Below are 953,794 nucleotides of genomic sequence, written 5' to 3' on the forward strand. Positions count from 1 at the left end.
GCACCTTAAAAAGTAAACTTGTGCCCTGGTTGGTGTGGCTCAGTAGATTGAGCACCTGCCTGTGAACCAAAGGATCACTGGTTTGATTCCCAGTCAGGGCACATGCCTGGGTTGTGGACCAAGTTCCCCAGTAGGGGGCATGCGAGAGGCAACCACACATTGATGTTTCTCTCTCCCCCTCTCTAAAAATAAAATCCTTTTTTTAAAAAGTAAATTAGCAAACTCATTATTTAAAAGAACCGTAAAACAACTACTGAGCACCACGGAAAAACAATTTATGTTCAAGTGGGTTGTATCATCTGAAATGGGAAAATAAAAACAGCTACTTATATTTTTCATTTTGTTACAAAGTAATGGATTTATTTTGTGCTCTTGAAATCTCTTTCTTGGGCCTAGGTCATTGTTTCCTTAATAAACAAGGGAATTGTCACAGATGAGGATGACAGGCTGGGCTTTGTTCTGAGCATGATGCACAGTCCTCATGTGGGAAATGTTAGGACTTGGTGCCCTAAAGTTCAGAAAGAAGGGAGAGATCACTCACAACAGTTTAATGTAGTTGTTTAAAAGAGTATATGGGGGATAATTGGTAATGAAAAAATACAGTAAGAAATACAAAAAATTAAAAGTTGGTGTTTATATTACTGGTGAGTCCTAAAAGTTACACATTTATTAACAATAGTTAGGAATAAAAAAGACCCTCAAAAGCCCGAGAAAGAGTATTTAATCTCTCCAAAGCCTACTGCAGTGTGTGACAAGCTTTTTTAAAGTACTTATTTTCCATCTGCTCAGCTTTATCTGCAGTAAGTTCCAATAGTTGAATCTTTGGAAATAAAAGCTCATCCCCTAGGAATGATGCATAATTCCATGGCCAAAAAGCAGTTTTCTCTGACAGTCCAGTGATGTGACCTGAGTTTTAAGATGGATCCAATTTCCTTTTTTTCGTGTCCTGGTTCTTCCTAGAGGAATCACAGTTGCCTGTGAAAGAAAAAGCTATTAACATACAGCTGCCTTGGTTTTAAAGTCAGCTCACAGCTAGTAATTTCTGAATTATATTAGATAACAAGCCAAATTTAAACTAAAAACCTAAACCTGGAAATTTTTATAAGGAAGATATCCCTCTGTTAAGTTGTCTAGATCAAGTTTCACTAATAATCACAATAGCCCACTTTTCACTGGAAAACTTCTGATGTTGTCACACTAGAGCAGCGGTGTTAAACCCTTTCACGGGGTATGGGGAGGCACATCGGCTTCAAGGTTGCCTTCAAGGGGCCAAAATAATTTTTAGGACTATAAATGTAACTACTCCTTAACAGTTAAGGAGGAGAAATTACGTTCGCCTCCCCACACCACTGCCCTAGAGCTTCCCACTGCCATCAAGGGCTCAAGTCAGGATGTCAAAGGACAAGTTCCGGCTCTCACACCAATTCTATTTTTTAAATATATTTTATTGATCATGCTATTAGAGTTGTCCCATTTTTTTCTCTACTTTATCCCCTTTTGCATCCCCCCAACCTAGTTCATGTCCATAGGTTGTACAGGTAAGTTCTTTGTCCTCTACATTTCCTATACTATTCTTAACCTCCCCTTGGCTATTTTCTACCTGCCATTTATGCTTCTTATTCCCTGTACCTTTCCCCCTATTCTGCCCCCTCCCCGTCCCCACTGATAACCCTTCATGTGATCTCCATTTCTGTGATTCTGTTCCTGTTCTAGTTGCTTGCTCATCTTTTGTTTATAGGTTCAGTTGTTGATAGTTTTGAGTTTGTTACACTTCCATTACTCTGTCATGATTTTATCCTTTTTAAATAGAATGTTATTCTTTAAAATTCATAGGTTTAAGCCCAGGTTCTCCCTTCAATTTTTGTTCCTAAAACACTGCTACCTGTTATGTTAATGTTGGGAGTTTGGAAGTGCCAAAGTTCAGATTTTGCATGTGGATACTGGTGGCAAAGGCTTTGTGGGGTCCTGTTCTGGGTCACCATCTGGTTGTTCAGGACTGGTATGGCAGCAGTCTGGTGGGGTTCTGGTCTAGACAGGGGCTTGACAACACTGTCCCCTGCATCTGGAGCCATAGCCCATATTTCAAAACTGTCTGCAAGGACAGAGAGCACAGGAAAATGTAGCATCAGCAAACGAAGTATTCTCACATAAAGCACTGCAAAGAACAGGTCATAAGAAATCCCATGCCACGACAGCCCTACGATAGTTTTTAGAATTTTTGTCCCCAACTCCTAAAAGTACATCGATGCTCCTCTTAGGAAAACAGGAACTGAATGATGGCTACTGCTATCAGTCCATTCTGGGTCCTCTTTTTTCTAAAACTATGGGACTATAAAACAGGATTTTTATGCTTCTTGTAGAATGCATTTGTAACTACCAGAGGTATCCAGCACAGTAACTTACAAGCACTTCACAGGTATTTCCTGATTAATATTTAGCATTCCTTTAGCCCCTACTGACCTTCAGGGAAGTCGCTCTCCATGAGTGATTCTGCACCCTCCACTTTGGAAGTGGCATGCTTCAAAGGAGGCGCTGGTGGCTCTGCTACAGTTCACACAGAGAGAGACCATAGAACTCAGAGGGAGCAGGTTCAGAAATGCAAAGCTGTCTAGTGTTACACTGGTTCACAGCCTGCCAACAGCAGAACTTGAGATTCCTGCATTCTAGTCCTACTTGTTAAAAAAAAAAACCTTTTCCTTCCTACCAAACTGGGGGGAAACAGTTTATTTCTCCTTTAGCGGCAAAAACAGAAGGTTCTTAGAACACTTCTTAAAGCTATAACCCTTGTTCCAATAAAATCTTTAACAGAAATCCAATGTAGAAAAAAACAACAGAAACAGTGACTGGTCATGTGGGTGGGGAGAGGCCTGGGGGACTCTCCACCCTCAATCTCCCACCACCCCAGACTTCAGCAGTGGTTTGGAAGCTACCATATTTTGCCTTGTATAATGCACACTTCTAGCACAAATTTTTGAGGGAAAAATAAGGATGCGCATTCATTATACACATGGCTAGTACTTAAAATACCTTGTATGTGTTCTTGTGTTTTGTAATTATTACATAAAATTTCTTGTACCATAGTATCTTCAAAAATAAGTGTTAAAATTCCTTTATAATACAAAAAAACAAGTATCTAAATATAAATGAATAAAATTTTGAATTGAAAGATTTTTTCCCCTGGAACTTTGGGCCAAAAACATAGGTGCGCATTATATATGGGAACACATTATACACAGCAAAATACAGTAAATATCTAGAATAATTTTTAAACGAAGAACATCCCCACCACAATACATGGGAACCCCCCATATCAATTTCAGCCTCAGTGCTGAGGGGACTATTAATGAAATCAAGTCCTCTATGAACTTTTCAAAATTCTTACGAAGAAGCTGGGCAAAAATCCAATTAGTCTGGGATTAGCCCTTCCTGTTTCTACTCTGGGAAAGACCAAAAATAACTTCTATGTGCAGCTCCCACTGAATGTGGACTCTGAAATACACTAAAGCTCATACATACATAATTGCCAGGGCCTCCATTACCCTTATAAGCAAATCTGCCTTATAGTCAGACAGCTCAGAAAGGCTCTGTGATGCAGACAGAGACGGCCAAAGAAAATGCAGCATAAGTTCTGTACCGTGAAATTTCTAGTTCCAGGTTTTGTCAAGGCCCATCTCCTTGGTGTTTTTAGAAATGGGGAAATACATGGCAGGATTTTACTCTCTTAATTTTTTTGGATTCATCTATCCCATGTGTAACTTGAGGGAAGGCCTACTGAGCTCTAACTTGGACCAAACCACACTGGGCAGAGGATCGGGACTCGGTTGACAAGCAGTCCCCAGGTGGAATACACCTCCCTAGAGCCTCTGCCCCCGTCCTTCTCACACACCCTGATTCTTCTTTTCAATGGATGGAGCAGATCGTTGAACTTGCTGCTGTTTCTCCATTTGTTCCCGGAACTGCTGCTGCAACTGCTTTTGCCGGAGCTTCCGCTGGTAGGTGGCATCCCTCCTCATAGTCGGAAGAGTGACAGGTGGGAATGAGTTCCTGAGTTAGGATAAACAACACCCATTTCCTGAGAGACCACACAAACAAACGTGCTGGCTCTGAGGGCAGAGAAGGCAGAAGAGGAAAATGGGGAACTTAACCTCATACCGGGAGCTACTGTCTCTGTCTCCCTGTATCACAATGCAGGGATCATCTGAGTGGCTATGTCGGCAAGGGGAGGTCATCTCCAGTGGTTTTGGGGGCCCCACAGCCATGTTCTGTTGGCAGCTGATGTATCTTGCTTGTTCCACAGATGGTTTGAAATCTTGTCTCTTTGCATTAGTTAAATCCACTTCAAGAGGTAACTAACAAGGGAAGAGAGGGCGGTGGGTACTTCTTCCAACTGCTCCTCCCCTCCCCCTGCCTTAAAGATCTGGAGTTCTGGAAAACAGCATTGGACAATCTTTTATCCATCATGTCTTCCAGGTCCTGAGAAACTGAAACAAAAGATCCAACACTTCAAGTAATACTTTTAATTAAATGAGGAGCAAAACAATTTTACTTCATTAATGAAATTTTGATTTAAAATTCTTAGTTTTGATTTAGAGTAAATGGTCTGTAAAATCTAATTTAAGTCTTTCCTTGGCAACTGAATCTGTTTGGTGCTGTCTATTTTTTACCTCTTTCTTTTTCTTCTTTTCAGTGGAAATTATCACACAGTAGTTGTGGCAGCCTACACCTTACCTTCTCTGCCATTTCTGCCAGAAATTCCACCTACAGATACAACTCATCACAGGAAAAACCCCAGGTGTGCTGTGGCACAATTAAGTTTTCTTCGAATGACAGGAAGAAGAAAACCTGGAAAGCAATGGTATGGGCTGTGACCCAAGACTGGAGGGAAGCTTCCTCTTAGAGCTGTTCCTACACCCACAGGATGGGAGAAGTAAGATCGGGGGCCTCACGGCCCACGGCAGATTGTTTTACTAACAAGCCATGAGCACTACAGAAAGTGAGAGCTTTCTCACTTGGAAGAACTTCTCTCTTACTTGATAATATGGATGCTGGTACAATAACTGAAAACGAGGGATAGAGTTGACTACCTTTTGATAGAAATAACTTGAAAATGAAATTCCTTATCTACAACAGAAAGTAAATGCATAGGTCAGGAATCAATGGCTTGTGCTACAGCATGGATGGAGGACCTTTTGCTCAGGAAAACAGCCAGTCACAGAAGGACAAAAACGTGTGGTTTGATTTGTATGAGGTGCACAGAGTGGCCAACATCAGACAGAAAGTGGGCTGGTAGTTGCCAGGGGCTGCAGGATTAGTGGAGTGAGCAGCTATTATTTAGCGATAGTCTTCCATCTTATAAGAAGAGTTATAGAGATAAATGGTAGTAATGTTTGTACAACGTAATGAATGTCTATATTACTACTGAACTGTACACCTTTAAATGGTTAAGATGGTAAATTCTGTTATGTATATTTTACCATAATAAAAAAATTGGAAAAATAAGAAATGAGCTTTGAAAAAAAAAGACTGACAATGCTAAGTGCCACTGAGGATACGGAGCCACTGAAACTAATACACTGCGATGTGCCGGTGCAACTCAGTATGCCGCATTGGATAACTTTAACTGGGAGACTCTACTGAAACTGTGTGCCTACCCTCAGACCCGACCCGATCATTCCATAGATAAATATGTGTGTGTGTGCACCAAAAGGCGCATACAAGAATGCTAATAGCAGCTCCATTCAAAAACAAAAGCTACAAAATCTCAAAGGTGGATTAAAATCAGAAAGGGAAAGAAATTATGGGACACCCATGCAATAGAAATGTACACAGCAATGAAAAAGCTATAAGCAATATGAATGGATCTCATAAACATGTTGAATGAAAGCCAGACACAAAACTGTTTGATTCCAAAAAGTACAAAATAATCAAAACTAATTTTTGTTAAAAGTAGTTTTCCTGGGTAGTAATGAAAGGAAGGGTTGGCAGTGACTGCAGGGGACACAGCACACTTCTGGGATTCTGGCAATGCTTTTTCAGCTTGGGTGCTGAGTACACATATGTGCCCAGTTTGAGAATTTGTCGAGCTGAACCTTCTATGACGTGCACTTGTCTACATCTATGTACTTTCTAATACTGCAATTTTTATAGTGCTTACATCGTACAATTCCATTTACACAAAATTCAAAAACAGGAAAAATAATCTATGAAGCTAGAAGTCAGAGAGAAGTTAGGACAGCAGTCACATTTGAAAAGAGAAACTCAAGGTAGGGAATGCGAGGGGAAAGGGGACCTGGGCTTTTGGTAACGTTTGTTTCTCTACTGGGGACGCAAATGGGTTCACGTCTAAAAATTTATTAGGCTGTGCCGTTATGATTTATGCAGTTTTCTGTGTGTGTGTTTTGCATCATTTAAGAAATTCATTAAAAAAAATAAGAGTAGAAAAGAAATAGCGAGTGACGTCAGCAACATGGAAGACAAGGAAGCCTCCAGGCCCTCCTTTCCCTACAGACACTGAGGTAGGTAACAACAGTGCACGCCTCCGTGAGAGCTCCAGTGCCCGGCTGAGAGGCCACAGCACCAAGACAACCTTCCAGAGCTCCCAGACAAGAAGATACTAAAGATGTTCATCACCACCAAACCAGAGTTACAAGAAATGCTAAAGAGACATCTGTAAGAAGACAATAAAATAGCAAAAATATGAGTAATAAAATGGCAATAACTACATAAATGTAAATGGATTAAATGCTCCAATCAAAAGGCATAGGTTGGCTGGATGGATAAGAAAACAAGACCCCTACATATGCTGCCTACGTGAGAATCACTTCAGATCCAAAAACACAACATACTAAAAGTAAAGGGATGGAAAAAGGTATTCCACCCAAATAGAAACAAAAGCTGGACTAGCAATACTTATATAAAACAAAACAGACTATAAAACAAAGGCTGATGTTGAATGGGCTGGTCCCATACCCACATGTGATGGATAAAAATTCGGGAGGGATATCTCGGGATCAAGGAGTCCCAGTCCACACCAGTCAGCCCAGCCCAAGGTTCCAGTGCCAGGAAGATGAGCCCCCACAACTTCTAATGGCAAAAACCGGCAGGGAGTGAGTTGTTGGAAGAAACTGCTGGAGCTCCAAGCAGTATCTCTTAAAGAACCTGCACACGGACTCACCTACTCAGACTCTCTCCCTCTGAGCTCTGGCACCAGGGTAGCAGTTTGAAAGGCACCAATGGCATGCAGGGAGGAACTGAAGTGTCTGCCTTCAAGGTGAGCAGAGGCCATTGTCCCTTTTCTAAACCATGACCCCACAGAGCTAGTAAGCTGGTGCCATATCGGAGACTGCATCAACCTGGCCAACAACATTTGACTGAACTGGAGATCCCCCAGGGAGCTGCTTTTCCACATGAATGGCTGGTCTTGGTTCCTACTTCACAACTTCCTAAATCATCTCAAACAAGCAACAGCTGGCCTCAGTGAGTCTCAGGCCACACACTGCAGCAGCCAGCCTATAGTTTCACAGCCTGGCTTCACCTGAAATGAGGTGTATATATATCTACAATGGAATGTTATTTACCATAATTAAGAAGGAAATCTTGCCATCTGTGATAACATGAAGAGGCCTTGAGGGTATTATGCTAAATAAGTCAGACAAAAACAAATACCAATCTCACTTATTTATGAAATTTTTTAAAAAAGAGAAAAAAACACAGAGCTCATAGATAAAAAGAACAGATCAGTGGTTGCCAGAGGTAAAAGGTAGGCAAAAATGGATGAAGTGAATCAAAAGGTACAAATTTCCAGTTATAAAATAAATAAAGTACAGTATGGTGACCATAGTTAATAATTCTGTAGTGTATATTTGAAATTTGCTAAAAGACTAAATCTTAAATATTATCATAAGAACACAACTGTAGCCCCAGCTGGTGTAGCTCAGTGGATTGAGCACAGGCCTGCCAACCACAGGATCTCAATTCGATTCCCAGTCAGGGCACACGCCTGGGTTGCAGGCCAGTTCCCAGCAGGGGACTCAAGAGAGGCAACCATACACTGATATTTCTCTCCTTCTCTCCTTCCCTTCCCCTCTAAAGATAAATAAATTTTTTTAAATCTTAAAAAAAAACAATTAAAAAAACTTGGAAAAAAGAAAACTGTAACTAATGATAGTAGATGGTAACTAGACTTACTACGGTGACCATTTTGCAATATAAGCAAATATTGAATCACTATATTGTATACCTGAAACTAGTATGTTATATGGCAATTACTTCTTAATTTTTTTAAGTAAAAAACAAAGAGAAGCCATGAAAGACAATAACAAAGAATATAAACCCTGGCTGGTGTAGCTCAGTGGACTGAGCACAGGCCTGCGAACCACAAGATCGTGGTTGATTCCCAGTCAGGGCACATGCCTGGGTTGCAGGCTGGTTCCCTGTAGGCCAGTTCCCAGCAGGGACGCATGAAAGGCAACCATACACTGATGTTTCTCTCCCTCTCTCCTTCCCTTCCCCTCTAAAGATAAATAAATAAAATCTTAAAAATAAATAAAAATATGAGTTTCTCCAGTAAAGGTAAATACATCAACAGATATAGTAACCTATATTATTTTCATTTTGGTACATAGAATTTAAATTTAAAAGATTAAAATATATTATGAATATAGAATATAATTTCAAAACCATGAAAACTTTTATGATTATAAATCTATGTTAGTGGACACACAATATATAAAAATGTAATATGTAACATAAGTAACATGAAGTGGGATGGGAGGGGGGAAGTTGTAAAGGACTAGAGTTTTTGTATGCAATTTTAAGTTATTGGCTTAGAATAAAATGCTATAACTTTAAAATGTTTTACAATAGTAACCATGAAGAAAATATCTGTAGAATATACACCTATATACAAAAGGTAATGAGGAGGGAAAATCTAATCACGTCACTACCAAAAAATACACAAAAACACAAAGGAAGGTGGTAAGAGAAGGAGGGACAAAAAAGCAACAAGATACAGAAAACCATTAACAAAATGACCATAGCAATGGTATGATACTGCCATAAAGACAGACATATAGACCAATGGAAAAGAATATAGGACCCAGAAGTAAACCCGTGCACATAGAATCAAATGATCTTCAATAAGCATGCCAAGAGCACTCAATAGGGAAAGGAGAATCTCTTCAACAAATGGTGCTGGGTAAAGTGCAAATCCACATGGAAAAGAATGACCTGTATCTTACATCACATACAAAAAAACTTCTACTTCTTCCTGTCAACAACCTGAGCTCTGAAGATGGTTTGCTATTCATTTGACCCAGAAACCCCCTCAAAATCATGCAAATCAATATAGTCAAATCTTCATGTTCACTTTAATAAGACTCATGAAACTGCCCAGGCCATCATGGGTGTGCCTATCAGAAAAACCACCAAGTATCTGAAAGATGACACTTTAAAGAAGCAGTGTGTCTCATTCCATGATACACTGGTGAAGACAGTAGGTGAACTCAGGCCAAACAATGGAGCTGGATGCAGAGTTGGTGGCCCAAAAAGACTGCTGAATTTTTGCTGCACATGGTTACAAATGCAGAGAGCAATGCTGAGTTTAGGTTTAAATGTAGATATGCTGGCCATTGAGCACATCCAGGTGAACGAAGCTGCCAAGATGTGGCACAGAGCTCGTGTACACATTGAGATGATCCTACTGAAAAAGGAGCAGACTGTTCCTAAACCGGAGGAGGAGGTTGCTCAGAAGAAAATGATATCCCAGAAGAAACTGAAGAGACAAAAACATATGGCCCTGGAGTAAATTCAGCATAAAATAAATGCTAATAAGATTAAAATAAATAAATTCAAGATAGATTAAAGACTTAAAACTTAAGACCCCAAAATCTAAAACTCATTTAAAAAACAGGGGAAAACTTCATATTGAATTTGACATCAAAACACAGGCAACAAAAAGCAAAAAATATACAAATGGGACTACATCAAACCTGAAAACTTCAAGGGTAACCTATGGAATGGGAAAAAATTTGCAATCACATCTCTAATAAGGGGTTAATATCCAAATTATAAAATAAAGAACTTGTACAACTCAACAACAAAAAAATCAAATAGCCCATTTAAAAATTGGCAAGGGACTTGAACAGACATGTCTCCAATGATGACATACAAATGGCCAATAAATGTTTGAAAAAATGTTCAATATCATTAATCATTGGAGAAACGAAAATCAAAACCACCATAAGATATCACCTCATACCCATTAATAAGGCTTCGATCAAAACATAAATAAATAAATAAATAAATAAATAAATAAATAAATAGAAAATAATAAGTGAGGATGTAAAGAAATGGAAGCCCTGTCACACTTACTTGAACTGCAAAATGGTACAGCTATTATAGAAAACAGTATGGAATTTCCTCAAAAAATATAACTATGAAATGAATGAGCAACCCGTCTTCTGGATACATATCCAAAGGAATTGAGAGCAGGGCCTTGAAGAGGTATTTGCACACCCACGTTCATAGCAGCACTATTCACAACAGTGAAGATAGAAGCAACCCCAAAATAGGATACTATATGCATACAATGGAATATTATTCAGCCTTTAAAAGGAAGGAAATTCTGACATGCTACAACATGGATGAAACTTGAGGTCATTATGCTAAGTGAAATAAGGCAGTCACAAAAGGACAAAAGCTGTGTTTCCACTTATATGAGCATCTAAAGTAGTCAAATTCCTAGGAACAGACAGCAGAATGGTGGTTATTGATGATGGAAGAAGGGGGAGTTGTTTTCTGGGTACAGAGCATCAGTATTACAAGATAAAAGAATTCTAGAGATCTGTTTCACTACTGAACTGCACACTTAAAAATGGTTAAAATAGTAAATTTTGTTACATGTTTCTTACAACAATAAAATAAGAAAACACTATGACTAACACCTGTTATAAACATAGATGCAAAAATCCCTAATGAAGTATTAGCAAACTGGGTATGTACAATAATGTATAAAAAAGACTTTTACAAAGCCCTGACCAGTGTGGCTCAGTTGGTCAGGCATCATCCTGCAAAACAAAAGGTTGCTGGTTCGATTCCTGGTCAGGACACAGGCCTGGGTTATGGGTTTGGTCCCCAGTTGGGATGCATATGAGAGACAACCAATCAATGTTTCTCTCTTACATCGATGTTTTTCTCCCTGTCTTTCTCCCTCCCTAAATAATAATAATAATAAGAAGAAGAATAAAATCTTTTAAAACAAACAAAAGAAAATATTTTTAAAAGGAAATTAATGGAGTTTTGACAGATGCCAAATGACACATCTCTATTAGGAGCCCCATGAGAAGAACCCTCAAGTACAAGAGGGGGCGTGCTGCTTGGGTGGCAGCCCTGCAGGGACCCCAGAGAACACCAGGGGCAGCAGCCGCCCTGTGCCAGGCAACAGGAATGCTCCAGACCCCGTTCTCCAAGGCAAAGGCTCTGGTCATGGGACAGGCATTGACAGAAACAGGGAGGTCTAAACCTGAAAGACACCAGAATTAAGGGAAAGCAAGAAAGATGAACAGGGGATCCAGGTTCTGAGTATTTCTAAGAAATGACAGTGGCACTGACGAGGGCTGAGGGATACGTGCTCCATGAAGGGTTCACGGCCCATTCCCAGCCACAGCTCTCTCTGTATGAGAGGGATGTGACACAAGTTCTCCGGGCTCGTTTTTTTCAGCTGTGAAATAAGGTGATGCGTTCCTGCAAGCTCTGATAATTAAAGAAGTCTGAAGTACATACTGCAGACCCTTTAAGCAGCTGAGTCTTCACTCCTCTTCAATCCCAAATACTCGGCCCATGACACAAGGGAATTAGATCTTTACTGCGATACATTCCATTCATTCATTTCTAACATACCTGGCGTGGAAGCTTATTTAGTGACCTCAGATAGTCTTTGTCCAGAATACAATTTCCAAGTGCATTGCCAAAGCTTCTAAGGATAAGGAAAAAAAAACAGGAATGAGGATTGCTATATGTGAGCATCAGAGAACAGAGCTACATCTCTGTGCATGCTGCTTCCCAATGGCAGCAGCAGAATGGGCCCTCATATGCCTTCAACACTGTTTACTGAGCACCTGCCACTGCCTGCATGGGATTAGGTTGTCAGAATAAGGGGTGGGCATAACAGTCACAAATCACTGTCCTCAACAAGAGGCAATGAATATGAAAAGACTAAAAAAAATTCACAAAACCCCATTTTACATCCTGATGTGGACCGCAAATTTCAGAGCAGAGATTTTTTTTCCCTGAGGACTACTCCAATTCCCCAATAATAGTGAGCCACACACAATTAGGGGCACAGTCCTCCAAGACTGAAGTTCTTTACTTGGTATACACATACTCCTTTAACACCGTAGCACTGCAAATTTTTGGTGCACATTTACACATGTATTTTTCTGGTGACCCAATTCACCTCAAATCTCAAAGGTATCTATGACCCAAAGAGGTTAAAAACCCTGCTCTATGTAATTAAGTTAACTAAGTGACATATGCAAAATGAAGAGGTATTTAGGTGTGTTAAAGAGAATGAAGAAGCTATCTGTGTACCCGTGTGGAAAGTCTCCAAATACATTACCAAGTAGAAGAGAAAAAAGTGTAAAATCAAATACAGAACAGAGAACATAGTATTCTGCCACTTATTCCCAAAAGGGGACACCAAAGCACAAAGTAGCATGGGGAAAATACAAGAGAATAAGTAGAAAAGCAGGGCAGGCTTAAGTATTTTGATTTTTGAACAATGTGAATACATTACCTTTTGAAAGAAACCAAAACTGCTTTGAAACCAGCACTGAAATGCAGCAGAGTCGACTCTGACCCCTTGTGCGTACCTCAGTGCTCGCTTCAGCCCATCTGTGACTGCCTCCTTCCTGGCCTTCTCCAAAGACAAGGCTTTTGACTTGAGGCCCTCACTCACACCATAGCCCACATCTTCATGATATGAACCATCCTGGATGTAGAAAAGGAGTTCAAAGTCTAACATGAAAGGCTGCAGCTGTGCCTTTGGCTCTACAGCTCTTCTTTTCCTCTAACGGTGGTGCACAGAGTCAGAGAATCAATCTCCAGTACTATTCCCCAGACCTGATCTGCTTGGAAATGCGGCTGTGGTCAAGACAATTCTCCTCTCCCAGTTCCTCTTTTACATAAAAAACACATATATCCAACCTACCCCGCATCTCACTCAGGTATCTTTTATACCCAAAGGTATAAAAACCCTGGGACACCAAATTGAAGAAAAATTGTAAGTACTGTATTTAACAGACTGTAATGATTGGACAGAAAAATCCTTTCGCAAGTCATGTGGTACCTACTTTTTGACTTTTGCCAGCAATGAAGGTGGAGCTGATCAAGCTGTTTGCACCTAGAGAACTGAATGTAGTTCCCAGTGACTGTACACTATAATTTTGGAATATAACTCAGAAAACATTCAAAGAAATGAATGACACTATAATAAAAACTCTTTCTACTCCTAGTTTATTTACGTGAATAAAATTTTTCAGTATTGCTCATAAAAATAAAGTCAGAATAGAATTAATGCTGAATGTTCTGTCTAGGAATAATATTAAACTATGGATATATAAACTAAACAAAAAGAAAAAAACAGCATCATTCATCTCATTAAGAAATGCATTTCCCATAAAATTTAATTTTATTAAGTATAAAAATTTTGATGAAGTTCTGTTTCTCTTCCACATTAACTCAATTGAGTGGTCAATTGTGTGTTAATAATACTTGTAACATTAAGTCAATCCAGAAGAAATTTTTTATTATTTAGAGCCTCAGGTTCCTGGAAATTTACCAAAAAAAATAATTTTTACACACACACACACACACAAAGGCAGAGAAGTATGATCAAGTTATTAATAAAAAAAACTTCAATTATAAATATATATGACATTAGGATAAAAGCTAGTGGAGAAACAGAACGAAACTATGAGTTCAAGAAGAAACAATGTCAAATTTCTTATGATGAAAGAACAGCTTGCTTATATATTTTTTAAATGGATGACAGTATTTAATCCTCTATGATATTTAGAATCATTTGGTACATTATAAAAAGATTTAACAGATTTATTTCAAAATGTCAAATTTCACAATGTGCCTAAAATTATACTCTTGCAACTATTTATATTTATGGTGAAAACTTTTAAGTGTCAACTTAAAAATGTACAGAGAACAGTTTTCCAAAATCCTTTTAGGGGCCACATGGGAAAGAATGTTTGACTCCCAGCATCCTGAGAAGACTGGCTGGGACCCAGCTCTGGGGCCCATTCTCTGGCTGGGTGTGCCACAGCCCAGAGACTCCCCTACCTGCTCACTCATTCTCACCACCCTCCTGATTCTTGGAGGCAGCACGTTTATTCACCCTCACCTTCAACTGGACTCTCACAAATGCACAGACTCCCACGTAGAACTTGCCGTTGTTTGAATCAACAAAATCTAGGAGTGAGAAAGAAAACCAGTAGGAGAAGATACTGATCCCTGTGCTTCACCCATATTCTTCCTGCTGGAAGTCAAATACACCTACTCGACATCCTCACCCACAAAGTACTCTTATCAGAAATTAGACAATGCCAAGTAAGGGAGATGAAGAAGTCACCACTGCCAGGAAGCATACTCACCAACATTCTGCTGTGTGATGGAATGGGCCCAGCCATTGTACCCAAACATCTCATTGGCCAGATTAATTACCCGGTGACCCTCAATGTAACACACCTGAAAAAAATTTTTTTAAAGAAAAGCTTGTTAAAATTTCTTGCCATACTGACATGTATATCAAAATTTACTTAATTTACTCCTTACCAGCTTTTTTGGCAAAATTGCCTTTACGTATTCCAGTAAAGATTCTCAGTGAACTTATTTCAAAGACCCTTCCTGAAGGAGCCAGTTAGAATGAATGTTCTGCCAGGAGGGGTTAAAATCAAGAGTAAAGACACCTACTTGCCTAACAGTTTCCAAAGCTCAATTTCCAAAAAGGTACACATCTCAGGTTAATGTGTATTACAGAGGGCTAAAAACATACACAACAGTTAAAATTAGAAACAAATGGCAAGAGACATATTTTTAAAGGATTTCATAAAAATCCTATGATGGCAGGTATGTAAGTCTCAAGATAATCCTTGGGTCACTTGAGATGACAATAAAGGCCAGAAGCCATACCCTCCCAAAGACACTAGGAAACACTGGGTAACAATGAACAAGAGACTTTCTGAATCCATGAGGACCCAGAAAGGGAGTCGGCAAGATCATCTGAAAAGTCAGCCACATGGGTGCCCACTGTTTAGGTGCATAAACACTCCTACCTTCTGGCCTCCTCCAGCCATACGGGTACTTATGTATTCTGGGCCGAGCCTCTGCCTCAGAGCATTCTGGATGGACTGATACTCTTCTGCTGTGTATTGGTACTACAATACAGAAAGAAAATGTAATTGACATTTCCAATATTCTTTTTTAAATATATGTTATTGATTATGCCATTACAGTTGTCCCATTTCCCCCCTTCATTCCCCTCCACCACGCACACCCCCTCCCACCCACATTCCCCCCCTTTAGTTCATAAGTTCTTTAGCTTCTACATTTCCCACACTACTCTTGTCCTCCCCCTATTTTCTCTCCACAGTCTATGCTACTTATTCTCTGTAACTTCTCCCCTGCTATCTTCCTCCCACTCCCCTGTTGCTAACCCTCCATGTGATCTTCATTTCTATGGCTCTGCTCCTCATCTAGCTGTCTGCTTAGTTTGCTTTTGTTTTAGGTGTGGTTGTTAATAACTGTGAGTTTGCTGTCCTTCCACTGTTCATATTTTTATCTTCTTTTTCTTAGATAAGTCCCTTTAACATTTCATATAATAAGGACTTGGTGATAATGAACTCCTTTAACTCGACCTTATCGGAGAAGCACTTTGTTGTAGACCGCTCTGCCTAGTTTTAGGATTTGCATCTCTACCCCTTGTAGCTAAGGGTAAGAGACGACCTCTGGAATGCCAGCCACAGGAGACAAAGCCTGTCTCTGGTAGCAAACGCTGCCTCAGTTTCCTCTCCCTGCCCTCAGAGTTTGGTCGGAAGTCAGTGCCGGGTAAGACTGCTCACAGCGGGGGGGCCAACCTAAGCCAGACCTGATCACCTGGGAGGCCTTCATGGAAGGACCTGGGGGAGCTGCAACAAAGAGCAATGGACTCTCGCCCCCCAGCTTTGTCAAAGCCCGAGTCCCCATGTTCTCTGGGAGAATTGCTTCCTGGCTCTAATCCCCTTAAGCCTGAATACCTGATGGGGAGAGGTGCAGCTCCTTGCCTGGCCAGAGCATGTCCTGGGGAAAAATCTGGCACCACAAAGACTTGCTGATAAACCTGTGAAATCTGCTCTGCTAAGAGTGCTTTCATTCATATGATAAGGGTCCAAGAGGAAATGAGTATGTCTCCCAAAGTTTCTGTAACTCTATTCCTGACAGACACTGACTCTGAAGCCCTCAGATCTCTTTGTAATGTTATCTACTGTTTGATCCTTGCTGCCTTGTATTCCTGTGTATTACAACCCAATAAAGGGCTTATGAAAGAGGGTGCTCGGGGCCTTTTTCTCCTCGGAGAAACTGGCCACGGCCCACTCCTCCATTCCCAAACAGATCTCATCTTGTCTCAGCTATATTTACTCATTCATGCGTGTCCATGGCACCAGGGGGGACCCTCTCGAAAGAAGTCTCTCCCACAGCACTTTATCTGCCCTTCCATTCTAAATGAAAGCTTTGCTGGATAGAGAAATCTTGGATGTAGGTCCTTGCCTTTCATCACTTGGAATATTTCCTTCCAGTCCCTTCTTGCCTGTAAGGTCTCTTTTGAGAAATCAGCTGACAGTCTGATGGGAACTCCTTTGTAGGTGACTGTCCCCTTATGTCTAGAATTCTCTCCTTCATTTTAATCTTGGGTAATGTAATTATGATGTGCCTTGGTGTGTTCCTTCTTGGGTTCAACTTCTTTGGGACTCTCTGAGCTTCCTGGATTTCCTGGAAGTCTATTTCCTTTGCCAGCTAGGGGAAGTTCTTCTTTACTATTTGTTCAAATAAGTTTTCCACTTGTTTCTCTTCCTCTTCCCCTTCTGGTACTCTTATAATTCAGATATTGGAGCGTTTAAAGATGTCCTGGAGGTTCCTAAGCCTGTCCTCACTTTTTTGAATTCTTGTTTCTTCATTCTTTTCTCTTTGGTCATTCTTTTCTTCCTTCTGGTCCACTCCATTGATTTGAGTCCCAGTTTTCTTTCCATTACTATTGGTTCCCTGTGCATTTTGCTTTATTTTACTTAGTGTAGCCTTCATTTTTTCATCTAATTTGCGACCAAAATCAACCAGTTCTGTGAGCATCCTGATCACCAGTGTTTTGAACTGTGCACCTGATAGGTTGGCTATCTCTTGGTAGCTTAAAAGTATTGGCTCTGGGGCTTTGACTTTTTCTTCCGTTTGAGCCATAATTTTTTGGTCAGGTCACACCTGTTACACATGAGGGGTGGAGCCTTAGGTGTTCACCAGGGTGGGGCAACCCAGTTGCTGGGTTGTGAGGTTATGTGTGGGAGTGGGGTCAGAGAGGGAACAGTGGTGCTTGTTCCACTCTCTGCTGGATTTCAGTCACTTCCCCCACTTTCCACAAGCAAACTGCGCCCTTCTGGTGCTGGTACCCGTGTGGAAGGGCTTGTATATGTTCTAGGACCCTGTGGGTCTCTCCAGTGAAATCTCTTCTGAGGCTGGGAGTTTCTCCCGGCACCTCAACCCCCACAAGTTTTTTCAATCGATGCTTTTAGGCTTTATTTCCCATTGCAGGGGCCCTGAGTTGGGTGGTCTGTCTCACTGCCCAGTTTTGTCTGGTTTATCTGCAAATGTGTGACCGTGGTCAGCCAGCCTCCCTGCATGCCTCACCAGGTCTGTGCAGTTCCTCCCTGTGCCTGGGGTCTGCCAACTACCACTTTTTCCCTCTGCAACCCCTCTCCACAGGTCGCCGACTCCGCCCCTCTTACCAGTCTGGAAGAATGGCTCATTGTTGGACTTTGGTACAGTTCAATTTTCTGTCAGTTCTAGTTGTGTTTTTGTTTCTAAATCTTTGTTGTCCTTAAATTTGGTTGTGTGAGGAGGCACAATGTACCACCTACAACTTCAACTTGGCTGGAAGTCCCCCCAATATTCTTTGTCAGTAAGTCTTCAATTTTTCAGACTACTCCACACACTCTTACACACTTAAAAAGAATCACAGACCCTAAGAGCTGTTGTTTATGTGGGCTTTACCTACCAAAGTGAGGAATTCAAACCGACACACATTCCACCAGCGACCAGGGCAATACCACTACATGCTATGCAGTCTCTGGAAAACTCCACCATTCACTCATGAGAGAATGAGAGTGAAAACAAGCAAGCACTATTTTAGCATTATTATGAAAAAAATTTTAACCTTTTGGACTTTGAAAAGATCTCATGGATCTCCAGGGGTCACTGAACCACATTTTGAGAACCACTGCCTTAAATGTTACTACCATCCCTACAAAATTTTCTCAAGCCAGAATTGGGAAACTAAAAAGTTTCCCACTTCCAAGTCTGCATATGGCATTTATGCAGGCAAAGGAGTGGAAGACAGAAAACTGACAGGGAGTCTGCCTTCCACTGTCTTCTCCAAAGTTGTACACCTCTTCTCCCATTGAACAACCTCCCGTCCCACACTGATAAATATACTACAACATGTTTGGGTTTCTGTCCCCTGGGTGGTTTCCCCCTTTTCCCCATTTAGGTGAAACAATACTTACAAACAGATCTCTGGTAAAGAATGTGACTGGACAAAGCAAGAATGTCTTTTACATGCACAGATATGGCTACATAGAATGCCACCAGAAACTCTGGATGCCTCTAATAGAGAACTGGGTGAAAGGTGGGCAGGAGTGATAGGGAAATAGTAAAACTGTTCATGTATAGTCTTTCTTTCATTTTGAATGTTATATCATATGAATATGTAATCTACCCAAAAACTAAGTAAGATTTAAAGCTAAATGTAATCTGCAATACTATTAGTTTTTTGATGCTAAAGTTCCAAAATGCCCTGAGAATTCATCAAAGGCTCCAGAATACCATATTTTTTGGACCATGTGACGCACCTAAGTTTTGGAAGAGGAAAATAGAAAAAAAATTTTTGAAGCAAAAAATGTGATAAAATATTTAATAACATAAACAACATGATATTTCACCAATGTAAATGTAAACAGAACTCAACAGCAGTATTAACAACCATTATTCCTCCCAAATTGGGAGGGGGGTTGTGTCTTATAGTCCAAAAATATGGTAATACATATAAAGGAAAAACTAATAACAATAAATAGCTTATGCATATGTATATGATGGTATCTACTAATTGCTTCCTCATAGCTTTTTATTTAACCTCATTCTTCTCAGGTGTAAAAAACTCAGTTACCTGTCCAAAGCATAACACACAGCTGCTACTGGCAGGAGGAAAGCTGTCGTGGCCTCCAAGAATTCCTTCCTTGGTCCCAGACATGTGGATTCTGGTTGACTTCTATATAAACAAAAGATTAAAAAAATATCTCAAAGAATGCTGAAGGCAAGATCCCCTACTACAAATCAGAGAAAACATCTACATGCAGTATCCTACAAGTCAGTTCGACATACTGCGCCAATCGAGGACTAAGTTCCTCAGTGCTTGCCTACAATCTCACACCCCTGAAAACCCTCCAGGGGCTGCTTCTACTTTTCTGCTAAGTTTCTTTTTGCTAGGGTGGTAGTGCTCTTAAGGGTTAATTTTTTAATAATGAGAATGCATGATAAATATGCATTACAATTATAGTGTTTATAAACAAAAAAGCCAAAATTACAAACACACCATAACGGAGAGCAATCAACTTATTACTACCTACTACATGTGTAACATGACCCAGGCCTCTGTGGGGTCAACAAAACCATGTAAACCACACTAACTGAACTGTGTGCCAGGAGCTCACAATCTAGCTGGTGGGAGAAGACTAACAGAAATAAAACAATTAAAGAGCAGGAGAAAGTAACACAGAAGACCCCTTACACTCAGGAATTAGCCCAGTTTGGTCCCTCGCAGCTTCAGCTTCACCTTGAACTTGTTAGAAATGTGAGACCTCAGGCCCCACAGTAGACCTACAGAGCCAGAAGGCAGATGTGAGGCCCAGGAATTAGTGCTTTGCCAAGCCTACCAGGTAATTCTGAGGTGAGCTCAAGTTTGCAAGCCAGTGCATTAGACAGAGGCAGTGCAAACTTACAGTCCAGGAGAAAACAGAACTGCCCTCAGAAAACGCAACTGCAGCTGGCTGCCACTTGCCTGACTACGACTACAACTGTCTCAAATCAGATTCGAAGTTCACGCCTCCGAAAACTTAAACGTTATAAATCTTCAGATTCACTAATAGAACTACACATCTATGAATGTCAAAAAGTTATCCTTCTCCACACGGCATTATAATGTGATGATTAAGAGCTCAAGTTCTGAATGTCCATTTCAGTTCTATCACCCACTAGGTGCTTGACCAAGGGAAAAAATCACATAGTCTCTCTAAATGATGTTTTCTCATGTAGAAAATAGAGATAATAACAGTACAGTAAACATTCATTTAATCTTTATTTACTGCCTGGCACACATGAAGTACTAAAATGTCAGTTATTGCTAAATTCACGTTAATTTTCTTATGTACGTTCTGAGTAAAATGCAGGAAACTAAATGATCATAAAACATTACGTTTCAGCTAAGAACGATAAATTCATTTATAATATAGCACTAAAAAGTAGATTAGTGGCGTAAGCTAGGTCAGTTGATAATTAGGATTTAAAATTGATACATGAATAACGGAATAAGGATATTATTTGGAATGTGATGAACTGGAAAGGACAGAGCAGTCAGGTAAAGGACGCGGCACGCCTGCGTCTGCGCACACAGAAACCTCCTTTCACAAAACAAAGCTTACAGCACTATCTGATTTTCAAACATGTGCATGTATTATTTTAACAAAAACAAATACAAAACTGTAAATACCTACTCCATAAAGCAGGAGTCAACAAACTTTTTCTGTAAAAGGCCAAACAGTAAATATTTCAGGTACTGCAAGCTCTCTGGTCTCTGCCACAGCTATTCAACTTTGGGAGTTTAACATGAAAGGAGCAGTATGTAAATGAACAATATGTAAATGAAGGGGCACAGTTGTGTCTCCATACAATTTTATTACAAAAAGAGGTGGCAGACCTGACCCACAAGCCACAGTGTGCCAACTCTCGCTTATAAAGCATGCACTGATCGTTAGAGTCAGATGTGGCTCAATACGCAGCTCCATCAGATAAGTTACTTAAATTGGGTAATTACTTACCCTCTCTGTGCCCAAGTTTCCTCATTAGTAAAAGGGAATATTAAGATCAACTGCGTAAATTTACCATATTAAATAATTGTTGTGGTAATAGCAGCATCCAAGACTCATCATTGGATGCTAACAGTTGTGGGGGAACAGGATATTCACAAAGTCTCAAAGGAGCACCTGTCAAACAGAAGGGTATATGCAATGAACGGACTTAATGCCACTGAATTACATACTTTAAAATGGTTAAATTAATTTTATGTTGTGTATATTTTACTCTATCAAAAAAGGGGGGAATTGATTAACAATAAAGATTTGTATCTCACTCCATACACAATCTAAGGTAATCTGGTGGCCTTGTCCCTCTCATAGCTGTGTCATATAGCACATGTGATCTCCAAAGTCATCACGGCAGGGGTAGAGAGAGCTGGAGTCACACCAGGTCATAGCTGCCTTAGGCCAGAAGTGGACAGAACTTGTCACATGGCCCCAATGCAATTGCAATGGAGGCTGGGAAATGCAAGAAAGCATTTGAATATTTGGTGAGTACTGTCTCCGTCACATCCTTTTTCTCCCACTCCAATATTGGCCCCGAGAAGGTGGGGGATTCCTCCTGATTTATACCGGCACCCCCAGTGACTAGCACAGTACTTTACCTATATTAAGGGGTCAGAGACCTAAGTGTCTGGTTAGTAATTAAATTAATAAATGAAGGAATTAATGAAATATTGGGTTGGCCCAAAAGTCCATAGAGTTTTTTCAATAAAAGACACATTTTTCATTTTTATCAATAACTTTATTGATTTGGACATTTTTAGTATGTCAGCTACCTCCCACGTGGTGTGATGTTAATTCTCAATTAACGTCTCAATTTGGTCACTGTCAACTTCAACTGGTCTACCCAACCGTGGGGCACTGTCCAGAGAGAAATCTCCAACATGAAACTTTACAAACCACTTTTAACACATTCAATCAGTCACAGCACCTCCTCCATACACCGCACAATCTTGTTTTGCATTTCAGTTGTGTTTTTACCTTTTTTGAAATAATAAAGCATAATATGCTGAAAATATGTGTACATTCTTTTGTCTTCAAAATGGCTACACAAAAATTCACCAATTTTGATCTTTTTTAATGCATGCTGATATGACAGCTGTCACACTACAATCTAACAAAATTGTTCTGAATGAAGTTAAAGATAATTATGCACTACTACAGCCATGTTATGGGGAAAAACAAACTTTTGGCCAACACAATACATAGTGCAGGATATACAGACAAAGTATGTTTTTTAATTCTTTTTCTGAATTGCCTAGAATTTTTTTATTCTTGTTTATTCTAATTCTTTAGAAACTAATTTTATAAGGCAATAATTACACTTCTTACATTTTTTTTAAAAGATTTTATTTATTTATTTTTTAGAGAGGGGAAGGGAAAGAGAAAGAGAGGGAGGGACATATCAATGTATGGTTACCTTCCATGCACCCCCTAATGGGGACCTGGCCTGCAACCCAGGTATGTGCCTGGGATTCCTGACTGGGAATCAAGCCAGCGACCCTTCAATTTGCAGGATGGCACTCAACCACTGAGCCACACCAGCCATGGAAACACTTCTTATATTTAAAAAGCAACTTGTTGCTATTTTTCCAAATAATATCATAAAAGATTTAACCTTTTGTTGAAAAAAAGGACAACTCTAATCTCTGCCCATAAAATAAAATGTGGAATCACTCTTTTTCCCAGTTTCTACTGTAAAAAAATGTTTACTGCTCTGCCTTCCTTTCTAAACTACTCACAACTATTTTCCTATTGTAAAATTAAAAAATATTTTTATAGAAAGTTTTAATTATATATCAAAAAATATGGGTGGAAGTAAAATTTGGTTGGATCCCTACCAGCAAGAGATGGCTGTTGTTTTTTCTATAAGTGATTGTATTTGTGTATGTGTTTTATGTGTATGTAAGTGTGTATTTTTAAACAAAAGTAGAATCCAAATGTATCAAGCACATTTTATGCAGCAGCATTGCAAGTCTACTGAGTGTTGCCTGTCTGAGGTCCCTGATTACTTTTTTTCATCCCAGGTGATTAGGCAGACCAAATATGCATGGGTTCTAACCAACTACACAAAGGTACAGCCCAATGGTCTCGTACATCTTGCTCACATTAGATGCCTCTCACCTTCCTGTGGGACCCACCTGATGCCCACAAATGTACCATCTGAGAGTTCTGGGGAGTAAATGTACCATGGAGCAAAGCTTTCACCAATGAGAGACAGAAGCTGAGGGGCAAATCTTCTCCTTCCTTTGGGTAGATTGTCCTGGGATGCAGTGCTTTACACATCCTCCTAGGAGACAGTATTAGGAAATCAAGCAATGAGTTGTATACTTGTTACTAGGGGTGGCCAGCTTGGAAATGTACCCTGGAACTGATTTAATCTTCCATCTCTCAGTTTCCCTTTCCCTCACTTCTGCTTCCTGGAATTGCACTTCCTGAAACCCTAATGGCATATAAGTTTTTGCCTTAAGCTCCAGGTATTGGGGAACCCAGGTAGAACACACACTATGAATGCTCTGCCTATTATCCCTTTAGCTCCTACCACAGTAGGGCACCCTGGCCTAACTTCCGTGCCAACGTCTGCATCTCTTTAACTAATGGCATCCTTTGGCATTCAGGGCCCATTTTGCACCTGTTAATGGTACATTGGAAGCTCCAGACAATTGATGTCCTTGGGAGTAGCCTCAAACAATGACTGACAGGAGTTGGTATCTAAAGAGCCAATATTTCTTACCATTTCTGTGAGATAACATGGAACATGAGTTCTACACTGGCTCCAGTGTTCTCCAGTGAAATTAGGTTTGGTTGCCCACCAGTGGTAAATGGCTTGACAACATAACTTTGTTGAATAACTTTTCTTTCCCATCTCGCTTCTCCTCTCCTCTATCACTATGTCCTGGGCTTATCTCCCAAATAACCTACTTGTACTTGAAGAAATAATGTGGGAGGTGGAGGGGTGAGTGGCAAAAGATATTTTACAAGAGGAATCTAGCAGATAACCACATTGATCAAGTAATTAAGCATAGTATCACCAATAATAATCAAACCATATGCTTTCTGAAGGGTGCACTGAGAAGGTAACAACATCACTAGGTAGTATTCTAACTGAGCTAATCATGACTCTGGTCATGAGGAAATAATCAGCCAAGTTCAAATCTACAAGGCATGGACTCTTCAAAAATGCCCATGTCTCAAAAACAAAACAAAGTAAAACAGAAAGTCTAGTAAAGTCTTCTGGCTTAAAGGAGACTAAAGAGACATGACAACTAAAACGCACTGTGTGACCCCTGACAGGACTTTACACATCAGAAAAAAGCTATAAAGGACAGTATTGGGACAACTGGGCAGTCTGATGATAGAGTACATATTACATACTGATCTTTTATCACTGTTATAACTTACTGAATTGTGATAATTATACCATAATTATGTAGGAGATACATGATAAAATATTAGAGTAAGTTGGTGTGTTCTCTCAACTTTCGTATCATTCGACTAAAAAAATGTGTGTATGTGCGTGCACAGGCTAAGAGAGGAAGAGAAAAAGATAAAGCAAAGTAACAAACTTATGAATCTAGATGAAAATATGCAATTATTCACCACATAACTTTCCTGACATCTTCAAATTCTTCAAAATAAAATGTTAGGAAAGTCTTCCTGAATGTCAAGGTTGTAGCAGCTACATAAATCCAAATATCCCAATACATCCTCCAAAAACTATACAGACCAACAAGAAAACTACTAAAATCATAAATATCTTGTATCTTCTAACATAATTAGAAGACTGAAAACACTACAAGCTTCAACTAGCCTGGAAGTAAAAAAAAGTAACCATCAATTTCTGGTGGAGATATTTCTCAAACTCTCATCCCAACTTTTTACATTACAAAGAGCAAGGTGGGCCCCAGGTGGGAAGGGAACTGCTTAAAAGAGAGAGAATGATGGAGAGCCTAAGTGGAATTAAAATCACTGCTGGAGAAAGAAATCCCCCCTGAAGTATGAAGATACTGACAAAGACCTCTGGTAGCCCGGAGTGGTCTATAACTCAATGAGGCAGTCTTAGAAAGTCAATGTTTCTGTAGAGAAGGGGGTTAAAGGAAGGTGTGAATCCCTCTGAAACTGTTCTGTGAATGGAAAAGGAGGGGAAATCAGAATCCTATGTAAGGATTTACAAGAGAAAATTCAAAGTCAAAGGAGATGCCACCATCTCCCCCCCCCCCTGCAAAAGCCCCTAACTCACTACACTTACAAAGCAACAGGAACTGCTCTCAAACCAGGAATTTCATAAATCATCCCAACTGTCAATCCTGTTGACAGAGCGAAAAAATTAGAGATAAAAAAAGAGTCAGTGAACTTGAAGACTGAAAACAATGAAACAGCTCCAGGGTTCTGTGGGATAAAATCAAAACAGTTAATACGCACATAAATGAGGTCCCAAAAGAAGAGATTAAAGAGAATGGGAAAAAATATTTTAAAAAATCATGGCTTGGAATTTCCCAAGTTGGAGACAGGCATAAATGAAGTTCAGCAAACCTCAAAGCAGGATAAACATAAAGAAAACCACACCTAAACACATCATAGTCAAACAGCTAAAAACCAAAAAATAAAGAGAATATCTTGAAAGCAGTAGGAGAAAAATGGCATATTATGAACAGAGTAACAATACAAATAATGGCTCTACTGACAACAGTTTTAAAAGAACACTTAGGAGTACATTTTTCAAAAGAAATGTAAGACCGCTACACTGAAAGCAAACCAGTACTAACAGAAAGAAGACCTATATAAAAAGGGAGATGTTCCATGCTCATATATTTGAAGACTTAATACCGTTTAGATGTTAATTTCCCAAATTAATCTAAAGATTCCATGCAACCCCAATCATAAGCCTATTGGTATTTTTTGGAGCAACTGATAAGATGACTCTGATACTTACGTGGAAAATACAAGGGATCTAAAGTATCCAAAGCAAACTTCAAAAACAACAACAAAATTGTTGACCTACACTACGTGATTTCAAGACTTACGATAACACCACAGTAATTACTGGGTAGGCCAAAAAGTCTTTTTACTTTCCTCCATAAAATAAAAGATACAGCACTTTTCATTTTCACCAATAAATAACCTTACTGATTTGGATATTTTGATTATGTCAGCTACCTCCCACTATTGGCTTCTAGAGGGCAATAGAGGCCAGGAGTGTTGCTAAACATCTCCCAATGCATATGACAGCCCCACAGTAAAGAATTACTTAGCCAAAATGTCAATAGTACCAAGAAACTTCACAAAACACTTTTGACACATTCAGAGAAAAATGGTACATTAAAAATCAGTCATAGCACCTTCTCCATACACTGCACAAATCTTTTTTTGCATTTCAGTTGCATTTTTACCTTTCTTGAAGTAATAAAGTATGATACACCGAAAATGTTACATATATTCTTCCATCTTCGGTATTAAAATGGCTTCACCAATTTGATAAATTTTTTAAGTGCTGATATGACAGCTGTCACAATACGATCCAACAAAATTGTTTAGAATAAAGTTAAAGACAACTAAGCACTACTAAAGTCATCATAGAGAAAAAGCTACATGGACTTTTTGGCCAATCCAATTCAATACTATGGTACTGATAAGGATTGATCAGTAGAACAGAAAAGGGAGTCCACAGCCCTGGCTGGCCATCATCCAATATTCCAAGGTTGCAGTTCGATCCCCAGTCACAGCACATACAAGAAACAACTAATGAATGCATAATAAACAAAATAACAAAATGAATGTTTCTCTCTCCTCCCCACCAAAACAAATTTTTTTTAAAATAAAAGAGAGTCCAGAAATCAACTGCTATTTATACAGTCACCTGAATGTTAAGGGTACCAATGCAATACAATGGCTTTTTTTAACCTCACCCAAGGACATGTTTATTGATTTTAGAGGAAGAAGAAAGGAGGGGGAGAGAGAGAAAGGGAGAGAAACACCAAGGTGAGAGAGAAACATCGATTGGTTGCCTACCACATGCATCCAACCAGGGACCAAACCCACAACCTAGGTATGTGCCCTGACCGGAACTGAACCCATGACCTTTTGGGATGACACTCCTACCAACTGAGCTGCCTGGCTAGGGCACAATGGAATTTTCAATAAATAATGCTGGAACAACAATCTGTGTGGAGAAAAATTTTAATTAAAAAAAAAAGCTTAAATAAATAAATTAAATTAAAAGATTAAATAAATTAAATTGATCAATAAAAAGATTAAATAAATAAAATTAAATTTAAAGATTAAATAAATAACTAAAAAGATTAAATAAATTAATTAAATAAAATCTTTAAGAGATTTTATTTATTTATCTTTAGAGGGGAAGGGAAGGAGAGAAGGAGAGAAACATCAATGTATGGTTGCTTCTCGTGTGTCCCCTGCTGGGAACTGGCCTGCAACCCAGGCATGTGCCCTGACTGGGGATCGAACTGCGATCCTCTGGTTCACAGGTCCACACTCAATCCACTGAGCTACACCAGCCAGGGCAAAATTTAATATTTTTCACAAAATATTTTCACACTATTTACAAAAACTGAAGATGGATCAGAGGCCTATAGATAAAAGCTAAACCTAGAAAATACTGAGAAGAAAATAAAGAAGTATGTGTTCATAACCTGTTAGTGGCCAAGACTTCTTAAATAGTACTCAGAAAGCAGTAACTTCATAGTTAAAAATACAAATATGACTTCATCAAAACATAAAACTTTTCTTACTAAAAAATGCTATGAAAGTAATTAGGCAACCACAACAGACAATATCCAGGATATACAAAGAACTCCTACAACTCAATAATAAAATTGGGCAAAAGATCTAAATAGGCATTTCACAAAGGAATATACACAAATGTCAGCAAGTGCAGGAAAAAGTGCTCGATGTCATTCTAATCAACGACTAAAACTAAAACCATAGTGATATACTGCTCTCTAGCCACCAGAATAGCTAAAAACAAAGCCTGACAACGCCCAAAGTTGGCAAGGATGTGAAGAAATTAGAACTCGCACAAATGGTTGGCGGGCAACAGGATGATAAAACTACTGAGCTGCAAACATATACTACCCTTCATGAAAAGGGGGAATAACTCGAAGATGGAGCCAGAGACCAGCGGGTGAATGCAGGTCACAGACAACTGGTCGCGGGCCTAGAAACCAATGATACCTTAGATATCAACCCTTTGTCAGGTAGGTTTCAGCGCTTGCCCATTCATTTTCTTAGAGTTGTCTTTGATAAAAGTTGTAAATTTTGAAGTAATCCCATTTATCTTTTTATTTTAAGTGGTTATTGTTCTCTGAGTCTTGGCTAAGAAATCTTTTGCATACTCCCAAGTCAAAAGGATATTCTTCTATATATTCTAGAAGCCTTACAGCTTCATGATTTTGGAAATAAATCATGATCTGATCACTTCTTAAGAAATTAAATATGCATCTGCCATGTAACCCAAGAATTCTTCTGATAGGTATTTTCCCCAAGAAATAAAAACATATGACCAAAAAGACATGTAGGAGAAAAAAAATGAAGACTTGGAGGGGTAAGGGAAAAGAACTTGAATTAGGGTAGTGGCTATGAGCATGGAATAGATGAATTCAAGAAATATTAAAAAGATAAACAAGACTGGGAAATATTTTTATTCTTATCCACTTCCTTATACCTAAAAGCATTTCTAATTACATATGTAAGGAGGAAGAGGGCATGAGGCATATAAGTAAGTTTTCCTATTTTATCTGACTTCTTTTCTCTTCATCAAATACAGGAGAGGGCATAACCATAAAGGGTAATAGAAGCCACCTTCAAAAGCTTGGAACTTCAGTTTGTAAACCATGGAAAACAATGGAAATTTTAAGCTGAGAATAATATTATATTTATGCCTCAGAAAGCTCCCTGTCAACAGTGAATAATTGAGGGAGAGATCAGTTAGGAGTCTATGTTACAACAGTCCAGACAAAGACAAAGGCTCAAAGATCATGGAAATAGAGAGAAAGGATAACCTCTGAATATGTATTACAGGAGGCAGAACCGACAAGATTCAGTGATGGATGAGGATCAACAGCAGGCTTGGATATCGAGGGGTTTTCCCTTTTATTTTCATTTATACACATGCTGCTATATTTTTTTGTGATACAAAAAATGTTTTTACTCTAACAAGAGTAGAAAAAAATGTTTTTTAAGTAAAAAGAAGGAACTATATGTCAAAATGTCACCTCCTAACTACACTCTAAATAGAATCCATCCTGTGTTCCCAGAGCATTTTAGACATAGGTAAAATCTCTATCACACATAATCCTAATTCAATCATTTGAGAACAGAGAGGACATATACTAACTACTGAATCTCTAGCACTTAACATAGTCCCTAGCTGACACATAGTATGAAGAACATTTTAGCTTTATTTTAGTTTTTCTCCACTTCAAATCTGCCAGTATGGTATTAAAAATGAATACCTGAAGTGGAAAAAATGTTAAAAGGCACAGAGATTTAAAAATATTCACACTAGGCTTTCTGCCTTGAATATTTAAATTGGTTACACAGTCAATTTTCATTATTCACAGTAGTTATGTTCCATGAATGCTGAATTATCAAATATTGAACCATTCCTCCTAGGAGAAATACGGGGTTAGTTTCCTACAAGTCTCTAGACACAACATTTCACCAACCAGTCAATACATAACCTGGTTTTATGTGTGTTTCTGTTTACTGGCACATTATTTAATATATATTATTGATTCACTAACATGGAATTCTCTGCTGAACAAAGCTTATCTAAAAGAAACTTGTCTTTGCAAGGCATATCACAGCCTTCTTGCACATAAGCAAAAGATAGCATTTCAGCAATATGACTGGAGTCCTTTCTATACAGTGAAATCACTAACAAAAAGCACGAAGTAGGAAAGAAAAAAAACCCTGCCATTAAATATACCTTCAACAAGGACTCTCATTTCCAGTATGAGAGTTGAAACAAGAAGGCAGAGCATCTCCTGGTTTAACCTCAACTGCAAACAGGCACATTGGGTAACTCAAATTACTCAGCACTGTGCACATACACAAAAGTGCCCTGAGTACCAATTTGGAGTTTCAAAGAAATCTTAGCAAATAAATTCATAAAGATCAACTGTGGGCTTTTTTTTTTAATACTCACTAGAGGACCTGCCTATTGATTTTAGAGAAAGGGGAAGGGACAGAGAGAAACATTGATGGGCCACCTGTCGCAAACCCGCGGACTGGGGACCAGACCCCACCCCAGGCATCTGCCTAGACTGGGAATTGAATCTGAAACCTTCTGGTTTACTGGAGGACACTCAAACCAATTGAGCCACAGCAGTCCAGGTCCCAGTGTGTGTGTGTGTGTGGGGGGGGGGGTGTTCAAGATAAAAACACTCTCCACAGCTATCTCAGTTGTATTTTCATACACACTCACCTCCAACCACACCTAGTTCACACACGACATGCCATGCATATATTACACAGCAGCATCTCTGATGAGAACTTCTTGCAGTTACCACTACAACTAATGGTCTAATCAGCTGAACTGAGATAAGTTTAAAAAGACAAACTTTTCCTGGCTGGTGTAGCTCAGTGAATTGAACAGGGGCCTGCGAACTAAGGGATCAATCGCGGTTCGATTCCTAGTCAGGGCACATGCCTGGGTTGCAGGCCAGTTCCCAGCAGGGGATGCATGAGAGGCAGCCATATATTGGTATTTCTCTCCCTCCCTCCTTCCCTTCCCCTCTAAAGATAAAAAAAAAAAAAAAAAAAAAAGACAAACTTTCCTAATCTGAGGTCACTGAATCACTTGACCCAATCCCAGAATTAAGTTTAGTTTTAAAATGTTTGTACCTCAGACTAGGAGTTCTGTGAAAGAATATACCTTAAAAGGGCTAGGAAAGCAAAAAATGAAGAAAAAACCCAAAATGCCCATAAACTGATGGAGAAACAAAATGTGGTATATCCCTACAACTGATTATTGTATTACTCAGTCATAAAAAAAGTGAATTACTGACACATGCTACAACCCTCGAAAACATTAAGCTCCGTGACATAAACCAGACACAAAGGTCAAATACCATATGAGTCCACTTATGTTAAATATCTAGAACTGACAAATTCATAGAGAAAAAGATTAGTGGGGCTGGGGGCAAGGGGAAATTAGAAGTACCTGCTAATGAGTTCCCGGTTTCTCTTCAGGATGACAAGGATGGTCTGGAATTATATAATGGTGGTTGTACAACCATGTGAATATACTAAAAGCCACTGAATCGCACACTTTAAAAGGATACATTTAATTGCATATGAATCGTATCTCAAGTTTTAAAAAACTGATCTAAAAGGATGAGTACGCGGCCAAACTGTCAAATTCCTTTTCAGTGGGTAATTCCAAAGCACTGCCCCTCCTGCCAGCTCCGTTCAGCTGACACAAACTTCAGCACCCTTCACTCCTGTCAACGAGCAGCCTTCAGCGGCGTCGCGCCCGCACAGGGACCGACATAGTGGGCTGGCCTTGTCCTGTGGTGGGCGCCTGGGGTTTGTACTACAGCTGTTGGTGCAAGTTTCCTGCACCTTTGCCTCTCCTAAACAAACTATCAGGAAGCCGAGACCCTGAACCCCTCCTCTACTTGACCTCAGGCCTCTGGACTCAGGTCACTATGCTGGGATCCGCAGGACGAGCTCTACTCTCACTCCGGTACCCCACTCCTAACCCCAGACGCCCCAGATCCACAGTCCCCAACCGGAACCACCCCAGTGGGCCGTCCTCCCTCCTCACTTACGTGCACGCGGGGAGCTCGACCTGGGTAGACGCGAGAGAAAGGGAGTTTACTTACAGCCGCGCAGAGGCGACTGGGAAAGAAGTGCAAGGGCACTCTGGGAAGAAGTTCCAACGGGAAAGCGAGTCCGAGCAGGGGCAGAAAGAGCAGGGGAAAGTTATAAATCACATCCGAGGTGAACAGCCACAAAGCAATCTGTCAAAAGCCGGTAAAGCAAGCTGGGAGCTGGTGCTGACCACTAGGTTTGAGTCATCGCTCCCTCGGCGGGCAGCCCCCTACCGCCCCCCCTCGTTCTGCGGCACCCAGATCTCCGCTGACCTTGGGGTGGGGCGCTTTCAGTGAGCATGCGCTAAAGCCTCTTAGAGCCCACTCAGCGTGGACCCTACCTCTGGCCACTCAACTTACTTCTTTCCTTTAACATCTCTAGAGAGCCAAAGAAGCCACACCAAGGCTCTCTCGTGCTTCTATTCTAGGCCCTTCCTCACTTTACTCTTCCCAGCTTCAAAATCACCTGGACTCATGTTGTAAAAATCTTTCCTGCATGAAGTCAAGAACCCACATACTACCAGCCAACCCTAAGAAAGCCTGCTCCAGGCTGGTCCGCTTTCTGATAACACATTGATATAATTTTCTCTGATATTTAGTGTAGTAGACAATATTCTCACTACTAGCAGTATGAATATAAACTGATACTACTAGTAGGAATATAAACTGATATAACTTTTCAGGAATGCAATCTGGCAATATATACTAAAAATATAGAGAATTCCAGTCAGAATGACAACATAAGTAAATATACTCATATCCTCCCACAACCACATCAAAATTAAACTAAATTACAGAACAACCATTATTCAGAAATGCCTGAAACCTAGTTGAATGTAAGTCCTACAAAAAAGGGATTTAAAGAAGAAGCCACATCAAGACAGGTAGGAGGAGTAGAGACACAGAATGGGCTGGTCATATACCCACGTGTGGCAGATATAAATTGGGGAGGATATCTCCACTGTGGAGATCCCCCCTGAGGACTCAGAGGTCCCAGCCCAGGGTTCCAATCAGACAGAAAGTCCCCCTAATTTGCAACTGTAAAAAACAGCAGAAATTATGACTGAGCTGGAGGACCTCTTGAGTCCCAAGATTCCTCTTTTTTTTTAAATATTTTATTTATTTATTTTTTCGAGAGAGGGGAAGGGAAGGAGAAAGAGTGGGAGAGAAATATCAATGTATGGTTGCCTCTCATGCACTCCCTGCTGGGAACTGGCCTGCAACCCAGGGATGTGCCCTGACTGGGAATCGAACCGCGATACTCTGGTTCGCAGGCCCGCACTCAATCCACTGAGCTATGCCAGCCACGGCCCAAGATTCCTCTTTTTTAAAAAAAATTTTATTGATTATGCCATTACAGTTGTTCTATTCCCCCCCTTCATTCCCCTCCACCCTGCACCCCCCACCCCCACCGTTCCCCCCCTTTAGTTTATGAGCATGTGTCATAAGTTCTTTAGAATCTATATTTCTCATACTATTCTTGCTCCCCCCCCCTCCAAGATTCCTCTTAAAGGGCTCAAAAACAGACTTATTCTGACTCTCCTCCTCTGAGATCCAGCAATGGGATAGTAACTCAAAATGCACCAGGGCTAGAGCTGGAGATGCAGCTTTCTGCCTGACAGAAGTACTGGTAGAGGCCATATTTCTTTTCTGAGCCCTCCCCCAACAAAGATGGCAGGCTAGTGCCCTATCTGAGTCTCCAACAACCTGACTAATACCATTTGCCCAATATTGGTGATTTCCAGAGACCCCGCCCCACCAACTTGCAGGCCCACCCAAGCTGCTTCTAGTGGCTTTTCCATACAAATGGCCTATCTTGGTTCATACTTCAGACTTTCCTAAAATCTCTCAAACAAACAGCATCTGGCCTTGGCATGCCCATACCTCTCACTAAGTGGCCCCAGCATCCTGCCTTGGTTTGCAACTTGGCCTCAACTGGGTAACTCCAAGACAGGTAGCAGCCATTTGCAGATGTCTTTGTAGTGTATACCAGGTGGCCTCAGGCAGAACACAGGTGGTGGATGATGTTGGTCTACACCTCCTGGGAGGCTCCAGAGCCAGAATACCTGGAAGATACTTCAGATCACATCAAAACACCACCCAACCCCCACGATAAGCAACCTGCTCAAGCTGTGTACTCAGCAGGAGTCAAAGTGCTGCTAAAGTTAGTCCTACTCTGTGGGGTAGGACTCTACACAGCTGATCCTCCACACTGGTCAGTGGTTGCAGCCAGTGCTTACAGCAAATTGGACTGGGGGTAAATCCCTCCCATTGATACGCCAATAGCAATCAGGGCACAACTACAGGAGGATGTACACAGCCCACACCAGGTAATGGGGGACAAGTACCTAGAATGCCCAGCTTGGGTGAACAGAGAGGCTGTGCCACTGGACCTTACAGGATACCTACATTATGTCACTCTACCAAGCCCAGGAGACATAGCAGATCTATCTATTACACAGAATCAAACAGGAAGGCTTCCAAATGAGGAGACAAAGGAACATGTCACAAATGAACAGAACAAAACTCCAAAAAAGAAATAAACAAAATGGAGAGAAGTAATCTACTAGATGCAGAGTTGAAAACAGTGACTATAAGGATGCTTAATGAACTTTGTGAGAACTTAAACACAATAAAAAATAATCAGTCAAAAATAAAGAAGATGAGAATCAATTCAGCAATTTGGAATGTAAGGATGCAAAAAAGCAACCAGTCAAGAGAGCAATTGAAAAAATTTAAAAAATGAGGATAGTATAAAAAGCCTCTGGGACAGCTTCAAGCATTGCAACATTTGCATCAAATGGGGTGACAAAAAGAGAAGAGAGATAGTGAGAAGCTGAAAACCTATTTGAGAAAATAATAATAGAAAAATTCCCTAACTTGATAAAGGAAATAGACATACTAGTCCAGGAAACACAGAAAGTCTAAAACAAGATGAACCCAAAGAGGACCACACCAAGACACATCATAATTAAAGGGCAAAAGGTTGACCTGGCTGGGTAACTCAATTGGTTAGAGCGTCATCACAATGCATCAAGGTTGTGGGTTTGATGACTGATCAGGGCACATACAGAAATCAACCAATGGATGTGTAGGTGGGTAGGACAACAAATTGATATTTCTCCATACAAACACACTCTCTTTCTCTTTCTCTAAAATCAATCAATAAAAATATTTTTAAAATAAAAATTAGAAAAATTTAGGAAAATGAAGAAATTTAAAGACAAAGAGAAAATTTTAAAAATAGCAAAAGAAAAGCAGGTAGAAGCTTTTCTAACCATGAAGCTCTCATAGCATCATCAGCTAATGTCTCAACAGAAAATTTGCAAGTCAGAAGAATTTGCAAGAAATATTCAAAGAGATGAAAAGCAAAGACCTACAACCAAGATTACTCTACCCTACAGAATTACCATTTAGAATTGAAGGACATATAAGGACTTGCCAGAAAAGTCCTGGCAAGGAAAAAGCTAAAAGAGTTCAGTAGCCGCCAAACAGTATTATGTGGTTTTTTATACATATTTCTAGTATGACATGGAAAAGTGCTTAAGACCATGTTCCATGAAAAAAGCATGGTCTAAAACTATGTAAATAAAACCACTTCCCTACATCCATTACAGTGGCTACAATTTAATAAACAGAAAATACCAAGTCTTGGTGAGGAGGTAGAAAAATTGGAACCCTTATACATTGCTGGTAGGAATGTAAAATGGTGCAAACAGTATGGTGGTCTTTAAAAAAAAACAATTATCCTATGACCCTACTAATTAAATACACACACACACACACACACACACACACACACACATATATAGTCTGTCCTGAAAAGGTCCAGCCATTGTCAATATAATGAGAATAACAGTTTGTGTGACATAGATGTAACCTGGCAGCCAAGAAGAGTGGACTGGACTGTGCATGCATGAAGAATGATGACTTCACTGAACTAGTCAGCAGGGGCTGTAGATGTCATCAAGAGAGCTTGTATACTGTGTGGCCATTGCATTCAAAATGACTGAGTGAATAGAGCAACAAATCTACATCAAATTTTGTGTTGAGCTTTAACATTCTTCCACAGAAACTATTTGTATGTTTCAGAAGGCTGCAACTATGGGCAGCTGGTGATTGGCAACTTCATCATGATGATGCACCTGCTCATGCATCTCCTCTCAGGCACAGTTTGTTGACAAAACATCAAATCACCCATGTGACTCAGCCCCCACAGGCCAGATTTGGTGCCTTGTGTCTTTTGTCTTTTTCCAACACAAAAACCACCTTTGAAAGGGAAAAAAATTCAGACTGTTGATGAGATTCAGGAAAATATGATGGGGCAGCTGATGGCGATAACAACAAAGAATTTTGCAGAGTGTTTTAAACCAGTGGAACATTAGGAGAAACGTGTGAGGTATCAAGATGCCTACTTTGAAGGAGACTGAGGCATCATTGCCCCGTGTACAATGTTTCTTGTATCTTCTTCAGTAAATGTTTCCATTTTTTGTATTACATGGCTGGATACCTTCTGGACAGACCTCATAAAATATATATGTAAAAGAATTGGGGCCAAGATGAAGGTGTAGGTGGAAATACTGTGCCTCCTCACACAACCAAGTTTAAAGACAACAAAGTTTTAGTAACAAAAACCCAGCCAAAACACAGAAAAATGAATTGTACGGAAGTCCAACAACAACAAACCATTCAGCCAGACCAGTAAGAGGGGCAGAGTCAGCCGCTGGCAGAGCGGGGTAGCACAGGAAAAAGTGGCCAGACCAACCCAAGCGCACAGGTGGTAGTTGGTAGATCCCAGGTGTGGGGTGGCAACAGGCAGACCCAGTGGGGGCGCAAGGCAGCTGGCTGATTGAGGCCACACATTCACATTCAGATAAACCAGGCGAAGGAGTGAGCAGTAAGACAGACTGCGCAGGCTAGAACCCCAGCAATGAGAATTAAAGCCTAAAAGCACCAATTGGAGAAACTTTTGGGGTCGAGGTGCTGGGAGAAGCTCCCAGGCTCACAGAGAGTTTGTTGGAGGGACCCACAGAGTCCTGGAGGGTGCACAGGCCCACACACCTGGGAGCTGGCACCAGGGAGGCCCAGTTTGTTTGTGGGAAGCAGCAGAGGAGACCGAAATTCGAGAGAGAGCAGAACAAACACCATTGCTCCTCTCCAACCCTGCCCCCACATACAGTATCACAACCCAGCAACTGGGTTGTCACACCCTCATGAACACCTAAGGCTCCATCCCTCATATGTAACAGGCACAAACAGACAAAACATTATGGCTCAAGAAGAGCTCAAAGCCCCAGAGCCTATAATTCTAAGTGACCAAGAAATAGCCAACCTATCAGATGCACAGTTCAAAACACTGGTGATCAGGATGCTCCCAGAACTCATTGATTTTAGTCACAAATTAGAGGAACAAATGAAGGCTAAGCTAATTGAAATGAAGAGAAATGCACAGGAAACCAATAGTGATGGGAAGGAAACTGGGACTCAAATCAAGGGAGTGGACCAGAAGGAAGGAAAAAATGACCAAACAGAAAAGGATGAAGAAACAAAAATTCAAAAAAATGAGAAGCTTAGGAACCTCCAGGACATCTTTAAACGCTCCAACATCTGAATTATAGGGGTACCAGAAGGGGAAGAGGAAGAGCAACCAGTGGAAAACTTATTTGAACAAATAATAAAGGAGAACTTCCCCAATCTGACAAAGGCAATAGACTTCCAGGAAATCCAGGAAGCTCAGAGAGTCCCAAAGAAGTTGGACCCAAGAAGGAACACACCGAGGCACATCATCATTACATTAGCCAAGATTAAAATGAAGGAGAGAATCCTAGAAGCAACAAGCGATAAGGGGACAGTCACCTACGAAGGAGTGCCCATAAGACTATCAGCTGATTATTTCTCAAAAGAGATCTTACAGGAATGCATTAAAAAGATCATACACCATGATTATGTGGGATTTATTCTGGGAATAAAATGTTGGTAAAACATTTGCAAATCAATAAATGTGATTCACCGCATAAATAAAATGAAGAATAAAAATCACATGAACATATCAATAGATGCAGAAAAAGCTTGTGGTAAAATCCAGCATCTAGTTATGATCAAAACTGTTAGCAAAGTTGGAATAGAAGGAACATACTTACAGATAATAAAGGCCATATATGACAAACCCACTGCCAGCATCGTACTCAATGGGTAAAAACTATGAGCATTCGACTTAAGATTGGGAACAAGACAGGGATGCCTGCTTTCACCTCTGCTATTCAGCATAGTATTAGAAGTCCTAGCCACAGTATTCAGACAGAAAGAATAAATAAAAGGCATTCGAATTTGAAACGAACTAGTAAAACTGTCTTTGTTTGCAGATGACATGATACTGTATATAGAGAGCCCCCAATTCCACCAAGAAACTATTAGAACTAATAAATGAATTCAGCAAAGCAGCAAAATACAAATTAATATCCAGAAATCAGCTACATTTTTATATGTCAACAATGAACTAACAGAAAGGGAAAATAAGAAAACAATGTCACTCACAATTGTTTCAAAAATAATAAAACACCTAGGAGTAAATCTAACCAAACATGTAAAACACCTGTTAATGGAAAATTATAAGAAACTGAAGAAAAAAATTTAAGAAGATAAAAATAAGTGGAAACACATACTGTGTTCGTGGAGGAAGATTGAACATCATTAAAATGTCCATACTACCCAGGTCATTAGGACTTCTGCCAAGATGGAGGCATAGGTGGAGACACTGTGCTTCCTCACACAACCAAGTTTAGAGACAACTAAATATTAGCAACAGAAAACACAGCCAGAACACAGAAAATTGAACTTTTCGGAAGTCTGATAACAAATTCTTCAGCCTGACTGGTAAGAGGGGTGAAACCAGCAGTTGGTGGAGCTGGGCAGCACAGGAAAAGTCGGTCAGACGGACTCAGGCTCGCGGAATCCAGGCGCAGGGTTGGACCTGGTGGGCAACTCAGCGAGCGACCGCGGGGAAACAGTGAGGGAGCAGGGCTGTGGGTTGACTGTGGTCGCGCATCCATGGGTGGATAGACAAGCGAGGGAGTGGGCGATTGGAGAGGAGCCAGCAGGCCCCAGTGGCAAGCGGCAGCGGAGGGTGTTGCCATTTCTCCACTCTGATCCCGCCTCCACATACAGTGTCATAACCCAGCGACCTAAGTGGTCTTGCCTTGGTGAACCACCTAAGGCTCTGCTCCTCACCCAGCAGAGAGAAACAGCAGAGGGGGCCGCCATTTCCCTGCTCTGACCACGCCCCCACATATAGCGTCAAACCCAGTGACCTGGGAGTCCAAGGCTCCGCTCCTCATACTTAACAGGTGCGAACAGACCAAAAATGGCTCAAGAAGATCTCAAAGCCCCAGAGCCTATAAATCTCAGCAATGAAGAAATAGCAAAACTCTCAGATGCACAGTTTAAAACACTGGTGATCAGGATCCTCACAGAACTGGTTGATTACAGCCACAAATTAGAGAAACATATGAAGGCAAAACTAATTGAAATGAATGGAATTGCACAGGAAACCAATAGCGATGAAAAGGAAACTGGGACTCAAATCAATGGAGTGGACCAGAAGAAAGCAAATAATGGCCAAACAGAAAACAGTCAAGAAGCAAGAATTCAAAAAAATGAGGAGAGTCTTAGGAACCTCCAGGACATCTTTAAACTCTCCAACATCCAAATTATAGGGGTACCAGAAGGGGGAAAGGAACAGCCACCAGTGGAAAACTTATTTGAACAAATAATAAAGGAGAATTTCCCCACTCTGGCAAAGGAAATAGACTTCCAGGAAATCCAGGAAGCTCAGAGAGTACCAAAGAAGTTGGACCTAAGAAAGAACACACCAAGGCACATCATCATTACATCAGCCAAGATTAAAATGAAGGAGAGAATCCTAGAAGCAGCGAGAGATAAGGGGACAGTCACCTACAAAGGAGTTCCCATCAGACTGTCAGCGGATTTCTCAAAAAAGACCTTCCAGGCAAGAAGGGGCTGGAAAGAGGCATTCCAAGTCATGAAATCCAAAGACCTACAACCAAGATTGCTCTATCCAGCAAAAGTTTCATTTAGAATGGAAGGACAGATAAGGTGCTTCTCAGATAAGATCAAATTCAAGGAGTTCATCATCACCAAGCCCTTATTATATGAAATGTTAAAGGGACTTATCTAAGAAAAAGAAGTTAAAAAAACTTCTTTTCACTTCATGAACAGTGAAAGGACAGCAAACTCACAGTTATTAACAACCACACCTAAAACAAAAACAAACTAAAAGGACAGCTAGATCAGGAGTGGAAACATAGAAATGAAGATCTCAAGGAGGGTTAGCAACAGGGGAGTGGGAGGAGGAGAAGGGGAGAGAAGGTACAGAAAATAAGTAGCATAGACAGTAGATAGAAAATAGATGGGGGGCAAGAATAGTATCTGAAATATAGAATCTAAAGAACTTGAGACACATGGTCATAAACTAAAGGGGGGTAATGCTGGGGACGGGTGGGTAGGATGGAGGGGAATGAAGGGGGGAATAGAACAACTGTAATGGCATAATCAATAAAAAAATAAATTAAAAAAACAAAAAAATGTCCATATTACTCAAAGCAATTTATAGATTCAATGCAAATCCTATCAAAATTCCAATGGTGTATTTCATAGAACTAGAACAAATATTTCAAAAATGTATATGAAATCACAAAAGGCCCTGCATAGCAATGATGATCCTGAGAAAGAAGAATAAAGTTTGAGGAATCACAGTACCTAATGTGAAACTATAAATCCATAGTAATCAAAATTCATAGTAATCAGCATGATAATGGCATAAAAGGAGACATTTAGATAAATGGAACAGAATAGAGGGCCCAGAAATAAACCCACACCTTTATAGTCAATTAAATATTTGACAGAGGAAGCAAGTACCTACAATAGACTAAAGATAGTTTGTTCAATAAATGGTGTTAGGAAAATTGGACAGACACATGCATAAAAATAAAACTAGACCACCTTCTTACACCACACACAAGAATACAAAATGAATCGAAGACTTAAATGTTAGACCTGAAATCATTAAAATCCTAGAAGAAAACATAGGTAGGAAAATTTCAGACATTGCTCATAGCAATTTTTTATGGGCCATATCCTCCCAAGCAAGGGAAACAAAAGAAAAAAATAAGCAAATGCAATTACATCAAACTGAAAAGATTTTCACTTTGCACAGCAAAGGAATTCATCAACAAAATAAAATGATTATGTACAGAATAGGAGAACATATTTGCTGATACATCTGATAAGGAGTTAATATCTAAAATTTAAAAGTACGTAAAAAACTCAACACCAAAAAACCCTAAACTACCCAATTTTAAAAAATGGGCAAAGGATCTGAGTAGACACCTCCAAAGAGGACATACTGGTGGCCAATAGACATATGAAAAGATGCTCAACATCATTAAGCATCAGAGAAATCCAATTTAAAACCACAATGAGATACCATCTCACACCTGTCAGAATGGCTATCATCAATACGTCAATAAACAACATGTGCTGGTGAGGATGTGGAGAAAGGAGAACCCTTTTGCACTGTTAGTGGGAATGCAGATTGGTGCAGCCAGTGTGGAAAGCAATATGGAGATACCTCAAAAAATTTAAAATGATTTGCCTTTGATCCAGTGATTCAACTTCTGGAAATATATATGCAGGAACCCATAAACTAATTTAAAAAAACATAAACACCTTATGTTCATTGCAGTGTTATTTACACTTGCCAAGATATGAAAGTAGCCCAAGTGTCCATCAACAGATGACTGAATAACAAGTATTGAACATTTACACAATGGAATACTACTTGGCCATGAAAAAGGAAAATTTACTCTTTGCAACTGTATGGATGAACCTGCAGAACATTATGCTCAGTGAAATAAGCCAGTTAGAGGAAGACAAATACCATAAGATTTCACTCCCATGCGGAATCTAATGAACAAACTGAGCTAACAAGGAACATGAGGACAGACTTATAAATGGAGAGCAGGATGACAACAGCTAAGTGGCGGGAGGTTAGAGGGTGGAGGGATTGAGCAAAAAGGAAAAAGAACTCATGGACATGGACAACAGTATGGCAATTACTGAGGGGAGGGGATATAAGAGGGCTAAAACATAATGGAAAAAATCCAATGAAGATTTAATATAAAAATAAAAATGCTTGATGAACTAAAAAAATGGCAAATACTATACACATAACATTCTCAGTTAAGAAGATATTGTATTTTGTTCATGAATAGAACAGTATGTTTTAAGAAAAGAGAAAATTTATTAGCTAAAGAAAGCTCTTAAAAATTAATAATATAGCGAGCCCTGGTGGTGTAGCTCAGTGGATTGAGCGCGGGCCTGCGAACCAGACAATTGCAGTTCAATTCCCAGTCAGGGCACATGCCTGGGTTGCAGGTCAGTTCCCTGCAGGTCAGTTCCCAGCAGGGGATGCACGAAAGGCAACGATACATTGATGTTTCTCTCCCTCTCTCCTTTCCTTCCCCCTCTAAAAGGTAAATAAATAAAATCTTTAAAAAAATTAAAAATATAGCTAGCATAAAAATTTCACTATGAGGTTGGGAGATAACTTTAAGGAAACTCTCAGAAAGTTGGTTGCAAAGATGTATAATAAAAGAGAACCAATAAGAAAATTAAAGCATGAATCAACGAAGTTCAATATCTGACATAGGCGTTTCAGAAAAAGAGGATAAGAAGACAGTAGGAGGAAGTTAACAAGGAGGAAAACACACACACACACTTTCAGAACTGAAAGACATCTTTATATTAAATGTTCCCACACCGGAGCTAAGAATGATGAATTTAAATACAGCTACACTGAAAAATTTTGGATTATAAGAGGTAGAATAAATACCTTAAATGAAAACCAAAAAAAGTATCATTACATACAAAATACCAGGTAACATCAGAAGTATTAGGAATCAGAATGGCATTGGACTTCTCCACTGTAGCAATAGAAGCCAAAGACACTAAAGCAATGGGTCAAATTTTTAGGGAAAATAACTTCTAACCTAGAATTCAATACCAAAACTTTCAATAAAGTGAGAAAAAAGTGAAGATGTTTTAATTTATTTTTTAAAGTAAAGATATTTTTAGAAATACATGTCCTCAAAAGAAATTTAACTTGTCACTTACCTTTTCTTAGACATTTAGAGAAGACTGTCTCCATCAAAATGTAAAAGGAAACTCCGAAAGAAGAGGGCACATGATTCAGAAACAGGATCCAACAAAGAAAAAAAGGCCATGAAAGTCCTGAGATGATAAGAAGCCAAAATCTCAGAAAGGCAGCTGTGCAGCAGGCTGGAGAACCACCAGTCCAGAGTGGATAAGAAGAGGAGGAGCACCAGATAAAATATGTATGGGGTCGGGGAGGGGGTACTGATAGATTCTGTGGCCTTTTTGGACATGTGGGAAAAGTGTATGGAGAAGAATTAATGAGTCCTTCCCAATAAAATAATAGATACATTAGTGAGGAAAAGGGACGTCTCTCGTTAGTGGACCAACCGAGGAAATGCTAAAGTTGGAAAATCATCATTTGGCAACCAGCATAGTAATGACTGAATTAGACAATCATTATCAATGGAAACTAAATCTAAAGGGAAATTTCGACGATGAGGAGAATATTTGCGTGACCTTAAATTGTCTCCCTGTAAACTTATAAGCAAAGAAGGGGAAAACACTTGTAATACAGTGGAGAAGCTGGACAAACCTTGACTAGGTAAACACTGCCAGTGATGAATAGCAGGACACTGTATCTCCAAACATGACACCCTGAGAAGGGCGCAGCATAACCCAACAGAGAATGCATAACCCAGAAAACACAACATGAGGAGTATTTGGTTATTTGTTTAAAGCATGCATTAGGGGCAGGGGTGGAAGGTGTTGCATTCTTCAAAATGTCAATGTCAGAAAAGATAAAGGCTGTGAAAATATCCCAGAATAAAAGAGGCTGAAGAGATATGATAACCAAATCTAATGCCTGACCTTAGACTCGGTCCCAGGCTGGAGGGGAAACGTTATAAAGGACATTTGTTTACTCAGTTGATAACACTGGACTATGGGTGGTGAATTAAATAAAATTATTTTAAAATTTTTTAAATCAATGTAAATTTATGAATTTATAAAGCTGATAACTGTGGTTATGTTACAGAAAATCTTGTCCTTAGGAAATATACACTGAAGCATTTAGGGGTTAAAAAGAGCCATAAATATGTAACTTACCTTTAAATTATAGATAGGTAGATGACAGACAGGCAGGTAGGTAGATAGAACAAATGATAAAGCTGATGGAGTAAAATGCTAACTATAAAGCACATCCAGGTAAAGGGTGTACAGCTATTACTTGTGCTATTTTCATTTTTGCAACTTTTTGTAAGTTTCAAATTATTTCCAAATAAAAAGTTTTAAAATACTATATATGCAATATGATACTAATTTTGTATCATATGTATAAGGTATGTGTTCATTTTAAAAAAAACAAAAAAGAAGCATCCGATTTTTCTGGGTGATTGGATATAGGTGATTTTATTTTTGCTGTAAACTTACACATTTCTGCATCTCCTCTCATAATAAGCAGGTATTGTTTTGTATAATCAGGAAAAATATAGGATTAAATGGCAGCTGAGACATTGTTTTTCTCCTAGTAGGTGCCCTCAATACCACCTACATCATTCCAGAGCAGACTGACATCCTGATACCATGTTGCCTCACAATAATCAAATTAGGCATATTTAAACATCTGGTGCTTATTAAACAGCTTCTAAGACAGTCCAGGATTTAATAATTGCCACATCCTCTTCCAACCATGTCATCTGACAAGGTCCGGGCATGGAGGATTCAAGTTCAAGGAATTCGTCTCCCCAGAAGAGAATGTGGCATCTAAAAATGGGTTAACAATTGGCTATTTTATTTTAATTATTTTACTCTTGCTACTGAATATAGACATTGTACTGTGCTTACTTATTCCTGTGAAAATCACCCAAGAAGAAGGGACAGTTCAGGGGAAAACATTAGTATTCCCCACGGAACTGCCTGAAAGGATGGAAAAATCCCCACAGATTCCCCTCTCCCTTTTATACAGGGGTGTATGCCAGCCAGGGTAATAGAATTGTTAACCATAAGGGAAAACATGTCAAGTTGTATAAATTACCCTGGTTTGAGCAACTTAAAGTGATCAGGACATCCATGGTGTACCAGAAATAAGAAAAACAAGTTAGATGTTTGTTTGGGTGATCAAAAGGTGGTGGGATTGTTAGACACCTGTATTTCGGGTTCATTGATTTGCATAATTCCTATAAAGTTGTACAAAATAATTTCTTGACCAGAGAACCAAGTTCCCTCTAATGAAATAGTCCCTGGATGTTTAAAAGTTGTTGGAGTAACAACCCCTCCTTTACCTTGAATAAGAATATATATCAATTAGACAGGCAAAGAAATTAAAAAAGGGCTGGTTAACTATTACAAGCTAAACACATAGAAACAATTACTAAAGAGTCAGAGTTTATAGTACACAGAGAAACATTTTAGACAGAAAAGGATAGATAGCTAAGTTAGACATCACAAAGGCCTTATAATAAATTTCCTATTACCTCTACTCAATCTAGTGTATCCTTTTGCCCCATGACAAATTCTGAGAAGTTTTAATATTTCAATATTAAATATACAATAAGATATTCAAATTCTGTACATACAGCTATTTTTAATTATCTGATTTATGGCTCTCCTTGTCAAGATAATCTTTGTTTATTATAACTGAATCTCTGGGAACTTTCGTATTTTTCCTGGTTACCTTTGTATTGATTTTTTCTTCTTAACTGATCATGCTATACTGCAAATGTTAATCACTACCTAAAATAAAAACATAAAAACCTGCTTGTACTTGCAATAAATGGAACTGAGCTTCACTGTCCTTTGAAGCGTGTTGTCGTCTGTTACCAATCGCCAACGCCTTACCCACCTTTGGGAATCCCTGGACCCTGCTGCGGCTGGACCGCAGCAAATAATTATACTTTATCCTAAACATATGTCTTTGACATGGAGACAGGACAGGTTTAGTCATAACAGGGACATTGTTTCCAGAATCTTAGAGCACACCCCTGTGAATAGGACAAGTTCTACCCCTTGCAGTAGGACTGATGGTTTAATGAACTGCCTTCAAGCACAGAATAGACCAGCCATACTGAAAATCAGTCTTTCCTACCTGGTTGGTCACCCCCCAGTAATGAAGAATGAATTTTTATGCTTTTAGGGCCAGAAGACAGGGATGTGGAGAAGCAGGGCAGCAATCTAAAATACTTTCAGAGCTCACTGATCCTTCATTTCTGTAGCCCACTGGTATCCAAAGGAGATTCCCTTCATCCTACCTCCCTTCCCCCCACTGCTTGATGCAACTGAAGTTATGACAGGAGTGAACTTAATGCTTGGAATAAGACAAGTGACATTTTAATAGATGGTGGCCTAACTATTTTTTGTTGGAAAGCAGGAGCTGACATACTAGGAGAAGATTAGTATATAGGTGTGGTCTCAGCCAAAGTAGTACACCCAATTAGCCTTTAATTTTTTATACATTCTCCTGCCTGTGTCTTAATGAGGAAACAAGAAGCTTTGAGAGCACAAAGTAGCAGTTGTCAAGTGGAAATCTCTATGTTGCATTCTTTCGATGATTATCATTCCACAAAGCCCACTGTGGGCGGAGTATCCAAACAAGTGGTTCTGAGACGGAACCAGACAGGATCAGAACTACCCTGCTTCAATGCAAAACATCTTTTCCCAACTAATCTACTCCCTGGGAAAAGTTATTTAGCTGGATTTGAGGCAGTGGCATGCAAAGAAGTTTGGAGAAGCATTGGCTCTCTTCCTGTTGCTGCAGAATCAGTCACCGTTGAGAATGAAATGAGTCTTTTACAAACAATTTAACTTGAAGGTGGTGGAACTCCAGCTAGGCAGCAAGGTGGCAGAACAGAAATGTGGGTCAGCACAAGAACTCTGAGAGTAAGAGAGAGAGAGAGAGAGAGAGAGAGAGAGGCCAGTGCTGCCACCATAACCCTGATGCTTTTCTTTCCAGACTCTTTTCATTTACATTCAGTTTAATCGAGAAGAGTTCAGAGAGTCTGGTTGTACAAGAACTTACTGTATTCTCATTTGCTTTCCTCTATCCCAATTGCACTGATTCCTAACTTCCAAGGCTATCTTTCACCTTGGAGAAAGAATCCCCTAGGTTTCCTTTTGCAGTCCTCTTAACCTTACCACTTATGACACCCTACTAGAAGCTAGATTTAGAGAGTGCAATTATTGAAATTAATAATGACTAAATATGTAAAAATATAACAACAACAGTACTTACATGGCACTAACTTGCTGCTGGCCCTGTTACAAGCAGTTTGCATGTATTAACCTATTTAATTCTTACAGTCTTTATGATAATCTCCTGAGGTAACAAATGAGATACCAGATTTACTAAAAGTGTTGTCAAGTTTAAGACTTACCATTATTTTATTTACCATCAAGAAAGAAAAAAATTTCCTACCAACAGTAAATACTTGTTCCTTAATCTGAAATTTATACCCCACTGCTCTGTTTCCTGGTCTTTTTGCATATACAAAAACATTTCATTTTAGTGTCAATTTATGTTGTAATCTTCTGGAAGATATTTTAATAGGAAGTCAAACTCAACACATGTGGTATACTAAGATTCATACATCTAATTTCAAGTATGAATAAATGAACTGAAAATTATGTCATAACAGCCATCTGGCTGACAATAACTGTTATAAGCATCCAGATTTCAGAAATGTTAAAATAATTGTATCTTAGCATCAGAGAAATTATGCCTATTTTGCCGATACAGAAACTGTGGCACAGAGAGATTTAGTGTTTTTGCCAAAAATCACCCAGGTAGGTAGTAGCTTAGCCAGGCTTTGAGCTCAGGTGGTCTGGCTTCAGAGCTAATGCTTTTTGCTACTGAGAGACTTAAAGAGGTGAATAAGATTTGATCTTGTTCATCTACAAACTGTTTCATTTCGTCTGGTAGAAACCAATCAGGATAGGAAACCTCACATCACAAGTCAACGAATGTATTTTTGGACAACTCTAATTGTAAAAAAGTGCTTCTATATCAAAATTTCGTACTTCTTAATCTGTCATTTGGGACCACACAGGGCAAATTAAATATGTCTTTCATATGACAGTGTTTTAGTTTCCCAAATAATGAGGGAACTCATTGTATTATGGCCATTCAACAAGCATTTATTGAACACTTACTACATGGAAAACTCTATACATGGAACTACAGAGAATCCAAAGAGAATGAAATACAGTACCTCCTCTTAAGGAAAGTACAATATAGTAAGGAAATACACGTATACAGAAATAACTACAACACATACTAAAAGTAAATGATGAGAAGTCCAGAAAATTGAATTTGGGTGAATGAAAATGTTACTTCTAAAGAGTCAGCAGAAAGACTTCGTGGAGAAAAAGCAACAACTAAAACTGGAATTTAATATCTATCTGTCGAGACCAGTATCAGAACTTATGCTGTAGAACTATAGATACTAGACCTAATGTAATAATCCAGAAATGTTATTTTGAAATTTACTGAGTTCTTTTAAATTACTTTTTCTGTATAAGTTTAGTCATTGGATTTTTTCTTTTGTTTTTATAACTGTGTATAACCGCTTCTTCTCTGACACATGCCTCCGTGCAACACCATTGAAGTAAGCTTAAAGAGGATGTCACTTAATAGTTTTAAAAATCTTAGAAACAGAATCCTTTTAATTTTTTAGAATCTTCATCCAAGGATACATTTATTGATTACCTGACCAGGAATCAAACCTGTGACCTTTAGGTTTACAGGACAATGCTCCAATGAACACCAGCCAGGGCTAGATACTTTTTAAAAAATGAAATTGTATATGTGACCCAAATAAAGAAATGCAATGGTTTTGTTTTAGTGAAATTGGGGCAGGAACTTGGAGCCTTGCCTTGTTGGCCTTGAAGCACCTCTGCAGAACAATGCGAATCACTCCCCACTCCCTATTTGATGGTTACATTTAACTGGAAAATAGTCAGGCAGTCCATGTTTGAACATTAAGATCTCTGTCTTATAAGTTCCAAAGGGGTAGATCTAAGATATAGAAGTTCCAACAGCAATGCTTTTGGCCAAGGTGTTTGGGAAATCTCTACAAATTTTGCCAATTGAATCTTTTAAAAAAGATTTTATTTACTTATTTTAGAAAGACAAGAAGGGAGGGAGAGAAACACCGATATTGAAAGAAACATCAATTGGTTGCCTCTCACACATGCCCCAACCAGGGGCCAGCCATAACCCAGGCAAGTGCCTTGACCAGGAAATCCAACTGGCGACCTTTCCCTTTGCTGGATGATCGCTCAATCAACTGAGCCACATCGGTCAGGGCATGAGTCTTAATAATGACATTAGTGCATCCCACTAAACCTAAAGATTGAGGGCAGAGGGAAAGTATTGTAAAACCAGCCTAACAACACAGACTTATTCCATTATTTGACCAGTAAAATGGGTTTCCCACCACTATGGGGTCTGAGAGAGGTTCCCCAATAGGGATAAATTTTTCCAAAAGGACTTTAGCTATAGAAGAGGCAGTAGTCTGTGTTCGAGGGAAAGCTTTAGTTAATGAGAAAACATGGCTAAAACATATTTATATCCAGGAGACAGGGGAAGCTGCATGAAATCTGTTTGCCAGCTTTTAAATGGTCTGTGTGGCCATGTAAAATGTCTGGAAGCAATGTGAACAGGATTCCCTGAGTTGTACTTTGGACAAATGGGACATGTGAAGCACACATTTTTTTCTGACCTTATTAGTATCTCCCCACCAACACTGATTCACAAATGCTATCATTTTTGACAGTGACAAATGAATGATTTAATACATGCACAGTAGTTAGGAGGGGAATTTTAGAGTCTCCAGTAGAACTGGGGTATTGTTTGATCTGAACCAGAATTTTCTTTTTTCTTTTTTTTAAATCAAATCAATAATCATTGGATTTCAAATCCTGTTTTTTCTTCTCTGAGGCCTTCTCCATCTAAGCTGTCATTTGGGAAAATATCTCTTTGGACAATGACAGAAGCTTGACAGCTCTCGGTTCCTTTAAGGGTAGGTTTCCTTAAGAGTATGTCAGCAAGATGACACACTTCAGCAAGGTGACACAGTCTTAAGTCCCAGAGGCTCAAGTTTAGGATTCTTTAGGATCTTAATAATAGCTAAAGCAGCAGGTGAATGTATACTATGCAATAATTCCTGAACACATGGCACATTTTCAATTTTATTTCTTCTGGAAGTAAGGAAGCCACATTGCTTTCACAACATTCCAAAATCATGAGTTACTACAAAAGCACATCAACTATCAAAATAAATGTTGGCAGTTTTTCCCTTGGCTAGAGCACAGGCCCTAGTAGCACATGACATTCAGTTTGTTGGGCCTTAATAGCCAATGGCAAAGATGCTGCTTCAGTTATACTGAAGAGTGTTGATATTGCATATCCAGCACAATATTTACCATTTGTCACCTTTCAAATACAAACCATCAGTGAACCATGAAAAGCTGCTGTCATTCATAGGAATTTCTGGCAGAGTATCATAAGGGGTCAGGAGTTGATCCATCAGAGTTAAACAGTCACAAGGGGCTTTATTGGTAATGGAGAGAAGAGCAGTAGGGTTAAGGTTATTTCAACATGAAAGAGTTATGTGAGGAGCAGTTAATAAAAGGATTTCAGCTCTGGCTGGTATGGCTCAGTGAAATGAATGTTATCTTGCAAACCAAAGGGCTGCTGATTCAATTCCCAGTCAGGGCACATGCCTGGGTTGTGGGCCAGGTCCCCAGTAGGGAGTGTGCAAGAAGTAACTGACTGATGTATCTCTGTCTCTTTATCCCTCCCTTCCCCTCTCTCTAAAAATAAATAGAAAATTCTATAAAAAATATTCATAGGTGAGGGGGTGGCTGACTGAAAATTCTTGAGTGTGAGAATTCAGGACTTCTACTGCAAGGGGATCCCACAGTGATTTCCCTGGTGGCCTCAACCAAAGAGGCAGTGGTATCCCCATGCCACCGATGCCAGTTGCCGGCCATAACACACTATGAGTCAACTATGGTCCACATGCTTGGGGGTGAGTACCCTTCCTTTTTATGTGCAATAAAGAAAAAGGGAATCTGATGGTTAGGATGTCCCAGGACAGGTGAGTTCATTAAATCCTCTTTTTAGTTTTTAAAGGCTGTGTCATCCTGTTCTTCCCATAAAATTGGATGAGAGTTGTTTCTCTTAAGTAAAACATACAGAGGTTTGGCCACAAGAGTGATATTTAGGGTCCAGCTTTGGCAATAACCAACCAGCCTGAGAGAACCTCACAGCTAACACTTTGGGTTTTGGTAAACTTAGGACACCATAAAGCCTACTTGAGTCTAGTTGCAGCCCGTGTTCTGCTACCAGATGCCCTAAATATCTAACCTGGGTTTGGGCAAACTACAATTTTTCTTTGGCCATTTTATGCCCTTTAAAGGATAAGAGCAAGTGGATGCCGTCTTTTTTGTAAGGAGACTTCGGAGAAAGAGCAAAGAAGCAAGTGGTTAACATATTGCAACAAAGTAGAACCCCTAGGGACTTTTTTTGCAAATTTATATTTTAGGGGAATATTTATTTATTTGTTTGTTTGTTTTTTGTTTATGTTAATCCTTGCCTGAGGATACATTAGTTGATTTTAGAGAGAAAGGGAGGGAGGGAGAGAGAGTGAGAGAGGGACATCAGTTGGTTGCTTCCTGTATATACCCTGACCAGGGACCAAACCCACAACCTAGGTACGTGCACTGACTGGGAATTGAACTCACAACATTTTGGTGCACTGGACGATGCTCCAACCAACTGAGCCACACTAGCCATGGCACCCCTAGGGTACTTTATATCCCCTAGGTCAGCCTTCTTAATTTGTGAGAAATAAGGATTCTCAGTAAAACATGAGGCATCACTATCCTGGTGCATTGTTTTCCTTTCCAAGTGAAGGCAAAAATGTATTGGCAATCTTCATCGACGGGAATGCTAAAGAATGCACAACATGAATCAGTTACAGTAAAGGATTTATGTTTGGTTGGGATGGATGAGGGTTAGGCACAATAGAGTGTCAAGGGATAACAATGTTGTTGTTGTTTTTAAGATTTTACTTATTTATCTTTAGAGGGGAAGGGAAGGAGAGAGGGAGAGAAACATCAATGTATGGTTGCCTTTCGTGTGTTCCCTGCTGGGAACTGACCTGCAGGGAACCGGCCTGCAACCCAGGCATGTGCCCTGACTGGGAATCGAACCGCGATTGTTTGGTTCGCAGGCCCGCGCTCAATCCACTGAGCTACACCAGCCAGGGCTGGGATAACAATGTTGTTTACTGCTCAGAAGTCCTGCACAAACCTCCACCCTCAAACCCTTGGGTTTTCTCACAGGTAAACTAGAGTATTACAGGGACTGGTGCCAGGGAAAGTGAGTCCCTGAGTTTTATAATCTTCTATTACTGATTGATTGATTCTGAAAAGGGGTTTTGAGTGCTCTATTTGAGTCTTGTTAGGAGGTGCACTGTGGATTCTGCCAATATCAGTTGAAGATTTCAGCCATAAAGAGGATGGTAGTTGATCCAATAGGAACAGATGATCAGTGCTCCCATATTTAGTTATAGCGCCATCAAGAAATGGAGCAAATAAAAGATGTCCAATGGTCATTTAATTTACTTGATTGGCTATTTTGTTGGCTACGGTCAAATTCTATAATTATTTTCCACTTTTGAAAGAAAGAAATCCTGGCATGATACTTTTATAAGAAGTGAAAAATGAATAGGGGCAGAGGAGCTAAGGAGAGAGGGTGTGTAAATCTCAAAGGGCCCAAACAAAAAGGGATGGGTTTAGAGACCAGCACCTGTTGAGGTTTGTTAGAGGTTTCCCACTATCTGAACTGTTTTAGTACTCAGAGGTAGGAGCTGACTTACAGTAAGGGCGTTGAGCACCAAGAGTGTGGCTCCCTTGTCAATAAAGACAGAGAGATTCATTCATTCTCAGTCTGGAGCGTGCTTTCTCCCAGCCAGTTAAGGTGGAGGACAGGGAAGAGCCCCTGTGGTTCCCGGGAGCCCTGTCGTTGGGAGTTAGGATGACGGAAAGGCTGGCCAGAAAGCTGAAGGCACCTGAAGTGCTTAAATTTGTGACTATCTCATTTACAATGTCCTGGTTTTTTGCAGTAATAGCAGAAAGTAGGAGGTTTTTTATTTTATATAGGTTTATATTTTATTTTATATATTCATTTGCTGGAGTTTAAAATTAGGAGTTTAAGCATTTTATTAAAATTTTAGGTGACTCATCTAGGGTGTGAGCAAGTTGATTTGCCAAATTAACCAAATCTATAGAGGGCATTGTTTCCCAGTCCATCCTGGTCCTTTTAATTAAAAGAGAAAGGTTTTGGTTCAGCCTGTTAATAAACATAGAGTTAAAAGCTGCTGAGATGAAATCAGCATCTGAAAAAAAGCGCAGAATATTCTTTGAAAACAATCTGAAGTCAATTATAATCATCATGAATAGATTCATCAGACTTTTATGAGCAAGGCTGGATTTTGTTACAATCGAAAGACTGTGGGAAAAGCTACTATAACTGTTTGATGGAGGTCTCCAGGGAGTCTTCTAGCATTTTGTTCAAAGTTAGGGGTTTGTTTTTCTGAACCCCTTTCAGGAGGATTGCATCACAGAAATTTGTTTACAATGTTTGGCTTGACCCTCAACAAACATGTGGACTAACTGATACAAATCTGAGAAACCAGTTTGGGGGTCCTCATTCACTTTAGAAGATGTGGGGTTTATTAGGATCCTCAGTAGCTTAATTTTAAAGGGGCAGGTACTAGTATAGGTTCAAAGGAGGAAGAAAATGGCTCTGGAGACAAAAAGCAGGGGCGCAGGACCATGAGGCTTGAGGAGCCATTCTGTCTTGCTTTCATTGTTTTTTTTTTTTTTGCCTCAGCTAATCTTAAATTTTTATTTTGCAAAGAGACAATTTTAGAGTCCTTATTACAATTGGAGACTCAAAATACCAATTGAAATAGATATTCCATTCAGTTTTACCAATTTCAGAGTTTTGGTTTTCCAATTCAATTTTTAAAAAAGTAAATTTGGGAATTCCAAAAACTTACATAATGGCCATTGGTATTCAAATTACTTTTGGTTAAATTGATCCATTTAGTTAAAAATGTGCATAAGGACTTCCTATCAAGAAAGAAGGTAGGTAAACATGTTTTGCCTCCTCACACAAGCACACAAAGAATTACAACTAGACCTCAAAATAAATAACATCCAGAACTGTCAGAAAATCTATCTGTATGAAAGTCCAAAAACCAAGGATTTAAAGAAGACACATCACCCAGATGGTGAGGAGGGGTGGAGATGCAGAGATGGGTAGAGAGGCACAGAGACATGGTATTGTTGGGGGAAATTGATAGCCATTTTAAGACACAACACAGTGACTGGAGAGTGATTTGTTTTTTCAGCCCAGTGGCTTGTTTTGGCCCAAAGAGGCCAAAAGCCTCTTTTGGCGTCTCTGGACTATTTATCGTCTACATGTCAGAGATAACGCTCTGCTCCTTCTGCTTCTGTAAGCCACCTCCTGCTTCTGCGTCAGAAGTAAGTGTCCGAAGGACCGGCCTCCCCCCTTCCCCCTGCCCCTGATCTATAAAATAACTGCTTTCCCTTTGTTCAGTGCCCAGAATTTGGAAACTGACTCCTCTGGGCCCGAGTGCGTAAAACAAACTTCCACTCCATACACCCGAAAGCAGCTGAGTTGTTTTCAGTAACATTTGGTTCCCTGACCGGGAATCCACACCCCACACTCACGCGAGGAGGCCTTTTTGCCTCCAGTGAGAGGGCAACGGGGGAGTGAGCCAGAGGGAGCCCAGGGCCGAAGGGAAGAGCGCGCTCTGGTGATTTCGGGTCCCGGACACCCCGGGCTCTGTGGAAGTCATCCTCCAGACCACTCTTCAACCCGGGCAGGTGGGGTGCGGACTGGAACTATCTGAATCTGAGAAGGTGCCCATCGGTAAGTGCCCCGGGGACCAGAGCCCGAGACCAGCCCACCCCTTGGTGTGGAAGGAGAGACTGATCACCTCTCAGGCAGGCAATTAGCCGTAAGTCCTCTGGAGGCCAACTGGCTATCTGGAAGGGGACAGGTATCCCCACCTGAGCAGTCCTATTCGGGCGGGACTGTATGAATTCTTGGATGTTTGTCTGTGTGTTTGTAGGAGTGAATGTGTTTGTGGCTCCACCGGTGAAAAACCTACGGAGCAAGAGTGACCCCCCCCACCGCTGGAGGGACGGGAGGCGGCAGAGGCCCATATGGCTCCCTGCACCTGGTCCTGCTAAGCGGGTGGCCAGGAAGACAAGCAGGGCTACGTCAGCTGAGCCCCCTTGATTGAGTCAGGAGCCAGGAGAGAGCTGTGAAGACCTCCTGGGCCCCTGCTGAGGGCCCAGCAGTGGGTCCTTTAGGAAACCGAATACCTCCCAGGAGCAAGGAGCCACCAGATTGACTAAGCAGAGGAACCAAGAGTAAAAAGAATGATAGATAAATCTAGATAAGTAGAAATATGTATAAAGGATGTGAAAGTTTTAAACCTGGAGTAAAGGAAACCTTAACTACTCATTTTCTGGTTTTGTGGGAAAAGAACAAATTTCTCACAGGTGGTTCTGTTTCTAATCAGAAACCTGTATTGTAAGACCTAGGAAAGGTCACCTGTAGCCGGTTGGGGAGAATGCCTTTGCCAGCCTGAGACAAAGCAGCGTGCCTCTGCCGAGAGACCAGGCCTGAAGGAGCACGTCTCTTCGAGGCACCAGCGGGCACATTGGTGCAGGAGAGTGCCTCTACCTGTGTGTTGTTTTGGAACTCTGTGTTTAGGATTTTGCTCTGTATCTGCTCTGAAAAGGAAAGAGAAGAAGCCCACTGGCAGGTGACAAAGACCAGGGTTACAGGCGCCTACAGTCCTCAGCCTAATTAGCTTAGACCCAGACCAGACTGCCCCAGGGCTTCAGAGGCTCTCCCACTCCCCTCAGAGGGGGCCTGGCCAGAGATCCGGAGTTGTTCACCAGGAGGGAGACTGACCCAGTGTTGCTGCAGTGTGTGGGTGGCCTCCTTTCAGCTACACTGGCCCAGGATGGGTGCTGGGAGGGCCCTTGCCAGCTGTTCGAGCTGCTGGCTGGGACAGGGTGCCAGGTGTCCTTGAAGAAGGGGCACAGGTTGGGGCAGGGTGGGCACACTGCGTGCTGACCCCAGAGCTCGGGAAGGGTGGAGCACGTGGACCAGACTCTGGGGAAGCTCTGGCTGGGTTCCACCGGGAGGCTGGACTGCCTTGGACTGATGTGCTGCCACTGGCGCTGCTTGGGGTTGGGAGTGCCCCTAGCCCTTTGGGCTGTGCCCCATGTGCGTTGGTCTTTGGGGGGCCTCCTCCCATCCTCAGAGTGGATGGGGGGACCCCAGACAGCAGGAACTTCCCCGGTGACGTCTTCTGGAGAGGTGAGGCCCACTATGGCTTCTCCCATCCTGCAAGTGGGAGAAGTCTCCACCACAAATTCACAGCCTCTGTGAGTAGGCTCTGCTCACCTGCTGCACCAGTGGCCTCGGGACCTCCTTGACCTCCTTCGCTCTAGAGACTGAAGCCAGAGCCTCAGAGCTGCCATTTTGGGTAAAATGGATGAGCCATGTGAATGCCCCACTATGAGGGACAGAGCATTCATGGGCATCACCATCTTAGAACTGGCTAAGGCTTCTTTTCAGATTATGAGCTGCATGCTGCTGCTGTGTGGACACTGCAGCAGTCAGGTTCTCTGTGTAACTGGTTCATATAGGAATAGCTCTAGTTTTGAAGGTCATGAACTGAGGTCCAAGGCTGACTACCTGATTTATAGGGTGTTTGCAAGGTCTAAGCTTCAGAAAGGTGAAAAATGTCCCTGCGAATCTAGGGACTTTTAGTAGAAGATGCCTATAGTGCTAGGGACTTTTAGCTGCCAGATACTGAGTTTAAGTACAGTCCTTCCCAGTGTGGGAAAGGAACAGGGATTAAAAGTGAATTGTGGATAAATCTGGACAGGTAAAAAGGCTATAGAAGGTTTGTGAATATTGCAGAAAGTCTGTGGGAAGCTATAAAAATAAATGTAGATGTGAAAGTTTTGGAAAGAAATTATGTGGTGTTAGTAATAGAAGGTGTAAGGCATGGAGATGCATCTTAATAGGTATTAGAAGGAGATTTTCCTTCAAGCTTTGTGTTTTTCTCCCTACCTGATCCCTCCAGAATTTGGCATTCTGCAGGAATAAATGATGACATAAGGTTTCTTTGCATAAAACCAATAAGACCAGTCATTAATAGTGGTTTTGTTAACCAGGACTTTGACTGGAATGTCACACCTGAAGGAGGCATGTATGGGTTCTGATCATTACCAGAAAGCTCAGAGGAACTGGGATTGACCTGTGAAGCTAACGAAAGCCCATGAGAAAAGCCTGGTACTTTGGTTGGTTGTGCAGTTCCAGCCAGCCTTTCCAGGGAAGGAACGAAGGTTGCTTTCCTGAAAGATGGCTAAAAAGGAACCTGTAGGCACAATAGAGGCTCAAAGATTTGAGTGAAACAACTGGTACAGGCGAAGCCAGATGGCAGATGTGTGGCTCTGCTTTTGTGCCCTGAGGGGCGAACTGAGAAGTCAATCTGAAGGTTCCCTGTGTCAGTTCCAGCAAAGTAGACTTAGGGATCATAAGTGATCCAGGCTGCTCTTGGTGTGTTTATGCAAATTAACAGTCAAAATCAAAAGCAGGACCCAAAGCAGTCCCTGTAATAACAGTGAGGGTGATCTTAAGGAGAAAAATTGTAGTTTGAGGAAAAATCACTATATTCAGTATTGGAAATCAGAATGGCGCAGCTAACTGTCTTAAAAGTTTATTTTCATTTAAGAGTTGAAACCAGGTTTGTAATGTCACCGAAGATGTACAATTTACAGGTGCAAAGGACCTGTCAAATTGCCACTGTTAAATGTCATTACAGGAAGGACCTTGCAATGGAATGTCATCCCAAAAGACAGTCTCATAGGCATAGAGACTGGTTTGGGGATCATTGTGTGAATTAACCTGTGTGTTCTTCTGTTTTCATAGGGTGTATGCCCATGACCTGCCTATGCCTATAGATGATTAGTTACAACATAGGCCTCACTTAAAGAGCCCATCTTCGTCATCGCCCCCCTGAGATTCAACGGTTTGATTGAACTAAGTAGTTAGGTTGATAAAGGGTTGGGGCGGTCTTTGGGCTTCACTTTAGAACTGATTTTCCCTTTTCTGCCTTGATAGCTTGGACAGAAAGGGCTCAGAAATCTGAAAGGAGGGAAATCCTAATGTATTCCCCTCAGCCCGAATAAAGTATAGTGGGCCACAAGAGTCTTGGATGGGTGTAGCATACCTCGTACACCTTCCTCCAGATAGGCCATTCTTTACTGAAGTCCCTGCCTTTGTCATTTAATAGTTATAATTTAATTGTGCTTCCAATGTCTTGCCTAATCTGTCACCTTCAGAATGTGACCTGACCAGAAGGCCAATGGTCCAGTAATGCCAGCCTTTGGACACCAAGCCTGCGACTTCCTGGTGACAGCCAACTGACCAGGTCCCTGTAAAGTCCTTCCTCTTGTAGGAAGAACTCCCTCCATGCTGAACCCCTCCTCTTTCAGGGTACCCCTGGCCCAAGGGTAGGTGAAACGATGTCCATGTCTAGCCGGAAGTAGTTACAAGAAAATGAGACCTTCGTCCATTGTCCTTTATATGATTCCAAAAGGACAAAAAAAATCTCAGAACCCCTCCCTAATAGTAAATCACAGGAGGAGAAAAATAATCAGGAAAGAAACCTCACTAATGTTCTGAATCCAGGGAAAGGGGGAGACCTGTATGTTCCTAGGTGAGAAATGTTACTACTATGTAAATCAGTCAGAGATCATAGCAAAGAAAGTTAAAGAAATCAGAGAGAATATAAATCACTGCACCAAAGAAACAGAAAGTTAGAATTAGAGAACTAGGGAATAAACCCTCAAGCCTGGCTCCAGTGGTTGCTCCCTTTCTTGGGACGCCTAATCATCATTTTCTTAGGCCTGAGTTTTGGCCCCTGTGTACTACCGGCCATAGTCCAGAGTCTAGAGGCCACAGTGACTCACAGAACAACTGCCAAGATCCTGTCCCTCCAGAGACATCATTATCAGAAGATACCCCAAGATTTATAGGCCAGCCTTATAGTGATGCTAGACCAGCTAACAGAGCTGTCAAGCATCAAAGAGGGGAATGTTGGGGGAAATTGATAGCCATTTTAAGACACAACACAGTGACTGGAGAGTGATTTGTTTTTGCAGCCCAGTGGCTTGTTTGGCCCAAAGAGGCCAAAAGCCTCTTTTGGCATCTCTGGACTATTTATCACCTACATGCCAGAGATAACGCACTGCTCCTTCTGCTTCTGTAAGCCACCTCCTGCTTCTGCGTCAGAAGTAAGTGTCCGAAGGACCGGCCTCCCCCCTTCCCCCTGCCCCTGATCTATAAAATAACTGCTTTCCCTTTGTTCAGTGCCTAGAATTTGGAAACTGACTCCTCTGGGCCCGAGTGCGTAAAACAAACTTCCACTCCATACACCTGAAAGCGGCTGAGTTGTTTTCTGTAACATTATGGTGCTGAGAGACCATGGCAGAGGAGCAGGCAGTCCAGCATTCATGTGTGGTGGACAAAAATTGGGAGGAATACCTTGTGAACAAGCAATTCCAGCCCCAGGTCCAGAATTCCAGCTCTGGGAAGATAAATCCCCATAAATTCTAGGTGTAGAAACCAGTGGGGGTTGGGGCAGAGGAAGAAACTGCCAGATTTTCAGAAGACTTAAAGGGCTCGCACAGACTTAAAACATACACAGACCCACTCTGTCAGGGATTCAGCACCAGGGCAATAGTTGGAAGGGCACCAGTGGAACAGGGTGAGTGTCAGGCAAACCTCCAGAAGCTAGGCAGTGACATTGTCCCCTCTCTGAGTCCTCTCCCAACACAGAGCCACAAAGTGGTGAAGCAGGTTGCTCCACTCTGGTGATTACCTAAGGCTCCATCCCATACAATTTACAGGTGCCTTTTCTACAATAGGCCATGCTACTAAGAAAGGGAATCAAAACAGCTCTAATACTTAGAAACAAACACAGGGAGGCTGTTAAATTGAGGAGAATATGACCCAAATGAAAGAGGAGAACAAAACCCCAGAAAAAAGAACTAAACAAAATGGAGATAACCAACCTATCATATACAGAGTTCAAAACATTGGTAATGAGGATGTTTAAAGAACTCACTAAATTGTCAACCAAAAAAAAAGATCTAGGAAGAAATGAAGTTTACACTAAATCATATAGAGAAAAATCTACAGGGGAACCAACAGTGGAAGGGATGAAACCAAGCTTCAAGTCAACAGTTTGGAACAGAAAGAAGCACTAAGCATTCAACCAGAACAGCAAGAAGAAAAAAGAATTAAAAAAAAAAAACACAAGTATAGGATAAGGAGCCTCTTGTATATCTCCAAACATACCAACATCCAAATCATGGGGATACCAGAAGGAAAAAAGGAAGAGCAAGAAATTGAAAAGTTATTTGAAAAAATAATGAAAGAAAGCTTGCCCAATTTGGCAAAGGAAATAGACATACAAGTCCAGGAAGCACAGAGAGTCCCAGACAGGTTGGATCCAAAGAGGACCACACCAAGACACATCATAATTAAAATGCCAAAGGTTAAAGATTAGAGAATCTTAAAAGTATCAAGAGAAGCAGAGAGAGTTACCTACAAAGGAGTTCCCATAAGACTATCAGTTGATTTCTCAAAAGAAACCTTGCAGGCAAGAAGGGACTAGTGAGAAGTATTCGAAGTGATATCAAGCAAGGACTTACATCCAAGATTACTCTATCCAGCATATTATTTAGGATGGAAGGTCAGATAAAGTGATTCCCAGGTAAGGTAAAGGTAAAGGGGTTCATCACCACCAAGCCAATATTACATGAAAGTTAAAGGGACTTATTTAAGAAAAAGAAGATAAAAACTATGAACATTAAAATGCCAATAAATACATATCTATCAACAACCGAATCTAAAAAAACAAACTAAGCAAAGAAGAAGAATCCTAGATATGGAGATCTTTTGAAGGGGAAAGTGGAGAATTGGTGAAAAGGTACAGGGAATAAGTAGCATAAATGGTAGGAACAGAACAGGCAGGGGGCTCTTAAGAATAGTATAGAAAATGGAGAAGCCAAAGAACTTAAGTGCACAAATCATGGACATGAACTAAGGGCAGGGGGATTGCTGGAGGAAATGGGGGTACCAGGGAGAGGGTAAAAATGGGGGAAAATTGTGACAACTGTAATAGCATAATCAATAAATATATTTAAAAGATAAAAAATAAAAAGGGAGCAGATGGGCAGTACTAGGTAGTTAAAATATGCAAAATATTAAACTGTGATAAAATGAAAATAAAGAAATGTGCATAAGAGGGACTGCACTTTTTAAACATAAAATCTGCTGGGGTTTCTGTGGGGAGGGGGAGTGCCTTCAAAGCATTTAGACAATCGATTTTCTTTTTTTCACAAATGTCTAAACAGATTGGAGGCCAGATACCAGCACAATTCTATTGAGAATATCCTGGTCCATAAGGAGGCAGGCTGAAGTGCCAACTGATTATTCAGAGACTAACGGGGCCTTGACCACCAAAGGACAAAGCCTTACACTGGATTCCCAGTAGAGCCCAGAGAGCTACAAAGAGAGGGGAAACTCAGATCCAGAAGAGAACTTATTTTTAATATCAGGATTGGGCAACGAAGCAGTGAGCTCTTTTTCCTCTGTGGTACCTCAGCCTCTTTGGTTACTGGCCTCAAAGCTGTTGGGAGTCTTCCTTGGTTTCCCATATGAGCCACTAAATAATGTTGACCATAAACAAACAGCCAGATATTCTCTAGCAAAGTGGGTTTATTTGGGAACAATAAGGAATTGCAATTTGCGACATGTGGTCTAATTGTGAACCACACACAAGTCCAAAGACACAAAGGAGAGGACCTTTCTTTTATGGACTGTTCTCTAAGACTGAAACAGGGCATGAGAGCTCTCCCTTCTGGCTTCCTGACTTTGTTTTGAATGAGGTTTCTGTTTATTAATTTTTATAATAGATTGTTATAATATTTGCATCAGTCAGTTATAGAATATGTATAAATAAAGTTATTATTATTATGGTGGTATATTATGTTGAAATAAGAAGACTCAAATTTTAGTCTTGCCTCTGCCAATTATTGTCCATCTTCCAAACTTGAAATGTTATTTTTTCACTTTAAAAAATAGAAATAGCCTTGGCTGGTGTGGCTCAGTGGATTATGTACTGGCTTTCAAACCAAAAGCTTTGATTCCAAGTGGGGCACTTGCTTGGGTTGCAGGCCAGGCCCCCCAATAAGGGGGGTGCCAGAGGCAACCACACATTGATGTTTCTCTCCCTTTCTTTCTCCCTCCCTTTCTCTCTCTCTAAAAATTAAAAAAGAAAGAAAGAAAGCAACAGAGAAACTCAGATTAAGAGATAGTCTACAAAATAACTGGCCTGTTCATCCAAAATGTCAAGATAATGAAAAAATAGCCAGAGGAACTGTTTCAGATTGAAGACAAAAGAGACATGAAGAATGAATGCAGTTTGTGATTTAGAATTTTCTTTTTCTATAAATGATAGTATTAGAAAATTTGTCAAAATTTGAATAGTATATGTAAATTAGCTAATAGTATTATACTGATGTTAATTTCCTGATTTTGAAATTATGTGTTAGTTATATAAAAGAATGTACTTAGTTTATATATATATACATACACAAACACACACACACACACACACACACACACACACACATATATATATATATATATGTATTTACAAGTAAGGGCTACAACTTAATTTTTTATTTATTTATGAACTTTTAGAGAAAGGGAGAGAAAAAGAGACAGAGAGAGCCATCAGTTTATTGTTCCAGTTATTTACGCATTTATTGGTTGATTCTTGTATATGCCTTGATCAGGGATTGAACCCACAACCACAGTATATCCAGATGATGCTTTAACCAACTGAGCTACACAACCAGGGCAACTACAGCTTTAAAATAATTCAGAGAAAAATATTTTAAACCAACATACAGATAGCTATAAAGCAAATGTGACAAAATGTTAATAGCCGAAGAGTCTGAGTGTAGTGTATATGGAACTTCTTTGTATTATTGACAACTTTTCTACAGGACTGAAATTATGTTAAAGTGATGTGATTTTTGACCCACAGACATGGACAATGGTGTGGGGATTGACTGTGGGAATGGGGGGCACTGAATGAAGGGGGTCAAAGGAAGAAAAATTGGGACAATTTTAATAGCATAAACAACAAAATATTTAAATTTAAAAAATAAAATGAAACGCTTTTAAAGTGGAAATCATACCTGTTTATTCACTTCACAAAATTTTGGGAAGAGCAAATAAAATCCTGTGAGTGAAAGAGCTTTGTAAACTAAATCTTTCCACAAATTTAAAACATAATTATTACTAATGGAAAGAGCTTTATAAACTATAGGGCCCTCTGAAATATAAAATAATTATTTTTACATCCTTTTTTTCATTTCAACAAGTGAGACAGTTTAGTTCTATAGCCATTAACTTATTTTTTCTCCCCTGAGAGAAGGCTTTTTTACAGTCAAAAAGGATTGCCTTTTGGTTTCATTGTTTTAGGAGGGTCAGTGATCAATAGTAACTTTATTACCTCATTTATTACATAAAATCTATATTCTATAAAATTGCCTCTTGTTCTCTATTTATTCCCTGAGACTAAATAACCTCCAAGTCCCTTTCCAAAACTGGAATTTCATGATTTAACGAAAGCAATTCAGAAAAAGCTACATAGTATCTCTGTATCGTCTATGGCTGACCCATGATGATGTCTTCTTTGACAACATTGTTAAAAATGATTAAAGAAGACAATCCAGGTGATAACAAGCTTCAACCCTTCGTGAAGCCAACAATGTACATTCCCAAGGGCAGAGAGAACTGTAAAATGGGGGAAGTCAGGAAGATTTTATGTAAAAAATAAGGCACAAGGAAGAGAAAAGTAGAAAATGAATAAGAAACAAGGAAATAAGTATACAGCCCTGAGTTGGCTTGGTGCTCGTGGACTGGCTGACCAGATACACTGAGTTTATGGTCAAGAGAAGCATTTACAGGGACACAAAAATTATCTCAGTTTTGGTTTGTTGACATGGCGCCCAAGGAGAGCAACACCATCTTAGGTGGGCAAGTTAATTTCAATACCATGTGCTAATTGACTGAACTATAAATTAATTGAGCTAATTAGCACAACACTATGTGCTAATTAGCACTATGTGCCTGACACACAGTAGAGTGCTCAATAATAATTTTTATTATTTTATTTTATTTTTGTTTTTTCTTTATTTTTGTCAATAATATTTGTTGAATAAATGAACCCTGCAATAAATTCAGGACTTCTGCAAATTTGCTCTAGCCCCTTTTTCTCCCTATTTCTGATGTGTTTCTTCTTTTGCCTGCCATTAAATTATAAGAGCCATTTTTACAGGTCAAAAATGGTTGAATATCAGCAATTTCTTATATTTGAATCAATAGTTGAGCTAATGTACTATGTATATTAGGAGGTGCTCCTTATTTATTTATTCTGGCACTAAAATCTATGTAGTGTTAGATTGTTCAGGCTGCTTGTTTCGCTTTCCCTCTGAATGACTACCATTTGGCCCTATTCCAACTCATTAATACCTTTACCAGAAAGTGGGCAAAAAACTACAACCTATTCTGCTATAGCAGTTCTGGTAAAACATAAGGTAGATTAGACTGACATTACTGCTTTCAATGTAATCTTGGAATTCCTGTAGATTTTAATTATTCATGAAATATCAGTTTGTTTTGTCACCAAGTAAAATCAGTGGTTGGTTGCCCTGATCTGGTAGCTCAGTTGGTTAGACTGGCACCCCCATATGCCAAGGTTGTGGGTTCAATCCTGATCAGGGCACATACAAGAATCAACCAATGAATATATAAATAAGTGGAACAAAAATTGATGTTTGCAAAAAAATTATGCCCTGGCTGTTGTGGCTCAGAGGATTGAGTGCCAGCCAGCAAACCACTGGTTAGATTCCCAGTAAGGCACATGCCTAGGTTGCAGGCCAGGTCCCCAGTAGGCAGAGCAGGAGATGCAACCACACATTGATGTTTCTCTCCTTTTTCTCCCATTCTCCCCCTCTCTAGAAATAAATAAATGAATAAACACCTTTTTAAAAATTAAAAAATTTAAATCAGAAGTTGGTTGTATGCAATTGTTCTTAAGCTAACCAAAGTTCAGAGAAAATAATTTACATATCAGTGGCAGAAATAAAAACTGAGGCACCATTGTTTAAGTTCTGAAAGAAATCTGCAAGAATCTGGGCTCTAGGCCTAGTATCATTTCGATCTTTCTTGTTGACAAATTTCTTATCTATATAAGACTTTCACTGTGTTGTACAGTAATTTATTTTTTTACTTGCATGCATCCTCCTTTAGACTGTGAATTCCTGAGCATGTGATCCACCCATAAATGCCTACGGGAGGAAGGGGTGGAATGTAGGGGTGGAGGGGGAAGGAGAATAAATGACAATGTAAGTATTTTTATCTTTTAGTCTAAAATATTAAAGACAGACTTCATAAAGTATCCCTTTAATGCCTTAGTTTTTGTGTTTCGTTTAAAAGAATGAACTTTTAAAAGCACAATCCAGAAAAGCAAAAATAAATAATTGGGACCACATTAAACTAAAAGGCTTTTGCATAGCAAAATAAATTTTTTTTTAAATGAAAAGGCAACCAATGGAATGGGAGAAAATAGCTGAGCACCACCATATGTTTGATAAGGGCTAAATATCCAAAATTATAAAGAAATCATACAACTCAGCAGAAAAATGAAAATCTGGTTTAAAAAATGGGGAGAGGAACTGAATAGATATTTTTCAAAAGAAGACACAGATGGCCAACAGGTACATGAGAAGATGTTCAACATCACCAGCTATCAGGGAAATGCAAGCCAAAACCAGAATTTAATATCACCTCACACCTATTAGAATGGCTATTAAACCCCATGTTCAGGTTCACTAATACCCAGCTTCTAAGTGTAGGTGGCACACATAGTCCTTTGCTCAGGCATAGTATGCAGGCCCCACCAAGTCTAGCCTTGGCCTTGCGCTGGTGCTTCTAGCTGAAGCATCTAGTCAGTTGTGCTCACAGATCACAAAGCCCTTGGCAACTAGTAAGTAAAGGACGAATTGAGGAGACATGAGAGAGAGTACGTAGCAGTGTCATGGCAACAAGCTAATGAAAACAGACAAATTTCAACTGAAAAAAGTGTGTTTTAGAACTGCCCTGCCAGAAAAAAAAAACTTAATGATTTCCATGATGAACAAATAGGACAGTTGCAGGAGATGATGCAAGAAGCCACTAAACCCAATAGGCAATTTAGTATGACTAAGTCTAGGAAACCAAAACTTTAGCCTATACGATAAAGCTGATAAAGCAGTTAAAATTTAGAACCCCTTACATTAACTAGCACTGGTTTTTTAAATATATTTGTTTAGCTTTCAGGCTTTGAGAATGCCTGGTATTAGTAAAAAAATATATATATATTTATGTATGTATTTATTTGGGGATGTTATGAATGCTCTCTGCAACATGTAGGTCAGGATCACTGGTAGATGGAACTTCACATTGTTGAGGTAACAGTGCTTGCTGGGTGAAATTTGATTTGGGGACTAAACAAGGAAGAACAGCTTTAAAATGGAGAAAGCTGTCAAATTTTGCCAAAATGTTTAATATGTAAATTTGTCTTTAATGTTATTCTTATTCAAGCATTAGCCACATGGTTTTATCTTCAGATACAGATGGAACATTTTAACAACATTATTATTTAAATACATTGTCATCCTGAAAGTTTCATAATTTCTACTTTAATATATATATGTGATTACTCTTTTAAATGTCTCTTCTCTATGAGCCATTGTTTATTTAGAATAAAAGATTAAAAGAAGCTTTCAGAACTTCTGGCCAAGATGGAGGCATAGGTGGAAACACTGTGCCTCCTTGCACTACCAAGTTTAAAGACAACGAAATTTTAGTGACAAAAAATGCACAAACACAAAAATAACCAAAACACACAAAAAATTGAACTGTACAGAAGTCTGACAACAACAAACCATTCAGCCACACTGGTAAGAGAGGCGGAGCCAGCAGCTGGCGGAGCGGGATCACCCCGGAAAAATAGGCCAGACCAACCCAGGCGAGCAGGTGGCGATTGGCAGATCCCAGGCGTGGGGCGGCAATGGGCCGACCCAGTGAGGGTGTGGGGTGGCCGGCTGACCACGGTCACACATTCACACTCAGATAAACCAAGCAAAGGAGCAAGCAATGAGACAGACCGAGCAGGCCCCAGACTTGCAGGAAGCAGCAGAGGGGACTGCTATTACCCCTCTCCGACCCCGTCCCCACATGCAGTGTCACAACCCAGCAACCTGGGTTGCCCTGCCCTGGTGAACACCTAAGGCTCCATCCCTCACTACATAACAGGCACAAACAGACCAAAACATTATGGCTCAAGAACAGCTCAAAGCCCCAGAGCCAGTAATTCTAAGAGATGAAGAAATAGCCAACCTATCAGATGCACAGTTCAAAACACTGGTGATCAGGATGATCACAGAACTGGTTGATTTTAGTCACAAATTCAAGGAACAACTGAAAGCTAAACTAATTGAAATGAAGGGAAATGCACAGGAAACCAATAGCGATGAAAAGGAAACTGGGACTCAAATCAATGTAGTGGACCAGAAGAAAGCAAATAATGGCCAAACAGAAAAGAGTGAAGAAGCAAGAATTCAAAAAAATGAGGACAAGCTTGGGAAACTCCAGAACATCTTTAAATGTTCCAAGATCCAAATTATTGGGGTACCAGAAGGGAAACAGGAAGAGCAACAAGTGGAAAACTTATTTGAACAAACAATAAAGAGGAACTTCCCCAATCTGGCAAAGAAAATAGACTTCCAGGAAATCCAGGAAGCTCAGAGAGTCCCAAAGAAGTTGGACCCATGAAGGAACACACCAAGGCACATCATAATTATATTAGCCAAGATTAAAATGAGGGAGAGAATCCTAGAAGCAACAAAAGATAAGGGGACAGTCGCCTACAAAGGACTTCCTATCAAACTGTCAGCAGATTTCTCAAAAGAGACCTTCAGGCAAGAAGGGACTGAAAAGAAGTATTCCAAGTCATGAAATCCAAAGACCTACATCCAAGATTGCTCTATCCAGCAAAGCTTTCATTTAGAATGGAAGGGCAAATAAAGTGCTTCTCAGATAAGGTCAAATTCAAGGAGTTCATCATCACCAAGCCCTTATTATATGAAATGTTAAAGGAACTTATCTAAGAAAAAGAAGATAAAAAATAGGAACAGTGAAAGGACAGCAAACTCACAGTTATTAACAACCACACCTAAAACAAAAGCAAACTAAGAGGACAGCTAGATCAGGAGTGGAACCATAGAAATGAAGATCACATGGAGGGTTAGCAACAGAGGAGTGTGGGAAGAAGAAGGGGGGAAAAGGTACAGAAAATAAGTAGCATAGATGGTAGGTAGAAAATAGATAGGGGGAGGGCAAGAATAGTAGGGGAAATATAGAATCTAAAGAACTTGAGACACGTGGTCATAAACTAAAGGGGGAGAATGGTGGGGGAGGGGGTGTGCAGGGTGGAAGAGAATGAAGGGGGGAATAGAACAACTGTAATGGCATAATCAATGAAATATATTTTTAAAAATATTTTAAAAAATTAAAAAAAACACTGGTGATCAGGATGCTCACAGCACTGGTTGATTTTAGCCACAAATTAGAGGAACATATGAAGGCTAAACTAATTGTAGATGACTGTCCCCTTATCTCTTGCTGCTTCTAGGATTCTCTCCTTCATTTTAATCTTGGCTAATGTAATGATGATGTGCCTTGGTATGTTCCTTCATGGGTCCAACTTCTTTGGGACTCTCTGAGTTTCCTGGATTTCCTGGAAGTCTATTTCCTTTGCCAGAATGGGGAAGTTCTCCTTCATTATTTGTTCAAATAGGGTTTCCACTTGTGGCTGTTCCTCTTCCCCTTCTGGTACCCTATAATTCAGATGTTGGAGCGTTTAAAGATATGCTGGAAGTTCCTTAGCCTCTCCTCATTTTTTTGAATTTTTGTTTCTTCTTATTTTTCTGTTTGGTCATTTTTTTCTTCCTTCTGGTCCACTTGATTGATTTTAGCTCCAGTTTCCTTCCCATCACTATTGGTTTCCTGTGCATTTCCCTTCATTTCAAAGAACTTCCCATCAGACTGTCAGCTGATTACTCAAGAGACCTTACAGGCCAGAAGGGGCTGGGAAGAAGTATACTAAGTCATGAATGTCAAGGACCTACATCCAAGATTGCTTTATCCAGCAAAGCTTTCATTTAGAATGGAAGGGCAGATAAAGTGCTTCTCAGATAAGACCAAATTCAAGGAGTTCATCATCACCAAGCCCTTATTATATGAAATGTTAAAGGGACTTATCTAAGAAAAAGAAGATAAAAAATAGGAACAGTGAAAGGACAGCAAACTCACAGTTATTAACAACCACACCTCAAACAAAAGCAGACTAACAGAACAGCTAGATCAGGAGTGGAATCATAGAAATGAAGATCACATGGAGGGTTAGTAACAGGGGAGTGGGAGAAGGAGAAGGGGGGAGAAGGTACAGAGAATAAGTAGCATAGACGGTGGGTAGAAAATAGGGGGGAGGGCAAGAATAGTAGGGGAAATATAGAATCTAAAGAACTTGAGACGTGTGGTCATAAACTAAAGGGGAGGGAATGGTGGGGGAGGTGTGTGCAGGGTGGAGGGGAATGAAGGGGAGAAATAGAACAAATGTAATGATATAATCAATAAAATGTATTTTAAAATATAAATAAAAAATAAAGTATTAATTTCAATGAGTTTTGACAAATTGTGTACAATGATGTAACCACCACTACAATCAAAATACAGAAAATTACTCTCACAAGAAAATGTGCAAGTGTCATGCCCTTTGCAGGAGTCACTCCCAAAAGTTCCATCCTCCAATGCAGTGTTTTTGTAGGCTCATTTTTTATTTAACTTGAATAAATATGTAGGGATGTATTGGCTACTTTGAAGGGTAACTTTATAAGAAACTGCCTAACTATTTTTTCAGAGTGGCTGTACTATTTTGTTTTCCTACTAACAGTGTATGGAAGTCACTCCTGTTACATGTCCTCTCAAATGCTGGGTGTTTTCTATTGTTTTAGGCTTGGCCATTTGTAATTATGTACATGTTTGTATCTTATGATTTTTAACTTGTCTTTCCCTAATGGTCAGTGATGGGGACCACCTTTTCCTGTGACTATTTGCCACCCATATATACTCTGCAGTGAAGTATCTGTAAAGTTATTTGTCCATTAAAAAAGTAAGATTGTCTGATTTATGAGACAGTTATTATTATTGAGTTATGAGAAGTCTTTATATATTCTGGATAATATATCCTTGATCAGTTGTTTTATAAATATTTTCCCCTAGACTGGGGTTTGCCTTTTATTTTTTAACAGTGTCTTTTAAAGAACAATAGTTTTTAATTTTGATGAATTCTAACATCTTTTAAAAAATATTCTGTGCTTTTTGTTTCTGAAATCTTCAGCTAACTGAATATAGAAAGATTTGCTCCAATGTTTTCTTACTCTTCTAGACCTATATTTAAACCTGAGTTTCTTTTCAAAGTATTTGTTTATATAGTGTGAGTAAATGTCAAGCTTCTTTTTTTTTTTTGCATATAGATATTTGGTTGATCTAATACAATGTATTGAATAGATTATCCTTTCCCCATTCAATTGCCTGGCACCTTTGTCAAAAAAAAAAAGGAAAGCAAAGCAATTAACCAAATACATTAGAATGTGTATCTGAACTTTCTATTTTATTTTATTGATCTATATGCTTATCTTTTTAAAAAATATATTTTATTGATTATGCTATTACAGTTGTTCCATTTTCCCCCTTCACTCCCCTCCACCTTGCACACCCCCTCCCATCCACATTCCCCCCTTTAGTTCATGTCCATGGGTTGTACCTGTAAGTTCTTCGGCTCCTACATTTCCTATACTATTCTTAACCTCCCCCTGTCTATTTTCTGCCTACCATCTATGCTACTTATTTTCTGTACCTTTTCCCCTTCTCTCTTCCTCTCATTCCCCTGTTGCTAACTCTCCATGTGATCTCCATTTCTGTGGTTCTGTTCCTGTTCTAGTTGTTTGCTTTCGTTTTTGTTTTAGATCTTGTTGTTTTTTAAAAATATATATTTTATTGATTATGCCATTACAGTTGTCCTATTTCCCTCCCCTTAATTCCCCTCCACCCTGCACACACCTCCCCCACCATTCTGCCCCTTTAGTTTATGCCCACGTGTCTCAAGTTCTTTAGATTTTATATTCCCCATACTATTCTTGCCCTCCTCACTGTCTATTTTCTACCTATTGTCTATGCTACTTATTCTCTGTACCTTCTCCCCCCTTCCCCTCCTCCCACTCCCCTCTTGCTAACCCTCCATGAGATCTTCATTTCTATGATTCCACTCCTGATCTAGCTGTCCTCTTAGTTTTCTTTTGTTTTAGGTGTGGTTGTTAATAACTGTGAGTTTGCTGTCCTTTCACTGTTCCTATTTTTTAATCTTCTTTTTCAAAGATAAGTCCCTTTAACATTTCATATAATAAGGGCTTGGTGATGATGAACTCCTTGAATTTGACCTTATCTGAGAAGCACTTTATTTGCCCTTCCATTCTAAATGAAAGCTTTGCTGGATAGAGCAATCTTGGATATAGGTCCTTGCCTTTCATGACTAGGAATACCTCTTTCCAGCCCCTTCTTGCCTGTAAGGTCTCTTTTGAGAAATCTGCTGACAGTCTGATGGGAACTCCTTTGTAGGTGACTGTCTTCTTTTCTCTTGCTGCTTCTAAGATTCCTTATCTTTAGTCTTCGGTAATGTAATGATGATGTGCCTTGGTGTGTTTCTTCTTGGGTCCAACTTCTTTGGGACTCTCTGAGATTCCTAGACTTCCTGGAAGTCTATTTGCTTCGCCAGATTGGGGAAGTTCTCCTTTATCATTTATTTAAATAAGTTTTCCACTTGTCACTCTTCCTGTTCCCCTTCTGGTACCCCTATAATTTGGATGTTGGAACGTTTAAAGATGTCCTGAATGGTCCTAAACCTCTCCTCATTTTTTAAAATTCTTGTTTCTTCATACTTTTCTGTTTGGTCATTTTTTTCTTCCTTCTGGTCCACTCCCTTGATTTCAGTCCCAGTTTCCTTCCCATCACTATTGGTTTCCTGTGCATTTCCCTTCATTTCAATTAGTTTAGCCTTCATTTGTTCTTCTAATTTGTGACTAAAATCAATTAGTTATGTGAGCAGCCTGATCATCAGTGTTTTGAACTGTGCATCTGATAGGTTGGCTATTTCTTGGTCACTTAGAATTATTGGCTCTGGGGATTCGAGTTCTTCTTGAGCCATAATTCATTTGTTTGTGCCTGTTATGTGTGAGGGGCAGAGCCCTAGGTGTTCCCCAGGGCAGGGCATTTTAGTTGCTGGTTTGTGACGCTGTATGTGGGGGCAGGGTCAAAGAGGGGCAATTGCGGTCCCCTCTGCTGCTTCCCGCTGCTGTGGCCTGCGTGGTTCATCCCACTGCTCACTCCTTTGCCTGGTTTATCTGCACACGAATGTGTGACTGTAGTCAGCCTGCAGCCTTGGGCCCTCACTAAGTCTGTCCTTTGCAACCCCACGCCTGGGATCTGCCAACCACCTGCCCGCCTGGGTCGGTCCGGCTGCTTTTACCTGTCTGACCCCGCTCCACCAGCTGCTGACTCTGCCAGCTGCTGACTCCGCCTCTCTTACCGGTCTGGCTGAATGGTTCATTGTTGTTGGACTTTCGTATAGTTCAATTTTTTGTGTTTTGGTTGCATCTTTGTTACTAAAACTTTGTTGTCTTTAAACTTGGTTGTGCGAGGAGTCACAGAGTTTCCACCTATGCCTCCATCTTGGGTGGAAGTCCCTGGTTGTTAATAATTGTGAGTTTGCTGTCATTTTACGGGTCATATTTTTTATCTTCTTTTTCTTAGATAAATCCCTTTAACAGTTTATATAATAAGGGCTTGGTGACTATATGCTTATCTTTATAGCACTGCCACACTGTCTTGATTATGGTAACTTTATAGTAAGTACTGAAATAGTTTATGTTTTTTTTTTAAATTGTTTTGTTTACAGCCCTGACTGATGTGTCTCAGTGGACTGGACATTGTCCTGCAGACCAAAAATCACCAGTTCAATTCCTGGTCAGGGCACATGCCTGGATGGCAGACTAGGTCCCTGGTTTTGAAGAGTGTGAGAGGAAACTGACTGATGTTCCCCCCCCCTTCCCCTCTTTCTAAAAAATAAATAAAAATCGTTTAAAAATGGTTTGGCCTATTTTTCAACCTCTTTCCTTTTCAAAATTATTTTGTCTATTTTTAAATATATTTTTTACTTATTATGCTATTACAGTTGTCTCAAATTTTCCCCCTTTGCCCCCTTCCACCCAGCTCCTCACATTCCCTCCTATAATCCCCCTGTTTTAGTTCATGTCCATGGTCATGCATATAAGTTCTTTAGCTTCTCCATTTCCTATACTGTTCTTAACATGCCCCTATCTATTCTCTTCCTTCCAATTTGTACTTCTTATTTCCTGAATCTTTTCCCCCATTCTCCCCCTTCTCCTTTCCAACTGATAGCCATCCAAATGATTTCCATATCTATGATTCTGTTTCTGTTCTCCTTGTTTGCTTAGTTTGTTTTTTAGATTCAACTGTTGATAGTTGTGAATTTCTTACCATTTTGATGTTCATAGTTTTGATCTTCTTTTTCTTAAATAAGTCCCTTTAACAGTTTATATAGTAAGGGTTTGGTGATGATGAACTCCTTTAGCTTTACTTTGTCTGGGAAGCACTTTATCTGCCCTCCCATTCTAAATGTTAGTGCTACAAAACCCATCAATGCTGTTTGGGAACAGCTGTGGGGTTAAATTGCCTGCCGCCAAGAAGCATGACTCCCAAAGCAAGAATTTTGTGAAAAAAGGAAAGAGCTGTTTATTTAAAGAGTTTACAGATTTAAAATAGTGGCAGGATTCTGCCATTAAGTCCCACTCCGTTTAACACACCCCAAAACACATAGTTCTGCTGCCCTTTACTAAACCAGGCCAGTTTCAGAATATGCCATTCAGAGGTACTATCTTTCAGAAAAGCAGAAGTCTGCAGCTTAGCATTCCCCGTCACAGTTCAGCTTCAAGCATCTCTCATGAATCCGGGTGGCCAGGCAAGTTCCTTGCTTCTCTGTCAGCCCTGCCGCCATCTTCTCCAGTCAGGCCTCCTCTCACTACTCACCTTGTGACTCTGTCCCGAACTTTCAGACCTCCCACTGGACCTCCTCTCTCAATCCAGACCTTGTGGCCCACTCTCTTCTTTCTTTTAGCCCACCCTAATTTAAATGCTTAGCTCGGAACTTCCTGTGTGACCTCTTATCTAGTCCTTCCTATGGTGTGTTGGTATGCACCATTTCTGTCAGCTCCCCAGTATCTTTTACCTTCTTTTGGCCACCGTCTGTAGTCAGGGCAAAAATTCCCAGTAACACAGGAGCATCTGAGTTGCACATTGCACCTCACCTCTTGTGCACATGCAGTATGAGCATCTTCTCCACCCCTGGCTATATTAGAAGCCACTGAACATTCTCACAGTCACATACACAATTTGCCCTAGGTGACAACCTTCTTCCTTTCAGGAGGGCACAGTTATTAACTTGCCATTGATATGCAATGTATCTTAAACACCATACTATCCACTCTTCCCTTTCCACATCAAGGACTGGGGAGGGGGGGTTACACTCTGCACACCATTATAATAGCTTTGCTGGGTAGAGCAATCTTGGATGTACATCCTTGTTTTTCATCACTTTGAATACTTCTTGCCAGTCCCTTCTAGCCTGCAAAGTTTCTTTTGAAAAAATCAGCTGACAGTCTTATGGGAACTCCTTTGTAGATAACTCTCTGCTTTTCTCTAGCTGCTTTTAAGATTCTCTCTTTATCTATAATCTTTGGCATTTTAATTATGATGTGTCTTCGCAGGGTCCTTTTTGCATCCATCTTGTTTAAGACCCTCCTGGACTTGTATGTCTGTTTCCTTCACCAAATTAGGGAAGGTCTCTTTCATTATTTTTTCAAATAGGTTTTCAATTTCTTGATCTCTCTCTTCTCCTTCCAGCACCCCTACCAATACTTGTTATTTCTTGTCTTTTTAATACTCGCCATTCTAACAAGCATGAAGTGATACTTCACTGGGTTTTTCTTTGCATTTCTCTGATGATTAGTGATACTGAACATTTTTTCATGTACCTTTTGTTTATTTGTATGTCTTCTTTGGGAAAATGTCTATTCAGATCCTCTGCCCATTTTTAAACCATTGTTCTTTTTTTTTTCTATTGAGTTGTATGAATTCTTTATATATTTTGGATACTGATCCTTTATCAGATGTATTATATTTTCTACCATTTGATAGGTTGCCTTTCTGGGAAGGTTTTTAAATACAAATTGAATTTCTTTTAGCAATACAGGAATATTTGTTTTATCTATGTTATTCATGAGTGACTTTTTTGTTTTTGTTTTTAATTTATTTATTATTTTATATTGATTATGCCATTACAGTTGTTCTATTCCCTCCTTCATTCTCCTCCACCCTACCCCCGTCCCCACCATTACCCCTTTAGTTTATGAACATGTGTTCTTCTTTAGATTCTATATTTCCCATATTATTCTTGCCCCCCATCTATTTTCTATCTACCATCTATGCTGCTTATTTTCTGTACCTTCTCCCCCCTTCTCCTCCTCCCACTCCCCTGTTGCTAACCCTCCATGTAATCTTCATTTCTATGTTTCCACTCTTGATCTAACTGTCCTTTTAGTTTGCTTTTGTTTCAGGTGTGGTTGTTAATAACTGTGAGTTTGCTGTCCTTTCACTGTTCCTATTTTTTATCTTCCTTTTCTTAGATAAGTCCTTTTAACATTTCATATAATAAGGGCTTGGTGATGATGAACTCCTTGAATTTGATCTTATCTGAGAAGCACTTTATCTGTCCTTCTATTCTAAGTGAAAGTTTTGCTGGATAGAGTAATCTTGGTTGTAGGTCTTTGGATTTCATGACTTGGAATACTTCTATCCAGCCCCTTCTTGCCTGTAAGGTCTCTTGAGAAATCCACTGACAGTCTGATGGGAACTCCTTTGTAGGTGACTGTCCCCTTATCTTTTGTTGCTTCTAGGATTCTCTCTTTCATCTTAGTCTTGGGTAATGTAATGATGATGTGCCTTGGTGTGTTCCTTCATGGGTCCAACTTCTTTGGGACTCTCTGAGCTTCCTGGATTTCCTGGAAGTCTATTTCGTTTGCCAGATTGGGGAAATTCTCCTTTATTATTTGTTCAAATAAGTTTTCCACTGGTAGGTGTTCCTTTCCCCCTTCTGGTACCCCTATAATTCGGATGTTGGAGCGTTTAAAGATGTCCTGGAGGTTCCTAAGCTTCTCCTCATCTTTTTGAATTTTTGTTTCTTCATCCTTTTCTGTTTGGTCATTTTTTTCTTCCTTCTGGTCCACTTTCTTGATTTGAGTCCCAGTTTCCTTTCCATTACCATTGGTTTCCTGTGCATTTCTCTTCATTTCAATTAGCTTAGCCTTCATTTGTTCCTCTAATTTGTGACTAAAATCAAGGAGTTCTGGGAGCATCCTGATCACCAGTGCTTTGAACTGTGCATCTGAGAGTTTTGCTATTTCTTCATTGCTTAGATTTATAGGCTCTGGGGCTTTGAGATCTTCTTGAGCCATTTTTGGTCTGTTCGCACCCGTTAAGTATGAGGAGTGGAGCCTTGGACTCCCAGGTCACTGGGTTTTGATGCTGTATGTGGGGGCGTGGTCAGAGCGGGGAAATGGCAGCGCCCTCTGCAGCCTCTCGGGGCTAGGGCCTGCTGGGTCCCGTCTAATCACCCACTCCCTCGCTGGTCGATCTGTGCACGGATGCACAACCACAGTCGAATCTCGGCCCTGCTCCCTCGCTGGTTCCCCGTGGTAGCTCGCTGAGTTGCTCACTATGTCCACCCATTGCAACCCTGCGCCTGGGATCCGCGCACCTGAGTCTGTCTGATAGAATTTTCCTGTGTAACCTGCTCTGCCAGCTGCTGGCTTTGCCCCTCTTACCAGTCAGGCTGAAGAATTTGTTGTTATCAGACTTCTGAAAAGTTCAATTTTCTGTGTTCTGGCTGTGTTTTCTATTGCTAACATTTAGTGGTCTCTAAACTTGGTTGTGTGAGATAGCACGGCATCTCCACCTATGCCTCCATCTTGGCGGAAGTTCTTCCTGAGTGATTTTTGGTGGTTTGCCTTCCAAGAAAATTTTTCCACTTTATCTGAACTGTTGGATTTACATAAAGTTGTTCATAGCATTCCATAATCATAACCATCTTTTTAATGGTTGTAGTAATGTCTTCTTTTATTTCTGAATTTGGTAACTTTTCTTTTTTTTTGTTGATTAATCTAGCTGTAGGTTTGTAAATTTTAGTGATTTTTTTTTCAAGGAATCAGCTCAAGATTTTTATTAATTACTATAATTATTTTTCCATTTTAAACATTTTATTAATTTTTGCTATTATCTTTATTATCCCTCTCTTCTCCTTACTTTAGTTTTCATTTATTTTTCTTTTTTTCTGATGCCTTTAATGGAAGCTAGGTCTCTGATTCTTCCTTCTTTTCTTTTTTTAACATTTTTTAATTGTTGTTCAAGTACAGTTTTCTGCCTTTCCCCCCACCTCTTCCCACCACTCCAGTGCTTCCTACCTCCCTCCCGTTTCTACCCCCCCCCTTATTATTGTCCATGTGTCCTTTATAATTGTTCCTGCAAACCCTTCACCCTTTTCCCCTATAATCCCCTTTCTTCTCTCCTCTGGTCACTGTCAGCCTGTTCTCAATTTCAGTGTCTTTGGTTATATTTTACTTGCTTGCTTGTTTTGTTGATTAGGTTCCTAACCTAAGGTGACTAGGTGAGTAGGTGACCTTTGTTAAATGTGAGATCACATGGTATTTGTCTTTCACCGCCTGGCTTATTTCACTCAGCATAATGCTCTCCAGTTCCATCCAAGCTGTTGCAAAGGGTAGTAGCTCCCTCTTTCTTTCTGCTGCATAGAATTGCATTGTGTAAATGTAAAATCGTTTTTTGATCAATTCATTTACTAATGGGTACTTAGGTTGCTTCCAGCACTTGACTATTGTAAATTGTGCTTCTATGAACACTGGGGTGCATAGGTTCTTTTGGATTGATGTTTCAGGGTTCTTAGAATATAATCCAAGAAGTGGAATTGCTGGGTCAAAAGGCAGTTCTCTTTTTAGTTTTTTGAGAAAATTCCATACTGTTTTCCATAGTGGTTGCACCAGTCTGCAATCCTACCAACAGGGAACTAAGGTTCCCTTTTCCCCACAATCTCTCCAACACTTGTTGTTTGTTGCTGTTTATGATGGCCATTCTCAATGGTGTGAGGCGGTATCTCATTGTGGTTTTAATTTGCATCTCTCTGATAGCTAGTTATGCTGAGCACCTTTTCATATGTCTCTGGACCCTCCGTATGTCCTTGGAGAAGTGTCTATTTAAGTCCTTTGCCCATTTTTTAATTGGGTTGCTTGTCTTCTTAGAGTGGAGTTGTGTGAGTTCTTTATATATTTTGCAGATCAAATCCTCATCTTAGGTATAATTGGCAAATATGATTTCCCATACAGTTGGTTCTATTTTTATTTTAATGCTGTTTTCTTTAATGCTGTGCAGAAACTTTTTATTTTGATGAGATCCCATTTGTTTATTCTTTCATGTCCCTTGCTCTAGAGGACTTATCAGTGAAAATATTGCTGCGTGAAATATCTGAGATTTTCCTGCCAATGTTCTCCTTTAGGACTTTAATTGTGTCATGACTTATATTTAAATCTTTTATCCACCATGAATTTATTTTTGTGTGCGGTGTAAGTTTGTGCTTGAGTTTCATTTTTTTACATATAGCTGTCCAGCTCTCCCAACATCATTTGTTGAAGAAGCTATTTTTACTCCATTTTATGCTGCTGCCCCCTTTGTTGAATATTAATTGACTGCAGAGACTCGGGTTTATTTCTGCGCTCTCTGTTCTGTTCTCTTAGTCTATGTGTCTGTTCTTATGCCAGTATCAGGCTGTTTTTGATATTTTTGATATCAAAAATACAGTCTGATATCAGGTATTGTGGTCCCTCCTACTGTACTCTTCTTTCTCAGAATTGCTGCAGCTGTTTGGGGCCATTTATGGTTCCATATGAATTTTTGAAGTGTTTGTTTTATATCAATGAAATATGCCATTGGTACTTTAATAGATATTGCATGGAATCTATAAATTGCTTGGGTAGTATGGACATTTTGATGATGTTAATTCTTCTGATTAATCAATATGGTATATGTTTCCATTTAATGTCTTCCTTAATTTCTTTCTTAAGTGTTGTATAGTTTTCTGAGTACAGGTTTTTTGCCTCCTTGGTTAGGTTTATTCCTAGGTATTTTTTTCTTCCTTCTTTTGTGATATAAGCATTTGGAGCTATACATTCCCTTTTAAAAATTGCTTTAAATTTTGATATATAATTTTTAGGATATATATATATATTTAAATTTATGTAACTACTAATGAATATAATATATCTTTTTTTTTTGCTAAGCAGTACTTTTTTGAGAGAGAGAGAGAGAGAAAGAGAGGACCAGTGAGAGCAAGAAACATCCATAGATCACCTCCCTGATGTTCCTTCCACCACTGAAGACTGAACCCACAACCCAGGTATGTGCTCCAACTAGAGAACATACCTGCAAACTTTTGGTGTATAGGATGACACTGTAACCAATTAATCCCCCCAGCCAGGGCACTAAGCACTACATCTATAAAATTGTTGCTGTTGCTGTTGCTGTTTGTTGTGGGTTGACTTGTGTCCCGTATAAAGCTGTGCTGGAGCTCTAATCCCAAGTAGTTGATAATGTCACCTTAATAGGAAATAAGGTCTTTGAAGATGTAATCAAACTAAGATGAGGTCATACAAAATTAAGGGTGGATTCTAATCCAATATAATTGGTATCCTTATAAGAAAACAGATGGGGACACAGACAGACAGAGAGGGAAGACAGTCATGTGAAGTCAAAGGCAGAAATTAGTTATAATATCACAAGCCAAAGGACACCTGTTACTACCAGAAGCTGGAAGAGGCTTCTCTCAGAGGCTTTGGGAGAGTGGCCCTGTCAATGCCTTGATTTTGGACTTCTAGTCTCCAGATGGTGAGAAAATAAATCTCTGTTATTTTAAACCATCTAGTTTGTGGAAATTTGTTGTGGTGGTCTAGGAAATTAATACACTTACATCTAATCTATTGTACCTACCTGCCACTGAATTTTCCATGGTGTAGCGCTACAACATTTAGCTTATTTACTTTCCCCACCATGGACATTGGGATTTCTTCCAACTTACCATCATCACAAATAAAGACTATATTGAACATATTCACACATGTTTCTATGTGTACTTGTGTGAGAACTTCTATGGAATATACATACAGGAGTGAAATTGTTGGGTCATGGATACATACTTTAATTGCCAAGTAATGACAGATTGTGCTCCACAATAGCTGCAGTGCATGAAAGTTCATTTATTTTTATATTTTCCTCAACACTTAACATTATGTAGCTTTCTGATTTGAGGCAGTCTAAATGGGTGTAAAAAATACCTTAGGTCTTCTGGTTAAGATGACAGTATAGGTAAATGTAGTACTTGGAATCTCCTACAACCACATCAAAAATTTTAAGTAAACTACAGAATACCATCGTTTAGAATTGCCTGAAATCTAGCTGAACAGAACTCCTATAAGTAAGGAGATACAGAAGCCATGTTGAGACTGGTGGGCATGGGGGAGTATGGAGAGAGATGGCCCCACAAGCCATGAATGGCAGTTAAAAATTGAGAATGATATCTCAACTTCAGTGTTTCCTCCGAGAAGCTAGTGGTCTCAGCCCCATACCAAGCCAACCAGCTCAAATATTCAGTGCCAGAAAAAGAAGAGCTCATAACTTCTGGCTGTAAAAACCAGAAGGGACTCTGGCTAAGTGAGATGGAGGACTTCTGAAGTCCCAGGTGTTCCTCTTGAAGGGACTTGCCTGGACCCACTTGCTCTGAGCTCTGGTGCTGAGGCAGTAGCTTGAAAGGCACCAGTGATATTTGGGGAAAAACTGAATTGTCAAGCATTAGAGTGGGGCTGGAGGAAAAGCTTTCTTTCAGAAAAAAAGTGCTGGCAGAAGCCATTGTCCCTTTGCTAAGCCCTTCCCCAACACAGCTAACAGGTGGACACCTGAGTTTCCATCAATGTAGCACTGTTCAGCTCACCTTGGTGATCCCTAAGACCTTGTTTTACCCAACTTGCAGGCTCACCCAAGCCCTTTACAGTGGCTTTTATATACTATATCTTGGCTCATGGTACTGACTTTCTTAAAAATCTCTTAAACAGTAGCATCTGGCCTCAGCATATCATGTACCTCTTGCTAAGTGGTCCCAGGCCTGGCACTAGTGGCAGCCAGCTTTGCTTCCCAGCTTGGCCTCTTCCAGACATCTCCAAGCACAGCACAAGTAGCAGCCATCTGCAGGTTGCTTTGTAGCTAATACAGGGTGGTCCGGGGCAGGGCACAGTGGGTAACTGAACTTGGCTTGCACCTCCTGGGAGGTTTTAGAGCCAGTGCACCGGAGTACAGCTTCAGACCACACTGAAGCACTACCTAATCACCTTCACAAGCAATGCACTCAAGAGGTGAACTTGGTGGGTTCCTAAGCCCTGCTCCATGGAAGTCAACCCTGCATAGCACATCTTCCACAGCGGTTGTGGCCAGTCCTCACAGCTGATTGGTTTGAGGGTAAATCTCTCCCACTGATGTGCCAACAGCAATTAAGTCTCAACTACAATATGAGGATGCAGACACCCACATAAGAGCAAATGGGGCACATCTGGATCACCCAGCCCGAGTGATGGGAAAGGCTATACCTCTGTGCCCTATAGGACACCTACTACATTAGACCACTCTACTAAAACCAGGAGATATAGCAGCTCTACCTAATACATAGAAACAAATATAGGGAGGCAGCCAAAATAAAACAAAGAAACTCATGCCAAATGAAAGAATAGAACAAAACTCCAGAAAAAGAACCTAAAGAAATGGAGACAACCAGTCTACCAGACATAGAGCTCTAAACACTTGTTATAAGGATGCTCTAGGAGAAGAGTAGAGGAACTTAGTGAGAACTTTAACAAAGAGATAGGAAACATAAAAATGTAAATAGAAAACATAAAAAGAACAATTCAGAAATAAATAACACTCACTGAAATGAAGAACTCATTACTGGAAATTGACACTACAGCAGATGAAGCAGAGGATCAAATGAACAATTTAGAAGATAAGGGAGAAAAAATACCCAATCAGAGCAACAAAAAGAAAAAAGAATTTAAAAAATGAGCATAGTATTATAAGCACCTTCTGGGACAACTTCGAGTGTACCAACATCCTGGAGGTATTGAAGGAGATGAAAGAACAAGGAATTGAAGACCTATTTGAAAAAATAATGATGGAAAACTTCACTAATTTGGTGAAGAAAACAGACAAACAACTTTAGGAAGCACAGAGAGTCCTATAAAAGATGAATACCAAGGCACATCATAATTAAAATGCAAAACATTAAAGACAAAGATAGAAGCTTAAAAATAGTTAGTTACCTACAAGAGAGTTCCCATTAGACTGTCAGCTGAGTTTTCAATGGAAACATTTCAAGCCAGAAAGGATTGACATGAAATATTCAGAGTGATGAAAAGCAAGGACCTACAACTTTACCCAGCAAAGTTATCACTTAGAATTGAAGGACATGTAAAGAGCTTCCCAGACAAGAAAAAGCTAAAGGAGTTCATCACCAACAATCCAGTATTACAAGAAATGTTAAAAGGGTATTTTTAAGAAAAGAAACAGAAAAATGATAAAAATATGAGTATTAAATGGCAATAATATATATCTACTAAAATTACTTTAAGGCAAATGGATTAAATGTTCTCATCAAAAGCACATGGTGGCTGAATGTTTAACAAAACAAGACCCTTACATATGCTGGCTATAAGAGACTCACTTTAGATGGAAAGACATACACAGGCTGAAAAGCTGAAGAATTAAAGAAGATATTTAATCCAAATGGAAATAAAAAAAAAAAAGCTAAGGTAGCAAGACTTAGACAAAATAGACTTTAAAACAAAGGCTGTAACAAGAAATAAAAAAGGATCCAGCAATTCCACTTCTGGTTATGTACCCGAAGAACCCAAAACACTAAATCAGAAGGACATATACTGCATTATTTGCAATAATAGCCAATATATGGAAGCAACCTAAGTGTTTCTCAATAAATGAATGGATAAAGAAGAAGTAGTGAATATACACAATGGAATGTGACTCAGCCATTAAAAAGAATGAAATCTTGCCATCTGTAACAACATTGATAGACTTAAAGGGCATTGTGCTGAGTGAAATAAGTCACATGAAGACAGAAAAATGCCACATGATTTCACTTATATGTGGAATCTAAAAAACAGAATAGGCACTAGCTGAGTAGCTCAGTTGGTTGGAGCAGCAGTCCCCAACCTTTTTTGTACCAGGGACAAGTTTTGTGAAAGACAATTTTTCCATGGACGGGGTGGGAGGCAGGGAGAGACAGGAGGCAGAGCTCAGGCTATAGTGCAAATTAAGCTTTTCTTGCTCCCCTGCCACTCACCTCCTGCTCTGAGGCCTGGTTCATAACAGGCCACAGACCCATACCAGTCCTTAGCCTGGGGGTTGGGGACCCCTGGGTTAGAGCATTGTTCCAATACACCAAGGTTGTGGGTAAAATCCCCACTCCGGGCACATACAAGAATCAACTAATGAATGCATAAATAAGTGGAACAACAAATCAGTGCTTCTCTCTTTCTTTCCTTCCCCCTTCTTCTTCTCTCTAATTTTCTCTCTCTTCCTTCCTCTCTCTAATTTTAAAATCATATACAAAACAACATAAACAAATACACAGAACAAAAATAGACTGATAGATACAGAGAACATTTTGGTGGTTGCCAGATGAATGAAAGATTAGGGGGATCAGTGAAAAAGAGGAAGGGTTTAGGAAGTATAAATTGGGCCCTGGCTGGTGTAGTTCAGTGGATTGCATGCCAGCCTGTGAACCAAAGGGTCACTGGTTTGATTCCACCAGGTCTCTTGTAGGGGGTGCATGAGAGGCAACCATACATTGGTGTTTCTCTCTTCTTTTTTCCTCCCTTCCTTATCTAAAAATAAATATATAAAATCTTTTAAAAAAGAGGTACAAATTGGCAGTTACATATTAGTTACAGGAAAGTATAGTACAGCATAGGGAATATAGTCAATTACATTGTGATAACTATATATGGTATCAGATGGGTACAAGATTTATCAGGATGATCACTTACTAAGTTATATAATGTCTAATCATGGGGTTGCACACCTGAAACTAATATAATATTGTACATCAACTGAAATTTAAAATTAGAGATATTTAAAAAATTTCAAAACCAGCAACAGCAGAAATTGGTAGTAAAACAGAGGGAAAATAGTCAACAATATTGTGATACTATGTGTGGTGCCAGGCAGGGTGCTGGAAATATCAGGGGAGGACACTTTGTACAGTATTTAATTGTCTAATCACTGTGCTGTACACCTGACTCCAGCACAGAATAATATTAAAAGTAAACTTAGAAAATGTGAAGAGAAATACCTCATTGTTTAAAATTACATTTCTGATCATGATTTTAAGCATTTCTTCTTGTGTATGGTAAGTTTTTTGCTTTTTTATTATTTTAATTGGTTGTTCATATTATTCTTGCATAGATATATTTTTCTATGTGGTCATTCACTTTTTGTTGTTGTTGATTTGCAGGTATCATTTGGATTCTAGATGTTAATCTTTGCACATTTTGACTTTAAATATCTTTTCTTATTCTGTTAGCTGCATATTAACTTTGTTCATGGTGCCATTTCTTGAATAGAAATCCTTACTTTTCATGTAATAACATTTGTAGGTATTCCTTTTTCTTTTTTGATAGCATTAAAAAATTCTTCCCTGGCTATGGGTCACAAAAATATTATCTTATATCTTCCATTAAAATTCTAAATTAAATCCTGTTAGTGTAATTTTTCATATTTAGGTCTTTAATCTACAATTTTCCTCAAATGTGTCAGCAATGAGAGAGTTATGAGGGATGTGACTGAAGCATTCAAGATTTGAAACTTCTTTTCACTTCCGCCAAGATGGAGGTGTAGGTGGGAACTCTGCGTCCTCCCACAACCAAATCTAAAAACAACAAAGTTTTAACAATAAATGCAACCAAACCACACAGAAATTCGAAAACGGAGTCCAAAAATAGTGAACTACTCAGCTAAAACGGTAAGAGGGGCGAAGCTAGCAGCGGAGCTGGTCCAGCAAAAAAGATCCCCTGGGTGGTGCACAGGAAGCCGAAGGTGTGGATTCAAGACATGGGCTAGCTATGGGCGGAACCCAGGGAAGAGGTGCGGCTGGCTGTCTACAGTTGGTGGCACATTTGCATGCAGATAAACCAGTGAAGACACGAGCATTGAGACAGATCGTGCAGGCCCTGGCACCTGGTGCAGGGCCTCGGGTCACACATTTGCACTCAGATAAGCAGGCAGGGGCAAGCGGTGAGGTGGACTGGGCGAGCAGAGAGGACTGCCATTGCTCCCTCTCTGACCCCGCCCCCACATACAACATCACAAACCAGCGACCTGGGTGGCCCCTGCCCTGGTGAACGCCCAAGGCGCCTCTCCTCATACTTAAAAGGCACAAACAGATCAAAACATGACTCAAGAACAACTCAGAGCCCCAGAGCCAATAAATCTAAGAGATGAAGAAATAGCCAAACTTTCAGATGCACAGTTCAAAACACTGGTGATCAGGATGCTCACAGAACTCGTTGATTTTAGTCACAAATTAGAGGAACATATGAAGGCTAAACTAATTAAAATGAATGGTAATGCACAGGAAAACAATAGTAATGGAAAGGAAACTGGGAATCAAATCAAGGGAGCAGACCAGAAGGAAGGAAAAAAATGACCAAACAGAAAAATATGAAGAAACCAGGATTCAAAAAAGTGAGGACAGGCTGAGAAATCTCCAGGACATCTTTAAACGCTCCAACATCCGAATTATAGGGGTACCAGAAAGGGAAGAGTAACAGTTACAAGTGGAAACCTTATCTGAACACTAATAAAGGAGAACTTCCCCATTCTGGCAAAGGAAATAGACTTCCATGAAATCCAGGAAGCTCAGAGAATCCCAAATAAGTTGGACCCAAGAAGGAGCACACCAAGGCACATCATCATTACATTAGCCAAGATTAAAATGAAGGAGAGAATCCTAGAAGCAGCAAGAGATAAGGGGACAGTCACCTACAAAGGACTTCCCATCAGACTGTCAGTGGATTTCTCAAAAGAGACCTTACAGGCAAGAAGGGGCTGGAAAGAAGCATTCCAAGTCATGAAAGCCAAAGACCTACAACCAAGATTGCTCTATCCAGCAAAGTTTTCATTTAGAATGGAAGGACAGATAAAGTGCTCCTCAGATAAGATCAAATTCAAGGAGTTCATCATCACCAAGCCCTTATTATATGAAATGTTAAAGGGACTTATCTAAGAAAAGGAAGATAAAAAACAGGAACAGTGAAAGGACAGCAAACTCACAGTTATTAACAAACACACCTAAAACAAAAGCAAACTAAAAGGACAGTTAGATAAAGAGTGGAAACATAGAAATGAAGATTACATGGAGGGTTAGCAAAAGGAAAGTGGGAGAAGGAGAAGGGGGGAGAAGGTACAGAAAATAAGTAGCATAGACAGTAGATAGAAAATAGGGGGAGGGCAAGAATAGTATGGGAAATATAAAATCTAAAGAACTTGAGACATGTGTTCATGAACTAAAGGGGGGAATGGTGGGGGAAGGGTGTGCAGGGTGGAGGGAAATGGGGGGGACAAATGTAAAGGCATAGTCAATAAAATAAAAAATTTTTTAAAAAAGATTTGAAACTTCTTTTTTAAAATTTTCATTATTTTTCAAGTATAGCTTTCTGTTTATTTCTCCCAGCCCAGCCGACCCCTCCCCCATGCACCCCACCTCCCTACCATTTTCATCCCCCTTAGTTATTGTCCCTGTGTCCTTTATACTTGTTCCTCTAAATCCCTCCCATTTTTCTCCTTAAATTCTCTCCCCTCTCCCCTCTGGTCGCTGTCCCCCTGTTCTCTATTTCAGTGTATTTGTTTTTATTTTGCTTGCTTGTCTGTTTTGTTGTTTAGCTTCCTGTTAAAGGTGAGATCATATGGTATTTGTCTTTCATCCCCTGGCTTATTTAACTTAGCATAATGCTTTCCAGTTCCATCCATGTTTTTGCAAAGGGTAATAGCTCCTTCCTTCTCTCTGCTGCATAGAATTCCATTGTGTATATGTACCACAATTTTTTGATCCATTCATTTACTGATGGACACCTAGGTTGCTTCCAGCTCTTGGCTATTGTAAATTGTGCTGGTATGAACATTGGGGTGCATAGGTTCTTTGAAATTGATGTTTTGGGGTTCTTAGGATATAATCCTAGCAGTGGAATTGCTGGATCAAAAGGCAGGTTGATTTTTATTTTTCTGAGAAAATTCTATACTGTTTTCCATAATGGTTGTACCAGTCTGCAATCCCACCAACAGTGAACTAAGGTCCCGTTTTCCCCACAACCTCTCCAGCATTTGTTGTTGGTTGCTTTGTTTATGATAGCCATTCTGACTGGTGTAAAGTAGTATCTCACTGTGGTTTTAATTTCCATCTCTCTGATTGCTAGTGATATTGAGCATTTCTTCATGTGTCTCTGGATCTTCTGTATGTCCTCCTTGGGGAAGTGTCTGTTCAAGTCCTTTTCCCATTTTTTAATTGGGTTGGTTGTCTTCTTAGAGTGGAGTCATGTAAGTTCTTTGTATATTTTGGAGATTAAACCTTTGTCTGAGGTATCATTGGCAAATATGTTTTCCCATAAGTTGGTTGTCTTTTTAATTTAATACCATTTTCTTTAGCCACGCAGAAGCTTTTTATTTTGATGAGATCTCATTTGTTTATTCTTTCCTTTATATTCCTTGCTCTAGGGGACATATCAGTAAAAATGTTGCTACGTAAAATATCTGAGATTTTCCTGCCAATGTTCTCCTCTAGGATTTTAATGGTGTCACGGCTTATATTTAAGTCTTTTATCCACCTTGAATCTATTTTGGTGTATGGTGTAAGTTGGTGCTCAAGTTTCATTTTTTTGCACGTAGCTGTCCAGTTCTCCCAACACCATTTGTTGAAGAGGCTATCTTTACTCCATTTTATGTTATTGCCCCCTTTGTTGAATACTAATTGACTGTAGAGAGTTGGGTTTATTTCTGGGCTCTCTGTTTGGTTCCATTGGTCTATATGCCTGTTTTTATGCCAGTGCCAGGCCGTTTTGATTACAGTGGCCTTGTAATACAGTTTAATATCAGGGATTGTGATTCCTCCTACTTTGTTCTTCTTTCTCAAAATAGCATCTGCTATTCAGGCTTGTTTATGATTCCATATAAATTTTTGAAGTGTTTGTTCTATGTCTGTGAAATATGTCATTGGTACTTTAATTAGGTATTGCATTGAATCTGTAAATTGCTTTGGGTAGTATGGACATTTTGATGATGTTAATTCTTCCAATCCATGAACTAGGTATATATTTCCATTTGTTTGTGTCTTCCTTGATTTCTTTCTTCAGTGCTGTGTAGTTTTCTGCATACAGGTCTTTTACCTCCTTAGTTAGGTTTATTCCCAGATAGTTTATTTTTGTTTTTGCTATATTGAATGGGATTTTTTCCTTGATTTCTGCTTCTGCTGATTCATTGTTGATATTCAAAAATGCCTTTGATTTCTGGATATTGACTTTGTAACCCTCTGTTTTGCCAAATTCATTAATTAGTTCGAGCAGTTTTTTGGTAGAGCCTATAGGATTTTTCATGTACACTATCATGTCATCTGCGAACAGTGACAGTTTTGTTTCCTCCTTTCCTATTTGGATGCCTTTTATTTCCTTTTCTTGCCTGATCACTGTGGCTAAAACTTCCAATACTATATTGAATAGAAGTGGTGAAAGTGGACATCCTTGTCTTGTTCCTGATCTTAGTGGAAAAGCTTTTAGTTTTTGCTCATTGAGTATGATATTGGCTGTAGGTCTCTCATATATGGCCTTTATTATATTGAGGAATGCTCCCTCTATTCCCACTTTGTTGAGTGTTTTTATCATAAATGGGTGTTGTACCTTATCAAAAGCTTTTTCCGCGTCTATTGATATGACCATGTGGTGTTTGTCTTTGCTTTTGTTCATATGATGTATTACATTTACTGATTTGTGAATATTAAACCATCCTTGCATCCCTGGGATGAATCCCATTTGGTCATGATGTATTATCTTTTTGATATATTGTTGGGTGTGATTTGCCAATACTTTGTTGAGGATTTTAGCGTCTATGTTCATCATAGCGTCAAACTTCATATTGGCTGAAGTTTTCTTTCTTTGTTATGTCTCTATCTGGTTTTGGAATTAGGATGATGCTGGCTTCATAAAAAGAAATTGGGAGTTTTCCATCCTTCTGGATTTTTTGGAATAGTCTGTGGAGAATTAGGGGTTAGCTCTTCCTTAAATGCTTTGTAGAATTCTCTTGTGAAACCATCTGATCCAGGGCTTTTGTGTGATGGGAGTTTTTTTTTTATTACTGCTTCAATTTCTTTTGCTGTTATTGGTGTGTTCAGATTTTCTGCATCTTTTTCATTGAATTTTGGAAGATTATATTTTTCTAGAAATGTGTCCATTTCCCCTAGGTTTTCAAATTTCTTGGCATACAGTTCTTCATAGTAATTTCTTACAATCTCTTCTCTTTCTGTGGTATCAGTTGTAATCTCTCCTCTTTCATTTCTGATTGTGTTTATTTGTGTCCTCTCTGTTCTTTTCTTGACAAGCCTACTTAGAGGCTTGTCTATTTTGTTTATGTTCTCAAATAACCAACTCCTGGATTCATTGATCTTTAGAATTGTGCTTTTAGTCTCTGTCATTTAATTCTGCTCTGATCTTGGTTATTTCCTTCCTTCTGCTTGCTCTGGGCTGTCTTTGTTGTTGTTCCTCGAGTTCTTGCAGGTGTAGGGTTATATTGTTTGTTTGAAATGTTTCTATCTTCTTTAGGTAGGCCTGTATTGCTATAAACTTCCTTCTCAGGACTGCCTTGGCTGTGTCCCATAAGTTTTGGGTTGTTGTGAGATCATTTTCATTTGTTTCCAGAAACGTTTTGATTTCTTCCCTAATTTCATTCTTGACCCATTCATTGTTTAATAGCATACCATTCAGTCTCCATGATTTTGGGTGCTTTGGGTTTTTTCCTTTGGGGTTGGTTTCCAGTTTCAGTCCCTGGTGGTCAGAGAAGATGCTTGGTATGATTTCAATTTTCTTGAATTTTTTGAGGCTCATTTTGTGTCCTATCATGTGGTCTATCTTTGAAAATGTTCCATGTGCATTTGAAAAGAATGTGTATTTAGCTTCTTTGGGATGATGGGCTCTATATATATCAGTTAAGTCCATTTCATCTAGGGTATTGTTTAATGCCACATTATCTTTGTTCATATTTTGTTTGGAAGATCTGTCCGTTTTTGATAGTGGGGTGTTAAAATCCCCTACTATAATTGTGTTGCTGTCAATATCTTTCTTGAAGTCCTCTGATATATTTGGGTGCCCCTATGTTTGGCGCATATATATTTACAATGTTAATGTCTTCTTGGTGGATTCTTCCTTTGAGTATAATGAAGTGACCTTCTGGGTCTCTCTTTATGGCCCCTTTTTTGAATTCTATTTAGTCTGATATGAGAATTGCTACCCCAGATTTTTTTTTCTTGTCAGTTTGCTTGGAAGATCTGTTTCCAGCCTTTCACTTTTAGTCTGTGATGGTCTTTTGTCCTGAGGTGGGTCTCTTGTAGGCAGCATATGTGTGGGTCATGATGTCTTATCCATTCAGCTATTCTGTGTCTTTTGATTGGAGCATTTAATTCATTTACATTTAAGGTTATAATTGATAGGTACTTATTCACTGCCATTTTCGTACCTGTGTTCCTCTCTGTTTCCCTCTTTTCCTTCCTTTCCTTAAAGCAGTCCTTTTAGTATTTCTTGTAGAGCTGGTTTGGTGGAGGCATATTCTTTTAGACTTCTTTTGTCTTGGAAGCTCTTTATTTGGCCTTCTATCTTGATTGAGAGCCTTGCTGGGTAAAGTAGCCTTGATTGCAGGCCTCTGGTTCTCATTACTTGGAATATTTCTTGCCATTGTCTTCTTGCTTGGAGTGTTTCCATTGAGAAGTCAGTAGCTAAGCTTATTGGGGCTCCCTTGTATGTTACTTCTTTTTTCTCCCTTGCTGCCTTTAAGATTCTCTCTTTGTCTTGGAATTTTGCCATTTTAATGATGATGGGTCTTGAAGTGGGCCTCCATGAGTTCCTCTTGATTGGAATTCTCTGTGATTCCTGGATTTGTATGACTTTTTCTCTCATCAAATTAGGGAAATTTTCTCCAATTACTCTTTCAAATACATTTTCTATCCCTTGTTCTTCTTCTCCTTCTGGTATTCCTATTATTCCAATATTATTACGTTTCATATTGTCTTGCATTTCTCTTAATCCCTCTTTATTCTTTCTGAGCCTCTTTTCATTTTCTGGCTCTTTCTGTGAGATGCTTTCTACTTTGTCCTCCAACTTGCTAATCCTATCCACCACCTCATCTATTCACCTTTTGAAACTTTCTACTGTGTTCTTCAGTTCGGAAATTGTATTCTTCATTTCCTCTTGTCCCTTGCTGATAGTTTCTATTTCCTTTTTCATGTTGATGTAGTTTGCAGTGAGATCATTGTAGCTCCCCTGTAGTTTCTGGTAGCTCATTGTGAGCTCTCTGAACTTCGTAATAACCAGTGCTTTGAATTCAATATCTGATAGTTGATTAGCCTCTATTTCATCTAACATTCTTTCTGAAGTTTCTGCTTTTTCTTTCATTTGGGGATTGTTTCTTTGTCTTCCCATTGTTTGAGATTCTTCTTGTTAGTCTCAGCTTCTAAAATTGATCTGTTCTGACTCCCTGGGTTTATGGTGTGAACTTCTGTGGTATAATACCTGTGAATTTCAGTGGTGCAGACTCCTTCAGGTATCTTGATGTTCTCTATCTCCACCTACTCTCATGCTGGTCCTTGCACTAGTCCCCGCACTGGTCACCTACTACTTCTGAGTGTCCCAGCTCCCATAGCTGATTCCCCAGTGCCCATGCCCATCGCTATGGCAGTGGCGCAGGCCAAGATTTGAAACTTCTTAATTCTGTGATCAGTGAGGAAAAGGGATTCTTTTTCCTAGATCCAGTTTGAAAAATTGTGGAGAAAAGTTCTGATTGACTGGCTTGAGTCATGTGCTCATTATTATGTCCTTACAGCAAGATGCTTACCAAGTGCCAGGGAGACAAAGCATTTGTCAAATAGAGGTGATATGAAAAATATACTTATTAATTAGATTTTAAAGTTAAAAGTTTAAGGGTTTATATGTGGAAATACTTATACCCTGTTGGAGAAACCGGATAATTCTGCATTACAGGAATGACATTTTCAGTACGCTGAAATATGAGGAAAATTAGACATGTAAGAAATTCCATGTGTGGTGATTTCTAAGTAGAGGAAAAAGCATAAATGAAAATGCAGGAGCAAGAAATTAGTACTGTGTCCAAATTGGACAAAAGTGCCAAATTTGGCTGAACCAAAGGTTTTCAAGATCAGTCAAGATTGGGCACATTCAGGTGGTATGGCCTTAGATTGGCTGAACCATAGGATACAAAAATATTTATTGGGTTCTGACTCTGAAAATGTATTTGTAGAAGACACAGTTATTGCCTGCTCAATGACTATTGAGCATGCAATAGTCACCGAGCCAAGATTACCCCAATTCTTCCTCTTTGCTACTAGAATTCTGATTTGGGGTGGCAATGTACTCTTTAGGGGTTGGATCTTGATTGATCTAAGTCTGTTGTGGCAATTTAATGCTCCTTGGCCTGATAATTCACTTTCCCAGATTCCCTTGAATGAGAGATGGCCACATCATTCAGTCCTGGCTACCAAAATGCAAGTGAACATTTCCTGGGAACTTTTCTGTCTATGTACTTCTGTTTGGCACTGCAGCAGCCATATTTTGTCTGAATGGGAAAGGACAAGAAAATTTCAAGGGCCAACTCAAAGTTTTGATTTCATTAGAACTGTGTTTGGCTTTAGGGGCCCAGTCACAGAGGCCTCAGCCCTTGGGACAACCCTACGTTTTGTTTAATATTCACTGTTACTGTCCTGAAGTTATTAATAATTCTTAACAAGACACCTTGCATTATCATTTTGCACCAGGTTTCACAAATTACAGAGTGAGTTCTAATTACAACTTGACAGAGAATATTCTAGAATCTCCTATTTCCAAACCTTTTTTTTTTTTTAACAATAAATGCCTTTCTAGATGAGCACACTGTTCACTGGACTTTGTAGCTAAACATATTCTGGGCAGTATTTAAACTTGAGGCAAGATTCACCTATAACAATGTTTCTTATAAAATCACTATTGTCTCACATCAGAGAGAAAAAGACAAAGATTATGTAATAGTCATGAATTTTGTATTTAAGCAGCTTTACAACTTAAGCATTTTGCTTTAAGCCTCTAAATCTTTTTCTTAAAATGGAAATAAATTATATCTACTAGTCAGAATTGCAGGAGGACTAAATGAGTTAAATATGTAAAACACGCAGCTTAATACTGATACTTAATAGATGTTCTAGTCATGTTTATAGCATTTGTTCTCAATTCTACACCTTGCAGTAAGTCCACCTGGTAAAAAGAGAGAAGCCTAAAAATTCAATGCAGTCAAAAGTCCTTATTTAGATAAACTACCTTCAGAGCTCAGTAAAAAAAATAATAAAGTAACAAACTTTTCAGAGGTTAAAAGTAGATAACATTGTTTCAACTGAAAAGTGAAAAGCATCGGAAGAAAATACAGTTTTTACCTATTAAGAATTCCATTTTGGCATAGACATTGGTAAAAATAGGCTCTATCCATATTCATTTTTATTTGCTTATAAGATTTTTTTGAAGAAGGAAACATCTATTTTGTTCATGAGTTTCCTTTTAGGCAATGCTCAGTAAGGCAACTTAATCTTTGCTCCCTGAGGCATCACTGGCTTGACTGGAAGCTGCAGGATCTGCTTTTCCAGATAGCTCACTCACAAGGCTGGTAAGTAAATGCTGACTTTCAGCTCAGATTTCAGCTGTGAATAGGGTCTGGGGGCCTAAATTCCTCTCCATATGGTCTTTCTACAGACTACTTGGGATTTCTTATGGCATATGACTGAGCTCTAAGACTAAACATTCCAGAAGAGTGGAAAGAAGTACTGCCTTTCATAACCTAGTTTTAGAAGCCACTCAACATCTATCTTAGCCATAAACCCTCCCAGATTCAGAGAGCTCACCTCTCAGGGAAGACTGGCAAAGTCACAGTATAAGAAGAATGTGCAAAATGAAAAATATTGTGTCAGCCAGTTTTGGAAAATACTAACTGTCACAGAATACTAGCGATTAGGGCCAAGATCTTAAGCAGTTGCCAAATCTGTTAGGTACTCCATACTTAATGCAGGCTGGAATTGGCAGTAGGGTCTGAGTTATGTGGAACTGAGGTGACGATTCAGAGGTCCGTTTATTTTACATAAGATGGAGTTGGGTGGGGTGTTTCAGTGATAGGACAGTCTGGTTTTAGGATGTTAGGTGGCATTTTCCTCAAGTATCACTATAGTAGTATTAGTAATGTGGCCAGGTGCCAAATCTAACAATAAAATTCTGATTCTTTGAATTTATTCATGACCCCCAGGGGGTGAGTATTCGTTTGGTTTCCTGTCCTTGTCTGCTGCATGATAGCAGCTGTACTGCTTATCAAGTCACTATCACTTTGTTCACCAGAGAAAGATTCATGCAGGCATATGATTTAATCCTTTCACAGAGAAATTCTGAACAGGTCAATGGAATGGAATAGGGAGCCCAGAAATAAACCCAAGTCTCTATGGTCAGTTAATATTTGACACAGTGGGCACAAGCTTACAATGGAGTAAAAAATAGTCTCTTCAATTAATGGTTTTGGGAGAACTGGACTGGTACATGCAAAAAAATGAAACTAGAACACCAATGTATACCATGCACCAGAACAAACTCAAAATAGATAAAAGACTTAAATATAAGTTGTGATACCATTAAGATCCTAGTGGAAAATACGGGCAGTACAGTTTCAGATATCCCACATAGCAATATTTTTGCTGATATACCTCCTAGGGCAAGGGAAATAAAGGAAAAAATAGACAAATGGGACTACATCAAATTAAAAAGTTTCTGCATGGCTAAAGAAACCATCATCAAAATGAAAAGGGAACCAACTATAGGGAAGAAGATATTTGCCAATGATACACAGGATAAAGGTTTAATCTCCAAAACATATAAAGAACTCATATTATGATACCAGGAAGACAAACAAATCCAATTAAAAAGTGGGCAAAAAACTTGAATAGACACTTCTCCAGGGGGACAACAAACATCCCATAAACATATGAAAAGATGCTCAACATTACTAGCCATCAGAGAGATGCATATTAAAACCACAATGAGATATCACCTCACACCCCTCAGAATGGCTATTATTAATAAATCAACAAATAAAAAGTGCTGCTGAGGATGTGGAGAAAAGGGAACCCCAGTGCACTGTTGATGGGAATGCAGATTGATATAGCTACTGTGGAAAACAGTATGGGATTTCCTCAAAAAACAAAAAATGAAACTGCCTTTTTACCCAGTGATTCCACTGCTGGGAATACACCCTAAGAATACTGAAACACCAATTCAAAAGAACTTATGCATCCCAATGTTAATAGCAGTGCTATTTACAGTAGCTAAGTGCTGGAAACAGCCCAAGTATCCATCAGTAAATGAGTGGGTTAAAAAAACTGTGGTATGTCTACACAGTGGAATACTACAAAGCAGAAAGAAAGAAGAAACTCCTACCTTTTGTGACAGTGTGGATGGAACTGGAGAATATTACACTGAGTAAAATAAGCCAGTCAGTGAAAGACAAATACCATAAGATCTCACTTATAAGAGGAAATTAGTGAACAGAATAAACTAAAGAGCAAAATAGAACCAGAGACAGGAAAATATGGAACAGACTAACAGTGACCAGAGGGTAGAGGGGAAGGGGACAGTGGAGGGGAGTAGTTAAAGAACACGTATAAATGACCCAGGGGCATGGACAGTGGTGTGGGGGTTGACTGTGGGAGTGGGGGAAAGAGGGCAAGAGGGGTAAATTAGAATAACTGTAAAGAATAACAATAAAAAGCATAAGCAAACAAAAAATAAATATGTTAACATCATTCACTCAACAGCATGCTAAGTGTTTAATATGCATTTTCTTACTTAATTTTCAAAGCTACTGTTATGATTACTATTTCATAGTTAAAGAAAGTGCATTTTAGAGAGGTGAGGTAATTGGCAAACTTAGAGAGTATCAGAGTAGAAACTGAAACCCAAGTTTGATTCCAGTAACTTTAAACTTTGCTATGCTACCCTATTATATTTAAATGTACAACTGTATTTATATAAACCATTTATTAGGACCTATAATGACTTAGAATTCTTCTAGGCACCATGAACAAAGAAGATAAAGTCTATGCTGTCATGGGACTTACTTCTAGTGGGAAAAGAATGATAATAATATATTGAGCAAAGTACTAAGATGACATTAAATGAGGGTGATATATGATGATTACTTAATGTCAAAATCTGAGTAACAAGAAGACAAACATGGCTAAGTTTGGCAGAAAAGTGATGCTGTCTGGGAACAGCAAATAAAAGGTCTAGAGGCAAGAAGGAATTTGGGGAATGAGCCAAAGGGAGATTAATACAAGATGTAGGAAGAGAGGGTAGAGAGGTCAGATCATATCAACTTTATAATCAGGGTAAAGATTATGGGTTTTATTTTAAGCATTATAGGAAGCCCTGCAAAAATTTTATGTAGGTAAATGATCTGATGTGGGTAAAAACATCACTCCAGTTATTGTGCAGAGAATGGATTATAGGGGAATAAGTGGGAATATAGGGTGACCTGTTTGGAGTTGATAGATAGTGGCTTAGTGAAGTTGGAAAAAAGATAACAATACAGGAAATACATCCATAGAGAATATATATGACTTGACCACAGTTTGGATAATGGAGATATAATAAAGAAAGGAATCAAAGTTATTATGTGGTTCTTGGCTTGAGTAGATAATGGTGCAATTTACTGAAATAGGGGAGAGAGAGGTAGGCACAGATTTGGAGAAAATTATGAGTTTTATTTTGGTATGCAATATCTGTTTAGACATCCAAGTGAAAATGCCAACTTAATATGCTAATAGAGAGCTAGGAGAGAGGTCAGAGCTAGAAATATACATGTAGGTATCATTGGTATATAGATAATATTTAAAGCCATGGAAGTAAACATAATAATGTAAAAATAAAGTATATGTAAAGAGGAGAAGGAACCTTAAGACTGAATCCTGAGCCCTCTAACATGAAGCAAGACAGAGCAGAAAGAATAAGCAAATAAAATGGAAAGAGAATGGCTAATGAGGCAAGAAAGAAAGCAAAGAAAGTATTTATTATTAACTGATTTGTGTTGGCCCAAAATTCATATGTTGACCCTTTAACCTCCAGTACCTCAAAATGTGACTAATTGGTTATAAGGCCTTGGAAGAGGTGATTAAGTTAAACAGAGGCTATTAGGATGGGCCCCAGTCCAATCTGCCTGGTATCACCAGAAGAGGATACTGAGAAACACAGCAGAGGCATAGGTGGTACACATGTAGAGAGAAAGCTGCCATCTGCAAGCCGAGGAGAAAAGCCTCCGGAGAAACCAACCCTGCCCACACCCTGGTTTAGAACTTCTAGCTTCCATGCTGGTGATAAAATAAATTTCTGTTATTTAAGTCACCCAGTCTGTGGTTTTTGTTATGGCAGCCCCAGCAAAGCAATACGGTATTTTATTCCAGAAGTAAATAGAAGAAATTGTTTCAAGCAGGAGGGAACGTTCAATTGTGTAAGACACTGACAAGAAGTGGGATAATATAAGGATGGAAAAATGATCGAAAAGATATCTTGAAGAGATATACAACCAAGATGGAGGTGGAGGTAGATACACTTTGCTTCCTTGCACAATCAAAAGAAGGACAAAAACAAAAAATGACCAAAACTGCCAGAAACTTGAAAGGTATGGAAGTCCAAAAACCAAGGAGTTTAAGGGGAAACATTCATTCAGACAGGTAGGAGGGGTGGAGACAGTCAGCTGGGTGGGGCAGAGAGGACAGCAAGGTGGTGGTTGGAGGACCAGAACAGGCAAGGAAGCAGCTGGTGCCCAGTCTGTCCCACATTTGCATGTGCATAATCAGGAAGAACAACTGGGAAGTGACACAGACCATGCAAACCAGGGTTCCAGAGTGAGGAAATAAAGCCTCAAAACCTCTGGCTGTACAAATCTGTGGGAGTTGCAGTGGTGGGAGAAACTCTCTGCTTCACAGGAGAGTTCATTAGAGAGACCCACAGGGTCCTAGAATGTACACAAACCTGGCCACCCAGGAATCAGCACCAGAAGGGCCCAATTTGCCTGTGGGCAGTGGTGGAAGTGAGTGAAAGTTGGTGGAGAGCTGAGCAAGAGCATTGTTCCCTCTCTGACCCTTCCTCTACATACAGTGCCACAACACAGGGTTACCCCACTCTGACCAATAATTAAGGCTCTGCCTCTTCCAATGTAACAGCTGCCTCAGACAAAAAAAAAAGGCCCAAATGAAAGAAGAAATCAAAGCTCCAAAGTAGAACTAAGTGATGAAAAGATAGGCAACCTATCCAATGCAGCGTTCAAAACACTGGGAATAAGGATGCTCACAGAAATTGTTTAGTGTGGTTGAAAAAGAGGAAAAAGTGAAGGTTATGCAAAGTGAAATAAAGAAAACTATACAAGGAAATAACAGTGAGGGGAAGGAAACTGGGACTCAAATCAATGGTTTGGGCCAGAAGGAAGAAGTAAACATTCAACTAGGACAGAATGAAGAAACAAGAATTCAAACAAACGAGGAGAGGTTTGGGAACCTCTGAGACAACTTTAAACGTTTCAACATTCAAATCAAATCATAGGAGTGCCAGAAGGAGAAGAGGAAGAAATCGAAAACTTACTTGAAAATAATGAAGGAGAACTTCCCTAGCCTGACAAAGGAAATAGACTTCCAGAAAGTCCAGAAAGTGAGAGTCCCAAAGAAGCTGGACCCAAGGAAGTACACACTAAGGCACATCATAATTACATTACCCAAGGTAAAAGATAAGGAGTGAAACTTAAAAGCAGCAAGAGGAAAGGAGACAGTAGGTTATTTCTCAAAAGGAACTTTACAGGGAAGAAGGGGCTAGAAATAAGTATTCACAGTCATGAAAGGCAAGGACCTATATCCAAAATTACTCTACCCAGCAAAGCTATCATTTAGAATGGAAGGACAGATAAAGTTCTTCCCAGATAAGGTCAAGTTCAAGGAGTTCATCATTACCCAGCTCTTATTATATGAAGTGTTAAAGGGACTTATCTGAGAAAAAGAAGATGATCAAAACCTTCAACAGAAAATGATAATGAACTCAAAATTATCAACAACTGAACTAGAAACAAAACAGAAACTAAGCAAACAACTAGAATAGGAACAGAATCACAGAAATAGAGATCACATTGAGAGTTATCAGTGGGGAAGGGGATGGAGAGAGTATGGGGGAAAAGGTATAGGTGTAGATACCTTTTAGAAATAAGAAGTGTAAATGGTAGGTACAAAATGGATAGGGGGAGGTTAAGAATAGTATAGAAATTGGAGAAGCCAAATAACTTATTTGTATGACCCATGGACATAAACTAAGGCATGCGAATTTTGGTGGGAGTGGGTTGCAAGGCAGAGGGGAACAAAGTGGGGGGATGGGACAACTGTAATAGCATAATCAAATATATTAAAAAATAAAAATAAAATACAGTGGGGCAGCTGATGACAATTGGGAGAATTGTGTGAGGTTCCAAGGTGCCTATTTTGAAGGGGACTGAGACGCCATTGTCCCATGTACCATGTTTCTTGTATTTTGTATCTTCTTCAATAAATGTCTCTATTTTTTGGTATTACATGGCTGGATACTTTCTGGACAGACCTCATATATATTCTTTTGCACTTATATGTTCTATAAGTCACTCCGTATCAGTCTATAGCAATCTTCTTCATTCTTTTTATAGTTTCATTTCTTTATTGTATTGCACTATTTTATATTTCTCTATAGTATTGCACTATTTTACTTTTTTTTCAAGAGGATATTAAATTATATATTGATTACACATGATAATGGATGATACACAAGCTTCATTTCCGTGTATAATTTTATGTGGTACCATAATTTAATTTAGATATTGCATAGGGTGTGCCAACGATTATTGATAACCAAATAAACTCCATGACTCTGCTTGGGTGACCCCTTACAACCTGCTTGGGCACAGTTACATATCAATTCAACTACACCAAGGTTTCTGAAGACAATGGCTTACGTGCCCCAGCAGGTTGTAAATAAATTCAAATAGAACCTGGCATCCATCCGAAGAATTCTAACTTCATATTGTTGGGGTAATTTACCAAGATGGCTTCATAGTAGATTAACTTTACACAGCACATTTAAAAAAAAAAGACATATTTATTCCATTTTATGATCAGACTATTACATTTAGCAATCAACAACATGGCTGCAAAAAAAAAAACTACATTAAAACCCTTTGTTGGAAAGCCTTGCACTTTCCACAGAACAAAAGCAAAAATAATCTGTTATGTAATTAGTCACAAATACAGTTCTTGAATTTTTTGCCCATTCACATGAGTATTGTCTAAAACATGTCTTCTCTGTAGCAGCTAGGCCCTGCCACCACTGTGCTTGCCTGAGTTCACAAATCTGTTGCAACCTGTAGCTTCCCTGTCACTTCTCTGGCTCCTCTCCCCTGCTAAGGCTTGTTTCTTGGCAGTAATGAAAACCTTCTGCACTGCCATAGCTGCTGCTGCTGGAACCACGGTAGACATCTTGGTTTCATGGCTTGGCAAAGTACTGGGCTCAACAACCACAGGGGCCAGAGCTTCTTCTCCAAAATGTCCTCCTTTTATTCGTCCAAAATTTGAAGTTTGATTCTTGTAACTGCCAACATCACTGTAGCTTCTACCACCTCCAAAACTGCTGCCATCATTACCAAAGCCATTATAGCCATCCCTACTGCCTGCACATCTACCCCCACTACTGCCATCACCAAAGCCACCTCAACTGCTAAAGATTCCTCCATGACCAAAGTTGTCATTCCACGAAAACCACCTCCACAACTGCCTCTGAAGTTTCTGGAACCACTTTGATCTCTTTGGCTGGATGAAGCACTAGACATCTCTTGCTTAGATGGGGCTTTCCCTACTTCACAGTTGTAGTCAATCACAGTATAGTATTTCTGCATGGCAATCTTGTCTACACGGTCCTGGTCATCAAAGGTTACAAAAGCACAGCCTCTCTTTTGTCATTGCCTCGGTTAGTCATGATTTCAATCACTTCAATTTCTCCATACTGTTCAAAACAATCTCTTAGGTGATGCTCTCCACTGTCTTTTTTAATACCACCAACAAAAATCGTTTTTATGGTTGCGGGTTCCGGGTCTTGGAGAATCTTCTCTTGAGACGGCCTTCTTTGGTTCCACAACTCTCCCACCCACCTTGCGCGGCCTTGCATTTACAGCTGCACCCACCTCCTCCACAGTGGCATATATGACAAATCCAAAGCCTCTGGAGTGCTTGGTGTTTGGCTCTCTCATCACCACACAGTCCGTGATTGTTCCCCATTGTTCAAAATGGCTCCTCAGACTCTCATCTGTTATTTCAGAGCTCAAACCTATGATAATGAGCTTCTGTACCTGTCCTGATTCTTTGGGAGTCTCTGACTTAGACATGATGACTGTAGGAGAAGAGAAATCAACACTTTCTCAGCAGCATCCACTGGCCAAAAAAGGGTATTGCATTATTTTATATTCCAAGAATTTCATCAGCAACAAATGTATGAGAGTGACTTCTCACTATCTCACCAACCATGTGTTATCAAGCTTTTCAATTTTTGCCAGGGGATAATGAGAGATGATATTTCATTGTATTTTTAATTTATACTTATTTTATCTTAATTGAAGTTGAGCATCTTTGTCATATGTTTATGGGTCATTACATATCTTTTTCTCTGGTCATCTTCTAAAAAATTACTCTCTATAACCAGGGTGTAGTACATGCTTGATTTTTGTATATTTATCTCGTATCTAGATACATCACTAAACAATTTCATTAAGTTTAATGTTTAGTGTATCAATTCTTTTGTGTAGAAAAAATACCCCTACAGATAATAATTACATTTTTCATGAACAATAACATTTTGTCTCTTCCTTTTTGATCCTTATAAATTTCTTTTCCTATATTAGTTTTCTTGTTAGGACAATGATAACATGTTAAATGGAAAAACTAATAATAACATTGTCTTGTTCCTCATTTATTTAATTATTTTGGTTTAAACAACAAAACTTTACTTTCTCAAAGCTCTAGAGGCTACAAGTCCAAGACTGAAGTGTCCACAGGATTAGTTTCTTTTGAGGCTTCTTTCCTTGGCTTGCAGATGTCTATCTTCTTGTTGCTTCTTTATGTAGTTGTCCTTCTGCAGCACACACTTGTTCCTGATTTTGAAAAGAATGTTTTAAGGCTTTTAATGATTTTATACTAAAGATAGTGTTTTCTATAGGCATGTTAATAATAGCTTTTTATTAAATTAAAGCTCTCCTCTGTAATTATTTTGCTAAAACTTTTAAAATCATAAATGGGAATTGAATTTTATAAACATTTTTTGTCTTTTGATATGTTTTCTTTAATATGTTAATGTGATGAATTAGAATGATTAATTTTCTAATATTAAATCATATTTGTATACAAATATGGGTAAACCCAACTTAGTTATAATAAACTCTTTAAAATACATTGTTATATTTGTTTTTTTTTGCTAACTATATGTTTACACATTTCTTTGTGAGTATAGTTGCTCTATAATTTAATATTCTTACTGTTCTTGTCTGGCTTTGGCATCAATATTCATTAACTTTACTACATGAGGTGGAGTGGGACCATTTTCTCTTTTATTATGTATATATATATACACATATATATAAATGTATATATATATATTTTTTTCTGTAAATTCTCTGGAAGAGTTGGAATATGTTTGCAATTAATTGTTTCCTGAATATTTTGTAGAACTGATCTGTAAAACACTGGATTTTATTAACAGGAAGAGTTTTTAATACCAAATTTCTTCATTATAGGAACAGTTTTATCATTTCTTCTTTGATAGATTTTGGGTAGTTACAAATAATGCATATTTATTTATTTATTTTAAAATATTTTATTTATTTATTTTTAGAGAAAGGAGAGGGAGGGGAGAAAGAAAGGGAGAGAAACATTAATGTGTGGTTGCCTCTTGTGTGTTCTCTACTGGGGACCTGGCCTACAACTCAGGCATGTGCCCCCACTGGAAATCGAACCTGAGACCTTTTGGTTTGCAGGCTGGTACTCAATCCACTGAGCCACATCAGCTGGGGTAAACAAACTATGTATATTTGGATATCCCCACGCTGGCTAATTTTTTTAATCACAAACTTTTTGTCTTTTAGAACTTTTTTAAGAATTATTTTTCTTCTAAATATCTTTATATTTTCTTTTAATGAAGATCAATTGGTGATAAATGCTGTATGTTTGTTTATTTGAAAATGTCTTTACAATGTAGTCGTGAGGTGCTGCCTTGCCTTTACCCCTGCTCAAAACAGAACTGTTTCCTTTCTGGCCCTGCTAGTTATGGTGCTGTAGCCAGCAGGGTTGCAGGGTCTCATACACAGTTTAAAAAAAGAAAAGTTGTTACTTTTTCCTTGATCTTATAAAATAGGGTTTCTAGATACACAATTCTAAGATGACAGTTATTTTCTTTCAGCACTTGAAGGTATTATTTTAATGTCTTGTGGCTTCTGTCATGTGTTAAAAAGTCTGCTCTTAGTCTAATTACTGTTCCTTTGTAAATAAGCTGATTATTTATCTGATGCTATGAGTTGAATTGTATCCTTCAAGAAGATATATTAAAGCCTTAACTCCCAGTACCTAAGAATGTGACCTTATTTTGAAATAGTGTGATTACAGATATTGGTCAAGATAAGGTCATACTGCAGAATATAGGCTTTTATTCTTACAATGTTCTCACTTTTTATTTTTATCATTGACACCATTACAGATGTCTCCCATTTCTCCCCTTTGCCGCCCTCCACCCAGTCCCCCCACCCCCAGCCTTCACCACATTGTTGTCTGTGTCCATGGGCTACCCGTACCAGAATATCTTAGTCCAATATGACTGGTATCTTTATAAGAAGAGGAAAAGAGACACAGAGACACAGACACACAAAGTGATAATGAAACCAGAGACTAAATTGCTGCCCATTGTAAGCCAAGGAATGACAAGCATTGCTAGCAAATCACAGAGCAAGAGGCAAGGAAGAATTCTTCAGTACTGATCAGAGAGGGAACAGAGCCCTGCTGACACCTTGATACTGGACTGCTAGCCTCCAGAACTGTGAGACGTATTTTTCTGTTATTTTAAGCCACCCATTTCGTGGCACCTTGTTACAGCAGCCCTAGGAAACTAATATACAACTGATTTTAAGATGTATTGTCAAAAAATACGTGTTGTTGTTTATGTTCTCAATTTCATCTCCATGTATCTAGGTTGAATTTCTTTTTACTTACCCTGCCCAGTATTCTTAATGATTCCTGATCTGTGAATTTATACCTTTCATTGTTTGGGTAAATTCCTCACCCATTATATGAATATGTTTATTTTCATTTTCTCAATTCTCCTTCTGTGACTCTCAATAGATTTAAATTAGGAAATTACCTTTTCTGTCTGCCATCTAACTTTCTTCATCTCTATGTCTTTCTGTGCCGCATTCCAGGTAGTTTCTTCAGCTGCATCTTCCACTTCATTTGTTCTTGAGATGCATTCTAAAGTGTTTATTATGTTTTAAACTTTAGTAATTCTTTAGAATTTTGTGGCAGAGATTGTAAAGTGTCTCTCAATAGCCATTTCCTCCTTATTATAGTAATAGAACTTCCTAATCTTAACTGGGTACATGACCATCCACGATAATGAAATTTCCAATTTTTCCTTGAGCAAGGATTGACCATGAACTAAGCTTTTACCATGGGATATAAGCTGAAGTAGTATGCACAATTTTTAGAAAGTTTTCTTAAAGATAATGGCATGTTTTTTCCTTCCCTTTTTTCTTCTCTTTATCTATTCATTGAGAAGAGTATATTTTCCCACACCATTATGTTGGACCTGGCCCTGTGGCTTCCTTTAGTTTGTGCAATGCAAGCACACAGGACATATGATACATATGAGTGAGGCTTCAAATGAATATTTGTGGCTTAGACTTGTTTGCTTGCCTTCCACCATGAGGAAAATATAACCCAGGTGACTCCTGGCCCTTTAGTCCAGGTCCTTGAATGTGAGACATGTAGAACTGACTTGAATTTGACTTGTACCTAGAGCATAGCCACAGCAGCTGACTGCCAGTTCTTTCAGCTGTCGATTTCCAGCTCAGTGGGAAATAAATATTTGTTTTTTATAAGCCAGAATCTTGGAGGACAATTCCTTTATTTTTTTGCAAGACAGAAATCTATTTAAAATTATATTTTGGGGGTAATTTATTCATGATTAGTTTCCACAGTCATAATATTCACATCTACATTTTTATGTTTTTTGTGTGTGGACATGTTTTAAATTCTTTTGGGTATACACCTAGGAGTGAGGAGGGTAGTGGGTTTTCCTACACTACCAAGGAGCAATTTTCCAGACACCAGCTGGGTGTCCTAAATTCAAATCAGTTCTGGCACTCTATCTGGAGATGGCCTCAGATACCACAGGTCCTATAACACTGCACTCTCTGCCTCCAGATGCCATTTTCAAGTACAGGTTGTTACTGGTGCTTCTGACCAACTGGCTACCACCTGGAAGCTCCAGTGATTCTCCTCCAACTCAGGATGCCAATCACAACTTCAGGATGTTACCTGTATTCCTGAACAACTGGCTATGAGTCAGAGGTTTTCATTACCCTCCACTTGGGTCCAATTATTTTGCTAGAGTGGTTTAGAGAACACAGAGAAACAGTTTACTTACTAGATTACTGGTTTTTTAAGAAGGAAAGCCAAATGGAAGAGATGCATAGAGCAAAGAATGGGAAAAGGGTGCAGGTCTTCCACAACCTCTGTAGGCTCACCACTTTCCCCACACCTTCACGTATTCACCAACTTGAAACCTTTTGGAACCTTACCTTTTTGGAAAAGAGCATGGAATTTTGAAGGACCACAATTCAGTCAAAAACCTGTCTTTGAAGTACAAAAGATTAAGAAAATTTTAATTGTAAAATATATATAAAATCTACCATTAAACAATTTTAAGTGTACAGTTGTATGGAGTTAAGTATGTCAACAATGATCTGCAATTATCACCACCATCATCTCCAGAAGTTTCTCATCTTCCCAAATTCATAGAAACAGAAAGTAGAAGGGAAGTTGCCAGGAGTGAAGAGTGGGAGAGTGGAGAAGGAGGGGAATATGGGTTAATGTTAGGGTACAGAGTTAACATTCATTTAAGTTATAAACTATACCTTAACTATAGCAAGATTATAATTAATCAATAGGTTGAATCTAAAATGTGAATTCCAGAAAGCAGCATTTTCTAAGTTTTCTTTCACTGTAATTAACTATTCAAGTCAAATTCTCCCTTTTCCAGATTTCTCTTCCAGAACTCCTATCCTTTCATTCCAATCTAGCCTAGGACTTGGGAGTTCCTGAATTAGATGTAGTGACTCCTATATGTGATCAGATATTGTATTTCCTATCTCATTTTGTTTGAGCACATCTTCAAGAAACTTTTTTTTTTAAGTGAGGATACGTTTATTGATTTGAGGGGTGGAGGACAGGGTGGAGAGAGAGACAGAGAGAGAGAGAGAGAGAGATATAAGAGAGAAATATGGATTAGTTGCCTTTTGGTCACCCCCTGACTGGGGATGGAACTCATAAACTGTGCTCTGACTGAGACTGAACCCTTAACCTTTTGGTACATGGGACAACGGCTCCAACCAACTGAGCTACCTGGCCAGGGCTCAAGTAACTCTTTTAAAAAAGAGTATGTGGAAGTTTAACTTCATGAGCTTCTGCATATCTGAAAATATTTTCATTCTGCTTTTACTTAATAATACTTTAGCAGAAAGAGTTTTTAAATTAACTTTTTTTCTAAGAATTTGAAGTTCAAGAAATATTTCCCTCAGAAACTTGAAGGCCTTTGTCTATTATCTTCTTATATCTAGTGCAGCTGGTGAGAATTCTAATGCCAGCTCGGTCACTTTTTTCCCTTTTTTTAAAAATTTAGTATCTTCTCTTTATCTTTAGTTATACTACTTCCCAGGGTTGGGTGTTTTTCTTCTTCCCTATTTGTGCTTTGTACTAGTGAACGCTTTCAGCTCTGGGAAATTTTCTTCCATTATTTTTGAGATAATTTTCCACCTTTTATTTACTTTGTTTTCTTTCTCTTGTAGTATTAGGCCTGTTGGGTTGACTATCTCTATTTTCTTTTTCTTTAATTTTTAATTTTTATTATGATGCAATTTTATTGCATATCCAAATGTTTTTCAGATACATGTTCAAAGAAAATTAGAAAATAGATCTGGGGAATTAATTTTTGTCTATAGCCACCTAAATTTATATGCATGAGAAATTATGACTTATGCTGTTTTATTCTCATCTAGAACACAGAGCTCCGGTGAGGTAAGGAACTTTATTACCAATACAATATTCTTGCACAGAGTAACAGACACTACATTCTGTGCAACTCAACCTTCAGTTGTTAGAGTGCTGCGAACTAGTGTTGGTTTTCTCGATCCAGAGTAAGGCTTTGATAATGAAGATTTTATTATATTTAATTTTTAATATATATATTGGGTAAGTTAGGCTTTGATATTTGAGCGGGTCATGGTTTCTGTTAACTGACATGAGTACTTTATAAAGAGTTTTGTTGTAAATTCTGATACTTTCTCTCACAATTTGTGAATTTCTATTTTCTTTAAAATATAGAAATTAAATGTACTGTATACATTTGTTTGTTTTCCCCCTTCCCATCAAGTTGGAGACTTCCCTTAACTATCTAATAATCCTTAGTTGTTTGTTCATACTAAGATGAGGTAGTTGGAATGCTGATTAGGAATGTTGTGAACTTAAAGAGGATTCTGCCATCTTTTACAAGTTCACTCCAGATTGCATAGGCAGGAAATGGGCTATTGTGCCTACCAGAATGAAGAATGCTTTACTCTTAGTCATAAATGCTCTAATAACTGCCCAAGTTCCTCCCCAGAGATTGCGAGAACTATTGATTTTTAGCTTGGGATAAATGCCTAGTTATTGTGCTATTCCACATACAGACCTTTATTTAGTTTTCCTGTGTTTCAGCCCTGCTTCTCACTCTTGCTCTCTTGTGTCTCTAAATTCAGTCTCTCTAAATCACTTCTGGCAGATGGGTCCCTTTCTTGGCTGCAGCAACCTGTGCACCTATAACACAGTATGGTTTCCTCCATTTGTTTAGTTAGACTGCATTTACTTTTAGTGTACAAAATTTAAAAAAGATAGGGCTCCCTTCCCATTGTTTATTTTGTATGGGTTTGCATGACTTTTTTATTGCTTTATAAGTATTTTAATGGGGTCTCAGGAAGAAGAGGCAATGAATTTATGTGCTCAGTCAGCTTTAATAAACAAATTCTAAATGTTGGTTTAAAAAAATATCAGGGGCAGAGTAGGAAATAAGAAAAAACAACAAGTGTAATGACAGAAACAAGACACAAAAACAACAAAATTCTCAGCCTGTGATAGACAATATTCCTGTGTTTATATAACTTAGTGTTTAGCATCTTAACTCTCCAGATCTACACATTTTTAGGGATATGATGGATCTCAAGACGTCTAGTTCACACCCCATTTTACAGTGAAGAAGAGTAGGACCCAGAAGTAGAGTGATTTTCCAAAGTAACATAAGTAGAGTGCCAAAATGGAAACTAGAAAGCTATTCAGCTCTTTCGAAAAACAGTCAAATGATTACTTTTCCTGGGTAAATAGCCAGATTTCCAAGAAAATGAAATGTTTTAGGATTCTTATTTGGCAGTCTTATCAATTGGTAGACATATGCTGAATGTACTGAAGGTGGCGACTATACAGTAAGATGGGGAACTGCAAAAAGGATCATGGGAAGAAACAATTAGAGAGCAGGATGAACCAGAATTTGGTGAATGATTGAATGTAAGTACTGAGGAGAGACGGGAAAATGTTCGGGCTTTATGAGGTGTAAACTGGTTAGTTGTAGTGGTGGAGAGTGAGTAGGGGTAAAATGATTGTACTTTCAAGGGCATTTCCAATTCTTTTAATAAACACTAGAAGGTTGGGAATAAATATTGTTCACATCGCTCTTACGTTCTTGGTTTAGAGATAGCTTACCCACATCTTTAAATTAGTGGGTGCAGTTATCCTCTTTGCAAGGCTCCAGCAAATGAAACCGGATTGCGGTGCAGTACAGGAACACTGGGTTGCCTAAAATACCAATTGTCCGGCAGACAAGCCTTGCGGTTGTGAGGACAAAGAAAGACAACGTAGCACACAATACCTAGCACATCGGAAGGACTGCACGTGGACATTAATCTCTGCCCACGCTCTTCCCTTGCGTCAGAACCACTACAGGAAAATGACCTACACAGGCGACGGTCTCCTGCGACACTTAAGATTTTTCCCCAAGGCCAAGTCTCAGATCATATTACTATTTTAGGAGGCACATTTCGTGAAAGCTAAGGGTGGGGGAAAATCCAATTTCCCTAGGACACAAGATGCCCACTGAGGTCCTGAGAGAGCAGGTGGGAACGCACCATTACCACTTCGAGCTACTCCCTATATTGGCACCGGTTCCGGAGTTGTGTAACGAGCCCCACCGAGGCGGGGGTGGGGCGACTGTAAGGTTTGGGACCGATTCTGCCGGTTGGTCCACTTACTACGGCAAGCAGAAGGAGACAAACTCCGCCTTTCCTAGCTCCCACCTACCGCCGCTTTTCCGAGCCGGCTCGGGCTCTGCGCTCCCTCAGCCGCAGGGTCGACGTATGTGGGTGTGTACGTGTGGACGTCCAGCGCCTGTGACTCAGCTTCAGTGCTGAGCCACCGCCGGAGTCTGAGTCACCTTCGCTTCCTGGGCTTAACCCGCCTCTCCCTGGAAGCGGTCGGAGGCCTGCAAGCTACGGGAACGCGCTCACGGAAAACGCGGGGAAGCGTGGTGGACTTGCAGGGGGAAGGCGGAGCTCCGGACGTCAGGAGTATCGAAGCCTTGGGGCGGGGCTAGGTGTCTCGCGCAGGGGGCGGGTCTCAGTGACGTCGCGGGCCCCGGGCTGTGCTGTGGCTGTGGCTGTGGCTTTGGTGGCGGTGGTGGCGGTGGCGACGGCGGCGGCGGGGGCGGCGGTAACAGCAACAGCAACCCTGAGCAGGGTGAGACGGCCGCGGTGGCGGCAGCTGGGAAGTCGGGCGGAACCTAGAGCTTCCAGTCTGTCGCTGGCCCTTTTTTGCCTTTTCGTACCCTGCTTCTTCCACACGGCCCTGGCTAGGGCAGGGCAGCGCGACCCCGGGGAGGGGCGGAGCTGTAGGTGAGGCTTCAGGACCTCCTCCCCTTCTTGTCCCTGCCCTGGCCGCGGGGAGGGGGTGGGGAAGTCCAGGGAGGGGCGACCCCACCCTCAATCGATCTCTACCAGTCTCTACCCACCCCAGCCCACCAACTGGCTCCACCCAACCGAGCTCCGCGTTTGGGCGGGAGCGGAGGCTATAGATTTGGGTAACCCGGGGCGAGCGGTGGTAGGTGGGAGATGCTCTGGTCACTTGGAGAAGCGATGGTGAAAGGTTAATGAGAAATGATGTTATGGACGAGGTCGGGGCGAGGTGGTGGCGAGATGGAGAAATTGGGAAGCCATGCATAGGCTGGGGTGCGGGCCAGGGTTTGGGTGGTTGAGGTAGAATTTTGAAGATGATGAGGATTCTTTTTTATTTTTTTACTTCTGGGAAATGGTAAGATAGATGAATGGTTGTATTTAAAAAGGAAGATGGGCTGTAATGTTGCCTTTGAGGCAGTTGGAGAAACTACTGCACTAGGTCTCACATTTCTACTTTAGGGTTTTGGTTATTTTTCTTCCTGACGGGATGAGAAGAGAATTCTCGGCTTTTGCCTCAGTGAGTGAATTATGAGCGTGGGTGGGTTTGAAGTTTTGCACCCTTCAAGAACTTCATTCAGGTAGCAATGTTAGGGAAATAGGTCTCATTACACTTTTGGTTACCTTCCAGTCTTTTTTTGTTGTCGAAAAGATCTCTTTCACTACATTTACAAGCTCTGTCTTGGCCCCTTAAGAGAAGGCCTGAGAATCAGGTGGTTGCTTTGGAAGACACTTTTCTGAGTAATAGTTGCAGTTGATTGTCAAGGTTGACTGCTTCGGATAGATAAAATGAACAACTTCAACAGTCTTGTTGTATATGAACAATGCTGAAATGCTTTAAAGCCCAACTGTCCTTAACAGCTTTTTAAAAAATAGACCAAACAATTTTGACATTTATTCATTTTTGTTCAACACTATTATTGTTATTTCTCAATTGTAGATTTCTCTGTCAAATACTTTAAAAATGAAGCGAAATAGTTTTTTTTTTCTCTCCAGTAGACCCCTCAATTTCTGAGAAATGTTCTTCTAGTCAAGTGCTTTAAAGTGCTCTTTAATAACATTTTGGGGGCATGTTCCTGTCACTTTATAGGGAGATAATACTAAAAGTAAACAGTATTCAGTGTTCTTCACATCAGTGTTTCACAATTTAGCACATTAAATCAGAATCTTCTTTTCTGCATTTCTGCTCCTTGTGAGATTACAGTATTCACCAGTCTTACCTACCAGTGTTCTAAGCTGTTTCTTGTCAAGAAACAGGTCCTGTGATGGACATGTATTATGTAATGGATGGAAGTAGCCATGACTCTCAATAATTCATTAATGGAGGAAGAGAAACCATCACGAGATAGAAATTAGGCAGTGACTTTCCCAAGGCTTACTCAATTTATTTGGGAACATAGCCAGGGAAGTGCTTGCAGATCCTTGCCTTTTTTAACATGCCTACTTAATGAGCAGACTGTTATCTTCTGGTAAATACATCTGCTTGAAGAGACTTATAAGAAACAGATGATACAATAGCTATGAGAGAAAGGGCGTGGTCCAATTGTAATTATAAATAAAAAATTTAATTAACCTCTATTCAGATAGATCAAATTATAAGTTGGTATAATGAATAGTTTTGATTTTGGATTAGTTACTTAGGAGGAAAATTTTAAATTCACATGTTTAGTGTTTGGTTTTATATTATACTTTGATTTAATTAGGTACATATGGGAACAAATGTGAAGATTCCAGGTGAAACTATGTGTATTGCTAAATGACACTTGCATGGCTGACAGTAGGATGTGATTCTTCTCCTTGTGGGAATGAAATCAAATGATTTGGGGACAGTGTAAAGGTAGAAGTTATCTGTTTCTCTTTAGAATTTCTTATGCCTAAAAAAAACCCCTACATTTTTAAAAATTGAATTTATTGGGGTGACATTGGTTAATGACATTATGTTGGTTTAAGATATATTATTCTATAATACATTATCTGTGTATTGTGTGTTCACTGCCCCAAGTCAAGTCTCTTTCCATCACCATTTATTCCTGCTTTATCCTCTTCTATCTCCCCCCAGCCCCCTTTTCCCTTTGGAATCACCATACTGTGGTCTGTGTCTTTGAGGGTTTTCTTCCTTTTGTGTGTCTGTGCTTAATCATATCACCTTTTCTTTTTTTAAAAACTTACTGTCCAATGTCTTTTACTCCCATCCCAGCCCCCCCCCCCCCCCCCCATATCACCTTTTTCACCCAGCCCCCGAACCCCCTTCCCCTCTGGAAGTTGTCAGTCTGTTCTCTATGAGTCTTTTGTCTGTTTTGTTAGTTTATTTTGTTTATTAGATTGCACATATGAATGAAATCACATAGTATTTGTCTTCCTCTGACTGGCTCTTATTTCACTTAGCAAAATACTCTCCAGGTCATTCCAGGCTGTCGCAAAGGGTAAGATTGCCCCCCTTTTTACAGCCTAGTTATATTCCATTGTGTAAGTGGACCACAGCTTTTTTATCCGTTCATCTACTGATGGGCACTTGGTCTGCTTTCAAATCTTGACTATTGTAAATAATGCAGCAGTGAACACAGGGGTGCATATACATTTTGAATTAGTAAAAACTCTACAATTTATTTTTTCAAGAAATGTCACTTGCTGGTTATTATTGTGATATCCTTTTGAGTCTGCTTAATTGTTTTTTTTTCCATTACTAAAGTCAGACAAGTATATCAGTCTGTTAATTCAACAATAATACTGGAAACAAACAAACAAATAAAAAAAACCAGTGAAGGTTGTAAGAGCAACAACTGCTTTTTTTCTACATCATGTTTATGCTTTTAGAAGTAGTACAAGACCTGTTAGATGTGCATTTTACACATACTGTATCAAAAACATTGATGAAGATGGATTGAGCGTGTGCCTGCGAACCAGAGTATCGCAGTTCGATTCCCAGTCAGGGCATATGCCTGGGTTGAAGGCCAGTTCCCAACAGGGGACACATGAGAGGCAACCATACATTGATATTTCTCTCCCTCTCTCCTTCCCTTCCCCTCTAAAGATAAATAAATAAATAAATCTTTAAAAAAAAACATTGATGAAGAAAGACCAGGGAGTGATGTATTTTGGTTAATCAAATAATAATTAGTACATGAATGAACAATTTTCAGAGAAATATAATGTAAACAAGTAAACAAAATACAGGCTATATGCAATGTATTTTATTTCTGTGGCCCTTCATTATGCCTTCAACATGTCTTGGTGCACTGTTTCATTCATTTATTCATGTAACAGTTATTGAGTATGGTTCTGAGCACCACACTCAATACGGTTTTTAGCTTTTGGGGATATAGTAGTGAATAAAGGTGACAAAAATCCCTGCCTTCATGGAATTTACTCTCGACATATTTTCTGGGGAAATGAGGAAGAACCCAGCAAAGGAGATTGATAGGAGGCATTGAGTTAGGAAAACCAGGGGAGTGCGATGTCCTAGAAGTAAAGGGAAGGAACTTTTCAAAGAGGGAAAGATCAATTGTGTCATTGTTTAAATGTATGTCGGTATTGATTAAGAGACCGTGCTGCTTGATTGTAGTGTCTAATACCAGAGAAATGACTAAATGCTTACTAGTGTGAGATGAGACAAATATCCCCAGATTAATTTATATATTATTCTTTATTCTTTTTGGAACAAAAGAGGCAGCCTGGGAGTACCTTCTTTTACTGCACTAAGCAGAGAAGAGACTTTGTCGTTATCAGTCTTATGTATACTTTTTAAAAAAATAGGTAGTACATGTACCAAATCAGAAGGTATACATAATTACACAGGGAAAAGTAAGTCCTATCCCATCCAATTATTCCTGAAGGTAATCACTGTTTCCAATTTATTGTTTTTCCTAACCATTGAAACTTTGTGTAATAATGTGGCATTTAGCTATTTTTAAATTGCATAAATATAACAAGTATTTTTATCTTTTAAAAAGATAAAAATACTTATTACATTTGTTTTTTGCAATCTTAATGTTTTTCCCATAATTTAAGTTTAGCTGCAGACTTTTTGTTTCATAACTTTGTCTTATAGCTTTATTGAGAGATAATTCACACGACTTGCAATTCACCCATTTAAAGGGTACAGTTCAATTTTGTTTGCAGCCATCCTGACAAACAGTTTTGGAAAGTTTATATCACTCCCAAAACAAACCCCAAACCCATGAGCAATCACCCCCTACCTTTGGTTTTTAAGAATTAGTTTGCTTATTATGTGGGAAAAATGTTTGTAAAATACTGTTACCAGCTAATTGGCAGTAAAGCCACTTAGTTCATATTTTAACATTCTGTGATTGAATAGAAGCATAGATTTGTGTAAAAGTCGAATTAGATAATGTTTTGTTTGAGTCAATACTTGTGAAATTATTTTTAAAATTATCATATATGTATGTATGTATATATATACATATATATAAATAGAGAGAGAGACAGACAGAGGGGGGAAGAGAGGGAGAGGAAGAGAGAGAGACAGTGTGAGCATGAGTGAGGCCATGTTCAAGTTTGTTGTTGTTCTTACCTATGCATTCATTGGTTGATTCTTGTATGTGCCCTGACCAGGGATCAGACCCACAACCTTGGTGTATTGGGATGACCCTCTAACCAACTGAGTTGCTTGACCAGGATCCTGGTGAATTGATTTGATTATCTTAGTGTCTTGTTCCATTTTTCCTTCATTTATCAAATGTTTATTGAGTATTGTTTGTGTTCTAAGTCCTGGGCCAGACCAGATGGATTCCATGATAAATAAGCGACAGGCTCCCTTATTCTTAAGGAGTTTCATATTAGTGTGAGAAGAGGAAAAGTTAGCAGGAGATTGTGGTATTCATTTGGTGACATACTGGGTTTCTACATCAGCTCATAGAATGGATCTCTAAACTGGATGGTGGGAAGATGTAAGATGGGATCTTAAGATTAAGTAGGATTTGGTTAAATGAAAAGCGTGCAAGCAGAGGGAATGGCATGTGCAGAGCCCTAAGCCAAGAAAGCTACAGGGCAAGTTAGGGGATCTGAAAGCAGTTTGAAATGTCAGGTGCCAATGTGAGGTGTTGGTATCACGTCTTGTAGTTAAAAGTATGTTGTCTAAAAAGGGCAAAATAATTACATTATTAATTTGCTTAAACTGTCTATGGGTAGCTGTCACTTCCTAGCTTTTAATTTTGAGTGAGTTACTTATTCAAAGTGAGTTAATTTAAAGTGAGTTACTTTAATTTTGAGTGATTTACTTTTGGGGGTACATGAGTTACTTTTCATGCACACCCCCCCCCCCCCAACAAGCTAGGGGGCTAGATGAAAGGGGTAAAGGAATTCACCCTCCCACCTGATAACCTTCAGTTTGTTCTCGAGTTTATTTGTTTTGTTTGTTCATTTTTGTTTTTTAGATTTCACATATAAGTGAAGTCAACTCTGTTTTTCTCTGTCTGGCTTATTTCACTTATCATAATAAGCTCTAGGTCCATCCATGTTATTACAAATGCTAAGATTTCATTTTTTATGACTGAGTAGTATTCCATTTTGTATATGCACCACATCTTTTTCTAATTGTCGATGGACACTTAAGTTGCTTCCATATCTTGGCTATCATAAATAAAGATGCAGTGAACAAAGGGGTTCATTAATATCTTTCTGAATTATTGTTTTAAATTTCAAGAGGTGTGATTGCTGGATCATTTGGTAGTTCTATTTTTTATTTTTTTTGAGTAGCCTCTGTACTGTTTTTGGTGGTGTCTGTACAAATTTGCAGTCCCACCAGCAGTGCACATTTGCTCCACATCCTTACCAACACTTGTTTTTTGTTATTTATTGGTGATAGCTGTTTGTACCTCATGGTGGTTTTAATTTGCATTTCTCTGGTGATTAGTAACATGGAACATTTTTTCATGTTTTTTGGTTATTTGTATTTCCTCTTTGGAGAAGTAGTAATACAGATTCGTCTGCCCATCTTTAAATCAGATTCTCTTGTTAGCTTTAAGTTGAATGAGTTCCTTATATGTTTTGGATATTAATCTCTTATTGGATGTATCCCTGGTAAATATCTTCTCTCATTCAGTAGGTTGTCTTTTCATTTTGTTGATGGTTTCCTTTGCTGTGCAAAACCTTTTTAGTTTGATGTAGTCCCGTTTATTTACTTATTTTTCTTTTTCCCTTGCTGGAGGAGACATATCCAAAAAATATTACTGAGAGCAATGTCAGAGAGTTTACCACCTATGTTTTCTTCTAGGAGTTTTATGATTTAGAGTCTTACATTTAAGTCTTTAATCCATTTTGAGTTTATTCTTGTATATGGTGTAAAAAAGTGGTCTAGTTTCATTTTTTTGCCTGTATCTGTTCAGTTTTCTCAACACCATTTATTGAATAGACTTTACCCCATTTATTGTATAGTCAATACTCCATTGTATATTCTTGCTTTCTTTGTCATAGGTTAATTGACTCTTATTTTTGGGCTCTTCATTCTGTTTCATTGATATATGTGTCTGTTTTTATTCTTGTACCATGCTGTTTTGATTACTGTAGCCTTGTATAGTTTGTATCAGGTAGCATACTATCACCAACTTTTTTCTTCTTTCTCAAGATCGCTGTGGCTATTTGGGTTCTTTAGTGATTCTGTATAAATTTTAGGATTATTTGTTCTAGTTCTGTGAAAAATGCGTTGGTATTTTGATAGAGATTGCCTTTAAATCTAAGATTGCTTTGGGTAGTGAGGACATTTTAAGGATGTTGATTCTTCCTATTTGTGAGCATGGAATATGCTTCCATTTATTTGTATCTTAATTTTTTTTCTTCATTGTACTTGAAAAATTTTTTCAATACAGGACTTTTACCTTCTTGGTTAAATTCATTTTTGGATGCAATTGTAAATGGGATTGTTTTCTTAGTTTATCTTTTTCATAGTTTATTATTGGTGAATTAAAGTGCTACCAATTTTGAATATTTTTTGGTGGACTCTGTAGGGTCCTTTATGCATAGTATCATGTCATCTGCAAATGACAGATTTACTTCTTTAAAAAAACTTTTGAACTCTCTTTAAAAAAATTTTTTTTATTGCCTGATTGCTGTGGCTAGAAGCTCCACTACTGTGTTGAATAGAATTGGTGAAAGTAGTCTTTCTTGTCTTGTCTCTATTAAGACTTTTAGCTTTTCATTGTCGAGTATGATGATGTTAGTTGTGAGTTTGTCATAATGGCCTTTGCTATGTTGAGGTATGTTTTCTCTGTTTCCATTTTACTGAGAGTTTTGATCATAAATGGATGTTGGATTTTGTTAAATGCTTTTTCTGCATCTATTGATATAGTCATATAATTTCTATCCTTTTATTTATGTGGTGTGTCATGTTGATTGATTTGAGGCTATTAAATTGATTTGCAAGATATTAACTTTACATCCCAGGGATAAATTCCAGTTGATCATGTTGTATGATCCTTTTAATGTATTGCTGAATTAGGTTTGCTAATGTTTTTTTGAGGATTTTTTGCATCTATGTTCATCAGGGATATTGGCCCATGTTTTTCTTATTTTGTAATGTCTTTGGTTTTGGAATCAGGGTAATGCTGTCCTTGCAAAATAAGTTTGGGAGCATTCTTTCTTGAACTTTTTGGATTAGTTTGAGAAGTATAGGTATTAGTTCTTCTTTGAATGTTTGGTAGAATTTATCTGTGAGCCATCTGGTCTAGGACTTTCGTTTGTTGGGAGTTTGATTAATGATTGATTTCCTTGGTAGTTACTAATCTGTTCATATTTTCTGTTTTGAAGATTGTATGATTCTAGGAATTTATCCTTTTTATCCTGGTTGTTCAATATGTTTGCATATAGTTGTAATATTTTTTTATAATCTTTTGTATTTCTGTGGTGTCAGTTGTTCTCTTTCATTTTCAATTTTATTGTTTTGCGTCTTTTTTTTTTTCTTGATTGGTCTGGGTAAAGGTTTATCAATTTTGTTTATTGTATTAAGAACCAGCTCAGCTCTTGTTTTCATTGATCTTTTGTCGTGTTTTCTTGGATCCTGTTAATTTCTGCACTGATCTTTATTATTTCCTTCCTTCTCTTCACTTTGGGCTTTGTAATTATTAATTATTATTTTTTTAGTTTTGGCTTCAGGATTTTATTTTAAAGGTTGTACAAGGCCAGATTATTAAGCTGTTTTATTAAATCAGGAGATCAGGAAATTTATTAAATGCATGACATAAAAGAGAAAATGGAGGAAATTGAAATGACAAAAGTAAACACATTTTCTGTTTTGTACAACTATCCAGTAGTAACAGAACCATTCAGTTAACTATTAATTAACTAGTTAAACATGCAAAGTAACCATTTAGATTTATCTGTGTACATGAAACACATTTATGAATGTGATTTCTAGGCCATTTGGTAAATTAAAATACTTGTGTTTCTCACCATATGTTTTTTTAATGAAACATTACATTAATTAAAAGTATAGAATTTCAGGCACTTAAATTAAGGCATGGGTCACCTTAGAAAAATACCACTAAAGACTGATATTTCATATTTGGATATGTTTCCTTTTGAGTGTGCTTTTAGTGTGTCTGATTCTTTTAACCTCAATTACTTGGATGGCATGAGGTGGAGTGAAAATGGGTAGCTTGTTCACAAATACAAATCTTCTCCTGAGATATCCTGAGAAATCTCCTGAGATGTCACTCAGGTACATGTTCAGGACTGTGCTTAGCATGATCTTAGTCACCAAGTTCTGCTTGCAGATTATAAACTGCTAATTGAACTGTTATATCAAAGGGACAGTCTAATTTTCCACTGAGAATATCTTGTTTTAATTAATTGAAGAACAAATAATACTGAGTTAGCTCTTCATGAGATAATTTGGTTCTGAGGAATAAAACTTAACTTGAAAATGCAGACAATAGGGTGAACCAGTTTTTATGTGCTTTTTAATACTCTTTGGATTTTATTTATTTTTAGAGGAAAAGGGAAGGAGGAAGAGAGGGAGAGACACTTTCGTATAAGAAACATTGATCAGTTGCCTCTTGTTAGGTGCCCTGACCCGGGACTGAGCCCACAACCTAGGCATGTGCCCTGACTGGGAATCAAGCTGGCAGCCTTTTGCTTCGGGGGATGATGCCTAACCAACTGGTGAGCCACACCACACAGGGCCATTTTGATACTATTTGTGCCATCCAGCCAATGTGCTACTTGTGCCAGATCCATAAATCTCAGTCCAGATTGTCACTTTCAATAAGGTCCAAGTGGTACATAATCTGATCAAACAGCTCTTAATGTTTGACTTTTTTCAGCAAGTCCACACCAACGTCAGTACCATCCTGAAGGGACATCCAACACATGATGATGGACTTAGAATCTCCAGCTGCAGGAATGTGTGTAGCAATTCATTGAGCTCCTTGCAGTCATTTCTTTTCAGCATTTTATGTAGTGACCGATGCCTGAGTGTTCTGTGGAAGAAGCTCAGCATGTCTGTTATTGGGCTGGGATGACCATCCTTTGTGACCAGAGGGGAGAGGTCCCAAGCAAGACTGAAAAGGGGTGGCTGCTTCAGAGATGCCAGGAAATGGCAGCCTTAGTTGTGAACTCACCCTGTACTCATCCCCTGGAAGACTGGCCTTTGTTTATTTTTCTTTTTCTGATAGTTCCTTTTGGTGTAAGGTTACATTGTGGATTTGAGGTTTTTTTGTTTGTTTATTTTTCAAGATGGGTTGTACAGCTATGAATTTCCCTCTTAGAACTGATTTGGCTGTGTCCAGTAGTAATTTTATTTCATTTGTCTTAAAGTATCTTTTGATGTTTTCCTTGATCTGATTGTTGATCCATTCATTTTTAGTGGCATATGTAACCTCTGTGTGTTTATATGTTTCTCAGTTTTCTTCTTGTAATTGATTTTTAATTTCATAATATTGTGATTGGAGAAGATGCTTGGTATGATCTCATTATTCTTAAAATTTTTTTTTTGGCATAGAAAAAGATTATTGAAGTGTCAAGTAGAAAGAGAATGTAATTTATTAATAGTACTATAGTATAGTGATTAATTATATTCATTAAATTTAAAGTAAGTAGAATAAAAAATCTGCAGCTGTTTTATGAATACTATATGCAAATGATAATTTTTCCCCTGCTTCTCTGGGTTTATTTTTATTTTTTTAAATATATTTTATTGATTACGCCATTATAGTTCTATTTCCCCCCTTCATTCCCCTCCACCCTGCACACCCCTCCCCCACCATTCCCCCCTATTAGTTTATGACCATGTGTCTCAAGTTCTTTAGATTCTATATTTCCCCTACTATTCTTGCCCTCCCCCTATCTATTTTCTACCGACTGTCTATGCTACTTATTTTCTGTACCTTCTCCCCCCTTCTCCTTCTCCCACTCCCCTGTTGCTAACCCTCCATGTGATCTTCATTTCTATAGTTCTGCTCCTGATCTAGCTGTTCTCTTAGTTTGCTTTTGTTTTAGGTGTGGTTGTTACTAACTGTGAGTTTGCTGTCCTTTCGCTGTTCATCTTTTTTATCTTCTTTTTCTTAGATAAGTCCCTTTAACATTTCATATAATAAGGGCTTGGTGATGATGAACTCCTTGAATTTGGTCTTATCCGAGAAGCACTTTATCTGTCCTTCCATTCTAAATGAAAACTTTGCTGGGTAGAGTAATCTTGGTTGTAGGTCTTTGAATTTCATGACTTGGAATACCTCTTTCCAGCCCCTTCTTGCCTGTAAGGTCTCTTTTGAGAAATCAGCTGAGAGTCTGATGGGAACTCCTTTGTAGGTGACTGTCCCCTTATCTCTTGCTGCTTCTAGGATTCTCTCCTTCATTTTAATCTTGGCTAATGTAATGATGATGTGCCTTGGTGTGTTCCTTCTTGGGTCCAACTTCTTTGGGACTCTCTGAGCTTCCTGGATTTCCTGGAAGTCTATTTCCTTTGCCAGAATGGGGAAGTTCTCCTTTATTATTTGTTCAAATAAGGTTTCTACTTGTGGCTGTTCCTCTCCCCCTTCTGGTACCCCTATAATTTGGATATTGGAATGTTTAAAGATGTCCTGGAGGTTCCTAAGCCTCTTCATTTTTTTGAATTCTTGTTTCTTCATCCTTTTCTGTTTGGTCATTTTTTTCCTCTTTCTGTTCTAGTCCTTTGATTTGAGACCCAGTTTCCTTTCCATTACTATTGGTTTCCTTTGCATTTCCATTGATTTCAATTAGTTTAGCCTTCATATGTTCCTCTAATTCGTGACTATAAGCAACCAGTTCTGTGAGCATCCTGATCACCAGTGTTTTGAACTGTGCATCTGAAAGTTTGGCTATTTCTTGGTCACTTAGATTTATTGGCTCTGGGGCTCTGAGTTGTTCTTGAGCCATGTTTTGATCTGTTTGTGCCTGTTACATACCTACGAGGAGGTGTTCACCAGGGCGGGGCCATCCAGGTCGCTGGTTTGTGACTCTGTATGTGGGGGTGGGGTCAGAGAGGGACAATGGTGGTCCCCTCTGCCACTTTCCGCCACTGGGACCTGCACGGTCTGTCTCACTGCTTCGCTCCTTCACCGGTTTATCTGCGCTCGAATGTGTGACTGTGTTCAGTCCTCAGTGAGTCCACTGCCCTGCGCCCTTAGTGGGTCCGCCCGCTACTCCACACCTGAGATCCGCCTATGGCTGCTGGTGCGCCTGGGTTGCGTGCCAGGGTCGGTCCGGTGGATCTTTCCTTCTCGACCCTGCTCTGCTGCTGGCTCTGCCCCTCTTACTGCTTTGGCTGAAGGGTTCGTTGTTATTAGACTTTCATGTAGTTCAGTTTTCTGTGGTTTGGCTGCGTTTTTGTTGCTACAACTTTGTTGTTTTTAAACTTGGTTGTGTGAGAAGGTACAGTGCTTCCACCTGTGCCTCCATCTTGGCAGAAGTCCTCATTATTCTTAAATTTAATGAGATTTGTTTTGTGGCCTAATATGTGGTCTGTTCTGGAAAACATTTGATATGTTCTTGAAAAGAATGTGTATTCTGCTGCTCTGGGGTGAAATATTCTAAAAGTATCAGTTTGATCCATCTGGACTAAGGTGTCATTTAAGGCTGCTTTTATCCTTATTGATTTTCTCTCTGGATGATCTATCCATTGATGTCATTGGGGTGTTACTATGACTGATACTGTCATTCTTTCCCTTTATGTGTGTCAAAATTGGTTTTATATATTTAGGTGCTTCTACCTTAGGTATGTAAATGTTTATAAGGGTAATATCCTTTTGTTGGATTCCTCTGTTTATAATTATGTAATGTCCTTCATTGTCTCTTTTTATAGGCTTTTTTAAGGTCTGTTTTGTCTGCTATAAGTATTGCTACCTTAGGTTTTTCCCCCCATTTCCACTTGTACTAACTAGTTTTCTCCATCTCATTACTTTTAGTCTGTGTTTTTGTTTTGATTTAACAAAACAGTGTGCCTCTTGCAGGCAGCATAGGTCCTGTTTTCTTTTTTTTTTTAATTTTTTTTATTGATTATGCCATTATATTTGCTCTATTCCCCCCTCCATTCCCCTCCACCCTGCATACCCCTCCCCCCCCTTCCCCCTTTAGTTCATGCACACGTGTCTCAAATTCTTTAGATTCTGTATTTCCCCTACTATTCTTGCCCTCCCCCTATCTATTTTCTATCTACTGTCTATGCTACTTATTTTCTGTACCTTCTCCCCCCTTCTCCTCCTCCCACTCCCCTGTTGCTAACCCTTCATGTGATCTTCATTTCTATGGTTCTGCTCCTGATCTAGCTGTCCTCTTAGTTTGCTTTTGTTTTAGGTGTGGTTGTTACTAACTGTGAGTTTGCTGTCCTTTCACTGTTCATCTTTTTTATCTTCTTTTTCTTAGGTAAGTCCCTTTAAGATTTCATATAATAAGGGCTTGGTGATGATGAACTCCTTGAATTTGGTCTTATCCGAGAAGCACTTTATCTGTCCTTCCATTCTAAATGAAAACTTTGCTGGGTAGAGTAATCTTGGTTGTAGGTCTTTGAATTTCATGACTTGGAATACCTCTTTCCAGCCCCTTCTTGCCTGTAAGGTCTCTTTTGAGAAATCAGCTGACAGTCTGATGGGAAGTCCTTTGTAGGTGACTGTCCCCTTATCTCTTGCTGCTTCTAGGATTCTCTCCTTCATTTTAATCTTGGCTAATGTAATGATGATGTGCCTTGGTGTGTTCCTTCTTGGGTCCAACTTCTTTGGGACTCTCTGAGCTTCCTGGATTTCCTGGAAGTCTGTTTCCTTTGCCAGATTGGGGAAATTCTCCTTTATTATTTGTGCAAATAAGTTTTCCACTGGTGGCTGTGCCTTTCCCCCTTCTGGTACCCTTATAATTCGGATGTTGGAACGTTTAAAGATGTCCTGGAGGTTCCTAAGCTTCCCCTCATTTTTCTGAATTCTTATTTTTTCATTCTTTTCTGTTTGATCATTTTTTTCTTCCTTCTGGTCCATTCCCTTGGTTTGAGTCCCAATTTTCTTTCCATTACTATTGGTTTCCTTTGTATTACCATTCATTTCAATTAGTTTAGCTTCCATATGTTTCTCTAATTTGTGACTAAAATCAACCAGTTCTGTAAGGATCCTGATAACCAGTGTTTTGAACTGTGCATCTGAAAGACTGGCTATTTCTTCATCACTTAGATCTATTGGTTCTGGGGCTCTGAGTTGTCCTAGAGCCATTTTTGGTCTATTTGTGCTGTTAAGTAAGCGGAGCCAAGCCTTAGTTGTTTACCGGGATGGGGCAACCCAGGTCGCTGGTTTGTGACGCTGTGTGTGGGGGCGTGGTCAGAGAAGGAGCTATGGCGGTCCTCTCGGCAAGCCCAGGCCGTCCAGTCACAGCACTCGCCCCGATCTTGTTTATCCGATCGGAATTGTGCCAGCCTGCTGCCCCGCGCCGGCTTCCCTTCTCACTGGTTTCTCCGCACGCAGATGCGCGACCAACCGAGACAGCCCACGAGCCTCTTCCCTGTGCGCTCCCGTAGCTAGCTCGCGATCAGCGCCTTCGGCTGCTTGCGCTCCACGCACCACCGGGAATTTTTTCTTGCTAACCTGCTCCGCTGCTGGTTTCGCTTCTCTTACTGGTTTAGCTGAGCATTTAGATGTCTTTGGACTCCGTATTGTCGATTTTCCGTGTGTCTTGGTTGTGATTGTTGTTAAAAGTAGTTGTTCTTAGATTTGGTTGTGCACAGAGGCCAGGTGGTTCCTCCACCTACGTCTCCATCTTGGTGGAAGTCCTCAGGTACTGTTTTCTTATTCTTCAGCCACCTTTGTCTTTTGATTGATACATTTAATCTATTTACATTTAAAGTAATTATTGATACTTATGTACTTGCCATTTTATCATTCATAACTTAACATTTTTTTCCTTAGTTTTTAAGAAGTCCTTTTACTATTTCTTACAATACTGGTGTGGTGGTAATGAACTCCTTTAGCCTTTTTTTTTTGTCTGGAATGGTCATTACCTTTCCCTTGATTGTAAATGATAGCTTTGCTGTGTAGAGTGATCATGGTTGTAGCTTTTTTTTATCACTTTGAATATTTTGTGCCAGTGCCTTCTAGTGTGCTAAGTTTTTGTTGAGAAATCAGTTGATGAACTTATGGGAGCTCCCTTGTAGGTAACTGACTGCTTTTCTCTTGCTGCTTTAAACATTTTCTCTTTGTTTGGCATATTAATTATGTGTCTTGGTGTGGGCCTCTCTGGGTTCATCATGTTTGGGACTTTATACTTACTTAACTTGTATGTCTATTTCCTTAGCCAGATTAAGAAAGTTTTCCATCATTATTATTCAGATAGGTTCTCTATTCCTTGCTCTCTCTCTTCATCTGGTACGCCTGTGATATGACTGTTGGTGTGCTTGTTTTTGTCCCATAAGTCCCTTAAACTATCCCAATTTTTTTGGATTCCTTTTTCTTTCATTCTGATTGTGTTCTGCTACCTTGTCTTTGAATTGATGATTTGATTCTCAGCTTCCTCTAATTTGTTGTTGATTCTTTCTAATGTATCCTTAATTAAATTCTTCTTTTGTGACTTTTTTATGGTTTCTATATCCTTTTCTGTTTCCTGTTTCTTTGTTAAAGTTCTTAGTGAGTTTATCTATTGTTTCCCTAAGTTTGTTGAGCATCCTTATAAACAGTGTTTTGAACTCTATATCTGGTAGATTGCTTGCCTCCTTTTTTTTTTCCACTTCAAATTTTGTCCTGTTCTTTTATTTGTGACATGTTTCTTTGTCTCCATTTTGGCTGCTTCTTTGGGTTTGTTTCTGTTTATTAGGTAGATCTGCCATATCTTCCAGTGTTGGCCTTATGTAGTAGGTGTCTGTGGGGCCCAGTAGCTCAGTATCACTGTTCACCTGAGTCAGGTGTTCCAGGAGTATCTCTTCTGTGGGTTATGTGTGTCCTTCTGTAGTGGTTGAGCCTTGGCTTCTTTTGGCATGTTGTGGATGAGACGGAGCCAGATTGACTGGCTGTAAGTACTGAACATGACTACAGAGGACAAACTGCTATGTGGGGCTGACTGCATGGAGTGGGATGTGCTTCAGTAGTGCTTTGGTGCTGAGACCACTCTTTGGTGTTGTTTGTGGAGCTAATGAGATGGTTGCTCTGTTTCAGTCTGAAGCTGCCCACTGGGTATCTTGGTTCTTGGGCCTTTTAGTAGGGGCTCTTGTGCAGGCCCGGGTCATCCACACCTGCGTCCAGCCCAGGACCACCCAATAGGAGCTACAAAGTGATCTGTGGTTGGAGCTGTCTGGGTTGGGGTTGGAGGTGCCTGGGAGAGGCTATGCTGTGAACTGAGACCCATTTGGAAAATTTTGACTTTTAAGAACAAAAGAAACAGATTTCCTTTCATTTTTTTGCTACTATTATATACACCCATACACATGTATACATTTAACATACTCATGGGAGTGGATATACATTTAATATACTCATGACTTTGAGTATGTACATTTAACATACTCATGGCTTTCTGTAATATTTACAAAGTCATGAATATGGTAAATGTATATTCACTTTTATTTACCGTATTATAAACATTTTTATCAGACATTGGTTGTAAATATATTTTTTAGTAGGTGCCATGTTAAGTCATAAAGATTTCGCTTAAACATTTCTCAGTTGAATTTTACTAATGAAGCTGCTATATCATAATTCATAATGTAGCTGGTTTTCTCTGCATTTTGCATCATTTAAGTATATTGGTTTCCTGTTTATGAAATTATTGGATTAAAAAAATGTTTTTAAGACCCTTAACCATTTAAAAACTTTGTTTTCTGTTGCTGTTTTCCTTTGCTGTTACTACCTCAAGGAAAAAACAAACACTTTGAATTCTAATGCTTTTATTAAGGAGGTAAGTAAAACAGTGTGTACCTATAGTTTTTCACTGAAAATTTTAATATTTAGAAAATGTTTCATACCTTGAAAAAGAATTGTATAATTACTACCTGGTTACCTACCACTTAGCTTAAGAAAATATTTTACAGTTAAAAACTTATGTAGCTCTGCCTGATTATAGATGTCTTTATAATGTGTGGATGTTTTGTCTTATCTAAAAATACCTAATCCAAGATCTTTTGGGCCAGAATTCAGAATTTTCAATTTGAATAAGTTGATATGCGGCATATCTGTGTATTACCTCACTGTCCGAGCAGGTTGGAGAGGACGCCTCCCTACTCCTTCATCAAACGCATTGGTGTTGATGTGTCAGTTCAGGGATGGTTTTGCCACCAAATAGGTTACAAAAGTTTTTGGATTTTCAGAGGATTTTGAAGTTCAGATTTGTGGATATTGACTTGTGAACATGTGCACCTTTTCACAGTGTTTGTTCATACCATTTAATGAGTCTGTTAGGATTTGTTGAACTTTGTGTTGCATAATATATGAGACTTGGGTTTAAAAGGAAAGATAATATGGCTACAATCCAAACAATTTTTAATGTTTTTGGATTTTAAGAAATCAGGATATTAGTGAGGATTGGAATCATTGGGGAAGGCTATACAACCTAAAACTTGGCTCTTTCAAAGTAAGTGGCACAGATTGCCCATGTAAGTGAACAGCTATGATTAATAAATAACCTTGTATTTGCTTCTGAATGTCTGCTTGACAAGATATTTGTCATGCTGAGAACTCATCCTGAGACCTTACAATTGACTTAATCAACTGATTGTGTTTTTTTTAATAATTCTTACCAATGTTAATAATGGCACTGAAAAAACTACAGTCATGTTAATTGTGTTTTTTTTTTTAAATAATTCTTACCAATTAACATGACTGTAGTTTTTTCAGTGCCATTGCTGCTTCTAGCGGAGGTGCTCTTTTTGGTGGGTGTGCCTTCAAAATAGTGCTGCCTTAGGCACATGGTTCTGTACTTTTACGTCTCTAGGAGAATCAGATTAAGGTCATACAACCTGAATGCCTGGTGTTGGAAACCTGATATGCTACATTCTGAGGGTGGAAGCAGAGATACCTGTGCTCTTTAATTTGTAGGTTCTCCACGCCTCCACCCCCCACCCCTTCCCCTGCCCCAATCTCCTGCTACTCACAGAGAGTTTATCAGCCTGGAGCCTAGCCCAGTAATTACCATAGAATAGTGTGAATGGTTGAGGTTGTTATTTAAGCCTTTTGTTTTGTGTGTGTGTGTGTGTGTGTGTGTGTGTGTATGTGTGTGTAAATATAAAAGTAAAATCTACAAAGAAAGAAAAGTGTACATGTTGGTGGGGCGGAAAATGGAGGCAACTGTGGTTAAACAACATTAAAAAATGTTTGGAAAAAAGTGTACATGCAAGGGAAATACTGTCCTCATCTGACCTTTCAGAAATAGCTCATTATCTAAGTAATTTCTATGTATAGACAAACATACATAGTGTATACTTTTGTATACTGATAGGATTGTATTATATAGTTCTTTAACTTGCCTCTGCCCCACCCTTCACAATATATCATAGATTTCTTCATCAAGGTTGTCAGTATAGACAATTTACTCAAGGATTTTTTTTTAACAGTAGTATTTTATTCCATGGTTTGGAGATACCATTATTTAATCATTTCTTGTCGGTGAACATTTAAGTTTTTCTTTCTCTTTTTTGCTGGGAGAAATAATACAATAATTGAACATCGTTGCACATATAAACTCGAACATGTGAAATATGTCTTACAGAGAATAATTTTAAAAGTGAGACTTCTAGGTCAGAGGTATGCACATTTAATATTTATTTGATTGATTCTGTCAAATTGTCCTTGAATGGGATTTAAATTTTTTGGTCTGTTGTTAATCTTTTCATAGAATTCCTAAGGTAGCAGCATATTTCTTGCCCCTGGTGGCATTTATAACCCTTTAGTAAAATGGACAGATATTTTAAAATGCTGAAGTATAGTATTTTAAAATAGTCAACTCATTTTCTGATAGTAAATGCTGATTAGTGATTCGTATAATCCATCACAACATATTGCACTGGTGATTTTGAGATTTAGGTCAGAATCTCACATATAATGCTTTAAATACCTAATGGCTGATATATTTTCTGATTCAATGTATAAATATGTCATAGCACATCCACGTTTGCCTATCTAATTGTAATTTATTTGAAGTAGCATACTGTGTTGCCATTAAAGGATTTTCTACTTTCATTTGGTTTATGAATATTTGGTGTTCCACTGGAGACTTGGGTTGTGGAAAGCTATTGTTATCCTTCTAATCTGTGAGGAAGGAGGGGGAGACTGCTGTTTGCAGTTGCATGTTATGCTTGTAGCTGAAAGGTTTTTTTAGGCTGCGCTGAGGAAGAAATGCCAATCAGCCACAAAGTTAGGCAGTAAAGAGCTTTATTGGAGTTTGTGCACCTGGGCGAAGTTCTCCCGTCCGCAAAGTGGGGCCAAAGAAATCCCACCCAAGTAGGGAATATGGTGGGGTTTTATTTTGGTTGGCTCTCTTCGTGGGAGCTGGGGATTTTTGAACAAAGCGGCGATATATAATTGGTGGTTCTCCTTGGCCTCAGGTTGCTATGTGGATACCTGTTTTGGCAAAGCCTGCCTTTTTGGCTCTCTGGTTTGACGTCAGCTGTCTTTTCCGGGTTGTAGTTCAGCCGCCATTTTGTTCTACCCCGCCCATCCTGACAGTAGCTATTTGTGGGAAGAGTGAGAATTAACAGGCTAACATGTAATCATTTTATGTGTAAGTATTTTTAGTTTTAGGCCCCTGGGTATACTCCAGGATCCTGAGTGGGTGTATATGGGTGTGGGGGTGAGGTCAAGCCGGCTGGTGTTCTAGCTCAGTATAGATATTGAGACCAAATGCTGTTCTTGTAGGGAAAAATGATTCTGGAATTTTTTAATATTTTTCTTTTAATGGTTTTTCTGACCTAGCTGACAAACTTTGTGTGTGGATATGTAGTAGTGGCCAGTTCAGAACTTGGTTTTGTTGTCGTTTTATTTTAAGACCTCATGGAGATTTGTAATGAACATGGGAAGAAGGATTTAGATGTTAAAAACCCTAGATCACAAAGAATTGACCTCCACAGCTATGCCTCTTCCACCTTCCATGTTTTTTTGTTTTGTTTCAGAAGCATTTCCTGCTTCCTTTTGGAGACTTTGAGGTGGGTTATTTTGTTACTGCCTTTTTATGGCCGTCTATATGTTCTTGTTAAGGGATAGAATAGTACTTTTCCTGTTTGCAGTTAAAATTGAAGTTTTCCAGAAGAAACTTTATTAAAGAACTAAGGGAGGAAAACCCAGTATCTCACTTCCTCCAACATATATAGAAGGCTTTTAAGAATAAGAAATGGGTTATTAAAAGCAATAAATGTTTTGTGCTGGCTGGTGTAGCTCAGTGGATTGAGCACGGGCCTGCAAACCAAAGGGCTGTGGTTGGATTCTCAGTCAGGGCACATGCCTGGGTTGCAGGCTAGGTCCCCATTGTGGGGCCTGCAAGAGGCAACCACACAGTGATGTTTCTCTCCCTCTCTCCTTCCCTTACCCTCTAGAAATAAATAAATACATCTTAAAAAAATAAAAAAAAATAAAAATCTTATCTACAAAAAACCACATAAATCTTTATTAGAAAAATTATAAAATAAGAAGAACAGGATACTACTTTCTTATTCTAACCTTTAGTTGACATTTGCTGGACTGATAGCGCTTATAGGATATGTAGATTTATTTCCTCTACTAAATCTATCACAGATTGATGCTGGAGAATGGATGCTATATAGTGATATATAATGTCTAAAGTTGATTGTCCTTGATGATTTCCTTGGTGGCCTGATCTTTTTTCTTTTCTTCCCCTTCCTTCCACAGATGTTCTTCTATCTATAAACATATTGTGATTGAGTGCATGCTGTGTGGCACATGTGGTAATGAGGGCTGTGGATGAGATACACTGATCAACGAGGGGTGTGTTTCTGTGTATAACAATCCTATTTTATTTTAATTTTTAAAAGATTTTATATATTTATGTTTAGAGAAAGAGGAAGGGAGGGAGAGACAGAGGGAGATCAAACATTGATGTACATGCCCCCAACTGGGGACCTGACCCACAGCCCAGGCATGTGCTCTGACTGGGAATCAAACTAGTGACCTTCTGTTTTCAGGCTGGCGCTCAACCCACTGAACCACACCAGCCAGGGCCAACAATCCTATTTTAATAGAGTTTATAGTATACTAAGAAATACAGACAAAACATGTAAAGAAAGTAATTATAAGTTGTAATAAATCTTAGGAAGCAAACAGAATTATGTTCTCTATAGTTCCAGTTACTACCTGGTTCTGCAGTGAGTAATATTTATATTATCACCATATCGTAAATTATTTACTGGCTTTCTACTTATAGAATTTTTTGTAGACACAGAAAAGGATATAGTTATAAATAAAAAAATAAATGTTACACACCTTGACAATATGAAAGTAATGGCGTATGTTGTTAATGGGATGTAGCTGAGTATATTGAATCCTAGATTCCTCATCTTATACTGAGGTGGAGATTTACAACTTGGAATTTGATAGAGAAGAAAAAGAAACAGAAGTTACATTTCTTAAAATTATAAAGTGAGTCATTAGAAAAATTAAAAATAAACTGAAACCCAACACAAGTTGGGGCGAAAGGGGTTATGACCAAAATTCCTTACCTGTTGTGGGGAGTGACTCAAGAAATGTATTTAAAGATTTAGATAGCAAAAATATAGATATTAATTCCTTTATTTCACAAGGCCTGCAGGCTGAATTCGGCCCTCCACCTGTTTTTTCTGACTGGGCACCTTGTTTCTACCTGGTGGCAGGGAGCTCCTTGCCCCCAGTTAAGGAGTACTTACATTCATACAGCCCTAAAATTACATTTGGCCCTTTGAAGGCAACAGCAAGGCTGATGTGGCCCCCGGTGAAAATGAATTTGACACCCCTGCTTTATTTTATATATAGGGGTGGACAAAGGTAGGTTTACAGTTGTGAGTATATGAAATGGTTTATTCTTGTATTACTTATTAATTGTTATATTATTTATGTGTATTACAACTGTAAACCTAGTTTTGCCCACCCCTGTATATTCACTGACCACCTTCTGTGTGCAGGCCCCATTCTGGGTGCTGAGGTAGAGCAGTGAACAGAAAAGGGAAAATTTGTTCTCCTCATGGAGCATTCATTCCCATGAAGGAGACTGACAATAAACAAAACAGAGTTGTGTAACAGATTGCATGTTACGTGGTAATAAGTGCTGTGAAGCAAAAGTTAAATAATTTAGAGTTATGGAGATAATAGAATCAAAATAGTTATCTTTAATGAAGAGGACTGAGGGGATAGACTTTTTATTTTTTGAGTTTTTATTTCTACATACATGTATTACTTAGTAGTAATATATAATGTCACAGGTTAAGTATGTTAATACCATATGGAAACAAAATGGACACCAAATATATTTGGTTCCAAAGTTTTTGAAGACTATTATTTAAATGAAAAACCATAACATCAAGACCACAATAATATAACATTTCACATTCACCAGAATGGATATAATAAAAATATGGATAGTAACAAGTGTTGATGAGGGTGTGAAGAAATTAGAAACCCTTGAACCTAATGATAATGAGAATGTAAAATATTGCAGTTATTTTGGAAAACAGTTTGACATTTCCTTAAAAAGTTCAACAATTTTTATATGCCCACACAGTTGCACTCTTAGTTATATACCTAATAGAATTGCAAATATACGTCCACACAAAAACTTGTTCTTTGTATTGGGTTAGCCAAAAAGTTCATTCCCGATTTTCCATACCATGTTTCTAGTAGTGCTTACGGGTCTTTAACTTCATTCAAAAAATTTTACTTAGAGTGTATTGTGACAGCTGTCATATCTGCATGCATTAAAAAAACCATCAAAATTGGTGAATTTTTGTGTAGCCACTTTAATATTGAAGATGAACATACTTAACATTTTTGGCATATTATGCTTCATTATTTCAAGAAAGGTAAAAGGGCAATTGAAACACAAAAAGTGATTGTGCAGTGTGTATGGAGAAGGTTCTGTGACTGATCGAACATGTCAAAAGTGGTTCGCAAACTTTCATGCTGGTGATTTCTCGCCAGATGATGCTCCATGGACGTTGGGTAGGCAGATGAAGTTGATAGCGATCAACTTGAGACATTAATTAAGCACAGTCAATATTATACCACATAGGAGATAGCTGACATACATACTCAAAATATCCAAGTCAGTGTTAAATTATTTACACCAGCCTGGTTATATTAATTGCTTTGATGTTTGGGTTCCACATAAGTTAAGTGAAAAAACCTTCTTGATTGCATTTCTGTATGTGATTCTCTACTTAAACATATGGAAAATGTTCCATTTTTAAAACAAATTGTGATGGGCAGTGAAAAGTGGATACTTTACAATAATGTGGAAAGGAAGAGATCGTGGGGCATGTGAAATGAATCACCACCAACCACACCAAAGGCAGTCTTCATCCAAAGAAGGTGATGTGTATATGGTGGGATTGGAAGGGAGTCCTCTAATATGAGCTCCTTCTGGAAAACCAAATGATTAGTTCCAACTGAAAGCAGCACTTCACAAAAAGCATCCAGAATTAGTCAACAGAAAATGTGTAATCATTCATCAGGATAATGCAAGACCACATGTTTCTTTAATGACCAGGCAAAAACTGTTACAGCTTGGTGGGGAAGTTCCGATTCATCTGCTGTATTCACCAGATATTGCACCTTTGGATTTTAATTTGTTTTAGTCTTTACAAAATTCTCTTAATGGAAAAAATTTCAGTTTACTGGAAGACTGCAGAAGGCACCTGGAATTGTTCTTTGCGCAAAAAGATAAAAAGTTGTGGGAAGGTGGAATTATGAAGTTGCCTAAAGATGGCACAATGTAGTGGAACAAAACTGTTAATATGGGGCCCTGGGTTGTGCGGACTGTCTTGCTGCCCATTTTTGCTTGGTTTATCTGCACTCCAATGTCTGTCTGAGGTCAGCCATTCGCCTCGGACATATGTTGTTCACTAAAGTTACTGGTGAAAATGAAAAAAGTGTTTTTTATATTTACTTAAAAACCAAATAAACTCTTTGGCCAACCCAATAGTAGTAATTCAGAACTGCTACAACTCAAATGTCCATCAGCTAATCAATAGGTGAACAAAATGTAGAACAAAATGTATTTTGTCCCATACAACAAAATATCATTCAGCCATGAAACAGTGAACTACTGATACATGACACAAAATGAATGAACCTTGAAAATGTTATGGTGAGTGAGAGAGACCAGACATAGAAAGGCTTATGTTGGATGGTTGGTTCTGTTTACATGAAATGTACAGAGTAAGTAGATCTATGGAGACAGAAAGTCGGAAGGTAAATGATTGCTAGGGCCTGGCCAGTGAGACATAGGGAGTGACTGCATATGGGTTCATAGGATTTCTTTTTGCCATGATGAAAGTATTCTGGGAGGACTTCCGGCCAAGATGGAGGCATAGGTGGGAATACTCTGACTCCTCGCACAACCAGATTTAAGGACAACAGAGATTTAGAAAGAAAAACACAACCAGAACAGACAGAAAATTGAACTGTAAGGAAGCCTGACACTGAACCATTTATCCAGACCAGTAAGAGGGGCAGAGTCGGCGGCTGGGGGAGAGGGATTGCGGCAGGAAAAACCAGTGGTTGGCAGACCCAGGCACACAGGTGGTGCGTGCAACAAACAGACCCAGTGAGGCATGCAAGGCGACTGGCTGACCTTGGACAGATATTGGTGTGCAGATAAACCAGGCAAAAATGGGCAGTAAGACAGTCTGTACAACCCAGGGCCCCAGCTATGGGAAATAAAGCCTAAAAGCACTGATTGAAAACACTTGGGGGGGTTGAGGTGATGGGAGAGAACCCTCATATGAGAGTTCTTTGGAGAGTCCCACAGGGTCCTAGAACATACACAAATCCACCCACCTGGGAACCAGCACCAGAAGGGCAAAATTTGCTCGTGGGAAGCGGCAGAGGGGACTGAAATCTGAGAGAGAGTGGAGCAAGGACCATTGTTCCCTCTCTGACCCCTACCCACGTACGGTGTCACAACCCAGCAACTGGGTTGCCCCGCCCTGGCGAACTCCGAAGACTCCGCCCCTCATGTGTAACAGGTGTGACCTGACCAAGAAATTATGGCTCAAACAGAAGAACAAATGAAAGCCCCAGAGCCAATACTTTTAAGCGACCAAGAGATAGCCATCGTATCAGATGCACAGTTAAAAACACTGATGATCAGGATGCTCGCAGAACTTGTTGATTTTGGTTGCAAATTAGATGAAAAAATGAAGGCTACACTAAGTGAAATGAAGGAAAATGTACAGGGATCCAGTAGTGATGGAAAGAAAACTGGGACTCAAATCAAGGGAGTGGACCAGAAGGAAGAAAGAAACAACCAAACAAAAGAATGAAGAAACAAGAATTCAAAAAAAATGAGGAGAGGCTTAGGAACCTCCAGAACATCTTTAAACATTCCAACATCCAATTATAGGGTTACCAGAAGAAGAAGAGGAAGAGCAACAAGTGGCAAAGTTATCTGAACAAATAATAAAGGAGAACTTCCCCAATCTGGCAAAGGAAACAGACTTCCAGGAAGTCCAGGAAGCTCAGAGAGTCCCAAAGAAGGTGGACACAAGAAGGAACTCACCAAAGCACATCATCATTACATTAGCCAAGATTAAAATGAAGGAGAGAATCCTAGAAGCAGCAAGAGATAAGGGGACAGTCACCTACAAAGGAGTTCCCATCAGACTGTCAGCTGATTACTCAAAAGAGACCTTACAGGCAAGAAGGGGCTGGAAAGAGGTATTCCAAGTCATGAAATCCAAAGACCTACAACCAAGATTGCTCTATCCAGCAAAGCTTTAATTTAGAATGGAAGGACAGATAAGGTGCTTCTCAGATAAGGTCAGGTTTCAGGAGTTCATCATCACCAAGCCCTTATTATATGAAATGTTAAAGGGACTTATCTAAGAAAAAGAAGATAAAAAAGATGATCAGTGAAAGGATAGCAAACTCATAGTTATTAAGAACCATACCTAAAACAAAAGCAAGCTAAGAGGACAGGAGTGGAATCATAGAAATGGAGATCACATGGAAGGTTAGCAACAGGGGAGTGGGAGGAAGATAAGGGGGGAGAAAGTACAGAAAATAAATAGCATAGATGGTGGAGAGAAAATAGGGGGAGGGCAAGAGTAGTGTGGAAAATGTAGAAGCTAAAGAACTAATGATGCATGGACATGAACTAAAGGGGGGGGAATATCGGTGGGAGGGGGTGTGAGGGTGGAGGGGGATGAAGAGGGGGAAATGAGACAACTGTAATGGCATAATCAATAAAAGATATTAAAAGAAGTATTTTGCAATTAGATAGTGGTGTGTGTGGTTGCACAGCATTGTGAGTATACTAAAAATCACTGAATTGTATGTTTTAAAATGGTTTATTTTATTGTGTGTGAATTATGTCAGTTAAAAATGCTGGAACAGGGCCCTGGCTGGTGTAGCTCAGTGGACTGAGCATGGGCCTGCAAACCACACGATCGCGGTTTGATTCCTGGTCAGGGCACATGCCTGGGTTGCAGGCCAGATCCCAGCGATGCACCAGAGGCAACCATATATTGATATTTCTCTCCCTCTCCCTTTCCCTTCCCCTCTAAAGATAAATAAATAAAATCTTTTTAAAAAATGTTGGAACAAAAATGAAAAGGCATACAAAGTATATTGACTGTCTGTGGGGCATAGAGGGAGAAAAACAGGAGGTATTAGAATATGAGGCTTTGATCAAATAAAAATTGACCCTTTGGCCTCTAGACTGTCTAATATGTTCCTACCCTCAATTTGATAATGTTTATCAAAATAACTGATCTAATTGATGAAGATATGTGTCATATCCCTTAAAATATGTTTGGTTGGGAAAATAAACATTAAGAATCATTAATAGATGGGAAAGAGGTAAGACTTTAGGCAAGAAAGCTCTTTAGGAGGTTAAATTACATTGTGATAGTACTGGCTGACTAGACAGGATGAGGTCGTAGCTGGGGGGAGCTGAGAGAAGTATATTAGAAAGATAATAATTGATGGTACACATTGGCTGATTAGTTAATGGGAGTTGAATAGAGGAGTGAAAAAGGAGGGGTCAAAATGAATTCTATCAAACTAGGGAACATGGGAGAAGAGAGGCATGTTTTAGGGAAAATATGCTTTTCGGTAGAACTTTTGAGTTGTCTGTGGGAAATCTTGGCAGATATGTACAGTGAGTAAGTCGATTGTGTAAGTCTGCAGCCCAAGGGAGAAGCCAGAGTTGGGAATATTGATTAAGAAAACCTAAACTAAAATATGTACCTACCTAAAGTAGCTAATAATTGAAAACAGTTGAAACAATGGCTGTGGATGAGATTGCCCAGGGAAAGTAAAATAGGAGACAAAGTGTTTGAAGACAGAGTTCTGAGATAATACACCAGTGTTTTAAAGGTAGGCAGAGGAGGAGGAGTCAGTAAAATGTATGAAAAAGGATTGTCTTGGAGAGACAGTAGGGAAACCAGAAAAGCAGTGATGGAGAGACCCAAGATAGAAGTGGCCAGCAGGCCAGATACAGTGGAAGTAAAGAGAACCCATTGAATTTGGCTGTAAGGAAATCTGGCTTTATTCTAGAAGTGGTAGTGGAAATTTAGTATCCAGAGCCTTATCTTAGGGCAGTGTACCCTTTCTGTTTTATATCTTTACACCACCTATCCTCAGATCGTTTTATTTTGTCCTGATTATAAAAACTGTGTGTGTTCCTAGAAGAATGGTTGATTTGGAGAGACACTGAGGTCACCAGAAACCTTACTACCCAGAGATGTATACTCTACCATAACCTAAATAAAACAAAAACAAGAACAAAAGAACCTGCAGGTGGGATCTGTGTTTGTAACTTTTTCTTTTTCTCTTTGGTTTGATAATAGATCTCAAACATCTTTCTCTATAATTAAGTCTAGAGCCACATCATCATTTATAGTGAGACTGTAATTCTCTAGGTCTTCTGTGACAAAATACTAAAAACCTGTTAACAGAAAACAAACAGAAATTCATTTTCTTACAGTTCTGGGGGAGAATCAGTGTAGGCAGGGCCTTGCTCCCTCTGAAGGCTCTAGAGAGGATCCCTCGTTGCCTCTTCTTGGCTTCGGGTGGGTCCCAGCAACCAGTAGTACAGCTTGGCTTGGCTGCATCACCTGATTTCTGCCTGTCTTTACATGGTCTTCCTCATGTGTGAGTCTGTAACTGCATCTCTAGCTGTATTCTCTCATAGAAAGACACTAGTCATTAACTTTAGAACCTATCATAGTCCAGTATGAACTCAACTTGGTTATATCTCCAAAGACCCTATTTTAAAATAAGGTGATGTAAGTCTGTACACATGAATTTTTGGGGAACCCTATTCAACTCATTACAGATCATAACCCATTTTATAGTTGTGTCTTAATTTATGTAGCTGATGCCTCATTGCTTGACATTTAGATTGTAATTTTTCATTGTTAGGAACATAATGGGGGCAAGGATTAATGCTCATAGTAGAATCTACATGATCCAGTGGGGTACTTTTTGGTACTCTCTTGCCCCAGTGAACACATGAGATGAATATAATTTTCAAGGGCTTAGGACCCATAGGAATGGAAGTTGGGTTGCCATTGGATAAGCCACTAAGATCTGCTGAGGTGAAAACAGGATGAATGCAATTTGGAAGAGTAGAGGAGGGAGGACAGAGTGCTATTTATGCTTCTCAGAAAAACAGCAGCTGTAGTTTGTTCCAGTAAAGCTTCCTCTGATTCCTGTTGAGAGCAGAGACCTCTGAGAATCATGGAGAAGCTGCTTCCTGTCCTCATGTGAAGTAATTATGGAATGCAAGAATGACTCCAGTGGCTGTGAAAATGTAGTGTTCAGATAATTGCCTTACTTTCTTCACTATTGCCTTTGCATTTTTGTTAAAAATGAGTAGTCTAAATAAGTGTGGATCCATAATTACTTTTTAAGTTACAAAAGTAATTCATATTAAAACCTCAGTACCGAAAAGAAAAATGTAAAAACTTCCCCACAGATTCTTGTGTTCTTCTTTTTATAAATTTTAAAAGGTATCTCATATATCTTGTATTTCTTTTCTTACCAGTACATACAGACTCCCTTATTTTCTTAATAGCTGCACATTGTTCCCATACTTGTATAGGTTATTATCAGAGTCTTGTTATTTCAAAGTATTCTGCAGTTTATTCTTATTTAGTTTTTCCATTTTTGTGAAAATATGTGTAATATAAATTCCTAGAAGTGTAATGACTGACACTTACTGAAAAGCTGTCAAGAACCAGACATTTTATACTTATTTACTGGTTTTATCTTTTTAGCTATCCTTCAAAAAGGATATATGTCTGTTTCATAGATGAAAATACTGGGGCTCTGAAATAGTTACTTGTTGAAGGCAATCAATTAAATAGTGGGGCTGAACCTGTCCAAGCCTTTCTTAACTTGTCACTATGTGACTGAGTCTCAGGAGCACAGTAAGAATTATTTTGCAGGGCGCTTGTTAGGATGAAATGTATTTAAGGTTTATTCATTGCCCTTACATTACTGCACAGTTTTATACTTACTCCGTAGAAAAGATTTCAGGTCACATTTTATCCACATCCACAAGTTTCGTACTTGTGGACAGTGTTACTAATATGCCTTAATACAATGTGCAGCCTTGTTAAGGAAGATAATATAAAAAACTACTATGTCCATGTATTCTGAGCACTGTTGCTTTGTGATTTAGAATTATATTTTTAACTTTTGACATTCCACTTCATTTGGGAAAGTTAAAAAATGATTTTATTGTTTAAAAAATAAACCCAGTCTCTTTATATGTTGATTATCTTGTACATCTGAAAAAAACTTTGCTTATAGGTATTTATTATCAAAATGGAATTAATTTTCATTTTCTTGACTTTCTGAGAAAAATCTGTGCCTTCTCTATATTGGAAAACTCCCAGTGTTTTGAGACTGTTAGGCTGTTTTTGAGTTAAGAATGTTTCTTTGGTGAAAATAGAAAAGCCCCCAAATTATAATTTTTAATGGGAACTTGGAAATATGAATTAATGGTAGAACTGTGTTTCTCACAAGCACCAAATTTAAGATAAACAACATTTCTGGTAATGTTCATGTTGGAGTTTAGGAAATTTTTGTAAACATAAATCTGGGCAAACTTGTGGAGATTTAAATGCTGTGCTGGTATATTTTACTGTTTTTAAAGACTCAAAATATAGAATAAGAAAACTAATTTTAAGTACTTGATATGTCTGTGGCTATGATATTAACTTGACAGATTGTTTCATAGAGGCTTTCACCACGAGAGTAGATTGGTACCCATAGGTGTATTTTCTGCACTATAATTGCTCTTTTGTGTGAATTTGAACTTTTTTCTCAGAAGATGAGAGGCATTAGTCTTTTCTTGTTGAGCTTATACTATCTTCTTGGAATTAAGATTTAGCTACAGAATTTCTTTTTTTATTCATTTAAGAACAGGTTTATTTAATTTATTTTTTTAAAATATATTTTATTGATTATGTTATCACAGTTGCCCCAAATTTTTCTCCTTTATCCTCCTCCACCCAATACCCCCCATTCCCTCTGGCAATCCCCCCACTTAGTTCATGTCCATGGGTCATGTATATAAGTTCTTTGGCTACTCCATTTTCTATACTGTCCTTTTTTTAAAAAAAAATGTTGTTGAGTGACAGTTTTCTGCATTTCCCCCCACCACTCCCCACCACCCCAGCCAAGCCCGCCCTCCTCCCTTGCTTCCACCCCCACTTGGTTTCCTCCATGTGTCCTTTACAGTAATTCTGAAAACTCTTCCCCCCATTTATCCCTCCCAGCCTTTCCTCTGGTTATTGTTAGATTGTTTTTAATTTCAGTGTCTTTGGTTATATTTTGTTTCCTTTTTTCTTTTATTGATTAAGTTCCAGTTAAAGGTGAGCTTGTATAGTATTTGTCTGTCACTGCCTGGCTTTCACTTAGCATAATTATCTCCAGATCCATCCATGCTGTTGCAAAGGGTAGGAGCTCCTTCTTTCTTTCTGCTGTGGAGTATTCCATTGTGAGAACAGTTAGAGCTCCTTCTTTCTTTCTGCTGTGGAGTATTCCATTGTGAGAACAGTTAATTTTTTTAAAAATTGAAATCTTGACCATTCAGTAAGTTTCTCTGTGATTTTCAGGGCATAATATAACAGTTAAAAGATACATAGCACTACATATAGAGAAGGAGGTTGTCAATTCATGGAATTTGTTTACAGTTAAAATAAAACTTATTAAAACAAGGGAAATGATAAAAGGCTTTCATTATATTTGTTTTGCATTGCATTTAGTAGCACTTCCGATAAACACATTTCAAGATTACTACCACCATCTAAATGTATATATAATAAGCTATCTTTAATGATTTTTACTTGGATTTAGGTTAACTTGTAGATTCAGCAGACATTTATTGCATACTTGATGTGTATTGGGCACTCTGCTGGGTTTTGCAGGTGAGAAATTCCTTTGCCTTTAAAGAAATTATTAAGCAAAACATAGTAAGTACATTATTTTAAAAGATCTTGGTTCCCTAAGAGGGGCACTTAAATTAGTCTGAGGGATTTAAGGGTTTGTGTGGGATTGGGACTATTAAACGTAGTTTGGAAGAATAAGTAGTAAGTAGTTGATGGGGAAGAATAAATAGTAAGTAGTTGATGGGGAAGAATAAGTAGTAAGTAGTTGATGGGGAAGGTCATGGAAGCAAGAGAGCATATTTTAGTAAATTTTAGGTACTTGATCATAGCTGTCATATGCTGAGGAGAGTTTTTCAGAAGTCACCTGCCTAAAGAGAGATAGACAGAGTCCAGATCATGAAAAATCTTATATGCACAGCTAAGGAATAGAGATTTTTATTTTGGGAAGCCATCTAAGGGCATGTTGGTGTGTGTGAGATTGTCATATTTAAATTTTAGTGCAACGGTTCTTAAACATTTTTGTTTCAGCATCCTTTTACATTCTTAAAAATTAATGAGGACCCTAAATAACTTCATGTATCCTATATCTATTACTATTTACTGTATTAGAAAGTAAAGCTGAGAAAATTTTAATACATAACAGTACACAAGCACACATTCAATTAGCTACCAGTGGGATGATACCACATGTCCTACTGTATGTATCTCTGGAAAAAGACAAGTAATTTTGTAGTATTATGAAAATAGTATCACTCTCATGGATATCTAGAAAGGGTCTTAAGAGATTCCTGGAGGTTCCTGACTCACTTGGAGAATCTTTATATTACAGAATGATTCTGGTTGAGAATTGTTTAGAACCTGTAAAAAAGAAACACATTTTAAATTGTGATTCAGTATGCACATGTGTTTGCATATGCACACCTGGAATGAAACACTGTAGGAAACAGCACTGTATTAATTACCTGTTGTATAAAAAAAGTTACCTCAAAATTTACTGGATTAAAAAAAACAGTTTTGATGAAGAACGTAGCTGAGTGATTCTGGCTCAAGGTATTTCATGAGGTTGCAGTCAAGCTGTCAGATGAGTCTGCAGTCATCTGGGTGATTGATTGGGGTTGGAGGACACTTTTCTAAGCTGTCTTGCATGGCTCTTGGCCTGAGGCTTCAGTTCCTCATTGTGTGGATCACTCTGTAAGGCACCTTAAATGTCCTTACAATATGGCAGCCAAGTCCTCCAAGCAAATGATCCAAGAGAGTGACCAAGATGAAGCCCCACTGTCTTTTGTGAGGTAGTGTTGGAAATGATATATCATCAGAAGCTAATGGCTAAGTCTAGTCCATATTCAAAGAGAGAGGAATTTTGCTTCCCCTCTTAAGGGAGTATCAAAGAATTAATGGAGATACCTTAAAACTACCATGAATACTTGTCAAGAGAGTGAGTCCTCCATGCTCTCTTCTTTCCTGCGTGCTTTGCAGGGTATGCTAAGACTGCAAGGCCCTGACTGCTTTCAACCTGGGCTGTTCTCAGGGTTGCGTTTGCAGCAAACCACCTTGGTGGATGAGGTAATGTCTCCCATTGGGTGAGACAGGCTTACTTACTGCTTATTGTAAAATTGGTGGATATCCTAAGCTCATTGTTCCTCAACTGTGGTGAAAAACCACTCCATATATAGCACCTACCTGGGTCACTCTATGTCACCTTGTGGGACCTGGGAGTAATAGGGAGCCAATGCAGACTTGATGGTTTTACTGCTTGCTGTGCTATGGGTAATAAAGTTCTTTATCTCTGAGCCAAGAGCCTTGTGTTCTGTTTCATAGGCAGAGGGAGAAGGTTTGACACAACTACCACAACAGATAGTAAAGGACTAACAAAATATTGGATAGAAAGCTGAGGATCTTTAGGACTCTGGGGGCGACATAGTGGGCTCAAACTGAACAGCTGTGTGATTTCCTCCAGTAGCGATCAGGGTTTGAGGTGCATTGTCAGCAAAGGTGTGTGTGTGTGTGTGTGTGTGTGTGTGTGTGTTTTGGGGGGATTAATCACGGGCAAGGGAGTTTGGAATGTGAAATTATTTTTCAAACTTTTGTGATAAAATTTATATATAGTAAACTGAATATATTTTAAGTATGTAGTTCGATGAGCCAGTGTAAAAATATGGAACATTTTCATCACCCCAAAAGTTTCCTCCTACTCCTTTAAGATTCACTGTTCCCCCTTGTCTCCATCCCCAGTTTCAAACTGATTTGCTGTCATAATAGATTAGATCTAGAATTTTATTCAGTGAAATCATACAGAATAACTTTCATCTTTTTGGGGTCAAAATTCTTTGTTGTCATCTGTTCAAAGTGGAAGAATTATTTTGTGGTTGCGTTTCTGGAATATCTTAAAAGAAATTTTTTTTTTAAACACTATCTTCCCTGAAGATCATGAGATTAAAGAGCCAGTTTGAGGGCTTTAAACAGAGCTAGTAAATTTTCTCCTCTTGTTGTATAAGTGAATATAGTTCCGATAATGACAAAGATTCTACATGCAAGTGCCATTTTAGATCTGCAGTTGACTTGATCATTAGAATGCCCCTGCTAGTATTGAAAACTTGGTGTGAATTTTTGTTATTGATTCTTAGTCTATTCAGAGTGATTTAGGTACTTGACTACATGAAAATAGAGTTCTTCACAAAGCACACTTGGGAATTTTTAAATTGAATGTGGCAGCTTAAAATTATGGTATGGTGGCTGAGACTGAATTATTACTCCTTAATTTGTTGGTTTCATTTATTTTTTCTTCTTTTGTACACCACCTTTTAAAAGTATCCTTAAAAAATTCAATTATAGTTGACATTCAATATTATATTAACTTCAGGTGTACAGTATAGTGGTTAGACATTTATATAACTTACTAAGTGATTCCCAGCTTTCTCTGTAATAGAAGATAAATGTGATGGTTTGAGCTTTACACCTGGGAAACATGATATGTGCCCTAAAATTTAGGTTTAGAACTAGATTAGCAGGACACCCTGCCTTGAAACTGAGGAAACAACCCTCAATATCTGACGGACATTTGAAATGTTAACATCAGCACATGGTGGTGGTTAAGCATGGTAGTAAATAGCCTCCAGGGCTCTGGAATTAGGTTCCCTAATTCAAATCTTGACCCTATACTTTAGAGTTACGTGCCTTTTCATAAGTCACTTAATATAGGCTTTACTTTCTTCATCTGTAAAATGGTCATAATAACAGTACCTGTATTATAGGGGGCTTATAAATAGTAAATTAAATCTTACAGAATTCTTAACACAGTGCCTGGCATATGGTAAACACTCACTAAATAAATGTTAGCTTTTGTTATTATTCCACAGATTCTAGATAACAAATGGCTTTTACTTTAAGCAATATTTAGATTACTTATGGAAAAAAAAGCTTTGCATCTCTCTTTGATCTTGAAATAGAATTCACTCAAACAGTAATATGTAGATTATTATTACTTGTCACCTACCTTACAGTCCAGATTTACCATGCAAAGGAATTTTTACTTCATGAGCTAGGTTAGCCCTGGAAAGGAATTTAGTAACATTACTAACATTAGAATGTTGCAGTTTCTGAACTTGGTATAATTTTGCTGTTTCTAATGAAACCTTAAAAGTTCGGGTTCTATTTCCTGTTCTGCTTATTGTTACCCCAGTGCTGTCTTTACTGAATCACTTATGTATTAGTTTGGCCAAGAAGTCAGTTTAGTTTTTTCTATAAAATAAAGGCACATTTTTCATTTTCACTAGTACTCTATTGATTTAGATATTTTGAGTATGTCAGCCACCTACTGTGTGGCATAGCGTTGATCGTTCTCAATTAATGTCTTGATTTGATCACTATCAACTTCAACTTAAACAACCATGGAGCATCACCAGTGAGAAATCTCCAGCATGAAATTTGGCAAACCACCTTTGACATGTTCAATCAGTCACAGCACCTTCCTTATTCACTGCACAAATCTTTTTTTGTTTCAGTTGCATTTTTAACCTTCTTTGAAATGATAAAGCATAATATGCCAAAAGTGTTGAATATTTTCTCCCATCTTCAATACTAAAATGGCTGTGTAAAAATTCTCCAATTTTGATGTTTCATTTAAACACATGCTGATATGATGTGACAGCTGTCACAATACAGTCTAACAAAATAGTTTTGAATGAAGTTGAAGAAGACAACTAAGTGCTACTAGGGCCCTCTTATGGAAAAAAACCAAATGAACTTTTTGGCCAACATAGTAGAATTGAGACTGCCATTGTATTTATACAAGTATTTCTGAAGATCTTTAATCGTCACCTGAGGTGGGGTTGGAGAGGGACAGAGAGAATGTCAGTGTGAGAAAAACATGGGTCAGTTGCCTCTCGTATGTGCCCCTACTGGGGATTGAATCTATAGCCTAGATATGTGCTCTAACTGAAAATTGAACCCTCAACCTTTTGGTGTATGGGACCAACTGAACTACCTGGCCAGAGCAGACCCTTTAAAATCTAATTAGGGTATATAGACCATGTAATTTACTTGGATAGCATTTTCACTAAAGGACTACTTATAAGATCAATTCTGCACAACGGTGCATTTTTGGAAAGTATTATTTAATATGCAGAGATCTTATTATTTGACCTAAGTCATTTCTTTGATAGAATGATAGCAGAAATCACAGAGGTCTAGTTTAGATCTGTATTGATTTATGTTTGAGAGATACGTGGCAAATAGGATAGCTGTGATACATATTTTAAAATTTGTTTTAATTATACTTGTAGAATGCAAATATATTTTCCTTTCTTAAAAATTGAAGCATTATTGTAGTATCAGTATGAAGATTTATAAGTAAAGCCAAGGCCTCCACAAACATTCCCCCTTCCCCTCAACTTCCCCTTATAAGTTTCCCTCCCTTCTAATTACCTGTTTCAAATTTGTCATTTCTCATATAGGAATTTTTTCTTTTTTAAAAAAGATTTTATTTATTTATTTTTGGACAGGGGAAGGGAAGGAGAAAGAGAGGGAGAGAAATATCAATATGTGGTTACCTCTCACGTGCCCTGTACTAGGGACCTGGCCCACAACCTAGGCATGTTCCCTGACTGGGAATTGAACCAGCAACCCTTTGGTTCACATGTTGGCACTCAATCCACTGAGCCACACCAGCCAGGGCAAAGTTTTGTAATTTTTTTTTTTAAAAAATGCTTACGTATTATTGTTAGATTTATATGGAAGTGTTTTTATGGTTATTGTGAATGGAGTTTTTAAAAATTGTATTTTCTAATGTTATTGTTGATATACAGGAAAGTGTTACTACTTACATGTTGATCTTGTGTCTAACAAATTTATTATTAGTTCTAATAATTTTTCATTTGATAGTCTTGGGTTTTCCAGGTGGAAAGTCAGGTATTCATACAGTTTTATCTTTTCCTTGTCAATCACTTTTTCTTTTTCTTGCAGGGTATGATTTCAGTATTCAGTTTTGGACATGTGAAATATTTTTAGAATGATGTTTTCTATGAAATAAGTTGTACTGTACACAGATTTTGAATGTATGAGTAAATAAAGGGTAGAATGGAGATCTTCCTCAATGGGGATAATAAAAAGATTTTTGGAAAAGAAATGGTTATTACTGGAGGATTTACTGTGTGATCTTTTCATTACAGATATGGTGTAAGATATTTCTTCAAGACTGGACAGCTGAGGACCTGTTATTTCTGATTAGCCTTAAGCAGACTTACAGCCACAGAGAAACCTCACGGAGTTCCATACCTTTCCTGGGACCTAAATTCATCTTGTAACCATGTATGGAAGTGCTCGCTCAGTTGGGAAGGTGGAACCAAGCAACCAGAGCCCTGGGCGTTCACCTAGGCTTCCACGTTCCCCTCGCTTGGGTCATCGTCGAACCAATAGTACAGGAGGGAGTTCTGGAAGCAGTGTGGGAGGTGGCAGTGGGAAAACCCTTTCAATGGAGAATATCCAATCCTTAAATGCCGCCTATGCCACATCTGGCCCAATGTACCTAAGTGACCATGAAAATGTGGGTTCAGAAACACCTAAAAGCACCATGACACTTGGCCGTTCTGGGGGACGTCTGCCTTATGGTGTTAGGATGACTGCTATGGGCAGTAGTCCCAATATAGCTAGCAGTGGGGTTGCTAGTGACACCATAGCATTTGGAGAGCATCATCTTCCTCCTGTGAGTATGGCATCTACTGTTCCTCATTCTCTTCGTCAGGCAAGAGATAACACAATCATGGATCTGCAGACACAGCTAAAGGAAGTATTAAGGGAAAACGATCTCTTGCGGAAAGATGTGGAAGTAAAGGAGAGCAAATTAAGTTCTTCAATGAATAGTATCAAGACCTTCTGGAGCCCAGAGTTGAAGAAAGAACGAGCTCTCAGAAAAGATGAAGCTTCCAAAATCACTATTTGGAAGGAACACTATAGAGTTGTGCAGGAGGAAAACCAGGTTAGTTTTACATGTATGTTTACCTTTACTGTCTGAATTCATATATGTAAGCGAATAGAGCCATTCTTTTTTCTTAGGTTTTTCCCTTCTTGGTTCAGTTTTCTTCCTGTTGATTATTTAATTTAAAATGTTCTGTCCTCTGTTTCTTGGTCTTTTTCAGATTTGGTCTGTGCTTGATTTTTTTTGTTGTTGTTGTCATCTCTTCTTGACAACAATGAGGAGCTGTTCTTTCTGTGGACATTCATGATAGTTCGACTTCAGGATGCTTATGTAACTTTTTTCTTTTTAGTTATTTTAACAAACTTAAGGTGGAGGAAAGGCAACTTGGTGTGATTAATTGCTTTTGGAAAATAAGTGAGATAATTAAGCATTACAGTCTTGGGCTTTGCAGTTCAAGAGCTAAGTGCTGTCTTGTTAGATATAAGAAACACTCATTTGTTATTTTTCTGCCCTCTTCCAGGTTATAATTGATGTTTTGGCCATAGACATGTTACATGGAGTAACATATAAGTACAAAGTTGTGGACAAATCATATTCAAGCTGCAGCAATTAAAATCTTAATTATGCCTTATGTTTAAAATACTTTTAGATCTTTTCTCAAACTTGTAAATTTGAATTATTTGCCATTTAAAAATCTCCTATATTATTAAGGGAGAATTTTAAAGTTGCTACCTCATTGTTGGTATTAGACTTTGTTTTGGAGTTAGATTAATAAAAGTTATGGAGAAAGTAATAAACTTGGATTTGTGCAGTGTTCATGAATGATGCCAAGAAGTAAAGAAGGAATTACAAATGATGTCTTCTGTCTCTGATGAAGTAAATCTAATTTAACATTACTGTTGATTGTTTTGCTATTCTATTACTAATACTCAGCTCAGGCATTCAGATCTACTGGTTTGGTTTCTGGAAGAAGATAGCGAGTTAGATTGTTTTGTGTGTTAAAGCCCCACACTTACTTTCAGGTCAGTGCCTCTCATCTTTTTTCCTCTAATATTACACTTCAGGGCTGTGAACAGGCTCCTATACATAATGATTATTATCTGTGACAGTGACATTCAGTAGAAGGAATGTGTGTATGGTAAAAAGGTGTTTAAAATCTTAGGTATGTTTAGTTATAAAAATCCACCCAGGTGATTTTGGTGTCTCCTCACCTTGAGAATCATTGATGCTCAAGATAAAACACTCATATGACAACAGAATGGAGAAATACCCTTTCTTTAGTTAAATTTAAGTGGCAGACAGTGAAGTACAATATGAAAAGTTTATCATTTTAAAATATAAAATAATGGTACATTCTGAAAGTTCTTCTAGTTTGGTGTTGAGTTATAAACTTTGAGAGAGGAGTGATGAGTTTGCTTAATTTAGTCTTGTACAGTATCAGTGTAGCTTAGGTCTTAGAAACTGGGGTGGATATTAGGTTCTTTTAGAGACTGGTAAATTTGGAGCACGTACTGGTGTTTTATCAGTGCTCAAATATGAGGTACTTTATTTAGACAATGAAGCATTGTAGTGCATCATACTTGAGTATTGTCCAATCTCAAACGTATCATTAACATAAAAATCACAATTTATTTCCATTGACCCAAAAAGTGGCTGGGCTGAAACGTGTAAATATTGTATAAAAATTATACATGAGTACTTTTCCTTTAAAAGTTCTACCTTTTAGGAATAGATTACGTGTGTGTATAAATGTAAATATAATGTGTATACATGTGTATATATGCATGTGTATAAATATATCTCTATTTATAAATAAATAATTAAAAGTATATTTGCTAGAAGTTGAATTGAGTTTACTGGTTTTATCACTGAATTAGCTAGCCACCAATGTACCTTTCTGATGATACTGAAAATATGTCTATCACTAAAGAGAGCTTTAATTATGAAGCAACTTGGAAATGTCCATTTTAACAAGGAGAAAATTTTTGGCATACTTCTCTATTTTCAGAAAATTAAGCCAGCTAATTAATACCTACACTTTAAAAGCTGTGTGGGTAAAAAGCAATGGCAATTTCCTTCCTAATTATCAAGTCACATTCAAAGATGAAACATTCAAATCTTCTGAAAAGACTGTACTAGGGATTCAGCACTTCAGCCTAGTGGAAGTGAAGCAGCCCTCGGACTATGATGCCAAAAAAAACCCATATGTGCTGAAGGAGGGTGAGCACTGCCTTATCTAAATTCCTCCCCTTGCCCTAATTAAACACTAGGGCTGGCAGGAATATATTCTTCCTGCATCCACTATAATTATCACACAATCCTAAAATTGTATATCTTTGGTCCAAAAAACGAAGGGTGCAATTCTAACATAAAGTGAAATACTGCAATGAGACATAGAGAATTGAGAATGCTAATTAATAGATTATAGTGAGCTAGCAGTGGACCTCATTAAACTCTGCATTCATTATACCCTCCATGGCCCTCAAAATCAGACATTTTTCACTTTACAAAGAAGATAGGTTTAGTAGAATTTATAATAAACAAATTTTCCCATTTCAGTTTGAGACTGGGGTTTTAGATGCATTCTCAGTGTTCTGCTTGGACAACAGAGGTCTTGGTCTGGAATCCTGTCAAATGTCAAACCACATTTTTGAGAATTGCCTAATGAGCAGAGTTCATTATTATGGAGTTCTTTTAGATGACTGGGTTTTTTAAAAAAAGATTTTATTTATTTATTTTTAGAGAGAGGGGAAGGGAAAGAGAAAGAGGAGGGGAGAAATATCAATGTGTGGTTGCCTCTTGCACGCCCCCTACTGGGCCCACAACCCAGGCATGTGCCCTGACTGGGAACCAAACTGGCAACCCTTTGGTTTGCAGGCGCACACTCAGTCCACTGAGCTACACACAAGCCAGGGCAAGATGAGTGTTTCTAAAATAAATACCAACTGTTTTTATGTTTCATACTGTTTTTGTTACTGAATTTTCAAATATCAATGGTTGGGGAGATGGCACAATATATATTTTAACAGAAAAGGCCTTTTCTCTTTTTTAAAATTGACTGTGGGGAGGGCTTTTAGTATGTTTGCTTGATGAAGAATAAAAATCTAGCTATGAGCTTGCTTGAATGGCAAAGCTAATAAGGCTTTGGATGATTTATATTTTTTATTATAAGCAATATCTAGCAAGATACTGTCATACTTATATTACTATTATTATGCCTTATAATATTTCTATATGTTGAGTTTAGTTGGAAGCTTATTTTAAAAATAGGTATTTTAAAGGGCTTTCATTGGAATTCCATGTAGTCATAATACATTCTGTTTAATATTATAGTGTGGCAAATGAGTTTAATGTTTTGTGTATTTTTTTGTTTTTGGAGTCTGATTTTATTCAGGATTCAGGTTTTTTGATTCTGGTTTTCTTTATTTAAGGATCAAGAGAACTTCAGAGTCAGAAATACAGAAAGATAAACTGATCCTGTGTGAATCTTTGTTTTATTATTTGTTCTCACTATTTGGACACGGGTGACTATTAATATTTTTATAATTTTAGGTTGTACCTAAATTTGTCACATGATAAAAGCCATTATTTGAATTTAAACTTTTTCATGAGGTTGCTAATTGTGCTGTTGTCATTGAAAATCTGGTCTTAAAATCTGGGGTCTATGTGTTGGACTATTTGTTTACCTTTTCTGTTTGATAATTCTGATTTAACATAGAAATGCATTATGAATGGTTATTCAGAGTATTGTGGATAAATCAGTAGCCTAGTTTATTTTCCAGATAGTTTTGATAATTTTTGGAATTCCACGACCTGAGAAAATTAAATCAGATGTAAAGTACATATATGTATTTTGGGGGGAGTTAACAATCACTTTCAGAAGCAAAATTTGTTCATGTGTGACTTACAGAACTTTAAGCTACCTGCCCATTGGATCCTGTCATGTACGAGGCTGTAGAAGTGGTTTTGGAAAACGACTTCTGGTAGAGTTGGTAAGCTTGCTTATTTGAAACGTAGTGGAGTACTGTGAAAAGTGATTCAGTGAATTTAATTGAAAATGTGCAAATATCTGAGAAGGCTTATTTGTGAGGAAATAAGACTTTTCCAGAGGAGTGCAATCTTTTTTTTTTCTTTTGCCTCTACTGTCTTCTTGTATTTCACAGTGCAATCTAGTGTGTGACTTCATACCAGTGAAGTGGAATTGTTTTTAGGGATTTGCTAATTTACAGAAGCTTTGCAGGTAGCAGCTTAATTAAATATTCTTGGAAACCTATTATTCATTCTCTTGGGCAAAAGAAACCAGAATATTAACTTAGTTCTTAGTTACACTGATGTTGGTCAAGGGCAGTCATAGTTCCATTTTACTTTTTAAAATCATACCGCTTTGGAATTTGACATGTTCCCTAACATGTCATGTGCTTTATATACCCAGAAGAGTATTTGAGGGGACTAGAAACTATGCTTTATAACAAATGGTTGAGGGAAGTAAAGAAGACAAAATGTGTGACATTTTAGTTATACTTGGTATATTTGATGGGCAACCATGTAGAAGGAAGTTTTTTGTCTCTTTCTTTTTGGTATTTTCTTTGGCAGGCTGACACTGGAAAAATAAATGCAAATATTAGGGGTTTAGGTTTTTGCTGCATGGAGGAGTGTATTTTCTTACAAAACCATATCTATTTGATGGAAGAGTCAGTTCACAAAATAATCATTTTTTGTGAACTGACCACTACTGTGTGGTCAGTTACTGGGAGGCCAGATTGCTTCTGACAACTGTGTGAATGCTCTGAGTCTCTCAGTTCTTCAGAGTTTCTGAAATGACAAGGGGTAAAGTGGTACTTCATAGAGAACCATTTACAATTTCTCACTATCCTTCCCAATCCTTTTTATCTCTCCATCCTTTGCTTTCTCTCTGCCTCTTTTCCTTTGTGAAACATTATTAAAATATAATTCAATTGATCCTTTAACAGTATGTAATATTTTTTCTAAAGATTTAAGTAATTAATTTTTTAGAGAGAGAAAAAGGGGAGGGAGAAGGAGAGAGAGAGAGACATTGATTGGTTGTCTCTCCTGTGCACAACTCAGGTGTGTGCCCTGACTGGGAATCAAACTGGCAACCTTTCTGTTGGAGCTCAGTCTACTGATCCACATGAGACAGGGCATAATATTTTTATTAATATGACTTATTTAAAGAAGAATTTTGAATGACAACAATAGGTACTGTTTAGGAGCAGTTTATATTGCTGCAAGCAGAGTAGGTTGAATGAAGGAAGGCAAGAAAAGCAAATGATTTTGTTGTAGAAGGTCTGCATTAATTTGGGTAATAGGAATGGAGAAGAAGGTACACATGCATGAGGTGTTTTCAAAGAAATATATGGATATGGACTATGATGGTGAGAGAGAAGACTGCAATGAACCATGAAGAAATGTTTTTACCATTGATGAAAACTGGATAGAGATTAGAAAATAGATTTAGATTTAGAGTAAGAAATGGTGAATTTAGTTTTAATGATTTGAGTAGAAAATTTTCCTAAGCTTTTTGAAATAAGAGACTAATGACTGTGACCTTATGTACATATACAGGGATGTTAACATATATATTCTTTTTTGTATTTTTATAAGAATTTTATCCTTTTTTCATTTTAAAAATCTATTTTATTAATTATGTTATTATAGTTGTGCCATTTTTCCCCCTTCACTCCCCTCCACCCTATAGGACCCTTCCCACCCACATTCCCCCCCTTTAGTTCATGTCCATGTATCATAAGTTCCTTAGCTTCTACATTTCCTTCTATTCTTGTCTTCCCCCTGTCTATTTTCTACCTACCGTCTGTGCTACTTATTCTCTGTACCTTATTCCCCTTCTCCTCCTCCCACTCCCCTGTTGCTAACCCTCCATGTGATCTCCATTTCTGTGGCTCCACTTAGTTTGCTTTTGTTTTAGGTGTGGTTGTTAATAACTGTGAGTTTGCAGTCATTTTACTATATATGTTCTTGTCTTTTTCTTAGGTAAGTCCCTTGAACATTTCATAAAATAAGGGTTTGGTGATGATCAACTCCTTTAACTGGACCTTATCTGAGAAGCACTTTATCTGTCCTTCCATTCTAAATGAAAGGTTTGCTAAATAGAGCAATCTTGGATGTAGGTCTTTGGATTTCATGACTTGGAATACTTCTTTCCAGCCCCTTCTTGCTTGTAAGGTCTCTCTTGAGAAATCAGCTGACAGTCTGATGGGAAGTCCTTTGTAGGTGACTGTCCCCTTATCTCTTGCTGCTTCTGGGATTCTCTCCTTCATTTTAATCTTGGCTAATGTAATGATGATGTGCCTTGGTGTGTTCCTCCTTGGGTCCACCTTCCTTGGGACTCTCTGAGCTTCCTGGACTCCCTGGAAGTCTGTTTCCTTTGCCAGATTGGGAAAGTTCTCCTTTATTATTTGCCCAAATAACTTTTCCACTTGTTGCTCTTCCTCTTCTTCTTCTGGTACCCCTATAATTCAGATGTTGGAGCATTTAAAGATGTCCTGGAGGTTCCTAAGCTTCTCATTTTTTTGAATTCTTATTTCTTCCTTCTTTTCTGTTGGGTTGTTTCTTTCTTTCTTCTGGTCCACTCCATTGATTTGAGTCCCAGTTTTCTTCTCATCACTCTTGGTTCCCTGTGCATTTTCCTTCATTTCACTTAGTGTAGCCTTCATTTTTTCATCTAATTTGCGACCCAAATCAACCAGTTCTGTGAGCATCCTGATCACTAGTGCTTTGAACTGTGCATGTGGTACGTTGGCTATCTGTTCGTCACTTAGTTGTATTTGCTGTGGAACTTTGATCTATTGTTCCATTTGGGCTAATTTTTTATTTGTTGTGCCTGTTATGTGTGAGGGGCGGAGCCTTAGGTGTTCACCAGGGCGGGTCAGCCCAGTTCCTGGATTGTGAAGCTATGTGTGGGGGTGGGGTCAGAGAGGGAACAGTGGTGCTTGTTCTGTTCTCTGCTGGATTGTGGTACCTCTGCAGAGGGCCCTCTGCCACTTCCCATAAGCAAATTGGGCCCTTCTGGTGCTGGTTCCCCAGTGGGTGGGCTTGTGTACATTCTAGGACCTTGTGGGTCTCTCTAATGAACTCTCCTGTGAGGCTGGGAGTCTCTCCCGACATCTCAATCCCCACAAGTTTTTTCAATCGGTGCTTTTAGGCTTTATTTCCCGTCTCTGGGGCCCTGGGTTGTGGTCTGTCTCACTGCCTGTGTTTTGCCTAGTTTATCTGCATGTGAATGTGTGTCCATGGTCAGCCAACTGCCTTGTGCACCTCACTGGGTTTGCTTGTTTCCTCCCTGCGCCCTGGTGCCAACCACCACCTTTTCCTGCTGTTTTCTTCTCTGCCAGCCACCAACTCTGCCCCTCTTACTGGTCTGGATGAATGATTTGTGGTTGTTGAATTCAGTACAGTTCAGTTTTCTGTCTGTTTTGGTTGTGTTTTTTCTAAATCTTTGTTGTCTTTAAATTTGGTTGTGGGAGGTGATACAGTGTTTCCACCTATGACTCCATCTTGGCTGGAAGTCCAGAAATATTATAAGTTATTGTTTTTGAGGTGTCAGGTTTGTTTTCTTAATTTTGGAGAAAAATCCAGCCTTATGACTGAGATTGAATAATTGTAGGTTGTCAGTTAAATCTTTTTGATCAAAATGGTGTTCATTGAGACAGCCACAATATTTCCATGTATAGCAAAAGTATTTTCTGCCTCTTTGGAAATACTAGTTGAGCAGAGAAAGACCTGAATGTTGCAACTATTTGAGTAAAATGTTCCAGGTAGAAGAGGCAGTTCTAAAGGAGTTTTATGACCCGATAAGAGATTACCACTAGAGTCTTGACTAGATTATTCTTTAGATAATGCCCTTCTTCTTTTATCTGTTTATTTATGTAATAAAATATCATGGTGTGTGCCATTAATAAGGCTTTGCTTCTTTGCCATGGTTTAGGAAGTTACACTAATTCTTTAGTAATACTAAGTAATGGGAAAAGACTAGATAAACTTCATTGGCCAAAATTCTGCCCAGGCTATGTTAAATAATAGGGAAACCTTCTAGAAAGCCAAAAGAGTACTTCTTTAAAGTTTTGGAGTGAGTTTATCCATGCACATTGAATAAAAACGCTCCTTTGAGATCTGTTGTTAATGTTTTTTGGTTGTGTGTTCTCAGATATTTTGTCATTAGAGATGCCACCTCTTTTTCTGGCAAGCCATAAAGTTGTTCATGTATTTTTAAATACTAGTTTTAATGTTTAATATTTAATATTTACTAATTGATTTAACAAATATCGAGCACCTACTTTGCACTATTATATTTCTTTTTCTGGTGAATTGTCCTAACTAGAAATAAAGCTGAAAGCAGTGTGAAAACTTCAGGAGGTGGTAACTTGCTTTCTTGAGTGTTTGGATTCCTAAAATAATATTGAAATTCAAGTGACTTAGTGATTTAGAGAATATATTTAAAGAATATATATATTTTCTCCTGGATTTTGATGGATATGAGGACAATATTCTGGAAATACATAATAAGCCTTAGTAGAAACATCAGTGAAAGAAAGAACTAGTTGAAATGGTCAAAAGAGCACTGTTTCTTTGTTGATGCTTATTTGTTTGTTTATTTTGTTGATAGTATAAATTTCTTTGTCCTTGGAGAGGTTCCGAGGGGTGGGCTATTTTGGCCAGTAGTTACAGTTGGCTAACTAGTAACTGTTTTTTTATTGAGTATTTTGTGGTGAGGTTTCCACTTTGTATCATCAGGTACCTAGTTCTTAGTGTGAAGAAATTAAAAAAGGATAAGGACTTATTAATCAATTTTGGTTGTAATTATGTCCTTGCTAATGTTCAATTTTGTTCTTACTCTTTCTGGGAGCTGTTTAATACAGCCACATTCATAACCCTAAATAAAGGAGGATCTAAATTTCTCAAGAATCACTGCATACATTAAAAATTATCTTGTGTGACATCTGGCCAAGATGGAGGCATAGGTGGAAACATTGTGCCTCCTCACACAACCAAGTTTAAAGACAACAAAGTTTTAGTAACAAAAACGCAATCAAAACACAGAAAATTGAACTGTATGGAAGTCCGACAACAATGAACCATTCAGCCAGACCAGTAAGAGGGGCAGAGACAGTGGCTGGTGGAGTGGGGTTGTGCAGGAAAAATCGACTGGACCACCCAGGAGCGCAGATCCCAGGCATGGGGAGTCAATGGGCAGACCTAGTTAGGGTGCAAGGTGGCTGGCTGAATGTGGTCACACATTCGCACGCAGATAAACCAAGTGAAGGAGCGAGCAGTGAGACAGTCTGCTCAGGCTAGGGCTCCAGTGTTGGAAAAACTTCCTGGGTCGAGATGCCAGGAGAAGCTCCCAGGTTCACAGAGAGTTTGTTGGAGAGACCCACAGGGTCCTGGAGGGTGCACAGGCCCACACACCTGGGAGCTGGCACCAGGGGGGCCCGGTTTGTTTGCGGGAAGCAGCAGAGGAGACCAAAATTCGAGAGAGAGCATAACAAACGCCATTGCCCATCTCTGACCCCACTCCCACGTACAGCATCACAACCCAGCAACTGGGTCGTCACACTCTCGTGAACATCTAAGGCTCCACCCCTCATATGTAACAGGCACTAACAGACCAAAACATTATGGCTCAAGAACAGCTCAAAGTCCCAGAGCTAATAATTCTAAGCGACCAAGAGATAGCCAGACTATCAGATGCACAGTTCAAAACACTGGTGATCAGGATGCTTACAGAACTGGTTGATTTTAGTCACAAATTAGAGGAACAAATGAAGGCTAAACTAATTGAAATGAAGGGAATTGCACAGGAAACCAATAGTGATGGAAAGGAAACTGGGACTCAAATCAAGGGAGTGGACCAGAAGGAAGGAAGAAACAACCAAACAGGAAAGCATGAAGAAACGAGAATTTTAAAAAATGAGGAAAGGCTTGGGAACCTCCAGGACATCTTTAAATGTTCCAACATCCGAATTATATGGGTACCAGAAGGGGAAGAGGAAGAGCAACCAGTGGAGAACTTATTTGAACAAATAATAAAGGAGAACTTCCCCAATCTGGCAAAGGAAATAAGACTTCCAGGAAATCCAGAAAGCTCAGAGAGTCCCAAAAAAGTTGGACCCAAGAAAGAACACACCAAGGCACATCATAATTACATTATAAGGCAAGAAGGGGTTGGAAAGAAGTATTCCAAGTCATGAAATCCAGAGACCTACTACCAAGATTACTCTATCCAGCAAAGCTTTCATACAGAATAGAAGGGCTGATAAAGTGCTTCTCGGATAAAGTCAAGTTCAAGTAGTTAGTTCATCATCACCAAATCCTTATTATATGAAATGTTAAAGGGACTTATCTAAGAAAAAGGATAAAAAATATGAATAGCGAAAGGACAGCAAACTCACAGTTATTAAGAACCACACCTAAAACAAAAGCAAACTAAGAGGACAGCTAGATCAGGAGTAGAACCATAGAAATGAAGATCACATGGAGGGTTAGCAACAGGGGAGTTGGAGGAGGAGAAGCGGAGAGAAGGTACAGAGAACAAGTAGCATAGACGGTAGGTAGAAAATAGGGGACGGGGGAAGAATAGTATGGCAAATGTAGAATCTAAAGGACTTGTTACACCTGGACATAAACGAAAGGGGGGAAGGGTGGGGGAGGGGTGTGCAGGGTGGAGGGACATGAAGGGGGGGAAATAGGACAACTGTAATGGCATAATCAAAAAATATATTTAAAAATTATCTTGTGAGAGGTGCTTGAATATTATATTTTGTTGCCCTGAAAAAGCAGAGAGTAAATTATCAAGAATTTCTTGACCATGGGAGTCTGTGTAATTGTTGCTTAACTATTAGTAAGCATCACAAAATTCTAAAAGAGACCACTCAGTTTTAGAGACTAAGAATATTGGCAGACAATTTATATTAAAGCATTCCCATGGAAAATGTATGTAACTTTTTTATTACATAATTTGTGCTTGAGGAATACAGTATCTCCTTTCCCCAAGCTTCAAATAAGAAGCTGTTTTTTAAAATCTTATTCAAAGAACATACAAACTCATTGATTTTAGAGAGAGGGGAAGAGGGTGGAGAGAAACATCTACATGAGAGAGAAACATTGGTTGGCCGCCTCACATTGCTCTGACCAGGAACTGAATCTGCAACCCAGGCATGTACTCTCACCAGGAATAGAGCCTATAGCCTTTCAGTTTATGGGATGATGTTCTAACCAACTGAGCCACACTGGCCAGAGTGGAAGTTGTTTTTGAGTGTTGAGGCCATGATACCTGTTGCCTTCTGCTGAAATTGCATTATATATGCTTAAGCATATCAGTTTGTATGTTTCATTTTGATTATATGCTTAAGCACATTAGTTTGTATGTTTCATTTTTTTAATTTATGGTCAAATACAGAAGTCATGCATTTTTATTTTCTGGTACTGCCAGCATAAGGTATGATGAGAGATTGTTGGTTTTGTTACACATTTTTTTTGTTTTTCTGAAGCAGGTATTTGGACAAGTTAACCTCTTAATTTTTCCCTCATGCTGCAAAATTTTCTGATGAAGAAACTTAGTCCTTATTTTAAAAAGTGTAACCGAAGGAAATATTTTTTCAGATAAAATTTCTTTATTGTTTATATTGGGTTTTTCATGTTTTGTGAAAAATCTAGGATGAGATATGTGTTGTAATACAGGTATTTTCATTGTCAAAAATATAAATAATGGTATATTACAGTTTTCCTGTTTGGGTTAAATAGTTTAGGACAGGTATTTTATACAGGGTCCAGCAGAAGTGAGGCCTGTAAGGCCTGCTTGAGTGTGCTTGGTAGGGTAACAGTATGGGTTAATATTGTTACTATATTAAAACTATATAAATTAAACTATATAAATTAAACTATAATATTTAAACTATAATAATTTATAGTTTTAATTTGAACATTTTACCTGAAATGTCATATGGTATGCTTCAGTGTGATATTGTTACAGAATTATATGCTTATGATTTTGTAATAATTTTTTTGTAATAAAAAAGGGGGCATTATTTGTGCTAGACCCTGTATATTTTTTCCTTTTTCTTAGTATTATTTCTTGGTTGTTGGATTGAGATGATGATACTAAAATGAAAGCAAAACTGCTTTGATTAGTCATTCACACATAAATATTTATTTAAGCATAATACAACTTTTTTTTTTACATGGATCACATTGTGTTTACATTATAAACCTACAGGATTCATCTGTTTTATAGAAAATAATTTTGGGGAGCTAAGCATAAACTGTTATGTAGGATTTAAAAATCTGAGAAATGGGAAGGATGTATACAGAAAGTGTTCTTAGTTTTGGTTATTTTTGAAAGATTTGATAACTTGAATAATCAGTAATTTATTCTTGCCACATGGCTCTTCTTCTCTTTTTCATACATACTTAGGCATAGGAACTTAGAATAGGTGCCAGATTCTTAGTGTTACCTGTAGACAGTCTGTCCACATGCCTGTGAGTCTTCCCCACCTGGCCAAGATGATGGCATGGGAAGGTTCTTAGATTGAGAGGCAGAAAGCTAGAAGGATCAATGGGTAGCCCTGGCTGATGTAGCTCAGTGGATTGAGCGCGGGCCTGCGAACCAGACAATCGAGGTTCGATTCCCAGTCAGGACACATACCGGGGTTGCAGGCCGGTTCTCTGCAGGCCAGTACCCAGCAGGGGACGCATGAAAGGCAACCATACATTGATGTTTCTCTCCCTCTCTCCTTCCCTTCCCCTCTAAAGATAAATAAATAAAATCTTAAAAAAAAAAAATCAATGGGTAAAGCCCAAGTGTGCATAAAGCTAGCAAGATAATTGGATAGGAAAAGCACTTCCTCTCCTTTCGGTACCAGACTGAAGGTGGAACAAGGGGAAGGCTGGCACATGTCATGGAAGTCAAAATGGCATAGGGGAAGGGAGGTGCTAGATCAGAGAGGCCTGTTATTCTAGCCTGGGAGAAGAAGGGATTGGTTGGAGGTGGCCTCAATTAAAGTGTGGAAAAGTTTGGGAAGTTGATTGGTCACTTTGAGAAAGCACTAGCCCATTCCACATGCAAGCTAATATAATCCCAGAGGAACAAAGAAAACAGTTTCGGCTCTTGCTGTGGGTTAAGACCTGTACTCACACAGTGCACTTGCCTGTTTTCTTCATGGGCCACATGGTCCAAGGCCTCCAGGAGGGAGTCTTTATGTCTTTCTTGCCCATGGGGTGATGTTCTGGCCTGTGCATTTGCATACTCTCCCAATAGTATGTGACCTTGTAGCCGTAGCAGCCGCATTGCCCATGACTGTGTGGGCTCCACACGCTGGCTTCAGGAGGGAGCCTGAAATGACCAGCCACTGGGAACGAGCTAAACTACCTGTGTGGGGACTGTGACCATTTAGCAGCTGCCTGCGGGATGCAAAGAACTGTACTTTAACTTGGAGCAGGGACTCCGGTGACCGGCTTATGTCTTGGTCATCAGGAGGACCATTGGACCTTTTCCATGGCAGAAAGAAGAGATAAGCTTTGAGAAGGGAGTCCACCATTCTTCCAGATAATGCAGCAGCTGAATAAATCCTCTTTCCTTTTGCACCAGCTTCTGCCTCATGAGTTGGGCTTTTGTGGTGATAGGTAGCTGAGCCTCTGTTTTCTTGTTCAGGTATATTCAGAGAGAAGCATACTTTAATGAGTGTTTCCAGTCTTTCCTGTCATATAAATTCATGGGTTATGTTTCTTGTTTCTCTATAAGATGAGATATGAAGCAGGTAAAAGGGGATCTTAAATGGTAAATGGGTAAATTCCTGAGTTTCCCTTGGTATTTCTGAAGATAGGTACTTATTTTCAAGATGTAGTATATTGTTCCTCAGTTGTTGGAAAGTTGTGGTAACATTTGCTGCCACAATGACTTGGAAGCAGAAAGCATTTCTTGGATTTAGGGAGAGAAGGCCTAGGGTTGCTAGATACCCTGCAATGCTTAGGGAAGCCCTTCATATTTGAAAGTTCTCCCTCATTCCTTTTGATTTTCAAATGTCTTTCCAGGGGTTTGTGTAGGTGACGTCTGTTCATAATGACTTGAGCCTAGATCCTAACTACATAAATGTACATAATTACATTACCATCTCTTCAGTGGCTACAATATACACTAAATTTTTTAGCAGTGGGGTACTGTGTAAGATGATACAAGATTGTACCTTGATGTGTTTGAATGTTACCTAGTGTTTTAATCATTTTAGAAAACTACCCTAATAGCAGCATTGCATTGTTGGACAGTGTGCCACCTATTCTGCCTCTCCTCGTGTGGACATGAGTCTTGGTATAGCTATCTGCAGCATTTACATTACTAACATACATTTTATTTTATAACAATTTTTTTTCATAGAACATTATATTAATTTTTAAATTAAATTTATTGGGGTGACATTGGTTAATGATATCATGTGGGTTTCAAGTGTATGTTTGTATGATATGTTATCTGTATATTGCATTATGTGCCCACCACCCAAAGTCATGTCATCTTCCGTCAACCATATATTTGGCCCCCTCTACTCTTTTTTTTTAAATTTATTTTAATTGTTGTTCAGGTACAGTTTTCTGTCTTTTACTCCCATCCCAGCCCACCCCCCCAGTGTTCCCCACCTCCTTCCCATTTCTAACCCCCTTAGTTTTTGTCCATGTGTCCTTTATACTTGTTCCTGTAAGCCCTTCCCCTTTTCCCCTGAAATTCCCTCCCTTCTCCCTTCTGTTCACTGTCAGCCCGTTCTCTATTTCAGTGTGTTTGGTTATATTTTGCTTGCTTGTTTGTTTAGGTTCCTATTAAAGGTGAGATAATATGGTATTTGTCTTTCACTGCCTGGCTTATTTCACTCAGCATAATGCTTTCCAGTTCCATCCATGCTGTCACAAAGAGTAGGAGCTCCTTTCTTTCTGCTGCATAGATTTCCATTGTGTATATGTACCATAGATTTTGATCCATTCATTTACTGATGGGCACCTAGGTTGCTTCCAACACTTGGCTATTGTAAATTGGGTTGCTGTGATTATTGGGGTGCATAGGTTCTTTTGGTTTGGTGTTTCAGAGTTCTTAGGATATAATCCTAGCAGTGGAATTGCTGGGTCAAAAGGCAGATCTATTTTTAGTTTTCTGAGAAAATTCTGTACTGTTTTCCATAATGGTTGTACCAGTCTGCAGTCCCACAAACAGTTAACTAGTGTCCCGTTTTCCCCACAACCTCTCCAACACTTGTTTGTTGCTTTGTTTATGATGGCCATTCTGACTGGTGTGAAGTGGTATCTCATTGTGGTTTTGATTTGCATCTCTCTGACAGCTAGCAATATTGAGCATCTTTTCATGTGTCTCTGGATCCTCTGTATGTCCTCCTTGGAGAAGTCTGTTCAAGTCCTTTGCCCACTTTTTAATTGGGTTGTCCCCTTTATTCCCCTTCTCTCTGGTAACCACCATACTGTTCTATGTGTCTGAGTTTGTTTTATATCCTCCATGTGAGTGAACTCACGTGGTTCTTAGCTTTTTCTGACTGACTTATTTTACTTAGCATAATATTTTCAAGGTTCATCCATATTGTCGCAAATGGCACTATTTCCTCTTTTATTTCTTACAGCTGTGTGGTATTCCATAATATATGTATGTGGAGTCTCCCCCCCAAAAATGGAATAATCTTCTGGAGTGTGGACTCCTTGTAGTACAGGCTTCCCCTCCTAGTCGTTGTTGTGAGAGGCTGAGTTTGGCTTCAGTAAATTTTTTGAAGAGTCTTTCAGTGCATTTGCCCATTTGATGATGGGTGATTTACAAGCATACCTGCCCACACGGTGCTGAGTGTTTGACCAAAAACAGCATGACCCCTGTGCCCCACCCTCCCTGTTCATCTGATCTTACCCTGAGTGATGTTTTTTTTTGTTTCTCTGGATGAAAAAAGTCCTCAAAGGGAAATATTTTCCTGATGTGGAAGAGCTGAAACAAACAAACAAAAATGGCAGAAGCAGTAGGATCAGAACTGACAAGTTCAAAAACTGTTTTGAACAGTGGAAAAAAAGTCTTGGTAGTTATATTGCATCAATGGAGAGTACTTTGAAGGTGACTGAAGTTTAAACATTTAAGAGTAAATAATACAGTTTTTTATGAATAAGTTCCATATTTTGGGTTCCCCCTTGTATCGTATGTTTAGTTACCACATCTTCTGTATCAGTCCTTTATGGAAAGACATTTTGTTTGTCTCCATGTTTTGGCCACCATGAATAATGCTGCAGTGAACATAGGGTGCATATATGTTTGCAGTGACACATTTTTTAGTTTTTTTCAGGTAGATACCCAGAAGAGGGATTGCTGGGTCATATGGTAACTCTGTTTTAATTTTTTGAGGAACCATCATACTGTTTTCCATAGTGGCTGTACCAGTTTACATTCCTACCAGCAGTCAATGAAGGTTCTTTTTTCTCCACAGTCTCTCCAACTTTTGTTATTACCTGTTGTGTTGACAATAGCAATTCTGACAGGTGTGAGGTGGTATCTCATTGTACTTTTTTTTTTAAACTTTTTTATTGATTATGCCATTACATTTGTTCTATTCCCCCCTCCATTCCCCTCCACCCTGCATACCCCTCCCCCACCATTTCCCCCTTTAGTTCATGACCATGTGTCTCAAGTTCTTTAGATTCTGTATTTCCCCTACTATTCTTACCCTCCCCCCTATCTATTTTCTATTTACTGTCTATGCTACTTATTGTCTGTACCTTCTCCCCCCTTCTCCTCCTCCCACTCCCCTGTTGCTAACCCTCCATGAGATCTTCATTTCTATGGTTCCTCTCCTGATCTAGCTGTCCTCTTAGTTTGCTTTTGTTTTAGGTGTGGTTCTTAATAACTGTGAGTTTGCTGTCCTTTCACTGTTCATCTTTTTTATCTTCTTTTTCTTAGATAAGTCCCTTTAACATTTCATATAATAAGGGCTTGGTGATGATGAACTTCTTGAATTTGGTCTTCTCTGAGAAGCACTTTATCTGTCCTTCCATTCTAAATGAAAGCTTTGCTGGATAGAGCAATCTTGGTTGTAGGTCTTTGGTTTTCATGACTTGGAATAACTCTTTCCAGCCCCTTCTTGCCTGTTAGGTCTCTTTTGAGAAATCAGCTGACAGTCTGATGGGAAGTCCTTTGTAGGTGACTGTCCCCTTATCTCTTGCTGCTTCTAGGATTCTCTCCTTCATTTGAATCTTGGCTAATGTAATGATGATGTGCCTTGGTGTGTTTCTTTTTGGGTCCAACTTCTTTGGGACTCTCTCAGCTTCCTGGAAGCTGAAATGGACTTCCTGGAAGTCTATTTCCTCTGCCAGAATGGGGAAGTTCTCTTTTATTATTTGTTCAAATAAGGTTTCCACTCGTGACTCTTCCCCTTCTGGTACCCCTATAATTCGAATGTTGGAACGTTTAAAGATGTCCTGGAGGTTCTTAAGCTTCTCCTCATTTTTTTGAATTCTTGTTTCTTCATTCTTTTCTGTTTGATCATTTTTTTCTTCCTTCTGGTCCACTCCATTGATTTGAGTCCCAATCTCCTTTCCATTACTATTGGTTTCCTTTGCATTACCATTCATTTCAATTAGTTTAGCTTCCATATGTTTCTCTAATTTGTGACTAAAATCAACCAGTTCTGTGAGCATCCTGATCACCAGTGTTTTGAACTGTGCATCTGAAAGATTGGCTATTTCTTCATCGCTTAGATCGATCGGTTCTGGGGCTCTGAGTTGTTCTTGAGTCATTTTTGGTCTGTTCGTGCCGTTAAGTAAGTGGAGCAAGCCTTAGTTGTTTACCAGGACAGGGCCACCCAGGTTGCTGGTTTGTGACGCTGTGTGTGGGGGCGGGGTCAGAGAGGGAGCAATGGTGGTCCTCTTCACTAGCCCAGTCTGTCCAGTCACACCATTCGCCCCGGGCCTGTTTATCCGATCGGAATTGTGCGAGCCTGCTGCCCTGCGCCGGCTCCCCTCTTCACTGGTTTATCTGCACGCAGATGCGCAACCGACCGCAGACAGCCAGCTGCGCCTCTTCCCTGTGTGCACCCGTAGCTAGCCCGCGATCTGCGCTTTCGGCTGCTTGCGCACCACCCATTGGGGGATTTTTTTTTTTGCCAACCCGCTCCGCTGCTGGCTTCGCTCCTCTTACCGGTTTAGCTGAGCATTTGTTGTCTTTGGACTCCGTATTGTCGATTTTCTGTGTGGCTTGGTTGTATTTTTTGTTGTTAAAAATAGTTGTTCTTAGATTTGGTTGTGCACGGAAGCAAGGTGGTTCCACCTACACCTCCATCTTGGGGGAAGTCCTCAGAACTTAGACACTCAGCGAGGCTCAGAAGCCACCGCCCGACCACAGACTCATTGTACTTTTTTTTTTTGCATTTCTCTAATAGCTAGTGAAGTTGAATATCTTTTCATATATTTGTTGGCCATTTGTATGTTTCCTGAAGGTCGCCTATGGTTGGATTTTGTTTTTGATGCAGTCTGATACTCTGTTTCTATTTATTGGTGATTTCAGTCCAAGTACATTTAGGGTAATTATTGATGTATGAGGATTTCTTGGAGCCACTTTGTCTTTTGTTTTCTTGAGCTCTCTGCCTCCATTGGTTCTTTTTCTTTGTGTTTATGTCTGTTGTTTTTGTTTGGTCATATTCCATACTTTCCTCTGTTTTCTCTTTTTTAAGCTATGTATCTCAATTTGTATTTTTTTTTGTGTGTGTGGTTACCATTAGGTTTATGAAAAGAAAGTTTCATGTATAAAATAGTACTTTTTCTTTTGTATGTATTTGATCTTTGTATGTATTTGTGAATTCACAAATTCACAACTTTACCCCTAGCCCTTTTATGTTTGTATTGTCACAACTTATCCTTGTTTTTGCTGTAACTTTGTTGGTGTTATTACTTGTAGCTTTGTAATCTTTAATTTTTTGTTTTAGGTAGAATAACCCCCTTGAGTATTTCCTGCAGTGGAGGTCTGCTGGTGATAAATTCCCTCAGCTTCTGTATGTCTGGAAATGTCTTATTTCTCCTTCATAGTTAAAGAATAACTACTGGCTATATTCTTCTTGCCTGATAATTTCTCTTTTTTAGTATTTTGAATATTTGGTTCCACTCTCTCCTGGCTTGTGGAGTTTCTGCTGAGAAGTCTGACAATAACCTGGATTTTCCTTTGTATGTACTCTCTTCTTTTCCCTGATCACCTTGAGAATTCTTTCTTTGTCATTCATTTTTGACAATTTAATACAATGTGCCATGGAGAAAGCCTCTTTGGATTAAGGTAACTAGGTGTTTGCTTGTTGGATTCAAGGATCTAGCTCTTCCCATAGGTTTGGGAAGTTTTTATTAACTATTTCAATAGGGTATGTGTTCCCTTTTCTCTCTCTTCTTCTGGGGTGCTTATTATTCTTACATTGCTTCTGACGGAGTCAGATATTCTCATAGGGTACTTTTTTTATGCTCAAGTCTCTTTCTTCTTCCCTCTGCACCCTTTCTAGATTTCCGTCTTTTGGGTAAAGTGTCATTTTGTTTCTTGATTTGTTTTCTCAGTGCATTAAATTGCCTGTAATATATTTTTACATCTTGTTGAGTATTTACAGAGACTTCCGCCAAGATTGAGGCGTAAGTGGAAACACCGTGCCTTCTCACACAACCAAGTTTAAAAACAACAAAGTTTTAGCAACAAAAATGCAGCCAAACCACAGAAAATTGAACTATACTGAAGTCCAACAACAACGAACTGTTCAGCCAGACCAGTAAGAGGGACAGAGCCAGCAGCGGAGCAGAGTTGGGCAGGAAAGATCCACCAGACCAACCCAGGAGTGTGGTGTGACCCAGGTGCGCAGGCAGCTGTGGGCGGATCCCAGGTGTGGAGTAGCAATGGGCAGACCCACTGAGGGCGCAAGGCAGTAGGCTGAATACGGTCACACATTTGCGCACAGATAACCAGGTGAAGGAGCTAGCAGTGAGACAGATGTCAAAGGGCCCAGCAGCAGGAAGCAGTAGAGGGGACCTCCAGTGTCCCAAAATGACCCTGCCCCCATATACAGCATCACAACCCAGCAACTGGGTCGCCCTGCCCTGGTGAACACCTAAGGCTCCTCTCCTCATACATAACAGGTGTGAACAGACCAAAACATGGCTCAAGAACTCAGAGCCCCAAAGCTGGTAAATCTAAGTGAACAAGAAATTGCCAACCTATCAGATGCACAGTTCGAAACACTGGTGATCAGGATGCTCACAGAACTCATTGATTTTAGTCACAAATTAGAGGAACAAATGAAGGCTAAACTAAGTGAAATGAAGGGAAATGCACAGGAAATCAATAGTGATGGAAAGGAAACTGAGACTCAAAGGAGTGGACCAGAAGGAAGAAAAAAATGACCAAACAGAAAAGGATGAAGAAACAAGAGTTCAAAAAAATGAGGAGGCTAAGGAACCTCCAGGACATCTTTAAAAGCTCCAACATCCGAATTATAGGGGTACCAGAAGGGGAACAGGAAAAGCCACAGGAGGAAAACTTATTGAACAAATAATGAAGGAGAACTTCCCCAATCTGGCAAAGGAAATAGACTTCCAGGAAATCCAGGAAGCTCAGAGAGTCCCAAAGAAGTTGGACCCAAGAAGGAACACACCAAGGCACATCATCATTACATTAGCCAAGATTAAAATGGAGAGAATCCCAGAAGCAGCAAGAGATAAGGGACAGTCACCTACAAAGGACTTCCCATCAGACTGTCAGCTGATTTCTCAAGAGAGACCTTACAAGCAAGAAGGGGCTGGAAAGAAGTATTCCAAGTCATGAAATCCAAAGACCTACAACCAAGATTGCTCTATCCAGCAAAGTTTTCATTTAGAATGGAAGGACAGATAAAGTGCTTCTCAGATAAGGTCCAGTTAAAGGAGTTGATCATCACCAAACCCTTATTTTATGAAATGTTCAAGGGACTTACCTAAGAAAAAGGCAAGAACATATATAGTAAAATGACTGCAAACTCACAATTATTAAAAACCACACCTAAAACAAAAACAAAACAAACTAAGCAAATAATTAGAACAGGAACAGAACCACAGAAATGGAGATCACATGGAGGGTTAGCAACAGGGGAGTAGGAAGAGGAGAAAGAAGGAGAAGGTACAGAAAATAAGTAGCATAGACAGTAGATGGAAAATAGATAGGGGGGAGGGCAAGAATAGTAGGCAAAATATAGAATCTAAAGAACTTGAGACACATGGTCATAAACGAAAGGGGGGAATGGTGAGGGAGGTGGTATTCAGGGTGGAGGGGAATAAAGGGAGGGAATAGAACAACTATAATGGCATAATCAGTAAAGTATATAATAAAAAAAGTGTTTACAGAACTGAAATCTTGAATTCTTTGTCACTTGGATCACATATTTACATGTCATTAAGTTTGTTTTCCGAAGATTTTTCATTTTCTTTCTGATATGGTTTGCCATCTTGATTATTTATGGTTCAGTCAAATCTTGGTTCTGAAATATCTCCCATCTTGATCAGTTCAGTTCTTGACCAGGTTGTTCATTGAAAAAATGTCTTGGTTGTTGAACAAATCTTTGGTTCTCAACCTGTATACTTGTTCTGCTGATACAGTCAGACCTCAGTTCTTGAATGTCTCCCGTCTTGAACAATTTGGTTCTTAAACAGCCTTCTGGAAGAAATTAATTTTGAGAACTGAGGTTCTGTATTTGATGGATTCCTTCTCTGTCTAGGCAGCTAAGTATGAGTGGCATTTCTCTAACAGATTAATATGAAGAGGTCTTCCTCTTACTTTCCAGTGCTGTTCTTTGCAGCTAGACACTGCTGTCAGTATAGCCATGATGCATTGGGGCAGAGTGTGCCGTGGGAACTGGCTAGCATTTTTGTTGTTTTGCCCTTCTGTTAATGGCAAACTTGGACTTCTGCACCCCCAACCGCATGATTGGTCATAGGGTGCTTCCTTTGCTCAAGGAAAAAAGTGATTCTCTAGTACTAGTTCTTCTCTAGTTTGCAGATAATATGCTCTGCAATCCTACAATAAAGGTGAATGGAAGCAAGCTCTGGGAGGCTTTTGGGCAGCAAGGCTCCATGACTTTGTTTCTCTGTCTGAAATGCTGACCACTGGACAACTGCAGTGACATGTCTGTACTGTGTCCTTGCTCAGGTCTCTGGACTCAGCTATAGCTTGTACTGCTGAGTCCTACAGGAATGCCCATCGAATCTCTTTGCTACTCCTGGCTGAGGGAGTGCCGGCCACAACCTGATTCTTCCTCTAGTTGTGCTGAGGACTGCTGTGGACTCCAGGCTGCAGGACTGCATTGTGGTTTATCTCAACTCTCCTCCATTCTCACCTCCCCCTTTTGCTCCCCTCTTGCTCACCTTTAGTTGTTTCAGTGCTCCAATTTCTCAAGCCTGTTTGTGCATTGAGCAAAGGAATCCTTAATTGAGTTACATTTTGTTAAAGTTTCAAATTATTGAATTTTCAAGGGGAAGAGACCAAGGTGACCTCTCAGGCTGCCATTCCTCCCTGATTTTTGTGATTGCACGTGAGGGTGGGATTAATATATAACAATTTCAGGATAGTAAAGGGCACATTTAAAATATTTTTATAAAAGGGAAGGGGTGGCATTGGGTCTGAGGAGCTTAAGAATGACTTGTGTAATGACTGGGACACTGAATTTTATAAACGGAGACTTGCATTCTCATTTTGATCCTGGTTCTGCCGATCAGTACTAGGTACAGAGCCATGGACACACTGCTTAGTCTTTTTGTACTCAGTTTTCTCATCGGTAAAGGCCCAGAGAGTTGGACAAGGTAGTCTCTAGAGATTGTTATAAAATTATCTGATTTTTTTGTCAGTTATCCTAATGGAATTCTCTGAGTCTCTTCAGCTTGATTTTAAGGACCTAATTCGACTGATTCATATTAACTAAGTTAGGTGCTCCTGGGAATTAGAAATACTTGACTAGTGATGTTCTCTCCAAGGTAGGTAGCAAAAATCAGTGCTTGCATATAAAAAGCAAAGAGCCTTCATGTGAGTGACATCAAGTGTCAAATGGAGAAAATGCTTTTGTGGTGGTTATGATAATTAATTGAAATTAAAAAAGATATTATGTATAAAATGATGCACAAGACTAGACTACAAGATATTCATAAATGTTAATTGAATTAGAATCAAGTCATATATTTTATAAACAAATAATACTATGTAACATTCTTTTAAGTGTGAAGTGTACTTTATAATCTGCGATAAGAGTGGAAATAGTAGCATGGCACCTATACAGTATTTCTAGAAAGAAGGTCACAATGAATAATAAACTTCATTTGGTTAACTAATCACTACCAGAGTAGCCTAACATTCCTGAAGGAATTACCAGATACTTTGAGTAGGGAAATTAGCTCTCAGGATTTTCCATTACAGTCTTATCCATTATTAACAATTTTATTTCTATAGTGACTCATTAATGAATTAAGGAGTGCTTCCTTTGAATATTTCTAGAAATAATGTTTTTACTGCTCTGCCTTCTTTCTGTGGTAAAGAGTTTCTGCCTGGTCATTTGGGCCCAAAATTCTCCAGAAATATTTTAAATTATGTGCCTTGTATGAAGAAGATTTAACCTTCACAAGAATATCAATTTCATGGGATCCAAAGACTTCTGGGAAGGAGTTGACATTAGGTTAAGAGAAAGGACAGAGAAGACATATAGGTGATCAATTGGGCAGATAGTAAAGATAATTTGATTAGTTTAAATGATAATCTATGTTGGCATATGTAAATTAAACATAGGGAAGTACTTTACTTCTCTTGTTTTGATTATATGTAAAGCTTTGCATTTGTGAGTCCCAGAGTTGGATTTCACACACCAGTAAAATAAAAAATGAACAGCAGCAGCAAGCTACCATTAACCTTGCAAAAAAAAAAAAATGGTGGGTGGGAAATGATATGGGATTGTCAAATACAGTTAAAAAGAGATAATGACCCTGTATTTTCACTGCCGTTTTATTAAAGAAAGCAAATTTGAAAAGAAATCCTCACCTGAGGATATATTTATTGCTTTTAGAGAGAGGAAGAGGGGAAGAGAGAGAGACAGACATCAGTGTGGGAGAGAAACATTCATCAGTTGCTTCCTCTATGTGCCTTGACCAGGGACAGAACCCACAACCTAGGCATATGCCTTGACCCGGGATCAAACCACAACCTTTTGGTATATGGGACGATATGCCTGCCAACTGAGCCATTGGCAAGGGGTAGGAAAAAACATTTTAACACCAAAAAGGAGTTAGAATTGCATAATCTCAGAGTATAGGATAGTTCTTCTTAAGAAAATATATAGCTTTTAATGTTACAGTGACAATGTTATTGAGGATTGGTGGAAACTTGTTTATGGACTGGTATTTAAGAAGCCTTGGTTTATAACAGGGATCATCATATTTGGCATGTGGGCCTAATCCTCCTCCCTATAGGATTTGTACATCCCCTATGAGCTAAGAATAGTTTTTACATTTTTAAATGATTGAAAAATCAAAAGAATAATAATATTTTTTGCCATATGAAAATTAAATGAAATCCAAACTTCAGTGTCTAAAAGCTTTTTGGAATACAGCCATGCTTACTTATTTATGTGTAGCTATTTTCTCACAATGACAGGACAGCTGAGTAGTTTTGACATTCTAAACCTGAAAAATGTAATATGAGGGGAGACCCCAAAAAACCTTCTAAATTATCTTTTAGAGGGTAGGCCCTTTGTAGCCCAGGCTTCCCCTGCTAGGTGAGTATTCCAGGAACTTACCTGTATTGGTGTACCAATTGGCATTGTGAGAGGCTGCTTTTGGCTTCGGTGAATTCTTTTGAAGGCTCTTGCAGGGAATTTGCCCATTTCCTCATGGATGATTATGAGTGCACCTGCCCGCACCATGCTGAATGTTCAGCAGTTTTTGACCAAAAAACCTGGCATGACCCCGGTGCCCCACCCTCCCTATTCAGCTCGTATCCCCATGAGTGACTTTTTTTGTTTGTTTCCCCAATGAAAAAAGTCCTCAAAGGGAAATGTTTTGCTGATGTGGAGGAGCTGGAAAAAAAATGGCAGAAGCACTAGAAGGCCTAAAATTGGTAAGGTCAAACCTGTCTTGAGCAGTGGGGAAAAAAAATGTTTTGATAGATGTATCGCACAAATGGAGAGTACTTTGAAGGTGACTGAAGTTTAAACATGTAAGAGTAGATAACAACTTTTAATAAATAAATTCTGGGTTTTTTTGCCCCCCCCATATTTGGCCCTTTACACAGAAAGTTTGCTGACATCTAGTTTAGACAACAGAATAACTAGTAATAACTAACAGACTACAACAACTATTACTTACTAAGGAGCAAGCCCTGTATATGTGCTCTGCCTATATTATTAATCATCATCATAATCCTATGAGGTAGATACTGTTATTTTTATTTTACTAATATGGTCACACAGCTGCTAAATGGCAGAAGCGGGATTCAAGCTGAATGTGTTCCATTGTCTTTGCTCCTTCTTCCTTTACTGGGCTATCAGAAGAAGCAAAGAGAACACTTCAGGACGCTGAATATGTTCTTCACATTTACCTTAATTATTTAAGGAAAGGAGGGAATTAATCTTATTCTGTAGTTGCTCAAAATGTTATGATTGACTAATTGAATAAAAAAGTGAACATTAATTACTTCATGGTGTTTGAACTTTGTTGTTCGACTCAGTGGATTTCTCCAAGAGGTTTGTTGATTGAGATGATCTCTTTATTGTTGTCTTACTTATTGAACTTTTGAGCAAGTAAATAGGTCTTTTCTGTACTCTATATTCACTTTATTTTGTTCTTCTTCATCATCATAAATATTTATTATGATGTTCCTAGGAGTGAAGTGTGCAGGCATAGTTTAATTACTTAAAAATTCTAATTTTTAAGAAAATTTCATGGCCATTCTTTTTAAGAATAAACATGGCTTTGTATGCCAAAGAATATTAAATTACCAGGAGTTGGATATTTAGATGAACTTATTCTAGAAGAAGTTAATATTTTTCTTACAGAGAATAAGGCTTTGAGGGGAGGAAGTAAGGTTACAAAAACTGCTTAAATGAAGGAAGGAATGTTAGCAAATAAGTAACAACTAGAATTATGGTGATTCTGATTTCACAAATAATGTGTTTAAAAACATCTTTTATACATTTTAATGACAATATAAAATGCTGATTTAAATAAATTGAGATCTGGTAGCTACACCTTTTTTTGGATTAAACATCATCTGTATTTTGAGATTAAAAAATGTTTAAATATGTCAAAAAAATAAACATGCAAGAATAAATTCACTTAGTTTTGCTATCCTGTGATGCCTAGAAACCTACTATGTCTGCAACTGGTTTAATAGATTTAAGACCATACATACAGAAGATAGGACTGGCACTAATGATTCTTTTTTTTGCCCAATGATTTTACCTTAGTAAAGGTGGAGTCCTGAAGAATGAACTACGGTGTGTTCCAGGGGTGAAGGTAGTGGTGAGGGTGGTTGGAGGGGGTTTAGGGGAAGGAGATAGGGCAGTGGTAAAGGTTTTTTTTTTTTTTACTCGTGGTTCACTTTTACCTTCATGTTTTGATGTTGCTTTTTTGTGGGGAGAGGATGTTCATAGGCTAGGAATATAATGCAGGCAAAACTGCCAGTGTTTTCTATACTAGCGGGAATTACATTTGTTCAAGTGTTGACCTGCTTCTCAATTTTTGTATGTGTGTCATTTCTGTTTGATGTGCTATTGTTGCTCTTCCTAATAGTGAGATAGAGTTTCCAGTGTTGGTCGAATTACAGTGTTGGTAGTTTCTTTTTTCTTTTACCCATTCCATTCATAATTTGACACTTACGATTTTGAAAACCATTTCTTATCATGAGATTTAGCTGGAATTAAAACCTGAAACTTGGCTCTGCTCAGATTGAGGTGGCATATTGTAGTTTTTGACAGCTACTGCCACTTTTTCTTGTGACAGATGGCTTCCCCTTCTGGTTGTAATTCACTGCTGCTTTTTTCCAAAGAATGAATACCCTGTGTTCCCCATTTTGGCTGTGATTGTCTTCTGCCCACTCAGTTGGTCTCAGAGGAACTTGAAATTGGATGTACTTGCTGCTGGCATTTATGGCAGGAAGTGGATACAACTGTGACTCTCTTTGCCAGGTGTTCTTTTATTAGAAGAATTGCAGCTTCCTAAATGTAACATTATTTCTTTGTCATATCAAGAGTAAATTTTATTACTTTTTTTAGAGTATGTTTTTCACTCGATGTTGTATAGTATGTATATTTTCATGACATATTTATTACAAATGAGGTTTTTAAATCTGAATTTTACATACTCAAAGATTAGATTGTAGTCTCTTTGCCCAAGATACTGAATGAGTAGATCTAGTTTTACTGAGTGTGATTGTGAACTGGATTTGTGTCACAGAGGCTCCAAAAACAATTGAAATTGTCATGTATGGTATTGAACTTATATTTGAATATGCTTTGTGATACATGTAAATAGACAATAATATCTGTCCATGTTAACTTTCTTGCTCAGTATCTCTCTTGTCTGTTGGTGGATACAAATGATATTATCTTAAATTGTGATAGTCTAAATATGAGCCAGTTTAGTTTTTTCTTATATTTCCCTTGTATTTTACTGTATTATAATTTTATTTAATTTTATTTTTTGAGCCAATTTAATTCTATGAAAATTCTGTTCAGATTTGGAGTTCCAGTGTTTGGCTTAAAAAAAAGGCTGCCAGGTCAGATGAAACAAATATAGGGTATTTCTTGACAAAAATACTTAAGATAAACATAAACAAATACTTGTATATTGCCTTTGTTAGTATTGGAACTTGGAATTTTTGTCCTTAAAAGTCACTGTTCTGTGAAACTTTCCTGTATTTGGCCTAATGAGTCGAGTGCAGTATTGCTCACACATGGCAGACAGTCTCTAAATCTGTCTTGGTAGTCTTTCTAGCTGAAAAACCAGCTCGTGGTTTTAACCTTGCCTGCATGTTGGCATCACTTAAGAAAAAAAATCAAAGATGCCTTGCCTCACCTTTACCCCCAGAGATTCTTATTTAATTTGGGTTAGAGCATGACCTCCACGTGGGGATTTTTTTTTAAGCTCCCTAGATAATGCTGATGTGTACTCAAGGTTGAGAACCACTGGCTACTATAATGGTATGTGAAGTGAAATTTATTTCAGTATTCTGCCTAGTGAGGTGATATGTGAACATCTGAAAACAATTTACAATTGGGATGGATAGAGATCGGTTATCATTGGAATTGGAGAGTACAGATCTAGCCTGAGGATGATTAGATTGCACCAGTGTTTTGTGACATTTTTACAGATTTGGCTTCACGGGGTAGCTGGAAGGGTGAATGAGCATGGAGCAGGAGGTCATATTGAATGGCAATATTCCAGGCCTGTTGTTAAGGAGGATGAGAGGGTGAAAAGAAGGAGCAAAATTAGAATGAGCTCTGGCTTCTGGAAGACTTGCAATAAAGGGATGGAATGGGAGGTCAGGATGGGATCTAAGTCTTGAAACAGACATTGTACTTCTTCCTTACCCTGCAGATGTGGCTGGAGCTCATCCTTCTGGAAGACCAGGAAGTGGTAGTGGTGAAATGAATGGAATGAGGTGTTTGCTTTTTGCGTTTAAGCTTGTTCTCTGCCAAGTAGTAGAAGGCTCCAGTATCTCTTACTAGAGCATTTTTCAAGCTTAAGGGAGTAAGAATTGCCTGGGAGCACTTGTTAAAAATGTAAATTTGGGGCCCCACTCCCAAAGTTTGTGGTTTAGGATTGCTGGGGTAAGACTCAGGCATCTATTTTTAATAAGCACATGGGTCAAGGTTAATCAAACTGTTTTGCTTGTTTACCGTCTTTGCAGTGTTTGCCCTGTCCTTTGTAGTATTCTTTAGTCTATTTTTTAAAAGAATTGACTTCTGAAAAATGGAAGTTTTAAAAAAAAATTATTTAATTATTGTTCAAGTACAGTTTTCTGTTTTTTACTCCCATCCCAGCCCACCCCCTGCAATGCTCCCCACCTCCCTCCCATTTCCACCCCCCCTTAGTTGTTGTCCATGTGTCCTTTATACCAGTTCCTGTAAGAATCTTGTTTTAAAATGAAACTCTTTAGTGTCTTAAATGGAAAACATATTAAAATAAATAATTATAAAAGTAAATACATAGCTGCTTAAAAAAGGTCATAAATGTATGTATCACTGAATATTATCTTGAATACCATTTTGAGAAATATGCCATTTGTGATTCTCATACAAGTAGTTTTCTCATTATACTTGGAAATATATGCAAATATATGCAAGTAGAGACAAATATGCAAATAGAGACAATAACTTTCATTTAGATTGAGTGGATTTACAGTTTTGGTTGCACACTAGAATTTTATGAAGAACTTTCAAAGATACTTTTGGCTATTTCCCATCCCTAAGAAAACCTGATTTTATTGGTATTTGATAGGACCTGGGTGTCAGTATTTTTAAAACTTTCCCAGATAGTGTAATCATAACGTATATTTTTGGGGTGAGAATATAGAGATTTTAAAAAGTACGATGTAGGACTTCCACCAAGATGGAGGCGTAGGTGGAAACACTTTGCGTCCTCACACAACCAAATCTAAAAACAACAAAGTTTTAACAACAATAAATGCAACCAAACCACACAGAAAATCGAACAATACGGAGTCTGAAAACAATGACCTGCTCAGCTAAACCGGTGAGGAGCAAAGCCAGCAGTGGAGCAGGTCGGGCAAAAAAGATCCCCTGACCCGGGCGGGGCACAGGCAGCTGAGGACACGGATCCCAGGTGCAGGCTAGCTGTGGGCGGACACAGGGAAGAGGCGCGGCTGTCTGTCTGCGGCGGTCGTGCACTTGCACGCAGATAAACCAGTGAAGAGATGAGCATTGAGACAGGTTGCACAGGCCCTGGCGGCGCAGGGTGGCGGGCTCGCACATTTGTGCTCAGATAAACAGGCAGGGGCAAGCAGTGAGGCAGACTGGGCAAGCAGAGAGGACCGCCATTGCTCCCTCTCTGACCCCGCCCCCACATACAACGTCACAAACCAGCTCCCTGAGTGGCCCCACCCTGGTGAACGCCTAAGGCTCCTCTCCTCATGCGTAACAGGCGCAAACAGATCAAAACATGGCTCAAGAACAACTCAGAGCCCCAGAGCCAATAAATCTAAGAGATGAAGAAATAGCCAAACTTTCAGATGCACAGTTCAAAACACTGATGATCAGGATGCTCACAGAACTCATTGATTTTAGTCACAAATTAGAGGAACATATGAAGGCTAATAAACTAAGTGAAATGAATGGTAATGCCAAGGAAACCAATAGTAATGGAAAGGAAACTGGGTCTCAAATCAAGGGAGCAGACCAGAAGGAAGGAAAAAGTGACCAAACAGAATAGGATGAAGAAACAAGAATTCAAAAAAATAAGGAGAGGCTTAGGAACCTCCAGGACATCTTTAAATGTTCCAACATCTGAATTATAGAGGTACCAGAAGGGGAAGAGGAACAGCCACCAGTGGAAAACTTATTTGAACAAATAATAAAGGAGAACTTCCCCAATCTGGCAAAGGAAATAGACTTCCAGGAAATCCAGGAAGCCCAGAGAGTTCCAAAGAAGTTGGACCCAAGGAGGAACACACCAAGGCACATCATAATCACATTAGCCAAGATTAAAATGGAGAGAATCTTAGAAGCAGCAAGAGATGAGGGAACAGTCACCTACAAAGGAGTTCCCATCAGATTGTCAGCAGATTTCTCAAAAGAGACCTTACAGGCAAGAAGGGGCTGGAAAGAAGTATTCCAAGTCATGAAAGCCAAAGACCTACATCCAAGATTGATCTATCCAGCAAAGCTTTCATTTAGAATGGAAGGGCAGATAAAGTGCTTTTCAGATAAGGTCAAATTCAAGGAGTTCATCATCACCAAGCCCTTATTATATGAAATCTTAAAGGGACTTATCTAAGAAAAAGAAGATAAAAAAGATGAACAGTGAAAGGACAGCAAACTCAGTTATTAAGAACCACACCTAAAACAAAAGCAAACTAAGAGGACAGGTAGATCAGGAGTGAACCATAGAAATGAAGATCACATGGAGGGTTAGCAACAGGGGAGTGGGAGGAGGAGAAGGGGGGAGAAGGTACAGAGAATAAGTAGTATAGACAGTAGATAGAAAATAGATAGGGGGAGGGTAAGAATAGTAGGGGAAATATAGAATCTAAAGAACTTGAGATACGTGTTCAGGAACTAAAGGGGGGAATGGTGGGGGAGGTGTGTGCAGAGTGGAGGGGAACAGAGGGGGGAAATAGAACAAATGTAATGGCATAATCGATAAAATAAAAAATATATAAAAAATACGATATAAACAGACTGAGACACATAAATTCATGAGTGCTAAATGAATTTTCTGGGTGGAATTAGAGATAAGGAACAGTGGCCACCTAGGAGTATAGCAGGATGGAGTGAAAGGAAGCACCAAGGCTTTTTTATTTATTCTGATTTTCTCCTCTGCCTCAGCTTGCTTCTCTGTTTCCTGTTCTTGGTGAATGGTAAGATATTTATTTAGTCAGATGGTCCTCAAACTTAAGTGTGCATCATAATTATGTGGAAGGTTTGTTAAAACCAAATTGCAGGGCCCGCCTTCAGGGTTTCTGATTGAGTAGGTGTGGGGTGGGGCCCAAGAATTTGTATTTCTAACAATTTCCCAGGTGGTGTTTATGCTGCTGTCCAGGCATCACACTTGAAGAAACACTAATCTAGTCAACCAGGCTAGAAACCTAGAACATTAGACTTAGATTTATTTTCTTTCCATATATCCAGAACACTTTAAAAATAATGAAACAACCACAAACCCATGTATCCATTACTCTGAATTAGCAAATGTTTATGGTGTGTGGACAAACATTCATTACGAATTAACATTTCCATTTTGGTTATGGTAGGCTGCAATATCTTAATTCACACTTTGGAGTACAGGGATGGAAATATGACAGCTTTCTGGTCTTGAGATTAGTGCTTTTTAGGTTAAACTGCTGTAATCTTGAAAAGGCAATCATGGTGTTTTAGCTTGTTTGATTAGTCTTTTAGGCAACAAAGTGAAATAAGAGCAAACAATACAATCTAGATTTTATGCTCAATCTGAGAAGAATGATAAGTATTACATATTTTTTACAAATGAAATTATCAGATGCATTCATTTTATCCTGTTTTTCTATTTAAATAGTTTATTTGAATAGTTCACAGAATTAATAAGCTAAATTTACTGTGTGTCTAGAAACGTGTGAGGAGACAGATGAGCTCTGTGTATGGTGGTATGAAAGTTGGACAGTGTTGTGAGAGATGTAGGAGCTCACAACCTGAGGTGGTAACTGTACCATTTGTTCAGTCATGAAATAGCTTTTTCTCTCTGAATGTAACTAACTGACATATGGGTCGAGAGGAAAAAAGTATTGATGGTATTATTCATCCAACAAACACTGAAGTTATAATTAGTGCTGTCGATTTCATTCTGGAACAGTTAAGGTAGTTTTGATTAGTCTTGCCTAGCTTTTGGTCATGCATGAAATATCTGGTTCAATAGCTGATAGAGATCTCCCCAGCCATGTTTGTTTTGTGAATTAGAAGTGATGCTGTTTTTATGTTCTTCTGAAGGGCATTATTAATCACCTCTATGTGTCTTTTCATTTTGAAGTTAATTTAGGATTCCTTGAACTTGCTAGCTTCTGTGATTTTTCTTTACCATTCTTTGAAGTGAGGATTTGTACATGACTTTGGAAAGTATGAACTTACTGTCTGGTGAAAATTCTTATATAACTTCACTTCCCTTCCAACCCATTCATCCATTCTTCATGTCACATTTCTTATAAATATCCTGCTGATACACTTCTTTGTTTCTACTTTTCTAGGCACTTTTCCTGTTTGCTTTTCTTTTTGTTCCACTTGTTAGAGCTCTTTATCTTCACTTATAAAGTAGACCTTAGGAAAATAATCCTTTGTATATTTCTTTGAACAGGGAGGTCAGCTTTGTATTTGCAACTCATATATTAAGTATATGTAGGGAGTAGAAGACAGGTGAAGTTAGAGACCTTGCAAATTATTGAGGTGTTTGCTTCAGTTTTCATACAGTCTGGGAATTTTGTCTCTTCTCTTTGGAAATTACCACTTTTTTTCTTCCTTGAAAATGGAAGTGTGGTCTCTAAGTACCTTGATGTTTTAGGTATTTGCTCATCTTTAAAATGTTTGCAATAATTAGGACTAGCATGTCAAAGAACACTAGCTATGTTATCTCTAGTGTATTAGTCTTCTAGAGTCAGAAAAAATATATAGCTTATTATTACGTTTAACACAGTACCCCATATTCATGGATAAGAATCTCAGAATTCACAGAGAGAATATTACTTTAAATGTATATTATAAAAATTATGTATTCAAAATTTGAACTATCAAAATTCTCAATCCATGAGGATTAGCCAAATTTTGAAATCTAAGGTCAGTCAGTAACTGACTTCCTACTTTGTGGAGTACTGCTCTAAAGCCAAATGATTTTCCAGGACATGGGCACATGGATGATGAACAATTGGAATTGTTTAGAACTGCAAATTGCCAGCTCTTTAAGATAATTGTTTCTAACTGTCATTTGTGTGCCAGTAGGGTCATGGCTCCATTCCTCTTTTTTAAAAGTTCACTGAATTTGAACCTTGCCTGTTTGTATATTTACCAGAACTTAGTGCTGTTGAATTTCAGCATTTAGGCAAAGTGGGTGGCAGTGTTAGTTGTTTTTTTGTAGTAGGTCATTATGTATGATCTGGGGTGGAATGCTTTGTGAATATCTGTATGGTTTCTTAATGAGAGGATGAGACTAAAAGGATCTTTGTTTTTTGCAGATTCTGTATTTTAACATAGCATTGTCTAACTAGCCTATCAATAAATATTTATTGAGTGCCTACTAGAATGTCCAGTAGTATACTGTGTGCTTTGAGGTTTTTTTTTTTTTTTTTTTTTTAGAAAAGGGGAGGGGGAGAAAGAGATTATGACATACATCTGAGGAGTTTAAAACCGTGTTATTGTGGCCCTGGCCGGTATGTTTCTGTTGGTTGGAGCATTGTCCCGAAAATCAGAAGGTTGCTGGTTTAATTCTTGGTCAGGGCATATACCTGGGTAATAGGTTTGGTCATTGGTTGGGGTGTGAATGAGAGGCATCTGATCGATGTTTCTCTCCCTCTCTCTATCCTTCCTTTCCCTCTCTCTAAAATCAATAAGCATGTCCTTGGTTGAGGATACAAAAACAAAGAAATCATGTTATCATGAAATATATATTGCAAGAGGGATTCATAAAGGTGAATTTTTGATGAGGCAAAATTCTACATACTTTGGCATAGACTAGCTTCAAGATCATGAGTAAGATGTGTCCTCACTGAGGTGCAACTGGTTCATATAACTGGGATATTATTTAATGTTAAGGATTTCATTAAATTTGGTATTTTGTATGTATTGTAGATTAAAAAATCAGTATATCTTAAATTATGTGTATTTCCTACAATTTCAGGATTTAGAAAATTATTAAAATGGAAAGATATTCATCATATATTAGGGGAATGTTGTATCTGTGGTATATGTACTATGATCAGTTTTTTGGAAGTAGTGTAGAGTCATAATGTTAAAGTGCAAACTATGTATTTAGAATGCTGGGTGGTTCTATCACTTGTTATCCAAGTGACCTAGGGCAATTTACTATTCTCTGTGTTTTGGTTTTCTTATTTATAAAATAAAAATAATAATAGGACATGCATCATGATGGGGATGCGAGGATATTATGATTAAAATACATAGAATGTTTACTCCAGAATGGCTACCACCAATAAATAACAAACAATAGGTGAGGATGTGGAAAAAGGGAACCCTAGGTGTACTCACTGTTGGTTGGAATGTAGACTGGTGTAGCCACTGTAGAAAACAGTATCTTTTTTTCTTCAAAAAATTAAAAATGGACCTGCCTTTTGACTCAGCCATTCCACTTTTGAGAATATATCCTAAGAATCCTGAAACACCAATTCAAAAAAAATATATGCACTCCTATGTTTACAGCAGCATTATTTGCAATAGCCAAGATCTGGAAATAGTCTAAGTGTCTATCAGTAGATAAGTGCATAAAGAAGCTGTGGTGCATTTATACAATGGAATACTATGCAGCAGTGAAAAAGAAGGAAACTTTTGCAGTGATATAGATGGACCTGGAGACTATTCAGCTAAGTGAAATAAACCAGTCAAGGAAACACAAATACCATATGATCTCACTTAATGTGAAATCTAATGAACAAAATAAAGGAACAGGCGAAATAGAATCAGAGGCATAGACACATGGAATAGACTGACAGTCATCAGGGCAGGGGGGAGAGGAGAGGAAACTGGATGAAAGAAGGTAAAGGGATTAGCCAAAGAACATATATGCATGTCCCGTAGACATGGACAACAGTGTGGGGATTGCCTGAGGGAGTGGGGGGGTCATCAGGTGGAAGGGAGACAGGGGGAAAAATTAGGACAGGGACTGGCATGTGGTAAGCACTGATTATATGTTAGCTACTATTTTTATTTTTATTGTAATCTTTTTTCATAGGTGAATTTCAATACGGAAAAAAATGTTTTGAAGGCTATCCACCAAAATACTTTCAATGATTTTCTCAGATGAGTAGGATTATAGATTTCTTTATCTTTGTTTTTCTGCAATTTCTTTTTTTCCCGTATATATAGTAAAGGATAATGAAGGATAAAGCTTAGTCTAAACATTACAATTTATTACATGGAAAAAGCTAGAATTAGTTGCTAATAAATTAGTAAGTATATATATTTTAATTTTATTATCTTTAGAGGGGAAGGGAAGGGGAGAGGGAGAGAAATATCAATGTATGGTTGCTCCTTGCGTGTCCCCTACTGGGAACTGGCCTGCAACCCAGGCATGTGACCTGAGTGGGAATCGAGCCGTGATCTTTTGGTTTACAGGCCTGCACTCAATTCACTAAGCTATACCAGCCAGGCCTAAATTAGTAAATATTTGATTGAAATTTAATGGGCTACGAATGTGTGATTTTTCTTTAGATTTGTATAGTAAATGTGGTAGAAATACAGAGCAGAAAAGAACTAAAGGTTGTCTTGTTCAACTCTCCATCCACCTTCACATTATCCCTGACAGATGTAATATCAACATTAAATTTGCAGTGACTGGTTGTTTACCCTGTTTTAAGGTAATTTATTCCATTAAAAAATGGTAGCTATCTAAGTGTTAGGAAATTTTCTTAGATTTAACCAAACCTGCCTCTGTGTAACTACTTGATATTTATTCTAGATATTCATTGTGGAGCTAGGTAAAATAAATTGAATGCTTCTTTCAGAATAATGATGTAATAGAAAATGGAGTTTTTCAAATGGATATTTAGTAGTTCATGGTATTACTGGTAGGGCCAGAGAATTAGGCGTAAGGCTTAGTTTCTACAATATTCTGCACTATGCTGATGAGGAAACCTCCACTGTTGCCATTGCTTCACTGGACCCTAGAGAAAATATTTCAGTGGAATCTTTGATGCTGTTTATGAGCTAAGAGTTAACCTTGTAATCACTAGGAAACTGCTGCTGTTTCCATCTCTGGGACTGGAGTCATCCATCTGTCGCCATCTGCACCCATAAAAATGGAAATAGAGCCTCTTTTTACTAAATTCTATATGTCTCATATGCATATGTCCTGTAAATTTGAGTTTCTACTCTTACCCTGGGAAAACAGGACTCATAACAAGGGGATTTCTTTTTAAAATTTTTTAAAATTTATTTTAATTGTTGTTCAAGTATAGTTTTGTATCTTTGACTCCCATCCCAGCCCCCCAGCCCCCCCCCCGCCGCAGTGCTCCCCACCTCCCTCCCATTTCCATAGTTTTTGTCCATGTGTCCTTTATACTTGTTCCTGTAAGCCCTTCCCCTTTTCCCCTGAAATCCCCCCCCCCCCCTTTCTGGTCACTGTCAGCCTGTTCTCTGTTTCAGTGTCTTTGGTTATATTTTGCTTGCTTGTTTGTTTTGTTGTTTAGGTTCCTGTTAAAGGTGAGATAATATGGTATTTGTCTTTCAGTGCCTGGCTTATTTCACTCAGCATAATGCTTTCCAGTCCATCTGTGCTGTCACAAAGGGTAGGAGCTCCTTCTTTCTTTCTGCTGCATAGAATTCCATTGTGTATATGTACCATAGATTTTGATCCATTCATTTACTGATGGGCACCTAGGTTGCTTCCAGCTCTTGGCTATTGTAAATTGTGCTGGTATGAACATTGGGGTGCATAGGTTCTTTTGGATTGGTGTTTTGGGGTTCTTAGGATATAATCCTAGCAGTGGAATTGCTGGGTCAAAAGGCAGATCCATTTTTAGTTTTCTGAGAAAATTCTGTACTGTTTTCCATAATGGTTGTACCAGTCTGCAGTCCCACCAACAGTGCACTAGGGTCCCCTTTTCTCTACAACCTCTCCAACACTTGTTGTTTGTTGCTTTGTTTATGATGGCCATTCTGACTGGTGTAAAGTGGTATCTCATTGTGGTTTTGATTTGCATCTCTCTGACAGCTAGCATTATTAAGCATCTTTTCGTGTGTCTCTGGATCCTCTGTATGTCCTCCTTGGAGGAGTGTCTGTTCAAGTCCTTTGCCCACTTTTTAATTGGGTTGGTTGTCTTCTTAGAGTGGAGTCATGTAAGTTCTTTGTATATTTTGGAGATTAAACCCTTGTCTGCGGTATCATTGGCAAATATGTTTTCCCATACAGTTGGTTCTCTTTTTGTTACTGTTTTCTTTAGCCATGCAGAAGCTTTTTTTACTGTTTTCTTTAGCCATGCACAAGCTTTTTATTTTGATGAGGTCCCATTTGTGTATTCTTTCCTTTATGTCCCTTGCTCTAGGGGACATATCAACAGGGGGATTTCTTACACGTAGGAAGATTGAGTACTAGCCTGTGAAAAGAGGTTCAACATTACTAGTTATTAGGGAAATGCTGATCAAAGTCACAATTGAGATATTACCTCACACCCACTAGAATGGCTATAATAGTGAAAATAAAAAAGGAAATAACAAATGTTAGCAAGGATGTAGAGAAATTGGAACCCTTGTACATGGCTGGTGAGGATGTAAAATGGTTCAGCTGCTGGGGAAAACAGATTTGCAATTCCTCAGAAAGATACATGTAGAAATACCATATGATCCCGAATTCTTAGGTGTGTATCCAAAAGAATTGAAAACCAGGTCTCAAACTAGTCCATGTATATACATGTTTAGACCAGCATAATTCACAATAAGGAAAAGGTGGAGATAGTCCAGATGTCCATCAGTGGATGAGTGGATAAACAAAATGTGGTCTGTATATAAAACAGAATATTATTCAGACATGAAAAGGAGCAAAATTCTGACACATACTGTGATGTGAGTGTACCTCCAAAATATTATATTTAATTAAAGAAGCCGCAAGAAAAAAAGGTCACATATTTCATAGTTCCACTGATAGGAAATAGCTGTAATAGATAATCCACAGAAATAGAACACCAGTCACTGGTTGCTAGTGGCTGTGGGGAAGGAAAAGTGGGGAGAAAATGCTTAATGGGTAAGGATTTTTAATTGGAGTGATGGAAATATTTTGGTACTAGGAAAAGGTGGTGATTGTACAACTTTGTGAATGTATTAAACCTCACTGAATTGTATTTTAAAATGGTTAATTTTGGTTGCCCCCTCCCAAGAACACAAAAAATGTACACCTGTACTTAGAGTAGTTCCTCCTGAAAGACAACCAAGGGCCAATTGAACAGCTTCTGCATAAACAAAGAGAAAGATCACATGGAAATAATTGGGTTGGCCAAAAAGTCTCTGTGGTTTTTTTCCATAAAATAAAAGATGTTTTTCATTTCCAGCAATAACTTTATTGATTTGGATATTTTGAGTATGTTGGTTATCTCCCACGTGGTAGAATGTTGATTGTTCTCAATTAATGTCTCGATTTGATTGCTATCAACTTGATCTTCAATGACCATGGAGTATTGTCAGTGAGAAATCTCCAGCATGAAACTTCACAAATTACTTTTGACACATTCCATAAGTCACCACACCTTCTCCACACAGAGCACAAATATTTGTGTTTCAGTTGCATTTGTACCTTTCTTGAAATAATAAAGCATAATATGCCAAAAGTGTCATTTACTTCCATCCTCAGTATTAAAATAACCGCACAAAAATCACCAATTTTGATAAGCTTTTAAAAAATGCATGCTGATATGACAGCTGTCACAGTACAGTCTAACAAAATTGTTTCAAATGAAGTTAAAGACAAGTAAGCACTACTAGCACCATCGTATGGAAAAAACCAAATGAACTTTTTGGCCAACCCAGTAGTTGGGACACCACAAGAGCTGAGGGAAACTCCAGTACTGGAGGAACCAGCAACTGCCATTATTTGCATTTTTCCTGCACTTGGTGCTCTGTCCAACTTTGCCAGGTTGCTGTAGTGCTTCCTCACCCAGCACTTCTGGAGCTAGTGGCAGCAGGAAGAGGAGGGTGCCACAGAACTAGTACACGTGGCCCCTCCTCCTGGAGATTGATTAGGTGGGTATACCAGAGTGCAGCTGTGTATACCCTACTGCATGTGTGCATGTGGGGCCCCACCACCTGGAGAGAGTGAACTAGCAAAGCACTCCGGTAGCCACATGCTGGGCTTCTCCATCCAGAGAAAGTGCAGAGATAGTGGGGTTCTGCTGTGTGGCATGTGGGGCTGTCCTGCAAAGTGCAAAACTAGTAAGGTGAAGTCTCACAAGCATGTAGAGCTGCTTCACCAAGAAAGTGCAGAACTAACAAAGTGCTGTCATGTGTGCACACAGGGCTGCCCTGTGTAAATCAAGTGCGGAACTAGTAGGGTGCAGCTCTGCCCAGACCTGGCTCAGGCAATAGACAATTAAAGCAACACACAACACTGAGCCTACATCAGGCAACCCTGCCCAGATCAGAAGGGCAAGGAAGTGTGTACACGTCAGGCTGCCCTGCCCTAACTCTGTTCTGGACATAGACAACCAGAATAATAAGGAGTTGTTGCATGTGTGTGTACTCAGCTGTCCTGCCTGGAACTTACTTCTTACAGTCTGGTGGCACATCAGGCACTCTATGTGGCCTCTCCAAATACAACAGGCCTGCCCAAATCATCCTGTACATGCAGTTTACACAGAGGCTACTTCTTAAAGCTTGGGAGAGAGCTATTTCATCTTACTGGAAAAATACAAAGTCAAACAAAATTGGGCACAGAGTGATATGGCCCAAATGAATGAACAAGAAAAACCTCCAGAGAAAAACTCTAATGAAATGGAAAGAAGTAATTTGCCTGATAAAGAATTCACGGAAATGGTCATAAAGATGACCGACAAACTGGAGAGTAGAATGGAGGAGTTCAAAGCGTACTTCAACAAAGAGAAAACATAATAAAGAACGAATCATAGATGAAGAATACAATAACTGAAATAAAAATTACACCAGATGGAATTGACATAATATTAGTTAGTTAATATAGCCCAGGTCAGGTTGCTTAGTTGGTTGGGGCCTTGTCCCATAGACCAAAGAGTTGTGAGTTTGATTCATGTTCAGGGCATATATCCTGGGTTGTGGGTTTGATCCCCAGTTGGGGTGTTTACAGGAGGCAACCAATCGATGTGTTGATGTCTCTCTTCCTCTCCTTTCCTCCCTCTCTTGCCCTTTCTCCCTCACCCTCCCTTTTCCTCTCTCTAAAAAATCAATAAAATATCCTGCAGTGAAGATTAAAAAAAAAAAAAGGATTAGTTAATGCAGAAGAACAGATTAGTGACCTGAAAGACAGAACTGTGGAAATCACCCAATCAGAACAAGAAGATGAAAACAAAATTTTAAAAAATGAGGATAGTATAAATGACTGCTGAGACAACATCAAGTGCACTGGCCTCCACTTTATAGGGATTTGGGAGGGAGAAGAAAGAAAGGGGCAGAAAGTACATTTGAAGAAATAATGACCGAGAACTTTTTTAATCTGGGGAAGAAAGCTGTAATTTCTCCCATTTTTTGTTTAGAAAGCCTTTCTTGATCTGAGTATAATAATGTCTATATTTTCTTTTTTTAATTTTCTAATTAATTTGAATTTCATAGTTCTTTAACCCCCTGGAATTTATTTTGTAATTTTGTGTGAGGAAAATAGATTTTGATGTTTTCCTAATAATTGGGAAGGTTAACACTGTGTGATGCATGGCCAGTTTGTTGCCTTTTGATTTGTGATACCTTTTCCTTTTACACTAGTATGTGCCTGATTATTGTGAGATCTGTTCTATTGGTCTGTTTTCCAGCATGACATTCACTTATTTATTACAGGTTTATAATTCATGTTATATGGCTTGTTACACCTTGAAAATAATTTCCTTCAAAACATACATATATTTATATAGGGTATGGCAGAAGTAAGGCCTGCTTTGAGTGTGGTTGGTAGGGTAATGCTATGGGTATAATAATTTATGGTTTTAATTTGAAATTACCTAAAATGTCATATGGTGTGCTTGAGTGTGATATTGTTATGTTACAGAATTACATGCTTATGATTTTGTAATAAAAGACTTTGACACAAAGGGGTGTTATTTGTGCCGGGCCCTGCATATTTGCCATTCTCAACTCTGCTGCCAGATATTCTTACCCCACTCTTTTTATGTGCTAGCTGCTTTAGGTCTCATCCTAAACGTTACTTTCTTAGCCTTCCTTAGGCACCTTATCTAAAGAAGGACAATCTGCTCCCAATCTGCCACATTATCCTATTTCTTCAACAGCATTAATCATAGTTAGTAAGGAACCTGCTTGACACTTTACCTGTCTCTGCCATTGAAGTATCAGTTCCATGAGGATAACTTCTTTTCCTTGCTTGCTGTTTCATCTCTAACACCTGACATGTAGTAAGCACTCAATATTTTTTAATTTATTCAATAAATTCCATATAAACTTTAGAAACATTATCTAACTCAATCACATTCAGTTTTTTTTTTGTCAAACGTACAAATTATTTTGAAACTATTTGAAGTATGGTGTATTTCTATACTGATTAAAATCGGATACTAAGCTTCTGTTACTCTTGCAGTTTGGTCTTTATTGATAGTTCTTACTATCTTTGTCTTTGAGGATAAAGGGTTAATAGCATAGTTGGTGTCATATTGCTGTTGAAACTCTGTAGGCTTATTATAATCAACGATTTTTTTGTTTCCTGAATATTGCAGCTGTTTGAACAGTGAAGAAAAGTTAAGCTACCTTAAACTCACATAGAGCTTTCTTTTGCATGAAAAATAACATTGGTTAACATGCTCAGATTACTTGTAGTTTTGATATGTTTGTGTAAAGGAAAATGCTAAGTAGAGCAAAAAACCTCACCAGCCCTTTTCACTGAAGTTAGTACCTTTAAAACTTTCTTTTAATGTCCTTTTTCTTATGCCATTGTTTATATTGTTTATATAATTGCTTTTAGATTGTTTAGATTGTTCATATATTTATATAATTACTTTTCATGTCAACATTGTGTCTGGACCTCTTTTTGGTAATCATCTTATAAATTCTTTTTTAAATATATTTTATTGATTATGCTATTCTAGTTGTCCCATTTCCCTCCCTTCATTCCCCTCCACCCTGCATACCCTCTCCCACCCACATTCCCTGCTTTAGTTCATGTCCATGTGTCATAAGTTCTTTAGCTTCTACACATTTCCCATACTATTCTTGCCCTCCCCCTGTCTACTTTCTACCTACCATCTGTGCTACTTATTCCCTGTACTTTCTTCCCCTCTCTTCTCCTCCCACTCCCCTGTTGCTAACCCTCCATGTGCTCTTTATTTCTGTAGTTCTATTCTTGTTCTAGTTGTTTGCTTAGTATGTTTTTGTTTTAGGTGTGGTTGTTAATAATTGTGAGTTTGCTATCATTTTACTATACATGTTTTTTGTCTTTTTATTAGATAAATCCTTTGAACATTTCATAAAATAAGGGCTTGGTGATGATGAACTCCTTGAACTTGACCTTATCTGGGAGGCACTTTATCTGCCCTTCCATTCTAAATGAAAACTTTGCTGGTTAGAGCAATCTTGGATGTAGGTCCTTGCCTTTCATGACTTGGAATACTTCTTTCCAGCCCCTTCTTGCCTGTAAGGTCTCTCTTGAGAAATCCACTGACAGTCTTATGGGCACTCCTTTGTAGGTGACTGTCCCCTTATCTCTTGCTGCTTCTAGGATTCTCTCCCTCATTTTTATCTTGGGTAATGTAATTATGATGTGCCTTGGTGTGTTCCTCCTGGGTTCCATCTTCTTTGGGACTTTGAGCTTCCTGGACTTCTGGAAGTCTATTTCCTTTGCCAGACTGGGGAAGTTCTTTTTTATTATTTGTACACTTGTTTCTCTCCCTCTTCCCCTTCTGGTACCCCTATAATTGTAACGTTTGGAATGTTTAAAGATGTCTTGGAGGTTCCTAAGCCTCTCCTCATTTTTTAAAATTCTTATTTCTTTATTCTTTTCTGTTTGGTTGTTTCTTCCTTCTGGCCCACTCCATTGATTTGAGTCCCAGTTTCCTTTCCATCACTATTGGTTCCCTGTGCATTTTCCTTCCTTTCACTTAGTGTAGCCTTCATTTTTTATCCAATTTGAGACCAAAATCAACCAGTTCTGTGAGCATCCTGATCACCAGTGCTTTGAATTGTGCATGTGGTAGGTCGGCTATCTCTTTGTCACTTAGTTGTATTTACTGTGGAGCTTTGATCTGTTCTTCCATTTGGGCTTTTTTTTCCTAATTTTTTTGGCTTGTTGCACCTGTTATGCATGAGGGGCAGAGCCTTAGGTGTTCACCAGGGTGGGGCAACCCGGTTGTTGGGTTGTGAAGCTGTATGTGGGGGCAGGGTCAGAGAGGGAACAATGGCCCCTGCTCTGCTCTGTGTCGGATTTCAGTCTCTTCCACCACTCCCCCCAAGTAAACTGGGCCCTCCTGGTACTGATTCCCATGTGGATGGGTTTGTGTATGTTCTGGGACCTTGTGGGTCTCTCCAACCAACTTTCCTGTGAGGCTAGGAGTCTCCCCCACAAGTATTTTCATTCGGTGTTTTGAGGCTTTATTTCCTGGTGCTGGGACCCTGGGTTGCATGGTCTCTCTGGCTCCCCAGTTTTTCCTGGTTTATCCGATTTCCATACAGTTCAATTTTCTGTCAGTTCTGGTTGTTATTTTGTTTCTAAATTGTTGTTGTCCTTATTTTGGTTGTGCCAGGAGGCACAATGTGACTACCTACACCTCCATCTTGGCCAGAAGTCCTCTCATAAATTTTTTAATCCGGTCTGTTGAACAGTTGATACTCTGGTGCAGCTGCAAATCTCAGGGGCACTGAGTGCGGAACTCTGTGGCATAGACATCCTATTACTTTGTCTTAAAATGGGACAGAGGTTTTATAGAACCTTGCAAATTTTGAGTCCCAGACACTGGCTCTCCTTTTTATTTAGAACACAATCATATATGTATTCTTATGAATACATATATGTATTCATACTTTTTAACTACAACTTTGGCATTTACACTCAAGTAATATTAAATCATTCTCTAAAATAATAGCATTTGCTAGTAGTAAGAATTTCCAATGACAGATCAGTCAGCAGAGACAGATTTTATTTTTTTAAAGGCTTTAGTTGTATTTTTCCTTTTATGCATTTTAAAATTGTATGCTTTTTTCCCTGGGCAGCTGGCTCAGTTGGTTGGAGCATTGTCCCATACACCAAAAGGTTGCAAGTTCGATCCCTGGTCAGGGTACATATATAGGTTGCGGGTTCAATCCTCAGTCCCAGTGTGAATGGGAGGCAACTGATTAGTGTTTCTCTTTCACATTGATGTCTCTGTCCCTCCCCCTCATCTCTCTTTCATTATTTCTAAAATCAATAAGCATATCCTCAGGTGAGAATTTAAAAAAAATTAAATCGTGTGCTTTTGCATTGCTCTTGGAATTCTTATGACATAGTGTATGAAAAAAATTTTAAGCACTTAATGAGAGATGACAGTGGATCAATAATTGCCCTTGTTTTAAGTGCTCAGATAGTGATAAAGAATGTACCAAAGGAAATAACTTCTGAATGGTTGATTGGTTTACTTGTGTTTATACTGGCAACTAAGAAAATACTATGTTGATGAGTGGCTTTCAGTTTTCTATGTGGTGGAATATCATACGGTGATTCCATTATAAGTGTGTGTGTATATTTTAAGCATTTATAAGTAACGTGGTCATGTGTTATGTCTCTGGCATCTACTTTTCTCTTCTACTTTTTTGAAGAAGAATTCCATTTTTCAGTAAACAGCTAATTAATTTATAATCATTCTAATTAAGTAATTTTCATAAATTGTAAAGTTTCTGTTGGGGATTATGTTATTATATAGGCTGTTTTGTTTTTATTTGTACATACTTTACTTTGGTGAAGAATTATAAACTATAATCCAGATGAATGGAAGGGACTGTTGAGATGTTGTAGTCAATGGTTTTTGGAAAGTCTTTTAAAGCTGCAGGCCCCTTTTTTCAAACAAGTATTTTGATAAATAAACAGAACTTATTTTAAGAAGCAAAGTAAAGAAGACAGCTGTTGGGATGGAGACAGGAATGGGGAGTTCAGATCCCCCAGTGTTGCTCTGTCAGGCATTCCTAGAAGATGCTCTTCAGAACCCCAGGCTTCACCTGGAAGGTCACCAACTGCACCATTTGATTTTACAAACAATAACAACATTAACTACTATTTATTGATAACTTATAAGATGATATGTGCCCTGTCTTTATATTATTGATAATTATTATAATAACCCTGCAGGTTATAATAATGTTCATAGTAATGCTCATAGTAATATGAACATTAATATGGACTAATAAATTATTAATATGGACTAATAAATTAAGGCTCAGAGTATTTTAAAGTCCTCTTGATGGAAACAGGAATTGAACCCTGAGGCAAATCTTACTCAGTTTGTATTCTCCACTTAATCTAGAGAAAGGGTTCTATTACTTCTTTTAGTTTGTGATAATGTGTTTTCCTATTTCTACTCACTCTCCCAGCTGCTCTTCCTTGACTGCTTTGCCAGCCTCTCATACTGTATATCTATTTAATGGGGGATTGGTCCTATGACTGTCTCCTTTTAATGTATTTGCTTTTCCTAGGGAGGGTCATTTACTATTGTGGCTTCAATTACTATCTGTGTATCAAAGCCTCCACATTTATATATTTAGCTCATATCATTTTTCCAAACTCCAGACTCACATACCTTACTTGAAACCTTTTCTGAATATCTCGAAGACACTTGAAAATCAACTGATGAGCTTATCTCATTTCTGGTTGTTTCTTATTTTTTTCTCATTTCTTTTTACGGCACTACCACTGGTCCAGGATGTTCAAATCAGAAAGTCTAGAATCTTCCTTGATTTCCTCACTTGCTCATTTCTCACCATGCCAGTCCAATCCTGTTAATTTTTTTCCTCTAAGTTTTTCTCTAAGCCATTCATTTCCCCATACCTACTGCTACTATTAGAGTCTGGTCTTTATCATTGGTAGCTTAGATTATTGCACCAGCTTTCCAGTTTTCTCTAGTCTTTCTCTTTCTCCCTCATTTGAAGGCCACATTGCAACCAGTTTTAGTTTTTTTTTTTTTTTTTATCCTTGTATCATCTTCCATAACAGTTTCTTTTTTTTTTTTTATTTTAAATTTTATTTATTTACTTTTCAAGTACATTTTTTTTTCTCTTCCCCCCCCCCCCCCCCCCGGTCTCCCCCCTCCCTCCCATTCCCCCCCCCCCCAGTCCTCATCTCTGTGTCTTTCATACTTGTTCCTCAAAATCCCTCCCCCTTTTTCCCCTTAAGTTCCCTTCCCTCTCCCCTCTGGTCGCTGCCCACTTGTTCTCTATTTCAGTGTCTTTGTTTTTATTCTGTTTGCTTGTTTGTTTTATTCTTTAGCTTCCTGTCAAAGGTGAGATCATATGGTATTTGTCCTTCAATGCCTGGCCTATTTCACTCAGCATAATGCTTTCCAGTTCCATCCATGTTGTTGCAAAAGGTAGTAGTTCCTTCTTTCTCTCTGCTGCATAAAATTCCATGGTGTATATGTACCACAATTTTTGGATCCATTCATTTACTGACGGGCACCTAGGTTGCTTCCAACTCTTGGCTATTGTAAATTGTGCTGCTATGAACATTGTGGTGCATAGGTTCTTTGAAATTGATGTTTTAGGATTCTTGGGGTATAATCCTAGCAGTGGAATTGCTGGGTCAAAAGGCAGGTCAATTTTTATTTTTCTGAGAAAATTCCATACTGTTTTCCATAATGGTTGTACCAGTCTACAATCCCACCAACAGTGAACTAAGGTCCCCTTTTCCCCACACCCTCTCCAACATTTGTTGTTTGTTGCTTTGTCTATTATAGCCATCCTGACTGGTGTAAAGTGGTATCTCATTGTGGTTTTAATTTGCATCTCTCTGATAGCTAACGATATTGAGCATCTCTTCATGTGTCTCTGGATATTCTGTATGTCCTCTTTAGAGAAGTGTCTGTTCAAGTCCTTTTCCCATTTTTTAATTGGGTTCGATGTCTTCCTAGAGTGGAGTCGTGTAAGTTCTTTGTATATTTTGGAGATTAAACCTTTGTCTGAGGTATCATTGGCAAATATGTTTTCCCATACAGTTGGTTGTCTTTTTAATTTAATACTGTTTTCTTTAGCCATGCAGAAGCTTTTTATTTTGATAAGATCCCATTTGTTTATTCTTTCCTTTATATTCCTTGCTCTAGGGCACATATCCGTAAAAATGTTGCCGCGTGGAATATCTGAGATTTTCTTGCCAATGTTCTCCTCTAGGACTTTAATGGTGTCATGGCTTATATGTAAGTCTTTTATCCACCTTGAATTTATTTTGGTGTATGGTGTAAGTTGGTGCTCAAGTTTCATTTTTTTGCACGTAGCTGTCCAGTTCTCCCAACACCATTTGCTGAAGAGGCTATCCTTACTCCATTTTATGTTACTGCCCCCTTTGTCGAATATTAATTGACTGTAGAGGGTTGGGTTGATTTCTGGGCTCTCTGTTCTGTTCCATTGGTCTATGTGCCTGTTTTTATGCCAGTACCAGGCTGTTTTGATTACAGTGGCCTTGTAATACAGTTTGATGTCAGGTATTGTGATCCCTCCTACTTTGTTCTTCTTTCTCAAAAGAGCAGCTGCTATTCGGGCTCGTTTATGATTCCATATAAATTTTTGAAGTGTTTGTTCTATGTCCGTGAAATACGCCATTGGTACTTTAATAGGTATTGCATTGAATCTGTATATTGCTTTGGGTAGTATGGACATTTTGATGATGTTAATTCTTCCAATCCATGAACACGGTATATGTTTCCATTTGTTTGTGTCTTCCTTGATTTCTTTCTTCAGTGCTGTGTAGTTTTCTGCATACAGGTCTTTTACCTCCTTGGTTAGGTTTATTCCCAGATATTTTATTTTTCTTTTTGCTATATCGAATGGGATTTTTTCCTTGATTTCTGCTTCTGCTGATTCATTGTTTGTATACAAAAATGCCTTTGATTTCTGGATATTGACTTTGTATCCTGCTGTTTTGCCAAATTCATTAATTAGTTTGAGCAGTTTTTGGGTAGAGTCTATAGGATTTTCCATGTACACTATCATGTCATCTGCAAACAGTGACAATTTTGTTTCCTCCTTTCCTATTTGGATGCCTTTTATTTCCTTTTCCTTCCTGATCACTGTGGTCAAAACTTCTAATACTATATTGAATAGGAGTGGTGAAAGTGGACATCCTTGTCTTGTTCCTGATCTTAGTGGAAAAGCTTTTAGTTTTTGTCCATTGAGTATGATATTGGCTGTAGGTTTCTCATAAATGGCCTTTATTATATTGAGGAATGTTCCCTCTATTCCCATTTTGCTGAGTGTTTTTATCATAAATGGGTGTTGTACCTTATCGAAAGCTTTTTCTGCGTCTATTGATATGATCATGTGGTTTTTGTCTTTGCTTTTGTTTATGTGATGAATTACATTTACTGTTTTGCGAATGTTGAACCATCCTTGCATCCCTGGGATGAATCCCACTTGGTCAGGGTGTATAATCTTTTGGATATATTGTTGGATGCGATTTGCTAATATTTTGTTGAGGATTTTAGCGTCTATGTTAATCAGCCATATTGGCCTGAAGTTTTCTTTCTTTGTTGTATCTCTATCTGGTTTTGGAATTAGGATGATGCTGGCTTCATAAAAGGAGTTAGGGAGTTTTCCATCCTTTTGGATTTTTTGGAATAGTCTGTGAAGAATGGGGGTTAGCTCTTCCTTAAATGCTTTGTAGAATTCTCCTGTGAATCCATCTGGTCCAGGGCTTTTGTGTGATGGGAGTTTTTTGATTACTGCTTCAATTTCTTTTGCTGTTATTGGTCTATTCAGGTGTTCTACTTCTTTTTCATTGAGTTTTGGGAGATTATATTTTTCTAGAAATGTGTCCATTTCCCCCTAGGTTCTCAAATTTCTTGGCATACAGTTCTTCATAGTAATTTCTTACAATCCTCTCTATTTCTGTGGTATCAGTTGTAATCTCTCCTCTTTCATTTCTGATTGTGTTTATTTGTGTCCGTTCCCTTCTTTTCTTGATGAGCCTACTTAAAGGCTTGTCTATTTTGTTTATTTTTTCAAAGAACCAACTCCTGGATTCATTGATCTTTAGAATTGTACTTTTAGTCTCTATGTCATTTAGTTCTGCTCTGATCTTAGTTATTTCCTTCCTTCTACTTGCTTTGGGCTGTTTTTGTTGTTGTTCCTCGAGTTCTTGCAGGCGTAGAGTAAGTTCATTTGTTTGAAATGTTTCTGTTTTCTTTAGGTAGGCCTGTATTGCTATAAACTTCCCTCTCAGGACTGCCTTGGCTGTATCCCATAAGTTTTGGGTTGTTGTGAGATCATTTTCATTTGTTTCCAGAAACTTTTTGATTTCTTCCCTAATTTCATTCTTGACCCATTCATTGTTTAATAGCATACCGTTCAGTCTCCATGATTTTGGGTGTTTTGGGTTTTTTCCTTTGGGGTTGGTTTCCAGTTTCAGTCCCTTATGGTCAGAGAAAATGCTTGGTATGATTTCAATTTTCCTGAATTTTTTGAGGCTCGTTTTGTGCCCTATCATGTGATCTATCTTTGAGAATGTCCCATGTGCATTTGAAAAGAATGTGTATTTAGCTTCTTTGGGGTGAAGAGCTCTGTATATATCAGTTAGGTCCATTTCATCAAGGGTGTTGTTTAATGCCGCAATGTCTTTGTTGATATTTTGTTTGGAAGATCTGTCCATTTTTGATAGTGGGGTGTTAAAATCCCCCACTATAATTGTGTTGCTGTCTATATCTTTCTTGAATTCCTCTAAGATTTTCCTTATATATTTTGGTGCTCCTATGTTGGGTGCATATATATTTATGATGTTAATGTCTTCTTGGTGGATTCTTCCCTTGAGTATTATGAAGTGACCTTCTGGGTCACTCTTTATGGCTTTTTTTTTTGAAGTCTATTTTGTCTGATATGAGAATTGCTACCCCAGCTTTTTTTCTTGTCCATTTGCTTGGAAAATTTGTTTCCAGCCTTTGATTTTTAGTCTGTGATGGTCTTTTGTCCTGAGGTGGGTCTCTTGTAGGCAGCATATGTGTGGGTCATGCTTTCTTATCCATGGAGCTATTCTGTGTCTTTTGATTGGAGCATTTAATCCATTTACATTTAAGGTTATTATTGATAGGTACTTATTCATTGCCATTTTTGTACCTGTGTTCCTCTCTGTCTGTCTCTTTTCCTTCCTTTCCTTAAAGCAGACCTTTTAGTATTTCTTGTAGAGCTGGCTTGGTGGCAGCAAATTCTTTTAGACTTCTTTTGTCTTGGAAGCTCTTTATTTGGCCTTCTATCTTGATTGAGAGCCTTGCTGGGTAAAGTAGCCTTGGTTGTAGGCCTCTGTTTCTCATTACTTGGAATATTTCTTGCCAATCTCTTCTTGCTTGGAGTGTTTCCATTGAGAAGTCAGTGGCTAACCTTATTGGGATGCCCTTGTATGTTATTTCTTTTTTCTCCCTTGCTGCCTTTAAGATTCTCTCTTTGTCTTGGAAGTTTGCCATTTTAATGATGATGTGTCTTGAAGTGGGCCTCTTTGGGTTCCTCTTGAATGGGACTCTGTGAGATTCCTGGATTTGTGTGACTTTTTCTTTTGTCAAATTAGGGAAATTTTCTCTCTTTATTCTTTCAAATATGTTTTCTATCCCTTGTTCTTCTTCTTTTCCTTCTGGTATTCCTATTATTCGGATATTATTACGTTTCATATTGTCTTGCATTTCTCTTAATCTCTCTTCATTCTTTCTGAGCCTCTTTTCCCTTTCCTGTTCTTTCTGTGAGATGCTTTCTACTTTGTCCTCCAATTCACTAATCCGATCTTCTGTTTCATCCACCCTATTTTTAATGCTTTCCACTGTGTTTTTTAATTCAGAAATTGTATTCTTCATTTCCTCTTGGCCCTTGCTAATAATTTCCATTTCCTTTTGCATGTTGATATAGTTCACAGTGAGATCATTGTAACTTCCCTGTAGTTTCTGGTAGCTGATTGTGAGCTCTTTGAACTTCCTGATCACCAGTGCTTTGAATTCAGTATCTGATAGTTGACTTGCCTCTGTTTCATCTAACATTCTTTCTGAGGATTCCTCCTTTCCTTTCATTTGGGGATTGTTTCTTTGTCTTCCCATTGTTTGTGAGACTCTTCTTGTTAGCCTCAGCTTCTTAGATTAATCTGTTTTGACACCCTGGGTTTATGGTATGAACTTTTGTGGTGGAATGCCTGTGAATTTCAATGGTGCAGCCTCTTTTGGTTATCCTGTTGTTCTCTGCTTCCACCTACTCAAATATGCAGCAACTTGTGGCTTCTCTCCTACAACAATGTGCAATTTGTCTCTCTGGCTCTACTATTGGGAGGCCTCTTCTATGGGTCCAGCTCTGGTCTTTTTATATTTTCAAGTTGATTGTGACTCTTGTGGGTAAAAGAAAGAAATGATAAGGAAAGAAATAAAAGGAAGAAAGAAAAAAATGGTAGGGAAATGGAAGAAAGAGCAATAAGTTTAGAAAAGAAAAGAAAATGAAATAAAACAGAAAATCCGGGAAAAGAGGACAAAAGTATGGAAAGATGAAACAGTAATAAAGTTTTAAAGAAATAACAGATTACTTTAAAAAAGCAAAAAGATAAAGAAAAGGAATGGAGAAGGAAGAAAGGTAAATAAAAAAAAGAATAAAAATAAAATAAAGTAAAAAAAAACAAGAAACAAAAAATGCACCAAAATAATCTCTCAACAACAACCTCAAAAAAAAAGGAATGTCACTTGTTGGCTTCAAACTAGCCGAACCGGTTTTTCTGGTTGCAGTTGGCTGAGGCGACCCAGCCAACTGGGTCGTTGTGTTTTTTTCAGCCAGCCCCTCTCAGGATCCAGACACTTGGCGTCTCTCCCCCAGCTCCCTACAATGGGGAACTAGGACTTTCTCACAGCGCTCCCCACCCAGGGGTTACTGCCATAGTCTGGTTTGCTGTGTTTGGAGGCACCTGCACCGGCCTAGTTGCCTGGTTCCCTCGGGATTGAGCACAGGCCTGCCCCCGTTCAGTTGGGAGGCCCCAGACCCTCTGCCCAGTCCTGGGCTCGCTGCCAAACTTGGTGTGAAGCAGACCAGGCTGTCGTGTCTACTGGATTCAGAGCCCCAGGCTGTACCTCTGAGTTCTCCTGGGCTGGCAACCACAGAGTCTTTGGTTGGGGCCCTTTGTCCTCCGCACCCTCTCTGTAAACTCTATCAAACAAGTCTCTCCTGGCCCCCCACCTTGCTTGGCCAGAAAGGGAGGGGGGTTGAGGGTCTCAGCTCTTTTCCCAGGACCCCTCAGCGTCCCGGGCTTCCAGATAGTCTGAGGGGGAGTAGACTGGAAGCCGGGAGCCGATCTGAGGACTGGGCGCAGACCTAGAAACTCTGTGTGCTCGTCATGGCACGCTGCGTGGTGTGTATCCCTTCTGCTCCTGTGTTTGTCTGGGTCCCCTGGCCAACCTCTGGCAAAAAAACAAACAAACAAACAAACAAAAAAAAACCCCTAGGGATGTAGCAGCACCCCGCCGGGTGCTGGTCCCAGAACTGTGTGGAGGCTGAAATCTCCTCTGCTCCCCTCTCGTTGGGTCTCTTGGCCGGTCTGGGCCCAAAAATCCTAGGGAGGGAGCTTTCTGGGCGCTGAACGTTGGCTTAGGCGCCCTCAGGCACTTGCCCAGACACACTGCGTGTGGAGCGACTAGATCTCCAAGTTGCGCGCAGGCTGCAGTTTCTTCCACACCTCTTTGCCTGGGCCCCTCAGCCTGCCTGGCAGGAAAATTCCAGGGAGGGAGTCGTCCGGGCGCTGAACGCTGTCCCAGGCGCCTTTAGGCACTCTCCCAGACACAGTTCCCACCAGGCGCTGAACCTCCGAGCTATGCAGAGACTGAAATCACCTCTGCTCCCCTCTGGTTGGGCCACTTGGCATGTCCCCGGCTCAAAAATCCTAGGGAGGGAGCTTTCTGGGGGCTGAACGTTGGCCTAGGCGCCCTCAGGCACTTGCCCAGACCCACTGCGTGTGGAGCGACTAGATCCCCAACTTGCGCGCAGGCTGAAATTTCTTCCACACCTCTTTGCCTGGGCCACTCGGCCTGCCTGGCAGAAAAATTCCAGGGAGGGAGCCGTCCGGGCGCTGAACGCTGTCCCAGGCGCCTTTAGGCACTCTCCCAGACACAGTTCCCACCAGGCGCTGAACCTCTGAGCTATGCACAGACTGAAATCACCTCTGCTCCCCTCTGGTTGGGCCACTTGGCAGGTCCCCAGCTCAAAAATCCTAGGGAGGGAGCTTTCTGGGGGCTGAACGTTGGCCTAGGCGCCCTCAGGCATTTGCCCAGACCCACTGCGTGTGGGGCGACTAGATCCCCAACTTGCGCGCAGGCTGAAATTTCTTCCACACCTCTGTGCCTGGGCCACTCGGCCTGCCCGGCAGAAAAATGCCAGGGAGGGAGCCGTCCGGGCGCTGAACGCTGTCCCAGGCGCCTTTAGGCACTCTCCCAGACACAGTTCCCACCAGGCGCTGAACCTCCGAGCTATGCACAGACTGAAATCACCTCTGCTCCCCTTTGGTTGGGCCGCTTGGCAGGTCCCCGGCCCAAAAATCCTAGGGAGGGGAGCTTTTCGGGCACTGAACGTTGGCCTAGGCGCCCTCAGGAACTTGCCCAGCCCCACTGCGTGTGGAGCGACTAGATCCCCAACTTGCGCGCAGGCTGAAATTTCTTCCACACCTCTGTGCCTGGGCCACTCGGCCTGCCCGGCAGAAGAATCCCAGGGAGGGAGCCCTCCGGTCGCTGAAGGCTGTCCCAGGAGCCGTTGGGCTCTCGCCACAGGGCGCTGGTTCCCCTACCCTGCACCGGCTGTTTCTCCCTGCTCCGTCCCAGAGACTGCTGTACCGCTGCTGTCTCCCTACCTTCTGGTTCCTCCGTGACCGATGAGGTTTCTGGTCTCTTATTTTCATATATGCTTGGCATCTGCTGGCTTGCTGGCCTCACCTCCTCCGATCGGATGGATTTCTGTCTCTTTTGTACTAGGAACTGGTCTCTGCTCCGTCCTAGTCCACCGCCATCTTTTTCCGAATTCCAGTTTTAGTTTTTAAAAACACACATGTGGTGTTTGATCCCACATGCGATATTTGAATCCTGGCTCCACCACTCAGTTATGTGATGGTGGGCAAGCTGCTAAGTCTCTCCAAACCTTACTTTCCTCATCTGTAAAAAGGTTATAATAATTCTTACCTCATGACTGTTGTAAGAATCTGATGAGGTAATATATGCTTGGCAAGTGGCAAGCACTTGGTAAATATTAGTGATGGTGGTAGTGATGGTAGTACTCCTCCCAAAAATTTACAGTGGCTTCCTGTTGCCCTTAATGTTCCTTCAAACTCTTGCCACATTTTCTTAAAGTCCTTTGTGCTTTAGTGTTCTTAATTCTTCAAACATACAATGCTCCCTCCTTCTTCAGGGTCTTCACGTAAGTGTCCTCTCTTCATAGTGTAATATACCCCAATGCGAGCAACAAATGTCGGAAGCCTTCAGGAGTTTATGATGGAACTTTATTGGCCAAAGTTTCAAAGTTTTACCTGCGCAGGGGCAAACTCTCAGGGTGTCTCCGGAGACATGGTGCCAAAATGGCTGCAGATGAGAGTTGCGCCTGGCGCTTACAGCCTGGGGTTTTTATTGGGGTGAGCAAGCAAGCAAATACAGAAGCAGACGTAGCTGTTAGCAATTGGCTATCCCGAGAGAACACACATGGCTATGTTCTCTGCTTGCAACCATGGATACTTTTCTGCAAGGACAAGGTCATGCACAAGGCGGTTTATCTTGTTCAGCACTCTTTGTACTTTCTGTACTTTTCTATCTCCCTTGCTGAGACAGTCTGGTGCCTGCCTCATCCTCCCTGCTAATTTTATCTAATTCCGGCCTAACCTAACAATAGGAAAGTGTCTTTAAATGGTTAACAGAAGTAAACACGTTCCTCAAATCTCATTCAGCCCTCACACCACTTTCTTAGATGAACTGTCTTTAAACCTCCCAAAGTGGGTTAGATCTTTCTGTTATGTGTTTACTTACTATCTTGTAGTTGTAGCTTTTATCCTTATTTGCAATTATAATTGTTGCGTATGTGTGTGCCTTTGTTAATGAGTATTTTATGTACTCTTGTTTATCTTACCTACCCTTATGTGGACGCAGACCATGTTCATTATGCCTACCTATACCATGGTGTCTCTAGCAAGAAGTATAATGCTTGAAAAATAATAGTTACTAAAATATTTTTATCATCACTGAGGGTTTATACATTAGTATTTTTCTTTGTTCTTCAATGTTTGGTTAAATAAATAGTTTCATTTAAAATGCAAGTTTTTCCTATACCTTGGGGATCAAAGAACTTGTAAAAACTGTTAGGAAAAAGATTTATAGAGGCATCTATCCAAGTTCATATATTTAGTTTAAAAATATTTTAAACATTAGTAACTGAACCAGGTATCCCTGCATGACTCTTATTTTTCAAATACCTAATATAAAAGGAAACCTATTTATTTATTTGTTTGTTTTGCAATAAATATGAAAGACTCAAAGGGAAAACTGTCAAAACTGTTGATTATTGTTGTTTTCAAATCTTCAGGGTCTGTATCTCTAAAATAGTTTTACAGGAATCTTCGAGATCAAAATTTTGGTATTAAGATGAAAGTAGTTGCTTTTGGGGGGACCCCCAGGGAAAGATGTCATTTTAGGGTGTAGGGTGAGAGGAGGAGAGAAATTAAAATTCTTCCCAATCTTTTCTGTTTTTTTCTGTCATTCCTTCTTTCAGAGAGAGAAGCTTCTATGGTTAGAATTTTTTCTTTCAAACAAAAATTCTCAAGCCTCAGAATTAAGATAGGGCTCTGCCAAAGCAGCATCACAATTAACAGCTTTCTTTTAAAATACTCTGGCTTTATTCCTTAGTGATGGAATTGAATACAGAATCATTTGGCTTTTTTTTAAAAAATTTTATTTAGTTATTTTTCAAGTACAGTTTTTTGTCTATTTTTCCCATCCCAGCCTCCCCCGCCCCTTGCTCCCCACCTCCCTCCCATTTCCACCCCCCCTTAGTTCTCGTCCCTGTGTCCTTCCTATTTGTTCCTCCAAATCCCTCCCCCTTTTTCCCCTTAACTTCCTTTCCTTTTCCCCTCTGGTCACTATCCCCTTGTTCTCTATTTCAGTGTCTTTGCTTTTTTTTTTTTTCTGCTTGCTTGTTTGTTTTGTTGTTTAGCTTCCTGTTAAAGGTGAGATCATATGGGATATGTCTTTCAGCACCTGGTCTATTTCACTCAGCATAATGCTTTCCAGTTCCATCCATGTTGTTGCAAAAGGTAGTAGCTCCTTCTTTCTCTCTGCAGCATAGAATTCCATTGTGTATATGTACCACAATTTTTGGATCCATTCATTTACTGATGGGCACCTAGGTTGCTTCCAACTCTTGGCTATTGTAAATTGTGCTGGTATGAACATTGTGGTGCATAGGTTCTTTGATATTGATGTTTTAGGATTCTTCGGATATAATCCTAGCAGTGGAATTGCTGGGTCAAAAGGCAGGTCGATTTTTATTTTTCTGAGAAAATTCCATACTGTTTTCCATAATGGTTGTACCAGTCTGCAGTGAACTAAGGACAGTGAACTAAGGACCAACAGTGAACTAAGGACCCCTTTTCCCCACAACCTCTCCAACATTTGTTGTTGTTGCTTTGTTTATTATAGCCATCCTGACTGGTGTAAAGTGGTATCTCATTGTGGTTTTAATTTGCATCTCTCTGATAGCTAACGATATTGAGCATCTCTTCATGTGTCTCTGGATCCTCTGTATGTCCTCCTTGGAGAAGTGTTCGTTCAAGTCCTTTTCCCATTTTTTAATTGGGTTGGGTGTCTTCTTAGAGTGGAGTCGTGTAAGTTCTTTGTATATTTTGGAGATTAAACCTTTGTCTGAGGTATCATTGGCAAATATGTTTTCCCATACAGTTGGTTGTCTTGCTAATTTAATACTGTTTTCTTTAGCCGTGCAGAAGTTTTTTATTTTGATAAGATCCCATTTGTTTATTCTTTCCTTTACATTCCTTGCTCTAGGGGACATATCAGTAAAGAAGTTGCTGCGTGAAATATCTGAGATTTTCTTGCCAATGTTCTCCTCTAGGACTTTAATGGTGTCACGGCTTACATTTAAGTCTTTTATCCACCTTGAGTTTATTTTGGTGTATGGTGTAAGTCTGTGCTCAAGTTTCATTTTTTTGCACGTAGCTGTCCAGTTCTCCCAACACTATTTGTTGAAGAGGCTATCTTTACACCATTTTATGTTACTGCCCCCTTTGTCGAATATTAATTGACTGTAGAGGGTTGGGTTTATTTCTGGGCTCTCTGTTCTGTTCCATTGGTCTATGTGCCTGTTTTTATACCAGTACCAGGCTGTTTTGATTATAGTGGCCTTGTAATACAGTTTGATATCAGGTATTGTGATTCCCCCCTACTTTGTTCTTCTTTCTCAAAAGAGCAGCTGCTATTCGGGCTCGTTTGTAGTTCCATATAAATTTTCAAAGTGTTTGTTCTATGTCCGTGAAATATGCCATTGGTACTTTAATAGGTATTGCATTGAATCTGTATATTGCTTTGGGTAGTATGGACATTTTGATGATGTTAATTCTTCCGATCCATGAACAAAGTATATGTTTCCATTTGTTTGTGTCTTCCTTGATTTCGTTCTTCAGGGCTGTGTAGTTTTCTGCATACAGGTTTTTTACCTCCTTAGTTAGGTTTATTCCCAGATACTTTATTTTTCTTTTTGCTATATCAAATGGGATTTTTTTCTTTATTTCTGCTTCTGCTGATTCACTGTTGGTATACAAAAATGCCTTTGATTTCTGGATATTGACTTTGTAACCAGCTGTTTTGCCAAACTCATTAATTAGTTTGAGCAGTTTTTGGGTAGAGTCTATAGGATTTTCCATGCACACTATCATGTCATCTGCAAACAGCGACAGTTTTGCTTCCTCCTTTCCTATTTGGATGCCTTTTTATTTCCTTTTCTTGCCTGATCGCTGTGGCTAAAACTTCCAATACTATATTGAATAGAAGTGGTGAAAGTGGACAACCTTGTCTTGTTCCTGATCTTAGTGGAAAAGCTTTTCGTTTTTTCCCATTGAGTATGATATTGGCTGTAGGTCTCTCATATATGGCCTTTATTATTTTGAGAAATGCTCCCTGTATTCCCACTTTGCTGAGTGTTTTTATCATAAATGGGTGTTGTACCTTATCGAAAGCTTTTTCCGCATCTATTGATATGATCATGTGATTTTTCTCTTTGCTTTTGTTTATGTGATGTATTACATTTACTGATTTGCGAATATTGAACCATCCTTGCATCCCTGGGATGAATCCCACTTGGTCATGGTGTATGATCTTTTTGATATATTGTTGGATGCGATTTGCCAATATATTGTTGAGGATTTTAGCATCTATGTTCATCAGCGATATTGGCCTGAAGTTTTCTTTCTTTGTTGTGTCTCTATCTGGTTTTGGAATTAGGATGATGCTGGCTTCATAAAAAGAATTTGGGAGTTTTCCATCCTTCTGGATTTTTTGAAATAGTCTGTGGAGAATAGGGGTTAGCTCTTCCTTAAATGCTTTGTAGAATTCTCCTGTGAACCCATCTGGTCCGTGGCTTTTGTGTGATGGGAGTTTTTTGATTACTGCTTCAATTTCTTTTGCTGTTATTGGTGTATTTAGATTTTCTCCTTTTTCAATGAGTTTTGGGAGATTATATTTTTCTAGAAATGTGTCCATTTCCCCTAGGTTTTCAAATTTCTTGGCATACAGTTCTTCATAGTAATTTCTTACAATCCCTTCTATTTCTGTGGTATCAGTTGTAATCTCTCCTCTTTCATTTCTGATTGTGTTTATTTGTGTCCTCTCTCTTCTTTTCTTGATGAGCCTTCTTAAAGGCTTGTCTGTTTTGTTTATCTTCTCAAAGAACCAACTCCTGGAGTCATTGATCCTGAAAATTGTGCTTTTAGTTTCTATGTCATTTAATTCTGCTCTAATTAATCTTGGTTATTTCCTTCCTTCTGCTTGCTCTGGGCTGTCTTTGTTGTTGTTCCTTGAGTTCTTGCAGGCATAGGATTAGGTTGTTTGTTGGAAATGTTTATATCTTCTTTAGGTAGGCCTGTATTGCTATGAACTTCCCTCTCAGGACTGCCTTCGCTGTGTCCCATAAGTTTTGGGTTGTTGTGAGATCATTTTCATTTGTTTCCAGAAACTTTTTGATTTCTTCCCTAATTTCATTCTTGACCCATTCGTTGTTTAATAGCATACCATTCAGTCTCCATGATTTCAGGTGCTTTGGGTTTTTTTCTTTGGGGTTGGTTTCTAATTTCAGTCCCTTGTGGTCAGAGAAGATGCTTGGTATGATTTCAATTTTCTTGAATTTGTTGAGGCTTGTTTTGTGTCCTATCATGTGGTCTATCTTTGAAAATGTTCCATGTGCATTTGAAAAGAATGTGTATTTAGCTTCTTTGGGATGAAGGGCTCTATATATATCAGTTAAGTCCATTTCATCTAGGGTGTTGTTTAATGCCACAATATCTTTGTTGATAATTTGGAAGATCTGTCCATTTTTGATAGTGGGGTGTTCAAATCCCCTACTATAATTGTGTTGCTGTCAATATGTTTCTTGAAGTCCTCTAAGATTTTCTTGATATTTTTGGGTGCCCCTATGTGTGGTGCATATATGTTTACAATGTTAATGTCTTCTTGGTGGATTCTTCCCTTGAGTATAATGAAGTGACCTTCTGGGTCTCTCTTTATAGCCTTTTTTCTTAAGTCTATTTTGTCTGATATGAGAATTGCTACCCCAGATTTTTTTCTTGTCCATTTGCTTGGAAAACTTGTTTCCAGCCTTTCACTTTTAGTTTGTGTTGGTCTTTAGTCCTGAGGTGGGTCTCTTGTAGGTAGCATATGTGTGGGTCATGCTTTCTTATCCATGGAGCTATTCTGTGTCTTTTGATTGGAGCATTTAATCCATTTACATTTAAGGTTATTATTGATAGGTACTTATTCATTGCCATTTTTGTACCTGTGTTCCTCTCTGTCTCCCTCTTATCCTTCTTTCCCTCAAAGCAGTCCTTTTAGTATTTCTTGTAGAGCTGGTTTGGTGGAGGCATATTCTTTTAGACTTCTTTTGTCTTGGAAGCTCTTTATTTGGCCATCTATCTTGATTGAGAGCCTTGCTGGGTAAAGTAGCCTTGGTTGTAGGCCTCTGGTTCTCATTACTTGGAATATTTCTTGCCATTGTCTTCTTGCTTGGAGTGTTTCCATTGAGAAGTCAGTAGCTAACCTTATTGGGGCTCCCTTGTATGTTATTCCTTTTTTGTCCCTTGCTGCCTTGAAGATTCTCTCTTTGTCTTGGAATTTTGCCATTTTGATGATGATGTGTCTCGAAGTGGGCCTCCTTGGGTTCCTCTTGGTTGGGACTCTGTGTGATTACTGGATTTGTGACACTTTTTCTCTTATCAAATTAGGGAAATTTTCTCTCATTACTCATTCAAATATGTTTTCTATCCCTTGTTCTTCTTCTTCTCCTTCTGGTATTCCTATTATTCGGATATTATTACGTTTCATATTGTCTTGTCTTGCATTTCTCTTAATCCCTCTTCATTCTTTCTGAGCCTCTTTTCATTTTCTTGCTCTTTCTGTGAGATGCTTTCTACCTTGTCCTCCAACTCACTAATCCTATCCTCTGCTTCATCTATCCTACTTTGGAAACCTCTAGTGTGTACTTCAATTTGGAAATTGTGTTCTTCATTTCCTCTTGTCTCTTGCTGATAATTTCCATTTCCTTTTTGATGTTGCTGTAGTTTGCAGAGAGATCATATAGTTCCCCTGTAGTTTCTGGGAGTTCACTGTGAGCTCTTTGAACTTTGTAATAACCAGTGCTTTGAATTCACTGTCTGATAGTTGATCAGCCTCTATTTCATCTAACATTCTTTCTGAAGTTTCTGGTTTTTCTTTCATTTGGGGATTGTTTCTTTGTCTTCCCATTGTTTGAGACTCCTCTTGTTAGTCTCTGCTTCTAAAATTGATCTGTTCTGAAACCCTGGTTTTATGGTGTAAACTTCTGTGGTATGATCCTTGTGAAGTTCAGTGGTGCAGACTCCTTGAAGTTTCTTGATGTTCTTCCTTTCCACCTACACTCACGCTGGTCCTCGCATTGGTCCCTGCGTTGGTCGCCTACCACTGCTGAATGTCCCGGCTCTAGTAGCCGCCTCCTCAAGCACCCAGGCCCGTTACTACGGCAGCGGCACAGAGGCTGGGAATGTCCCGGCTCCCGTATCTGGCTCTCTCTGCCGCCCAGGGCCATCACAGGGGTTTGGAGTGTCCCGGTTTCCATACCTGACTCCCCGGCGTCCAGTCCCGTCGCTAAGGCAGCGACACAGGATCTGAGAACTTCCCGGCTCCCGTAGGTGGCTCCTCTGCTGCGTCACCTTTTTTTTTTTTTTTTAAAAGCAAGTTAATCCATTACTACTAAAAGATCTTCTTAGGAAAATGGTTATATGAATGGAAAATACTTTATGATTAAGGGTTTTATAGGTAGGAAAATTCCATGTTAGATATCTGACTCCTTTTATCATCTATATTATGTACCTTTTTCTGTATCAAATTGAAAAAGGTAAATTTAAATAACTGCTAAGGTTCAAGACAAACTGCATTACCTAGTAGTTCCATTTCTTTGTCACTGCACAGGGAGATGGATGTACATGTGTTTTTTATTGTATAATAGTGAAAACGTGGAAAAACAGGTAATTGCTCTTTAGTAGGTGAATAGATAAATTGGTATTTACTTATAAAATGGAATATAAGTACACAATCCATTTCTCCAAAATACTTAGGGCAGATATATTTTGGAATTTAGATTTTTTTTTTCAGATTTTGTAAAGATAATTGAGTATATATGTACTGTACACTGTGTAACACTTCCACTAAGGTGTGGGCAATACTGAGTAATCAAATATATTACTACACATATAATATATGTGTAGTAAAGTTTAGATATTCATATTAACTTGGATAAATAGATGGTAAATAGCCTCATAGCCACTGAGTCAAATTTTTCCATTAAATAAGTTAAGGAAAAAATTTAGAGTTTTTTTGATTTTAGAATTTGGATAAGATTTTGTGAACCTGTGTTATGCAGTTTATAAAATGAATGAACTAGAACTAGTTGTATCATTGTGTATAAATCTCCAATACATTGAACTATAATTGACATGTAATATTATATTAATTACAAGTATACAACATAATGATTCAGTATTTGTGTACATTACAAAATGATCACCACAATAAGTCTAGTTAAAATCTTTCACCATACATAGGTACAAAAAGGCTTTTTCCCCTCCTTGTGATGAGAATTTATAAGGTCTAATCCCTTAGCAGCTTTCAAATATTATTTGAAATACAGGATTATTATTTTATTTATTTATGTTTAAATTCTCATCTGAGAATATGTCATTGACTTAGAGAGAGAGGAAGGTTGGGGGAGAGAGAAAGAGAAACGTCATGTGAGAGAAACATGGATCAGTTGCCTCCTATATGCACTAGTTTTGTGAAAAATGCCATTGGCATTTTGATAAGGAGTTAATTAAATCTTTAGATTTATTTTTGTAGTATGGTCATTTTAACACTTACCTCTTTTAATCCACGAAACATGATATTTCATTTTTTTGTATCTTCAATTTCTTTCTTCATTGTCCTATGGTTTTCTGAGTACAGATCTTTTACCTCATTGGTTAATGTTTTTCTTGGTGTTTTTAGTTTTTTCGATGCAATTGTAAATGGGATTTCTTTCTCTGATTGTTACTGGTGTATAAAAATTCAGCTGATTGTTGGATATTTGGTATCCTGCTACTTTACTGAATTTATTTATTCTTACAGGTTTTTTTTTTTTTCTGGAGTCTTTAGGGTTATCTAGATACAGTATTATATCATTTGCAAATAATGTCAGTTTTACTTTTTCTTTTTCAATTTGGCTGCCTTTTACTTCTTTTTCCTGTCTGATTGCTGTGTCTAGGACTTTCAGTACTATATTGAATAATACTGGTGGGAATGGGCAACCTTGTCTTGTTTGTGGTCTTAAAGAAAAAGCTAGAGGACTTCCGCCAAGATGGAGGTTTAGCTGGATGTGCCCTGCCTCCTCACACAACCAAGTTTAGGGACAACTAAATATTAGCATCAGAAAACACAACCAGAACACGGAAAACTGAACTTTTCGGAAGTCCGCTAACAACAGATTCTTCAGCCCGACCGGTAAGGGGCGAAACCGGCGTCGGGTGAGGACTTACAAAGGAGGGCTTGGTCGGACCCGGGCGCGGAATCCAGACTCACGAATCCAGTCGCGTGGGTTCCAAACCCAGGATTGGACCTAGTGAGCGACCGAGCAGCCCGCCGGGTGAGCGACTACAGAGGACACAGTGGGGAGGCGGTGGCAGCGAGTTGACTGTGGTTGCCTGGTTGCGCGCGAGTGAGGGAGTGAGCGGTTGGACCCGCCCGGCGGCGGCGGCAGCCCGCCATTTCCCCGCTCTGACCACACCCCCACATACAGTGTCACAACCCAGCGACCTGGGACTCCAAGGCGCCGCTTTTCCCACTTAAAGGGCCAGAACAGACCAAAAATGTCGCAGGCAGAACTCAAAGCCCCAGAGATAAATCTAAATGACGAAGAAATAGCAAAACTCTCAGACGCACAGTTTAAAACACTGGTCATCACCTTCCTCACAGATCTGGTGGATTATAGCCACAAATTAGAGAAACATATGAAGGCTAAATTAAGGGAAATGAATGGAATTCCACAGGAAACCCATAGAGATGAAAAGGAAACTGGGACTCAAATCAATGAAGTGGACCAGGAGGAAGAAAAAAATGATCAAACAGAAAGGAATGAAGAAATAAGAATTCAGAAAAATGAGGGGAAGCTTAGGAACCTCCAGGACATCTTTAAACGCTCCAATATCCGAATTATAGGGGTACCAGAAGGGGGAAAGACACAACCACCAGTGGAAAAACTATTTGAACAAATAATAAAAGAAAATCTCCCCAATCTGGCAAAGGAAATAGACTTCCAAGAAATCCAAGAAGCCCAGAGAGTACCAAAAAAGTTGGACTCAAGAAGAAACACACCAAGGCATATCATAATTACATTAGCCAAAATTAAAATGAAGGAAAGAATCCTGGAAGCAGCAAGAGCTAAGGGGACAATCACCTACAAAGGAGTCCCCATCAGGCTGTCAGCAGATTTCTCAAAAGAGACCTTACAGGCAAGAAGGGGCTGGAAAGAAATATTCCAAGTCATGAAATCTAAAGACCTACAACCAAGATTGCTCTACCCAGCAAAACTTTCATTTAGAACAGAAGGACAGATAAGGTGCTTCTCAGATAAGACCAAATTCAAGGAGTTCATCATCACCAAGCCCTTATTATATGAAATGTTAAAGGGACTTATCTAAGAAAAAGAAGTTAAAGAAACATGAACAGTGAAAGGACAACAAACTCACAGTTATTAACAACCACACCTAAAACGAAAGCAAACTAAGAGGACAGCTAGAGCAGGAGTGGAAACATAGAAATGAAGATCTCAAGGAGGGTTAGCAACAGGGGAGTGGGAGGAGGAGATGGGGGGAGAAGGTACGGAAAACAAGTAGCATAGACAGTAGATAGAAAATAGATGGGGGGGCGAGAATAGTATGGGAAATATAGAACCTAAAGGACTTGAGACACATGGACATAAACTAAAGGGGGGTAATGGGGTTGGGGGGGCAGGGTGGAGGGGAATGAAGGGGGGAATAGAACAACTGTAACAGCATAATCAATTCAAAAAAATTAATTAAAAAAAAAAGAAAAAGCTAAAGTTGTTCATCATCGCCACACCCTTATTATATGAAATGTTAAAGGGACTTATGTAAGAAAAAGAAGATAAAAACTATTGTCAATAAAAAGATGGCAATAAATACAGATTTATCAACAATTGAATCTGAAAAACAAACTAAGCAAACAAGAAGAACAGAGACAGAATCATGGATATAGAGAGTATTTTGATGGTAGCCAGATGGGAGGAGGATGTGGGGGAGTGGATGAAGAGGTGTGGGGATTAAGAAGTACAAATAGGTAATTACAGAATAGCCATGGGGATGTAAAGTATGATATAGGAAATGGAATAGGCAAAGAACCTGAATGCATGACCCATGGACATGAACAGTGTTGTGGGAATTGTCTGAGGGAGTGGAGGGTGCTGGGTGCAAGGGAGCAAAGGGGAAGAAATCAGGACAACTGTAATAGCATAATCTTGACAAACAATTAAAATATAATTAAAAGAAGGAAAAGGAAGACATTTCTGCCTTTTACTGTTGACTGTGATGTTAATTGTGAGTTTATCATATATGGCTTTTATGAAATATTGTTCCCTTCACCATATTCACTTTTTTCCTTCCTCTATCCTGAGAGTTATTTAAAATAACAAATCCATGTTGAATTCTTTCAAGTGTTGCTTCTGCATCTATTGATATGAGCCTATCTCCTTTTGTGTATGTGTTTTATTACATAATGTTTTTATAGCTATTGAACCAACCTAGCATCCCAGGAATAAATCCCACTTGTCCATGATGAATGATTCTTTTGTTAAATACTCACCCAAGGATATGTTTATTGATTTTTAGGGAGACAAGGTGTATGTGTAGGAGAGTTGTAGAGGATGGGAGGGAGGGAGATAGATGAAGAATGATGTAAGAGAGAAACCTCAATATGGTTACCTTCTGTATATACCCTGATCAAAGATCGAACCCGTAACCTTTTGGTGTACAGGATGATGCTTCAACCCACTGAGCCATCCAGCCAGGCAAATGATGTTTTTAATTGGTTGCTGAATTTGGTTTTCTGATACTTTGTTGAAAATGTCTTTTCTGTGTTTGCTGGTGATTTTGGTTTATAATTTTCTCTTTTTCTTTGGTAATGTCTTTGTTGTGTTTTGGTATCAGGGTAATGCTGGCCTTATGAATTTGGGAGTACATATATCACCCTCATCAATATTTTGAATAGTTTGAGAAGTATTGGTATTAATTCTATTTTGAGTGTTAGGGAAAATTCACCTGTGAAGCCATCTCATCTAAGACTTTTGTTTTTTGGGAGGTTTTTGAATATTGGTTCTATTTCATTAGTAGTTTTTGGTCTACTTAAATTTTCCGTTTTTTTCCTGATTCAGTCTTGGAAGATTGTATGTTTCTAAAACTTTATTCATTTTTTCCCCCGGTCTAAAATGTCAGAATATAATTATTGCTTGTAGCATATTTTAAAAATTGAGTTTCTGTGCTTTTGGTTATTCCTTCTCCTTCATTTCTGATTTTATTTATTTGTGTCCTTTCTTTTTTTCTTGATTAGTCTGGTTAAAGTTTTATCAGTTTTGTTTATCTTCTTTCAAAGAACCAGCTCTTGGTTTCATCGGTCTCTTCTTTACTTTTTTAGACTCTAGTATGTTTATTTGCCCTCTCATGTTTATTATTTTTTCCTTCTACTCATGTTAGATTTTGTTCTCTTTCTAGTTCAGTTGCAGGGTTAGATTGAGATTTTTCTTGTTTCATGAGTTTGTCCTCCATTGCTGTGAATTTTCCTCCTAGAACTGCTTCGGCTGTGTCTCATAGTTTTTGGCTCATTGTGTTTTCATTTTTTTTCTCTTTTACCAAAATATTCTCAGCATTTTCTGTTTTTTAAAATATATTTTATTGATCATGCCATAACAGTTGTCCCATTTCCCCCTTCATTCCCCTCTATCCTACACACCCCTCCCCCACATCCCCCCTTTAGTTCATGTCCATGTGTCAAAAGTTCTTTAGCTTCTACATCTCCCATACTGTTCTTGCCCTCCCCCTGTCTATTTTCTACCTACCATCTAAGCTACTTATTCTCTATACCTTCTCCTCCTTCTCTTCCTCCCACACCCCTGTTGCTAATTCTCCATGTGATCTCCATTTCTGTGGCTCCACTCCTGATCTAGCTGTCTGCTTAGTTTGCTTTTGTTTTAGGTGTGGTTGTTAATAACTGTGAATTTGCTGTCCTTTCACTGTTCATCTTTTTAATTTTCTTTTTCTTAGATAAGTCCCTTTAACATTTAATATAGTAAGGGCTTAGTGATGATGAACTCCTGGAACTTGACCTTATCTGAGAAGCACTTTATCTGCCCTTTCATTTTAAATGAAAGCTTTGCTAAATAGAGCAATCTTGGATGTAGGTCCTTGCCTTTCATGACTTGGAACACTTCTTTCCAGCCCCTTCTCAGAAATCATCTGAGAGTTTGATGGGAAATCCTTTGTAGGTGACTGTCTCCTTATCTCTTGCTGCTTCTAGAATTCTCTCCTTCATTTTTATCTTGGGTAATGTGATTATGATGTGCCTTGGTGTGTTCCTCCTGGGTTCCACCTTCTTTGGGACTCTCTGAGCTTCCTGGACTTCCTGGAAGTCTGTTTCCTTTGTCAAATTGGGGAAGTTCTCCTTTATTATTCGTTCAAATAACTTTTCCATTTGTTGCTCTTCCTCTTCCCCTTCTGGTACCCCTATAATTCAGATGTTGGAACATTTAAAGATGTCCTGGAGGTTCCTAAGCCTCTCCTCATTTTTTAAAATTCTTATTTCTTTATTCTTTTCTGTTTGGTTGTTTTTTCCTTCTGCTCCACTCCATTGATTTGAGTCCCAGTTTTCTTTCCATCACTATTGGTTCCCTGTGCATTTCCCTTCATTTCACTTAGTGTAGCCTTCATTTTTACATCTAATTTGCGACCAAAATTAACCAGTTCTGTGAGCATCCTCCTGATCACCAGTGCTTTGAATTGTGTTCCTGATAGGTTGGCTATCTCTTGGTCACTTAATAGTATTGGCTCTTGGGCTTTGAGCTCTTCTTCTGCTTGAGCCATAATGTTTTGGTCTGTTTGCACCTGTTAGGTATGAGGGGACGAGGCTTAGGTGCTCACCAGGGCAGGTGTACCCAAGTGGCTGGGTTGTGACTGTGGGCGGGGTTGGAGAGGGAGTAATGGCATTTGTTCTGCTCTCTCTCAGATTTTGGTCCCTTCTGCTGCTTCCCACAAGCAAATTGGGCCCTTCTGGTGCTGGTTCCCAGGTGTGTGGGCTTGTGTACGTTCTAGGATGCTGTGGGTCTCCCCAATGAACTCTCCTGTGAGGCTGGGAGCCTCTTCCAGCACCTCAACCCCTGAAAGTTTGTCCAGTTGGTGCTTTCAGGCTTTATTTCCCATTGCTGGGACCCTGGGTTGCACAGTCTATCTCACCACCCTTTATTTTTTGCCTGTTTTATCTGCATGGGAATGTGTGTCTGCAGTCAGCCAGCTGCCTTGTACACCTCACTGTGTTTGCTGGTTTCCTCCTTGAGCCTGGGTCGCCAACCACTGCCTCTTCCTGCTGTTTTCCCATCTCTGCTGGCTGCCGACTCCACCCCTCTTACTGGCCTGGGTGAATGGTTCGTTGTTGTTGGACTTCCGTACAGTTTAATTTTCTGTCTGTTCTGGTTTTGTTTTTGTTTCTAAATTTTTGTTGTCCTTAAATTTGGTTGTGCGAGGAGGTACAGTGTTTCCACTTACGTGCCTCCATCTTGGCTGGAAATTCTGATTTTTGTTTTTCCCAAGGTACCTTTTAATTTTTTTCACTGTTAATCCATTCATTGTTCAGTAACATGTTATGTAGCTTCCATATTTTTGTGTGTTTTTCAGTTATCTTGTAATTAATTTCTAGTTTTTTACCTTTGTTTTTGGAGAAGTTGCTTGATATAACTTCATATTTCTTAGATTTATTGAAACTTTGTGACCTAACATGTGGTTTATTTTGTAAAATGTTCCATGTTTACTTGAAGAGAATATACATTTTTCTGCTTTTTTGTGAAATGTCCTAAAAGCATCAATTGAGGTCATCTCGTCCAGTGTCTTATTTAAAGCCACTCTTTTCTTGTTTATTTTTTATGTGGATGGTTTTATTAATTAGTTTTCAGCAGGGTGTTAAAAATCCCTTGTTGTTAATCTGTCCCTTAATGTTTGTCAATATTTGCTTTTCATATTTAGGTGCTTCTACATTAGGTGCATGGATGTTTGCAAGGGTTATATTTTCTTATTAGTTTGATTCCTTTCATTATGAAATGTGCTTTTTGTCTTTTTATAGTTTTTGTTTTAAAGTCTGTCTTATACTTTATATAAATATTGGTTTCTCAGCATTTTTTGAATTTCCATTTCCATAAAATATCCTTTTTCTATCCCTACTTTGAGATTGTGTCAATTTTGAGCTGCAGTAGGTCTCTGGTAGGCAGCGTGTAAATGGATCATGTTTTCTTATCCATTTGTCTACTGTATGTCTTTGATTCGAAGCATTTCATCCATTTACATTCATTGTAATTACTGATAGGTAGGTAGTTGTTGCCATTTTTTGTGTGACTGTTTTTATAGTTCTTCTTTGTTTCTTGTTTACATTCTTTTGCTCTTTTCTCTTGTATGTTGATGACTTTTTATACTTTGGTGTTTGGATTTCTTTTTCTTTATGACTTGTTGGTTGGATTTCTTTCTCTTCTTGTGTATCTCTGATAGATTCTTCAGTTTCTGGTTATCATGTGTTTCATATATACCAAACTGTGTTTATAGTAGTCAGTTTTAAGTTTGTGGTCACTGAAGTTCAATACTTTCTTAATTCACTACAGTTTTTACTCACTCCCTGCATGTTTATGTTTTTGTCTCTTTTTACTTCTTTTGTGTGTTTGTTCATATTTCATACTTTATTGTTGTAATCACACATGATCCTCCTACTTTTGCATTTTAATGTTTGTACTAGCAATATAGTTGGTCGATCCACTGCTTTTACTAAGTGTTTGCCTTGGTTAGTGAAAATCCTTTTTTCCCCTATATCTTTCAAGTCATAATTTTGACTTTTTCTTCTTAAAGAATTGTTTTTAACATTAAAAAAAAATACTGGTTTAGTGGTGATGAACTTCATTAGCTTTATTTTTGCTAGCCTTGCTGGGTAAAGCAATCTTGTTTTTAAGTCTTTGCTTTTCATCACTTAGAGTATTTTATGCTAATCTGTTCTAGCTCGTAAAGTTTGAGACATCAGTTGCTAGTCTTTTTGGAGCTTCTCTGTATGTAACCAAACTGCTTTTCTCTTGCAGCTTTTTCTCGCTTTGGCATTTTAATTATGATATGTCTTAGTTGGGGCCTCTTTTCTATGCTTCCTGGACTTGTACATTCCTGTGCCAGTTTGGCGAAGTTCTGAGTCATTATGTCTTCAAATAGTTTTTCAGTCCCTTGCTATCTCTCTCCTTGTTCTGATATCTTTATAATGTGAATATTGGTATGCTTGATATCATCTTAGGGGTCCCTTAAACTATACTCATTTTTAGTTGGTGGTTTTTTACAGCCTTGTCTTCCAAATTGCTGATTCAGTGCTGTGCTTCATCTAATCTGCCCTTTATTCCTTCTTGTGTATTTTTCTTTTCAGATACTGTATTCTTCATTCTGACTCGTTCTTTATGATTTTTATGTATTTTTAAAAAATATTTATTTATCTTTAGAGGGGAAGGGAAGGAGAGAGGGAGAGAAACATCAACGTATGGTTGCCTTTCGTGCATCCCCTGCTGGGAACTGGCCTGCAACCCAGGCATGTGCCCTGACTGGGAATCGAACCACAATCGTGGTTTGCAGGCCCAGGCTCAATCCACTGAGCTACACCAGCCAGGGCTGATTTTTATGTATTTTTATATGTTTATTGTTTGTTGATATTCTTACTGAGTTCATCTATTTTTTCGTTAGTTCATTAAGCATTCTTATAATCATTCTTTTGAATTCTGTATCTGGTAGAGTGCTTGCCTCCATTTTGTTTAGTTCTTTTTCTTGAGTTTTGTCTAGTTCTTTCATTTGGGATATTTCTCATTTTTTTCTCACTCCCTGTTTTTGTTTTTATTTATTTGGTAGATCTGCTTTCTCTTGTTCTTGGCAGAGGTGCCGTGTGTATAAGGTGTCCTGTGGGACCAAATGGTGCATTCTCCCTCATCACCTAAGTTGGGCCCTTCATGGGATTTCCTCTTGTGGGTCGTGTGTGCCTTCCTGTTGTAGTTGAGCCTCGATTGCTGTCGGAACGTCTGTAGGTGTGTTGACCTTCAAACTAACTGGCTATGGGAGCTGGTCATGACTCTAACAGACAGGCTGTTGTTTGGGGCCTGACCCCTCAGAGTGGGAGTCACTTTAGTGGGGCTAGCCAAGTTCATACTTTGGAAGCATTGTTCGTAGAACTGATCGTGTGGTTCCCTGGTGTGGTCTGAAACTGGCCACTGGTGTGTTGTCTCTAGAGACTGTTGGGAGGTGGTTTGGTGCAGGCCCAGGCTAGGTGCTGCTTGTACCTGGCTTGAGGCCTCTTGGTAGGAGCTACAGAGTGATAGTGGCAGATTACCACTTTTTCTGGGTTTGAGGCACCTGGGAGAGGCTCTGTTGTGAACAGAGGCTGGATGCCACTTTTTGTGGAATTGGCCTAGGTGGGTACCACAATATGAGCTGAGGCCAGCTCTCCCTTTTGTGCCAGGTTATAGCTACTTAGTTGGACCTATATTTAACCCCAAGATGGCTGCTGCTTATGCCAGGATTGGTGACACCCGATGGGAGTTACAGTATTAGCTGAGACTGGTTGCCCTTTCTTTTCTGCCTGGAGTTGCTTGTTAGGAGCTATAAGGCATGCTGAGGCTGCCCACTGCTTGTTTAGGACTTGTGAACCTCAGAAATTTTTGGAAAGGTGTGAAGTATAATCTAAATCAGGTTGCTTCTGTGGAGGAGCCTAGAGGGTCATGCTCAGTGGGTGAGTTGGTTGGGCTGGGATCTCAGGAATCACCACAGTGAGGGTAAATGGTATTAGCCAGGTTAATGGAGAGCACAGATTTGATGCCTGTGCTGATGCCTCAGCTGATAGGATGGTAGTTCCACAGAGGAATAGTAGCATCTGCCAGCATTTCCTTCCCCAGAGGAAGTTGTTCCAACCCCTGCCCCTCTGGTCCTTGTCCTGAAGTTAGTTAGTCAATTTAGTTTCTCCTCATGTGTTCCTGGTGTTTCCTGAGCTGCTGCTCTAGCACTGGAGCTCAGAGCAAGCGAACTTATGAGCTGTAGGTCTGTACGTGGGTTTTTAGAGATTTGCCTCAGTTTCCAGCTGTCGCCTTTCCTTCAAGGATACAATTCACACTGGTTTTTCCAGCCAGCCAGCCAGCCAGATGTTATGGGAACTTCTCTTCCTGACACTGATAACCAAGGTTGGGGAGTCCAGTGCGCTCCTCCTGGGGATCCCCTGCAGCCGAGATATCCCTGTGATTCCTAACGACCTCGCAGTAGATGTGGGACCTGCCCATTCAGCATCTCCGCCCCTCCTACCAGTTTCATTGTGTCTTCTTTACATCCTTAGTTATATAGGTATTCTTCTGTTCAGCTAGTCTTCAGCTGGTTCTCAAGAGCGGTGGTTCTGTAGTTCAGTTGTAATTTTGATGTGGTCAGGTAAGTAGGTGAGCACAGCATTACTTACTACCCTACCACCTTGACTGGGAGCCTCTACATTTTATTTTTATAACAAAGTACATTACTAAAAATATGTCTTGAACAAAGATGTGAATGATTTCGGTCTGTCGATTCTGTTTTACTGATGTTGTTTGTACAATATATGTTTTATGCTATTTTCTCCCTCAGAATTATTTATGCAAATAATTTTGTTGAACTTCATGTTAATTAAATTTTTTTCTGGTTATAGTGTATGTGAAAGCATCTTAAATAATAGCTCTGTACATGAACGCTTCTCTGTAAGACTGTCAGGCCATGATCTTTTTGTGCTTTTTCTGAGTATCAGACTTTCTTACTTCTGTCTCTCTGGAGGAAAGGAGTGGGTAGAAAAAGAAATTCTATAGCTTCTGATAAGCTGTAGGTACACAGTGAGTTCAGTGCTTTACACAGACATTAACCTCTGTCACTGGGTCTTACATGGTGAGCTGCAGCTGATGTAGCAGTGGCTGCCTTCACATAGCCAAGCTTCTCACCTCCAGCGTGTGTGTTCATTCAGCAGAATTCACTTCCAATAATGGCATTGCCGATATTAGCTGTTAACTCTTTCATTGCTGCTTGGTTTCACCTACCTGTTTTTTCTTTTCTCTTTTTTTTAATCCTCACCTGAGGACATGCTTATTGATTTTAGAGAAAGGTAGAAGGAGGGAGGGAGAGAGAGACAGAGAGAGAGAGAAACAGAAATAAACATTGAGGCATGTGGTCTGACTGGGAATTGAATGTGCGACCTTTCGGTTTCGAGGGCAGTGCTCCAACCAACTGAATCACACTAACCAGGGCCACTTGTCTTTTCTTTACCCTTTTTCTTGTTGTTCTCTGTATCTCAGTGACTAAATTTGGGAAATTGTTTAACCTCATTTATCTCTGTTGCAGGTGTTTGAAGCTTTTAGATTGTACAGAATTAGGAAAGAAGTGAGGTTGATACTTAAAATGTTGCTGGAATGAACAGAATTTTTATGGTTCATTGTAGTTCTGCAGTGGCCCTGTTAGTGCTGAGCATTCTCAAGTTTTAAACATTGCAGAAATGTTATAGGATTCCTTTACTAGTTGATTTTATTTTACGATATTTAAAAAACTTATTTTGATGTTATTTTTAACAGAATGAATTTTTTCAATCTTGACATTATCTAGTGTGATACTTTTACTATTGTAATTTCTCACTGGTATACTATCTTTTCTTTTGTACTTTTCTTTCTGTACCAATTCTTTCTTGCTCTTTCAGTTTGGGGAATCAGAATAGGCTTTCTAGAGGAAATAATGCTGATCTAAGAACGAAAGCACAAACCTTGGCTGGTGTGACTCAGTGGATTCGAGTGCTGGCCTGCAGACTGAAAGGTCACTGGTTCAGTTTCCAGTCTGAGCGTGCCTGGGTTGCAGGCCAGGTGCCCAGTTGAGGGTGTGCTAGAGGCAACCAACCAATCTATGTATCTCACATCGATGTTTCTGTCCCTCTCTTTCTCCCTTCCTTCCTGTCTCTCTAAAATAAATAAGTAAAATCTTGGAAAAAATAATGAAAGGACAAGGAGGATTTAGCTAGGCATGAAAGAAAGAGAGGGAGAAGGCAGAAGAGATTGCATAAGAAGAGGTTAAGGGGTAAATCAATAGTATGTGGGATTTGGGTAACTAAGAGCTATTTGGGATCTCTAGAACTTGTGTTAAAGGATCATATTGTTACTTGAGTTGTTGATTATTTCGATGAGCCCAGGTAGACTGTATTATAACCTTACAGTTGCCCCATTTTTACAGCCTTTTTTTTTTTTTTTTTAGTTCTTTAAATTTCATTCTGGATTGTGTTAGGCTAAGGATAGAAATTCCTATTTTTCTTAAACTCAGTTAACAGAGAGTAGCTGCTAGAATTCTAGTGTAATTTCTTGTTCATTTTCTTGACTCCAGTGTCTTTTTTTTCCTCAGAGGAGAATAAGCTTAAAGTTCTGGTGTGCTTGTTTCTTGCATTGTAGTGTGTGGCTCTTGCTGTTGTTTCAGTTTGTCTGAGAACTGGGTTTTGGCATAATATTTGAGAGCTTACAGTGTGTTTAGCTGTGTAGAAAATTAATCCTTGTCATCAACTGAAAGATAACTGGACTAGTGATCAGAAGAAAGGAATATACCTTAGAGACTCTTCCTCTGTCTCAGCCTCTGGCATTCAGACTCATTACTTACCAAGTTTCTTCTAAAGTGATAGAAATTAGAACAGTTTCTTTTTTTTTTTTTTAACTTTTTTTATTGATTATGCCATTACATTTGCTCTATTCCCCCCTCCATTCCCCTCCACCCTGCATACCCCTCCCCCACCATTTCCCCCTTTAGTTCATGAACACGTGTCTCAAATTCCTTAGATTCTGTATTTCCCCTACTATTCTTACCCTCCCCCCATCTATTTTCTATCTACTGTCTATGCTACTTATTTTCTGTACCTTCTCCCCCCTTCCCCTCCTCCCACTCCCCTGTTGCTAACCCTCCATGAGATCTTCATTTCTATGGTTCTGCTCCTGATCTAGCTGTCCTCTTAGTTTGCTTTTGTTTTAGGTGTGGTTCTTAATAACTGTGAGTTTGCTGTCCTTTCACTGTTCATCTTTTTTATCTTCTTTTTCTTAGATAAGTCCCTTTAACATTTCATATAATAAGGGCCTGGTGATGATGAACTCCTTGAATTTGGTCTTATCCGAGAAGTACTTTATCTGTCCTTCCATTCTAAATGAAAGTTTTGCTGGGTAGAGCAATCTTGGTTGTAGTTCTTTGGTTTTCATGACTTGGAATATCTCTTTCCAGCCCCTTCTTGCCTGAAAGGTCTCTTTTGAGAAATCAGCTGACAGTCTGATGGGAACTCCTTTGTAGGTGACTGTCCCCTTAGCTCTTGCTGCTTCTAGGATTCTCTCCTTCATTTTAATCTTGGCTAATGTAATGATGATGTGCCTTGGTGTGTTCCTTCTTGAGTCCAACTTCTTTGGGACTCTCTGAGCTGCCTGGATTTCTTGGAAGTTTATTTCCTTTGCCATCTTGGGGAAATTCTCCTTTATTATTTGTTCAAATAAGTGTTCCAGTTGTGGTTGTGCCTTTCCCCCTTCTGGTACCCCTATAATTCGGATGTTGGAACGTTTAAAGATGTCCTGGAGGTTCCTAAGCTTCTCCTCATTTTTCTGAATTCTTATTTCTTCATTCCTTTCTGTTTGATCATTTTTTTCTTCCTTCTGGTCCACTCCCTTGATTTGAGTCCCAATTTTCTTTCCATTACTATTGGCATCCTTTGTATCACCATTTATTTCAATTAGTTTAGCTTCCATATGTTTCTCTAATTTGTGACTAAAATCCACCAGTTCTGTAAGGATCCTGATAACCAGTGTTTTGAACTGTGCATCTGAAAGACTGGCTATTTCTTCATCACTTAGGTCTATCGGTTCTGGGGCTCTGAGTTGTCCTAGAGCCATTTTTGGTCTATTCGTGCTGTTAAGTGAGCAGAGCGAAGCCTTAGTTGTTTACCAGGACGGGGAGACCCAGGTCGCTGGTTTGTGACGCTGTGTCTGGGGGCGTGGTCAGAGAGGGAGCAATGGCGGTCCTCTCCGCTAGCCCAGCGCATCCAGTAACTCCACACGCGTGGGGCTTGTTTATCTGATCGGAATTGTGCGAGCCTGCTGCCCCGCGCAGGCTTCCCTTCTCACTGGTTTCTCCGCACGTAGATGCACGCGACCGACGGACCGACCCGCTGTGGGCTCCGGCAGCCAGCTCGCTCGCGATCACTGCCCCGGGAATTTTTTCTTGCTAACCTGCTCCGCTGCTGGCCTTGCTCCTCGTACCGGTCCAGCTGAGTATCTAGTTGTCCTTTGGACTCCGTATTGTCGATTTTCCGTGTGGCTTGGTTGTGACTGCTGTTAAAAATAGTTGTTCTTAGATTTGGTTGTGCACAGAGGTGAGGTGTTTCCTCCACCTATGTCTCCATCTTGGCGGAAGTCCTAGAACAGTTTCTTTTCATAGTAAACAGTCATGAGTCTAGCTCATGGGTTCTAAATTTTATTTTAATATATTTTATGTATAATAAATGCTTAATGTATGTCACATTTCTTTTTTTGAATATTGTTCTTAATTTATAATTTATAATAGGGTATAATGTAGGTGAGTGTGAATGTTTATAATTGTTGCATTTTACCAATTTGTAAACTTTATTTTTAGATAGGAGCTCTTATTGGTTTTTTTTTTAAAGATTTTATTTATTTATTTATTTTGAGAGAGAGGAAGGGAGGGAGAAAGTGAGGGAAACACCAGATTCTCACATGCCCCAACTGGGGGCCTGGCCTGCAACACAGGAATGTACCCTGACTGGAAATCAAACCTGCAGCGTTTCAGTTTGCAGGCTGACACTCAGTCCACTGAACCACACCAGCCTGGGCTGTCCTATTCTTTTTGTGTGCTTTGTGTAGTACTGGAAAGTATGAAAGATTCTTGTTGATTGTTAATTATCTGAAAATACCTCTATTTACTTTAGATCAAACAAAAATAAACTTAGAATTTATAATTAACATTTGTATTATGTATTTTGGCCAGTTTAAGTTTAAGATGGAACTAATTGTGTTAGCTGGTAAAGAAGTAATTGTTATAGAATAGAGTAATTCACTGTGTTACAGGGGAAAAAACTTTCTTCTTTTATAGGGAGTTGGTTTACATCTATTATCTAGTAGCCATTTACTTTCAAAATAATTTCTCAAAATTTGTTTTTTGTCAATCTTCTATAAAAAATTTAAATATTAACTGTATCAAGCACTGTGCTGTTCCTCAGAGTACAAAGGTTACATTCCCAAGTTTTAGAAAGTTTTTATTGAAGATGCATACCAAGATATAAATTGCATATTAGTCTGTTAAGTGCTATTCTTAGGGATACATTACTGTTTCAGCACAGGATAGAGCATCAGATCATCTGTGGAAACTGGAAGCTTGACTCAGAAGGCTTTAGTAAGAACTACTATGAGTTCTTTTGCATCTTGAATTAAAAAAGTGTGTATATACATATTTCAGAAAAAAATTATTCTTAATTTAACACGGTCATTGTAACAAATCATGCATTTGCACAAATCGTGCACATCTCTGTGATACATTGTTTGTAATGATGACCAGTTTTATGTATCTATGACATTCTTTTTCTCTAACTAAAATTTTTAGAATTCAGGATAAATTGGATCAAGACATTGTTTTGTTCCAAGAAACTAATGATAGTTTATTTGTTGGAAGTTGTGCCTCATAAGAGCCTCTGATATTTATTTAAAATATATGAAGAGTTGTTGTGATCTTGTTGTATTTATAGATGTATTACTTTTCAAGTATAAGTGATAGTTTCTATCAGATATTTAAGAATTTTCAGTACTGTTCACATTATTTCATCAATCTATAGTTTAGTATAATAACTACACAATTGTTGGAGTAAATTTTAAACACTTTTCCAGTCTTTCCAGATCAAGCTGAGTGTTAGAGTAGAAGGTTGACTAGTGTGTGTCAGTGTAGGTTTTAAAATGTGAGAAGCATGAGATTACTTTGGAGAGTGTCAAGAGCAGAATTTCCAAATAGAAATTCTCCTAATATCTTGCAGCTGAAATCTTTCCACTAAATTCAATACATGTTTTATTTTTGCTAATCATTGTAAATGTCTGTGACATGTGCAGATGTGCCCATTTTTATCTTCTCTTTGAACATGCTAGAGAAAGAATAGTGTGGCTCCTATCCTCCTCCTTTCTTTTCCCAAGGATTTGGCAGTACTTTTATAAAGTAAATCTAGTTTGAATGTAGCCTAGGGCAGGAATCTTTTTTCTTAGTTTAATGGAGAAAATTGCTGTGTAGCCTTCTTAGGGTACCAGTTAACATCATTTTAATTCTGTACCTTAGTAAAATGGGTATGAGTGGATCTGAAGAAGTTAGACACTTTGGGAGTTGCATTTTTTAAAAGGTTTTACTTATTTATTTTTAGAGAGAAGGGAAGGGAGGGAGAAAGAGGGAAATATCAATGTGTGGGTGCTTCTCACGAGCCCCCTCCTGGGGATCTGGCCTGCAACCCAGGCATGTGGCCTGACTGGGAATCAAAGTGGCAACCCGTTGGTCTGCAGTCCAGTACTCAATCTACTGAGCCACACCAGCCAGGGCGGTAGTTGCGTTTTTTCTTCACCAAAATAGTAATTGCCCTAGTAGACTTAGTCATAAATGCTTTAAGTGTATGTGAGACTGTTAGCTGTCGTCAGTGATTTATCCTGACTTGGGTGAAGTGGTGACGAAGATCCAAAAAAGGAGGATTAGTTGTACCTAGAAATCAGTTTCACTGTTGAATTTAACTTCTGATAATTTACTTTGGGGTAAATTAATGTCAGGATTTATGTGGATTTTTTGAACTCCAAAGACAAAGAAGGAAATTAAGGTTGATTATAGGTTTCAGAGAATTAGCATTTTGCCATGTGATTTTATTAAGGATTTTGAACTGCCAGCAGCTGTTAAGAGTCTTTAAAATATGATGCTGATAGTTAAATGCATTTTAAATATCATTGTTTTAAAAAATTATCAATTTTAATTCATGAATTAATTTTAAATTTATTCTTGGTGAGAAAAAAGTAGTGATTTTCAAGAATTTGAATACTATCTGAATTGAAAGTTTACTACATATAAAAATCAAAACCAGAAATATAAATGAAAAGGTTAATATTGTTGCATTAATTTTTTTTCTATTTAAAAGCCAGCATAAACTATGCTAAAAGATAATAACAGACTTGGAAATATATTTGTAACATACACAGCAGGCAAAATGTTATGTAAGCTCTTAAAATGGATTGGGAAAATGGTTAAATGTCCCAATAACAAAATGGGCAAATAATAAGAACAACCAAGTCACAAAGGAAGAAACACAAAAGTGCCAGTAGATGTGAATAAGTATTCATCCTTACTTGCAATCTAAGAAATGTCAGAAAGCGAAGGAAGGCAAGCAAGAAAGAAAATACCTGAAGTTGTCAAAGGTACAGGGAAATGGCCACTCCCAGACATTGTTTGGTGGAAGTAAATGTACAGACCCCTTTTTGGTATAATTTGTGAGATGTATCAAAATTATAGCTGCATACCCTATAATCCAGTGGTTCTACCTATGAAAATTGATTCATAATTATGAAATTTATAACTATGAAATTATTTAATAATTATATGGAATTCTTTGGAGGCATTTTATCCCTTTTTTGTTGTAAAATACACCTTATATTTACATGTCATCTTCAATTCCCCATCTTAAACATCTTTCAAGCATACACTTAGCTCAGTGGCATAAACTCCATTTATATTTTTGTGCATCTATCACCACCATCCAATTGTAGAACTCTTTTTATCCTGTAAAACTGAATCTCCCTATAAATTAAACAATAACTCCCCATTTGCAGCCCCCGGCCATTACTCTCCCACTTTCTGTCTCTATAAACTTGATGTAGATAAATCGTACAAGAGGAACCATATTTGTCTTGTGACTGCCTTATTTCATTTAGTATATCCTCAGGGTTCATCCATGTTGTAGCATATCTCAGAATTTCATTCCTTTTTAAAGATTAGGTAGGAGGAAAGTTAGGAAGTGACTGCTAATAGGTACTGAATTTCTCTTAGGAGTGATGAAAAGTGTTCTGGAATTAGATAGTAGGGATTGATGTACAACTTTTAATATGCTGAAAACCACAGGTGAAAAAACAGATCAACTGTATGATATATGAATTATATCGCATTAAAGCTGTTTTAAAAAAAATTCAATCTCAGTCATACCTCAGTTAAAAAATTTTAAGAGGAATAGAATACATGTAATATAGTCTTCTTAAAATTTGTCCTTCAACCATTCTAGTTTTTTAAATAAAATCATTAATTATAATTATTTCTAATGTAACTTTCTAGAAATATTTTTATTTCACAGTAGAGCTTAGATTCAAAACAACTTATAAGTTATTTAGATCCCTGTAAGGCTAGTGTCATCATCAATAAAGTTGAAATAATAGTATATGTATCATAATGAGGATTAAAGGAATTAACACATAAAAAGTGCTTGCCACAGTTTGGCCAAGAAACTACTCATTAAATGCTAGTAGTTATTAAGGTGTAAATTTATTGGTAAAATAAATTTACACATTTTGTTATTTGAAAACTTTTGTGTGTGATGTTTTTGTATTCCTGTGGATTTCCCATGTCTTTTCTCTCCCCTCCCCTCAGTTCTTTGTATTAATACCTATTATTTTGACCAGTATCTTTATTTTGTCAAGGCTTATACAAAGTGAGGAGCTACCTTGTTTCATTTTGGGGATAAACACAAGTTAAAGTACTGATATTTTACAGATTATCTCAGTCATGTTTTAAAAGACAGTGTGAAACAAAATAACATGAATCCCGATTGGCTAAATTCAGGGTTCTGAGAACCCTGGTAGTTACTTTGGGGATCCCCAATGTGCTCTGTTTTTGATGCTTGAGGAGGAAAGCTGATTTGGGATTTTCTTTCTTTGTCTTGCTTCTAGCACATGCAAATGACAATCCAGGCTCTCCAGGATGAATTACGGATCCAAAGGGACCTGAACCAGCTGTTTCAGCAAGATAGTAGCAGTAGGACTGGGGAACCTTGTGTGGCAGAACTGACAGAAGAGAACTTCCAGAGGCTACATATGGAACATGAAAGACAGGCCAAAGAGCTGTTCCTTCTTCGGAAGACTCTGGAGGAAATGGAATTGCGTATTGAGACTCAGAAGCAAACCCTGAATGCCCGAGATGAATCTATTAAGAAACTTTTGGAGATGTTGCAGAGCAAAGGACTTTCTGCTAAGGCTACTGAGGAAGACCATGAGCGAACAAGACGACTGGCAGAGGCAGAGATGCATGTCCACCACCTAGAAAGTCTTTTGGAGCAGAAGGAAAAAGAGAACAGCATGTTGAGAGAGGTGAGTGACCATTTTTTTCAGTTGTTATAACTTACTGTCTTGTTATCTGTGATTAGTCAGCATCTTGGCCTAGATAAATTTATATACTCTACTGAGCTAGTGGAAGGGACTTTTTCTTTGGTACGTAAGTGCTTTGCTGATTTCTGTTCTGATTTGCTCTCTTGTATGAGATGACATTGACTGGTATATGTATACTGGCTTCATGGCTTTCTGGGTCCTTTTTTCCCTTCCTGGTTTCTATAGACTCATTTTGTTGCTAGAGGGGCACAGAAGTTTCTTTACTTGTTACTCATCTTTTGATGTGTTCAGAGATGCACACAACAAAACCAGAAGCAGAGTAGCTAACTATTTCTCAATTTTAAAATATTAATAAAAGAAAAGAAGTGGTAACTTCACTTTAGGTGTGTTATAAAGCCCTTGACAGCAGTAACGAATGCTTGCCTTGTGTTTTCATGGAAGTTGCCTTGCTGCAAAATATATGTGATAAAAATCATTTGCTGCCATGGAGGTACAGTGAGAAGGAATGCTGTATAGGCACAGTATCATTTATCTTTTTAGAGAGTAAGCTCAGACTTCAGCTGACCATTGTGACTGTTGATATTTTTTTACTTTTCTAGATAATGCTTCATTTTAAAAAGGCATAAATGAAGAATTCACCTTACATTGAATTTAAAAAGTTGGTAGCTATAATTCTCTATACGTGGTCAGAGACTTCAGATAACTTTCAGATTTAGATAGGGAAGAAAACAACTTAGAATTGTATTAGTCCAGTGTGGGTGCTTCCTTTTTAAATGAAATTTGAGAAAGGAGGTTGAAAAAAGGGAGTATTCCTCAAATGGCAAAATAACAACTTTAAAATAATACTTCTAAATACAGTGTGCTCCATAATTTTTCCTTTTGCAAAAAAAAGTCTGAAATATTTACTGTGAAAATATTTTTATTTTTGAAAGAGAAATTCACTGTTTCATAAAAACCATTTTTTACACAGTAAATTTATTGTAGTATATGACAGTAAAATTAGAAAACAGGTGCACAAAAACTTAAACCAAGGTATTATTACCTACCGATAACTGTGTTTTCTTTTTGTGTATATTTCCAGACATCTTTATTGTATATACATTCTTTCATTAATTCTATATATTTTTAATTTCTTTTCCTTAAAAAAATTGAAAACTAATTATCAGTATTATCTGATACAACTGTCTGTGATGATAGAAATGTGTGTTGGCTCTTCCCAGTGTGGCAGCCACCAGCCTCACGTGACTGTTTAGCAGTTATAATGTGGCTGGTGTGACTGAGGAGCTGACTTTTAAATTTTATTTAAATGTAAATAATTTAACACTAAATTTAATTAGTCAAATTTAAGTTTAAGTATTTACATGCTGTTAGTGGCTACTGTATTCGTGCAGCTATGCATAATGTAATGTTACCTGTTTTTCTTGATAGTTTATCTTGACCGTCTGTCTTCCTTTGTTAGTACATTAGAGTTTTATAAATTCAGTGTGTAATGTTCCAGTGCATTTATTTGAATATCTTACTGTTAAAAATTTAGATTACTTTTAATTTTTCAGCATTATAAAACAGTGTTGTACTGATCCCTGGACATCATTTTTTAAGGATAAATTCCTGTAAATAAATTCGCTCAAAGAGTGTATATAGTTTTGAAACTTTGAGTAATCTTGTTTTGCAGAGTGATGGAGCAGTTTCTTCTCCCAAGCATATACTATACTGTTAGGATTAATCTTTAGCAATGTATATGTTATGCTCTTCAAATTACCACATCATTATTGCTCTGAACTTCTGTGTTGTAGGCTTATTCTGAGTTTCTTTCAGTGTACTTTAAAACTGAAAGAAACTTTATATTTTAATGAAGTAACTCAGAGTCTGGTCTTAGAACCTTGTTAGAGAAATTATAATAATCTCAAATAGTATGCAACATGAAAACTAAACCAGTATCATAATGGACTTTGAACGTTACATTTTTACTGCTTCTCTTCTGAATATTTCAACCTGTGCCCATTTATTTTTGAGTTTTGGGGTTAATAAATAGTGAATAGTTAAGTATTGTGAAAAGCCACTGTGTTATTCTGGCAGAGAATGATTAGTAATGTAGTAAATTTGAAAAAAGTGATAGAAAAGCCATAAATTTAAGACTGATTTCAAATAACAGGCTCTACAAATAGCAAGTGCCACTTATGTATGTAATGTGGAAAGAAATCCAGGCCTTGTCAATCATACCAATGTGCAGTTTTAGTTGCCATTAATAAAACAGCATCATCTTGTAGGAAATAGTCATAGAAATTAAAAATACTTAAAAGCAAGTAGATGATTGCTTCAGAAACAAATGTTGAGAAAGCTTGTTCTCCTTCCCATTTCTGTTACCATTAAGATTTAACTCAAATTTCAGTTTTCTGTGAAGTCTTGCTTGTGCAGCTTTATATACGTACATAGATGAACCAATCATGTTATAGTATATTCACATATATGTTTCTTCATTGTTCACATAATTTTTTGCATTAAAAGTTTTTGTATTTTAATCTTCATAATGCCAGTGTCTAAAAATACACAGTAGGTACTCAAGAAATATTAGTTGAATAAGTTGAAATACAGGCAAAGAATTTTAAATCTGCACCTTACAGAAAGGGTAGCCTGTCTAGTTTTCTTCCCCCTGGATATTAAAACCTCATGAAAGATAGAAAACAAACTAAATCCCCAACCAGTTTTGTTTATGAGTTTAGGTATAGAAATTACAAATAAAATATTAGCAGATGGAGTCAGCATTGTGATAAAATGATACTACTGTGATCAAAAGGAGTTTATTCTGGGAATGCCAGAATGGCTCAATATTGAAAAGACATACACACAATTAAGAAAAGAGAACCTTATGACATTTGATGACTGTCTCAAAGACTTTTAGACAGAGGTTGCAGACATTTTGATTATAAACTGAACCAGTGAACTAAAAATATGAACTAAATAATAGCTTTACAGCATTATCTAATAAATATAATAAATACTTATTATAAACACAGAACCAGCATCATGCATACTGTGACATACTAGACATGCCCATTAAAGTTAGGAAGAAGACAAAGATGGTTGTATTGTAGCATCCACCAATGCGAGCAACAAATGGCCGGAAGCTTTCAGGAGTTTAAGATGGAACTTTATTGGCCAAAGCTCTACCTGCGCAGGGGCGAACTCTCGGGGTGTCCGGAGAAACGGTGCCCAGAAAGGGCTACAAATGAGAGTCGCGCCTGGCGCTTACAGCCTAGGGTTTTTATTGGGGTGAGCAAACAAGCAAATACAGAAGCAGACGTAGCTGTTAGCAATTGGCTATCCCGAGAGAACGAGAGAACGCACATGGCTATGTTCTCTGCTTGCAACAATGGATACTTTTCTGCAAAGACAAGGTCATGCACAAGGCGGTTTATCTTGTTCAGCACTCTTTGTACTTTTTGTACTTTCTATCTTCCTTGCTGAGACAGTCTGGAGCCTGCCTCGGGTTCCTCTTGGCTACTTTTATCTAATTCTAGGCCTAACAGTATTCATCAGTATTTAACATTATTCTGGAAGTGTTAAACAGTGCAATTAGAATAAGGAAATGGAGTAAATGATATCAGTAATGGTAACAGAAAGGATAAACTTTTTTTGAGGTATAGATAGGAACATTAATGTAAAGATGCCACTTTTCCCCAAGTCTATAAATTCAATGTAACCCCAATGGGAGTGTTCCTGAAACATGATGTGGCAGTTTATTTGTAAGAATGACAACGCAGGAACACTTGGTTAAGCAGATCATGATACTGCATAATATATTTTAAACCCAGTGAAACTGGCACAACAATAGGTAGATCAACGAAACAACAGAATCGAGAAATAATATAGTTTTAAGTATATGATGAATGTCTTGGGATACTGGCCATCCATTTGGAAAACAGGTACATAGTTATATTAATTAAATTTATTTAGTTACAGTAAATTCCAGGTGAAATAAAGAGCTACTTTTAAGAAATAAAAGCAGTGGAAGAAAATGTAAGTAAAAAACTTAAAAATTTTTTTTTTAGATTTTTAAATTTATTTATCTTTAGAGGGGAAGGGAAGGAGAGAAGGAGAGAAATATCAGTGTATGGTTGCCTCTCCTGAGTCCCCTGCTGGGAACTGGTCTGCAACCCAGGCATGTGCCCTGACTGGGAATTGAACCGCAATCGTGTGGTTCACAGGCCCACACTCAATCCACTGAGCTACACCAGCCAGGGCAGTAAAAAACTTTTAATATAATCTTCAGATAGGAAAGACTCTTGTATTGCCATAGCAAGAACCTTAAAGAATTAAATTTGTCTGTTAGAAAATACAATTAACAGGCCATGGCTGGTGTGCCTCAGTGGATTCAGTGCTGGACTGTGAACCAAAGGGTCGCTGGTTCCATTCCCAGTCAGGGCACGTGCCTGGGTTGCAGGCCAGCTCCCCAGTTGTGAGTGCACGAGAGGGAACCACGCATTGACGTTTCTCTCCTTCTCTTTCTCCCTTTACCCTCTGTCTAAAATAAATAAATAAGATCTTTAAAAAATAATATACAGTTAGCAAAATTTGAAATGATAATTTAAGGTAAAGCTTGGTAACAGGTGACTAGACTGATACATAGAGATTGTTCCCAAAGCAGTAAGTTACCACAGGCATTTGGTACCACCTTTTCTTTTTCATTTATTCAAAAAATGTCTGTTCTTTAAATATACAATATATTTAATCTTGGGATAGGGACTGTGTATACATTTTTCACACCAGAACACTTGGTCTGTGCTCTTTTAGAACTTAAAAGTTTAAAAGGAGACAGTAAACTGATAATCAGAAATTTGATGTGAGACAGTAAACTGATAATCATGAGATAAAATAAATGAATTGAGTAGAATCTAATTATTTTGGGGAAGGAGATTTCTGTAAACAGGGTGAGCATCTTTGGGGAGGTGCCCTTTAAAGGGAGATCTGAAAAAAGATGAGGAGACAGTCTTGCTGAGTTTTAGGATAAAATCATTTCATGAACAACAGTTAGTAATTTCAAAGGTGTGATGGGAAATTGTTTTGAACAAACAGAAAGGAGGCTAAAAATTTATTGCATAAGGGGAAGGCTGGCATAAGATGAGAGGTTGAAGAGGTAGCCAGGGCCAGATTCATTCATCCCATTCATCATATATTTATTGGGCACTAACCATGTGCAAAGCACTAGGGAAATAGCAGTGAATAAAAGAAAATTCATGCCCTCTAGGACACAGAGCACTTGTCTTCATGATACTTGCAGATGATGCAACAATTTTATTCAAAATGCAAGAGAAAACTATCCCAGTGTTTAATCAAAATAGTGATAACATCTAGTTTGGCTTTTGAAATTTACTCTGGTTGTGTTGAGAATAAAGGGGAAAGGGATAGTCAAGTAAATAAGGAACTCGAGTGAAAAACTTCGATAGCTCTAATCTAGGTTAGGTGAATGGTGACTTGGAATGACTGTTGTACATTATATCACTAGTGTATCATGAAAGGTAAAAAGAATTCAATGAGTTGGCAATGCCAGAATATCATAGGTTTTACTTATTGGGTCATTGTCCATCTTTTAAAAATCTGTATTTCATCACTTCTAAGACTCTCTAAGTTTCTCTCATTTTAACAATATGACATTGAACCCTTGGTGGCATTTTACAGTCTTTGTGAACAAGGTAGCAGTCCTCCTAAATTTGATGGCCTCTACATTCAAAACATAGTCATGCTGTTCATTTTGTTATCACTTTAGGTGATGGTGTGAGCATCATGATATTTATTGTTGACTTTAATTTGTTTTCGAGTATGTCTTCAGAATATTACACTGAATCAACATTTACTTTTCATTTTTTAAAGTTTATTTAATTATTGTTCAAATACACTTTTCTGTCTTTGACTCCCGTCCCAGCCCACGCCCCAGTGTTCTCCACCCTCCTCCCATTTCCAACCCCCTTAGTTTTTGTTCGTGTGTCCTTTATACTTGTTCCTGTAAATGCTTCCCCCTTTCCCCTGAAATTCCCTACCCTCTGATCACTGTCAGCCTGTTCTCTATTTCAGTGTCTTTGGTTGTATTTTGCTTGCTTGTTTTGTTGTTTAGGTTCCTGTTAAAGGTGAGATAATATGGTATTTGTCTTTCACTGCCTGGCTTATTTCACTCAGCATAATGCTTTCCAGTTCCATCCATGCTGTCACAAAGGGTAGGAGCTCCTTCTTTCTGCTGCATAGAATTCCATTGTGTATATGTACCATAGATTTTGATCCATTCATTTACTGATGGGCACCTAGGTTGCTTCCAGCTCTTGGCTATTGTAAATTGTGCTGGTATGAACATTGGGGTGCATAGGTTCTTTTGGATTGGTGTTTTGGGGTTCTTAGGATATAATCCTAGCAGTGGAATTGCTGGGTCAAAAGGCAGATCCATTTTTAGTTTTCTGAGAAAATTCTGTACTGTTTTCCATAATGGTTGTACCAGTCTGCAGTCCCACCAACAGTGCACTAGGGTCCCCTTTTCTCCACAACCTCTCCAACACTTGTTGTTTGTTGCTTTGTTTATGATGGCCATTCTGACTGGTGTGAAGGGGTATCTCATTGTGGTTTTGATTTGCATCTCTCTGACAGCTAGCGTTATTAAGCATCTTTTCGTGTGTCTCTGGATCCTCTGTATGTCCTCCTTGGAGAAGTGTCTGTTCAAGTCCTTTGCCCACTTTTTAATTGGGTTGCTTGTCTTCTTAGAGTAGAGTCATGTAAGTTCTTTGTATATTTTGAAGATTAAACCTTAGTCTGAGGTATCATTGGCAAATATGTTTTCCCATACAGTTGGTTCTCTTTTTGTTTTAATACTGTTTTCTTTAGCCATGGAGAAGCTTTTAATTTTGATGAGATCCCATTTGTTTATTCTTTCCTTTATATTCCTTGCTCTAGGGGACATACCAGTAAAAATGTTGTTGTGTGAAATATCTGAGATTTTCCTGCCAATGTTCTGCTCTAGGACTTTAATGGTTTCAAGGCTTATATATAAGTCTTTTATCCACCTTGAATTTACTTTGGTGTATGGTGTAAGTTGGTGCTCAAGTTTCATTTTTTTGCACGTAGCTGTCCAGTTCTCCCAACACTATTTATTGAAGAGCTGTTTTTACTACATTTTGTATTACTGCCTTCTTTGTCAAATATTAATTGACTGTAGAGACTTGGGTTTATTTCTGGGCTCTCTGTTCTGATCCATTGGTCTATGTGCCCATTTTTATGCCAGTACCAGACTGTTTTGATTACAGTGGCCTTGTAGAGTTTGGTGTCAGGTATTGTGATCCTTCCTGCTTTGCTCTTCTTTCTCAAAATTGCAACTTCTATTCGGAGTCATTTATGGTTCCATATAAATTTTTAAAATATATTTTATTGATTATGCCACTATAGTTGTACCATTTCCCCCCATTCTCCTTCACCCTGCACACCTCCTCCTACCCACCTTCCCCCCCTTTAGTTCATGTCCATGTATCATAAGTTCTTCAGCTTCTACATTTCCTACACTACTCTTGCCCTCCCCCTATTTTCTTCCCACCGTCTATGCTACTTATTCTCTGTACCTTCTCCCCCGCTCGCCTCCTCCTCTGTTGCTAACCTTCCATATGATCTCCATTTCTGTGGCTCTGCTCCTGTTTTAGGTGTCTGCTTAGTTTGCTTTTGTTTTAGGTGTGGCTGTTAATAACTGTGAGTTTGCTGTCCTTTCACTGTTCATATTTTTTATCCTCTTTTTCTTAAATAAGTCCCTTTAACACTTCATATAATAAGGGCTTGGTGATGAGGAACTCCTGGAACTTGACCTTATCTGAGAAGCACTTTATCTGCCCTGCCATTTTAAGTGAAAACTTTGCTAAATAGAGCAATCTTGGATGTAGGTCCTTGCCTTTCATGACTTGGAATACTTCTTTCCAGCCCCTTCTTGCCTACTCTAAGGTGTCTTTTGAGAAATCTGCTAACAGTCTGATGGGAACTCCTTTGTTAGGTGACTGTCCCCTTATCTCTTGCTGCTTCTAGGATTCTCTTCTTCATTTTAATCTTGGGTAATGTAATTATGATGTGCCTTGGTGTGTTCCTCCTTAGGACCACCTTCTTTGGGACTCTCTGAGCTTCCTGGATTTCCTGGATTTCAGTCCTCTCTTTCATTTCCCACAAGCTGGCACCTTTTCAGTCAGTGCTTTTAGGCTTTATTTCTTATTGCTGGGATCCTGGGTTGTGAGGTCTGTCTTGCTGCCTGTTTTTGCCTAGTTTATCTGCAAGCGAATGGGTGACTGCGGTCAGTCCCTGCCCTCCTGCACTCCCAGGTCTGGCTGCCACTGCCTTTTCCTGCTGTGGTCCCTCTCAGCTGGCCACTTACTCTGTTCCTCCAACCAGTCTGTTTAAATGGTTGTCAGACTTTTGTACAGTTCAATTTTCTGTCTGTTCTGGTTGTGTTATTGTTTCTAAATCTTTATTGTCCTTAATTTTGGTTGTGTGAGGAGGCACAGTATTTCCATCTACACCTCCATCTTGGCTGGAAGCCCATATCAATTTTTGAAGTTTTTGTTCTATGTCTGTGAAATATGCCATTGGTACTTTAATAGGTATTACATTGAATCTGTAAATTGCTTTGGGTATTATGGACATTTCGATGATGTTAATTTTTCCATGAACATGGTATGTTTCCATTTGTTTGTGTCTCCCTTGATTTTTTTTTCTTCAGTGTTGTGTAGTTTTCTGCATACAGGTCTTTTACCTTGTTGGTTAGGTTTATTGCTAGGTATTTTATTTTTCTTTTTGCTACATCAAATGGGATTTTTTCTTATTTTCACCTTCTGCTGTTTCATTGTTGGTATACTAAAACACCTTTGATTTCTGGATATTGACTTTGTATCCCACTGTTCTGCCAAATTCATTTATTAGGTCAAGCAGTTTTTGGTGGAGTCTATAGGATTTTCCATATATACTACCATGTCATTGGCAAACAGTGACAGTTTTGTTTCCCTTTCCTATTTGGATGCATTTTATTTCCTTTTCTTGTCTGATTGCTTTAGCTAAAACTTCCAATACTATATTGAATAGAAGCAGTGAAACTGAACAGCCTTATCTAGTTCCTGATCTTAGTGGAAAAGCTTTTAGTTTTTGCCCATTGAGTATGATGTTGGCTGTAGTTCTCTCATATATGGCCTTTATTATGTTGAGGAATGCTCCCTCTATTTCCACTTTGCTGAGTGTTTTATCATAAATGGGTGCTGTACCTTATCAAATGCTTTTTCCGCATCTATTGATATGATCATGTGATTTTTGTCTTCACTTTTGTTTATGTGATGTATTACATTTACTGATGTGTGATATTGAATCATCCTTGCATCCCTGGGATGAATCCCACTTGGTCATGGTGTGTAATCTTTTAAATGTAGTGTTGGATGTGGTTTGCCAATATTTTGTTGAGGATTTTAGCGTCTATGTTCATCAGCGATATTGGCCTGAAGTTTTCTTTCTTTGTTGTGTCTTTATCTGGTTTGGGGATTAGGATGATGCTGGCTTCATAAAAAGAGTTTAGGAGTCTTCCGTCATTTTGAGGAATAGTCTGTGAAGGATAGGGGTTAGCTCTTCCTTAGTATTTTGTAGAATGCTCCTGGAAAGCATCTGGTCCAGGGCTTTTGTGTGTTGAGAGTTTTTTAATTATTGCTTCAGTTTTAAGTTTTATCTCCTCTTATTGGTCTGTTGAGGCTTTCTGCTTCTTCTTTTTGAGTTTTGGAAGATTATATTTTTCTAGAAATTTGTCTATTTCACCTAGGTTTTGAAATTTTTTTGGCATACAGTTCTTCATAGTAATTTCTTACACTCCTTTGTATATTTGTGGTGTCAGTTGTAATCTTTCCTCTTCCAGTTCTGATTGTATTTACTTGGGTCCTCTCTCTTCTTTTCTTGATGACCCTACTTAAAGCCTTGTTGATTTTGTTTATCTTTTCAGAAAACCAGGTTCAGATTTATTGATCCTTAGAACTGTGCTTTTAGTCTCTATGTCATTTACTTCTGCTCTGATCTTGGTTATTTCCTTCCTTCTACTTGCTCTGGGCTGTCTTTGTTGTTGTTCCTCAAGTTCTTGTAGGCATAGGGTTAGATTGTTTGTTTGAAATGTTTCTGTCTTTTTTAGGTAGGCCTGTATTGCTATGAACTTCCTCTCAGGACTGCCTTCACTGTGTTCCATAAGTTTTGGGTTGTTGTGAGATCATTTTCATTTGTTTCCAGAAATGTTTTGATTTCTTCCCTAATTTCATTCTTGACCCATTCGTTGTTTAATAGCATACCATTCAGTCTCCATGTTTTTGGGTGCTTTGGGTTTTTTTCTTTGGGGTCGGTTTCTAATTTCAATCCCTTGTGGTCAGAGAAGATGCTTGGTATGATTTCAATTTTCTTGAATTTTTTGAGGCTCGTTTTGTGTCCTATCATGTGGTCTATCTTTGAACATGTTCCATGTGCGTTTGAAAAGAATGTGTATTTAGCTTCTTTGGGATGAAGGGCTCTATATATATCAGTTAAGTCCATTTCATCTAGGGTGTTGTTTAATGCCACAATATCTTTGTTGATAATTTGTTTGGAAGATCTGCCCATTTTTGATAGTGGGGTGTTAAAATTCCCAACTATAATTGTGTTGCTGTCAATATCTTTCTTGAAGTACTGTAAGATTTTCTTTATGTATTTGGGTGCTCCTATGTTGGGTGCATATATATTTATGATGTTAATGTCTTCTTGGTGGATTCTTCCCTTGAGTATTATGAAGTGACCTTCTGGGTCTCTCTTTATGGCCATTTTTATTTGAAGTCTATTTTGTCTGATATGAGAATTGCTACCCCGGCTTTTTTTTCTTGTATGTGTGCTTGGAAAATTTGTTTCCAGACTTTCACTTTTAGTCTGTGATGGTGTTTTGTCCTGAGATGGGTCTCTTGTAGGCAGCATATGTGTGGGTCATGCTTTCTTATCCATGCAGCTATTCTGTGTCTTTTGATTGGAGCATGTAATCCATTTACGTTTAAGGTTATTATTGATAGGTACTTATTCATTGCCATTTTCGTACCTGTGTTCCTCTTTGTCTCTGTCTTTTCCTTCCTTCCCTTAAAGCAGTCCTTTTAGTATTTCTTGTAGAGCTGGTTTGGTGGAAGCATATTTAAGTCTTCTTTTGTCTTGGAAGCACTTCATTTGGCCTTCTGTCTTGATTGAGAGCCTTGCTGGGTAAAGTAGCCTTGATTGCAGGCCTCTGGTTCTCATTACTTGGAATATTTCTTGCCATTGTCTTCTTGCTTGGAGTGTTTCCATTGAGAAGTCAGTAGCTAAGCTTATTGGGGCTTTCTTGTATGTTACTTCCTTTTTCTTTCTTGCTGCCTTTAAGATTCTCTCTTTGTCTTGGAATTTTGCCATTTTAATGATGATGGGTCTTGAAGTGGGCCTCCATGAGTTCCTCTTGATTGGGACTCTCTGTGATTCCTGGATTTGTGTGACTTTTTCTGTCATCAAAGCAGGAAAATTTTCATTATTACTCTTTCAAATAGGTTTTCTATCCCTTATTCTTCTTCTTTTCTTTGTGGTATTCCTGTTATTCGGATATTATTATGTTTCATATTGTCTTGCATTTCTCTTAATCCCTCTTCATTCTTTCTGAGCCTCTTTTCATTTTCTTTCTCTTTCTTGGAGTTTTTTTTCTATTTCGTCCTCCAACTCGCTGATCAGAGCTTCTGGTTTATCAATCCTGCTTTTTATTTCTTCTGCTGTGTTCTTCAGTTCAGAAGTAGTATTCTTTATTTCCTCTTGTCCCTTGCTGATAGTTTCTATTTCCTTTTTCATGTTGATATAGTTTGCAGTGAGTTAATTGTAGTTTCCCTCTAGTTTCTGGTAGCTCATTGTGAACTCATTGAACTTCCTGATAACCAGTGCTTTGAATTCAGTATCTAATAGCTGACTTGCCTCTATTTCATCTAACATTCTTTCTGGGGCATCCTCCTTTCCTTTTTTGGGGGGATTGTTTCTTTGTCTTTTCATTGTTTGTGAGACTCTTCTTGTTAGCTTCAGCTTCTTAAATTGATTTGTCGTGGCTCCCTGGGTTTATGGTGTGAAGGTCTGTGGTATAATACCTGTGAGCTTTGGTGGTATAGTCTCCTTGATCTCCTCGGCTCACTGGTCTTGGGCTGTCCTTTAAGTTGGCTCTGTGTTTGTCTTTGGGTTTTGGTTGTTTTGGTGTCTTTCTTTTGTTGGTCCTTCCCACCAGCTGGTTAACCGATGGTCCCTCTGTCCACCACCTGTTGTAATTTGTTGTGGTGGTGAGGGTAGGTTGTATTGAAGCTAGTTCTTCCATGTGTACAAAGTTTTGAGGATTCCCTTTTGCTCTTGTTCATTTGTTTGGAGAAACTGGGTAGTTTCTCCACTCTTTAGTTGTATTTCCAGATAGGTCCTGGATTGAGGTTTGTGTGGTTTCCACTCCCTCCTTCATCTTTTTGTGTTGTTATCTGTTGGTGGTTTCTGTGTTGTTGCGTTTCTTCTTCCAGTGAGTATTTTGGTGTTCACCACTTCCACCTACTCTTTTTTTGTGATCAGTTTGAGGGGAAGGCAAAATGGTTTAAGAAAGCAGGAGAGTATTCTGTGATATTTACAGTAGCATCCGGCAGAGAAGCCCTAGGAGATCCTTTGGCTATGTATAGTGTTAACCGTGATCTTCAACCTTCAACCCATTTAGCCACTTTTAAAAAAGGAACGAAAGAAGATGAGACTCTTGTTGGGGAGGGAAGGATTGTGAGTTGGATCTCGAAAGCAGTGAGGTTGTGGGAGGTCAGATTCTGAGGTAAAGTGAGAGTAAAGGATCGTAAATAGTTGTAGTGTGTGAGAGAATAGAATTAACCAGTATAGTAATAGAGTTCAGAAAAATGTGAAGTGAAGATGTGGGAGGGGTGTTGTGATGTATTTACAATTGTATGGAACAGCTAGTATTTACTATAATATTAGAGCAACAATCATATGACAGACTCTATGTGATCATATAACAAGAATAGGGAGTACAGGACCTTGAGTAGTGTGCTGAAGGAACACAAGTGACGTGAAGGGCAGTAAATTAGCAATACACTGTGGAAGAGAGAACAGGGGAAACCTGTCAAATGATACAATATAACCAGCCAAGGCAAAGAAGAGTGTACAGAAAGAAGAGTAATACAAAAATACTATTAAAATAAAGATGTAAGAGTAGTGAAAAATAATATGAATATACAGTAATTTGTAGTTTCTTTGCAATAGCAAAGTGAAATTCATCTCACTGTCTGAACTGTTGGGATGTCCCCTCTTTGGATCCAACTCTGGTCCTTTTAGAGTTCCAAGTTTTTTGTCTCACTTGCGGGTAAAAAAAAGGCAGGAGGAGGGAGGAAGAAATCAAATTGGAAGGAAAGGAAGAAGGAAAGAGAGGAAAAAGGTATTGAAAGATAAAACAATAATAAAAGTTAAAAAAAAAACACACCTCTTGTTGGTTTCAAACTGGACAAACTGGTTTTTCTTGTCTTGGTGGCTGCCGCAGGCTGACAGGGGATTGGTGTGGTGTTTGTCCCTTCCTGATGTGTGCTCAGGCAGTCTTGCAAGCACCCTCCCAAGAGCTGGCCTGGCGTCTCTCCTGGGCACCTTACGTGGGGGGATCCAGTTCTTCAGAGTTCTCTTCCCTGGTATTATTGCTGTGGGCTGGGGTCCGGGCGCGCATGCTTGGCCAGGCTGCCTTGGTCAGGCTGCTTCGGTCTCCTGGGTTTGGGGGTGAACCCTTCTTAGTCCTATGGGGGAACATAGGGCCTTCTATGTAACTTCTGGATTGATTCCCGGCGGTAGGGAGTAGGCTCAGCGGCTGTTGCAGGAGAATCCCATGAACAGTTTTACTTTTTGAGAAATTCCTGCTACTCAAGTCTGCTGTTTAGTGTAGCCCAATTCTTCAGCCAGACCGGTGACTATAGGGTCAGTGTGCGTCACTGCGAGGCTCTCAGCTCTCTCAAGCTGGGAACCACAGACTCTGTGGGTGATCATGGCCCTTGTGTTTTGCCTCTTTGTCCTTATTCCCCTTTCTGTAACTTCAAGCAACTAGGCCTCTCCTGGTGCTGTTCAAATCCTGCTTGGCTGGGGAGAAAGGGAGTAGTTGACCCATCTCTCTCCCAGGGACTTGCCCCGCTCCCAAAGAGTATGTGGTAGACCCAGCACCAGAGGGGGTGCCGGGCCTCAGGCTACAGCCACCCTTGTCCCTGCACTGGTCCCTGGGACCTTATTGGTCTGCAGCACTCTCCTTGCCGTCTGTTTTTTCAGTGTCTGCTACAGTTTTTGGTCTCTTATTTTCCTATATGCTGGGGTACTGTTGGCTGTTTGCTCTGTTCCTCTGTAGATCCGCCAGGTTTTTTTCCCTCATGTAGGGGGAAGTGGAATCTGCTCCCTCCTACTCCATTGCCATCTTCCAAGATGCTGAATCAACATTGAAAGAAAAAGTTATTGGTATGGAGAAAATCATAACAAATAATTCAAAATGACACGTGATTTAACTATGGCTAAATAAGTAAAAAAGAACTCTTACAATCAGTATAAAATATAAATTCTGAATAATAAACCTTTGTGTCCCTATTTATTTAGAGGCATTTCCTCCTTTTCTTTCTAGCACATAGAACAATGGGTATGTTTTAAAATCAATGGCATCTCAGATTTGATGAACTATGGTAACATTAAAATGACATTTATATCCAGTAACATTTATGATTAGTTTGTTCTTTTGTGTATGAACATGATTCTGTAGATAAGAGGTGAATACCCCAGAAATCAAATAAGAAAAAAGTAAATTAAGTATTCTTTTTTTGTACTGAAATTACATTATGTGACTACTTATTGTTAGATTTTACATTACTTACTATAGTACCTTTTTTTTGATTGATAGAAGAATGAAGACATCTATTGGACAAATATTGAATTACAGGCAAGACTTGGTTAGTGCTTGGTGCTTGTGCATATAGAGTTTTAACAAGTTTTGGAGGTGATTTTGTTATACACCACAGTCTGAGACTAGAATTTTTGGCAGGACATCACCTAAGTAGGCTATGGAATTTTTGGATCTACATTTCATATGCATATCAAGTATTGTGTATAGGCCAAAAAGTAATTTATTTCAGACCTACATGTGCTCCTATTTTGAAAAATATAGGTACTATATGATGAATACAGTATGATTTTGCTTTAAAATATTATTACACTCATGCTAGTTCTTTGTCTCTAGATATTTTGGTCAACGAATCTTGCTAACACAACCGCTGTCATGTTAGGGTTCACAGAAATGTTTGAGGTTAAAAGTCTTTACTATTCGACTGGATTCAAGGTGAGGATTCCTGAATCTTAACTAGCATGTCTGATGAATGCCTGTCCATATCATTAGCATTTGTAAAATATAACTAGAGGAGAGGGAAGGGAAAAAGTTAATAGGGATATGTATAGAAAAAAAATAGAAATGATGAAGAATAGGAAGAATTAGAAAAGAAAAAGGAGTTCCCTAATTAGTTTGCTTTTTTGTAGTGATTTTGGAAAAGGAGTATTTTACTTATTCATATTGTTTGTCCTCTCATGTTTTTGTAATTTATTCCTCATTTCCATTTTGACAGAAGATATGCTTTCTCAGATGAATGCCATTAGAGATGGTAAAAAGCTAAAGGACAGTGCTGTCTCACCTTGGCTAAAGTACAGAAAAAATAGTGAGGATTCTTTTTGTTTACCTTTCCCTTTTTCTTTATTTCTGTCTTCTCTTTGTTGTGAGTTTAGTAACCTAGAACTTGGAGGACTGAATCTATGAAAGGACTTCAAGAGCAGTCGGGAGCTTCTACCCTTGAACCCAGGGTTTTAGAGGCTGATACCTGAAACTTAAAGAAAAGACATTTCAGACATAAGTAGGACTTCTTAATCACAAATAATCCTTTCTCTCAGTAGTGTAAGTAAAACTTGACTTATTTTTTAAAAGAAATTACTAAAGAACATGAAATAGAAAATTTTGTTTCTAACTCTAGATAAGTCATTATTCTTTAGTAAGTTAGTGAGAGGAAATGAACACATTTTCTACTGTCTGCCACAGTTGACAGTGTAACAAGAGCCAGATAATTTTACCTGTACTTTAAACTTATTTGAATGAAAATTTTCAGGCCAAAAGGAATGAAATGAAGTGAGCAAATAGCATATTCTACTTCTTGCATTTGTTTGAATAGTACATTCATTTCTATTTCCAGAGTGTTTTCTCTTTATTAATAGTTCATGATTCAGAGGCTTGATGTGCTCATTGGGAAAGGGGAGTTTTATCAGCTCATTGACTGCAAGATGTGTTCATAATAATCTTTAATGTGTAGGCCTCTGAATGGAAATTTGTTATGAGCAATAGGTTTTAAAATGTCTTAATAGGAAAGCTTTATGCCTACATAGTTCAAAATGCATCCTAGTCCCTTAGCATAGGAGGATTTTTTTATTCAAATGGTTTCTGTTTTCTTTATCTTTTGCTTACATGCTTACTAGGGTTTAGAATGAAATTTTAATAATTTTACCTTAGTGCATTTGGAAATTTACCTAATTTTGAACTAGATAATGGGATAGAGGTCAAATTAAATTAGTTCAGTATCTGGGTGAGTTCTGACCAAGACAGAGGCATAGGTAGAAACCCTCACTTCCTCGAACAACCAAAAGGAGGATAACAACTAATCCACAAACTAATAAACAACCAGAAGTGCCAGAAAATCAAAGTGCATGGAACTCTGACAACTAAAGAATTAAAGAAACGGTCAACCAGACCAACCAGATCAGTAGTAGGGAGATGGGGAGCCAGGTGGGTGGAAAGAATCCATGGCAAGGTGGTAGACCATGCTGATGGGGCTGGTTGAACAGGAAACTAAGACTCAGAGGTGGTAGTGCACTACAGCCGGGGTTGCCACAGTGGGAGAAACCCCCAGTCTTACTTGAGAGTTTGTTGGAAAGTGGGGCTAGAGTGAAGCAAGTGAGCCACATTGTTCCCTCTCCCTCCCCCCCCACTTGCAGCACAACAACGAAGCAAGAGGGTTGCCTCACCCTGGTGAGTACCTAAGGCCCCACACCCTTCCAACTTAATAGGTGTGCCGAGACACAGAAATATGGCCCAAATGAAAGAACAGAGCAAAACTCCAGAAAAAGAGCTAAGTGATGAGGAGATAGCCAGCCTATTAGATGCAGAGTTCAAAGCCCTGGTAATCAAAATGCTCATAGAACTGATTGAGCTTGGTCACAAAATGAAAGAACAAATGAAGGCTACCCAAAGTAAAATAAAAAAAATATATACAGGGGAGCAAACAGTGAAAGCAGGGAAACCGGGATGCAAATCAACAATTTGGATCAAAAGGGAAAAATAAATACTCAACTGGAACAGAGTGAAGAAACAAGAATTTGAAAAAATGAGGAGCTGTTTGGGAACCTCTGGGGCAACTTTAAACATTCCAATACCTGAATTATAGTGGTGCCAAAAGGAGAAGAACAAGAGCAAGAAATTGAAAACTTATTTGAACAAATAATGAGGGAAAACTTCTACAATCTGGCAAAGGAAATTGACTTCCAGGAAGCCCAGAGAGCCCCAAAGAAGGTGGACCCAAGGAGGAACACACTAAAGCACATCATCATTAAATTACCAGGATTAAAGATTAAGAGAGAATCTTAAAAGCAGCCAGAGAAAAGGACACAGTTACCTCCAAAGACATTCCCATAAGACTCTCAGCTGATTTCTCAAAAGAAACCTTGCAGGCAAGAAGGGGCTGGAAAGAAGTATTCCAAGTGAAGAAAGACAGGGACCTACATCTAAGATTACTCTCTCCAGCAAAGCTATCATTTAGAATGGAAGGGCAGATAAAGTGCATTCTAGATAAAGGTCAAGTTAAAGGAGTTCATCATTACCAAGCCTTTACTGTATGAAATGTTAAAGGGAATTATCTAAGAAATTGAAGAAGATCAAAACTATGAACAGTAAAATTACAACAAACTTACAACTATCAACAACTGAACCCTAAAAGAACAACAAAAAACCCCAACAAAGACAAATACTGAAGAAACAACTAGAACAGGAGCAGAATCAGAGAAATGGAGATCCTGTGGAGGGTTTTTAGTGGGGAGGGAGAGGGGAAGAATGGGGGTGAAAGGTACCAGGAATAAGAAGCATAATTGATAGGCATAAAGTAGATGGGGAGAGGTAAAGAATGGTATAGGAAACAGAGAAGTCAAAGAACTTATATGTACAACCCATGGACATGAACTAAGGTGGGGAATGCTGGAGGGTTGGGGAGTACAGGGCAGAGGGAGGATAAAGGGGGAAAATTGGGAAAACTGTAATAGCATAATTAGTAAAATATACTTAAAAATTAGTTCAGTATCTGAATTATGAGGTATTTCAAATAAATGCAGTTTTAATATTTTTCAGGTGGATACAGAAATACCAAATGAAAAATGCAAACTGTAGGTTACAAGATTTTATTAATAAAGATTATTTGTAATTAGCAGTATTCATTTTAGTTTATACATTTCAAAGTTTTATACTCATCTCTTGAACAAATATAATTGAATATCTACTGTGTACCCAGTTGATTACCTTGTTTGCAGTGTGGAGAATTGAGTAAATGTAGACAGACTAGAGGCTGGGAGGAAGCTGATGAGTTATTTGTTTTTACTCAAGTGAGAGATTATTGTGGCCTGAACTAATGTATTCAGATTTTTGTCATGGATTAATGTGTTCTGGAGTTTACTGTCTTCCTTAGTGAAGTGTTTTGTCTTGTAAGAGTTCATGTAATTGTGAATAAACTTGATCCTGTGAGGCTGGTATTTTCTCCTGCCACCTCAACCCCCATAGTTTTTTTTAGTCAGAGGTTTTGAGGCTTTATTTCCCTGCATTGGAACCCTGGGTTGCATGGTCTGTCTTGTTCCCCAGTTGTTCCTTCCACTCCAACAGCCGCTGCTTTGGTCTCCAGCTGCCACCTTGCCCTGAGTTCTCTCCACCCTGGCTACCCATCTCCGCCCTTTCTATTGGTCTGGATGTTTCTTTTTTAACTCCTTGGTTGTCAGACTTGCATGCAGTTTGATTTTCTGGCAGTTCTGGTTGTGCTTCTGTGTTTAAATTTGTTGTTGTCTTTCTTTTGGTTGTGTGTGGTTACAGAGTTTATTTACCTACACCTCCATCTTGGCTGGAAGTCCCAATTGTGTTGATTTTTTAGGGAGTCAGAAGTAAATGGGAAACTGACTGAAGCATTTAAAGGAAACCAGTACCATAATTTGTTGATGCTCTATCAAGATTACCACAGTGCTGTCTTGAAAATGGACAAAGGAATTGGAAGAAAAGTAACTAGAGGCTATTGTGGTTATCTAGTCTTAAACTAGACTAGAAGTGGAGTGAAATGGATAAATTCTGGAAATATTTCGAACATAGAACAGTTAGGACCTGCTTTTGATTTGCTAGTGGGAAATGAAGATCTGGGAGGAATAAAAAAAGACACTGGTGTTTGGCTTGAGCCACTGGGAGGCAGTGCTATATTTAACCAGATGAGGAAGTCTCATCTTTCATAAGACTTACCAAATTCAAAGAGGTGATGATCAAGAGGTGGGTTTTAGTTATGATAAAATATGTTTGAATTCCCTATTAGATATATAATGAGAAATGGCAAAAGAGCTGTAAGATATATGAGTCTTGAAATCACAGCAGAAGGCAGGCCTAGAAATTTATTAGTAACTTAATTGAATTTTAAACAATGTAGTAGATTAGAGAGTTTAAATGAAATGGAAGAACGGGTTTAGGACTGATTCAGTGGTCATTATAGTACTTAGAGGTCTAAGTTAGAAGCAAGAGCTTGCTAAAGAAACAGAAGGAACAACTAGAAAGATCGAAAAAGAGTGTGGTGTCTTAATAGTCAAGAGAAAACCTGTATGTAGAAGGGAGTGGTCCACCTCTTTGAATGACTCAGAGTTCTAGGAAGATGAGGGCAGAGAAGTGTCCATTGGGTTTGGTAACCTGGACTTCATTGTTGAATTTTGATGAGTTGTTTGAGTGGAGAGATGGTGAAAGATGCCAGGTTAATAAAGGGGTCTTGTATGTCTGAAGTATTTTACAGTTAGAACAGAAGAGCAAATGGGCAGTGAAGAAAAAGCTGGTGTAGACCAGCAGTCTGAAGGATGGGATATTTGTACACTCAAATATACTGGGGTATTTGACATGTCAGGACAATTCCAGATTCTCAGTTTCCATTTTTCCTCACAAGTTGCACTTTAGGTGGCTGAGAACATGCCTTTGAATTCTTTTTTCTCTTTCCCTTTTACAGTTGAACTTTGTCCACTCTAACTCCTACTCAGTCTTCAGCTCTTAATTATTCCTTAGGGAACTTATCAGGATCTCTAAAATTGATCAATATCTATCATGTTTTTCTCTTATGGGCATTTTTCTTCATAGCACTTTATATAATATGTAAAGTAATATGCTACTAGAAAATGATAAATGCTAAGAAAAAAGTAGAACTTGGTCAGGGAGATTGGAAGTATGTGTTAGAGGTGAATTCCAATTTCAAACAATAAGAATAGGCGTCTTTGAGAGTTTGACTTTTGAGCAGACTTAAATAGTTAAGGGAAGAAGAGAATCAAGCAGAGGAAACAATGAATGTGAAGGCTTTAAGTTGGGAACAGACTGTCATATTGAGGAAAAGCAAGGAGGCCTGTATGTCTGGAAACCAAGGGGAAGAGAATAGTAAGAGTTGAAGCCAGGCAAGTGACGGGGACAGGTCTCCTAGGCCTCCTAGGCCAGCATAAAGATGTGACTTTTGCTGAGTGAAGTGAGGAGCTTTTGACAGTGTCAAGCATGTTTGACTTCCGTTTCAGAAATACTCTAGCTGTTCCTATTGTGCACTGGGAAGTCAACTTTGGGAGACTGTTGCTGTAATCCAGGCCAGAGATTATGGTGACTCAGATTATTATGTCAGTGAGGTAGTAAGTTGTGAGTTTCTGGAGACATTTTAAAAGTAGGAAAAACAGGATTTCCTGATGGCTTGGATGCAGGTGTAAGAAAAAGGAGACTTCTAAGTTTTTGGCCTAAACAACTAGGTAGACACATACCATTAATCATGATGGGACAGATGGAGCAGGTTTAAAGGGGAGAGATTAGTAGCTCAGTTTTAGATGTATTAACAATGTGATATATATTAGATATACACATGAAGATACTAAGGAGGCAATGGATTTTAGCAGGAGGTGAATCTTGAGAGTTATTATTAAGTGGGCAGTGTTGAAAGTTATGAGACTGGATAAGAATACCAAGGGAATTAGTAAATTGAAGAGGACTAAGGATTGATGCCTGGGGTACTCATAAGGAGTTAGGCAGAAAAGGTATCAGTAACATAGGAGGAAAAAACTAGTATCATGTCTTGGAAGCCAATGGAAGAGAGTATAATAAGGAAGAGGGATTGAGTGACTGTCACATGCTGCTCATAGATCAAGTAAGGTGAAGAGTGGGGATGAATCATAGCCTTTAGCAATGTGGAAGTCATTGGTGATTCTAATGAGTTATTATGTGATTATTTGATTAAAATTTATTTTTTCATGGTAGACTAAAATTTTATGATAAAAGAGATCAACTTTGTTATTTCTCACTATTTATCTCCCAAATTTGGCATAGTTCCTGATATGAACAAATGAATGAATATGTAGGTCCCAGAATCCCTAGGTGGGCTATAGAACTGGGTCAGAAGTTATATAGGTAAATACAGTGCCTCACCTCAGTCATGTTCTTTTATTGGTTTGGTGAGGAGAGTGCTGCTGTTGGTAAAGGGCACAGGCATAGTGGGTTGTTCCTTTGATATCACTGACACTGCTCACAACCCCTGGAACTTCTGCCATTCCTGAGTCTGGAAGCTTGAGGTAACTGCTGCCTCTGCTACTCATTGCTGGAATTGTCTCTAAATGTTCATGTTACTGTTTCTTTATGTTTTAAGATTCTGATTCAAAGTAAGTGATGTGTGTGTCTGATTGGGGTGATCAGGTAGGTCATGTGTTTGAACTTTAACTGCGAGAAAGGTTGGGAAAACAAGTATGTGGGAGGTAGACTCTGCCTTAAAATGTGGGGTCTCAAATATAGAATGGAGGTCAAATATCACACGGCAGGAGTGTGATAGATGTCTGTTCACTGTAGGGCTAGAGAGTAGATTTGCAGGTTATCCTTAGAAGGGTTGGATCTGTGGGATTCGGGGAAAAGGCTGCCTTGGAGGGTTGCATGTGTAGGTTGTTCACTGAATAAGAGCTACCTGCTGGTGGATAAGTGGGGCTCAAAATTTAATACATGTGTCATGGTGAGGTTGCATCTACCCCAGAGGTGGTACTTTTCTCTGATTCACATTAAGTTACTCTATGGGCTAGTGGAGGCTCTGAGTTGGGGCTGTAGGATTGAAAAGAATTCCAAGGAAATGTGAGTCTGTGGATAGGATAGGGAAAGGAGCAGAGACTATGTGTTTAGAGCTAGGATAATTCTGTAATGGAAGCCAGTCCAATTTTTTGGTTTGTTTTTAGATTAATTTTTTAAATTTTTATTGTTGTTCAAGTACAGTTTTCTGTCTTTTACTCCCATCTCAGCCCACCCCAAGCCCTCCCTACCGCCTTCCCATTTCCACCCCCAGCTAGTTTTTGTCCATGTGTCCTTTATACTTGTTCCTATAAACCCTTCCCCTTTTTTCTGCCAGTCCAAAGTTTTAAAGATGTTCTATTCTTAAATCCCAATATGGTAAAAAAACAAAAAGAAAAGAAGAGAAAAAGTCACCTCCTAGATGGATTTCTGAGAGAATGTGGACTATTAGATTTAGAAACAAGAAGGTCCTTTATTTGATATTGTAAAGGATGTGGTCTAGTAGAGTGCTGAAGATGGAAACCAACTGATAATTTATTCATTTATTTATTCATTACTTCATCCAACAAAAGAGAATGGATGTGGAGGAGAAATAGTTTAAAAAATATATATTTTATTTATTTATATTTAGAGAGAGGGGAAGGGAAGGAGAAAGAGAGGGAGAGAAACATCAATGTGTGGTTGCCTCTCATGTGGCTCCCACTGGGGACCTGGCCCAAAACCCAGGCATGTGCCCTGAGTGGGAATCGAACCAGCAACTCTTTGGTTTGCAGCCCGCAATCAATCCCCTGAGCCACACCAGCCAGGGTGAGAAATGGTTTTTAATGATGGCTTACATGTCTGACAGTGTCTGAGGAATACAAAAGACAGTTTTTACCTTGAAAGCGTCCACAGTCTGGTATGTTAGAGAAGATTATTTCCAATATAGTGTAGTAAGTGTTAAAGGATAGCTGTGTAGCATTCTGTATGAGAAATAAGAGGACAGGAGTAGGAAGGGGTTAAAAGATTCCTTCTTTACCTAATTCTTGAAAATTTGGTAGCCATTCTTGTTCATTCATTTGACATTCATTTTTTATTTTTATTAATTTATTTTTTAAAAAGATTTTATTTATTTATCTTTAGAGAGGAAGGGAAGGAGAGAAGGAGAGAAACATCAATGTGTGGTTGCCTCTTGTGAGTCCCCTGCCGGGAACTGGCCTGCAACCCAGGCATGTGCCCTGACTGGGAATTGAACTGCGATCATGTGGTTCGCAGGCCCATACTCAATCCACTGAGCTGTGCCAGCCAGGGCTTGACATTCATTTTGTAAATATCTGTTAAGCACTTAACCAATGTGCCAGCTACTATTGTAGGCCCTTTGGATTCATCAGTGAATGAAAGAAAGAAAGATACTGTCCCTCATGGAGCTTACATTCTTAGGGAAATAGAAAATAAATAGAACACATAACAAGTAAACAATACAAACTATGATAGAGGATATGTGCTATAGGAAAAAAAGTAGAGTAAGCTAAAAGGGAAAGGACATATGGGTTCTTCTGTCAGTTTTAAGTTTTAAAATAGGATAGGTTACATTGAGAACACTAAACATTAATTTTTTAATGGAAAATTTCAAAAAAGTGAGAATAGTACAATGAATCTCAATATAGTTATTACTCAGATAAACTAGTTATCAAAATTTTGCCATACTTCTTCATGTATCCCTTTTCTCTTTTCCTTCTTTTCTTCACCAAAGATTTTAAAGCAAATTCTTGACATACTCTAATTTACCTCTACAGTCTTTAGTATGCATCTCTAAAATATATGAACATTTTCTTGTATAATCACAATGTGATTATCACAACTAATAAACCTGATAACATGGAAGAGGTATTTGAGCCAAGACTTGAAGGAGAAGAGAGCTTAGGCAACAAAAACAGCTGGTTAAAGGCCCCAAGGAACTGGAGAATGCCTAGCATATTTGAGGAATAGCAAGGAGTCTGGCGTGGTTGAAGCATAGTGACCGAGGGAAGAGTGGTAAGAGGTGGGGTCCTGTAGGAAGGACTGTAGCTCTACTTTGAGCCAGATGGGGAGGTTTGACAGGGTTTTGAGCAAAGGAGTGGCAAGATCCACTCCCTTGTTTATGTTTGAAAGGGGCACTCTGAGTGCTGTCTTGAGAATAGACTGCAGGGAAGCAAGATAAAGAGTCCGGAGCTTGATTAGGAGGAGATTGTTGGATTAAAAGGTGTATTTTTGTTTGTGGCTTACTCTGTGGGGTAGCAGTGGAGACGTCAAGAAGTGCTTGGATTTTAGACATGTTTTGAAGGTAAGGTTAACTGGATTTCCTCACTGGCTGTGGCTTGGTAGAGAAAGGAAAGCATTGAGAAGACTCATTGACTTTTGACCTGAGTAACTGGAAGGACGGAGCAGGTTTATGGAGCACCACTGGAGTTTAGTCTTGGGCATGTAGAGTGTGAGGTGTTTGTTAAACATACAAGTGGGATATATGGGGTCCAGCAGAAGTCAGGCCTGTGTGAGTGTGGTTGGTAGAGTAATAATACGGGTGTAATGATTTATAGTTTTAATTTAAACATTGCACCTAAAATGTCATATGGGGTGCTCAAGTGTGATATTGTGATGTTACAGAATAACAAAGGGGTGTTATTTGTGCCAGACCCTGTATGTAAGGCTTCAGCTAAGAAGAGAGTTAGCAAAAAGGGTGGTGTGTATTAATAGTGATCTGTGCCTTAGTATCAGCAGCCAAATGGGACATGTGTATGTTCAGAAATTGTTGGTGTTTAAACTGTTGACTGCTTATAAGTTAGAACTTTTGTCAGTTCATTATGACTACTCTTTCAGGAAGAGGTAATTCAGTGAACTTTTCAGTTCTGTTTTCTGTTTCTCTCAAACCGTTCTTCCTGGTCAGGCAAGAATGAATTAATTAGATGAAAGGTATAATTAAAGTATTATACATTTCTTTTTATTATGGTTAAGCACTTTCAGCTGGAAAGTATTCATTTGTGTATTCTTTGGGGTCACTAGCTTCTGTCCCAGGCTACTTTGGAAGTACTGACTAACTCAGAGACATTTTCAAAATAGGACAAGAAAAATAGCCCAAGGTGTTCTGGTAATTTCAGGTGATGTTTGGAGAATCTAATTGTGATATTTCTACCATCACCCCCTTTCTTACAAAAGCTAGCTCACTAAAATTTGGATTGAAAAATATCCATGTTTTTCTGACATTTTTCAAACTTGAACTATTTCAGAAACTTGTTCAGCAGTCTTACCTTCTTTTTCTTTCCACTTGTAGCTCCACTAACTGAAGGCAGATTTTCATCATAGGTAGCCAGGTGGTTGCTGCCCTGGTGGTGCGTGCTTTGCAAAGGATGTTGTCAACATGAGAGCTCTCCTAAGTAGCTTTGTGCAGTGCAGATGGATTGTGACTGCTTTTCTTTATCTCTTTTAAAAGGGAATATTTCTAATTCCCTTTTTTGGATTATTTGGAGTTGGTTATATTCCTTGTATCTCTTGGAGTCATGTGGAGATTGACATGCAAACCTGGAGATGTCCTATAATTTTAAGTGTTGTAGTAGCTGGGGTCTGTGTGACTAATTGCAAATGACTAGGTGTTCACACTGGGGCCTTCTTATGCTTTCTGAGCCTGAATGTAGTCTGTGGCATACCTGTTTCACAGAGAAAGGTCAGGGAAACAGAGAGGGATTGGGGTGTCTCAGAAGACTGGGATGATCATCTTTTGTACACATTTATTCCTTCTCCTCCCACCTGTCTTTTTAAATGAGAGTGGAAAAGAGGGCACTTACTCTTTTTTTTTGTTGTTGTTCTCTTGTATAGGAGATGCATCGGAGATTTGAGAATGCCCCTGATTCTGCCAAGACAAAAGCTCTGCAAACTGTTATTGAAATGAAGGTAAGAATCTAATAATCTTGTGAATCAATACACATGTAAATGATTATACACTGTCCTGTGGGAGTTTTAGGAAGTGGTATATAATAATATTTTACTCATTTTGTAAATTAAAAAGACTTAATGAAAATGGTACTTTAAAAGAACTTCAGTCTCAGTTCCTTTTAATTGTAGCGCATAACTCATGTTGGACCAAAGGGTTGTCCAACAATTTCTTTAAGTCAGCTGTCTTCAGATCTTTTGATCTCAGGAACCCTTTATAATCTTAAGACGACATGCTCATTTCCTTGACTTTAAAGAAAATGTCTGCTAAATATGAAGTCTGAGTATAAACATAGTCATCTGTTAGACGTTCTTTCTAGTAAAAATTGTGTTTCGTGAAAAAAGTACCCAATTTAGCTCGCAACTCAAAGAAAGCACACAAGTGCTGTTTCTGGGAATAGTCATCATACTTCTTGCAGCAGAAGTGCCTAGCTCTTCCCATTTTATCACGAAGAATATCAAAAAGAACTGTGCTCAAGGGTTGAGATTTATTAAAAGTAATGAAGTGATCTAGGGTATTAAGTTAAGCAGCCTAAAATTTTATGCAGTTTATATATTTTTTATTTATTGATTTTAGAGAAGGGAAGGGGGAGGGGGATAGAGATAGATAGGGGGGAGAGAGATGGCGATTTGCTGTTCCACTCGTTTGTGCATTCATTGGTTGATTGTTGTATGTGCCCTAAGCACAGATTGAACCTGCAACCTTGTTGTATTCGCATGACTCTCTTAACCGACTGAGCTACCCAACCAGGATCAAGTTAAGCAGTCTTAAAAATTTTTCTTTGTTCTTCTTTTTTTCTGTGGTGTTGCTGCCTGTTGTTCTGAGGCACTAGTGGTTTTGCCCAGCATTGTTTTTATACCTTGAGTGGAAATGTTAACACAATAGAAAAGGCAAATAAAGTCATAGTGTTGAGTTGGGCAAAACGTTTGTTTTTCTTTTCCTTTTTTTCTGTAAGATAGCTCTAGTACTAGTTAGCTGTCTTTAACTTCATTTGAAAGAATTCTGTTAAGATTGTACTGTGATAGCTGTCATATCAGCATGCATTAAAAATAAAACATCACAGTTGGTGAATTTTGGTATAACCATTTTAATACTGAAGATGGAAGGAAATAAGCAAGGTTTTGGCATATGCTTATTATTTCAAGAAAGGTAAAAATGCAACTGAAATGCAAAAAAAAAGATTTATGCAGTATATGGAGAAGGTTCTGTGACTGATTGAATGTGTCAAAAGTGGTTTGTAAAGTTTCTCATTGGACGATGCTCTGCCATCGGGCAGACTGGTTGAAGTTGATAGCGACCAAATCGAGACATTAATTGAGAACAATCAGTGTTTACCACACGGGAGATAGCCGGCCGACATGCTCAAAATATCCAAATCAATAGTTATTGGTGAAAATGAAAAACATCTTTTATTTTATGGAAAAAGCTATACGGACTTTTTGGCCAACCCAGTATTATTAAGAAGATAGTTTTGACTATGCAGACTTATTGAAAGGGTCTGGGGGGACACCCTCAGGTTTCCATGGCCATACCTTGAAAACTTCTGCTTTCAGTTAATGAGTAGTTAGAAATCTTTAGGCTACATAGTATGGCAATTGGTGGTGAAGAGCTTGCCTTCTGAGTTATATTCCCTGGATTCAAAATCTGGCTTTATTTGATCACATGAATGACACAGAGCAAGTTACTTAACCTTTCTCCACCTCAATTTCTTTATCAATAAATGGTGATAATAATAGTACCTATCCCATAGGTTGTTGTGAGGTTTAATTAATTAAAAGAGTAAAACACTTTGGAGACAAGTTGGCCCATAGTAAACATTCAATCAATGTTTACTGCTGTTGCTATCATTTTTATTATTAACATGTTCTTTCTTAACAAAGCTAAAAACTTATTACCTATACGGACACCTCTCTTTCTCTGTCTTTCTCCTTCTTCATATCTCTTCAAAATTTGACACCGTGTTTTGCATTGTGGACCTTCATTTAATATTTTTTGATATCACAAGAATTTTTAGTTTTTGATATATAAATAGATCCTTCTCAAGTACAGTTGTAAGAACTGTTTTCTTAATTAGCATGATTTCCTCTTAAAACTTAGTTATATTGTATACATCTTTATTCTCAGTGGGGAAGGATTTACCAATTCTAAATTAGTAGATTCTGGATTCTTTGTGGTTAGACAATTAGTGGTCTTGTAAGGAAGCTTTGGAAAGGTTTAATTCAGTGTTCACATTTCCCGCCAGTTTATTTATGCATGTTTCTTTCTGATCCCTATTAAAGCCTCAGACTAAAACACATGAATGTACCTACATTCACATAATTATTTTACTCATCTTTTGACAAAATGGGGAAGTGTAATGGTATAATTGGTAGTGGATCTATTTTAAGTTCTGTCAACCTTTAGCCATTCTCCTAAGAAGCAAGAGATTCTGAGATTCTGGTGGCTCAGTGGGTTCAGGTAGGTCCTATGCTGAAACCACAAGTGAAGTAGTTAAGTTGCTGAGTGTGTGGCATGAGCTGGAGAGAACTCGGAAGATCTAGAGTAATCTTCAAAGGATATGGGAAAGAAAATTAATTGACAGCCAATAAAGGAGCCCAGAAATCATCTTCGAGGTGATGTAATTTTTCTCCTCCTTCCTCCCCCTTTTTTCTTTTTCTGCTTACCCCCCTCCTCTTCCCTTCTTCTGCCTTCTTTTCCCCTTTCACTTTTTCCTCTTTGCCCCTCTTTCCTCTCATGCTTCTTCATCCCTTTTTTTCTCTATTATTTTCTTTTTCCTTTAGCAGTGGAGGAGCCCAAGAGAATTACTGTATGGCTCTAGGGTTAGAGTTCTACTGGGTAGATAGAGCAGAATTACTGGGATGTTACTGGGATGCAAATGAACTGAGAGTGATGGTGAAAGAGTCGTTTGGATGATCAGCCCTGGAATATAGCCCAGATAGGAAGGAGGAGAATTTTTTAAAAAATGTTATTTATTTTTAGAGAGGAAGGGAAGGAGAGAAGGAGAGAAATATCAGTGTATGGTTGCCTCTGGTGAGTCCCCTGCAGGGAACTGGCCTGCAACCCAGACATGTATCCTGACTGGGAATCAAACCTTGATACTCTGGTTCGCAGGCCCGCACTCAATCCACTGAGCTACACCAGCCAGGGCGGAAGGAGAAGAATTTAGAATGGTTTGAACACTGTCAAAGTTAGGGAAGTGGAGATCTCTGTGAGGTTAACGACCTGCAGATAGTGAGAGTCACAGTGTGATAGCCTGGAAGAGAGTCCTGTGTAACGAGAATCCAGAGTGCAGTCCTGTGACCTAGGTAGCTAAAATGGATTGAGGGGGCTGTCGCTGGAATTAAACACATCAAAGAATTCAGACATTGAAATCCTAGCATGGGGGCCAGAGGCATTTGAAGGGAAGATTGGTGTGAAAGTGAAGTAGCAAAGCCTTCTTAAAATGGGCAGAAGTGACTTGGAAGTCCCTTGATGGCAGCAGTGAGGAAGGTAGAGTAGAAATGAGCTTTAAATATGAGCTTTCAGTCAAAGGTAATAGCACTGAGCAACCAGGTATGCCCACACTTTTCCCTTTTTCCTTCATGGTGCTGGGGGATTAGTAACCTTCACCAGAAATAATTTGAGGACAGCATATGTTTTGGGAAAGCCATGTATTACTTGGAATAGGGAGACAACTTTTGAAAAAAAGTTGAGGAATTGGAAATTTAATAAGGAACAGGATTTCAGTAAGCTTAGTAAGATTGGTTGATTAATGATGGAAGACGCAGGGCTGGGAAAGTACAGAGCAGTAATATGATAAAGAATTTATTGCCTTAAGTAGTACACATTCAAGGAGTAAGAAATCTCATCAGAACAACCACCCTCAAATAAGCCAGCCTGAGTACTGGTTGAGTTGGGGCTGGAACTAGCTGAGCATATCAGGCATTCATTTTCTGGCCTGATTTCAGAAAATAGCCTGGCAGGTTCTTTTTCTGGGCAGTCTCTGCCTGCCTCGTGGCTTTGAGAGCTGCAGTCATGGTGCCTTTTGGGGGAGAAGCTTTTATGGTATACAACTTGGTAGTGGTGGTGCTCATTTGGTCAAGAGCTGCCACTCTACTCTATCTGTGTTGGGGTTAGGGGAGATGATGGAATAGTGTTACTTGGCAAGCTCCTTGTAGGGGCTTTATTGAGGTAGAATCTGCCTGTGATGTGCAGAGCTGGAGTTCTTAGCTGAAGGCTGTTTGCCTTGTGTGGAGCACAGATACACTCCCTTGTTTTGTGGGCTGCCTTTCATTGCCACCCAGGCTAATGTCAGAGGTGAACCCCATTTCACTCTTTTTCATCTGTGGGTTAACCACATGCAAATCACATGCAAATAAAATATGCCTAGTATTTCAGTCATTCTGGAGGGACTATGTCCTGATGTCTCCAGGAAGATTTATAGTCATTTCAAAAGTGAATTGTCAGATAGTGCAATTGAAGTAGTTGTCTGAGGCTGCTGATTTTAAATGAGCAAGTAAAAGTCCTGGTTTAGGTTTAGAATGTCTGTGATTGTACTGATTAATACATTTAATTTTGAACCAAATGTAAGTTTACTTTGAATAGATTTGTAAAAGAAAGTTTTTGTTGTGATTATTTTAAAAGGTAATATAATGCAAGACAGAGGAGTGCATGCTCCTCCTTTCCTCCCTGAACCTAAACATAGCTAGTCGTAGTTGTTTCATGACATAAATCCTTTAACTTTTATCTGCATGCTTTAAGAATTACGATGGCAAGGAAAGTTAGTCCAGCATTCCTAGAGCTAAAGTGCAACAGGAAGTCATTCTCGAAATTACCTTCTAAAGGAACAGTTTCTCTAAAATGCCAAATGAAATAAAAACTATAGTTAATTGATTACCTTTAAGTTCCTTATTTCTTAGGTGAACAGGCATATGCAGCTGTTGATATAAGTGTATCTGTTCTATATAGTTTTTCTGTAGCTGATGGTATCTAAAGGGATCTTCCTGTCACTGATGACATCTAAAGTAATGACTAGATATTACCACAAACAAAACCAAGGAATTGAAGGATGTTCTTCTACTAGCAGATATTTGGTGCTGGTTATGACTTACAAGGACATTGGTTTTTTAAAAACATTATTATGATAAACTGTAACTGTTAATGTGATCATTTATCCCTTTGTTTTTCTGCAGTGGGATGTTATAAAATCTTAATTATTATAAATATAATTATATACTTTATTGTATAAATCTTTGAAACCCTCTAACACATTTGTATCCCCTCCTTTGTGAGCAGAAATAAACCTTTATGGAGTCACAGGTAAAATGATAAGATATATCTAGAAAAGTTTTTACCGTTAATATTACCAAAATTGTCACGAGATATTTATTGGCCATAAAGGACGAGAAATCTTTAGCCAGTTTTCTGTTGCTTTTACTTCTTTAGTTAATTCTCAACTTTAATCGAAAGGGTACAGATAGAAGAAATAGAGGAAAAATCATATTACTGATAGGAGTTGTCCTCCTTTCACCTGAATTACCATAAAGGATATATTTTAGAAGCAAGGTATCAATAGCTAGACAGCAGTTTTCCTGCATATTTATTTTTATTAAATTTAACATCTTTAAAACTGGGTTGTTTAACTTCTCTGATTTTTTTGTGATTACTTTAACATCTAAATCTTCCATTGTCTTCAGGATTCAAAAATTTCCTCTATGGAACGTGGGCTCCGAGACTTGGAGGAGGAAATTCAGATGCTGAAATCTAATGGGGTTTTGAGTACTGAAGAACGGGAGGAAGAGATGAAGCAAATGGAGGTCTATCGGAGTCATTCTAAATTTATGAAAAATAAGGTATGCTGTGTGATACTATAAATTTAAAAAGGCGATGATGAACTTCACACTGTGTTATCAGACTTCAGGGAAGAATACTTCTAAAATAATTCTTTCAAGTGAGACATCTAATTCTGTACCTCTTTTAAAAATTTTATTGATTTTAGAGAGGGATAAAAGGGAGAGAAATAGAAACACACATTGATTTATTGTTCCATTTACTTATGCATTCATTGGTTGATTTTTGTATGTGTCCTGATGAGGGATCAAATCCACAACCTTGGCATATGGGGGCGATGCTCTAACCATCTGAGCTACCCAGCCTGGGCCTACTTCTCTACCTTTCGTGAAGTATTTTAAAAATCAAAACCCTCAGAGGGTGAACCCAGCCCCCCTCATATTTTTGTTTTCAGAAATGGCTTACATAAAATCATGTTTTTTTCTTCAAGTATAGTTCCATAAAGGAAAGCCCTTTGCTCTCTCTCGGAGAAGATCCATGTGTATTGGGTTTATTGTTCCCCTTGAGTGCTTGAAGTATATATAAAGTAAGTTGGGTGTCACTGAGACACATCAGTCACAATATTTTTTTCTTATATCTAAAGCCATTTGAGGCAAATTGGAAGATTTATATTTCTCTATTATTTTAAGAATGTTATCAATGACTGCTCCCAATTTCATGTTAATTTGAAACTTACAGATTCACATATCCAACTTACTGTTAGTTTCGAGTTTTAGCCCTACTCAAGAACAAATATACTAGAATGTAAGCTCTGCTTCCCATTTGCTGATGAGCACATTCAAGTTCATTTAAAAAAACTTGCAAAAATAGAGAAACCATCTAGGGTCCTTTGAAGAGGGAAACAGATTTGATTGTGTTATATGTAATTGTTATTTACAGTTACTGCTCTGACTCAAAAGCAGATAATAAGACTGAAGTTGACACCTAAGTAAAAAAGAATAACAATGTCGTGACAGGTAGAGCAACTGAAGGAGGAACTAAGTTCGAAAGAGGCTCAAGGGGAGGAGCTGAAAAAGAGAGCAGCTGGTCTTCAGGCTGAGGTCTTTGCCGTAAGATTTACCTTTTTGTGTGCAGTGACGCTGCAGTGGGACCCTGCTAGCTCTGGCTTCTGGGTGGCTTATACTTTCATTTTCTATGGTTGGCAGCTTTGCCCAGTACTGGCACTAACCAGCCTACTCTGCTCTTTAACCAACTCCTGTTCAGCAATTTGAACCATATGTCACTTGTGTGCAGTGAGCCCTCACGTGTTCTGAAAGCCCTATACCTGGTTCTTTATTGTTGCTGTTTTCACTGTACGGATGGTACTTCAAAGCTTATTTTTCCTCAACTTCTTTCCTATTACTAGAGACTTGTTGGTTTATAAGAATAGTAGGGTCTTTTTCTTCTTAGGTATATACAGATGTTCTAGGTCTATCACCTAGAATTCATTTGAATTGAAATTGTTGAATAAAGTGCTTTATCTTCATGTGAAGACATCATCTTTAGGTTGCCACTTGGTGATTTTGCAACAAATGTGACTTTCTTTATAACAGATGTATTGAAAGTGATTAACTTATTTATACTTATCTAGTAAATCAGAATTTGCATGAAACTTATTAAAAGTCTCTAAACCTAGTTCATTCTTTTTTCTAAGGAATTTAAAATTTATTACAAAATATAATAGTGAAATAGCTAACACTTGAGCACTTATAAGATTGTATAATGCACTAACACAGGTCTATTATCAACCCCAATTTATAGATGAGGAAACTGAGGTAACAGAATGGTGCTTAGGAAGTACAGCTATAAGAGTCAGAGTAATCTGGTTGCAGAACCTGTGCTCGTAAGCTCTTCACTCTACTGCTCTATAGGCTGTGTGCACACCTGGCACACAAGTGTCAGAAAAAAACTGCTATTCTTAAAATAATTGTGGGATAAGACTGGAATGCAGCATTAAAAAATACCATATGCTAATTTGGTGTGTTTGCTATTTATGGACCACTTTACACATAGAGAAAGGAAACATTTTGTCTGAAAGAGTCTTAATTTGGTTTGTGATAACTGTGTGTTATCTAGAGGAAAAGTTAATCCATAACTCCTCTTTTTTATTCTCAGCAACTACTAATTTTTTGTGTGTATCAAACAACAGGTAAAACATATTCCATACATTATTTAATCTCTGAGCAACACGGTGGGACTGGTTTACTCTCTCTCTATTACTGATTAGAAAACCAAGGCTTAGAGAGGTAAAATAATTACTAAAAGACACACTCATCTTCATGTGTAAGTGACTGCAAAGTCTTGTATTCCTAACTTTTAAGCAGAATTTGTGTTTCCAAACTTTGCTTTTCATTTAGAATATTTTCTCAGTTTTTATGGTCATTGTAACATTATTGGAAGATTAATAATGCAGATGATAGGGAACTGAGATTTGTTTATTTGATTCTAGAGAGAAACATCAATCAGTTGCCCTCTGTACATCCCCCAGCTAAACCCAAACCTTGCTAGGCGTGTTCCCTGACTGGAATCGAACCCATGACCTTTTTGTGTACAGGACAATGCTCCAACCAACTGAGCCACACTGGCCACGGCAAAAACTGACATTTTAAGTTTATTTTTGATCCCATGATGATAAATTTGAGTAATCTTTAAGCTATACATAGTCGTTTAGCTGAGGAATTGTGAACACTTTGAACATTCCTCCTGAGCATTCATACAAGTACATTTTTGGTGCATTGTATGTGTTAGGGCTAGGATAATACTAATGTTTGACGTTTGTTGGTAAAGGAATGTCATGAGAGACACTATACCATTATAGGATGTGCTAACCCCTGCTGCATATCTATATAACAGGATGAAAATAGTTGCCATTTATAATTACCTTCTACTGATGTACTTAGTATCCTCAGCTGCTTTGCATGCAACAGATACACAGATATTTGTTGATTGGATAATTATAACTGTAAATGGAGATTTTATACATATGAGAAAAAGGCTTGTCTTCTTGCTAGAAGACAAGTTTTATTAGAAATTTATTTTTAGGGTTTTTAAAAAGTCTAATTTTAATTAAAATTTATATTTTCTCATGGAAAATTATTCTGGAAGGCTTTGTCCATTATATTTAAGGTTATTGCAATAAAATACTTTATATACATTCTATTAAAAATAAAAATACTTTTTGTTTTATCAGTGATACTGAAATTACTGGCTTCTTATCATATTTACACTTCAAATAATTACTCTTTCAGTTTACAGTTACCTTGCTAGGCATAACGTAAAAGTAGATCTGACTTCTGTGAATTTTACATTTAGAATAAAAGATTTTTTACAAAGTTCTTAGAAAGGTAAAGGAGATGTTAGAAATAAATGTTTTCTAAGTTCAGGTGAGAAATTTATAGGAGAATGAATGGTACCTGCTGACATATGGATTGCTCTGTGAAATCACTTGTGCAGATTCCTACAGAATGAGCTTCATGCAGCCTCTATTTAGGTCATCACCACTTCGTTGGAATGGCATGTTGTAGGCGATACAACTTTGTAAGTGGAATGAATCTTTTTTTAGGTCAGTACTCCAACCTCATCAAAGTTATGTTTTTAAAAAGCACATATGTATAATGTCTTATTATACAAAGTAGCTTTTACAATAAGGATATTATGTAAACTTTTGTTTGAGATAGAAAAAGACTTATGAAAAAATAAAATACATCAGTGGCAGCTTTTGAATTTAAATTTAGATAGCAATACTAGGACCTTTCTTTTTTCCTTCCGAATTACATCTACACTAATCCTGCTTTATTCTCTGAAGACGTCTTGACTTCACAAAATGAAAACTGTTTTATCAGAGCAGCGTTGTTCATATGTCTACTGCTATCTAGTAGTCATCTGTTTGGAGATTTTCTCCTTCCATTCTTCTTCTGAGGGATTTCAAAAAAATGTTTAGGAGATACAATAAATGCAAAGTGGAAATTTTCTTATTAGTCAAAGAAGCTTTATGGATTTTTTGGTGAGGGGTGGTTTTCTAAGATTAGATTGTATAAACAGATTAATGCTGCTTTTAGTTTCATATTTTATGATTTAGATCTGTCAGAGATCCAGATCAGAGGTGGTTGTTTCATTTCTTTTTTCCTTACAGAGTCTATTTTCTTACGTAGATTGGTCAGGTGAAGCAGGAGCTCTCCAGAAAGGACACAGAACTGCTAGCTCTGCAGACAAAGCTAGAAACCCTCACGAACCAGTTCTCAGACAGCAAGCAGCATGTCGAAGTCCTGAAGGAGTCCTTGACCGCTAAGGAGCAAAGGGCTGCCATCCTGCAGACCGAGGTAAAAATGGCTCTGGGATTCGCAGGTTCCTTGGCACCGTTTCCTATGTGGTACCTGTGCTGTGTCTGTTATGCTTAGGTTTGGGAGATAAGAATAATCTTACTGATTTTTTAAGCCATGTGATCTGTTATTATAGTTTTTGGACCTAACAAATTAAAACTGTTGCAGTATATATGTTTTTAATACTTTGAACTTCCATTAACTCTGTACTTCTAAGTGTATTTTAAATTAACACTATGAAATGAAAACATGGTGGTAAAAAAGAAATCTAAATGAAGTTTTATTCTCACCCATGATAAATCTTTTGATCATGAAAGACAGTGAGTTTAGTTACCTCATGTTTTGATCATTATATGTTCTGAATTTTTGGTATGATAAATAGCTTTTTATGTAGGCACACTATAGAATCTTGAAATGTTCTAGATAGAGCTCATTTTGAACTATAGATTATTAGACAATGTACCTTCATATCCTATTTGAAAAGAAAGTATTTTTAGAAATTTTAGATTATCTGGTCTGTCAGCTCTGATTTTAAGTAGGAATACTCTAAGAATTTCTAGACAGATGAGAGTATCTTAATTTGCTGTGAGAAGGCATTGATAATGCTGTTTGGGTTTACTGTATTAAATGATGTACATATTTTTTTAAAGATCTCAGTATTTCACTGACGTTGGGGTAGATAAGTAGTCCTGCTTTATAGAAGAAAAAATAAAGCATACAGTGTGGCTTAGCTTTTCCTTTTCCTTTGAGGAACTGGATCTAGGTAAGTAAGGGCATAGTTTGAAGGAAAAGAAAATGGGTAGTAAAAAGAATGCATGAAAACATCATAGAAACCCAGAAGATCAGAATTTTCAAGTGAGGAGGAATGTGAAAATGACCAAGACCACTTCATGTAATGTTTTTGTTCCATTTGGAATTTTGTTGAAAATGAGAGATTTGGATAACTTATTTGTAATTTTCCTTACAACTTAAAATTCTTTTCCATTTTACCATGTTTTATTTTGTTATATCAACTCCATTCTCCCTCAGAGGGATATTTTGGGTATAATTAAGACTCACAGTCAATAAGAATCATAGTTACTGAGTTTGAACTTTAGCCTTACCACTTACTACCCAGGTAGGTGCACAGTTTGGGGTGTGTTACTTAACTTCATTGTGTCTCACTTTACAAACTTGTAAGATAAGCACCTACCTCACTGAGGTTGTTGTTAGGATTAAACTAGTTTATTCATATCTAGGACCTGGCACAAGCAGTGAGGTCTGTGTGTGTTAGTTATTGTCATCATGATAATTTAAAAAAATTAATATTTATTGTATTTTTCCTCATTACCATTTACTCCCTTGTACTCTTCTCCCCCCAGCAGTCACCACTGTTGTTATGTCCATGAGTCCTTTTGTGGTAAAATCAGCTAATCTATAAACTTTTAAAAAATATATGGAACTGGAAAGCATTATGCTGAGTGAAATAAGCCAGTGTTGAAAGACCAATACCATATGATCTCACCTTTAACAGGAAGCTAAACAACAAAACAAACAAGCAAGCAAAATAAAAACAAAGACACTGAAATAGAGAACAGGGGGACAGGGACCAGAGGGGAGGGAATTTAAGGGGAAAAAAGGGGAGGGATTTAGAGGAACAAGTATAAAGGACACAGGGACAATAACTAAGGGGGGTGGAAATGGGAAGGAGGTGGGGAGCACGGGCGGGGTGGGCTGGGATGGGAGAAATAGACAGAAAACTGTACTTGAAAAATAATTAAATAAAAAAATTAAAAAAGAAAAAATAAATATATAAAGTTTTAAAACATTCAGGAACATTGTTGGTTTTCTTTCTATTAGCATAATGAAAAGGCCTGCTCTTTTGTATTTTTATCAAACTAAGTTTAGGTTTATTTAGGTAATTTCAAATATAAAATTATCTGGAAAATATTACCTTTGATGTTATGAATTTATGGCTTTATAAGTTTTTCCCTTCAGTAACTGGTGTGCATGCAGTACTTGAAAAGGGTCAGAAGAGGGTGCTAGTGTTTTACACATGAGCCTACTTTCAAGTTTGCTGCTGTGATAGTTTTAGATGGAAGCTGCAGGTAGGCAAACCAGAGAACCAGGCAGTTAATGATAGTGCAAACATTTTAAAAGCTTGTCACATTCTAATAAATGACTTTTTCCTCTTGGCAATCCATCTTTCTCTTTGTGTCCCTCTCAAATAATGTTTTTATTAACTAGGTGTCACATAGATGGGCTTATGATTAGTCTCTTGTACTATAGAGAATAAAGACTACTTGTGGTCATTCTTGAATTATTTTTATATTTGTTTTTAGCCATTGTGAGTGTAACTGAATTTCAGTGATTACCTCATAAATTATTGAGACAACTCAAATATATCTGTCTAATCTTAAAATATAATACTATATATACTAACTTCCCTTTGAATTTGAGATGATTATATAAATGTAATGTACCTAATTATTAGCATTTACTTTTTTCCCTTAAGTGACACTTGACAGGAGTCATTTTTTTGCAAAGCGGCTTTTTTATGTTAGAGTCCATAAAAGGTAGTTTGAATCAACTCCGATAATTCCCATGTATTTCTGTAATTTGATATTAATTGATTTTGTCTTTCTCTCTGCAGCTATGCTAGACTTTGATCTAACTCTCAACTTACATATGAAAAAGAATGTGGACCAAGGAGATTTTTAAAATTTTAAAATTATTTAAGGAAAGAGGGTTTTTAGAAAAGACCTAATTTTCTTTTTTTATTTTTTAGAATATATTTTATTGATTATGCTGTTATAGTTGTCCCATTTCCCCCCTTCATTCCCTTCTACCCTGCACACCCTCTCCCACCCACATTCCCCCCTTTAGTTCATGTCCATGTGTCATAAGTTCTTTAGCTTCTACATTTCCCATATTATTCTTACCCTCCCCCTGTCTATTTTCTACCTGCCATCTATGCTACTTATTCTCTGTACATTTTTCCTCCTCTCTCCTCCTCCCACTACCCTGTTGCTACCCCTCCATGTGATCTCCATTTCCATGGTTCTGTTCCTGTTCTAGTTGTTTGCTTAGCCTATTTTGTTTTGTTTTAGATGTGGTTGTTAAGAATTGTGAGTTTGCTGTCATTTTACTATACATGTTTTTTTATCTTCTTTTTCTTAGATAAGTCCCTCAAACATTTCATAAAATAAGGGCTTGGTGATGATGAACTCCTTTAACTTGACCTTATCTGGGAAGCACTTTATCTGCCCTTCCATTCTAAATGAAAGTTTTGCTGGATAGAGCAATCTTGGTTGTAGGTCTTTGGATTTCATGACTTGGAATACTTCTTTCCAGCCCTTTCTTGCCTGTAAGGTCTCTTGAGAAATCAGCTGACAGTCTGATGGGAACTCCTTTGTAGGTGACTGTTTCTTTTTCTCTTGCTGCTGGGATTCTCTCCTTCATTTTAATCTTGGCTATAATGTAATTATGATATTCCTTGGCTTGGAATTGTGTCCTTTCCTGAACACCTCTTTAAATCTGTTGACCTGCACAGAGGTGGTAAGAACTTAGGAACATAGTGGTAAAAAGCATTGGCCATGAGTCAGACTTGGCTTGTAACACAACGTTCTATATTTATTAGTTACGTGACCTTGGATGAGTTATTTGACCTCTTTAATACTCCATTTTCTTATCTTTAAATATGGTAATAGTAATACTAACTGCCTAAAGTTAATGTGGCTAGAATAGATCTATAATTGTGTGGGTCTCATCTGAATTTGGAGGGAAATATTAAATATCAATGGGTTAAAATTAGATACCTTAGAGTTTACAAGTAATTTTATTTTATTTGACCTCTCTTGTTTAATATGTAGAGTATTGGAATAGGTTAGGCAAGACATTTGTCTTACTTTGCAGTTGAGAATTACATAAATTGTTTAATTAGCACATTACTTTTGAACAACACTTGGGGCTAATCTCCCTAGTAACCTAGGGATTTTCAACATTGGTTATAATGTTTTCTGGTATTTTTCTATTTTATGCCCACTTTCTTGTTCCTAAATTTTTTATTTTATTGGGGGGATAGTACTTAATATAATTATATAGGTTTCAGGTGTACAGTTCTCTAATAAGTTACCTGTATATTGTGTGTTTACCACCCAAAGTCAAATCTCCTTTCATTGCCATTTATCCCTTTACCCTCTTCTACCTGCCACCAACCCCTTTCTCTCTGGTAATCTTCATACTGTTGTTAGTGTCTATGAAGTGGGTTTTTTTTTCATTATTTTATTTTTCTTAACCCCTTTACTTTTTTCACCCAGCCCCCCAAACCCTCTCTCCTGTAACAGCTGTCAGTCTGTTTTCTGTATCTGTGAATCTGTTTTTATTTTGTTAGTTTATTTTGTTCATCAGATTCCACATATAAGTGAAATCATGTGCCATCTTTCTCTGACTGGCTTATTTCACTAAGCATAATACTCTCCAGGTCCATCCATGCTGTCGGAGGTAAGAGTTTCATCTTTTTTTTTTTTTAAACAACCAAGTGGCGTTCCACTATGTAAATATACCATGGCTTTTTTATCTACCTGTCTACTGATGGGCACTTGGCGTGCGCCCAAACCTTGTCTATTGTAAATAATGCTGCAATGAACATAGGGATGCATATTTTCTTTTGAATTAGTATTTCGAGTTTTTTTGGTTATGTTCCCAGAAGTGGAATTGCTGGGTCCTGTGGCAGTTCAATTTTAATTTTTTGAGGATACTCCATACTGTTTTCCACAGTGGCTGCACCAATTTGCATTACCACCAACAGTGCACAAGGGTTCTGTTTTCTCCACATCTTCGCCAGTACTGTTTTTTTATTGGTAATAACTCTTCTGACAGGTGTGAGGTGATATCTCCTTCTGGTTTTTTTTTTTTTTTTTAATATTTTATTTATTTAATTTATTTATCTTTAGAGGGGGAAGGGAAGGAGAGAGGGAGAGAAACATCAATGTATGGTTGCCTTTCATGTGTCCCCTGCTGGGAACTGGCCTGCAGGGAACTGGCCTGCAACCCAGGCATGTGCCCTGACTGGGAATCGAACTGCGATTGTCTGGTTCGCAGGCCTGCGCTCAATCCACTGAGCTACACCAGCCAGGGCTCCTTCTGGTTTTAATTTGCGTCTCTCCAATGATTAGTGACATTGAGCATACTTTCACATGTCTGTCGGCACTTTGTATGTCTTCTTTGGAGAAGTGTCTATTTAGGTACTTCACCTATATTTTAGTTGGATTGTTTGTTGTTTTGGTGTTGAGGTTTTACAAATTTTGGATATTAACCCCTTATCAGATGTATCTTGGCAAATATGTTCTTTCAGGCAGTGGGTAGTCTTTCAATTTTGTTGATGGTTTCTTTTGTTGTGTGAAAACGTTTTAGTATGATGTAGTACCGTTTGTTTATTTTTTCTTGTGTTTCCTTTGTCAGAGGAGTTAGATCAGGAAAAACATATTGCTAAGAGGAATATCTGAGATTTTACTACCTATATATTCTTCTAGAATTTTTATGGTATTGAGCCTTACATTTTTAAAAAAATATTTTATTTATTTATTTTTTAAAGAGAAGGGAAAGGAAGGAGAAAGAGAGGGAGACAAACATCAATTTGTGGTTGCCCCTCATGTGCCCCCAACTGGGGACCTGTCCTGCAACCCAGACATGTACCCTGACTGGGAATTGAACCAGCAACTGTTTGGTTTGCAGGCTGGCACTCAATCCACTGAGCTATACCAGCCAGGGCTTGAGTCTTACATTTAAGTTCCTAATCTATTTTGAGTTTATTCTTGTGTATAAGAAGCTTGTCTAATCTCACATTTTTGCACATAACTGTCCAATTTTCTCAACCTCATTTATGTTCTTGCCTCCTTGGTCAAATATTAATTGATTGTATAGGCGAGGGTTTATTCCTGGGCTATCTGTTCTATTCCATTGTCTGTATATGTCTGTTCTTATGCCAGTGTCACGCTGTTTTGGTTACTATAGCTTTGTGGTATAGTTTGATATCAGTTAGTATGATTTGTCCAACTATGTTTTTTCCCCTCAAGATTGTTATGGCTATTGAGGGTCTTTTGTGATTCTATATAGATTTTTGGAATATTTGTTCTACTTCTGTGAAATACACTGTTGATATCCTCATAGGAATTGCACTGAATCTATAGATTGACTTGGGTAGTATGGGTATTTTAATGATGTTAATTCTTCCTGTCCACGAACATGGTATATGCTTCCATTTGTTTGTATCTCCTTCATTGTCTCATAATTTACTGAGTAAGTAAGTAAGTTGCATTTTACTTTCTTGGTTAAATTTATTCGTAGGTATTTTTCTTAATATGAAATTGTTACTGGGATTGTTTTCTTAGTTTCCCTTTCTGATAGATCATTATTGTATACAAAAATGCAACTGATTTCTGGATATTTGTTTTGCATCCTATGTTTTGCTGAATTCATTTGTCAGTGTAGTTTTTTTGGTGGATTTTTAGGGTTCTCTTATACAGTGTCATATCACCTGCAAATAATGACAGTTTTATTTCTTCCTTTTCAATTTGGTTGTCTTTTATTTCTTCTTCTTGTCTGATTTTGGTGGCTGGAACTTCCAGCCCTCTGTTGACTAGGAGTGGTGAAAGCAGACATCCCTCTTGTTGACAATCTTAAGGCAAATGTATTTAGTTTTTGCCCATTGAGTATGATGTTGGTTGTGGGTTTGTCATATGTGGCCTTTATTACATTGAGGTATGTTTCCACTATTCCCGCTTGGATGAAAGTTTTTACAATAAATAGGTGCTGGGTTTTATCGAATGCATTTTCTGCATCTATTTATATGATAACATGATTTTTTTCATTCATTTTGTTTATGTGGTGTATCACATTTATGGATCGTGGATACTGTACCAATGCAGCATCTGCAGAATAAACTCAGTTGGTCACGGTGTGTGATCTTTTAATGTATTGCCTGATTCAGTTTGCTAATATTTTGATGATGATTTTAGCATTTATGTTCATCAGGGGCATTCGCCTGTAACTTTCTTTTCTTGTAGTGTCTTTATCTGGTTTTGGAATTAGGATAATGTTGGCCTCATAAAATGAGCTTGAGAATCTTCCCTCCCCTTGAATTTTTTGGAATAGTTTGAGAATAGGTGTTAGTTCTTCTTTGGATGTTGCGTAAAATTCACCTGTGAAAGCATTCTTTTAGGACCTTTGTTTGTTGGGAGTTTTTTCATTACTGCTTCAATTTCATTAGCTGTATTCCATCAATTAAGATTTACTGATTTATCCCAATTCACTTTTGGAAAATTGTATGTTTCTAGGAATTTAGCCATTTCATCCAGATTATTTAATTTGTTGGCATATAGTTGTTTGTAATATTTTCTTACAACCCTTGGTATTTTGTTGGCGTCAGCTCTCTTTCATTTCTGATTTACATATTTGGGTCCTCTCTTTTTTCTTGATGCCTCTGGTTAAAAGTTTGTCAATTTTGTCTTTTTATACAACCAGCTCTTGGTTTTATTGATCTTTTGTATTTTTTTAAAGATATGTTTTGTTTATTTCTGCTATGATCTTTATTATCTCCTTTTCTACTGACTTTAGGCTTCGTTATTTTCTTTTTAGTTTTTCTACATATGAAGTTAGAATGTTTATTGATATTTTTGTTGTTTCTTGAGGTAGGCATTGTAATGCTATGAATTTTCCTCTTCAGACTGCTTTCATTGTGTCCCACTAATTTTGGGTGTTGGGTGTTGGGTGTTGTGTTTCTTTTGTTTCAAGGTATCATTTGACGTCTTTCTTCATCTCATTGTTAAATCATTTATTGTTTAGTAACATGTCTTTAGCTTCCATGTATTTGGGTGTTTTTCAGTTTTTTTTCTTGTGTTTGACTTCTGGTATCACACTATTATGGTCAAGAAAGATGCTTGATATGATTTCAGTATTCTTAAATTTATTGAGACTTATTTTGTATCCTAAAATGGTGATCTATCCTAGAAAATGTTCCATGTGCACTTGAAAAGAATGTGTATTTTGCTTTAGGGGGGAAAATGCTCTTTGGTGATCTACTGTGTCATTTAAGGGTGATGTTTCCTTGTTGATTTCTTGTCTGGAAGATCTATTTATTGATGTTAATGGGGGGTTAAAATCCCCTACTTTGACTTTATTACTGTCAGTCTCTTTCTTATGAGCATCAAAATTTACTATATATATTTGGGTGTTCCTGTTTTCATTGCATATTAACAAGGGTTTTATCCTCTTATTGGACTGATCCCTTTAGCATTGTATAATATCCTACTTTATCTCTTTTAAAATATATTTTATTGATTATGCTATTACAATTGTCCCATTTTTATCCTCTTTACTCCTCTTTGCCCTGTATCCCTTTACCACCAATATTCCATCCCCTCCCTTAGTTCATGCTCATGGGTCGTACATATAAGTTCTTTGACTTCTCCATTTCCTGTATTATTTATAACCACCTCCTGTCTATTTTGTACCTATCATTTATGCTTCTTATTCCCTGTATCTTTTTCCCCATTCTTCTCCCACCCCCAATGATAACCCTCCATGTGATCTCCATTTCTGTAATTCTGTTCCTGTTGTAGTTATTTGCTTAGTTTGTGTTTCTGTTTTTGTTTTAGTTTTAAGTTCAGTTGTTGATAGTAGTGAATTTGTTGTCATTTTACTATTTATAATTTTGATCATTTTCTTTTTCTTAGATAAGTCCCTTTAACATTTCATATAATAAGGGCTTAGTGATGATGAACTCCTTGAACTTGACCTTATCTGGGAAGCACTTTATCTGCCCTCCCATTCTAAGTGAGAGCTTTGCTGGATAGATTAATCTTGGATGTAGGTCCTTTCCTTTCACGACTTTGAATATTTCTCTCCAGCCCCTTCTTGCCTGGAAGGTTTCTTTTGAGAAATCTGCTGATAGTTTTATGGGAACTCCTTTGTAGATTAACCGTCTCCTTTTCTCTTGCTGCTTTTAAGATTCCTTAATTTTAATCTTGGGTAATGTAATGATGACGTGCCTTGGTGTGTGCTTCCTTTTGTCCAACTTCTATGGGATTCTCTTAGCTTCCTGGACTTCTTGGAAGTCCATTTCTTTGGCCATATTGGGGAGGTTCTTCTCCATTATTGTTTCAAACAAGTTTTAATTTTTTACTCTTCCTTTTCTTCTTCTGGCACCCCTGTGATTCAGATGTTGGAACATTTAAAGTTGTCCCAGAGGTTTCTAAGCCTCTCCTCATTTTTTTTCGAATTCTTGTTTTTTTCTTTTGTTCTGGTTGAGTTTTTTTTCTTCCTTCTGCTCCAAATTGTTGATTTGAGTTGTGGTTTCCTTCCTGTCACTGTTGGTTCTCTGTACATTTTTCTTTATTTTACTTTACATAGCCTTCGCTTTTTCCTCTATTTTGTGACCATACTCACCCAGTTCTGTGAGCATCCTGATTACCAGTGTTTTGAACTCTGTGTTTGATAGGTTGGCTATGTCTTTATTACTTACTTGTATTTTTTCTAGAGCATTGATCTGTTTTTTCATTCGGGCCATAGTTTTTTTTGTCTCAGTGCATCTATTATGTTGTAAGGGGTGAAAAGCCTTGGATGTTCACTAGGGTTGGGCAACCCACGTTCTGTGTTATGGTGTAGCATGTGGGGGAGAGGTCCAAGAAGGAACAGTCCCATTTGCTCAGTTCTCATCCACCTTTCAGTTACTTCCCCCGCTACCCACAAGCAAATTGGGCACTTCTAGTGCTGATTCCCAGGTGGGTGGGTTTGTGTACATTCTAGGATGCTGTGGGTCTGTCCAATGAACTCTCCTGTGAGGCAGGAGATTTCTCCTCCTCAATCCCCACAGGTGTTTTTAGTCAGAAGTTTTGAGATTTTATTTCTCTTCACTGGAACCCTGGGTTGCGCAGTTTGTCTTGCTCCCCAGGTTTTCCTTTCAGTTTGTTTGCACACAAATGCGAAACTACCTGGTCTTCCAGCTGCTGCCAGGAGTACCCCTGTTGCCCATCTTCACTCTGCCTACCCGTCTGGATGAATGTTTCTCTTGAACTCCTTGGTTGTCAGAATTCCATACAGTTTGATTTTCTAGAAGTTTTTGGCTATTTTTTTATTTTTAAATTTGTTTTTGTCCCTGTTTTAATTGTGCAAGGAAGCAAAGTGTATCTACCTACACTTCTGTCTTGGCTGGAACTCCCTTTTTTATATCTTGTCATGGCTTTTGTTTTGAAGTCTGTTTTGTCTGTTGTAAGTATTGCTACCCCAGATTCTATTTTTTTATGAAAGATCATTTTTCATTTCTTTATTTTTAGTCTGTGTGTATCATTTGTTCTGAGGTGGGTTACTTTTAGACAGCATGTATATAGGTCTTGTTTTCCTATTCATTCACTTACCTTCTGTCTTTTCATTAGAGCCTTTAAGCCATTTATTTTTAAAGTAATTATTTGTAGGTACACATTTATTGGCATTTTGTTCTTTATAACTATGTTTCTGGATTTTTTTTTCTCTTTAAAGGAGACCCTTTAACATTTCTTGTAGTACAAGTAAAAATAAATTACAAGTTGGTGGTAACAAACTACTCTAACTTTCTCTTGCTCAGGAAACTCTATTTGACCTTCAGTTTTAAATGATAAACTTGCTGGGAAAGTAGTCTTAGTTGTAGATCTTTGCTTTTCACCACTTGACTATTTTGTGGCTCTCCTTTCTGGCCTGCAATGTATCTTTTGAGAAATTATCTTATTGTATTATGGGAGCTCCCTTGTAGGTAAGTCACTGTCTTGCTCTTGCTGCTTCTAAGATTCACTGTTTGTCTTTAAACGTTGCCATTTTAATTATGATGTATCTTTTTGTGGGCCTCTTTGGGTTCATTTTGTGTGGGACTCTGTGAGCTTTCTGGGCTTGTGTGTCTTTGTACTCCACCAGGTTAAAGTTTTCAGCCATTATTTCTTCATATAGGTTCTCAATCCCTTGCTCTCTCTTGTGGTATACTGGCACTACAGATGTTGTTACAGTTCACGCTTTCCAAAGGTTTCTTAAACCACCCTCATTTTTAATTAATTAATTAACTAATTAATTAATTAATTTTTTGCTGTGCTGACTGGGTATTTTCTGGTACCTTGTCTTCCAAATTGCTGATTCAGTTCTCCACTTCTTTTAGCTTCATTCATAGTGCTTTATTCCTTTCAGTGTATTCTTTGTTTCAGGTATTATATTCTTGAATTCCTGACAGGTTCTTTTTTTTGGTTTCTCATGCATTCTATCTCTTTGTTCAAGTTCTCATTTAGTTCCTTCATCATCTTTATCATCACTTTTTTTGAGATCCGTATGTTGTATATTGTTTGCCTTCATTTCATTTAGCTGTTTGTGGTGATTTCTCAGGTATGTCATTTGGCACATATTTGTCTCCCCATTTTGACTGCCTGTTTGTGTTTGTTTCTGTGTAAATAGGTAGATCTGCTATGACTCCCTGTGTTGGTAGGATGTCCTTTGTTAGTAGGCGTCCTGTGGAATCCAGTGGAGCAATCTCTTTAATCACCTGAGCTGGATATTCCCAGGAATGATGGGTTATATGGGGCCTCCTGTTGTAATTTATTCTTCATTGCTATTGGCCTGTTTGTGTGTGTGGTTATCCCTCAGGCTAGTTGGCTGTGAGGATAAGCCCCTACCACAGTGTAGGAGCTACTATGAAGGTGCTGACCACACAAAGTGAAATTTGCCTCAGCATGGTCTAGCTTGCTGAGATCTCCCTTTGGATATGCAACTTGTGAAACTAGTTGGATTCTGCTGTGATGTTCTAAAGCTAGTTACTGAGTGTGTTGGTTCTGGGGCCTCTTGGGTGGGCCTTTGGTTCAGAACAATGTTGGATGCCTCCTGTGACTGGCCCTGGGCAACCTGTTTGGAGCTATGAAGTGATGTACAGTTTGTGGCTACCTCTTCCTGGCCTGGCAGTCTCTTCAGCTCTTTCCCCAGGGTTGCATACCCGAGTCTCTGGTCATATGACTCTATTCTGCTGCAACCGTCCTCCACTGGAGCCCAGGGTTGGTGGCTGTGAACAATATTTTGTGTGTTGGCCCTTTAAGAGTGTATGTGTGTCTCTGGCAGATTTTTGTCTCTTCCTGGAAGACTGAATTCCAATGATTTTTATAGACAATTATGTGGACACCTCTTTCCAGTTCTGGTGCTCTGGGTTGGAGAGCATGGTATGGGGGTTTGTATACTTTTACCTTTTTAGCTCCTCAGGGGGAACCTTTCTAGCTGAGATATCCCTCTAGATCTCAGCCACTCCCTGTAGGAAAAGGCCAGCACTTTTGGTACTCTGCCCTTCCTACCAATCTCAATGTGGCTTTTGTTCTAAATCCTTTGTTATAAGACTTTCATATGTTGCATTTTCATTTTTTAAAGCTTTTATTTATTTTTAGAGGGGAAGGGAAGGAGAAAGAGAAGGAGAGAAACAATGTGTGGTAGGGGGACCTGGCCCACAACCCAGGCATGTGCCGTGATTGGGAATTGAACTGGCAACCTTTTGGTTTGCAGGCTGGCACTGAATCTACTGAGCCACACCAGCCAGGGCGCATTTTCATTTTTCTTCATATATTTTTTGATACCTCATTTTTTCATTTACCTGATAGTTCTTCAGTAGCATGTTGTTTAATCTCCACATGTATATGGTTTTCCCATCTTTCTTCTTGTAGTTAACTTCTAGTTTCATACCATTGCGGTTGGAAGATACAGTTCATATGATTTCAACCTTAGTATCATTGTGACTGGTTTTTTGCTCCATTATATAGTCTGTCCATGAGAATATTCCATGTGTACTTGAGAAGAATGTATATTCTCTCATTTTGGGATGGAAAACGGAAGTTCTGAAAATACTGATCAAGTCCACTTGTTCCAAAATGTCACTTAAGGTCAGGTTTTCCTTACTGACTGTGTGTCTGGACACTCAGTTACCCTACTGTAATTGCATTTTCGTCGTTTTCTCCCTTTATGTCTGTTAGTAATTGCTGTATATATTTTGGTTGCTCCCAAATTGGGTGCAAATTATATTGATAAGTATTATGTCTTCTTGATGAATTGTTCCCTTTATCACTATAAAATGTTCATTTTTGTCTCCTGTTTCTTTTTTAAAATCTTGAATCCTATTTTTTGATATAAATACTGCTATACCTCCTTTTTTTCCTGGATGCCATTTATTGCAGTATCATCTTCAACCCATTCACTTTGAGTCTGTATTTGTCTTTGGAGCTGAGTCTTCCACAGCAGGCAGCATCTGACTGGGACTTGTTTCTTTGATGAGTTCAGTCCATTTTCATTTAGGGTGATTATTGGTATATGAGGACTTACTGCATCTGTTTTGTCTTTTGTTTTCTGGTTGTTATGTATCTCCATCATTTCTTTTTCCTTGTGATTCTGCCTACTATTTTAGTTGGCACTTTTGTATGATTTCTCCCCTCCATTTCTCCCTTTTATGTTTATTATCTCAACTCTGGATTTTTTGTTTTATGGTTACCATTAAGTTGGCTTATAATGCCAACATATGTCTCATGCATACAATAATCCTTTTCTTGATTGCCTCTTATGTTCCTTCATCCATACCTTTTAGTTGTTTTCCTCCTCCCTTTTATGATTTTATAATCACAAATTATCCCTTACTATATTATGCATTTGTTTCCAATGTGGTATAGGTATAGTTAATGCCCTATTTCTCCCCTTAAACTTTGTGGTAATTGAATGTTTAATAACCAATTCTGAAGTAGATATGCGGTTTTGTGCTGTTGTCTGTTAATTATCTGACTCAAAGTTTTATATACTTTTACCTTTTTGTTTTTTTGTAGAACAGTTCCTTTCAATATTTCTTCTAGTGCAGGTCTTTTGGTGGCAAAGTTGGTCAACTTTCATTTGTCTGGGAGAGCCTTTATTTATTCTTCATATCCAAATGATAATTTTGCTGGATATAATATCCACAGCTATTTGGTCCTCTTTAAGTATTTTGAATATTTTCCTCTACTCTCTTCTGCCTTTTAATGTTTCTCCTGAGAAATCCGATACTGTAATGTTTTTATTTTTGCGTGTAGGTTACAGTCTTCCCCTCCTTCCACTGGCTGCTTCAAGAATTCTTTCTTTGCCATTAACTTTTTTTTTTTTTAATTTATCTTTAGAGGGGAAGGGAAGGAGAGAGGGAGAGAAATATCAATGTATGGTTGCTTCTGGTGCACCCCCTGCTGGGAACTGGCCCCTGCTGGGAACTGGCCTGCAACCCACAAATGTGCCCTGACTGGGAATCGAACCGCCATCGTCTGGTTCGTAGTTCTGCACTCAATCCACTGAGCTACACCAGCCAGGTGTCATTAACTTTTGACAGTTTAAATAAAATCCATCTTGGAGATGATCCTTTTGCATTGATACAGTTAGGTATTCTGTTAGCTTCCTCTGGTCTAAAGTCCATTTTTTTTCCCTTTAGGCTTATAAAATTTCCATTGATTATTTCTTCAAGTAAGCTATCTGTTTCTCTTTTCTGTCTGGTAGATATGTTACCTTACGTTCCTTTTTCTAATGTAGTCAGATAATTCTTATAGAGTGTTTTCATGTTTTCACTTTTTAACTCTTAATTTTCTTCTTTCTGCTGGCTCATTTCTAGTTTTGTGTACTTGAGTTCACTGATTCTCTCTCTACCTGGGCTACTGTGTTTCTGGTGCTGTCTAAATGCATTCCTTGTCTCATTTATTGAGTTCTGTAGCTCCAGAATTTCTGTTTTTGTTTTTATACTTTTAGTCTCTGATAAAGTACTTCTTTGTTCATTAATTTTACTCCTGTTTTGAGCTGCATTTCTGAGTTTCCTTATATATTGTTGAGATTCCTTATAACTGCAGCCTTGAATTCTGGCATTTAAGTCACAGTCTTCCAAGGTGTTGAGTTTGGTTTCTGGAGAGTTTTTTTCCTGTACTTGTAGTTAACTTGGTTGTTCATAGTAATTTGATGGATTGATTTTTTGTTTTCACATTTGAGGTAGTGATCTCTTTTCTTGGGTAGATAATTGTTTTGTTCTGGACAATTGATAGGTAGGGTACTTTCTTTTGTTTTCCAGTAGATGGTGCAATAGTGCAGGTATTTGTTTTCTTTTACCTGTACTATTTGTGCCTCTGGGATTGCAGTGGACCTGAGAGCTATGATGAAGGAAACTGCCTTACCTGTGGACGTACTCTCTGTGACCAGTTACCCTTTGTTATGGAGCACACTCCAGTGGTGGGGAGTATATGGTGGGCTGTGGAGAACTGGTTTTGTTAGCTCCTAGAGCTATCCTTTTCTGCTTGTTTTTGGCCTTTCCTGGCTCTTTTAGGGTATGTGGGGTATGTGTGGGGGACAAGAGGCAGGATAGGTGGGCATCCTGCAGTTTCAATTTCTGTCAGTAATGGTTGTGATCTCTATAGGTTTCTTTAAAGGTTCCCAGCCAACTCTACCCAGTTCTGCCAGAATGGGCAAGAGGGAACTGGGATGCCCTTTCTGTGAGAGAAGCTGCTCTGCCTCTCTTATGCTCCAGGCTGTAGGGTTGGGACTGTTGCCCAATTTTTCCACTTCCCTGCCCTCTGAAGCTGCACCAAGCTGCATTCATGGCCACCATCCTTGTTCTTATTCTCCCTCCACTGTTCTGCCTTCCCTACTCATTCCAATACCCTTATCTTTAGATGTTCTGATAACATTGATCTTTCAGGCCTGTTTGTGTGTTGAGCAGGGTATCCTTTATTGAACTATAGTTGTCTGACTTGTAAATTTAAGGGGCAAAATGATGGTCTTTCTTCCTCTACACTGATGCTGGAAATGTCTTTATTTATTTATATATGTATTTAAATCATTATTTTGATTGCATTTTACATTAGTCATTATTTTGTATTAGTTTCAGGTGTATAGCACAGTGGATAGACATTCATGTGGGCTATGAAGTGTTCTCTTGGATAATTCAAGTGCCCACCTGGTACCATACGTAGTTGACACAATATTGTTGACTATTCCCTGTGCTTTATTACATTCCTATGACTATTTTGTAACTACAAATTAGTATTTCTTAATCTCTTTACCTTTTTTATCCCATAAGATAAAATGAAAGCAAATAAGCAAATTAGTAGACTGGGAAAAAAGCAACAGAATTAAATCCAGAGAAACAGTAAGTAGTTTGTATTAAGTCAGAAATCAACAGAGGATCAAAGCAAAGCAAACCAAACTAAACCATAAGTTAGTTACTTTAAAACATTGGTCAGATAGGAATATGTCCTGCAGAATGATAAAGGAGAAATAACTAGTAGTACTAGAGTTTAAGAATAATAGAAGACAATTATAAATAATTATTTTCTAATAGCTGAAAAGTTAGGAATAAACACACTCTTGGGAAATATGACAAAGTAGGTTCAAGAGATAGTAGAAAACATGAATAACAATCATTGTAGATTTTTAAATGGTAATCAGCGTCAATCCTAACTCCCTCTCAAATTTGAAGGCCACATGTATTTCCAGAAGTTTATGAAACATTAAAAAATTGATAATCAATTTTTTAAATTTAAGTTATTCCAAAAGTAGAAAATGCAAAAATTCCAAGACTGTACAAAGGGATATGAAGAAAAACAGATAGAGAGATATAGGTGGTATAATTTAGTACTGTAAGAACATCGCTTCTCCCTAAGTTAATATAATTCATTCTTCTTTTTTTAAATTCCAGTGAAAATACCCTTTTTTTAGAATTCATTTTATATTTTAAATTTTATATGCATAAGTCACAAAAAGATACATGATTCCACTCATATGAGATACCTAGAAAAGTTAAATTCACAGAGATAGAAGTAGGATTGTGGTTGCTTTGGGTCGGAGGAGGGGAGAATGGACTATTTAATGGTTCAGAGTTATGTTTTTGCAAGATGGAAAGAGTTTTGGAGATTGGTTGTACAACAACATGAATGTACTTAGCACCACTGAACTATACACTTACAAATGATTAAGGTGGCAGATTTTATGTTATGTTTTTCTTACAATTAAAATTTTTAAAAATTTTATGGACAAATAACATTACAGTGAAGAAAAAGAAAAGTGGTAAACCTGCTGTGTTAGTTCTGACAGTATACCACAGAATGAGAAACTTAACCAAATACAACACTAAACTGCAGGACAATGTGGTGCTGGCATAACAAAGAGAGGAAAGACCAGTGAAGTCTCATAAGCTTGTGAGACTTGAGCAAGTGTTAGAAAACTGATATACTCTACAGAGAATAAAGTTGGCCACCCACCTCATACCAGATAAAAAAATGAACTCCAGATTGATTAAAGACCCCAATATGAGGAGGAACTGTACAAGTAACCAACAAACGTGTTACATCTTAGGTAGGACATTCTTAAGTTGACTCCCTCAAATTTAAGTAATTCTATTCAAGAAAGAAACAACATTGAAAAATTTAACAAATAGGTGACTGGTTGGGAGAAAATATTTTCAGTACCTCTGAAAATATCAAAGGTTGAGACATAGAATTAAAACAGGAAGCTTGGAAATTAGTAAGGAAAAGATAGAGACTGTAGGGAGGGAGGAGAGTATTTGAATAGGCAATTAAAGGACAAGGAAACCTAAGTAGTTAACAGATACAGCACAAGATCCTTGATCTTTTTTTTTAAATTTTTTTATTGATTATGCTGTTACAGTTGTTCTATTCCCCCTTTATTTCCCTCCACCCTACCCCTCATCCCCACCATTACCCCCCCTTTAGTTTATGACCATGTGTCTCAAGTCCTTTAGATTCTATATTTCCCATGCTATTCTTGCCCCCCCCCCCCATCTATTTTCTATCTACTGTCTATGCTACTTATTTTCTGTACCTTCTCCCCGCTTCTCCTCCTCCCACTCCCCTGTTGCTAACCCTCCTTGAGATCTTCATTTCTATGTTTCCACTCCTGATCTAGCTGTCCTTTTAGTTTGCTTTTGTTTTAGGTGTGGTTGTTAATAACTGTGAGTTTGTTGTCCTTTCACTGTTCATGTTTCTTTAACTTCTTTTTCTTAGATAAGTCCCTTTAGCATTTCATATAATAAGGGCTTGGTGATGATGAACTCCTTGAATTTGATCTTATCTGAGGAGCACTTTATCTGTCCTTCCATTCTAAATGAAAGTTTTGCTGGATAGAGCAATCTTGGTTGTAGGTCTTTGGATTTCATGACTTGGAATACCTCTTTCCAGCCCCTGCTTGCCTGTAAGGTCTCTTTTGAGAAATCCGCTGACAGTCTGATGGGGACTCCTATATAGGTGACTGTCCCCTTAGCTCTTGCTGCTTCTAGGATTCTCTCCTTCATTTTAATTTTGGCTAATGTAATGATGATGTGCCTTGGTGTGTTTCTTCTTGGGTCCAACTTCTTTGGGACTCTCTGAGCTTCCTGGATTTCCTGGAAGTCTATTTCGTTTGCCAGATTGGGGAAATTCTCCTTTATTATTTGTTCAAATAAGTTTTCCACTGGTGGCTGTTCCTTTCCCCCTTCTGGTACCCCTATAATTCGGATGTTGGAGCGTTTAAAGATGTCCCGGAGGTTCCTAAGACTCTCCTCATTTCTTTGAATTCTTGCTTCTTCATTCTTTTCTGTTTGGCCATTATTTGCTTTCTTCTGGTCCACTCCATTGATTTGAGTCCCAGTTTCCTTTTCATTGCTATTGGTGTCCTGTGCAATTCCATTCATTTCAATTAGTTTCGCCTTCATATATTTGTCTAATTTGTCGGTATAATCTACCAGTTCTGTGAGGATCCTGATCACCAATGTTTTAAACTGTGCGTCTGTGAGTTTTGCTATTTCTTCATTGCTTAGATCTATTGGCTCTGGGGCTCTGAGATCCTCCTGCGCCATTCTTGGTCTGTTCGGGCCCTTTAAGTGTGAGAAGCGGCGCCTTGGATTCCCAGGTCACTGGGTTGTGACGCTGTATGTGGGGGCGTGGCCAGAGTGGGGAAATGGCGACCCCCTCTGCTGCTTCTCACAGCTGGGTGCTCACAGCCTTAGGTGGTTCACCTGGGCCAGGCCACTCAGAGTTGCTGGGTTATGACGCTGTATGTGGAGGTGGGGTCAGAGCAGGGAAATGGCGGCGCCCTCCAGTGCCGCTGGCCGTGGGGACCTGCCGGCCTGGTCCAACCGCCCACTCCCTCGCCTGTCCACCCGCACACAAATGCACGACCTCAGTCAACACGCAGTCCCGCTGTCCCGCTGTCTCCCCCGCGGTCGCTGGCCTGGTCGCTCGCTCGGTCGCTCACTAGGTCCGACCCTGCGCCTGGATTCTGTGGGCCTGAGTCCGTCTGGCCGAGTCCTCCTGTGCAACCCTGCTCCGCCAGCTGCTGGTTTCGCCCCTTACCGGTCAGGCTGAAGAATTTGTTGTTAAGGGACTTCCGAAAAGTTCAATTTTCCATGTTCTGGCTGTGTTTTCTGTTGCTAATATTTAGTTTTCTCTAATCTTGGTTGTGTGAGAAGGCACGGCACATCCACCTATGCCTCCATCTTGGCGGAAGTCCTCAAGATCCTTGATCTTACTAGTAAACAGAAAAATGTAAATCTCAAAGACAATGAAATAGTACATTCCATACATCAAAGTGAAATGATATGTATTACTTGTAACGGTTTGGGCTAACAGGAACATAGATGACATAGGTGGTCTCAGTAATAGCACTTCTGAATATATTCCCCAGAGAAAATTTTCGATTTGTTTACATGAGGGCATATATAAGGATATTCATTACAGAACAGGAATTGAAGGCAATCAAAGTGCTTATTACCAGAGAGATTAGAAAAGTAAAATATAGTAGATATATACCATGGAGTACTATGTGAAAGTCAAAATCAATGATCTAGAAATATTCATAGGACCAGGGAGATATATATGTATGTATGCGTGTGTGTGTGTGTGTGTGTGTGTGTGTAGTAAGGAACAGAAGGAGATATATAACATTTATATAAATAACGTGTATAAAATACACGTTTATAAGATACATGCATATTCAGGAATATATTAAAGACATCAGAGTGGCTGTGTATTGAAGGCAGAATAGATATTGTACATGAATGAAAAAAATAAAACAATAGTAGACCTTTGTCTGGACCAATGATAGTTTTAATTGAATTGAGGGATGAGAGTAATTTAGTTCTCCAAGTTGATAAAAGTTGGAAAGCAGTAATTCTTACTGTATAACTACTGTGAGGGTAAGCTGGATCTGGTCTATTATCACATTGATCTCAGAATTGATTTGGCTGATAACTGTGACAAAGCAGGTATTTTTGTTTTTTCTGCTTTCTAACACTGAGTTGAGCATCTGTCAACAAGGATACTATACTAGAATTGTTCTGAGCTGTTATTATTCTTGGTAACCAGGGAGCTTGGATCTCAGTGGTGATGTGTGGATAGCAGATAGACCTTGGCTGTAAATGGGGTAGAAGTTTGAAACTGAGGTGCTTGCATAAATCAAGGACTCCTAAGAAAGGGTCGATGAGAAAAAAGTTCTTCTGCCCATATTAGTCGACAGTATGAGAAACTGCCTCACCTAGCCTTTGAGTTGGAGAAAAAAGTTGTTAAGCAGGTTTGAGTTTGAATATACATAGCTGCTCTTAGGGCACATACTTTGAGCTTAGTCCAAATAGATTTCATAGATAAAATCATTTCACAGATTTCTTAGTTGCCTATAAAATTTAATGTATCCTGAACCAATATCAAAATAACTGTTCATAACATGACACTGTTCATAGAGAACTCTAAGGATTACACCAACACCCCCACCTCCCCCTAAAAAACCCAACTACTGGAACTGATAAATTCAGAAGTAGCAAAATACAAAATAAATATCCAGAAATCAGTTGCATTCTTTTGGTTCACAAGCCAGTGCTCAATCCCATGAGCCACACCAGCCAGGGATTCAGTTACATTCTTATACACCAATAATGAACTACCAGAAAGAGAAACCAAGAAAGCAATAAAAAACACCCACAACCTTAGGAATAAATTTAATTAAGGATGTAAAAGACCTGTACTCAGAAAATTATGACATTGAAGAAAGATACTGAAGAAGATAACAGATAAGTGGAGGCATATACCATGTTTATAGATAGGGCAAATTAACATAATTAAAGTGTCCATTTACCCAAAGCAATTTATAGATTCAACTCAATTTCAATCAAAATACCAATAGCATATTTTAGAGAACTAGAACAAATAATTCAAAAATTTATATGGAATTACAAAAGACTGAATAGACACAGCAACCTTGAGAAAGAAAAACAAAGTCGGAGGAGTCATGCTACCTGGTATCAAACTATACTACAAGGCTACAGTAGTCAAAACAGCATGGTACTGGCATAAAAACAGACTCATACATCCATGGAACAGAAGAGAGCCCAGATGTAAACCCTTGCCTATGTAGTCAGTTAATATTTGACAAAGGAAACAAAAACATGCAATGGGGTAAAAATAGTCTGTTCAATAAATTGTATTTGGAAAATTGGACAGAACATGAAAAAAGTGAAACTGAATCACCTTAATACAATATATACAAGAATAAACTGAAAATGGATTAGAGAAAACATAGGTATAAAATCTCTTGTATTTCTCTTAGCAATATTTTTGTCTGTTATATCTCCTCTGGCAAGGAAACACAAGAAAAATAAACAAATGGGACTATATCAAACAAAAATTTTCACACAGAAAAAGAAACCATCTACAGAATGGAAAAGACAACCCACTGAATGAGAGAACATATTTGCTAGTGATACATCTGATAAAGGGTTAATACCCAAAATTTGTAAAGAATACAAAAAAATGAATACCATACAACAGACAGTCCAATGAAAAATATGCAAAGGACCAGACTTCTAGTCACTATGGTGGTATAGGCAGACATGGATTGCCTCTCCACACAACCACACCAAAATTACAACTAAAATATAGAACATCCGTCACTCAAAACTGTCAGAAATCTAGTTGAATGGAATGTGTCAACTACGAAATAAGATAACACATCCATCCAGACTGGTAGGAGGGGCGCAGACACAGAGCAGGCTAGTCCCACACCCACATTTGTTGGATAAAAATTCAGGAGGGATATCTCGGGAGTGAGGCTCCCCACCAGGCCTCCTAGCCCAGGGTTCCCGTACCAGGAAGATAAGTCCCCATAACTTCTGGCTGCAAAACCCAGCAGGGATTGAGTTGTTGGAAGAAAGTGCTGGAGCGCCAAGCAGTTCCTCTTAAAGAACCCAAATGTGCACTCACTTAATCACACTCACTCCCTCTGAGCTCCAGCACTGGGATAGCAGCTTGAAAGACACCAGTAGTATCCAGGGAGAACCTGAAGTGTCTGCCATCAAGGTGAGCAGAGGCCATTGACCCTTATCTAAACCCTCTCCACACACACCCATAGAGCCAGCAGGCTGGTGCCATATCTGAGACTCTGTCAACTTGGCTAACACTGTTTGACCTGCCTTGGAGACCCACCAGAGACTCTGCCCCACCCAACTTTGGTCCCACCCAAGCTGCTTTACTATATGAATGGGTGGGCTTGGCTCCTGCTTCAAAACTTCCTAAATCCTATCAAACATGCAACAGCTGGCCTCAGTGAGTTCCAGGTCTAGCAGTAGTATCAGCCTGTCGACATTCATAGCTTGGCTTCATCTGGGAATCTCCAAGCCCAGCACAAGGAGCAGCCATCTCAGATTGCTTTATAGTTCAGGAAGGGTGCCACAGGCAAAACATAGGTGGAAGCTCACTTTTACCTGTACTACTTGGGAAACCCCAGGGCCAGCACACCTAGTGGACAGCTACAGACCACCACCCTGCCCTTGCACAGCTGACCCTCCATGGTCAGTCCTTGCAGCTGACTGGCCTGGGTAAATCTCTCCCATTGACCTGCCAACAGCAACCAAGACTCAATTACAAGAGGAGGGTGTACTTGGCCCACATGGAGGGTGTACCTCAAGTACCCAACTTGAGGGATAGAGGAAGCAGAGCCTTTGGAACCTACATACAGAACACCTACTTACTACATTAGACCACACTACAAAGATGGGCAGTCATAGCAGCTTAACGTAATACATAGAAACAAACACAGGAAGGCTGCCAAATTGAAAAGACAAAGAAATATGGCCCAAAGGAAAGAACAGATAAAAAAAAAAAACAGAGAAAGAACTAAACAAAATGGAGATAAGCAATCTGTCAGATGCAGAGTTCAAAACACTGTTATAAGGATGCTCAGGGAACTTAGCACTTCAACAGCATAAAACATTCCTTTCAGAAAAGAAGGATATCCTAATTGAAATAACAATTTACAGGGAAACAACAGTAGAGTGGGTGAAGCTGAGAATGAAATCAATGATCTGGAACATAAACAAAAGCAAAAAACCAATCAGAACAACAAGAAAAAAAAAACAAAATGAGGGTAGTATTAGTAGCTTCTGGGTCAACTTCAAGAGGTCTATTATTTCCAGCATAGGGGTGCCAGAAAGAGAAGAGAAAGAACAAGAAATTGGAAACCTATTTCAAAAAATAGTGAAAGAAAACTTCCCTAATTGGGTGAATGAAATAGACATGCAAGTCCAGGAAGTATAGAGAGTCCCAAACAAGATGGATGCAAAGAGGCCCATTCCAAGACATCAGAATTAAAATGCAAAAGATTGAAGATAAAAAGAAACTCTAAAGCAGCAAGAGAAAAGCTGTTAGTTACCCACAGGGGAGTTCCTATAAGACTGTTAGCTCACTTCTGAAAAGAAACTTTTCAGGCTAGAAGGGTTTGGCAAGAAATAGTCAAAGTCGTGAAAAGTGGAGACTTAGTGCCAAGATTACCGTACCTATCAAAGCTCTCATTTAGAATGGAAGGGCAGATAAAGAGCTTCCCAGATAAGGTCAAGTTAAAGGAGTTCATCATCACCATGCCCTTATTATGTAAAATGTTAAAGAGACTTATTTAAGAAAAAGATCAAAACTATAAACAGTAAAATGGCAAAAAAAAGATGTATTTATCAATAGTTGAATCTCAAAAACAGCCTGAGAAAACAAGAACAGAGACAGAATCATGGAAATGGAGTTTTTGATGGTTGCCAGTTAGTAGGGGGCTTGGGAGGGTGAGGGGATTAAGAAGTACAAATAGGGCCCTGGACAGTGTGGCTCAGTGGATTGAGTGCCAGTCTGGGAACCAAAGGGTTGCCAGTTTGATTCCCAGTCAGGGAACATGCCTGGGTTGCAGGCTAGGTCCCCAGTAGGGGGAGTTGGAGAGGCAACCACACATTGATCTTTCTTTCCCTCTCTTCCCCTTTCTCTCTAAAAATAAGTAAAATCTTTTTTTAAAAAAGAATTGTTGATTTAAAAAGGAGTACAAATAGGTAGTTACAGAATAGCCGTGGGGGTGTATAGTACAGTATAGGAAATGAAGTAGCCAAAGTACTTAATACACATGACCCATGGACATGTACAAAGTGAGGCGATTGCCTGAAGGAGTGGGAGAGTGCTGGGTGGAGGTGGGCGAAGGGGGAAATATCAGGACAACTATAATAGCATAATCAATACAATACAATTAAAAAAACTACAAAGAACCTCCTGTGTTTTGCCGTGTATATGTTTTTTGCCCAAATTTTTTGAGGAAAAAATAAGGATGTGCATTATATATGGGTAGTACTAATTCCATATCTATATAAATGTTTTTAATTCTTTCATTTGTGTTTATGTTTTAATATAGTTCTAGAAAGCAATAATGTTATCTGTATGCAAAATGATACCCTGGAGTATTATAAGTGGTTTTATTTCTAACATTAAGTAAATAAAAAATTGGATTAAACCTTTAAAACAAAAGATTTTTTTCCTGAAAATTTGGCCCCAAATCCTGCATATTATAGGCAGGAGTGCATTTTACATAGCAAAATATGGTAAATAGATACTTCTCCAAAGAGGACATACTAATGCCAACAGGCACATGAGAATATGGCTCATGTCACTAATCATCAGAGAGATGCAAATTAAAACCTCAGTGAAATATCATGTCCTATCTGTCAGAATGATTATCATTAATAGATCTTATTGGCAAAGATGTAGAGAAAAGGGAACCCTTGTGCACTGTTGGTGATGCAAATTGGTGCAGCCACTGTGGAAAACAGTATGGAGTTTCCTCAAAAAATTAAAATTGACCGCCATGACCCAGCGATTCCACTTCTCGGAATAGAACCAAAGAAACTCAGAACACTAATTCAAAAGAATATATGCATCCCTATGTTTATTGCAACATTATTTATAATAGCCAAGGTTTGGACACATTCCAAGGTCCCATCAGTAGCCGAGTAGATAAAAAAAGCCATGGTACATTTACACAGAGGAATGCTACTTGTTTGTAAAAAAGGAGGACCTCTTACCTTTTGGGGCAACATAGATGGTCCTTGAGAGTATTATGCTTAGTGAAATAGGACAATCAGAGAAAGCCAGCACATGATTTCACTTACATGTAGAATCTGATGAACAAAATAAAGTAACAAAATAGAAACAGATACAGAAAACAGAATGATAGCTGTTACAGGAGAGAGGGTTTTCGGGACTGGGTGGAAAAGGTGAAGGGATTTAGCAAAAAAATGAAAGAAAACAGTATGGTGAATACCAGAGGGAAAGGAGAATAGTGGGAGATAGAGAGTAAAGAGATAAATATTGATGAAAGGTGACTTTGGATGGTAAACACACAATACAACATATGGATATTATATTGTACAATTAGACACCCGAAACCTGTATAATATCTCTAGTGTCACCCCAATAAATTATATAAAAATTAAGAAGGAGATTCAAAACAAATAGATTAGACCATAAGGAACATTGTGTAATGAATTAAAGTGTAAGTTAAATGACTTAAATGAAGGATTGACTAATAATAAGCATGGGAGCTCTCTCCATAATGGATGAGCAGTTATAACTTACTGGGATATTGCTTCAGGACTGAGAGTAAAGGCTCATGCAGTATAGTCAAGGTAGCACTCACTGGTTAGTGTGTTTTAATCTTGGCTTTGTCACTTGTTATATAAGCTCATACTTTTTAACTTTCCGTTTTCTCAACTGTGAGAAGAATAATAGCATTACCTCACAGACTGTTGTGAGAATTAAATGGCTTCTTGTATATGTACACATTATACTCAGTAAATACTATTATTAAATATATGAAGGAAAGATTGAAAACATGGACAAAGAGCAAAACACTATAAATAATAGTAGGCAGGTTGTAAAAGAGCAAAACAGGATTTTAGACCTGAAATATATAACTAAAATGAAAATTAACTGTATTAGTTAAATGGAAAGTTAGGAAGAGCTGAAGGATGATTAGTGAATTGGAAGACAGCTCTAATGAGATATTATTCAGAGAGCAATGGGACAGATAAAAAGATTGAGTTTATTGAAGAGAAGTCTGTGGAAATAGAAGTCTGACTTACTGTACATTGATGGGAGTTTGAAAAAGAGAGGATAGAGGGAATGGGAGGCAATTTTAAAAGAGGTACTTCCTGAGGATATTTCTGACTTGATGATAGGAAGGGGCATTCAGGTAAGGAGCAAACACTTTTTGAGCAGGAAAATATCTATACCTGTGTACATTCCTAATGCAACCGTAGGTAAACTGATCTGAAAAGCTGCCAGAAAGAAAAGTTTACTAATAAATGTTACTAATAACATTTAGGACAGCAGCAAGCTTTTCAACAACAGGAGCAAGAATATGGTAGAGTAAAATCTTCCAAGTTTAATGGAAAACATTGGCAACTCATAATTCTGTACCCAGCTAAACTGTCATTCTTCACTAGATATAAAATAAAGACATTTTTTCAGACTAACAAAAACTGAGAGTTTTCTAATCATGGGTCCACATGTAAAGAACTGATAAAAGAACAAAAATTGTATCTAGAAGGAAGGAATGAAATGCAGGAAAGAATAGCTGAAAAAGCACATTCATAAGACGAATAAAAGAAAATAACCATATATTGATATAATAGTTTGGCAGAGGCCTAACGGCAATGGTAATATTAACCCTCAACTCTGAGATCAAATGAAGTTTTATCCAATAAAAGTGAAGACTTTTGGAAAAAGATCATAAAAGGAGAATCTTAACACTTGCTGCTACTTGTTGGTGTAATGCTGCTAGATGATACAGCAGGTGAAATTTCACATCCAGACAATTTTCGTCTTTCCCATCAAGAGGAACCTCATGGGACTGAGTAGGGTGGGATGTATATTTCAAGAGTGGAAAAATGAAAATCAAGCCTGAAATGTGTAAAAAGATACTATAAGAAAGCATCAATGAATGCTGGGAAGATGGCGATAGAGTAGGACGGAGCGGATTCTAGCTCCCGTACTCGTGGGTGAAAATCCTGGCAGATCTATAGAGAAACAGCACAATAAACCATTGGTTACCCAGCATTTATGAAATTAAAAGACCAGAGATTGTGACTGACACTGAAACACCGGACACAGCAGAGTCAGCTATGGGAGCTGGGACACACCAGCCCCGGTGCCACTGCCATAGCAACAGGCCTGGGAGCCGGACACTCCAAGCCCCTGTGACAGGCCTGGGCGCCAGAGGAGTCAGCTATAGGAGCTGGGACACTGGAGGACCCTGTGCTGATGCCATAGAGACGGGCCTGGGCACCGGGGAGTCAGCTACAGGAGCCGGGACACTCAGTAATGGTAGGTGACCAGCGAGGGGACCAGCCTGAGAGTAGGAGGGGACAGAGAACATCAAGATACCTGAAGGAGTCTGCACCACTGAACTTCGCAGGTATCATACCACAGAAGCTCACACCATAAACCCAGGGAGTCAGAACAGATCAGTTTTAGAAGCTGAGACTAACAAGAAGAGTCTCAAACAATGGGAAGACAAAGAAACAGTCCCCAAATTAAAGAAAAAGCAGAAACTTCAGAAAGAATGTTAGATGAAATAGAGGCTAATCAACTATCAGATATTGAATTCAAAGCACTGGTTATTACAAAGTTCAAAGAGCTCACAATGAGCTACTAGGAACTACAGGAGAGCTACAGTGAACTCACTGCAAACTACATCAACATGAAAAAGGAAATAGAAACTATCAGCAATGGACAAGAGGAAATGAAGAATACAATTTCCGAATTGAAGAACACAGTAGAAAGTTTCAAAAGTAGAATAGATGAGGCGGTGGATAGGATTAGCGAGTTGGAGGACAAAGTAGAAAGCATCTCACAGAAAGGGCCAGAAAATGAAAAGAGGCTCAGAAAGAATAAAGAGGGATTAAGAGAAATGCAAGACAATATGAAACGTAATAATATTGGAATAATAGGAATACCAGAAGGAGAAGAAGAATAAGGGATAGAAAACCTATTTGAAAGAGTAATGAGAGAAAATTTCCCTAATTTGATGAGAGAAAAAGTCACACAAATCCAGGAATCACAGAGAGTCCCAATCAAGAGGAACCCAAGGAGGCCCACTTCAAGACACATCATCATTTAAATGGCAAAATTCCAAGACAAAGAGAGAATCTTCAAGGCAGCAAGGGAGAAAAAAGAAGTAACATACAAGGGAGCCCCAATAAGCTTAGCTACTGACTTCTCAATGGAAACACTCCAAGCAAGAAGAGAATGGCAAGAAATATTCCAAGTAATGAGAACCAGAGGCCTACAACCAAGGCTACTTTACCCAGCAAGGCTCTCAATCAAGATAAAAGGCCAAATAAAGAGCTTCCAAGACAAAAGAAGTCTAAAAGAACATGCCTCCACCAAACCAGCTGTACAAGAAATACTGAAAGGACTGCTTTAAGGAAAGGAAGGAAAAGAGACAGACAGGAACACAGGTACAAAAATGGCAATGAATAAGTACCTGTCAATCATAACCTTAAACGTAAATGGATTAAGTGCTCTAATCAAAAGACACAGAATAGCTGAATGGATAAGACATCATGACCCACACATATGCAGCCTACAAGAGACCCACCTCAGGACAAAAGACCATTACAGACTAAAAGTGAAAGGCTGGAAACAAATATTCCAAGCAAATGGACAAGAAAAAAAAAAAAACTGGGGTAGCAATTCTCATATCGGAGAAAATAGACATCAAAAAAAAAGGGCCATAAAGAGAGAGACCCAGAAGGTCACTTCATAATACTCAAGGGAAGAATCCACCAAGAAGACATTAACATCATAAATATATATGCACCCAACACAGGAGCACCCAAATATATTAAGAAAATCTTAGAGGACTTCAAGAAAGATACTGACAGCAACCCAGTTATAGTAGGGGATTTTAACACCCCACTATCAAAAATGGACAGATCTTCCAAACAAAATGTGAACAAAGATATTGCAGCATTAAACAACACCCTTGATGAAATGGACTTAACTGATATATATAGAGCCCATCATCCCAAAGAAGCTAAATACACATTTTTTTAAATGCACATGGAACATTTTCAAAAACAGACCACATGATAGGACACAAAACGAGCCTCAAAAAATTCAAGAAAATTGAAATCATACCAGGCATCTTCTCTGACCACAAGGGCAAATACAATCTGCCAAAACTCAGTGAAAAAGAAGCAGAAAATCTAAATACACCAATAACAGCAAAAGAAATTGAAGCAGTAATCAAAAAACTCCCATCACACAAAAGCCCTGGACCAGATGATTTCACAGGAGAATTCTACAAAGCATTTAAGGAAGAGCTAACCCCTATTCTCCACAGACTATTCCAAAAAATCCAGAAGGATGGAAAACTCCCAAATTCTTTTTATGAAGCCAGCATCATCCTAGTTCCAAAACCAGAAAGAGACACAAGAAAGAAAGAAAACTTCAGGCCAATATGAAGTTTGACGCTATGATGAACATAGATGCTAAAATCCTCAACAAAATATTGGCAAATCGCACCCAACAATATATCAAAAAGATCATACATTATGACCAAATGGGATTCATCTCAGGGATGCAGGGATGGTTCAATATTTTGCAAATCAGTAAATGTAATACATCATATAAACAAAAGCAAAGACAAACACCACATGATCATATCAATAGACGTGGAAAAAGCTTTTGATAAGGTACAACACCCATTTATGATAAAAACACTCAGGAAAGTGGGAATAGAGGGAGCATTTCTCAATATAATAAAGGCCATATGTGAGAGACCTACAGCCAATATCATACTCAATGGGCAAAAACTAAAAGCTTTTCCACTAAGATTAGGAACAAGACAAGGATGTCCACTTTCACCACTTCTATTCAATATAGTATTGGAAGTTTTAGCCATAACGATCAGGCAATAAAAGGAAATAAAATGCATCCAAATAGGAAAGAAGGAAGCAAAACTGTCACTGTTTGCAGATGACATGATAGTGTATATGGAAAATTCTATAGACTCTACCCAAAAACTGCTTGAACTAATTAATGAATTTGGCAAAACAGCGGGTTGCTAAGTCAATATCTGGAAACTAAAGGCATTTTTGTATACCAACAATGAATCAGCAGAAGCAGAAATGAAGGTAAAAATCCCATTCAATATAGCAAAAACAAAAATAAACTATCTGGGAATAAACCTAACTAAGGAGGTAAAAGACCTGTATGCAGAAAACTACACAGCCCTGAAGAAAAAAATCAAGGAAGACACAAACAAATGGAAACATATACCTTGTTCATGGATTGGAAGAATTAACATCATCAAAATGTCCATACTACCCAAAGCAATTTACAGATTCAGTGCAATACTCATTAAAGTACCAGTAGCATATTTCACAGACATAGAACAAACTGTTCAAAAATTTATATGGAATCATAAACAAGCCCAAATAGCAGCTGCTATTTTGAGAAAGAAGAACAAAGGAGGAATCACAGTCCCTGATATTAAACTGTATTACAAGGCCACTGTAATGAAAACAGCCTGGTACTGGCATAAAAACAGGCACATAGACCAGTGGAACCGAACAGAGATCCCAGAAATCTACCCAACTCTCTACAGTCAATTAATATTCGACAAAGGGGGCAGTAACATAAAATGGAGTAAAGATAGCCTGCTCTTCAGAGAACTGGACAGCTACGTGCAAAAAAATGAAACTTGAGCACCAACTTACACCATACACCAAAATAAATTCAAGGTGGATAAAAGACTTAAATATAAGCTGTGACACCATTAAAGTCCTAGAGGAGAACATCGGCAAGAAAATCTTGGATATTTCATGCAGCAACATTTTTACTGGTATGTCCCCTAGAGCAAGGAATGTAAAGGAAAGAATAAACAAATGGGATCTCATCTAAATAAAAAGTTTCTGTGTGGCTAAAGAAAACAGTATTAAATTAAAAAGACAACCAACTTATGGGAAAACATTTGCCAATGATATCTCAGACAAAGGTTTAATCTCCAAAATATACAAAGAACTTACATGACTCCACTCTAAGAAGACAACCAACCCAAATAAAAAATGGGAAAAGGACTTGAACAGACACTTCTCCAAGGAGGACATACAGAAGATCCAGAGACACATGAAGAAATTCTCAATATCACTAGCAATCAGAGAGATGCAAATTAAAACCCCAATGAGATACCACTTTACACCAGTCAGAATGGCTATCATGAACAAAGCAACCAACAACAAATGTTGGAGAGTTTGTGGGGAAAAGGGGACCTTAGTTCACTGTTGGTGGGATTGCAGACTGGTACAACCATTATGGAAAACAATATAGAATTTTCTCAGAAAAATAAAAAATCAACCTACCTTTTGATCCACCAATTCCACTGCTAGGATTATATCCGAAGAATCCTAAAACATCAATTTCAAAGAGCCTATGCACCCCAGTGTTCACAGCAGCACAATTTACAATAGCCAAGAGCTGGAAGCAACCTAGGTGCCCGTCAGTAAATGAATGGATTAAAAAATTGTGGTACATATACACAATGGAATTCTATGCAGCAGAGAGAAAGAAGGAGCTACTACTACCCTTTGCAAGAACATGGATGGAACTGGAAAGCATTATGCTGAATGAAATAGGCCAGGTGTTGAAAGACAAATACCATATGATCTCATTTTTAACAGGAAGCTAAACAACAAAACAAACAAGCAGAATAAAAACAAAGACACTGAAATAGAGAAGAAGGGGACAGTGACCAGAGGGGAGAGGGAAGGGAATTTAAGGGGAGAAAAGGGAGGGATTTGGAGGAACAAATAGGAAGGACATAGAGATGAGTACTAAGGGGGGTGGAAATGGGAGGGAGGTGGGGAGCATGGGGTGGGGAGGCTGGGATGGGAGAAATAAAAAACTGTACTTGAAAAATAACTAAATAAAATAAAAAAAATAAAAGCAAAGATTGGAGCTCTAAAAAAAAAAAAGAAAGAAAGCATCCAAAGGATCTACAACCTTGCTTCAAAAAGTGTTGTTTAAACACCAGGAGTATTGGCTCATCTAAGAGCTTGTTAGAAACACAAAATCTTGAGCTACTTTAGATGTATTGAATCAGATTTCATGGTTTTTTTTATTTTGGATTAAATTTGTTTTTTATTACAAGATTACTACCTATTTTATTATGTGCCCAGATTTTGTATTTTAATATAAGTCTTTTCAGTTTGAGAAGTGCTATGAATTTTTTTGTCTTTTTGGCTAGGACAGCTAAATGCCAGGTGCAAGTGAAGTCACTATTCAGTTATTGATCATCATTGAGTAATCATGAAGGTAAGAGAGATTTTTGAATCTGGCTTTGAGGAAATGCTATTTTGATTTTCAAAAAAAAGTTAAGAAAGGGTATTCCGACATCTCTGTACAATGAAAATTTTTAAAGTTAATTTTTAGAATGGAATATTGAAGGACCTTGCAGTGTTGATTACTAAAAATCACCATTAAAACTAGATTATCTCAGACTCATTTTATATTCTTTTTTGGAAGGAAGTCTGGAAGACCAGGAATATATGGCAGATATGGTAGATCTGTACCTTTGAAGGTGTTGGCAAGGCAATACAGATGAGGTGAGGAAATGTAAACTGGGCAAGGTGATAATTAGGTTTCTTCATAACTATTAAATGTCTTTTCTGAAAAGATAGTGTCTAATGATGTATGTTAACCAACATGTAAGTTTTTGGTAGTATTTCTTATCTCTCTAACCTTGATACTTGTGAAATATTTCTGTTAATGAATTGAAGAAAACATGGGGGGGAAGAGTACATAATGCACATGTTAATAAGAAATTCAGCATTCCAAAAGATCTATAAAGAACAAAGTAGTGGGCTTAATCAAGCAGAATAAAATTTAAAAGGATGACTTTGCTTTTCTTTGCCTTTCTTCATCAAAGAGCTAGCAAAAACCAAAATGAAACAAAATGATAAAGACCAAAACAAGCAAATCAATGCCCTGGCTGGTTTGGCTCTGTTGGTTGGAATGTTGTCTCATAGATTCAAAGGCTGTGGGTTGGATTCCTGGCCAGGGCACACACCCAGGTTGCAGGTCCCATTTCCAGTTGGGGTGCCTATAAGAGGCAATGAGTTGTTGTTTCTCTTCCTCTATTCTTGCCCTCCCTTCCTCTCTGTCTCTTTGTCTCTGTCTCTCTCTCTCTTTGAAAAAAGAGATGCCAAAAATAATTTAGTTAAAAAAAAAAAGCATAACTAAAGTCGACTTAAATAATCCTAGTAGCTGTCGCCCTCCCCTCCCAAAATTCCACAAAACTTTATCTAATCTTAGGTTGTACTAGAAGTGTCTAGAAATAAAGACGAGCTGATTAGAGCACATCTAAAATATTGAGTTCTGGGTACAATGGTTTAAGAGACATTAGCATATTTAAGCATGTTTAGACTCAAAGCATCTGACACCATGCCATGTCAAGGAACACTTGAATGTTAGCTTGGAAAAGAAATACTCTTTGGAGTTCATGATGATCTGTATGTATCTAAATGGTTGTTAAGTGGAAGAGAATGTGGCCTGTGGGGTCAAACTTGGGCCAATGGATAAAACTACAGAAGTGCTTTTTTTTACACTTCAAGAAAAGAGGTAGCTTTTTTACTATAACCATTAAAAGCAGAGTGTGGGCATAGTCTAGAGAAGAACAATGGAACTGATTTTTATTGGAAATGTTAAAATACTTGAGAAGCCTCCTTAAAAAGGAATATTGTATGAAGAGATTCAGGTTTTAGATGAGAGATTGAATCAGATGACCTTAAAAGTCCTTTCAGTGCAGAAATTTTCTGTGATTCTCAGGGTTTTCACATGGAGGGGACTTTAAGGCTTAGTTGATACTAATTCTAATACCAGAAGGAGGAACTATTACTGATGTGTTGGCTTAGAGAGGGCAAGATAGAACTGGATTGGCTGGCTGCTTCATTGGATTTGTAGAGACCAAGAGTATTGACATTTCCACTGGGGATGCATAGCTTATTACAGAATATACTTTGTGTAGCCAATTTGTATCTTTGTTTGCTAGAAACTTTTAAGGGAAAGTGGGTAGAGATGATGTTGATGTTGGTTTTTTAGAATATTTAAATTTGCAGCTTTTTGGGAAACAAAGTATAATTAAACTGTGTACTGTGAAATGGTCTTTTTGATATTTTTCTGAGCTTTTCAGTTTTTTGTCATGTATGTGGCTTCAAACAGAGCTTAATGTAGTTTGTTGAAATAGCCTTTTAAAAAGTTTTTTTGTTGTTGTTTTTTTAAAAATAAATACCCACAAGTAGAATTGCTGGGTTATATGGTATATCTATATTTAACTTTTTGAGGAATCTCCACATTGTTTTCCACAGGGGCCAAACCAGTTTGTATTCACACCAACAGTGCACAAAAGGCCCCCTTTTTCACATCCTTCCCAACACTTGTTATTTGTTGACTTTCTAATAATAGCTGTTCTGACTTGTTTGAGGTGGTATCATTGTGGTTTTGACTTATATTTCTCTGTTGGTTAGTGATGTTGAGCATCCTTTCATTTGTTGGCCGTCTGTTAATATATGTCTTCTTTGGAGAAATGTTTCCATATATCTATTAGAACATTATATACAGTAGCCAAGATATGGAAGCAACCTAGGTGCCCATTGATAGATGAGAGGATAAAGAAGGTATAAAAAATACATATATATTTATATACATGTGTATGTGTGCATATATAAATATGTATGTACACACATGCACATATGCTGTGGAATATTACAAAACAGTGAAAAGGAATGAAATCTTGCCAGTTGTGACATGGATGACTCCAGAGGGTATTATGCTAAGTGAAATAAGTTAGATAGAGAATAACATATGATTTCACTTATATGTGGAATCTACAACAGACAATACAAAACAAAAGCAGACTCACAGAAACAGAGACCAAAGGACTGATTACCAGAAGCAATGAAGAAATGGGTGAAAAAGGGAAGGGGAATACAGTTACTAACATTGTGATAAATTTACATGGTAACAGACGATTACTGGAATTAGTGGGGTGATGACCTTGTAAGGGATAAGAATGTTGCATTAATATATTGTACATCCAGAACTAGTATAACCAATACAAGGTTGTATACCGACTGTACTTAAATAAAAAAAGTAAATGAAAAGAAGCTTGCTTGTATATGTTGTTAACCCCGTGGCCCAATGTCCTTTATTCAGCCTCCTTTCTAGATGGAAACAGTGGGAAATGTGGTGGTTGGAAAGTATGCTTAGTGATCTTGGGCAAGTCATTTTGTCTGGGATTTGATTTCCTCATTTTTTAAATTTGGAGTTTAGATGACTTTTTAAAATTTTATGAAATATTGGCAAATATAGGAAAAATGCAGGAAATAACATAGTAGATACCACTCAGATTTATTTAGATTAATGGTTGAACATATTAGGTGATTTTTTTTTTAGCAAGAGATTTTTTATTCTTTTATTTATTTTTAGAGGGGAAGGGAAGGAGAGAAGGAGAGAAATATCAATGTATGGTTGCCTGTCGTGCGTCCCCTGCTGGGAACTGGCCTGCAACCCAGGCATGTGCCCTGACTGGTTTAAAGATACTTTAAAATAAAGTTTCTTATTCTAAACTATATAGTCAATGGAAGATTTGGTTTAAGAAGAAAGTTTTGTTAAGACTCTCAGGTTTTCAAAACTGGTTGGGCTAGGAGTAAAGATTTGGAAGCTGTCATGGAGGTGGTGGTTAAAGCATTAGGATTGAATTGGTTTCTTCAGAGGAAGTTGTATGAGGTGAGATGTGAAGAGGGGAAACACAGAGGGTCCAGTGAAGAAAACTGAAAAGTTGTGGTCAGTAAATTAAGAAGGGAGTGAATCATATTGAAAAGCCATGAGAGGAATTATAGGAAACAAGCCACTATTTTTATGCAATAATTACTGTGTTTAGATACATCTCTTTATTGATATAAAAAAAACAGAAGGTTCAGATAGGTCGAGATGATTGTTTTATTATCAGAAGCAAGAGACCAAAACAGCAGGGTAGACACTTTTCTATTTATGTCTATTGACAATCTTGTAGAGAAAAAAATCTGTTTTTGTTGAAGTTGGCATAACCTAGTTGCCACAGACCTTGATGTTTGGCAAGCTGGGTGAATGCTGTTCCTCCAGTTCAGTTGATTGAATAAACAAGGTCTTATATTCCTCCTGCCAGGGATGGTGTTAGGGTGATGACTGTGTGTCCTGCTAGTCTCTGAAGTGCTTTCTTGAGTATAATTTTTTGCGGTTTGCAAAATACGGACCTTACACAAAATTATACTATGAATTTTAGTTCACTCCAAACCAAAAAATCAGTTTAGAATTCAGAGCAATTAATCTAGTGGTAGTTAAGTGGTTTTTGTGGTTGTTCTATCTCAGATCTCTAGACCAGTACATTTAAATTATGTATTTCATGAAAAGCAACTGAGGGAAATTTAAAGACTTTTGTTATCTGGCACTTAGAAAGGATCATTGTAGAACTCAGTGGTAATCATGTAATCCATCTTTACATTGCATTGGATTTTAATTCTTGCCCTGAGGTTTTCAGTGCTACATTCAGGCACCCAAACTGGAACTTTCTTGTGTAACGTCTCTTGGATTCACTGGGTTTGACTTATTGTCTGTTATTTGTCAGTAAAACACAGTTTTTATATCACTGCAAAATAATCTTTTGTTTCCTTGTGTCTGAGGAAAACTTTAAGTAGACAGTTGTCTTGACACATGTTAAGTTGACAGTTTGTATAGTATTCTTGGATAGCTTTCATTAGCAGTTTGTAATTTTCAACAGATAGATTACATGCATGTTTTGTTAGGTTTATACCTAAGTACTTACCTTTTTGGGAGTGATGGCAAATGGTCATAAGTTTTGAAGACTGAAGTTTTATATACGGTCATGTCTAATTTTGGCCAGTTCACAATATGTCTACATTTTACTTATTTATTTTATTTTTTCAATTACAGTTTGTATTCAGTATTACTTTGTATTAGTTTCAGCATAGTGTACAGCATAGTGATTAGACAGTCAGATATTTACAAAATGGTTCCCTTGATATTTCAAGTACTCACATGGCATTGTACATGGTTATTACAGTATTATCGACTGTACTTCCTATGCTGTCATGGGAACTTTACATTCTCATGACTATTTTGTAATGATCAATCTGTACTTCTTAACCTCTTTACCTTTTCTACCCAGTTCCCAAACCCCTCTCCCTTCTGGCAACCAGCAGTCTGATTTCTGTTACATGAAATAATAAACACTGAAATGGTAGCATTATGTGCAGAAGTTTCAAATGTTAACATAGTTGGATTTATTTTTTCTTTATGATGTATCTCTTTTGTGACTTAAACAAATCCTTTCATGCCTCAATATTCTAAAAGTATTTTCGCGTATTTCCTTTTAGAAATTTTAAAGATTTGCCTTGCTTATATAAATCTTTAATTCACCCAGAATTTATTCCTGTGTATCATAAGAGTTAGGGCTTTTCACCCTACTCTTACAATGGGTAGCCAGTTCTCTAAAAACAATTTATGAATACTCTATCCATTTTTCACTGATTATAGTGTCATCTCTGTTTCATATATGTGTGGATCTGTAGCTGAGTTCTGTTGCAGAGGTCTAGTGCCTTATTCCTGTACTAGTACTATGCTTTCTAATTTTGCATTGAAAAAAACCTCACAAATGTATTGACATAAAATAAACTGCATATATTTGAAATGTACAACTTAGTAAGTTTTGACATACACATCTGTAAAATCGATACCACAATCAAGATAATATTATCCATAAAGTTTTCTTGTACATCTTTGTGATCCTTTCTCCTGCCCCTCCTTGATATTCTTCATTACTCCTCTCTCCTTCCTCACTCCCATGTAACCCTTTATCTACTTTCTATTACTACAGTTACTTTGTGTTTTCTAGAATTTTATATATGTGAAATCAGACACTGTGTAATTTTTGTCTAGCTCCAAGGGAGGAGTGTAATTCAGACTTAGTGATTAGGATAGTAGAATTTGTAGACAGACCATTTAATCTTAAATTCCTCATCTGTCACTTATTTATGGCTCTGAGATCTTGGGCCTGATATCCTCTCTCAGTCCTAGTTTCCCAGATAGCCATAGGAGAGTGAAATGTTCCACAGGAAGAATACTTGAGGATAGAATCTGTGAGGATTTTTAATATACTCTGTATACAGTTGGCAAGCATACGAGTGCATGACCATAAACAGGAGGGTTCAGAAGTCAGAGGGTAGAATGAAAATGGTTTAATACAGGACTTCCGCCAAGATGGAGGCATAGGTGGAGACGCCGTGCTTTCTCACACAACCAAGTTTAGAGACAACAAAATATTAGCAACAGAAAACATAGCCAGAACACAGAAAAGTGAACTTTTCAGAAGTCTGATAACAACAAATTCTTCAGCCTGACCGGTAAGAGGGTTGAAGCCAGCAGCTGGTGGAGCGGGGTTGCACAGAAAAACTCGGTCAGACGGACTCAGGCGCATGTATCTCAGGTGTGGGGTTGCAATGGGCAGACCCAGTGAGCGACCCAGTGAGCGATCGGCGGACCCAGCGAGGGTGCAGGGCAGCGGGTTGACTGTGGTCTTGCATTCGTGCGCAGATAGACCAGCGAGGGAGTGGGCGGTGAGACGGGTCGAGCAGGCCACAACAGCGAGAGGTAGAAGAGGTGGCTGCCATTTCCCCCGCTCTGACCCCGCCCCCACATACGGCATCACAAACCAGAGACCTGGGAAGCCCCACCCTGGTGAACACCTAAGGCTCTGCTCCTCATACTTAACGGGTGTGAACAGACCAAAAATGGCTCAAGAAGATCTCAAAGCCCCAAAGTCCATAAACCTAAGTGACGAAGAAATAGCAAAACTAGTTCAAGACACTGGTGATCGGGATGCTCACAGAACTGGTTGATTTTAGTCACAAATTAGAGGAACATATGAAGGCTAAACTAATTGAAATGAAGGGAATTGCACAGGAAACCAATAGTGATGGGAAGGAAACTGGGACTCAAATCAAGGGAGTGAACCAGAAGGAAGAAAAAAATGGCCAAACAGGGAAATATGAAGAAACAAGAATTCAAAAAAGTGAGGAGAGGCTTAGGAACCTCCAGAACATCTTTAAATGCTCCAACATCCAAATTACAGGGGTACCAGAAGGGGGAAAGGAACAGCCACCAGTGGAAAACTTATTTGAACAAATAATAAAGGAGAATTTCCCCAGTCTGGCAAAGAAAATAGACTTCCAGGAAATCCAGGAAGCTCAGAGAGTCCCAAAGAAGTTGGACCCAAGAAGGAACACACCAAGGCACATCATCATTACATTAGCCAAGATTAAAATGAAGGAGAGAATCCTAGAAGCAGCAAGAGCTAAGGGGACAGTCACCTACAAAGGAGTTCCCATCAGACTGTCAGCAGATTTCTCAAAAGAGACCTTACAGGCCAGAAGGGGCTGGAAAGAGGTATTCCAAGTCATGACATCCAAAGACCTACAACCAAGATTACTTTATCCAGCAAAGTTTTCATTTAGAATGGAAGGACAGATAAAATGCTTCTCAGATAAGATCAAATTCTAGGAGTTCATCATCACCAAGCCCTTATTATATGAAATGTTAAAGGGATTTATCTAAGAAAAAGAAGATAAAAAAGATAAACAGTGAAAGGACAGCAAATTCACAGATATTAACAACCACAACTAAAACAAAAGCAAACTAAGAGGACAGCTAGATCAGGAGCAGAAACATAGAACTTAAGATCTCATGGAGGGTTAGCAACAGGGGAGTGGGAGAAGGAGAAGGAGGGAGAAGGTACAGAAAATAAGTAGCATAGACAGTAGATAGAAAATAGATGGGGGGCAAGAATAGTATGGGAAATATAGAATCTAAAGGACTTGAGACACATGGTCATAAACTAAAGGGGGGAATGGTGGGGGCAGGTTGTGCAGGGTGGAGGGGAATGAACGGGGAATTGGACAACTGTAATGGCATAATCAATAAAATAAAAAAGTTTTAATACACAAGTAAATATTTGTAACATAAATATGACTAAAGAGAGGAGATGATATGAGGCTGTGTTTGAAAGGATAGCTCAGTCTGGGAGAAAAACAAGTGAGACCAGAATAGAGATGTATAATGAAAAAGGTAGGGGTGATAGGTCAGAGGTTACTTGTGGACAGAGAGTAGATTTAGTGAACATGGAAGGAAGGAAAGAATTGTTTCAAAAATAAGGTTATCAGAGTTTGAGAGTTCTTAGGTGGAGCTTTTCAGAACATAATATGGTTAAACATGTATCATTTATTAAAGTGGAGTGATATTAGAGGTGAAAGAGTGTTTAGTGATAGGACTGGTGAAGATTTATAAGTGAGACCTAAAGTTACTGCTTCCCCAATTTCTGGCTTGATGGCTGGCATTTAAGTGGTTGGTAGAAATACGGTTTAACAGAGTGAAAGCCGGTTAATTTACATATTGTCTTTTCCAGCATAGTTGAATATGATTTGTATGTACATAACAACTACAGCAGTCTCAAATGAGACTAGTCACCTAGGAGCTTTTCTGTAATACTGAGCAATCAGGACCATCGTACACACAGTATTTGTTCTTAAATACCTTATAGTTTAGTTACAATAATACATCTTTCTTGAGAGTTTTGCTGTACTCTAAATGTGAGTCATTACCCATATTACCTGTTTTAATTTTGTTGGTTAATCCATACTCAGACACTAACAATAATGTAGGACAAGTTCAAGATTAAATATCTTTTATAGAAACATGCTAGATATCTTAGGTTTGCACCGTCAGTTTGGAAGCCACCAGCTACATGCATTTATTGATTACTCGAAATACGGCTAGTCCAAACTGAGATATGATGTACAGAATGCGCTGGGCTTTGAAGATTGAGTGTGAAACAAAGAATGTGAAGTAGCTCATTATTAGTTTTTTATATGGACTACATATTTGAAATGACAACATTGTAGATAGGTTAGTTTAAATAAAATATATTATTAAAATTAATTTTGCCCGTTCCTTTTTTCCTTGCTAATGTAGCTGTTATCACAGAATATTTAAGATTTCAAATGTGGTTTTCATCTATGAGTCATATTCCCGTTAAACAGTACTTTCTTAATGTGAAAGAAATCTACCACCCTTTTTACTGTAATCAAAGTGTAACTACTCACTGAATTATAAATTCTTAGTGGAAAAGCAAAAAATGGAAAATAAAAAGTTTTGATATATGAGTATGCTTAATGAAATTTGCTGTGGGTAGATTTAAAAATAAGTTCTATCATTAGATATCTAGTTGTTTTATAGTTATGCCCAACAGAAACTGTTAAACTTTCAGAATAAAGGGAACTGGATACCAGACTTCAGCTGACTAGTCTTGTGATCTGAAAGTAGACCTTTGCTTTGCCTTGTACAGATATCTGAGTGCATTATGGGATTGTCCTAAAGCATGTCTTATAGCTAGGTTGTATTATCTGATACAGCAAGTGTCATACTTGGGGTTGCTTATTTTTTCTTTGAAATATTAGGTTTTATGAAGCAGTGTAGTATCACTTGGGAACTTTGAAATTAGAAACAGTAATTTTTGAGCCCCACCCCTGCTGAATCAGAACCATTACCTGTCCTAGGACAGGCAATCTGTTTAAACTGTCCCAGTGATTCTTATGCACATAAAGTTTGAGAAACTTAGTGTTAGATTGTGTTTCTTTTATAGCAATAGGAAAACTCGGCAGCTTTTAACAGTTCTCCATTTTGTCTTTTTGATTCAGATGTATTTATCCTGCCATCATCTGATGGTAATTTAACTTCTGTAAATTTTATTTTTTTATACGAGCACTAACAAAATTTTAGGGTTAATTTCTAAATAGCGATAATTATTTTTGGAATACTATTTTATTAGTTCTAATGAAACTGTTCTAAAAGTATCATTTAGGCAACTATGCACATATATTTGAAGGGAATTCCATTTATCATTTGTAAAAATCTTACATTCTTAGGTGGATGCTCTTAGATTGCGTTTGGAAGAGAAGGAAACCATGCTGAATAAGAAGACAAAACAAATCCAGGATATGGCTGAGGAGAAGGGAACACAAGCTGGTGAGATACATGACCTCAAGGACATGCTGGATGTGAAGGAGCGGAAGGTGAACGTTCTTCAGAAGAAGGTAAGCACAGGGGTTCTCTGTTCATCTGGCATACATCTTATACATGTATTACTGAGTTATACATATAAGTGTTGTCAAAATGTCTTTCCATTTCTCTGTTTATATTTTTGTGGTCAGTACTTGCAACTGCTACTGCAGTAGGTAAATGCTTAAAACTGCTCTGCATATTCAGGGTTTTAAATTATTAAGTAAATGCCATTCCTATCTTCACTAGTATTTTGCATGAAATACTGAAAAGTATTTCTTATTTCTGAAAAGTGCCTTGTAAATTGCCAATGTGTTTACATTGAGACATTCTTCTGCTTCTGTATTGGAACTGTAGTGACATGCATTAGTATTGTACATGGACTTGGAATGGTTACAACTTATCTACATGATTAATAACACTATGGTTTTGAATGTAAAACATGCTATTATAATTAATATATAGTATACATGTATCAAGGAAAGGAAGAATTTTTTTTTACCTTAGTCATTATTGGAAAGAGGCTAATTTTTAAATAAATAAGAAAAGTACCAATTATTTTTCCTTTTTTAGCTTAATTAACTGATGCCCTTGAGGTAATAGTTATAGTAGACACTGGTAGTTATTATTCATCTACATTGAGATGATATGATACATTAGAAATATTTGACATTGTCCTAGTTTATTTTTAACTTCTAACAATAGCCAAAGAATAAAACTTTTTTCTAAACCTCAAGATCAGCTTTTCTTTTATATACAGAGGACCATGTTCTATATTTGTCCTATTTTATATTAGTTTGGTTTCCATTTACTTTCTATAAGTAAACATAAAAATTTAATCACTCTAAGTATCAGTTCAATATATCTCATTAGTTGATGCTGGTTTGTTTTAAATTTCTATGCATGTGTGTATATCTTGCCAATTTTCTCCCAGCTGCTTACTTTTGCTTACCTATTTTTTATATATTCTTCCAGAAACAGTCTAACTGTACACAGAAATATTCTTTTTCATGTTTACCTGTTTTTGCTTTTTTCCAGAAATATTTTATGCATAATTTGTATAGAGCAAAAATATTTCTTTTAGCACACATGTTACCATACCTTATTGCCTGTTCCTTTCCTTTTTTTCTGTTAATATATTTTGGAATTCCTTCCAAGGGTTTCCCCACTGTTGCTGACAGCACCGTATCGCTGTGCTATAATGTGTTTAACAAGGTTTCTACCAGGGATATTTAGTTTTTGCTTAAAATTTCTACTTTTACCTAAAGTGATGCTGCATTTAAAAAGTATTGTACATATTTAGTGAAGACATGTGGAGTATATTTATAGGTAAATTGCTTGAAGTAGAATTCTTGGATGAAAGGACATGCATTTGTAATGTTGGTGGATTTGCCAACTAACAAATATGTGTTAGAACCCAAAAGCTGTTTGGAAGTGATACATATCTTATTTTTAACTAGGTAAACATTAAAAAAAATTTTATTTATTTATCTTTAGAGGGGAAGGGAAGGAGAAAGGAAGAGAAACATCAACGTATGGTTGCCTTTCGTGCGTCCCCTGCTGGGAACTGGCCTGCAACCCAGGCATGTGCCCTGACTGGGAATCGAGCCACGATTGTCTGGTTCACAGGCCCGTGCTCAATCTGCTGAGCTACACCAGCCAGGGCTAAAAGTTTTTAAATGTGACTGTCGGTTAGTAATTAGAATTAAAACTTATTATCCTGAAATAATCAGTGTCCAAAAATAGAATGGCAGTGCTTATAGTAGCCACTTTATTTCTGTAATTTTGTGTAGTCCATCCATTGGTTTGGCAGTGTCTTTAGATATTGATTGATCTATCTCAAGTCAGAGGCTAAATTTTATGCTATGACATATAATAAGAATTATATTTTACATGTGGCTCAGTAGACACATTCATCTGTATCCTCATGTAGTATAGATCTTTAGAGGATATAGTTGAACCTTTCATGAAGTATACTTTAACTTTAGGAAAGTACTCAACTGTTTTTTACCATTTCTTAAATGAATAAAAACAATGCTAGCCCTGACTTGTTAAATAATTTCAGTACTCAGTAATGAAACACTTTCTCCATCTTGGCATCCTATCCCCCATGCTTCTCTGTTCCTATTACCAAAACAAAAAGAAACTCAAAACAAACTTCAGACATAATTTGTACAAATTTGTTTAGCTTTTAGAAAGTGATATCTTCATAGTTTGACACAAGGTTGGTCTTTACTTCAGTGCAGCTTGTCCCATTACAACACTTTCCCTGTATTAGATGGCCATAAGCATTAAAGCATTGTTTTAAATTAACTTTTTGATGTATTGTTTATTAAGGTGAAATTCACATGTAACAGTAAATCATTTTAAAGTATACCTTTCAGAAGCATTCAGTGTACTGCTGCCACTTCTATCTAGTTTCAATACTTTTTATTTTTAAAATGAATTAAAAAAAATTAAAAATTGCAGTCGATATTCAGTATTATATTAGTCTCAGGAATACAACATAATGGTTAGGCATTTATGTAACTGATGAGGTGATTCCCCCAGTAAGTCTGGTGCCCACCTGACACCACACACAGTTATCACAATATTACTGACTATATCCTCTGTTCTGTACTTTACTTCCCTGTGACTACTTTGTAACTGCCAGTTTGTACTTCTCAATCCTTTTACCTTTTCACTCACTCCCTACTCACTCCTCCATCTGACAACCACCAGTTTGTTCTCTGTATCTATTGGTCTGTTTTGTTTATTTTGTTTTTTAGATTCCACATACAAGTGAAATCACATGGTATTTTTTCTTTTTCTCTGTGACTTATTTCACTAAGTATAATTCTCTCTAGGTCCATCCATGTTGTCACAAATGGTAAGATTTCATCGTTTTTAATGGCTGAGAATAATACTCCATTGTATGTGTACCTCATCTTCTTGATCTAAGTATCTATTGATGGACACTTAGGTTATATCCATATCTTGGCTATTGTAAATAGTGGGGTGCATGTATCTTTTTGAATTAGTGTCTTGGATTTCTTTGGATAAATACTGGAAAGTAGGATTGCTGGTTCATATGGTAGTTCTGTTTTTGAATTTTTTTATGAACCTGCATACTGTTTTCCATAGTGGCAGTATCAATTTGCAGTCCCACTAGTAATGAGTGAAGGTTCCCTTTTCCCATATCTTTGCCAGGACTTGTTCGTTGATTTATTGATGATAGTCATTCTGACAAGTGTGAGGAGGTACCTCACTGTGGTTTTCACTTGCATGTCTTGGATCATTAGTGAAGTTGAGCATCTTTTCATATGTCTGTTGACCATCTGTACATTCTCTTTGGAGCAGTGTCTATTTAGATCCTCTGCCCATTTTAAAATTGGATTTCTTGTGTTTTTGATGTTGTATATATTTTTATAGATTTTGTATATTCTTATCAAACGTATAATATGCGAATATGTTCTCCCATTCAGTAGGCTGTCTTTTTGTTTCGTCGATGGTTTCCTTTTCTGTGCAAAAACTTGTAAGTATGATAGAGTCCCAGGTATTTACTTTTTTTTATTTACTGCGCCTGAGGAGATATATCAGAAAAAACACTGCTAAGAGAGAAATGTCAGAGATTTTATCATCTCTGTTTTCTTGTAGGAGTTTTATGGTTTTAAGTCTTAAGTCTTTAATCTTAACCCACTTTGAGTTCATTGCTGTACTGTGTGGGCAAACATATGTTTATTTATAGTTGTGAGTAGGAGAGATTATTCTTGTATCATTTATTAATTTGTATTTTTTCATATGAAACCTACAAACCTATTTTGCCAATACCTGTATATGGTGTATATCTGGTGGTATATATACACTATGGTGTATATAGTTTCATTTTTTTTGTACATATCTTATCTATTTTTTCCCAGCACCATTTATTGAACAGACTTTTTTCTTAAATACAAAATTTTTAAATTTCTTACTTTTAGAGAGAGGGGAAGGGAGGGAGGAAGAGAGGGAGATAAATATCCATATGTGGTTGCTGCTTATGTGGCCCCCACTAGGGATCTGGCCTGCAACCCAGGCATGTGCCCTGACTGGGAATCAAACCAGTGACCCTTTGGTTCGCAACCTGCACTCAATCCACTGAGCTACACCAGCCAGGGCTATTGAATAGACTTTTACCCCATTGTATATTCTTGCCTCCTTTGTCAAATAATTGACCATATAAGTGTGGGTTTATTTCTGGGATATTTATTCTGTTGCATTGATCTCTGTGCCTTTTTATGCCAGTATTATGCTGTTTTGATACTATACTTTGTAGTGTAGTTTGACATCAGGTGGTGTGATAATTTTACCTTTATTCTTCTCCCTCAAGGTTCCTTTGGCTTTGGGGATATTTTTGTGATTCTGTATAAATTTGAAGATTTTTTTCCTAGTTCTGTGAAAGATGCCATTGGTATTTTAATAGGGATTTCACTGAATCTATATATTACTTTAGGTAGTAAGGACATTTTAAGAATATTGATTCTTTCTGTCTATGAGCATGGTGTATACTTTTCATCACTTTGAACACATCCTGTCAGTCACTTCTGGCCTGCAAAATTTGTGTTGAGAAATTATCTGACAGTCTTATGGAAACTCCTTTGTGGGTAAATATCTTTCTTTTGCTGCTTTTTATATTCCCTCTTTGTCTTTAACTTTTGGCATTTTAAATATGCTGTGTCTTAGTGTGGGTTTCTTTGGCTTTATTTTATTCAGTTTTCTCTGTGTTTCCTGGATTCTTACATGTTTATTTCTTTCACCAGATTAGGGAAACTTTCAGTCATTATATCTTCAAATAGGTGTTTAGTCCCTCACTCTCTCTCCTTGTTCTGATTCCCCTATGATGTGAATGTTGGTGTGTTAGATGTTGTCCCATAGGTCCTTTAAACCTGTCCTCAGTTTTTTTTAGGGGGATTCTTGTTTTGTATTTACTATTACAAATGGGTGTTTTCTGCTACTTTGTCTTTTTAATTGCCCATTTGATCCTCTGCTTTCTCTAGTCTGCTGCTGTTTCCATCTAATGTATTCTTCATTTTGGTTATTGTATTCTTTATTTTTGACTGGTTTCTTTTTTGGTTTCTATTTCTATATAAGTACTCACTGAGTTCATCTGATTTTTTCCCAAGTTCACTGAGCATCCTTATAAACAGTGTTTCAACCTTTGTAAATGTAAGATTGCTTGCCTCCATTTTGTTTAGTTCTTTTCCTGGAGTTTTGTTCTGTTCTTTCATTTGGGACATGTTTCTTTGTCCCTCCATTTTGGCTTCTTCCCCGTGTTTGCTTCTATTAAGTAGATTTGCCGTATCTCCCAGTGTTGGCAAGAGTGGCCTTGTGGTTCATTTGTCCTGGTCACCTGAGCCGGGTTCTCCAGGGTTGTCTCTTTCATGGGTTGTGTCTGCTTTCCTGTTGTAGCTGAGCCTTGGTTGCTGTTGGCACATCAGTAAAGGGGATTGATCTGGCTCTTAGGAGTGGCCATGATGACAGTGGACATGTTGTATGGAGTGAGATTCACTGCAGTAGGTCTGGTGCCTGCTGAGTTCATTCATCTTTCGGCTTTCTCATTTGGAGCTAATTGAGTGGTGCTCTAGTTTCGTCTGAAGTCTCTCACTGAGCATGTTGGTTCTGGGATCGCTGGGGATGGGCTTTGGTGTAGGTTAGCTGCTGCCTATCCCCAGCCCACGGCCACCTGGAAAGAGCTACAAAGTGATGTGTATTTGGCAGCTGCCTGTGCTCGGCTTGGAAACTTGTGGGAGATACTGTGCTGTGAACTGAGGCCAGTTGACATTAGTGCCTGGCATAGGGCTGCTTAGCAAGAGGTGCTTAGGAAGTGCACACCATAGCCAGCTGCTGCTTGTATGATGTTTTAAGAAAGTCCACAGTGTGGGCTGAGGCCAACCACTTGTGTAGAAGAGCCACTGAAAGAGATTTGGGCAAGGCCAAAAGAGATTGGGGTGGGCTGGAGTTTCAGGGAATCACCAGGGTGGGGCAAGGGTGGTGTTAGCCATGTTAACATAGATTCAGATTTGGCACCAGCCTGTGACTGCTGGTTGTAGTCAGTCTGTATGTGGGGCAGAGCTCAGCAAAGGAACAGACTCTCTGTTTTGTGTTACTTATAGCTGTAAACCTACTTATGTCCATCCTCACCCCTCTCCGTGTAGCACAGACAATTCAGTTCCTCCCAATATGTTCCTGGTACTTTCTGAGTGGCTGTTTCTTTCCTTGATCCCAGGGTGAGTGTGTATGTATGTGAAGAAGTCTGTCTTCTGGTCCTTTAAGAGGATGCCTGGGTCTATAGCAGCCCTCCTTCTCACTCAGACACAATTTCGACTAATTTTTATAGGCAGGTATTGTGGGAACTCTTCCCATACTGGTAGTCAGGTCTGGGGTACCCCCTGTGGGGCTGGGACCCCTCACTCCTCAGGGGGTAACTCCTTAGCCAGGACATCCTTTCTAATTCTTAAATGCCACATGTGGGTGTGGGATCAGCTTGTTTTGTGTCTTCGCCCCTTCTACCAGTCTCAACATGACTTCTTTTTTATATCCTCAGTTAATAGTTCTGTTCAGCTAGTCTTCAGGTGGTTCTCAAGGTGGTTGTTCTGTGATTTAGTTGTAATTTTGGTGTTGTCGTGGGAGAAGGCATGCACAGTGTTTACTCCACCATCTTTTTAAAAACTATTTATATATTTTTAGAAAGAAGGGGAGGGAGGGAGAATGAGAAAGAGAGCAACATAGATGTGAGAGAGGAACGTCAAAGGGTTACCTCGCATATGTGCCCTGAGTGGGGACTGAGCCAGCAGCCCAGGTGTGTGCCCTGACTGGGGATTGAATTGATGACTTTGCTTTGTGGGACGATGCTCAGTCAACTGAGGCACACAGGCAAGGGCTGTACTCTGCCATTGTCACCAGAAGTTGGTGTTAAAGCTTTTTGACACTAGAATATCATACAAATGTTGTGTTATTCCTTGGCCTCTATCTTTTGCAGGAGGCAGTGGAAGGCCTGTATGTTTGCTCTTTCTAGTTACACTACACTGCTTCGCTGATTTGTCATTTCACATGCTCTGATTTGTCTTCATATAGTTATTAAACAAGTATAACACTGCTGCTTTCCAAACTGGTGTAGGTTATTACTGATTTTCTTTAGATATTTATCTCTGTGCCTGTCATTTTTAGTTTTTAGAGCTTTTATAGGCTGTCCACGTATTTCGTCATATAAACTACTGTACTGAAATGAGCAGAATCAACATTTCTGATGTAGTTTTTGGATCATTGTTTGGGGATTAAATAGAAGTAGCCTATATTTTTAGATTCACATAAAATAAAAGGAACAGTGATTTTTAGAGACAGTTTATGGTTCTCAAAAGAGCTCTAATTATGTACATCATGGCTTTCTTTTCTTGAGCTGCAGATATACTCTTGCTCCAGGATACTATTAGTAAACTTGATTTTCATGTGGTTGGCAAACAAGGGGAGGTGGTTGAGTGTGGTGCCTCTTATGGAGCCTGGGGTTATGGGAGTAGTGTGAGCTGTGGTGCAGTGGGCTGTGGTGATACAACGGTGGTTCTAGGAGGCCATGCAGAAGATGAGGTGCAACATGGACAGGATGGAGAAGACAAACACATGTGGAGCGGTTAGTGTGGAAGATTTGGCAGAAGAGCAGCAGGGTGGACATGCAGATGAAGACGGCCCAGATGATGATGACCATGGAGGACACATTTCTGATGTTTATTGTACTACCCGGCATGGGTGATGGCTCAGTAATTGTTCAGAGCAGTGATGCAGTGATGCAGTTTGAGGGCCATGCAGCACATAGATGTCAGAACACAGTCAGATGTCACATAGTATTTGGCCATATTTCTAGTTGTGGATACCGCTGGTGTACATGATGCTGATGGATGTGACCAAGATGAAACTCAAGATGTTGGTTATGGCCAGGTAGGCAATGAGATAATTGGCTGGAGTGTGGAACTTCTTGGTAAGGAAGATGATGGTAGGCACAAAGGCATTGAGGAAGACCATGGTCAGTGTGGTTATTCAAAGAACCCCTGCAAGAGAGATCTTGAGGTTCCGTATCACAAGCTTCTGGGGTTCTGAGCATTCAGGATCTGTTGGAGGCCTCCAGATAGAGGCCTTCCACTGACTGGTTTGATGGGGGAATTCTAGGTGGTTTTGCTTATTACCACACTCATAGCTACTTCTTTCATAGTTGTCTTTCCGAAAGAGTGCGGTCACCTTCCATTTCACACTGGTGGGGGGCATATATATCATATGAACAGACAGTGAAAAGATGCTCTGACTTGACTAGGTAAAGAGCATCAAGAAGACTGTCAGGAAGGTTTTCCTTAAATCGGATGAATTGTGAGATTTGTCAGTATTCTGGAATGCTGATAGGTACATGCTGAATTTGTTTGATAGTTATCAGGTTGTCACAGCCATGTGAACAAAGCTCTGCAAATTCTTGCTTTTGACATTTTGGCTCTTTCCAAAGCTTGAGACTCTTATTTTTTGATGATATATTCAGAATTGCCCCATTCCATTCTAAGATGAATCTGGATTTCAGGTTGCCTTCTGTGTGCTTCTAATACTAGAGTACCTGTTGATTCAGAGAAGCATTTCAGTCAACAGCTCACACTGTTTCCCAGATTAATCTCAACACGTAGGTAGGTGTTTATTTTGGTTCCTTTCCACTGTTTTTTTTTTTTAATCTCAAAAAGATAAACATTTCAGTTACCAAGCCTTGAAGAATACCTGAGCTTGGATACGTGATCCAAAATACGGATCAGTGTGTTTACCAAGAGCAGCACTTGTTCACAAGTCCCTTCCCTGGCCAAGCTAGTGGCTGTGGTGTTGGGCTTATACCCTTCGGGATCCTGCTTCTTACCTCCAGTTTCTGTCCAACCTCAACTAGGACTCCCAGCCAAACTCCCCTGGGATCTTCCCTCTCCTGTACCTTTGAGGTCTGCCATATTGCTTTGCTATTAAATTAATAGATTTTATTTGTACAACAGTTTTCAAGTTTTAGAGAAATGGAACACAAAGTACAGACAGTTCTCATATATCATATTTTGCTGTGCATAATGTGCTCCCATGTTTTAGTAGTACCCATGTATAATGCACATCCTTGTTTTTCCCTAAAAAAAAATTAGGGCAAAAAGTGTGCATTATTCACAGCAAAATATGGCAATCTCTCCTTTCTGACCACAGTTTTCTCTATTATGTATTATTAACATCTTGTGTTGTTGTGGTACGTTTGTTAAAATTAATGAACCAATATTGATACATAATTACTTTTTTAAATAAGTATACACTTTTAAAAATGTCTTATTTATTTACTTTGAGAGAGAGAGGAAGGGAGGGAGAAAAAAGAGGGGGAGAAACATTAATCTGTGAGACATATATTGATCGGTTTGCCTCTCATATGCCACCAAGTGGGAACCTGGCCTGCAACCCAGGTATGTGCCCTGACTAGGAATCGAACTGGCAACCTTTCAGTTAGTTCACAGAGTAGCACTCAGTCAACTGAGGCACACCAGCCAGGGCTTGATACATTATTTTTAAAACCCATAGTTTACATTATGTTTCAGCCTTTATGCTGTATATTCTGTGGTTTTGCTGAATGTACAAAGTAGGGCATAAGTAAGTGAATAGTTGTGCATTCATGAAACAGAGTTTATTCTTACAGTATTATTTATTAATTATTGTATTATTTTTCATACAATCCATTGTAAAGGTACCTTTGCCCCACCCTGCATAATGACATGGGTCCACCATTACAGTACAGTTTTACTGGATTGAAATCTGTGCTCTACCTATTCATGTTTCCCTACTCCTGGCTTTCACTTATCTTTTTACTGTCTCTATAGTTCTGCTTTTACTAGAATGTCATGTGGTTGGAATTATATAGTAGTGTATCTGTTTTAAGACTTGCTTCTTTTACTTACTATGTACATTTAAAATTCTTCCATTTTATTTTGTGGCTTGATAGCTCCCTTTTTATCTCTGAATAATATTTCAGAAATATTTCATTGTCTGGATGTACCATGGTTTGTTTATATAATTAACTGAAGAAAGGCATCTTGTTTTTTCCAGTTTTTATTTATTATGAATGAAGCTGCTGTACATGTTCACCTGCAGGATTTTGTGTGGACATAAGCTTTCCATTCCTTTGTAACACAGCAGCTGGATATATGTTTAGCTTGTAAGAAACTGTCGCTATATTGCTTCTTAACTGGGGAATTTGAAACACTTAGCTTTGCGAAACATGTTATACAACTTGAGTTTTGGCTTGCTTTCAAACCTTGTGTTATTCCTGCTGTAGACTGTTGCTATAACTTTGCTACTGACTTTCTATGTGCCAACAGTTATTTTTAGGAGAAAAAAGAATCCTCAATTTTCTTTGGGGGAGAGAGTTGTTTTCACTATTCTAAAAGTTTGGTCTTTATATTAGTTTCTGAAATATTTCTTCTAGTTCTGTGAAAAATGTCATTGGAATGTTGATTGGAATTGCGTTGAATCAATAGATTGCTTTGGCCTGTGATTGCTTCAGCCTGTATGAACATTTTAATGATGTTAATTCTTCCTGTCCATGAACACAGTATGTGCTTCCATTTATTTGTATCTTTTTCAGTTTCTCTCTTTGGTGTCTTATAATTTTCCGAGTACAGCTCCTTTACATCCTTGGTTAGGTTTATTCCTAGGTATTTTATTCTTTTTGAAGCAATCGTGAAAGGAATTGTTTTCTTAATTTTCCTTTCTGTCAGTTCATTATTGGCATATAAAAATGTAACTGATTTTTCATTATTTATTTTGTATCCTGCTACTTTACTGAATTCATTGATCAGTTCTAGTAGTTTCTTGGTATAATCTTTGGGGTTCTCTATGTAGTGTCATGTCATCTACAAATAAAGACAGTTTTACTTTTTCCTTTCCACTTTGGATGCCTTTAACATTGTCTCATTGTCTGATTGCCATGGCTAGGACTCCAGTACTATGAAGAACAAGAGAGGTGATAACAGACATACCTGTCTTCTTCCTGGTCTTGAGAGAAAAGCTTATAGTTTTTGCCCATTGAGTATGATGCTGGCAGTGGGTTTCTTGTAAACGGCCTTTGTTATGTGTGGGTGTTGTGCCTCTATTCCCACTTTGCTGGGAATTTTATCACAAATGGGTCCTAGATTTTATCAAATGCTTTTTCTCCATGTATTAATATGATCATGTGGTTTTTAGTCTTTTTTGTTTATGTGATGAATCATATTTATTGACTTGTGAATGCTGTACCAGTGTTGTGTTCCTAGAATAAATCCCACTTGATCATAGTATGTGATCTTTTTGGTGCATTGCTGTATTTGGTTTGCTAATATTTTGTTGAAGATTTTAGCATCTATATTCATCAGGAATATTGGCCTATATTTTTATTTCTTTGTACTGTCTCTCTGGTTTTGGAATTAGTATAATGCTGGCCTTGTAAAATGAGCTTGGGAGCCCTCCCTCTTCTTGAATTTTATGAAATAGTTTGAGAAGGATAGGTGTTTGTTCCCTTTGAGTGTTTGTTAAAATTTATCTGTGAAGCCATGTTCCATGGCTTTTGTTTGTTGAAAGTTTTATTTTATTACTGCTTCAATTTCACTAGGTGTAATCTCTGTTCAGATTCTCATATTCTTCTTAATTTAGTTTTGAAAGATTGTATGTTTCTATGTTTAACCTTTGTTTAAATTTTTTATTTTTTAAATTATATTTTATGGATTATGCTATTATAGTTGTCCCAATTTTTTCTTCTTTAACTCCTCCACTGAGCATACCACACTCCCGAGGGACATCTGCACACTGTTGTTCATGCCCATGGGTCATGCATATAAATTCTTCGGTGATTCTTATTTCCTATATCATACTTCACATCCCCATGGCTATTCTGTAACTACATATCAGTACTTCTTTTAAAAAATATTTTAATTAATTTATTTTTAAATAGAGGGGAAGGGAAGGACAAAGAAAGAGAGGGAAACATCAATGTGTGGTTGTCTCTTTTGTGCCCCCTGTTGGGGGCATGACCCGCCCACAACCCAGGCGTGTGCCCTGACTGGAAGTCGAACCAGCAACGCTTTGTTTTTCAGGTCATTGCTGAATCCACTGAGCCACACCAGCCAGGGCTATTTGTACTTCTTAATCCCCTTGCCTCTTCACCCACTCCCTCACACATCTTCCAATCTGGCAACCATCAAAATGCTCTCCATATCTATGATTCTGTCTCTGTTCTTCTTGTTTGCTTAGTTTGTTTATTGAGATTCAGTTGTTGATAGATATGCATTTATTGCCTTTTATTGTTCTTAGTTTTGATCTTCTTTCTCTTAAATAAGTCCCTTTAACATTTCATGTTTTAAAATACATTTATTGATTATGCTACTGCAGTTGCCCCATTTCCCTTCTTTATTCTCCTCTACCCTACATACTGTCTCCCACTCGCATTCCCCCCTTCTCCTTAGTTCATGTCCATGGGTCATACATATAAGTTCTTTGGCTTCTACATTTCCTATACTATTCTTATCCTCCCCCTGTCTACCATTTATGCTACTTATTCCCTGTACCTTTTTGCCTTTCTCCCCTTCCCCCACTGATAACCCTCCAGGTGATCTCCATTTCTGTGATTCTGTTCTTGTTCTAGTTCTCTGCTTAATTTGTTTTTGATTTTTAGGTTCAGTTGTTGATAGTTGTGAGTTTGTTGTCATTTTACTGTTCATAGTTTTGATCTTTTCTTAGGTAAGTCTCTTTAACATTTCATATAATAAGGGCTTGATGATGATGAACTCCTTTAACTTGACCTTATCTGGGAAGCACTTGATCTGCCCTTCCATTCTAAATTATAGCTTTGCTGGATAGAGTCATCTTGGATGTAGGTCCTTGCCTTTCATGACTTTGAATACTTCTTTCCAGCCCTTTCTTGCCTGCAAGATTTCTTTTGAGAAATCAGCTGATAGTCTTATGGAAACTCCTTTGTAGGTTAACTCTCTGCCTTTTCTCTTGCTGCTTTTAAGATTCTCTCCTTATCTTTAATCTTTGGCAGTTTAATTCTGAGGTGCCTCAGTGCATTCCTCCTTGGGTCCAAATTCTTTGGGACTCTCTGAGCTTCCTGGATTTCCTGGAAGTCTACTGCCTTTGCCAGTTTGGGGAAGTTCTCCTTCATTATTTGTTCAAATAAGTTTCCAATTTCTTGCTGTTTCTCTTCTTCTTCTGGCACTGCTATGATTTGGATGTTGGAATGTTTAAAGTTGTCCTGGAGGTTCCTAAGCCTGTCCTCATATTTTTCAATTTCTATTTCTTCATTCTGTTCTGGTTGAATGTTCATTTTTTCCTTGTGCTCCAAATTATTGATTTGAGTCTAGGTTTCCTCCCCCTTCACTGTTGGTTCCCTGTATATTTTCCTTTGCTTAGCCTTCACCTCTTCCTTTATTTTGTGACCATACTCAGCCATTTCTGTGAGCATCCTGATTACCAGTGTTTTGAACTCTGCATCTGATAGGTTGGTTATCTCTTCATCATTTAGTAGTTTTTCTGGAGTTTTGATCTGTTCTTTCACTTGGGCCATATTTCTTCATCTTGGTGCACCTGTTATGTTGTAAGGGGCAGTGCCTTACGTATTTGCCAGGGTAGGGCAACCTATTTCACTGCGTTGTGACACTGTATGTGGGGGAGGGATCTGAGAGGGAACAGTGCCACTTGCTCGGCTCTTGGCCTACTTTCAGTCACTTCTCTTGCTACCTACAAGCAAACTGGGCTCTTCTGGTGCTGACTCCTGGGTGGGTGGTTTGTGTACATTCTTGGACCCTGTGGGTCTCTCCTACAACTCTCCTGTGAGGCCTGGAGTTTCTCCCACTGACACAACTCCCAGAGGATTTTACAGCCAGTGGTTTTGAGGCTTTCTTTTCCCACTCTGGAACCCTGGGTTGCTTGGTCTGTTTTGTTTCCCACTTACTCTTCCTGGTTTATCTGCAAGCAAATGTGGGACCACCAGCCACCTCCTCACCTGCGTGTTCCTCCAGCCAGTTCCTTGCCACACCTCCTCTCCATCCCAGTTGCCTGTTTCTGCCCCTCCTATCAGTCTGGATGAATGTTTCTTCCTTAACTGCTTGGTTGTCGGACTTCCATACAGGTTTGGTTTTCTGGCAGTTCTGGTTGTTTTTGGTTTTTAAATTTGTTCTTCTTTTATTGGTTGTGGGAGGAGGCAAAGTGTATTTACCCATGCCTCTATCTTGCCCAGTAGTCCTATCTCATTGTTTTTATTGTATTGTTTTTCCATTACCATTTATCCCCCTAATACCCTCTTCCCTCCCACAGTTACCACACTGTTGTCCATGTCCATGAGTCTTGTTTTTTGCTGAATCCCTCCACCCCAAACTCCTGTTCCCTTATAGGTGTCAGCCTGCTGTCCATCTTTAAGTCAGTCTGTCTTTGTTTTGCTTGTTAGTTCAGTTTCCTCATTAAATTCCACATATGAGTGAGATCATATGGTATAAGTCTTTCTCTGACAGGTTTATTTCACTTGGCATAATGTTCTTTAAGTCCATATATGCTGTTGCAATGGGTAAAATTTCTTCTTTACAGTTAAGTAGTATTCCATTTAGTAAATGTCCCATAGTTGTTTTATCCACTCATCTACTAATGGGCACTTGGGCTTCTTCCATATCTTGGTGATTATAAATAATGCTGCAGTGAACATAGGGGTGCATGTATTCTTTCAAATTAGTGTTTTGGGTTCCTTCATATATACTTGCAGAAGTGGGATTGGTGGGTCAAAGGGCAGACCCATTTTGCTTTGCACTGTGGCTGTACCACTCTGCATCCCACCAGCAGTGCAAAAGGACTACTGTTTCACCACATCCTGACCAGCATTTGTTGGTTATTGATTTATTGATGATAGTCATTCTAAAAGGTGTGGGGTGATACCTCATTGTGGTTTTTTTTTTTTAAAAAAATTCATTGTAGTTTTAATTTGGATTTCCGTGATGATTAGTGACATTGTCATTGTTTTTTATTGTCTGCATGCTTTTCAGTGTCATAGTTGTACCATAATTTGATTAACTAATGTCCTATAATTTTTAAATAAAATTAGATGTTTATACATTTTATTTTGTTTGTATTTGTTATAATGGCACAGCAAATAATATAAATACATTTTATTCATGATTTGATATTGTGTGCATCTAAAAAAATTGATAGATGGCAAGATGACAAATTGTTCTCCAAAGAGTGTTTTTCATCAAACATTTGTAACTGAACCTTTTAAAATTTCTACTGATATGTAAATAATGGCCACATGTAAAAATATAAAACTGAATCATTATACCAATATATACATTTTAAAAAACAATTTTTAGGTGTAATGGAGAAAGAAACTTTAAAAAGAACAGAGGCAAATGCGTGAATTATTTCATAATGTTTGCATGTATAAGTACTGTCAGAGCATGACCTAAAATTGAGAGGACACAGAGGAAAGGACTCCTCAGTTTGACACATAAATTCTAAAAGAAGTTCCCTAAAATAAATTAAAAAGGAAACGACAAGGAAGAAAATATATTTGTGAAACACAAGGAAAGAGAGGCAATATCTCTTACTAGGGAAAGAACTATAAATCAATAAGGAAAAAATAAACCATCTAATAGAAAAATGTGAAAAACACATGAATTATATAGTTTCCAAAATGAAGAAAATCCTATGAAAAGATGCTCAATATACACTCAAATTTAAACAAACAATAAGCAAGAAATTAGATAATTTTTCATTATTTACCAGGTCAATGAAAGAGAAATACTGTATGATTTCACTCATGTGGAATCTAATGAACAAACTGAATTAACAAGGAAAATAGTAACAGACTCATAGATAGAGAGCAGGATGACAGCTTTTGGTGAGGTAGTTAGGGGGTGGAGGAATTGAGCAAAAAGGAAAAAGGGCTCATGGGCATGGACAACAGTGTGTGATTGTTGGGGGAAGGGAGGTATAAGGGGACTAAATGGTAATGGAAGAAAATACAATAAATAGAAAAACAATTTCAAATATAGTTGAAATTTCTTGGCATATCTTTTCTTGATAATATTCCCCTCTATTCTGTTTATGCATACCCCATACTTCAGGAGGATGTATATTTTTATTCTTTTACAACCTATGTATGTATTAATAAAATATATAAAATCAGAGGATTACACATGGCAAATAAACATGAGAAGTAGATTACCTTCACTGTAATCAGGAGAATGTAAAATAAGACCAGATTAAGAATCATTTTATACCTATCACTTCATGCTATGTTGGCAGAAAGTAAAAACTCTGACAATATTAAGTGTTGCTAAATATGGCAGCTGGATTTCTCACTCAGTGTTATGGGTTTTTTTAATTGATATAACTACTTTGGAAAGCACTTAACCTTATTAAATTAAAAGTAAGTATACCCAGATCCATATACCACTGATGAACTCCGGTACACGTGTAGTAATGCTCATAGTAACCTTGTTTGCATTCAAAACAAAAGTAAACAAAAACTGAGGAAACACTGTGCAAATGTTCTTAACAGAAAAATGAATTAAGTAAATTGTGGTGTAGTCACACAATGAAACATTATTATTTTTTTATTTTCATTTTTTCCCTTTACCATTTATCCTCCCATACCCACCTACACTCACCTCCCTCCTTGCCACAATCACCGCACTGTTGTCCATGACCATGAATTCTTTTTCTTTTTAGCTCAATCCTTCTACTTCCCAATCCCCAGCCCCAACCTTTCATCCTGTTCTCTATGAGTCTGTCTCTATTTTGGGTATTAGTTTGTTTTGTTAACTAAATTGTACATTTGAGTGAAATCATATAGTATTTGTCTTTCTCTGACTGGCTTATTTCACTTAGCATAACATTCTCCAGGTTGATCATGCTGTTACAAAGAGTAAATTTTTCCTTTTTTAGGGCCGAGTAGTATTCCATTGTATAAATGAACCTTAGCTGTTTTATCCACTCATCTACTGATAGACACTTCCAAATCTTGGTGATTGTAAATAATGCTGTGATGAACATAGGGATGGATATGTTTTTTTTGAATTTGTGTTTCAGGTTTGTTTGGATGAATTCACAGAAATGGAATAGCTGGGTCATAGGCGGTTTCATTTTTAATTTTTTGTTATCTGCATACTGCTTTCTTTCCACAGTGGCTACACCAATCTGCATTCTCACCAACAGTGCAGCAGGGTTCCCCTTTCTCCACATCCTCGCTAGCACTCGTTGTTTATTGATTTATTGCCATTTTGAGAGGTGTGAGGTGATATCTCATTGTACTTTTAAGTTGCATTTCTGTGATGATTAGTGATGTTGAGCATCTTTTTATATGTCTATTGGCCATCTGTATGTCCTGTTTGGAGAAGTGTCTATTAGGTCCTTTGTCTATTTTTTTAGCTGGATTGTTTGTTGTTTTGGTGTTGAGTTATTCGAGTTCTCTATAAATTTTAGATATTAACTCCTTATCCTTTGTATCGGTAAATTTGTTCTCCCATTCAGTATGTTGTGTTTTTATTTCATTGATGTTTTCTTTGCTGTGCAAACGCTTTTTAGTTTAATGTAGTCCCACTTGTTTATTTTTTTCTTTTGTTTCTCCTGCCTGAGGAGATAAAGGAGAAAAAATACTGCTATAAGAAATATCCAAGATTTTACTGCCTATGTTTTTCTAGGATTTTTATGGTTTTGAGTTAACATTTAAGTGTTTAACCCATTTTGAGTTTATTCTTGTGTGTGTCATAAGAAGGTGGCATGAGAACAGTTTCATTTTTTTCCATGTATCTGTTTGATTTTCCCATCATCATTTATTGGATAAGCTATCTTTAGTCCAATGTATGTTTTTGTGTCATCTGTCAAATATTACATATTATTTTTTTGTTTTAAGGCAAGGGAATATGTAGGATAGAGATTCAACAGTCATTTCTTTTGGAGGTAGGGAAGGCAGAAAGATGAGATAAGGAGGAATATATATATATATAAATTTTAAAGTGGTTTAGGTAATGTTCATATTCTTTAGATAGGGAATGTGTTCATATGTTTAATTTATTATACTTTACAACATATATAAATATAGACATTAACTATTATGTAATATATAATATATAATAGTATGTAATATAATAAATATTATTATATTATTTAAAGTAACTGGAGACAGAGTAACTTGTTACATTTGCATGGCTGGTGCATGGGTGTTTATTATATACTTTATATGTTTCCTTTTGCTTAAATATTAATAATGAAAATGCTTAGGAAAAAACCTCCCTGTTCATACCTATCTATCTTTATTGAAAAAGAATTGTTCTTAGAAATAATTTTATAATCCTGAAATTAGAACCACTTTTTCCTAGTTTATATGTACATTTTAAAACAATGTCTGATACTGATATAGAGTCTGATTTGATGAAGTCTAACTATTTATTCTTCTTATAAAGAATAAATCCTTATTCTGGATTTATTTAGCTTATGGTCAAATATGTCTAACTATGAGACATAAATGACTTGGAAAGTTTTGACCCTCTTTTCTTGAACCAGAATTTAGCTACTTACAGTATTTGCTGATTGAGATGAACTGGGCCGTACTGAACAACCACAGTCCTCCTGCAGGATGGCCTTCAGATATTGGAAATTTGCTATTTGACAGCCCTCAAACCTTATTTTTCTAGGGCAAGAATTTCCTCTTCTTTCATTGTTTTTATTGGTCCCGATTAATTTTTCTAATGGGAAATATTTGTCTAAATTCATTTTTTCTCCATACTTTAGTCCATTTGGAATTTTGGACTTAATTGCAAAGAGATGATTAGGATGTTATTAATGTTCTGTTCTTGGTGGTAGCTGAAATGTTACATTGGTCAACTCACTGAAACTCACTAATTTTCAGTTTCTTCATCTGTAGACAGGATATAGTAGTCATCTCAGTTTTTAAAAAAATAATATGTATGAAAGCATGTTGGAACCTGTAAAGTGTTGCATATGCCAGCTAATAATATTGTTAATTCTTTTTAAAAAATATTTTATTTATTCATTTTTAGAGAGAGGGGAAGGGAAGGAGAAAGAGTGGGAAAGAAACATCAATGTGTGGTTGCCTCTCATGTGTCCCCCACTGGGGACCCGGCCTGCAACCCCAGTATGTGCCCTGACTGGGAGTTGAACTGGCCACCCTTTGCTTCACGGGCCCGCACTCAATCCACTGAGCTACACCAGCCAGGGCTAATATTGTTTATTCTTATTAAATTTTATGTAAGCCAGTTACCCTAATTGTTGAGGATCTTGTTAAATCTTGATTTGATTATATAGTCTGTCTATCTCCTTCAGTTTTATGCCTTCCATCCATTTATGAGCATGTTCTTTATACTTTTATGTAAGTGATACAATGTTGAACAGGCCCAGAAAAGACTTTCGTGGTGTATTATAAAAAGTCACTATCAAATGGATATATATGTATTTATCAAAGTAATTTTAAAAACTCTTTTTGTTGGCTGTAGATTTTTTTTGTAAGCCCAGTTTGTCTAGCCTTTTTATAAATCTGAAATTCTCTCTGTTCTTCATCCAGGCCCTTACAAATATGTCAGTTGCCCTGACCAATATGGCTTATTTGGTTGGAGCATCATCCCATAATCTGAGAGGTAGCAGGTTCAACCCCCCAGTCATGGTGCCTGTGGGAGGCAGCTGATCGATGTTTCTCTCTCTGTCTCTCTCTCTATCTCCCCATCCTCTTTCCCCTCCCTCCTTCTCTCCATCCCTCCATCCCTCCCTCTCCTCTCTTCTCCTTCCCTCCCTCCCTCCCTCCCTCTCTGTCCCTTCCCCTCTCTCTCTAAAAAAAAAAAAAAGAAAAAAATACGCTTCCGTTACGGCATTAATAAAAATCGAGTCAATTGGAATGGTCACTCCATATAATTCTTTCTTACAGTGATGACAGGATTATGAGGCCCTTTGATATACTCACCTATCTTTGGCTGTTTCAGGACCACCACCACCTCATGTTTGCCTAGCTTTCTAAGCAATGCATATATTTGTGACACTGGACTATTACTCTCTCTTTATCCTTTTTCCCTTTCCTGTGTACATTTATCATTGTATATTAAAAATTATGTTCTTGTGGGCTTCCCAGTCTTCCTGAATTGTCTTCATTCATGCATTCAACATAGTACCTCTTGCTGTATACGAGGCACTGTGCTAAATCCAAAGACAAATACTATATGGTTTCTGTTCTCAGATTCTCAGAGACGTGGGAATTAAAGATGTTATGATGCAAATGCTATACTGTGAGGCACAAAGCAAGAAGTTTTAGGTTTGACCTTGACTGAAAAGAGTCTAAGTCTTAGGAACTGAATCCTGCAAATGAATAAAAATGTGCTAGGCAGATGGGGAAGGGGTGGTATGACATCCCAAGTCGAGAGAGCAATGTGAATGAAAATGTGTAGGGTTCCTTTTCAGAGTGACATGCATTGGAATTTCACTTTTGTTCTTCAAACATTTTGTAATACAGGTTTTTGGAAATTTCTAGTAGAGCTCTGTCTATGAATACCTTTTCTTTCTCATTATGAACTCTCATGTGGTCACTGGGAAAATCTTTCCTAGTGTTACATATTGATAAAAGATTTCAGCAAATATACTCATTTTTATTGTCCTTTAGATTTGTTTAGGAAACTAATAAATAGATTTCAACATTTCTTTCCTGTTGTCCTAAAGATTTTAAAAAATTAATAGCTTGAGATTTACCTACAGTAGGATATTGAAATACAACTTTTGTGGCAGAATTTCAGATATTCCTGGAGAGATGTCTTAATTCTGCACAGTACGTCACCTACTTTGCTTCTTGATTCAGACATATGAGGAAGAGGGCTATGGTAGCTCTGCTTTCAACCTTTTTTTTTTTTTGGCAGCTGCGTAATATTTTAATGTTTAATGAGAAATACCAGGAAATAGTATATGGCTTTGGCATTACTTCCAGTATATTATATATGCATTTTTTAAAACATTATTTTCTGAGAACAGTAGCAGCTGGGAATATGGCTAGATTGTGAGTCACATACCCTGGACTACTTTTGGTTCTGTCTGGGCACCATTTCCCTCCCATACTCTCCTAGGTTTCTATGTAGTGTATGTATTTTTATGTCAGAGAAAAAACCAGGACAATAGCAGATGGCCAAACATGCTGTATAATGGGGATTAGCATTGGGCTCCCTCCTTCCCAGGCTTCTAACCCTAAGGTTTAAAATAGTCTTTGTGTTAATAGTAAATTTCTTATTTTTATAGTAAATCATTGACCTAGAAAATGTAATTGAGCATTTAGATCTGAGCTGCATTAAAAATCTGTGTTAAAATTGTACAGCTTCTTGATTGATTATAAATTATAATGTAGCTTGGAGTTTAATTTGTTGAAGCAGATGTTACCATCACTCTCTTTTGTATTATTTCCTTCAGTACTTCTATAACTTCTGTTTATTTTACCTTGCTTGCTTCAGTTTCCTGGGGTTTGGTATTTAAAGTTTAGATTTAATAGTAGCAGAAAGAGGTCCATGCATAGAATTAGGTGGGCTTTATCAGGGGGAGTACTGGGAGGTTCCTAGATTGGTTTTTACAGTGTCCTCTGTTATTTTGTTTTAGGTAGGAAGTCAGAAAGAGTAGGTTCTTTACATATTCTATTTGTTTTCTATGGAGTCTTGGCTAAGGCAGTGTTAGTTTCTTTCTTTCTTTCATATCATAAAATGAAAGGGAGAATATGTTTTATCATTAGATAAAATTTTACTAATTTATTCAGAGAAAATTAATATTTTGTTTTTAAAATGTTGCTCCTCTTTTCATAAGGATTAATTGAATTGCTTTCTAAAACCTATTATTTTTTAAGTCACAACCCAGTGTTGAAGAAGGTAAGAGAAGACCACTCGGGTCCCAATCAAATTTGGAAACTTAATGTACTTAGATATTAGAATTTTCCCTTTTATTTCTATGGAGAATGTACGTAACTTATTTCTTAAAATATCATTTTATTTTAAAAAGTACATAATGAGTGAAATCTGATGGATGATGATATTTCTACTGGGGAATATACTCTATATAGATTTATTTTGCTTCATATAATTTTCTTACCTTCTTTTTCTCAAGTAAACATTAAGGAGGTGTGAGGTTGGCCAAAAAGTCATATGGGCTTTTTTTTATTCCATAAAATAAAATACATTTTTCATTTCACCAATAATTTTTTTGATTTGGATAGTTTGAATATGTCACCTATCTCCTGCCTTTGACTTTTAGTGGAAAGAGGCCAGGGGTGCTGCTAAACATCTCCCAGTACATAAGACAGCCCCACAGCAAAGAATTATTTGGCCAAAATGTAAGTAGTACTAAGAAACTTTGCAAACCACTTTTGACACATTTGATCAGTCACAGCACCTTCTCCATATACTTATACAAATCTTTTTTTGCATTTCAGTTCCATTTTTACCTTTCTTGAAATAATAAAGCATAATATGCCAAAATTGTTGAGTATTTTTTTCATTTTTAATATTAAAATGGCTATACAAAAATTCACCAATTTTGATTTTTTAAAAATGCATGCTGATAAGACTGACAGCTGTCACAATACAGTCTAACAAAATTGTTTCTAATGAAGTTAAAGACAACTAAGCTCCATCATATGGAAAAAACGTAATGGACTTTTTGGCCAACCCAACAGATAGTTGAACTTTCAAAGTCGAAGTTAACTTCTAGTTTGTTAATAGATAACTCTTTTTAAATGAAGCTGATCTTATACAAATGACAGTTTTATGATGACTGAAAAATTATGCCCTGAAAAAGGGAAGATCTCAGTTTACTATGCTATAAATTACCTTTAATTTATTTATTTTAAAATATTTTTAATTTGGGGGGGTACATTGGTTAATAACCTTATATAAGTTTCAGGCGTATAATCTTATTTTGCTCAGTTATTTGTGAGTCAGGAATTCAGGAAGGGCTCTCTTGGGTGCTTTGTTCCTGATCCTGTGGTGACACCTGTGGGTGTCTGTGGTTGGATAATCCACTACTAAGATGGCTTCTTCACATGCACACATTCTGCCCAGGTACTCCTGGCCTCTGGTTATATGGCTACATGGCATCTTTTGCCTTGGAGCTTCCGTGCATGCCCTGGGCATCTCACAGCATGGTGAGACTAGTCACACTTCTTATGTGGCACCTGACTTCTACAGTCATAGGTGATAGAAGCAGAAGCTGCCTGGTCAGTTAAGGGTTATGCTAAGAACCAGTTTGGAAGTGGCAGAGGATTCCTTTTGCTGTATTCTGTTGGTCATAATAGTCACAGGACTTCCCTTGATTTAGGGAAGTAAAGAAATAGACTCCACTTCTTAATGGAGAAGTGTCAGTGCCATATTGAAGAAGAGCACGCCGGGTGGGAGATTATTGTGGTCATTTTTGCACAATATATGCTTCCATTGAATAAAATGTTGGATAAAGAGTTGAGAATATGAGGGTGAGATTTTTTATGTGTGTGTGTGATGTGGTGATAAGGCTCTTACTCTTTTTTCTTATTCTAGTTGTCTTGAGATGTTGCAGTCTTACTAGAACAAAAAGGAATTTTTCTCTTTCCACATTCAGTTCAGTGTTTAATCTATTATTCATAGGACTTCTGTATCATTCATTGTTCCCAACAGAAGTCACCTTAAACCACAGGGAATTCTGAACAGTTTACAGTTGTTTTACCTGATTCAGAAATTATCACATGGTATGAAAATAATTTATAGGAAAAGGGTACAGAGGAATAAGGTGTATGGAAAAGATGGACTGACAGCAGAAGGTGAATTTATGTCTCATACTTATTTTGGAAATTAACCTTATGTGAGAAGAACAATTGAAAACTTTTGCATATTACTGACGTAACATGGAAGAGACTGACATCTAGAAAATAACCAGACTGAATATGTGCATAGATGATACATTGAATGTAAAAGAATGTCCAAATTTGTTAAAAACAGACACAGTTGGCTAAATTGGTTTACGTTATTTGGAGAATAAAGTAGGATAAATTGTAAGCTTAAGTAGTTTCACACTTAATTGATATTGTGGAACTTTGACTTTTAGGCTAGCACTAAGTGATTAATTAGGATATTTTTTTCTTAGGAGATATAATTCTTCACACACCAAAAAATTTACTATTTTAAACTGTGTAATTCAGTGATTTTTTTTTTGTATAGTTATGAGGCTGTCAGTCATTGGCACTATCTAATTGCAGAACATTTTCATGATCCCCAAAAGAAAATTATACCCATTAACAATCACAACCCCTTAGCCTCTGGCAGCCACTAACAACTTTTTCTCTCTCTGGAGTTTCCTGTTCTGGATGTTGCAGATAAATGTAATCATACAATATGTGCTTTTTGTGTCTGGCTTCTTTGTCATAATGTTCTCAGGATTCATTCGTGTTGTAGAAGTATCAGTATTTTACTCCTTTTCGTGGCTAATATTCCATTGTAATGAACATACCAAATTTTGAATCTATTTATCAGTTTAGAGAAATTTGGGTTGTTGCTAGTTTTTAGATATTATAATAATGATTCTATGAATATTTATTCACAGGTTTATATAAATGTATCTTTTTGTTTCTCTTGGGAATATATCTAGGAATGGAATTGGTGTTAATTCATGTTTAACTTTATGAGTAACTTCCAAAGTACTTGTAAAGTGGCTTCACAACACAATTTTACATTCCCGTTTGTTATTTTTCTTTTTTTTAAATATATTTTATTGATTATGTCATTACACTTGTCCTATTCCCCCCTTCTTTCCCCTTCACCCTGCACACCCCCTCCCCCACCATTCCCCCCCTTTCATTTATGTCCATGTGTCACAAGTTCTTTAGCTTCTATATTTCCCCTACTATTCTTGCCCTCCCTCCTGTCTATTCTCTACCTACCATCTATGCTACTTATTCTCTGTACTTTCTCCCCTCCCCCATTCCCCTGTTGCTAACCCTCCATGTGATCTCCATTTCTATGGTTCCACTCCTGATCTAGCTGTCTTCTTAGTTTGCTTTTGTTTTAGATATGGTTGTTAATAACTGTGAGTTTGCTGTCCTTTCACTGTTCATCTTTTTTATCTTCTTTTTCTTAGATAAATCCCTTTAACATTTCATATAATAAGGGCCTGGTGATGATGAACTCCATTAACTTGACCTTATCTGAGTAGCACTTTATCTGCCCTTTCATTCTAAATGAAAGCTTTGCTGGATAGAGCAATCTTGGTTGTAGGTCTTTGGATTTCATGACTTGGAATACTTCTTTCCAGCCCCTTCTTGCCTGTAAGGTCTCTTTTGAGAAATCAGCTGACAGTCTGATGGGGACTCCTTTGTAGGTGACTGTCCCCTTATCTCTTGCTGCTTCTAGGATTCTCTCCTTCATTTTAATCTTGGCTAATGTGATTATGATGTGCCTTGGTGTGTTCCTCCTTGGGTCCAACTTCTTTGGGACTCTCTGAGCTTCGTGAACTTCCTGGAAGTCTATTTCCTTTGTCAGATTGGGGAAGTTCTCCTTTATTATTTGTTCAAATAAGTTTTCCATTTGTTGCTCTTCCTCTTCCCCTTCTGGTAGCCCTATAATTCGGATGTTGGAGCATTTAAAGATGTCCTGGAGGTTCCTAAGCCTCTTCTCATTTTTTTGAATTCTTGTTTCTTCATCCTTTTCTGTTTGGTCATTTTTTCCTTCCTTCTGGTCTGCTCCCTTGATTTGAGACCCAGTTTCCTTTCCATTACTATTGGTTTCCTTGGCAGTACCATTCATTTCAATTAGTTTAGCTTTCATATGTTCCTCTAATTTGTGACTAAAATCAACGAGTTCTGGGAGCATCCTGATCCACCAGTGTTTTGAACTGTGCATCTGAAAGTTTGGCTATTTCTTGGTCACTTAGATTTATTGGCTCTGGGGCTCTGAGTTGTTCTTGAGCCATGTTTTGATCTGTTTGTGCCTGTTATGTATGAGGAAAGGCGCCTTAGGTGTTCACCAGGGCGGGGCCACCCAGGTCCCTGGTTTGTGATGCTGTAGGTGGGGGCGGGGTCAGAGAGGGAGCAGTGGTGGTCCTCTCTGCTTGCCTGTTCTGCCTCACCACTCGCCCCCGCCTGTTTATCTGAGTGCAAATGTGAGAGCCCGCAGCTGGGGCCTGCTCAACCTGTCTCAGTGCTTCACTCTTCATTGGTTTATCTGTGCACAAATGCTGTGTGACCGACAGCAGACAGCCAGCCGCTAGCCTGCACCTGGGATCCACGCCCTCGGCTGCCTGTGCACCCCCTGGGTTGGGGGATCTTATTTGCTTGACCCGCTCTGCTGCTGGCTTTGCCCCTCTCACCAGTTTATTGTTTTGGGGGTCCATGTTGTTCAATTTTCTGTGTGGTTTGGTTGCATTTATTGCTGTTAAAACTATTGTTTTTAGATTTGGTTGTGCAAGGATGCAAAGTGTTTCCACCTATGCCTCCATCTTGGCAGAAGTCCTGTCAAAGTGTTTTCTTTCTTAGATACTAATAATGGAGGAGAAAGAAGGGTATTATTTTTACTATGCATTTAGGGGTTATTTGTATATTATGTGAGCCCATAAAACAAATCTCTGTTTTCTTGTATATAAAACTTGATTCTATGAAATTTCATTTTAAATAATGGTCTGTACTGCTCTTTCTTGCTAAGAAATTCTCAGCAACTGGAATGATTTGCATAGCTGGTTAAACACATAAATACCAGGGCATTGCGTTATGTATGTATATGAAGTATGCACTAGGCTTTTGAGTGGCAAAATTCTCTAGTAGTTGTGAGATCTCAACCTGAGTAATGATACATTTGATATTCCATTAGCTGTGTCTGATTAAACTGAAGGAAAACTAATGCTTTTCATTTACGATGGTCTTTTCTCTAATGATAGGCTTTGGACTTTTATTAACATTGGAACAAACTGGAACCCATTTTAGGCTTATTAGTGGTTCACCTGTATTCATGGCACTGTATTCTAAATTAGCCAAATATTTTTGATTTGCTTATCTGTTGTTCTTTTTCCAATTCCATTTGCTCTAGGCAGGGACTTTTTTTTCCCTTCCTCTGTAGAATGAAGCAGGCCTTTAAAAAGCTTATACAAAATTAACATAAGAAATTATCTGAAGGTTGGATCTGGGTTTTTTTTTTTCTTGTTCCTTTTCTGGCAGGAGTTAATGTATACGCCTAACTACAGTTATAAAAGTCTAAGTTTGTATGTTATTCTTTTCCTGACTAGTTAACCAATATTTATTATAGATGTGATGTGTGCCAGATATGAAAATAAAAAACTGGGGTGAATGGGAAGGATCCAGTCTACTTGTGGAGACATGTATAAAACAGATAATTAGACTATGCTTAGGAATTTGTGTTACAATGCACAGATAGATGTGAGAGGGGAGGTAAATATGAATGTGAGTGTATAGATAGCTGAGAGAATGGGGATGAATGTGCCTGTGGATGTGGATCTATGTAAGTGTGATGGAATATAGGGGGATGAGAGCAAGCAAGTATTCCCAAAAGAGGTAACATTTTTGTTGCTTGTCAAAAGCTATATAGTTTAAACCTGCTAGTTCTAGTATTAGCTTGAGAAGAATATGATTACATCCTCCATTTTTGTTGAAAATGAAGTAAACCTGCTTCATTTTTCTATATGGAACTTATGGCCATCTCACATACTACCTTCATTTCACTAATTATTCACTGTCTACAGTGTTAAGATGTAAGCTCTTTGAGGGTGGGGATTTTTGTCTGTGGTGATTATTTTTATATCTTCAATACCTAGAAAAATGATGTATAGCTGGAGCTTAAGTATATATTGAATGAATGAAGTTTGCATGTTCTAAAATAATTGCCTTATTTATTATATTTTCTTTAGTTTACTAAGTATATCTCACCTTGGCTGTGTGGCTCAGTAGACTGGGTGCTGTTGTGCAAACCAAAGGGTCACTGTTCGATTCCCAGTCAGGGCACATGCCTGGGTTGCAGGCCAGGTCCCTGGTAGGGGGCACACGAGAAGCAGCCACACATTGATGTTTCTCTCCTTCTCTTTCTTCCTCCCTTCCCCTCTGCCAATCAATCAATCAATCAATCAATAAAATAAAAAATATAAAATATATAAAAAATAAAATAAATAAAAATAAAAAAATTAAAAAATAAAAAAACCTTTTTAAAAAGAAGGATATCTCGCCCTGTCTGGTGTGGCTCAGTGAATTGAGTGCTGGCCTGTGAACCAAAGGGTTGCCCGATTCCCAGTCGGAGCACATGCCTGGGTTGTGGGCCAGGTCCCTAGTAGTGGGCACACAAGTAAAAACCACACATTGATGTTTTTCTCCTTCTCTTTATCCCTTTTTCCTCTCTCTTAAAAAAAAAAAGAACATGTTTTGCCCACCCAGTATGGCTCGGTTGAGTGAGTGTCTTCCCGAAAACCAAAAAGTCAGTGGTTTAATTCCTGGTCAGGGCAGAAGTCTAGATTGCAGGTTTGATCCTAAGTTGGGGTGTATTGGAGAAGCAACAGGTTGATGTTTCTTTCTCACATCAACATTTCTTTCCCTCTCACCCTCCCATCCCCTCTCCCTAAAATAAAATATTTTTTAAAAAAAGAATGTCTACAACACCTTTATATCTTTGCTTTGTACTTTTCATTATGTGTGTTTGAGTCTTCCTAGTTATAAGATGCTATTTCCACAATTTTCCTCAAACCCATTCCCTCTTTTCCATCTCTCTCAGTTCATTTTATCTCCAAACTCTCTTACCAGAATTGATACAGTCTCCTAATTGTTTGCCATGTCTTTATGCAAGACCTGTTAAATTTCTTTATAGCTAGTGGAAATATCTATATGAAATACAGAACTGACTAGGTCATTTCTTTGCTTAAAAAATTCCTAATCCATCTGTCTAGAATAGAATTTTCACTCTTTAGGATGCTCACAGCCCCACCCAGAGCTTGCATTTAGCTACACATGTGAGGTTCTCTTACCATTTTATAACATAATAAAAATGGACCTATTCATTTTGCTTTGTATCGTTAATGTCTGGCATGTAATAGAGAATTCAAAATATACTTTTTTCAGTAAATGAATGCATGTAAATGTGTATGAAGGAAGGAATAACTACAATGAGAAATTTCATAAAAAATGCTTGTTGCCCTGGTCGGTGTGGTTCAGATGGTTGGAGCGTCATCTCATAACCAAAAGGTTGCAGGTTTGATTCCTGGTCAAGGCACATAACTTGGTTTGGGTTTGATCTCGGTCCAGGGATAAACAGTCCCCAGCCTGTGCACATACAGGAGGCAACCAGTCGATAATTGTCTCTAGCATTGATGTTTTTCTCTCTTCCTTCATCTCTCTCTAAAAGCAATGAGAAAATGTCCTCAGGTGAGGATTAAGAAAAAATAAAGAAAATCCTTGCTGTTTAGATTAAAAATTATATAAAATTTTAAATACTAATATTAAGAAGACTTTTTCCTTTATATAGCTGATTTGTTTTTCTTACTGTTTAGCTGTATTTATTTAATTTTTTTCTTCCTTAATTGTATATGCACATTCAGATCGAAAATCTTCAAGAGCAACTTAGAGATAAGGAAAAGCAGATGAGCAGCTTGAAAGAACGAGTCAAATCCTTGCAGGCTGATACTACCAACACGGACACTGCCTTGACAACTTTGGAGGAGGCCCTGGCAGAAAAAGTGAGTGAGTGGTCCAGACTGTTCATAGACTTATTTCTTCTGCTTTTTCATTAATCTAATACTTTTTCTAGTGATGAGACTTGGATATAGAAGACAGCAAAAATCTTTTTGGGCAAAAAGGGAAAAGAGCTTCCTGTGTTATTGCTGACACATACAATATAAAAGAAAATTGATTTAATTATTCCCAATTTAAGTATATGTTGCTAGGTGAGATGGATTCTGCACTAGAGGGCAGTGGCTGACGTTTCTAGAATTATCCACATGTCCCCCATTTATGCTTTTATGAAGAAAAAGAATATTTTTATTTATATGGTCAACTAGAATTAGGGGATGTGGGAATATCAGACAGTGACCATTAGTAAACAATATACAATTAGTTCTCCTTTACCATGTTGTATTCGTACTGAATATATTTGTAGGTTTTAATTATTAATACAATAAATGTACTTGCTGCTTTTCCGGTGTTGGCCTTGTTGCTGTATTTTGACTTTATGAGCAAACTGAAGTTTAAGGAATCAAGGCTTGGTTACTGAATGAATGTATTCACAAATAATACCCAGAAATATACTTAAATTACATAACTTTCAAACTTCCTGTGTGTCTGTTGACAAAAAACTTTAATGGTTTTACTTTTCTTTACATTTGTTATGTTTTAAACTCAACAAATCATAATCTCCCCAACAACTCCACTGTTCTTTTGGTATCTGAATTGTGAGTTGTTTCCATTGCCTGTAGACAACATGTAAATTATCTATTAACAAATATTTGTTACTTATTGTCATTAGAGTGTGCATGTGTGTGTGTGTGTGTTTGTTTGATTACTTGGGAGTTGAATAAATTGGATTATTCCAAAAGAATACATACTTCAGGGATTTCTAATACTAGTTGAGATTTTGTGAAAAGAAACTTGAGGGAAACAAAATAACAAAGCTGGATCTTAGTTATAGCAAGATAGGTAGGAAGGATGAATTCTTTAAACCATTGACAACTTATCACTGTCTTTTGAATGGAGGATGAAAGTGTGAAATTTTATGAGCTAAAAGATGAATTGTAGTCATATGGTACAAGTATAAAAGGAATTTCCTCATTTATTGATGTGCTCTTTCACCAGGAACGGACAATTGAACGCTTAAAGGAGCAGCGGGACAAAGATGAGCGAGACAAGCAAGAGGAAATTGATAACTACAAAAAAGACCTTAAAGACTTAAAAGAAAAAGTCAGCCTATTGCAAGGCGACCTCTCAGAGAAAGAGGTTAAGACACTAAAATGGAATTTTTTGGTTTGCTTAGTCAGTGCATTGTGTACATCTACATAGTGTTGGTGTTTATATAATGCCTATCAAAAGTATTTTCTTAATATTCTTATAGAAGGCCTTTTGGGAAGAACTTTAGGTGTGTTTAAGGAAACTTTTCAGGGACATAGAGCAGATCTTTTGTTTATTTTTTAATTTCTGAGATAAAAAGGAAATCTCTATTTCCACCTCCCAGGTTCTTGTTTTAAAAATATATATTTTATTGATTATGCTGTTACAGTTGTCTGATTCTCCCCTTTTCACTCCACCCTGCATACCCCCTCCCACCCACATTCCCCCCCTTTAGTTCATGTCAATGGGTTGTACTTGTAAGTTCCTTAGCTTCTACATTTCCCCTACTATTCTTGCCCTCTGCCCTATCTATTTTCTACCTACCATCAATGCTACTTATTCTCTGTACCTTCTCGCCCCTTCTTCTCCTCCCATTTCCCTGTTGTTAACCCTCCATGTGTTCTCCATTTCTCTGGTTCTGTTCCTGTTCTAGCTGTTTGCTTAGTTTGCTTTTGTTTTAGGTGTGGTTGTTAATAACTGTGAGTTTGCTGTCATTTAACTGTACATGTTTTTTATCTTCTTTTTCTTAGATAAAATAAGTCCCTTTAACATTTCATATAATAAGGGCTTGGTGGTGATGAACTCCTTGAATTTGATCTTGTCTGAGAAGCACTTTATCTGCCCTTCCATTCTAAATGAAAGCTTTGCTGGATAGAGTAATTTTGGTTGTAGGTCTTTGGATTTTCTGACTTGGAATGCTTCTTTCCAGCCCTTTCTTGCCTGTAAGGTCTCTTTTGAGAAGTCCACTGACAGTCTGATGAGAACTCCTTTGTAGGTAACTCTCTCCTTTTGTCTTGCTTCTAGGATTCTCTCCTTCATTTTAATCTTGGCTAATGTAATTATGATGTGCCTTGGTGTATTACTCCTTGGGTCGAACTTCTTTGGGACTCTCTGAGCTTTCTGGACTTCCTGGAAGTCTATTTTCTTTGCCAAATTGGGCAAGTTCTCCTTTATTATTTGCTGAAATAACTTTTCCACTTGTTGTTCTTCCTGTTCTTCTTCTGGTACCCCTGTAATTCAGATGTTGGAACACCTAAAGTTGTCCTGTAGGTTCTTAAGCCTCTCCTCATTTTTAAAAATTCTTATTTCTTTATTCTTTTCTGTTTGGTTGTTTCTTCCTTCTGGTCCACTCCATTGATTTGAGTCCCAGTTTTCTTTCCATCACTATTGGGTCCCTGTACATTTTCCTTTATTTCACTTAGCACAGCCTTTGTTTTTTCATCTAATTTGCAACCAAATTCAACCAATTCTGTGGTCATCCTGATCACCAGTGTTTTGAACTGTGCATCTGGTAAGTTGGCTCTCTCTTTGTTGCTTAATTATATTTTTTCTGGAGCTTTGATCTGGTCTTTTGTTTGGGCCTTATTTTTTGTCTTGATGCACCTGTTACATAGTGAGGGGTGGAGACTTAGGTATTCACCAGGGTGGGGCAACCAGTTGAAGGGTTGTGATGATGTATGTGGGGACGGGGTCTGAGAGGGAACAGTGGCGCTTGTTCTACTCTCTTTCAATCTCAGTCCCTTCCTCTGCTTCCTCCATGCAAACTGGGCCTTTCTGGTGCTGATTCCCAGGTGGGTGGGTTCATGTACATTCTAGGACTCTGTGGGTCTCTCCAACAAACTGTCCTGTGAAAACTCCCAGCGCCTCAATCCCCACAGGTGTTTTCAGTGGGTGTTTTGAAGCTTTATTTCCCAGTGCTGGGACCCCGGGTTGCATGGTCTGTCTCGCTCCCCAGTTTCACCTGATTTATCTGCACTCAAATGTGGGACCATCCGGTCCACCAGCTGCCTTGCGTGCTGTGCCTCTCTACAGCCCACTGCCTTACTGGGTCAACCTGGGGCTGCTTTGTGTGCCTAGGGTCCGCCAGCCACCGCTTTGCCGCTTTGCTGCTTTGCTGAGACCCTTCCCTGCCAGCTGCCAGACTCTACCCCTCCTACCGGCCTTAATGAGTGTGTCTTCTTTAACTCCTTGGTTGTCAGACTTATATACAGTACGATTTTCTCTCAGTACTGGTTTTTTGTTTTTAAATTGTTGTTGTCCTTATTTTGGTTGTGTGAGGAGGCACAGTGTGTCTACCTATGCCTCTGTGTTGGCTGGAAGTCCAGTTTTTTATGTTTTACCTTCTTTCAGTGTGTTATAAATTGAGTTTCTTACTTGTTAATGACATTTTAAAAGATCCTAAAATAACTGAAGAAAATAACTGAAGCCCAGTTACATTTGGAGAAGTGTTGTACTAATGGTAAGAAAGATGATAGATGAAAGGAATATGCAAAAGAAGAGCAGTTTATTTGCAGCATCTCTTAAAGTGCATCTTACTTCTGGCAGAGAAATCTTAAATGTTGACTAATTAAGTGACTTAATCTACTTTGATCTTGCTTTGGGGGAATCCTGTTAATGTGACCTATATAACAAAAATGGCCAAGGCCTTGCATCAGATAGTAATGTATGAGGATTTTTTTTCTAATGTCTTTAAGAAAATTTATGGGCACTGAAGTTTCTAGTAGAATTTTTCTTCTAAAAGGAACTAGTATTTGATAGTATTTAAATCAGTATAAGTACTGAGGCTGACTATTTATATTGACAAAGTTTGATCTACTGCCCATTTATTTTATGGGAATGGTTGTGTATTGACTGAACTCATTAAATCATTATTCAATTGGTATTTCTTGGGAATTCATTTTACTTTAGTTAGGACTTGAATGCTAAAGTTAACATTGTTTTATATTTCATGTCCTTGAAATAGAAATATGTCTATGATAATGGAAAGAAACTACAGGGTATTAGGAAACTAATTTTAAAAATTTAAATCTCCATTTTGTTTATAGTTAGTATTCTGGATATGTTGCTTCTTTTAGGCTTCACTGTTGGATCTGAAAGAACATGCTTCTTCCCTGGCTTCCTCAGGACTGAAAAAAGATTCCCGGTTGAAGACACTAGAGATTGCTTTCGAGCAGAAGAAGGAGGAATGTCTGAAAATGGAATCACAGTTGAAAAAGGTTAAAGAAAATTTTTCTCTTTTCTTGCTTTGCTTTAAGTAAGATTATAGTAAAAAACTCTACAATATGTATAATATGATAATCCCCTAAAATTCAAAATACCTTTCTTTACCTTTATTAATTCTCTTAGAATTCTTATTCTAGTTTTGTTTATTTTACTCCTGAGGATCCCCAAACTCTTAGAAAATTGACAGTTCAGAAGAAGATTAAAGTAGGCAGCTCCCTTGTGGGTGAAATGTAACACCACAATGTGATAATCTCAATTATCTGATATTTTTTCTTCCATTAGCACCAGGCTTTTAAGAAGGAGATAATTTAACATGATAGTGCCTTGCATTGGTGAATATTTGCCTCTCTAATATTTATTTGGCACTGTATCATTTTCAAAGCACTTTCATATTTATTACCTGTGAGCTATGAAGTTTCTAAGAACTGAGACTTTTGAACAGTTATGGTAGCTGCGTCCAGTTCATATGATTACTAATGAAAAAAGGGCACCACCTACTATTCAGACTTCAAGTTTTGTTCTCTTTTCATATATTGGGTATGTTCAGTATAGTACTCTAATAATGAATTGTCATATGGAGCATACCAAAAGTAAAATCATATTCTTAAGCTAAGGAAAGGAAGAAAATCAGTATCTTAAAGTTACTTTTGAGTGAATTACTTTTTGTGAGATCAAGGACTCTCTGGTTATAATCAGTTCAGATTTGGTAGTTGGGTTTTCTTTTCCCCACTAAAAAGGTGTGAAGGTGAATTTTTATGTAATACCTGAATATGGAAGATAAATCTGTAAGATATAGTTAGGATTAATAAAACTGAGCAGTAAATATCATGAATAATGTTTTATTAACATTAGAAACTTTCCTCTTTATGACAATCACACATTTTCTGATTCTTTATTTTTCATCTCTTTTTATATGATGATGCTATAGCTGGCCATTTATATGGTCTTTTGTATTTTAGGCTTAATAATTAGGTTCAGGAAAAAAATAAAGTTCTCTTTGGGTATAAGTTGATGGCTTTCCCCAACTTTGATATTACCTGTTTTTCTACTCATGACCATTTTTCTCTATATCAGAGATTTTCAACTGGCGTGCTGTGGAGGGCAAACTGGTGTGCACAAGAATTTTTAAAATATGCAATACCTGACTCTTTTCTCTTAGATTTTCAAATTAAAAAAATGACAACAGCCAATACAACAATACCCATCCAATGTAAATGAATCAAAATTATACCTATTTTTTGTCAGATTGGCAAAATATGTAATGTATTTTTTGATATGCTGCAGAATTTTAGTAATTAGTTTACTAAACTAATTAGTTTTTTACTAACTAGTTTTTCATCTCATGTACCATGAGATGAAAAAGGTTGAAAAGTGTTGCTCTGTATCTATGAACTTTTTTTTGTTGTGGAATTTTTTTAGATTACACATGTAAGTGATACTGTATGGTATTTGTCTCTCTTTGTCTGATTTATTTCACTTACCATAATGCCTTCAATGTCTAGCCATGTTGTCACAGATGGCAAGATTTAATTCTTTTTTATGGCCAGGTAATATTCCGATGTGTGCACATGTGTGTATTTATACCACATTTTCTTTATTCATTTATCCATCATTAGGTTCTTGAGAGCATTTTTTAGGATCTATTCTCTTAGAAAATTTCAAGTATGCAATATAGTATTATTAACTATAGTCACTAATCTGCACATTAGGTCACCAGAACTTATTGATCTTATAACTGAAAGTTTGTACCCTTTAATGAACATCTTCCTTTTTTCCCCATCCCCTGTCAATTACCATTCTACACTGCTGCTGTCAGTTCAGTCTTTTAGATTTCAAGTATCAGTCAGATGATACAGTATTTGTCTTTCTGTGTCTGTCTTATTTTATTTAGCGTAATATCCTCTGGGTTCATCCATGTTGTTACAAATGGCAGAATTTTCCTCATTTTTTTATAGCTGAGTAATATTTTGCTCCATTCCAACCCCATCCTAGCCCCAACTGTCCTCACTTCAGGCAGCCATGAACTTGTTCTCTGTATGTAAGTGTGGTTTTGTTTTTGTTTATTTGCTTGTTTTATTTTTTTGGATTCTGCGTAGCAATGAAATCATTCAGTATTTGTCTTTTTCTCTTACTTATTTCACTTAGCATAATATTCCAGGTCCATTCTTATTGTTGCAAATAGCAAGGTTTTATTCTTTTTTATGGCTGAGTAGTATTCCTGTGTATGTGTATGCCTTTTCTTCTTTATCTTTTTGTCCACTGATGGACACATAGATTGTTTTCATGTGAACACTTGGCTATTGTGAATAATGCTGCAGGGAACATAGACTTGCATATTATATATTTGAATTACTGTGTTTGTTTTCTTTAGTTGGATACCAACAAGTGGAATTTCTAGATCATATGATGGCTCCGTCTTTAATTTCTTGAGGCATGTTTTAAACAGTGGCTGTACCAGTTTAAATTCCCACCAGCAGTACATAGGGATACCTTTTTCTTTTCCTCCTTGCCACCACTTGTTATTTGTCTTTTTGATCATGACTGTTATGATGGGTGTGAGCTGTTATGTCATTGTGGATTTGATTTATATTTCCCTGATGATTTAATGATATTGAGCATCTTTTTACATGTCTGTTGACCATCTGTATGTCTTCTCTGGTGAAAGGTCTATTTAGATCTTCTACCCATTTTTGAGTTAGATATATTTTTGTAATCGAGTTGTACACATTTTTTTACTATTTTGGACTTTACTCCTTATTAGATATAGGATTTGAAAATATCCCATTCAGTAGTTTGCCTTTCATTTTGTTGATCTTTCTCGTTGGTATGCAGAAGTGCTTTAGTTTGATGTACTCCCACTTGTTTATTTTTGCTTTTGTTGTTGACCTTGGAATCAGATCCAAAAAAAAATCACTAATACTGATGTCAAGGAGTTTACTACTTATGTTTTCTTCTAGCAGTTTCATAGTTTCAGATATTGCATTTGAATCTTTAATCCATTTAGAGTTAATTTTTAATGTGGTGTAAGAGAGTGGTCTAATTTAATTTGTTTTCATGTAACAATTCAGTTACATGATATGTAACTGAACAATATCAGTAAATGATATTGTTCAATATCATTTATTGAAGAGACTGTCCTTTGCCCCTGGTATAGCCTTGGTTTCTTTGTTGTATAGTAATTGGTCATATATGGTTAATTTCTGGGTTATTATGTTCCATTGATCTGTGAACAACTAGGAATAAAATTGAAGAAATGCAACAACATTGCCAATATCAATGATAACTGAGCAAATACTAATAAAAGTAGAATGAGAATAAGGATATTATAAGAAAGAGAGAAAGAACATGAGGTAACTAGTGGAAAGAAAGATGGTTTGGAGAGAATGGAGGGGTATGGAATAGAAATAAGGTGTAGAAAGGGAAAACAGAACAAAATCTAAAACAAAAATAAAGAAAAAGATGAAGGCAAAATTGAGTAAGTGAAGGGAAGAGTAAAATATGAAATTTGAAATAAAACTAAAATAAAAATAATTTAAAAATATTCAAATAAAATAAAAATAGTGAACTAATAGGAATAAAGATGAAGACGAAGAAACAATGTTAAAAACTTATGCAGGAGAAAAAATAATGCAAATAATGAAAAAGAACAAGGTGGTATCTGTCTCAGCAGAGTCTAATGTTTGTTTGCCTACTTTCTTCTCCTCCTGGATCTGTGGTGGTATTGTCAGCTGGTGTCCCAGTCTAGCTTTGGGAAGCCTATTTGAGGCTACAGGCAATCTGCAGTCTGTGTCTGTCTCTTTTAGGTTTGGCTGGTCCTTGCTGTTCTGTTTAGCTGTCTTTTTATCATCACAAGGCCCAGGGGTGGTTCATCTACAGTCTGACAGCTCTGCATGCACCACATCCACCTGCCCTCTAGAAGGGGCTTCTAGAGGCCCCTCAGGAGGGTGTAATTCCAGGTTCTCTCCTGGGAGGCACTATTTAGTCTTAAGGGAAAGTAGTGGGTGTGTTCTCCTGCCCCTGTATTACATGTCATGGTCTGTTCCAGATTATTGCCAATAATGTATAGATGTTACTGAGCAGAGGTCCAAGGGGGGGCAATATTTGGCCCACCCAGGGATGCAAAAAAAACCAAAAAACTGTTAAAGAACAGATACACTGGGGCCCCCAGACTCCAGAGGATGGTATACTAATACTGTCCGGACCCCCTTACTGGGCCCAGTCATCTGTCGCCAGTTGGAAAGACATCTCTCAATGCCAGAGATTTGTGAAAAGGAAACAAAATGTTTATTTAATGCTATTCAGACCTAATGCCTTCATTAAAATATCAAAGTCTATTAGGGTATATACCTATATATACACACACACACACACACACAGCACTCCTTTCTCCCCCTGTCCTAACTCCAGGACAGCTGTGTCACCGTCCAGGCAGGATCTCCAGTTAATCCGAAGTCATGCGGCACCTTCTCATGGTCCACTGGCAAGAGTTCTTTGTACCCATTTTTCCAGTCAAAGTCTCTCCTGCTCTTCAGGCCATGCAGCCAAAGGGAGCACCCCAAAGCCACGTGGGCCTCTTCTACCAAAGCTGCAGGGGTCCGCACTCCACCAAAAGCGCGTGTCTTTCTTCTTCACCTGGCTGCAGGGGTCCCCACTCTGTTAAAACCCCGTGCTTCTCCCTTTCACCTGGGGAGAGGGGATCCTAACTCTGCCCGAAACCTCATGGCTGTCTCTCCAATGGCTGCCATGTCTGGGTTTAAATCCCCACACCAATCTTCCTCTGTACCCCTATTTCCGACTCCTCCCATGATCAGTTACACCTGCCAGTATTTCTGTATTACTACAAGTTTACTGGGCTACCATCGTTAGTCCAGGCAGGTATGGCCCCATGTCCTAGAGCTAATCTTCTCCAAGCTCCCACGCAGGTGCTGTAATTCCAGGGACCTGCCCCCAGTTACATCTTGGGGGGGAGTGACTTCATCCCCCTGGCTCCAAGCCTGGCCACACCATTTAACATATCCAAGTGACCTGCCAAAGGCTATAGATATGTTAAATGACCAGGCCATGGATTAGCCACAAGGCTGTGGCTATACAAAACAGCCCTGCATGTTCCTGCTCCATGTGTCCCTTCCCTCAACTCACACCGTGGGGGAAGGGGTGAGGACATCTTATATGTCTCTGGAATATTTCTATACACCTTGAGTTCTGGACACCATTTCACATCTTTTTTTTTTTGCCACCCCCCCCCCCCCCCCCCCCCCCGGTTATACCCTGTATCATAGTTTCTGATGAATTAGCTGTTTCATGTGAGGGGCCAATCTGTATAAGTGGATCAGCTCTTTCCTGCTTGGTGATGATGGCAGCTCTGTGTGAGAGCCAAGGCTGGGCAGGCCCCTGAATACCTCTTGCTGTGCCAATTTCTAATCTCTCTGCTATGCTGTTTTCAGTGGAATGGGGGGGGGGCCCAAGGAGGAGCCAGCATAGCATCTGATAAAAGTTCATTAAGTGCTTTTTTGGAGGTTCTCTTTCTTTCCCCTGTGGATATGTGCCTGACATGGGGCTCTTGAGCCTGGCTTTATTGTTCTGTGGAGTTTGCAGTCCTGCAGGTGGGGGTTGGGTATACCTTCCCCTTCCCAGAGATTTGTACTCTGAGGTGTGAATGGCCTTGCCTGGCTGCAAAGAATATCAGGCACTGGGCTCTTGCCTGTCCAGCCCTAGCTCACTTCTCTTGCAGGAGGCCCACACCCAAACCCTCCATTTTGCACGCAGCCCCTGAATGCCAGCCATGGTTGGTGGGGCCCCACAGTCCCTTTGCTGTGCAGCCTTCTACTCTTCCTGGTTAGCTGGACTCAGTGGCCATGAACTGCACATTCAATCTGACGTCTGCTGGTAGTGTAGTTGCACACACATGGAATCCCTGCCCAGCCATACTTCAGCTCCCCTCTTTAAAAAAGTCCCTATGTAGCTCCCCCAGGGTAGTGCAGAGCCACTGCCTGGCTATACATGCACTCTACCTCTCCGAAAGGCAAAAAGTCTCTTGGTCCAGGCTGTCTGCAGCCTGCCAGTACCTCCAATCATTTTAGGAGATAGAATTTTTCTCTTGAACTCTCCCTGTTGGTGCGCACCTGCAGCTATGGATGTGACGCTCGCTGTGTGTGTACAGCCTGGGTCGCCCAGACTCTGCATGTCTTCCCAAGTCTCTCCTTATTAGGATAGGGGGTTCCCTGTGCAGGACCTTGGTCCATTATTCTGGGAGGGGTGGGAGCTCCTAAGCTGCCTTTTCTCTCTGTTCTGTCCTCTGCTCTGGCGCCTCATAAAAGGTATTTCCCCTTCAACTTATAAAATCTCTTACTGGACTGTGCAAAGCATCCTCTGTACACCTTGGCTTCAAAAATTAATATCAGCTAAGATTCTGTTGATTGTTCAGGTTACTTATGGGAAGATCAGTTGAAAATCTATGCTGGTGGGTTCAGCTTTCATCTACTTGACTGCCATCTTCTAACTCTGGTCTTTGAGTGAGTCAACTGGAAACTGCAGGGAACCCAGGAGGTTGTGCCATTTCCGTCCCCCTCATCTCCCCAGGCATACTGTTCAAAGGCTCATACATCCTCTTGCTGTTTCTGTTCTAGGAGGGGCAGCCTGCAATACAAGGGATGTGTGGGTGTGGGTGTGTGGGAGGTTTTCCAGGGCTACTATCTAGTTATCTCCACCCTATAAACACCCTTTCAGGGTGCTGAGCCCACCCTCTCAGCTGAGCACCACCCTGGGAGGCTTGCCTCAAGTTGCCACTGCTAAGTGTACAGCTGGCTGCTGCTGCTGCAGGAGGAGGAGGTGGAAAGACACTGGAGGCAGTTCTTGGTCTAGAGCATTGCCAAGACTGCTTATAGTAGTTTGAAATCAGGGAGCAGGATAACCTCTGGCTTTGTTCTTTTTTCTCAAGGTAATTTTGCTTATTTGGGAACTTTTAAGCAAAAGTCCCATACAAATCTTTGTGTGGTCCCATACAAATCTTAAGAGTTATCCTAGTTCTATTAAAAATGCCAGTGGAATTTTGATAGGGATTGCTTTGAATCTGTAGTTATTTTGGGCAGTATCAGTATTTTAACAATATTAATTCTTATAATCAGTGAGCATGGAACATCTTTATGTTTATTTTTATCTTTAGATTTCAGCATCAGTATCTTTTATCTTCAGTGTTTAGGTCTTTCATCTTCTTTGTTAAATTTATTCCTAGGTGTTTTATTCTTTTTCTTTTAAGATTTTATTTTTATTTATTTTTAGAGAGAGGGGAAGGGAAAGAGAATGAGAGAGAGAGAGAGAAACATCAGTGCGTGATGATTGCCTCTCATGTGCCCCCCATTGGGGACCTGGCCTGCAACCCAGGCATGTGTCTTGACCGGGAATTGAACTGGCAACCCTTTGGTTCATAGGCTGGCACTCAATCCACTGACCCATACCAGCTAGGGCAGGTTTTATTCTTTTTGATACGATTGTAAATGGAATTCATTTCTTAATTCCTCTTTCTGGTAGTTTATCATTTGTTTGCAGTAATGGAACAATTTTTTTATATGAATTTTGTATCATGCAATTTTACTGAATTTACTTCAATTTGTGGGTGGCAACTTTATAATTTTCTATGTATAATATCACGTCATCTACAAATAGTGACAATTTGACTTTTTCTGTTCCAGTTTGGATACCTTTGACTTTTTTTTCTTTCCTAATTGCTGTGGTGAGGACTTCTAATACTGTGTTGAATAAGACTGGTAAGAGGGGTGTTCTTGTATTATTCATGATCTAAGAGGAAAAGTATTCAGCTTTTCACCACTGAGTATGATATTAGCTGTTGATTTGTCCTATTTGGCCTTCATTTATTCAAGGTACATTTTGTTTATACCCTCTTTGTTGAGAGTTTTTATCATAAATGGGTGTTGAATTTTGTGAAATAGTTTTTCTGTATCTGTGACTTTTATCTTTCTTTTTGTTAATGTGGTGTATCACACTGATTGATATGTGGATGTTGAATCATCCTCATTTCTCTGGAATAATCCTAGTTGGTCATGGTGAATGATCCTTTTAATTTATCATTGAATTTTATTGGCTAATGTTTTGTAGAGAATTTTTGTATCTATGTTAATCAGAATTATTTGTATTTTAGTTTTATGGTGTTCTTGTCTGGTTTTGATATCAGGGTAATGCTAGCCTTGTGAAATGAGATTGGTAGCATTCCTTCTCCTTCAGTTTTTTGGAAGAGTTTGAGAAACATGGGTACTTAATCTTCGAATGTTTGATAGATTCACCAGTGAAGCTTTCTGGGCCTGTACTTTTGTTTGTGACTACCGATCCAGTCTCCTTCTTAGTAAGCAGTCTATTCAGATTTTCTATTTCTTCAGTTCAGTTTTAGAAAATTGTAAGTTTATAAGAATTTATTCATTTCTTCTTATCTGATTTGTTGGTGAATAATTTTATATAGTGGTCTCATATGATCCTTTGTATTTCTGTAGTATCAGTTGTAGTTTCTCTTATTTTTGATTTTCATTATGTGAGTGCTCTCTTTTTTTTCTTGGTAAGTCTAGGTAAAGGCTTGTCCATTTTGTTTATTTTTTCAAAGAACCAGCTCTTAGTTTTATTGATGTTTTCTATTGTTTTTTTAGTTTTTATTTCATTCATTTCTGATCTGATCTTTATTTTCTTCCTTCTACTAACTTTGGGTATGTTTGTTCTTTTTTTCTAGTTCTTTGAGATGTAAAGGTAGATTTTTGTCTATATAATATTTAAGCAGAGAAAAACTTTGTAAATTGAAGACTAGCTGTTAGATATCTGATAATACCTTATTGAAATTGATATCTATACATACATACATACATACATACATACATACATACATACATGGTTTGTCCACTGTATGCATATCTGATAGAATTTGAATCGATATAATGTTGTATTGAAATTGATATCACCATATTGGAATTGATATATACATATACCTTTCTCTCTCCGTGGTTTGCTCTTGTATGTATATCTGATAGAATTTGAACACTTGTTTTATAGGCATATGAGGCAACATTGGAAGCCAGAGCTAGTCCAGAGATGAGTGACCGAATACAACAATTGGAGAGAGAGATTGCCAGGTACAAAGATGAATCTAGCAAGGCCCAGGCAGAAGTTGACCGCCTCTTGGAAATTTTGAAGGAGGTGGAAAATGAGAAAAATGACAAAGATAAGAAGATTGCTGAGTTGGAAAGGTAAGGAAAGGAAAGCTGACCGGGTTTCATTATGTTCGAAAGCTAAAGTATGGTTTTAAAACTATGTACTTTTGGGGCATGCTTTTCAGTGTGTCTGCCTCTGTGAATTCAGGTTCCTGAATGCTCAATGTTACTTTTTTATCTTTTTTTTTTTCTAAGTCAGTGTAGATTCACTGCTGCAGTCTTTAAAAGGCAGCACAGAATGGAAATAAATTGAAAAGCTATGGACTTCAACCTTATTGGTTAGAGAGAAAGTAGTCATTCAGAAATTAATTTTTTTATTCCAAATCAAAAGAACACAAATAACCACTTGCTCTTTTATTATTTATCTACCTAAGGAGCAAATGAGCCTCAAGTTCAAAGAGTTAATATTTTTTTATTGGTTTAGACCTTTTTTTGTAGAGCTGATGCTCCTTTGGGCTATGCATTTTTAAATTTTTAGAACTTGAATTACAGAAAAGCAGATTATTACGCCAGTGCATAGGCCAAATTTAGAAGAGGGAGGACATTTTGAGGACAATTTAGGAGACTTGGATATGCTATTTGTGGAGCTCCAACTTCAGATTTGTAAAAATGAGCTGTGTTTGAACAAATCCAGCCACACATCCAGATGTCAGTGTTTTGAATAGCTCTCTTGGAATTTCTTTTGTTTAATTTTCTTATTAGAATATACTGTACTAAAGATTACGCATGTGTCTCTTGACCTCTTCTTTTATACCTGCCATATAGTTAGCATAAATTCAGAAGTGGGTAGAAATAGTTCTTCCAGTAGGGCTTCATTCATCACCCATATTTTTCTGAATAGTCAGACTGACAGTGACAATGAAATCACTAATCTGTGTGGCTTCTTGGAGCTTGATTCTTAGGGATATTTTTATTTGTATTTTCCCAAAGGTTGGGAAGTATTAGACTACTTCCATAAATTGTTTATTAAGTTTTAAACTTTTGGGTTACTGATAGACTTGATATTTTCTCCTAGAAATTATTATTTCTCTTGTTCTATATCAATAGAATTTTGATTTTCAAGAAATGAAAAAGCAAAGTCTAATCCTACAATCGTTTTTCACTGTTCTGAAAGTGTGAATAACATGGTCTAATAACCCATTCACTTGTTTTCTCTTATCTTGATATTAAATTTATTTATATTTTCTGGTTATGCTAAAACAAATGGATAAATTCTTCATGTCAAAATTAATGATTACAAGAGTCTCATGGTTACATTATGTGCATTTTTTGTCTTCCTTCATGTTTGCACTGCATCTCCTGTGCATGTGTGTGCATGCACACACATCCTTTACATGCTCTGATGGATTCATGCCTGTCTTTACTGTTGTGTCAGCCTGAAATATGTAGCAATACTGCATAGATTTTAAAATATGTTACTCTTGATGGATTAGTGAATTCCCACTAAATATATTTCAGTATTTCAGAAAAGAAATTCCTTGATAAAGTTTTAATCTTTGGTTTCATTTCTTGAGTTGGAAATCTGTGTGGAAATTATTCTTGCTTTACAAACATTTCAATTCATTTTGGACCCAGTACTGCCTTTGGTAGACAGATATGATTTGAATAAGAGTAAGAAATAGGATTAAATCTGTATTTGATATCCAAATAGCTTTTATTAGCTATGTATTTCCCACATTTTGAGAGTTATAAATGATCTACTTTTTCATAGAATGTACCACACATTTGATAAATCACTGGACATGCAAGGTTATAATTTTATTTTAGGATTTCACACAAAGTTTCTTGGCTACCTGGAAAAGAAATAGGCCTTAAACTCAGTTTTTGCTTACTGGCTTTGTAATTTGTTGCTGAGCAATGTAGTTTAAGATAGGAGTAAATAGTCAAGGGTGGCTGGGGTTATACAATGCCTTTTGTTCCCAGATTTATTACTGAGGTACATGGGTGTGGGTGCTGTGTTTGTCATTGTTTGCTTCTTGTGTTGTCATTGTGCTGTTTTCTGTGTGTGGGTATCTGGTGGCTCAGTGATTTATAATTTGAGTTTCTTTATCTTTGTTTTGATTTGCCTTATCATGATCGTATTCCTTTGGAGTTTTGGTATCTACATGTTTATATGTGTGTTCCCTTGTGTTCATACTGTTTCTCAGAAAGCCAGTCTCCTTCAGTTGGTACCTTCCATACCAGGTTTCTGTCCCTTCACTGTCTGGGGGTTTGTTTGGGACTTCCCGGGAAAGTGAGTGTTCTGTAAGGCTACAGTGCTATACTAACTGAATCACTGCTGCTGCTCTTGCTACTGCTGGGGCTTGCTGGAGATTTTGCTTGATCAGAGTTGAAGAACAGCTGGTTGTGTGTCAAGTTTAACTGTACTTCTTAGGTACATTATTTGTGGATCAAGAGTGTATTTGTCTGGTAAGAGTCTGATACTGTCAGTTATCATTTTCTTAGTCTTTTTTTCTAGCCCATGCTTTTGTGGTTCTTCTTACACTGGAATGCCCTTTTCAGTTCTCTTAGCTGATGCAACTGTATGCTGCATCATAATTCAAGTAGAATTAATTACTGAAGGGTGTTTAGCAACCTTCTAGTGCAAAAATAAAGGCAGACTGTTATAATTATTGAACTAAGGAAAATTCTTACTATTCTTTTAAAATTCTGCAGTATGTCTTATGTAAGGATACCCTATATTAAAAGGTTTAGATTACATCATGAAAACTTCTCAGACCTATTTGCAATCTTGTGAAAAATGAATTGTCCCTTACATTGCTTTCATAGTAGTTCCCATCAGAAGATGACTTAATGATCTACCACTGTCTTGACATACTGCAGCTTTAAAAAGAGGATTTTTAAGTCTACCCATACATCTACAAATGTAAAATATTTTCCCAATTAAATCCAACAATTACTCTTTCTAAATTCATATTCTATACTGGGATGTATATCAGCTGAATTTCAACTCAACAGCACCAAGAAGAGTTGTGCACATACATGTGTGCATGTAAACATGAATGTCATATACACATATATATTTATTACAGAGAATTATACAGTAGTGTATATGAATGTATATTTATACATACACACATATATAAAGAGATTTGTTACAAGTAGTTGTCTTGCATTATCGTTGGGGGTGGCTAAGTAAGTATGAACTCTGTATGGTAAGCTGTCCAGAAGAGAAAATCTGTAGTGGGATAGAACTCCCATGGGCATGGGCCAAAATTGTGGTCTGCAGGCAGAATTTTTTCTGTCCTGGGAGAATGTTTTAGTTATGTTCATTTTGATTATCTGGTATAATCTTTACTTAAATGGAGTATAGGCTTTAATTATATCTGCAAAATACCGTTACATCTAGATTAGTGTTTGTTTGAGTAACGGCACTGTAGCGGAGACTTTGACACTTCAAGAAAGTCATCACCTGGTAGTTCTGGGGAGTCTTTATAGATCATTTTAAGGGAAGAAAACCAAAAAAACTAGAACTTGGCATGTCCTCATATAAATGGGTCAGTTTGGATTAGCTTCAGGAACCCTGAATGTAGTAGAAAATTTCTCTTGTAAAGTGAGTGTTTAGAAGGTTTTCAAAATGATTCATAATGAGCGGGCTTTTCTTTGAAAAATGTTTAATATATTTAGTAATGTACTAAAATTCTGATAGAATTATGGTATTAGCATCTTTTCAGACTCCTAAAAGAATTGTTCTTTGTCTACTTTTTCACTTATGCTGTTCCTTTTAGCTAAATACTTGTGTCATAGCTGTACTGGGAGAATTATCCTCTATGCAGTGTTGTGTTTTGCTTCATAATACAGAAAAATTAATTGTTTGTAGCAGAAACCTTCAATTTACTCTTAATATGAGGGTCATTTAGATAAGCTTCAATTTATTCAGAAATTTTTATATGTAGAAATTTGATTTTCATGTAATTTAGCTATCAAGCATTGTCTTTGGCATATTAAAGTTAGGAATTTTTATTGATCTAAAGAATAATAAAAATGCAAAAAATAAAAAATAATAAAATAGGGATAATAATAAAAAAGAATAATAGAATCTATTGTATAACCTAATAATTAATAAAAAGTGTGGATTTATTGTGTTTCCCAAATTGTAGGAATACAAACACTGGGATTTTAATGGATATAGGTTTCATTTTGGGCTACTGTAAAATTTAGCAGGGGGATTAATAAATGAGCAGAAAGGACATACTTTCTTTTAAACCTTTAATCTTTGAAAGCCCTGAAGTTCTCTTTAATCCTTTTTTTGGGGGGCGGGGCACTTGGTTACTCTCTTTTTAAATGTGCATCTCCAAAAATACCACTGTTGATAAAATTTATAGTTATCAAGCTCTTGAAAATAATACCCAATCTTTGAGTTTAGTTTTTCTTCCCATAACCAGTAAAAATGAAAACATCATTGTGACCAATTGAGATTGGTCTCTTTTTTACTTTGAACATGTATTCTACACTGTTTTCTATGTGCCAAAGAGTCTTGGATTTTTATAGGCAGGAATCTGTAAGCATCACAACATATGAAGTACACCCAGGTGGTATGTCAGCAGACCTGCATTCTTATCCTGGATCTACTGCTCAGTGTGATCATGAGGAAGTTAAAATTTTAATTTGTTTTTCATCTTTTTATCTTCTATAATGAGGGTGATAAATCCTGTTTGATTATTCTCATGATTGTAAAAACTCATTTTAAGTACTGAAACATTACAAAAAATTAATGTACAAATTAAAATGGTGCTAATGTTCATGAAATACACTTAAGGTAAAATTTAGATCCTAGAGACAGTCTGGATGGTACTGGCCATTAAAAATCTAAGTGGAGGATAGTACTAATTTCAATGAGATTGATTAATTTTTAAAAAGGTAAACTTCCTGTTATTAAAAAATAATAATCATCCTCAGAGTTTTCAAGCTGTGTAGGAATATTAAGCATGGCTACTTTGTTCTTTTACTGCTGAGCAGTATTGCAAATGAATTGATGTTTATAGAGCCTTATGTTTTTCTTCCTCATTGCTTTTAGATTGCATCGTTTGAGGTAGATATTGGTAGATTTGAATGAGAAATACTATTTGTAATTGGGAAAAATATTTTTAGTTTTCACATTTGAGAAAATTATATCAGATTCTTCCAAACAAGTTAGAATCCTGTAATTCTCATCACAGATGACAAACACAAGGCTCACAGGCTGAATCCGGCCCTCCACTTTGTTTTATATGGCCCAGCACCTTGTTTCTAACTGGTGACAGCACGGAGCTCTAGCTTAACTGTTAAGGAGGAGTTTCATTTAGGACTGATGGCCATAGAGACCTAAAATTACATTAGGCTCTTTAAAGGCAACTGCGAGGCTGATGTGACCCCTGGTGAAAATGAGTTTGATACGCCTGTTGAATCTACAGAATAACCAAAGTTGTCAGTGTTTTTATGCCTTTGTTCATGGATAACTTGGATCTGATAAATGGAGCCGTGTGGGCAAAGGAGTAGTTAGGTGTAAGGTGCATATGCGTACAACCAAAGTTGTAAAATCATAGTTAATTACTTAAATGGAATGGGGAGCATTAACCTTCTGTTCTTTTCCTTTGTGTTTAAGAAATAAATTTTTCCCTGTCCTGGGAAGGGTAAATTTTAGATAAGTTTTTTTCTTTAGAACCTTACATTAAGGTACAGCGATATATAATCTACTGTAAAAATACATTTATTGAGAGTTGAAAACCTGAAATTACTAATTTTTAGTAATCTGTGACCTCTTCCCTTTCTCTAATCTTGTGCTTTATGATTTTTCTGTCTATGAATAATACTATTTTTGAATATTGTCCTTATTAATTCTTTCTAACTTTTTCTTTCACATTTTCTTCCTGGATGTGCTGTTTTCTTCAGTCTCACCTCAAGGTCAGTATGACTGTACTAAAATAAAGACATACGATAGACCATTGTATACTAACACTATTTTGATCTGAAATGATAGAACTTATTCCAGGAAAGCAATGTAGAGATCTAGTTATGAGTGCATAAAGGTCAGCAGTTTTAGATTTACCAAAAGAGTGGACTCAGAGTTCTTTGTCTCAAAAGACAGGATGAGTGGTCAGAAGCAAGAATCAGACCAGCCAGATTTTGACTGAGAGAAATGAAGATGAAAGGAACCACCAGGGGAATGAGGAGGGGAAAATATTGTTTTAATTTAATTAAAATTTCATCAGAGACATTCTGGCTAATAGCATATTAATTAGCAGGGTGAATTGCAGCATGAATGATGGAGGGAAAGTTGCCACAGTATGAATTTATATACTTAAAAATTATTTCACATGCACAAATCCACAATACACCTTTAAATTTCGGGTTTGTTTTGTGATTCTGCTGATGGTAGAACTAATAATGGTAACAAAACCATCCACCACTACTGCTGTTTGTATGTGTCAGAGGCACCATGGTAGAAGCTTTACATCTTCATTATAGTAAGTAAATTAGAAAATAAGGGTGGCAGAAAATAATTGGAAACCCTCATTTTAAAAGTTACTCATTTTGCATGAGTCATAGGAATATAAATTGAGGTATGAGAATTTCTGAGAGGGTTCATAAAATGATATTAATACCATATCATTTTATGTAACAGCTCTTTTCTAGTAATAATAACACCATATGTATTATTTATGAAAACACCCATCTCTTCACTTACTGCTGCTTATGAGTTACACAGGCCAGATTATGTTGATGAGGAACTGTGATTAGGGATCATGATTTCTCTAGGGTCAACCAACTAGTAAGTGATAGTACTTGGATTTGAAGCTATGTCTTCTCATTTCAACCTCAAAGTTCTTTATGTTTTATGCATGGTGGCCTATGAATTAAAGTATGAGTTATGAAACCCCAGAGTGCTTGAATTTTCTTAGGTAGATTTCTGATCTGTAAAACTGTGCTAATTATCTAATCTAACGGGTTGTTGTGAACATGGAATGAGTTAATACAGGGAGCACTTAGAGCAGTGACTGGAACAAGGAAAGCAGTCAGTAAATGCATCTATTAAAGTTAGTTGTTTTTGCCTTTTTCATGGAGCCCTATTTGATCCAGAATATCCTAACATGGTGTGGAACATTTCAGCTTCTTTAAAACACTGTACTGACTTTATTGATTCACACCAATAGTAATAAAGAGTGCAAAGTAGAATCCCAGTGCAAAGTTGTGTATGTTTAGAAAATGAAAAAAGACTCCTTTCTTCTATATTGGTATTTTAAGACTCTACTTAGCTTTTTAAATACCAAAATTTTTGTTGTAAGTAGAAAGACAAAGATGAGGCTTTTTTGAAATAAAGATCTTCCCATTTCTACTCTGATATTTCTTCTCAATATTTAAATCAGAGACTTAAACAGTATTGTTTTCATTGTTCAGTTACAGTTGTCCTGACTTTTCTCCATTGAACAATACACCTGCCCTGACTCCGCCCCACTTCCAGTCAGTCCTGCCCCCCTCCCCCGCCTTGGTCTGTGCCCATGAGTCCTCTATTTGTGTTCCTTTGCCTTGCCCTTCCCCTTTGAATTGGTGATTCAGGATTCTTAGGATGTAGTCCCAGCAGTAGGATCACCAGATTGAAAGGCAGTTCCAACTTTGGTGTTTTGAGGAAATGTCATACTGTTTTCTGTTTTGGCTGTACCAGTCTGCATTCCCACCAATAGTGCACTAGAGTTCTCTTTTCTCCACAACCTCAATAGCACTCATAGTTTGTTGATTTATTAATGATGGCCATACTGACCAGTATGAAGTGGTATCTCATGTAGATTTTCATTTGCATCTCTCTGATGGCTAGTGATGTTGAGCATTTTCTCATGTGACTTTGGGCCCTTTGTATGTCCTCCTTGGAGAAGTGTCTGTTCATGTCCCTTGCCCATTTTTAAGTGGCTAAGCAGTATTTCTGAAAAAGTTTTTTAAAAATAAACAATTTGTGTGGGATGGAAGTATTTAAAAAAATAAATAAGTAATGCCCTTTGCATAATTACTTACACTAATCTAATTCATGAAGGAGATTTTCCAGTCAGACTTACACTCTTTTTTCTTCTCTTAGGCATGACCTTTCTGCTTTACCAAGTAAATGGAGCTGTAGGGTATCAGCAGTCTTGAAATTTCTATCTCCAGTCATCTTTACCTTCCTTTTGTTTCAGTGGAACTAATGTTCCAGTTGTTTTCCAGGGCTATATCATCCTAATTCTTTTTATCCCTTCCTTCTTACTAGTTTTCAGAAACTTGCTCTGTAAATTAAATCCTTTGTTTCTTTATCTCCTTATGTCTGTTCCTTTCCACTGACTCTCCCAAACATAAAACATACCCTCCTTACCTCGATCCTTTAAAAAAAAAAAAAAGTAAAGAATTCTTCCCAGTATCTTTTTTTGGGGGGTGGGGGGGGGGGGGGGGGGGGTTCAATCCACTACAGTATCTTTTACTTTTTACTTTTTTTTCTATTTATTTGAACAGTTTTTGGAAGAAGCATTTATTTTCACTGCCTCCACATTCACACTTTCCATTTAATTTTCCAAACCAATGTAGTTTGGATTCTTCTTTCATTCATGTGCTAACATAGCTTTAGTGATGTATTAGGTACCAAATTTATTGACCTTGCTTGTCTTGGTTAAACTGACCTTTCTGGGGTATTAAATATTATTAACTATATCAACTCCTGCTAGAAACTGTTATTTTGTGGTTGATGTGACATTGTTTCCTGCTACATCTCTTAGTAGCTCATTGACATTTTAAGTCTATTTTGCTTTTCTTCTTTTATGTGTTTCTTAACTCTTGGTGTTTCTCATGGCCTTTATAAAACTCCTTTCATCTACATTATTTGTCACCTGACTTGTTACCACCAATGACTCAGTTTTATTTTGTTTTGGTTAAACTTATGTGGAACTCCTATTTCAAATAAACTATTTATTGCAGAAGAAACCTTAGTATTTTCAGTAAAAATAGCAAGTACTAATACTGTACTTTAAAAGTAATTTTTCCATATTTCACTCAAAATATTTTCTCTACACATTACGGTAAAACAGTATGGGTACTACTTAAGTAATTCAAAATGTGAAAACAATTCAGCTTTGCTAGGAAAATATCACGAAAGCTTTTGCCTTGTGTTTGGGAACTTTCATTTCTAACTTTGCTTCGAGTAGACTCATTTTTACGGGGAAGTTTTATTGCTTTTTCCCATTATTGTCTTTCGCATGACAGATTTTTAAAATTTTTTAATTTTTAAACACTTTTTATTGTTCAAGTACTGTTGTCTCCATTTTCACCCTACCATGCCCCCCTGCTCCACCCATCCCCACCTCCTACCCTTAAACCTACTGCCTTTGTCTTTGCCCATGTGTCCTTTATACATGTTCCTTGATGACCCTTCCCTTCCCCTATTATCCCACTTCCCCCTCCCCTCTAGTCACTGTCAGTTTGTTCTTTATTTCAGTGTCTCTGGTTATTTCAATGTCTCTGTTATTTTTCTTGCTTGTTTGTTTTCTTGATTAGGTCCCACTTATAGGTGAGATTGTATGATATTCTCTTTCACCACCTGGCTTATTTCACTTAACATAATGCTTTTCAGTTCCATCCATGCTGTCATTAAGGGAAGGAGCCCCTTTCTTTCTGCTGCATAGTATTCCATTGTATAAATGTCCCACAGTTTTTTGATCCACTCATTTACTGATGGGCACTAAGGTTGCTTCCAGCAATTAGCTATTGTAAATTGTGCTATGAACATTGGGATGCATAGCTTCTTTTGAATTCATGTTTTAGTGTTCTTGGGGTATAGTCTCAGCACTGGTATTACTGGGTCAAGAGGCAGTTCCATTTTTAGTTTTTTGAGGAAATTCCATAATGTTTTCCACAGTGGCTGTACCAGTCTGCATTCCCACCATCGGTGTACTAGGATTCCCTTTTCTCTACAATTTCTCCAACACTTGATGTTGATTTGTTTATGATGGTCATTCTGACTGGTGTGAAGCGGTATCTCATTATGTTTTTAATTTGTATCATGTTGTGACCTTCAGCATCTTTTCATATGTCTCTGGTCCCTTTGTATGTCCTCCTTGGAGAAGTGTCTGCTCAGGTCCTTTGCCCTTTTTTTAATTGGGTTGTTTGTCTTCCTGGAGTGGAGTCATGTAAGTTCTTTATATATTTTGGAGATCAAACCCTCATTTGAGGTATCATTGGCAAATATGTTTTCTCATACAGTTAGTTCTCTTTTCATTTTAATTCTGTTTTCTTTAGCTGTGCAGAAGCTTTTTATTTTGATGAGATCCCATTAGTTTATTCTTTCCTTTATGTCCCTTGCTCTAGGGGACTTATCAGTGAAAAAAATGCTGCATGGAATATCTGAGATTTTCCTGCCAATGTGCTCCTCTAGAACTTTTATGGTGTCATGACTTATATTTAAGTCTTTTATCCACCTTGATTTTATTTTCTATGTGGTGTAAGCTTGTAATTGGGTTTCCTTTTTCTGCATGTAGCTGTCCAGCTCTCCCAACATCATTTGTTGAAGAGGCTATTTTTACTCCATTTTATGCTGCTGCCCCCTTTGTTGAATATTAATTGACTATAGAGACTTGGGTTTATTTCTGGGCTCTTTGTTCTTTCCCTTGGTCTATGTGTCTGTTCTTATGCCAGTACCAGGCTATTTTGATTACAGTGGCCTTGTAATACAGTTTGGTGTCAGGTAGTGTGATCCCTCCTACTGTGCTCTTCTTTCTCAAAATTGCAGTTGCTTGGGGTCATTTATGGTTCCATATAAATTTTTGAAGTGTTTGTTCTATGTCTGTGAAATATGCCATTGATACTTTAATAGGTATTGCGTTGAATCTATAAATTGCTTTGGGTAGTATGGACATTTTGATGATGAACACAGTACATGCTCCATTCGTTTGTGTCTTTCTTAATTTCTTTCTTCAGTGTTATGTTGTTTTTTCTGAGTATAGGTCTTTCACCTCCTTGGTAAGGTTTATTCCTAGGTACTTTATTTTTCTTGTTGCTATAGCAAATGGGATTTTTTTCCTGATTTCTTTTTCTGATCTTTTGTTGTTGTTGTATAAAAGTGCCTTTGATTTCTGAATATTGACTTTGAACCCTGCTGTTTTACCAAACCTGCTTATTAGGTCAAGTAACTTTTTGGTGACGTCTGTAGGGTTTTCTATGTACACTATCATGTTATCTGCATACAATGACAGTTTTATTTCTTCCTTTCCCATTTGGATGCCTTTTATTTCTCTTTCTTGTCTGATTGCTATAGCTAGGACTTTCGATAGTATGTTGAATAGAAGTAGTGAAAGCAATACCTTTGTCTTGTTCCTGATCTCAGAGGGAAATCTTTTAGTTTTTGCCCATTGAGTATGATGTTGGTTGTAGGTCTCTCATATATGGCCTTTATCATGTTGAGGAATGCTCCCTCTACTCCCACTTTGCTGAGTGTTTTTGTTGTAAATGCATCCTATACTTTGTCAAATGCTTTTCCCCCATCTGTTAATATGATCATGTGATTTTTATCTTTCCTTTTGTTTATGTAATGTATTATGTTTACTGATTTGAAAATGTTGTAGCATCCTTGCATCCCTGGGATGAATCCCCCTTGGTAAAGGCATGTGACCCTTTTAATGTATTACTGGATATATTTTGTTGAGGATTTTAGCATCTATGTTCATCTGCAATATTGGTCATAATTTTCTTTCTTTGTTGTGTCTTTATCTGGTTTGGGAATTAGAATGATGTCAGCTTCATAAGAAGAGTTTTGGAGTCTTCCATCATTTTGGATTTTTTGGAATAGTCTGAGAAGGATTGGGGTTAGCCCTGTCTTAAATGCTTTGTAAAAATCTCCTATGAAACTGTCTGGTCAAGGGCTATTGTGTGCTGGGAGTGTTTTTTATTACTGCTTCAACTTCATCTGCTGTTATTGCTCTGTTCAGGCATTATACTTCTTCATTCAGTTTTCGGAGATTACGTTTTTCTAGAAATTGGGCTGGTTTTCAAATTTCTTGGCATATAGTTGTTAGTGATAATTTCCTTTTTTAAATTAATGTATTTTATTGATTATGCCATTACAGTTGTCCCATTTCCCCCTTCATTCCCCTCGCCCCTGCACACCCCTCCTGCCTTTAGTTTATGTCCATGTGTCACAAATTCTTTAGATTCTATATTTCCTATACTATTCTTAACCTCCTCCTGTCTATCTTCTACCTTCCATTTATGCTACTTATTTGCTGTACCATTTCCCCCTCTCTCACTCTGCCACTCCCCTGTTGCTAACCCTCCATGTGATCTCCATTTCTGTGATTCCGTTCCTGTTCCAGTTGTTTGCTCAGTTAATTTTTGTTTTAGGTGTGGTTGTTAATAACTGTGAGTTTGTTGTCATTTTCTGTTCATAGTTTTGATTTTTTTTTCTTAGATAAGTCTCTTGAACATTTCATGTAATAAGGGTTTGGTGATGATGAACTCCTTTAACTTGACTGTATCTGAGAAGCCCTTCCATTCTAAATGAAAGCTTTGCTGGATAGATCAATCTTGGGTGTAGGTCCTTGCCTTTCATGACTTAGAATACTTCTCTCCAGCCCCTTCTTGCCTGTAAGGTCTCTTTTGAGAAATCAGCTGACAGTCTGATGGGAAGTCCTTTGTAGGTAACTGTCTCCTTTTGTCTTGCTGATTTTAAGATTCTCTCTTTCTCTTTAATCTTTGGTAATGTAATTATGATGGGTCTTGGTGTGTTTCTTCTTGGATCCAACTTCTTTGGGACTATCTGAGCTTCCTGGATTTCCTGGAAGTCTATTTTCTTTGCCAGAATGGGGAAGTTCTCCTTTATTATTTGTTCAAATAATTTTTCCACTTGTTGCTCTTCCTCTTCTCCTTCTGGTATCCCTATAATTCAGACATTGGAACATTTAAAATTGTCCTGGAGGTTCCTAAGCCTCTCCTCATTCTTTTGAATTCTTGTTTCTTCATTCTGTTTTGTTAGAATGTGTATTTCTTCCTTCTGGTCTACACCGTTGATTTGAGTCCTGGTTTCCTTCCCATCACTCTTGGTTCCCTGTATATTTTCCTTTATTTCACTTAATATAGCCTTCATTTTTTCATCTAATTTGTGGCCAAATTCAACCAGTTCTGTGAGCATCCTGACATCTGATAGGTTGGCTACCTCTTTGTTGCTTAGTTGCATTTTTTCTGGAGCTTTGATCTGTTCTTTCATTTGGACCATTTTTTTTCTCTGCATGCTTGTTAGTAGTATGTGGTGGAGCGTTAGGTGTTCACCAGGGCAAGGCAACCCATGTCGTTGTGTTAATGGTGCAGTATGTGGGGGAGAGGTCTGAGAGGGAACACTGGCACTTGCTCTGCTCTCTGACTGTTTTCAGTCATTTTTCCCACTACTCATAATCAAATTGGACCCTTCTAGTGCTGATTCTCGAATAGGTGGGCTTATCTATGTTCTAGGACCCTGTGGGTCTCTCCAATGACCTTTCCTGTGAGGCTGGGAGTTTTTCCCTTCTTTGCCTCAACCCCCACAGGTGCTTTCAATCAGAGGTTTGAGGCTTTACTTCCCCACACTGGAACCCTGGGTTGCACAGTCTGTCTGTCTTCCCAGTTGTTCTTCCCAGTTTATGTGCACAAGAATATGGGACTGCCAGGTTCGCAGTCCACTGCCTCCCTGGGTCTGCCACCACTGCCTTGCCTGCCAGTCACTCCCTTGCTAGGAGTCCTCTCTACCCAGCTGCTGGTCCCCACCCCTCCTACCAGTCTGGATGAATGTTTCTTCTTCACCTCCTTGGTTGTCATACTTCCATACAGTATGATTTTCTGTCAGTTCTGGTTGTTTTTGTCTTTCAATTTATTTGTTGTCCTTCTTTTGGTTGTAAACACAGTGTGTTTACCTATTCCTCCATGTTGACTGAAAGTCCTATTAGTAGCAATTTCTTATAATCCTTTGTATTTCTGTGGTATCAGTTGTAATCGCTCCTCTTTCATTTCTGATTTTGTTTATTTGGGTCCTCTCTCTTTTTATTTTGATGAGTCTGCTTAAAGGCTTGTCAATTTTGTTTATCTTTTCAGTGAACCAGCTCCTGGATTTATTGGTCCTTTGGATTGTTGTTTTAGTCTCTATGTCATTTAATTCTGCTCTGATCTTGGTTTTTTCTTTCTTCTCACTTTGGGCTTTTCTTGTTTTTGTTCCTCCAGTTCTTGTAAATGGACTTAGCTTGTTTATTTGATATGTTTCTGCCTTTTTTAGGTAAGCCTAAAAAGGTTCATCCAGACCTATGAACTTCCCTCTCAAGACTACCTTTGCTCTGTCTCATAAGTTTTATACTGTTGTGATTTCATTTTCATTTTTTCCAAAACATTTTTATTTCTTCCTTGATCTCATTATTAACCCACTAATTTTTTAATAGCATGGTATTCAATCTTTATGAATTTGAGTCTTTTTGAGTTTTTTGCTTGAGATTGGTTTCTTGTTTCATTCCCTTGTGGTCTAAGAAAATGTTTGATATATTTCAGTTTTCTTGAATTTGTCCAAGTTGGTTTTGTGTCCTATCATTTGGTCTTATCTTTGAAAATGTTCCATGTGCATTTTAAAAGAATGTGTACTTTGCTTCTTTGGGGTGAAAGGTACTGTATATATCTGTTAAGTCCATTTGATCTAGAACATTTTTTCAATGCCACAATATCTTATTCATAATTTTTTTGAAGATTTATCCAGTTTTCATGGTGGGGTGTTAAAATCCCCTGGTATTAGTGTCTATATCTTTATCAAAGTCCTCCAAAACTTTTCTTCTATATTTGGGTGAGTCCTCTATTGGGTGCATATATATTTATAATGTTTATGTCTTCTCGATGGATTCTTGCCTTATTATAAAATGTCCTTTAGTGTCTCTTTTTATGGTCCTTATTTTGAAGTCTGTTTTGTCTGATATGAGTATTGCTACCTCAGCTTTTTTTTCCTGGCCCTTTGCTTGGGAAATTTGTTTCCAGCCCCTCACTTTTAGTCTGTGTAAGTCTTTTGTCCTAAGGTGGGTCTCTTGCAGGCAGCATATGTGTGGGTCATGTTTTTTTATCCATTCAGCTACCCTGTGTGTTTTGATTTGAGCATTTAATCCAGTAACATTTAAGGTTATTATTGATAGGTACTTATTCATTGCCATTTTTACCTTTTTTACCTGTGTTCATCTCTTTCTCACTCTGTACCTTTAGCTTCTTAAAGCAGTCCCTTTAGCATATCTTGCCATGCTGGTTTGTTAGTGGTGTATTCTTTTAAACTTCTTTTGTATAGGAAACTATTTCACCTTCCATTTTATTTATTTTTTAATTCTTTTAAATTATTTTTCAAGTACAGTTTTCTTTCTATTTTCTCCCATCCCAGCCCAACACCTTCCATTTTAAATGGGAGCCTTGCTGGTTAGAGCAGTCTTTTAAATTTTTTTATCTTTATTGATTATGCCATTACAGTTGTTCTATTCCCCCCTTCATTCCCCTCCACCCTACCCCCCATCCCCACCATTACCCCCCCTTTAGTTTATGACCATGTGTCTCAAGTTCTTTACGTTCTATATTTCCCATGTTATTCTTGCCCCCCCATCTATTTCCTGTCTACCATCTATGCTACTTATTTTCTGTACCTTCTCCCCCCTTCTCCTCCTCCCACTCCCCTGTTGCTAACCCTCCTTGAGATCTTCATTTCTATGTTTCCACTCCTGATCTAGCTGTCCTTTTAGTTTGCTTTTGTTTTAGGTGTGGTTGTTAATAACTGTGAGTTTGCTGTCCTTTCACTGTTCATGTTTTTTTTAACTTCTTTTTCTTAGATAAGTCCCTTTAGCATTTCATATAATAAGGGCTTGGTGATGATGAACTCCCTGAATTTGATCTTATCTGAGAAGCACTTTATCTATCCTTCCATTCTAAATGAAAGTTTTGCTGGATAGAGCAGTCTTGGTTGTAGGTCTTTAAATTTCATGATTTGGAATACCTCTTTCCAGCCCCTTCTTGCCTGTAAGGTCTCTTTTGAGAAATCTGCTGACAGTGTGATGGGAACTCCTTTGTAGGTGACTGTCCCCCTTATCTCTTGCTGCTTCTAGGATTCTCTCCTTCATTTTAATTTTGGCTAATGTAATGATGATGTGCCTGGGTGTGTTTCTTCTTGGGTCCAAATTCTTTGGGACTCTCTGAGCTTCCTGGATTTCCTGGAAGTCTATTTCCTTTGCCAGATTGGGGAAATTCTCCTTTATTATTTGTTCAAATAAGTTTTCCACTGGTGGCTGTTCCTTTCCCCCTCTGGTACCCCTATAATTGGGATGTTGGAACATTTAAAGATGTCCTGGAGGTTCCTAAGCTTCCCCTCATTTTTTGAATTCTTGCTTCTTGACTCTTTTCTGTTTGGCCATTATTTGCTTTCTTCTGGTCCACTCCATTGATTTGAGTCCCAGTTTCCTTTTCATTGCTATTGGTTTCCTGTGCAATTCCATTCATTTCAATTAGTTTTGCCTTCATATGTTTCTCTAATTTGTGGCTATAATCAACCAGTTCTGTGAGGATCCTGATCACCAGTGTTTTAAACTGCGCGTCTGAGAGTTGTGCCATTTCTTCATTCTTAGATTTATAGGCTCTGGGGCTTTGAGATCTTCTTGAGCTATTTTTGTTCTGTTCATGCCCGTTAAGTACGAGGAGGGGAGCCTTGGACTCCCAGGTCGCTGGGTTGTGACGCTGTATGTGGAGGTGGGGTCAGAGCGGGGAAATGGCGGCGCCCTCTGCTGCCGCTCGCCACTGAGGCCTACTGGGTCCCATCCAATCGCCCACTCCCTCGCTTGTCTATCCATGCACGGATGCGAGACCACAGTCAACCCACAGCCCTGCTCCCTTGCTGTTTCCCCGCGGTCGCTCGCTGAGTTGCTTACTAGGTCCAATCCTGCGCCTGTGTTCCGAGCTCCTGAGTCCATCTGACTGAGTTTTCCTGTGCTACCCCACTCCTCCAGCTGCTGGTTTCACCCCTCTTACCGGTCAGGCTGAAGAATTTGTTATCAGACTTCCGAAAAGTTCAATTTTTCGTGTTCTGGCTGTGTTTTCTGTTGCTAATATTTAGTTGTCTCTAAACTTGGTTGTGAGAGAAGGCACCGCGTATCCAGCTGTGCCTCCATCTTGGCGGAAGTCTAGAGTAGTCTTGATTGCAGGCCTTTGCTTTCCATTATTTGGGATATTTCTTGCCGTTCACTTCTGGCTTCTAGTATTTCTGTTGAGAAATCAGCTGGTAGCCTTATCTGAGCTCCCTTCTATATTACTATCTGTGTCTCCCTTGCCCCTTTTAAGATTCTTTGGTTTAAAATTTGGCATTTTAAGCCCTGGCTGGTGTAGCTCAGTGGATTGAGCACGGGCCTGCGAACCAAAAGATCGCTGTTCGATTCCCCATCTAGGCACATGCCTGGGTTGCAGGCCAGTTTCCAGCAGGGTCCAGTTCCCAGCAGGGGATGCACCAGAAGCAGCCATACATTGATATTTCTCTCCTTCTCTCCTTCCCTTCCCTTCTAAAGATAAATAGATTTAAAAAATTAAAAATAAAATTTGGCATTTTAATTATGGTGTGTACTTGAGTAGGCTTCTTTGGATTCATCTTGATTTGGACCCTCTGTTTCTGAACTTGTGTGGCTTTTCCCCTCTCCAGGTTAGGGAATTTTTCTGTCATTATTTTTTCAAACAGGTTTTCTATCCCTTAGTTCTTTTCTTTTCCTTCCAGTATTCATATGATGAGACTGTTATGTTTCATGTTGTCCTGAAGTTTTCTTAAACTATCCTCATACTTTTTGAGTCTTTTTCATTTTGTTGCTATACCTGTGTATTTCATTCTACCTGTCTTTCAGCTCACTATCGTCCTCTGCTTCATCAGCTTGCTTGTGATTCCTCAAGTGTATTTTTATTGTAGGTATTTTATTCTTTATTTATTCCTGGTTCTTGCTTATAGCTTTTATTTCCTCTTTCATGCTGTTGCAGTTCCCACTCAGTTCCTTGCAGTTGTCACTGTGTCCCTGGAGCATCCTTATAACCATTCTTTTGAATTCTGTGTCTGGTAGATTGCTTGCCTCACTTTCATTCAGTTCTTTTACTGGAGATTCTTTCACTCCTTTCGATCAGCAGTTCTTCCTTTGTCTCCCCATTTTAGATGACTTTCTGATTGTTTCTGCATCTCCGGATACTCTGCTTTGCCTGCTTGTCCTCATGTTGTAGACTTCATGGCAGGAGGTGTGGGGACTCAATGGTGCTGTCTCTTTGAACTTTTTATCTGGATGCTCTGGGCTTGCCCTTTCATTCGTTTGTGTGCACTTTTTTGTTGTACTTGGGCTTTGCTTGTTGGTGGCTTCTTTGTTAGTGGGTTCTCCCCTTCAGTGGGCTTAGTGGTAGTCATATCTCTCACCTTGTCTTATACACTGTTGTGCAGGTGTTGGTTAACAAAACAGTATTACCAGACAACCAAACCTACACCAGCAAAACATCCCATCTACCACATCAGCAATATCAATTGCAATTGAACAGAGGTTAATAAAGGTGAAGAGAGATTATGAATTTATAAGATATGACAGAGGTAATATGAGGTGATTAAAGAGGGGAGAATGTTACTGAGTAGGAAGAGGGAGGAGAATTAATAAGAGTAGGGATTGAACCAAGGCAAAGAAATGGAGAGAACAAACTTTAAGACGTAAGTAAAACACAGAGGGATGCTGGGAACAATAAGTTAAGAAAAGGGAAGGATATACTACTAGGTTTGAAGTAAAATTAGAAAGATACTGGTCCAGCAGGGGCGAAATTACAGAAGAACCACAGCAGAGTCTATAGCAATGATAGCTGAGTGAAGTTTAATGAAAGTGGATCAGGAATAAGAATATTGTACAAAGAGATAAGTGAATGAGATGTCCACTGTAAAGAAAAATGATTTTGAGAGGATGGGGTAATAAGCAAACTAATAAGTGTAAGGCGTAAAGCCCAAGTTGAGAGGGGGGAAGCCAAGTGAAATAAAATTCCTCCCTGGACTGATCAGGGACGGGGGGGAGGCAAAATGGAGTAAGACAAGTGGAGAGTACTCTATGGGGTTTAAAGTACAAAGAAATAGTGAAAAGAGAGGAGTTCCATTAGAGAAGTACAACAATAACTGTGGTATTTCACCCAACTAACCGCTGTGTATAAAAGGGGGAAAGGAATTAAGACTCTTAAAAGAGGGGAAAAAGAATGTGAGCTGATTTAAGAGAGAACAGCTCTTATGCAAGGTTAGATAGAGGAGAAATAGTGAGAGTGAGGGATAGGAACATCATGTAGCATTAACAAAAATAAAATTTACAACAGTAATAAAGCTCAGGAAGATGGCAAAATGGATTAAAGCCAGGGTAGGGTGCTCTGTGGGATATCTGAATATAAAGAATAAAAAGTAAAAGATCAAGAGTAGTGTGTTATTTGTAATACGAGTGATGTGAAAGAAGAAAAATTAAGATGCAGTATGAAAGGGAGATAAAAAATAAAAAAAACAAAACTAAAAAAGAAGAAAGAGAAATAAAAACAACATGCAAGTTGTGATGAAGAACAAGGTGAAATTTGTGTCAGCTTTTGGTGTTCACCTTCTGACCTTTTTCTGGATCTGTCTGTGGTTTTTGCTCAGCTCCAGGTCCCTGGTGGGTGCCCATATTTTGGCAACACAGTCTGTATCTCCTTCCTGTGTCTCTAGTGGGTGCTTCTGTTAAGGTTGATAGGGTGAGGTCTCTGTGCCTTGCCTGGGTGGCACTTTCAGTCTTCTAGAAAAATTGTGTGTGTGTTCACCCTGCCCCCAAACCTCCCATCTTAGTCTGTCCCAGTTTATTTCCAATAATGTATAGGTTTAAATAGCTGTCTTGTTTCACCAGTGGGAGTGGGGGAGCAGGGGACAATCTGTAAGATTTGGTGTAAGATTGTCAGCTCTCTTCTTGTGTTTGGTGTAGTCTGCAGCTCTGTGTGTGAGCCAAGTCTGGGCAGTGTCCTAAATCCCCCTTGCTGTACCCTTTCTTAACTTCCTGTTTTGATGCCTCAGTGAAATAGGACCCTAGAACTCAGTGTACTTTGTCTCCCTGCTGGCAGTTCAAAATGGGACGCTTAAGCATTAGCCTTGCTGTCTTACTCTTGAAGAAGAAGAAGATGATGATGATGATGATGAAGAAAAGCCCCTGCTGGTTATTAAGCCTGCCAGGTTGGTTTTGCAGATCTCCCAGGCTCCTGTAGGCAGTAAAGGGTTGGTTCAGTTTTCTCTTTCTGGTGGTTCCATCAAGGAAGGGGATTCAGTCTGTGCTACAATAATCACAGGTGCATAGTTTCCAGCCCACCGCCCTCAGAGCACTGTGCACCCTCACTCTCTGCTCTGTGCAGTTGTGCTGGGCTAACACCTATAAACTACATCGTTTTGCACCCTTTTGATCAATCTGCATGAGGTACAATGAATGGGAGCAAATCATGCCCACAATCCTTCTTCCTTATTGCCTGGGCAGCTGTGCACACGAGGTCCCTGCACAGCACACCCACTTCCCCTTTTGAGAAAAGTCTCTGGGCCCCACTGTCACTCTGAGCTACTGACCAGTTTTCCACACACTCCAACTCTCTTGCAAGTCAAGAGTCTATCTCAGTCATGGCCAGTCACTGCCTACCTCTTTTCCCAGCTCCAGGAGCTGCCAGAATTTCCTCCACTCTCTGGCACAGTCCTGGCTGGTGACTGCTGTTCTAGCTTGGGTGTGCCACTAGCTGTGTGCGTGTTTGCTGTGTGTGTGTATCCCCGTCCCCTGTCCCTATGACTTTACACATTCGAGTTGCTCCTGGTGTAGATCTACGATTTCCCCGCCCTAGAAGTGGAGGGAGCTACTGCATTGCTATCACTGACCCAGCTTTTCTCAGATGCTGCTTATGTGTGGTTTCTGGGTCCATGCCCAGGAACTTTTCCTGGCTGTTTATAAAACCTCCTTACAGCCTGTTTCAAAGTGTCCTCTGCACACTTTGGCTTCCAAACATCAAATCAGCTAAGATTCTGTTGGCTGTTCAGTTTGTTTTTCAGAAGATCAGCTAAATGTCCCAGTTGGGTGCATGAGCAAGTGGGCTCAGCTCCCACTTGCTCACCATCTACTTCATCAGTTCCCACTACTTAACCATCTTCTCCCCAAAACAACTTTTTATAGAATGTGTCATGAGAGGAAAACTTACCACAGGCTGTCATTACCTAATTTAAAGGAGGTTAATTAAATATAAACTGTACTAGCTTGTCTGTTCTCATTATTGGTTCAGTTTATTGATGCAACTTTAGGACACAAATTGATTCTTCTCTTCATTACTGTAAAATGTATCTTATTGTTTGACACCACCCCCAGTGTGATTCCCCTTTGGTTTGTTTTTAAATTATGGAAATCTAATTATGTCACTTCCTTACAAAAGTCTTAGACACTTAGGATAAACTATAGCTTTCTTGCTTATGAGCATGATACAATTACTCAGCTTTGTATACCTTTGGCTTCCTTTATCTCTATGCTGCTCCTCCAAATTTAAGCTATAGTCGTATCAAATGTGGTGTTTCTCCAACATGACACATTTTCCTTTTCATCGGGGCTTTATTCATACTGTTGTCTCTGTCTGATCTCTGTCTGATAACCTGGACTAATCCCATAGAAAAGTTCATATATCATTTTTCAGAAAACATTTTCCTAATCATCACCACCACCCCTATACCCACTCTAGGTTAACTCTCTTTCCTATAGATTCTCAAAGCACTTAATATGCACTGTATTTGATTGGACGCCTGGAAGGTATTTGAGAGCAGGAACTATTTTTATTCATGGATTTATATTCTTAGTGTTTGATATGTGATGGTGACTTTAACCAAGTATTTGTCTATTTAATGAATAATGAAAATATAAAAACCTAGGAGACTCTGAAAGCTTAGACAAATGTAGATCCTCCTGCATTCTAGAGCCCCTTTTTTTCTGGGCAGTGCCTTAAACTTACTTTTAATTCATTGGTAATCCTGATTCTATCCTTTAGTGACATTTGTCTTCATTACCTGTAACTTAGCATGTGGTCTAGATTTCTGGTAACCCTATGGCCTTGAGGTAATTTTTTCTAGATGTAAAATTATTCCCTGACTCTTTCTGCCTAAAATCTTAGACTTCTTTTCTGCCTGTCCACATAAAGTTAAAACAAAGTCACAGTATCTTACATTTATTATCTAATAGTTTACAACACACTTTCACTTTTACCATGTAACGTAAATGAAGAGACAAATTCTATGAAAGAACTAAAGGCTTATTTTGTGACATTCATCATTTCAAGTGAAGAGAAAGCTTTTTAAAAAATGAAGTGCACAAAAATGCTACTAACTTTAGAGTTCAGTTGAAAAAAATAAAATGAATCAATATGAGAATGCCAAGATGTGCTGTTCTTTTGGAGAAAGGAAAAAACACTAAAGGATGAAATTTCTTAAGAACAAAGTTTTTACATAAGGTAAGAACTCTATAAAGCTATAGGTTTTCACCTTTAATTTCACTTGTATGTATTTTATAAGCCATCTTCATTCAGATGTTTACTGTCAGAGATCCTGATAAACAGTTTTTGTTCATAATTACTGTAGCAGAGAAGTTAAAGTGTTTTGTAGTTACAGGCAGACCTGGGCTTGGGTACTAGTTAAACAGGGTTAAATGGGTTAATTAGGTTTACTGTGATTTTTGGCTAATTACTAACTTTTATTGAAGATTTGGTCTTTTCATCTATAAAGTGGAGTTAATAAAACCTTATTAAAGTTTTTTGAATAAAATGACAAATGAAATAATGTAATTATAAACATTAAGGTGCTTGGTATATGATGAGTAACTTACAAAAGTTATTGTAGTGTTTTACCTACTATAGTGCTAGATTTAGATTTAAATATTCAACACAGAACATTCACTAACACACATGCACACACTCACACCACACCTTGCTTCACCCCCTGACCTAAAAAGTGGTAAAAGAAGCATATTCCATGATTCCCTGGAGGTTATTGTATGGGAAGTTTAGAGTTTCAAATTTCTATATTAAATTGTAATAAATAAATGTGGGTGGTGGTGGTGGAGATTGAGTGTTACTAACCTCTTACAATGTGCCAAATCCTGTGCTAAGCATTTTCTAGACATTATCTTCCTTATTCCTCATAATAACTCTGTGAGAGATGGACATTATTTCTATATCGCAAATTGAAAAGATTTTTCAAAACCCTGATTTTTAAAGAAGCTGATTATTACATAGGTAATGAATGGTGAGTTAGTATTTGATCCAGAGTTCTCTAATTCTTAAAACCTTTGGTTTTAACCTCTCCATCATTATATTTTCATTAAAGGTCTTCTTGTCCCTGGGTAATTGTGAACATGTTTTGAGACTTACAAGTTTACCATGCAGATGTTGTTTTGTATTTTCATTTCAGTTATTGGGTTGGCCAGAAAGTTTGTTTTTTTCTGTAAGCTAATTTTTAGCAGCATTTAGTTATCTTTAACTTCATTCAAAACAATTTTGTTAGGCTGTTATAAAAGCTGTCATATCTTGGTTGTAGGTCTTTGGATTTCATGACTTGGAATACCTCTTTCCAGCCCCTTCTTGCCTGTAAGGTCTCTTTTGAGAAATCAGCTGACAGTCTGATAGGAACTCCTTTGTAGGTGACTGTCCCCTTATCTCTTGCTGCTTCTAGGATTCTCTCCTTCATTTTAATCTTGGCTAATGTAATTATGATGTACCTTGGTGTGTTTCTTCCAAAGACCTACAACCAAGATTGCTCTATCCAGCAAAACTTTCATTTAGAATGGAAGGACAGATAAAGTGCTTCTCAGATAAGATCAAATTCAAGGAGTTCATCATCACCAAGCCCTTATTATATGAAATGTTAAAGGGACTTATCTAAGAAAAAGAAGTTAAAAAAACATGAACAGTGAAAGGACAGCAAACTCACAGTTATTAACCACCACACCTAAAACAAAAGCAAACTAAAAGGACAGCTAGATCAGGAGTGGAAACATAGAAATGAAGATCTCAGGGAGGGTTAGCAACAGGGGAGTGGGAGGAGGAGAAGAGGGGAGAAGGTACAGAAAATAAGTAGCATAGACAGTAGATAGAAAATAGATGGGGGGCAAGAATAGCATGGGAAATATAGAATCTAAAGAACTTGAGACACATGGTCATAAACTAAAGGGGGGGTAATGGTGGGGATGGGGGGTAGGGTGGAGGGGAATGAAGGGGGGAATAGAACAACTGTAATGGCATAATCAATAAAAAAATAAATTAAAAAAGCTGTCATATCTACATTCATTAAAAATACCAAAATTTGGTGGACTTTTGTGTAATCAGTTTAATATTGAAGATGGAAGAAAATAAGCAACATTTTTGGTATATTATACTTTATTATTTCAAGAAAGGTAAAAATTCAGCTGAAAAATACAAAAAAAAAGACTGTGTGGTGTATGGAGAAGGTGCTGTGACTGATCGAATGTGTCAGAAGTGGTTTGCAAAGTTTCATGCTGGAGATTCTCATTGGGCGATGCTCCATGGTTGGGGTAGACCAGGTGAAATTGATAACAATCAAATTGAGACATTAATTGAGAACAATCAACATTCTACCCTGCAGGAGATAGCTGATGTACTAAAAATATCCAAATCAATAAATTTATTGGTAAAAATGAAAAACGTATCTTCTCTTTTACAGAAAAAACTAATCTGACTTTTTGCCCAACCCAAATGCAGTCAAACCATTATTTAAGTACATATTTTGGACCATCTGGGTCAGTAACACCAAGTTGCATATGTAGCTTCATCACCCACTTTTATGGTCATCGTCTTGATGTCCTTGAGTTGTTACTGCTGTACTTGTTTTGGGCTCATGAGAAAAGAACGTTGTGGACTCAGTAAGTAATGTTGCTTTTATTTCAAGCAAAGTTTAAATGATGTGATAGTGCACTGTATGAAACAAAGTTATTTTTAGCAATTGGATAAAGAAAAGTTTGGGGACAAATTAGTCTTCTTATGACTTAAACAAATTTGGACCATATTAGTAAGTACTGTGAGTACATGTGAGCAGTGATTTAACTGTGTAGTAAGTTAATGTTGATAATTTGAATTTCATTGTGATTTTAGCTTGCCTTACATTTAATTTGTAAATCCTAGATTTAATATTTGTATATTTTAAAGTATTATAAATTTATGAACAGGAAGTCTAGAAAATATTTTTCTTTACAATTATACTATAATATACTACACTACAGTTCAGATACAGACCCTTCAGTCATAGGGATAAAGCAGTTCTGCTTAGGAAAATGCTGAAAATCTTTGCTAGAATGCTGCCATTTGAGCTTCAGCTTGAAGAATGAGTACTTGTATGCTAGGCAGAAAAGGGGCAAGGGCAAGGGTAAAGACATTAAGACACCTGAAAAGACAAAACAACAAAAACAACTTAGTGTACAGGAGTAATAGAAATATAGGTGATTATAAGGGTCTTTGGTGCTTATTAAGGGAATTTGATATTATTATGTAGTCAGTATGACTAACAAAAACAAAAAACAGAATATAAACTTAAAATTTGTCTGCATACTGAATTTTTATGAATTAAAGTATGTTTTACATACTATCACAATTTGTTTAAGGGCCCCTTGGAAGTTCATTGTCAATGTTTTTGTAATGAAAATAAACTGCCCTGTACATTTTTAGTTTTATAAGTTAAAATTTTGATATTTTTGCCCTTTTTTCCTCTAGGCCCATCCTTTATTAATGAAATCAGAAATTAAAAATTTTATTCTTTTCTTACATTTCAGTGGAATGCTTTAGTGATTATCTTCTGTCCAATTGATTTAATGATTTTCAGTGTATTTTAACCAGAATCTATAAGAAAACTACTTATAAAGTTTTCTGATTACTAACATTTATTATATCATAAAAAAGCTGTTACCATTATTCGCTTAATATATGTTTATTATTAACACTTTTGTAAATGCCTTGGTTCCCACATTAGCTTTTATCTCTTACCTCTGTTGTGCATGTTATAGAGAACTGTCTGAGATAAATTAGTTATTAAACTGAGTCCTGGGAAATCACCAGGTGAAAAAATATGGAGGATGCACTTTGCATATACAGTTTGATACACTGTGCAGTATGATTGAACTGTAGTATTCAGAACATTCACTGTAAAAATAACTTGAGAGCGGGGAATGTAAATGGACTAATGTCCACAAGAGCACTTTTCAGACTGAAAGGGAGAAAAGATAGCAGTAAATAAGAAATCTTATTATCTGTTTCATTTTCCTAGTCATGCTAGAACATACCTTTTGCTAGGTCATGGGGCCAGCCATCTCCGTAGGTCTGACTTCCACAAAGTAGGGCTGAACTCTTGCCTGATTTTCTGAGGCCTTAGGCTTATAAATAGAAAGATATGAAAGGGAGAAAAAAATTAAATGAAGTTGGAGTGTTGGGGAAGAAGAATAAAGTTTAAAAGGTAGGAAAAAATTGGTGGGGCATGAGGGTGTGTGTGTGTGTGTGTACCAAAATTTATATATATTTTAGAACCAAAATTTTACTCAAAAGTCAGGCTATATTTTCTGTTTTAGGCAGTGATAGAAATTAAGCTAATGCATACAAGAAATGGATGCTCTCCATAAAAATGCTTGGTGCTTTCTTTTATCATTATGAATAAATCAGGGAGAAATCCAGAGTGAGCAGCATAGAGTAGCAACATCCTCTCCAACTTTAAAATAAAAAAAAATAAGCCCTGGCTGGTGTGGCTCAGTGGATTGAGCGCCGGCCTAAGAACCAAAGGGTCATGGGTTTGATTCCCAGTCAGGGCACATACCTGGGTTGTGGGCCAGTTCCCCAGTTGGGGCTGCACAAAAGGCAACCACACATTGATGTTTCCCTCTGTCTCTCCTTCCCTTCCCCTCTACTAAAAATAAATAAATCTTTTTAAAAATAAAATAAAATAATTGACAGTATATTTATTCTGGCCCAGTAGGTCCAAAAAGGCGTCAGCATTGTGAGACAGGGATTTTCTCTGGCTCCTTGTTTCTCTCCCACATACTCATATTTTATGGTGCAATATAGTCATAGCATCGTGACATATCCTTGGTCTTTTTTTTTTTAACTTTATAAATGGATTTTGAATATATCAGTGGTGCTGGATTCTTTACACAATTTGGAAAATGTGGCAATGAATGTTGTAGTAACACCAAGTCCACAAGTTATACCAAGGATGCCTTTTCCTTAATTATCCTTCTCCTTTATTTTCAAAAATTTGCTGTCTCCTGGTTCATTCATCAGTGTGCCTTAAGATTTCCATCCTCCATCTTTAAAATTTTTTTATTGACATGATATCCCATTTTAGCTGGTGCTCCATTTCTCCCTTCTCAGCAAATCTTGTTAAGAGAATTAATTGTAATTGCTATCTGCACTTCCTCACCTTTCTTCAGGTTCATCAAAGCAGGAAGCTATTTTTATCTATTTTTAAAATCTCCTTTCATCACTTCCCTGAAACTGCGTTTGTCAAGGTTATCAGTAATATATGTGTATATATATAAAGACACACACACATACATGTGCACACATTGACAGGTCCAGAAATCATTGTTCCCACCTTACTGTACCCAGTTGCAGTCTACACACTCTCTCCCTTGAAACACTGTTTTCATTTTACATCTCTGACAGCAGATTCCTCTTGTTTCCCCCCATCTTTTCACTTTGCATTTTTCCTCTTTTATCATTTCTGGTTCCACCATACTTTCCTAGATTCCTGAAGGGCTCCATTCTCAGCCATATTCTCTTTTTTACAAGTAACTTCTCAGAATGCCTTCAAGTCTCATAACTTTCCATATCAACCATATCTTGATTAGTCCTAAATTAATTTATTTACCACACAGCAGTTAGGACCTCTGGAATAATATACTAATTAAATTTATGACGTATATAACTATGCTCAGAACAGATTTCTTGATTATCCCTTTCAAGACTTCTTCACTAGTATTCCTCAGTTCAGTTAATGGGGAATAAATTACCAACTAATGCTTGATTATTCTCTCCTTCCAATTCCCACATTAAGTCAATCACCAAGTCCTGTCACGTCTCACAGATAGGTCTGAAATTTTCTCCACCTGCTTCAGTGAACCATTAACTCCTGCTCAAACCACCCCAGGAGCTTTCTAACTGGTATTCTGGCTTCTGTATCATGTTCCTCTGCTAGTCTCTTCGCTGTAGCAGCTTGACTGAACTCTTAAACCTTAAAGCAGACGCTGTCACACCTAGCTTAAAACTTTGGTGTATTCTCCCTTATTGTGGTTAATAAGGCTCTGTATCATCTGACTTCTTGCCACCTCTGCAACCCCACCACCTGCTGCTCCCTCTTCACCATACCAAGTTTCTTATTAGGTCAGCCAAGTTCTTTCACAACATGTGCACTTGTGTTCTGTCTCCTCTCCCCATCTATACATGGCTCACTTTCACGTCCTTCACGGCAGTTTATCAGTGAGGCCTTCCCTGGCCACTGCACCTAAACCATGTCACATCACAGTCTCCATTACACTGCCTGTTTTACTTTTTCTATAGCACATGTCACTGTGCAATGAGATGCTTGTTTGTGTTATTGTCCTTCCCGTTTTGAAAATAAGTTCTACAAGGGCAGTGAGATTCTTTCTTAAAACGGTGTGGCCCTTGGTTGGCTCAGTATATGTTTGCTGAAAAATAAGTGAAAACCAACTCTTTTCTGAAAAATTTGACAATTGAGTTGAAAATGCATACTGGTTTTTCAATTATAAACAAGTATATTGCTTTGCCTCAGTTAATAACTTGAATTTTTATTAGGTTACTTATTTCTATTAGTGTTCATAGGCTATTCCTTTGTACTTTGTGATACCAAGCAATTGCTTCCTAAAGCAAAAAGACCTCAGGAACTTGAAAATCTGTATAGCAGGGGTTAGCAAACTACAGCTCACCTGCACTTTATTTTTATAGAACGTGCAAGTTAAAAGTGGTTTTTACATTTTAAAATGGTTGGAAGAAAACAATATGTGACATAAATGGAACATACAGTTCCAAAGTGTAAAAATATCTACTATCTGGCCCTTTACAAAAATGTTTGCCAAGTCTTGCTGGAGGGTCTGGCCCTTCATTACCTGTTTAACAACATTACTAGTCCACTGTTTCTCTGTCTACTTTACTCCCACTGGCCACTCACACTCTTACCCCAGGAGCTTTGCTTCTCTTATTTCCTCTGTGGAACCCTCTTCATGCACAGCTGTGGCTTCCTCTCTTCTTTCACAGGCTTTCTTAAATGTTGCACTAACAGCATGGCTTTTCGTGGGCACTTCATTTAAAACCATTCTTATCCTCCATCCCCACACTCCCTCCTATCTCTTCCCTCTCGTATTTTTTCCCATTCAACTTACTAGTAGCTGACATTCTGTATATTTTACTTTTCTATATATTTCCTGTGGGCTGTTATCAGTAAGCACTGAGATTTTTGTCTTTTGTTCACTGCCATCTTCCCAGAGATAATATCTAGCACATACAAGCTTTCATGAAATATTTGTTGAATTAATGGTAATAGAGTTATTCTGAAAACTAACATTAAAAAAGCTTTCTGTTAAGACACTTCAATAAACTGAGTAACTGCTATGAGACAGGCTTTATTAACATTCGTGGAGATATGCAAAATAAGGTCCTTGCCCTAGAGATCAGTGTGGTAGTGAGAACAAACATGGAAATAAATGAAATTAAATGTAAGATGGGACTAGTTATCATGCTGTTTGTTCCCTTGCTAATTAAAATATGCTGAATTGATCATTTAAAATATTTTTTTGGAGAAGTTAAAAGTGCTTATATAAAACCCTACATTGTTAGTGATTTTGCATTCTACATTGATGTCTCTGTCTTTTATTTATTATTATTATGGCTTATTTTCTTTAGATTGGTAGGGATGTATTTTCATAAAAATAAAATCCTTTTTTAAAGCACCTTTGAAATAATCCAAAAACATTTTAATTAGGCATGATACATAAAGCTATTTTTTTGTTTTTATATTCATTGCTTTTTAGGCAGGTATCATAGGAAACAGGGAAACAGATATAATATGAAATTCTTATTTTTAAGCCCAGTTAGGTATTTAGATAGTATTATGAAATTTTTATATCTTAAATTTTATATTAACTGAATGTGAATGGAGTTAGTTACTCTTGGGATGGTAGAAGGAGAGGTAGAGACTGTGTGTTTACAGTGTGTTTATATATAACATTTTAATGTAATAAAGATGTTTATATGTGAATATAACCTATAATACTTCAGCAATGTAATTTGACCTCTTGATAAATGTATTTCAGCTGTCTAGCTTAAACTTCTGTTCTCCAAGTCAAATTTGATTTTTACTATGTTTTTTTAAAAATTGGACTATAGTAGCACTGTACTGTTTCTTAAATTTGTGTGGAAAATTTTTATGGTAGGGTTATAATAGTGTTAAAGATCTCTGTTTTTGACAAAGCAAAACAGCCAGGAGAAATGAAGTCTCTAACAAAAATATTGATAGTTTCTAGATAGAGTGGGAATACATTTTGAAGAAGGAAGAGTAATTTCTTTCCCAATTAATAATTGTCTTAGGTGTTTGAGAGATAAGGAATGCATTCATTTTTCAGTGTTTGTATGAGTTTGGAATAGACATATTTTGGCAAATTTGTCAGTAGAGGAGATATACTTAGTTTCCTTTTTTTGAATAATATATTTTATTGATTATGCCATTACACTTGTCCCATTCCCCCCCTTCATTTCCCTCCACCCTGAACACCCCCTTCCATCCACACTCCCCCTCTTTAGTTCATGTCTATGTGCCATAGTTCTTTAGCTTCTACATTTCCCACACTTCTCTTGCCCTCCCCCTGTCTATTTTCTCCCCACTGTCTATGCTACTTATTCTCTGTACCTTCTCCCTGCCTCTCCTGCTCCCATTCCCCTGTTGCTAACCCTCCATGTGATCTCCATTTATGTGGCTCTGCTCCTGTTTTAGCTCTCTGCTTAGTTTGATTTTGTTTTAGGTGTTAATAACTGTGAGTTTGCTGTCCTTTCACTGTTCATATTTTGGATCTTCTTTTTCTTAGATAATGCCCTTTAACATTTCATATAATAAGGGCTTGGTGAAGATGAACTCCTTTAACTTGACCTTATCTGAGAAGCACTTTATCTGCCCTTCTATTCTAAATGAAAGCTTTGCTGGATAGATCAATCTTGGACATAGGTCCTTACCTTTCCTGACTTGGAATACTTCTTTACAGCCCCTTCTTGCCTGTAAGGTGTCTTTTGAGAAATCTGCTGACAGTCTGATGGGAACTCCTTTGTAGGTGACTGTCTCCTTAGCTCTTGCTGCTTCTAGGATTCTCTCCTTCATTTTAATCTTGGCTAATATAATTATGATGTGCCTTGGTGTGTTCCTTCTTGGGTCCACCTTCTTTGGGACTCTCTGAGCTTCCTGGACTTCCTGGAAGTGTATTTCCTTTGCCAGATTGGGGAAGTTCTTCTTTATTATTTGTTCAAGTAAGTTTTCCACTTGTTGCTCTTCCCCTTCCCCTTCTGGTACCCCTATAATTCAGATGCTGGAACATTAAAAGATGTCCTGGAGTTTCTTAAACCTCTCCTCATTCTTTTGAATTGTTGTTCCTTCATTCTTTTCTGTTGGGTTGTTTCTTCCTTCTGGTCCACTCCATTGATTTGAGTCCCAGTCTTCTTTCCATCACTATTGGTTTCCTGTGTATTTTCCTTCATTTCTCTTAGTGTAGCCTTCATTTTTTCATCTAATTTGCAACCAAAATCCGCCAGTTCTGTGAGCATCCTGATTACCAGTGTTTTGAACTGGTAGCCAACTTATCAGATGCACAGTTCAAAGCACTGGTAATCAATCTCTTAGTTGTTTAAAAGTATTGGCTCTGTGGCTTTGATTTGTTCTTCTGTTTGAGCCATAATTTTTTGGTCAGGTTGTACCTGTTATGTATAAGGGGCAGAGTCTTAGGTGTTCACCCAGGCAGGGCAACCCAGTTGCTGAGTTGTGATGCAGTATGTGGGGGTGGGGTCAGAGAGGCAGCAGTGGTGCTTGTTCTGCACTCTCTAGGATTTCATTCCCTTCTGCCGCTTCCCAAAAGCAACTTGGGCCCTTCTGATGCTGGTTCTCGGGTGGGCGGGTTTGTGTATGTTCTAGGAGCCTGTGGGTCTCCCCAATGAATTCTCCTGTGAGGCTGGGAGTCTCTCCCAGCACCTTTTCAATCGGTGCTTTTCGGCTTTATTTCCCATTGCTGGGGCCCTGAGTTTTGCGGTCTGTCTTGCTGCCCATTTTTGCCTGGTTTATCTGCGCTCGAATGTGTGACTGCGGTCAGTGAACTACCTTGCATGCCTCGCTGGGTTTGTTTGTTTCCTCCCAGCACTCGGGGTCTGCTAGTCCTGTGTTGCCTGCCTCCCAGGTCTGCCAACCACTGCCTTTTCCTGCCATGGTCCTTCTCTGCAGCCCAGACTGCCTTACAGTTCAGTTTTCTGTCTGTTCTGCTTGTGGTTTTATTTCTAAATCTTTGTTGTCCTTAATTTTGGTTGTGCGAGGAGGGTCAGTGTTTCCACCTGTGCCTCCATCTTGGCCAGAAGTCCGTAGTTTCTTTTTTATGCATTTGTTTAACAGATTTTTTAAAACATTTTTTTAACATTGTTCAAGTACAGTTGTCTCTTTTTTTCTCCCCACCTAATGAGTGTTTATACACTGTGAGGAACTATGATAGGAATTGTGAACTATGAAAATGTATCAAACATAGTCTTTAAACTCTAGGAAGGCATTTGTATAGGTGTATGAAGATATGAACATGGATCACTGCAATACAGGGAACAAATTAACAGGTTATAAGATACATTTAGTTAAAATGACATGGGAGTTTTTGGGGGCAGGAGAGAGTCAGTAGTAGTTATGGCCTAAATTTGAGTTTGGATTTTAAGAAACAGAGGCAGAGGCAACAATACAGTAAACAGGGTCAGGGCCTTCCTGGCATAGCCTGTGTAGTAGACCGTAGACCACTGCTTCTTAAACTTTAGTGTGCATTTATAATATATCACCTGGAACTGTTGTTAAAATGCACATTCTGATTTAGTAGATCTGATATGAGCCTGAGAAGTCTATGTTTGTAACAAACCCCCCAGCGATGCTGATGAGGTGAGTTCATAGATCACACTTTGAATAGCAAGATGGTGGATCATGTTTTATAAAACTTCTTGTGGCAGAGACCAATAGAAAGTAAACTGTTTACTTCCTCATATTTGCTTTCCTTTCTTCTTACACCTAATTTATTCATATCTTTGTAGAAAGTTAAATCTATTCATTATCTCACTGTTTATTATCATTGTTAAGAACTCATAAACAATCTGATTTAAAGTATTTATTTGTGAATCTCTTTCATTTCTTTTCTTCCTACTTAAAGAATAATAAAAGATGTATTAAGTTTTTGTTAATTTAATTCAAATAAATTAATTCAGGTACAACACAGTCTGAGAGAGTGAAAAAAAACTATACTATTAAATCCTTCTTTTTCTGGTAGTACTTCAAGGTATAGATTTAATAACATGTATGGGTTTTCTTGTTAACTCAGATTTAAATTCAGTTACATATTGATGTATTTGTAAGTGAAGAGAAGGAAACTCCATGTTTCACAGATTCTAGTGTCACGGAGTATTTATTCCTGCTTGTGGATTCAAGAAACATCCCCCATTTTATTAACATGTTTTGATGCTGTTGCCTTTTGTGCCCTTTCCCTGAGAAGCAGCATGGAAAAGGGTGTTACTGAGGCACGAATGCTGTGCATGCATCCACTCCAGTTTAGCTGTGAGTTCAGGGCCACACGTGCACTCATGTTCTCACCTGCACACACCCAGGGCTGGAAGGTGGGGAAGAAAGCCAGCAGAAAGGGATTGTAATCCTCTCACAATTTTCAATACTTTTCTTGGTTCCCAATTTTGATAAAATCTTTTTTTTTCCTATTTAATTATGTCTGTGGAATAAAATATGGAACTTATAGCCACAAAACTAAATTAAAGAAAGGAAATTGAAAATATGAATAGAAAATGGAACATTAAAAACCAAGACATGTATAAATAAGGGAAACTCAAATGTGTCTTACTGAGTTTCTATCTAGTCTGATTTAGGTGAAGACCAATTTTGAGATACAACCATATTACATTAAAAAAACTTTAAAATATTTGAAGAACATTTTATATCTATTGTAGAAAATTTAGAAACTGCAAAAAAAGAAAAATTAAAATACTAATTTTTTATTTTTATATTTTATAATTTTTTGATTATGCATACTAAGACATACAAGGTGATGCAAAGCAGGTTTACAGTTGTGAGTACACAAAACACAGACTTTATTCTTGTATTAAGTGTTAATTAAATTGTATTATTTTCCATAGGAACAACTGGAAATCTACTTTTGCTCCATCCTGTATATGTGTAGGACCATGCTCTGTATTTAGTTCGATATTCTATATTTTTTACTTAGCATGTTATGTTTTCTTTGGATTTGAAGGAGCTAAGCATTAAAATTGTATGCCCAATATTATGAAGGTCAAAATTTAAAAAAATTTAAAAACACTCACAAGTGGGCTGCTGGTTGAGATAGGATGGGAGCAATAGATTTTTTGTTCTTTCCTGAAACACAATTAAATATATCCTGACCTAGTTCTATGAGTTGGGAGCAAAAAGTCGAACTCATTCTCAAATATAACTATGATAAAGAGTGCTGAAGAACAAAATTGACTTTGACTGGATCAAACATTTAGCCTGTAACATCTGCCTTGTTCCAAAAACTACTCAAATGTTTTAAACTAGGTTTCTTATTTCATGTGTCCTGTTGCTGCAAATGACGAGGCTCTGCCGCGGGTATCAGCAGAGCCAGCACTGTCTGGGATAGGTCACAGGTGCAAGGTGGAAAGAATTCGTATGGCTTTAGAATTTTTTTTCTCCATTAAAACAGTAAAATTTTTGCATGTTATAAACCAGTGTTAAGGGGAATTTAATTTTGAAAAAGTGCAGTTTGATTCATGAAAACATAATTTTTTCTTGAATTTTTCAATGCAAAGATCTGTCTTTTTTCTACTAGTTGACATGATTGATATCCGATTAATAAAATTAGAAATATTAGCGCAGAAAATTATGCAGTGAGAAGATTCAAATATAGACATTAGTTTCATCTTTATTTCTTCCAGTGACAACTGTTTTTATTATATTTTCTGTGGTTGAACCTTTCAGTAGACATATTCAAGATGCCAGAAAGTAAAGATCTGGAGCAGGTTTTGAATAATGTATTAACTCTATTTCTATCAGAGAATGACTTTATCTTACCATCTATGTCATTAACTTATACTATTTAATTTTGAATGACTTCTCAATTAAAATTCTACACTGTAGAAGTATTTAGAAATGATTAAAAAACATTTTTTGAGGACACATAAACAAGAACTAAGAGGTGTGGAAATGGGAGGGAGGTGGGGAGCACTGTGTGGGTGGGCTGGGATGGGGGTAAAAGACAGAAGACTGTACTTGGACAACAATTAAAATAATTTAAATATTAAGAAAACAAAACAAAACATTTTTTGTCCCATAGAATCATATCCAAATTATACAAAAGAAAATGTTTGTAAAAGCATATAAAGAGGATTTCATAGTTTTGTTTTTGATAGTATTATTAATTATATTCTCTATGAAACCTTCATTACATAGAACAATAAAAATACTAGATTTTTCATTAATTTTATAAATGTATTATTTAGTTGGAAGGCATTTTTATAGAGGTAAATATCATGCAAAAGACAACATAGGTTTATCTTATGATTAGAAAATCTCCAAAGTCTGTCAATAAATGTATCACTCATTTACAACTAAAATAATAGCAACTTTTGGCAGACAAGGAATATATAAAAAGTTTTCAAAGAAAAAACTACAGCAAATGTTATAGTCAGTGGTGAAATGTAAAATAATTTTCTTTAGAATCAGGAGAAAGACAAAGATACCCATTGATACCCACTGTCACTAATTATTTTCGTCATGGTTCTGGAACTTCTAGCAAGTTCAATAAGACAAGAAAAAACAAAGTACAAAGATTTTTCAAGTATTTACACAGAAAACCCAAAAGAATCCATAGGAAAATTATTAGAATTACCAGGAGCATTTGCCAGTTTGCCAGATACAGAAATCAACTGCATGTCTACCTGCCGTGTAATTTTAAAATGTTATTGAAATAATGTTTTCAGGAGAAGTTCATTAGTGCAGAGAGCCTAGAGATCAAAAGTTGAAGGAAGGGTGAGCATAACACACAGAAGAAGAGACCAGGCTGTCAGTGCCTTCATTCTGATGACTCACTGATGAATAACCACTAAGGAGGCAATATGCCGTACACAACACCATGATTTAGTGTTTTGACCTCAAATGTTGAAACGGAACCTGTTAAAGACAGCTTTCACTATCTAAAAAAGAAAAAAGTATATGGAACAAATAACACCACAAAGAAGCAAACAGACAGTCCAAAATGTGAGTCATTTTACAGAACTCATATTCTTTAGCAAGATTGTGGCATTTAAAACACAGGGTAGGGGAGGAGGTGAGAAACTTTTCTTTAGATTAATAGAGACTTACAGGATTTAACAAACTAAAGGTTATCAATTGTGTTTCAAATCTTTTGGATTTTTGGTTCAAACAAGCAAGTGTTAAAACTTTTTTTAAGACAACTGGGGAAATTTGAATGTGGACTGGGTATTAGATGATAACAAGGAATTACATATTGTTAATTTTGTTACTATTTACATTGTTGAAAAGTCCTTTTTAAAGAATGCTTACTTTGTATAAGGAATCATATACAGTGACAAGGTATCTAGAATTTAAAATGACGACAAAACATACAAGGTACCTATGGATAAAATAAATGCCAGTCTCTTATTGATTGAATCTTAACTCTTTGTTGAAAGTCTTTTAAGGAGAACCAAGTAACTGGAGAAATACATGGTGTTAATGAATTGAAAGAGTTAAGAGCATGACAATGTTAGTTTTTTCCCAAATTGATAAATAGATTTGGTACAATTTCAATCAAAACCCCAAAAGGCTGCTGTTGGGTTTTGGTTACTGTGGTTGGTGGGTTGGTTGGTTGGCATAGTGGAACTTGACAAGTGGGCTCTGAAATTTGTAGGAGAAGTATTAAAGGCCAAGAATAGTTAAGACAGCCTTGTAACAGAAGAAGGTAGGCAGGTTTGCCTTATAGGTATTGAGAGTTCTTATAAAGGTATAGTAATTGAGGTAGTATAGATTTGGTGCAAAATGTACAAAGATGCCAGAGTAGACAGCCATGTGACAGGCACATGTGTGTAGAAACTTTATATACAACTGAAGTAGCAATGCATTAAATAATCCTGGACAATTAGTTACCAATGTAAAAAATGAAATTTTATTCTTTCCTCAAACCATACCCCCAAAATGAAATTATATCTCTTCCTCATACCACATACAACCTAAGTTTCAAGTGGATTAAGGACTTCAGTGTGAAAGACTAAGTTACAGACTTTTCAGGCAATATCTTTATGAACTTGGAATGGGGAAGATTTTCTTAAAAACTCACAAAATTTCAAACCATAGAGAAGATTGGTATGCTTGAAGCAATTTAAAATTAAGATTTTATAAATGAAAACATACCATAAAGCAGGGGTTTCCATCGTTTTGGCGTCTCCGGGCCACACTGGAAGAAGAGTTGTCTTGGGCCATCCATTAAATACATTGCAACACATAATCACACACAAAAACACCCTCTTAATGTTTTAAGTAAATTTATGATTTGGTGTTAGGTTGCATTCATAGCCATTCTGAGCTGCAGGTTGGACCCCCCTGAACAATCAAATAAATAATTAATAGATTAGAAGGAAATATTTGTATAACATATAACAGATGAAGGATTGTGATACCTATAAAGTCATTAAGATACTAATTGAAAAATGGACAAAGCACATAATAGCTATTTCATAGAAGTGGAAACAGGAATAGTCAAATACTGTATGAAAAGATGTTCAGCCTCAGAAGCTAGGAACATGCATTTCAGCACTATATGACATATCATTTATATATATATATCTACCAGATGGTTAAAATTTAGAAAGTCTGATAGAACCAAGTGTTAGTGAATATGTAGAAGTATACAGGTACTGTTTTGTACTACTAGTGTAAGTATAAATTAATAAAACTACTTGGAAAATAATTAGTAAACCTGAAGGTATACCTACAACACAACGTAGCAATTCAGTTTGTAAGCCTATACCTTGGAGAATCTCTAGCACAGGTAATAGCAGAATGTACCTTGCAGCATTGCTTGTAATAATAAAAAACTAAACAACCCAATTGTTGTTTAGACCTCACATGAAAAAGAAACCAAGCCCGATATTGATGTTGGCAATATGGAAATGGTTTCCTGATATCAATGCTATGAAATGGTAGAATGGCTGATAAGAAAGGTTTTGTAATACAACTCTTACTGTATCACAGACTTGAGAATGTGTTAAGACAATTGACATATATCATTTTATGCTGCATTAAAAATGGAGTGGATAAAAAACTACACTAATTAACCAGTATGAGTCTCAAAACATATATTGAAAAGAAAAATAGTTTATTAATAAACTTTATATATAAATTTCAAAAAATGTAAAATAAAGGATTCTTATGTGTAACAAAACTATAGTAAAACCAAGGGTACTATAAACACAAAGTTTTCAGGATATATTCTTAGCTTAGTATGAAGGCAGTCATATAGGATAGGGAGCTTCAGAAGTAGGTACAATGTTCTGATACTTTTTGAAAGTGAAAGATTTAATAATAGTAAAATAAGAGTTGTATCCCATTTCTTAATAAGCCATTCTACTATTTCATGGCATTGCTATCAGGAGACTATTTGCATATGGCCAACATCAGTCTCTGGCTTGGTCTCTTTTTCATGTCATTTCAATCTCTCTTATGCTCTCCTTTTAGAATTTCATTGTGCTGCATAAAGTACTTGCTGAAATGCGTTTTCCTGAAACAGCATTATTAACATTTGCTACTGTTGGTAGGAGAGCTCTTGAAAGGGATGGAACCACTTTGTAGCCAGAACTCTTTGCTGGTTTTCAGCTGTTCCTTTGTGATAGTGGTTTAAAACTAAATGAACATTTTTTTCTGTGCACATATATGAATAGCTTGATTTTTCTCCCCACTTATCAACAGGCAAGTGAAAGACCAGACTAAGAAGGTAGCAAATCTAAAGCACAAGGAGCAAGTGGAAAAGAAGAAGAGTGCACAGATGCTAGAGGAGGCTCGGCGAAGGGAGGACAGTCTCAATGATAGCTCTGCACAGCTCCAGGTAAGAACACAGGAGAATGCAAGGATTGGGTGAAGAGACTTGATCCTGATTGCCTGTTGTTTTCCCTTCATCTTTATTCTCCTCTATTTTCTTTTTCTAATCCTGTTTACTGCCTTCCTCTCAGACCAACTGTTTAGTAATAAAGGCATGGCTTTAAATAGAAAAGGCAAGTTTTATTCCACAGCTTTGTGAGGACACCTCAGCATAGGAGAAAGTTCATCTTGCTTCAAGTTGATCAGACTTAATTGGTAAGTTCCATGTCAGTGGATACTGTTGAGCTTTAGAGTGGTCACTGTAACTATTTGACACTTTTCTTTGTTAAAGTGCATTGCTAGTCTTGGGTTGTGTTTGTATTTTAACTTCCTTCTTTATTTCATTCTTCCTTTTCCCTTTTTTCCCCACCTTCCTCTTTCATTTTCCTTTCTTTTTTATTTTTTCCCTTTTAAAAATTCATTTTAGAGAGCATATTTCACAGTCATGCTAGACTTTTCTACTTCAATGGAGTGACGAATGATGAGTGAACCTAATTATTTACAGATTGAGTTAAACCAGGTTCAATAGCAATAGTAGGAGTTAAGTGTGAATTAGTGTTAGGTTAGGATCAGAGTTAGGTTAGGTGACTATATATGTGCCAATTATGTGCCCAGTTTTTGAAACTAGGCCCTGGGCATTGATTGTTTCTGACCCTCACATTGATCCAGTGTGGCCACAATTTTGTGCACATCATACAGATCAGGAAATAGACTCAGAGACATTGAATTACTTAACATAAACACAAACAGCTTTCTAAGTCACTCTGTCATGATTCTGAGATTCCCAGGATCTGAAGCCTGTCAGAAAAAAGGTTTAAGTTTTAAGAGAAGAATATTATAAACTTGCTAGAAACCTTTGAAACTTCTGCTGAGACTGCTAATCCACTGCCAGATTTCTTTTCTCTCATTATAACTTCTAATTGAGTGATAGAGTATTTATGTCACAGTGCATAATTAATTGGGAGATCTTTCCTGGAGAGATTTGGAGGCACTATCTAGTATGTAGAAGACATTTTTAGGCTATCAACATATTCATTTTAGAAATGAAAATCCCACTTAGTGCCTGTTTTGATTTCATTTTATATGACATGTACTGATTATAAAATACGTACTCCTTATAGAAACACTATAAATTTCCTCAAATGCACTGACTTGTGAAAAAAAGCAGCATACCAATTTCCCTCACCCTTTGCCAACAATAATTGCCACTGTCAATTTTCTCTCCTTTCTTTCTTTGTGTAAGTGTGTCAGAACTGATGACTGCAGAATATTTAATGTTTCTTTGAACTTATGTTTCTCTGATTATCAGTGAAGCCAAGTATTTGTTTCATGTCTTCAATTTTTATTTGTTTATTAAGTAATTCAAGTCTTACCTCTCACATGGTGGCTATTTCTTTCATGAATTGTTTTGCTCAGTTTCACCCTTTCTGAGAACATATGAATATTTACCTATAAATCTTTTAAAATTGTTCTAAGCTTCTTTCCTACTTTTACATTTTTAAAGATTTTATTTATGGACTATTAGAAAGAGGGGAAGGATGGGAGACAGAGAGAGAGAGAAACATCCATGTGTGGACGCCTCTCACGGGCCCCAGCTGGGGACCTGGTTCGCAGGCCTGCATTCACTGCTCTGAGCCACACCAGCCAGGGCTTTTACTTTTTAATTTAAAACATTTTAGGGTATTTTGTGTAGTGACAGTCTTAGCTTTTCTTCATTGCTAACAATTGCACTAGACTGTAGGGAATTGTTTCATTACTCAGAAGTTTGAATTGTCTTCTGTATAATATATGAAAATGTTTAATAATTAGTCTGTTACTAGGGTTTCACCTCATCCTCCCTTCTTGAACTTGATCACATTGTTATTTTAATTGTAAAAAATATTCATTTTATGATAAGCTCTTCTTTGTTTTAAACATTTTTATTTATTTATTTATAGAGATAGGGGAAGGGAAGGAGAAAGAGTGGGAGAGAAACATCAATGTGTGGTTGCCTCTCATGTGCCCCCTGTTAGGAACTGGCCTGCAACCCAGGCAAGTGCCCTGACTGGGAATGGAACCAGCGACCCTTTGCTTCACAGGCCCATGCTCAATCCACTGAGCTACACCAACCAGGGCTTTTTTTTTTTTTTTTATAAGCTCTTCATTATGTTTGCCCTTTAACTGTTTCATTTGTCTTACCCTGCTCCCCAACTCCCTCCAGTTTAATATTTTCTAATACCAGTTTGTTTCTATAAACCAGAAGGTGCCCTTTTAATCTTCTATCATTTGGTATGATAACAACAAAAGTGCTTTCATATACAGTCTTTTATTTTCTTCTATTATAATCTAAGAGATAAGTAATCATATTTATGTATTACATATAGAGAAAACTAATTTAGAATGAATGAGTGACTTTTTCAAGGTGATTCAGTATGTGATAGATACTAAGGATCAAAGCAATGAAAAATGGTAGCTGATGGCCATATGCAAGACATATGATATAATTCATTGAAGTGTAATGAAAAGAGCACTGTACTACAAATAGGATGCTTTGGGTCTGATCTCAGTTCTTTTACTAACTATGCTCTGCTACTTACTTCTCAAATGGCTTCTTGCAAATGACAACCCAGTGGTAGATAGTGAGTATCCCTAGCATCTAGATTGTGACCTCTAAATACAATTCTACACTAAAGATGCTAACAGTTTTTTTTTTTAATTTAATTATTTTTCAAGTACACTTCTCTGTCTTCTACGCGCATCCCAGCCCACCCCCACCATGGCTAGCAATTCTCAGAGAAATACCTAATAGTACAATTCATGAGGGAATGGAAATATAGAAAACCAATTCATTGAGGATTTGTATTTTTAAAAGTTCTGATTTTTTTATTCGTGTTTTAAATTTCTGAATATACAATTGGGTCCATCTATTGATGTTTTCAGAAATAGGAGAAGTAAAAAGAAGGAATTATTTTAGTATTTTAATGTTTCCAGTGTGGCATAATAATACTAGAATTAAAATACATTCTTATGTTAAAAAATTATTTATACTTAACATTTTGAACTTTGAAGAGTAGTGAATATTTAATCTTTATCAGATGCAACCAAAGGTTAATTCTGCTTATGTTGACAAACACATAGTGTGTTTGTCAAGGTAAAAACTTTGTTTAACTTTAAAGGTTCATTTTCACCTTTTGATACTCAATGACTTCCGCTTAATGCTATTAAGTTCATTCCTGGGTTCACTCTGGTAGAAGTTACTGTTCACCACTAAGTAGTAGTACTGGTTTTTTATTTACTTTCTTTATTATGAAAAATAAGATATGTTTTAAAAAGTATATAACCTGGGGTGGTGACCACACAATTCATTATACAGCTGATGTATTATAGAATTGTGTACCTGAAACCTATATAATTTTAAATTTATATATATTTTATTGTTCAATTACATTGTCTGCATTTACCCCCAAAATACTCCCCCCACAGCCAGCCATCCCCACCTCCCTCCTTTGCTTACATCCCTTCTTGGTTTTGTCCATGTGTCTTTTATAGTTGTGCCTGAAAATACTTCTCCCCTTCCCCCCATTATTTATCCCCTCCTACCTCCCTTTTGGATATTGTCAGTTTATTCTTAATTTCAATATCTCTGCTTATATTTTGCTTACTTGTTGGTTTTGTTGATTAGGTTCCAGTTAAAAGTAAGATCGTATGGTATTTGTTTTTCACTGCCTGGCTTATTTCATTTAGCATAATTCTCTCAGGTTCCATCCATGTTGTCACAAAGGGTCGGAGCTCCTTCTTTCTCTCTGCTGCATAGAATTCCATTGTGTAAATGAACCATAGTTTTTTAAAAAATTTATTTAATTATTGTTCAAGTACAGTTTTCTGTTTTTTACTCCCCTCCCACCCCCTCCAGTGCTCCCCACCTCCCTCCCATTTCCACCCCCCTTACTTGTCCATCTGTCCTTTATACTAGTTCCTGTAAATCCTTCCCCTTTTTCCCTTGAAATTCCCTCCCCTCTCCCCTCTGGTCACTGTCCTCTCTGTTCTCTATTTCAGTGGCTTTGCTTTTATTTTGCTTGCTTGTTTGTTTCATTGTTTAGCTTCCTGTTAAAAGGTGAGATCATATGGTATTTGTCTTTCAACACCTGGCTTATTTCACTCAGCATAATACTTTCCAGTTCCATCCATGCTGTTGCAAAGGGTAGGAGCTCCTCCTCCCTCCCTCCCTCCCTCCCTTCCTCCCTCCCTCCCTTCCTTCCTTTTTTCCATTGTGTATATGTACCATAATTTTTTGATCCATTCATTTACTGATGGGCACCTAGGTTGCTTCCAGCTCTTGGCTATTGTAAATTGTGCTGCTATGAACTTTGGGGTGCATAGGTTCTTCTGCATTGGTGTTTTAGGGTTCTTAGGATATAAATCGTATCCCAGCAGTGGAATTGCTGGATCAAAAGGCAGGTCCATTTTTAGTTTTTTTTAGAAAATTCCACACTGTTTTCCACAGTAGTTGTACCAGTCTGCAATCCCACCAGCAGTGAACTAGGGTCCCCTTTTCCCCACAACCTCTCCAACACTTGTTGTTTGTTGCTTTGTTTATGATAGCCATTCTGACCTGTGTGAAGTAGTATCTCATTGTGGTTTTAATTTGCATCTCTCTGATAGCTAGTGATATTGAGCATCTTTTCATGTGTCCCTGGATCTTCTGTATGTCCTCCTTGGAGAAATGTCTGTTCAAGCCCTTTGCTCACTTTTTAATTGGGTTGCTTGTCTTCAGAAGAGTGGAGTCATGTAAGTTCTTTGTATATTTTGGAGATTAAACCCTTGTCTGAGGTATCATTGGCAAATATGTTTTCCCATACAGTTGGATCTCTTATTATTTTAATACTGTGCAAAAGCTTTTAATTTTGATGAGATCCCATTTGTTTATTCTTTCCTTTATGTCCCTTGCTCTAGGGGACATATCAGTAAAAAAGTTACTGCGTGAAATATCTGAGATTTTCTTGCCAATGTTCTCCTCTAGGACTTTAATGGTGTCGCGGCTTATATTTAAGTCTTTTATTCACCTTGAATTTATTTTGGTGTATGGTGTAAGTTGGTGCTCAAGTTTCATGTTTTTGCACGTAGCTGTCCAGTTGTCCCAACACCATTTGTTAAAGAGGCTATCTTTACTCCATTTTATGGTACTGCCCCCTTTGTCGAATATTAATTGACTGTAGAGAGGTGGGTTGATTTCTGGGCTCTCTGTTCTGTTCCATTGGTCTGTGTGCCTGTTTTTATGCCAGTACCAGGCTGTTTTGATTACAGTGGCCTTGTAATACAGTTTGGTATCAGGTACTGTGATTCCTCCTACTTTGTTCTTCTTTCTCAAAATTGTGGCTGCTATTCTGGGTCATTTATGGTTCCATATAAGTTTTTGAAGTGTTTGTTTTATGTCTGTGAAGTATGTCATTGGTACTCTAATAGGTATTGCATTGAATCTGTAAATCGCTTTGGGTAGTATGGACATTTTGATGATGTTAATTCTTCCAATCCATGAACATGGTATATGTTTCCATTTGTTTGTGTCTTCCTTGATTTCTTTCTTCAGTGTTATATAGTTTTCTGCATATAGGTGTTTTATGTCCTTGGTTAGGTTTATTCCTAGATATTTTATTTTTCTTCTTGCTATATCGAATGGGATTTTTTTCTTGATTTCTGCTTCTGCTGTTTCATTGTTGCTATACAAAACTGCATTGATTTCTGGATATTGACTTTGTAATCTGCTGTTTTGCCAAATTCATTTATTAGGTTGAGCAGTTTTTTGGTAGAGTCTGTAGGATTTTCCATGTACACTATCATGTCATCTGCAAACAGTAACAGTTTTGCTTCCTCCTTTCCTATTTGGATGCCTCTTATTTCCTTTTCTTGTCTGATTGCTCTGGCTAAAACTTCCAATACTATGTTGAATAGAAGTGGTGAAAGTGGACATCCTTGTCTTGTTCCTGATCTTAGTGGAAAAGATTTTAGTTTTTGCCCATTGAGTATGATGTTGGCTGTAGGTCTCTCATATATGGCCTTTATTATATTGAGGAATGCTCCCTCTATTCCCACTTTGCTGAGTGCTTTTATCATAAATGGGTGTTGTACCTTATCAAAAGCTTTTTCTGCATCTATTGATATGACCATGTGATGTTTGTCTTTGCTTTTGTGTATATGATGTATTAAATTTACTGATTTGCGAATAGTGAACCATCCTTGCATCCCTGAGATGAATCCCACTTGGTCGTGGTGAATGATCTTTTTAGTTTATTGTTGGATGCGGTTTGCCAACATTTTGTTGAAGATTTTAGCGTCTGTGTTCATCAGCGATATTGGCCTGAAGTTTTCTTTCTTTGTTGTATCTTTATCTTGTTTGGGGATTCGATGATGCTGACTTCATAAAAAGAGTTTGGGATTCTTCCATCATTTTGGATTTTTTGGAATAGCCTGTGAAGAATAGAAGTTAGCTCTTCCTTAAATGCTGTGCAGAATTCTCCTGTGAAACTATCTGGTCCAAGCTTTTGTTCATTGGGAGATTTTTTATTACTGCTTCAATTTCATTTGCTGTTATTGGTCCATTGAGGCTTTCTGCTTCTTCGTTGAATTTTGGAAGATTATATTTTTCTAGAAATTTGTCCATTTCACCTAAGTTTTCAAATTTCTTGGCATACAGTTCTTCATTATAATTTCTTACAATCCTTTGTATTTCTGTGGGGGTCAGCTGTAATCTCTCCTCTTTCATTGCTGATTGTGTTTATTTGGGTTGTCTTTCTTCTTTTCTTGATGAGCCTGCTTAAAGGCTTGTCTATTTTATCTTTTCAAGAAACAGCTCCTCATTGATTTTTAGAATTGTGCTTTTAGTCTCAATGTCATTGAATTCTGCTCTGATCTTGGTTATTTCCTTCCTTCTCCTTGCTCTGGGCTTGCTTTATTGTTGTTCCTCAAGTTCTTGCAGGCGTAGGGTTAGGTTGTTTGTTTGAAATGTTTCTGTCTTTCTTAGGTAGGTGTGTATTGGTATGAACTTCCCTCTCAGGACTGCCTCTGCTGTGTCCCATAAGTTTTGGGTTATTGTGTGCTCATTTTCATTTGTTTCCAGAAACTTTTTAATTTCTTCCCTAATTTCATTCTTGACCCATTCATTGTTTAATAGCATTCTATTCAATCTCCATGATTTTGAATGTTTTGGGTCTTTTCTCTTGGGGTTAGTTTCCAGTTTCAGTCCCTTGTGGTTGTAGAAAATGCTCAGGATGATTTCAGTTTTCTTGAATTTGTTGAGGCTCATTTTGTGTCCTATCACGTGGTCTATCTTTGAAAATGTTCCATCTGCATTTGAAAAGAATGTGTATTTAGCTTCTTTGGGATGAAGGCCTCTATATATATCAGTTAAGTCCATTTCATCTAGGACGTTGTTCAATTCCACAATATCTTTGTTGTTTTTTTGTTTGGAAGATCTGTCCATTTTCGACAGTGGGATGTTAAAATTTCCAACTATAATTGTGTTGCTGTCAATATCTTTCTTGAAGTCCTCTAAAATTTTCTTTATATATTTGGGTACTCCTACGTTGGGTGCATATTTTATTTACAATGTTTATCTCCTCTTAGTGAATTCTTCCCTCGAGTATTATGAAGTGACCTTCTGGGTCTCTTTTTATGGCCCTTTTTTTGAAGTCTGTTTTGTCTGATATGAGAATTGCTACCCTGGCTTTTTTTTTCCTGGACATTTGCTTAGAAAATTTGTTTCCAGCCCCTCACTTTTAGTCTGTGTAAGTCTTTAGTCCTGAGGTGGGTCTCTTGTAGGCAGCAAATGTGTGGGTCATGCTTTCTTATTCATTCAGATATTTTATGTGTTTTGATTGGAGCATTTCATCTATTTACGTTTCAGGTTATTATTGATAGGTACTTATTCATTGTCATTTTTATACCTGTGCTTCTCATTGTCTCTCTCTTTTTCTTCCTTTCCTTAAAGCAGACCTTTTAGTATTTCTTGCAGAGCTGGTTTCGTGGAGGTGTATTCTTTTAGACTTCTTTTGTCTTGAAAGCTCTTTATTTGGCCTTCTATCTTGATTGAGAGCCTTGCTGGGTAAAGTAGCCTTGGTTGCAGACCTCTGGTTCTCATTACTTGGAATATTTCTTGCCATTCTCTTCTTCCTTGGAGTGTTTCCATTGAGAAGTTGGTTGCTAACCTTATTGGGGTTTTCTTATAGGTTACTTCTTTTTTCTCCCTCGCTGCCTTTAAGATTCTCTCTTTGTCTTGAAATTTTCCATTTTAATGAAGATGTGTCTTGAAGTGGGCCTCTGGGTTCCTCTTGATTGGGACTCTCTGTGTTTCCTGCATTTCTGCGACTTTTTCCTCATCAAATTAGGGAAATTTTCCATCATTACTTTTTCAAATAGATTTTCTATTTGTTGCTCTTCTTCTTCTCCTTCTGGTATTGCTATTATTTGGAAATTATTACATTTCGTATTGTTTTGCACTTCTCTTGATCCCACTTTGTTCTTTTTTTTTTTATTAAGATTTTATTCATTTATCTTTACAGGTTAAGGGAAGGAGGGAGGGAGAGAAATATCAATGTATGTTTGCCTTATATGTGTCCCCTACTGGGAACTGGCCTGCAACCCAGGCATGTGCCCTGACTGGGAAAGGAACTGCGATTTCTTAGTTCACAGGCCCATGCTCAATCCACTGAGCTATGCTAGTCAGGGTCCTCTTTGTACTTTCTGAGCCTCTATTCCTTTTCTTGTTCTTCCTGTGCATTTTTTCTACTTTGTTCTCCAGCTCCCTCTTCTGATCTTCTGTTTCATTGATCCTGTTTTTGGTACGTTCTAGTGTGTTCTTTTTCAAAAATTTTTTATTTTATTGATTATGCCATTACATTTGTTCTATTTCCCCCCTCCATTCCCCTCCATCCTACCCCCCTCCTACCCCACCATTCCCCCACCTTTAGTTCATGAACAAGTGTCTCAAGTTCTTTAGATTCTATATTTCCCCTACTATTCTTACCCTCCCCCTATCTATTTTCTATCTACTATCTGTGCTACTTATTTTCTGTACATTCTCCCCCTTCTCCTCCTCCCACTCCCCTGTTCCTAACCCTCCATGTGATCTTCATTTCTTTGGTTCACTCCTGATCTAGCTGTCCTCTGATCTTGCTTTTGTTTTAGGTGTGGTTGTTAATAACTATGGGTTTGCTCTCCTTTCACTGTTCATATTTTTTATCTTCTTTTTCTTAGATAATGCCCTGTAACATTTCATATAATAAGGGCTTGGTGATGATGAACTCCTTGAATTTGATCTTATCTGAGAAGCACTTTATCTGTCCTTCCATTCTAAATGAAAGCTTTGCTGGATAGAGCCATCTTGGTTGTAGGTCTTTGGATTTCATGACTTGGAATGCTTCTTTCCAGCCCCTTCTTGCCTGGAAGGTGTCTTTTGAGAAATCCTCTGACAGTCTGATGGGAACTCCTTTGTAGGTGACCGTCCCCTTAGCTCTTGCTGCTTCTAGGATTCTCTCCTTCATTTTAATCTTGGCTAATGTAATGATGATGTGCCTTGGTGTGTTCCTTCTTGGGTCCAACTTCTTTGGGACTCTCTGAGCTTTCTGGACTTCCTAGAAGTCTATTTCCTTTTCCAGATTGGGGAAATTCTCCTTTATTATTTGTTCAAATAAGTTTTCCACTTGTGGCTGTTCCTCTTCCCCTTCTGGTACCCGTATAATTCGGACGTTGGAGCATTTAAAGATTTCCTGGAGGTTCCTAAGCCTCCCCTCATGTTTTTGAGTTCTTGTTTCTTCATTTTTTTCTGTTTGGTCATTTTTTCCTTCTTTCTTGTCTGCTCCCTTGATTTGAGTTCCAGTTTCCTTCCCATTATTATTGGTTTCCTGTGCATTTCCATTCATTTCAATTAGTGTAGCCTTCATATATTCCTCTAATTTGTGACTAAAATCAACCAGTTCTGTGACGATCCTGATCACCAGTGTTTTGAACTGTGCATCTGAAAGTTTGACTATTTCTTGGTTTCTTAGATTCATAGGCTCTGGGGCTCTGAGTTGTTCTTGACCCATGTTTTGTTCTGATCTGTCCGAGTCTGTTAGGAATGAGGAGAAGTGCCTTAGATGTTTACCAGGGCGGGGCCACCCAGGTCACTGGTTTTGATACTGTACGTGGGGGTGGGGTCAGAGAAGGAGCAATGGCGGTCCTCTCCGCTCGCCCAGTCCGCCTCACCACGCACCCCCGCCTGCTTATCCAAGCAGAAATGTGCAAGTCTGCTGCCCTGCACCAGCTGCTGGGGCCTGCGCGATCTGTCTCAATGCTCTCCTCTTCACTGGTTTATCTGCGTGCAAATGCCTGACTGACTGCAGATAGCCAGCCGCGCATCTTCCCTGGTTTCTGCGTGTAGCTATCCTGCATATGGGATCCTCACCCTCTGCTTCCTGTGCATTGCCCAGGTCGGGGGATCTTTTTTTGCCTGAGCTGCTCCGCTGATGGCTTCGCCCCTCTCACCGGTTTAGCTGAATGGGTCCTTGTTTTCGCACTCTGTATTCAATTTTCTGTGTGGTTTGGTTGTGCTTATTGTTGTTAAAACTTTGTTGTTTTTATATTTGGTTGTGCGAGGATGCAAATTGTTTCCACCTACACCTCCATCTTGGAGGAAGTCCTCCCCTTCTACAGTGTTCTTCAGCTCCGAAATTGTATTCTTCATTTCCTCTTGTCTCTTACTGATAGTTTCATGTTGATATAGTTTACAGTGAGTTCATTGTAGTTCTCCTATAGTTTCTGGTAGCTCATTGTGATCTCATTGAACTTTGGGATAAGCAGTGCTTTGAATTCAGTATATGATAGCCGACTTGCCTCTATTTCATCTAGCATTCTTTCTTAGGCTTCCTTCTTTCTTTTCATTGAGGGGTTATTTCTTTGTTTGTGATATCGTCTTGTTAGCTTCAACTTCTTAAATTGATTTCTTCTGGCTTCCTGGATTTATAGTGTGCACTTCTGTGGTATAATACTTGTGAGATTCAGTGGTGTAGTCTCCATGATGTCCCCAAATTGCTGGTCTTGGGCTGTCCTTAACATTGGCTCTGAGTTTATCCTTGGGTTTTTGTTGTTTCTGGATCTCTTTTTTTGTGGGTTCTTCCCACCAGCTGGTGAACTGATGGTCCCTCTGTCCCCTACCTGTTTTAATTTGCTGTGCTGGTGAGGGCAGGTTGTGATGAAGCTAGTTCTTCTGCATATTCAGTGTTTTGAAGATTCTGTTTTGCTCTTGTTCAGTTGTTTGCCCTGGGAAGTTTCTCCGCTGTTGAGTTGTATTTCCAGGTAGGTCTTGGGTTGAAGTTTGTGTATTTTCTACCTGCTCCTTCACCTTCCTCTGTTGTTATCTGTTGGTGGTTCCTTTGTTGTTGGGTTTCCTCTTCCTTTGGGTATCCTGGTGTTCACTGCTTCCACCTATTCGTTCTGTGTGTGTGTGTCTGTGATCAGTTTAAGGGGAAGGAAAACTGGTTTATGACAGCAGGAGAGTATTCTATGATACTTACAGTAGCAGCCAGTAGAGAAGAGATAGTCGCTCCCCCAACTATGTACAGCGACAACCGTATTCTTCAACCCACCTAGCCACTTTTCAGAACGGGTGGAAGGAAGATAAGGCTCTTGTTGGGGAGGGAAGGCTTGTGATTTGGATCCAGAAAGGAGGGAGGTTGAGGGAGGTCAGATTCTGAGGTAAGGTGAGAATAAGGGATGGTAAATAGGTGTAGTGTGAGAGAGAACAGAGTCAACCACTGCAGTATTACAGTTCATGCAACAATGTAGTAGGCTAAGATCTGGGGGGCAGGGGGGTGTTGTATAGTATTTACAACAGCATGCAACAGCTATTATTCACAATAATATTAGAGCAACAATCATACGACAGAATCTATGATATAGCAAGATTAGGGAGTATTGGAGTTTCAATAGTTTACTAACTGGGCAAGGGGAAGTAAAGGACAGTAAATTAGCAGTACACTGTGGTTGAGGGGACAGGGGAAACCTGTCAGGTGATGCAATATATCCAGCCAAGGTAAGGAAGACTATACAGAAAGAGGAGGACTACAGAGATACTATTAAAATAAAAGATGTAATAATAATGAAAAAATTCAAATATGCAGTAACTTGTAGTTTTTCTGTTATAGCAAAGTGAATTTTGTCTCCCCGTCTCAACTGTTGGGATGCCCCCTCTTTGAGTCCAACTCTGGTCTTTTCTCCGTTCCAAGTATTTTGTCTCACTTGGAGGGGAGAGGGTCGAAAAGAAAGAAAAAAAGGCAGCAGAAGGGAGGAAAAAGTGGTAGGTTTGGAAAGAAAGGAAGAAGGAATAAAAGAAGAAAGAAGAAGAGAGAGGGTAAAAGTATTGAAAGATAAAACAATAATAAAGTTAAAAATAAAAGATTATTAAAAACAAACAAACAAAAAAAACCTCTTGTTGGTTTCCAGCTGGTCAAGCCTTTTCTTCTGGTCACACTAGCTGCAGCAGTCTGAGGGTTGATTAGTGCTGCCTTTCTCCCTTCCTGGTGAACTCAGCTGGTCTCACGATTTCTCTCCCAAGATCCTCTCCTCGGCGCCCCACTGAGAGCAGACTTTCCCCAGGATTTACAGTCCTGGCCTGGAGTGTGGATGTGTGTTCCGGTCAGTCTTCTCTTGTCCCGCAGGCCTGGACATGAACCCTTCCCAGTGCTGTGTGGGAACCCAAAGGCTACTCTCAATTCTTCCAAGCTAGCAACCACAGAGTCCACGTGTGATCAGTGCTCTCTGATTTGCTTCTTCATACCCACTCCTCTCTCTGACAGTCCAAGGATACAGATCTCTCCTGTTGATTTTCAAACTGTGCCTGGCTGGGTAGGGAGGGAGCGAGGGAGCTGATGACCGGCTCTCTGCCAGGGGCCTTGCAGCCAGCCCTTGGCTCCCAGCTCCCAGAGTGTGTGGCAGACCCAGCAGACGTAGCCCAGGCCTGGTGCAACTGGGGACGCAGGGGTGACTCTCAATTCTCCCAAGCCGGTGTTTACAGACTCCGTGTGTTATCAAAGCTCTCTGTTTTGCTTCTTCATATCCACTTCTCTCCCTGATACTCCAAGGAAACAGATCTCTCTTGGCATTTTTCACACCGCGCCTGCCTCAGTAGGGAGGGAGCTGGTGACTGGCTCTCTCCCAAGGTCCTTGAGGCAGTTCTTGGCTCCCAGAGAGTAAGGCAGACTAGCCCTGGCCGTGGCGTGGCCTGGGCCCTGGCACGGCCCAGCAGAGGGCCTGTGGCCTCTGCACCATTACCTCCGACCTTATTGACTTGCAGTCATTTCTCCTCACTGTCTGGTCATTCAGAGTCTGCTTCAATTTCTGGAGTCCTACCTTCCTATATGCTGGGTCCCTTTTGGCTGTCCACTGCACTCCTCCGCAGATCAGCCCGTTTTTTCTCCGTTGCCTGGGAAGAAGTGAAATTCTTTGTTTTATTCCATTGGCATCTTCCCCCAAAGTCTCTGTACCATAGTTTTTTGATCTATTCATTTACTGATGGGCACCTAGGTTGTTTCCAACAGTTGGCTATTGTAAATTGTAAATTGCTGCTATGAACATTGGGCTGCATAGATTCTGCATTGCTGTTTCAGGGTTCTTAGGATATAATCCCAGCAGTGGAATTGCTGGGTCAAAAGGCAAATTTATTTTTAATTTTCTGAGGAAATTCCATGCCGTTTTCCACAGTGGCTGTACCAGTCTGCATTCCCATCAACAGTACACTAGGGTTCCCTTTTCCCCACATCCCCTCCAACGCTTGTTTGTTGATTTGTTTATGATGGCCATCCTCACCAGGGTGAATTGGTATCTCATTGGCATTTGAATTTGCATCTCTCTGATGGCTAGTGATTCTGAGCATCTTTTCATATGTCCCTGGGCCCTCTGTTTGTCCTCTTTGGAGAAGTGTCTGTTCAAGTCTTTTGCCCATTTTTTAATTGGGTTGTCTTTCTGGAGTGGAGTTGTATGAGTTATTTATACACTTCAGAGATCAACCCTTGTCCAAGATATCATTGGCAAATATGTTTTCACAATGTGAAATGTATGGCAGAAGCCATACATTTCAGAGATCAACCCTTGCCCAAGATATCATTGGCCAATATGTTTTCACATGTAGTTGTTTCTCATTTCACTTTAATGCTGTTTTTTTTTTTAGCCGTGCAGAAGCTTTTTAATTTGATGAGGTCCCATTTGTTTATTCTTTCCTTTATGTCTTTTGCTCTAGGGGACATATTGGTTCAAATAATGCTGCGTGGAATATCTTGAGATTTTCCTGCCTATGTTCTCCTCTAGGATTTTTGTGGTGTCACAACTTATATTTAAGTGTTTTATTCACTTTGAGTTTATTTTTGTGTGTCGTGTATGTTGGTGGTCAAGTTTCACTGTTTTGGCATGTAGCTGGGCAGCTCTCCCAACACCGTTTATTGAAGAGGCTATTTGTGCTCCATTTTATGCTGCCTCCTCCTTCATCAAATATTAATTGATCATAGAGACTTGGGTTTATTTCTGGGCCCTCTGTTCTGTTTTACTGATCTATGTCTCTGTTGTTGTGCCAGTAGCAGGCTGTTTTGATTACAGTGGCCTTGTAATACAGTTTGATATTAGGTATTGTGATCTCTTCTACTTTGTTTTCAAAGATGTTGCAGCTATTTGGGGTCATTTGTGGTTCCACATAATGTTTTGAAATGTCTGTTCTATCTGTGAAATATATCATCAGTACTTGAATAGGTATTGCGTTGAATCTGTAAATTGCTTTGGGTAGTATGGACATTTTGATGATGTTAATTCTTCCAATTCATGAGCATTGAAACCCATATAATTTTATTAACCAATGTTACCTCATTAAATTCAATTAAAATATAAAAATTATATAATTCAATGTTACTAATATATATATATAATTAATAATATATAGAGATAATCTCAAGGATATTAATGGCTTCCAGAAATCATACAGATATATTACTTCCCACAAATTATTTTCTTAATTTCTTCAGAGGAAATCATTATACTGACTCTTATTGTTCTTAGCTTTTTTTATGAACTCTGTATGTATCAGAAAGTATAGGTTAGTTTTGCATATATTTGTTTTATATAAATAGAGTCACTGTGCTCATTCTTTTGTGACATCTTTTGTTCAACATCACTGTGACAGGGGTCCCTGGTTTGTAGGCCACAGGCAATACGGGTCCAGGCCTGTTAGGAACTGGGCTGCACAGGCAGGAGGTGAGCTTGAATTTAATGTGCTTGAATCATCCCAACACCATCTCCCAACTCCGTCCTGTGGAAAAGTTGTCTTCCACAAAACTGTTTCCTGGTGCCAAAAGTTAGAGACTACGTCATGTGAGATTTATTCATGACAGTTGTTTTTAGCATTTGTCCTTTCTGTACTGTGTGGTTTATTTATACTTCAAAATTCTCTATTTTATCTTGAAAATACTCTGAAAAGACAACTGCTTCCTTCCAATTTTTCCAGGTTTTGAATATTTTAGATGGAACTAAAAGTATTCCTTTTTTGCAGAAAGTGAGTTTGGAAATAAATTACTTTGCTTTTTGTTCTTGGCTCAACACATTAAAAGTATTCTGAAGAATTAAACTCCTTATACATAAAATGAAAATGATATCCCTTGATGGAAGGATTCTAGTGCTCCCACAAATTTGAAACACCGCTTTTGTTTATCCTGGCCTTAACTATGACTGTCCTTTCTAAAGGTACCACATTGCCACTCAACTATATCCTGTTTGTATCTTGGTGTTTTGGATATTACTGTGATTTGTATTAATTAGGGTCAACTGTTTCGGTTTTGGGAGCCTCTTGACACTCTTAAAAATTATTATATTTCTAAAAGTGATTTTTTGTGTAGGTTATAATTATTATATACATATGTAGTTACTTAGTGACCCAGCTGTCCAATATTTAGATCAGTGTGTCCAACCTTTTGGCATCTCTGTGCCTCATTGGAAGAAGAGATGTCTTGAGCTACAAATTATATACACAAACACCAGTTAAAAATGAGGAGCAAAAGAAAGGTCCGTGCATGAATTTCATGATATCTGCCACCACAGATAAGCAAAACAGTCCTCACATAACCCTAATTATGCAATGGCCCTTCCGATAATCTTTTAAAATCATCGAGCATGTCCCAAATTTGTGATCACAAATATAGAAAATGTACATATCTAATTAACAACATGTCATTGATTTAAATTTTTTTTTATTTTAAAAGTAAAAGAAAATAACATAAAATAAGTGGGATGTTTGATATTGTATTTGAGAAACTAGTGCATTCAATATCTGGTTTGATAGCAGTAGTTGCAATTATCAGGGAGTTCTCAAAGTGCTTATCAGATATTTTGATTCTAATTTTACTCTTAATGTGTTTCATTCTTGAAAATAGCTGCTCACAAATTTAGGTGCTGCCAAATAGTGGTGACATGCATAAGGTAGGATTGTGAAGCAAGGGATATTTGTCTCTGGGAAGATAGGACCTATAAAAGTGCAGTAAAGAGACACCATCAAAGTTCTCTTTAAGTTGAATGTCAGATTGCAGCTCTGTGCATTCCATTTGAAAATTGGCAGGTACCATTTATGTCAACTGAAAATAGAGTTGCAAATAAAGCAAAATAGTGATTTTTGTCCCAGAAATGTTGAAATGTTTTCAAATTTTTATATCAAATCAAAAGTCTGCATATTTTTTGCTGTTCACAGGACTGTTTAGCCAACGTGTTGTAAAGCATAAAATTGTTTGCCTTAATTTGAGCTTGCAAAAATTTCGTTTTCATTTGGAATGCTGTTATGGTTTGAAACATGATATTGATAAGTTTGTTTTCACCTTGAAGATGCATGTGTGACTCATTGAAATGAGTGGTTAAATCCACTAAAAATGCTAAATCTGTTAGCCAGTTTTCATCATCAAGTTCTGGCCCAAATTTGTTTTTTGATACCATAAATAGCTAAATAACATCTTACAAATCATAAAATCTTTTCAACATTTGGCCTTGACTTAGTCATCTTCCTTCCAAAAAGTAAATGATGTCGCCATAGTCAGCACCTGTACTGTTAAGGAATTCTTGAAACTGGCGATGATTCAGTCCCTTGCATCTTATGAAGTTCACAGTCTTGATGATGAGTTGCATGATATTATTTATCTTTAAATCTTTTGTGTATAAATTTTCTTGATGTACTGTGCAGTGGTAATTCATCTCTCCTACCTCTCATTACTGTGGCACCATCAATAACTATACCTATGTGTTGACAGTGGACAGAAAAAATCTCTTCAACGTATTTTGTATTGCCTCACATAAATCTCTTGATTTACTTGTGTCTTCTAATGGTACTAAAGAAGCCTTTTCTTCAGTGAAATTATATGTGTTATCAATACCTCTAATAAAAATGACAAGTTGAGCCACATCTGTTGCATGAGTGCTATCATCGATCGCCAAAGCTGTATAAAATTTAAAATTAGCAGCTTTACTTTCCAAACTTCTTTGATTGATTTTCCAGTTTGTTCAGTTCATCTGGCTATAGTTTGTGAGACAAACTGATTTTAGAAATATTCCCCCCCTTTTTTTTTCAGGGCAAATTATATCTGCCACATTTTCTATACATTGCTTAATAAACTCACCATTAGTAAATATTTTTTTGCTATTAAATATGCTACCACATAATTTGCTTTTACAATAGAATCCACCTGAGTTACAACTTTTTGAAAAACTTTTTGTTGAGAAGACAGACTTTTTTGAGTTCTGCTGTTTTTTCCTTATGACACAGTCCTTCATGCACATTGAACTTGGTAGTATGTTTTTGCATATAATGCCTTTTCCAGTTATAGTCTTTGAAAACTTTCACAAACTCCTTACAAATTAAGCAGAGTGCCTTACTATTTGCCTCAACAAAAACTAGTCATTTGTCCACTTTTCATTGAACAATCTTCCTTCATCCACAATTTCTCATTTTGGGGGCATTCTTTTTTCCTTTGAGACGTTGTAGAAGCCATGCTGGGATTAAAAAGTAATATATAGAGGGTCTTTATTTACTTTTATTATGAAAATTAATTGACAAGAAAATAGAAATCAAGGTTTGGGTCCTTCCACAGCCCTGTCAGCTGCCTATGCTGGGTAAGGCAGAGGGCCGGTTGTAAAGATGATGTGTGAGGCGCCACCCAGAGGTGGAAATATCTTTAATAATCAGATAAGAATGCTTACCTGACTTGTTAATAATATTCAACACCTAATGTTTCAATGGTAGATTGAAATATTACTGATAATCACTGCCTTGCTAAGTCACCACAAGGACATATAATGTCCAATGGTGTCAATTCTACTGTCTGCACTTGAACAATAACACACTGGAAGCTGCACACCACAGTAAAACTGAAGCCATGCATGCGTACAAATACGAGAGCATATGTATGTTTATTTTATGTGACATTATGACATGTAATTACAAAAAATATTAATGTTTTAAGTAAATTTACAATTTGTGTTGGACTGCATTTGTAGCCATCGTGGGCTGCATGCTGCCAGTGGGTTGCAGGTTGGACACTCCTGATCTGTGTGTGTCTGACATATATGCACAGGGATTTTTTCAGTGTTGTTGGTAATTGCAAAATATTGGAGACAATCTCATTGTCCACAGGTAGGAGGGTGCCTGAATCCACTATGGTACATCTACACATTGAAGACTTGACAGCTTTAAAAACATGTTTTGATCCAGTTACACTTTACTAATGAATAAATTGAAACAGTACAAGATAGAATGATTTTATTAGAAGTTACATAGATTTTTTTTTATAAAGACTGAAGATTAAAGTCCAACTATCTTGAAATATAAGTTAGTGTCTTTTGTTTGTGGAATAGTGTTTTTTTCCTGTTTCACTTTAATGATAAATCATCACTGTGTGATTTGCTTCAAGAGTTGCCATATAAAAAAGCAAGCTTCCCTTGAAGGTATTGTTTGCAAGTTTTGTTGCAATTTTAAAAATTCAAACAAAGCCCATGTAGCTGCAGACATGATTCACCAGTCTTATTTGAGGCTCATTTGTTGTATGGCCTTAGTTCAAAAAACAAAACTGTGGTTTCCCTGGAACTATCTGCTTCCATTTTTACAAGCATCTCCTCTTTCAGCTCACATGTATTTGGGCATCCATATACTACTTTACTACAGGCTTTGAAAAAGAAATTCAGGTTGCCATCTGCTGAGCCTTAGAAATTCTGGCCCTGCTTTTTGCACTTGTCCTACCTTTGTAGACCACACTGCAGTTTCTGGGCACACTTCTGTCATTGTCCTTCAGTTGGCCCACCAGAGCTGCTGTACCAACCACTGTTTTCAGGCCAATGACAGTGCATTCTAGGCCTTAGTGATTGATGATCCTCTTTTTTTCCTCTTTATTGAATTTATTGGGGTGACACTGGTTAACCAAATTATACAGGTTTCAGGTGCAGTATTCTAAAACACATCATCTATATACCAAGTCAAGTCTCTATTTATCCTCCCTATACCTTCCCCCCTCCCTCCCCCAATCACCATATGGCAGCTTTTAAAAAGAATGGGGAATATCTCTAATAAGCTGATATAAAGTGATTTCCAGGACATTCTGTCAAGTTGTTGGAAAAAATGCACAAAAGATACAGCATGCTACTCTTGATATAAGAAAGTACAGGCATATCTGATCATATTTTCAAAAGAAAACAGGAAGGATAGACTAGAAACTAAAGAGACCATTTATCCATGGGAGTGGTTGGGAAAAGAGTGGGGAAAAGGGGAACCAGAATTTCATTTCTGTATACTTTTCTCCAGTAAAATAAACCAAGATCTCTCAAAAAAGGGGTTGATTTCAGGGCTGGGAAAATACATGGCGACCCTAGCTTGACAACCTTGAGGTTTATGAAAGTAGAAATGTGCTCAACAAAAGGCTCTCTCACAAGATCTTTGGATCTTACGTCTTCTTAGGTATATACATGATTATTTTAAGACTTGATCATACAATGTTTTTTTAAAAAATACATTTTATTGATTATGCCATTACAGTTGTCCTATTCCCCCCTTCATTCTCCTCCACCCTGCACACCCCTCCCCCACCAGTTCCCCCCTTTTGTTTATGTCCATGTGTCACAAGTTCTTTAGATTCTGTATTTCCCCTACTATTCTTGCCTTCCCCCCGTCTATTTTCTACTTACCATCTATGATACTTATTTTCTGTACCTTCTCCTCCTCCCACTTCCTTGTTGCTAACCCTCCATGTGATCTCCATTTCTATGGTTCCACTCCTGATCTAGCTGTCCTCTTAGTTTGCTTTTGTTTTAGGTGTGGTTCTTAATAATTGTGAGTTTGCTGTCCTTTCACTGTTCATCTTTTTTATCTTTTTCTTAGATAAGTCCCTTTAATATTTCATATAATAAGGGCTTGGTGATGATGAACTCCTTGAATTTGACCTTATCTGAGTAGCACTTTATCTGTCCTTCCATTCTAAATGAAAGCTTTGCTGGATAGAATGATCTTGGATGTAGGTCTTTGGATTTCATGACTTGGAATACTTCTTTCCAGCCCTTTCGTGCCTGTAAGGTCTCTTTTGAGAAATCTGCTGACAGTCTGATGGGAACTCCTTTGTAGGTGACTGTCCCCTTAGCTCTTGCTGCTTCTAGGATTCTCTCCTTCATTTTAATTTTGGCTAATGTAATTATGATGTGCCTTGGTGTGTTCCTTCTTGGGTCCAACTTCTTTGGGACTCTCTGAGCTTTCTGGACTTCCTAGAAGTCTATTTCCTTTTCCAGATTGGGGAAATTCTCCTTTATTATTTGTTCAAATAAGTTTTCCACTTGTGGCTGTTCCTCTTCCCCTTCTGGTACCCCTATAATGTGGATGTTGGGATGTTTAAAGATGTCCTGGAGGTTCCTAAGCCTCTCCTCGTTTTTTTGAATTCTTGTTTCTTCATTTTTTTCTGTTTGGTCATTTTTTTCTTCCTTTTGTTCCACTCCCTTGATTTGAGTCCCAGTTTCCTTTTAAAGTGTTTCTAGCATGGTCCATATATAATCAGATTGAAATTATTTATGGTTCCAGTTGCTATTCATTCATAGGACCTGAACAATAAAAATAATGAGGCACATACTGGTAATTATCATGATATATTCTTTTACTATTATATTGCCTTATCTAAACTGCATTTAGTTTTGCCAAACTTTGTTTTCCTAACTCAGGAATTTAACAATGAAATCTTAACATTTGCAACAGCATGGGTAGACCTAGAGGGTATTATCCTAAGTGAAACAAGTCAGTCAGAGAAAGACAAATAGCATATGATTCCACCTGTATGCAGAGTCTAACAGACTCATAGATTCAGAGAACAGACTAATGGTTGCCTGAGGGGAGTTTGGAGATTGGGTGAAAAAGGTGAAGGAATCATGAGGGCATATTGGTAGCTAAAAATAGTCATGGGGATGTAAAGTACAGCGTAGGGAATGTGGTCGATAATATTGTAATAATTATGTATGGTGCCAGGTGGGTGCTGGAAATATTGGGGGGAACACTTTGTAAAGTAGATGTTGGTCTAGTCACTATGCTGTATACCTGAAACTAATACAAAATAATATTGAATGTAAACTGTAATTGAAAAATAAAATTAAAAAAACAAAGCTCTGTATAGTTAAATTCAATTTTGATTCTGTAAGGATATGGAGACAAATTAGAAATGTGTTTTCCCCCTCTGTGAACATTAGATATGCTCATTAGAACCTTGTTTTGTGTGGATACATCAAAAAATGTGTTATAGTGCAATTGAGAGAATAATTGTTGTATGAGGAATGGAAATTTGGTAAATCCCAGCAACAAGAGCCTCCCAAATAAACATTACTCATATATGGAATCATAATCATAGCTGATTTGACTTACGCTGATTTGGGGATTAGAAAATCTCTGAGCGCCTTCTTATGTAACTAATGTTCAGATCAAATGTTCTTTCCTTTGTGAAGCCTGCCTAAATCTTCATATTTGGAATTAATCACACCCTCTGTTGTAAATTTCATTAGAATTTATTTCTGTGTTGATTTCGAGCTTTATTTTATTTTTGTATTAGTTAGTAATGATTTTGTCTGTTGTTTTCCCCATATACTAGGTTTGGGAACCATGTCTTGTTACTTTGTACATAGTTGGTTCTCTATAAAAAAATTCTTACTGGTGTCAGTTGCATCAATAGATGTCAAGGATCTCTTAGTCTGGCCCTTGGAGTCTTCCGTTTTCCAAGTCCTTTAAGTACAGTTGACCCTTGAATAACCTTGAAGTTAGGGCAATTGACACCCCTGCTCACAGTTGAAAATCCTCATAAAACTTCTGACTCTCCAAATATTTACCTACTAATAGCCTACTGTTTGTTCACTGGAAGCCTTAACAATAACATAAACAGCAATTAACATTTTATATATTACATGTATTCTTACAATAAAGTAGGCTACAAAAAAAGAAAATGTTATTATGAAAATAAAAAGTAATAAAATACCTTTGCAGTACTATATTTATTGACATGTAACTTTACACTTTTTGATACAAGATGAATTGTCTATCTGTGCCTTCATGACATACTAAACTTTCTTAGTCTTTTTTAGTTATTTTTAGAAGTTTTTCAAATTGTCACAAATCTCCAAAAATTATCCAATATATTTATTTTTAAAAATCCACAGGTAAGTGGACCCATGCAGTTTAAACCTGTGCTGTTCAAGGGTCAACTGTGTTTCTAATCTCATTTTTAGATGAGATACTCAACTAGCATTGTTACTCTATTCTGGGCAATCTGCTAGGAGTGGTGTTCCTTAAATACAGTTTATTTGTTTCCTAATTAACTTATGCTCTTTTACTTATGCAAAATCTTATTGCTGTAGATTTCCAGTTTCATTGCTTAAAATTAACATTTGTTGATGAGCTCTACCCTGTATTGTTATTGTTTTATCCATTGTTCTTCAGCCTCTATGTTTAATTGTACTTTATTGTTTTGTAACTGCTCCTGTGTGATTTAATAATAATTCTTTTCCCTTTTCAACAAGTTTATATTGGCCTTAGGTTAATTAAGGGCTATTTTTAAATTTTCATTTTTGCTTTTCTTAAACAATGTTTTGCCAAGGTAGCTGTTCATTAAGTATAACTATAATTAGCTAGTTTTATTTTTATTATTGTAAATAATAAAAATAAAATTTAGAAAAAACTTTGTATAATGATATTACATTTAACATCCTAATATTCTCTAAAATTTCATAGGTTACCCTTTAAGGGCCTTGCATATTTTAACAAAGGAAATGTCCTCTTCTCTCAGTTGAGAATGTTTACCTTATATATTTTTATTCTTTAAGCAATAGCACTCACTTTATCTTTTAACAAAACTATAAGTTTTAGTCATGTGGTAACAAGGCAAGATAGACTGGACTGGAAAAGGGGGTCATATTCATAGTGGTTTGGTGCTTTGTATTAATTTGTAACAAAAATAAGTATCTGAATACAATCTTAAGAGAGGATACTGTCAGAGAGATTAGTGGGACTGCTGAAAGAACACTGTGGCTCTTAAAGTCAGCTCTCCTTAGACCAATGATATTATAAATAAAATTCAAAGAAAGTGAAAATAATTGACATAGAAATAGGGGAAGCAACTATATATATAGGAATATTCTCTGACATGCAGGATTAGTGAAACATTGGTGGTTTTCTTCATAATTTGATTTGATTTACTCTACCTACAAAAAAAATTTTTTTTGTTAAACTTTTTTTCCCTTTCTGAAATGAAGACTTCGTATCCTTGATTTTCACATTGGTCATGGAGACAATTATTTAAGAAAACCTTTATAGAAATAGTGTGTGATGAGTAACATGCTTGATACCTCTAATATATTAGTGTTCTTATTTTTGTAAAAAAAATTTTGGTTTCTTCTTAGCAGACCTTCTCCTTATTTAAAGTTTCAGTCCTATATAACTTCTCCCTTTTTAATTATTTATTTTTCTTGGCAAAACAGGACTCTTTCTATCTAGAATATGGGTCTGGTTGGATTTTTATGTTGTTCTCAACAAGGTATTAAATAGAGTTGGGATTACACTAGACAAGTGTACATACAAATCAGTGTCTCAATTTATAACCCTGTGGGTAGTTGCTAAAACTAACTTGAAAGTTGTTTTTCTGCACGCAAAGCACCTGCTCAAATTGGTGGCATGTATTGCAACTTTTTTAAGCTTTTAACTCAAACTGCACTATTTTTTACCATTTAGAAAAAGAGCAAAACAAGTTTTAAAATTACTTTAAAAAATTCTGCAGTGTTTGAAATGTACATTAGATACTTTTCTTTTTGGCTAAAATTTAGTTCCATGTGAGAGCCAATTAAATTTACTGAAAGAATGTTTATTGATAGTACTAATGTATAGCCTGCTCAGCCATTTCCTAGTGTTAAGTTTAGCTCTATTCTATGGGAACTTTTGGCCACATTCTTTGAGCTTATTACAAGATTGCTTACCATAAAATGATTAATGGTTAAAGTTATATTTGACAGTAACATTCTGTGTTCTGTAAGTAGTGTTCTCACTGTAGTGAAATAAAATTGTTTAATCCTTTTCTTTGTCTTACTGTGGAAACTCCCTTGCATTTGGAAAGTGAAGTGTCTCCAGTAGGAATCTTTTTATTTTTAAGAGAAAACAGAAGTAGGCATATATATAGCCCCTTTGCCAAGACCTCAATGCAAGAGTTAACTGTTTGTGGACCCTATCAGTTGTTTGTTATTATAAATAAAGGATTGTCTTTGGGATTTTTGGCAAAGACTGAAAATGTACACTTGTTCTTTTTTATAAGCACACCTATCCAAGGAGACATGCCATATGTGAGGTAAATGCTGTGTCCGTGCCTAAGTTTCCGATACCCACTGTCAGGATTTTTAAGATGAGAATCTGGCTAATATATATGGGATTCTTATAAAAGTTATTAATGTGTACATATATCACATACCTATATAACATATAGGTATGTTTCTATTTCTTTAATGAAATGCATCTGCTTTTTTTGGCTCTGATATTTAACAATTGAGGTTATATCAGAATTCTTCTGTAATTGGGGGAGATATTTGAAGAACTTTAAAAAAAAGGGGGAGAAAACATTTTAATCCAAAGCATTTCCTTAAAATAAAAAGTACTTGGTATGTAACCAAATTCTGTCTCTGTGTTAGGCTAGCTTTCTTTTCTTAAAATTGACTACATCAATGCATCTGGCTTCAATCCTCCCCCCACCCCCAAACATTTGAGCAGTTGGTAATTGAGTTCTGACAAGTCAAATGATTTTAATGAAATCTTCTGCATGTATATGTATACTTGGGGGTTGGAGAAGAGGGAGGAAGAATAAACAGCTGGGTTGAGGGTAATAAAGAATGCTGTCTCTTTACGTTAAAGATAATGGATAGCAGTTAACATCAATAACTTTTAGAACATGTTAAAGTCTCTCTGGTAAGTGTTGTTTACTCCAAAGGAAGCAACTCTTAAAATTAACCCAAATAAATGACCTACCTAACCATGGCCCAGTCAGAGTTGGGGAAGGGATGAGTGAATGTTGGAAGCTGTTATCATGGGTAATCTATGGAAATCTTCAGTGACCTCCTTTCTGCTGCTGAAAAAGGGGAATGCTGAATAAGAGCTCATGTTATCAAGTGATTTATTTTTATGTTACTGAATTATTGAGTCTTTTTTGTTTTTTACTTTAAGGGAGGTATTTGAAGAGAAAAGATTCATTTTTAATTGCTGGGGTTTTTTTTATTAAGGTTTTACTTATTTATTTTTAGACAGAGGAGATGGGAGAGAGAGAGGGAAAGAAGCATAAATGTGGTTTCTTCTTTCACACCCCCTACTAGGGACCTGGCCCACAACACAGGCATGTGCCATTACTGGGAATCAAACCTATGATCCTTTGGTTGGCAGGCCAGCAGTCAATCCACTGAGCCACACCAGCCAGGGCTAATTGCTGGGGTTTTTTGTTTTTGTTTTTGTTTTTTGTCTTTGCTTTCCTTATTAAATGTCAGATTTGAAGGAAAGGCAGTAGAGACCCAAGTCTTAACAGCTGCAGTGTATATAGCTAAATGTTCACAGAGCTGATGTTAAGAAGGGACGTTTAGAGTAATGTTTTAGGGGAATAGTATTATGAGATTTGCTAAAGGGTCCAGTCTTCTTGTTCACTTGCCTGAGTGATGTCATAGTTACAGCTGTCACAGCTTTTGCCTTGATCTTACTTGAATATAGAAATCTTCATATTTAAGAACATGAGGACTTCTCTCATTGCTTCCAAGTTACTCTCTCTCCCTCTCTGCAATCCCTCCACTAGTCACACAAACCTCCTGTTGAATCCCTATACTCGGTGAATGAAGTGGTCTCATTTGACCTCAGTTAATAAGTATAGTTGGCATAAGTAGGCTTTAGTACCTAATTTGGTAGTAGGAAAACTAGTCTGTGTTAGTTTGATGAATACAAACATAATTTATAGCAGTTGAAGTATAATTCTTAAGATACTGCTTTTAAATGACATAATTAATGGATGATTTTGATTAATGAACTATGTAGAATAGTAAAGCATATTTCTTTACTGTCTCCAGACAGTTATTAGGTGAGTTTTCTGTGGCACACAGAACATATCTAAATTTGGAGTTACCTGAACTGGTTAAACAGAGTGAAATATCCAAGTTACAGCAGATGAATGAAGTTGAAGTCTCTTTCTCTACTTAGTCTTTTCCCTTCAGGCTGCCAATTTAACACTTTTCTTCCAAATACATGTGTGCTAGAAAATTGACTAACTCAAAAGAGTCCAAATAATTCTTTTCTTTATAATTTTGTATTACTGATTTTTTGCTAAATTTTGTGACTCTTCCTCTCTCCCTCCTTAATAGTAGAATTAATTATGAAAATTCCTTAAGGAACAGGAATCTAAAGAGTCTTTAGTCATTTAGGTGGATAAGGCTATGAATATTTCATTCTCATCTTAAAAAATGTGTTGATTCCCAAAAGAAGGAAATTTCACTAAAATGTGAGAACTAAACTTATTAATAAACCTCTATTGCATAACTTTTAAAACATTTGCTGAATATGTTTTTAATTGAATTTTGATTGATTGGCATATCATTGAGCATTCTTAGTATTGATCTATTGATGAATTAAATTGGATTATTGTGACTTTTACCATAATCACGAGAAAAGATCTGTAAGTAGAATTCAATCCAATTGCAGATTTATTCTGAATAATTCCTGAGAGAACACATATTTTGATGAATGCATGTTCAGTGATATGCTGGTCCATACTTCACTTTTGCAAAGTCTCCTTAATATCTGCAGTTTACAATTTTAGGTGTGTTTGCTTTCCATCATAATATAGCATCATTGGGTTCCGTTGTAGTATAATTTGGGGACAAAAGCTGTGTCTTTGTAGTAAAGGCCCTGGTATCCTAAAAGACATTTTTCTTGCAAAAGCAGTTTTGATAATCACAGTCTTCATTTTTCATTGCTTCATTGGTAATCCAGTGTCACTGTACTGGAGTTACACACTTGGGTATTTTGATAACCATCTCCGAAGATGGCCCCAAATCATCTTTGCCTCCTGGTATTCATCCCTTGTGCAGTCCTCTCGAACATAGTGTCAGGATTAGTCTGTGTGAACAATAGAAAATGTCCAAAGTAATGGTATTTGACTTCTGAGGCTAGACCATAAAAGATATTGATGCTTCTGCCTTGCTCTTTCGGATCACTTGCTCTGAGGAAAGCCAGGTGACATGTCATAATGATAGTCAAGCAGCCCTGCAGAGAGGAACAGAAGCTCCTTGCCAAGAGTTATCATCAACTTGCCAGTCATGTAAGTGGAAGCAGAGGACTGAATTCTGGCTGGCATCCTGACTCTAACCCCCTGAGAGACGCTAGAACCAGAGCTGTTTGGCTGAGCTGTCTGTGAGGTCCTGAATCACAGAAACTGTGAGATAGAAAATATTCACTGTTGTTTTAAGCTGCTAAGTTTTGAGGTAACATGTTATATAATAATGAACAACTAATACAGGCACTTTATGTGCTAAGTATTAAAGTAATTTGCCATATGCCTGAATATTTTTTCCATTAAATCCACATTTTCGTTTTCTCTGTTGGCAGAAGAGTAAGTGCTCTTGAATTTGTTTTATTAATGTTATCACCACAGTGATGTTCAATGCTGAGAATTGTTAGAGCTTTTGGCAGTTTTTACCATAAGGATTCTTACCTGTGTAACTTGTTTATGTGCTAGAAGGCTGTGAGCTGAGAAAAGTTATGAATTTACATAAAACATGATATGCTGTATACATTTCATATGTAAAAACTATACTTGGTATAGCCACATTGCCCAACAGAAATATGATGTCAGCACATACATAATTTTGAATTTTCTAATAGCTTCATTAAAAAAACCGAAAGGGAAACAAATGACATTAATAATGTATTTTTAATACAGTATATCTAAAATAGTACCATTTTGATGTATAATTAATGTGAAGATTATTAATGAAATATTTTACATTCTTTTTAGTTGGTACTAAGTCTTCAGAATTTAGTATGTATTTATAGCACCCCTCAACTTGTTTTTTCCGTTATATTACCTAAAATATATTTTATGTATTTTTTTGCATTTTTTAAATTGTTGTTCAAGTACAGTAGTTCCTACTTTCTCACCACCACTTTCCCCTGCTCCACCCACCTCCCACCCTCAGTCCTACCCATCTTCAGCTTTGTCCACAGGTGTCCATAAATTATTTTATACGTGTTTCTTGATGACCCTTACCCTACACGTAACTAGTGGCCATCATGTTCAACAGCACAAATAATTTAGCTGAAGTTTAAAAGACCATATTTCAAGTTAGCAGCAATCAATAATGCATATAAACAATGGAAATGACTTTCTCAAACTTAAGTGGGATGTGTCATACCTTAGCTTTAATCTGTATGTGCATTTGTTTCCAGTAAGTCATCTTCTGTTTTCTGAATGCCTCAGGGCCTTCAAACCTGTGGAATGCTCTAGGGATAGAAGGGATTAGGGTTATCAGAGGTTCTGTATAGATTTCTCCAGGTTTCCTGGCTCATAATGGCATGACTACTTCATTAACTTGAAGAATGCTGAATATGGACTTTCTGAAAGAAAAAGTATAGTTGAGACTGTGCAGCACTAATTCAGGACCTTTAGGCTATTCCTGGTGTAGGAGCACTTCCCAGGGATTTCAGCATGTCCCTGTACTTCCTCAAGCCTGGACCTGAAAGCAGAAGTAAACCAAATCTGTTGTCTGTCACGATATCTGAAGTCCAGTAATTTGCCAACTGACATTTTCTTGGCTCACACATATTCAGAGAAGTTGGTGATAACTGCCATTTCTTACTCAGACATTGAACAGATTAGAGATTTTTCTTTTCCTTCCATCCAAAATACACCATTAAATAGAGGAGTAGTATAGATAAACAATTTTGTTACTAGAAATTCATGTAAAACTCTGTCACTAAAATGTACCCACTACTGTTTTTGTAGGTATGACTTTAAAAAGGGGGGATGTTGAACTATTTGCAGAGAAAAGGGGACAGGAAACAATTTCAAAAGCTCTTGGCTTGATCCTGTGTCTCAAACATCTGCTGTGGGGATACTTAAACCTTAGGTATCTTCAGAATCTTCAAAATAAGAATCTGCAATGTATTGTCCTTTTACAAAATATTATTTAGAGTATTCCGTAGTTACCTAATGACTGGGAAGGAATTTCTTATCATATTGACTCATGCAAATCAGTGGCATGAGGAAATTTTGAATTAAAAACTGGAGCACAACTCATACGTTTTTTTTTAAACCTTTATATATTTTTTGCTGATAGCTGTCTTGAGATTATATTTACCCAGTGTACTTTTCTCTTTTCACAGTAAGTAACCGGTGTGTTTAGAGTGTCAGCATCTGAAATAGTCACCACATACATGACTGTTTCTAGAAGTTCTTTATATTCTCATTAATTTATTTGCAGTGTTTTAACATATTTTTAAATCTGATTTTCATTTTCTCAGAACAGTATATATTTATATCATGTAAAAAGTGAAGTATACTACACATTTTATATAGTCCCTGACTCATTCCTATCTAACTTTGATTCCTGCTCTCTTAAGACACCCTTTCTATCATGTTTTAATTTCTTCTGCTGTTTACTGCCACGTTTCCAAGTCACATTTTTATATTGCGGTTTTATTATTTTTCTTATATGGTATTAGTTATCTATTAACTTATTATGAATTATGAGAGATTAGCTTTTTTACACAAACCACCACACACATTTCTCTCTTCCAGTATTTGTGATATAGTAATATCAAGTTTTATGTAACTGTGTCTAAGGCACATGGTACATTATGATTATATTTCTTTTATTGTACTTTTAGTTTTTCCTGGTGGTAATAATTGCTTTGGGTTTTTTGTTACTAGTATACATATCACTGCTTTATTTCTAATTTCGTTTCTCAAACCGTAACATTCCTCCTGGCATTGTTATTGCTGTAAAACACATGGTCCCTTATTAATTAACCCAAGTAATCTGTATATCCACTTTTTTTTTTGGAAAAATCTTTCCTTGAGTTTCTGTTCTCTGCTCTAAGCTTTACTTCTTCTCTAGACTTATTGGCACCCTTAGGAGTCACTTTGCCCTCACTCCTAGCAGGCCCCTTTTCCTGGTTCCCTCGTCTTCCTCTTTCTAGGTTAGCTCTCCAGTGATAGCACGCATCCCTAGTAGCTTTCCGAGTTTGTAATGTGGTATACATGTTTTTAGACTTTGCATTATATCCTCACACTTGATTGATAATTTGGATATAGAATTCTAGATCAGAACTCATTTTTCTCTCAGCGTTTTGAAGGCATTACTTCGAATGTCCTCTAACTTTCTATGTTGCCCTTAAAAATTCTAGTGCCTTCCAAATTTTTATTCTTTATGAATGATCAATTTTGGTCTTTCTAAGACTTTTTAAGATCTTTTCTCTAGTATCCTAAACTAAAAAAAAAAAAAAAAGAGTGTATATAATCTAAATCCAGCAAAATGCATTTAATCTTCATGAAAGCATGAGGACAAGAAAGAATAATTATAAATATGACCTAGAAGTGTATTTAGGGTTCCAGTATTTGTAGAACTAAAAGGTTTTGCTGATTTCTGTCATTTGTCGATATTTTATTAAGTGAAATAGATTCAAGGTGTAGTTTAGTACAAAGGAAACTTACTTGGTTTACCTTAGTAGATATCTACTAAGATTCTAAAATAAAACTTGAGCCAAATTTTACTCCTTAGATGGCTTAAGTAGTCATGTCCTTTGTCGATGACAGTGATAAGAGTATATGCTATCCTCTTTCTCTTGTTTTTTTTTTTAAATATATTTTATCGATTATGCCATTACAGTTCTTCTATTTCCCCCCTTCATTCCCCTCCACCCTGCACACCCCCTCCTCCACCATTCCCCCATTTAGTCTATGACCACACGTCTCAAGTTCTTTAGATTCTGTATTTCCCCTACTATTCTTGCCCTCCCCCTATCTATTTTCTACCTACTGTCTATGCTACTTATTCTCTGTACCTTCTCCCCCCTCTCCCTTGTTGCTAACCCTCCATGCGATCTTCATTTCTATGGTTCTCTCCTGATCTAGCTGTCCTCTTAGTTTGCTTTTGTTTTAGGTGTGGTTCTTAATAATTGTGAGTTTGCTGTCCTTTCACTGTTCATATTTTTTATTTTCTTTTCTTAGATAAGTCCCTTTAACATTTCATATAATAAGGACTTGGTGATGATGAACTCCTTGAATTTGACCTTATCTGAGTAGCACTTTATCTGCCCTTTCATTCTAAATTAAAGCTTTGCTGGATAGAGCAATCTTGGTTGTAGGCCTTTGGATTTCATGACTTGGAATACCTCTTTCCAGCCCCTTGTTGCCTGAAAGGTCTCTTTTGAGAAATCAGCTGACAGTCTGATGGGAACTCCTTTGTAGGTGACTGTCCCCTTATCTCTTGCTGCTTCTAGGATTCTCTCCTTCATTTTAATCTTGGCTAATGTAATGATGATGTGCCTTGGTGTGTTCCTTCTTGGGTCCATCTTCTTTGGGAGTCTCTGAGCTTCCTGGATTTCCTAAAAGTCTATTGCCTTAGCCAGATTGGGGAAGTTCTCTTTTATTATTTGTTCAAATAAGTTTTCCACTTGTGGCTGTTCCTCTTCCCCTTCTGGTACCCCTATAATTTGGATGTTGGAACATTTAAAGATGTCCTGGAGGTTCCTAAGCCTCTCCTCACTTTTTTGAATTCTTGTTTCTTCATCCTTTTCTGTTTGGTCATTTTTTCTTCCTTCTGGTCCACTCCCTTGATTTGAGTTCCAGTTTCCTTCCCATTACTATTGGTTTCCTGTGCATTTCCCTTCATTTCAATTAGTTTAGCCTTCATATGTTTCTCTAATTTGTGACTAAAATCAACCAGTTTTGTGAGCATCCTGATCACCAGTGTTTTGAATTGTGCATCTGAAAGTTTGGCTATTGCTTGGTTGTTTAGAGTTATCGTCTCTGGGGCTTTGAGTTCTTCTTGAGCCATAACGTTTTGGTCTGTTCGCGCCTGTTACTCACGTATGAGGAGTGGAGCCTTAGGTGTGCACCAGGGCGGGGACACCCAGGTTGCTGGGCTGTGAAGCTGTATGCGGGGGCGGGCTCAAAGGAGGGCATTGATGGTCCCCTCTGCTGCTTCTGCTGGGGCCTGCGCCGCGGTCTGTCTCACTGCTCCTTCCTTCACCTGATTTATCTGCTCATGAATGTGTGACGGCAGTCAACCATCAGTGGGTCCTCCGCCATGTGCCCTCAGTGTGTCCATCTGCTGCTACTCCACACCTGGGATCCTCTCACAGCTGCCTGTGTGTGTGGGTCACATGCCTGGGTTGCTCTGGTGGATCTTTCCTGCCAGACCCTGCTCTGCTGCTGGCTTCGCCCCTGTTACCCGTCTGACTGAAAGGTTTGTTGTTGTCAGACTTCCATATAATTCACTGTTCTGTGGTTTGGCTGCATTTTTGTTGCTAAAACTTTGTTGTTTTTAAACTTGGATGTGCGAGAAGGCACAATGTTTCCACCTACGCCTCCATCTTGGTGGAAGTCCTCCTCTTTCTCTTGTTACTGCCCTGATTTAATACGGTTTCCTTAGCAGATGATTTCATATATAGTTGTACATTGAGATGTTGTTATGCAACTTGTAATATCATAAATATTATTTAACAGTCTTCTTCTTTTTACTTCATTTGTGATTTTACTTGTCTTTTGTTCTTCATCTTTATTGTAGAGAAAGATTTTGAACCAGGCTCTGTCATTAACTCCAGAAAACTTTTCTTAAGAAAATGCTATCTGAGTAAATGCCTACTGAACTCATTTGGTAGACTAATTTGTATTGAGGAAACTTTCACTATGAAAACCTACACGAATCATCTGAATTATGACAAATTACTAATCATCCTCTCTCTAAAAAAATGTTTTACTGTTGAAGTCACACGGCTTTTTTGGGGGGGCCCATGGAGAAGTGCAAGTAAACCCATTTACTTGAATGGTTCCTGGGAATTTATTGGGAATAATTGGGTTGGCTTTAGCTGAGCAGGACTTTGACTCAAGCTTCATTTAGTAACCACTCTTGCTTGGAATAGCTTTTTCAGGTTAGGATAACAGAATCCTCTCAGGAGATCTTGAAAAGTAAGTTTGAGAGTGAAGGATATAATAGACTGAACAAAGACATAATATTGAGTCATTCATAAGTTGCTAATAGGAAACATTAATGAGTTTTTTTGCATATAATGATTGTAATTCAGAATTTCATGTTACTATTGTACAAATATATTATTTATGAGAGGAATTGAGAAGACCGAATGGACTGATAACATTGCATTCATCTCTTTCCCCCTGATTCTTCCGTTTCATTTCATTTTCTCTGAATCAGTAGAAAGTACTTTGGGCTTAGTTTTTACTGAGCCCAAAGTACTCAGTAACTTTGTGTCATTACTTTGTGTCTCTTTCTCTGTTTGGCATCATTTTAGAAACCCTCACTGTATTCCGTGGTCCATGGCAAGCAAATTGGAAGCATTAAGATTTCAACATAGAGCATTTTCTGATACATCTGAACTTCTCTACATAAAGCAGAACCTTACTTATGGGACTAAGTCGGAATATTTTATGACATCATCTCTGAGAAGAATGAAAACTTAAAAAAAATGAATATAACATATATCTCTGAAATGTGATTATTTTTTCAAAATATTTTAAGTTGAGACAAATTAGAGCAAAAGAATTATTAGCTTTTTATTAGGGAACATGAAATATAGATGCAGTTTCTTCAAAGCAGAAAGAAAAATCTGACATTTCAAAATCAGACAGGTTTCAAGTTCTGGATTTCTGAAGATAAAGTTGTCAGTCAAAAAGGGCTTTCTTATACCTTGTACTTAGAAAAGTGAACTACAGTATAATTAAATGAGAATTGCATAGATAAAACACAAACTCCTTTAATATATTGCTGATGCGAGCATTCTGAAAGTTTGAGGGTGGTTTAGCAAATCTTGTTCTTTTGATTCATATGTTAAGATAACACTTTATTCTTAATCTTCTGCTTCTATAAGAATCTAAAGAGGAAATGCTTATAATAACCTCATGAATTACCTGAAAACTGCTTAATTTATCTTTCTTATTCTAAGATCTCCTATCTTACATGATCTTTTAAAGTCCTGTAAGATTTTGCTTGTGTTTCTGATAGAAATCCATAATTCTCCAAAGTTTACTTTTTAAACTTAAGTATCAGTCAGTAAGTTTTGATTGGCTAACTAAATTGCCTATCCTTAGCCCGACCGGTCATTTATATCAATTTTTTCTTTCAGTTTTCTCATATAAGATTAAGAGAAAACTTTACTTTCTTGAATTCATTAGGAAAAACTCCTTTTTCATTTCTCTTTTTCTAAATTAGTTTGCCAGTGATTGTCTGTATGAAGAATATAATCTGAAGGTCATGCTATTTACTTAACTTTTCATCTTGGCCTAACTTTTCAGGGAAAAAGAATGCTTTGGCATTGAGTCTTATTAGTTAGGCTTCATCAGAGCTGGCTTTAAGCCAGTTTAGAGAGTCATTCAAAAATAGTTTTGTGTTTCTAAATAATGAAGCCTTTGCTACCTTTGCTGCCTAGCACAAACAATTTTATTCACTATGTTATGAAGAAAAATCCATCACGTGTTTCTCTTGCTTAATAACCCTTTGCTCTTAATAATGTACTTAATCAACCTCTTTTATGTCTTTCTTCCATTGTTACATTTTTTCCTCTGTGATGATATTTTTTTGGCCTACATTTACTTCTGAGAGGAAGAACATTTAATAATGAAATAACACTTGTTGAAAAATAGCCTCTCCTTGGGTTAACTAATTAATCTACTTCACCAAGTCTTCCATCGTTTTCCAGGACAGTCTCCGTAAGAAGGATGACAGAATTGAAGAGCTGGAAGAAGCACTAAGAGAGAGTGTACAGATAACTGCAGAGCGAGAAATGGTGCTAGCACAAGAGGAATCAGCCAGGATCAATGCTGAAAAACAGGTCTGCGATTTTATAGTTACTGGCAATGCAGCTGGTTAAACGAAAGGTAAAACCCCAGCAGTGTAGTCTAGGGAAATGATACATATATTTAAAGGGTTCCAAAAATACTCATCAAGTGTAAGTACTTAAACTTAATAAGAATTGAAATATAACTACATAAGAAGTGATTTCGTGTTACTGCAGAAGTCTCCGCATTAATAATTTGGGACTGATTTCAGATATATTGTTGTAGTATATGCTTATATGTCTGATGAGATGAAATGGAACTTGTCTGTTAGTTACAAGACTGGGCACAAACCTGCTTTTAATTTGAACGGTAAAACACAAACATTTCTGAGTTAAAGATGTGAATTTTAAATAGCCAGTAGTTTATCTATTTTATACCCCGGCTTGTTCAAAAGAGCAGTTAAAGTTACCCCAAGTGAAGCTTAATAACAAGTATAAAAGACCATAGATATGGTGATGCCTGAGAGTCCCAGATCAGCATGTCTTTTGAAGTATCTTATTAAAGAGTTCTTTTGCTGTTTTCTTTATAATTTTCTGCATTGTTTTAGGGATTCATATTCTTGTTTTTAACTTTTTACTAGGAAGGATAATTAGAGATGGGAGATGTGATTGGGAGAAACAGTTTTACCAGTGAAGACTATAATCTCAGGTTTCATTATGAGAATGTGATTGGAGGCTTTGAGCCTGCCTCATACACAGACTCATGGCAATTAATTTTTCAGTGATTATTTATTTTCCCTTTCTTTGTTGAAGGAATATAAACATTAAATGGGTAAAAAAGAGTTCATTGAGAAAGTAACATGAATTTGGGGGGAAATCTCTTTGGTCAGACCACTAGTACCTTTGTGAGTTAAGGTAGTTGCATAGTAAGGAAGAAGGATACATTTCAAAGCAGATGTATCGGAGTATGTACCACAGGGAACTCTTCATGCTCTGCTAGATATACAGATGTAGTTTTTGTACTGTTGAGTACAGAAAGAAAGACAGACTGATATTAGCAAAGCTAAAGGAAAATTGATCTTTTCACAGAATGACTGTCTTTCAGTGCCATGCCTCAGTCCACTTTCTTTTTTTAATATTTCCTAACATACAGTGGAGTAGAGGTTGGGTAGTGGAGTGCTTCAGAGACGGCACGGTGGCAGCTATTGTTCCAGAGTGAGGAGGGATCTTCTTTTAGCTTGATTTTACCTTTTTTACACACTTTCTTAATTTTCAAAATGCAATCCACTTTTTTCTTCCTGTAAAGATTTCTTTCTGCTTTGGGAATCATTACTTAGTTACAAGTCTCACATATCAGATAACCTGTAGAAATTTTGGCAATTAATAATAGATCATGTCATTATGGACCATCGACTACTACTACTGGTTATAATTTTTAATCAGTTTTTTTACCAGTTTTAATTAATATAAAATCTGAGCAGAAAATACAGAGTTCCTATACACTCCTTTCTCCATCTCAGTTTTCCCTGTTATTAACATCTTGCATTGGTGTGATACATTAAAATTGATGAACCAAAATGATACATTGTTAACTAGTCCATAGTTTACATTTTGGTTCACTCTTCAAGTTACACAGTTCTGTCGGTGTTACCAAATGTATGATGGCATGTATCCACTGTTACAATATCATACAGAATAGTTGCACTGCCCTAAAACTCACTGGTGCTCCACCTAATCATCCCTCCCCCATCTCCACAGTCTGTGCTCTTTTCCTATTTCTGTAGTTTTGCCTTTTCCACAGTGTCATACGGTTGGAATCACATAGTATGTAGGCTTTTCAGACTAGGTTTTTTCATCCAGCCTCTGCATTTGAGGTTCTTCCATGTCTGTTTGTGGCCTGAGAGCTCATTTTTCCTTGGAAATATATTCCACTGTATGAACATGCCACAATTTGCTTGTTTCCTTACCTGTTGGAGAAAGTCTTGACTGTTTCCAACATTAGGCAATAGCTTCTATAAACATTAATGTTCTTTAGTATAGGCATAAATTTGTAAGTCATTTAGATAAATACCTTGGAGTCTAGTTGCTGGATTGTATGGTAAGACTATACTTAGCTTTGTAAGAACTATGAAACTATCTTCCAAAGTTGCTTTGTGTAATTTACTTTTAATTGCATGTTTTTTTCTTTTTATCTTTCCTGTTTATCTTTTTGCACCACTCTGCTACTCACTGCCTCTCTGAAGCCCTTGAGTGAAATATTGCATGAGACCAATCATTTGGGCTTTAAGTGCTTTTTAAGGTATGAAGAAACCATTTTTATGTTTATACTTCTTGGGTTGCATGTACTATATTCATTGTCCCCCTGCTCTCATCTTCTTTTCTTATTTTTGTCTTTTTGTGTCCTCTAACCCCACTGTTTAACTGAATGCATCACATATTCCTTTGGAATATCTTAAATGGGGCAAAGCTTTTTTTGGCTAGGGATATTATTCTTGTTATCTTTCTCAGGTCCAAAATATATCTGTCTCTTGTCTAATATAGCCCCTATGAAGAAATTACTACCTCTAGTAGGAGGAGAAGATCTTCATCTTTTGATTTCTCAAAGTGCAAGGTAAAATTGTTTGTGAACCAAATCCCTTATTAAAGTACAGAACCTTTTAAAGTTTGAGCAGGGAAAAACTCTCAGAGGAAAACATTTCTTGATGCCTTTCCTACATTCTTTATAGGATCCTCTTAGAGTTTCTTTGTTCCTCCTATATGCTGCTCTGTAGTGAGCCCATGCCCCAAATTGGAAGTTGTCTAATGATCCAGTGAAGGAAGATGTCTTCTAAACTGTGTTGGCCAATGGAGAGATAAAAGGGAATAATCCTAAGAGGAAACCCCAGGGTTCCTTTCCACATGATTTTCTCATTTTTTAAAAGTTTTAAAAATTTTATTGATTATGCCATTACATTTGTTCTATTCCCCCTCTAAATTCCTCTCCACCCTGCACCCCCCTCCCCCACCATTCCCCCCTTTGAGACCACATGTCTCAAGTTCTTTAGATTCTATATTTCCCATACTATTCTTGCCCTCCCCCTATCTATTTATGAGAGTTCATTTTCTTAAAATGAATATAGAGTAAAATTTCTTCTCTGTTACTATTTTCAATTACTTGGAGGTAAGAGAGCAGTATCCTTAATAACTTGGATTTATTTTTATAGTAAAGATGTTTTTGAATATTTTGAGTAAAATGTAGCCTTTCAATACAATTAACATTTCCATGTGAGTTTAGATTTTTATTTTAGAAGCTCATTTTAGTAGTTATACTCATTTTCTTCAAATTGCTGTTTTGACATTATTTGGCTTATATGTTATGTGTAAATCCTTGATCTAGAAGATCATAAGGTGCCCCAGCTGGTATGGCTCAGTGGATTCAGCACCATCTTGCTAACCGAACGGTCGCTGCTTTGATTCCCAGTCAGGGAACATGCCTGGGTTGCAGGCCAGGTGGGGTCATGAGAGGCAACCACACATTGATGATTCTCTCCCTCTCTTCATCACTTCCCTTCCCCTCGCTCTAAAAATAAATCTTTTAAAAAGAAAACAAGATCATAAGATTTTGCTGATGATTTGCTAGATAATAGTAGATTAATGAGCATGTTTTAAGGAGTTCATCTTTTTTATTCGGGTTTTTAAACTTTATTTGCGCATTAAAAAATTGTGTATTCCAATAATTAAAATTATTTAAAGAGGACTTCCGCCAAGATGGAGGCATAGGTGGAGACGCCATGCTTCCTCACACAACCAAGTTTAGAGACAACTAAATAATAGCAACAGAAAGCACAGCCAGAACACAGAAAATTGAACTTTTCGGAAGTCTGATAACAACAAATTCTTCAGCCTGACCGGTAAGAGGGGTGAAACCAGCAGCTGGAGGAGTGGGGTTGAACAGGAAAACTCGGTCAGACGAACTCAGGCACGCAGAATCCAGGCACAGGGTTGGACCTGGTGAGTCACTCAGCGAGCGACCTCGGGGAAACAGCAAGGGAGCAGGGCTGCGGGTTGACTGTGGTCTCGCATCTGTGCATGGATAGACAAGCAAGGGAGTGGGCGATTGGATGGGACCCAGCAGGCCCCAGTGGTGAGCGGCAGCAGAGGGCGCCGCCATTTCCCCGCTCTGACCCCGCTCCTCATACTTGAGCGCAAACAGACCAAAAATGGCTCAAGAAGATCTCAAAGCCCCAGAGCCTATAAATCTAAGCAATGAAGAAATAGCACAACTCTCAGACGCAGTTTAAAACACTGGTGGTGATCAGGATCCTCACAGAACTGGTTGATTATAGCCACAAATTAGACAAACATATGAAGGCAAAACTAATTGAAATGAATGGAATTGCACAGGAAACCAATAGCGATGAAAAGGAAACTGGGACTCAAATCAATGGAGTGGACCAGAAGAAAGCAAATAATGGCCAAACAGAAAAGAGTGAAGAAGCAAGAGTTCAAGAAAATGAGGAGAGTCTTAGGAACCTCCAGGACATCTTTAAAAGCTCCAACATCTGAATTATAGGGGTACCAGAAGGGGGAAAGGAACAGCCACCAGTGGAAAACTTATTTGAACAAATAATAAAGGAGAACTTCCCCAATCTGGCAAAGGAGGTGGGCTTCCAGGAGGTCCAGGAAGCTCAGAGAGTCCCAAAGAAGTTGGACCCAGGAAGAGACGCACCAAGGCACATCATCATTACATTAGCCAAGATTAAAATGAAGGAGAGAATCTTAAAAGCAGCAAGAGCTAAGGAGACAGTCACCTACAAAGGAGTCCCCATCAGACTGTCAGCTGATTTCTCAAAAGAGACCTTAAAGGCAAGAAGGGGCTGGAAAGAGGTATTCCAAGTCATGAAATCCAAAGACCCACTACCAAGATTGCTCTATCCAGCAAAACTTTCATTTAGAATGGAAGGACAGATAAAGTGCTTCTCAGATAAGATCAAATTCAAGGAGTTCATCATCACCAAGCCCTTATTATATGAAATGTTAAAGGGACTTACCTAAGAAAAAGAAGTTAAAAAAAAAACATGAACAGTGAAAGGACAACAAACTCACAGTTATTAACAACCACACCTAAAACAAAAGCAAACTAAGAGGACAGCTAGATCAGGAGCGGAAACATAGAAATGAAGATTTCAAGAGGGTTAGCAACAGGGGAGTGGGAGGAGGACAGGGGGGGAGAAGGTACAGAAAATAAGTAGCATAGATGGTAGGTAGAAAATAGATGGGGGGGCAAAAATAGTGTGGGAAATGTAGAATCTAGAGAACTTGAGACACATGGTCATAAACTAAAGGGGGGGTAATGGCGGGGACGGGGGGTAGGGTGGAGGGGAATGAAGGCGGGAATAGAACAACTGTAATGGCATAATCAATAAAAAATAAATTTAAAAAAAATAAATAAATAATTTAAAGAAAAGAAATGTCACTCTAGATTAAACTGCATTTTGCAGCCTGCAGGACATCTTGGACCAACTTGGATTTTACTCTAGATATCACTGTCATCCCACCCAGCTTCCTTTAACATTCAAGTGTTTCCCTTCCCTGCCAGCCAGACTGGCAGATGCAAGAGCAGGAATGGCCTTCACTGTCAGTAGGTCTCAAATCTGTGGTATGAAAATGGGCAACACAGTCATCTAAATTTGATCCAACATCTCTGTACCTTACAGTTAAATAGCTAAAAGAAGTAAAATGAGAGGGACTTCTGCCAAGATGAAGGTGTAGGTGGAAACACTGTGCCTTCTTGCACAACGGAGTTTAAAACCAACAAAGTTTTAGCAACAAAAATGCATCCAAACCACAGAAAATTGAACTATACAGAGGTCTGACAACAATGAACCTTTCAGCAGACCAGTAATAGGGGCGAAGCCAGTAGCGGAGTGGGGTTGGGTAGGAAAGGTCCACCGCACCCAGGAGAGCAGGCAGCTGTGGGTGGATCCCGGGTGTGGAGTAGCAGCGGGCGGACACACTGAGGGCGCAAGGCGGCAGGCTGACCGTGGTCACACATTCGCGCACACATAAACCGGCGAAGGAGTGAGCAGTGAGATGGACCTCCCAGGCCCCAGCAGGGGGAAGCAGCAGAGGGGACTGCTATGGCCCCCCTCTGACCCCGCCCCCACTTACAGCTTCACAACCCAGCAACCTGGGTGGCCCCACCCTGGTCAATACCTAAGGCTCTGCTCCTCATATGTAAGTAACAGGTGCGAACAGACCAAAACATGGCTCAAGAAGAACTCAAAGCCCCAGAGCCCATAAGTCTAAGCGACCAAGAAATGGCCAAACTTTCTGATACACAGTTCAAGACACTGGTGATCAGGATGCTCACAGAAACTGGTTGATTTTAGTCACAAATTAGAGGAACATATGAAAGCTAAACTAATTGAAATGAAGGGAAATGCACAGGAAACCAATAGTGATGGGAAGGAAACTGGGACTCAAATCGAGGGAGGGGACCAGAAGGAAGAAAACAAACAGAAAATAATGAAGAAACAAGAATTCAAAACAATGAGGAGAGTCCTAGGAACCTCCAGGACATCTTTAAACGTTCCAACATCCAAATTATAGGGGTGCCAGCAGGGGAAGAGGAACAGCCACAAGTGGAAAACTTATTTGAACAAATAATAAAGGAGAACTTCCCCAATCTGGCAAAGAAAATAGACTTCCAGGAAGCTCAGACAGTCCCAAAGAAGATGGACCCAAGAAGGAACACACCAAGACACATCATAATTACATTAGCTAAGATTAAAATGAAGGAGAGAATCCTAGAAGCAGCAAGAGCTAAGGGGACAGTCACCTACAAAGGAGTTCCCATCAGACTGTCAGCTGATTTCTCAAAAGAGACCTTACAGGCAAGAAGGGGCTGGAAAGAAGTATTCCAAGTCATGAAATCTAAAGATCTACAACCAAGATTGCTCTATTCAGCAAAGCTTTCATTCAGAATGGAAGGGCAGATAAAGTGCTTCTCAGATAAGATCAAGTTCAAGGAGTTCATCATCACCAAGCCCTTATTATATGAAATGTTAAAGGGACTTATCTAAGAAGAAAAAGATAAAAAATATGAACAGTGAAAGGACAGCAAACTCACAGTTATTAACAACCACACCTAAAACAAAAGCAAACTAAGAGGACAGCTAGATCAGGAGGGAACCATAGAAATGGTTCCTCACATGGAGGGTTAGCAACAGGGGAGTGGGAGGAGGAGAAGGGGGGAAAAGGTACAGAAAATAAGTAGCATAGACAGTAGGTAGAAAATAGGGGGGAGGGCAAGAACAGTATGGGAAATGCAGAATCTAAAGAACTTGAGACGTGTGGTCATAAACTAATGGGGGGGAATGGTGGAGGAGGGGTGTGCAGGGTAGAGGGGAATGAAGGGGGGAAATAGAACAACTGTAATGGCATAATCAATAAAATATATAAAAAAAAGAAGTAAAATAAAATAAGAAGGCAGTGCCTGTGGAAGTTACAGTGCATGCTGGTGACATGCACCTCAGTATTATTTGCCTGCTTGCTTTTCCTACTCAAGTTATTTCCTTTGAAGGCAATGGCTTTTTCTCCTGTGTTTCTATCTTCATTTTGACTTAATCAAATTTCTTAATCTGGATTGTCAGATGTGGTTGCATTGGAAGCGGAGCTGGACACATGAGCAGTGGAGTTCAGTCTACACAGTGGCTGCTACCAAGTGTCTCATTTTTTTATTCTTAAAGCTTTATTAAGAAAAAAATCTCTATTTTTTTGGCTGCAAATCTCCCTAGTCACTTACACAGCAGTTATCACCATGATACCCAAGTACTTTTCCAATAGAAGTTACCTTTGCTGAAGCAGCACTAGTGATGATGTGTGGTAATGGAATTATAGTTTCACTCCCCAGTCTTCCCCAGTGCCTTCTTACTTTTAGCTGTTCCCATAGTGGGCAATTAATTCTTTGCTTTTATAAACATAATCCTGTACTAATCTGAATATTTATGTTTTTTTCCCTCATTTTTAATTAAGCGGCAGTAGTGCTCAAAATAAAATAGTGATACTTACGTAACCTTTCAGTAAATATTGAATACCTTGCTACACTAAGCACTGGAAATAAAAAGGTAATAGATATGGCCTCTTCCTCAAAAAGCTCATAGTTTATTAGGAAAGACTGAAGAATGAAACTTTAATTATGGTTCAGTTTGTAAGGACCATGGTAGTGATCTGAATAGAGAGCTTTGAGGACAGAAGGAAGGGCAACCTAATCTAGGTTGGAGAGGCCAGTAAGTTTCCTTGGAAGAGATGGCTAATGCATGAGATTAGCCTTAAAAGGAAAGAGTTAGACAAAGAAGAGATAAAGGATATTCAGTGTATTACATGTAAAGGGACCAGCATAGGTAAAAGCTGGAAACATCTAGGGAGCTTTAACTAGTGATTCAAGCTACATTTCAGGACAGAAATGAATGGCAAGATCCATGGGAGGGAGTGAGGGTTAGAGGAAGGGAGAGGGGAGTATGTGCAATCAGATCATGATGAAGCATGTTTAGTCTTATCTTACAAGGTAAGTCCTCACTTACTGTCATCAATAGGTTCTGTGACTTTAAGTGAAATAGCATATAATGAAACCACTTTTACCTTAGGCTAATTGATATAACAAGAGTTAAGTTCCTGTGGCATCTCATCAGTGTTATAATGAAATGGCATTGAATGAAACAGCATTACTCAAGGACCTGCTGTACTCTGTAATTTTGGTTTTATATTTAAGGCAATGGATAACTATTGAAGCATTTTAGGCAGAGAATAGTTTATTCTCATGTTTATTCATGAGTTTGCTTGCCAATTCATTCCTTCAGCAGATCTTTATTGAGTATCCAGCGGCATTGTGGTTGTCCAGGGTAATATATCATGAAGAACAAAGCAGCTGTTTTCTCTTCTAAGTTAGTTTACAGTCCTTGGGGGAACACAGATACTAACCTGACAAATCACATTTAATTACAAGTCATCACAAAGTGCTAGTAATGATAAGAACAGGTTTTCTGCAACAGACAGTAATTTGGTAGAGGCTGGCAAAGTTAGAATATTTTCAACTGAGTACTCAGAGAGGGTCCTCTGAGAAAGTAAGTTGGCCTGAGTCCTGAAGGATGACTGCCATGTGGAGAATGGAGAGGAGCCAGCACTTGTGACTGCAGAAAGGTGGGAACAACTTGGGCATGTGTGAGAACACCCAATGCATGAGTGATGGGCAGAAACAGTGCAAAGTATCAGGGCCTTATGTAAGGGATGGCAAGAAGTTGGTGTTTTCTAGAGTATTGAAAGCTGTTAAAAAGGGTATGATATCTTTCATTCGTGGTTTTAAAAGATAATTCTGGCTGCTAGTTGGAAAATGGATTCAACAGGGCTTACAGTAAAAGCAAAGGTCCGATGCATTTATTAGAGTATTATAGGCCAGAAGTCCAGACTGAGGTACACACACACCTAGAAATGCACATTTTCCCACAGGTATGTGCACTCAACTCCACAGCTTCTAAACATACTTCTCCCTCAAAGTGATTGCCTAAGAAGACACCTATGATGTGCAGATTCTCCATTATCATTCCCATTTCATAGTCATGCATCCCTCCCTCACTTACCATAGGCACATGTCTCTGGAATCTTAATTTCTGTATTCCTCTGGGAGGAAAAGAACCCTCTGGGACAATCACTGGGATAAAGGGAAACACAAGTCAAAGAGAAAAAGGAAAATGTAAGACTTAATCATTAAAGAATAGTTTCTTCTTTTGTGTTAATCCTCACTGGAGGATATGTTTTTCTTGGTTTTTAGAGAGAGGAAGGGGGAGAGAAAGAAACAGAAACAGAAACAGAGATGGAAACATCAGTGTGAGAGAAACGTTGGTCAGTTGCCTCTCATATTTGCCCTGACTGGGAACCAAACCAGCAGCCTCTTTGGTATACAGGAGGGCACTCCAACCAACTGAACCACCTGGCCATGGATAGTTTGTTCTTAGAGTTTTTAAATATGTAATAATAGATATCAAGTCACCATAGTATTTATATTTAATTGGACAAGTTCTCTTAAAAAAAAAGAATGATTCTTTATTTTTAAAAACAATTTTACTTCTTTTTTTGGTGTTGTCAATTTATTTTATTGTTGTTCAAGTACACTTTTCTGCCCTTTCCCTCGACCCCAGCCCAACCCCCAGCCCTCCCTACCTTCCTCCTATTTCCATCCCCCCCCCCCCCCTGTTATTGTCCATGTGTCTTTGTAATTGTTCCTGCAAACCCTTCACCCTTTTCCCCTGGAATTCCCTCCCCTCTCCCCTCTGGTCACTGTCAGTCTGTTCTCTGTTTCAGTGTCTTTGGTTATATTTTGCTTGCTTGTTTGTTTTGTTGATTAGGTTCCTGTTAAAGGCAAGATCCCATGGTATTTGTCTTTCACTGCCTGGCTTATTTCGCTTAGCATAATGCTTTCCAGTTCCATCCATGCTGTCTCGAAGGGTAGGAGCTCCTCCTTTCTTTCTGCTGCATAGAATTCCATTGTGTAAATGTACCATAGTTTTTTGATCCATTCATTTACTGATGGGCACCTAGGTTGCTTCCATCTCTTGGCTATTGTAAATTGTGCTGCTATGAACATTGGGGTGCATAGGTTCTTTTGGATTGGTGTTTCAGGGTTCTTAGGATAGAGTCCCAGCAGTGGACTTGCCGGGTCAAAAGGTAGATTCATTTTTTAGTTTTCTGAGGAAATTCCATACTGTTTTTCCATAGTGGTTGCACCAGACTGCATTCCCACCAGCAGTACACCAGGGTTCCCTTTTTTCCACGTCCTCTCCAACACTTGTTGTATGTTGCTTTGTTTATGATAATTTGTTTTTAAAAATAGTTTTTTATTGATGTTCAATTACAGTTGTCCTCGTTTTCCCCCATTAGTCTCTCCTGCCTTACCCATCCCCACCTTCCACATTAAATTCTCCCCCTGCCCTGTTGTCATTGTACATCTTGTTAAAAATACCTTGAAATTATGTATAGTATGTTTTGATCCTTATGACTGGAGGAAATCCTTGTCCTCTCCCCTTGCCCAGCCTAGAATTTGTAGTATCTGCACCAACCCAGAATGCTGCAGCCACCTGATAGGTTGGTTAGAGGGCATTGTTCTTGTCACCTGGTTATTTGTTTTCTGTGAGTCTGTCTTAGGTCATTGTAGAATTTTAGCCTGTTCATTATGTTTTCCTCATTAAAAAAATAGTTTGGGTAGCTTTAGTAAATGGTTAGAAATGTGTGCTGTGAAATTGAATCCTTAAGATATTTTTGTTTTACAAAGTCACGTAGTCTATGTTTCCTTTAGGAAAGAAAGTAGGAAGGGAAGGAGAGAGAAAAAAAACACTTTTTTAGCATTATTTAAAACAAAATTTCTATTAGACCTTATTCCTAGAAGTCAGAAGACACAGAAACTTTAGGATTAAAAATTTTAAGTATTTGATCCTGATGATCTTACATATGAATTGGAAAAATCTGTTTGAATATCCACAACTTTTTTCTCTTAAACACACAGATGTGTGTGCACACATATTTCCTGTGTGCTGAAACTTAGGTCTAACAGTGATTATTTCAGTAGCAGTGTGCTTGGTATCTAAACACCACTCCCTATTAAAGAATTTGAATTCCAAACTCAAAATACTGTTTTCCTTTTGACACCAAGTTAATTCCATGAATGTACATTTTTCTTTGCAAGTGCTTAGTGGTTACTTAAAACCTCTGTAGTCTTTATAGCAGCACTGGCCAGTTGAACTTTGAGACAGTGGAAATGTATAATGTATCTTTCATCCAATATGATAGCCCCTAGCCACATGTTTCTGTGAAATACTTAAAACATGGTCAGAGAACCTGAAGAACTGGGTTTTTATATTTACTTAATTTTGCTTAAATTTAAACAGCCATAGCTGGCTAGTAGTTACTCTTGTATCAAACAGTTGACTTCTGTAGTGTGTCAGATGGATAGATTCCTACATATGGACACACAGACCTAACAGCTGCTGTTCAGTTTTTCTTATGGGCCTTATAGAGTTGCACTGAAATATACAAGTACAAGCACTTTCTGATTAGTTGGCCCATTTTTTATTTTCGTTTTCAGAAAAACATCTGTGGTCTAAAAATATGTTTGTCAAAAGTAATTTTCTCTTTCAGAAATAATGGTGAGCCCTGGCTGGTGTAGCTCAGTGGATTGAATGCGGGCTGTGAACCAAAGGATCGTGGTTCGATTCCCATTTGGGGCACATGCCTGGGTTGCAGGCCAGTTCCTAGCAGGGAACGCACAAGAGGCAACCACACATTGATATTTCTCTCCCTCTCTCCTTCCCTTCCCCTGTAAAGATAAATAAATAAAAGTCTTTAAAAAAAAAGAAATAATGGTGAAAGATTAGGTTAGTAAAGGATTTAAGTCACTTTCAAGAGATGTCATAATTGTGTGTTCTATTTGTTGCCTATTCATATAATACTATTCACTTAAGTGATAAGGTTATGAGTGATAGGATTAGTGTAGGAAAAAAGGAGAAAGGTGGTTATATTATAGAAGTGAGGAGGAGACATTTGCCCATCATGAGAATATGTCATCCCAACATTGATGTTAATCCCTTCAGAGGTAATCATTTATTCAGTTTACTGTATTCCTCAATTATTTATTCAGTTTGTTTATTGAGAGCCTACTATGTGTGAGAAACTGAATACGGTAGTGACTGAAATAAATATGATCCCTTTCCTTATGGTGTTTATATGTTAGGGAGATTAATCAGGTGATGACAGATATGAACATACTCTTTAAAATTATGACACATGCAAAAAAACGTATAGTGTTTTATAAAAGTATACCAAGGGGACCTTATTTAGAATGAATGGTCTAGAGAGGTGTTGCTAAGACATTGATATTTACACTGGGATGTGAAAAGCGTATAGTAACTAGTGAGATTAAGAATGGCAAAGAGTTTACTTTAGCTATTAGGGGAACCATATGTGCGGATACCTAAAGGTCCTGGTGTACCCAAGGGAACCGCCAAAAAAACAAGTTAGTGGAGACTACTGTTGGTAGACGAGTGAGTAAGTAAATGAGTGAAAGAGCAGATGGTGTGACATGAAACTGTAGAGGTAGGCAGAACACAGATTATATGGGATGGTCACTTTAATGATTTTAGGTTTTATGTTAATCATAATGGTTAGCCTTTAAATTATTTTAAGAGGAGCAATAAAAATCCATTTTATGTTTTTAAAAGATTATTTTGGCAGCTGTATGAAGAATAGTAGGAGAACAAAGGTCGATAGGGAGAACTTGTTAGGAAGATACTGCGTTACTCAGAGCACAGTAGGGTATTGGCAGTGGAGATGGAGAGATTGATTTAGAGACAGATTCAACAAGAATTGCTGATGGATTGCATGTGGAAGATAAGGGAAAGAGTTGTGTAAGGCTAACCGGACCTAAGTGTAATGTTTTTATTGAACTGGGGGACTCACTGAAGGAGAAGGAGTTTAAGGTAAGGATTTAGCTTTGTACATAGTAAATTTGAGATGCCATTGTCCTCTTTCTCATGAAGACATGTTACAGGCAGTTGTATATATGGATTTAGCTCAGAAGAGTGCTCTGAGCTAAAAAATATTATATAAACTTGGGCGATAACATATGTTGGCTTTAACTTTATGCTAGCCCTTCACAATATGCAGGCTTCTTCCAGTTACTATCAAGTGCACATAACTAGAGAAGGGTACCTGTCTACTCTCTGTATTTCTGCAAGCTAAGCTGTCAGTGGCTCCATAACTAGCTTCTTACTAAAAAATGTGACTCATAAGAAGCACATAGCATCTTACTCTTAATACAATTACAAGATTTGAGATACTGACATTTATTGATTACCAATTAACTACCAGTCACCATGGTAACTACTTTCTTAATTAATACAATAGTATTACTTAGTCATTTAAACAATGAATTCTTAGATACAGTTTAAATTTTCCTGGACAGAAAAAAGCATAAGGTCTCTTGGGTCCTCTTCCAGAAGAATGAAGAAAGGTTTGCATTTTTTAAAAACTGCATGTTCCCTCTCTATGAAACAATGTCTTCAGCTTTACCCTCTCCTCTTGTTTGGATAAATTCTACTTTTGTTTTCAAAAAACCCTCTCTGAACTTCCAAGTCTGAGTATTATGTCTCTCCATGTTTTCATCAGCACCCTATACTATTTGTTTTACAGCACTTTGTTAATTCTTACTTAACTGTTTGTTGCTTGGACTGTCTCAGTCTTCTCCAATAGAATGAAAGCTCCTTGAGGGCAGGGGCTATGTCTTGTGTACTGTTATATTCTTAATACCTACCATCGCAACTGGTATGTAGTCACACTCAGTAAAAGTTTATTGAGTGAATGAATGAAATTTTATTCTGAATACGTCCCTGAATTTTCGTACCATTTAATAATAGCAGTATCACTTTGTTTACTAAACAGTTTAAGGTTTAATGGCAATTTTATGATTTTTTATAGTAGTTACCAAAAATATTTGCATTGTTACATGTTTTTAATCTTTGTTACAAATCCTTTCTGTAGGATTTGATGAAGTACTTTATCCTACCAGAAAAACTCAAAGATTTCAGAATTGTAGATTTAAAGCATTAGAATAGATATTATTTATTCACAAGTAATTTTTCTTAGAGCTTGATTTTAAGCATGGTAGCCAGAATAGAGAAAGAAAACTTTGAAATCATCATTATTTTTACCTATCCTTTAGCGGGTAACAAAAGACTCATTGTGTCTGATAGGGTAAACATGCTACACTCTAGCCCTGCTCTCGTTGATCTTTGTGGCTAGTGGGAGCTGGCTGAGAGTTGTATGTAGCATCTGGTCTTCAACTCTGAAATAACAGTAACCTGTGGTCATAAGAACGTGTAAAAATTCAAAAAATTCAATAAAACAAGGTATAAAGTGTGATTAAATTAGTTTAAAAGTCCTCGTCATTTTACTTTATTTCCTTCCAATGGGACTAATACTTCTCTGATCATCATTGACAAATCTGACATTAGGTTTTTCAACATGTCTCATCTTTCCCTGCCTTAAAAATGTGTTTATAATATTATCATAACTCTTTCCTTGCTATAATGGGCTACATTTATAGTTTTTCTTTACTTACCTTTAAAAGTATTAAGCTGAATTCTGTGTCATTAGTGATGCAGATTTCTGAGGTGAGTATATGTGTAATCTAAAAATATTACAAATACCAACATGTTTCTCCAAACTGTGTGGAATCATTCAGTCTTATAAAAAAGCCCAATTGTAAGTTAGCAATATAAACTCTGCTTTTAAGTATTTACTGGTTTCTGCAGAAGACATCTGTTTTGTCAGTGCAAAGATTGAAGCTACAGTTGTTTAAAGATATTTTATTTTTAAAAAATAAGTTATTATAAAACATCTTGTTGACAAACATATGGAGAGTACTTTTTAATGATCCAATGATCTGAGGAGATGTAACAGTTAAATTCACAATCATTTTCTCTTTGCCATTGTGTGATCGGTTCAGTATTTAAATGAAGCTCCGTTAAGAGAAACCTAGTAAGTTTTCTTATAGACTCTCGCTGTAACATCAGTGAATTTGAATCTCCTTTGTTATGGTGACTGGTTATGAAATCAGTCACTTGATAGACGCTGAAGTGAGACTGCTGGAAATACGTCATGTCTGCCTTCATGGTGACAGCTGGCTACAAAACAAACCCCACCAGAGCTATTCTGCATTTGACAAGGGACTTCAAAGGCCAGCAGGGCTGCCACTTCAAAGAGAATTCTGCCATCTCTGGCTTGTTGAAAGAAGTTAAATGGCTGTACCCTGCCATAGCAGTGATCTCCCTGTTTAGACTTTTCCTTCTTTTCATCTTAGAAAGATATATGAAATGGGCTTTAAGTTAAAGGAGTGATACAGTCGGAGTAATGGCAACTCAGTATTATTCTGCATTTTACTCCACTTATTAATGGAAACTGCTCAGATATGTTAAAAAATAGCAAGTCTTAAAACTCAAATGTCTCAAAGAATGACTATTCAGAAGAAAAGTTGAAACTCCATATTAATGTGGAAGTAGCCACCTTCACAGATATGGAAGAAGTCAGTTGGTGTGTAAATGAAGCTCTCAATGTGTTTTCAAAATTCCTCCAGTTTCTCCTTGAAATTTTAGTCCCCTTTAGTAGAATCAGATTCTGAATGTTTATAGTAAGAATGGCTGATGATTAAAACCATCAAAGCTGATGGTACTCTCAAAGCTGATTTGCATAGTTTAAAATATTTCTCTACTTTTAGAAATCCTGTAGTTAAAATTTTAAACTACCTTATGTTGTTTAAAATATTACTTAGCTGTGTTGTATACAATTTTGAAATAATTATCTCATCTTTGTATTAAACAGAAACAAAAAAGATCTGAGTTTTAATAAAACTCTTAATTAAAAAATGAGAACACTAACAAGCATCTTCAAAAATAACGAGGAAAAAGCAGTAATGCTGAAAGCACTAAAAGATATTCCTTTGATGGAGTCATGTTTAGTATACTTGAAAAAATTAAAAACTTTACAAATAATACGGGAGTGAAAATATGAGGATTCTACATGTGATGCGAAGTGAAAGTGAGGATTAGCTAGAATTTAAAGTTACAGCTCAGTGATATGGCCTTTTCTTAATTATATGTTTTCCTTCCATCTCGTGTATTATATAAGAGTAAAAAGCTAAGAACCCTTAGATTCTTTTGCCCTGATCTCCTATTTCCTTATTTCTTCAAAAATATCCTTACTATAAGAAGTTGACTTGGGACGAGCTTTAGCCACTGTAACTTCCTCTGTAATTTTACCAGATGGGGTCAGTAGACAACAACCTAAAATATCATGAAGGAAAACTGAAGCCCGCAGGGTAACTACATGCAAGGGTGTGACTAAAAGAAATCTCTGTATACACAAGTAGTTTAGTGCATTTGTGTTTGTCTTTTTTGTTATCATAGATTCTTCCTTTTGAAAACTTTTTGATAAGAGTGCATGGCTATATTGTCCTGGAAGTTCTGGAAATACCTGTGTTTCTGAATTTTGGCTTGATTATTTTTTCTTTTAATTTTTTCATTTTATTGTTCTATTACTGTTGTTTCAATCAACAAAGAGACTGTGTCTATATTTTCAAAAGTTATCAAGTGAAGAAATTAACTGTAGAGGAAAATGATAAACCTGTGGCACTAAAATTGAACCACAGACACAAGTACCAGTCTGTACATAGTGGTTTTCAAAGTAGATGTCTTTATATATGTCTATCTAAGCTGGATAACTACTGCTGCACTGGGAAATACTCTTGGAATCTCTGTGGCAGATCTGTAACAGATGATATTTAGTTTGCTTGTAATGAGTTCTTGGGGTTTTTGGCCCTCATACTGTTATCTCCTACAGAGAAGTTTGATAAACCAAGTTATTGACGATAGAGGCAATCATCAAAGATGGGGCTGAAGGTGGAATCATAAGAGCCAGATGGCTTCGAACTGATTTTTATATGCAGTTTATGTTCTTGTTGGCTGCACTTTCCTGGATGTTTTCAGTGAAACATGTTTTCCTAGAGAAATTCACACAGCAAGATTTATCCTACCCAAGAAATGGTTTTGTGTGTGGCATGTCCTAAGCTCTATTTTGGCACTTATTTGTCCCTTCCTTGTATCTCCACCCTCTTTAATGAGTAAATAAAGAAGCAATAAATGTTACTATAAAGTGCATTAAACCAGCAGTTTAAGGGATGTGGATTCTATTTCTTCTGTTTACTAGTGTGATTTGGGGTAAGTTCTGTATTCTTTCCAAGCCTTTATAGCCTCATTGATGTAGAGTAAGTTACTGTCCCCACAAGTGTTTTCATAGACTCTAAGGGCAGTATACAAATGTTGAGTCTTATTATTGTGGCCACAGTAATCCCGTATGTGTCTGTGTGTGTACCTACACACTCGTGTGATGCTTATGAGTTCCCTCTTGGTATTCTTGGATTGCCAGACATTTAATTCCAGTCTTTTACTTTTCTCCTTTAGCTAATAGTGAACTTTTGATGAGCTCAAGTAACTGTCATTTCATTTGACAACATTTTTTGTAACCATTTTCCTAGGATTTTATTTATTTGTTTTTTATTTTAGATTTTTATTTATTTATCTTTAGAGGGGAAGGGAAGGAGAGAGGGAGAGAAATATCAATGTATGGTTGCCTCTCATGTGTCCCCTGCTGGGAAGTGGCCTGCAACCCAGGCATGTGCCGTGACTGGGAATCGAACTGTGATCATCTGGTTCGCAGGCCTGTGCTCAACCCACTGAGCTATACCAGCCAGGGCTCCTGGGATTTTATTGAAATAATGTTTTTTCCACAAAAAAATGTACCTCTAATTAATGAAATATCACTCTGTTTACCTCTAGATAGCTGTTTGATTTATTTTTCAGCAATGGAAATGAGGATTAAGATTTTCAGTTTAGATGGCAGTAAACTTTTATTTTTATCATTGAAATCTTAAGGAAACAATATGAAGCTGTTTTATTTACATTGTTCATGTCTTAGAACAGAGCATTAGCCGTTTTTCTAAGACATGAACAATGTAAATTGTTCGGCTTAGAAAAACGGCTAATGCTCTGTTCTCTGTTGGTGACTTTATACTAGTTGAGGGGATTGCTATTTTCTCTAATGAAGTGGAATTAATACTTTCTCCATGTGAGAAATTTTAACTCAGAAAGAATTTTTTCCCAAAACCTGGACAACTTCTACAGCCCTCCTATCACATACTTTATCCTGTTATCCTGACTTCCTAGCAATGCAGAAAGAACAGTTTTTTAGAAGAGAAAGTACCAGAGCTAGAAGTTCAAGGACGGCCTTGTCAGTCCACATCTGTTGGTATTTATTTATTTTCCTGAATTACTCATTTCTCACAAACCTAATGAAATGTAAAGAGGTCTCAGACCTAGATGCAGAAGAGTATAAAATGATGATAGCCACATCTTCTTCGTTACTGCTGCTGGAGACAGAAGTGTGGTATTATTGAGATTACTGCTTTCTTCCAAGAGTTAGAGAGAACCTGTGGGGTTTCTGTGGACCCAAGAAATTACTGATTTTTATTTTACTTGATTCTGGTACAGCCTGCTTGTTGCTAAAAATAAACAAATTGTAGGAGACATTAATCAAGTAACAACCTTCTAAAAAATACTTTTCAGTGTTTTAATTTAGATTTTTAGTTTTGATACTATGTTAGTAAAAATTGCCTAAATAGAGTTGGCAGTGAGATAAACACTGGCCTTTCTTAAGGCCTCTTTCCAACATCAGTGACATGAGAGTCATAGCAACAGGGGGGTGTTTGTTTTGCTTTGAATGTGTGTAGGTACATTTTACTGGTGTCTGAGTTTTCAGGCTTCACCTAGGAATGGGGAATGCTTATTAATAATGTTTAGTAATCCAAGTTTTCTGAGTTGATTTTTATTTAAAGAGAAAAATTGAGATGGCTTGAAAAAGAAGCATTTCTTTAACATTATCATGTTTCCACTCTAAAAATTTCTCTTTAGTTGAAGGTTTGGTACCATAGCATAGTATTATGGAAAGTCAAAGGTGGTTGCCATCGAAGGAATGCAGCCAATGAGTGTGAATTTATCACAACTACAGTCAGTCTTAATTGCGTGACTACTTATAAACTGGATTCTACTATAGACATATCTAGCACTGTCCAGTGAGAGATGGTAAAAACATTTTATAAATTCCTCACCCATGGAGCACGTTCATTATTTAAAGTGTCATTTGTGGATTTTATTTGTTGTCACAAAACCTTTGGCAGCGTTGATGTATTGGAGAAATGCAACAGTATATAAAAAAATGGAAATATGTAGGGACTCCCAGAGTTGAATTGTGGAAATACAGGTTTCTGTGTTTTCTTCTTCAGTGCTATGTCTGTGACTTCTACTCATATCTGAGTAAAAGTTAATAATAGTACCTAACAATTCCCGAGCTTAATACACTGCTAAAGTCAATGGTGTCTTTCTTCATATTCATATTTTGGTAGCATCTCATTTATTTTGAAGTTGTTATCTAATAAAAAAATCTAGTGGAGTCAAGTTTATCATGCCTCTCACCTAGGATTTCATCAGACATTATCTACAAAATAAGACCCAGTCATCTGTGCTCTACTGCACCATCATCCTTAACTTGTTCAGTACTTTCTTGCAGTCACGCAGATCTCCAATTTGTCTTATCCCTTTAACATCTTACTACTAGTCACCAAAATTCACAAATTCATCTATCTATTTTAATTCATTAATTAACAAATATTCATTGAGTATCTGTCTACTGGCACAAACATTTTTAATTCCTGTCTCAAAGAATCTTTCCTATTCTTTTTTAAAATATATTTTATTGATTATGCCATTACAGTTGTCCTATTTCCCCCCTTCATTCTCCTCTACCTTGCACACCCCCTCCCTTACCATTCCCCCCTTTTGTTTATGTCCATGTGTCACAAATTCTTTAGAATCTATATTTCTCATACTATTCTTGCCCTCCCCCTGTCTATTTTCTACCTACCATCTATTCTACTTATTCTCTGTACTTTCTCCCCCCTTCTCCTCCTCCCACTCCCCTGTTGCTAACCCTCCATGTGATCTTCATTTCTATGGTTCCACTCCTGATCTAGCTGTCCTCTTAGTTTGCTTTTGTTTTAGGTGTGGTTGTTAATAACTGTGAGTTTGCTGTCCTTTTACTGTCCAACTTTTTTATCTTCTTTTTCTTAGATAAGTCCCTTTAACATTTCATATAATAAGGGCTTGGTGATGATGAACTCCTTGAACTTGATCTTATCTGAGAAGCACTTTATCTGCCCTTCCATTCTAAATTAAAGCTTTGCTGGATAGAGGAATCTTAGTTGTAGGTCTTTGGATTTCATGACTTACAATACCTCTTTCCAGCCCCTTCTGGCCTATAAGGTGTCTTTTGAGAAATCAGCTGCCAGTCTGATGGGAACTCCTTTGTAGCTGACTGTCCCCTTATCTTTTGTTGCTTCTAGGATTCACTCCTTCATTTTAATCTTGGCTAATGTAATGATGATGTGCCTTGGTGTGTTCCTTCTTGGGTCCAACTTCTTTGGGACTCTCTGAGCTTCCTGGATTTCCTGGAAGTGTATTTCCTTTGCCGGATTGGGGAAGTTCTCCTTTATTATTTGTTCAAATAAGTTTTCCACTTGTGGCTGTTCCTCTTCCCCTTCTGGTACCCCTATAATTCAGATGTTGGAACATTTAAAGATGTCCTGGAGGTTCCTAAGCCTCTCCTCATTTTTTTGAATTGTTGTTCCTTCATTCTTTTCTGTTTGGTCATTTTTTTCTTCCTTCTGGTCCACTCCCTTGATTTGAGACCCAGTTTCCTTCTCATCACTATTAGTTTTCTGTGCATTTCCCTTCATTTCAATTAGTTTAGCTTTCACTTGTTCCTCTAATTTGTGGCTGAAATCAACCAGTTCTGTGAGCATCTTGATTACCAGTGTTTTGAACTGTGCATCTGTTAGGTTGGCTATTTCTTGTTTGCTTATAATTATTGGCTCTGAGGCTTTGAGATGTTTTTGAGCCATAATGTTTTGGTCTGTTCGCGCCTGTTACTCATGTATGAGGTGTGGAGCCTTAGGTGTTCACCAGCGTGGGGCAACCCAGGCATTGTATGTAGGGGCGGGGTCAGAGAGGGTTAATGGCAGTCCCCTCTGTTGCTTCCTACAAGCCACTGGGGCCTGCATGGTCTGTCTCACTGCTCGCTCCTTCGCCTGGTTTATTTGCATGCAAATGTGTGACCGTGGTTAGCCAGCTGCCCCGCACCCTCACTGGGTCCGCTGGTTCCCACCCCACACCTGGGATCTGCCAACCACCACCTGCGCGCCTGGGTCATTCTGGCCAATTTTTCCTATGCAACCCCGCTCCACCAGCCACTGGCTCCACCCCTCTTACCCATCTGGCTGAACATTTGGTTGTTGTCAGACTTCCGTACAGTTCAATTTTCTGTGTTTTGGTTGCGTTTTTGTTACTAAAACTTTGTTGTCTTTAAACTTGGTTGTGCGAGGAGGCACAGTGTTTCCACCTATGCCTGTATCTTGGCCAGAGGTCCTCTTTCCTCTCCTTGCCTGAAGTGTAATTTAGCCTCTGCCCTGGAAACTGCAACAATCCTTTCTGGCAATAAGTATTTATTCTGAACTTAGAGTTAGAGGTAGAACTCACATCCTTGCTTAATTATTGTTATACTTTCAAGACATTTATTACTCCCATCACATTTTTATAAGAATCCTTACTTCTTCAAGCCTCATGTCATTTAGCTGTAGCTTTGAAGCTTTTCATTAAAGACTTTTGTTATTTTAGTGACTTCAGAATCATGGATAATCCAGTTGTTACTTTTTCTTAGTTTTTTGACCAATGGTATATACCTCCATTGACTTTCTTCATTCTATAACTAGCATTCTAGACCTTGTTGTAATTTAGTCTTAATGAGTGAAGTCATGAGCTTCACTCATTAAGCATCTTCCTCTCTAATCAGAATTCTCTATAATTTTAGCTTTTTTTGTCCAAGTATTAACCACTACAACTGTGTTTTCACATCATCTGAACTTACTTGTTTCTTTCGGTCTATCCTAATCTATTAGTCTTTTGTTGCTTCATTCTCTATTCAGCTTAGATTCCTTGGTCCATTATTTTTGTAATTCTGATTTAAACATTCTAAATCATCTTGCTCTCTATTTAGTCAAATCCCTTTGGTACTTTCCTTTTGCTTTGGGGATAAAATCCAAAGTCCCTAATGCTGCCAACATGGTCTTTCTACATCTGCTCCCTTCTTCCCTCTCCTGCCACATTGGCCCCTTCTTCTTTCTGTTCTCAGGGCTCGTGATACTTTGATATTTTTTATCTTTTGTAGGTGTATGCTTTCCTACTTCAGGGCTGCTATTAGACATGCTGAGAACTGAAGCTGGAATCCCCCTTTCCACCCCGTCACTTCCTGGACTTTCTTGGAGAAACTCTCTAGACCCCCAAAACACAGATCATAACCTCATGTTATTTAATATTCTGCTATCCTGTAACTCCTTACATAGCTTCACAGTTTATAGTTACATATTTATGAAACTTATTAATTAATGACTATATCTCTATATGGCCTCTAAGCTCAAGAGAGATAGGGGAACATGTCTGTTTTGCTTTCTGTTGTGCCCTCAATGCATAATAATATTACCTGTTACATGGTAGGAAATAAATATTTTGGAGGGGGAGAGGCAGGAAGAATGGAAAGATGCAAGTTGGGCATGGGAAAAGTCCCCAAAGTGGCTCTTTAGGCACAGTTGTGGAATGCAGTTGTAGGACTTTCTGAACATGATAACATTGCAGCACAGCGGCATTGACAGTACTCATAGTGGTGTTGGACTGTGGGTTAGAGTCCTGGCTCAGCTCCCTCGGGCCGCACAACATTCATTAAGACACTTAGACTCCAAATTTGTTTCATGTTCTGTAAAAATAAAGAAAATAATAGTGCTTACAATGATGCTCACAGCACATGTAAAGCACTTAGTGCACTCAAAGTATTCATGTAATGTAAGTTGCTATTACTGTTATCATTGCAATAGCTATAGCTAGTTAGGAATTCTGTAAATTCAAATTCTTGTTAGTGGTGGTTGTGGCTGCCTACAAGGGTGTGTTAGGAGAGGGTGGTTGAATGTATGTACATGTATATGTAATATGTCCATCCTTACTAATACTTCAGAAATGCTCCATATCTCCATCTTAGTAATTTTTCTTTAGTAATTGTAAAAGAGTGGGTCTTAATCTAGGATTTTCTTGAAATTGAGAAAACAGTGACCTTCACAAATGAAAAATCTAACTTACATGATGAATGCTTAACCTATAGATAATTTTTTCTTTGTACCACTACTTTTATCTTCTAAGTGTTTTTTTTTCCTTTAGGAGATTTATGCCTCTTAATCTACCAAAAAACTATAACAAGATTTTCCATAATCATTTTGAAATGATTTTGGAAGCTACAAGAAGTGTTTTGCTCTCAGTTTTGCTCTTCTTTGGAACAGAATAAGGTGGGAAACCTAAAGTTGCAGGCTTTGCTAGCACCTGAAGCACCCAGTTGCTTTGCTTTCTTAAGGAAAATAGGTCTGTGGTAAAGTCATAATTTGTTCCCTTCTTAATTTGAGTAAAAGTTTATTAGCTTGTGATTTAAGCAAACCATCTGGTTCTGCTGGCACTGCACAGTATCAAGCCCATATTTTCTCCTTAATATGTTACTGGAGGCAGTTAAGTTACATACTTGAATCCCAGCTCTGGCCTGTTTTGTTTTTGTTTTTGGGTTTTCTTGGTCTTAAAACATATGCTTTTGAAAATTGTACTGTGACCTCAAGCACATTTTTAAATTGTAGAGAATTTCTTCATTGTCTAGTGTGGTATATTAAGCTCTTCTTTTACTCATCTTTCATTACCTTCATTTCCCAGTAGTATACCCAAAACTATTGCCATGTGGTAGGCATGTAAAGGAGTAGCTATCCAAATAGAGAGAATGGAATGTATTCTCCAGGATTATGAAAAAGCAACAAAATGTGAAGTATTTCAGTTTGACCTGAAATCGTTCCTCTGTGTTGGAGCCAGAGCACAAGTCAGGTGATTAGTAGGAAATCCTGGTTTATGGCAGCATTCTTGTTTTAAGTACTAACATGCTTTCAGTTTTTTTGAATGTATATATGACCTGAGGTAGAAATACCTTGAGGGACTAGCATTAAAATGGATAGGAAAATTAAGCAGTCTGTAAGAAAATTACATTTTACTAACAGGCAAAATGAAATTTTTATTTTACTAACAGGCATCTGTTCTGTAAATGAAAGAATGGAATGAAAGGTAAAACATGTCTGTAAACATGGCAGACTATACACCAGGAAAATAACTTCACCACAGAAATAACTGAAGATAGTTGATAAAATATGCATTCATAAGTTGGCAAGAATATAATAAATTCTCATGTCAGGGGAGGAATAGACAAGAAATTTAAAAATAAGTACTTGATAAGCTGTTGACCTTAAACATTGGTTTTTCGAATGTTGGGAGCCCATGTTAAAAAATCCAATGGGCAACTAATCCTTGCCCATTTTAAAAAAGTATTCAGAATGCCCAAATTTGGTTCTTTGCAAATTGACTGGCCTTTGATGACACAAAAAATATAAAGAAAGAAGGCACCATGAACAATTTTTGGAATGATAAAGGGCTCATATCTGTAAGTCCTGTAGGTATTAAAAACATACAGGTTCACTTTGCTAGTATGTTTGAAAATTTAGACTAAATGAGTAAATGCCAAGAAAAACAGAATTTAGCAAAAATGGAAAAGATAGTCTGAAAAAATGACTGTGTAATAAAATTTTCCCCCACGAACTTTAAGCTCAGTGAGTTACACTAATGATTTTTAATAAACATAACAAGGAGCAAATAATTTCAGTCTAACAGAAACAATTTCAGAAAATAAAATACAGGGAACAAGTAATCAACGATATGTTTTAAAAGACTAGTGAACTTCATCTCAAAAGCTGGCAAAGTTAATACAGAAAAGAAAAGGTTTAGGCCTGTCTCAACCATAAATATAAATGCAAAATTTCTAAACAAAATATTGCCAATCAAGACTTAGTGTATGTTGCCTTTATTCTGAGAAAATTCTTAAAGTTGTACATTTATTTGTGTATTTTTCTGTCGTATTTCAGTAAAAAGTTTAGATATTCTGTATGTATAGAGTGGGTTTCCTTGTGTGTAGAAAGGAGAAATAGGTTATTTATACATGCTTGCTTATATGTGTACAAAATATGTCTCCAGGTTATATGAGAAATCGATAGCATATTTTGTCTGGGGTAGTGAAAGTGCAAGAGGGAGATTTTTGGAGAGACGTTTAAGATAAGTTCATAAAAGATAGACACATCCCACACTTTATTTATTAGGCTCAAATAAATGATGCTATCCATTACTGATTTTGTGTCATAAGAACATACCTTGGCACATCAGTTCAATTCAGTTTTAGATTATGAATTAAACTGGGAAAATGAAATCATTATTGGCAGTTTCAAAAGCGCAGTGATAAATATTTATGTAAAGCTAATGTGACTACATAGCAGAGATCTGCGTAATAATATATTCTCACAGCAGCTAGGACTGAAGGTTCTGTTAGCTGAGAACATTAATTTGATCACCTGTGAAAAGATACACAAAATAAAGTAATCCAGGTGCGAAAACCCAAAACGTATCTGTTTATTACCAGTGTTCAGCAGCTATTACCAGTCAGCATGGAGACACTGATTAGGTTCACAACTCCAGTTCAGTTCGTTATGCTGCAATTTTGTCTCCAGGCTGCTATTTTACTACTGTGGAAATTGGTTTATGCAGGAGTCAATGAATGACAGATCCTCTATCTCTGCCTACACTTACCTCTACGTCTCAAAGGTTTCCTGTCACCAAAATTATTTCTTGGCAAAGAGCAACCTGAAAAACTCGTGTGGTTTGGCGCAGTTGGCTGGTTCATTACCTGATTAACGTTAGTTTTTGGTAATCACAGATGTTTTATCAGAATATTTTCTGCTTCCGAATTAGAATGAACATGGTTATTTAAATATGATTCAGGAACCACTCAGAGTAAGTGGAAATTACTACAAAATACATAACTGGCTCTTAGTTTTTTTGTGTTTTAGCAGTCTGTCTTTGTCTCCTGAGTGTTTTTTCAGGTCTTTTTACTTCAAGCATTTGTCTCCACCTGATTAGATAGCTAATCATATGTATATTTTATTCCTGCCTTTAAAGCAAGAAATTATCTGATTGCATTCTAGCTGTTTTTTAAAAAGTAATTTTTAATGGTGTAAATAGAAAAATCATTTATGTGTATACTAAATCTGTTATTAGTCAAGTTTAAATTGCATTTTCTAAAATTCTTCTATAAATATTTATTATGATTTTGTTCTTTATATTTGTACTGTATTATATTGTTATTTCCATGGAAATTGCTGAGCCAGTTCTAAATAAATGTCTTAAAAGGGAATGTCTGTGGCAGAGGGTCCCTCTGAACTTATATGTCCTTTCATTTATCATTATTTACTATGTCTTACTGATACATATGTCTGATCCAAACAGTGTACAGGAGTTTGATATGCATGTGTATACTCAATTCTGTAGACCCAGGAGTTGCCCATTGCCCAGTCCTCTGACTGTAACTGATCAAGAGGTCCAGTTTTTCTCTTTTCATTATTTCTCACAGGTGGAAGAGTTACTGATGGCCATGGAGAAAGTAAAGCAGGAACTAGAGTCCATGAAAGCAAAGCTGTCCTCTACTCAACAGTCTCTGGCAGAAAAAGAAACTCATTTGACCAATCTTCGGGCGGAAAGAAGGAAACACTTAGAGGAAGTTCTGGAGATGAAGTAAGTGTTTTAATCTTATTCTTCATACATATGCTTAATAGCAGTACTTTTTCCATTGCTGCTTCTTCTGGACCTGTTTATTAGCTCTGACACACTTAGCCTCCTTTTACTGCCGTCTTGGATTTCTCACTCCCTAGAACAAATTTGGGACAAATCCTGGTCAAACAGAAGTATTTATTACTCTTCTTTATTGAACTTTAAATAAAGTCCTCTAGAATATGTGTATTTGTGTCCAGTTGCATCTCTGAAAATTCTGAGAACTTCTGGGACATTTTGGCAAATTCTCAAGCATATTGAGATAATTGTTGTTACTGAAGTCATATGATAGCCGGGCAATTTTTAAAGAATTTTTTATTGTAAACATTTCCAGAGTTACACAAAAGTAGAGAGAATCGTATAATGAACCCTCATATACCTGTCTCCCATATTTGACAGTTAATATTTTGCCATACTCACCAGTTTTTAGAAAATTTGTCACTTTTAGCAAAATTTTGCTGTACATTATTTTTCTGTTCGGTGCACATCTTGTGGCTTCCTGATAAAAAAATCTGTTGCAGAGCGTATATATATATATCTGGTAGTATATAATTGATGATATTTTTTCTTCTCTGTGACTTTGGAAAATTTCTGGTGTCCTTCTCTTTAGAATTCTGGTGTCCTATCTCTTCTCTTAAGAGATATACTTCTCTTAAGTATATCTCTTTTGAAAGTCCACTTGAACTGTCTCCTTTACTATTCCCAACCCTCACCCTTTCCTAATTATCTTATTCTCATTTGGCTGAAACCAAGTGTATCCTGGGATCCCTCAGTTACCTTTACCTCAGTAGATATCTGTCTTTGTTGTTGTTATTGTTGTTTGTCGTTTGTCTTCTGTCTTCTGTCTCAAAGGAGATATTCTTTCTCCTTCAGCTTTTTATCTCTCTCTTTTTAAGCAGTGGTCCCTCTTTGGCATTCTTCTTCCGTTAATCTTTCTCTCACATGACACTTGCTCACTTTCAGTTAGTTCCTTCTTCGCTGCATAATGTGGAATCTATCTGATATCATGGAAACAAACTTTTCTCTGCCCAGCTAGAGCTTTAAGCTAACATACCCTCTTCTTTTCTGCTACTATGAAGTATTAATGAATGTTGAGTACCAGAATTATAGAGTAACAGAGGACTGCCATGATTCCTTAGTGTGAATTTTCATGGTATTGTTATTGTGATACCATGATAGCAACCTAAGAATTGGGGAAGCACATATTGGATATCATCTGTGTTTATGGATTATTAGGCCACAGTACAAGGTTAACAGATTCTCATCTTTTAGCAAAACATTACAGATAATTTGGTCTTGGAAGTGGTGAATACTGGAAGCAGAAATAGATTGATATGCTGGGGAAATAGAGGTTAGGGTTCTGAGTATCACGATGAGAAAAAAGTCTACAAATATACTTCTTAGGAGCAAGTTAATGAAAGAGGTATAAAACATTGGTAGTAAAGTTCAAATCTTGATATTTTGGAGATGGAGTAGTGGAAATAATTCTTGGGTGATGAAGAGTAAAATCATTTGATTTGAAGAAGTCTAAGAACCATTCCTAGAACATGGTAGAAGATAGAGTTGAGAAGGGCTTAAAGTAATTAAGAAAATGGAATAAAAATTGATATAATTTTGGGAAAAACAAGGTATCATGTGATTTTTCTTAAAGCGGACACTGGTATTGCTAAGGCAAAAAAGTGTGTGTGTGTATATGTGTGTATTTTTTGTTTGTTTTGTCTTCTCTATGTATCAATATCTTTACTTTGTCAAATCTTTCCCACTCAGTTCAAATGGCTACTTATAGCAAGATAGTGGTGTGTTTGTATAAGAATTTTCCTGTGTTATTAGTACTTTAAGAAGATATGAAATAATTTTTTTAAAGAATGCTTGACTTTAAACCATGCAAAGGGCCCTGGCTGGTATAGCTCAGTGGATTGAGCAAGGGCCTGCAAACCAAAAGATCAAGGTTCGATTCCTCGCCAGGGCACACGCATGGGATGCAGGCCAGTTCCCAACAGGGGCCAGTTCCCACCAGGGGATGCACCAGAAGCAACCATACATTGATATTTCTCTCCTTCTCTCCTTCCCTTCCCTTCTAAAGATTTAAAAAAAAAACATGCAAAGGGAGTTGTGTGTAATTTGTTTTTCACACCACAGTACTAAACTCTATTATGAACTTCGGTTGCCAACTTAGGTTGGAGATTACATTTCTGAAAAATACTGATTAGCACAACTTTTTTTGGAAGGATCAAGCACATATACAATAAGGCATGGGATAAGTAGTTAAAATATATAAAGAAATTTATGCAAATAACATAGACATTTAATAATAAAGGCTAAAAACCTGGCTCTGACATCACTTATATCACTTTCAGTTGCTCAGGATTCATGCTGTGGCATTGCAGTGTTCTTTTCAACTCACAGTTTTAAAATTGTCCTTGCTTTAATTTGTACTTAAATTTCTCCTTGTTTTTATCTTTCATTTTCAGTCTTACTGTGATTATTTAATACCTTCCTTTTAATAAATTACCTCAGCACTTTGGCCTCACTTTCTATCCCTAATCTGTTGAGAGAGTGGTGGTTTTTAACAGATGATCTCTATTTGCAGTACCCTGGGAAGCAACCTACACAGTTCCACCAAGTGTGGGGAGCAACAGCTATTCTATTCTTCTCATCTAGAACAGTGAATTAAAGCCCCTATTTTTCTGAAATGTAGGTTTAAGTTTGGCATACAAATAAAGTAATGATTCATAAAACCTCAGTTGGAAACTATACAGTTAACCTAAGCATAATTATTACAAAACACTATGAATAGTAACATACTGTGGGTTCTGATACAGTGAACTTTCAATTCCTTTTCCGTATGCATCTGACCAAGGGAATAGACATTTTTCTGCTATATTTGGAACTCTGTTCCATATATTGAACAAGTTGTGCTAATCATCTGTCCAGGGATTTTTCATTCACTTCATTCCAAAGCCAGTTTGAAAGGTGTTTACTCCCTCCAAGTAGTTCTGCATGCTATCTGCCTTTGATGACGAATGGCACTACTAAGTGCATACTTCCTAGAAGAGTCTCAATTCTGACTCTGTCACTTATAAGCTCTATGACTTCACATCATTTAATATCTCTGTGCCTCAGTCTTCTCATTTTTAAGAGGTAATACTAGTTATTCCAGCTTCATAAATTTTCAAAGTAATAACATAAGAAATTATTAATATGTAGAATTGAGAACAGTGTCTGGCGCAGGGAACACTTAATAGCAGGTATTATTAGTTTGTATAAGTATTTTCTGGTGATGATTTGTAGGGAAAAAATATGTAAGGAAAATTTTAAAGGAGAAAGGCAGTATCTTACTTTTGGCTAAAGGCCTTGTTTATTATAACCAGAAAATGTGAATTGTAGAAGAAATATCAGGGCAATGCAATGTGTGAAAGAGACCAAACATGCACATAAGTGAACCTGAATCTAGAATAAGAAGTTTTCCTGAGGAAAGGAGCTGTTGGCCCATTTGTATAGAAAATTCTTCAGTAAAGCACTAGAATAGTTTTTTAGAATAATCCTGACCTAGTCAAACCAAAAGGAATGTCCTAATAGTTAAGTATCTGTTACAGGTAAGTGGTGGCGGCCTTGAGTTTGGGGAGATGTGAAACTGTTCACTTGGTAACCTGGCCAGTGGTTTTTCAGCAGAAACATTTGGGTTCGTTAGCCAGCCCCAAAGAGAAGGGACATTTTTATTGGCTGTTCCCATGTTGGTTCTTTTCCTTATGCTGTGGATTTGTTAGCCATTATTGGTTTTTATTCTACTTTCATGTTAGCCCTTTCCCTGAGAAAGAAAGGATGAATGTGGGAGAAGGGGAAAAAATAATGAACAACAGCTCTAATAACCTTAAAAATTTTTAAGTATCAGTTCAGGCTATGAGCTTAACTATTAAGATTTCTAGATGAGCTGGCTCATTTTCTACTGCCCTGCATTCAGACTCTTACTATAATCTCACCCTATATTGGCATTTCAAATAAACCTTAAAAGGCTAATTTTTCATTTGGAATAAAATTTTTATCAAACATTTGAATTTAACTGCTCTAAGAACTAGTTTGTTAGAAGAAGTGGTAGAAGAGCTCTTTAGCTTCATTGAGAATCCATAGCTGTTTGGTAACTAGCATCCCATTGTTAAAGTTGTAAGAGAAATCCAAACCTCTGTGGGCTAAATTATGCACTCCTGAGGTGCCTTTTGGTTAAGGAAAGATCTAACTTTCCACAAACAGAAAATAAAATTTTATATGTACCTCAAAAGAGTCCAGTGATATAATCTGAATTCTGACATTTGAAAAATTCTTGCTTGTCAAGAGAGAAAAGTAGAATATGCCTAGGGCTAAAAAACACATAGAAAATGGTTACTGGAAAAAGTTCAGACTATTTGGAGATGTAACAGATAATCAATCTATTGTACCTTGAATAATTAAAACAGTTTATTTTTAATTATTTTATCTCCTGATATCCTGCAGTATTTCATTTTAAAATTTATTGTAGAGTTGCTGGCATTAAAAAAATGCATTTTCAGATTTATAACAGTCTTCCAAATTAACCACAAAATTGAAAATAATTATGTGAATCATAGCCTAGTAACAATATAAGAACATCTGTACGTTTTGTAAAGCCACACTTACTTAACTCACTTACTTATTCTTCTACCAAATGCCTTTAGAACCGTTAGACAACTGATAGAGTTGGAAACATTTTTCACAGTGTTCTAAAATTCTAAGGTTAAATATGTTATAGGAAATCACATAAATTAATATGAAAATTTCCTAGACTTGAATTGAAAAAAAGATATTCTGTACAGAATAGCAATAAATAACACTAGCAGGACAAATCATAATTAAAATTATAAGGCAAAATTTGTATTATCTATTGTATAATCAGCCATCCCTGGGGTCTTTTGGACTTCCTCCCTAGTCTTGGTTAACTCTTTAGTTTTGCCTCCTCTTTTTCAACTTTCTTATGCAATCCACCTTACATAATGTGTGATCTCTACTGTGTCTAACGTCTTTGCTCATCAGAACTAATAGTTTAGTTGGAGCCCTGAGTTGTTATAAGACAATGGCGGACATGGGTTGATTCAATATAGAAATTTTAGAGTTCCTTACATCTTTCTGCTTCTAAACTTTGACCATGATGTTCAGCTTTTCATAAGATGAGGCATGTGGATTACATATTTTTCTCAAATATTTTCATTTTCTTGTGACCTAAATTGGAATCAATTACAAATTACCTTCAATATTCTTTGCCTTTTTCCTCCTTTAAAGCCTAAACCCATTCCTCCTTTTTAGCCATTTAGGGTCAGATGACTTCCAAACAGAAGAAAACACATTCTTATTTTTTTTAATGCTCTTTAATGATGTAATCATGTAAAAAAAAAAGGCTCAAATAGCTGGAGCAGTCTTTAAGGAGCAAGTAAAGAACTGAGCTTTTCTGATAAAAGTCCCCAAAGTACCTCTATTTTCCAGGTTTTAGAATTCTTTCTTTTACCCTATCAATATGTGTTTTGTGTGCAAGAATGGTCTCACCTCTGCAGGATGAAATTAAGAGTGTATGTCATCCTTTCTCCCAAAGGGGAAAGGAGTGGGATTACTGATCTATTTCTTACTTTTTATTTTTTCCTCTGTTGAGGGTATAGGTCAACTCTAGTCTCTTTGTTAAGTACATATGAATCAGTTTAAAGGTTAACAGTTACAGATAGATAACCTAATGCCTTAAACTAGTTGCAATACCCATTGTAAGAAAATCTGTTAACTAACATAGCAGTATGAGTGGCGTTTGAGTTCTGAGATATTTTAAAAAATCTTTTCCTTTCAGATCTTTTTTTTCAGTGTTTTTCAGAGAATACCGAAAAGGTAGTTACTCATTTTTGTAAATGGATAAAACTTCCCTCAAGCTTTGGATGTAGAAGATAGTAATTCATCCATTTAATCATAACGTTTTCTTACCAGAGGATCATGAGTAAAAGAGGATTGTAAAATGCTCTTTGTAGCAAAGAATATGTTTATATTGTAAGTCAGTTTTCTTACTCATAAAAAAAAGATGATACTTAGACCTACCTTCTTAGGTTGTTTTGAGGATCAAATGAAATGTGGTAAGGAAAACACTTTGAAATTGGTGAGGTCCGGTATTTGTAAAATATGATACAGCTGAAAATCCAATCACACTTAATTTTTCAGGTCTGTAGTTTTGTCATTCTGAAATGAAAGGGTTTCCTAAATCTCTAAGGTCTCTGTGGTTTAAAAACTTATGTAGTTCTTTGACTAGGTGACCTTCTCAGGTCCTTTGATTCTGTAATTGTAAATGTTCTAAATAAATCAGAAAAGTAAAATACATAAACAGTATGTTGAGAAACAGTAAATTGGGAGTTATATATCCATGAATTCTTGGCTGAGGACTAAGTTGCACATTCACTGGATGAGTGTACCCAAGCCTTAACAGAGACTGGCTGGCATGGGAATGAAAGTGGAATTATGATACGAGGCAGAGCAGTGCTGGGGAATTAGGACTTTCAACCTGGTCAGAGTAGCAAAATCCTTGTTAAAACTTCAAATGTTTTGCCAAGATAACAGAAAAGCTAGGGTTTAAAAGTAGGGACCATGACCTATAATAAAGCCTATGATAGCCCTAGCCTAACAAAACTTAAAAGCTCCCATAAAGTCTGTAGAGGAGATAGAATTGAGAGGTCTGAGAAAAAAACTGAGCTTTCAACAGATCACCCTAACAGAAGATAACTCCAAAGCCTACACATTTTCAAGATCAACTGTTAACTGAATTACCTAATAGACTAAAAATCATTGCTCTCCAGAAGAAAACAACAGAATATAGAGTCTTTGCAGTGTATCATCTACTGACTGGGGTGTTCAACCCACAGCCTGTGAGCTGCACATGGCCCAGGATGGCTATGAATGTGGCCTGACACAAAATTGTAAATTTACTTAAAACCTTTTTTTTGCTCATCAGTTTTTGTTAGTATTTGTATATTTAATGTGTGGCCCAAGACAACTTTTCTTTTTCCTGTGTGACCCAGAGATGCCAAAAGGTTGGACACCCTTCTACAATATGCTGTGTTGAGTTTTTAAAAATTGCCAGACATGCAAAGAAACAGTAACATATGACCAATAGTGAGAAAAACATGTACTAGGAATCAACTCAGAGAAGTTCCAGAGGATTTAACAGATAAAGACTTTAAAGTCACCATTAGGAAAATGCTTAAAAGACTTAAAGGAAAATGTCATATTGATGATAAAAGAGATGGGAAACCTCAGCCAGGAAAGGAAACTTTTTTCAAAAATGGAAATTTGAAGGCTGACATTGAAATTAAAAATTCACTGGATGGTCTCAATTACAAATTAAAGTTGTCGAAAGAAAGAGTCCATAAATTTTAAAACAAATCAATGGAAATTATTCAATCTTGAGTAAGAGACATGGTAAATAAGTGAATATATACATAAGAAGCTTTTTTCCTTATATTTTTCTTAAAGACAACTGACCATTTAAAGCAAAAATAACGTTGTAAGGTCAAATTTATAATGTATATAAAAATGAAAGCTATGACAATAATAGCACAAAAGATTAGGATGGTGGAATTATACTGTTTTAAGGTTGTTAGCTTTGTGAAGTAGAAAATTTCAAAGTGTCAGTTGTGAAGTTTTATACCTTTTCATCTAAATAGACTTTGATGATTTAAAGATGCATATTGTTTGTTTAGAGCAACTACCAAAAGTTAGCCACAAAAACAAATATTTAAATAACTGAAAGCTAATATAGAAAATAAAATATACTACAAGTTATTTCATTAACTTAGAAGAAAAAGGGCAGGAAAGGAATAGCAGAAGAACAAAGACTAGAAGGGATAAATGGATGATAGACATAAATTCAGCATTTCAATATTTAGTCAAAACCAAATGTACTAAACACTCCAATTAAAGAACAGAGTTTATTAGAATTGGTTTAAAAAAGAAGACATGCTGACTACAAGACATACCCTATAATAAATATAAATAGGTTGAAATGAAAGGATGGAAAAAGATAATTCTTGTAAAGAATAATCATAAGAAAACTGGTATGGCTGTTAATATCAGATAACAGAAAGTTCCATAGAGTATTCCTAGAGATAAAGACAATATCATAATGATAAAGAGGACAGTTTCTCAAAAAGACATAGCGATTTTGTCATATGTCTGCACCTGGTAACAGAAGAACTAAAGACTAGCATCAACTTGACTTATTTAATATTTATAGAATAGTATACCCAACAAATGAAGAATGTACAGGTCTGGCCCACATAACACCCCTCTTTCATTACAAAATCTTTTATTATGAAATTCATAAGCATATAATCCTGTAACATAATAAATAATATTACACTCAAGCACACCACATGACATTTTAGGTGAAATGTTCAAATTAAACCTATAAATTATTACACCCATATTATTACCCTACCAACCGCACTCAAGTAAGCCTTACTTCTGCCAGACCCTGTGTGTGTGTTTTTCCAATGTGTATGGCTTTTTCACCAATGTAGACCAAATGCTGGGTCATAAAAATAAGTCTTAATAAATTTCAAAAGACCAAATGTCAGAACTATTCTCTAATCACAATGGAATTTTATAATTTAATAATAATAACATTTTGGAAAATCTTTCAAATGTTTTTAAATTAAAACATACAATTTCAGATATGGCTTAGAAAAGAAGTCACAGGAATATAAGAAAACATTTTGAACTGACAGAAAATGAAAATACAAAGATGAAACTTTGTGTTATGCAGCTTATGTAGTGCTTAGAGTGAAATTTATACCTTTATGTGCCTGTGTTAGAAAAGAAAGTTCAAATGCAGTAATGTGAGTTTCCTCACTAAGAAACTAGAGAAAGAAGAGCAAAGTAAAACAATGTAAATAGAATAAAATGAGTAATAAAGATAAGAATAGAAATCAAGGAATAGACATTGTAGAAAATTCAGAGCCAACCATTCACTTTGATTTCATTAAGAACTGATAAAATTGATACATCCCTAGAAAGATTGATCACAGGAGAAAGGAAGACATATGAATTACCTATATTTGTAATGAAAAAGTGTAAGAGGGGCTGTCACTTGATATTCTAAAGAGGTTTACAAAGAATAAGAATATTTTGAACAACTTTACATCAATAAAAATGATAACTCAGATAAAATGCAAATTCTTTGAAAAAGACAATTTATCAAAACTAGATCAAAAGGAATAAAAAAAATTGATGAGGCCTATATTTATTAAAGAAATTGAATTTGTAATTGAAAACATTTCCATAACGAAAACTCCAGGCCCAGATGGCTTGAGTGAATTTTACTAAATATATAAGTAAGAAATAATACCAATCTTATGGAAACTCTTTGAGAAAATATAGGAGATACTCCTAATTAATCTAATGAAACCAGAATAACCCTCCCACTTAAACTTGACAAATATATCATATGAAGAGAATTATAGACCATTCTCCATCATGAACATTGACATAACTTTCTCTGACAAAGTCTTAACAAATTGAATTCAACATAAATAAGAAAGCTAATATTATCACTACCAAGTTAGACTTATTTCCGAAAGGAAATGTTTCTTCAGCATTTTTTAAAAATGAGTTAAATTTACTACATTAACAATGAAGAAAAATATCGTTATCTCATTATATTCAGAAATGCTTTTGACAAAAGGCAACATTTATGCATGATAAAAACTCTTAACTGACTAGGAGGAGTAGAAGGCAATTTCCTTAGCTCAATAAATAAGGCTATATGAAAAATTTATAGCTAACATTATACCCAGCGATTACAGTTACTTTTCCTCTGTGATTGCAAAAGATATAAAGATGTCCAATTTTATCCCTCTATTCAGTATTATATCAAAAATCCTAGTTAATCTATATAACAAGAAGAGAAAGTATAAAATTCAAAAAGAAGAAGTAAAATTGTCTGTATTCATAAAAAACATGATTGCCTAAGCAGGGCAATACATAAAAATTAGTCGTATTTCTATATCTTAGCAACGAGTAAATGGAAACTGAAATTTTATAAAGTATTATTTATGATGACATCAGAATGCATAAAGTACTTCGGAATAAATTCAACAAAAGTTGCAGATATCTATTATTAAAACTATAAAACATCACTGAGAGAAAAATTTTAAACGTCAGAAGGAGCCACTTCACCACAGTGAGACTGGTAGAGAGTGTAGAGAAGGTACAAGAGAGCTAGCTGGGCTCCAATGGGCAGCAGCTGATGTTCCAGAGGGATATTTCGATGGCTAGATGTTCCCCCTGAGAAGTGTGGAGTCTAAACCCCAAGCTGGGCTCCCTGGTCTGTAGCAGCACAGCTGGAAAGAAACCCAGATAACATCCAGCTGTGAAAAGCAGCAGGATTTTTGTCTGCCAGGGACAGATGGCTGGAGATGCAGAGAGCCTCTTGAAGAGCCAGTGCACAAAATTTTGTTTGTAACCACACCTACTTACGGCTCCAGCAGATGGAGGGCAAGTAGACTAGAGATGCTTGAGGAGACTTCAGGCTGGTGGCTCTGGAGAGAACTGAAAGAACAGCTACTAGGATCCCTATGCTGGCTCTTTCCCCACACTGCCAGAAGCCATCTTTTTCAAGCACTCCTCTCCAAGTGACATCAGCCTGGGGGGAAGCAGTAGCCCTGCCCCAAGAATTACTCTGTTCTACCCTGTGGTTCTTTTTTTTTTTTTTTTTAATTTTTTTATTGATTATGCTGTTACAGTTGTTCTATTCCCCCTTTATTCCCCTCCACCCTACCACCCATCCCCACCATCACCCCCCCTTTAGTTTATGACCATGTGTCTCAAGTCCTTTAGATTCTATATTTCCCATGCTATTCTTGCCCCTCCATCTATTTTCTATCTACTGTCTATGCTACTTATTTTCTGTACCTTCTCCCCCCTTCCCCTCCTCCAACTCCCCTGTTGCTAACCCTCCCTGAGATCTTCATTTCTATGTTTCCACTCCTGATCTAGCTGTCCTTTTAGTTTTTCTTTCATTTTAGGTGTGGTCGTTAATAACTGTGAGTTTGTTGTCCTTTCACTGTTCACGTTTCTTTAACTTCTTTTTCTTAGATAAGTCCCTTTAACGTTTCATATAATAAGGGCTTGGTGATGATGAACTCCTTGAATTTGATCTTATCTGAGAAGCACCTTATCTGTCCTTCCATTTTAAATGAAAGTTTTGCTGGATAGAGCAATCTTGGTTGTAGGTCTTTAGATTTCATGACTTGGAATACCTCTTTCCAGTCCCTTCTTGCCTGTAAGGTCTCTTTTGAGAAATCAGCTGACAGTCTGATGGGGACTCCTTTGTAGGTGACTGTCCCCTTAGCTCTTGCTGCTTCTAGGATTCTCTCCTTCATTTTAATCTTGGCTAATGTAATTACGATGTGCCTTGGTGTGTTCCTTCTTGGGTCCAACTTCTTTGGGACTCTCTGAGCTTCCTGGATTTCCTGGAATTCTATTTCCTTTGCCAGATTGGGGAAATTCTCCTTTATTATTTGTTCAAATAAGTTTTCCACTGGTGGCTGTGCCTTTCCCCCTTCTGGTACCCCTATAATTCGGATGTTGGAGCGTTTAAAGATGTCCTGGAGGTTTCTAAGACTCTCCTCATTTCTTTGAATTCTTGCTTCTTGACTCTTTTCTGTTTGGCCATTATTTGCTTTCTTCTGGTCCACTCCATTGATTTGAGTCCCAGTTTCCTTTTCATTGCTATTGGTGTCCTGTGCAATTCCATTCATTTCAATTAGTTTCGCCTTCATATATTTGTCTAATTTGTCCGTATAATCAACCAGTTCTGTGAGGATCCTGATCACCAATTTTTTAAACTGTGCGTCTGTGAGTTTTGCTATTTCTTCATCGCTTAGATTTATTTCTGGGGCTCTGAGATCCTCCTGCGCCATTCTTGGTCTGTTCGGGCCCTTTAAGTGTGAGAAGCGGCGGCTTGGATTCCCAGGTCGCTGGGTTGTGACGCTGTATGTGGGGGCGTGGCCAGAGCGGGGAAATGGCGACCCCCTCTGCCGCTTCTCACAGCTGGGTGCGGAGGAGCAGTGCCTTAGGTGGTTCACCTGGGCCGGGCCACTCAGAGTCGCTGGGTTATGACGCTGTATGTGGAGGTGGGGTCAGAGCAGGGAAATGGCGGCGCCCTCCACTGCCGCTGGCCGTGGGGACCTGCCGGCCCGGTCCAACCGCCCACTCCCTCGCCTGTCCACCCTCGCACAAATGCGCGACCTCAGTCAACACGCAGCCCCAGGCCTGGCTGTCTCCCCCTCGGTCGCTCGCCTGGTTGCTCGCTGGGTCGCTCACTAGGTCTGACCCTGCGCCTGGATTCTGCGGGCCTGAGTGTGTCTGGCCGAGTCCTCCTGTGCAACCCTGCTCCGCCAGCCGCTGTTTTCGCCCCTTACCGGTCAGGCTGAAGAATTTGTTGTTAACGGACTTCCGAAAAGTTCAATTTTCCGTGTTCTGGCTGTGTTTTCTGTTGCTAATATTTAGTTTTCTCTAATCTTGGTTGTGGGAGAAGGCACGGCACATCCACCTATGCCTCCATCTTGGCGGAAGTCCCCCTACCCTGTGGTTCTTAAGCTGGACTGCTGATTACACACTGATTACATCAACAGCTGGTCACTTTAATGACCGATTAGTATAATATCTAAGGTAGAAAATACAAAGAAGCAGCCAAAATGGGAAGACAAAGAAATAAACCCCAAATGAAAAACAAGAGAATCTACAGAAGAAGCAGATGAAAGGGAGAGAAGCAATTTATCAGATTGGGTTTTCAGAGTAATGATTATAAGGATACTCAACAGCATGAGAAAAGACATAGAAACCATAAAAAAGTACCAATCAAAAATAAAGAATATAATATCTGAGATAAATAGTACACTAGAAGCCCTGGCTGGTGTGACTTGGTGAATTGAGTGCCGCCTGTGAACTGAAACCAGGCAGGGCGACTCCCAACAAGTGGCCTTAATCAACACACTGGATCCAATGGATTTAATTGATATCTTCAGAGCATTTCACCCCAAAGCAGCAGAGTATACATAGTTTGCAAGTGCACAAGGAACCTTTTCTAGGATAGACCACATAGTAGGACACAAAACAAGTCTCAGTAAATTTAAGAAGATTGAAATCATACCAGCCGTTTTCTCTGACCACAATGCAATGAAACTAGAAATCAACCACAAGAACACTGAAATATACATCAAAATATGGAAGCTAAATAACCTGTTAATTAAATAATGAATGAGTCACAAATGAGAGCAAGGAAGAAATCAAAAGATGCCTTGAAACAAATGAAAATGAGGACACCACAACTCAAAAATCTATGGAACACTGGAAAAGCAATCCTAAAAGTGAAATTCATAGCATTACAGGCCAATTTCATGAAACAAGAAGAAGCTCAATGATGCTATACATACAGAACCCCAAAGATCCCACCAAGAAACTAGTTGAACTGATAAATGAATTCAGCAAAGTAACAGGATACAAAATTAATATCCAGAAATCAGTTACATTTTTAGATGCCAATGATTAACTAACAGAAAGGGGAATTAAGAAAACAATCCCATTCATAATTGCTTCAAAAAGAATAAAATACCTAATAAACCTAACCAGTGATATAAAAGACCCGTTCATGGAAATAAGACACTGAGGAAAGAAATTGAAGAGGATACAAATAAGTGGAAGCATATATCACGTTCATGAATAGGAAGAGATACCATTAAAATGCCATGCTACACAAAGCAATCTGTAGATTCAGTGCATTTTCTGTCAAGATTCCAAAGACATATTTTACAGAACTAGGACAAATATTTCAAAAATGTATACGGAACCACAAAAAGCCCTGCATAGCAACAGCAATTCAGAGAAAGAATAGTGATGGAGGAATCACACTACCTAATAGCAAAGTATACTACTACAAGGCCATAGTAATCAAAACAGCCTAGTACTGGCATAAAAACCAACCCATAACCCTGGCTGGTGTGGCTCAGTGGATTGAGTGCTGGACTGCAACACAAAGGGTCACTGATTCGATTCCTAGTCAGGGCATATGCCTGGGTTGCAGGCCAGGTTCCCAGTGTGGGTACTCCAGAGGCAACCAAATGTTGATCTTTCCCTCCCTCTCTTCCTCCCTCCCTTCCCCTCTCTAAAAATAAATAAATAAAAATCTTTTGAAAAAAGGACTAACACACAGATCTATGGAACAGAATAGCAAGCCCAGAAAAAAAGCCCACATGTTTATAGTCAGTGAATATTTGACAGAGAAAGCAAGCACATATAATGGACTAAAAATAGGTTATTCAGTAAATGGTGTTGAGAAAGTTGTACAGGTACATGCATAAAAAATGGAACTAGACCACATTCTTATACCACATACAAGAATAAATTCAAAATGGATGAAGGATTTGAATGTTAGAACCAAAACCATAAAAATCATAGAAGCAAAATCTCAGATATCGCTTGTAGAAATTTTTTATTGGCTACATCTCCCCAGGCAAGGGAAACAAAAGAAAAAGTTAATAGCCCTAGCTGGTGTAGCTCAATAGATTGAGCACAGGCCTGTGAACCAAAGGATCGCGGTTTGATTCCCAGTCAGGGCACATACCTGGATTGCAGGCCAGTTCCCAGCAAGGGACACACAAGAAGCAACCACACATTGGTATTTCTCTCCCTCTCTCCTTCCCTTCCCCTCTAAAGATAAATGAATAAAATCTTTAAAAAAAAAAAAGAAAAGAAAGTTAGCAGATGCGACTACCTAAAACTAAAAAGTTTTTCCACAGCAAAGTAAAACATCAACAAAATAAAAAGATATCTCACAGAATGGGAGGCATTTGTTGATACATCTGATAAGGGGTTAATGTCCGAAATCTGTAATGTACTCAACAAAACTCAACACCAAAAAGCAAACCAGTTAAAAAATGGGCAAAGGACCTGAATAGATACTTCTCCAATGAGGACATACAAATGGCCAGTAGACATATGAAAGATGCTCAATGTCACTAATAATCAGAGAAGTGCAAATTAAAACCACAGTGAGATACCATCTCACACCTGTCAGAATGGCCATCAGTAAATCAACAAACACGTGCTGACCAGGTTGTGGAGAAAACGGAAACCCTACTGCATTGTTGGTGGGAATGCAGATTGGCGCAGCCACTGTGGAAAGCAGTATGGAATTTCCTAAAAAATATTGAAAATGGATCTACCTTTTGACCCAGTGATCCCACTTCTGGGAATATATCCAAAGGAACCCAAAACACTAACTCAAAAGAACATAAGCACCTCTGCATTCACTGCAGCATTATTTACAATTTCCAAGATATGGAAGTAGCCCACGTGTCCATCAGTAGATGAGTGGATAAAAAATCTTATGGAACATTTGCACAATGCAATTTTACTCGGCCATAAAAAAAGATTTTACTTTTTGCAACAGTATGGATGGACCTGGAGAACATTATGCTAAATGAAATAAGCCAGGCAGAGAAAGACAAATACCATATAATATCACTCATATGTGGAACTAATGAACAAACTGAACTAACAACCAAAACAGAGACACTTATAGATGGAGAGTAAAGGACAGCTAGTGATAGTAGGGGGTGGCAGTTAGGGGTTGGAGGGATTGAACAAAAAGGAAAAAGGACACATACACAACGGTTAGTGATTGGTGGGAGAGGGTGGTTTAAGTGTACTAATTGGTAATGGAAACAATGCAATAAAGGTTAATTTTTTTAAATGTTATGTAAAACATGAAGAAAATGAAAGTTATTAAATGAAAAAGATAAAAGGTATTTGTGTGAAAAGGATTTTATATAGAACTCCCAATAGTGAAATTTTATTGTATCTTTGTTTCTATTGGATTTACCCATCGTATTAGTCATTTATTTGCATACTTCATTATCTTTTCTAGATGCTTGGCATTTAGAAGTGTTGGTCATCTTAAGTCCCCAATAAAGAGGGGTTCCTTGACCCAATTCCAAGATTTGAGGAGTTCCCTATACATTATTCAGACACCAGCAAGGTGTCTATGAATTTGACTCAGTTCTAACACTACCAAAAAATAGTATCAGATTCCACACTTAAAGTTTCAGTCTTATAAGACTGTCCCACCCCCATACCCAAACACTTATAACTTCATTTGACAGCCCAAAGCCCAGGCTCTTGTCCATGTTGTGACCAACTGCTATATGCTAAAGCAGCTCAGAGAACTCGGAAACAATTTACTTACTGGATTGCTGGTTTATTGTAAGAGGAAATTAAAGGATATGAATCAACAGCCAGATGAAGAGACACATAGGACAAGGTCCTGAACAAAGGAGCTCATGGCCAAGCACGGTGGCAAGTGGAAGCATACTGGTTCCCCAACATGAAAGCTCTCCTGAAAATGGCTAACAATGAGAAGTCCTCCTGTGTTTTTTATGGAGGCTCTATTACATAGTCATTGGCCATATTGATTGAATGTAGCCTCCAGCTCCTCTTTCCTCCCAGAAGTCCAGAGTTGGGACTGAAAGGTCCAAACCTTTAATCAGGTGGTTGATTCTCCTGGCAATTATCCCCCTCTTTTGGATAGGGTCCAGAAGTCGCCTCATTAACATAATAAAAGACAACTTTATTTTCCATGACACTTAGGAAATTCGATTGGCACTCAGGACATATTTTTTCATTTGTACTAAATTATTTCACCCTCAAAGTATTCTAAGGGGACATATAGTCAAATAAATTATTTTTTAAATTAATTTATTTATTTTTATTGTTTATGCCATTACAGTTGTTCTATTCCCCCTTTCATTCCCCTCCACCCTACCCCCCATCCCCACCATTAGCCCCCCTTTAGTTTATGACCATGTGTCTCAAGTCCTTTAGATTCTATATTTCCCATACTATTCTTGCCCCCCCCATCTATTTTCTATCTACTGTCTATGCTACTTATTTTCTGTACCTTCTCCCCCCTTCTCCTCCTCCCACTTCCCTGTTGCAAACCCTCCTTGAGGTCTTCATTTCTATGTTTCCACTCCTGATTTAGCTGTCCTTTTAGTTTGCTTTTGTTTTAGGTGTGGTTAATAATAATAGGCTTTATGTTTTTCTTTTATAGAAGTTAGATCTTCAAGACAGATTGAATATTGTTCTGACTTAAAGTTCATCTTTTATGGCTTAATATTCTAGGAAATTAAATAAAAGATACTTATTTAGGGTTAGTTGCTATGGAAAATATTTGTGATGTATACATCATTTTTTTTTAATTTTATTTAGTTATCTTTCAAGTACAGTTTTTTCTGTATTTCTCCCATCCCAGCCTTCCCTGCCCCGTCTCCCCACCTCTCTTCCATTCCCCCCCCCCCCCAGTCCTCATACCTGTGTCTTTCATACTTGTTCCTCAAAATACCTCCCCATTTTTCCCCTTAAATTCCCTTCTCTCTCCCCTCTGGTCACTGCCCACTTGTTCTCTATTTCAGTGTCTTTGTTTTTATTCTGTTTGCTTGTTTGTTTTGTTGTTTAGATTCCTGTTAAAGGTGAGATCATATGGTATTTGTCTTTCAATGCCTGGCCTATTTCACTCAGCATGATGCTTTCCAGTTCCATCCATGTTGTTGCAAAGGGTAGTAGCTCCTTCTTTCTCTCTGCTGCATAGAATTCCATTGTGTATATGTACCACAATTTTTTGATCCATTCATTTACTGACGGGCACCTAGGTTGCTTCCAACTCTTGGTTATTGTAAATTGTGCTGCTATGAACATTGTGGTGCATAGGTTCTTTGAAATTGATGTTTTAGGATTCTTGGGATATAATCCTAGCAGTTGAATTGCTGGATCAAAAGGTAGGTCAATTTTTATTTTTCTGAGAAAATTCCATACTGTTTTCCATAATGGTTGTACCAGTCTGCAATCCCACCAACAGTGAACTAAGGACCCCTTGCCCCACAACCTCTCCAACATTTGTTGTTTATTGCTTTGTTTATGATAGCCATCCTCACCGGTGTAGTGGTATCTCATTATGGTTTTAATTTGCATCTCTCTGATAGTTAGCGATATTGAGAATCTTTTCATGTGTCTCTGGATCCTCTGTATTTCCTCCTTGGAGAAGTGTCTGTTCAAGTCCTTTTCCCATTTTTTCATTGGGTTGGTTGTCTTCTTAGAGTGGAGTCATGTAAGTTCTTTGTATATTTTGGAGATTAAACCTTTGTCTCAGGTATCATTAGCAAATATGTTTTCCCATACAATTGGTTGTCTTTTTATTTTAATACTGTTTTCTTTAGCCACGCAGAAGCTTTTTATTTTGATGAGATCCCATTTGTTTATTCTTTCCTTTACATTCCTTGCTCTAGGGGACATATCAGTAAAAAAGTTGCTGCATGAAATATCTGAGATTTTCTTGCCAATGTTCTCCTCCAGGACTTTAATGGTGTCACGGCTTATATTTAAGTCTTTTATCCACCTTGAATTTATTTTGGTGTATGGTGTACATCGGTGCTCAAGTTTCTTTATTTTTTTTGCACGTAGCTGTCCACTTGTCCCAACACCATTTGTTCAAGAGGCTATCTTTACTCCCTTTTATGTTACTGCACCCTTTGTTGAATATTAATTGCCTGTAGAGATTTGGGTTGATTTCTGGGCTCTCTGTTCTGTTCCATTGGTCTGTGTGCCTGTTTTTATGTCGGTATCAGGCTGTTTTGATTACAATGGCCTTGTAATACAGTTTGATATCAGGTATTGTGATCCTTCCTACTTTGTTCTTCTTTCTCAAAATTGAGGCTGCTATTTGGGGTCATTTATGGTTCCATATAAATTTTTGAAGTGTTTTTTCTGTATCTGTGAAGTATGTCATTGATACTTGAATAGGTATTGCATTATATTTATAAATTGCTTTGGGTAGTATGGACATTTTGATGATGTTAATTCTTCCAATCCATGAACAAGGTATATGTTTCCATTTGTTTGTGTCTTCCTTGATTTCTTTCTTCAGGGCTGTGTAGTTTTCTGCATACATGTCTTTTACATTCTTGGTTAGGTTTATTTCCAGATACTTTATTTTTGTTTTTGCTATATCGAATGGGATTTTTTCCTTGATTTCTGCTTCTGCTGATTCATTGTTGATATTCAAAAATGCCTTTGATTTCTGGATATTGACTTTGTAACCCTCTGTTTTGCCAAATTCATTAATTAGTTCGAGTAGTTTTTTGGTAGAGTCTATAGGATTTTCCATGTACACTATCATGTCATCTGCAAACAGTGACAGTTTTGCTTCCTCCTTTCCTATTTGGATGCCTCTTATTTCCTTTTCTTGTCTGATTGCTGTGGCTAAAACTTCCAATACTATGTTGAATAGAAGTGTTGAAAGTGGACAACCTTGTCTTCTTCCTGATCTTAGTGGAAAAGATTTTAGTTTTTGCCCATTGAGTATGATGTTGGCTGTAGTTCTCTCATATATGGCCTTTATTATATTGAGGAATTCTCCCTCTATTCCCACTTTGCTGAGTGCCTTTATCATAAATGGGTGTTGTACCTTACCAAATGCTTTTTCCGCATCTATTGATATGATCATGTGTTTTTTGTCTTTGCTTTTGTGTATATGATGTATTAACATTTACTGATTTGCGAATAGTGAACCATCCTTGCATCCCTGAGATGAATCCCACTTGGTCTTGGTGTATGACCTATTTGATGTATTGTTGCATTTGATTTGCTAATACTTTGTTGAGGATTTTAGCATCTGTGTTTCAGCAATACTGGCCTGAAGTTTTCTTTCTTTGTTGTGTCTCTCTGATTTTGGAATTAGAATGAAGCCGGCTTCATAAAAAGTGTTTGGGAGTTTTCCATCATTGGATTTTTTTGGAATAGGCTGTGAATAATAGGGGTTAACTCTTCCTTCATTGCTTTTGTGGAATTCTTCTGTGAAACCATCTGGTCCAGGGCTTTTCTGTGATGGGAGTTTTTTTTATTACTGCTTCAATTTCATCTGCTGTTATTGTTCTGTTCAGGTTTTCTGCTTCTTTGTCATTGAGTTTTGGAAGATTGTATTTTTCTAGAAATGTGTCCATTTCCCCTAGGTTTTCAAATTTCTTCGCATACAGTTCTTCAGAGTAATTTCTTACAATCCCTTCTGTTTCTGTGGTATCAGTTGTAATCTCTCCTCTTTCATTTCTGAGTGTGTTTATTTGTGTCCTCTCTCTTCTTGATGACCCTACTTAAAGCTTTGTGTATTTTGTTTATCTTTTCAAAAAACCAGCTCCTCGATTCATTGATCCTTAGAATTGTGCTTTTAGTTTCTATGTCATTTAATTATGCCCTGATCTTGGTTATTTCCTTCCTTCTGCTTGCTCTGGGCTGTCTTTGTTTTTGTGCCTCGACCTGTTGCAGGCATAGGGTAAGGTTGTTTGTTTGAAATGTTTCTATCTTCTTTAGGTAGGCCTGTATTGCTATAAACTTCCCTCTCAGGAGTGCCTTGGCTGTGTCCCATAAGTTTTGGGTTGTTTTGAGTTCATTTTGATTTGTTTTTAGAAACTTTTTGATTTCTTCCCTAATTTCATTCTTGATCCATTCGTTGTTTAATAGCATACCATTCACTCTCCATGATTTTGGGTGTTTTGGTTTTTTCTTTTGGAGTTGGTTTCCAATTTCATTCCCTTGTGGACAGAGAAAATGCTTGGCATGATTTCAATTTTCTTGAATTTGCTGAGGCTCGTTTTATGTCCTATCATGTGGTCTGTGTTTGAAAATGTTCCATGTGCATTTAAAAAGAATGTGTATTTAGCTTGTTTGGGATGAAGGGCTCTATATATATCTGTTAAGTCCATTTCATCAAGGGTGTTGTTTAATGCCGCAGTATCTTTGTTGATATTTTATTTGGAAGATCTGTGCATTTTTTGACAGCGGGGTGTTAAAATCCCCTACTATGATTGTGTTGCTGTCAATATCTTTCTTGAAGTCCTCTAAGATTTTCATTATATATTTGGGTGCTCCTATGTTGGATGCATATATATTTACGATGTTAATGTCTTCTTGGTGGATTCTTCCCTTGAGTATTATGAAGTGACCTTCTGGGTCACTCTTTATGGCTCTTTTTTTGAAGTCTATTTTGTCTGATATGAGAATTGCTACTCCGGCTTTTTTTTCTTGTCTATTTGCTTGGATAATTTGTTTCCAGCCTTTCACTTTTAGTCTGTGATGGTCTTTTGTCCTGAGGTGGGTCTCTTGTAGGGAGCACATGTGTCGGTCACATTTTCTTATCCATTCAGATATTCTATGTCTTTTGATTGGAGCATTTAGTCCATTAATGTTTAAGGATATTATTGATAGGTACTTATTTATTGCCCTTTTTGTACCTGTATTTCTCTCTGTCTCTCTCTTTTTCTTCCTTTCCTTAAAGCAGTCCTTTTAGTATTTCTTGTACAGCTGGTTTGATGGAGGCATATTCTTTTAGACTTCTTTTGTCTTGGAAGCTCTTTATTTGGCCTTCTATCTTGATTGAGAGCCTTGCTGGGTAAAGTAGCCTTGGTTGTAGGCCTCTGTTTCTCATTACTTGGAATATTTCTTGCCATTCTCTTCTTGCTTGGAGTGTTTGCATTGAGAAGTCTATAGCTAACCTTATTGAGGTTCCCTTTTATGTTACTTCCTTTTTCTCCCTTGCTGCTTTTTAGATTCTCTATTTGTCTTGGAATTTTGCCATTTTAATGACGATGTGTCTTGAAGTGGGCCTCCTTGGGTTCCTCTTGATTGGGAGTCTGTGATTCCTGAGACTTTTTCTCTGATCAAATTATGGAAATTTTCCATCATTACTCTTTCAAATAGATTTTTTATCCCATGTTCTTCTTCTTCTCTTTCTGGTATTCCTATTATTTAGATATTATTACGTTTTATATTTTCTTGCATTTCTCTTAATCCCTTTTTGTTGTATCTGAGCATCTTTTCCTTTTCTTGCTCTTTCTGGGAGTTTTTTTCTACCTTTTCTTCCAACTCACTGATTTGATCTTCTGCTTCATCGATCCTGATTTTCATTCCTTCTGCTGTGTTCTTCAGTTCAGAAATTTTATTCTTCATTTCCTCTTGGCCTTTCCCGATAGTTATTTTCTTTTTCATGTTGATATAGTTTCCAGTGAGTTCATTGTAGCTCCCCTGTAGTTTCTGGTAGCTCATTGTGATCTCTTTGAATTTTGTGATAACCACTGCTTTGAATCCAGTATATGATAGTTGACTTGCCTCTATTTCATCTAACATTCTTCTGAGGCTTCCTCCTTTCCTTTCTTTGGGGGGATTGTTTCTTTGTCTTCCCATTTTTTGTGAGACTGTTCTTATTAGGTTCAGCTTCTTAAATTGATCTGTACTGACTCCCTGAGTTTATGGTGTGAACTTCTGTCATATAATACCTGTGAATTTCAGTGGTCCAGTGTCCTTCAGGTATCTTGATGTTCTCAGCTTCCATCTTCTCCTTTTTGTGTGCGTGATAAGTTGGAGGGGGGAGGCAAAATGGTTTATGACAGCAGAGGAGGATTTTATGATATTTACAGACACTGCCGGTGGAGAAGAGATAGAAGATCTTTAGGCTATATATAGTGTTAACAGTAATCTTCAACCCAACTTGCCACTATTAAGAAAGGATGGACAAAAGATAAGTCTCTTGTTGGGAGGGAAGGCTTGTGCGTTGGAACTAGAAAGCAGTGAGGTTGCGGGCTGTCATATTTTGAGGTAAGATGAGAGTAAAGAATAGCAAATAGGTATAGCGTGTGAGGAAATAGAGTTAATCACTACAGTAATAGAATTCAGGAACCTGGAAAGTGGACTAAGATCCGGGAGATGTGTTGTAAAGTATTTACAGTTGCATAGAACAGCTATTATTTATAATAATATTAGAGCACCAATCATATGACAGACTCTTTGTGATCTGTCTGTATAGGGGGTATAGAGCTTTGGGTAGTGTGCTAAAGGAAAACAAATGGCGTGAAGTATAGAAAATTAGCAGTACACTCTGGAGGAAAGAACAGGGGTAACCTGTCAAATAATGTAGTATAACCAGCCAAGACTAAGAAGCCTATACATAGAGAGGAGGAATACAGAGATACTATTAAAATATAAAAGAAGTGAGAATAATAAAAAAATAATAATACATATGTGCAGCAACTTGTGGCTTCTCTGCTATAGCAAAGTGAAATTTGTCTCTCTGTCTCTACTGTTGAGATGCCCCCTCTTTGAGTCTTTTCGCAGTTCCCAGTTGTTTGTGTCTCTTGTGTGTAAAAGAAAAACAACAAACAAAAAAAAAAGTAGGAGAAAGGAGGGAAAGGGGATAAGTTTGGGAAGAAAGGAAGAAGGACTAAAACAGGAAAAAAGAAAGGAGAGAAACTAAGTATTGAAAGATAAAGCAATAATAACATTTTAAAAACATAAGTTTACTAAAAAAAAAGTTACTAAAGAAAGAAAAAGAATGAAATAAACCAAGGACAACCAAAAAAACCTTCCCTTGTTGATTTCAAACTGGCCAAACCAGTTTTACTGGTTGCAGCAGGACCTCTCTGAGGGCTGGGGTGCTTGTGGGCCCGCACCCGCCAGGCTGCCTGGGTTCTGAGGGATCAGGCACAGTCCTTCCCAGTTCTGTGGCAGGACTCAAATGCTTCTGTCCCTCCTCTGGATTGGTGCCAGGCTGGGTGGGAAGCAAGCCAAGCTATTGTCACAGGAGAACACCTCAGTCCACTTTTCAGAAGAGAAACTTCTCCAGAAAGCGTGCCTCTCAGCCCAGCCCAATCCCCAGCCAGACCGGTGAAGACAGTGCGCCTCTCAATTGTCCCAGGCTAGTGACCAGAGTCCGCAGTTGAACACGACCCTTTGTCCTTGTTACTCTCTATGTAAACTCAAGCCGACAGGTTTCTTCCCAGTGTTGCCCAGCCTTGCTTAGGCTGGGAGGGAGGGAGCTGGTGACTGGCGCTGGTTGCCTACCAAGGCCACTGGGGGCACGAGTGGCAGACGCCTCTGGCACTGGTCCCAGACGATTCCTCTGGGCCCCGACCAGGGTGGCGCAACTGAGGTCAGTTGGCCGCGGGCGCTAGCCCTGCCGTCACTCTTATCTTTACTTAGGTCCCCGAAACCCCACTGACCTGCCTCTGTCTGGTCCTTCAGAGTCCGACACAATATTTGGTGTCTTAATTTCATAAATGCTGGGGAACCATTGGTTGATTGTGCTGTTGCTCAGTAGATCTGCCAAGATTTTCTCCCATTTGTAGGGGAGCTGGAATCTACTCTGTCCTACTTTCTCAATATCTTCCCCTGATCCCTCTCCCTCCATCACTTTCTTAAGTATAAGAAAATCTTTCTCAAAAGTCCTTCTATCCTGCTTTTTCCACAGTAGACTTTCCTTCACCCTTCAGACTGAGTCACATGCTAAGTCATTGGGAAGGAAAATTGGAATTAACCTTTTCAGTCTCCTACTCATTAGTATCTACATTGAGGGCTGCATATGGGGTCTTTATCTTTGAATCATGCTGTAGTCGGGGTGGGTCCATGAAAAAAGTTGGAAGAAGGCAGGAATGTAGATGTTAGGCAGCCCAACAGAGTCTTGTCAAATTGCCTCCTGGTTGCTATATTTTACTATGCTTTTGAGATCATCTAATTTATTGGGGGGAAGAAAGGGGATATTACTTGATCCAGAGGGGCTTATACATAAAGTTCTGTAAGGAGGGATTCTGTTATATCTATTTAAATGCCCATTAACCCAGTTCAATTATGTCTAGATTTTATAATGTAAAGTGTCCTGTTTGTTATAAATCTTTTAATTTGAAAAATTTTCAATTACTGTTGTCATTCAATATCATATCAGTTTCAGATATACAGCATGGTGGGTAGACAGTCATATACTTTAAAAAGTAACCCCTCCGACATTTCCAACACCTAACTGTCCCCATACAGTTAAAACATTATTGACAGATGGATCCAGACTTTGTGACTTTCTTTAGCTTCATACACATAGAGTATTTCCATTTCCCCCTAAACCTGAATCCTCAAATTTCCTTCCTGCTCCTTTAGCTCTTAAGCCCCCTTCACAGACTTTTTTTTTCCACCTCATGAGCCATTTCCACTTAATGTCATATCAGTGCTTTCACTTTGAGTTTCTCTTCATTATTGGCACTTCTGCTTTGACTTACACTTGATACCCAATTATTACTTTCTATTTTATGCAGGGTTTTTTTTTTTTTTCATGAATTTAAAACAAGAGGGGAGGATTTATTTTGTTACCTTGGATCATAATATTTTATCAGAAATGTAAGTTCCACTTTAAACCAAATTTATTTTTAGTATGTTAGGTTTTATTTCTCTCCTTTCCTAATTTTTGTTGGCCTTTACTTTTTCTTGCTGAAATCTTTAAAATCCATAACAAGGATTCTGATGACTACTCTTTAGACAGAGTTTCTGTTGCAAAATTTATGCCATTTATTATGGGGTTAGGTAAATTACAACTCTTGAACTAAAATTTTGTGTGGAAAGGTAGCAAGGGGAAGTGATCAAAGATATGTTTGCTTCAACTGTATTTCTGAAATGTTTCTTTGTTGTCTTAAATTTCTGTAAGATAAAGAGTTACTTCTGCTTTGGTAAACCTTATAGAATAGTTTCATTCTTACTAAACCTTATAGAATAGGGTTTTTTTTTTCTAGTATGTTTTAAAGAAAAGTTTCTGTTCTCAACCTGCCCAGAATATCCAGCTCCTGTTGTTTTGACTCAGAGTTCCATTCTACCTCATGGTACACACCTTCATATCTCATTCTATCTTGAATTGTGTAAGCTCTAAGAGCATACTTATAGAGGAAACTCATTGTGCTATCTAAATGAGCCATGACAGTCCTGGGAGTGGAATTTACTGCTGGGAAGTACACCAGGTGGTATTAAAGGGTTTTGTTCCAGTTAGGAATTGCTGAGCGTATTAATATTGAAGTAGGAACTGAAGGACTGAACCTTTTTGGCTACTGATTTCCTAAGGAGATTAGACTGTCATATTATACTTATGTATTTCCATCTCTTCACGTAAAATTTTGCTGGATAACTTTTCATTTTATTCCTAGGTTGTTTTTTAATTTTTTTATTTTTTATCCTTGCAGTAAACCCTTACTAAAATTCTAAGACACTAAAGCATGGGTTAAACTGTTCTATTATAAGTAGATTCCTTGAACTCTTCTTGGTAAGGATTACGTCCTACTGTGATAAAGTAATATGGTTCAAAGCTGTCAGTTTCCAGTTGTGGAAAAGCACCTAATCTGAGAGTTTCTTTAAAGGAAAATACACATAAATACATACCTTGGAGATTGTGAGTTCCATTCCAGACCACAGCAGTAAAGTGAGTATTACAACAAAGCAACAATCACAATAAAGCAAGTCATAATATTTTTTCTGGTGGTAAGTGTTACCATCAATTTGTAAAAAAAATAGAATGTGAAAAACAAAAAGAGAAGCACAGTAAAAAGTTACGCCTGTATTTTAGTTGGATCTGTTTAAATTAAGAGTGTTTTCCTCTCATATTATTGCTTTCCCATCTGTTAGAAAGTATCCAAATAATTGCACAACACACAGCCTTTTATATACCCATGACATGCAAACAATGAAAATAGTTTAGCCTGGTTGTTGTGCAGATGGTTTGGACAAAACCCTCTTCCCTGTCACCATTTGGGAAAATGTTGATGGTCCCCAGAGCAAGAACCGCTTCAGAGACGTGTGGAACATGCCAGTGTTCATCAGTATCCCTTCTCATTCTTTTTTTTCTTTACTTTTTAAAATATATTTTATTAATTATGCCATTATAGTTGATCTATTTCCCTCCTTCATTCCCCTCCACCCTGCACACTCCCCCCACCATTCCCTCCCCTATATTTTATGACCACGTGTCTCAAGTTCTTTAGATTCTATATTTCCCATACTATTCTTGCCCTCCCCCCTGCCTATTTTCTACCTACCGTCTATGCTACTTATTTTCTGTACCTTCTCCCTCATTCTCCTTCTCCCACTCCCCTGTTGCTAACCCTCCATGACATCTTCATTTCTATGGTTCCACTCCTGATCTAGCTGTCCTCTTAGTTTGCTTTTGTTTTGGGTGTGGTTCTTAATAACTGTGAGTTTGCTGTCCTTTCACTGTTCATCTTTTTTATCTTCTTTTTCTTAGGTAAGTCCCTTTAACATTTCATATAATAAGGGCTGATGATGAACTCCTTTAATTTGACCTTATCTAAGAAGCAGTTTATCTGCCCTTCCATTCTAAATGAAACCTTGGCTAGATAGAGCAATCTTGGATGTAGGTCTTTGGATTTCCTGACTTGGAATACTTCTTTCTAGCCCCTTCTTGCCTGTAAGGTGTCTTTTGAGAAATCCACTGACAGTCTGATGGGAACTCTTTTGTAGGTGACTGTCCCCTTATCTCTTGCTGCTTCTAGGATTCTCTCCTTCATTTTAATCTTGGCTAATGTAATTTATGATGTGCTTTGGTGTTTTCCTTCTTGGGTCCAACTTCTTTGGGACTCTCTGAGCTTCCTGGATTTCCTGGAAGTCTATTTCCTTTGCCAGATTGGGGAAGTTCTCTTTTATTATTTGTTCAAATAAGTTTTCCACTTGTGGCTGTTCCTCTTCCCCTTCTGGTACCCCTATAATTTGGATGTTGGAACATTTAAAGGTGTCCTGGAGGTTCCTAAGCCTCTCTTCATTATTTCGAATTCTTGTTTCTTCATATTTTTCTGTTTGGTCACTTTTTTCTTCCTTCTGGTCCACTCCCTTGATTTGAGTCCTAGTTTCCTTTCCTTTACTATTGGTTTCCTGTGCATTTCCCTTCATTTCAGTTAGTTTAGCCTTCATATGTTCCTATAATTTGTGACTAAGATCAACCAGTTCTGTGAGCATCCTGATTACCAGTGTTTTGAACTGTGCATCTGAAAGTTTGGCCATTTCTTGGTTGCTTAGAGTTATGGGCTCTGGGGCTTTGTGTTCTTCTTGAGCCATAATGTTTTGGTCTGTTTGTGCCTGTTATGTATGAGGAGGGGAGCCTTAGATGTTCACCAGGGCGGGGCCACCCAGGTCGCTGGTTTGTGACACTGTGTGTGTGGGGGTGGGGTCAGAGCGGGACAATGGTGGCCCCCCTCTACTGCTTCCCACTGCTGGGGCCTGCACGGTCCGTCTCACTGCTCACTCCTTCACTGGTTTATCTGCGTGCGAATGTGTGACCGCGGTCAGCCCTCAGGGAGTCCTCCGCCTTGCGCCCTCAGTGTGTCTGCCTGCTGCTACTCCACACCTGGGATCCGCCCATGGCTGCCTGCAGGCCTGGGTCACACGCCTGGGTTGCATGCCCAGGTGGGTCCACTGGATCTTTCCTGCCCGACCTTGCTCCACTGCTGGCTCTGCCCCTCCTACCGGTCTGGCTGAACAGTTCATTGTTGGACTTCCATATAGTTCAATCTTCTTTGGTTTGGCTGCATTTTTGTTGCTAAAACTTTGTTGTTTTTAAACTTGGTTGTGCGAGAAGGCACAGTGTTTCCACCTACGCCTCCATCTGGGCGGAAGTCCCCTCAATGGACTTTTATTGAGCTTAGCTCCCATAGGGATTCATATCAAAGAAAGAGGTATGGTTTATACCTCCAGATAACATTTCTGGGATCATGGGGGTCATTTTGAGTCATGGTCTGGTAGACAGGGTGATGCCAATGGGGCATAACACCTGGGGAAACAAAGTCATTTTGTGCTTGGACCCTTAACATTTAAATTGAGGACATTCTTAGCAAAGCAGATTTCACAGGACTTTGTGCATTTTTGTTAGTCCTGATCAACCCCTGTCAGGAACTTCCAGTTCCGGCACCAGGCTGCACCCCCATTCAACATTGTTTCACACCTGAATCAAGTCGGCGAATCAAGGTAGCCAAGAGATTAGGAGACTTTTTACAGATAGAATGAGGACTCAGGTATGATAAAGGTGAAGGGTGAGGGTCTTTTGTCCCTCCTCCACAATCCCCTAAGTCCTTCCCTGATGGCCCCTTTGTGACCATGCCTGTCTTAGGTTGTTCCTTCCTTGCAGAATTTACTAGTCATTGACTATCCAGCCATGCCCCAGGGGACAAGCAGGGTGAAGTAAAGGGGGCAGAGGCTGCACCCCTGCTGGGAGGATATGTTTTGTCTCCTTAGTGACTTATGATCCCAAGGTCCCCTAGCCATGGGACCTTTTCGCTTGTCCGCAGGGTTACAGCTTCTGAAACCAGGCAGGACAGTTCCCAATATACCCACTGGCATGACTCCTTCTTACAGTACTGGAAGGCCAAACCACAATTATTAGGCAAGAGAAAGAAAGAAAATGCATCCAAATCAGAAAAGAAGTAAAACTCTTTGTTTGCAGGTGGTAGGATCATATATCTAGAAAACCCTAAAGAGTTCACTGAAAACCTGTTAGAACTAAAGAAAAAAAATCAGTAAAATTTTAGGATACATGTTCAACATACAAAAACTCCTGTTTGTGCACAAACAGCATACTGTCTGAAAAAGAAGTAAAGAAAAGTACCCCATTTATAGCAGCATCAAAAATAATGAAATGTCTACAAATAAATTTAACCAAGTAGGTGAAAGACCTGTGCACTGAAAATTTTATCGTTGATGAAAGAATTTGAAGAAGACACAAATAAATGAGTAGATGCCTATGTTCATGGATTGGAAGAATTAACATTATTAAAAATGGCCATAGTACCTAAAATCATCTGTATATTCAGTGCAATCACTGTCAGGATTCCCATGGTATTTTTCATGGAAATAGAACATGACTGTCTCTAAGTCGCCAAAACAATCCTAAAAATATAAATCAAAGTTGGTGGCATCACAGTTTTTGGCTTCAAAGCTATAGCAATCAAAACATTATGGTCCTGGTATAAAAACAGAGAGATTAGTGGAACATAATTGAGAGCCCAGAAATAACCCCCTGCATATTATAGTCAAATAATATTTGACACAGGAGCCAAGAACACTAAGTGGGGAAAGGAGAATATCTTTAATAAATAGTACTGGGAAAACTGGATATTCACTTGCAAAAAATGAAACTGGGCATGTATCCTCCACCACTGACAAAAAATTAACTTGAAATGGATTGATGGCTTAAATGAAAGTCCTGAAAATGTAAAACTACTTGTAGAAAACATAGGGGGAAAACTCCTTGATATTGGTTTTGGCACTGATGTTTTAAATATGACAGCAAAAGCACAAGCAACAAAAGCAAAAATAAAGAAGTGAGGCTACATGAAACTAAATGCTTCTGCATAGCAGAAGAAACAGCAACATGGAAAAATGGCAGCCTATAAAATGGTGGAAAATACTTCAAATCATTAATTTGATAAGGAATTAATACCCAAAACATATCAGAGACTTATATAACTCAGTAGCAAAAAAAAAAAAATCTGATCTGCATGATAATGTAAAGATTCTCAAAATCACTAATCATCAGGGAAAGGCAAATCAAACCACAATGGGGTTATAACCTCTCACCTATTGGAATAGCTGTTACCAAAAAGACTAAAGACAAGTCTTGATGAGTCTGGACAAAAGGGAATCTTTGTGTGTTTTGGTAGAAATGTAATGTGGTACAGCCACTGTGTAAAATAGTATGGAGTTGCCTAAAAAAATAAATAAAACTACCATATAATCCAATAACCCTTCTTCTCTATATATGTCCCGAAGGGGAGAAAATAACAATTTTTAAACCCCATATTCCTTGCAACTTTATTTACAGTAGCTTAGACATGGAAACAGCTGATGTATTCATCAGCAGATGCATGGATATAGAAAATTTGGGGGTGGGGGGAAGTATGTATACAATAGAATATTATTCAGCCATGGAAAAGAAGGAAATCTTTCCCTTTATGACAGCATGGATGGGCCTTGAGGACATTATACTAAGTGAAATAAGTCAGAAGGGGAAAGACAAAGACTGTATGTACTCAATTTTTTTGTGGAATCAGTAGAAATGAGAGCAGAATGGTGTTTGCCATGGGCTCGGGCATTTGGAAGTGGGGAGTTGTGGGTCAAAGCATACAAACCTCAGCTGTAAAATGAGTCAAGCTCTAGGGAATCTAAAGTGCAGCTTGGTGAGTGTAAACAGCAGTGTTCAATACTTGAAAGTTGTTAAGAAAGTGGACCTTAAATATTATTACCAAAAATAAAAATGGTAATTTTGTGACAGGATGGAGGTGTTAGCTAACCATATTGTGGTAATCATTTTGTAGTGTTTACATGTGTCATATTATCATTTGGTACACCTTAAACTTACTTATGTTATTGATCAATAATATCTCAGTAAGATGAACAAAATTATAAATTTTTTAACATTTAAACTTAAAGAAAAAAGACATGAAGAATGAGTGCCATATAACTAGGGAGGCTAGTAAGGAACTCGAGGGAGGGAAGAACATTTCACCCAGTGGAAATCAGTATAACTAGAGGTCCAGTGGTGATAAAGAGCTTAGTTCATTCAAGAATCTCAGCTAAAGCCAGTGTAGTTAAGTGTACGAAAGGGGGTAAATATACTCAAGATGCCTACATCATGCAAGCCTATTAGCCCATGTCAAGGAATTTTGCATAAATCCTGAGATAATTTGCTTAAACTTTAACCTTATGTCCCATCTTTAATGTTGAATTTTATAATTTTGATTTAATATAATGTGTTGATTTAGATGTACTGTTTTTGAATGGTTTCTTCTTTCCCATTTTTCCATTGAGACTTTGTTCTGTAAGAAACACAATGAAAAGTTTCTGGTTTTATTTGGAATTAATCATATCTTTAAACTTACTGCTTCCAACTACATAGTCTGTCATAGGTTGGTTACTGTCATAAGTGTAATAAGGCAGAGGTTATTGGTTAATGGAGTCAATTCCAACAGCCTAAACTGGTGGAGATGAGATGGACAAGTGCAGGGCATCTTCATTTTTCTCTAGTTGGGAGATGCAAAAGGCCTGTGAGCTACAAGAGAGAGTTAATGTACCTTTGACCTTTGGTGTTACTAAATATGTATATGAAAATAATTTATCAATGCAGTTTTTGTTGTCACTTCTGACATGGATCCATTCTTGCCTTATTAAAGGGAATCTTTCTTTTTCTTGCCTGTGAGCATCACACAACACACACACACACACACACCCCTCGTGTCTTCTTTTTATGTAGGTTCTGAGTACTATTTACTTTATACTAGAAAATCTTAGATGCTATTTATGACAGAAAATGTAAAAGCACTATTTTTTCTCAAAAAAGAGCAATTGCTTTTTAAAATATATTTTATTGATTATGCTATTACAGTTATCCCATTTTCCCCTCTTTACACTTCTCCACCTTCTGCACACCTCCCCTACCATCCCCCCCTTAGTTCATGTCCATGTGTCATACGTTCTTTACCTTCTACATTTCCCATACTATTCTTGCCCTCACCATATCTATTTTCTACCTACTGTCTATGCTACTTGTTCTCTGTACCTTTTACCCCTCTCTCCCCCTCCCACTCTCCTGTTGATAACCCTCCACGCGATTTCCGATTTCTGTTCCTGTTCTAGTTGTTTGCTTAGTTTGCTTTTGTTTTTGTTTTAGGTCTGGTTGTTAAGAATTGTGAGTTTGCTGTCCTTTTCACTGTTCATGATTTTTATCTTGCTTTTCTTAGATAAGTCCCTTTAACATTTCATATAGTAAGGGCTTGATGATAATGAACTCCTTGAACTTGACCTTCTCAGAGAAGCACTTTATCTGCCCTTCCATTCTAAATGAAAGCTTTGCTGGATAGAGCAATCTTGGATGTAGATAGGTCCCTGTCTTTCATGACTTGGAATACTTCTTTCCAGCCCCTTCTTGCCTGTAAGGTCTCTTTTGAGAAATCAGCTGACAGTGTGATGGCACTCCTTTGTAGGTAACTGTCTCCTTTTGTCTTGCCGCTTTTAAGATTCTCTCCTCTTTAATCTTGGGTAATGTAATTATGATATGCCTTGGTGTGTTCCTCCTTGGGTCCAACTTCTTTGAGACTCTCTGAGCTTCCTGGACTGTTTGGGAGACTATTTCCTTTACCAGATTGGGGAAGTTCTCCTTTATTATTTGTTCAGATAACTTTTCCACTTGTTGCTCTTCCTCTTCTTCTTCTGGTACCCATATAACTTGGACATGGGAACGTTTAAAGATGTCCTGGAGGTTCCCAAGCCTCTCCTCATTTTTTTGAATTCTTTTTTCTTCATTCTTTTTTGATTGCATATCTCTTTCTTCCTTCTGGTCTACTCCCTTGATTTGAGTCCCAGTTTCCTTCCTATCACTATTGCTTCCCTCTATATTTTTCTTTATTTCACTTCGCATAGCCTTCATTTTTTTCATCTAATTTGTGACCAAATTCAACCAATTCTGTGAGCATCCTGATTACCAGTGTTTTGAACTGTGCATCTGATAGGTTGGCTACCTTTTCGTTGCTTAATTGTATTTTTTCTGGAGCTTTGATCTGTTCTTTTGTTTGGGCCATTTTTTGGTCTTGATGAGCCTGATACGTAGTGAGGGGCAGAGCCTTAGGTGTTCGCCAGGGTGGGGCAACCCACATTGCTGTGTTGTATGTGGGGGAGGGGCCCAAGGGGAAACAATGACGCTTGCTCTGCTCTCTGCCAGATTTCAGTCACTTCCCCCACTTAGCCTTTGCTTTTCTGTATAGACTTATCATAGTCCTTTGGCTATTTCACTTAAACTAACTATGCTTTTCTTTTTTCCCTGTGGAGATATATTATACAGCAAAAAAATAAGTGTTTTCAACAGCTGAATGATATGGAATTTAATTAGGTCTGAGCAATGTAAAAATTTTTTCCGTTGGCTTTATGTGATTGATTTTATACTGTGGAAAATTACACTAATTATTATTTGTGCTACCTAAGATATATAATTGCATTGTTTGAAAACTATATGCCCTTCCTCCCTCTCCCCAAGGTATATCATTTTGTCTTTTGCTTGTCAGTTCAGGGGTTGTATAGCCTAATTTCTTCTCAGGAGTGCATTTTCTCCTTTATGGCTATTTTGTATTATGTCATCAATAATGTACAAGTGAGGCTCTTTATCTGTAATTGGGGGTAGGATTGCACACCCCATAGAGGGGAGTGATTCTGAATGTAGTACTACCGAATGCCCTTTTAGTACCTTGAGCTTGACCTGTTGCTTTACGCATGAAAGGTGATAGAAAAGACAGTTGCTAGGAAGAAAAGAAAGTGGTTTGCTAACCCACTAAGGTGACAAGGACTCTTAAAACGTATTTGTTTTTAGACAAATAAAACAGTCTTTGTTTTATTTTGAAATATTTAATATATTGACTTTGGTTGATTCTTTTCTCCTAAAATAATTAGTTTTCTGTCAAATCACATTTATTTTTAGGCTTCAGTCATCTACCATATTTATGAGTTGATTCATTATTTTACCTAAATTAAGTTTATTTTTAAACCTTTTACTTGCAGTCTCTTAGTTTTTGTATACTTTCTGTTTCTACTACACAAACAGACTTTCTGTCATTTTGGCATTTATCATATTATCTTTGGATAGCTGCAACTGGTCTTCCTAACTCTGTCAACTCTACCTGACATTTAAATGCTAGAATGACCTGGCTGGTGTAGCTCAGTGGATTGAGTTTGGGCCTGTGAACCGAAGGATCATGGTTCGATTCCCAGTCAGGGCACATGCCCGGGTTGCAGTCCAGTTCCCAGCAGGGGACACACCAGAGGCAACCATACATTGAATCTTTTCTCTCTCTCTCCTTCCCTTCCCCTCTAAAGATAAATAAATTAAATCTAAAAAAAAGTAAAAATAAATGCTAGAATGATTTTTTAATATTACTTTCAACATGTTTCTTCAATATAATTTAGGATTCTTTGTACATTTAATGAAAATCCAAATGTGTTCCTATTCCTAGGAAGTATAAGGTAATATTAATAAAATACAATTTTATTTGTCTCATATAACAAAAGATGTGGAAGTAGGTAATGTGGGGCAGCTTTAATGGTTTCATGATACTGAAAGGGTCTGGGCTGGTTTTTTTCCACTTATCTTTAGTATATGGATTTTCTCCTTATACTTGTAAAATGCTGTTCATTGAGGCCTGGCATGCATGTTGCAGACCATGAGGAAAGACACATACAAGGGGCTAAAGATATTTGCCAACTAAGTCTAGCTCTTTTATCAAAGACCCACCTGCTAGGTTTTCTTTCTTTTTTTGTAAAGTATATTTTATTCATTATGCTATTACAGTTGTCCCATTTTTCTCCCCTTTAATCCCCTCCATCCTGCACCCCTTTTCCCAACAGTACCTCCCTTAGTTCATGTCCATGGGTCATATATATGTTTTTTGCCTTCTCCATTTTCTGTACCATTCTTGCCCTCCCCCTGTTTACTATTTTGTACGTACCATTTATGCTTCTTTTTCCCTGTACCTTTTCCTTCATTCTCCCCACTCCCACTCCCCTGTTACTAACCCTCCATGTGATCTCCATTTCTGTGGCTCTGCTCCTGTTGTAGCTGTTTGCTTAGTTTGTTTTTGTTTTTGTTTTTGTTTTAGGTGTGGTTGTTAAGAATTGTGAGTTTTCTGTCCTTTCACCGTTCATAGTTTTGATCTTCTTTTTCTTAGATAAGTCCCTTTAACATTTCATGTAATAAGGGCTTGGTGATGACGAACTCATTTAACTTGACTTCATGTGGGAAGCACTTGATCTGCCCTTCCACTCTAAATTATAGCTTTGCTGGATAGAGAAATATTGGTTGTATAAGTCCCTTGCCTCTCATGACTCAAAAGTTTTTACCAGCCTCTTGCCTTCAAGGTTTCCTTTCTTACTGGCCAGAACTGTGCAGCATGCCCCACACTAGTTACAAGAGATCTTGGAAAATTATATATTTTAGATGGTCAGGAACTCTTCACTTCACAATCCAGATTTCGCTAGTAAATAAAGGTGATGGATGAATATTGAACAGGCAACTAGCAGTGTCTGCCACAACTCTCCTGTTCAGAAACATATTATAACTTCCTTTTGCCTAGCATATCAGATTCTTTAGCTGGCCTTTAGTGACACGAACCACTTACTGAAAAGAGACTACTTAATGCCCACATGGTAATTCCAACTTTATAAAAAATTGAAACAAAATATGTATAAAGGGAATAAAAAACATTCTGAATTTTCTTGTGTCTGTTTCAGTATTTTTCAAAAATATCAATAGTCTTAAAAATTGTCTCCTTTTTTGGGGTTGTGCTCATGGACTGGAGGGTGTGGTGAGCTTCTTTGCTTACATGCAAAGTTTATTGTCTATCAGTATTTCAGCAGCACTTCCTACACACCTATTGTATAAGAAAGATACCAAAATTTTGACTCCAGAAGTACAATTAATTACTATCGAACCTTTACAAAGGTACTTAACCTTCCTGAGTCTTCATTTCTTCATCTGTGAAATAAAAGCATTGGTCCTAATGGAAAAGTAGGCAAAGAACATAAATAAGCAGTTCACAAAATATAAAATTACAAATGGCCAATAAACAAAATATTAAGATTCACTATGACAAAGAAAAGTTAAATTTAAATTAAAAAGATGCCCTTCTCAACACCTAACACAGCAGCACAGATGATAATTCCACATAATAGTCAAGTAGTAGTCTAAAGTAGTAAACCTTTCTGTAGGGAATTGGGCAGAGTTTATCAAAAGCTTTCAAAATGGGCAGACCTTCTCACTCTGTAGTTCTACTTCAGGGAGTGTGTCATAACCGAATTTTAGACTCGCACACAATGAGTGACCCAGTTGGTTGATATCAGGTACTTTAAAATCTAGTCAGTTTTTGCTTTCATGTAGTCATTAAATGGCCTGGAGCTTTCTAGGAAATACGTAATTTACTGGCAAACCTTTTTCCTTCAAAGAAAAAGTAAATCGTGAACTTTTTTGCCTTTTTTTTCCATATGGTATTAGAGGATAATTAGGTAACAAATATGTAACTTTTTAAAAATAAAATAACTTTTGTGGTATTCTCTGTTCATTTGTTTATTTTTGCTTTAATATGTCCATTTTGGTATTGTCTATTTTACCCATAGTGAAACCTCAGTAAAGTATTTTCAAATGAAACTTGCCTAATGGTCTAGTTTTATAAAAGCCTTCACTTCTGTCTTTTATTTCATTGTTGGATTTTAGCCAATAAACAACGTATACTCAGAAACACTTTTTCTATAAGATTTTAAAATACAAAGCAGTGCCCCTTCCTACATTTATCTTCTGACTCTTCCCTTTCCTAGAGCTGTTCTCCATTCTGGACTTGGCTGTTGAGAGACAGAGAGAGAAAGATAAGAGATAGATGGTGTAATGAAATGTACAGAAAGACAACAATGGCTCCTACTTCTTAGCACTTTATAAAACTGATAACAATTATATTATCTCTAAAAAATACAAATCCACAGTTTGAAATGGTTAACATCTTTTTTAGTCTAATGGGCATTTTTAGACTAATTAAGCACTGCTATTAAATATATAAGAAGCCCTTTGACCAACCTCCATTTAACCCCTTAACCTACTTGCCAGAGTAATGAGGATTTATTTTCACTGTGCTAAAGAAGAGTGATTGGACTACTCCCGAATATATCCTGCAATCCCAGTTGACCTATTGAGCTGTATGATTACTAAAAATTAGTTGTTTTTTCTACACTTGTTTATTCCAGTTATTCTTGATATTGTGTTTTTATTATTGTATGAAACAAATGACATACTTGTAAGATAAAATATTTCTGTGAAATGAAAGTTGGATGTTTTGGAAGGAAGATACAACTAAGTCACTTAAATCATTGAATTAGATAAAAATGAGATAATTACAAATTTTGGGAGAACTTTTTAATCTAAGAGTTTTAAATGGAAATTGCTTTCAAATGTCATTAAGTATTAGCCTCACTTTAACAAAACTGGAAATAGTACAAAAAGACAATGCAGAATTTAAGTCACTGGATCATATGCCAAGTTTTGAACCTTGCCTACATCAAAAATAGGAGAAGCAGTATATGTTTATATGTATAACTTTTCTATTCTTTACTGAATTTTTTGGTTAATCAACTGATTAAGTGTTGTCTAAAGGAATACCTTTTACAGTGTCTGATAAATAATTTGTTGATTCTGGGAACTACAAACGGTAAAGCTTTTATATAGAATGTTATGTATTATAAATTATTTATTAAAATGCTACAAGTACTTGATTCTTCAGTAGTAAATACTAGAAACTACAACATCTTTTCCATAATGTGATACATTTAAGATTTAAACAGAAACTATGTTAAATTTATTCATAAGGATTTGGTTTGAACTTCAAAGACAAATTTGTCAAAAAATATTGGAATTATTTGCAATCTAAAATGTTGGATTTTTTCTTCAGCCTTTCAGAACCACTAAGTCTAATCTTTGAGAAGTCAAGACAGCTGCACAATGCTGGCTGCCTGGGTTTAATATTTTACTGAGATACCTGCCAATGGAAATTAGAGCCCTACGGGCATAACCAGGATAGACTTAATTATTGGCTTACTGTAATTAAATCAGAATGAAAAGCTCATACAGAATTTTGTACCCATACCCTGAAAAACTGTGAAGCTGTTTTGGACTAAAATTTCAAAGCTTTTGTGGCAAATGAGGCGTGAAATAAATTGGCAAGCCGAAACTGCTCAGAGTACAGTGGTACAGTGTATTCTCTAATTCCCAGCCCTTGGGATTGCAGCAGAGGTCACAAATTAAACAAAGTCAGGATTAATCAAAACTACAATCAAATAAAACCCAATCATTAATCCTCTCCTGAGTTACAGTGCAGTGATTGTGTAATTGTGTGAGAAGCACTGAAGAGGGCTCTTTTGTAGTATATAGGAAAATCAACATGAAGGTGTCAAACAGAAAAATGAAACCCTGCAGGTGAAGCTGTCTCTGAAGCCAAGAAAAACTGGCAATTTATGCAGAATTGCAAGTGAACCTTTAGAGCATTGAGAGGGGTGTTGGCACTAGCTATAGAATATTTGGGTCTCTCAGCAGGGCCCTCCGTAGAGATTAGTTTGCGGGCCACAGCAGGCCCTGTTTGCTGAGAAGCTTAGTGTTTGGGTGTAGCAGCTGCAAGCAACAGTCTTTCCAAGCTCAACTGCCAAAAATTTACTGTGTAGTTCTCAGCTCTTTGTAATTTTGAAGAAGAGTTTATAGAAAAACATTTCCTCTGTGGGAGTAATTGTCAGAGTATGTCATCATCAACAAAAAGGGAGAAAAGTTCCCAAAGAAGAGAACTTTTAAACCATATTTCTTGCATGTTCCTGACATTTGAACTTCCTGATTCTTGCTTTATGATAGCTGTCTTATTATTTCTGCTGTTTTATATTCCACAGTGATCATGTTCTTCATTTTTCTTCCCTTAGTGTCAAGTCAATGCCAGTTTTATTGCCTGTTTTTAAAAGTTGACAGTGATATCCAGCTATGCTGTTATAATTTAAGAATCAATTTTGATGTTTAATGAATACCATATTGTATATGTTACGTATGTGTATATTATCATATGTATGCTGTAAGGATAGCATTTGCCTCTGTTAATTAGCTCTCTGCTTTGCTTTACATACCAATAGAATTTTTCTTAACCACTCACCCTCATCTCTGATCAGGCTACTGATTTAGAAGCTGCCAAAGAGATGATTACCTGTATCACATGACTCACATTGAACTATTATTGCATTACAGATTTTCTGTTTCTTACATTGCTTTTTGCTATTCACATACTAAGATCTCTGTATACAGAACAGTATTAAGTTCTAAATGGGATGCATGTTCTTCTCTTCAAGTTATTTACCAGTTTGTATTTATGTGTGCATAGCTAGACAGTCCCATGAACTGATATCACTAAACATACCACCTGGACTTTATGGCAAGACTTCATTGTAATGAGATACTATTTAAGATTTTGTCTTTCCATTTAGCTTCTTAATACTACATTTTGGTATCATTACTGACACATTATAAGTTGAATTTATTGTTAGAGAATAAAGGCCCCAAACATGTAACCTGACTTGTTTTCAGATGTTTGGCCACCACGAAGATATGCTTGGCAGGTGTATCTCAGGTGTATTTCTTTACTTACAATAAATTTTAATTTTCAAAGTAGCTAAATCTATGGTAGAAATGGAAAAACAGAATATATGTATGTCTGTTCATGTGTTTATGTAGGGGGAGGGTTTTCATTTTACTTCATTTCACATTTTGTTTTTCTGATTTTATACATATGAAATATTAGATTTACTGTTTTGCAACTGTATTTTAATTGTCAGCATAAAGATCTGATATAGTCTATTTAACAGCTGCTTAATGTTTCATTGTATAGATTACTACATTTTTTTTAGGGCATTCATTTTTATGAATGGAGTATTATATTTTATTTTTTAAAGCTGCATTACCAGTGAGTGATGTGTTGAGCTGACAGACAAAACTTGAATTCTATGGCATCATACTTATCCTGTTAATGGCATTTTGTTTGTTTAAGCACAGTGCTCCTACCCACCAAGATCATTTTTTTTATTATTTTTTAATTTTTTTAAATATATTTTATTAATTATGCCATTACAGTTGTTCTATTCCCCCCTTCATTCCCCTCCACCCTGCACACCCCTCCCCGACCATTCCCCCCTTTAGTTTATGACGTGTCTCAAGTTCTTTAGATTCTGTATTTCCCCTACTATTCTTACCCTCCCCCCTATCTATTTCCTACCTACAATCTATGCTATTTCTTTTCTGTACCTTCTCCTCCTCCCACTCCCCTGTTGCTAACCCTCCAAGAGATCTTCATTTCTATGTTTCCACTCCTGATCTAGCTGTACTCTTAGTTTGCTTTTGTTTTAGGTGTGGTTGTTACTAACTGTGAGTTTGCTGTCCTTTCGCTGTTCATCTTTTTTATCTTCTTTTTCTTAGATAAGTCCCTTTAACATTTCATATAGTAAGGGCTTGGTGATGATGAACTCCTTGAATTTGACCTTATCTAAGAAGCACTTTATCTGCCCTTCCATTCTAAATGAAACCTTGGCTAGATAGAGCAATCTTGGTTGTAGGTCTTTGGATTTCATGACTTGGAATACCTCTTTCCAGCTCCTTCTTGCCTGTAAGGTCTCTTTTGAGAAATCAGCTGACAGTCTGATGGGAACTCCTTTGTAGGTGACTGTCACTTTAGCTCTTGCTGCTTCTAGGATTCTCTCCTTCATTTTAATCTTGGCTAATGTAATGATGATGTGCCTTGGTGCATCTCTTCCTGGGTCCAACTTCTTTGGGACTCTCTGAGCTTCCTGGACCTCCTGGAAGCCCACCTCCTTTGCCAGACGGGGGAAATTCTCCTTTATTATTTGTTCAAATAAGTTTTCCACTTGTGGCTGTTCCTCTTCCCCTTCTGGTACCCCTATAATTCAGATGTTGGAACGTTTAAAGATGTCCTGGAGGTTCCTAAGCCTCTCCTCATTTTTTTGAATTCTTGTTTCTTCATTCTTTTCTGGTTGGTCATTTTTATCCTCCTTCTGGTCCACTCCTTTGATTTGAGTCCCAGTTTCCTTTCCATTACTATTGGTTTCCTGTGCATTTCCCTTCATTTCAATTAGTTTAGCCTTCATATGTTCCTCTAATTTGTGACTGAAATCAACCAGTTCTGTGATCATCCTGATCACCAGTGTTTTGAACTGTGCATTTGAAAGTTTTGCTATTTCTTTGTCACTTAGATTTATGGGCTCCGGGGCTTTGAGATCTTCTTGAGCCATTTTTGGTCTGTTCGCACTCATTAAATATGAGGAGCAGAGCCTTAGGGGCAGGGCAGGGTCGCTGGTTTGTGACGCTGTATGTGGGGGTGGGGTCAGAGCCAGGAACCTGCTGGGTCCCATCTCACTACCCACTCCCTCGCTGGTCTATCTGCGCAGGAATGCGCCAGCACAGTCAACCTGCCACCCTTCACCCTCGCCGGATCTGCAGGTCGCTCACTGGGTCGGCCCTTTGCAACCCCATGCCTGGGATTCGCACGCCTGAGTCCATCTGACCGAATTTTCCTGTGTAACCCAGCTCCACCAGCTGCCAGTTTCGCCCCTCTTACTGGTCAGGCTGAAACATTCGTTGTTATCGGACTTCTGAAAAGTTCAGTTTTCTGTGTTCTGGCTGTGTTTTCTGTTGCTAATATTTTGTTGTCTCTAAACTTGGTTGTGTGAGAAAGCACGACATCTCCACCTATGCCTCCATCTTGGTGGAAGTCCCCCCACATTATTTTTTAATCATTTCTCTGCTGAAGGTCATTTAGATTATTCTTTGTTTTGCAGTATTACAAACAGTACTACAAAGAACATTATTATACTTGCATCTTTTTACATGCATTAATGGGATTTCTGGGTCAAAACATAATGCATATTTTATTTTTATATTTGTTGCTAAATGACTTAAGAAAAGGCTCTACCACATGTGCTCTCAACACCTGTGGATGAGAGTGCGTATTCTTCCACACTGCTGAGTATACCATATATGACCTGTCTTTTAAATTTTGCTGATCTATTTTTATCTTTGATATTTTGTATCATTACTCACTCTGTTTCTCCTCTACTAGTGAAATATTCCATATTACTATGTCTAATTACTTCCCCATTGTTGGACATTTAAATCACTGCTAACACTTAGCTAGTTTAAAAACAACTCTACAAAATATATTTCTGATAACACATTTCTTCAATATAATAATAACCGGTACAAAAGTCATTTCACATGTAGGCAAGTATATCTATAGGATAAAGTCCCAGAAGTGAAATTGTAGGAGTAGATGGCATGTGCATCTATAATTCCAGATGATAGTGTTAAATGAAAAAAGCAAGGTGGAAAACAGTGCATGGTACCCTACCATGTTTAAAAGGAGGAGGCATAAGAATTGCATATGCAGACACACACATAACTTAATATGTTATTATCTGAGTCAGTGTGGGGACAAAATGATAGGAGTTAGAGGCACATTTTCACTGAACATATATACATGTATATACGTATATACATAGTTTTCAATGTAATAATTTATATATTTCTTGAATGTAGTGGCAAAGGCACTAGCTTTCAAATGACAACTAAGTTTAAATGTGCTCTTTGTGACCCTAGGCATAAACATTTATTTTACTCTGGATCCTAGCTTTTTTACATGTAAATAAAACTGTAAATGCTTGTCTTGTAGAGTTGTGAAAATTCAGTGAGAAATTGTTTGGGAAAGTGTACAATACAGCGGTGAGCACATGATGCATGTGAATACATAGTAAATTTTTTTAGATTTCTTGCCCAAGTTATTCCTGTAATACGAAATCCTGAGGGGAAATATTTAGAGGTATTAAACATAGTCACAGAATGTCTGTTATCTATTCTACTGTCTTTAAATGTGAATACAGAGGCAGAAGTCAGCCATTTGTTTTACTAGGAAGGAGATCTTTATCTGGGCTTGGTTTTCTGACAGTGACTTCTTTTATGTTAACAGACAATGACAAATGATGTGTGTGGGAACTATATGTATATGTATAGTGTATATGCATATACATGGACACATACATAGTAAATACTTATTCTGAAGCTATGGCAGATGCAAGCAATGCCTAGGCCAGGTTTATTACCTTATCGGGCAAGTATATTGCAGTCTTGCACTGGTGTGTGTGTGTGAGTGTGTGTGTGCAAACTTGACCTATTCATAAACCACTGCTATTTAAGCAATAATATCTTCTCGGTAATTCCTGTAGAGACAAATTTTCAGTCAGTGAAATGTACCATTTTTTTCAGACTATACGACACACCCCCAAAATTTGTGAGGAAAATGGGGGTGTGTCTTATAGTCCAAATATAGCTTACCTGGCTCACTGTCGGGGGTGGGAGGTGTACATATATACAGTATATACACACATACACATATATACAGCATATATATTTAAATGTCTTATATTTCTTCCATGCTCACTCAATTAGTTTAACCTCCCAAATCATTTTACCTCAAAGACATCATAACACTTTTCTTGTTAAGAATGTCAAATTAGAAAAGACCACTGGTAAGTTAGTAGGAAGTGGTTCATAATGCTGTCCACGCTGCCTTGAGCTTAGGTCTCCAACTACAAAGAACTAAAGAGGTCTTAATGTACAGTTCTTTTGTTTTTAAATTTTTTCATTTATACTCTTTCTATAATTCTGCATCTTATACTTTAATTTCAATTTTTTACTTTGCATCAGGATGTCTGGATATGCATCAAAATACCCACTTCACTCTTGCCACTTAGGATCATCAGTAATTATAAATGATAAATTATTTCCTGACATAAGTGTGGAGCTATGAAACCCTTTCTTTTTATATATGCTGCTTAAGGGACTAGAAAGTGATTTTAAGTGATTTAAATTTACTTGATAGGGTATTAATCTGATTATCTTCTAGACTTCCTTAGAAATGTTATAAGAACTCATATTCAGATGCATACTGAAGCTCTCATTCTAAAGCTGAGAGTTCTGACCAAGACAACTATGTAGGTAGAAACCTTTCACTTCCTCACACAACTGAAAGGAGGATAACAACCATTCTAAAATCAATAAACAATAAAGCGCCAGAAAATCAAATTGCATGACACTCTGACAGTCAAGGAATTAAAGAGAAAAAAATAAACCGGAACCACCAAACCAGTAAGACCTCAGACTCAGAAAAACCATGGTGAGACACGGGAGCATGGGGGTGGGGCTGGCTTGGAGGGCTGTGCAGGAGGGGCTGACTTAAGGGGAAAACTGAGACTGAGAGGTGGCTGTGGACTACAGCAGTTGCCGTGGTGGGAAAAACTCTCAGTCTCACAGGAGAGTCCCCTGGAAAGTGCTCTAGAGACAAGCAGGCAAGTGGTACTCCTTCCCTCTCTGGCCCCTCCCCCACAGGCAGCACCCCAGTGCAGCAAAGAGAGTTGCCCTGCCCAGGTGATTACCCAAGGCCCTGCCCCCTTACAACTTAACAGCTGCACCAAGACAAAGAAATAGGGCCCAAATGAGAGAACAGAGCAAAACCTCAGAACTAAGTGACAAGATTGACAACCTATCTATCTGATGGAGAATTTGAAGTCCTGGTAATCAAAATGCTCACAGATCTGATTGAGCTGGGTTAAAAAAATGAAAGAACAAATGAAGGCTGCCTAAAGTGAAATAAAGCAAAATATTCAGGGAACCAACAGTGACAGGAAGGAAATCAGGACTCAAAGCAACGATTTGGAACAAAAGGAAAAAATAAACACCCAACTGAAACAAAATGAAGAAACAAGAATTCAAAAAAGTGAAGAGACTCTTACAAACCTCTGGAACAACCTGAAAGGTTCCAATATCCAGATTATAGTGGTGCCAGAAGGAGAAGAGGAAGACCAAGAAATTGAAAACTTATTTGAACAAATAATGAAGGAAAACTTCCCCACTCTGGCCAAACAAAGAGACTTCCAGGAAGTCCAGGAAGCTCAGAGAGTCCCAAAGAAGTTGAACCCAAAGAGGAACACACCAAGGCACACCATCATTAAGTTGCCCAAGATTAAATACAAAGAGAGAATCCTAAAAGAAGCAAGAAGAAAGGAGAGAGTTACCTACAAAGGAGTGCCCGTAAGGCTATCAGCTGATTTCTGAAAAGAAACCTTGCAGGCAAGAAGGGGCTGGTAAGAAGTAATTTGAAGTCATGAAAGGCAAGGACCTAGAGTCATCCAAGATGACTGTATCCAGCACAGCTTTCATTTAGAATGGAAGGGCAGACAAAGTGCTTCCCAGATAAGGTCAAGTTAAAGGAGTTCATCACCGCCAACCCACTTATCTAAGAAAAAGAAGATAAAAAATATGAACAGTAAAATGTCAATAAATTCACAACTATCAACAAATTAATCTAAAGGAAAAGAAAAACAATGAAAAAAAGTAAGGAAACAACCAGAACAGAAACAGAGTCAGAGAAATGGACATCACACAGAGGGAGTTCAGTGGGGAGAGGTAAGGGAGGAACAGGGGGGAAAAGGTACGGGGAAGAAGAAGCACAATTGATAGGCATAAAATAGATGAGGAAAGATAAAAAATGGTATAGGAAACAGAACTCAAAGAACTTTTATGTACAACCCATGGACATGAACTAAGGGAGGGAATGCTGGAGGGTTGGAGAAGCTGGGCAGAGCAAGGGGATTAAGGGAGAAAATTGGGAAAACTTTAATAGCATAATCAATAAAAATACTTAAAAATATATAAATAAGTAAAGCTAGTATACTATCTACCTTTTTTTTCTGTGAGTCTTTGGATGACCTTTGGTTAAGTTCAATAAATGTCTAATCATGTAGCACACACACACACACTGCATTCTATATTGCTGGGAAAAGTTTCTTTTAATAATATTTTCTACATGCAGATCACTCTGATATTTTATATTCGCTTTCATTTTTTTATTGTTTTAGAACAGCAGTATATCAATGGATATTCCTGTGTTCTTTACTTTGTTTACTCCAAGTTCTGGTGACTGGCATTTCTGACTCTTTGAAGATGCTGTAATGCTTCAGTGGTTTCCAGGTGTTTTCCTCATAAGGTCGGCCTGCTCATGGGCTGCCTTACCTATAAGAAATAGTTTCTACATGTGGGGTACAACACACACAATTATGTAGTAGGCCTGTGTTTTCTGTTGTCTCCCATTCTACCTATGTGCTGTGGAACAACTGTTCAATTTATAGAACATTCAAAAATACTTCCTTACAATTTTTATTTTAGAATTTTTTCTGTGGCTACAAAACTTGACTAACCCTTATAGAGTTTTTTAATATTAAAAATACATCACAAAGAAAAAATGATCTCCTGCTCCTTCTAAAATGATTCTGAGTATCATCTTTTACTCCTCCTTCTACTCATAGTCATTTTTGCACCAACTTTGTTGGGTTCTACATACTTGATTTTTCTTCTCTCTTCCTTATCCTACTGCCACCACCAGAATCTGAGCCTTCATGATGATTTTTCCTTGAATTTTCTTAATTGCCTCCTAAGTGGCCTTGTTTCATCATGGCACATGCTTCACATTGCCTGCTCTCATGACTGATGTAAAATCCAAATATGCCGAATAATCTACTTAGAATTCTTCTGTATCTCAATCTCCTGTCCTCATGTTCTTCACACACACAAGTATTTTTCTTAGATGTGTAGCTCTTCGTGATCTCTCTCCTCCATTCTGCTACCCCTGCATGTAGTTGTAATTAATTTATTTTTATGGTTATCTAGCAGTCCAGTCCGTAACTATACAATTTATCCATTCTACCATAGGTAGAAAGTTGGGTTATTTCCAGGTTGGAGATATTAAAAATAGACTATATTATGTTTTTTATTTGCCTCTTTTAGTGACCATATTTTTATCTTTTCTAGCACATGGCATATAAGTGATTTTTGAAAGAATGGAGAGAGGGGAAGGTTACTCTATTGTTGTAACAAATTAGATAATACTCACTGCAATTCTTAAAATTGTATATTTTAAAAATCTGCCCTACATTTCTCAGGCCCCTTTACTGCAGCTGTGTTTACTTGAAGGTCTTTTTAATGGAAAAGTGAACTCTTACTACCTCTTTTTAAAAAACTCTAAGGATTTATTATGCTGTAACTTTCTCATATCTTTACTTAGTAAATTCTTTCCCTCCTTATATTACTTTTAAGCACATTTTTATTTCTCTTAGAAACCAAGTTGCCTACATGAAATCAGGGGTATCTATTCACATGTAAAATTAAGCTCTTAGAGTTGCTGGGAGAATACTGACACCAAATGGAATAAGAACTGTGCTTTTTCATCTCAAGAATCCACTAAGAACGAAGTTAATCTAAGAATTCTAAATTCCAAATTCTTTTTCAGATCAATTCATAAACTCAGTTTTTACTGAGTAGTAATTTTTTACAAGCTTTTATTCAAGAAGTTTTAATGTGATCGAATAATAGTGCATGCCTCTGGCATTTTGTTCTAGGTTTAGTGTAGTTTCTTGATATGCAGCTATACTGCTTCTTCTCTAAACTAGAAACAAAAACTGAGCAGAAAGCAGTGGCCCCTGTCAGGTTGATCACAGTCATCCTGGTAGTAGCAGGAGTGGAAAACAGAAGTTGGTTTCACTTACTACATTTGAGTAACAAGTTTAGTCAACCTTCAGATTCGTGGGTTCCATATTTGCGAATATACCTAGTTGCTAAAATGTATTTGTAAGTCCAAAATCAGTACTGGTGACAATTTCATAGACATTCATGGACACGGACAGAGTGGCAAAACTTTTTGATTTGCCCTGCATGCACATTAACAGCTGAGGTTGAACAGCTGATGCTTTACTTTTTTGTTTCAGCTCTCACACTATAAGCAGGTGTCCGTTTCAGTCTTTTTAGGCTACCAGCTTCACATTTTTGTGCAAAGTGTTGTCTAGTGTTCCTAAGCAAACAAAACTTCTGATGTACCTTAGGGAATAAGTTGTTTCCTTTAAGCTTCATTCAGGTGGAGTTATAGTGCTGCTGGCCATGAGTTCTATGTTAATGAGTCAACAATACATATTAAATGAGATGCCTTTAAACAAAAACACACATGTATTGATTGATGAAAATGTAACTAGAGGCTTGCAGGAACCTAACCTTGCACTTTTTTAGGAGCAGTGTGTCAGTATTTGCTAATTCAGTGTTCTTGGTGGCTTACAGATCGCAGCTACCACAGGTGAGGCTCTTCGACTGTACTTGATTGCCTTTCACTCATGCTATTATCAAGCTTGATTTATTCCTGTTTTCTCAATCTTTTTTCCTCCAGCACTTATTATAAAATAATTGGCTTTTACTTTACTACACATATTGAATGTATGTAACCTTATCTCAAAATTAAGTATCTTTTGCTACATATTCTGATATGAGACACAGATTATTCTTGTAAAAAGTAGCACTTGCCTGCTGCTGGTATACACTGTGGAGCCTATTATCAAGGATGTTTTATTTAATCAATTATATATTGAATTGTGAGCATGGAAAATGCAGTTTCTGCTTTGAATTATCTCTTTCACTTCTCAGTATAATTTAAAGGCAAACTAGCTTTATTCTGTGAAATGTGAGACCTCTAAAGATTGTTCTGTTCTTGATGAATGTTCTCATGACGTTCAAATAGAATTATCTTTTAGCTATGGTTTGAGGTGATATACTACAAAAGCACAGTTGCTTAAGAAGCCTCTATAAATAGCACTTGAGTATTCCTATAATAAATGTTTGCCTTTTTAAATAATTTCTTTCTTCTTTTCCATAAGTTTATTGAGTTCATTGCATCCCACTATGCAGTGTGAAACATTTCTTTCCTGCTGTGCTAATAATAACATTAAGTAAAACACTAAGAATCACTCCACATTAATGATATGGTGTATACGTATCAAGAAAGAGAGATTCTTTCCATACCATGTTCAGCAGTGCTAACCCTCTTAGGATCAAAGATCAGGGCATTTTCTGCATTTTACTGCTTGGAAAAGTGGTCAGCCATCTACTTCCAGTTTGTAATAGGTGATTGATTCAATGTTCTGGTGCTGGTGTACTTGAATTGTTACCTACCCATGTGATACAGTGAGGGACTTAGATTCCACACTGTTAAAACTGTTTAACAATTTAATTATTCATATAAAGTGTTTGGAGTTATGGGATTTTCTCATCTATACCTAGGGGAAAATACCTAACTGGACATACCACCTTCTTTAATATGAAATTTCAGAATTTGTTTGCTTACCAAAGTTAAGAAGCAAACCATTATAATTTTTGGTCTTCTTTTTAAGTGGATCTTCTAAACAAGGGTGTCCAACCATAGCCCACAGGTCACATATGGCCCAGGATAGATGACTATGAATGTGTCCCAACACAAAATCATAAATTTGCTTAGAACCTTTTTTTTGCTTATCAGTTTTCTTTAGTGTTTGTGTCTTTAATGCATATCCCAAGACCACTCTTCTTTTTCCAGTGTGGCCCAGAGATGCCAAACGATTGGACATCCCTGCAAGTATTTGCTACCCTACTACTTTCCTCCCCACTTTTTTCCTTGAAACTCTTTCCTCCCTTTTACTCTCTGATACCTTGCTCTCATACTATTTGTTTGTAAATATTTCCCCTACTTGGCTGTAAATTATCTCTATTTTCATACCTCCCAATATTATTATGTAGTAAATACTGAGTAAATACGGTAGAAGTGAACGGTTTCTACCCCTTTAAGTGTCGGTGTTCCCTTCCATCCTGAGCTTTCTCATCTCCCATCTACAAGCTCACTCTGGGAAGTCTTTCTTTAAGGTTGTGTTAAAGAAGGGGGGCTCTGAAACTGTACTTCTTGGTTCAAATCCCAGCTCCACCAATTTCTAACCATGTAAATTTGGCAAAATTATACTTTAACACTTTGTCCCAATTTCCTCATCCTTAAAATGAAGGTAGTAGACACCTCCTCCTATATCATAATGATGTAATGGATTAATGCATGTATGCCTGTAGAACGGTGCCTAGCATATCAAATGGACTTAATAAATGTCAGGTAATTATGGTAATTTTTTCCCTTTTTTCAGCTTCACCTTCCATCTTTGTATCCTTGTCTTCCAAATCTTTTTATTGTGACGTTTTCTGGACTTATATTTTCATATGCCAGTTGGACATTTTTAACTCTGTATGCTGTAAGAATTTTAAATTCTTACATGTCTAAAACTTAAGGCATTATTTCTATCAGCACATCACTTATGCTTCCTATATTTCCTACCTTGAATAGTGATACTAGCCTCCATCCAGTTTCCCAACCCTTAAAACCTCAATTTCTCCTTTCACCTAACCTTCCTTGCCCTCGTACTTCGACCCTCTTCTGTCTTCACTACCTTAGTTCAGGTACTTCATCACTTTGCACTTTATTTAAACTGCCTACTGATTCTTTATCTTCAGCCTATTTTTGCCTTTTAATGTAGACTTTCTTCTGCTGCCAAATATCTTTCCACAAAGTAAATATGGCAGTGTCATTTCCCAACTTAAAAAAGTCTTTAAGTAGCACCCCATCTCCTGTAGGATAAACTCTCACTTCTTTGTAAGATGCTGCACAATCGAGTCTCACACTATCTTTTTCACTCCTTCTCCTACCATCTGTTATCTCTTGCTCTTCCTCCCCATTCCCTTGCGCCATACACACAAACATCCTAAACAAGATGATTTTTGACCTCTTGTGGTGTGATATATTTTGCTAAAAAATGGGGCCATTACATTGTCAGTGAAGAAGCAATAATACAGGGTGGGGCCGAAGTAGGTTTACAGTTGTGAGTACATGAACGTTTATTTTTGTGTTATTATTTATTAATTATTATATTATTTTTTATGTGAGTAACTATGAACCTAATTTTGCCCCACCCTGTATTTTACTGATGATGAAGGCATCACTCTTTTCAGACTGACTAATTCATATAACAACTTAATTATTATTTGCTTGACACTGATAGATGATGGGGTGGGGGAGATATTACAAAGGTAAATGAAATCCTGAGAGTTTATAACAGAGAAGACAGGCTCAAAACTCATATACTATTTTATGAAAGTGTACATGAGGTACTATATGGGAGCTCAAAGGAAGAATCAGCTCCTTGGGAATTTGAAGTGAGAAAGATCACAAGAGAAGATGAGTGACAAGATTATTCAGATTTTGCCAGTTGAGAAGAGGAAGGCACACATTCTGGGCTGTCAACCTGGTAACTGCGTGGAGGGAGGTAATTACTTGGTAGAGATGCATTATTTAAAAGATGAGGGAGTGTTTTCCTGTTTTTTTCCCCTGTCTAGATGAAAGAGGAAGAGCACTCTAGGTTAGTCTTCAGCACTCCTGAAAGCACAGATGTGCTTGGGCAGTAGCAAGGAAGCTCATTATGGGTTGGAATGATGGTGTTAGGAGGGAAAGTTAGAAGCACACTATGAAGACATTAATGTATTTCCAAAGATTTTGGTATTTTCCCTATATTTTTTGAGCCATGATGCAAGGATGTGAAAATAAGTTTTTACCTCTTAGGAACATCACTCTGGTCACACACACCATGGGGAGGGGATGAGGCAGGATAGTGACAGAGGCAGGGAGGTTCTGACAGAAAGCTAGGACAACATGCCAAAAGAAAGATCATCAGTAAGGACATGGCCTACATGGATGGCATCGTCAGCAAATCTATAGAGCATTAAAGTTACTGGCACTTTTTAAGGCTTGAGAGGCAATGAGTTGGACACAAATCCTGGCTGACTGTTCTGTAGATGTGCACCAACTTTTATCACTTATGAAAATGAGCATACTAATAACTAATTCACAAGGATGTTATAAGCATAAAGTGAATATTATCAACATGTGAAAATAACTAGGAATGTTTGGTGCATCGTAGATTCTCAGTACATGTTGGTTTTCTTTCTACCTTTCCATTTTCTTGCTTTACATTCAAGGAGACTGGCATTCAGAATGGCCAAGTGATATGTGTATAGTCAGAAGGCCCGTTTACTCACAAGTGGGAGTGCCACTGGGTTCTTTCCAGTATACCAAGCAACAGCTATATCCACTTATTCTCATCTCTGCCCATGTGCAGTGGGAAAAAAACTGTTGAACCATTTTTTTCATTTTTACAAAATCTGGTACTTACAGATGGCTAAGAATTACACATTCATTACACTAACCCCATTTCAGAAAGTGTTTGATAAGTGATAGCATAAATATCTTCAGTAAGGATAAATCCACAATCCTCAGCAGTTTCTTTTAGGTTTACCTCTTCTGAACTAATAAAATTTTCCAATTCTGAACTTGTATCCTACTGAAAGCTGCTATCACTCCCCTCAGTAGTCATTTTGAGCTTGTTTACATTTTCTTTTCTTATTGTTTTTCTATCACAGTTGTCCCAATTTTTCCCCCTTTGCCCTCCTCAACCCAGCCCCCTTCCACTCCCACAGTCAATCTCTCTTGCATCTCTACTACACTTGCTATCAGTCACATTGTGTTGAAGCAGTTTCTTCTGTCTGCCCATGGTTATAAAGTTTCTTTCCTTAATTGTTCAGTTTATTTCAGATGATTTCTCCACAATTTAGTTGTATCCCTCTGCCATCTTGGCTCTCCCCATCCATGCTTTCTTTTGTCTTTAATCTGCTGTAGTGGTCCACAAATTGATATGAAAGAAACAGAAACCACATTTTACAAAAACATTATGACCAAAAGTAGTTTGTCTCCATGTTCTAGGAGTCTATACTGAGGTACACTGCCTTTCTTCTTTAGCTTCCCTTGATAAATTTTAAGGGCTCCATTGTGTGCTTTTTATAACTAAATCAGAGATGGAAAAAAAATGCCAGTTGATTTTCTGTTCAGAGGTTTGGTCAAAGTTGCTGATCCTGTTTCTTATTTTTTAAATTATTTCTCTGCCACAGGAAAACAACCCTCATAAGATAACTGATTTTATTAGTAAATGACAGCATGTTTTTTTTTAAAGACTTTTAAAAAAGTTTATTTTTTAGAGGGGAAGGGAAAGAGAGAGGGAGAGAAACATCAATGTGTGGTTGCCTCTTGTGCGTTTCCTGTTGGGACCCGGCCCACGACCCAGGAATGTGCCCTGACTGGGAATCGAACCGAGATCCCTTAGTTCACAGGCTGGTGCTCAATCCACTGAGCTACACCAGCCAGGGCTAATGACGGCATGTTTTATTAAACTCTGTAAATTTAACATGAGAAGGACATAAGTTGGAGAAGACAATATAGTAAATATATTACATATATTTTAACTTTCTTTAACTCCATTTGCTTTTCAGATTAGATTTTTAAGAATTGTAATTTTTACAATCAACCACACTATTCCTCTTTTTTGAGAAGAAATGAATACATAAAAATGTTTAGACATCAAAGAATAATCTAAGGATTACAGTTTTTTTACTCAGTAATTTCTTCTTTCATAAATATGGCCTATCTTTTCTCTTTTTCATAATACATGATATAAAGCAATACTTGCTTCTCTTCCCCATTCCTGTTTTCTTCTTTGGTTGTGTCTTATTTCTTTATTTGGTCATTAATTGTTACTACTGTAAATAGTTATTTTAATTTGGTATTTCCTTTGATTTCATAATATACAAACTAAAACTGAAATGAAGTAAACCTTACTGGTTTCAGGGACCTGCTTGTGTTATAAAACCATCAATCTTCTTTTTTGATATTAATGATCCCAAAACATATTTTTTGAAGAAAGTAAGCAAAAGTTAGTGTGGTTATCAGTAGTCCTAAAAATACATTTTGATTTCTTTTCCTTAAATAATGTCAAAATCTTTTTACAAGTTTATCTCTAAATCCTTAATCCCTAGGATACAGGTTTATATAGCCTGTGGCAATACAAAACAAGGGTTGAAGCAAGACATTTTACTCAGAGACTGTTAAATTGAGAAGGGTAAGTCCAAGTTTGGCCTAACGGATCAGACTTGACCCTGATAAATTAGATTCAATAACTTACTAAACTGCATTAAGTCGAATATTCCACCTAAGTTGCCTGGTAATCACATCATACTTCTAGTCAGCCTTGGGATAATACTGAATCTGTAAAGCTAAAGGTATTCATTACAAAAGTTTACCCTAGTATTGTACCTTTGAAGCAGAAAAGCCATTAATCTGTGTCTGAAACAGTGCAGACTAAATTTTAATCCTACATGATAGTACTGTTTCCAAATTTAATTTTGTTAAAACCATCTTTATCAAGTCAGAAAGATTATATGCAAGAAGACCTTAGGACAGACTAGGTACCATAATTCTTCATATTTGAAAGGTAATGTTTTAGACCTATATAAAAAACTGTCCTTTAAATTTTAATAAGAATTGCTTATAAGGACAAGTGTTTCAGATTAAAAACTAAGTATTTTTTGTTTGTTTCCTATTCATGAAAAGTTCATAGGGTGATTTTTTTCAGTCATTTAAAATTCATTGTTTTATCCCTCTTAGAAAAATTAATGATTGCCAACAGAAGATAGAGCTTCTGTTTATACATCTTTCTCTAAAAAAAAGAATGTGCCATGGCTGGTGTAGCTCAGTGGATTGAGCACAGGCCTGTGAAGCAAAGGTCGATTCCCAGTCAGGGTACATGTCCGAGTTGCAGTCCAGGTCCCCAGTAGGGGACACATGAGAGGCAACCACACATTGATGTTTCTCTCCCACTCTTTCTCCTTCCCATCCCCTCTCTCTAAAAATAAATAAATAAAATACTTTAAAAAATTAAAATAAAATAAAATGAAGAACATGGCACAGTCCCATTATTCCAGGCTCAATTTTTGATAACCCTTTAATGTGCCACTTTTTAAAAGTAATTTCAAAAATCTATGGATGATATATAAGTTTATCTACATTCTGCTCGCACTAAAGTATTTCAGTTGGTAAGGTATGTATAGCACCTAGCATGGGTTCTTTGTTTATTTAACTCTTTGGCCTGATTTTAGTTCTAAATCTTGTGTCCTAAGTTTATTGATTGCTACATTAATTCAAATTTATAACCCCTTTATGTTTTAAGGCCAGTTACTCTAGAGAAGGAAAGTATGAGACATTTCTATTGAACAGTGATCACAAGAGTGATTTTCCTGCCTTTGTGGACTCATCCCATTAGAGTTATTTCTCATAACTTTATGTTCTAACAGTGAAGTTTTTAAAAACTGCCTTTAGCAGAGGCAGTTTAAGTATAGTTAAACTGCCTTTAACTATACTTAAAGTATTTTAGTTACTTGGAGGCCTTTTACCCTAATGATTATACATCACAAAATAGTATCTGTCCCCCAAATAACTTCTTCTATGCAAAGTTCTTCACATTACTTGAAGATGGATCCTTGGTTTTCTTAATTACTTACCCTGGTTTTCCTACTACCTCTTTGGCTCTTCCTGAAAGGGCTCCTTTTTGCTTTCCATAAGGGTAATGCTCCCCTTAAATTCATTTTCAGCTTTCCCTTCTTCTGTACTTCTGTCCCCTGTATTTTCTCTTTAATGGCTGTAACTGCCATCTGTAAGTGCTGATGACTTCCAAGTACAAATAGGCACACACACATTATTTGCTCCAGCTCATATCTCTTTTCCCAGCTTTGGACATTTACATCAGCTGCCACCAGTAAATGACCTCTGAACATTCCACAAGCAATCTCAACATGTCTAAAGTTATGCTCTTCATTTTCTTTTACAAAACTGCTCTTCCTCCAGTATTTATTTTCAACATCAAGAAATGTAAACTATTTACTTTGTTGTTCAAGGCAGAAACCAGTAATAATTCCTAACTACTTTGTTATCCCCCAGAGTTTTCAATATCATACATCCTATTGATTTGACCCTTGACGAATAGCTCCACATCATACTGTTTCTCTCCTCATACAGTTTTCATTTAATAGCTTTTCTTGTTGTAACATCTTAATTAATTGGCCCTCTAACTAGTTTCACCCTTTGCTAATCCTTTTCTTCCATTTCTCCCAGATTAATACTTTTTAAAGCACGTATGTGGTCATGTTGCCCTTACAATGTTCCAAAGGCTATTCTTGGCATGTTGTTAAGGTTCTTCTCAAACTGGTCCCTCCCTGCTGTTCACTGTTCCCTGGCCCTTAGTACCTTGCTTTCATCCTTTGTTTATTCCTTCCCTCCTTCACTGCTCCCTCTATTTTTCTTTTCTCTTTCCCTCTCTCCCACTTTTCCTCCCTCCCCCACCTTCACTGCCAATTTGATACCACAGAAGGAAGTAGTTAACACTTTCTCTGAGCCTGCTGTGAACCTTTCTTATTGCTTATCATTTTCAGCCACAAATTGAAATTGTCTGTGTGCATGTTTTCTTTTCTAATCATTCATAAGCATCTTGAGTCAGCATTAGGAGCTGTTTTATATCCTGGCAATATAACTAAGAAAGACACTGCCTCTGTTTTGCAGGAAAGAGAGGTCATTCTCATCTTTTTCATTCTTGGAACTCCTAAAGAGTTTATTGGATGGATAAATGTCTGTTTAAAAATCAGGTAGTTTTTTTTAACTTAATCTTAGAAAAAATGTATTTTTATCTCATTTTAATATAAATTGAGTTAATATCACCATCACTGTAGACTTTACATACTGTTATTCTTGTTTCTTACCACTAAAGTTTAAAATTTATCTTACTTGTAACTACTGTTGCCTTTCCTCACTCTCCCAATTCTCATACTACTATTGTCACTATTTTAGTGCTGTTACTTGTTACCTTTGTGACTTTAAGTAACTAGTTAGAACTTTAATTTCTGTTCTGTCAATTTCTCAAGGGCTCTCTTTAACTAGCTACTAGCCACCATGTAAAATAAGATTATCATTACCTCTACCCTTCCTTCCACTTTTTTTCTAGCCTTAAGCTCCTAAATTCTGACAGTTGAACCTTTATTTTATTCATTTTATACAAGACATACAGCAATGCTTTAAAGTGAAAGCTCATCTTTTTCTTCTATTTTGGAAAATTAGCAACGATTATCTCTCCAAATATTTTTCTTTCCTCATTTTTCTTGGTAAGCATAATAGAGTCTTTCCATCTTTCTTTCTTTTCTTTTGTCTATTTTTATCTCTTTTCTCTCAGTTCTGTGTTCTGAGTGGATTCCTAATATTATCTTCCAGTTCACTGGTATCTTCAACTATGTCCATTGATGTGTCCATTTATTTACTTTTTGTTTTTAATTTCAATAACTTATTTGTTAAAATTGCTATTGAAATATGCTGCACTGTAGAAGAATGTATATACTCTGTTCAGTTCACTACCTTTTCCTAGTTGAAAAACTTATGTAACCCGGCCCTAGATCAGGAAACAGAAAATTACCAGCATTCCAGAAGCTGTCTTTACAATCAGTAATAGTTCCCTTGAGTAACCAGCATTCCAACTTCTGAAAGCATGTATTAATTTACTTACTTTTGTATTATATATAAGTAGAATTACAAAATAAATGCTTCTTTGTGTCTAGGTTTTTTCACTTTACATTTTTATTCAAATTGTTACATGTAGTTTTAATAGTTCTTTCAATCTCCTGCTATACAGTATTATACTCTACAACTTATTTATTCAATAAGTTCCAATCTAATAATTTATGTCTCCATCAACATTGAATGAGTTATACAGTTTGGGACACTTAAAAGATAGTAGGACACTTAAAAATGTCCATAGTGGTACCATGAACATTTTTTAGTATAATAGTAATCCCTGACCTAGGGTAATACTGAAACTTTTACAGAGATCCAAATCACAAAGCCAGAAAATATCTTGGTTCTGTTTCTGTTCTAGAGGCTTTCTTGATTTTCTGTGTCCTAATTCTAGAGAGCGGTGAACAGTTTGCAAGGGTGTGAGGGGTAGGGAATTTTAGAACCTAGTTTTAAGTAGTTACTCTGTATCTCCCACAAAGTGATTTTAGGCCCCATCATCCAGTAGGAGTCAGATTCCTAGCCACCCTGGCCTACCTGCTTTTTCAGAGTCCTGGCAGACCATGGCTTTAGTCCTGCATATATATCACTGTGTACCCCTGTTCCATTCTGGCCTACACATATGTTTAAATTGTAGTTGAGCCCAGCTATGGCTTTCTAGATACTATTTTACCTGCCATTGCTATGTGTTATGTGCCGGCTTTCTAGATACTATTTTACCTGCCATTGCTATATGTATTATGTGCCTCAATACATAAAATTTACTGAAACATCTTGAGCAGAAGTCTTTCTTAGACTTTGATGACTCCTGGATTTGGGGAGTATGTCCCATCTTTCTTACACTTTTGTTTAAGGTCAGAAAAGTTCTTCTACTAGTTCTTTGGCCATTTCCTTTCCACTATTCTCACCTACAACCTCTAGCATTTGGATTTGGGATCCTCCTAGATTAACCCTCAATTTCTCTTTTTAAACTGTTTTTCTTCTTTATTTCAAGGGGTATTTTTTTGACTTTACCTTCAGCTTTTTGAATTTTTTTTTTGTAACGAACATTTGAACTGTCTTATAATCTGAGTGTTCTTTTTCTTGGTGTCCTGAATCTTGTTTTGTGGCTTTAATATCTTCTTGAATTTCTTGAGAACAATGATAAGACCTTTTTAAAAACTTTGTCTGTTTCCTGAATTGTGTTTCATAGTACCTCAGTTACAGATTTATTTTCTCTTTCATTTTGGAGGTTTTTCCACATATGTTTGATATCCTTAATTGTCCATTCATATGTAAGAACTGCACTGAATCCAGTAGGTGGCTGCATTTAGATTCCTTTGGTGTTATTTGTAGGTTTACCTCCCTGCTGGCCCTCCCCTCTAAATGATGCAGCTGATAAGTACTTTTATATACATGAACAGAACTTGTCAACTGTCAGGCATGTCTTTAGGATGGGTGGGTATAGATCCAGCTAGTAGGTTGGAGGCTCCCCACAACCTGCAAGAATGAAAATTTACTCAGGGGTACTGACCCTGTCATAAGCAGTCATATATCTCCTCCAAGAAGTTTAGTTAGAATCATAGAGAAGATCCCCTTGGATCTCTTTGCTCGCTTGTTGTAGCTGGGAAAAATAATAAGCTGTGTGTCCTGTATGAGGATAAGAAAGTGAGGAGGGACAATAGGTAGACTTTGAATGAAACCCATTATTTTTGGTTTCTCACACACGGTTGTCTTCAGTCCTGGATTTCTTTGGTGTTTCTCAGGGGAAGATCTGCTCCAATCTCAACATTGGCCCCCTACTGTATTTATGCTGCACTACAGTTTCTTCCATTTTTATTCATCCATCAGCAAACTTGCTTTCTTGATATTTCTTCTAGAAATTTCTTGAACTATCCCATCTGACACTGATACTTAAGAAATACAAATAGGAAATAAGCCCATAACAGGTTTTTAAAAATTTATTTAGTAACAATTTAACAGAGTGTGCATTGGAGTGGAAGAACTTTCAGATACCATGCAAAGAGGAATAATTGGAAAGTTCAGGTTGCTAATGACAAATGATATAATTACTGAAGACTGGTTAATTCATTCACTCACTAAACATATATTGAATATCCCTCATGTGTCAGAACATGTTCTCATATCAACAGATACACAGCTGATCAAGACAGATAAGGTGTTTTTATGGAGTTTATATTTTAGTGGGGGAAATGAACATAAAATAAGTAAATATAAATAAAAGAGATTTAGACAGTGATTAAAAGAAACAAAATACAAGTGTTCTTTCATAGAGATTGACAGCTGAAGGGGTTGGATAATATGTTGGGAAAAATTTAAGATGAGGTACAAGACTGTTTCTCTTAGGTCTTACTTGAATTTTATCTCCTTAATGTTTGGAAGAAGCTAACCATATGGATATCTGGGTTAAGATTATTCTAAGCAGAATATGCTACCAATATAAAGGTCCTGAGGCAGGGTCGAGCTTAGACTGTTTGAAAAATAAAAACAAGACCATTGATAAACATATAATAAATGAGGCAACTTCTTGGAAATGTGCCCCAAAAGATAGGCAATACCCAGGTCACTTAAGGCCTTAAAGGAGGTTGAATTTATCCTGAAGGGAGGGGGAAGCCTTGAAGAACTTTAACTGGGGTAATGATACAGTCTAATTTATGTTTTTAAAGCTTGTAGATACAGAATATATTTTTAACTTTTTAAAAGATTAAAAAAATTATTTTAGAAGGGAAAGAAGGGAGAAAGAGAAGTAGAGAAATATCAATGTGTGGTTGCCTCTGACACATTCCCCCCCACTGGGGACCTGACCTGGCTCACAACCCAGTCATATGCCCTGACTGAGAATCAAACTGGTGACCCTTTGGTTCACAGGCTGGTGCTCAGTCCACTAAGCAACATCAGCCAGGATTAACTCCAGAATATTTTTTGTAGTTTGAGCCTTTAGCATTCTGATGGATTGGATATTGGGTACAAAGGAAAGTGGAGGAATTAAGAATGGCTTGAATAATTGATCCTGCCCTGACTGGTGTGGCTCAGTTGATTGGGCATCATCTTGCAAAGTGAGATGATCTATATGATCTTACTTACCTGTGTAATCTAAACAAACTAAATTCATAGAAAAGAGATCAGATATATGGTTACCAAAATTGTGGAGAATGGGGAAATTGAGTAAAGGTGGTCAAAAGGTACAAAATTCCAGTTATAAGATTAATAAGTACTGGGGATGTAATATACAACATGGCAATATTTAACACTGCCACATATACTATGAAAGTTGCCAAGAGAATAAGTCCTAAAAGTGTTCATCACAAGGAAAAGAAATTTTTGGTGCTATATGAGGTGATGAATGTAATCTAAACTTAATTGCAGTGATTATCTCACCATACATTTGTGCCTAGTCATTAGGCCATATATCTGAAACTTAGACGGTTGTATGCCAGTTATATTTTTTTAAAAACCCTTAAAATTAAAAAGGAAATCCTCCCTAAGAAACTTTAAAATAAAACTCAAAAACAAATGGAAACTCTCAGAAGCAATAAGAGAAAACAACTTTATTAGTTACAATGTAACCCCCATGAGACTATCAGTGGATTTCTCAGTAGAAACCAGGGCAGGCCAGGAGAGAGTGGGATGACATATTCAAAGTGTAGAGAGGAAGAAACCTACTAACCAAGAATACTTTACCTGCCAAAGTTGTCCTTGAGATATGGAGAGATAAAGAATCTCAGACAAACAAAAACACTGAATTCATTACCACTAGACCTACCTTACAAGAAGTGGTGAGAGGAGTTTTTCAAGCTAAAATGGAAGGATCCTAATTAGTAACATGAACACGCACAACAAACTGGTAAAAGAAAGTTACATAATCACATTCAGAATAATGCTGTATATATGGTGGTATGTTTACTCGGATATGTGCTAAAATTCTGAAATTAAAGAACAAGTGTATTAAAAATAACTGTAGCTACAGCAATTTAATGGCTACATGGTATAAAAGTAAGTAAAATGTGACATCAAAAACCACAGAGGGAAGGGATCTCAGCAAGGAGAAGACCGGGAGTTGGTCCAGACTATAGAAGTACCTTCTTGGGGGAGAAAGCCTTCAAATTATTCCCTGATACACAAAAAATATAATAATAAATGTTAATGGCTAAAGAATGAAAAAACAAACTCATAAGACTGGAAGAATAAAAGGGTAGAGTTTTCATATGTGATCCCAGTTCAGTCGTCTCAGCTTAAAATAGACCTATGTTTTATTTAAGCCTCATTAAAATCATAAATCAAAAACAATAGATTCAGAAAAAATAAAGAGATAGAAATCAAAGCATACCACTATGGAAAATCATCAACTCATAAAGGAAGGCAGCATGAAGGGAAGAAAGGAACAAGAGAACTACACAACAACCAGAAAACTATGAATAAGGTGGCATTAATAAGTCCTTACTTACAATGACTACTCTAAATATAAATGGATTGAATTCTCCAATCAATGATATAGAGTGGCTGTATGAATAAAATAATGAAACCCAACAATATGCTGTCTGTAGGAGACTCACTTCGGCTTTAAGGAAACATACAGACTCATTGTTAAGGAATGCAAATAGATATTCCATGCAAGTAGAAACCAAATGACAGCAGCAGTAGTTATATCAGACAAAACAGAGTTTAGCCAAAAACAGGGGCTAGAGACAAAGAGGTCATTATGTAATGATAAAGGGGTCAATTCATCAAGAAGATAAAACCATTGTAATTATATATGCACCCAGCATAGGATCACCTAAGTATGTTAAGTAAATACTAACAACTGAAGAAAAAAAATCATACAGTAAGAGTAGGCTACTTCAATACCTCACTTTAAACAACTGATAAATCTTTTAGAAGATCACTAAGGAAACATTGGATTTGAACCAAAGTGGAAAGTCTATTTTATTTCTTGTTATAAAATAGTGCATGTTAATATATTTAAATTCAAACATTTCATAAATATTTAAAGAGTAAAATGAAAACCACTTGTAATCCTACCTAGATCTAATTATTTGTTGTATGAATATTCAGACTTCATCCTCTGTATCTTCAGATAAAGTGTTTTCCACTTAGCTATAGTACAAACATCTTTCTAAATCAACTAATATTGATCTATACCATTATTTTTGATGGTAATATATTCCACTGAATGATATATCATGAATTATTTTTTGTCCCCTTTTAATAAGAATATGGTATTTTTCAGCTCCTGTTATTTTAACTCTAGTGGTGTACTCGGATTTTATTCAACCTGTTTTTACTGTTCTTCAAAGGAAGAAATACATGTTGGTTTAAAACATTAGATATTAACATTTTTATTTTCCCTTGAAGTTCCATTCATTCTGCACTATAGGAAATAGATAGAAATTATATCCCAGAAATACATATTATCTACTAGAGAATTTTATTCAACACATTTGGTCATTAAAACTATGAAATGTTTGCTCTGTGCCAGGCATTTTTCTAGAGTAGACTTCCATAGCCATTGTATTTATATTTTTAACTTGCAGTTGTCTTTTTTAATTCCATTTTTGTTGATATAAAAAACAAAATTTTCCATCTTAACTATTTTAAAATGTGCAGGCCTACAGTGTAATGTATGTTTATGTTTATGTAAAACCGATCTCCAGAGCTTTTTCATGCTGCATAGAACAACTCTTCTTTTTTCCTTCTCCCCACCTCCAGCCCCTGGTAACCACCATTCTTTCTGTTTCTATGAAATTCACTACATTAGATGCCTTATATAAGTGGAATCATGCTGTATTTGCCTTTTTGTGACTGGCTTAAATCACTTAGCAAATGGCCATGTTGTAGCATGTGACAGGGTTTATACTTTTGAATACGCAAGGAATCTGAGGGTTTGAGATCAGCTTGGCATACTATGGGTAATTCTTTTGTCAAGTTTGTTTTTGAATCACTGAATAAGTATTCAAAACTCTGTTTGAACTTTGCAAAAACATTTATAAGGATTTCTTATTTCACAGAACAGTAAACAGTTTGTGCCAATTACTGGTCTTTTTTGAGAATTCATAGATGAAAGCCATAAAAAAAAGGAAAACATAATAAATTGTAATAATATAAAAGACACATGAATGGGGTTTAGTGGAGCTGAAAGAGGATGAACCCTGGCATTGTTAAGGCAAACTTCATAGACCCTCTGGCTGTGTCTCTCTCTGAAAGGAAAAATAAGAGAAGAGAGCGCTGACAGTATTCTTAATACAGAAAATACAAGATAAAAAGTTACAGCCCTGGCTGGTGTAGCTCAGTGTTGAGTGCGGGCCTGCGAACCACACGATTGCAGTTCGATTCCCAGTCAGGGCACATACCTGGGTTGCAGGCCAGTTCCCAGCAAGGGACACACAAGAAGCAACCATACATTGATATTTCTTTCCCTCTCTCCTTCCCTTCCCCTCTAGAGATAAATAAATAAAGTTAAAAATTTTTTTTTAAGTTACAGACGTATGAAATAGTAAGATGTATTTGAGGAAGTCTCAGAAATTTGGTACTGCTAGAGCAAAGAATATTCTAAGTGAATTCAGAAGAATAAAGCTGTTGGTGTGCTACTAATAACAGTTTTTATTCTGTAGGCTAGGGCACCGGGAAGTGACACGATCCTGTTCGTATTTCAGGCAGATAATGCTGGCTCTGTTGAGGATGGATTGGAATGGGGAGATGCTAGAGTAGAAAACCATTAAGGAATCACTGTATGGGTTCAGACAGGAACACTCTTTAGATTTAAGAATCAAGCATACTCATAGAGCTTTAATCAAATAAATACCAAAATATACGTATCTGCCTTTTTACCTGTTACTCTTGCTGTGCACAATTCCTTCCAGCCTCTGAACTAACCAGTCCTGGACCTAGGCAGCTTTGAAATGTTCCTTAAGAAAATGCCCCTATTTTGACAGACTGTAGTAGGAGCGCCTGGACTTAGGGCAGACTCTACAGCTCTATTGGGGGTTTCAGGTTTCTCATGTAGGCAGCATGAGATCAGCAGAGCTCTAGACAAACACGCTTTGTAAGTAAATGACCATTCTCTTTCCAATATAGACTTCATCCCTCCAAAGAGAGAACCATTGGTTGCAACTAGTGTTTCAACCTTTTACCTGTATTACCAATTTAAAACTATTTCATGGGACATTCATATTACAGCAGCTTTGGTAGTAATCTTCGTATTTTAACAGTTTTGGAACTTTGCTTCTCTTTATTTTGGTATGAAAATAATTGGTCATCATGCTCCTTTAATTTAAAATATTCCTAAAAACTACATCAGGAATACTCTATTTAACACAAAAATTGCATGTCATTTATTTCTTGATGCACCTTGTCTTGTAACTTTAGAGTTAGATTAGTATCAGTACTGAGTCATTTTTTTGGAAGTTAGTTATATACCTGTTATCAGCCCATCACTTTCACCAATCACTTAGCTATCCTTTCTACCCTCTCTGAACATCTCTGTCATGCATCTTCTTCATTCTCTTCTTTCTTGCTAAAGTCTTAGATGCATTTATTTCATTTTTATAATACTAGGAAAGATTAGCATATCATGCAATTCCTGTTATATACTTTATATAACCTTTAATAATGCTTCTAATCTATATGCTAATATATGGAAATAAACTTTATTCTGGGGCTTATCTTTTAAATTATGAATTTCATATATAAGGACATTTTTATTTTTGTTTAATAATAACTATGCTGAAATAGTTTTATGAGACCAAAGTGGGGAATGTTCAGTTTTGGAGAAGGATAATCTGGTTTTGGTTCTTTTTAAGGTAACTGAACCAGTCCTGTAGTGATTGGTTTTTTTTAAGCTAATCATAACCTTACTTCCAGTGTGCAGTAGATTCTGTCAACATCACAGTGGGGGGATATTTCATATACTTTAAATATAACATTCTCTTTACTTTGAAGCAAGAGGATATCAACCTCTCAAGAGAAGGAAAGGAGAGACTCTGGAACCACATGCACATTTATATGTGAAATCCCTTGGAGTACAGTTTAGTCATCATGTTGTAACAAAGCAAACAATCCTTAGCCAAACTAATCTTGGGAAGTGAAACCTCATATCTATTTAACTCTTAAAGCCCAGGGCATAACTGGGTTTCTTGTTTCTCTTTCTGTTGTCACAACTTGAGCTCTCTAGGAAAACTAAGATTTGTTTGTTAAGTGCCTAGCACATGTCAGATTCACAGCTGTGGCAGAGGTGTGTTATTTTGAACAGTTTTTGCTGGGAAGGTTAGGCATTGGTATCAACATTTTATAGATCAAGAAAGTGGGGGTCAGGAAGCGACTTGTCTCAGATCACAGAGTTAGTACATGACAGATTTGGAAGTCCGAAGCACATTCTTTTTCTTATGCCTCATAGTACACCTCCAAGTCAGAGGATTTTCATTAATTAATTATTCTATTCTTTATAAAAATTTAAGTAATGGCAAAAAGTAGAATGGCAAAAAGAAACCAAAAAACAAGAAACTCCAACTGCTTAGGAAATGATTATTTTTTAAGTATTTTTTATTGATTATACTATTACAGTTTTCCCATTTTTCCCTTTATCCCCCTCGGCCCTATCCCCCCAGCCCTCCAGTACCCCCTTCTTAGTTCATGTCCATGGGTTGTACATATAAGTTCTTTGAGTCCTCTGTTTCCTATACCATTTTTATCTCTCCCTATTTTATGCCTACTAATTATGCTTCTTCTTCCCTATACCTTTCCCCCGTCCCCAATGAACTCCCTCTGTGTGATGTCCATTTCTCTGACTCTGTTTCTGTTCTGGTTGTTTCCTTACTTTTTTTCATTGTTTTTCTTTTCCTTTAGATTAATTTGTTGATAGTTGTGAATTTATTGACATTTTACTGTTCATATTTTTTATCTTCTTTTTCTTAGATAAGTGGGTTGGCGGTGATGAACTCCTTTAACTTGACCTTATCTGGGAAGCACTTTATCTGCCCTTCCATTCTAAATGAAAGCTCTGCTGGATACAGTCATCTTGGATGACTCTAGGTCCTTGCCTTTCATGACTTCAAATTACTTCTTACCAGCCCCTTCTTGCCTGCAAGGTTTCTTTTCAGAAATCAGCTGATAGCCTTACGGGCACTCCTTTGTAGGTAACTCTCTCCTTTCCTCTTGCTTCTTTTAGGATTCTCTCTTTGTATTTAATCTTGGGCAACTTAATGATGGTGTGCCTTGGTGTGTTCCTCTTTGGGTTCAACTTCTTTGGGACTCTCTGAGCTTCCTGGACTTCCTGGAAGTCTCTTTGTTTGGCCAGAGTGGGGAAGTTTTCCTTCATTATTTGTTCAAATAAGTTTTCAATTTCTTGGTCTTCCTCTTCTCCTTCTGGCACCACTATAATCTGGATATTGGAACCTTTCAGGTTGTTCCAGAGGTTTGTAAGAGTCTCTTCACTTTTTTGAATTCTTGTTTCTTCATTTTGTTTCAGTTGGGTGTTTATTTTTTCCTTTTTGTTCCAAATCGTTGCTTTGAGTCCTGATTTCCTTCCTGTCACTGTTGGTTCCCTGAATATTTTGCTTTATTTCACTTTAGGCAGCCTTCATTTGTTCTTTCATTTTTTTAACCCAGCTCAATCAGATCTGTGAGCATTTTGATTACCAGGACTTCAAATTCTCCATCAGATAGATAGGTTGTCAATCTTGTCACTTAGTTCTGAGGTTTTGCTCTGTTCTCTCATTTGGGCCCTATTTCTTTGTCTTGGTGCAGCTGATAAGTTTTAAGGGGGCAGGGCCTTGGGTAATCACCTGGGCAGGGCAACCCTCTTTGCTGCACTGGGGTGCTGCCTGTGGGGGAGGGGCCAGAGAGGGAAGGAGTACCACTTGCCTGCTTGTCTCTAGAGCACTTTCCAGGGGACTCTCCTGTGAGACTGAGAGTTTCTCCCACCACGGCAACTGCTGTAGTCCACAGCCACCTCTGAGTCTCAGTTTTCCCCTTAAGTCAGCCCCTCCTGCACAGCCCTCCAAGCCAGCCCCACCCCCATGCTCCCGTGTCTCACCATGGTTTTTCTGAGTCTGAGGTCTTACTGGTTTGGTGGTTCCGGTTTATTTTTTTCTCTTTAATTCCTTGACTGTCAGAGTGTCATGCAATTTGATTTTCTGGCGCTTTATTGTTTATTGATTTTAGAATGGTTGTTATCCTCCTTTCAGTTGTGTGAGGAAGTGAAAGGTTTCTACCTATGCCTCCATCTTGGCCAGAATTGAGGGAATGATTACGATGTGTAATAGGTTGAGTGTTAATTCCTATCATATTTCTGTACACATCTACAGGAGGAAGAATAAGGAGAAAATTAATTAGATGATAATAACATGTGTTTTCACTAAAAATTAAGTTTAATGTGACTTTAGCACAATGAACAAATGGGATTTCCGTTGAATGTTTCCCTTCTGTTCATAAAAGAGCTCCTAGGATATCCTCTCAAGGATGAGAAAACAGGTTGACATTAGGGTTATGTTTTCAACATGTAGTCAGTATTAACTTATCCCATGTTCTAAAAAATGAGGAAATTAACACTTTTTCTCACCAGTATTTAAAGATATATTTTTATTTCAGCTTCATTGAGCTTTATAACATTTACATTTGATTTTGTACCTGTAATTCCCAAATTTACATAGTCTGCATTCTACATTTAAATTTAATGCTCACTGCCCCTCCTTTATCACATTTTCTCTTTACTTTTCTGAATTCTTTGCTTTGACTCTTCTGTTGTTGTTTATTGATTTTTATTTTTACTTGGCTTTTTCAGGAAAGACTTATGAAACTAGATTTTTCTTTTTAAAATTTTTTCTGTTTTTGCATGCTTGATCATTTTTATTCTGACATTATACTTGAGGAATTCCTCAGCTGGTTAGGCAATTATCGGGTGTTTTTCTTCTAATGTAGAGTGGGTGAATATTCCCTGATCCCTTTCCTACCCTCACCTATCTGAAGCCTGGTTGCTCCCTCCTTTCAGACACATTGTAAGGGCTGGGAATTGACTTCAGTATGCTTTTCTATATCCTCAGGGATGTAGTGAGAAGGGACTTGGCTCAGCCAGGGCCTTGCACAGCCTTTGTTGGAGAACCTGGGCTTTTTTAATTTCTTCTGCAGTTTTGATAAATGTTGTTTACTCATAATGGTAGACATAAGTGAAGTTCAGTTCATTTGCAAAATTCTTTAGAATTTCTAGAAAAGAGCATATCCTGGTAGTTTTTCTTGCCTGTACTGAGGCTTCTATAGGTAAGTCTTTCTCTTGACTTGAATTTCTTGAGCTGTCAATTCACCCTTTTAATCATCTTTTCCTCCAAGTTTGGGGTTGTCACTGAGAATTCTTACAATTTTGTTACCTTATTTCTGACCTTGGTATAGTTTCTGGGCTTAGAATACAGTTAAGAACTCCTCTATTTCCCACTAGAGTATTTCTTTTATTTTCTTACCTGCACCTAAAGTTGAGATTATATACTTTGTCTTGTTTGGTTTCTGCAGGTGAGTATTTTGCAGGCTTTTACTGTGTTTTGTTTATTTCTTCTGAGCATTAGGAAGCAAATTCTGAAATCTTCTACCTTTAGTCAAAACTGCTATATTTAATTTTAAAGGCATTCTAAGAGAACACAGTATATGTGAACCAGGGTGCTACAAAACACAGTTCCAGATAGGTTTCAGGTATGGGCCAAGAGCAGCCTCATGTTTTTATCTCAGTTTCCTATACAAATGGTATCATTTTCTACATGTTCCATGGTGTAAAAAGGGTTGGGAAACACTGGTCTAGATTTCAGGACCTAAAATCCACATTTTGCTTTTAACAACAGAAAATTTGTTCTGGATTTGGACTGGCTAAAACACATTATCTACATTTCTATAGCCCTTTCCTTTTCTAGGATTGAAAACTTTCTGTCCTGAGTTAGAATAATTAAAAATAGGAGATGAAAAAGGGGATGGATTTAGAGGAACAAGTATAAAGGACACAGGGAAAATAACTAAGGGGGGTGGAAATGGGAGGGAGGTGGGGAGCACAGGGTAGGGTGGGCTGGGATGGGCGAAATAGACAGAAAACTGTACTTGAAATATAATTAAATAAAAAAATAGAAAAGAAAAAATAGGAGATGAGAATCATAATTGTGGGTTCTGTAAAATACTCGTTCCTTTCCTTTTTTAATTTTTTTCTTATTTTTAGAGAAAGAGATGGTGAGAGACAGAAAGAGAGAAAGTCGATTTATTGTTCCACTTATTTATGTCTTCATTGGTTGATTCTTATATGTTCAAACGTACAACCTTGGCGTATTGAGACAACATTCTCACTGACTAAGCTACCAGCCAGGACCCACAATAAGTGTTTGTAAAATATGGTTATATCTGGAATTTAACACAAGTCTGTTTATTCAACAGGTGTTTATTGAATACCTATTAAAGAGATGCTAAGAGAGATATATAAATATAATAAAGCATGACCAAGGTGAAAAATGAGAGCATATACATAAAACTACTTATGTGTGGCCATACTTCACCATTCACATATCAGCTCAATTCAAGCTGTGCTGTGCAGCTAGCCCTTTTATGTACCACATTTAAAGGTAGCACAGAATTTAAGATTACCAGGGCCAGCTTCCAGGAGGTCATGGTATCAGAAAAGAATCTTGAAAGCTGGGTAACAGTTGATAAGATATGGAGAAGTACAAGAAATTTAGTAACATTGTAGCATAAATTAGAATGGATAAAGGAAGAGAGAGTTATAATCATAGTTCATGTACTAAGGCCTTAGGTGCCACACTAAAGAATTTGGCCCTTGTCCTCTGTGTTAGGTATCTGTTGCTACATAACAAATTACCCCAAACTTAGTGGATAAAAACAATTATTGCCTCAGTTCCTGATAGTTGGGAATTCAGTAACCCCTTAGCTGTGTGCTTCAGACCCAAGACTTCTCACAAGGTTGCAGTTAAGGTATCAGCTAAGGCTGCAGTCATCTGAAGCAGCTTTGTAGCTTTGGGAGCTGTTGTTTGGGTGGCTCGCTCACATGGCTGTTTGCAGGAGACCTCATTTCCTCACCAAATGGACCTCAGTAGGATGGCTCACAGCATGGCAGCTGGCTTTCTGCAGAGCTAGTGATCTAGGAGGGAGGGCACTGAAGACAGAAGCCACAGTATCTTTTATAACCTAATCTTGGAAGTGATATACATCCCTTCATCCATCTTCTGTTGATCATACAGATCAGCACTGGAATAACATAGAAAGAGGCTAGAAAAGGGTATGAATCACCAGGCTGTGAGGATCATTGGGGGCCATGTTAGAGGCTATTAAATATTTTGAGTATGTACAAGATTAAGCAAAAGTAGGTTAATAGTTGTCCGTACAGAACATAATACAATAATTAATAAGTAATATTGCAGGAATAAACTCCGTGTCGTGTACTCACAACTGTGACCCTACTTTTTCCTCACCTTGTATGTTATAGCCATATTTGTATTTTAGGTAAATGGATCTGCTTTGGAGAATGAGATGTAAATGACAAAATTAAAGTCATAATACTATAGTACTGTATACTAGATATAAGAGTTGTTGAGACCCTGAAATAAAATACTGTTTAGGAGGTTTAAGAGATTTTTTAATAAATATTTAACATAAAAAGGCATAATTTATTGGTTATTGGTCAGGTGCATATTGATGTGGTCCTCTGATATGTAGAACATTAAGGTAGAAGTTGCCTGGCTGTTGTGGCTCAGTGGATTGAGCATCGGCTTACGAACCAAAAGGTTGCTGGTTTGATTCCTGGTCAGGGCACATGCCTGGGTTGCAGACCAGGTCTGAAACTGGGGATGCACAAAAGGCAACCAGTTAAGGTGTCTCTCACACATCAATGTTTCTCTCCCTCTCTTTGCCCCTCCCTCCCACTTTCTAAAAATAAAAATGAAAAATCTTTAAAAAAAATAAAAGGACTGTCCAATAGACAATTGGTTATCTGTAGGACTGGAGCTCAAACAAAAGGGAATGAATAAGAGTGTAAAATGAGGGGAGTGCCTAAGATGGAACACTAGGGAATTCAACATGTCGGGGAAGGAAAAGGATCCAGCAAAGGAGACAAAGAAATGATATGAGTTGGATAGTAAACCAGGAAATGATTTTTACAGAAGCCAAGGGAGAATGCAATGATGAAAAAATGAGGGACTGTAGTTAACCTATAATCTTAAAATGTAGAGCTTAGTGAAGCTCTGAAGTATAGTTTGAAAAGCCTAAATTAAATGCTTTAATTTAGTGAGTTAGCATGGTCACCCTAACCTCGGTGTGAAAAGAGAATAGTTTTCTCAAGGTAGTAGTAGAATTTTAATGATTCCTTTCCCATTCCCCCCTTCAAAATACACACATATGTGCATGAATATATGCGCATTTACACAATCACACAGAGCTCACATAACTTTATGTATATAAGACAGAATTAGCTGCTGCTTCACTGCTCCCACATCTAATTATAATGGACTGTAACAGGAGTCAGCACATTTTTTTCTATAAGGAGCCAGATAGAAAATATAGGCTTCATAGGACTTACAGTCTCTCTCATAACTGCCCAACTTTGTCATTGTAGTATAAAAGCAACCATAGACAATAGTTGCTTGTATACTATAATAAATATGTAAATAAATACATGTGGCTGTGTTTCAGTACAACTTTATTTGCAAAAACAGGTGGCACATCTTGGAATATACCCAAAGGAATTGAAAGGAGATACTTGTACACCAGTGCTTATAGCAGCATTATTCACACTAGCCAAAAGGTGGAAACAACCCGGGTGTTCATCAACAGAAAGGGATAAACAAAATGTAATGTGTTCATACAATGGCATATTATTCAGCCTTAAAGTGAAATGAGCCCTGGCTGGTGTGGCTTAGTGGATTGAGTGCTGGCCTGTGAAATAAAGGGTCGATGATACAACTCCCAGTCAGGGCACATGTCTGAGTTGCAGGCCAGGTCCCCAGTAGGGGCTGCGCTAGAGGCAACCACACATTGATGTTTCTCCCTTTTGTTTTCTTTCCCCTCTCTCTAGAAATAAATAGATAAAATCTTTTAAAAAAATGACGTTTTGGCACATGTTACAATACGGATGGACCTTAGTTAAGTGAAATAAGCCTGACACAAAAGGAAAAATAATTACATGATTCCACTTATCTTAGGTACTTAGAGTAGGCAAATTCATACAGACAGAAAATAGAATCGAGATAACTAGGGACTGGGGGAGTAGGGAATGGAGAGTTTTTGTTTAATAGGTATAGTTTCTATTTTAAAATACGAAAAATTTTTAGAAATGCACAATGTTGGTGATATATAACATTTTGAATATACTTAATGTCATTGAATTAGACACTGGTAAAATGTTAAAGTGATAAATTTTGTTATGTATATTTACCACAATTAAAATGTACAATAATAATAATCACCATCATCATCATCGTCGTCGTCGTCATCATCAAACACAAACTAAAAAAAATAGGTAGCAGGATAAATTTGGCCCTGTTTATCAGTCCCTGGATATCATTAAACCTTAAATGACTTTAATCTTTTCTTTCATACAATTTTGAAAAATATCATTTCTAGCAAGCAGAAAACATCACTTCTAGTAAACATTAACACATTAAATGTTTGTTCTCTTTTTATACATGTATCTAAAAGAGTTAGATTTTACATACTACCAGCTTGCCTTCATGGTAGAATCTATAACAGTAAATGGTCTGGATGAGAAGTGGACTTGACTGGCAAGAGTAGGTTCGTCTTTCTGTCTAGCTATGTATATAATTATAGAAATCACTAATACTGTAAGAGCATCCAAAGGGTCTTCCTTACACCTGTCAGAATGGCTACCATAAATAAATCAACAAACAAGTACTGGCAAGGATGTGGAGACAGGAGAACCCTTTTGCACTGTTGGTGTTAATGCAGATTGGTGCAGCCACTGTGGAAAGCAGTATGGAAATATCTCAAAAAAATTAAAAATGTGTCTGCATTTGACCCAGCAGTACCACTTTTGGGAATATATCTGAAGGAATCCTAAACTCTAATTCTAAAGAACATAAGCACCCCTATGTTCGTTGCAGCATTATTTACAGTCTCCAAGATATGGAAGCAGCCCAAATGTCCATCAGTAGATAAGTGGATAAAACAACTATGGGACATTTATACAATGGAATACTACTCAGCCATAAAAAAGAAGAAAATTTTACCCTTTGTGACAGTATGAATGGACTTAGAGAACATTATGCTAAGTGAAATAAGCCAGTCAGAAAAAGACAAATACCATATGATTTCACTCAAATGTGGACTCTAATGGACAAACTGAACTAACAAGCAAAACAGAGACAAACTCATAGAGAGTTGGATGACAGCCAAGCTGGAGGGGGGCAGTTGAACAAAAAGGAAGAGGGACTTATAGACATGGACAACACTGTGGAGATTGCAGGGGGAGGGGATTATAAGGATACTAAATGGTAATAGAAAGATATAATTTAAATTTTTCTTAGTTTAAAAAGGGACCCTGACTGGTGTGGCTCAGTGAATTGAGTATGTCTGCAAACCTAAGTATCACTGGTTCAATTCCCAGTCAGGGCACATGCCCTGGCTGCGGGCCAGGTCCCTGGTTGGGAGTACAAGAGAGGCAACCACACATTGATGTTTCTCACCCTCTCTTTTTTCTTTCCCCCTCTCTAAAATTAAATAAATAAAAATCTTTTTAAAAAATTAAGAAAGGGTTTTTCCTTAGATGAAAACCTGCCCTTGCTGTAGACATTTGAGAAGTGGTTGAAAGTACTGGGCTAATTCTTGGTGGAGCAAGACAACAGCAGAGCCAACAGGTGTTTCTGTAGGGAGGGGAGCCAAAGCCTGGTTTTCCAAATGCCATGGAGAGGGCCACCTGATGAACACATGCAAAGCTTCCCTAGCACAAGCATCAAGTGGTGGTCAGGTTTCTAGGGGCATGGCTACAGGTGCTGAACAAGGTGCTCAGAGTACAGGGTTGACGCCACAGCAGGTGACTTTAGAGGAAGGGGAACACTGTGGAGAGAGGACTGTGTCAGGGACCTTTCTGGCACTGGGGTTTCTAGACCTTTTGGGGAATGAGGTGAATGGAGAGAGGTCCAGAGAGTCCCCTCTGGGGGGTTGTATATGAGAAAACTGGAGGGCAGAACGGCCATAAGAACAGTATGTCCAAATCAAACATCACCCTGAATGCAGGCTCTGCAACACCCGGCAGAGGCCACTGGAAAGGGTGCCTTATCGATGCAGCATCTGTGACAGGAGCTTTCTGCACTATTCAGATGTGGCAAAACATCATATTATTTATTCTGGGGAGAAACCCTGTGAATGGAGTAACTGAGAAAGCCTTCATCCACAGCTTGCGTGTTGTCAGGCACCAGTGAAGTCACACTGGGGAGAAACCATACATTTGTAAGGAGTGTGGGAGCACTTTCAGCCAGAGTTTCAACCTTATTCACTATTAGAGAGCGCACACCTGAGAAAAAAACTTGTGAATATGCTGAGTATGGCAAGATCTTCAGTCAGAGGTCAGATGGTATTAAGCACCAGAGAAGCCATACTGGAGAGAGACTATTAATATAGGAAATGTGGGGAAACCTTCATCCACAGTTCAAATGTGGCTTGGCAGTTTCTGTAGGGTATAGGAACCAGGAAACAGAGTATGTTGTGATATTTGTTTATTTGATAGATGGCAGGTGTCCAACCTTTTGGACATACTAGAAGAAAAAGCATTGTCTTGGGCCACATATTAAATACACAAACTCGAACAAAAACTGATGAGCAAAAAGAAGGTTTTAAGTAAATTTATGATTTTGTGTGGGGCTGCATGAATAGCCATCCTGCATGCATAGCGGGTTGGACACCCTTGGTTTTTGAGATTTTTGAGGTTTTTGTTTTTTTGGTTTTTTAGACTTGGGGTCAGGATCAATTGATGATAGTATTTTGTACTCCAGTATTTAAGTAACGGTAGAATTGAGATAATACAATTACTCATCTTTCTTCATCTTTGTCAAGACTCACTCTTTGCAGTTTTCAAATGTATGTCTTGAAATATGTCATCAAAATAGTAAGATAGGTTAGTGCTAGGTACTTTCTCAAAGTGCACTTAACTTATTAGTCATTTTGAAAAGGAAAATGAGATAATATAGTAATTGCTATGGAAAGAAAGTCTCTAAAACCCAAATGTGTCTATTTCGATGGTCCTTAAAATGTATTTCCTACGAATACCAAATAAACTTTATATTTGGTACCAATTTTCACATTAGCAAGAAGAAGTAACCTTTTTGCTGCCAGGTTAGGAATTCAGGGTTTATATAGAAATAAACACTTTTTAAAATGCCAAGTAGATCCTTCCATCTACTTGATTTTCTAGAGTGTGATTCATTTACAGCTTGTTGTCAGCAGCGTTTATATGGAATGGCAGGCAGCAAAGGTTTGTGTCATTTTCTAGTGAGAAACAACTCTGTGACCAATGTAAATGACCTGCCACTGCCTCTTCCCACTTTGGATATTGCATTTAGGAAGACACAGATACAACAAGTGAGCCTCAGAGGTCATTAAGAAGAAACAGGTTTCCATCTGGTGCTTCCGGAAGTTTTAATACAAATTAAGAAAAGAACTTTTGTTACTGATATTTTTTTTCTAGGAAACTTTGTTGGATGGTCAATGATGAAGAATTAGCTTAAGGGGGAAAAAATGTCTTACAACATAATATGACAAGATTTCCTACTCAGAACTTGAAACACTATGTCCCTTGAGATATACAAGAGATCACATTGGCATCCAACTGTAGTTTGTAGTCTCTGAGAATTCCCATAGTCATTTCTTTCTTCTCTTTTTGATTGACTAGAAACCTTTGAGCTTTTACCTGTTTTCGATTTAATTATTGTAGTTTACTTTGACCTTCAATCACCGTGCTCACATTTTTTTAACACCTTGGGTTGTCTACACTCTAATCATTGCAATGACTTGGGAAGGTGTGAAGAAGGTAATAAGCTAGACTCCATATTTTCTGTTGGCTTGTTTTTTATTTTAAGGGAATGTAGTAAAGCACTGCAGCTTTTTGTGTCTTTTCTTGGCTACAAAACATAACAATTAATCAAGTAGGTTTTCTGTTTTTTAAGATTTTGTTTGTTTGTTTGAGAGAGAGAGGGAAAGAGGTGGGGAAAGAAAAGGAGAAAAACATCGATGTGAGAGAGAAACATTGATCAATTGCCTCTTGTACATGCCTGTTTCCTCATACAAGAACGAACCCACAACCTAGGCATGCACCCTGACTGGGGATCAAACAGGTGACCCTTCATTTTGCGGGACAATGCCCACCATGATGCCCAACCAACTGAGCCACCCCAGTCAGGGCAATCAAGTAGATCTTTATTGAATAAAAGTAAATTTGCCTCATTTGTAACCCAGATGATCAGGGCATTGGTGTCAGTTCTAAGGTCATAATAGATTTACAACACTTCTTCTCCAGGGTTTCTACAAGGATAAGCATAATACAGTATTAGTATGTGACTGGCCTGTGGCATGGAGGCATCAGTAAATCCAAAATGAGAATGATTAGGATTAGTGGTTTTTGTCTAGCTAAAAACTGTTTGGTATTTTGGCTTAAAAGTACTTTTTTTGATAACTAGGAATGTGGTTTAGTTTGTTTTAGCACTCTAAGAATTTTATTCAAGTTGCTGAAGACATGAAAGATAGCTTGGCAAGTATACTTAGAGCTTTATGTAGAAAACCCTTAGGTGTTGAGCAAAAATATAAACTTTACAACTGGTTATATTTTCAGTTCCCCTAAACAAGAGTTTGGAACTACGGCAAATCATGGTTTCAGGTACAGATAATATTTACATAAATTACACAGTTTGCAAGGTAGGCAGGCCTTCAAGCCCAGGGAATGCCCTTGCAACTTTGTACCCAGGATCACACCTATTCATGCTCCTTATTGAGTTATCTAGAGGCTCACTGTCTCTTGCTTTTTATGGTAGGCAACAAAAGGTATTCTTGGTTTATGACTTTTGAAGGCTGGAGATAGGGTTAAGAGGGAAATTTGACAATGGAGAACATTATTTTCTTAAGCGGGTAAATCGGGAAAACAGGAGTAAAGAGGATGAGATGCCTTTAACTTTATTCTATAGTTCTGCCACAATAATAATTCACTCAGAAGGGATGACTTTAGTATTTGGTATTAAAAGGAACAGGTCTGGAACAAGTACATGCCCGCACTGAGAAATAGTGGTGCATTGAGACCTATTGTATGTTTTAAGTGATTCCAAGGCTGTCCAGGTGTCCTGATTTAAAAGCTGCTTGTTGAGTCAGGAAATTGTATCTTGTTCTGAGGTTTACTGTAATAAAGTACACAGTCCTAGGGGATGGTACTGCTGGCTCCATGAATCACTTTACAAGCTAGCTGTCCTGACCCAAGCCCCCCTTGATTTATTTATGCTATATCATAGTAGGAATGGCAATATGTAAGCCACACATTGTTTCTGGGATAGGATGGGCCTTTACCTGGGAAATTGTCATAAATCCATAAAGTGAGATAGGGCAGAGCAAGCTGCAGCTCATGTCACATACAAGAGATCTCTTCCTCTTTTATAGGAATTTATAGCTCTAGAACTGGTTATAAATACAGCATTCTCCTTGGAATGTATCCTTGGATGTGTTGTATGCTGTGTTTTAGCCTACCCAGTCTTAGTTTCATTGCTTACACATCTAAAAAATAGCTCTGAAATGTTGTTTAGTCCTGTTGTCTCTAATATTTTCTCTTGTATTTACATCTTTAAAGTACAATAGACTTGAATATTTTATATCGTTACCCATAGGTTTTTCAAGCAACTTTTTTGTTGTTGTTTGGAAACTATAGCATTGGACTACAAGCCAATGGTAAGTCATCATCTTTTTTATATAAACTTATGATGCCAGTATTTCAATAAGATTAGAATGCTGCCTAGCTTTTGGAACTTGATTCCCCAGCACTAATAGAGAGATTCTATTAGATTTCCACTTAGGTCTGGTGGGAACTGTGTCTGGGAGAGTGCCTAATGGTGCCTGGGACAGCGTTCAGCGCCCAGACGGCTCCCTCCCTGGGATTTTTTCTGCCGGGCAGGCCAAGTGGCCCAGGCAAAGAGGTGTGGAAGAAATTTCAGCCTGCGTGCAATTTGGGGAACTAGTTGCTCCACACGCAGTGTATCTGGGAGAGTGCCTGAGGGCGCCTAGGCCAACATTCAGCGCCCGGAAAGCTCCCTCCTTAGGATTTTTGGGCTGGGACGTGCCAAGAGACCCAACCAGAGGGGAGCAGAGGAGATTTCAGCCTGCACACAGCTCTGGGTCCAGCGCCCGGCGTGGTGCTGCTCCATCCCTAGGTTTTTTTTTTGGCAGAGGTTGTCCAGGGGACCCAGACAAACACAGGAGCAGAAGGAATACACACCACGCAGCGTGCTGCGACGTGCGCACAGAGTTTCTGGGTCAGCACCCAGTCCTCAGATCGGCTCCCAGCTTCCAGTCCACCCCCCTCAGACTATCTGGAAGCCCCGGGCACTGAGGGGTCCTGGGAAAAGAGCTGAGACCCTCAACCCCCTCCGTTCCTGGCCAGGCAAGGTGGGGTGCCAGGAGAGACTTGTTTGATAGAGTTTGCGGAGAGGGTGCGGAGGACAAAGGGCCCCAACCAAAGACTCTGTGGTTGCCAGCCCAGGAGAACTCAGAGGTGCAGCCTGGGGCTCTGAAGCCAGTAGACACGGCGTTCTGGTCTGCTTCACACCCAGCTTGGCAGTGAACCCAGGATTGGGCAGAGGGCCTGGGGCTTCCCAACTGAACAGGGTCAGGTCTGTGCTCAATCCCAAGGGAACCAGGCAACTAGGCTGGTGCAAGTGCCTGCAAACACAGGAAACCAGACTATGGCAGTAACCCCTGGGAGGGGAGCGCTGCGAGAAAGTCCTAGTTCCCCATTGTAGGGAGCTGGGGAGAGGTGCCAAGTGTCTGGATCCTGAGAGGGGCTGGCTGAAAAAATCACAACAATTGACCCTCAGCCAACTGCAACCAGAAAAACCGGTTTGGCTAGTTTGAAGCCATCAAGTGACATTTCCTTTTCTGATGTTTTTGAGGGATTATTTTTGTATGTGCGTTTTTTGGTTTTTTTGTTTCTTGTTTTTTCTTTGTTTGTTTTTGTTCTTTTTTACTTTACTCTATTTTATTTTTATTCTTTCTTTTTTTTTTTTACTTTTCTTCCTTCTCCATTCCTTTTCTTTATCTTTTTGCTTTTTTAAAGTAATCTGTTATTTCTTTTAAATTTTATTACTATATCATCTTTCCATACTTTTGTCCTCTTTTCCCGGATTTTCTGTTTTATTTATTTTTCTTTTCTTTCTAAACTTATTGCTCTTTCTTCCATTCCCCTACCATTTTTTTTCTTTCTTCCTTTTATTTCTTTCCTTGTCATTTCTTTTACCCACAAGAGTCACAATCAACTTGAAAATATGAAAAGACCAGAACTGGACCCATAGAAGAGGCCTCCAAATAGTAGAGTCAGAGAGACAAATTGCACGTTGTTGTAGGAGAGAAGCTAAAAGTTGCTGCATATTTGAGTAGGTGGAAGCAGAGAACGACAGGATAACCAAAAGACTCTATAACACGGAAATTCACAGGCATTCCACCACAAAAGTTCACACCATAAATCCAGGGTGTCAAAACAGATTAATCTAAGAAGCTGAAGCTAACAAGAAGAGTCTCACAAACAATGGGATGACAAAGAAACAATCCCCAAATGAAAGGAAAGGAGGAACCCTCAGAAAGAATGTTAGATGAAATAGAGGCAAGTCAACTATCAGATACTGAATTCAAAGCACTGGTTATCAGGAAGTTCAAAGAGCTCACAGTCAGCTACCAGAAACTACAGGGGAGCTATAATGATCTTACCGCGAACTATATCAACATGAAAAAGGAAATGGAAATTATTAGCAAGGGCCAAGAGGAAATGAAGAATACAATTTCTGAATTAAAAAACACAGTGGAAAGCATTAAAAATAGGGTAGGTGAGACAGAAGATCGGATTATTGAGTTGGAGGATAAAGTAGAAAGCATCTCACAGAAAGAACAGGAAAGGGAAAAGAGGCTCAGAAAAAATGAAGAGGGATTAAGAGAAATGCAAGACAATATGAAATATAATAATATCCGAATAATAGGAATACCAGAAAGAGAAGAAGAAGATCAAGGGATAGAAAACATATTTGAAAGAGTAATGAGAGAAAACTTCCCTAATTTGATGAGAGAAAAAGTCACACAAATCCAGGAATCACACAGAGTCCCATTCAAGAGGAACCTAAGGAGGCCCACTACAAGACACATCATCATTAAAATGGCAAAATTCCAAGACAAAGAGAGAATCTTAAAGGCAGCAAGGGAGAAAAAAGAAATAATATACAAGGGAGTCCCAGTAATGTTAGCCACTGACTTCTCAATGGAAACACTCCAAGCAAGAAGAGAATGGCAAGAAATATTCCAAGTAATGAGAAACAGAGGCCTACAACCAAGGCTACTTTACCCAGCAAGGCTCTCAATCAAGATAGAAGGCCAAATAAAGAGCTTCCAAGACAAAAGAAGTCTAAAAGAATTTGCTGCCACGAAGCCAGCTCTACAAGAAATACTAAAAGGTCTGCTTTAAGGAAGGGAAGGAAAAGAGACAGAGAGGAACACAGGTACAAAAATGGCAATGAACAAGTACCTATCACTAATAACCTTAAATGTAAATGGATTAAATGCTCCAATCAAAAGACACAGAATAGCTGAATGGATAAGAAAGCATGACCCACACATATGCTGCCTACAAGAGACCCACCTCAGGACAAAAGACCATCACAGACTAAAAGTGAAAGGCTGGAAACAGATTTTCCAAGCAAATGGACAAGAAAAAAAAACTGGGGTAGCAATTCTCATATCAGACAAAATAGACTTCAAAAAAAGATTTCCACTTAGGATTGATATGGTTAGCCAAATATTGAACCAAAATGAGCAACATAATTTTTTATATTATCTTTTCTTTTTCATCCCCCCACACTTTTTGGCAACCATCAGCTTGTTCTCTTCATCTATAGGTGTTTCTGTTATGTTTTGTTTATTCATTTGTTTTTTAGATTCTACATGTAAATCAGATCATATGGTCTTTGTCTTTCTAACTTATTTCACTTAGAATAATACCCTTTAGGTCCATCCATGTAGTAGCAAATAGAAAGGTTTCGTGCTATTTTATTGGTGACTAATATTCCATTGTGGATGTGTGTGTTTGTGTGAGTATGTATTGAGGTCTGTCTGGAAAAGGTCCAGCCATTGTTAACATAACAAGAGTGGTTTGCTCAACATCAGTGTAACCTGGCAGCCAAAGGGGGTGTACCAGAATGTGCATGTGTACTAATCAGTGGGGGTGATAGACACTGTTGAGTGAGCATGTGTACTGTGTAGCTGTCACATTCAAAATGACTGAGATTGTAAAGCAATGAATCTGCATCAAATTCTGGGTTAAGCTTGAACATTCCTCCACAGAAACTATTTGGATAATTCTGAAAGTTGCAGCTATGGGCATCTGGTGATTGGCAGCTTCAACATGACAATAAACCCAGTCATGCATCACATCTCATGCAGAGTTTTTTGGTGACACATCAAATCACCCAAGTATCTCAGCCCCTCAACATCCCAGATTTGGTGCTCTGTGACTTACAGCTTTTCCCAAAACTAAAATTCCCTTTGAAAGAAAAGAGATTTCAGACTGGATGAGTTTCAAGAAATATAATAGGGCAGCTGATGGAGATTGGGAGAACTGTATAAGGTCCCAAGGTGCCTACTTTGAAGGTGACTGAGGTATTATCATCCTATGTACAGTGTTTCTTGTATCTTCTTTAATAAATGTCTCTTCATATTATGACTGGATACCTTCTGGACAGACTATATATATCTCATTTTTATCCATTTGTCTATTAGTGAATATGTAGGTTGCTTCCGTTTCTTGGCTATTCCTAGTAATGCTGCAGTGAACATAGCTGTGCATATATCTTTTCAAATTAGTGTTAGTTTTTTCTTTGAATAACCAGAAATGTATTTGCTGGTTCATATTGCAGCTCTATTTTTTTTGAGGAATATTCATACTGTTACACATAGTGGCTGTACTAATTTACAGTTCCACCAACAGGGTACCAGGGATACCTTTTCTTCACATCTTTGTCAACATTCGTTTGTTGATTTATCAATAGTAGCCAATCTCATTGTGCTTTTAATTTGCATTTTCCTGATGATGAGTGATATTCAGCATCTTTTGATGTCTGTTGGCCATCTGTATGTCCTCTTGACAGAAATGTCTATTCAGGTCCTCTGCCCATTATATAATTGAATTGAGGTTGGGGGGATGTTTTGGATATTAAGTTATATGAGTTCTTTATATATTTTGGATATTACCCCTTTGCCTGACATATAATTTCCAAATACCTTCTAATTCAGTAGGTTCTCTTTTTGTTTTTTTAATATACTTTATTGATTATGCTATTACAGTTGTCCCATTTTCCCCACTTTATTCCCCTCCACCCTGCACACCCTCTCCCACCCACATTCCCCCCCTTTAGTTCATGTCCATGTGTCACATATTCTTTAGCTTCTACATTTCCCATACTATTCTTGCCCTCCCCCCTATCTATTTTCTACCTACCATCTATGCTACTTATTCTCTGGACCTTTTACCCCTCTCTCCTCCTCCCACTCCCCTGTTGCTAACCCTCCATGTGATCTCCATTTCTGTGGTTCTGTTCCTGTTTTAGTTGTTTGCTTAGTTTGTTTTTGTTTTTGTTTTAGGTGTGGTTGTTAGTAATTGAATGTTTCCTGTCATTTTAGTATACATGTTTTTTATCTTCTTTTTCTTAGATAAGTCCCTTGAACATTTCATATAATAAGGGCTTGGTGATGATGAACTCTTTGAATTTGACCTTATCTGAGAAGCACTTTATCTGTCCTATGCTAAATGAAAGCTTTGCTGGATAGAGCAATCTTGGATGTAGGTCCTTGCCTTTCATGACTTGGAATATTTTCCAGCTCCTTCTTGCCTGCAAGGTCTCTTCTGAGAAATCAGCTGACAGTCTGAGGGGAACTCCTTTGTAGGTGACTGTCCCCTTATCTCTTGCTGCTTCTAGGATTCTCTCCTTCATTTTTATCTTAGGTAATGTAATTATGATGTGTCTTGGTGTATTCCTTTTTGGGTCCAACTTCTTTGGGACTCTCTGAGCTTCTTGGATTTCCTGGAAGTCTATTTCCTTTGCCAGAATGGGGAAGTTCTCCTTTATTATTTGTTCAAATAACTTTTCCACTTTTTGCTCTACCTCTTCCCCTTCTGGCACCTCTATAATTCAGATGTTGGAATGTTTAAAGATGTCCTGGAGGTTCCTAAGCCTCTCCTCATTTTTTTCGAATTCTTGTTTCTTCATTCTGTTCTGGTTGAATATTTCTTTCTTCCTTCTGGTGCACTCCATTAATTTAAGTCCCAGTTTCCTTCCCATCACTATTGGTTCCCTGTGCATTTCCCTTCATTTCACTTAGTGTAGCCTTCATTTGTTCCTCTAATTTGTGACTAAGATCAACCAGTTCATTGAGCATCCTGATCACCAGTGTTTTGAACTGTGCATCTGATAGGTTGGTTATCTCTTTGTCTCTTAGAAGTATTGGCTTTGGGGCTTTGAGCTGTTTTTCTACTTGAGCCATAATGTTTTGGTCTGTTTGCACCTGTTACATATGAGGGATGGAGCCTTAGGTGTTCACCAGTGCGAGGCAACCCAAGTCACTGGGTTGCGATCCTGTATATGGGGGCGGGTCTGAGAGGGGAAAAAAAATGGTTCTTTGCTGCACTCTCTGCTGGATTTCAGTCACTTCTCCAGCTTCCCACAAGCAAACTGGGCCCTTCTGGTGCTGATTCCTGAGTGGGTGGGTTTGTGTATGTTCTAGGACCCTGTAGGTCTCTCCAACAAACTTTCCTGTGAGGGTGGGAGTCTCTCCCTGCGCCTCAACCCCCACAAGTGTTTGTAATCAGTGTTTTGAGGCATTATTTCCTGGCGCTAGGACACAGGGTTTTGAGATCTGTCTTGCCCCCAGTTATCTTGGCGCGAGTGTGGGACTGCTTCCCATTCAGCCAGCCACCTTGTACACAGTGCCCCGCTTCTCAATCTCTGCCTCCCCAGGTCTGCCCATTGCTACCCCATGTTCGGGATCTGCCAGGCGCCGCCTGGGTGCCCAGGGTCTGTCCGGTGCTGCCTTGTGCGCCCAGGGTGCCTTACATGCCTGGTGTAACCACTTTCTGTGCAGTGACCCCTCTCTGCTCTGGCCACCCGACTCTGCCCTGCCTACCAGTCTGAATGAATGTGTCTATTTTAACTCCTTGGTTGTTGGACTTCCATACAGTTCAATTTTCTTTCAGTTTTTGGTTGCTACTTTGTTTCTGAACTGTTGTTGTCCATATTTTGGTTTTTCAAGGAGGCTCAGTGTGTCTACCTACGCCTCCATCTTGGCCAGAAGTTGTTTTCTTAGTTTCCCTTTCTGATAGTTCATTATTAGTGTATAAAATGCAACTTATTTGTGGATATTTGTTTTGTATCTTGCCACTTTGTTGAACTTATCAATCACTTGTAGTTTTTTGGTTAAATCTTTAGGATTCTCTATGCACATCATGTTATCTGCAAATAATGACAGCTTTACCTTTTCCTTTTCAGTTTAGTTTCCTTTTCATTTCTTCTTGTCTGGTTGCTGTGACTAGGACTTCCAGTACTATATTGAATATGAGTGGTCAAAGCAAATATTTCTATCTTGTCTCTGCCTCCCCCCAATCTTAAGGGAAACACTTTTTAGTTTTTGTCTATTAGATATGATACTGGGTGTGGTTTTACAATATATGGCCTTAATTATGTTGAGGTCTGTCACCTCTATTTGCACTTTGTTGAGTGTTCTATCATAAATGATTGCTGGATTTTATCAAATGCTTTTTCTGCATCTGTTGAAATGATCATGTTTTTATCCTTCATTTTGTTTATGTAGTGTATCACATTTTTTGATTTGTGGATATTGTACCAACTTTGCATCCCCAGAATAAATCCCACTTGATCATGGTGTATGATCTTTTTAATGTGTTGCTGGATCTGGTTTACTAATAATTTGTTGAGGATTTTAGCATCTGTGTTCATCAGAGATGTTGACCTATAATTTTTTTCTTTTATTTTTTTTTTCATTCTCACCCAAGGATATGCTTATTGATTTTAGAGAGAGGAGAAAAGACAGAAAAAGAGAAGAAGAGAAACATCAATGTGAGATCAGAATATCAATTGGTTGTGTCTTGTATGGGCCCCCACTGGGGACCAAACCCAGAACCTAACGATGTGACCTGACTGGGAATTGAACCTGCAGGCTTTTGGTTTATGAGATGACACTCCAATAAACTGAGCCACACCAGCCAGGACTAATCATTTTTCTTTGTGGTATCTTTATCTGGTTTTGGAATTAGACTAATACTGGCCTCATAAAATGAGCTTGGGAGTCTTCCTTCCTCGTGAGTGTTTTGGAGTAGTAAGAGAAAATGGGTATTATTAGTTCTTCTTTTAATACTGGGCAAAATTTACCTGTAAAGCAAATCTGGTCCAGGACTTCTGTTTCTTGGGAGGGTTTTTTTTTTTTTTTTAATCACCACTTTAGTTTTATTAGTTGTAATCTGTCTATTTAGATTATTTCATTCTTCCTGATTCAGTTTTGACAAGATATTGTATTTCTAGGAATTTATCTGTTTTATCCAGAGTGTCCCATTTGTTGGTATATAGCTGTTCATAGTATTTTCTTAACCATTTTCTGTATTTTTGTGTGTGGGTGTGTCAGTTGTTATTTCTTTTCATTTCTGATTTTATTTATTTAGGTTCTCTTGTTTTTTCATGATAAGTTTGATTAAAGGTTTGTCAGTCTTGTTTGTCTTTCCAAAGAACCAACTCCTGGTTTTATTGATTGGTTTTTGTCTTGTGTTTTTTAGACTCTATTTTATTTCTGCTCTGATCTTTATTTCCTTCCTTCTACTCACTTTGAGCTGTTTGGTTGTTCTTTATTCTAGTTCCTTGGTTAACATGTTACTAAATAATAAATGTTAAGCATTTATTATTTAGTAACATGTTATTTTGCCTTTGCGCCTTACCGTCTTCGGTGGTTTTTTCTTCTGAATGATTTCTAGTTTTTTACCATTATGATCAGAGGACATGCTTGATATAATTTCAGTTTTCTAAATTTATTGAGACTTGTTTAGTATCCTAATATGTGGTCTGTGCTAGAAAATGTTCCATGTATACTTGAAAAGAATGTATATTTTGCTGCTTTGTGGTGAAATACTCTGAAGATATCAGTTACATCCACTTGATCTTGTTTACCCTTTAAGGCTTCCATTGTCGTCTTGATTTTCTCTCTGAAAGACCTACCCATTGAAGTCAATGGAGAATTAAAATCCTGTACTATGACTGTATTTCTGTTAGTCTCTCCCTTTATGTTCATTAGTATTTGCTTTATATTTCAGGTGCTCCTTTGTTGGGTGCTTAAATGTTTACAAGTCTTATATACTCTTATGGGACTGATCTTTTTAGCATTGTGTAATGTACTTTTATCTCTCTTGATGTGGCCTTTGTTGTCTTTCTGGTTTGGGGATTTTTTATTTTTTCGCAGATTTCATATTTTTTATTTTTAGACAGAGGGGAAGGGAGAGAGAAAGAGGAATAGAAACCAGTGTGTGGTTGCCTCTTATATGCCTTCTACTGGGGACCTGGCCTGCTACCCAGGCATGTGCCCTGACTGGGAATCAAACTGGTAACCTTGTGGTTCCCAGTCCAGCACTTAGTCCACTGAGCCACACCAGCCAGGTCGTGGCCTTTGTTTTGAAGTCTATTTTGTCTGATATAAGTATTACTACCCCAGTTTTATTTTTCCTTTTCATTGGTATGAAATGTCATTCTCCATTTCTTTTTATTTTAGTCTTAGTGTATTATTTGTTCTTACATGGGTCTGTTTTAGACAGCATGTATGAGAGTATTGTTTTCTTATCCATTCAACTTCCCTGTCTTTTCATTAGAGATTTAAGACATTACTTTTAAAGTGATAATTGTACTTCCAGTCAAGATGGAGGCGTAGATAGATATACTTTGCTTCCTCACACAACCAAAAGAAGTTTAACAACATATTTAAAAACAAAAAATAACCAGAACTGCCAGAAAATCAAACTGCATGCAAGTCTGACAACCAAGGAGTTCAAAAAGAAACATTCACCCAGACTGGTAGGATGGGTGGAGATTGGCAGCCAGGGTGGAGAGTACTTGTGGCAATTTGGCACCTGGATGAGTAGGGGGTGGGGGGTAACAACTGGGGAACAAGATAGACCATGCAACCCAGGGTTCCACTGTGGGGAAATGAAACCCTCAAAACCTCTGCCTGAAAAAACCTACAGGGATTGAGGAGGTAGGAGAAACTCCCAGCCTCACAGAAGACTTCATTGGAGAGACCCACAGGATCCTAGAACATACACAAGACCACCCACCTGGGAATCAGCACCAAAAAGGCCCGATTTGCTTGTGAGTAGAGGAGAAAGTGACTGAAAACCAGCCGAGAGCTGAGCAAGCAGCATTATTCTCTCTCTGACCCCTCCCCCACATACAGGACCACAACACAGCAATGTGGGTTGCCCCCCACCCTGGTGAATACCTAAGGCTTCATCCCTTACTACATAACAGGGACACCAAGACAAAAAGTGGCCCAAATGAAAGAACAGATCAAAGCTCCAGAAGAAATACAACTAAGAGTTGAAGAGATAGCCAATTTATCAGATGCAGAGTTCAAAACACTGGTAATCAGGATACTCACAGAAATGGTTGAGTATGGTTGCAAAATAGAGGAAAAAATGAAGGCTATGAAGAGTGAAATAAAGGAAAATATACAGGGAATCAACAGTGAAGACAAAGAAACCAGGACTTAAATCAACAGTTTGGAGCAGAAGGAAGAAATAAACACTCAACTGTAACAGAATGAAAAAACAAGAATTCAAAGAAAGGACAGGCTTAGTACCCTCCGGGACAACTTTAAACATTCCAACATCCAAATCATAGAGTTCCCAGAAGGAGAACAATAGCAGCAAGAAATTGAAAACATAATGAAGGAGATTTTCTTCAATCTGGCAAAGAAAATAGACTTCCAGGAAGGTCCAAGAAGGTCAGAAAGTCCCAAAGAAGTTGGACTCAAGGAAGCAAACACCAGGACACATCATAATTACATTACCCAGGATTAAAGGCAAGGAGAGAGCCCTAAAAGTAGCCAGAGAAAATGAGAGAGAGTTATCTACAAAGGAGTTCCCATAAGACTCTCAGCTGATTTCTCAAAAGAAACCTTGTAGGCAAGAAGGGTCTGGCAAGACGTATTCCAAGTCATGAAAGCCAAGGACCTACATCCAAGATGACTCAATCCAGCAAAGCTATCATTTAGAATGGAAGAGCAGATCAAATGAGGTCAAGGTAAAGAAGTTCATCATTGTCAAGCCCTTAATATATTTAATGTTAAAGGTACTTATCAAAGAAAAAGAGGAAGATGAAAAATACAAATGGTGAAATGATAATAAACTCACAACTATCAACAAGCGAACCTTAAAAAAAAATTAATCAAACAACTAGACCAAGAACAGATTCAGAGAAAAGGAGATCACATGGAGGGTTATAAGCAGGGAGGGAAAGGGGGAAAATGGGAGGAAAGGTACAGGGAGTAAGAAGGATAAATGGTAGGTATGAAATATGTGGAGGTTAAGATAACTCTCTCCTTTTCTCTTGCTGCTTTTAGGGCTCTCTCCTTGCCTTAAATCCTGGGTAATGTAATTATGATGTGTCCTGGTGTTTGCTTCCTTGAGTCCAACTTCTTTGGGACTCTCTGAGCTTCTTGGACCTTCCTGGAAGTCTATTTTCTTTGCCAGATTGAAGAAGTTCTCCTTCATTATGTTTTCAATTTCTTCATTCTGTATAGGAAATGGAGAAGCCAAGGAACTTATATGTACAACCCATGGAAATTAACTAAGATTGAGGAGGAATGGGAATGGAAGATAGGGTACAGGCCCAAGGGGAATAAGGAAAAGAAAAAAATGGGACTCTAATGGCATAATTAATAAAATATATATTTTAAAACAAGTCAGCACCAGAAATTTTGCTAATCCACCTAATACAGAGAAATAAATATAAAGAAGCAGCCATTTTGGAAGACAAAGAAATAGACCTCAAATGAAACTAAGAGAATTCTCCAAAAGAACTACATAAACTGGAGGCAAAGAATTTATCACATAGAGAGTTTAGAGTAATGATTATAATACTCAACAGCATGAAAAAAAAAGACAAAAACCATTTAAAAAGACCAGTCAGAAATACAGAATGTAATATTTGAAATAAATGATACAGAGTTTCTAGTCAGTGATTTGGAAGACAAAGTAGGTAATAACACCCAGGCAGAGCAGCAAAAACTAAAAAGAATATAAAAAATGAGAGGAGCTTAAGAAACATTTTGGACAGCATGAAGCATAACCACATCTTGGAAATACCAGAGGAGAAGAGAGTGAGCAAGGGATCAAGAACATATTTGAAGAAATAATGACGCAAAACTTCCCCAGCCTGGTAAAGGAAAAAGGCACACAAGTCCAGCAAGCTCAGAGCATCCCAAACAAGTTGAATCCAAAGAGGCCTACATCAAGAGACATTATAATTAAAATGGCAAGGCTTAAAGACAAGGAGAACATCCTAAAAGCCACCAGAAAAAAAGCAGGCAATTGCCTACAAGGGAGCACCAATCAGACTGGCATCTGATTACTCAACAGAAACATTTGATGCCATAAGGGAATGGCTTGAAATATTCAAGGTGGTAAAAAGCAAGGACCTACTATCGAGGTTACTTTTCCAAGCAAGGCTATCATTTAAAATCAAAGGAGAAATGAGGAGCTTCCAGATAAGACAAAGCTGAAGCAATTTGTTACACCAAACCAGTACTGCAACAAATGTTGAAGGTCTTTTTTTAAGAAGAAGAAAAAGACAAGGGGGAAAAAAGACAACAACAGGAAAATGGTCTAACCCTAAAATGGCACTAAATAAATATTTGTCAATAATCTCTTTAAACATAAATTGTCTAAATGCTCCAACCAAACATGGATAGCTAAGTGGATAAAAAAAACAAGACCAAGAGACCCACCTCAGATCAAAAGATATACACAGACTAAAAGTAAAAGGATGGAAAAAGATATATCATGCAAATGGAAAGGAAAAAACTCTAGAGTAGCGATACTTATACCCAAAAACTTAGACTTTAAAACCTAGGCTATATTAAGAGACAAGAAGGATACTACATAATGATAAAGGAAACAATCCAAAAAACGATATAGCACTAGTGAACATTTACATGCACCCTATATAGGAGCACCTAAATATATAAAGCATAACGGGAAAGATCAACAGAAATATAGTCGTGTTCAGAGATTTTTAACACCCCATTGACTTTAATGGATAGATCTTCCAGATGGAAAATCAACAAGGAGACAGTGGCCTTAAATGGCACCTATGTCAGATGGATTTAATTGATATTTTCAGAACATTTCATCCCAAAGCAGCAGAATATATATACTTTGCAAGTGCACATGGAACATTGTCTAGGATAGAGATCTTGTGAGGACACAAAACAAGTCTCAATAAATTTTAGAAAATTGAAGTCATATCAAGCATCTTCTCCAACCACAATACTATGAAACTAGATTAATAACAAGAAGAACACCAAAAAACAAAGACATGGAAGCTAAATAGCATGTAATTAAATGATGAATGGGTCAACAATGAGATCAAGGAAGAAATCAAAACATACTTTGAAACAAATGAAAATGAGGACACAACAATCTAAAATCTGTCAGCATTGGGAAACTATCCTAAGAGAGAAATCTATGTCATTACAAACCTATCTCAAATAATGGAAGGGAGGGAGGCAGGGAAGAGAAAAAAAGAAAAGAAAAAGCTGAAATAAACTATCTAACTTTACACTCAATGGAACTTGAAAAAAAATTTAAAAAGCCCAAAGCAAGTAGAAGGAAGGAAATAAAGATCAGAGCAGGAATAAATGATAGAGAATCTGAAGAAAAAAACAATACAAAAAATCAGTGAATCTAAGAGCTTGTTCTTTGAAAAGATAAACAAAACTGACATACCTTTTACCAGATTCATCAGGAAAAATAGAGAAAGGCCCCAAATAAATAAAATCAGAGATGAAAGAGAAAACAACTGATACCAATGAAATACACAAAGGATTTTAAGAAATGATGAATAACTATATGCCAATAAACTGGACAGCCTGGGTGAAATAGATAAATAAATTCCTAGAAACATACAATCTTCCAAAAACTAAATCAGGAAGAATCAGAAAATCTGAATAGCCCAAGCTGGTGTTACTCAGTGGTTCAGTGCTGGCCTGGGAATCACAGAAAATCTGAATAGATACATTCTGAATAGATCTATTCATCTGAACAGATACCTAATGAAGTTGAACAATAATCAAAAAACTCTCAACAAACAAAAGCCCTGGACTGGATGGCCTCACAGGTTAATTTTACCAAACATTCTGAGAGAAAAATAACACCTCTCCTACTCAACTATTCCAAAGAGGGCAGGCTCCCAAGCTCATTTTACAAGGCCAGCATTATCCTAATACCAAAACCAGATAAATACACTACAACAAAAGAAAATTATAGGTCAGTATCTCAGATCCTCAACAAAATATTAGCAAACTGAATACACCAGTGTATCAGAAAGATCATACACCATGATCCAGTGGGATTTATGTGGGAATGTAAGGCTGGTACGACATTCACAAATCAATAAATGTGATTCAAAACATAAACAAAATGAAGGATAAAAACTACATGATCATATCAGTAGATGCAGAGAAAGCATTTGATAAAATCCAGCACACCTTTATGTTAAAAACTCAGCAAAGAAGGGATACAGGCAACATACATCAACATAATAAAGGCCATATATATCAAACCCACTGTTAGTATCATCATATCAATGAGCAAAAACTACAAGCGTTCCCCTTAAGATCAGGAAAGAGACAGGGGTATCCTCTTTCACCTCTCTTATTAAACATAATACTGGAACTCCTAGCCACAACAATCAGAGAAAGAGACAATATTAAAGGCAGCCACGTTGGAAAGGAAGAAAAAAAAACTCCATATTTGCCGATGACATGATCCTGTACATAGGAACCCCAAGGATTTCACCAAGAATCTACTAGACCTAATAAATGAATTCAATGCATTCAACAAAGTAGCAGGATAAAAAATTAATATCCAGAAATCAGTTGCATTTACATATGCTAATAATGAACTAACAAAAAGGGAAATTAGGAAGATCCATTCACAATTGCTTCAAAACAAATAAAATACCTAGAAATAAACCTAACCAAGGATGTAAAAGATCTGTACGCAGAAAATTATAAGACACTGAAGAAAGAATTCAAAGGTGACACAAATAAGTGGAAGCACATACTGTGTTCATGGATAGGAAGAATTACATGAAAATGTCCATACTACCCAAAGCAATCTATAGATTCAACATAATTCCTATCAAGATTCCAGTGACATATTTCACAGAACTAGAACAACTATTCCAAAAATGTATATGGAACTACAAAAGGCCCCGCGTAGCAACAGCAATCCGAGAAAGAAGAACAAAGTTGGAGGAATCACACTGCCTAATATGAAACTATATTATAATGCCATAGTAATCAAAACAGCACAGTACTGATATAAAAACAGACATATAGAACAAGATAGAGAGCCCAGAAATAAACTAACATTCTTACAGTCCGTTAATATTCCACAGAGGAAGTAAGCACATACAATGGGCTAGATAGTTTATTCAATAAATGGTGTTGGTAAATTGGACAGGTACATTCAGAAAAATGAAAATGAACCATCTTCTTACACCACACACAAGAATAAATTCAAAATGGATCAGACACTTAAATGTTACACCTAAAACCATAAAAATCCTAGGAAAAATATAAGAAGCAAAATCTCAGACATTGCTCATAGCAGTATTTTATCAGATATATCTCCCCAGGCAAGGGAGACAAAAGAAAAAATAAACAAATGAGATTGCCTCAAACTAGAAAGTTTCTGCACAGCAGAGGAAAACATCAAAAGGAAAAAGATCAAAATAAAAAGACAGAATGGGAGAACATACTCCCCCATATATCTCATAAGGGATTAATACCTAAAATTTAAAGAACTTACAAAATTCAACACCAAAAAACAACCCAATTTAGAAGTGGGCAAAGGACCTGAATAGACATTCTGCAAAGACATACAGGTAGCCAGTAGACATATGGAAAGATGCTCAACATCACTAATCGTCAGAGAAATGCAAATTAAAACCACACTGGGATATCATCTCACACCTGTCAGAATAACTATCATTAATAAATCAACAAACAACAAGTGCTGGTAAGGATGTGGAAAACTCTCTTACACTGTTGATGGGAATGCAGATCAGTGCAGCCACTGTGGAAAGCAATATGGAGATATCTCAAAATATTAAAAATGGACCTGCCTTTTCACTTAGCAACCCCACCTCTGGGAATGTATCTGAAGGAACCCAAAACACTAATTTGAAAGAACATAAGCACTCCTATGTTCATTGCAGCATTATTTACAATCTCCAAGATATGGAAGCAGCCCAAGTGTCCATCAGTGCATCAGCGGATAAAACAAGTGTGGTAGATTTACACAATGCAACACTACTCAGCTGTAAGAAAGAAGAAAATTTTATCCTTTGCAACAGTATGAATGAACCTGGAAAATGTTATACTAAGTGAAATAAGCCAGTCAGAGAAAGACAATACCATGTGATTTTACTTACATGTGGAATCTAATGAACAAACTGAACTAACAAGCAAAATAGAGACAGACTCATAGAGAGCAGGCTGACAGCTACCAGGATGTAGGTTAGGAAGTGGAGGGAATCAGCATAAAAGGAAATGGACTCATGGACATGGACAACAATGTGATTTCAGGGGAGAGGGCATAAGAGAACTAATTATTAATGGAAAAAATATAATAAATAAAGGAGGGGAAAAGATTTAATATTATGTTGGGGGTTTTATCTTTCACAAATGCTTTCAGTTTCCTTAACTTGCTACGGTAGTAGCAGAGAGCTCCATAGAACTACCATAGAAAAGATGTCCAAACTTTTAGCCAACCAGATGGTTATAAGACCTTTGGCAGCTATTATTACAATTCACAGGAGGTCATTTCATTTTGTTTCATCTGAGTCAAGCTGGAACAGTCTCAAATGATATAATGTTTTAATCCCTGTTAAATTTCCTGTCAGTCTAATCATGAAAGAACTATTGAAGTTCCACATTTCTTGCTTGTACTTTTTACATCATAATTTCTCAAGCCTTACTTTGTTCTCCCAAATTAATCAAGGCAGGCATTCCAATGTTTGTTGACTCCATTTAACTGAGGTTTTAAGAAGAGACTTCATACAAGATACAGCTTACAGGTTGCTTTAAATAAAATATCTAAACATACTTGGTTATCTTAGAAATTCATCAGCAAATCAGCCCACATAGGGTCAGTTCCTATAGGTCACCTGTCTGTCTTAAGACTTTTTCAGTTACATGGGCTTTGAGAAGACCTAAATTAAGCCACAATGCTTTGGTCAAATCTTCTGCAAATAATTGTTTAACAGTATAGAGATAGAATAGTGTTTCCAAATATTTTATTCACAATCTTGTAAAAGACTGATTATCTCTTAATGTGGCCTAATGGCATAGAACTAAGAAGATTAAAAGATAGCTTTCAAGATTAATTTTATGAACAATTTCTAAGAGTTAGGTTGTTAAGCTAGTATATGCTGCTTTACAATAGCTAGAGTATCATGTCTTAAAATGTGTTTAAAAGTAGGCTGGAGGGGGACTTGATAAGAATATGATGAAACAAAATCAAGCAATGATTTTCATGGATGGAGTTGATCTGTGAAGTCTTCCATTGTTCTTGGGGTATATGGTTCCAGTTTTGTTCTCTGTGATCTTGAAAGACTAATTTATGGTCCTGCATTTTTTTACTGCTATTTGTTTCTTAACGCTTTTCAGTGTGGCTTTTGCTCTCAGGACTGACACTGCTTTCCCAAAGTAACATTCTAAAAGCTAAGCCCAATGGAAATTGGACATTCTTTGCATTGTCCAATTCTTTGCAGACAAATTTTGCATTTTTTGTCTTGGCTTATCTATAGTTTAAAGTATTTGATCTCTTTTTGTTTCTTAGAACTTTCTTTCCCTGGCTTTAAGAACGCCATTCTCTCCCTTCTTCTACCTCTCAGGTCTTTATAGACTTTTCCTTTACCACTACTGTATGCTCCTCCTCTTACCTTAGTTATCTAATGCACTCCTGTTATTTCAGCTACCTTCTATGATGATAATTTTCATATCCACATCTCAGGGCCTGGCTCCAGGCCCATCAGTACAACTGCCTACTAGATATTTCCTCTCTCGATTTCTTAAGGTTGTTGTTATAAGGAGTAAATTAATCCTTGTAAAGTGCTTAGCAGAGTATCTGGCTCTAGAGTAATTATGCTGGAACTGTTGATCATGGTGAATTTCTACCCATTTAATTAAAACTATATTATTCATTCTTTTAAGAAACCACTGGCTTAGCCTTAAATCACCACTTTCCAATCTCTCTTCTTGGAATACTAGTACAAGTCAAGTTGTGAATTAGTGTTCCACCCAGAAAACAAGGAAGTAGTGTTTTATGGTTAAGTAAGTTTGGAAAATGGTTTATAACAGGGTTAGCAAACTTTTTCTCTAAGCCAGACAGTTAATATATTGGGCTTTGTGGACCAGTCAGTCTCTTTCATAGGCTCTCAGATTTCCTGTTGTAGCATTAAGACAGCCATAGAAAAATCCATAAACAAATGAGTGTGTTTGTGTTCTGTTGATATGTTATTTATAGACACTGAAATTTGAATTTCAAGTAATTTTCACAAAATAATATTTTAATGTCACAAATTTTTTTTTATCTTTTAACCATTTAAAATATAAGCCATTCTTTGCTTGTGGGAGGTACATGAGCAGGTGGTGGATCAGATTTGGCCTGCAGGCAGTCATATAGGCTTTAAAATACAGCCTCCTGTGGAACACATGTAGCCTGTACCATAAAAAGCTCTTATAAGTTGTGCACCAGTGTGCAGTTATGCCCAATGTTTCTCCTACTGGACCATGGAAATTGTTTTTCATGGGACATTTGTCAACATCTCTTGCCATACTTCTGCAGAATAACTTTTGAGAAACACTGACTGAGAGAATAACTGTGTGCTGCAGGTGACAATTTGGTTGTAGAACAGACTGGAAACTTTAAGAAAAATTATCTTCTCTTTATTACTCTTGCTCTGAACAGAGAATGGCAGTTTGGAAAATGGAATTACTGCTCTAAGGAAGGCACTAGTTAAGCGCTGCAGCTGAACCAGAGATTGGCTGAGTTGAAAGGGAACATGATAAATGTTCATACTATCCATCATCTTTCAGAAATGTGAAAAATGTGTGCTTTGTTGTAACATAAGACAAAATAGAGACTTCCACCAAGATGGAGGCGTAGGTGGAAGCACTGCACCTTCTCACACAACCAAGTTTAAAAACAACAAAGTTTTAGCAACAAAAATGCAGCCAAACCACAGAAAATTGAACTACACAGAAGTCTGACAACAACAAACCCTTCGGCCAAACCAGTAAGAGGGGCAGAGCCAGCAGCAAAGTGGAGTCAGGCAGAAAAGATCCACTGGACTGACTGGGACGCGCAACCCAGGCACACCGGCAGCTGTACTCCCAGGTGTGGAGTAGTGGGCGGACCCACTGAGGGTGCAAGGCGTTGGACTCACTCAGGGCTGACCAAAGTCACAGTCGAGCACAGATAAACTGGTGAAAGAGCAAAGCAGTGAGACAGACCTGCACGGTCTGTGGCAGAAAGTGGTAGAGGGGACCACCGTTGTCCCTCTCTGACCCTGCCCCCACATACAGTGTCACAAACCAGCAGGTGGCCCGCCCTGGTGAACACCTCCTCGTACTTAACAGGCACGAATAGATCAAAACATGGCTCAAGAAGAACTCAGAGCCCCAGAGCCAATAAATCTAAGTGATGAAGAAATAGCCAGACTTTCAGATGCACAGTTCAAAACACTGGTCCTCAGGATGCTCACAGAACTGGTTGATTTTAGTCACAAATTAGAGGAACATATGAAGGCTAAACTAATTGAAATGAATGGAAATTGCACAGGAAACCAATAGTAATGGAAAGGAAACTGGGACTCAAATCAAGGGAGTGGACCAGAAAGAGGAAAAAAATGACCAAACAGAAAAGGATGAAGAAACAAGAATTGAAAAAAATGAGGAGAGGCTTAGGAACCTCCAGGAAATCTTTAAATGTTCCAACATCCGAATTATAGGGGTACCAGAAGGGGAAGAGGAACAGCCACGAGTGGAAAACTTATTTGAGCAAATATTAAAGGAGAATTTCCCCAATCTGGCAAAGGAAATAGGCTTCCAGGAAATCCAGGAAGCTCAGAGAGTCCCAAAGACGGTGGACCCAAGAAGGAACACACCAAGGCACATCATCATTACATTAGCTAAGATTAAAATGAAGGAGAGAATCCTAGAAGCAGCAAGAGATAAGGGGACAGTCACCTACAAAGGAGTTCCCATCAGACTGTCAGCTGATTTCTCAAAAGACACCTTACAGGCAAGAAGGGGCTGGAAAGAAGTATTCCAAGTCATGAAATCCAAAGACCTACAACCAAGATTGCTCTATTCAGCAAAGCTTTCATTCAGAATGGAAGGGCAGATAAAGTGCTTCTCAGATAAGATCAAATTCAAGGAGTTCATCATCACCAAGCCCTTACTATATGAAATGTTAAAGGGACTTATTTAAGAAAAAGAGGTTAAAAAATATGAACAGTGAAAGGACAGCAAACTCACAGTTATTAAGAACCACACCTAAAACAAAAGCAAACTAAGAGGACAGCTAGATCAGGAGCAGAACCATAGAAATGAAGATCACATGGAGGGTTAGCAACAGCAGAGTGGGAGAAGGAGAAGGGGGGGAGAAGGTACAGAAAATAAGTAGCATAGATGGTAGGTAGAAAATGGATAGGGGGGAGGGTAAGAATAGTAGGGGAAATATGGAATCCAAAGAACTTGAGTCGCGTGGTCATAAACTAAAGGGGGATGGTAGGGGAGGTGTGTGCAGGGTGGAGGGGAATGAAGGGGGAAACAGAACAACTGTAATGGCATAATCAATAAAATACATTTTTTTAAAAAAAGACAAAATAGAGGTGCTCTAAGAGAGATAAAAATCCAGTTGAGGAGGAAAACTTCCAGAGGTTATATGCAAAATACAAGCAGTAACACTTAATTTTCTACAGTTATTACATCTTTATTATACTTATTAAAATACCATGCAAAGTTTTAAAAATTTTTTAAATTTTAGTTTACATGTAGTAGAATTGTAAGACTTGTCTCAAAATAATATTTTCAATTGTCACTTTTTGTATCTTTGAGAAGTAAATGTGTGTGACTCAGGCGGTGATGGTTATTGCTTTACTATTTTGAGCATATTTTCTTATTAAATATCATTGCTATGCAGAAAAACATCAAGTTTTTTTAAAAATTACTTTTACAGCCCTGGCTGGTATAGCTCAGTGGATTGAGCACGGGCCTGCGAACCATACGATCGCGGTTCGATTCCCAGTCAGGGCACATGCCTGGGTTGCAGGCCAGTTCCCAGCAGGGGACTCACGAGATGCAACCATACATTGATGTTTCTCTCCTTCTCTCCTTCCCTTCCTCTCTAAAGATAAATAAATAAAATTTTTTAAAAATTACTTTTACAGAAGATCTGCATTTCTCATTCTTTTATACCTATTGTAAACCGTGAACATATACATGAAAAATCAGTGTAAAGATTATGCTTTCTAAATTGTGTTTGGCATTTGACAAACAGCTGTGAATGATGGAATTCTTGAATCATCATTGATACAGGGAAGTACTGAATTATAGAATTTGTTTTCATCTATCTTGTCGAGACCTCAATAGTCCACCCCAGTAGTCATACCTGTCTATCCCTAAAGCTTTCATATGCCTCATATCCAGCTTGAAGACTATCTTGGATATTTACTCTTCGGAACAACATCTAATTTTTTTTTTGAAGCAGAGTACCACATCTCCAAATGTTAGATGTGTGGTATAATGTTGGCTATTTTGAAATCAAGACACTTAGCCCTTGATTTTGCTAGAAAGTGGAGAATTATTATCATGATATCATTGGCATTCTTCTAGAAAATATCATAGCAAATGGACTTGGAATGCAGTGCAAACTAAAGAAAAGGCAAGAAAGGCCTCCAGGTAGCACAGTGTGGACAGCTGATGTGGACATCTTATCCATCTATGATGGGAAAAGGTTATATAAACAGTGGGACAGTGACAGAGTGCATGGATTAATTGCTTAAAGCATTCAATAATTTTTAAAAGAGACATCTAAATAAATGGGTGTATTCTGGAGTTTGAGTTTTAGACACAATGTAAGAAGACTTTATTTTCCTTTGGAAACATAGCCTTCCTAAGAAAAGAAGGCACAATAAATAGTATAATCCAGGATTTTCAACCTCTTTCATCTCATGACACACATGAACTAATTGCTGAAATGCTGTGGCATGCCAAATGAATTGTAGTTTTTGCTGATTTGACCCCAAAAAATGTATAATTTTGATTCATTCATACCAGACAGCTGTTTTCCTGTTGGCTCTTGTCATTTTTTTATTTGACAATGTAAGGGAAAAGAGGTTCAGTACCCCTGACTAAATAGTCAAGTATTGAATGTTCTAAAAATTCTTGCAGCATACTGGTTGAAAATTGCTGGTATAGCCCAAAAGTGTGAGTATAACAACGATAGGTATACCTTACTTTGAATGGAGTACATTTTTGTAAGTGAGGTTTGTTTTCTAAAACTTTTGCATTCGTATTATACGATCATACATGAGGCAGAAAGGACATAGTATTGTGAAACAGTAATGACAAAATGAAAGAAAATACCTGTATAAATCTTTTTGTACACAATATCCCCAGATGTTACTATGAACCCACCACTTAGCTTCATATCTTGCAGCTCATGCTGAGCTGTTTTTTTCCCCCAGACCTCCAACACAAATCAGTGGGTTTAAGATATATTCACTAGGGATTTTGATAGGATTTGAGTAAATCCCTGACAAAAACTCCCTTGGCTTGCCAGCTGTCATTAAAGGCAGAAATTTAGAAAGCAGAAGATTCTAAATTTACCTATCTGTCTTTTGATGGCCCTTCTCCTGAACATAGGAGGAAATTTGCCTATGAATACATTCTGAGACACTTGCCTAAACTTTTTTTCAGTCTCTTGGCTAGAACCACACCACAGAACTTATCTGTACATATTTCTAAATTTCTAAGTCTGGTTACACTCAGTATTACGAGTATCTGCAATATCATCAGAATTTTAGCAGTTCAAAATAACTATTTTTACTATGGGATTGGTAGGTTTTGTAACTACTTATTGAATTAGGAAAAGTAAATACAATTCCTAAAAACCCAGTCTGGCAGGGATGTGGGGAATCAGGCACACCTAATACCCTACTCTTTCTCTTTGAAATTAGTTTATCTTTCCATAAAGTACTGGGTCTCTAATTTTCCTGGACAACTTCTTCAAAGTATAGATGCTCATCTACTGAAGTTCAAATTCAGTAGATCAGGAGTAAAACGCTGCCTTCCTTTTTTTTTTTTTTTAAATAATTTCTTTTGGCCCTGGCTGGTGTAGCTCAGTGGATTGAGCGCGGGCCTGCGAACCAGACAATCGCAGTTCGATTCCCAGTCAGGGCACATGCCAGTGTTGCAGGCAGGTTCCCTGCAGGCCAGTTCCCAGCAGGGGACTCACGAAAGGCAACCATACATTGATGTTTCTCTCCCTCTCTCCTTCCCTTCCCCTCTAAAGATAAATAAATAAAATCTTTAAAAAAATAATAATAATTTCTTTTGTTCAAGAATACTGTTTGTAAACCAAGTCTGATTTTTTCTAAGTTCTACAACTAGCCACAGCTATTGACCTAATTCTTTTTAATTTACTGATACTTTTAGAGAAAAATGGGGAAACATCAATTTATTGTTCTACTTCTTTATGCATTCATCGGTTGCTTCTTGTATGTGCCCTGACCAGGGATTGAACCCGCAGCCTCGGTGGATCAGGACAACATTCTAACCAGTTGACCTACCCTGCCAGGGCCAACCTAATTATTCCTGAGCACTATTTATATTCCACAGATGAATTTACTTTCCTTTCATAGGTACTTTCCTCAATAGACACTTTGTCTTTTTAAAATATATTTTATTGATTATGCCATTACAGTTGTGCCATTTCCTCCCCCTTCATTCCCCTCCACCCTGCACACCCCTCCCCCACCATTCCCCCCCTTTAGTTTATGTCCATGTGTCACAAGTTCTTTAGAATCTATATTTCCCATACTATTCTTCCCCTTCCCCCTGTCTATTTTCTACCTACTATCTATGCTACTTAGTCTCTGTACCTTCTCCCCCCTTCTCCTCCTCCTACTCCCCTGTTGCTAACCCTCCATGTGAGGAACCATTTCTATGGTTCCACTCCTGATCTAGCTGTACTCTTAGTTTGCTTTTGTTTTAGGTGTGGTTGTTAATAACTGTGAGTTTGCTGTCCTTTCACTGTTCATATTTTTTATCTTCTTTTTCTTAGATGAGTCCCTTTAACATTTCATATAATAAGGGCTTGGTGATGAGGAACTCCTTGAATTTGATCTTATCTGAGAAGCACTTTATCTGCCCTTCCATTCTAAAGGAAAGCTTTGCTGGATAGAGCAATCTTGGTTGTAGGTTTTGGATTTCATGACTTGGAATACTTCTTTCCAGCCCCTTCTGGCCTATAAGGTGTCTTTTGTGAAATCCGCTGACAGTCTGATGGGGACTTCTTTGTAGGTGACTGTCCCCTTATCTCTGGCTGCTTCTGGGATTCTCTCCTTCCTTTTAATCTTGGTTAATGTAATGATGATATGCCTTGGTGTGTCCCTTCTTGGGTCCAACTTCTTTGGGACTCTGAGCTTCCTGGATTTCCTGGAAGTCTATTGTCTTTGCCAAATTAGGGAAGTTCTCATTCATTATTTGTTCAAATAAGTTTTCCACTCGTGGCTGTTCCTCTTCCCCTTCTGGCACCCCTATAATTCGGACGTTGGAACATTTAAAGATGTCCTGGAAGTTTCTAAGCTTCTCCTCATTTTTTTCGAATTCTTGTTTTTTCATTTTTTCCTAGTTGGATATTTCTTTCTTACTTCTGGTCCACTCCATTGATTTGAGTCCCCATTTCCTTTCCATCACTATTGGTTCCCTGTGCATTTCCCTTCATTTCATTTAGTTTAGCCTTTATTTGTTCCTCTAATTTGTGACTAAAATCCACCAGTTCTGTGAGCATCCTGATCACCACTGATTTGAACTGTGCATCTGATAGTTTGGCTATCTCTTGGTCGCTTTGAAGTATTGGCTCTGGAGCTTTGAGCTCTTCTTGAGCCATAATGTTTTGGTCTGTTAATTTCTGTTACATAATGAGGAAGAACCTTAGATATTCACAAGGGTCGAATGACCCAGTCACTGGGTTGTGATGCTGTAAGTGGGGGTGGGGGGGTCAGAAAGGGGCAATGGCATTTGTTCCACTCTCTCTAAGATTTTGGTCCCCTCTGCTGCTTCCTGCAAGCAAACCTGCCCCCCCTGGTGCTGGCTCCTGGGTTTGTCGGCCTGTGCACCCTCCAGGACCCTGTGGGTCTCTCCAACAAACTCTCTGTGAGCCCAGGAGCTTCTCGTGGCACCTCAACCCTTAAAGTTTTTTCAATTGGTGCTTTTAGGCTTTAATTGCCGTTGCTGGAGCCCTGGGTTCTGCGGTCTGTCTCACAGCTCACTCCTCTGCCTGGTTTATCTGAATGCGAATGTGTGACCTTGGTCAGCCAGCCCTGTGCCCTCACAGGGTCTGCCCATTGCCATCCCACACCTGGGATCTGCCAACCACTCTCTGTAAGGTTGGGTTGGCCAGCCACCTTTTCCTGCACATCCCCGCTCTGCCAGCTGCTGACTCTGCCCCTCTTACCAGTCTGGTTAAATGGTTCGTTGTTGTCAGACTTCCGTACAGTTCAATTTTCTGTTTTTTGGTTGTGTTTTTGTTACTAAAACTTTGTTGTCTTTAAACTTGGTTGTGCAAGGAGGCACAGTGTTTCTACCTACTACACCTCCATGTTGGCTGGAAGTCTTCAATAGACACTTTGGACTGATTTTCATGTGCTAAGAATTTCCTTACCTATTTTCTCTTTTTATATTATAGTTTTTGTCACCACGTAAATCTTCTTATATCATTAAACATATACTTCGTTTCTGATTTTTTTTTGCTTTAGTGTTTGGGTGTGATTTTCTAGTGGATAAGGGAACTGATGGGTCTTTGTTCTACCATCTGGGAATCAGGAATTCAGAACTGTCATTAGTCCTACAAACTTTTTGACCAGGAGGGGAAAAAAAAGGGGTAGGAGCTTCAAGAGCAAATAGTGTCATGGAGGCTTTTTTTTTTTCTTTCAGGTGAGTATCAGTAATTGTAGGATTATAAGGGCCTGACCAATCGATCAGATAAAACACATGTTCTTTAATTGTATCAGTTTTCTCTGGAAATAGGTGGTCATCTAGGCAGAATCCGGGGGTCACTTCTGCACTAAACCAGAGATGAAGACAACTCAGTGTGATAAACTGGGGCTGTACAGAGAGTGTAGTCTAAGCCTCTTATGTAGATAATGTTGTTTTTTTCTTTCTGGTATCATGTTTCACCATAAATTGTATCTCCCTGCATAATGTATCGAAGGAACAATGGTCTCTATATATTTGATTATCACAAAAGATACATCAAGTAGAATCCTCAAACATGGAGAATACATAGAGGTGCACTTTATGTAAAATTTGGTAGTTGACTGATTTTATAGTTCTAGATTTCTTTTAAAGAAAGCTATGATGTGCCATTATTTTACAAATTAATGTGGATCCTGTAAATTTTGGGTGGATTTTATTCTAATCAATAACTAAAATGATATACCAAATGAACAGGCATTATCTTAACAAGGTGTTCCTTTCGCCTCTAGTTTTTTTTTTAAAAGAATGTATCCTGAGGCTAATTTTGATCTCTGTAATTTCTCTTCTGATATTTAGATTTCATTTATATTGTCTATTTTACTGTTTATAGACTTTATAGACTTTGCCTCATGCATAGAAAATGCTAAACAGATTTAAAACTTTTTTCAAAAACTAATTTGGATATATGTTCACCTGCTTTGACAAAAATCACAGAGTACACCATGTATGAGCTTATGTCTCTTTCCTTTCCAATACCAGTTCAAACTGGTATTGTAATTCTGCTCTGTGAAGTTACCCAAGGTTCAGGGACATCCTGCCTTGCTGCTTTGCCCTCCCTGCGTTATTACCCCATCCACATAACCCAGCATGGCTCACTACCATATTGTATCCCAGGCAGCAGGAGTGAAAATCTTTCATGAAATTTGTTTTATGAAAGTGCCTCCTGGAAAGCAAAACTCTGGAACATTGGACTGCATAATGCATCATTTACAAGACAGTGACTGACTATCCATAAAAAAGCTAAAGGTATAGTTTTTGAAAGGCATATACTTGTCAGCTAATAATCAGCACAGTGATGGATAAAACTAATAGGTGACTCTTTGTATGAAACATGGTGGGGGGTAGGTGGCAAGTAGAAAGATTGTTCTTGTTTAAAGTCAAGGAAGCTCAATTTTATTTAAAATAGTCATGGAAGTAGAGCTGGATTCAGTATTTCTTGAAAGGAAGCCATACTATTTTTCCCATTAGGTTCTTTATTTTAGACCCTTTATTTCAAAATTGCTTTATTCTGTTGCTAGTACTTCTTCACGGTATCATTGTCTTACAGCCCTATAGGAGATTGGACAGGTTTTTCTGTAATCAAATATTTATTTCAAGTTTAACCAAATATTGGAGCTCCTATAAATATCACCTCCTGTTCCTTGAACAGATCTTCAGTGTCACAATAAATGACATTTAACAGAAGTTCCATGTTGGATCCAAGCCAGCAACACTGAAGCCGTGGCGGTGTATCTGAGTTTGGAACCAGACTCAGTAAGGAGGAGTACCAGGGGCCTAGTGCGCCCGCTGCTACTTACACATCTTGTCAGTACTTCTCAGGCCTTTCTCACCCGCTCAGTCCCTCTGCTCTTTGCTCTTCCCACTACCACCTCCTCATCCAGCATGACTGAATGAGAGAGACATTTCTGGAGATATAAAAAACAACTTTATTGTGTTAAAATGTACGTACACCTAACAAGCATGCATTTTCAGTGTACATGATGGTGAGTTTTGACAGCTCTGTGTACCATATATATAATAGCCACCACAGACGCACTGCAATGTATCCCAAGAAGTTCCCGTGTCCCTTTCCAGTCATCCTGCAGTCCTCACTCCTGTCCTTGGCAACCACTGCTCTGTTTTTTATGTTTTTGCAGATGATATTACAGTTATTTTTTTAAACATCTGAGAACAAATCTTTATATATTTTTTAAACATATGGGAAAATGGAAGCTTTCATTGTTTTTAACAAATGCAGATATAAACATCAATTTCTTGCCAGTCTGGGAAGCAGGCAGCCATAACCTATAGTGGGTTCAATATATCAAAAATGTTTGTGGAGTTTTGTTTTGTTTTTGTTTTTCAGAAGAAGTTTGAGTAAAAACTGAGTACAAGATTTCCACACAGCTTTGTGCAATCAGACTTATTTGCTGAGCTGTAACTAACCACCAGTATCTGCTTTTATTATATTAATTTTGATTCTTTCGAAGAATTCTTAATTCTTTCTAAAAAATAAGTCGGTCCATATCAAGATCACTTTTATATCCATTCTTGTGTCAGTGTATTCCTTAATATAGATCAGATTCTTTTGGTTCAGGAGACATGAGGCAAGCAGTTAATCAGAGGAGTCAGAACTGAGCCTTGCAGCCTTGAAGCCTTGCAGCCTTGCTGCTCTGCTGCAGAGCGCTGTACTACCAAGGGCCCCGCTGTGCGTCATCGGGTCAAATGCCCTAAGACAGTCTGTATTTGGTGACATTTAAAACTTACTTTCCAGCATCAAAATATAAATGCTATACTTGTGTTTCATATTTATTGAATAATACAGCAGTTTATCATAGTCCTATCTGTGATTCTTGATCCAGGAGTCAGACAGCAGCATTTTATTGTTTGTTCTTTAAAAATAACATTTGTAAGATAAGAATTCAGATAGCCAAGGAGTAAGGGAGGGGTGGAGGGATTGAGCAAAAAGGAAAAAGGACTCATGGACTTGGATAACAGTGTGGTGATTGCAGGGGGTGAGGGTATAAGGTGACCTAATGGTAATGGGAAAAATACAATAAAAAATTTTTTTAATTAAAGAATTCTGGTCATAATAAGTCTCTAGCAGTAGCATATGAACCTTTCTGTTTTCAGAATCATCCGATCTCGCCTCTTTGCCTCCAGTGCCATCTTTCTAAAACCTTACTTTACTGTTATGGAACTTACCATGCTTCTGTCTTCAAAAAGCAAATAATTTCTTAGCATTTTGTGTACCTTCTGTCTGGTTAGAGCCCTTTGGGATTTCAATTAGTATTTATCCCTTACTGCCATTCCAGACCATCTGCACTCAGATTCAAAGCGACACTTTTAGCTTCTCTCTCTTTCCTTTCCCTGTAGGAATGGTCTAATCCAGTAAGGCAGTATGTCCTCAGACATGACATGTGCTTGTACCCTCCTCACTTTCACTGTCTTTCTTATTATTTCCATCAAAATAAGGCTCATCTCAATTCCCCGTCCTCATCCTACAGTAATGTCTTTGTCCACTAGGGTATTTCAGCATTTCCTGCCCATGTGATTTATCGGCACTTATCATTTACCACCTCCTCTCATCATTTATATTGCAATTCTACAAATAAAAAGAACATACCACTCTAAACAAAGTCGTTTACACAGTTTTTTGATAACCTCTTTAAATACCTATTTATTATGTTGTAAGATGAAAAGAGTTCTGGTGACTGGTTGCACAACTGAACTGTACACTAAAAAATGGTTAAGATGGTAAGTTTTATGTGTATTTTACCACAATTAAAACTTTTTAAATTAGCAAGCTAATAAATTTAAAGGCAAAAATAACTCATAGAATCAGCAAAGAAAAATTTAAAGACCAGAGCCATAAACATAACATAGTTGGGAAAGCAGACACTGAGCCTGCAGAAGAACTGAAGGACAATTACAGAGCAAATGCCTGTGTAACATACTCTAAACTGTGACAATGCTGAAAGGAAATGCTAAATAGAGAGAAATTAGCAGTCAGACAAGAGAAAGCTACAGGCATTTTAGGTAGAGAAAATAGCTTAAACCTAAGTGAAAACAAGTAACTCAGTGACAGTGTCCTTGGTCACTGAGAAAATGAAGAAAAAATAGATTGAAAATTGTAAGTGGTCAGATATTGGGACAGTAGCATTTTGTGTTGTAAGAAACCTGATAAAAATGACATTTGAGGAGTAGGACAGTATGGAATGATGGGGAGATCAGAGAATGGCTTTTAAGAATAACTTACACCAAAATTAAAATACAGAAGTGTCTACGATAACAAACTGCAGAGGATACAAAGCAGTGGGTTCATTAAAAACTATTTAGAAAGAACCAACAAAACTTGAATATTGGTCATGGGGACCAAAGAAGAAATCAAATTACTTAAATGCTGTCAGCCTATGTACCTAGGAATATGGTGATTCAATTAACATTGAAACAGAAATTTGTTATGGTGCATGTTAAATTTTATTTAGTGTTGACATATTACATTAAAAATATTTCTGAGTCTTGATGTCCGGCCAAGATAGAGGCGTAGGTAGACACATTGTGCCTCCTTGCACAACTGAAAGAAAGACAACAACAATTTAAAAACAAAAAACAACCAGAACTGACAGAAAATCTAATTGTATGGAAGTCCAACAACCAAGGAGTTAAAGAAGACACTCATCCAGACTGGTAGGAGGGGTGGATTGGGCAGCAGGGGTGGAGAAGACTCTTGGCAAAGAGATGGCTGACAGACCCTGGGCACGCAAGGCGGCAGCTGGTGGACTCAGTGAGGCAGTGGATTGTGGAACAGGGTGCTGCGTGCAAGGCGGCTGGTAGACCAGGCGGTCCCACATTCTTGTGTAGATAAACCAGGCAAAACTGGAGAGGGGGTCAGACTGCACAACCCAGAGACCCAGAGGGGGGAAATAAAGTCTCAAACCACTGATTGAAAACACCTGTGTGGGTTAAAGTGCTGGGAGAAACACCCAGCCTAACAGGAGACTTTGTTGGAGAGACCCACAGGGTCCTAGCATGTACACAAGCCCACCCACCCGGAAAGTAGCACCAGAAGGGCCCAATTTGCTTGTGGGAAGCTGGGGAAGTGACTGAAAGCCGGCAGTGAGAGGAGCAAATGCCATTGTTCTCTTTCAGACCCCCCAAGTACAGTATCACAATACAGCAACGTGGGTTACCCCAGTGGAGCGAACACTTAAGGCTCCACCCCTCACTACGTAACAGGCATGTCAAAACAAACAAAAAAAATGGCCAAAATGAAAGAACAGATCAAAGCTCCAGAAAAAATACAACCAAGCAACAAAGAGGTAGCAAACCTATCAGATGCACAGTTCAAAACACTAGTAATCAGGATGCTCACAGAATTCTTTGAATTTGGTGAGCATGCTAAGGCTATGCTAAGTGAAATAAAGGAAAATGTACAGGGAAGCAATAGAGATGGGAAGGCAATTGGGACTCAAATCAATGGTATGGACCAGAAGGAAGAAAGAAACATCCAACTGGAAAAAAATGAAGAAACAAGAATTCAAAAAAATGAGGAGAGGCTTAGGAACCTTCAGGACAACTTTAAATGTCCCAACGTCTGAATTATAGGGGTATCAGAAGGGGGAAAGGAACAGCAACAAGTGGAAAACTTATTTGAACAATTAATGAAGGAGAACATCCCCTAGCTGGCAAAGGAAGTAAGCTTCTGGGAAGTCCAGGAAGCTCAGAGAGTCCCAAAGAAGTTGGACCCAAAGAGGAACACACTAAGGCACATCATAATCATATTAGTCAAGATTAAAGAGGAGAGAATCCTAGAAGCAGCAAGAGCTAAGGAGACAGTCACCTACAAAGAAGTCCCTATCAGACTGTCAGCTGATTTCTCAAAAGAGACCTTCCAGGCAAGAAGGAGCTGGAAAGAAGTGTTCCAAGTCATGAAATCCAAAGACCTACAACCAAGATTGATCTATCCAGCAAAGCTTTCATTTAGAATGGAAGGGCAGATAAAGTGCTTCTCAGATAAGATCAAATTCAAGGAGTTCATCATCACCAATCCCTTATTATAGGAAATGTTAAAGGGACTCATCTAAGAAAAAGAAGATAAAAAATATGAACAGTGAGAGGACAGCAAACTCACAGTTATTAACAACCACAGCTAAAACAAAAGCAAACTAAGAGGACAGCTAGATCAGGAGTGAACCATAGAAATGGAGATCACATGCAGGGTTAGCAACAGGAGAGTTGGAGGAGGAGAAGGGGGGAGAAGGTACAGAGAATAAGTAGCATAGATGGTAGGTAGAAAATAGACAGGGGGAGGTAAGAATAATATGGGAAATGTAGAAGCTAAAGTACTTATAACACATGGATATGAACCAAAGGGGGGAATGTGGGTAGGAGAGGGTATGCAGGGTAGAGGGGAGTGAAGGGGGGAAATGGGACAACTGTAATAGCATAATCAATAACATATATTAAAAATATTTCTGAGTCTCTAAATAAAAGTGACCTGGAGAGGAGCTCATAAGATGTTCAGGAACTAGAGTTCGAATTACCAGGCGTTTTAGTCAGGCTTGCCCAATAGGATCACCTACAGACTGGTTTTCACTGAGCTTAATTAATATAGTATATCTGCCATACTCTCTGCAGTGTCTGTGTGGGAATTTGGAGAAAAGAGTAATAAGAAATGAGATGAAAGAGTGGAGAGATATCCTAGCAGTTTACAACTCACTCTGGATAGTTAATTGGTGAAGTAACAAGTAAAAGAGGCATCAGAATCAGGGGAGCAAATGAACAACAATAAAAGCAAGAAACAAAATAAAATCATTGATACAGACAACAGAGTAGTTGTTACCATGAGAGAAGAGAAGTAGGGAGAGGAAAAACGGGTAAAAGGGGTCAAATATATGTTAACAGAAGAGTACTAAGCTTCAGGTGGTGACCACACAATAAAGCATGCAGGTGGTCATATTATACAGTTGTATAATATACATCATTTTAATAGTTTCGTGTATTTACATATAATTTATATAATTTTGTTAACCAATGTTACCCCAATAAATTTCATTCTGAAAAGGAACCTAGATTTTACATTTATTTCTTTAAATTATATTTTATTGATTATGCAATTACAGTTGCCCTGATTTTGTCTCCTTTGCCGGCCCCCCACCCAGCATCCCTTACATTCGGCCTTTTGAAGGCCACCAGCAGGCTGATGTGGCCCCCAGTGAAAATGAGTTTGACACCCCTGCCGTACACTGCACAAACCTATTTTGTGTTTCAGTTGCATTTTTACTTTTCTTGAAATAATAAGGCATAATACACCAAAATGTGAATTTTCTTCCATCTTCAATATTAAAATGGTTGCACAAAAATTCACTAATTTTGATAACATTTTTTTAAAGAAGTTCCCAGAAACTGGACTTTCTTTTTTTTTAATTTTTTAAATTTATTTATCTTTAGAGGGGAAGGGAAGGAGAGAGGGAGAGAAATATCAATGTGTGGTTGCCTCTCGTGACTGACTCCCCTGCTGGGAACTGGCCTGCAACCTAGGCATGTGCCCTGACTGGGAATCGAATAGCGATTCTTTGCTTCACAGGCCCATGCTCAATCCACTGAGCTACACCAGCCAGGGAAATAACATTTTTTAAATGCACATTGATACGACAGGTGTCACAATAAAATCTAACAAAATTGTTTTGCATGATGTTAAAGACAACTTAAGCACTACTAGAACCATCTTACAGAAAACTGAATGAACTTTTTTGGCCAACCCAATACATTTCTCTTAAACATGTACACACACATATTTAACAGTCTCTTAAATTGTTAAACATCATCATTCCAATATTAATTATATATTTTAGTAATTAGTGATAGAAAGCTAAGATACAGGAGTTATCAAAAAAATTGAGCCGCATTTGCCGTGGATATTTGCTTCCTCTTTCTGAAATTTTCTCAGAGGGCAAAGAGGACAGGGGAAGTGGTGATACTATTTCTTTCTTTATTTTTTCAGTGTTATTGTTTCTTCAAGCTCAAATTCCACAGCAGAATACTTTTAGAGACATCTTGATTCTATTAGAATTTACAGGTCAAAGGGCAGATTCAACTGTTCTGGTAGTTTCAAGCATCGGGAATGAAGTGAATAGACCACTTAAAGTTGTATTTTTGCTACTACGTACTTACTCATTATGCAGGCAATGTGGCATGTTAGTCATGCATGCAGTTGGGGGTTTCCAATCACTTTAAAAGTTTCTGTGTCCACATTTTCAATTTTTGCTTTTAACTGAGTAGTTGACCTAACAGGACAAAGAGAGTAATTTGACTGGAGGAGCATCAGAGTTTTTATTTTGCTCAGGGTTTGTAGCATCCATGTATTTTATTCGCTTATAGCATTCCCTAGCGGCTCATGGGAAGTGAAGTCAGAATGTGCTCCACTAGCCACTCTTCGTTTTCTGTGAATAGCCTTTAGTTGGTAAACTTCTGAAAGTCAATTGTTAATCCCCATCAATGTCCATTTTCTTCAAACCATATTAGAATATTAGAGTAGGTGTATTCCAGATCTTAAGCAGCTGACTCTGATTTTTAAAGAGAACTATTCCTGGGTTTTTTAATTTTCTTTTTCTTTTTAAATTTTATTTATTTTTAGAGGTACAGAGAAAGAGTAACATCAATGTGAGAGAGAAACATTGATCTGTTACCTCTCATATGTGCCTCAACCAGGGACTGAACCCACAACCCACGCATGTGCTCTGACCAGGAATCAACCAACAGCCTTTCACTTTGCAGGAAGGGTACCCAACCACCTGAGCCACAGTGGTTAGGGCTCTTTTCTTTTTCATATGTTCTGTATCTTTCAGTTTTTCATCAATGAAAGCATATTAATTTTACCTGAAAGTATTTTTTTTCAAAGAAGCAGTTTTATTGAGTACGTAGCTACTGAAATAAGGTTTTTTTTTGAAATTTGCTCTTTTTCACTCTGTATTCTATTGCATCTGTCCTTAACATTAAGTTTTTAGTGTACACACTTTCGAGTGCTGTTGTTAAAACTTAACTGTATACAATCAACTATACAGTATGGTCTTTTCTATCAGATGTATTAAGGCAGGGGAATCAAACTCATTTTCAGCGGGGGCCACATCAGCCTTGCGGTTGCCTTCAATGGGCTGAATGTAATTCTAGGACTGTATAAATGTTAACTACTCCTTAACCAAGGGCAAGGAGCTCAGCACTGCCACTGGGTAGAAACAAGGTGCCAGCCAGATAAAACAAGGTAGAGGGCTGGATTCGGCCCATGGGCCTTGTGTTTTCCACCTGTGTACTAAGGGAACAACAATTTTTATTATTCCCCAAAAGTTACATTGCCATTGCTACTTTGTAACTTTTATATTCTTGCCTGACTTCCAATTTTTTTTCAAGGAGTTATTCTCCCCTATAGTGTCCATTTCAAATTTACCAAAATTATGGATCAAAAAAAAAAATACTACCTACATTGCTTTCCCAAAACAAAAGAAAAACCTAAAAGCTAATATACCCATAAAAGTTACTGACATCACCCAGAGTTTACATGAATATAAGTGCTGGCGGTGAAAATGGCACCAGGTGTTAGACCTTGGTTTAGCAACATCAGTACTTGAGCTCTGGCTAAGAAAGAATTCAGAGCCCAGCCTCAAACTTTAAGAGACAGTTTATTTTGAGAATCACAGAGGTAGAAGTAAGCCACAGAAGAAACAGGCTCAGGAAACAAGTTACAGAGGCAAAAGAAAGGATGCTTTGAACTTAGGAGAAAGAGAGACAAGGAAAACGCACCAGGGGGTAAGGGGCGGGGAAAGACATGGGTGTGCTCCACAGGAAAAGGGCCAGGCTGGATCTTCTTTCCTAAGGGCTTATACTGGTAGGGATCTGAGGGGAGATCAGGGGAGAACCTCAGTAAAACATTCATCAGCTTTCCAGGTGTGTCCTTCAGGGCCATGGTCTTTACTGATTGTTCAGTGCCAGAGCAGGGGTCATTAGTCAATGCAGCTAGTCCTGATGTCAGCCATGGAATCATTACTTGTCTGGTTTTGCTGCTTTTCTGAGCCTAGAGCTGAAATACAACTGAGGCCCAGGTGATATCCCAAATGGTTAATGCTGGAGGGAGTGGTCATGCAAGGGCCTGCCTGAGAGTTGAATTAGGTTACTCTTTAGCCCCTTGTTCCTCCTCCAAGGGGGTCTACTGCATGACTAGAGATGTGCTAGGGAAGGAAAGGTCACCCTGCGTGCAAGGTCCTTGTTTTCCCAGTTTTGCCTGTAGTTAGACCCCGGGGCTTTCCAGCCTGGTGACCTTCTGTACTGGATCCATTGTCCTTGTTGCACTCTTGTCTAACTGCCTGCCCCATAAGTACAATATGTAATCAAAACATTTTATTCTCTTGACTATTAATTGCTCTTTTTTAGGCACATGCACATGTAGAAATCAATGTCAATAGTATACTTTTAAAATAGGAAAGGGACTTCCTGCCAAGATGGATGCATAGATGGAAACACTGTACCTCCTCGCACAACCAAATTTAAGGACAACAAAGATTTAGAACAAAAAACACAACCAGAACAGACAGAAAATTGAACTGCACCAAAGTCCGACAACAGCAAACCATTCATCCAGACTGGTAAGAGGGCCAGAGTGGGCGGCCAGCAGAGAGGAGTCCCAGCAGGAAGAGGCGGTGGTTGGCAGACTGGGGTAGGGGGATGAAACAAACAAACCCAGTGAGGGTGCAAGGCAGTTGGCTGACTGCAGACACACATTTTCTCACAGATAAACCAGGAAAAAAAAAAAAAAACCAATCAGTGAGACAGACCGTACAACCCAGGGCCCTGGCTACAGGACATAAAGCCTAAAAGCACTGATTGAAAAAACTTTCAGGGCTTTAGGTGCCGGGAGAGGCTCCCAGCCTCACAGAAGAGTTTGTTGGAGAGACCCACAGGGTCCTAGAACGTACACAAGCCCACCACCCTGGAACAAGCAACAGAAGGGCCCAATTTGCTCGTGGAAAATGGCAGAAGGGACCTAGTTCCCAGAGAAGGGTGGAACAAGCGCCATTGCTCCCTCTCTGACCCTGCCCCCACATACAGAGTGACAACTCAGCAACATGGATTGCCCCGCACTGGTGAACACCTAAGGCTCTGCTGTACGTAACAGGCACAGACAGACCAAAACATTATGGCTCAAACAGAACAGATCAAAGCGCCAGAGCCAGTACTTCTAAGCAACCAAGAGATAGCCAGCCTATCAGATGCACAGTTCAAAACACCGATGATCAGGATGCTCACAGAACTGGATGATTTTGGTCGCAAATTAGATGAAAAAATGAAGGCTGCACTAAGTGAAATGAAGAAAAATGTACAGGGAACCAGTAGCGATGGAAAGAAAACTGGAACTCAAATCAATGGAGTGGACCAGAAGGAAGAAAGAAATATCCAACTAGGAAAAAATGAAGAAACAAGAATTCAAAAAAAATGAGAGGCTTAGGAACCTCCAGGACAACTTTGAATGTTCCAATGTCCAAATTATAGGGGTGCCAGAAGGGGAAGAGGAACAGCAACAAGTGGAAAACTTATTTGAACAAATAATAAAGGAGAACTTCCCCAATCTGACAAAGGAAAATAGACTTCCAGGAAGTCCAGGAAGCTCAGGGAGTCCCAAAGAAGTTGGACCCAAGGAGGAACACACCAAGGCACATCATAATTACATTACCCGAGATAAAAATGAAGGAGAGAATTCTAAGAGCAGCAAGGGATCGGGGGACAGTCACCTACAAAGGAATTCCCATCGGACTCTCAGCTGATTTCAGCTGATTTTTCAGAAGAGACCTTGCAGGCAAGAAGGGCTGGAAAGAAGTATTCCAAGTCATGAAAGGCAAGGACCTACATCCAAGATTGCTCTATCCAGCAAAGCTTTCATTTAGAATGGAAGGGCAGATAAAGTGCTTCTCAGATAAGATCAAATTCAAGGAGTTCATCATCACCAATCCCTTATTATATGAAATGTTAAAGGGACTCATCTAAGAAAAAGAAGATAAAAAATATGAACAGTGAGAGGACAGCAAACTCACAGTTATTAAGAACCACAGCTAAAACAAAAGCAAACTAAGAGGACAGCTAGATCAGGAGTGAACCATAGAAATGGAGATCACATGCAGGGTTAGCAACAGTAGAGTGGGAGGAGGAGAAGGGGGGAGAAGGTACAGAGAATAAGTAGCCATAGATGGTAGGTAGAAAATAGACAGGGGAGGGTAAGAATAATATGGGAAATGTAGAAGCTAAAGAACTTATAACACATGGACATGAACTAAAGGGGGGAAATTGAGGGAGGGGGTGTGGAGGGGAATGACGGGGGGAAATGGGACAATTTTAATGGCATAATCAATAAAATACATTTCAAAATAAAATAGGAACAAAAGCGGTGTGTTCATCTATTACAGGACTTTTAGAGGGTGAGAGCCCTAGGATATGTGAGAGAAAGTGTGATTCTGTGCAGTTCAAAGTATATTATCAATGCTGAGTAAAAGACAAATAGACACAGAATTTCTAGTTGAATTATATATAAGACAAAAAGACTTCAAATTATATGTTATTAAAGAGACAATATCCCAGTGACTCAGCCTCCAGTGCCACATCTCATATTTTAAATTTTAGAATCTGAATTGTCACCTGTTGCTGTTTGGTAATGTGACATTTTACTCCAGATATTAACTGTACCACACTAGCTGCCCAAATATATCGCTTATAAAAGAATCTGGAATTCAGTCAAGAATCTCCAACAATGTAGAATAATTTTTACTATTTTCTATTATGATGTTTTCCTTAAGCATAGAATGGAACTGAGATCACATCAATTTTGTATCTTGATTTCAGCAAAGGTGCTCATGACTCAGCATAATTCAATTAAAATTATCTTGCTCTGGCTGGTGTAGCTCAGTGGATTGAGCGCCGGCCTGCGAACCAGAGGATCGTAGTTCGATTCCCAGTCAGGGCACGTGCCTGGGTTGCAGGCCAGTTCCCAGCAGGGGCCGCACTAGAAGCAACCATAAATTGATGTTTCTCTCCCTCTCTTTTTCCCTTCCCCTCTAAAGATAAATAAAATCTTTTAAAAATGTTTTTAAAAATAATTTATCTTTATTCATCTTTTGTTTGCCTGCTGCTAACGTGTAATTCTCACAGTGCACTGAAATGCAGCACCCTAATTGAGAAAGGATATTTCTTATTTCGGCTTTGTCAGTCTTTGAGCTTCCTACAAAGGAACAGATGCTAGCAATCAACAGGAAACTGCGTTGTGACACCATCTTGAACTCCTTCACCTTTAAGCTCATTTCACCCCTTAACATATTTTTTCGGTGGTCAGTGGATGTATTTAGACCATCATTATCCCTTTGGTGTTGACTGGAGCTTCATGGAATACACCAAATGCCATATCTTAGAATTAAATAGTGTGTGGAACAGTGGAAAGCTATACTGAAGTCGTTCAGGCTCTTCTTTCCTTATAACAGCAAAGACTAGTTAAACAAATCTTCATTTCCATAATGTAAACTAATCTACAGCCTCCCTTTGTTCAGAGTTCCCCAGACCTACCCATCCAAAATATTCTTGTCAGAATATTCAAGATAGTCTTCCAATTTGTGGCTAAATTAAACCTCTTCCATATGACTGCCATCAAAGCATAATTATCTTAACAAAGATGGAAGCAAAGTTAAACCTGGGCAGTGCATTCTTAGATTCAGCATTTTCTGTGTCATAAGTATAGGTCACTTACATGGTTCCTGTAAATCAAATCTGTCTTCCCACAGATGACTTACATAGAAGATGAGCTATTGAGGAACACATTTTAGACAGACTAATTGCTTACCCACTTCATTGTGATTATTTTGTAAATTCCTCATGTTCTCCCCCTACCAAACTTCATCTTCTCTTCATTCTGGATAGTAACCAAAAAGCAGTTAGCTAAACCACAAGGAATCTGTAAAGTTTAAATTATTGTTTCAAAGTGTGCAGATCATTGCCAGATAAAGTCATGACTAGAAATTTAATTTGCATTAATGACATAAAAAGAATCAAATTATAGACATTTAGAATGCCCAAGAAACAGATGGCTGAGTTTCTGAATCCTGTTGAATAACATTTATTTGTTATACACTCTATACATAAAAATGTTTTCACTTTCCCTAATGCTTTCTTTCACATGAAAGCAACTGAATAGTTATCAAAAAATAAGCTAAGTGGGTGAAGTATATTGATGACAAGATTATTCTTACTTTAAAAAATTAGCTTTGTAAAAAAAAAATTAGCTTTGTTTACTTTTCAAATTTACCTATATTGTAGGAATGCTTTTTTTTCATTTTTTGTATTGTTGTTCAAGTACAGTTGTATCCATTTCCCCACCACCACCACTTCCTCCCCACTCCATCCATACCCACCTCCTACCCTCGATGCTACTCCCTTTAGCTTTGTTTATGTGCCCTTTATACATGTTTCTTGACAACCCTCCCCCTGTTTCTCCCCATTATCCCCCCTCCTCTCCCCTCTGGTCACTGTCAGTTTATTCTCTATTTCAATGTCTCCAGTTATATTTTGCTTGCTTGTTTGTTTTGTTTGATTAGGTTCCACTTATAGTGACATCATATGGTGTTTGTCTTTCATCACCTGGTTTATTTCACTTAGCATAATGCTCTCCAGTTCCATCCATGCTGTTGTGAAGGGTGTGAGCTCCCCCTTTCTTCCTGCTGCATAGTGTTCCATCATGTAAATATGCCAGGGTTTTTTGATTCGCTCACTTACTGATGGGCACCTACGTTGCTTCCAGCACTTGGCCATTGTAAATTGTGCTACTATGAACATTGAGGTGCACAGGTTCTTTTGAATTGGTGCTTCAAGATTCTTAGGTTGTATAGTCCCAGTGCTGGAATTGCCAGGTCAAAGATGGCAGTTCCATCTTTAGTTTTTTGAGGAAATTTCATGCTGCTTTCCACAGTGGCTGTACTAGTTTGCATTCCCACCAACAGTGCACTAGGGTTCCCTTTTCTCCACATCCTCGACAGAACTTGTTGTTTGTTGACTTGTTTATGATGGCCATTCTGACCTGTGTGAACTGTTCTCACTGTGGTTCTAATTTGCATTTTTCTGATGGCTAGTGATGCTGAGGCTATATTTACTCAATTTTATGCTTCTGCCCCCTTTGTCAAATATTGACTATAGAAACTTGGGTTTATTTCTGGGCTCTCTATTCTGTTCCATTGTATATCTAAGAACTCTTTATTGAGATGTCAGTATAACAGTATGATAAAGATACTTAGAGTAAGAAAAATCTGAATGGGATTCCTGGCCACACTCTTTACTTCAAGCGTGAATGTGGGCAAGCTGTGTGAACTTACTAAGCCTTAGTTTCATCACCCATAAAATGGGCATAATAACAATAGAAACTTCAAAGAACTGTTTGAGTATTAAATGAAAGCCTGGCATTTTCTTTCTTTTGCAGGCAAGAAGCTCTTCTAGCCGCCATTAGTGAAAAGGATGCCAATATAGCTCTTTTGGAGCTTTCATCCTCTAAGAAAAAGACTCAGGAAGAAGTGGCTGCCCTGAAGCGGGAGAAGGATCGTCTGGTGCAACAGCTCAAGCAGCAGGTACACTTCAATGCCAGCAGGGTCACTGGGACCAGCTCTCATACCATTCTCTACCCATGTGCTTGCCAGCTCACATATTAAGGTCTTGTGTCTCATATTAGACTTCTGTTCTTTGTATCTAGTTAAGTTTCTTTTTTTTAAGGGCTTTTGTCTTTTTGTGATTGTTGACAGATGTCCCCGTTTTTCCCCCCTTTGCCCACCTGTACCCATCTCCTGCCCCACCTTCCGTCTGCCCATCCCCATAGTGCGCTCTGTCTCTGCGTGTCAGGCATGCATGGTCTTTGACTAATTCCTTCACTTTCTTTAATCCATTCGCCCCGACCCTCTGACAGCTGTCTTTTCCATGATCCTTTTTAAAATTGAATTTATTGGGATGACATTGGTTAATATAACCATATAGGTTGCAAGTGTACAATTCTGTGATACATTATTTGTATATTCCATTGTGTATATACTACATATTGCATAGTTAATCTTTATGAGCTGAGTTTTCATCTTTATAAATCTCTAGCTATGTGTAGGAAATACAGAGTATTTTTGGTAAGAGGCGTAGTCTAGAAAATGTCACCAGTCTTCTGTGAGAGTGTTTCTTTAACTTTGTTCAATGACTGGATGAAATGAGTGAAATTCAAATGGCCATTTGAAATAAAAAAGGCTTATTTTTTATAGCCAGTTAAATTCCTATTACAGAAGGCCCTAAGTATATTTTATTGAAATGAATTCCAGTTATTCAGAGCTGGGTAAGCTCTAAAGGTAAGAGCAAAGTTTTGCCCTTTTCCTTTCCAAATGTAATGATTAATATTTTTGTCAGGCCTTTAATCTGTGAAAATAAAAGCTAAAAAATTGTCCTTTGATGTTTGCATAACAGTGTAAATATATTAATGGGCAGAACTTACACACTTAAAAATGGGTAAAATGGGCCCTGGCTGATGTGGCTCAGTTGGTTGGAGCATCGTCCCATAAAAAAGAGGCAGCCAATCAATGTTTCTCTCCTCCCTTCTCCTTCCTTTCCCCTCTCTCTAAAACCAATAGGCATGCCCTTGCATGAGAAGAAAAACTAAAATGGGTAAAATGGTAAAGTTCTGTTATGTATATTTTACCACAATTTAAAAACCGGGGGGATTCTTTTTTGCAAATAAGCAGAAAGATGAATGCTCAAGCCTGAGTCCCCTCCTGCACTGTTACTGCTCTTGACTGGCCATTCCCATGTGATTTGCATTGTCCACCATCCCATCCTCCAGTATTGTTCACTGCGTTCTTGATCACGTGTTCTGTGCACGTTGGCTGTCCAGATTTGCCGTTCTCCCTGAAGTAATCAGACTGCACAAGTGTTTCAAGGAAAGAAATTTCTTTTCTATTGTGGGTGATCAGTCAACAGTTGATAGCCTTTTTTGGCATAATATTTAATGTCCAAATTAGCAAGAATCCATATTTACACAATAAAAATAATTTCTCTGTTTACAGACCAATATTAAAACTGCTTAAAAATAGACTATTTTATTTTATTTTTTAAATTTATTTAATTTATTGTTCAAGTACAATTTTCTGTTTTTCACTCCCATCCCAGCCCACGCCCTCAGTGCTCCCCACCTCCCTCCCATTTCCACCCCCCTTAGTTGTTGTCCATATGTCCTTTATACTAGTTCCTGTAAATCCTTCCCCTTTTTCCCTTGAAATTCCCTCCCCTCTCCCCTCTGATCACTGTCTTCTCTGTTCTCTATTTCAGTGGCTTTGCTTTTATTTTGCTTGCTTGTTTGTTTCATTATTTAGCTTCCTGTTAAAAGGTGAGATCATATGGTATTTGTCTTTCAACACCTGGCTTATTTCACTCAGCATAATACTTTCCAGTTCCATCCATGCTGTTGCAAAGGGTAGGAGCTCTTCCTTCCTTCCTTCCTTCCTTCCTTCCTTCCTTCCTTCCTTCCTTCCTTCCTTCCTCCCTCCCTCCCTCCCTCCCTCCCTCCCTTCCTTTTTTCCATTGTGTATATGTACTATAATTTTTTGATCCATTCATTTACTGATGGGCACCTAGGTTGCTTCCAGCTCTTGGCTGTTGTAAATTGTGCTGCTATGAACGTTGGAGTGCATAGGTTCTTTTGCATTGGTGTTTTAGGGTTCTTAGGATATAATCCCAGCAGTGGAATTGCTGGATCAAAAGGCAGGTCCATTTTTAGTTTTTTTTAAGAAAATTCCATACTGTTTTCCACACTAGTTGTACCAGTCTGCAATCCCACCAGCAGTAAACTAGGGTCCCTTTTTCCCCACAACCTCTCCAACATTTGTTGTTTGTTGCTTTGTTTATGATAGCCATTCTGACCTGTGTAAAGTAGTATCTCATTGTGGTTTTAATTTGCATCTCTCTGATAGCTAGTGATATTGAGCATCTTTTCATGTGTCCCTGGATCTTCTGTATGTCCTCGTTGGAGAAATGTCTGTTTAAGCCCTTTGCTCACTTTTTAATTGGGTTGCTTGTCTTCTTAGAGTGGAGTCATGTAAGTTCTTTGTATATTTTGGAGATTAAACCATTGTCTGAGGTATCATTGGCAAATATGTTTTCCCATACAGTTGGATCTCTTTTTATTTTAATACTGTTTTCTTTAGCTCTGCAAAAGCTTTTAATTTTGATGAGATCCCATTTGTTTATTCTTTCCTTTATGTCCCTTGCTCTAGGGGACATATCAGTAAAAAAGTTACTGTGTGAAATATCTGAGATTTTCTTGCCGATGTTCTCCTCTAGGACGTTAATGGTGTCACAGATTATATTTAAGTCTTTTATTCACCTTGAATTTATTTTGGTGTATGGTGTAAGTTGGTGCTCAAGTTTCATGTTTTTGCACGTAGCTGTCCAGTTGTCCCAACACCATTTGTTGAAGAGGCTATTATTAGTCGATTTTATGTTGCTGCCCCTTTTGTCCAATATTAATTGACTGTAGAGAGTTGGGTTGATTTCTGGGCTCTCTGTTCTATTCTGTTCCATTGGTCTATGTGCCTGTTTTTATGCCAGTACCAAGCTGTTTTGATTGCAGTGGCCTTGTAATACAGTTTGATATCAGGTATTGTGATCCCTCCTCCTTTGTTCTTCTTTCTCAAAAGAGCAGCTGCTATTCAGGGTCATTTATGGTTCCATATAAATTTTTGAAGTGTTTGTTCTGTGTCTGTGAAGTAACTCATTGGTACTCTTAATAGGTATTGCATTGAATCTGTATATTGCTTTGGGTAGTATGGACATTTTGATGATGTTAATTCTTCCAATCCATGAACAAGGTATATGTTTCCATTTGTTTGTGTCTTCCTTGATTTCTTTCTTCAGTGTTATATAGTTTTCTGCATACAGGTGTTTTACGTCCTTGGTTAGGTTTATTCCTAGATATTTTATTTTTCTTTTTCCTATATTGAATGGCAAATTCAAATTATATTTATTGCTAAATTTTCTTTTTGCTGTATTTTTTTCTTGATTTTTGCTTCTGCTGTTTCGTTGTTGGTATACAAAAATGCCTTTGATTTCTGGATATTGACTTTGTAACCTGTTGTTTTGCCAAATTCATTTATTAGGTTGAGCAGTTTCTTGGTAGAGTCTATAGGATTTTCCATGTACACTATCATGTCATCTGCAAACAGCGACAGTTTTGTTTTCTCCTTTCCAATTTGGATGCCTCTTATTTCCTTTTCTTGTCTGATTGCTGTGGTTAAAACTTCCAATACTATATTGAATAGAAGTGGTGAAAGTGGCCAACCTTGTCTTCTTCCTGACCTTAATGGAAAAGATTTTAGTTTTTGCCCGTTGAGTATGATGTTGGCTGTAGGTCTCTCATATACGACCTTTATTATATTAAGGAATGCTCCCTCTATTCCCACTTTGCTGTGAGTTTTTTTTATCATAAATGGGTGTTGTAGCTTATCAAAAGCTTTTTCTGCATCTATTGATATGATCATGTGATTTTTGTCTTTGCTTTTGTCTATATGATGTATTACATTTACTGATTTGCGAATATTGAACCATCCTTGCATCCCTGGGATGAATCCCACTTGGTCGTGGTGAATGATCTTTTTAGTTTATTGTTGGATGCGGTTTGCCAACATTTTGTTGAGGATTTTAGCATCTATGTTCATCAGCGATATTGGCCTGAAGTTTTCTTTCTTTGTTGTATCTTTATCTTGTTTAAGGATTAGGATGATGCTGGCTTCATAAAAAGAGTTTGGGATTCTTCCATCATTTTGGATTTTTTGGAATAGTCTGTGAAGAATAGGAGTTAGCTCTTCCTTAAATGCTTTGTAGAATTCTGTGTACCTATCTGGTCCGGGGCTTTTGTGTGATGGGAGTTTTTTTATTACTGCTTCAATTTTTTTTGCTGTTATTGGTCTGTTCAGGCTTTCTGCTTCTTCTTCATTGAGTTTTGGAAGATTATATTTTTCTAGACATGTGTCCATTTCCCCTAGGTTTTCGAATTTCTTGGCGTACAGTTCTTCATAGTAATTTCTTACAATACTTTGTATTTCTGTGGTATCAGTTGTAATCTCTCCTCTTTCATTTCTGATTGTGTTTATTTTCGTTCTCTCTCTTCTTTTTCTTTTTAATTTATTTTTATATTGATTATGCTGTTACAGTTGTTCTATTCCCCCCTTCATTCCCCTCCACCCTACCCCCTGTCCCCACCATTACCCCCCTTTAGTTTATGACCATGTCTCTCAAGTTCTTTAGATTCTATATTTCCCATACTATTCTTGCCCCCCCCATCTATTTTCTATCTACTGTCTATGCTACTTATTTTCTGTACCTTATCCCCGCTTCTCCTCCTCCCACTCCCCTGTTGCTAACCCTCCTTGAGATCTTCATTCCTATGTTTCCACTCCTGATCTAGCTGTCCTTTTAGTTTGCTTTTGTTTTAGGTGTGGTTGTTAATAAATGTGAGTTTGTTGTCCTTTCACTGTTCATGTTTTTTTAACTTCTTTTTCTTAGATAAGTCCCTTTAACATTTCATATAATAAGGGCTTGGTGATGATGAACTCCTTGAATTTGATCTTATCTGAGAAGCACTTTATCTGTCCTTCCATTCTAAATGAAAGTTTTGCTGGATAGAGCGATCTTGGTTGTAGGTCTTTGGATTTCATGACTTGGAATACCTCTTTCCAGCCCCTTCTTGCCTGGAAGGTCTCTTTTGAGAAACCAGCTGACAGTTTGATGGGGACTCCTTTGTAGGTTACTTTCTCCTTAGCTCTTGCTGCTTCTAGGATTCTCTCCTTTAAAGATATTAAAGATATCTTTAATCTTGGCTAATGTAATGATGATGTGCCTTGGTGTGTTTCTTGTTGGGTCCAACTTCTTTGGGACTCTCTGAGCTTCCTGGATTTCCTGGAAGTCTAGGTCCTTTGCCAGACTGGGGAAATTCTCCTTTATTATTTGTTCAAATAAGTTTTCCACTGGTGGCTGTTCCTTTCCCCCTTCTGGTACCCCTATAATTCAGATGTTGGAGCTTTTAAAGATGTCCTGGAGGTTCCTAAGACTCTCCTCATTTTTTTGAATTCTTGCTTCTTCACTCTTTTCTGTTTGGCCATTATTTGCTTTCTTCTGGTCCCCTCCACTGATTTGAGTCCCAGTTTCCTTTTCATCGCTGTTGGTTTCCTATACAATTCCATTCATTTCAATTAGTTTCGCCTTCATATGTTTCTCTAATTTGTGGCTATAATCAACCAGATCTGTGAGGATCCTGATCACCAGTGTTTTCAACTGCGCGTCTGAGAGTTTTGCTATTTCTTCATCGCTTAGATTTATAGGCTCTGGGGCTTTGAGATCTTCTTGAGCCATTTTTACTCTGTTTGCACCAGTTAAGTTTGAGGAGGGGAGCCTTAGACTCCCAAGTCGCTGGGTTGTGATGCTGTATGTGGAGGCAGGGTTAGATCTGGGAAATGGTGGCGCCCTCCTTACTGCTCGCCACTGGGGCTGCTGGCTCTCGTCCAATCGCCCACTCCCTCGCTTGTCTATCCAAGCACGAATGCGCGACCACAGTCAACCCACAGCCCTGCTCCCTTGCTGTTTCCCCAAGATTGCTTGCTGAGTTGCCCACCAGGTCCATCCCTGCACCTGGATTTCCCATGCCTGAGTCTGTCTGACCAAGTTTTCCTGTGCTACCCCGCTCTGCCAGCTGCTGGTTTCGCCCCTCTTACCGGTCAGGCTGAAGAATTTGTTGTTATCAGACTTCCAAAAAGTTCAGTTTTCTGTGTTCTGGCTGTTTTATGTTGCTAATATTTAGTTGTCTCTAAACTTGGTTGTGTGAGGAAGCACGGGTCTCCACCTATGCCTCCATCTTGGCAGAAGTCTCTCTTCTTTTCTTGATGAGCCTACTTAAAGGCTTGTCTATTTTGTTTATCTTTTCAAAAAAACAGCTCCTGGATTCATTGATTTTTAGAATTGTACTTTTAGTCTCTGTGTCATTTAGTTCTGCTCTGATCTTGGTTATTTCCTTCCTTCTACTTGCTCTGGACTGTCTTTGTTGTTGTTCCTCAAGTTCTTGTAGGCATAGGGGAAAGTTGTTTGTTTGAAATGTTTCTGTCTTTCTTAGGTAGGCCTGTATTGCTATGAACTTCCCTCTCAGGACTGCCTTCGCTGTGTCCCATAAGTTTTGGGTTGTCGTGAGTTCATTTTCATTTGTTTCCAGAAACTTTTTGATTTTTTTCCCTGATTTCATTCTTGACCCATTCGTTGTTTAGTAGCATACTATTCAATCTCCATAATTTTGAATGTTTTGGGTCTTTTCTCTTGGCGTTGGTTTCCAGTTTTAGTTTCTTGTGGTCAGAGAAAATGCTTGGTATGATTTCAATTTTCTTAAATTTTTTGAGGCTTGTTTTGTGTCCTATCATGTGGTCTATCTTTGAAAATATTCCATGTGCATTTGAAAAGAATATGTATTTAGCTTCTTTGGGATGAAGGGTTCTATATATATCAGTTAAGTCCATTTCATCTACGACATTGTTCAATTCCACAATATCTTTGTTGGTTTTTTGTTTGGAAGATCTGTCCATTTTTGACAGTGGGGTGTTAAAATTCCCAACTATAATTATGTTGCTGTCAATATCTTTCTTGAAGTCCTCTAAGATGTTCTTGATTTTTTGGATGCTGCTATGTTGGATGCATATATATTTACAATGTTAATGTCTTCTTGATGGATTCTTCCCTTGAGTATTATGAAGTGACCTTCTGGGTTTATTGCCCCTTTTTTTGAAATCTATTTTGTCTGATATGAGTATTGCTGCCCTGGCTTTATTTCCCTGTCCATTTACTTCAAAAATTTGTTTCCATCCTTTTACTTTCAGTCTGTGTAGGTTTTTATCCTGCAGTGGGTCTCTTGTAGGCAACATATGTGTGGGTCATGCTTTCTTGTCCATGCAGCTATTCTGTGTCTTTTGATTGGAGCATTTAATCCATTAACATTTAAGGATATTATTGATAGGTACTTATTCATTGTCATTTTTATACCTGTGCTTCTCATTATCTCTTTCTTTTCCTTCCTTTCCTTAAAGCAGACCTTTTAGTATTTTTTGAAGAGCTGGTTTGGTGGAGGTGTATTCTTTTAGACTTCTTTTGTCTGTAAAGCTCGTCATTTGGCCTTCTATCTTGATTCAGAGCCTTGCTGGATAAAGTAACCTTAGTTGAAGGCCTCTGTTTCTCATTACTTGGAATATTTTTTGCCATTTTCTTCTTGCTTGAAGTGTTTCCATTATATAGTTAGTAGCTAACCTTAGGGCGCTCCCTTGTATGTTATTACCTTTTTCTCCCTTCCTGCCTTTAAGATTTTTTTTTTGTCTTGGAATTTTGCCATTTTAATGATGATGTCTTGAAGTGGGCCTCTTTGGGTTCCTCTTGATTGGGACTCTCTGTGTCTCCTGGATTTGTGCAACTTTTTCTCTTATCAAATTAGGGAAGTTTTCCATCATTACTTTTTCAAATAGATTTTCTATTCCTTGCTCTTCTACTTCTACTTCTGGTATCCCTATTATTCGGATATTACTACATTTCATATTGTCTTGTATTTCTCTTAATCCCTCTTCGTTCTTTCTGAGCCTTTTTTCCTTTTTTTTTTTTTTTTTTTTGCTGTTTCTGAGCATTTCTTTCTAGTTTGTCCTCCAACTCGCTGATCTGATCTTCTGCTTCATTGATTCTGCTTTTGATGCCCTCTACTGTGTTCTTCAATTCAGAAATTTTATTCTTCCTTTCCTCTTGGCCTTTGCCGATAGTTTTTAGTTCCTTTTTCATGTTGATATAGTTTGCAGTGAGTTCATTGTAGCTCCCCTGTAGTTTCTGGTAGCTCATTGTGAGCTCTTTGAACTTCCTGATAACCAGGGCTTTGAATTCAGTATCTCATAGCTGACTTGCCTCTATTTCATCCAGCATTCTTTCTGAGGTTTCCTCCTTTCCTTTTATTGGGGGGTTGTTTTTTTTTTGTCTTCCCCTTGTTTGTGAGACTCTTCTTGTTAGCTTCAGCGTCTTAAATTGATTTCTTCTGGCTTCCTGGATTTATAGTGTGCACTTCTGTGGTATAATACTTGTGAGATTCAGTGGTGTAGTCTCCATGATGTCCCCAAATTGCTGGTCTTGGGCTGTCCTTAACATTGGCTCTGAGTTTATCCTTGGGTTTTTGTTGTTTCTGGATCTCTTTTTTTGTGGGTTCTTCCCACCAGCTGGTGTACTGATGGTCCCTCTGTCCCCTACCTGTTTTAATTTGCTGTGCTGGTGAGGGCGGGTTGTGATGAAGCTAGTTCTTCTGCATATTTAGTGTTTTGAAGATTCTGTTTTGCTCTTGTTCAGTTGTTTGCCCTGGGAAGTTTCTCCACTGTTGAATTGTATTTCCAGGTAGGTCTTGGGTTGAGGTTTGTGTGTTTTCTTCCCGCTCCTTCACCTTCCTCTGTTGTTATCTGTTGGTGGTTCCTTTGTTGTTGGGTTTCCTCTTCCTTTGGGTATCCTGGTGTTCACTGCTTCCACCTATTCGTTCTGTGTGTGTGTGTCTGTGATCAGTTTGAGGGGAAGGAAAACTGGTTTATGACAGCAGGAGAGTATTCTATGATATTTACAGTAGCAGCCAGTAGAGAAGAGATAGTCGCTCCCCCGACTATGTATGGCGACAACCGTAATCTTCAACCCACCTAGCCACTTTTCAGAACAGGTGGAAGGAAGATAAGGCTCTTGTTGGGGAGGGAAGGCTTGTGATTTGGATCCAGAAAGGAGGGAGGTTGAGGGAGGTCAGATTCTGAGGTAAGGTGAGAATAAGGGATGGTAAATAGGTGTAGTGTGAGAGGAAACAGAGTCAGCCACTGCAGTATTACAGTTCATGCAACAATGTAGTGGGCTAAGATCTGGGGGGCAGGGGGGTGTTGTATAGTATTTACAACAGCATGCAACAGCTATTATTCACAATAATATTAGAGCAACAATCATACGACAGAATCTATGATATAGCAAGATTAGGGAGTATTGGAGTTTCAATAGTTTACTGACTGGGCAAGGGGAAGTAAAGGACAGTAAATTAGCAGTACACTGTGGTTGAGGGGACAGGGGAAACCTGTCAGGTGATGCAATATATCCAGCCAAGATAAGGAAGACTATACAGAAAGAGGAGGACTACAGAGATACTATTAAAATAAAAGATGTAATAATAATGAAAAAATTCAAATATGCAGTAACTTGTAGTTTTTCTGTTATAGCAAAGTGAATTTTGTCTCCCCGTCTCAACTGTTGGGATGCCCCCTCTTTGAGTCCAACTCTGGTCTTTTCTCCGTTCCAAGTATTTTGTCTCACTTGGAGGGGAGAGGGTCGAAAAGAAAGAAAAAAAGGCAGCAGAAGGGAGGAAAAAGTGGTAGGTTTGGAAAGAAAGGAAGAAGGAATAAAAGAAGAAAGAAGAAGAGAGAGGGTAAAAGTATTGAAAGATAAAACAATAATAAAGTTAAAAATAAAAGATTATTAAAAACAAACAAACAAAAAAACCTCTTGTTGGTTTCCAGCTGGTCAAGCCTTTTCTTCTGGTCACACTAGCTGCAGCAGTCTGAGGGTTGATTAGTGCTGCCTTTCTCCCTTCCTGGTGAACTCAGCTGGTCTCACGATTTCTCTCCCAAGATCCTCTCCTCGGCGCCCCACTGAGAGCAGACTTTCCCCAGGATTTACAGTCCTGGCCTGGAGTGTGGATGTGTGTTCCGGTCAGTCTTCTCTTGTCCCGCAGGCCTGGACACGAACCCTTCCCAGTGCTGTGTGGGAACCCAAAGGCTACTCTCAATTCTTCCAAGCTAGCAACCACAGAGTCCACGTGTGATCAGTGCTCTCTGATTTGCTTCTTCATACCCACTGCTCTCTGTGACAATCCAAGCAAACGGATCTCTCCTGTCGATTTTCAAACTGTGCCTGGCTGGGTAGGGAGGGAGCTAATGACTGGCTCTCTCCCAGGGGCCTTGCAGCCAGCCCTCGCTCCCAGAGTCCACGGCAGACCCAGCAGACACGGCCCAGGCCCAGTGCGATGGGGGACCCCAGTGTGACTCTCAATTCTCCCAAACTGGCGACCACAGACTCCACGTGTGATCAAAGCTCTCTGTTTTGCTTCTTCATACCCACTCCTCTCCCTGATACCACAAGCAAACAGATCTCTCTTGGTGTTTTTCAAACTTTGCCTGGCTGGGTAGGGAGGGAGCTGCTGACTGGCTCTCTCCCAAGGTCCTTGACCCAGCCCTCGGCTCCCAGAGACTGAGGCAGACCAACCCAGGCCCTGGCGCAGCGCGGCCCTGGCCCAGCGGAGGGCCTGCAGCCTCTGCGACGTTCCCTGGAACCTTATTGACCTGTAGCTGTCTCTCCTCACCTTCTGGTCATTATGAGTTTGCTCCCATTTCTGGAGTCCTATCTTCCTATATGCTGGGTTCCTGTTGGCTGTCCACTGTGCTCCTCTGCAGATCAGCCTGGTTTTTTTCCGGTGCGTGGGGGGAAGCGAAATCCTTTGTCCTACTCCACCACCATCTTCTGAGATCCTCCTAAAAAAATAGACTTTATTTATGTGGCTTACTTTGGTAAGAAAATACCAAAAGATGTCTCTTTTCTATAATATTTATAGATGACCAACAAAAACTACCAACCCATTGCTCATTTACAAGTGAAAGAAGCTTTTCCAATGTCCTAAAATGATTTGTAACAAGAAGAGAACATCAACCAATATTTGGCTGTTTCAGTAAAGCAGAAAGAATGTGCTTATTATTAAAGACATCTGTCCAGTTGTTCCAGACTGAAATCTGGTTTATCAAAGCAGTACTATGAGAAGAGTACTCACTGCCATGGACTAAGGGGTGGGGAAAATGGGGAGATGCTAGTCAAAGGGTCAGTTACATAGATGGAGAAATTCTGAAGATTTATTGGACAGCGTGATGGCTATAGTTAATAATGTGAACTGTATTATTTGAAATTTTCTAGGAGGGTAGATCTTAAATGGTCTTACCACCAAAAAAAACATAGTGGTAAGTATGTTAGGTGATGAAAATGTCAGCTTCATAGTGATAATCATTTCGCAATGTGTACATATAGTATTGAAACACTATATTACACATTTTAATTATATACAATTTTTCAATTACCTCAATAAAGAGAGGAGCTGATAATATAAAATAGGAGGTTATTATTGAGGAAAGGCTTTCACTAGTTTGTATTATATTTATCGATATCAGTTCTCTTAACTAGTAGTTAGGCCAAAAAATACAGACATATGATTTGACTAGTTCATGGTCCCTCCACCTTAAGGAGAAAATAGAATAAAATGCCTAGCTGACTAGAATACAGTATCTTGTTCACAGTGGCTTTTGATCGCTTGGCTTTTGATCACAAGACTATCTGTCTTTTTAGTTGAAAATTAATGATATTAGTCCATGATTATAATGTTAGAAAGGAGTCACTGAAAAAATATCTAACTATATGCTTTGAATATTCTCTAGTGATATGACCTTTGTAAGAAGAAAAATGATGTAGTTCTTAGGAGTCCTTCCTAACAGTGATTTTCTGTCTCCCTTCCATATAAAGTTTCACATAGCCCTGGCTTGTGTAACTCAGGCCTGATTGAGCGCAGGCCTGTGAACCAAAAGATCATGGTTCGATTCCCAGTCAGGTCACATGCCTGGGTTGTAGGCCAGTTCCCAGCAAGGGATACAAGAGGCAACCATACATTGATATTTCTCTCCTTCTCTCCTTCTTTCCTTCTTTCCTTCCCTTCACCTCTAAAGATAAATAAATAATAATTTAAAAATGTTTCACATAGCTGCCCTCTCAAAATGTGTCTGGGAGAATTTCATGTTTTCTCATGACTGAGTGGTATTATTCCATTGTATATGTGTATCACATCTTATCTGCAACAACATGCTAAGCAAAGTAAGCAGACAGAAAAAAGTCAAGAACCATATGCTTTTCACTCATAGGCAGGATATAAAACTAAAAGCAACAAATGAACAAACAAGAAAAAACAAATAAACAAAAACTCATAGACCAGAGGGAGGGGGGAGGTTTGTAAAGGGTAAAGGGAGCCAAGTATATGGTTGATGGGACATTTGATTTTGGGTGGTGGGCACACAATGCAACATACAAGCAATGTGTCATAGAATTGTACATTTGAAACCTATTGAATTTTATTATCCAGTGTCACTCCAGTAAATTTGTTTTTTAAAATGTGTGTGAGATTTAAACAGAAGGAACTAGTCTTGCCAAATATATTTTGATTCTTTAATTTCTGTAAGTATGTTTACTAACCTTTCAACAAGGACATCCTCTTTCAGAAAGAGGATGTGGCATCTATGTTGTCTTAATCTAAAGCTTCTGGTTCTTGAATTGCTGGAATGTGCCTCAGTCTGAAGGCCATTTTCTAACAAGAAAGCAGTCAGTACTGGCCAGGCTTACCAGTACATGGAGCTGCCACTGCCCAATGGGCTCTTGCCACTCATGTGTGACTCCTGTTGTCAGAGAGAGGTGAGGCAACAGGGGGATTGAGGATTCAAAGGTCACCCTCTAAGGTGGTCCCAACTTACTTACACACATACACCCCTAGGGTGACTTGTCTTCTTGACTCATTCATGGCAAAGCAGCCCTTAGAGAAGCTGCATCAGAGGAATGAGACAGGGCTAATGAAAAACATAAAAACTAAAGGTTGTCTAATAAACTCCAGATGTGCTGTGGTTGGTGCCAGCCAGTGTGTTCAGATTATATGAGGGGGACCCCCAAAACCCTGGAATTTACTTATAAAAATGGTTTATTCTTACATGTTTAAACTTCAGTCACCTTTAATGTACTCTCCATTTGATGCAGTATACCACTCGAGACTTTTTTCCACTGCTCAAAACAGTTTTTGAACTCATCAATTTTTATGTCATTTAGTGCTTCTACTGTTTTTTTTTGTTTGTTTGTTTGTTTCACCTCCTCCTGGCAAAGTGTTTCCCTTTGAGGATTTTTTTTTATCTGTGGGGGAAAATACATTGCTCAGGACAAGATCTGGTAAATAGGGAGGATGGGTCATGGGGTCATGCCATTTTTGGTCAAAAATTGGTAAACATTCAGTGCAGTGTGGGCAGGTGTGCTTGTAAATCACCCATCATGAAATGGGCAAATGCATTGAAAGAGTCTTAAGAAAAAAAAACACTGAAGCCAAATGTATCCTCTCCCAACAACACCAGCTGGTACACTGATACAGATGGACTGGAAGACTCATCTCATGGGGGAAGCCTGTGCTTCAAGGCACCCACCCTCTAGAAGATAACACCAGCTGGTACACTGATACAGATGTTCCTAGAAGACTCATCTTCTAGGTTGCTGGTACCAACAACACCAGCTGGTACACTGATACGGATGGACTAGAAGACTCATCTCATGGGGGAAGCCTGTGCTACAAGGCACCCACCCTCTAGAAGATAATTCCAGGTTACTTTGGGTCCTCCTTTGTAATTCAGCTTATTTTATGTTTAGAGATGGCAGTACTCCCAGGACTAAACATGCTGTGGTAAAATAGTACTTCACATTCTGTCTACTTTGAGTAGTCTGCTAATCACTCCTAAAAGCATCAACTAGCTGGAAGCCAGCCTCCCAAAAGCTTTGGCCACCCTGAGTATATGAGACTGTTCCAGTTCAGAGTGATTATAGAAGAGAGTTTGAACCCCTAGATCCCTACCTATGGGTAGTAAAGAAATGTTCTAACCCTGCTATTCAGGAAGTAGCCTGTCTTGCCAGTCTGTTTGACCTTTACCTGGGGTTAAGAGAATCGCCCACATAAGCTCTAATACTGCTAAACCTTCATCACCTGTGAACATAACATAGATGAAATAATGAGCAATTATATCTGCCCGAGAGCAACCAGTCAGAATAATCATTTCAGGGTATTGGTTCAACATTTCTTGTTAAAGAATAGTGACCACCCACTTGAGATTCAGACTGTATTAATCTGAGTGCTTTTCAGGATGAGTTGCTCTATGGAGAAAACAAAATAGAAAATCATTACACTTTAAAAAAATAATCTGGGCTGCTCTGCCTGTAGAGTAACCCTCTCTACGCCTCACTGCTTCACTAATAAACTCTTCCACTTTAAGCTCTAAAAGTAAAATAATTAAAAATTTAAAAATTAGCCCTGACCAGTGTGGCTCAGTTGGTTGAGTGCCATTCCTTGAAGCTGAAGGTTGCTAGTTTGATTCCCAGTCCAGGTTCAGTCCCTGGTCGGGGCACAAATGAGAGGCAACCAATCAATGTTTCTCTCACACTTTGATTTTTCTCTCTGTCTTTTTCTCCCTCCCTTCCCCTCTGTCTAAAAATAAATAAATAAATAATTTTAAAATGAACTAATAATTAAAAATAGTCTGAAGTAACCCCCTCTGAAATACTTATTTTTCATGGTCAAAGATTATCCTGAAAATTAGCACTTGATGGTGGTGTTCATTATAAATATTTCAACTCTTGAGTGCCATGGACAGATGCTCTACTTTTTATAAAATTTATCAGGGTTACATTGGTTAATAAAATTATATATGTTTCAAGTGTACAAGTTTATAATACATCATCAGTATATTGTATTGTGTTCACCGCCCCAATTCCAGTCTCCTTCCATCACCAATGCTCTACTTTAATGGGATAATGCAAAATTAGGACTAAGTAAGATAAATAGGTAATTTAATTAACATAATGAGAAGCTCAAAATTTTGATTGGTTGCTATTTAAAAACTCAGTAGTTTCTTCTTGATTACATAACAAAATTTTTTAGGCTTTAACCTTCTCATCTCAAATATTAATTTCTCATAGTCATGATTTGTTATGAAAAGTATTGTCAGCATTTAAAGCCATAAATCTTTATATCATCTGTAGTCCATTCTCCTCCAGGATCTCATCTACTCTCATTGATCAGGTATGAAGACATCTCTGAGGAAATCTATGTGATACTGACACCAAAAATTCAGTTGAGTTTTAAAAAGATTTTTATGAAATCAGGAAGGCTTCACATCTTTTATTTACATACTTTTTGTATCTGTAATATTGAGCATTCTGTCATCAGTTTCTAACAAGATTACATTGTCCTACAAGGATCACATTATTATTAATGTAGTTCCAGTTCACAGAAGGCGGTATCAAGGAAGTAATCACTTACTGTAGCTTCTTTTAGTGTCTAATTCACTCGTCTGTAAAGCTACCTTCATCCATCCAGATTTCCTCATCCCTGTTAGAATGCTGGTGACTGGGCATGACAGCAGTCCCTGCTCTGCCCATATACCTCACTCAGGTGTGTTCTCTTTGCTTCTCTTTGGGGTTACTTTGCTCCCTTGTTTTTAGTGAATAGAATGTTAAAGATTAATGCTTTTCTTATTTTGATTTTAGGCCTCTATTCTCACATGGTATATGGCTGACCCTTGACTCACCTTTAAACACAAATACATCATCTGTCTTTTCCTCACAGTATTGAAGGCTATTGTCTAGTTTAGTAGCCTGAAGTGCTAAACGAAGTTATGGTTGAAAAGTCATTTGTATCGTAACCATTCCAAGCATGTGGAACTTTCCAAATCATCCTTTGGACTAAAATTTCTCGTGTTTATTCATTATGGTTCAAAGGAAAATAAATTTTTGGAAGTTCAGTAAATTCCTTTCGGTTGGTACAGAGGGTTACAAAAACAAAATGTTACCGCATGTTACAACTCCAACTTTGGTACAAATTTTTTTAATCATAGTTTCTATGAGATAAAAGACTGTTTTAATGTTCATCTAAGCAAACCAAGTATAAATAATTTCAGTTTGAAATATCTTCCCCTACCTATCTCATAGTTTTGAGTAAAGAATGTAAATCTATTGTTTTGTTTATAAAAATGTGATTTTTCTCTTACTAAGGAAGAACTTAGTACTTATTGGGAAAAGCTGGCCCAACACCGTTCTAAAGAATGAAAGTAGGGGTCATATGCATTTTTTAAAAATGCTCAGGTTTGGTTTTCAAATCATTAGCGCCAGGCTCTGCCCCACCTGTTTACAACTGCCAAGTTGGAGCTCAGTAAATATTGGATTCTTACCAACTTGTTTCTGAACCAAGCTAAAATAGTGTGAGGGCATAGTTATAGTCTAATATGACCCAGTTTAATGAAAGTCATCATTTTGGATTTATCATTCTCTTTTCCTAAAAGAAGAAAAGTGTATGAGAAATCTTTTTAACTGGTCAACAAAATAGGCTTTGTAGGCTAGTTGTTCATTTAAAGCCTTTTCCTTATGAATGAAATTCTTTATGGAAGCTCATTGCCAACAAAATGGAGAATCAGCCTTTAAAGCCACATATGTAATGCAAACAAAGTCTTGGGTTGCCATTATTCTCTATTGTAACAGTGAGCCCAAGAAAGAAATATTTAGTTGGTTCCATTTGCAGTCTTTCATTCCCTTGCCCTTCCCTACTTTCTAGTCAACAGAAGACTAAATATGCATACAGAGGCAGGAACTGAAGACTCAAAATTTAAGGTCTATGAATGTGGAGTGCACTTTGTTGACTTTTATTATTACACTTGGATCTGAAGATGACATCTAGAAATAAACTACATGGTTAGGGTAGTGTACACCTATGATTTCCAATGGAGACTTCATAGTTTTGACAAAAAACAAACTATCAAAGGGATGTGCACCAGAAAGAACGATTATTTCAGAGCAAATATTGACTAATTTAGTTAATATGTTGTGTGATATTCTTCTGGTCTAATATTTTTAATTTTCATTTGTTATAATACATGTGGGGAGGTTTTTTAAAAAAATTACATTCAGGCTTTGTTTGTAAAGTTCCATAAACATAAAAGGACCAAGTCAGTCTGTCCTTGGGGTAACCACATTAGTGCATTTTTCTCTTCAAATGTAAGAGGCAAGAAGGAACCAGGCTACAATTTCAGAGCTCTGACTGGAAGTCTCCTTAAGTAGATATTTAGTTTATAGATATATTTTCCACATAACAGCAGGTGATGTTGGCAGAAGTTCTGGTACTGTGTAACACTGCCCTTTAGGATTCCACTAGCAGCCTCCTCAAAGCCAGCATCTCTGTTAACAGTCCATTTAAGGTACGTTCGGTTTTCACTAACACTCTCCTCAAAGTCTTTTTCCAGTTCTTCCAGCTTTTACCCCCTATCCAATTTAGAGTCACTTGCACAGTTTACATTTTATTACAGTAATACCCCATCTGCAGTTACCCAAATATATTAGTTATTTATTATTGTATAAATATTACCTTAAATTTAGTGTCTTAAAACAACAAACAGTTGTCATCTCACCCAGTCAGGAACCTGGAGCAGCTTAGCTAGTTGCCCTGATTCAGGGTCCGTTACAAGTTTGCAGTCAGGTCCCTAGGCAGATTTAGAGTCATGTGAACACTTGATTAGGGCTGCCGGAATCACTTCAGAATCCACTCGTGTGGCTCTTGGCTCTACGCCATTTAGGTTTCTCTAGAGGGTTGCTTAGGACATGGCAGCTGGCTTCTTCCTGAGCAAGGGATTCAAGAGAGAGAAGGCCACCAAGATGGAAGCTGCATTGTGTTTTATAATGTAGTACCAGAAGTGATGTACCATTACCTCTGCCTCATTCTATTGATCACACAGATCAGTCCTCCATGGCATGGGAGGGGACAATGCAATGGCTGAGTGACTGGAGATGGGGATTGTGGCAGGCTGTCTTGAGATTGGCTGCCACAAGTGAATGAATAAATACACCGTGATATGTACATGTGGTGGAATATTGCTCAGCAATAAGTAGGAATGAACTTCAAACACACACAGCAGTGTGGATGAGTTTTGAAAACACTGAACCAAAGAATCCAGACACCAAAAAAATGTATACTGTATGATTCCATGTTTATATTAAGCTCTGAAAAACTATTTAAATCTGTTACCTCAGAAAGCAGGTCAGATAACAGAGCAACTCATTTCATCTCTTCCCTACCTCACTTCACATGAAGGGCCTACAATAGAAAAGGGACAATTCCTGTTCTCCTTTGTTTCTCTTCTTTCTCCTTTGGTTTGGGGATCATCTAACACTGTTGTGTTACTCTAATTGCTGCTTCTCAGGCCAACATTGACCTCGTAGAGACAGAATAGTAACCAAAAGAACAAGCCTGGTTGCTTTCTGTAATGTCACTTCACCCACAGGAAGCTCATCCATTCTTGCTATGTCCAGCAGTGAAACTATATAGTCTGCCTCTGTAGTTCTGTCCATCCCGCCATCTCGCCTCAGGTGTGTGTGAGATAAGCACAAGGCACATCAACTTCTCAGGTGCCAATATCTTTTTCTTGTACTCTCACCCAGTTTAGGATTAAATACTCTAGGATTTAGGGTTGCATTCTCTTTGAGCCCTTCTTACTTAGCTTAGACAAAGGGAATCCTCTGTACATGAATATACACAAAGTCTGTCTGGAAAAAGTCCAGCCATTGTTAACATAATGAGAATGGTTTGCAAAACATCGTTGTAACTTGCCAGCCAAGGAGAGTGGACTGGAGTGCATATGTGTGAACAATGACGACTTCACTGTGCTAGTCAGTGGGGGCTGTAGACGCATCGAGTAAGCATGTGTACTGTGTGGCCATCACACTCAAAATGACTGAGTGAGTAGAACAACAAATCTACATCAAATTTTGTGTTGAGCTTTAACATTCCTTCACAGAAACTATTTGGATGATTCAGAAGGCTGCAACTTTGGGCAGCTGGTGATTGGCAGCTTCATCATGACAGTGCACTTGCTCTCATGCAGAGTTTTTTGGTGAAACATCAAATCACCCAGGTGACTCAGCCCCGTACAGCCCAGATGTGGCACCCTGCAACTTCTGGTTTTTCCCAAAACTAAAATCACCTTTGAAAGGGAAAGTATTTCAGACCATCAATGAGATACAGGAAAATATTCCAGGGCAGCTGAAAGCAATTGAAAGAACTGTGTTAGGTCCCAAAGTGCGTACTTTGAAGGGGACTGAGGCGTCATTGTTCTGTGTACAATGCTTCTTGAATCTTGTATCTTCTTCAATTAATGCTTCTATTTTTCATATTACATGGCTGGATACGTTCTGGACAGACCTCATACTCTCCATGGCATCAAGATTTATTCTATCAGTCTTAGCATCATTCTCATACCAGTCTCAAACCAAACAAAAAGCATGTGCTAAGGAATTGGACTGGGGAATATTACTACTTTTTCTGCCACCTCTTAGTAAGCTCTCTTTTTATAATGTGGCATGCTTAACTCTTCTCTAGCTTTGGGCCCTGATCACCAATTCTGGAACACCTGGAAGAAACCATTCATTATAGTATTAAAACGAGTTTAAAAGTAACATCTCAAATTGGTGAGAGAACAACAAAACTATTTTTCATTCTATAAAAGGAGGATAGTAATGAGTAAAGCTACAAATAGCTCCTGAGTTATTAGTGAACAAAGGGAAAACAAGTAGTGTTAAAGTAGCTTGAGTGCCACAGAAGTTATTTGTGGAAGATAAAATCTAGGAGGCATTTATCCATCTCACTAAGCAATTTAAATTCTCGGTAATGAGACCAGCCTTCGAGAGCATTCAGGTGTCCATTTGTTCACCACACATCTATATTGCCAGCTACCTTTTGCTTGACCGCACCAGCGCTCCTCAGGGAACACCTTTATGCAGGCACTGGGGGGGAGCCCTGTTGCAATGCAGTTGACAGTGCCAACTTTCTCCAGTATTTGCTGTGACACAGATGTCACCCTCTCAGCTGTCCTCTCTCCTGACATTATCTCCTCATAGTGACTGCTGTTTTGTGACTCTAGAAGGTGAAAACCTTTTGTCTGGTTACAATATTTAGAAGTTGACAGAATAAGATTACAGTTCAATCAATATTTAGTGATTTATAGCCCTTATTGACTTGGCCAGATTCAAATGTTAATCTCTTTTTAACTATCCTGTCTCCTGCCAAGTCTAGATTTTTATGTATTAAATATTCACTATATATACTTCTTCCTATAAACCATGACAAACATTAAGATCAGCTAGAATTTTCCTGCTGATGGCATCCAGATTTATTTGAAAGGAGTTGGATGTACAGCATTTTCCACGTACTGTCCTCAACTCTGGAATTGCCTCTACTTCCTCAGCTTAATCTCTACTTTCACCTTCAAGTTTCATCTTTGTAGTTCGGAATTTTCTAGCCATGAAATCAGTTGTTTATCGTTAGCAAAGCAACTCTGTGCTTTTTCTTTTTCATTGACACATTGATCCTCCTTTGGCCATAAGTTGAAACATGGAAGGAAAAAAGAAAGAGACTATTCACTTATACCACAGTTGTTAGTTCTATTTCTTCTAAGCCACAAAGTATTCTCATTGGTGTCTGTTTCTTCAAATATAGGAGTTTGCACTCTGTAGCTGTTGGTGTCTTGTTTTCTTGTTTGTATGCAGCAGTGTGATGCAGTAGAAATAACACTAAACTGACTGTCAGGAGACCTGAGCTCTAGCTCCCACTCCATTGATAACTAAGCATATGATCTTGAGCAGTAATATCAGCATCAGCTAATATATACATCACTTCACAATGTGCAAAGAACTATTCAGATCCCTTATAGCACCTAACCCTAGGGTTGTATGAACCAGGCGGGTATAAATAAAATAAGTGAAGTGTGTAATACAATAGGAGAGAGAGAACTAACAAAGTAGGGCCATGTGCTTTGTCTGTAGAGGCAGCCACCTTTAATCCAGCTTCTTGCGATCATGCAGGATGTGAGCCCTGTGTTAGCCAAGCACCCATTTCCCCCCAGAGACTTTAGGTGTTTTATTAATCTCTCTTTTTAATTGAGATATAACTGACATAGAATGTTATTTTAGTTTTAGGAGTACAGTAATGATTTCATGCATTGTGAAATGATCACTACAATAACTCTAGTTACCACCCATCACTACACATAGTTACAAAGTTTTTTCTTGTAATAAGAACTCTTAAGGTTTATTCTCTTAGCCACTTTTAAAAATACAATACAGTGCTGTCACCTATAGTCACCATGCTGTACATTACATTCGTGACTTATTTATCTTATTATAACTGGAAGGTTGTACTTTTAGACCTTCTTTACCCATAAATCTCTTGATATGAGTGTTGGAAGCTAACTTTTTTTGTTGTTTCTTTATATAAACCAGGCCATAAGTTAACTAACTTACCCTTTCTGAGTTTTATCTTTTTCATCTATAATATTGGATGGGTAGCTTATATGTACTTTGAGGTCTAAAGGTATTTTTTCAGGTTTTGACAAATTGATTTATTTACTATAACTAATTATCTGGTAATTGCTGACATTAGGAATAATTTTAAAAGAAACAATTATAAAGCATAAGAAAACACAGATGTAAGGATTGTTCAAATCTGTGTATAGAAATTTGCTTATTCTATGAAAGTAACAAGTATTTCATTTTGAAATTGCAAAAAAGATTCTGGCTACTCACTATCCCCTTAAACCTTTTGTGTATCCTACAAAGAAATAGATTATATTTTGATGAGTTCTGCTTGCTTGGAGTTAAGTGAAGTCCAGAGGTTGGGGGATGTGGGGAAATGTAGATTCCTCCCAATCTTCTTTCATCCATCTGTTCCATCTTTTTTGTCATCAATTCCAGATGTAGGAAAATTCTTCACAAAAATTTGATAAGACTCTTCCCTTCTTTTCTAGCATCAAACTTGCCCTTCCTTGTTGTCAGACTGCAGCCTCTTATGATGCCCCAGGGAATTTATAAATCTTTTTAGTTTCCTGATCCCTCTTGAATTGTCTCAATGCAAATAAATCAACCTAGGTATCCTGTCCCTATGCTTGTTGCCCCTCCTATTTCTGCCTCTTCTTTTTTTCTTTTTTTAAAATTGATTGGGGTGACATTGGTTAATAAAACCAGGCAGGTTTCAAGTGTGCAACTCTACAACACATGATCTGCACACTGCATTGTGCACTCACCAACCAAAGTCAAGTCTCTTTCTGCTACCATGTATCCTGCTCCCCTTTGTTCTCTTCCCTCCTCAACCATACTATTGTCTGCATCTGGGGTGGTTTTTCTTCTGTTTTTTTTCTATGTCTTTCAGGTGCCCTGATTTATAACTGTGTTTTCTGTGCTCCATTGACCTTGGTCTGAGGATCCCATTAAGCATAAAATCTAGAAAGATTGGTTTCAGGTTGGTCCTTTTTCCCCCTACTAACTTCCCTTGGTGGGAATTAGTCAAATACATTCTACAGAATATACTCCTACTGCTTCTTTTGGTCTTTTTTGAACTAATGTGGATACTTATTAAAAGTGATATGGAATTAAATGATATTTGCATTCAAGGCCAAGAGGAGCAATATTAAATAAAGTACTACATGTTATTGAATGCCCCTTACATGGGCAGTTTACATGGCCACATTGAATCATATGTACTGTACATGACTTTCTAGAAAAGTGTATTCTTCATGCCATCAGTCATCTCACAGATAATATCTAACATTTATTGAGCTAAACTTTGTTTTGAGTGCTTTACTTGAATTAACTCATTTAACCTTTACAATAACCCTTTAAACTACAGGTATCCTCATTTTACAGAGGAAATTCTGAGTTAGTAATTTACCCAGAGATATCACTCTTCAGTGACCAAACAATTCATATCACTTCAGGGTTAACACTACTGAACACTGTGCCAGAGTATATTGTCATGATTGTGTGCTTTGGTCAGAGATTTCAGTAGCTTTCAGCCATCTATTTAATGATCTCATAATTCCTCTTATGATAAAGAGTACTTTAATCAGTGCTTAATTTAAAATACAGTGAAAATATATAAATTACCATAAAGGACTACTCTTAATTATTAAAAATTAATTCATAATCTTCACAGGTTAAAATCTGTTTCCCATTTTATGTTAAACTATGTCTTCTCATTTCAACAGTTGTCTTAGAAATCATTGACTGGATTAATGAATAGCTGTGTATCAGAGAGTTCTGACTCAGAACTCAAGAGTATTTGGAATCAGATAAGTTGCTTATTAAGCAGCCAAATTTGAAAGCCTATGTGTTAGTAACCCTAAATTATCTTCACAAATAATTCTGGTATTAAAATACGATTACTAATATATATACACACACACATACACACACACAGATATAGAAATCTGACCCCAAAATGTTACACAGCATTTATTAAGATAGTTTTTGGACTCCAGAAATTTTTAATTGTAAAAACCAATAAATTTGCATTCTCAAAAAGAGCTCATAAAGATTAAAGACTGAAAAGTTGTTATTAAAAAGCTGCTAGAAAATAGTGACAGTTGAAGAATGACCATCTGTTGTACCTGAGGTTAAAGGGTTTTTTTCTACCTGTATTTTAAACATTTTACAAAATATAAGACTTCAATTCACTGCATAAATTGTTGAGCTTCACTACTAAAACAGTATTTGTGGTAGTTGGTTTTTAAGGTAAAGAATGCTTAAAATAAAGTTTATGGCTTATCTAATCATGTTCCTGAATAGGGCATTTTGAATTAGATATAATGTTTTTTCTGGGTTTGTGTAAAGTTGCAAGCTACTAATGGTCAAATTTAAAACTATGGGCTCTCCTCAGAGAACTTATATATATGACCCATGGACATGAACTAAATGGGGAGAATGGGGTGGGAGGGGGTGCTCAGAGCAGAGGAGAATAAAGGGGGGAAATGGGACAACTGTAATAGCATAATCAATAAAACATTTTTTAAAATAAAAATAAATAAAAAATAAAACTATGGGCTCTCCTGAAAACAATTTGAATGTGTACTTTCTAGGCCTCCCTAGCTTTTAACTAGCCAGTTCATTATAAATATATAAAGGTTGAATTGATAGTACTGTGTTTAAATGCATAGGTGTTCTTCACAAGTATACCCAAATTGCAGACCTCAAACCAATACCAAACTGTCTACTAAAGCTCACATCAAACACATGTAGGAGCCTAGCTGAAGTCTTCATTGGCCTGAATCCAGTGAAAGTACACAGTCTTCATAGCATCTTCACCAGGAGTAGATTCCACCTCAAGAAACCACTTTATTTGCTCTTCTGTAATATGCAACTCTTCATCTGTTAAATTTTTATCAAGAGATTGCAGCAATTCAGTCACATCTTCAGTCTCCATTCTAGTTCTTTTGCTATTTCTACCACATCTGTAGTTACTGTCTCCACTGAACTCTTAGCCTCTACAAAGTCATCCATGAGGGTTAGACGCAGGTTCTTCTAAACTTCTGTTCATGTTGATATTTCTACCTCTTCCTATGAATCATGAATATTCTTTTTTTTTATTTAGTTATTTTTCAAGTACAGTTTTTTGTCTGTTTCTCCCATCCCAGCCTCCCACGCCCCGTGCTCCCCACCTCCCTCCCATTTCCACCCCCCTTAGTTCTCGTCCCTGTGTCCTTCCTATTTGTTCCTCCAAATCCCTCCCCCTTTTTTCCCTTAAATTCCCTTCCCTCTCCTCTCTGGTATCTAGATTAGTAAATCCTTTCCAGGTTTACAATTTACTTTGCCCACATCCAACAGAGCAATCATTATCTATGACAGCTGTAGCTTTACAAAAATATTATTTCTTAAATAAAGAGACTTGAGAGTTAAAATTACTCTTTGATCCATGGGCCGCAGAACAGATGTTGTATTAAAAGACATGAAAACATTAATCTCACTGTACATCTCCATTGAAGCTCTTGGGTAACCAAGTACATTGTCAGTGAGCAGTAGTATTTTGAAGGGAATCTTTTTCTTCTGGGCAGTAGGCCTCAACCTACTGTTTAAAATATTCATTGGGCCATGTTGTAAACAGATGTGCTGTCATCGGGGCTTTGTGGTTCCATTTACAGAGCCCAGGCAGAGTGGATTCAGCATAATTCTTAAGGGCTCTAGGATTTTTGGCATGGTAAATGAGCATTGGCTTCAGCTTAAAGTCACCACTGTGTTAGTCCCTTATAAGAGAGTCAGCCTGTCCTTTGAAACTTTAAAGCCAGGCATTGAGTTATCTCTGTGGCCATGAAAGTCCTAGTTGCATCTTCTTCTAATATAAGGCTATTTCATCTATAGTGAAAATCAGTCATTTACTGTAGCCACCTTGATTAATTATCCTATGTTTCCAGATAATTTGCTTCACCTTACACTTTTATGTCATGGGATGACTTCTTTCTTAAACCTCATGAACCAAGCTCTGCTAGCTTCCAACTTTTCTTCTGCAGCTTCCTCACCTCACTCAGGCTTCATAGAACTGAAGAGAGTTAGGACCTTGCTCTTGATTAGGATTTGGTTTAAGAGAATGCTGTGGCTGGTTTCATCTTCTATTCATACCTCTAAAACTTTCTCGATATCAGAAATAAAGCTATTTTTGCTTTCTTATCATTCAGGTATTCACTGGAATAGCACTCTTAATTTTCTTCAAGGACTTTCCCTTTGCATTCACAACTTAGCTTACTGGCCCAAAGGGCCTGACTTTTGGCCTGTCAAAGCTTTGACGTACTTTTCTCATGAAACTTAATGATCCCTAGCTTTGTTATTTAAAGTGAGAGCTGTGAGATGCTTCCTTTCACTTGAACACTTAGAGGCCATAGTAGGGTTATTAGTTAGCCTAATTTCAATATTGTTGAATCTCAAGTAATAAGGCAACCCAAGGAGATGTAGGGACTGGGGAGCTGCCAGTTGGTGGAGCAGTCAGAACACACAAAATATTTATTAAGTTCACTGCATTATGTGAGTGCAGTTCACATCACTGCAAAGTTACAATAGTAAAAATCAAAGATCACATATCACCATAACAAATATAATAATGATGAAAAAGTTTAAAATATTGTGAGGCTTACCAAAAAGTGTCACAGAGACATGAAGTGAGCAGATATTGTTGGGAAAAGGCACTAATAGACTCATTCAGCACAGGGTTGCCATAAACCTTCAATTTATAAGAAATGCAATTTTTTTAAGCACAGTAAGTGAAGTATAATAAAATAAGGTATGCTTATAACAAATTAGTGAGCTGGAGGACAAAGTAGAAAGCATCTCACAAAAAGAGCAGGAAAATGAAAAGAAACTCAGAAAGAATGAAGAGGGATTAAGAGAAATACAAGACAATATGAAACGTAATAATATCCGAATAATAGGGATACCAGAAGGAGAAGAAGAACAAGGGATAGAAAACATATTTGAAAGAGTAATTGGAGAAAATTTCCCTAATTTGATGAGAGAAAAAGTCACACAAATCCAGGAATCACAGAGAGTCCCAATCAAGAGGAACCCAAGGAGGCCCACTTCAAGACTCATCATCATCAAAATGGCAAAATTCCAAGACAAAGAGAGAATCTTCAAGGCAGCAAGGGACAAAAAAGGAATAACATACAAGGGAGCCCCAATAAGGTTAGCTACTGACTTCTCAATGGAAACACTCCAAGCAAGAAGACAATGGCAAGAAATATTCCAAATAATGAGAAACAGAGGCCTACAACCAAGGCTACTTTACCCAGCAAGGCTCTCAATCAAGATAGAAGGCCAAATAAAGAGCTTCCAAGACAAAAGAAGTCTAAAAGAATATGCCTCCACCAAACCAGCTGTACAAAAAATACTAAAAAGACTGCTTTAAGGAAAGGAAGGAAAAGTGAGAGACAGAGAGGAACACAGGTACGAAAATGGCAATGAATAAGTACCTATCAATAATAACCTTAAATGTAAATGGATTAAATGCTCCAATCAAAAGACACAGAATAGCTGAATGGATAAGAAAGCATGACCCTCACATATGCTGCCTACAAGAGACCTACCTCAGGACAAAAGACCATCACAGCCTAAAAGTGAAAGGCTGGAAACAAATTTACCAAACAAATGGACAAGAAAAAAAAGCTGGGGTAGCAATTCTCATATCAGACAAAATAGACTTCAAAAAAAGGGCCATAAAGAGAGACCCAGAAGGTCACTTCATAATACTCAAGGGAAGAATCCACCAAGAAGACATTAACATCATAAATATATATGCACCAAACATAGGAGCACCAAAATATATCAAGAAAATCTTAGAGGACTACAAGAAAGATATTGACAACAACACAATTATAGTAGGGGATTTGAACACCCCACTATCAAAAATGGACAGATCTTCCAAACAAAATATCAACAAAGATATTGTGGCATTAAACAACACCCTAGATGAAATGGACTTAACAGATATATATAGAGGCCTTCATCCCAAAGAAGCTAAATACACATTCTTTTCAAATGCACATGGAACATTCTCAAAGATAGACCACATGATAGGACACAAAACGAGCCTCAACAAATTCAAGAAAATTGAAATCATACCAAGCATCTTCTCTGACCACAAGGGACTAAAATTGGAAACCAACCCCAAAGGAAAAAACCCAAAGCACCCCAAATCATGGAGACTGAATGGTATGCTATTAAACAACGAATGGGTCAAGAATGAAATTAGGGAAGAAATCAAAACGTTTCTGGAAACAAATGAAAATGAACTCACAACAACCCAAAACTTATGGGACACAGCAAAGGCAGTCCTGAGAGGGAAGTTTATAGCAATACAGGCCTACCTAAAGAAGATAGAAACATTTCCAACAAACAACCTAACCCTATGCCTGCAAGAACTCAAGGAACAACAACAAAGACAGCCCAGAGCAAGCAGAAGGAAGGAAATAACCAAGATTAGAGCAGAACTTAATGACATAGAGACTAAAAGCACAATCCTAAGGATCAATGAATCCAGGAATTGGTTCTTTGAAAAGATAAGCAAAGTAGACAAGCCTTTAAGTAGGATCATCAAGAAAAGAAGAGAGAGGACTCAAATAAACACAATCAGAAATGAAAGAGGAGAGATTACAACTGATACCACAGAAATAGAAGGGATTGTAAGAAATTACTCTGAAGAACTGTATGCGAAGAAATTTGAAAACCTAGGGGAAATGGACACATTTCTAGAAAAATATAATCTTCCAAAATTCAATGAAAAAGAAACAGAAAATCTGAACACACCAATAACAGCAAAAGAAATTGAAGCAGTAATCAAACAACTCCCATCACACAAAACCCCTGGACCAGATGGTTTCACAAGAGAATTCTACAAAGCATTTAAGGAAGAGCTAACCCCTATTCTTCACAGACTATTCCAAAAAATCCAGAAGGATGGAAAACTCCCAAATTCTTTTTATGAAGCCAGCATCATCCTAATTCCAAAACCAGATAGAGACACAACAAAGAAAGAAAACTTCAGGCCAATATGAAGTTTGACACTATGATGAACATAGATGCTAAAATCCTCAACAAAATATTGGCAAACCACATCCAACAATATATCAAAAAGATCATACACCATGACCAAGTGGGATTCATCCCAGGGATGCAAGGATGGTTCAGCATTCACAAGTCAGTAAATGTAATACATCACATAAACAAAAGCAAAGACAAAAACCACATGATCATATCAATAGATGTGGAAAAAGCTTTTGATAAGCTACAACACCCATTTATGATAAAAAACACTCAGCAAAGTGGGAGTAGAGGGAGCATTCCTCAATATAATAAAGGCCATATATGAGAGACCTACAGCCAATATCATACTCAATGGGCAAAAACTAAAAACTTTTCCACTAAGATCAGGAAGAAGACAAGGATGTCCACTTTCACCACTTCTATTCAATATAGTTTTGGAAGTTTTGGGCACAGCGATTAGGCAAGAAAAGGAAATAAAAGGCATCCAAATAGGAAAGGAGGAAACAAAACTGTTGCTGTTCGCAGATGACATGATAGTGTACATGGAAAATCCTATAGACTCTACCAAAAAATTGCTCGAACTAATTAATGAATTTGGCAAAACAGCAGGATACAAAGTCAATATCCAGAAATTAAAGGCATTTTTGTATACCAACAATGAATCAGCAGAAGCAGAAATCAAGGAGAAAATCCCATTTGATGTAGCAAAAAGAAAAATAAAATATCTAGGAATAAACCTAACCAAGGAGGTAAAAGACCTGTATGCAGGAAACTACACAGCACTGACGAAATAAATCAGGGAAGACACAAACAGATGGAAATATACACCGTGTTCATGGATTGGAAGAATTAACATCATCAAAATGTCCATACTACCCAAAGCAATATACAGATTCAATGCATTACCTATTAAAGTACCAATGGCATATTTCACAGACATAGAACAAACACTTCAAACATTTATATGGAACCATAAACGACCCCAAATAGCAGCTGCTCTTTTGAGAAAGGAGAACAAAGTAGGAGGGATCACAATACCTGATATCAAACTGTATTACAAGGCCACTGCAATCAAAACAGCCTGGTACTGGCATAAAAACAGGCACATAGACCAATGGAACAGAATAGAACAGAGAGCCCAGAAATCAACCCAACTCTCTACAGTCAATTAATATTCGACAAAGGGGGCAGTAACATAAAATGCAGTAAAGATAGCCTCTTCAACAAATGGTGTTGGGAGAACTGGGCAGCTATGTGCAAAGAAATGAAACTTGAGCACCGACATACACCATACACCAAAATAAATTCAAGGTGGATAAAAGACTTAAATATAAGCCATGATACCATTAAAGTCCTAGAGGAGAACATCGGCAAGAAAATCTCAGATATTTCATGCAGCAACATTTTTACGGATATGTGCCCTAGAGCAAGGAATATAAAGGAAAGAATAAACAAATGGGATCTCATCAAAATAAAAAGCTTCTGCACGGCTAAAGAAAACAGTATTAAATTTAAAAGACAACCAACTGTATGGGAAAACATATTTGCCAATGACACCTCAGAGAAAGGTTTAATCTTCAAAATATACAAAGAACTTACACAACTCCACTCTAAGAAGACATCTAGCCCAATTAAAAAATGGGCAAAGGACTTGAACAGACACCTCTCCAAGGAGGACATACAGAAGATCCAGAGACACATGAAGAGATGTTTAATATCGTTGCCTATCAGAGAGATGCAAATTAAAACCACAATGAGATACCACTTTACACCGGCCAGGATGGCTATCATAAACAAAGCGACAAACAACAAATGTTGGAGAGGTTGTGGGGAAAAGGGGTCCTTAGTTCACTGTTGGTGGGATTGCAGACTGGTACAACTAGTGTAAAAAACAGTATGGAATTTTCTCAGAAAAATAAAAATTGACCTGCCTTTTGACCCAGCAATTCCACTGCTAGGATTATATCCTAAGAATCCTAAAACATCAATTTCAAAGAACCTATGCACCACAATGTTCATAGCAGCACAATTTACAATAGCCAAGAGTTGGAAGCAACCTAGGTGCCCATCAGTAAATGAATGGATCCAAAAATTGTGGTACATATACACAATGGAATTCTATGCAGCAGAGAGAAAGAAGGAACTACTACCCTTTGCAACAACATGGATGGAACTGGAAAGCATTATGCTGAGTGAAATAGGCCAGGTGTTGAGAGACAAATACCATATGATCTCACCTTTAACAGGAAGCTAAACAACAAAACAAACAAGCAAGCAGAATAAAAATAAAGACACTAAAATAGAGGACAAGGGGACAGTGACCAGAGGGAAGAGGGAAGGGAATTTAAGGGGGAAAAGGGGGAAGGATTTGGAGGAACAAATATGAAGGACACAGGGACGAGAACTAAGGGGGGTGGAAATGGGAGGGAGGTGGGAGCATGGGGGGTGGGGGCGCTGGGATTGGAGAAATAGACAAAAAACTGTACTTGAAAAATAACTAGATAAAATTCTTAAAAAAAACAATAATGAATAAAACAACCAGACAGAAGACAAGTAACAAAATAGAAGATTCAAACAATGCAGTGAGTCAACTAGATTTAACAGGTTTATACAGAACACTCTACTCAACAACAGTCTACACATTCTTCCCTTGTTCATATGGGACATTGTCTAGGATAGACCATATGTTAGACTACAAATTAAGTCTCAGTAAATTTTAAAAGATATATGTTATACAAAATGTCTACAAATTGTCTTTTTTCACCATAATAGTATAAACTTAATAACAGAAGTAAATCTGGGTAATTTACAAAGTAGTGGAAATTAAATACAGTTGTTCCTCCCTATATCGTGTTTCACTTATTGCGATTTCACTGTGTCTTGGGGTTTTTTTTTAATATGTGTAATTCTGTTTCATGGGATTTTCATTATATTTCGGGATTTTGCAGTATATAGGTATTTACATAATATTTATTTAATATTATTTAATATTTAATTTAATTTAATCAAATATTTACTGTTTAATTTAAACACTTAAATTGAAATGTTTAAAATTTAAATATTTGGTATTTAATTAAATATTGATTAAATATCAAGTATTTAAATATTTAATTTAAGATTATTTAATGTTTAATTTAATATTTATTGATTATTTTTGCCTTAAAATTTAAAATGATATAAAAACATAAAAATGTTAATTCAAACATATTAAAAGAATATTACATAGGAATAAAATACAGTATGTATTTAATAAGTGGATGAACACCGTACTATACACAATGGAAATGCAGTATGCCACTACTGCTTGCGCAAGTTTGCCAATGTAATGTTGTAAACGGCACACTATTGGCTGATGGAATGGAAAGCGACCAACCACAGCACTGTGTTCTTTATCCTGGGCAGTGATTGGCTCATTGACTGTAGCATCGGTCTGTTTGCTCTCCCACACTGTGCCCATACATTCAGCATCTCTCCTTGTCTACTTCATATCGACGTCTGATCACTGTGCATAGTGTTGCTCTGTGGTGTTGTGCTTTTGTGAAATTTTCGTAAAACTTTGAATTTATTTCAAGTCCTGTGATGCCACCCAAATGTTCTGCACATTCTAAGGCTTCTGTCAGTGAACCCAAGTGCCAGAGGAGTACAGTTACCATCAAAGAAAAGGTGGAACTTCTCGACATGTTAAAGGAAGGCAAAAGCTATATGGATATAGGCCACCATTATGGGATTAATAAATCTACTGTTTGCTACATAAAGAAAGATGAGAGGAATATTAGGCTTATACCAACAATGACTTTTAACAAGATTGCAAAGAGGTGGTCACTTCCAGCAATAAGTCCATTGTGAAGATGGAGTCTGCATTGGCCCTGTGGATAAATGACTGCAAGAAGAATATCTTGTTGGATACCAGCACCATCCAGATGAAGGCCAAGAAACTTTATGATAGTTTTGAGGAAAGTACGGACATTCACGACAGTGATGAGGATGAAGATGAGGACAACAACGCAGAAGCAGGACCATCAAGTGCTTTTCCCACCAGAATGACCCCTTTCAGTGCCAGCAAGGGCTAGTCTGACAAATTTTAGAGACACTTTGGACTCAAGAGTGTTTCTCTGCATGGAGAAGCTGCCTCTGCGAATAAAAAGCAGTGCCAGCAACTCCCCATAACTATGTTCATCATTCAGATGAAGAGATCAGTTATACCTAGGCCTTTAATGGAAATAGAAGTTATGGCCCAGGGCAAAAATACTGTACCACCTGATGAAGCTCCTGATGAAGTGATATCTTCAGAAGAGCTATAATGCTCTTCTTGGCTCTGCAGAACATTCATCTCATCATCATCACCTTCATCACCATCAGTACTGCACAGGTACTGATCTGTGCAGTACTGATCAGATCATGATCTTTATCATTCAAGTTGTATACTTCACTGGTGAGTAGCCATAGAGAATTTTCTATGTCGTTAAAATTACATACGTTTAAGAGTGTAGAAAGTGTTTAAGAGCATATGAAATGTTTATAAGAGTGTGGGAAAGGTTAATAAGAGAGTGGGAAAAGTTTATAAAGCCTTAAAAAATATATATATATATATAATAAAATAAATATAACACCACTACTTCGCGGATTTTCACTAATCACAGGGGTCTCTGGAACATAACTATCGCAATAAGTGAGGGATCACTGTAATACACATTTAAACATCTAATTGATCAAAGGAAAATCACTAGGGAAGATACAAAATAATTAAAAATGAATGAAACTAAAAACATAACACATCAGAACTATGGGACACAGTGAAAGCAATGCTAAGGAGGAAATTTGAAGCTATAAATGCTTACATTAATAAACAAGCAAGATCTCAAATCAACAACTTAACTACAACTTATAAGCAGAAGAACAATAACAAAATAACACAAAACCAGCAGAAGAAAGGAAATAACAAAAATTAGAATAGAGATAAACAAAATAGAGAGTAGAGAAACAGTAAACTACTGAAACCCAAAGTTTGTTTTTTGTAAAAGTCAACAAAATTGATAAACCTTTAGCTAGATGGACTAAAAAAAACAACCTCAAATTATTAAAATCAGAAGTGAAAGTACACAATAGTACTGATTCTACAGGTAAAAAGGATGACAGTAATATGAACAATTGAGCACCCCCAAAAATGAGTAACCTGCATTAAATGGGCAAATTCCTAGAAACACAAAACCTACCAAGACTGAATTACAAAGTAGAAAATCTTAATAGATCTATAATAACTAATAAAGAGACTGAATTAGGAATCAGAAATCTCCCAACAAAGAAAAGCTCTGGACCTGATAGCCTCACTCTTGAATTCTACCAAATATTTAAAGAAGAAGTAATACCTATCTTTCCCAAAGTTTTCCGAAAAAATTGAAAGCAAGTTAGTACTTCCTTTGAGGCCAGCATTACACTGATACCATTATCAGAAAAGAAAACTACAGGCCTGTATCCTTATGAGCATTGATAGCAAAATACTAGCATACAAAATTCAGCAACTTAGTAAAAGGATTATACACTGTGACAAGGAGCGATTTATTCTTAGAATTCAAGGATAATTCAACATGCAAAAATTAATCAATGTAATACCCAACATCTACAGAATGAAGGGAAAGAAAACATGATAATCTCAAGTGATGAATAAAAAGTATTTGACAAAAATTCAACACCTTTTCTTTGTTAAAAAGGAAACACTCAACAAAATCTGAATAGAAGCAAATTACCTGCACATAATAAAAGCCATATATGAAAAAACCACAGCAAACATCACACAAGGTATGTCCAGAAAAAGTTCAGTTATTGTTGATATAATGAGAATGGTTTGTGCAACATCAGTTGCCAGGGTAACCTGGCAACGAAGGAGAGTAGACCAGAATCACATGCATAAACAATGATGACTTCACTGTGGCAGATGCTATTGAGTGAGCATGTGTACCATGTGGCCACCACATTCAAAATGACTGAGTGAGTGAGCAATGAGTATGCATCAAATTTTGCATTAAGCTTGAACATTTTCCCACAGAAACCATTTTAGGATTCAGAAGGCTTTCGGTGGTGATGCAATGAGGGCAGAACAAGTCAAAGTATGGCACAAGCACTTCAAAGGTGGTCAGGGATCAGTTGAAAATGATTCATGTTCTGGAAAGCCTACAACACGCAGAATACCTGATAATGTTGAATGTATACGGGCTGGAATCCACAAAGATCCACGACTGACAGTGCAAGAACCAGAAGCTGATCTGGGGATACCCAAAACTACTGTGTCTGAGATTTTGATGCAGGCCCTGGGCATGAAACGTGTCACAGCAAAATTCATTCTTCAGCTTCTGCTACCTGAACAGAAGGAACATCACGCTACACTTGCTAATGACTTGATTCAAACCGCTACCAATGAACCAGATTTCCTCAAGAAGGTTATAACTGGAGGTGAATCATGGGTCTGTGATGCAGACCCTGTGATGCATGGGACTATGATGCAGAAAAGAAGACCCACCCAATCGTCCCAATGGAAGTTGCCTGGTTCTCCATGAAGAAAGCGTGGCAAAGTCACAGCAAGCTTGAGACCATGTTAACTGCTTTTTGATTGGGAAGGTGTTTTCCATCACAAGTACACCCCTCCCGGCCAAAAAATGAATAAAGAGTACTACTTCAGTGTTCTTCCTTTGTTGAGAGATGCACTATGATGGCCACAGCTGTGGGCAGTTAGTGATTGGCAGCTTCACCATGACAACATGTCTGCCAACACATCACATCTGGTGCAGAGTTTTTGGTGAAACATCAAATCTCCCAGGTGACTTGGCCCCACCGAAGCCCATATTTTGTGACCTGAGACTTCTGGTTTTTCCCAAAACTAAAATCACCTTTGAAAGGGAAGAGATTTCAGACCATTGATGAGATGCAGGAACATATAATGGGGCAGCTAATGGTTATTCCAACAAAGGATTTTGTAGAGTGTTTTGAACAGTGGAAGAGATGCTGAGAGAAGTCAGAGGTATCAAGGTGCCCTCTTTGAAGGGGACTGAGGCATTATTGTCTTATGTTCAGTGTTTCTTGTATTTTGTATCTTCAATAAATGTCTCTTTTCTAATAGTACTTGGCTGGATACTTCCTGGACAGATTTAATGGTGAAAGACTGAAATGAAAGCTTTCCCTCACAGATCAGGAACAAGAAAAGAAACACTTTCACCACTTCTCTTCAACATAGTACTGGAAGTCCTAGCCAGAGCTTTTAGGCGAGAAAAAGAAATGAAAGACATCTAAATTGGAATGGAAGAAGTAAAATAATCTGTGTTTCTAGTTATATGATCTACTATGTAGACAGTCCTAAAGCCCCACAAAATAAGCTGTTAGAATTAATAAGTGATTTCAGCAAAGTAGCAAGGTGCAAAGACAAAATACAAAAATTAATCGCATTTTCCTACTCAAACAATGAACAACTGAAAAGAAAATTACAAAACAATTCCACTTACAATAGCATCAAAAAATAAAATACTTAGGAATTAACTAAAGAGAGCAAAGACTTGAACAATAAAAACTACAAAACCCTGCTAAAAGAAATTGAGGTCATAAGTAGATAGAAGCAGAAAGACAAATAACATATGACCTCACTCATGTGGAATCTAATGAACAAACAACTGACAAGTGAAACAGAGACTCATACAGAATAGTATGACAGCTCTGTGGGGGATGGGGAGTTGGGGAGTGGAGGGATTGAGCAGAAAAAAGAAAAAGGATTCATGGACATGGACAACAGTGTGGTGATTGTGGGTTGAGGGAGTGGGTGGGGATGAAAGGATATAAAAGGAATAAATGGTAATAGAAAAATATGATAATAAATAAATTGGAGCATATCCCATGATCATGGATTTGAATAATTATTGTTAAATGTTGGTACTACCCAAAGTAATCTACAGATTCAATGTAATTACATTTACATCCCAGTGGTGTTTTTTGCATGGGAAAAACTTCCATCCTTTTTTTTTTCATTTTTGATTCATTTCTTTATTTTAGTGGAATATAGTTGATTTCTGAGAAAGTGTGCACAGGAGGTTAGAAATTTTTAGATCATTCATTTTTATCTGTCATATATTTCTTTTTTATTGTTACTCTATTGCAGTTGTCCCCAATTTTTTTTCCTTTGCTCTCCTCCACTCAGCCCATCCCCTGCTCCCACAGTCAATTTCCACATTATTAAAAAAATCCATCCTAAAATTAATATACAATGTCAAGATACCCCAAATAACCCAAACAATATTGAAAAATAACATATCTGGAGGACTTAGACATTCTAATTTCAAAAGTTACTAAAAACAGGGTATTGTTGGCATAAAGGCAGACATGTAGACCAAAGGATTGGAATCAAGAGCCCAGAAATAGGCCCTTGCATATATGGTCATATGATTTGACAAACAGTTCCAATACCATTCGATGGGAAAGGACAGTTTTTCAGTAATTGGTACTGGGAAAACTGGCTATTCACATGCAGAAGAATAAAATTGGACCTTTCTTAAAATAACATCCAAAATCAACTCAAAATAGATCAAGGACCTAAGTGTAAGACCTAAAACATAAAACTCTAAGAAGAAAACATAGTACTAAAGCTTCACAGTTTCGAATATGGCAGTAATTTCTTGGATATGACACCAATGTCACAGGTAACAAATGCCTATGTATTTTTAGGACAGTATAATCTCCAGTGACATAAATTAAGAATTTTAAAAAATCAATTTTACAATAAATAACTCCATTAATATTAATTAATAAATCAATGCATTGATAAAATTAATATTTTATATTCATTAACTTAAATGGGAAGGAGCTGCATGTGTGACAAAGGAGGAATTTTCCTTCCTGAAAACAGGAAGGAAAGTCAAAAGTACCCACCTAAACGTACTTAGGAAATCCAGGTATGGTCAGTTCTCCGGAAAGTAGAAGTTTACCACCAAAATAAAACTACAGTCAGACACGAGTTTGGGGTGATTAGATGAACCCAGTTGTGGCTTAACCATGGTCAAATTGCTACATAAATAGGATCTCCTGACCTAGAAGTTTTCCAGAAACTGCTGATATGAGTTGACATCTCCCCTCAGATAACACAGCCCTACACTTCCTAAGCTGATTCACTGCACCTGTCCCAGGAATGAATGGAAAGGAGAGGAAATAAGGCTTGATGAGTGGAGACAGGACCCACATGATGGGGAAGGGAGTAATTAAAGCACCTTCTGGCTTTTTCTGGCCCTGCACAGGGCAGCTTTGTTAGCTAATCAGCTGTTTCCCAAGTACCTGACACTATTGGCAAGAAGAATGTTTTCAGTCCTGCTGTGCTTTTAAACATAGTTGTCTTTTTTCATTCAGTTTGAGATTTTCTTGGTTTTGGATATGACAAGTAATTTTTTTATTAAAGCCTGGACATTTTGGGTATTGGATTATGCGACTCTGGATGTTATTTAAACTTTCTGTTTTAATTTGTTTTCTTTGGCACTCTTTAGCAGAAGAGGAAGATGTTGCCTCATCACTGCCCAGTGGAGGTAGAAGTCAAGGTTCCCCACTTGGTCTCTGTTGACACCCAAGGGTGTCAAGGGCTCCCTATTACTCTTAGACAGAGGTGTAAGTTCATATCTGCACTGTCTCCACTGATGTATCCCTGCCTGGGAGGGGTAGGAGTCTCTGCACAAGTTTCATGGGCTGGAGAGTGAGGGTGGCCTCCTTACTATAATGTAGTAGTAGGAGTCCCGACCCTCAGGGCCTCCTCTGACAATTCTCAGTAGAAGATCCACCCCTCCCATCCACTTGGCTCCACTGCATTGTGGAGGGGAGGCTTTGTTACTGCCAACTGGGGGTGAAAGCCCTGTCTCCCTCTTTGGCCTCCTCTGATAGCCTTCCCTGGTGACAGGAAAAGTGCAGTAGAAGTCTCAGCTCACATTTGCTTTCATGGGTAGCAGTAGGGCAGTTTTTTTCTGTGATCGTTGGAGTGCAGTGATGATGCCCTGAGAGTCTGCTATCTTGCGAGTCTGCCCCTTTCCTTTCTAGACTTCTTTGGCTAGAGAACACAGGCTTCTGTTGTCTGCGACTTGTCGTTTATAGATTGACAGTTTCTACAGCTCCAAATCTAGATATGACAGGCAAAAGAAAGTGCAGGAGACTTACCATTTGTGTCATTCTTCGGGTCCTAATGTCCCCAAACTACCATCTTCTCTCTACCTTTCCTGTGTTTGTGTATGGGTGGGTCAGTGGTGGGGTGTAGCATTATTTATACAGTGTTTAAACTTTTAAATGGGTTTTAATAGGTATTTATTTCTTTTTTCCTTTTTCATATATTTTATTGATTATGCCATTACAGTTGTCCCATTCCCCCCTTCATTCCCCTCCACCCTGCATACCCCCTCCCCCACCATTCCACCCCTTTAGTTTATGTCCGTGTGTCACAAGTCCTTTAGATTCTATATTTCCCATACTATTCTTACCCTCCCCCTGTCTATTTTCTACCTACCATCTATGCTACTTATTCTCTGTACCTTCTCTCCCCTTCTCCTCCTCCCACTCCCCTGTTGCTAACCCTCCATGTGATCTCCATTTCTGTGGTTCTGCTCCTGATCTAGCTGTCCTCTTAGTTTGCTTTTGTTTTAGGTGTGGTTGTTAATAACTGTGAGTTTGCTGTCCTTTCACTGTTCATATTTTTTAACCTCTTTTTCTTAAATAAGGCCCTTTAACATTTCATATAATAAGGGCTTGGTGATGATGAACTCCTTGAATTTGACCTTATCTGAGAAGCACTTTATCTGCCTTCCATTCTAAATGAAAGTTTTGCTGGATAGAGCAATCTTGGATGTAGGTCTTTGGATTTCATGACTTGGAATACTTCTTTCCAGCCCCTTCTTGCCTGAAAGGTGTCTTTTGAGAAATCAGCTGACAGTCTGATGGGAACTCCTTTGTAGGTGACTGTCCCCTTATCTCTTGCTGCTTCTAGGATTCTCTCCATTTTAATCTTGGCTAATGTAATGATGATGTGCCTTGGTGTGTTCCTTCTTGGGTCCACCGTCTTTGGGACTCTCTGAGCTTCCTGGATTTCCTGGAAGTCTATTTCCTTTGCCAGAATGGGGAAGTTCTCCTTTATTATTTGTTCAAAAAAGTTTTCCACTCGTGGCTGTTCCTCTTCCCCTTCTGGTACCCCTATAATTCGGATGTTGGAACATTTAAAGATGTCCTGGAGGTTCCTAAGCCTCTCCTCATTTTTTTTGAATTCTCGTTTCTTCATTCTTTTCTGTTTGGTCATTCTTTTCTTCCTTCTGGTCATTCTCACTCCCTTGATTTGAGACCCAGTTTCCTTTTCATCACTATTGGTTTCCTGTGCATTTCCCTTCATTTCAATTAGTTTAGCCTTCATTGGTTCCTCTAATTTGTGACTAAAATTCACCAGTTCTGTGAGCATCCTGATCACCAGTGTTTTGAACTGTGCATCTGATAGGTTGGCTATTTCTTGGTCACTTAGAGTTATTGGCTATGGGGCTTCGAGTTCTTCTTGAGCCATAATTCATCTGTTCGTGCCTGTTACATGTGAGGGGCAGAGCCCTAGGTGTTCCCTAGGGTCGGGCATTTCAGTCACTGGGTTGTGATGCTGTATGTGGGGGTGGGAGTCAGAGAGGAGCAGTGGCGTTTGTTCCACTCTCTCTTAGATTTCGGTCCCCTCTGCTGCTTCCTGCAAGCAAACCTGGGCCCCCTGGTGGTGGCTCCCAGGTGTGTGGGCCTGTGCACCCTCCAGGACCCTGTGGGTCTCTCCAACAAACTCTCTGTGAATCTGGGAGCTTCTCCCAGCACCTCAACCCCCCAATTTTTTCCAATCGGTGCTTTTAGGCTTTAATTCCTGGTGCTGTGGCCCTGGGTTGCTCTGTCTGTGTCATTGCTCACTCCTTTGCCTGGTCTATCTGTGCGTGAATGTGTGACCGCAGTCCACAGCCGCCTTGTTCCCTCAGTGGGTCTGCCCTTTGCAGGGAATCTGCCAACCACTGCCTGTGCTCCTGGGTCAGTCCAGCCACTTTTTCCTGCGTGACCCGCTCCACCAGCCACTGACTCGCTGACTCTGCCCCTCTTACTGGTCTGGCTGAATGGTTCGCTGTTGTCAGACTTCCATACAGTTCAATTTCCTGTGCTTTGGTTGCATTTTTGTTACTAAAGCTTTGTTGTCTTTAAACTTGGTTGTGCAAGGAGGCACAGTGTTTCCACCTGCAGTGTTACACCTCCATCTTGGCCAGAAGTCCAGGTATCTATTTCTTATTAAAATCTATCTATGCCTGGTGCTTCTTGTTTATTTCTAGAAACCAAAGTTTTCAAATACTTGAGTTTAGCAAATGATAAGTGAGGTGTTTCAGCAACCATAAAAATACAAGATCATTTTAGATGCTCTTCTATAATTTAAACTTTTTCTTAGACCTGATTTTAATAAATGTCACTTTTCTTTCTTGCTCTCTACACAAAAGACTAAAAGCTATTTTGCTCAGTTCCACACAAAAAAAGAACTTGTAGAATAGAGAAGACACCAAGAATGCACTGGTCATTGTAAGTCAGTTTTACCAATTTAACCACATATGAAAGTCTGTGCAGCACATACATGCAGAAACATCACTTTATAATGAATTCTCACAGAATAGGAAGAACAGTTGGTATTACAGCATGTGGCCTTATGTCAGTTGCTATTAGTGTAAATAGTTTCCAGTGAGAATCTAAATGCTTTCCTATCCCCTGGGTTTATTTCAGAATACTTCAGTGTGCATGAACATGAGTATACAATTTATAGTTAGCTTATATGTTGTCATTGCTGTTCTTGCCTTGTCCATACATGGACCTTGATTTATAAAGAGAAAAGATAAAATTCCCTCAAAACTTCTTTAAGAATGTTGATTCTTGTTATCTAAAGTGCACTTTTTTCTGTGTGTGTGTAAAATGCTTAGCATTATTGAAGATCACCCCTCGACCTGCTTAGCTATTCCTCTAACAGGAAAAAAAAAATAACATTAAATAATTTAAAGATAATTTCTGTTTATTTACTAAGGAAAGTATTTTATTTGAAGGGATAATATTAAATTTTTCTAATCAATAGCACCAAATTATTGGGTTAAATGCAAGTCCTTTGTCATATATGTGATTTGTAAATATTTTTTTTACATTTTGTGGATTGTCTTTACTTTCTGAATGGTATGGTCTGCGGCATAAAGTTTTTAATTTTGATGTAGTCTAATTTATTTGGCTTTTACTTCTTCCATTTGTGCTCTTTTTGATGTCATATCTCCAAATCCTTGCCTAAGTCAAGGTCAGGAATATTTACTCCTCTGTCTTCTTAGTTTTATACTTTTAGCTCTTACATTTAGGTCTATAATCCATTTTGAGTTTATTCCAGAGAAACATCAATGTGAGAGAAACATCAATCGTTTGCCTTCTGTACATGCCCCAAATGATTCCAAACCAAACCTGCACCCTAGGCATGTGCCCACACAGAGAATCGAAGCTGTGACCTTTCAGTCTGCAGGATGATGCCCAAGCAACTAAACCACACTGGCCAGAGCAATTCTTTTATTTTTATTTATTTATTTATTTTTTTTTTTACTAATTATACTATTACGGTTGTCCTGGTTTTTCCTCTTTCATTCTCCAGACCCAGCAATCCCAGCTCTCTCAGGCATCCTCCCACCATTGTTTATATCCATAGGTCATGCGTGTAAGTTCTTTGGCTACTCCATTTCCTATATTGTACTTTATATCCCCGTGGCTGTTCTGTAACTACCTATTTGTACTTCTTACTCCCATCCCCTCTTCATCCATTCCACCACATCATTCTCCCATCTGGCAACCATCAAAACACTCTCCATATCCGTGATTCTGTCTCTATTCTTCTTGTTTGCTTAGTTTGTTTTTTAGATTCAGTTGTTATAAATATGTATTTCTTGCCATTTTTTTTCTCATAGTTTTGACCTTTTTCTTTGGTTAGCAAGCCAGCACTCAATCCACTGAGCCACATCAGCCAGGAAATTATCTTCTTTTTCTTAAATAAGTCCCTTTAACATTTCATATAAGAATAGTTTGGGTATGGTGAACTCCTTTAATTTTTTTCTTGTCTGGGAAGCTCTTTATATTCCCTTCGACTCTAAATGATAGCTTTGCTGGGTAGAGCAATCTTGGCTCTAGGTCCCCGCTTTTCATGACTGAATATTTCTTGCCAAACCCTTCTAACATGCAGTTTCTTTTGAGAAATCAGCTAACAGTCTTATGGGAACTCCCCTGTAAGTAACTAATTGCTTTTCTTTTCTCTTTTTGTCTTTCACCTTTGTCATTTTATTAATGATGTGTCTTGGAGTGGGCCCCTCTGCATCCATCTTGTTTGTCTCGGACCCTCTGTGCTTCCTGGAATTGCATGGCTATTTTCTTCACCAAATTAAGGAAGTTTTTCATTATTTTTTCAAATAGATTTCCAATTTCTTGCTCTTTCTCTTATTTTTCTGGCACCCTTATGGTGGGAATGTTCTACTTCTTGAAGTTGTCCCAGAGGCTGCTTATACTATCCTCATTTTTTTTTGGATTCTTCTTTCTTCTTGTTCTAGTTGATTGTTTTTTGCTTTCTTATACTCCATATCATTGATTTGATTCTCAGCTTCATCCACTCTGCTGTTGTTTCCCTGTAAATTGTTCTCTATTCCAATTAGTTCTATTCCAATTAGTGTATCCTTCATTTATGACTGGATCTTTTTTATGCTGATGAGGTCCTCACTAAGTTCCTCGAGCATCCTTATAACCAGTGTTTTGAATTCTGCATCTGATAGATTGCTTATCTCCATTTTGTTTATCTCTTTTTCTGGAGTTTTTTTTTTTCAGTTAGTTATTTTTCGAGTACAGTTTTCTGTTTATTTCTCCCATCCCAGCCCACCCTGCCCCGTGCTCTCCACCTCCCTCCCATTTCCACCCCCCCCCCAGTTATTGTCCCTGTGTTCTTTATACTTGTTCCTCCAAATCCCTCCCCTTTTTTTCCCCGTTAAATTCCCTCCCCTTTCCCCTCTGGTCACTGTCCCCTTGTTCTCTATTTCAGTGTCTTTGTTTTTATTTTGCTTGCTTATTTGTTTTGTTGTTTAGCTTCCTGTTAAAGGTGAGATCATATGGTATTTGTCTCTCAACACCTGGCCTATTTCACTCAGCATAATGCTTTCCAGTTCCATCCATGTTGTTGCAAAGGGTAGTAGCTCCTTTTTTTTTCTGGAGTTTTGATCTGCTCTTTCATTTGGGCTGTGTTTTTTTGTCCCCTTGTTCTGACAGCCTCCCTGTGTTTGTTTTTATGTATTAGGTAGAGCTGCATTAACTGTGTCTTGGTGTTGTGGCTTAATGTATTAGGTGTTCTGTAGGGTCTAGTGGCCCAGCCTCCCCTATCACCCAAGCTGGGTACTGGAGGTGTGCCCTTAGTGTGGGCTAAGTACACGCTCCTTTTGTAGTTGAGCCTTGGTTGCTTTTGGCAGGTCAATCGGAAGGATTTACCTAGGCCAGCCTACCGAAAGTACTGGCTGTGATCACTGACCACCAACCTCCACCCTCCAGGGAGAATCAGCTGTGCAAAGACAAGGCAGTGGTGCTCCAAAGTGGTCTATAGCTGTCTACTTAGTGTGCTAGGCCTGGGGTTTCCCAGTGGTGCAGGCCGAGGTCAGACCCCACCTGCATTTTGCCTGGAGCCACGCTGCCTAAGCTGTAAGGCAATTTGAGATGGCTGCTATCTATACTGGGCTTGAAGATTGTCAGGTGAAGCCAAGCTGTGAATCGGAGCTAGCTGTTGCTAGTGCGGGACATGGGGCTCACTGAATCCAGCTGTTGCTTTTTTGATAGGATTTAGGAAGTTGTGAAGCTTGAGCCAAGGCCAGCCATTCATATGGAAAAATAGCTTGGGTTGGGCCCATAAGTTGTTTGGGACTGAATCTCTGGGGATCTCCAGGGAGGGTCAAATAGTGTTAGCCAGGTTGATGGAGTCTCAGATATGGTATCTGCTTTGCAGTCCTGTAGGGGAGCATTTAGAAAAGAGACAATTGCCTTGATGCCAGACACTTGAGTCCCTCCCTTTATGCCACAGATACCTTTCCAGCTGCCACCCCAGTACTGGAGCTCAGTGGGAGTAAGTCTTTGTGTGGGTTCTTTAAGCAAAACTGCTTGGCCTCTAGAAGTTTCTTCCACTGACTCAATCCCTGCTGGTTTTTACAGCCAGAAATTATCTTCCTGGCACTAGAACTCTGGGCTGGGGGGCCTGTTGTGGGACTGGGACTCCTCATTTATGAGATATATCTCACGAATTTTTGTCCACCACATGTGGGTGAGAGACCAGCCCATTTCACATCTGAGCCTCTCCTACCAGTCTGGATGGATGTAATTCTTTAATTCCGTAGTTGTCAAACTTCCATTCAAATCAATTTCTGACAGTTCTTAATGATGGTAGTTTTATAGTTTAGTTGTAATTTTGATGTGGTTGTACAAAGAAGCGAGCCTTGTCTACCTTCGCCATCATGTTGACCAGAAGTCCCAGACTTCTCCCAGGCAGTTCTTTTTTATATGTTGCAAGACAGAGGGCTAAATCATTTTTATGCATGTGGATATGCTTTTGTTCCCAACACCATTTATGGAAAAGAGTATTTTTTTTCCTATTAAATTGTCTCGGTACCAATGTAAAGTTTGTTTCTGGATTTACCATTCTGTTCCATTTATCTGTTTTTCTATCCTTATGCCAATATCATGCTGTGTTGATTACCATAAGGTTTGGAGTAACTTAAAATCAGGAAGTATGAGTCCTCCAACTTTGTTTTTTTGTTTCATAGTTTTTTAGGTTAAATTTGTGTTATTTCATACAACTGCAGGTATGGCTACAATTATCTCAAAATCAAAAGTTAAGAAAAAGGAAGAAATAACACAGCAAATAAAGAGAATGGGGAGGATAAAGGGAACAAGTACATTGATACAATGATTGTTGTTAAAGATGGACATTGATATATGGGGCTTCTTTCTGTTTTCTCCTTTTGTGTATGTTTGGAAATTCTCAATATGAAAATAATTATTTTAGTTATAAAAAGGAATACAGACTCTGAAGCTAGATGTTATTAGAGTTCCAGCCCTGTGAACTTTACCATGTTATTTTGGTTTTATGTACCCCAGTTTCTTCATCTGTAAAACTGAAGTGATAATTGTACCTACTTCATACTGTTGCTGTGAGGGTTAAATTAATCATATTACCTAAAGGTCTTAGAGCAGTGCTTGGTGCATAGTATGCATTGGGGGAAAATAGACTCTTTAAAATGTACACGTAGATTTGCCTGATAATGAATATGAAATGAAACAAAAAGTCTAGTCATTCAGTTAAAAACTTAGTGAACAAATTGACACATCTGAAAAGAGAATTAATAATTTGAAAGGTAACACTACAGAAATTATCCAAAATCATCACAGAGAGCTAAAATGAGATAGAAAATATGAAAGAAAAATTAAGAGACATGTAAGATACAATGAAAAGATGCAACATTCATCTGATAGGAGTTTTAAGAAAGATCATAGAGAAAATCCAGAAGATGCATACTAGAATAGATAAAAAACATATTTCTAGAATTGATGAAATCATGAATCCTCAAACTGAAAAAGCACAAGTCTTGAACAAGATGAATAATAACACATAGAGATGTTTTAGTGAAACTGCCAAACATCAAAGAGAAAGACATGTTACAAGCAAACAAAGAGAACAGATTACCTACAAAGATACAAAAATTTGTCAGTAGATTCAGTAGAATCAATAAAACACTTAAGAGGGTTGGTTAATAAATATCTTCAAAGTATTTAGGAAAAATCAGCTGCAAGTCTAAAGTTCTACACCCAAAGTATCAACAAAATAATATTTTCAGATGAGCACTGAGTTTATCACTTATGCTCACTCACTAAAAATGGACTGCTTTAGTAATAAAGAGATGAGATGCCAGAAGAATGCTAGTAGGTGCAAAGAATCAATGTGTTGGCAAATCTAAATAAGTATTGTGCACAAACATGAATTTAGTAACAATGATAAATTTGGTGAGGGATTAAAACAGTAAATGTTATAAAATATATTTTTTAGAAAAAACAATAAATGCTAAGTGGGACCAGTTGAAATATTATATAAAGTTTTTGTATGGTAAAGGAAGGAGAATAGATACCTGATAACTTTGTATTTGTTAACTTATCCATGCTAAATATTACACCTAATCAATAATGTAATAGAAATAGAAGAAAAAACTTCAAAATAAGGAAATGGTGGAATACAAAATTTGCTGATCTATTTACTAGATATCAGAAAACAGAGTAGTGGGGGGAAATACATGTAATTACCAAAAATAATGTTAGAAATAAGTCTAAGTACAGAGGTGGGCAAAAGTAGATTTGCAGTTGTGAGTACATGAAACAGAGTTTACTCTTTTTTATTAAAAATATTTTTTAATTTATTTTAGGGGGAAGGGAGGGAGAAAGAGCAGGAGAAAAGCATTAATGTTTGATTGCCTCTCTTGGTTGGGAATCGAACCTGCGACTCCCTGGTTTGCAGTGCTCAGTCCACTGAGCCACACCAGCCAGGGCCAGAGTTTATTCTTGTATTATTATAATCATAACCTGCATGTCTTTTTTCATACAAAAAGTACCTTAAATGTAAATAGGTTAAATTTTATTGAAGACAAATGGAAAAATACAATATTTAGGTATAGTCTATTCTAAGTTCAGTCAATATTCTATAAAATGTAAATTCAGTGAGGGCCAGGACTTTATTTATCACAGTACCTAGAACAGTGTCAGACACCTAATACTGTTGCATGAGTGAATGAATATTCTATCTTTGAGAAACTTACCGAAAACAAAATGATACAGAATGAAAGAAAGTAAAATTGTTTTTAGAAGCACACGCTGAGCAGATACTAACAAAAAAGAAAGCCAGTAGAGTACATTACTATTACAAAATCAGCTTTAAAGTAGAAAAGCAATGTTAGGTATAAAAATACAAGTTATATAATTACAAGAGAAGTAATTTACCTGAAATATATAACACACTTGAAGTTCTGTGGATCCAAGAACATAGCCTAAAAAAAAGTCAGCCATGGCTGAGTGGCTCAGTTGCTTGGCACATTGTCATGTAAGCCTTGTCTGGGTGTGTACAGGAGGCAACAGATTAATGTCTCACATTGATGTTTCTCTCTTTTTCTTTCTCTTTCTCTTTCTCTCTCTCTCTTTCTCTCTTTCCTTGCCTTCCTCTGTCTCTGAAGTCAATAAATAGGTCCTCAGGCAAGGATTTAAAACACAAATAAAGAAGAGATTCACAAGTTCACAATTATATTGAGAAATTTAACAGATCAAATAGTTGAAAAATAGAAGAGGATATAAAAGACACAATTAACAATCTTTAGCTATGGATGCATATAGAAAGAACTCTGTACCAACAATTAGAAAATATGCATCCTATTTTTATAGGGTGGTGAACATACAATAAAGTGTATAATGATGTATTATAGAATTGAATACTTAAAAAAATAAAATATGCATTCTTCAAAAGCACATATGAAACATTTATAAAAATGATCTCATACTAAATTGTAGAACAATTTTAACAAATGACTATGAATTTATACAAATCCAACCAAGTTATATGAATATAATATAGTAAAATCAGAAATCAATAATAATAATTTACAAAATTGTGTACATTTGGAAATTTTTAAGCTCATTTTTAAATAATTGTAAGTCAAAGTATAAATCCTAAAGGAAATTGCAGAACACTTAGAACAACACTGAAAACACTATGTATCAAAATTTGTATGCTTTTTGATATATAGCGACATAGAGTCTGCTGCTAAAGCAGTTCTTAGGGGAAATTTTTTTACCCTTACATCATATTAGAAGATTAACAAGTATGGGAGGGAGGTGGGGAGACGGGGCAGGGGGGGCTGGGATAGGAGAAATAGACAAAAAACTGTACTTGAAAAATAACTAAATAAAATTAAAAAAATAAAAATAAACAAAATAAAACCATTAAAAAAAATGAGCTAAGCATCACTCAAGAAATTAGTAAAAAGGCCATCAGAGTAAAAACCCCACCCCAAAAGAAAGAAAAAAGGAAATAAAATAGAAAACAGAGAAACCATAGAGAAGGTTAACAAAATCAAAAGTTGGCTCTTGGAGATGTACAGATGGATATGAAAGATGGGAGTACACATTGCCCAGGAAAAAGAGATCAAAAATAGATAAATAGTATTTGGGGGAAGAAAAAGAAACACATTATAGCTACAAGAGACTTTTAAAATCATAGGAAAATAGTATTAACTTTATACCAGTTATGTAATATCACATCTGAATAGGGAAACAAAATATAAATAAATAGATGGAACTACATCAAACTAAAGTATTTGCACAGCAAAGCAAATCATCAACAAAATAAAGAAAACCCACAGAATGGGAGAACATATTCACTAATACACTAAGAGGTATCAGATGATAAGGGGTTAATATCCAAAATTTATAAAGAACTTATAAAACTCAACACCAAAAAACAAACAACTCAATTTAAAAAATGAGCAAAGGGCCTGAATAGCCACTTCACCAAAAAGGATATACAGATGGCCAATAGACATATGAAAATGTGCAAAACATCACTGATCATCAGAGAAATGCAAATTAATGCATAATGAGACCATCTCACACCTGTCAGAATGGCTATCATCAATAAATCAACAAACAACATGTGCTGGTGAGGATGTAGAGAAAGGGGAACCCTTTTGCAGTGTTGGGACTGCATATTGGTGCAGCCACTGTGGAAAGCAGAATGGAGATGACTCAAAAAATTTAAAATGGACCTGCCTTTTGACCCAACAATCCCACTTCTGGAAATATATCTGAAGGAACCCACAACACAAATACAAAAGAACATAAAAACCCCTGTGTTCACTGCAGCATTATTTACAGTTGCCAAGATTTGGAAGCAGCATAAGTGTCCATCAGTAGATGAGTGGATACAACAATTACAAGACATTTATACAATGGAATACTACTCAGCTGTACAAAAGAAGACAGTTTTACCCTTTGCAACTGTATGAATGGACCTGGAGAACATTATGCTAAGTGAAACAAGCCAGTTAGAGAAAGATGAGTACCATATGATCTCACTCATATGTGGAATCTAATGAGCAAACCGAACTAACAAGCAAAACACAGACAGACTCATAGGTGGAGAACAGGATGACAGCTAAGGGGGTGGGAAGGTTAGGGGTGGAGGGACTGAGTAAAAAGGAAAAAGGGCTCATGGACATGGACAACAGTGTGGTGACTGCAAGGGGGAGGAGGATGCAAGGGGACTAAATGGTAATGAAAAAATATAATAAAAATAATTATACTTAGAAATATTCTGAAGTATTTTAGAAAACATCATAAATATACCTTAACTTTACTAATTTGAATTATTCCCAATTATAGTACTATTTAAGCAAGTATTAAAATTATATCCACATACATTTGCTAAACCTTGAAAATAACTCTATAATAGTACATTTTAATTAAACTTTAATTTCTTATATTTGTATTTGATATACAAAATGATAAAAAACATAATCCCTATCAATTCTAGTCCGGTGAGTCAGATTCAGTGTTAGTTATAAATTTAACAAAATCTCAACATTACCTTTATTTGAAACTTTATTTCATAAAAACATAAAAATCAGTCATTAATTATTTTTTAGTTGTTTCACATGTTTTTGTCATTTTATACTTACTGCCTGAAGATTTCCTCTCTACCTTTCCTATTAGGTAGATAACAGAAGCCTTGGGGGAGCTCACGAGAAGCAGTGCGGTGGGGAGGGGACAGCAATAGGATTAGAAGAAATAACTGCTGAAGTGGCCCAACAGCAGTCGCAGCCAGATTATCTTTATATCCTACTTTATTATCTTGGCTGGAGTGTAAGATCTATAATAGAAAAGTGGGTTGTCTACTGATGTTTGATTTTTAATTAAATCAGCTTGGTAGTTTAGTTTTGGCCCTGATTAGTACTTTTAGTTAACTGATGAAATTGTGAAACTTATTATCTTGCAAGCACTTTCTATGATGAAACTGTGAAGAATCTCAGCTGCAGCAACCCAAAGCTGACCAATTTTCCCCATAATTGCCATGTTATTTTTAAAAACTTTATTATTTTGAATATTTTTGAACATTTGTATAACATAAGAGCTTATAACAGTAAAAGTAAATTTACTTCCTAACCCTAAGTTCATTTACAAGGGGTAAGCCCCTTGTAAATTTACTTTCTTGTGTGCATTCCCAAAGATTTCCTGACATTCTGTGGTTATGTAAGAGTGCACATGCGTGCGCGCGCACACACACACAGACACACACACACTTTTCCCTTCAATAAATGGGAGCATACTCTATTCAGTGTTCTGCACTATTTTTCCACCTAACTACATCTTGAATAGGCTTCCACATCAGTAAATAAATGGCTACCTCATTCTCTTTGCTGATGCACATTTAGGTTATTTCTAATATTTGCAGTTAACAAATAATGCTACGAAGAATAATCTTGCACATACGAGAAAGTGACAAATATCAATTGGCAAAACTAAGTTTAATTATGTTATATATCACTCTTCCTCCAAATAAGAGCTTTTCCCTAAAATGAAAAACCTGAATTTGTTTGGCCGTATAGCTGGAGTTGTTATACAGTCCAGGTCCCTTAGACACACACCTGGCTTCATAGAAAAAAGGAGGGGTACAAATGTAAAGAACATCCATATGTCTAGTGGACTTTTAATAGATTTAAATAAAAAAACAATGTACAATGATGGCATTACAAATGTATACAGCTGTTAGAAAAATGTATTCCTATTTAATATGGAAAGGTCAAATATATTCAAATACAGTATTTGTACTGTAGTATTTCTGAAGCTTATGGAAATAATGATGTAAGTGTACATTATGTTTTCATTATTGGTAAAACATCTAAGAATTATAGTGGCAGGCTCTGTTTATGAGCCTATAAAAGGCTCATAATCCTTAATAGGGACCTGAAGCCACATCAGATTAAATCACTGTTATAATTATTATACTTTTGACAAATCGGAATACAATAGAGGTAGTTTGTGAGGCTCCTTATGAATAAGAAGGTGTTCTTCTGAACCGTTCTACTGCTTCCTTTAGCTTGTTTCTTTTTATCGGGGCCACTTTTCGTACTGAAGATACATAGAGAGGACAGCATATGTCAACCACCTCGCCATGCAGGGACCACTGTGAGCTCCCTTTCCTTTCTTCAGGTCTGCTTACCATTCATTCCAGGTATTTTTGGGGTATTTTTTGTTTGTTTGTTTTTAGGTATAGGGTTAGGATTAAGGACAGGGTGAAGGCTGAGGTAGGTATAGGTTTACAGTTAGGTTTGAAGATAGGTATAAGGTTTTGGTTAGGACTAAGGTTGTGCTTAGGTGTAGGGTTAGGGTGAAGATTAATGTTAGGGTTGAGGTTAGGCTAGGTTTTGGGTTATGATAAGGTTACTGTTAAGTTTAGTGTTAGGGTGTTGGAGAAATTAGGTGTAGGATTAGAGTTAGAGTTAAGGCTGAAGTTAGTTTTAGGATTAGGGTTGGTTTTGAGGTTAAGAATAGCGTTGAGGTTACCATGAGGTATAGGGTTAGAACTGAAGTTAGGTATAAGTCTGAGGTTATTGATTACGGTTCACCTGGTGTTGCTTATCTCCATGAATGGAGTCATTATTCACTGAGTAGCTCAATCTAAAAATGTTGGGAACATTCTTGACTTCTCCTTTTCCATTAATATCTACATCTAGTCAAGCCACAGAGTCCTATTGAGTTTGTCTCCAAATACAGGGGTGAGCACAATTAGATTTACAGTTGTGAATACATAAAGTTTATTCTTGTATTATTATTTACTATCATTAATCTACTTTTGCCCACTATTGTATTCCCCTATAATTAAGTGCACTATTTCATCTGCATTACCACTGGTTTACTATCTTATTGCTTCTTTAAATTGCTATTACAGTTATCTTCCAGTAGAAAATTTGACCTTGACACTATCCTGCCTTTAAAAAATCCACTGGCAGCAGGTAGCCACCACAATGGACAACATATGAAGGCCCTTCCCTATCTGGCTACATCCTACCACTACAGCCTCATTTTCTCAAGGCTTTTTGTGATATATTGAAGTTACATTATCCTACTTTGCTCCCTCAGTCTAAATCTAAATATTAAACCATTCCTAAACTGTTAAGATAAATTGTACTTAGTAACAGTGTATTTTTTACAAATTGCTAATATTTTAGTTAGAATTTTTATATCTACATTTGTACATAATATGGGCCTCTGATTTTTTGGTACTGTCTCTGGTTTTAGCATCAAAATTATGCTAAACTCATGAAATGAGTCAGAGAACTTTCCTTTTATTGTATTTTTTATAACAATTATTATAAGGTAGGAATTATTTGCTGTTTTATGGTTGGTGGAACTTATCTCTAAAAACAACTAGGCTTTTCATCTACTGGTAGAAAAAAATTTTAAACTTCGGTTTCAAGGGGATAATTCGGGTGTGATAAATTACATAACTTGTATAAAGTTAATCCTATTTTCCTACCATTTTTTTTCAACTGTGAAATATTTGTTAAGAAATACAGCTTCGTTTCCTTCAAATATAATGTAAAAGCTAATATATAAAAGGGTACAAGTAAATAAATATGTAAATGTTTCAAAAACATTTAAAATAATTCCTATTATAAAACATTTTCAAAAACATAAACCCCTTTAACATAAAATCATTGTCTGATACAAAACTTTAAGGCATGCTGAAAAAATGATCTATTTCTTTTTTAACTTTTTATTTAATTTTTATTGTACTTTTCTCCATTACATTTAGTCCTCTTATACCTCCCTTCCTCCCTCCTGCAGTCACCACACTGTTGTCCATGTCCGTGAGCCCTTTTTCCTTTTTACTCAGTCCCTCCACCCCTAACCTTCCCACCCCCTTAGCTGTCATCCTGTTCTCCACCTATGAGTCTGTCTGTGTTTTGCTTGTTAGTTCGGTTTGCTCATTAGATTCCACATATGAGTGAGATCATATGGTACTCATCTTTCTCTAACTGGCTTGTTTCACTTAGCATAATGTTCTCCAGGTCCATTCATACAGTTGCAAAGGGTAAAACTGTCTTCTTTTGTACAGCTGAGTAGTATTCCATTGTATAAATGTCTTGTAATTGTATCCACTCATCTACTGATGGACACTTATGCTGCTTCCAAATCTTGGCAACTGTAAATAATGCTGCAGTGAACACAGGGGTGTTTATGTTCTTTTGTATTTGTGTTGTGGGTTCCTTCAGATATATTTCCAGAAGTGGGATTGTTGGGTCAAAAGGCAGGTCCATTTTAAATTTTTTGAGTCATCTCCATTCTGCTTTCCACAGTGGCTGCACCAATATGCAGTCCCACCATATAATTATTTCTAAAACGTACTTAGGTAAGTTAATAGCACTATCACAAACCTAAAAAGCAAAGATTGATGACCCAGTAGATAGTTCTGATCAAAATTCAAACCTTATAATACTAACATGTACTGTTGTTTAGCTTAATTAAGAATTTTTCTATGAAATATAGTTTCTCTAACACTTTGGGCATCAACATCTTAGTCATAGAATAAAAGAAAAGATGAGCAGAATCAACAGTGAACTCCTTTTTCTCTTTGAGGATATGTACACCTATATACATAGATATGCATTTACAACTAAAGTGTATTTCAGCAAGTTCCTTTTATTTCATTTCCTTCAGAGTCTTATTTTTTTATGTCATCAGAACAAGGGGATTTCTACTCTACATGCACGTGGCGTGGTTCAAAGAGGGAGAATATTTGGATATAAAGTACTTTTCATGTCAGTGAAACACGAAGGACTTATTTCTTTTGCTTGTTTTATTGACTTTAAGAAAAGCGTACTACAAGACCTTAAATGCACAGTCATTTATACAATCTGTATAATACCTAATGCCCTGTGGGTCATCTGATATTTAGTGTTCACCCTGATGACTGCAGAGACTCACGCAGTTTCTGAATACCAGGCCTAAGAACACTAAACTTTGAAATTTTTCATGTCTTTTCAAAATGCAGAAGTTCTTATGATTATTTGTTCATTCTCTTACATGGATCAAATGAGTGGTCTTTGATCTTATCTGTCTACTGTGATCAGTTCCTTTGGGAGGCTTTTATACTCCTTCCTAAGAAATACTTGAAATGCATTCTGCCTTCAAGGGGAATTTGTGTGTGCTTCATTAGTTCTTAAGTTTTTTTAACTTGCACTACTTATCAGGTATTAAAGATTAAGTGCATCATGTTCTGAGAAAATAACTAGCCAAGTATCCTTTCACTGCACATTCTTATCAAAGTTGACATGGAAAACTTCCCTAACCAGATGCATGACGTGCAGATGTTTTGCTCACTTTCTGGCTACAACACTTTGTCCTTTCCTCTCTCCTTCCTCCTTTCCAAGAGCTACTTTGCAGAAGACTTCTACGTGTCACACGATACAACATGACATAAAAAAAAATTACCCTGCCTATCTTCAAGGTCACTGTAAGTTATCTCAGAAGACAAATTGTTATCACAGATAATTTTTTATTCATATTTTCTTTGCTTTCATTTTGTAGTAGAGGGAGGAACTGACATAGAAATGTGTGTATATTATTAGGTAAAAATATGAAGAACTAAATGCCCAACAATATGTGATTCATTAAACATCCATTCAGTTAAATACTATGCAGCCAGTTAAAATTAGATTTTAGAATAATATTCAATGACATCAAAAATATTTATAAGGGTGGTGATAGCTAAAATTTATTGGGTGTTGTCTTTGCCAGGTAGCTTTCTAAATGCTTGTGTTAGGTCAGTGAATTGATCCTCACAACAGTCTTTTGTCAGGGAAGTATTTTTGTTTGTTTTAAAGGTGAAAAGGCTGAAGCTCAGAGCATTTAAGTGGAGTATCCAAACTTAGATAGCTGGTAAGGGGCAGAACTAGAATTCAGACTCAGGCAGTTTTGCTCCATAGCCTTTGCCTAGGCATCATTCATTACAGGAAAAAATACCAAAGAAAAATCTCTGTAAAGTTTTCTGTGGAACTAGATAAAATGTTTTTAATTCATCTAGTACAGCAAATGTGTAGAAGGTATGCAATCAAATTTAAAGCAGAATTAGTGGAGGGGAAGGACAGCATGCCCTACCAGATATCAAAATATACTGTAAAATATAGTAACTTTAAAATCACTATGTTATAGCAGAAATAGAATAAATTAGAAGAGCATGGCACTGTTTATGTTCATAGGAAGAGGCTGAATGGATGCTCCTAAATATCAACAATGATTATCACCAATTAGAGGAATTTAGGTGTGATTTATTTTTATTTTTCAGGTAATCTTCAGTGAAACCTTTAAATCATATACTAACAATTTTATTTTTAATGCTTTTAAAACTTTAGAACTATTGTATTAATACAGTATATATTGCTGTTTGACTTTATGTATGGTGTATCCTACATTTTCTTCTGAATTGCTTGCTCTGCAAAGTGAATATTCTAAAACATTTTATGAGCATATATACATAATGCTTATATATAATATACATAAATGTTATATATAATGTTAATTTATAATATATAAAATATATGAGGGGGCCCCAGAAAAACAGAATTATCTTCTGGAGGCGGGCCCCCTGTAGTACAGGCTTCCCTGCTAGGTGAGTGTCCTAGGATCCGGTCCTCATCTAGGGAGGTATGGGACTGGTATCTGTACCTAGACTGGTACAGATACATTCTGTATCAGTGTACCAGCTAGTGCTGTTTTGAGATGCTGCATTCAGCTTCAGTGAATTTTTTTGGAAGACTCAGTGCATTTGCCTATCTTATGATGGGTGATTTAGGAATGGACCTGCTCACACCACCACTAACTTTTCAGTAGTTTTTTGACCAAAAACATCATGAATCTCTGTACCCCACCTTTCCTAATCACCCAATCTCACCTCAAGCGACTTTTGTTTCTTTGTTTCCCCAATGAAAAAAGTTCTCAAAGGGAAACGTTTTGCCTACATGGAAGAAGTGAAACAAAAAAATGGCAGAAGCACTAAAGGGCATCAAAATCGACAAGTTTAAAAACTGTTTTGAATAGTGAGAAAAAGTCTCGATACATGTATTGCATCAAATGGAGAGTTACTTTGAAGGTAACTGAAGTTTAAACGTGTTAACACACAATTTTTTTATAAGTAAATTCCAGGGTTTTAGGCGATGCTACATATATATTTTTCCCCCATGTATTCAGGGCTTAAGTTAACCAATCACATAGAATCACCAATTCAGTCCTCTTTCAGTTGAGAAAAGAAAGTAATAGTAATAATTCTCTTCTAGTCTAGGGTTAAAGAACAGGATTTCAAAGTCTTTGACTTAGTTTCAAAAACTTGAATTGTTTATTTGTGGTTTGAAGAAAAGATATTGAATATTGTATGTGTAGCTTCTGTCTGATTGTAACCAAATGCAAGTCCAGCTGTCTGCCACTTCGAAAGCCAGTACTCAAGAGGCAGGTTTTGAGCAGCATGGTTTATTCAGGTGCTGGCACCCTGGAAGATGGCGGACTCTTGTCTCAAAGCCCATCTCCACCTCTCTGTGGAGGCAGAGGTTTTCATAAGGAGGGAAAGGGGAACAGAACAGAGCGATCAAAGGCAGGAGTTGAAAAGTTCCCTATGTGCAGACTCGAACAGTGCATACTGATAAGGCAAGTGATGGTCCAGTGTGTGTCATTCTGGGTGAGTTATGGTGACTTCACATCATCCTGTCCATAAGTTTGAAGGTCAGAAAATCTCTGAAGATCAGAGTTTGTATATTTTGAAGTTAATTCCTAGGATTCCTATACAAGCATGCTGTCCATCTGTAAGCTGCATATTAGAGTCAGCATTTACAGAATCAATGTCAAAAATGGGTGGGTTACCATCTAAGATTTTCTAGGTATGTAATCATTTCATTTACAGATAACTTCTTTTCTAATATTTACAGTCTGTATGTTATATAACTCCCCCCTTAAATGGAATAGTTGTTAGAAAGGATGAGTAGTTCTTACAGAACATGGAAAGATGGGTTTGTATATCATGAAGGGAAAAAATAATTGCAGAGTCCTATCCTATGTATAGTGTAATCCAGTCTTTATTTATTTTTTTATTTTTTAAAGATTTTATTTATTTATCTTTAGAGGGGAAGGGAAGGAGAGAGGGAGAGAAACATCAATGTGTGGTTGCCTTTCATGTGTCCCCTGCTGGGAACTGGCCTGCAGGGAACTGGCCTGCAACCCAGGCATGTGCCCTGACTGGGAATGAAACCGTGATTGTCTGGTTCACAGGCCCACGCTCAATCCACTGAGCTACACCAGCCAGGGCCAGTCTTTATTTAAAAATAAAAATAAAAACAAGCAGTGCTTAAAGTGCTTAATTTGAGATTATTCCTCCTCCCCACTTAAATTCCTATACCAATTTAGGTGCCTGTCTTAGTTTGCTCAGGTTGCCATAACAAAACACCATAGAGTAGGTGGCTTACACTACAGAAACTTATTTTCTTACAATTCTGGAGGCCGGGAAGACCAAGATCAAGGTGCCAGCTGATTCACTTCCTGATGAGAGAGCTGTCTCTGAGCTTGGAAAAGACGCCTTCTTCCTATGTCCTCACACGGCAGAGAAGAAAACAGGGAAGGGATATCTCTCTTCTTACAAGGCCACAGTCGTCCTGTTTTAGGGACCCCCCCCCCAGTGACCTCATTTAACCTTAAATATCTCCAAAAGACTACTCCCATCTATAGTCACATTGGGGACAGTTCCAAAATGAATTTTGAAGGGACACAATTCAGTTCATAGCTGTGCCTAATCTTTTTTTGTCCAATATCCTCAGAAATCCTGTTTATTTCATTTTAGACAGAATTAGTTTTATCCTTCCTTATGACATTCTTAAGGCATTTGTTACTTTACAGTGTCATAGAATTTTAATGTAAATTTAACCTTATGAATCATTTCTTCTTAGACGCAAAATCGAATGAAGCTTATGGCCGATAACTATGAAGATGACCACTTCAGATCCTCCCATTCCAATCAAAGCAATCATAAACCCTCCCCAGACCAGGTAAGTGGGATCTCGAATGTGTTATAAAAAACCAATATGCTTTTATTTTTATGTATTTTGTACTTCCATGCTGCAGATTCTTGGGTATAAGTTAGAAAAATAAAAATAACCAGTTTCTGAAAATTCTTTCACATTTTTTAAAACAAATTCAATTTCTGTATAGGAAGGTGATAGATTATGCTGAATGTTTTAAGAGGAATTATTCAAAAGATTTGAGGATGATAAAGAATTCTTAAATTAGGTTGAGAAAAAATCTTAATCTTTTCAGAGACACATACTAATTTGTAACTGTCCTGCTTTTCTCAGTAAAGAAATAATGCCTTATTAGAAAAATAAGTCTTGTGAGCTCAGTGCGGCACAGCTCTCTGTAGAGGTAACTATTCTGTAACTGCAGATTTTAAAGTCTCTGCTCATCACCTATTAAACATGAAAATTGAAACACAGTTTCTTTACTCCATTTCCTTGGTGGATCCCTCCAGTATATGTCATTCTCAAGGAAAATTGTTTCCTTCAACTTCTCATCAATGCAAAAGAAGCATCAATGAGTCTGAAGGAAACCATATATAACTGTAGTTTTTAGAAAGAAGGGAACTCTCCCAAGATGTTGGAAGTGATGGATGGGAGAGAATGGTGAACAGATTACCTCATATCCCATTGCCAAAATCAGATTTCAACATCTTCATCATACTCAATCTTAAAATGTATAGCTGAGGGGGGAAATAATAGTTAAATAATTACATCTATGTGATCAAAAAGTCAAGAGAAACTCCCTCACTAAACATCTCCACTAAATGACAGCCATGTTAGGAGAAAAAGAAGAAATACTACAGATGAAAGCAGCAATGATATCCAAACTGCAATTCTTCTAAAATTCAGAAGGTATAGTCATAGTATGATGACCTTTACTAAACCTTAGGCAAGCCAATCTGTAGTGTGTGCAAAATAAAGAGCTGTCTGCCCAAGGTTAGCAGTCTCTCAGGAAGTCATTTTGTTTTCTCCACTTGCTTCTGGATACCCAGGATTAAATTTATGCCAGTGTGTACAATATGGGTATTAGATCTTTTTCTTGAAACAGGTTTTGATAATAAATACAAGTTGGATACCTGGTATTAGTGGGAGGCAAACAAAAATGGAGAAAGGTTAACGAAGGCAAATAATAAAGAACTTCCAACTTGATAATTTTGCCCAGATAAGCCCTGGGATAGAGACAGCATCTTGGAAAGGAAGGAAGCATAGAAGTGTAATGACAAACTAATTACTAATTTTGGCAGTTTAGGGAATTAGAATCTAATGTAAAGAGTCAAGATATTAGAGACCATTTTTCTCCTACTTATGCTTATGTCTTTGTTTTAAATACTAACCAACTCTTTTTCATTTCCATGCTGCTCTGGGGCACTGTTCCCTCTGTCGTCTCCCACCCCATAGGATGAGGAGGAGGGTATATGGGCATAGCCAATCTGATGATCTTAGTGCAGCCATTTTGTTCAGAACGGTGAGAAACAGCTTTCCTTAACTATAGAAATATTTTTTTGCTTGTTTGCTCTCATTTTCTTTTCACACAATCATTGTCACATCATGTTTTTCTGTAATTCATAAAATCTTTTGGTGTGCTGTCTGGTTTCTCATTTTCACATGATTCCTTTGTGTCTTCCTGTGCTTCTGACATAGTGGGGTTTGGGTTTTGTGGCTTTTTTGTTGTTGTTGTGTGATAATAGTCAATTTTATAATTTTTAAGTACATTTTGGGAGAACTTCCAGGGCATATAAGTAAATTTCTCCTATTGCTATTTTATTAACAAAGTATTCTATCCAGTGTGACTTTACAGTGTCCTGGCAAGGTTTACAGAGACCTACATCAAACTGGAAATAGAAAATAGACCAAGTATTCTGCCAGTAGATTTGGGATATACTTTTATGATAATTAAATATAAATATGTAGTCTTTTTTAAAAAGCAACCTGCACTGTGAAATAAAACCTTTTGTTTCTATTTATAGAAGAATGCTCTGAATTCTCAAGGTCAATAATTCTTCCAGAGTGCTTACCAAGGATATCCCCTGGGGCTTTGACATGACTCTCAAACTGTCCTCAAAAATAAGAAGTAAAGGAACACTTTTTTAAAAGTCAGCCTACAGAATTCTTTCCCTGTCTGTTACAGATTGTTGCTGTGTTAAACAGTTGCCAGAATACTGTCTAGATTCTCCTTTCCATGCCAGTTGGCTGGAAAACATAGCCCAGCTGTGGTAATATCTCCCTTTGATCTGATGCCCTGGAGGTTTGACTAAGGAAATCCTTTCCTTAGGAAAAAAATAATAATTATGATTAATAAGTTCACATGTATTAGTGTCTCTTGCACTCCCTGGATTAACTGCCCATGCTTCTTAGTGATATCACTCTTTTCAAGTCAGTTCTCCTTGAAAAGTCTGTGTCTGGGTGTTATACTTCCTAAAATGTTGGGACATGTGTAGCCCTCTCACTAGCAAACACAGCCAAGAAGGATGATGAGGTAAGTTGTGGAAAGGGGCATGTACTGTGAGGATGGGAAGCTTTCCAAATGACTTTATCCTGAGGATGTGAAAGAACGTGAAATACCAGGTACCAATGAAAAAGCTCAGTGAGTTAGAATGTGGCACGCCAGACAAAGCTTCAGCTGAGAGAATCGGTGTGCTAATTCTCTTTACCCATTCTGTATCCTACCATGGTAGGTATTTGTCATCATGAAGCATGTGGGGCCAGGCAGTAGTTGAATATTGTTCACCAGGCTCATCTTCTAAATGAATTTGCCTGGTCTATTTTTAAAATATTTTATTTATTTATTTTTAGAGAGAGGGGACAGGAAGGAGATAGAGAGAGAGAGAAACAGCAATGTGTGGTTGCTTCTCATGTGTCCCCCACTGGGGACCTGGCCTGCAACCCAGGCATGTGCCCTGACTAGGAATCGAACCAGCAACCCTTTGCTTCACAGGCCCGAGCTCAGTCCACTGAGCTACACCAGCCAGAGCTCCCTGGTCTATTTTAGCAGAACATACAAACTTCTCAGCATGCCTTAACAGGACACATCTCCCCCTCATACCTAAACATGAACAGGATTATATTTTAGTTGCACATGGATAAATATCTAGTGAATATGCCACATACTCTTGAAGGGAACAGTATTCTTTAGTTATTGCATATAGTGTTGTATAAATATCGATAAGGTACTGGTGCTTGATAGAGTGCAGGGCTTTACTAAAAAAATTTTGTGGTTCAGGTACAGGGGTCCAATCTCTTCATTGCTGAGAGAGAAGTTTTAATCTTCAAGTTTAATTGAAATTTTTCTGCTTGTCTTTCAAATTCTGTCAATTTTTGCTTTCTGTATTTTGAAGCTCTGCTATTATTTGCATACCCATTTATGATTATTGTGTACTCCTGATAAACTGACCTTTGTTACAAAATATCCCTCTATTTCTGGGAATATTCTTTGTCCGAAAATCTACTTTATTAGTCCTATATCACCAGGAGCAGTATAAAGTGACAGTACAGGTCACTTTAAGTGTTCTTAGGCAAATACCCTGTAATTTTGCCGTGTATAATACCCACCCATGTTTTTGTGTGCATTATGCATGGGATTATTATGCCCATTATTATACCCATGGTATGTAATCATTATGCCATGTATAGTGGACGTCCTTATTTTTCCCTAAAAAATTTTGGCAAAAAAAGTGCACATTATATATAGCAAAATACAGTAATAGGCATTCAGTGAGTATTTATTGAATATTGACTTTCTGAATATTGAATATTATAGGAGTGGCAAATTGCCAGATAATATGATTGTTTCCTTTATATATAAAATTTGTGTTTCTTTTTTAAAATATTTTATTTATTTATTTTTTGAGAGAGGGGGAGGGAAGGAGAAAGAGTGGGAGAGAAATATCAATGTATGGTTGCCTCTCATGCGTCCCCTGCTGGGAACTGGCCTGCAACCCAGGCATGTGCCCTGACTGGGAATCGAACCGCAATACTCTGGTTCGCAGGCCCGCGTTCAATCCACTGAGCTATGCCAGCCAGGTACTTGTGTGTTTCTTTTTAATACTCTCATTTTGAAAGTCTCATAGAGGATGAGATGCTATGGATAAAAAAGTACTTTAGGAAGTTAGTTACCTCCCAGATTAACTGTGCATTGGTCCTAGCTTTCTGATATTTAGTATTGAAGGAAAAACAAGAAAAACAACTTTATAATGACATTGTGAGTAGGCATTCTAGGTTAGATATGAAGAAAAATAATAATCTGATTGTATATACAATGTAAGATGGTTTTAATGGAGAGATAATGAAAGAGTTGGAGTATGTCATGGACAAATTTGTGTCCATGAAGAAGAAATTTATAAATGAATGTCTTAATTAACTTTGACTCCATTTAAACTGCTCCCCTGATATTTGTTTAAACCAGAGCTCTTTCTATACATAACAACACCCCATATCCCTGTTTTATTCAGAGGTAATTGACTTATAACATCGTATTAGCTTTAGGTATACAGCATAATGTTCTCATATATTGTATATATTGCCGAATGATTGCCACAATAAGTTTAGTTAACATCCATCACCTCACACAGTTACAGTTTTTTTGTTAATTTGGTCACCATGCTGTCATTACATCTCCAGGACTTAATTTGCCTCATAACTCTAAATTTTCACCCTTTGTCCCTTTCACTCATCTCACCAACCTCCTCCTCCAGCAACCATCATCTGCTCCTGTATCTATGAATTCAGGTTTTTAATTTCCACATATAAGTTAGATCATTCAGTATTTCTCCTTCTCTGTCTCACTTGCTTCACTAGGCTTAATACCTTCAAGGTCCCTCCATGCTGTCACAAATGGCAGTATTTACTTCATTTTTATGGCATTAATATTCCATTGTATAAAAGTAACACGTTTTCTTATCTATTCATCCATCAGTGGACACTTAGGTTGTTTTTATGTCTTGTCTGTTGTAAATAATGCTATAGTGAATGTATAGATGCAGCTTTCTTTTTGAGATAGTGATTTTTTTTCCTTTTGATACATACCTACAAGTGGAATTGCTGAATCATTTGGTAGTTCTGTTTTTAACTTTTGAAGGAACCTATTTTCTATAGTGGCTGCATTGGTTTACATTTCTACAAATAGTGCTCAAAGGTTTCCTTTTCCTCATCCTCAGCAACACTGTTCTTTTAGATAACAGCCATTACTAATACCCTTTTAGAGTATAAAATACAATAATTCTGTTATGTTCTCCTTTTATTATTATTCAATTTATTTGATTACTTTTTATAAAAACCAAAAACAGCTCATCTATTTCTCCCACCTGCTACTCCTGCCTCTGACAACCGCCAGTCTGCTTTTCTCTTTATCTATGAGCTTGGGGTTTTTTGTCATTTTTTTTTTAGGAAGTGGATTGTTTGTTTAGGGTTTTTTTAATCCTCACTTGAGGACCAGAGTTTTGATTTTAGAGAGGGGGGAGTGAGGGAGGAAGAGAGGGAGAGAAATTAATACTCCTCCATGTGAGAGAGGAGTATCAATTGGTTACTTCTCATGCCCTCCCTAACCAGGGGCCAAACCCACAATCTTGTTGGTGTACGGGATAACACTCAACCAGCTGAGCCACCAGGCCCGGGCTCAGGGATCATCTGGTATTTGTCTCTCTCTCTCTGATCTGTTTAACTTAGTGTTATGTCCTCAAGGTCCATTGATGTTGTCACAAATGGTGAGATTTCATTTTTTATGGCTGAATAATATTCCATTGTATATATGGACATTATATATATGGATGTATATAATAGAATATATATTATAATATATAGATATAGATATATTAGAATTTCTTTAAGATTTTAGTTTCTTTATTTTTAGATAGAAAGGAAAAAGGAGAGAACGAGAGGGAAAAACATCAGTGGATGGTTGCCTCTCATGCACCCCCACCGACGACCCAGCCAGCAACCCAGGCATGTGCCCTGACTAGGAATCAGACTGGTGACCCTTGGTTCACAGGCTGGCACTCAATCCACTGAGCCACACCAGCTGGGGCTATATCAGAATTTCTTTTGCCATTTGTCCATCAAATGGACACTTAGGTTGTTTCCATGGCTATTTTAAATAATGCTGTGATGAACATGGGGTACATACATCTTTTTGATTTACTGTTTTCATCTCCTACAGATAAATACAAGTGGAATTCCTGGTGCATAAGGTAGTTCTAAGTTGTTGAGGAACTTCCATACTGATTCCTATAGTGACTGCACCAGTTTACATTTCCACCAACAGTGGAATTTTCTCCACATCCTCTCCAGCACTTATTTCTTGTCTTTTTCATCATAGCCAGTCTTACAAGCGTGAGGTGAAATCTCATTGTGCTTTTGACTTATATTTCCCTGATGATTAGTGATTAGAGAATCTTTTCATGTACCTGTTGTCCATCTGTATGTCTTCTTTAGAAAAATGTTCAGATCATCAGTCTATTTTTAAATCAGGTATTTTGGGATTTTTGCCTGTGGAATTGTATGAGTTTTTTATATATTTTGGGTATAAACCCTTATCGTATAAATGATTTGAAAATATTTTCTGCCATTTGGTAGGTTACATTTTCATTTTGTTGGTAGTTTCCTTTGCTGTGCAAAAGCTTTTTAGTTTAATGTAGACTTACTGCTCACTTTTGCTTTTGTTGCTTTTGTTTTTAATGTCAAGTTAAAAATTATTGCCAAGTACTATGTCAAGGAGCTTACCAACTCTGTTTTTTTCTAGGAATTTTAAGATTTTATGTTTTACATTTAAGTATTTAATCCATTTATTTTCTTGTGTATGGTATAAGATAGTGTTCCAGTTTCATTCTTTTGCACATGGCTGTCCAATTTTTCCAACACTATTTATTAAAGCAACTTTTCTGTCCACATCCTATAGTCTTAACTCATTTATCATAAATGAATTGACCAAATATGTGTGGGTTTATTTCTGGGCTCCCTGTTCTGCTTCTCTCTGTGTCTGCTTTTATGCCAGTACTATATTGTTTTAATTCCTCTTACTTTATAATATATTGGATTGGCCAAAAAGTTCATTTGGTTTTTTCCATATGATGGCTCTAATAGCACTTAGGTGTCCTCATTCGAAAGAATTTTGTTAGGTTGTATTGTGACAGCTGTCTTATCAGTGTGCATTTAAAAAAAAAAACAACATTGGAGAATTTTTTTGTGTAGCCATTTTAATATTGAAGATTGAAGAAAATACATGACATTTTCAGCATATTGTGCCTTATTTTTTTCAAGAAAGGTAAAAACAAAAGTAAAACACGAAAGAAAAAGATTTATGCAGTATATGGAGAAGGTGCTGCAACTTATCAAATGTGTCAAAAGTAGTTTGTGAAGTTTTGCACTGATTTCTTGCTGACAATGCTCCAGGTCAGGGAGAGCAGTTGAAATTGATAGCAATCAAATCAAGACATTAATTGAGAACAATCAATGTTCTACCACAGGGAAGATAGCTGACATGCTCAAAATATCCAAATCAATAGTTATTGGTGAAAATGAAGATTACGTCTTTTATTTTACAGAAAAACTAAACAGTCTTTTCGGCCAATTCAAAATTTAAAATCAGGGAACATGATGCTGCTAGCGCAGTTCTTCTTTTTCAAGATGGCTTTGGCTCTTTGGGGTCTTTTATGGTTTCATACAAATTGTAGGGGAGGGTCTTTGTTCTGTTTCTGTGAAAAATGCCATTAGAATTTTGATAAGGATGGCATTTGATATGAAGATTGCTCTGGGTAGTATGAAATGGAAATTTTAACAATATTTTTGTAATCTGTGAGCATGAAATAGCTTTCCATTTTTGTGTCTTTTTCAATTTCTTTTACTGAGTTGTTTAATGGCTTGGTTAAATGTTTTTCTAGGTATTTTATTCCTTTTGATATAACCTTAAATGGGATGTTCGTAATTTGTTTCTGATAGTTCATTATTAGTGTATATAAATGCAACAGATTTTCTGCAAATAGTGACATTTTTACTTCTTCCTTGCCAATTTGTATGGCTTTTATTTCTTTTTCTTGCCTAATTGCTCTAGGTAAGCTAATATTATGTTGAATAAAAGTGGCAAGAGTGGGCATCCTTGTCTTATTCCTGATCTTAACAGGAAAAATTTTAAGCTTTTCACAGTTGTTAGCTGTGGACTTGTCATATATTGCCTTTATTATGTTGTGGTATGTTCTCTTTATACCTACTTTGTTGAGAGATTTCATCATGAATGGATGTTGAATTTTGTCAAGTGTGTTTTCTGCATCTATTGAGATGATCATATATTTTTATCTTTTATTTTTATGATGTGGTGTATCACATTGACAAATTTGTGGGTGTTAACCCATCTTTGCATCCCTGGAATAAATCCTACTCAATCATGATATATGATCCTTATACCGTATTGTTAAATTCGGTTTGCTTATATTTTGTTGTGCATGTATGTTCATTAAGGATAAAGGCCTGTAATTTTCTTGTGGCATCCTTGTATGGTTTTTGTATCAGGGTAATATTTGCCTTATAAAATGATTTGCAAGCATTCCCTTCTCATCTTTTTTTTTTTTTTTAACAGTTTGAGAAGGTTTGGTCTTACTTCTTTTTCGAATGTTTGATAAGATCCACCAGAGATGCCTTCTGGTTCTGAACTTTCGTTTGTTGGAAGTTTTTTTGATTACTGATTTACCCGTATTTTTTGGACCATAAGATGCACCTAGGTTTTAGAGGAGGAAAATAGGGGAAAAAATTTTGAAGCAAAAAAAGGAAAATATTTAATAACATAAAAAACATAATATTTAACCAATGTAAATGTAAACAGAACTCAACGGAAGCATTAACAACCATTATTCCTCCCAAATTTGGGAGGCAGAGGGAGTGCATCTTATAGTCCAAAAAAAGGTGATCTCCTTACTTGTAACTGGTCTGTTGAGATTTCTTATTTCAACATAATTCAGTCTTGGTAGGTTATATCTTTCTAGGAATTTACCCACTTCTTCTAATTTATCCAGTTTGTTGGTATGTAACTGTTCATAGTAGCCTGCCATGGTTTTTTTGTATTTCTGTGGTATCAGTTGTAAAATCTCCTGTTTCATTTCTGATTTTATATATTTGAGTCCTCTCTTTTTTTTCTTGGAGAGTCCAGCTAAAGGTTTGTCAATTTTATCTTTTCAAATAACCAGCTTTTAATTTCATTGTTCTTTTTGTTGTCCCTCTAGTCTCTATTTCATTTATTTCTGCTATAATCTTTGGTATTTCCTTCCTTCTACTAAATTTTAGCTTTGTTTGTTTTTTTTTTCTAGTTCCTTGAGTTAGGATGTTTATTTGAGGTCTTTCTTGTTTCTTGAGGTAGGCATTTATTGCATAAATTTCTTTCTCTTCAGAACAGTTTTTGCTGCATCCCATAAATTTTGGTATGATACATTTCCATTTTTATTAGTCTCAAGATATTTTTTGATTTAGATATTTTTTGATTTAGCCATTACCAACATCCTTTTAGAGCATAGAATGCAATAATTTTATTATCTTATTTTAAAAAAATAGTTTATTCACAAGAGCTTGAAAAGAGTAGTTGTTTCTAGTTCCAAAGATTTTTAAAGCAGTTAGAGACCATCTGCCTGGTTGTCTTAGGGAGGAAGATAGGAGAGACTCATGAAGCCTGAAGGAGGCTCACTGTAATGTTCCCTTTTTCTCAGAAACAAACAAGCTAAAACTGGTATAATATGGTTCATGTACAATTTTTGGTAAGGCATTTGTCTTGGATTGTATTTAATAGCTGGGAGTGAGAAAATACTTTTTGATCATCTTGGAAGCAAGGACCCAAGAGCTCCACTTTTTTCTTATAAAAACACTTTTGTGCTTTAGAAGCATTATGACTGATGTGATTGCTTTGCCATGGCTGCCTTTGCCCTCCTCCTTGCCCACTTGGATACTTATGTCCCCAGGAAGTAGAACATAGGGGCATTCCAAGTAAATTTACATATTTTATTAACAAATTAGGATTTCTTTGATAACTGGTCACCAGCCCAGAAGTATCTCAAACTCTTTTTCACCTACTCTTGTTTTGAAAGCCCAGACAGAGCCTGTGTGTGTGTGTGTGATGTGACTACAACAGTCTTATATTTGAAACTCAGTAAGGAAACAACTGCATTCCAAAACAGATAAATATGCAGGTCCAAAAAAATAAAAGCATTTTTTAAACTGCCACATTCATCAATGCTGCCTGTACTGCCAGCAGTACCCCATAGTGGCAGGTGACTTTTTCTTCAAACCTGAAAATGATTTTCAGGCAGCAGAAAGAAGCAGGAGCCATCACCTTGGCACTGTGGTTCTAAGGGATTCTTGACAGACTCAGTGATTACATGAGGTCTGTGGAGGCAGAGACCTCTTAGGCCACCTGAGTAAGTTGTAAGTAATTTGTGGAAGATACCTTTCTCTTAATGTACTTTTAAGACAGCATATATAATGTGCCACAGAAACACCCTACATTTTTGTAGTTTCTGCTGAATGATTTAAGGTGACATTGTCCTATGACTCAATTTATTTTAGACTGAAAATTATAGTGTTTTAAACATCTCTGGAACATGTGCTCTCAAATCCATGAGTTTCTTTCTTAGTGATGATGAGCATTTGTCATATGAAGAAGAGCTAGCCCTCTTGTTTGCAGTATTATTTATGATTTAGACATTTTTCCTGGACAATAAAAATATTCTTGTGCTTAACGCAAAAAAAAATTCTTCACAACTTGATTGTTTTTCACAGTCATCTGAAAATATGGGGATCCCACAGAAATCAGTAAGTATTTATTGAATAGAAAACTGGTGAGTTTTACCCTCAAGAACAGTTTTATGCATTTTATTTAAAGTTCTAGGCATTAGTAGTAGCTATTTTTTTAAATTATTTATTTATTTTTATTCATTATGCCATTACATTTTTTCTATTTCCCCCCGCTACATTTCCCTCCACCCTGCATACCCCTCCCCCACCATTCCCCCTCTTTAGTTCATGAACACTTGTCTCAAGTTCTTTAGATTCTATATTTCCCCTACAATTCCTACCCTCCCCCCATCTATTTTCTACCTACCGTCTATGCTACTTATTTTCTGTACCTTCTCCCCCCTTCTCCTCCTCCCACTCCCCTGTTGCTAACCCTCCTTGAGATCTTCATTGCTATGGTTCTGCTCCTGATCTAGCTGTCCTCTTAGTTTGCTTTTGTTTTAGGTGTGGTTGTTGATAACTGTGAGTTTGCTGGCCTTTCACTGTTTATCTTTTTTATCTTCTTTTTCTTAGATGAGTCCCTTTAACATTTCATATAATAAGGGCTTGGTGATGATGAACTCCTTGAATTTGGTCTTATCTGAGAAGCACTTTATCTGTCCTAACATTCTAAATGAAAACTCTGCTGGATAGAGCAATCTTGGTTGTAGGTCTTTGGTTTTCATGACTTGGAATATTTCTTTCCAGCCCCTTCTTGCCTGAAAGGTCTCTTTTGAGAAATCAGCTGACAGTCTGATGGGAACTCCTTTGTAGGTGACTGCCCCCTTATCTCTTGCTGCTTCTAGGATTCTCTCCTTCATTTTAATCTTGGCTAATGTAATTATGATGTGCCTTGGTGTGTTCCTTCTTGGGTCCACCTTCTTTGGGACTCTCTGAGCTTCCTAGATTTCCTGTAAGTCTATTACCTTTGCCAGATTGGGGAATTTCTCCTTTATTATTTGTTCAAATAAGTTTTCCACTTGTGGCTGTTCCTCTTCCCCTTCTGGTACCCCTATAATTCAAATATTGGAATGTTTAAAGATGTCCTAGAGGTTCCTAAGACTCTCCTCACTTTTTTGAATTCTTGTTTCTTCATCCTTTTCTGTTTAGTCATTTTTTTCCTTCCTTCTGGTCTACTCCCTTGATTTGAGTCCCAGTTTCCTTTCCATTACTATTGGTTTCCTGTGCAATTTCCTTCATTTCAATTAGTTTAGCCTTCATATGTTTCTCTAATTTGTGACTGAAATCAACCAGTTCTGTGAGCATCCTGATCACCAGTGTTTTGAACTGTGCATCTAAAAGTTTGGCTATTTCTTCATCGCTTAGATTTATCTTCTCTGGGGCTCTTGAGTTGTTCTTCCATGTTTTTATCTGTTTGTGTCTGTTACATATGAGGACCGAAGTCTTAGTTGTTTACCAAGGCGGAGCCACCCAGGTCACTGGTTTGTGATGCTTTATGTGGGGGCGGGGTCAGAGAGGGAGCAACAGGGTCCTCTCCGCTTGCCCATTCCGCCTCACAGCTGGCCTCCGCCTGTTTATCTGAGTGCAAATGTGCGATCCCGCCACCCTGCGCTGCGTGGTCTCAGTGCTCGCCTCTTCACTGGTTTATCTGTATGCAAACACACAACCAACCACAGCCAGCCAGCCAGCCATGCCTCTTCCCTGTGTCCACCCATAGCTAGCCTGCACCTGGGATCCGAGCCTTCAGTGCCTGTGCACCACCCTGGTTGGGGATTTTTTTTGCCCAACCTGCTCCACTGCTGGCTTCGCCCCTCTCACCAGTTTAGCTGAGCAGGTCATTGTTTTTGGATTCCATATTGTCGATTTTCTGTGTGGTTTGGTTGCGTTTATTATTGTTAAAACTTTGTTGTTTTTAGATTTGGTTGTGCGAGGACGCAAAGTGTTTCCAGCTATGCCTCCATCTTGGCAGACAGAAGTCCTAGTAGTAGCTATTTTTAATCTTTTAATTTCCTCAGCACCCTAACAAGGTTTCCTGTAATCTGACACCACCATTCATGTTTATTGGTTTCCCAGACTGATCTTAGCTCCAGTCAATATCCAGTGCATCTTCTAGAATATATCAAGTTCATTACCCACAGCCCTCAGTTAGCATATGATAGAACCCTTTTTTAATACCAGTTTTGGAAAACAGGCTTAACCCTTGGCTATTATATCACATTTCTATTTTGTAGAGTTATGTTCTATGATATATAATTTTACTCACATTTTATCTGAACTATTAAACAATAGTCTTGTTACAATAGGGTTCTACAGTATTCCTTTCATTAACTTGTCCTCAGCTCCTCACTAATTTGTTATTTTCTATATTCTCTGACTTTAGGATTACTATCTGTTTTGGGTTAAAGGAATATTTTTTTGGACACAAACATGCATCATCAACCAAAACAAAAGAGATGTTCTCCCTTGATGTGTCTTCCTCCTTCTTCCTGGTCCTGGAATGGGAAGGCTGCAGTTTCCAGCTGGCTCTGGCAGCCAGCATTTCTGGGATGAATTAGATGAGCACACTTGACTGAGGTGTAGCTGGACTGTATCACTGTCTTCCCATTATCCTAGATGATCAAAGCAGAGCACAAATAGAGGCTTAATCTTTAAAATATTTAAAACAGATGGCTGATTCTTTTTTGTGAAAATTCAGGTTTTAAGGCAAACAACATGTTAGCAAGATTTCATTTCTTTTCATTGAAAGATAGTCAACACTGAATATATACCATCCTTTCTTCCTCCATTTCAAGACTAGAATCACAAATTTTTGTGTGAGGAGGGATTTAGCAAACCTAGAAAGCTCTCAGACTATTTTTTTTCTTGTAAATATAAAATAAGCTATTCAAATTTTGCATTGGGCATTTTCGTATTAAGTGAAAACGTCTTCAAAGTTTACATCATCATAGTCTTTTTGTTGGTGGGTCACTGTTTAAAATTTTGTATTCATATTGTTATATCTTCCAGAAATTAAACCAAGATGTTCATCCCTAAATTTATGTTTTAACAAACTGAAAAGCACATTTTCCACAGTCCTTATCACTGACATCTGTGGTTTGAAGTTTTTATTATTTGGTTAAAAACTGGCTGAAATGAGAAAATGAACTAAAATAATATTTATTGGGAGTCTACCTCATACCTACACGGCATTAGGTATATGGATTGAAATGTCTGTCTAAAATACTAAACAACATATTTTCTCCAACAGAAAACACTATGAGGAGGAACAAATAGGAAGGACACAGGGACGAGAACTAAGGGGGGTGGAAATGGGAGGGAGGTGGGGAACAAGGGGCAGGGGAGGCTGGGATGGGAAAAATAGACAAAAAACTGTACTTGAAAAATAACTAAATAAAATATATATATATAGAAAGAAAACACTATGAAAGGTGTAATAGAAAAACCCAGTTCTCCACTAGAGACAAGGGTTCATAGAGGAGGTGAGACGTGAGCTGCCTCTTACAGGAGCACTAGGCATCTGCCAAGCCAGTCCAGTGTTAGACAATAAGACAGCATTTGCAAAGATACAGAAGCATATCCAGCATAACAAATTTGGTATAATCTTGGTAGTTTACTATGAATAGTCAATAATTACCTATTTCTACATAACACATTACCCCAAAACTTGTCAGCATAAAACAATAAACCTTTGTTGTCTCAGTGGTTTCTGTGGGTCAGGGATTCAGGAGCAGCTTAGCAATTAACTTATCCTTAGTTCTTACTTGGAGTTTCTTAGGGGGTTATAGTCAAGCTGTCAGGTGGGACTGCAGTTACCCAGTTCTGGGGGTGGAGAATCCAGTTTTAAGATGCTGACCCACAGTTCAGTCCAGTTTTAAGATGCTGACCCTCATTCTTACCTTACAGCCTTGTCCACAAGGCTGCTGGAATGTCCTTGAGACACGGTGGCTGATGTCACCCAAACTCAACGATTCAAGAGAGGAGAACGAGGAGGAAGCCCTAATGTTTTTTGTGACCTAGAATCAGAATTTACAGACCATCAGTTCTACCGCATTCTATTCCTTAGAACCTCTCACTAAGACCATCCAACAGTCGATGGAGCAGAGTGTCTTAGGCTCTACTTTTGAAGGGAGGAATGTCAGAATTTGTGGACTGATTTTAAAACTGCCACAGAGTGAGGGTCAGGTGGCAACAAGCCATGAGACTGGTGTAGTCAGCAGCAGGTGTCACAAAGACCTTAGTATGCCATTGCAGTCCATGCAGGATGGATGGAAAGGGGCAAATACGGGAAACAAGGCCAGTTAGGAACTACTTACTCTGTTCTGGAGAATACTGCTGTGGGCCCAAATGGCTACAATAATAGAGGCATTCAAGAAATGGGAATGTATTCATTATCAAGAAGCTTTAGCTCTTCTACAAATGTCCCAAATTGTTTTTAGTCTTCTTTGTTTTAGAAAATAGAGAACACAGTATGAAAGCCCACTTCCAGTTCAGAAAATTCACTTGCCCACAGGAACTATTCCGACAGCAGCAAAATAAAGCCTTCATGTTCTGTAATTGGTCAAGGTGAAAAGCAGCAAGCTGTGATGCAAGTAACATATCCTAACTGTATTTACAAGTCAAGTTACCTCTCTGGGTCTTACATTTTTCATTTAGTAAGTGGGGCAAGGAGAAGAGGGTAAGCAACCTAGATCTCCAAAATGTCTAACATCTTTATATTCTGTACTCAAAATGAGTACAGGATGCTATTTTGAGTGTTTTATACTTGTTTAACTTGGAGAATGTATGACTCAATGGAAATATTTGACCTGTTCACAAACATTTAAGTCAGGTTATTCCAATGTCAAAGAATTTTCACTGAACATTTCCTGGAGTTAAAACTAAGTTAACTTAGTCAATTTCTTTATCAGTTTTCTCTGCATGTAGTTGAAAATGTCTAATTTTTCAATATTCTTATTTTATGAAGGCATTTTAATATTAATTTTTATATGTAAAATTTTATAAAGGTTTTATTATTTATAAAGATTTTATTTATTTATTACACAGAGTTTTGTGTATATGAGATTTTGATTATAATTTTCTGCAACTGTGAAATTTTTTATGCCTATGGTTAAATCCAGTTTTCTGTTTAGTTAGTGTTTTATTTTGTATTGATATTGCTATTTATATAAGTAATATTTATTATGAATTGAATTTTTATAAAACTTATTTTTAATTAATCTGTGAGAAAATTATAAACATTTCCTCTCTAATATTATAGTTACCTTGTTTTCTGGAATTGGTCTATCTTAAGAATTGGCAGGCATTTTTGTAAAGGCCCAAATAGTAAATATTTTATGCTTTGTGAACCACACACCCTGTCAAAACTATTCTGTTCTCAGTGCTGGATTTGGCCCATGGACTATAATTTACCAGCCTCTGGTCTCCTGTATTGCTTATCCAATTCTTTGTCCTTCTCATTACTTCCCATGCCATTATCTCACCATCCACAATTGCCGAATATACAGTTAAGGGCAAAGATAGGGTTAAAATGTCCTCAGGGTCTGATGTCAGTTTGACTTGCATTTTACAAGTACTCGAGTCCTCACAAGGATGAACATTAGTTTTCCCATTTTACAGATGGTGAAACAGATTCTTGGAAATAACAATAGTTAGTAATTATAGAAGCTTAGTATGTGGTAGACATATGGATTATTACAATTCCAAAGAAAGCACTATCCCAGAAGTAACTCGTCCAAGTCTCATAGCTGGAATGTTGCAAGCTCTGGAGTTAAGCCAGACAGTCTGTCTCTAAAGCCCATGCCCTAAGCCCTGCACTGCCTCATAGAGTCATTAAGACAGCGCAAAGATTTTATAGCACGTAATGTAAGTCATACAGATCGGTCTATGCTAAGGAATGCCTCTGGGTAAGAAAGCCTTTTTTCATCACAGTCTCTGAAACTGGATGCTCAGGAATTAACATGATTACCAGCAAAGGGCCTGTATGCTCATGCCTAAGGTGTTTTAATGAGTCAGGGCCATGGCCACAGCCAGCTGCATTGCCTTCCCCAGCACTAAAGAATAGAGATGTCTGTGTCTGCTTGAAATGTAGCACCATTAGGTGTGAGATGCCACGGCAACTTTTGCCAGAGAAATGTTCAAATAGATAAAATTCTTAGTTACGGTCATGAAATGCAGAAGCCTATAGTTAAGTTAACTTAATTCCATGGCTAACTAACAAAAACTTTCATGAGGGAAGTAACTAACATGAGAGCACATAAGGCAAGCAGCCAGGCAAACAACTGCTTTCCTAGAAGGTATAAGTTGGAATTGCTCCAAGAGACCCACAGGAACTCCAAAAGAACCTGGCCTCTGCCAAGCAGACTATACTGTGTGTGCATTTGTGTGTGTACACATACGTGTATCTTCAGTAACATGTGAACTTGATGCTTTTTTCTCGAGCACAGAATATATGATTATTGAGATGGGCATATTAATGAAATCTTCAGGTATATTGAATGTACGGCACCAAACTCACAACATAGTCTGACACAAACATGTCAGCCTTAGGAACACTTGGCAGTGTTCTTTGAAGAGATACATCTGGAAATGACATGTGGCTGGTTTATTAGACGAATAACAGAAGTATATCAGACCAAACGACGTGAGATCTTAGTGCTTAGATGAATAAGATGGCAGAGGCTTTGTGCCCTGTGGATAGTCCAAGAAAGGCTTTCTCTTTCTTGTCAGCAGAAGCATCTCATATGTAAGGGGATTGTAGCAGCTGAAACCCACAAGACAACTAAATGGGAAGAATCCTCCCAAACTGTGTGGCACATATATCTGGGCATATTGATTAAAGCATGGAGATAGTTATTCTTATTCTTAGTCACAGTTAAAGTCTGTGGCACCCACAATGTATGACTCCCTGAAAAGAGGCCACAGCAAAGCACCAAATGAACAGATTAACATGATGGAGAAAAGGTGTGTTTCTTTATTCTCTTGTCCCTTTTCTTCTTTGCCTTATCTGCAGAGTTTATCTCTCACTCTTTCATTCTGTTTCCTATTTTCTAAACACCCATAGTATACAACAGGTACTCTGATTATATCAGAAACATGGTCTGTATCCTTGTATTTCCTCACTAAAACTGCTACAAATTTGGATGTGGGTGCCTATACTAAAATGTAGGGTTAGAACCTGGTTTATAAAACAATTATAAAGACTCTGTAGAAACTTAACTTTTTTCCTCCTGCTGTGAAGACATTTCATAACTGTACCAGGAGCCTACTTATTCTTTATCAGATCATGTAGCTTCACAGGCTTCAGCCCAGATGTACTGCATTTCTGGTTCCTTGGAACGTTCTCCCTCAACCTGCCTCCACCTTATTTTTCCACTTGCTAGTACTCTCTCAGGACCTGTCAGCTTTGTCAAAATGCTAGGCTTTGCTCTTTATCATCATTCTGTCTCTCCCATTCCAGTGCGACTGTTCCATTGTGCCACTACACTTCCAAATTGATCATCCGTCAGCATGTAAGGAGCCCTGGGTAAGATGGAGGGAATTAGGGCACATGGACCCTTATTCCAAAGACTGGGTTATATGTACACAAAGGCTTGGAATGCCCCAGGCTATTTAATCCTGGATTCTCTTGGCTGTTAACTTACAACATATAACATCAGTCACAACTTGGAAGATTTCTAGTACTTCTGTGCATAGCCTGTTTTGTCAGTCACATTTATATCCTCAAATAATAGAGCTTTGCTTAGGTATCAATGACTAGTAATATAGAAATGGTGATGTCTGTTAGAATGTGTGTTATGGGGGAGGGGGGTTAATTCATTGGCTGTATGGGAGGCTTTATTCTCAAATAAAGGAAATGGGTCCGGCCAAGATGAGACTTCCTCACATAACCAAAAGAAGGACAACAAATTTAAGAACAAAACAACCAGAACTGCCAGAGAATCAAACTGTGTGGAAGTCTGAAAACCAAGGAGTTAAGGAAGAAACATTCATTCAAACTGGTAGGGGGAGCAGAAACAGGCAGCTGGGGCAGAGAGGACACACAGCCAGGCAACAGCTGGAGAAACAGGCAGTCCCACATTTGCATATAAATAAACTGGGAGGAACAACTGGGAAGCAAGACAGACCATACAACCTAGGGTTCCAGCATGGGGAAATAAAACCTCAAAACCTCTAGATGTAAAAAGCTATGGGTGTTGTGGTGGTGGGATAAACTCCCAGCCTTACAGAAGAGTTCATTGGACCCACAGGGTTCTAGAACAAACCTACCTACCCAGGAATCAGCACTAGAAGGGCCCAGTTTGCTTGTGGGTAGCAGGGAAAGTGACTGAAAACCAGTTGAGAGCTGAGCAAGTAGCATTGTTACCTCTCTGACCACTCCCTGACATACAGTGCCACAACAAAGCAAAGTGGGTTACTCTGCCCTGGCAAATACCTAAGGCTCCACCCCTTCCTATGTAACAGGCATGCAGAGACAAATATATATATAGCCCAAATAAAAAAAGAGATCAAAGCTCCAAAAATAGAACTAAGCAATGGAGAGGTAGCCAACCTATCAGATGCAGAGTTCAAAACACTGGTAATCAGGATGCTCACAGAAATGGTTGAGTATGGTCGCAAAACAGGAAGAAGTGAAAGCTATGCAAAGTGAAATAAAAATATACAGAGAACCAACCATGAAGGGAAAGAAACTGGGACCAAAATCAACAATGTGGACCAGAAGGAAGACATTTAACATTTAACCAGAATAGAATGAAGAAACAAGAATTCAAAAAAAAAAAATGAGGAGAGGCTTAGGAACCCCCGGGACAACTCTAAATGTTCCAACATCCAAATCATAGTGTTGCCAGAGGGAGGAGAGATAGAGCAGGAAAGAAAGAAAACTTATTTGAAAACATAATGGAGAACTTCCCCATTCTGGCAAAGGAAATAGACTTCCAGGAAGCTCAGGGAGTCCCAAAGAAGTTGGACCCAAGGAAGTACACATGAAGGTACACCCTAATTACATTACCCATGATAAAAATGAAGGAGAGAATCCTAGAAGCAGCAAGAGAAAAGGAGAGAGTCACCTACAAAGGAGTTCCCATAAGACTCTCAACTGATTTCTCAAAAGAGACCTTACAGGCAAGAAAGGGCTGGGAAAGAAGTATTCCAAGTCATGAAAGGCAAGGACCTACATCCAAAGTGACTCTATCCAGCAAAGCTATCATTTAGAATGGAAGGGCAGATAAAGTGCTTCCCAGATAAGGTCAAGTTACAGGAGTTCATCCTCACCAGCTCCTTATTATATGAAATGTTAAAGGGACTTATCTAAGAAAGAGAAGATGATCAAAACTATGGACAGTAAAATGACAATGAACTCACAACTCTCAACAACTGAACCTATAAAAACAAAAACTAAGCAAATAACTAGAACAGGAGCTAGAAATGGGAATCACATGAAGGGTTATTAGCAGGGAATGGATGGGTGGAGAATGGGGAAAGAGGTACAGGGAATAAGAAGCATAAGTGGTAGGTACAAAATAGACAGGTGAGGTTAAGAATAGTATAGGAAATGAAGAAATCAAAGAACTTCTATGTACGATCCATGGACATGAAGTAAGGGGGGGGTGCAGGGCAGAGGGGAGAAAGGGGAGAAAAATGGGACAATTGTAATAGCATAATCAATAAAATATATTTTTAAAAGAAATGGGTAAGAAAAGGTCTTCATAACTTTTGTTTTTCCCAAATCTTTTTCCCCACTCAAAGCCTGGATTACTCCCAAGGTAAAAGGGGGTGATGTCTGGAATTGTTAATCCAGAGATTTGTTCATGGCATATAAAAATTTCAGAAAGAATTTGCTTTTTAAATATGATTTTCTGATTGACTGTGACAGACATAAATCCGGGAAGGACAACTCAGTCAGCGCAGCCAAGATCCCTCTTAGAGTCTCAGATATGTGACACTTTATGGTGCATGTGTATGTGTGTACTAAAAATAAAGATTGTTCACATGGGTAGGTCAGGAGGAAAGAGAAGAGGCAGAGAGGAAAGCAGAAGAAGAGTAGTGTTTGGAGACAAAGCAAAGTTGTGGTAGATAAGGGTGGACACCCATGCCTTTTCTAGAATTAGCTGCCATCTCACTGAGAGCCTAGCATTTTGTCAAGTCATAGTAACAGAAGGAAGAAGTTAAGGAGACACCCTTTGTGCCTCCTGGCCTGACATGGTTTCAGTTCTTGAGGCATTCTTTTGTGGCTGTCGGGTCTGTGGAATTCTAAGCTATACTAAAGCTGAAACTACTGGCTCAGAACCTTCTGCTCAGATCCTTCCTCCCATCCTGCCCTTGCACCCCTCTGCCACCTCAACCATACACATGGGCATTTTTATACACACCCAATTACGAATGTTTCTCACCTGTTTTTTTCCTATTTCCAACTTTAGCAGTAAGAGATCAGATCCTTATGTGATTTGTTTTTCTCTAAATAGCACAGGTACCTGTTTCCGATATGTTTACACAGCTACAGATAGGTAGGTAAGTGGAGGTTACTATTTTCTATTTTCCCCCTGCATTCCAAGTGATAGGTAAACTGTCTTTCTACTCCACCAGTAACCTCTGAGGCCATATTCTTGTTAAGCACTGTTCAATGAGGAGCCATGTCTATCAAAGGCTTCAGACACAGAATGAGACTCTCAGTGGCCACAGTAGTAGACTTCTAAATACCTACAATGGTCTGTTGTGTTTGATTTGACACCGGAGTTGAAATGATAATATGACTAATGGCAAATCGCTTTTGCGTGCTCTCCCATTCTCCTGTGTATACACACAGCATGCAAGCAGACACCTTTAACCTGACCTTGAAATAACTGCTAATCATAGAAGAGTCTCCTGCAGAGACCGGCCTCTGTTTGGGAGCTCTTGTACAGATAAGCTGTCAAATCTCATACTTTGCTCTTTTCTTCTATCTATTCCTGTGGAGTATTTGAAGGAGCCAAAGGATGGAGCCCTATAATTTAGATTCACCTCCTTTCTTATGTTATTCCTTATCTTTTGAGATATTGTCAAAGGCAGAAGGTTGCTTTCGTTTACTCTGAGCAACTCCGCTTGGCCTTCCCCTCCACACCCAGTGCAATTGGTATGTTGCTTTAAAGAGAGAAGAAAATGAAATGATGTAGTAAGGTTGTCACTTTGTTTTGCCCAGAAGGCAACAAGCAGGTTGCTGTTTTTCAGCTCCATCTGTCTAGCAGACATGTTATAATGCCAAGAAAGTCTGTGGCACATGAGTGCAGCAAACCATTACAGCAAGGCTGCTTTAGACATCAGACCTCAGCAGATCAGAGTGCAGCATGAGTGATCAGTTTCAGCACTCAAGTGCGTGCACAGGCATGCAAGGAGTGGAAGGCGACCATTTTGCCTGAGGCCAACTGCCTACCAAGATTTTCCTTTCAAATTCAGCATCAGCATCAGCATCAGCATCAGCTTTCATTTGGCTTGCTAACCTCTCCTCCTTTTTGGCCTTCCCCCCACCTCACCCCCACGCCTAGACTTTGTCCCCTATGGTTTATTATTCATTCATAAGTTCTGGAACTTTATAGTAGGGAAGTCATTCCACTATTCATTTTTATTTTTTATTTTATACACTAATATGTAACCCCTACATTGTTCACTAAAATACAATAAGTGATTTATTGTGGAGAGCTAAGCCTTAAGCCAAGAACTGAATCGAAGATGCTTTCCTATCTTTATTAGTTCAAGGAAGAAGAATTTTGGAACACCCTCCTACTCCTAAGCAATTCTAAATCTAGTGGAGCGGGTGGCTTTCCTGATTCTGGTTATCTCACTGTCTCTCAGCTGACTGTCCCTTCAGGGTGTGTAATAAGTGTGCTGTTGATTGGTTAGCTTGCAATACATTCTGTGCCTCATAATAACAGTCTCTCCACTTAATGACCATTTAACTGCACTGTCTTTATCTGGATATACTTGTGTGCCCCCTTGTCAGTTAATAATCTTATTTTCATGTAAGCTACAACTTTTCAAGTATTAAAGCCAGTACTTGAAATAGCTACAGCCATAACATTCTCCATGAACACATGAATAGATGGGCTCATTAGGAAATTTCCTTCCCTCATTAGTGGGCTGTGCTCACCATACACACAATGCTGTCTTTCTGAGTAGCATTTATTATACTGCATAAGATAGGATAGGTTTTCACTGAAAGAGGAGTAAGTAGACAGAATGAAGTTAGCAGCTCTATAGTTCCAATTTCAAGATTTATTTTATTCTTAGCCCTAGCTGGTGTAGCTCAGTGGATTGAGCACAGGCCTGCGAACCAGACAATCGTGGTTCGATTCCCGGTCAGGGCACATTCCTAGGTTGCAGGCCAGTTCCCTGCAGGCCAATTCCCAGCAGGGGACGCACGAAAGGCAACCATACATTGATGTTTCTCTCCCTCTCTCCTTCCCTTTCCCTCTAAAGATAAATAAATAAAATCTTTTAAAAAAAGATTTATTTTATTCTTTTTATTTCCAGTTTCTTCTTTTTTTCTACTTTGTATTATTTATTCTATTACAGTTGTCCCAATTTTTTCCCTTTTTCCCCTCCCCACCTAGCCCACACCTCTTTCCCACAATCACCACATTGTTGTCCATGATCATCCATACATGTTCTTCGACTAATCCCTTCCCATTCCTTCCACCATTCCCTGCCTCCCTCCTCCCCTCCCACAGATCAGATGTCAGTTAGTTCCATGTTGACATGTCTCTGGTTCTATTTCTCTCATTAGTTTATTTTGTCCTTCAGATTCCAGTTGTAAGTGAGATCATATAGTATTTGTCTTTTGCCAACTGGCTTATTTCACTTTGTATAATACTCTCCATTTCTATCCATGCTGTCACAAAAGGTAGAACTTCTTTCGGCTGTGTAATATTCCATTGTGTAAATGTACCACAGTTTTCTGATCCATTCATTTACCGATGGGCACTTAGGTTGCTTCCAGCACTTGGCTGTTATAAATAGCACTACTATGAACACTGGGATGCATAAGTTCTTTTGAATTTGGTGTTTCAGGATTCTTAGGGTATACTCCCAGAAGTGGAATCTCTGGGTCAAAAAGCAGTTTCATTTTTAGTTTTCTGAGGAAATTCCATACTGTTTTCCACAGTGTCTGCACCAGTTTGCATTCCCACCAACAGTGCACCAGGGTTCCCTTTTCCCCACATCCTCGCCAGCACTTGTTTATTTATTAATGATAGCCATTCTAGCAGGTGTGAGGTAATATCTCATTATAGTTTTAATTTGCATCTCTCTGATGGCTAGTGGTTTTTAGCATTTTTTCATGTGTCTATTGACCATCTCTATGTCCTTTTTGGAGAAGTGTCTATTCAAGTCCTTTGCCCATTTTTTAATTGGGTTGTTTGTCTTCCTGGTATTGAGGTATTGATGTATTTTGGAGATTAAACCCATGTCTGTTGTATCATTGGCAAATATGTTCTCCCCTACAGTTGGTTCTCTTTTCATTTTGATGATGGTTTCTTTAGCCATGCAGAAGCTTTTTAATTTAACGTAGTCTCATTTGTTTATTTTTAATATTTATTTTATTCTAAAACCTGTTTTCTATCTTTTTACAACTTTGAGAACAGATTTTTTTCTCTTCATATCTGTATGAAGAAATTGGGAATCTTTTGTTCTGTTTTGCTGGAGTGATAATGTATCCTTCAAGATAAATTAACAGATTTTTGAGCTGTATAAAAGAAAATGATCCTCCATTTTTTTAAATGTTTCCCACTTTTTTTAATATTGCAGAACCTGTAGCCTTTTATAATTTTATACACACACCTGCACTGTAACAAACCATAAAGCCCTTTAAGTCTGAGAGCTTTGGTTGTTACTCTAAGAACAAGGTATTTCTATTTGTAGTAAGATTTCTCATTAACATCTATTCCTCTCAGTGACCTTGTTAAAAAAAAAATTCATAGCAGAAAGCTTTTCTGAAAGAAAGGGTTTATTGAGCCAAATGCTGGCCAGGAAAGAACAGGTCCTGGGGGTGCAGCGTAAGCCATCGTCAGCAGGGCTGGATGGAGAAGGCAGCATGTCCTCTGCCCTTGAGTTCATAGGATCTTTTATATGCAGGGGTGGGCAAAAGTAAGTTTCCAGTTAATACAATACAATAATTATACAATAATACAGTGATTAATATACAGTAATACAAGAACAACTTGTGTACTTCAAACTGGAAACCTATTTTTGCCCACCCCTGTATATAAATTATGTTTTGAGGAAGAAAGGTTTAAGTTTTGAAATAATTTGTATTGGCTACAGATAAGTGGGTGGGAAAAATGAAGGGAGGCTGTTCTTAAGGAAGGTGCACAGTCCTTAAGGAAGAATATTTACTATTGATTGGTGCTGGGCAGGTCCTGGAAGTTCATGCATAAGCAGGATGTGGTGGTGTCTGGTGGCTGATTACTTCTTTTTAGATGGCCCCTTGGGACTTAACACTAATTCAAAAGAATATATGCACCCCTATGTTCACTGCAGCATTATTTACAATAGTCAAACTATGGAAACAATCCAAGTGCCCATCAATAGATGAGTGGATAAGAAACTGTGCTACATATATACAATGAAATTTTTAAAAAATGAAATTGTACCCTTTGCAACAGCATGGGTAGACCTAGAGGGTATTGTACTAAGTAAATAAGCCAGTCAGAGAAAGACAAATACCATATGATTCCATTGACATGTGGAATCTGCAGAACAAAATAAATGAACAAACAAAATTAAAACAGACTCAGAGAGACCGGTAGTTGCCACATGGCAGTGGGGTGTAAGTGGTGAAGAGACTAGGAAGACAAATTGATAGGCTACAAAACAGTTACAGGGAAGTTAGTAAATCATGGTAAATGTAGTCAATAATGGGATAACTATGTGTGGTGCCAGTCAGGGTACTGGAAATATCAAGGGGAACACTGTGAAGTATATGCTTGTCTAACCACTGTGCTGTATAACTGAAACCAATGCATAATTTTAAAAATATAGATGGCCCCTTGGGAGTTGATTCAAAGCTCCAAGGAATGGAATTCAGGAATGCGGGCCCTATATTGTTAGTGGGTCCACAGCTGTTAATGGGAACTAGTTTTGTCTATTTCTCTCACTGTCTCCACCTTCTGTATGTAATTCAGGACATCTCAGAATTAGTCTCTTGTCAACCTAGAGGCTCCTGGACCTGAACTCCTAGTGGTCAATGAGTATTTATTATTCCTCTCATTTACCCAGTGTTAAAGAAAAATTATTATTTACTTGTTAAAGAACAGTAAGGCAGACTTTCTTTATTCGGAACCATCATGGTAGGTATAGGGACCACTGCAAGGGGGTGTTAGGTGGCGGGGGAGATTGTGCTCCACTCTAAATGCAAGGAAAAGTGAAAATCTGTTGCCAAGGAAGATGGTGGAGGTCAGTGGACAGACACTTACTAAGTGGAAACATCAGGGATAAGGAGGATTCTGGTTAAACAGACCTCACAGGGTTCTTCCTTAAGACAGGCCAGAGTGACAAGAGAGCACTTAAAAGATGGTCGAGGACAAAGAATCTTGTCAGATATTGAGTTTGATCAAATATCAAGGATGGAATATTCTGTTGTGGTTTTTTTTTATTTTGTTCAATTTATTTGGATGACATTGGTTAATGAAATTATATAGGTTTTAGGTATACAATTTTATATCATCTGTATATTGCATTGTGTGCTCATGACCCAAAGTCAAGTCTCCTTCTGTCACCATATACTTGACCCCCTTTACCCTTTCTGCCTCCCCCACCCCACTCTCTCTCTGGTAGCCAGCATGCTATTGTCTGTGTCTGTGAGTGTGTGTTTGTTTGTTTGAGTGAAATCATATGGTTCTTGACTTTTTCCATCTGACTTATTTTGTTTAGCATGATATTCTCAAGATCCATCCATGTTGTCACAAATGGCAATATTTCATCTTTTCTTATGGCTGAGTAGTATTCCATTATATATATGTACAACATCTTCTTTATCCAATTATCTATCAAAGGACACTGGTTGTTTTCTTGTTTTGGCCACCATTAATAATGCTGCAATGAACATAGGAGTATATATATCTTTACAAATAAATGTTTTTAAACTTTTCAAGTAGAATCTCAGGAGAGGGATTGCTGGGTCACATGGGAAGTCTATTCTTAATTTGGGGGGGAACCTCCATACTGTTTTCCATAGTGACTATACCAGTTTCATTCCCACCAACTTAGGTGGGAATGAGGGTGAGGATGAGAGATTCTATAAACCAACTTAGCATAACTTGGTAGAAATACTGTAGAGCCCTGGCTGGTGTAGCTCAGTGTATTGAGCTCGGGCCTGTGAAGCGAAGGATCACCGGATCGATTCCCAGTCAGGGCACATGCCTGGGTTGCAGGCTAGGTCCCCAGTAGGGGACACATGAGAGGCAACCACACATTGATGTTTCTCTCCAACTCTTTCTCCTTTCCTTCCCCTCTCTCTAAAAATAAATAAAATATTTTTTAAAAAGAAATACTGTTAATAAATAAAATAAAATATTTTATTTATTTAAATACTTTTAATAAATAAAATATTTTTTTAAAAAAGAGATGAACACAAAAGCCTAAAATTTGATCAAAGAATCTTTGGCACCAGAATACAGATAAAGGGAATGAGAAAGTTAATGGATCCTAAGTGATTTCCTGGTCCACATGTTTTATTAACTAATAACAATATTAGTTAATAAAGGGATGCTGTAAGGGATGCTGAGGAAGGAACGCTGTTTAGTATAGAACCAATATTCTAAGTACTTAGTAAATATTTGTAATAGAAGTAACATTATTCTGGATTTGTTGCTTTTTGCCTGATTTTTATTTCTGTTTTGGAAGATAAATATAAGATAGTCACACTTTATAAAATTTGTTTAGGGAATCAAATAGATATAAAAGAAAAAGTTTTGAAATGGGATTAGGATTTGGAGCTCTGAAGTGCCTTGCCTTTAAGTTATCTTTTAATTTTTTTGAAATTTTAGGGGTTTTTTTTTACATATTTCTAAAAGAAACACAGCTGTGTTATAACAGAATTTTTCCCCTTAACTGTAGCTCTCTAACTAAGCCCTCAAACTCACTCTCAAGCTACTGAAACTTTCCAGATTCCCAATATGTTAATAGGTTTTTTTATGGAGATGATACAGGTGTACCTTAAAACCTATTCCAAAGTTTTGATTTCTTTATATGTTATCATTAGGGTGTAGACTAGGTAGGCTTGTTTTTGTCCATTGTATCTCTTGAAAGAGAAGTGTAAAATAAGAACATTTTAAATGTTTTTTTTATTAGGATTAAGAATGAGTAAGGAGCATAACACCAAAAACATTTAGGAATCCATTAATACCCTTCTGTTTGTGCTTCCAATGGGAAAGCTGACTAAAAGGTTGGATCTCAGAGACCATTAAGATAAAAAAAACTTGTCGAATTTCATAACTTGACATATGAAGACTAAGTCAAACTAAGCCTCAACTCAAGGCAAAGAGGTTTATTTAGCAATTTAAGTGTTTGCTTTAAGTAAACTTCAAAATTAAAGTTAAAACAAAGAAATCATGAATTTATGCATTTTAATTCTAGTATACACTCAACATATTAGTTCTATTATTTCATGATTTTTAAATGTAAATTAGGACCACATCTTATTTCTGATACTCCCATCGGACAATGGCATTCACTAAATGTTGGTTAAGTGAATTATATAACTTTTTAATTTAAATATATGTGATTTGACTTGCAGTATATCTGATTAGTGTAGTAAAAATCTTAATGAAGGTTTACTATATTTTCAAAAAGTCTGTTCTTTCACAAAATAGCTGTATTTAAGTGAGAATATACACAAAGCTCTAAACCTTTGTTTAGAGATTTAACACTGTCCATCATGTTTCTCATCCTGATGTATGTCATTGACCAAGAAGATAAAGTTAGTTATTAAGGGGAAAAAGACTTTGAGAGTGGACTGATGAATTTTATTTTCTTGCCTCCTTTTTTACTTTTTAGAATTTAGCACTCTGCTGGGGTTTCTAAACAAGAATACCATTAAGAGAATAATGCCTCTGGGAAGTTAGTATAATTGTTCTGGGATTTTCTTGATGTACCTACGTTGTGTGATGGTAACCCAATGAAAAGCCAGCACTGCCACTAGCATATATATAGTTATTATGTGGACAGTTGAACTCTCCTCTGAAGACTTCACAGATGGAAGAACAAAAAGATTTCGTAGCCAATTAAAGGCAGTGAGCTACCCACAGAAGAATCATAGAAAATATAAAAATAATTTGCCAGGAATACAGTAAATGTTAGCTTTTTAAAAAGTAGCATCTTTGAAACAACAAAGCATCAACACTCAAAAGGCAAATACCTTAAGTCCCAAATAATTTTCAGCAACTATCAATCTTTGTGATGCAGATATTCCATTCCTCTCAAAGTGAGTTCCTACAATGTGTTGCTACCAACTAACTTATATTTAGAGTAAGTGACACAGAAAGTGGCAAGAAAAAAGCAGGCTGTATAGGAACTCGTTAGGGGCCTTTGGCTCTGCACATTCCATCCTGGTATTGAGAAGCCAAAAGTTCTAAGAAAGTATATTCAGATCTCATAGATAAATGGGCTACATAAATGGAGTACTTAGAATTTCCAATTAAATCTGTATAAGACAGTGCAGAAGCAACTCATCTATCTATATTCAAAAGTCCTTAGCCACCAAACCTTACATAAGAGAAAAGAAGGTTAATAAACCCTTTGGGAAGATCACGGTCCTCTGTCACCATATGTCATCCAACGCTGGTCTCTAAAGCCACTTTGAGGATCTAATATATAAGCAAATAAATCCTTGCCAAAAAAAAAATCCTCTTAGTACATTAACCAATAATCTCTCATCCCTTTTTATAATTTAAATTATTTTTCTTAACAATGTGGTAAATATAGGATTGGGAGAATATGGCTGTTTTGCATTATACTTGATATAAGCAGAGGTTATAGGGGATCTTTTAGAGGTTGTGTTAATAAGTTCATTTTTTAACTTTAGTTCTGCAAAGCTATAGAACTAATGTTACTTGACCACATTTCTGATTGTTTCTGAGAGGACTCCTTGCCAATGCACTAAAGTTGTATGTGGGCGAAAGACATAACTTATGTATTCTGTAAGGCATCCTTTTCTCCCTGACAAGTGTCCTTCTTCCCTCTTGAGATTAGGCAATGGCAGTTCTACCCTGTGGGAAATGCAATTTCTTTTCTAAGTGGCCTACCCAAGTTAGATTGAGGGTGGGGGGAAGAGATAAGGGCATTTCCCACATGAATGACATGGTTAAATGTAGCTTGTCAAGAGATACCAGAGTGTTGTTGTTTCTTTTTTTTAAGAATAGATTTGGGAACTATGCTAGTTGGGCACTTTCATATACTCTCACATAATAAACTGTAGGTTTTTGTTTTTTAGAAAGCAATTCTTTTTGACATGAGAAGAAAGAACAAACATCTTGTCCACTGCATTGAATAGATTTTTATCCTAGGAAAAAAATTTCAAATTCCATAATTTTTTAACTATTCAGTTGGACTTTGAAAAAGTACAGTGCAAAACACTGTGGTGTTTTCTAAACAGTTAACACTACAGCATGAAATGCATTTAAATCAGTTTGAAATTCATCTCTAAAAATGGGGACTTAAAATGTCGATTTTTTTTCATTCTCAGTCATAGAGTAACAAGCTTGTGTCTTTCCATTTTACTGTGAGAAATCTGACCTTTTGATTATTATCATGTATAATATTGTCCCTTTCCCTTACTGGTCATACTATTTTATGCCAGTTTTCCAATTCAAATGGTAATTACCTAGATCGTCTCCTGTAGCCTCACAGCCCAGATATAATGACCGCCACACACACATGCACACACACAAAATGGCAATCAGTTGCACAGACTCAGTGGAAATCACAAAAGTGATTTTTTATCATTTTTATCAATGTGCATATGAAAAAATAGAGAAGTCCAAGCTAAAAAAAAAAAGGAAATTAAAATAGGTTAGCATTGCTTAGAGGCATGAGGGATGTGGTAGTAGAACCATGACTAGACAGTTTCGTTATTGAAGGGCAGATTGTACATGCATTTAAAAGAATATTGCCTTTAAAGGTTACATTTTGGAATTCTTTCTGAACTTTCTACAGTATATGCATTTATTTTCAGAAATAAAATAGTTTTTTTGAGAGAGAGATTAATGTTGTTTGTGAAAAATTGTACAGTTTCCCACTGCTCATATCCTCGGTTTTATTGAACTAGTCTCTTCCTTCAGCTATTGGCAGTGTTGATATGCCTGTCGTAGCATAGGTAAGAAATGCCAGCACAGAACTGGTGCCATGAGCCTGCTCATCATGGGTCTCTTGTAGAGCCCAACAGGTTTTCACCTAAGTGTTTAACCTTTGCCCTTAAATAATTGTCTGTATGTGAGAGGTTGAGAAATAAAAATAGTACTCAAATAATTCATTTTTTCTGGTTAGCCTAGTCAGACTAACTTCTATATTGTATTATAATATATGGCCACAAACTCTGAACTCTCATCTTTCAGTAGGCTAAAGATTGTTTTAGCCACTAAGCCCTGGCTCTTCTGTCTTTTAATTTGTCATGGAAATAGTATTAGAAATAAACAAAATGTGGTATATTTATAAAGCAGCCATTAAAATTATGATTTCCAATAACAGTGTAACTTTGTGAAGAGTACTCACAATATAACATTAAATTGGTAAACAATATGTCAAGTAAATGTAAAGTCTGACAGTATTAGAAGTTGATTAATATAAGTTACTAAAAAACTTGGGCCCTGGCTAGTATGGCTCAGTGGATTGTGCATCAGCCTGTGCACCAAAGGGTTGCTGGTTCCATTCCCAGTCAGGGCACATGCCTAGGTTGTCGGCCAGGTCCCTAGTGGGGGGCACTTGAGAGGCAACCGCATATTGATATTTCCCTTTCATCCTCCCTTCCCCTCTCTAAAAATAAATAAATAAAATCTTAAAAAACACTTGGAATAAAATTACTAAAATGTTTCAGGTGGTATTTTGTTGTTATTCTTCTTATTTTGTTTTTTAAATTCAGTTGTTGATAGATATGTACTTATTGCCATTTTATTATTTATATTTTTTACCTTTTTTTCTTCTTGAAGAAGACCCTTTAACACTTCATGTAATACTGGTTTAGTGATGATGAACTCCTATAGCTTTTTTCTCGTCTGGGAAGATCTTTATGATAACTTTGTTGGGTAGAATAATCTAGGTTGTAGGTTCTTGCTTTTCATCACTTTGAATACTTCTTGCTAATCCCTTCTGCAAAGTTTCTATTGAGAAATCAACTGACAGTCTTATGGGAGTTCCCTTATAGGTAACTAACTGCTTTTCTCTTGCTGCTTTTTAGATTCTCCCTTTGTCTTTAACCTTTTATATTTTAATTATGCTGTGTCTTGGTGTGGGCCTCTCTGGGTTCATCTTGTTTGGAACTCTCTGCACTTTCTACACTGGTATGTCTATTTCCTTCACCAAGTTAGGAAAGTTTTCTATCATTATTTTTTCAAATTCCTTAGTCTTTCTCTTCCCCCTCTGGCATCCCATCATGCAAACATTAGTACACTCGAAGTTGTCTCATAGACTCCTGACACTACCCTCATTTTTTAGGGGGTATTCTTTTTTCTTTTTGCTGTTCTGACTGGGTGTTTTTTCTGACTGCTTCCTTATATTCCAAGTCACTGATTTCCTTCTTGGCTTCATCTACTCTACTTTTGATTCCCTGTAAATTATTCTTCACTTCAGTTATTGTGTATTTCATTTCTGATTGGTCCTTTTTTGTACTGTTGAAGTTCTAAGTTCATTAAGCATCCATATAACCAATACTTTGAACTCTGCATCTGGTAGATTGCTTGTCTCCATTTTGTTTAGTTCTTTTTCTGAAGTTCTGTTCATTCATTTGGAACATGTTTTTTTGTCTCCTCATTTTAGCAGCCTCCCTGTGTTTGTTTCTATTTATTAGGTAGAGTGGCTACATCTCCCAAGCTTGATAGAGTGGCCTAATGTGTAGTAGGTGTTCTATAGAGTCCAGTGGCCCAGCTTCCTCAATCATTTAAGCTGGGCCCTCAAGGTATGCCCTCAGTGTGGGCTCTGCACTGTTGTGTTGTAGTTGAGTCTTATTGCTGTTAGCACATCAGTAAGAGGGATTTGCTCTCAGGCAATCAGCTACAAGGACTGGCTGTGAACAGTGACCTCTGACCATTGTGGAGGATCACCTTTACAGGGGCCCACCTCATAGAATAGGAATTACTTCAGCAGGACTCTTGAGTGTGTCAGTCGTAGAGGTGGTTGGGTCATGGGTCTTTGATGTGCTCTCAGGCTGTTCTCTGGGGCCTCCAGGAAGTGCAGGTCAAGGTCAGCCACCACCTGTGTTCTTCCCAGGACCACCAGACATGAGCCACAAAGCAGTCTGCAAATGGTTGCTACTTGTGCTGGGTTGGGAGGTACCCAGGCAAGGCCAAGCTGTGAACCAAGACCAGCTGCTGCTATTGCCTGGCTTGTGTCCACCTAGCAAGAGATACAGGGTACACTGAGGCCAGATGCTGCTTGTTTGAGAGATTTCAGGAAAATCTGAAGTATGAGCCAAGACAGACCATTTGTGTGAAAAAGCCACTACAGACAGCTTAGGTGGGCCTGAAAATTGGATGGGATGGGGCCTTGGAGCCAGGGCAGGGCAAACAGTGTGAGCCAGGTCAATGGAGTCTCAGATATGGTACCCACCTGCCAGCTCTGTTGAGGGTGAGGGATTTCAGAAAAGGAACAGTGGCTTCTGCCAGCACTTCTGTCTGGCAAAAAGTTGCCCCTACCCCCAGTTCTTGCCCTGATGCTGGACAATTTAGTTTCTTCTTGTATGTCTCTGGTGCTTTTCAAGCTGCTGCTTTAGGACTTGAGCTTGGAAGGAGTGAGTCCCAGTAAGGCTGTGCATGGGCCCTTTAAGTGGAACTGTGTGGCATTCCAGAAGCCCTGTGTCTCTCTCAGCATCAATCCCCACTGGTTTTTACAGCCAGAAGTTATGGGGATTTCTCTTCCTGGCACTGGAATCCTGTGCTGGGGGGCTTGTTGGGGGCTGGGAGCCCTCACTTCTCAGACAGTACCTCCACAGCCAAAATATCTCTCCCAATTTTTATCCACTATACATGGGTCTGGGACAAGCACATTCCACTTCTCCACCCCTCCTACCAGTCTTGATGTAGCTTCTTCTTTAATACCCTAGTTGTAGAAATTTCACTAAGCCAGATATCAGGCGTCAGATATACAGCCATCTGAATGATGGTTGTTCTGTAGTTTAGTTGTCATTTTGATGTGGTTGTGCGAGGAAGCAAGTTCTGCATTTGCCTATGCTACCATCTTGACCAGAAGTTCTCAGATCGCATTGTTGATGGAATATCTATAGGCTATTTTTTTATTTCTTTTATAGTTTTCCATGTTTTTCAGAGTAAAATACGTGTTGATTTTGTAATTTAAAAGTATATAATGTTATTTTCTTTAAAAAAAAAAACTTCTAGAAAGGAAAGCAGCAGGAGCAGTCAGTCCTCTGAGGAGGCCAGGGAGAAATCAATGTCACTATTGAAAGTCAGATTATTGAGCTCCCTATTCATTCGGTAGGTCAGAGGTGTAATAATGATGAAAATGCCAGCCCAGTGACATGCAACAGGTGCAGACTTCTGCCTTGCAAACCCTGAGAACATTTTGAGCATTGCCAGCATTTTGGCCATGTTTTGCAGCTCTCACAGCTGCTGTGTATCAAGCAGATGCTGCTCTAACATTTCAGTTCTGAGATGTGAGATCTGCCCCAACTCTTCCTAAACACCCCAGGCTTTGACCGACTACCAAGTACCTGACCCCAGAGTATTGTCATGAGAGCTGTTAAGTGAAATTCTGGGGCAAAAGTCATCTGTTATTTAATGTGCTTCGAAAGGCAAAGGGAGAGCTGTTCATCCAGCATGAAGGGAATATAATATTTCAAAAAAATAGAACAGGACCACTATTCAGGGAAAACATAGAACCAATGTTACAACAGAGAATTTCAGAGTCCATGGCTGTGAGTCTGGTATTTGGTGTTATATAAGGAGTTATCAGTCACTGTTTTAGAAGAATCTCAGGTAGCCTCTATGAAATGAACAAGAGGAGCTTATGCCAGGATGAGGCAGGTTAGTAATGAGTTCACTCATCACATCTCTTGGCCAAGGAAAACATGCATCTGCTCCAGAGACAGACTTTTTCTTCTATTCTAGGAGAGGGAGGAACACATGAAGTATATGTTGTCCAGTTTTTCAGATGAGCAAATTTCACTAGCAATATTTTGTAACCTACTCATAAATAAATGGGGAGAGAAATTGTGAGGTAACTAGAATCTTTATCAGGAATGTCATCCCTGTATAAACATTACTCCTGTGCTTTAACCCCCTGCCAAAGTGTAGCACTTTGTTTCATATTGATACACTAAGCCAACATTCCCTACTCATCTCCCAGAATGGTGGTTGGGTGTGACACTGTAAATGTGCAGGTATGTGGAACTGTTTTTTTTAATAATCCTGAGTTGTCAGTAGTCATTAGAAGAGCTTTAGTCTTTTGTCAGTTTTCTTTGATTTGGGAGGCATAAAGATACATAAACTTCTCATTTCAGATTGACCTTGACTTTCCTCACTTTTTTTCACCTCAGATCATCCAGCCCCTCTTAGAACTTGACCAAAATAGAAGCAAATTAAAATTGTATATTGGACACCTGACAGCCCTCTGCCATGACCGAGACCCCCTGATCCTTCATGGGCTCACTCCACCAGCTTCCTATAACTTGGATGATGACCAGGCAACTTGGGAGAATGAGCTGCAGAAGATGACCCAGGAACAGGTAAGTTGCTTGAACTTTGATAAGACCCTATTAAAATTCAACTGTTACTTCAGTTGTTGTAATAGGAGCTACCTTGGAGAATTTAGTGCTCATATTCAAGATTCTTAGCAGTGGTTAATTCTTCAACAGATACTAGGAATTACCATGTGAAGGAAGTGCTACTTTATTCTTCCCTCAGTATAACTTGCTCAAGTATCAGAAAGGGTAATTTAGATGGAAGAGGGTAAAGGACAGTCTGTTCACATGCCATGAATTATTTCATAGAAGTGATGGACACTAATAATTATAGCCACTGAAGGAAAGTCTGAATTAAGGATACTTGGTTAAGAGATTTCCAACAAGTCAGTAGCACATGTCTTTACTTGTCTCTAGGGAACTATGGGTTACAACATACTAAGTTTATAAGAAAAGAACCATTAGATGAATTAGTTTAGGTTACCATCTCCATGCTGTGTTTTCTGATCACTGTTGCCTGTTGATTCACTTTTTATATGTTGTGATTTTTTTTTTTGTTCAACAAATAAATAAGGTTAGTCTGGAGACAAAAACTATGAATTAAAGAAAGAGAAAACAGGATGAGGATAGGGATAAAGAACAGATATGCAAAGTGAAAGAAAGAAAAATTGAATAAATACTTAGAAATAGAAAAAGAAATAGAACAGTTTTTAAAACATTAATTCTAAGCTCTTTTGTTTCTAGTTTAAGTATTGAAAATTTACTAAAACTCTTCATCTGAATTTGAAGCTATATATATATATATATGTATATATATACTATTCTTCAGCCAAATACTTCCTATTTGTTAAAACATTGTCTGTTACTCATAATATGTGAAGAAAAATTGTGTTTAATTCAAAACCTCTCATAGTGTGATGTTAAATATAGCAGTGATGACTCACAGGTCGAGAAAGGTGAACTAGAATCTAAGAGCTGTGCTTCCTTCCCCGTGGAGTGTATGTTGCCTAATAATAGACTTAGTTAGCCACCTAACTAGTTATTTACCTTATTTATTTGATGTGAAAAGATAAGAACTACCTCTCAAATTTAGCATGTTGCTGAAGAAATTTTAATTTCTTCTTAAAAGAGGAAAAGTATAAAGGACAGAATTAAATGGAATCCTAATAATCTCCTTTTGGTATTAATAACCATATAGTGAAAATGCAAAGGAAAGCCCACTAGATACAAATAGCATGATGGGTTTTAATTTTAGAAGCTTTTGCTTCAAATTTTTGCAGAAAGACAGCTTATTAAAGCACTAACATAGTGATGTGTCAAAGTTTTATTTGACATTAAATTATTTCTTTGTAAACAGCTTGTCTTTAAAATGGAAAAGAGTATTTTTATTCTCAGTCCCATTTTTCAGTATGTTCGAATGGATTTAACTCAGCTTTGCAAGGGCAAAAAATATCTTCAGGGTGAGACCAAGATAGAAAATTTCAAACTAAGAATTTTTCAAAAAGTTTTGAATGAATGAAACCAGGAATCCATTAATAGATTTGCCATTGCACATTATGTTACAGTCAAGCTACTGGTGATTCTCGAAATAATTTTGCTTACATGCATTAATTGTGTTGATATTGTCATGTTCTCCTTGATTATTTACTTCCATTACTTAACTTATTGTTTGTGATATGTAGAATGGTATCTCCAGCAGGATTTCCTGTGAAACAAGTGACTTAGATCATCTGTGAAGGAATATAGCAACTACCACCACCTTCTATGAGCTTCTCCATGGCTGCTAAGGATTGTTAGAGAAATCAACCAATATGCTTCCCCCTTGCCCCAAGTAAAATTTAAGAGAATAACTAGGGAATAACTATTGAGAAAAATGACCTCTATTACAAAATGACTTGCCTCTGACAGTATTGTGATAACAGTTTGATTTTAGTTTTTGAAGCCCCAGAAACATAAGATATGAATCACTGCCAGATATGCATAGTTTATTTTGTGCATATGTTCTCTTTATATTTTTCTTTTGGAGATGTAGAGCCTTCTGTGACTGACATTTGTGTTATTGAACTCTGTATGTCCAGTGCATTTCATTGCTGCCACGCTCTCTCAAATGGCATCCCCAGAAGGGCAGGACAAGAGCCTTGTATATCCTTTTCAATGTTGTATCCTCTGTACCAAGAACAATGCCGGTGACATAGGATCTGCTTGATAAATATTTATTGAATGAATGAGAGAGAGTAAGAGGAAATCAGGAGAATAGATTAAAGTTTATATTCCTCATCATATCACACAAAGCCTTCTTTCATTTGGCCTAATGATTAAATGCACATCCCTTCCCACCTTATCCTTGAAGCATACCAAATCACTTAAAATTTTTTAAACTATTAAACTGCTTAGATCTTTCATGCTTCTGTCCTTTTAGTCATGCTGATTCTTCTGTCCAAAGTACCCTTTTCTACCTTTTCTACCTTTCCTACCCAGGAAATAACTAAATAAAAATCTGAGTTCTGAAACTCAGCTCAGACATGATTTTCTTCCATGCATTCTGTTACTGAAAACCCCCACTCAGTGTGCTGCTCCCCCTTCAGGGCTGCCATAGTACCTATAATAGACTTACGTGTTTTCATGTTTCTCTCCCATTCTAGACTTTCTGTTGTTGAGGACATGAGCCAGATCATTTTTACCTTGAAACTAGTACCAGCTACTTGTTACTTGCTCAATAACTTAAATGAGTATGTGAATTCTAGTGACTTTATTATTTTGTATGTCATATTTGTGATTCTTAATTCTCCAGCTAGATAAGTTTCTTCACTGCCAGAACCATGTCTTATATTTCTAAATTACCTAGCATGATACTGTGTATGTCCCGAATGCTTCATATATGCTTAGCTGGTTATTTATTGGTGACTCAAGATAATTTCCTCAGTGTAATTTAGTGAGCTTTAGGTAATCTGACTGTTGGTGTCAGGAACCGCTTAGACTCCATCCTGCATCGTGACCCTATAATTTCTAACTGCCTGGCTTATAGAAATATAACCTGAATGGACTTAACTCTAAAGATTTCCCAGAGTTTTTTTTTCCTTTGCCTTCTTAGAAACTGGCTACCATACCAACTAAATTTATGAATTTGTTTATTTTTCTTACCTTATTGATTTTTGCTTTATGTGTCTTGAAGCTGTTATTAAGTGCATACATGTTAAAGATTGTTAGGTCTTCTTAATGAGTTGACTCTTTTATGATTATGTAATGTCTCTTTTCAAAGCTGGTAATATTCCATGCTCTAGAAATCTGCTTTGTCTGATATTAATGTAACCACTCCATCTCTCTTTAAATTAGTGAGTTACTTGGTCAATCTTTTCCCATATATTTGTTTTTAAGCTCTGCTTTATATTTAAAGTGAGTGTCTTATATACAGCATATATCTGCCAGCTCAGAGGGCACAGGTCTAGGGTGCAAGATTATCTCTCTTCCTTGGTTCCAGAGGGTAGAGCTACCTCCTTGGTTTCAATAGGCCAGGTTGCCAGGCCAAAGGGCTGGATCTGCCATCCCAGAAAGCATGGAGGGCAGAACATCCAACAAAAGAGAATTATTCTCAAACCTTAAAATCTAATGGAATTTTCCCTACTAGGTTTTAGACTTGCTTGGAACCCATAATCCCTTTCTATTCTTTCCAATTTCTCCTTTTTGGAATGGAAATGTCTGGCCTATCTCTTTCCCACCATGATATTCTAGAAGTAGATAACTTCTCTGATTTCAACAGGTTCACAACTAAAAGAAATTGTGCCTCAGGATAAATCATATTTTGATTTTCATCCACATTTGATTTAGATGATATTTTGATGAGATTTAGGACTTAGAGTTGATGCTGGAATGGGTTAAGACTTTTGGGCTTTGGGAATGGGCTTGAATGTGTTTTGCATGTAAAGTCATGATTTGGGGGCTAGAGAGCATGGGATGTTACAGGCTGAATTGTGACCCCCAAAGTTCATTGAACCCCAAAATTCTAGAGTGTGGCTATGTTTGGAGATAGGGACTATAAATGAGACTGATAGTGTGGGCCTAATCCAGTCTGACAGGTGACCCTATGAGAAAAGAAGATTAGGACATATATGAGACACCAGGGGTCCATGCTCACAGAGGAGAAAAAAAACACATGAGGACACAGCAAGAATGCAAACATCTATAAGCCAAGAAGAGAGCCTTCAGAAGAAACCAGCCCTACCAACACCTAAATGTTGAATTTCTAACTTCCAGAATTGTGAGAAAATAAATTTGTCAATAAGCTACCCAATCTGGTAGCTTATTATTGCAGCCCTAGTAAACTAATATACTGGGGGTTTTTTTGCTCAATCAATCCTTTTATTTTCCCCAACCTCCCTTATACCTTCACTTTGAAAAATACTCTTCTCTAGCTACAGAATTCTAGGTTGTTTCTAGTTTGTTTTGGTTTTTTAATACTTTAAAGATGCTGTTCCATTTTCTTCTGTTAAAAAGTCTTCTGTATTCTCTTTTTAAAAAAATAGTGTATTGTTTATACTATTACAGTTATCCCAGTTTTCCTTCTTTGCTCCCCTCTACCCAGCCCACCCCCCCATTCCCACAATCAGTCCCCACAGCATTGTCCATGTCCATGGGTGATGCATATGTGTTCTTTAACTCTTGCTTCACCTTTTTTCAGCCAGTTACCACCTCCCTCATTCCTTCTTACAGTTGTCAGTCTGTCCCCTGTCTCTACAACTCTGATTCTGTTTTGTTCATTAGTTTATTATGTTCATCAGATTCCACTTATAAGTGAGAGCATATGGTATTTGTCTTTCACTGATTGGCTTACCATCCACGCCATCACAAAAGGTAAGAATCCCTTCTTTTTTTTACTGCTGCATAGTATTCAATTGTGTAAATGTACCACAACTTTTTTATCCACTCATCTACTGATAGGCGCTTAGGTGGTTTCCAGATCTTGGCTATTGTAAATAACTATGCTATGAACATAGGGGTGCATATATTCTTTTGAATTGTTGTTTTGGGATTCTTAGGATATATTCCCAGAAATGGAATTGCTGGGTCAAAAGGCAATTTCATTCTTAATATTTTGAGGAAACTTCACACTGTTTTCCAGAGTGGTTGTACTGTCTACATTTTCACCAATAGTGCACTAGGATTCCTTTTTCTCCACATCCTTGCCAGTGCTTATTGTTTGTTGATCTATTAATGATGGCCATTTTGGCAGGTATGAGGTGATAATCTCATTGTGGTTTTAATTTGCATCTCTCTGATGGCTAGTGATGTTGAACACTTTTTCATATGTCTATGAACCACCTATATTTCCTCCTTGAAGAAGTGTCCATTCAGATCCTTTGCTCATTTTTAATGAAATTGTCTATCTTCCTTGTTTTGAGTTGTATGAGTTCTTTATATATATATTTCCCCCCCCCCCCCCCCCCACTGTGCAGCCCATGAGCAGAGGCTAGGCAATGGTTCCAGGCCAGGGTGCTCTTGCATGAGGCACTAAGTATATTTTGGATATTAAACCCTTGTCTGTTGTATCATTGGCAGATATGTTCTCCCATACATTTGGTTCCCTTTTCATTTTGATGCTGGTTTCTTTAGCTGTGCAGAAGCTTTTTAATTTGATGTAGTCTCATTTGTTTATTTTTCCCTTTGTTCTCCTTGCCCTAGGATATATATCAGCAAAATTATTGCTATGTGAGGTATCTGAATTTTAGTGTCTATATTTTCCTCCAGGATTTTTATAGCATGACAACTTGTATTTAAGTCTTGTATCCACTTTTAGTTTATTCTGGTGTATGGTGTAAGTTGGTGGCCTAGTGTCATTTTTTTCCCAAGTACTAAACCAGTTCTCCCAACACCATTTATTGAAGACCCTGTCTTCACTCCATTGTACACTCTTGCCTCCTATATCAAATATTAATTGACCATAAAGGCATGGGTTTATTTCTGGGCTCTCTGTTTCATTGATTTGTGTGTCTGTTCTTATGCCACTACCAGATGTTTTCATTATAGTATAGTTTGATATCAGTTATTGTGATCCCTCCATATTTGTTTTTCTTTCTCAAGATAGCTGAGAATATTCAGAGTCTTTTTTGGTTCCATATAAATTTTTGGAATAGTTGTTCTAGGTCTGTGAAAAATACCTCTGGTATTTTAATAGGCATCTCCTTGAATCTACAATAGCTCTGGGAATTATGGACTTTTTAATGATGTTAATTCCTCCAGTCCATGAACACAATATATGCTTCCACTTATTTGTATCGTCCTCACATTCTTTCTTCAGTGCCCTTTAGTATTCTGAGTACAGGTCTTTTACCATCTTGGTTAAATTTACTCATAGGTACCTTTTTTTTTTTTTCATGAGTAAATTACACTGTTTTCTTAGTTTCTCTTTCTGATAGTTCATTACTGATGTGTAAAAATGCCGTCAATTCCTGAGTATTGATTTTGTATCCTGCTGTTTTGCTGATTTATTTGTTAGGTCTAGTAGTTTGTGTTTTTTGTTTTTTTGTGTTTTTTTTTTTTATGGAGCCTATAGGTTTTTCTGTATACAATATCATGTCATCTGTGAATGATGACAATCTTACTTTCTCCTTTCTAATTTGGATGCCTTCTATTTCTTCTTCTTGCCTGATTGCTGTGGCTAGGACTTCCAGTGCTAGGTTAAATAAGAGTGGTGAAAGCAGACATCCTGTCCTATTCTTGATCTTAAGGGAAATGCTTTTAGGTTTTGCCTATAGAGTATAATGTTGGCTGTAGGTTTTTCATATATGGCCTTTATTATGTTTAGGTACGATCCATCTACTCCCACTTTGTTGAGAGTTTTTATAGTAAATGGGTGCTATATTTTATCAAATACTTTTTCCACATCTATTGATAAGCTCATGTGATTATTTCATTTTGTTTATGTGGTATATCACATTTACTGATTTGCAAATATTGTACCATCCTTGCATCCCCATGATGAATCCCACTTAATCATGGTATACGCTCTTTTTAATGCTTTTCCGTATTCAGTTTACTAATATTTTATTGAGGATTTTACCAACTATGCTTTTCTTTCTTTGTTGTGTCTTTGCCTGGTTTTGGAATTAGGGTAACACTGGACTCTTAAAAGGAGCTTGGAAGTCTTCCCTCTTCTTGGATTTTTTGCAAGTTTGAGAAGAAACAGTGTTACTTCTTCTTTGAATGATTGGTAATATTTACCTGTAAGATCATCTGATCCAGGGCTTTTGTGTGTTGGGAGTTTTTTGATCACTGCTTCAATTTTCATTTGTTATTATTGGTCTATTCAGGTTTTCTGCTTCTTCCTGATTCAGTTTTGGAACACTGTATGTTTCTAGAAATTTATCCATTTTGCCCAAGTTGTTCATTTTCTTGACATGTAGTTGTTCATAGTATTTTCTTACAATCCTTTGTTTTCTGTGGTATCAGTTATCACTTCCCCTGTTTCATTTCTGATTTTATTCATTTGAGTCTTTTTCCTTTTTTTCTTGATCAGTCTGTTTATAGGTATATCTATTTTACTTATCTTTTCAAAGAACCAGCTCCTGAATTCATCAATCTGTTACATTGTTTTTTTATTCTCTATGTCATTTATTTCCACTCTGACTTTGATTATTTCCTTCTTTCTACTCAGTCTGGGCTTTGTTTTTTGTTGTTTTACTAGTTCTTTTAGGTGTATGGTTAGATCGTTTATTTGAGTTTTTTCTATCTCCTTTAGGTAGGACTATAATGCTATGAATTTCCTTCTCAGAACTGCTTTCACTGTGTTCCATAGATTTTGGGTTGTTGTGTGTGCATTTTGTGTCCAGGTGCTTTTGATTTCTTCCTTGAAATCATTGATGACCCATTGATTTTTAATGACATGCTAATTTAGCCTCCTGTGTTTGAATGTTTTTATTGAGGTTCCTTCCTAGTTTCATGCCATTGTGATCTGAGAAAATTCTTGATATGATTTCAGTTTTCTTGAATTTGTTAAGACTTATTTTATGTCCTACCATTGTGGTCTCTCTTTGAGAATGATCGACATGCACTTAAGAAAAATGTGTATTCTGTTGCTTTGGGATAAAACGTTCTGTAAATATCAATTAAATCTGTTTGAACTAGTGTGTCATTTAAGGTCACTGTGTCCTTGTTGATTTTTCATCTGGAAGATCTATCCATTGGTGACATTGGAGTGTTAAAATCCACTACAATTACTGTATTGCTGTCAATCTCTTCATTAAAGTCCAGCAAGATTTTTATATATTTACGTGTTCCTTATTTTGGGTGCGTATATGTTTACAAGGGTTATATCCTCTTGTTGGATTTATCCCTTTGGTATAGTGTAGTGACGTACTTTGTCTCTTGTTATGACCTATGTTTTGAAGTCTGTTTTGTACTTATAAGTATTACTACCCTAGTTTTTTTTTTTTTTTCATTTCCATTTACATGGAATATTTTTTCCATCTCTTCACTTTCAGGCTGTGTAAATCTTTTGTTCTGAGGTGGGTCTCATAGATAGCATATATGGTGCATGTTTTCTTATCCATTCTGCTAACCTGTATCTTTTAATTAGGGCATTTAATCCTTTTACATTTAAGGTTATTATTGGTAGGTACTTATTCATTGCCATTTTATTCCTTTTCCCTATGTTCCTCTATCTTTCGATATTTCTTCTTTTAAATCAGTCCCTTTGACATTTCTTGGAGTGCTGGTTTGGTGATGATGAGCACCTTTGACCTCTTTTGCCTGAGAAGCTCTTTATTTTGCCTTCAATTTTAAATGATAGCCTTGCTGAATAGAGTAGTCTTAATTGCAAATCCTTGCTTTTCATTACTTTAAATACTTTATGCTAATCCATTCTTGCAAGAAGTGTTTCTGTTAAGAAATCATCTGACAGCATTATTATACCTCCCTATAGATAACTTACTCACTGTTGCTCGCTTTAAGATTCTCTCTTTATCTTTAAGAACTTTGCCATTTTAATATGATGTGTCTTAGTGTGGGTGTCTTTGGGTTCATATTGATTGGGATTCTCTGTGCTTCCTGAACCTGTGTGACTTTTTCCTTCACCAGGTTAGGGAATTTTTCTGTCATTATTTCTTCAAACAGGTCTTCTATTTCTTGCTCACTTTCTTCTACTTCTGCTACTCTTGTGATGTAGATATTGTTATGTTTCACATTATCACAAAGTACTCTTAACCCATTCTTTTTTTTTTTCAGTCTTTTTTCTTTCTGTTGCTTTGATTGGATGATTTTTTCTACCTTGTTTTTCAAATCATTGATTCAGTCTTCTGCTTCATCTAGCCTGCTTTTAATTCCTTCTAGGGTATTCTTCACTTAAGATATGCATTCCTCATTTCCAACTGGTTTGTATTCATAGTTTCTATATCCTTTTTCATGCCGATGTAATTCTCACTGAGTCCCTTATAGTTCTCACTAAGTTCTTTAAGCATCCTTATAACCAATACTTTGAACTCTATGTCTGATAAATTGCTTGCCTCAATTTCATTTAGCTCTTTTTCTGGGGTTCCTGCTTTTCTTTCTTTTGGGGGTTATTTCTTTTCTTTTTTAAAAAAGATTTTTTACTTCATAAAGAGGGGGAAGAGAAGGAGAAAGAGAGGGAGAGAAAGAAATATCAGTGTGTGGTTGCCTCTTGCACACACCCCCCCCCCCGGGAACTTAGGAACCTGGCTCACAACCCAGGCATGTGCTCTGACTGGGAACTGAACCAGGGACCCTTTGGTTCTCAATCTGTTGATCTAACCTAGCCAGGCAAGGAGTTAGTTCTTTGTCTCTCCATTTTAACTGACTCTTTTTTGTTTGTTTCTATGTATTCAATACATCTGCTTTGACTCCCTGTCTTTGTGAAGTGGACTTATATGGTAGGAGTCCTGTGCAACTCAGTGTTGCCCTCTCCTTTATCCCCTGAGCTGGATGCTCTAGAAATGTCCTTTGTGTGAGTTATGTGGGCTCTCCTGTTGTATTTGGGTCTTGATTGTTGTTGGTGTATTCATTGGTGGGATCTTCCCTACTGCTAACTAACTGCAAGATTCAACCCCCACTACATCTTGCATGCTTTTGTACAGTTGCTGACAGAACAAAACAACAACACCACACACACACACACACACACACACACAAAACGACCTAAAACAAGTAAAAAAAACCCTGAAAAACAATAGCAAAATCAACAGCAAAAGAGTAAAGGATAATAAGAGTGGAAAGAGAAATGGAATAGTAAAAGGAAGAAAGAATACAAGAGGACCGAAGGAAAGGAAAATGATTATGAGAGAAGAAAGAGAAGCAATAAGGAACCAAAAGGGGAAATCACCAAAAAAGAAAACAGAAAGGGAAAGAAAAATAAGAAGAAAGAAAAGAAGGGAAATGGAGTAAGAAAAGGGAAGAATAAAATAGGAGATATGGAAGAAAAATTGAGGGGAAAAAAGGAAAATGAAGAAAAAATAATAAAATGCTTATCAAAAAAATAAAAATAATGTAAAAACTTTGCTGTGTATAATGCACTACCATGTATAATGTACACCCGCGTTTAGTTGCATTTTAATGGGTGAGCATAAATAAAAGAATTAAAAACATTTATATGGAATTAGTACCTTCCATGTATAATGCACATCCTTATTTTTCCCTCAAAAAATGTTCTTTATACATGGCAAATTACAGTAAGTGGATTTGTTTCAGCTGAGTTGAGTGCTTGCCTGCTGCATTCTTTTTTGGATTTGGCTCTGATGTTGCCTGAAGCTGCTGTAAGCTAATGTCAGATTATGTCCATGTCTAGCACTCAGCAGTTTGTGACTGTCTCTTCCAGGATTGGCTGTGCCCTGGATGGGTGTTGCTATACTGCAGGCTGGCTTTTTTCAGCTCAGGGTACAGGTGTGGATCAGCAATCCTCCAAATGCAGCATAGAGTCTACCGCCTCCTGCCTCTGCCTGCTGACCTTCTGTCAGTTTTAGTCTAGCTGCTGACCCAGCTATTTCTGAGAGGGCTTCTGGCAGAATCACAAGGATGGGGATCCCTGGATCTCACATTGCAGGTACTATTCAGACTTCAGGGAAGATGGTGGGTTGTTCCCCCATCCCCACAACACACTTCTGAGTCTGTCACAGATTATTTTCCTGAACTCAGCAGGGCAGAGTTCCTAGTAGGAAAAACAGGTGGGGCCTCCAGATCCCAGAGAATGGGTCTGCTGGAAACCAGGAGGATGTTTCTGTGGCTCTCCTATAAGGGGGAAGCACGGATCTGGTTCCCAGAAACATGTATGGAATGGCTACGCCCTAAGCCAGTCTCTGACAACCTCAGAGACTGCCTGTTGCTGTCTCCTCAGCAAGGGTTAAGATGTAGGGTGGGGCAAAGTAAGGGATAAAAAAGATGCAGGGTAGTCCAGCAGAATTCCATAGGGTAGGGTAGGCAGGATCCCAAAAGATGGAGCAGTTGGTTTCCCACAGGGTGGGGTAATTGTTTTTATCCTTGGAAGGGGCTTGCTCTTCTCAAGAAATATGGCTGCGGGCAGTATTGAGATACATCTAGGCACAGGCAATCCAGTAGGCATTCCCCAACATCTCTCCCCAAAGCCTCCCTCTCCAGACTCTCCTCAGGTGACTCCAGTCCAAACCACCCTCCTTTCACCTGAGCCCAAGGCGAATGGCTGCGAACAACAAATACGTGCTTTGGCCCCATAGAGAAAAAAAAAAACAAAACAGTGGCTTTTTCTCCCAATGGACTCTGTCTCTCTCCTTTTCAGACAAAACCCTGCAGCCACATAGTAACCACTGGATACTTCAGGGTCATCTCATCGTGGCACTGGCACTTTGTGCCTGGGAGTCTGGTCTAGGGTTCAGGCTCCACTCCTCTCAGGGCAAGCTCCCACAGCTGCACCATACCTCAGCCTGCCACCCCTGGGAGCAATGCAAGCCCCTTTACCATCCCCTCTTCCTACTCGTCTGGACATGGTTTCTTCCCATCCTTGGTTAAGAGTTTCCTCTTCAGGTAGCCTTTGGGTGTTTATTTCAAGTGGCTGTGCCTCTGTTTGTTTTCATTTTCTATTTGGTTCTGGAAGGTGGTACAAGACAGATCCTCCTACTCCGCCTCCATCTTGCCCCCTCTTCTCTTTTTTTCCTGTCATGTTTCTTTTTTCTCTGCTATCAGGATTTTAATTATTTTTTCTTTTCAGCCATTTGAAAACAATGTGCCAACTTCTCATGTTTGTTTTTCATGTGTGTGCTAAAATTCTGTTTGGGATCTCTGAGTCTCTTGAATTTACAATTTGTTAGGTTTTTTTTTTAATATATTTTATTGATTATGCTGTTGCAGTTGTCCCATTTTCCCCCCTTTATTCCCCTCCACCCTGCACACCCCCTCACACCTGCATTCCCTGTCTTCTCCGTTTCCCATACTATTCTTAACCTCGCCCTGTATGTTTTCTACCTCCCGTTTATGCTACTTATTCTCTGTACCTTTTCCCCATCTATCTTCTCTCACTCCCCCTCTGATAACCCTCCATGTGATCTCCATTTCTGTGTTTCTGTTCCTGTTCTAATTGTTTGCTTAGTTTGTTTTTGTTTTAGGTGTGGTTGTTAATAATTGTGAGTTTGCTGTCATCTTACTGTACATATTTTTTTATCTTCTTTTTCTTAGATAAATCCCTTTAACATTTCCTATAATAAAGGCTTGGTGATGATGAACTCCTTTAACTTGACCTTATCTGAGAAGCACTTTATCTGCCCTTCCATTCTAAATGAAAGCTTTGCTGGATAGAGAATCTTGGATGTAGGTCCCTGACTTTCATGACTTGGAATACTTCTTTCCAGCCCCTTCTAGCCTGCAAGGTTTCTTTTGAGAAATCAGCTGACAGTCTTATGGGCACTCCTTTGTAGGTAACTCTCTTCTTTTCTCTTGCTGCTTTTAAGATTTTCTTTTTATGCCACTGGAGCTCAGTGGATTGAGCACAGGCCTGTGAAGCAAAGGGTTGCCGGTTCGATTCCCAGTCAGGGCACATGCCTGGGTTGCAGGCCAGATCCCCAGTAGGGGACACATGAGAGGCAACCACACATTGATGTTTTTGTCCCACTCTTTCTCCTTCCCTTCCCCTCTCTTTAAAAATAAATAAAATAGTTTTTAAAGGTAATTACAGTATAAAAAAGATTTCCTCCTTATCTTTAGTCTTCAGAATGTAATTATGATGTGCCTTGGTATGTGCTTCCTTGGGTCCAACTTCTTTGGGACTCTCTGAGCTTCTTGGACTTCCTAGACTTCCTAGAAGTCTATTTTCTTTGCCAGATTGGGGAGGTTGAACAAATACTAAAGGAGAATAATAAGTTTTCAATTTCTTGTTCTTCTTCTTCTTCTTCTTCTTCTGGCACCTCTATGATTCACATGTTGAAACGTTTCAAGTTGTCCTGGAGGTTCCTAAGCCTCTCCTCATATTTTTGAATTCTGGTTTCTTCATTCTGGTAGAATGCTTCTTTCTTCCTTCTCAAAACGGTTGATTTCACTGAAACAAAGTGAAACAAAAATCAACGATTTAGTGAAAATCATTGATTTTCACTAAAAACAAAGAGAGGCACTGATTTCACTTCCCTTCACTGTTGGTTCCCTGTACATTTTCTCTTATTTCACTTTTCATAGCCTTCATTTTTTCGTCTATTTTGCAACCATACTCCACCAATTCTGTGAGCATCCTGATTACCAGTGTTTTGAACTGTGCATCTGATAAATTGGCTATCTCTTCATCGCTTAATTGTATTCTTTCTGGACCTTTGATCTATTTCTTCATTTAGGCCATTTTTCTTTTTGTCTTAGCGTGCCTGTTATGTAGTAAGGGGCAGAGCCTTAGGTGTTCACCTGGGCCGGGTAACTCATGTCCCTGCATTGTGACACTGTATGTGGGGGAGGGGTCCGAGAGGGAACGGTGCTGCTTGTTCTGCCCTCTTCCTGCTTTCAGTCACTTCCCCTGATACCCACAAGCAAATTGGGCCCTTCCGGTGCTGATTCTGGGTGGGTGGGTGGGTTTGTGTACATTCTAGAACCCTGTGGGTCTCTCCAACAAACTCTTGTGAGGCTGGGAGTTTTTCCCATCACCTCATCCCTGACAGATGTTTTCAGTCAGAGACTTTGAGGCTGAAACCCTGGGTTGCGCAGTCTGTCTCACTCTTCAGTTGTTCCTGCCACCTTGCCTGGTCCTTCAGCCCGAGCCTTGCCTCAGGTTCTCTCCACCTGGCTGCCTATATCCAACCTTCCTACCAGTTTGAATGAATGTTTCTTCTTTAACCCCTTGGTTGTTGGGCTTTCATACAGTTCGATTTTCTCTCAGTTCTGGTTGTTTTATGTTTTTAAATTATTATAGTTCTCATTTTGGTTGTACAAGGAGGCACAGTGTATCTACCTATGCCTCTGTCTTTGCTGGAAGTTCTACATTTTGTTTTTAATTTGGGAATTCTTAAATCAGTTGCTAGCAGAGAATTTTAATTTTTGAGTGTAGTAAGTCTGCCCTAAAATTTTATACTCTATGGTGTTTTCTTTGGATGTGATATATATTAGTTTTCATTGGATTGATTTGATAAAAGGGTGCATGAATGACAGGCAGGCATATATACATTAGTGCCTTGTGATACTCATATTAACTTCAGTGTAGAATGAGAGTAAGGGCACACATTTTACAGTCAGTTACAAGTAGATTTGTGTTGTTTTACCTCTCCTGACTACCTGATCTTAGTTTTCTGAAAATCTCTGTCTGTTCTTTCATCTTTCTACAAACATAATGTTGTGAGAATTATTAATGCAGGCAGGTGGTAGTTTTTATTGCTGTTATCATCATCATTATTTTCCGTTACTATTTTACTAAGAATCAGCATAATGGGCCCCATATCAACCTTGGAATTTTCGCTCATTCTAGAATCTTTTTTTCTAATTATTTTATTGTTGTTCAATTACAGTTGTCTGTATTTTCTCACCACCCCTTTCTCCCACCCCCTCCAAACCCACCTCCCTCCCTTGCTTTCACCCTTCTACCCTCTATGCCCTCCCCCCTCCCATCTGGCTATTGTTAGATTGTTCTTATTTTCAATGACTCTCGTTATATTTCGTTTGCTTTTTTCTTTTGTTGATTATGTTCCAGTTAAAGGTGAGATCATATGGTATTTGTCCCTCGCTGCCTGGTTTATTTCACTTAGCATAATGCTCTCCAGTTCCATCCATGCTGCTCCTTCTTTCTTTCTGCTGCATAGAATTCCATTGTGTAAATGTACCCTAGTTTTTTGATCCACTCATTTGCTAATGGGCACTTAGATTGCATCCAGCACTTGGCTATGATAGATTGTGCTGCTATGAACATTGGGGTGCATAGGTTATTTTGGATTGGTGTTTCAGGGCTCTTAGGGTATAGTCCCAGCAGTGGAATTGCTGGGTCAAAAGACAGTTCCATTTTTAGTTTTCTGAGGAAATTCCATACTGTTTTCCATAGTGGCTGCACCAGTCTGCATTCCCACCAACAGTACACTAGGGTTCCCTTTTCTCCTTATCCTCTCCAGACTTGTTTACTGATTTATGATGGTCATTCTGACCCATGGTATCTCATTATGGTTTTAATTTATTATGCCTACTTCGGGGTTTTTTAATACTAAATATAAAGCCTTCCTTGTTCTCCTTCTCAGTTGCCTTTTTTCTTTTTCATCTGCAGTAGGAAGTACAGTCCTAAGTTGGTGTGCATTTGTATAGTTCATATTTTCACCTTTTTAAATACACATTTGTTTTTATAAATAATACATAATGTTTAGTATGATATAACAGTTGGTATCATATCATACTACATAGGCTATACTTTTGTTCTTGGCCCTCTAGACATTTGCCTTAGAAAAAAAGACATTTTTGAAATTTTTCAGATAAGTATAAATTTTACAGTAGTTTTACATATGGTTCTGGAAACCTAAAGAAGCTTTCTTTGAAAAAATAGATTGGGGTACTATCATGGCAGGATGCTTTTATGGTACACAATATCTGAAAAAAAAAGTTTTTATTAAATAGTTTTATATTTAAACATCCTCATTTATTTCAGGACAGTCTCATATTTGACCACTGTCTGTTATCTTCCAGAATCATAGCTCATAATTAAAATTCAGGTTGAGGTTTCCCACACTACATGTCTGCCTTCTCCTGCATAAGATGCCTTCATTTCTTTACCATGCCCTCTTGACACCTCTTGGGAAGAAAACTGTTTTTAGTGTCTCCGTGACTCTGGCATTGACCCTTGCTAACATAGAACCAACATCTATTCAAGGAATTGAGTTATGGGTTCTTAGGTTGACTATTCTAAACCTAAGAGAATAGAGTTTCCTACATGAAAACTGTGGGAAATTTTTAAATAAAACTTTTTAGACAGATGACTTTTCCCTTCAGTATAAAGGTAAACAGCATGAGGTTTTAAATTTTTAAACTTACCAAATTTTGCCACCTATAATTTGCACTATTTTGCTCAAATTTTTGATGGAAAAATAAGGGTGTGCATTGTACATGAGTATAATCACCCTGCATATAATTTGTACAAAACAATGGGTGTGCATTATATACAGGAGCACAGTATACACAGCAAAATACAGTAGTTATTTTCATAGAGATCAGGGATTTGGGTCCTGGTATATTTGGGAGTGATCACAGTGAAGCTAACATAAATGTTATGTGTTCTTAAAAGATTATACTAAACATATGCTATATATCAATTTTTTAGTTTCAGAAAGATGCACCAAGGAGGGACACTCCACATGCTTGCAGGTACAGATATTAGAAAGACCACTTGCTTATGTGTAGTCTTTCTTGTAGCACCAGGTGATTGTATTCAACTTTACAATGAGGTGAAAGACATTTCTAAGTCTCCTATGGCCCTCTCATTCATACTCTGCTGTGCTGTATAACATGATTTTCCTGCAGCCATAAACTTCAACTTTTCAGTTTGTCACCTGTGCAATGTCTCATATAGTTATAAAGTGAATGGGGTAATTAACTTGGAGCATAATATTGTTCTTGCGTCAAAATATATCTTAGTTTGAAGAAACTTTGTGTATTGTGATTTCTACCTACATTGGCCAGAGCCAAATAGTCACCATAAACTAAATAGATTTGGCTTGGGGTACCTATGGTTAATTGTATGCACTTTAAGTATTCTGGTTTGCTGGTGAGTGGATACATGCAAACTTTATTTTGAAGCCTTAAGTGTTTATATCCTATTCCTTTGTTTTTATGTTTCTAGACTTTACCAAGTACCATATTTTGTCATGTATAGTGTGCTCCCATGTGTAATGCAGACCCATGTTTTTGGCCCAAAGTTTTAGGAAAAAATAATCTTTTGTTTAATTTTTTAAATTCAATTTTATATTTACTTATATTCAGATACTTGTTTTTGTATTATAAAGGAATTTTAGCATTTACTTTTGAACATATTGTGGTGCAAGAGTTACACTTTTATAAACATAAATAGAAGAATTAAAATCATTTATATAAATGCGGAATTAGTACTACCTGTGTATAATGTGCATCCTTATTTTTCTCTCAAAAATTTGTGGAAAAAGTGTACATTATACATGGCAAAATATGGTATATGTTGTTCAGGTAATAAATTTAAGGCCATTTTTACTTCTGGCTATAATCTTGCCAAGTTCCAACAACTACAGATCGATGGTTGCCACAGAGGAGAGGGGTTTAGGGGACTGGGTAGAAAAGATGAAGGGATTATAAAGTGCAAATTGGGAACATAGTCAATAATAATGTGTTAACTATGTGTGGTGCCAGGTGTATACTGGAAGTATCAGGGGAATGCTTTGTAAAGTATAGGATTATCTAACCACTATGATGTACAACTGAAACTAATATAAGATAATATTGAATATAAATTGTAATTAAAAAATAAAATTTAAAAAACCTAACTAAATAAATTTGGAGTAAGTCACATTTGAGATACTTCATGGACAAGGATTGCTTGTTTTTAAATATCTTATATACATGAATAGTCATTATTTTATCCCTTTGAAATAATTTTTTATAGTTTGCATTATATATTTTTACTTCTTATATATAACTAGAAGTTACATTCATTATTTTATACTTGGTCAACTTTAAGATTAAAGGGGAGCATGACCCAGAATGATAGAGTGAGTAATCAGAAACTCAAGTCTAAATCTTACAGTACTCCAGAATGACCGAGCAGTGCTTCTCAGAGAGGATAAAGGATGTCAGAACCCCCTAAAAAATTCTCCCTTTTAAAAAATTTTTTATTTATTTGTAGAGAGAGGGGAAGGGAGGGAGAAAGAGAGGGAGAGAATTGATGGAGAAACACCATCAATGTGTGGTTGCCTCTCACACACCCCGCACTGGGGAACCTGGCCCACAACCCAGGCATGTGCCCTTACTAGGAATCAAACCAGCAACCATTTGGTTCATAGGCCGGCGCTCAATCCACTGAGCCACACCATCCAGGGCAAGAATTTTCCCTTCTTCATTCTCAACTACTTGATTCTAATAAGGGATAAGGTTAGAAAAATACAAGGTAAATCCAGGAGTGAGGTCTCAGGCACTGTCTCAGGCATTTTCTCTTTCTCAAAAGAGAAATTTGCTTAGTTATGGTTTTCAGATCTGAAAGAAATTGTTTTTTGGCTTTATTGAGATATAATCAACATACAACTTGTATAGATTTAAGGTATACATCATGAAGATTAAATGCACTTATATATTATAAAGTGATTACACCATAGCATTAGCTAACATTTCCATTCCATTACATAATTATCATTTCTTTTTTATGGTGAGAACATTTAAGATCTACTCTCATAGGAACAATCAAGTATATAATTACTTGCTACAGTATTACTAGCTATAATCACTATCCTATATGTTAGAGCTTCAGAATTTATTAATCTTATAACCGGAAGTTTGTATCCTTTGACCAGTATCTCTCTATTTCCCCAACACCCCAGCTCCTGGTAACTGCCACTTAAAGTACTGTCTGTTTCTGAGTTAGGCTTTTTTGTTGGATTTCACGTATCAGTCATATCATACAGCATTGGCCTCACTTAATGTCACCTAGTATAATGTCTTCAGTGTTCATGCAAGTTGTCACAAAGAGCAGGACTTTATTTTTTCTCATGGCTGAATAATATTCCAGTGTGTGTGTGTGTGTGTATCACATCTTCTTTATCTGTTCATCATTGATAGACACTTAGGTTGTTTCCGTATCTTGGCTGTTATGAATATGCTTCAGTGAACATGGAAGTGCAGGTATCTTTACAAGATGATTTCAGTTCCTTTGAATAATACCCAGAGTGAGATTGCTGGATCATATGGTAGTCTTATTTTTAGTGTTTTGAAGAATCTCTATACTGGTTCCCTAATGGTTATATCAGTTGACATTATCACTGATAGTGTACAAGTAAGGGTTCCTTTTTCTCTTCCCCAATACTTGTTATCCCTTGTCTTAACGATAGCCATTCTTCTCTCACATGGAAGGTATGAGAGGTATGAACTGCTGTTTCATTATGGTTTCAATTTCTATTTCCCTCATGATCAGTGACATTAAGCACCTTTTCATGTACCTATTGGCCATTAGTATGTTTTCTAATCAGATTGGGGTTTTTTGGTATTGCATTTTATGAGTTCTTTATATATTTTAGCTATTAACCACTTATCAGATATATAGTTTTCAAATATTTTCTTCCATTCCGTAAGTTGCCTTTTAATTTTGTTGATTGTTTCTTTTCTGTGCAGAAACTTTTTAATTTTATGTGGTACTGTTAATTTTTCTTAAAATTTTATTTCTTTTTAGAAAGAGGAAAAGAGGGAGAAAAACATCAATATGAGAGAGAAACATCAGTCAGTTGCACCATAACTGGGGACTGAAACCACAACCCAGTCATGTGCCTTAACCAGGAATTGAACCTGCAACCTTTTGACCTGCACAACAACACTGAACTAACTGAGCTACACTTGTCAGGGCATAGTCCTGTTAATTTATTTTTGCTTTGCCTTATGCTTTTGGTATCATACTCTGAAATCATTGCCAAGACTAATGTCAAGGAACTTTTTCCCTATGTTTTCTCTTAGGAGCTTTACAGTTTCAGGTCTTTGTTTAAGTCTTTAATCCATTTCCAGTTCACTTTTGTGAATGGTGTAAGATTGGGGTTTAATGTCAGTTCTTCTGCATTCTTTCAATTTTTCCAACATCATTTACTTGAACATTCTTGGCTTTCTCTTCAAATAATAATTGAACATATATGAAGGGGTTTATTTCTAAGCTCTAGATTTTGTTCCATTGGTCTGTGGGTCTATTTTTATGTCAGCACCATTGTGTTTTGATTACTGTAGCTTTATAGTATAGTTTAAAATCAGGCATATGAAGCCTCAGGCTCTGTTACTTTTCTCAGTATTGCTTTGGCTATTTGGGGTCTTTTGTGGTTCCATGCAAATATTAGGGGTTTTTTTTTATTTCTGTGAAAAATACCGTTGGGATTTTGATAGAGATTGCATTGAATCTATAGACAGTTTTAGGTAATGTGGACATTTTAACATTATTCTTCCAGTCCACGGGCTTGGGATACCTTTTCATTTGTTTCTTTCTTCTTCAGTTTCTTTCGCCAAAGTCTTGTTTTCATTGTACATACCATTCACCTAACTTGGTTATATTTATTTCTGAGTGTTTTGTTTTTGATGCTCTTGTGAATGGGATTATTTTCTTTATATCTTTTTCAGATGTCTTGTTGTAGTATATAGAAACAAAACTTTTCTGTGTGTTGATTTTGTATCCTGCTACTTAATTGAATTTGAATTAGTTCTAGCAGTTTTTGGTGGAGTCTTTAGGACTTTCTATATATAAAACCAAATGATCTGCATACACAGTTTTACTTTTTTCTTATCTATTTGGAGACTTTTGCTTTTCTTTTCTTGCCTGATTGCTATGGCTAGGACTTCTAGTACTATGTTGATGGGAGTGGTAAGAGTGGACACCTTGTCTTATTCCTGATCTTAGGGGAAGAACTTTAAACCCTTTATCATTGAGGATGGTGTTAGCTAGAAGCGCATCTAATTTGGACTTCAGTGTGTTGCAGTAAGTTCCTCCTGTACCAATTTGATGTGTTTTTATCATGAAAGGATGTTGTGTTTTATCAGATGCTTTTTCTATATGTATTGAAATGATCATAAAAGAGATTTCTTCTCCATGGGTTCTTATAAAGAATCAAACTGGGCCTTCCAGTCAAGATGTTACACAGGTAAACACAGCTCACCTCCAACATTTGCATAATATACGTACCAGAGGAGGAAGAAATTGGAAATCTATTTGAAAAAATACTGAAAGAACGTTTCCCTAATTTGGTGATGGAAACAGACATTAAAATCTAGAAAGTACAAAAAGCCCCAGACAAGATGGATGCAAAGAGACCCACACCAAGATACATCATAATTAAAATACCAAAGATTAAAGATAAAGAGAGAACCTTAAAAGCAGCAAGAGAAAAGCAATTAGTTACCTACAGGGGAGTTTTCATAACATTGTCAGCCAATTTCTCAAAAGAAACTTTACATGCTAGAAGGGATTGGCAAGAAATATTTAAAGTCATGAAAAGTGGGGACCTACAGCCAAAATTTCTCTACCCAGCAAAGCTATCATTTAGAATCAAAGTGCAGATAAACAGCTCCCCAGACAAGAAAAAGACTAAAGGAGTTCATCATTCCCAAACCATTATGATTTGAAATGTTAAAGGGGTTTATTTAAGAAAAAGAAGATGAAACCTATGAATAATAAAATGCCAATAAATACATATCTATCAACAACTGAATCTCAAAAACAAACCAACAAGAAGAACAAAGAGAGAATCATGGATACAGAGAGGGTTTTGATGGTTGCCAGATGGGAGGAGGATGTGGGGGAGTGGGTGAAGAGGGGAGGGGATTAAGAAGTACAAATAAGTAGTTACAGAATAGCCATGGGGGTGTAAAGTACAGCATAGGAAATGGAATAGCCAAAGAACTTACACGCATGACCCATGGCCATGGACAATGGTGGAGGGATTGCCTCAGGGAGTGGGGGTTGATGAGTGGAGGGGGCAAAGAGAAAATTGGGACAACTCTTATATATATAATCCATAAAATATAAGTATAAATAAATGATTAAAAATCTAATTATAAACAACATCTTCAATATCCTTCCATTATACACAACAGTGACTTCCATAGGCCATTTTTCTTTAATATGTTACAATATTGTAACACCAAAGTTTATTTTAATAAAAACCATTTTATAGGAACCCCTAAATGTTGCTGCCCAAGTGCTCAGATATCTAATGTGTTATTTAATATAAGTAATAAATTTCAACTCTTTGGAAAGTATTCAAGCAGTATACCCTAAATATTAGCCTTATCAAAAAGTTTTGTATGTTAAGTAGTAGTAGATTTAAGGATTTAGTTTCTGACAGATACTAGTATGTAGGTGTTTTGTGTTCCTCTGAAATATGGTCACCCAGTTTACCCTTCCTCTTTATTATGGCTGAAGCATTAGCCAATGTGGTCAGTGGGGCTGGGGCCAAGGCTTCGGCTGATATAACCAAGATGACCAGCAGGACAAAGGCTAAGGATTTGATCGGTATTGCTGGAATATTTGACCTAGAGCTAGATCCATGGATTGGAGCATCTATATTTGGTGGGACCAAGGATTCTGCCAGCACAGCTAATGTATTTAGTGGTCAGGGGCCAAGGACTCGATCCACATTGCTAGCATTTTGACATAGTCTGGACTGAGAATTCCTCTGGTACGGGGGAATTAGTAAGCCAGGACCAAGATGGTTGCAGACATGGGTAGGAGATTGGTTACATAACAATGAGGTTGAACAAATGAGTAAGTATATTGAGGATAACAGGAGCCAGATTTGTGACTACAGGAAAAGGGTCTAGTAAATATAGAAAGGTAAAGGCAAACCCTGTGATCTCAGATTGTTGTTGGAGGTATTGATAAGGGTTCATAATTTTTAATAGATAGATTAATTATTGATTGGTTTAGATTTCTCTGTATATGTTTGTGTGTGTCCATCTACATATATATCTATGTACTTACATGTTTCCTAGCCTTATCTGCTGAGAGGACTTAGAAGCAGTGATACACCAGTAATTTCTAGATGCACCAGTAATTTTTCCATCAAAAAGAAGGAGGGCTTCAGGAGACATGGCTGAGTCTAGGGTGTGTATGGTAAAGTACAACGTAAATCCAGCACATCATATACTGGAAAGTAAGAAAGTGTTCCAAGAATGTTGAGGATATGTCAGAAGAACACAGGGTTTCCAAATGATAAAATCCTGAAGATCAGAGCAGCAAAATAAATAATGATGCTAACAGGTTATAACCCATTTAAAATGAAATTGAAATAAAATAGAAATGTGTGACTCTATACTATAGAAGTCAATTAATAAACAAATATGGAAGAAAAGAAAGTTGTGTCCTATAGTAGAATGCCAGCTAATAAATGTAGAAGGAACAACGGAACTAGAGAATAACTATATGGCATTCATCATAGTAATGGCTGGTGTGGGCAGTGAATGTGAAAACCAATGGGTAAAAGTTTGTAGAATAGGATATTTCCATAGTTTGAAAGTATCTCATCACCAAAAAATTGTATTAATTATTTAGCACAAAATTCTTTTAGTTCATTTACATTGGTAAAACCTGGGATACACCATCTAAACAAAGTGACTGATGTTAACATCACCAGTAACAGGACAAATCAGCACTGTGTGCTTCCTGATAGTATGCACTGAGAAGAACACAGGTGGGTATTCCTGGAAAATAATGTAACCTTAATTTAACAGTTAGGGAACATATGTAGAGAGAGAGTTATATAGCTATACATACAGATTAGATAGATAAATAGATTTGTATACATACACAAATCTACATCTGTATATCATGAGAGAAATGAATGATAAGGCAAAGATAGTAAAATGTTAGCAATTTGGGAGAAGGATAATGAGTTTTTTGTACTATTCTTACAACTTTTCTATAAGTTTGAAATTAAAAAACAAAGAGTTATTAAAGATTTAAGTCAGTATATCTGAGGTTCAGATTTTCATCCTCTTCTGAAAATGGAGATACTTTCCAGTATCCTCTTCTGAAAAACCAATATTGTTAGCAAGAATATTGAGCCCTGGCTGGTGTGGCTTAGTGGATTGCGCACTGGTCTGCAAACCAAAAGGTCACCAGTTTGATTCCTGGTCAGGACACATACCTGGGTTGCAGGCCAGGTTCCCAGTGGGGGTTGTGCAAGAGGCAACCACACATTGATGTTTCTCTCCCTCTATTTCTCCCTCCCCCTCTTTCTAACAAATAAATAAGTAAATGAAATGTAAAAGAAAATAATATTGAGAATACTTATTAAAATGCATCAAATTGTACATTTAAAATCTGTACATTTTGCTGTATATCGGTGATGGTTTAATTTAAAACAAAAACGGAAAGAAATTATACCTCACTACCAGTCTCCTTTTGAACTTTATGAAGCAGTTTGACAGATGGGCAGATTCTGCTAAAAAGATAAAAATGGAATTTCTCCCTAGAGTACAAATTCTTTTTTTCCACCATGAATGCCAGCCTCCCATCAGGGGCCGACCTCACTGGAATGAACTTGTATCAGCTGGCCTGCTCTGTGGGTCATGGGGCTTTGGATTCCAGCTCCCTTTCCCAGCACTCAGTCCCATTTTTAATTTTCAGGGACGTATTGTTTCAAAACTTGGCTCAGACCATGTCCTCTCCTTGGATTCCTTCCATTTGTTTTCTCAATTTTGATCAATCACTCTTTGGCTTGTACCCCTCTTTTCAAGGTAGTGAACCAGACAGAGGGTGTGAATGCTGGGCAGAACTGGGCACAGAACCTGAAAGTCATCTCCCTCACTCAGGGAACGCATCGATCATGAGTCACGACATGACATTCCATTCTTCTTTCCTGAATGCATTTGTAGATTGTACCGCACGAGTGAGCCAAATGGGCATCTGAGCTGTTGGGGGGCAAGGGATAAGGGGAGCAGGGAGAAAAAAAGAAAACAGAAGAATGGTTCTTTGTGGGGTGACAAACTTTGTTCTGGTTCCCAGCCTGAATGTTTCTGGTCTGGTTTTCTTCTCTTTGTGATGTTTGAACTTGTTTCCTCAGTTCCAATGTTGAACTCTTGTCAGAAAAACTAAGAGCAGCAGAGTATGAGAGGCTGAGAGGGGCAAGACCAACAGTCCAGCAGAAAGAACTGTAGAACCATGAAGATAAATGTGTGTGTATGTCGGGCCTGGGCTTGAGAATGTGTGTGTGTGTGCCTGTGCGCGCACATGCGCATGTACTAATAAATTTACAAGAAAAACCCTGTGGAGTAACCTTGCTTTTTTCTCTCCTCTCTGCTCTCAAAGTCTGGCCCTTTCTCAGAGTGTCTTGCCAGTTGCATTTGAAAATCTGGCAAAGAAAAGCTTTTTCAAAAATAGAGGAGGAAGATATGGAATAGCTGGGCAGGCACCACAGGCATGAACAGGGGCAGACAGGGTGCTAAGTTGGTCCCAAGGACACAAAGCTACTATTTTACTTCTTGGTAAAAATCCCCTAAAACTAATAATTTTGGGAAAAGGAAGAGGAAATGAGGATTGGGAAATAGCAGAGAAGAGGACCTCTTTTACATAGTTGAAAGTACGCAGATATTAAGCATTAATTGAAATTAACTCTCATTGTGAGGGTAGCCTGTGGTGTAAATACAGGCAAGATTACATACTGTATGCTAAATATAGAATGATCTTGTTTGTGAGAGAGAAATAGCATGAGAGATCTAACTAGGCCAAATCATTTCTTTTTTTTAAATATATTTTATTGATTATGCTATTACAGTTGTTCTGTTTCCCCCCTTCATTCCCCTCCACGCTACACACCCCTCCCCCACTGTTCCCCCCCTTTAGTTTGACCACGTGTCTCAAGTTGTTTAGATTCTATATTTCCCCTATTATTCTTGCCCTCCCCCCTATCCATTTTCTACCCACCGTCTATGCTACTTATTTTCTGTACCTTCTCCCCCCTTCTCCTTCTTCCACTCCCCTGTTGCTAACCCTCCATGTGATCTTCATTTCTATGGTTCACTCCTGATCTAGCTGTCCTCTTAATTTGCTTTTGTTTTAGGTGTGGTTGTTAATAACTGTGAGTTTGCTGTCCTTTCACTGTTCATATTTTTCATACTCTTTTTCTTAAATAAGTCCCTTCAACATTTCATATAATAAGGGTTTGGTGATGATGAACTAACTCCCTGAACTTGACCTTATCTGAGAAGCACTTTATCTATCCTTCCATTCTAAATGAAAACTTTGCTGGATAGAGCAATCTTGGTTGTAGGTCTTTGGATTTCATGACTTGGAATACTTCTTTCCAGCCCCTTCTTGCCTGTAAGGTCTCTTTTGAGAAATCAGCTGACAGTCTGATGGGAACTCCTTTGTAGGTGACTATCCCCTTATCTCTTGCTGCTTCTAGGATTCTCTCCTTCATTTTCATCTTGGCTAATGTAATGATGATGTGCCTTGGTGTGTTCCTTCTTGGGTCCAACTTCTTTGGGACTCTCTGAGCTTCCAGGATTTCCTGGAAGTCTATTTCCTTTGCCAGATTGGGGAAGTTCTCCTTTATTATTTGTTCAAAAAAGTTTTCCACTCGTGGCTGTTCCTCTTCCCCTTCTGGTACCCCTATAATTCAGATGTTGGAACATTTAAAGATGTCCTGGAGGTTCCCAAGCCTCTCCTCATTTTTTTGAATTCTTGTTTCTTCATATTTTTCTGTTTGGTCATTTTTTTCCTCTTTCTGGTCCACTCCTTTGATTTGAGTCCCAGTATCCTCTCCATTACTATTGGTTTCCTGTGCAATTCCATTCATTTCAATTAGTTTAGCCTTCATATGTTCCTCTAATTTGTGACTATAATCAACCAGTTCTGTGAGCATCCTGATCACCAGTGTTTTGAACTATGCATCTGAAAGTTTGGCTATTTCTTTATCTCTTAGATTTATTGGCTCAGGGGCTCTGAGTTGTTCTTGAGCCATGTTTTGATCTGTTGGTGCCTGTTATGTATGAGGAGCGGAGCCTTAGATGTTCACCAAGGCGGAGCCACCCAGGTCGCTGGTCAGTGATGCTCTGTATGTGGGAGCGGGGTCAGAGAGGAACAATGGCGGTTCCCTCTGCTGCTTCCTGCCACTGGGGCCCGCCCGCTCTGTCTCACTGCTCACTCCTTCACCGGTTTATCTGGGCTTGAATGTGTGACCGTGGTCAGCCCTCGGTGGGTCCACCCGCTTCTCCACACCTGGGATCCGCCCACAGCTGTTGGCAGTCTGGGTTATGCGCCCGGATCAGTCCAGTGGATCTTTCCTGCCTGACCCTGCTCTGCTGCTGGCTCTGCCCCTCTTACCGGTTTGGCTGAAGGGTTCATTGTTGTCAGACTTCCGTATAGTTCAATTTTCTGTGGTTTTGGCTGCGTTTTTGTTGCTAAAACTTTGTTGTTTTTAAACTTGGTTGTGTGAGGAGGCACAGTGCTTCCACCTACGCCTCCATCTTGGCGGAAGTACCCAAATCATTTCTGATACAAAAGATCCCCTCAATGGTTTTCTCCTTAACTTGTCTCAGAAAAGGGGAGTTCTGCTCTCTGTGTTGTCTACAGGCCTTCCCCACACTTCTTGACTCGAGCAGCTCTTGATCCTCATGACTGGTATCTGTCCACAACTTGCTGGGACTGAGATTGAACATAAAACACATACTCTGAATTCAGATCTCATGGGCCCTTGGCTTTGCAGCAGTGAATGCAAGAACCTTTTTTTGATTTAACTTTTATTAGTTTGGTCTTGCACTGGACTCTTTAGAGTTCTAAAATATGAAAATGGATTTTTTTTATCAGAAAGCTTTATATTTATAGAGATCTTAATTTCTTGTTTGTTTTTTATTTATTTTTGTATTTATTTTGCTGCCCTCTTAGCATGTGATCCCTTGTGGTTCACATGGTCCCATGGGAGAAGCAGTTTAGCACTCTTGGTTCCCTGTGGTTCCTGCAGGGGCAGTTATTTACAATCTTGGAATTTTCATGAGTCCTGACAATTACTACAATTCAGAACATTAAACATGTGTCTCTCCTCTCCAATGTCAAATTCCAGAGATAATTTGCTCCCCCATCTAAGCAAAGAAGAAAATTAAGTCTTATGAATGAAAAAAAATGACCAGTCACAACTGCAAACTTAAAGCCAGTGGATCTTATAAACCTTGGAACTGACAGTTTTCCAATCTATTCAGAGCATTTGAAATAAATTACCCTGTTTTCTTCCAAGCTGTATAATTCTCTATAAAAGGTTTGGTGGGATAATCTAGAAATAGAAATAACTTAATCTACTGTGGTACATGCAGGTGGCTCTCAACCATATTTTTTGCCCCAGCACCCCTGAAGAATATGTAACTCCTATAGTAACAGTGGCTATGTGCAGTAGTAATTCTCTAGGGAAACCTGTATAAACCTAAAAAAAAAAAGCAAAAGGTATATGACCACACACCACTCCTGGTGAGGCATGACTTCCCAAGTATAAAATCAAAAGGGTATCGCAAAATATAAGCAGTCCTGTTTTCATAAACAAAGGCAGTGCTGCTGTTGCCACCTGACTCCCTATACCCCATATCTTAAAGCCCTGCTGCCCCCAGAGAGCTAGGAGAAATGCCGCCATAGTCTCCCTTCAAACTATTAACTAGTACAAAGAGCCCCTGCTACTTGAATGACCCCACCTTCCAGAGCAGCCACTAGCTGCTTTCTAGCTATGTTTGCTATTAGTTATCGTGTACTTCAAAGACAATCTCCTGCACCTCTTAAAAGTCCTTCTGTGGAGGCTACTGCCATAGAAATGAGGTTCTCCCTGAACTCCTTCCAGTGCTTTGTAGGAAAGGTGGAACTAGGACAAACTCACTTGCCACTGGATCAAGTGAAGATGTGTTTCTGATGTTAGATCTCAGAAGGCATCTTCCACTAGATAAAATGTTATGAATGGTGGTTAGGTTGTGTGACAATATTATATTTGTTTTCAAAGTTTCCACAGCAAAGGACCATGGGCTAAATGGCTTAAACAACACAAATTTATCTTCTCACAGTTCTGGAAGTTAGAAGTCCAAGATCAAGGCTCCTCCTGAGGCCTCTCTCCTTGGCTTGCAGGTGGCCACCTTCTTGCTGTATCCTGTGTGGCTCTTCCTCTGTGCACGTTTCCCTGGCGTCCCCATTTCCTTCTTCATAAGGACACCAGTGAGATTGGAATAGAACCCACACAAACAGCCTCATCTTAATAATCTCCTTAAATTACTGCTCCAAATATATTCACATTCCAAGGTTATAGGGGTTAACATGTTAACCTGTGAGTTGGGGGAAGGGGCATGATTCAACCCTTAACTACAGTTACGGGTGAAGAGTCTCATGGGGCCTACTTGGGAACCTGACTACTACTTAGGTAATTTTTTCAAGGTTTCAAACAACTGACTTCCAAACAAACTTTGGAAACGGTGGGGGACAGTAGAGACAACTACAGAATCTGTTACTCACAGCCAATAATTACAGTGTACTCCCTTAGGGAGACATGGGCCTGCTGGTGACTTTAGTCCCAAATAATATGTGGAAGGAACTTAGTAACTGAACTTTTCTTAAAAAGCTGTGTAACAGACATAGTGTTTAGTAAATGAGTACAATGAGGAATTTTCTGGAGATAAGATTGTGATGTTCTTCTGTGCTATATAAATGCTGTCATACTGCTTTGTCTGCCTCTTTTATACAAAAGACCACCTAGGCACAAAGAAAATGCCCCTACCTAGCATGTGCTGTCCTGGTGAAAGGCACTTTTCATTTTAACACTGTAGATAACAGGTTTTACTGTAAATTGCAGCAATGCTGAGTACCCCCAAAAGATCAGGTTTTGATTGATGGCATTTTTCATGGAGTTCTTGTTGAAGTTAAATAGTGTTTTTAATGTTATCAAACTAAAAAGAATCTTACCTTTTTCTAATGTAAAGCCTAATCCAAACTTCATACATTAACACTTTATTGCAAGTTTAACAAAAAGCATGCTATGGTAGTGGTTTAAAAGAAGTGTGAGACATTTAATAAAGCTCCTGCCTATGTGCCTGAAATTTCAATGGTTCAATTTATTCCCTTGAATCAAGCTTCTCTTTAAGGCACTGCCTTTTAAAATGTAGGTACAGCATCTGAACACTAGAATGATAAGATCAGCGAGTGACTGGGAAAGAGTTCAAAAAAGGACAAAATTGCCAGATTAAAACCAACTTCATCTCCTCCTCAGTGGCCCCCAGGCCTAGTGATAAAGCTCATTACCCTGTGGGTTCTCTGACTCTCATGTTGTTTGACACGTCTAGAGCCTGTGGAAATAACATCAATCTGTGCGTGTCTTTAGCCTAAATTTGAGTCAGTAGATGTTTTTTCCTAAAAGGAAGTTTTCTAAAAGTAAGATGGGTATCAGGATGCAACTAGCGGGAGGGTAAGGGAATCATGGAAAAGGTTTAAGTGCTGACTTTTCTCTAGCACCCCCTAGTAAGACACAGAGTAGGTGCAGCAAGAAGCCTTCTTCAGAGCCTAGAACTCCATCAACAAATAGCCTGCTGGCAACCACTGTCCTAATGTTATTTAATCCGAATGACCTCTATTTATTCAAAGATTATAAAAGCTGAAAGGAATTTAGAGATCTTCTTATTTCCTTTTTTGCACATAAGGAAGCTGAGGCCAGAGTGCTGAAGTGACTTGCTCAAGATAATAAAGTTAAGTGGCAGAATTGGACTGGACATTTCCTCCATTTCTGACCTTTTCCTACTATTTTACCCTGCAGATGCCTTGGAAGAAGATCCTTAGCCTGGCAGCGGAAGCTCTAGTAATAACCGTTCTGAAGCAATGCTAAATCCTCCACAGGTGCTACAAGGCACTTCCCTTCTAACTCAAGTAGTGAGTGTTAGTGATAGACACTGGCAGATAAGATGCTTTTCTGTCCTGGGCACTGTGTGCTGACCGAGCACCATGACTTTCTCTGGGGGAGAAAAAGGAATAGTAGGTAATTCAAAATGTGTGAAGTTTTCTTAACCTCCTTTGGTGCTGTGGCTTTGCCAGCATCTCTTGTTCCCCACACTGTCGCACTGTCCGTTGGACCTCATAAGCCCTACTGAGTATACTGCAGCCCACAGGCAGCAGTTCTGCAGGTGTGAGCTTTGCTGGAGAGCGCCTCATGCAGACATTGCTGGGGCTGTTCATTTGGATTTGCCTCCTCAGATGTGTGCAGTGGGATGACCCATGACATCCCCATCTTTTCTTGCCTGTGTAGAGCTTGCTTTCTCACTCTGCTGCTTCTGAGGTTGAGCCCACCTCCCTCTCCAGCTGCTTTCTTGGGAAGAAAAATAGAGAAAAAAGATGATGACCCTGCTCCTCTTCAGTAGGCTAGGTGAAACCTCCCAGAAGTACTAGTTTGGGGTGGACATTCCTTTCCTGTGGAAATAAAGCTGTGTGCGGCTATTTGAGCCCTGAAATGCTGTGGCATTGTCCATACTTTCTGGAGGAACTTTGCCCACAAGCATAGTGACTCTTAAGCATTCACTGAGCCAAACTGGACTAGAAATGTCACAGTCTCATCCCTCTTTACTTAAGTAAATAAACACTGACTACGCAATTCTCTGAACATTAGGGGGCTATGGGAATATTTTTCTTTTAACCCCAGCCTTCCCCAGCAGCTTTCAAATCATATCGCATACTTTTCCTTTTAGCAATCCAGAATTAGTGGCGTACAATTCCAGACCACCCCACCTCACCCCCAGCCTTATTCCTATCAGCCACATCAGACACCATTTGCTACGTCATCATATTGTGCTTGTCCCTCTTCACATGTCCTCCATGGACAGTCATGTGAGCCCAGGGCATCACTCAGAACAGCCCACATGACCCCAGAGCCTTGATCAGTAATGACGCCCCTTCCATGCTCCTGAATTACTGGGCCCGGAGCTTGTACCACACTAAAGGGTCATTTCGTCATCTCACCAGGGAGTCAAGAGACACTACCCACTAACAACAGAATTTAGGAAATTTCAGTTATACAATATGGAGGTATCACTGTAGTCACAGTTAGCTTGTTCTTTGAGTGACATGCTACATCACAGTTTGATTGGTGTTCCAGAACATTTCCACGTGAGAGATGACTCTTGGCTCTTGAAATTTAATGTGTGGGTCCAGTCAGACCAAGACCCATAGTTAGCTATGGAAGCCTTTCCAGTCTTCCTGTCACACTGGCCCTAGAATCAGACATTGGAAACAGCAGACAGCAATCCTGGACACGGACTGTGCATTGAGCACGTGCCACTATGGTGGAAGAAATTTTCTTCTTGCTTCCTGCTTGGTCAGAGAGATTAGCTAGACATGGGTTCAGCTTTGTACTAGTTTAGCACTCAAATTTCAGCTGTAACAGAACCTTGTTCTTACTACCCTGACAGTTTCAGTATTAGATTTCCTTTTAGGTCTTTGGTTTTTGTTGGGGTTTTTTTTTCATCCTCTCTCTTTTGACATTTTTCATTTCTGAGAGCCAAACCAAATACACTGGGCTGGCCGGCTCACCCGTGTCTGCGATTCCCAGAGCCCTGCCGCTGTTCTGATGAAACCCTTTGGCAAAGAGGGAAATTTTGTCTCCATTCTGCTGATGGAGGCCCTTAATTTGAATGTCTATTTGTGTCAGTTAATAGCTTTGTGAGCAATATATCCAAATCAACTTAGACAACCATATTAAAATTCTGCCTAGCTGGGAAATCTTGTTCTTTGTTTTTAACAGTCCACACTTTCTCAAGCCTCAAGTCCTACCTGAGCATGCCTTTGGACTGGCAAAGCCTAATAGAGACCATTCTATCCATCCTTTTGCCTCAGGACTGTACTTCAGCTTAGCACATCACCCAGATGGATAACTGGCTTGTTTTTTATTTCTTTGTTTTCCAGTTCTATTGAGATATAATTAATAAATAAAATTTAAGATGTTTTAAGTGTATGGTGTGATAATGTATTATGCATATACAATGTGAAAAGATTCCCATCACTGAGTTAATTAATACATTTGTCACCTAACATAGTTACCTTTTCTTTACATTCAGTTCTCTTAGAAAATTTCAATCGTACACTACGGAGGTATCACAGAAGTCACAGTTGGCTTGTTCTTTGAGTAGCATGCTACATCACAGTTATATTGGTGTTTGTTCCAGAACATTTTCACGTGAAAGATAGGTCTTGACTCTTGAAATTTAATGTGTGGGAGACAATCAGACCAGTGTAAGTGTCCTATGGTGTGTGGGAGGTAAGGTGTCTGTTCCCACGTTTACCTTTCATGGTCCTGCCTTCTGTTTTCCTGCTGTACCCTTTCTTGTCCACTCCCTCTCCTTACTTGCTCAGAGGAGGTCTAACACCTATATCAAGATACAATCTTTCAGGAAAGCTGGTAACCTAGGAGGTTCTTTTGGCACGGACTAGCACATGGAAAAAACTCATTATCTTAGCCAGGGAAGAATGCTTTCTTAGGCAGGGAAGCAACCAGCATTTTAGAAGTGTCTAGACATACAAGTAGGTTAGAAATCAAGGCATTAGTATGTTAGTGACATCTGCAAATACATAATAGAACCATCAGAAAGCAAAAGTTTGTGCTGGTTTATGTGCAGATACCTGTCTAAAACTGGATTGTTAATGCCTATTGTATGTGCCAGGTTCCAGGTCTCGCTATGTATAAGGAGATTAATTTGGAGTGACAGGTGTTAGCAACATGTGTTTGGGTCCCATAAATTGCCACTGACCCCAGGTCATTTGTCTACTTTTACCTGCATTACTTGACCTCTTCTCAGTTGTTGGTTTTTACAGAATCATGACTGGCTTGAACCTTCAAAAGAATAATAAGCTACAGTGAATGATGTGACAACTCTGAAAGGCTGGTAGTTAGTCAGCAAGACCAGATTTCTTATAAAACTTCCTGTGATGCAATGGAGACTTTTTCTTTACGGAGAATGTGTATATCTGGAGATGGTAGAGTTTGATTTCCTAACCACTCACTGGTTGGGCTTCAAGGAAGAATACGTAAGTTTCCCTGAGGCAAATGTTTATGTCAGTCTGAATACCAGTAGCCACTTTACCTCTACGGCCCTCGGTTGTCTTCCTTGTATGGTTAGGGAATTGAACTTATAGTTCTGTTTGCTCCCTTCCAGGTTTATGAGTCTGAATGTCATAACTGACCTGCTTTTAGGTTTGATATTTTGTGAAGCAGGGGGTTAATACAGAAAATGAAATTGTGTGCTGTGTATTAGTACAGATTCACCAAAAATCTTAACTGTTTTGTTTCTTTCAGGACTAGGGAGTTGCTAGTATCACAGTGTAGAACTTTGAGTGCATTGGTGGAAAGCAGAGAAGCTCTTGATTTTGTTTTCATTTTTAACTTTTGAAAACTAAAGGTAAAAATACATAGTGATATAACATTAAAAAGTTGACCTACCCTAAGGCATGTAGCAAGCTTTCATTCGATAAATATTTAGGGAGCTACATATACTATATGCCAGTCATAAAGTGCTCTCAATAATACTAGAAAATAATTATATGGCTTTCATTCTTTGAGAGGCTGAAATACTTGGGGTTCCCTCCCACCTTGATGTTTCTGCCATGAGGGAAGAAAAGGAGGAAGTTCCTTTATATCACCAGTGAATCTGGAGGAGCTTACTGTCAAGTATCACACTGTTCAACGGTGACACTGTGGGTCAGGTATATACAGGCCCCCTTGGTGGGATGGAGCCAAACTTTTATTTTTATTATGCCTCTCTGTTCAATATTAGTTATGGGAGAACAGTAACATCTTATTTACCTTCAGCCTAAGCAACAATAGCTTTTCCTTCTTGTAAAAACAAATTCGGATATTGCCTGGCAAAGGAGTTTACCACCAAGTGGGGGAGGGAGAAGGGGCAAGGCCCTATAGCAACCTCATGATCATGACCACTTCCAGCTGCACAGATCCCAGAGCCATGGTGCAGCTACTTCCAGCTCCACACAACAAGCACCGGGAGTGGGTGGAGACTTAGAAAGCAGGAGTCAAGCTGCAAGCTTAGACTTGAAGTATTAGTCTCAATCTGTGGGAAGTAATCATAGGACAAATTCTTCAAGGATAACTTTAGTTTTCCCTGGTACTAAATGTTAGAAGGATTCTACAGAGTTAAAAAGTGACCAAAATACCTGTAGAAAAGTAAATGACTGGACAAGGAATATCTACTCTGACCACCTAAATTACATGTTTGCTGTTTTAGCCAACACATATTATTACAAAATATATTTCTGCTTATTCTAATTATTCAAAAATCTAAAGTCAGAAGTTATTTTGTCCTTGTATCTCCTAAGCAGATGTGGCTATAAACAGCCTGCTGATTTGGGCTGGGGGCTGCACCCAGATCTGGACAGGACAGAAGGGCCATTTCAGCTTGACCATCATCTCTAAAGGCTCCAGTTATATGCCAGTTTTCAGCTCAGACCTCATGGCCTGTGCATCCTAAGACCTAGCTGTTAAAAACCACAAGTTCAGATTCTTGTCTCCTTAAACCAAACTAATCATCTCTGTATAATTCCCTGCCCACCACCAAACCATCTACAGAAGGGAGTTCATCTGAGTCACTGCCAGCCACAACTGACTTCGTCCAGTAACCTCTCATAACCAGCTATTCTTTATACCCAGCTCTATACCTCATGTTTTATGAATGTGAATAGAGAGTTGTTTACCTTGAAATAAGGCTGTGTTCTCTCTTTTAAGATTTTCTTACTTTGTGGATTTCTCTTAGCTCTCCCTAATGCCCTTACTCAGCTATGGAGAGATGGAATACCTATTGTGAAATCAGTCTTGTGCTGAGCTGTAAATGCCCCTGGGCAGTTTCCCTGATTCAGTCAGCAGCCCATCTCTCAGCTATAATTCCATTCCTCCATCCAGCCAGGCTATGTTCCTTCACACTATCATCTCTGTTCCCTGACCATTATCCTTACAGGAAGGAAGGGAGCTCAAGTGGTTTCCTTACAGTCAGCCTTTCACAATAATGCTTTTTTGGGTATGAGGTTGTATAACATCATCTCTGAAATACCTCACTTTACTTCTGAGGCTTCCTCTGTCAATTTCTCCCCTGAAGAGTGGTGGAGGCTCAAGTTTTGCCTTTTCTTCTGGAGCACACATTTCAAATGTGCATTGCTTTTAGCAACTCAATTCAGATTGAGTTGCTGTTGCATTTGTGATTCTTGGCTCAAGGCCCTCAAGAAATCATATTACTACTCTGAGTTCAGAGGGCTGGAATAGCTACTAAGAACAGATTACATTATAACAGCATTCAGCAGACAAAGCCAGAAAACTCCTGCCAGAGGCCACCTTGGTGTCCTGTACTTGTACCGTATTCCATCTTTTGGAAACTTTAAACAAAGTGGCGTACTATAGTATATAGTTTATGTGTCCTGCTATGAGGTCTGCACCATCAGACAGTCTTGATTTGAAGATGCTTCAATTTTTATCTTAAAAAGTTATTTGGAAAGTTATCAGTGTTTCCCCCAAGGATTAGCATCTATTCATTTAGTTTACTCTCTGGTCGCTTTCCAACTGTTTGCTGTGTGTTGGGTTTTTGGTAGCCGGCATTGGTGTGTGAAAACTCATCAAGAAGTTTATAGAAGGGTTGGGTAATTAACATATAGCCAGCTCTTGAAACATGAAACAAAATTAGTACACTAGCAGTATTAACCTCTGAATAAAAAAGGCTTCACAGAAAAAGGGGGAAGCTGAGCCCAGCCATGAAGGATGACTGAGACAGGGACAAAAGGTGTGGAGGAGATAAGACTGTCCATGTTCTAGGATGAGAGAACTATGTCAAAGTTAAAAGCAAAGACCAGGGAATGAGAAGGATGTACCAGCAGGTGAAATCAGAAAACGATGATGGGGCGGCCAGATTGTGGCTGCCACACCAAAGAAATTTGGACTCCATCCCATAAGTTAGGAAACCATTTAAGATATTGGAAGAAGAGGGAACCTAATCCAACCTGTTTTAGAAAGATTGCTCTTACAGACCAAGGCAAAGTAGTTGTGAAGCTACTGAAATCAATAAAAGATGTTAGGGGGTAACAGCTGGTGTTTAGGGCTGTGACCAGAAGATGGTCAGCAGTAAAGAACCTAAACCAAAAGCAACATGGCCAGACACGGGCAGTAACCAGATTCTTACAGGAGAATTGTTTTTGAGAAGAGTATTTAATCACATGAAAAACTCTTTGCAGTAATTATTACATAAAAAGAGTAGTTTATTAAATAGTATAAGCAGTGTGATTTGATGTCTACGAGCAACATTCACAAAGAGATGTTTATCAGGCATTTGAAAAATTTGAGTCTGACACTCAGGAGAGAAGGGAACTAGCATGATAATTATCTTGACAAACCTTGATAATGGTTACATTTATGTCATATAAGGGTCATATTTACTATTCTCTTTAGTGTATGTGTGGAATTTTCTGTGGTAAATAAAACGTTTTATTTAGAAAAACACACCTCAACAGAAATAATTAAATTGGCAAAGAAAACGGATTACAGGTGTTAGTGTGCTAAAGCACTTGGGACAACATCTGGCCTATAATAAATGACTAGTAAGTTTGTCGCTATTGTTATTACTGCTTTATAAAGCTAAGATAGATAATGTTATCCAAGCCCAGGGTATAAGAGGAAGAGTACACCTCTTAGACCTCAGCAATCTTCTAAATGTGTGGGAGGAAGCAGAAAGAAGAGGAACAGTAACAGGACAGAGAAGAAAAATATGGTCAGGCAGAGGAGAGCCAGAAAGTCAGGAGGGGAGACGGTTTTAGAAGGCGGTCTTATCAGGGGCAAATATCACAGAAGGGGCTCAAGAAGGATGAATGGAGACTAAGTTAGGTAAACATTGAGGTTTGTGTTGTCAGGGGTATTGAAGTTTGGATTATACAAGCATACAAAAAGTACACAAATCATGTGTATGCAACTCAGTGAATTTTTGCATGCTCATAATGAGCACCTAGAACAGGAAGCAGAGTCTTACCAGCACCTCAGAAGCCCCTTGTCTTGCCCCTGTCCAGTCACAACTTCCCCCACCAAGGGTCACCTGACTTTTTTCTTTAATTTAAATTTTTATTTTTTTTTAGAGAGAAGGGAAGGGAGAGACAGTGAGAGAAACATCGATGTGCTCTTTGTACTCCCCTAACTGGGGGCAACCCTTTGGTTCACTGGCCAGTGCTCAATCTACTGAGCCACACAAGCCAAGGCCAGGCTTTTTATAAAAGTGTTTTATTTATTATGCTATTTCAGTTGTCCCAATTTTATCACCTTTGCCACCCTCTTCCCAGCAATCCCCCCACCATTGTCCATGCCCATGGGTCACGTGTGTAAGTTCTTTGGCTATTCCATTTCCTATACTGTACTTTACATCCCCGTGGCTATTCTGTAACTACCTATTTGTACTTCTTACTCCCCTCCCCTCTTCACCCACTCCCCCACATTCTCCTCCCATCTGGCAACCATCAAAACACTCTCCATATCCATGATTCTGTCTCTATTCTTCTTATTTTCTTAGTTTGTTTTTGAGATTCATTTGTTGATAGATATGTATTTAGTGCCATTTTATTATTCATAGGTTTCATCCTTTTTTTTTCTTAAATAAGCCCCTTTAACATTTTATATAATAATGGTTTGGAGATGGTGAACTCCTTTAGTTTTTTTCTTGTCTGGGAAGCTCTCTATCTGCCCTTCCATTCTAAATGACAACTTTGCTGGGTAGAGCACTCTTGGCTGTAGGTCTCCACTTTTCATGACTTTGAATATTTCTTGCCTAACCCTTCTAGACTGCAAAGTTTCTTTTGAGAAATTGGCTGACAGTCTTAGGGAACTCCCCCATAGGTAACTGACTTCTTTTCTCTTGTTGCTTTTAAGATTCTCTCTTTATCTTTCACCTTTGCATTTTATTTATGATGTGTCTTGTGGTGGGCCTCATTGCATCTGTCTTGTCTGGGACTTTCTGTTGCTTCCAGGACCTGCATGTCTATTTCCTCCACCAAATTAGGGAAGTTGCCTTTCATTATTTTTTCAAATAGATTTCCAGTCTCCTGCTTGTTCTCTTCTTCTTCTGGCACCCCTGTGATGCAAATGTTGTACCTCTTGAATTTGTCCCAGAGGCTGCGTACACTATCCTCATTTGTTTGGATTCTTTTTTGTTGTTGTTATTTTCTGATTGGTTGTTTTTTGCTTCCTCATGATCCAGATCATTGATTTGATTCTCAGCTGCATCCACTCTACCATTGTTTTTGTATAAATTGTTCTTTATTTCAGTTAGTGTATTCTTCATTCCTCATGTTTTAAAAGAGCCCACTGAATTTTTTTTATGCTGTTGAAGTCCTCACTAAGTTCCTTGAGCATCCTTATAACCAATGCTTTGAACTCTGCATCTGATACATTGCTTATCTCCATTTTGTTTAGCTCTTTTTCTGGAGTTTTGATCTGTTCTTTCATTTGGACCGTGTTTCTTTGTCTCCTTGTTCTGGCAGCCTCCCTGTGTTTGTTTCTATATGTATTAGGTAGAGCTGCTATGGCCTAATGTAGTAGGTGTCTTGTAGAGCCCAGTGGCACAGCCTCCCCAGTCACCCAAGCTGGGTACTTGAGGTGTGCCCTTCATTTGGGCTAAGTACAGCCTTCTCTTCTGGTTGATCCTTGGTTGCTGTTGGCAGTTCAATGGGAGGTTATTTACCCAGGCCAGTCAGCAGCAAGGAATGGCTGTGACCACTGAGCACCAACTTCCACCATCTGTGGAGGGTCATCTGTGCAGGGGCAGGGTGATGTTGCTCCAGCATGGTCTGTAGCTGTCCACTGGATGCACAGGCTCTGGCACTTCCCAGGTAGTACATGCCAAGGTCAGTCTCCACCTGTGGTCTGCCTGGGGCCACCCTGCATGAGCTATAAAACGATCTCAGATGGCTGCTACTTGCGCTGGGCTTGGAAATTCCCAGCCAAGCTGTAAATACAGGCTGAGTGCTGCTAGTGCAAGAGGTACAGGGGCTGGGGGCTCACTCAGGCAGGCTGTTGCTTGTTTGATAAGATTTAGAAAGTTGTGAAGCATGAGCTAAGGCCAGCCATTCATATGAAAAAGCCACAGTTAACAGTGTGGTTGGGCTGGTAAGTTGGGTGGGACAGAGTCTTAGGGAATCTCCAAGGCTGCGCAAACAGTGTTAGCCAGGTCGATGGAGTTTCAGGTATGGTGCCTGCTTGCCATCTCTGTGGCTCTGTGGCAGGAAGGCTCCAAAAAGGGACAGTGGCCTCTGCCTTCTTTTCTATCTGGGAGAAAACTGTCCCTTGGACTTGGATTACATTGAATCTATAGATTAATTGGGACAGAATTAACACTTTTATTAATACAATATTAGTCTTCCAATCCATGATCACATTATATCCCTTCATTTAAGATATTTTTTAAATTTAAGCCAAACAAAAGACAAATATATGGTTTGATTTATTAATATATATGAACTCTAGCATTTTTAAAAATTTCTCTGAATGATGTGTTATAGTTTTTGATGTAGAGGTCTTAGTAACCATTTGAGAAAGCAATTTTGGTGACAAAAATTAAAAGATGTTAAGGAGGGAAATGAGAAACAGGTAGCACACACAGACTATTTATTCTATTGAAATGCTTCATGAAGAAAGAAAGAGCAAAGTTGGTCCTAGCTTGTGAGGGAAACGGATGAAAAAGGTCTTTTCAAAATGAGAGTGCCCTTGGCAGCCCTGGGGAAGAAGCGGGGGCGGGGAGAAACTGGGAACACAGAGTTTGTCGAAGGGACGGGCAGTGGAAGGGTGGCTCAGGTTGGCCTGGAGAGGGAAGAACATGCCCTGTTGTGGGATATTGGGAGGTAGGATGTTACGTGGCTGCACTCCCTGTGACAGTTTCCTCAGAACCACTGATCGCTTCTACAGTGAGTGGCGCTGAGCCACCATCGTGTTGTGCCCTTTGCCACTCAGAGCACCACACCCCACAGGCAGGAAGTTGGTAGCAGCCAGACTTGGTGCCCTCATGGTCATTCTAATCCACATTTTCAAATCCCTGTTTCTTTTAGCACAGCATATTATTTTGTATTTTCTCTAATGGAGGGACATACCTGTACATTTATTGTTCCAATAGTCCTTTCCTCCAGAGTGTTAGTTAAATTAAGGTTTGATGGAAGGGGGCTTTTCACTAAATCTTGAGGTGCCCAAGGACTTGAGGAAGATTTTAGAGTATAGATCTTTTGTATATGAAGGAAACTAAGGTGCTGAGATATGAGGTTTAATGCACAAGTTACAGAAGGTGCTTGCAGGATTCATGGGAACAAATTTGTTTTGCAATTCAGTGGAAAGTATTTTACTTTGGAAGTGATTTTAAGTTTGTTGTTGTTTGTCTTTGATGCAAAGCTTTCAATACATACACAAAAAATGTTCATATTCAGAGAAGGAATTGTGTAAACTTATGTGCTACACATATAGTTATGGTGCTTTTAAGAAAGTAAGGAAGACAGTATTTTTCACTGTAGTTACTTGCAGTGATGGAATTTACCTGCTGATACCAGAGAGCAGAGAGTAGGAAATGGAAGATCTTGTTGGATCGCTGGGTCTTACATATACTAAGTTTGAATTTGTAGCTGAAGGGAAAAAGGGAGAGAGAAGAATTTAATTCATTGCAGCTAGGATATAGTAAGCATTTTCATTAAATCCCAAACATTGGGATTTTGCATGTTTGTACTTTGGGGAAATTCTTTGCTGGTGTTAAGTATGAAGGGGTGTTTCTTTGGGAAGAAGGTGAGAGATGGATAGGCAGGCAGGAAGGGTGTCGGGCAAGTGGCAAGGGGAGAGGGAACAAGAATATCTTGAGTGAGATCTGGTAGATTAGGTTTCAGAAGCTGGAATACACCCTTCCCAATGTATCCATTGGACCTGCTGCATATGGAAACCATACAAAACTTCCTTTTTTACATGTAATGCACATGCTAATGAAAGACTTTAAAATAACAAAGTACTAATGCATTTCAAGATTTGTTTTCACGCCTGTGCTGTGTAAGTGTTTAGTTTGGTTACTTCACACTCCCATTCTTTCCTAAGTGGTCTAAACAGTTTAACAATGCTTTCCTGTGCTTCTTTGACTTCTGAATGACTGAAGCTTTGCATTTCAAAGTCAGAATAAAAGCCCTCAATTTCAAAGTAATTCCTGTTTCACAAGAAAAGTTGATCTTTGAGGTTTTTTTTTCAAGATAGGAAATTTTAGCATATAATGGATCAAGTGCCACTGAAATCTCTCTGCTGCTGTACCCACATTTAATACTGCTTTCAGATAAAATGCAAGCCACGCATTCCCCTGGGGAACAGAGGATGGCCTACCAGATGTAAAGCAACTGCAATTAACGAAGCAACACTTCCTTCTCTAAACTTTTTGATTCTTCTGATCCCTTTATTTTTTTTTTAAACACCTTTTCCTAGGCAAACCATTCATTAGACCTTGGAAAAGGCAGAGCCTTATGGTCTGCCTCTGGCTTTTCTGTCCCCCTCATCTTTTTCCAGCACCTTTAGACATACTTCCTCCTCCAGTGCGGATCACTCTGCCCGCCTCTTGTTTATTCCCTTCTGACATTTATAAGTAATAATCACATTCCCTTCCCTTGGTGTTCAGTTAGTCAGGTCTACTATTTAGTTCTTCTAATCCTGCCTCATAAAAGGATCCTGTCAGCCTCTTAGTCATACCTGCCACTTTTCTTTGAACTTATTCCAGTTTGTCTCCATTTTTCTGGTAATGAGGTGCTTGAATGAAACACAGTCCCTAGGTGTGGCTTCACAGCAGCCATGCAATGGACTGGGAGTGGAAGGTCCTCTGAGGGATAGTGCCCAGGTCTGGCCAGCCCAGGGCGCCTTTGTCACCCTCAGAGAGGGGGTATTGCTTCTATGAAGACCAAGTATGTCTCGCATTCCTGGGCTTCAGTAACCAGCCCAGTGTGTTTCCTCCCTCATGCCTCATCAGCTCATTCTCCTTTTTCATTGGGAACAGTCCTTTTTTCTGTCCTCTAATAATCAGTTTCCACTTCCATTCTCCTCCTTTTTGCACGGACAGAAGGCAGTAGCACTTTATACCTTTCTGACTTACTGCTCAGTGTTTTGCATGGAGGACTCAGTCAGTAGATTTTTATAGTTTTATTGAGATAGAATTTACACACCATTACAATACACCCATTTAAAGTGTATGATTCAATAGGTTTAATATGTTTTCCGAATTATGCAACCATCACCATGTACGGGGGTGCAGCCAGGGGCCCCTCAAAAGGATTTGTAACAGGGTCCAGAACTCAGGATGTCCAGGACATATTAAAAATATGGGATGTCCTCACCGCCCCCCCCAAGTCTGAGCTGGGGAGATGAGATACATGGAGCAGGACCATTGACTTGTTTTGCATAGCAACAGCTTTGCAGATAACCTCTGGCAAGGTCATTGAACATATCTATAACCTTTAACTGGTTTCATAGATAGTTAAATAGCCATGGCCATGCGTTGAGCCAGGGAGAAGGGAGTGACTTCCACTTAAGATGTAACTGGGAGGCAACTCCCCTGCCCCCATTACAGCACCTGTGTGAGAACTTGAAGATGACTGGCCCCACACCATGGGGCAACCCCTGCCCAGACTCACTATGGCAGCCCGGTAAAGCTGGAAGGATATGGGCGTGCTGGCAAGTGTATCTGATTGTGAGAGGAGTCAGAAATGGGGCTGCAGAGGAAGATTGGCATGGGAATTTAAACGCAGACATGGCAGCCATTGAAGAGAGAACCACATGCTTTGGCCAGAATGGGGACTCCCACAGCCATGAGAAGAACCACCACTCAGCTTTAGCAGAGAATCACCACGTGGCTTTCTATTTCTTTTTCTGAGATACAGTACCTTGGACTGGGCAAGGGGGGGGAAGAAGTTCTGTGGTGTCTGTGGGTGTTTTAAGGGACTTTGGGATTTTGATGAAGACATTAAGTCATTAAGTCTGTATAACTTGAATAAATAATTCCTTTTCTTTTCACCAGTCTCTAACATGGAGAGCTATAATTCTTTGGTGATGGAAAAGGCAAACCTAGTACAGGGGGACCCCCTTCCTTGGCGGCCAATCAGGGAAAACAGTGGGAGACCACATGTGCAGTAGCTTTACAACTACTTACCACAGTAAAAGCCTGACAAAACTAGCCAGGAAGGGTCCACCCTATAAGAATAGAGTCCCTCCAGCCCACGAGCTCGATCTCTGCTTGGAGTTGGCCTGCTCCCATGATCTCTGCTGTCAACTCTGGGTGTTTGGTTCAATTCTTTGTCCCAGTCACCAAGAACCCGGTTACCTGTGTCCACCTGTAACAACCACAACTGATTTTCAAACATTTTTATCATTTCAAAAAGAAACCCATACATAGCAGTCACTCCATATCACCCGATCCTACCCGAGCCCAAGGCAACCACTAATCTGCTTTCTGTCTCTCCATCTGCCTGGTCTGGACATTTTATAAAAATGGAATCATACATATGTAGTCTTTTGTGACTGGTTTATTTCACCTGAGGTGTTCATGATTCATGTCATAGCAGGCATAGTTTATACCAGATCTCCATTCCTTTTCACTGGCAAGTCAGCCACTGCTTTTTGAGTGAATATTTTATACATTTCTGTGTTCCTTCTCAGCATCTTAGAATACAAGAATTACACATTTAAAATGCATGTAGCTTTGAATATATTATATACCTTCATTTATATTTCTTTTGGGGGGGGCTATTTCATTTACTTTTTATTTAAAATACATGGACTTTCTTGCATTTGCCTGTCCCTTAAAAAAAAAAAACCAACCTCTAGATGCAAAATTAATTATCCTACCTCTTGTCCCAAATGTATTTCTCTATTGAAAATGTCCTTCCTTCTTTTTTTTTTAAATATTAAATTTTATTTAGTTACTTTTCAAGTATATTTTTTTTATCTATTTCTCCCATCCCACCCCACCCCCCCATCCGGTCTCCCCCCTCCCTCCCATTCCCCCCCCCCAGTCCTCATCTCTGTGTCTTTCATACTTGTTCCTCAAAATCCCTCCCCCTTTTTCCCCTTAAGTTCCCTTCCCTCTCCCCTCTGGTCGCTGCCCACTTGTTCTCTATTTCATTGTCTTTGTTTTTATTCTGTTTGCTTGTTTGTTTATATTTCTTATCATAAAACTAATGTTGCTTCTGGTATTAAGTAATACAGAAGTATACAGAGTAAAACTGGAAGTCCTTCCATCCACTCAAACCAGCTACTCAATTGTGTTGTGTTTTTGCTTTCATACATATTTTTATACATAGGTCCATCCAAGCATAAAGCTCTCTCTCACCTCTTTTTTGGCACTGTTTGTTAATAAATTTTTGCTCTTATTAACTTCCTTGATAAACATACTTATGCATACGTTCTTGAACTTCTTACTGGTATTTCTATAGAATATATTTTTAAAAGTAGAATTATTTGATCAAAGGATACATACAATTAAATTTGGTTGGTAAGACCATATTATGTGCCATTCCCATCAATAGTGGTATAAAGAGTACCCACTTCCCCAAATTCTTACCAATTCTGATTTTTAACAGTCTTTGAAACTTTTGCCAATGTGATAAGGGAGAGAAAACCCTATCTTGTTTAACTCATATTTCTTCAATTTTTAATGAAATTGCATATTTTTATGTGCTTATTAACCATTTGTATTCCATGAGTTTTTTGTTTACTCTGACCATTTTTCTATTAAGTTATTAAACTTATAGAACCACTTATAATATATTGATATTAATCCTTTGTCATTTTGTTCTTTGTCTTATTTATCATGTTTCCTAAGCCATCACTTGTATTTTAATTTAAGTTATATCTCTTCTGTCTCTATATAATCATTTTAAATTTCTGTACAGTCAAATTTCCCCTTTATTTTCCTTTTATAGCTTTCTTTAAACACATTAACCTCCATCTTAATCAGTTCAAGCTGCTATAACAAAATACCATAAACTGTGTGGCTTATCAAAAACAGAAATTTATTTCTCACCATTCTGGAGTCTGTCAGTTCAAGATCATGATGCCAGCATGGTCAGGTCCTGGTGAGGACCTTCTGCTGCCTTAGAGACTGCCTTCTTCTTCTTGGATCCTCAGATGGTGGAAAGAGCTCCAGCCAGCTCTCTGAACCCTTCTTATAAGGGCACTGTTCTCATTCATGCAAGTTTTACTCTCATGACCAAATTATCTCCCAAAGGTCCCACCCCAAAATACCATCACACTGGGATTAGGATTTTAACATACATATTGGAAGAGAAGGGGCACAAACATTCAGTCTATTGCAAAATATAAAATAAAAAGCATTTACCAGTCTCCCAGCCCAAGATTATAAAAAATGCTCCTAAATTTGCTTCTATATGTTCATGATACAATTTTTACTGAGATATAATTAACATAATATCATCATATTAGTTTCAGGTCTGCAAAATAATGATTTGATATTTGTATATATTACAAAATGATCACCACCATAAGTCAAGTTACCATCCATCACCACCCATGGTTACCTATTCTTTCTTGTGATAAGAACTTTTAAGATCTAATCTCTTAGCATATTTCAGATATTCAGTACAGTATTATTAACTATAGTCACCATGCTGTGTATTACATCCCCAGGACTTACTTCTTTTATAACTGGGAATTGTACCTTTTGACTACCTTTACCCTTTTTCCCCCACCCAGTCACCCCTCACCTCTGGCTGTTCTGCCTATGATTTTAGTTTGTTTTGTCGTTGTTGCTTTTCTCAGGTTCCACATATAAGTAAGATCATAATCGTGTATCTATTTCTGTGTAGCTTATTTCACTTAGCATAATACCCTTAAGTTTTATATGTATTGTTGCAAATGGCAGAATTTCCTACTTTTTTCAGCTTAAATAATATTTCATTCTGTGTTTGTGTATGTGTGTGTGTGTGTGTTTACATTTTCTTTATCCATTCATCCATCAGTGGGCAGTTAGTTTGCTCCTATCCCTTGGCTAATGTAACTAATGCTGCCATAAGCATGGGGGTGTGTATGTCTTTTTCAGTTAGTGTTTTCATTTTATTTGGATAAATATCCAGAAGTAGAATTGATGGATCATATTGTAGTTCTACTTTTAACTTTTTCAGGAACCTCTGTACTGTTTTCCATAGATGCTGCACCCATTTACATTCTTTTTTTTAATATATTTTATTGATTATGCCATTACAGTTGTACAGTTCTACCTACCATCTATGCTACTTATTTTTCTTTTTTAAAAAAAAGTTTTTATTTTATTTTATTGATTATGCCATTACATTTGTTCTATTCCCCCCTTCATTCCCCTCCACCCTGCACACCCCTCCCCCACCATCCCCCCTTTAGTTCATGAACACGTGTCTCAAGTTGTTTAGATTCTATATTTCCCCTACTATTCTTACCCTCCACCCTACCCATTTTCTATCTACTGTCTATGCTGCTTATTTTCTGTACCTTCTCCCCCCTTCTCCTTCTCCCACTCCCCTGTTGCTAACCCTCCATGAGATCTTCATTTCTGTGGTTCCACTCCTGATCTAGCTGTTCTCTTAATTTGCTTTTGTTTTAGGTGTGGTTGTTAATAACTGTGAGTTTGCTGTCCTTTCACTGTTCATATTTTTCATCCTCTTTTTCTTAAATAAGGCCCTTCAACATTTCATATAATAAGGGCTTGGTGATGATGAACTCCTTGAATTTGATCTTATCTGAGAAGTACTTTATCTGTCCTAACATTCTAAATGACAGCTTTGCTGGATAGAGCAATCTTGGATGTAGGTCTTTGCATTTCATGACTTGGAATACTTCTTTGCAGCCCCTTCTTGCCTGTAAGTTGTCTTTTGAGAAATCAGCTGACAGTCTGATGGGAACTCCTTTGTAGGTGACTGTCCCCTTATCTCTTGCTGCTTCTAGGATTCTCTCCTTCATTTTAATCTTGGCTAGTGTAATTATGATGTGCTTTGGTGTGTTCCTTCTTGGGTCCAAATTCTTTGGGACTCTCTGAGCTTCCTGGATTTCGTGGAAGTCTATTGCCTTTGCCAGATTGGGGAAGTTCTCCTTTATTATTTGTTCAAATAAGTTTTCCACTTGTTGCTCTTCCTCTTCCCCTTCTGGTACCCCTAGAATTCGGATGATGGAGCATTTAAAGATGTCCTGGAGGTTCCTAAGTCTCTCCTCCTTTTTTTTGAATTCTTGTTTCTTCATATTTTTCTGTTTGGTCATTTTTTTCTTCCTTCTGGTCCACTCCCTTGATTTGAATCCCAGTTTCCTTTTCATCACTATTGGTTTCTTGTGCATTTCCCTTCATTTCAATTAGTTTAGCCTTCATATGTTCCTCTAATTTGTGACTAAAATCAACCAGTTCTGTGAGGATCCTGATCACCAGTATTTTGAACTGTGCATCTGAAAGTTTGGGTATTTCTTCATCTCTTAGGGCTTTGAGTTCTGCTTGAGCCATTTTTGGTCTGTTCGCGAACCTTAAGTATGAGGTGCAGAGCCTTAGGAGTTCACCAGGGCAGGGCCACCCAGGTCACTGGGTTGTGACACTCAATGTGGGGGTGGGTCAAAGAGGGGCACTGGCGGTCCCCTCTGCTGCTTCCTGCCGCCTCCGCCCCTCTTACTGGTCCGGCTGAATAGTTCGTTTTCGTTGGACTTTTGTATAGTTCAATTTTCTGTGTTTTGGTTGCACTTTTGTTACTAAAACTTTGTTGTCTTTAAACTTGGTTGTGAGAAGAGGCACACTGTTTCCATCTACACCTCCATCTTGGCTGGAAGTTTTTTTATCAAGCATTTTCTATGTATTAGGCATTATACTATACCTTATAAGAATATCTCATTAGCCCTGGCTGGTGTGGCTCAGTGGATTGAGCACGGGCCTGTGAACCAAAGAATCGCGGTTTGATTCCCAGTCAGGGTACATGCCTGGGTTGCAGGCCAGTTCCCAGCAGGAAATGCACAAGAGGCAACCATACATTGATATTTCTCTCCCTCTCTCCTTCCTTTCCCCTCTAAATGTAGATAGATGATAGATAGATAGATAGATAGATAGATAGATAGATAGATAGATAGATAGAAAGAATATCTCATTAAATCCTGACAACAATCCTATAAATGTTATTGCCCCATTTTATGGATGAGGAAACTGAGGCTCAGAGAGGTCCAGGTCATACAAACAATTGACAGAGCTGACACTGAAACCCAGGCAGCCTAACTCTCTGGAGTTTGTGTTCCTAACTACATTTTAAACTCAATTTTTAATTTTCATCCTTCCCTAAAACCTGCTCTTCTCGTATTTTCTGTCTTATTTGTCTAATATTCCAAGCTACAACTGTCAAAATTATTTTCCATTCTCTATCACTTAACTCCACCTCTTATCAGTCCCACCTTTGGGAAGTCTTACATTCATCAGCTCCTCTCCTTGTTTCTAAACCCTACCTTCGTTTTAACCCTCCTTAACTTTCACCTGGGCTTGTAACAGTTTTCCCCCCTTGACTATTCTTTTTCCACTCAGTCTAACGTTTTTATCTTTATAGCTATCTTCTAAGAAAATGAAGCTGATCATGTCTCTCTACTGTTCAAATCCTCTTGCACTTCCTTTTGTTGTTGTTGTAGTTGTTGTCTTAACCAGATTAAATCTGAACTCCTTAGCTTCACACCCACAGTTGGGCCCCAGCCTTGTCTCTTCAGCTTCATTTCCACTCATTCCCCACCTAACTTTCCTTACCTTGTGTTCGCACCATATTGTCTGTCTCAGTCCTCCCGAGACCTATGCCAAGCCCTTTATAGCTCTGCATCTGCACTTGTTTCAGTCTGCTGAAAGCTTCTTCTGTCTTTGATGTCACAGACAAACTCCTATTCAGCTCTCAAGATCCAAATCATGTTTTCTTTAGTAACATCTTCTTGGATTCCTCCAGGATGAAAGCAGCATTCTTATGTCTTCCCTGTAGCATATGTCCATGCCTGGTTATGGTCCTTACCATAGTGGGTTGTAATTATCTGTTTATATGTTTGTCTTTTTTATTAAAAGGATCTTACTAAATGGATCTTGAGGGCAAGAACCAAATCCAGACCCTTAATAAATGTTGGTTTAATACTTGAAGGAATGTCTAAGAGGGTATTTAGAACAATAGGAAGGTAGAAATATACTTACCCCTAAACAAAGACTACCTCATGTCTAAATTAACAGGCCTAAGGTAGGGTAGTTTAATGCACTGAATAAAAGTGGTATATGGAAATAGGGGAAGTCTTTTAAATCATAAGTTTCCCCTGGTCAAGGACCATTATGCAAGATTAAGGTCCTGTCTGGGATTGTCCATGCATCTATGTGATATTGAGGCACAGTGGAGAGAACACTTGCATTCTCACTTAGCAAGTTAACACATGCATTATCTCACATAGTTCCTTTTTCTTCATGAGAACACTTACATTCTACTCTGTTGTCACATTTCAGTTTTACAGTGCAGTATAATGTGCTGTTGTCACCATGTTTAACCTTTGATCCTCAGACCACACTCATCTTGTATCTGAAAGTCTGTGCCCTTTTAGCAGCCTCTTTAATCTCCCCCACTCCCCAGCCCCCTGGCCACTACTGTTGTACTCTCTGATTTTATGAGTTCCACTTTTTCTTTGTTTTCAGACTTCACATTTAAGTGATACCTTGCAGCACTTGTCTTTCTCTGCCTGGCCTATATCACTCAGCATAATGTCCTCCGGGTTCATCCCTGCTGTTGCAAATGTCATTTCTTTATCGATAAATGATAATTCGTAACTCAGTGCAAATAGGATTGTTTTATTTGATCTGAAATCCATCTTTCCTCTCCCTTTCAGCTTCAGAAGGAGTTGGAGAAAGTTGAGCAGGACAATGCAGAGCTGCAGGAGTTTGCCAATGCCATTCTCCAGCAAATAGCAGATCACTGCCCCGACATCCTGGAGCAGGTGGTCAATGCATTAGAAGAGTCATCCTGACTCTGCTTCATGGAGCATGGCAAGCCCAGCAGCCCAATATGGTGTGCCCAGGAGCCAAGAAAAGAAAACTGCAAGGAACGAGCACCCCACAAACACCCGAACTCTGTCCTGCCTTGGTTAGTACTTCAAGTGTGATTCCAGCACCTTCCCACAAGTCTGTCATCTTACTCTGCCTTTCTACTTGGGATGTTTTCTCTACACTTTTTTGATGTCCTGGGTGAGTAAGTGACCAAGTCTCCACGAAGAACTGCCACCTAGTCATCAACAGTGAAGAAGTCTGGAAGCTGGTGGCTCTGCCCTCACAGAGGAACATGGAGTAGGGAGGGAGCCTCTTACCTTCTGTCCGTGACCTGAGAACTAAATCTGGAATCTGCTTGAAGTTCAACATCCTTTGAGAAGAGAGCTGTGTCCTAATATCACAGTAGGTGCTTTTCTCCTAAAAAGGTGTAAAAACATCAAAGATATTATTAGAAAAAGAGAGAATGGGGACAAAGAGTAAACCAACTCTTCTTTTTACAGTCTCTGTTTTTACTTTTCATCTGCAGTGTCTTGAGCTGCAAGCAGGCCTCCCTGTGGCCCCATGAGCACTAATGCCTCGGCCTGCCCGTCTCACTTACGGCCAGTTAGCAAGAGGATGGTACAAGCAGTTCTGCCCCTGGTCCCTCTCATGTAAGACCTATGGCCTTTTACTTAGTTTGCCAGATGGTGTATCTCTAATGAAAAGAGAAGAAAGGTTTACATGAGGACCGTCATCCCCAGCTCTGCATCTGTAGATGAGCGTTCCTCAGGATCAGGCTGGTTTCTCCTGAACATCTTTCTCATCAGGTCCCTGAGCCCCGCATATATGCTTCTGCCTTCCCACTGCCGTGCCCCAAGCTCTTGCAGCCCAGCACTCACTGAGCTTTGTGACCCACCTTCCACCCTTACAGCCTTACTCATGATTCACATTCGTAGAAATTTGTCCTCGTGCATTGCCTGGAGCCTCCTTCTGGCACAAATGAATGTTTCTCATCCCCCACACTTTTCTTCCTCCATTCTTTCATTCAAAGAATATTTATGAAATGCCTACTGTTAGGCAGTCATCCTTGAAAAACAGTGAGGGAGGAGGTGTAAAGGATTCTATGAGACATACCTGCCTAAGTCAAAGTGGTAAAAGGCACACCATTCCCCTCCGCCATCTTAAGAGAAGTATCTTTTTCTAGAAAAGTTTTTCACAAATAGCATTTCTCATTTCTCACTCTAATGGAATTTATGAATTTGGGGGCTGAGGGCTGAGCCACTTACTTACCTGCAGGATCCCATTAGGTATTGCAGGATTTTTGCTTATGTTGTCACCCTCAGAGATTGTGCTGTGCAGGGGTCTGTGGTAGTGGGTACTGTTTTCTTAACACATTTGTGTGTTCCTCATGGAACTTGGCCAGCTCCATATCACAAATCAGAAAATTGACCCCAAAGTTGCAAATCCACTTGAGATATTGGCATCTTGAAGGGCAGTTTTCCCAAGCATGGACAGCGGCACTCGTAAATAATCCGGCACCAAGAAATAGACCACTTAACCAAAATCTAGGCCTTTGACCACCTCTGTGGCCAGACACCCACATCTTCTAATAAGAGTTGCTGGGCTAAATGTCTTTGTCTTGCATTTTCTCCTTTGCCCTTTCCCCCAGTCACTCACCCAAAGAATCTGATGCTGCCTGTAAAGTCATCACAGCCATCGGTTGAGTATCTTCCTACCAGCAAGCCTTGACTGTCTCATTAACTTACATGGTCACATCTCCCGCTGTCCTGACTCCCTGTTCTAAAACACTCTCTTCCCATGCGAAGCTGTAGAGTGTACCTTATTGAAGGTTTAAATGGACTCTACTCATAAACTTCTTAACAATATGCTTCGTAATACCAAGCCTGGCCAGAGTTGGGGTGCAGAGGTTAGATATCAAGTGGTGGTCAATTACCTCAATTCCATTTATTTATTGCACTGCCCATAAATCATGTAGATAGCCCTTAGTATTTTATGGCTGGAGTATTAGAATCTCACTTTAAATACCATAATGCAAAGAAGTGAAGTAGGCTAGCACCCTTCACAGGACTGCCCCAGAGCAGAGAGAGCAGAGGAGGCCACACTCAGAGAAGTGGCCTAGACTGGTGCCAACTGGCTGTGGTCTGGCTGGTCTGGCAAGGAGGGCGTCAGTCCGGTCTCTCTCTGGGTCCTGCTGATTCTGCCTTTACTATCAAATACAACTCCTGCCACTCTTACCCACGTGTTGGGTAATTCTCACTGCACCGTCTTTTTTTCCCTTCTAATTTCAGCCCTTCCCATTGCTCTCCCTCTAAACCCTTATGGGAGTTCTCTAGACAAGTGCTGCCAAGAAGAAAAACTTCTGGTCTCTATGAACCATAGCAGGGAATCTCATTCATTCTTCCTAGTATGTGGGGACTGCCCAGTCCTTGATGAAAATAGGCTCTGACTAAAGCTTAATGGTGAATATGATGTGCACCTATAAGGGCAAACCCAATGCAGTTTCAAGCATTTAGAGTATCTTATTGAGTTTAGGTCATTCACTGAGCTGGCATTTACTGAATGCACATTTCCTGTCATACAAGGACCTGTCATTTCATGACCTTCTTGTGCTATTCAAAGTTTCACAAGGGCACTCAACTACTACCGAAGGTCTGTAGCCTTGAAAACCCACTGCAGGTTGCCTATGAAATTCACTAAACTCATCCATTCCACTGGCAAGTCTAGTTTCCCCTTAACATCTGTGCCCCACATGAAGATCATCCTGAAGGGGACAAGAAGAGTGGGTGGAATCCAACCTGGAGCTCATGAGTGAAGAAATACAATGTGACTTTCATCTTTGCATATACCTCTACCCCAGGTGCTCATTCAATTCTTGGTGAAGTATCTGAATTGAGATTTATAAGGACGTTGGATACCATTTGAAATAGAAAAGACTTTAAATGGCCTTTAACACAGTAAGAAGTGTGAGTGGAAATCCCAAAATTCATCTCAATTCTAACCTTTGACTTTGTGCATTACAGCCTAAAGAATATCTAAGTTCTTTTCTTTTTTTCTTACACTTGAGCTTGAAAAATACTAATAAGGCAGACTGGACCCACAATCACCTTCAGTGTCAATAATGGCAGTGTGACTTGGCACTTTTTGTCAATGAAAGTATTTGGTTTTCCATGGGAGCTCATTGGCTCACCCATCCTCAGAGTGAGAGAGAGAAAAGGAAGAGACGTCACCATAAAGTTTCAGTCAACTGGGAAGCAAGCCTCTCCGCTGCTGATGGCCAGGACTGGCATTTGGATTTTCTGCTAGAGAGTCCCTCCGACCCCAGGGCCATCCCACCCTCCTGTTTGACCCCATTCCTTAAGCAGAGGCCCACTGGCTGCCCTCAGGGTCTTTGAGGAAAGAGCAAATCAAGGAATATGTCACTGCATAGAATGTGACCCTCACATGACACTAAGTTTCAGTGTGCCCTGTGTCAGCAATATCAGTGACTTTCACATCTGCCTTCCAAGTTTCATCTCCCTACCTGCAAAAGTTCAGAACTGTGGGGAAGGAGATGAGTAGAGGATGCAGGCAGCCTGCCACCCTTTGCAGAACCTGCAAGGCCACCCACCCATCCATCACTGCCAATCCCTGGGCTTCTCAGGACAGTGATTTGAACCATTTAGAGAAATGTTTTAAAAGAATCTGGAGTTTTCCACCAGGTGAACCAAGGGAATACTTGGGCAAGAAAAAAACATACATTACAAGGAAATCCTTCTGAACAAAATGGCTGTCTTTACTTACTCTTTTTAAGCAAAAACTATTTCCAGACTTTTTAATGTTAAAACTGTAACCAAATGTCTCCTGGTTTTTCCCCAATGTATTAGCGAGTGCTGTGACCCTGATGTAGGTGTTGCTTCTCCCAATTCTGTTGGAGGGGTGGTGGTTTTAGGGACTGAGTGGGGGATGGGCTTTGTCCCACCCTACCTCCTCTTCTGTTTCTCTGCTTGTCAGTAGTGTCTGTGTGGTTCCGAGGATTTGGGCATTGTGTCCATTGTTGAGATTATTAAGATATTAAAAAGTAGTTGTACAACTGAAAAATTAAGGAACTGTGTTTAAAAAAATGCAAACCAATATCATGTTAAAGGAATTCAAGCTATGGGGCAGCCAAACTCTTCCCCTCCTCCCAAGTTGGCTCAGGTGGCTGCTGGGCTGGCCACTTGGGAAACAGAAGGACCACAGTCCAGGTAGGTGACCTCCTGGCTGGACAACAGCTATTGAGGGAAGGAATGGGGGTCTGGAGCTCAGAGTTCCAGCTGTGCCAGTGTTTTCCTATACACCCTCAGGCCCTCTGGGTAGAGGTTTCAGTTTTGTGACCCCATAAGCATTGTCACCCCCACATTGGCCCAAGCTCAGTGTGCCTAATACTGTGGTGACCTGGGCTTGACCCTGAAGCCCCACACCTGGCAGCAGCCCTGTACATGCCACAGAACCACCTTCCTGCCCACTTGGTGCTATATCATCCAGTGACCATCTGATACAGGCTGAGCACTGGCCAGCCCAGGTGCTGCAGTCCTGGGGAATGAATTGTACTCAGATCTCAGTTCCTTCTGACTTCAGTCCTAGATTTTTTTCCTTTTTAAATTTTTTAGGCCCCAGATCTCCCAGTCCAGGCCATCTGTCTTGGCCCCTGAGATGTCATGTTCAGGAAAGGAAGTGGACCTTGCTGAAACCAGAGGATCGGGCCCTGGGCCAGAGCAAGCCCTCTCAGCCCAGCCCTTATTTCCACACCACACCAGTATTGTATTGCCCTCCAGTGTGGCTAGGCCCACCAGGGGTAGCACACCACCCATTCTGGCCTGCCTGCCACATGCAGGACTAGCCCCGGAACCTGCCCGCACACCAAGATGTCCAAGATGGAGACCTGGGGTCTCCCTGGTTCCCACCCCTCTGCTGCAGAAGAAAAGTGCTGCACTTTAGCTAGGAGCTGGGGGCACTGGCCACTGACTCCGTATAGCTTGAGTTCTTTCAGCAACAGTAGCAGCTGCAATGGCGGTGTCTGTGATGCAAATGCACCTGCTGCCTTCCCGTATGTGCGCGAGTGAGTGTGTGTGCGTGTGTGGTGGCTGGAGTCATGTTACTGGCAGGATAATGATACTACAAAGAAATTGTGTTATAGTCAACTTTGCCTTGATAATTATTGTAAACACTTTGTTCATTTTTTCTTTTTTATTCACAAACTAAATCCATCGGGAAATTATGAAATTATTTAAAAATTGTGTGTCGTGTTTTTCTTTGAGTCTCATCTGATCTGATAATTCAAGCAAGATATGTCCTCACATGCTGAAAAAGCAGGGAGAGGCCAGCAGTCCCCAAGAGGTCAAGTCCAGTGGTCGACAACTGGGGAACCAGAGGTGCTGGTCCCTGAGGCAGGCAGAGGAGTTGAGGGAACACTCTACCCTGGCAGGCCTAGCTGAGTGATCTCAGAGAGAAGAGGAAGCCTCCTTTAAGTTCCCACCTCAACTCGAGATTGGCAGCCCCCTCAATTGCCTTTAAAAAATCAATGTTCACCTCCCTTTTTCCTACCTTTCAACCTAGACCCTGAGTCATGTTCCCCATTTCTGATCTCACCATGCGTCAGAGCTTAAAGTAAGCACCCACAGCTGAGGGGTTGTGCAGTGGCTCAGGTTCAGATGGCAGAGCAGTGGGGAGGGGCACAGCTTGAAAGGGTTTTGTTCACAACTGGGATTTGAGCTTCCCTGGGTGTACTCATCTTCTGATGTCTTAACTCTGGGATGTGTGAGCTGCATCAGTCAACAGAAGCATGAATACCAGCAGTGAGAGTGGCCAAGAGAACCTGTGCTTCAGAAATTCCCAGCCTTGGCATTGTGTCTTCAGCCTGATGCTCAATAAGATGTCATTCTGGGCCCTGGCCAGGTAGCTCAGTTGGTTAGAGCATTGACCCTATACACCCAGTTTGTGGGTTCCATCCCCAGTCAGGGCACGTGAAGGAGTCAGTGAATGCATATCTAAATGGAAGAACAAATTGATCTCTCTCTTTCTCTCTCCCCGCCCCATCCTCTCTCTAAAATAAATCAATTTCTAAAATTATTCTGGGGAATTTCTTTTATGAAAATTTGTTTTCTGCTTAGACTCACTTCTGTGTCAACCCCAGAAATGAACCAGCCTCCTTGCTGCGCTCCTTTCCCTCCCTGGGAAGTTCTGTTGCCCCCTGTGTGTTAATGCTTAGCTACAGCATCAGAGCCCCTGCCAGGCTCTCCAGGTGAGTGCCAGGCTCTGCCCTGCCTCACCCTCTGCAGCTGGAGGGCACCAGGTGGAGGGCACTGGAGACACAGGGCCACTTGCAGGATGGAAACCTGGTGCTGCTCATCATTGCAGCACGAAGCAGGATCCATTCTACCAGCAGAAACATGCTGTACTCCACACTACAGAACAATCACAATCACAAGCAGATGTGTCCACAGAAAGCTGTCAGATTGCCCTGGTCAGCTGTTTCCAGGGGTTTCTATTAATCTTTTCCACTGTTTATTTATTCACTCTGGTCTACCAGCGCTCAGCTGCAGACAAAATGGATGCAGAGACCATAGGCTTAAGGAAAATATGAGAGAGTTTGCCATTGAGAATTCCATTAATTCAGTTTTTTTTTTTCCTCTGAGTTGGGAAAGGATGCTATTACTTGATTTTTGAAGTGGAATATCTCGGGCTGGCTCAAAGTTGATTAAGATTAGTTTGACCCTCAGGTGAGGGAATGTTCTGAGGAAGTTGGAGATCCACAAGCTCTTCCAGATGTCCTGGGCAAGAGCCCTGGACTCACACCCTGGAGCCATTGGCTGCCCTTGACCTCTCAGCCTCCCTTTCATCTTTCCCTCTGTAAAGCGATGCCTCCATCATCTAGCTCACAAGCAACCAACCATAGGAGGATAATAAATAGCTACATTCTTCCTTTTTGAAAGCTCTTTTAAGAGTATAAAGCACAAAATTGTGTTCTTCACATCTGCAATTTGCTTTCAAATTATCCAGTGTGTGTGTTGGGGAGGGAGCAGGGAGTAGGAAATAGAACAAGATTGACCATGAGTCAGTAATGGTTGATGGTAGTGACTGGTGCACAGGTTCAGTACACTGTTCTCTGTTTCAGTGTGTGTTTGAAATTTTCCTACATTACATATTTGCATCCTTCAATTGGACTTGCTCAGTCATCATACATAAACCTTCCCTAACTCCCCCACCCCAGACCCAAGTAACCCACATTTCACAAATTGCCACCACAGCACTCAGTGTCCACACCCCTGTGTTATAAGGACTGGGCATACAAATAATACCAGCATGAGCCAGGTTCTGTTCCCAACTCTGCACACATCTCCATGGCATCACGGGAGGTACTGTTATTCCCATTGTACGGTGTTGAAAACCCCTGGCTCTGCCTGGTTTCAGGAGTTGTAACTGCCCCCTATGGCTAAGGCTGAGTGAGCAACCTCTGGAATATGAGCCACTAAGGAGACAAAGCTTGTCTCTGGTAGCAAACTCTGCTTTTGCTTCATCCCCCTGCCCCCAATGCATGGTCAGATAGTCCATGATGGGTAAGACTCCTCAGAGGAGGGGCAACCTAAGCCAGACATGATCACTTGGGAGGCCATCATGGAAGGACTTGGGAAGCTGCAACAAAGAGGGAGTGATGGACCCCCACCCCCCAGCTATTTTGACATAGCTCGAGTCCCCATTTCCATCTGGGAGAAGTGCTTCCTGGCTCTAATCCTAAACCTAAAACCTATGATGGGGAAGGCAGTGCAGCCCTCCTTGCCAACTAGAGCAGGATCCAGGGTGATTGGGCATAAGAAAGAATTCGTATAGTCCTGTGAAGCCTGCTTTGCTAAGAGTGCTTTCATTCATATGATAAGGGTCTGAGCAGGAAATGAGTATGTCTCCCAAAGTTTTTGCAACCCCCTTACCTGACAGACACTGACTCAGACTAAGCCCTCAGATTTCTTTGAAATGTTATCTACCGTTTGATCCTTGCCGCCCTGTATTCCTGTGCATTACAATCCAATAAAAACCCCTTGAGGAAGGGGCTTCCGGCCTCTTTCCTCTGAGAGATTGGCCACCTCTCCTCCCCAAGCAGATCATGTCTTGGTAGTGTTTACTTTCATCCAAGGCAGATGGGGGGACTTGCAGGAAAAGTCGCCCCCACAGTACGGATGAGGCACTAGTGGCCACACACCTTTCCAAGGCCACACAGCTAGGAAGTGGTAGGACTGTGATGTAAGCCCCACCTACCTGCCATGCTTGTTTCCTTCCACCCACAGTTGCAGCCACTTCTCTCAGGGAGCTCACACCCAGTGGAAGAAACTCACCCTGGTGAAATGTGTGCAAGCAGACAATACTCATCACAGGTCTTCAAGTCTGACCCTGAAAGAGGAATTGAGTTTTGCCAGCAAAGGAGTTCAAGAATGAAGGGGGCAGAAAAGACAGTCTGAGCAAAGACAGGGTGGTAGGAAAGGCCATGGGATGTGTAGTCAGCAAGCAGGTTGGCTCTGGAGCATGGAGGAGATGACCTGGGGCCGCAACTTCAGAGGAGGTTGGACAGGCTCGTGGCATGAGAGGTCTCTAATGCTCTGGACAGGAGGGCTGCTTGGGGAGAGAGCATGACCCATACCACCAGTGACCACAGCCCCCACATGAGGCTAATCAAGAAAATAAGGTAAGATAAAACTAAAAAATAAAAACAGTACCATAGTATGTCTGCTCTGCCAAGCCTCCAGTGTTGCCCCCCGAGGGCTGCTTGAGAGTGTGAAGAAAAGGCCTTGGCCTGGAGCTGTCTGTTAAGGGTTGCTACACAGCCAGGACCTGATGGACCTGGGCTGCAAAACTGGGTGGGGCTTGTTCCAGACTGGCTCACAGCACCATCAAAGGCACAAAGCAGGCTGGACACTGAGGAGACCTGCCAGCCTTGGAGGATCGGAGGCATCAGGGCCAGGCGGTAGTTGGTGGGGGCTCAGATGAAACAGAAATAATGAGCCTGGCTTGCCCAGCAAGGTAGATGTGAATCACGTCAGGAGTTCATGCTGTGCTGAGCTCTGGGTACTGTTTACTCCCCTAGAATCAGACAATGAGGCACTATGAATGTTCACATGTTCATCGGGCCCTTGGTGGGAAAGGAATGAGGCTAGAAGACTTGGTAATTCCACTTCAGCCCTCCGCATCTGTTGAGATCACTCCTTTGACATTTTGTCTGGGGAAGAAGCTATTACCCTTCCCCATGAGCGGTGGTTCACAGGGTGACCGGGGGACATCCACAGCCATTGTGGGCCTCCTGCAGAACCAACACTCTGTCTTCCTTCCAACTGCTCCCTGGCAAGACCGCTGACATTCATCTTTCCCTTCCTGAGTTAATATTCCCCACCCCCACAGGCAGTCCCCGCAGCCTTGCTTGCCAGCAGGAGAAACTGAGCCAGGTTCCATTTAAGAGGGAGACTTGGACATGTGAGGAAAAGCTCCATCAAATGCCTGCAGTCTCAATTCCAAGAAACCATCTCTGACCTCTCTGATGGGAGTCACACTTAACAGGTGATTCCAGTTTGGTTCATCTTGAACTTGAATTTTTTTATTACTATTTTATTCTTAAGTGTTGTCAGAAATGAGGCTTCAGTGGGCATCTGTTTGCAATCTGAACTTGGACTTGTGTGCACGTTTTAATGGGTTGGTATCCCTGGGTTCCTCCCTGTGTGTTTGTGCTGAAAACACACCCAGGCCAGAGAATGGCTCTACGACAGCACTCCAGCCACCGCTGCCCTGCCCACAGCAGCAGGACCAGCGCTGAGGCACACCGAGAAGGGACTAGGCAGCACGGTGCACACACAGGGCAGGCTCCAGGGTATGTAGGGGCCTGGAGGGGTTTGCATCCAGTTTATGTTATGAGTATTGATGTTAGAATGACCCTGCAGCTTTTAGGAGTCAACTGACGCTTTAGGGGAGAAGAAAATTCAAGAAGCCTGTCAGCCTTTCTCATCACCTGGCTAATCACTGGATGTCTCCACATTGGTAGCTCCCCACAGGGTACCTGCCTTGAGGGCCTGTGCAGTCTTAGGGTGCCTGTCTCCGGGCTCCCCCGGCTCCTCACCCAGAGACAACCTCTGTGAAGGCTGCAGGGAGTTTGTGGAACAGGATGCTTATCTTACTGAATGGGCAGAGAACTGGCTTCTCCATTTCAAGGCAAAGTAGGGGTTGACCTGTGGGGGGAACCTTGGCCTTGACCATGAAGGCAGATAGACCAGGAAATGAAGGACCTGGGTCCCTGTCCTGGCTTTGGTGCTTATGGGCTTTGTGGCCTTGGAGAACTCCCTTGACTTGTTTGACCTTCAGTTCTCACTTTTAAAATAGAAATAATATGCCCTGGCCAGTGTGGCTCAGTGGACTGAGCACCAGCTTGCAAACCAAAGAGTCTACAGTTTGATTCCCAGTCAGGGCACATGCCTGGGTCGCAGGCCAGGTCCCCCATAGGGGATGCATGAGGAGCAACTACACATGGATGTTTTTCTCCCTCTCTTTCTCCCTCTCTTCTCTTCAAAGAAATAAAATTTAAAAAATAATAAATAAAATAGAAATAATACTGTGCACTTCACAGGTATTTAGTGAAGGTAACAAAGACTGCATAGGAAAGTGTCAGGCCCCACCCCGCCACAGCAGGCAGCTGTATGCATCTGTCCAGTCTGTCTATGCAGGTCCGCTCTCGCTGGGCAGCACCCACCACATGTGGGCCAGGATTGTCCCCGTGGCCTGTGAAGGAATCCACACACTGCTTTGCCCAAAGCCTTGAGAATGAGACCATCCCTTTCTTCGCACTCTGACCAGAACCTCTTCGAGGGCTACTCCCTGCTGTACAACCACCTGCTTAAATGCAGGGGTCGCCCACACTTGGGGAAGTTGAGTCCTAGAATGGACAGTCTCCTGCAATGGGATTGCTGACCTCCTCTACCGGCCCCTTTTCCAGGTCCCCTTCAGGTCCTCCCCAGCTCGGGTTGTGAGCCTGGGCCTGGGCCTGGGCTGCAGTCCCTTCCCCCAGGGGAGTCAGGTGCCAATAATCATATTACTTCTGCTTTAGAAGGAAAAAAAAACCCAGATGCCAAAGTGCCTGCCTCACCAGCTAGGACCATGCTGCCCTCCTACAGGGATGAGTCCCTGAACGCAGGCTTTGTCTGCCCTGCCTGTTAGTCACTGTAACAAAAGAGACCCAGGGAGCCTAAAGCCTGACGTGGACACTTTGACCAGGATGTCACGTGGTAGAGTCCAGGCCACAGCGAGCAAACAAAACCAAGCTGCAATACCCCAAGCCCTCCTACACAGACTAAAACTTGCAAAAGTCACCTGAGGTATCCCCATTCAACCCCAGAATTGAGGACACTTTGATCTCCGTCTCCTCCCATCTAGCCAACCGCCTGGCCTGCTCTTCTACCTGTCCCCTGAGGGCAGGCAATGCATCTGTTCCTCCTTCTGGGTCCCCTACATGCCAGTGGCATGTACTCATGCCCACAGTACAACTTACCAAGTTGGTTCAAACTGATTGCTTACTGGTCAGCTCTCATGAGATTTGTATTCCAGGAAACTCTTCACAGCTGGCCCAGTTTTAGCCTCTGTCACTGGAAATGTATCGGTCCCTGAAGTATTAGCACCGACCTCTATAATGAACTGAAGATTCCCTAGGGGCAGGACAGGCCAGAACCAGCCGGCTCAGAACACCCTGGTGTCAGATCCCTCTGCTAGTCCTGTGCACACGACTTTGAGGGAAGCAGAGTTTGGCCCCAGAGCCCTTGGCTCCTGTCAGAGGACTTATCGTGACCCACTCTACTCTCCCCTGTGCCGAGCTCCGCTAGGCTCCCCCGGTGTCCTCAAACTTTTACTTCCTTCCAGCAGCTCTCAAGAATTCTGAGAAGGCTCCTTCCTCACTTCATTGACCTCAGTGAGGGAGTAACAACTCAGAATCGACTGCGGGTATTTGTTCTTCAGAAGAAAAGCTTCATGCAGAAGGGCTCATTTGATGTTTTGGGAACTTGCCAGGGACTGAAAGGCAGCCAGTGTTTTTAAATTAAAGGTCCCTCCTCTCCCACCGAGTGTGTGAGTGCACATGCCGCCATGCAGCCTAACTGCGTTCATACACACATGCAGGCTTGGGCCCAGTGAGAGGGTCTCCATGTGATGAAGGAAATGAGTAAACAACTTCAACATTTTTGTTTCCCTCTGAGGCTTGCAAAGAAGGTGTTAAGAGCACAAGATTTAAGTAATAAACTTTATTAAAAGCCAAACAACCTAATATCTGACTCCTGCCAACTTGGACGGTCTTCGGGGTGAAGCTACACTGAGCTAATGCAGAAGGAACCAAGCGATGGGAGACAAGGGGTGGGATCGCCTGCATTGGCCCGGGAAGGCAGAGTGGGCCCCCCATCCCCCCCACCCCCGAGCTCTGACTCAGCCCCCAACCAGCAGAGGCCAGGTAAGGCCTTTAAACTACTCGTTGTTTTTTTTTTTTTTTCATACTTTTTTCTAAACAAACAGAGCCTCATTCTTGCATGAAGGACTCGTGGCAAGGTAGGGCAGCGTCTACTCTGGCAAGTTCCAGAACTGGCCTAAACTACCCACTGTACAGAACATGAGGGTCAAACAGAAGAGGGAAGCCACAGCCACTCCCCTGCTGGGCTCCTCTCCCTCCAACCTGAGAACGACCCTCTCCTCCGAAGACTAATTGCCTCTACCAGGCCCGGGACCACACTCAGTATCTCACAAAGGCACAGATATAGGAATAAGATCCCTACTTGCAAGGAGTTCTAAATCCAGACAAGGAATCAGAACGAAGATATGAATCAACAGCAACATAATTCAGGGGGGATCAGAAGGTAGTGAGCCAACCAGAAGAGCTATCACAGTGCACAGGGGACCACGCTCATCCCCAACCTACACTCAGCTCCATGCCATCCTCCCAGTAGCCCACTGAGCTCAGGCGCTTCACTCACACCTGGCCTGGCTTCTGTCCTTGATCTGTTTCTACTGCTGAGGACATTTCTGCACCACTAGGGTCTCTTGTGATTTTTATGTCATTGAACTTACAAGTGCCTCATCTGCCCTCTCTCACACAAACTTGCCAAGGACAGGAGCCCATCTCTGCAGGGCCCTGGCAGTAGTACCCGGGACAGGAGCCATTCCGCTCCATACCTGACACAGGCCCTCCGTCTCTGAGTTGGCCCCTCTGAGCTCTTTGACCTGAGGGTGCCGCTGAGGACATAAAACAACAGTGGTGCCAGGAGGAAAGCATGGAGCCCCCAGGTCATGGGCACGGGGCTGTGCCGATCTCTTTCTGGCTAGTTAGACTGCAGTGAATTTCAGGAGACCCACTGATCCTTCCTGTCTTAGCAAAAATATTGGCTTTACTATAAGGTGTTAAAAATCAGCACTGGCTGGGTGGCTCAGTTGGTTGGAGTGCTGTCCTGATGCCCCCAGGGTTGCTAGTCCCATCCCTGGGTGGGGTGCATGCAGGAACCCACCAGGAGGTGCACAGATAGGTGGAACAGCAGAATTGGTCTGTCTCTCTTCCTCTCTCTCCAAAATTAACTTATTAATTTTAAAAATAAGGTGTTAAAAATCGTCAGCACAACTCAGGACTGGCTACATTCTTACAGACCTCCTCAGTGTTATCTCCGGGGAGTATGGAGGACTTTGCCCAGAACCACTGAGAGCTTCACAGCTCGGAGACCTGGGAGTGGGTCTGGCCAGACTTCATCTAAGCCCCTCGGAGTAATTTCCCACATGCGTGTGATTGTAGGAGTGTCTGTAAATAGCAATTAAATATTCTTGACGGGATATACGTCTGCAAAGTAGGGCTTCTATTAAATGTAATGACTTCCTTCTGGAGTTTCTCCTAAAAGAGAGAGGGGAGGTGTGTGCTACAAGCTGTGCAGTGAAGCGAGGGCCTGGAGGTGGCTTGCAGGCTGCAGTGGCTGCTCACGTCTGCCTGGACAGCTGGGAAATGCCCCTTGACCAAAGCCAGCCACTTGGCCCTGGGGGGACACCTCCTCCAATCCCACGACTATCAAGCCCTTCCTGGCAGCTGCCCTTATTTTCTTTCTCTTCCACTCAGCACCCTCCCCACTTGCTTAAAAAGACCCTGCCACAAAAATCATCTCTTCTCCACTTGTAGCAACCAGATCAAGACATACGGGGTTTGGGACCATGATGGCCTGCAGGCAGGAGCTGCTTGGGCAGGTGCCCACCAGGGTCAGCTGCAAGGTCTGGTCTGTTCCCAGCAGGCTGGGAAGGAATAGGTCTGGGTCTCCAGGACACAAAACCCCAGCTGTGGTGGCTGTTCCAGGTTGGTGGGAAGTATCCTGACCCAAACTCCTTTATTTGTGTTATGTGTCTCTTGCCAGCTTTCCTCGGGAGGCCTTTGAGGTTTGCTGACCTGTGTTGGTCTCCAGGTTTGCGTCAGTACCAGCTGCCTGTGGGTAGCCGTCCTACCAGAGCAAACCCCGGTGCCAGCACCCATGGCCCCACCTTCTGCTGCACCCCCTTCAAACACCGACCGCCCCTCGTTTGTGGAAGCAGTCTGGGGTTTGTTGTTATTTTTTTCCACAGTGGCCCTCTATGAGTTTTTAAAATGAGAATTAGAAGGGAGTTATTTACAGGAATACTTCAACAGGACATTATTTATATGAGAACATACAGGATCCTTGATCATTCAGCTGCTGAGTTAAAGGGAAGGAAAAAGCTCTTTATTAGGTGCTTATGATGCATCAGACACTGAGCTATCCCTTTACATATGTTACTGGGGAGCGCTGTCCACGCTTCATACAGATGGTGAATAAGACCACAGCTTACATGTTTTGTCATCTGTGTGTCCCTGTGCATAGAAAAGTGGCTGAAGCATTCTAGGTGTTCCATAAAACATAGTCCACAAATGAGCGGGAAGGGAGCGGAGGCTCTGAGCAGATGTGGCTGGTGTGGCCCCACAGCCAGCTGCACAGCCTGGCCCCGGCCGGCTCCTCTTCCCCGCCTCCCCCACACCTCCTCTGTCTCCTCAGGATGTAACTTGTGGGACTCTGTCAAAGGACATCCCCAAGTGATATGGTGGTTCCTCAAAACACTAAACTTAGAACTACCATATGCTCTGCAGTGTCACTTCGGTATATACCCAACGAACTGAAGGAAGGGTCTCACAGAGACGTTCGCAGGCCTGTGTTCACAGCAGCGTCGTTCACACTGGCCAAAGGTTGGAGGCAACCCAAGTGTCTGTTGAGAGACGAATGGATAAAACGAAATAGACTTATGATGGAATACTATTCAGTCTTGAAATGAAGGAGATTCTGAGCCTCTGCACTGTGTGCTGGCAGATAGTTAAGATTGTAAATATTATGTTACATGTTTTTACCACCATAAAAATTGTTTTTTAATTTAAAGGCTGCTCCCATGCCAAGTCCATGCTGCCTTAGGTGCTGCTTTGGTCACTGAGCTCCTCCTTTCAGTCTCAACTCAGACAAAGCTCCAGGGCCTCAGCCTGGCACCAAGGCTTGTCCACCAGCCTGGTTGCAGCTCCCCAGCCGCCCCACCTCAGTGATCCTGGGTCTCCCTGCCCCGTTGCTCAGCTTGGGCCCAGGTTAGGGCTCCTGTCTCCCTGCGCCCCCCCCCCACCGGCGTCCCTTCCCTCCCTGCTGCCCCAGGCTGTCTGGCCACTCTTCCATATACTCTAAAAGTACACCTGAGTGTGCTTTCTATTTTCCAAACTGGAATAGGGCTCAGGAGGTCAAGGAAACTACCTTTCATCAGATTTGTTTGGCTTAGAATAGAAGCCTCCTGAGAAACTCACTTTCTATTAGAAGTAAAGAAAGGTGGCTTTCTACGAAGAGCAGGCATCCTGAGAGAGCAGTGGGGCTGTCCTGACTCCCCACTCTTACTCTCTAAGGCAGCTAGGTCTGTTTTTGAACACATTTTTATGTTAGAAAACTTTCCCTTATAGATTCATAGACGATTAGAACTGTAAAGGACCTTTAAAATAATCCTGTCCTGTCTGTTTATTTAAAGCAGAAGGAAGTCTAGAAACACTGAGCAGTGTAGTTAAGATCTCACAGCTGCCTAGTGGGGGCCTAGCTTGCTCCAACCCGGGGCTCCCTCCAGGAGGCACAAGGGACCACTGAGCTGGGGCAACCTGGGCCCAGCTGCATCAGACACCAGTACAGGTCTCCCCACACTGCCAGTTCTCTCCTGCCTGCCTTGGCCCTGATGATATCCCTGCAGCCAGGGCAACCTCCCTGCCCACAGGCAGTAAAGAACATGTCTTCCCCAAGGTCAACCCAAAAGTTAGTTAACTAGAGGCCAGACACAGGCTGAGCCTAGATCTCATCCCCCATCCCTTTCTACCTCAACAAGAATCAACCTGTTCTCTCAGAAATGGCAAAGATCAACACTATTTACTCCACCTAGAAATGGATACCCCACTGGGGCCTCTGAAGGAAGCCATATCTCATCTCATTTAATAAGCTATTGTGGTCTGGTAAATACGGCACATAACTGTGATGCAGCTTCCAGACCAACTTTCACTTAGATTCTAAAACCACCACAGCTACAAGTGCACATGTGGATCTTTGGGGTCTGGTACAGGTTCACCCAGTCCCCATCATGGAGCCTTGAACTATGCCTGCTGCCTGCCTTGGTACCAACTTCAGTTACTGTATCTGACAAAGAGGCTAATATTGTTAAACTTCATACACTGCCTCTGGAATGGCTTGAAAAAAAGCCCAAATAGCTTTCAAAAATGACTTTTTTAACCCAACTATAAGGCATATGGAATAGACTTTCAAATGAACTATAACAGTATCTTAAAAATAAGAGATGAGGTATTTACACTTTTTTAAAAAATATATTTTATTGATTATGCTATTACAGTTGCCCCAATTTTCCCCCTTTGCCCCCCTCTGCCCGGTACCCCCATCCCCTCCAGCAATCCCCCCACTTAGTTGACCCACCATGGGTCATGCATGTAAGTTCTTTGGCTTCTCCATTTCCTATACTATTCTTAACATCATGCTGTCTCTTTTGTATCTACAAATTTATATTTCTTAATCCTTGTACTTTCCCCCCCCATTTTCTCCCCTCCCAGCTGGTAACCCTGCAAGTGATCTCCAGTTCTGTGATTCTGTTCCTGTTCAGCTTGTTTGCTGAGTTTGTTTTTTTAGATTCGGTTGTTGATGGTTGTGGATTTGTTGCCATTTTACTGTTCATAGTTTTAATCCTCTTTTTAATAAATTCCTTTAACATTTCATGAAATAAGGGCTTGGTACCCTGGCTGGTATGGCTCAGTGGATTGAGTTCTGGACTGCGAACCCAAAGGTTACCAGTTCAATTCCCAGTCAGGGCACATGCTTGGGTTGTGGGCCAGGTCCCCAGTTGGGGGCATGCTAGAGGCAACTGACTGATGTTTCTCTCCCTCTCTTTCTCTGTCCTTTCCCCTCTCTCTAAAAATAAATAAATAAACAAACAAACAAATAAATAAATAAATAAAATTTGATGATGATGAACTACTTTAACTTTACCTTGTCTGGGAAGCACTTTATCTGTCTTTCCATTTCAAATGATAGCTTTGCTGAATAGAGTAATCTAGGTTGTAGGTCCTTGCCTTTCATGACTGAATACTTTTTTCCAGCTCCTTCTTGCCTGCAAGGTTTCTTTTGAGAAATCAGGTAACAGTCTTAGGGGAACTTCTTTGTAGGTAACTTCTCTGCTTTTCTCTTGCTGCTTTTAAGATTCTCTCTTTACCTTTAAACTTTGGCATTTTAATTATGCTGTATCTTGGTGTGGTCCTCTTTGGGTTAACTTGTTTGGGATTCTCTGTGCTTCCTGGACTTGTATGTCTATTTCCTTCACCAAATTAGGGAAGTTTTCTTTCATTGTTTTTTCAAATAAGTTTTTGATTTCTTGCTTTTCCTCTTCTCCTTCTGGCACCCCTATGATTTAGATGTTAGTACCTTTGAAGGTGTCCCAGAGGCTGCTTATACTATCTTCACTTTTTTGAATTATTTTTTCCTCTTGCTGTTCTGATTGAATGCTTTTTTTCTTCCTTATGTTCCAAATTATTGATTCGATTCTTGACTCCATTTCCTCTACTGTTGGTTCCCCGTAGATTTTTCTTTATTTCACTTAATGTAATCTTCATTTCTACCTGTGTCTTCTTTATGCTGTTGCCATACTCAGTGAGTTTTTTTAGTGTCCTGATAACCAGTTTTTTGAACTCTGCATCTGATAGGTTGGTTATCTCTGTTTCATGTAATTCTTTTTCTGGAGTTTTGTTTTGTTCTGTTTGTTTTGTTTCATTTGGGCCATGTTTCTTTTTCTCTGGTATGCATGTCCACAGCATTGCCCTCCCCTGTCCTGTACCTTTCTCACTGCCGCTGATAATTCAATGAAAAAAAACTATTCTAATTTGAGCAAACCTATATTAGGTCATACTGTTCAACAATTTCTTTTCAAAGTGCATCCAGAAACACTTTAATAATTTTCTCTAAATTTTTTGCTGGAGATTAACATTATTTTTAAAAGATTTTACTTATTCTTAGAAAGAGGTAAAGGAAGAGAGAAAGAGAGGGAAAGAAACATCCATGTGTTGGAGAAATATCAGTTGGTTGCCTCTTGAATGCCCTTAGCTGGGGACCTGGCCCACAACCCAGGAATCTAACCAGTGACCTTTTGGTTTGTGGGACAAAGCTCAACCCATTGAGCCACAGGGCTAAATGTTTTTTCTTTTGTTTTTTTAAATATTGGTCTTTGAACTTCCAGAGTATATGTTGGCAAACTTTTTCTCTAAAGAGCCAGATATTAAGTATTTTAATAAGGGCCAGATTCTTGGGCAGGCACAGGACCCTGGGTGTAGAGGGGCTACCACACTTCGTTTAATGCTATACTGTCGCCAATGTGGAATTCTTAATAATTTTTTTTAACAAGAAGCCCCACATTTTCATTTTATACTATAAATTTTGTAGCCAGAGTTGATCTTGGCTTTGCAACACATGCAACTTCTCAACTATGCTAAAGCAGACCTAGGCTATATATAACAAATGTATATACCAATAAAACTTTATTGTAGACCTTAAACTTGAACTTCATATAGTTTTCACATGTAGTAAAATATTATTTTTAAAAAATTTTTTGCCAACCAGTTAAAAATATAGAAGCATTTTTAGCTTGTAGGCCATACAAAAATATGCAGTGGATGCTGAGGTATAATTTGCTGACCTTAGCCTGGAGAAAAAGAATTTTCCTCTTGTCACAATTCTGGACAATAGCCCAAGTGCCTAGGAATTTCCTAAGCTTGCTCTGCACAGGTTGTGCCAGCATGCTGCTATATTGGTAGAGGAATGGGGTGTTATCAGTAATAGAGTTGTCTATACCATGGCAAAGAGGATGGAAATGTACCTTTTGGCAACACCTCTGCAGGGAATTCACCTATTCCTTCTGACCTAGCTAATGAGAGCAGAGATGGAGGTTCAACCACCACTCCCTTTCTCTTCCTCCCTCTCTCTACAAAGCCACTTGACTCTTTAGAGTTGTAGTCCTGGATCTGATTCTGCCTGATCAGAGAACTGGAGAGACACTGGAGACCTTGGCATTGGCACATGTGGCTGGAGTCCATTTTTCTCATGAACTCCATGGCAGTTTTCCCGGGAGCCAGTTTAGATGTCAGAGTCCTGGTTGACTCTTGAGCATCAAGGCTCAAGCCAAAGCTTTTTTCAGAAGGGCACCCTTTGCAAAGATGACCCCAACATCTTATTGTCTCATGACAGTTCCTAGAGCCCTCTGAGAAGCAGTAGAGAGCAGAAAGGAGAGGTGGCTCCTCTTACTCACTGTCTTTGACACTAGCTCCTTTTCCAGCTATTTGACTTTCACAAACACCTTCCTCCCACTGCCATGTCTCTTCAAAACCTCAGCGCTGACTGATGTTATGAAAGGTGATGAGGTCAGGCCCACTGACATCAATAGCCAAGCCCTTTCCCCAACCACTAACTAATTTTTCTTCAATTGCACTTTCTGTAGCTCCTTCCTAATTTGCTCATCCCAAGAGATGATGACCACAGCTATGAGTGCCAGCATCTGAGTTCATTCCAGATATGGGCCAAGTCAGCCCCCAAAGGAAGGTTATAATTGCTGAAGGAACTAATCCTGAGGCAGAGGTAGGTGGACTGCAACTCAGAAGTTGCAATAGAGTCAGAAGTTTGAGTCTATTGCAACTCAAACTTCTCCATAAAAGAAGAGAAACAAGAAGAAAATCAATGGTGACTGGTCTTCAAGCCACCAGCAACCCCAGCAATAAGTGTGTCAGATACTTGGATTGGCCAAATAGCTGACCAGGAGTAAAAGTGGACATCCAGTTGAGGGTATGAGAATAAGATCTCATTATTAGTGGCTGTTTTAAAAGCAGCAAACTGGGATGAGTACTGTTGAGAACATGAAACAGTGTAAGCTAAGAAACTTGCCATCTGGTTAAGTAGGTAAAACTAACATGGAAATATATATTCAACATGAATACAAGACCATATGTGATAAGTTCACAATTGACTTTCCCCAACAAGCCCATGCCAGTACCTGCTGTGTGGGGTAGAGACTCAGGTCCTTACGTGTGAGGAACATGGGGCCCCAGGTGTTCAGGTAGTCAGGGCAGGCTTTGCGGTCAGTGAAGCTGGGTCAGGAAAGACAGAATCTAGATAGGCTAAGAACGCTGAAAGGATGAGTGGGAGCTAAAGACTGTGGGCAAAGCAGTGTGGGGGCCATAAACTATTTCAGTCAGAGGAGACAGGTCATGTGGAGAGAAGGAGGGGGAAGCACCGGACATTTCTTTAGGAGACGATCAGTCAGGACCTTGAGTGCTTCAGCACCAAGCCAAGGACTTAGCCTTCATCTGAAGGTCGCCTAGAGTTGTGAGGGGAGGGAAAGGAGTGACATAAAGAAGGCTGTGTTTAAAGAAGGACATAAGCTTCCAGAGCTTGCGCCAATGAGCTTACATGGAAGGAACCAAACGGGACAATCTGAGATGGGCCATTCTTGTCCTAGCAGCTGGCATGAAGTGCATGGGGCTTGTTTCTGAGATGATGGCAACTTTGTCAGGCGAAGCAGAAACTTGACCATTTATTCTTGAAGAAGACAAGCCTTAAGATTAGAGAAACTTGGTTTGAAACTCAATTCTGTCTCTTTGGGCCTTGGTCTCTTGTCTATGAAATAGGATAAAGTGTACTTCACTGACCCACAGGGACAGCTCAGTGAGACAATCCCCAAAAGAGCCAGCTGGGGACACATGCTTTATAATGCTGGCTTTTCTTTTCTTTCATTTTTTAGCCACAAAATTTCTTTATTTTTTAAATTTAATCATTATTGTATTTTTTTCTATTTCATTTAGTCCCCTAATACCTCCCTCCCCCCAGCAATCACCACACCTGACTTTCTCTTTCTTCCTTGTCTCTTGAAGGCTTTTTTCTAGTATTTTTAATCTTAAATGATTATAGAGTCACAAGATGTTACAAAAATAGTACAGAGAGCCCTTCATCTGGTTTCTGCCAACAGTCTCATTTTACATAACAAATCAAAACCAGGAACCTGATTTTGATTCGCTCCTGATGATGCAAGCTGTGGGCCTTACTCAGATTTCACCAGTTTACTCTGTGAGTGTAGGATGGGGGTGAGGGGAGGGTGAGGTCTATGCAATTTCATCACATGTGTAGATTCTTGTCAATCAAGGTACAGAACTGTTCCATTACCACAAAGTCCTCCCTACATTTAATACTCATACCAATTTGCCTCCTTCCCACCTCTAACCTTTGACAACCACTAATCTATTCTTCATCTTTATAATTTTATTGTTTCGAGATTGTTATATAATTGGAATCATGTAGTATGTCACCTTTGAGATTGTCTTTTCTCTGAAGAATATCTTTGGGCCTTTGAGATTCATCCAAATCCTTGCACATGTCAATAGCTGGCTCTGTTCTACTGCTGAGTAGTACTCCATGGTAGGAATATAGCACTGTTTGTTTAAATGTTTAGCTGTTGTTTCCAATTCGGGGCTATTACAAATAGAACAGCGGTGTGCAAGTGTTTGTGTGAGTGTAAGTTTTTATTCCTCTGGGAGAAATTCCCAGGTGTGTGATTACTGGATTGTGATAAGTGCCAAACTATTTTCTAGAGTGGCTGAACCGTTCCACACCCCCACTGGCAATGTGTGAGAGATCAGTTCCTCCACATCCTCACCAGCATTTGGTGTTGTCACTACTCCCATTTTAGCTGTTTTAATAGATGTGTAGTAATATCTCAGCATGGTTTTAACCTGCATGTCCCTAGTGGTTACTTAACTTAATAAAATTTAATAAACATTAAATTTTGTGTCAGGTATGAGGTTTAGGTTGAGGTTCACTCTAGGCTCACTTTTGTTAAGACCTCCAACTGCTGCAGCTGCATTTGTTGCAAAAACTGCTTTTGCTTCATTGAATTGTTTTTCTGCTCTTGGCGGAAATCAGCTGGGCACACTCACATTGGCCTGTTTTGGGGTTCTCTGCTCCCCGCCGTTGACCTGCTCTCCTTCCACCAAGACCACACTGGCTTGACTACTTTCTCAGCAGCTGTGAGGTTGTGAGTACACAGAACAGAGTTTATTCTTGTATTAATGATTATTAATTATTGTGCTACTTTCTATACAAACAACTGTAAACCTACTTTTTTTGCCTAACCCTGTATAGTAAGTTTTCACATCAAATACAATAATTTCTCCCACTTTATTCTTCCAAACTGAGTGGATTTTAAGACAGTATTCCCCCCCTCAATTTCATTCTAGGCTGAGACAAACAAGCACAGGAAATTTCAACATAAATTGACTGATTAGGAAAATTCTTTTTTAGGAGCCTGGAAAAATGTGTTTTTCCACAAAAAGAAATGAATGAGCATATCCTCTTTTTTAATTTTTCTTATTACAGTAAAATATGCCTAACATAAATTTTACCATTTTAACCATTTTAAGTGTACAGTTCAATAGTGTTAAGTGCCTTCACATCGTGGGGCAGCCATCCATCTTCAGAACTCTTCATCACCCCCAGCCAAAACCCTACCCATTAACAATGAGTGCCCACTCCCTCTCCTGCCAGCCCCTGGCAACCAAGATTCTACTTTCTGTCTCTGTGAATTTGACTATTCCTCATGTAAGCGGAATCACACAATATTTGTCCTTTTATGTCTGGCTCATTTCACTGAACAAATTGTCTTCAAGTTCCACCCATGCTGTAGCTTATGTCTGAATTTCATTTCTTTTTAAGACTTAATAATGATCCCTTGTTATGTTTATACTGCATTTTGTTTACCATTCATCAGTCAACAGACATTTGAGTTGTTTCTACTTTATGTCTATTGTGAGTAGTGCTGCTATGAACATGGGACCCTGCCCTAAGTTCTCTGGGGCACATACCTAGAAGTGGCCCATTCCACCTTATGTCAGACTCTAGGCTCACTTTTGTTAAGACCCCAGGGGCCATCAGCAAGTGGGGCCATTGGGCCACTAGGGGGAGCTCCCTACCCTGGGATTCGGTGGGGTCTTTGACTTCAGTTGCAGCCTCCAGTCTGGTGGAGGCAAGAAAGAAATTATTCAAGTGAAGGAAATAGCAACACTTCCATGCTCCCAGAAGCCATTTCTCATGAGTTGACACATTCACAGCCTGAGCAAACTTCAAGGTTCTTGTTCCCTGGGGTTCCAAGAACCAACTCAAAATTGCTTTATTAAAAGAAATGTGTCTCTGGCTGCAGGAGTGAGAGATTGAAGTAAGAATCAAAGAATTGCCTTTTCCTCAATTCTTAGGAAAATTGTAAATTTTCCCTTTCCTGCTTCATTGTAAACTTGGACAGACTACATATAAAAAGCATGTTATCTTCCAACATTTCTGTCAAGTTCTGCAGCCCAGCTCTTTCTCTCCATTATTTATGGAATTAGGGCCAGAGTCAACTTCCCACCCCTGAGTAGTTGTAGGGAGGTAGGATGTTTGCGTTGAAAGGGGCAGAGAATTTGGCCTAAACAGCAGCAGAGATTCCCCTTTGTGTCTTTCCAGATGGGCTTTTCTAAACTGGTGTGAAGCCTGCTTTGGGCCCATTGGCTGCAAAATTGTGGGTGGGTACCTTGACCTCACTGGGTCTCTGTTTTCTTTCTTTTTAAACATTTTTTTTATTGATTATGCCATTACATTTGTTCTATTCCCCCCCTCCGTTCCCCTCCACCCTGCACACCTCTCCCCCACCATTCCCCCCCTTTAGTTCATGAACATGTGTCTCAAGTTCTTTAGATTCTATATTTCACCTACTATTCTTGCCCTCCCCCTATTTTCTATCTACTGTCTATGCTACTTATTTTCTGTACCTTCTCCCCCCTTCTCCTTCTCCCCCCTTCTCCTTCTCCCACTCCCCTGTTGCTAACCCTCCACCTGATCTTCATTTCTATGGTTCACTCCTAATCTAGATGTCCTCTTAATTTGCTTTTGTTTTAGGTGTGGTTGTTAATAACTGTGAGTTTGCTGTCCTTTCACTGTTCATCTTTTTCATCTTCTTTTTCTTAGGTAAGTCCCTTTAACATTTCATATAATAAGGGCTTGGTGATGATGAACTCCTTGAATTTGGTCTTATCTGAGAAGCACCTTATCTGTCCTTCCATTCTAAATGAAAGCTTTGCTGGATAGAGCAATCTTGGATGTGGGTCTTTGGTTTTCATGACTTGGAATACCTCTTTCCAGCCCCTTCTTGCCTGTAAGGTCTCTTTTGAGAAATCAGCTGACAGTCTGATGGGAACTCCTTCATGGGTGACTGTCCCCTTATCTCTTGCTGCTTCTAGGATTCTCTCCTTCATTTTAATCTTGGCTAATGTAATGATGATGTGCCTTGGTGTGTTCCTTCTTGGGTCCAACTTCTTTGGGACTCTCTGAGCTTCCTAGATTTCCTGGAAGTCTACTTCCTTTGCCAGAACGGGAAGTTCTCCTTTATTATTTGTTCAAATAAGTTTTCCACTTGTGGCTGTTCCTCTTCTCCTTCTGGTACCCCTATAATTCAAATATTGGAATGTTTAAAGATGTCCTGGAGGTTCCTAAGACTCTCCTCACTTTTTTGAATTCTTGTTTCTTCATCCTTTTCTGTTTGGTCATTTTTTCCTTCCTTCTGGTCTACTCCCTTGATTTGAGTCCTAGTTTCCTTTCCATTAGTATTGGTTTCCTGTGCATTACCATTCATTTCAATTAGTTTAGCCTTCATATGTTCCTCTAATTTGTGACTAAAATCAACCAGTTCTGTGAGCATCCTGATCACCAGTGTTTTGAACTGTGCATCTGAAAGTTTGGCTATTTCTTTGTCACTTACAGTTATGGGCTCAGGGGCTCTGAGTTGTTCTTGAGCCATGTTTTTATCTGTTTGTGCCTCTTACATATGAGGAGCGGAGCCTTAGTTGTTTACCAGAGCAGGGCCACCCAGGTCGCTGGTTTGTGAGGCTCAATGTGGGGGCGGGGTCAGAGAGGGAGCAGTGGCGGTCCTCTCGCTCACCCTTTCCGTCCCACCACTCGCCCGCCTGTTTATCTGAGTGGAAACGTGCGGTCTCAGTGCTCGCCTCTTCAATGGTTTATATGCACGCAAATGCGCAACCGACCACAGCCAGCCAGCCGTGCCTCTTCCCGGTGTCCGCCCGCAGCTCGCCCGCACCTGGGATCCGGGCCTTCGGCTGCCTGAGCACCACCCTGGTGGGGGATCTTTTTGGCCAACCCGGTCCGCTGCTGGCTTCGCCCCTCTTACCGGTTTAGCTGAGCATTTCATTGTTTTCACACTCCATATTGTTGATTTTCTGTGTGGTTTGGTTGCGTTTATTGTTAAAACTTTGTCGTTTTTAGATTTGGTTGTGCGCAGATGCAAGGTGTTTCCACCTACGCCTCCATCTTGGTGGAAGTCTGGGTCTCTGTTTTCTCATATGTAAAATGGGGTAATAATTGTGCCGACCCCATAGAGTTGTTGTGAGGATTAAATTCCTTAGCACATTGCAAGAACTCAGTTAGAATGGGTCATTATTATTATCATTGTCCTGCTGTTGTTATAACAACCTAGAGAAATTAGTCCTGAATGGAAGCAGGTGCCCCTCCACAATCTTCCTTATAGCACATGTCAGTATAATACACAAAAAAACTAACATTTTTATGGTACAGTGCAACTGACAAACACCCTTGTTTAATAACTGTGGATACTGAAATCCAAAAGCTTTTCCTGAGGGCCAGACTCCAGAATCTGCACCACCAAAACAGTGGTTCTGGTGCTGGATTCTGCTGGGGCAGGTGTTCTGTCAGCCCTGCTGCAACCACCAGGCCTGGGCCCCAGTGTAAGGGGTCCTGGAACACCCAGGGGGCCTGCTCAAGGGAAAGTAGAGAGCAGGAGGTGGCCAGGGCCTGGTTTGGAAGAAGCTGGACATCTCCTTCCTCCCTCCTTGGATAAGAGTATCCAAGTTGGGAACAAGGACCAGATGAAGTCACTTCACCTCCTTGCTGTTCTCTGTCAGCTGCCCTCTGGAACAGAGAAGTGGTCAAACGGAGTCACAGAAACAGCCACAGGGTAAGCGGTCCCCAAGTTGTTGGAGCAGCCCTAGCGATAGGGACTTAGTTGACAGAAAGGACAGCACACCCAGGATCCCATCCCAGAGATCCAAGTTTATACCTGTATCTTTAACTGTTAAAATCATTCTTTATTGCTACCAGCTCCCAGTCTCTCTCTGGCCCCGGTGAGACTGGAAATAGTCCCAGTGGGGGTTGGGGTGTGAGGGGGCCTGTGTGGGAGAGACACACCATGCTCTTGGCAGCCTGGATCTGGAACCCACCCCTCAGCAGCATCATCAACACCCTGCCCTCCCGCTGACCCCCGACAAAAACAAAGCTGAGATTACATCCTTTGTTTCAAACAGGGGTGAAAGCTCGGCCCTGGCCCCTCCAGCCCTTGGGGTCTGCAGTGAGGAAACAGCCCTGCATGCCCTTTCTCACAGCACCTCAAGACACCCAATATTTCAGCCCTGTATCCCCTTCTCCTACTTCTGGCAGCTTGTAGATGGCTGCTCCCCAGAGACAAACTTCTCTTCCTCTGTTCACCCTGGCACAGTTGCCTACCTGACTGCTCAATTCTTCTCCTTCGTCGCAGGAACACACAAAAGGCTCTCAGGCCAAGGCTTGGACCTCCGTAAGTAGATACCTATGTGCTCGGTGTTTGGAACAAGCGAGCATCCTCTGTCCCCCGGGGCAGCTGTCATCAGCCAGCAAGGCCAGCAGGGTCATGCGGAGGGCTCTCTAAGTGCAAAAGAAGGTTTTAAAGTTTTGATTATGATCAGATTCATTCTGATCCTTTAATTGTTAAAAGGAAGGCATCTTTTTGTTTGTTTGTTTTTGTTTTTTACTTTTTCTTTTTGTTCAATCAACTTTTGATTATACTCAGACAAGTTCAATTTAACTGTTATCTTAAAAGCACACACACACATCTTGACTTCTCTGGATTTTCTAGTTCCAATTTCTTGCTTTTATATCTTCAAACCACCTTAATGCTTTAGAGCCTTTTTTGGAAAACTTGCCTGGGGTACGGAGCACCCTGTGACTGAGTCAGTTGAAGGCATCTCTAACACCATCACTCAGAACAGCCCCCGGGAAGGGAAAATCCTGAGGACTGGGCATAGGTTTTGATTACCTGGGCCTTCATTGTGACTTCTAGAGACCCTGTCCCTGACACTTTCTACAAACCAAGATGGATATTGAAATTAAGGAAACCAAGCAAGCAGCTCCTGACCTCCTGCCACTGTCTGGGATGGCAGGGGCCAGAGTAGCGCCCCTTAGGGAGTGGACTGAAGGAAGGCAGCTGCCTGGGTGGTAAGTTCTAAAGGCTAGGTCAGCTCCCACCAGCTTCCCCACAGACCCCAGGACCCCAGAATATCTCCTCCATTCAGATGCTGCAGTGCCTGGAATTCTACCAGTGGACGATCATCTGTTATGGATCTGGTAGCTTTCCTGTTCCCAGAAATTCCTGCATAAAATGGACCACAGATGGCAGCCCGGAATGAAATGTAGATGGGGATACAGGTATGGTCACCAGGTTACAAGAAAGACAGAAAGAAAATTAAAAGGGGAGGTAGGCGTGTAGGCCTAAAACAGACCAGTAGCCACGTGCATGAGGGTGAGGTCACCGGCCCTTTGCCACCCCGGACAGGCCAACTCTTACATTGTTCTCTCCTTATCTCTCTTCTACTTTCTCAGGTTTGGGAAATACAAGTTGGAACCTCCAGCACACTACTGAGGCTATGAAAACCAAAGGTATTTTTCTGTTCATTCTCCTCTAAGCATCAAATGTGTTTAAGGCCCATATTTGAATCCTGAAAGGCAAGGAAATACCGAGTGTAATTGGTCTCTTTGTTAATCACCTTCCTGATCTCACTGTCCTTATGTGGCCTGTGCACGAAGTCTCTAGAAGGACCTCTCAGAAGGGAGGAGTGTCAGCGTCTCATCGCTGTGGCAGCCGAAGGCTGTTCTCTGAGCCACTGCTGTGGGATTTGTGCAGGATGCTAGTTAGCTATTTGTCAGGACCCAGATGGTTGCATAACTATGCAGTTGAAAAATTCAGAGAACAAGGGAGGCTGTTGGGCTAAATGCTATAAACTTAGCTTCCTAAATGTTAACAATTTCGCATTCTCACTTGTCAATGTTTGCCTCATGTGGTACAAGCATTTTTTCCTCAAGCCAAACAAGTGCTTTAGATAGGACACTGCCTAGCAAAGCCTCCCTACTCACAGAGCAGAATTCAGGAGTCTATAAATGCCTTTGATAATTACAGGTCAGGAGATGAACCATTACTTACCTTGAGGTGTTTGGATTAGCTGCAGATTTCCTCGATCATCCTTATTAGTACCACTGAGCAAAAGCTAACTCTCAAACACAATGGCAAAGGCGGGACCAGAACCCAGTCTCATACAGGCTGAGCACACTGCATGGGGTCCTCGCAAAGGCCCAGCTAGGAAGGAGCAAGGCCAGTGGAAAACCAGGCAGATTCTGGCTCCCTCATCCTTCTTCCTTCCCACCTCCATTGCAGTACAGCGTGAGGGACTTCACTGGTACATGCTGGGGGCTTCCAGGAAAGCCCTGGCCTTCTGCTGGTTTGCATTGTACATTTGAATGAGCATCTCTCCCCTCCTAGAAGGCTTACTGTGAACTTGCAGCTGGGTCTCAAACAGGGCTGAGGATTGGAGTCACCTGTGGGGCCTTAACAGTCACGGACCACAACTGTGTATAGTTAGAAGACCCGAGGTGCAGCCCGGAATTCTGCATTTTTAACATTGCCTCCTGGGAGATTCTGATAAAGCAGCAATTTACCCATCAGTGCCAAGGAGCTGGTTCAGATTGAATGGCCTTGAGATGCCCCTTGGTCATGTGGCCCTGGGGCGTCTCTCCCACATAGGCAAGTCAGTGCTCCTCACGAGGGCTTCTCACTGCCATCGCACCCTGCCTCTCCCCTCTTCTCTCCTCTCCCCTGCTTTTCCTGTTGCCCTAACTATCCTAACCAACAGCTCTGGAGAGGACAGAGGAAGGGGTATCTCATGCTCAGGAATGTGAACCCTCACTGAGCTCTTGGCCTCTCTCCGCCCAGCCCTTTCCCATCCCTTTCTATCAGCAGGGATTTCTCACCCTCCTCACTTTTCTTCTCTCTGCTTTCAAGCATGTCCAGGGCTCCCTTATTGTGGGAAAAAACATTACTTGATCACTTAACCCCTGAGCCTTTTCCCTTTCCTCCAGTCCCCCTCTCTTCTCAGTTAAACTTGCAGGAATTACCGATGCCCCTTCACTGCCCCTTCCTGCCTTGACCCCTGGCTGGCCAGCTTTCAGCGTTATTGGTTCACTTCACTGAAACTGCCTCTCCAGCCACCCTGACCTCTAACCCCCTTCCAGGTCTCTATTTCTTGCTGTCAACACTTGGATGTCCCCAGTGACACTCAAATGAAATGTATATGAAGTCAAATTCATTGTCTTCCACCCACACATCCATCTTCCTCAATTCCCCCCTTGACTCAATCAGATTTATTTAGTGAGGACACTGAGGCCCAGGGAGGGAAGCGACTTGCCCATGGTCAAGAGCCCCTTGAGAAGAGGAGAGAGTGAGTCCAGGCCTCCAGCCTCAACCCTGAATGCCATGAGCTGTGAGGGCTTCAGCCCCTCGGGGTGCAGACCCAGGCATCTGCCCTTTGTTCCCATTCGTCTGTACCCTGGGTCTCCATGCAAACAGAGCCCTTGAGGGCAGGTACCCTGTGTCATTCCCTCTGAAATGTCCCTCAGTACAGAGTACATGAAAGGACTTTAGTCAAAGTTGAGAAGGGCAAACAGGAGGGACATGGGGACGCTACAGATTCAAAAGGGAAAGCAGGGCTTTCTGTTAATAACAACTCCAAAAAATGCTGAGCAGCTTACTGTCAGGGCCACTCTCTCTTTACGGGACCTCAGCAGGTGGCACTGTCAGGATGATGGACCCTCCTGGCAGCCAGCTGGGGCCCCTGGATTTGCTAGCACTCAACTGCTTCCATCTAGATATTTGTAAAGCTGTGACTCATTCAAGGGACTATTTGGGATTCTGCCTTCTCCTAGAAGAAAAAAATGGGGTTAAAATCAGGGAGTTCAAGGATTGAGAGTAACATTAGACTGTCAAAATGGAGAACCAGGTCATATCTATTTAATAATTACCATACCATTGTTAATATTTACTGAGTGCTACTATATGGAAGACACAGTTCTTGGTTTCTTTATCTGGACTATCTTATTTAATTTTCACATTCCCATGAGGAAGGCTATCTCAACACCACTGCCTTTCAAGATGAGAAAACTGAGCCTTAGGGAGATCAGTGTCTTGCCCAAGATCTATAAGGGGGCGAGTCTGGATTACCAGTAGGCTGGTCCGCAGCCACTTGCTCAGTGACCACGCTAGACCCCCTCCACGGAGGGTGGTTGCCTCTCTTTGGGGAAGAATTGGTCAGAGGAGAGCATCCAGGGAGATAAGCAGGACTATTCTCATTTGATACATCTCAAATAAGCTAAAAATGTAAAAACAGTTTATAATCTGGTGAGTTCTCTGCACATCTCAGGTGTTAAGACTGTCAGTAGTTTAGCCCTTCTTCCACCTTTGTACAGATTCCTTCAGCTGCTGGATTCTTGGCGCCAACATTTTTCCCTACAAGTCAACTGCAGTTTCCTTCTTATCAACCCTGTGCTTTCAGCTCTTAGAATTCCTCTCATTCAGATGTTTCAAATTGCCTCAGCTATTGGGAGTCTGTGGGAGTAATTCAGGGACAGGGTTTGGACATTTGGGTCAGAATCTATCAGTTTTTGAAACCCTTGTTTTTAGAAAAACATCTAGCTAACCAGCATGAAATGAACACTGAATAACACAGGCAACAGAGGTAAAGTGACTGTTGGGATAAAAGGTTATTATTTTGGGATAAGAGGTTATTTTAGTTGTCTCTCCATTCCATCCTGGCTTCAAAGGCACATCTAGTTGGTTCCCCCAGAAAATTTTCTGTGCATCCCAAGTAACCCTTTTGAAAAGGACCAGAGAAGCCATCCTGGGGCAGAATGAAGGAATGTCCCAAAACAGGACTGGTTTCCTCCGGCCACCAGCAGCAGTAAGAACAGCAGTGCCACCCGAAAACTCTTCCTCCTGGTGTTGGGCTGGGAAAGGAATGGTTACCCTAAAAATGCGCAGCCCCAGGGTGGGAGGACAGTGCTGGATATACCTACCCCACAAGAAGGCCATAGAGGGCTAAGGAGACACAGAGAACTAAGGAGATGGAGGAGGCTGGCTTCTCTTTGACTCTGGCAGGATCTTCATTAGGCACTTTGGCTTGGAAGAGACCTCTGAGCGTGGTTGGAGGCTGGGAAAGCATGACCAGGGAGGGGGAACAGTGTCTGAAAAATAGAACAGAAATCATCACAAATTTCCATATGTCCAGATATGTGTTTTTCCTTTCTTTTGTTTCAGCCACAAATGCCAAGTCAGGATATGTTTTACTGAGGGGAGAAGGCAAGAGATCCTGCCCAGCAAATCACAGACAAAACATGGTGAGATCTCTCTCATTCCCGGCAGTGTTTGCCTCCAGGGTTGGCTGTAGACTCCCTAGCAGCTCGGTGACTCAAGCAGAAGGGCACCACCACTTGCCTTGGGAAGTTGTCCCAGGGATCCTTATTCAGATGTTTCCCAGCTTCTCAGCCACAAGCTCCTTTCCGGGAGGAAACACTGTAGTTTCCCTTCCCAAGCCACAGGTTTTGATTCATTTTGGATGGAGATGGTGGGAAGTACAGGGCTATGTGTAGGATATTCAGCTGGGATTTTTGTCTCCTGTTACCTGGTCTCTTCCTAGGCTGTCAGCTGGAATCCAAGCAAAGTTGTCCCTTCTTGTGCTTATTCTAGGCCCCGAACAAGAAATTTGTCCCCCATCCCAATATGATAGTAGCAAATTGTATCGGGGACTTGTAACCCACCCCACCGTTCTTTTGACATTGTTTCCCTAAGTGCTGACTCTGACTAATATGTAGCTTGTAGATAAACAGCATGTTTGTATAAGAATCCTAGGAACTGACTTCAAAAGATACAGACCCTGACCTTCAGGCATCCCGGCTCTGGGAGATTTGCTGATTTTCAACCGCGGATCCAGGATGATGGGGAGTCAGGATGAAGTGAAGCCGGGATGACTAATCCAGGATGATGCACATTGGACCACCACTTGCCTTATCAGTACGCGCTCTGCTCCTCTGAAGGTAGAGAACTTCACAACCCCCGCCCTTGATCTGTCTGTTCCCCTCTCCCTCCTTATGAAAACCTCTGCCTCCACCAAGAGGTGGAGATGGGCTTTGAGACATGAGTCCCCCATCTTCCAGATGGCTGGCATCTGCAGATAAACCACTTAACTTTATTTACATCATCACCTGCCTCTTGAGAACTGGCTTTTGCAGCCAGACCTGCTTTTGGCACCAACCCTACTCCTTCAGACGGGGAACTGATCCCAGTAATCTCTGCGTGCTTGGAGCTCCATAAAAGTGTGTGGAGTGAATACCCAAACATTCCCAGGTTGCATTCCAGAGAGACTGGGGCCTTCTGGACAAGGCCTTCCCTGACCTCCCACAAAGTCTCTGAGCTCAGAGCCCAAACTATTCTGAGAAGAGGAAGTGCATATACTTTTAATTTGACAAAGTGGATTCAAAGCTTTTATGCCTGCTTTAGACCGGCTCCTCTCCCTGTCCCATCTGTCCCCAGAGATAAAGCCTTGAACTAGCTCCCCCAGGTGAAAACAGCCCCCTCCCCACACCCCATGGCAATTATAGACCATTCATTTAAAGTTGCTGGACCAGGGCTCATAAACCCCATTCACTTCGAGGTGAGAAAGTCATAGTGCACCTCCTGCCCAAGCTAGCACGATTCCAAGGAAGCTTTCTCCTCTAATTAGTCTGGTATTTGCTAAGAGAGCTTTGTAGTTTCCTTATTGTAAAAACCGGAGGACAATAGCTCCTTATTGCCAGCTCAGCGTGGTGGGCTCCTGGTCCCTTTCCCCCCTCACTCTCGGAAAAGAGAAGGCTGCACCTTTTGGGTTACGAATTAAGAGAAGGCAAAACCTAGGATTATTTCTATTGCCCCCCCCCCCAATACTACATTCAAAGACAATTTCTTAACCAGGGCAGCCTCCTACTCACTCAGGGAAGAGGTGTGTTTCAAAATGTAGAAGAAAAGACCTTTGGAGGGCAGACCTCAGACAGCGCTGGCTACTCTGGGTTGGCGCCCCGTTAGGAGAGTAAGGAGCAGGGTCCGGAAGCTGGGGGTCAGCACCTGCATTGCATGGGTCTTGGCTAACTCCTGCTTGTCAGGTCACCCAGGGGTCTTATAAGGCAGCTACTAACGGGACTTGGAAACTTCAAAAAAAGGTATTTCGTTTAAAAGGTATTTAGTTTGGTCTGAGCTAAGGCTCAAAACTGGACTAGTGATATTTTCAAGCGACTATGGGGCCACTTTTCTGGGCTTTGGTTTCCGCATATAAAAAGTCAGGTGAATAACTCTACCCTACAGCTGTCACAGAAGTGAGAAGAGAATGCATCGGGAACGTTTTTCTTGGTGTGCCACCCCACCCCCATCTGGGACAGGATTTCCTGGCCCAGAGATCTCTCTATTGGGTGCTGTAGGAAAAGGTCCAGGGCCGGGAAAGGAATGACTTGGGTTCGTAAAGAGGAAATAACCAATCACACTGTACTGCTTTGGGGGGATTCAAAGGAGGATAAAGAGCGTGCAAGAGTTTGATGTAAATATAAGAATTACTGTTAACTGTCTCCCCTCTCAGAGCCTCTTGCTCTGCAGCCCCTGAGGTGCCAGAGCCGCGCGCCCACGGGGGTCCTCTCGGGACCCCGGGTTTTGTTCCGGGAGCAGGAGGCAGTGGGTGCAGGAGGCAGTGGGTGCAGGACGCCGCGGAGGGGGCGGGGCTCGGGGGCGGGGCTGGGGGCGGGGCTCCCCACCGTCCGCCTGGGCGGGGCTGGGGCCGCTCAGCCGGGAGACAGAGGGAGAAGTGGTGTCCGCTGGGTGGCGGGCAGGTGCGGAGGTCACGGTCCCAGCGCCTGGGAGAAGCCCTGGGAGGGGAGCTCCAGGGCCAACGGGTGGGAAGGAGCGAGCGGGACCCACGCGGCGGCCCGGGGCGGAAAGGAGGCGTGGGGGCGGGGCGGAGGCGGCGGGGGGCCTCGCCCGGCAGTGCCGCGGCCGCTGCCCGTCCGCCGCCGACTCGGCCGAAACTTCTTGGGGTCCTGCGCTCCAGAGAAGAGGGTGCAGCCCAGCCACTACCGACGGCGGGGCCTGAGCTGGTGCGCAGGTCGCGAGGCCTCGCTTCATTGCAGCGCGGTCTCGGTCTCCGCACCCGACTTCGCAGCCGACCGAGCGCAGGTTCCCGGGCGCCGTGCCTCGGCCGCCCGGGCCGGGCAGCGCGCCTCCCGCGAAGGCTGCCCCGGCCTGAGCGGGCTCCCGCAGACGCTGCGGCGGGATCCCCGGACCCCCGGAGCGCTGTGCGCCCAGGCGCGGATGCTGAGTCCGGCGCCGCGGCCCGAGCGCGGAGAGGAGCGGCCCCCGCTCGCTGCGGCGCCCTGACGATCCAGCGCAGCCGTCGCCGGAGGAGCCGGAGCCCGCGAGCCTGAGGAGCGGCGGGACACGCAGGTAAGTGCCGGCGGCCCGCTGCGGGACAGGGGCAGCGCGCGGGCCGCCGCGCCCCCGGCCCCCAGACCCGCCGCCCGTAGACGCCCCTCCTCAGCTCCCGCCTCCGAAACTTCCTGGAGCTCTGCGTTCCCGCCCCCTCGGCGGCGGCTGGTGCTCAGTGCCCGGAGCGGGGAGGGACCAGGGGTCCTGGGAGCGGGGACCCTGCCCTCCGCGACGCGACCGGGTGGAGCGGGCTGGGAGCGGGCTGAGTCCCGTCAGGTGGGGGTCGGGAACGTGAAAAGGGAAAGGGAACCTGGGTCCCAGGCCTCGAACAAAGCTGGGGCCGCTTGCCGCCTTCAGCCCGTGTGCGGGCAGCTAGGGTAGAGTTTTCTCGCCCTTCCCGGCAGCTCCGGTGCTTGTGGCTCTCGGTCCCCGAGCGTTTGGCGTCCAAGGAGGTGGCCAGGGAGGTGCGGCCCGTCTGCGTGCACAGGGGCATCCCCGGGGCCCTGCCCGCGCCTGTCGTAGAAGCGTGAGCCCCTCTGACCTCCTCGCTCACTGGTCCGACTGGCGTGGTCGGGCCCAGTCTGCGCCCGCATCAGCCAGATTGGGCGAGGGCTACATCTGGATTATTTTAGACCCCAGAGCAGTGTTAGTTTGGTGCCTGAATTCCTGCCTGATATCCGAGCAGGTCAACCCCTGAGTAGTGGTCTAAGGTTTCAGTTTTCTTTCATTGTCCTGCTCGGATTTCACTGTCCTTCATCTGTCCTTAACGCTTATCTATCCTTGCCCTGGGAAAAGGGGAAAGTGACCTCTTTATCTTCTCGCTGGTTCTCATGCATATGTGGCTACGCACTTCAATCAGAGCCAGATTTCTTGGATTATTTTCATTCTCAAATCGCTGTGAGATGTCGTTCAGTTCGCTTGAGGCTTGATTAGTTCTGTTTACAGAGAGAAAAACTGAGGTTGCTCATTCCCGCGGCGGGAGGGGTTCCCAACTCTGAATGGGTTGACCTGCTCTCCAGTCCCCACCCACCCCACCTTCTTCGCTGCTTTTGCTGCGGGGCCACACTGGTACCAGCTCTCAGTTACTATCAACCTGGTCAGAGTTTCAGCCTGGTACCCGGAGGAGAAAGGCTCAGGATCCTGTTACCAATCTCCTGAACTGCTCTAGTCATTGAGAATGTGCCCACCCGATAGAGCTGTGATGGGACATCTGTGTTGTGCCATCAGTGTGGGTACGGAGATTTCTGGGTCAGTGGGGCAGGGTCACACTCCTGGCCACATGTCAGCATTTGTGAGTGCACAGAGGTAGGAGCTTAGGGGGACCTCTTCTGTGGCTGGCCCTGCGGTACCATGGGGCCCTGGGAGCAGTGGGCACACCCTCAGAAAGCCTGAGTACCCTTTCCTGGTGCCAGCTGCGCCTGTCGATTTCTGGTTCACTGGTGGGGCTGGACTGCCAGTCTCAGGCACAGGTAAGTGGGTGCTGGCCCCAGTGTGTGCCCACACACCTGTACACACACCTGTACACACACCTGTACACACACACACACACACATGCGTCCTGGCAAACACACCAAGTTCGGGAGGTGAAATGCTGAGTGGTGGTTTTCCTCCATTTCAAAACAGTGTTGTCTCTGTGACACAACAGGTCTGTGGTTATAAATAGCAAGCAGGACTTGTTTGCCAGGCTCCTGTGAAGGAGAGGCAGTGCTGAGATCTCTGCACAGTTGTGAGAGGAGCGACGCAGCTGGGTCCAGGAGCCCAGGAGAGAAGGCAAGCTTAAAGCTAGGTCTCCCCACTGCAGGGTGCAGCTGGAGCCAGCACCAGGGCAGGAGGGAGTGGGGCAAAGGGACCTGAAGAGACAATATGTGGATAAATAGTTAAGGGCAGATAAGAGCAACAGCCCCCTTCTTTTCCTACAGAAAATCAGACGGAGGGTGTTTGGGATTTGCCTGCCAGGGGAGCAGGAACCAGCCTTGGAGGAGCTTGCCGGCCCTTCCCATCTGTGGATTTCCTACTTTCCCAGGCCCTGATTTCTTCTGTATTTGAGTATGAGTATGTGAGGGAGGGTGTGTGTGGAGGGGAGTGTTTACTCAGGGTGTCTAGAGCCGCTCCTCTTTTTAGTACATTTGGTGATTTTACTATCTCCAAGGGTGTCTTATTGGCTTGAAACAACCCTTTTCTAAAAAATTTTCTATCCCAAAAGTGTAAAGTAAAGGGATATTGCCAAATTGCTGGGAGCCATATGCGGTGAAGTGAAAAAACCTGGGATTGTCTTCACCGGTGCATTTACGCTTCTCTTGCTGTAGTGACAGCTGAAAGATTTTGTTGTTTGCACTCCTTCAGGAGGTCAGAGGACCAGGCTAGTCTGCTCTGATTTTACCTCCTGGGACAGTCCTGCCGGTTTCCAGATTGCCACGGCCTGGCACTTCTGTCAAGAGAGGGCATTTTTATATAAAGTGATACTTCTTGCCTTCTCTGAAATAAAATCCAATGTGTCCACAAAAGCTTTTCTGTTGGCCATTCTGATTTTGTTCTCCCTTTGGTCCTTTCAAACTGCCTGTCATTTATTTCCTAATCTTCTTAACAAGTCTTCAGACTCTGCCTTTGTTCCAGCCCCACACCTGAAGGCAGCCCTCACAATCTGTGGTGGTGGTGATATTTGTAACTCCTTCAGGTCTCTCAAGGTTCTTAAGAACAATAGATATAAAAATCCCCCAGTGAGGAGAGGATATGTAGGCTCCTCACTCTCACCTCAGGGCATCCTTGGCTGGTTTTCTATGGGGTATCTTCAAATTATATCCAGGAGGAGTCCAGAAACAATCCAGCAGAAGGGTTGGGAACAAATACTGTTATAAAGATGAAAAGACCTGATAGTTTTTAACCTGAGCAACTGAGCCACTTGTTAAAGTAAAAATAACTTCTGCCCACCTCTGAAGAGCACCCTTTTCACTGCCCTGCCACCCCATTGGTGGAGCCTGGGAAGCAGACCTGCTGTTTGCAGGGTACAGTTCTGGCCCTATGTTCCCTTCAGTGAAAGGAGCAGGTGATTGCCCTACTTCTACCAGGGCCTCTCCACCCAGAAGCTCTGTTTAGCTGCTAAATTTAAACCTCTTCCCCCTCTAGCCTAGTTGACCCACTGGCTGGCAATCTGGCCACAGGCTGGCTCCTTCGGCTGCAATTCCTGATGTCTTGGCCGCTGTGGTTGCAGTTGGGCCTTTCAGTGCTGCAGGAATCCTCTTCCAGACTTTCTAAAGTTGGTCTCTCTCCTCCCTGCTTCTCCACCCATGTGGCTTTCTTCCCAACTCTTTCTCCTCCTGGGTGATTTGGCACCTGGCTGGTACTAGGGGAAGACTGTCCCCGACCCCTCCAAACACCATGCATAAGGTTTCGGGACGCATAGGCCCAGGCTGCCATGCTGTCATGCTGTCATCATTGCCTAGCCCAGCCTGGGCCCTGGGGTCCCCTCTGAGCAAGTCCTGTGCTGGCAGCAATGCATTTTCTGAGAATTCCTTTTTGCACTCCCAGCCCCCCGAGGAACCTAGCCCTTCCTTATGTTCTCTTCTTTGCATCACCATCTTCTCTTGAGGTTTTGCTGGGTAGGCTTATGGGGTTAGGGGAGTAGGGGATGGGGAGAGAGTGCGGAGGGTAGGGGGCGCATTATAGCTTCTCCTTGGGGTCTCAGTTATCTCTTCTGTAAAGTGAGGGTGTCGTGTGAGACAGTGCCAGAGGCCCCTTCCATTTCTCACTTTCTCTTGTTTTAAATAGCTTTAGCTGGCTCAGTTTTGGATATCCCTCTGCTGTGAACCAGGCCTGGGGGTGGGGAAGCAGCCAATCAAAGGAGGTGGGTTCCCACCAGAGAAGTGGAAGGGCGGAGGGGTGGCTCCAGCCCTGCTGCTTTCACAGTTACTGTTTCAGAAATCACAGTCTTGCAGGCAGGGTTTGTGGTGGAGCTGGAGGCTCAGGTTGTGCTCCTGGCTTTGGGCTCTGGCCTGGCAGAGGGGCCTCTGTGGTTAGCCAGCCTCCTGAGGATTATGGGGAGGTTCTGTCTACAGTTTCGGGTGACTTCAGAGCTGCTGCCTGAGTGTTGGGGGGAGGCACCTGGAGTTGTTCTTGAACGAGTTTCCAGTCCTCTCTTTTCTACAGCTTTCTTGAGTCCAGAAATGCTCACCCTTCAAAGGTTAGTCTTGTCTGACTAATTGATAAAGAGTCAGGAGTGGATTTCCTGAGGTCTGGAAAATTATAGCTGGGCTTAAATTGGAAAAGGTAGTGGATTAAAAGTTCTTGGTTTACAAACCCAGGCCCCCAAAGGTCACTTTGGAATTATCCGGAATGTTCAGTCAGTAGATTTGCTCTGAGTTCTGCCAGGGGAGCAAAGAATATGGTAACAAAGCTATACTAACAGTAGCCCAAGGTAATACTGTTTGCTGCTGAGCCTTCCTCTGCCCTAAGAGGGGAGCTGGACTTCCCAGGAACAAGCATAGAGCAGCCCTGGGGCCCCGGCTTTGTCACTGATGGGTGCCTGCACTTGTGGCATCTCTGAGGCCTGAACCAGGACTCATGCAGCCCCACCCATTTCTTTTTCTTGTGGACTCCCTGGGGGTGGTGGGAGGTTCCCATTGCTGTAGGGGCATGAAGTACAGTGAGTCCCTTCCTAAACTCATCTCTAAGATTATATATTTTACCATATTCATCAAGGGGTTTCTCCTGGGAAAATTTGAGCAGTGAATTACTAAATACTTCATACTAATCTTGTTTGGGGTAATCAAACCTTTAGAGAGATTTTGTACATAAGTTTTGAAAATGCCATATCACATTCAAAGCAGGAGCTGGTGAATGGGAGGAGTTTTCTAGATTGTACTATCAGGATAATCCCTGAGACCAGAGGCCAGAGAAAGCTAAAACAATAGAGCTTGGGGCTTTAGAGACGGGTGCTGGTGTGAATCTCAGTATGCAGCAGCCAGCTATGGGACCTTAGCCAGGGCAGGTGACCTGACTTCACAGTGCCTCAGTTTCCTCACTTGTGAAATGCAAATAGAAACTCAAAGCTTTTCTCCTGTAATTGCTGTGAGCTAGTGGTGGTACAGACGCCTGTGTGTGCAGCACTAAACCAGGCACAGGGTGTCCTGGGCTGCAGCAGTGTCAGCTCTGGTGGCACTACTGATGGGGTCCAGTAGCAGGGTGGTGAGAGCACCCTGGGCCCCACCTGGGACTTGCTCTGCATATAAAGGTGTAGGCTGCTTTAGATGGGACAGTCACAGCATACCCATTGCTGTGTCAGCATGTGCTCGCCAGACTCGGAGGGAATGACTCTCATGAACACCCATTGTTCTCCAGTCAGGCGCAGATGTCATTTTGATCATTAATAAAGGGTCCCAGTTTGAGGAATGACCGGTGATAGCAGAGGACAAATGTTCAGGGTTGGCTGTCATGAAGGGAAGGAAAAAGTGGGACATTCTCTTTTCCCTTGAACACTCTTAGAGTGACCTGTTGCTCAGGCTGGACCCTTGGCTGCTCTAGCTGCACCTGGAGCATCCCTCTGTGCTGCCACTGCCAGCAGGAGAGTCTGTATACATGTGTGAAGGGCCAGTGAGAGACGGTGCAGGACTGGGGTAGGGGCTCCACAAGTGCTTTGCTCCCAGTGCCTTGAGCCCCAGGCACAGCCGTCTACCTGCCAGGTGTCGTTTCAGACATCTGGCACCATCTGGAAGTTACTGAAACTCATCTCTTTGGTCCCTGGCTGCCGCAGCACAAGTATCCAGCAAAGCCTGGTTGAATATAATATGAGAAGAACTGATAGAAGAAGCTCTCCATTCCGCTCCTTTGATGCATATTCTTCCCGTGGCTTCTGGGATACCTCACTCCCCCACTCTCCCTTCTCTCTCACTGGCAGCAGCTTTCCTGCTCTTCTTTCTTCTTAAACATCGTCACTTCTCTAATACACTCTGATGGCTGTAAATATCACCCACATGTCACTAATCTCACATTTTCCTCTCTGCCTGCTCCTCTCCCTTCAGGTGGCTTAAGCAGCACCTTGTGCAGGAGATCTGCAAGGTGTCCCAGCCTGACCTTCTGACCTTTTCACTTAAACCTGCTCTTTGCATAGTGTTCTCCGTTTCATCCTTCTAGTTCTTTATGCGGTAAGTCCTGCAGTCTCTCTCCTTCTTTACCTCCACTGCTCACATCCAGTCCATCAGTGAAGTCTACTTTCAGAAGACATTCAGAGTCCTGGCCACTTCTCCCCTCACCCACCCCTCCCCTCTCCTCCTGGCTCATTTTACCAGAAGCTCCCTCCCAAACTGTAACAGCCTCCTAACTGGTCTCCCTTGCTTTAGTCAGCCACAGCCATTCTGTTGAAATCTGTCAGGCCACTTTTCCCATCAGAGCCCTGTGATGGCCTTCAGTTCCGCACGGGATACAGGCAGAGTCCTTAGAGAGCTCACGGGCCCGGGTGATCTGAGCATTACTTCCCTCTGTGGCCTCATCGAGTCTGCCCTTCATGCTAGTCTAGCCGGCCGGCCTCTTGCTTGTCTGTGAGCTCACAGGCCCGCATCTGCCAGGGGTTCCCAGCTGCTTTGTTCCTCTGCCTTCCCTCCTCTTCCGGCCCCTCCTCAGACCTTTTCTCAAGTGTCCCCCCAGCAAGGTCTTCTGTGATTCCCCTGTATAAGCCGCAGCCCTCCTGCCTGTTCCCGAGCCCCCTTCGCTTTATTTTTCTCCATCGAACATACTTATATATTTTACTTATTTGCTCTCTTGTCTGCTTCCTCTTACTAGAATATAAAAACTAAGATGGTAGGGATTTTTGTCTGTTCTTACTGTTGTGTCTGGAGCACATGGAACAGTGCCTGGCGAGTAGTGGGTGAAGGAATTATGTGAATGAATGACGGGGTCTGTGTGTCAGCAGGGAGAGTCTAATGGTAGAGGGGGCTGCCTGTCCCCTGGTCTGTGAGCTCCCTGTCCTTGCCTTGCACCTCACCAGCCTGCAGAGGTTAGGCAGCTGGTGAGGACATATGGCCAATTACATATCTCTACTTATTTAACTGTTGAAATTAAGACACGTTCACCAAAAATCACTGCCTTTTTCCCCACTTTTCAATTCATTCATATTTTCATTGAGAAATATGAAGAAAAATAAAAATGACCCCAAGTCAGAGATCATCATTGATAATATTTTGGTGCATTCCATTTCAGTTTTGCTACACATCCATGTGTGAGCACATGTGTACTGTCAAACATATGTGTGTTTCTTTAAAAAATATTGTTTTATGTTTATTTGTAAGTCTGTTTTATTGATCATGCTATTACAGTTGTCCCATTTTTTTCCACTTTATTCCCCTCCATCCTGCACCCCCCCCACCATCATTTCCCCCCTTAGTTCATGTCCATAGGTCGTACATATGAGTTCTTTGGCTTCTCCATTTCCCATACTATTCTTAACACCCCCCTGTCTATTTTGTACCTGCCATTTATGCTACTTATTCCCTGTACTTTTTCTCCATTTCCCCATCCCCCTCCCCACTGATAACCTTCCATGTGATCTCCATTTCTGTGATTCTGTTCCTGTTTTGGTTGTTTGTCTAGTTTTTGTTTTTGTTTTTTAGGTTCAGTTGTTGATAGTTGTGAGTTTGTTGTCATTTTACTGTTTGTAGTTTTGATCAACTTTTTTTCTTAGATAAGTCTCTTTAACATTTCATGTGATAATGTTTATTCTTTAACTCCTTGGTTGTTGGACTTCCATACATTTCGATTTTCTGCCATTCTGGTTGTTTCTTATCTTTAAATTTGTTGTTGTCCTTCTTTTGGTTATGCAAGGAGCCACAACCTATCTACATATGCCTCCATCTTGGTCAGAAGTCCAAAAAAATATTTACTTATTTTTTGGGAGAGGAGAAAGGAAGGAGAAAGAGAGGGAGAGAAACATCGATTGGAGCCTCTCACACACCCCCAACCAGGGACCCGGCTGGCAACCCAGGCATGTACCCCAACTGGGAATGGAGCCAGTGACTTTTAGGTTTATGGGACATTGTCCAATCTACTGACTGACACCAGTCAGGGCCACATGTATGTTTCTTACATGCTTGTCTGCCTTCTGGATGATAATGAAGATAGTAATCTTCAGTGTCTGTATGGCCTACTGAATGGCAGGTGCACAAAATTATAGATTAAAGGAATGAATGGACAGTGTGGTAAGTAGTTGACATCTAGGCAGACCCAGTCCCAGTTTCTTTCCCTTTTTGGTTCATAGACTGTATAGTGAATATATCTTTACCACTTTTGTTTCCTGATGGTTCTAAGACTGTGTTTCTGAACCTCAGCACTATTTATTACTTGGGACTCAATAATTCTTTGTTGTAGGAAGCTGTCCTGTGCATGTGGCCAAATCTTCTGCCCACTAGATGCCAGTAGCACCTGCCTACCAGTGATGACGTTGTCACTAGACATTGCCAAATATCCCACTGGAGGCCAAATTGCCTCTTGTTAAGTACTACTGTTCTAAAGTGTCTCTATTTTATCCTGACAATCTTTCCTTATTTTCTTTTCCCCTAAATCTTTTGGAATTACTATGAAGTTCTCATCCTATTTCTGCGCTGCTATACGACTGTGCCCTTACACATTAGATGTGAATTTTGGCCCCAGCTCTCTCACCAGCTGCTTGTCCCCAGCCCACTCCCAATAGGACTTCTCTCATCTGCTCCCAGAGGAATCACAGGTCATCTCAGTCCCCCTGCTGCTGATCTTGGTCCCCTTCCTGCTCAGAATGCTTGAGTGACGGACTACTCATTTCCCTGCTGAATTCATGTGGTATATTTACTTTTTATTCAGTATCCATCCAAATCTTTTTAAAATATATTTTATTGATTATGCTATTGCAGTTGTTCTAACTTTTCTCCCTTTGCTCCCCTCCATCCTGTACCCCCTTTCTCCAGCAATCCCCACACTATTGTTCATGTTCATGGGTCATGCCTATAAGTTCTTTGGCTTTTTCATCTCCTATACTACTCTTAACATTCCCTGTCTATTTTGTACCTACCATTTATGCTTCTTGATCACTGCACCCTTTCTGCCACTTTCCCTCTTCCCCCTCCTAGATGATAACCCTCCAAATGATCTCCATATCTGTGATTCTGTTCCTGTTCTGGTTGTTTGCTTAGTTTGTTGTTTTTTTTTTTTAGATTCAGCTGTTGATTGTTGTGAATTTGTTGCCCTTTTGATGTTCATAGATTTGATCTTCTTTTTCTTAAATAAGTCTCTTTAACATTTCATATAATAATGGCTTGGTGACGATGAATTTCTTTAGCTTTTCCTTGTCTGGGAAGCGCTTTATCTGTTCTTTATTCTAAATGATAGCTTTGCTGGGTAAAGTAATTTTGGATGTAGGTCCTTGCCTTTCATGATTTTGAATACTTTTTTCCAGCCCCTTCTTGCCTGCAAAGTTTCTTTTGAGAAATGAGCTGACAGTCTTATGGGAACTCCTTTGTAGGTGACTGTCTCCTTTTCTCTTGCTGCTTTTAAGAGTCTTTCTTTATCTTTAACCTTTGGCATTTTCATTATGATGTGTCTTGGCGTGGTCCTCTTAGGGTTCAACTTGTTTGGTACTCTCTGTGCTTCCTGGACTTGTATGTCTATTTCCTTTGCCAAAATAGGGAAGTTTTCTTCTATTATTTTTTCAAGTAAGTTTGCAATTTCTTGCTATTCCTCTTCTTCTAGCATCCCTGTGATTTGATTATTGGTGCATTTAAAGTTGTCCCAGAGGTTCCTAAGTTTATCCTCATTTTTAAAAATTCTTTTTTCCTTCCTGTTGTTCTGATTGAATGCTTTTCCTTCCTTGCATTCCAAATCATTGATTTGATTTTTGGCTTCATCCTCTCCATTTAGTGTAACTTCATTTCTTCCCTTATGCTGTTGCTGCATCGGTGAGTTCTTTGAGCATCCTGATCACCAGTATTTTGAACTCTGCATCTGATAGGTTGGCCATCTCCTTTTCATTTTGTTCTTTTCCTGGGGTTTTGTTCTGTTCTTTCATTCGGGCCATGTTTCTTTTTCTCCTCAATTTGGCAACCACCCTGTGTTTGTGTCTGTGTATTAGGTGGAGCTGCTTTGACTCCCTGTAAAAGGCACCTGTAAATTATGTGGGGTGCAGCCTTAGGTAATTGCCTAGTCAGGGCAGATGGCTTCACTGTTTTGTGGTTGTGTGTGAGGTGAGGGCTTGGAGAGGGGACAATGCCACTGCTTGGCTTTTGGAGGTTTGCCTGGTACTCGCCCCATTTCCAGTTACTTCACCCACTTTCCATATGCAACTGACGTCCTTCTAGCTATTGCCTTGGTGGTGAATCCCAGAGTGAGTGGGTCTGCATATGTTCTAAGTGTGTGCGGGCCCTGTAAATGAACTTTCCTGAAAATCTGACATTTTCTTTCATGCCTCAACCCCCACTAGTTTTTACAGCCTGAAGTTATGGAGATTTGTCTTCCCGGTGCCAGAACCCTGGGCCATGTGGTCTGGCCTGGGATTCGGTCGATCACTCACAAGGTATTCCTCCTGATTTTTATCTATTACACGTGAATGTGGGGACCATCCATTCTGCTGCTGCCTCTGCCACCTCTCTGCACCACACTGAGTCTCTGTGCCTCTCTGCCTGTCTCTCACGCCTCCTGCCTGACTTGATGAATATGGCTTCTTTAAATCCTTGGTGTTTGGAAGCCCATGCAGCTTGATTTTCAGGTGGTTCTGGTTGTTACTTGTTTTAAGAAATAATTGTAATTCTCTCTGTGGTTGCACAAGGAGGCAAAGCATGTCTACCTATGCCTCCATCTTGACTGCAAATCTCCTTCCAAATATTAACCTAATCAACGTTTGGAGACTCCTCTCCTACTTCCCTATATTGCCGCCAAACCAGGAGTCCTGCTTCCTAAAGATGGCTCATGCATTTGCTCCTTTCAGAATCCCTTTCTCTTCCTTTCTCCCTATTCATACCTACCTGTTCTTCAAGGTACAGCTCAGGTGCCACCTCCCTGATCACCTCTGTCAGAATGATCTCTCTATGGCTGGGAGTCTGCTCCTCAATGGATGATCATAGTTCTGAGGATGCTCATTGTGATGGCCCTTTGCACACTTTGTTTTATATTCTAGTTCATATTTGATCTTCACTACTATCCCTGTGGCTGGTTAAGCTGTCTTCTCAGGTAGATCTTAGGTGAGTCCCTACATACAGCGAGGGCTGTACCAGAGAATCACCTCAGAGTAGTGAATAGCCATCCTCCTGATTAAATGGGTGACTAAATTGAGTGAGGTGTCCTATAGCAGAAGGGACTTTGTTATTTACTATGAATTTAAGTACAGTAGCCCTCCAGACTTCAGTTTAGTCTAGCATGTGTCCCAGGCTTTTAAAACCCTTCACACACCATGCTTTCTGTCCCCTGTCCAGTAGAAAGCCCATGGCCTTTGGAGGCACATGGACTTGGGTTTGAGTCCTGACTCAGCCACACACACAATCTACGGCTATTTAGTTTTCCTGAGCTCTCAGTTCTTCATCTTTTAAACAGGGGTAATAATGCCCAACTCATGATATTATTTTGAGAATTCACTGTTATCATTTACTTGAATTAGGGTGATTCCTACACATAGTATGTGCTCAGTGTTAGCTCCCTCCTTTAACTCTGCACCAAAAAAAATAAGTGTGTCAGGAAACTGTCACCTTGATACTCCAAATACCATGCTGCTCAGGGTGTGGTCCTAAAGAACTGAGTGTTTTATAATTTGGTTTCTTTGACATTGAGGAGACAAAGGAGACCCAGAAATTCACTGAAGTGATGGCTACTTTTACCAAAGCGCTCTGAAAAGCTCAGCAGCTTCTGGCCCTTGGGATTTCCCAGGCAGGGCCCAGTATGGGGGGGGGGGGCGTTCCTGGAAGGTAGCAGTGATGCTCACTCACTTTCATTCCTTCCCCCCACAGTCCCAGCAGCTGGCATTGTTACCATTCAGTAATGCTGATAAACTGATGTGGTAGTGACTTCCACAGTCACAATCCCCATGGGTCTTAAATCACCATATTTCATCGACGCTAAGATACATTTTAACATATTTTAAAATCAGTGTGTTGTCTAATTAGGAGTACTGTTCTTTCTTAGGTACAAAGTAATGGTGCATTTTAGAATTGATAGCATATGAAGTTTGGTGAAATGAGGTAATGTTATTGATTGGTGTTTACTGAGATGACCTGTTGTCTTTTCCTGAAGCCTGACTTAGTGCTCCCCTGGATATGTACTTCTGTTGTCTTGCAAAATAGAGTATTTAGAGTGGCATCATCATTTGAACATTTGTTGTCTGAGTTAATACTGAAATAGGAAATTCTAGGCAAAGACCAGATGTCCCATGGACTCTTGCACCCTGGTGTGAGAGGACGGATCCTCCTGCCTGCCCCTGCCCCCGTGGTCTCCTGTGAAACACAAGTCTAGGGTTACTGTCCCTATAACAGGGATCTTGGGCAAAATATACCTTGGACAAGACTCCCTGTCCTCATTTGTAAATGTGTTCACAAGGTACCACTCTGCCTTGCCTACATCACAGAGCTGTTATAGGGTTAAGTGAGACGGTATGCATGAAAGTGGTTTATAACCAGTGTAAAGCACCCACCATCTGTGCTTGCAGGATGTGAGGAGCAGACAGAGAATGTGAGCAGAGAATTATTAGACCCGCCAATAAACCACAGCCCCAGGTGACTCAGTGTTGATTCATGCCTGGCACTTGTCTTTTTATTTCTTTTTCTACTCGAGTTTTTGAAAAGTTTATAGAAGCTTATCTGGCAAAGTGAAATAGTATCTAGAAGTATCGAGAAGAAACATCCTATAACTAGAGTGTGAGCTTCCCACTCACTCATTTTATACTTTTCTGTTTACTGCCTTGGCATTAGAACAGATAAAATATCAGTAACATTAGCACAGATACCTTTATCATGAAAGAGTAAGTCAGATAGATCTCTTATGCACGGTGCTTAAGAAATCAAGGTCTGCAGCCCAGCTGGTGCTGGCTCAGTCCTGGCTCCCAAACTCACCAGCAGTGTGACCACCACCCAGAAGTGACCTTGGGCAAGTTACCCAAACTCTCTTGATCTCAGTTTCCTCATCCGTTAAAATCCTCTAGGGGCCATTGTGAAGATTAAATGGAACACGTGGGAAAACACTTAGCAGGGCCTTGTACACAGAAAGCACCCAGTAAGTATTCGCTTTAATTATGCTTCTAAACGACCACACCAAAACCAAACAAACAAAAATGCTATTGTGCAATCTCTAGGGACTAGTTCTGCTGAATTCATCAAAAGCTTGGTTATGTCTGAAAAGAAGGAATAGAGTTGGTGTTATTTTCATACTCAAACATGGTATTAATAAACTACACAAACATGTCAGTCTACAGTAATCTGATCTCAATACTATTGTATTTTCAAATACATAGTTTGTTATACTGTAACTAAATCTGGAGGATCCTGGTCAAAACCTTATCAGACAGCTTTTAAATATTTTCTTTCAAGTCAGATTGTTGCAATGCACTGTCAGCCATCCCATGGGCTGAGAAAGTGTCCTGAGTGGCATCTCACTTTTAAAAGCCTGGGAGGCCTGCTTCTGAAAAATATCATGAACTTGCTTCCACAGTCTGTTTGCATTTGAGAGTTAGGGGGAGTCTCATGTGTCAAAGCTCATGAACTTCATGTATTCTTCACATGGCCGAATGATGGTGATATTACTTGCTTTTTCTTTTTAATCAACTTTATTGAAGTATAACTTGCATACAGTAACACTGTAAGTATATAGTACAATAAACTTGGACACATTTTCACACTCATGCAACCACAGCTCCAGTCAAGATATGTCTACTTCCCTGGCCCCCTGACAGTCTCCGTATTCCACTCTTCTGCCCCCAACTCAGGCAGCTACTCATCAGATTTACGTCAGTCTAGATTAGTTTTATCTGTTCTAGAATTTCACATAAATAGAATTATACCTGAACTCTTAGTTTCTTTCCCTTAGCTCTTTGTTGTCCAGCTTCTTTGGCTCAGCATAATATCTGTGAGATTTTTCCATGGTGTTGAGGTATTAGTAGTTCATTTCTTTTCATTGCTGGAGAGTGTTGTATTGAGTGAATATGCTATAATTTGCTTATTCACTTTTGATGGACATTTGAGTATTCCGCATTTTGGTTAATGTGACAATCTCTGTTTGTTAATTAGGATGTTTAATCTAGTTACATTTAATACCATCTTTTAACTTTTTATTTTAAAATCATTTGAGACTTACAGAAATGGTGCAGAAACGGTGCAGAGAATTCCTGTATGTATACCCTTTGCTTAATTTCCCCTAATGTTAACATTTTAGGACAGAAAGTTAACATTGTTAACAGTATTAAGTAATTTACAGATTTTATTCCAGGTTCACCAGTTTTCACCTAATGTGTTTTTCTAGCCCCAAATCCAGTTTAGTGTTACACATTAAATTTGGTTGTCACATGTCCTTACTCTTCTCCAGTCGGTGACTCTTCCTCAGTGTCTCTTGTTTTTCATCCACCTGACGCGTGGAGGTGTGCATTTGTGGAGGGCCCCCCTCAGCTCCAGTTGTCTGGTGTTTTCTCACGAGTAGCCTGCAGCTGTGCACTCGGGGCAGGAACGCCACAGAAGAGATGTTATGTCTTTCTTTGTGCATCATGTCAGGGGGTACCTGATGGCAGTGTTTCTTACTGTTGGTGATGTTAAGTTTTGATCAGTTAATGTACTTTTTATATAGTTCGATTTAAGTCTGTCATGTTGCTATTTGTTTTCCATTCATTCCCTCTCCTGATTTTTATTGTTATTGCTCTAGGGCTGTCTGCATCCTAACTAACCAGAATATTAAAATGTATCTTTAGAGTCACAGTGTACTTTAGAATTCACAGGTGTGATGAACTTAAAACAGGATACTTCCATTTACCTGCTGCCATGTTTAAGTACGTTGTCATATCTTTTACTTCTGCATCTGCCATAAACTCTCCTTATAGAGTTAGTACTTTTGCTTTAAACACTCAGTTGTCTTTTCAGTAAATTATGAGAAGAAAAGAGTCTTTTATATTGAGTTGGCCAAAAGGCCCATTACATTTTTTCCATAAAGTAAAAGACACATTTTTCATTTTTCCCAATAACTTTGTTGATTTGGATATTTCAAGTATGTCAGCTATCTACCACTATTGGCTTCTAGTGGGAAGAAGCCAGGAATGCTGCCAAACATCTCCCAATGTATAAGACAGCCCCACAGCAAAGAATTATTTTGCCAAAATGTCAGTACTATCAAGGAACTTCACAAACCACTTTTGACACATTTGATCAGTCATGGCACCTTCTCCATACACTGCACAAATCCTCTTTTTTTTTTTTTTGCTTTTCAGATGTGTTTTCACCTTTCTTGAAACAATAAAGCATAATATGCTGAAAATGTTGTGTATCTTCTTCCATCTTCAGTATTAAAATGGCTGCACAAGAACTTACCAATTTTGATAAGTTTTAAAAAAAATGCATGCTGTGGATGGAACTGGAAAGCATTATGCTAAGCGAAATAAGCTAGGCAGTGAAAGACAAATACCACATGATCTCACCTTTAATAGGAACCTAAACAACAAAACAAACAAACAAGCAAAATATAACCAAAGACACTGAAAATGAGAACAGGCTGACAGTGACCAGAGGAGAGAGGGGAGGGAATTTCAGGGGAAAAGGGGAAGGGTTTACAGGAACAAGTATAAAGGACACATGGACAAAAACAGGGGGAGCGGGGGTGGAAATGGGAGGGAGGTGGGGAGGGCTGGGGGAGTAGGCTGGGATGGGAGAAAAAGGCAGAAAACTGTACTTGAACAACAATTAAAATAAAAATGCATACTGAAATGACAGCTGTAACAATGAAATCTAACAATATTGTTTTGAATGAAGTTAAAGACAGCTAAGCACTACTAGAGCCATCGTATGGAAAACACTAAATGAAGTTTTTGTCCAACCAAATACTTATACTCTTATTTACCATTTCAGGTATTCTCCATTCTTTCTTACAGACACAGGTTTCCAGCCTGATGGATGTCTCTTTAGTGTTCCTGGTAGTGTAGGTCTGTTTCTCTCAGCTTTTGCTCACCTGAAAATGTCTCTACTTCATCCTTGTTTTTGAAGGATATTTTTGCTGACTATAAAATTCATTTTTATGAGTGTGGGCCTGAGAACCAAAGTGTTGCCGGTTCAATTCCCATTCCGGGCACATGCTTGGGTTGCGGGCCAGGTCTCCAGTGGAGGGCAGATAAGAGGCAACCATACATTGAAGTTTCCCTCCTTCTCTTTCTCCTTCCCTTCCCCTCTCTCTCAAAAATAAATAAATAAAATATTTTTAAAAATTCATTTTAATATATTTTATTGCTTATGCTATTATAGTTGTCTCATTTATTTTCTCCCCTTTATTTCCCTCCACCCCTCCCACCAGCCTTCCCCTGCTTAGTTCATGTCCTTGGGTTGTCGTACATATAAGTTCTTTGGCTTTTCCACTTCCTAAACTATTCTTAACCTTCCCCTGTCTATATTGTACCTGCCATTTATGCTTCTTATTCCCTGTACCTTTTCCCCTACTCTCCCTCCTCCCCCTCCCCACTGATAACCCTCCATGTGATCTCTGTTTCTGTGATTCTGTTCCTCTTCTAGTTGTTTGCTTAGTTTGCTTTTGTTCTTTGCTGAAGTTGTTGATAGTTGTGAGTTTGTTATCATTTTACCGTTCATATTTTTTATCTTTTTTTTTTTTTTTTTAGAAAAGCCCCTTTAACATTTCATATAATAAGGGCTTGGTGGTGATGAACTCCTTTAACTTGACCTTATCTGGGAAGCACTTGATCTGCCCTTCCATTCTAAATGATAGCTTTGCTGGATAGAGTCATGTTGGGTGTAAGTCCTTGCCTTTCATGACTTTGAATACTTCTTTCCATCTCCTTCTTGCCTGTAAGGTTTCTTTTCAGAAATTGGCTGGTAGTCTTATGGGAACTCCTTTGTGGGTAACTGCCTCCTTCTCTTGCTGCTTGTAAGATTCTCTCCTTCATTTTAATCTTGGGTAATGTAATAATGATGTGTCTTGGTGTACTCCTCCTTGGGTTCAGCTTCTTTGGGACTCTCTGAACTTCCTGGACATCTAATTCCTTTGCCAGATTAGGGAAGTTTCTCCTTCATTTTTTTCCAATAAGTTTTCAATATCTTCCTCTTCCTCTTCTCCTTCAGCACCTCTGTGTTCAGATGTTGGAATATTTAAAGTTGTCCTGGAGGTTTCTAAGCCTCTCCTCATGGTTTTGAATTCTTGTTTCTTCATTCTGTTCTGTTTGAATGTAATTTCTTCCTTTTGGTTCATATCATTGATTTGAGTCTTGGTTTCCTTGCCTTCATTGTTGGTTCTCCATATATTTCTCTTTATTTCACTTTGCATAGCCTTCACTTCTTCCTCTATTTTGTGACCATACTTAACCATTTCTGTGAGCATCTTGATTAGCAGTGTTTTGAATTGTGCATCTGTTAGGTTGGCTATTTCTTCCTTGCTTAGGTTTGTTTTTGGAACTTTGATTTGTTCTTTCATTTGGGCAATATTTTTTGTCCCCGTGCATCTATTATGTCATAAGGGGTGAGTGAAGCCTTAGGTGTTTGCCAGGGCAAGGCAACCCTGCACTGTGGCACTGAATATGGGGCAGGGGTCTGAGCAGGAACAATGCTGCTTGCTTGGCTATCTGCCAGCTTTTACTCACTTCCCCTGCTACCCACAAGCAAATTGGGCCCTTCTGGTACTGATTCTCAGGTGGGTGGGTTTGTGTATGTTCTTAGGGCCCTGTGGGTCTCTTCAACAAACTCTCCTGTAAGGCTAGAAGTTTCTCCCGCCACTTCAAACCCCACGGGTTTTTCCAGTCAAAGGTATTGAAACTTTGTTTCTCTGGGCTGGAACGCTGGGTTACCAGTTCTGTCTCTCTCCCCAGTTGTTCCTCCTGGTTTATCTGCACACAAATGTTGGACCACCCAGTCTACCAGCCGCCACCTTGCCCGTCTCTGCCCCTCCTATTGGTCTGGATGAATGTTTCTTCTTTAACTCCTCGGTTGTCAGACTTCCATACAGTTCGATTTTCTGGCAGTTCTGGTTATTTTTTGTTTTTAAATTTGTTGTTGTCATTCTTTTGGTTGTGCAAAGAGGCACAGCATATCTACCTATGCCTCCATCTTGGCCAGAAGTCCTTTTTTTTTCTTTTAACACTTAAACATATTGTTCATTTTGTTCTGTCCTTTGTAGTTTTTGATGAGAAGTCAGCTGTCTTTAAATTCTTTTGTTTATTGGTTTTTACAGACAGAGGACAAGGAGGAAAGAGAGTGGGGAAAAAGAGAGAGAGAGAGAAGCATTGATTGTTGTTGTATTTCTTTATGTCTTCATTGGCTGTTTCTTATATGTGTCCTGACCAGGGATAGAACCTGCAACGTTGGTGTATTGGAATGATGATCTAACCAACTGTGCTACCTGGCCAGGGCTAGCTGTCTTTTTGAAAAAACCTTTGTTCCTACACATAATGTCTCCTCCAGCTCCAAAATCTTCACTACTTTCAAGATTTTATTTTTGTCTTTCAGAAGTTTGACTATGATGTGCTGAGTTATGGTTCTTTTTATGTTTGTCCTTCTTGGATCTCGTGAGCTTCTTAGATCTGTAAGTTAGTGATTTTCATCAAATTTGTGAAGTTTTGGTCATAATTTTTTCAAATATTTTTTCTGCCCCATTCTCATTGTCTTATCCTGATTTTTTAAAAATGCACTGGATAACACTGGTTAATGACATTATTAAGTTATTTAGTTTTTTGGCATACAAGATTACAATTTGATGTCTGTACTAGGTTGTGTTTTCCCTGCCCAAAGTCTAGTCTCCTGTTACCACGTAGTTGACCCCCTTCCCCAACTCCACTTCCACTCGGGAAACCACCATTTTGTAGTCTTAATCTATGAGTTGGTTTGTTAGTTACTTTTTATTTTACATTTCACATGTAAATGAAATGTTCTGATGTTTTTAGTACACTTATATGAGGATGATTTATAGTGTCATTCAGGTCCTAAAATTTAGTTCATTTTTCTTTAATTCTTTTTTCTCTCTGTTCTTCAGACTTGATAGTTTTTATTGATGTGTATTAGTGTTCACCAACTTTTTTTTCTATGATCTCCGGTTTGTTTTTAAGATTATCCAGTGAATTTTTTATTTTTCTTATTGTACTATTTGGGTCTTAAATTTTCATTTGGTTCTTTATATAGTTTCTATTTATCCCCTGAGATCCTTTAGTTTTACATTAAAACCATATTTTTATTGATTTTTTTTCAGAGAGAGAGACACAGAGAAACAGACACAAGACACAGAGACATCAATTCTGCCGTTCCACTCATCCATGCAGTCATTGGTTGCTTCTCGTATGTGCCCTGATCAGGGGTCAAACCTGCAACCTTGGTGTATCGAGATGACACTCTACCCAACTGAGCTACTTGGGCAGAGCAAGACCACATTTTTAAGTTATTTGAACATATTTTCCTTTTATGACTTAAATATACTTATAACAGCTGCCTCAGAGTCTTTGTCAGCTAACTTCAACATCTAGGATATGTCAAATTTAGTTTATTTTGACTTTTTTTACTCAAGTTTTCCGTGTTTATTCTTTTGTCTAGTGATTTTTGGTTGAATATTGGGCATTGTGGTAATATAGTTCAAAGATTCTGGATTTTATTGTTCTCTGGAGTTAGTTCTTGTTTTGGCAGACAGCTAAATGACTGGCTGATCCCTTTGTGTTGGTGTAGGCTTAGTTTGACACTCTGTAGAAAGCACAAGCTTTAATTTGGCTGGCCTCAAACACTAGTGCCATCTCTCCTGCAGAACTTGTTAGGGCTTGGTTTCATATTTTATTAGATTAGGTCTAGAAAGGGTTTTACTCAGAGCATGGTCTTTTCTCCTAAGGCCTGTCTCCACTGGATTCCAGGCATGTTAACTGCCACTTAATTTTTATATGTCTGAAAGTTTATTGAGATTTAATTCACATACCATACAATTTACCCATTCAAAGTGTATAATTCAGTAGTTCTTAGCATGTTCACAGAGCTGTGCAACCATCACCACAGGCAATTTTAGAACATTTTCATCTCCCCAGTAAGAAAACCTGTATTCGTTAGCAATCACTCCATTTCCCCCCAGCACCCCTACAAGTTCTAGGCAGCCACTAATCCGCTTTCTGTCTGTGTACAGTTGCCTATTCTGACATTTCATACAATGGAATCATACAATCTGTGGTGTTTTTTATTGGCTTCTTTTATCTGGCACAGTGTTTTCAAGGTTAATCCACATGGAAGCATGTGTCAGTATGTCATTTCTTTTTACGGCTGAATAATATACCACCTTTTATTTATTCCTTCCTCAGTTGATGGACACTAGGGTTGTTTCTACTTTTTGGCCATTATAAATAATGTTGCTATCAACATTTGTGTCCAGGTTTTTCTATAGAAATATTTTCATTTTTCTCAGGTACTAAGGAATAGAATTGCTGGGTCATTTGGGAACTCTGTTTAATTAACCTTTTGAGGAACTGGAAAACTGTTTTTCAAAGTGGCCGTATCATTTTATATTCCCACCAGCAGTGTATGAGGGTTCCAGTGTCTCCACGTCTTTGTCAACTTGTTTTCTGTCTTTTTTAGTTATAGCCATCCTAATGGATGTTGCTATGGACTACAGTACATCTGCCTCCACATTCACATGTTGAAGCCTGAATTCCAATGTAGTGGTATTTGGAGGTCAGGCCTTTTGGAGGTAATTAGGGTTAGATGAGGTCATGAGGGTGGAGCCCTCATTATGGGATTAGTGCTGTTATTAGACAAGATGCCAGAGAGACTGTTACTCTCTCTCTGCCGTGTGAGGACACAGTGAGAAGTTGGCTGTGTACAAACTAGGTAGAGAGCCTTCACTGAAACTCAGCCATGATTGCACATTGGTCTTGGACTTCCAACCTCTAGAACTGTGAGAAAATAATTTTCTGTTGCTTAAGCTACTCCATCTATGGTATTTTGTTATGACAGCCTGAGCAGGCTAAGACAGGTATAAGAAGTGGTATTTCATTGTGGTTTTGACTTGCATTTTCCTAATGTGTAATGATATTGAGTATCTTTTCACATGCTTATTGGCCATTTGTATATCTTCTGTTCAAATCCTTTGCCCACCTAAAAAATGGGGATGGCATGCAGTAAAGGGTAAAGGGGGCCAATTATATGGTGATGGAAGATGACATGACTTTGGGTGGTGGGCACACAATGCAATGTACAGGTCATGTGTCACAGAAAGGTACACTTGAAACCTGCATGACCCTGTGAACCAATTCCACCCCAATAAATTTAGTGAAATTTAAAAATAACAATACAGCAAAAAAAAAATTAAAAATTGGATTGTCTGTCTCTTGAGTTCTAAGAATTGTGATTATATTGCACCATGCACACCACACACACACATATGTATATAAAACTTGCAAATACTTTCTCCTGCTTTGTGGGTTACTTACTTGAGGATGAAATTCTGTGGGGTTTTTTTGCCACTAAAGATGAAAGTTTGAAACATGTTAATGTTTCTAATACAGGTCTCTGAGTCTTCCTGGTTACTTATCAATAGAGGAAGTGGCCTGAGCATCTTTAGAAAGTCCAGTCAAACCATGATAAATTGACAAACTGTAAATCTTTGTGTATATTTGGAATATTTAATGTTATTTTCTTGTATAATAAGTTGGAAACCCTGTAACTGTCACTAATTGGTAGGTTTCCAGGAGCTCTACCAATTGCAATGAATTGCAATGCATTTAGTTTTTTGTTTAATGATACTGTTTAAGATAATTGGAGTTAATTAGAGATGACACAGTATTGTAACTGAATATTATCTTAAGTATTCTGAAAAGTATTTCTAGGAGTCATATTTCAATGGCATTTCTGGTGTTGGTGGTCAAGTCTCCACACCAGGCTGTTCTTTCTGTCGACTGGCAACCTTGTAGTTTATGGGAATCATTTCACAAAAGCAGGTGATAATACGATAATGCTTTGCATGTGTGTGTGACCTCAGACAAATCACTTCATTCTGCCATTTGCCCATTTGTGTGCTGTTAAGAAGGCTTTGAGGTGCTGGATTAAAGATGAGGCAGACAAGTCCTGACTTGAAAGATCTGGGCTTGAGAACTGCTGTCTGATTTTGGGCTTGTTCTTAAACTTCCTAACAGTTTCTTGGGGAGCCAATGTGGGCCCTGCCATTTCAGTGATGTTTTGTGAGGACCAAATGAAGTAATAGATGTGAGAGACCTTGAAATTGCACTTGTTTGCACAAATTCAAAGGATCCTAGGAGGCGCTGTTAGGGTGGCATCATGCCACTGTGTAAGCCGACTGCCTGCATTAGAGCGTGGTGAGAACCAGGACTGGGACGAGGATGGTGGGAGCTTCACCCTTGGGGCTTGTGCAAGGTCTCCAAACTGGGGGGCTGTGTGGCCCCCAGACTGCCTCCGTACAGCCCTGTTTACTAAACTTTCTTCCCATATGTAACTTCCACCGGTTGACTTCTGTGGTCTTGGGAGATCTGTGAATCCTGTGTTCTTAACTGGCTGTCATTTCAGAACTGCAGAGGCTTGTCAGCATTCAGCACGGCAGATCCATTTAATCCTTACAGAGTTTCTCCTGTGCTGTTTCCCTGGGGACACATTTTCTGTCAGCTACCCCATGTTAAACATACATGCATACCTCAGGTTCAGGATTTGGCGGGGTACATAAGGTGAAGTGAATTAAATGAATTCTTGTGGAGAAACATTTCCCTCCAACATATTCTGTGCTTTCTTTAGAGGTGATCTTTCTCCAGAGAAGAAGTAAAAAACCCTTTTTAGGACAGATAACTGGGAAATGTGGCTCACACCTGGTCCATAGCTAAGTGTATAAGATTGGGATTTCACTGTGCTTTGTGTTGTAGCACAAGTCACATTGTGTACCTTGAAATACAGCTGGAGCCCTTGAGTGCATTGCTCTGTTAGAGCTCCTATGTAAAGGCACCTATGTGGTGATGGCTGTGATGGAAGCTGGGTTTCCACAGACTAAAGTGAATTCACCAGTCACCTGCGCAGAGGCCCTGTACGACCACTGGGACAATCAGGCACAAGATGCTGGCTCTGAAGCAGCAACAGTGAGCTGCTGACTGTCCCGGAGCGTTGCACTCACCTTTGACTGTTGGTGTAGTTGGTTTCCACACGTGTGATTAACCTCATGTTACTCATACTACCTCAGTCTGCAGTGAAGGTGGTTGTGGTTGGGTGGTGGAGGACACGTGTCCTTTCAGAAGAGTTCAGGCAGGCACTCCAGAGCCAAACTGGGCACTCACATCAGACTTTGCAGAGGCTGAACTGCTCAGGAGTGTGAGTGTGAGGTGTCCCCAGATGTCCTGATGGCTAGTAGGGCACCACTTCTGTCCAAGCTATGCAATCTGTCATCTGTTCTTCATTTCCTTTGGTACCTTTGTCTTACCATTCCCTTCAATATGGCAGGCACCGAGTTAGCCACAGAAATGCCAGTGCTGCTGCAGTGAGAGGGGTTCTTGGGTAGAAATTATTTCAATCAAAAACAAGCTAATCGCTGTTTATTTTGTGGAAAGATGCTATGTTAGGATCTGCTGAATACACACAGGACCAAGACATACTTCTTGCCTGTAAAGGGTTTACATTCTACAGGAAATATAAAAGAAAAACTACAAAAATCTCAATCTTCCAAGGCAGAACCATTTTGTAGGTCTGACACCTTGGGAGAGTCATTGAACTTTCTGAGGTTCAACTTCCACATCTCTAAAGGAGGGTTATGCGTCCACCTTGGAGGGTTATTTTGAGATTGTTTAAGAATGAAATACGAATATTTTTCTTTCAATTTTTGTGTATCTTTTCAAATGGCTAGTAAATTATACTTTGTCAGCAGTCAATATTCTCCCAGTCCCATGATCCCGGAGGACACAGGTTTCTTTTAATACTGATTAAGTAGTTTGGATTGAACAACTTACTGAATGGGACTCTCAGGGTGTTGTTTTTGGAGGGGGCGTTGTGTGTGAGTTTTTTGTTTTGTTTTGGTTTTTGCCTAGGGACTCCATGAGAAAATTACTGAGATGTTAAACTTGACATGATCCAAAAGGTTTTCGACTCTAAAACGCCTTTGGTCATATGCTAGACTTTATTTTCTTTATGTGAAGAAAGAAAAACACTGCCAGTTACTCAGGATGCATTGCTTCTAAGATAGCCCTGTGAAACATATGAATATATGCCAGCCTCTCTTTGTAACTTCTCTCATTCCCTCCAAGGAATTTGTTCCTTTCCCTTGCCTCCAGCCTCAGTTATCTGTCCCAGGGTAAGCATATTTGAGCAAGAAGTAACCTGGCTTCATCTTCCCCTGAGTGTCTTCCTTTCTTAAATCCCATTAAGTTTTTGGTAATTGTTTTTCAATAAAATAAGGAGTTTAGACATCCGGCCAAGATGGAGGCATATGTGGAAACATTGTGCCCCCTCACACAACCAAGTTTAAAGACAACAAAGTTTTAGTAACAAAAACGCAACTGAAACACAGAAAATTGAACTGTACAAAAGTCCGACAACAATGAACCATTCAACCAGACCAGTAAGAGGGGCAGAGTCAGTGGCTGGCAGAGCGGGGTTGCACTAGAAAAAGTGGCCAGACTGACTCTGGCTCGCAGGCGGAGGTTAGCAGATCCCAGGTGTGAGGTGGCAACGGGTGGACCCAGCGAGGATGCAAGGAGGCTAGCTGACTGCAGTCACACATTCATACTCAGATAAACCAGGCAAAGAAGTGAGCAGTGAGACAGACGGTGCAGGGTAGGGCCCCAGTGATGGGAATTAAAGCCTAAAAGCACCAATTGGAAAAACGTTTGGGGTCGAGGTGCTGGGAGAAGCTCCCAGGCTCACAGACAATTTGTTGGAGAGACCCACAGGGTCCTGGAGGGTGCACAGGCCCACACACCCTGGAGCCGGCACCAGGGGGACCAGGTTTGTTTGCAAGAAGCAGCAGAGGGGACCGAAATTCGAGAGAGAGCGGAACTAATGCCATTGCCCCTCTCTTACCCCGCCTCCACATACAGTGTCACAACCCAGAGTCTGGGGTTACCCCACCCTGGTGAAAACCTAAGGCTCCGCCCCTCATACATAACAGGCAGAAACAGACTAAAACATTATGGCTCAAGAGGAACAGCTCAAAGCCCCAGAGCCAATACTTCTAAGCAACCAAGAGATAGCCAACTTATCAGATGCACAGTTCAAAACACTGGTGATCAGGATGCTCACAGAACTGGTTGATTTTAGTCACAAATTAGAGGAACAAATGAAGGCTAAACTAAGTGAAATGAAGGGAAATGCACAGGAAACCAATAGTGATGGAAAGGAAACTGGGACTCAAATCAAGAGAGTGGACCAGAAGGAAGAAAAAAATGACCAAACAGAAAAGAATGAAGAAACAAGAATTCAAAAAAGTGAGGAGAGGCTTAGGAACCTCCAGGACATCTTTTAACATTCCAACATCTGAATTATAGGGGTACCAGAAGGGAAAGAGGAACAGCAACAAGTGGAAAACTTATTTGAACAAATAATAAAAGAGAACTTCCCCATTCTGGCAAAGGAAACAGACTTCCAGGAAATCCAGGAAGCTCAGAGAGTCCCAAAGAAGTTGGACCCAAGAAGGAACACACCAAGGCACATCATAATTACACTAGCCAAGATTAAAATGAAGGAGAGAATCCTAGAAGCAGCAAGAGATAAGGGGACAGTCACCTACAAGGGAGTTCCCATCAGACTGTCAGCTGATTTCTCAAAAGAGACCTTTCAGGCAAGAAGGGGCTGGAAAGAAGTATTCCAAGTCATGAAAACCAAAGACCTACAACCAAGATTGCTCTATCCAGCAAAGCTTTCATTTAGAATGGAGTGGCAGATAAAGTGCTTCTCAGATAAGGTCAAGTTCAGGGAGTTAGTTCATCATCACCAAGCCCTTATTATATGAAATGTTGAAGGGACTTATTTAAGAAAAAGAGTATGAAAAATATGAACAGTGAAAGGATAGCAAACTCACAGTTATTAACAACCACACCTAAAACAAAAGCAAATTAAGAGGACAGCTAGATCAGGAGTGAACCATAGAAATGAAGATCATGGGGAGGGTTAGCAACAGGGGAGTGGGAGAAGGAGAAGGGGGGAGAAGGTACAGAAAATAAGTAGCATAGACAGTAGATAGAAAATAGGCAGGAGGGCAAGAATAGTAGGGGAATATAGAATCTAAAGAACTTGAGACACGTGTTCATGAACTAAAGGGGGGGAAGGTGGGGGAGGGGGTGTGCAGGGTGGAGGGGAATGAAGGGGGGAAATAGAACAAATGTAATGCCGTAGTCAATAAAATAAAAAAATAAAAAATAAAAAATGCCTACATAAAAAGTCATCAATTTTGGTAAGCTATTTTATTTTTTTCTATAAAAATTCATTAAATTGAAAAAGACACACTTTCTACATAACAGATGTAAAATTTTGGGACATGTCACATTGGAGATTTCTCGTCTAACCAGGAAGTTGTAACTATGGCATTGGAACATCTTTCAGGAAGTTTGGCTTTGAAGAATAGAAATTGGGCGGTAACTTAAGGGGGCAGCAGAGTGGGGGAAACCTTGAAGGTAGGTTGGAAAGGGGCATAAGATGCTTGAGAGAGGAGTGTGACGAGGGAGCAAGGTCCCATAGGCCTCGGGAAGGGGAGGACTGAGAGTAGAGGCAAAGGGTTGCAGCTGTAACTATTCATACTAAGTGGGTAGATTACAGAGGACCAGCTCCTGCCATTTAAGGTATTCTTTAGCCTTTTTTGTTTTCCTTCCTTCTCACCCCAAGGTTATCTGATGTTTCCTCTCCCTTTTCATGTGGTTGTGCTGTGCTTTCTTACTAGACTCTTAACTACTTGTAGTTTGTCTGCAGTCAGGATTCTTTCCCCAGTGCTCTGGCCCCTGAGGACACAGGTTTCTTTTACTTTAAGTTAGAAGCTAATCTCCTCATGGCCTCCTGATCCCTGTCTCAGCCTTTCTTGGCACTTAGAGATTTTTTTTTTGTGAAATTGCCTCATATTTTCCAAACTTGCCTAACTTAGTGCATTGGTCAAAAAGTTCATTTTGTTTCTTCCATACGATGGCTCTGGTAGACTTTCATTGCCTTTAACTTCATTCCAAACAATTTTGTTTGACTGTGTTATGACAGCTGTTGTGTCAGCATGCATTTAAAAAATTACCAAATGCACATTTCATTGTCTTTTTTCTTTATGTCATGAGAAGGGATATCTCTGATGTGCTAAACAAACTTTTGGAGAGAAATGACCTGTGTGACCTTCTTAGCTGCGTTTGCCAGTCACCTTCAGGCAGATGCCCATAGCTCCCTGATATGCTCTGTGTTTCTTTGCATTGCGTGATGTATTTGTCTGTTAAGAAAGTTGAAAAAGTTGTGTAAATGTTTTAGTATCTGTTATGTAGAAAGTGTGTCTTTTTCAATTTAATGAATTTTTATAGAAAAATATAACTTATCAAAATTGATGAGCTTTTATGTAGCCATTTTCATATTGGCTACATATTGAGAGGATAGAGGAAAATAAGCAAGATTTTCAGCACATTATGCTTTATTATTTCAAGAAAGATAAAAATGCAACTGAAATGCAAAAAAAGATTAGTGCAGTGTATGGAGAAGGTGCTGTGACCGATCAAACATGTCAAAAGTGGTTTGTGAAGTTTTGTGCTTGAGAGTTCTCACTGGATGAAGCTCTATGGTTAGGTGGACCAGTTGAAGTTGACAGTGACCAAATCCAGACATTAATTGAGAAAATCAGCATTCTACCATGTGGAAGATAGTCAACATACTCAAAATGTCCAAATTAAAAAAGTTATTGGTAAAAATGAAAAATGTGTCTTTTATTTTAGGTAAAGATGGTATGGATTTTTTAAAAATATATGTTATTGATTATACCATTACAGTTGTCCCATTTCTCTCCCTTCATTCCCCTCCACCCTGCACACCCCCTCCCACCCACCTTCCCCCCTTTTAGTTCATGTCCATGTGTCATAAGTTCTTTAGCTTTTACATTTCCCACACTACTCTTGCCCTCCCCCTATTTTCTATCCACCGTCTATGCTACTTATTCTCTGTACCTTCTCCCTCCTTCTCCTCCTCCTACTCCCCTATTGCTAACCTTCCCCATGATCTTAATTTCTATGGTTCACTCCTGATCTAGCTGTCCTCTTAGTTTGCTTTTATTTTAGGTGTGGCTGTTAATAACTGTGAGTTTGCTGTCCTTTCACTGTCCATCTTTTTTATCTTCTTTTTCTTAGGTAAGTCCCTTTAACATTTCATATAATAAGGGCTTGGTGATGATGAACTCCTTGAATTTGACCTTATCCGAGAAGCACTTTATCTGCCCTTCCATTCTAAATGAAAGCTTTGCTGGATAGAGCAATCTTGGATGTAGGTCTTTGGATTTCATGACTTGGAATACTTCTTTCCAGCCCCTTCTTGCCTGAAAGGTCTCTTTTGAGAAATCAGCTGACAGTCTGATGGGAACTCCCTTGTAGGTGACTGTCCCCTTATCTCTTGCTGCTTCTAGGATTCTCTCCTTCATTTTAATCTTGGCTAGTGTAATTATGATGTGCCTTGGTGTGTTCCTTCTTGGGTCCAACTTCTTTGGGACTCTCTGAGCTTCCTGGATTTCCTGGAAGTCTGTTTCCTTTGCCAGAATGGGGAAGTTCTCTTTTATTATTTGTTCAAATAAGTTTTCCACTTGTTGCTGTTCCTCTTTCCCTTCTGGTACCCCTATAATTCAGATGTTGGAATGTTAAAAGATGTCCTGGAGGTTCCTAAGCCTCTCCTCACTTTTTTGAATTCTTGTTTCTTCATTCTTTTCTGTTTGGTCATTTTTTTCTTCCTTCTGGTCCACTCTCTTGATTTGAGTCCCAGTTTCCTTTCCATCACTATTGGTTTCCTGTGCATTTCCCTTCATTTCACTTAGTTTAGCCTTCATTTGTTCCTCTAATTTGTGACTAAAATCAACCAGTTCTGTGAGCATCCTGATCACCAGTGTTTTGAACTGTGCATCTGATAAGTTGGCTATCTCTTGGTTGCTTAGAAGTATTGGCTCTGGGGCTTTGATTTGTTCTTCTGATTAAGCCATTTTTGTCCAGGTCTTGCATGTTACATATGAAGGGTGGAGCCTTAGGTGTTCACCAGGGCAGGGTAACCCCAGTCTCTGGGTTGTGACACTGTATGTGAGGGAGGTGTCAGAGAGGGAACAGTGGCACTTGCTCTGCTCTCTCTTGGATTTTAGTCCCCTCTGCCACTTCCCACAAGCTGGCACCTTTTCAATCGGTGCTTATGGGCTTTATTTCCCATCACTGGGGCCCTGGGTTGCACGGTCTGTCTTGCTTCCCGTTTTTGCCTAGTTTATCTGCTCGTGATTGTGTGACCTCCGTAGGTCCCATGCTGCCTTGCACCCTCAGGTCTGGCAGCCACTTCCTTTTCCAGCCACAATCCCTCTCTGCTGGTCACTGACTCCGCCCCTCTTACTGGTCTGGTTAAATGGTTGTCGGACTTACATACAGTTCAATTTTCTGTCTGTTCTGGTTGTGTTTTTGTTTATAAATCTTTGTTGTCCTTAATTTTGGTTGTGTGGGGAAGCACAGTATTTCCACTTACGCCTCCATCTTGGCCAGAAGTCTCAGTATGGATTTTTTGGCCAGCCTGGTACTTCTGATTGAGTTTTTCTTGCTTTATCTTTTGGCCCCTGTTGTTTCTCTTGGGACTCGATCTTATTGCCACCTTCTGTAGCATCTCTCTTCTCACTCTGGCTCTCTGGGTCTCCTGTCTGACCCCTCACCATCATCATCATACTCCTTTGTGAAGTTGTGTCCCACACTCAGTTTCTTAGAATAAATGTTAGTGTGTGTGGAACCCAGTTATATTTTGATTACTCTGGTTACAGCTTAATGACTCAATTTCAGTGCATGGAGCAGTGAATTCTAAGGTCTGAAAGGTAGGCTGGAAACCATCTAATCCAGCATGCTCCAACACCTGTTCCTCCTTAGAGGTTAATAGGTATTTGGTGAAAAAAAGGATTGAGTGATCAAATAAGTTTGAGAAATGCTGGTTTCAACCCAAACTAAACCCTAACCCCACCCCCCAGAACTGTATATGTTTCATATGCAACATAAATTCCTCAGGAGAGGGAGTTTTTCCCATACTTACTCGACTATGGAACCCTCTTTGACAGAGCAAGTCACTGGGCTGGTCCCTAGTCCTGCTTAGTAAATGAGCAGACTTGCAAGGTCTGAGACTCTGAATCACAGAGGTTATTAATGTGAAATAGACTCTGGTGACTGTATCTTGGCTGAATGTGGCCATTGTGACAGTGTTAGTCCATGTGATGTCATGAACTTCTAACTGTGTTCAGCAATGGCTTTAGCTCTGCTGTGAATTGATGCCTTGGGAAATCTGTTCTGAACCTTCCCAACTGGAAATAAGAATGAGATGCAGAATATGGTGAGGTCATAGCTGTGTGAGACCCTTTCACAAGGGACCCATGAGCAGCACAGTGTGGCCCTCCTGTGTGTGGAGGGCCGAGCCCATCCTGCCCAGATCGCCCGGCCATGGGCCTTTGGCGCACGTTCATTCCACAAGGAGCACAGTGCCCTGTGCTCCTTGGGAGCCCCTGGGGCAGCCACACTTACCGAGATTCCCTCAGAACTGCCCTTCTATCCACCTTGCTGACCTCCCTGGGCAAAGTTGCTTTCTCCTCAGTGCTTTCAGAGACATGTATACACTAAAATTCTAACATATAACCTAGCACATTTCTTTGACTATTGGCTTCCGTTGTCCCCTCACCAGACTCAGGCCCTCAGAGCCCCTTCCCAGTCACTCATTCCAGCCTGCAGCAGCACAGTGCTTGACCCAGCACTAGTCTTGGTGAGTTTGGTAAATGAGTGATCCTTTTATGGTGAGACTGGTCAGAGGAAGCTGCAGGAAAGCAATCAGAGTGGGAAGTCTGTGGAAGCCTTTCAGAGAGCAAGGGCTTTGAGGGGACAGGGAGGAAACCATCAGACTGACAAACAAGGGAGGGAAAAACTCTTCCAGGTGCTGGTATAGTGGAAAAAGAAGACAACAGAGACATGACAAGATAAAAAAGGAACTAGGAAGGAACATAAATTATTGTCCTGGGCAGAGTGGGGGAGTGAGGAGGGCAGAGGAGCAAAGGAGCACTGTGATTTGGCAAAAGAAGGGCTGTAAGCCTTTGAAGGGGAGATGTGGGAAGGGGGAGCAGGTAGGAGGCTGTGTTGGCTGAGGGTGCTCCGTGTCCATATGGCTTCCACCTGCTGGTGGTTCTCTGGCCAGTCAGTCGCTCACCCAGATGTTCGCTCAGTGCCAAGACCAGGCTCTGGCTGGCTCTCAAACATTTAAGTAATGGAAACCATCTTAGAGGAGGCTGTATTTTTAGCCAGGACTCTGGCCGTGGTAGGCAATAATTCTAGTCATCCAGATGGTTACTGGAGTGGCAGAGAGGCTCAGATGACCAGGGAGAATTGAATTCTAATTCTGACTTCCCTACTGACAGACGGTGAGATGCCAGGAAGGCCTCCTGAGCCTTCCTTCTAGATCCCACTGTGCCACTTGTACCAGGGGATATGGTCAATACCTACACAAGGGGTTGGACTTTAAAAATGAATATAGGTGGCCCTGGCTGGTGTAGCTCAGTGGATTGAGCGCGGGCCTGTGAATCAGGTGATCGCAGTTCAATTCCCAGTCAAAGCACATGCCTGGGTTGCAGGCCAGTTCCCAGCAGGGGATGCATGAGAGGCAACCATACATTGACGTTTCTCTCCCTCTCTCCTTCCCTTCCCCTCTAAATATAAATAAATAATATTTTTTTAAAAAAGAAAATTCAGGTGAGCCATGGATATGGACAAACAGGGTGGGGATTGACTGAGGTGGGGTGAGAGGAAGGTGGGGCAGGGGGGAAATTGGGACAACTGTAATTGAGCAACAATAAAGTAAAACAAAGTAAAAAGAGATTTAGAATGCCAGCTTTTAAGACCAATATTAGTAGTGTTATGGTAACATGCCATTTAAGTGAAATGACAGGTTCCTTGGCTGTAGTCGAGTTTGTTCTCTTCCTGAGAGGGCTGTGCTAGGAGCTTCACTTTTGTGGCAGGGAGAGGGAGGAAGTCAGTCAGGAGAGTCCTTTCTTCTCCCTGATGATGGGCAGTAATTCCTGAACCCCTGGAATTCTGTGCCAGCTTCATTTGACCCCTAATTACGCAGAATAAGAACCTGTTACACAGAAGTTCACAGTCAAAAGGCCTCCATGAGTCTTTAGGTCTGTGGGATGCGGCCAGCTATCAAGTTGGGCAGCAGAAAGCAGAATACTTCTTTTTCCACATAGCATCTGGTGGCATTAGAGCTTGGGCACTCACTGAGCTGAAGGGGCTTCACATTCTCACAGGGACTCATGGAAGAAGACCTTCAGTTTATTCAATTACCAGGCAGGTTCACAAGCATTATTGTTTTTTTTTTATTATGATAAAATATTCATTAACTTAAAATTTATCACTGAAACTGCTTTTCAGTATGTATTTCTGTGAGTTTAGGGGCATTCACAGTGTTGTCAAACCATCACCACCCCTGCCCATCTCTGGAACTTCTTCCTTATCCCCAACTGAACCTCTGTACCCCTTAAATACTAACTCTCCAATCTCCTCCCTCCAGCCCTAGCAACCACTGTTCTATATCTGTCGCTATGAACTTGACTGCTCTGTGTATATCTTACATAAGTGGAATCACACAACATTTGTCGTTTTGTGTCTGGTTTGTTTCACTTAGTATAATATCCCCCCTGATGTCTGCATGTGTCGTGGTCTGTACATACCATAGTTATTTACCCAGTCACCCATCCGTGGAACATTATTGTCTTTTAAAGTTTGCCTAGTTAGGGTCCTTAATGTATATTTTTTAAATCTTTTATTTATTTACTTTTAAAGAGAGGGAAGGGAGGGAGAAAGAATGGGAGAGAAACAGCCATGTGTGGTTGCCTCTCACACACCTTTCACTGGGGATCTGGCATGCAGTCCAGGCATGTGCCCTGACTGGGAATCAAACCGGTGACCCTTTGGTTCACAGGCCAGCACTCAATCCAGTGAGCCATACCAGCCAGGGCCTTTAACATATTTTTAAACTACCTGATGATGTGTCTGTCTTCTCCGTTAAGACTATAACCTCCTTGATCATTTTATTTATCTTTCTGCTCCTGCTGAAGTGCCAGCTAGTCAGTAAATGTTGAATGAATGAATAAATGGACGAGCTGGCTGGTGCTTTGATTCGAATATTTGCAGAACCCAGCTCTTCACCTGAACCTGATTTTCTAGGTGAGATTGAGCTGCAAGTCTTTATCCTCTGAGCCTTTTTATCTGTGACATTAGGGAGGTAACATTTACTGCTAGATTATTTGCTTGGTTCAACACTCAGATTTTTAGGTTAAGGTTGCGATTGAAACACTGAGGATTAATAGTAACACTTTTTTCCCCCAGATTTTCTTGCATTTAGGAAATTTAAAAGCTGCTCAATTTAAAACCATTCGAGACTTAATGATTTCTGTTAAAAAAAAAACAACCTATTGTTGTATGGAAAGAAAAGAATTTTAAACATGTCAAAACTTGTGTCTCCCTTTCCTTTTTTCTTAAAGCTAGGTCCTCCTCCCCCGGAAATCCCACTTGTCTTCAGTGCCAACAGACTTGTTGGTTTTCCTCTCCTCTTTGTTCTTTTCTGAGAGTGCATCTGCCTTTGGTTCTCTTTTTTTCAACATAATTTTTCTAATTGCATCTAACCTGTTATCACTACATGGATGGTTCCTAAATCTTACTGTCTGGCCCACACTGTGCTTCAGTTAGCCCTCGTTATCTTTCTAGAAAAGCTCATTTGTCTGACACTGAACCTACACTTCCTCCCACGTCCCACCTTCTCCCCAAGAATCTATCTTTACTCCTCTTCTTATCCAGAATGTCTCATTACTTACTCAGCAAATATGTATTGATACTGGATGATACTAAATGAGGAGTGCCAGGCAGAGCTTCAGGTGTGGAATTAGCTGGTTGATCTAGTAATTCAGAACATCAGTTGCCAGGCCTTTGATACACAATCTCTAACAACCCTTTGCCTCTGCTCCCTTTGCCATCACATTACGAATTAGTTTCCTAGGGCTGCAGTAACGAAGTACCACAAACTGGGGGCTTAAAGCAACTAAAATGGATTGTCTCACACAGTTCTAGAGGCTGGAAGTCTGAAATCAAGGCCTCAGCAAGACTGGTTCCTTCTGAGGCCGTGAGGGAGAATCTGCTCCGGGCCTCTGCCCTAGCTTCTGGGGGCTGCCAGCAATCTGTGCTGCTCTCGGGCTTGTAGATGCCCAGCCCTCCATTCCGCTTGGCTGCTCCATGTCTCTTCACCGTTTCTTCTCTCTGTGCATGTCTGTGTCCAATTTCTTTTTTTTTAAATAATTTTATTTATTTATTTTTTAGATTTTATTTATATTTAGAAGGGAAGGGAAAGAGAGAGGGAGAGAAATATCAATGTATGGTTGCTTCTCGTGTCTCCCCTGCTGGTAACTGGCCCCTGCTGGGAACTGGCTTGCAACCCAGGCACGTGCCCTGACTGGGAATGGAACCGCGATCCTTTGGTTCACAGCCCTGTGCTCAGTCCACTGAGCTATAGCAGCCAGAGGCAAATTTCTTTTTTTTTATAAGGACACCAGTTATATTGGATTAGGGTCCACCCTAATCGACCTCATTTTAACTTCATTACCTCTGTAAAGACTCTATTTCCAAATATGGTCACATTAGGAAAAGAAGGAGGGAAGGGAAGGGAAGGGAAGAAGGAAGGGGAAGGGAGGGAGGGAGGGAAGGAGGAAGGATATAGTGAAGTTAGTCTCAATCTACTTTGCCACCCTCAGTCCCATCATTCCCATTCAAGCAAAATATTTGGCTTCTATTCTCCATTCTGTTCCCTTTCTCAGTCTTCTCGAATTCAGATTTTAGCCCTCATCCAAGGCCCAGCTCAAGTTTCACTTCCACGATACCACCTCCCCAGCCAATACTTGCCTTTTCCTAACCCTCAGAGCACTTAACAGGTGCCTTTTCCCTGGCATGCTTGGCTTCAGCTTTGTCTTACAGTAATTTATCAGAGAACTTTCCTGTTAAAAGGGATCTTAGGAGATGGACCAAGACCGAGATGTGTACATTTGACCACTTGGGGACATCTTAAAAATCATGACAGACCCCTGAGCCTTACACTCGGAGATTCTGATTGGTGAGTCTGCAGTAGGACCCTGGAATCTGTACTTTTAAAAGGTTCTCCAGGAGATTCTGATACATAGCCAACATTGAGAACCACTAATCCAATCCAACCTTCTTAGTTTACTTGTGGGAAAACTGAGCTCCACAATTGTTGTATGACTTGCCCAAGGTCACATAACGGGTGGTACAGCCATCCGGTTTCATGATTCTCTTACCTTTTCAATCAGATTTAAGCAGTTGAGGAACAGTCTCTACCACGCTTGTTATCTTTGTAACTATGTAGGACTGCCAGTGTGCTTCACTCAAGACAAGCAGTTTGCAATGAGCGTTATTATTTAATGACTAGACAACTGACCAGACCGAAAGCTCCAAGAGGACAGCCACAAATCTATTTTTGCTAATATTTATTTGTAGCACCTAGCATAGTGCCTTGCAATAGCAAGGTGCTCAGTTTAATATTGGTTGAGTAAATGAAGCATCTATTGCGTATCATGCACTATAGTAGATGCTACATATAGATCATCTCATTTCATTTATACCAACCATAACCCTATGAAGTAGGTTTCAATATTCCCATTTTACAGATGAGGAAACTGAGGACTAGAAGTTAGATAATTTGGTCAAGGTTACACAGCAAATCATGTACATAACTAAGTTTTAAACCCCAGAGCTCTTTCTACACTGCTGCAGAATTTACACACTCTTCATATTCTGGTCAGAGAGCTGTGGGTCACTTCAAAACTAATAGAGTACAGAGATACTTAAAAACCCCAGATGTTTAGAAGCTTCAGTTTGGTTCTCAACTCTAACTTAGCCCTGCTGCTCCATGTGGCATTATAAAAGGTTGTTCTATTGAAAGTTTTATTGGGTTATGTTATAGAACAGACTGTACCGCATGCTTATGTGTGTGTGAAGAAATACTGTCAAAAGCTTTATAAGTATTTCATCCTCTTCCTCTTGTTTTCTCAATGCTATTAAAATTCTCTCTTTGCAAGGCACAAATGCCAGGACCAGGGCAAGCATAGTTCAGAGAGTGGCCCAGCATGAACTGTTCTAATACTAGGTTTCCAATGCGAGCTAATGGTTGAGAAACCTGAGAGGGGGTGCGAGTTGTCCCTACCCACCTAGTCCCCTGCCCAGATCACTTGCACAGTAGGTGGGTTTCATCTGTACTAGAAGTGTTACATGTTAGGGACTCGGTGTCTAGAAATGACAGGGCTCTGATTCTAGTTGTCCGGCATGAAGGGAAGGCCTACGTAGCTGCATGTTAGAGACAGAGTTTCAGTTTTGTCATCTGAAATGTTTCTGTTACTTTTTTTCCTTTCCAATTTGATGTTTTACTTGGATCTTGGCCTTGAATTTATACTGTAGACAGTTTTCTCATTCCTGTGGCCTCCTTTTCATTGCTGTGCTTCCGTGACCAACCCTTTCTGAACCTCAGCATCACCCCACCCCTCCAATCTCAGTGGTATGGGAATGTGTAAGAGGGACCAGGACACCCCTGGTCAACAGGCTTTCAGAGTCTAATACCTCTACCTCAGTCTTCCACACCTACTTCCACCCTGTCCTTCAACTTTTCAAATAGGTACATGCATTTCTTTCAAATTCTTACTTATCTTCCCTTCTTTTAAAAGACTTTAAGTACATGTAATTATTTTTTTGAGCTTTTGTAAGAATTTATTTAAGCCAAAACTGACCACAGTTGCTGGGAAGCAAGATAAAAAATGCTCACATTAATGAGTTTTGCAGTTTCCTTTTGAACATAATTACTTTAATAAAAGCTGTTGTCTTGTAGACAACCCAGGAGTCCTTACTGACCAAGCTGGGATCTCAGAGCCCACTCCCAGAGGGCTGTGCTGCCACTTCCTGTCCTCTATTCTGTGCCAGGGTAACAAATTATGTGTCATATCTGACTACCTGGTGCAACTCCCTGAAGTGTGGGAATAAGGTCCTCAGGGATCTGGGCAGTGTGTCTTAGTGTTGAGTTTTATAATATGGTGAGGATCTTGGAAGCCACCTACTGACTGAGTTATTGAATCTACCAACATGAGACCAATATATACAATATAGGCAAAACTTTTTTATAGTAAAATCTAAAACACTATCCAGACACTTTAGTATCATACTAAACTCTTGCTGATTCATCTTACTGGAGTATGTAGACCATAAGCTGGGTTTGAGGGGTTTTTTATTATTGTAGTAATATGTGTTTAATGGAATCTGACCTGTATTTTACTTCTGCCAAGAGGCAGTCAAAATTGCCAATTGGAATTAATGTGGTACAAAAAACTAAAAACTTCTCATTCTCAGGAAATGACCAGGAAGGACTTTTTACTGAAAGGATCGAGTCAGTAATTTTCATGGCTTAATATTACCAATGTAATTCCGTAGGTTCAGAATAGATTCTCAAAGACAAGGTATTATAGCAAAAAGAGCAAAGGATTAAGCATCAGGAAACTATGCGCCCATGACATGGGACTAAGCTAGATAAGTGGTTTTTAAGACAGAACTTTATGCGACAGTCCTTACTTAGGGGCCAGCGTGGAGGTCCCTTCCCCTCCACAAGTTTCAGCTACATACATGTTTTTCTTTCTTTTGCTTCAATATACCATTTTAGTGGGAAAGCAGGAGTTCCAGTTCTCTGAAAAAATAGATTTAAAACCACTGGACTAGAACATCACTACTTCTAAACCTTTGTGATTCAATATAAGGGCTACTCATCAAATTGTCTACACCCCTGGACAGTGTTTTTAGGACAGCTCCCTACACCCATATCCCAAACCCTCTAGGTTTAGCATGTGGAGAAGTTCATGCCTTGGGACTTTTATGCTAGAATCCAAACCAGAAGGACCTTTTGGGCAGTCAGACAGGGATTCTTATGAGATTGACTAAGTCTAGGCTTAGGTGGCAGTTTCTAGAACAGTCAAAAGAGACATAGCTCTCCAACACCTTGACCATCATGGCTGGAGTAAGGCAGGCCTAGTAGAGAGCTTTGGAATAGAAAATTAGATTCCACCTGTCTCAACTTTCTAAGCTGTGTAGTATGGAATTCAGTCTTTGTGGCTATGAAATCAGGACCAAGAGAATTTTATTCTATCAAATCAACAAGGTGATTTGAGATGAGGCGATGAGAACTGTGATGAAGGGACAGTATTTGCTTGTTATCAGTTGGACCTTTTCTTGATGGTGTGCTTTTTTTGTCCCCAGTGGTTCTTCCTTTACCCATCTCCAGGAGTTTTCTCCCACATTGGTGAGGAGAAGCTGACACCGCTCGGCCAGCTTAGTTTGCCTCCATTCAGCTTCCTTCTGTCTCTTATCCCTAGTCTGTTTTAGATCGTTATTCTTTCATAAAGTGTTTCCTGGAAGTGGAAATGATCCGACTTAGTTTATAACACCAGGAAATTACTCTTCTGGAACAGAGAGAAAGACAAAACAAGAAACAACAACAAACCAAAACAGGATATGTGAAAGGAAGACGTATATTCTCTGTTGTTCCCATTAAAATGAAAACTCCATGGGGAAAGAAATTGCAGCTGTGAAATGTGTAGTAAATTTCTTTCACATATGGACACTCAGGAAGCATTATTAATGAGTGATAATGATTTGTCAAATGATTGAAACTGTTTCAGGCAAAGAACAGGGAATGAAATATGGAGATATTCCTACACCTCAGGGGGGAATTGCTAAGCAGGTCATCCAGATATATTTTCTCTGGGGAGTTGTGAATTCCTTGTGTGTCTAGCTATTACTGTGTAGACATTGTTTGCTTTCTTGGGAATACATATTTATCATTTTATGTGTGTGTGTGTGTATGTGTATATATATATATATATATATATATATGAACATACACATGAGTACATATATACATCAGTGTAATTAAAGCATGCTTCCTTGAGGTCACTTTGGGCTGGGCAGCACAAAGTATAATCCTGAGACATTAAAAATAACCAAGAATAATTATCTTTAATAATATAATCATAATAATCATATTAAAAACATTTTCAAAAGTGTGGGGTATAAAGAATACATTAAATTTCATACAGAAATAAAAGGAAAAGATGGATTCATCTTTCTACACATACTAACATAATCAGTGCTGTCTTTGTATGCATATATGTGGGTATTTATGGAGATCATATGTAAGTCAAAGGAATGAGAACATAAATTCATCTGTCTCTTTGTCTTGCCTTATCTTTTTTCTCATTTGCATTTTTCTCTCCTTTGTAGGTTGAAGAAAGGGGAATGGTTGTTTGTGTAGATTATTTGTGAGGTGAGGGAACTACTGGTCTGGGAGTGGGAGGGGCAGATGGTTAAGGGAAGGTAGCCAATAAAGGGTGGGTTGCCAAGCTAGTTACCACTGGGGGCTATTGGGGTTGAATACCCTGGGGACCTCAGCCAGGGTATAGATCACACGCTCCAAGCGCTAGAGTGGTTCTATACCAACTCTTGTTAGTCATTGGCTGAGGGCTGTCCCACGGAACATTAATTCTGGTGTTGAAATCTCTCAGCATGAGCAAGGAGAAATGCAGGATCTCGTGTTAGAAGGTGAACTTCTGTGCTCTGAAACAGTGGCAGTGAGGGGATATGGGCTAACACCAGCTGTGTGCTCTACACTTGCAGAACGTACTTGACAAATTGAGAATTACTTCACTCTATGTTTCCCTATGGTTGTTTCCTGGATCTAATAGTGAGGCTTATGTCTAGTATTTTACCTGGTTTTTCAAGAAAATGTGAGGCAAGAGATGGTCAGGAACTAAAAGAGCAAAGCACGATAGAACCCATTTTCTACCATTTTTGCCTGTTTTCATCTGAGCATACACTAAATATTCAATAAATCTTTGAAGATAATGCCTGGAGACCAAACAGTATTCTCCAGAGTCTCTCTTGATGCTTATCCTTTTGGTGGTCTCCTACTTGGTGGTGGTGGTGGTACGTAATGAGGGAGGAGTAGCGATGGTGGGGCAAAGTCCAGACTGCCAGTGCTGTTGTATATCTCAGCCCCTCTTACCCCCTGGGTGAGAGATCACTGCAACACAATGGCAAATTAAATATGCTGTTATTGTCAATAGTCCTTGCCATGTGTGGTATTTATCATTAATAATCAGTTGTGGTACTTCCAGTCAAGATGGCAGCATAGGAAGACATGGCTCACCCCTTTGCACAACCACATCAAAATTACTAAAGTGTAGAAGAGCCATCACTCAGAATCATCAGAAATTGAGTTGAATGGAAGTCAACTATGGAATTAAAGGAACCACATCCATCCAGATTGGTGGGAGGGGTGCAGATGCCAAACAGGCTGGTCCCACACCTGTGTGTTATAGATAAAAATTTGGGAAGGATATCTCAGGAGTGAGGAGTCCCAGCCCCATACCAGGCCCCCCAGCCCAGGGTTCCAGTGCCAGGAAGGTAAGTCCCCACAATTTCTGGCTGCAAAAACCAGCAGGGATTGAGTCCATGGAAAAAACTGCTAGAGCCACAAGCAGTTCCCTTTAAAAAACCTACACGTGGACTCACCTACTCAGGCTCACTTCCTCAAGTTCCAGCACCAGGGCAGCAGCTTGAAAGGCACCAGTGGTATATAGAGAGAAACTGAAGCGTTTGTTATCAAGGCAAGCAGAGGCCAATGTTCCTTTTCTGAGCCCTTCTCCCCACAGAGCCACAGAGCCACAGAACCACAGAGCTGGCAAGCTGGTGCCATATCTGAGATTCCATCAACCTGGCTAACACTGACCCACCTTGGAACTCCCCAGAGACTCCACCTCACCCAATTTACAGGTTCACCCAAGCTGCTTTTCTATATGAATGGCTCGTCTTGGCTCATGCTTAAGAACTTCCTAAATCCTCTCCAATAATCAACAGCTGGCCTCAGTGAGCCTTGGGCCCAGCACTAGCACCACCCAGCTCAGATTTACAGCTTGGCTTTGCCTGGGAATATCCAAACCCGGCACAAATAGCAGTCATCTTAGATTGCTTTATAGCTCAGTCAGGGTAGCCCCAGGAAAAACACAGGTGGGAACTGACATTGGCCTGCACTACCTGGGAAACCCCATGGCCAGCACACCTAGTGGACAGCTACAGACTACATTGGAGCACCAGCACCCTGCCTCTGCACAGCTGACCCTTTATGTAGGGTGGAGGTTGGTGATCAGTGGTCACAGCCAGTCCTTGCAGCTGACTGGTGTGGGCAAATCCCTCCCATCGATTGCCAACAGCAGCCAAGACTCAACTATAGGAGAAGGGTGTACTCAGCCAACATGAAGGGCACACCTCGAGTACCCAAATTGGGTGATCAGGGAGGCTGTGCCACTAGACCCTACAGGACACCCACTACATTAAGCTACACTACCAAGACACAGAGTCAAAACAGATTTACCTAATATATAGAAACAAACACAGGGAGGCTGCCAAAATGAGGAGACAAAGAAGCATGGCCCAAATGAAAGAGCAGATCAAAACTCCAGAAAAAGAACTAAATGAAATGAAGATAAGCAATCTATTAGATACAGAGTTCAAAACACTGGTTATAAGGTTGCTCAAGGAACTCAACAGTATAAAAAAGATCCAGGCAGAAACAGAGGATACACTAATTTAAATAAAGAACAGTTTACAGGTAAACAAATGTGGATGAAGCCTAGAATCAAATCAGTGATTTGGAACATAAGGAAACAGAAAGACAACTGATCAGAACAAGAAGAAGAAAAAAGAATGTACCTGGCTCATGTGGATCAGTGGATTAAGTGCCGGCCCGCAAACCAAAAGGTTGCTGGTTTGATTCCCAGTCAGGGCACATGCCTGGGTTGCAGGCCAGGTCCCCAGTAGGGGATGCATGGGAGACAACCACACATCGATGTTCCTCTCCCTTTCTTTTTCCTTTCATGCCCCTCTTTAAAAATAAATGAATAAAATCTTAAAAAAAAATAAAAAGTCTCATGTATTACAAACAAGAATCCAAAAAAATGAGGATAGTATAAGCAGCCTCTGGGACAACTTCAAGAGGTCCAACATCCTCATCTTAGGGGTGCCAGAAGGAAAACTGAAGGAGCAAGTAATTGGAAACCTATTTGAAAAAAAATAATGAAAGAAAACCTCCCTAATTTGGTGAAGGAAATAGACATGCAAGTCCAGGAAGCACAGAGAGTCCCAAACAAGATGGATGCAAAGAGACTCACTCCAAGATACATCAGAATTAAAATTTCAAAGGTGAAAGATAAAGAGAGACTCTTAAAGGCAGCAAGAGGAAAGAAGTTAGTTACCTACAGGGGAGTTCCCATAAGACTGTCTGCTGATTTTTCAAAAGAAACTTTGCAGGCTAGAAGGGATGGGCAAGAGATAGTCAAAGTCATGAAAAGCAGGGACCTACAGCCAAGATTGCTCTACTCAGCAAAGCTTTAATTTAGAATGGAAGGGCAGATGAAGAGCTTCCCAGACAAGAAAAAAGGAAAAGAGTTCATCATCACCGAGCCATTATTATATGAAATATCTAAGGGACTTAAGAAAATGAAGATCAAAACTGTTAATAATAAATGGCAATAAATACATATCTATCAACAATTGAATCTAAAAAACAAACTAAGCAAGCAAGTAGAACAGAGACAGAATCATGGATAGGGAGAACGTTTTGATGGTTGCCACATGGGAGGAGGTTGGGGAAATGGGTGAAGAGGTGAGGGGAGTAAGAAGTACAAATAGGTAGTTACAGAATAGCCATGGGGATGTAAAGTACAGTGTAGGAAATGGAGTAGCCAGAGAACTTATACACATGACCCATGGTCATGAACAATAGTGGGGGGATTACCTGAGGGAGTAGGGTTGCTGGGTGGAGCAGGGCAAAGGGAGAAGAATCAGGACAACTGTAGTAGCATAATGAATAAAATATAATTTTTTAAAAAGTCAGTTGTTGCCATGATCACTTGACTAGACAGTCCTGCAAACACTATTTAGAATCTTGTATATGTTTTAGAGTTGTAGCTGCACTTGTACATACCTCCAAAAGCATGTGTTTGTATGGCAGGAGTTTTTTAACTAGCAAAGCTTAAGCAGCATAGCTCATCAAGTGCATAATGCTTAGGAGATGTATAACTTGAAATATTCTGATCAGATATGTTGTTTCTTTGACTTTGAAATGGTTACCTTGGGACAGGGACACAGCAGTTATCAAAGAGTGACTTTTTAATAAATTTGTTTTTTTAAATAGATTTCGTACTTAGGTTAGTTCAAGATGACCCTGCCCCACTTAGGGTCGTTATTAACAGCTCCATCTGCCTTCTTCAAATAAGAATCACTTGAGCCTCATGTGAAGAGAATGTATCTTCTGTTCCACTTTTCCTCAGATATTCATTTAACACCTGCTCTATACCAGGCACTTCCCTGAGTATGGGGGTTACCAAAATGAAGATGGTTCCTGTGCTTCAGTCATTTGAGACCTCACTGCCTCACTCCAGTATTTCTGTAAGTCTGAGGTTCCTTACCTGCCAAGGGGGTTTCAAAGACCTCATCATCAAGGGTGGGGAGGGATGACTGACATTGTGGGCCATGAAAGGAATGGCACCTGGATTTGCCCGGGTCAGTCAGGAAAGACTTGGAGTAGTGAAGAAGAGAGGAAGATTTACAGGCAGATAGGCAGTGACAGAGCATTTTAGGGGAGAGAATGCAAATTCATTAACAGTTTTGGTGAATGGAACATTTTTATACAACTTTATTGAGATCTAATTTATGTACAACAAACTGCTGTCATTAAGAATATGCAATACGACCTGGTGGGTGTGTCTCAGTGGACTGAATGCCCACCTGTGAACCAAAAGGTCACTGATTCGGTTCTCAGTCAGGGCATGTGCCTGGGTTGCAAGGCAGGTCCCCAGTGTGGGGCATGTGAAAAGCAACCAATGGATGTTTCTCACACATTGTTGTTTCTCTCCTTCTCTTTCTCCCTCCCTCTCCCTGAAAATAAATAAATAAAATCTTTTTATAAAAACCCAACAATATTTTAAAAAGTATAAATAAAATATGCATATGGCCCTGACTGGCATGGCTCAGTTGAGCGTCGCCCCACAAGGCGACAAAGTAAAAGGTCAATTTGATTCCCAGTCTGGGCACATGCCTGGGCTGCAGCTGGTCCCTAGTTGGGACGTGTGCAAGAGGGAACCAATCGATTGATGTTTCTCTTACACATTTCTCTTTCTCCCTCCCTTTCTCTCTAAAAGTAAATAAATAAAACCTTTAAAAAACCCACTGTTCACTACATTTTGGCTTTTTTTGGTTAGTAAGATGTACCAGGCAACCTTAACTGTCCTTAGATCTCAGCCCATCTGGTACTTAACAGAGTCACTTGCACTGGACTATAAAGTCCAGGTGTCCTGCCTTATCCCCATAGGAGGGCAAAAAGTGTGCCTGGAAGGAACCGCAGAGGCAAGAAGGAGCCGTTGGGGAATTGTGACCAAGAAAGTAATTTATATGTTAGATTTGTGCATTAGGAAAATCACTCTTGGAATTTAAAAGTGATGAGGATTGATCTAGAGCAGTTGTGGGGGGAAGAGAGGAGGGCAAAGCACTTGGAACCTAGAAAGCAAAATTGATAGGCTGGGATATGCTGGATGGGCATGGGGGCGTGGGGTCAGTGAGAGAAGGGGAGGAATCGGACATCCATAACTTGGCTGTAGCTTATTTGGGCAGGTAGAGTAGATTTGGAGGAACAGTGTTTCATTTGACACATGTTGGGTGGGACATAGGGAAAAGATGTCCAATAGTTGGGCCTGTGGGTCCAGAGGTCTGTGCTGAACATTTGAGGATCATCACTGGATGATGCCTCACTTAAGAAAATTTGTTCGGCCCTGGCTGGTGTGGCTCAATGGATTGAGCACTGGCCCATAGACCGAAAGGTAGCAAGTTCAGTTCCTGGTCAGGGCACATGCCTAGGTTGTGGGCTGGGTTCCCAGGGTTGGGGGTACTTGTGAGAGGCAACTGATTGATACTTTTCTTGCACATCTTGTTTCTTTTTCTCTTTTCCTCCTTCCTTTCCCCTTTCTCTAAAAATAAATAAATAAAATACTTTACAAAAGAAAATGTGTTCAGAACTTCCCAGTGTGTAAGCAGCAGTGCTAGGAAGGCGGTCTCTGACCCTGGACCAGCTTAGGTCCTCTTGACTTGGGCTCCTCACCCCCAACCTGTACTCAAAATATTCACCACACATGGAAATTATTTAGTAGTTATTTCTGTCTCCCACAAGGCTGTACACTCTGTGGAACTGGAAGCAAGCTTCATTCACCAGAGCAGGGCATCTGGTAGAAACTTTTTTACTTGCCAGTTGAATGCCGCCCTGACCACCCATGACTGGGATATCCTTCTAGGGAAAGGGACTAAGGCACAGGAATGTCGCTGTGCAGTGCCCAGAGCCCTGACGTCAGGGCCCCCACGCCATGTGTGGGGACCCAGCAGAGAAAGTAATAGAAGGATTTGCAGAGTTGATACGAGCCAGGCCTTGAAGGGTAAGGACAAATTCTCCAATCAAGACGGGGGTGGGGGGGAGAGAACCTTCTAGGCCTGGAGGTACAATGTGTGATCAGAACAGAGGCAGGACTTTAGAAGGATGATGACTGGCAGGAAGTGAGAACAAGTAGTAACTGGGGACAGTGAAGGCATACACTCCTGTAAGAAGTTGGGGCTTCATTGTTTATGCAACAGAAAGCTAGCAGAGGTTTTTAAGCAGGATAGCAATAAGATCTGTTTACATTTTTAGATTTTAGAATCTCCAGAGAAAGAGTAGGGAGTGTGGGAACTCTCCCACCCCATGGCACAAAATGCCGTTTTAGCAGGAATGCAGGTGACTCTTACGTAGGCCTGCCAAAGACCCATCTGGGAAAACAGTGGTGTGAATGAGGAGCTGGAGTAAGTTAAGGCTGTTGGTAAAGGAAGGGCCTTGGGAGGCATAGACAGTGAAAGCTGGGAAGAGCCGCCCCAGCTGGGCAGCTAAAGGAGTCTTTAGAACCTTCTTCTGCAGGATCTGAAATTCAGGGCCTCAGAGATCCCAGAGCATCGGAGATGATAATGCACACAGAGCCTGGCGGTCCCGCCCTGTGCCTGAGCTGCCGTCTGGATGTGGGCAGGCAGCTTTGGGGACACAGTCATGCCATTGTGTGGTCAACAGGGTCCTGCCTTCCTTAGAGACTGGATCTGGCCACAGCCCCCGGGAAGGTGTTGGTAGGAGTTCAGTGGAAACATTAGGGGCCTTCTCTTACAAGTCAGCTCTGATGAATTTGAGGATGACTTCAGAACCACATTCTGGCTGGCAATGATAAACACATTAGCCCTGTACTGATGGGCAATGTGCAAGGACATCATCTGAGTGAAAAGTCTGTATAGACAAACATAAACAGACTCTGTGGACTCTTCAGAATAGTATTTTCTGTGGACAAATAAGCAAAACCCCAAGGGAGGAAAAGCTTCTATTAAAATAAAACTAAACATCCCCCACGGCTTTATCCTCCTTTGCTCACTGGGGTTTCTTTCTCTTTGAGATGAAAGTAGTTCAGTGTCTCAAGAGATGCTGATTAAAGTTGAACAAACAGAAATTTCCCTTTCCTTTTTCTTTCTTTCTTTTCTTTCTCTGTTCCTTTTTTCTTTTCATTTCCTTCCTTCCTCCCTATCTACATCTCTGTCTCTGTCCTGAATATTCCAGCCATAAGCATAGATCTTTGTCCTGATCTATGCTTGCAGGTCTCTTTGTCCTGATCTAGGCTGCAGTTAGTGGTACTTTGAATAAATACTGACACTTTGCCCTCGGGACCCTCTGAAGAAGAAGGTCTCCTCACTGGCCAGCGAGGATGCTGTGCATACAGCCTCCACGCTAATGCTCAGTAGGACTGTCTGGGGTTCCAACCACCTTCTCCACCCCAGGACGCTGTGACCCTTGCCCCTGGAGTGGCAGTTGGCACCTGTTCATGCTCTGTGTTGGGGTCTGGAGCTGACAGTTGTGGGAGCGTATGAAGGCGCCTGATCGTTTCTCAGGAGAAAAACAGTGAGTGGAGTGTGTGCAATTGGTTTCCATGGGCACGCTAGATGGGGCTGCTGTCGCTGTGGCAGTGTTTTTGGAAAACTGTGCTTAGGCCCTGGGGCATCATTACAGAGTGGTGTGCAGGTGGGGCATGAATTTTCTCCTTTGCAGGATCTCTGGTGGAAAAGGTCCTGTCCTGAAGCAGCTCAGGGGCACTTCCCTTGCTGTGAGGGCTGCCGGCACTAGCGTCTGTGCCTGTGCTGAGAGGCTCATGGCAAATTGTATGCGGTGCCTGGACACAGTCCAGTGGGTTTCTTTCTGTTCATATTGAACTGGCTTTGAACAAGAGGAGGAAACCTTGAATATTTCCTTTTATTCTCACAGACCCTTTCTCTAATTAAACAATTCCTGGAGATGAAGCAGAAAATAATTCAAATGCAGGGGAGGGCAAAAGTAGGTTTACACTTTTAATACAGATGAATGACACAATAATTAATCAATTATAATATAAGAATAAACGCACATACTCACAACATAAAGCTACTTTTGCCCACCCCCATAGTCATTTAGGTCAAGGATCTGCTTTGGCTTGACCCCTCCTTGGAAACTTTCCAGTCTGTGCTATGCTGATAAAGTCTAGGCAGGCTAAGCTGACTCGCAAAGGCAGGTCACAGTCCCAGGGATTGGGGTGGGGTGAGGGCAGTGCAAGCTGTTGGGTGCTCATTTGGCCCCTCACTCAGTATTTTTGTACCACTGAAATCCGGTTGAAACTGACATCCAGAGCAGGTGTGAGAAGCTGGGGAGAGACCCAGAGGCCAGCAGTTCAGGTGTGGAGTGGGAGCTGCTGTCACCCTCCGGGGAAGTGAGGGAGGTTGCTCTGTGTTTATACAGACCTCGGTTTTGCCTCCTTATCCACCACTGGCTGTTCCCCCTGCACGGAGAGCTCTGTGAAACAGCGACCCCAACTTGTCTTTTATTTTCCTCCTGATGAACATACATGGACGCACACCCGTGGGCACATCTGGACCACAGGCTGCAGCACAGACACGTCAGGCCGTCGTTGGGGGCAGGTCCTGGGAAGCCCTACTGCCTTCTGTTTCACTCTGGAAACTGCCCTCCACAAGTAGTGTGAGACATTACTCTGTGTCCCCAGCCCTGCGCAAGGGACTGCAGCCTATAATAGATGCCAAATAAATATTTACTGAGTGAAAGACAGCCCTGAGTCCACACTAATCTGTGCTTTTAAAAAGTCATTCATAAACTCTAGCATTGTAACCCTTAGTTAGCTGTTAATCCCAATAAACCAGCAGGATTTTGTCATTATGAATGAGGGTTGTATGGGTCGGTCAAAAGGAATATTTCTTCACATTTTTATAGGCTCTTTTAAAAAATATATTTTATTGATTATGCTATTACAGTTGTCCTATTTTCCCCCCTTCACTCCCCTCACCCTGCACACCCCCTCCCACCCACATTACTCCCCTTTAGTTCATGTCCATGGGTCATAAATTCTTCAGCTTCTACATTTCCCATACTGTTCTTACCCTCCCCCTGTCTATTTTCTGCCTACCATCTATGCTACTTATTCTCTGTACCTTCTCCCCCCTTCTCCTCCTCCCACTCCCCTGTTGCTAACCCTCCATGTGATCTCCATTTCTATGGTTCTGTTCCTGTTCTAGTTGTTTGGTTAGTTTGTTTTTGTTTTTATTTTAGGTGTGGTTGTTAGTAATTGTGAGTTTGTTATCATTTTACTGTACATGTTTTTTATCTTCTTTTTCTTAGTTAAGTCCCTTTAACATTTCATATAATAAGGGCTTGGTGATGATGAACTCCTTGAACTTGACCTTATCTGGGAAGCACTTGATCTGCCCTTCCATTCTAAATGAAAACTTTGCTGGATAGAGCAATCTTGGATGTAGGTCTTTGGATTTCATGACTTGGAATACTTCTTCCCAGCCCCTTCTTGCCTGAAAGGTCTCTTTTGAGAAATCAGCTGACAGTCTGATGGGACCTCCTTTGTAGGTAACTCTCCCCTTATCTCTTGCTGCTTCTAGGATTCTCTCCTTCATTTTTGTCATAATTACATCATAATGTAATGATGATGTGCCTTGGTGTGTTTCTCCTTGGGTCCAACTTCTTTGGGACTCTCTGAGCTTCCTGGACTTCCTGGAAGTCTATTTTCTTTGCCAAATTGGGGAAGTTCTCCTTTATTATTTGTTCAAATAAGTTTTCCACTTGTTGCTCTTTCTCTCCTTCTTCTGGTACCCCTATAATTCGGATGTTGGAATGTTAAAAGATGTCCTGGAAGTTCCTAAGCCTCTCCTCATTTTTGAATTCTTGTTTCTTCATTCTTTTCTGTTTAGTTGTTTCTTTCTTCTTTCTGGTCCACTTCATTGATTTGAGTTCCAGTTTTCTTCCCATCACTATTGGTTCCCTGTATAATTCTATTTCACTTAGTGTAGCCTCCATTTGTTCATCTAATTTGCAACCAAATTCAACCAGTTCTGTGAGCATCCTGATCACTAGTGCTTTGAACTGTACATCTGATAGGTTGGCTATCTCATTGTCACTTAGTTGTATTTGCTGTGGAGCTCTGATCTGTTCTTCCATTTGGGCCATTTTTTTTTCTTGTTGTGCCTGTTACATGTGAGGGGCAGAGCCTTAGGTATTCACCAGGGTAGGGCAACCCAGTCTCTGAGTCGTGATGCTGTTCTTGGAACAGGGGTCAGAGAGAGAACAATGGCACTTGCTCCTCTCTCTATCGGATTTAAGTCCCTTCCGCTGCTTCCCCCAAGCAAACTGGGCCCTTCTCGTGCTGCTTCCCAGGTGGGCGGGCTTGTGTATTTTCTAGGACCCTGTGGGTCTCTCCAGTGAACTCTCCCGTGAGGCTGGGAGTCTCTTCCTGCACCTCAGCCCCCATAGGTGTTTTCAGTCAGTGTCTTGAGGCTTTATTTCCTCATGCTGGGACCCTGGGTTGCACAGTCTGCCTGGCTCCCCAGTTTTACCTGGTTTATCTGCGCGTGAATGTGGGACTGCCAGGTCTGTCAGCTGCCTTGAGCCCCTTGCTGGGTCTGCCCCCTGCCACCCCGCGCCTGGGGTCTGCCAGCCACCTCTTGCACTCCCAGGGTCCGCCCGCTGCTGTCTTGCCCACCTGGGATCTGCCAGGATTTTTTTTTTTTTGCTGTGGCCCCTCTCTGCCCCTCCAATGGGTCTGGATGAATGTGTCTATTTTAACTCCTTGGTTGTCGGACTTCCGTACAGTTCAATTTTCTGTCAGTTCTGGTTGTTTTTTTGTTTCTATATTTTTGTTGTCCTTATTTTGGTTGTGTGAGGAGGCACAGTGTGTCTACCTACACCTCCATCTTGGCTGGCAGTTCTTTATAGGCTCTTAAAGGAGTTTTAGTGCTATAATTTATACAGCCAGGCACAAGCTTTATCAGCCCTGCCACTTGGCCATCAGCACCATGTAGATAAACTCATAATGATTCCCAGGAAGAACCTGAAGGGATTCTTGTGCAGGAGATGTGGGGAGAGACATTCTTAATGTTCCCTGATTACCAGAGGTCCATTAGGGGCTTAATCTGTGCTGACAAGTGCTTAATTTCAAGGTCTCATACAAATTAATAAGGTGATTCTCTATCAGACCCAAATTTAAGGCTTTTGTCACCACTGTTGGCCACTCTGAAAGCTGGAGTGGGGCCCAAATGGATCCAGCCCGCCTCGTCACCTGGGTCATCCTAGGGGAGAGGAGTGGTATTACATGAGGGTTGATGGGCAATTTTGCCTTGTCATCCAGATTTTTTTATTCTGGACAATTGTTTTAATAAGGATTTTAAAAATAAGGATTTTAAAAATAAGGATTTTAAAAATAAGGATTTATGTATCACTTTTAAGGGTGGTCTTACATAGGCAGGCACATCTTAGTAAAAATTACATTTTAAAATTGTGGTGTAGAGGTAGCCAACCAAATACAGTAATGATTCTCTCTTACCTGGCCTCCACACGTGCGGAAGGTTGGGAGGTGCTGGGGATGGATCGGAAGGCAGAGCAGGGAAGCCGAGAGCCAGAGTCAGCAGTGCAGCCATTCCCACGGAGCCTGCGGGTGCTGTTAGGCATGGAGAAGGTGGTTTAGAGAGTTCGGTGACCCAGGTGATGAGCATGTATACGATGAGTAAACAGGGAGAATTTCGGCAAATACAGCAGAGACAATTTGAGGAGTTATGTGTAGCCTCTGGTTACCAAGAGCATGAGAGAAGGAGCTAGAAAAATATCACTGAGAAGTAAGGCTCCCTCTCTGCCTGTACGTGACCCCACTGGTGCAGTCTGGAGACAATACTGCAGATGCTCTTAGTTGGACTTAAGGGCATTTCCCAGCTATCTCAGGCATGCCGGTTGGACATAGGGAACTTTGGACTGATAAACGTTTCAACCTCAAGATATAATTTCTTTTTTGCTTTAGACCTTGAACAAAATTTTCTTAATTTTAAAGCCCATACTTAGTACTTAATTCTAAATATGTTCATCTTGTTTTTTTAGTAGAAAATTAGGAAGTTGATCTTAAACTGGTTTTTAGATGCCTGTATGATCGAATGAGTTTCCAAGATGTTTACATTCCAAAGTTCTAAAATTTTTTCCATTGATCTGATATCACTATTTTATTAAATTATTATTTCCAAGTTGCTATTTTACTCTTCTCCAAATTGTTGTTAGTAGGAAGAGCAACTTCTAAAACAACTGGTATTGCCCTGGCTGGTGTAGCTTGGTAGATTCAGCGCAGGCCTGCGAACCAAAGCATCGCTGGTTCAATTCCCAGTCAGGGCACATGCCTGGGTTGCTGGCCATATCCCAGTATGGGATGTGCTAGAGGCAACCACACATTGATGTTTCACTCCCTCTCTTTCTCCCTCCCTTCCCCATCTCTCTAAAATGAATGAATGAATGAACGAATAAAATCTTAAAAAAATAAAACAACTGGTATTTTGTTCAATGTAATTTATTTTTTTAACTTTTTTATTGATTATGCCATTACATTTGCTCTATTCCCCCCCTCCATTCCCCTCCACCCTTCATACCCCTCCCCCACCATTTCCCCCTTTAGTTCATGAACACGTGTCTCAAATTCTTTAGATTCTGTATTTCCCCTACTATTCTTACCCTCCCCCTATCTATTTTCTATCTATTGTCTATGCTACTTATTTTCTGTACCTTTCCCCCCTTCTCCTTCTCCCACTCCCCTGTTGCTAACCCTCCATGTGATCTTCATTTCTATGATTCCACTCCTGATCTAGCTGTCCTCTTAGTTTGCTTTTGTTTTAGGTGTGGTTGTTACTAACTGTGAGTTTGCTGTCCTTTCACTGTTCAACTTTTTTATCTTCTTTTTCTTAGGTAAGTCCCTTTAACATTTCATATAATAAGGGTTTGGTGATGATGAACTCCTTGAATTTGGTCTTATCTGAGAAGCACTTTATCTGTTCTTCCATTCTAAATGAAAACTTTGCTGGATAGAGCGATCTTGGTTGTAGGTCTTTGGTTTTCATGACTTGGAATACCTCTTTCCAGCCCCTTCTTGCCTGTAAGGTCTCTTTTGAGAAATCAGCTGACAGTCTGATGGGAACTCCTTTGTAGGTGACTGTCCCCTTAGCTCTTGCTGCTTCTAGGATTCTCTCCATTTTAATCTTGGCTAATGTAATAATGATGTGCCTCGGTGTGTTTCTTCTTGGGTCCAACTTCTTTGGGAGTCTCTGAGCTTCCTGGATTTCCTGGAAGTCTATTTCCTCTGCCAGAATGGGGAAGTTTTATTATTTGTTCAAATAAGTTTTCCACTTGTTGCTGTTCCTCTTTCCCTTCTGGTACCCCTATAATTCAGATGTTGGAATGTTAAAAGATGTCCTGGAGGTTCCTAAGCCTCTCCTCACTTTTTTGAATTCTTGTTTCTTCATTCTTTTCTGTTTGGTCATTTTTTTCTTCCTTCTGGTCCACTCTCTTGATTTGAGTCCCGGTTTCCTTTCCATCACTATTGGTTTCCTGTGCATTTCCCTTCATTTCACTTAGTTTAGCCTTCATTTGTTCCTCTAATTTGTGACTAAAATCAACCAGTTCTGTGAGCATCCTGATCACCAGTGTTTTGAACTGTGCATCTGAAAGTTTGGCTATTTCTTCATCACTTAGATTTATCGGCTCTGGGGCTCTGAGTTGTTCTGTTCGCACTGGTAAGTAAGAGGAGCGAAGCCTCAGTTGTTTACCAGGGCGGGGTCACCCAGGTTGCTGGCTCGTGACTCTCTGTGTGGGGGCGGGGTCAGAGAGGGAGCAATGGCATCCTCTCTGCTAGCGCAGTCTGTCCCGTCCCCACCACTCGCTCCGCCCTGTTTATCCGAGCAGAATTGTGCGAGCCTGCTGCCCCGCGCTGTGCTGTGTGGTCTCAATGCTCGCCTCTTCACTGGTCTATCTGCACGCAGATGCGCGACCTACTGCAGACAGCCCGCGGCGCCTCTTCCCTGTGTGCGCCCGTAGCTAGCCTGCGATCCGCGCCTTCGGCTGCTTCCGCACCACCAGGTCAGGGATCGTTTTGGTCAATCAGCTCTGCTGCTGGCTTTGCCCCCCTTACCAGTTTAGCCGACCATTTCATCCTTTTTCGGACTCCGTACTGTCGATTTTCTGTGTGGTCTGGTTGTGTTTATCGTTGTTAAAAATAGTTGTTCTTAGATTTGGTCATGCACGGAAGCAAGGTGGGTCCACCTATGCCTCCATCTTGGCGGAAGTCCCAATGTAGTTTATTAAAAGAGCAGAGAAATATAAGAATATCAGCGAACACCAAAATAATGGTGATCAGCCACACACAGATGTGGATAGGCATTCTGAGCAGCAGTTCAGGAAGCCCGTCTGGGAGAGAAGCTCAGAAAAACTCTCCCCAGAAGGCAGACTTATCTCAAGCCAGCCCCTGAGGCTCTGCTTTAGAGATAGGCTACTGTCTCCTTTGATGCTCTTGAACGTTCACTTCACCTCTTTAAAGAAGTCCATCTTCACCTAGGGTAGGGAGATTATCCACTCCTGGAGAAAGCTGTCACAACACCTTGACAACCAGCAGAAGTCAGTCAGCAACCTGACTGCCATCATTTGGGAGGAGGACTCCGAGAGCTCCACCCTCCCTTGCTTTCTTTGGGGAAATGAGATGATTCCCTCCAAAACACACAGAAAGGAGTATGAAGGTCAGCATAGTAAAATACTAGCATGATGTCTGCACTAAGTATTAAATGCAATATAGTAAATGTAATAATTGTGCTTCTCTCCATATAGTTCCCAATTGTTTAGGGTTCTTCTGAGGGAGAACTGAAAAATTAAGGCAAATGTATCGATAAGGTAATTGTACTCATGAAAGCAGACTTCAGTTGGTTTTAAGGGGTTTGGTGGGTTTTTGTTTGTTTGTTTTTGGCCAAAGGTATTTTAGGGACTTTGAAGAAAGAACCTAAAAATGATCATTCAGCCTGGTATTTATTTTGAAGTATATGCTGATTTTTCACTTTCAGAGCTGATCTGCCTAATCCCTGGTCATCCCAAAATGAGTTTAGGAATTTGTGATCATTTCCTTTTTACTGGGTGTTTGCATATGTCACTAACCAGCCAGGTTTAGAAGGATGAGCAGCCTCCAGTGTGGAAATAGAATTAGAGCTTAGGGCCAACCTGAAATTCATGAACATTTGTGTATAAATGACATCAGAGAAGGTCCTTCAAGGTAGATGAAGAAGACAGACTCCCTCCTGTAGTGCACATTTTTAAATAAAGATTCCAAAGAGGGTAATAAAAATGGTTAATATTTTATTTTTTATACGTGTTTTGCATTAGGTGTTTTGTGGGTATTTGCTCAGTGTTGAGGGGAAGGGTCAATGTGTACAAGTAAGATGAAGAATATCTGACAAGATTGGGAACATAGCCTTTTGCTCTCCCCAGCCTAGGAAGCTCCAGGGAAGGCTCTCAATCTTAGCAGTGTATGGACGCAGTGCTAACTCTCCGCTCTGGTATGACGGGGTGAGAGGTTAATGAATGTGTGCTCTCCCCCCACACAGATCCTCTTCCATAGTGGTTTTCCAAATACGGGCTTAAGTAGGGTCAGAATGGGACCTGTGCATTGCTCTGAAACTCTCTAAACCCTTCCGAAGCAATGATGCTCAAAGGTGACATCCTTCCACCAGAGAAGGAGGGGATAAGGCTGCTGTGTTGCAGATCTAGATGGCTACCACTGGCTCACTATGTCTAAAAGCAAGACCAAATAGAAAACAGAGCGGGAGGGAGGCCCTCACTGCCCCCTATTCTTCACTAGTAATCCCTTAAAAAGTAATTGCAGACCCAAACCTCTGCCCTCCAGCACATTTTCCACTTGATTAGAGGCCTTTGTGAGGGAGGGGAAGGACCTGCAGACTTGTACATTGTGAAGAGGCCTAAAATGTCCAGCTGGGATTTTTTTCCATCAAAAAGGGATTTTAGTAAAACCATTATCAGGGGCTTAAAGGAGAAAAGCTGTTGAGCTTCAAGTGAAGGGGTAGATTAGCATTAGCAGGCTTGTTTTAGGCACTAGTGGGAGGACAGGAAGGTGTTTGCAGCCATTTGCACCCAAGTGCCTTAGTTTCCCCACAAGTTATCGGCAGGTGCAGAAGTGTGAGTGGACACAGGAGTGGGAATGAACAGGCTTGAGAATGGTACACGGGGCTTCAACTCAGGGCCATTGAGTGGAAGGCAACCCAAATCAGGGAGTTACACAAGCAAGGTAATGCATGATACCTGCTGGGTGGTGTGCAAGAGGCCTAAGACTTGCTTCATTATGGGTCATGTGCAACCATATCACCTGGAATCCCCCCACCGCAACCCTCTCTGTGCCCCTCCACAGTCTCCACACATGGGATAATAGAAAATCAAGAACCCGGGAAGTGGCCATGTTGGTTACTGTCAAAGCAAATGGATGCCCCTGTGGACACCTTCATTTTTTGCAAGGTGGGACTAAGGGGACAGAGGAAGGTTGGGAAAGCAGCAGCAGTGGCTGTGGAGTGTGCAAAGGAGGATTCTGGCCATGTGGACTTGCGACTGTGCACCAGGGTTAGGCTCTGTGAAGCATCACCTAAAACAGAATCTCTGTGTTTTTGCAAGGACACAAGAGCTGCCAGTTGTGTCTTCATGGCCAGGACTGGTGTGGGGCTGGCGGGCAGTGTTGAGGCTGCAGGAGCCCACTAGCAGTGAGCCTGTGTGACGGATGTCGCTCAGCAGCCTACCCTGGAAACACTTGCTTTCTGCTTCTCCCTGTAGACATGTTGTCCGTGCCTGTTCCATATGAAAATGGAGTAGTGGATCAAAAACAGCATTTGCTGGGACACCAGGAGTGCAGTGGAGACCCGGTGGCTGAGGGCAGGGCAGTGCAGCTCATGTACCTGAGCAGGATGTTCAGTCTGTGGGGCTATCACCAACCATCGAAGTCCTCAGTCACTGGTGCACCACAAGCCAGCCTGGCTTTCTGGTTGAAATTTTTGTCTCAGGTCAGATGCAAACAACCAGATAAAGAGGGCCCGTCTTCTTAAAGGCATGTGCTAGCCCAGGAAAGCTGTTCTTAGAACAAATCAAAGAGTAACCCTTCTGGTTCACTCTGCGGACCACTTTTAGGAACTGCTGGTCGGTAATGGTTCCTACTTCCCCTCACTTAATTTTATGCCCTGTGTCTTTGTCATTCTGGCTCCTCAGCCTGCCTGGTACTTTTTCCTCCTCAGCTTTGTGTGGAGTGATAGATGCATGGTCTCCTTCTCTCTCCTGCCTCCTCTTTTCTTTATTTGGGTTGTGTTCCCCAAGTCTGTGCTTATTCGGTATGATCACTAACAATGGCATAATTCAGCAAGGGTGTCCATAAAGAACCCTGGGAGATTGTCTGCTTTGGTAAGACCTTCATGAGTGGTGCCAGCAATGGTAATCTGCTTCTTGTCTGGGTCCTGAGTTTCAGAAGCTTTTCCTTTCGTTTCTCTCATCCTCTAACCAAAAATGACCTTTGTGTCCACCCAGCTAATGAGCTATGCCTCATCCTGCTGATACAGCTTGTTAGGAGCAGCCTCAGGGGATTCCCACCTTCTACCTTCCCATTTTTATTCCACTTTAGTACCAACTGCCCTTTAGATTTATGATTTGATTCCCCAGGACAGGCTGTTGAACTGCAGAGGGCAAGAGCCCCTGGACCTTTCCTTGTTTTTTCTCAGAAGACTCTAGAATTTTTCATCACAGACAGTACTTTCTATTTTTTGTGTGAACGAGTACTTTTATTCTTGCTGTTAAAATTTCTATCTTCAGGTACGATTGTAAAATTTTCCCCCATTTGTCCTCTCCTGTTTCCCAAACATGGCAATCTAACATGGCTTCTCTTCTTAAAAGAGAAGCTGGTGTTTCATTCCCACCACCACAAAAGCTGGCTAAACTGGAGCTGCTGGCTAAACCCGGACACAGTGAGGAGGCTGTACCTGTTAACTTGCTCCAAAAACAAAGTGCTCAGCACCTAGGTTCCTTTGAGTAGTTTAACTGATATTTTACTATTCTGGTTCATCTTTTGGGAGACATGAAATTCCTGTTTTGTCATCTCCTACACCCTGGAGAAATTATTTCTAGGGGCGTGTGGGGGGTACTGGGGCACTGGGGAGAGGGATGGGAGGTGACCAGAGGGCATTTGTGGCAGGGGAGGAAGGTGTGGTTCCTTCCCCAGTGGAAATAGCCAGCTCACAGACAATACTGCCACCTGCTGACAAAACATAGGGTTTGCAAACTTTGTGAATAAATAAATTTTCTTTTTTTTTTTTTTTTTCACTTTCCATCTTCCACATTGGGAAACAAATATCTAGAGTTTTGCATTAACTGTACATTTTCTTTCTTACAGTGGATCCTAAAATCATCTTTTAATAACCTTGAGGTAAAGAAAAACACCAGGTGGGACTTCTAGCTCCCTGATACTGATTCATAGCGGGGAGCGTGAATTGTGTATGAGTGGGTTGGAAAGGGTTTTTCTTTACATTTGCAGGGGGAATGGGGTGGTTAAGGAACAACCCAGGAGACTAAACTGACGTTCCACCCTTGCCTCTCAATGCAGTGCCTGACCGCTGGGTCCTAACTTGCATGTACACGTTTTTGTTTCTAAAGCGAGCAGTGAGCTGTGTGCTGAGATCCTGCTGCACTTCCCCCCACCTTAGTGGGTTTCTGCAGTTCCTCTTGTGACTCTGCTGAAAATGAGGCCCGCATGTGTGGGAAAAGGGTAGGCCAGCTGTCTTCCTCTGGGTCCTGCTGTTCTGATTGTTGCCATTTGACTCTGCACACAATGGCAGGGCATCTGGCTCAAGTGCACAGACATCAGCTAGGGCTGGGAGAGCCAGTCATCTCCATCGCAGGCTCAGAAAATTTGAAGGCCCTCTTTTCTTTCTTCAACAGCAAGTTGCAAGCTTGATGAAGTTTGGGAGACCACAGAACCTAGCCATACAGTTTTTCCTCGAACAGTCTAAGTCTGTGCCTTTGAAGTGAACTAGAACTGGGAAATTGTCATTTTAACTTCATCTTCATCATTTTCATGTTTTTTGCTTAAGTCGCACCTACTGGTTCTTTTGCAGGGGGAGTTCACAGGAGTGGGCATTTGAACTATGAAGCTAAGGTTTAACACACTGAAGTAAAAATGGAAGGCATCTAAGAACATTAAAATTTTGAGAGGCCTAACTATTGTAATTTCTCCATTACTTTACTTGTCTATCCAATTTGAGCTTTGGTTATTTTTTACTAAAGATTCTATAGGAACGACAGGACTTTTCCTTTTTGGTTTCTCCCTATTCAGAGACCACGTCTCAAAAAAGCAGACTGGAAGCAGGCGGCTATTCCACAAAAGTGTACATACAAATGCTAGTTTGAGATAAAGATTTCCTAAGGATGAATATTATGGATGCTTACAGTAAACATTCATATTCTTTGTAGACGAGGAAAACAATGATTTCCAAGCCATATTTAGTAATTCCGCACTATTTATTTAAAGAAATTAATCTGGCCCCAAAAATCTATTTTCCCACACTCTGATTCCATGAACTTGGATCCATGATATGAGTCATAATTTTTGACAGACAGCTGTGTGCTGGACCTGGCCCTTCTAGTGTGTGGATTACATAAATTGAGGAGTAATAAACATAAGAGGCTGCCTGATATTAACAAATCAGTCCCTTTTACTCTTCTAGACAAGTGGGATCTGTGAAGTCTAGCCTTTTTATCCTTGCATGAAAATAGCTAGTGTTCCCACAACCTGATTTTACTTTATTAAAGGATTGTATGACAGATATTTGTAAATGTGTTAAGTGTATGTAAGTTCTTAGGTTCAAGGCTATTACAAGCACAGACTTCCAGTGTTTGTACTTCACATTACTATTTGTGACAAAGCAAGTGTTTTAGAAACTGGTTCATGTACTCTGAACATTAACAGATGAGATTTGACACTACTAGCTACTTGGGGACCTTATAGCCCATTTACCAACTTACTGGGGTTTTTTGCTTGTTGAAATGCTTACAAAATATTTCTTGAGTTTGCATAATTTAATGCTTATTAAATAGTGCCCTGGCTGGTGTGTCTCAGTGGATTGAGCATGGGCCTGTGAACTGAAAAGGTTGCTGGTTTGATTCCCAGTCAGGGCACATGCCTGGACTTCAGGCCAGGTCCCCAGTTGGGGGTGTGCAAGAGGCAACCACACATTGGTGTTTCTCTCTCTCTTTCCTTTACTCTCCCTCTAAAAATAAGTAAAATCATTTAAGAAAATAGAAAAAAAGAAATAGTAATAACCTTCACCATTCAGAGTTTTTTTTTTTTTCATTCCCAAAGAAAGTATGCTCTGGTTAACCACTTCTCTGAAGCAAGGGATCAGGGCAGTCCTTTGCAATGTCCCAAGGGAAGATCAAAGAGCTACCTGCACGTTGGTCACTCTGACGTGGTCATTAAAGCCTGGAGCAGCCCTGGTTCTGAGGCTGACTCATTGTGGCACCTAGGCAGGGTCTTTTCCCCCTTGTCAAGCTTCTTTCCTCATTTATGAAACTACATGTACAGTATCTGCCAGCTTTGGGAAAACAAAAATTTTGAGAAGAGAAAATGACTACTGTGTAGGACTAAATTCTTCCAGGAGGCCACATTCACATCCTGATGCTGTCTCACCTGGGTTTCTTTGCTGCTGGGAACTTCATTCTTTTCCTTTGTAATTGAGACTAGTTTCTACTGTCACAAATAAATCAAATAAATGTTCGAGAATATGTGGCATTTATCTTTCAAAGTGGAAGAGTAATGAGATAATAAAAACTTGTCTTTATTTGGTGGGGATGCTAAACGTATGCCACTCTAGTACTTTGCAGTTAAGATCTTGAGCTTTCTTTTCTTTCTCAGGCACCCTAACTGCAAGACCTGGCTTTACATAGTGCCAGTGCACTGGGTTGGTGCAGGCAACCCCACCAGGCAGAATCAGAGCAGTCCCTGCAAAAGACTGAAAGTGATGATCTGTGGACATTTAAGTTTATCAATTGCCTAGAAATATCCCTTTTTCTATCCAAGACCTGAAAGTATATGGTCTTTGCCCTGCTGTGTACTTACCTTTGATAAGGTTGGTGGGGTTGCCTGCACCAACCCAGTGCACTGGCACTATGTAAAGCCAGGTCTTCCAGTTAGGGTGCCTGAGAAAGAAAAGAAAGCTCAAGATCTTAACTGCAAGATCTTAAATTATTAATAGTTGGCACTGAACCAACTGTGAATGTCTCATCTGTTTAACATTCACTTTTTCAGAAAATTTCATTTGCTGCCTAATTTTTGAATAAGTCCATTGACAAAAATGAGATAAATGTGTGGCCTAAGCATCAGCTTAGGTTTGAATGTAGCTTTTCAATTTCAAATCCTGTGCTTTACCCATGACATACATTATTTAATCAAAAAGCTGCGGGTTCACAGTGGCACAAAATGTAGGTCTCGCCCTCTACTAAAGGGGTGGAATTAACTTTGTAAAATGTCTGAAGCAGGGAAGAGCAAGATCACAGGGGTCCGCTGCTGGAGGACTCAAAGCAGCCCCTTCCACAGCAGAGCAGTTGAGAACAGAGGCCAGGGGCTCCCTTCAGGGTCTGGGAAGGGCTGGTTGTCAGAAGCTACATGAGGTCGGTTTTGTTTCATAGATCTGATCTTTTACTCAAAAAGCTCTTATACTTTGGAGACACAGTGGTCCCTGGAGGCCACTACCATTACCCCTTTGAAAACATGAATTCAAAATCTCTTAAGCCCAAAGTCAAAGGGTTTTTACTTCTCTCCCAAAACCAGGATCTATCTAGTAACCACTGCAGGAAGCAGCAGGGTTTGGGAAAAGGCCAGGCTTCAATTTACATATCATATGTCCTTAATAAAGAAAGTTCTTACCTTTAGAAAGAAACTCCATTAAAAGGAACATTTGCTTTTTCAGACCCTTGTTTGATTTAAATCAAAGAATAGGATCAACATGAGTTTCCTTAACTATTTAAGGATGTACATTAGACAAGCATCCTTGTCGCTGTTGCCAAATGTGGAATCAATCAAGTGGGACCTCCCCTTCCTTAGGGTTGAGGAATTCAGCAGGAAGGCGTCCATAGCAGGGAGAATTATGCAGCGATGCCCAGCTCTCTTAGATAAAGGCTGGCCCTGGTCCTCAGGGCCTGAGAAACTATCTGAACCCCCCAGTTGCATTTATAAATAATCTTTTCAGTACAGACCTTATAGAGCTACTGCCAATGAGGAAAGAAAGGCATGTGGAGCCCCATCTTTAACCCCTACCCAAAGAATTTCTCTTGAGGTTTATTATTTTTAGATGATAAAGTTTACAGACTTCCTATTTTGGTTTTTTAGTTCTGAAGTTTTAGCAAATACCTGAACTAGATTTTTTTTTATATTCTAAAAGTTGCACTCAAGTGACTTTAAACTTTTGTACCACCCACAAACTGTGTATCTACTCATTCTCTTTAGTACTCGTCAAGAAGTACAAAGAAATGCTTTTAAAGAATTCCACATTTGTAGGTATGGTGGAGATCGAATCCACCCCTGTGCCCTTTAAAGTAGAGCCCCCTTCAGCATAACTTTGGCCACACTGTTTAAAACAGCTTCTACTCCTGGGAGGTTGCCTTCCTGGAAGCCAAGGTATGAGTAACATAACCTCATAGAGCAAAAGGGAGCTGAACTTCAAAAATGGACCTGGTTTGAATTCTGACTCCCCTCAGCTAGTGGTGGGGGCAACTTAAGAGGAGCAATATACTTTATCTGGAAAACAAGGGACCTGTTTCAGTAGGTTGCTTTGAGGACTAAAGGTAACATTTATAAGTACCATGCAAAGCACACCATAGGTTCTCAACACATATTCCTTTCCTTTTATGCAAAAACGTTGAGACAAGAAGTTAACCATAAGGGATGAAAGTAAGTGGTTTATTCGCCTTTTCCAGAGATGCTCTAGATATATTAAGTGTGCCCAGTTCAGGAATGAAGACACTAGGCCCATGATCTTTAACTTTCAAAACACTAATTTACCAGCCTTTAGTTAAGGTTGTATTTCACCTTTGAAGTAAAAACCAAACAGGGAAGCATAAAAGCCTTCCAGTTACAGTTGGATTATTTTGGGTATTAAAATGAAGGCTGACAGCAGAACCTGGGACTTAAGAGGTACTCAAACTTTTATTGACTGAATCTCAACAGCCAGGCAGTCCCCGGAAGAAGAAACAGTCTAAGAATGTCCAGTTTGTGTAACCTTTGTGCGTAGTAGTGTCAAATGCTGAATTGGAAAGCTGACCCTAACTCAAAAGTCCCCACTTCTGCGTAGGGTTCACACATTTTCCCCTAGGCGATAAGTACTGTAACCTAAGAGGGAAGAGAGAGATCCACACCTTCCCTAAAGAAAAGGAAGATGGATCTAGTGTCAGGCTCAGTTAGACCCAATGATGATAGCTCTCCAAAAAGGAACAATGCAGCTTTTGTATATGCTCAAGCAGAAAGCTTGGGATATTGTACAGAAGAATCTTATCCCCAGAGAAACCTGGGTTCTAGCTCTCTTCCTGGAAAGAGGTGCCAATCCAGGAAAGTATTATAATACTCTTTATCACCTGTTGCTGGGATCAGTATTTTTCATTTAAAAAAAGAAAAATCTCAGAAGCAACTATGAAAGACCTGTGTGAACCCAGGAATATGCATTACTTCACTGTTTGAACAGTTTTACTCTTCCTTCCAAAGCCTAACCACAGTGTGGCAGATTTTTTAGTTATTGTCTATCAAAGGGAAAGCTTTGCTAGAATTGTTGGTATTCATTTATCTGCCCTGAAATTCAGGCTAAGAACCATCACCCTCAGTGTTGGAAGTGCTTAAAATGCAAATGTGCAAGAACTCCTGCCCAACCTCCCCATCCCCCAGAAAGTGCTTAAATACAGTCAGGCCTGAAGGAGAATGTTAAAAAGAGGGGTTGGCCTGCCCTCCTCCTCCCCACTAGGACCCTCCCTCACAGGGATATCCAGTATGCATGACTGAGCCAGCCTGCCTGGGAGCAAGGTCAGCCCTCTTTCAACTTTTCTGAACAATGGCTTCAGTTCCCTCCAGCCTTCACCATTTCACATCCTCCCCACACCCACTCAGAGTGTAAAGAAAGGGCATCTTTCTCCCCCGCTTCCATATCTCATGACTTGTTTTTTGAACATTACACCTAGATGTCATTTCCACCCAAAGAAAAATTGGCTACCCTGTGCAAATTGTGACTCTTACAAATTTGGTTTTTAAAAAAGCTTCACTTTGTTCAATCCCTTTAAATTTCCTTTTTTTTTTTTTTGATAGTTGAAAACCAAAAGTTATAGAAATCTATCTAACCACATTTCTAGCAACAAAACATTCGGTAGTAAGCCTCGCACAGCACAAATCTCTAACTGTGAGCACACGCACAGCACACAGGGCACAGGCTCTGGAAGGCACACGGGCAGCACCTGACTGGGGCACACACCCAAACGCACTCCGCCTTCAAAATAATTCACAGATAACAAGGTTTGTTTGTTTTTTTCAAAAACATACTTCATATTTCCTCTTTTATTATATAAATATCAGTTTAACCTTTTACTGTAAGAATATAAATGTTTTAAGAGGATCTTTGTTAATATTTATACAAATTCACAAACAGTACAATTAATTGATAAAGGTCTCTGGGTTTCTTTAACTCCATGGTCTCGAATGTTGCTGTGGAGGATTCTAAAAAAATAATAATAATTAACAAACAAAAAATCCAACAAAAATATACATCCTACTGAAAAGTGATTTTTTTAAAGACACAAGTCCCAGCCCCCACCAAAATAAAGTCATCTACTCCTCCATTTATAAACAATTTTTTAAAACCCACAAATTCCCATTTTATTAACAGAACAGAGATAAGACATGAATTTCCGTCTTCTCCCCTTCACATTACAGCCTCAAGGGCTCTGGAGGCCAACTCTGCTCCTCTCCTTCCACCAGGAAGCCTCACTGTTGGACCTTTTTTGGTGGGGAAAGTTGGAAGAAGGTGTGGGTAGGGCAGATTTGCATATATAATAATAATTTTCAAGACAATCTGCATCTCAAACAAACAAGACACTTCAACTCTCATTTCTCCCACACACATTTGTGCTATAAATTAAGTCAACATTTAGGAACATGGTTGGGCCCTTAAAATCCCAATGGACAAGGAGAAAAATAACTACAGCCAAAATGTGGATGTGGGACATACTCCATGGACGGGGTTGGGGAAAAAGCCAAAATAAAAAAGATGTACAAACCCAATGGGCATCTTTCCAGTCTAGGCACAAAAATGTTTGTCTCAAAATAGCTCTCTTGTAGAATTGCAGGGCTTCAGAGAAAAAAGTAAACTAAAACGAGGTAGCCAGACATATATATACATATATATATATATAAACATAAGATTTATACATATATATAATATATAGAATATATTCAGCAGAGAAAAAAGACCATGATTCAAATTTCTTCAAAAAAAAGAAAAACAAAAATGAAATGAGCATGAGTAACAGAGTACTGTAAAAAGAGAAGTGATGAGAAGAAACTGGGATTAGTTACAAAGTGGAAGAAGGGTGAAAAGGCCGTTGTAGTTGGGTTTGCTTTCATACATTTCAAAATAAAAACCAGATCACAGTATTCAAATGAAAGCTTAAGTGAAGGCAGACATTTTCCTCAACTCCCCAGGGCTGAAAGGACTAGTTACTCCCCACCCCCACTTTCAAATGCAATGCAGTGAGGATACAGTAGCTTAATCAGCCCCTCCATTCCAGAATAGAGAGAAGTGGATGAGTAAGTAGGCGAGTCCCTCTCCCCATCCTCAGGGAAAAAAGATGAGAGTATGTCATGGGTAGCAGAGAACCCCAGAAGCCATCAATGCATGGACATTTAGTGGGCAGGGGTGCTGGAGGAGGGAGGAGAAAAATGAGCCTGAGGCTCCATATCACTGTCCCATCTCATCCACTGCAATGATCTACCTATAGGTGTGCATGTGGAGTGAGAGGGGAGGGAGGATGGTGGTGACAGGAGGATGGTGGTGACAGGAGGATGGTGGTGACAGGAGGATGGGCAAGGCAAGGGGAGTTGGTGCTGCCTCCCTCACCTGACCTTCTCACTGTCCGTCATCTGCCAGAGTCCCAGATTGAGTACCTTGAGGCAGGGCAGCTGTGTGATGCGCTCCAGGCCGCGCTTGGTGATTCGGGTACAGCCATACAGGTCTATGCCAGTGAGCTGGCTCAGGTGTTCAGCAATCAGCTCCAGGCCCTTGTCGGTGATGCGCACACACTGCCCAATGTTGAGCGTGCGCAGCCCATGCATTTGCCGCACCATGCGGTTGATGCCATCATCGCTGATGTGGCAGGAGCAGAGGGAGAGAGACTTGAGACCGTCTAGCCCCTGCGCTATGTAAGCCAGACTCTGGTCCCCTACCTTGTCACAGAACGACACATCCAGCCCTGAGAGGCGCAGGCTGCCCATAGCCAGATGCATGATGCCCGTGTCACTAATGTTGTCGCAGGAACGCAGGTTAAGGCTGCGGAGGCTGCCCATGTGCGACAGGTGCAAGAGGCCAGCGTCGGAGATGCCTCCGCAGAAGCTGAGGTTGAGGAGCCTCAGGCCCGTCAGCCCCCGAGAGATGTGCTTTAGAGAAAGATCGGTGAGCTTCTGGCAGTCCTGCAGCGTGAGCTGCTCCAGACCCAGGCAGCCCTCCGCCGCGCTGCGTGTCATGCCGGCCAGGTGTCCGATGCCCACATCTGAGAGGTGGCGGCAACTGCGAAGATTAAGGCTCTTGAGGCGCTGCAGGCCCCAGGCGATGAGCAGGAGGCCGGTGTTGGTGATGTTGCTGCAGCCCCCCAGCTCCAGCACCTCCAGGCCCTTGAGGTACTGGGCTATGCGGCCCAGGCTGCTGTCGGTGATCTGCTTGCAGAGGCTGAGGTTGAGAGCCCGCAGGGAGCTTATCTCCTGCACAAACGCGTGGCCCAGTCCGTTGTCAGTGAGGTTGTAGCAGCCGCTCAGGTTGAGGCTCTCGATGTTGGCCATACCCTGGATCACGTAGCTGAGGCTGCGGCGGAGGCTCAGGATCTGCACCCGGCGGATGCCCCGGGCCTGCAGGCTGGGGAACAGCGACGGGTTGGCCCGGCGCAGGTGCAGCTTGGCCTCCACCCCCCGCCACACCGACTTGTGGTAGGCGGCGTCCCGCCAGGCCGTGCACACCTGCGCCGCGTGCCCCTTGTCCCGGACGTCCAGGTAGCCGAAGATCATAGCCAGTAGCTCAGGGAACAAGCATGAGATGTGGGTCTCCATCTTCCTCCTCCCCCCTCCGCGGAGCCGGGGGGAGGAGGCGAGGAGAGCAGTTGGCCCTGGCCGCCGCTGCCTGGGGCCCAACACAGGGCCCCTCCCCGCCTTCCGGCTCCGGCCTCCGCCGCCGCTCCTCCTCCTGGTCCGTCCGTCCTTCCTTCCTGCCGGCTTCGCCTCCCTTCCCTTCCCTCCCCCCGCCCCGGTTCCGCTCGGTCCTCACATCCCGGGCGGGGTAGGTGCCCCTCACTCACTCCCGAGCCGGCGGGGCCGCCGCCTGAGGTCTAACCACGCCGCACTGGGGCCGCACCGCTCCGGCCGCGCCGCCGCCGCTCCCACGCCCCCTGCAGCATTCTTCGCCTCCTGCCACTGCCACTGCCGCTCCAGGCCAGCCGGGCTGCGAAGGGCCTCGGGGGCTGCACGTCCGGGCTCCGGGAGTCGTGGAGGCTTCCTGCTGCCTTTGTCTCTCGCCGGCTTTTCAAACCTCCCAGCCCGGGCCGCCCGCACTCCGCTGCCCAGGCGGGGGGACCAGGAGGCCACTTTGGGCCACCGGGTGCACGGGTTTCTAACCCCCCCCCTGCTGTCGGCGGGCAGTTGAGACCTGCCAGCCCGGTGGAGGACAGGACGCGGCGGCCAGGAGGCCTGAGAGCTACTCGGCGTAGACTCCGGAGCGAGCAGGCTGGCTGCGTGGTTGGTAGCGTCCGGGACGTACCCTAGGCTCGGAGGCTCCTTCCCTAGGCCCTCCTCCCTTTGCGCTCCCCCCCTCGCACGTTGCACAGTGGTACAGACCTGCGCTGCCGGAACTGTCGGAGCCGTTACCCTGGAAACCGAGCTCTGCTTCTTCTCGCCTCCTTTGAGTTTTAACCCTGTAGACACCCACCTGAGAGCTGTTGTCAGCAAAGCTCATCACCACCCTTCTCCATTTCACCCCACCGCCTGCTAGTTGAGCCATTCCTTTTCTGGGCCACGCCCTAACTTTGTGCTGTCTTCTTTTCTTTGCTGCTGACGTCTGCAGTCTTTTCCCATAGGTGACCCCGACAATTCTGACCCTTCACACGCTTCTCCAATAATCATCACCCCGACTTTCTCTCTTTCTCTCTCTCTTGTTTTTACTGTCCCTAATGACCCTTAACACGTCTCTGTTATCACACTCTCAGTTCTTCCCAATTGGGTTATTTACGATTCCTGTCTCCCCCAGTCTTTGCCCTAAATTAGGGAGAGATTCAGATGTATATATTCATACTTTAGCTTAACACTGATCCTCTCTAGTCCTCGTTCTAGACTTAGCCATTACTGCTACCTTCTAGCATGTTCTGGATGTTTCCAGACACCCCTGTGTTCTCCCGCAGTACCTTACACACCCAAACTTCCCTCCATGTCTGCATTTGCTGCTGAACTGTTGGGGTGCTACCGATGCCCTGTTACCTAGTCAGCCTGGTTTGTATTTCTAAGGCAGCAGCCTTGTTTTATTATCTTTTCTTTCTCATCAGCCTCTTAAACTAAACATAAACTGTGGGGGCCAATTATGCTGATAGCCAGTGTATTTGTGTGTGTGAACACAGACTTGCTTCTTTATAAACTAGAAGGACTGTTAGATTTGGGTAAGGTGCTCCAGCAAATGTCTGTTGGTTTAGAAATTGTTTTATGGAACCAGGGCAATGCTCTGGGCTAAATGTGGCCCTGGGTCTTAAATGCCCATGTAGGATTTCAGAGATTCATGTTAATTGCTCCTAAAACAAGAATTCTTGAATCAGAGAAAATGACCCTCCATAATTTAAAGAATTTATGGGTCCTCAGTACAAGATATAAGAATACCTGACTTAATTCTCAAGAAGGAAGATGGTTTTATTAATTCGCTGAGGATCTGAACAAGATTTTGAATAGGTTCCATATTCACTAACAGGCATAAGACATTTTAGACCCCTCCTACCTCTCTTCCTAAGCCAGGAAATGCAGAAGCAAACATTCTTACAAGTTTGCTATATTGCCCACATTACACATGGTGTGAGGCCCATAGATTTTTATAACCTTTCTGTAGTAACAGATTGTACTATTAGTCATACAGATAATTCCAGATGTGCTGTGGCATTGTTTCACAATTCTGGGGCAACCCTGGGCTAATACTCTTTTCCTAGAGTGTATCTAGGCTTATTGTTGTCTCAATCACTTGTGCCTAAAATTTTACCTTGAACTCTATATGAAAGTCACTTTGTTATTGTTGTGTAGATGTAGATGCGTTTGTGTTTGTGTCAAGATCTTAATCCAAAGCACCTTAATCCTACTGAACACGAAACAAAGTGCTCTATCACAACAGGATTAGGGTAGGGAGGAAGAGGGAATGTGTAGACACAGGCCTGACTGAAAGAGGAGTTTAGAGGTCTTTCCACCTCTAGACAGGCCTCTGTTCTCAAGTCTAAAGGGTCATTTAGATATGCCTAGAAGCACTTTAGAAAGAAGTTGTCCCCGTAGTCCTAGATCTAGCAAAACTTTTTCTTGACTTGAATTCTAGAATTGTATTAATACAGAGCCTTTTAATGCATTCAAACAAATAAGGATTTGCAGCAGTATGCTTATTTTCACATTCAATAAGTAGGAAAATAAATGTCAAGCAGCATCTGAGAAAACAAACATTAGTGGGGTGGGGGTGGGGGGAGAAGTATGGCATCAAATGAGCCCTAAGCTGTCTGGAGACCTTTATGGAGGAAATGACTCTTTTTTCTGGGTCTCAGTATCCTCTGAGTCAGTCAGTCCTGCTGTCGTGCCACCTCAGCCCTGGGAGTGGGCATTGTTCCTACTGTTGGCCAGAGATTAAGAATATTTTTACGTGCAGTGGCTTCCTGGGGGTTTTGGTTTAGATTCAGATTTGGGACACAAAAGCAGATAAACGTTATAATGGGCCACAGACTCTGATGGACTAGAAAAGATGTGTACCAGTGTAGATCCTGTGGATAACTGCATATTTTAAGGACAGGTTGAGATTTTTGTATGATTCAACAATCTGCAACCAGAATGAATTTTTTTCTGAATGAGCAATGAATTTCTGTTTAGAAGCAGAAATGGTAGACTTATGTAGGAAGACTAAAACTTTACCAAGAATTTTAAAGAAACTACGTTTTTAGATAGGGTGTGCTTTTCACTTGTGTAGGGCCTCGGAAAATTGAGAGGTCCGACTCAAAGATCAGGCTTCCATAAGGATGTACAATTCCTAATTCAGAGAGAGACAGTCTGTCAGAAAAATCAAAAGGGATCTGTAGCTGTTTAAACTCATTAAAATATATACACAGCTGACCTTGTGCAACATGAGTTTGAACTGCTTGTGTCCACATATACTCTGATTTTTTTTCAATAAATGTACATCAGGCCTTCTGAATCCCAGGTTTTGCATCTGAGAAGGATTCAACCAGCCACAGATGGGAAACAGTATTTTCAGTCTGCAGTTGGGAATACACAATGCCAACTGTGTGCATTGTTCTACACCATTATATATAAGGGACCTGAACATCCTCAGATGTGGGGATCCATTGGGGCCCTGGAACCAATCCCCCAACCCCATGGATACAGAGGAACTATATGAGGGGGCCCCCCAAAACTTGGAATTTATTTATAAAAAGTTGTGTGTGTATTCTTATATTTAAACTTCAATCACCTTCGAAGTGCTCCTCATTTGATGCAATATACCTATTGACACATTTTTTCCACTGCTCAAAAACACTTTTTGAACTTGATTTTGATGCCTCTTAGTGCTCTTGCCATGTTTTTGTTTCACCTCTTCCACATCAGCAAAAGTTTTCTCTTTGAGGACTTTTTTCATCTGGGGAAACAAAGTTGCTTGGGAGGAGAGTGGGTAAATAGGGAAGGTGGGGCATAGGGGACATGTGGGTTTGGTCAAAAACTGCTGAACACTCAGTGTGGTGTGGGCAAGTGCACTTGTAAATGACCCATCATGAAATGGGCAAATACATTGAAAGAGTCTTCAAAACAAATTCACTGAAGCCAAACACAGCCTCTCACAATAATGCCAGCTACTACACTGATACAGATGTGTTCCTAGAACACTGACCAGGCCGGGGAAGCCTATAGTACAAGGGGCCTGCCCTCCAGAAGATAATTCCAGTTTTGGGGGGTTCCCCCCTCATAGTTAAGTTTTGGGGGAGTCAAAGTTATAAGAGGATTTTTCACTGTGTGGAAGTCAGCTCCTAACTTCACATTAAGGGTCAATTATATATCCAAAAACTGTGGCCCAGAGTCCTGCTGGTGGATAAGGAATTAAAATATTGAGCATTTTGTATTAATTCTAACTTATTCATGGTGCAATGCCTGCTATATAGTAGGTACTCTGTAGATATTGTTGAACTGAAATGAATGAGAACTATAGTAATAATGTAGTATCTCTATAAAAGATTTCATACATACCAAAACTTCTCCAAGAGTTCTCAGGTTTATGAAATGGTGCCTTTCTAACTTCAAGATTCTTGAGAGCAAAATTCTCTGTATTCTTAGTATTTCAAAATAGGAGAGCATCTTGGAGCATGCCTTGATTAGAGAGTATTAAAGATAAGAGAGGGTGAGATTTGATTCACTGCATATAGAAGACTAAGCAGCAGCAAAAAACTCCTCAAATGACCTAATTTAAAATGGGCAAAGGACTTGAATAGACATTTCTCCAAAGAACATATAGAAAGGTCCAACAAGTGAATGAAAAAATGCTGAACATCAGTAATTGTTAGAGAAATGCAAACCAAAACTACAATAACATATCACCTCAAACCCATTAGGATGGCTACTGTTGATAACACAATAAATAACAAGGGTTGGTGAGAATGTAGGGAAATTGAGACCTTGGTGCACTGTTAGTGGAAATGTAAAATGGTACAGCCACTGTGGAAAACAGTGTGGCCATTATTCAAAAAATTTAAAGTACCACATGATCTAGCAATCCCACTTTGGGGTATACACCTAAGAGAAAGGAAACCACAGTTTTGAAGAGCTATTTGTACCCCGTGTTCATAGAAACACTATCGCATTAGCCAAAAGTTGGAAGTAATCCAAATGTCCATTGATGGATGAATAGATAAACAAATGTAGAATATACAGGGGTGGGCAAAAGTAGGTTTACAGTTGTGACTACACAAAACATAGATTATTCTTGTATTATTATTTACCTATTACAGTATTATTTAATTATATTATTTGTCTTATTATTGTTACTATTTTGTATTCTTATGGTTTATCTTTTAGGTAATGATGGCTGGTAACTTAACCTACTTGTGCCCACCCCTGGGTAATGGTGTATTATTTATTTTAAAAAGGAAGGAATTCCTGGCACCGGCTGTAGCATGAATGAACCTAGAGGAAGTCATGCTGAGTTAAATAATCCAGTCACAAAAAGATAAGTGCTGTGTGATCTCACTTGTATGAGGTGCCTAGAGTGGTTAATATCATCGACACAGAACATGGAATGGTGGTCTCCCAGGGCCAAGGGAGGTGGAATGGGGAGATGTTGTTTATTGGATCTAGGGTTTCATTTTTGCAGGATGAAAACATTTTGGTGACCTGTTGTGAATATATTTAACACTATTGAATTGCACACTTAAAGATGTTTGAGATAGTAAGTTTTTTATATGTATTTTACACAGTTAAAAAATAGAAGATTTCACAACATGGGTAATATAGTGAATAATATGATAACTATGCATGGGGCCAGGAGGGTACTGGAAGCATCAAGGAAAACACTGTGCAAAGTATATGAGTATCTGATCACTATGCTGTAGACCTGAAACCAATACAAATAATTCTGTAATTGAAAAATTAAAAAATAAATTTTTAAAAAATGAAAAGATTTAAAGAGAACTAACATTTTGAAATAAACATGTAAATAAAAAGAAAAAGCAAGTGAAAATTGTTCTCACATCAACAAATTACCAGGAACACCTCTATTTGTTTATTCTTCCCAAATTATCAGTTTGCTATATCCTGCAAACATGGGCTTTATCTACTGCAGTAAGAATAAGGGCTTGAGATCTGAGTAGCTAGAGCCTCTCGGGTGGGATGACTGTATATTTTATTGTTTAAACTGGAAAAACTCTTGAGAGTGAAAAGGAGCACTATTAATAATCACCCTCAGATTATTTTTATTTTTAAGTGTACTTTCTTGATTATGCTATTACAATTGTCCCATTTGTTTTCTCCCCTTTATTGTACTTTGCCCTGTTTCCCCCTCCCTCCAGCATTTTCCTCCCCTGAGTTCATGCCCATAGGTTGTACATATAAGTTCTTTGGCTGCTCTATTTCCTGTGCTATGCTTAACCCGCCCCCTCATCCCTGTCTATTTTGTACTTACTAATTATGCTTCTTATTTCCTGTACCCTTTCCCCCATTCTTCCCCTCCCTCTCCCTGCTGATAACCCTCCATGTGATCTCTGTGATTCTGTTCTTGTTCTATGGTTTGCTTAGTTTGTTTTTATTTTTGTTTTTTAGATTTAGTTGTTGATAGTTGTTAGCTTGTTGTCAGTTTACTGTTGATAGTTTTGATCTTCTTTTTCTTAGATAAGACCCTTTAACATTTCATATAATAAGGACTTGGTGATGATGTACTCCTTTAACTTGACCTTACCTGGGAAGCACTTTATCTGCCCTGCCATTCTAAATGATAGCTTTGCTGGATAGGGCAATCTTGGATGGAGGTCCTTGCATTTCATGACTTGGAATATTTCTTTCCAGCCCCTTCTTGCCTGCAAAGTCTCTTTTGAGAAATCTGCTGACAGTCTGATGGGAACTCCTTTGTAGGTGACTGTCTCCTTATCTCTTGCTGCTTCTAGAATTCTCTCCTTCATTTTATTCTTGGCTAATATAATTATGATGTGCCTTGGTGTGTTTCTCCTTGGGTTCACCTTCTTTGGGACTCTGAGCTTCCTGGACTTCCTGGAAGTCTAGTTCCTTTGCCAGATTAGGCAAGTTCTCCTTCATTATTTTATCAAATAACTTTTTGGTTTTTTGCTCTTTCTTTTCTCCTTCTGGCACCCCTGTGATTCAGATGTTGGAATATTGAAAGTTGTCCTGGAGGGTCCTAAACCTCTCCTCATCTTTTTGAATTTGTGTTTCTTCATTCTGCTATGGTTGAATGTTTATTTGTTCCTTCTGTTCCAAATAGTTGATTTGAGTCCTGGTTTCCTTCCCTTTACTGTTGGTTCCCTGTATATTTCACTTTTCATAGCCTTCACTTCTTCCTTTAGTTTGCATCCGTACTCAATCATTCTGATTGAGCATCCTGATTACCAGTGTTTTGAACTTTGCATCTGATAGGCTGGCTATCTCTTCATCACTTAGTTCTTTTTCTGGAGTTTTGATCTGTTCTTCATTTGGGCCATATTTCTTTGTCTCAGTGCACCTTCTAAATTGTAAGAGGTGGAGCCATAGGATGGGGCAACCTACTTTGCTGTGTTGTGGTGCAGTCTGGATGAATGTTTCTTCCTCAACTCCTTGGTTGTTGGACTTCCATACAATTTGATTTTCTGGCAGTTCTGGTTTTTTGGTTTGTTTTTAAATTGGTCGTTGTTCTTTTGTTTGTGCAACAAAGTGAAGCATATGTACCTACACCTTCATCTTGGCCAGAAGTTTAATCACCCCCATATGAATGGTCACCTCCTCCTTTTACTCTGGAAGTGGGAAATTTGTAATTTGCAACTTATAAATGTTAAGTTCAATGTGTTTTTTAATATTTGCAGGTACCCAACCAAAGGATTAGAAATACTTTGATAGAATAATCCCAAATAGCAGCTATTTTTGTAAATATCAACAAGCACCTTAGGTACTTGTTACAAAACAGATAGCTATGACAACTCTAAAAAAAATAACAAGCCAGCCCTGGCTGGGTGACTCAGTTGGTTGGAGTGTTGTCTTGGCATATACCTGTAAGGTTGTGGTTGGATTCCCGGTCAAGGCACAAACCTAGGTTGTGGGTTCACTTGTCAGTCAGGGCATATCCAGGAGGCAGTGGATCAATGTTTCTCTGTCATACCTATGTTTCTGTATCTCTTCCCCCACCCTTGACCTTCCTCTCTCTCAAATCAATGAACATATTCTCAGGTGAGGATAAAAATTAGAAATATTAAAAAAATAAGTTGTGTTGTAGATGAAGCCATTTCCACAGACCTGAACATTTTAAAAGGTGAGTTTTCAATCATTCAGTCATTTGAGAAATAGTAATACAATTCTTGTGTATTGCTCTGTGCTGCAAAGTAGACAAAGATGTTGAAGGTTGTGTTTCTGCCTTTAAGGATTTGGGACCCACACTGACCTAGAGAACACCTGCTTATTTGTTATTGTTACAGTTCCCAAAGAGTGATGGAAATAAAGTGTTTTGGTTTAGAGTGACAATTTTCAACATATTTTTATCTTGTGAGACACATAACTAATTACTAAAATTCTGCAGCACATCTAAAAATATTTTTTGCTGGTCTGATAAAAATTAGGTAAAATTTGTATTGATTTTTAATATATGTTTTATTGATTATGCTATTACAATTGTCCCATTTCTCCCCTTCATTCCCTCCACCCTGCACACCCTTTCCCACCCACGTTCCCCCTTTAGTTGATGTCCATATGTCACAAGTGCTTTAGCTTCTACATTTCCCATACTATTCTTGCCCTCCCCCTGTCTATTTTCTACCTACTGTCTATGCTACATATTCTCCGTACCTTCTCCCCCCTTCTCTTCCTCCCACTCCTCTGTTGCTAACCCTCCATGTGATCTCCATTTCTATGGTTCCACTCCTGATCTAGCTGTCCTCTTAGTTTGCTTTTGTTTTAGGTGTGGTTTTTAAAAAAATATTTTATTTATTTATTTTTAGAGAGAGGGGAAGGGAATGAGAAAGAGTGGGAGAGAAACATCAGTGTGTGGTTCCCTCTCATGTGTCCCCTACTGGGGACCTGTCCTGCAACCCAGGCATGTGCCCTGACTGGGAATCGAACTGGTGACCTTTTGGTTCACAGGCCTGTGATCAATCCACTGAGCTACACCATCCAGGGCTTAGGTGTGGTTGTTAATAATTGTGAGTTTGCTGTCTTTTTACTGTTCATATTTTTTATCTTCTTTTTTTTAGATAAGTCCCTTTAACATTGCATATAATAAGGTCTTGGCGATGATGAACTCCTTGAACCTGACCTTATCTGAGAAGCACTTGATCTGCCCTTCCATTCTAAATGAAAGCTTTGCTGGATAGAGTAATTTGGATGGAGGTCCTTGCATTTCATGACTTGGAATACTTCTTTCCAGCCGCTTCTTGCCTGCCAGATCTCTTTTGAGAAATCTGCTGACAGTCTGATGGGAACTCCTTTGTAGGTGACTGTCCCCGTATCTCTTGCTGTTTCTAGAATTCTCTCCTTCATTTTATTCTTGGCTAATGTAATGATGATGTGCCTTGGTGTGTTTCTCCTTGGGTCCACCTTCTTTGGGACTCTCTGAGCTTCCTGGACATTCTGGAAGTCTATTTCCTTTGCCAGATTGGGGAAGTTCTTCATTATTTGTTCAGATAACTTTTCCACTTGTTGTTCTTTCTCTTTTCCTTCTGGCACCCCTGTGATTCAGTTGTTGGAATGTTAAAAGATGTCCTGGAGGTTCCTAAGCCTCTCCTCATTTGAATTCTTGTTTCTTCATTCTTTTCTGTTTGGTTGTTTTTTTCTTCCTTCTGTCCACTCCATTGATATGAGTCCCAGTTTTCTTTCCATCACTATTGGTTCCCTGTGCATTTTGCTTCATTTCACTTAGTGTAGCCTTCATTTTTTCATCTAATTTGCAACCAAATTCAACCAGTGCTATGAGCATCCTGATCACCAGTGGTTTGAACTGTTAGGTTGGCTATCTCTTGGTTGCTTAAAAGTATTGACTCTGGGGCTTTGATCTATTTTTCTGTTTGAGCCTTTTTTGGGGGGGTCTGGTTGCGCCTGTTACTAATGAGGGGCGAAGCCTTAGGTGTTCACCAGGGCAGGGCAACCCAGTTGCTGGGCTGTGACACTGTATGTGGGGTGGGGTCAGAGAAGGAACAATGGCGCTTGCTCTGATCTCTCTCGGATTTCAGTCCCTTCTGCCACTTCCCCCAAGCAAACCAGCTCCTTCTGGTGCTGATTCCTGGGTGGGTGGGTTTGTGTACATTCTAGAACCCTGTGGGTCTCTCCAGTGAACTCTCCTGTGAGTCTGGGAGTCTCTCCTGGCACCTCAACCGCCACAAGTGTTTCTAATCAGTGCTTTTAGGCTTTATTTCCTGGCACTGGGACCCTGGGTTTTGAGGTCTGTCTTGCTGCCGGTTTTTGCCTGGGGCCACCTCATGTGCCTCACTGGGTCTGCTCACTGTCTCCCTGTGCCCGGGCTGTACCACCTACCTTCTGTGCACTGGTTCCACCAGCCACCACTTTTTCCTGCTGGGACTTCTCTCCACAGGCCACTGACTCTGCCCCTCTTACCAGTCTGGATGAATAGTTGTCGGACTTCCGTACAGTTCAGTGTTCTGTCAGTTCTGGTTGTTTTTTTGTTTCTAAATTTTTGTTGTCCTTAATTTTGGTTGTGCGAGTGTTTCTGCCTACGTCTCCATCTTGTCTGGAAGTCCTTGATTGATTTAAAAATGCTAATAATAATAATAATTATTATTATTACCTCCCCTTTTTGCTCCAAAGTGACTTTTTAAAAATATCAGGTGCCTACACTTGGATTTCTGACACCAAGAATTAACCAATCAGACACCACCTCATTATGCAGTGTGACCAATAATATGCTGCTTTATTATGCCCTGGCTGGTGTGGCTCAGTGGACTGAGTGCCAGCCTGCGAACCAGAACAGGCTAAAGTTTTTCCTTCCTTGTTTAAAAAAATAAGAATGCATTAATAGCAACCATACATTGTCTCATATTGGTATGGTTCTCCCATATTGAGTCATCAATTAGGTTAATTTTTAAAAATCACCTTTTCATACAATTCATAGCTTGCTTGTATCTTTTCAGGGATGAGGAAATCTTAACTCTTATTTATCTAGAATTGGAATTCAGTATCTGAAGTCAGAAATTTTCAGTTCATGATTTGGACCTTGCTACTGTTTTTACAACTAAGATTGCCTTGGAAAAAACCTTTTTAAAATTGTCTCTCTCGTTTGCTCAAGTCACCTCTCTCTGACAGTAGAGCTTACACATTGAGGTAGGGATGGAGGAGAGGGGCCATTTGTGGTTCTGCCTGCCCCCTGGGAAGGCCCAGGTGCAAGGGTGACTTCCATGTGTGTCTCCCTTGAGTACCTGCTACAGGAGGGCTCCTCAGCACACCTCTGTTTCCAAGGCAGCATTGTGAGCTAAATTTACACCAGGCTTGGAGTCTGAATTGTGCATTTGAACTGTAGATCTCCCATTATAGTTGCATGACCTATGGCAAAGTGACTTAAATTCTTTGAGCTTCAATTTCCTCATCTATAAAATCAAAGTAATTCTTAAAAATTTTTCTTTAATTTATAAATTTTTAGAGAGAGAGAGGAAGGGGGAAAGAGAGGGATTGATTTGTCGTTCCACTTATTTATGCATTAATTGGTTGATTCTTTTATGTGCCCTGACTGGGGATCAAACCTGCAACCGTGGCATATTGGGATGATGTTCTAACCAACTGAGCTTTCTGGCCAGGGCTAAAATAACTCTTGTTTGGAGAATTCATGGAACAAAAAAGTACTTAAGACAGGAAGGTTCAAATGTAGAATGTGGCACATAGTAGGGAGCTAATAAATGTCATTTTTGGTTTTTCTTTTATTAATGCCATGTGAAAAACTCCCACACTGATATGCACCCAAAATTGTTCAAATGTATATTTTCTGACATTCAAACAATTTTTAAATGTTATGTACTGTTTTTAAGAAATGTACAGTTTAAAGGAGCAGAAACATAGCAAAAGTACAAGAGCGTAAGAAAGTGATCTCTCACTGAGAGCCAGCAGCCTGCCTCCCTGCACCTCATCTTCTCTGTACATCAGGAAACGGGGCAATGCTCCTTTTGGTCACCAAGATACAGTCCCAGGCTCCATTTCTGTCAGAGAAGCATCTGCCTGTTGTCTTTGATCTGTGTTTTCATTACCAATCCTCACACTTTCCTTTGCTTAGAGCAGGGGTTCTCAAACTTGCATTTGATTCAGAACAACTTTGAAGGCTTCCTAGTCAGAAGGTCTGGGTTTGGGCCTGAGAATTTGCAATCCTAACTAGTGAAGCTGATGCTGCTGATCTGGTACCATAGCACTGAGAACCACTGGTTAGAACACCCTCCTATACCCACTTTGCTTCCTCTTGCCTTATTTTTTTAAGTTTATACATATTTATTGACTCCAGAGAGAGAGATAGAGAAACATCAATGTGAGAGAAACATTGATCAGTCACCTCTTGTATGTGCCCCAACCAGGGATGTGCCCTGACTGGGAATCAAGCCTCAATCCTTTGGTGCACAGGACAATGCCCCAACCAACTGAGTCATACCAGCTGGCACTTCCCCCTGCTTTAAAACCTTTGTTAAATTATACTTAAAGTCTCTCACTTTTTGGTAAAAGTAACATTAAAAAACCTACATTTTTCTCCGCCTGCCATCTTTTGTCTTTTAGATGATAAGCTCCTCTGATATGAAGACTGAATCCCCCGCCCAGTCATATAGTAAAATAACATAAATTTGTAGCCAGACAGATTCTAGGTTAAAATCTTTTCTTTTTTTTCTCTCTTTTTTGTTGCTCTTTTCTGTTGGGGTTAAAATCTTGACTCTATTACTTATTAGCTCTGTGACATTGGATAAATTATTTTATGAGTTGGGGCCTTAGTTTTCTTGTCTGTAAAATGGGACTAGTGATTTCCCTATCTTCTGAGTTTGGTGAGGATTGGATGGGATAATGTGTTATCCCATAACCCATAATGTGTTATGCTCACCTAGGGCAGTTCCTGACCATAGTGAAAATAGCTAATATCTATTGAATGTTAGACATTCCTTCAAGGTCTTCACATATGTGAATTTATCTATTCTTCCCAAGAGCTAATCTCCACAACCTAGGAAGTTTTCCTTATTATCTCCATTTTACAGAAGATGAAACTGTGGCATAGAGAGAGAAGTAGCTTGAACTGAAGATCAAATAGCTGGCTGAACGGGAATTTGAACTCTATAATCTACTATAACTTCTTCAATGAGGTTTTTAATCCAGCCCTGTCCATTTGTCATGTGAATCTAGGTTAACTCACCTTTGAAATCCAGAAGTTACGCTCTTCAAAGAGGTTGTTAACCCTCAAAAGAATAAGTAATCTTGTAATTTACTTCCTGCCTTGCTTTCTTTAATCTTCCTTATATCGCCACATTAATTTCAAATGCATAAAAGAAGCTGCAAAACTGTTATTCTGCAGAGCATTTAAGATCTTGCTCTGTGGCATATGTTATCAGTTTGGCTCAAATAACCTCTTATAAAAATTCTAAAAAATAAACAAAACATATGAGTTTAGTATTGCAACTTGCTAGGGTGCAGTTACTATACGACATGAGTCAAGAGAGGTTCATGAGAGCAATGGTTAACAGTGAATGAGAGGGCTTCTGGTCAAGATGGCAGAGTAGATAAATGCTGTGCTTGCCTTGTCTTTCAACCACATCAAAATTACAACTAAAATATGGAAAAAAACACCCTTGAGAACACCCAAAAACTAGCCAAACAGAACTTCTATAACTAAGGTTATAGAGAAGAAGCCCTGATGAGACTGGTAGAGAGGAAATGGGCTGGTGCCATACATGTATGTGGTGCTTAAAAATAGGGAGGGATATCTTGGCTGAGCAGGTCCCCTGGAGAAGCAAGGGACCCCAACCCCATATGGGACTCCTCAGCCCAGAGCACCAGTGCTGGGAAGAAAAGCTCCATATCTACCTGTGAAAATCAGCACGGGCTCCACCTGGGTAAGACAGAGGGCTGCTGTAGGCACAGGTATCCTCTTAAAGGGCCTGAGCATAGACTCACAAACATTCAACCTAAGCTTCAGCAAGTGGGCAGGAGCTCGAAAAGTACCAGGGATATCAGGGAAGATCTAAATTGTCTGGCTTCAGGGCGAGGGCTGGAGCAACACTCTTCCCTGGAAGGAAGTGCTGGCAGGTAACATTGTTCTTTTGTTAAGCTCTCTCACCAACCCAACCTGGAGGTACGGTAAGCCTCCAAATTTGAATCTCCATAACCTAGCCAACACTGTTGGCCCTACCCTGGTGATTCCCTGAGACCCCACCCCATCCAACTAGCACACTTGTCCAAAGCTCTTTCAGCAGCTGTTACACACAAGTGGCAGCCTTAGCCCATGCTGTGACTTTGCTAAAATCTCTTAAATGTCCATGAACTCCAAATAAGCAACAGTTGGCCTCAGTGAGCCCTGTACCTCTTGCTAAGCAGTCTCAAGCATGGTATTACTGGAAGCTGGCCTTGGTTCATAGCATATTCTCTCACAGGCATCTCCAAGCTCCGCACTAGCAGCTGCCAACCACAGATCACTTTCTAGCTCCTAACCAGGTGATCTTGGCTGGGTGCAGGAAATGGCTTACCTTAATAGCCTGCATCAGAGACCCTCCCGAGAGGCCACAAAACCAACACAGTAGCCAGCTTCACAACATACCAGAGTACCACCCAGTTAGCTCCACAAATAACACAAGTGAAGGGTAGACTTGGCAGGTAGCAGAACCCTGCTAAAGGCAACCCTGCTCTGTGAGGTCAACTGCACAACAGCTTGTCTGCCATAGACACAGCCAGTCCTGACAGTCTGCAGGTCAGTTTCACCCACTGATGAGTCATGAGCAATTAAAGTGCAACTGAAACAGGAGAGTACATACTACCCACACAAGGTAGTACCCACTCCTAGAAGACTCAGATTAGGTGACACGGGAGACTGAGCCACTGGGCCCCACAGAACACCCACAATATGACAACTGTACCAAGACTGGGAGAGGTAGTGGATATGCCTAATACCTAGAAATAAACATAGGGATGCTGCCAAAATGAGGAGACAAAGAAATATATTCCAGTGGAAATAGGACCAAACTCCAGAAAAAATAAGCAAAATGAAGGCTACCAGATACTGAGTTCAAAACACTGATTATAAGAATGCTCCATGAGCCCTGGATGGTGTGGCTCAGTGGATTGAGTGCCAGACTGCGAACCAAAGGGTTGCTGGTTGGATTCCCATTCAGGGCACATGCCTGGGTTTCAGGTCAGGTTCCCAGGTGGGGGCACATGAAAGGCAATCACACATTAATGTTTCTATCCCTTTTTCTCCCTTGCTTTCCCTATGTCTAAAAATGAAATAAAATCCTAAAAAATATAAAATAAAAAAATAAGAAAAAAATTTTTAAAAAAGAATGCTCAATGAACTTTAGTGGAAGAATAAAAGAATTCAGTGAGAACCTTCACAAAAAGAGAAACAATAAAAAATTCAAGAATGAAAAAATATAATAACTGAAATGAAGAATACATTAGATGGGATCAACAGCAGATTATATGAAGCAAAAGGCAAAATTAGCAACTTAATACATAAGGTAGCTGGAAACACCTAACTAGAACAGTGAAAAGAAAAAAAGAATGTAAAAATTAGGGTAGTTTAAGGGACCTCTGGGACATCAAGAGTACCAACATTAACATGATAGAGGTGAGAGAAAAAGGAATTGAAAACCTATTTGAAGAAGAAATAATGACTGAAAATTTTCCTCACCTGGCAGAAGAAATAGACATATAAATCCAGGGAGCACAGAGCATTCAGATGAATTCAAAGAAGCCCACACCAAGACACATAATTAAAGTGCATAAAGTTAAAGACAAAGAGATCATCTTAAAGCAGCAAGAGAAAATCAGTTACTTAGAAGGGAGCTTCCATAAGACTGTCAGCTGATTTCTCAACAGAAATTTTGTAGGCAAGATGGAATTGGCACAAAATGTTCAAAGTGATGAAAATTAGGGATTTACAATCAAGATTACTCTATTACTCTATCCAGCTAGGCTATCATTTAAAATCAAAGGGCAGATAAAGAGCTTCCAAGACAATAAAAAGCTATAGGAGTTCATTACCACCAAACCAGTATTATAAGAAATGTTAAACAGCAATCTTTAAGAAAAAGAAGGGAGAAAGAAGATTAAAAATATGAATACTAAAGTGGCAGCTACATACCTATTAATAATTATTTTTTAAAGATTTTATTCATTTTATTTTTTTAGAGAGGGGAAGGGAGAGAGAAAGAGAGGGAAAGAAACATGAATATGTGGTTGCCTCTCATGTGTCCCCTTCTGGGGACCCACCCCCTAGGCATGTGCCCTACACTGGGAATCGAATTGGTGACCCTTTGATTTGGAGACCAGCACTCAACCACTGAGCAACACCACCCAGGGCCTATCAATAATTATTTTTCATGTAAGTGGTTTAAATGCTTCAATCATAAGACACCAGCTGGCTGAATGAATGAGAAAACAAGACCCATATATTTACTGCCTACCAGAGATCCACTTCAGGTCTAAAGACACACAATGACTGAAAAATAAATTTCATGAAAATGAAAACAAACAAAAAAGCAGTGGTAGCAATACTTATATCAAACAAAATAGACTTTAAAACAAAGGTATAATGAGACAAAAAAAAAGGACATTTTATAATGATGAAGGGATCAATCCAACAAGAGGATATAATCCTTGTAAATTTTATGCACCCAATGTAGGAGCACTTAAATATATAAAGCAAATTTTGATAGATCAACAATAATGCAGTAATAGTAGAGGACTTTAACACTTCATTGACATACTGGGTAGGTCATTCAGACAGAAAATCAACAAGGAAACAGCAGCCTTAAATGACACGTTAGACCACATGGGTAAATTGATATTTTTAGAATATTTCACCCAAAAGTAGCAGAATATTCTTTATTTTCAAATGTACATGGAACGTTTTCTAGGATAGACCATATATTAGGCCACAAAACAAACCTTAAATATAAGAATATTGAAATTATATCAAGTGTCCTTTGCAATCACAAGAGTATGAAAGTAGAAATCAATTACAAGAAGAAAACTGAAAAGACACAAATATATGTAGGCTAAATAACATGCTACTAAATAATGAATGGGTTAACAATGAGATCAAAGAAGAAATAAAAAGATACCTTGAGACAAAATGATAACACAGCAACTCAAAATCTGAGACACAGCTAATGCAGTTCTAAGAGGAATTTCATAGCAATATAGGCCTACCTCAAGAAACAAGAAAAATATCAAATCAGCAGTCTAATCTTATACCAAAAGGAACTAGAAAAAGAAGAGTGAGTGAGCAAAGCCCAGAGTGAGTAGAAGCAAACACATAATAAAGATCAGAGTAAAAAGAAATGAAATAGAATCTAAAAAATAGTACAAAAGATCAACGAAACCAAGAGCTGATTCTTTGAAAAAATAAACAAAATTGATAAACTTTTAAACAGACTAATCAAGAAAAAGAGATAATCCAAGTAAATAAAATTGAAAATGAAAGAGGAGCCATGGCTGGTGTGGCTCAGTGGATTGAGTGTGGGCTGGGAACCAAAGGTCACCAGTTTGATTCCCAGTCAGGGCACATGCCTGGGTTGTGGGCCAGGTCCCCAGTGGGGGCCACGTGAGAGGCAACTACACAGTGACGTTTCTCTCCCTCTTTCTCCCTCCCTTCTTTACTCTAAAAAAAAAAAGAAACGAGAGAAGAAAAGTAACAAATGACACCACAAAAATACAAAGGATCTTTAAAAAATACTACAAACAATTATAATGCCAACAAATTGGAAAGCCTAGAAAAAATGGATAAATTCCTAGAGATATACAATCTTCCAAGACTGAATCTAGAAGAAACCAAAAATGTGAACATACCAATAACTAGTATTGAAATTGAATCAGACATCATAAAACGCCTAACAAAAAAGTCCTGGACTAGATTGCCTCACAGGTGAATTTTACCAAATATTCAAAGAAGAATTAATAATCACCCTTCTCAAACTATTCCAAAAATATTAAAGAGGAAGGAAGGGCTCCCAAGTTTATTTTACAAGGCTAGCATTACCCTGATTACAAAACCTGATAAAGACATCACCAGAAAAGAAAATCACAGGCCAATATCCCTAATGAACATAGATACAAAAATCCTCAACAAACCGAATTTAACAATACATTGCAAAAGTCATAATCATGTGTGATTTATTCCTAGGATGCAAGAATGGTTCAATGTCTGCAAATCAATTGATGTGATACACCACATAAATGAACTGTATGATTTTTCAATCAAACAAGCAAACATAAAATCAAACAAAATTGTATGATTGTTAAACAAACAAACAAACAAACATACAAACAAAATTGTATGGATATATGAATAGATGCAGAAAAATCATTTGACAAAATGTAACATCCATTTTTTATTAAAAACTTGTAAGCAAAGTGGGAATAGAGGGAACACACCTGAACATATATGACAAATCCCAAGCTAACATCAGACTCAATGGTGAAAAATTAAAAGGTCAGGAAGAAGACAAGGATGTCCACTTTCACTGCCTGTATTTAACATAGTAGTGGAAGCCCTAGCCACAGTGATCAGACAAGAAAAAAAAGTAAAAGGCATCCAAATTGATGGAAATAGACATGACTTGGAGTGGTGAACACACAACGTAATATATACAGATGATGTATTATAGAATTGTACCCCTTAAACTTACACAATTTTGTTAACCAATGTAACCCAAATAAATTCAATTTTTAAATAAGGCATCCCAACTGGAAAAGAAGTAATACTGTCATTATTTGCAGATGACATGATACATAGAGAACCCTAAATATTCCATCAAAAACCCTACTGGAACTGATAAATAAGTTTAGTAGAGTAACATGGTGTTTTGTTTTGGTTTTTGGTTTTTAGGTTTAGTTGTTGATAGTTGTGAGTTTGTGGTCATTTTACTGTCCATAATTTTGATTATCTTCTTTTTCTTAGATAAGTCCTTTTAACATTTCATATAATAAAGCCTTGGTGATGATGAACACCTTTCACTTGACCTTATCTGGGAAGCACTTTATCTGTCCTTCCATGCTAAATGATAGCTTTGCTGGGTGGAGCAATTTTGGCTGTAGGTCTCTAATTTTCATGACTTTTAATATTTGAGTGATTTACCCAGGGCATTCTCTTCTAGCATGGAAAGTGTCTTTTGAGAAATCAGCTGACAGTCTTATGGGAACCCCACTGTAGGTAACTAACTTCTCTTGCTGCTTTTAAGATTCTCTATTTTTCAACTTTGAAATTTTAATTATGGTGTGTATATCTAGGAGTGGGCTTCTTTGCATCCATCTTGTTTGAGACACTTTCTGCTTCCTGGACTTGCATGTCTATTTCCTTCCCCAAATAAGGAAGTTTTCTTTCACTATTTTTTTTTCAAATAGGATTCCAATTTCTTGCCCTTTCTCTTCTCCTTCTGGCACCCCTCTGATGCGAATGTTGGATTTCTTGAAGTTGTCCCAGAGGCTGCTTACACTATCCTCACTTTTTTGGATTCTTTTTTCTTCTTGTTCTGATTGGTTGTTTTTTTGCTTCCTTGTGTTCTAAATCATTGGTTTGATTCTAGGCTTCATCCACTTTACTGTTGTTTCCCTATTCTTTATTTCAATTAGTGTATCCTTCATTTCTGACTGGATCTTTTTTATGCTGATGAGGTCATCACTAAGTTCTTTGAGTATCCTTATAACCAGTGTTTTGAATTCTGCCTCTGATAGATTGCTTATCTCCATTTCATTTAGCTCTTTTTCTGGTGTTTGATCTGTTGTTTCATTTGGGTCATGCTTCCTTGTCTCCTAGTCTTGGCAGCCTCCCTCTATTTGTTTCTGTATATTAGGTAGAGGTGCTTTGACTGTGTCTTGGTAGCATGGCCTAATGTAGTAGGTGTCCTATAGGGTCCAGTGTCACAGCCCCCTATTACCCAAGGTGGGTGCTGGAGGTGTACCCTTTATGTGGGTAAGGACACCCTTCTCTTGTAGTTGAGCCTTGGTTGCTGTTGGCAGATCCATGGGAGGAATTTACCCAGGCCAGTAAGCTGCAAGTATTGGTTGTGACCACTGATCACCAACCTCCCCCTTCTGTGGAGGATCAGCTGTGCAGGGGCAGGGTGTTAGTACTCCAACATGGTCTGTAGCTGTCCACTGGGTGTCCTAGCCCTGGGGTTTCCCATGTAGTGCAGGTCAAGATCAGCCCCCACCTGTGTTTGCCCAGGATCTCCCTCCCTAAGCTATAAAGCAGTCTTAAGTGGCTGCTACTTGTGCTGGGCTTAGAGATTCTCAGGTGAAGCCAAGCTGTGAATGTAGGCCAGCTGCTGCTAGTGCTGGGTCTGGGGCTAGGCATTCGTATGGAAAAGCAGCTTGGGTGGATCTGTAAACTGGGTGGAGCAGAGTCTCTGGGGACCTCCAAGGTGTGTCAAACAGTGTTAGAGGGGTTGATGGAGTCTCAGATATGGCACTAGCCTGCAGGCTCTGTGGCTTTGCTGGAGGAGGGTTTGGAAAAGGGACAACGACCTCTATTTTTCCTGATGCCAGACACTTCAGCCTCTCCCAGTATGCCACTCGTACCCTTCAAGCTGCCACCCCAGTGCTGAAGATCCAAGGGAGTGAGTCTGAGTAGGGGAGTCCAAGAAACTGCTTGTGGACCCAGCAGTTTCTTTCATGGACTCAATCCCTGCTGACAGAAGTTCTAGGGACTTACCCTCCTGGCACTGGCACCTTGGGCTGGGCATCATGGTGTGTTGCTGGGACTCCTCACTCCTGAGTTATCCCTCCTGAATTTTTATCCACCACACATGGGTATGGGACCAGCCTGTTCCACTGCATTTCTTCTATCAGTCTGGCTGGATGTGGTTTCTTTATTTCCATAGTTATCAGATTTCCATTCAACTTCATTTCTGATGGTTCTGAGGAATGGTTGTTCTATATTATAGTTGTAATTTTGATGTGGTTTTGGGAAGAGGCAATCCATGTCTACCTATATTCCCTTCCTGTCATCTTGACCGGAAGTCTCCAGAAAAAATGTCTTTTTTAAAAAAGATTTTATTTATTTATTTTTGGAGAGAGAGGAAGGGAGGGAGAGAAATATCAATATGTGGTTGCCTCTCAAGTGCCCCCTGCTAGGGACTTGGCCTGCAACCCAGACACATGTCCTGAATGGGAATCCAACCAGGGACCCTTTGGTTCAGAGGCTGGCACTCAATCCACTGAGCTACACCAGTCAGGGCTGTCTCAATAGGTATATGACTATGGCACCTAGTGAAGAGTGCTTTAAAGGTGACTGAAATTTAAACATGTAAGAATAAATACATATTTTTTTACAAATAAATTCTGTATTTTGGTGCCCTTTATATTTACCAATGATATATCAGATAAGGGGTTAATATCCGAAATATATAAAGAGCTGATACAACTTAATACCAAAAAACAAACAAACAATTTCTTAAGAAAATTAGCAGAGGATCTGATTAGACATTATTCCAAAGAAGACCTATAGATGGCCAATAGTCATATGAAAAAGATGCTCAAGGTCACTAGTAATCAGAGAAATACAAATAAAATCCCAATGAGATATGACCTCACACTGTCAGAATGGCTATCATCAAATCAACAAATGTGTTGGAGATGATGTGGAGAAAAGGGTACCCTGGTGTTCTGTTGGTGGAATTGCAAATTGGTGCCACCACTTTGGAAAACAGTGTGAAGATTCCTCAGGAAATTAAAAACTACCATATACCTAGCAGTTTATCTTCTGGGTTTTATCTGAAGAAATAAAAAATGGTAATTCAAAAAAATACATGCACCACTGTGTTCATTGCAGCATTATTTACAATAGCTAAGGTATGGAAACAACCTAAATGTTCACTGATAGATGATTGGATAAAGAAGATGTGGGACATAGATACTATGGAGTATTACTGATCAATAAAGAGAATGAAATCTTGCCATCTGCAACAAAATGGATGGACCTAGAGGGTACTGTGCTGAGTGAAGTTAAGTCAGACAGAGAAAGATAGATACCATATGGTTTCACTTACATGTGGAGTCTAGAAAACAAAGTCAACTAACAAAACAGAAACAAACTTATGGCTACAGAGAACAGACTGATGGTTGCCAGATGGGAGGGGGTTTGGAGGACTGGATGAAAAAGGTGAAGGGATTAAGAAGTACAAATTGGCAGTTACAAAACAGTCACGGGGAGGTAAACAGCATAGAGAATATAGTCAGTGGTATTATAATAACAGTGTATGGTGCCAGGTGGGTACTAGAGTTAGTGAGGAAAAACTTCCTAAGTTACATAAATGACTAAGCACCATGCTGTACAGCTGTGACTAATATTATATTAAATGTCACCTGTAACGGAAAAATAAAAGAATTTAAAATAAAATTAAAAAGATGAATTTCCTTTCAAAAACTGCAAAACATTCCTTGCTCCCTGCTCCCAACCCTCACCCCCCAAAAAAACAGGGAATGAGATTAACCATACAGTGAGCAGTATTGGTCCAAGGTGAGATGGGCTTTCATTTGAAACACTTAAAGGCCCTGGTTGATTTGCTGGCCAAAGTAGGTCAGTATTTGCGTGTGTGTGTGTGTACGTGTGGGAGAGAGAGAACACGCAAGTGGATATAAGTGTTCATTCTGTGAGTAGATGTGCTGCTAATTCACTTTATGCCTCCAGGCCCAGAGCTGGCTGGCTGGCTGGCTCTGGCCTTACATGGTCCCAAAGGAATGTGCTTGTATGTAATTATGTCACCCTCTAGTGGTTACTTCCCTGTTAGCCCTTTATCCCCGAAACAACCCACTCTTGGTGTCAGTGACCTCTCTTCAAATGAGATGCAGTGAGCAGAACCTCTGGGAGATATTGGCTGGGAGGGGCAGTGCTGAGGAAAGTCTGGCTGAAGGCCAGAAGAGAGGCAGGATCCCCAGAGAGGGGAAAGAGCTGCCATAAATAATACTACTTCTGGCAGAGAAAAAAAGAAAGCAGAAAAGGCAGAACATTTGGAAAGAGGGAGAGGAAGGAAGATATCTCAACTGAGGTTCCTGAATATCAGTTTTTATTGAGTGGCATTTTATACAGTATTTGTGGGGCGGGACAGTTAGCACATTAGAACTCTCCAGAGCTTCAGTATTGAGGGCTGGAGTTGGGGTGGAGAAGGAATATTTTTAACCAGTTTCAATTCTCTTTTCCAAAGGTAATAAGCAAAGACTGTGACTAACAAAGACTGACTAAATTCCAAACTTTCACTACTCTGATTTGGACAGCTAAGGACTGCTTCTCCATAGCCTGAGGCTGTGTTCTTTCCGCTGATAAAGGTCATTTTTAGCAAGATTTTGATAGGTTTGTATTCAAAAGGCAAGGAGGGGAATCAAGATCGGTTTTACTCAGAACTGGTTCACAACCCTCCATCAGGCCTGGGACTCTACTGTCCAATTCCTTACCAGGTTATTCCCTTTTTTTCTTTTTTGAAAAGGTGCTGATGCTGAAGCAGGCTTTGCTGGGAAATCCTATCTGGATGAACTGAGCATGTTCATTTCTTACATAATGCCAGGCCCAGAGGAGTGTTAGGGGCTAGCCCTGTCTGCAGAGTTCACAGCCAGGTCACCTTTTCTGCCAAGAGGTTAGGATAGGGTTAATGGTTTAAAAAAATAGCCAGAATCTCAAAGGGTGAAAAAGCAAAGCCCCCGCCTTGCTCATGTTAACTCTTCACACCCCAGAAAAGATGGTTATGAGATAAAATCAATTTTTGTAGGTTGTGATACGCTGTTTCGCCAAATACCAAAGATACCAAGAGCACATACCATGCATGGCTTTTCTCCCTGATGGGAGGGACATGAAAACAGTACAAATACCCTGTTCATGTTTTTCTAAAGTTAGAACAACTTGTCTCAAACTAGAGACCTAGCATTTAGAGATATTCTTTGTTTTTGTTTACTTTTTATGTTTAAACTTTGCTTACGTTTAAAGCCAAAAAACCCAAGTAACTTAAGTAATCAATGCCTGCAGTTTCAACCATCAAGGATCTTTGACTTAGCTGGTTGACAAAAACTAAACTGGAGTTTTCAACATTTTGGCATAATAACAAAACTTAGTAATTATGTGACACCTCTTTAAAGCTTTGAGAGCTTAGCATAGATGCTTAATGACAACACTATTTTGGGTGTGTTTTTTGAAATAGAAATAGAGAAAATAAGACCTAGAATAAAGAAGTGACTTTCTCAGGGTCATGGGAACAGTCGAAGGGGAGCGCATCTTCCCTGTGACCTGCAGAGCCTCTTTGAGCGCCCACACTTGCACTCGATGTTTCAGTAAAACTCAGGCATGATGGGAAAGGTGACCAGACACAGGCAGAAGCACACAAAAGTGCGATCACTTATGCTGCTCCATGATTGGTGATTGATGTAGTTGCAGGAAGGGAGGAGCAGCAGACGGGTTAAATGGCGTGAGCATGTGTGTCACCTGGCCTGTCAGGGGCTGTAGACACATGGAAAACACAGACTTTAGGGTCCATTCCAAAATGGGATCTCAGTTCTCTATTTTCCTGATTTCATGTCTTTAAATTTAAAAAGGTCGGCAGAGCTTAAAAATAATATATAAGCAAAGAAATTATCATAGCTGGTAGAGCCTGCATTGCAATTTCATCGGCAGCATGCCTACATTGGCAGTGCTTCACTGTAGGGAGTGTGCATCCACTTCCTGATGCTGAACTTAATATCCTGACCATCATGTTCATTGTAATAATGGCATTTATTAAAACACCCTTTGAGGTGCTATAAACTTGTAGAAAGTTGTGACTAATGCATGAATCAATATGCTAATATTTTTCTATGTTCTGTGGTATAAAATAGGAAGTGCTTAAAATTTGACCATTTCTTTTTTTTAAAAGATTTTATTTATCTTTAGAGGGGAAGGGAAGGAGGGAAGGAGAGAAACATCAATGTATGGTTGCTTCTCGTGCGTCCCCTGCTGGGAACTGGCCTGCAACCCAGGCATGTGCCCTGACTGGGAAGTGAACCACGATCCTTTGGTTCGCAGGCCTGTGCTCAATCCACTGAGCTACACCAGCCAGGGCAGCATTTCTTTTTTTAAAATATATTTTATTGACTTTGCTCTTACAGTTGTCCCATTTCCTGCCCTTCATTCCTTTCCACCCTGCACATCCCCTCCCACCCACATTGTCCCCCTTTAATTCATGTCCATGTGTCATTAGTTCTTCAGCTTCTATATTTCCCATACTATTCTTGCCCTCCCCTGTCTATTTTCTGCCTACCATCTATGCTACTTATTCTCTGTACCTTTTCCCCCCTCTCTCACCCTCCCACTCTCGTGTTGATAACCCTCCATGTAATCTTTATTTCTGTGGTTCTGTTCCTGTTCTAGTTGTTTGCTTAGTTTGTTTTTGTTTTTGTTTTAAGTGTGGTTGTTAGTAATTGTGAGTTTGCTGTCATTTTACTGTACATGTTTTTTTTTTAATTTATTTATCTTTAGAGGGGAACGGAAGGAGAGAAGGAGAGAAACATCAATGTATGGTTGCTTCTCGTGCGTCCCCTGCTGGAACTGGCCTGCAACCCAGGCATGTGCCCTGACTAGGAATCGAACTGAGATCAGGTGGTTCGCAGGCCCGGGCTCAATCCACTGAGCTACACCAGCCAGGGCTACTGTACATGTTTTTTATCTTCTTTTTCTTAGATAAGTCCCTTTAACATTTCATATAATAAGGGCTTGGCGATGATGAACTCCCTGAACTTGACCTTATCTGGGAAGCACTTTATCTGCCCTTCCATTCTAAATGAAAGCTTTGCTGGATAGAGCAATCTTGGATGTAGGTCCTTGCATTTCATGACCTGGAATATTTCTTTCCAGCCCCTTCTTGCCTGCCAGGTCTCTTTGAGAAATCAGCTGACAGTCAGATGGGATCTCCTTTGTAGGTAACTGTCTCTTTATCTCTTGCTGCTTCTAGGATTCTCTCCTTCATTTTTATCTTGGGTAATGTAATTATGATGTGCCTTGGTGTGTTCCTTCTTGGGTCCACCTTCTTTGGGACTCTCAGCTTCCTGGACTTCCTGGACGTCTATTTCCTTTGCCAGATTGGGGAAGTTCTCCTTTACTATTTGTTCAAATAAGTTTTCCACTTGTTGCTCTTCCTCTTCTTCTTCTGGTACCCCTATAATTCGGATATTGGAACGTTTAAAGATTTCCTGGAGGTTCCTAAGCCTGTCCTCATTTTTTTCAATTCTTGTTTCTTCATTCTTTTCTGTTTGGTTGTTTCTTCCTCCTGGTCCACTCCCTTGATTTGAGTCCCAGTTTTCTTCCCATCACTGTTGGTTCCCTGTGAATTTTCCTTCATTTCACTTAGTGTAGCCTTCATTTGTTCAGCTAATTTGCTACCAAATTCCACCAGTTCTGTGAGCATCCTGATTACTAGTGCTTTGAACTGTACATCTGATAGGTTGGCTATCTCATTGTCACTTAGTTGTATTTGCTGTGAAGCTTTGATCTGTTCATCCATTTGGGCCATTTTTTTTTTCTTGTTGTGCCTGTTACATGTGAGGGGCAGAGCCTTAAGTGTTCACCAGAGCAGGGCAACCCAGTTGCTGGGTTGTGACGCTGTATGTGGGGGCAGGGTCTGAGAGGGAACAATGGTGCTCGCTCTGTTGGATTTTAGTCCTTCCACTGCTTCCCCCAAGCAGACTGGGCCTTTCTGGTGCTGATTCCTGTGTGGGTGGGCTTGTGTACATTCTGGGACCCTGTGGGTGTCTCCAGCAAACTCTCCTGTGAGGCTGGGAGTCTCTCCCTGCACCTGAACCCCTACAAGTGTCCTCAACTGGTGGCCTGAGGCTTTATTTTCCTGTGCTGGGACTCTGGGTTGCACAGTCTGTCTTGTTTCCCAGCCTCACCTGGCTTATCTGTACTCAAATGTAGGAACGCCCAGTCAGCCAGCCGCCTTGTGCACAGTACCTCACTTTACAATCGCCACCTGGCTGGGTCTGCTTATTGCCACCCTGTGCCTGGGGTCTGCCAGCCGCCCCCTGCTCATCCAGGTTCTGCTCACTGCCGTTTTGCGAGCCCAGTGCTTGTGCACTGGGCTTGTGCACCCGGTGCCACCGCTTTTTGTGCTGCAACCCCTCTTCACCCTGCTGCCTGACTCCGCCCCACCTACTGGTCTGGATGAATAGTTGTCTGGAGACAACTATTTTATCTCCTTGGTTGTCCGATTTCCATACAGTTCAATTTTCTGCCAGTTCTGGTTGTTATTTTATTTCTAAATTGTTGTCCTTATTTTGGTTATGTGAGGAGGCACAGTGTGTCCACCTATGCCTCCATCTTGGCTGGAAGTCTGAGCATTTCTTAATCCTTGACCAACATCAAGAATCAGATGATTAACAAACATTATCATCTTATATTACATGTGGCTCTGGGATTGCTGCTTCTTCAATTCCAATGCATGGATCATGCCCAAACAGGTTTTTTTGTTTGTGTGCTTGATTTTTGTTTGTTTTTCTTTGAAATGGCAATTTTTAACCTTTTTCATATCAGAGCACACGTAAACTATTAAAATTCTGCGGCATGCCAAAAATACATTTTTTGCTGATCTGACAAAAAAGTAGGTAAATTTTGATTCATTCACACCAGATGCCTATTGTGTTGGCTGTTGTCATTTTTTCATTTGACAGTCTAAGGGAAAAAGAGGTCAGCGCCCCTCACTAAATAAATAGTCAGGTATTTGATGTTTTAAAAATGCTTGTGGCACACTGGCTAAAGGTTGCTTCTTTAAAAGAAAACAATTTTATCCTGTTCATTTAAATTCTAAGACAATGCTGGAAGAGGGAGACTGGGAGACCTAATAACAATGCTGTGACCATTGCTGTGCTTCCCTGGAAAATAAATGGCTCACAGAGGAAACATGTTGGAGGGACCTAGGTTTGTGGTGTTACGCAAGATAGAGTATCCATATTACATATTAAAGTTAAACTGCTTTACACCCTGTTCCTAAACATAAAGATACAAATATATGGCAAGAGTATGTTGAAGCCTAATGTTTTCTTAAACATTTCTTAAATGTTAGAAAATTCTATTCTGAAGCAATGAGTGTCTGCGCCCTGCTCTGAGAATGTTTCCCAGATCCAGCCTGAGCAGACCTCCTCCCTCCCCCACAAAAGAATAAACTCTCTCAACACCAAAATAAAATCATCAACAACAACAATAACACAACTTTTGGGAGGCATATTAGAGACCCAAGGCAATTAGAAATTCTGTTCCTAGCCCTGGCTGGTGTAGCTCAGTGGATTGAGCGCGGGCCTGGGAACCAAGCAACCACGGTTCGATTCCCAGTCAGGGCACATGCCTGGGTTGCAGGCCAGTTCTCTCCCTCTCTCCTTCCTTCCCCCTCTAAAGATAAATAAATAAAATCTTAAAAAAAAAAAAAAAAGGAAAGAAATTCTGTTCCTGCTTCCTCTGCAGCTCCTCAGTTTGGTTTGCTTCGTAGTTAGATGGTACTTGATCTGGGGGGTGGTTTGATGGGTATGTGCATACAGGGGTGGGCAAAAGTGGGTTTACAGTTGTAATACAAATAAATAATATAATAATAACAATATAAGCATAACCTGTGTTTCATATGCTCATAATTGTAAACCTACTTTTGCCTACCACTGCATATAAAAATTCATAAAACTAGATATTTAAGATTTGTTCATTTTACCATGTGTATGGTTTTTTCAATAAAAAAGTTGTTTGGCCCTGGCCAAACAGGAGTGTTTTAAAAATGCTTGTGGCACACTGGCTAAAGGTTGCTTCTTTAAAAGAAAACAATTTTATCTTGGCCAAGATAAAATTTTATTTTATCTTGGAGTGTAATCCTGTAACCAGAGAGTTGCAGGTTTGATTCTTGGCCAGGGCACTTATCTGCATTGTGGGTTTGATCCCTGGTCCAGGAATGAATGGGAGGCAACCAATTGATGTTTCTCTTTCACATAGATGTCTCTTTCTCTCTTCCTTCCTCTCTGTCTAAAAGCAATGAAAAATGTCATCCAGTGAGGATTTAAAAAAATGTTGTTTGTTTGTTTAAGACAGAGGGATTTTAATGGGTCAAGGAAAGTTTGCCTCTATGTATACAATGATCACAAGTTCTGTTTATTCAACAGGCTAACCAAACAGGTAGAGATTCTTCAGCAGCTGCTGCCCAGTCTGTAGTAGGGACGGGCACCTGGCCCCACCCCAGCCCTGCCTCCCACTCTGGCCTGTGATTACCACTCCTTCCTTGGACCTTCTGGCCTGGCTGCTCTCACTGCTAAAATGGCAGTGAGGCGAGGATTTGTCTTGTTATTTTTTTCAGCTGCAGGCTTCTGCCCTCCCCCATCCTTCATTCAGTATGGTGTATGCAGTCAGCACTCAGTAAATTTCGACTTTAATTCTCATCACTTTTGTTTGGCTAATATGTAATGGGTGTGGGGTGTAGAGTGGGAGAGAAAAGGGAAAATAAGTTTTTAAAAAAGACTAGATCGGTGAATCTGTTGTGGAAGGAACCTGGGTCTGGGCAGGAGCTGGGGTAGAAAACACTGGCATTTTTGTCTTTGCCTCAGTCTTTGAGAATGTTTTCTTAAGCAAAAATGCAGTAATTTATCATTTGCTGTACACCATTCCATGCTGTTTCCTACTGTACCACGTTAGGTCACATTATACTTGCCGTCTAATGCTGTGCTGCCTTCCACTGACTTTTTGGTTGTTGACATTGGCTTTTAGGGTTGGGTGTGTGGTTTCTATCAGCACAAACATGAATATATTTTACCACCAAAATTTTCCTAGGAGTCTGGTCATTTTTAGCTGGAAATTGTTATTGGGATGCATTCTCACATTCCTGTTCTTGCTTTCATTTTGAGCTGCCACCCATAGTGTGGGCTCTCTGTGTGCAGCAGCTGTGCTGATAGGAGTAGAAAAGAAATGAAGCTTCTCCTATGCAGCCAGGAAGACAAGGAAACCGTGGTGATGCTGTATACCATCCACCCACATTTGCTTGTGGTGTACTGGAGCTTCCGAATCAGCCGTCTTTGCCTATTACTCATCCTAGACAGTGGCATCCACAGGATCAAGACCTTTTGCAGAAGATTGGGAACACTCTTCCCTTATTCTTGTTCCAGTGGCTAAGATCCAACAGGGCTCCTGTGAATGTTTCCTTCATTTGAAGTGGGGGGAACTGGTTATGGGGCAGTTTTTTGCAGATAAGTCTCATTAAAATTTCCTTGTCAATTTTTAATTTAATTTATTTTATTATTTGTAATTCCTTCACCTTTCTTACTCAGCTCCTAACCCCTCCCTCTTGTTAGTTTTTTAAATTTGTTTTTAAAACTAAATGTGTAAGTACTTTTGAAACAAATAGTGTTGTTTTGTTTTGCTGATAGAACCCAGATGGCAGGAGAGAGTTGGTTTTTTCCAACTTTTGCATCACCGCACATGCACTGTCACTGAGACACAGAGGGTAAAGTCAGGGCAGTGCTGTGGCCACAGAGCATGGTTAGGTTTGGGCATCACTGTCTGTGTGACTTCAGCGCATATCTAGTTACAGGGCTTCTTTGGTGAAGACAGATTTTTGCGCTGGAGTTAACCAGGCAAAGCCAGTGTCCCCCTGGCCAGCTGAGTCTGAGGACCTATCTTCCTCACATCATTAACAGCATTGTTTGTTCAGGGCCCCTCTGTAGAATCTTTGTTCATGCAAAAGTAGCAAGAGGATCACACAGCCCAGCTGGATTTCCAGGTCCTGGGTGGTGTAACCCCTTTGATTTCTCAACTGAGAAAATTGGATGTGGCCATCACAGAAAGAGAATAAATATGGAACCCCACAATGCTATGCTTGCAGCCACCTTTATTCCATCAAATTTAACACATAATGAAAGGCAGGCATACTTCAGGAGGCACAGAGCTGAACCAACCAGGAGTCCTACAGTTCCTTCGGTTCAGCTGGTAACAGTTCTGGGCAAGACACTTTATCCCAGTTTAGTTGGCCACTGACTGAAAGACATGGGCAATAATAACCCCTTCTGCGATCCTGCTGCAGGTGTTCTAAACTTAAACTATATGACCTCTGAAAGAGGAAATACATGCAACTAAGTAATGTCTAAAAGTGTATACCTTCACTAATAATTCAAGAAAAAGAGATAGCATTTTTTACTTATCATGAGAAAAGACTTTTTTAAATACTATCCATACATCTTGATTAACTTTTGTCATGTAAAACTAAAGCTTAGTTTAGTGTTTTATTAGGTTGGAAATTTAAAAAATAATTTATTTTAAAAGTAATAAATTGCCCAATAAATTTAATAAGCCAGTTTAACTGATTGGTTGACCAATCAATAGATGCCAGAGATGTTACAAATACAAAAAACTGGCAATTTGTGTGGCTCAGCCCATCGTTCATTAGTAGAGAAATCAGAAGCCTACAGAAGTTATATGACTTGTCTAAGGTCACACAGTTGTGAAGAGCTGGAACTGCATTCGTAGAATGTGATGCACTGTTAGTTATATCTTGCTGTAGATAAATAGCTTAATATGGAATTGAGCTTTCTTTTTTAGTACCTCGAGGCATTTATGCCTTACTGTCTTTCTATCAGGTGAAATGTCAGAGACTTCAAAGAATGGGAATTCAGACACTGTTTCTCCATTCATTCTGTCCTCACGTGACTGAGTGGCTGGACACCTCAATGTGGTGGGTAGGGTAATAATATGGGTATAATAATTTATAGTTCTAATTTGAACATGTCACCTAAAATGCCATATAGTGTGCTTGAGTTTGATATTATTATGTTACAGAATTACATGCTTATCATTTTGTAATAAAAAGAGGGGCATTATTTGTGCTGGACCATATATATATATATATATATATATATATATATATATATATATATATATATTTTTTTTTTTTAATGAGGATAACAATTTGCCCACAATTGAAGTCCTTTGATAGTCTTAATTGGAAATCACTTCTTGAGCAACTGCAAATAAAAATAAGGTGTTTACAGTCTAAAAGTTTTAAGTATACAGGTGAGCCTTACATAGAGTAGAATAAGGATTGTAAGAGTTTGTACTAGTTAAGTAATAAACAAACGCCCAAATGTAAATTAGCTCTAAAACCAGCCCATGTGAAAACCAAGATGCATGTTCCTTATTTGCAGGCCATTCTCCAAATGGTGATTCTGGGACCTGGGCTCCTTCTGTCCTACCCTGTCTTTAGCCCTCACTCTGAAAGCTTCCATTCTGACCTGCATCAGGCTGAAAGACAGAGAGGGAGCATGGACGACTGCTTCCTGGAGGCTTTCATGGGCCAGGTCTGGAAGTTGCAGACATCATTTTTTCTAAGATTCCATTAGGAAGAACTCACTCATAGGACCATGTCTTAGTGCAAGAGAGGCCAGGAAATTCAGTGACTGTTGAATGAGCTCAGCCACAAATAGCTTTGGTGGTCCAAAGTGGGAAGACATCAGATGAGGGTGAAGTAATTCTTGTACAAATACATATATAGCCAGGAATGCAGAAGTTATTAATAATAATTTCTATTAACTCTATATCTTTACTGTATTTAATAAAGGTATTTCTGCTGACTCATCCTAGGAGGTGTATGTGCTTCCTCCAGCTGTTTGTTTTTTCAGTAGTGGTGACTCTTTCTGATCAATGGCAGGTGTTTGCAAGATGGTCAGATCCCATGAAGGTCAGACCCATTCCAACTGCCTAATGCAGCCTTGGAGATTAAAGCAGAAATAATAGCTCTTACCAAGGCCACATGCAGATATACTGCCACCATTATCCTTTATTTCAGTTCAGTGGTGACCAGCCAAATGGGTTGAGGGCCTCTACTGGTGGTTGGTTCCCACTGCCAGCATTTGCCATTCCCATGGCTGCAGAGTGCACAGACCACATCCCCTCCCCTCCTTTCCACTCAGCTGACAGTGTTCTGGTTCTGCCCCTTATCGTGTTTCTGCTGGCTTAGCTTTCCCAGCTGGGTTCGCAACCTCTAGACTCTCACTCTCTATACTCCTTCATCATTATTGGCAGCAAACTATGGCCAATTTTCCTGAATACACATCTGGTGATGCCTCTCTCCTATTTAAATACCTTGTGTGGTTCCTGCAGATTTCAGAATGAAGCCCAGACTCCAAGGTGGGGCCTATGAAGAGGTCTTACTTCACCCAGAATCAGTGACTTTTACTTTCTTTGAATTTTGGCTTTGATTCTCTCTCTCTGTCTGTCTGTGTTTTCTGTAGTTGAATTTTGGACATGAAATTGATTGTCACATAATGTTCTTGTCATTCTCAAAATATGTCATGTATTTTTCAGGCCTCTGCACATTTGCCCATTAGAAGGGCCTCACCCTTCCATCTCCCTTGGTGGAAATCCTGCCTGTTTTATTTTGGGCAAGTCCAAATACCACCTTTATTATGAAGCATACCCTCCTTTGGAATTAATTAGTCTTTTTGGGGACTAATAATTGTATTATAATTCTTTGGATAACAATTGGACAATTGGTACCTTCATTACAACATGTCACTCTGCTAAATCTTGTGATCTCTCACCCATACAGGATTCTAAGAATTTCTCATATTTGTCTTTGAGTAAGACCTAGTAGATGCTTAATTATATCTATTGACTTGAATTAGAGTGAAAACTTGTGGACATGGGCAATAGTGTGTGACTTCAGGGGAGGGCAGATGTGGAGGAGAGTGTAGGGGGAATAAGTGATGATGGACGGAGACTTGACTTGGGGTGGCGAACACACAATACAGTGTATAGATGATGTGGTGTAAAGTTGTGCACCTGAAACCTGTAGAATTTTGTTAACTATTGTCACGCCAATAAATTCAATAAAAGGAAAAGAAATTTTTTAATTAAGAAAAGAATACTAGAGCCCTGGCTGGTGTGGCTCAGTGGATTGAGAGCTGGCCTGAGAAGCAAAGTGTTGCTGGTTTGATTCCTGGTAAGGGCACATGCCTGGGTTGTGGGCCAGGTCCACAGTGGAGGGCACATGAGAGGCAACCACACACTGATGTCTCTCTCCTTCTCTTTCTGCCTCCCTTCCCCCTCTCTAAAAATAAATAAATAGAATCTTAAAAAAAAGAATACTAGAAAAGAAAATATATTATCCTGTCACTGATTCATTTAAGAAGCTTATGCTTAAAAACAAATTTTACTCTGAGTAGCAATTACAAAATTAGTACTGATTTTTTCTGATAATGGGAAATGACTCCCAACTTCATTACAGTGCCTGCTTTTTCCTAGTGAGGTTGTCACTGGAATATAGAATGTTTATTTTCCTGGCTCATAGGTGGGGTGTTTATCTTACTTAGACCATTGATTCCAGAGTTAATTGCTCTTATCCAAGTGCCCATAGTATTTTGCATGCTACTTCTTCTATAGTTCCTATTCCTATTATAACAAACTTAACAATAAATTCCTAATGGTGTTTTTTGTTTGGAATGAGTGACGATTTGTTTTCTTGTCTGGTTTCTAATGTGAACCAACATCATGTATAAACTGTCTGTGACGATGGAAATGTTTATAATCTGTGTTGTCCAAATCAATAGCCACTAGACACATGTAGCTATTGAGATGTGGTCACTGCTACCAAGGAACGACATATTTGACTTTAAATCACTTTATACTTAAACAGCCACATGTGGCCAGTAGCTGCCATCCTACTGGAGAGCACAGAGACACTGAGTTCCTAGGAGAGTGACATCATACTAATTTATCATGATCTCCTGCAGAGTTGGTAGCTGTTCAGTAGGCCTACAAACAAATATTTGTTAAGTGATGAACATTTAACATTTATTGAGCGGCTGCTGAGTGCGAGGTGCTCAAAGGGGCCATCTGCATGTTCTGTTCATTTTCCCAGAGCCTCTTGTGGGGGCAGCGCAGGCGGCACGCCTGGCCCCATCATTGCCTCCAGCCTTTGCTGGGAAAGCCAGTGGCCATGGGAGCAATTTAGCAAGAATGCTGGGAACACTGTGAAAAGAGGCCCTGCAGAACCATAAAAGAAACAAAAGAATCTCATTGGAGAACCAAATGCCTCTTTGACCCGCCTAGGCCTGAGTTTGGTGATCATGCTTTTTCCTGAGGCAGTCACAGAAGTTATTTAATCCCCCAAATCAGAACCTGTGAGGCCCACAGACCTACCTGGCTTGTGGACTGCTGGCAGTGACTAGTCCTGGTAGAGGAAATGGGAGTGCCTCAGCACTGACAAGGGAGAGATGAAAAGAGGGAGCCAGCTTGGTTTTGAATGGTCTCATCTGCGAGGAAGGAAGTGAGCTTGTGCCTGAGAGGACTGGGCTTCTTTCTGCCCCTGGTTTTCATTACAAAGCTGTTTGGTACACCCTCCCTCTGAGGGTTCCAGGACTCTTGCACAGTCTGAGGATCAGTTTGAAACATAGGGGCAACAGCCTGAGACAGCAAATAGAGACCCACATAACTTAGAGTTACTAGTTCCCCCTCCCCAAATGAAAAACCAGGTGTCCTTTCTGCATGAGCAGTAAGTTACAGGGAGAATTTGCTTCCACTCTTTCACACTGTGCCATGGGGGCCCATCTGGGCACAGCCATTCTTTGCCATTTTCTCAGGTGTACCTGACTGATGATGGCTGAAGGACAGTCTCTGGCAGTTGATATTTAGGACATCTGTGGATCCAGATCTGCTGCGTCTGCTGTTCTTTTCAAGGCAATATGCAATTCCCATGGGTTTATAAAAATGGAACAACTATCCCATTTTTCCAAATGGAAATTTCCAATTTTGGAAGCAGATGGTTGGCAGCTTTAATAGATTTCAAGAAAGCAAGAAAACCAGAATAGTATGAGGCAGTAACTTTCAACGAAACCTGGTTTCTGGGATGGAATTACAGAATTTTTTAAAAAGAAAGAATTATTCTAACTGCTTTTAGAAAACCCTCCCTGTATATGCAAATCCAGATTTATAAATAGTTCAGAGTGATTATTCAGATAGTAAAATGATCATTATATATGTAATATAATTATATATAAAATAGCCATATTGAGTTTTCTCTAAACATAGTGACATATTATACTTAAAAGCCTGTGGACACCAGACAAGCAAAATAAATGCACCAAGCAGCCAGGAGAAATGCAATGGAGGGCAGAAGGGATTTGGGAAAACTAGGGGGCTCTTCCTTCCCCACCCACAAAGGCATTCATATTCCAAAATTTTTAAGACATTGTGTTAGCCACTGAGATTTAGTGTCTCCCAGTTGGTGATCCCTGCTTTTTTAAACAGTAAGATTTCTCCAGGTTCTTTGAAAAAAAAAATGCTTCAGTTTGCAAACACGGGAACACATTTGCTTGGTAGCACAAGATACATTTTTATTCTAATTAGCCCATGGTGTAGAGAAAGGTCTTCAACTTGCTGGTGATGGGGGTCCAAAATTTCCTGGATTTGCTTCATTCACTCTCTTCACCCCAGGGAATTTGTGGAGATGGGTGGCAGTTGCTCAAGTCATTGTCTTTCCCCAGAGCAGCAGGCAGGGCCGGGTGGGGGGTGTACTGGGAGAAAGGTGAGAGTGCCCAGATGGCTTTCCCTAAGCTTTTCAGCGCTCTTGAAAACACTGGTCTGTAGCCGAAAGTTTCTGTCTTTTTTCTAAAGCATCTTTTGAAAGTATTTTAATTTATCAGGATTCAGGGGAGGGAAAACTCCCTCTTTTTTATCTTCTGCCCAGAATAACACTTCCAGTGGCATTTTGCTTGAGACCCAGGGAGGAAACTGTGCTTTTGCAAATAAGATCAGGAGTCATCTTGGATCTGCCACTTCTGGGAACTGCCAGAGACCTGGAGTCCTGGCTGACTTGGCCTGCCAGCTCTGGGATGTGTTTAGCAGGGTGTGAATTGGCCACCACTCAAGGCACCAGGAAGGAGCTGGAGGTTTGGGAACCGCTTTTCTCTGAAACATCAAAAACTAGGTTTTAGTGTGGAGGTCTCAGGATCTATTTGTGTCCTTCCCACCATGCTGTGATTGGATCTGTTTTGCTGTACTGTCCCCAGATCGTGGGACATTTATCACTGTGAATAACACATTTCTGAGAAAGGGTGATTCTGCACCTTTCTTGAGGGCCAGAATTAAAATCTCATCACTCCTTCATCCTCCACCCCCAAGGTGTTATTCCTTCACCAAGCTAGAGAAACCACCAGAGGAGACACCCGCTATGTGGGAGATAAGGGCTGCTGCAAAGGGGAAGCAGGGGTACTCCCTGCAAAAGCCCACTTTTGAATTTTCATCTTCACCAGCTGTCAGAAAGTAGACACACAAAGGAGTTCTGTGCCTTCGGGCTAAGAGGATTCAGTGAGCAAAGCTGGGAAGGAAGCACTAGAGAGACCTAGAGACAGAGAGAAGCCCTTGGGAGAAGTAATTAAGGCTGGCAGGGAAAGGCTGCATTAATTGAGCTGAGAAGAAAGGTGAGCATCTGGGGATTTTTTAAAGAGGTTATGGAATTTTCTCGTACATCATTGCATTAATCTTTGGTCACTACTTAAAAATATAGTTTTAAGGGAGAAAAGTATCTGAAAGTATTCATGTAAGAGAAACAGCCAGCTACAGGACAAAATAGTGATAATTGACCCCCAATGTGCCCCCCCCAAAAAAAAAAGAGAAAGGGACAGAAGGTGGTTTTGCCAGATTCTCATTTCCTGGCATGAGAGAAGAAACAAAATGCCAAGCTGCATGGTCCTGGCAGCTGCTGCTTCATGTATAGTTAATCTGGGCCTCAAGCTTCCTGTAAGTTCCTGTGTGGTTTGCAGTGAACCCCCGTGCTCCCCACTGGCCCCAGCTGCTCCCAAGTAGTTACCCCATGTGGTTGTCTCTGTACGTAAAATTTCCAACATGTGTTTAAAATAGGGGTTTCTTTTTGCGTATGAGGGCCCTTTTTCCAGCCCCTGCAAAAGGTCATATTCCCCATGAGACTGAAGTTGTACTTTCCACTAAAGAAATATATAAAGATCCCCTCAAACCATTATGTGTAAATGAGACTTTTTCTTATTTTAAATGCTTTTTCTCATGTAATGTAACACACACAAAAGACTCATCAAACACATATGCACAACTTAGTGAATTGTTTCAAAGGGAAGCCCCGCACACCCCTTACCCAGGTTAAGAAATCCAGCATGGCTGACACTCCAGAAATCCCTTGGTGCCCTGCCCTCTTATAACCAACCCCCCTCTGCCCTCACTCCCACCGTGAAGAAACCACCTCCCCTCACTCCTACAGTAAACATTTCCTGCTCTTCTTTATGGCTCAACCACCTACTTATGGATCCCTAAACAACATGGTGGTTTTGCTATAAATGGAATCTTGGTTCACCTATTCTTTTGTGACTAGCTTTTTCTTAACATTATGCTGGTAAGATCCATACGTGTTGCTGCATGTCACTGTGGCACTTCGTTTTCATTACTGCCGACTGTGTCCTGTGTGACTGCATCACAGTGAGTTGGCCTGTCTATGGAGGACAGGTTGTCTCCAGTGTGAGGCTGTGAATGGCAGGCTATTCTGTGTGCCCTGGTGTACACAGCTGGTTCTCTAGGAGAGTGGAATGGCTGCATCATCAGGAAGACTTTTTTAAAAAAATGTAACAGCTTTATTGAGATACAATTCACATAATGGACAATTTGGCTGTTTAATGGTATTTAATGTAGCCCTAGAGTTGTGCAACCATCACCACAGTCATCAGTAACACTTCAGAATGAACTAGTATTTTATTCATCACAATGGTCTACGGACATGTAGAGCCCCAGAATAGAAGTAGGTGGACATATTTATTCATCCTGGAGCTGGTGCTTGATTTGTATAAGTTCTGTGGTTCTATGGCCCCCAGAACCATAGAAACTTAGCCCTCAGGTGGGGAACCACTGGCTTAAGACATTGATATGTAGACATTTTCCATTAACATACATTATATATATGTATGAAGATTTAGTGCTTTAATTCATTATGTATTCTATAGATAGCTTTATGACAGTGTCTCTCAAATTCTTGTAGACATCAGAATCATTTAGAAGGCTTGTTAAAACAGATTGCTAAGCACCACCCTCAAAGTTTCAGATTGAGTAGGTCTGGGTGGACATTGAGAATTTGTGTATCTAATCACTTTCCAAGTGATACTGATACCGTTAGGCTGGGGACCATACTTTGAGAAACCTAGTAGCTGGCTGTTACCTTGGAAACTAGAGAAGTCTGTGGAAGGAATTCATTCCATCATTCAATAGATAAGAATGGGACAAAAGATGCAATTTGTTGGAGGGAAAATAGGGCAATTAGTAGGCTCTTGTAGCTCAGAGCATGGCAGTAGGAATGGGGACTAGGAAACACATTTTAAAAATATTGCAGAGACACAGTCAAGAGGCCTTGATGATTGATTTGACATGGATGGTAAAAGAGAGGAAGGGGTCAAAAATGACACCAAGATTTTAGTCCTGGATCAGGAAGAGACTGGAGCACAGGGAATAAGCAGGACTGTGAGGAAAAAGTGTAATCAGTCAGCATCTTAACTTCTGTATTTCTTGGCTGCCTAGGAAGGGTTACTCAACCATCATTTCATGGTCCAAAGATGACTGATCCTCTGAACCCCCTTGCTGCAGTGATGCCTCCAGAAACTAGAAGCGTGTGATCACTGGAATTTTTCTGGACAATTGGGAATTCAATGTCAGATTTCAGAGGGGCATATAAAGTTAATAACAAGAATGATTCCAAGAACATTGGAAATTATCAAAGTTCTTTTTTGTGTATTACACTATCTCTCCTATCCTTCCAAAAACACCTTGAAATTTTCTCTTTTTGACCAAACCACATCTTTATGTGAAACCCTTCCTGCTCTTTGCCTCCTATTTAAAGCTTACACATTCTTCAAGGCCTCATCCCAATCCCACATCCTGACTTTAATCACTCTCTTGGACTCCTCAGGCACTTCATGGGTCCTGAATTTCAGAGTAGGTTTTCCATTTTCCCCAGCTAGACCAAACCCCCTCAAGGAGAAATGTCTTTGATATTTTCTCATTATTGTATGATAAGTAGGCTTAGAAGTTGAATGGTACCATGTCTTTGAAGAAAAGGTAGAAGCAGAGCTGGAACCTGGAATCTCCAAAATCTCAATTAACAGCTGAGAGTAAATTCCCAAATAAGGGGATACATTAGTAGAAGCAGCTTTTTTGCCGGTCATTGGGCAGGACCACGCGGAAGTTGAGAGGACTCCTTTATCTCCATGGGAGGCTGACCTCAGTGGTCTGTCCCTTATATCCTGGAAAGCCAAAGAAGGCTATTGTCTTTTTTTTCAATCAACAAATATTTATTAAGCATCTGCTAGGTATCCTTGGATACAATCCCAATTACTAGGAGAAAATAGTGAACAAGATCATTTGTGGAGCTTATGAGGGAAGAAACAGAAACACAAACATGCCAAAATATGCTGCACTATATTGATGTTGTGACAAAAACATGCAGGAAGCTAGGAAGAGAATGGTGGTGGTAGGGATATCTGCTTTGGATTGGATGGTCAAGGAAGGTGTCTTTGAGGGTGTGCCCTCAAAGACAGAGGAGTCCGATCTGCACAGAAAGAAGGGAAGCCATTCCCACAAGTCAGCAGGGCACACAGCTATAGGAGTTGGGAAGGAAGTATATACAGACAGTTTGGGGGATTGGGAGCACAAAGTGAAAACCAAAACAGGATGGAAAGGTTGGCAGGGCCCGATTTTGAAAGGCCTTGTATAATGTGGTCATGGAGTTTGACTTCATCCTTTAGGAGGTGGGGAACCTTTGAAAAACATGAACACCAGCTTGCTAAAACTGTTGTAATTTCTCCAGCTGTAAGCAGTCTGTCATCAATTTGGTTAGCAGGAGTCTGGCTTTTTTCCACCAAAAAGGCTCTTTGTGTGCACAGTGTGTGTGTTTATACTAATAACTTTATAACCAGCCTGCTTTTTTAAAAATAAACATTACTTTTTGTGCTACTTCCTATAAACCAGAATGTTATTATCTGGTTTACTGTCTTACTATTCACAGTCTTAGCAACAGGGCAATGGTAAAAAGAAGAAAAGCAAAGCAGAGATCATGGTATGTTCTAGTGACAGGGAGGAGCTACCAAGTATGTGATGTGTTTACCTGTGTTGGGGAAGAGTGGAGAGACCTGGCTTCCAAGCCAGGGTCTACCATTCAGTTGCGGTCTGAACAAGCTACTTAACCTTGTTACACCTTAGTTTCCCCATATTAAAAGTGAGGATAATAATGGCATATACCACATAGAATTTTGGTGAACAGTAAATGAGAAAGTGAATGTAAAATTCTTGGTTCAATGCATATAGTAGGTGCTCAGTAAATGTTCACTAATATCAGGTATTGTCTCTGATTATCAACCCAGAGCCATTTATTACTGCCTTGTCTAGGCACCTGGGGGCATAGATGGAAAGTGGAACAAGTAAGTGTGTTTTTAGGAAACTTTTTTTTCAACATATCTTTTTTTAAAATTTTTTTTTATTGATTATGCCATTACAGTTGTTCTATTCCCCCTTCATTCCCCTCCACCCTGCACACCCCTCCCCCACCATTACCCCCCCTTTAGTCTATCACCATGTGTCTCAAGTTCTTTAGATTCTATATTTCCCATACTATTCTTGCCCCCTCATCTATTTTCTATCTACTCTCTATGATACTTATTTTCTGTACCTTCTCCCCCCTTCTACTCCTCCCACTCCCCTGTTGCTAACCCTCCTTGAGATCTTCATTTCTATGTTTCCACTCCTGATCTAGCTGTCCTTTTAGTTTGCTTTTGTTTTAGGTGTGGTTCTTAATAACTGTGAGTTTGCTGTCCTTTCACTGTTCATCTTTTTTTAACTTCTTTTTCTTAGTTAAGTCCCTTTAACATTTCATATAATAAGGGCTTGGTGATGATGAACTCCTTGAATTTGATCTTATCTGAGAAGCACTTTATCTGTCCTTCCATTCTAAATGAAAGTTTTGCTGGATAGAACAATCTTGGTTGTAGGTCTTTGGATTTCATGACTTGGAATACCTCTTTCCAGCCCCTTCTTGCCTGTAAGGTCTCTTTTGAGAAATCAGCTGACAGTCTGATGGGAAGTCCTTTGTAGGTTACTGTCCCCTTATCTCTTGCTGCTTCTAGGATTCTCTCCTTCATTTTAATCTTGGCTAATGTAATGATGATGTGCCTTGGTGTGTTCCTTCTTGGGTCCAACTTCTTTGGGACTCTCTGAGCTTCCTGGATTTCCTGGAAATCTATTTCCTTTGCCAGATTGGGAAAATTCTCTTTTATTATTTGTTCAAATAAGTTTTCCACTGGTGGCTGTTCCTTTCCCCCTTCTGGTACCCCTATAATTGGGATGTTGGAGCTTTTAAAGATGTCCTGGAGGTTCCTAAGACTCTCCTCATTTTTTTGAATTCTTGCTTCTTCACTCTTTTCTGTTTGCCCATTATTTGCTTTCTTCTGGTCCACTCCATTGATTTGAGTCCTAGTTTCCTTTTCATCCCTGTTGGTTTCCTGTGCAATTCCATTCATTTCAATTAGTTTCGCTTTCATACGTTTCTCTAATTTGTGGCTATAATCAACCAGTTCTGTGAGGATCCTGATCACCAATGTTTTAAACTGTGCGTCTGAGAGTTTTGCTATTTCTTCATCGCTTAGATTTATAGGCTCTGGGGCTTTGAGATCTTCTTGAGCCATTTTTGGTCTGTTCGTGCCCGTTAAGTATGAGGAGCGGAGTCTTGGACTCCCAGGTCGCTGGGTTGTGATGCAGTATGTGGGGGCGTGGTCAGAGTGGGGAAATGGTGGCCCCCTCTGCTGTTTTGCGCTGCTGGGTGAAGAGCAGAGCCTTGGGCCACTCAGAGTCACTGGGTTATGACGCTGGATGTGGAGGCTGGGTCAGAGTGGAAATGGCGGTGCCCTCTGCTGCTGCTTGGGGCGGGACCTGCTGGGTCCTGTCTAATCGCCCACTCCCTCGTTTGTCTATCCGCACACAAATGTGCGACCACAGTCAACCCGCATTGCCTCGCTGCCCTGCTGCCTCGCTGTTTCCCCACGGTCGCTCGCTTGGTCGCTCACTAGGTCCAACCCTGCACCTGGATTCCGCGCACCTGAGTCTGTCTGACCCAGTTTTTCTGTGCTACCCCGCTCCGCCAGCTGCTGGTTTCGCCCCTCTTACTGGTCAGGCTGAAGAATTTGTTTAACAGACTTCCAAAAAGTTCAATTTTCTGTGTTCTGGCTGTGTTTTCTGTTGCTAATATTTTGTTGTCTCTAAACTTGGTTGTATGAGAAAGCACGGTGTCTCCACCTATGCCTCCATCTTGGCAGAAGTCCTTTCTTAACATTTTAGGAAACTTTTAATCACTGGAGAAATAAGAAAGACACACAGTTCCAAGATAGCATGTCTGGGCTAGGGTGGTGCTGAGTAGATACCTGTACTCTTAAGTACTAAGGAAGTCCCAAGTAAGTGGAAAGATTTTATGGTGTTGGGTTAATTGGGATGATTTTGTGGAGGAAGTGAAACATGAGCATGGACTTGAAAGTAGTTTGAGGTTTGGATTGCTTGCTTGGATGTGGGGTGTGGGGAAGCCTCCCTGGGAAGAGATCAGAACAAGGTCTTGTGGGGAAAGCAGGGGTTGGGATTGTTCTATAAGCAGGAAGAGATTAGAAAAGAACAAGAGGGAAAATGAGGCCAGGTTGGGAAGTTTAGAATACCTACACTGGGAACCACTGTACATTTTCAATGGGAATATTATGCACCATTTTTATTTTAGGAAAATGTGTTGGAGCTACCTGGTTAGAGCAAAGAACTGTTCTTTGCTCTACAAAGAACAAAGAACTGTTCTGGTGCTGAGATGGAAGCACTTCTGGTGAGCACTTACTTGGAAATAGGGAAGGAAATGAATGAACTTGTACACTTGAGAAGCTCTTAGTCAAGATCGACAAAAGGTCTTTCTGTACTCTTTATGGTGGTGGAAATGAAGTGACTAAGGAAAGAGCTGTCATTCCTGCTCCTCCTCGACCTGCACCCCCCACCCCAAAATCACTTAACAGCAGGCCAGTACTTGATGGCAGGGCAGCCAGGAGTTCACAAAGGTGAGCATTCCCTTTTCAAAGATGCTAGTATTATCTGCTTTGCTCTCCCAGAGATGCTAACAAAATTGCAAATGCATATTTAAGTTACACATTCAGTAGCTCTTCACTGGGTCACCCAGTAAGAATTAGCCAGTGGCAACCTGGAAAAAGCTGCCATTGAGGATCTCGGTTATTTCTTGGTGGGTTTCCAGGTGTGAGGGTTCCTGCCTTTGCATGAGACAGGTGTAGGATGGGACACCATTTTCTGTGTGACTCAGAAGCTCCCAGTAATGGGTTTTGGGAGCAGAGCAGCCAATTACCTTTTTCGGCGGGTTGAGGTTTTCATTCCAGGCAAAGTCTGAATATGTGTGGAAAGCACAGAGCTATCTCCTTATGGACAGATTTGCTGGGGTCTCAGCTCCACCTGTCCAAGTCTCTCTTTTTGTTCTCCTATGTCTGGGCTGGTCAGTTGTAGCCCCCTAAGGAAATGAAAATTGGTAACTGAATACAACCAGAAAAAGAAAGAGAACCTGGAGTTCCTGTTTTCAAATAGGCACCCCTTTGGTTGTGATGGTGAAGCAGGGTGGAGCAGTCTCAGTAAGGACCTTGGACATGCCACAGAGGGCTCAGGAGGTACAGCAGGGTTATACCTTCCACCTGCATAGTGGTTTGGAGAAAGGTAGGGTGAGCAGATAGTTTAGAGTGTGCCTTTCCCCAAGGACCCTAAGTAATGTAGCTTTTTACCCCTTATTCTTTCCTTTTTATTGGAGTGACACTGGTTAATAAAAGTATATAGGTTTCAGGTGTACAGTTCTATAACACATCATCTGAATATTGTATTTGTAGGCTCACCACCCAAAGTCAGGCCTCTTTGGCCTGATCACCATTTGTCCCCCTTTTACCCTTTTTTATCTCCCCCCATTTCCCTTTTTCTCTGTAATCACCATACTCTTGTCTGTGTCTGTGAGTTTGTTTGTTTTTTGCTTAATCCCTTCACCTTTTCACCCAGCCACCCAATTGCCCCTCCCCTCTGACAGCTGTCAGTCTGTTCTCTGCATCCATGAGTCTATTTCTATTTTGTTTGCTAGTTCATTTTGTTCATTAGATTCCACATATGAGTGAAATCATATGGTACTTGTCTTTCTCTGACTGGCTTAGCAGTCCTTATTCTTGATTCTTGTCCCTGCTTGATTTTTTCTCACAGTGTTCTCATAATATTATATACAGTTGACCCTGAACAATATGGGTTTGAACTGCACAGGTTCACCTATACACAGATTTTTTTTCAGTAAATACTGTAAATGCATTTTTTTCTTTCATATGGTTTAAAAAATTTTTAAGATTTTGTTTATTCATTTAGATAGAGGGGAAGGGAGGGAGAAAGAGAGGGAGAGAAACATCAATGTGAGAAAGGAACATCAATTGGTCGACTCCTGCATGCTCCCCAACCAGGGACCAGGCCCACAACCCAGGCACATGCCCTTACCAGGAATTGAACCAGTGACCTCTTGCTTTGCAGTATGACACCCAACCAACTGAACCACACCAGCCAGGGCTCCTTATGATTTTAATAACATTTTCTTTTCTTTATTTTATTATAAGAATACAGTATATATAATACATGTGACATATAAAATTTGTGTTAATTATGTTCTTGTTAACACTTCTGGTTAACAGTAGGCTATTAGTAGTCAAAAATTTTTAACTGGATGGGGGGGTCAGCATCCCTACACTCTGCCTTGTTCAAGGGTCAATTGTATGTTTATTTGCTCATTGATGTATTCCTGGCACTTAGAACAGTAACTGGGATGTACGAGGCCCCTAATGCATATTGAATTAGTGAATTTATTGAATGAATGGATAACTGAATATAGAAGCAGAGCAGATGTGTCTGACCAGCCCCTTCTGGCCCTCTGGAGGGTCCCGATGGAGAATGCTGCATCTCCGCCTCCCTGCAACCTCCCAGTCACTACCAAAAAAGAGAGACCCTGGATTTGCTCAACCTTGACTGTGTTTGGTGTGTCTGAAATGACAGCCGTTACAGGAAAAGGAAACCATTTAGTTTGGAGGGGCGGGAAATCTCTAGTCATTACTAAGGCAGCAGAAAGAAATCTCACTCCCTGTCTTTTGGATAATTATTAGATCATTCTTCCTCCACAAAGAACAGTCTGCCCTGGTTGAGTCCTGCTGTAAAATTCATCAGCGACACACGAACAGGGCTTCAGATGAGTCCTACTCATTAAGACCAAACCATCAGTACTCTCCCAGTCTGGCTGAGGCAAGAAGTTTCCATTCTGCCCACACTAAAACCAGTCACCGACATTACCTTTCTCCTCCCAGCCCCGCATGAGGAAACCAAAGAATGTAAATGAGGGCAGCAGTTCTGTGACTTGCTCAGAGGGCTGGCTCACATCTGAAAGGCAGAGAATGAAGCCACCACACATGCTACCATCTTTGTTTTTCTTCTTTAAGTTTTAAAAATATCTTTTTTAATGAACTGAGAGTTGGACAGAGAGCACAGGGTGGTGGGAACGGCTGCAGGGATCCATCCTGTCTCAGTGTATAAAGTGGTGGGGCAGGACTAGCAGCTCTTGGGAAGTTGGGTCTGAGATAGCTTGTCAGCTTGGCAATGGGGTATCAAAGCCACAATGACGGTTAGCTGGCACTGACTCCTGTCTTTGGCTCAGAAATAGTGGCCCTCAGTGTGGCCTCCATCACATCTAGGACTTGCAGAGCCAGAGATTTCATAGGGGCCTGATGAAAGGGTATGACAGAAGTGAGACTCTGGTGTGGGGGATTATCCGTGGGGATAAGAAGTGTCACCAGCTACCTGGCATGGAAATGTGTGGGGATGTGTGTTGGTGGGAGTAGGGGGTTTGCAGGCAGTGTGGTGGTAGGGATGGCCCTGCTGGTGGGAGAGAGGAGGGCCACCAGGAGTAGAGGCAGGTCTGACTCAGTCCCCAAGAAGGACTGGTAGGTGGAGCTGAGGATGTTTGGACATGGGAACTCTTTGAAGCTTTTCCTGTCTCTTCCCTACTTTGGACCTGGCCCCCTCCCCTCCATAAAACCATTAGCTTCTGGTGCCAGCCCTATCTCTGTTCCATCTCTCTCAGTTCCACTCGGTGCACTCACAGACCTCCTGCCCTGAGGGACAGGGAGGATTTATGGTGGGTAGAGGTTAGAGGGGGAGGGGGCATCCTTTAGAAGAGGGGAGGTCTGTGGAGAGCTGTTAGTCCGCTGGGCTAGAGACCAGATCATTTCCGAGCTAGCTCTGCATGACAAAGGGGAAGGAGCAAGTTTCTTCTTTGATCTGCCCTCTGCCGGCCCCACACACCTGCCTGTTGATGGCCTGGCCCCAGCTAAGACCTCTTGAAGAAAAACCAAAAGGGGGTGGGGACGGGCTGTGGCCCAGCTTCCCTGGATCCTGCTTAGGCCACATTCTTCTCTTGGTGACCCCAAGACAAAAAATATCTGCCAGGCTGATGACCCAAAGCACCTGCTGTCCCCTCCCTGAGAGCCCAGCGCCCCAGAACTGTGTGGTGAGATGGGGTGGGGGTGTTGTGAGCGCATGCGAGTGTGTGTTTACATGTGTGAAGTTGGAGGTCGTAAGAGGTCTTGGGGAGAAGACTCCTGGTGCAGAAGGGCCACACCCTTGATGGAAGGTGAGGGAGAGATAAGGTGAGGGCGAGCAGGAGGGGCGTGTTTTTACAGACTTGCTCCAGGATCCAGCAGCAAGGTTTTCTGTTTCTGAGGGCTCCAGGAAAGGTGTTTGCTGGGGAGGTAGGCATAGGCGGTAGTTAGAAACAGCTGGAGGCAAAGGTGCAGGAGGCTCTCCTGCTACAAGAGAATGAAGGGGTTGTTGGTTCTGGAAGATGTGTCCTCAGCACAGAGGTTTGAGGCAAGGGGTGCAGATGAGTTGGAGGTGCCCCCAGTGCCTGGGGGGCAATGAGGGCCACTTAGGAAGGCACTCCCCAGCCTCCAGAGCTTTAGAGGCCCTGGTTCGCTGTAGGCTTTTCCATTTCTCAGAGAAGTTGCCTTGAGAAAGAGAAAAGTCCTCGCCTTCTCCCTATTTTTCCTGGTAAACAAAGGTTGGGATTTAGAAAACTTGTTTAGAGTGAAGGTACAGATTGAGAGGGAAGACTCAATGTTTGGCTGTGGATCAAGCCAACTCACCAGTTGTTTTTTAGCCCCACAAGAGAGCCTGGTGGTCAGAGAGATCCACCTGTGACTGGAGTGAAAGGTAAAGGGGATGGTGAAGGGATGGTTCTCCCCTCTGGAGGGGTGGGTGTGCATTTCAAGAGCCAAAGCTCTTCCCAAATGCTGCATAGAGCATCTCTGTTCTTGACATAGTACGTTTCATTTCTCTCTTCTCATTTCTCAGTTCATCGTTTCCTTTGGAATCAGGCCTCAAGTAGGGTCTTCACAGTTTGAGCTAAGAGACATGGAGGCAGTCTTTGGTGAGAGGATGAGCAGGAGGAGATGTGGAGGTCGGAAAGAGGCTGAATTTCTCTGAGAGCAGAAAGTGACACTATCTGTCCCAGAGCTCACTCTCTTGTCTCCCCTCTCCTGTCTCCCCATCCTCCCCTGTCTGTTGAGTTTCCACATTGATTCTCCCTCCATTTCTGTTTTCTCAGGGAGCCCAGTTTTGGAAGCCGGCAGTCCCTGGGGTCTTCCCAGGGCACTGGGGAGGGCTGAGGCCGACCATGCCGGGCCTGCTGCTGCTCATTGCTGCATTGCTCTCCAGCTGGGCTCAGCTTCCAGCCGAAGCCAGCTCCTGGTGGTGAGTGAGAGGGGCTGAAGTCCTACTCTACAACCTATGCCTCCTTTGATAATTGAAATGTGGAAAAGGTCACCTTAGGTCCTGATCGTCCCTTTATTCATAGGAATCCTAAGGGCCTCTTTTATCCCAAGAAAACCGAGATGATCCTTTTCCTTTCTCAATCCCCCAGAGATAAAGGTTCCACAGGATAAAGGATTAGTTCATTAGTCTTTTCTCTGATTCTGCCTGTATTCCCCTTTTCCTGGCTTTTCTTCCATCCCCACAGGTGATTAGAAGTATCTTTTATTGCTATTAGATGGATAAGAATATTGGGTTTTTTGTTGTTGTTGTTGTTGTTTTGTTCTTGTCTTTGTTTTTGCTAGTTCCTATTTTATAAGTCCGAAGACCAGATGAGGGATTTGCAGGACCATGTGTGGGTTTCTTTTTGTGTTTTTAAGACTATTGTCATTGACAGTCAACATGGAAATGGCAGGCACTCACCACCTGGTTTGTGTTCTGATCACATTTTCACTCAGGTGGCAGACATTACAGCCTTCTCATCTAACTTAACTCTTTATTGTATCTGGTGGATGATGAGCAAGAGGGAGAGACCGTGAACTGATACAGAATGGGTTAGGGAACGTGTGGGTCAGATACGGAGTGAAAGCATTTAGAATATATTGTGATGTATGTAACTGGATTCAATTTTAAAGGCATAAGGGGAAGTTCTGTTTAAGGGAATTTATTGCTTTCCATCACATATTCTGCACTTGGGCCAAAGTGAATGAGTCACTCCTACTCCTTGATTAAGCCGTGTGCTCTCCTGTTGAGGTTTAGCTCTTCTTGCCCTCTGCCTCAGGTGAATAGCCTGCCCTCTCTGAGGTGTGCTCCTCCTGCCCCATACTGTGGAAGACCCAGCTTCTCCCCAGCTGTGAGAGCTCTTCCCCTCTATGATCACTCTGGGTCCAGAAGCTCAAGTCTGTCTCAGGCATCTGGCATCTCACATGTCATCTGTGTCTGTGCCTTGGTTTCCCCAATTTTCTTTCCAAGCCCTTAGTGCAGGGCCTTATTCACAGAAAGCACCCAATAAATGTGTTGAATGACTGACTTGCTGCTGCACACAGGCATGTGCTCATTCCTTTCCCCTTTCTGAATTGCTGCTGTAGGTCATTAGCTATGAACCCGGTGCAGAGACCTGAGATGTTCATCATCGGTGCCCAGCCTCTGTGCAGCCAGCTTCCTGGGCTCTCCCCTGGCCAGAGAAAGCTGTGCCAGTTGTACCAGGAGCACATGGTCTACATAGGGGAGGGAGCCAAGATGGGCATCAAGGAGTGCCAGTACCAGTTCCGGCAGAGGCGGTGGAACTGCAGCACGGTGGACGACACGTCTGTCTTTGGGAGGGTCATGCAGATAGGTAAGCGGCCACCAGACATGGCTTGGCTGAAGGAGCTGTGCTCACCTGGCCTGGGCGCAAACATGCTTTCTCTGGACTGGGGGCAGAGAGAGCCCACCTGAGTGTCTAAGTGGGTGGTCTCAAGGTGTGAAATTGGCCTGCAAGGAGAGGAGGGAGGTGCATAGGCAGCAGAGCCTCAGCTGATGTGTTAGCCACATAGCTCAGTGCTCAGCTAGCCCTTCGCTTTCAGCTTCACCCTGTTCGGGGAAGCCTGAGTGACTCACTCTGGGAAGGGCTCAGACCATCTGAGTTGAGTTAGAGTGAATTAGGAAATCCGCCCACCACCAGTGCCCTTTGTCTCACGCAGCACAAGGTCCTCCTCAGAGAGCCTCACCTGAATGTCTGTAGGCTTTTTGCCTCTTCCACTTGGACCCAGAGAGAGATAGAAACTTCTGGCCAAATTGGCGATTGTTGTCATTAACCTAACCCAGACCCAGTCCTGGCTTTTTCATTTGAAAGTGGGTATGTTTGAAAGTGGGGGCAGGGGACAGACTGAGGAAAAAACAGAGAGGGCCACCTCTTCCCAGATTGCTGTTCTCCCCCCTCTCCCACTCCTGATCTAGGATTCTTTGGCTGCCCTATTGCTTAGATGGAGGTGTGATCTGGGGTTTAATTGTTTTAGGTCCTTTTGAAATGTGATTTTCCTCTTTCTGGCAAGAAATTGAGAAATCCGGCCCTATTCTACTGGGTCTTATCCCCAGGACCATAAAAGGAAGGTGTCAGAGCACTGAAATCCCTGTTACACATTCCCTCTGAACAGTTTCCCCTCAAAAGGCATTCTGGAGTTACCCATGGCTGGGATTTTTCCCAAGAATGATTATAGCAGCAGGGGAGTTAAGGATTGAGATTCCATTCTTCTCTATTACAGATACTTGGAAGCCCCTCGCTCAGGTGTTCCCATGGCAGTCTTACTGGGCAGCTTTCCCAAACGAATGGACTGAGGGTTAAATGGGATTTGGTGCTAACTTATCAATTCTTCTCAAAGATACTTAGTATCTGTCCCTTCTTCCTGGTAAAAGTCTAGGTCAGCAGCACCCTCTGCCCCATGTTTCCAGTGAGGACATAAGGATGGCCTGGGTGTGGAGAGAAGTACCCCCTAATCACTTTAAGGGAGTAACCTAATGTATGCCTGAGGTTGGCCAGATCTTTTCCATTTTATTTTATTTGAGTGAAGGCCAACAAATGAGGCTTTACTTTAGAAAGAAAAGCACTGTCAGGAATAGAAGTTCTTCTGGGTGCAGGTTTGCATGGTAGAAGGACTTCTGGAAGCAGACCTTGTTCTGTACCTTGCTGTGCACAAACGGAGCCCTCCTTTCGCCTTACTTTCACCATTCTTTTTTGTAGCTTCCCTGCAGACTTATGCTGCCTGGGAAGCTGTCCTCCATTCCTCCCCCTGGACCCAGATTGCTCCTGGTGAGTCTTCTCACTAATGTCTTCTGTGTGACTTCCAAAAGATTCCTTCCTCCTTGGAAGCAGCTGCAGAAGTCCACCACCAAAGGGCAGCAGCTCAGAGGGAGCCACTGGTGCTTCACCCAGTCTCCACCCAGGGGAGCATGGAGGCACCTTCCTGAAAGTTGGAACAGAGAGGACCTGATACTGTCCTGCTGTTTCCTGTTGTCCTACTAGAGTAAGGTCTCTCTAGTAGCTCCAGTAGCTACTGGTTTAATAGCCTTTTTTCCTTGAGGCGGTTTGAGTTTCCACTTTGAATTGTTTCATAGACAGAGACTCTTCCCCCACTCCACATTTCTGATCCATTCTGAAGCCCCCAGTTATCTCTTGCTGGCTGAGAGTAGCACTAGCAGCCTGTATTTACCCATATGCCACCCATGAAGGCAGAGCCACCTGCACTCAGGCCCTAATGAAGTGTTCAGCCGAAAGAGGTAGAGTGACTGCAAGAGACAGCTAATTCACTCAAGGACAGTTTGAGATCCCAAACCAAGCTGATAGGCAAGGACCATCACAGCACATAATGTCTGCAATATGCTCAGCTGCAGGTATGCTATTTTAAAAGGCAATTCTGAGAGGGGTGATTCATTTCTGGAAAACATGTTTGCTAAAGAATGGAAGAAGAAACCAGACATATGTAGTTTGGAAAAGAGAACACATAAAAGGCATATTAGTTGCTTTCAAACACTGAAAGGCTGTCCTATGGAAAAGGGATTCGACCGTGTATTTCCAGCAGGCAGAAGTTATAGGGAGACCTATTTCAGCTTACTATGAGAATGTTCTGGTGATTAGAGTCATTAAAAAAAGATGGAATTGATTGCCTTGAGAAGCCAGCCCACTTCTCTGAGGAATGTTGTGAAAGGAATGCTCCCAGTGGAAGGAATGTGGCTCTGGGCTGCAGCCTCAGAAGCTCCGTCAGGGCACCAGGTCGGGGGCTGAGGCCCCACTTTAGGAAGATTTCTCAGGCAAGACTCCCTCTTCTCTAAGAGCCTCCTAACCACTGGACCATCCTGGGAGCTCACATTCATTGTCTGCCCCACCTAAACCAGATAGAAACCCTGGTCTCTGGTGGTGATTCAGCGCTGGCTCAGAAGGTAAAGCCTGAAGGCTGGATTATGAGTGCGACTTCCTGTGCCATCTGGGTTTTTGTTGGGCTGCTCCCAGTCCACAACTGACCAGAAGGTGACTCCTGGTTAATTGAAAAAAACTGACACGCCCATTATGGTCTGGTTGCAAACGTTACTGTGTCGTGACTAGGTAAAAAGTAGCGTAAGGTGTGAGACCTATTAATGACTGCAGACTGCTTCCCTCTCCACCCGCCAAGACAGAGTTGTGGGGTGTCTGCTTCTGATCATGGAGAACAGAAACTCTGCCTGGTTCAATAGTGGAAATTAGCATTGAATCTCAGTTTCCTCTAAAGAACCACTCCCTTCAATACTTGAGGCCATAAGAGTATTACTTATTATTTGTTTTAACACCTTTATTGAAATATAATTCATGTACTGTACAATTCACTACCATAGTATACAGTTCAGTGTATACTCACAAGATTGTGCAACCAGCACTACTATCTAATCCCAAACCCCCCTGAAGAAACTGCATACCCATTAGTGGTCATTCTCCATTCCTTCCCCCTCTTCCACAAGCCCTAGGTAACCACTGATCTGTCTTTATGCATTTTCATATTATGAATATTTCATGTAAATGGGATCATTCAATGTGTGGCCATTCATTCAATATCAGGTTCACTATACATACAAAATGCCAAGTTGAATCACTTAGCATAATAATTTCAATGTTCGTCCATGTTGTAGCATGTACCTGTACTTTATTACTTTTTATGGCTGAATAATATCCCATTGCATGGATAATGCCACCTTTTGTTTACCTAGTCACCTGCTGATGGACAATGTGGGTTGTTTCTACTTGTTGGCTATGATGAATAATGCTACAATGAACATTCGTGTGGAAGTTTTTGTGTGGACAAATGTTTTTATTTATCTTAGATATATTTTTAAGAGTGGATTTGCAGGATTATATGGCAGTTCTGTGCTCATCCTTTTGAGAAGCTGCCAGACTGTTCCCAGTGCAGCTGCACCATTGAACATTCCTACCAGCAGTACATGAAGGTTCTGGTTTTTCTATATCCTCCTCAACTTGTTATAGTTTTCTTTTTGATGATAGGCATACTTATGCATGTGAAGTGGTATCTTATTGTGATTTTGATCTGCATTTCCCTGGTGCCTGAGTATTATTTTTTATAAACATTTTTATTGAAGTAGAGCATACACTATGTGAGCTTTTAAGTGGTTCATTACAGCAATAGAGGAACACAGCTTGGCTTTTCTACTAGAAATGATCTAGATATTTGGGGAGACCCTGCTGAGTGTCCCATAGATGTGGTTCCCAGTGCTGTGGTGTGAGGAGGCAGTGTGGACTCTGAAAGACAGGGAGATAGCTTGGTTGATTCTGAATGTTGTAATTGTAGTTCAGTTCCTACTCCTGGTCTCTGCCACTATCTAGCTAGATAATGGCAGCAATAAAAAAGACGGATGTGTAGTTCATAGAGTGGTGGAAAATTGGCATCTGTGAGGGGGAGATTGTTGAGAGGATAGAGTCCTGTTATTTGTCCCACATTTCTATTCAGTCTCATTTTGTTGGTCCCATGTGTTTCCTAGATTCCTCATTGTCCACTCTCCCCTGCCTTTAGGTCTGCCTCCTAGAAATGTACTGGTCATGTAAATGTCTCTGTAGTGGATGTTAGTGTAAGCCAGGGCTGGAGGGAATCCCTGTATTTGGTATGTCCACAGGGCAGAAGAGGCAAATTTCAGCTCATTATCAAGAAAGTTTCAAACCATTGGAGCCATGGGAAGTAAAAGGCGCTCCTCCTGACATTTGCTCCCGTCCTGGGAGTGTTATGGCTGAGGTTACAGCAGCATTGGTCTGGAGGAAGCAGAGGGAAAGAAAGCCTCCACTTGAGAGCAAATGTTCACTACCAGTCTTACCTTGTTTTGCAGGGAGCCGGGAGACAGCCTTCACCTATGCTGTGAGTGCCGCGGGGGTGGTGAACGCCATCAGCCGGGCGTGCCGAGAGGGTGAGCTCTCCACATGTGGCTGCAGCAGGACAGCTCGGCCCAAGGACCTTCCCCGTGACTGGCTGTGGGGCGGCTGTGGGGACAACGTGGAGTACGGCTACCGGTTTGCTAAGGAATTTGTGGATGCTCGGGAGCGGGAGAAGAACTTTGCCAAGGGATCGGAGGAGCAGGGCCGGGTGCTCATGAACCTGCAGAACAATGAGGCGGGTCGAAGGGTGAGCTGGACCCCCTCCATCCCACCCCACACACTGAAGAAGACCTGGGCTGCCCCCTGGGTTGGTCTCTGAGCCATGACCTGGCCATGGAAGAGGTGGGCGTGTGTCAGGAGATTTTTACCTACAACTGCTGACCTGGATGCCTGCATTACTGAACTAATTCCTTTCAAAAGGGATTTCCCAGTGGGCACATGCACTTGTCATTATTTTAAGCTTAGCAGTTTTTCTACAGGACATCTGTCCCTATGTAGCTTAGGTGCAGGCTTATAATCAGAACTTCAGACATGAGGGGATTTCGTGTCTTCTCTACTCCTCCTTTGTAATTTGAACAGATACAATGATTGGAAGTTTAGGCTGTTAGAATTAGTCAAGGGTTTATGATTTCTCAAAGGCTCAGGTAGAAGCGGAACTGACTTAAGAGCTGCTGTTTACAATGGGTTTCAGAAACCCATTCCAAACATTCATTTAGGTCTAATGTCAAACACACTTGTGTGCTAGGGGTTTTAAATGATGTATGAAGACAAACCATTCTTTGAAGGCTCAAGTAAACAGTATCACTGATCAACTTGTAAGATATGACTTTCTCTGAGCCTCATTTTCAGTAGAAACTAAACTGGAGCTTTTGAGGTAAGCCTGTACGTGCCGAGCATACCTGGGCACCAGCGTTAGGTTTCCTTTATGGTGTTCTGGGGAGCACATTTCTGCTCTGCTGCTCCTTGTTTGTGAAGACCCCACCTCTGGGCACATGCTGTGGACTCCTCTTTCCTTTGCTGTCCTGTGAGGCCTCTGCCTGAAAACAATGGGGACTCTCTCAGTCAAGCCGGGGTGAGGGAAATGTGGACTTACATCCAGGTCTCCCTGTAGGTAAGTCTGAGGTTTGAGTGCTGAGTGGTGGGATACTCTCCTGACAAAGGGCCAGGGGACCACAGACCTCTCACAGACAGCTTTCTGGGAGAGTTGTTCACATTCAGGTCTGTGTCAGGTCAGCTGCCTCGAGGGTCCAAGCTAGGTACTTCAGTGAGAGCAGAGGGGGACTAACTAAAAAATGAGAGCAGAGGTTTCTTGAGAAGGAATAAATCCAGAAATTTAATGTTGGTTCATTGGTTATTTGATAACAAAATATGAATATATTTTTAAAATGTATTTATATATCAATTAAAAAATAAGTCATGTTTCATGGGAGTACAAGGCAAATAAATGGGTTTGGAAACATGTTCTACATGAACTGGTATCTTGTGATGTTGGTGTGGTACAACGTGGTGCACTTGTATAAATGTAGCATGACCGAAAGTGTGATGTAAAGTAGAAATTAGAATTGGTCATTTGCCATTGTCTTCTGTATATGTCACATATCCTGAGGCCAGTTTTTTTTTAGTTACATATGGGTGTGTGGCAGGTGGGATCGATCCATAGTGGTGTGAGAGGTACTGGTTGATGCTTCGAGCTACGGTTGTTATGGTACAAACTGGGGCAGAGAGACTAGAACTCTCTCAGGTGACCGTCCACTCTGAGGGCATCTGTGGGGCTGCCTTGGTCTCCAGGACTTTCTTCTGGTTTAGCAGTCCCTTTGGCAGTCTTTGGGTGTTTAACCATGACTGGAGGGTGATGAAAACGTTAAGATCTTCCCATTATCTTCTGAATGCCAAAGTTGTACCCATTTTTCAAGGTCCCAGTATAATACCATCCACTCCTTTGAGTCTTTCCTGTCTCCCTTAAGTGGAAGTCTCTGCATCAGAACTGCAGTAGAATATTTGTACTTTTCCTGAGGTGTAGCTCACTCTACTTCAGCTCATGGGCCACAGGTTTCTGAGGACAGGGATCACCATGTATGCTTTTTCTTTTTTTATTTAGTTATTTTTCAAGTACAGTTTTCCACCATGTATGCTTTTTTTTTGCAACAATTCTCCCTGTGTTTTACACGGGTGGGTGCATGTGAATATGTAAACAAAAATTCTCATATTGTTTCCTATCCAGAGGTCAAATTCATGAAGGGCTGTTTCCTGTCTCTGCTCTGAGTTGTCTGTGGGGCATTGTGACAGATGTGGAGGTGACTAGGCATTCATCCTAATCTGGGCCCCATTTCAGTCACAGTCTTGACCCCACTTCTGCTGTCTCCTCATTTTATTGCTGTTAATTGTTTGTACTGGGCCTTGTCTTGGCAGCCCCTTCCCTTCCATCTGCCACATCTGGCATCTGCTGTCCCTTACTCTCCTTCCCCTGTCTGTCTCCCTGTCTTTGGCCCACCCCTTCTTCCAGTTCCACGCCTCTTCTGTTGCCCTTTATCTTTCTCCCTTTGTCTCTGTCTGCTCCCTATTGGGAATTCTTTTTTTTTTCCTCTTTTAGTTGAATTTTTTGGAGTGACATTGGATAGTAAAATTATGTAGGTTTCAGGCTTACAGCTCTGTAACACATCATCTGTATATTGTATTGTGTGTTTGCTGCCCCAAGTCAAGTCTCCCTTCATCACCATTTATCCGCCCTTTACTCTCTTCTACCTCTTCCCACCCCTCTTTCCCTCTGGTAATACCACACTGTTGTCTGTGTCCATGAGCCTCCCCTCCCTCCCCTCCCCTCCCCTCCCCTCCCCTCCCCTCCCCTCCCCTCCCTCCCCTCCCTCCCCTCCCTCCCCTCCCCTCCCTCCCCTCCCCTCCCCTCCCCTCCCCTCCCCTCCCCTCCCCTCCCCTCCCCCCCTCCCCATTTTCATCCAGTCCCACAACCCTCCTCCCCTCTGACAGCTGTCAGTCTGTTCTCTATCTGTGAGCCTATTTCTATGTTGTTTGTTCATTTATTTTGTTCATTAGGTTCAACATGTGAGTGAGATCATGTGGTATTTGTCTTTCTCTGACTGGCTTATTTCACTTAGCATAATGTTTTCTAGATCCATCCATGCAGTTGCAAAGGGTAAGATTGCCTACTTTTTTATATTTCATTTTGTAAATGTACCACAGTTTTTTGATCCACTCATCTACTGATGGACACTTGGGCTGCTTCCATGTCTTGATGATTATAAATAATGCTGCAATGAACACGGGAATGAATGTATTTTTTGGAATTAGTGTTTTGTGTTTCTCTAGTGTATTCTCAGAAGTGGAATTGCTGGGTCATAAGGCAGTTTCATTGTTAATTTTTTGAAGTAACTCAGTACTACTCTCTACAGTGGCTGCGCCATTCTGCATTCCCACCAATGGTGCACAAGGGTTTTCTTTTCTGTATATCCTGGCCACCACTTGTTTTTTGATGGCAGCCATTCTCATTCATGTGAAGTGGTATCTATTGTGTTTTAAGTTGTATTTCTCTGATGGCTAGTAGTGTTGATAATCTTTTCATATGGCTATTGGCCATCTGTATGTCCTCTTTGAAGAAGCATCTATTCAGATGCCTATTTGCCCATTTTTTAAATTGCATTGTTTGGTTTTTTGGTTTTGAGTTTTGTAAGTTCTTTATAAATTGTGGATATTAAGCCCTTATCAGATGTATCATTGGTGAATATGTTCTCAGTTCTGGCAGATGCCAGATGTGGCAGATGGAAGGGAAGGGGCTGCCAAGATAAGGCTGCCAAACAGACAATTAACGGCAGATTAGATTTCTTTCTAATCTGTCAGTTCTGTCATTTTTTTATTTTGTTGATGATTCCATTGTTTTTATTTGTTTGTTTTCCTTGCCTGAGGAGATAGATCAGAAAAAATATTGCAATGAGAAATGTCCATGATTTTACTGCCTATTGTTTTCTAGAATTTTTATGGTTTCTTTTTAAAAATATATTTTATTGATTTATGCTATTACATTTGTCCAATTTTCCCCCCTTCACTCACCTCTGCCCTGCTCATTCCCTCCCACTTGCATTCCCCCTCTTTAGTACATGTCCATGTGTCATACTTGTAAGTTCTTCGGCTTCTCCATTTCCTATACTATTCTTACCCTCCCGCTGTCTATTTTCTACCTACCATCTATGCTACTGTTCTCTGTACTTTTTTTGCGTCTCTCCCCCTCCCACTCCCCTGTTGCTAACCGTCCATGTGATCTCCATTTCCGTGGTTCTGTTCCTGTTCTAGTTGTTTGCTTTTGTTTTTGTTTTAGGCATGGTTGTCAATAATTGTGAGTTTGCTGTCATTTTACTGTTCATATTTTTTATCTTCTTTTTCTTAGATAAATCTCTTTAACATTTCATATAATAAAGGCTTGATGATGATGAACTCCTTTAACTTGACCTCATCTAGGAAGCACTTTATTTGCCCTTCCATTCTAAATGAAAGCTTTGCTGGATAGAGCAACCTTGGAAGATTGCTCCTTGCCTTTCATGTAGGTCCTTGCCTTTCATGACCTGGAATAGTCCTTTCCAGTCCCTTCTTGCCTGTAAGGTCTCTTCTGAGAAATCAGCTGACAGTCTTTTCTCTTGCTGCTTCTAGTATTCTCTCTTTAATTTTTATCTTGGGTAATTATGATGTGCCTTGGTATCCAACTTCTTTGGGACTCTCTGAACTTTCTGGACTTCCTGGAAATCTATTTCCTTTGTCAGACTGGGTACGTTCTCCTTTATTATTTGTTCAAATAACTTTTCCACTTGTTGCTCCTCCTCTTCTTCTTCTGGTACCCCTATAATTCAGACATTGGAACATTTAAAGTTGTCCTGGAGGTTCCTAAGCCTCTCCTAATTTTTTTGAATTCTTGTTTCTTCATTCTGTTTTGTTTGAATGTGTATTTCTTCCTTCTGGTCTACACTGTTGATTTGAGTCCCAGTTTCCTTCCCGTCACTCTTGGTTCCCTGTGCATTTTCCTTTATTTCACTTAGTGTAGCCTTCATTTGTTCATCTAATTTGTGACCAAATTCAACCATCTGTGAGCATCCTGATCACCATTGTTTTGAACTGTGCATCTGATAGGTTGGCTATCTCTTCATTGCTTAGTTGTATTTTTTTCTGGAGCTTTGATCAGTTCTTTTGTTTGGGCCATTTTTTTTTTGTCTTGACAAGTCTGTTACATAGTGAGGGGTAGAGCCTTAGGTGTTCACCCAGGAGGTGTAACCCATGTTGCTGCATTGTGGCACTGTATGTGGGGCAGGGGTTAGAAAGGGAACATTGGCACTTGCTCTGCTCTCTGCTGGCTTCCAGTTACTTCTCCCACTACCCACAAGCAAAGTGGGCCCTTCTGGTGCTGAGTCCAGGGTGGGTTGGCTTGTGTATGTTCTAGGACCCTGTGGGTCTCTCCAACAAGCTCTCCTGTGAGTCTGAGTTTCTCTTGCTGCCACTTCAACTTCCACAGGTGTTTTCAATCAGTGGTTTGAGGCTCTATTTCCCCAAGCTGGAACCCTGGGTTGCGTGGTCTTTCTCACTCCCCAGTTGTTCCTCCCAGTCTATCTGTGTGCAGATGTGGGACTGCCCACTCCACTAGCTGCCGGCGCAGCCTTGCTGGCCAGCTGCAGCCTTACACACCCTGCTCCATAATCCGGCACTGGGTCCTCTAGCCACCACCTTGCCGAGAGTCCTCTCTGTGTGCCCATCTCTTCCCCTCTTACCCATCTGTATGAGTGTGTCTTATTTAATTCCTTGGTTGTCAGACTTTTATACAGTTCGATTTTCTGTCAGTTCTGGTTGTTTTTCATTTTTAAATTGTTGTCCTTCTTTTGGTTTGTGTCAGAAGGCACAGTGTGTCTACCTACACCTCCATCTTGGCCAGAAGTCCTAGAATTTTATGGTTTCAAGTATAACATTTGTCTTTAATCCATTTGAGTTTTTCTAATCTAAGAAGATAGCCTAATTTCATTTTTTTGCACATATCAGTTTAGTTTTTCCAATATCATTTATTGAATATACTATCTTTACCCCATTGTATGTTTTTGCCTTCTTTTTCAAATACTGACCTTACAGGCATGGGTTTATTTCTGGGCTCTATTCTGTTCTGTTGATTTATATGTCTGTTTTTAATGCCATTACCATGTTGTTTTGATTACTATGGCTTATAGTACAGTTTCATATCAGGTAGTATGATTCTTCCAATTTTGTTTGTCCTCTGAAGATTGCTGTGGCTATTCAGGATCTTTTCTGGTTCCATATAAATTCATGGATTATTTGTTCTAGTTCTGTGAAATACACCATTGGTATCTTGATAAGAATTGCATTGAATCTATAGATTGCTTTGGGTAGTATGGGCATTTTAATGATGTGAATTCTTCCTATCCATGCTATACACTTCCACTTATTTGTATCCTCTTTAATTTCTTTCTTCAATGTCTTATAATTTTCTGAGAACAGATCTTATACATTCTTAGTTACATTTATTCCTAGGTATTTTTTAAAGATTTCATTTATTTATTCTTAGAGAGATAAGAAAGGGAGGGAGAGCTGGCTGGTGTGGCTCAGTGGATTGAGTGCTGGCCTGCTAAACTGAAAAAAGAGAGGGAGAAAGAGAGGGAGAGAGAAACATTAATTGGTTGCCCCTCGCACATCCTTAACTGAGGACCTAGCCCACAACCCAGGCATGTGCCCTGACCAGGAATCAAACTAGCAACCTTTTGATTGCAAGCCAGTGTTCAATCCACTGAGCCACACCAGCGAGGGCCCTAGGTATTTTTTTGATGCAATTGTAAATGGGGTTGTTTTCTTAGTTTCCCTTTGTGATAGTTCATTATTGGCATATATAAATGCAACTCATTTCTAGATATTTATTTTGTATCCTGCTACTTTACTGAATTCATTTATTAGTTCTAGTAGTTTTTGGTGGGAATCTTTAGGATTCTGTATATACAGTATAATGTCATCTGCAAGTAATGACAGTTTTACTTCCTTCTTTCCAATTTGGATGTCTTTTATTTCTTCTTATCTGATTGCTGTGGCTAGGACTGCTAGTATTGTGTTGAATAAGAGTGGATAAAATGGGCATCCATGTCTTATTCCTGATCTTAAAAGAAACTCTTTTAGTTTTTGCCCATTAAATATGATGTTGGCTGAGGGTTTGTCATAATGGCCTTTATTATGTTGAGCTTTGTCCTCTCCATTCCCACTTTGCTGAGAGTTTTTATTATAAATGGGTGCTGGATTTCATCAAATGCTTTTTCTGCATCTATTGATATGATCTTGATTTTTTAATCCTCACTCAAGGACATGCTTATTGATTTCAGAGAGAGGGCAAGGGAGAGAGAAAGAGAGACGGGGAGAAGCATCAATGTGAGAGAGAAACATTGATTGATTGCCTCTCATACAACTGGAAACCAAACCCACAACCTAGATATGTGCCCTGACCAGGAACCAAACCAATGACCTTTCCATTTGCAGTACAATATTCCAGTCAGCTGAGCCACACCATCCAGCGCTGATATTATCATGATTTTTACCCTTCATTTTGTTTATATGGTGTATCACATTTATTGATTTGCAGATATTGTACCAATGTTGCATCCCCAGAATAAATCCCACTTGATTGTGTTGTGTGATCTTTTTTAATGTATTGCTAGATTTGGTTTGTTAAAGTTTGTTGAGAATTTTAGCATCTATGTTTATCAGGGGTATTCGCTTATAATTTTTTTCTTTGTAGTGTCTTTATCTGGTTTTAGAATTTGGGTAATACTGGCCTCATAAAATGAGGTTGGGAATCTTCCCTCCTCTTGAATTTTTGGAATAGTTTTAGAAGGATAGGAGTTAGTTCTTCTTTGAATGTTTGGTAAAATTCACCTGTGAAGTCATTCCATCCAAACCTTTTGTTTGTTAGGAGTTTTTTGATTACTGCTTCAATTTTATTAGTTGTAATCTATTAGATTTTTTTATTGTTCCTGATTTACTATTGGAAGAATGTTTCTAGGAATTTATCCATTTCATCCAGATTGTCTAATTTGTTGACCTATAGTTGTTGATGTTTTCTTACAACCCTTTGTATTTCTTTGGTGTCAGTTGTTACTTCTCTTTCATTTCTGATTCTATTTGAGTCACTCCCTTTTTTTCTTGATGAATCTGGTTAAAGAATTGCGTATCTTGCCCTGGCTGGCGTAGCTCAGTGGATTGAACATGGGCTGCGAACCAAAGGGTCACAGGTTCCATTCCCAGTCAGGGCACATGTCTGAGTCGTGGGCCAGGTCCCTGGTGGGGGCTGTGCAAGAGGCAACCACATTGATGTTTTTCTCTCTCTCTTTCTCCCTCCCTTCCCATCTCCAAAAATAAATAAAATCTTTAAAGAAAAAAAGAATTGTGTATCTTGTTTATCTTGTCAAAGAACCAGGTCTTGGTTTCATGGATCTTTTGTGATTTTTTAGACTCTATTTTGTTTATTTCTTTTTTTAAAGTTTTATTTGGTTATTTTTCAAGTACAGTTTTCTGTCTATTTCTCCCATCCCAGCCCACCCCGCCCTGTGCTCCCCATCTCCCTCCCATTTCCACCCCCCTTAGTTATTGTCCCTGTGTCCTTTATACTTGTTCCTCTAAATCGCTCCCATTTTCTCCCCTTAAATTCCTTCCCTTCTCCCCTATTTCAGTGTCTTTATTTTTATTTTGCTTGCTTGTTTGTTTTGTTGTTTAGCTTCCTGTTAAAGGTAAGATCATATGGGATTTGTCTTTCAACACTTGGCTTATTTCACTCAGCATAATGCTTTCCAGTTCCATCCATGTTGTTGCAAAGGGTAGTAGCTCCTTCTTTCTCTCTGCTGCATAGAATTCCATTGTGTATATGTACCACAATTTTTTGATCCAGTCATGGGCACCTAGGTTGCTTCCAACTCTTGGCTATTGTAAATTGTGCTGCTATGAGCATTGTGGTGCATAGGTTCTTTGAAATGGATGATTTAGGGTTCTTAGGATGTATTCATAGCAGTGGAATTGCTGGGTCAAAAGGCAGGTCAATTTTAATTTTTCTGAGAAAATTCCATACTATTTTCCATAATGGCTGTACCAGTCTGCAATCCCACCAACAGTGAACTAAGGACCCCTTTTCCCCACAATCTCTCCAACATTTGTTGTTGGTTGCTTTGTTTATGATAGCCATCCTGACTGGTGTAAAGTGGTATCTCATTGTGGTTTTAATTTGCATCTCTCTGATAGCTAACGATATTGAGCATCTCTTCATGTGTCTCTGGATCTTCTGTATGTCCTCTCTGGAGAAGTGTCTGTTCAAATCTTTTTCCCATTTTTTAATTGGGTTAGTTGTCTTTTTAGAGTGGAGTCATGTAAGTTCTTTGTATACTTTGGAGATTAAACCTTTGTCTGAGGTATCATTGGCAAATATGTTTCCCATACAGTTGGTTGTCTTTTTAATTTAATACCATTTTCTTTAGCTACACGGAAGCTTTTTATTTTGATGAGATCCCATTTGTTTATTCTTTCCTTTATATTCCTTGCTCTAGGGGACATTATCAGTAAAAATGTTGCTGTGTGAAATATCTGAGATTTTCCTGCCAATGTTCTCCTCTAGGACTTTAATGGTTTCAAGGCTTATATTTAAGTCTTTTATCCACCTTGAATTTATTTTGTTGTATGGTGTAAGTCTGTGCTCAAGTTTCATATTTTTGCACGTAGCTGTCCAGTTCTCCCAACACCATTTGTTGAAGAGGCTATCTTTATTCCATTTTATGTTACTGCCCCCTTTGTCGAATATTAATTGACCGTAGAGAGTTGGGTTGATTTCTGGGCTCTCTGTTCTGTTCCATTGGTCTATGTGCCTGTTTTTATGCCAGTACCAGGCTGTTTTGATTACAGTGGCCTTATAATACAGTTTGATATCAGATATTGTGATCGCTCCTACTTTGTTCTTCTTTCTCAAAATTGCAGCTGCTGTTTGGGGTCGTTTATGGTTCCATATAAATTTTTGAAGTTTTTGTTCTATGTCTGTGAAATATGCCATTGGTACTTTAATAGGTATTGCATTGAATCTGTATATTGCTTTGGTAGTATGGACATTTTGATGATGTTAATTCTTCCAATCCATGAACAAGGTATATGTTTCCATTTGTTTGTGTCTTCCTTGATTTCTTTCTTCAGGGCTGTGTAGTTTTCTGCATACAGGTCTTTTACCTTCTTAGTTAGGTTTATTCCCAGATAGTTCATTTTTGTTTTTGCTATATTAAATGGGATTTTTTTCCTTGATTTCTGCTTCTGCTGATTCATTGTTGGTATACAAAAATGCCTTTGATTTCTGGATATTGACTTTGTAACCCACTGTTTTGCCAAATTCATTAATTAGTTCGAGCAGTTTTTTGGTAGAGTCTATAAGATTTTCCATGTACACTATCATGTCATCTGCAAACAGCGACAGTTTTGTTTCCTCCTTTCCTATTTGAATGCCTTTTATTTCCTTTTCTTGCCTGATCGCTGTGGCTAAAACTTTCAATATGATATTGAATAGAAATGGTGAAAGTGGACATCCTTGTCTTGTTCCTGATCTTAGTGGAAAAGCTTTTAGTTTTTGCCCATTGAGTATGATATTGGCTGTAGGTCTCTCATATACGACCTTTATTATTTTGAGAAATGCTCCCTGTATTCCCACTTTGCTGAGTGTTTTATCATAAATGGGTGTTGTAGCTTATCAAAAGCTTTTTCTGCATCTATTGATATGATCATGTGGTTTTTGTCTTTGCTTTTGTTTATGTGATGAATTACATTTACTGATTTGCGAATGCTGAACCATCCTTGCATCCCTGGGATGAATCCCACTTGGTCATGGTGTATAATCTTTTGGATATATTGTTAGATGCGATTTGCCAATATTTTATTGAGGATTTTAGCGTCTATGTTCATCAGTGATATTGGCCTGAAGTTTTCTTTCCTTGTTGTGTCTCTATCTGGTTTTGGAATTAGGATGATGCTGGCTTCATAAAAAGAATTTGGGAGTTTTTCATCCTTCTGGATTTTTTGGAATAGTCTGTGAAGAATAGGGGTCAGCTCTTCCTTAAATGCTTTGTAGAATTCTCCTGTGAAACCATCTGGTCCAGGGCTTTTGTGTGTCAGGAGTTTTTTTTTATTACTGCTTCAATTTCTTTTGCTGTTATGGTGTATTAGGATTTTCTGATTCTTTTTCATTGAATTTTGGAAGATTATATTTTTCTAGAAATGTGTCCATTTCCCCTAGGTTTTCAAATTTCTTGGCATACAGTTCTTCATAGTAATTTCTTACAATCCCTTCTATTTCTGTGGTATCAGTTGTAATGTCTCCTCTTTCATTTCTGATTGTGTTTGTGTCCTCTCTCTTCTTTTCTTGATGAGCCTACTTAAAGGCTTGTCTATTTTGTTTATCTTCTCAAAGAACCAACTCCTGGATTCATTGATCCTTAGAATTGTGCTTTTAGTCTCTATGTCATTTAGTTCTGCTCTGATCTTGGTTATTTCCTTCCTTCTGCTTGCTCTGGGCTGTCTTTGTTGTTGTTCCTTGAGTTCTTGCAGGCATAGGGTTAGGTTGTTTGTTTGAAATGTTTCTATCTTCTTTAGGTAGGCTTGTGTTGCTATAAACTTCCCTCTCAGGACTGCCTTCTCTGTGTCCCATACATTTTGGGTTGTTGTGAGTTTGTTTTTATTTGTTTCCAGAAACATTTTGATTTCTTCCCTAATTTCATTCTTGACCCATTCATTGTTTAATAGCATACCATTCAGTCTCCATGATTTTGGGTGCTTTGGGTTTTTTCCTTTGGGGTTGGTTTCCAGTTTCAGTCCCTTGTATTCAGAGAAGATGCTTGGTATGATTTCAATTTTCTTGAAATTTTTGAGGCTCGTTTTTTGTCCAGTCATGTGGTCTGTCTTTGAGAATGTTCCATGTGCATTTGAAAAGAATGTGTATTTAGCTTCTTTGGGATGAAGGGCTCTATATATATATATCAGTGAAGTCCATTTCATCTAGGGTGTTGTTTAATGCCGCAATATCTTTGTTCATATTTTGTTTGGAATATCTGTCCATTTTTGACAGTGGGGTGTTAAAATCCCCAACTGTAATTGTGTTGCTGTCAATATCTTTCTTAAAGTCCTGTAAGATTTTCTCTATATATTTGGGTGCTCCTATGTTGAGTGCGTATATATTTATGAAGTTAATGTCTTCTTGGTGGATTTTTCCCTTGAGTATTTTGAAGTGACCTTCTGGGTCTCTCTTTATGGCCCTTTTTTTGAAGTCTATTTTGTCTGATATGAGAATTGCTACCCCACCTTTTTTTTCTTGTCCGTTTGCTTGGAAGATCTGTTTCCAACCTTTCACTTTTAGTCTGTGATGATGTTTTGTCCTGAGGTGGATCTCTTGTAGGCAGCATATGTCTGGGTCATGCTTTCTTATCCATTTAGCTATTCTGTGTCTTTTGATTGGAGCATTTAATCCTTTTACGTTTAAGGTTATTATTGATAGGTACTTATTCATTGCTATTTTTGTACCTGTGTTCCTGTCTCTCTCTTTTCCTTCCTTTCCTTAAAGCAGTCCTTTTGGTATTTCTTGTAGGACTGGTTTGGTGGAGGCATATTCTTTTAGACCTCTTTTGTCTTGGAAGCTTTTTATTTGGCCTTCTATCTTGATCGAGAGCCTTGCTGGGTTAAGTAACCTTGGTTGCAGGCCTCTGGTTCTCATTACTTGGAATATTTCTTGCCATTGTCTTCTTGCTTGGAGTGTTTCCATTGAGAAGTCAGTAGCTATCCTTTTTGGGGCTCCCATGTATGTTACTTCTTTTTTCTCCCTTGCTGCCTTTAAGATTCTCTCTTTGTTTTGGAATTTTGCCATTTTAATGATGATGTGTCTTGAAGTGGGCCTCCTTGGGTTCCTCTTGATTGGGATTCTGTGATTCCTGGATTTGTGTGACTTTTTCTCTCATCAAATTGGGGAAATTTTCTCTCATTACTCTTTCAAATAGGTTTTCTATCCCTTATTCTTCTTCTTTTCTTTGTGGTATTCCTGTTATTTGGATATTATTATGTTTCATATTGTCTTGCATTTCTCTTAATCCCTCTTCATTCTTTCTGAGCCTCTTTTCATTTTCTTGCTTTTTCTGTGAGATGTTTTCTGCTTTGTCCTACAACTCGCTAATCTGATCCTCTGCCTAATCAATTCTACTTTTGAAACTTTCTGCTGTGTTCTTTAATTCAGAAATTGTATTCTTCATTTTCTCTTGTCCCTTGCTGATCATTTCTATTTTCTTTTTCATGTTGATATAGTTTGCGGTGAGATCATTGTAGCTGTCCTGTAGTTTCTGGTAGCTCATTGTGAGCTCTTTGAACTTCGTGATAACCAGTGCTTTGAATTCAATATCTGATTGTTGATTAGCCTCTATTTCATCTAACATTCTTTTTGAAGCTTCTGCTTTTTCTTTCATTTGGGGATTGTTTCTTTGTCTTCCCATTGTTTGAGACTCTTCTTGTTAGCCTCAGCTTCTAAAATTGATCTGTTCTGACTTCCTGGGTTTATGGTGTGAACTTCTGTGGTAGAATACCAGTGAATTTCAGTGGTGCAGACTCCTTCAGGTATCTTGATGTTCTCTGTTTCCACCTACTCATTTTTAAGTGTATGTGTGATCAGTTGGAGGGGGAGGCAAAATGGTTTATGATAGCAGAACAGTATTTTATGATATTTACAGTCACAGCCGGTAGAGAGGAGATATGCGATCTTTAGGCTATATATAGTGTTAACCGTATTCTTCAACCCAACTTGCCACTTTTATGAAAGGATGGACAAAAGATAAGCTTCTTGTTGGGGAGGGAAGACTTGTGAGTTGGAACTAGAAAGCAGTGAGGTTGCAGACAGTCAGATTTTGAGGTAAGGTGAGAGTAAGGAATAGTAAATAGGTGTAGTGTGTAATCAAGTAGAGTTAATTACTCCAGTAATAGAATTCAGGAACTTGTAAAGTGGGCTAAGTTCTGGTAAATTCGTTGTGAAGTATTTACAGTTATATAGAACAGCTATTATTTACAGTAGTATTAGAGCAACAATCGCATGACCAACACTATGAGATCTGTCTGAATAGGGGGTATAGAGCTTCGGGTAGTGTGCTAAAGGAGAACAAGAGGCATGAGGTATAGAAAATTAGAAATACATTGTGGAGGAAAGAACAGAGGAGACCTGTCAGATAATACAATATAACCTGCCAAGACTAAGAAGCCTATACAGGAGGAGGAGGAATACAAAGATACTATTAGAATATAAAAGAAGTGAGAATGATGAAAAAATAATAATACATATATGCAGCAACTTGTGGCTTCTCTGCTATAGCAAAGTGAACTTTGTCTCTCTGTCTCTGTTGTTGAGATGCCCTCTCCTTGGGTCCCACTCTGGTCTTCTCGCAGTTCCCAGTTGTTTGTGTCTCTTGTGGGTAAAAGAAAACAAAGCAACAAACAATCAAAAGAAAACAACACAAAAAAAAAGGGAGGAGAAAGTGGTAAGTTTTGGAAGAAGAGAAGAGGGACTAAAATTGGAAAAAAAGAAAGAAGAGGATTAAAGTATTGAAAGATAAAGCAATAGTAAAGTTAAAAATCTATAAGATTATTTAAAAAAAAACAACTCCAAACAACCCCCCCAAACAAAACATACAAAAAACTTCCCTTGTTGGTTTTAAAGTGTCCAAACCAGTTTTTCTGGTTGCAGCAGGACCTGTCCGTGGGCTGGGTTGTCAGCGAGCGCCAGCCAGGCTTCCAGACTGGGATGCGGGCTCCAGAGCACCAGCCAGGCTGCCTGGTCCCCTTGGTCTCTGGCTTGGTATTTCCTCTCTGTCAGGCTGTGTGGGACACAAGCCAAGCCTTCCCAGGAGAGCACCTCAGTTCACTTAAAAAAAAAAAAAAAAAGCCTCTCCCGACAGCCTGCCTCTCAGCCCAGCCCAATCCCCAGCCAGATTGGTGACAACAATGCGCCTCTCTATTCTCCCGGGCTGATGACCACAGAGTTCGAAGACGGACACGGCCCTTTGTTCTTGTTTCTCTCTGTGTAAACTCAATCAGACAGTCTTCTGCCTGGCGCTGCCCAGATGGGAAGAGAGAAAGCTGCTTACCCGCGCTGGTCACCTACCACCGCTGAGTGTGCGGGCTGCCCTAGATGACTCCTCCAGTTCCAGTCCCAGGCCTGCCACAACCTCTATTTTATTTCTGCTCTGGTCTTTATTATTTCCTTTCTTTTACTAATTTTGGGCTTGGTTTTTTGTTCTTTTTCTAGTTCCTTTAAGTGTAAAGTTAAGTTTTTTATTTGTATATATGTTCTTTGGCTACTCTATTCCCTATGCTGTAATTTACATCCCCATGACTATTCCGTATCTACCTATTTGTACTTCTTAATCCCCTTACTTTTTTCACCCATACCCCAACACCCCTCCCATCTGGCAACCTTCCAAACGTTCTCTCTATCATTCTGTTTCTGTTCTGTTTGCTTGTTTATTTTTTGATTCAATTGCTGGTAAATATGTGTTTAGTGTCATTTTATTGTTCATATTTTTTATCTTCTTCTCCTAAAGAAGATCCTTTAACATTTCATATAATACTGGTTTGGCGATGATGAACTAACTCCTTTAGCTTTTTCTTGTCTGGAAAGCTCTTTATCTGCCCTTCAATTCTAAATGGTAGCTTTTCTGGGTAGTGCTATTTTGCTTGCAGGTCCTTGCTTTTCATCACTTTGAATTTTCTTGCCTTTCCCTTCTATCCTGCAAAGTTTCTTTTGAGAAATCATCTGACAGTTTTGTGGGGCCTCCCTTGTAGGTAACTAACTTCTTTTCTCTTACTGCTTTTAAGATTCTGTCTTTGAATTTAAGCTTTGGCATTTTAATTTTGATGTGGCTTGGAGTTGGCCTCTTTGGGTCCACCTTGTTTGGGACTCTCTGTGCTTCTTGGACTTGTGTGTCTATTTCCTTCAACAAGTTAGGGAAGCTATCTGTCATTATTTTTTCAAATAGTTTTCCAATTTCTTGCTCTTTCTCTTTTCCTTTGGCATTCCTATGATGTAAATGTTGATATGCTTAAAGTTGTCCCAGAGGCTCCTTACACTATCTTTTTTTGGGGGGGTGGAGGAGATATTTTTTTATTTGCTGTTCTGATTGGTTGTTTTTGCTTTCTTATGTTCCAGTCACTGATTTGATTTTTTGGCTTCATCCACTCCACTGTGGTTTCTCTGTAAATTGTTCTTTATTTCAATTAATGTATCCTTTGTTTCTCACTGGATCTTTTTAATGCTGGTGAGGTCCTTACTAAGTTCCTTGAGCATTGTTAGAACTCTGCATCTGATAGATTGCTTTTCTCTATTATGTATTTTTTTCTTGGTGTTTTGTTCTGTGTTGTCATTTGGGCCATGTTTATTTGTCTGCTCATTTTGGCAGCCTCCCTATGTTTGTTTCTATGTATTAGGTAGAGCTGCCATGACTCCCTGTCTTGGTAGCATGGCCTAATGTAGTAGATGTCCTATAGGGTCCAGTAGCACAGCCTCCCCTATTACCCAAGCTGGGTACTCAAGGTGTGCCCTTTGTGTGGACTGTGTACCCTCTTCTCTTGTAATTGAGCCTTGACTGCTGTTAGCACATTCAAGGTCAGTGACTGCCTGTGTTCTGACCAGGGTCACAGAGTACTAGGTACAAAGTGACCTGCAGGTGGTTGCTACTTGTTTTGGGCTTGGAGGTACCCAGAAGAGGCCAAGCTATGAACTAATGCTGGCTGCTACTAGTGCTAGCTTGGAACAACTTAGCAAGAAGTACAGGGCTTGCTGAAGCCAAATGCTGCTTGTTTCAGAATTTAGGAAAGTCTGAAGCATTAGTCAAGACAAGCCATTCACATGAGAAAGCCACTGGAAACAACTTGGGTGGGCTTGAAATATGGGTGGAACAGCGCTTCAGTGAATGACCATGGTGGGGTGAACAGTGTAAACCAGGTTGATGGAGTCTCAGATATGGCACCTGCCTGTTGACTGTGTGGGGGGAGGGCTGAGAAAAGGAACAATGGCCTTTCCTCTGAGAGAAAACTGTCCCCCAGCTCTTGCCCTTCAATCAGATGCCAAACAGTTCATTTCTTTCCCATATGTCTCTTATGGCTTTCAATCTCCTTCCCCAATACTGAAGCTCAGAGGGAGTAAGTCCAAGTGAGTCTGTGTGTGGTGCCTTTAAGAAGAACTGCTGGGATTCCAGCAGTTTCTCTCTTTCACAGCCTCAGTTTCCACTGTTTTTTATAGCCAGAAGTTATGAGGACTTCCTTCCTTGAACTTGAACCCTGGGCTGGCAGGCCTGGTGTGTGGCTGTGACCCCTTGCTCCTGAGGTATCCCTCCCAATTTTTATTTGCCACATGTGGGTGTGGGACTAGCCCATTCTATGTCTCCATCCCTCCTACCAGCCTTGACGTGGTTTCTTATTGAATTCTGTAGCTGTAGGACTTCCATTCAGCTCAATTTCCGATATTTCTGAATGATGGTTATTCTATAGGTTAGCTGTAATTTTTATGTGGTTTTGTGAGGAGGCAAGTTGTGTTTACTTATGCCACCACTATGACCCTATAACATTTTTTGTAATACTGTTTTTGTGGGAACGAACTGTATTAGCTTTTTCTTGTCTGGGAAGCTCTTTATTTCTCCTTCAAATTTAAATGATAGCCTTGCTGAGTAAAACAGTCTTGGTTGTAGGTCCTTGCTTTTCGTCACTTCGAAGATTTCAGACCAGTTCTTTCCACCTGAAATGGTTCTCTTGAGAAATAGCTGACATTCTTATGGGAGCTCCATTATATGTAATTACCTTTCTCTAGCTGCTTTTCAGATCTTCTTTTTGTCTTTAACATTTTGTCTTTTAATTTTTTTAAATATATTTTCTTAATTGTGTCATTACAGTTGTTCTATTTCCCCCTTCATTCCCCTTCACCCTGCACACCTCTCCCCCACCATTCCCCCCCCCTTTAGTTTATGTCCACCTGTCTCAAGTTCTTTAGATTCTATATTTCCCATACTATTCTTGCCCTTCCCCTATCTATTTTCTACCTACCATCTATGCTACTTATTTTCTGTACCTTCTCCCCCCTTCTCCTTCTCCAACTCCCCTGTTGCTAACCCTCCATGTGATCTTCATTTCTATGGTTCTGCTCCTGATCTAGCTGTCCTCTTAGTTTGCTTTTGTTTTAGGTGTGGTTCTTAATAACCATGAGTTTGCTGTCCTTTCACTGTTCCTGTTTTTTATCTTCCTTTTCTTAGATAAGTCCCTTTAACATTTCATATAATAAGGGATTGGTGATGATGAACTCCTTGAATTTGATCTTATCTGAGAAGCACTTGATCTGCCCTTCCATTCTAAATGAAAGCTTTGCTGGATAGAGCAATCTTGGATGTAGGTCTTTGGATTTCATGACTTGGAATACTTCTTTCCAGCCCCTTCTTGCCTGTAAGGTCTCTTTTGAGAAATCAGCTGACAGTCTGATGGGAACTCCTTTGTAGCTGACTGTCCTCTTAGCTCTTGCTGCTTCTAGGATTCTCTCCATCATCTTAATCTTGGCTAATGTAATGATGATGTGCCTTGGTGTGTTCCTTCTTTGGTCGAACTTTGGGACTCTCTGAGCTTCCAGGATTTCCTGGAAGTCTATTGCCTTTGCCAGAGTGGGGAAGTTCTCCTTTATTATCTGTTCAAATAAGTTTTCCACTCGTGGCTGTTCCTCTTCCCCTTCTGGTACCCCTATAATTCGGATGTTGGAATGTTTAAAGATGTCCTGGAGGTTCCTAAGCCTCTCCTCATTTTTTTTTTTTTTGAATTCTTGTTTCTTCATTCTTTTCTGTTTGGTCATTTCTTTCTTCCTTCTGGTCCACTCCATTGATTTCAGTCCCAGATTTGTTTCCATCACTATTGGTTCCCTGCGCATTTTGTTTCATTTCACTTAGTGTTGCCTTCATTTTTTCATCTTATTTGTAACTAAAATCAACCAGTTCTGTGAGCATCCTGATCACCAGTGTTTTGAACTGTGCATCTGAAAGTTTGGCTATTTCTTCATCGCTTAGATTTATTGGCTCAGGGGCTCTGAGTTGTTCTCAAGTCATGTTTTGATCTGTTAGTGCCTGTTATGTATGAGGAGTGGAGCCTTAGTTGTTCACCAAGGCAGGGCCACCCAGGTCACTGGTTTGTGATGCTGTATGTGGGGGTGGGGTCAGAGAGGGAGCAATGGCGGTTCCCTCTGCCTCTTCCCGCCGCTGGGGCCTGCGCGGTCCGTCTTACCACTGCTAGCTCCTTCACCAGTTTATCTGTGTGCAAATGTGTGACCACGGTCTGCTCTCAGTGGGTCCAATGTCTTGCGCACTCAGTGGGTCCACCAGCTTCTCCACACCTGGGATCCGCCCACCGCTGCTGGCCCACCTGGGTGGAGTACCCGGGTGAGTCCAGTGGCTCTTTCCTGGCCGACCCCACTCTGCTGCTGGCTCTGCCCCTCTTACTGGTTTGGCTGAAGGGTTCGTTGTTGTCAGACTTCCGTGTAGTTCAATTTTCTGTGGTTTGGCTGCATTTTTGTTGCTAAAACTTTGTTGTTTTTAAACTTGGTTGTGTGAGAAGGTGCAGTGCTTCCACCTACGCTGCCATCTTGGCAGAATTCCCCTGTCCTTTCAATTTTGATGTGTCGTGGTATGGGCTTCTTTGGGTTCATCTTGTTTGGGACCTCTGAACTTCCTGGACTTGTATGTCTTTTTTCTTCTCCACATCAGGGGAGTTTTCTGTCATTATTTCTTTATATACATTCTCAATCCCTTGTTCTTTTTCTTCTTCTGGTATCCCAATAATGCAAATATTGTTATGCTTTGTATTGTCCCAAAGGTCCCTTAAACTATCCTCACTTTTTTTTCTTCTTGCTGTTTTGATTATGTGTTCTCTGCTACCTTGTTTTCCAAAATGCTGATTGATCCTCTGCTTCATCCAACCTACTGTTTATCCTTCGAGTGTATTCTTCATTTCAGATATTGTATTTTTCATTTCTAACTGGTTCCTTTTTATGGTTTCTGTGTCTTTTTTCATGGTTTTGTAGTTCCCACTAAGTTCCTTGAGCATCCTTATAACCATTTTTGTAAACTATGTATCTAATAAATTACTTGCCTCCATTACATTTAGGGTTTGTTTGATTGTTTGTTCATTTGTTTAGATTTCTCCTATTCTTTCATTTGGGATATGTTTTTTTGCCTCCCAAGTTTGGCTGCTTCTTGTGGTTCTCTGTATTAGGTAGATCTGTTATGAGTTCCAGTCTTGGTAGATTTACCATATGTAGTAGGTGTCCTGTGGGACCCAGCAGCACAGTCTAATTGATTACCTGAACTGAGTACTCCCAGGATAACCTTTGTGTAGATTATGTGGGCCCTCTTGTTGTAATTGGGTCTTGACTGCTATTGACCCATTTGTGCAGGGGTTCTACCCTCAGGCTAGCTGGCTATGAGTGTCAACCCAGACTACATTGTATGAGCTGCTGTTCAGGTTCTGAGCACACAAAGTAGAATTCAGCTCAGCAGGATCTGGTGCCTGTCTAGATCTCCCTTTGCATATGCCACATGTGAAGCTTAATGGATACTGCTCTTAGATTGTCTGAAGCTGGCCACTGGGTATATTGGTTCCGGGACCTCTTGGGAGGGACTCTGGTGCAGTCCTGTGCTGCACCAGATGCTGCTGGTGACTGTCCCTGGCCATCCTGTTCGGAGGTACACAGTAATCCACAGTTTGTCACTGCCTCTGCTGGGCCTGCATGTGTGCAATAAGGATCAAGCTGCTCACCAAATCTGGCTTTAACCAGCACTGGGCCCAGGGGAAGGTCAGCAAAAGTCCCAAGGCACCCTGAGATCCACTTCTACCTGACCCTGCCTGCCAGCTGCCTCCTCAGCTCAGTCACTAAAAAAGCCTTTGGTGCTATTCAAATTGCATGAAGTAGTTTCCCAGTGAGTCACTAGGTAGGGGCAAATGTGTTCATCAGATTGATACAGGTTCAAACTTGGTGCCAATGCTGGGTCTCAGGCCACTCAGCAAATGTCTCTAGGTATACCAAGTTTAGCTGCCACCTTCTAGGTGCTCACATACCTTTGTGGTGGATTGGGGTCTTAGGGAGTCCTCAGGGTGAGATCGGAAGAGTTTATCAGGCTCAAACAGAGCAAAATTTGGCTGTGTGGAGGGAGGGCTCTGTACCAGTCGGGTGTACAAGGGGAAATGGTCCCCATCCTAGAACCACAAACCTCAGCCTCCCAGATCCTGCCAGGAGCCCAATCTCAGCTGGGCATGGCTTCCAAGAACTAGGAAGGTAAGTCATGGCTTCCAAGAACTAGGAAGGTAAGTCTAGGAGAGCTCTGGTGAGGGGGATGCTGGTCAGGCTTGGGAAAATGTAACAGGATTGGCCTCTGCCCTAGAACCACACAACTCAGTTTCAGATTCTGCTCAGATCTTCGCAGGGTAGAACCAGCAGTAGTTGGGAGAGTTGGGCCACCAAGAACCCAGAGGGTGGGGCAATCAGATTTTTTGTGAGGGGGAGACACCAGTCAGGTTCGTGTGAAAGTGGTAGCAATGATCCCTGCTCCAAAGCCACCCAACTTACTCACTCATACCCCCTGAGTCTGCTGAGACCTCTGCCTTCCCACCCAGGCCATTGACACCTCAGCAGGGTACAAGCTGCACAGGATGGAGTGAGAGGGAGTCCAGATAGTGGAACTATTGCTGTCCTCCAAGCTCATGCTGCAGGAAGGGGAGAGCTCTACACAAGAAAGGTAGTGTCTGCAGTGTGGGAGAGGAACTCAGCACAGGGATTCTGGCTGCTTCCCTTCAGCTTCTCACTCCAAAGCCACAAACCTGTCTCTCCTCACAGGGTCCTAGATTACTCCACACTCCTTCTACCATTGCCCAGGGTGAGTTAGTGGCTACAAATGAGATTTGGTGTGTTGGCCCTTTAAGAAGGCACCTGTGTTTCCACTAAGCTCCTGTCTCTTTCTTGCAGACAGATTTTCACAGCCACATGTTACATGGGTGACTCTTTTTAGCTCTGGTCTCTGGGCTAGAGAGCTCAGCTTGGGGCTGAGACCGCACACTTCTCAGATGGAACCCCCACAGCTGAGATATCCTGGAATCTCAGCTGCCACCTGTAAGAGTTGGGCCAGCCCTTTGCCTATCTCCTCCTTTCCTACTAGACTCACTGTGGCTTCTTCTGTAAATCCTTGTTTATAAGACTTCTGTTCAGCCAGTCTTCAGTTGGTTATTCAGTTTGCTTGCTCTATATTTTAATTGTAATTCCAGTTTGATCCTGGGAAAAGGTGACTGTACACCCACCTACTCTACCACCATCTTGGATCCTCTGAGTTGGGAATTCTTGTCCCTGTTTTTCACACTGTTCCCAGGGAACAGGCCTCACCCATCAGTCATTATCTGAGGCCACAGGCATTCACCTCACACCTACACAAAAAGTTCCACAGAAAAGACTAAATGGTGGCAGGAATGGGAAAGTCCCTGACCACGTATTTTATAACCAGGTATTTTTTTAATGGAATATCTAGGATTTGACATCTTGACCACAGAGTAAATCTTGAATGTACTTTACAAGAAATTTCTCTTGGCCTTTAAGAGTCTCTAGTGAATCAATTTTAGATCTCAATGGCAAGAGCAACAGGTTGATATTGCCTGGTCACTCAAGGGCTCCCAAGCATTTTCCAGTGAAAAGCTGCTTAATCTGCTCTGTCAGTTGGTTGAGCATTGTTCCACAGAGTGAAATGTCACCAGTTCAATTCCCAGTCAGGGCACATGCCTGGGTTGTGGGTTCAGTCCCCATTTGGGGCACAAGCTAGAGGCAACCAATCAATGTTACTCTCACATCGATGTTTCTGTCTTTCTTTCTTTTCCCCTTCTCCTCTCTCTAAAAGTAAAAAGTAAAAATCTTAAAAAAAAAAAAAAAAAGGAAAAGAAAAAGTGGCCTAGTCCATGTGATATTCCTGTCAGTTACCAAGCTCCATCACACCATCGGGTAGAATTGAAGAGGACTTAGAGGTTCGCCTGGGACCAGATGTAGAACTAAAAACATTTTTAAAAACATCGTATTGCTTTTTCAGTTATCAGAAAGGGTAAAAAATTGGGGTGTCCCCCTCCCCCTTCTCCTATAGGAGGAACCTATATATTATCAATAGAAAAATATTTTAAAATCTAAATTCTATGTTTCTACAGTGTCTCCCTTCCTAGAGGAAGGATGGAATGAATGTCTAAATAGGATCAGTGATACTCTTTCTCTTGGATTTTGTTTCACTAAAATTTCTTTCCTGCCCTGGCTGGTGTGGCTCTATGGATTGAATAGCAGCCTGCAAACTGATGGGTGACCAGTTCGATTCCCAGTCAGGGTACATGCCTGTGTTGCAGGGCCAGGTCCCTAGTTAGGGGCATCTGAGAGGTAACCAATGGATGTATCTCTCACACATTGATGTTTCCCTCCCTCTCTCTGAAAGAAACTAAATAAAATCTTTAAAAAAATTTTTGTCCTTGCTCTGTGAGGTCTTGCTTTCACTCTTTTTAGCCAAATCTCCCTAAGTGTTTGCTCCCAGTGGAGATACTTACCTTGTTCCCTTAGTCAGCAGCAAGGTAGACAGTTTTAGGCCTCTAATGCTTCCTCCTTCAAGCAGCGTCAGACGCCTGACATCCCTGTCTAAACCAAGGGCCATTTCCTGAGGAATGTCAGGCTCCAGCTTGGACCTGGGGATGTATGCCACAAGGGTAGTTGCAGGCTGCCTTTGAAGTGCCCGTTGGAATGGGGTATTGGTTCCTTTATGCCTTGGGCCTGGAGATGCCTGCCAAGTGTGGGAGCCTTTAACCTTGGGAACCTTCTTCCCCCTAAGCTGTTTTTAAGCCCCAAGACTGAGTTCAGAGGAGCTAGACATTCTCAGTTCCTTCTGGGTGGCCCAGAACAGGTTACTGAGGCCCTCTAGAACTTCAGTTTTTCCATTATAAAATAGTGGGAATAATTCCATGTCAAAAAAAGAAAAAACCATCAGGAAGAATTTTCACAACAGTAATATGATTATGTGCCTGCAGTGATATCTGCATAGTGCTGAATAAAGACACAATCTGGGCCATCTTGAGAAGAAATCTGAGAAAAGCCCTTGAGAGATGAGTCCTTACTCAGTGGTGGCTATAACTGTGGTGTAGGAAATTGTTCTGTGGTGGGCTCACACTTTTATTCTGCTGTTGGCACCCTGTGCCTGCAGCTAGGGGTATTTGACACAATGCCTCAGTATACTTTCATTAGAAAGCACTTTGTAAACAGCTTCTGGTCTACTCTTTTTTTTTTTTAAGATTTTATTTATTTTTTGAGGGGAAGAGAGGGAGAAGGAGGGGAATAGAAACATTGATGTGCGGTAGATACATCAATTGGTTGTCTCTTATGTGCCCCCAACTGGGGACCAGGCATGTGCCCTGACTGGAAATTGAACTGGCGATCTTTCAGTTTGCAGGCCAGCACTCAATCCACTGAGTCACACCACCCAGAGCTGGTCTACTTTGGCTTTTACATTTTGATCTGGGATAACCCAACTTCAAATCCACTCCACATTGTTGTGATTCAGTGACTTCCAGGGTAGATTTGATTTCAGATGAATCACCCCTACAGATGGACCCACCAGCCTGCTGCTCCATTCCATGGGCCATGCTCCTTTCTCCCCACCATCACCCCCTCTCCCATGGGTATCAGATGTGATATGGTCTATGGTAAGGCTCCTGATGACTCTGGCATTAATGACCACTGAATTCTTTATTATTTTTATTCTTTTAATTTTTAGTTATTTAGCCCTGGCTGGCATGGCTTAGTGAATTGAGTGCTGGCCTATGAACCAAAGAGTAGCCAGTTTGATTCCCGTCAGGGAACGGGCCTGGGTTTCAGGCTGGGTCTCCAGTAAGGAGCGCATGAGAGGCACCTACACATTGATGTTCCTCTCCTCTCTTTCTCCCTCCTTTCTGTAACCTTTCTCTAAAAATAAATGAATAAAATCTTTAAATAATACGATGTTCTTGTTTGCTTGTTTAATTAAAATGACTTTTAAATTCATAGGGTATGTGTCAGGACTGGGACAGCTTTGGCTAACCAGGGCCCTACCAGCAATTTCTGTTACAGGCTTACCTGTATTGACTGGATAAACAGAATCTACTGGATTCTGTTTTCTTCCTGGTGTTCCACATCGTGTGAAAGCTAGACATATTTTGTTGGGTTTTGTTGTTTTTTTTAAGATCAAGATAGAAATTTATTGTGACAAATTTCAAGTAATAAGAAATGGGGAAAGTAGGACATGCAAGCACCTCATGCCACCCTCGTGGCGGGTCAGACTACTGCATGCCTTGCCAACATGTTTAGTTGTAAGGCTCCCTTAACTGCTGTCAATGTGAGCTGGAAAGATCGTTGTTACAATTGAAAAAATCCTCCTCCTCCCCTGTCAGCTCTGTTCTGTACTTGCCTGTGGCCCTTATATCCACCATTTTGACATCTTCCATCAAGGGCTCTCCTTCTTATGTTCTTCTTTCTCCTCCCTCAGGCTGTGTATAAGATGGCAGATGTAGCCTGCAAATGCCATGGCGTCTCTGGGTCCTGCAGCCTCAAGACCTGCTGGCTCCAGTTGGCAGAGTTCCGCAAGGTGGGAGACCAGCTGAAGGAGAAGTATGACAGCGCTGCCGCCATGCGCATCACCCGCAAAGGCAAGCTGGAGCTGGTCAACAGCCGCTTCAACCAGCCCACCCTGGAGGACCTGGTGTACGTGGACCCCAGCCCTGACTACTGCCTGCACAACGAGACCACGGGCTCCCTGGGCACCCAGGGCCGCCTCTGCAACAAGACCTCGGAGGGCATGGACGGCTGTGAGCTCATGTGCTGCGGCCGTGGCTATGACCAGTTCAAGAGCGTCCAGGTGGAGCGCTGCCACTGCAGGTTCCACTGGTGCTGCTTTGTCAAGTGCAGGAAGTGCATGGAGGTCGTCGACCAGCACGTCTGCAAGTAGCTGGGGCCAGGCTCCTGGCCTCCTCTCTACTCTGCCTCACAGAAGATTATAGTATATAAAAATATGTAAATATATTTTATATTTGTATAAATGAATGGATGGGTGATAATTAAAAGGAAAAAATGGAAAGGAAAAGCCTATTTAAGAGACGTTAAAGATCTTTGAGATTTGGACTTTGCTGGTTCTCAGATCTCAGTGGGTGGGACAAAGGGGTTCTCAGATCTCAGTGGGTGAGAGTCGCCACTGGGACATCTTCCCCTTTCTCCAGTGGTGACTCTCAGGATGTAGGGACTTGGGTATATTCACTGTCTATCCATTATTCCTTGAGGAGAGAGGTGGTGGTTAGGTGGGAAGATGATTCTGTCTGGAAGTCTGGAGCCTTTGCTAGGTAGATGACTGGACTTGACTTCAGCCTTTGGGCCCAGAGGCCCTGTGGAAGGCAGCAGGAACTCAACTTAAACCTTGAAATCTCCAGGGTTTCACCCAGAACATTGATGGGCTCTGTGAAAGGACCAGTGCTTTCCTGCCTTTTTATTTGTGTGCATACTTGCAGGCATGGGAGCAGCCTGGTGTTGTCTTTGACCTGTGACTCCAAAAGGACCCACACTTCCCTGGCCTGTCTTTCCAGGGAGAATTACTGTCCCTCCAACAGTTCACTGTCACCTGCCACAAGTTCCCTGCACCAGGAGGAAAGGGGGCCTTGGGCCTGACATGTTAGGAAAGACATGAACTGAGTATTTGTGCCTGAGTTGCAGAAAGCTAGGCATGTGACTAGACTGAATGAATGTTGCACTATGCTCCCACCCAGGGAAGGGAACCTTATGATGCTGCTGCTGTCACTTCCTCCATCAGTGGAGGCCTCATGCATGACAGGATGCATACCTAGGTCAGGCTCGGCCAGCTTGGCATGGTCTCTTAATCTCTGCCCCAGATGTACATTTTCTCTCTGACATTAAATACCCTTCACTGAAGTTTTTCTCCCTTTCTTTATTTGGACACTTGATTACCTTTTATGAGTCTCCTCTTATTTTGACCTAATCCTTAGAACCCTGATACATGGTATACATATGGAAAAGGGTAAGGAAATTGGGACATTTCAGAGCTCTAGTTCGGTAATCAGAGGCAGAAACAGAGGATGTTAAGAGAATTGAATAGGGTAATGCATTTAAGTGCTGTCCCCAACAGCCAACACAAAGTTAAATACTCAATAAATGGCTCTGGCCAAGTAGCTCAGTTGGATGGAGTATTGTCCCATACACCAAAGGTTGTGGGTTTGATTCCTGGTCAGGGCACATATGTGGATGGGGGTTCGATTCTTGGTTGGGGCATGTATCAGAGACTGAGGTTTCTCTCTCACATGGATGATTTGCTCGCTCTCTCCCTCCCTTCTTTTCTCTCTAAAATCAATAAACAGCCCTGGCTGGTGAGGCTCAGTGGATTGAGTGCCAGACTGCGATCCAAAGGGTTGCCAGTTCGATTCCCAATCAGGGCACATGCCTGGGTTGCAAGCCAGATCCCCAGTTCAGGGGGTGCACAAGAGGCAACCACTCCTGTTTCTCTCCCCCTCTTTTTCCCTCCCTCCCCCTCTCTAAAAAATATAAATAAATAAAGTCTTTTAAAAATAAATAAAATAAAATTAATAAACATATCAGATAAAGATAAAAAACTCACTAAGTGGTAGCTATTAATATTACTATTATAAACAAAAGAATTTGGAGATTTAAGTATAAGCCTCACAGTTACCTACCCTTTCCCTTCTTCCTCCAATTACAGCCTACTGAGTTAACTGTGGTTTGTTTTCTGGATCCTCAGAAAAGCACAGGTGACGGGATGCTCTTTGCAGGATTTCTGAATGTGGCCAACTCCAGGCTTGGACTTCAGTAGCAGGGGCCAGTAAGAGAGTGTAAGGCAGAGCCTGGGGGTCCAGGGAGGGAGCTGTTATCTCCAAGAAAAGGAGGAAGCAGTTACTAGGAGAGACATTGAGCCTGGCTCCACTGGAGTAACCAGCCTTCAGGTAAGCCAGTAACCACATAAAGATCAGTTTTGTCCTAGAAAAGTTTATTTCTGGGAAAATAATGGAATTATGGAACTAATTTGAGTTGTAATGAACAACTAATTCTGCAAAATAATCCAAAAGAGATTATTGTGTCTGAGTCTATCCATGGCCATAAATACTACTTGTATCTTTAGTATTTAAAGAGGAACCTTCTGACTTGACATCAGACTATCAGATGTAGGGTCATTTTAACAGTAACTGGAGGACTTACGACGCCAAGATGGCAGCGTAGGTGGAAGCACTGCACCTTCTCACACAACCAAGTTTAAAAACAACAAAGTTTTAGCAACAAAAATGCAGCCAAACCACAGAAAATTGAACTACACGGAAGTCTGACAACAATGAACCCTTCAGCCAAACCGGTAAGAGGGGCAGAGCCAGCAGCAGAGCGGGGTCGGCCAGGAAAGATCCACTGGACTCACCCGGGTACTCCACCCAGGTGGGCCAGCAGCGGTGGGTGGATCCCAGGTGTGGAGAAGCGGGTGGACCCACTGAAGGCTGATTGAGGTCACCCATTCACACTCAGATAAACTGGTGAAGGAGCTAGCAGTGAGATGGACCTCGCAGGCCCCAATGGCAGGAAGCAGCAGAGGGAACAGCCATTGTCCCTCTCTGACCCCGCCCCCACATACAGCATCACAAACCAGTGACCTGGATGGCCCTGCCCTGGTGAACAACTAAGGCTCCACTCCTCATACATAACAGGCACTAACAGATCAAAACATGACTTGAGAACAACTCAGAGCCCCAGAGCCAATTAATCTAAGCGATGAAGAAATAGCCAAACTTTCAGATGCACAGTTCAAAACACTGGTGATCAGGATGCTCACAGAACTGGTTGCTTTTAATTACAAATAAGATGAAAAAATGAAGGCAACACTAAGTGAAATGAAACAAAATGCACAGGGAACCAATAGTAATGGAAAGGAAAATGGGACTCAAATCAAAGGAGTGGACCAGAAGGAAGAAAGAAACAATCAATCAGAAAAAATGAAGAAACAAGAATTCAAAAAAAAATGAGAGGCTTAGGAACCTCCAGGACATCTTTAAACGTTCCAACATCCGAATTATAGGGGTACCAGAAGGGGAAGAGGAACAGCCACAAGTGCAAAACTTATTTGAACAAATAATAAAGGAGAACTTCCCCAATCTGGCAAAGGAAATAGACTTCCAGGAAATCCAAGAAGCTCAGAGAGTCCCAAAGAAGTTCGACCCAAGGAGGAACACACCAAGGCACATCATTATTACATTAGCCAAGATTAAAATGAAGGAGAGAATCCTAGAAGCAGCAAGAGATAAGGGGACAGTCACCTATGAAGGAGTTCCCATCAGACTGTCAGCTGATTTCTCAAAAGAGACCTTACAGGCAAGAAGGGGCTGGAAAGAGGTATTCCAAGTCATGAAATCCAAAGACCTACATCCAAGATTGCTCTATCCAGCAAAGCTTTCATTTAGAATGGAAGGGCAGATCAAGTGCTTCTCAGATAAGATCAAATTCAAGGAGTTCATCATCACCAAGCCCTTATTATATGAAATGTTAAAGGGACTTATCTAAGAAAAAGAAGATAAAAAACAGGAACAGTGAAAGGACAGCAAACTCATGGTTATTAAGAACCACACCTAAAACAAAAGCAAACTAAGAGGACAGCTAGATCAGGAGCAGAACCATAGAAATGAAGATCACATGGAGGGTTAGCAACAGGGGAGTTGGAGAAGGAGAAGGGGGGAGAAGGTACAGAAAATAAGTAGCATAGATGGTAGGTAGAAAATAGGGGAAGGGCAAGAATAGTATGGGAAATATAGAATCTAAAGAACTTGAGACACATGGACATAAACTAAAGGGGGGATGGTGGGGGAGGGGTGTGCAGGGTGGAGGGGAATGAAGGGGGGAAATAGAACAACTGTAATGGCATAATCAATAAAATATATTTTTTTAAAAAGAAAACACTCCTAAAAACCAAAAAAAAAACCCCACAAAAACCAGTAACTGGTCTTCACATTGTTACTCAGACTCTTTTGGTTAACATTGTCAAGATGGGTGGTTCACGAAAGAAGGTGCTTGAAGTCAGCTGGACTGCAAAAGATCAAAACCATGTCCGTGGCTTCATTAGTTAGCATTTAACCAAATAAAGTATCGGCCACATGGACCAGCAGTGATAATGCAGGTTCTGAAACACTGGCTGGTGTTACTGCTCTTTGCCGCATTACTTGAAGAGGCGAGGAGAGGAGGAGAGTAGAGAGTTACCTTGTATCAGGTGCTCAAAGTGTTTAAGAGCTGAAATGCAATTTGTCCTTACAAACTATAGGAAATTAGTTGAGAGTGACTTGTCCACAATCCTAAAAAGTAACTTCTGTGTTCATGAAGGGAGATGGGCCATCCCTATTATGTTGAGGTCTTCCAGCAGAGCCATGGCAAGGGATGGGGTGAATATTGAATGTGTCTTTCTGGTGTAGGGAGCAAGTCATATGTTCAAACACCAGTGTGACTGTTGCATCCACTGATAACCAGGGTTAGGAAACAATTTTCAGTGTGGGTTGGGATGAAGTTATACTTGCTGTCACATACTTGTTAAATCCTGGTGAATTGGCAGCTGTCTGTAAAGTGACCTGTAATGCTGTAGGCACGTGGCTGCAGAATATGGAGACCAACCTAAAAATATTAGCTCTGCACAGGGCCATCAAAGGTTCGAGCGGGGAGAGAATGTGGCAGTCAGCTCTCCACAGGTAAGGAACTCCATGCCTTGAGTAGTTCCCAAACCTTAGGGTGTTATAAAAATGCAGAGGCCTCCAACACCAGAAATTCTTGTTCAGTTGGTTTGGGTTGGAGCAGGGACTATTGTTCGTACCTTTCACGAGGACCTGAGACAACATGCTGGTAGTCCAGAAACTGCACTGGACTTCCTATCATTAGAGCCAGCCCAAGATCTGCAAGGAGGCAGGTCCTGCAGGCCAGCCCAGGGTTCTGGACCGTCCTGTGCAGGATCCCCATACCTGACATGGATTATTGTTAACATGTTGTCTAATGGAAAGATCATTGCATTGGATGTAATGCCTGGACCAAGCAGTTCTGGCCACTCTGGGGAGCCTTTCTGATGAGAAGGGCAAGGGCGTCTGCCACAGAGCAGAACTGACTTGCCTGGGGATGTTCCACCTCCATCCTCTTCCTGGGACTGGTATGCATACCTGACCTAGGTATGCATCCTGTCATGCATAAGCCCGCAGATCCATTATGACTATAGTAAGGAAATATTTGCTTAGCTGTTTGTGTGTATTCACCTTGTCTTCAAGATAAAGTTAGGAGAAAGATATGCCTGACTGTCTCCATTTAAGAGGAGATGAGAGGGTAGGAAGGCAGTCACAGCCAGAGTTAAGACCAGGGCAGGCCTCTTCACAAAGGTGTTTTAATGAAAGTCTCAAGAACTTGCATTGGAAACCCTGATTTGCAGAACTCAGTGGTCAACCACTTTTCATTCTTTGATGTGAAAACAAAACTTGCTACTTCTGTTAAAACCCTGAGTTGGTTATTGCTTCTGAAATTCTGCCCTGCTTCCTATCTTAAATCATTTTTATTATTTTTTAGAGAGAGAGAGAGGGAGGGAGGGGGAGAGAGAGAAAGCAATTTATTGTTGGTTTGTTTTTCATTTATTGATTATTCCTTGTATGTGCCCTGATGGGGGTCAAACCTGCAACCTTGGTGTACTGGGACAATGCTGTAATCAGCTGAGCTACTCAGCCAGGGCTTACATCATTACGTTCTTATTTAAGCTTTGTCATGCCCTGGAGTTCCAAGAACTAGCAACACATCTTTAATGGCTCTTGCTCCACAAGATGTAGCTCTTATGGCAGCAATAGCATATCAAATAAGCCTATTTCTTGGGCAGAGAGCCACAACCATCCTGAAAGGGTGGGGGGAAATAGTTATTTCTCTTTTCAAACAGGCTCTGATGTATTGCCAGCCTCCACCGAACTGGTTATGTGTATTTTGGGAGACCCTCTGCGTGCGTGTGCACGTGCACGTCAAGGGGGTGTAAGTGCGTGTGCACACACACACACACCCATGCACACAGGAACGAATGTTTTTCATTAGCTTTGATGGGGAAATGGAGAGGTACTTGAGGTATGCAGTATGTAAAAAATATAAAATAACTCACCACTTCTGACTGAGATGCTGCAGAACATGAATTGTCTGTCTTCATTGGAAATCCCTGCTCTCTGGTTGGCTAGTGATGACAAAGTTCATATCTCTAGAGGCATTCTGGGGAGCTGAAAAGGGCCACCTGAGCTGTGAGTTTGAAGTATTATGGTTGGCCCTTTATTATATAAGAACCTCTGCATTGTATTTCTACTAATACAATAAATAAAGGAGGTAAAGGGTGCTTTCATTCCTGATTTTACATGAGCACTATGGGTAATTTTCCCAAAGTAAGAAGATTTTAGCCCACATAGGAGGGTCAGACAATATGAAAGACCAAATCCTCACAGTTAATTTTCTAGATTGCATAAGAATTTGGGTGTGGGTTATCCATATTCTTTGCTTTCTCCTTCCTGCTGCCTGCCTTTTAGTTTCCACTTGGTTTATTTGCAGTCTTCTAGAGGCAGCAACAGAAAATAGAACCAGATCAGTCAATTCAGGCTTCCTAAGTAGTACTGACAAATAACTGAGTGGGAGAGGGGTGGCTAAAATTAGATTTTGAAATTACCTGTGGATTGAATTTGTTACTTATGTGTGTTATCTGTTGCCCCCCATGATAACCAGCAATAGACTGAAAGCCTCCCTCAGTCCACGTGGATAGGAAGCGGCAGTATCAGGAGAGTTTGCCTGAGTGGCGCCTACCAGCAAAGCATCAGAAGGGGCTCTCAGCACTTGCACCGAGATGTAAGACAAAAGACACCGTAGAAAGGCCAGCTTTTTAACCCAATGTTATTTTAAAGTCAAAAGGACTGTGTACTGTTTTAAGTGGCTCTGACCCTCCAATACATCTTCTAAGACTTGGAGCTTATGCTCTACTTTTTGGGTCAACCAGCCCTTTAGTTGGTACCTGATTTGAAGTTACCTCTTCTCTCATATGTCTACTTTATTTCCAGAGACCTTTTTAGTAGAAGAGAAGTCTCATAAAGGAAGAAATTTTTTAAATAGCTATGTCTCCCAGAACCTAAAACTGCCTAGCACAGAGAAAGTATTCAATGAGTATTTGCTGAATGAATGAATGATGATTCTCATGGAACAGATGAGGGAATTGCAGGATAAGGAAATTAACTTCCTGGGTCACTGTGAGGTGTGTTCTCGAAAACTTGCAAGTAACAGAAATTGGTTTGAGCCAGCTTACAAGCAGAGAGGTATTATAAGTGTTCAGGAGAGTCTCTTAGACCGCAGGGTCTTCAGGAGCTGACTGAGACACCTGCCTTACTCCCCCACCCCTCTCTCCCCTGTAGTTGGCCTCCCTCTGTCTCTGCAGACCAGCTTCCTTCCTCTGCTCCTCACAGTAGGAAACAGGGCAGCGAACAGCTTTGGAGTTAACAGGCTACAGTTCTAGTCATGGAAGTGACTCAGAATCTCTCCTGATCTTTGTTCCAAATTTCCAGGAAGGAGCCCCGCCCCCCCCCCCCCCCCCCCCCCCCCGGGCTCTCTCCACCATCCTGCAGTGGTTCAGGTCAATGAAGTTGAGGGGTGGCTCTGTCCTTAACAATTCCTCTGCTGATGGTTAGATCAGAGAATCCAGCTGGTTTTCATGCATGAAGATCACCTAAGAATTCCACCTGGAAATGCTCATGAGAAGTAGTCTTTGATCTGTGAAAATGCATACCTATGGGACAAGGCCTAAGACTTTTCTCGATAGGTAAAAACCTGAGCTCACTAGTGTGAAGAGGAAGCCCTGTGTTTCCTAAATACCTTCAGGGATGAGATTAACACCCATTTGTCTATCTGATAGTGTTAAGGGAGTCAAATTACTTAGCAGATGACATTCCATTGTGCAGATTTAGTAATTTTTTATATATTGATCTCTATTTGAAGGGCTAATGATTCCTGTTAATGATTTAAAGGTATCTTCCCTTTGACAGTATAACTCTACAGTATTAATTGCTTACTTCAGGCTTTTTCTTGTTTTTAAAGGTATGAGTATGTGCCAAGAAATATGTGAGCAGGATAAGGATTGCTAAGATTTTTCAGTAAATTCTCCACAGCTCCTAGAAAGCCATCTGCAAATGTTTGAAACTATACATATGTCCTGTGGTTAGCCTTCTTCTGTCCTTTTTGATTTGAGACCACAAGCTATCCAGCCTTCAAACATTAGGCTGTGGACAAGAGGGACACATTTGTAAAGTGGGAAGTAATTTCACTCACACTTGGAAGGTGCTTTGTTCCTTTCCTCGTTTTATATTCTAACTGACAAGACCTGACTGCTCCTCGGTCTGCGCGCCTACTCTAGGCTGGGCTGTAGTTCCATGTGGCCACACGGTGTCGCTGTTTCATTGATTGTAGCTAAATGTCTGGCTCACACCGCAGTTCAGACTTCAGCAGCGCGGTCCTTGTAGATTGATAGCAGAAACAGAATCTGGACAGCAGCAGAGTTTTATGTTTTTCATTTGGCAAATTTGGGAAGAGTTAGACCAGTGTTTCTTTATTTTTACTTATTTTTTAAATACTGAGTGTGAAAGGTACTGCAGTGAAGAATGCCTAGTTCTGCTCAACAGAGCCACCGAGACCTCGGTGATGACAATGGAGCGTGGGCTGGGGAAGTCGCTGCACACTAGGTATGTGATTAACCACAGTTTACTCCCTGTTCTTAAATAGTTTCCAGGCAGTGGGTACTTTGCATGCTTGAAGGTTATCCTCGTACAGATGGAGATAATTATAGCCACCCTTTATCAACTGCTAACTGTATACCAGCTGCTTTGCATGTGTTATACTATATAATCCTTCCCGTTCCCCTGCAAGGTAGGCATTATTATCTGCACGTTACAGATGGCAAAGCTAAGACTCAGAGAGGTTAAGTAATGACCTTGACTCACGCAGCTGGCAATTGATGTTATTCCAACACTCTTTCTTAGTGGATTTCCAGGTAACTACAGGATCTAGTCACCTGAAACTTAGAGATGCCCATTTCCTTCTAAGTCTCCAGGTGTGTAAATAATCTTCCCTGTCTTGCCACCATGAATTTTGAGTGAGAAGGGTGAGTAGGGGAATTTCTCCTGAAAGGGGCACACACGTGGTAGAGGGAACTTGGTGATCCTGAGTCTAAGGTAAAAGGACAAAGCATACAGGACTAATGACACAGAAAATTACGCACAAGTGAAGAGAGTGTGTTGACATACATGTTGAAGCAAAGTGAGAACTGGTGCTGAGATGCTGAGCTTGGAGAGCTGTGTGCCTGGGATCTTGAGACTGACTGGGTGACTTACTCCGCTTCACTGTGAGTTGCAGAGCCGCTGCTACATGCTAGTTCTTTTTTCACAAGAGAGTTGGATTTTTTGTTATTTTACTTTTTTGATTCTCTGAAAGTTTCAGTTTGTTCTTGGCACTGTAACTAACACAGCACAAGGACAGACTTAAATCTTCAGGCTAGGCCGGACATGATGATGGCCCTTGGAGAAAGCACCAGGGAGGCTGGCAGGAGGCAGGAAGATGGACTCTTGGCAGGAAAGGAATGAGCTACGTGGATGAATCGTGGGAGGGTTTTAGACACCAGGACCTGAGCAATAAGAAAGATAAGGATGGACTGCCCCAGCCTGAATGTGGTGCTTAAAAAGACAAAATCCTTCGGTTATTAGGGAGTGGTCTGAGGTAGAGGGGTAAGTTTCTAATTGTTTGCCCCTCCCCAGGCCTGTAGGATCTGAGCACAGAGGGAAAAAGAGTGAAATTGGGCTGATGGAAGAAGAGAGTGGGAAGGGGAGGTCACACAGCTCCAGAGTGAGGGCTTCAGCCTCCGGGGCCGGAGCAGCGTTTCTTCCCTCTGAGGAAGTCACCTGAAGTCTCAAGACTGGGACTGTTGGCTTTCTGGCCCTCCAAACACCTGGCTGTTGGAATTCCATTATGTCTCAGGTGCCTTGGACGAATTAAGTATCTGCATGAATTCTTTTCCCCAGTTAGGAAGCAGCCAATTCTCCTGGCAGAAATGTCCAATCAGGCGTGGAAGTTGCAGTTGCCCTGGAATGAGAAACTGAGGTGCCCAGGAACAAGAAAGCAGGAAGAGGAGTCAGGTATTATGACTCGAATTTCCTGGGGTGTGCCCACCGAGGAGGGTGAAAGAGCAAGACCAGCATCTCCTGCCACCTACCTCAGAGCTCTCCCCCAGGCTTCTCAATTCAGAGCTCAAGTCTGGTGGTGGGTGCAGGTGTTAAAGCTGTGTGATGCGCAGCTCTGGGGGCTCCTCCTTCTCTATCTGCTCAGAGACAAAGGAGTCCAAGTCAAAGCAAGATTGTGTTCACGGGTGTGGGAGAGGATGCTTGAGGTGGATATTTGCAGAGCATGGATTCCAGCCGGGTCTGAGTCTGCAGTGCTGCTCTAATGTGTGCACATGGTGAGAGCAGTGGGTTTTCCCTCCTTTTGGTGGGACCAGTGAGGAGGGAGTTCATTGTGTTTTTAATTGTTTGCCCTCCATCTGCCTGAATTAAAATCACCTGGGGAGGTTTTGCAATTCAGTCTCCCAGGACCCAGAGCTAGAGATGCTCATTGAGCAAATCTGGGGTGGGGCCTGGGAATCTGTGTTTTAAAAGATGCCTTGAGCCCTGGCAAGAGAGCTCAGTTGGTCAGAGCATCATGCCAATACACCAAGGTTGTGGGTTTGATCCCCTGTCAGGGCACATGGTGCAATCAACCAATGAACGCATGAAGAAGTAGAACAGCAAATCAATCTCTCTCTCTCATCAACTAAAAATAAAATATGATTTGGGTGAGTCTGCTCAGAAGCTGGGTTTGGGGACTGATGATAAGCTATTACCAATACATCTAACTCCACCAAGCCTTCATTCAATGAGGTGGCCGTTCAAAGGAAGAGTTGGGCCAGGCCAGGGTAAGTGTCAGGAACTGGGCCTGGGGCAGGGCTGCCTTGGCCAGACAGTAGTGTGTGAGTTCCTGACTTTGTGCAGGAAAGATTGTGCAGGACTCAGTGGGAGTCCAGATGATTTGAGAGGGCATTTATTAAAGCTGGGGACAGTGAAACAAGGAAGGGCTCGGGGAGAAGCAGCCACAGGAGAGAGCCTGGGTGGGACCACTTTGGGATCACTGGGAAGTCAGAGAAAGGGGGGTTGTGGGGACAGGGTCAGGGGGTCAGCCCAGGAGGAGCTGCCACTGCTCATTGATCCCCTGGTTGCAAGTCTTGTGGGGTCCTGTTGAGTTTAGGAGATTGACGCTTATGGGGGTAGAACGGTGTGGGAGTGATTCCCCAGAGGGAAAGTGTACTCTGGGTCCTTTGTCTTGAGGGTTAAAAGGCTAGGGGTTTGGGGGAGACGGCCTAGGGGAAGTCTTGGGGTAGGATCTCGATAGAATATTTATCAGCTTTATGTCGATGCTCCAAAATGACATTTTTTCCCTTACTTTCGTATGTCCTTGGGTGCGGTGGCACAGATGGAACTAATGGGATTTAAGCTGTTTACCCTCTGGTTGGGAAGGAGAAGTGTGAATCTTTAACTCTGAAGTGTTCTTGGTTAGGGAAGGTAGAATTTTGTGATTTGCTAGATGGTGTAAACTGCTGGGCCTTTTAACTCTGCCTCAGTGTCCCTGTCCCAGTTGTCCCAGCTTCCTAGCCTGTCTCATGCCCAGGACCTTGGGCTGTTGGAGGACAGAGGGTGGGATTTGGGGTAAATTGTTAATGTCTACACACTCAATATTGAATCTGGGAGAGAGAGTGGTATATTGTCTGACATTAGACTCTCCCTGGAGACTGAAGTCAGTATAGAGTCTCCCCAAATCCTTCTGCATAAGAAGATGTGCAAATGTAACTTCCTGGGCCTGACTATAATTTCCATTGTGGGCAGTTGCATCACATTATATGATCAGATGGAGAGGGGATTTTTAAAAAAGATTTTATTCATTTTTAGACACAAGGGAAAGCGTGGGGGGCGGGGAAGAGAGGGAGAAAAACAACGTGTGGGTGCCTCTCCAGTGCCCCCTACTGGGTGACCTGGCCCACAACCCAGGCACGTGCCCTGACTGAGAATCCAACCCACAACCCTTTAGTTTGAAGGCCAGTGCTCAATCCACTGAGCCACACTAGCTAGGGCAGGAGGGGATTTTTTTTTTTTGAGGCAAACCTGATCCCTAAGTTTGGCCTATGTCTTTGTTTTCTCTAGCTTTGGACAGATGCACAAGACATAGTGTGCATCAAAAGCAGCACTGCAGAAAGAAAAAAAGAAGAAAATTTAATACATATATTTTTTAAAGTGGTATTGCACTTAGATTGCACAAAGCCATATGGACTGCACCCTGGCTGGTGTGGCTCAGTGGATTGAGTGCTGGCCTGCAAACTGAAAGGTCGCCGATTCAATTTCCTGTCAGGGCACATGCCTGGGTTGCAGGCCAGACCCCCATTTGGGGCTGAAAAAGAGGTAACAAGTCAATGGTTCTCTCACACATTGATGTTTCTCTCCCTCTCTTTCTCCTTCCCTTCTCCTCTTTCTGAAAGTAAATAAAATCTTTGAAAAACACACACACACACGGATCGCACGCAGATCTGGACAGACCTGATGGACAGCAGGAGCCTCTCCCGCACAAGCTGAGCAGGACAAGGCCAGCAACTGCACAGATTGCACTCCGCTGGCTTTGCCCAGGGACCAGCCTTTCTGTAAGGAGAGCCCCTGGGGAGCATCTCTGTTTCTGCCCACAGCAGGCCTGAACTCAGGACTCTGGGTTAAGAACTTAGCATGACTTTCTGGTGGGCACAGAGACATGGCTGTTAAATTCCAGGATCAGAGACCAGAATTCTAGTCTACTGCTGTTGTTGATTCGCTCAAGAGCCTTGGATGAATCACCAGTCTTTCAAGCTTTAGCTTGCTTATCAGACTGGCGTTGATGCCAGCTCTGCCAGCCCTCAGGGGTTTTGTGAGGCTTACTGCCGTAAAAGATGAGGAAAGAATATGGAAAATGTACACACTCCCTGTCTTGCATTACTTATTATTTCAGTTGTGCTATGCACTGTTGTGAACTGACCCAGTAATCACCAGCTGGTCCCTTGTTTTCAGAGTCTTTTATTGTGTTTTCCTGATGAAGTACTGAAAAACACTTTCTTTGCTGAATAAACTTTTTTTGTTGTTGTTAACAAAAAGAACCAAGGTGGAAATAAAGATGTCTTTTGAATCAGAGAAAGGCTATTTGTCACCAGAACAGGCAACTGAGAGCTATAGATTTTATTCCCTAGAGAAGACTAAGAATGTAAGAGGCATTTAGATGTTGAGGGTAATTTAGTGGAGTCTGGAGACAGGGAAGATAGCAGACATTCCCTGGACACTCTCTTTTAGCTCCAGGGCTTGGGGAGACCTGCCTCCCTGTGGAGAATTAACCAACCTCGAAAAAACATCAGCAAGGACACAGATTTAGTGCAAATGACCTGGTTTTCCAACAAACTCAGGCAGTTTTCTTACCAATAAAACAGGTAATAATATCTTTACCTCAAATAAGATAATGGATATAAAAGCCATTTGCAAAATATAAACCTTTAAAAGATGGAGGTATTTATATAGACTTATTGAGCTTTATATCAAGGCAAGATCAAACAAAACACGATTTTTTAAAAAAGATTACCAAGATTATCACATATAAAATCCTGGGAGGCATCTCTTCATTAAAGCCAACTACAAATGCAGGGACTCTAACCTGGATTTCTTTGGTCTTTCGTATACAAAATCCGCCACTCCTCCCTAGCTCCAAACTGGTCTTTCCTGAGAGGACCAGTAACTGAAAAATTCCATTCTTCTTCAAAAGGGAGCCAGTTTTTAAACTCCCAGTTTGTTTGCCTTTAAGAAACCCTGACCAGAAGCATAAAGGAGGGAGGCCTCTCCCTGGGGTAGGAGGGAGTGTGGAGGGAGCCCGGTCCCACAGGATTTGGAGGGTCGACTCCGCCCTTCACAGGGGCTGCTACCTCACGCCCAGCACTTTCTCCTCACTGACTTCTGCTCACGCCGTGGCAGCCACATGGAAGGCTGAGAGTTGGGGAAGGCCCTGCAGAAGGTCTGTGACAAGGGAAGATTCCCAGGGTCTCGAGTTAGAAGTTGAAAGGCATTTTCTGAGGGACAGGTGTTTGCTACCCAGAATGGGGTTTCTGTTATCACTGTACAGCCCTTGATCTCAGGGACACAGAAGTTCTTTTAGGCTTTAAAGAACTAAAGATTACACTACCCTTGTTTATCAGGGGAAATGCCTTCCAATTCTAAACAATGGGCCTACAAATTTCTTTCTGAGAACAATGCCCATTCATAAGCTGGGGACATTCTGTACTAGTAACAGCTGACTAGGCAGTCACAGTTCTCAGGAGAGGAAGGAGACAGGGTGTCACCCTACAGAGTGGGTGGTGCTTCGAAACTCAAGTCCCATTGTTTGTTAGGAACACACAACGGACACACACCCTGTGCATGTGACAGTCACGGGTGCTGCCAATGCCACTTAACCATTACTCTGAGCTAAAGAATATTTCGTAAGTGTGTCCTCTGCTAAGGTCATAGCAACACACCTTCAGACCTTATCAGGGTCAAAAATGTTTTAAAAATTTGCTCCTGGCCCTGGCCAAGTGGCTCAGGTGATTGGAGTATCATTCCGTGCATCAAAAGGTTGCAGTTTCAATCCCCAGTCAGGGCACATACCCGGGTTGCAGGTTTGATCCCTAGTTGGGGCACATATGGGAGGCAGCTGATGGATGTTTCTATCTCATGTTGATGTTTCTCTCTCTCCCCAACTCCTTCTCTCTCTAAAAATCAATGAATACATACTTGAGTGAGGATTAAAAAAAATTGCTGCCAGATCGAACACTTATCATTGTTCATTCTATCATTTAACAATTCGGGGATAGGAAAACTGTTTGGAAATTAAAACACTGAGGTTTTTTGTTTTGTTTTTGCATTGCATGTAGGGAAGCTTTTTATTTATTTATTTTCAGTGTCGAGGTATGACTGACATACAGTACAGCACTCACGAGTTCAGGGTGTATAGCATAATGACTCGACTTACCTCTGTTGTGTAGTGCTTGCCACAGTAAGTTTAGTCAATATCCATCACTTCATGTAGGTACAAAAAGAAACAGAAAAATGTATTTTTCCTTGTGAGGAGAATTTCTAGGATCCAGCAGTGCTGATAATGGTCACTGTGCTGTACATTGTGACCCAGGACTTTCTCATAGAACCCGAGGTCCTTCCATGCTCCCAACTTGTACAGTTCTAGGCAGAGTTGGAGTAAGCCTTTGTGGGGCCTTTATCACACAATCAAGGATGCAGGGCAACATGTGAAAGTACAAATCCAAAATGATGGATAGGGCCTGCCAGGCCTGAAGCTTCAGTTGCACTCACTTCATGGAAGAACCAGCTCTGGCTCTGGGGGAGGCTTCAGAAAGATTTCATGAAAATGCAGTCTTCTAGAGCTTTAATTGACCTTCCTAAAACACCCTCACTCCTTTCCTTAACCTGAGTTCTGGATTTTTTCCCTCTGCCGCGAAGTTAGAAAACCTCTGAGTTATAAATCCTCTGAGTTAGATAACCTCCGCTGTGAAGGCTCAGCCCATGCTGAGGGGCTCAGCCCATGCTGAGGGGCTCTCTCCTGTGGGTCTCCACGTACCACCTTTACAGACCTTGCTCTACAAGCCCTCCAGCCAGAGGACCTTTCCCCATTTTGGTTGCTGACACCTAGAGGCCCCTCTGCAAAAGCACCGGGGATTGAGATGCCCTCTACCATGTCCTCTTAGCCTATCTCGTGACAGCAAACTAGGCCATGTCAGCAACTCCTCAGGCTGGCCATGTCCTTGGAACTTGTCATTCCCTCATTTCTTTGTTTGGCAGCTCCAAAGCCTAGGTGGCTCTCCAACCTCAAGCCCCATCCCTGCACCCCTGCCGGGCCATCATGCCTTTGGCCTGACCTACAGTCTCATCACACCCCTTTCCTGAACTCTCTGCCCTCTTGTACCCTCATTTTCTTCTTTCCCATAGAGGGGCCAGTCCTTTCGACCCCACCCCGCTAGCTCCTCAAATTCTCTTTCCCCTGGACCATGTGTTTAAGAGAGCTGCACCCAGCAGCATGTGAGGTACCGGGGTAAAGCCAGCAGCATATAGCCCCTTAGAAGTGCCCTACTTTCTCTCCCACCGGGAAAACAGCCTTCTTAGAGCTACAAAGCAATCTGAGTCCTGAGCCCCACTGGGAACTAGCAGTCCTGGCATCACACACACATAGCTTTTGTTTATTCAATGTGCCTAAGTGGGCATGACCCCACGGGGTTCCCTCCTCCCCTAGGCCAGTGGCTGTCTAATTTCTCTTTCCTTTTTTCTCCTGTACAAAGTTTGCTGGAGAAAGTCACATACCTGGGCAAATTCTCCCCGATGTATTCAGGCAACCTGGCCTTGGTTGTCCTTAGCTGTACCCCTCTTCCTTCTACAGTCCCTCTCCCATCCCCTATCCCTGAGGTCTTCTCCACTGAGCCTGCTGTGCTCTAGGTCAGCCATGCAAGATGCCGTGAATTTCTCCCCTCTCTCCAAACCTGTCTGTAACTTCACTCTTCCTGCCAGAGATCCTTCACTGTGGAGAAGAGAGAATTCCAGGTGGTTCCTGACATGGTGTTTTGTTCATACCTCCACAAGCTTTCCTCACTGCAGCTTGAAGTTGTCTGCCTATTTGTTTAGCCTCTTAAATAAGTAGCTCTTTAAGGATAGGAACTGTGTTTTCCTTAACTTTGACTTGCCCAGGGCCAGGTCTGCAGTGTACATGTGGGCCCATTGGTCTATTTCCCTCTGTGCCTACTGATGAATATAAAGAACTTGAAGTATGCTTTGAAGTTAAGAAAGCAAAGCACAAGAGGAGTGCACTGCTGCACTAAAGGGATGCAGTGACATTGGTCTAGGGAGGCAGTCGGGAGACTAGGGCAGAAATTGAAGCAGCCAACAGGTGCCTGAGCCGACAGTCTTTTTCCACTACCCCAGCTTGGCACTAAATGCTCTGTTAGGCAACCCACCACTTCCCTTCTGTAAAGTGCAGATAAGAATGTCTTTTCCTTCCCCCAGTGAGGCTCAAGTGAGCCAATCAATGCATGTGAAACCACCAAAATCTCAATTTTTATTAATATGGTAGCAGCCGGAGGGTCAGAGTACTTACAAACTGTCTCTCTCCCAGTGGGAGAGAAACCTGCTTTCCTTGAGGCTACGGTTAAACCTGCTGCTCGCCCCTGTCCCATTGAGGGATCAGCCATGGGAAGGAAGGGCCCCAGTTTGTTTAGTGATTCACTGTATTGTCTGTTATACTGTACACGTGCCGAAGGCAGCACCTGCATCTGTCCAATGGAGCACCAGTTCGCCTCTGGACTGTCAGTACCAAGCACAGTGCTGACACAGGTTAAGAGCTCAGAAAACATTTGTGGACATGAAGGAGAGAGGGAGGAAGGAGCTCAGGGGCTAGTGTTTGTGGGGAAGACACAGCCATGCTAAGGGCCAGCAGAGGTGCAGAATGTCACACCACTGAGAAGGACCCTGAGAGGCAGGAAGGGTGAGGGAATGCACCGCTTCATCTGTGACAACAAATAATGATTTTTTTTGCTTAATTTTTAATCTCCAATTCCTAAATAGTGATGTTTTGTGCAGACCTTGGTACTCATAGTAGGAGAGATGTGGAGAGAGCAAAGGAAACAGCCGACGAGGCCCCTGCCCTTACGCCTCCTGGAGGGTAACTCAGTGAACTGGGAGAAAAGGGGGTGTGTGTAAAACCTTTAAAGAATACACAGGAGCAGGCTCACATTTTCATACACACCCCTATATCTATTTGATCTCTACATTGGTTTCTATATCTTTCTCTAGGTATTGGGAATCATGAGTTCACACTGGCAACCATATCCCAATTCCAGTCTGACACTGTGAAGTTCAGTCTTGGTTTCTCCCTTTTCCTCCTGTGACAAGGGGGAACCTGGCTCCAGTGGAGAGTGTTTTAAGATTTTTATATTTATTTTTAGAGAGAGGGGAAAGGAAGGAGAAAGAGGGAGAGAAACATAGGTGTCTGAGAGTAACATTGATCACATGCCCCCAGCTGGGGACCTGGCGTGCAACCCAGGCATGGGCCCTGATTGGGAATCGAACCAGTGACCTTTGGGTTTGAAGACTGGCACTCAATCCATTGAGTCACACCAGCCAGGGCCTGGTGTGGAATATTTTAAAGAGCTGGAAAAATAAAATAAAAAGAAGTGAAGGTCACCTTGGTCCTAGCTCCTCTGTGTCAACCCTTCTGCAATGCCTCCGAGAGGTGGGCCTGACTGGGGCAGAGAGCAACTAAGCAGACCACCAGGTCTGTGGAGCACCCCCAGCCTAAAAGAAGTCCCAGTGCTTCTCAGTACTGATTTAGGATACCCCATAAATAGTCACAGGGGCAAAGTTGATTCAAGGCCTCCCAGAGCCTCTGCAGTTGTATGGAACTTCCATGTGACTCCAGATTAGCTCCAGGTGACTTCTAGCTGTTGATCTGATCCTAGACCAGAAATACGAGACATGATTTGGGTTAGAATGGTATCAGATTAATTTTGGTATGTGGAAGAAGTGCAAAAGTAGGAGACAGAAGGAACAGAAGTAATAAGTGTGTTACCACTTTAGCATTAATATTGATGAAGTTGACTGTATACAAATTTTAAATGTCCATGTGGCAAAAAGAGCTAAGACCAAAGATAAGCAATAAACTGGGGAGATATTTGCAGCACAATACTATTACAAATAGCTGATTTTCGTTACATGCAAGCTACACTTAAAAGTCAGCCCTGGCTGGTGTGGCTCAGTGGATTGAGCTCTGTCCTGTGAACCAAAGAGTTGCAGGTTTGACTTCCAGTCAGGGCACATGCCTGCGTTGCAGGCCAGGTCCACAATAGTGGGGCACGAGAGAGGCAACTGCACATTGATGTTTCTCTCCCTCTCTCCCTCCCTTTCCCTCTCTCTAAAAATAAGTAAATAAAATATATATCTTAAAAAGTCAATAAGATGATCAACTCAAAAGAAAAATGAGCCCTGGCTGGTGTAGCTCAGTGGAATGAGTGTGGGCCTGCGAACCACAAGATCGCAGTTCGATTCCCAGTCAGGGCACATGCCTGGGTTGCAGGCCAATTTGCAGCAGGGGACTCACGAGAGGCAACCATACATTGATATTTCTCTCCTTCTCTCCTTCCCTTCCTCTCTAAAGATAAATAAAATCTTTAAAAAAGTAAAGTCTTTAAAATTTTTTTTAAAAAAAGAAAAATGAGCCAAGGACTTTAAAAAAATCATAGAAGAAATATGCATGACTTTGAAACATACAAAAAGGAGTTCATCCCCATTTACAACAAAAGATATAAATTCAAATAATAAGACATAATTTTGCACCTATTATAAGTAACAATGCACAATTTTGATGAACTGTGTGGGAGAGGAGGTGGAAAAGCAGGCGCTCCACACATTGCATGTCGGAGTAAAAACTACACCACTGTGTCAGGATATCCGTCGAAGTGTAACATAGGCATGTCCTTGGATCCAGTGAGCCCACCTCTCCAAAGTGATTTCACACAGACATTCACAGTGTGCACGAAGGTATGTGTGCAAGAAAGTCCTGCAGCACTATGTGGGGAGTGAAAGTCTGAAAGAGTCTAAATGCCGGTCACTAGAGGGAATGAGTATTAAACACAGCCATTATGTAAAATGAAAAGTCCCACAAAACAATTCCACAGATTGTTCTCAGACACAGATGCCTGCGGTCTGAAAGGATACAGCCAGTTCATGACAGTGCTCCCTCTGGGACAGGAGGGAGCTAGGATGGGCCACGATGGTCTCAGAGTAGTTGAACTTTATCTGTAACATTCTACTGTTATGTAAGAAAAAGAGTTATGGCTAAACTGTTCTCTGGGTGGTGGGAACTTTGTATACTACACTCTTACTTTTCTGTATTTTTCCAAAAAGCACAGTGCAATCAGGGGTATAAGATCCGATTTTCTGTGGGAAAAGGCACCAGGGTGCTCGTTTACATGTGCACCAGCTCTGGAAAGAGAGGCAAGGTGACAGTGGCTGACTGCTGGGAGCAGGGCACGGATGTGGGTTCGGGGTAGGGGAAAATGTGCATTTATACTGTATATGTATTTAACCATTTGAAGATACTACTTAAAAGTAATAATTATAAAGAGCAAATAAGAAGCCTGTGTTAAAAGCCTGCTGTGCTTAGAGAGGAAAGTAAATATAGGCCTGCCCTCTAGGTCAGGAGCACCTCCTGTTCCTGGGAGGGGGAATGGTTTCTTTTGGTTTTTCTGAATCTTTGCTTGAGGGCATGGGTGAATAGAGAGAAAGAGACATGCTCATTCTCCACCCTGACATTGCTGGCCGTACGGAGAGCTGGGAGCAGCAAATAACATACCAGTTCTGTAGAGAACAAGGCAGGAGAAAACACTGAAAAGTATCCAGTTTGGCAAAGATAAATATATTTTAGGGTGATGAGAAGGGAGCCCCATGGCCAGACAAATTTCAGGTGGTTCTCCTGTTTTCAATGTCAGAGTCCTCAGCAAGAAAATGAAAACAAACAGTTCATTGAGGAAAACAGACTATAAAAATCTGACAACAAACATGGATGAACCTTGAAGACATTATGCTAAGTGAAATAAGCCATTCACAAAAGGACAGATACTATGTGATTCCACTACTATGAGGTCCCTGGAATAGTCTAATTCAGGCAGACTGAAAGTAGAGCAGTGGTTGGCAGGGCCTGGGGTGGGACGTTGGTGGCACAGGAGTGTTTAATGGGGACACCTTTCCACTGGGAAAGGTGAGGAAGTTCTGGAGACGGCGGTAATAGGTGCACAGCAGTGTGAATGTACTTAGTGCCACTGAACTATAGACACTTCAAAATGATTAAAATGGTAAATTTTATGTTATGTATATTTCACCACAATGTTTAAAAATTTTTTATTTTTATGTATTTTTAGAGAGAGGGTGAGGAAGAGAGAAAGAGACAGAGAGAAACGCTGATGTGTGAGAGAAACATTGATTGGTTGCCTCTCACACGCCCCTAACTGGGGACCTGGCCTGCAACCCAGGCCTGTGTCCTAACTGGGAATCAAACCGGTGACCTTCAAGCTCTCAGGCCAGCACTCAGTCCACTGAGTCACACCAGTCAGGGCTACCGCAGCTTTTTTTAAAAGTTGCCCACCCAGCTGACTGACAATTCTGACACGCCTAAAGCCTTTAACTGGACATTTACAGGTACAAGACTTCACCAGCCTCATGATGTTTAACCAAACCCTCTCTTATTTTTTTTCCTATAAATTTTCTGCCAAGAGTATGAAATACAACTTTGATGTTCATATATATGTATATGCACACACACACACACATTACTAACAACACATATATAACACAACATAATATAACACGAGAATATATACATGTGCTAACAACAACGTCAAACTAAAAACAACCCTTCAGAGAGGAAGGAAGTGAGTCTTACTCAGGTTTCCTTTACACAAGGTGAAAACATCCAATAAACCCATTCCTGCGTTCTGCACGGGCCACCAGGAGAAAAGCTGCAGCTGTGAGACCCCCTCCCCATTACATATGCACCTTCCACGCAGGGCTGCATTCCTTGCTAAAGATCTCGTAGTGGCTGGCATTTCACAGCTTTTGACCTTTTCACCAGTGCCCTTCTTACTGCATTTCTTTTCAAAGGCAGTTTCATAATGCGTGTGAGCAGCTATCTCAAGCTCTGGGCTGTGTAGGCAGAGTCCTGTCTTTGGACTTTGAACAAAACTGGGGCAAAGGGAATCTGGTGTCTGAAAGAGAATGGTGTCACTTACTGGCGCCAGCCAGACACTGGTTTTGTAACCTTCCTGTATCTATGGCCCAATCCCTGCTTGCCCCAGTTCTGATCAGCCCACATAATTCTGCTCTCATTTTTGAATTAACAGTTTGAGTGAGAGCCAAAGTGTGCTGAGGCATGTCACCCTACCAGCCTCCACCAATCAGAGGACCCTCTGCTGTGCCCGGAGGGGGCCTGTCCTCTGGGCGTTCGGCCTCCCTCTCAGCTCCACGGGATTAGCACCAGGCCTAAATTCATGAAAACATCACTGCTATCAGACCCCAGTGAGGGAGAAATGGAAATACCCAGTGCTGACTGGGACACCTCGCTAAATATTCCTGATCTGGCTTGATCCTTGTCTAAAAGAACTGTGACTTCTGCTGCAGTTTATTCAGCCGGTAAATAGGAGTTCTGGCTTAGGAAGAGGGTCAGGGAGAAGCAGACTATTATAACAATTCGGTTCAATTTGAATCCTTGACACATTTGCTTGTTTGTTGTTTGTATCATCCTCAAATAATCTCTAATAAATTGCCAGAAAATCACCACCTTGTGCTTTCACAGACCAAAGAACCCCCAGCCCATCTTACTTTGTCTAGTGCTTACAGAAAACACAGGGCTCATTCTGGAATCTTACATATCTCCAAAAAATAGAGGCCAGAAGTGATATCTGGATCCTTCCACATTTGAATCTGACCCTCCTTCCTGGAAGAACTTGGAGAGACAAGTGCTAGCATCACATCCTTCTGAGGGCTGAGAATTTTAGGGTGGAGGGGAACTAGCTCCCGGAGGAGGGGGAAAGAACCATGACAGGAGGGGAACCCAGGACCTGCTTGGGCCGCTTATAGTTTTCCTCGGAGACCCTGTGTGAAGGAAAGTGTTCTTCACCTTGGAAGAACTGTGTTGTCACCTCTTCACTCACTTTCAGCTTGACCAGTGCCTGCCTTTATGTTTTTACCTCATACAATTCTCTATATGGTGCCCTCTCCCCCTTATTCATTCTTTTCTGTTTTTATCATCCCCTCTTTCACCTTAGGGTACAGGGCTTCCAAACACCCAGTCAATGGAGGAAATCCCAACGATTTGTTCAGTCACTCACCAGGCATGTACAGGCACATACTTTAAAATTCACTGCAAGTTTAAATTTCATTCTACTGTTTTAAGAGATGATTATTATTTACATCTTACTTGAAAATACTTCACTTCAGCTAAGTTATCTTTTTTTCTTTTTTAAATCGATCTAGAGAAAGTAAGGGAGGAAAGGAGAGAGAGAGAGAAACATGGATTTGTTGTTCAACTTATTTATGCATTCACTGGTTCTTCCTTCCTTCCTTCCTTCCTTCCTTCCTTCCTTCCTTCCTTCCTTCCTTCCTTCCTTCCTTCCTTCCTTCCTTCCATCCTCACCTGAGAACATTTTTTTCATTGCTTTTTTTAGAGAAAGAAGAAGGGAGAGGGAGAAACACCAATATGAGAGAGAAGCATCTATGCGTTGCTTCCAGTATGCTTTGGGACCAGGGATTGAATCCACAGTCTAGGCATGTATCCCAACTGGGAATTGAACCTGCAACTTTTAGGTTGCAGGTTGACAGTCCGATGGAGCCGCACTGGCCAGGGCCATTGGTTGATTCTTTTTTTTTTTAATTTATTTTTTATTATATTTTTTCCATTACCATTTGCCTCTTTATGTCCCCCCCCTACCCCGCCCTGCCCCCCCCCCCCAGTTGATTCTTGTATATGCCCTGACTGGAGCTCAAACCCACAACTTTGCCAAATTGAATGATGCTCTAACCAACTGATCTTCCCAGCCAGAGTTCATTTTCTTTCTTTCTTTTTAAAATAATTTTTTCAATATGAGGTTGTTGGTGTGTTATCATACAACACCTAGTACAGAGTTCTGAGTCATGAGTTTACAGAAGGCCAGTATACCTGCTGCCTGGTGGAAAGTCAGCCGTGTTGTCCTTACTATAGTTCCTCTTTGGTAAGTGCAGAGCTCATTTTATCCTGTGCTTCTCGACCAGCACCAACGTCTTAAACTTGAAGTTGGAGCAACATAGTTTTTTCCTGAGATCTGGATGCACTTACTTTTTTATCTTTTAAAAAACGTTAAAAAAAAAACATTTAAAGTTTAGCAATACAGCTAAAAAGACATTGTTTCTTGTCCCATTATCTCTCCCAGATCCTGAAGCTGGATGTTCCTGGAGCGCCAGATCTCCACCAGGCCCAAACCCCCAGATCCACGATAAGAAGTACATCGCTTCTTGGCCTTTTGGCTAAGATCAAGTGTAGGAATAAAAAGTACACAGAAACTTCAGCCTAAGTCCTACTGTTCTACAGATGATAAAAGGGTGTTCTGTGCAACTGACCTCACAGGATGATCTGACCACAAATTCCTAACTGGGCAGGTGTTGGTGGGCAGCTGGGCCCCAGGCACAGGTACAACTGGTTTAGTAGTTAAAGGCTTACCTTTGCCCTAAGTAACCCTGTCCATTGTTTCTGTGCATCCAGGTTAATGCCTCTTCCACTTGCCTCTTTTGGGGCCCCTCCTTCTAAAGGTGACCACCCTCAACAGAACATGTAAAAGATTATACTGTACTATCATTGGATCCCCGCTTTGCTTCCTCTTACCTTAATGTAATCTCCCTACATTTCCACCTTAATACCAAATTCATAAAAGAAGATGCAAACTGTCATTTCTTAGAAGCATTTTTCTCAGTCTGTTGATATCTTGCCCCCAGGCATATCCCCTGTTTGACTTAGATACACTCATAAATTTTTCCTACAGGCTTGGACATTTCTTACTTTGACAGCTCTTGTCACTCTTGTCACTCTTGTTCCCTGTGGTCTGCTGTCCCCTCTGTAGTTCTTTCATGCTGACACTCTAGGGCTGGGTTTTTACTTGGTTTCCCTGTCTAGGCCTCAGTTTCCTGCTGAGATTAGAGACTGTAGTGCTGTCTGCCAAGTGCTGGTTCATTTAGGCACCACTCACTAGCTTTATGTGGTCCTGGTGTGGTCTCAGGATTCACCAGTCTCCCTCCTAACCCCACATAATAAAGTGTGGGTGTGTGACCTAGCCTGGCCAGTCAGAGGGTACTGTCCTCCCTGGTTGCGGTAGCTGGTTCAGAGATAGGTGTAGATCACATGTCACATCAATCAGAGCCCTTCTAAGGCCTTTTTTTTTTTAAAGAATAAAGTTACCTGGAAAAATTACCTCTGTCCATTAAGGCTGCTAAGATTGGAGAAAGTGAGATAGGGACAGTTAACAACCATCTTGCCCTTGGCAACAGAGCCTGCACACAGGTTAAAGCCAAGCAGAGACAAGCAGAGTTCAGAGATAGCATGTTGGATTGTAGTATTGCTTTCTACTTTTCATTGTCTCTCTGAGATTATATATATGGAGGGATCTGTCTGTCTGTCTATCATCTGTGTTCTATCTAACTTTTTGCCATGTGACTTTGCACTGCCTCCCACCATAGTAAATGGAGTTTATATCTCTTCTCATTGATGTTGGACTTGGCCATGTGACTTACTTTGACCAATAGACTATGCATAGAAATGACTGGTGTGCTTAGACCTTAACAGTTTTTCCCAACCATTTTGGACCTTCTGCCCTTTGTCATGAAAAAGCCAGGCCCTGCAAAACCATTCCTTTTCTGCTTTGGTCCCAGGATGAAGACACAAAGCAGATCTGTAGTCAACTTAAAGCCTGGAGTCCAGCTGAGCCCAGGGAAGCCCATTCAATATTAGTTTAATCATAGCCAATCTGTGGACCTATAAATAAATAAGTAAGTAAGTAAATAAACAAATAAATGTTACAGGCCACTGAGATTTTGAGGTTACTTGTTATGCAGCATTGAGATTGTGGGGCTACTTGTTACACAGTATGATTATAGCAGACTGACATAGATGATAAGTGAAAAAGTTCTGAGTACATCATTTAAACCCCTGGATCCCACTGTATCTGAAATCAATGCCTCCCAATTATGTGTCTTGGGTTTCTATTGTCAGGAACCAAACAAGCTCTGACCAATGCTAAAACTTCTCCTAAGCTCCTAGAATGTAGTCATGTCACCTTGACTATTCATTGCCAAATCCCTCTCCCAGAATGTTGGCTCTGTATACCAGCTGGGATCCTGACATAAATGGCTTGGTAATCAGCAATTACACTGTTGCAACAGCCTTACCTTTAACCTTGCCCAACAGCTAACACTCTTCACCCAGTTACTGAGTTGTTTCCAACTGCCAATAACCCTTTGTCCTTTGTCCTCAGGGCTGACTTCTCCCCTAGTTATAGTTGAATTTGCTATAACCCTTGGGTGCCCTTTTAAGCTCCAGCCTCTGCAGCTGAGTCTGTTTCTTCAGCTCCTTTGGTCTGCTTCATATTTGGCTACACCCTTGCCCACAAACCTATGCATCTCTAACAGAATCCATTCCTACTACTATGACAATGTTAATATGATAAATATCAAAAGGTAAATGCTAGGTAAACATTTCTCCTTAATTTAGGATATTAACTTTGACTTTACTTCAAATATAATGTTCCCTCCTAAATGACCCAAATCCTATTCTGGAGTTAAACTTGCGAGGACAGGATGGTCAGGATTGATTTTGTCAGAATCTATGAATGGGAGAACAGAGAGCAAAAGGAGTGGGTGTCCCTCTACCAAGCAGGTAGGTGCATAGGTCCAATAAAATTTCTGTCTTAGCAGGGACTGTTTATATGACAAATGACATTAGGCCAAAATTACATATTTCTATTCAGACTCCTTAGTCCTCCTTAAAAATATATATATAATATTCAGAAATTTATAATATTTAGAATATTTAAGCACAGATAATAATAATATAGAAAACTTAAATAATATCTTTATTCTTTATCTTTAATCTTTATTCTCCCAACTCAAGATTTATAACTGTTATGCTTTTGCCATACATGCCTTGTATTTTTTTCTCCAAAGAAGTAAAATATTATAACTGTAACTAACAATCTCAATAACCACCACTCCTTTTCCCTCTCCCTCTCTATGCTCTGAGTGAAGTTTTCCTTTTTACACCAAATCAATGTCATTGTTCTGTCCATGTTGTTTCACAGTTTGTTTTTAGTCTATGTATTTTCATTTTTTAAAAGATTTTATTTACTTATTTTTAGAAAGAGGAGAAGGGAGGGAGAAAGAGAGGGAGAGAAATATCAGTGTGTGAGAGATACATCAATCAGTTGCCTCTCACAGGCCCCCAACTGGAGATCTGGCCCACAACCCAGGCTTGTGCCCTGAAAGGGAATCGAACCAGCGACCATTCTGTTTGCAGGCTGGGGCACATCCACTGAGCCACACCAGCCAGGGCTGTACTGAGAATAGTTAAAGCTGTGTTAAAGATACAGGGAGCTTATGTTATTTGCTCTATTTTATATACAATTGAAATTTTTCATATACTTTAAAGAATTTAGAAAAAAAAAAAGGAAAAGCACTGTACTGGTAGCAGAGGCCCTGTACCTCCATACTCACCTGGCAGCCGACTAGCTGTGTCACTTTTTTAAAGTCACTTCCCTGAACAACAATAAAGTAATTTATTAAAAAAAAGTCACATCCCTTCTTTGGCCCTCAATTTCCTTCTCTCTAAAATGATCTAGGTGGCTCTGGCTGGTGTGGCTCAGTTGGTAGGGTATCATCCTGCAGACCAAAAGATTGTGGGTTTAGTTCTCAGTCAGGGCACATGCCTGGGTCATGGGTTTGGTTGTAGGTTGGGTCCCTGGTCAGGGCATATGCAGGAGGCAACAGATAGATATTTCTCTCTCACGTCGATGTTTCTCTTCCTCTCTTTCTCCCTTCCCCTCTCTTTGAAATCAATAAAAGAAAAAAAAAATTAGTGACTGAGGTGGACCAGAAGACTAAAAGATATTTTAGATTCCTTCCTGCTTTGACATGATAAGAGATACCATAAATCTTTTTTGATGCTTGTTTTTATTGACATATATATTTTTAATTTTTATTGTACTTTATTGATTTTTAGATATAATTCACATATCATAATTTACCATTTTAAAGTATCCAATTCAGTGGTTCATAGTATATTCACAAGGTTGTACGACCATCATGACCATCTAATTCTAGATCAAGTTTATTCCCTCCGAAAGGAATCCCATACCTGTTAGCAGTCATTCTCCATTCTTTTCTTACCTCAGTCTCTGCTTACCACTAATCTACTGTCTGTCTCTATGGATTTATTTGTTCTGGACATTTCACAAAAATAGAATCATACCATAAGCAACATTTTATGTCTGGCTTCTTTCACTCAGAAAAATGTTTTCAAGGTTAACTCATTTATCAGTACTTCATACCTTTTTATGTCCAAATAATATTCCATTGTATGGATAATGCCCTAATTTGTTTACCCACTGATCAGTTGATAAATATTTGGGTTGCTTATACTTTTTGGCTCTTTCAAATAACACTGCAATGAACATTCATATATATATGTTCGTGTGAACATATCAATTTTCTTTGCTTTAAACCTAGACATATTGGTGAGTCATATGGCAACATCTTACAAATTTTTTGAGAAACCAACAGACTGTTTTCCACAGTGGCTGCATAATTTTACATTACCACCAGAAATGCATGAGAATTCCATTTTTTCCACATTCTAACCAACACTTTTTCTTTTCTTTTTTTTGTTTGTTTTTGTTTCCATTTTTTAATTATACTCATTCTAGTGGGTGTAAAGTGGTATCTCATCATTGTTTTGACTTGGACTAATGACCAATTATGCTGAACATCTTTTATGTCCTTATTGGCCATTTGTAGATCTTTGGAGAAATGGCTATTTAAATCCTTTACCCATTTTTAAATTGACCTATTTGTCTTTTATTAATTATATTTCTAAGAGTTCTTTATAGAGTCTGGATGCTAGATCTTCATCAAATATATCATTTCAAATATCTCCTTTCATTTTGTTGCATTGTCGTTTGATTTTTTTCCTTTGGCCTTTTAACTATTTTGATACACCAGTGTCTTTAATTTTGATCAAATCCAGTTTATGTATTTTTCTTCAGTTCTTTGTGTTTTAGGTATCATATTTTAGAAACTATTGCCTAATTCAAAAGCAGAAAGATTTATACCTATTTTTTCTAAGAATTTCATAGTTTTAGTACTTACATTTAGGCCTTTATCGTATTTTGAGTTCATTTTTATGTATTATGTGAGGCAGGGGTCTCAGTTCATTATTCTGCATGTGGATGTCTGTCGTCCCACTGTCACCTATTGAAAAAAAGCTCATCCTCTCTCTGTTGATTGATCTGGGCCTCCTTGTCAGGAATCAATTGACTGTAGATGTATGGGCTTGTTTTTGGACTTTCCATTCTATTCCATTGATATATGTATCTATTCTTATGGAAAAAGAGGGGCCACATGTTAAACTGACAAACTCAGGGGAGACCTGTGAGGCAGCCTTACAAAGTCAGAGACCTAAAGTAACCACAAAGGATGGTCTAAAATGAAAACTTATTAACTAAAAGCAGTTCATGATGGGTAATCATGTCCTAGGCTGTTATTTTTACCTAACAAAAGTCACTCTTTACTTTAACTGAGCTTACCTATTGTCTTCTTGCATATATAGTAATGTAATTACATAACATTGGAATGTCAAGGTAACTTTCTTTCCCCCCCCCCACCAACCCCAAACCCCTTGGGCACAATACTGCACCAGAGTTGAGACCACAGACCCCCTCACTGTTATTGTTATCATGTTAATTGTTGACTGTTAACCATCCTTTACCCACCTGTGTAAAAGAAGTATGTGTCTATCATTTTACCTTTTATCCAATCCCAGAGATTTCCCCACTTTGCTTTCTCCTGCCTCCCCTCATCTACCACCAATGGATTTCATGTAACCCCTTTACATCTCCCCCTTTGACTGTAATGTATAAAATAAGGTGCTAAACTGCCATTCTCCAGAGCAAGCATTTCTCAATCCATTGAGATATTGCTTCCTGGCAGTTGTCAGTTTGGCTCAAATAAACTCACCAAAAAATCTCTACAGGTTTGAATATTTCTTGTGTTGACATTCTTATGCCAATATCACAGTGTGCTAGTTACTGTAGCCTTCTTTTTTTTTGAGAGTATGTTTATTAAAGCTGGGGACAATAAAACAAAGGAAGGGGTGAGAGTAGAAGAAGCAACAGAAGAGAGCCTATGTAGTGTTCTGCACTGGCTCCCTAGAAGTGTTACAGGAAAGCAGTGAGCCACAGTGGGGCTGCTGTTAGGTCCCTGAAAAGTCAAAGAAAAGGGGGCCTTGGAGACAAGTTCAGATGGTTAGCTGGGAGAAGATGCCACTGCGTATTGCTTCCCTGGTTGCAAGTCTCGTGGGAACCCTTGAAGTTTGAGAGAAAAAAGTAAAGATGCATGCCTCGGAGGGAAGAAAGGAGTGGGTGTGCTCCAGAGAGAGCCCCCTCAATCACAGAGGCTTTGAAGTAAGTTTTGAAATTGAGAATTGTGAGTCCTCCAACTTGTTCTTTTTCAGAATTGTCTTGGCTTTTATATGCCCCTTGCTTTTTCATGTAAGTTTTAGGATCAGTTTTCTATTTCTGCAATACAGGTCATTGGAATTCATAACTCTAATTCATACTAAACTTCTCCATGAGGACTGGCAAGTTGTCTAACCAGGTCACTATTGTATCTCCAACACCAGCACAAGGCCTGACCCAGAGTGGGCCTTCAATACCTAGTGGATAAATGAATACAAAAGGTGCAGTTTAAAAAATAGTAATGTGTGCCCAAGCCAAAAACTTTTAATGGAGCATTAGAATGCCTCCAAACCCACCTGTGTGTCATTCCTTACTCAAACTTCCTCATCATTTTTTTGCTTTAAAAAAAAACCAGACAAGCCCTGGCTGGTGTAGCTCAGTGGATTGAGCGTGGGCCTGCGAATCAGACAATCGTGGTTCAATTCCCAGTCAGGGCACATGCCTGGGTTGCAGGCGGGTTCCCTGCAGGCCAGTTCCCAGCAGGGGACACACGAAAGGCAACCATACATTGATGTTTCTCTCCCTCTCTCCTTCCCTTCCCCTCTAAAGATAAATAAATAAAATATTAAAAAAAAAAACAACCGTGTATCTATCCCTCAACAGTACACTAGTTAGTTTTGCCTATTTTTTAACTTTTCTAAAGAAGATTTTATTTATTTATTTTTAGAGAGAGGGGAAGGGAAGGAGAAAAAGCAAGAGAAACATTGATGTCTGAGAGAAACATTAATCAATTGCCTCTTGCATACCCAACAACAGGGGACCTTGCCTGCAACGAAGGCATGTTCCCTGTTCTGGAATTGAACCAGCGACCTTTTGGTTTGTGGGACAATGCTCAACCAACTGAGCCATGCCAGCCGAGCTATTTTTTAACTTTTGTATAAGTGAAATCATATTGTATGTATTCTTCCATGAGTTATTTCAAAACGCATATGTTTTGAGCTTCATCATGCTAATTATACACGTAGCTATTGTTTATTCATTAATTTTCACTGCTTATTCTGCTGTATAAATATATAACAACTTCTTTATCTATTTGGATAGTTCTATAATGAGTCATGATGTTATTAGATGTTCCTGTATGTATCCCAGTACACATATGCAGTAGTTTATATATTAAGCAGAGAAAATTTCTGTCATAGGATATTTGCATACTCAACTATATTTGATAATCCAAACTGTTCTCTAAAGTGGTGAATAAAATTTTCACACCTAGCTGAAGAAGGTGAGAATTCTTACTATTGTCTTTTGAATTTTATTCCTTCCTTTTGGGTTCAGTTTTTATTTTCCTGAATTATACACTTTAGTTTTGTTTTTTTTTTTTTTTTTCAGAGAAAATATGTCTATGTTAAGCTATCCTTTGTCTTTATTTTATTTTATTTTTCTTTTTTATTGAATTTATTAGGGTGATATTGGTTAATAAAATTATATAGGTTTCAGGTATACAATTCTATTATATATCATCTATGTATTGTATTGTGTGTTCATCACTCCAAATCAAGTCTCCTTCCATTACCACCTTTGTAATTTAAAAAATGTCTTTATGTCCTGGCTGGTGTGGCTCAGTGGATTGAGCATTAACCTATGAATTGGAAGGTTGCTGGATGGATTCCTGTTCAGGGTGGGACAGGGCGCACACCTGGGTTGCAGGCCAGGTTCCCAGTTGGGGATGTACAAGAAGCACCCAGTCGCTGTTTCTCTCTCATATTGATATTTCATTCCCTCTCTTTCTCCCTGCCTCCCCTCTCTCTAGAAATAAGCAAAATCATAAAAAAATAAAATAAAATAAATGGTTTTATTTTGTCTACACTCTTGAATGAGAATTTATCTAAACATAGAATTCTGGCTAACAATGTTTTTTTATTTTCTCTCATCACTTTGAAAATATTATTACATCATCTTTGGGCCTTTATTGTTTCATCTGATTGTAACTCCTTTGTCTTTTGTCTGTGGTAGATTTTAAGATTTTTGTCTACGTTGCCTGCAATTTCACAGTGATGTGTCTAGGTGTGAGTTTCTTTGTATTTATCGTACTTGGCACTCACTGAGATTACCGAATCTGAGGATTTATATCTTCATCAATTCTGAGAAATTATCAGTGATTATCTCTTTGAGTATTGACAATCCTCCATCTTCTCCCTTTTCTCCTGCTATTATTATTAGAGTTATAGTAAACATATTATCCTCTTTGTCTCTAAATGTATTTTTCTCTCTCATTTTGTGCTGCCTTCTGGGTAAATCCATCTAGTCCATTGAGTTGTTTTTCAACCATATCTAATCTTCTGTTCAACTTATTAAAAGTTTCAGTTATAATTTTTAAAAGTGGTTATTTTGCATTTCTACTTGTTCTTGTTTCATCATGGTTCTTTTTTTATAATTATTCTTTGAGGTTTTTAATAATTTTAAAATGCTTATTTTATAGCCTCAATCTCCAAAGCAAATGAAATTTTAACTCACATTTACTACAGTAGTTTTCATTACTTTTGTATTTCTGGCACCTGGAAATTTAACTTTCTTTCTTTTCTTTTTTTTTGAAGATTTTATTTATTTATTTTCAAAGAGAGGGAGAGAAATGTCAGTGTGTGGCTGCCTGCTATGTGGCCCCCACTGGGGACCTGGCCTGCAACCCAGGCATGTGCCCTGACTAGGAATCAAACTGGCGACCCTTTGGTTTGCAGCCTGTGCTCAATCCACTAAGCTACACCAGCCAGGGGTAACTTTCTTTCTTGAGTATTCAGCTTTGCACTTAAAAGAAAAACATGTTGAATTTATTCAGCAGTTCTAGTGTTTGACACAGGAAAATTTTCAGGTCATCTCATCTTGCCAAACTGAAGTCTATAAATTAACCCTGTGTGAGTGGGCATGTTTTAATTTTTAAAAATTAATTAAGGTAAAATACATGTACCATAAAATTTACAATAAAGAAATAAAATACAACAGAATAAAATTCAAAAGACAATAGTAAGAATTCTCACCTATTCCACATGGGACTGTAAATTTATATAATCACTTTGGAAAACAGTTTGGATTACCAAATACAACTGAGTATGCAGTATTAGTAAGGACTTCTTAATGGGTTTGTAAGAAGCAAAGATTTTCCAAGGGAATTAAAGATGGAGAGGCAGAGAGTGAAGGACATATTCTGGAAATGGTAAATAGTTGCTTTGGCTTGATCTCAATATATGGTACATGGAGTAATGTGAGCAAATTTCTGAAATAATAAATTAGGGACAGACAGTGGAGGGTCTTGGCTTTCAACTTAATGGAATTTGGACCTTTGAAAGTTCTCAGACTTGATTCATTTTGAAGGTTAGTATGGCTGCAGTATGTAGAGTAGTTTGGGGGGCAGTGAGATTGATGGCAGGGAGACCCATCAGAAATTTATTGCAGTAGCTCCAAAAGAAGTTTCAAAGGCACATAATAGGGGTGACATCTGACAACGGCTCAGAGCTGTTGAAGTGACAAAAGCATAACTGTAGTTATTAACCAAATTGAAACCAAGAGAAGATGCAAGCAAGTATAAACATGTGACTGCATTCTCTAGAGCTAAGGGGCTTCCCAATGGAGTGGCATCACAGATTCTTAGACATGCTCTTCACAAAATGCCTGCTAATCAGCCTGTCGAACCAGCCGGAACTCTCCTGTGACTGGACCCAGGCTTGGAAAGCATGTATCAGTGTGGTTTGAAAAATGGTTTTAAAGCAGGGAAGGTAGAATAAACTAATAAAACAGAGAAATCCACAGAATATAAATAAATGTTTTTTTAGCATCAGCAGAGTTTAAAGTAGTCTACTATTTGCTTCTATTACTAAAAGGATCTTCTATAACCATTCCTGTGGACTATCTATTTCCAAATTTCTTAGCAGGCTAATTTAGTCACCTGTTCTAGTGCACCAGTTCTAATGCACCAGACATCCAATTGACATGTTGGTGATATAAATTGTCTTGGTTTGCACTTGTTTTCGCATTGCTGAGGTATGTTCTGAGGTTATTTTCATGATTCCCAAATTGTTGTGGATTGTTATAGTTTCTTTTTTTTTTTTTTAAGAATTTTATTTCTTTATCTTTAGAGGGGAAGGGAAGGAGAGAGGGAGAGAAATATCAATGTATGGTTGCCTCTCATGCGTCCCCTGCCAGAAACTGGCCTGCAACCCAAGCATGTGCCCTGACTGGGAATCAAACTGTGATACTTTGTTTCACGGGCTCGCGCTCAATCCACTGAGCTACATCAGCCAGGTATAGTCTTAACTGGCTAAATTTAAAGAAACACCAGCTATTTAGAGATGTTACATTTAGTATTTAACTAGTGAGTGAACTGAAGAAAAGCAGTAAGTCTATGAAGCTATATTTATTACAGAAGAATTTGAATGACTTGATTCTGAGAATGGGTGATTCAGATGTGGGTGTGGAGAAAGTGTTATTAGGAAAGAAAGAACCTGGAAAGTAAAGGCAAATATGCAGTTCCCTCTCCAAATTTACATCTGTACAGATTTTGCTTTCAACCTTTATATATTCCTTTATGTGCTTCTCCAATTGCTAGTTTTGTATATTATGTGACTATTGGCTTTTCACATATTTTACTTTTTTGGGTGTGTTTGTTGCATAGTAACTTTTAAATCCATGCCCTTGATGCCCAGTAAATCTTCAATAAATCTTCAATGTTCAATAAATCTTGTTAAATGAATGAATGAATGAGTAAATGCTGATAAAAAGAAGTTGAATAATATTTTGAAATCACCTTTAGATAACTTGGCCTTCCTTTTCTCCCTTTCCTTCTTTCTTATCAACATTTATTCAGCACTCAGTACAAGCCAAGCACTGTGTTGTATGCTGGAAGCTACTGTGATTTACTCTTCCACCTTGAAATAATTTGGCAGTTGAAAAGCTGTAATGTTTGTTACTTAAAACTAGCCAGTTCCTGCCGTGGCTGGTGTGGCTCAGTGGATTGAGTGGTGGACTGCAAACAGAAAAAGATTGCTGGTTCGAGTCCCAGCCAGGGCACATGTGTGGGTTGTGGGCCAGGTTTGGGGGCATGTGAGAGGCAACTGAGGCAACCAATCTCTTGCATATCGATGTTTCTCTCCCTCTTTCTCCCTCGCTTCCCCTCTCTCTAAAAATAAATAAATAAAATCTATTTTTTTTAAAAGGTAGCCACTTCTTGTATTTGATGACATGGTGCAAGTGTCAAGTGTAAGGCTTGCAGTTTTATTATTGCTCTGGGGTCTATACTTCATAGAGCCATTGGATTTCAAAAAAATCTTTGTCTTTAATAGTGATAACTATTTTACAATTTTAAGTAACTAGTGCCTGGAATAGGCATCCCATACCTGAGATTGAGTCATAAAAGTAAATATATGGTCCTGGAGGAGCAGGGGCTGTCTTCTGGCAACTTATAAATATGTGGTGTATACATACATTTTTCTATAACCCCCCAAATGTTAGTAGCAACTCTGTTGGCTTTGCTACATAGTCTAGTGGTTAAGTTTTTAGGTAGTAGTTATAGTCCTTCTGACTCCTGGCTCTGCTATTTAATAGCTGTGTGACCTTAAACAAATCACTTAATCTCTCTGTGCCTCAGTTTCCTCATCTGTAAAATGGAGATAACAATAGTACTACATCATATATATGTATGTAATCCTCACCATTACCCTATGACATACTACTATTGTATGTGTGTGTGTATATATGTATATATATATGTGTGTGTGTGTGTGTGATATATATACATATCAGAAAATGCTCAGTACATAGTATTCTCTCTTTATTAGCTATTATTATTATACTTATTACATAGATGCGGCATTGATGACCATGATGAAAACTGCCCTGGCTGAGCAGCTCAGTTGGTTAGATAGAGCATTATTCTGTTACACTAAGGTTGCAGATTTGATCTCTGGTCAGGGCACATATAAGAGGCAACCAATGACTGCATAAATAAGTGGAACAATAAATCAATGTCTCTCTTTCTCCCCTTCGTTCTCTAAAAGCAATACATATAAATTTAAAAAGGCCCCTACAAGGTAAATACGATGGTGAAAATCATGATGAATTAACACTTTCTAAAGCCACTGAACACTATAGAGTGAATGAAAATGAAAAGCCACAAGAAATGTTGAATAACCAGGTGACCATTCCAGGTATAGCTAATATAGACTTTCCCTTCTCATTCTATTTAAGGCCAGACAGACTCTTAAGCCTGGAGTATTTGACTTGAATGCTGAGATGAGTGTATTCAAGTTGAATTATAGTGGCAAAAACAATGATTTTTAGATTTCACTAAAATGTATACTGATTCTATTTTTTAGCCTAGATGGAACCGACTCATTGCCACGGTTCTTTCTTTCTTCTTTCTTTCTTTCTCTTTCTTTCTTTCTTAATATATTTTATTGATTATGCTATTACAGTTGTTCTATTTTGCCCCCTTCACTCCCCTCACCCTGCACACCCTCTCCCACCCACATTTTCCCCCTTTAGTTCATGTCCATGGGTCATAAGTTCTTTAGCTTCTACATTTCCCATACTATTCTTGCCCTCCCCCTGTCTATTCTCTACCTACCATCTATGCTACTTATTCTCTGTACCTTTTCCCCCCTCTACTTCTCCCACTCCCCTGTTGCTAACCCTCCATGTCATCTCCATTTCTGTGGTTCTGTTCCTGTTCTAGTTGTTTGCTTAGTTTGCTTTTGCTTTTGTTTTAGATGTGGTTGTTAATAACTGTGAGTTTGCTGTCCTTTCACTGTTCATATTTTTAATCTTCTTTTTCTTAGATAAGTCCCTTTAATATTTCATATAATAAGGGCTTGGTGATGATGAACTCCTTGAACTTGACCTTATCTGAGAAGGGCTTTATCTTTTTTTCCAGTCTAAATGAAAGCTTTGCTGGATAGAGCAATCTTGGATGTAGGTCCTTGCCTTTCATGACTAGGAATACTTCTTTCTAGCCCCTTCTTGCCTGTAAGGTCTCTTTTGAGAAATCACCTGACAGTCTGATGGGAAGTCCTTTGTAGGTGACTGTCCCCTTATCTCTTGCTGCTTCTAGGATTCTCTCCTTCATTTTAATCTTGGCTAATGTAATTATGATGTGCCTTGGTGTGTTCCTCCTTGGGTCGAATTTCTTTGGGACTCTCTGAGCTTCCTGGATTTCCTGGAAGTCTATTTCCTTTGCCAGATTAGGGAAATTCTTCTTTATTATTTGTTCAAATAAGTTTTGCACTTGTTGCTCTTCTTTTTCCCCTTCTGGTAGCCCTATAATTTTGATGTTGGAACGTTTAAAGATGTCCTGAAGGTTCCTAAGCCTCTCCTCATTTATTTTGAATTCTTGTTTCTTCATTTTTTTCTGATTGATTGTTTCTTTTTTCCTTCTGGTCCACTCCATTGATTTGAGTCCCAGTTTCCTTCTATCACTATTGGTTCCCTGTACATTTTCCTTTATTTCACTTAGCATAGCCTGCATTTGTTCATCTAATTTGCGACCAAATTCAACCAGTTCTGTGAGCATTCTGATCAGCAGTGCTTTGAACTATGTGTCTGATAGGTTGGCTATCTCTTGGTCGCTTAGCTGTATTTGCTGTAAAGCTTTGATTTGTTTTTCCATTTGGGCCATTTTTTGGGGGGAGGGGGTCTTGTCCTGCCTGTTATATAGTGAGGGGCGAAGCCTTAGGTGTTCACCAGGGCAGGGCAACCCAGTTGCTGGGTTGTGACTGTATGTGGGGCAGGGTCCAAGAGGGAACAATGGCACTTGCTCTGTCAGATTTCAGTCCCTTCTGCTGCTTCCCCCAAGCAAACTGGGCCTTTCTGGTGCTGATTTCCTTGTGGATGGGCTTGTGTATGTTCTAGGACCCTGTGGGTCTCTCCAATGAACTCTCCTGTGAGGCTGGGAGTCTCTCCGGCTGTCTCAACCCCCACATGTGTTTTCAATCAATGTCTTGAGGCTTTATTTCCCTGCACTGGGGCCCTGGGTTATGAGGTTTGTCTTGCTCCCCAGTATTGCCTGATTTATGTGCTCTTGAATGTGTGACCACCGGGTCAGCCAGCCACCTTGTGTGCCTCACTGGGTCTGCCCCCTGCCACCCTGTGCCCAGGGTCCGTCAGCTGCTGCCTTATGTACCCAGCATCTGCAACCCACTGCTTTTTTCCCCCCCAACCCCTCTTCTCCAAGCCATTGGACTCCACCCTTCCTACAAGTCTCAATGAATGTGTCTATTTTAACTCCTTTGGTGTTGGACTTCTGTACAGTTCAATTTTCTGTCAGTTCTGGTTGTTTTTATGTTTTTAAATTGTTGTTTTCCTTATTTTGGTTGCACAAGGAGGCACAGTGTGTCTACCTACACCTCCATCTTGGCCAGAAGTCCCCCCATGGTTCTGTTTTTCATCCCATAAAATGTGCTTTGGTGATGCTCTATCAGTGATAAACAATGCATAGGAAAATGTGAACTTTTTAAAAAATCCTCACCTGAGGACACGTGTATTAATTTGAAAGAGAGAGGAATGAGGGAGAGAGAGAGAGAGAGAGAAACATCAATTGGTTGCCTCCCCTATTGGTTGCCTCTCGTATGTACCCTGACCAGGGTTCAAATCCACAACCTAGCTATGTGTCCTGGCTGGGGATTGAACTTGTAACATTTTGGTGCAGGGGACAATGTTCCAACCAACTGAGCCACCTGGCCAGGGCAGAAAATGTAAATTTTTGATTAGCTGTCTGAAAGCTTCTTCCTTCCAGTTCCGGTGCACAACACTGTGAGAAGCTGAGAAACATTTTCTTTAAATCCTCATCTCCACCCACTGACCTCTACTGCTAAAAGGGTTAGTCAAATTACATTAGATTAGAATTTGTTCCAAAGATTTTTAACTTTTTCTAGCTTTGAAGTTCTCTTTAGGTAGTTGAATTTCAGGGTTATCTATTTACCTTTATTGGGTCAATTTTGGCTTCTCAAATGCCTGAGTGTGATGTCTTTTCTCCATGTATTATTTCTGAGGCCTCTGCTCCTTTTCCCCCCACTATTTTTCTTTATTTCTTCCTTGCACAAAAATCACCAATTCCCACAACAACCATCCCCAGGTATCTGCTTTCTACAATAATGGCTACTTCTCTCTCCAGGCTCTGCCTCTGGGAACAGGTCCACTCTGGGAATTCCTAACTCAAGAGTGCCAAGTAGAAATTGTGTAATTTTATTCAGATGCTGGCCGCCTAGCAGACTTAAAATCCGATAGATCTATAGATAATTGCTTCAATCTTGCCAGGACTGGAAGATTGAAATCTAAGGCCTAACTCCTATTACAGTGTTTTTAAAAATGTGGTCTATGGGAACAAGACCAGCTACATAGCTTGCAAACCAGTGTAAAATGAAAATGGAGGTGCTTCTTGTTCAAAGTTATTAAAAATTTCAAGGGGTGCTGTCTCTCTTAGGAGCATGCCCATGCTTTTCCTTTCCTTGTCTTTATCCCTCCAGGGGTGTGACCTTTGCCCTTCCCTCTCCTAAGCTCCAAGGGCCCTTCTTTTGCTTCAGTAATTTGTTTCCTGAGTCTATACAGCCCAGCTGGCTCACTTCTACTACCTCTGTAACTTTCTAAATAAAACTTCCTCTTATGATTTGGAAAACAAAATTTCAAGATAGAAACAAGAGAGCATTAAACCTAGTGTAGGTCCCTTTGAGTACAGAGACTTGTGCAGCTGCAAGGGCTGTACATCCATGAAGCCAAGCCTCTGTGGAGCCAATGGCATCAGAATCTCTGAAATCCTACTAGTAAAAATCTGATTTCTGAGTTCTAACTTAACAGTTTTAACTTAACAAAAAATTAATGAATTGGAATCTCTGGGGATAATGTTTGGGAATTGATGTTCTTTAAATTTTTTTTTTTAATTTATTTACCTTTAAGGAGAGGGGCAGCAAGGGAGAGAAACATCAATATGGGAGAGACACATCGATAGGTTGCCTCTTGCACACCTCAACTGGGGACCTGGCTCCCAACCAAGGCACGTGCCCTGATGACTCGACCAGTGGTCAGGCTGGCATTCAATCCACTGAGCTGCAATAGCCATGGCAGGAATCAACATTCTTAATGAGATTTCCAGAGGTTAATTTTGTGCACAAAAGTTTGAAAACTGATTTTCTTCATTTGCTTGGGAAGAAGAAAAAGCAAGTCTGTCTTTTAAGAGTGTTTGGGCCCTGACCTATGTGGCTCAGTTGGTTGGGTGTCATCACACAAAGCAAAAGGGCAGCAGTTTGATTCCTGGTCAGGACACATGGCTGGGTTTGGGGTTGGGTCCCCATTTGGGGTGTGTGCAAGAGGCAAACGATTGATGTTTCTCTCTCTCTCTCTTTCTCCCTTCCTTCCCCTCTCTCTAGAATCAGTCAATAAAAGAAGGAAAAAAAAAAAAGGATGTCCAACAAGCACATGAAAAGTTTCAGCATCATTTGTCACCAGGGATAAGTGAATTAAACTATAGTGAAATAATACTAATATATGCACTAGAGTAGCTAAAATAAAAAATCTGACCAAACCAAGTGTTGGTGAGGATATGGAACAATTGGGAATATCAAATATTTCTGGTGAGAGTGTAAAATGATTCAGTCATATTGGGAAGTAATTTGTCAGTTCCTTAAAAAGTTAAATATAAAAGCTTATCATATGACCCATGTCAACATAAGGAACATCCAAATCCATAAGAATTTTTGTGAGTATATTTGAGCCAAACTGACTATAATTGCCAGGAAGCAAAATCTCAACAGATCGAGAAAATGCTCCAGAGAATGGCAGTTTTGCACCTTATTTTATACATTACAGTCAAAGAAGGATAAAGAGTAAAATGAAGAGTCAAATACTTCTTTTACATTGATAGTTATAGAATAGTTAACACATACAAGTGATATGCAGGGGGAACAAGGTAACAACATGGGGTTCAGTGATCTTGCTCTCTGGTGGGAGATTGTGCTCTGAGGGGTCTGGAGAAAGGGACAACTGAGACATTCCAAAGGTACTTATCTTAGATGCAAAAAGACAATATACAGGCTCAGTTAAGGTAATGATTGACCTTTGCCAAGGAAGTTACTGACCTATGACATGACTACCCACTATGACTCTCTTTTAGTTAAATTTTAGTTTCAGACCATTCTATGTGGTTACTTTCAGTCTCTGAGCTTGTAAGGCCACCACGAAGGCCTCCTCTGAGCTTATTGGGTTTAGTATATGGCCCCTTTTTCATCCACACTCAACTATTTCACTCCTATGTATTTACCCTAAAGAAATGAAGACATATGCCCTCTCAAAGGCTTGTACATGAATGTTATAGCAGCTTTATTCATAAAAGTCAAGACCTGGAAATTAATCAAACATCTATCAATGGCTAAATGGGTACACAAACTGTGGAAGAAAAGAGGCCACATATTAACCTGACAAGCTCAGGGTATAATTGGGTGCAGAACAGGGGTCCCCCAAAATAGGAAGAAAACCTGGATTGGGGGAAGAGGGAAGTGGACAATATGGCTTTTAAGATACTTTGCATAACCATGGCAGGTTAAAAGCTGTGCTGCCACCCAGGCAAAAGTGTATGTGACTTTGGGAGCATTCAGGGATTCATGACATAGCAAGGGTGGGGAAGTTTACTTACACAGCAGAAGGCAGGAGCTGGATGCCCCTGGGTCACTGAGAACTCTTGCCTTAACTAAAGATGGCAGTCAAAAAAAGGTAAAAGTATGGGGAAACTGGCCAAAGTACCACATTATAGGAGGGGCTAGATACGAAGTCACATAGGAAGTTTGGGCCAAGCATTTAAAACAAGGGCGGGCTGAAAAGGGACGAAGTAGTTATGTGGTTTGAAAGGATATAGAGAAGGGGCCTGGTCTGCCACGAGGCCTGGTGTGTAAAGGGATGCCATGAGGGTTGGAGTAGGAAATGCCATGGGGTTTGGAGAGAGCTGGAATAAGAAAGAGGACACGTGATGGGAAATTTGCCTGGAGAAGACAACATCAGAGCTTATGGAGCTGTGTGAGGACCTGCCTAACAAAGCACAGATTTGAGGGAGATGCCTGGAGCTGAACTGAACTGTGACCGGGAAAGCTGAGCTGCAGACTTCCGCTCTTCTGAAAGATGGTACCTCTGAATGGCATATTCCGAAATCAGCCTGGTTTGGCTGAGGGAGGGAGGACTATGTGTTTTTGGGTGTTTTAAAAAGAGGGGGACTTAATGGCATATCTACCATTCTAAATCTGTACAACCTTTAAATAAGCAACCCTTTCCTTTTTCACCAAACTCTTCTTGGGAGTTATGCCTCTTGGTGGCAGACAGTTGAACTCCACAACTGTTCCAGAACAGCAATGGCAGGGTTCTGTAACAAGAGGAGACCCGTGAGGCAGCCTTACAAAGTCAGAGACCTAAAGTCACCACAAAGAATGGTTCAAAATGAAAACTTATTAACTAGAAGTAGTTTAGGGTAATTAGTCCTGCCTTGGCTAGTATTTTTCCCTAACAAAAGTCAATTTTTACCTTAACTAAGCCTGTCTATTGTCTTTTTGCATCTACAACAACATACTTTTGGAACATCAAGGTAACTTCCTTTTTTTCCCAAACCACTTGGGCACGAACTGAGACCACAGACCCCCTCACTGTTATTTGTTATCATGTTAATTGTTGACTGTTAACCATCCTTTACCCACCTGTGTAAAAGAAGTATGTGTCTATCATTTTACCTTTTATCCAATCCCAGAGATTTCCCCACTTTGCTTTCTCCTGCCTCCCCTCATCTACCACCAATGGATTTCACATAACCCCCTTATGAATCCCCCTTTGACTGTAATGTATAAAATAAGGTGCTAAACTGCCATTCTCCAGAGCAAGCATTTCTCAATCCATTGAGATATTGCTTCCTGGCAGTTGTTGTCAGTTTGGCTCAAATAAATTCACCAAAAATTCCCTACAGGTTTAAATGTTTCTTACCTTGACAGATCCAAATTTTGTTTTGCAGGCATTTACTGTTTATATCTGACCTTGACAAGTCCAGTTTCAAATGACCTTCCCCCTTTTAAAATAAGAACAGTTGTTAGAAAACTCAAAAGAATTGGGTTGACATCATAGGTTGTAATTGTGCACACAAAAGATTAATTTAGAAGTATCAAAGGGTCCTTATCTTGGCCACGTTAGTATTAATGGGAGGCTGACTGTCCTGGGGCTTGCTGGCATCAAAGGCATGATTTCCCATGTTAATTTAAATTCTTCCTTTGAGATCTGTGGGGTCTCAACAAAGTTCTAGGAAAAATCAGCCTTTACATGTACATCTCTAGACAATCCAAATGTGGTTACTATCTCTCGTCAAACCTAAGAACATCCAAACTTCTAGAGAATTTTTTAATAATTTATTTGAGTCAAATAGAAGGTATGCCCGGAAACAAAGTCTCCACATACTGAGAAAAATGCTCCTAAGAAATAAGTTTGTAGCTTTTCTATGCATTAGAAATTAAGGAAGATTATATGGAGAGACAAAATCAGGGAAGGATCCGATTATAGGATAGTTAAGACGATTGTATGTTCTCTTGATGTGGGCACGCTTTAGAAGGAGAGGTCTGAAAACAGGCATTTCAAAGGTACGTTAACTTACAAGCACAGAAACAAAGGATAGGACATGCTTAAGGCAAAGATCATCCTTTACTAAAGAAATTATAGATCTGGGGTGTGACTCCCACCTTGTCACAGTTAGGAATTTCCCAGTTAGGAATTTCTCATCAGGTCACCCTGTGAAGTTACTTTCTGAAGAGACCTTTTTCCCTCTACACCTTCTAGGACTGCTTCATCTGTATTGCAGGGCCACAGACTGGTACAGGTCCATGGCCTGTTAGGAACAGGGCCACAGAACAGGAGGTGAACAGTGGGCGAGGGAGTGAAGTTTCCCTGGAATTACCACCTGAGCTCCTCCTGTGGAAAAATTGTCTTTTGTGAAACTCTCCCAGGTGCCAAATAGATGGGGACTGCTGCCCTGGGGGAATATTTTCCTCATGAACACAACCCCATGAAGATTCTTCGTCACTTAAGAATAATTGAACAAGGGCCAGAGAGAGCTTACCAGATGCTACCAGGACCATCATGCTTTCCTAGGCACAGGCCTTTCCATCAGGGTGAACCCATCCCAGGGCATTTTGCCCTTCATGAAGTCCCCCTTTAGCGGCTTTTCCAGTTTCAGTTCTGTTACCATACTGGATGCCTAGAGGAGCCCATCTCACCCCTCAGATTTGGGTATATGCAATAGCTAACGTCACCCTGTTGGCTATTCAGGTTGGGAAAGCAAGTGTCATTTCAGTTTTGGAGCTAAAGAGAGTTGGGTCTCTCATTTAACCAGCAAAGATTTTGTTCAGACTCTCAGTAAGCAATCCATTGAAAAGACAAAATTAAGAGCAACCATCCATTTTTTTTCCTCTCCTTTCCCTGGGTTATCTCAACTCTTGTCCATCTTAATGATTTTCTAAGAACAGCTCAGATAAAGTCAGGGCCTGCTACTGAAAGCAAGGGGGTCTGGGATTCCGAGGAAAAATTCAAATTCACCTCATGTAAAGAGGGGAGCCAGTAGGGCTAAATGGCCCTTGCTGGTATCTATCACCAGTTCTAAGTCCTCAGAGTGGTCCTGGTGTGTTTCCTCAGAGTCTCATCACATCCCCACAATTTTTCATTCTTTGTGTAAAAAGTTATATAAAGCTTTTGAATCTAACTGCTTCTTTAGGTCTTCATTTTCCTTCTGAAGACTCCCATGTGTAGATAAAAATATTAACTACCCTCTCTGCTGTGGCTCAGTGGATTGAGTGCTGGCCTGTGAATTTAAAGGTTGCTGATTCAATTCCCAGTCACGGCACATGCCTGGGTTGCAGGCCACATCCCCACTAGGTGGCCTGAGAGAGGCAATGTATCTCTTACACACAGATGTTTCTCTCCCTCTCTTCCCCTCTCTTTAAAAGTAAATAAGTAAAATCTTTTAAAAATTAGCTAAGCTGTTCTGTTAATCTTTTACATTAAAAAATTTCCCCCCATTTATTGAATTTATTGGGGTGATTGGATAACAAAATGATACAGGTTTCAGGTGCACAATTCCACAACTCACCATCTGTATACTGTGTGCTCACCACCTCAAGTCAAGTCTTTGTCCATCACCAGGTATCCCTTCTCCACCTCCCTCCACCACTCCCTAATCTGTCTTCTGTCAGTTTAATTCTTAAGCTAGCCATAGAACCTAAGAGGGTAGGAGGAAGTTTTTCATCTTCTACCACATATATATATGTTGACCTTCTATATACATAAGACAACCACAGGGACTGATTTTACAGTCTTTGTTTTTTTTTGAGGGGGGAGTTATCTTTTTGATGGTCCATCTTCCACATTGTCCTTTAGGCTAGTTTTAAGAATTTTGTAGTAATGAAGCTGTTAAATTTCCTTTGTAATATTTTTGGAAAAGTTGCAGACGCAGTTCTCTCAAAGAAGACTACTAGTTTTGGTTTTCACTAGCAGAATAATTTGTCTTTTTTCCTTCTTAAAATAGTAATTGCTTTGATTAGAAAAATAATACATGATATCACTTTTTTCTTCAAAGGACAAGCAAAAAAAGTAATTACAATCTCATTTAAATTTACAATAGAGTCTAGAAAACTTTTTTATTACCTTTTAGAATTTGAAAGTTTCACTTTCATTTGCTTGTTGCTTTAGATCAGTGATTTTCAATCTCTTTCATATCATGGCACACATAAACTGATTACTAAAATTCTGGGCACTACAAAATATTTATTATAATTTTTGCCAATCTGGTTAGAAAATAGGTATAATTTTGATCAATTTACAAAAAAGAATAATAGTAATTACCTACCCTTTTTGCTTCAAAGTGACTTAAAAAAGTCAAGTGCCTATACTTGTATATAAGGATTCCTGGTACCACGAATTAACCAATCAGGGGCAAACTTATTATTTAATGTGACCAATAAGATGCAATGCTGTTGTGTGGTCTATATATTTATGGTTCAAGACAGGGCATTCATACCAGATGGCTATTGTTGTGTTGGTTGTTATTTTTTATTTTTATTTTTTGACAATCTAAGGAAAAAGAGGTCAATGCTCCTGACTAAATGGTCAGGCATTGCATGTTTTAAATCACTGCTTTAGGTGCATCTCTAATTCTCATTGACTTTTGGCTTACATATCACAACAGAGTATAAATCTGTCTCTAAAGTGAGTCCAATATCATCATTTCAACAACATAGTGTAGTGTCGCTGATGCCTCATTCTGGGATGGCTGCAACTGGATTATGAATATTACTCACCCAGTGATGTGTTCGCTTTGTCAACAACATCTGATAATTGCAGAGATGATTACATCAGACTAGCTGTGCCACAGAGCACTGTTGGGTCACTGGCGGCTAATATGGGGAGAATGGGTGAAAGAGACTTTTTTCTTGGTGCTGCAGAAGACGATGGACTTTACCCTCCTGTGGAAACTATAAGATGGACAGAACTGATTCTGAAGATCCTCAGATGACATTGGAGGATATAAGATTTTACTGAATTTCCCTTGGTTTTTGGACAGCTAGTCAGAAGACAACACATAAAGATTAGTAGCTGAGAGAACCCTGAAAAATCAGCTTTGGAATATTTAATGGTGACATTTAGGTGAGAGATATGGTTGAAGGCAGTTACGGACATAGAATTTAGGATTGTCCCTCAGGTCAGGGACAGTGGCAAATCCTCATTAACTAAAAAGGTATGAGCATTTTGAGGAAGTGATGTGGTTTGTTTTACCATTGTGAGCATTAGGAATTGGGACTAATGATCTGGGAATGGAGTCAAGGTGACAGAGAATGACAGGTAAAATCTTGGTGGGAAAATATTAAGGCTTTTTCTCACATTTCAGCACACAGTGGAGTGTTCCAGAGAAAGGTTCTTTAGTGAAGGGCTTTCTTTTGTCAAGGCAAAATCAAGAGAAGGATGTAGAAAAGATTTGAAGTCCTTAAATAATTTGTTTTTTAATTATCTTTTTTTAATATAACTTTGTTACCTTTAGTAGACCTCTTATTAAGCCTGAGATTCTCGTTCTCAACTTTGCCCTATGTGATTTGGTATGCTGGATCAAATTTTTAATTCAAATATGTTCATATTCTGTTTCTGATGTGCTGTGGAGCATATGACTATCTTCCTTGATTTCAATCTTAAAGCTTTATTTTCACCCGGAAAAATAGATGTCATTATTCTGTCTTTTACAAATTACATAAACTTAAAAATATAATCAATATTTTCATTGTAAACTACTACTTGAAGGGAATTAGTTCCTTTAAATTTAGTTCAGTAATTTCACTTATACTAATTTTATTTCTTTCAAGCTTAACTGGGTGGCCTTAGCTCTAAAATAGCAGTATTAAGATGGTATCATTCATGCTTTTTAGGAACTTCAGTCACTTCTTAGTATTACATTGCTAGACTGGAAAGTTCTCTACTTTAATTTTTTCCTCGTACATTAGACTTCAGGTCTTTTACTGATATGAAGCTTTTTTGGGTATCCTCCTGTTTTCTCTCGCTGTCGTCCAATGAAAGGACATCAAGCCGTGGACATAGGTGCTCTGGAAAGCTATTTGTTTAGTCAGTAACAAGAGTTTTGACAGTTATGGCAATTATCTCTTCAGAGTATGATGAATTCCTCTTAGAACTGAATGTGAAGAAAACATTTTTCTATGCCAGCTCCGATACTGTACTTCCTTTTCTTATAGAATATGTAACCAGACCCGTTCTTGTTTTCTAAATTAGAACTCAGTTGAAAGCTTACTTGTAGAAAAATCACTCATTTAGGGTAAATGGACACAGTATTTAAAGCTGAAATAATTTCTGATCTATTATATATGAAAAACATTTTAGAAATCGTTCTGAATTGTATTTTAAGGGTGGCGCACGTTTGTT

General features: G+C 39.3%; 4 protein-coding genes and 1 pseudogene across 30 annotated transcripts; 2 read left to right on the plus strand and 3 right to left on the minus strand.

The window, feature by feature from the left end:
• Positions 1 to 705: 705 nt before the first annotated feature.
• On the minus strand, positions 706 to 32,514 carry RAD52 (RAD52 homolog, DNA repair protein). Of its 13 annotated transcripts, XM_053662584.1 has the most exons (15): positions 32,231 to 32,514; positions 31,621 to 31,664; positions 21,463 to 21,563; positions 20,093 to 20,181; positions 19,472 to 19,573; positions 15,342 to 15,443; positions 14,661 to 14,754; positions 14,411 to 14,478; positions 12,870 to 12,988; positions 11,899 to 11,974; positions 4,153 to 4,349; positions 3,887 to 4,044; positions 2,461 to 2,544; positions 1,883 to 2,092; positions 706 to 975 (listed from the first exon to the last, which is right to left on the minus strand). In XM_053662584.1, exons 5-15 carry the CDS (start codon positions 19,553 to 19,555, stop codon positions 914 to 916), a joined length of 1,254 nt encoding a protein of 417 aa, XP_053518559.1. In that variant the 5' UTR covers positions 19,556 to 19,573; positions 20,093 to 20,181; positions 21,463 to 21,563; positions 31,621 to 31,664; positions 32,231 to 32,514; the 3' UTR covers positions 706 to 913. The 13 variants fall into 13 exon arrangements, with proteins under 13 accessions (XP_053518559.1, XP_053518562.1, XP_053518543.1 ...); XM_053662587.1 differs by lacking the exon at positions 21,463 to 21,563; XM_053662568.1 differs by lacking the exon at positions 20,093 to 20,181.
• Positions 32,515 to 101,590: 69,076 nt separating this feature from the next.
• On the minus strand, positions 101,591 to 107,271 carry LOC119045236 (heterogeneous nuclear ribonucleoprotein A1-like; annotated as a pseudogene).
• A 3,811-nt stretch (positions 107,272 to 111,082) lies between these two features.
• Positions 111,083 to 727,185, plus strand: ERC1 (ELKS/RAB6-interacting/CAST family member 1). Of its 13 annotated transcripts, none has more exons than XM_053662623.1 (20): positions 111,084 to 111,519; positions 120,747 to 120,845; positions 148,368 to 149,173; positions 230,965 to 231,381; positions 257,645 to 257,719; positions 263,435 to 263,590; positions 264,545 to 264,637; positions 267,719 to 267,886; positions 310,281 to 310,448; positions 340,006 to 340,143; positions 341,255 to 341,395; positions 344,362 to 344,502; positions 353,558 to 353,751; positions 392,978 to 393,113; positions 428,622 to 428,753; positions 455,970 to 456,130; positions 576,158 to 576,302; positions 635,109 to 635,207; positions 670,660 to 670,848; positions 721,785 to 727,185. In XM_053662623.1, the coding sequence occupies exons 3-20, from the start codon at positions 148,505 to 148,507 to the stop codon at positions 721,920 to 721,922; spliced, it is 3,360 nt and encodes a 1,119-aa protein (XP_053518598.1). In that variant the 5' UTR covers positions 111,084 to 111,519; positions 120,747 to 120,845; positions 148,368 to 148,504; the 3' UTR covers positions 721,923 to 727,185. The 13 variants fall into 13 exon arrangements, with proteins under 13 accessions (XP_053518618.1, XP_053518598.1, XP_053518595.1 ...); XM_053662646.1 differs by lacking the exon at positions 120,747 to 120,845 and having other exon boundaries at positions 111,085 to 111,519; positions 148,368 to 148,506; positions 148,940 to 149,173; XM_053662620.1 differs by lacking the exon at positions 120,747 to 120,845.
• Positions 727,186 to 756,544: 29,359 nt separating this feature from the next.
• Positions 756,545 to 908,853, plus strand: WNT5B (Wnt family member 5B). The gene is made up of 5 exons (XM_037139812.2): positions 756,545 to 757,197; positions 873,180 to 873,325; positions 874,471 to 874,718; positions 879,221 to 879,513; positions 904,892 to 908,853. Exons 2-5 carry the CDS (start codon positions 873,249 to 873,251, stop codon positions 905,348 to 905,350), a joined length of 1,077 nt encoding a protein of 358 aa, XP_036995707.2. The 5' UTR covers positions 756,545 to 757,197; positions 873,180 to 873,248; the 3' UTR covers positions 905,351 to 908,853.
• On the minus strand, positions 818,262 to 825,188 carry FBXL14 (F-box and leucine rich repeat protein 14). 3 transcript variants are annotated; one of them, XM_053662684.1, is made up of 2 exons: positions 823,285 to 825,188; positions 818,262 to 818,285 (listed from the first exon to the last, which is right to left on the minus strand). In XM_053662684.1, exons 1-2 carry the CDS (start codon positions 824,434 to 824,436, stop codon positions 818,277 to 818,279), a joined length of 1,161 nt encoding a protein of 386 aa, XP_053518659.1. In that variant the 5' UTR covers positions 824,437 to 825,188; the 3' UTR covers positions 818,262 to 818,276. The 3 variants fall into 3 exon arrangements, with proteins under 3 accessions (XP_053518659.1, XP_053518652.1, XP_053518667.1); XM_053662677.1 differs by lacking the exon at positions 818,262 to 818,285 and adding an exon at positions 821,648 to 821,838; XM_053662692.1 differs by lacking the exon at positions 818,262 to 818,285 and having other exon boundaries at positions 821,651 to 824,245; positions 824,347 to 824,435.
• Positions 908,854 to 953,794: the final 44,941 nt, after the last annotated feature.

Source organism: Artibeus jamaicensis, unplaced genomic scaffold (genome assembly GCF_021234435.1).
Source record: "Artibeus jamaicensis isolate MK-2021 breed Jamaican fruit bat unplaced genomic scaffold, CSHL_Jam_final contig_1028, whole genome shotgun sequence".
Taxonomy (NCBI): domain Eukaryota; kingdom Metazoa; phylum Chordata; class Mammalia; order Chiroptera; family Phyllostomidae; genus Artibeus; species Artibeus jamaicensis.

Coding starts and splice junctions, on each gene's coding strand:
- FBXL14 (XM_053662677.1), bottom strand. CDS start 824,436: ATGGAGACCCACATCTCATGCTTGTTCCCTGAGCTACTGGCTATGATC. Junction 821,839..823,284: donor CACAGCTGCCCTGCCTCAAG/GTACTCAATCTG, acceptor TTATTTTTTTAG/AATCCTCCACAGCAACATTC.
- WNT5B (XM_037139812.2), top strand. CDS start 873,249: ATGCCGGGCCTGCTGCTGCTCATTGCTGCATTGCTCTCCAGCTGGGCT. Junction 874,719..879,220: donor TGGGAGGGTCATGCAGATAG/GTAAGCGGCCAC, acceptor CTTGTTTTGCAG/GGAGCCGGGAGACAGCCTTC. Junction 879,514..904,891: donor ACAATGAGGCGGGTCGAAGG/GTGAGCTGGACC, acceptor CTCCTCCCTCAG/GCTGTGTATAAGATGGCAGA.
- RAD52 (XM_053662559.1), bottom strand. CDS start 23,629: ATGGTACATTTACTCCCCAGAACTCTCAGATGGTACATTTGTGGGCAT. Junction 14,755..15,341: donor TGGCTGGAGGAGGCCAGAAG/GTAGGAGTGTTT, acceptor AATTTTTTTCAG/GTGTGTTACATTGAGGGTCA. Junction 4,045..4,152: donor GACAGAGACAGTAGCTCCCG/GTATGAGGTTAA, acceptor ATCCTAACTCAG/GAACTCATTCCCACCTGTCA.
- ERC1 (XM_053662623.1), top strand. CDS start 148,505: ATGTATGGAAGTGCTCGCTCAGTTGGGAAGGTGGAACCAAGCAACCAG. Junction 149,174..230,964: donor TTGTGCAGGAGGAAAACCAG/GTTAGTTTTACA, acceptor TCTTGCTTCTAG/CACATGCAAATGACAATCCA. Junction 267,887..310,280: donor CTGCCATCCTGCAGACCGAG/GTAAAAATGGCT, acceptor TTACATTCTTAG/GTGGATGCTCTTAGATTGCG.